This window comes from Tursiops truncatus, chromosome 11 (assembly GCF_011762595.2).
Source record: "Tursiops truncatus isolate mTurTru1 chromosome 11, mTurTru1.mat.Y, whole genome shotgun sequence".
Classification (NCBI taxonomy): domain Eukaryota; kingdom Metazoa; phylum Chordata; class Mammalia; order Artiodactyla; family Delphinidae; genus Tursiops; species Tursiops truncatus.
In genome coordinates, this window is record NC_047044.1 from 49,087,668 (window position 1) to 50,241,100 (window position 1,153,433).

The 1,153,433-nt window shown below is 40.0% G+C and overlaps 6 protein-coding genes and 2 pseudogenes across 13 annotated transcripts; 4 read left to right on the forward strand and 4 right to left on the reverse strand.

Annotated features, from left to right (window-relative positions):
- Nucleotides 1-450: 450 nt before the first annotated feature.
- On the reverse strand, nt 451-52,741 carry CAND1 (cullin associated and neddylation dissociated 1). 2 transcript variants are annotated; one of them, XM_019918352.3, is made up of 16 exons: nt 52,327-52,741; nt 52,040-52,124; nt 29,775-29,918; nt 19,288-19,442; nt 17,349-17,472; nt 15,571-15,827; nt 15,385-15,490; nt 14,014-14,159; nt 10,512-10,804; nt 8,813-8,954; nt 6,966-8,459; nt 5,794-5,889; nt 3,235-3,404; nt 2,992-3,156; nt 1,774-1,881; nt 451-1,011 (listed from the first exon to the last, which is right to left on the reverse strand). In XM_019918352.3, the coding sequence occupies exons 3-16, from the start codon at nt 29,912-29,914 to the stop codon at nt 787-789; spliced, it is 3,621 nt and encodes a 1,206-aa protein (XP_019773911.1). In that variant the 5' UTR covers nt 29,915-29,918; nt 52,040-52,124; nt 52,327-52,741; the 3' UTR covers nt 451-786. The 2 variants fall into 2 exon arrangements, with proteins under 2 accessions (XP_019773911.1, XP_019773910.1); XM_019918351.2 differs by lacking the exon at nt 52,040-52,124.
- A 175,207-nt stretch (nt 52,742-227,948) lies between these two features.
- GRIP1 (glutamate receptor interacting protein 1) lies at nt 227,949-915,374 on the forward strand. Of its 3 annotated transcripts, none has more exons than XM_019952473.3 (24): nt 227,949-228,643; nt 713,765-713,845; nt 751,576-751,711; nt 754,034-754,179; nt 761,373-761,456; nt 771,351-771,426; nt 773,707-773,852; nt 813,251-813,398; nt 815,260-815,429; nt 821,666-821,821; nt 822,482-822,634; nt 829,117-829,303; nt 829,972-830,117; nt 839,930-840,010; nt 852,671-852,740; nt 854,401-854,546; nt 865,937-866,081; nt 868,699-868,838; nt 869,008-869,199; nt 881,878-882,034; nt 882,854-882,965; nt 888,068-888,301; nt 912,397-912,543; nt 915,147-915,374. In XM_019952473.3, exons 1-24 carry the CDS (start codon nt 228,586-228,588, stop codon nt 915,372-915,374), a joined length of 3,339 nt encoding a protein of 1,112 aa, XP_019808032.1. In that variant the 5' UTR covers nt 227,949-228,585. The 3 variants fall into 3 exon arrangements, with proteins under 3 accessions (XP_019808032.1, XP_019808034.1, XP_073644510.1); XM_073788409.1 differs by lacking the exon at nt 227,949-228,643 and adding an exon at nt 712,686-712,749; XM_019952475.3 differs by lacking the exon at nt 821,666-821,821.
- Nucleotides 915,375-916,732: 1,358 nt separating this feature from the next.
- On the reverse strand, nt 916,733-969,723 carry HELB (DNA helicase B). 2 transcript variants are annotated; one of them, XM_073788410.1, is made up of 13 exons: nt 969,413-969,723; nt 967,580-967,837; nt 966,517-966,686; nt 963,281-964,159; nt 953,193-953,370; nt 951,655-951,796; nt 948,868-949,022; nt 945,449-945,530; nt 944,532-944,591; nt 943,160-943,388; nt 942,199-942,342; nt 933,522-934,016; nt 916,733-928,496 (listed from the first exon to the last, which is right to left on the reverse strand). In XM_073788410.1, exons 1-13 carry the CDS (start codon nt 969,597-969,599, stop codon nt 928,392-928,394), a joined length of 3,084 nt encoding a protein of 1,027 aa, XP_073644511.1. In that variant the 5' UTR covers nt 969,600-969,723; the 3' UTR covers nt 916,733-928,391. The 2 variants fall into 2 exon arrangements, with proteins under 2 accessions (XP_073644511.1, XP_019774259.2); XM_019918700.3 differs by having other exon boundaries at nt 967,580-967,990.
- On the forward strand, nt 926,911-927,162 carry LOC109552900 (small ribosomal subunit protein uS14-like; annotated as a pseudogene).
- A 31,465-nt stretch (nt 969,724-1,001,188) lies between the features above and the next one.
- On the reverse strand, nt 1,001,189-1,071,697 carry IRAK3 (interleukin 1 receptor associated kinase 3). 4 transcript variants are annotated; one of them, XM_019952318.3, is made up of 12 exons: nt 1,071,559-1,071,697; nt 1,040,055-1,040,237; nt 1,034,973-1,035,037; nt 1,034,076-1,034,130; nt 1,032,683-1,032,834; nt 1,028,686-1,028,750; nt 1,024,937-1,025,051; nt 1,024,147-1,024,265; nt 1,010,941-1,011,139; nt 1,010,544-1,010,606; nt 1,010,285-1,010,449; nt 1,001,189-1,008,357 (listed from the first exon to the last, which is right to left on the reverse strand). In XM_019952318.3, exons 2-12 carry the CDS (start codon nt 1,040,092-1,040,094, stop codon nt 1,007,842-1,007,844), a joined length of 1,554 nt encoding a protein of 517 aa, XP_019807877.1. In that variant the 5' UTR covers nt 1,040,095-1,040,237; nt 1,071,559-1,071,697; the 3' UTR covers nt 1,001,189-1,007,841. The 4 variants fall into 4 exon arrangements, with proteins under 4 accessions (XP_019807877.1, XP_004323380.2, XP_033722236.1 ...); XM_004323332.4 differs by lacking the exon at nt 1,071,559-1,071,697 and adding an exon at nt 1,056,226-1,056,512; XM_033866345.2 differs by lacking the exon at nt 1,071,559-1,071,697 and adding an exon at nt 1,053,387-1,056,031.
- A 70-nt stretch (nt 1,071,698-1,071,767) lies between these two features.
- On the forward strand, nt 1,071,768-1,090,019 carry TMBIM4 (transmembrane BAX inhibitor motif containing 4). Its single transcript, XM_004323333.3, has 7 exons — nt 1,071,768-1,071,939; nt 1,079,817-1,079,925; nt 1,081,301-1,081,406; nt 1,082,658-1,082,691; nt 1,085,008-1,085,125; nt 1,089,166-1,089,211; nt 1,089,748-1,090,019. Exons 1-7 carry the CDS (start codon nt 1,071,843-1,071,845, stop codon nt 1,089,952-1,089,954), a joined length of 717 nt encoding a protein of 238 aa, XP_004323381.2. The 5' UTR covers nt 1,071,768-1,071,842; the 3' UTR covers nt 1,089,955-1,090,019.
- A 4,247-nt stretch (nt 1,090,020-1,094,266) lies between these two features.
- Nucleotides 1,094,267-1,099,734, forward strand: LLPH (LLP homolog, long-term synaptic facilitation factor). The gene is made up of 3 exons (XM_004323334.4): nt 1,094,267-1,094,395; nt 1,096,006-1,096,224; nt 1,099,107-1,099,734. The coding sequence occupies exons 2-3, from the start codon at nt 1,096,020-1,096,022 to the stop codon at nt 1,099,283-1,099,285; spliced, it is 384 nt and encodes a 127-aa protein (XP_004323382.1). The 5' UTR covers nt 1,094,267-1,094,395; nt 1,096,006-1,096,019; the 3' UTR covers nt 1,099,286-1,099,734.
- Nucleotides 1,099,735-1,110,511: 10,777 nt separating this feature from the next.
- Nucleotides 1,110,512-1,111,042, reverse strand: LOC101318431 (large ribosomal subunit protein uL6 pseudogene; annotated as a pseudogene).
- Nucleotides 1,111,043-1,153,433: the final 42,391 nt, after the last annotated feature.

The following is a 1,153,433-nucleotide window of genomic DNA, read 5'->3' on the forward strand; positions in this document are numbered from 1 at the left end:
GCTGAAAACATCTGCAAATTCACACTGGCATTAAGAAAACCAAAGTTTCAAAAATTTACTCCTCTCTCTTTCTCTCCAGATATGTTTTCTGTGCAAAAATAAATATCTGAAAATTGCACTAATACAATAATACTTATTTTTACTTTTGTATTATGAATAATCTGCACATGCTGCTTTACAGACAATACATATTTGTAAACTTGCTCATGCAAAATTAGTGTGCGCAACAGGGATACTGTTAATCCCCATACCTAAAAAAATGATATCATCTCTTTTAAACTGCCATCCCCTCCGAAATGTAACAAATCTTACACAGATATTCTTGTCTGCCACAGCTAAAAATCAATTTGTGTTGCTGAAACAAAAAGTTATACAAGAAAAAGAAACATGGTTTTTGTCTTGCAGAATTTTTGATTTTTAAATAAGAGAAAATTTATAAAAGAAAGAAAATTCATGGTCACAAAATTTTAACATTTTAATCCTAAACATTACAGGGTAAATAGATACTGGACCCTATCTCCATCAATCCTAACTTTTAGATGTCATTTTAAATGTTGCCCTAACCACTAAAACATTAGTGGTTTTACAACCTCTGGATTATGGAAATACGTATTTCTGAAATAAATGCTACAAAAACAACAATGGAAGAAAGTCAAACTGTCTCCACGAAGGAAAAAAAAAAGTGGAACATTTTGAAGCTTTACTTCTCTTTCCATGTCTTATGATTAACCTGTCAATTCAGTGCATCATATGGTCACTGTAATGGTCCCCAGGATGAACCAACATCTAACTAGTGTCCATTGATTCCAAGTTAGTGGATGATGAATCTTTTTGGATACTTTCAAAGATGGCTGCCAGCTCAGGGTTAGAACTGATCTGTGACTGGAATTCACTCATCAGTGGACTCTTCTCTGCTTCTGGAATGGTTAGCAGTGCTGCTACTGCTCTCATGGCAGATCGCTTTAGTTCATCTTGCTTTTCAAACTCCTGCTTTACTGAGTTTGCTTTTACCTGTAACAGTGAGTAAATTTATATTACATGCTATAAAAGGCAGTTCTTATACAAACAAAATTTAAGCACATATAAATAAAGCAAAGCTACTCTTTCATAGATCCAAAAGGCACATTATTCTTCAAGCAGAGTTGCTCTGAAACTTCTTTTTAGTAGTAGCTATGTATCTCCTTTTAAGGGAATATTCTATACAAGGCCCATTATAAAAACCAAGAGTGGGATCTGCTTATTAGCAAGTCCTACTTTGTCCTCTATCAAGAAACTACCCCTCTAGCTACCTTGTTTATTCATTATTCTTCAAACATGTCATGTACTGACATCTCTGTGCCTTAATTCATATAATTATTTTTGTATGAAAAGTCCTGTTTCACCTTCTGGACCTAAAACAATCCTGACTTCTCAAGGTGCATTTTAAACGCTGTCACGTGCATATGAAGCCTTCTGTGACCCCCACCCCCTCCTCCACCAGAATTAAACATTTCCTCCTCTTTTGTGGCCCTATCACACTTTAACCCATATCAGTACTTTAAAAATATGTGTCAGATTGTTATAACAAGCTTTTAAGAATAGCATTTAACAGTGCTAAGCTTTCTAAAACATCCACATTTGAAGGAAGTGAGGAATAGGAATAATAAGTTAACTTTTGAAACAAACTGCTACATAAGGGTGCTAGCATAGTTAAATTTGGAAAACCACAGTATAGAATCAACTAGGGATCCTGAACATACTAAGTCTGGCCTAAATCAATGACATCAACATTACCTTAGTTGTACATGTAGCACGTAATGGCTCAACAAGTCGGTCCAACCTCTGCAGTACTGCACTTGGACAAAGGGTAGAGAGTCTCACCAACATTAAAAATGTTAGCATCTATTATGAATAAAAGAGACAAAATTTAGATTTTGCATTATTTTCTAAAGACAAATCCCAAATTCTGACAAAGCTTTTGAAAGGAAAATGACTAACCTGTACCATTAAGTTTCATTTTAATGTAATCTGCCATTGGAATCACACAGAATTGCCTCAAATCTTGTCTAAGGAATTTTACCTACGAGTACTAGAGTTACCTTATCTATCATGATCGATGGTCACGATCCTAAAAGAGTGGTTCTCAATCCTGACCACACATTACAGCTGGGGAGCTTAACAAATATACCTATTTTTACTTCAGTCATCGGGATAGGGCCACAGACTCAGTATTTTTTAAAAAGCTCATGTGCACCAGATGGAACAATCAGTGAATAAGAAAATAATTGAACCAGAAGAAAAGCTTTATAAGAAGTTTCTACTGTCTTTGCAAATTTCACTAAAAAACAGAACAAAAAGCCTGCTTATTCAGATTAATCCATATAAAGTCCAGTAACCCATAATCTTTTCTCTTAGACCATAAACTGTAGAAATAAAAGGATCCTATTCTTTCAGGGCTCTTTTCACTGAGTTCCGGAGGGGTCAGGTTATTCCATATTACATTATGGAAACGTGAAAGCTGGAGTTCTGATAGTATGGATGAGTTACTGCTCAACTACCACTTTTGCCCTGCTTGACCAAAGGTCCTGACTAGAAGAAAAAGATTTTTCAAATCACCCTTTTATAGTTCACATTTTAAACGGACTTAAGCAAACAGGAAAACAAAAAGCAGTTATGAGCAAAGTTCATGCTCTAAACCTAAGTAGCATGAAGTATAATTTCTCTATGGTTGCTTCTACAGATTGCTTTGTGTATCTGAAAACAGTTCTTCCTCTTATCCTTTAACAAACCTCTTGATATTGACTTCCTCTTCCAATGAAAAGGTTTCTGGATTTTTCCTGTATGTCAACTGATGTCACATTGCATCGCTATTTTGCATATTAGTTTATAACACACTAAAATCATGACAAGCAAACCAATCTTTCTCACTTAATAACGAGTAGATTACAAAGGTGAAAGTCACTAGCAAAGTCTTCTTCTAAAACATTCTATAAACAGGCACAAACATCTTACCTTAATATCATAATGGTCCTTCAAACCATCTTCAACATGATTTAGAAATTCAAAGATATCAAGTCTATCCAGACAACTGTCTAGAAGTGTGTACATACACTCAAAAGCTGCCTTTCTAATATCCAGGCCGTCATCAACTGTATGCTTAAATGGACCCATTTCTACCTGTTGAAATAAAACAGAATATGTAGATATACTAGAAAGTAAAAGACAAGCTTAGGTAAACAGTGCAATCTAACTTACCTCTCTTATAAGCTCCTTTCTAACTTTTGTTTCATTATAAAGATGTGGAAGAACAGTATCTAGAAGATCCCTTATTAATGATGGCTTATTATGTGCTGCTGAGTTGAATGTGACCAAGGCCACTCTTCTTACATTCAAATCTGGGTCTTCCAAAGTTTTTAGGAAATCACCTGAAAAATTGAAAGAGAAGCAACAGTTATGGTAAGCTTAAAATATGCATTATATTATTTTCCTAAATTGATAGTTTATTATTGTTACTTCTTCAATGTGGGTCATGGAATATGATGAAATCCTAAGTGAGCTATATAATTTCTTTTGACAACAGGTAAACTATTATGTCTGAATGTGAGTGGACTTAATTGATAAACCTATTCTCAGCACCTTTAAACGCAAAAGGTAAGGAGTGAGAGCCCCAAAAGCTCCCCATTACTTTTATAGATAGTTGATTTAACAGGTGGGTGACATAGAAGAGTGACGGAGCCAGCAACCACAAGGACTAGTAACTTGAATGAGTCTCCTTAAAATTCAAAATTAGTACTCGCACTAAAAAAGCACCAACAAAAATGGAATTTTTTTTTTCACTCATTCAAAAAACATTTATTGAGCATTTATGGCATGAAGCAGTGGGGATACAGCTGTGGACAAGTCAAATAAATTTATGCTCAGATGAAGTTTACATTATATTTACTTTAAATTTTAAATTCCAAAAGTGAAATTTAAAAACCTGAGTTCAAAAGATAAGCAAGGTGGGGACAGATCCACTGCTTGATAAAGATGGAATACTGTTAACAAGTATATAATTTATCAGATGACGGAGAAATGTGCCTCCCAAAGCCTATTTTTAACTTTAACAAGAAATAGATAAGAGGTCTAAGAATACAAAAAGGAAGAAACTGAAACCTACCACAGGACAAAGAGCTAAAGAAAGCACCTAGCCACTTTAAACACAGATATAAGTCTGGTTTTTCTTCCACACGGGGGACAGAAATTATAGTGCAAAGATCTTTGGAGTCATACAGACGGTGATCCACACTGCTTCACTTGTCAACTGTATGACCGACTTCTGGCAAGTTACTGTAGGCAAGAGCTTCAGTTTCCCAGTTTATAAAATGAGAATTTTATACGTACATTACTGAACACAGTGTCTGGTACACATGTGATATTCACACAGAGCTACTCATCATTATGTCATCTCAACCCTACCATAAGCAATCTTTTAGAATACACAGGGGAAAAAAGGTATGAGAAGACTTAAATGTATCACAACAGCAATTTGAAGAAATGGGAGGGGGAAAAAAATACTTCAGACACCATAGATTGGTAAACTCAAGGTTGACCACCCAGGAAAGTTCTGACTACAAAAAAGGTTAAGAGGTAGCTTGGGTTCAAAAAGAATTTAAATGTACCAGACTAAACCTCCTCACCTCTGTTTGCTTAGAATTACTATCATGGTGAATTGCTTTCAGTAAAGCACAAAAAGTATTGCTATTATGATAGACAAATGGTGACGTGGTCTAGGATCAGTGGTCCCCAACAACCTGGTCTAGGAATTTCAATTTTAAACAAACAGAATGATAATCATCTGACTGAATAACTATACCAATGATGCACACTGGTTGACTGTTGTCAACCTAGAAAGATGTCTCTAAAGATCTGGCACAGGTCTCTTCCTTTGCTGTATCTTGTACAATGACAAAAATGTGAGTAAATATATCAAAGCAAAAAGAGGCGAGGGGAACAAAGGCAAGAATCTTCTGATAGAGACTTTCTTTGAATTAATTCTAGGTCTCAGCGTTGGCACCCATTTATCCCCCATGTCCCCCTTGCTCTGAATTGGTAATCCCTTTCGGTAGTTCTTTTCTTTTAGACTGTGTTTTTTAAATGGCATGAAACTGCAAAGCTTCTTTGCCATATCCCTCTATCCTCTCTGCTGGTATCCCCATTCTTGTCTTCAAGAAAACACCAGAGAGTTTAGTTACTAAAAGCTCTAGGAAAACTGATGATGAAAACAACACAGGGAAGTTATAAAATCATGAAAAATAACACTAAAAGCTAATTCTTGTCTTCATAGAAAGAGATGGCCCTTTTCTTTCTTGGATAGCTCCTCTTAGGTTGGTAGAACTAATTACCACAGAATTATCTTTTTTATTCTTAAATTTCTACCTTAAATTTAAAAGCCTCCAAAGATCCCCTTGGGAGCTGGAGAGATACAAGTAATAACGAAGACCTGGGGCCATCACAAGCTCAAATGTGATTCATTTACAACTGGGAAGAACTTCAGATTAGTCAGAGAGATCATACATCTTTTTCCTTTACCCATTAGTTTACTTTAGGTCATTCCCAAAATATGATTATCAACTGTGTAGTTGACTTTAAAGACATCCTAGCATATTTACTACATTTCAGCTATTTGCAAAATTATTTTTTTTATGAAAGAATTACCAGACCCTTAAAAGCATTTTAGTTCCTTGGTGATATATTTAGCTATTGAAATGATTCGTTTTTTGACAGTTACCTATCAACTAGTTATTCAGTATATTCATCTTCATTTCCACTTACCTATGCAGTTCTTTAATAGTGGGTCAATAGGCTGTGGATGATCAGAAATAGTAAACTTCACAGCTGTAACCACTGAGCTTCGGGCATATGATGAGCCTAATTAAAAATAAATTTTAAGTCTATTGGTATTTAAGTCAACTAAAATCCATGGACACCTTTATCATTTTCAAACCACTTCAAATAACACCAGGGTCTTTAATTCCTTAAAACTCTCTTTGGTTGGGCTCCCCTGGTGGCGCAGTGCTTAAGAACCTGCCTGCCAACGCAGAGGACACGGGTTCGAGCCCTGGTCCGGGAAGATCCCACATGCCACAGAGCAACCAAGCCCGTGCGCCACAACTACTGAGCCTGTGCTCTAAAGCCCGTGAGCCACAGCTACTAAGCCCATGTGCCACAAGTACTGAAGCCCGCGCCTAGAGCCCGTGCTCCGCAACAAGACAAGCCGCCACAGTGAGAAGCCCGCACACCACAACGAAGACCCAACACAGCCAAAAATAATAAAAAACAAAAAAAACCTTTCTTTGGTCAAGAGGGGTATTTCTTATTACTTCCAGGATACTAATGAAGCAAAGTTTACTCATCTTATGAAACATAATTCCACTAGATTTCAAAAGGAACAATCTCTACCAGGAAGGAGGCAGCCTGCGTGACCAGCAGTGGAGGCTCTATCCCTCACGAAAGGGAACTGGTTAAACCACTATATGACTGTCAAGATTTTTATTAAAAATGAAAGCAATTTCTAAGAATGAATGGCCTTTATTATCTTCTCCTGGGACAACAGGGGTTGACACTGGTAATCTGAAAACTCTTCTAGAATCTTTCATTTGAACCAGGTTAGTTCACCAATTTCAGTACTGTAATTAATTCTAGCAAGCTCCTCTGGCTATATTAATTCAAGAGACATCTGTCCCACATTAAGACAAGAGTAACATTAAAATACATTAAACACTAGAAACTACAACAGATTTATTTAATCATTATCTAACTACACTCTCTTTATCCTTTTAAACAACAAGGTGTCATTTGAATATGGCTCCATATCAATAACATAAGGCAATAGGTTCTACATATAACAAGATACAGAAATGTTTTAACTTCGGCATTAGCCATCTTTCCAGGCAACAACTGCTAATAAACAAAAATTTTTTAGATAAGAAAATCTAGGTACCCACCTGATATTAAATACCCCTTAAGCCGTGGAAGGAGAGTTTCTGGATCAATTAGAGTGAGTTTGCCTAGACATTCAGCAACAACATTTCTGGTTCCTTCTTCTGCACACTCACAGTGCTTTAGCAATAAGGCCCAGATGTTTTCAACATATGGTTTAAGGCCCACCACTGATGCAGAGCTAATAATTTCCTTCAAGGAATGAAGCAGTAGATACTGCCTTTTGGGTTGACTGGTTATTTCTTGTAAGACAAATGGTAGATATTCAGGAAGGTTGCCCACACTAATGCTGCCTAATGCATAGGATGCAGCTGATTTGACTTCTTCACTAGGAGATGAGAAGGCTTCTAATATGACAGATTTTAGTTCCAGCTGCCCACTTAAGTCAATATGATGCCCAACTTCTCCAAGAGAAAGTAGAGCTAAGAGGCGAATAGAATCTGTAGACCTTGAGTTCTTGACATCTTGAATAAACTGACCCACTACAGCTGGTCCTTCTTTAGGGCATGCTCGAGTAAGAGCAGCTACACATTTGGCAATGGAATAATAAGACTGCTTATGAGTAAGAGCTGTGCTCTGAGAATAAACTGGACCAGTCAGCATGCGCAACAAATCCATGTATCCTAGGTTATTTGTTCCAGTGACAACCAGAGCTTGGAAAAAGTCTAGCATGGCGCTAAGAGCTCCCCCTTGCAATAAAGGTGATCTAACAAGTCCAATAAGTTCATTGAGAATGGATCCACTTATCTTTGAAAGGGAGGAGGGATACACTTTTGCCAGTGTGGTAAGAAAACTGATAGCCATCTGTGAAACATGCATATCACTTTCGCTGATAAGAGGTGGGAGCTCATCTAGAACTGCATCAATCATGGCAGCTGTCAGGCTATCACTATAGTTTTTAATTAGAATATCTAGAGCAGAAAGGGTACCCAGTTTCAAAGCTCTCTGGTTTTTCCTGAGAAATGAAGCAAGGATAGGAACCCCTTCTCCCAGGACGGGCCTCAAATCTATCTTCAAAGGCGACCCAGCAATCAGTGTCAACGCCTTCACTGTAGTTAACCGCGTAATCTCATTCTTCAGTCTCTCCAAGAAAATCTGAAGGGTATTAGGCAAGTCAGAGCCCAAATTGTCTCCGAGGTTGCAAATAATTTGTCCCATACAGGAAATAGCCCTTTCCTTGACTTCCTGATCAATGTCAGCTGCTTTTAACCTCTTAATGGTACAGGTAAATAGATCTTTGATGTAAGGAGTCGCATCAAACGAGGAAGGCTGATCTAAAGGACGAATTACTTTGACAAGCTGTTGAGTAACAAGAAGCGCTTCAGATGTAATCTTGTAAAATGGATCTCCAACACAAGCCACCACTGGAGGGACCAAAGCTTGAACATGAGGATGGAAGACTTGAGGAGAGTGGTTACAGAGGATTACATATAGACAGGACAAAGCATCAATCTTCAAATTTGATGAGCTTGATTTATCATTCAGTGAGAAAATGATTCCTAAAACCCAACCAAAAAAGAAAAATCCAGTATTTTTATCCATGCCACCTTTATGAATTTAAAGCTAGTTTTAAAATTTAAAACGAATCCCTAAAAGATTGCTAAAGTTCCCACTATATATTATCTCTAAAGCAGTCGAAATTCCACAAGCTATGATAAATATTAAAGTAAAAAATTTTAGGGTACGATTTTAAACTTTTAACTTTAGGTATTCAATGGTTCTGTAAAAAAGTTAGTTACATGTGCAAAGTTGTCACAAATTATCCTTTTCAAGGAAACAATTATTTAAGCTTATCTAAGTCTTAATAAAGTCTATAATAAGTCCCAAAAGTGATTTACTATTTCTTTCATACCTGGTACAAGTACAGGAATGTGTTGTGTTAGGGCCCCAGGTAATACATTTACCAGTTCAGTTAACATGTTAAAACAACACTGTCGGGTCTTCACACTTTTTTCTTTCATCTGTTTGTGCAGAGCTTTAACAATGTTGGGAACCTGTAATTATCAAGTGCTCATTAGCTGGTTCAGCTACTGGTACTTCCTCAATACACTTAACACAAATTACAGGGGCTGGGGACAAATGGAAGAATTTTTTTGGTCAAATTCCTAATTCCACTAACTGTCAACAATTTGTACAATACAAACTTTGTTGCATCTACTATATATGTTCTCTTGAAACTATATTTGCTTGATACTGATAAATAAGAGAGCAGAGCAAAGCTATCATTAGCTTTCTACAGAGCAACAAAAGTCTTCCTTGATTAATTTTACTTACGAAATGCACAAGACTAAATAGAGATCTAAACAATAAAATAATTTTCAACCAAAACTTTAGGAGCATAATTTATAAATGGTTTTTGAAACTGAAATAGCACATACAAGCAATTAAAGAAAAAAGACAAATTATAGAAAAGAAACCATTAAATGGGTCCTTGTGTTTGCTTTTCGTTGGCTGTTACAATGAAATCAACCTCACTTCAAATGTAGTTACAAGCGGCAGGAATAAGATTCAAAGACATCTGCTTCTAAACTTCCTAATGTCAGTCAGTAAATCCTAAACAGGGAATTTACCAATAAATCTTATGGATGCCAGGAAACAGACACATACCATATCGAACAATGATGTGAGAGAACTAGAGGCAAAAGAAAATATCTATCTAATTAATTCACCACAGCATCATCAAAATTTCCTGTGATTTTTATCTGCTTTCCATATACTTAGTCAATTGCTTATGTCCTCCATACACTTTATCTTTTCCTTCTACAATTAATCTTCAGTGTTCACCTTTAAGTTCACCACAAACTTTTAAAATTTTTACTACTTGAAAACAAGATAGATATGGCATGTACATCCCCTCCTCTGGTTTAGTTGTTCAGTCCCTCTCAACATCTGTTTTGTAATCTACAAAAATGGACAAATATGTACCCCATAGGGCTGCTGTAGAGACTGCATATAAGATAGGAAAATACCTAGCATGTACTAAATATTCAACAAATGGGGGCTATACAGAGCTAACATTTAGAATCTTAGAAAAGATGTCCTCAAGTGAAAAAAATATGTATTTTATCAATAACAATAGCTGGTATATATAAATACTATGTAGCAGGCTTCACTGTATGTTTACATAGATCATATCATCTCTACCTTGGGTAGACAGTTCTAAGTAAACCCTTACTACAAATGAGAAAAGTGAGGCTTAATAAAATGTCTAAATAACTTGTCCAAGATCACACAGCTAAATTAGGAGGGAAGGAAGCTATGAACACAAGTTGTCTAATTCCACCGCCCTAAGATTTCTCCATTGATCAAAGATAAAGACTACTTCACTGAATCTTAAAGCTAATATTGTTTAGCCAGGAAAAATCAAGAAAACTTCAATCAGAATAAATTATTTACAAGTAATGTAATATGAGCATCCATAAACTACTATACAAACACATCCCAGAACTGTTTCTCTAAAGCTATTCTGGAACTCATATTTCCATATAAAAACACCACTTTAAAAGATCACATTTATTAGCATGACTTTTAAAACACACTTTTAAACTGACCTGACTCTGAAGCATTGTTAAAGGTGTTTCTCCCTGTTCCATTGCATCAGGGTCACACAGCCAACTTTGCACAGGACGAGTTTGCTTCAAAAGAGAAAGGTATGCATGAAAAACATCTGCCTTTACATTCTCTTCACGCTCTTTAAATCTGGATATCAGTGCAGGAGAGACGGTCTTGTAGAATTCTGGAAGCATTTCATGCCTTGTGCTAACTACAGCATCCAAGCACTTAGCAGCTGCACGTCTCACTTTCCAACTCATGTCATCATCGTCACTGTATTCATCATCACTCCCTAAAGAGAAGTTTTAATGTTAACAGGCTATTAATCATAAGAAAAGTTTAATATAGAAAGTGAACTGATATTCATAACTAAGATAGTTTTCTAACTTTCCACTAAGATATACAGCAATAGATAGGTTTAAAAAGAACTAGTACTTAAATCGGAGGCAGAATTTACTTATAAAAATTTACACATAAACAAACCTCTAAAGAAAAATTATCTGATTGTGTTTTTAATTTGTTAAACATTTTCTCATTTATGGGTAATGAGCTGCTTATTAACTCTTTAAAATCATTTATTAATACATTAAACTTTTTCAGATTATAAATATTTGTAAAATCATAAATGTCCCAGCCTTTTAAAATAATGTGAATGGAAGTTCAATTCAAAAGATTCACTTGACACTACAGGAAAATCAAACAAACAACTGGGGAGTTTATAAGATAAACTATAAAATAGATTTGTGATATAGATGATGTGATAAAAAGAATGATCACCAATCCCAGGTCATGCTGTGAAACTAATTTTTCAGGGGAGAAAAAGAATCCTGACAGCAGCTTTCTTTGTGACTACAAGGCTTTTCATTAAATTTGTTGATGGGCTATTAGGAACGAATATGCATATTCTCAACCTTTCAAGATATTATCTTAATACAGCTTAAATAAACTATACTTTCTCAATTATAACAAGAAAATTCTGCCCACATAACAGAGCACCAGCTTCTCCAAACTCCTGTTAAACATTAAAGCCATATTCCAAGCATAAGCATTAACAATTCTCTCTCACTTACTATTCTTGCTAACTTTTGTGTGTGTGAAATCTCTGAAAATTATTTCCTTCTAACAACATCAAGCCGAATCAGTTGGGTAACGTGAAGTCAGGAGGATGGCCTACATATTAGCAGTTCTCAGGACAGTCTAAAATTACTAACAATAATTTCGTTATTCTTAGATATAAGAACTATAGTCCTGAAATGATTCCTCAGTGGGAGAAAAAAGATACCATCACTTCTTTGGCTTATATTCCAATTAGCTTAGTGACAGCTAAATGTAGCCAACTATGCCTTGGAAAATTTTCCAATCTCCAGAAGGCTTACTTAATTTCGTCTTAGCAGTTTATAGTAAAACCCAACCAAATACTGCTAAACTAAGGCATTTGATTTATTCACCAATACCTATTTGAAGAAAAATTATAGGGTACTACCAAATAGATTACTTTAAAGCACATAAATAAATGAAAAATTTCCAATGGTAACCCAACTATAGGAATTACTTTACAGAAATATACTTAAAGGTTATAAAAAATTAAACAGCTTAATCACGAAAATTATGTTGGTTTTATAAGTTACAATAACACTATGATAAAAAGATATTTATTAGGTATAATCCATGTACCTGATAAAGCAGCCGAAGGACCTGGTTTGTTATTCAGCATCAGTACTTACCACACTAAAAAAGCCAACAATCAAAAAATCTGGAACATAAAATGCTACTCCTTTTTTCAAAGGATATTCCTATTATAAGCTAAGGTTTCCCTTCGTTAATATAACACATTTACTGAGTGTCTAATGTGTGTCAAGCACTGTCCTAGGCACTGGGATAAAGCAATTGATAAAGAAAGACTAAAATAAAATCTCTTCCTTCATGAAGCTTACATCCTGGTACGGTAGAAAATAATTTCAGTGTATCAGAAAATGATTAGGTGTAATGAAGAAAATAAAAATGCTGCAAAGGGAGATAGATATGAGTATGAAGTAAGGGGAAAGCCCTGAGATGGGAGACTGGACGAGGAGGGTGTGTAAAAGAAGCGATCAGGTATAACCCCAAAGTTTTTGGCCTGAAAAACTAAGAAGAATGGAGGTGCCATTCTGAAATGGAGAAGTCTAAAGAAGAAACAGGGTCGGGCAGGCAGTGGGGGAAGGGTGGAGAGAAGATATTTTAGACATCTAAGCAGTAAATCAGTTAAGCAGTTGCATATATGAACCTGGAATTCACAGGAAAGGTCTGGTATAAAGGTAAAATTTGGCTTTTCAGCATATTGATATTAAAGCTAAGAGACTAGATGAAATCAACAAGATCATAAGAACATAACAGAGAAGTCAAGGACTAAGCCCGGAAATACTCCAAAGTATAGTGGTCAGGGTGATGAAGAGGAACCAGCACAGAGACTGAAAAGGAGTAATCACAAAGATAGGAGGGTGTGGTATCCTGGAAGTTAAATACAGAAGTGCTGCTGAGAACTGAGGAATAGGCAGACTCAAACATCTGAGGTCACTGGCAATCACCAGAAGACTGGATTTAAGAGAAAAGAGGAAAAAAGGAGTTGGAGAGCATTCATTCTTTTGAAGAGTTCTGTTGTAGGGTAGAGAAACTGGGCAGTATCTGCTTGACTCTAAAATGGGATTAAGAGAGGTTTTTTCCACCCTTTTTTTAAAAAAAAAGATGGATGAAATTACAGACTTTAGAGCAAAGTCATTACCTAAATTCATTCAAAGAATCAAACTTAAAAGTATAACTAACAGGAAATCCACCGATGCATATACCCAATAACTTAAACATTTCTATTATGATTCTTTTAATACTAGCAGAAACAACTAAACATGAGCAACCCTGTGTCCTTGAAGTGCTACTCCTTTCCAGAGTAAATACCACAAATCACAGCACAATGACATCAATCATACGAGCCTCAGAAATGCTTAAATTATTCATGAAAGTTAAATGGAGCCTCAAACAATATTTAGGATTTCTCATTAAAGTAACTATGTATGAAACCAACCAAACTGCTATGAATGTTATCTATAGGTACAATTTTTAAAATAACATTCATTTCCCTCCTTACAAAAACACTTTGTAGAAAATTTGAAAAATAAAGAACAAAAGTCACTTATAATTGCTTGCCAAGAGAAAAACACTAGTAACATTTTTTTCACCATATTTAAAAAAATAAAACTGGAACAGTAATTTTTGCTACCCACTTTTCATTCAACTTATTAACTGCTTTAACAAGAACATGATTTTGAACATGTTGCATAGCAGTTCAATACATGGATGCCCCATAATTTTTTTATCAATTTGCTCTTGTTGAATATTGTGGTTATTTCCGCTTTCACTATCATAAGCAAACAAACAAACACAGTACAATCTGGGTAAGAATCACCTCCATCTATAACACTGGGTCTTTCATGAAAATGTAACAAATTCCTTCTATTTAATTTGAAATACCTTGGTCATCATCATCACCACCATCTGCATCCATGGCATTTTCATCTTCATCTTCATCATCATAATTATAATTTGGATCATAAGTAAGATACTTAAGACATATATTTATAATGGTAGAAACATGAGGATATACTTCCTTAGGACATCTGAAGAAAAAAACAAAAGCTGCCTTGAATAATTATACTTTTTTCCTTGATTCAGTATCTGCCAATTTTGCTTTATTACCAGATATTTTTCCCTTCCCTTTACCATAGTATAGGAAAGTGGTTTCCAGCCCTCAACACCAATGATCCTTCATCTTTCCCTCCCACTGACTTCATGTTTTAAAAAAGATTTACTTTTCAAATTACTCTTATTAAATCAATTTTAAGATGAACTCCACACCCCCACACACACTTTAACATCTCTGAAGTCAGATGATTCTTATAATAAATGGTATGACGTAGTTAGTGTGGGGTCATACAGAGAAATCTGTATACGCTCTATCTTCTCAACACACGGCTAGAACACCAAGCCCAGATAAATGTATCTTCAGTAACTAGGATTATTGGTGAAAATGCCAGTGTACATTCATCTAGGCTTGGTCTTCTAACTTTATGTTGAGAAAAGACAGAACATATAATAAATGCCCAACAATAAAGAAATAATTTGTATTTCTCAATTAAAAGGACAGAAATGCATCCCACAATTTCTGATTTTAACAATTTGATATGACTATAAAAGCTCCTTATCAAAAACCATGAGTGGCAAATAACTACTTATAATTACTGCAAATAACAACAGTGAAGTCTCAAGACACTGTGCTACTACACTGTCAATTCTAGCCAAAAGCAAAAAAAAAACACCCCAAATCTCACTACTTAGCCAGTATGGCCTTCTTGTACATAAATACAGTTTTTATTATTAGAACCAAGGTTCCAAAACTGAGAATCACTGCCCTAGCAAAATGGCTGTAACACATCTCAAAAACTGTTGAAGAGAGATGAAATTCACTAGTATACATTTCTGACCAGATAATTAATTTATCCTGGTACTCTCTCAGGATAAAGACTACATCATTAAAGTAAACTGAAAGACAATTATAAATACCTTTCCCAAGTTCTTTAAGGAAAGTCCTAACAATAAGAAGGAAACATTTCAAAATAAATGTAAGGATTGTATTTTAAAATAAAGATGATATTCACTTCAAATACTGTATTGGTTATCAGTTATTATTTAATAAAAACTTAATTAAAACACATTTGAAATCCAAAACTCAATCCCAGCTGTCATTAAAACCCATTTCTCCTCACCCACCTAATCTACATCTTAATTATTACTCTATTCTTAAGAAAAATTTTTATTTGAAAAATATAGATCTTAAAAACTTGCCTTCTCACAAATGATTCAAAGGCTTGAATGCAGTACTCTCTTAATTCATCGTCATCTACATTACAAAATTTTACCACCAAAGGAATTATCTTCTCAAGGTATTCACCTAAGAAAAGCATATTAGTTCTTATAAACATTCGTTAATATTTTTTAAAGAAAACTTTTCAATACATAAATATTTCTTACCTATTCTATGACCAGCTTGCCTACTAATAGCAGCAATACATTGTATGTAGGTTCTTGTTGTTGACATGGAATCATTTTTGGACAACTCTGACAAAAGATGTTCAATAAGATCAACAAAAACTATATTTCCACAGCTCATAACCAGATGGCCAAGAGCAATAATGGTTCTTTTCCTCACTGCAAGTCTAGGGCTGGTCAACTGGGGGAGCAGACAGGTCAGAATTGAAGGATGGAAATTAACAAGAAGTCCTCCTTGCCTTAAAATAAAATAAAAAGAAAACAAATAAATACAAAATGTCCAAGTACTACTGAAATGTCTGCCCTCTGACCATCTCTTGATTACCCCTTCTCCCTATTGTCTTTCCTCTACAAATCTACACACTAAGTTTCAACGATCTTGTTGGTCCAACCCTCTCTTTCAAATCATTTCACATGTGCAGTTCAATGACTCAATAGCAGTCAAACGTCTGTGTCCTGCCAGGACAGTGCTAGTGATCAAGTCACACGCAGGACAAAAGGTCTAACTGAGGGGCTTCCCTGGTGACGCAGTGGTTGAGGGTCTGCCTGCCAAGGCAGGGGACACGGGTTCGTGCCCCGGTCCAGGAAGATCCCACATACCGCGAAGCGGCTGGGCCCGTGAGCCATGGCCGCTGAGCCTGCGCGTCCGGAGCCTGTGCTCCGCAATGGGAGAGGCCACAACAGTGAGAGGCCCATGTATCGCAAAAAAAAAAAAAAAAGGTCTAACTGAATTTTCACTACTTATCAAATTAAGCATAAATTCCTCACCCTCCTCAACAAGACTCCAATGTATCAAAATGATCTCCTACCACTTTTCTATTCATTCTATATTCTGGAAAATTAGAATACAATGTTTCCCAACTCAAGACTACTTACATATTCTGATATATTCTATGTTTAAGCATAGACACCTGTGCCCTACCCACTTTTCAAAACTAAATTCAAATGCCACTGTTTCCATAACAAACTTTCTTGGATCCTTCCATTTTAAACCCCCAAATACACTATACTCTCCGTTAATATTTAGTCCAATTCTGCCTTACATTATAGCCATTTGTGTTCTTACCTCCTATCGCAAAGTATAAGCTCTTTGTGGGCTAGGATGATAGCTCTTCACTTTTACTATATATTTGTACCACATGAAGGCACTTGATTATTTTCAAGTTCAAGTGAATTAGCCACAAATAACAGACAAATAATGATGACGTATAATGATTGTAAGAATCAGGGACAAACTGAAACTGACAGGTCTTTTAAGGTTACTTCCCCGTTGGAGTTGCTTAGATCTCTTTCTATATTCCCAAGTTTGACTTCCAGAGGAAAAGTAGAAAAGCAACAAATATATAAAGCCAAGTTCCTTCCACCCTCACAACACATGCTCTAAAAAAACATGGCTGCTGAAGAATACCAGCATTATTTTAACTGGAAAACTTGCCACTCCTACCAGCACATTTCCTTATCCAAGTAGATCATTGTATTCAAGAACATCAAAGAGTAAAACAAAATATAAAAACTCTGCTGAAATGTTTAAGTCACAAATTTTATTATTTTTCAAAACTACAAGAAATATGCTTGCTATGCAGTATTACATAATATAATTAGCTTTTTTCTTCCCTCACTCCTAACCACACACATTTATAAAACAGACACAATTTAAACATGAATAATTTTAGACCAAGTTTTATTATATTTATCCGAAAGGGTTCTTAATAAATGCACAAATATTTGTATTATAAGTAATACAAACAAGTCATGTTTACCTGCTCAACATATCAGCCATAATATCCAAGGCTTCTAGCTGAACAGAGACATCTTCCTGCTTTGCTATTGCACTGGTAAGACGCCCAGTAATCTTTTTACATACATTAGCAGCTAATGCAGAGCCTGCATGAATAAGAAACCGATTATGATTTCAAGGCAAGTATGTTGAATTCCACCTTATATTCATGCTAGTTAGCAAATACTCAGCAACTCTAAACTTGATTTTAAAACTGACTCAAGAGATCCATGTCAGAAAAATATGTTTCAAGGGACTTCCCTGGCGGTCCAGTGGTTAAGACTTCGCCTTCCAACGCAGGTGGCGCGGGTTCGATTCCTGGTTGGAGAGCTAAGATCCCACATGCCTCGAGGCCAAAAAACCAAAACATAAAACAGAAGCAATATTGTAAAAAATTCAATAAAAACTTTAAAAATGGTCCACATCAAAAAAAATCTTAAAGAAGAAAAATATGTTTCAAAACAGGTTTTTCAATCAAATAATTTATTAGACATAAGTAAGAATTAGACCCCACTGCAGGAGTACACAAAACAGGGAAAACAGTATCGATTCAGTAGAGTCTACTGGACAACTATTTCTGTGCACTGGCATGAATGCCAGCTATGGAGCTAACAGTAACTGTAGTGCTTACACCTCTAGATTGGAAAGCAGTGATGACATTTTTCTCTATTTAAGTCCTCTTTACTAGTAACCTAATAAGATCCTTTCCAATCCAAACAAAGTAGAAATGTTGTTCCAGGAGACTCATCAATAAAGATTATGACTATTTTAAAGTAGATCTGTGTTGTTACTGACCAGGGAGAAAAAAAAAGGAAACAAAAAACTGTGAAAGTAAAAATCTGAATGGTTAATAGAATTCTTGTTAGAGCCAGAAATCAGCTAAAAACAAACATGTTTCAATGAGAGGGAAAAAAATAAGGAAAATATCAATGTAGCTAATACAACTATAAATAACATACTTCAGAGTTGGTGAAATAAAGTAACATTGGCATGATACAGTGAAAAAAAACCATCACCTTTGGATTAAAAGATAATGGGTATGAATCTTCGTCCAACCAGGTAATCAAAACTTTGGATGAATTAACTTAATCTCTGAATTTCAGTTCCCTTATCAACAATCTACATTTAAGACCTCCCATATGACTGACATTTTTAGACAGTGAAATAATATACACGCACTATCTAGCATGATACCTAGCATAGAGAATAATATTTATTAAGTAAATGAGTGAAAACTACATACTAAGACTACATTATTACCAATATACCTCTTTCCATGAAAGAGAGTAATTTCACCCCATTTGCAGATGAGACAGTAACTTTAGCCTGAAATTTTAGCCTGTAGCTTAGCAGTCAAGACAAATTCTAAAACTTACATTACATGAACATCTGTCAGAGGTCAAAAGCTAATTACTTGACAAATTCGTTAATTGTAGTTTTAAATTTTAAAAAAATTGTAAGTAGCTATAAAAGGCTCAGCCTTAATTAAAGATACTAGTAAACTGAACTCTTTCACAGCTGTCTTAATGGTGCTAAGTTTTACATCATAAATTCTACAGCAAAGCAAAATTAACATTGAAAATAGAAAGCTAATCAGAAATAACTCATGATTTTGGTTATCTTTTCTCTCATTGCATAGGCTGGCTTAACTCTATTCTGCAAGTCACATTTAATACAATATAAAATCTTATTCCAACATAAAAATCCTTCAGAACTGGTATTCCAAAGAGATACTTAAATTCAATCAAAATAATATTTTTAAGCAAAAATAAGACTCCGGACTTTTTTTTACAAAGATCTTTTAGGGATAGATACCTCTCTCCCTCCCTGGTCAGGAGGGAAAAAAAAAAAAAAAAAAACGGTGGAGGAGAAATACCTCCATTTATAAAAGGGAAATAGGAGAAAAAAGCATTCTTGCTTACCACTGGAAGCTGGAGGGAGTTCTCCAATTACTGTTTTAAGACCAATACTCGAAATATCTCGAAGTTGCTCCTTATCAGAAAGCATGTTAGTGCAGAGGGTATCTACAATTGTCTCTACTTGGTATTCTTTCACTTTACTCACTAAAGGGCCAAGACTGTAACATAAGGAAGAAAAAACATTTTTTAAATCTAGATAAACAAAAACAGAAAAACAGATGAGTGAAAACATTAACTTTTCTGCCTAGCAACTGTCAACACGAAATAAATGCTATGCCTGTAACATAGATAGTATATGAATAAGAGTGTTAAAAAATTCTTAATAAGCTCTTTGCAGTTTCCAATTTTTTCCCACTTATTTTCATCACAGTATCATGAAACTCGAAGATGCTTTCACCTTCTCCCGACAAACCCTTCAAATACACACAACATCCTTTAATAATAAGAAGGCTAATTAGGAGTCTGCTCCTAACAAGGATCCTATGATTTACCTGCAATAGAAATTCCATCCAGTGTATCACATTTTCCCAACTGTGACCCTTCCTTCCTACCATCTATCATCAACTCCAACTCATGAACCAAAAAATTTATATTCTTTTTATTTTCTTGTTTAAATTTTTAAAGTATCAAGTAACTGGGAAAAGCTCTTCCACCGTGTCCTTGCCACAGAATTTAGCACATCGGAGATAATGTTTATTGCATGACTATTCATTGAGGAGCCATTGTATTCAAGACTGTATTGAATAACAAAAGTATGGCCCCTATCTTCAAAACTTTACCATCTGGTTGGTGAGGTAAGGAACTCACATAACTACTTTAGAAATGATGCAGGCATTCACTACTCTGCACAATTAAAAAAAAGAAAACAACTTTTAATTTCAATGTTAGTATTTATTTACAGACAGGAGACTGCACCTTGGAGACAGATTTTTAGGTACTTGTATTTATGGAGTATAGTTAGAAAAAAGAGCACTTCAAATGAGAGACTAGAATGAATAGAATACATGCTGAAAGAAATGAGAAGTCAAAAGAATTGCTTGATGCAAAAGGCAGATGAAACACAAAATAGGAAAGGCAAACACCTGGGATATTAAGGAGAATCTTTAAAGTTAGGCCAATGAATTTAAATGTGATGTGGTAAAGTTGGGAGCCAATGCATTTTCTCAAGCATTAGTGACATGATGAAAATAATTTAATTTGATAAATGCTCAGATCATTGTTTCACATACAGATTCTCAATAAATAACAGCTGACTGACTGCCTGACTAGAAAAGTAGTAGGCAGTATGATCTGGGGAATTAGAGGGAACTTTCCTCAACATAATAAAGGCCATATATGACAAACCCACAGCCAACATCGTCCTCAATGGTGAAAAACTGAAACCATTTCCACTAAGATCAGGAACAAGACAAGGTTGCCCACTCTCACCACTCTTATTCAATAAAGTTTTGGAAGTTTTAGCCACAGCAATCAGAGAAGAAAAGGAAATAAAAGGAATCCAAATCGGAAAAGAAGAAGTAAAGGTGTCACTGTTTGCAGATGACATGATACTATACATAGAGAATCCTAAAGATGCTACCAGAAAACTACTAGAGCTAATCAATGAATCTGGGAAAGTAGCAGGATACAAAATTAATGCACAGAAATCTCTGGCATTCCTATACACTAATGATGAAAAATCTGAAAGTGAAATCAAGAAAACACTCCCATTTACCATTGCAACAAAAAGAATAAAATATCTAGGAATAAACCTACCTAAGGAGACAAAAGACCTGTATGCAGAAAAGACACTGATGAAAGAAATTAAAGATGATACAAATAGATGGAGAGATATACCATGTTCTTGGATTGGAAGAATCAACATTGTGAAAATGACTCAACTACCCAAAGCAATCTACAGATTCAATGCAATCCCTATCAAACTACCAGTGGCATTTTTCACAGAACTAGAACAAAAAATTTCACAATTTGTAGGGAAACACAAAAGACCCCGAATAGCCAAAGCAATCTTGAGAACGAAAAACGGAGCTGGAGGAATCAGGCTCCCTGACTTCAGCCTCTACTACAAAGCTACAGTAATCAAGACAGTATGCTACTAGCACAAAAACAGAAAGACAGATCAATGGAACAGGATAGAAAGCCCAGAGATAAACCCACGCACATATGGTCACCTTATCTTTGATAAAGGAGGCAGGAATGTACAGTGGAGAAAGGACAGCCTCTTCAATAAGTGGTGCTGGGAAAACTGGACAGGTACACGTAAAAGTATGAGATTTGATCACTCCCTAACACCATACACAAAAATAAGCTCAAAATGGAGTAAAGACCTAAATGTAAGGCCAGAAACTATCAAACTCTTAGAGGAAAACACAGGCAGAACACTCTATGAAAATCACAGCAAGACCCTTTTTGACCCACCTCCTAGAGAAATGGTAATAAAAACAAAACTAAACAAATGGGACCTAATGAATCTTCAAAGCTTTCGCACAGCAAAGGAAACCATAAACAAGACCAAAAGACAACCCTCAGAATGGGAGAAAATATTTGCAAATGAAGCAACTGACGAAGGATTAATTTCCAAAATTTATAAGCAGCTCATGCAGCTCAGTAACGAAAAAACAAACAACCCAATCCAAAAATGGGCAGAAGACCTAAATAGACATTTCTCCAAAGAAGACATACAGATTGCCAACAAACACATGAAAGAATGCTCAACATCATTAATCGTTAGAGAAATGCAAATCAAAACTACAATGAGATATCATCTCACACCAGTCAGAATGGCCATCATCAAAAAATCTAGAAACAATAAATGCTGGAGAGGGTGTGGAGAAAAGGGAACCCTCTTGCTGGTGGGAATGTGAATTGGTACAGCCACTATGGAGAACAGTATGGAGGTTCCTTAAAAAGCTACAAATAGAACTACCATATGACCCAGCAATCCCACTACTGGGCATATACCCTGAGAAAACCATAATTCAAAAAGAGTCATGTACCAAAATGGTCATTGCAGCTCTATTTACAATAGCCCAGAGATGGAAACAACCTAAGTGTCCATCATCGGATGAATGGATAAAGATGTGGCACATATATACAATGGAATATTACTCAGCCATAAAAAGAAACAAAATCGAGCTATTTGTAATGAGGTGGATAGACCTAGAGTCTGTCATACAGAGTGAAGTAAGTCTGTAAGAGAAAGACAAATACCGTATGCTAACACATATATATGGAATTTAAGAAAAAAAAATGTCATGAAGAACCTAGGGTTAACACAGGAATGAAGACACAGACCTACTACAGAATGGACTTGAGGATATGGGGAGGGGGAAGGGTAAGCTGTGACAAAGTGAGAGAGAGGCATGGACATATATACACTACCAAATGTAAGGTAGATAGCTAGTGGGAAGCAGCCGCATACCACAGGGAGATCAGCTCGGTGCTTTGTGACCGCCTAGAGGGGTGGGATAGGGAGGGTGGGAGGGAGGGCGACGCAAGAGGGAAGAGATATGGGAACATATGTATATGTATAACTGATTCACTTTGTTATAAAGCAGAAACTAACACACAATTGTAAAGCAATTATACTCTAATAAAGATGTAAATAAAGATGTAAATAAATAAAAAATAAATTTAAAAAAAAGAAAGAAGAAAAATAAACAGAAATGTTGGAGAAATCCAAGAACAGCGCAATCCAAATGGATGGAAATGATAATAAGAGACATGGCATATATGCAGAGACCTAATGTGAAACAATACAAATTGGGATTTGAAATAAAAGGAATTCCAAAAATGAATTTAAAGACTTGTAGCTTCTAAAATGGCAAAATAGCTTTGTTGGACTAAACCTCCTGCAGATAACAATTACAAAATCTCTAAAACTCTATTTTAGAAAACAATTTGAATGCATAATGATGGAACTAAAAACAGATGGGAAAAAGTGTCTACCTAGAATTCCATATTCCGTGAAATCACCCTTTAAAAATGTAGAATAATAAAAATTTATATTAAAAACAACTTCAGATAAAAGCTGAGACTACATGGCAACCAGACCTATACTACAGAAATTGCCAAGGGAAGTTCTTTAGGCTAAAGGTAAATTAAACCAAATGATAACTCAGATTTACAGAAAGGAATAAAGATCACCAGAAATGGTAAATGTGTGTATACCTAAAAGGCTACATTTAAGAGACTATATATTTTTTCTCACAACTATCAATAATACTGTATTATGGACACACACACACAAATTTAAAAAATAATAGTAGCAGATAGCCAGGAGGAAGGTAAATGGAAAAATGTTATTTCAAGGTTTATATAATTTATATCAAGTGGTACAATATTAACTTTTAAGACTGTGGTAAATTTAAGATGCAATTTATAATCCATAGCCTAGAGTGACAATTTTTAAAATAACACAAAGATGATGTATCTGAAAAGTCAACAGACGAAATCAAAATTAAATATTATAAAACAAGACACTTCCCAACTTTTGGTTTCAGGAACCCTTTTAACAGTTTGAAAATCAATGAAGACCCCAAAGAATTTTTCTTTATGTGGGCTGTATGTATCTGTCAATGCTTACCACATTAAAAATTAAAAGTAACAATAATAAAGGCACATGTTAACATAAATTTAACATTTTAAAGGAAAAACTATATTTTCCAAAAAACAAAAAATGAGAAAAACAGCTGTTTCACATTTTTGCAAATTAATGTTTGGGCTTAAAATAACTGGATTCTCACATCTGCTTTTGCATTCAATTTTTTGTGATATAATGTGTCATGTAGCCTGTGGAAATTATACCGTATACTTATGGGAAAATGAGCAAATTATACCGTATACTTATGGGAAAATGAGCATCAAAGGGTGAATAACACCTTAGTATCATTCATATTACAGTTTTGAACTTTCGTGGTCACAGATGTCCCAGGGACCCCCAAATCAAACTTTGAGAACTGCTGCTATAAAATATTTGATTAACCCAAAAGAAGGCATAAAAAAAACAATTAAAAACAAACTCCCCCCAAAAAAACACACAACAAAAGAAACAAATGGAAAAAAAAAAAGTAAAATGGCACACCTAAATCTAACTATATCAATACTTAACAATAAACAACAATGGACTAAAACACTCATATCAAAGGGAAGAAATTATGAAACTGAATAGAAGAAAAAAAAGCAAGACCTAACCATCTGCTGTCTACAAGACGCATAATTTTAAAACACAGGACTTCCCTGGTGGCACAAAGGTTAAGAATCCTCCTGCCAATGCAGGGGACAAGGGTTCGATCCCTGGTCCGGGAAGATCCCACATGCCACGGAGCAACTAAACCCGTGCGCCACAACCACCGAGCCTGCGCTCTACAGCCCGTGAGCCACAGCTACTGAGCCCGCGTGCCACAACTACTGAAGCCCGCACACCTAGAGCCGGTGCTCCACAACAAGGGAAGCCACCACAATAAGAAGCCAGTGCACAACAATGAAGAGTAGCCCCCACTCGCCTCAACTAGAGAAAGCCCACGCGAGCAGCAACAAAGACCCAATGCAGCCAAAAAATAAACAAATACAAATAAAAACAGATTAAAAACTGAAATAGAGAAAGATACACTAATCTTAAAAAAAACTGGAGCAGCTATATGAACATAAGAAAAAATATATTCCAAGAAAAAATATATTCCAAATGTATTTACAAAGAAACATTTTATACTCATAAAAACATCAAACATTAGGAAGACATAATTATAAATGCGTATGCCCCTAATCATACTTTAAAATACATGAAGCAAAAATTGGCATTAAAGAGAAAAACAGATAAACTGACAATTATAGTTGGAAATTTTAACACTCCTTTCTCAGTATTTAATATTAAGAAAAGAAAAAACAATCACAAAGGATATAAATCTGAACAACACTATCAGCTACCCTGACCTAACATTTATAATATACCATACCCAACTACTGTAGAATACGCTTTCAAGTGGACAGGGAACATCCTCATCCACCAAGACCTATCATATGCTGAACCATAAAACCAATCTCAATGAGGAGACAAAAGAAACCAAAACAAATAAACCTCCCTGAAACCTTAAAGAGTATGGTTCTCTGACCATATGCAATTAAATTAGAAACCATTAAAGATAAAAATAAAGATCTAGATAGTCTCCAAATATTTGAAAATTGCTTCTAATCACAATGGAGATTAAAAATATTTCAAACCGAATAATAAAAATACCACAATTTACTTAGAGAATATATACCTTTAAATGTTTAAGAATTAGAAAGGAAAAAAATGAGTGGAAAGAAAGGAATAATAAAAGAGAAGCAATCAGTTAAATAAGGCAACAGACAATAGGGAAAATAACAAACCCTAAAGTCAGTTCTTTGATAAGATTAGTAAAGTTGGTAAATCCCTGATTAAATGAATTGAGGGGGGAAAAAAAGAGAAATCACAAATTACCAAAATCAGGATCGAAAGAGGGGGATATTCACTGATGACGATTGTTTAGACAGACTATCCCCAGGAATCAACAAAAACTACTGTAATAATTAAGAGATAGTACGGTTTGCAGTTACGAGATTCAGTATTGTTAATTGTTGATTCTCCCCAAATATTTCTATAGCTTCAACACAATCTCAATCAAAATTTGAGCAAGCTTACTTTTAAAACAGAAACTAACATTCTAAAGTTTACATGGAAATACAGAGAACTTAAAAAATCAAAATACTCTTGAGAAAAGAATGAAGCTAGAGAACTTACACTACCTTACTTCAGACTTCTATAGATCTACACCAGTGTTTCTCAACCAGGGGTGACTTCTGCCCTTCCACAGACATTTGGCAAAGTCTGGAGACATTTTTGGTTGTTCCTACTGGAGGATGAAGGAATGCTACTGGCAAAAATAGTGGGTAAATGCTCAGATACTGCTAAACATCCAACAACACACGCAATACACAAGATACCTCGCCATAACAAAGAATTATCTGGCCCCAAAACTCAACAGTGCCAAGCCTGAAAAAGCCTGAGCTATGCTAATAAAACTGTATGGTACTGGCATTAGAACAGACAAATAGATCGGTGGAACAGAATAGTCTAGAAATAGACTTACACTTTTATAGTCAACTGACTTTGACAGAGATGTCAAAGCAATTCAGTACCGAAACGAAGATGTTTTCAATAAATTGGTACTTCAACAACTGTATTTCCATATAGAAAAAAAAAGCTCAATTCCTACTTCACAAAAATTAATTCTAGATCACAGGACTAAAAATAAAAGCTGAAACTACAAAGCTTTTAGATGAAAACACAAGAGAAAAATCTTTGCAACATAAAAGATTTCTTCAGCACAGAAAGCAATAACCATGAAGGTTGAAATTAATTTATAAATTAAATCAAACTAAACTAAATTTTAAAATAAATTAAAAACTTAAGATCATCAAATTGGGAGAAAATACTATAAGACATATATGTGCCAAAGGACCTATATCCAGAATATATGAACTCCTATAATTCAATAGTAAAAAGACAGCCTCAATTTTAAAAACAGGGAAAAGTCCACAAAAAAATAAATAAATGGCCAATAGACAAAATGACATTAGACATCATTAGTCATCAGGGTAATGTAAATTAAAACTACACCTATACACCAACTGGAATAGCTAAAATTAAGGAGTGACACAACCGGGATTTTCTTGGTGGTCCAGTGGTTAAGACTACAGGCTTCCACGCCTGGTAGGGGAACTAAGATCCCGCATGCCGCGGCCCAAAAAAAAAAAGAAGAGTGACACAACCAACTGCTGATGATAATGTGGAACAACTGGTACTTTCACGTAAAATGGTAAAAATACTTTGGCAAACAATTCCACAGTTTCTTAAAAATCTAAATGGACAAAAGCAATTTCATTCTTCCTAAGAAATAAAGACACATGTCCTGAAAAGGACTCACACAAGAATGTTCACTGTCTCTTTATTCACAATAGCCTAATACATCCAACATAAAACCAATTAAAGGTGAACAATGTTGACCTTAAGTAGGGAAGTTGTGAGGTAAGGACACAATTTTCTTTTTCAAATGGTTATCCAGTGTTTTGAAAAAAGGTCCAGCTTTTCTCATGATGCCACCAACTGCATCATGTAACGAGTATTTTCCATTCTGTTTTACACTACTGGTCTATTAATGCCTCACTACCTCACTGCTTTCATTTTAGATAAACGTAATAGTATGTTTTCGTATCTAGTAGGGCTAGCCAACACACCTCCAACTCCAGAAATTTTCAGGGAATTTTTTGTCTATCTTGAGCAAATACCCTGTCCCTCTTCTCCCTTCCACGAAAATATACTTTAGAATCAACTTGTCTAGCTTGTGGGAAAAACTTACTGATTTTTAGAATTAAGTTAGCATTAAAATAACCCGGAGAGAACTGACAACCCTGTTGAGTTATCCTATCCAAGGACCTGAGATGTCTTTCCATTGGTTCCAAGTACATTTTTCTGAGAGTATGTTTTTGTTATTGGTCAAGAGTAAAGTTTTTCTTCTATAAAAGAAAGTTTTTAAAAAGAAAATTGTAACCTTACCTTAAACCATGCAACACCCCCACCCAAGGTCACCACTGTAACATTTCTTGTCACATTTATTGCTAGGCATTTTGTCTTTCTGTTACTATAATAAATGGACATTTGTTTCCATATCTTCTAACTGGTTATTTGCTTATGTGAAGGCTACTTATTTTTGTTCATTAATTTTACATCCAGTTCCTTCATTGAATTCTTACTGTTTACATTATTCTTTTCTTCCTCTGATCTATTAACATGATAGAATAAAAATATTAATAAAGCACATAATATTAAACTGTCCTTATACTCTTGGGATGAATGAACCTCACTTGGTCAAAGTATATTATACTTAATGTATTGTTGGATTTTATTTTGAACATTTAAATGAAACTGGTGTGTAGTTTTCTTTTTTAGTGTTGTATTTAGTCAGAATTTATCATCAGTATTTGGTTTAAAAATAAGACTGGAAAGTTTTCATACTTTATGTTCTGAAATAGTTCAAAAACTATCTATACTGGAATTATCTGCTCTTCGAGGTTTCAAAGAGTTGTGTGAAAGATTTCTGGGCATGAGTTTCTTTTGGGTGATGAGTTCTTTGATAAATTTTCCAATTTCTATCTATTAGGATTTTCCCTCCTCCAAGAATCAGTTCTTGGGTTTTATCACCTAATATATTACTTTTGTTAATATCTTAATTCCTTTCTTATTTTCCTGAATATACATCATTTTCCCCCCAACCTGTTAAATTTTAAGTATAAAAGATCATCAAAAGCTCAAACGATCAGGTTTCTAACAAGATTCATACTCAAGTGAATAAAGACCTGTGTACCTCTCACCTCTCAATCTGGGACAAAGCCTACATTTTATTATCATTTTTAAAGGCTGCTTATTGCTCAGCACATAATTTGAACCAAACAATTTTGTTTATTAATAAGCACATGGCAAAAGAAACAAAAGATGAAAAATAATTATTTAAGTAAAACTAGACTCATTCGCATTATTCTGCAATTTACCATTTTTTGAAGACCCATTTGATTTTAAACTTGCTAATGTTCCAAGTTAAAGAAAGTTGTACTACATGTCTAGAAATTCTATGCTGACCAATGATTTCTCATACTTTTGCCTCTTTTTACAGAGGATATGTAAAAGCTTAGCCTAAAATAAATGTAAAACCTTTATAAGAAAATCCAACAAAGGTAATGAGACAATACTTTATTTAAATTGATACCAGATATTATATGCCATACAAAATGACATAAAATTCTATAATTTAATTTTTATATGAAACCAGAAGTTATACTTACTAATAACTTACTTATAAATTTTTAAGGGTTTCTAATGTTTGGTATGCATAAATTAAATAGATGCACTAATACAATTTACCAAGAACTCAAATTCTGTATCTTTAACTAAGAATAAGAGTCCAGTGGTCAATATCACACCTAACAAGATGCTGTCAATGCACCATACACACAAAGGTAACTGGAATTCTCAATTTTTAGGAGATTCTTTGTAACTACTGTATCATCAGTGTCAATTAAACTATGGTTTTAACTGTTGTTATCCTTTATCAAGTCTTATTTTTTACTTCCTTGTCATTGGTTCTTAAAACCACCCCTCCTCCCCGGAATACAGAGATGGATAGGCCTTTTAACCTAGCTAAAAAACCTGGCCAAACAAGTAAGAGAATTACTCTTTCTGGAGTTTCCTACATGTATTTCATAAAAATTAAAATAACATGTCCAGCCAATACAGAAACTACATATAAGGAAATGTGTCTCATGTACCAAGTACAAATACTAAACCAAATCACCTACAAATTCTAAAGAAAAACTCCAGAAAGACATAGTACAAGACTAAGATAATCTACCAGTTATTACACTGAATTTTTTAAAGGAAAGTGAAGGCGGTAGGAAGCAAGTAAAAAACAACTTACCATTTGACAGCTAAATTCTGTACCTCTCCATTTTTATCTTCCAGTAACTTCAAAATCATTTTCACTACCTTCCTTTCACTATCATCATCCAACTTGATGGAATCTTTCTGCAGTTCTGTCATCAAATCATTTGTAGCCATAAACCTGTCAAAAAATTAAAATTTGTTGGTAATTAAAAATTTTTAAGCACTAATAAAAAAAATCACAGTTTTCAAATCCAATGCTATCATTCATATCTAAGTCCTGATCTAGTCTTCTAAACAAGGTATCATTGGCTAAAATTATTTTCCCCGGGTTAGTGTTGATTTCAAATTTACTGACCGGACCTTCAATGAATGCTCTTTCATTCTAATAAAGTTGACCACTGAACAACGTGGCGGTCAAGGGGGTCACCCTCCCCCCACCTCGCTAAAAATCCATGTATAACTTTACAGTCACCGTCCACATCTGCACTTCTGCATCTGCAGATTCAACTGACCACAGATCGTGTAGTACATGTAGTACATATTTATTGAAAAAATTTCCCATATAAGTGAACCCGTGCAGATCAAACCCATTGTTCAGGGGTCAGCTGTAATTGCATCACTGCTTTTAGGGGAAGAAAAGCTCCTCTTTACTTTTTCGTTGCATGTGATTTGAATTTTATCTAGGAAGTCTTTAACTAACATTAAGAATACCTTCCCGTGTAATACTGTTGTGTTGTTGGATTGGGAGTTACATATTACAAATCACTGGGAAAATTCCAAAATGCAAATTCTCACCTCCACCCCAACTCCCACAACCAGGATCAAATGTATTTTCAAAACGATGAAGAGGTGATTCCAAAAGTTATTCCAACAGACATACAGCCCCCTTTCCTTAAGAACCACTACCAAAGGACAAAGTTTTAAACTATGCGCAAGCACAATTCTTATCAAGTCTTATTAAACTGCTTATAAAGAAAAGCATATGTTCAAATTGGGATAATACAAGGTAAATTAAGCATGGGCCTTTTAAAAATTAACATCGTTCTTCTAATTGGAAGCCCCTCCCCATTTTATATGATGACAAAATGAAATTAAAACCACACAATATTCTAGAAAGTTAAAAGAACAACTGAATAGAACACTAATGCAGGCACTTCTACACACAAAGCATGAAAAGCACCTTAAGTATTTTACTTAGATAAAATCCATTAAACAACCATACCAGTTAGGACCTCTAAGAACCCCTGAAATGTTAATCATCTGGTTGAAGAGAAAACATAGTGATCATCAATTTAAGTAAAAAAGCATGTAATCCCAATAAAAAAAAAAGTTACTTTATAGTTCTGAAGAAACTATACTGGTACACAGATTCCTTCCTTTATTTACCATTTATTTATTCACTGCCTGTTATGATGCTACAAAGGCTGGACTATGAGCAAAGAACAGATAAGACGTAAGTCTTGACTCCTAGCCTCAGAGAGCTTATACTCTAATAAACAAGTCTACTGATTTTCAAAAATCAATAATTAACAGTTAAACATTTTTGGAAAGTTGAAATGAGCACCGGCAAAATTAGCAATAGATAATATTTTTTAAACTCAGAAAACCTGGATTGAGATAGTATGAGGTTATAAGAAGAACTACTTTTTAATTGTGACCCTGAAACCAGAAAGTTCCTTCTGTTCATGTGTTAAAAGGTTTGCACTATAAATTTTATAAGGAAATTGTTTGACCAGTTTGAAAGCTGTCTATGGAAGATTCAAAAGTCAATTTGTAAAACGTCTCTTAGGCATTTACTGCTTTAGGTATGGGTCTAAGGGCTGAGATGATAAATTTATACTCAGTCCCCTCTTAACTTATTCATCTAACACAGCAGACAGGTAAATGGAATAATCTCACACAAATTTTCTAAAACACTCAAGGGTGTTTGGCAAGGATCACACCAAAGAACCGATAGTTAGTTTGGATCTCAAAGGATTACCAGGGCTTGCATGAGGAAAGCTGGTTCGGGATTTTAAATGTATTTGTGTGCATGGTGGTGGTGGTGGTGAGGAGCATAATACCTCAGAGTGAAGCAATTCAGTGTGTCTGAGGCACAGGGAAATAGAAACCTAACAGGAAGATGGAAATGTAGGCTGAGGTCAAGATGGGAAAGGTTGTATATACTCATTCACTATGTACTGAGAACCTTTTATTTGTCAGTTACTGTGCTAGGTACTATGGATACAAGGGCTGGCAAAAGCAAACACAGTTGTTTCCTGCTATCTTGGAACTTACATAACAGCTGAATAGAGGCATACTGATTTTTTAAAACTACATACATGAGTACTTACATATGTAGTTATGAACTGAGATAAATGCTATGAGGGAAAGGAATATGGCATAAAGAAAAGATAATGGGATAACAAAGTAACATGACCTAGACTGGAATGAAAGTTGTGTATCAGGGAAGACTGAGATCCTAAGCATGAGAAGGAAACTGTGTGTGGGGGGTGGGGAGGTTATGGCCAAGTAGGCAGGGGCCAAAAGATTAAAGACATTTGAAGATCTTACTAGGATTCTAGTCTTTATTCTAAAAGTGATGGGAGGATGGTTCTGAAGAACCTAGGGACAGGACAAGAATAAAGACGCAGCCGCAGAGAATGGACTTGAGGACACAGGGAGGGGGAAGGGTAAGCTGGGACGAAGTGAGAGAGTAGCATTGACATATATACACTACCAAATGCAAAACAGCTAGTGGGAAGCAGCCACATAGCACAGGGAGATCAGCTTGGTGCTTTGTGACCACCTAGAGGGGTGGGATAGGAAGGGCGGGAGGGAGACGCAAGAGGAAGGGGATATGGGGATATATGTATATGTATAGCTGATTTACTTTGTTATAAAGCAGAAACTAACACATCACTGTAAAGCAATTATACTCCAATAAAGATGTTTTAAAATAAATAAATAAATAAAAGTGATGGGAGGAACTTCCCTGGCAGTCCAGTGGTTAACACTCCATGCTTCCAATGCAGAGGGAGCAGGTTCGATCCCTGGTCTGGGATCTAAGATCTCACACGCTGCACAGCGTGGCCAGACAATTTTTTAAAATTAAAAAATAATAATGATAAAATAAAAGTGATGGAAAGCTACTCATCTGAGGTAGAGATGGGGAGTAAATGGAATGATCAGATTTACATTTCAGAAGTATTACTCCATCTACACTGTGGAAAACAGTTTGAGAGAACCAAACTTCATTTAGCAGACTGGATAGAGAACAGTTACGAGAGCTATGCAGCAGTCTAAGTGAGAAATGATGGTAGCCAGAATTAGGGTTATGACAATAAATGGAGACGGAAAAAATGTACACACAGTCAGTTCTCATTATTAGCAGAGTAAAATTTGTTGTAACCCCCAAATCAATTCTCCAGCGCTTTCAAGACATTTGCAGACATGCGAAGAACCAGGAAATATTTGAATCACCCAAAGCACACATTCTGCACACACTCCCAGCTGACACTGCACCAGGTGACACTCTGCCTATTTCAGCTCTCATACTGTAAACAAGCATCCTCTTCTCAGTCTATCTGGAGCCATGTGTTTTTTTTCGTTTTTTTTTTTTTTTTGCATGTTTGTGCTTTCTGTTGGTAATTTTGCTGTTTAAAATGACCCCCAAGCATGGTGTTGAAGTGCTATCTAGTGTTCCTAAATACAAGAAGGCCATGATGTGTCTTCCAGAAAAAGTACATGTTAGATAAGTAACTACCGTGAATAATATAATGAGAACAAACCCTATTTGAGATTTACAAGGTTAAAGTTTGTAGGTCTTTGAAATGGATTAGATATGGGGATGGTAAAGGATGAGTTAGGAAAAGGACAAAGAAGTAGAAGGGAAACCACAGGACTTGGGTGTTATAGTCAGTATACATTCTGTCCAGTCTTAGTGTTATTGAATAACCGCTGTCACACATTAGACGGTTCAACCATTCATCTTACAACACAGGAAGAGAGATTTAACAAGCCTGGTTCAACTACAGACTATACTGAATGGCCACTCCTCTGATCCTAATCAGCAAAATCCCAACCAAATTGAAGACATCAACAACGTGACTTACTGCCCTTCAGACCAACTTTGTCTGCCCTTGGCCAAAAGTAAGGACTGCCGGGGGCGGGGGTGACCCAGCAGCCCCTACAGTCCAGGAACTGTTCTAAGGCTCATACCTAAACTTCAATGATAACATCCAAATGAATAACCCAAACAGATCTGATGCTTTCAGGGAAAGCATATGTTTTTCCTGGGCATAAACACACAGAACATCCATTTCAGGTAAGTTCACTTAGCAACATAAAATACCAAACATCCTCCTAACTAAATGAGTGACTGCTACTTCTTTACCAATTATAGCTTTCCCTCTGCTTTACTATGCCCTCCTTATAACATTTATTAAGATGTCAAATGACAGAATTACCCCTTTCTGACATTCACAAAAAGATAGACAAGATGAAAAGGCAGAGGGCTATGTACCAGATGAAGGAACAAGATAAAAACCCCAGAAAAACAACTAAATGAAGTGGAGATAGAAAGAAAGAGAATTCAGAATGATAGTGAAGATGATCCAGGACTTTGGAAAAACAATGGAGGCAAAGATCGAGAAGATGCAAGAAATATTTAACAAAGACCTAGAAGAATTAAACAAACAAACAGAGATGAACAACACAATAACTGAAGTGAAAACTACACTAGAAGGAATCAATAGCAGAATAACTGAGGCAGAAGAACGGATAAGTGACCTGGAAGACAGAATGGTGGAATTCACTGCTGCAGAACAGAATAAAGAAAAAAGAATGAAAAGAAATGAAGACAGCCTAAGAGACCTCTGGGACAACATTAAATGCAACAACATTCACATTATAGGGGTCCCAGAAGGAGAAAAGAGAGAGAAAGGACCTGAGAAAATATTTAAAGAGATTACAGTCGAAAACTTCCCTAACATGGGAAAGGAAATAGCCACCCAAGTCCAGGAAGCACACTGAGTCCCATACAGGAGAAACACGCAGAGACACATAGTAATCAAACTGGCAAAAATTAAAGACAAAGAAAAATTACTTAAAGCAGCAAGGGGAAAACGACAAACAACATACAAGGGAACTCCCATAAGGTTAACAGCTGATTTCTCAGCAGAAACTCTACAAGCCAGAGGGAGTGGCATGATATACTTAAAGTGATGAAAGGGAAGAACCTACAACCAAGATTACTCAACGAAGCAAGGATTTCATTCAGATTTGATGAAGAAATCAAAAGCTTTACAGACACGCAAAAGCTAAGAGAATTCAGCACCACCAAACCAGCCCTACAACAAATACTAAAGGAACGTCTCTAAGTGGGAAATACAAGAGAAGAAAAGGACCTACAAAAACAAACCCAAAACAATTAGGAAAATGGTCATAGGAACATACATATTGATAATTACCTTAAGTGTGAATGGATTAAATGCTCCAACCAAAATACACAGGCTTGCTGAATGGATACAAAAACAAGACCCATATATATGCTGTCTAAAAGAGACCCACTTCAGACCTAGGGACACACACAGACTGAAAGTGAGGGGATGGAAAAAGACATTCCATGCAAATGGAAATCAAAAGAAAGCTGGAGTAGCTATACTCACATCAGAAAAAATAGACTTTAAAATAAAGGATGTTACAAGAGACAAAGAAGGACACTACATAATGATCAAGGGATCAATCCAAGAAGAAGACATAACAATTATAAATATATATGCACCCAACACAGGAGTACCTCAATACATAAGGCAACTGCTAACAGCTATAAAAGAGGAAATTGACAGTAACACAATAATAGTGGGAGACTTTAACACCTCACTTACACCAATGGACAGATCATCCAAAATGAAAATAAATAAGCAAATACAAGCTTTAAATAACACGTTGAACAAGATGGATTTAATTGATATTTATAGGTCATTCCCTCCAAAAACAGCAGATTACACTTTCTTCTCAAGTGCACACGGAACATTCTCCAGGATAGATCACATCTTGGGTCACAAAACAAGCCTCAGTAAATTTAAGAATATTGAAATCATATCAAGCATCTTTTCTGACCACAACACTATGAGATTAGAAATGAACTACAGGGAAAAAAACATTAAAAACACAAACACATGGAGGCTAAACAATACATTACTAAATAACCAAGAGATCACTGAAGAAATCAAAGAGGAAGTCAAAAAATACCTAGAGACAAATGACGATGAAAACACGACAATCCAACTGGGATGCAGCAAAAGGAGTTCTAAGAGGGAAGTTTATAGCTATACAAGCCTACCTCAAGAAACAAGAAATATCTCAAATAAAAAATCTAACCTTACACCTAAAGGAACTAGGGAAAGAAGAACAAACAAACCCAAAAGTTAGCAGAAGGAAAGAAATCATAAAGATCAGAGCAGAAATAAATGAAATACAAAGAAAACAATAGCAAAGATCAAAAAAACTAAAAGCTGGTTCTTTGAGAATATAAACAAAATTGATAAACCATTAGCTAGACTCATCAAGAAAATAAGGGAGAAGACTCAAATCAATAAAATTAGAAATGAAAAAGGAGAAGTTACAACAGACACCGCAGAAATACAAAGCATCCTAAGAGACTACTACAAGCAGCTCCATGCCAATAAAATGGACAACCTGGAAGAAATGGACAAATTCTTAGAAAGGTATAACATTCCAAGACTGAACCAGGAAGAAATAGAGAATATGAACAGACCAATCACAGGTAATGAAATTGAAACTGTGATTAAAAGTCTTCCAACAAACAAAAGTCCAGGACCAGATGGCTTCACAGGGGAATTCTATCAAACATTTAGAGAAGAGCTAACACCTATCCTTCTCAAACTCCTCCAAAAAATTGCCGAGGAAGGAATACTCCCAAACTCATTCTATGAGGCCACCATCACCCTAACACCAAAACCAGACAAAGATACCACAAAAAAAGAAAATTACAGACCAATATCACTGATGAATATAGATGCAAAAATCCTCAACAAGGGCTTCTCTAGTGGCGCAGTGGTTGAGAGTCCGCTTGCCGATACAAGGGACACGGGTTGTGCCCCGGTCTGGGAAGATCCCACATGCCGCAGAGTGGCTGAGCCCGTGAGCCATGGCCGCTGAGCCTGCGCATCCGGAGGCTGTGCTCCGCAACAGGAGAGGCCACGACAGTGAGAGGCCCGCGCATTGCAAAAAACAAAACGAAACAAAAAAGCCAAAATCCTCAACAAAACACTAGCAAACAGAATCCAACAACACATTAAAAGGATCATATACCATGATCAAGTGGGATTTATACCAGGGATGCAAGGATTCTTCAATATACACAAATCAATCAATGTGATACACCATATTAACATTTTGAAGAATAAAAACCATATGATCATCTCAAAAGATGCAGAAAAAGCTTTTAACAAAATTCAACACCCATTTATGATAAAAACTCTCCAGAAAGTGGGCATAGAGGGAACGTACCTCAACATAGCAAAAGCCATATACAACAAACCCACAGGAAACATTCTCAATGGAGAAAAACTGAAAGCATTTCCTCTAAGATCAGGAACAAGACAAGGATGTCCACTCTCACCACTATTATTCAACATAGTCTTGGAAGTCCTAGCCACGGCAATCAAAGAAGAAAAAGAAATAAAAGGAATACAAATTGGAAAAGAAAAAGTAAAACTGTCACTGTTTGCAGATGACATGATACTATAGAGAATCCTAAAACTGCCACCAGAAAACTACTACAGCTAATCAATGAATTTGGTAAAGTTGCAGGATACAAAATTAATGCACAGAAATCTCTGGCATTCCTATACACTAAGGATGAAAAATCTGAAAGAGAAATTAAGCAAACACTCCCATTTACCATTGCAACAAAAAGAATAAAATACCTAGGAATAAACGTACCTAGGAGACAAAAGACCTGTATGCAGAAAACTATAAGACAGCGATGAAAGAAATTAAAGATGATACAAATAGATGGAGAGATATACCATGTTCTTGGATTGGAAGAATCAACATTGTGAAAATGACTCTACTACCCAAAGCAATCTACAGATTCAATGCAATCCCTATCAAACTACCACTGGCATTTTTCACAGAACTAGAACAAAAAATTTCACAATTTGTATGGAAACACAAAAGACCCCAAATAGCCAAAGCAGTCTTGAGGGAATAAAACGGACCTGGAGGAATCAGACTCCCTGACTTCAGACTATATTACAAAGCTACAGTAATCAAGACAATATGATACTGGCACAAAAAGAGAAACATAGATCAGTGGAACAAGATAGAAAGCCCAGATATAAACCCACACACCTATGGTCAACTAATGTATGACAAAGGAGGCAAGGATATACAATGGAGAAAAGACAGTCTCTTCAATAAGTAGTGCTGGGAAAACTGGACAGCTACATGTAAATGAATGAAATTAGAACACTCCCTAACACCATACACAAAATAAACTCAAAATGGATTCCAGACCTCAATGTAAGACCAAACACTATAAAACCCTTAGAGGAAAACATAGGAAGAACACTCTGACATAAATCACAGCAAGATCTTTTTTGATCCACCTCCTAAAGTAATGGAAATGAAAACAAAAATAAACAAATGGGACCTAAATGAAACTTCAAAGCTTTTGCACAGCAAAGAAAACCATAAACAAGACAAAAAGACAACCCTTAGAATGGGAGAAAATATTTGCAAATGAAGCAACTGACAAAGGATTAATCTCCAAAATTTATAAGCAGCTCATGCAGCTCAATATTAAAGAAACAAACAACCCAATCCAAAAATGGGCAGAAGACCTAAATAGACATTTCTCCAAAGAAGACATACAGATGGCCAAGAAGCACATGGAAAGCTAGCTGCTCAACATCACTAATTATTAGAGAAATGCAAATCAAAACTACAATGAGGTATCACCTCACACCAGTAAGAATGGCCATCATTTCAAAATCTATAAACAATAAATGCTGGAGAGGGTGTGGAGAAAAGGGAACCCTCTTGCACTGTTGGTGGGAATGTAAATTGATACAGCCACTATGGAGAACAGTATGGAGGTTCTTTAAAAAACTAAAAATAGAATTACCATATGATCCAGCAATCTCACTAGTGGGCATATACCCAGAGAAAACCATAATTCAAAAAGACACTCGCACCCCAATGTTCACTGCAGCGCTATTTACAATAGCCAGGTCATGGAAGCAACCTAAATGCCCATCGACAGATGAATGGATAAAAAAGATGTGGTACATATATACAATGGAATATTACTCAGCCATAAAAAGGAACGAAATTGAGTCATTTGTTGTGAAATGGATGGACCTAGAGACTGTCATACAGAGTGAAGTAAGTCAGAAAGAGAAAAACAAATATCATATATTAACGCATGTACCTGGAACCTAGAAAAATGGTACAGATGAACCGGTTTGCAGGGCAGAAGTTGAGACACAGATGTAGAGCACAAACATATGGACACCAAGGGGGGGAAAGCCCGGCGGGGTGGGGATGGTGGTGTACTAAACTGGGCGATTGGGATTGACATGTATACACTGATGTGTATAAAACTGATGACTAATAAGAATCTGCTGTATAAAAAGTAATAATAAAAAAAAATAAAAAGAATTGCCCCTTTCTGACAACATCCTATCTAAAGCAAACCTCTGCTTCCTTCCAAAAATTACCCAAATAGGTCCTAACACCCTCTTACTGAGATATCCCATAGTATGTGTTCTCCCTCACTACATGGTAAGAAACCAAACCTGTGAGGGACATCTATACATATAAGAGAATATCAAGAAGAAAATGTGGTAAACAGTGCTTACATTACATATCAAATAGAAGAGCAAAGAAAACACCCACTAAATTAGTTACCTGGAGATTGTGAGGGATTTGAGGGAGAGTAATTTCAGTAAGCCTAGGAGGGCAACCTCTAAGTTTAGAGTTTATCTCGTAGTCTATGGGAATTAGTGCAAAAGGCAACGATCAGCTGTGATATTTACAAAGAAAATTCTAATGGAAGAATTACCAAAAGATTGGATTAAAAAGAGGCCTGAGAGAGACTAATTTGAGAAATACTCACCAGGGAACTAAGGTAAAGCGGAAAGGGTGACATCAAGCTTTCCAACTGGGACATTTGGTGGATGGTAATATAACACAACAAAATAAGAATAAAAAAGGTTTAAGGTGGGAGAGGAGGAAGTTAAGATGTTAACTTTCAGACTTTTATGGGAGTCCCAGGTGGATTAACCTACAGGCAGTGCCATCTCATTGATTTATTCAAGTATTTGGGGGGTACCATCATTAGAAACTGTGCCAGGCTCTGCAAAAACTTATGAGCAAGACAGTCAGACTGCAACACACACACTTGGCGACTGAAAGTTCACTGAGGACAGAACTTATTCATCTTTAGTAAATCCAATTAGAGAAGCAAAAATAATGGTAAAATGAGCGAAGATGGCGGAAGAGTAAGTCGGGGAGATCACCTTCCTCCCCACAGATACACCAGAAATACATCTACACATGGAACAACTCCTACAGAACACCTACTGAACACTGGCAGAAGACCTCAGACTTCCCAAAAGGCAAGAAACCCCCACATACCTGGGTAGGGCAAAAGAAAAAAGAATAAACAGAGACAAAAGGATAGGGACAGGACCTGCACCAGTGGGAGGGAGCTGTGAAGGAGGAAAGGTTTCCACACACTAGGAAGCCCCTTCACGGGCAGGGACTGCGGGTGGCACAGTGGGAAAGCTTCGGAGCCGCGGAGGAGAGCACAGCAACAGGGGTGCGGGGGACAAAGCGGAGAGATTCCCGCACAGAGGATCGGTGCCGACCGGCACTCACCAGCCCGAGAGGCTTGTCTGCTCCCCCGCCGGGGCGGGCGGGGCTGCGAGCTAAGACTCGGGCTTCGGTCGGAGCGCAGGAGACGGCTGGGGTTGGCGGCGTGAACACATCCTGCAGGGGGTTAGTGCGCCACGGCTGGCCGGGAGGGAGTCCGGGGAAAAGTCTGTACCTGCCAAAGAGGCAAGAGACTTTTTCTTACCTCTTTGTTTCCTGGTGCACGAGGAGAGGGGATTAAGAGCGCTGCTTAAAGGAGCTCCAGAGACGGCGCGAGCCGCGGCTAAAAGCATGGACCCCAGAGACGGGCATGAGACGCTAAGGCTGCTGCTGCCGCCACCAAAAAGCCTGTGTGCGAGCACAGGTCACTATCCACACCCCCTTCCAGGGAGCCTGTGCAGCCCGCCTGTGCAGGGTCCCGGGATTCAGGGACACTCCCCCGGGAGAACGCACGGCATGCCTCAGGCTGGTGCAACGTCACGCTGGCCTCTGCTGCCGCAGGCTCCCCCCACACTCCATGCCCCCCGCCCCCCCCCCGCCTGAGTAGCCAGAGCCCTGGAATCAGCTGCTCCTTTAACCCCATCCTCTCTGAGCGGAAAAACAGAGGCCCTCCGGCGACCTACACACAGAGGCGGGGCCAAATCCAAAGCTGAGCCCCTGGGAGCTGTGAGAACAAAGAAGAGAAAGGGAAATCTCTCCTAGCAGCCTCAGAAGCAGCGGATTAAACCTCCACAATCAATTTGATGTACCCTGCATCTGTGGAATACATGAATAGACAACGAATCATACCAAATTAAGGAGGTGGACTTTGAGAGGAAGATTTATGATTTTTTTCCCCTTTTCTTTTTTTTGTGAGTGTGTATGTGTATGCTTCTATGTGAGATTTTGTCTGTATAGCTTTGATTCCACCATTTGTCCTAGGGTTCTATCCGTCCGTATTTTGTTTTTTGAAAAATTTTTTTCTTAATAATTACTTTTTATTTTAATAACTATTTTATTTTACTTTATCTTCGTTCTTTCTTTCCTTCCTTCCCTCCTTTAGACAACGAATCATCACCAATTGAGGAGGTGGACTTTGAGAGCAAGATTTATTATTTTTTTCCCCTTTCCCTCTTTTTGTGAGTGTGTATGTGTATGCTTCTATGTGAGATTTTGTCTGTATAGCTTTGCTTCCACCATTTGTCCTAGGGCTCTATCCGTCCTTTTTTGTTTTGTTTTTTCATTTTAATAACTTCATATTTTATCTTACTTTATTTTATATTACTTTATCTTCCTTCTTTCTTTTTTTCCTTCCTTCCCTCCTCCCTCCCTCCCTCCCTCCTTCCTTTCTTTCTTTCTTTCTTCTAATTCTTTCTTTCTACTTTTTCTCCCTTTTATTCTGAGCCGTGTGGATGAAAGGCTCTTGGTGCTGCAGTCAGGAGTCAATGCTGTGCCTCTGAGGTGGGAGAGCCAACTTCAGGACACTGGTCCACAAGAGACCTCCCAGCTCCACATAATATCAAACGGCAAAAATCGCCCAGAGATCTCCATCTCAAAACCAGCACGCAGCTTCACTCAACGACCAGCAAGCTACAGTGCTGGACATCCTATGCCAAACAACTAGCAAGACAGGAACACAACCCCACCCATTAGCAGAGAGGCTGGCTAAAATCACAATAAGTGCACAGACACCCCAAAACACACCACCAGAGGTGGACCTGCCCACCAGAAGGACAAGATCCAGCTTCATCCACCAGAACACAGGCACTAACTCCTGCACCAGGAAGCCTACACAACCCACTGAACCAACCTTAGCCACTGGGGACAGACACCAAAAACAACGGGAACTACGAACCTGCAGCCTGCAAAAAGGAGACCCCAAACACAGTAAGATAAGCAAAATGAGAACACAGAAAAACACACAGCAGATGAAGGAGCAAGATAAAAACCCGCCAGACCTAACAAATGAAGAGGAAATAGGCAGTCTACCTGAAAAAGAATTCAGAATAATGATAGTAAAGATGATCCAAAATCTTGGAAATAGAATAGACAAAATGCAAAAAACATTTAATAAGGACCTAGAAGAACTAAAGATGAAACAAACAACGATGAACAACACAATAAATGAAATGAAAAATACTCTAGATGGGATCAATAGCAGAATAACTGAAGCAGAAGAATGGATAAGTGACCTGGAAGATAAAATAGTGGAAATAACTACTGCAGAGCAGAATAAAGAAAAAAGAATGAAAAGAACTGAGGACAGTCTCAGAGACCTCTGGGACAACATTAAACGCACCATCATTCGAATTATAGGGGTTCCAGAAGAAGAAGAGAAAAAGAAAGGGACTGAGAAAATATTTGAAGAGATTATAGTTGAAAACTTCCCTAATATGGGAAAGGAAATAGTTAATCAAGTCCAGGAAGCACAGAAAGTCCCATACAGGATAAATCCAAGGAGAAATAAGCCAAGACACATATTAATCAAACTGTCAAAAATTAAATACAAAGAAAACATATTAAAAGCAGCAAGGGAAAAATACACACAAAGGAATCCCCATAAGGTTAACAGCTGATCTTTCAGCAGAAACTCTGCAAGCCAGAAGGGACTGGCAGGACATATTTAAAGTGATGAAGGAGAAAAACCTGCAACTAAAATTATTCTACGCAGCAAGGATCTCATTCAGATTTGATGGAGAAATTAAAACCTTTACAGACAAGCAAAAGCTGAGAGAGTTCAGCACCACCAAACCAGCTCTACAACAACTGCTAAAGGAACTTCTCTAGACAAGAAACACAAGAGAAGGAAAAGACCTACAATAACGAGCCCAAAACAATTAAGAAAATGGGAATAGGAACATACATATCAATAATTACCTTAAATGTAAATGGACTAAATGCTCCCACCAAAAGACACAGATTGGCTGAATGGATACAAAAACAAGACCCATATATTTGCTGTCTACAAGAGACCCACTTCAGACCTAGAGACACATACAGACTGAAAGTAAGGGGATGGAAAAAGATATTTCATGCAAATGGAAACCAAAAGAAAGCTGGAGTAGCAATTCTCATATCAGACAAAATAGAATTTAAAATAAAGACTATTAGAAGAGACAAAGAAGGACACTACATAATGATCAAGGGATCGATCCAGGAAGAAGATATAACAATTGTAAATATTTATGCACCCAACATAGGAGCACCTCAATACATAAGGCAAATACTAACAGCCATAAAAGGGGAAATGGACAGTAACACATTCATAGTAGGGGACTTTAACACCCCACTTTCACCAATAGACAGATCATCCAAAATGAAAATAAATAAGGAAACACAAGCTTTAAATAATACATTGAACAAGATGAACTTAATTGATATTTATAGGACATTCCATCCAAAAACAACAGAATACACATTTTTCTCTAGTGCTCATGGAACATTCTCCAGGAGAGATAATATCTTGGGTCACAAATCAAGCCTTGGTATATTTAAGAAAACTGAAATTGTATCAAGTATCTTTTCCGACCACAACGCCATGAGACTAGATATCAATTACAAGAAAAGATCTGTAAAAAATACAAACACACGGAGGCTAAACAATACACTACTTAATAACAAAGTGATCACTGAAGAAATCAAAGAGCAAATAAAAAAATACCTAGAAACAAATGACAATGGAGACACAACGACCCAAAATCTATGGGATGCAGCAAAAGCAGTTCTAAGAGGGAAGTTTATAGCAATACAATCCTACCTTAAGAAACAGGAAACATCTCGAATAAACAACCTAACCTTGCACCTAAAGCAATTGGAGAAAGAAGAACAAAAAAACCCCAAAGTTAGCAGAAGGAAAGAAATCATAAAAGTCAGATCAGAAATAAATGAAAAAGAAATGAAGAAAACGATAGCAAAGATCAATAAAACTAAAAGCTGGTTCTTTGAGAAGATAAACAAAATTGATAAACCATTAGCCAGACTCATCAAGAAAATAAGGGAGAAGACTCAAATCAACAGAATTAGAAATGAAAAAGGAGAAGTAACAACAGAAATACAAAAGATCATGAGAGATTACTACAAGCAGCTCTATGCCAATAAAATGGACAACCTGGAAGAAATGGACAAATTCTTAGATATGCACAACCTGCCAAGACTGAACCAGGAAGAAATAGAAAATATGAACAGACCAATCACAAGCACTGAAATTGAAACTGTGATTAAAAATGTTCCAACAAACAAAAGCCCAGGACCAGACGGCTTCACAGGGGAATTCTTTCAAACATTTAGAGAAGAGCTAACACCTATCCTTCTCAAACTCCTCCAAAATATAGCAGAGGGAGGAACACTCCCAAACTCATTCTACATGGCCACCATCACCCTGATACCAAAACCAGACAAGGATGTCACAAACAAAGAAAACTACAGGCCAATATCACCGATGAACACAGATGCAAAAATCCTCAACAAAATACTAGCAAACAGAATCCAACATCACATTAAACGGATCATACACCATGATCAAATGGGGTTTATTCCAGGAATGCAAGGATTCTTCAATATACGCAAATCAATCAACGTGATACACCATATTAACAAACTGAAGGAGAAAAACCATATGATCATCTCAACAGATGCAGAGAAAGCTTTCGACAAAATTCAACACCGATTTATGATTAAAAACCCTACAGAAAGTAGGCATAGAGGGAACTTTCCTCAACATAATAAAGGCCATATATGACAAACCCACAGCCAACATCATCCTCAATGGTGAAAAACTGAAACCATTTCCACTAAGATCAGGAACAAGACAAGATTGCCCACTCTCACCACTCTTATTCAACATAGTCTTGGAAGTTTTAGCCACAGCAATCAAAGAAGAAAAGGAAATAAAAGGAATCCAAATCAGAAAAGAAGTAAAGGTGTCACTGTTTGCAGATGACATGACACTATACATAGAGAATCCTAAAGATGCTACCAGAAAACTACTAGAACTAATCAATGAATTTGGCAAAGTAGCAGGATACAAAATTAATACACAGAAATCTCTGGCATTCCTATACACTAAGGATGAAAACTCTGAAAGTGAAATCAAGAAAACACTCCCATTTACCACTGCAATAAAAAGAATAAAATATCTAGGAATAAACCTACCTAAGGAGACAAAAGACCTGTATGCAGAAAATTATAAGACACTGATGAAAGAAATTAAAGATGATACAAATAGATGGAGAGATATACCATGTTCTTGGATTGGAAGAATCAACATTGTGAAAATGACTCTACTACCCAAAGCAATCTACAGATTCAATGCAATCCCTATCAAACTACCACTGGCATTTTTCACAGAACTAGAACAAAAAATTTCACAATTTGTATGGAAACACAAAAGACCCCGAATAGCCAAAGCAATCTTGAGAATGAAAAACGGAGCTGGAGGAATCAGGCTCTCTGACTTCAGACTATACTACAAAGCTACAGTAACCAAGACAGTATGGTTCTGGCACAAAAACAGAAATACAGATCAATGGAACAGGATAGAAAGCCCAGAGATAAACCCACGCACATATGGTCACCTTATCTTTGATAAAGGAGGCAGGAATGTACAGTGGAGAAAGGACAGCCTCTTCAATAAGTGGTGCTGGGAAAACTGGACAGGTACACATAAAAGTATGAGATTTGATCACTCCCTAACACCATACACAAAAATAAGCTCAAAATGGAGTAAAGACCTAAATGTAAGGCCAGAAACTATCAAACTCTTATAGGAAAATATAGTCAGGACACTCTATGACATAAATCACAGCAAGATCCTTTTTGACCCATCTCCTAGAGAAATGGAAATAAAAACAAAAATAAACAAATGGGACCTAATGAAACTTCAAAGCTTTTGCACAGCAAAGGAAACCATAAACAAGACCAAAAGACAACCCTCAGAATGGGAGAAAATATTTGCAAATGAAGCAACTGACAAAGGATTAATCTCCAAAATTTATAAGCAGCTCATGCAGCTTAATAACAAAAAAACAAACAACCCAATCCAAAAATGGGCAGACCTAAATAGACATTTCTCCAAAGAAGATATACAGACTGCCAACAAACACATGAAAGAATGTTCAACATCACTAATCATTAGAGAAATGTAAATCAAAACTACAATGAGATATCATCTCACACCAGTCAGAATGGCCATCATCAAAAAATCTAGAAACAATAAATGCTGGAGAGGGTGTGGAGAAAAGGGAACCCTCTTGCACTGTTGGTGGGAATGTAAATTGATACAGTCACTGTGGAGAACAGTATGGAGGTTCCTTAAAAAACTACAAATAGAACTCCCATATGACCCAGCAATCCCACTCCTGGGCATATACCCTGAGAAAAACATAATTCAAAAAGAGTCATGTACCAAAATGTTCACTGCAGCTCTATTTACAATAGCCCGGAGATGGAAACAACCTAAGTGTCCATCATCAGATGAACGGATAAAGAAGATGTGGCACATATATACAATGGAATATTACTCAGCCATAAAAAGAAACGAAACTGAACTATTTGTAATGAGGTGGATAGACCTAGAGTCTGTCATACAGAGTGAAGTAAGTCAGAAAGAGAGAGACACACAAATACCGTATGCTAACACATATATATGGAATTTAAGAAAAAAAAATGTCATGAAGAACCTAGGGGTAGGACAGGAATAAAGACACAGACTTACTAAAGAATGGACTTGAGGATATGGGGAGGGCGAAGGGTAAGCTGTGACAAAGCGAGGGAGAGGCATGGACATATATACACTACCAAACGTAAGGTAGATAGCTAGTGGGAAGCAGCCGCATAGCACAGGGAGATCAGCTGCGTGCTTTGTGACCACCTGGAGGGGTGGGATAGGGAGGGTGGGAGGGAGGGAGACGCAAGAGGGAAGAGATATGGGAACTTATGTATATATATAACTGATTCATTTTGTTGTAAAGCAGAAACTAACACACCATTGTAAAGCAATCATACTCCAATCAAGATGTTAAAAAAAAAAATAATGGTAGAAATAGATCCTTTGTACTGCACAATGAGTGGTTTCCAAAACCCTTCCCTTATTATATAAACACTATTTTACCCTTGTTTCCAACAAATCTAAATGCTATGGGCCAACTGCATCACCCAGTGAACCAATTATCTTTCATATATCTTGTACACACCACACTGCTGTTCTCATTTTTTCTCATTTATTCTCTTAGAGTTATGAATTAACTTGGGACAGTCTTAATATCGTTCTCGTAAATAAAACTAATTATTAGTCATCTTTCTTCTTCAGTTTCCTCAATGAGGTCCCTTTCTCCTCTTTTTCAGTAGTGAGCCCTAATCATTGCTGATAATAAGCGTTAGCAGTACTATACCTGTATCCCTCCCCACCAAATCACAAGTGAAATCGTGTAACTTAATGCCATCAATGTACAAAGAACTTAGAAAATGCTCAGAAATCACCTTCTTAATCTCTGCAAATCTATTTCTTCGGATTAAACTTACTTTTCTTCAAGCACAAGCAGTCCAGATAATGTAGTCTTTCCTGTTACATTATTGTAAATGCCCACACAGTACTTTCAGCTATGTTATGGGATCTCTAAGCTCCCTTCCAACTCTGAAAACTGATGATTCTGTAACAGGCCCAAGATTTTTATTAGCATTTTAAACAGTTTCCAAGGGCATATGCCTTCCAATAGGCAAAACACATAAATATATTTGGTGACATAAACCATAATCAAGCTAGGAAATTCTACAATGCAGTGAATTATTTTAAGATTGTATCAAATGGTATTTAAAAATAATAGATTGGTAGATTTTACAATGACTTCTTAAACTTCCCCAATCCTTACATGCTTTTTTTACTCTGGAATTAAAATCAAATTCAACTAAAACAAGTTATCTATTGAGAACTCACATGGCCAAGGCACTAAATAAAGTGGAGAATCCAGTTCAGTAAGACAAGGTCCCTACCCGTTCCTATCCCCACCCCAAGAGTGCTGTTTGTATTGTGTGCTTTCACACCTACCTAGAACTTCAAGACCTAGCTCAGATCACTCCTTGAACATGAATGAATCTCCTTGCTTTCATCTTCTCTGCCACTTAAGCCTGAACACTATATACTGCCCTGGGTTATTTATGTTTTTACAAATGCCTTAACCACTCAACAAGCATGCAGAGAATACTGAAGGCAAGCACTGTCTTCAACTTTTTGTCGTCCCTCTCAGGGAATTATTTAATCTTCTAGCACAAAATACTCCCTAAGCCTAACTTAGAGGGAACTGAAATTTAAGGTCTTACTCTTAATGTCCCCTAGTCAAAATCTTGCAGAAGTAGAATATGGTAATTTAGAGTTCATGCTCTGGGGGTATCTGGAAATCCCTGATCTACTACTGTTTAACTGGCCTTGGGCAAGCACTCAGCATCACCAGATTGAAGTTTCCTCAGCTGAAACAGAGATTGCTACTAGTATCCACTTTACTAAAGTTGTAAGGATCAAGTGTATAAAGTCCACAGTAAGCATTAACAATTATGTACAGAGAAATAAAAGAACGGTAAAAAAATTTTTTTAGCTCTTGATTCCTTGGAATACTGGAATTCAGCTGGTAATGAAGCATATGAAAATAAAAGCTGGTGATGAAGCATATGAAAATAAAAGCAGAACCTTATTAGTTACCTCAACCTACTGAATATTCAGTATTAATATTTATAGGTGCAGCATTCACTTTGTTTATACACATTAAAATTTTCATTCTGTTATCTACAGAATCACTACTTACTGCCACTAAACCATAGTATCCTACCTTCGAAGAACACTAAAACATGAAAGAAAAAAGGACACTAGGGTTTTTTCCCCCCAATAAATTGCACCTATAATTTAAGTCCTACCAAAAAAAAAAATCTTTAAAAACGTTGACATTCCAAAATTTTGAAGTCTGCATCCATTTCTTTACCTTCTTTACATTAAAAAAACTATTTATTCAGAGACCTGAAAATTTGGGCCTATAAGGGACCTTTTGTAATTACCCATGTACAAGTCTCTCAAAAGTGAATTTAATCCCAAACTAAGTAGCCTGGCCAAGATATCAGATAGTACACAGCAAAGAATCCTACAGGACTAGAACCCATATTTGTAACTGGTAGGTCATATTCCCTTTGGATTCCACCATGAGAAAAATGGTTTTTTCTTCCTTTTGGATGTAATATCTTCTTCTCCCCTTAGCACAAGGTAGAGTGGTCTGCACATGTTAGATTTTCTATAATGTTAATCTTGTCCTCAAGATCCTTCTAGCACTAGGTATTTTAAAACATGTAACAATAACTATGATATTTACAGCAAAATAAACAAGTAAATAAATTTCTAGTGAGAAATTAGAAAGCATCATTTAAAAATAGAACACATGTACTCAAATACGGAAAAATCTTCAAAACACTTGACCGCAAACGTTATTTTAATTAATCTCTTAAGTGTCAGTAATCTAATATATATAGTGCTTTGGTTCCCAAGACTTGTCTATTACTGAATGGTCTGAGCGTATTAAGTCTTAAAAACTTAGTTGTTAAAAATATCTTAATGACAAATTACTGGAAGTCATTTACTGTTCTTAGGCATATCTTCTATAATATTCACCAACTATTAAAAATATTATCAGTATCACATTTTTAGGAGTAATCCTCCAAGCAATGTTTTAACTTATTCAAGCCCAAATTGGTAGATAATCCTTATCAAGTTCAACACTAGTATATCTTAACATCAGAGCATTACTCTTCCATATAATTAGAAAAAACAAAAACAAAAAACTCCTCAGGCATGTACGTATTACCTTTCCTTTAGAGGAAATGTAAGAAAGAAAGCTTCAGTCAATAATCACATATGCAGTATTATCACATGACTTGACTTCTTTATTCTAAACATATTATCCACACACAAGTCTGACTAGTGGAACAAAACTGTACTATTATAGGGAAAGTCCTATCTTTAGACTAAAACTGAACACAATCAGAATGAAAGTCAGTACTTTTACAGAATGAGCCAAACTGACAGAAATGGGAGGGGGTAAAAATCACACCACACATTCTACCTACTTAAAGTTTTTTATGTATGTTCCATTCAAATGTTTATTTAAATTTTAATGGCTTGCATTGGGAGCAAGCAAAGCTCCAAAGGGAAGTAAACAGCATTCTAATCCTTTAAAAAACAAACAAAACCTTTTATTTATTTTAATCCTGATTTTGACCCTAGAACTCACAAATCTAAAAATATTAATGCCCAAAATAAACACGTCTCTTCCAAAAACGAACACTCGAACCTTTATTATTAGCAAACTAATTTTAAAACTTTTGAATACAATACTTAAAAACTCCCTAGATAGCAAAACTTTTTGAGAATCATTTCTGGCTATGAAGTCACAGAACCAAAATGTCATTGGCTATTTTAATATGCCAGCATATTAACTTAATTAGGAACAGATTATTACATTTTTCTTGGTTCTCCTTTCACAAATCAAAAATTATTTCCCCAGTACATAAGGTTTGGGCGTGTTTTCAGGTGTTAAAACCTACCGTTCATACAAAAAAAACAAATAAGCCCGTCAGCCACAATTTAAATTGAAGACTATTTTTTCTTCCCTTTAAAATGCACAGAAAATAAAACCACTAGAGAACAAAACAAGTATCCAAGCTATAAAAAGCTAATTAGATCGGGAGTTGATTGATTTTGTGATGGGATAGAAGGCGGGAAGGAAAGAATGTAACAATTTCTGTAGTGCAAAAAAAAAAAGAGGGAGAGAAACCAAGATTACCCGTGAAAATATAACAATTCTTCAATATGCATGTGACCAAGGTTTGGAACCAACCGTACAAGTCTCCTGGAACAGAACTTTATAACAAACCTTCACATTCACCATCCCCATATTAGAAAACTCCTTTCAATAAGACCCATTTGCTTGTTGCACCTTTTTGTTTCAGGTTCAGTAATTCACCTTTCTGGCAGTAATTTTGGATCTAAGGAAATGAGACTGAAACCCCGAGATCCTGCTTGGGTTTTTGCCTGACGAGGGAAAATGACAAGAAATGCTGGCGGGAAAACCCTACGAGTCAAGTTTCCACCCTCCTGGCTCCCCCTCCACCTTCTTCCCACCTTGACGAAAGGGATAATCCAAAGAAAGTTTATAGCCCAATCCCCGAAGGGCTGGAAAAGAAAGCAAATCGTTCGAGCTGAATGCACCTAGGCCCGCTCACATCTGCGAGAAAGGAGGCGGCAGCTGGGACCCCGAGTGGGCAGCAGCAGCAGCTCTGGCCCCGGGAGCAGGGCGGCCTAGCGCCTCGGGCAGGCCGGCGGGTAGGCCTGGCCTCCGGGTCTCCAAGCGTAGAGCGACTCCCTTGCTCACAATGGTGCGTGATCTCGCTCCTTCACGCTACCTGGGACGCGAAAGTCACGTCCTGGGAGGGCAGAGCATGCGGTAGGGGACGCAGAAGAGGCCTAGGACCAGAGACGGGCAACGGCCTAGAGGAAAGAATGGGGGAAGGGGGTTAGAAGGTGGGCGAGGAAAGGGACCTGCCGGGATCGGGGAGCGGAGGGTGGCCTGGAGACCTCCGCAAAGCCGAGCAACCAGTTAAGGCCAAAGGGGTGGGGCAAGGCCTGTGTGAGGGCCAGGGCCGCGGATGGGGGACCCCGAGGGGAGCTGAGGGTCGGATTTCGGCCTCACCTGAAGTCCTTGTCGCTGGATGTCATTTTTTCCAGCAAATTGGAAATGTGGTACGAGGCGCTCGCCATGTTGCCGGCCTCGATCCCGCCCGCCGGCGCTGCTCGTGCTGCTGCCCGCCGCCGCCGCCGCCGCTGGGGCTCCTCCTCTCGCTCGCCGCGGCTCCCGCTTCCAGGGTCGCAGCGCGACGCAGACGCTGACAAGGGAGGCGCCTGGACGGGCTGCCCCCTCCCCGGCGAGGCGTGGGCCTGTCCCGGGGGAAGCAGAGGCTACGGGGCCGGCCTAACGACGGCGCTGCTCGCCGGAAAACGAGTTCATGAGCAGCGAGGAGTACAGCAGGCTCTCTCTGGAGAGGCAGCCACTTCCACTCGGGGCAGTCCCACTCCCACTCCCTCCGCACTCGCTCCCTAAGGCAAGAGGCCAAAACCCGCCTCCTTCGCTCCGCGGGAGGGCGCGGCAGACGCGGGACGCTACGGAAAGCTGAGGTCAGGGTTCAAGGAAGTCTCCCCACGCACGCTGTGGAGACGCTAGGTAAAGGACAATCCTGTTGGCTGAAGCCTGTGTCAATCTTCGCGTACCCGCCCTTCAGGAGGCATGACAACGGCCAAAAGGGGCTGTTCTCGCGAGACTTGAAAGCGGCGGTTAAAGGATTGGGGGCCAGTGGGAGGAGGAGACCTTCATCCGAAAATAACTTGTTTTTCCTGTACGACAGTAAGAGAAAAAGCTTACGATTTTTAAGGCGCATAAGGCCTAGGAGTAAAGTTAATTAACAGGTTAGACTCGGGGCGAACAGAAGAGTTATTAGAAGGAGCTTTCGTTCTGAATCGGACGCGTGGCCTGCATTGCCTTAACCACGATGGTGCAAGTTGCCACGTGAAAACCACAAATCCCAGAATTCAGTCCGCATGTTACACTGGGTCAAGATATGATTGGCTGAAGGAACTTGTAGCTTCCTCATTGGCTCCATGGGAGGCCTGAATGCTGGGATTTGTAGTCTGGCGAGGCAGCTGTGTTGAGTAAATCCTTCGGAGTACGGTGGATTAGATTTCTGCAGCAGATTCGAATTTTCACTTACAGTTGTTTTTGGCTGTTGTGGGGTGTGCAGAGCTAGGCTGCTGCGGTCTGGGCAGGCGCATTGCGGATGAGTTGATGTTCTTGGCAGAGGCCTAGTAGCGGCTTCCTAGCACTAATCCATGACAGTGACGGTCGCCTCATCCTCTGAAGGCAGCTGAGCCTCTTCTGGGCACTCCCAACGTGCATTGAAGAGCCAGCCCCCTAAAGCAATAAGGACCATAGTAAGACCAAGGGCCGATGACCGATGATTGTATTCAGGGCTTATTCCTTTTATCTGGAATAGCTAAATGATTACTCTCTGTATTCAGCATTTGTGGAATTAATAATCCTGCAGCTATTTTATTGTTCCCTAAAACATACACAGACAGCAATCGGAGATACTGAATCATGTGTTTCAGTATCCATGTTTTTATCTCCTTTATTCGAATTGGAGCTGGCCTTCCTAAAAATAAAATTTAAAAAAAGAGAGAGAGAGAAAGCCCAGTTAAGAGACGAGGAAAATTCGGTCTAAATCTGTTATTGCTCTAGTTGGGGGAAAAAAGAATTTAAATAGCTCCTTTCTTCCAGGTATTAAATCTCAACATTTCTTTACCGTTCTTTCCTATATTCACCAAATGTTATTTAGTGTCTTAGAAAAGACAGGCATAGTTATAGGCAATAACAAAATAGATGAAACACTTTCTGACCTAATAATTCATATTTAAATTTCCCCTCATTACTCGTTTACCCACATGTATGCTGTACTTTACCCAAGTTAGCTATTATTAGGTTCCATGAGTGCTTCAGCCACAATTCCATTCTGCTCTGAACAACCTTTTCACAGTATTTAATATAAACTATACACACACACACCCCAGACACATCACACACAAACAAGCCAGTCATTTATCTTGTGTGAACCCCAAGGCCTAAAATCTCAATCATCTAGTGATAACCTTTTTTTTAGCCTGAATCTAATGAGAACCAAGTCATGTTTTTTCCTTTTGTATGTACAAATCTTTCATTTATCAATTTCCAACTGAACTATAATATTTGTAGTTAGCTTAAATATAAATCCTGTTTACTGCCACTTATTAGCTGTCGTAGGCAATTCATTTTAAGCTCTCTGAACCTCTCTTTCTTCATGGGTAACACAATGATCATCAGAGTATTTCCCCATAGAGCTGTTTTAAGAGTCAAATTAGCTATTGTCTTAGTCCGCCAGGGTTGCCATAACAAAATACCACGGATTGGGTGGCTTAAACAACAGAAATTTATTTTCTCACTTGAGGCTGGTGGTCCAAGGTCAGTGAGCTAGCAAGGTGGGTTTCTCCTGAGGCCTTGGCTTGCAGACAGCCACCTTTTCCTTTGTTCTCACAAAGCCTTTTCTCTATGCACTCACAGCCTGGTATCTCTTTCTCTTCTTATAAGGACACCAATCATACTGGATTAGGACCCCACCTTTTTAACCTCATTTAGCCTTTATTGTGTCCTCATGTAACCTTAATTACCTCTTTAAAGGACCTATCTCCAAATAGTGTCATACTGGAGGTTAGGGCTTCAATATATGAATGGGGGGGCGGGAATGACACAATTCAGTCCGTAACAGATATCCCATATAAAGTGCTCAGCACATTGTCCAGAACATAATAATAATATTTATAACTAATTTTTTTGCATACTTACAGAGGTCATGGAACACATCTAATAAAAGTTGGCTATTGTTATTATTACTACATTCTCAGTCTTGTCCCTATCCCAAACCATCCTACATAGCCAGTTTAGAGTTTCCCAAAACATTGTTTTTATAGGGCTACTCACCAGTTTTAAAAGTTCAGCAGGTTTCTGCTACTAAATAAAGTCCAAATGTTTGCAATCAGTGACCTCCTTCATCTGTCCCTAACCCTTTCTGATCTTTCTCCCACTATTCTAATACAGTATAGGAATTGCTCAGGTCAATTTTTTTGAGTACCTCAAAGAGCCAGCTCCAAGTTTTTGTACATCATTATGGTCATCATAATAATGAGCACTTACTTATAGGTGAGGTGCTGCATTAACTAATTTAATCTGCTTTTTAAGTATGAGAGGCGCAGACTGGTTATGTAACTTGCCAAAGATCAGCAATAAAGAGCAGTCAGGATGAAAACCCAGGCAGTGTTGCTTCAGAGCCCATACTCCAAACCTCTGTACTGGAATGCCTCTCCCTACCTGGAATGCCTCTCACCTCCCCTATCTCACTTTCTAAGATCTTGACCAGTCATAGTGTTTATATGCTAGCCTCCAACTACAGTGTAAGTTCCTTAAGAGCTTATACCAACTTGAAATCACTTCTGCTTCTTTCAAGTACTTAGCCCTTGCCAAATTCGTAATAGGCACTCAATAGTACTTAATTTTATTTTGTATTCTTGACCACTTAGAAATTTGATTTGTGTATCACTGAATATAGCTTGTTGCTAAACAGTGGGAAAATGTTTTCCTTTAAGGATCTGTAAATGCTAAATTAATGTTAAGTGCAAAAGGAAATAAGTCTAGATAAGGTTATCCTCTAAGAATTTTCTTTCTGTTTAGTGGTTATAATGCAAAACTGAGATAAGAAATTTGATAAAAGTAAAAAAAATAAAAATGGAGTCTTTCAAGCTGTTGGGAGGTTCTTCAAATATCAACCAGTAGGGACTTCCCTGGTGGCGCAGCAGTTAAGAATCCGCCTGCCAATGCAGGGGACACAGGTTCCATCCCTGGTCCGGGAAGATCCCACATGCCGCGGAGCACCCAAGCCCGTGTGCCACAACTACTGAGCCTGCACTCTGGAGCCTGTGAGCCACAACTACTGAGCCTGCGTGCCACAACTACTGAAGCCCACGCCTAGAGCCCACGCTCTACAACAAGGGAAGCCACCGCAATGAGAAGCCTGCGCACTGCAACGAAGAGTAGCCCCCGCTCGCCACAACTAGAGAAAGCCTGCCTGCAGCAACGAAGACCCAACGCAGCCAAAAATAACTAACTAGATAAATTTATAAAAAAAAAAAAAAAAAAAAAAAAAGGAAAAAAAAAAATATCAACCAGTAGTTTAACTTGTTTCTCATTTATTGAGTGTCTACACTGTGCCAAGCACACCCTCCTGTCTATATCAGGACCACCATGGGAAGAGAGGATTCTAAGAGAAATATACTTATTAGTTGGCAGAGTGCTGGGTGCTGGGTCTTTCCTTCCCTTCCCACTCAAAAAAAAAAAAAAAAAAAAAACCAAAACAAACAAAAAACCCCACCACTCAGAGGAAATGAGAATCCCTATAGGAAGAGAAGGACCTGGAAAGCTTTGAGGTTTGCCCAAGATGTTATTCTGGGTGAAGGAAAATATTTGACTGAGTGTGTTAGAAAGCAGTAATTGGAAAACAAAACAACAAAGAAATATTTCACGTTGGTACCCTCAAAACTTCAGATTATTCATCCCTTGGCTGGCCACCTACTGATTTGTGCCCATTTGAGGAGGGAAGAAGAGAAATGGAGGATAGAGAGGGGTACTGCATTGTAGCAGCTGCACTCCCTCCTACTTATAAAGACACACACCAAGGGGGGTGCCAATCACCCCATTTAGAAATGACTTGTTACCGTCGTACTACCAACTCCCTCCATTTAGTGTGGCAAGGATGCATGAGTCTCCAGCAGGCAAAGTAGACAACTCCCTCCAAAGTAAGTTCGGTTTGAGTGTCCCCCCCACTCCCCCTTCCCTCTGCCATATGAAGACACAGAAAGAAGGCAACCATCTGAAAGCCAGGAAGAGAACTCTATGGTATTTTGTTATGGCAGCCCAAGCTGACTAATACAAGTGTGCAGCTACCTGACATATTCAAGTGTAGAATTTTTTAAGGTCCTACCTATTACCATCTCAAGGGATGAGAGTACCATAAAACATAATTTGGAAATCACTGTTCCATTGGTAATATTTTTTTTTTCTGAACTGAATGATGAATGGGTGGTGTGGAGGAGGAGAGTCTTGGTAGAAAATAAGTTTATTTGACGTTCATTTTAGCACAACCTTATGCCAAGTAAATGTGGACTGTGCTTACTTCATACATTTGCTATAAATTGAGTTAAAGGAAATAAAGAAAATAGAGCTATTTATTCAACTAGTTATTAGTTTCTGAAACAGTTCTTTGTTGAATGTCAAAGCTGATATGTTATCGAGAGAGGAAAAGGGCAGCTCTGATTTGCATTTCAGTGTAGACAGCTTTGCACACAAATAAACAGACACAAAATGCTTCCTGTTACAGACCATTTGTCAACACTGAATTCAACTTAGATGCAAAAGGAAGTAAATGCTATATAACACTAATCTTAAGAAGATTTCCATTTGATTGAAAACAGCCCAGCAACTAGAATTTTTCTATGATTTACTCTCTTCTAAACAACTGCTAGAAGCTCTTGGTTAATTTTTAGTGGCACTCTAAATCAAATTTAATTGTTACTCTATGAAGGAATTATTTTTTTAGAGTTAGAAATACATTTGCATCATATTAGTGAAAATTACAAAGACTAAGTCACGAAGTTGCTTCATTTAGAATATCTTCCATTTCATTCTCACTTTTGACTTTTATAGTAGTATTAACCATCATCTGGCATTTTAAAATCGTAACATTTTCCAATATGAATTTATAAAAGCACTGTCCAGGATTTCCAAACAACTAAAAATATAACTTTACATATGTAAAGCTCGTTATCAGTTTTGGCAGAAGGAGGCAGAAGAAAAGGCTAGAATTCAGCAAATGCTGCATTTTGCTTTAAACACAGATGTTTGCTGATGACTTGAAGCACTGCTTAAAAAGGTATTCTGCTTACCACCAAGATGAAAGTTTTGATTTGGGGGAAAAAAAGGTGTGAAAGACTAATTAAAGAGAAATTATTAGCCCACAGGATCATGGATTGGAAAAAATTGAAAAAAAATGAGGCGGGGGAAAAATACTAACTTTAGTGAAAAGAAATTAAATGAAGTGGTACTGAGATTCCCTCAGCAATGAATATTTATACAATGAAATAAGTCCATCATTATTATTTATACTATTAGATAAAGTGGTAAAAATATCACATTCTAGAAAGAAGTTGCCAATTATGTAAAATGTGTTCTTGCTCTATTTATATCATTTTGGAAAATACAGAATTTTCTATATGATCAGGTAAACTCTTTTTACTTCATGGAGAATGCAATAATATTTTTCCATCAATTTCTAAATGTGAGAGTTTTGTTATAATGGATGTAGTTATTAACGCTTAAGATATGTTGCAGCCTAGAATTGGTTTAGAAGAAAATGTTTATTGATAGGGGCAAACTATTTCTTTTAACAGTACAACCAAGGCTTAACACAGGAAAAATATATTTGTAGAACATATATTTGACAAAGGACATTTATTCAGAACTTAGATAACTCCGTAATAAGAAGACAGAAATCCCTGCTTAAAATGAGCAAGATTTGACCAGACCCTTCACAGAAGAAGCTACAGGATGACAAATGAAAAGGTACTCAATATCATTAGTATCAGGGAAAGATAATTTAGAGCTACATGAGACACTACTACATCAGAATAGTTAAAATCAAAAAGGGTGATCATACCAAGTGTTGGTATACATGCACCCCTGTGTTCATAGCAGCACTATTCACGATAGGCAAGACATGGCAACAACTTAAATGTCCATCAACAGATGAATGAATAAAGAAGATGTGGTACATATATACAATGGAATACTACTCAGCCATAAAAAATGAAATAATGCCATTTTCAGCAAAATGAATGGACCTAGAGATTATCATACTAAGTGAAGTTTGCCTACCACCACATTAAGTCAGAAAGAGAAAGACAAACACCATATGGTATCACTTGTATGTGGAATCTAAAATATGACACAAATGAACCTTTATGAAACAGAAACAGACTCATAGACATAGAGAACAGGCTTGTGGTTGCCAAGGGGGAGGGGGTGGGGGAGGGATGGATTGGGAGGCTGGGGTTAGTAGATGTAAGCTATTATATATGAAATGGATAAACAACAAGGTCCTACTGTATAGCACAGGGAACTGTATTCAATGCCCTGTGATAAACCATAATGCAAAAGAATACAAAAAAGAATGTATATATATGTATAACTGAATCACTTTGCTGTACAGCAGAAATTAACACAACATTGTAAATCAGCTATACTTCAATTAAATAAGTAAGTAAATAAATAAATAAAAGGACTTAGTAGATATATTTATAAACTATTAGTTACCTGAATATATAATCCAATCATTTTGCCTGTGTTCTACTCCCATATTTCCAACTGTTCTGGCATTTTTCTGCTTAGATATTACAAAGTCACCTTACACTCACTGTGTGATACTGTATAGCCAGGTGATTCAGAGTGCAGGCTCTAACTCACAAAGACCTAGGTTCAGATCCTGGCTATACCACTTATTCCATCTGGACAACTTCTCTAAAATAGAATAATGTTAATAGAACATAGGATTGTACGAGGTTTCAATGAGATGAATGTAAAATGCTTGGCACATGTACTTTATAAATAATACCTATTATTAAAAACCAAAATTATTTTTCTACAAATACTGAGCCCTCTTGCCAGCACCACATTTCTCTTCATAGGTCCTACAAATCTCCTAGACTGAAAATCTTGGGAAATATTTGAATTTTGTATTTATCTACATTCTATATTCATTATCTATATTCACTTTAATACAAATTCTTCCTTAAAATGACACTTAGGTTTTCCCTTTCTAATAAATGCCCAGTGCAATTAGTCTCTTCAGGCCGTCAATTCATTACTATATAGTAATTCAGTAAACTCTAGCCACACTAGATGCTAGCTGGGTGATTTAGGCAAGTTAGTTAACCTTATTAAACTTTAGTTTTCTCCACTGTAAATTGGGGATGACTGTATAATGCACTAAAAGTCCTTTTTACTGTGCCTGATACAAGAGTAATTGCCTGACAAGTGGGTGCTACTTTTACGATTTCCTAATTCTGTTCAATATTTATAACTTACAGTCATTTTAGCTTTTTTTTTTTTTTTTTTTGCGGTACGCGGGCCTCTCACTGCTGTGGCCTCTCCCGTTGCGGAGCACAGGCTCCGGACGCGCAGGCCCAGCGGCCATGGCTCACGGGCCCAGCCGCTCCACGGCATGTGGGATCCTCCCGGACCGGGGCACAAACCCGTGTCCCCTGCATCGGCAGGCGGACTCTCAACCCCTGCGCCACCAGGGAAGCCCCATTTTAGCTTTTTAAGTTGCCGCATCTTGCCATTGCTTCATTGATTTTATGGTCCACAGAATCCTCTAAAGATTTCCATACTTGCACTGGACTGTGGTTATTCCACTTACCACGCCCTCCTCATCTTTCATAGTTAGTGTATTCCAAGTGATTCTTAGCTCTGGCTGAACTTAGAATCAACTGGAATGCCTCTGAAAATTATTGCTGCTCAGGCTGCACCCAAGACCAATTAAATAATAATCTCTAATTCTAATGTGCAACTGGCATTGAGAAACACAATTTTGTTTTGCTTGTTTGCTTTTGGTTTTGTTTGTTCATGTTTTGCTTAGTTTTGTTTGGGATCTAATTGTAGGATTTGCGTCAGGTTCTGAAGATCTTATTTGGATCTTGATTTTACTATGAGACATGCTAGGTACCCCTTGCTGCTACTGAGTTTCTGCAACTTTAGGTATTGTGCAGCAATATCCTTAACCGAATCATTTGTGTGTGTGTGTGTGTGTGAGAGAGAGAGAGAGAGAGAGAGAGAGGGAAATAGTAACATACTCCTGGAGAATTCTCCATAGCTTGGCATTAATTCATTAGTCAGCACTTTGGAGAATATCGTTAATCAAGTACTTTAATTACAAATCCACATAACTGCACTGATGATACTTCCTAATCTGCAAACATCATCCCTTCTAAATCTTCTACAAAGGATATTTTGAGAGAACCTATCAAAGGATTTTCTAAAATCAAGATATATATTATAATGCTATCTAAAACTGATATGAGGTTTTATCTGGTATGATTTTCTTAATAAACCTATTCTCTTCCTGATCGCAAGTTTCCTTCCTCAGTTCTTAAAGACTCAACAATTTATTGTACAGTTTTACTGGGAGTCATAGCAAACTCTCAGTCCCATAGTTTGCAGCTCTTTTTTTTTTTTTAATGAGACTTTTAATCTAACGCTATATTTTAAGCACGTTTTCAGTTCTCTCCAAATTCCTGAAGATTACCAATAGCTTTTTGGTAGATTGAGATGATGATATCTTTTTGGAATCTTGAGATATTGTTCACCCAAGCCCGAGGTAAACTAGAGTAGATGGGTATTTTTCACTACTTTACTCTGTTAATCTCCATTTCTTATTACTATTAATTTTGTTCTTCTCAGATGATTATAAATCTTCATATAAAAGATAGAAACATACTTAGGGAGGTAGTAGAGTTAGAGAGTTGAGTAATCAGCTTAATTTTCTCTATTCAGTAGCATTGTGCCGTTCACCCCAAGTGGTAGCCTTATACACCATTCTTGTTTCCTTAACTTATAAACAAGAGTCATTTTTCTTGCTGTTTATAGTTGTCACAAGCTTCAGAATCTTCTGAGCTTTTAGCCTCACTGACATTTCCATACACTTCCTGCTACTTCTCCAAATTATTTCTTCCTCTCCTTCTCCTTATGAACCTTTCCCTCATATTTCTTTTCACATTTTTCCAAGTCTTAAATATGAATTCATGAACTCACTGGAGAATTCTCTATGCATTCCTATTCATCACTTTATATTCCTCCCCTTTTCTTCTTCATCACTGTCAATCAGAGATTGGCAAACCTTTTCTGTAAAGACACAGTAAATATTTTAGGCTTTGTGGGCCTGCAGTCTCTTGCATTAACTCTGTCATGGCAGAACAAAAGCAGCCACAGAAAATACACAAATAAATGAGTGACTGTTCCAATAGAACAGTATTTGTGGGCACCTATCTTGGGATTTTATATTCATTTCACATGTTATAAAATATTCTTCTTTTGATTTGTTTAAAATCATTTAAAAATCTATTTCTTTTGCCTGCATTGGGTCTTCGTTGCTCTGCACGGGCTTTCTCTAGTTGCGGTGCACAGGGGCTACTCTTCATTGCGGTGCACGGGCTTCTCATTGCGGTGGTTTCTCTTGTTGCAGAGTACAGGCTCTAGGGCATGCGGGCTTCAATAGTTGTGGCACATGGGCTCAGTAGTTGTGGCTCACGGGCTCTAGAGCACAGGCTCAGTAGTTGCAGCGCACGGGCTTAGTTGCTCTGCAGCATGGGATCTTCCCAGACCAGAGATCAAACCCGTGTCCCCTGCATTGGCAGGCAGTTTCTTAACCACTGTGCCACCAGGGACACCCTTTTTAGTTTTTTAAGGGAAAGAATGTGGAAAGGAATATGGGGAGAAAATCAGTGGATTACAATAATGTACTATTCTAAAGGAAAAGATCAGGAAACAAGGGAATACAATTTAGATGGGGAGATACTGAAAAGAAAATAAATTCATCACTTGAGAGAATGGGCTCATTTTACAATCTATGTCTAAAATTTTTGTTCTTCTTTGACTCTTCCCAATTCACAGTAGATGGTTAATGATACATTAGTGGTTAGATGGTCAGATGCTGCAATACTACCATGCCAGGCCTTTGAGGATCCCAGTATAGTCGCTATACTTCATAAGATGCTGTATGCAGAGGGGTTTGGCCTCTGCAGTCACATAGACTTGAGCTCTTCTTAGATCTGTCATTTACAAACTATGATCTTGAGCAAAATAGCTGATATTATTCAGGCTGATGACGAAAAGCACCACAATATGCAACATGTGGACTAGAGGGAAGTGACTAGTTCTGACTATAGGAGTGATTTCGAAGTACTTGATAAAGAAATAAAATTAGAGGGGAGCTTTGAAACATGGCTACGACTACAGAAGGTGGAACTGCAGCAGGGCCAGGAGAAAACCAATATTTTTTGGTTTATGAATAAAACACTCAAAGTTTAAAAATATTTATGCCTTATTATTTGACTTAAACATTTAAATAATATAAATGTTATTTTATGACTACATATATATATATAAATCTGCTTTTTTACTGTTTATATTTTGTGAAATATCCGAATGAATATGCTGTGAAAAAGTTATGATCTGATATAACCCAAAATACATACATTTTAAACTCACTATAATATATAATTAGCCAAAAATTACTTTTAAAGTAAAAACTGAGGATTTCCACACATTAGTCCCATCTCTATCCAGTAGATTCTTTTTACTAAACTTGTATTAAAATCTTATATAGCCCTGAATGTGTTTTACTGGCTGCCCTCAAACTGGCTTTAACTCTGTTTTGAGCAGAATGTTTCACAATGTGACCAATAGCTTAGATACCAGGAAAATTCTTTTTCACCATGGCACACAGTCTCTAGAAATGTTGTTCCTGAATAAATAAGTGTGGTAATTTTTTCAAATGTTGCTTCATATTGTTCTTAACAATTAAAGCCATCAAGATAGTTGCTAATCGGGGAACTCGTAGATTTGAAAGAAAGGACAGACCAGCCTGTACTTGTCCCATCCAGGTCAGCGGTGCACACAGTGGGAGGAGGGTGGGTGTGTGCACTCCAGGGATTGCTGAAAACAACCCGTTGAGATACAGCCGGAAAATAGGAGAAATTTGGTTTACGTATTTTTATTAAAAAATTATATTTGTATAAGTTTTATTATGTGCATCATTTATTAGTATAGTAATGTATGTATACAATTTGTAAATAAATACATCTACCTATATTGGGGGGATGTGCTCAATCATTTTTACATGTTAGGGATATGCAATTAAAAACACTGGATGGGGGGTGAAATGGAGAAACATCACACCCCCTTCTTCCCATTTTGCAGATGCAGCATCAGGTCCAAGAGAGCCTGGATTGCCTCATTCTGTGGGCTGTGGGCACCACCCCTGTGCTCCTGTCAGAAGCTGCTGCGGTCCTGAAACACTGCACAAGGAGAATTAGTGCCTTTTGAATCTTGTGCTCTGGGGACTATGCCAGGGTTGGTTACACAGCAGGAAGAAGCCAGACCCACGATGTCATTCAACATATCTTCTGTCAGAGACTAGATACACTTGTGAGATTTGGACTTTTGTACTTGCTTCACGGGTGTAGGTGTTTTGCTGTTTTGTTTTGCTTTGTTTTGTTTTAAACCACAAAAGTACTCTATATCCCATGGCCTTGGTTTTAGTAAATATCTTTGTACTGTTTTGATTATCAGCTTGAGATTGTCAATAACAAGTAATTAATAGTAGCTTCATAATGAAACAAAGTACACTGTTGTTGCTTATTGAATAATTTTGGATCTCATGGAAAATATAATGGATCACAGTGATAGGCTTCTTTTACCTGCCTTGGCTCCAGAAGAGGAGGACTTTAATCTCGAATGTAGAAACCATTTGTTAACTCTTCCTGTGGGAAGCCCCAGACCACCAACACCACCCCTCCCCCACCCACCACCCTTGCCCCGACACCCACCCCCCCCAAGAAAAAAAGAAGGCTGTTAATGAGAGATCCTCTCAATTGGGGGAATGAAGGATGCTCTGGTTGATTTTTTTCCCAGCATAAATTTTGGTTAATCTAAAAAAAATGCTTTTTAACCAATGCTTGTATTAAAAATAACTTCAATAAACCTGACCAAGGAGGTGAAAGATTTATGCACTGAGAACTATAAAACATTAATAAAGGAAGTTGAAGATGATTTAAAGAAATGGAAAAATATCCCATGCTCTTGGATTGGAAGAATATTGTTAAAATGGCCATACTACCCAAAGCAATCTACAGATTTAATGCAATCCCTATCAAATTACCCATGACATTTTTTCACAGAACTAGAACAAATAATTCTAAAATTTGTATGGAACCGTAAAAGACCCAGAATTGCCAAAGCAATCCTGAGGAAAAAAGACAAAGCAGGAGGCATAACCCTCCCAGACTTCAGACAATACTACAAAGCTACAGTAATCAAAACAGCATGTTATTGGCATAAAAACAGACATATGGATCAATGGAATAGAATAGAGAGCCCAGAAATAAACCCACACACCTGTGGACTTCAACAAAAGAGTCAAGAATGTACAATGAGAAAAAGTCTCTTCAGCAAGTTGTGTTGGGAAAGCTGGATAGCCACATGTAAATCAATGAGGTGAGAACACACCCTCACACCACACACAAAAATAAACTCAAAATGGCTTAAAGACTTAAATATAAGACATGACACCATAAAACTCTTAGAAGAGAACATAGGCAAAACATTCTCTGACATAAATTGTACCAATGTGTTCTTAGGTCAGTCTCCCAAGGCAATAGAAATAAAAGCAAAAATAAATGGGACCTAGTCAAACTTATAAGTTTTTGTAAAGCAACAGAAACCACAAACCAAAAAGACAACCTGTGGACTGGGAGAAAATATTTGCAAATGATGCAACCAATAAGGGCTTAATTTCCAAAATATACAAACAGCTTATACAACTCAATAACACAAAAAAATAACCCAATCAAAAAATGTACATTAGACCTAAATAGACATTTCTCCAAAGAAGATACACAGATGGCCAATAGGCCCATGAAAAGATGCTCAGCATCACTAATTATTAGAGAAATGCAAGTCAGAATTACAATGAGGTACCACCTCACACTGGTCAGAATGGCCATAATTAAAAAGTCTACAAATAACAAATGCTAGAGAGGGTGTGGAGAAAAGGGAACCCTCCTACACTGTTGGTGGGAATGTAAGTTGGTGAAGTCATTATGGAAAACAGTATGGAGGTTCCTCAAAAAACTAAAACAGAGTTGCCATGTGATCCAGCAATCCCACTCCTGGGCATATATCTGAACAAAACTACAATTCAGAGAGTTACATGCACCCCTATGTCCATAGCAGCACTGTTTACAATAGCCAAGACATGGAAACAACCTAAATGTCCATTGACAGATGAATGGATAAAGAAGATATGTGTGTGTACACATACACACACACACACACACACACACACGGAATATTACTCAGCCATTAAAAGGAATGAAATAATGTAATTTGCAGGAACATGATTAGACCTGGAGATTATCATACTAAGTAAGCCAGAAAGAGAAAGACAAATACCATATGATATCACTAATATTTGGAATACAAAATATGACTTAAATGAACCTATCTAGGAAACAGAAACAGACTTACAGACACAGAGAACAGACTCGTGGTTGCCAGCCCAGAAGGGGGGTGGAAGAGGGATGGATTGGGAGCTTGGGGTTAGCAGATGCAAGCTATTATATATAGATAATATATAAACAACAAGGTCCTACAGGGAACTATATTCAATATCCTGTGATAAACCATAATGGAAAAGAATATGTAAAAGACTATATATACATATAACTGAATCACTTTGCTGTACAGCAGAACGAACACAACATTGTAAATCAACTATACTTCAATAAAAAAATGATTTCAAGATGTTATAGCATACTTCATAACAGTAAAGATGACTAAATCTCTCTCTCTCTCTTTTTTCCTGATAAAGTATTTTGTAAGGATTCAGGATTACCATTCTTGATACCAAGTTTCAATCCCTAGAAGTATAGCAGTAGGAGAATAAACAGTGTGTACTGACCTCAAGGAAACACCTGACATTTAGGGCTTTTTTTCACAAAATACTTAAATTGACATCCTGTTCTTATCATCTACCCCTTTCTCTGAAAATATGTCACTGTCAGACTGTTACGGTTAAATTGAGACTCTGGTCAATTGGGGTGGGGATCTGTTACGTCTAGTTTTACTTTAAGCATTCTTTTGAGTGACCAGTACCTTAAAAAATAAATCTTAGGAGAATACTCATGTAGCCTAATGAAACATTTAACACTCTTTCTGATCCTGTTTTCTGACTTTTCAAATACTTGACTTTTGAAAGTATACTTGAGAGTATACTTTGAGAGTATTTCTCGTGTTATTTTTTTTTCATCAGGAAGGATAAGAATTCTCTAATATAAAAAAATAGAGAAAGATCCTACAACCACGTGCATTTGGAATTTTTAGGTATAAAGGTAACTGCTTTTCTTCTTGGTTTTCAGTTTCTGCCAACACATGCTATCAAGTTTGTTTTACATAATGAGCTCATTGCTGAGTACACATAATCTCAGAGATGAAAGGGTTTATCATCCACCCTACAAGAAATAAGACACGCAGTACTTGTTTATGCTGGGTCCTCTCTAGTGGTGAGCCTACACTTGCTTCTAGTCTTTTCAGAAAGAAACATTTTCACCTTAAAAGGTGAACTCAGGGCTTCCCTGGTGGTGCAGTGGTTGAGAATAAGCCTGCTAATGCAGGGGACACGGGTTCGAGCCCTGGTCTGGGAGGATCCCACATGCCGCGGAGCAACTAGGCCCGTGAGCCACAACTACTGAGCCTGCGCGTCTGGAGCCTGTGCTCCGCAACAAGAGAAGCCGCGACAGTGAGAGGCCCGCGCCACGCAAGGAAGACTGGCCCCCACATGCCACAACTAGAGAAAGCCCTCGCACAGAAACGAAGACCCAACACAGCAAAAATAAATAAATAAATTACTAAACTCCCACCCCCAACATCTTCTTTAAAAAAAAAAAAAAAAAGGTGAACTCAAAGGATATAATTTCTGTACCGGTCATGACACTGAGTATTGTTGAACAGCAGTCTCTCCTAAAATTAGTGCTTGAAGAGTAAGCAAAAAGTTCAGCATGAAAAAAATCACCTAATAATTTTTTTTCAATAATTTTTTTCTAACAGTTTGTTAGAATATGAGGTGCCAAATAAAATTTTTGAATAATAATGTGAAATGTTACATCAATTTGTACAGCTTATAAATAATAGCTATGTGTACAGGATGGCCTTCCAACAAATACATAATTATATAGAGGCAGTTTATGATTTTTAGATATAAATATCATCTTGCCTTTAAGTTACTTGAAGTTTCTGAATTGTTTTTTGGTAGCACAGAGCATCATAAGGGATAGAAGCAAAATGCTGTCAAATGATAGCATAAGGCTTTGGAGTTGGATAGAAATGCATGAGTTAGAAAAGAAGATCCAGAGCTTAACTAGCCTTATAAGAATAACAACTTCTAGTTCATAAGTTTCTTGTGAAGACAAAATGGAAATACACAGACACAAGACTCACTCAGCATCTGGCACACGGGTAAGCCTTCTGTGAGGAGGCAGCTGACAGTGATGCTGTGCTAACCTGTCAAAGGTCTTCTTCTCTTTTTTAATCTTAGTTTGGCGGTGCCCATCGGCATGTGAGATCTCAGTTCCCCGACCACAGATCGAACCTGAGCCCTCTGCAGTGGAAGTGCGGAGTATTAACCACTGGACCACCAGGGAAGTACCTGTTAAAGTCTTAAAACAGGACTATATCCTCTTCCTGGAGACTGAACGTTTGTAAGAAATTAGCAGTAGTGTTTGTATTTTGGGGGAAAACAAAAACAGTTAATCTCCCCTCCAAATGTTTCCTCTCTTTTCATCGGCAGTATTCAGCTCCATAGTTCAGAAATGGAGCAAACTATTCTCAGAAGTTAAAACGTTTTATGAATGTCATTCCCATGGAAACTTCTGAGGAAAAGAAGTCATGCTGATCAAGGGTAATCGATTCCGTGTAGAATCAGATACAAAATTCAGCTCTCCCTGCTTTCCAATCTATGTCTGCCTCTTTTACATCCATCCAGGATTCAGCCAGACCATTGCTTGTGCTCATAAGAAATTCAAAAGATACCTAGGCTATTTATGTCCACAAGCAGAATTTTGTCTTTATTTCTATTTATCTCTACCAAATCACAAATCTTCATAACATACACATATGCTTCTGCACTTGTGTAAAGCTTTGGGCCAATAGACAAGCAGTTCTTACCACAAATGTAATAACTGAAATAGTTTTGTCTTCATTTTTAGCAATCACACAAAAAAATTCAAGTGTGTCAAATAGATTGCTTAGGGAGTGGTTATTCACATCAGAATTCCTTTATCATTAGCTTCTTGAAGAAGACAAAGGGCTGGTTGAGAAGCGTGAAGTTAAAATGTCAGGTGCTCTTAAGCAATGAAGCAATGGAAAAATAATCAGTTTACAAAACTGTTATTTACATATAGTTTGTAAGGGCAGATTTACCTCTGGATACTCCTGGATCTCTTTTTAAATTTGTTTTAATAATGTTAAAGAGTTTTTTTCATAGACCCCAAATAATTCAGTATATAAATAAGATCATTATGCTAGAAAGAGAAATATTCGGAGTCAAGGTAACTTTAAAATCTCTTTCATATATGAAATGAAACTAACCCCTGTGCCATTAGGGATGTCAACTAAAAAAAAATGCACAAGCTTAAAGTTGAGAATTATGTCTTATTTAGTACACATTCTGAGGACTTCAAGCCCAGGAGGCAGCCTCTCAGCTAGGAGGCACTGCTCCAAAGTGGTAGGGGAGAAGCCAGGATATATAGGAGTGAAGACCAGGTAGTTGCAACTTCAAAAGATTACTGTTTAATTAAAGAAAACCAGACATCTCAAGGTAATGAATTTAGCACTTTTCTATGTATGGGAAGATGCAAGAATCAGGGTTCATCGAAATCATTCCTTTCATATGCACCTTAGCTGTCTAGGGCCAGTATCCCATTCTTTCCCATCCTGAGTCGCCTCAGGGTACACTGTTGGGGACAGCTGTAGTGGCTGATGGCTTGATGGCTGCAGCATCCTTAGTTTGCTTATATGGCTGGTAACCTTCTTCATTCACAGGGACAACGGTGAACAGAAAACACTAAAATAAAAGGAGTTGCTAAATTAAGTAAGGAGAAATATTTAGAAGACATGGTGAAGAAGTTTTTGCTTCCTCATCAGGTTTTTTGGTCAACATCTAACTGAAGGTCGGTGACCTGAGTGGTTCTAGAGTCTGGTGGCGTCAGGATCAGTTAGAGGATTAGTCTTCAGTGTGCCTTGGCACAGACCTTGCTCTCAGCTGTGTGTCACTTTGTGGCTTTTGGACAACGTTAAAATAACAGTTAAGAATAGTTGGATGATTATAATTTTTGTGACTCTCTGTTTGAATTAAAAAAAAAATCCCACAAGGACTCAGAGGCAAAAAATATACAAATCAATTTTCACTGCAAAGTAAAGGAGCTGTTACAGTGGAGGATTACTGGACTGAATGTCAATATTATGACACAGCATGAGTGTGTTTCGTGTTTGGTAATTGCAATCATTGTTGCTTTTGTTGCGGTCATCCATTTACAATGCTTGGTGTCAGTTTATTTATCTCTTGTAAAAATAAAATACAGTGTATGTGTGTGGAAAAAAGAAAAGAATAGTTGTTCCTTGCTTGAGTTTAATGACATCTCAGAATTTTCTAGCTTTGCTTCTGGGCCACTATCAAGTTACTGATCCAGATAAATTAGGTCGTGTGCTATGAGCGACCATTCACCTCCAATATTTCTTTTTATACAATCTGAATTAGCACAAAAGTGAACACTTAAAACGATGGGCTTTTAACATGAAACTTACGGAGTATGGAAGAAAAATATCATCCAAAGCAGGGATTTTCAAACATATTTTTTACCACGTCACACATTAAGAAAAACATTGTATATCACAACTCAGGACATGCAAATTTATAGATAACAGTTGGCCCATATCCAAGAGTTTTGCATCCTCACATCAGCCAACGATGGATCAAAATTTTGATATATACAGTATATTTGATATATTTGATAAATACGACTGTGTATATACACACATATGCATGTGTGATACTGTGATTTATATAAGAAATATACATATATGTGGTCTTCATCCCGTTTCTGGCACAGAGCTCCTAAAACCCTTGGTATTTCCGAAGTGCTGAGTGCAGTCAACGTGCCTCTTGTCATGTTAATGAGCTGACTCTTGTAAAGCTCAAGGATGGGGGTTGGTTGCCAGTGGAGCCTACTGTGTGATTGCAGAATTGGAACTTTCAGTCCCACCACCTTAACCTCCAGGGAGGGAGAGGGGCTGGAGGTTGAATGAATCACATTATTTTTAAAATTACTCTTATTGTAAATGTGAGTTGTAGTTAATTCATTTCTGTTGCTGTATAATTTTCATTTGAATAAACATACCACATTTTCTATTTTAATTCACTCTATCATCCATGAACATTTTGTTTGTTTCCACTGTTTGACTATTACGCAAAGTGCTGTGATTAAAACTCTTGTCCGTTGTGTTTTGGTACATCTAAGCCTGCATTTCTGTAGAGTATATACTTAGGAGAAGAATTGCTGGGTCATAGAACATGTGTATCTTTGTTCCTGCTACATAATGTCTAACTGTTTTCCAAAGTATTTGCACCAATTTACCCTCTAACCAGCAGTGGATAAGAGTTGCTTTTGTACCACCTTCTCATGAAATCTTGGTATTGTCAGACTTTTAATTTTAGCTATTCCAGTGGGTATAGATCTTATTTTAGATTAAATCTCACATCCCTGATTACTAATAAGATTGAGCACGTTTGCATTTCCTCTTATGCAAAATGCCTGTTTAAGGTTTTGTCCCCCCTTATGAATTGAGCTGTCTTTTTCATTATGCTCTGTATGTAATCTCTTTGTTAGTATATGTAATATAAATGTTATGCAAATGACTTTTCCCACTCTATACCTTGTCTTTCAATATCTTCCTAGTGTCTTTTGAGGTACAGAAGTTCATAATTTTAATATTAGTCTACCATATCAATTTTTTCCTTTAAGGGCTTTGCTTTGTCCTAACAATGCTTTTTGAAAAGATCTTTTCCCTCACTGCACTCCAGCGCTACTTCTGTTATAAATCAAGCATCCATGTATGTATAGGTCTGTTTGCAGGTTCTCTTTATGGTTCCATTGATCTATGTGTCTATCATTGTAACAATCCCACAAATCTTCTCTATCCTCAGTGATTTTTATCTACTTATTTAATCAATTACTGAAAACTGTATGTTATGATTTCTCAATATGATTGTGGATTTGTATATTTCACTTTGTAACTATCAATTTTTACTTCTGACATTTTAAGGCTAAGTTATTAGATGCATACAATTTTTCACTTGTTATAAATTTCTTGCAAATTGAACTTCTTATCATCCTTCTTTATTTCTGGTAATTGAAATAGAAACTTTTTTTAAAACTTCCATGTTTTTTTGTTTTGTGGTTTTTTTTTTTGTTTTGTTTTTTTTTTGCGGTACGCGGGCCTGTCACTGCTGTGGCCTCTCCCATTGTGGAGCACAGGCTCCGGACGCGCAGGCTCAGCGGCCATGGCTCATAGGCCTAGCCACTCCGCGGCATGTGGGTTCTTCCCAGACCAGGGCACGAACCTGTGTCCCCTGCATCGGCAGGCGGAATCTCAACCACTGCGCCACCAGGGAAGCCCTTAAACTTACAGGTTTTTTATTTTCTAAATGTGTTTCTTATACAGCACCTAGTTGTAATTGTCTCAAAAAATTTGCCTTTTCATTGAATCATTTGGTTTACTTACATTTAACATAATTATGGATTCAATGGTTTATACCATTATCAATCTATTGCCTCTCTGCTCCACATTCACCCTTCATTGCCAAGCTTGTGATATTGGAGCATTTCTCCCTTGACAGCTGGCATAGTGTTAAGCTTCATCAGTGGAGCCCACTGGAAGCACAAAGAAGGAGAGTGCAGAGGTCAAAAGTATGTAGAATCCCCCATGGACAGCTTCCTCTGGCACTTAGAGGGAGGCTTCCCAGTGAACCTTACTGGACTCTGTCATATTTTAACCAGTCCCTTATCGATGTTATTTCTAGTGTTGAACTTTTCACATTGCATTCCAATTCGTCTAGGTGTCAGACTGTTTCCACTAGGGTATAAGCTCCTTAGGAATAGGGTCAACGTGTTTGTTAGCTATATTCTACAGTGCTATCACTGTTCTAGGCAACAACAACGATAGCTAACCTATTCTATGTTAGACATTGTCTCATGTGTTTGAGTATAGTGGACACTTGGTCAATGTTTGTTGATAAAAGAGTAAGTTCTTATTCCCATTTTTCAGGAGAAGTAAGTGAGGATCCTAAAAGGAAAATAAGCTGCTGAAGGTCACATAACTAGGAAGTGACATGGTCAAAATTTAAACATAGGTATGTCTCTTTCCTCTATTCTCTGCTCATTGAGATACATAGATGGGTCCTGCCAAGAGGGCCTGTTGTTATTTTGTTGCTTAGAGTAGAATCCTCTGTTGAATTTGAACTCAATAGCAGGAAATAGGGGAAGAGTCTTACATAGCACTGATTATGTGCAACCATTTTTCATATATTCACTGATAAGGTGGGTCTTACTATCATCATGTTACAGAGAAAGGAACTGAAACCCAGAGAGGTTAAGTGGAACTTCTCAAGTCATACAACTTCTAAATGGCGGAGACAGAATTCAAATCCAGTTGGTCAGGCTCTTGAGTCTATACTTGACTATTAGTATACTGACTGTCCAGGTACCTTAAAAAGGTAAGGAAAATAATATAATAAATACCTATGTACCTATCACTCTACATAAGAAATAAAACATTACCCCATGTACAGATTACATTGTCCTGAATTTGGTGGCTATCATTCATATGCATATCTTTAGGTTTCTCATATATATAAAAATACCGTGCAATATACAGTATTATTTCCATGTAGGTATATAAATGACATTCCTCAGTAAATACTTGAATGTGTACTCCGTGCCAACCACTCTTTTAAGTACAGAGCAAACATAGTGACAGAACAAAACCCCTGCTCTCATGAAATTTAATCCTGGACTGGGAAGACAGACCATAAAGCATAAACAAAGCAATACATAATATAGCTGGTGGTAATAAGTAAAACAAAGTAATACATGTTAAGGGATGATGGGGCTGTGGAAGAAAATGAAACCCTCTTTTATCAAGAGATATTTGGGCAGATATTTGAAAGAAATGACAGAGTGATGTCTTACATTTAAAAACAAAAACCACTCTTGCCAGTGTGGAGAATAGATGACAGTGGGCCAGGAATGGAACCAGAGAGACAAGTTTCAGAAAGTCCAGATGAGAGATAATGGTGGCTTAGATTTTTGAGGAGGCAATAAGTGGTCAGATTTTGCTTGTATTTCGAAAGTAGCATTTATATTTATAGAATCAGTGGCATGTAATCTTTATCCTTGATTTGTCCTTGTGTTGTGGGAACCAAGATTTCCTTGGCTTCGTAAAGTGATCTGGGCAACTTTTGTTCCACCTTTAGGAAAACTTGGATCAAATAGGAACTAACCTTTCCATAAAATATTGATAGAACTCACTGTAAAGCCATTCAGGCCTGGGATAATTTGGGAGTGGGATGGGGTGGAGTGGAGGTCACTGACTACCATTTTGATTTTTTTAATTCTTAGTGTTTTCTTCAAATTCTCACTTTTTAATTACAGCATCCTATTTTTCTTTGAATTTTTCCATTTCATCGAAGTTTTCAAATTGGTTAGCATACGCTTGTTTGTATTATTGTGTTTGCATTTTCATCCCTGTTTTTCATTCTGTATTTTATTTATTTTCATATTTTCTCTTTTTATGTATTAGTCTTGCATGGCTGTCTAATTAAACTTTTTGAAGAACAAAATCTGGGTTTTAAAAGATCTTCACTAATTTTTACTATCATTGTCATTTTTATCTGTTTCAAAGTGTTATGCCTGTGAGAAGATAAGTAGTATTTCCTTACCTTTTGTTTTTCTAGATGTTCTCTAATGATTCCCCCCACCCCAGCTTCTTCACTGAATGCTTAGCTTATTCTCATGGCTCAAAGGCCTGAAAGTACAAAACATTTTGCAGTGGAAACCCAACCTTCCATACTTGTCCCCATATGCTCATTTCTTATCATGGTACACACAGGCGAGTACTGTTCTTAGTTTCCCATGCGTCATTATAGATGGTCTTCATGCATATACTAATATAGTCTCATTTTCCTACTTTTTTTTTTTTTTTTTTTTTTTGCGATACACGGGCCTCTCACTGCTGTGGCCTCTCCCATTGCGGAGCACAGGCTGCGGACGCGCAGGCTCAGCGGCCATGGCTCACGGGCCCAGCCACTCCGCGGCATGTGGGATCCTCCCGGACTGGGGCACGAACCCGTGTCCCCTGCATCGGCAGGCGGACTCTCAACCACTGCGCCACCAAGGAAACCCGCTCATTTTCCTACTTCTTAGTAAAAGGTTACATATTATAAATACTCATCCTGACCCTCCTGTTTCACTTAATAATATATTTTATAGATTTTCTATAACACTACATATGATATTTTCTAATTTTTTATAGCTACATAATATTATATATATTTTGTTCAACCATTCTCCTATTGATAGCCTTTGGGTTGTTTTTCATTTTTTGTTGTTATAAATGATGTTTGTAACAGACATCACTTGGATCTTTTCATCCTCATCAGGATCCTTTTTCATTAATTTTTCCTCTTGCACTCCTGTGATGACCCATCTAGCACGAGCTATGCTTTACTCCAACCAGACAGTGCCTTGTCCAATGCCCAAGACATGTGACTTTCTGTCCTAACTTAGGGTCCCCCCGTTGCTCCTGAGGTATGAGATGTCCCAGGACAGGCTCAGCACCCTTGCATTCAAACCAGAATTGCAGGAAAAGGAACCTTAAAGAGAATGAGAGAGTGAATCTTAGAACAAAGGGAGATGGAAACCAGCAGAAAAATGATCAACCCTACCTCCCTCCATCCTGCGACTGTCCTGAAATGCTGTAGTTCATAGGGTCTTAGGATCCCACAAGATCCCCCAGATCTTGTTTGAAATCAGATGGAAGCCTGCACAGTAATATACCTTGTGTTGCCTCCCCCTACTTCCCTGCCTTTTCCCCCCTTTCCTTCACTCCTGGTCTTGCATCCTCGGGTAAAGTAGCAACACATAGGTGTTTGCCTCAGGTTCTATGCTCTGGAGAACTCCAGCTAAGACTGCTGGAACCAGGCATAACCCTTGAAAGCAGACCCCTCAGCATAGGATTTTGGAGTTGTTTCTCTCCAGTCTGATGTCAGTAGGGACTCTATTGCTGATGGTAAGTGGAGGTGGCAATAACTCCTGCTTGCAATAGCATCAGAATCACTAAGACTTGCATCTAGGGTTAATTGGGATGAGGTACAAGGGAAAGTGAGGCTCTGGCATGTGCTGGGGCTATAGCACATCTCATGTCTCAGGTACAGGGAACAATCATAAGCATGAGGATTATGAAGGAGATTGGATCCTGTTCATAGCACTGGGCACCCCAGATAAGGCCACATTGAGCCAGTTGCCACTGTGATAGTCTGAGGAGCACCGTGCTGATTACAAAGCTGTTGTTTCTCAGCTCCAATCCCACTTTTCTATACTGTGCTTTGTGATGCTCTATGAGCCATTTCTGCTCTAGCAGCGGGCTCCCTGTTAGGTTTTTCCACAAAGGAACACTAGAGGGAGACTGAAAGCCTGGAGGAGAGACCATCAGCCCCTTCCCGTTTTGTGCTCTGTGTCTGTCAACATCACCCGTCAGAGATAGCAGGTTCAGCACCTTTCCTCAGAGGCCTGAGTTCCTGCTCCATGGAGGCTCTTCAAGCCTCTAGGCTTTAATAAATCCAACCTGTTTCCTTTGTTCCCCAGTCCCTGGAATGCTAGCTTCTTTCTATGCCATTATTTCTGTGTTTTCTCAATGTTTTCCTTTTGCCTTTTCAGTCTTTCCGTATCCATTTAACCAATTCTTTATGACACATTGTTTCTTATACAACTGGATTAAGTCAAATAAATTGAAAGGGGTAAGCTTTCCAGAGATTATGGAAGTAATGTATTATCTGGTACATCTGAAATTGGTTCTAATAGTTTACTTGGTTGGTTGACAGAACTTGGGTTCAATGGTGGCCTGCATTCACTGGGATGGGGATGCAGAACTTTCATGTAATGCAGAAGATGAAATTTAAAGGTTTCAGAGGATGGGGATGTTGGAGTGGATTTATCATCAGTGACCTGTACACTAACAGCCTTGACCCACCCTCATTACATCATCTTGAATGACTCACAGGATGCTTCCTTCACTAGGGCACTAAGTACCAGTGAAGATGAGGGGAACACGAGTATCGTAGAAAAGCTCTACGGTCCTTGTCCTCTGTAAGCCAGACAGGATGTTGAGAGATGCTGCCATTGCAAGGGGTCCCCGATTTCAATGAGCATGTTGGGGTGCCCTCAGAGCACTCACCTACTACGGATAATGGAGACACATTTCTGGTGATGAACATCACAGATGAAGGACTAACCAGAATGTTTGGCCACCAGCCACAGAAATAGATAGACATTCTACTAAAGTGTTACTTGATCCTTATAACAGAAAAAAAAAAAAAAAAAAAATCCAGGTCTTGTGCCCAGAAAGTTGACTTGAGTCACCACAATGGAGAGTCAAGACCTTTCATCTAGCTTGTGGACCTAAGCCAGTTCACAAACTCAAAGCCCTTTGATTGAAGAGGAGGGTGGGTCCCTTGAGAAAGTACCCACAAGTATATACTGTAACTCTTCCTCCAAGCTTTTCTCAGAGATACAGCAGTCAATTACTATCATGACTGTTTGCTAAGGGAGAGGAAATACTCAGAACTTGGCTGATTCAGCTTCGAGAATAGGTTACAAGAGAATGCTCAACTCCTGCAGCCGCAAGGTAGACTGTGCTGCAAATCAGGCCCTGGATCTGATTTTAAGGGTGGAGATGCTGCAAAGGAGACTGTGCAAACTTGACAGATTTCCTATGTAAATGACAGGGCCTTGATAGAAAAAGGATGGGGTCCTGAGATCTGGAATTGGGACATTTAGATAGGTGAGCTTGAGAGTCCGTGATGCCTAAATTCCTCTAAACACTCTAAGCTGACAAAAGCAGACCTTTCCACTTGCTAGGGAGAGACAGCTTCTTGTACCTGAAGACCAAGCGATGACCTCAGCTATAGCAGGTATCTCGTAAGATAGTGCTAATTATTAGCAAACACACCTGCACCCCAGTACCCCAGGCAGAAAAGTAGGGTCAGATTTTAGCACAAGTTGAATGAAGAAGTAGTCTGCTCCAGGAAGAAATAGCTCACATGTCAAGGGAATTGAGTAATGTGGATCTTATGTACAGGCATTAACTAGCGGAACATGTGAGGGACCAGATCTTTAGAGCGTTGGACTGGGGAGGAATTTGAAATATAAGGATAGATGGGGGTAATTTAGTGATATGAGGACACTCAAATATGACGTGGGATTCAATGTTTTGGCAAAGACACCAGGACCTAGTCCTCCCAGTCTGCTGAGATGGCTCTCTGGAGTTTGGATACAGCAATATCTTCTAATAAGTGAAGAGGAGATGCCAGAATTTGCTTGGCATGAGATTCAGGAAGCATTCAGAGGGCTCAAGAATATGGGAATGTTTGAAGGACCCACCATCTAACAGTTCATGAGAGGTCCTAAAGGATGCTCCTTTTCTAAAGGTAAAAAAATGTACCCGTGCAGGAGTCACCAATATCTTTGAGAAGTTTGATGGCTTCTGTCTTATATAGACTGGAGCTGACAGTGTGAGATGCTGCGTGGGAATTGTAATCCTTGAAATTCAGGAGAATGAAGGCATTAAGAAATGTCATAAGCCAGGTGGCAGCATTGAATCATCGGAGGCAAGATGGATCCAATTACAAAAATGAATAAGAACAACACACGTCATGGTTTGCTCAGGACAGTTTCTGCGTGTTGTCCCAGTATAATTATTAAGAGTGCCAGCTTTCACCCTCGACACCTTGGTTTAAACAATAAGTCTTTGGTCATCCTAGTAATGGACAGAAAGAATGGAATGGCAATCAGGATGCCTTGATCCACAGCAATCTAGGGTGATGGCTATTAGATCATGATGTTTCTAGGGTCAAAATACAAGGACAGGGGACTAAAAATCCACCTGATATGTGAAACAACAACAAAACAATTTTTAAAAGTGAGAGTTGGTGACTAGTGAGTTGATGTCAGCTATTATAATAGGAAATTGCAATTTCTCATTCATTTTCCAGAGCTAAGACAGTTCACAGACCCAGAGCCAACTGGCCCAAGTGCATCTTATAGTTTATCTCGTGAGTCCACAGATCCATCTTGTGGTAATTTTCCCTGTACTGAATGTATAATTGGAATAAATATCCTTGGCACAAATGAAACTTTTACATTTGACCATAGACTTGCAAAGTAAGGCCCATAATGCTAGTAAGAGCCAAGTGAGAGTTCCTGAAACTGTCACCCCGACCTCCCTGGCAAAGATAGTAAGTCAGAAGCAATACCATCCAAGAGGAATTGCAGAGATGAGTACCACTACAAGACTGAAAGGATGCAGGAATGGTGCGCCCTATCATCTCAAGGTTTAATTCTTGCTCCTGTGAAAAACACATGGATAGGGCTTCCCTGGTGGCGCAATGGTTGAGAGTCCGCCTGCCGATGCAGGGGACGCGGGTTCGTGCCCTGGTCCGGGAAGATCCCACATGCCGCGGAGCGGCTGGGCCCATGAGCCATGGCTGCTGAGCCTGCGCGTCCGGAGCCTGTGCTCCGCAACGGGAGAGGCCACAGCAGTGAGAGGCCCGTGTATCGCAAAAAACAAAACAAACAAAAAAAACCACATGGATAATGGGGGATATTATTGGAATATCATAAATATAAACAGGTGGTAGCCCCTACTGCAAAAGCCATGTCAAATATGGTAACTTTATTGGAGCACATCAACATAGCCAATGGTATTCAATATCCAGCTATTGATTTGCTCAATTTCAATCAGTAGAAGAGCAGTTTGCTTTTGTATAGTATACTTATTGTCTTGACCCAGACCTATGTTAAGTTTCTTGCTCTCTGTCATAATGTGTCTGCATGCTATTAGTCATCTTGATATTTCACGGAACATCACTGGTCCACTATACTGATGACATCATGCAGATTGAATCTGGTGAACAAGAAGTGGCAAGTACCCTGGATGATGGCCTAGTACTAGAAAGTGGAAGAAAAGCCCTATGGGGATTCCAAAGCTTGCCATGTTGGTATAGTTTTCTATATACCAATGGACTGGGCCTTACCGGGATATCTCTTTTCAAGATGAATATATTTTTGCACCTCACACCTCGTGCCACAAGAAAATAAGCACTGTGCTTTGTGGGCCCCTGGAGTCTGGAGGAAGGACATACTGTAATACAGAATACTGCTTTGAACTATTTATTGGATGACACAGAAAGTTTCCATTTCCTAAGACACCCAGAGCAAGAGGGGCTCTGCAATAGGTCCAGGATAAGATGCCAGAAGCTTCTCTGCCACTCAGGCCAGGCAATCCAGTCATTTACAGTTTTCAGTGTGCAAGTCTTTCACAACTCTTTATAGATTTATCCCTAAATATTTCATATTTCTGATGCTATTTAAAATGTTTTTATTTCAATTTCTGGTTGTACACTGATGGTACATAGAAATATAATTTATTTTCACATATTATATTATGCTCTGCAACCTTGCTAAACTCACTCATTAGCTGACTGGACGCCAGATATTGAAACTTTACCTTGTTAGGTATATTTTTTTTATTCCTGTAAATAGTTTTGAGATTTGTTCCGGGATCCAGTGAATTTAGATACAAGGATACAAACAATTTGATCCTTTTATGATTTATTTCCCAGGTCCAGAGTAGTTCTGCATGGAATTATTCTCAACGACTGAGGCAACTTCCTGAGCTTATTACCCATTGCCCTGTGAATTATGGGTTTTTTTTGTCTAGTCTGCCTGGTGGGAACAGGCACAACTGCCAGCCTTTTTGAGCATCAGGCAGTTTTCTAACGCTTTGATTTGATTTTTATCCTAACCTGGGATGACTACTTCACATTGATGAACTAATGAGTACTCTGCTGAATGCTTCAGCAGATGTTCAGAGTTCTCTCTCTGTGAAGCTCTCTCGTTTCTAGTTTCTAATATTTCTGGTCTTGGTCTCCTCAGACTCTCAGCTGTATCTTCTCAACTCAGGCTGTCCACCAGGATTTTCCTGGGTTCCCCCCGCCCCAGTGCTGTGGCCTGGAAACTCAGGGTGCTAAGTTGGGGCAACAATAGGGCTCATGTCAGTTGTTTTCTGTCTCAGGCTTTGCTGTCTCCCACCGTTTAATGTCCTCAAAAAACATCGGTTCATATATTTTGTCTGTATTATATTTTTGGTTGATTTGGGTGGGAGGATAAATCTGGTTTCTATTCCTCCATCTTCGATGGAAATGGAAGTCTCAGAAGTAAACTCTGAGTAAATGTATTATGTTTTATCTGAAATTCATAGGTATTTTGTAGCTTAAGAATTTTCATGTTCTCTAAAGTGACGACATCTGCCAGTAGCCTTTTCCAATATCCAAATTCCCTTTTCTTCCCAGTAACACAACACTGATTAAAGATGCACCTAGCTAAAACACACAGCTCTCATTCTCCCTGGATTCTAGGTGTGCACAGTGGGCCAAGTGCTGCTCATAAAGTTGTCAACAGTGATGTGTTGGACTTCTGGGATTCCTTTCCCCCATCCTTCTGCTTAGGAGGCAAATGGAATGACTGGAGCTCTTGTAACCATCTTGGTCCATAAAGAAAATGTGTATACCTTTAATGACTGATCAGAAAACTATAAATGGTTGATTCTTCATGATTGTAGCTTGAGTTTGAAACTCTTTTTGTATAAGAGACAGTTACCTTCTTTCTTTTTTAAGCCACTATCACTTATAAGTTTTCTGTGTTTGCTCTGAATCATTGTATCCAATATATCGAGTTTGCCAAATTGCCCAAAACCTAACAAACACCTTGAGACAAAACTTGCCGCCAAGAAAATTTTGAGGTAAATTTATTTGTGGTGATTAAAATTCATCATTTGGTGTTTGTCTCCACTTTTCTACTATCTTATATGCTCAGTGCTTTCATACTATCTCCCTGTTATCAAAAATTGCTTTCAAGATCCAAAACTCATTTACTAAGGTTATTTTCACGTTAACAAGGATCAGTGCTTTCATCTAAAGAAATTACATTCTAATAGTAGATTTTACAATAAGCAGGGTAACTTAAAAAATGACTAGATTTTTTGGGGTGGGGGTGGGAGACCTTCCTGAAATTCTGTATGTATAGGATCCTGCACTCAAGTGGGAAAGATGGATTCACTTAATGAGTAGATTTTTAAAGATATGCTTTAGATAGTCAATATGTAAATATATAACTCATAAACCTGCCTGCAGCGTGAACTCAAAACCAGAGGGTAATGTCTAGGGGAGATCCTATTACTCCAATTTTTCCTTCAAGCTTTTCTCTGAAACTATACTATATAATTTTGGCATATATCGTGACCATAGTGTTTCTCTTTCTCTCTAGTCTGCTCTGGGAAGCTGATATGTTATACAGAATAGACTCTAGACTCAGTTGACATCCACGTCCAGTTGAACCATTTACATGTGACCAATCACAGCAGGTAGAGATAGAGCCTGGTGTTACCTAGTATGTCTCACATTTACAAGTCACTCAATTTTTTAATTTATTCAAATTCTCAATATGAGCTAAACATTTTCATTTTGAATATAGTCTCTGAGCTTTTGAGGGAGAAAAAAAGATCTGTGAGGTGTGGATATTATTTTGATCAATTTTCTTCTCTGCTCTAGCAGCAATTGCTTACTATATGCTAGGGGGAAAGTAGAGGGATGATAAGATAATCCCTTTCCCCTCCTTGTGGGATTTATATAAGACTATAATTTTGTGGACTTGGCAGACATGCTGAGAATTTCTTAGCCCTGGGGATACGTGTAATTCTTGGACCTAGTACACAAACTCATTCATGACATATGTATACAATTTAATAGGACTGCCAAGGACTGCTTGACTGGTTATGAATTTATATGTACAAATGATAGGTGCATGACATAGTTTTTTAAAGAAGGAAAATGCACTTTGAATTTTATATTTTTATTTGCTTGGTAAGTGGGGAAAAGCATCTGAAAGGGAAATACCCCAAAAATTGTAATTGTAATATAGATTGCAAAGCAAATTATCATTGAAATACTGTTAACCAATGTATACTATTAACTCATCTATAACTCATGCATTTGTCAAGGGCACTTGCTCTTCTTTCTGCCCAAAATACTCTTCTCCAAGCTCTCTGTATGGCTAATTCATTCTCATCCTTCAGTTGTCAGCTTGCAGTCCACCTACTTAGAAAGTTGCCATCCCCTTGCCATCCTATCTCAAGTTGCCTCCCCTGGTTACTCTTTATCTCCTTATTTGTTTTATTTCCAACTAAAATGTATCACACTCTATAATGATCTTATTCATTTACATTTTTACTTATCTAATGTCTGTCTTCCTGAGAACAATTGAGCTTTATGAGGATAGGGAATTTTTAAAAATCTTGTTCATCTCTTAATCTGTAGTATAGCATAGAGTCTGGAAACTGGGATGGTCTCAGTAAAATATAGTTGGATAAGTTGTAGGAATGAAACATAGAGTGAGCTTCCTACTATGTGCCAAGCTTCACCTAGCCAAATGCCCTTGATTTACACGGTCTTATCGGTAAAATAGGCTTGTAAATAGTAAATATCAACAATATGATAAGTTTGGGGTACATGCAGGATGTTTTGAGAGCATATAGATGGATCACCTAACTCAAGGTTTCTCAACCTTAGTCCCACTGACACTTTGGACCAGATAACTCTTTGTTACAGGGGGCTGCCCTGTGCATTGTTAGATGTTTGGCGGCATTCATGGCTTCTACACACTAGATGCCTATAGCACCCCTCCCCTGAGTTGTAGCAACTAAAAATGTCTCCAGATATTGCCAAATGTCCCCTGGGAGCAATATTGCCCTAAATTGACAACCCCTGACCCAACTCAATCCATATGGTAAATATTTGAAGGAAGTGTGTTTTCTTGTTTGTCTGCCCGTAATAGAAAATTTGAAAGGTACAGAAGCAAAAAAAGAAAAAAAAAATCTGTAATCCTACCTGGTTAACTCTTGGGCTAACCATCATTTTAACAGATTGACATGTTTCTTTCACTTCATTTAGCTCTGTAATTTTCCCTTTCCATAGATAAGATCACATATATCCAATATCGTGTAATATAATTTTGGCCTAACATTCTTCTTCTGTAATTTAAAAAAATCTTCATGTAAATTATTTTAATAATAACTATATTTTTATATATAATATATATTTAATAACATATAACATACATTATAATTATATAATATTCCTTACTGTGATTATAACATAATTGATATAACTAGTCCATTAATATTAGATATTTAGGTGTTTTCAATTCTTGCTCTATTGCAAGAGTTTATAACAACTTGCTATATTAACTGTGGTGTATAAAATTACAGATTTTGCCGCAACCTCTCTAAATATTATTATTATAATCTTTAAAATGTTTGCCAATTTGATAGACAAAAAGTGTCTCATTTTTGTTCACTTTCACATTTTTGTTAATTCACTTGCTTTGCATATTAATGTCCTTTGTCTATGGGTGTAAAGGAATCTTGTGTTTTCCTCAGCTATTTCAAAGAGTACTTTATGTGTTAAATTCTTTCTATGTTATATGTTAAACACTCTGTCATATACTGCTGGTTTTTAAAAATTTGTTACATAACACTTAATTTGGTTTATGATATTTTTGAAAGACAATTTTCAATTTTAAGATACTTAAGTATTTTGATCTTCTTGTTTATGATTTTTTCCATTTATTTCAAGCTTAAAATTCCTCTGCATCTAGAGGATCAGATAGGTATTTATCTGTATCTTCTTCTGTTTTTAAAAATTATGTTATATATACATTTCACTCTGATACTTCTGGAATTTTGGTGTATTGTATAAGATCAGGCTAAATTTTGATATTCTTCCAGATAGCCCGCCAATTGTCCATGGCATCTTTGTTGCATCATCTTTCCTCCCTACTAATTTGTGTTGCCTTGTTTTGTAATAGAATAAGTTTGTACACACACTTGTAACTAATATTACAAATGAGAAACAGTACTTTGATGAGAATCAATGAAGCTTTATATGTTTTATTTCTAAATTAACTGTATTGTGGTATAATTTACATACAACAAAATGTAACCATTTGGAATGTACAGATCAAAGAATTTTGACACATGTATACACTCATGTACCCACTACCACAATCAAGATATATAACATTCTATCATCCTAAAAGACTCTTGTGCCCCTTCCCAGTCAATTTCCAGCCTGCACCCCTGATCCTAGACAATTCCTGAACTGCTTTCTATCACTATAGACTAGATTTACTTTTTCTAGAATTTCATATAAATGAAATAATAAATTATGCATACTTTCATGCCTAGCTTCATCTAAGAGATTCTTCCATGTCATTGAGAATAACAGTAATTAATTCCTTTTAATTGTTGAGAAAGACTATATTGTATAATACATGATCTTGTTAATCCATTCATCAATTGATGCACATTTGTATTGCTTCCAATATGGAACTATTGTGAATAGTTGCTATGAACACTTGTGAACACATTTTTTTGAACATATGTATTCATTTATCTTGGGAAAATATCTAAGAGTAGAATTGCTGAGTCATATGATAAGTGTATGTTTAACTCTATAACAAACTGCAAAGCATTTTTCCAGATGGTTGTACCATTTTCCATTTCCACCATGAATATGTGAGAGTCCTAGTTGTTCTACCTCCTTGCCAACACTTGAAGTAGTCAGTCTTTTTAATTATAGTCATCAAATTGTCATTTTTAATTTGTAGGTGTATCTTATTGTCATCTTAATTTTCAGTTCTTTGATAACTAATTATGCTGAAAATCTTGTCATGTGTTTCATAGCCATTTCTATATATTCTTTGGTGAAGTGCTCAAAAAATTTTTTTACCTTATTTTCACTAAGTTCTTTGTCTTCTTATTGCTGTGTTGTCAGAGTTCTTTATATGTTCTCTATACAAGTTCTTTATCAGATACATTGATTGTGAATAGTTTCTCCCAGTATATAGCTTATCTTTTCATTTTTTAAATGCTGGCTTTGAAACACACAAGTTTTACATTTTTAGAAAGTCCAATTTATCAATTTTTAAATGGTTATGACTTTTTCTAAGAAATCTTTTCTGCCTTAAAATCACAAAAGTTTTCTCATATGGTTCATTTTGAGTTAACTTTTCGGTATGGTGTGAAGTAAGGATCAAAGTTTATTTTTTTTGCAAGGATATCTAATTATTCTACCAACATTTCTTGGGAAAAAACTACGCTTTTCCTCAGTGAGTTACCTGAACATAATAGCTGAAAATCAATTGACCATATATGTGTCAGCCTATTTCTGCATTCTTAATCCTTTTGTATAGATCTATAAATCTATTCTCATGCCTGTATCACACTGTCTTAAATAATATAGCTTTACAAGTCTTGAGATCATGTAATGTAAGCCATTCTTTCCTTCTTTTTCTTTTTTCAAAATTGTTTTGGCTCTCTCAGGTTCTTTGCATTTCCATATAAATTTTAACATCAGCTTGTCAACTTCTATATCAAAGTCTCCTTGGATTTTTATTGAGATTGCATTGATCAATTTGAGGGGAATTGATTTCTTAACAATATTGAGTCTTCTTATTCAAGTACATAGTCTACCTCTCCATTTATTTTGTTCTATTCAATTTTTCCTTCCAACGTTTTGTAGTTTTCAGTGCACAAGTTCTTCCCAGATACCGCTCAGTTTATTCAACTATTTCATGTTTTTTGAAGCTCTTATAACTGATATTTTCTAGTTTTGCTGCTAGTATAAAAAAATACAATGGAGTTTTACATATTGACCTTGCATCTGTGATTATGCTATATTCATTTATTACCTCTAGTTACGTTTCTGTCAATTCCCTAGGATTTTAAACATTCACTATCATATCATCTGTGAGTAAACATCACTATACTTCTTCCTTTCCAAACTGCACAACTTGCTTTTTTCTTCCTCTTGCTTTTTGGCTCTGTCTAAGACCTCCAGTGCAATGTTGAATACAAATGTGGAAGTGAACATACTTGCCTAGTTCCAAAGGCACTGCTATCGCAAAGGCTCATAATAATAAAAACACGTGCAATGATATTTCTTAACATCTTGTTGAGCCTTTACAATGTGCCCAGCAGACATTCTTCTGTGCACTTTTGTAATTAGTTCTCACAACAACTCCTTATGTGTCATGATCATTCCCATCTTACAAATAAAGAAATCAGGCTGCAGAGAGGTTCACTCATTTGCTCAAGATTACACAGCAAATAAGCAGGGGTGAAATTTCCAAATTTCAAAATTTGGAAATCAAGGATTTGGATTGACTCCAGAACTGGTGTTTACCTCTGCATTTCATAGCCATAGAGTAGCTGAAGAGTAGAAGATAGAGCAAAGGCCTTGGCAAGAGGAGACTTGGGTTTGAATTCTATTTCTGCATTAGTCCACTTCAGGTCCCTCACATTTAAAAAGGGTAAAAATACTTATATCACAGAGTTATTAAGAGAATTGAATTTTACATAAGAAATTATGCAACACATCATTAGTTCTAAACTTTTTTTTCACTCTTTTATCTATTTTAAGTTTAAGGTTGTTTCTCTCTAATAGACTAAAAAATGCACTATAGTTTTGATGTGTATCCTTGACTTATTCTCTTCTACTTTTTGGCATCCTCCCTACCCCAAAATAATATTACTTAACACCAACTTGAGCAGACAGTGCACATGGCAAAAAGGAATACTATAAGAAGAACACAGTCATCAGTTTAGCTATTTCCATCGGAGTTGCCAATAGTTCAGGTGTTTTGTGTCAATTTTATACAAGACATTATAAAGACATTTTTGTTATTTTGATAAAGGGTCATCCCAATGCTTTATAGTAATAGTTTTAGTAATATTAGTTATAGTGAAGGGAAGAGAGGCCAAATGTCTGGTAGTTAAAAGGGTGGGCTCTGAAAGCAGAAGGTCTGTGGTCAAGTCCTTCCCTGGCCCTTCTTGTTAGCTATGGAACTTTGAACAAGCTACTCAGTCTCTCTGTATTTTGGTTTCCTCCTCAATTAGTAGAGATATTACTAGCTCTTAACCCTTTTGATTTTTAAGAGAATTAATTGTAGTATATAATAAGTGCTCATTAACGATTAGTTTTTACAACCTAAATAGACATTTCTCCAAAGAAGATATACAGATGGCCAATAGGCACATGAAAAGATGAACAACATCACTAATTATTAGAGAAATGCAAGTCAAAACCACAACGAGGTATCACCTCACACTGGTCAGAATGGCCATCATCAAAAAATCTACAAATAATAAACGCTAGAGAGGGCGTGGAGAAAAGGGAACCCTCCTACACTGTTGTTGGGAATGTAAATTGGTGCAGCCACTATGGAGAACAGTATGGGGATTCTTCAAAAAACTAAAAATAGAGTTGCCAGACTTCCCTGGTGGCACAGTGGTTAAGGATCCGCCTGCCAATGCAGGGGACACAGGTTCGATCCCTGGTCCAGGAAGATCCCACATGCCACGGAGCAACTAAGCCCCTGTGCCGCAACTACCGAGCCCACGTGCTGCAACTACTGAAATTGCATGCCTGGAGCCCGTGCTCCACAAGAGAAGCCACCGCAATGAGAAGACTGCGCATGGCAATGAAGAGTAGCCCCTGCTTGCCTCAACTAGAGGAAGGCACAGCAACGAAGACCCAACGCAACCAAAAAATAAATAAATACATAAAAATTTTAAAAATAAAATAAAAATAGAGTTGCCATATGATCCATCAAACCCACTCCTGGGCATATACCCAGACAAAACTGTAATTCAAAGAGATACATGCACCCCTATGTTCATAACAGCACTATTTACAATAGCCAAGACAAGGAAACAATGTAAATGTCCATCAACAGATGAATGGATAAAGAAGATGTGGTACATATATACAATGGAATACTACTCAGCTATACAAGGAAAGAAATATTGCCATTTGCAGCAACATGAATGGACCTAGAGATTATCATACTAAGTGAAGTAAGTCAGAAAGAGAATAACAAATACCATATGATATCACTTATATGTGGAATCTAAAATATGACACAAATGACCTTACCTATGAAACAGAAACAGACTCACAGACATAAAGACTTGTGGTTGCCAACGGGGAGGAGGGGTAGGGGAGGGATGGATTGGGAGTTTGGGGTTAGCAGATGCAAACTATTATGTATAGAATGGATAAACAACACGGTCCTACTGTGTAGCGCAGGGAACTATATTCAATATCCTGTGATAAACCATAATGGAAAAGAATATGAAAAAGAATATATAACTGAATCACTTTGCTGTACACCAGAAATTAACACAACATTGTAAATCAACTATACTTCAATAAAATAATTTTTTTTTAAACGGAAAATAAGTTAACATTTGCCACTCTTTAAAACTCATGGAACTCATTTTAAAAACTTGAAGTGTATGTCTATCTTTTAAAAGTTGTCTTTGTTGGGACTTCCCTGGTGGCACAATGGTTGAGAGTCCGCCTGCCAATGCAGGGGACACGGGTTCGTGCCCCGGTCGGGGAAGATCCCACATGCCGGGGAGCGACTGGGCCCGTGAGCCATGGCCGCTGAGCCTGCACGTCCGGAGCCTGTGCTCTGCAACAGGAGAGGCCACAACAGTGAGAGGCCCGCGTACCGCCAAAAAAAAAAAAAAAAAAAAAAAAAAACCTCTAGGTTAAAGGAATGCAGAAAGCTGGTTTCAGTGTATTAGTCCCCACCTGGATGTTCTTGATAAATATTTCACAACTTATTTGCTTGTTTGAAAGATTAAAAATGGGCTGTTTTCACTCAATCTGCCTGGTGTTGATCTAAGCAGTAAAGACGATAATGAAAAATCTCTCAAGAGATTACACTGCAAAGGAGGCATTTTGGGAGCCGGCATGAGGCCAGTTTTTATCCAGTGCTATAAAAGCGTTTCTGAAATTAAGTGCTAGAGTCTTTGCAACCATTCCCAATTTCCCTCTTCATGTGTTTGGTGTAAAATTGCTCTCTGTATCTTCAGTCAAAAGATGTGTCCATCTGCCTCTCAAAGATTAAACTGTAGCTGTTAACAAGAAATAGCCATTGGGGAAACATATTTGTTGTTAAAAAGGCATGTTTTCTTTACATGAGATGTTAAGGGAATGACAATAAATCAGCATTCTCCTGCTTTGTATTACGCTATAGAGTAAATGTTTTGCTGTACAACATTAATCTCAGGAGACAGGATGCCTTGATTAATACAGGAGGGCATAACCGTTGGCAGCAACATGAATGGACCTACAGATTATCATACTAAGTGAAGGAAGTCAGAGAAGACAAATACCATATGATGTGACTTATATGTGGAATCTAAAATGAACCTATCTACAAAACAGAAACAGACTCACAGACACAGAGAACAAACTCATGGTTGCCAAGGGGGAGGGAAGATGGGGGAGGGATAGACTGGGAATTTGGGATTAGTTGCCAACTATTATATAGAGAATGGATAAACAACAGGGTCCTATTGTATAGCACAGGGAACTATATTCAATACCTTGTAAGAAACCATAATGGAAGAGAATATGAAAAATGTATGTATATGTATAACTGAATCACTTTGCTGTAAGCAGAAAATAACATAACATTGTAAATCAACTATACTTCAATAAAATAAATTTTTAAAAATACCGGAGGACATAAGATCAAGAGAAAATCATTCTCTTAGCCCAGTAAACTACCTAGAACCATAATAGTCAAAAAACAATATTTGATCCAAAACCATATGCTGACTCCAAGCAATTACAGACCTCTTATTACAGATATGTTCCTCGGAAGATACATATATATTTTTCTTTCCAATCCCAGCTAGGATTCCTATGTCATTTTAGTCAAAAAAGACAAATAACACAAAAATTAACATTTCAATCAATAATTCCTCTTTCATCAGGTGTCCTTTTTAAATTATGCAAATTATGTAAACAGTTTAATTTGTCTTCACTTTTGGGTTTCCTTCTATATGTAATTATATATCATCTTGATTTTTTTTTCTGTATTTTATTTTTTTAAATGTTCACTCTTTTTTTTTTTTTTTCTGGCCATGCCACAAGGTATGTGGGATCTTAATTCCCTGACCAGGGATCAAACCCACACCCCCTGCGTTGGAAGCGCAGAGTCTTATCCACTGGACTGCCAGGGAAGTCCCTCTGTATTTTAATTACAGGGGAATTTAATTACAGATAAGTACTGGGAGAACTATCTTGAATGTTTTATCTAGTTTTTAAACATAAGAATTGAGAACTAATTTGTTAATTACATGTAAGCATTAATAAACAAAATATAAAATTTCAACAAAATCATAATTAAAGCTGACTCTAATGTAGTCCTACTGTGGGGAGGAAACAGATGAAAGGGCAGGAGAAATCTACCTATAGAGTACTTTTGAACAAATGCACTGAAATATTATTTAAATACTTATATTTCAGAATTATGCAGGCAAGAATATTCTTAAAATTTATTTATAACACATGTAACTCAATGGGATAATAGAGAATCAGGAATGTGAACTCAAGAGAATGTGATCAAAGTGTGAAGGGTTTCTCAGGTAATACTGTTTCTGTTTGATTTCATTGAAAAGTATCGGCATTGTGTTAAGAAATGAGTTATATATTTTCATTGTCACCATTAAAAAAAACTATATCATTCTTAAAATGGTTTTAAAAATGGAATACCAAAGATCTAACAAATTAAATCATACAATTAAGTTTGAGATTACAGGGTAGAGAGTTTGGAGAATACATTCTGGAACATATTGGGTTGGCCAAAAAATTCGTTCAGGTTTTCGTATTATTTCTTACGGAAAAACTTTTCGGCCAACCCAATATTTTTTTTTTGTCTGGGGGAATTATTCCTTTTACTAGTATTACTATTTTTTCCTTGGCCCTTTCAAAGTTGTTCACCAAGCTATTCTATTTTTATGATTTGGCTATTGGTATGTCAGCTTCTTGATGTTGATATTTATCAAAATATATTTTTTCTTATCCTTTTTTTTTTTTTTTTTTTGTGCAGTAACGCGGGCCTCTCACTGTTGTGGCCTCTCCCGTTGCGGAAGCACAGGCTCCGGACGCGCAGGCCCAGCGGCCATGGCTCACGGGCCCAGCCGCCCCGCGGCACGTGGGACCCTCCCGTACCGGGGCACGAACCCGTGTCCCCTGCATCGGCAGGCGGACTCTCAACCACTGCGCCACCAGGGAAGCCCTCCTTTTTTTTTTTTTTTTGTGGTCCGCAGGCCTCTCACTGTTGTGGCCTCTCCCGTTGCGGAGCACAGGCTCCGGATGCGCAGGCTCAGCGGCCATGGCTCACGGGCCCAGCCGCTCTGCGGCATGCGAGATCTTCCCAGACCAGGGCACGAATCCGTGTCACCTGCATCGGCAGGCAGACTCTCAACCACTGCGCCACCAGGGAAGCCCCCTCTTATCCATTTTTATCCATTTTATCTATTTCTGAGTAATTCTGGGAACAGCACACAGGTGGATTTATTAACTCTGTGAGTCTCTATCTTTTAGAAGTTGGATGCCTTACATATTGTATGATTCCTGATATATTTGTTCTTGTGTCTGCCATACTATTTTGTGTTTTTATCTATGATACTTTTCCTTTGCTTGCTTTTTCTTATTTTTTTCTGTCTCTTCAACTGATTAAAATTTTGCTCCACTTTCCCATCTACTTATTCGCATATTACATATTCTTTCCCTTCCTCTCTTCCTCCCTTCTTTCCTTTTTGTCTTCCTTCCTTTCTTTTTTACTGTTGACCATTAAACTTTTTTAACATTCAAGAACTTCCCTGGCAGTCCAGTGGTTAAGACGCCACACTTCCACTGCAGGGGGCATGGGTTCAATCCCTGGTCAGGGAACTAAGATCCCACATGCTGAGTGGCGTGGCCAAAAGAAAAAACAAAAAATTTTTTTTAACATTCATACATACGTTTACATTTTCTTAAAATCCAAAGTTAATCAGCATCTTTCTCCTCCTTCTGAAGAAGACAATAATCTTAGCACACTTCACTTTTCTCCAACTACCATATGATTTTTACCTAAAATTTTAGATACATATTTTTACTAAAAATGAAAATATGTTTTTGTTTACAAACAACATTCATTTTCTTTTGCCATTATGCTTTCCTGATTCTTTGCCCATTTCTGATTCTTGTACATCCCTAAAATTTAGTTAGCTGAAAAACAGACCTTCAAAGTTTTTCTAATGATGGTCTTTGTCTAAGAGGTATACGTATGCTTTACAATATGCTCATAAACTATAGCTTGATTGGCTGTAGAATTATAGTACAGTTACTTTTTCTTCAGAAAGCTTACAGATAATCTATTTCCTTAGGCAACTATTTTTACTAAGAAAAGTCTATAGAGTTAATCTGATTTTTATTTTTCTTTCATAGGGTTTTCTCTTAATATTCTGCCATTGTGTCTAGGTGTTCATTTTTTTCTGTTTTTGATTGGGAATGTATATTTTAATAGAATATTTTGCTGTTTTTAGTATTTAAAAATTTGCATATTTAAAACCTTTAGGAACTTGAAGGCAAAAGAAACGCCATTAGGTTACTTTTTTTTTTAATGTGTTAAAATTGATATATTTCTAGGTAACACTCAGTTGGTGTGCCTCTTTAATAAGTACATCAATTAGAACTTTCACTTGCAATATAAGTAATTTTCAAGAACCGGAAGCCCCAAATGCTCAGCTATGAAAAAAAGGAAAACAATAGATATTAATTCTTTTTTTAACATCTTTATTGGAGTATAAGTGATTTACAATGTTGTGTTACTTTCTGCTGTATAACAAAGTGAATAGGTTTTCCCTGGTGGCGCAGTGGTTAAGAATACGCCTGCCAATGCAGGGGAAACGGGTTCAAGCCCTGGTCTGGGAAGATACCACATGCTGCAGAGAAACTAAACCTGTGCACCACAACTACTGAGCCTGCTCTCTAGAGCCTATGAGCCACAACTACTGAGCGTGCACTATAGAGCCCATGAGCCACAACTGCTGAAGCCAATGTGCCTGGACCTTGTGCTCCACAACAACAGAAGCCACCGCAAGGAGAAGCCCGTGCACTGCAACGAAGAGTAGCCCCAGCTTGCCGCAACTAGAAAAAGCCCGTGTGCAGCAACAAAGACCCAACGCAGCCAAAAAAACGCCCACCCCAAAAAAAAAAAAAAAAGTGAATCAGCTATATGTATACATATATCCCCATATCCCCTCCCTCTTGCATCTCCCTCCCACCCTACCTATCCCACTCCTCTAGGTGGTCACAAAGCACTGAGCTGATCTTGCTGTACTATGCGGCTGCTTCCCATTAGCTATCTACTTTACATTTGGTAGTGTATATATGTCCGTGCCACCCTCTCACTTCATCCCAGCTTACCCGTTCCCCTCCCCGTGTCCTCAAGTCCATTCTCTATGTCTACACCTTTACTCCTGTCCTGCCCCTAGGTTCTTCAGACCAGTTTTTTTTTTTTAAAGATTCCATATATATGTGTTAGCATACGGTATTTATTTTTCTCTTTCTGACTTACTCCACTATGTATGACAGACTCTAGGTCCATCCACCTCACGACAAATAACTCAATTTCGTTTCTTTTTATGGCTGAGTAACATTCCATTGTATATATGTGCCATATCTTCTTTATCCATTCATCTGTCGATGGACACTTAGGTTGCTTCCATGTCCTGGCTATTGTAAATAGAGCTGCAACGAACATTGTGGCACATGACTCTTTTTGAATTATGGTTTTCTCTGGGTATATGCCCAGTAGTGGGATTGCTGGGTTATATGGGAGTTCTATTTGTAGTTTTTTAAGGAACCTCCATACTGTTCTCCAGAATGGCTGTATCAATTTACATTCCCACCAATAGTGCAAGAGGGTTCCGTTTGCTCCACACCCTCTCCAGCATTTATTATCTGTAGATTTTTTGTTGATGGCCATTCTGACTGGTGTGAGGTGATAATTCATGGTAGTTTTGATTTGCATTTCTCTAATGATTAGTGATGTTCAGCATCCTTTCATGTGTTTGTTGGCAGCCTGTATATCTTCCTTGGAGAAATGTCTATTTAGGCCTTCGCCCATTTTGGGATTGGGTTGTTTGTTTTTTGATATTGAGCTGCATGAGCTTCTTGTATATTTTGAAGATGAATCCTTTGTCAGTTGCTTCATTTGCAAATATTTTCTCCCATTCTGAGTGTTGTCTTTTCGTCTTGTTTATGGTTTCCTTTGCTGTGCAAAAGATTTTAAGTTTCATTAGGTCCCATTTGTTTATTTTTATTTCCATTTCTCTAGGAGGTGGGTCAAAAAGGATCTTGCTGTGATTTATGTCATAGAGTGTTCTGCCTAAGTTTTCCTCTAAGAGTTTTATAGTGTCTGGCCTTACATTTCGGTCTTTAATCCATTTTGAGTTTATTTTTGTGTATGGTATTAGGGAGTGTTCTAATTTCATTCTTTTACATGTAGCTGTCCAGTTTTCCCAGCACCACTTATTGAAGAGGCTGTCCTTTCTCCATTGTATATTCTTGCCTGCCTTATGAAAGATAAGGTGAACATATGTGCGTGGGTTTATCTCTGGGCTTTCTATCCTGTTCCATTGATCTATATTTCTGTTTTTGTGCCAGTACCATACTGTCTTGATTACTGTTACTTTGTAGTACAGCCTGAAGTCAGGGAGCCTGATTCCTCCAGCTCCATTTTTCTTTCTCAAGATTGCTTTGGCTATTTGGGATCTTTTGTGTTTCCATTCAAATTGTGAAATTTTTTGTTCTAGTTCTCTGAAAAATGCCACTGGTAGTTTGATAGGGATTGCACTGAATCTGTAGATGGCTTTGGGTAGTATAGTCATTTTCACAATATCGATTCTTCCAATTCAAGAACATGGTATATCTCTCCATCTGTTTGTATCATCTTTAATTTCTTTCATCAGTGTCTTAGAGTTTTCTGCATACAGGTCTTTTTCCTCCTTAGGTAGGTTTATTCCTAGGTATTTTATTCTTTCTGTTGCAGTGGTAAATGGGAATATTTCCTTAATTTCTCTTTGAGATTTTTCATCATTAGTGTATAGGAATGCTAGAGATTTCTGTGCATTAATTTTGTATTCTGCTACTCTACCAAAGTCATTGATTAGCTCTAGTAGTTTTCTGGTAGCATCTTTAGGATTCTCTATGTATAGTATCATGTCATCTGCAAACAGTGACAATTTTACTTCTTCTTTTCCTGTTTGGATTCCTTTATTTCTTTCTCTTCTCTGATTGCTGTGGCTAAAACTTCCCAAACTATGTTGAATAAGAGTGGTGAGAGTGGGCAACCTTGTCTTGTTCCTGATCTTAGAGGGAATGGCTTCAGTTTTTCACCATTGAGAATGATGTTGGCTGTGGGTTTGTCATATATGGTCTTTATTATGTTGAATTAGGTTCCCTCTATGCCTACTTTCTGGAGACTTTCTATCATAAATGGGTGTTGAATTTTGTTGAAAGCTTTTGCTGCATCTATTGAGATGATCAGATGGCTTTTAACGTTCAATTTGTTAATATGGTGTATTACATTGATTGATTTGCGTATATTGAAGAATCTTTGCATTCCTGGGATAAATCCCACTTGATCAGGGTGTATGATCCTTTTAACATGCTGTTGGATTCTGTTTGCTAGTATTTTGTTGAGGATTTTTGCATCTATGTTCATCAGTGATATTGGCCTGTAGTTTTCTTTTTTTGTGACATCTTTGTCTGGCTTTGGTATCAGGGTGATGGTGGCCTCGTAGAATGTGTTTGGGAGAGTTCTTCTCTATAGATATTTTGGAAGAGTTTGAGAAGGATATGTGTTAGCTCTTCTCTAAATGTTTGGTAGAATTCACCTGTGAAGCCATTTGGTCCTGGGCTTTTGTTTGTTGGAAGATTTTTAATCAGAGTTTCAATTTCAGTGCTTGTGATTGGTCTGTTTATATTTTCTATTTCTTCCTGGTTCTGTCTCAGAAGTTTGTGTTTTTCTAAGAATTTGTCCATTTCCTCCAGGTTGTCCATTTTATTGGCATAGAGTTGCTTGTAGTAATCTCTCATGATCCTTTGTATTTCTGCAGTGTCAATCGTTACTTCTCCTTTTTCATTTCTAATTCTGTTGATTTGAGTCTTTTCCCTTTTTTTCTTGATGAGTCTGGCTAATGGTTTATCAATTTTGGTTTATCTTCTCAAAGAACCAGCTTTTAGTTTTATTGAGCTTTGCTATTGTTTCCATCATTTCTCATCTGATTTTTATGATTTCTTTCCTTCTGCTAACTTTGGGTTAATTTTGTTCTTCTTTCTCTTATTGCTTTAGGTGTAAGGTTAGGTTGTTTATTTGAGATGTTTCTTGTTTCTTGTGGTAGGAGTGTATTGCTATAAACTTCCCTTTTAGAACTGTTTTTGCTGCATCCCATTGGTTTTGGGTCGTTGTGTTTTCATTGTCATTTGTTGCTAGGTATTTTCTGATTTCCACTTTGATTTCTTCAATGATCTCTTTGTTATTTAGTAGTGTATTGTTTAGCCTCCATGTGTTTGTATTTTTTACAGATTTTTTCCTGTAATTATATATAGTCTCACAGCATTGTGGTTGGAAAAGATACTTGATATGATTTCAATTTTCTTAAATTTACCAAGGCTTGATTTGTGACCCAAGATATGATCTATCCTGGAGAATGTTCCCTGAGCACCTGAGAAGAAAGTGTATTCTGTTGTTTTTGGATGGAATGCCCTATAAATATCAATTAAGTCCATCTTGTTCAATGTGTCATTTAAAGCTTGTGTTTCCTTATTTGTTTTCATTTTGGATGATCTGTCCATTGGTGAAAGTGAGGTATTAAAGTCCCCTACTACTGTTGTGTTACTGTTGTTTTCCCCTTTTATGGCTGTTAGCATTTGCCTTATGTATTGAGGTGCTCCTATGTTGGGTGTATAAATATTTATAATTGTTATATCTTCTTCCTGGATCGATCCCTTGATCATTATGTAGTGTCTTTCTTTTTCTCTTGTAATAGTCTTTATTTTAAAATCTATTTGTCTGATATGAGAACTGCTACTCCAGGTTTCTTTTGATTTCCCTTTGCATGGAATATCTTTTTCTATCCCCTCACTTTCAGTCTGTATGTGTCCCTAGGTCTGAAGTGGGTCTCTTGTAGACAGCATATGTATGGGTCTTGGTCTTGTATCCATTCAGCCAGTCTATGTCTTTTGGTTCGAGCATTTAATCCATTTACACTTAAGGTAATTATCGATATGTATGTTCCTATTACCATTTTCTTAATTGTTCTGGGTTTGTTATTGTAGGTCTTTTCCTTCTCTTGTGCTTCCTGCCTAGAGAAGTTCCTTTAGCATTTGTTGTAAAGCTGGTTTGGTGGTGCTGAATTCTCTTAGCTTTTGCTTCTCTGTAAGGGTTTTAATTTCTCGATCGAATCTGAATGAGATCCTTGCTGGGTAGAGTAATTTTGGTTGTAGGTTTTTCCCTTTCATCACTTTAATTATGTCTGGCCACTCCCTCTGACTTGCAGAGTTTCTGCTAAAAGATCAGCTGTTAACCTTATGGGGATTCCCTTGTGTGTTATTTGTTGTTTTTCCCTTGCTGCTTTTAATATTTTTTCTTTGTATTTAATATTTGATAGTTTGATTAATATGTGTCTTGGCATGTTACTCCTTGGATTTATCCTGTATGGGACTCGCTGTGCTTCCTGGACTTGATTGACTATTTTCTTTCCCGTATTAGGGAAGTTTTCAACTATAATCTCTTCAAATATTTTCTCTGTCCCTTTCTTTTTCTCTTCTTCTTCTGGGACCCCTATAATTCGAATGTCAATGTGTTTAATGTTGTCCCAGAGGTCTCTGAGACTGTCTTCAATTCTTTTCTTTCTTTTTTCTTTATTCTGCTCTGCAATAGTTATTTCCACTATTTTATCTTCCAGGTCACTTATCTGTTCTTCTGCCTCAGTTATTCTCCTCCTGATTCCTTCTAAAGAACTTATATTTTCATTTATTGTGTTGTTCATCATTGTTTGTTTGCTCTTTAGTTATTCTAGGTCCTTGTTAAACGTTTCTTGTGTTTTCTCTATTCTGTTTCCAAGATTTTGGATCATCTTTACTATCATTCTGAATTCTTTTTCAGGTAGACTGCCTATTTCCTCTTCATTTGTTTGGCCTGGTGTGTTTTTACTTTGTTCCTTCATCTGCTGCGTATTTGTCTGTCCTCTCATTTTGCTTATCTTACTATGTTTGGGGTCTCCTTTTTGCAGGCTGCAGGTTCATAGTTCCCGTTGTTTTTGGTGTCTGCCCCCAGTGGGTAAGTTGGTTCAGTGGGTTGTGCAGGCTTCCTGGTGGAGGGGACTAGTGCCTGTGTTCTGGTGGATGAGGCTGGATCTTGTCTTTCTGGTGGGCAGGAACGCGTCCAGTGGTGTGTTTTGGGGTGTCTGTGACCTAAGTATGATTTTAGGCAGCCTCTCTGCGAATGGGTGGGGTTGTGTCCCTGTCTTGCTAGTTGTCTGGCATGGGGTGTCAAGTACTGGAGCTTGCTGGTTGTTGAGTGGAGCTGGGTCTTAGCGTTGAGACAGAGATCTCTGGGAGAGCTCTCACTGATATTACGTGGGGCCGGGAGGTCACTGGTGGACCAGTGTCCTGAACTCAGCTCCCCCACCTCCGAGTCTCAGGCCTGACAGCCGGCCGGAGCACTAAGACCCTGTCAGCCACACGGCTGGTGAATGGTTCTTCAGCACTAGTCCTGCAAAGGCTCCTTTCTCTACAGATTCTCCAGTCCTCTCACCTGGAGAGGCAGCATATCCTGCCCTAGGGGATACAAGGATGAAGAAGTTGCATCCTGACCTCAAGCACTCTCTTTAGGAACACGCCCACGGCGCAAATGAAAGATGCAATTCTGGGTCACAGCTTCGATTATAGTGGTTAAAATGCATGAAAACTTGTGATGAGCAATCACAGGAGGCTTGATAAAAAATCGATGAGGTTTTGGAGTCTGTAATCCCACTGGCTTCCAAGGAGGCTCTGCGTCAGCACCACGGGCAATGATGTCAGTGAAAGGTATTATATTGCTGGTCCCGCTGACAACCTGGCAGACCTTCTGGTGGGCTCCTGTCTACTTACTTTGGATCCATCCTTGCCCTCTGGATTCTCTGGAGACTTTCTCCTCGGCATAATGACTATGTTTGTGCAGCTAAAAAGTAAAGCAACGGGCTGGAACTGCCACTGGATGCTGCCACTGCCGCAGCTGTTCATGCTCAGGGCTTGGCGTAGCCCAGCCTCTGGGACCTCTAGATGTTAATTTTCAAAGCATATTTACCCGTTTGACACATGGTGGAATTCATCAGTCCGATGACCCTTGTGTTTCCTTCACTCTGAGAAATTCTGAGCATTCTCTCTTGTCATATTGCTTTGAGCCCATTTTCTGTTCTTCCTTTTGCAGCTCCTGTTAGATTACGTCAGGCCCTCAGGTTCAACTGCCTGCAGCTATATGCTTCTGTCTGATTTTGTTTTGTTTTGCCAAGATGGTAATATCTTGGTTTCTGGATCACATATTTCCCCTTCTTGCTTTTAAGTCTGGCCATGTGCTTTTCAGTTTACAAGATCTAGTTTACCAAGCTATTCTATTTTTAGCTGAAGATGGAAATCACCAGAACTTGTTAAAAAGAGAAAAGCAAATAAACAGTATACTGTGGATACATGTAAATGCAGGATGCTAAACTTATGTAACCACTTACTTAACCCCAATCGATATTTCTTTCTCTGCCATAAAATAAGACTAAGTTTTAGCTGAGTCACTCTAGCAGTTATGATTGAGTTACATGAACGTAATTCCATAGGCCTCTGTTATCTACTCCTAATTGAAGAAAAAGATAACTTTCTAATTCTCCACAAGCAAATAGTTGCCATGACTCAAAGCCTATTTCCCCTGCAGTTCATATCCCTTCTAGATCTCCAAGGAAGAGAAAGACCATTATCCTAAACAATTGGCCGATGGAGCCATGTAGCTCTGCAGAAAAGAAACCCGGAGCAAGAAATGGCCTTTGATGCAGCAGAAAGTGAGAAATGGGAAAGATACATAGACCAGAGGAGGAAAACATTTGCCACTTTATAAGTAAGAGTCAGGAGAAAGACTTTTGAATTATTACATTTGGATCCTTCCAGGTAGGCTGGTAATAGCAGTAGCTGTTACCATGACAACCTACAGATGATGTTAGAGTTCTCCAATTCACGAGGCACTTATATTGTCAACAACAAAGCCTAAAGGAAGCAACTTTTAGTTTTTTTACTTACTTTTAAATTTTTAACATTCTTCTGACATTGTCCCATAAGCACATGCTCCCAAATGATTATGCTCCACAGTTTCCTGAAGCAAACTTAAATAAATGAATAACTCCCAGATAGAAACAAAGATGTTCAGAAACAAAGATCAGAGACGACTGGCCTGATTCCCAGAGAAGAGTCAGTGACAGACCTCAGATGCATGAATGTATTGACTCTATGGCTCATAGCACTTAAGTCTTCCCCATCCCCAGATCCCAAGATAGCAGTTCTGATACATGACACTAATGTATCATCTACCTTAAAAAATACATATACACTTATTTATATATATATATAAATATATTTTATATATATATATATATATTTATTTTTACTGAAGTCAGTAAAACCAAATCCCTAAAATAGGATCTTTCTTGGCAGAAGAAAAATATATGATTTTTTATCTGATCTTTTCTTCAGATTATCTTCCAAGTGATAATTAAATTAAATTAACATCCCAGACTGCACTGGGTGAGGTACACATATAAAATCCTAGGAACATTCCAGAAAGATAATTCTTGTTAGGGTTGGGGGAGTCATGGAATGAAATATAAAATGCAAGATCCTATTCTATCCTAATGCCTACACAGATGAGAAATTAAAGATCTGAGAGTGTAAACAGCTTATCGGAGATTGCACAGTTTGTGGGCAGAACCAAGAAGAGAAAACTTGTTTTCTTAACTTCCAGAGTGGTGCTTTTTCTATTGTATTATACTGAGTATGATGAGTTCCTCCCTTCACACAACTGACAGAGTCTGACGGACGATTAGGCAGGTGGGAGTGAGTAATTTGCTGTGGTAGTCATCCTTTTCCTGTTACTGTCACAGGTGGAACAGAAAGTCTAACTTTTGTCGTGCTACAAGTAGCATTGCACAGTATAAACGAACTTTCAGTTAACATGCTACACATGCCTGGTTTCTTTGTGGCAAACAATTTTACTACCTTAAAATTCAAACTGTTCGGGAGATAGAGGATCAAATATTAGAGTAAATTTGAACACCGTTTCTGATAAGGCAAAGAGAAAATCCATGATCACTGCCAAAATTGCTGCCTCTAAGTGACCTTCCATAGCAGTAGGGCAATCGGCCCCGCTTGGGAAATGCTTGTTGGCAGCAGCAGCTCAGCCTTGCTGCAGTTCAAGCCTTTGCTCTAACTCAGCTCCTGGTGATGTTTCCTGACGGCTAATACGCAATTTTTTGAAGACTATCAACAGTTAAAAGACGCATAGCCCATCAGAGGCGTTTATCATCTCAGCTACTATTGCTTTTTCCGCTGCTCACTTGCAGTAAACCTTTTAAAGAAACAGATTTAACTTTTACCTTCCACTGGGATCACCTGATGAGTCATGGCACGTTGAGGAAGGAAAGATGTCAAGAATGTTTAACCAGCAGTGATTTAAACAAGGGACATATTTGAGGAAATTAACAAAATCAGCAGGCACATGACTCCAGGGTGATTTTTCTCGCTGGTAAGACTAAACGAAAATCAGAACCCAAAGCAGTAGAAGTCTTTCAGGTCCAATTCATGCTGCCAGAGTTAAAAGGCTGCCAGGATGGAAAGCTGAATCACTCCCTATGCCAGTTACAGCTGTGTTTTTCATATTTATAATGAATTTCTTGATTCCAATCTTAAAAAAAATTCACTCATCTTCCAAATTTTATTCTTACCTCCTACCCTCCACCTCTTCCCTTTCCCCCATGCCCACTCCATTCCAGGAATTGATTGCAAAGTAGTTAAAAGAATTTAGTATAACATCAGTTCAGGATGCCCTAATTTAGCCTGATGTAAACATCCTGAGGTGAAATATTCAGGACAGCTGAATCCATGAGTGGTGATTCTTTTTCTTAGTGAAGCCGTCAAAGACAAGTGGGCCAGAAAAAGTGCTTAAAACTAGTAAGACATAACGTATTTGGGAAAAACTGTAAGGTATATGTTTAAAAAAATCAATGGTAAAAGTGCAGGATGTGGAACTGATTTAACAACCATCATGAAAGAAAGGCTGTGAGATTTTATTGACTGAAAGTTCGGTAGGAGACAGAGAAGCAGTGTTGCAAACTTTTGCTGCTTTATGAGAAGTATAGTGTCCAAGAGATGTGTGCAAAAGATTTAATTCCACCTTGCAATAATCCTATGACACCTGGATCATCACCTATAGTTCTGGTAGCCAGATTTTCATGTTTCTGCCTGGTGTTTTTGGTCACTTCCATGTCACATTTAATTTTCATCATGTGTGTCTGTGTCTTGAACCCATCTACTGAGAATTAGTAGTACTAAACACTCATGGGAAAAATGTCAAATAACATACGAAGAAGAATCTAGTGACAGAGAATGGGCCTATGAATACCCAGTTGCGAATTACACAGGGACTATTGCCTCACAGTCAAATACCTTCTTCAAGTAACATTAAGTAAGATTCTGATGGGGATGAAGTTATCCTTCAGTGTTCTGCTTAGAACCTCAGATCTCATGGATGCAAAATAAGCAATATTCATTTGCTTATTATGATGGGAACCCAATGGGAGTATCAAAGCAATGTATCACAGGTGCAGAACCTATTGACTAGAAAACTGATTTCTTTCTGTGTTTGTGGGAATTCCGACCATGTTTGTATTGTGCTAAATGAATTGTTATATCCAAATGTTTGTCAAAACCACCGCATTTGTTCTATTAAAAGGTGATAAGCTTGATTAATCATTGCTAGACCTGAACATTTAGCTTGGGAGAGAGGTTAAGTCATCCCACGGCAGTGGCTAAGAGTTATTTGCCTCATGTGTGCCTGTTGCTTGCTTTGTATGATCGAGGTCCTCCAGGAAGAAAACTGAGAATAAGTTAAGGTGACTTGGCAGCGTCAGGAAAGGGATTCAGGGTTACATCACCATCTTTTGAGTAGGTGTAGAAGGACAAGCCGACTTGGCCACTACCAGTAGCAGTACAACTCCCACAGACCATAGCAAACAAAGGAGCAGTTGTTAATGGTGCACGATTATCCCCCCAGGGCTCAGCACAAAGGAGGCAAGTGAAATCACCAGTCTCCCAATCTTTCCTGGAAAGGGGTCCATCTGCACATTTTGAAAGCTGCTGCCTGAGGGTCAGGCTTGTACTCTAACACACATCTGGAAGCTGCCTGCCATTCTCCCTGGAGACCTGGGAAATGTGGAGGAACCAGGAGGGCATTATGCTAAGTGAAATGAACCAGACAGAGAAAGACAAATACTGCATGGTATCATTTCTATGTAGAATCAAAAAAAAAAAAAGTGGAACTCAAAGAAACAGATAGTAGAAAAGTGGTTGCCAGGAACAGGGTTTGGGGTGGAGGAAATAGAGAGATTGGTTAAAGGTACAAACTCAGGTATAAGACGAATAAGGCCTGAGGATCTAATGTGTAATATGGCGCCTATAGTTGATACCACAGTTATTGTACAACTTAAATTGCTGAGAGAGTAGAATTTAAATGTTCTCACCCAAAAAGAGGGGTAATATATGTGAGGTAGCGGTTGTGTTGATTAACTTGATGCAGGCAATCCTTTCCCAATGTATACACATATCAAATTATCACATTACCTCAATTAAGCTGAAAAAGGAAATAAATAAATAGATGGTATCTGTATCCAGAGCCAGTGATCTAAATAAACTCAGTTAATAGCCTTCTACAGAGTTAACTTCTACCAGAGTAACATGATTAGATCACAAGGAAACAATATATTAAATATATTTCAAAATATCCCCCGTTGGGCTTCTCTGGTGGCGCAGTGGTTGAGAATCTGCCTGCTAATGCAGGGGACACGGGCTCGAGCCCTGGTCTGGGAGGATCCCACATGCCGCGGAGCAACTAGGCCCGTGAGCCACAACTACTGAGCCGGCGCGTCTGGAGCTTGTGCTCCGCAACGAGAGGCCGCGATAGTGAGAGGCCCGCGCACCGCAATGAAGAGTGGTACCCGCTTGCCACAACTAGAGAAAGCCCTCGCACAGAAATGAAGACACAACACAGCCAAAAATTAATTAATTAATTAATAAACTCCTACCTGCAACATCTAAAAAAAAAAAAAAATCCCCCGTTATCGGGGCTTCCCTGGTGGCGCAGTGGTTGGGAGCCCGCCTGCCGATGCAGGGGACGCTGGTTCGTGCCCCGGTCCGGGAGGATCCCGCGTGCCCGCGGAGCGGCTGGGCCCGTGGGCCGTGGCCGCTGGGCCTACGCGTCCGGAGCCTGTGCTCCGCGGCGGGAGGGGCCGTGAGAGGCCCGCGTACCGCAAAAAAAAAAAAAAAAAAAAAAAAAAAAAAAAAAAAAAAAAAAAAAAATCCCCCGTTATGAGTGATTGTCATTACTCCAAATCCAGACAATATTATTGGACAATATTAATTTACATATTTACTGAGAGATTTCCAACTGCTTTTGAAAGGCTGAAGCAGCCAAAATTGTTAATAGAAAGCAGAATCATTTCTTTGGGAGTTTCAGAAGTAAAGAAATGCTTGCTGAATATAGGAATACTTTTTTTTTGGAGTATAGTTGCTTTACAATGTTGTGTTAGTTTCTGCTGTACAGTAAAGTGAATCAGCTATACATGTACATATATCCCTTCTTTTTTGGATTTCCTTCCCGTTTAGGTCACCACAGATCATTGAGAACCTACTGTGCTATACAGTAGGTTCTCGTTAGTTATCCATTTTATATGTAGTAGTGTATATATGTCAATTCCAATCTCAAGAGGGAGGTTTAAGCAGAGAAAATGGAGTCACAGAGGCTGAAGATATAAGAGTAAATGTCACATTTGGAGAATTTCAGATAGTTCAGAATGGGAGTGATGAGAAAGTAAGTGACAAGAGATGAGGCTGGGCAGGAAAGGGGCTGCCATGAAGAGCTTGTTGGCTTCACTAAAGAAAGTGAATTTTTATCCTGAGGGTTATGAAGACTATTTGTGTGGTTTAAGCAGGTGTAAGTGTCTTGAATCAGATATACAATTTAGAAAGACCACTTTCACTACAATATGGGGCAGTACTGGGCAAACCCAGCATCTTGTAAGGAGACCAGGAAAGAATAGAAAGTTGTTCCAATAATTCAACAAGAATTTGGTGGATGCTGACCAAGTTGGTAATAGTGAGGACACAAAGAAGTAAAGAGAATCAAGGAGATCTTTGGGAGGCAGAACTCATAGGAATTAGTCTAGTTTGATTTGGGGGTGGGGGAGAGACAGGTTAAGGATGACCCCCTGGGGTCTGTCTTGTGATGCAGATGGAGGTGCCTTCAGGGAGAGGAGAACACAGGAAGGGAGGGCAAGCCTCGGGAGGGAAAGACAAAGATATTATGTTTCATTTTGGAGATGCTGAGTTTGAAGTGCCTATGAGACAGGTAAGTGGAAATGTCTAGTAGCACTTGAATGCATGAATCTGGAGGTCTGAGGGGAGAACATGCTGGAGCTCCAGATATGGGAGTTATCGGTATATATGAATGTTAGTTGGAGCCAGCGGAGCAGATGAAATCATATTGGAAGCATCTATAGAATGAAGGGAGAAGAAAGTAAGAGGATTGATCCCTGAGGAACATCAGCTTCTAAGAGGTTGTCAGAAAAAGGAACCCATGAAGGAGCATGAGAAGGTGCAGCCTGAGATAGGAGAACTAGATGAGTACAGGATCATAGAAACCAAGGACAATGTTCAAGAAGGAAGATGTGGGAACCGATGATAGACACGTCTGAGCGGTCAAGTAAGATAAGGGCTAAAAGTAGTACATTGTCTCTAGCAACCATTAAAATACAGCAATGACCTGGCCCTCAAGTTTCTTACAATTTACATGGGATTGGCAGGGAACTGGCATAACAAATACATGGGAAAACACAATGGAATCATAAGAACATGTAAATTATGTTGTAAGCATGTATAAACATAAGAATTTAAATGGTCTGAGTCACATTCCATACAATTATTATAGAAAGGCTTAAAAATAGAATTTAAATGAAGTTCTATAAGAGGGAGAAATTTGGCTTGATAGAGGACCCTCCCATAGGAGAAATGGAAAATTGATTCCATTTCTATAAAGTTTCATGGGATTGCTCTGAATTCTCTTCTCATATTTCATGTGTTCAAGGTAAATTTCAAAACTGTGACTGTTTTACAGCAGCAATATATCATATTTGTGACACTTGGATTCACTGACATATAGTGTAAGAGTTTTCTCCCTATGGTCACTGTCGGGTCTCATTTCATATATTGTTTTCAGGCTTAAGGTTTTTCCCTTTTTTTTTTTTTCACAAGGAAGAATAAAGAAATAAGATTTACTGAACTAGAAGGCTAAGTCCCAGCATGGTAGGCTTTATTATTCCCATTTTACAGGGGAAGAAGTTGAGCCTTAGAGGGGTTCAGTAACTTGCTTACAGTGAAGCCGAATTCTTTCTAACAGATGTTATTATGCTCCCTCTTCCCTTGTCATTCTTCATATTTTGAAAAGCTGTCACTAAAATAATGGCAAGATTCCCATCCTCTCCTCCTAATAGGTTTCTGACAATATTTCTTCATTCAAATGCTGTCTTATATGCCTAGATTAGAAATCTTTGCAGGTAAATACTGCTCTGAAAGAAAATGAACTTCAGAGCTCTTTACCTGATAACACTCTAAGCAATTAGGAGAACTATAATTGTTACCTCCACCATCGTCATTGTTACTATTGCACTGGCCGTTTACTCAGACACCAATAAAACTTTTAAAAAGACCTTACAAGGTGGCTTAAAAATCACAAAGGATTTAAGAGGCTTACAGTTAATGTGTTGTAATCTCAGTGGTCCAAGAAGGCATGTTTATTTCTCAAATATCACCCCCTAATCCACATGTATATTTGCTGATGTTTAAATTTCTATTAACTTTAATGTTTAAAACTCTATGAACAGGGAGTAAAGACTTTCATTGCACAAGGGAAATGTGACTTAAAGAAACATACCTTTTGAAAGACGGAAACTGGATGAATAGAATGGACTCCAAGATGTAAATTACTGTTCTAATTAGATCTGAATGGTAGAGAATAGGTGGCGTACAGAAGTCACTTTATGACCGAAGTGTCAGAAGTTAGAGGGTGCCACAAAGGGGGGAGGGAGGAATGACAGGCTGAGATGACCAAAATGTGCAGCATGATGTTTTTGCTTAAAAGCACCCCTAGAAGGCTAACATGCCTTTAATTCCTTCTCCCCACATTTTGTAAAAAAGTTGCAAAATGTTTCTTTTAAGTTCTGAACTATAGATACGGCTTTCTTTAGAATCTTGTCTCTGCTTTCTACCTCTAGATTTATTATGCAGTTCTTGGCTTGTTGACATGTGCTTAGGTATGTTTATCCTTATTGATAGTTTTAAATTATAAATGCCTTGGGGCCAGGATCTAACTACCTTGCTTACCATAGCAGAATACTATTGGTACATGTCTGCTAAACAAATAGCAAATATCACTAGGTTTGGTATGTGAAAATTAGGAGTATTTGTCCTTTGATTAGATGCTTCATAGGTGGGGAATGTATTGTACCATTTTAGGCTTCTGCAAAGGGCACCATCTAAACCTAAGGAAAAGTGAAACAAACAAAAAAGTGAATAGGTCAGGGAAGAGCCCTGATGGTTGAGACAAGTGCTGTTGTGACCCAAATTGTTCCTAAGAAGGTGATACAATTTTTTTTAAATTTTAATCTCTCGAATTAACAAAGGTGTAGACTTTGTCTATTTAAATATTTTTTAATTTCTTGAATCTTTGATGTTCACACTTTTGCATAGTACCTTCTGAATAATGACCACTTTTATTTATCCTTTGGACATTCCCTTTCTTAGCGATTAACTCAAAAAGTTTCATTTGAAATACCCCTGAATGAAAGTCACCTGAATATTGTAAGGAAGGATTTTTGATCAGAACATATCAAAAAGTGTTTTTATATTTTTTAAAGCCTAGGAACACCTTGATAGAACATTCTTAGGTTTCTGACAAAGTATTGGATCTATCTCTATGTGTCTTGGTCAGATGAACTCAACTACCAGTGTTGATCAGCCATAGGAAAGAAGAGATTTATTTGAAAGAGCAATAAAGCAAGATGCTGTCTTGTTAGTAATTTTTTTTTATGCTCTAAATTTGCCCAAGCACATTTTTTTGGTAATGATCCCAAATAGGACTGCCAAAGGAATTTCACATAGAATACATAGAGTATAATGAAGACCACATGGTGGTCCTGTTTTAAAGCATACTGGCAGTCTCCCTTTTCCATTTCCGTTCCTCACCATCCTTTCACTCCTCCCATTTTCCTTTCCTATGTCCTCTCTCAAGTTGGTACAGGAGATCCGGTATTGAAAGTGGTCAGGAGGAACACTTGATGGAGAATGAGATGAGTGAACAGTTTAAGGCTGTGTAAGTGAGATGTGAGAGAAGGTCTTCAAACCCTTAAGGATTTCGACTCAACCCAATGTTGTTTGGTACATCCTAGAGGAGGAGTGAGTCTCTAACAATTTTTCAATGGCCAACTTATTGTCAATATGACCTACTTTAAGTCAGTCAAATATTGAATGAGGGTGTGAAAATTTCTCCTTGTGGATTCAGAGTAAATATAATACCTGATTTTTTTCTTTCTCTGTTTTCAGCCATATTTTTAAATCAGAAATCATTGTGTTGAATACTTCATGAACCCAGATTATAACTTAACCCACAAAACATCTAAGTTAAGAAAGGAATCAGAGATCATACTTTAATAAAATCCCAATTGAATTTAAAATCTCATGCGGCAGGTACAACATCTGGCAGAGAGGAGGGTGAAATGAAATGGTGACTCTTGAACATGGGCATGCAGCTCACAGGAATACAAACTGACCTGGCACCAGAAGTATAACGTATTAAGGCTAACAAGTATTTTCAATCAAGAATAAGGCTAAAACTAAGAGAGATGAGAGAGAAGATAAACTACAGAAGGTCATCTAAAGAATAAAATTCTTTTTGAGGAAAACTTTCTATTAAGACACTGCAAAATAAATTCATGAATTGAACAGCTGTGCTTTACTTCTAAAAGATTTCATGGACAATTTATTAGTATGCATCACATCTAAAAGACTGAAGTTTAATTATACAAAATTATTAAAAAGAGAAAACTTGTGTTTCTCTTTCTTTCAGTGAGAGAGCAAAACAGTTAAGTGCTTAACTGGATACCTTCAGGCTCTTTCACAAACTGAATTGGGAACATCTTTTCTTTTATAGTCTTGGGCTCTAACTCATATCAGTCTCTACCTTTGAGGAGAGAAAATGCATGGTGGGAAAATACAATAGTGTATAAGGACAGCGTACAACCCCATCACCATTCCATCCCATAGCTAACCCAATATGACTCCTTGTTGCTGAAGCCTCAAGCCAGAAACCCACAGTGGATATGAAAGGTAGATGAAATTCATTTTCTATTCCCCCACCTCAAATAAGGGAATAGCCTAAAATATTAAGACCATGACATTAAAATTCCACAGCTCAGTCCAAGAAAAGCCTATGAATGATATGCCTCCATGTTTCCAAAAGCAGACAAGAAAAATCCAGCAGTAAATCCAGATTAGTAGAGCTGTCCAGGGTCCTGACCCCCATTCAGCACCATCTGTGGCCCTTTGTCTCCTTCCTTGTCTGTGTTTTAAACACTAATCATCTTGACCTTCAACATTCCTTCAGAAATGCTGACAGCTCTTACCTACTACTCCAGAACACTTGGGTACCTTTCTGTACAACCTGACTGTAGAAAATCTTAGTAGATGTGGCTTTCTCTTCTCCTCAACCTGTGGACATCTAGGATAGGGAGCATGGAATCCTCTGGATTAAGTGCATGCTTTGATGACCCTGGAGAGACTTAAGACCATTCATTTATTTCTAATGACAAAGTAATTTATTTATATTTAAAAGTTATTTCCCAAGTTGGACTTCTTGGTTATGAAAATATCCATGATTTGATATTCTTGGGTCCCAGGGGCTACCAGCATAATTAGTTATTAAGAGATAAAGTAAGACAACACACTCATGTAAACAAGGTCAAGATTAAAAGGCCAATATAACCATGGTCACTATTCATCACACATATGTTCCCATGCTAGAGCAAATACTGCTAAGGGGAAAAAGTCAGATATTAGCATAACACAGTCTAGTTACCAGGAGGTATTACTGCAGTATTTTCTGCCTAAAGAAAGGATAGGAGAGACCAAAGAAAATGTCCTGAAACTTTGTCAGGTAAGAATATCCAATTGTTTAATGTGATTTAATATTTATCATTTACAAATTTATAAGTCTTTCTCTTGAAGCCATAAATGTTTAAAACCCCTCATATTCATGTAATTAATATGTAGTTTATGGTTGGACACTATTTTCTTTTACTCTGGAGATTTAGATTATTACTGAAAATAATATAAATCCACATGGCTTATTTTCCGAAAGCTGCTTTTAAAATCCAGTAAATTTATTCTTAAATAATGCAACTTCTGACCTGCTTAGTATTCAAAACCAAAAACTGAAATTCTGCCACCCTCTTTGCAGACTATTGATTTGAGAACTACAGCTGCTGAAATTAAACTTTATTGTTAGCACAGAGCTTTCAGCTGAGGAAGCAATTTCAAACTGGTTTCTTTTCTAGCCCAGCCTAATATTAAGTAAATATATGTCTATAAGTGTCTCTAGCAGATTATTACCTAAAGTGGTGCATGCAACTTTGCAGGTGCAGCTCTGAGAAACTAAAATCTACTTTGGTGATGAGTTGTACTACCCAACGGATAAACGTTAATATTGAAACAATACACAGTTACCCTCAGAGCTCTAAGAATGATTCCAAGTTAGACATTTCTTCATTTAACATACTTTTTTTTTTTTTTTGGGCCACACCACACGGCATGTGGGATCCTAGTTCCCCGACCAGGGATGGAACCCGTGCCCCTGCATTGGGAGCAAGAAATCTCAACCACTGGACCGCCAGGGAAGTCCTAACATACTTTTTAATTTAGTGCTCTAGGATATGTGCATACAGCAAGGAAATGGCCACAGTCCCTGCCCTTGAGGGGTGCCCTGTCTAGAGAGAAGATAGTAACAGAAATAGATACTATAGTGTAGCATGTCAATAAATAGAGGTTTGCACTTTATATGATGGGAAAGGCTTCTCACTCATGTGGGGGGTAGTTTTAGGGAATGGGGAAGGCTCCTGAGAGAAAATCAAGTAGAGATTGATGAGAAAGATGTCTTTGCTTTATTTCTCTAAAATAGCAAGCTCAATTTCCTGGTTCAAAAAATAACTCTTATTCTCTAAAAATAATAAAATAATGTTTCCCCTGCTGGCATAAACACTAACTGAAGTAGCAGAAATGATAACCCATCATTTTATAGACATTCTGAAAAACAACAGGGAAAATGATGAATAGAAGAATAAGATGAAGGGCTGTGAATTTTAAATAACAAGATCAGTAAAGATATCACCTATTTGACCTCAAATCTATAGGCAGTAAAATTTTGGGAACTAGACGAAAGAAACACAATGTATTTTTGTGTATGCCCTATCTTTTAAAGAATAGCCTGCCTTTCAAAGTTATGCCTTGAAATACAATGCACAAAATACACAGAAATTTGTCTAGGAAATCAATAAAAGTTGACTTGGTTTGATATTGCACCAATTTAAACTTACATCTGAATTCTATCAGACTTCCCTTCTTAGTAGAGAAAGCCATGGTTACTAGTCTAAGCAAAGATAAATCTCTACCTCAAAAAATCTCATGCCAATTTACCTGCTGTGATGCATTTTTGTGTCATAAAAAGATGAGGCTGAGAGTGTTAAGTGAAACTATTTGTAAAAACCACTTTAATCAGTTGACTGTAAAAAACAAGGAAATATAGTACAAGCTATACCCTGTATCAATATAACACAAACATGAGTTTTGTCACCTTGCTACATGATTTGAACAAAGGAAAAAATTAATCTGGATAATTCAATCCAAATGGATTTAGGTACAACACTCAGGAATGAGGAATAAGAAAGGAAAAAGAGTATGTGGCCCACAGACCAAAGAGACAAAACTATAAATGGTGACAAAGTCCATGGACAATCTTATCTCCCAATAACAGTACATGAGCTAAGGCATAGACACATTCTTATTTATATGCAGTGTAACCATCACTACCACCACCATACCAACTAACATATTCTCAGCATTTATGTACTATGCATCAGGCACTATTCTAAATGACACATCTTTATCATTTTATTACATCTCTGCAACAACACCATGAAGGTTGTATTTCCACATTCATAGAACCTAAGACATCATTGACTGTGAGACATGCCATTGTTTTATATGCGCACTGTTAAGAGAGTGAAAACAAACTATGATTTGCTTTCCATTTAAGCCACATTTAGATTTAAAAATGCGAAATAATGTGCACTTGAGAATCAATGAAATTCAATACTCTGGTCTTTGTTTTACAAAAGAACAAACTAAAGCCAGAGAGGTTAAGGTAAGTTTCCCAAGGTCATATTCAAGCAAGGAAAGAAAGTGGAGGAGCCAGGGTATGAATCTGGACATCAGGTGCCTCGAGCAGGACCACTATTTATGTGATCTTGAATGATCAACACCTCTTCTGATCAAACAGCCTCCTTTGAAGCAAGATTTTTAGTTTTGAACTAGATTATTTCTAAGAACCTGTTCAGCTCTCACATCCTGGATCTTTATCTTTACAAACAAGCAGTGGTTTGGAATTTAATGAGAGAAAAAAATGACCATGCACAGCATAATTTCATGACCATGGAAATGAGAATATGTCCTTGGAAAGAAATCAGACTTTGGGGCAGCATAGCATAGTGGAAGCAGCAACGGCTTTTGTACCAGGAAGACCTGACTTCTAGTACCAATGCAAGTTCCCTTTAGCTACGTGACACAGGGCGAGATGCTTAACCTCTCTGAACTGAAGTTTCTTCATCTAAAATATAAGAATATGCCTGCTTCAAAGGGCTGTTGTGAAGATGAACTATTATAGTGAAAGTTAATCCCTTGACATGGGACATTTACTCCAAAAAGTTTAGCTCCCAATACTCTCAAAAAAGTTGTCTAAAATAAAAGTATAGTCTAGGCTCTGTCACAGGCTATTTTGGGGCTATATGTATTCTCTTCTTACAGATGTCATAGGACAATGGTACTGGAAAATTGAAAAGTATGGAGGAAACTGTGTAGTGTATTACTAGAAGACAGATATTTTGAAAAATAACAGTTGTAGACATTTGTTATTCTATCCCACCCAGAGTATCTGTTTCCCCTTCTTCTGGTGATAATGCCATGGGAACAACTCTCTTTTCCATTCTCAATCCATGTGCTTTTTTAAAAAATATATTTATTTATTTATTTTGGCTGTGCTGGGTCTTAGTTTTGGCATTCAGGATCTTTAGTTGTGGCATGTGGATCTTTCAGTTGTAGCATGCGGGATCTAGTTCCCTGACCAGGGATCAAACCCAAGCCAGGCCTCCTGCATTGGGAGCATGGAGTCTTAACCACTGGACCACCAGGGAAGTCCCCCAATCCATGTGCTATGAATGGAGTTGACTGAACTCCTAAATCCATGGAGAAGCATGAGACTCAGGCTTGGAAAATCAAATGTCTCATCAGATCTGAAGAGATATGATCTGGAAAATTTTTCCACAACTATTGAGAGAAAGCATGTGCTCTTTTCCACTGGACTTGAACCTTGAAACTTGAAGCTGCTAGCATGGTAGTGTAAGAAATAACACAATGCAGTTGAGGACAGAGCTGAGAGATGGAGACACATAGTGCCTTGATGGCATCACTTTAGTCCATGGATACAGCCACTCTGAAGCTATGTATGACCCCTGTCTTAGTTCAGGCTGCTAGAACAAAGTACCACAGACTGAGTAGCTTATAAACAACATAAATTTGTTCTTACAATACTGTAGGCTAGAAGTTTGAGATCAGAATGCCAGCATGGTAAGGTTCTGACAAGGATTCTTGCTTATAACAGACTTCTCATTGTATCCTCACATGGCAGAAAGAGGGTGAGAGAGTTCTCTGGGGTCTCGTTTATGAGGGCACTAATCCCATCATGGGGGCTCCATCCTTATGACCTAATTACTTCCCTCCCAAAGGTCCCACCTCCTAATACCATCACTTTGGGGGTTAGGATTTCAACATATGAATTTTGAGAGGGACACAAACATTCAGTCCATTGTAACCCCTGTGAACTAATAAGTTCCTTTCTTGCTTAAGCTTATTTAGGCTAGGTTGTCTGTTACCTGAGACCCAAAAATATCCTCAATAACTCCAAATAAAATAGTTAATAGACTGCTTGAAGGAATTTGCCTACTGGAAAGAAAAACTACTACTAATTTTCTCACCTAATTCTCTTCCTATGACTGGACAGAACCAGGACTACCACTATCATTTTGCAAGATTCATTTGCAAGTATCAATGTCAGGAAGTCAGGTGGGGTTCTGAAGAGCCACAGAAGAGAAAAGCCACAGCACCTCCCCTGGTTCCAATGTGTGGAAAACCTGTACTATATCACTCCTAGAATCATCACTCCTTTGTCTTCCTAGATACGATCATTTCATAATCAAAGGCCATTTCATAATCAAAGGTCATATTTCTTTCAGTTCTTTTTTCTCTAAACCTTTTAGTAAAACTGGTAAAACTCAACTCATAAAATGGATTGGCGTCAGTTCCATTTTCTCTTATCTTGGTAAAAGCACTGATGAAGGGCCAGTGCAGATGAAAGCAGCCTGCAGGAGAAGGAGAAGCCACAGGGCCTGCACCAGCTCAGTACAAATGAGAAAAAGAACACAGGTGTGGGAGAAATGGTTCACACAGAGTACAGTTCACATAGACTTGGAGTTACTACTTTTATTTTTTAAATTTTTTAATTGAAGTTTAGTTGATTTACAATATTGTGTTAGTTTCAGGCATACAGCAAAGTGATTCAGTTTTATATATATTTTTTCAGATTATTTTCCATTTTAGGTTATTACAAGATATTGAATATAGTTCCCCGTGTTATACAGTAAATCCTTGTTGCTTATCCATTTTATGTATAGTAGTCTGTAACTAATAATCCCATACTCTTAATTTGTTCCTCCTTCCCCCTTTCCCCTTTGGTAACCATAAGTTTGTTTTCTATGTCTGTGAGTCTGTTTCTGTTTTATACATAGATTCATTTGTATAATTTTTTAGATTCCACATATAAGTGATATAATATTTGTTGTTCTCTGTCTGACTTACTTCTCTAAGTATTATATTCTCTAAGTCCATCCATGTTGCTGCAAATGGCAATATTTGACTCATTTTTTTTATGGCTGAGTAATATTACATTGTATATATATATCACATCTTCTTAAACTAATCCTCTGTTGATGGGCACTTGGGTTGCTTCCATGTCTTGGCTGTTGTAAATATTGTTGCTAGGAACATTGGGGTGCATGTATCTTTTCTAATTAGAGTTTTCATATTTTCTGGTTACATACCCAGGAGTGGGATTGCTGGATCATATGATAACTCTATTTTTAGTTTTTAAAGGAAACTCCAAACTGTTTTCCACAGTGGCCACCCCAGTTGACATTCCCAGAGTTACTCCTTTTAAATCAGGACTTTCATTAAGTGCTCCTCTAAATCCTATATGTAATTTAGATAAAATCCAAAGGTATATCTAATCCACATTCCTTATCCAGCATTTAAGACTCTCTATTCTGCCCCCCAGACTGGTTCTCTAGCCTCTCTTCTCCCTCCTTTTCCATACTAACCAACTATCTTAGCCAGACCCAACCACTCCCATCTCTTAAATACGTCAGTGGTCCCCTATTGCTGTGACTTTTATCTCTCCACCTAAAGAAACCTCTCATCTCCTTTTAACTGTCCTAATTTCCATAGGGATCAAATCAATGTCCTCTTGTCTCATAAGCTTTCCCTGACCTCTTCAGCCAAAAGACATTTTTCTTTCCTCTCAACAGTTAGAGCTTTCATCTTCTCTCATTTGACCTGCACTTATATACTGCCAGGCTCTATGAGTTGTCATTTAATGTGTATGCATTTCATTTCCCCAACTATGTTGTTCACTCCTTGAGGTCAATCATGATTGTATCTTATGTTTCATAGTAAGCCCAGTAGTACCTGGCATACTGATTGTACACAGTAAGTGTTCAAAAAATAATATGTTACAGGGAATACAGTCAATATTTCATAATAACTTTGTATGGAGTATAATCTATAAAAATATCAAATTACTATGTTGTACCCTCAAAACTAATATAATATTGCAAGTCAGCTACACTTCAATTAAGAAAAAGAATAGTAAAACACAAGCATTTTAGGAAAAAAAAAAAATTGCAATAATAGGGCATAAGCTGAGTTGCTATATCTAAGAAAGCCAGAAGAGTGACTCAAACAAGGTAGAAACTTATTTCCCTCTCATATAACAGCCAAGAAACCATCCAAGGCATTACATGGTTATGATCCAAGAGGGTGTTCATGGATTCTTCTCCTTTTGTTTTATTATTCCACCATTTTTCAGGATGTTCCCCTTGTCTTTATGGACAAAGCTATCTTATCAGCACCGTAGCTGCATTTAAGGCTATAGGATTGGGAAAGAGAGAACTGGGAATTCCTAATAAGAATGTGATCTGGAAGTTGTAATCATCATTGCTACCCATTTCCCAATGGCCTAAAAATAGTCACATAACCGTACCTTGCTGCAAGGGAGCTTGGGAATACAGTCCTTTGCTAATACAGGCCATTAGCCCATCTGAAATTCATGAAGTTCTGTTTCTTAAAAGAGAGAGAGAGAGAAAGAGAGGGGGGGGAATGATAGATACTAGGGAGCATCTAGTAGTCTTTTCCAAAATACTCAAGTAAATTAAGTTAATATGCCATGGACTAGAAATTTTGAAGAAGTAAGAAGATATAAAATCATTAAGCGGAAAGTAGGGAATCTTATAAATAGAATTAAGCTTCAACTGATCACTAGGATTGTAATACAAATTAGGACTATTTCTAGGCCATTTGTAAGTTAGAGAAGCGCAAGAGGTCATCTGAACAGGTAGCGTCTTTTGTTTTTCTGGCTTGTGGAAAAAACAACAATACTAAAAAGTAAATAAGTTTACAATCCCTGCCTATTCCTTTAGAGAAGATGCCTTAGCGCTTAACATTAAAAATAATAATAGTTAGTAATAATAATAATTGGTAGATTGAGGATCGAGGCTGAGTAAAATGCTTCCCTGTGCGTGTTTTTACTCACAATCTCTCTTGACAAGGGAGTTGGTAACTGGGTGTCAACTTTGGAAGAGGCAGAATTGCGGGAAGGAATTGGGAAGGAATGACAAATGTTAAATGCAAGGGGTTGAAGGGAGAGACTGGGTCCGCTGAAATGAAATACATAAGACAGTAGGCATGGTGTCCGTGTAGAAGCGTCGTACAAAGACCCACAAACTTCAAGTCTAACAAGATTGACCCTGATATATACACATAGGAAATTGTTCAGTCCAATTTCCCCATCCTCCTAACAATGCTGAAGCATCTCTTTGCAGCTGGAAAGTGATAAATCCTGAGAATAATAGTTCAATATGTACATGAGAAAGTGTGAGACCAGTGTTAGGGAAACCAAGCCTAGACTTTCAAGCACATGCACTGCACAGAGGGTGGAAAGAGCTTAGCAGGTCCCTGGTTGTGTGACGGAGGTCACAAACTTAACATTTTGGAGGTTCAGTTCCCTCAGCTGTAAAATGTAACATTACTGTGACAGAGACTGCTATCAACTTAGCTAATAGACATGCTCCTCCCTCTTCTTACTAGTAGGAACTCTATATTATTGGGGCCAGAATATGCTCAGCTAAAAAAGTACATTTCCCATCCTTCCTTGCAGATAGGGGTGATATCTTGGTTCAGAAATCACTGAACTGGGCTTTTTGGAAATCCCTTTAAAGAAAACTTGGACTCTTCTTTAAAGAGAGCTGGGAGGTGTGTCTATCTGCATTTCGGCTTCCTTTCTTCCTCCTCCCACCTGGAACATGGATGTGATGGTGGGAGCAATATTGCCCATCTTTGCAATCACGAGGCAATTGTGAGACTAGAAGCCATTCACTAAATCTGATGAAGAGGGAGATGAAAGAAGCCTAGGTCTCTGATGGCCACGGAGGTGGATCAGGACGATTAGAAGTTTTTAATGTGAGAGAGAAATAACCCTCTTTCTTGTTTCGGTTGCTATTTTCCTTGTCTCTTTTACCAGTAACCAAATGCAATTCCTACTTCACAGAATTGATATATAAATTAAATGGCACTATATATATAAAGATATATAGTTTTTTCTTTATACAATTCCTAAAAGACTTAATTTTGGAGTTAATAATGTTTAGGGCCTCAATTTTGATTAAAACAGTCATTTTAGGGGCTTTTGGGGCCTGCATGTGAGGCCCAAATCTTAAAATATTATTACTTCACATATACATACATGAATAATTGCAAGCTCTCCACTTCTACTTTTAAACTGCTCCTCTGTTCTTTTTTTTTTTTTTTTTTTTGGCATTTATGGTTCGGTACGTAGGGTCACTGTACTTAATTCCATTTACTGCCCTCTCTGTTCTGATCAGGTTGTGGGCTCACTCTTTCTCTACGCTGTCCATTTTCCCCTGTTGCTTTCCACACACAGAAAGTCCCTGCCCAACTGCCTTCCCAGTTCCTGTTCATTCTTCAAATTCATCTGGTTTCCAGTCTATGGTAACCATACTCCATCAGTGCTGCTCACAGATCCTTCCATACCTGAACTCCTCTATCGATTAACTACACCAAACTATTCAGCACTGAATAATGTCCTTCTTACCTTGCCTTGTAATTGTTTAGGATGTGGACTTATGTTCTGCAGTAAACTGTTACTTCCTTGAGAGAAGAACCACATTCTTCAAGGAATGTCCAAATGAGATCAATGCACATGAGACACACAAGGATATCATTTTTGTTGCTTTAGACTCCGCACAACTTGGGTTGCTCCTCCCATCCCCCAACCTCTCATAGTGTCCAGCACAGAACTTGGCACAGAGACAATGCCTAATAAATACATACTTAATGAAACTGAAAACTCTTTGCTGTGTTTAGGTCATGATGCAAGAGTGGAAAACATTCAAATGATATTCAATCAAGAATTTTCATCTAAAAATTCAATGTGCCTGCCCAGTGAACTTGATGTACTGGGACAAACAAGTACAATTGGAAAGAACTCTTAGCTAGTCAGAGACAGAATGGAAAAATACTAGGCTCATCAAGAAGCATTTCCAAGTTCTCTATGTCCTTCACTGACCAAAGAATTTATTCTATCCAATCAAAAAAGTACTTCAAAATGCCAGTGAGTTTCTTTCTACCTGGGAAGGCAAAGGCTGAGCTTGTCATCTTAGAAGAAACCTACACGTGCATATTTAAAATTTTCTCTTAGAATGTCTGGCACGGAACAATTATCATTTCCACCTATCTCTTGTTTAGAGGAGGTATTTTCATGCTAAGTCAGAGATTAAGCATAACATTTAATTTAATCTTCACTTTTCCATTTCCTTTACAGCTTTGAAACAGAAATTACTTTTATTAAAGTATGAATTGAAAAGTCAAAACAAAATATGGTGGCAGAGTTTGAAATTCAAGTGTACAAAAAAAGAGGGTCAAAAGGTAAGGACTTCATTTCCACATCTGAGAATTAAAGCAAGTTGCCTATAAACTAAAATGTGACTTGTAAAAATTCGATGAATATTTTTAAGGGGGTCTATCTACTGTTTGTTAATAAAATGGAACATGCAGAGAAATTTATTTTTATTATACAGTGAATGTATGGTCATTAGGGGAAGATTAGAAAATGTAGATGAAGGAAAAGAAAGAGAAGAAATATTTTAAATCATCCAAGAGCCTACCACCAAAGAAGGGAAGAGAAACTGTGGACATCTGGGGGTAGACCCATTAGGAATGTGTACACCGTTAACAAGAATGATGAGTTAGATCCTTACTGTTCTCCCACACTTGACAGTAAATTCAGTTGAGGATGAACAGCAATCAATACTTTGCACTCTTACCTCCAGCCTCTGGGAACAACCTTCCTTCTGCCACCTTGCTGGGAAGTACCGGTACAGCACCTAGTGCCAATGTCACTCCCTCCCCCCACACAATTTATAGAAGATGAAGAGGAAAGTCAGGAGGATCCATCTTCCTCTCTCATATGGAGAAGAGGAGGTTGTTTTCTCCCCCTGAAGCCCAGTGAGGGGAACTCCAAAAGAATCATCCCTAAATATTAGAGACGCTTGTAAGGTGGGGCACCAGCACCTCATTCTCTAGCTGGATGCTGGCTCATGGCCAGACCCTTGCATGTGCATCCTATCTAGGAGCAGAAGATGGTGAGGGAGTTCTTGGGAAGGCATTTGGGGCTCAGAACCTAGGAATATGGTAGTGGGATTTTAGCAATTCTTTCCACCTATGGGGAAAGAGGGTTTGCTTGCCATATGTTCCTTGAGGTTTGGAGATGCGCTTGGGTTGGAGAGCTCTGGAAGTGGGAGACCCTCTTTGGAAGGCCCTATCAGCCGTGCTTGAGTGTAAAGTACTTAGAAAGAAGAATTGTCCAACTCCTCCCCCTTTTCCTAGGTGCCTTATAGGGCACAAAGACCCTGCTAATTTTCCTGCCTCCACATAAAGGAGTATGGGCATTCTAAGACAGGAAGCTTGAAGCTGCCCAGATGTGTATTTTGAAGGTCAAGTAATGAGGTATTCAACGTTGAGAGGGCACTGGGAATACACACAGCAGGTGGGCCAAGAGGAGACACTCCTGCTCTCGGGAGGAGGCTCTTGAGCAGTGGAAAGTGTCCAGATGAAGCCAATCACCACCCTAAGAAAATCAGACTCCCAGCCTGTGAGGACCTCTCCACATCAGTTGAGGCCCCCAAAACGAGATAAAACCAGACTGAACCAGAGCAAAGATAGGGTCTAGTTAAAATGTATGTGTGGAGGCCTCCGCCCATCTTTCCTCTGGATCACCAACACTGGAAGAATTAGTGCCTGGAGAGAAAGAGGAAGGAGACATCTCAGACTGTAACCATGCTGCCACGCTTCCACTCCCTACTCTAAGCAAGCAGGGAAAAGAGGAGAGGCCAAGCTTTGAATCAAGAATTAAGGACTACATCTTTGGGCTTCCCTGGTGGTGCAGTGGTTGAGAGTCCGCCTGCCACTGCAGGGAACACAGGTTCGTGACCCGGTCTGCGAAGATCCCACATGCCGCGGAGCGGCTGGGCCAGTGAGCCATGGCCGCTGAGCCTTCGCATCCGGAGCTTGTGCTCCACAACGGGAGAGGCCACAACAGTGAGAGGCCCGTGTACCACAAGGAAAAAAAGAAAAAAAAAAAAAAGAATTAAGGACTACATCTTAAACTCAAAAATAAGATTTTTCCAGTGACTGAAAATTTATGGGATCTAGCCAAGACTTCACTGAAGGAGCAACCACACACACATTTTTGTTTTAATGAGTTGCAAATTCTCAATAAGTCTGGGGAGTGTGTGTGCGTGTGTGTGTGTGTGTGTGTGTATTCTGATAATATGTAGGACTCTCTGTTGAACTCTCCTGTTGAAAAGAACTAAAAATGATAGATAAGTTTTTTTAAGTCTTTTTAAAAAATAAACCTTAAGAGTATAGAAAAGATACAAATAATTATCAGATTAAAATTTAAGTACAAGAAACAGCTCAGAATGGCAAGTCAAGGACAAAGTCCCCTTTAGCCTTGAGGGCATTTGCTTGAGCAGAAGAAAGTGAGCTGTAGCTTTCATAGCCTGGATGGCACAGGGAAGCATGTGAGGACCCAGAGCCTGTCTATAGCTTGTAAAACTTGGATCTCAAACTGCTACACACCCAGTGTAGAGATAAATCATAAGAGACTATCAAACAACTGTGTCTACCCCATTTAAGGAAATGAAAAATAAACTTGAAACTATCTGCAAGAAACAGATAATTATGAAAAGTGATCTAGAAGATTTTTTTGTTTTTGTTTATTAGAAGATTTTTTTTAAGTGGGTGTGTTTAACAGCAGATCAGATACAGATACAGAGGAGAGAATTAGTGAACAAGAAGATAAGTAAGAAGTAGTTATCCAAAAGGCAGAGCAGAGAGAGCAAAAGATGAAAAATATGGAAGAGAAGTTAAGAGTCGTAAAAAATAAACTGAGAAGGTTGACTATATATTTAACTGGAGTTCTGGAAGAGAGAGAATGAGACAGAGGCATATTTGGATAGATTATGGCAGAGATTTTTCTACAGATGGAAGTCAGCAGTCAACCCATTCTGGAAGTCCAGTGATTCCCAAGTGGAATATATAAGAGGAAATTCACACCTAAACACGCCAGAGTAAAACTTCAGAAAACCAAGCAAAGTAAAGCTTAAAACAGACCAAAAAAATTTTTAAGTGAAATTACCTTCATAACAGCATCAGCTCTTAAGAGTAATACTGGAACCCAGAAGACAGGAATGGTCTATTGAACGTGTTGGGGGAAAAAATGACTGTCAACAGATTCTACACACAGCAAAATGATCTTTCAAGAACTAAGGAAAAATAAAGACATTTTCAGTTCAACAAACACTAAAAGAGTGTGTGACCATTAGACCCTCTCCAAAGAAAATTCTTAGGAATACTTCAGGCAGGAAGGAAATAATCCCAGAGAAAAGCTCTGAGTTGCAAGAAGAAATGAAGAGCAAAGAAAGTGTTAAATAGGACCTAAAACTAAATGTCCATTAAGTGTCATAAACAACAGTGATAATGTGCTTAATGATGGCATTAAAACATATTTAAAAAAAAATTAAAAAATAAAATAAAATAAAATAAAATCATATGGGGTTAAATGGAGTTAAAGTATTTAAGTCAATGACAAAAGTAAAGCTATTTGTTAACTTTACATATTTATAAGTTAAAGCATGCATTTGCAAATCTAAAGTAACAACTAAATGAATAGAAATAAAGTAAACAACATTACAGTTTATAGGGGAGAGAAGCAAGTCCAAATAAGGCAATACAGAGAGAAAAATAAATATGCAGAATAAATTTTTTAAAATAATAGATAAAAAACTAAATTTATCAGTAAATGCTCTAAATAAAGAACAAAGATGGCCTGAAAAAATTCCAATTATATGCTGTAGCTATATATAGGGATATATCTGAAATACAATAACACAGAAAGTTTAAAAATAAAAGGATTAAAAAATATATACCATGTAAAGACTACAACTTCTCCCCCCCAAAAAAGTTGGTGTTACGAATTAATATTACAAAGAATGGATTTCAAAACAAAAATCATTACCAGAGAGGAAGATAATAATATATCAGAAATATTGCTTTTTCAAATTTGTATGAAATGTATAATAGCATGGCTAAATTCATGAATCAAAAATTAATATACCTATAAGAAAAAATTAATAAATTCATGATTATAATAGGAGCTTTTAGACATACTTCTTTCAGTTATCTGTTCCACAGAGAGACAAGAGTTTAGCATAGAAATAGAAAATATAATCAGTATAATTAACACACTTGACCTAACGGGCATATATAGAAAACAGCACCAACATCTGCTGAATATATATTCTTTTGAAGGGCACAGGAAAGTTTATGGAATTGATTACTGACCCATCAAATTTTAAAGGACTGAAATCTCTGACCACATTGAAATTCAGCTAGAAATGAAAGCAAAGAAGAGAACTAGAAAATCCCCATATGTTTGGAAATTTAAAAAATATGTTTCTAAACAACCATATTACTTAAAGGAAATCATAATGGAAATTAGAAAAATGATGATAAAAACACTGTATATCAAAAATTGTGGGATATAACCAAAACAAGAAGGAAATTTATACTCCTACATGTAAATATTAGAAAAGAAAATAGGCTGATAATGAGCTAGGCATATATCTGAAGAAGTTAAAAAATAAAGACCAAAATAAACCCACAGAAAGAAGAAAGCAGGAGTAGAATAAAGAGCAGAAATTTATGATAATGAAACTAAACCTACAGGAGAAAGAATCAACAAAGCCAAAATTGATTTTCTGAAAAGAATATTATTAAATTACAAACTGTGGTGAAAATGATCAAGAAATTAAGAGAGAAGGTGCTATTAACCAATATCAGGACTGAAAAGGTGAATATCACTACAGATGCCTCAGACATTTAAAAGATAAATTTTGGTACAGCCGCTATGGAAAACAGTATAGAGGTTCCTTAAAAACTAAAAATAGAACTACCATATGACCCAGCAATCCCACTCCTGGGCATATACCCAAAGAAAACCATAATTCAAAAAGATACATGCACCCCAATGTTCATTGCAGCACTATTTACAATAGCCAGGACATGGAAGCAACCTAAATGTCCATCAACAGAAGAATGGATAAAGAAGATGTGATATATATATACAGTGGAATATTACTCGGCCATAAAAAAGAACAAAATAATGCCATTTGCAGCAACATGGATGGACCTAGAGATTGTCATACTGAGTGAAGTTAAGTCAGACACAGAAAGACAAATGTATGATATCGCTTATATGTGGAATCTTTAAAAAAAGGGTACACATGAACTTATTTACAAAACAGAAGTAGAGTCACAGATGTAGAAAACAAACTTCTGGTTACCAGGGGATAATGTGACAGGAGGGATAAATTGGGAGACTGGGACTGACATATATGCACTACTATATATAAGATAGATAACTAATAAGAACCTGCTGTATAGAACAGGAAACTCTACTCAATACTCTGTAATGGCCTATATGGGAAAAGAATCTAAAAAATAATAATAAAGTAAAATAAAAAGATAACAAATCTGATTTAACAAATAATTTTATAACAAAATTGATAAATTTCCAGATAAAAATAGAACTTATCAAAACAGATTAAAGAAGACATAGATGTCATAGGAATCATTCAAGAAGACATAATCAGTTGCAATTCTATACATTAATAATGAACTACCTGAAAAAGAAATAAAGAAAATCCCATTTACAATAACATCAAAAAGTAATAAAATGTTTAGGAATAAATTTAATGAAGGAGGTGAAAGATCTGCACCCTGAAAATTATAAGACACTGCTGAGAGTAATTTTTTAAAAAACACAAATAAATGGAAAAATATCTGGTGTTCATAGATCGGAGGATTTAATATTGTTAAAATGCTCATGCAGGGCTTCCCTGGTGGCGCAGTGGTTGAGAGTCCGCCTGCCGATGCAGCGAACGCGGGTTCGTGCCCTGTCCGGGAAGATCCCACATGCCGCGGAGCGGCTGGGCCCGTGAGCCATGGCCGCTGAGCCTGCGCGTCCGGAGCCTGTGCTCCGCAGCGGGAGAGGCCACAGCAGTGAGAGGCCCGCGTACATACCGCAAAAAAAAAAAAAAAAAAAAATGCTCATGCAACACAAAGTCATGTATGGATTCAATGCAATCTCTATCAAAATTCCAAAGACATCTTTCACAGAAATAGAAAAAACAATCTTAAAGTTCATATGGAACCACAAAACACACTGAATAGCCAAAAAATTCTAAGAAAGAAGAAAAAATCTGGATACATCACACTTCCCAATTTCAAATTATATTACAAGGCTATAGTAATAAAAAAGAGTCTGGTACTGCCATACAAACATAGATCAATGGAACAGAATCAAGAGTCCAGAAATAAACACACACGTTTGGTCAACGAATATTTCTCAAGGGAGCCAATACTACTCAATGGGGAAAGGATGATCTCTTCAATAAATGGTATTAAGAAAACTGCATATTCATAAGCAAAAAAAAAAGAAAAAAAAGAAATTGGACTCCTATCTTACACCACTCACAAAAATGAACTCAAAATGGACTGAAGACTTAAATGTAAAACCTGAAACCATAAAACTTTTAGAAGAAAATAGATAAAAAGCTCCTTGAGATTGGCCTTGGTGATGATTTGTTTTGATGTGACAACCAAAGCAACAAAACCAAAAAGAAACAAGCGGGACTACATCAAACCAAAAAGTTTCTGCACATAATAGGAAACCATCAACAAAATGAACAGGCAACCTACTAAATGGGAGAATATATTTGCAAATCTTCTATCTGATATGGGATTAATATTTAAAATATATATGAAACTCATTCAACTCAATAGCAAGAAAACAAATCATCTGATTTTAAAATGGGCAGAGGACCTAAATAGGTATTTTCCCAAATAAAACATACAAATGGTCAATAGGTACATGAAAAGGTGCTCAACATCACAAGTCATCAGGGAAATGCAAATCAAAACCACAATGAGCTATCACCTCACACCTGTTAGAATGTCTAACATCAAAAAGCCAGGCAAGGGGCTTCCCTCGTGGTGCAGTTGTTAAGAATCCACCTGCCAATGCAGGGGACACTGATTCGATCCCTGGTCCAGGAAGATCCCACATGCTGTGGAGCAACTAAGCCCGTGCGCCACAACTACTGAGCCTGTGCTCTAGAGCTTGCGAGCCACAACTGCTGAGCCTGTGTGCCAAACTACTGAAGCCCGCGTGTCTAGAGCCCGTGCTCCACAACAAGAGAATCCACCGCGATGCAAAACTCGTGCACCGCAATGAAGAGTAGCCCCCGCTCGCCGCTACTAGAGAAAGCCCGCACACAGCAATGAAGACCCAGTGCAGCCCCCCCAAATTAATTAATTAATTTTTTTTAAAAAAGAAAAAAGACAGGCGAGGGAATTCCCTGGTGGTCCAGTGGTTAGCACTCCCCGCTTTCACTGCCACGGGCCGGGGTTCAATTCCTGGCCGGGGAACTAAGACCCCACAGCCACATGGTGAGGCCAAAAAAAAGAAAAAGAATCAGTTTAAAACAAAAAAGACAGGAGATAACAAGTGTTGGCAAGAATGTGGAGAAAAGAGAACCCTTATACACTGTTGGTGGGTATGTATATTGCATATACATGTACAGCCACTATGGAAAACAGTGCAGGGGGTTCCTCAAAAAATTAAAAATAGACCTGCCATACAATCCAGCAATCCCTCTTCTAGGTATATAACCAAACGCAATAAAAAGAGGATCTTGAAGAGATATCTGCACTCCCATGTTCATTGCAGCATTATTCACAAGGGCCACAACATGGAAATAACCTAAGTGCCCATCAACAGATGAATAAGGAAAATACTGTATGTGTTTTATATGCATATATATATATATACAAATGTATATATAGGTACACATAAATACATATAAACAAATGCAATAGAATATTATTCAGCCATAAAAAAAGAAGGAAATCCAATCATTTGTGACAACATAGATGGACTTTTAGGATATGATGCTAAGTGAGATAAGTCAGACAGAGAAAAACAAATACTGTATGATCTCGCTTATATGTGGAATCTAAAAAAGTTGAACTCATAAAAACAGAATTAATGGTGATGTTAGGGGCTGGAGGTAGGGAAATTGGGGAGATGTTGGTCAAAAGGAGCAAACTTTCAGTTATAAGATGAATAAATTTTGAAGATCTACTGTACAGCAGGATGACTCTAGTTAATGATACTGTAATATACCCTTTGAAGTTACTAGCAGAGTAGAGCTTAAATGAGTCATAGAGAAGCTTGCTATCACTGCTTCTATCCCACATTGTAATGCAAGTCTTTAATATCAGAGTAAAGAAGAAAATTATACAAACGGTGAAGAGATCAGGAAAGAAAATACAAAATGGTCATTTTCACAGTTATGAATGTTTACATAGAAAATACCAAATAGTCTACTCATAAATTATTAGGATTAATACTACAGTTTAACACTACTAACGCTGCTAATACACTACACACAAAACTAAATTGTAGTTTTACAAATAAGCAGTAATAATTGTAATTGACATTAAGAGCAAAACTAAAAGTTTCAAAACATCAAAAATATTAATTACCTAGGAATAAACTCAACTAAAAGGTGTACATACCTCTAAATGGAATATTATAAAGTTTGAATGAAGGACATTAAAGACCTAAATAAAATGAAAACTCTGCCATGGTCATAGACTGAAAGGACTCAATATTATTAAGATTTCAATCCTCTCTTAATTGATTTATGGATTCAATGTAATTCTAGTAAAAATCTCAATAGATGTCTGTGTGTATGTGGGAAAATGTATAGGCTAAAATTATATTTATATGAAAACCCAAAGAGCTAAAACCGCCATGACCTCTTGAAAAAGAAAAAGAAAGTAGGAGGAATTGCTGTATCAGACAGCAATACTTAATATAAAAGGGTGGGGAAAAGATACTTAGACCAATAGAACAAAATAGAGTCCAAAAAATAGCTGTCAGTATATATTTTAAAAAGATGCAAACTATAATATATGGGATGGATAAACAACAAGGTTCTACTGCACAACGCAGGGAACTATATTCAATATCCTATGTTAAAACATAATGGAAAATATATGAAAAAGAATATATATGTATAACTGAGTCACTTTGCTGTACAGCAGAAATTAACACAACATTGTAAATCAACTATACTTCACTAACATTTTTTAAAATAGCTGCAAGTATATATGGATGCTTGATGTACAGTAAGAAGCACTGCTTATCAGTGGGAATGGTTGGAATATTCAATACATGATGTTAAACAACTGTTATCCATGCAAACAAAAAAGAAAGTTAATCCCCTACTTTACATCACACACAAAATTAAAGATCTATAGTTGGGGGAAAACCCAGTAACATTTTATTTTTCTTAATTTTTTTAACATCTTTATTGGAGTATAATTGCTTTACAATGGTGTGTTAGTTTCTGCTTTATAACAAAGTGAATCAGCTATACATATACATATATCCCCATATCTCCTCCCTCTTGCATCTCCCTTCCACCCTCCCTATCCCACCCCTCCACGTGGTCACAAAGCACCGAGCTGATCTCCCTGTGCTATGCAGCTGCTTCCCACTAGCTAGCTATTTTACATTTGGTAGTGTATATATTTCCATGCCACTCGCTCACTTCGTCCCAGCTTACACGTCCCCCTCCCCGTGTCCTCAAGTCCATTCTCTATGCCCAGTCACACTTTAAAATGTTACCATAGAAAGTACCTTCATGGCTTCGGAAGAGGGAAGGAATTATCTAACTATACACAAATATTAATAACCCTAAAGGAAAATAATTAAATGCAACTACAGTTGACCCTTGAACAACTAAGGGGTTAAGGGTACCAACACCCATGCAGTCAAAAATCCACATACAATTTTACAGTCAGCCCTTTGAATCTAGAGTTCTTCCATCCAAGGAGGAAGTATTCAAGCAAACACAGACCGTGTAGTACTGTAGTACATATTTATTGAAGAACATCCATGTGTAAGTGGACCCATGCAGTTCAAACCCATGTTGTCCAAAAGCCAACTGTACATTAAAATTAAGAACTTCTATTCACCAAAACCACCATAGAATCAGTGAAAAGATGAGCACGTAGTAGGAAAATATTATTACAACACATATAACTGATAAAAGTATATACAAAAGTGTAGTATTCATATAAATAATTTACTCAAAAGTTTAAATTGAGTATCTTCAATACACTAGGCACTGGTCTAGGCAGTGGTAATATATTCCAGTAGGAACAGAGACAATAAAGTAGATACATAGATAAAATGTATGTAGTATGTTAAACAGTGATTAACGCCAAGGAGAAAAAAGCAAAGGGCATCATCTTTGTTGTCAATAAATATACACGTATATTGTCTCTCATTCACAGGTGAATGTTCTGAGTCTGGGGTAAGTTGGGCCGGCCCTAAGATTTATGTAGGCTTGGGGAAGTAGTCCATCTGCACCCCTTTTCCCTCTCCACACACTCACCTGTGCATACACACACATATTTCACTCCTCTGCTTGTGGTTATATGCAACTCCTTAATAAGAAACAAAGCTTTTACTTTTAAAATGCAAAGATATCTCAGAGAGGTAACTCTGTATTGAATTTGTATTTAATTTCAAATTAACCATCTTAGACTATTTTCCCTGAGAACATATAGAAAGAGACAAGGGAGAACTAATTTCTTGTGTTGCCATCAGCAGTGGAGGGGGATGACTAGGTGGGCTGTAGAAAATAATGATCACGCAATGTATCTTACAGTTCCTGGATACTCAGCAAATAAGCGTGTAACCCGTTGTTGGGAATGTATGGTGTACATGATGGGGCTGGGGTTGAGTTGGATGCTGAAGGGGGGCGTCCAAGTTTATTCTAAATTAATTCGAAATGAGGGTGTAAGAAGGAGCTGCGGGGAAGAAATTTCAGGGTGGGAGGAGTCATCTGCAGTAACTGAGGTATTCTGCCCGTTAGTGCATAACTGAGAACCCCTGACTACCTTCCGTCATGAGCTCCCATATCCTAGGTGTGATGATTTGGGACCAGGTTAATCATAACCTTAATGATAAAGTAGCTGTAACCCAGAGCAGGCTCAGCGGGGTTGGGGCTGCTGAATCTCTGACATGAGTTGGTAAAACTCAACTTGCAACCCTTTTATTCCATTTTTTGAGCAAAATAACTTTTTCATCCATAAAACAGACCCTGTTTTATGTGCGTATGTGTGTCCCTCCAAGTTCCTAGCAAACCAGAACATACAGTTTGACAAGAAAATGAAGGAGAGGTCCAAAGAATGAGCACAAATACCCATGAAGCCTGAAAGGAGGGATCACATATTATCAAGGCAAGAAAATGTCTAGTAGAGAAAATTTGGGGGCTTAAAGCTTTGCTTACTACATATTTTTCCTAGGTCCTGGCAATGTTCTGCATTTTGCTAGCCTAGTCACTCTTTCCCTTCCATAATATTCTCCAAACAGCTTCAACTCATGACTTCAAAATGAAAGTAAATGTGTGGGGTGGGCAGCATGGAAAGTTGAAATAATTGGGAACATCCAGTGTCTCCTCCCACTGCTCCCAAATGCCTGCATCGTTTGACTTCATTCATGGACAGAATCAAGGTCTTTGAAGTACATGCTGGCATCATCTGGGTTGAATATCCTAGATTTGGCTAATTTCTCATAATAACTCCACTATTCCCCTAAAGCAAGAAAAAGTGAGGTTTATGAGTCACAGCTATGATAATTCCGATTGCTGTTTAGTTCTGAAAAATCAAAAAGCTTTGGTATCCCTCTTCCATTAATGTAAATACACCAAGGTCATTGAAAACCTACCACAGCATGCCCACATCTATTCCTTGGTACCACTGAGCTGATTTTGATTTGTTTTCGTCAGTCTGTGAGATCATTACTATCCTGCTGTATAATTGAATCATTATGTATTAGCATCAAGCTTTCTCAAAATGCATTTACCAACAGGGAGTGGACCTTCAGTAGTAACAATTATCTGGGTGTATTTCTCCTTAGCAACTTCTCTTATGGAACGTTTGACTTAGCTCGTGTTAATAGCTTTTACTGAATCCTCCTTTTCAATCCCCTCCCATCTCTCCATCATAGATACTAAAAATAAAAACCCAATTTTTGGAATGGATGAGTTATCATATGGCAATTTTTCTCTATATGATTGTCCCAAATCTTTGATCTCTGTAGTACTTTCATTTGGGGTTTTTATGTAAAACTGTCATTGACCTTGCAAGTACCAGCTGTCCTCTTGAAATATGAGGCTGGTAATGATGATACACGGCATTGATAATAACAAATTGTAGTTCATATTTCAGCTGAGTTGGGCTTTTATGCTCTGCTATTAAACCCAAAGTATTCCATATGAATAGAAAACATTAAAATGTAATTTAACTGGCTGAGATCTTCTTTTTGCTACCGAGCAAGACATCTGGAATTGAAACCTACATCGAGTCTGCTCACGAATCAGGTCAGATCTGGCATTGGGATTAGGTGACTCTTTTAAATGGAAGATATGAAGTTCTTATTTGAGGAGATTCGATTTTTATCTAGGATGGAGACCATTTTAACAAGACTCTCAGCTCTGTCATAAACTGTAGGGCAAATTCACAAAACGCTGGACTCTATCATAGGTTAGAATGAAAATTAAGCCAAAGCAAAGCCTTGGGAATAGCAAACCAGCAAGTAAACAAAATAAAAGAAACTTGGACTCAAGTTAAATTATTTTGACTAGAAAAGAGAATGTTTCTCCACATTATCTTGAAATACTGTTCTCAGGAAAATTTTTGCCTTTTTAAGCACTTCCTTATATAGACCTTTCTTCTGGTCATTAAGAGATGTTCATACTGCCTTGACAAAAAAATTTTTATGGCATAGATATAAAGAGAAAGGAATTACAAATGTTTAGCTTTTCTTTGTTAACTAAACAAAAAGACCTTTGATATATGGAATCTAATTTTTAAAAATGATACAAGTGAACTTATTTACAAAACAGAAACAGACTTACAGATATGGACAACAAACTTATGGTTACCAAAGGGGAAACGTGGAGGGGAGGGATAAATCAGGAGCTTGGGATTAACATACACACACTACTATATATAAGACAGATAACAAAACTCCACTCAATATTCTATGATAACCTGTATGAGAAAAGAATCTGAAAAAGAATGAATATATGTGTATGCATAACTGAATCACTTTACTGTGCACCTGAAACATTGTAAATCGACTATACTCCAATAAAATTTTTTTAAAAAGACCTTTGAGAATCAAAAGAGAAATTCCTAAGGACATAGCGTTTAAACATTAACCACTGTGGTGGACATGGGATGTGCCTTAGATCTTCCTCCAAGGAAGGACTTGTTGCCCCTGCAGCTGGGAGTGCTGTGGGCAGAAAGCCTTCAGCTTTCGACTCCTTCAGGAATTGCCCAGCTGCAGAAATCTGCCTCACCTTAGGTCACAACCTTTGTGAGACAGCCCACATCCAATGGCTGATAAAGACGGGAGTAAGAAGGCCTGGCCCTCTTGTCCCAACGCAAGACAGCTAGACCAGCCATTTTAGGTTCAGAGCTTCCACACCCCACCCCCCAACCCCGTGGCAAGAACCAAGGCTGTCAGGTTACAGAGCAGCTCTCCTTCACTTTCTAGCCAAATCCCACCTCCCTCCCTCCTTGCCACAAGTATGGAGCCCAAAAGGACACACTTAATAAACACTGTCTCAGTTTCAGTACCCAACCTGCAGCCATGATAAAACAGAAAGAAAATAGAGAGGAGTGAGAGGTAGATGACACTGTCTCTGAAAAGCTCAAATGAGAGTTTCTTTGGCAGGGAAAGAGAGGAGAGTATGGTGGGTGCTTGGGTGTGTTGAGGGTGAGGAGGGATGATGGTCTTAGAGAACTTTAGAGGAGGTGGAATTACAGTCTCAAAACTAGATGACCAGATGGAAAGGAGTGAGTAAATAAGTTCTGACACCAATTCCAACATGTGTGGGGTGGAAGTGGAGGGTCTCCCACACAACACCAAGCAATTCTCAGACACCAGCAGAGTGTCTGAGAATTGGTCTCAATTCTGACACCATCTACTTGGAGATAACATCAGATTCCACAGAGTGAGGGTTCAGTCCTATGACACCGCCCCCTACGCCCACATCAGATGCCAGTTGTTACCTGTGTTTCTGACCTACCCTTCACAGCATTTGCTACAGAATAAAGATTTAATAATTGCTCAGAAAAGTCTAGTCACTTTATTAAATATACCTGTACTCTTCCTTTGGCAGCCTGCTGGTTGTTTCCATTCAACTCAACAAGCAATTATTTGTACCTGTGATGTAAAGATGCTGTAAAGATGATATAAAAATACATAAACACATGGAATGGGCAGTGAATGATCCAAGACAGGGCATCATTAAATGGTGCAGGGCTCTAGGAGTTCTGATAAGGGAGACATCAGTCCTGACAGGAGCCAGGAGGGGAGAATAAGATGAACAGACTTGATCAGTGCCAGGGATGGGTAAAAGGAGGAGAGGTAGCTGGATACTCCAGCAGAAGAAACCATTCACAATGAGATCTATGTAGTTAGAGCACAGAATTTGCCCTTTCTGCCAGGATGAAAAACCTTTGCTGGGAATTCTAACTCTTCGCTACACAGGACATCAGATAATTTAAAACAACAATTGATGTATTAATTATTGATCATTCAAAACAATATAGTACGCAGTGTCCCCCAAATTTAAGAAAAATATATAAATCCAGATTAACCTTTTGTGTTAGAATAACTCACTAATATTTGAATTAGTGAAGATATCGAAATAAAGTTTTTAAAAGTTATTTTTTAAATTTCTGCTATTGTTTTATAAGGGGTTGAAAAGATCTAGAATCACAGGTACTTAGTTGCTCCCTCCTTTGGGTCTCCATAGCATTTTGTACTTAAATCTTTCTTCACACTAATTATATTGTTTGTATGTTTTAAACTGACTTCCATTTAACCGGGTTCCCGAAGTAGATGATGCTCTCTGTTCTGTCTGTGAAACATGATGACTGATGCTTACGACACTTACTGCTTAAAGATTCTACTCTTCAATTTGCCTTCATAATACATCAGTTGAGCTGTTTGCTTATCAAGAGTCAGCTGGGCTAATTCACAAAGCCCTTTCATATGTGAAAATTAATAAAGGGAAACCTCACTAAAATGGAGTTGGAAGGCCAGAAGGGGGACCACTTAATACCAATACAGATCCCCACAGGAAGAGACATACTTTGCATATCCCGGAGGACCCAGCTGGAGGAAGAAAAAATTTTTCTCCTTGCCTGGCAACAGCTCAGCCAATGAAAAGCCACTATACTTCCAACTCCCAGTTTCCTCCAACGGGCTGTTTAGAACAGCCCCTCCCAACTTCCCCTTCTCCTCTATAAAATGGAGTTTCCTCTCTTTCGTTTTACTGGACTTGCTTATGGTTCACCATAGTTGCATGTCTCTAATTGAAACTCTGAAATTGCTATTTTTGAATAAACCTCTTTTGCTGGTAAAAATAACTTGCTGTTTTATTGTTTTAGGTTAACAAGTCCAACTGTACTTTTTATCACAATAATATATTTTAAATTTATTATTTGTGCATATTGTGCACATTAATAAAAATATAGACACAAAAGAGCCATTTCTATGGGGGGAAAAATGAATGATTTAGAAACTATTAATAAAGCCAAGCCACTAAAAAACCCTGTTGAAATAGATGTGACACAATTATTAAAAAAAAAAAAAAACTGGGTAAAGGAATCAGACATTATTCTGCACTCAGATTGATGGCAAATGGCTTTAAATTCCTGCTCCACTTTAAGGAATTTGAAATTGGATGTAATTTATATAACAAGTGATGGGCCCATACTTTGGGGACTCAACATCAAAATATTGGTGAATTAATGCCCTTTGCAGCAACATGGATGGACCTAGAGATTATCATACTAGATGAATTAAGTCAGACAGAGAAAGACAAATATCGTACAATATCACTTATATGTGGAATCCAAAATATGATACACTATATATAAAATAGATAAACAACAAGGACCACAGTGAACTGTACTCAATGTTTTGTAATAACCTATAAGGGAAAAGAATCTGAAAAAGAATACATATATATGTGTGTGTGTATATATATATATATAGATATACACATACATATATATAAAACTGAATCATTTTGCTGTATACCTGAAACTAACACAACATAAATCAACTGTACTTCAATTTAAAAAAAAGAAAAAGAAAAAATGATACAAATGAACTTATTTACAAAACAGAAATAGATTCACAGGCATAGAAAACAAACTGATGGTTACCAAAGGGGAAAGAGGGGAGGGAGTGATAAATTAGGAGCATGGGATTAACAGATACACACTACTATGTATAAAATAGATAAACAACAAGGTCCTACTCTATTGCACAGGAAAGTGTATTCGATATCATGTAATAATCTATAATTGAAAAGAATATATATATAGCTGAATCACATTGCTGTACACCAAAAACTAACACAATATTGCAAACTAGCTATACTTCAATTAAAAAAAAGAAAGAACCCCAAATATTGGTGAATTAACATACATTCATTTGTATTAAGTGAGAAAAAATCATTATAATATGTATCATACTCAAAGTATCCCTGTTTTAATCTATTTTGTTTCCATTAACTGACCAACTACTAGTCCCAATTACAAATAGGGAATCTACTATCCTATAATGATTGGTTTACAAGCTCCTGTGTGGTTGAGGCAGCCACCTAAGGTCAAAAGTTCTGAATTGAGTGAGTGGTCCCAGAGCCAGAGCACTGACGACAAGATCAGAGATTCCAGTGGGCTGCAAAGGACCAAAACAAGGAGGGGTTCATAACATTGGAACATCTTGAACTGGTACAATTTTACAGTAACATTTTGTCAAGTAAAAGTATTAAATAAACCTACCATGCATTGTCACCAACATTTTATAGGACAAGTTTAATCCTCCAAGAGTAAGAACATCAGCTAATGGACATTCCTTTAAATGTAATATTATTTAGTATGACTCAAAACTTATGACATTGTCCTTATTTTGCCCATTTTGCCTTGACTACGTCAAAACCTTCATTTACCATCTGTGCTGATTCAAAGACTGGAACTTTTGAGCTCCTGAGAGTGTTGGTTGGTTAATGCAATGTTTCTAAACTTGAAAAATGTGTATTCTCCTTTTAAATGAAAAGGCATGTCCACAGACACTCCCCTCCCCATGTTGCCATACATTATTTTATTATAACATTTAAAAATGCATATATTTTATGTGAATATAAAATAAATACATGCTCACACCTCCTATCCAACTAAAAAGCAAAAGCAAGTTTACAAATTAAATACTAACAAAACCATAAAATCATTAAAAGGCAAATTAAGAGCCCTAATTTAATATGATACATGGTGTTGTTTTCCTGGAACTACATTGCTGATGTAGCCTTTAATATATAAGGATGCAGCCTCAGGTCAAGTTCTATATATAATCAACTTTTATATTTTGACTTCAACCATACTAATGCAAGAAAAGACATGTTTTCTCTTAGTATGATTTTGTTTCCTAATTCAGGATAAACAGTCTTCCTGTAGAATCAAAACTCTTCCAGTGAATAATGGTCCAAGAATAGTTTTCATGGAGTGTCAGCTCTGTAAATTGTTTAAGATAATTTTAACATTGTGTCACTAAAAATGGATCTCTGTATGGGTATTTAATCCAATTATTGAAATAATGAATACTTCATAGCATATTTATTGTTAATGAATTTTTCCTAGTTAGTATCTGAACAATATATCCACTTATAAAATAAACATGATACCAGATGCTACAGTACAGGTTTTCTTCTTTTTAAATTCTCTACATCTATTCTCTCATATTCCATGTGACCCAATTCTGCCACCACTTTCCTCTATTCTTATGATTTTGATACCTTCAGCCAGGCAGCACTCCATGATGCCATTGATACAAACACAATCATAAATACAAACATAAACTCAGGCACTTGGATTACAAAGCATTATTCAGTTAGAATGTCATCATTTTGATAAATCAGAATATGCTTACAGGAGATGGAAACAAGCTAAGTGTCCATCATCGGATGAATGGATAAAGGAGATGTGGCACATATATACAATGGAATATTACTCAGCCATAAAAAGAAACGAAATTGAGCTATTTGTAATGAGGTGGATGGACCTAGAGTCTGTCATACAGAGTGAAGTAAGTCAGAAAGAGAGAGACAAATACCGTATGCTAACACATATATATGGAATTTAAGAAAAAAAAATGTCATGAAGAACCTAGGGGTAAGACGGGAATAAAGACACAGACCTACTAGAGAATGGACTTGAGGATATGGGGAGTGGGAAGGGTAAGCTGTGACAAAGTGAGAGAGTGGCATGGACATATATACACTACCAAACGTAAGGTAGATAGCTAGTGGGAAGCAGCCGCATACCACAGGGAGATCAACTCGGTGCTTTGTGACCACCTAGAGGGGTGGGATGGGGGGCGTGGGAGGGAGGAGATGTGAGGGCGTATGTGTGTGTGTAGCTGATTCACTTTGTTGTAGGGTGGAGGCTGACACACTACTGTGGAGCAGTTGTACTCCAATAAAGATGTAAAAAAAAATTAAAAAATGAAGAAGAAGAAGAAAATAAAATCCCTAAAAGAAGGATTAAATTGCAAGAAGGAATGTTAAGAAAATAAATTGGTATATCTGTAAGACAAGCATTGATTGAATAAAATAGCAATAGTAATAATGACTTAATTATAGGAATATCAACAGGGTAGAACTAGACACTGAATAATAATAATATAATAGGCAAAGAGATAGTCTAGGTTAAAGCTAAAAAAAAAGAATATGCTTACATTAATTTTTAAATTTAACAATGAAATAAAAACATAAAGTTAAACAGCTTTTGCCAAAAACTGAGAGTGTTTTTGAGAGATTCCTCAGAACTTATGGCCCTCTCAGGTTTCCAAAGACTAGTTTTGTTTTGTTTTTTTAAATAATATTTGGTTTTAATTTTTCTCTCTTTTGTGATCTCTTCTATTTTTATTTTTTGGTTAGCTGCACTGAGGTATAATTACATACAGTAAAATTCACCAATTTTAAATGTATAATCAGATAACTTTTGAGAAACGCATGCAGCCAAGTAAATATAATACCACATCAGGGCATAGGATATTTGCATTATCTCCAAAAAGTTACCCTCTGCCTCTTTGCAATTCCCACTCGCTGGACCCTGGTAACAACTGATCTGCTTTCTATCACTATAATTTTGCCTTTTTATAAAATTTCATATAAATGGCACAAAGACTTGTTTTTAAAATTCTGGTTCAAGACATAGTGAAGGGAAAAAGACCAATGAAATAAAAAGGATTGGGGGTATTCACCAACTTTCTAGAATAAAGCATGAAGTGTCAATCACTTTTGAATTTAAAAACAAAAGAACAAAGTTGGGGTGATAAGCATGGAAAATAAACATAAGGGGAAAGACAGGTTCCTGGGGCAAATACTATAAACAAAGAGGAAGTCAAGAGCTAAAGACCAAGAATGTATTCCAGGGCTTCCCTGGTGGCGCAGTGGTTGAGAATCTGCCTGCTAATGCAGGGGACACGGGTTCGATCCCTGGTCTGGGAGGATCCCACATGCCGTGGAGCAACTGGGCCCGTGAGCCACAAGTACTGAGCTTGCGTGTCTGGAGCCTGTGCTCCGCAACAGGAGAGGCCACGATAGTGAGGGGCCCGCACACCGTGATGAAGAGTGGCCCCCGCTTGCCACAACTAGAGAAAGTCCTTGCACAGAAACGAAGACCCAACACAGCAAAAATAAATTAATTAATTAATAAACTCCTACCCCCAACATCTTCTTAAAAAAATAAAAGAATGTATTCCAAAGGAAAGACCCAACTGATGGGGGAATTTGACAGGTAAGCCCAGCAAGGCCTAGGTGCCTAGGAGTCCAGCCCGAATGTTGTCAGACAGGGAGGAATCACGTGGCTCTCAGCTTTCTGCGGACATTTCTTGTTCAGTGTTTCTACCCCCAGGTATTAAGAATAGGCACTGATACCATGTTAGTTTTCCTCTTTAGACTGTAAACTTCTCAAGAGCTGGAGCATTGCCTTGTTCATCTCTGTCCCTCCACCACCTCACACAGTCTCAGGTACAGAGTAGAGCTCAAGTGAAATATATGGAGTGAAAGAACTTCTGCACTGGAAGGAAACTTAAAGACCCTCTAGACCAAGGTTTCACAAATTCCAAGCTACAGATTAGGAGGTAAATTTTAACCTCTAGCAAGAGCTTCTACTGTTTCATGAAGGCAAGATTCTATTGATAACATTTATTGAGCATTTATTCTTCAAACCCAGGTCCTTCTGATTCTAGAGACTGAATTGTTAACCATTTTGATATAATACCTCCAAACAGGTTTGAAGTCATTAGTCAAGTCACTAACTTTTAAAAGCCTAATTTAAAAAAAAGAAAACCACAAGATGGGCATTATGGTGGGATTGACCAGCTGTCCACCAACATTCTTACTCTCCTTTGTATAATATAAAGTTGTTGGAAAGTGGCAAAGTGGCTGCCCAGCCACAGACTACATTTCTCCACCCCACCTACATCTAGACAAGGCCAGGTAAAGATGGAATGTGAATGAAAGTTCTGCGTGGCAATTCTAGGCCAGGGCCTTAAGTATTGTACCTTCTCCACACTCTTTCCCCTTCTTGCAGCTGGATTCAGGTGACAATTGTTAGATCCTAGGGCAGCGGTCAGCAAACAATTTTCTGTAAAAGTCCAGTTAGTTAGTAATATAGGCTTTGCAGGGCATAATATCTCTGTTACAACCATTCAGCTCCACCATTGTAACGTGAAAGTAGCCACAGACAATATGTAAATGACTGGACATGGCTGTGCTTCAATAACATTTTATTTACAAAACCAGGCAGTTGTCCAGATTTGGCCCACTGGCTAGAGTTTGCTAACTCCCGCTCTAGAGTATGGTGGAAACAAAATACTGAAAGAATTTAATCCCTGCATTACTGCATGGATGAGAGTCTCCTGACTAACAGGAAATATACTTTGGATAGCTACTTGAGTGAGAAATAAATTTCTATTTAGTTTGAGTTAATACATGATTTTAGGGGAATCTATTTATAGCAACCCCTAGTGTCGCCCTATAGAACAAAATTGGTAAATTGAAGTACAATGTTACTATAACAAATAAACCTAAAAGTATGTGGTACCAGCTTAGAGGGCTGGTGGTAGGCACTGAGGAAACAAAGGCCTAATGCTAGAATAACAGAGATATGCAATGGCACATTTGGTCAAACCATCACCCGCATAGCTTGGAAAGAAAACCAAGTGCCTACTGACTCTAAAGCTCTCAATGTATATGAAGGTGGTGGGGAGGGGAGAGGATTGGAAAAAGCCAGAATCTTAATATGTATTGGCTGTGACATTAGTTGCTCGACTGCTGCCTTTGGTAAGATATTGCAAGAAAGTTATGAGCTCAGGCGAAGATTGATTAGAGAACAGAAGGTAAAAGGGATGAAATGTGAGGCTTCCCAGTGTTAAAGAATGTTTCTGGACCTTAAACAAGAGGAAATAAGAACTGAAAAGCGTCTTTTATCTTTTACTTAGCACGAAAATCTTTCTTCTTTTCTTCTTTTCCTCCTTTCTCCCTCCCTCCCTTCCTTCCTTCCTTTCTTTCTGTTATATAAGTTTCAGGCATACAGCACTATAGTTCAACATCTGTATATACTGCAATGATCACCACCACAAGTCTAGTTACCATCCACCACCATATAGTTGACCCCCTTCACTCAGTTCCCTCACCCTTAACCCCCTTCTCCTCTGGTAACCACTAGTCTGTTCTCTGTATTTATGAGTTTGATTATGTTTTATTTTGCTTGTTCATTGAGTTCTTTAAGATTCCACATATGAGTGAAATCATACTGTATGTGTCTTTCTCCATCTGACTTATTACACTTAGCATAATACCCTCAAGGTCCATCCAAGGTCCATCACAAATGACAGGATTTCATTTTGTTTCAACAGCTGAGTATTATTCCATTGTGTGTGTGTGTGTGTGTGTGTGTGTGTGTGTAGACATACACACCAAATCTTCTTTATCCATTTATGTATCAATGGACATTTAGGTTGTTTCCATATCTTGGCTACTGTAAATAATGCTGCAATGAACATAGGGGGCATGTATCATTTAGAATCAGTGATTTTCGGGTTCGATCCCTGGCCCGGGAAGATTCCACATGCCACGGAGCAACTAAGTCCGTGTGCCACAACTACTGAGCTTGCACTCTAGAGCCCGTGAGCCACAACTACAGAGCCCATGTGCCACAACTACTGAGCCCATGTGCCACAACTACTGAATGTGGTTACATTTGGAAGTGGTTACAAATGGAACTGACTAGGAACAAATAGATTGAAGCCTACTAAGTTTCTGAGGGACCTGGTAGACAGTGTTATTGTCCCCTCCTTCTTAAAAGATTATATAGCTCTGTCCACTGCCTTAAGACCTGCAATGCCTCCCTGAGGAAGGAATATACTTCCCTACCTCATGGATATCAGACTTTGGCCACTGGAATGTGAAAAGTAATGAATGCCATCATGTCCTATCATATACCTTATGAGTCATTCCATGACTTTTGCTAATTCCAGATAGAAGCTGATCCTTCAGTCTGGATCTTAGAATAAAGAAGTCACATAGAAAAAATTTTTGCCAAACTACAGGTGATGTTTAATGTGAGCAAAACATAAGTCTTTATTGTTGTAAGCTACTGTTATTATTGAAACAAAACTCAGCAATATCTGACTATTATGTAAAAAATGATAACCTTGGACCAAAACCTGTGACCATTTGAGCTTAAAAAAGAACGCCAGGTCCCAAAATCACAAGGAAAGGAAGATGGCTATGAAATCTGGACATCCACCAAGAATGGCACACTCTCCACCATTTACTTCAGATGTGGCCAGGGAGGATGACACAGGGAAGAACCTCTGAGAGAGTCAAAAGTGAACAAGAAGGTTCCTCCTGGAAAGCAGATACAAGGTTTAAAGAACTTGCCCCATTCCCAAGACAGGGGTTCTTCACAATGCCTCCCCAGTAGGATTCCATCGTATCCATGAGCCTATGAGTGATGTGTGTTTCCCATTCTTTCTCTATCCAAATGACAGCTTCAGTGGCATATATCCTTGCCCCGCTCTACCACTGAACATATTCTTTTTCAGTTTATAGGTTGCCAGACCAAAAAAAAGGCCATAAGACCTGGTGAAGAGAATATGTACCACCAAGAGATCATGGAGTTCTTGGTTTCAGAAAGTGTATGGTACTGAGGCTTAATTTTCTTGGGGAGGAGTAAGCATGTCCCGTGGGTGTGAAGAAGGATGAGCACAGATACTTCACGCTACAGGGGCAGACTGTGCAGAGAACTAGATAAACACAAGTTTGAGTTCCCCTCTCAGGGCATGGAGTTGTCCCTAGGAAGGGACAAAATTTCCCTGTTGCTCTTACATGATAGTGTGGGTAGGTGACTACTTCTTACCAAAGGAATGTTTGTGAAAATGATATGTGTCATTTCTGGGCCAGGGTTTGTTAAGAAGTAGATGTGCCTTATTTTCCCCTCTGTTGGCTAGATGCAGATAATAACAATGAAGATTTAGAGAACGGTGGAACCACAGGGTAGAAGAGCTGCCTGCTAATCAGGAACCTTGCCTTGCATTGATACGTGAGTGAAAAATTAACTTTTATGGTATTTAAGCCATTTTTAATTTTTAAGTCTATTTCATATGGTATCTGGTGTTACTTTAATACAGAGATAATAATAATTCTTAGATTCTTTATTACTGGGAGGATTAAAGGAGGTAAAGTGTTTAATACTGTCCTGGCATATTGCGATGGTTAATCTTATGTGTCAACTTGACTGGGCCATAGAGTGCATAGATATTTGGTCAAATGTTATTCTGGGTGAGTCTGTGAGGGCGTTTTTAAGGTTTGGAAAGTCTTTTTTTTTTTAACATCTTTATTGGAGTATAATTGCTTTACAATGGTGTGTTAGTTTCTGCTGTATAACGAAGTGGATCAGCTATATGTATACATATATCCCCATATCCCCTCCCTCTTGCGTCTCCCTCCCACCCTCCCTATCCCACCCCTCTAGGTGGTCACAAAGCACCGAGCTGATCTCCCTGTGCTATGCGGCTGCTTCCCAGTAGCTAGCTATTTTACATTTGGTAGTGTATATAAGTCCATGCCACTCGCTCACTTCATCCCAGCTTACCCTTCCCCCTCCCCGTGTCCTCAAGTCCATTCTCTATGTCTGTGTCTTTATTCCTGTCCTGGCCTTAGGTTCTTCAGAACCTTTTTTTTTTTTAGATTCCATGTATATGTGTTAGCATACAGTATTTGTTTTTCTCTTGCTGACTTACTTCACTCTGTATGACAGACTCTAGGTCCATCTACCTCACTACAAAGAACTCAATTTCGTTTCTTTTTATGGCTGAGTAATATTCCATTGTATATATGTGCCACATCTTCTTTATCCATTCATCTGTCAATGGACACTTAGGTTGCTTCCATGTCCTGGCTATTGTAAATAGTGCTGCAATGAACATTGTGGTACATGACTCTTTTTGAATTATGGTTTTCTCAGGGTATATGCCCAGGAGTGGGATTGCTGGGTCATATGGTAGTTCTATTTGTAGTTTTTTAAGGAACATCCATACTGTTCTCCATAGTGGCTTACCAATTCACATTCCCACCAACAGTGCAAGAGGGCACCCTTTTCTCCACACCCTCTCCAGCATTTATTGTTTGTAGATTTTTTGATGATGGCTATTCTGACTGGTGTGAGGTGATACTTCATTGTAGTTTTGATTTGCATTTCTCTAATAATTAGTGATGTTGAGCATTCTTTCATGTATTTGTTGGCAATCTGTATACCTTCTTTGGAGAAATGTCTGTTTAGGTCTTCTGCCCATTTTTGGATTGGTTTTTTTTTTTGATATTGAGCTGCATGAGCTGCCTGTATATTTTGGAGATTAATCCTTTGTCAGTTGCTTCATTTGCAAATATTTTCTCCCATTCTGACAGTTGTCTTTTCATTTTGTTTATGGTTTCCTTTGCCGTGCAAAAGCTTTTACGTTTCATTAGGTCTATGAGGGTGTTCTTGGATGCAATTCACATTTGAATCAGTAGGCTGAGTAAAGCAGATTGCCCTTGCTAATGGGGGTGGGCCTCATCAAATCAGTTGAAGGTCTGAATAGAAGAAAAAGGCGGACCGTCTCATGAGTAACAGGGAACACCTCCTGCCTGACTGCATAAGCTGGGACATTGGGTTTTTTTCCTGCCTTTGGACTTAAACTGAAACACTAAGTTTCTTGGATCTCAATCCTGCCAGCTTTCAGACTGGAATTTATACCACCAGCTCTCCTTGTCTCAGGCCCTCAGGCTCAGACTGGAACTATGCCATTGGCTCTTTTGGATGTCCAGCTTGCTGACTTTCGATCTTGGGACTTCTCAGTCTCCATAATCATATGAGCCAATTCCTTGCAATAAATCTCTTTCTATACATATATATCCTGTTGGTTCTGTTTCTCCAGAGAACCTTGACTAATACACATATATTAATTGTTTAATAAATATATATTCATTCTATTTCTCAGTGCAGCAATTAAATCCTATTTTCTTTTCCACCACTGCACTTCTGCCTGCTTTTATTCCTAGTTTATGTAGCAGAGAATATTTGCTTTATTCTGGCCTCCTTAAAGGGATCTTCCTTGCCCAAGTAAGAATGCACTAAAAGCTTATACTAAAAGCTGGCCTTGGATATTAGCTCTGGTCTCTGTAATTCATCCAGAACATATTCTGGTGTATTCATTCCCATGCATAAATCTCTTTCTTTTTTTTAAGAATCAATTTTAGTTATTTTATTTACTTTTTGTTGAGTTGGGTCTTCATTACTGCATGTGGGCTTTCTCTAGTTGCGGCGAGTGGGGGCTACTCTTTGTTGCAGTGCACAGTCTTCTTATTGAGGTGGCTTCTGTCGTTGCAGAGCATGGACTCTAGGCGTGCAGGCTTCAGTAGGTGTGGCACACAGGCTCAGTAGTTTTGGCTTGCAGGCTCTAGAGCACAGGCTCAGTAGTTGTGGCACAAGGGCTTAGTTGCTCTGTGGCATGTGGGATCTTCCCAGAGCAGGGCTCGAACCTGTGTCCCCTGCATTGGCAGGCAGATTCTTAACCACTGCGCCACCAGGGAAGTCCCCCCATGCGTAAATCTTTATTGTCATCTTCCATCACTTGACAACCTCCACTGGGCCCTCCACTGCCCTGCTCCCGACTTTTACTTCCAATCCTGATCTTTCATACTGAATATGCATTACGCCTGTTCAACACAGTGATGATATTTGTCCTCCTGCACTATGCACCTCCACTTCTGGGCTCTGTCCACCACTCCATTCCCACTCCTCATATCCATATCCAGAACCACTCCGGAAAAAAAGATTTTTGTGCTCCATGGATTTAAAAGTGGTTCCCTCCTACGTTTAGCAGAAGACTGATAGGTCCAATAGATTCAAGGACATTGTGTAGCTTCGTGGATCATGCCCTCATCCAGGAAACTAAGAAACTTGACTAAACGCCTTTACTGTGTAAACAAATAACTTTCACCCCACCCCCTTCATGAGCTGCATGTTGGAAAGCCTATCTAGATATCGAAAAACAAATGGGGTCCTTTATCCATTACCAAAATTCCCCTTTATCTCCACCCTCTCCAGCTTAAAAATGTTAGCCACTTGAAGGCAGGGACTTTGGCTTGTTTGTTGATGTATTCTCAGTCCCAGAAAAGCACTTAGCACATAAACATTTGTTAAGTAAGTGACTACAGACCCTTGCACCCCATATCCTTTTCTTCACCTGGAAATTCGGTCACCAGCACTACTTATACCTTCATTAAGTCTCCACTTCACTTCCTCCCCATTCACTAAAAGTTATTTAAGTTGGCAACAAACGAAGAGGCAGGGGACCTATGCTTGCACAGTTAGTTCGAATACGCAACTAAACATTCGATCTAGTAACTGGTTCCAGCAAAGCAGACATATTTACTTTCATTGCTCAAAGCCAAGGCTTTCTGCAAGTTCAAAGGCACTAATTTTGGTGGTGGTCCCTCAGGCCAACTCTCACAAGCACGTTGGGGTCCTGTTAGGATTACTAATGCTTAACAACACCATTTGAGACAATTATTCTTACTAATCCCTATTATGGACCAGCTCTATGAAAACTTGGGCTTGACAAAGTAAGACTTTCAGGGTATCTACAGCTTTGGGCAAAACAGAGAATAATACGTGATGACAGCTTTGCAGAAACATCTCAACCAATTCATGTATATGATGACACTGTTCAGCTGGTCCAACATCCCTGCCTTCCAATGGGGAAGTATCCCCAAAGGGGATACTCTGTGACTTTCTGGAATGGAAGGTTTCTTTATGCACATGAATGAATTTTAATGAATTCTTGGTTCAGTGTAATAGCTGGGTCATTCTATTCTGTCTAAAATAGATGATCCAATGATATCATAAAAAATGACTGCTGGGCTTCCCTGGTGGCGCAGTGGTTGAGAGTCCGCCTGCTGATGCAGGGGACACAGGTTCGTGCCCCGGTCCAGGAAGATCCCACATGCCGCGGAGCGGCTGCGCCTGTGAGCCATGGCCGCTGAGCCTGCACGTCCGGAGCCTGTGCTCCGCAACAGTGAGAGGCCCGCGTACCGGGGGAAAAAAAAAAAAAGTGACTGCTATTTTAATAGAGGGGTGTTCTACAGAATCAAGAATTCCAGGTTACTGCAAGTTTTTGTGGTTACAATAGGTTTCTAGGGTTTTCTGGTGATTTCTCTCTCATGTCTCTAATCCAATGGTTCTCCAACTGTATTTCCCACACTAGCACCATCATTTTGGAACCTGTTAGAAATTCACAATCTCAGACCCCATCACAGTCCTACTTAATCTGAAACTCTGGTGGGCAGGGCCCAGCAATCTGTGTTTAACAAGCCCTCCAGATAATTCTGATACTTGCTTAAGTTTGAGAACAACTAACCTGACTATACTTTGGAATTCTTTACATGGGGAAAAGGGTTTTCTTGGTATTAGATATGACTGTGGCCTCACAGACATTGAAAATCTCATCCTCTCCTCTCTATACCTTACCTACTCTGGTCCTTCATTAGCCTTGATGATACATCATTAGAGGAAAGCATATTGTTTCAGAAGCAGATCTAAACTCTGGTGGCCTCTGCTCTGTGATCCTCCTAGAAGTTGATCTCAGCCTAGGCTGATTACTCTATCTGGGGACAAGTGGTATTAGGGGCCACAGCCACCTTTGAAATGTGTGGGCATTCCCCTAAGGGACCCTGAATGATGCTCCTAGACAACCATGAAAAACAGAGGCAAACATACACTCAGTTTATGTTAACTGAAGTGGACCCATTCGTGTGATATCTGCATCGCATGCTAGGCAAACGGATCTGCCTGATTTTACTAGGAAAGCCAGAACAACAGGGGACAGAAGACTCAAACCCAGGAAATCCTCTGACACCAGAGTAATTAGTGAAGATAATATGTCCGGGCAGCAGTGCCAGGCTGAAATCCAGTTCTACACTCAGATGGCCTTCAGCCATGGAGGACTGGTGAACCTCTACCACACCAAGTATGTCTAATGCATAGAAACCATTTTAAATGTATAATGCAATCCACCAGGATTTTTGGTGGTCCCTAACTTGATATGAAACTCTCTATTCATCCTTCCCTGCCGTATCTATCATGAGTCAAGGGACTATTGGACTTGCTCACAAACTCAAATATCCCTGCAATATCATCACCTTCACTTCCAACCTCACTTTTTTTCCCTAGCCACAACTCCATCCTATAGGTGGGGCGCCTTCTCTGTGAAAATGACACACTTCCTTTTCTACATACCCTCCCACCCCAATACCCCTGGCTCTGCACAGCACTATTGCTATTTTGTTCATTTTCTATCTCTTGGTGCTCAGTTATACGAGTCACATTTGTGGTCCTTTGTCTGTCTTCTCAGTGCTAATTTATTTTACAAATATTGGTTGAACACCTAGTATACCCCCAGCATTGAGAATACAGAAATAAATAAAGGTAATTATGCTTTCTTCCTGCCCCACCCTAGTTTTTTTTTTTTTTTTTTTTTTTTTTTTTTTTTTTTTTTTTTTTTTGCGGTACGCGGGCCTCTCACTGTTGTGGCCTCTCCGGTTGCGGGGCACAGGCTCTGGACGCGCAGGCTCAGCGGCCATGGCTCACGGGCCCAGCCGCTCCGCGGCATGTGGGATCTTCCCGGACCGGGGCACGAACTCGTGTCCCCTGCATCGGCAGGCGGACTCTCAACCACTGTGCCACCAGGGAAGCCCTCCACCCTAGTTTTGAGCCTATTGACTGAGCACTTATTTTGTGCCAGGCACTAGGATGATACATTTATATACGTGTAAAGTTGACCTTTGAATAACTTGGGTTTGAGCTACATGGATCCACTTATACCAGAATTTTTTTCAATAATAAATACTACAGTACACAAGCCACGGCTGGTTGAATCTTCAGATGCCAAATGATGGATAGGAGGAACCGAGGATACGGAGGGCTGACTCTAAGTTATACCTGGATTTTCAAGCATGCGGAGGGTTGGCCCCCTAACCCCTGCATTATTCAAGGGTCAGATGCACATACATTTCTTTCTTTAACATATGAGGCATGTAAAATTAATATCTTTATTTTACAAATAAGGCAATTAAGGGTCAGATAAGTAATTTGACCAAGGTCATATAGCCGGTAATTGGAAGGCTTTGGATTCAAACTGAGGTCAACACTCAGGAATGTCATAAAATACTGTGTTGGCTGCTCTTACAAAACCATTCTACTTCTTAGTGACAATTCATTCCCCTTCTCTCCAAAATAGTGACTCCATCCTACCATGAGCCCTTTAGATGAGTTGAAGTTAGCTGTGTAACCAAGCATTATTTGAGCGAGAAGAGCCCGTTGGCTTATATGGATGGAATTTTTTAGACTTAGTCTTATGTCATCTGTTTGGATCAACAACTCAACTAATTTTGTTCTCCAGCTTCTGTTTCATTCCATAACATCCGACAACACCTTTGAATAACCTAACTTGGCTAGACCAGAATTTTCCCCCAGATCTTGGCATTTGTCCTCAGGCACTTAGCATCTTGCCAGTGACTAAGTCACATTTCCAGACCCTTAGTATTGTGGGAATGACTAGTCTGGCCAACACTTTGATCAACCTCCCCACCAGGGAAAGCACTGATCAGATTAAAAATTATATAATTTAAAAAATCATTAAAATTAATAAAACATTTTTAAAAACCTAATTGTACTGGAAAACTCTGGAATAGTTCGACTTTGTTTGAATTTACATGATCACAATCATATTAAATCATCCTCCAAGACAAACTTTTACATATGTGGAATTGTGGCCTATTCCATCTCTGGAAAACTCTTAATTATACTGATTCTACTAAATCTGTCCTGTGTTTTGTTTTGTGTTGTCTAACCTTTTGCGGTCATGTAGAACAAATCTATTCCTTTCTGCATAGCACTTAGTCAAATATTTTTATCATCTGCCATGCTCCTTGCTATGCCAAGTCACACCCCTCCAACCCCCATGTCTCCTCTATCTGGCTAAACCTCCGCAGTCCATTCAACTTTTCTCATACCAGGGTCTTCAGTCTCATCCTTATATCAGAGTCATCTTCTAAATGCTCTCATTAGTCTAAATTTCTCCTAAGTACGACATCTAGAATAGCACATGAACTTCTAGGACTTCAAAACACATCTTCCTTTTAAAAGCGATTATGAAATATTCCAGACAAACAACATAAAGAATATTATAAATAACATCTATTTACCTATCACCAAGCTTAAACAGAATAATATCAAACAGATGAAAACTCCTAAATATCCTCCCCTTCAGCCTCCTCTTCTTATCCTCCAGAGGTAATCACTGGTGGATATCGTAACAAACAGAATGATAATCACTGTTTTCTATTCCAATGTATATTTTTTATGCCGCCAAAGAACATTTTACATTATCTTATATGCTGTCCATGCCATCTCAAGCCAATAACTATCGATCTTGTTTTTATAAACCTTCCGGAAGAGAGTTAGTGTAAGTAATAGCTCTTAATCTTTGTTTCCAGCTTTTCATTATCATTCCTCTCAATGATTTTTTTAAATGTTTAACTTAAATTCTTACTGTATTAATTAAGACAATTAAATCTAGAATTGACGACAGTGAAGAAGAGGACACTGGTTTCCCATCTTCTGATGTAATCCTTTCGTATAATTTGAAGGCATGTTTTAAATTTTTTATGCAAATATTTCTTCACCAATCTAGGTACTAAGATGATCACTTTGTGTTTTCTTTTCAGGAAGTTTGAGCCTTGAAAACTGTAATCTCTTCCCATTATCAGAAGTGATATTAGTTTGGTTTTGTGAGCCTCTCTCAGGAAGATTAAATTTTCCTCCATATCTCTGTGGTCCTGGAAGTCTATTAATAGGTTAATCTTCAAGCTGGATCTAACAGATATCTATGTGAGCTTTCCTGAAGAGCCTTAAGTGATTTCACATCTAACATATTTTCTGCTCCAAAGTTAGTAGGAATTGACTACATTTTGCCATACTTAGGGACTGTTGATTCTGCTGAAATCTCAAATTCTTCAAAAGGACTTGATCAATAAAATAGAATACGTAGGGAGGTGATAGGCAGCTTAAGATCTATTTTTAACACTGTAACGTCAAGAATATTATGAATATATATTTCAGAATATTTTCAATTTTCTGCTGTTTTAAATAGACCCTTCAGTGAAATGATGTTTGATTTAGATGCTGTTGCAATTGAAATAAAACTAATTCTGAAAGTGTTTTTTCCATATTAAAGAAAAATGGTTTTAGTCTCTGTTACCAAATGGATTCTATCTTCATTAGCCAGAAGGCAAAGACAAATCACTTCTGGCAGATTTTATGCAACGAGAAAAGCATTAAATATAGTTTATACCTGTGAGAAAGACTGTATCTGAACCTTTAATATTAAATAACCTGGAAAATGTACAAACCTCTGTAGTCATCAGAGTAGAATGCTAATCAAATGAATTATATAGCTTCAGTATTAGTAACAAAGTTTACCCTTTACTTGTCCAAAAGAGAAGCCTATGAAACAGAATAAACAATTTCTGGAAATAATGGATTAAATTAGCAGAACCACAAAATGCAAATAATATAGTTGAATAACCGTGATTTCCCTCTTTTTCTGAAAATTATTAAAATAGAGGAAATAATTAACCAATTCCTATATATTATTCATCACCAAAAATTAACAAGTGCTGCTAACACTTTAACATTTTTGCTTCAATTTTTAAAATTTAATAAAGGAAATAAAATATTTCAAATGAAGTTAAAATTCCCTTTGTCTCCCCCACCTCGGTTCTAAGCTCCTCTTTTCCTTCTCAGAGGCAATTTCTACTTCACTGATCATGAATGTGATTGTGTATCCTTTAGTTCATGCTTTTATACTGTCGACTGAAAAAAAATGCACAACCTAAAAGTTGAGACTTACGTTTTGTTTGGTGGACATACTGAGGACTCACGTCTGGCAGGCAGCCTCTCAGCTCTGAGGGACCTATTCTGGAGAGGTAAGGGAGAAGCCAGGATATAAAGGAGTTTTTGCAACAAAAACTGATCAAAAGATTACTGTTTATTAAAGAAAAACCAGACATCTCAAGTTAATGAATTTAGCGCTTTTCTATGTATGGGAAGATGCAAGAGTCTGAGCTCATTGAAATCATTCCTTTGAGATGCACCTTAACTATCTAAGGCCAGTAGCCTGTTTTTGTTTTTTATCCTGAACCCCTCATGGTGCATAGTTGGGGGAGGAGGGTGCAGTGGCTGTTGGCTTGAGGGCCACAACATCCTTTGTTTACTTATATGGCAGGTGACATTCTTTGTCTACAATACTCACTACATCTATGTGTTCTTTTTATTTGTTTTTAATTTGCATAAATGCTTTCATATGGTATCTATCATTTCTGAAACTTTTTCTTCACCATCCTGTTATTCAGAACCATCAACGTTGATTAGTATAGATCTAGGTCCTTCACTTGAATTGCTGTCTACATTTCATATCATAACACAATTTACTTTTTCACTAATGGAAAGTTTGGTCATTTCTAATAGTTTGCTAGTTTAAACGTGCTGCTGTTGACATCTTTTACATGCCTTCTTGTGCACGTGTGCTGGAGTTTCTCCAGAAATACATAGTGTTATGTGGGTGCTATTACCAAAACACTCTCCGCGTCAGTTGTACCGACTACAGCTCCACCCCAGTGTTCCTGTTCTTCTGCATCCTCTCCAGGATATGGAGTGTCAGTGTAGGGAACATTTGTCATTCTTTTTGGCTACCCAGCACCCTGAACATCCTCCTACATTTGGAGAATCTCCAATTATGAGTCTCCACTTCCCACTATAGACATCCTTCCCACCCTCCCTAGACTGCCAATCAGACTCACTCACACCAGATCATGAATGGAAACCCAGTGACTTAACAGGAAACAGGCACTCCTTAGAATCCACTCTTATTGGCAACAGCTACATTCGTTTTTCAGAGGTTCCGAAAGCCACATTGGTATTGATGACAGGAACAGTGGTTGGTATTTAGGATTTCCAAAGTGTTGTGGGGTTTCAGTGGCCTGCAGTGGTGTGTCTTCTAATAGATAACTGAATGCACCTCTAAACAGGGTGGACCCAGACGTTCCTTAAAAAACTAAAACTAGAGCTACCATATGATCCAGCAATCCCACTCCTGGGCATATACCCAGAGAAAACTATAATTCAAAAAGACACATGCACCCGAGTGTTCATTGCAGCACTATTTACAATAGCCAGGTCATGGAAGCAACCTAAACGTCCATCAACAGAGGAATGGATCAAGAAGATGTGGCACATATATACAGTGGAATATTACTCAGCCGTAAAAAGAATGAAGTAATGCCATTTGCAGCAACATGGACGGACCTAGAGATTGTCATACTGAGTGAAGTAAGTCAGACAGAGAAAGACAAAGATCGTATGATATCGCTTATACGTGGATTCTAAAAAAAATGGTACAAGTGAACTTATTTACAAAACAGAAATAGAGTTACAGATGTAGAAAACAATCTTATGGTTACCAGGGGGGAAAGGGGGAGGAGGGATAAATTGGGAGACTGTGACGGACATATACACACTACTATATATAAAATAGATAACTAACAAGAACCTACTCTTTAGCACAGGGACCTCTACTCAATACTCTGTAATGATCTATATGGGAAAAGAATCTAAAAAAGAGTGGATATATGTATATGTATAACTGAATCACTTTGTTGTACAGCAGAAAGTAACCCAACATTATAGTAAATCAACTATACTCCAACAAAAATTTAAAAATAAATAAACAAACAGGGTGGACCCAGGAAACAGGTTGCTGTGTTGAAACCATTGTTTTTTGACAGACTAGCTGTGTAACCTCAGGCAAACTAAACCACCAGTCTCCACTTTCTCTTCTACAACATGTGGGAAATAATTGTACCTATTTTATAGATTTGTTGTGAGGATTAAATGAGCAAATACATATAAAGCACTTAGAACTATACCCGCACACAGTGAGCAATGGGCAAGTGTTAGCTTGTATGATTTAATACATTCTTTTCCTGTTTAAACTAACTGTGATTGGTTTCTGTAGTTTGCAACTACAGAACCGTGTCTGATCTATTCAGATGTTTTTATTTTTTCTAACTTGATGGATGAGAAATCACAGCTTATGAATTTTATTGCATTTTCCTCAATGTTAGTGATTCTAAGGCTTTCTTCTTATGTTTATTGGTCATTTGAATTTCATCTTCTGTGAATCTCTTGTTAGTAGCCTTTGTGCATTTGCTACAGGGTTATCTTTCTTTTTCTTATTGAATTGTCTGCTGTCTTTATATATTCTGGATACTAAACCTTTGCTTTATGTGTTGCAAATAGCTTCTCCCAGTCTGTCCCTTACCTTTAACTTTGTTTATAGTGTCTTTTATCATGCTGAAGTTTTAAATTTTGATGTGATGTGATCTAATTTATTACACTTTTCTTTTTATCAGTTAGGCTTTTTGTGCCTCATTGAAGTTCTTTCCTATCCTGAGGTCATAAATACATTATCCTATTTTTTCTTCTAAGAGGTTGAAAGCATTTTTTTTAACTTTTCAGTGTTTATATATGGACCATGATTTTTTAAAATAAGTTATGAAAAAGTTATAGCAATAGTAACTTTCTATTATTTCTCGGCTGCTAGCTTACCAACAAGGAGTGCAGCAGAATTGTTTGTTCAGAAATTGTAGAGCCATTTTACTAAGACACAGGAAGCGAACAGGCTGACCCTCAGGAAAGACTGATAATACAAGCTGACGAGGGTCTAGTTTTTTAGGGCCTTACTAAAGTATCAAGTAAATCTCAATACATTATCTTGTCTTTTTAAAGCCCTTCCAATCACATGCAGATACTCCTCACAGGTTTTAAATATATCTCTCTGATTAACCAGAGGTCAGCAATTAAGGAGATAGTGCTTAAGTCAGACTAAGATGAGTTTTCACTTCCCCTAAGGGAATTCTAGGCTGAAAGGGTTAAGAACAGAATGAAAGAGCAGCCTGGGAAAACCTTCTTGAGCGTAAGGCTGCCAACAGCCTTGCCCTAGCCCTGCTCGAGCTCAGCACGATGTCCTCCAGCCTCTGCATCAGTGCTCCGGCTGAGGCTTAAAATGGATTGTGTCATTTTAAATTAATCATTTTCAAATTTCTCTCCATATCTATTTTGGCCCAGAATAGAAGTCTGGTGTTGCAGAATCTTTCCACCACTCGAATAAAAATGACTGTCTTCATTTGCGGCCACACCTCTCACCCAGGAGTTCATAGGAAGCTGAATTTTGTGTACATAAAATATAAATATTCATTCGCTTAAAACTAGGTTAGTTTTGCTTGAAGTTGAAATCAGCGGGGCTCCTGTAGTGTAGTGGGAAGGGCCCAGCCGAGACCTCCGCAGTTACATTGCGCCAGTCTACCCTGGGCTTGAAGTACTACCAATAGATACTTGAGATGGATATGGATGGGTTAAGGCATTTGTTTTCAAACTCTAGGGTCCATTAAAAACAGCTGGAGAGCTTATGAGAGTAAAGGTTCTGGTTCAATAGGTCCAGAATGAGGGCCAGGCATCTGCCTTTTTACATGCATGCCTAATAAAGATGGTCCATGAATGTCTTCGAGAAAATATAGGTTATGTTATTTCATCTCTAGGGACCTTCTGTTGAGCTCTAAACATCCCAGAGCAGGGTAATACATGATACATTCATGTGAATCAATGACCAGTTTTGCTAGTCATTGAAAATCCTTGGCACAGAGGGATCTGGAAAGAAGAAGTTTGGGTGCATCAGAAAGGTCAAGGTACCAGGAAAGGCACAAGAAACTTGTGGACTCTGCACACGGGAGCAGGGATGGGTCACAGGGCATGCCTCACTAGCTGATCCAGGCTTTTCAGCTCTGCCTATGAACGTGGCTTGGTCCTGCACCCTCTTCTCAAGCTACATTCTCTCCCTAGCTGATCTCACTTTAAATGGGCCAATTTTATAATATGTAAATTATATCTCAATAAAGTCTGGTTTTTTTTAAAGCACATTGTATTCCGCAAAAGACAAAGTTAGGGAATTCAAAAAGATGGGTCAGGGACTTCCTTGGCGGTCCAGTGGTTGCGACTTTGCCTTCCAATGCAGGGGGTGCGGGTTCATTCCCTGGTAGGGGAGCTAGGGTCCCACATGCATTGGGGCCAGAAGGCCAAAACATGGAACAGGAACAATGTTGTAGCAAATTCAATGAAGACTTCGAAAATGGTCCACATTTAAAAAAAAAATCTTTAAGAAAAAAAAAAGATGGGGGCTTCTCTGGTGGCGCAGTGGTTGAGAGTCCGCCTGCCGATGCAGGGGACGCGGGTTCGTGCCCCGGTCTGGGAAGATCCCACATGCCGCGGAGCGGCTGGGCCCGTGAGCCACGGCCGCTGAGCCTGCGCGTCCGGAGCCTGTGCTCCGCAACGGGAGAGCCCACAGCAGAGAGAGGCCCGCGTACCGCAAAAAAAAAAAAAAAAAAAAAAAAGATGGGTCAAGAGAGCATATCCAAAATGAAGCACAAAGAACATTTAAAAAAAAGGGGGGGGTTGACAAAGAGAGTATAAGAGATATGTGGGACTACACCAGAAGATCTAACACACATGTGATTGGTGTCCTACAAGGAGAAAAGAGAATGTAGCAGTAGCAACATTTGAAGAAATAATTGTGCAATTTCTGAAACTGGTAAAAATAATCTACAGACTCAAGAACCTCAGAGAATCCAAAGCAATAATAAATAACAAAGCAAACTACATCTTGGCACATCATAATCAAACTGCTAAAAGCTAAAGATAAGGGATTTCCCTGATGGTCCAGTGGTTAGGACTCTGTGCTCCCAATGCAGGGCGCCCAGGTTCAATTCCTAGTCAGGGAACTAGATCCCGCACTCCACAACTAAAAGACCCAGCACTCTGCAACTAAAAGACCCCCGCGCTCCGCAACTAAAAGACCCCCGCGCTCCGCAACTAAAAGACCCCGCACGGCACAACAACGATCCCGCACACAGCAACGAAGATCCTGCGTGTGGCAACTGAGACCTGGCACAGCCAAATAAATAAATATATATATTTTAAAGCCAAATATAAAAAAAATACTTAAAAGTACTAGAATCTCTCTTACCTGGATTTTGCACATTGGTTCTAGAAGGAACAGACGGGAGAAGAAAAAGTGTTGGGAGAGTCTGGACCAAGTGATGACCTTCTCACAACTGGTGATGGGCTTGTTATCCACTTCCTATGTAGGAAAAAAGCCAGTTCTTCCTACTGTTTCTTATTCTGTGCAGCTCCTTTACTACTCACACAGAGCACTTCACATCTGCCACTTCTAGTCACCAAAAGCACGAGGGTTTTCCCCACAGCAACAAGCAAGTCTCTGACACCAGCTGGATGTCCCACAAGGTAACTCCATTCTGACACTGTTTACCCGGAGAGAGTCAGACCCCCAGTGAGGTCTCAGTTCCACAACTCATCCCCACGCCCATTTCAGACGCCAGTAAAAAGCTTAGGTTATCACCTGTGCTTCCAACCCGCTGGCTCTACATCAAAGGTTCCAAGAACGCCCTCCTCAGGTTCAACTAATTTGCTAGAGTGGCTCACAGAACTCAGGGAAATACATTTGCCAGTTTATTAAAGGATATGGTAAAGGATGAAGAGATACGCAGGGAGGGTCCTGACCGCAGAAGCTTCTTTCTGTCCCTGGGGCGTTGGGGTGTGTCATCATCCCGGTGTGCATGTGTTCACCCAACTGGAAGCTCTCTGAACTCTGTACTTTGGGGATTTTATGGAGACTTCCCTATGTAGGCATGATAGATCATTAACTCCGTTTGCGGCCCTTCTCCCTTTTCAAGAGAATGGGGGAGGGGCGAGGCTGAAAATTCCAAGCTTCTAATCATGGCTTGGTCTTTCCAGTGACCAGCCATCATCCAGGAGCCCATGCAGAGTTGCCTCATTAGAACAAAAGACACTCCTATCACCCAGGAAATTGCAAGGGTTTCAGGAACGCTGTGTCAGGAACTGGGGTCAAAGACAAAATAGTAGAACAAAAGATACTCCTAGTACTCTTGCCGCTTAGGAAATTACGGGGGTCTCAGGAGTTCTGTGCGGGAAGCAGGGGCAGAGACCAACCCATATATTTTCTATTATCTCACACCTGGTATCCACCATGGTTAAATAAGGGTAATAGAAATTGGAGCTGAATGGAAGAACACTCTCAAAGCTGGGTTGGCACATGTCTAGCCTCAGGGATCTGGTGAACATAAGCTTGCCCTGAGCGCACTTTGGTAACAATGTTGGAATTTATACTCGTTGATGTAAACCGATCACAGAGGCTTCTAGTCACGATGATGGACCACAGGGTAGGGGTGCCGGGGGCAGGGGGTGGCGGTGGGGGCAGGGAGGATTAACTCCACAGGGACCTCACCTGATACACATCAATAAAATAAAGAGCTTCCCGAGCAAAGGAATGCAAAATGCCTTAGAACCACACACAGCTGTGTTTGAATTCTAGCTGTAGCACTGACTGGTCATGTGACTCTGGGACTCCACAAGCTTTTGATCTCTAAGGAATGGAGATAGTATTTATCTTGGAAAAATCCTTGAGGTTAGATGAAAATATAAATATAAATGTATAAAATAGATAAGAATATACATAATCCTGGCATATTGGGTTGTCTACAATATTCATTTACCTTCAACTAGAAAATGAGAGGGTTCAAATTCCCAGGCCCCATTTTCTGATACCACATCATGGTGGCAGAGCTCTTGGTACACTGTGGCAAGATTACTAAAAATTACTTTTATTTTAAAAGAGAGATTTCTACTTGGTTATTTGATATTCATCTTATTCCCCAGAGACATGACTGTTTTCCAGTTAATTCAAAATTGTTTGCTCTACCACTATCACCTTGCTTAAGAGTATTATTTCAAAGGAAATTTTTAGCTTTTGGTATATCCAATAGAAGCGAATAAATGCATTTTGAAAAGTTATTTCCAAGGACCTTTTGCAAAAAGGAAAGTAAAATGCTAAAAAGATGTGATCTAGAGTGGATTGGCTACTTGAGTTTTAAAGTAAATGTAATAGAACTCAATCATCATTCATGCCACCCCTCCAATTTGTTATAGGGATAAACGGTTACCTGTGACTTTTACTTATAAAATTAAATTTAAGGAATAAAAATTGCCCTGTTCAGCATACATTCAAATTCACTGCTCATCAGACTTGAACTTGATTCATTATAAATAATTTTCAGGTGTTTCTTCCAGAATTCTGAATATTTTGTCATACATTTCCCACTTCTTTGCAAAGGAATTCAAATCTGAATGCATTTTTCTAAGCCTTATTATAAAGATGACTCAAAGATAGCCTCAGGTGGAATTATCCCTGTAACATTTTCTGTGTGAGATGCAATCACTCTCTTATGAATATACTGCTATATTTGGGGAATTTATTTCCAATGATATCCATTTCATTCTATACATCTCTGTTAATAAAGTTCCCAAAGATTAAAAGATCATTAGGGGTAAAAAAAAAAAAAAATTAGAGGGGTTTTATGCTTTCTGGATTTAGGAAAGCATTGAGTCCTTAAGCTCACTCACAATTATTTTTCTCAAATCTCCTTGGTATAATTTCATTTAAAAACTCTCACTCTACTGTGTATTATTGCAATTGGTTGTATTATTTAATCTGTGACAATGTTCTCTACAGTGAATAAAACATTTAAAAATGCAGTTCTTATCTAGCTGGGTGATTTTATAAATTCCTTATTTTGAAGGAGTAATGATTACTCTTTTCTTTGTGGTCAAGGTTGACAATTTCATTATTATATGTGATTCAGCAAATACATTAACCATAATAACGCTGTTTGAGAGTTACTCCATACTTTCCTCCTAGGGAAGGTTCCAACCATTCTATAGAGTTAAGAGAAGTGATAAACAAATCTCAAATATCACAGCATTCACTCCTGAAATGTTATCTCCCCTAGGGTGAAATTGCCACTGCTTAAGAGTGCAGAGTTATGTTTCACGCTGTTTAGAGGAAGTAAGCAAGAAAGAAGAGGCCAAGTCACATTTCCAGGCAATAGGAATTCCTTATATTTCATCAACGTATTCAAAGATCTCTGGAGTACCATGGGCTATAACTCAGGTCTCTGTCCTCTGTGTCCAACTGAAATTGCATAGATAACTGAGCTGGCAGAACATCAAACCTATATATGAGCTAGGCTTTATCTAGGACATGAAAGCTGAAGTCTGTACTTTGAGCCCATACCCAGACTGGCAAAGCAAGATGGAAAATTTAATTCATAAGATGGAGAGAAAAAATAATTTAGAGATTTCAAGACAAATTTTCCAAGTAAATAGTATATCCTTATTCTCTTAGTTCTGAGAGAACATAGTCTTCCAATGTAAACTGAAATTACAGTGTAATATCATGATATACTCACTATGGTGGATAGACTCTAAGATGATCCTTGATGATCCCCACCTCTGGTCTTTACACCTTTGTGCAACCCCTTCCTCTTGACTGCAGGTAGGACACGTGATGTGCTTCTAACTGATAAAATATGGCAAAGAGGGTGAGCTGTCACTCCTGTTATTACATCTTGTTATATTAACATACTGTATTAACATACTGGAGATAATGTTGTGAGTGTGGGGCAGTAAGTAGCTAAGTTAGGGAAATCTATGTAGCAAGGAACCGAAGGTGGCATCTAGGGACTGTGGACAACTTCTAGGACCAGAGAGAACTTCCAGCCAACAGCCAGCAAAAACCTTGGGCTGTCAATCATACTGTGGGAAGAAAACAGATTCTGCCAACAACCTGCAGGAGCTTGGAAGCAGATTCTGGCCCAGTCAAGCCTACAGATGAGAATGTAACCCAGCCGATATCTTCATTGCAACTTTATGAGACTCTGAGCAGAGGACTCAGTTAAATCATACTCAGTACATGGAAACTGTGGTATAATAAATTTGCACTGTTTTAAGCTACTAAATTTGTGATAATTTGTTACGTATCTAGAAAACTAAGACACCTACCAAAATGGCAAGAAAGTAATGCAGAGAGTACCAAGTGTTGGCAAAGATTTGGAACAACTGGAATTCTCATACACTACTGGAGAGAGTGTAAATTAGTTCAACTCCTTCAGAAAACTGTTCGCAAGCATCTCCTAAAATGGAATATATGTGCATATTATGATTCAGCAATTTCACTTCTAGACACATGACTGAAATAAATGCACACATGTGTACCAAAATACATGTCCAATAATGTCCTGAGTCACATTATAATAGTCCCAAACTGGAAACAACCCAAATACTTAACATCAGGCAAATGAAAGAATAAGTTGTGGCTTATTCCTAAATAGAATGCTATACAGCAATGAAAATAAGTGAACTACACATACATACAACATGGAACTTACAAACATAATGTGGAAAGAAAAGCTGGTAATTTATATTAAATTCAAGAACAAGCAACACTAAACTGTGCCATTAGAAGTCAGGATGGTGATTATCTGGTGGGAATAGTGAGGGGGCTTCTGCAGGCTGGTAATGTTCTATTATTTCTTGATACGGATGCTGTGACACATGAGTGTTTTCACTTTGTGATAATTCATTGACTTATACACTCACTATGTGTGAATTTTCTGTAAGAATGTTATACTTTAACTAAAAGGTTGACCTAAAGATAACAATATTTCCTCTGTACAGCCTCTCTAAACCTTTTATGCCTCCAATTCACCTGTCCGTTTGTACTTTGGGTTCAAAAGAAGAAAAAGAGAAATATTAAAACTGTTAATAAGTGGTAAAGCCAGGAAACAAACCCATGTCACATGTTTGTCTAATAAAAAGACTTCAGGCTTTTTTTTTTTTTTTTTACTTATTTATTTATTTTGACTGTGTTGGGTCTTCGTTGCTGCACGGGCTTTCTCCAGTTGCGGCAAGCGGAGGCTACTCTTTGTTGCGGTGCACAGGCTTCTTATTGCTGTGGCTTCTCCTGTTGCGGAGCGTGGGCTCTAGGGGAGTGGGCTTCAGTAGTTGCAGCACACGGCCTCAGTAGTTTTGGCACAAGACTCAGTAGTTGTGGCTTGCGGGCTCTAGAGCACAGGCTCAGTAGTTCTGGCATATGGGCTTAGTTGCTCCTCGGCATGTGGGATTGAACCTGTGTCCGCTGCACTGGCAAGCGGATTCTTAACCACTGCGCCACCAGGGAAGTCCCCAGGCTCTTTTATATATACATGTCTGAATTATTAGGATGTAGGTTTTATACAGCATGCCCTTTTATCCCTCAATACTCCAGTGTGTTTTTTCTAAGAAAATATATTCTTATATAAACCACAATACAGTTATCAATTTCTGGAAAATTAACATGAATACAATAACTTTATTTAGTCACAGTAATTTTATCAGTTTTCTCAGTAATGAGTTTTCTAGCATTTTTCCTTCCTTCTTCCCTATTTAATCTATTGTCAGTATGAACTCATGGGTTTTCAATGGTTAATATAATTCATTGTTAGTGTTAATTATTTTGATGCTCAGTTTCCCCAGAAATTGAGGTCCCTATGGAGGTCCCTTCAAACTGTCTCTGTATCCTTTTGCTAAGTTCCATAATTTTTGAGCACTTCCTTATCTTCTCACAGAAGATGTACTAGGCTTACATTTTATTTTCCCTGCCCCAGCCCTGAAGTCAACCTTTCTCCAAGGTACTCTGTTTGCTTTTAGTGGAAAATGATATTAAATACCAAAATTTAGGTCCCAGACGTGGTCATTGTTACTGGCGTCCCTTACTTCTAGCCCTCCTGAGAGACATATATGAAGATACACAGATACATATATACCCCAAAGACACCTGTAGGTAAGAGAGCATAATTGTTGGGGGTTTTTTTTAGCATAACTGTTATGATGTGATTTCTTTTGTGTTGATTCCTACTTATCTTGTATGAAATGTACAGGATTTAAGCTATGTTAAGTAGCTCAAAATGGCATCACAGTGGTCAACGTGAACTTCCATATTAGTCGTTTTGAAATGCCTGTGGTAGGACTGCAGGTGTCTTAGACTGAGAAACTAGGAGAGTTACTTTAGATAAGGAATTTGTTTGACCACTGGAACAGAAGGAGTAACTGATAGAGGAAAGACGCCCTGGGAATAACTGTTACACTCTACCAACAGACTCCTTACAAAGAGACCCAGCAACTTGAATGAAGGCTCTTCTCTGGGGACCTGATTCCATGCTGATGAGAACTGATCCAGATGAGAGCTACTGGAGGCCCTGTCGGAGCAGAGGGCAACTTCCCACTCACACTCGTCGTGTGACCCAGTAGTGGGTCAGAGACCGCTGCTCGCGCTGGGACGCCTCCTTCCCAAACTTCTCCTTGGCGTGGTTCCTTACTCCCTTTTCCCTACTTTGACTGACCTGTGTTGTGTGCCCACTGTGTGCAATAAACCGAGTGATTCCTGAATTGAAAGTTGGCTACATTTTGTACAGCATCATACAGCATCTCTAACCCCCTGATTCTTACCTTGCCTTATGGCTGGGCCCTGAGACAAATGGTACTAAACAAGCAGAGCCTTCTGTCAGTTTTATTGCCTCTTCTGAGTTCCTAACCTTTCCTCTAGTATCACCCAGCCCGGTCTTCCCACCTACATAAATGCAATTACACAGTACTTTGTAGTTTATGAGGCACTTTCGTGGACATTATCTCCTTTGATTCTCATAACAATCCTCTGATAGAGCCAGGGCAGTATCATTCTCATCAATTTCTAGAAGAGGAAACTAAAACTCCTAAAAGTAAGTGACAAGTTCAGGGTCACATTGCTAACAAGAGCCTAAAATCCCAAGTCTGGAGTTGTTACATTACACCTCACCTTCCACAAGCGAAAGCTCATTGGCCCTTGAACTTGGCTGGACACTTCTGTGAGTCCAGGTAACACACAGGGAAGTTAGGAGTTCCCTTCCCATCTACGTGACTACTCAATCCCCAGCTTAACCCATACCTACACATGTGATGGGTGAGAGAACTGAGCTGTTTTATTTCTAACCTTATGTTGAATAATATAGTTTCTCCTCCTTAATTTCTGTCCAAAATAATGTGGTAAACAACTAACACATTGAAATCCATCATTTTGAAGACAAAGCACTCTACGACTAATGAAAGTATGGCATAAGTGGAAAAGCAAACAGTCTGCATCTTTACAAAATCTTATCAGAAAGATTCCATGTTTAATCATTTATGAACTTAAGGAATCTCTGCCAGAAATGCAAGTTATGAGAATGTTATTTTTGAGAAGAGTCCCAGATATTTGGAAATAATAATTTTAGAGCATTGCGTTATTATACAGAGTATGTATGGTATCTAATACCATTCTCTCTACAGAAGTCATGTTGAATGAATTCAGTCCTATATCCATGTTTATCTCTAGCTTTATAACCCTGACATGTATACAAAAGATAGAATTTTATGTGACAGTTGTGAAAGATCATGACGTCTTACATTTGCATTACATTTCTCCTAGGAGGAGATCTTCCATGAGCACAGAAAATTGATTTGATTCACCTAAATAATGGGGCAACCACAAAACCCCTCAGAGCCTTTTTGCTTTGCTTTGAGTAGCTTTGCTTACAGGAGGCTTAATGCTCTCCTTCGAGGGGAAAAAACACCTCATACCTTTTATAGTTGAAATAGCTGTGTTCTGTTAGGGTTCCCTGATATTATGGGCTGTTGGTTATTCTTCCCCCCATTTAGACTATAGGTAGTATATATCATCACCTCCTGATTCTGTGGGAGACATTGTTAGTTAACGGTTTTTTTGTCTTTTTTCTTTTTATACAAATTTATTTATTTATTTTTGGCTGCTTTGGGTCTTTGTTGCTGCACTCAGGCTTTCTCTAGTTGCGGCGAGCAAGGGGCTACTCTTCGTTGCTGTGCATGGGCTTCTTGGTGTGGTGGCTTCTCTTGTTGCAGAGCACGGGCTCTAGGAGCATGGGCTTCAGTAGTTGCAGCACGTGGGCTCAGCAGTTGCGGTGCACAGGCACTTCAGCGCAGGCTCAGTATTTGTGGCACGCGGGCTTAGTTGCTCCGTGGCATGTGGGATCTTCCCGGACCAGGGTTCAAACCCGTGTCCCCTGTATTGGCAGGCGGATTCTCAACCACTGAGGCACCAGGGAAGTCCCACTTTTTTCTGTCTTTCTCCAACCATTCATCATCCTTTCCAAACCCCTCTCTCCTCCGTTGTTCATTCATATTTACTCTCATAGTTTATAGAGGGAGCATAGTTCAGTAGGAAAAGCACGGTATTGGGAGTCAGGAAGACTGGATTATGTCTCCACTTTACCCAGAAATATCTGTGTCACTTTGACCTGATCACTTTACTTCTCTTGGTTTCAATTATCCACCACCACTACCATCATTATCATCCTTGAAGTTCTTCAAGCTCTGAAATTCTGGCTTCTGTTTCAAGTAGAAAGGTATATACTAGTTTAACAGTAACTAGTTTAATAAGAGGAATCCCTCCACTCTGCTTGATTCTGATATGTGCCTGTATGCACATAAATATGGGGCCTAAATAAAACTGAATATTATGATTCTCACTTAGGGAGTGGGACAGAGACTCCAAGTGGGAACTTTATTCATTCACCTATCAAGTATTTATTGAGATCTTTCTGTAAGCTAGCTACTCTTCTAGACATTGCAGATACAGCAATGAACAAGACTGCTCAAGGACCCTGATGTGATGAAGCTTCCATGTTAGATGTGTGGAGAGAAAAAGAATAAATATATAAAAATATTTTTTAAAGACACAATTTCAAATAGTGATAAATAATATGAAAAAAAAATAAAATAGAAAAATGGAATGGAAAGGAGCCAGGAAGGTGAGCAGGTAGTTCAGAATAAATCATCAAGAAAGACTTCTCTGGACTTCCCTGGCAGTCCAGTTGTTAAGACTTCACCTTCCAACACAGGAGGTGCGGGTTCGATCCCTGATCGGAGAGCTAAGATCTCACATGCCTCACAGCCAAAAAACCAAAACATAAAACGGAAGCAATATTGTAACAAATTCAATAAAGACTTTAAGAATGGTCCACATTAAAAAAATCTTTAAAAAAATAATTCTTCAAAAATGTTTAAACAAAAGAAAAGAAAAGAAAGGCTTCTCTGGGGAGGTCACAGCTAAACTGAGCCCTCTGGCCAGTCATACAAAGATCTGGCCACAGAACTTTCAAGCAAAGGGAGCAGCACGTCAAAAGAAAGTTTTTCCAAGATGGCTTTGTGTGTTGGAGGAAGAGAATGAAAGCCAGAGTGACTGCAGCATAATGAATGATGGGGAGTTATCGGACCTGAGGTCAGAGAGGTGAGCAGGGCAGGTGAGGAGTCCATATTGACAGGAGAACAACCTTTATGCATGTGGCAGGAATGATGCTTGCAGGACAGGGTTCTTTCTCCTTGGGAAGAGCGAAGTGTGTCACAGGTGTGGGATCAAGTAACATCAACTATCAGACCAACTGGGCCAATCATTGATTTCCGTCTCTTTCACAGAAATCCTAAATCCAATTGGAAACCTAAGGGTGGAAATCCACATCTCAGTCTACAGCATTTACCATATTTTTCCTCTGAAAAGGCCCATTATGTTCAGCAGAGGAAACCTCAGCCTTTCCCTGAAAAGTGGATCATGAGAGACAGTAATTGAGAAAGAGAGAGAGAGAGAGAAAGACAGAGAGAGAGAGAGAGAGAGAGAGAGAGAAACACCAGTGACAGATGATGCAGCATTAAATCACGCAACTCACTTGTTGGGAGGCTGGGAAAGGCAATTTACCTCTCTTGATGTCTGTTTTGACAACTATAAACTGAAGGCTTAGACAAGATAATCTTGAAATCCCTTTTCCATGCTATAGTGGAATTGTTTACTTGTAACTCTAAAATAGCTTTTTAGAAAAGGTTTTCTTGCTATTTAAACAGTCTCTGCCATATTAGACTTAAAACAAAATTGAATAAGAAACATAAATTTTTTAAAAGCAGATTGTAGTTTACACTTCTATCCTCAATCCTGTACGTAAGTAATTTATATTATTCAGATTATTTATTTCCATTAGCACCTATGTTTTCATTAAATTTCATTATGTTAGCTTGTCCTCCGTATTTTGAACAGGATAAATTGAAGACTGCGTCCTGTAGCACGCCACCAGAGACCATCATCTGGGGTCACTCAACTAATCACATAGGAATCCGCATATTTCCTTTATCCCTATTATATCATGAAAACTTGGGGTTGCTCATTTAATCAGGTGAGAATCTACATACCTCTTTTATCACTAGTATATCATACAAATTCTACGTTTTTTTTTTTAACTTTTGTAAAACTCAAGGCAACATTTACCAGTTTCCCGGTATCCAGAAACTCTTCTACTCTGCAAGCTTCCTTAAAGAACAGCAAACTAATCCATAGAACTAGTACTTGACACTTAATTTAATTCATTAACCTCCTGGAAGGTTAAACTCATTTGAAAGTAAATCCTCTCTGATAACTCTTAACATAGGTAGGATTTCAATTCTTTTCTACCATTGTCTAATCTACATTTCCGGTGTGGCCATCAATTTCCATTACAGAGAATATAAAGTAAAATCAATATATTCTTATGCTTCTCTTCAATCTAGACCCAATAAGAATGTCCTTTGTTATTTTTTATAGTTTTAATTCTTCCTGGCCATTTATCTTTCTGATAATGTTATAGTTTGGTCCATGCCATTCTTTCTTTATTTTTTTAAAATATTTATTTATTTTACTTTTTTATTTTATTTTTTTGGCTGTGGTGGGTCTTAGTTGCGGCACACGGAATCTTCTTTGTTGAGGCATGAGGGATCTTTCGTTGCGGCACACGGGCTTCTATCTAGTTTTGGTGTGTGGGTTTTGTCTCTCTAATTGTGGTGTGTGGGTTTTGTCTCTCTAGTTCTGGCGGGTGGGCTCCACAGCGTATGGGTTCTGTAGTTGTGGTGTGCAGGGTCCACAGCGTGTGGGCTCTGTAGTTTGTGCCACACAGACTCTCTCGTTGAGGAGCGCAAGCTCACTAGTTGTGGCGCCCAGGCTTAGGTGCCCGGTGGCATGTGAGATCTTAGTTCCCCGACCAGGGATCGAACCCACGTCCTCCGCATTAGAAGGCGGATTCTTTACCACTGGACCACCAGGGAAGTCCCCATGCCGTTCCTTAATATGTCTTAAATTGTATGTTCTTCTTTTCATATTTTGTTTGCTCATTTGCATTAAAATGCCATTTTATTTATGGGGCAAAGGATATTGGATAGGCAGTTAACAAAAGGGGAAATATAAATGTAGACAAAACATGGGAATACATGGTTTATCTCACTAGTAATCAAAGTAATACAAATTAAAGTAATGAAAAGACACATTTTACCTATGAAATTGGAGAAGTTTAATAGATAGTATAGGTAAAGGTGGGGGGATATAGAACCTATCCTATTTTGATGGTTGGAAAAAAAAACTTGTATAATCTTGCCATAAGGTACCATTTGATGTGCACCTTTGATCTGGCTCTTCTCTTTCAAATAATTTTTCTTAAGGAAATAATCAGTTATGTGCACAAAGTTAGGTCTAGAAAGATATTTACCATAGGACCATTAGTAATTCAAAACAATATACATGGCTAACAGCAGGGATTATGACCGGGTAAGTGGATTATTGTACATCCTTTCTATGGAATCCTAAAACTATTAAATTTAAACTGTTGTTCTACAAAACTATTTAATGACATTTCTCTATAAATGTTCAATAGCAGACAATGCAGTTTGCCTATCTGACAACCATTTTCCTCTTTTTATTATGGTAGACTCCCAATTTAGTTCAGCTGTCCATTCCTCCATTCCTCTCCAACTTGACTTGAGTAAATCCTAAATTTGAGCCAAACACGGCAGTTCTCTTCTTGCAGTTCTGGCCAGTGGCTTAAGGAGAAGTCTGTGGGTATGTATGAGGGTTGCTTATGGGAAAGGATTCCTGCTTTTAAAGAGTCACACTGCAAAAGATGAAAAGAAGTAAAATCAGTTACTTTGGCTGGATTTTATCTTTTCTGGATATGATGCAAGGAACTGTTCCGGCCATTTGTGTCCATGAGAATAAGTAACAATTTCCAGCACTCTTCATTCCTTTGTGTAAATCCATGTTTCTGTTCATTTTATTTTCTGCCTGGAGTACTTTACAATTTCTTGCAGTGTGGGTGTGCTAGAGATGAAATTGTCCAGCTTTTTACATGTTTGAAAAAATCTTTATCTCATCTTCATTACTGAAACATATTCTGCTTGCTATAGAATTCTAGGCTGAAAGTTTTTCTGTCTGCTTTAAAGATTTTTCTCCACTGTCTTCTCACATACATTGTCTCCAACAATAAATCTGCTGCCATCCTTATCTTTATGTCTATACATAGTGTCTTTTTTCTCAGGTTACTTTTAAGATTTTCTCTTTGCCACTGGTTTGGAGCACATTAATTATGATGTTCCAGGGTGTGGTTATCTTCATCTTTCTTGTGCCTGGGGTCCATTTAGCGTCTTGGATCTGTGAGCTTATAGTTTTCATCAATTTGGAAAATTTTTGACCCTTATTTTTTCAAATTTTTTTCTGTTTCCCTATCTCTCTCCTCTCCTATGGAGACACTAATGACACTGCTGTGGCCTCTCCCGTTGCAGAGCACAGGCTCCGGATGCGCAGACTCAGCGGCCATGGCTCACGGGACCAGCCGCTCTGCGGCATGTGGGATCTTCCCGGACTGGGGCACGAACCTGTGTCCCCTGCATCGGCAGGTGGACTCTCAACCACTGCGCCACCAGGGAAGCCCTCGCCTTGTGTTTTAAAAGTCACTAAAATTTTCTTCTGCAGTGTCTGATCTACCCTTAATTCCAACCAGTGAATTTTTCATCTCAGACATTGTAGTTTTTATAACTAGAAATTTTATTTGTGTCTTTTGTTTATACCTACCCTGTCACTACTTAACTTTCTGAACTCATGGAATACAGTTATAATAACTCTTTTTATGTCCTGTCTGGTAATTCTAACATCTGCATCAGTACTGGATCAGTTTCAATTTATTGATTTTTCTCCTCACCATGGTTCATAGATTCTTGCTTTTCCATGCCTGGTAATTATTTATTGGATACCAGACATCGTGAATTTTATCTTTGTGGGTGCTGGATATTTTTGTAGCCCTATAATTATACTTGAGCCTTGTTTTAGGATGCCGTTAAGTTACTTGGAAAGAGTTTGATCCTTTGGGTCTTGTTTTTAAGATTTGTTAGGCAGCATCAGAACAGCATTTAGACTAGGGCTAATTATTTCTCACTATGGAAGCAAACTCTTCTGAGTAGTCTACCAATGTCCCATGAAGGATGAGGCTTTCCAGTCTGGCTGATGGGACTAGGCACTATTCCCAGCTCTGTGTTAGTACTGAGCATCATTACCTCTAATCCTTTGAGTGGTGCTTTCCTCAGCCTCAGGTAGTTTCCTCACATGTGTGTCCTGATCAGTACTCTGCTGAATACTATAGGGTAACTCTGCAGACCTCCGGAGTTCAATCTCTGCACAGATTTCTGCAATCTGTTACTCTGTCATCGGAATTCTAACCACCTGAAATCTCCAAAATTCTCACCTCTATCTGCTCATTTCAGACTTGACCTGGGTTCCCTTTTCCTGAACTACAGCCTGGAACTGCTCTCAAGGTAGCCATCCAGGGCAATGGTAGGGCTTGGCCTATGTTTTACCCACCTTTTAGGGATCACTGTTCTTAGTTGCTTCATATCCGATTCCTTGAAAACAACTTTTTCATATATTTTGTACCTTGTTTGGTTGTTTCAGGTGAGGGAATAATCCCAGTCCTTGCTACTCCATCCCATTTTTTCGTATGTTTTAAATGTTCTCTGATAGCTCATCAGAGAAATTCTCTGTAGTCACATTGATCTTTCTAGATGTCTCCCACTTGTCTTCCTCATTTACAGAAAAATATTTCTGCAAATACTCATTCTAACATTTAATACAACATTATAATCTCAGTATAATATCCTGAGACTATCTTCCATTTAGATTCATGGCTATTTAGGTAAACGTTTACAGTCCTCTGAATTTCCATTTGCTTCATCACATATCCTTGTAGTTAGTCAGGGCCATGAGACTAGTTCTAATGAATGGCCTGTGAGTGAAAGTGACATGTGCTGTTTAAGGTCAAAGATTTTAAAAGAAAGAGTGAGTTCTCCATTCACTCTCTTCACTGTTACAGGGAAGGTTGAAACCCCAATTGGAGATAGCAGCACCAGGGGATGGTGGACATTCCATCAGTCTGAGTCGTGGCTCCCTAACAACCTGCCATTCGATATGTAGCGTGACCAGAATAAACAACTGTTGTGTAAAACCACTGGGATCTGGGAGTTAATTTGTTAATGCAGTAAACAAGGCCTAATCTGACTGACACACTCTAAAATAATATATATCTTTTCTACAAACAAATATGTTTTCTTAATACCTAAGTTGTAGTAATAGAATTTCAAACAAATCTCAACATCTTGGAAATAGCAATAATAACCTTTTTAAAGCTTCTCTAAGGGGCTTCCCTGGTGGAGCAGTGGTTAAGAATCCACCTACCAATGCAGGGGACACAGGTTCGAACCCTGGTCCGGGAAGATCCCACATGCTGTGGAACAACTAAGCTAGTGTGCCACAGCTCCAGAGCCTGTGCTCTAGAGCCTGCAAGCCACAACTACTGAGCCTGCGTGCCACAACTGCTGAAGCCCTCTCACCTAGACCCCGTGCTCCGCAACAAGAGAAGCCACCGCAATGAGAAGCCCGTGCACCGCAACGAAGAGTAGCCCCGCTCCCCGCAACTAGAGAAGGCCTGTGTGCAACAACGAAGACCCAATGCAGCCATAAATAAATAAATAAATAAATTTATTTTTTTAAAAAAACCTCTCTAAAATAATTTTAGAGCAGACTTCCCTGGTGGCTCAGTAGTTAAGAATACGTCTGCCAATACAGGGGACATGAGTTCGAGCCCTGATCCAGGAAGACCCCACATGCCACAGAGCAACTAAGCCTGTGCGCCACAACTACTGAGCCTGTGCTCTAGAGCCCAGGAGCCACAACTACTGAAGCCCGTGCACCTAGAGCCCGTGCTCCCCAGCAGAAGAAGCCACCACAAGGAGAAGCCCGCACACTGCAATGAAGAGTAGCCCCCGCTCGCTGCAACGCACAGAAACAAAGACCCAGCACAGCCATAAATTAATTAATTAATTAATTAACTAAAAAATTTGTTTAAAAAATAATTTTGGAGCAAAAAAATGTGATTACAAGCTATTTAAGAAATAATGACAATGAGGACACTTCATAAAAATATATGAATTGCTGCAAATCTATTTGTAAAGAATTATTGATAGCTGATTGAATTTAATACTAGAAAATGCACATGACCAAAGAAGCTTTTTCCAAGCACGATTTGATGTTAGGAAATCTACTAATATAAAGCATCCATACGAAATGGTTAAAGAAGAAAAATAATCTCCAAAGATGCTGCACAGAAATCTTTCACTCAGATTAAAAATATAAATAATAAACCCTTAGTCAATGCAGACTAGGAAGGTGATTCTTTAAAACTATAATGAAAAACCTGTCTCAAACCAACTATCAATATCATGCTTAATGACTAAACATTGAGATTCCTTGTTTAGAAGTAATAAAAAGATAGACTCTATCAGCCCTCTTATTTACCATTTTCCCACAAACTTTGGCCATTGTAAGAAAATAAAAAGCAAGAAAGTAGAGCTGTCATTATTTGAATAATCTGTTACCTAGAAAACTCAAGGGAATCAAATTAGAAGATTTTAGAAGCAATAAAAATGTTTAGCAATATGACTATAAATAAATAAAAATTAGGTTTTTATATACCAGCAAAATCCGACTTTGAACAAATGACGGCAAAATGCCAGCGAGCACACAAGCAAGCCTCTGCGACAGCATTTCCTAAGGAAACTTATAGAGATTGAAGCAATAGCATGGCCTGTGAGTTTAATATTGCCCTTCACATTCTGAAAAAGCACATAGAGATCTAGCAGGGCCAGATGTCAGATACCAGGAGAAGGATCCTGGCCCAGGGATACAGGACTTATAAACTGCTCAGTTGGGGAAACACCAGACTCTCCCCAAGCATGATCAAGAGAACAAGAGAAGCTTATTCTTCATTATTGCACTGCCACCTTAGCATTCACGGTTTGGGAAGCACCAGTCCTTCTTTTGATATTATTAGGGGACTGTGGCAGATTCTATTATCCAAAAATGGCCACAGCAATATTTCTGATACCACGTGCTCTTCTAGAACCTTGCCACACTCCATCAAGAGTAGGGTCTATCTGGCCTCTCCTTGAACCAGAACGTGTGCGTGACTTCTCTGACCAATAGAACACAGAGGAAGGAACATTATGTGACTTTCAAGGCTGGCGCAACAATAGGACACAGCTTCAACTGGTGCTTTCTTTCTGGGAGGCTGGCATTGGGGAAACCAGCCTCTATGCTGTGAGGAAGCCCAAACCAGCCAACCTGGAGAGACCAGATGCAGAGCCCTGTGTGGAAAGGAGCTGAGGCTCCCCCATCCAACAACAAGCAACATGTGAGTTAACAAGACTTCAGATGATTTCAGCCTCCAACCTCAAGTCTTCTAGCTGAGCCCCAGACAGTAAGGGGCAGAGAGGAGCTGTTCACACTCTGTCCTGCCCAAATTCTTGATCTATAAGTGTAACGAATGGTTGTCTTATGCCACTAAATGTTGGGTAATTTGTTATGCAACCACAGTAACTAGAAGAGTGACAAGAGTTTAAGGCTTGCATTTGGAGCTTATAGGACCAGTGGCCGGATCTACCACCTCAATATTATGCCAAAATTGATTGTTTTAACACTTGGCTTTATCCAAGTTCCATGAAGTTCTGCAGAAGGCCAATTCTCTGAGAGCCAGTTTCAGGGGCTCAATCATGTTAACCATTACCTCTGAACCAAATAGAAAATATAAGGGGAAAAGATCACATTCATAATAACAGCCAACAAAACATCTAGAAATTAACAAGAAATCTGTAGGGCCTAAATAAAGAAACTGATTTTTCTTCCTAAAGAACATAGAGGAGGACTGGTTTATCTAGAAGAAAACATTCAATATTAAAAATATGTTGGAGGCTTCCCTGGTGGTGCAGTGGTTGAGAGTCCACCTGCTGATGCAGGGGACACAGGTTCGTGCTCCGGTCTGGGAGGATCCCACATGCCGTGGAGCAGCTGGGCCTGTGAGCCGTGGCTGCTGAGCCTGCGTGTCTGGAGCCTGTGCTCCACAGCAGGAGAGGCCACAAAAGTGAGAGGCCCGCATACCTCAAAAAAAAAAAAAAAAAAAATATATATATATGTTGGGCTTCCCTGGTGGCTCAGTGGTTAGGAATCCGCCTGCCAATGCAGGGGACCAGGGTTTGAGCCCTGGTCTGGGAAGATCCCACATTCTGCGGAGCAACTAAGCCCCTGCACCACAACTACTGAGCCTGCGCTCTAGAGCCCGCGAGCCACAGCTACTGAAGCCTGTGCACCTAGACCCTGTGCTCCGCAACAAGAGAAGCCACCACAATGAGAAGCCCGCGCACCTCAACCAAAAGTAGCCCCCTCTCACTGCAACCAGAGAAAAGCCTGCGCAGCAACAAAGAGCCAACACAGCCAAAAATAAAATAAATAAATAAATAAAATGTTAATGTTCACAAATTAATGTATAGGGTTAATGTAATTATAATGGAAAACCTGACAGGATTTTTCTTGAATTTTATATATTCTAAAATTCATCTGGAAAAATAGAAAGAGGACATATGAAATTTTGGAAAAACAATGGTATCATTCAGAGTCCAATCAGGAGACAGAAACAAAACAATAATTCAAACAGGGAAAGTTTAATAATAAGAATTATTAAGTGTAATAAAGGATTGGAATAATGAAGTGTTAGTCAGAAGTAAAAAGAGCTAAAGAATATAAAAATAGCGCCTATACTAAGCAGCCATGAATTCTAGGGCTACTAGAAGGAATAACCTCCCCCAGGGCTGAGATCTAGACGTTGTTGAAGGCACAGCTGTGGCTCACTGAATGGCAAAGAAGTCACTGTTGTACTGCACCAGTGGAACTTGCTTGAAATTTGCATTCTAGATGCTGGGGAAAGCTGTTCACTGGAAGATATCTCACTAAAAGCCTTTTATCACAAAACTGTCCAAAAGGAGTGCTGGGGAATCTGTTGGCTGCTGGTTACTCCAGACTACTGTGTACCGCAAGAGCTGGGCACTAGATAATCCATGCCTGCTGCAGACTGCCAAGGGAGCAGCACTCCAAAACTGAGACGGAAGGCATCTTCTCTTGCCGTGTCTCTTTAGCGCCCTCTACTGACAATGATTCTATCATGCCAGCTGGCCAAGGAAAATATTTAAAAGACCCAGCTCCATTTTCCCAGAGCATTCGATGAAGGGTAAATTTGGAGCTGAGAGTCAATACATTGATAACTGGCACAGAAGGTGATTTGGATTACCACTACCTGATGTTAAAATATCCTTTAAAACTGTAATGATGAAAACAATATGAGAGTGACACAAGACTAAAGAAACTAATGGAAAAGAATAAGAGAATAAAAAGCTCAGAAGCCGATACACATATATATATGCATATGTGATATACTTAGCATTATTATGTATGTATACATAAGTACATATTGTGTATACATAAATATATAAATTTAATATATGAAAGAGGTAGCATTTTGAATCATTGAGAAAATAAGTCATTATTCGTTAAGAAACTTAGCATAAGATTAGATTTCTATTCCACACCATACACCAGAGAAATTTCAGATGTATTAAAATATTAAATTCCAGAAACCTTGATCCTTTAATTATTACTGCATCAACTGACCCTGGTCCCACCAGTGCAGCACAACTTCCAACACTACTCCACTTGCTGGCATCCCTGACAACAAGTAGGACTCTGATAGAGAAAGCAGTCCTCTTTCAATTTACTTGAAGGAGATTAATCTGGAAATCAAGAGCTCAGCTGGAAGAGTTTCAGTAAGACACATCCAGGCTGATAGGAAAAAAATAAAGGTTCAAATAGAGGATGCTGTAGGATAACAGCAATGCTGAGCTATGATATTTGCATACCACCACGGAGAAATAGGTACCTTAGCATTTATAATAATGCTAAGTATATCACGTGTGAAAATGTAGAATGGTAGTTGAAAGATTGAAAATGTTATGCCAATAGAAACATCATAATGCTTGTGAGGAGCAGGAATTATTTACTTCCTCTTAAGGCAGTCCCAGTAGATGAAGCAAGAGATTTTACTAAAGAGAATGGTCTGTCATCCATTGAGACACCCACTCTAAACTGCATAAATTTAGAGTTGCTTTACAGGCAGTCCTTCCAGGGATATAACACATTGATTCTCAGAGACAGATGAAAGATGTGAAAATGATCTGTCTCTAAACAACAATATAACCCTAATTAAGTTTTTCCAGCCACTAATAAAAAGTCAAAAGTACAAGGAGGTCATAACAAATAAACCAGTTCTCTTCTAGCCTAGAGTACTATTTAATTTGCAGGTCATATACTTAAAAATATATGAGATTCACATAGCTAAAAACTGTATTCAAATTTTTAAAAAAATTTTTTTAATATTTTTTTTGCGGTACGCGGGCCTCTCACCGTTGTGGCCTCTCCCGTTGCGGAGCACAGGCTCCGGACGCGCAGGCTCAGCGGCCATGGCTCACGGGCCCAGCCGCTCCGCGGCATGTGGGATCCTCCCGGACCGGGGCATGAACCCGTGTCCCCTGCATCGGCAGGCGGACTCTCAACCACTGCACCACCAGGGAAGTCCCTGTATTCAATTTTTAAAAGAAAGCCTTCTAAATTTGCTCAAAAATAGGGTTAAATATTTGTCTGAACTCAGAGAACACAAAGTCTTTCTGAACGCAAAAGCAAATGAAAAAACAATTATGGAAAATATTGATATATTACCTAAAGCTTTAAATCTCAAACATGAAAAGATATCATAAGTACAATTTTAAGGCCAATTTTTAGAAGAAAAACTTTAAAAATTTATGAAAAATTTTAATTATTAATATGTAAAGAGTTCTAGTAAATCAAAAAGGAAAATGTAAAAGTCAGCAGAAATTATGCTAAAAACATTACCAGGTATTTTTAAAGTAATCTAAAGCCAATAAATATCTTACCTCATTATTAGTCTAAGAAACATAAATTTAAAGAAAAATACATTTTTCTATGAAATTGGCAAATATATTTTAACTATATCAAACAGCTTTGAATTATTCATATTCTTTCATCCAATAATTTTATTTCTATAACTTTATCATAAGGCAATAACAATGGATATTTACAAAAGAGTATGGCCAAATTTGTAAATGATAGCATTAGTTGTAATTGCCTAAAAATGGAAACCCTTTAGAAGTTCAGCAATAGGGGATTGGGTTAAATCAACTTTGATACATTTCTACAATAAGAGAAATACCATAAAGCAGTTGTTAAAAGCACTGACTCTAGTTTTAAATTAGCTAGATTCAAATCTGAATCTTATAATTCTTACCTTCAGAGCCTTGGCCAAGTTATTTATTTTCGCTAAATCTCAGTATAAATGGAGATCCTAAAAGTGCTTAACATGACGACTGACATGAGCATTAACTGAGATAATCCAATAATGCACTCATTATGTAGTGTCTGGTACATAGGGCTGATGAAAATTAACTCAGTATTTTCTTTTAATAAATATCATGTAGACATTAAAATAATGTCTCAGTAGACCATGTAATAAAGTGGGAAAATGTTTATGATGTACTGTTAATGGAAGAAAGCAGGGTATAAAATTTTTTATAAAGTATAATGCAAATTGTATAACAAGAGAAACGTAACACAGGTATTAAAAAGCCAGGAATGTACATCAAAATGTTAACAGTGCTTTCTCTAGGTTACTATTCTATTTTCTCCCTTGTAATTTCTACATTTTTTGCATTCCTCTGCAATGAACACCTATTTTGTAATAACAAATGATTGTCATGAATAAAAATGTAATCTGATACATGTCTAGTTTTCCTCTCCTTGACTATCACAAAATATTATACCACATCATTTTATTTTTCCAAGGTTCTAGCACTTAATCAGCAAATTCTTTCACGGAGGCTATGATTAGATCCAAAGAAACATTTTTTTCCCTTCACTGCTTTTCTTGCCTTTTGGCAGATAGAATTATCAGGAAGGCATGTCAAGAATGTATCTTCCTGGTAATAGTTGATTTAATGCCAGTGTCACTTTTGAAGTGGTGGCTTGATTTTTTTCCTTTGGACCCTGATATGATTAAGAGTATAGGTATAATAGTCTATTGTTGATTGCCAATATTCAGCAGAAATGTTTTTCCTTTGTTAGAAAGAAAGCCAACACGGCATCTATTTGCACCTTTGTGTATTAACTATTCTATGTTGACTAAACAACAAATATAGAATAATGTTAATAATGATAATGATGATAATAATAAAATGATAATATTTTAAGTGCCAAGTACATAATATATGATCAACAAATATTTGTTTAATATTGAATAAAATAGAACTGAAACTGGTATCAGGCACTGTGTATAAAACGTTCAGGGCTTCCCTGGTGGCGCAGTGGTTGAGAGTCCACCTGCCGATGCAGGGGACACGGGTTCGTGCCCTGGTCCAGGAAGATCCCACATGCCGCAGAGCGGCTAGGCCCATAAGCCATGGCCGCTGAGCCAGCATGTCCGGAGCCTGTGCTCCGCAACGAGAGAGGCCACGACAGTGAGAGGCCCACATAACGCAAAAAAAAAAAAAAAAAAAAAAGTTCATATTAAACTTATTAAATTGTCAATAAATTTCAGAGATGTGTGTTTCACTATTTTTGGACAGAAGACTTTTATAAAGTTTTTGCCTAGGAGACCCATATTTAGCTTTGGGGACTCATTTAACTTAACTTGGGGACCCACATTTAACTTTGTCAGTGGGCTGTGTTATTCAGGGCATCCTTGACAATAGCAGTTATTGACATTTTTTTCTCCCTTTTGTAATAAATATCCCTGCGTTTGCTGCCCTTCCTACAAAAGCCCCTGTCTCCACTGTCCTCCTAGAGTCTGCATTCTAAACCCTTTGCTCAACAGAGAATTCCATATTTATTATTGTTAAATAAGTACTGCTGTTATGCTTTCTGTTATTATTGTTTGGGTGCAAAACACCATCTTCTCAACTCACATTTATCAGAATGCTCAGGAATTAGCAGTTTCACTCATTCTACTCCCTAAACCTCTCTTCTAGATTTCACCTCATGTCAAAACAATAGGCTCTTTCTTTTTCAAATCTCTCAGAGCGTTACTTTCCTTTCACTCACATAATAATCACCTTTACACAACCCTCAACATATATCTAGAGATAATCCTCTTCTTAATTACAGTATCTCTTTCTTAAATTCATCCTAAAGGATCTTATAAGAGAGATCTTCCTAAAGAGCTCCAAAAGACCTCATGGTTAGGAATTTGGGAGCTTGGGATCTAATCTCAGCTTTGCTCCTTCAAACAGTGTGACCGCATGAAAACCACAAACCCCTTTAAGACTCAATTTCCTCCTCTGTGAGGGAGAGGGGGTGGGGGAGGGATGGAGCGGGAGTTTGAGGTTAGCAGATGCAAACTCTCATATATAAGGATGGATAAATAGCAAGGTCCTGCTCTATAGCTCAGGAACTATGGTCAATACCCTGTGATAAGCCACAATAGAAAAGAATATGAAAAAGAATAGATATACATTTTTGTATAACTGAATCACTTTGCTGTACAGCAGAAATTAACACAACATTGTAAATCAAGTATGCTTCAATAACATTTTTTTTTTTAATTTCCTCCTCTGTGATTTTAAGACCAAGTTACAGTGGGAGCACAACAAAGTTCTCCAAAGGTGGAAGAGATAGAAGTAGCATGCCTTACAGCTTTCCCTACTCCTTTAGATCCCATAATCTCCAAAGTGACAACACAATTATCAGTGGCTTAAATCCAGGTGAGATATACCCCTAGCACCGCCACTGATATAGGGGTAGGACACTCCCCAATCTTACTGCCAATGTACCCTACAATTTCACTGCCCTATAACACTTCTAAATCACATGCCTCCCCAACTTAGAGACCATCAGTGGCTTCCTATTCCTATCCATTCATTAACTCAACAAATATGTACTGAGCACTTAACATGTGCCAAATCTTTTCCGGGTGTTTAGTGAGAGGAAGGTGTCCTCAGAGCATTTGAGTTTAGCGGGGAAATCACACAATTTAAGAAGCAGTAGCAATAAAATGCGATATGTGTTTGGTAAAAGATATCGTGTGGGCATTTAATTGGAGCATTTAACCTCATCTGGGGAGATCAGAGAAAAATTACCAAAGGAAATAAAGTCCAACCCTCTTTTCTTCCAAACTTTCCATCTTCTAATCCCACCTACATTTTTTTTTTTTTTTTTTTTACTGTGTGTTTGCTACTCTCCCTTGCATACCCTACTCTCCAATCAAATGAAGAATGCATTTTGTGCTGGGTGTCCTCTACACTGATATAAGACCACTGTCTTCTTCTCGATTAGAAAGATATATATCCTGGAACCTCTCTCTCCTGCCTATTGCTAAGCCATAGATATTTCCAAGCAGTATTTTAGATGTTGGGGAGATTTTCATTCTAGCCTAGCAGCAAAGTTTTAGGGGCATGTTTTTCTGGGCTGATTTTATAACTAGTTTGTCTCCTTTACACTTACTTCAAACTCTGCTGTTCAGCCACCACTGCACAGCAGTCTATAATGCACAAAGTAACTTACTGGACTTGTTGCACTAAGGTACAATCATTTGCTCCAGAGAAGTTCATCAATGGTCCCCTCAAGGATTCTGGGGATGTTTGAAATCCATCAAGTTAGAGAAGTATGCTGGAGGCTTTGAAACATATTCTAAAATAGCATCTGGGTCCCTTGTTGTAACATCAGGCATGGGTGCATAAAATAGATTGAGTCTAACTGTGCCCATTATGTACTTGTGCTTCACACCCTTAATGATGGGCGAGAAATCAAATCAAGTATTTTCAGCGCTATCTCAACAAGCCATTCCACCAGGAAATCATTGCCTTCAGTCAATCAGGCACTGTGAAGTCATTTCAAGTATTTCCATCACTCCCATTTCAGCCAAATGCTTGCTGTGCTTCCAATAGTACAATCCTTTCTGAAAGGAGTTTAAGATACAAATTGACATTTGCAGGATTAGACACGACAGTGGCTGAACTCTGTTCTGAGCTTGGATTCTGCCACTCATTCCCTGCATGTCTATCACAAGACACCAGCCCTCCCACACCTATTTTTCCATTCGGAACTAGAAATTGATGGCTCTGGGGAGGTATGTGCCTAAAAGAGTATCTGTGAAATTCGTGGAATGCTTTGAAGAGACTGACGTAATTTAAGTTCATCACTACTGATATCAATCAGCCGTTTTTCTTGACACATTATTCATGTCAATTAATTAATATAATTACTAGTACTCAACTTTGTCTTTCACAATGAGCATAGCACCTCTCTTGTCCTTATTCTTTTGTTTTTTCTCTTATTTGCATTTAGCCTTTTACTTAGCAGTAATCAACCATACATACTTGACTCATGGAAAAAACAACGCATTAATCACTATGAGTCATTTAATAAATGCTTTTATTTTTGAGAAAAAAAAAATACTCCCTCCCCCAAATAATCTCTACTCTCTGCCAAGATTTAATACAGGGGCTGTTAATATTTTTTCCTGCCATTTCTACCTATAAAAAGCTGAGAGTCTGAAAGCCAACAGCATTTGATCACCTTTTTCATGCCTTATGCAATAATTCGTTCACCTTGGAAACATTAGGATTGGCCTCAGTGAGGGACTGAAAATTCTCTTCATTGCAAGACTGAAGCATAGAAATAGCCTGAGGCAGTCTGAAGTTTTGACTTGGAATTTACATCAAACGTTGGCACCATCACTTAGCTGGGGGTTAAGGCAATATTGAGCCAATCTAAGGCAAAAATCGTATAGAAGGTAAAATCTACTTTGAATGCCGTCCTCCTAGCTTCTATTTTTATTTTACCCCAGTATCCTTATGCTGTCCATAGTTCCCAAGTTCTTCCCAGCTCTATTCCCCGCTTGTGCTTTTCTTTCCCCCTATGAAGTTCTTCTAGTCCAATATTACCAAAATCCTAGAATCTCAGAGTTGGAGAAGAATAAAAGCTTGTCTGGTTCAAACGTCTAGCCAGTGCATCAATTGTGCCTACAATATTTGTCAGAATATTTTCCAGCTTCTGCTTGAAATCTCCCGAAATGAGAAATTCACATCCTACTTTAAAATGGAAAGAAAGGGACCACTGTGGTAGGCTTGCCCCTCTCACACCATGCGGTTGCCTTGAGGATGGTGGGTGTCTGAATAAAGTAGGTGATTTTGACAAGCGCATGTGTTAGAATTCTGGTCAGTGGGATGTGAGGAGAAGTCTTCTAGAGGGCTAGTGAAAGATTTTGTTTTGTTTTGTTTCTGATATAAAGACAAACAGAAAAAGGAAGAGCTCCTACCTTCTTTCAGTGGACACTTCCCTGTCTTGATATGATGTCTGGAATAGCAGCAGTGATCTCAAGGGAGGCCAGCCTGAGGATAAGCCAATGGACTGAAAATGGCAGGAAGTAAAAACAGAAGACGTTGGGTCTTGCTTCATGTCATTTAGCCCCTGAGTTGACCAATCAAGGGACTGACCTATCTCCATAATTCTCATTATATGAAATAATACATTTTCCTTTTTGTTCAAACTAATTAGGCCTGGGTTTTCTGTTACTTATGTTAAAAGCATCCTCACTGATATCTTATTAACTCAAAAATGGAGAAACAGGTTGGAGGAGGAGGGACTAGGGAGAGGACTCTATTTTTTAAATGTTGACTTTGATCATTTGTTATGAACAGTAGGAAGCTTGTAATAGAGTTAGAGCCGATCATGGATATTGGGCATCATAGATATATAGATGGAAACTGGAGCCATTGTTTAGAAGAACTGCACAGGGAACACATGTAGTTTGAGAAAAAGGTCATGGATGAGCACCTGGAAAGCAATTTCATTTGAAGTATGAGCAAGTGAAGAGTCAGAGAAAAGAACAGAGAAAGGGGAGTCAAAAGTAAGGAGAAAAATCACCAAAAGTTGGTGACTTCAGGAAACAAGGGGCTAGAACTTTAAGAAGGGATAATTGCTGAGAACAGTATGGAGGTTCCTTAAATAACTGAAAATAGAGCTACCATATGATCCAGCAATCCCACTCCTGGGCGTATATCTGGACAAAACGCTATGATATTTGTCTTTCTCTGACTTACCTCACTTGTGTATGATATTCTCTAGGTCCACCCATGTTGCTGTAAATGGCATTATTTCATTCCTTTTTATGGCTGAGAAATATTCTATTGTATATATGTACCACATCTTCTTTATCCATTCATCTGCCAATGGACATTTAGGTTGCTTCCATATCTTGGCTATTGTAAATAGTGGTGCTGTGAGCATTGGGGTGCATGTATCTTTTTGAATTAGACTTTTTGTCTTTTCAGGATATATGCCCAGGAGTGGGATTGCTGGATCATATGGTAACTCTATTTTTAGTTTTTTGAGGAACCTCCATACTGTTTTCCATAGTGGCTGCACCAATCTACGTTCCCACCAGCAGTGTAGGAGGGTTCCCTTTTCTGCACACCCTCTCCAGCATTTGTCATCTGTAGACATTTTAATGCTGGCCATTCTGATTGGTGTGAGCTGATACCTCACCGTAGTTTTGATTTGCATTTCTCTAATAATTAGCGATGTTAAGCATATTTTCATGTGCCTCTTGGCCATCTGTCTTCTTTGGAGAAATGTCTATTTAGATCTTCTGCTCATTCTCTGATTGGGTTGTTTGTTTTTTTGATATTGAATTGTATGAGCTGTCTATTTTGGAGATTGACACCTTGTTGGTTGCACTATTGTATTGCATTTACTTTTAAGTCTCTTTAGTCTCTTTCAGTCTGAAACTGTTCCTTACTCTTTCCTTGACTTTTATGACCTTGGTGCTTTGAAAATGATAGACCAGTTATTTTGTAAAATTTCCCTCAGCTCAGGTTCATCTGATGTTTCCTCAGGACTGGAGTCAGCTTTTGCCTTTGTAGCAGGAACATCACAGAAGTAATGTTGTGCTCTCATTGCATCTTCTTGGGTAGTACATGATTTCCATTTGTCCTACCACTGCTGATGTTAACTATGATCATGATTGAGGTGGTGTCTATTGGGTTTCTCTAGTCTAAAATTACTCTTTTTCCTTTTGCAATTAATGTCTTGTGGAGAAGTGTTTTAATACTATGTGAATTTCCTATTCTTTCACTCACTAGTTTTAGCATTCATTAATGGCTTGAATTATTATTATACTGGTTGTCGAAAGATGATCGTCTGATTTGCTCATTCTTTCTACATGTATTAGTTGGTATTCTACTGGAAGAGCTTTCTCTTCTCCCTATTTATCATTCATTAATTAACTAATACTGGTGTGAATTCATGATTGTTATTTTATTCAATGAGCAATAATCTGTTATTATCATACTTTATTTTGATCTCAAGTTGTCCCAGATTTGGCCAGTGGGCACCCCTTCAAGCTGGTTTCTGTGAATCTTGACAGGTCCCCAGAATCTCTTGCTTTCTAAAAGAACAATATTTCCAAGCTTGTCTTGTAATTTCACTGCTCTAAACCTGCAAAGGTATTGACAAACCAAGATCTGGGCACTCGGAGTGCTCATTCCTTTGGGGGTATTGCTATTCCCAAGCCTTCTCAGTGGAGAAGCTAATGAACATACTCATATACACACATTTACATCTGTATTTATTTTTATATCTTTCCATACATGAGTTCAACCAATACCTTCTGTTGCAATCCAACATCGCAAGGTTCATTTTAGTTCATTTAGTTTAGCATATTCATAACTCTGCTCTTTGACAGTGAGAAACCTGGTTCCCAAACCTCAATTTATTTATCTTTTGAGTCAATTCCCCCTTTATATAATCAGTCTTCTCCCCCACCCCTGTCACATGGTTGCCCCCCTCACCTTGTGTCAGAGACCACCTGACTGACCGTGCATTGGTTTTCTCCTCACCCAGCTCGGGTTCTGACACCTTGCTCTGGGCTGCCATGGCCACCAGCTCAATCCACTCATTCCTACCTACCCTGAGCTCGGATTTCCTCTTTACCACCGTTGGACTCCAGTGTCCTGCGTGGGGCCTCATGGGCACTCTGGTCAGTCTTCCTGAGCTCTGAAAGCCCACATCTACCCATTTCCTCTTCCTTCTCGCACAGATGCCCTTTACCTTCACCCCATGGCCTTGATACCTCATGCTGCCACCACTGCAACTGCCACTCCTGACAGACACCTACTTTGCTTGGTCCCAAGTAATGCTGTTTGGACCAAATTATTCAGAAAATTAGAGTGGGAGGGAGGAAGGATTTTTATGTTTTTATAAAAAAAGGATACTTATGCTTTCATAAGTTTGGAGATAGATATTCTTTAACCACAATCAGTTAAGAACACTATCTCTTCCCACTGCAGTTTCCCCTCTGTTATATGATCCTGATGGAAGAAATTCTCACATATTGAGGTATGGGCAAGTCATTCTGGCTTATACATGATTTAACTTAAACTTGATGCTACCTAGGACAGCCTGTCCTACAGCCTGTCAAACATGCATTGTATATCTGCTTTAACCATTAGAGAAAAGAATCCATTTAAAAATCAAAATGGAGTAACTGTGGTTCAGGCATCCAAAATGGAGCCAAGTGACCATTGTGAATGTGGTTTCAGACACATTTCTGCATCACTGAGAACTTGAGTTTTCTGAACTGTATCAGACTCAAGTACACTACCAGCCATTCTCAAAATAGTATCTGTAAGCAGCTTCCAGCTGCAACCTTATGGTCTCAAGTTCTCCCCTCGTAACTATGCAACCAAGTTAGACCCCAACCAATCCTTACTTAACAAGCACCCTTACTTCTTGCCATCTCTAACCCTAATTCTTGGCAAGCAGCTTAGTCATTTTGCAGTTTCTGCCTCTATAAGCCTCCCCATTTTGTAGTCTGGCGGAACACAATTCAAGTACTTCTTGTATCCGTGTCTCCCCAGCTATAGTCCTCAGTTTGGCTCAGATAAAACTCTTCTCTATTCTTATTACGGACTGGCTGGTCCATTATTTCCGTCAACAATCCCTTGTTTTGACTGGCACTGGAGTGGTCATCAACATTTTGGGGATCCAGCTAAGGAGAAGTTGACCTGGAATTATATTTAGTCTGGATATAGTGGAGTATATTTACGTGGAATAAATACTATGTATTTATATTTAACTTTATTTTGCCACCTGAAAAGCATTTATGTGTGACTTTATTGAACAGAGTAAAACATCTGTTCAGTTCTAACATGCCACTAGGCAACATTTACAATCAAACATTGTGAAGATCTTATTATTGATCATGAATAAGTTTGCAGAATATGTGTCATGTGCAGCTCATTCCCTAATCTTGCTGGAGAAGAAACTGGCCCACAGTTCCTGAGGTTGTTGATTACCTTGGTATTCTGTAAAAGCTGTATGTTTTCTGGTTCATCTCCTAAATAGGGTATTTAAACCCACAAAACCAATCTGGATTTTTTTTCAGTCTGGATATAACAGTGTGATCTACCCATTATGAAGCTTTTCAGGATTTGCAACATGAACATAAGATGCAGAAAGTTTGCTTAAAAGTTAATAAAACTCAAAAATGCAATTTAGCTGTAATTTGGCAGTCATTTTATAAACATTTCAATAGAACTAGGGAGAAATTACATATTCCTGATTTGGATGTATACGAAGGGGACCTCCTTTTATCATAATTAAATTTATTTATTAAAGAAATATAAAATATTCAGATGAAATTAATTAAATATGAAACACGATGAGTGGTAAAATCTATAGAAATCATTGTGACACTGAAAAGTCATTCATAGGAAGAGATAAATTTTGAATAAAAGTAATAAAAAGGCTCATGGATATTGTTTGATAATCTAATTAATTGGGGTGAAGCATGTGAATATAGTGCAAAAACTATTAAATTTCTTGCCGATTTGACACAAAATAACTGACATCGAGAAAGAGGAAATAAAACACATGATATGCCACCAGAATGACAACATTAATGACAACAGGATGATACTGTCATTAATTCAAAGAGAACTGAAGATGAGTCACTGCCAAAAAGAATTTCAAACACCCTGAAATCTTACAGCTTATGCAAAAAGTACCTTGACGGTGTTTCCCCAAATTTGAAAACACTCCTAAAAATTTAACATGGCATTAACAACAAAGAGTTGTAAAATTGAAACACTTTTTCTAAACTGATAATAGGAAAAATCAAATGTTATCAACCATTCAAGGAAAATCAATGAATTATATTTCTTTTTTCAATATATATATCACGTTGCAAAATTGTTGCCATATGCAGAGGGTATCAAAGAGTTTAAGCCCCTCCAAAATGATAGGGAAAAGTATTATAGAGTTATGTTGGGTAGCTAGCTCATTCAATATTATTCATTCAGTATTATTGAATATTATTCAATATTATTTTGTTTTTCTGGATTTTGTGAGCTTTGTGATATTTGTCAGTTTTTACAGTCAGTTTTGTCATCTACTGTCTCATTCTAAATAAATCTTCACTTTAATATTTAATTGTATATTATAAATTTTTACCATTTTCATTAAAGAGGGTCCCCCAAGTATATAATCTCCAGGCCCAACATGGTCTGAATCTACCCTTATAGAATTTATACAATTCAAGCAGGCTGTCAAACCTTCACAGATGCTGTTCCCTGTGCCTGGAGCTGCCACACACCCTTCTTTTGTTACTTATTAATCAAGATGTAACTCAGGTAGCCTCCTCTCCCTGTAAGGAGAAACCTTACAGCTCTCACCCATCTCCCAAGCAGAGTGCTTTCAGAGCAGTGTGTATATATCGTATTGTAATAAGATATATAATTATATCCGCTAATAGGCATGAGCTCCTTGAAGCCAGGACAGTGCCACACTGTCCCCAGCCTTGTACCTTTTAGGAAGATTTAGTAAATACTGGGTGACTGATGAATTTATGAATAAGTTGTAATATCACACAATAGGGTGAAATATTAAGACTTACAGTTGCCAATAACCAGAGATAGTATGGTCCTTTCTTTTTTATCATGTTACTTAGATTTCTGGGTCTTTGCCTGAGCGCTTCTGTGCCTGTAACCCAACTCTTACAGCAGGTCTTCTGTTGGTAGAAAAACACTTCTCATTTTCTAAAGTTGTTAAGGTATCCTTTACAAACAAGTAATTCATTAGGCAAGATAAAAAGGAAGAAAAAGAGAAAGCTGAGTCCACAATTTCAGAGGGGATTTGTCATTTCTTTGTAGTGTGGACAGAGGAACAGGAGCCTTTGGAAAGAATTTCTTTTCATTACCTGATTCATACAGCAGTCTATACTTATACACGCTGAGCTTTTTTCTGCTTTTGTTCCTCCTTCCTCCATGGTATATTTCATTTCCTCCCTAAAACTGAACACATTAGCTCTTTCTCTGTGTCAGCTCTTGTGCACTGCTTAATATCAATGCGCTTAACTGCAGAAGTCACTTGTCAGGCCTGCCTGCTACTGTTATTCCTGTTTGTTCTCACCATTGGTTCAAGTCCAAGCCGACTTGCACAAAGCCATACCTGTCTTTGCTCAAGTCTTTAATGTATACAGTGTCCTAGACTGGATGTCCCGCCATGCCCAGGACTTGACTGTCCTGCTGTGCACTGCAAAGTTAACTGGGGCCTCCATCATTTACGAACAACATGCTCCCCATGTTCTATATCTGAACATTGTTTATTGAGATGCAGGCAGCCCTATTATCACTGAGCAGTCTGATTATTGCCTTGTGCTTACACTTTATATTCATTTATACATTCGTTTATTTAACAAACTATAACTGAGTACTTCGTGTGGATTGGGAATAAAAGTAACACAAAGGCTCATGGATACTGTTTGATAATCTAAGTAACTGAAGTGGAGTGAAGCATGTGAATATAGTGCAAAAAATATTAAATTTCTTGCTGATTTGATACAAATTAACTAACATCAAGAAAGAGGAAATAAAACACATGATATGCCACCATATTAAGGTATTGGGAGTATAATTCGTAGGACTGCGTCTTTGCCCACCAAGAGTTTTGTGCGTAATTATAGAGTTAGGGAAAGGAGAGGACTTTTGGAGCCAGAATATTTGGGTTTGTGCCCTGGCTCTGCCTCCTACTAACTGTGAAAGGGTTTACCTGTCAGGTCTTCAGCTTTGTTATATGTAAAATGGGGAAAATAATATTCATGTTCTAGTGTTGTTGTTTGGATTAAATGATATAGCGATAATTTTCAAGTCATCATTAAATGGTAGATTAGGGAAGGGTATGTAAGCATCCCAAAGTTTCCTCTATTTTAATTATAAACACACCTTTTCTCCTTCGAGAAAATGAAAAGGCTGGGGCTACCAAACAGCACCAAAGACCAGAGAAGTGGTCTCAGTGCCAAAACCCAGCCCAAGGAGAGGGCAGCCCAACATAAGGCGGAGGGAACCATGCCCTTGTTCCTTCCTAAGCCTTTCCAGCATCAGGCCCCAGGCCCAGAGCTGGCAGCAGTAGTGGCCAGCACTTGATAGTGACACTGACTGGAAGAAGCATCAAAGAGAAAGAAGCTGTGACAGCTGCCCCCAGCCCCAGAGCAGCAACAAGGGTGAGAGCACCCAAGAAGTGAAGATTCCAAAGAGAGAGAGCCATATCCCTCGGATTCCCAACTTCCAGGCACTTAGTACAATGAATATGACCTTGACAGCAGCTTTTAGCTGCTGCAGGAGAAGCCAATGACTATCCCTTCATGCAGAAGGAAACAAAAGGGTCCAGGGTTGGGACACAGAGGGTAGAGAGTTGAGTCCAGAGTGATTCTTCTGGGGACAGTCAGGAACTGTTGTTTTCACTGAATTCTTGTATTTCCTGTAACTACATACCACTTTCTTTCCAGCTTCCTGCTTGGGAGACACCTGCTACCTGATCAGAACTGCAATCCTAGTGCATTGAGTACTTTCTGAATGCCAGACACCTTACTAGAATGTATGTATCTACTTCACCTTCACAGCTTCATAGGAGTGTTATTCCCATTTCACAGATGAGGAAGAGAAGAAAAGTATCTTTTCCACGATCACACAGGGAAGAACTTGGATTTCAACCCTGGGTGACTGATTCACACAACCAGGCTGCTTCCAGCTCTCACTTTGTAGGTGCTCTGCTCTTATGGCTTGAATATTGAGTGAATCATGGGCCTGCTTCCCTCTTCACAATGCCCAAGAGATTCAAATATGGGCACTTACAGTTTTCATGGCTATTACTTACTTTGTCATCTCCTGAGGAGGGCAATGGAACAGCGGATTGTACCCCGGGGAATTGTTGGAAGTGCTGTTCAAGGACCTTCCTCCACTTCAGATGACTCCGTGTGTGTGTGTGTGTGTGTGTGTGTGTGTGTGTGTGTGTGTGCATGCACACACACAGTTACTGGCTGAACTAACATTGCACAGAGGGGACTGCGGTCTCACAGTCAGCAGTAGGAACAGAGCAATATTTCTGTCTAGTGTTTATATCACCTCACTTCTCCCAAGAAACCTCTCCTGAATGAATCTACCAGGTTGTTCATTCTCACACGTGGCTATATAGAATGATTTATCTCAATCCTAACGTAAAAGCCTTTTCTCTGTTTCATTGATATCCATACTGAATAGTGTAGGTGCTCAGGAAGTATTATCACTTTGAAAGCACTGTGATTATGTTGGGGGTGGGGAATGGAGGAGAGAAAGCTGTGAGAGGAGCTGGGCCTTCCCCCGCTCCGGTGCCGCGGCATGTAGGATCTTAGTTCCCTGATAAGGGATGGAAACCGTGGCCCCTGCGTTGCAAGGGCAGAGTCTTAACCACTGGACCGCCAGGGAAATTCCAAGCTGGGCTTTTTGAATAAAAGGCACTTGCACGTGTAACCTGTATTTCCCCAGCCACAGCAGCCGTGGGGAGATTTTTTTTAAAAAATCAAGGGACTTTGGGCTTCCCTGGTGGCGCAGTGGTTGAGAGTCCGCCTGCCGATGCAGGGGACACGAGTTCGTGCCCCGGTCCGGGAAGATCCCACATGCCGTGGAGCGGCTGGGCCCGTGAGCTATGGTCACTGGGCCTGCGCATCTGGAGCCTGTGTTCTGCAACGGGAGAGGCCACAACAGTGAGAGGCCCGCGTACTGCAAAAAAAAAAAAAAAAAAAAAAAATCAAGGGACTTTTAACAAAAGAGTGTCTGTCTGGTCTGGTCCTTCCATATGAATCATGGGAAGCTCCAGCCCCCTTCCAGGCTTCCTGGGATAGCTAAAGAAATCCTCAGAGGGTGTGTCACCTCACACTGGATTTAATCCTGCAGCATGGAAGCATTTGCCCCCTCTTCCCCAGTGGTACTTGCTCACGTGTCAGGTTGTGGTCATACCCAGCAACCAGATGGCCGTGGTCCTTGCTTTTGACTCAGGTTGCACGGCCCAGGAGATCCCAGGTGGCTGACCTGAAGAGCATTTCTGGCTTGTAACCACTGCGGCCCGTGCCAACCACCTTCCAGCTGAACTGAGGAATTTACTCCGCTCCCCCATTTGGGTTGTATTCTGTTACAGGCCCCAGAGCTGCGCTGCCCAGCCTGTATCTCACAAGACGCTGATGATTAGCTTCTTATCGGACACTCTTCCTCCCTGGACTCTGGTCTCTGGATACAGCAGGGCCAGAGGGAACCTGAGCAACATAAACCTTGCTAACCTCAGGCCGCCCGTCCCCTCTGACAATGACCCATTGTCCTTGGTCCAAGCTTGCACACCTCAACCTTCTTTGAGTGAATTCCTTCCCACAGCCTTCCACGGTTCCTCTTGCGAATAACTCCCAGGCAGGCAGGACTTCCTGGCAGATCCTCCAGACATGGTAGTGGAATATCACTGGTTTCCCAGACCCAGGTCTCACTCTAGAACTTTACTAGACATCGGTTCCCCTTGGTTATTTTGAACAGTGGATTCTAAAGAATTTCTGTGCCATAAGTGCTTCTCTCTGAAGGACCACTCCCCACTCACTCCCTGTACCCACATCAGAGTTACAGCTGGGTTTGGAATTTTTTCTGGTTATATCATAAGACTCCTATTTAGAAAGCTGTTTCATTCCCAAATTTTCATTTTAAAAAGTACTCTTTAAATTATTTAACAACTAGTCCTTGACATTAAATCCACTGGAATGGCCTATTTTATCCTAAATATATGTGAAATTAGTTATTAGTAAGGGTTATCTTATTTATGAAAATATTGTAGAAAATTGGAAACTTGGCAGTCAGCCAGGACAAAGCAATATATATTTTAAACCTTTTATTTTTTCTTTTGGAATAAAGTCCATGCTACCCATCTCTAAACTGAAAATTTCTCAGACATCCACTGAAGGAGGTTTAATGGTATTCCCACTGAGGACAAGATGAAAATTTGGGGCAGCTAATTACCTTTGAGAATTTTTTAAAAGGTCTCGACTTTAGGAACTCTACTGAGAGAAAAGCTAAATTTCAGTTGCTTCTCCTATAACTTTTAATACCCCTCCCACCAAAAACAGAAAAAAAGAAAGAAAAAGAGAAAGCTTATATAGAATTTAATTAAACACAATCACAGCACACAGAACAATCACAACAAACACCAAAAAACACTTTTTTTTTTTTCCTAGTTTGGGCATGCTGAGGAGTTAGCTTCAATTTTTGAAATATTTAAATTAAGTAAGTGGAATTTTGAATGTATTATCTTAGCTGTTATAATGTGGCTAATCTTGGTTAAGCTTATAATGTGTTGCTTAGAAAAAGACAACTTAATCTTCTTATTTCTTGTCCCCAAGGAGAAGTTTATGCATATGTAATCAGAATAATCCTGACTAATAATTAAACTAAGGGTCTTCCAGCTTCATGATATTGTGAACTTGTCCTAAATTTTTTCACTCTCTCCAGCAGTTGTTTTAATTTGGATCTTGTCTGTACGAAGTGCGTAGAAGTGAATTGTGATGTTTTGCATGAGTTTTTTCCTGGATTCACTGGACTCATTTTTATTGAACTAAATGAATCAGACCAAGAGAAAAATATACAGGGGATATACTTGTTTGAATAGCTTAGTAGAGATAGCTCTATTGCATAGTAAACAAAGGGCAAATGCCCCGTGGTCCTAAACTTCAGTGGCTTTGTAAAGCAGTAGAAAACAGGCAAGTGCAGGTCAGTCTCTGAGAGGCAGAAAGAGAGAAGTGGAGGTACACTGACAGCAGCTGATAAACACAAGACCGGAGGGTGAAGGTAGAGAGTGTCGTCACATTAAATAATTATTTCAAATAATCTATGCGAATTCAACTATGCTTGCTTGGGAGGGAGAGAGAGGGGGAGAGAGAGAGAGACAGACAGACAGACAGACAGACAGACAGAAAGACGTTAAAATAGCACCTGCCTGCCATGCCCCTCAACGATCATCCTTCCCAGAGTGAGTCATACAAGAGACATGAGTCTGCTGTGACCCGAGTCTCAGTTCCCTTGTGAACTTCTTACCATATTTGAATATTCAGTGTGGCCCTTCAATACAAGTCAATTATGTTATCTGCTGCTCAACCAAAGAAACAAATCTACTCCAATGCCAAAAGAAAAACTAGCAGTTCATGATAGATGGTCTCATCTCCAAAGGGGGCTTTCCACAGAAGTTTCAAGGGTAATTTTCAACATCTCCACTTTGTCTTGATCTGATTTGAGAATGCCACCTCTGAGTAATTTGCTACTCCGACATATACAGCCATCTTAAAACTGTTTACCTCCATCCCCATTCCCATCACCTCTCAGGGAAAAACCTATGATTTCTCTTCTCTGTTCCATATACACTTGTTAAAATACGGGACTAAGTGATTTGTCTCCAGATCACTCTTTAGCCAGGAGGAGCTCAGCAATGCCATCCAAACCTGAGCCATTGTTGACAACATACACCACTGGATCCTTCATCAATTTCTGCTCACTTTCAACTAGTGGAAACCCTGATTCCAACTTCTCCAGTCTGAGACTCTGGTGTCACCTTCACAGTGAGGTCTGCCCCCATCAAGCTATTTAAAACAGTGATATCACTTATCAACATTCCCAATGCCTTGTGCCTTGGTGTCTTTTTTCTTTTTCTCACGGCTTTATCACTATATCACTTTTTTATTTTGGCTATTTTATTCTGACTTTTCTTCGGACACTTCCAACTTTCTTATTATTTTATTGTTTGTTGCCTGTCCCCCCATACTAGAAGTAAATGCCGCAGGGCAGGGATCTGTATCAGTCTGTCCACTGATGCATCTCAGTCACCTAGAACTGTGCCTGGCCTGCGACAGGTGTTCAATACATATATGCTGAATGAACATGTGAGGCTTCTGCATCTGAATTTCCTGGGGAGAAATAGTTTCAGGGGTAGTCACTGGCTTATAATTCTTACATCAGTGCTACATTCTTTCACTTTATCGTCATAAAAACAGGCCATTGCTAATTAGCAAAAATTTTCAAAATTGCTCATCAGTTACTAAACGCACATGAAGGTACAATGTCCAAAATGACTGACCATTTTTATAATAGATCAAAATCCATTACTGCAAATAGATTTGGAGCAGAAATTTGTATGACAGAAATATCTAAATCTAGCCAATGGTCCATTTATCTTAAATTAGGTTCTTAACCACAAAATCCTATTACTGTAAAGTGATTTAAAGAGATTCTTCAACCTCTCTTTAATGTAACTTAACATTAAGTATTAAGGAGACTTCAATTAGATAGTTTGATGAGGAATCTACATTTTCTAGACCACAAGAGTAAAACAAATGACACTTGCCTAAACTCTGCTCTTATCAAACTCTCAATAATGGCTGTCTCTTTCTGAAGCATTTTTCGTAGGCAAGTCTTGAACTTTTACCTCTTTAATTTTCACCTGCAAGTGCCCTCAAGGGTAAAAATAATATTGTTTAAAGTTTGAAGAATTATTTAAACACCAATCCACATTTTTCTTAATAACGTTAGAAACATAACGCTGCCTGCTCACTTCAGGTGCACCATGATGTATCTGATGGAACTGATATTAGCAAATCAATGAAGTGCCATTTCAGCGCTGTGGGTCACATTTTTCTCTGTCTATGGAAAGTCTAGTTTGTCCAGAGTCTCATTTTTTCATGTTCAGCCATTGTAATTTGTACAGCTGATTTGAGCTGCAAATGTATGGAGACCATATTTTCTGAAACCAAAACAGGCAGCATGCTGTGATGGTTTTGAAATTCAAACATGCGTTGATTAGTATTCTGCAGGCACCCCTCCCGGGCTGGGCCTGACCTTAGGCATGTTCTCTAACTATCCTGAGACTCAGTTTCTTCATCCACAAAACGAGCCTATTAACACCCGGTTGGCAGTATTACTGTGGTTAAACTCTCAATACGGTGTCTGGCACCTAGAGGCTATTATAAGCCATAAGTTGTAACTGTAATCATAATCATTAATTTTTCTGACCAGATCCTTAATTTATCTGAGAAATATCATACAGGCACAAAACATAAATCTCTTATGTTTAATCAATTGCTTTTATAGAAAAACATTACATGGAGTCAATGTTATCCTAAAAATCCAGGTCATAGAATCATTCTTTATAGATCTTGATTCTTGCCCAAGAAACTGGAAGTCATTTTAACATTTTAGGAGGCCCAAAGATCACTAGTAGTCTTTGTTTAAGCAAAGGGACATATATACGTACCATATATTTCTCATTGTTTTGGGTTGAATTGTGTCCCCTACAAAAAGACGTCGAATTCTAACCCCCAGTACTTGTGAATGTGATTTTAGTTGGAAACAGCAACTTTGCAGATCATCAAGCTGAGGTAATTAGGCTAGGCCTCATTCAATATGACTGTGTCCTTATAAAAAGGGGAAATTTGAACACAGAGACAGAGGCACACAGGGTGAGCACCATGTGAAGATGAATGCAGAGATCGGGGCGATGCTTCTACAAGCCGAGGAACACAAAACAAAGGCACACCAACTATTGCCAGCAAAATGCCAGAAGCTAGGAGAGAGTTCTGGAACAGATCCCTTCCTCAGGGCACTCGGAAAGAACCAACCCACTGACACCTTTCTTGGATTCCGGATACTAAATTTCTGTTGTTTAAGCCACCAGTTTGTGGTACTTTTTTATGGCAGCTCTAGCAAAGTAACAGATTCACCCAAGTCACACAGTGACTGTTGAGGGAAGAGGGAAGCGGTGTATTTGCAATTCCCAGCATTGCTGCGACATCAGTATGCTCCACTTCTAGTTCTGAGAAAGTGAGCAGAGTCGAGTGTATATTTCACCTGGCAATCTAAACATACCTTGTTGCCTGGCCGTCGGCTGAAAAGGGAGAGAAGTAAGTTGAAGACACGCAAGCTTGCTGAAGTGTTGCCAAAAGATGGTGCTGATACAGAGGTCTTAACATTCTTTCCCCGCCTCAGGTTCAGGCAGAGAAATCTTGCCACTATCAGGGCGGGGATTTTTTTCTTTTTATCCAAAGAAAGAAAGCTTTAAGCGTTCACCTTTCCCCTAGCTTCCTAAAGTGAGCTGCAGCAGCAGCAGCTGGGCAATTACCAGTCTTAGCCTGCAAAGCATCATGGGGCTAAAAGAAGATTCATCACTTCCCACTTCCCCACCCCAAAGCAGACCTTATCCAGCCCACCTGCAGCTAATGCGCCCAGCAGAGCTATCAGCTGTTGGTGCTTATCCTGAATCAACCAGTGTAGTGTTGGAAAGCATCCATCAGGACCCCCACACACACACATTTGGGGTCTCTAAACAATGTAGTCACTAGTAGTCAAAGTTTATCAACTACCTCGTTTATGCCAAGCACTGTGCTAAGCATTTTGCTTGCATTATTTAGCAAACATTCATTCAACTATGATTAAGAGCCTACAATGAGGAAACCATTGAAGAGGGTGCAGGAGATAAGATGATGACTAGGACAGATACTGTTGTTACCTATGGCAGAAAGTATTTTTTGCTTATCAAATATCCACTACAACTTTCCTTCCCAATTTAGACTGTGCAAAATCTCACTCTCCCAGCCTCCCTTGCAGCTTGGAGTTGCAAGCAACCTAGTTATGGCCAAGCTCAAGAATGAAAAGTTTGCTTTCCCACTAAAATGAGACAAATATGCCTATCTTCATCTCTTTTCCTTTCTTCTGGTTTTGTTTTGGATGTGATGGCTGGAGCTGCAGCAGCCATCTTGAACATGAAGTAAAGCCCAAAAGAGCCAAAGGGACATCGTGATATTGTTGAGCCTCTGAAACATTACCAGCAGCCACTATGTCTGTACTTTTTTTTGATGAGGAAACTGGATCTCTATTTGTTTAACCCACAGTTAATCAGGTTTTCTGTTAGTTGTAGCTGAATGGATACAGTTGCTTTGATGACATTTGCTGTCTATCTGGGGAGACAGACATAACCAATTTATTTCACAAAAATGATTTAATTGGCATTGTGACAAGTGCTATAAAGGAGAATTATAGGGCACTAGGAGCATGCATAATGGGTCTGTCCAATTCCAAGTCTAAGCTCTCTGAGAACAGAGCTGGGGATAAGCCAAATTCTGCCACTTAACTAGTTGCATAACTTCGAGCAAATTACTTAACACTTCTAAGCCTCAATTACTTCTGTAATCTGTGAAATGGGGAATATAATATTATCTCTCATAGGCTTGCTATGAGGATTAAGTGATAAAATACACCTAAAATGGTTTGTAAGTTCCTGGCATATAGTAAGCCTAATTATTATTATAAGTAAGCATTATTATATTGTGGTATTATATTATGTATCACACATATGTTAATAGCACATATATATATTAAGTATTCTTACAGTAGGCAGAATTCTAAAAGACCCCCCCAAAATTCTCACTCTCTGGTATACAAACCCTGTATAATCCCCTCCCCTGAGTGTGGATAGAACTTTTTATATAATAATATAGATTCTGGGTAGTAAACTATATTGACAAAGATAAGCAATGAATAAGGAGTAAATTTAGTAAAATTTTTTATCATACATAGGAGTGATTTTAAATGTTGATTCATTTTTGAGTACAAAAATAAGAGAAATATATTTTAGAGGGTTTTAAAAATTTAAACATATCCTTAGGAGAATGAATAACAAGATGTTCACATTCTAAATCACAAAAAAAGTGGGCAAAAATTTCTTTATATTGCCAAAGAAAAACAAAACAGTATGAAAAGCAAGAAAACATTAAAAACGACAGTATAAAGCAAGATGATATAAGACCAAACATAACAGTTATTACAACAGATACAAACATATTAAACATGACTACTGAGAGATTAGAAATCCAAGATACAGTTAAAACTTGAAATTCAAACTATGCTCTAGGACACAAAGTTGGCAGATCTGGGATTCTGTTCTCCTCTTGGGCATTGAAGCTTATGTGCTTTCTGCTACATCACACTGTTTACCTAAATATGCTAATGAAATGAAATTCTTTACATTTCAGATATTTAAGTTCATTTTATCTACATATGTAAATAATATGTGTTAATTAAATAGTATAATGTTTCTTTTATTGTTGAGGGAGTAAATAGGTTTCCTGAAAATAGATCCATTGTGTATTCTGATACACAAAATTTTTTAAAAATACTTGAATTTGATGATATACCACTCCTGTGATTATATCACCTAATATGGTGAAAAGGAGGTTATAGAGGTGGGCCTGCCCTAATCAGGCAAGCTCTTTAAAAGCAGAGTTTTCTCCAGACTGTAAGAATCTGAGAAAGAAGTCAGAGAGATGTACTCCTGTTGGTCTGAAAGGAACTCCGACCATGCTGTGAACTACGGCCACATGACAAGGAGCTGCAGACAGCCTCCAGGAACTGTGAATGGGCCTGCCCTACAGCCAGCAAGAAAATAGGAACCTTGCTCTACAGCAGCAAGGAAATGCATTCTGTAAACAACATATGAGCTTGGAAGAAGAGACCGTGAGCCTTAGGTGAGATGGGAGCCCCAGCCAATGCCTTGATTTCAGCCTGGAGAGACCCTGAGCAGAGAACTCACCTAAGCATGACCTACAGACCTGTGAAATCATAAATTTCTCTTGTTTCATGGTACTAAGTTTATGGTAATTTGTTATACAGCTATAAAAAATGAATATTATATATCATATTATATTTTGTGGAAAGATATATTGCATTATATACTGCATCAGGTTAAAGTCTAAGATGCTTTTTCAAAGAGATTCAAAAATACAATGGATTAGAAAATATTGGCATTCATTTCCCTCACACACTGAGGTCCTGAAGTGGGCAGTGCGGATCCTGGTTGGCTTTCCTCTGCATAGGCACTCAGGTGCTCATGTTTCTCCCATTTTGTTACCCTGGCAACCCCCCCTCAGCAAGAGCCTTGTCTTCACCTGCATGATCAAAAATGGGTCCTGGGCAGACTGGGAAGAGTGAGAGAGATCAGGCCCAGAGCATCAATTTCATTTTAAGCAAATGATGCAGGAGTCGTACTCATCACTTCCATTCACATTCTATTTTTGAGAATTGAGTCCTGTGACCACACCTAGTCTCAAAGGAGAAAGGGAAATGCAATCTTGGGGCGGGCTGGGGATATGCCCAGGAGAGGAGAACCGATTTTGGTTAACAGTGAGCAGTTTGTACCACAAATATTATAAAATGATAATAATCACTGTGCTATACCACCAAATTACTCTCCAGCCTTGCTTTCCTGCTGAGCTCTTTGTTTTGATTACTTCGGAGAGGGACCCATTGAACTGCAGCAGAGACACCTCACAATTTTGTTTTGCTGAGTCAGTCATTCATGAGGCAACGTTGACCTCTGCCTGGAATAGCAGTTACATTCACATCCACCATACTGCTCGCCGCTAATTATTGCAATTCATAATCAAGTATAATCTTCTTAGTGCTTTGTGAACAGGTACGAATATGTTCTAGTCAGTGGTTTTATCCACCTACCCATCCTCACCTGTGACCTGGCGGGAAGGAGGGGAATGCTACAAAAGGCAGGAGGCAGAGCCCTCCCTACACACAGCCTGGCATTTCCCTACCCTTCATCTTGCCCCCTCTGGAGGATTTTAGGAAGAGGCCTGGTACAGGTTAGGGCCCATTTTCCTGGTACTTAGTCAATGGGCTAAGAGAGCTGTGCATTGCTGGGCAGCATGGTACTCGTGGCAAGAAAAGTCGTGAGGGCAGCTTCCCATTTTCTTTGGGGATTAGGCTGATCAAAACACCCCTCTGCTGAGACTCCCCCAGGGACTGCGGATGGGTGTTTTGCAGGGATATGGAGAGAACAAATCTTATTTTGTTGAATGAATAGTCATTTCCCTTATCCATTTTAAGGGAAAAGGGAACATTTTCCACAAATTTTCAGAACTCCTGTCACAGAAGCTTATGGATTGTTTATTTCCTTTCCTCTAAAGTGAGAACCCAGGGTCAAGGATATTTTTCAAAATATCATGTATTTTGCCAACTGTATATAACTCCATGTTTTATTTCATCCACAAGACATTTTTCTAATGCTCTTTTCTCTGGGCTGTAAGTTGATGATACCACCAGGCCTTGAGAAAAAGTCAGTCTGCCAATAGAATTGCTATCAAGTATCAAAAGCTCTCAGATTCTAATAACATCTTTTATAAAGGAACTCAAAGCACCTCCCCAAATGATAAGCCCCTTCTCTTATTCTGGTCTACACTCTCACAGCAAATAGGACACTTAGTTATTAGCCATATTTAGTTATTTTTTTCCTCCCAAGAATATTTGTGTGGGTTTTTTTTTTGTCACACTGCCTGGCTTGTGGGATCTTATTGCCCCAACCAGGGATTGAACCCAGGCCCTCAGCAGTGAGAGTGCAGAGTCCTAACCACTCGACTGCCAGGGAATTCCCCAAAGAGTATTTCTTAAGTAGCAGAATCCATTTTATTTCCAGTCAACCCATCTCAACAAATGGTTCAATTCTCCATACACTAAATTCAATCTCTGCAGAGGCAGAAAGCTGGTCTTTGTAACTCCTGGCTAGGGCAGTCTTATGTAAGAAGAGAGATCATGACCCTCTGGAATGGCTCAAAGTATGGTTAATATACTGACCAGACAACCTAAGCAAGATGGGATCTAAGGCAGGAAAAGGAAGAAGTAAGGAATGTGACTCTCTTACTGCTGTCTCTTTCCCAACATTTCTCAATTCCAAGGACAAGGGATGGACCTGTGCTTTATTAAAATAATGGGCAAGCATGCAGGTGAGGACGATGGCTGCCAGCAGTGTTAGGTCTCTACCTGATCAGGTAGGTACAAAGAAGAAATAACTTTCTCCTCTACATTTCTGAGAACACAAGCTCTAGGTACCTGTACAGAAGGAGTACTCATTCCCATTATGGTTTGAGATTTTTTCCAGACCTCTGATGAGCTACTGAGGTCGGTCTAATTAACCATTAAACAAACTAACAATATCTTGAATTTGCTTGGCCATTTGTAGTCTTCCCAGCGTTTCACATCTTTTATCTCGGATTTTGCTTGCAGCAGCTCATGGGAATAATAATCATAGGAGCTCTATCATTGGATAATTGTGGACATACTGTGTGCCAAGTGTACACATGCTCACTCACTGAATCTTCACACAATCCTGAGACTTAGGTTCTATTATTAGCCCCATTTTACAGATGAGGCTTAGAGAGGTTGAGATTCCCAAGTTCACCCAGTGATATGTGACAGAATCAGCGCTGAGAACCTGGCTCCAAGGCTCAGGTGCTAAACCACTACACTTTGTTGGCTCAACGGCGTTTAGAACATAAGTGACCAGTAACAAGTAGCATTGGAACTAAGACCTATTTGTCCTGTTGCTTTTTTTTTATTTCACCATTCTGCTGGTTTGGGGGCCTCTGATGCTTTATGCTCTAGATAATCTTCTCGCCTAGATCCACTGCGGCTGTGGTTTCCTTCACTGTGGTTACTCGGGGATGAACCTTTCCTCTCAGGTCAAGTTCAGGATTTGAAAACTTTAAATTCCTTCAAGTTGACATTTTACCGTGTCATAGTCTCAAGCCTCCTGCAGCTTGTGAAGGAGTGATTTCAGACATCTACTCCCCACAGCTCAGAGAACAATTCATTTCAATCCTGGGACATTGCCCAGAATTCAAGAAAACTAGATGATCCTTTCAGTCTGGCTTTTCATTTCCTTTATTGTCAAAAGCTCTGTCTACAGGCACAAACTACTAGGTAAAGAGGTGGGGAAAAAACAGCGTTCTAGAGCAGCGGTCCCCAACATTTTGGCACCAGAGACCAGTTTCATGGAAGACAATTTTTCCACGGGGCGGGGGAGGGAGATGATTCAGGCGGTAATGTGAGTGATGGGGGGCGCCAGATGAAGCTTTGCTCACTTGCCTGCAGCTGACCTCCTGCTGTGCGGCCTAGTTCCTAACAGGCCACGGATGGGAACCGGTCTAAGGCCCAGGGGGTGGGGACCCCTGTTCTAGATGATAGCCTTTACCTGGTATTTTGTGTTGGGAAACAAAAAGTTCAGATAATTGATGAGTTTATTTATTCACCTGGACATTCTGGAATCATGTATACATTGGAAAAATATGCTCTATAAGGATTTATCACTAATGAAAGAATAGTAGTATTAACCCACCCAATTTAATCATAATAAAATCTGTTCAGTAGATCTAAAATAAGTCCAATGAGTCTAGGAAAAAGAAAAGTTCTAATTATTTGTGCCAGAGAATGGCTTTAAAAGATAAACATTAGGGAAGGGTCTATGACAGTCTTTTGACAACTCAAACGTATTTATAAAGTGGAGACAACAAATGCAGTAGAAATGTCTTCAGAGACTTAGCTTGAAATAAACAAAATTATAGCATTCTCCTGGGGACTCGTTCTTGATAGGATGGCTATTGATCAAAAACGGTCTTGAAAAAGTGATAAAGGGGCTACGGGGTTGAACATTTATTTTCCCTGTTCCTTAAATTCTGCTATTTACTATCGGTGACTTTTTTAAAAAAATCAGCCAAAATTTAGAGTTGTCAGCAGCTAACCTAATTTAATTTTAATTTTATTTAAAATTAAATTCAATAACAAAGTTCTATTCTATTTGAAAGAATCAAGTGATTCTTTTAAACAATAAGCATAAAACCCATTACTCAAAGTCGATAACAATTCTAGAGATTGTTTTAGTAGAAAGTAAGGCTATTTTTAACGATGGCAATGTTAAGCATTATTTGCAAAATTTTTTTTTTAATATTTCATAAATGTATCAGCAAAGGAGTTGGCCATCTCCAACATACTTGGTATAGATGACATGGAAAGAAGAAAGGAGTTAACATTTAGTGATCCAGAGCTATATATTGAGGAATAATAGTAAAAAGCATACAGATCCTTATGATAGATAAGCAAAAGTTTTTACAATCTATTGTCTGCCAGTATCTCCACATCCCATAGCACACCCAGAGCAGAGCCATTCCTCAACCTGGACTGCTTACTTAAGGATTACAATGTGTGAGGGAAGTAAACTCCTCAAACATTACATTATTCTCTAATCCTCCATAATTTAGGATCTCTTTGAAAAAGCATCTTAGACTTTACTTGACACAGTGCTCTGGCTAATCGCTTTAGAATGACAACCTTGCCCCAGCCCAAAGGAATTCATGTTTTAAATATGTATCACTTAGGCTACTTGCTTCTTGCAAGTCTGATGCCCAAACCATTGTCAATGTCGAGAATGAACTGGACAAAAAAATGTCTTTTGGACCAGATGGCATCAGTAGGAAGCTCCCTTACTTCTGTAATGGTGGGATGGCAACTACTGGGAAGAGACTGGGCAAGGTATTGTAATATTTTGACTCATAACATTTTCACAAAAGCAACTCTTTCCCCATCAGGTTTGGACAGGTCGTGTACCTGACTTTCCTGGTGTGGGAATGCCATGTGCTAATAGAACCACATGAGAGGTAGATTCAGAGGTAGATTCTGCTACCTCTCAGTGTATCTTGTTTCCATTTATCCCAGGACCCCAAGTGGCCAAAACAAGTTTTAAAAGGAAGAGTGGGGTTCCTGGTTACTTTAATAGTATATTTCATGGTCTATTTAAAATTTCATTTTCACAACAAACCTTCAAGTTAGGTAATACTCTGTTCATTTTACAGATGATAAAACACTCCAAAAGGACAGGAAACTTGCCAGAAGCTAGTGAGTTGGGAAGAAATAAAGCAGGATTTAACACAGGTGAGTTTCCCTCTAGAGTCCCAAGCTTTCCCACCGACTCTTCCCTTTTCTTCCTTCTATGCCATGTCGGTTCTCTTCCACTCCCACCTAAGTAAGGGATTGGCACTTAACAAGGGGTTGGGTGGGATGCCAAGATAAGAACAGCACCAAGTGTATAGAACAGAGCTGCTTGTTAGAAGACCCTTCCATGTGCCCAGGCAGTTCAATGAGCTGGGAGGCAGCGAGTGCAATGGAAAAAAACCAGATCTTGAACACAGAGCAGGGTTCAAATTCCATCTCCACGGTTACTGAATGGTGTCTGCTGCCTGCAATTAGTGTGGCTAGATGTGACATTAGATTCCTAGGAGACACATAATCAATGCACCACAGCCTCTCCACTAAATCCACTGCATCTACCCTCCCTCGTTGCAAAGTGTGTGTTCCTGACTCCCAAGCCCCGCCTGCACGTTAGAGTGTATACCAGGGGGCTCTGAGCCCTCTTTCCCAGTCCTGCCAGGCCTGAGAAGTCTTTGTGTTGACATCTTCTTCCCAAACTACCTAGTTTTCAATCTCTAATGTTTAGTTAGAAATAGAATTGAACTTGTCATGGTTTGAACTTCTTGATGTGGAAGGTAGATTCCTCCCTAAGAATCTTCCAGCCCCCTGTTCTCAGTTTCCTCTAACCCTGCTCCTTTAGCAGAATCGTACTCCCTCCTCCAAGTCCCAGCATGGAGCTGCCAGCATGCCTCATGGCTCTGGCTCCCCAGATCATCTCAGAGGTAGCCTTGGAACACTTGCTGGGCTGCACTGGGCATCTAAGGGGATTTGTGCTCACTTGGATTTGCACAAATCACCTCCAGCCTGGATCTCCTGATCCCTCTCCAGAGTGGTGAGGACAAAGCAGAGATTCTCCAGAAATAAAGGATACATCTGCCACTTTCCTGGTGAACACCTTTCTTCCCCCGCTCCTGTCATTCAGTGTCTACATTTTCACAGACAGCACCATATTTTCTGAAGATTTTTGGGGAGGTGAGAAGAAAGTGGGTTGAGAATATCACTATCCTACTACAGAACAGATTCCATTTGATAAGGTATAATTTCTAGAATAAGCTTCTCTCTCGACATTAGAGTTCTTATTGCATTTTCAGAGAAATGTATCAGTTACTGAGTCTTTCAACACTTTGCATTATGATAAATTTTAAACACATTCAGAAGTGTATAGAATAGTACAATGAACTACCATATAGCCATCACCAGCTTCAATAATTGTCAATTCATGGCCAATCTTCTTTCATTTATACTCTATTCCACATCTCCTATCTCCTAGATTATTTTATACAAATCCAAAAGTTTTATCACTTTATCCATGAATATTTTATAACACGTCTTTTAAATATAGGGCTTCTTTCTTTAAAAAATAATCACAATACCTTTATTACACCTAAAAGTTAATAATAATTCCCTAATATTATCAAATACCCAGTCTTCAGATTACTCTGATCATTTGACCTAAGAGATCATTTGTTTACAATTGCTTTGTTCAAATCAAGAGCCAAAATTATACATAATTATATTAATGTGTACAAGAGCATATGTTACACACTAATATGTCTCTAAAGTTCTTGGAATACATGTATCTTTTCCTTTTTTGTCTTTCTTGCTGTTTGTAGAAGAAAGATATTTTGTCCTATAGAATTTCCCACATTCTGGATTTTGCTGATCGCCTTCCTGTGATATCCTCTGTCTCCTGTATTTCCTATAAAATTGACAGATGTAGCAGCCTCTACACGAGATAAGAATCTCGTTCAGTTTTTATGAGTATTTTACAGTTAGGGTTGTATATTTTCTTTTGCATCATATGGGGAGGCACAGAGTGTAGAGTTGATTCCTTTCTGTACTGTTAAACTTGATCAGTGGGTTCTGATATTGTCAGCTCGATCATTTTTTATAAAGTTCTCCATTCATTTTTCACCTATGGGTTTAGAAGCCATTGACTATCATTGCCCAGATTCTTTATTTCATTAGGGATCATAAAGTGGTGATATTTAAATTCTAGTATCCCTTGTGCATTTATTAACTGCAATTCATTAACACAAACAAATGAACTTGACTTCATCAACTCTTTGGTTACTCTGAGATAACCATGGTTCTTATAGTAAAAGCATGGTAAAAAAGTGATAAACGCTCGGAGTTCCCTGGTGGCATAGTGGTTGAGAGTCCGCCTGACGCTGCAGGGGACGCGGGTTCGCGCCCCGGTCCGGGAAGATCCCACATGCCGCGGAGCGGCTGGGCCCGTGAGCCATGGCCGCTGAGCCTGCACGTCCGGAGCCTGTGCTCCGCGGTGGGAGAGGCCACAACAGTGAGAGCCCTACGTAACGCAAAAAAAAAAAAGATAAATTCTTGATTCTGTCTCTCCTCCTCCTTCTGGCTACTGGTTTCCAAAGATGACTAATGAATATTTTTAAGTATCGTTATAAATTTGTGTTTTTTGGTTTTTTTTTTTTTTTTTGCGGTACGCGGGCCTCTCACTGTTGTGGCCTCTCCCGTTGCGCAGCACAGGTTCCGGACGCGCAGCCTCAGCGGCCATGGCTCACGGGCCCAGCCGCTCCGCGGCAAGGGGGGGTCTTCCCGGACCGGGCACGAACTCGCGTCCCCTGCAGCGGCAGGCAGACTCTCAACCACTGCGCCACCAGGGAAGCCCTAAACTTGTGTATTTTTAAACATATTTAATACAGTTGTCTATAGATAACATTCTTTAGACTGTAAGTATGGATATGCAATTATAGATAACGGAAAGGCAAGGACTATATGCTAATCTAAATCAGGAAATTCTGAAGGTATGTAAAGGACAGTTGGCAGAAATTCGATCAAGCTACGAAAAGCAATCAACCACAAAAAAATCCTCGAAGCTTTTTCTCCAGCAAGCAAGGAGACAGGGAGCAGTGGAAGGTCCAGGAGTGATGGGCAGACTAAGGAGCTGGCAGAGCCAGTGAGTCAGCCCTGGGGCAGCTGCAGTGAGAATCAGACTTTGAATCTGAACTAAAGAGGTAGAGCTGGGAGGCAGAGAGGAAGGTGTGAGTAAACCCGGGATCAAAGGGAGGAATGGGAGCCAGCAAACCCAGCAGGGAACCTCCAGAGACAGCTTTTGAATTAGCGTAAGGAGTTAAACTACAACAACCTAATTTAAGTTGAAGCAACTGTGCATCTGTACATTGACTAACCGCATATGAGCTAAGATGCACTCACTTCTGTCGTTGTGCAGTCCTGCTGGGCATGTATTACAGCTCAGAGATAATAACAGGAGGAAGGCAGCACAAACAGAGGAAAGGAAGAAAGAGAAAAGCCTTACGTTCAAGAATATAATCTTCGGAGCAGAAATCTTTCAATTCTTCCCTCTTCTCATGCAGTAACCCAAAGACACTAGGAAAATTCCATGGAGATTGTCGAGGACCTGTGTTATCCCAACAGAAAGCCATAGCTGACACAAATATTTTTATATTCTGCCTTAAGCTAATGTAAAAATGAATGTCACAACAATTTTGATGAAGATTTTTACCATGAATTTTAAGGAAAGGTATAATAAAATCTTCAGAGATCACAGTGTAGGAAAGGCTCTTAAAGGTCATATAGTTGTAGTGCTAAATGAGAATAAGACAATTCTTATTCCATTAGAAAAAGCTGACATTTAGATGAACTAATTCAGCAGAGGGCTAAGCTCTTGCCTCCTGGGCATGGAAGAAATAACAGCTTTATGAAAGAGTTTTAATAATAAAAAGTAACAAGCAAAACAAACATAACTCACAATCATTGTAAATTTTTCTTACAAGAAGTATTCTCATATTTTTGAAATTGTAGATTGCCTATTTAATTTTCCTTTTAGAATTAGTTTCAAGCCACGTGCAAAAGATTAACCTTGAGACCAGAATTTAGAATAAATATGGAAATATTTTGAACTGAAATATAAAATCAAACATGTGGATTTGGGTAAAATTATATTTCATTGACATTTTTCTTTTTGTTGAACATAGCTTCATTTATCTACCCTTAAATAGAAGAGAGAAATTTTATGTTTTTAAAAGATCCTTATCTCTTGGCCTTCTTTTATCCTTCCTTTTGTTTGAAATACAATATTAAGGCCTCTGAAAAACAGAAAGTTTACCAGGCATAGTATATTTTCACTTAAAATATTGTGACCATTTGTAACATGTCTTATGACAGAATGGTCATAGCCTTAACTTCAGTCTGTTTTTCCTATTTTTTAGCTGCTAAAGGAAGCACCCTTTCCAAAATTGCCTACAAAAATGTCACATTTAATGGTTAAAAGCATAACTTGACTTTTGAAAGTATTTTCACTTTCTTAGCAAGGTAAATCCTCATTATTAACATTGAGTATTTTAGGGCAAGTTCACACATGAAGTTGGAGCTCACTCTTCCCCAACATTCCTCCCTCAATATGCAATCTATTGTTTTTTAAGGAAATGCTAGATGAACATCAATACATGTGTACATAAATCTGAAAATAAATGTTTAAACATAACACACATTAATTAAAGGAATGTATTTGGAAAACTATTTTAATGGATATCTCCTAAGGCAATGGCAATATTACCCTTTCAAATTGTGTTTGTGTGTGTATGTGTGTGTGTGTGTCTCCAGATGATACCAGAAGAACCATTACAGTATTATGGAGTATTATTTTGAGGATGTAAATGAAGATTCCATAACTAGTCTCTACAAAATTTGGTGTTACCCTCTTCTCCCCTACAATAGTTTTAAAATATAATTTTAATTATGCTGTGCAGACACTTACGAGCTTAAATGAACCAAATGCTGTCCTTGCATTGTGTGTCAGAAGACTAAGCCACAAATACCCAATGTTCTATCTAAACAGTAATAAGACAAATTCTGAATGCCTCGTTATTCTTTTTTTTTTTTTCCGATACGCAGGCCTCTCACTGTTGTGGCCTCTCCCGTTGCGGAGCACAGGCTCCGGACGCGCAGGCTCAGCGGCCGTGGCTCACGGGCCCAGCCGCTCCACGGCACGTGGGATCTTCCCAGACCGGGGCACGAACCCGTGTCCCCTGCATCGGCAGGCGGACCCTCAACCACTGCGCCACCAGGGAAGCCCCCGTTATTCTTATTTTAACAGAAATCATGATATTCTGAATATTTCATAGGGATATTAAAACCTCAAGAACCAATAATTTTGAAGTAGTTTTCCCATCTAAATAAGATACGACTTATTTAGATATGAAATACCTTAAATCAGATATGACATATCTATAAAAGATATGATAACAAAATAGTTACGTGAATTCCATCAGCCAGGCTTGAAAACATGTCTTATTGTTGTAGTCACACTCTTTCTGAAGACCTGAGTTACTCTGTAACCACTACCCATCTCCCAACACTGTCCTAACCAAAGGAGGTAGTATTCTTCGAAACTGTTTACTCATGGGAATGACTGTTAACATTATTTGTCAAAGTAAAAATGGTGTGGAAAAATTGACCTGACTTAGAAAAAAAATATTGATTCTTTCAAACTGCCCACCCCCTCTACTTTTGTGGAGTGAAACAAAATAGGTAGACAAAGACAGAGTAAGTTGTGTGTGTGTGTGTTGTGTTCCAGAAAGATTACTTTAAACCAGACATAAGTTTAGCTATTTTACAGAAGATAGCTCTGTGTCTCTCCATGGATCAGTGATATGGTCATTTTTGACCTCTTGCAGCACAACTCAAATAATAAAAAATTCAAGTTAGACTTGCCATTCATTCCAAAGTAAAACTGACTTTCAGATCATTATCAGAACAAAAGCTCAGTAAACAAACTTTTGAACCATGAAACAAATAACTCCCGGGTGGTACCTCCTAGAGTCAGGCAATTCTAGCCTTCATTATGGAAAACAGAAAATGTCTCCATAGAAGCAAGCCTGGGTCAGCAACTCAGTTCTATAACCCCTCTCCCTCTTCATCTTAGGAGTAGTGTGATGTCCAAGGTAAAGCCTGGAAGACCCCTTTCCCAATGTTTGTCGTCGTTTTTTTTGTTTGTTTGTTTGTTTTTAATAAATTTATTTTATTTATTTATTTTGGCTGCATTGGGTCTTCGTTGCTGCGCTCAGGCTTTCTCTAGTTGCGGTGAGCAGGGGCTACTCTTCGTTGCGGTGCACAGGGTTTTCATTGCAGCGGCTTCTCTTATTGATGAGCACGGGCTCTATGCATGCGGGCTCAGTAGTTGTGGCTCATGGGCTGTAAAGCGCATGGGCTTAGTTGCTCTGCAGGATGTGGGATCTTCCCAAAGCGCATGGGCTTAGTTGCTCTGCAGGATGTGGGATCTTCCCGGACCAGGGCTTGAACCTGTGTCCCCTGGATTGGCAGGCGGATTCTTAGCCACTGTGCCACCAGGGAAGTCCCTGTCATTGTTTTAATGTAGTCATAAATTACTTGTAAATAGATACTACATACTGTCACGTGGCAATGTTTAGTTTGAGGGATATGTAAGGAAGAGGTGCAGAGGAAATGCGTTTCTGCTGCCTACCTGATAGGGGTAGAGCATAAGGTTTGGTCCAGTTGCACATTCGAGCCCCGACTGGTTGGCAGCATCACCTCTCCCAACCTATCTATGCTAATTGGGTCTCTGTCCAGCAGTAAGGATTTAGCTGATACACAAAACATGGAAATGAGTCCATCCCTTTCAGTCTGGATTCATTGCATCAGTGGGACAGGTCTGCATATGACCCATTGCAAAGGTTAAAATGGTGCCTTATCAGCTTGGACAATGAAGAAATTAAAATTAGGGAATGCAAAATTGAATAGACTACTATTTCACTGCAACTTCTGCCTTTATTTCATTGGTTGCACTATTTGATCACTACCTATAATTGTTTTGAAGCTTTGGAAGACAAAGGACTATGTTACATGATTATTTTACATGTGATTTCATAATCATCTGTACCAAAACCAATCTTTTAAGTCAATACTACAAAAATTTACAAGGTAGTCTTGTCTCCCTAACCATGAGGTATATCACATAAGGGAAAAAATTAGGGATTATATTTCTTTTGTATTCATGAAGCAACTGTCCTAGCACTGAATACCCTGTAGACATATGGATCCTCGATTATAATTTGTTTAAACTATTCCATGGTAACTCTCTCTATAATTACAATGTCTAAAACCTTTAAATCACAGAAGTAAATTGTAGTAGAATAACATCTAATTTAAAAAATTAGTAACAGCTCACTTATGGGATACTTAGTATATTCCACAAAAAAATAAGTACTATTATTATCTCCATTTTACAGACAGAAAAACAAAGTCTCGGTAAGATTGCTCAAGTTTACATAGATAGTAAGTGATGGAACTGGGATTCCAATGCAATTCTGTTGGAGTCTATGCTGTCAGCCACTGTGTTACTCTTTCTCCTATATTTACACATTTCATGTGAGCCGTCTGTACTTGAATTTTTATGTTTCAACTTTAAGTTTTTCCAATTAAAAAAAAAAAGGATGAGCTATTGTGGGAAAAAATTTCACATGGGGATGGTGTGAGGTAGCTGTCATTTGTCCTTGATCCCTTAAGTTTATCTGCCCACCCACGAGGGTTGACGTGTTTTCCATCTTTGTTACTGTCTGCACTTTGAAAGAGCCCAAGAATATAAAGGCTACTTACTCATCAGGGCCTTCAGAGTGGACCAAGGAAGAGCAGGTTACTGATTTTCAGTGTGAATGATTTTTATCCAATTAGAAGTCAGGTAGTCTACTGATATAGCTATCAGAATTAAATGCAACTCCAAAGCTGCAAAGAAAACCTCCAGAGCTGGCAGGGGGGAACCCCCAAGAATGTTGTGATGTTGTAGCTGATATATTTTGTCCTTTTTGCTTCAGACTGGATATTTTATTTAAAGAACTGCTTGGAAACAGTTGCCTCAGCAGAATTGCGAGGTGTGGGGTTAGTCTCTGGAGGGACCCTTCAGCATTAGCTAATTCCCCATTTCCTGGTTGGGCAGTGCCTTCCTGCTGCCTGTCCAGGGATTTTTCCATCTCTTCATTGTAAGTCTGTTTTCCTGAGAACAACTCCCCGTCTGTTTTCATCCGTCTCCCTGATCTCCTGGCAATTTCTACCTGCCGAGCTGGTTGCTAGTTGGTTAAAATGTGATAAAGCAATCTGATTATGTCATGACTGGTGCTAATAAGTTAATGTTTTACATACCTCAGGTATGTTTTAATGTGAACTTCACGGAGACCATGTCACCTTGACCCAAAGACTCTCCTTCTAGGAGTGGGAAGTGCAATCTCAGTAACAGAAGAAAGAATAACATCATGGTGGTCTCAGAATCTGTAGGATTAAATTTAGAGGCAGAAAAAAGAATTACTGCTCAGAAAAGAGCACTGGTTGGTGCTTATGTCAAATGATTGGGATCACTGAACAGATCAGGTGGGAGAATGGTAATAACACAAAGCTCTTGACCCCAACCTATACTTTGGTTAACAGTTTTCCCCTTTTAGAGAATACATGCTATAGTGAATCTTTTGAAAAGATTTTTTTCCTTTTGGTGTCTTAATAAATCTATAGTTGTAGTATAATCATGAACAAGAAATTCTTATTCTTGGTTTAATAGAGACTGTTTAATAAATTACATTCTTACGAGCGACCATTGAAGCAGTAAAAATTGCTAGTCTTCTACTCCAACTGAAAGCCTTTGTCTGAGCAAGTTGGTCAAACATGTTCAGAGATGCCTAACATGGGAACATATACGAAGATCAATTGACTGTGGGAGAAGGCAGGGATTAGTCACTCACAAGTTGGCAGCGTAAAGACCAGGTAAAGGGCTGTATGCCAGACTGACAACCATGAGATGAACGGACACCCTGGTTTGGTTTGGGTGCTCGCTTATTTCTTAATGAATTAATGAGTTTTCCACAGACTTTATTAATAAAACTGATAAAGAAAGAAGGTTAGAATACAATTTAATAAAGGGTATTTAAAGAGTTTCTCTATTCATGGTATATTCCCTAGGGATTACTGATTTCCTAAGAGTGAAAACAATGGTTAACCAGTTGGATAAAGTGTGAAACTATAAATAAATGAATACTTAACATGTCAAGTATCAAATGCTAACGTAATGAGAACACTCGTGTTATGCAATTGCTTGATTACCTCAAAATACCTGGTCTAGGGTAAATTCTTACTAGACAACATCCTGGTTTTCAAGTATCCCGTGATAACCAACAAAACCAATTGCTACCTATAGGCCTACTCTATTTGCTGAATGCTTCTGAGATGCTAGCAAATATTTTATCACTAACGCTCTTACGGGATCCCCTCCGTATCACATGCGGCCATGGCCTACTGTGGATAGAACTGTGTAGAAGGATGATGAATTGGGAGTGATTTTAGGAAGAAAAGGGTCGGTCAGGCTGAAGGAGTTTGGAAGCAGTAATGAATAATCAAAAAGAAAAGTATCATTTTCTTTCTGGAATAGAGATGGTGGAAATGGATAAATGCAGAAGTGGCTGTTCTTATAATCCCCGACCCATTCAGTGTTTTCAAATATGGAATAAGGCCAACTGTCCCCCTCCTCCCTCCAGGATCATTGGTATGTATATCAGAGAAACATATTGAGAAGAGGAAATAAACTAAAGAAAAATTACATGATGATCTTTTGTCTTACCAGTTCTTTTTTTCCCCCTGTTCTAAGTCTAGTTTAATACTCACAGAATGAGCTCCTAAGTCTTGCTGGTAGAATCAGCCAATATCCAATTCATTGCCCATTATTTCTACAAAGCATGATGATTTTCTCCAAAATGCACGTAAGCACAATGTAGAACACTTGAAGTATTTTCCATTGCCCTTACCATGTAAGCCCAATTAAAAATTTCTTGTAAAAATTCATCACAAAATGCAGAGACCTATACGAATATCTCTGGTGCTTTGTATTACATCCTTAATATTTTTTGGAAATAGCCAGGAAAGAATAGATTCTAAAATGCAGTGATTCATCTCTCAGACCTCATTATTCTGTCCTCACAATGTGTAGCACAATGAAATGACTGACTAAGGACTTTGAATACAAGTAAATATAGAAGCTCTATGTAAATATGCTTGTCGAATCAGGAGAAAGGAAGAAAAAGCTCCAAGGAGCTGTTCACGCTCTCTTTTATCTAAAGTGCCATTTTCTCTGTACATCAGATAACATATTGATTTCAGTGTACTTCAATTCTCCATTTTCCATAAACCATAAAAACCTTAATGACTTTTCCAAAGCTCAAGTGAGAAACAATCAATTAATTTTCCCAGTAGTTCAACTCTGTCAAAATTAAAGTGCTATTTTAATGAATTTTTCAGACATTTAAGATCTACACAGCAGCAGCTTAATGCCAAAAGCCTTTCTCTTACCATTGCAAATAAAGTTTAAATATATACCAATTAAATAGAGAGTTCAAATGTTAACGTTTGTTACAGACATGAAAATGCAAGTCGCTTTACATGGCATGTTTCTAGGGTTTAACCTAATGCTGAATCCACAGCAGCTCCAGACAGAACTGTTGCAGAGTCATCCATAATGTAATAGTCAAATCAGCTACAACCCTTGTGACACCATTCCTCTGTGTTGTGATTGAAGAATAACCAAAAGGGCTGTCCCGTTTCCCCCCATACGTCTCATATCTTACCTAAAATTCCCACTGCTAATACTACCTCTTTGAAATAAGGCATTCTTTTTTTTCTTTTTTTATTGAAGTATAGTTGATTTACAATATTTTGTTAGTTTCAGGTATACAGCAAAATGATTTGGTAATACATATATGTATATGTCTATACATTTTTTCATTCTTTTCCATTATTACAAGATGTTGAAAATAGTTCTCCGTGCTATACAGTAAATCCTTGTTGTTTACCTATTTTATATATAGTAGTGTGCATCTGTTAATCCCATACTCCCAATTTATCCCTCCCCCACCTTCCCTTTGGTAACCATGCTTGTTTTCTATGGTTGTGAGTCTGTTTCTGTTTTGTAAATAAGTCCATTTCTATCATTTTTTTTAAGATTCCACATATAAGTGATATCATATAATATTTGTCTTTCTCTATCTGACCTACTTCACTCAGTATGATAATCTCTAGGTCTATCCATGTTGCTGAAATAAGACATTCTTTAAAAGGCCCTGGTAAAAATTCCTGGAAGGGAAAAGAGGTTAGGAAACCAGCATGGTCTCATTTGCACAGTAGTGACCTATAGTATATTAGCACATTAGCATGGATTAGTTTATCAGATTAGTTAACTGTCACTTAGAAAGCAGAGATCACAGTTGGGACAGATGCTGTTTGGGGATGGTAGACAGGAGGTGAGAAGGTCTGTATCTTGAAGTGACAACATGGAAATTTCCAGGGAGAAAGAGAACAAACAACAGTGATGGAAAAGAGGATGCTGAGAAGGGTCAGAATTTGAAAAAGCTAGGGGTAGCCTCAAAGTAAAATTTCTTTCAGGCTGCTCGGAATATGACTAAGAAGAATAAAACACTAGAATAGTAATTGGAATTGTGAAGTGAGTTTAAAATAGAACTAAATTACATGGAAAATGATACTATTGTCGAAGTTTCACTAGTAGCATGTGGACCATTCTTTGTTGAAATACAAGTTCAGTGATGTTGCTGGCTTGATAAAATTCACTTTGTTTGGGGTCCTGAGAAGATCAACTGTGGTCCTGAGAGGATGCCATCATGGCGTTTCATCCGTTAAACAGACCAATTTGCAAATTGCTGCTTCCTGTTAGATTTCAGGGTGGCTGTAGACAGTCCCATTTCTTGGTGCTCATCTAGTCTATTGTTCCTTCAAATTTTTAAGTACTTCCTTTGTCTACCCTTTAATCATCTATAGGCATTTCCAGAATATAGATCTTTTTTTGATGTCCCTTGGGGCTGACTGCAAAGTGCAGGGCGGGGGTAGCTTCTTCGTCAAGCTCTGGGACTTCCTGCTTCTTCACTTCTGGAAATCAGGTTGGTATTTCTTCTTGGAAACTGAATTGCCTCATGGTTTCAAGGAGGAGCTAGCTAGTGTCATTCTGAGCTAAGGGCAGTTATACCTCCCCCAGTCTTCATTTCCAGTCTTAAAGCTGTTTCTTTAAGCTTAGCCTACAGTGTGGGTGGGCAAAAGGAAGGGGCTGATTATCATTCAGGGCATAAATAAAAATCAGGAGGCAACCCAGTCACCAAGCACAAGAAGGAAAATCATGTCATAAATCTCAGAAGTTATTTTCCATTTACATAACCAATAGCAAATATCACTTGCAGGGCTTAAATAATGTAAATGTAAACTAGGAGCGACTCTATCCATGGATCTTAATGAAACATCATATATAATAAGCATGGAATAAAAAGGCTCATTGAACAGATTTTTAAAAGTCAAAGAGAATATAAACAAATGCTCATACATGCATAATACACATGTGTCAAGCGCTTTGCATTCAACCCTGAGGCTGGAATTTTCAGGTTATAAAAATAAATAAGCTTACAAATCCCTAAGGGGTATCTTTTTTTTTTTTTTTCTAAGTCTTTTGGTACATCAGACAGAAACTGATCTGAGGTTGGCGTTCCTGGGGATTTCAATAGATTGGCTGGTCTGGACCCCACAGCTAGTGTAGAAACAAATGCTGCTCAGTGATAAGTTAAAGGGGAGACAGATTTGTCTTCACAAAATGCCTTGTTCCTTCTCTTTGCTCAGACTCCCTGCAATTATGATATCTATTTGTTTCTTTCCAGATGTTCACTCCCTGCTACTTTGAAGTAGGCAAGTGAGCATTATTGTGTATTTCTTACACATAGGAATAGGAAAATTCTAGAAAGCTCAAACTTTTTGTAAATGGCTAGGCTGGCAGAAGAGAAAATGAAACCCAAACTTCTCAAATTCAATCCTTAGCCTATTTACTACAGAATTGCTGATAGATATTCCAATTCCAGAGTACCTGGAAAAAAAATCTCGTCTTCAACAATTTGCTTTCACTATTGTTTTTAAAGACAATATTTACTAAGATTTTCCTATTTAAAATGTAATATTGCCCTTTAGAAAAATTGAAAAGTATAAAAAGAATAAAATTCACAGATAATGCTAATACCCAGAGATAATATATTTTGACATATCTCTTCCCCTCTAAAAAAAGTTAGATTTATACTATATATACATATCGCTTTTCATTAATCCAGTAGGTCGTCTATTATATTAATATTATATAAATACCTATTTTATGTACTATTAAGAAACAAGAAAAAATTGCTGATAATTTGAAACAATGCTTAACTACTTAGAATTATTATTTTATACTTGTTGAAAAAAATCCTCTAGACATAGGTTTTTATCAGATATCTTGAGCTTACATGAATAAAACATAAGTGAAATTAATTCGGTAGGTATTCCTAAAACTTTTTCATATTCAAACTTCAACTCTTATGATTCACTCTGTGATTCAGACTTTTTGATGTTTGTGTTTCTTTACACAATTATCTTCTTTCCCTGCTAGGGTATTGGTGATAGGGCATTTTTTGAAAGTGTTCTGCTATTGTCTCCAGAATTTGCCCTTAAGCTGATGTCCCCTATGTGCAAGTTTTAATATACATGCACAGGCAATTAAACTCTAAGAAACACGATGATTTTAGATATGTAAAAATATGAAAAAGTATGCACCTTAGAATCTATGAGATATGGTATATGCAACCTTCTTTTTGGCTGAACTTTATATCAAGAGAACTTACTAGGCTTCCCTGGTGGTGCAGTGGTTGGGAGTCTGCCTGCCAATGCGGGGGACGCGGGTTCGAGCCCTGGTCTGGGAGGATCCCACATGCCGCGGAGCAACTGGGCCCGTGAGCCACCACTACAGAGCCTGCGCGTCTGGAGCCTGTGCTCCTCAACGGGAGAGGACGCGACAGTGAGAGGCCCGCGCACCGCGATGAAGAGTGGACCCTGCTCGCCGCAACTGGAGAAAGCCCTTGCACGGAAACGAAGACCCAACACAGCCAAAAATAAAAAAAAAATAAATTAAATAAAAAAGAGAACTTCCTGCTATCTTTTAAGTTAATGATATTTAAGGGCTGTACAACATTCAATATAATTTATGTAAGCAATTCCCTATTATTGCACATTTAGGACCTTTCCAAGTTTTTGCCATCGTAAACTAAAATGTGATAAACATCTTTGAGAGTAAACCTTTGTCCACATCTTTGATAATTTCCTTAAGAGAGAGTTCCAAGTTAGCCTAGCTAGATAAAATGATACGCAGTTTGCACTTCCTATACACTGCCAAGTTGCTTTCCAAAATGATTGATTCAATCTGTATGTTAACTGGTAGAATATGCAGGCACACGGTGTTTTCTAACCAGTGCTTTTCACTATTCATCAACAGTATGTACAAGTTAAATCTTGATTCTTGGGCTTCCCTTGTGGCGCAGTGGTTAAGAATCCGTCTGCCAATGCAGGGGACACGGGTTCGAGCCTCGGTCCAGGAAGATCCCACATGCCAAAGAGCAACTAAGCCTGTGTGCTACAACTACTGAGCTTGCGCTCTAGAGCCCGTGAGCCACAACTACTGAAGCCCGGGTGCCACAACTACTGAAGCTCGCGTACCTAGAGCCCGTGCTCCGCAACAAGAGAAGCCACCACAATGAGAAGCCCGTGCACCACAACGAGTAGTAGTCCCGGCTCGCTGCAACTAGAGAAAGCCCGTGCACAGCAACGAAGACCCAATGCAGCCAAAAAATAAATAAATACATTTATTTTTTTTAAAAATCTTGCCTCTTGGGCAACCTACCCTCTCCTTTCATTTCTTCCTTTATTTTTATTTATCACCTGCCAACATGATAAATAATTCCTTTCCCTTTTTGGTATTTACTCCTTTACTGAGTCCATGAATTTCAACCAAGAAAGCTCTTAGTTATTGCTCAGCCAAGTTATACTAGATGTGGCTGGCCACCTTAATTTTCCCTCTGAAGTCAGTTTCCTTAATCACTTCACTATTCTAATTTTTTAGATACACAAGGGGCTAAACCTGAATATATTATTAGACGCTTTTGGTCATGAAGGTAGGAAGCATCTATTTAATTGTCTTGATGAAATGCTTATTTCTGTCTAGTCCTCCATTCAACTACATATTTTTGCTCTTTTCATAATAATAGTAAAAATAATAAAAATTCATTGCTCTCCATTCTAACCTAAAAGGTTTCTTCTAGAAATATTGCCAAGCTTTGTTGAAATAAGTGAAATTTCCATTACTAGCACATTTATGGGCCAGTCTTCATGATCACTGGAGATTCATTTAAGAAATGAAAATTATTTTTAACATTCATCCTTTCAGCAAGCATCCATTGGGTGCAATACTTGATGTCTGCAGCAATGCTAAGAAGCAAATGCCACATTCCTCACCCTATGATGATGATGATGATAATCATAGAAATTTATTGGATTCTCCCTGTATGCCAAGTACAGGTCTAAATGCTTGACATGTACTAACTCATTTAATCCACCCAACAACAGTATGAGATTGGAAACAAAGGCAGGGAGAAGCAAGTAATTATCCAGGACCACACAGATGGATTTGAACCTGGACTATTTTAGTCCAGAATCAGCTTGCTTAATGTATGCTTCCCTATAAAAACTTGAGTACAGTAAGATAGACTTACACAACATAACTTGCAATAATATACTACCACTAGGAAAATATGGTAGTACAGGGGGTTGGGAAATTAGAGAAATCAAGATCCAAAGAAGAGGTAGAATATTAATGGGCCTTGAAAGATAGAAACAATATTGTTTTGAGTAGAAATGAAAGTGGATAGTTCTATGTGGGGTGGAAAGATAAACTCTAGAGCCCAGTACCTCTAGGTTCAAATTATGACCCCAGCACATACTAATTGTAAGGCAAATTCACCTAGCCTCAGGAACTCAACCTATTTCAGTTGTAATGAGCAAAGATATAAGAGTTTGGAGGCAGATGATTTGTTTAGGGAATGGAAGTGATGCAAAGTAAAGGGGGTTTAAGGGGCTATTGGGGGCAGTTCAAGGAGAGAATGAAGGATGGGAGGAAGGGAGGGAGGGAGGGAGGGAAGGGAGGAAGGAAGGGAGACAGGGAGGGAGGGAAGGAAAGGAGAAAGGAAGGAAGGAAGGGCAGGCATATGTGGAGAGCATTTGCGGCTGAAGGCAAAATGAAATAGGTATGAGGACTTGCTGGAAGACTTGAGAAGGCAGAAAGAGCGTGTCATTTTACTCAAAGGGAAACAACAAGGTTGGCGGCGGTGTGGTTTGGAGTAAGGAGGGGCTGAAGAAGTGAATCTGCAGGAGACTACTGGGATTGACCAGGTGAAAGATAATAAAGGCAGGAGTCAGGACAATGTTCATGGAAAGGAAGGAGAGAGAGTCAAGAATAATTTCAAAGGTAGATTTGAAAGAACTTGGTAACCAACTGGAGACTTGGGACTGAGTCAAAATGTTCTTCTGGTTTTAGCCCCAGGGTCCTGAAATGATGATCATGCCTTTTTGTGGAGAGAAATTGCAGTTAGTTTAGGAGTGAATCAGAACTGAAAACTTGGGTGTCAGCAGTATGGATGACTTTGTGAAAAGTTTGAATTTAACGGGAAAGAGAGGATGGAGAGTTTGAGTGTCAGTAATTCTAAAGCTAATTTACGAAGATAAATCTCTTTTGGATTAATTCTTTTCTTTAGCAAAACCAAAAGTTAATTCTATTATGGAGTCTTCTTCTCATTCTTATCAGGGACCTTTATTCTCTTTTTGGATTTGGAATTCCTGTGAGAACTTGATGAGAACTATAGACTTTCTTGCATCCCCAAGTGCATGTGTGGCAGGGAGGTGAGGGGCGATGGAATCATAAACATTCATACAAACATTTGCACACAATTTTAGGGAGTTCTTGTACTTTTTGAAACCCAGCCATGAGTCTCAAGAGTTTGCACTGCATAACTTCTTTTTTAACCAATGCATTAATATATTTTCCAACTATAAAACTAAAACTACATTTTAGGTCCTGCGCTAAGTGCCTAAGTGCCAGCTCATTTAATCCTCGCCATTACATTGCCATATAGGTATTACCTATGTGGAGGAACACATAGGTTAAATAAATTGCCCAGAGTTATTATGTGGTAGGGGCAAGATTTGAACATAGGTCTCCATATTAGGTTTCTCCCTAGAAACAGAACCAGTAGGATGTGTGTGTGTGTGTGTGTGTGTGTGTGTGTGTGTGTGTGTGTGTAAAGAGATTTATTCTAAGGAAGTGGGTCATGTAATTATAGAAGGTCATGAGTCCCAAGATGTGCAGCCAGCAAGCTGGTGACCAGGAGAGCTGAGGCTGTAGTTCCAGTCTGAGTCCCAAGACCTGAGAACCAGGAGAACTGATGGTGTAGTTCCCCTCCAAAGGCTGGGAGGCTTGAGACCCAGGAAGAGGTGAAATTTCAGTTTGAGTCCAAGGACAGGAATAATCTGATGTCCTACTTCAAAGAGTGTCAGGCAACAGGAATTCTCTCTTACTCTGGGGAGGGTCAGTCTTTTTGTCTTATTCAGGCCTTCAACTGATTAGATGAGGGCCACCTACGTTAGGGAGGGCAATCTGCTTTACTCAGTTAACGAGTTTAAACATTAATCTCATCCAAAACACCCTCACAGACACACCCAGAATAATGTTTGACCAAATATCTGGGCATCCCATAGCCTAGTCAAGGTGACACATAAGATTAACTACTAGTTGTCCCAACCACTGTGCCCTGTACTGTCATTTAAAAATACACTCTAGGGAATTCCCTGGTGGTCCAGTGGTTAGGGACTTGGCACTTTCACTGCCAAGCCCCCAGGTTCAATCCCTGGTCAGGGAATTAAGATCCCACAAGCTGTGTGACATAGCCAATAAATAAATAAATACACTCTAATATTTTTCTTAGGTGAACTTTCATTTGGCTTTCACACATGCCTTACTTAAATTACTCATGTTAGAGCTGCTGCTTCTCCCATGTTTCCCCTTTCCCCAGTAATGTTCTTCTAACTGAAGATTTTAAAATAAAACCCATGTGGATTCATTCTGTTTGCTTTCTGCTCCCTTTATTTTTTCCTTAAGAAGATAAACTATCCAAGGAAGCTTCCTCTTGCATTTTAAATTTTCAAAGAGGGTTTTGCAGCTAAAAGTGAGTTAACAACATCTAAAAGAATCCTTGGGTACCCACTAGGAGTGCATATTAGGTGTTAAAAGAGTTTTCAAATTCACTGCATGCAATAGAAAAGAAGTGCTGGGTTTTGGTAGCAGTATTGAAACTTCCAGGTGGCTGTTCAGTATGCAGTGTGGGTGCTCGTAAAAGTCAATGCACGATTAAAAACATATATTGTGGATGTTTTCAGGCCCTGGAGCCAATCCAAAATAACAGCTGGGATCTTACATCTCCTGGGGAACTCCTCAAACTTATGAAATTCAGTCCCAAGCAGTCATAACACTCTGTTAGAGTGAAAGGCCCTGTGAGCAGGAGACTGGAAGCTTAACTGTTGGCATAGAGGAAATGGAAGGGCAGCTACGGACTCTCTCTATCACACACATTTCCAAATTCTTTAATGAACTGAGTGCATCCACATAAGCTTGAAAAGGTGATCAAGCAGTCACATTAAAGCCTTTGGTTTACAGGTTGTTTTTTTTTTTTTTCTTTCCTTGCGGTACACGGGCCTCTCACTGTTGTGGCCTCTCTCGTTGCGGAGCACAGGCTCCGGACGCGCAGGCTCAGCGGCCATGGCTCACGGGCTCACGGGCTCACGGGCTCACGGGCTCACGGGCTCAGCCGCTCCGCGGCATGTGAGATCTTCTGGCACCAGGGGCACGAACCCGAGTCCCCTGCATTGGCAGGCGGACTCTCAACCACTAGCGCCACCAGGGAAGCCCGATTTACAAGTTTTTTTTCCCCTTTTCTACCAGGTGAGAGAGGCACTAGTAGTAAGAAAACATGTCTCTTCTCCACTGTATTTTGAAAATTGTAAATAGAAAAGTAGATCAAGCGAGGCCACGTTTAGGAGTGTCCTGTGCCCTGTGCAGTCAACTGTGTACCTGTCAAAGTAAAACAATTGATTTAAATTAAGCTTTGAATTCTGTAAATGCAGACTGCAAAGCCACTCAAAGTGCACAAATACCTTGGAAGAATTTGTGTTCAGAAAAGGAGCATAAATTCTTAAGTGAGCAGATGTTTAGAAACAGACATTGCAATTGTAGTTGCAGTTGTAATCTTTAAAGAACATTGATTTTCAAATTTAGTAAAGGAAAAAATAATATGTCTTATATCCAATAGCACTTTTATTTCCTTGGAATAGGTTTTTAGATATAATGCTTTGAATATGAGATGGCTTTGGACAATGGAACCAAATATATCAGACTGAATTTTAAATGATTTAGTTCTTTTTTTGGTTTGATATTATCAAGTGGTGATCTCACAGTGTTAGGGCCTATTTCCCTTAGATAATATGCTAGGGGTAGCTCTAGTGAGGTTAAATACCATCATCATCAACCATCACTGACTGAGAGCTTACTGTCCCTGGCTCCGGAGATGGAAAGAGATAAGCCCTATTTCCCCCTGACAGAGCTTAGAGCCCAACTGATGACTTAGATGTACATACAAAGATGAAACAAGGCATTGGATATTGTTGAACAAGGGTTTAGACAGTAGGTACTTTGAGGTTGGGGAAGATATGAATCCCTTCTTAAGAGTTTCTTTACCAGTCTCAGTTATATAATCTGTAAAATAATATTTGACCGTAACACACAGCAGAATATATTAATTTAATCTTCCACTACTAAATATCAACTTCTTTCTTGTATCTCTAACTTTTAGCCCAGAGTCTAACACATAGTAGGAATTCTGTCTACCCTAGCTAAAATACTATTATTTTAACAGTTGTGAGCTGCAACTCCCTAGCAACTGTAATCTGTCACTCATCTTGGCAGGATAACTGCACCACTGATTGCAATGTAACTATAAGAGTATGGTTTAGTCCCTACCTTAGTGTGTAGGTCTTCTAGAATTAGGCTTGTTAGAACAACCACATACATAATATGCTATATAAGATGCTATTAACACAAAAAGCAAGCACGCCAATGCTGCAGTCATTTCTATGTTGTCAAAACCTAAGTCTCTGCGGTGTACAGGCACCGGCTGTCCTGGTTATGGCTGGGTTTACCCTGTCCCTTTGGGAGAATCTATGACAAATGCCGTTCTCCACATAAGGCTGGTGGGACTACATCTTGAAACAAGAGCAGGACAAGAGGAAAGTACCCAAGGAGTCTTGTTAATTTTAGGATGGAGAGTGGGTCATTTAAAGGTGACAGGTGCAACATTCATATTGATTTTCTGGATTTTACTTCTCAAAGAGTCTGGAAAGAAGATTTGAGCAGCTCAGATGGGATTTCTACTGATAACCCCCGGGATGGTTTGACTCTGCCCTTCCTTTAGCCCTTCAATTCCTTTACTCATTGAGGTTCCTGGGCCCGGGCCTCTCCTTTGTTTAGGAGAGACAGCCACTTGTATTTGGCAGCTCCGCAGTTCTGTAATGACAGACAGCCACCCAGCCAAGGGGCAGCAGCAGAAGCAAACATCCCAGCCTGATAAGACTGCTTATGCAGTGGCAGGGAAAAAAAGATTCTATCTTCCTGTCTTTTGTAGTTATTACATTCCTCTGGCTGTATTATTACGTTTCCAAGGGAAGAGAGAGAGAGAAGCCTGGCAAGGGCCAATGTCCTCAGTCTGGGAGAGCAAACTGCAGTTCCTTCAGAGGCCAAAATAAACTGCAGGGCAGAGAGAGTCATAAGTGGTTGGTCCCTGACAACTACAAACCAGTAGTTATAGCCTTAGGGCCCCAAATTCCTCAGTCCCCATCAGACACTCAGGAGGTGAAGACTTAGGCATTATCTAGCTGGGCCCCCAGCGAGGTAACCCCGCAGGACAGGCAGTTAGTTGCCAAGTGGAAGACTCAGGAGCCCCTCCTAACATTATCCTTTTGAAATCACAAGCAAGCGCCCCCAAGTCTGGGCGGAATCTTCCAGACTCTACCGTAAAGCTGCCCTCTCCCCTCAATTCACCCTTCCACCGATATTCTATGAACCTATGACAAGGGGAAGAAACTAATCATAAAACCTGATCATAAAACCCTTCTTATACTTGAAGACAACGATTAAATATTCACTGAGCCAAGGTCTCCCGGCTTCACTGAAAACAAAAGAGGTTCTCTACTCACGCCCTTCCCACCCGAGCAGAAAACGTATTCCCGGCCCCGGCTGGCGAGGACCGGGCGAAAGTTGCGATTTCTCTCAGCTGAGGGCAAAGTTAGCGACTCCGCAGCTGCAAAGTCTCAGCTAGGGGGAGGGGGCGACAGCCCGGGCCGGTGGGAGAGCGGCGGAAGGAGGGACTAGAGGGAGAGACACTGCCCCCTACTTCAGCAAGGTCGTCGTCCAAGCCGGTGCAGCCGCCGGTTTAGGTTTTGGGAGGCAGGAGCGGCAGCCGCGGCTCGGCGCCAGGATCTGTACCTGGCAGGCCGGCCGCCCGGGGCGCGGAGGGTGTGAGCGCGCGCGCCCCCTTCGTGCCCGCTCAGCCTCGCGCGCGTCTCGGGGGAGGCTCCGCCACCAGGCGCCTGGGGAACCCGCAGCCTCAGTCCTGCCGCCGGCGGAGCTTTGTGCGGCGGCGGCGGCGGCGGCGGCTCCGAGTCCCACCTGCTGGCGGTGGAGAGACAAGGAAGGGGAAGAAGGAGGAGGAGGAGGGGACAGAGGCGGCGGCGCGAGCCCACTCCAGCCGTCCGCGCCCACCTCCCGGGGGCTCCGCAGCCCCTGCTCTAGGCCTGTACGCGCCCCCCGCCCCCGGCCCGGCCAGGCCTCCCGGCCACACGGCCGCCGCCGCAGCTGCAGCCCCTTCCGCCCGGCCCGGCCAGCCCGGCCCGGCCGCAGCCACCCGGAGCCGCCGGCGAGTTTGAGGCGAGCGCGGGGCGCGCGGCGCCGCCTCGATGCGCCCGGGAGACGCCTCGGCGCCCCAGCCCAGCTGAACAGCCCCGAGAGCGCCGCGGCCGGCTCGGGAGGGCGAGTGGGGAGGCGCGGGGAGGCGCGGCCAGCCCCGGGAGACGGAGAGCCAGCGGGCGAGGAGGAGCGAGCCCGAGAGCGAGCGCAGGGAGCAGACACCATGCCGGGCTGGAAGAAGAATATCCCCATCTGCTTGCAGGCGGAAGAGCAGGAGAGAGGTGAGCGGGGCGACCGGGCAGGGAGGGCCGGGGAGGGGGTCCGGGCCGGGGGCCGCCCCGGAGCCTCCCTCTCCCCGGGCTCCCTCCCGACCTGTCCGCGGCCGACGGGGGAGGGGCGCCGCGCCCTCCGGGGTCGCGGGGGAGTCCGGGCGGCGGCGGCGTGCGAACTCCAGATTTCTTTCTTTTTTTGGGGGGGGTGGGGGTGGGGGAGAAGGAGGGTGCTGCAGTAGGGAACTTTTAAGACGGGCAGAGATTTTTTTCTGGAGAGGACGTGGGGGGAACTCTAGCTTCTCCAGGGCCCACTTGCACGTGGAGCCCCGGGCGGCCTTCTGCGGGGTGGGTGCTGGGGTGACCGGGCGCCGGGGTGGGGCGGGGGTAGTCCTGCAGTGTTTTAAGTGACTTTTCAAACTTTCCTCCTCCCTCCCGTGGTCGCTTTCGCGGTGTCCCCGCCTCGGGCTGGGCTTTGAGGGTGCTGCCACCCAAAGTTGCTGGAGAATCAGCAAGAAGGAGGCGGAGGAAGAGCGTGGGGGAAGGCAAGTGGGCGCTGCCGCAGGTCTCCGGAGGGGGAGGGGAGGAGGGGGAAAGCTGTCCCTAGACTGAGGGTCTCGGGCTGAGAGTGCCTCGGAGATGAGTTATGCCCCAGTGCAGTCCCCGCTGTCAAGTTAATACCGCAGGACTGCGGGCTTTTCGTAATTGCTGTCTGTTTCCTTTGTAAAAGGCGGCTCTCGGTGCCAGGTGGCTTGTAGACCTTTTGTGCTTCAGCCTGACAAGTGTACTGGGCACGTTGCCTTTAAGTGATTTGCGGCGAGGAAAGTTGAAGGCCTTTTTTGCACCTCCAAGGCTCGGTTCTATTGAGGTCATTTCATGGTGTTTGGATTGTGCGGAGGTTGGCCGGGGAGTTCATCTCGGTAACCTGGAGATGATGTACTGAGTGTGCCAGAATTTCCTCTACGGGCCGCACGGGGCCAGGGGGGTGTGCGCCGTGGCTCTGCTAGCGTCCAGAGGGCCCCTGGCTGGCAAGGTCCACCAGGGTTTATTCCTCGGCTCCTCCCACCCCGGCCTGCCCTGCTTCGAGGAAAATGCTTTAGAGTTGGAAGGGTTTCAGGACGCTGGGTCCGCATGGGCTGTGCAACCGCCAGGGCCGAGGATGAAGGGTGCTGCGTGGCTGGCGGGGTGAGGAGGCCAGTCTGGTGAGTGGAGTAGGCAGAGTTGTCAGGGGAGCTGAATCCAGCAGAATGATGAGTTGGTACGGAAGGTGGCTTGCTAATTGGGCACGCCCGAAGTTTCAGGTTTTGGAAATAATGCCTACTACTGAAGAACGAATGTACGATTTTCAGTTTTTCTCTAGGTGGCACAACCTGTCTTTGGTTTATATCCTGTTTAATGACTCAGGGAATTCATCCCTTTTTAACCACTTCCTTATTAGAGATGTGCATTCATTTCCCAGCACACGTTCTGGTGACCGAACTTACGTTCACCCACTCAAAATGCCACCCCTGCTTTAGAAAAACTTCTGCTTTTCCCTTTAGTAGGTCATATCTTAAAAGGTGCAAATAGTAGTACCAATAATTTATAACCAGGTAAAAGCACTAAATGAAAGCCTTCTGTCAAGCGTGGAGTGTCTGTCCTGTCAACTCAGCGTCACAGTGGACTTGGTGTTAAATGTATCCATTTGCTAAAAAACCGTTGCAGTGCTGCCTACAAGTTTTATCAGAATGCTGAAATGGGTAGATTTTTGGGGCGTGACAAAATGTACTTTTATGTCTTTTAGAAATATATGGTAACTTTGAAAGATGAGCGCCTAATCTGCTTGTTGGAGATAAGACTGAATTTCCTCCAGAACATAAAAATCTGAGTCAGAAATTGGGTATTCTGCCTTAACTTCTCCAGTAGGAGAAAACAGGGAACGTTTGTTACCTGGTGTCTTTTTTCACTAAAAAGTTTCTTACTTCTTGCTTATATTAAGTGATGCTTTTCTAATTAGTATTGTTTTTGTTTGGTTGTGGCATTTCTTTTTGAGGTCCTGCTTCATGGGGAATGCACAAATGTGTGTTTTGTTCCTTTTAAAATCTCCTACCTGGTGTTTGTGTTTCAATTGTGTGTGTGTGTGTATACATATATATGTATACATATATACATATATTTGAATGAACTGATTTTTAACGCATGTGTCAGAGGATACTACTTGAGATTGTCTTACTGTTTTGGAAGAATTTTATTGTAAAATAATGAGCAGTTTTCTATTTGCATTTGAAATCAGATTGTATTTAGCATTTTTCCTTTTAAGTGATTCAAATAGTGTTGAATTAGGTTCTTGTCAAATATAAACAGAAATATTAAACTATCAGGTTGGTTAGGAAAATAAGGAACATAAAGGGAACAAATACATTTTAAATTTTGTCTGGTGATAACATTGACCAAAAAGCCCATTTATAATATCTTACCATTAAATTCTAAGGTTGGTTGTGCTCATAGAACCATTGTTCTTTCCACATTCCCCCAACCCCAGTTTACATTTAAACATTCTAAAACCCATTATGGAGACTACTCTAGCATACCATTTTTTCATGTAGATTTTATTTAGCTAAATCTCTTTCTGAAACAATGCAAATTAATACAGGCTGCTAGCTTCTTTAAGGACCATGTATTTGAACAAGTATTTCTAGGCGTTATTCTTGGAAAAAAAAAAAACGCTAATCTCAATTCAAAGATTTAGGGAACCTGCCTTCTTGGTATTGTCACATACAAAGAGAGGGCTGGCCAATCCATATGACTTCATGCCATACCTACACACCCTTCATAACTTGGGTTCACCTTGAATGCCTCTGTCAAGATGATATTGAGTGAACTATTGCTACCGCATGCAGTGCTGAGCAGAGAAACTGTAACATATGAGTTGCTGCAGGAAATGCCGTCATTTCCAAAATGACATGTTAAGATTCACCCATGTACGGTAAAAATTCACCCACGTGCTATTAAAATTCAGGACACATTTCTCTGTCTTCCCCCCGATTTTCTGCCTGAGCTGATAAACCCAATCCATTTAGAAACTGCCTAATACACTTTTGGGTAAATGTTTTAGAAGAAGATAAATGATTCTGAAAACTGTTCTGTTTAATATCCCTTCCAAGCAAATTAAATTAAGCAATTCATTTGTTGTTTTAATCTGCTTATTAGCTGATCGTGTGTAATGAGAATATAGTTGTTAAGGAAAACCTTAGTGTAAAGGGATAGGTGCCTCAGTAATTAATGATGCCTTTCTTTTGCCTTGTAGCTTCCCTTCTGATTTGTGTGGACTTGGTTAGTAAATGTTTGTGTGTGTGGTGTATACATATTCTCCATGGGAAAATGTATGCATTTTGTATATCTCCCCTCCCTCTTGCCTTTCTGTTCTTCTCATAAGTTTTGGAGGTCTACAAGTGAACTTGAGGACTTCCCTTTGGACCCCTGTAGGAATTACTGTGTCTGGGGTTTTGCTTCTGTTCTGTCAGATGAGAGTATTTGGATCTTATTAGATGTAAAGAATTAGTGTTTATAAAATATGTATGAGAAGGCACAGGGGGCTTAAGTAGTGTGCTTTTATTACATCTTTGGTTTGTTTCATTTTCCACATCACAAGGAGATCTGGTGACCCTACCCCACATAACCTGCTTAATAAAAAGTCCAATTTGAAATTTGAGTCTTGACTGGGGAATGCTGTGGGGAAGAGAGAAGAGATCAAAATGCACAAGAGTTTGCTGTGCGTTGGGCACTGTGTTTGACATTTCCCGAGCATTATTTGGTGTAGTCCTTACCACGTGCCAGTAAGGTAGGTATTATTATTTCCCCTGACAGTGGAAGAAAGTGATGCTCAGAGAATGAAAAAATTTGCCTCAAGTTACAAAGCCAAGACTGAGGGCACCCGTTTCTAGACATAATTCGTAAAAGAAATTGTTACTTTTCCTAAGATGAGGTTTTTAGCATTGTATTAACATTATAATGTCTTACGGTTTTTCTTTTGGACAGAATTTTAATAAGCTTCCACCAAATATTTCATTAAGAATTCACGAGGAGAGTTTTGTAGTTACATATCCTGCGGAAAAGCTTCCAAAGTATATTTTGGGCTTTTGAAAAACTGTCTTTGCTAGGTAGATTTATTAACCCTAACTGTAAGGATTGGCATGTCAGCATATTTCTAAGTGGAGTTATTTGATTAAACTTAAAGAGACTCATGTAAATGAATGGCTTTTCCCCCAAGGACTTGAAATATTACATAGTTTTCCTTTTTATCAGAGTATTTGCCATGAAGGCAAGAATGAACAAGAATTAGGTATTTTCCCTCACTGCGATGAACTAGGAAACTACTATATTGTTAATAGCCACTGTACATTTGCTCTTTTGCCAACTTTTTATTTAATTAAAGCCATCCATCTGAGCTCTCGGCCTGGCTATCTATCAGAAGGCCCAGTGGCCAAAGGGGCATCAGATAATGTTTTTTCCTGCGGCAGCTTTATTGGTTTTTCATGAAGAAAAAAGAAGGATCAACTTAAATTGGTAAAGGATATTGAGAATTGATTATCATGGGTTTTAACATGGTTACATTAAATGCTGTGTGAAGGCTGGTGGTTTAACGCGTTTAGGATTTGATCAGTTTATTTTCAGTTAAATTACAATAGTACTTCAGTAATAAAAAATACAAGAATAGTAGTAATACAAAGTAACACATCTAACAGAGAATGCTCTTCAAACACAAGAGCGAAACCTGGGTTTGAATCTATTGTTTTATCTTTTAGGAAAGTTTATTTCTCCTTAAATTCGAAGGTGTCCTGAATATAAATATAAAAATCTATTGGAACAAAATTCCATATTCAAGACATCTATTTATTTAGACAGGTCAGTGGCCAAAGGGTGTTGTCAGTTTCATGGGAAAGTCAACGTTCTTTAAGTACATCTGCTGATTAAAATGCGCCTGATTGAATTTCTTACCGCCTTTTATTTCAACAGTGATTAAACTTTAAGTACTAAATCAGGTGTTGTGTAGAATGTGAAGACGAGGCTAGTGTCCTGGATAGATTCCTTTGCCTCACCCAGCAGAGTGATGGAGGACAAGGTATTTGAAGTCAAACAGCTGTGGGTTTAAAGCCACTTCAGCACCTCTTAGCTCTGTGATCTTTTAACTTTTCAAAGTCCTTGTGTTTTCTTCTTTAAAATGAGGACAAGTAACATCTACCTCATGGGAGGAGTAAATGAACTTAAAAAGTGTGGGGGAATTTCTGTCAGTACCTTGTATATAGTTCAAGGCTCAGTAATGGCAACCGGTATTACTTTTACGCTATCTTGATATAGATCTGTAAACTTGACACCTTAAGGCGTCCTGATGATGAAATGATAAGTTTTTATTCTTTAAATAAGTTTTTATCCTTTAAAAACTTCATAAACCAGTAAAAAAGAAAGTCCAGTGTTTTGTGAAAAGCTGTGTTGAAACACAGAGCCTTATGAGGCCAAGGTCTTTGATATATTCTGGTCTGACCCTCTCATGAAGAAGAAGAAACTCCAGTATAGGGGGAAATGTGCCCAAGGCCACATTTCATACATTTAGTAAACAGTTATTGACAACTAACTGACATTTGGGTGCTGGGGATGAGCAAATCATCATTCCCATTGTCAAGGAGATTATTATGCATAGTTACAGAGTCATGGATATGATAGCCTCTCTCCTCCTGTACAGATTAGCTCCGGGGGAGCAGAGAAGAGGGGTTGAATGTGCCGAGGGCAGGTGGGAAGAGGGAAGCTTCTGAGGACGCTCTCAAAGGAGGTGGCACAGAGGAAGTGTTAAAGGACTTGAAGGAAGGGGAGGAGTTCAGAAGGTTGGGAGGGGATGTGAGGACAGATATTTCAGGCAGGGGGCATGGTGTGTTCCAAAGCATTATGGAATAAAATATTTTAAGAACCACTACTGGTTTCTTAAGGGGCTGAAGCATAGAGTATGAATATGCATGTGGACTGTCGAATAAGAATACGTCTTTCCCCAAGCGGTGGGGAGACTGGGTGGGAGAAGATGAGACCACCTTTGGAAGGACTTTGTATGCCAGGTGGCAGAGTTCAGATTGTATCCAGCAGGTGATGAGGAGTTAATTGAAGGATTTCCAACAGAGGAGTGAAGGGATCAGATTTATGTCTTAGAAAGGTCATCTCGGTAGCAAGGAGGGAAGATTAGAAAAAGAAGGGACTGGGCTTCCCTGGTGGCGCAGTGGTTGAGAGTCCGCCTGCCGATGCAGGGGATACGGGTTCGTGCCCCGGTCCGGGAGGATCTCACATGCCGTGGAGCGGCTGGGCCCGTGAGTCATGGCCGCTGAGCCTGCGGGTCCGGAGCCTGTGCTCCACAACGGGAGAGGCCACAGCAGTGAGAGGCCTGCGTACCGCAAAAAAAAAAAAAAAAAAAAAAAAGAAAGAAAAAGAAAAAGAAGGGACTGGAGAGGTGGGAATCAGGTAGGAATCTACTGCCCTGTTGCAGGCCATGCAGAGATGTACCGGAGGAGGGCTTGGTGAGCAGGTGAACGTAGGAAATGTGGAGGGTGTAAGTCTCTGGTGAAGATACTGATTAGATTTACAGTTGTGGCTTGAGACCCAGTACCTTGATACAAAGCCTGGTATTCTTTCCACTACATGTTGCCTTTCTTTACTCCCCCCTCCCCAATCTATGTAGGGGAAAAATGTAAACATAGTCTGGTAGAATCATGTAAAAATAGACAACCACCAAAGTGATTGGGTACCAGGCTGGGTCATGATGATAGCTTAGTATGCACTCGTTTTTTCTTTTAATTATATAAAATTCATATACTATCTAATCTTAAAGGAAAAATAATTATTATCCTGTACACTTATATCCGAATGCTAATCTGGAATTTAAAGTGATTTTTTTTTAATGGAAAAAGAGAAAAGTGGTAGTTATTATCTTAGAGAAATGTCTTCCCCTACTAACAGAATTGGGTGGGGTTTTAAAAAATTATTATTTTCTGAAAACAACTAAATTCTCTATGAATAAAGTTTAAAAATAATTCTTACATTGGACTCAAAATTCAAAAAGTGGGTTAAAGTCCTCCCTTGGCCATGTTCTTGATTAGCTGGTCTAGGTACAGCCTGCCCGTCTGAACCTCCATTTGCTTATCTGAAAGTAGAGATGATTCTTGTCATACAGGCCTCCTAAAGTTGTTATCGGGTGAAAGCTATTATTGCTACGTGGTTACATTACGAAGGGAAGAAGTTGTTGAAAGACTGAGGTTTTTTTTTTTTTTTTTTTTTGTGGTACGTGGGCCTCTCACTGTTGTAGCCTCTGCCATTGCGGAACACAGGCTCTGGATGCGCAGGCTCAGCGGCCATGGCTTATGGGCTCAGCCGCTCCGCTGCATGTGGGATCCTCCCGGACCGGGGCACGAACCTGTGTCCCCTGCATCGGCAGGCGGACTCTCAACCACTGCGCCACCAGGGAAGCCCAAGACTGAGATTCTTAAAGCACATCTATTAGCTGACCATTTCTGGATGGAGGCGTTATTGCATAACTTCTGTTTCATAAACTGGAAGCTTTCATTAAAGAATCTTAATTCTTAGTTTTCCAAAATGAAGTTCAAATATGAGAGTCCCCCCTTAGGCTCCCATTGATAACAAAATAACTCAAGTGATGTAACTAAATTACAACATATACACACAGGCTGCACAATTCTTGGAAGCAGCCTCTTTCCCCACTGGGCTTGGAAGCATCCCGCTCAGATGCTGAGTGTACCTTGCTACCTCTCCCTCTTCAGTTTCTGCTGCTCTCCAGCCTAGGCTTCTGACCTCAACGCAAACCCCAAGACACCATTACTTCTCAAATTGAAATCATGTATGGAACCTTTCTAGGGAAGAAAAAAATTCTTGCAGACCTCCACTGCTGACTTTATTTCTGTTATGTTACTTAAATATGTACTAACGTAAAACTAGGTGTAAACTCCTGATGCTTACAGGTCTCATACAACCACAGAACCAAAACAGATTTTACAAATGAAATGTAAACAAAACTACCAAAAAAATCAATAACTTCCAAGTGAACAGCATCTACTTCATGCGACTTGATATTGTTTGCCTGAAACAAAATTCCCTTTTGTAGTATGAATATGGTACTTGCTGCTGTGGAAAGTAGTTGAACTACTTTCACTTTTTCCCTAGTTGAACTCCTGTGGAACGTTGGTCTCAACAGTCTGATGTCACCTGGCCTTTCCGGGGCATGAACATGTCATTTGCTTGTGAAGTTCTCTTTTCTCATTGGTTTGTTTTGCACCATTGTGATCCTAAATACAAACCCCAGTATTGGTAATGCAGTTGGTGGTAGTATTAGGCTGATCTACATCAGTACTTCTAAGACTACTTGTGGTGAAGGGCTGTTTATCCCCCAGTCTGATATGTGGTCCTGTAGTGACTGCACCACGTGAAACTCCCCACGTGATTCTGACCACACCTGCACTTGTCTATGTCGTGTTCAGTGAGATGAACCCATTCATCACGGACTTAGATGTTGGGGCAATGCCAGACTGCTGCAGGAATTTCTAAACACCTACCCTCATTTTCAGTATTCATCTAACCATGGATGGGTAATAAGCAGTTTTCTAACTGGCACTGTCCGTAGACCACACTTTGGATAGTACTGGTTTAGAATATGTTTATGTAGCTAGTGCTGGGAAGCAGAGTTCAGAAGGATGGGTGTATGTGTGTGTGAAAACGGACACACTACTATTAAAATACACAAATGAAACGTAACTTATTTTCTACAGCTGCTTTCACTTTGCCTTCAAGATCCCATTCCCACTGAAAACACCTGATCTTGTCCATTAAGAGCACATTAGTTTCCTGTTTAAAGACTCTTCGGTTGTTTCATTTCTCAAGGGTTTTCCCCTTCCCTCATTCCCAAGACGGCGTTCGGGTGAACGGGAAAGCTCTGTATCCTCATGGCCCTGGGTGAAGGGCATTTTATTCATTGTATGACCCTCACTGCGTCCACTGCTTTGGAGTTGGCATGCTTGGTGACTGGTATCCACTGAAATGCGACTGTTCCCATTTGGTCTTTGAATGTCATCCTGGCAGCTGATTTGGGCTTCCTGGATCTTGCCATTGAGCCTGGTTGTAACATGCAGCCTGTGACCTTTTTGTCAAACCCCAGGCCTCATCTAGGTTCCAGTCCTGTCAACATGTCTATATCCCTCCTGGGAGCCAGAGAACACAACAATTTCTCCTGAATCATTATGGAGTTTGTGGGATCTTGGGAGGTGCCAACATCCCTACCTGTCTTATGCCACCTTCTGCATATATTGCCACTGTATTGTTCCAGTGCTACCTTGAATTCTGCCTATGCCCAGTAAGGGACCTTTATGCTAGCAAGGCGGATCATTGGTCAGAATGTTTACTAATGTCCTGAAAACCAAACAGGTGTTAGTTTTCCTCTCCTTTTGAACTTGTCACGAGTCTTGAATCCTTGCAGGGTATTGGATACTTACATCTGATCTTTTGTCCCTCCCTTCTTTTTTTTTTTCTTTTTTCTCTGCTGTCCCAGATACCTGGAGTGGCTTAAATGACTTGAAAACTTAAAACTGGAAGGGACAGGAGTCAGCAGGGTGAGTAAATAGTAAGGGAGAAGAGTCCAATAGGCCATGATTAGGTGGACACCTGTCCCTAAGATCTGAATGTCAGGGAAAAAAGATACAGAGAAGAACTGTCTAATAGCCCAGAGATAATGTAGCTTGAGGCTGGCAAGTAATTTTGACCAATACCTTCTCTCGGCCTACCTTGTACACACACCTTTCTCACTTAATAGTTTTATTAGAAATCTGCCCTTTGTATTTCATCAGCAAACGTGTGAACTTGAGAACTGACATATTTCTTTTCATGGTTGGTCGTGTAATTGCAATGTGCATTTTCTGTTATTCATGTATTTTAAAGGTTTACTTTGTATTTAGAATAAAGATCTTTAGAAGAGATCAAGACTTTTTGTATGAATTGATGTTAGAATTGATAAATATATTTTTTACTGGTGAAGTGTTCATTTCTTTTGCTTTCACAGTTGTTGAATATAGCAGACAATATGAAAATTTGATAGTTTGACAGCATAAGTTACTAGAGTTTATGTCTTTTTTAGGTACAGTTCATCATTTGAGAAAAAGTTAATGAATGTAGCTTTTACCTGTTAGCACATTAAAAATAACAGCAAAACAGTGGAAAATAATGTAGGTGAACATTCAGATAATAATGTAGTAGATATTTATTTGTTCATGTATTCTGATATATAATCTGAGAATAGCTTTCCTTCTTGATACCTTCTGATGTCAAGTATTTCTACTGTTATCAATATTCAGAATTTCCATTGAAAAAGTGCACTAATATCCTCAACTTAGTTAGTCATAAGGATTTCTACCTTGCCCTCTTCTGAAGTGTCAGGATTGTTGATTAAAAGAGAGTGGCGGGGGCTTCCCTGGTGGTGCAGTGGTTGAGAGTTTGCCTGCTGATGCAGGGGACGCGGGTTCGTGCCCCGGTCCGGGAAGATCCCACATGCCGTGGAGCGGCTGGGCCCGTGAGCCATGGCCACTGAGCCTGCGCGTCCAGGGCCTGTGCTCCGCAGCGGGAGAGGCCACGGCAGTGAGAGGCCCGCGTACCGAAAAAAAAAAAAAAAGAGAGAGTGGCATTTAAAATTAGATTTTTCAGATGAATTCAAGTGTTTCTTTTTAAATATGTAATTTTCTAGTATGTGCAGAGCACATTTTCGTTAAATGTGAACCTTGAACAAGGGAATATAAATTTAGTTTCTCTATTACTATTTCACTTCCCCCCCTATAATTTTAGTTAAGAGAATGACAGTTTGCCAGGCTAGAATCAGATACCCGTAGTGCTGCATCTACTAAGAAATAAGAAAGCACCTCATCTGGCTTTCTAGTGAATTTGAATGCAAATATACACACACACACACATACATACATACATACATGTTTACCCTACCACCAAAGAGTAGCCCTAGTTTTTTTGCCAGCAGTCACCTAAAATTATCAAGTGTGATCTGGGCTTTGCATTCCATGACTGCATTGACTCAGAATCCTACCCTCTCAGCCTCTGCTGCTCATGCTGAAGAAGCAGGGAGGGCAGTGTATTAGTCTGCTTGTGCTGCCATAACAAAATACCCCAGGCTGGGAGTCTTAAACAACAGAAATGTATTTTCTTACAGTTCTGGTGGCCAGAAGTCCTTGATTAGTGTGTCAGCAAGGCCAGTTTCTGGTGAAAGTGCTCTTCTTGGGTTGCCAGTGGCTGCCTCCTGTCTGTGTGTGCTCACACGGCCTTCCCTTGGAGCATGCACGAGGTTGGGGGGTGGGGGTGGGGAGAGTTCTCTACTCTTTCTTCTTTTAAGGACACTAATCCTGTGGGATCAGGGCCCCACTCTTACGACCTCATTTAACATTAATTGCTTCCTTGGGAGCCCTGTCTTCAAATACAGTCACACTGTGGGTCAGGGGTTTCAACATAGGAACTTGGCAGGGTTAGGAGTGGGGGAGACACAAACATTCAGTCCAGAACGGGCAGGAACAGAAGATTAATCAATGGTTTAGGTAATGTTCCTATAAATTTCATCTTTAAGTGTCTGGAAACGGCTCCTTTTGAACAGAAGGTGACATACTCATTGCTTCCACTGTGCTCTCTCAAGTGGTGGCAGTTTTCTCTCACATACCCTTGGAGGAGGAGTAGAAGGTCCTCTTTGTCCTTCTTTGCTACTTCCAGACTGTTCTTCTCTCCTTCCTAAAAATCCTGAATTTTGAATCTCATGCCATCAGACCACATAAACCATGGTTTCTCCTTGTTGCAGTCACTTCCTGCAGTCTTTGACCACTTCCACTCCTGGCTCACTATTGTTCCAGCCCTACTTCCGTCGTAATTCTTGTGATTTCAGTCTTCACATAAAGTGTCCCTCTAGTTTCTTCGTTTCTCAGCCCTGCATCTTCCTCTCTTTCCGTTGTTATGTCTGCCTCATGGCCACACCTTAGACCAGCAGTTCTCAAAGTGAGTGTTCTTAAGACACTTTCCGAGGGTCTGTTAATTTCCATAACGATACTCAGACATGAATTGCCATTGGAACTTTCATGCATTTATGAGTGCACAGCAGTTTTCAGAGGTTACATGACATGTGATGAACATCTTCATTCTGGCAGCTAGTGAAATGTGTACTTGTATACCCTTATGTTTACAAATTTTCTGTTTTAATTTTAATATGGTAAATATGAATAGACCTCACCCACATTACCAAAAACTTTTTGGAACGCCCACTTACTTATAGGAATGTGGTAAAGCCACCCTGTTTGAGAACTGCTGCCCTCAACCTTGTCACTGCCAGTGACTGCTCCCCTCTGGCTCATCTTCGGGTGTCTTGCTCTCCAGTCAGCACCTATCTTTCTAACTCAGTCTCTGTGATCCTGACTCCAATAATCCTCAATCCCACGAGGACCTAAAACCCATTGATCTCACCCCCTTTTTACTATTCCACGCCCCTCTCACGTCCTCATTTCCCTTCTTTCCAGCCTCAATTCCTTCATATATAATCAGTCTCTTGGGTGTACTCTTAATTTCCTCTTCCCTCTTCCATGTCATAGGTCTCATCTAGAAAACCTGGTTAAACTCAAATTTCTACCACCCTAATTTTTACCTCTGCCGTTTAATATGGTTGGAGAAAAACACTCGGCCAAGCTGACTGGTTTCACTTTAATTTCAAGATTGCCACTCTCAAGCGCACTTTTAGTGCTGCTGGGTTACCAAGCTGCATTTGCTTGGTCTTCATTCATGCCTCTGCTCTCCTAGCTGACCCATACTCCTGCTCTCTCCTCTCTCCTCAGATCTTCACTGCCTCTGCTTCCATTCTCACCCTTTGTTAAAGACTTTGCTTCCTATTTCACTTAGGAAGTAGAAGCCATTAGAAGAGAACTTCTGTTTGCATCTGTGCCCGTATATTCTGTCTTCACTCCTGCTACTACGGTTGAACTGTGTGCTTTTATTCAATGCCAGCCTTCCACTTGTGCATCAGATCCCATGCCCTTGTGCCCCCTCCAGGACGCGGCTCCAGCATGTTCTCTGTCTCTCCGGCATCATTAGTTTCCCTCTCTACTGAATTATTGCCATTCAACCATGATGTTATTTCAGCCACTTTAAAAAACAACCCTCTCTTGACGCTTACTCTGTCCAGTTACCACTCCACTTTTCTGCTTCTCTTAAAAGCAAAATCCCTTGAGAAATTTGTCTGTATTCACTCTTTAATATTGAATAGTTCTCCACTTATTCTCTCTTGAACCTAGTCCAATCCAGTGTTTGTGCCCTATTATGTCTCCTTCTACCAAGGTGACCAGTGACCTCCATATTGTTAAGCCTGCTAGCTAATTCTCAGTCCCGTATTACCTGACCAGTCAGAAGCATTTGAGATAATTAACTACTCCCCCCCGGAAGCCTTTATTCACTTGGCCTCTAGACTGTCACATTGTCCTCCTTCCCTTCTCATTCCTGCTTGGTCTCTTTTGGTTTATTCCTTAGGTCCCTGATATCTAAATATTGGAGTGCACCAGGGTTTGGTCTTTGTGCTTCCTCTTCTTTTGTGCTGTCATCTGGTCATCAATACATGATGCTTTCAAAATTTGTGTCTCCAGCTTGGTCCTTTTCCTGAACTCTAGGCTTCCCTGTTCACAGGACTTCCAGCATCTTCATTTGAAGGTCGAACAGGCAAGCAACTTACCGAACATATCCAAACTCAAGCTCCTCGTTCGCTCCCTCAAACCCGCTCCTCTCTAGTGTTCCCCATCGTTGTAAATGGCACATCCATCTTACCGCTTGTTCATGTCAGAGCCCTTGGTATCTTCCTGGGACCCTCTGTTTCTCTCACACTGCACATCCAGTCTGTCAGAAAATCCCGTTGACTCTACCTTCAAAATATTATATATCTCGAATCTGACCATTGTCATCTACCTCTGCCACATCCAACGCAGTTCAAGCCACTATCATCTATATTTATGTGGCTTATTGCATTCTCCTCCAAGCTGGGTTTTCTGTTTGTCCCCTTGTCTTCTGTTCTGACAAATATTTTATGCAGAACAGGCATAGTGATCCTTTTAAAATATCTGAGGTCTGCTCAAAACACTTTAGTGGCTTCCCGTTGTGTCTACTGTAGGCACCCTGGCCTTAGAAACACCCAGTTGGCTTCTGTCTCAGGGTCTTTCTTCGCCCTCCCCCTCCCCTTTGCCTGTGTCACGCCCTCTCTCACCTTCTTCAAGGCTTGGTGTAAATGTCACTTCCTTAGTGAGGCCTCCCTTCCCAGCTGTACTTGAAATAGTAACCTCCCCAACACCCCTCCTCTCTCTTCCTTGCTTTCGTTTTTCCCATGGCACCCTAGGACGTGCTATTTCTTTTACTTTTTTATGCGTATGTTGTATAGCCTATTGCTTTTTGTTAATGGAAGCTCCACGAGGGCAGGGATTTTATCTGTTTTGTTAACTGCTCCATCCCCAGCACACAGAAGTATTGGGCTTGCCATAGGCGCTCAGTAAATCTGTTGAGTGAATTGAGGGGCCAAGGCAGTGGTACTAAGAAAGCAAGAGAAATGGTTTTCAGATGACGGAGTAGTTATGTTCCTATTTACGATTTGCTTTCAGGGTTTGCGTTTGAGCTTTACGCCATCTTGATTCCAGGGGAAGAGGAAACAGGAACAATTTTAGTACTACTCCCATATTGTTCCTGGTCTCCCCTTTGGGGCTGAAGAAGAAAGGAGGAAGATGAGTAGAGTTTCCCTTCCAGTACTGGCAATCTGTGGACTGACCCTTGAAAAGTGCTCTTTAATGTCTTAAAACTATAAATATTTTCTGCTAGAATATACCTCTGTTGATGATACAGTTGGTGTTGTAAAGCAGAAAAATGACCGAGGAGTGTTTTACAGTGAAAATCTTTTTCTTGATGTTCTGAGATATGATTGTTGTGTCAGCAGCTGTGTCGTGGCCTTATTTATGTCCACGCCGCCTACCATGGTGCAAGGCACTGTGTAGATATTTAATATTTGTGAAATGAATGAATAAATGAGACAAAATGAGTTTGCATTATGAAAAATCATGGTAAGAAAGAAATAAGCCTATCTGCTCCCCTCTATCTAGAGGCAAAAACTATGTACAAGTCAAGAGTAGAGTATATTACTACCTGGTACCAGGACACATGATTGGATTACATCATGCAATTGCTTTAAGTGAAAAAATCATTTTTGTTCTTGTTATATGTGGCATTTGAAGAAGCTGTACCAAGGACAAGGTGTTTTTAAAAAGCAAACCTGAATAGTTTACATATTTCTTTATATTTTTTTTTCATTGTTGATTCTTAGAAGAGAACTGAAAGCAGTATCTTTCTAACAGCCTCCTTCTGGCCCTAGATAAGTCCAGTTGGTTTTACCAAGTGTGTAATAACATGCCAGTAAAATGAAGATTAGTATATTTTACCCTAATTTTTCTAAGCCAATTCATTATACTCTAATGGAGTGAAATAAAAAAGGCCTTTAACTGAATAATTTATTATGTCATTTGTTTTTTTCTTGATATGAAATACAGGAAGCAGTACTTAATTTCCTTTCTTATTACTGAAACCAAAGGGCTGAATAGTTACATGGCAGACCTATTAGGGAATGTTTATATGTACTCTTAGGAAAACATTTATAATGTTATTATATAGCATCATTCTTTTTTTTTTTTTTTTTGGCCGTACCGCGCAGCATGCAGGGTCTTAGTTCCCTGACCAGGGATTGAACCCATGCCTCCTGCAGTGGAAGTACAGACTCTTAACCACCGCACCATTAGGGAAGTCCCTGTATAGCCCCGTTCTTGGTTCTAAGGCAGTGTTTCATATGTACATGCACTCTTAACTAGTACAATATTTTTTCTTTAGATATGGTTGATTGCATGGTACATAACCTCAAATTTCAGCATAACCATGAATCATACCTAGATTAAGGAAACCGATTTAATGCAATTGTTCCTCCCCACAAAGCACCTTTTTAACAACTAATTTTCCTAGGCTCCTATTACATGTGAACTGTCATTTGCTTGTGTATCAGTGATTCTTTATTCTCACAAGATCCCTACTTTATCTCTTTCTAAGTTCCCAAGGTATTTGCTCGGTTTCCCCCCTCATCCCCCAACATTAGGCTATCAGAATAATGATCAATTCTATTACTTCCCTATGTTTTTTTTGTCATGCCTGGCACAAAAAAGTCTGAGGCGTTCAGTAATCACTTGTTGATCGATTGATCTAAACCCCTTCACCTCCTGTAGACTGTTTAACTTAAGGAAGACTCCCAAATGAATCGAAGGCCCCTCCTGGGTTCCTTGTCATGTCATCTAGATTTGGGATGTATGCAGTGGATGAGGAAAGATATTCAGTGATCAAAAGTTTACTTTCTATTATGGGAAAACAATTTAGGCAACTTGACTATACTGCAAGATAATTGAGAGATTTCGGCTTGTAGGGTCAGAATGGAATTTGAATACTAACTCCTACCCTAACTGGCTCTTCGGCCTTCGACAAATTATTTGGCTTCTCCTTTGTTTCCTTTGTAAAAAGAACATAACAACACGTACTCTGCAGGGTTGTAGTAGCTTTTAAGAGTAGCTCTAAAGGTACCTGTCAGTAAAATCTAGAGGAGTATGCTAATTACAAGATGATATCAAGATAAGTCCAGGTTTTTGTGTAATTGTGGGTGATGCAGTTACCTGAGGATTGTTTTTCAAGGTGGGTGCCAGGATGTTTGGAGATCGCTGTATCCTGTGAGGAGTAAGGGGGGTCATTCACAAATTTCTGCCGCTAATATAAATATTTGGTAATAGTAACAACTGGTTAAAAGTACTTGAAAAAGTGATTATGAACATAACCTAGAAATTCATCTAGGCTAATTTGCATCAGACTTAAGGGCCTGAAACTCGTTGTTTCAGGATAAAAGGACTGATTTTAAAACCATATGCCTCCATTTATTTCACTGCTGACATGTGGTTCGGTTTGACATCAAGCTCGTGAATCAGAATTTCCAGTCCTTTTCCTGTCAGTGGCTGCATTTGAAGAATAGCTTTGTTCACTGCAAGGCTTTCAAGATATGTTAAACCAAGACAATAAACTAAACACACCAAGTAAACTATTATCCTTCAGTGTAGAAAACCTGCAAAGACGTGATGATTTATGAAGATTTTGTGTCAACACTACAGTTAAATGCTTACAGGCAAATGCAAAGCAATACAGAGCAAAAACAGCAGAGCCACTCTGACAGCGTTGTGACCAAGCTAACCGGGGATCCAGAGAGGATTCTTTTGCCAGCCCAGACCCCTTCTGCCCCTGGAACCCTGCATTATTTACAGCCAACGGAGCTGCCTGGCTTCTCATTCCACTGATGCCTAGATGTTACCTCTTTGACCCCACTCTGTGCACTGTCTAACCCGGTTCTGAGTCTCCCAGGGGAACCCTGCCTGGGAGAACTTGATTTGTTGTTGACGTCAGCGCTGATGGCCCTTTCCACTTGGTACTCTGTCCCATCACAGTAGATTTAAAGAATGTACTGCCAGGGTACCAGTCTAAATGCATGCTACGCATCACTGCAATAAATCAGGAACACGGGGCTGGTTATAATCCAAGCTCTCACACATAACGCCTTTTACCGTAGTGGACAGATCGTCAAGTGGAAAATTTTAAAAAATCCCTGCACAGAGTGCATTGCCCTGCCCCTAGTAAATGAGGGTTGAATAATTAGCCTGGCTCGGAAGCAAATGATTGGTAGCCATAGGGATCCCACTGCATGTTGTAGTCCAGCCCAGCTCTTGGTTGGGGTGATGTGGCTGCCACATCTCTCTGTTCCATCTTCAGCCACGCCTGGGTCCCTGCTTCCTGTTCCTGGTTCCTGCTGCATGATCTTCCAGGATGCTGGTGCTTGCTTCTTGCCCAGTCTACCATGTAACCTAAGTCCTGCCGACATCCTTGAATGCCTCCTGCCTGGTCTGTGTCTCCTCCAGTCGTTGGTCTTTTTCTGTGTCCTAAGTATGCGCTTTGTCCAGGATCTTCCTGAATCCCAGAATACTGATTTTAGTTTTTGCTAGGACCCATCATTTCCCTGGTTCCCTCCTTTCTGTCTGGGTACCCCAGATAAACTCTGAACTCAGTTTCTTCTCTGTCTCCTTTGAAAATGAGTACCTGCAGAGTTTCTCAGAGGTTTATTTATGCAGAAGTTCATTGTGCCTCTGGTATGCGGGTGAGTTGACGAGAAGGGGTAAAGCAATGTGAAGTGGTTGCCAAATTTATTTGATCATAGGATTCTTGCTGTTGGAGCATCTTGAAGGGTAATGTAGTTCAGAGCACACTAAGAGAAATGTTGCCCCATAGACTAGTAGTGCTATTTGGGGCTTGAGAAAATGTTAAGAGCAGGTGTTATCTCCTCAACAACAGAAGAACGACAGTGCTGTAGAATGTTTGATTTTGAACTTTCTTGATGTTTTCTCTGTAGTGTTGTAGTGTCAGCCTAATTAAGATCTTTCCTCTCAATTCTGATGTTTGGTTACTGAGTTTGCCTTTTCTGACTGCTCTGTTCTCTCTGAGGAAAGTCAGCATTTGTCGAGAACCTACTATGTGTCATATGCTGTGCTAGTTGCCGGAAACACAAATAATGAATACGCTAGGCCTGCTCTTGAAAAACAAATTAGAGTGCAAAACAGATATTTTATAAAGGTGGTTCTATATCAAACCAATTATTTTGTTTTTCTTCATTTCAGGCCTCAGACTTTTTTTTAAAAAACAGGGTTTTTCACTCCAAATAATAAAGGATCCCCTTAGGGTAGAGAAGAAATTTCTGAGCATGTTACAAAAAATAAGAAATAGAATACGTGCATGAAAGTTTAATATTTCTGTACACCAAAACCTACCATAAACAAAATTAAAATGCAAACTATAAACTAGAAAGAACATCTGCAACATAAAAGATAAAAGTTTACTATCCTTGATAAAATAAGCACACAGTAGCTTTTAATAAGTCATTGTTGGATGAATGAGTGAATGAATAAATGAATAAATGAATTCAAAGCAACAAGGACAAAAAGCACCCCAGTAGAAATATGAGAAAGATTGGGACTTCCCTGTGGAGCAGTGGTTAAGAATCTGCTTGCCAATGCAGGGGACACGGGTTTGAGCCCTGGTCCGGGAAGATCCCACATGCTGTGGAGCAACTAAGCCCATGTGCCACAACTACTGAGCCTGTGCTCTAGACCCCGTGCTCTGCAACAAGAGAAGCCACCACAATGAGAAGCCTGGGCACCGCAACGAAGAGTAGCCCCCGCTCGCCACAACTAGAGAAAGCCTGCGCGCAGCAACGAAGACCCAACGCAGCCAAAAATAAATAAAATAAATTTATAAAAAAAAAGAAATATGAAAAAGATGTGAAGAGTGGCATAGCACAAGTCACATGTGTGTGTGCACACAGAAGTACAAATCCAAATATACAAGAAAAGCAAAGAGATGGAAATTAAAACAAAATAACTTTTAATCAAATCTTCCTTAATTTGATAAATGCTTATTAAACACCTGTTATCACCATGTTGTTAAGTTGCTTTATAAATTGTATTATTTTATTTAAACAACAATCAGTATAAAATAAGTATTGTTATCCTCATTTTACTGATGAGCAAAGGGCTTAAAGAAACTGTCTTTTTTTAAAAAAATTTATTTAAAAAAATTTTTTGGCTGCGTTGGGTCTTCATTGCTGCATGCGGGCTTTCTCTGGTTGTGGCGAGCGGGGGCTATTTTTCGTTGCGGTGCGTGGGCTTCTCATTGCAGTGGCTTCTCTTGTTGCGGAGCACAGGCTCTAGGTGCATGGGCTTCAGTAGTTGTGGCACGTTGGCTCAGTAGTTGTGACACATGGGCTCAGTAGTTGTGGCTCGCGGGCTCTAGAGCACAGGCTCAGTAGTTGTGGTGCACGGGCTTAGTTGCTCCGCGGCATGTGGGATCTTCCTGACCCAGGGCTCGAACCTGTGTCCCCTGCATTGGCAGGCGGATTCTTAACCACTGTGCCGCCAGGGATCCCAAGAAACTAAGTCTTTTAATTTGGATTTTGGAGGCAACATTTGAACTCATAGCTGTATGCCTTTAAAGTCCACGCTATTATCTACCGTAGTGTTCTGTTAGCATTAAAAATACCATGAAGGGCATTTGATGATATGGCAAGCTGTTTATGAAATAGAGTTAAGTAAAAAAACAATTGCAAAACAGTATGCACACGTGATCCCACATATGTTCTTTTAAAAATGGTATAGCATAGAGCAAAATTTGGGAAGATACATACTAAAGTGTAAACAGTGCTTATCTGTGACTTTTATTTTCTTTTTGTTTACCTATACTTTCTAATTTTTCTACAATGTATATATATTGTGTTAAAAGCAACAATGTTTTAAAAATTTTTATCAAATTTGGGTGTGTGTGTCCCTGTGTGAACATGACAATGTTTTGAAGTTTATATAGAGATTTAACAGAACCAACTTTTGCCGAAAAGGAGGTGAAAGAGGAAACACCCAGGGAATAGAAGAATATGGCTACTGGTGCAAGGAATTCAGAGTGACTGAGTAAATTGCTACATGATATGGCTAGACAGCTCAGAGAACAGGAAATACAAATGTTTAATACATATTTGGAGAAATAGTCAATATAGGTAATTAAAGACCTACAAGTAAAACTACCACGAGATAACTTTTTATCTGTTAGAGCAGGAAAGCTTTTTCAAAAAGAGTGCTGAAATAGATACTCCAAAGGTACTACTTTGGAGAAAGCAATCTGATGATTGGTATCAGAAGTCTTAAAATTGTTTATACAAGACTTGGCCCAGTAATTCAACTTCTGGAATTTGATCCCAAGTAAATAATCCTAAACCCTGAAAAGTCTTTATGCAAAAAGATACATGGCATTACCCATAATAGTGAAAAATTGAGAACAGCCTGTATGTGCAGAACGGTGGTCATGGGGTAATAAATGATAGGATAAGTCATCTGATGATTAATTTATCCTACAAATATCCAGCCACTGCTTCAGTGCTGAGGACACAGCAGTGAACAAAACCTTTGCTCCAAATGATTTTTAAAAAGAGGATTTCCATACCATGGGAAATGCAGACTTCTTAAATATTGGGTATAAAAAGTAAGATATTAAATTGTAAATGTATTCACCTCAATTGTGTAAAAAAAAAAAACCCAACAAAACAGAAAAAAGCTTAAAAGGAAGTGCATGAAAATATTAACAGTTATCTTGCAATTGGATTGTGGATTGTTTTCCTTTATAGTTTTCACTATGTCCCAAATTTTCTACAATAAAAATGTATTGCTTTTTAAGTTAGAAAAATAAACACGAAACTTAATTGCTGTTATTTATTATATGTTTGCAATACTCTCTTTAAATAGGAAAATAGGAACTTATGTCCAAGCTGTGATGGGAATTTAATAGATTTAATTAAAGCTACCAGAATTCATGATTTTATTGAGCTCCTAAAACATCTTTGGTTTTACTGGTATGTTTAAAAGCCTTTAAGATGCTGCTTTCGTTAAAACACTTCTGTAGTAAATGGTAATTGTATATCAAATAGATAAAAACTTACATTCAACAAATCAAAAAGTCCAACACGATGTCAATTTGATTAGGTAAATGCAAGTTTAACAGCCTGGTAATTCTTTAGTCTTCTTATTTTGCATGCCATAAAGAGTGCAATAATATAATTAAAATTCTGAAAACGGCTATTTAGGATAATGGTGTGTTTTTTCCTTTTCCTCTTTTAAAGTAAGATGAGGGAATTTAAATTTTCACTCAAGCATTATTTCCTATAGTGAAGGATCCCACTACCGTGATTCTAAATAAACTTTAATTATGTTCTATACTTATGCATAAATTTATTTTGTGTAATTGGTTTGTGTTTTGAAATGTTTTAGATAGTCCCTTAAGTTTAGGCGTTGTTTTTATGCTTTGTGTTTGAAAACTGGGTTTGAATTAAAAATAAAGATATTTTAAATTTAAAGTTATAAAAGAGTTCAAGAATGGCTTAAAATGTTGAGCAGAGGTCAGGACATTCTGTATTTTGGTTGTACGAGAATTAATTATGACCTATGTAAATGCACCAGAAAATAGAAAACTCAGGGCTCAAAATTATTAAAATCAGCCTGAAATTCAGTCGTGTTAGAGTTAGTCATAGAGCAAAAAGCCTGGTTAGAGAACTGAAGCAGTGTCAGGAGTCTTGGGTAGACGGGAACCCAGGTGGATTGCATACTTGCCCTTTCACGTGAGATTGCATCATGGAGGGGAGCGCTGAGGACGGAGGTCCTCTGTCTCCGCAGTCATTGCTCTCAGCACCATACTGTACACGTTCCTGCCCCTTCCAGGGGGCCAGGAGGTGAAGACTCGTTGGCTTTGACTTGGAGGCTGAACTCAGTTGGGAAGCAGAGGTCAGTGAAGAGAGCTCAGGTTGCTTTCTTTCCAGATTCGTCAGATGATAAAGTGGCTGCTGCCCCTCTGTCTCCATCTTTTCTCTGTGGAGTGCTCTTCTCTCCAGAGAGCTGAGTAAAGACAGCCTCACCGCTGGGGTGTGCTTCAGCCAAAATGTGTATCCCGGAATTGGGGGAGTTAGTCGTGTGTGTTTCAGGTTCATGTTCCCCTCTAAGGAGTCCACTATTCAGGCCTGGCCAGTGTGTCCAGTCATCCCTGTACTTGGTGCAGGTCTGGTGGCTACGGTGGCAGTGCTGGCGGTGCTGGCATCCCTGGTGTCATCGCCAGCATTTGACCGGTGTCGGTGATTGTGGACAAAGCTCTCAGTCGGTGTGAAGTGTCACATGTGCGAGCGCAGCCTCCAAACAGAGTGGTCTGGACCCGCCTACAGCCAGCATGGGCATCTTCCTCTCAGTCTTCTATTTAATGGAGCTGCACCTGAGTTGAAACTTGAGGCTAATTCCTTAATGACCTGGGAATTCCATTAGGTCTCACACTGGCTTCCACAGCCCTCTGCTCTCTGTAGAGTTTGGCCTCCCCAGACCCAGACTGTGGGCAAGGGACTCCCTTTCCCCTCAGGAAACTAAAACAAAAGGTCACGGGCCTTCATGATGGCCCTTACAGGAAAGCTGCATCCTGTAACAGACATGCTGTGGGGTTGGAAGAGTAACACAGCAGAAAGAACATTTTTCTCAAGTAATACAGTGTTTCCTGTTAACTTATTAACAGGGCTCTAAGCAGTAGCATGATCTGGGTTTTCCTGCTTCCTCAAAACTCAGCAAAAGTTGATGTTGGACCTCTTTCTTCCTCTGTCACTGTCTATGTCTCCCTCCCCATCCCTTTCCGTATCCGCTTCTCACTCCCCTGACACAGGATCAACAGTATTTTGCTTGCTAATTAACTTAAAGGAAAAAAAAAATTTGAGAATAAAATGGCCCATTCTTCGCAGTGTAGATGTCTTGATTTTTTTCCTAAACAATGTTATTTAATTAATTTTATAATGGCTTTTGTTATTTATAAAAGCTTTAAAATTTATTTTTAATTTTTAGGTGCTAATTATTTATTTATAAAAAATTTTTTTTACGTTAATTTTTGTTGGAGTAGAGTTGATTTACAGTGTTGTGTTAGCTTCTGCTATACAACAAAGTGAATCAAATCCCATCTCCTCTGTGCTGTTTGATTTTCTCCATGGGCAGAGCTAAGGTAGGGTTGACAGCACAGGCCCTAGAGATGGCCTGCTTCCATTCAAATTCTGGCTTTGCCGTTTATTGGTTCTATGATCCCAGGCAAGTCTTTAATGCCTCTGTGTCTCAGTTTGCTAGTGGTTGAAATGGAGATAATTACAATACCATCCTCATCTGGTTGTTGTGAGGATTAAATGAACTAACATATGTAAAACTCTTAGTACATAGGAAGTACTCAGTAAAAATTATGGTGTTGGCCAACTCAGACTCTCCTTCTGGATTAGTAGATGCAAAAAGCATTTTAAAATAATGTCTTCAGGGCATGGATTGTGTTGTAGAATTCTTTGAGGGTTTTTAAAGAAATGTAGACTAGTATAGTACATGACTCTAGATTAGAATCTGTTTAAATTCTGAAACAGAAACATTATGACAGTCACTAGAGGAGAATTGGAAGTAGCTGGTGTCAGCTTGAACACAGAAGAATGAGATAAAGAGCAATTGCGATACATAACGTCCTGGGAATCAATGGGAATTTTACAGTAATTATGACCACAGTTGTACTAGGTTTTCACAGGAGCTTTTTATTTCAAAGATTTTGAAGGGAAGTGTACAGTCACTTAGAAAAAGCTGTATAAAAAAACTGTAATCACTTTAGTTTTCTATAGAAGATAAATGTGAGTAAGAAAATGGTAGAAAGGTTTAATAATACCAGATGAATCAGTGGTCACTCCAAGCAGCTTAATTTCTGATTTACTTCTTTAGTATCTACAAGTCCTTGTTCTCTCAAGATGGGAGCAATTTACATGTGAAATTTAGGAGAAAAAGTCTTTGGATTAAATCCATTAGGAGAATGTAACATGGTTTCCTTCTGCAAAAATATTTAACTGGTCGAAGAAATGCCCCTACTACCCACCCCCCTTACAAGCTACTTGCCCTAGGAACAAACTGATGGAAATAGCTCTGGGGAGAAATTGGAAGCATCATAAGCTTTTGTCTAAGCATTAGTGTGTTTTTCTAGTTCTTTTAGAGTTGAATATTCAGAATTAATAGGCAAGTGTTTTAAGATTAAAACTCGTGGCTCTATTATAAAAGGTGCTCTCAGGGTCAGTCTTACTCGTGGGTGGAGTGGGCTCTGAATAAGTTGTTTCAATTCAGTGGCTGTGAAATGCCTTTGAATTCCTTCCAGATTGTTTCTTTATCTATTGGCTGTTTGAAATTCCACATTAGATTCTCCCTGTTTTTAAACTTCAAGTTTTGTTACCTTCTACAAATGCAAATGTCGCAGGCATGACTTACGTCCAGCCTCACAGCAATGTGTTAGTGAGTTTATAAACTCTTTTCCGGATTATGGAGTTTTTGTTTGGCCTTAAACGGTACTGCGTAGGGAGGGCGCACCGTGATTCTTGGTTGTTGGGAGAAGGGATTACCCTGACTGTGACGGTGGTGGTTACATAAGAGCGGGTGGCTAGAAGCCACATGTCCTCTGCTTCGTTCCTTTGCTCTGGGATAGGCCTTCTTTTTTGATCTTCGAGTAAACAAGCGAAAAAAAACCAAAACCCTCTAACATTATGCCTCCATACTTTTCATTGTATCTCTTTTAAGAGGGGCTGATATATTTTGCTTTTGACTGAGAATTTAGGATCACCCTCTCTTGTCCTCTGAGAACAAAGAAGATATTTGGGAACTGGACACTTACAGTTTTAGTGAAAGTGAAAAGATTTTCAGATCTTCCCAAGTTTTCCTAGCTGACTTTAGGACTTTTTTCCACTGTTTATCCATTCCTTCCATCAGCAGGCTCCAGGAGATAATGTAATAAAAATGAATATTTAATCCATGGCTCTTAAGAGACTGAAAACCAAAGGAAGAGTCTATGCTGTATCAGTTCCAACGATGGCAATAGACCTGCAAGGGCTCCCAGAGGACCGTCCTCTCGGCTGCAGTCCCCGGCACCTGCAGAGCCATCCTTGGCCTCTGTCAGGGAACAGCACACACCTGCTAGCCTTTATCTCCCCACACTAGTGAGGCCATTTAAAACCAAGACAGTGGGCAGATGGCCCTGCCCTGGGATCCTTTGTCATTCCAAATTGGGCTGTCATGTGGACAAGTCCATTTGTCCCACGGGAGGCTCTTCTCTGCCTGTTTCCTTGCAACTTGCCTGAAAGATGTGTTCTGTTCCTGTCCAGATCGTTCCTCTGGACACTGACCCTTTCCTTCTCACTCATACTTAAGACTTTAACCCTTTGTGCTTCGCTCTGTCCCAGTTCCCTTGCTCTGACTTCACTCAGATTCTTGCAACTCACAGTCATGATACACCCCCTGCCCATCAAAACTTTAGTCTTACAATCTGGTGCCACCCTAATTGTTCTCACCACTGAATTGTCCTCATTCCTGGCCTCCTGACCACTTGCAGCCTGGCCCTCTCATAGATTTACGTTTCTGATAATTAAAGAAATAAAGACATTTAAAGCCAAATGCTAGGTAGGAGACTGGAAAGTTAGGACACACAATCCATTAGACATGAGACAACGAAAGAAATATCAATAAAATGCCTGACAGAGAAATAAAGACATTTATATCCTGTGAATTGAAATGGAATGAAATTACAGGGTTTTGAGATATCCTTTGACCCTCTGCTAAACAAAAATATGGAAAGAGATTGTGAAAAATTCCATACTTCAAAGACATGAAGCTGATTTATTTTATTACCTTTCATAGAAAAAGGGGTTTCATTTTATGATAGTTTTATGAGCAAAGCCCAGATCACAGAAGCATATGCCTACCAAATCAGTAGGCAATAAATGAATAATCATGTTGGTAACATCACTGTGGTTTTGCTAGAAAGATGCAGGCATTGGATATGCTCTGAAGGAGCTTACAGTGTAACATAAATTCAACAGTAAAACACATAAATCAATTAATTTACTAATTGCAAGTCTTCTTTTGCCGTTGCTTTTCTTCCTTAAAGTTTCTTACAAAAAAGAGACAGACATATTAAAGGTTTTAACTGTATTTGCAATGCTTAGGAATGGGTCCACACTGATATCTTTATACCAAGTCATCCTTGGATGCTAGGTGAACTACTTTGGGACATTTACTTGAATATCTGGTTTTGCTGAGGATTATCCAGTCCTTTTTTGATTTGAAGAAGTTTGAGGTAATTAAGCTTTTCTTCCTTTCTATCTCCTTTGGAGTTGAAATTACAGGATGACCAGTGTATTTGGTTGAATGGTGTAACAGTGATGATGATTATAAATAATTCTGATAGTAATTGTATCAGTCGGGGTTCTCCATATATGTATGATGACAGGAGAGGGAGACGTGGGGGTTTGGGGGGAGAGACAAAGAGATATTGATATATTTTAAGGAATTGGGTCATATGATTTTGGAGACTTTGCACGTCCAGAATCTGGTGGTGAAGGCTGGCAGTCTGGAGGCTCAGGGAAGAGCTGCAGTTTGAGTCCAGAGGGAGTCTGCTGGCAGAATTCCCTCTTGCTGGGGGAGGGCAGTCTTTGTTCTATTAAGGCCTTCAGCTGTTTGAATGAAGCCCATGCACATTATGGAGGGGAAGGTGCTTTATTCAAAGTCCACCAATTTCAATGTTTTCTCAGCCAAAAACCATCATCATAGAAACATCCAGAATGTTTGACCAAATATCTGGGCAACGTGGCCAAGCCAAGTTGACACATAAAATTAACCATCACAGTAGCCAACCTTCACTGAACATATTTTGAGTGCCAGTTCTTTCTGAGCATTATCTCATTCAAGTCTCTTATTAACTCCATTGTTGGGCATCTTAATTCCAAAGTGGAAGATACCTTAGGGATGAAGTGGATAATTTACCTGCTCAAGGGTACACAGACAGTAAGTGGTTGAGCTGGAATTCATGTTTCTTTTATAAATTTTTTAAAACTTTTAATTTTATATTGGAATATAGTTGATTAACAATATTGTGTTAGTTTCAGGTGTACAGCAAAGTGATGGTTATACGTGTGTCTATTCTTCTTCAAATTCTTTTCCCATCTACGTTGTTACATAATATTGAGCAGAGTTCCCTGTGCTATTCAGTAGGTCCTTGTTGGTTCTCTCTTTTAAATATAGCAGTGTGTACATATCAATCTCAAACTCCGTAACTATCCCTCCCCACTACCCGTCCCCCCTGCGCCGGTAAGGGATGAATAAGTTCATTCTCTAAGTCTGTGGGTCTGTTTCTGTTTTGTAAATAAGTTCATTTGTGTCATTTTTTTAGATTCCACATATAAGCCATGCCATACAGTATTTCTCTTTCTGTGTCTGACTTACTTCACCCAGTATGACAATCTCTAGGTCCATCCATGTTGCTGCAAATGGCATTATTTCATTCTTTTTCATGACTGAGTAATATTCCATTGTATATATGTACCATATCTTCTTTATCCATTCATCTGTCGTTGGACATTTAGGTTGCTTCCATGTCTTAGCTATTGTAAACAATGCTGCAGTGAACATAGGGGTGCATGTATCCTTTCGGATCATGTTTTTCTCCAGATACATACCCAGGAGTGGGATTGCAGGATCATATGGTAGTTCTATTTTTAGTTTTTTAAGGAACCTCCATACTGTTCTCCACAGTGGCTGTACCAATTTACATTCCCACCAATGTGGAATGTGGAATTCGTGTTTCTTACCTCTCTCCTTAAACATGAAAAGAACAGATGGGTAGTAACTGTTGGGGTCCTGTGAAGGGACACCTAAAATGAGTTCCAAAGCACTATTTGTGAGAGCAAATAGTTTATTCACTTCCTGAGATTGTGATCAAAATAGGGATTTATATCTTTATGGGAAGGATCCTAGGGCAGGGCTCAAAAAGATCCCTTGAAAGTGTTACTGACAGACTAAGAAGTATAATTTAAAAATGGCGTATTTTGTGTCTGAGGTTGAGGCAGAGGCTTTCTCTAGTTACATGGAATCAAAGACTATTTCAACTTGCTGTCGTAGGGGCTGGCGATTACTATTGGAGCTCATGCATTACTTGCTGGAGAAGGATGGGGTGTGGGATGGAATCTACATGGGCTGTAATTACCCTGCAATTATCTGGAACTTGGCTAATAACCAGAGAGTATGTGAAAAAGGCCCACAGATGCCATAAAAATCATGGATGGTAACCCAGGCCTTGAGTCAGCCTGTTTGCTCTTACTGGAAACACTGGTTTCTAAGGTTAGGGCAGTGTGAGAGGCTGTCAGTTAGAAAGTGGGGAGGGAGGAGAAACCTTGCAGTGGGCAGACAGCTGGAGAGAAGTAAGAAATAATAGCTGGTTGACTAAACTGGGTGGAAGGGAAAAGCTTAATAAAAGCAAACATAAACCTAAAACATACCACAAGCAGGGGCCATGCACATATTAAAACACCCGTTCGCACCAAAGACCATTTGACACCATATAGTAATTGTCATTCATAATAAGTTGCCAGGAGTTCAAATCAGATTTTGAGCACTTAATTAAGAAGGCCCCCCCCAAAAAAAAGTTAAAAAAAAAAAGGCCTAGAAGTATACAGTACATTCTAGAAGCATCCCCTGGAAAATCAGTAAAATGTTTTAATGCTTAGCCTTCATTTATCTAGAAAGAGATTTCTCCATAATGTTTCACACTCCTAGGTTCTGGATATAGATATCTTTATGAAACGATAATCATTATTATGAGACTCTTTTGAATGCCTCCTATTGGTACAGACCCAGTGTTGCAGTGCTTTTTTGGAAATGGAGCTGTCAGCCTTAATTGACTTTTGACTAGCACCCATGTTGGCTGTAGTTTAGAGTTAGAGAGCCCAGCTGTGCTGAATTCATTTCCAGTGTTAAAACTCAAATTCGTACTGCCCGTGCAGCTAGCCTGACTGCCTTTTATCCTGCATGAAACAAATTTGTTTTCATTTGATATTCTCATCATGGAAGAGTCACTATTTAGAATTTATTTCTTTGTGCTCATGTCTGGTAGAATGTGGCATGTAAAAAAGACCCAGGACCTGTTTTCTTTTATCTAAACATGTGAGAATAAGCCTGGTATTTAAGCAGTAATTGAATTTGAATGGTGTATTTACCAGTTGTGCTTTGGGGAATTGCCAAACAGTTAAAAATGTAACATTCTACCTGACCCAAACATAAATCTTGTCTAACTCTTGATTTTCAGTAAGGTTGTTTATAACTTTAAGTTTTCGAGACCTCTATTTTTCATTTTAAAAATGTTTCGGGGGCTTCCCTGGTGGCGCAGTGGTTGAGAGTCCGCCTGCCGATGCAGGGGACGTGGGTTCGTGCCCCGGTCCGGGAAGATCCCACATGCCGCGGAGAGGCTGGGCCCGTGAGCCATGGCCGCTGGGCCTGTGCGTCCGGAGCCTGTGCTCCGCAACGGGAGAGGCCGCAACAGTGAGAGGCCCGCGTACCGCAAAAAAAAAAAAAAAAGTTTCGGGAATGTGCTAAGAGTGTATGTATGTGTCTGTGGTTTGTGGCTTTTTCTTGTTACGTGTGTATAGAGATTTGGGGATGAGTTTGGTCATATTGCTGTGGAGCATATCAAGGCCTTGCCTAGGACTTCAGGATCTGTGTGGAGTATGAATTTGTAGTGAGTGCATATAGTTTTGCTACATTAAGGCATTGATCGATCATATTCTTAGTCAATAGTGGATCATTTAAAGTAAAATGGGTATTCATGGCCATCAAACTAATTCCGAGGGGAAAAATGCCCCGCTGATTTGTATAGAATCAGCCTTTGCTAAGAAGGAATGGGCAGATGCTTGTGTGATGGATATTTCTGGGACTTTTTCCTCCACTCTTCCCCCTCACCACCATATTCTGAAGCTAAATTTGAAATGCCTTGGTTGAGAAAACACATTGTATATGTTTATACTAACGTATACATCATTGTTTTTCAGAATAGGCTCTGTGGAGCAGTAGCTCAAAGGCTGTTCGTAGATGTGAAAAAAAGCTCTACTGGTGCACTTAGTTTCAAACATTCTATGAGAGTTTTCTGATGCTTTTATATTAATGTGCATTGTGAAACTCTAAGGATAGAGTTCTACTCTTTTAATAGTTAAAGATGTTTATTCCAAGCCACAGACACCGATTGGAATTAAATTGAAAAGAGAGAGAATTTATTAAAAGGGTTTAGAGATGTCTCATGAATATGATGGTGGGGATGGAGCCTGGGTCACCAGAATGGGCTGGGAAACTTTTAGCATCCTCTCCTCATGTCCTTATTTCTGTTTTTCTCAGTGCCTCTGCTCAGTTTCTTCCCTTTCTCCATCATTAGCCTTATGTAGTGAGTCTCCTTGGAAGTCCTTCTTCTTTTAATAACAGTGAAGAAAGCTCTTAAAAAGTCATTGGTTAGTCCTTCATTAGCTGGATTAGTACTGGGTGGTCAGACAACAGTTACAGATGTCAGATGGCCAGTGCGAATTGTACTGATGAGTATGTTTGTCATCAACTTGAATATTTAAAGTTGATAAATAGCTTTTGTCAATTTCAGTATATTTAGTTTACTGTGTAGCTTAAAGTAGCTTTAGTCATACTAAACCCCCCTGTTGAAAACTTACTTAAAGAAAAACCTGTGTGGAGTTGTAGTTGACCTAATATTTAGCAATCAGATGAAACTTTCTACAGTCTAGGTTAATGTCCTACTGATAGACTGAAATATAAAATGAAATAAAATTCATAACCTTAACATTTGCTTAAGGACAAAAGGGTGAGTAAACTTTTCTGGTCATTACCCATGCTAAATGCAATCCTACTTCAATGGTTTAGGACCTAGATTTAGTCTTTCACACGTAAGGAAATGATAAATATCGAATTTAACTCTTTTGCTTGAAATATAGCTCATTTTCTTTATGCCTGCTTTTGCTTCATATGAAGAACATTGTAATTCCTCTTTGTCACAATGCTATAAAGTTCCATTTATTTGGAATCCAAGAGCTTAAATAATCATTTTCTTTCTACAGCAATGTATAGGGAAAATCGATGTACAGAATAATGCCATTCAGGCACTGCAAGAATTGACTTCTGAATCTCCAAAGGAAGTTTACATTATGTTGGTATAGCATCAGCGTTAGAATATTATATTCTTATTCATACAACATTGGTACAGTGTTTAACCATGTGCTCATAGCCCCCAAGCCATCCCGGTTTACACACTTGTAGACTCTGTGGGGTTTTCATGCCTCCAGAAATAGGGATAATGTTTATTTAGTGTGTTTATGTCTTTGGATTCATATTTTTGTGAAATTTGGAAGGAGAATAGGGGCAGGAGGTGATCGGGAGACAACTTGGACAACTTGTGGAGAGCAGTCAAAGTTTCTAAGTTTCAGAGCTTCTAAGTAGAAAGGGTCTTAGAAGCATTGGATTGGAAGGTTTAGTAATTTGGAGCTACAAGAAGAAGGGAGGATTTTAGAGGCCAGCAATTTGTGAAAGAGATTTAATTACGATGTTATTACAGCTGAGAGTGCTGTGTAGGTACAAAAGTGCTGCCATCTGTATTCTCTGTTACTGTGACTATACTCATTGAGTAGAACATTAGGCAAGTAGGAGGGGACGCTAATCTATTCTTGTGTTAGTGACTCTTGACAGAAGCAAAAAAATATAATGTAGTGCAAAGTTGGCTTCTAAGTTTTTCCTCTGTGTCCAGGCTAATTAATTATAAGACTTTGTACAAGTCACTTAACCAGCTCAAGCTTCCAGTTCTGGTGGTGAAAAGATGGGGTTGAACTTGATGTCATCCAGCTGTAAATGCTGAATGATTTTTATGAAAATTTTAGTTGGAGAGAAGCCATATTGGGGCTTCCCTGGTGGCGCAGTGGTTGAGAGTTCACCTGCCGATGCAGGGGACACGGGTTCATGCTCTGGTCCGGGAAGATCCCACATGCCGCGGAGTGGCTGGGCCCGTGAGCCATGGCCGCTGAGCCTGTGCGTCCGGAGCCTGTGCTCCGCAGCGGGAGAGGCCACAGCAGTGAGAGGCCCGCGTACCGCAAAACAAAAAACAAAAAACAAACAAACAAACAAAAACAGAGAGAAGTCATATTTACACCAACTCTCTTCAATATATATTGTAATACATTTATTTTTATCCATTTATTTCGTTAGCAAATATGTTTTGAAAACCTGGTATGTGGAGGACTTGGGCAGTGTTCTAGTGTTGAGGATATAGCGTTGTCCCTGCTCCCTTACAACTTATGTTCTGTTGGGAAGGGAGGCACAATGCACACATGTTAAAAAAAGATCTGTTTGTATATATAACATGTCAGGGAGAAGTGAGCTATTTTCCATAGGGTGGTTAGGAGAGAGAGTTTCCAGTTTCCAAGTGGAATCCAATTTATTCCCTCTCTCCTGTTTTCCTGATATTTTTGATGTCCCCTTGGCAGCCTCACGTCCTTGCTAACCTCTCCACTCCACAGGATCCCATTTTCCAGCAAATACACCGCGAGCACTTATTTAAATGCCTCATCACTGGCAGCAGTGCAGCTGTGTTCATCATTGTCAATTCTGATTTGTATGATGTTCCCATCCAAACTTACCTCAGGGTACATTTGCACATCTAATTACAACATTAAAACTATTAATAGCCCGATAACATACGACTCAGAAAAATGTCTAAGCAAACAGCTGGCTGTTCCATTGTGTCCTGTAGGACAGGCAGATTCAGACTTTGTTCCCTGACTCCAGGGCCTGAATTCCAAACCGCGCCATGAACACCCTACCGAGGGGAGGCTTAGGCAGGAAGGATCTAATTCAAAGAGATGTCGGGAGATGAAAAAGCCTGCATGAAACCGGAGCTTTATGGAACTGCGTGGAGGAAAAAAATGGTTTTCTTTCATTTTATCCAGAGGAAGGCTGCGACTAAATTCACACTGGGCCGGAAGACAACAGAATATTGGTACAAGGTGTTATTAAAGTGCCTGACCATTCTACAGAACCCAGAAAGTTAATATCTAAAATTTCTGAGGAAAGAAGGCTAGGAATAACTTAATCATGCTTTTTCGATATTTGAAGGAGTCATGCTGTTATCACTTGGAAACAATGGCAGGCTCTGTTTTCCACAAGTGATTCCGTTGGTGCGTTTATTAAGAGAGAGAAAATTTGGTAAAATTGGTTTTATCTTACTGGCACACAGTAAGCCTTCCTACTAGCCAAACCAGTGAAGTGGGATATTTAGGAAACAAGTTAATCCTCCTTCCATGGGAAGTTTCAGTGCAGGAGGCAGGCTGTGATCCTAAGGGGAGTAGGGAATTCTTCCTCCAGGATTGATCTGTGTCCTCTGGCAGGTTGCGTTTGCCCACGTGGATTGAAGCTAATAATTAAGCTCTTTTTTTGTTCCTGAAACATCCACGGAAAAATGTAGACCTTTGGGAAAACTTTTTTTTTTGGTGGGGGGCAGGTGTAGTTGCTTTACAATGTTGTGTTAGTTTCTGCCGTACAACGAAGTGAATCAGCTATATGTATACATGTATCCCCTCCCTCTTGGACCCCCGCCATCCCACCCATCTAGGTCACTACAGAGCACGGAGCTGAGCTTCCTGCGCTACACAGCAGGTTCCCACTAGCCATCAGTTTTACACATGGTAGTGCACATACGTCAATCTCAGTCTCCCAGTTCATTCCCCCCACCCCCGAGTCCATATGTCCATTCTCTGTGTCTTAGATTATAAGAGTTGTCCCTTATTGGAATGTACTGTTGAGAGAGGTCTTAAAATCCTTCCTTTAAAGCTTTTACATAAAAATTTATAGTTTCATCGGCCTTGATAGATTAGCTATAATACTCCTGAGGGGGAAAGAATGGGTTAAAACAAATCTCCAAGTTGCTTCTTACCTTCTGATTCTCTTATGTGCTGCCTTTTCAGATTCAACAAACATTTAGGATCACAGGACCACTGAGCCTGATATTTTCAAATGTATTAATTTATTTGAGGTAATTCTCACAGAAGCAAAGGAGATAACATTGTTTCTGTTGTCCGTATGAAGAAACCGAGGGTCCAGTAGGTGAGTGAAGTTGTTCATTGAAAACGGCACAGCTAGGAAGGGGTGGGGAGAGGGCTTGGAACCATGGCTCTGGACCTGGATGCTGCCAGTAATGAGCGCTAAGGTCTCAGGCTGGTTTCTGGTCCTGACTAGACTCTGGTTTCTTCATTGGTAGATTAAAGGGTTTAGAATGTGAAGATTTGGATTAAGTTTCTATCCCAAACCTCTGTAACACATGCATGACCCAGGGGGAACTTGAGAGAGGTCAGTACTTACTGAACAGGTTTTCATAAACGGTGTGAGACCATCTTCTGTAGCATACTGAGATACGTGTTTGAAAATAATAGAGTATTATTCCTGGGCTGGGGATTTTGGGTGTGGAACGCAGATAAAAACTGACATCTCTACATGACCTGCTAGTGAAATGCACTGAGCCACTGGAGGAACGGCATTCTCTTACAGACATTTCTTGATTTTCCTTATCTTTTACCACGTCTACTTGCGATACATCCCAGATCCCCTATCATCCATCTCCTTTAAAATTTTCTGATCCTGAAACTTGCTATATTTGATTATAGCTATGAATAATTAGGAGGCAAGAAAAGAAAAGGTTTCTTTATTCTTCTTGAAAAAAAATGAGTTCTCAGCCTAGGGAAAACTGTCCAGGTCTGAGCTGTCCAACACGGTGGCTACTAGCCACAAACGGCTACCAAGTAATTGAAATGTGACTAGTCTTAACTAATATGTGCTGGATTTCGAAGACTAGTAAGAAAAAAGAACATCAAATATTTCATTAATAATTAAAAAAAATTGATTACGTGTTTAAATGGTAATATTTTGAATATGTTGGGTAAAATAAAATATAATACTAAAACTAACTTAATCTGTTTCTCTTTATTTTTTTAATGTAGCTTCTGGGATATTTAAAATTATACAAGTACCTTACGTTTGTAACTTTCATTATATGTCTGTATCATAGTGCTGGTTGAGATTCTTCTCAGCCACAGGCAACTCCCTCCTCTCACTACCTCTTGCATCCTCCAAGGTATATTTGGCAATGTCTAGGGTCGAGTCTGATCATCCCACTGGGCATACTACTGCATCTAGTGGGTTGTGGCTGGAGATGCTGCTAAACGTCCTACAATGCATAGGACAGATACCCACACCCCACAACAAGAATTATCTGGTCCAAAGTGTCAAGAGTGCTGAGGCTGAGAACTCCTGAACAGATGGTTCAGAAAGGAGAAGTAGGGGAAAAAGGCTGGGAGCTAAAACTGCTTATAGGTTAATTTGATTTGAAATATTAGACTGCATAAGTATTTAGCAGCATTAAAGAATGACTCTTATTGTAGGTAAGAGTAAGGAATTGGAGATGGTTAGGGTTAAAGCAACAGGCTTTGTTAGTTATCTCAACAAATATTTATTGAGTGACTACAAATCTTATTTAGAACAAGATGAGGGAAGAATAAACACACATATATATATAAACATACACACATACTGAAATCTGAGTATATGCAAAGCTTCTACAGGGAAAATAGAGATAAATAAAATACAACTTCTGCCTTCAAAAAGCCTGCAGGCTGGTAGAGGATGGCATGAGAAATGCACTCTCTTGTAAGCAGCATATGATGTCAGAAGAGAGATGTGGCAAAAACAACGACAACCAAAAGAACTATGAATTTCAAAGGAAAATATTCCAGTGTTGGTTGGGGAAATCAGGTAAAGTCTTCATAAGACTTTTCTGTTTGAAATGTACCCCGCAGTGGACAGGATAACGACCCATGGAGATGACGGAAAGGCATACACAGCAGAGGGCACAGCATGGCCCAAGGCAAAGGGGAGTGTGTTTGGGGAATATTCAATAGGCAAGTTGACTTTAGAATCCCAGTGTGGAGCAGTTAAAAAATGAAAACCCCAAACAAAAGAAGTGAACAAAAACAAACAACAAGACTGAGGTCATTTATAACAGATTGGCAAGATGAAAAGAGAGATGAGAGACACATAGAGACAAAGTATTTAGGACAAGGCAATTGACTGGAGGTCAGTAGATAAAGGAAAGGAAGGAATCAAAGGTGATCCTGGGGTTTTAAGCTTGGGTGTCTGGGGACATTAACAGGGATAGGGCAGGAGGATGGGTTGGTTTGGCAAGAATGGAAAGATGATGAATTCAGGATTGCCATGTTGAGTTTGAGGTAATAATAAGTATCCAGGTGGTGGAGAGGTTGAGGAAGCCCCTGCGAATCAGATCTGAGGCCCAGAGAGTAACAAGGACAAGAAGTAGAGATTTGGGCGATCATCTCAGGTAAAGTGGTCACTGAAGTTTTGAGAATAGAGAAGATTACTTGAGGAAGGTGGTACCCAGTGAGAAGGCTAGGATACACCCTTAGGTGTGACTGTCTTTAGGTGATGAAATGAGGAGAAGTCAGGGAAGGAAGTAAAAGATGAGGCAAAAGACACAGAAAGAGGATTCTGTGTAATTTAGCATACAGAAGTAATCATAGAAGCTAGGAGGAGTTTGCATTGGGGGTGTTCCACAGCGGTCAGCAGTGCTAACAGAGCGTGGAGGCTGAAACTGGAGCGACGTCAAGGGAGTTGAATTTCACCACCAGAAGGATGTTGGTAGCCTTCTGGTACCGGGTGGGAAGCACATGGTAAGGAGCGAAGGAATGGGCAGACTGCTTCTGTTGGGAGAACAAGCACGTGCTGACTTTGTGACATTCTTTCTGTGGGGTCATTCATTCCTCCAGCAGGTATTCATTGAACATGTATCTGTTTATTTTATCTACCATGGGGTGAGTGATGAGGTGTGTACGGAGACAACGAAGGTGTAATCTCTACTGCCTCCTCCACCTCTGGGCTCAGGAAAACGGAGCTAACAGGGCCACTGCTTGAAAAAAATGACAGAAGGAAATTTTTAGTAATTAGGCTCCTAAATCCTAAAACTGTGTCCTTGTCCATATTCCTTCTCTAGCAAAGCTCTGACAGTCTTGAGTTGATGTCCTAAATAAGGGATCATGTCTAATTCTATTTGCCCTTATGCATTTCGGCTAAAGAGAGTGTTTCTGGTAAAATAAATAAAATGGAAATGATGGGGGGAGGTGTTAAAATACATAAGTAAAACTCTTCCTAGCACTGATCACCTTTTCATAGCTAGAAGTAATTTGAATTTTAAATTTTATCTACTGTTTTTAAAATATATGGCGAAACTGGAGGTCTGACTGCTTCATTTTAATATTTATTCCTGAGGGGGACTTGGGAAATAGCTGAACAGGTTTTTATGGATTAAAGAGAGAAAATAACAGTTCCAAATTGGAAACTTTTGCCATTTGAATATTAAAAAAACATGTGAAATGGTTATTCTTGGTCTTTTCTACACGTACCTCATTGCTAGAGTTATGGTACCACAAAGAGGTGGTGTTTCTCAATCTGGGCTGGGTGGGGGATGTATTTATATTTTAACCCATCCCTGTGCATGTCATGGATGATAACTTTTATTTCCCTACAGCAATGATCTTTTGATGTCCTAAGGAAAGTTTGTAGTAAGACTCTGGATAAGAATTTTTTCTATATTAGTGTTATTGGAAATAAGTTACTAAAAACATGTAAGCAGTTCACATTTGAAGAACTTAAACATTTTAAAAGACAAAAGTTCAGAAAAATACAAAAATAGAAACACGGTTGCTAAAAATTGCCTGCAATATAAATAGTCAAGGTTTCAGTCAGTATGACTGGCAGACGTCATTACTGCTTTTGTGGAACTTTGATTTTAAAAATAGATGGAAAGGGCTTCCCTGGTGGCGCAGTGGTTGAGAGTCCGCCTGCCGATGCAGGGGACGCGGGTTCGTGCCCCGGTCCGGGAAGATCCCACGTGCCGCAGAGCGGCTGGGCCCGTGAGCCATGGCCGCTGAGCCTGCGCGTCCGGAGCCTGTGCTCTGCAACGGGAGAGGCCACAGCAGTGAGAGGCCCGCGTACCCCAAAAAAAAAAAAAAAAAAAAAAAAAAAGATGCAAAAGTCAAAGCAGTGTTGTGTGGTTGCCAGAATTTTGGTTTGGTAATCAAAGTATATCAGCTTTACCTCTGAATTTGCGAAAGGTTCATTATTTGACCTTGGTTAAGTTTTACGTAAACCTATTTAATATTTAAGCCCAAGGCTTCATGTTTATAAAATGAGAATACCAATGAATCTCATTATCAGCTTCCCAGCGATTAAGTCTACAGGGCTATCTTAGGTGCTGCAATAAATAAAAATTATAAAAACTTGAGAAATTCTATAGCCAGTGTTCCCCACAAGTGGTATTGCCTGATTACTTTAAAAATTGACTTATAAAGTATTAGTAATGTAAAATGTAAAAAGTACATTCAGTAGGAGTGTAGTAAACAGTAAGAGTATTCCTGATCTCTGCTTTTGGGAAATACTACCTTTTTTTTTTTTTAACATCTTTATTGGGGTATAATTGCTTTACAATGGTGTGTTAGTTTCTGCTTTATAACAAAGTGAATCAGTTATACATGTACATATGATCCCATATCTCTTCCCTCTTGGTCTCCCTCCCTCCCACCCTCCCTATCCCACCCCTCCAGGCGGTCACAAAGCACCGAGCTGATCTCCCTGTGCTATGCGGCTGCGGGAAATATTACTTCTTAAATTATTGACATTAAAAACACAGTATGGAGAAAAAGGCAAAGGAGTCACAGCACTTAATCTTTTTAGTCAAAGATATTAAAGAGATGGAAACTGGTGAATAAAGAGACTTCTTAAAAATTATTCATAAATTCCTATCCACCAAGCTAGCTATGTTCTGCATAAGAGTAGATAATAGGGGTATGGGTGATGTTTCCTTTCCCAGCAGTCTTTTCACAACACTTTCTACTTATATGAATACTGAAAATTGCTGACATAATTACAAGTATCCACTTGATCCAAAATATGCTTGTGAAGAGACTACTAAAAATATCATTTATTTAAATGTGCCTCTGTTCAAATACGGTTCTTTTATTTTTTATTTATTTATTTTTTTGCAGTACGCAGGCCTCTCACTGTTGTGGCCTCTCCCGTTGCGGAGCACAGGCTCCGGACGCGCAGGCTCAGCGTCCATGGCTCACGGGCCTAGCCGCTCCGCGGCGTGTGGGATCCTCCCGGACTGGGGCACGAACCCGTGTCCCCTGCATCGGCAGGCGGACTCTCAACCACTGCGCCACCAGGGAAGCCCCTAAATATGGTTCTTTAATTGGAATGTTAAGTTTTCCAAAGGCAGTGTTTGAAATCTCTGGATTTGGTGATTGGTGTAAGCACAGACCCCAGTTCTCCCCAAATTTCTAGCAGAATGGCTGGAAGGGTATAGAAATAGGGGGGAAATCTGCATTAACAAGAGAATGCAGAAACAAGGAAGGATACAGTCCCTGTGGCAGAAAGTGAGGGGAATTTTTGTGAGCAGTTCCTTGGTGGGTCTGGATTGAAGGATGTCCCAGAGCCTTTTCCCCTCACTGGATCCAGAAAATAAGCAAGTGAGGGAGTGATGCGGTGTTTGGAGGTGAGGGCAGGTTGAGGGCTGGTTGGTTAGCACGTGACCACAGCATCTTGAGACTGAAACTGCCTCTGCGTGTCTCCCCACATCATTCTTACCCTCCTCCAATTCCTTCTCCTCACTAGACTCCATGATCCTTTTAAGAGGTAGGTCTTTTACGTGATGCCTTTGCTTAAGTGCCTCCAGGGGTTTCAACTGTTTTTAGGATCGAGGCAGACATCCAAAACATGGACCTTTCTTGCCTTCCAGTTCCGGGTCCATTATGTCTTCCATGCTGCAGCCACCTTGACTTCATGGGCACCACTGGCTCTGGCTTTTCGCACTGGCCCCGAACCAGTTCTACCACTTGGACATCTTCTTGCCCCTCTTTCCTAGTTAATTCCTCATCATCCTTCAGATCTTGGCTGCATTGTTCCTTCCTTAGGGATCATCAGAGATCTGTGCTGTCATGGCATGCTGTGATTCGAATTGTACAGTCATTTTCATGATTATTTACTTAGGATCTGTCTCCCCTGTTAGACTATGAGCTCCACTTATGAGTGGTATCTGGCTGTGTGCACCATTGTATCCCTAGCATTTAGCATAGCACTTGGCATATATTAGATATTCAATAAATATTTATGAAATGGATGGATTGATGGATGGATTGAGGGATGGTAGCATTAGGATTTCAGCAGCTACCTAGGATACCCTTTTGACCTTTTCTCCCTACACAGACAACTGCCACAAGCAAAGGACCAGGCATGGTGATAGGATGTGGTGTGGCTGCCATATCAGGCAGAGTTTTTGGAAAACGGGGCATTTCCCAAAGAATAGGTTCCACATTGGAGGCCCAGGGACTTGCATTCTGGTTCCTTCTCTGTCCCCACGGGCTGCTGGATGTCCTTAACTGATAAAACAGTCTTCTTCTGCTCCGGATCATCTTCTCTTCAATCTAGATAAGGATGTGTTTCTAAGAAAGATTTGGATGGGAATCCACAACAAATTCTGCCAAAAAGCAGCTCAACTCCTATTAGGAGATTATTTTATCAGAAAAATAAGGCTCCCTCATGGGTTCTATTAAGAGATTTCTGTTATTCAAAAGAAAAGGATCACTGTTTTCTCTAAAGCTTCAGAGGAATTGTTTCCTCTGTGATAGATTGACCATGAGATGAGACGATCCTAGAAAATATGTTTTTCTGCTTTCAGCAGCACTTGAGGGTTTGTTGCACGTATGGAACTATAGCAGTCTAAACAGGCCATTAGGTGAAGGAAGGAGAGGAAGGATTACACAGTGCTGAAAGACGTGGGAGCCAGCCTCATAGAAATAGTGACAAGAGCTAATGTTTATTGAGCACATATCAAGGGCTAGGCATTTTTCTAAGGCCCTATGTGTTTTAACTCATTTAATCTTCATAACACCCCTATGAGGGATATGCAGTTATTAACTCCATTTAGAAAACCTTTGTCGAGGAGTCAGTAGACAGTGGCACACTGAGAAATAGTCACAAAAAAAGTAAAGTAGAAAACAAACTTGAGGAAAAAAATTCAAACGTAAAGGAAAAGGGATGAAAATGTGGAACATGCGAAAATCTGGGGAAACCGTAGTAGCTTTGAAAGGTTTTATACTTGGGTGGTGAGATTAGGGATGGTTTTTACTTTCTTCTTTATACTTTTCAATTTTTTAGCAGGAACGTTTAAAAAGACACTGTTCTTTGAACAAAAAGCATAGCTGGCAGAAAGCATCTAAGGTTTTCAATAAATAATCTTAATAATTCAATGAAAATTAAATTGTACTAGAGACAGTGTTTCGGGAGTTAGGCAAAGAGTGAAGCTGCCCAGGTAGGAAGTAAACCTCCTAATTGGGAAAACAGACCAGAGATTCATGCTGCTGAAAGATGGTGACTATGCACTTTCACTCTTCCAACGGGGGGCGGGGAAAAGGGAAAAAGAACAGCACTGGCTAGTTAAGAGCATTTTGAGAATTCAGATTAGAGTGCTGAGAAGGCACTGCTGTACACAATAATTAGAAACTAGTTAATAATGTATGCTTGTAATTTCAATAATTTATTTATTTTAATAGAATGTGCATAATTGCCTGGGTCATGTGTTCTTTCATTTATCCACACCTGGGGTATAATAAACCTAGCTGACCGACCCTTGCCATCATGACCCAAGATACCACCTGGTGGCAGGTGTAGAAATTGCAAGTTAAAACGCTGGGAAGAAATAAATCTGAGCTAGTCCCGCCTTAGATATTCAAGTCCATGAGGTGATACTAAAGGTAATGAACATTGAAAAGTGCTAAGGCTGTCTTTGTAATGCACATTTATTTCTTTTAGCTTATATTTCTATAGAAATAAAAGGCTAAAGTGTAAGCTTGCCCAAAAGAAAAATATAATTATAAATTAAATGGATATGGAATTTAAAATTCCTTATTTTCTTAGTTTCTAAACATAGTCTTCTGTATTTTGAATTGCAGAATTTTTTTTCACAGGCTGTGTGATTGTTCTCTTTGCTTATTCTTCTAGAGGGAATTTCATGCTTTCTCATAGTTGAGTAGAGAAGGTCTCATTCAGAAATTGGCCTAGGTTCTCAACCACATCTCTTGGAGGAATCCTCTGTATTAAATTAGTGGAAAAAATGGCAGTGAGAAAACTGTTGTAATTTCTTTGAATGGAAATAAATTTTTGAATACTGTTGGTAGGAGAACCACTGACTAGGCATAATCATGACAAACATATTATTGTAATGATCCTCGGCTTAAAAATACATGTGTGTCAGTCCTTCTCTTTCTTTGATTGTACCAGGAATTAAGTAAAAATAAATATGGAAGAGTAGCCATTTGTATTTCTGATCTTTTTTAAGTTTCTAGGACATAAAGAGATCTAAAAGATTCCATATGTGAAGCGATGAAGGTCATAATACTTTTCCTCTCTACCATTTATAATTTAGACTTTGTACTTAGGACGCAATTAAATGGTAAGATTTTTTTAAATGGCTCTTTTATTACAGAGGCAGCCCCTGACTTACAAATAGGTCTGTGAATGGCCAAAGGCCTTTAGAAACAGTGAACCAGTCAGTTTTATTTCGGATGTGCAGCCTCTGCCAGGATTGCCCCTCCTTTCTCCTTCATGTCCCTTTCATTGCTCTGGTTTAAACCACTCTCCCTTTCCTTCCCCAGCGGTTTTTGTTATCCACCCCACCCACTTCTTATGGCTGCAGGTCCGTCCTTCTTCTTTCTACTCTTCCTCCTGCTGATCCCAGTGTAGCCCCAGCCAGAACTCTTCAGACACTTTGCTCCTCAGCAGGAATCTTCCCATGAATCCTCAGTCTTTAGGGCTATCATGGTTATGATCGTTTGTATTTTATCTTTCTCTAGAATGACGGAAAGTAAAGAAAGGGAGGATGATGAGTGATGGGAGGAAAACATTATTATTGTTGATAATAATGTTTATTAATAATTTTATTATTAATAATCAAATGTTTATTATATAAAATGTTTAATAATAATAATAAATTATTATTGATATAATAAATAAATTTTTGATAATAAATTTGATAATAAATTTTAACTACTTGTTGAGAAAGGACCTAATGTTCCCCAAATGTGGACCTTCTCAAAAGGGCTTTTTGTTTGCTTCGGGGACCTGAGAGTTGAGAAACGGCTGTGAAACTTCAGTTTCCAACCCTGGTTGAAAGGTGCTGGGGTTAACAGTGGAAAAGGAAGTGGGGGAGCTAATCTTTAATGTCCTCATGAAAGTAAGAAGGAAGGAGAAAAGAGGAAAAGTTAAGGGAAGGAAAATAAAGAAAAAGAAGAGAAAAAGTGAAAGAGGGAGATAACTTTGGGTCCCCATTGGGACATACTGGCCAGAGACACCTTACCCTCTGTCTGGTTTAATCTCAGACTCTTACCTTCTAGCCCCTAGTCCACTACTGGTGTGAGGCTGACAGGGAGGGAGGGAGGAAAGGATGGGAGTAGAAGTTCTGGATTCCACTGCCTTAGATTACTTCTCCCCAAACCGATTTATAGAGTCAGTGTAATCTCAATCAAAATTCCAGCAGACATTTTTTTTGTGGAAATTGACAAACTGATTCTAAAGTTCCTATGGATATGCAAAGGACTTAGAGTAGCCAAAAACCACTAGAAATGAAAAAGAACAAAGTTGTATGACTAGATAACTGGTTTCAGCATTTATTATAAAGTTACATTAATCAAGGCAGTGTGGTACTGGTATCAAGACAGATGAATACGTCAGTGGAACAGAATGGAGAATCCAGAAATAGATCCACACATACATGGACAGCTTCTTCTTGATGAAGATGCAAAGGCAATTCAATAGAGAAAGGATAGTCTTCAACAAATGGTGCTGAAAAAATTGAATATCCATATTTAAAATATGTGCTTCGGTCTACATCTTACATCATAAAAAATTAACACAAAGTGTGTCAGAGGCCTAAATATAAAACTTAAGAAAACATAGAAGAAATCCTTTGTGACTTCAGGTTAGGTAGACATTTCTTAGATACATCACCAAAAGCATAATCTAAAGACAAACAAATTGATAAATTGGACTTCTTTAGAAAAAAAAAATCTGCTCTTCAAAAGATACTGTTAGTAAGTGAAAAGACAAGCCACAGACTGGGAGGAAATACTATATTTGTAAGGCATATATCTGCTTTTGTATCCAGAATATAAAGAACTTTCAAAACTCAATAAGTAAACAACCCAATTTTAAAAAAATGGGCAAGAGATTTGAACAGACACTTAGGCAAAGAAGATATATGGATGGCAGTTAAGCACATACGAAGATGCTCAGCATAATTACCCATTAGAGAAATGCAAATTAAAGCCACCATGCCATGCCCAGGCACATCTGTCTGATAGGTGTAAAATGAAAAGACGAACCATACCAAGTATTGGCGAGGAAGTGGAGGAACCGGAGCTCTACTACACTACTGATGGCAACGCAAGACGGCACAACCGCTGTGCAAAACATTTGGGCAGTTTCTTAAGAGGGTACAATTTTACCTGCCAAATCATCAAGCCATTCCACTCCAAGGTGTTTGTGCAAGAGAAATAAAAGCATGTGTATATTCAGATACTTGAATACATGAATACTCATATCAGCTTTATTTGTAATAGTCAAAAAAGCAAACAACCTAAATGTCTATCAGCAGTAAATGGATACAGTGTATCCATACAACAAACACTACTCAGCAATAAAAGGAAATGAACTATTTATACATGCTACAACATGGATGAATCTCAAAATAATTACCCCTGATCCTCACAAAAGAGTGCATACTCTGTGTTCTCATTTACATTAAATGTGAAAAATCAGCAAGCAGATTGTTGTTCGCCTAGGGACTGGAAGATAGAGTGCGATGGGTGGAAGGGATTAATGAAAAAGTTGTGAGTAAACTTTTGGAGGTGACATATTTATTATCATGATGGTGGTGATAATTCCTTGGGTGTATGCAGAAGTAAAAACTTATTAAATTATATATTTTAAATATATGCCATTTTTTGTATGTCAATTATACTTTAATACAGTTGATTAAAAAAATACTAAGTTTAACCCACTAATGTGTATTTACTCTCACTGGTTTAAACGTGCTTTTTTAAAAAAATTTTTTATTTATTTATTTATTTATTTATGGCTGCGTTGGGTCTTCGTTGCTGCGCGGGCTTTCTCTAGTTGTGGAGAGCAGGGGCTGCTCGTTGTTGCGATGCGCGGGCTTCTCATTGCAGTGGCTTCTCTTGTTGCAGAGCACGGGCTCTAGGCGCAGGGGCTTCAGTAGTTGTGGCTAGCGGTCTCTAGAGCGCAGGCTCAGTAGCTGTGGTGCACAGGCTCAGTTGCTCCATGACATGTGAAATCTTCCCGGACCAGGGCTGGAACCCGTATCCCCTGAATTGGCAGGCGGACTCTCAACCTCTGCACCACCAGGGAAACCCTAAATGTGCTTTTGAAGAGTATCTGGTTAACACTTTCTGATAGTTTAAGTTGATGATTAAGTGTTTTTCATGTTTGAATGTTTTTAGACATTAAATGTTATGCAGAGGCTTAAAACGACACCATTGGAGAACCAAAATTTCATGAGAAATACTGTGAAATAAAGCAAGATTAATTATTAAATCAAAACTTTCTCCACATTGTAGAAAGTACAGTGTAATATCATGCTTTGTACTAGGGTTGAAGACTTCCACATTTATTCATTTGTTCCTCAGGTAGTTCTGTATTAAGTCCCTTTTGTTTACTGGATACATAAAGAGAAAAAAAAAGAAGTCACAAAAAAAGAACTGACTGCCAGAGGGGTTCATGTTTTAGTTGAGAAGATGAGGTTAATATACATAAATTAGTAGCAATTTAAGAAAGCTATTAATTGAGACCAAGAGTACGGTGCTTGAAGTTTGTTTCCTGTAATACTTACCTTTTCAGGTATTCATTGAGAGCTCCAAACTTCTGCAGAAGATGATGGCATTTTCTCACGTTTCATGTCTTTACATTAATCTTTCACGTGCACACATTTTATCACGAACCACCTCTCTCTATTTTAGTAATTACATCTAAGGATTATAGGGGAATTTCTTCTGCGTTAATCCTCCTTTTTAACATATCTACCCGAGACCTGACTTGATAAATCACTATGCCCTTGCTGGCCTCGTCACCCTCTCTTGAAATAATAGCAGCAACATTCAGAACTATTACCATTTTTTCTAGACGTTATCTCTCCAGCTGTGAAGATTTTCCTTATGATTCATGGGACACTTGGAAACTGAAGGTACGTTCTGGAGAAGCACTTACCTTTTCTCCTGCTCTTATTTGGAGTGGCTTTACAGCGACCATTTTTCATGGTATATGTCGTTAACATATTTACCTTCCTTCCGTCGTATTTCATCCTTGAGTATTACAGCTCTGCGTAGTCAGGGCCAGAGGAGCCGCCGGGTGCCTGTCTCTGGCTCCCAGGCCAACTGGGTGAGAAGGAAGCATCTGTATTTACATCTTGCTATCGCTCAGGGCCCCCTGAGGTGCCACCTATGCTTGCTTGTGTTGTGCAGCTGCTCAGCAGATTTCTGGACGGCCCACTTGTCCCATAGATGGTATACGTGTATGTGTCTGTGTGCCAGCTGTGGGCAGAATTTCTAGAAGGCAGTTGGCCTGTTGTGTCTGAAGCCTCATTTTTTTTTTTTTAACATCTTTATTGGAGTATAATTGCTTTACAATGCTGTGTTAGTTTCTGCTGTATAACAAAGTGGATCAGCTATACATACACATATATCCGCATATCTCCTCCCTCTTGCGTCTCCCTCCCACCCCCCCACCCCACCCCTCTAGGTGGTCACAAAGCACCGAGCTGATCTCCCTGTGCTGTGCGGCTGTGAAGCCTCATTTTTGAAATCCTTTCTCTGTCCCCAACTCAGGACCCCTTTTTTAGCCCTTTTCAGGTTCCCAGTTTTTGTGCTTTGTTCTCCTTATTAAAACCTGCTCTTAGGAAAAAAAAAAAAAAAACCAAGCCCTCTTATCAGCTCCATTTAATGTGAGTTTAAGCCAACTTTCCTTTGATGTATTTGCATTTTAAAGTCTTATTTCTGAGTGTGGTGTGCAAGCTTTTCAAGTGTTTCTCAAGTGTTCTGTCTTCTATCATCTTTAGAGAAAGAAACCATTTCAACCTAATTTCTTATACTTAGACACAAGCTGTGAAACAAAGTGATGTTTCTCTTTCAAGGGGTGGTATCATGTGCATCTTAAATACATAGACAATTGAAACTACTGTGCTACAAATGGTGTGAAGGACCTCTGACCTCCCAGTAACCCAGAGTTCCATGGCTCTGGACTTAGGATGTTATTGTGCCCTTAAATCCTTACTCCAGCCCCTGAGAAGCAGATAACAGCAGTGATGGTGCTGCCCGTGGGGCCAGCCATAAACCACAGCTGGGAGTCCTGGTAACCAGAACTCATCATAATCAGCCATGCTTTTTGCTAATGCCACATTGTTTTTGCATCTTGTGTGGGGATGATGTTGTTTCTGAGGCCCAGCAGCATTTTCTGATTTTATGCCAACTGTTCTGTTGTCAGCTGCCAAGACTCCTCCTGAACCATGTGCCATGTATCCTTCCTCCTCTAGAAACTGAAGGGAAATCGCCTTCTTGCCATCACAACACGGTTGCAGCCCCGAAGCCAGATTGTTTGCACTTGGCATCCGACGAGGATTATTTGTTTCCTTCCTTGCAAGGCTTTGGGTATTCAATGCTGTAGTCAAGACATGCATTCTCCTTCCCCCCATACGCTCTCAATTTCAGATACCCAACGTGGAATTCCTGTCAGAAGTCTTTTCAGAGTGGTTCTCCAAAGCTCCGAGGATGTTCTGAATTATAAGGATTCACCAGGCTCAAGCTGTAGTGAAGATGCCAGTCTGTCTGCTGTGAGCAGGATTGATTCTAGGGCATCTCTGAAGCTTTTTGTTTTATTCTACTCAGAGTCGAGAGAATGTCTCTTGAGGACAGTGAAATATGCCCTGGCACATTTCTCCTAAGCACATTTATATTTCAGCATGAAAGAGCCCCCTAAGCGTGCTAAGAATTTATCTAGTGAAGGTTGCAATTTCTCAAGTCCCTTGTAAAGTCACTACTGTTTTTTTTTTTTTTTTTTTTTCGGTACGCGGGCCTCTCACTGCTGTGGCCTCTCCCGTTGCAGAGCACAGGCTCCGGACGCGCAGGCTCAGTGGCCATGGCTCACGGGCCCAGCCGCTCCGCGGCATGTGGGATCTTCCCGGACCGGGGCACGAACCCGTGTCCCCTGCATCGGCAGGCGGACTCTCAACCACTGCCCCACCAGGGAAGCCCTTTTTTTTTTTTTTTTTTTTTTAAGTCACTACTGTTGATTTGACCTCTGGGATAATACACATCTTACAGATTATCAGTGTACACTTTTTTTCATCAGGGTAGAACCCTACTTAGACGTAATTACTGATGTGTATGAGTGCATGTTTTCGTAGCTTTTTTCTCTCCTAGATAATAGGAGAGAAGTCATAGCACCTTAGAAGGTGCTATTTTAGTTTTGTAGTGGACATTCTGTTATTCACCACTCCTAATTAGTCACCAGAAGAGGTGAGGTTTTGGTTTTTCATTTATTTAATTATTTCACTCTTAAAATTTTTAACCATTTTGTAAGGAAATCTTTCTAGAATATGTTGAATACTTTTCAACTTTTTAGACCAGAAACACTCAATGTAATTTGATGACTTTTTTTGGATGACTCAGATCATTAATTACTGACTGCAGCTTTCCCCAAATTGGAGTCAGCAGAATAGTTGTCTACTGCATAGTAATAGGTGTCTTTGAAAAACAGTGCTCTGTGATCAAATAAATTGGGTAAATACTGGGTAAACAAAATGAAGTAACTTTCTTTTTTTTTTCAGAATTACTCAGAGCTTTTACCATGTTCATGTATATTTTAAGTCTCCACGGAGAGTTAGAGAATGGAGCTTTTCTCAACTATAATGAACCACAGAACCCCCTTTGTGTTAGATTGTTGTAGTTCCTGAAGAAAATCTTTAGAAAATTTGGGGAAAATGCTGCTTTAGTGTGATAAGTCTCTAGGGCTGTCAGTATATATGGGATTATTTGCCTCTATATTGAATGACTCAAATTGCTGCTGGATTTTTTTTTTTTTTTTTTTTTTTTTGCGGTACACGGGCCTCTCACCCCTGTGGCCTCTCCCGTTGCGGAGCACAGGCTCTGGAAGCACAGGCTCAGCGGCCGTGGCCCATGGGCCCAGCCGCTCCGCAGCATGTGGGATCTTCCCGGACTGGGGCACGAACCCGTGTCCCCTGCATCGGCAGGCGGACTCTCAACCACTGCACCACCAGGGAAGCCTGCTGCTGGATTTTTAGGTCTCCTTTTAAATTACATTTTCTGTACATTCTTGGTTTTTACCATTTTCAGTTGTCACTGTGAGTGTTCTGACCTCTCCTAAATGCCGGATCCCTGCCTCTCCCCTCCCATCAGTTATGATTGGGGCACCCATATCATTGGTTATTCAAACCGGAATACTTATGGAAGTGAAAGGGAACTCTTAATAGTTATACAGGGACAGTAGCTGTAAACTGACTCTCCAGGGCAAACCAAGATTGTTATGGCTAACACAAAATTAAGACAAACTAACCTAATTAAACAATAGAGAGGTTTTACTGGCTCATGTAACTGAAAAATCTCAGAGGCTGAGTTGGCGTCTGTTGTGGCTTGGTCAGAGATCTGGCTTCATTTTCCTGGCTCTAAGTATATGGTTTATCCTTGCACTGGCCTGTATCATGGTGCAAAATAACTGCAGTTTTTTCAGGTTTTACTTCTGGCCGTCTGTGTTGCATAGTTTGCCATCGGAAAAGAAGAGCATCTTCGCCCAGAATTATTAGTAGAAATCCTGAGCTTTGTGCTGATTGGACAAACTCCTGAACCAATCCCCAAGCAATTCTAAGTGCTTATTGGTTTGGATATGATGCAGCAATTAGTGTGGAAGGGAGATGGGAAATTCTGATATTACCATGGTTATCAGAGAATATCCCTGGAGGGAGGACTGAATCCCACCTAGATAGAATGGCTGGTACACATTGGAGGCTGGATAGAATGGATGTTGGGGAGATGTTTCTACTATATGTCCCTCCTTATTTGTTTCTCCAATTCTGTAAGAGATCTCATTACCAGATATCTAAGTTTATTAGAATTTTCTGTAAAATAATAAGATGGGCCCCAAAGGCCCTCCTGTAATGAATGTGCGTGAGTACTGGATTTGTCACATGTATTTGGGCTGTTCAGAGGCTTTTTTTGCTTTCTTCGTAATTCTCAGTTGTTTTCCAGGTAGGTAGATGGAGTAATTAGGAAGGATTTGGTCAGTAAATTACTGAGAAGATATTAAGAGTACATCCCCTAATCAGATTGTTTTTGACCATTTTATTCACATGTAATATATTTTCATCATTAAAAATATAACAAAGATAGATAAGCAACTTGAAGATCATAAAAAGCATTTGGAATCCCATTGCTCTGACTTAAAAACAAGAATAATTTTTGACCTCCTTCTGAAACAAATATGCCTATTTTTATGTAAACTTTTGTGTATGGAAATGGAAGGTCTCCTGTGTCTTTGAAAATCAGAAAAAGCAATAATTATTCTGCGCTGCACCTGATATTTTCTTTCCCCAACAAATGTTACCCAAATTACATTATGTGGTAATTTATAATGTTACCTGACTAATGCTTTAGCTACCTGTTTTCCCTTCTATGAAATGTAGGTTGAAAAATAATAGATTTTCTCACAAAGGTGAAAAAATGTTTCTCTTAGACATAAATTATTTTCTATTTACAAAGCTGTTATATTTATTCAGCATACCTCAAAGGAAGATTGTCTTCCAAAATGATTGTTTCGAGACACACATTTCTTCAACATTCCGTCAGAGGCCCATAAGGAATTTGATGCACATTTCTTTCTTTTAAATTTTTTTGCGGTACGTGGGCTCCAGGTCCTGCTTCTACCCCTTCACCTTACCATCCCTGAGTCTCAGCTTCCTCTCTGCAAAATGAGGATAATGCCATTTACACTTAAAGCGTTGTTTCAAGAATTAGATAGAACATGACGTACAAAGCTCTTGCCCCGCATTAGGGACGTGGTAAATATGTTAATTGTTCTTCATGGGCAGGTTCCAAGTGAGAAGTTGGAAGGCATTTTGGAGGTCTTCTGGTCCAACCTCCCGCCAATGCAAAAATCTGTCCTGGAGCACGTCTGATTGATGGGTCTTCAGGCTCTTATTAAATAAGCCAGGGGGCCCCCACTGCTTCGGAAGGTAACCTACATACGTTTTTGGTCAGCTCTAATTCTTTTTTTCTTTTTTTATGGTACGTGGGCCTCTCACCGCTGCGGCCTCTCCCGTTGCAGAGCACAGGCTCTGACGCGCAGGCCCAGCGGCCATGGCCCACGGGCCCAGCTGCTCCGCGGCACGCGGGATCCTCCCAGACCGGGGCACGAACCCTTGTCCCCTGCATCGGCAGGCGGACTCTCAACCACTGCACCACCAGGGAAGCCCCACACCCATTCTTTACATACAGTTTATGACTGCTTTTGTGCTACAACAGCACAGTTGAGTAATTGCAACAGACCCTGTGGTGTTTATAACATAAACTATTTACTTTCTGGCCCTTTACAGAAAAATTTTGCTGACCGCTGGTCTGGTGGGTAAGGTAGATATTAAATTCTTGAACTCATCACTAAATACGTCATTGCACATTTCTGTAGTGCAGAGCGCTAGGAAGGAGATAACAGGGAGAACCTAATTTAGGTTGGGCAGTAACTCCTCCCTGAGAGAATACACTTAAGCCCTGAAGGACAAAAAAAAGAGCCAGAAGATTGTGAGGGTGTGAGGAACAGATAGGCAGAGGGACAACTCACAGGAAGTCCTGCAGAAGGAAGAGGGCTTGGCATAAATAAGGAACTAAAAGGCGATTGTGGCTGGAACCAAGTGCGTGAAGGTAGGTGGTTTGAGGTTCAGCTAGGCAGGGGCCAGATCGGGCAGGGCCTTCTGAGAATCCTGTTCTTTCCCTAAGGGCACTGGGACATTACTGAAAGGTTTTAAATCGATTTGCATTTTAAAGCAATTACATGGAGATGGAGAGAAGTGGTTGGATTAGCTCTTTGGTGGAGCAGTTGCTTTGATGGGTGAGTAAAGGGGAGTAAGGAATCTGGGATGATTCCCAGTCATCTGATGTAAGCAACTGGGTGAATGAAGTTGCCATTTATGAGATGGGGAATTCTGGAGGGGAAGCAGGTTTGGTGCGAACTGGTAGTGATTTGAGTTTTGGAGAAGTTTAGTTTGAGATGCCAGTGAGATATCTAAGTAGAAATGTCAAGAAGACAGTTGGATGCACTAATGTGGAGCCTAGAGGAAAGATGTGGGTAGTTATTGTAGTTTGGATGCCGTCAGCATTTGAGGTTCTTTGAAGTCGTGTTGGTGGGTGAGATTGCCTGGGGATGTGAGTACGGGGTGGGGGGTGGGGAGAGGGCTAGGCTCAAGTCCCAGGGGCTCTGACATTGATTATTTGGGTGGAGAAGGAGAGGGAACCTCCAATGAAGAGGAGGAGCCAGGGGAGTAGGAATGACCTAGGAGAATTGGCATCCTTCTGCTAAGCAGAGAGAATGTTTCAAGAAGGTGGGCAAGGGGCTTCCCTGGTGGCGCAGTGGTTGAGAGTCCGCCTGCTGATGCAGGGGACACAGGTTCGTGCCCCGGTCCGGGAAGATCCCACATGCTGCGGAGCGGCTGGGCGTGTGAGCCATGGCCGCTGAGCCTGCGCGTCCGGAGCCTGTGCTCTGCAACGGGAGAGGCCGCAACAGTGAGAGGCCCGCGTACCGCAAAAAAAAAAAAAAAAAAAAAAAGAAGGTGGGCGGGTTTCTATGCCCCGTAGCACTGTTGCTGATTGTTAGGCGGAGACTGTGCATCCTTCAGGTTGCAGACATGATGAACACTGGTGACCTTAGCAAGAGCAGGCTCAGCTAAGTGGTGAGGGCAGAAGCCAGATTAGGATAGGCTGAGAGGTACATGAGTAGGAAGGGAGGATAAAGAGACATTTTTCCAAGTTGTTAAGCTGTGAAGGAAAGGAGAGAGAAGGCAGCTGCTAGAGAGGGAGAGGAGATGCAGACAAGAAGTTGTATTTGTTTCTAAGATGTTGAGCCTCAATGGGAAGGAAAGAGTAGGGTGGGGAGGGTGAAGAGACAGCAGAGTAAAGGGTACCAGATGAAGCCTCTGATATTCCTAGAGGGGAGGGAACCTGAGCCCCCAGGGGAGGGCTGGCTTTCCATAGGAGGAAGGACACTCTCTCCATCGTAACAGGAAGGAGAGTGGACAGGAGGGATGCAGGTGCAGGTAGGTTTGCCCATGTGCTGGCAGGAAGTTGCAGGAATGTCCATGAGTGGCTTCTGTCTTGAGCTACCAACCTGGCAGTATAGTAGACTGTGGGCAGTGAATAAGATATCTGGATTAGTGACTTCAATTTTGGTGCCCAGGAGGTGGTTAGTGAAGTTGAAGAGGTCAAGGAATCGAGATACCAGTGTATTAGGTCACACAGGATGATAGAAAGATTTGGGGTGAGACAAGACCTTAAAGGAGTCCTTAAAGCTTCGGTGATGGAGGTGAGTTGATAGAAAAAAGAAAGAGCGGAAAGTTGATCTGCACCTTAGAGGAACAGTGACCTAGGAAGACCAGACTCCCAATACTGGCCCTAGGTAAGGTCTGAGAGCCTAGGCAGGTGTGGCAGACCTGAATCCTCTGGAGATAGCCAGGTCTCAGTTCAGGTAAGGAGGTGAAGGCAAGGAAGTGAAAATGGCTGTTCAGAAAAGAGGCTGAGGATGTGGCGGTTCAGTGGTCTCTGGAGTTCCAGAGGCCACATTTGAGGATGTAAGAGGGTGGGATGCGTGGTCACTGGCAGGGCAGAGAGCGTCTGTTGAGTCACTGGGGAGATGATAGCTGTGGTGGTCTGCACCACTAGAGGCTCCAGTGAACCATGCCTCCCTGTGTCAGGTCCTTACACAATCCCCTTCCCTTGAATTTGGGGAGTCTGAGTCTGTGACTTGCTTTAACCAACAGAACGTGGCATTAGTGAGGCAGTGCCAGTTCTAGGACTAAGCTTCTGCTCTCCTGAAAGCCCTCAGACGCCATTAAAGGAATCTGGCTTCCCTGCTGGAGAGACCATATGGAAAGGCCACGTGGAGAGGGAGAACCCTTAATCCTACATGGGGAGAGAAGGGGAGAGGGGAGGGAGGAGAGGAGAGGCCCAGGTCATCTTAGCTGAGCCCAGCCCTCGGCCAGTCTGCCAGCTGAATGCAGCCACCTGGTGACTACTAGCAAGGTCAACAGAAGAACTGTCCAGCTAAGCTTAGCCTAAACTGCACAGTAATGAGAAAAAAAAGATTATTTTAGTCCCTAAGTTTTGGGCTGGTTTGTTAGCAGCAGCAGATAACTGAAGTGGTGTTTGAGTGCAGAGGCCTGCGTTTGGGAGGTAACCAAGGAAAGCAGAGAATGTAAGGCATCCTAGTGGATTTGGTTTTGATTCTCCCCCAGAAGTAGGACATAACACGATTCAGCTGTGGCCTGGACCACAGGCTCAGGAGTTGCGGTATGGAGCCTACATTCCCTGTTTCTGCGCTCAGCTCTTGCTGACAGGTTAGTTACAATGAGGTGAACACACCACCACTAGCCTGTGCTACCAAAGGTTTTTCTCTGGCTAATGTCTTAATTCCTTCAGTCCTTTTTCGCCTCTGGTTTTGAAACTCCTTAACATTCTTAGCACCTTCCCCAGGTATATTCTAGCTTGTCAGTGGCTTTCTTAAATATGGTACCCATAACTGAATTCGTCAATTCCTGGTATTATTATAGCTTTCATCATAGAAAAGGACTGTCACGTTTTCTTGCTTTAGGCACTTTTCTTTTAAAGTGTAAATTTCAGATTGCTTTAGCTTTTGGGGGAAACTGTAACACTGACTTATATTTTGCTTGAAGGCAACTGAAACACCTATATCATTGTCGTTGTTGTCGTCTTTTTTTCTTAACACAAATGGCTATTAGGTCAAATCTTATGTTTGTGCAGTCAATTTTTGAACCTAGGAGTGGAGGATTAAATTTAATTGGCTGTGTTTTGGCTCATTCATCTAATCTGTGGTCACCATTTTGAATCCTTTTTTTTTTTTTTGCCCTTTTATATTACTTGTACTCTTAGCTTTGCATTATGCACGCGTTTAAGTACATATATGTATATTTTTTTATCCTCATCGGAATCACTGATGAAAGCTATGCAGAAGGAAGGTTCGGAGACAGTGCTGTGGTGTACCCATGGAAACTTTGTCTAGGTTGACATCAGACAACTGAAAAACACCCTTTGCGGTGGTGGTTCAGTGTGCCTCCTCGCGTTTGTTACTCCTCTCCCTTTAGTAAAAGCTTAGTGGGGAGGTTATTTGAAAGTCGAAAGAGAAGTATCATGAGAAGGGTATGATGAGCACTTTTGAAATTCTCTTCTTAGTGATAGATCTTGATATTGGTTCAACTAGAATTTCTCTAGGATGGACTCAAAGTTTAGTCTAAAGTCTTTTTAAAAAGGTAGCATTCGGTTTTCCCCAATTCCAGATCTGTCCTTTAGGTGCACATCCGGGATGTACAGCCTTCTCAGAAGCCTTCCTTGAGTCCTGTATCTGTCTTGGGTGAGGATACGCAGATTGTAGTCTGTTTCAGTCAGATGTTGAGGAGCCATGAAGGACTTTCACACCATTGATCCATCCATCTGTGGTCAGTCTTTAATTCACAAGCGGAAACATTTTGGGCCAACTATAATGCAGCATGAATCACAAGCTGTTAATGTTTCTAAAGAGTCTGTGCATATAAAACCATTCTGAGAATGATGGTAGGTAAGAATATGCTCTTTGTGGGTTAAATTCCAATCCTCAATTATATAAAACAAAAGTAGTGTGTTCTAGCTATTTTGACTTTTAACAGCACCAGATATGTCCCACATAGCTTTTAGATGAGCTGCGTATGCGCCCTCCTGTCAAAGTTAAGTGAAAGATCAGCATCTTCCTCCATGCTGTTAGCAAGGCAGGTGAATCCAGGGGCTGACTACTCTCAAAAAGAAAGCTAAGTAATTCCCTTTGTCAAAGTCTTTGGCAATTAGAGTTACAATATCAAATAAATTACTTTTTTGCTTGATTCTCATGGGAAACAGTTTGTAGCTAATTCCGTGGAGGGACACAACAGGATGCAGTTTTTAAAAATAGAAATCTTGATTAAAGTAGCCAGCTGGTAGTTCCTGCTCTTAAAATATTTCAGACCAAAGTCATTGCTATCTGTTTTATGATAAAAAAAAAAACTCTAGTGTCTCAGCTGCTTAGGCCCTTGAAACACGTGCACAATGAATTCCTGAACCACATTTTATCTCCGGTTTGCAGGTTGTCTTCTAGGCCACCTTTGTGTCAAGGTGAAATACTTTTTTTCTTGGAGACGGGAAGGGGTCAGGTTCTTTAATTTTTATAACTATATGGCATGCACATATTTGTTCGTGAAAGCATATAGATTTTTTCTTTTTTAAATAGTTAATAAGGACAGCCTGGCAACTCGGAGAGTACTCTTCTAGAATCTTTTGTTATTATTAATTACAAAATTGACACCATCTGTAGTTTCTTGAGCACTTACTATTCGAACGCTAGCTTGGTGCTAGAACTTTATGTATGCTATGTGTGTTATTTCACACATAGCCCCATAAGAGGTTGGTGTTATCATTGGTGCTTTACAGGCAGGAAAATTGAGGCTTAGGGATATGAAGTAACTTGTTCAAGGTCACATAGCTAGTAGGTTGTAGTGCTGGAGTTCAGAACCCATCCTCTCTGCCTCCAGAGTCTGAGCTCATAACCACTGTGGCAAACTGCTGTTTTATCTGCTCTGATTGGATGTGTCTTTTATTGGACAATTAAATCAAATTCCTTTTTTGAAAGTAAGCAGAATGTAAATAATAATGTATTGAGTGGCCTTCTGTTAGAGTGAATTCCTAGTCTTATTTTTGGCAGTTTTTAATATAAATTTACGTATTTATTTATAAACATCTTTATTGGAGTATAATTGCTTTAGGGTGTTGTGTTACTTCCTGCTGTATAACAAAGTGAATCAGCTATATGTATACATATATCCCCATGTCCCCTCCCTTTTGCATCTCCCTCCCACCCTCCTTATCCCACCCCTCTAGGTGGTCACAAAGCACCAAGCTGATCTCCCTGTGCCATGCAGCTGCTTCCCACTAGCTATCTATTTTACATGTGGTAGTGTATATATGTCCATGCTGCTCTCTCACTTTGTCCCAGCTTACCCTTCCCCCTCCCCATGTCCTCAAGTCCATTCTGTACGTCTGTGTCTTTATTCCTGTCCTGCCCCTAGGTTCATCAGAACCATTTTTTATTTTGGATTCCATATATATGTGTTAGCATATGGTATTTGTTTTTCTCTTTCTGACTTACTTCACTCTGTATGACGGACTCTAGGTCCATCCACCTCACTACAAATAACTCAATTTCGTTTCTTTTTATGGCTGAGTAACATTCCATTGTATATATGTGCCACATCTTCTTTATCCATTCATCTGTCGATGGACACTTAGGTTACTTCCATGTTCAGGCTCTTGTAAATAGTGCTGCAGTGAACATTGTGTTACATGACCCTTTTGGACTTATGGTTTTCTCAGGGTATATGCCCAGGAGTGGGACTGCCGGGTCGTATGGTAGTCCTATTTTTAGTTTTTTAAGGAACCTCCGTACTGTTCTCCATAGTGGCCGTACCAATTTACATTCCCACCAACAGTGCAAGAGGGTTCCCTTTTCTCCACACCCTCTCCAGCATTTATTGTTTGTAGATTTTTTTGTTGATGGCCATTCTGACTGGTGCGAGGTGATACCTCATTCTGGTTTTGATTTGCATTTCTCTAATGATTAGTGATGTTGAGCATCTTTTCATGTGTCTGTTGGTAATCTGTATATCTTCTTTGAAGAAATGTCTATTTAGGTCTTCTGCCCAATTTTGGATTGGGTTGTTTGTGTTTTTGATATTGAGCTGCATGAGCTGCTTGTATATTTTGGAGATTAATGCTTTGTCAGTTGCTTCGTTTGCAAATAGTTTCTCCCATTCTGAAGGTTGCCTTTTCGTCTTTTCTATGATTTCCTTTGCTGTGCAAAAGCTTTTAAGTTTCATTAGGTCCCATTTGTTTATTTTTGTTTTTATTTCCATTTCTCTAGGAAGTGGGTCACAGAGGATCTTGCTGTGATTTATGTCATAGAGTGTTCTGCCTATGTTTTCCTCTAAGAGTTTTATAGTGTCTGGCCTTACATTTAGGTCTTTAATACATTTTTAGTTTATTTTTGTGTATGGTGTTAGGGCGTGTTCTAATTTCATTCTTTTACATGTAGCTGTCCAGTTTTCCCAGCACCACTTATTGAAGAGGCTGTCTTTTCTCCTTTGTATACTGTTGCCTCCTTTATCAAAGATAAGGTGACCATATGTGTGTGGGTTTATCTCTGGGCTTTCTATCCTATTCCATTGATCTATATTTCTGTTTTTGTGCCAGTACCATACTGTCTTGATTACTGTAGGTTTGTAGTATAATCTGAAGTCCGGGAGCCTGATTCCTTTAGTTCAATTTTTCTTTCTTAAGATTGTTTTCGCTATTCGGGGTCTTTTGTGTTTCCATACACATTATGAAATTTTTGGTTCTAGTTCTGTGAAAAATGCCAGTGGTAGTTTGATAGGGATTGCATTGAATCTGCAGATTGCTTTGGGTAGTATAGTCATTTTCACAATATCGATTCTTCCAAACCAAGAACATGATATATCTCTCTATCTGTTTGTATCATCTTTAATTTCTTTCATCAGTGTCTTATAGTTTTCTGTATACAGGTCTTTTGCCTCCTTAGGTAGGTTTACTCCTAGGTATTTTATTCTTTTTGTTGCAGTGGTAAATGGGAGTGTTTCCTTAATTTCTGTTTCAGATTTTTCATCATTAGTGTATAAGAATGCAAGAGATTTCTGTGCATTACTTTTGTATCCTGCTACTCTACCAAATTCATTGATTAGCTCTAGTAGTTTTCTGGTAGCATCTTTAGTATTCTCTATGTATAGTATCATGTCATCTGCAAACAGTGACAGTTCTACTTCTTCTTTTCCAATTTGGATTCCTTTTATTTCTTTTGCTTCTCTGATTGCTGTCTCTAAAACTTCCAAAACTGTGTTGAATAATAGTGGGGAGAGTGGGCAACCTTGCCTTGTTTCTGATCTTAGAGGAAATGGTTTCAGTTTTTCGCCATTGAGAATGATGTTGCCTGTAGGTTTGTCATATATGGCCTTTATTATGTTGAGCTAGGTTCCCTCTATGCCTATTTTCTGGAGAGTCTTTATCGTAAATGGGTGTTGAAATTTGTCGAAAGCTTTTTCTGCATCTATGGAGATTATCATATGGTTTTTCTCCTTCAATTTGTTAATATGGTGTATCACATTGATTGATTTGCGTATATTGAAGAATCCTTGCATTCTTGGGATAAACCCCACTTGATCATGGTGTATGATCCGTTTAATGTGCTGTTGGATTCTGTTTGCTAGTATTTTGTTGAGGATTTTTGCATCTATGTTCATCAGAGATATTGGTCTGTAGTTTTCTTTTCTTGTGACATCTTTGTCTGGTTTTGGTATCAGGGTGATGGTGGCCTCGTAGAATGAGTTTGGGAGTGTTCCTCCCTCTGCTGTATTTTGGAAGAGTTTGAGAAGGATAGGTGTTAGCTCTTCTCTAAATGTTTGATAGAATTTGCCTGTGAAGCCATCCGGTCCTGGGCTTTTGTTTGTTGGAAGATTTTTAATCACAGTTTCAATTTCAGTGCTTATGAGTAGTCTGTTTATATTTTCTGTTTCTTCCTGGTTCAGTCTTGGAAGGTTGTTCTTTTCTAAGAATTTGTCCATTTCTTCCAGGTTGTCCATTTTATTGGCATATAGTTGCTTGTAGTAATCTCTCATGATCCTTTGTATTTCTGCAGTGTCAATTGTTACTTCTCCTTTTTCATTTCTAATTATGTTGATTTGAGTCTTCTCCCTTATTTTCTTGATGAGTCTGGCTAATGGTTTATCAATTTTGTTTATCTTCTCGAAGAACCAGCTTTTAGTTTAATTGATCTGTGCTCTTGTTTCTGTCATTTCTTTTTCATTTACCTTTGATCTGGTCTTTATGATTTCTTTCCTTCTGCTAACTTTGGGTTTTTTTTGTTCTTTTTTCTCTAATTGTTTTAGATGTAAGGTTGGGTTTTTTATTTGAGATGTTTCTTGTTTCTTGAGTTATGATTGTATTGCTATAAACTTCCCTCTTAGAACTGCTTTAGCTGCATCCCATAGGTTTTGGGTCTTTGTGTTTTCACTGTCATTGTTTCTAGGTACTTTTTGATTTCCTCTTTGATTTCTTCAGTGATCTCTTGGTTATTTACTAGCATATTGTTTAGCCTCCATGTGTTTGTATTTTTTACAGTTTTTTTCCTGTAATTGAATCTAGTCTCATAACTTTGTGGTTGGAAAAGATACTTGATGTGATTTCAGTTTTCTTAAATTTACCAAGGCTTGATTTGTGACCCAAGATATGGTGTATCCTGGAGAATGTTCCATGAGCACTTGAGAAGAAACTGTATTCTGTTGTTTTTGGATGGAATGTCTATAAATATCAATTAAGTCCATCTTGTTTAATGTGTCATTTAAAGCTTGTGTTTCCTTATTTATTTTCATTTTGAATGATGTGTCCATTGGTGAAAGTGGGGTGTTAAAGTCCCCTACTATGATTATGTTACTGTCGATTTCCCATGTTATGGCTGTTAGCATTTTCCTTGTGTATTGAAGTGCTCCTATGTTGGGTGCATAAATATTTACAGTTGTTATATCTTCTTCTTGGATTGATCCCTTGATCATTATGTAGTGTCCTTCTTTGTCTCTTATAATAGTGTTTATTTTAAAGTCCATTTTGTCTGATAAGAGAATTGCAACTCCAGCTTTCTTTTGATTTCCATTTGCATGGAATATCTTTTTCCATCCCTTCACTTTCAGCCTGTATGTGTCACTAGGTCTGAGGTGCATCTCTTGTAGCCAGCATATGTACAGGTCTTGTTTTTGTATCCATTCAGCAAGCCTGTGTCTTTTGGTTGGAGCATTTAATCCATTTACATTTAAGGTAATTATTGATATGTATGTTCCTATCACCATTTTCTTAATTGTTTTGGGTTTGTTACTGTAAGTCTTTTCCTTCTCTGTGTTTCCTGCCTAGAAAGGTTCCTTTGGCATTTGTTGTAGAGCTGGTTTGGTGGTGCTGAATTCTCTTATCTTTTGCTTGTCTGTAAAGGTTTTAATTTCTCTGTTGTATCTGAATGAGATCCTTGCTGGGTAGAGTAATATTGGTTGTAGGTTTTTCCCTTTCATCACTTTAAATACGTCCTGCCACTCCCTTCTGGCTTGCAGAGTTTCTGCTGAAAGATCAGCTTTTAACCTTATGGGGATTCCCTTGTATGTTATTTGTTGCTTTTCCCTTGGTTTTTTCAATTTTTTTTTCTTTGTGTTTAATTTTTGATAGTTTGATTCATATGTGTCTTGGTGTGTTTCTCTTTGGGTTTACCCTGTATGGTACTCTCTGTGCTTCCTGGACTTAATTATTTCCTTTCCCATCTTAGGGAAGTTTTCCACTCTAATGTCTTCCAATATTTTCTGAGACCCTTTCCTTTCCTCTTCTTCTGGGACCCCTATAATTTGTATGTTGGTGCGTTTATTTTTGTCCCAGAGTCTCTGAGACTGTCCTCAATTCTTTTCATTCTGTTTTCTTTATTCTGCTCCCTGGCAGTTATTTCCACCATTTTATCTTCCAGCTCACTTATCTGTTCTTCTGCCTCAGTTTTTCTGTTATTGATTCCTTCTAGAGTATTTTTAATTTCAGTAATTGTGTTGTTCATCACTGATGGTTTGCTCTTTAGTTCTTCTAGATCCTTGTGAATGTTTCTTGTATCTTCTCCATGCTGTTTCTGAGATTTTGGATCATTTTGACTATCATTGCTCTGAATTCTTTTTCAGGTAGGTTGCCTATTTCGTCTTCATTTATTTGTCTTGTAGGTTTTTACCTTGCTCCTTCGTCTGTAACACAGTTTTTTGTCGTTTGATTTTTTTGTTTTTGATGGGTGGTGCTGTATTCCTGTCTTACTATTTGTTTGGCCTGAGACGTCCAGCACTGGAGTTTGCAGGCAGTTGGATGGAGCTGGGTCTTGGTGCTGAGATGAAGACCTCTGCGAGGCCTCACTCCGATTGATATTTCCTGGGGTCTGAGGTTCTCTGTTAGTCCAGCGGTTTGGACTCGGAGCTCCCACCGCAGGAACTTAGGCCCGACCTCCGGCCAGGGAACCAAGATCCTGCAAGCCCGTTGCTGGGGGTTCCTCCCGTCCCCTTAGTTGTCTGTGGTCCCCCACCAGTGCCTGGTAGTTGCCCTAGTTGTGAGGAGACGCAAATTCCGAGTCTTCTTAGTATGCCATCTTGACTCCTTAATATTTGAACTTTTAACACCACAGTACCTATTTTTTGCACTGATAACTTCTGGAATAGGGTAGGCTTCAGGTTCAAGGCAGTAAAGTGTGGCACTGGAGGTGAGCTTCCAGGAGCATTCTCAGTAGAAGAACGTAAGGTTGGAGATCGTCCCCAAATCCGTGTCATCCTCCCCAACCCTTAAGCGGCTGAGGGTGGACAGTCCAGAAGTGGGGACTCGGCTCGTCTGCCCTAGGGCATAGTGGAGGGGACCTCCATGGACTCCGAGGGCGAGGTGAGGATCACCGCTGGATGGGAAGGGGTGGACGTACGATGCATGATTTAGGAACTCTAATATAAATATTTATATGCAATATGGTGAATAAACTTGAGACTTGCTTATCCGAACTCCACATTTCCGCCCCCAAAGATTTGGCTATTTCTGCAGATTTTCTTTTACTTTTTAAAAATTTCATTTTTTGTGTGTGTAAACCTCTACTCTGAACATTAATGAAGCAATATCCCTTATCCTCCCCTTTCTCTACCACACATATGAAGAGGCCGTGGATGTTGTCAGCATTTAGACTGGTGGTATCTTTTCAATGAATATGGAAGGATTTGATGATATTCTGTCATTTTTCAAAAAGAAAAGTTCAAATACATGCGTGTTATCCTACGTCACAGAATCCTTTAATATGATTGATTCCTTCTGAAGCTGTATACAGTGCAGATGTTTTATTCATGAATTGTTATTTCTGCAACGACTCGGTGGGTTCCTGTTTCATTTTACTTGGCTGAATGTGCCATGATTTGGTTTTTTGTTTACACGTATCCTTATATAGGCAGTGTTATTTCTGAGATGTTAATGCACATCGTAGCACTGGAACACAGCTGTTTGTAAAACTTAATGATGTTGACTGAAGTTAAATCCCCAAGTTTATAGTATAGATTTCAAAGGCATTGATTGTACAAGAAAATTCTATCTTTGATTTATGTGGCAAAACTGCTATTATACCATGACCTTAATTTTCCTGTGGTGACAGGGGTGTTGGTGGGGAAGACATTGAAAAGAAAATATGTGACTAGTAATAGTAACAAGAGGAACAAGGGGTCCCCGTGGAGTGAATGCATCTGTCTAATAAGCTTTTAATCACTGTATATTTATGAAAATAATTACATGCCTAAGTCTAGACACCGATACCATCTTTGCTCATTGCTCTTCTCTCATTTGCCTCACATTGTTTTTCTCGGGGGGAGGGGTACATCTTTGCATTGCTGTCTGCTCGTATAAGAAATGCAGTGGGTTATTAAAAAGTATAAAAGAGGAAGATAGGTTGTTTCTACCGGTCACACATATTTTGGATATTACTTTTCTGAATAAATGCTGAATAGATTTCCTCTCCCATATAAATCTTGTTGCTCTGAATTTTGGAAGATACAGGCATCCCTCAGAGCTATTACATGTTCAGTTCTAGACCACCAGAGCAAAGTGAATACTGCAGTAAAGCTAGTCACATGGATTTTTTGTTTCACAGTCCATATAAAAGTTACACTATTACTGTATTTTCTTAAGTGTGCAATAACATTATGTCTAAAAAAACAGTGTATATACCTTAATTTAAAACTACTTTATTGCTAAAAAATGCTAACCATCATCTGAGCCTTTGGAGAATCATAATCTTTTTGCCTCCATGTTCATGGCTGCTGACTGATCAGGGTGGTGGTTGCTGAAGGTTGGGGTGGCTGTGACAATTCTAAAAAAATATATAAATTTATTTATTTATCTTTGGCTGCATTGGGTCTTCGTTGCTGTGTGCGGCTTTCTCTAGTTGTGGCAAGCAGGGGCTACTCTTTGCTGCGGTGTGCGGGCTTCTCATTGCAGTGGCTTCTCTTGTTGCGGAGCACGGGCTCTAGGCGTGCGGGCTTCAATAGTTGTGGCTCGCGGGCTCAGTAGTTGTGGCTCGCGGGCTCAGTAGTTGTGGCTCGTGGGCTCAGTAGTTGCGGCACATGGACTTAGTTGCTCCGCGACATGTGGGATCTTCCCAGACCAGGGATCAAACCCATGTCCCCTGTGTTGGCAGGTGGGTTCTTAACCACTGCGCAACCAGGGAAGTCTTAGACCACATATTCTTAAACCAATCATCTGTTGTCCTTTGTGTGTGACAACAGGAGGAAAATCATAATTACCTAGTTAGTAATGTGTGGTGTTTTTTGACCCCTCCGCTGGCCTGTCACAACCATGTTTTCCCTACTTGGGCTTTATTTCCCATTATGGATGTTAAAAGGAAATCGTAAAGGTCAGCACTGGTTGCCCTAGCCTGATCCGAGCTTGGGATTCCTAGGAACTAGAGGAAACATTCTCCTCGCATGTTCTTGGCTCTACAAACCAAGGCAGCAGTTTGTCTTTATGAAGTTTCTCATGGTAAATGGGAAAACAACACACACACAAACAGACAAAAGCCCCTTTTGGTTTACTTGCTACTTAGCTCTGCTTTGGACCAGATTATTTCCTCTCTTTCTCTCTTTGGAGCTTGCTCCTGTCTGTCTTTAGGTTGTGCCAGCCAGCATCCTCTTAGATGCACCTGAAAGTCTCCTCAGATGCAGGCTGGCAGTGTAGCTTTTTTTTTAACGTCAGTGCCTACATGACTGGAGACAGGCAGTGGTGGGGAAGTGACTTGTGACTTGCTTTTGGTCCTTGTATTTTTTTCTGACTTGTTTACGGATGCCTCTTTCTATTCTTTTTTTTCATATATGCTTATCCTTAGCGTATCAGGTCATTAGAAAACCTGGCACCATTTTCCCCTCCAAAATGTATTAAAAGTGACTGTGCTCCCTATTCCTCACCTTTGGAAAGCCATGGAACTGGCATGTGGATGTGAGGCTTAAAGGTCAGGGAAAATGGAGGTTTAAGGTAGTCCTGCCTCACCAGGCAGATTAGATGCCTGGGTTCCCTTTCTGTACTTGGTCTGAGAAATGTGACATAAATCACTGGTCTTTATTGTTGGCGCACTTGTCAAGGATGCTGCCTTTAGAATTTTCCTTGCTGTGTTTAAATGTTGATCTACCTGCGGTTAGATCAAAACATTTACTAACTGTGTGACCATGGACAAGTTGCATAATCTTTGTGTGGCAGCTTCCGTAGCTGGGTTTAATAATGAGTACCTAACTCCCAGGGAGGCCAGGAGGAGCATCTTCATCTGGGTGGTTGTCTTGGACACTGCCAGGCACACAGTGAGCATTCAGGAAGTGATTAGTGCCATCATGCAGCAACAGCAAAAGATGGAGTTCCACTCTGGAGTTAGGCTCCGCATTTGAATCCTGGCTCTGCCAGTTCTAGTCTTGGGATCGTGGCTTTATGTTCCTTGGCTGCAAAATTTCCATGCACATGATGCTTCCCTCATAAGATTTTTGTGAGGACTTACTTCGAGAAATCATCCAAGTGAAGTGCTTATAGCACAGTGCCTGGTTGTTAGTAAGCACTCAATAAAGTCAAGTAATATTATCATCGTAGTGAATTTCTGATAATTCCCTGACTGTCTTTATATTTCAGGACTTTTCAACTCAAGTGTTTGAGTTGTCATCATTATGTTTATGATGGCCAAAGATGTTATCACCAGGCTGCTTCCTCTCTACCCTGCAAATTCAGATTAGATGTAGAAGAAGGGATGGAAACTTGGTTTCTGAAATACCTGAGTTTGTTTTCCGAGGTACCGTTTGACTTTATAAAGCGAAGAGAGCAGCAAGTGGTTAAGAATATTTCCCCACATCCTACTTAGGAAAAGACTGCTTTGGTCAGATGTTTATAAGAAAGTAAAAAATTCTTACTTTCATACTTCCTGCCCACAGTGATGAAAATAAATTGATATTTTATTTGTCTTCTTTTGAAGTTAATGCAACAAGGCTAGCTTATGACCTTTAAAAAATGCTCCCATGGTTTCATCTGAAGACAGCTTTTCCCCATTGCTTTTAATCCTTTGATAATATATTAAATTCATCTCTCTCTCCGGTATGTGCACATTTCAAATGTTTGTACATGACTGTGTCCTATCTTAGATAAAGCTTGACCAAATTAGTCATATATTCTACATTCATTCAGTTTTCTCAAAGCTGAGTTTCATTCCCAGTTCTATAATATTTTTATTCCTCCCCTTTAAGCTTAAAAATTATTTGTAGTAGGTTCTGCTGTCAGGCAGTGCTCAACATTTATCTTGTGTGTTTTCATGCGGTGTCCTAGAAAGGATATTTTCTTGTCTCTCTCTTTCTTTCATTTCCATCCAACGAGAGTGTCCTGGGTAGATCACATTTCAACATATTATATTCTCTGCATAGCCAGGCTTGTTGGTTTTGTAACAGTAGACCTTTATCCTATTCATGGACTGCCTTCTAAACTGGGTCCTCATCAAGTTCTGAGAGGTATAGTTTTGCCCACTGAACAATTTCTTAATTTAGTCCAACTCACTTTGCCATCCAGGTGATTTTCCAGATTAAGAATCTTGACTCTCGCAGCTGCTAAGTGCTAAGGATGACTTTTACAACTGGGGCTTGTTTAGTAAGAATGTAGTATCCACAGTATACTGTGTAACTGAAAGACAGCATGTAGCTGGCTAATGCTTCTCAGCCAGTTAAGACCTTTTCCATGTAGCACTGCACTCCTCTTACAGTAGGTTGGATAATGGCCACCTGAAGATATCAAGTCCTACTTTCTGTACTTTGTAAATGTTACTCTCTTTAGATAAAGCGCCTGTAGGTGTAATTACGTTAAGGATTTTGAGATGGGGAGATCATCCTGGATTATCCAGGTGAACGCTGTTTGCCATCACAAGTGTCCTTATGACAGAGGGTAGAGGGCAGTCACAGAGAGAAGGTGACAGGAAGGTGGAGGCTGAGATTAGAATGATGCAGCCCCAAGCCTGGAAACGCCAGGACAGCCACTTGGAGCTGGCAGAGGCACGGAAAGACTCTCCCCTGGAGCCTCTGGAGGGGGCGTGGCCCTGCTGGATTTCAGCCTTCTGGCCTGCAGAACTGTGAGAGGAAGACTTCCTGTTGTTTTAAGAGGGCAATTTTGTGGTGATTTGTTACAGCAGCTTCAGGAATCTAATGTCCATCTATTCTTCTCTCAATATGTTCATTCCCAAATAGATGAGGAAAAGAGAGGAAAAATGATAGGGATGATCATTTTTGAGATGTCGGTCTTTATTACAGAATTAGTGGTAGGGAACTAGATACTCAGGAAGTTAATTAGACTCCTACTGCTGTAAATAACACAACATAATAATCAAAGTACAGCCTATTTTTCTGTCTTTAGCATTGGATTGCCACTTAGAATGTGAAACTGTTCAAGCACGTTGGTATTGTCCCGTTTGGGGCAGAAAGCAGGGGCAAGAGGAGGAAAAGAGGGTGAGATGATACCTAAATTACTGAATGGTGGTGCTTCCACTTACATTTTGCTTTTCTTTAAGTTGTGCATTTAGGAGTGTAGCACAGTTCCTTAAGGGGGAAATAAGGCAGGTGCTGCCTTTCCAGACCACGGCTGCCATGTCCTCCTAGGACATAGTACACAGAGGGACCTGTCATCTGCTGGTACTTAGCTAGGGAGAGTAGAAAGCAAATGGTAAGGAGAAACCAAGGTGCTGATGGGCAGGGTGGAGGCGTCAGTGATGGCTGGCCCTCTCTTCCCCAAACATCCTTCCCTGATGGCAGAAAGGCAACTGTAGCTCTGATTTAACCCTGATCAGGACAAAGGACTTCTTGTTTTAGAGATGTCTCTGTAGTTAAATATTAAAGGAAAAGGAAAGAAAGGAAAGGCAAAAGAAACTAATTAAAAAAAAGCGAAGTAGAAAACCATGATTCTGGTACAGTTCCACAGGAAAAGGGTCTGTCTGGGTTCTCTTAAAAAGGTTTGCATGACTACCTAAAAATGAGAACAGAAACTAGGTACACATACTATGTCCTGGGTCATGAACCCAATTATTCATAGATGGCTGTAATAATAAAAGAAAATAGTTGTTTCTTTAAACCAGTTAGAGAATTTTAATTTACTTTGTTGTATGAATTGACTTGTGAAAAAGGCCAGTATCATCTCCTGTTTAGCACCTTGGATGACAGAACCTTTGTGAGGTTGCAAGTTTAGGAGGTTTGCTAAACGAACGTGGGATAATGCGCTACACCAGGCTTCTCAGTTCCAGTCTGTTCTGTTACTGGTGTGCAGCATTTACCAGTTATTCTACTGGTATAATCTGTGGCAGTTTTTCATTTACATTCTTTGTAATATTTAGGTCAGTGAATTTCAACATGAAGATTTCCTGATATAAATGCTTTGCTTCAGGTTGTCTTCAAGTGTTGACAGATCGTACAATTTACAAACACCGTTTTGAGTAGCAAAAAAACAATCGTGCTGCAGTTGTTTTGAATAAGGAGCGCTGGTTGCATTTATCATTGCTCTAATAATAGTGAAAGTACTACATATGGTTCAATTGAGTTTGAATCCGATACTGTTCATTTAATATGCAGGACTTAGGTGATTCTAAACCTCACATTTCTCTCTTGATTTGTAACTTGCTACATATTTTCCTCAGGGTATTTTCCCCCGATCTCATGTGCAAAACTCTCTATCTTGGGTTGAATTCAGCTTTACTTTACATCTGGGCAAACATACTCTTCTATCCAGGTAGGATATTGTACAAACGGCTGGCAGGGACAGGGAACCTGCTAGTGTGAGATGCCTGATTAGCTCATAGAGTCTCTGCGATGGGAAGTAGGAGCCAGAATGGTTGGTTGTGTGGACTTGTGAAAAGTGCAGGGTTGGTCTGAGAGGGTCACAAACCCCCAGGCAGGTGAGGTAATAACGAGTGGGGTCTTCCGGGATTCCTGGGGTACCTGTCGGCTCTCGTCTCTGGTTATCATTTAGGAATGCAAGGCCAGAATTGCTAGGACTTCTCTCTCAAGAGAGACCACAGATGGGGTTTTTGGGTAATATCCTGATTATTCAGTTTGAGTAATTAATTGAAAATTCTTAAACAAACAAACCAACCCGAGGATTATGCTGTGTGGGCCAAATAAAGCGTGCCTGGGTCTGTGAGCCTGTGACCTCTGGTCAACACTGATTGACTGATCGGAGTTCTCCAACCCCAGAGTCTTACAGAAAATATTTATTGCCTCGCATCTGCTGCCTCTCTCTCCTCCATGACTGCAGATGTATCGTGATTATTTTTTTCCTCTCTTTTCACTCCTGGAGCCTGTGCAAGAGAATTTAAATAGCTCCCCAGCCCTCAGTATAATTTATGTTGGGAAATAGTGGTGGAGAGTTGGCTCTTTTAAAGCAAAGAGCTGAGCTAGAGCAAAATCTGAAGAGGTAATCAGAACTCATTTCAAAAATCTCCGGTAGGAACAGCTAGGATAAGCAAGTAAAGTAAGAAGGAGAGAGACTGGATTAGCCAGGAAGCATTTTTACAGAGATACATGTTCAGGCAATGTGACATCAGTGCTAAATGAAGATGGTTCCAGAAATATGGGAAGTCTGATTTCTGTCCTTTAGGGTAGAGTTTGCAGAACACCCAGTTAAATTTGAATTTCAGATAAACAACAAATAATGTTTTAGTATAAATACGTCCTCTGCAATATTTTAAAAAATATAAGTATGCCCCAAATATTGCAAGGGTCACAGTTGTCCTAAAACATTTTTTGTTGTTTATATAAAATTCAAATCGAACTTGGCATCTTGTTTTTGTGTTGTTTGTATTTGTTAAATCTGGCAACCCTATATTATGAGCCTGGGCAAAATTCAGAGTCTAGGGCAGAATACCTGAAATTTATGAGCCAGAAGATAGTGAAGAATTCGCACAAATTCTTTCAATAGTATTTGGATTGATTGTCTGATGTTGAATTGTCGTCATGAACTTGCTGAATTTTAAAATAACCTTTACTAGAATTGCTGCAGGCAAGGAGATAGACTGATCTATGTGTGTGCAGAGCTATCATGGAAGTTTATAGGAGAATACAATTCAGCTGTTTGTCCGTAATTGATGGAAGGCTCTCCAAAGGGATGACAATTTTAGGGATGCTTTGGAGATCTATAGAAATGATTGGTTAGGCATATTAGCAGATACACAATAATGGAAAGTGATTAGATATTAGTAATGGCTAATATCTAATTCCTCTTATTTGGCTAGCAAAGAAATAACGACTTGGGGGAAATATTGCTAATTCCTGCACATTACATGTTCCATAGAAAGGTGGTATTCTTTTATTTTTATATGAAACTGTCGTTAAGTATTAGATAATTGAAAACATGTGGTATTCTTCTTGCCGTCTCATATTTACCTAATTTATTTATAAAATACTGTGATAGTCCCTGGGGAGAAAAAGAGAAGTACAAGACAGAGTTGCCTTCCCCAAAAGGTCCCAGATAAGTTTGAGGGGACAATAAACTTGGGAAAAGATAGAGTAATACATGATATAAATGTGTGCTGTCATGTAGCTAGTTACCCTGTGTGTTGTAGCAAAGATTTTGAAATCAAGAAGGAGAGAAATCTTTGAGCTCCTCGATCTGAAAAAACTTAATGGGAGGGAGGAAGAAAGGTTGGGGGCTTCGAAATAAAAATGTCATGAGAAAAGTTACGAGTGCAGGAAGGTATAGGACAAATATTCAGGCGAGCGAGTGTCCAGTGTAGCACGTGATCATCTGTTATTATCAAAACATCTCACATCACAACCAAACATTAACAACTATTGTGAGTAGATGGAGCCATCGTTTATAATTACATCTTGATTCTCTCGGTATTTTTATTTTTGCTATTTTCACTATGAATCCTTTTTTTGCATTTTTCCTTTTAGCCTTCTCTTCTTGCTCCCATTTGTGTGTTAATTACATAGATAGTTCTGTATTATTCTTTTCCTTATTGGTGGTCGATGCCATTCATCATTATCTTTATGACCTACGGCTCATTTCAGTGTTCACTTCCTTAATCCTCATTCTTGGATGGTAGTTTTGCTTTGTTTCTTGATGACAGCTAAAATGTTCATTCAGTGAACAAACAAAGTGTATTTGGAGTACCTGTTGTAAAGAGGCAGTGAAATGTAGTGGCTGAGAGTATAGGCTGTAGGGGTAGTTTGCTTGGGTTTCAGCCTGGCTTTAGCACTTACCAGCTGTGTGGCCTTGGGCAACTTATACCACTTTCCTGGATCTGCGTTTTCTGAGCTGTAAAATAAGATATTAATAGGATGTTTCTCAAAGCTGTGAAAATTAAATAAAATGACTCATATTCCGACCATGGCACACTAATTACCGTTACTTTATTATTTTTTGCTCCATTGGAGATGTGGGGTATGAACAAGGCAGACAAGGTCTGCAGTCTTGGAACTCTTTTTCCTACTGATAGAAATGTTATGAAGAAAACATCCTAATGTGATAGAAACTGTGGGTATGGGGTGTGGGCAGCTTTGGAAAGGGTGGTCAGTGAGAGGCACCTTGAGGAGATGTCATTTGAGCTAAGATTGGAATGAGGGGAGCAGAAAAATGGGGATATAGCTGGAGGCACTTAGGGTGCAAACACCCTTTTTAAAAAAAGCTTTGGAGCATGTTTTTATGCTGGTGAGCATGACCCACTAGAGAGGGAGACTGCATGCTGCTGGGTGGAGAGGAATAATGGCCGACGTGTGGTCTCTGAAATGGGCAGACCAAGGTCAAGGTACAGTCAAAGGGGCTGGTCTTTGTTAGAAGCTGGGGCTCCTCTTCGTTTACAAATGCACATGAACCTGATACAGGTGGGTTCCTGTTTAGCTGCTTTATTTTCTCTTTGACGAGTGAGGTGAGGTCTTTGGTCAGGAAGGAGCTGTGCGGACCGGAAGGGGGAAGATGGACAGAGAAAAGGATGGAGAAGCCAAGTTTGAAAGAAGAATGTGTGAAATGAAGTTATCGGGGATAGGTAGTGGAAATCCAGGCAGTTCTTAATGCCCATTTGGGATCCGTGGTCATGAATTGAAAATGAGACTAGTCAGCAGGGTTGCATGCACAAACAAGCATTTTTCTCAGAAAGGTACAGGGGTTGTATATTTTCTGACATTTCTACAGAACTAAAAAGTGTCTTCTCTAACCTTCAAGCAGAAATTCCAACTTCCTCATGTGATTATTTGATTAAGAACTTTTATTTAAAACTCTCTGGTCTAGCTTGTCCAATTGAACTTTCTGCAGCTATAGACGTCGTCTGTATCTGTCCTATCCAATATAGTAGCCTGTAGCCATATGTGGCTATTGAACACTTGAAATGTGGCTAGTGCCACTGAGTAACTAAAAAAAATTTTTTTTTTTGCTTTCCATTAATTTAAATTACCATTCTGGACGGCACAGTTGTAGACATTATTCTGTTGCCTTCCGGCATTTATTCCTGCAGAAGAGAATCCAAACTCTGTCTGTCTTGCTTTTAGAAAAATTGAAATTTTGTAAATGATGGCTATGACTTCTAGATTCTTAAAATTAACTTGCTGAGCACATGGCAATTGCTAGTCCTTTCCCAGGTTTTGAAAGTTTTCTTTTAGCATATCTTTTGGATGCTGTGATTGACAAAACCCATACATTTAGAGACCGTATAGACCTGCGTTTGTATCCCAGCTGCACAAATTACAGGTTGTGTGGCCTCTGGAAAATGCTTTAACCTTTCAGAATTATTTATTCAGAGTTATTTCAGAATGGTTACCTGCAGACTCATCCGTTTCAGTTTCTTCTTTTGGGTCCTTTCTCAAGTTTGTTCTTCATCTTCATTCCATTTTCTGTTGTGTAAAGTCTGTTTTCTATTGCTTCTTATGTGAATTAAATTTCTTCTGTGCTTTTTATTTTACTACCCACTTTTCTTTTTCTGCCTGTTCTTGTTTGATAGGGGCAACATCTTCTTGAGTCTTAGTGTGAGCAGTAAACACTTATGCTCTATGTATTACATGCCTTTTTGTAAAAATAAAGAGGAGGATTTTGCATTAAATTCTTAGGAAATGTCACTCTTGTGCTGTTGATTTTTTTCAAAGTTTGGTTTTTTTTCGTAAAAAACCAAACAAAAAACCCTTCTTGAGTAAAGGCAGAAAGCCAGAATTATTTTCCTCCAGGAGAAAAGTCAGGTTAAAATACAGGGTATGTTCCTTTTCCCTGCTCTGCTCAATTCGTTTGCTTTGGTTTCTACTTTAAGAATACCTGTTATTTGTTCTGATCAGACCTTCAGAATGGTTACCAGCAGACTCATCCGTTTCCAAAAGCAGCTTGTTTGCTTATCCAGTTTCTGAATTATCTTAAAAGCAATAGAATTATTGCTTCTCTAAGAATTGTGCAGCACACTGACCAAAAATTCAGTTTTAGAGGAGATTCGCAGGTTGTGATGAACATGAATCCTGCCTTACGTCTCTGCAGTTGGCCCTGGGTGTCTGCATTAGCAGCCCACAGCCTGTAGTGTGGATGGGATCAAGATTTCAACTGAGTGCAGTCAATGCTAGTAAGAAAACATACCCATAGTATTCTTGGGAATTTGAACATGGCTAAAAGCATCTCAGTATTACTGTGAAATTTCTGTTTAAAGCATATTTTGGGTGGTGTTTGAATGTGTCCTGTTCTGTGAAAGCAGTTTCTCTTTCATGAAACTGCTGAAATTGAGGCCAAGAGCTCCCATTAGTGCTGTTAATCTGGAATCCAAATTGAGATCGGCTCTGGCTGAATACACCCTAGAGAGTTAAAAAAAAAAAAAAACTATTCAGTTTGACAAATTCCAGTGTTTTCACTGATGTAGTTAATATTGATTAAAGTATACTTACTATCATTAAGTATCATTTTAGGTAGAATAAGTTGTTCTTGCACAGCATTTATATCACCATTAAATATCTAACTGGCTGTATTTCAACATTGCTATTAATAAATCATTTGACTCTCACAATATGAATTCGCGACTGTGTTGCCCCTTATTGAAAAAGTTGGTTGTACCCAAGCTGACTTCATTTTTCTCTGTACTCTTTCACTCAGAAATAATAATTTGCAGGAAAGAAAGTATTTTGACTAATAATTCCAGTTTTTACTTTGACCCTTGATGTTATATACAACGTCTTGCTTTCTTGTCACTTGGCTATATGGAAGAAATATTTTTTTCATCCCTTGCCTGCTGTGACAATGCCTTACTCTAATTTGGAAATGAAGCCACATCTCTAAACATATTGACTAAACATATTTTCTATTGCACATTTTTTGGTAGAGTTCACGTAAGTGCAGAGCTGATTATTCATGAGCACAGTTTATCTTTTAAACAACCCTTGCCCCCAGCCTGTTCTATATTGTATTCGACATATTTGTGTGTGTAGTGGAGAGAACTGATAATAAGGGTTTCAGATCCCAGTTTGACCGCATTACTATGTGATCCTGGACAAGATACCCTAAACTTATGAGCTTTGGTGAGCCCTATGTAAAATGGGAATGACGCTGGGAAAAGAATGTGACGTGGATATAATTGTCCAGGGCAAGATACCCCAAATTTATGAGCTTCGGTGAGCCCTATGTGAAATGGGAATGACGCTGGGAAAAGAATGTGACATGGGAATAATTGTCCAGGGTGTTGCAAGGGTTAAATGGGTTCTTGACTGCAAAGCGCCTAGTACAGCACTTGGTGTACAGAATAATCTACAGTTGTTAGCTTCCTTTTCCTTCCTGTCTCTTCTTTCCAGTGGTAGATAAGCTCTTTCGTGTTGATCGGCAGTCTTCTAAAATACATTTTCAAACCTGGCCCAGAGCTGGAACCTAGTAAGTGTTACATACATTACGTTTACAGCTTTAACCACCTCTCCCCAGAACTTCAAAAGCAAATCCCATCTCCCTAGGTTTCTAACTTTCCAGAATTTGAGTCAGTGTTTCCCTCATCCTTGCTGTGGACCATGCCTTTGAATGAAATATATTGATATTCAGCATATTGCTAGTCAGAAATAGGCATAATATAATGAGCTAGGAACTAGCAGTAATACTTTCATTTAGTTTAATTCTATGAAGTCTTACCAAACAACATCTAACCGTGTATTTGCACGTTTTATCCTTTTCCCTGGGAATTGCAATTCCTTGAACATCATTCACACTTTTCTTCCTTGCCTCTCACATTGCCACAATCATTAAAGCTGATTGTATTCACCTGTCCAGTTTGTAACTAAAATTCCATGAAAGGCTTTGGTGCTGCCAGCCAGATCATGCTGGAGCCGGGGATTCCATTTCCCACTAACAAACTAATAGCTTCCCTTATTTTCTTTCCTGTGTAATGACAGTGTTTATTGTTGTTCCAAAGCCAATTTACAGCTTAGCTGTAGAAACGCTGTATTTTAATCTGACCATATTAAACTTAAAAAATTCAGAAGTCTCTTAAGCGTGAGACAAAGGTTTTCCGTTTAGTGATGATTAATAACCTATTTAGAGGTATTCGTCAGAGGAACTGAGGATAATTTTGCCATCAGGCCATTTGTATTAGGGCACAAGCAGATGGGTCTTACTCTGAACACTGATGGCAAACAGATCAGACACCCTTTAATTGCTTGGGGAAGAAGATTCCTATGGCCATGGCTCCTTCCCAAGGACACACTGATCTTCACTGTGACAAATCTCAAATCTGATACATTTCAGCAAGGCAGAAACCCTCACTGCATTCATTTGGTAAAAACTTCCCCTACTGTGCTGCAATTAGTCACTCAGAGGAACAACAGAGAAAAGACCCTCCAGTGAATAAGTCTACCTTTTAATTGTGAAGCTGTGGCAAGTTTACATACAAGAGAATCACATTAAAATGTGAATCACACAGAAATTTAGAAATGTTAGAACACTGGTTGGAAATTGCCTGTGACCCTTGGGAATGACAGCTTGAGAGTCAGGAATTTGTGATTCACAGGACAGTCTTCTTCAGCCTCTTGTCTTGTTTGCAGTTTGCTCGATGGGACTAGTGATACCTTTTTTTAGAGGGCTGTTTTGATGGTGGCATCTAAAAGCACTGATTCAGCGTAAGTGCTCAGCAGGTGGTAGTTATGATGACATTTAGTTTCTGGAAATATTTATAAATGAAGGTTCTGATCACCAGTTAGCTTGCCTATCCATTATTCTAGTTCATAAAGTTAAGAAAATCTCAAAAAGTAAGCATCTTCCCTTGTAAAGTTGTCAAATCAATCCTTTATTGAGAGTTAATCAATAAGCACTTAGCTTCTTAACTAACTGTCTCCTGAATAAGTAGATAAGTGAAAAAACCATACAATTTATCAGAATTTGGGACAGCAACCTAAAATTCCCAAAGCGTGGATCAAAACTCAAGTAGTTATCATTCATAAATACAAGTTCTGGAACATCAGACAGGTAGCACCATGCAAATAACATATGGTTACTTCTTGGGCAAAGAAATAAGTGGCACCATTAGATTACAAGAAAGAATTACTTAGCACCATTATTTTACACTATCAGAAAGATTATTATGTGGAGTCCTTTCTTAATTACTTATTGATTTGAAGAATCTGTGACTAGAGGAGACTGTTAAATTTATCTATTTCCGATCTCTGGTTTTATAAATGAAGAGACAGAGGCCCTGGGGGTGAAATGACTTGGCTATAGGTAGCTACTTAGTGACTGAGGCAGGCTTGGAAATCAGGGTAGATTTACTGAGGGCATGAAAGAAGAGAAAAAGCCCATCTTGTGGCCTTGTGCACCTGTAGGACTATCAACTGGCATTCCGAAAAGCAACGGCGGTCGTCAAGACTGGCAGAGAAAAGAGGAGCTGAAAGCGGCAGTCTTCTAAAAAGAAGACTTTGAATGAAGGAAAAACCTCTTCCTTGCTTATTTTTGGTGGGACCAGCAAGAGTGTGAGTACCATGCTTTGGTGTCCACTCTGTGGCCTTTCAACCCTGTAAACGGAAGGTCAGCTTAACCTGCTCCAGGTAGAGCTCCTTTCCAGAAGGTGGGGGTTCTTGGAGTTGGACTGCAGAGACGACCTATTGAGTTCACGTGGGTAGATCTTCTCTCTTGGCAGATACACCTATACATTGGTAATTGGGATACACAGCTCTGCACTCTAGCTCTCTAGACAGGGGAGAAGGTTAGCGTCCTACAACGGATGAGGCTTGTGAGGAGGGAGAGAGAATGAGTAGGTTGTTAAGAGGGCAGAGGTCTAAAGGGCAGGGTTGGCTATCAAAAGAGAAAAGCCTGGATTCCCATCTCTCATTGCAACATATCTCCAAGATTACTACCATCTATCAGTATCATTCATTCATTCAACGAATACTGGTTGAGTATCTGTTACCTGTCAGGTACTGTTTTAGGTGCTGGAGGTATCACTGTGAACTAACCAACAACTACCCATGTCTTCACAGAACTTAGATCCTGGTAGGAAGAGACAATAAATCCTATTTCTCTCCTCTCCTACCTGCTCACCTTGATATCCTGCCTTCCAGGTTCTTAGTCCTCGTTCTTTCCAAGAAACAACCAGGAGTTCAGCACTATTCCAGTTTATTTCACCTTCTTCTGACCTCTGGTGAGCTTTATCCAGTTAAGCCAGAAGGCTCAAATACTCCTGCTGAGCCCTTTATTTGCCTAGCAGACCCTAAATAGGGAAAGCTCTTGTATGTTTTTTTTACATTGACAGAATGTCTCTGAGCTTCTTGAAATTTCCGTATGTCTCCACATCATTTTCAGATCAGAATTTTGTTAACACAAGTGTATCTCTGGCATGGATTGTGGATGTGGATTCAGAGGGAGGGCAGAAATCAAGATTTGTGATTAAGTAATGTATAAGATTTAGGTCAGGTGGGGGAAAGGCATCTCAGGCTGGAGGACAGTATATCTCAAGGGTGAAAGTGATGATGAAGAGAAAAAGTAAGCAGCAAATTTAATAGGATGACCCTGAATTTTAGACACAAAAATTACTGAGCACTTGTAATCAGAATGAAATCAGTAACTGCTGCTGACCATTGACCAGAGGCACAGGAACTACAGTGTCGGAGTTGTTTTCTGGTGTCCTTAGTGAAGGATCTACAAGTGGCATGCCATTTTGGTAAAGTGAACTGAGATTTTGATTTACAGTGTTTTTTAGGGCAGGATGAAATGTTTCAGAGGAAGTTTAGGTGTTACTTGAAAATGACATTTTCATCTTTGAAGCCTGAGTGGCAGTGTTCATTTTGTCCAGTTTAACATGATAGAAAAATTCTAATCTTTCACGGTATCAGTCCTGTCTCCCTAACCTTTCCCGTTAGAAGGGTGACTTAACCTCAGATTTGGTCTTCAGGAAGTTGAAATTGGATCACATACAATTAAATTATAAATGGAAACGTCTTAGAGCTTTATAATAGGCAATTTAGGCAGTGAAAAATTTATTTAAAGAATAACTCATGAGATATTTAATTAGGATGTTGTTGACATTACTTATTTAATTCATTTATTTATTGTGTAGGTACATTATATTTAGCTTTTGAAAAGGTGTAATTGCTTTGTTGTGACAGGTTATATTTTCCAAAGATGGCTGCCACAATATATCTCCTACCGCCAGCTGTTCTTACGGTATGACACTGACACCCTTTCTGTCAAGTGGTGGGATCTATGTCTCCTCTCTTTGAACTTGAGCCGCTTTTACAAGTGGCTTGACCAATAGTTGGAAGTGATACCATGTGACTTATGAAGCTAAGTCATAAAAATGCCATGGACTTCCACCTTATTCTTTTGGGATGTTTACTCTTGGAATTCAGCCACCCTGCAGTAAGGAAATGTGTAGGTATATTGGCTGACTGCCCAAGCTGAGGTCCTCTCTGATGCCAGTGATCTACTAAATGAGTGAGTGGCTTTTCAGATGATTCCAGTCTGCAGGCATAGAGTCACCCTCTGCCCCAACAGCCTTTCAGGCACCCTGGTTGACACTGTGTGGAACAGAGGCACATCCTGCCCAGATTGTGGACTCATGAGCAAAATAAAATAGTTGTTGCAGTTTTAAGCCACTAAGCTTGGGATAGTTTGAGATACTTAGTTTGCCCACACTAGAGAATAGTCTCTTCAGTAGCCAGACAGAGTCCATGTGATCTAGTCAACAGATAATAATATCTGGATGTATTTTTAGTATAATTGAGAGTGAGATTATCTACATAGCTCTATCACCTCCTAGTTTATGGAAAAGTTACTTAGTTTCTCCATCTGTAAATTGGGGATGATGCTAAACCACTTAACTCATAGAGTTGTGAGGATTCAATGAGTTAGTCCATGTAAAGCACTTAGAACAACACTTGGTACATAGTAAGCACTCAATAAATGTTAGATACTGTTAGCATCATTTTAATTCTGGTGCTTTATGAACACAATTGGAGGGTTTGTTGAGAGCAGTTGAATTCAACGTATTATGACTATTTTATAGCTTTCTACATGTTATTACATATGATAAATTTTATATGCCACATAATGGCTTTTGATATTAGTCCCAGGTTTCTCCTCAGTAAGGAGCCCAGGTGAGAGTCTTTAATGAGTGGGGACATGAGCATAATTTGGCCCCAGACTGGATCTTCCCTGTGCTTTTGCATCTGCTGAGATGTCTGCTTTTTGCTGTAGGCTCATTATAACTGTGTTTTCTTCCTCTTTGCTTATGCTCTTGAAATATCTGTCTTTAAGTATAGTCTTGATTTATCTGTGGATTTCTAAGCGTGGCTTTGCTTCTCGTGGATTTGTTCTGTAAATTGCTGGCTGTGGTCATGTAATACTGTATCCCCAGCCTGAATATCCCCATCTGTGTTTTCTTTGCTGGAATCGATGTCTTCTGTGTGCTGCAAAGATAGGCGGCGGGTTTTAAATCTCCCTTGGTGGGAAGAAGTGCGTCCTGCTTGGAGTCTGATTTGGAAATAGATACCCCACTGTGCAAAAACAAAGACACCAGGATACTTCCTCGGTAACGCCATTAAGTATACCTTGGATAGCAGCAGTCCTGGGCAATACTATTTAACCACTTCATGCACAATATGCTGTCCTTTACATTGATGATACTGGCTGATGACATATAGGTATGGAATTTAATTGGCTACTTATTGGGCTTATATTTCTGATTTTCTTGTGAATTATTTTGGAAACATAGAAACAACTTCATCAAATCCATATATGGCATAAGGTATTTAACACTTTTTATTGGCTTTATTGTTGAGTTACAGTAAATTTTTATGATGCAACTATTAATTACCTACAAATTTATTTTCAAAAACTTATTAGTAAGCTAAAAATATTGCTAAGAGTTAATTATTTAAACATCTATTTATCGTCAGTAATTTATTTCTGGTCTTGACATTAAATGTTAATAATATTTTAGATTTTTAAAAATAACCATAATGCTTTGTTTTTGTTCTGTGAGAATAAAGTACTTCAACACACCTGTCCGTGTAGAAAGGGAGGCTGTTATTAACCTCCAATTTTATAGAGAAAATTGAACATTTAGCCAAAGCTGAAAAATGATTAAATTAGTTAGAATTGCATTTCACCCTAAATAGCAAGACTCAAAAATGGTTTCTTTTTCTTTTGCAACAAAATGTCGAGGGGAAAGCATTCCAGTGTTGGGATGACAGCTCCATGATGCCACAAGGGGCCTGGATTTTTCCCTCTTTTGTCTCTACCTTTCTTAATGTGTGGGTTTTGTACTCATGGTTACAAGATGATGGCTCCAACTTCAGGTATCATATCTATATTCCAGGAAGACAGAAGGGGGAAGGTCAAGTGTCAAAAGCACATGACAGCTGAGTTTATCCCTTTTTATCATGAAAATAGTAGCTTTCCCAGTAATCCCATTCTCTAGACTTCTGCTTACATATTGTAGGTCATATAGCCCCTGCCAACTTCCAAGGAATGGTGTTAGTTATCTGCCGTTGTGTAACAAATTATCCTGCCTTAAAAGCTGAAACCACAAACATTTATTATCTCATAGTTTCTGTCGGTCAGAACAGAAACTTAGCTGGGTGCCTCTGTCTCAGTCTCTCATAAGGCATCATTTGGGGCTGTGGTTTCATATGAAGACTTGACTGGGGGAGAATCTACCTCTAAGCTCACTCACATGATTGTTGGCAGGATTCAATGCCTAATGAGTTGTGGGACTGATGGCCTCAGTTCCTCACTGGCTGTTTGTCACAGTTGCTTTGTTTCCTGCCATGAGATCCTCTCCACAGGTCAGGTCACAACATGGCAGTTGGCCTCCCTCAGAGAGAACAAGGGAGGAGAGAGGGTAGCCCAAAATGGAAGTCCCAGTCTTTTTTAACCTAATTTTGGAAGTGACATCACATCATTTTTGCCCTGTTCTACTTACTAGAAGTTTCATTAGGTCCAACCCACGCTCAACAGGAGGGGACTAGACAAGCACTCCAAGGTGGGAATCGTTGGGTGCCACCTTAGAGGCTGAATACTTTTAGCTGCGATGTTACCATCACACACAAAATCAGGAAGAAGTGGAGAAGGGCTGTCGGGTAGGCAGTTAGCTATCGCTGCCATGTAGAGTGGATAAAGAGTACAGAGTTTGGAGTTAGAAGGAACTGGACTTGAGTCCTTGAAATGCCACCTATTAAATGAACCTCTGCCACCTGTAAAAGAATATCTTTGACCTATTTCCTCAACAAAGTCACAGGCTTATTGTGCTAATTAAATAAGATAATGTAGCATAAAAGTGTGCTTTGTAAATTCTTAATGAATTTTTCCCAAAGGTAAAAGGAGCACCTTCCCCCAAAATAACACAGTGTAGCCCAGATATACGATTCTAAGGTTGAGAGTCAGGAAGCCTGAAATCTGGGCCCTTTACTTCCTTATTTAGAAATTACCATCTTTTTGAGTAGGCCATCTCACCATCTAGGCGTATGTAAAGGACCTGTGTATGGCAGAGCTGAGTCCTTTCTGCAAATATGCTGTTAGAATACCTTTACCAATCGAAGCATGTGCTTCCTTTACCTTTGGAAAATAATAGTTTTTTGTTTATCCTCTTAAATAGTGTCTTTATCTTCTTACCTTTATCTAACCAAAGATAGGTTATCTTAGGACCTTGCAGCAAAGCTACATTTTTTTCTTTTCTGCTTTTTAACCTTAAATCTAAGATCCAGGTTTTGTCATAGATAGGAACTGATTCTCAAGGGGAAATCCTTTTATGTCACTTTGAGTGGATTGACTAATCAATCTGTGTCTAGAATTCAGTGTATTATTACAGCAGAATCACTAGTCTACTACTATGGTCATTATATATTTATCCAGTTATTCATTCAACAAATATGTTTTGAGGGCCTGCTTTATGCAAAGCACCAAGGAAGCTGCTGTGGGGAAGACAGACCTAAAATGTGGTTTTTTTTTTTCTTTTTCTTCTTTGCTGTACGCGGGCCTCTCACTGCTGTGGCCTCTCCTGTTGCAGAGCACAGGCTCCGGACGCGCAGGCTCAGCGGCCATGGCTCTCAGGCCCAGCCGCTCCGCGGCATGTGGGATCTTCCCGGACCAGGGCACGAACCCATGTCCCCTGCATAGACAGGCGGACTCTCAACCACCGCGCCACCAGGGAAGCCCTAAAATGTGGTTTTGACATCAAGGAATTTATAATGCAAAAAGGGAAGTAACACATGAACACAAATAATTGTAATAGAGGGCAGTTTCTGATGAACATCATAAGAAGCACTAAATGTTAAGGGGATTTAGAGAGAGGAAGGGAGTACTTCCCGCTGTGGATCATTGGGAAAGCCACCCTAGTCATGGCCAACCACTGATTAGAGATTATGCACATTAAGCATGTGAAAGAAGACTTGCTGACATTGTCACCTTCTCTGCTTAAGTGCTGGGTTGATGTAAATAGGAGCTTTGTTTGCTATAATTCAGTTGGAATAGAAGGCCTTTTAAATAAAAAATACTTAACCTCTCTGCCCTAGAAAAAGTAGGAAACAGCACATTTGAGGAAGGACTCAGCTCTGCTGTGTATGGGTCCTTTACATCGCCTAGTGGGGATTTGGCCCATGTCCAAAACGGGGTAATGGAGAACAAAGCAGGAAGAATGGAGGAAGATGAAAGGCACTGAGTAGAAACAGTAGCCTGGATAAGATGAATAGTCTTAACTTCGTCCAGTGGCAGAGACCCTCACGCGTGCTGGTGAAGAAACACTGCAGTCGGACTGCTTGGGGTGTCAAACTGTGGTTCTGCTGCTTTCTAATTATGCGACCTTGGGCAAGTGAATTCCTTCTTGTCTTAGTTCCCTCATTTATATAATATGGATAATAATATTTTAATTTCATAGGTTTGTTGTAGTAATTAAATGAGGTAGTACGTATGAATTCTTAGAAGAGGGTCTGGCCCACAGTGAGCACGCAGTGTGTGTTAGTTATGATTGTTTGAAGTGTGGTGAATTTCTAGAATGCCCGTCACTCCCATTCAATAGAAGTACAAAGTAATTTTTCAAAAGCCAATGGATTGGGGCCTCCCTGGTTAGCGCAGTGGTTGAGAATCTGCCTGCCAATGCAGGGGGGACAAGGGTTCGAGCCCTGGTCCGGGAAGATCCCACATGCCACGGAGCAGCTAAGCCTGTGTGCCACAACTACTGAGCCTGTGCTTTAGAGCCCATGAGCCACAACTACTGAGCCCACGTGCTGCAACTACTGGAGCCTGCTTGCCTAGAGCCCATGCTCTGCAACAAGAGAGGCCGCCCGCGCACCTCAACGAAGAGTAGCCCCTGCTCGCCTCAATTAGAGAAACCCCGAGTGCAGCAACGAAGACCCAATGCAGCCATAAATAAATAAATTTATAACAACAACAACAAAAAGCCATTGGATTAACTGTTTTTAGTATTTCATCTCATCAGAACTGAGAATTGAGCAAACCTAGTGAACGATACTAGACTGTGACCATTCTGATTTGGCCGTCTGCTGTGTTGTAGAAGAAGGGGTATTATAGAAGCCTTGCTGGCACTCCACTTAATATACTCATCATAGCCTGATTAGTTTCCTCCGGCTGCCACAACAATGTACTGTAAACTGGGTGGCTTAAAACAACATACATGTATCCTCAGAGTTCGGGGGCGCTAAACAGACATGTATCCTCAGAGTTCGGGGGCGCTAAAAGTCCAGAATCAAGACGACAGCAGGGCCATCCCCCTCTGAGATTCTGGGTAGAATCCTCTCTTGCCTCTTCCTACCTTCCACTGTTGGCCTTTGGTCTTTGTGGTCCTTGGCTTACCTCTGCGTCCCTCCAGTCTCTGCCTCTGTTATCAAGTGGAGATCTCCCCTGTGTGTCTCTGTTTTCACGGGGCTTTCTCCTCTTACAAGGATTCCTGTCATAGTGGGTTAGGCCCTAATGAATTCACCTTAATTTGATTACATCTGCAAAGACCCTATTTCCAAATAAGGTCACATTCACAGGTCACATTTTAAATAAGATCACGTTCGCATTCATAGGTACAGGAACATAACCTTTGGGGAGATATAATCCAGCCACAGTCCCCACACAGTCTCTCTCAGGATTGAGATTTGGAAGCTTAGGAGGCATGGGGAGATGTTTTGATGAGTTCACGAAGACAAGAGCTGTAGAGCTCTGGTTGATAACGTTCATTGCTGGCTAGTACCGGCTGTTGCCACGTAAACTAGGTTAGCAAGTCACTTTCACTCTTGAGTCCACTCACTGAGTTTGCTTCCACCTTCCCCAAATGTACGAATTCATAGAAAAGCAAAGGTAATTCCAGAATTATCTAGTGGTGGTGGTACCTGCAAGGTGACAGGATGTTATTTTGTTTTGCTCTTTTTCTTTTTAATAGAAGAGAGGCTTTGTGGCTTTGGGGATGTTGTGTGAATCAGGTGGGCTCATGAGGATCAAATTGTTTGAGATTTATTGCTGTTTAGGGAGAGCAGTGTATTTTCTCTTTAATTCCTTGGGAAGAGTCACACATGGGATCACAGCAGGTTTAGTAAATCATACATCCTGGGGCAGCGACCCAGATGGTTAAAGCTACTGACCTAGCACAGAGGGTGGAGGCGTGCTCCTGAAGGCATCAAGCCTGGCCAGCCTCCACGGGCTCGAGCTGTGGCCGTGTCACGGTCTACCACTTTGACATTTGTCCCCGTGGATCCTGAAAGCTGCAGATAAAATTTTCAAACGCTTGGCTGCCTGTAATTTAAGAATGAACTTGGGGGCTTCCCTGGTGGCGCAGTGGTTGAGAATCCGCCTGCCAGTGCAGGGGACACGAGTTTGAGCCCTGGTCTGGGAAGATCCCATATGCTGTGGAGCAACTAAGCCCGAGCACCACAACTACTGAGCCCGCGTGCCTAGAGCCCGTGCTCCACAACAAGAGAAGCCACTGCAGTGAGAAGCCCACGCACCGCAACGAAGAGTAGCCCCTGCTCGCCGCAGCTAGAGAAAAATCCGTGCACAGCAATGAAGACCCAATGCAGCCAAAAATAAATTAAAAAAAAATGAACTTGGTTAGAAGTCAGATCAAGTAAGAGAAAGTGAAAATGTCGTTGCACAAGAGAAAAACGAACAATCTGGTGGAAATGCAGTATTTTTTTTTTTTTTTTTTTTGTGGTAGGCAGGCCTCTCACTGTTGTGGCCTCTCCCATTGTGGAGCACAGGCTCCGGACGCACAGGCCCAGCGGCCATGGCTCACGGGCCCAGCCGCTCCGCGGCATGTGGGATCTTCCCGGACCGGGGCACGAACCCTTGTCCCCTGCATCGGCAGGCGGACTCTCAACCACTGCACCACCAGGGAAGCCCGAAATTCAGTATTTTTAAAAGGTTTTTGTTTTTTCTTTAGTGGTTTCTGTTTACTTTTTATCTTTACTTTTGAGGCAGATACTTCTCTTTTTGGCTTTAACTGAGTAGCATTTAATGTTTGGGGGAAAAATAGAAAACAGCTGGTCTGAGACATGAAAAAAATGCTGACGTGTGCATGGGGACACTATCCCTCATATAGTAGCATTGCCTCCTTGGGAAAAATATGACCGGTTTGGAGATGTTGACATAATTACCCAAAGACAGAGACTGAAGCGGGGACAGAGTGGTCAGTTTCCAATTATGCAGTCAAGATTAGGTAAATCAAAATTACATGATTTTCACATACATGCATCGACTTCATCTACAATCAAAACAGTTTATTTCTATAGAAGTGCTTTTAAATCAAATTTTCAAAAATTTTAGAGTATAGTACGTTGTCATTACATTTTTTCATTACTGTTTTTCAGTGTAATAAAAGGAAGTTCCTTTCTTGTATGTGTGAATATGTACTTTACCCGATCAAAAAATCATCCTTACACCATCCCCCCCTTGGGTTGAATCTGTTTATTAACTCCTGTTGAGGTAGTTTCTGGATTTGGAGTTAAAGTCTAAAATGGAAGACTTTATTAAAAGAAGAGCCCCAACTCTGGAACTAACTATAGTAACTGAGGAAGGCATTCTTTAATGATACGTTACAAAACTGGAGTGTTTGGACTATTATTGTTACATGCAACAACATAATTATGAGAAAAAGAAGCCAGGTGCAAAAAAGTATTTATTGGATGCTTCCTACCATGCTTAAACATAGGCAAAACTAATGGTGTTAAAAGTCAGAGTAGAGGTGTATTTTGGGGAGAAGTAGTGACTTGGAGTGAGCACAGTGAGGGCGTCTCAGCTCCGGTAGTGCTCTGTTTCATAACCTGGGGGTTGATGGCTTGAAGGATTCATCCTGTGAAAATTCATCAAGCTATATACTTAATCACTTGTGTTCTTTTCTGGTACATTTATTTTACATTTTAAAAAGTTAGAAAGATATGTTATAGAACTTAATGGACATTCAGAACTCTTAAGATAATTTTATCCTGAAAAAAATAAAATTTCGTGGGCTGGCTGATATATCTTGATGAAAATTTGCCCCAATCTTAAACATGGCAGATTTGGGAGTGCTAATGTTTATATATATATTGTTTTTCATAATTGCACCAAAATTGAGGAATCTTTCTCTGGTAGCTGCCCATTGATATTCCTGGTAATTAGCAATCTGCTTCTGTTTCTCAAATTGTACTTTCAATCATATAAGTGTGTTTAAAATTAGCTACAATTTATATTCAGTGGGGGTCAGAATTAGCTACAATTTATATTCAATTCAGAACATAGAATTTGTTTCTCAAATTTCTCATTAGCTCTGAAGTTCATAAACTTGGATGTATGTATGTGTGTATGTGAGTTTTAAAAATCTAAGGATAGGACAAAAGAGAAAAACTAAGAATATGGAGGAGGTATAGAAGAGTTGAAGAAAAGTGAGGGTAAGTGGAAATAATGAAGACACAAATCTTCAGATGTTCGTTTAAAAGTAAGAAAATGAAATATTTTTTTGGTCAGACATGTGACACATCCAGTGAGTTATTTGTGTTTAACTTCTATTGGTTTTGAGTGGACTGAGCTGTTTGAACTGAGGAAGAAGTGGTAGTGGTGGTGGTGGAAGGAGTTTAGATTTTTTTTAAATAGATTTATTATTTATTATTATTTTATTTTTGGCTGCGTTGAGTCTTCGTTGCTGCATGCGGGCTTTCTCTAGTTGTGGTGGGCAGGGGCTACTTGGGCTTCTCGTTGTGGTGTCTTCTCATGTTGTGGAGCATGGGCGTTAGGTGCGCGGGCTTTAGTAGTTGCAGCACGCAGGCTCGGTAGTTGTGGCTCAGGGGCTTAGTTACTCCGCGGCATGTGGGATCTTCCCAGACCAGGGCTCGAACCCATGTCCCCTGCATTGACAGGTGGATTCTTAACCAGTGTGCCACCAGGGAAGTCCCAGATTTTTTTTTTTTTTTTTTTTTTTTTTTGCAGTACCGGGGCCTCTCACCGTTGTGGCCTCTCCTGTTGCGGAGCACAGGCTCTTCCCGGACCGGGGCACGAACTCGTGTCCCCTGCATCAGCAGGCGGACTCTCAGACTGCGCCACCAGGGCAGCCCAAGTCCCAGATTTTGTTTTAAATATTGCTCCTTCAAAATACTTTGATCAATGCTAGGTGAGGAACGTAAAATAGAAAATATAATACATAATACAGTATAATATGTCTGCCCATTAAGAATGTCTCCTGCCTGTTAAGAACATATTCTCTAGTTGGAGAAACAAGGCATTTAGAGCTAAAATGTTTACATGAAATATATGTGTAAGGTAAATGGTATAAATACATACACAGTAACAATGTTTGACTTATTGTTTATTGGTTTGCCAGTTAGGTGACGAAGACCAACTTTCTAATAGAAAAATGGCAAAGGACTAAGCCAGGTAACCTATAAGGAAAGATTTACAAATGGGCAATACATATATAGAAATAAGTTCAGCATCCCTAGTAATCAAAGAATCTCAAAATTTCATCTGTCAGATTGGCCAAATTTATAAAGAATGATAATAGCTAATATTAACGAAATTTTAAGGAAACCAAGACTGTCGATTGGTATAATCTTTCCAGTGGGAAATTAACCAGTTTCTATCAATATTTACAATGTACATACTCTGTGACCAGGGGCAGATCGTGGGTTTGTGGAGCCTGAGGCTTATACACGGGGCGAGGGGAAAGGGAGGGTTCTTTTTTTAAAAAAAAAAGGATTCTGAAGTTATGCATACAGAATTGGGTATGGGGCTTCACTGGTGGCGCAGTGGTTGAGAGTCCGCCTGCCGATGCAGGGGACACGGGTTCATGCCCCGGTCCGGGAAGATCCCACATGCCGCGGAATGGCTGGGCCCGTGAGCCATGGCCGCTGAGCCTGCGCGTCCGGAGCCTGTGCTCCGCAACGGGAGAGGCCACAACAAGAATTCGGTATGAAAGTAAATATTTAGTTTTAATGAGAAAAAAATCATAACAAATTTTTATAAAGTTGGTAAATACCACAAATGTCACAAAATTCATCTCTAACTGGCAAACTTGAGTCAGTCTGACTCTAAGGCTTGGCTCAAGACAGCTTTTTTCTGGCAGCCTCAGAATTCATCACCGTGTATGTCTGTTGACTACTGAAGACCAAAAAGTATTTGCAGCTTCTCACCACCTCTAATGCTGGTGCCCTGGTCTAAACCTCCGTCTTGTCTCTCCTGGACCATTGTAATAGCTTCCTAACTGGTCTCTGTGTTTCATCCTTGAATGGAATTTACATGTTATGTTTATTAACATTTTTAGTAATGAGCTTCCTGTCGTTCCTCTATAATAATTTATTTCTGTATTATGTTGGTTACTCTTTGTCTTTTCAGATGACAGTGGTTTTGTATTTTCTACAAAGGCACAGGAAACATAATTAAGTCTTCTAGCATGGTGGATGGAAATTTCTTTTTATTAATAGGATGCATAGAATGTGAAAGTTCACATGCACACATGCTTGCTGTTTGTAGTACTGCTATAGATTTGTTGTATTTATAATTGAATATACTGCATCACTGAGTACAATTCTCGTCAGGAAATTACTTCCATTTAGTCTAGGCAGTGAAAATGGAATTCAGTACTTTGCGTATGATTTTAGATGCCTGATGATTGGAAGAATTTTCTACCGACTAGCTCCTAGCTCTATACATTTCAAATCTTGTTTCTCCTCTGTTACCCACATACTTCTAATTCTAGGCTTGGCAAGAGGCATTCTCATTGTGATGTGTGACCTCTGGCCCTGGAGAGTGAGGTGGAATGATGGGCAGTAGGAATATTCCTTGCCATTTCTCATTTGGAATAGCTATCACTAACTATCTTTGGAAGTGACCTCAAAGTCCGTATATAAAAGCCACTAAACTAAAATACAATTCCCAACTCAGTTTGCCCTTATTGGGTTCTGAAAATGCCCATGGCTACTAGATAGCCACTCAATATAAGGGGCGACTCGGTGAAAGGGAAACTGGAGTGGAAGGCAACAGCAGTCATAACAGATGCAGTTAAACTATCTTATTTTTACAAATTTTACAAAAACAATATGGCCATGTGAACATATTTTGATGACCCTTCTCATGTCTTGGAAGAGGCTCTAGCAAATGAGGGGCCTGATGATTAAGTTTTATTAGGCACTTAATATACATGCCTCTCTTTATGACCAGTAATTGTACTTCCAAGAATTTATCACAAGGAAAGTGTGTAATAAAAATCAATAAGAGCAAATATTTGCTGAGTGCTTACCATGTGCCAGACACCCCGCTAAGGCTTCATTTTTATTTTTTAAATTTTTTTAATTAAAATTTTTTTTTTTTTGCGGTACGCGGGCCTCTCACTGTTGTGGCCTCTCCTGTTGCGGAGCACAGGCTCTGGACGCGCAGGCTCAGCGGCCATGACTCACAGGCCCAGCCGCTCCACGGCGTATGTGATCTTCCCGGACCGGGGCACGAACCCGTGTCCCCTGCATCGGCAGGCGGACTCTCAACCACTGCGCCACCAGGGAAGCCCCTAGCTTTTCTTTTGAGTGTTGTTATGCAAAGCATTTGGGATATGTTGAAGAATAACACGATCTGACTTAAGTTTTAGAAGTATCTCTCTGGCTGCTGGGTGGAGAATAAGAGAGGTCAAGGGTGGGATAGGGAGATGGACTAGTGGGAATTCTAGTGATCTGACTGGGGAGTCATGGGGCTGTCTGTGGCCCGGGGAAGCAGTGTTTTAGGTGGTGAGAAGGGGCCGGGTTCTGTGTTTGGTCTTTAATAGTTAAATAGATATCAGAGTGGGGGATTCTAAGGCCGACACAGCAGAGTTCTTAAGAGCCTACTAGAGACTCCAGGTCCTGCCCCTCAACATGATTCACGGGGACTTTTGTTCATGTCTCATGGTGATGTCTTTCTTCAGGACTGGAAAGACAAAAGTAAATGTTCTGGAGTTTGTGTAGCAAGATCTAATTGCAAGGAGATAGATTAAAATCTTTCCTGCTCTGTCTTCTAGCCAATTGTTATTAAAAAGTAACTTAGAGGTAATGTCAGGGTGGGGTATCCTTTTTTGTTTGTTCATGTAGAATTTTTATATTGTAGCCCCTACAATCACCTGCTTAATATCTTAAAAAGAGAGAAAAAGAAATGAAAAGAAAGGAAGAAGAAAGAATGCCCTCAAAGCCCAGAATCTAGGAAAACTGTAGACTTAAATATTCAGTATGCCAAAGGGTCTTCTTATATAATTGTAATGCCTGGATTAAATTGGAAGGCTAGTAAAGAGAAGCCACAACTGTTCAAGTAGATGATGTACTTTTATTTGATATATACCTTTGGTAAGAAGCAATATCTACCTACACAATTATTTCAGTGTCGTATTACATTTCATCTTTTATGGCATTGGAGTGGAATTGCTATTTAAGGTAACAGTTTATCTTTCCTGGAGTTCTTTAAAAATAGGGTAAACACTGGCATAGCTGTGATGTTTTGATTTCGGCCAGTAGAGGTCAGATTACTTTGACAGACCATAGGTCCTTTGATTTAGTCAGGTGAATTCATTCAGAATTCAAAAATCGTTTCAAAATACACCTTACTGTATGGAGGCAGCAGGATCTGAAGCAAGGGAATTACAGATGTCTTTAACAGACTGCAAGAAGGTTTTTGAAGTGCATTTTCCTTTTTTAAAAAGTTGTCGTGTCAGTCAGAAAATTTAGAAAGTAATTCCAAGACTCTGAATAAGCTAGATAGTATGTGTGTGTGTCTGTGTGTGTGTGTGTGTGTGTGTGTGTGGTGTTAAAGAATGCTTTTACAAAAAAAGTACTTTTAACCATAGTTCTCCTGAAAATAACATAGTTTTACATGACACATGCATTTGTAAAAATTGCGTATTACCATGTTTATAGAAGAAGAATGATGGGCTTGTGTTTCAGGAAGAAATTGAAGCAACTTTTGTGTGAAGATTCCTAGGTGGTATTGAAATAGAACTAGGAATAGGTGCTCAGGGGTCCTGAGGTCGGCTTTTATCTTAGTCTCTTAATAGTTTTGTGATGTGTCAGAGCTAACTTTAATAGTATCACTGTGTCCCATTTTCCTTTATCTTTCTCTCTTACTCCAGCCCCCATCTGGGGGTTAGAGATTCCTTGAAGAATCTGAAGGCAGCATGGAAGCTGTCCCGTCAAGAATGCACGTGTACACATAAGAGATTCATATGTAAATTCAGGGGTGTTTCATGGTTTCTGGAAACCATCTGTATACCTTAGCTGAGTGTGAGTGAATTAGAATGTGTCAGTAAGAACTTGGGGGCTACAAGAGATGCCATGTGAACAAAGGTTAGAGCACCTCAGCCTAATTAGCTGGAAAAAGAAAATCTCGGGACACAGGCCATTAATGAACTATCACACATATTTGAGGGGTTGGCATGTGGAAGGAGTAAGTTTATTCTGGGTTGCCTCAGATTTGGGTGATCCAGTACTGTAGCCACTGGCCACATGTGGCTATATAAAATAAAATAAAATAAAATAAATAAAATAAAATAAATAATAAAAGTAAAGTAAAATAAAATAAAAATAAATAAAATAAATTCAGTTCTCCAGTGATAGTGGCCACATTTCAAGGGCCCCATGACTACTAAATTGAGCAGTGCAGGTATAGAATATTTTATCATTGCAGAAAGATCTATGGGACAGAGCTGCTCTAGAGTTTTAAACTTTAAACAGGGTGGATTATGCAAAGGCAGATTTCATCTTATTATGAACAAAAGCATGCTGTCAGTTGAACTGTCCAGTGCCTGTTCTGTTGAGTTGGCTGCCTCAGAGAACCGTGAGCCTCCTGCCCTTGATGCACTCATCCAGAGACTGGATTCCTCCCTATTTGGATTGATGGGGAAGAGCTTCCCACACAGAACCTTAGGGTATTTAAATGGGAAGAGGACTCAGTGATTCAACCTTTTTTTTTTTTTTAAACTAAGGATGAAGACAGACTCAGAGCCAAGTGATTTTGCCCAAGGACTCGTGACTGGTTAGTGGCAGAGGCTACGTGTCCTTATGAATCCTAGACAGTGTTTTTTTTTTCCATTCCACTCCCTGTCTAACGTTTTAATAACAAGGCTCTCATGGTTGCTGTTGAACAACACATTTCCGATTCTGGTGTCAGCCAGCTTTTCTGCTGTTTTTTCATACTACTCTGCAGCCCAGCTGTATTGGAACATGTTATTATGTTGTATTGGCTGCATTGGAACATAATATTCTCATTACTGCTGCAAGTCTTTCCCATAGCTGTGCCCTTTATCAAAGTGACATTTCTTCAAAACCTTAATTCTACTTATTTTCTAACTTGTGTTCAAGCCCCAGAATGCTTCAACTCACACAGTTCCTTTTCTTTGCTGAACTACGTTATTACAATATCCTCCAGCATACACACTCTTTATGATGATTACATTTTGTTTTGTCAGTCTGATTAGCTTCTTAAAGGCTGAGGTTAGTGTTTTCATGTGTATATCCTTTTTCACTAGAATATAGAATATAAGTTCTATGTTCTACTCACTAGAATATAAGTTCTGTGAAGGCAGGGACCATAGCTGTCGTCTTCATCACTGTATCCCTACTGTCCAGCACATGGCCTGGCATCATAATAGGTGCTTAATGAATATTCATTGAATGAATGAATTTTTATCTTTCAGAGTACCTGGTACTATGCTAAGCTTGTCATGAGTTCTCAATAAATACTTTCTGTTCTCTATTAAAATAATATTAACAATATGAGTATGAAAAGACAACATAAGAAGCTTGGAAGTCATTGCTTCTATCCTTACAGTAAGAAAAAGCTGAACAAACTGAAAATCAGTGATTTTTTTTCTTAGCCCCATCAGTAGATGTGGGGCAAATACTACCCCGAAATTGGGAGAAGCAGGTAAATCTAGACAGTTACCACTCAGATTTGCTTGCCTGCCACTGAAGCAGGGGAGCCATAAACTGGAGGAACTACTTAAATAATAATTTTGATGAATTGCAGGAGGCTCAGTGTAGTTCAGCTTGAGACTGAGAAACTCTTAGGCACAACAGTTTTAGAGGGGGTCTCATACTTATGTGGATTTTGTCTCTAGAACTCCATCAGGGTCTCACAGGGAAGAGTCAAGAAAGATACTTTGCTGACTCCGGCAAGAGGAGGAGAAATGTAACCCCTGTAAAATACAGAGCATTCTCTGTAATGAGGGTCTACTCTCCAGGGGAAATGACTTAAGCAAAGTCCTACACCACCTGGGGAAAGGGCATTTCTCTGACTTAAGCCCTCCTTAGCTTTTCTGTATCACCTAAGGCCAGGAGGAAAAAAGCTAAGAAACACTAGTAGAGGTCACAGCATAGCAACACAAGCCTACCAAACGAGTTAGATTTCATCATGCGATTCTAGAATGCTTCCCCTTCCGCACTCCTTACCACCGCACCAACTAGGCTCCCCTATAATAACAATAGATTACAGCTGAAAGAGCTGCAGGATGCAGACTCTATCCAAGGCGGGTTCTTAGGAAAGCCTAAAGATAATAGAGGAGACAAAACAAGGACACAGGAGAACTTCGAAGCTTCTGGCACCTACATCTATAGCAGGCATTAAACACAGCCCAGCTCCTATCCAGCTTAATAGAATACCTCACACTAAAGTCCTGTTTACCTTAGTTCCTATGATCCCGTATGTGATGCCTGGCTTTCAACAAAAAATTACAAGATATGCTAAAAGGCAAGGGAAAACAGAGTCTGACAAGCATCAGAGCCAGACTCGGGTATGACACAGAGTTTGGAATGATGAGAGGGAATTTAAAATAACTATGATTCATACATTAAGGACTCTAATAGAAAAAGTAGACAGCATATAGGAACAAGTGGGTAATGTTTGTTAACAAATGGAAAATATAAGAAAGAATCAAGTGGAACCCCTAGAAATCAGAAATGCAGTGACAGAAATGGAGAATACCTATGATGGGCTCATCAGTAGACTGGACATGACTGGGCTAAGTCTCAGTGAGCTTGGAGGTAAGTCAGGAGAAACTTTCCAAACTGAAATGCAAAGAGAAAAGATCATGAAAAAAACAGAACATTCAACAACAATTTCAGAAAGTGAAACATTTATGTAATTGGAATTTCAGAAGGAGAAAAAAGAATGGAACAAAAGCAACATTTGAAGTAATAAAGACTGATAACTTTCTAAAATTAAGGACAGGCACCTAACCTCAGATAGAGGAAGCTCAGCAATCCTCAAGCAATATAAATACCAAAAATCTATGGGACTTCCCCGGCGGTTCATGGTAAGACTTAGCGCTTCCACTGCAGGAGGCATGGGTTCGATCCCTGGTAGGGGAACTAAGATCCCGCATGCTTGTGTTGTGGCCAAGAAAACCCCCCAAAACAACCCCCCCCAATCTATACTTAGGTATATGATATTCAAACTGCAGGAAACCAAAGACAAAGAGAAAACCTTGAAAGAAATCATGGGGTTGGGTGGAGTCAGGGGGAACCTTACCTATAGAAGAATAAGAATTACAGAGGACTTCTCATCAGAAACCATGCCAGTGGAGTGAAATATTTAAAGTATTGGAAGAAAAACCCCACCAGCTTTAAATCCTATATCGAGAGAAATTGTCCTTCAGAAGTAAAGAATAAATAAAGACTTTCTCAGACAACAAAACTGAGGGAATTTATTACCAGCAGACCAGCTCTTCATGAACTGTTTAAAGAAGTTCTTCAGAGGAAAAGAAAATAAAGTTCAGAAACTGAGATCTACTTAAAGGAAGTGTGTCAGAGAAGAAATAAATGAAGGTAAAATAAAATCTCTTGTTTTTTAATTGATCTAAAAGAAAACTATTTGTTTAAAGTCATACTGGTAATGATGTGTTTGATGATTACAGCATGTGGATAAGTGAAGTGAATGACAACAGTACCATAAGAGATGGGAGGGAGGAAATGGCAGTGTTGTTGCCCCTTTGTATCTGTGGATGCAGAACCCAAAGGCTTGGAGGGCCAACTGCGCTACGCTATTTTATGTAAGGGACTTGAGTATCCATGGATTGTGGTATCCACAGGGGTCCTGGAACTGATCCCCCACAGACACCAAGGGATGACTGTACTCTTTTGTAAGGTACAGGCGCTACACATGAAGTGGCATAGTGTTACTTGAAAGTGGACTTGGGTTAGCTTAAAGTGCATATTGCAAATTCTAGGCAACCACTAAAAAAATTTTAAGAAGCATAATTGATACGCTCAGCGAGGAGTTAAAATATCATATAAAGTGCTTAATTAAGATAGTAGAAGTCAGAATAAGAAGAAAAAAGAGATGAAAACTAATAGAAAACAGTTACAAATATAGTAGATATTAATCCAACTGTATACAAATACATTTAAATGTGAATGGTCTAAGTATATCTAGTAACTAATTAAGAGATTATCAGAGTAGATTACAAAAATAGACCTTGCTCTATGTTGTCTATAAGGAACCCACTTTTAATATAAAGCCTCAGGTTAAAGTAAAAGGCTGGAGAAAGATATACCATGTTAATACTAATCAAAAGAAAGATGGAATTACTATCTTAATTTCAGACAGAGAAGACGTCAGTACAAGGAGAATTATATAGGGTAAAGAAAGACATTCAAGAATAATAAAGGGGTTAATTCTCCAGGAAGACATAACAGTCCTAAACATGTATGCACCTAATAACAGAGCATCAAATACATGCGACAAAAACTGATGGAACTGCAAAGAGAAATAGATAGTGCCCTATTGTATCTATAGACTTCAGTAGCCCTCCTTTAGTAATAGATAGATCAAGGAAGCAAAAATTAGTAAGGATATAGTTGACTTAAGTAGCACTAGCAATCAGCTTAATCTAATTGTCACTTACGTAATACTCCATCCAACAAGAACGGAATTCACATTCTTCTCAAGCTTGAATGGAACATTCACCAAGATAGATCACATTTTAAGCCATAAAACACATCTTAACCAATTTAAAAGAGTAGAAACCATACAAAGTATGTAATGAGAGTTAAACTAGGAATCAGTAACAGTAAGATAATTGGAAAATCCCAATGTATTTAGAGATTAAACAACACTCATAAATAACACATGGGTTGAAGAAGTCACAACATAAATTTAAAAATTTTTCAACAAAATGAAAATACAACTTATCAAAAATTGTAAGATACATCAAAAGCAGTGTTTAAAGGAAAATTCAAAGCATTAAGTGCATATATTAGAAAAGGAGAAACAACAAAGCAACAAAGATGTCTTTTAATGATAGATGGATAAACAAAACTGTGGCACAGCCGTATAAAAAATAAGTAAATGGGGGAGAAGAGACGATCTCATCTGCAGAATTACAAATATCGATGTCGCTACTTCGCCCTCGAGAAGGTGGAGCATAGCTCTTCACTCCTTAAGTGTGGGCTGTGCATAGTGACTTTGTTCTAAAATGGACAGTGTGGAAAGGAGGAGAAAGGTAACTTTACAGTGGTTATATTAGTTACAGATATACCTCAGCCAGGTGATCACGATTGACAGCGGCAGTGATAAATGGTGTTGATATTAGTACTTTAATGCTCTTTATAGGATATGGTGAAAGTGGCATTTTACCTCTGTAGTCTTCATGCCCACCCCCCTACGAATCTAGTCTAACCATCAGACAAATCTTAATTGAGGGGCAGTCTACAAAAATGAATACTCTTCAAAACAAGGGAAGTCTAAGAAATTGTTAGAGCCAAGAGGAGCCTAAGGAAACATGACAACTAAATGAAATGTGTTATCTTGCATAGAATCCTGGAACAGAAAAGGATATTAGTTAAAAATGAAGAAAATCTGAATAAAGTAGGGATTTTAGTTAATAATAATGTATCAATATTTTCAGTAATTGTAGCAAATGCGCATGTCGGATGTTAATAATATGGGAAACTCTGGGGTTATAGGAATTCACTGTACTATGTTCACAATTTTCCTGTAAGTCCAGAACTGTTCTAAAACTACATTTTATTTTTAAAAAATCACTTTAATATATCTACACATTTCATTTGTAGAACTCATACCCAAGGCCATTTGTTCCAGTTTCAAGAATTTCTGCTGAGTAGAACTTTTGGTATTAATGATATTCCGTTTATTTCTGGAATAGAGCAGGTCTTTTCTTTTCCCCTACAAACATTTGCAAGGGGAAAATTGTCTGTTAGTTGTTAAGATCCTGTGTCTTCCATGTATTTTTCAGTGCTTGTGTTAATTCATTGTCATTTTACAACTTGCTATTTAAGGACAATACATGTTGAGTCACAAATGAAAAAGTCCACCTCTTTCATCTGCCCTTTATTTTATTATCACGTTTTATTATCACGTTATGAAGCGCCAGTATGGAGAAGGTGTCACTTTGGAAGCAGACTGCCCGGCAGAAGCTGCATTTTGCAAGGGTGTCATCCAAACTCTGGGGAGTTCTGTTATTCAGAAGTCTTCCCCTGTTCACTCATGCATTAAGAGTATGAGCCTTTCCGTTTCCTCCTCCTGACAGAGGAGAACGTTGCCATGACAGCTGTTAGGAGAGTGCAGATGTGGTAAAGAGCAGCCATAATGAAAAGAGAAAATAGCCTGGCTTCTTGGATCTCACTGAAGATGCATGGAATAGCATGCACGGATTCTCAGAATGCACCTTAAAAATCTGTTAGCCTCATTTGACGCATCATACTTTATAGACACACACATAAACATACACACACTGTTTAGTTTTCAGTAGCCTAAGCAGCAAGTAGAAAAATTAAACCTCAACTAAAACCATCCATAGAGCCCTCCTTCCATCTTTAGGATGTAGGCTGAATATCTACCATACTGAAGATTTAAAAAAATTGTTTTGTAAATGGTTATTATAAAGAGAAAACTTTTCCAAAAAGAGAAAATCTTTTGTTAAAGGATTATTGCTCCTCAAAACCTGAAAAGAGGTTAGGGAATTATCAGAGAGCTAAGTAGGACTTACCTCTTTTGTCCCAGAGAGAAAAATATGTTGTCTTTATCCAAAGGCATTGAAAGAATATTTACTGATTAAAGGATATGATATCTTGCATTTGCCTCAAAATAATATGGGAGTTGGGGAGGTGGTTAGGTCTGTAGGCGACACAAGGCTGGCTGTGAGTTGATTACAGAGCGCTGTTAGGGGCTGAATTGTGTCCGCCCGACCCCATTCATATGTTGAAGCACTAACCCTCAGTTCCTCACAGTAACACTATTTAGGGATAGGGCCTCTGAAGAAGTGATTACGTTAAAATGAGGCCCTGGCGGTCGGTGGGTCCTAACCTAATTTGACTGGTGTTCTTGTAAGAAGAGGTAATTTGGACACACAGAGACATAAGGGAAGCAGGTGCATAGAGGAAAGACCACGTGAGGACACAGGGAGAAGGCACCCCATCTATAAGCCAAAGAGAGAGCCTCAGAAGAAACCAAATCAGCTGCCACCTTGATCTTGAACTTTCAGCTTCCAGAACTGTGAGAAAATAACTTCCTGTTGTTTATGCCACCCAATCTGTGGTATTTTGCTATGGCAGACCTGCCAAACTGACACAGATACCTAGCACATCATCAGAGCACATGTCCTCTGCTCTCTGGGTACTTACAGATCAGAAGGGAAAACAGACGAGTAATCTGGCAGTAACAGTATAGTATGGTAAGTGTTAAAGGGGACGTTTAAGTTGCCCTGGGAACCTAATGATGGATAACAAAATCGGAACTGGGAGAATCAGGGAAGACTTGCTGAAAGTAGGTGGGAGGTAGCCTGGTGAAAAGGGCAGGGGAAGAGAACTTTAAGTAGAAGGAGCAGCGTGTACAGAGGCCTGGACATGGGAGCATGGCATGTTCGGGAAATCAAAAACAGCTCCATAGGGATGAAGTCCAGGGTGTGTTGTGAATGAGGGAATGGGGAGATTTGGTATAAGAGTAATAAGCTTTTATCACCTCCCCTCCCCCCTCGCGCCACACACACACACACACACACACACACACACACACGTACACAGTCACTCATTTTGTTAAATATCAGTTGGTCTCTCCCCACTGGAATGAAACCTCTGCTGTGCCTTTTTGGCTTTTGTTCACTATTCTATTTTCATTAGCTAGAATGGTGCTTGGCACATAGAAAATGTTCAACAAAAAATTTGCTAAATAAATGAATGAATGGAAATCATGATTTGTTCTTTTAAGTAATCACTGTGGAAAATATTTGGAATGTGGCCCCAAGCAGGGATAGAGGTTAGGAGGCTGTGGTATTAGAGCTGCTAAAGTTGATGGGGGAGGTGTGGACAGAAAGCCTAGACTGATGGAAGAGTTCAGTCGGGAGGTAGAATCAAGAGAACTTGTACTTTGACTGGATTTAGGGTTTGAGGCAGAAGAGGGGAGTCCAGGATCACTCCCAAGTTCCAGCCTTAGGCACTGAAAGAAAGGTCATTTCCCGAGGCAAGAAGTGTACTAAGAACAGTAGATTTGGGGGTAGGTTGGAGGTACTGAGTTCAGTGTTTGTCATGTTAAGCTTTAGGCAGCAGGATGATGTCCACATGGAGATGTCTGCTTGGCTGTGACTGTATAGGAGGGTTTCCTGGGCTGGACCTAGAGTTAGGAACCTTCAACTTCAAGGTAAAACGAAAGCCAGGGAAATGATGCAGTTATTCGAGAAAAGTATGTAGACACAGAAGATAAGAACAAGGAGTACTGAGAGTGAAATGGCAACAGAAAATCAAAACAAGCAGTGAGAAGGTTAGTGCTCTTCCCCAAAGTTCTGTGAATTCCTCATTGCTATGTTTGTCATTACTTTTTTTTTTTCTTCTGCGGTACGCGGGCCTCTCACTGTTGTGGCCTCTCCCATTGCGGAGCACAGGCTCCGGACGCGCAGGCTCAGTGGCCATGGCTCACGGGCCCAGTCGCTCCGCGGCATGTGGGATCTTCCCAGATCGGGGCACGAACCCGTGTCCCCTGCATCGGCAGGCGGACTCTCAACCACTGCGCCACCAGGGAAGCCCTGTCATTGCTTTATAGAACTTTAAGAAGAATGTGTACTTTAAATTGTAGCTCTGAAGCTATAATCTTGGTAAGTTGCTTAACCACTTTATACATCGTTCTGCATCTGTAAAATGGGTCCAAGGATAATACCTACCTCTAGGCTTGTTGTGAGGACTAGATGAGATAGGTATAAAGCTTGAGAACATAATATGCACCCAATAATTGTTAGATCTTATCATTATTATTTTTAATTATATTATGTCTCCAGTTTGGAACATTAGTGCTTATGGCTTCCAAGATCAACCACAGAAGATTTCTCTAGATGTGGATTTTTGCTGAGTGGGGTGGACCACTCCTTTCTATTATGTTTGTGCATGAGTATGTGTGTGAATAATCACACAGTATACCTACCAATTACTAATTACAAATTGTAAACGAAATGATATTGAACTCCAAGCAACACTGAATAAAATACAAACTCTAGAATAAATTAAGTGTGCCATTGACTAAACCTTATTTGTTACTGTTAATCAGACTCTCATGCTTATCTCATTTTGTTTTCAGATGGACCTTTGTATTAGTACCTTAAATATCTAAAATGTCCTGGACTCCTACACAATTATTGGCTCATTAAAGTGTGTATTTGCAGTTTTTTTATCTGTTGTCTTTAACTGACATCTTGCTAGCAAGGCTACCTATGGGGTGTCCAGTTCTTACTGCTTCCTGCATATTTTCTGCAGAGAAGCTGCTTTCATTCTCTAATACCATGCTTTGGTCTTTATAGCACCGTTTAGCTATAAGAAAGGCTCATTACGAAGGACTCATGCTTGAGTTCACTGCAAAACACTCCCCTCTGACTATATTTCCTCATCAGAAAAGTCCTCCCCACCTGACCCACTTTTCCCATCTTAATTCCATTCCCCTTTAAAGTCCAATGTGGAAGTTTCTTTGCATAAAACTGTTTACAGGAATACATTAATCCTGTTAGTAGGTTTCTATACGTTTCAAAAAGTCACCTTTCCTGAAGATTTCCTTTTATTTTTAAAAATAGACTGTTTTCTCCCTAAATGTTGAAACTGTTCGCTTGGGCTACACTTATATCACTACTACCACATCCATGGCAAAAATACATGTTTTAATATCTAAGAGGGAGGAAGAAAACTATAACTATAAATATATATACCATTTGAATGTGGCTGACCCCAAGGGCAGGCTCTCAGGCAGGACTGGCCTACTTATGGGTGACCTCTCTGCCTCAGAACATCATTCTTCATGCTGTGAGGCTATTTTCTAAAAATTTTGTATGGTAATTCTGCATGAAAGCCTACCCTTTTGAAATACATTAGAGTAAATGTCATTTTAAAAAATTGAAATGTATTCATTCATTTGTTCATCACTCACTTCCCGATCAGTGATTATTTTTTGGATGCTGGGCAGTAATGGTAGTTTCTTAGCGTTTAGTAGTGAACAGAGTAGATGTGGGGCTGGCCCTCATGGAGCTTATCATTCAGTGGGGAACACAGACACTAGACAAATCCTATTTAAGTATTCAAGAAATCTTTGATGAACAAATGAGCTTAAAAATATTGGGATTGAAGGTGATCCCAAGAAAGGGGAAGCCAGCTGATTTTTTAGCAAACCCCCCCAAACCTCCTGAACCTTCTACAACTTGGGCTGTCATCAATATCAAAAGATACCACAGGCAAAACAGGCTTTTGTGGTTTTTCCTCAAACTTAACTCTGAACCTTCTACAACTTGGGCTGTCATCAGTATCAAAAGATACCACAGGCAAAACAGGCTTTTGTGGTTTTTCCTCAAACTTAACTATTTCTCATAACATTGTCTATCTTAACATTGAAGATGCATACCGAATGCCATATAACAAACTCTAAACATAACCACTTGGAATGCTTCATACTTGTAAGGAAGGCTTGCTTTTTTCCATGTCAAGTTGTTCATCCTTTCTCCTACCCAAATTCCCTGTGTCCTCTACCCCTCCCTGTTCTTATTCCTTCTGAAATAGTAGTTATCTTTTCGCTTGTGTGGTAAGCATCTGAGAAAGAGACATTTAGGAAGGTGACCAAGGTTGGGGATTAATGAGAAGTGTGGCAGAATTTCATCTCTCTGTTTATAAATGTATGCCTGTGTTGAGGCTTGTTGAATTATAACAGAGGTTTGAAAATAATGTAGGGGAGATTATAAAAAATATTCTCTGTATGAATAAGACTCTGAACCAGTACATACAATAGTTTGTTTTGCAGTAGCAGCATTTAGCACTGTTGGTGTTCGTGGCACCAGATACTCCTCGTGTTCCTTTCGGTTCTGTGGTTGCCCCTCCTCTCTTCCTGACCCATCACGGTCTTCAGGTGGAGTTCCTGAAGCCCTCATTTCATCACACTTCATGTCAGGTTTCTTCAGCCTCGGCACTATTGAGATTTTGATTCGGGTAGTCTTTGCTGTGAAGGCCTGCCTTGTGCATTCATTGTAGGGTGTTTAGCAGCATCCCTGGCCTCTCTTCACTAAGTGCCCCCGTTTGTGACAACCAATAATGTCTTCAGACATTTTCAGATATCCCCTGAGGGTCAAAATAATTCCCCTACCCCTGGTTGAGAAGCACTGCTTTATACTCTTTTCCCAAGCAACTCTGTCCACACTCTTGGATTCAATTACGGTCTACGTGTTCATCATGCTCATCGTGTAATCTCAGTTCAGACCTTGTTTTTGAGCTCCAGTGACAACATATCTTCCTGGATATTTCAGAGAGACTGCAAAGCTAAAAGTCAAAATGCTGATCTTCTTACCGTACTTCCTCTCTTGGTGTTTCCTATCTGGTAATAAGGCTCTATCATCTACCCACCTCCCTCATTCCCTGTTTCTAGTTAATCACTAAGTGCTGGGTGATTTTGTACTCCAGCTCTGCCCCAGATCCATACCCTTCTCTTCATATTTATCCTCCTCCCTACCCGACCCCCAGCCACTGCAGGTCAAGCCACCGTCATCTGTTCCTGGACCACTGATGACCCTCAACCCTGGACTTCAGGAATTTCTGCTTTCCTTCAATCCATTCTCTATATCACTCAGAGGATCTTGCAAAACAATAAATTGGAACAAGTCACTTAACATGTGCTTCCATCTGCTTTTAGGTTAAGGACGCAAATCCTTAACAAGACCAGATGGCCTGTGTGATCTGGCCTTGCCTACCTTCCCTTCATTTCCTGAACGTACCATATGTCTTCCCACCGCCATGTCTCTGCACATGATTAGAATATTCTTAGCCAGCCCCTCCTCAGCCCCATCATCCTAGCTAATTCCTAGTATTAGGGATATATATTTATATATTTTTTCTCTTCTCATTTGAAATTTCACTAATGCTGCTATAAAGAAGATGGTTCATCAGCTCCATTTTTTTGTGTGCATGTTTGCTGTATTCAGAAAGTTAGAGAATTGTGATAGCCTGGATATCTATGTTATATCATTTTCTTAAAGTGAGAAAAATATATTTATAAAAATATGAAACTAGCATGAGAAATGAAGAGGAGATGGAATTATATACGTATATACACATATACCTATATATTTAAAATTGTCTTTAAAAATGGTATTTCCTACGTATCAATTTTTGGTGTGTGTTTTCTGATTTTTATTGTTGTTGTTAGAATGTATCGAAATATTTGAACAAATGCTCTGGCAAGAAAATGTACTATATTATAAAGATTCAAGAAGAGATCATTTGTGGCTACTGAGCCGGAAATGTATATGAGTCATAAATTAAACCTGACAAACTTGTCATAAAATACAAGTTTTAATAGAAACATAATCTTTGCTTTCATGACTGTGTCAGAATCAATAATACATAATCAGCTCTTTATCACATTGGCTCACATAATGCAAAGATGTGAAAGCAAACACATTTTTTAGTCCACGAGCAAAATTGTAAAATGTATTTTACAGAAAAAAATTTACAAAAAAGTAAATGTGGCTTAGGCCAAAAAAAATCTATAAATTAGCTTAAATTGTAGAATACAGAATATGGAAAGTTATTGTTTAAAAAGAAATAGGCCATAAACCAAATTAGAAGACAAATGACAAACTGGTGAAAGATGGTTAAAAAAAATATATATATATATATGTATATATATACATATAACAGGCAAAGAGTTAATTTCCTTAATATACGAGCACTGTTACATGTCAATTTAAAAAAATGTATACCAATAGAAAAGTGGGCAAAGTACTTGAACATAAAAAAGTTTAAAGGAAATTCAAATGACAAATGTTTAAAATATTGTTCATCCTAGATAGGAATCATTCATAACTACAAAGAAAGTTTTGTCCATTAAATAGAAAATGAAAAAAAAAAAGATACCTGGTGTTGGAAAATATGGAGCAGTGGGCAGTCATTCTTTGCACATCAGACTCTGGAAGGCTACTTCGTAATATGCCTCAAGAGCCCTAAAGTCACAATTTCTAATTCTAGGAATTTATCCTAAAGAAATAATTAGTCATGAGTATGATGATTTTGATACCAGAAAGTTTATCCCAACATTATTTATAATATCAAAACACCTAGAAACAGTGTAGCTATGCATCAGTAGATGATAATACATTATGATTTATCCATAAAATAGAATATGATGCTTTTCAGAAAATGATAATTTAAAATGTGTATTTACATGGAAAAAATACTTATGATGAATTGTTAGGTCAAAAATGTAGGTAACACCTAGCACCCAGATCTTGGTTCTTAATGCCATTCTCCAATAAAAGAAATCAGCAATCACTGGAGAAATAACTGATTTTAAGGCTGTTTCAGGAAATCAAAATGAACTTGGAGCATCTTATCTTGCCACAAAGTAAGGAAGTGTTAAAACAAAAACAAAACCCACAGTGATAAAGTATTTCAGAGGGTCACAGGGACCAAAGCTGGTACAATTTGAGCAACAGAATAAAGTGTTGGATTATAGTTCAAAGTATGAAGTTAATATTCATGAATGTATACTAATCTAAATAAATGATTGCATAAATAAATGGAGAGCAAGAGAAATATGGTCCATGCAGAGAAATGCCAAGTAATTTACATAGATACTCCACCCTCAAGGAGGTGGAATGCAGTTCTCCATTTGTGAAGGTGGCCTACACAGAGGGACTTCTTCCAAAGAACACATCATGGAAGGGTAGGGGGAGCAAGAGGATAGCTTTACAGTGGAGGAACATGAGAACATTACCTCAGCCGTGTGATCAAAGTAAATATCAATAGGGATAAGTTACGATGATTGTATGCACCCTTGATGTAATGTGGTGAAAATGGCATCTTACCCTGGGGTCTTCCTTCTCCAAACCCCAACCCCAGTCTAATCATGAGAAGAACAGCAGACAAATCCCAATTTAGGGAAATTCTACAACATACCTGACCAGGAATCCTCAAAAGTGTCAAGGTCATCAAAAATAAGGGACATCCAAGAAACTGTTATAGCCAAGGGTGGCCCAAGGAGAAATCATGACTCAGTGCAGTGTGTTAAACTGGATAGAATTCTGGAACAGAAAAGGACATTAGGTCAAAACTAAGGAAATCTTAATAAAGTATGGACTTTACTTAAATGATGCATCGGTATTGATTATTTAATTGTAATCAGTAGAAGACTGAGATCAAGGTGTTGGAGAGTTAGTTTCTTCCAGGGACCACGAGGGAAGGATCTGTTCCAGGTCTCGCTCACTGGCTTGTAGATGCCTGTCTTCTCTCTTTGTCTTTACATTGTCTTCCTTCTGTGCATATCTGTGATTAAATTTCCTCTTCTTATGAGGATGCCAATTGTATTGGATTGGGGCCCACCCTAATGACCTCATTTAAGTTTTATGTCTTTACAGCTCCTATCTCCAAATATGGTTACAATCTGAGCTACTGGGAGTTAAGACTTCAGGATAAGAATTTTGTGCCAGGGTTGGGGGGGGGAGCACATTTCAGCCCATGACACCATATTTCTCACTGTCAGAGAAAGAAGTTACAGATAAGCAACAGAGAAAGGCTAGAACAACCCTGTGGTGATAGATTAGGATTGGAGATACTAGTGGGACTCATGTTTACTTTAAAATATATGCATATAGATGCAGAAATAAACATAGTTATGTGTGTACACATGGTTAGTATATGTGTACATATTACATAGCTCATCTGCTGAGAGGTCCTAGAAGCAGTGACATTCCAGTAGCAACAAACATACCTACTGGCAGTTGGTTTCTAACTACCATTCTCTAAGCAGAGGAGAAATGGCTGATTCTAGGACTGAGACAAGAAAAATATGATTAGTCTGGGAGAAAATTAAAGGAGCAAAAGGATATGTACATAGTCTCAAATTATCTCACCCACCCCAAATATTTATTAATTACTGTGGTGGTTTTTACATATGTCCACAAACACTTTTATATGCCTCCCTCCAAGAGGTGGAGCTCAGTTCTCTTTCCTTTAAGCATGGACTTAATGACTCACCTTCTAAAGTTATAGAAAGAAAAATAGGAACTTTTCAGTGGAGAAACCTGTCAGACACCACCTTAACCAAGTAATCAAGTTCAGCATCACCAGTGGTAAGTCCTGTTGATACCACGTACCACTGGTAGGATGAAGTGGGAACAGCATTTTACCTCTGTCACGTTCTTCCCCCAAATCCATAACCCTGGTCTATTCATGGGAAAAAAAAAAAAAAAAAAGAAAACTCTCAGATTAAGGGACATTCTACAGCATGTTTGATCAATTTGCTTCAAAAGTGTCAAGGTCATGAAAAACAAGGAAAGACTGAGAAACTGCCACAGACTAGAGAAAACTAAACGTAATGATTGATTGCCACATGTTATCCTGGACTGGAAAAGAACATTAGTGGGAAAACTGGTGAAATCCAGAAGTCTGAAGATTAGTTATTAGTATTGTATCAGTGTTAATTTCTTAATTTTGATAAATGTTATTTAAGATGTTATCTGGGCTTCCCTGGTGGCGCAGTGGTTGAGAGTCCGCCTGCCGATGCAGGGGACACGGGTTCGTGCCCCGGTCCGGGAAGATCCCACATGCCGCGGAGCGGCTGCGCCCGTGACCCATGGCCGCTGAGCCTGCACGTCCGGAGCCTGTGCTCCATAACGGGAGAGGCCACAACAGTGAGGGGCCCGCGTATCGCAAAAAAAAAAAAAAAAAAAAAAGATGTTATCATTAGGAGAAGCTGCTTGAAGGGTATATGGGAATTCTTTATACTACCTTCACAACTCTACTAAAAACCTAAAATTATTATAAAATAAAATGTTAAAAAATGTAGCATACGTAATAGCATGGATTCACTCAAAAGCTATTTATTAAGTGCTTGATATGTGCCAGATATTCTTCTGTGTGCCGAGAATCCTGCAATGAATAAAACAGATATTATTCTTGCCCTGATAGAGCTTTCATTTTATTACCAATTGATCTTTTTTTTAAAAAAACTGTATTTGTAAGTATGTAATGTATACTGTAGTATGCATTTTGCTTTTAAGGTTTAATTGGATGATAAATGTAAACATTTGGGTGAAGGCACTGTTGTTTGAAAGAGAAAGTGTATAATTTGGACCAGAATATGGGGATTTGGAAACAGGTCTTGCAGAGATTACCTCGTTCCTTTAAATCAGTGGTTCTTGAAGTGTGCTCCCAGGAACCAGCAGCATTAATGAGAACTTGTTAGAAAGGCAAAATTCTCAGGCTGAACCCCGCTTTTGTTAAATTGGAAACTCTGGTGATCGGGTTCAGCCATCTGTGTTTTAACAAGTCCTCTATGTGATTCTACTGCTCCAAATCCCAGTCTCCTTAGCTGTAAAATGCAAAGAATAATACTACAGGCCTCTGATGGTTTTACGTATGAGTGTGCAATGCAAACCAATTTAGCAATTGCCTGGCATATTGTAAGTGGTTCAGTAAAAGTACCAGTAAGAGCCACATACTGCCGCCTCTTCCCTCGGATATCTTCACGGCTAACTCCCCTGCTGCCTTTGGGACTTTGCTTGAAGGGCACTTGATCAAGAAGGCCTTCTTCGACTGCCCTCTTTATAATTGCAGCATGCCTCTTCCTCTTGCCCCGCTGTCTGGAACTCCCAGTCTCCTTTGCTTCCTGGTGTGTCCCCCCACCTCTCATAGCGCTTATCACCATCTCATAAATTATCTAACGTACACATTCGTTATGTACGTTCCTAAATGTCTGTCTCCCCCTGCTAGATCGTAACTCCTCAAGGGCAGGGGATCTTTGTTTTCACTGATGGAGCCCAGGTGCTAAAATCAGTGCCTGACACATGGTAGGCACTTTAATATTTGTTTCCACAATGAATGATTGATAAAATCGCTTTATGAAAGCAGGCTTCCAAGTGCTCTGCAAGTGCTTTAGGTGCTCTGAATGTTTGATTTGACTGGTGAAATGCTTCTATAATTAGGCTGTGCTTTGGGCACTGGTTAATGGTCTCTGCACCCCAAAGCCATCTGGAGAGCTGCTGGGGGTTGAGGCAGGGGTGGGCTTCCAGTCCAGTCAGCGGCCCCAGACATCCACCCTTCCTCAGGGCTCTAGTCCCAAGTGGCTGGATTCTCGGAGAAATTTCACTGGCAGAAGGACTGTGTAGCTAAGAGGGTTTGAAACGCACTTCTCTGTACCGTTAAGCTGAAATGAGTTTGTTTTCCCCAATACTGCTGAAGTCTGCAGCCATTTTTTCTCGGTGAGAGTGGCAGTTAAGAGGTGCGGATTTGTTGCCGGCAGAAGGAACTGAGTAGAGATGTCATGAGGAAAGAATTAGGAGACAGAAGAGATGAGACAGAGGGGGTTTAGATGGACCAGGCAGAAGCGCAGATTGCGGTGAATGAAGGAGGAGAGGTGATAAAGGCAAAAGCCCACGTGAGGAGAAGGCCTGGAAACCCAGGAAGAGAAATGTGAACTCTGTGCAGGGAATCAGCAGAGGATTCTGAGAGAGGTGTTGTGACAGCTGCAGACGAGATGGGTTTTGACAATATTTTTTTAACAGATTTGGGGATGGCAAAAATCTACTGAGCCAGAAACCAGATTCTGAGTGTGAAGTTTTATTAGAGGATCCTCGTTATCTGGGTGGGAGATGACATGCACATGTATGTGTGTGTGTGTATGGGTGTACTTGTGTATGGATGTTTGTGTGTGGATGTGTGTATTTGTGTATGTTTTTGTATGTGTGTATTTGTGTGTGGATGTCTGTGTGTGTTTGCGTGTGTATATTGGTGTGTGTATATGTGTGTGTGTATGTGTCACACTCTCTCTTTGGTCTGTCGTTTAGTAGCTAGTCCAGGATCACCCAGTGGTAACTCAGTTTTGTTTATTCTTATTCTGGCCTCTCTGTTTCCTTTTCACTTTTTTTTTTCCTAATCTTTTATAGTACTGCCTCTTTAATCTGTCATTCTTGGGGAGAAAGAAGAGTCTTCCTAAGAAACCACTGATACCTGTGAGCACTGAGGCAGTGACAAAATCATGACCGTGCTTTAGTGATAGCACTTCTATTTATTTATTTATTTTTGTGGTACGCGGTCCTCCCACTGCAGCGGCCTCTTCCGCCGCGGAGCACAGGCTCCGGACGCGCAGGCTCAGCGGCCATGGCTCACGGGACCAGCCGCTCCGCGGCATGTGGGATTCCCCCCGGACCTGGGCACGAACCCGCGTCCCCCGCATCGGCAGGCAGACTCCCAACCGCTGCACCACCAGGGAAGCCTGATAGCACTTCTAAAAGCCTGCTTCCTCTCTTGTTTTGCTGAACAGAGTTTGTTTTCTTTTTTAAAAAATAAATTTATTTATTTTATTTATTTATTTTTGGCTGTGTTGGGTCTTCGTTGCTGCACGTGGGCTTTCTCTAGTTGCAGCGAGAGGGGGGCTACTCTTCGTCGCGGTGCGTGGGCTTCTTGTTGTTGTAGCTTCTCTTGTTGCAGAGCACGGGCTCTAGGTGAGCAGGCTCAGTAGTTGTGGCTCGCGGGCTCTAGAGCGCAGGCTCAGTAGTTTTGGCGCACGGGCTTAGTTGCTCCACGGCATGTGGGATCTTCCCAGACCAGGGATCGAACCCGTGTCCCCTACATTGGCAGCGGATCCTTAACCACTGCGCCACCAGGGAAGCCCAGAATTTGTTTTCTTGATGTCTCAGGCTAACCATTGTGAGCATTATGACTTATGCTAAGAACAAACAAACCCAAACTACCTCTCTGTTAGTTTTCTTGTTTAAAAATGGGAATAAGGACATTATTACCCAATTCAGAGAGTTGCTTCGAGGATCGAATGAGGTAATCTTTATGGGGCTTCCTCAGGGCCTGGCACAGTTCTGAGTCCTGAGTGAATGACGGCTGCCAGTGTCACCGTCACCATCCTCCAGCCCCCGAGACTGAGTTAGATAACCCCACCTACCTTCTTGTTCTTTCCCTCAGAGCCTTGGCTCACATGGAGCCTGTCTGTTTGTTCACACTGTGGTTTAACGTTCAACACATGGAAGACACTTGATAAATACTGACAAAACGAATCCATGAATACATGATTATTTTAGATATTTTTTAGATTAAAAGATATTCTCAAAAAATGTCATTCTCCATTTGTTGCAGGCTGAAAGATTTCTTTGGGGATGTGGTGTACGTTCTGTGCTTTGCAGGTGTACCCCAGTATAACATTTTCTCTTCTGATTTGGGTTGCAGCTATGCTCAACCAACTTCGGAATTTAAACTTCTATGTGCCACAGAGTGGAGCTGTACAGAATATTTATAAAAGTCCTCATGTAACTCTAATCATAAACTTGAATCACTTTGCAAGGATGCGTAACACAAATGAACTAAAAATGGCATATGTTTACTCATCAGAATCATGTTCGTTTCAGTCTTCCAGGGCCTGGATCATGTATGCAATTTATGAAATCATTCATCCAGCAGCAAATAGAGAACGTCTTTGAGGAGATGTCAAATCAGATTGAATTGTGGTCATGAAAGATGTTGAGTATATTGAGTCAGAGGAATTTGAACTCCATTGAGATGAAACATTATGCTTTGTATTGAAATGAAAAAGCAAATGTTTATCTACCATTCGTATTTTGCTTTTAAGTCCTGTTTTACCATAGCAAAGAGCAAGAGGATGTGATCAATAATGGAAAAAAAAAGAATGGATTCTGGTGTTGCTGTTTATACTTCAGTTATAAAAGGAGATTGTTGTTCACCCTTTTATTGGATCGCATTAATAGGCCGTTGATAAATAATACTATATGTGATTTTCATTCATAATCTCGAGCTTTGAAACTCTCTACATTTATACAAGAGCAAGTCAGTGCTTTAAAATATAATCTGTCTTGGTCACTAGGTTCTCTGATGCCCTCACTGTCCAAGATCTAAAGGACTATTTCAGCCTTCATCTTGTTGAATCTGTCATCAGCGTTCTACCCGATGTCCACTCCCTCCTTGAAACTGTCTCTTCCTTTGGCTTTGGCACATGATTTTCCTTGACACTTTTTTTTTTTTTTTTTTTTTGCGGTACGCGGGCCTCTCACTGTTGTGGCCTCTACCAGGCTCAGCGGCCATGGCTCACGGGCCCAGCCGCTCCGCGGCATGTGGAATCTTCCCGGACCGGGGCACGAACCCATGTCCCCTGCATCGGCAGGTGGACTCTCAACCACTGCGCCACCAGGGAAGCCCCAACACTTTCTGTGTGCTCCTTCTCTGCTCTGCCCAGCTGCTCATCCTCAAGGCTCAGTCAGCCTCAGTCTTCCTCTTTTCCCCTCCCTGCCCTCCCTTTCCCTCTCATCTCTTCTCACTTTACACTTTTCTCTAAATAATCTCATCTGTGACCCTATCTATTGTCAGTTACCTGCACTATGCTATTGATTCCAAAATCAAAATCTTCAGCCCATACCTTTCTTCTGCACACCAGACCTGCCTATCCAAACATTTACCCTTTGCCTCTAGGGCATGTCCGTGGCTCAGTGTAAAACCCTTTTCCATATCACCACTGCCCACCCAGGTCTAGGTGAGAGACCTAGGAAGTATCCTGACTTACATTCCCACCAATAGTGTAGGAGGGTTCCCTTTTCTCCACACCCTCTCTAGCATTTGTTATTTGTAGACTTTTTAATAATGGCCATTCTGACTGGTGTGAGGTGGTACCGCATTGTAGTTTAGATTTGCATTTCTCTGATAATTAGTGATGTTGAGCGTCTTTTCATGTGCCTATTGGCCATTTGTAACAACATTATTATATTATTACAAGATATATTATTATTTATATCATGATATTAACAATTGGTATCATTTCTGCAACCAGGTGAGGCTTCCTCATTATCTTTTTTTATCACACTTCATAGTATTTAACAGGTGTACCTTATTTGTGTGTTTATTTGATTAATATTTGCTTAGACTGTAGGTTCCATGACAGCAGTGATCACAACTCTTTTGTTCATCATTTTCCTCCCTGGGCCTGTCATGGGGCCTATATAAATGAGTCTTCATAAATGCAAGTTACATGGTTGAATGAAAGCCAAAGATACTAAAATATTTGCAAATTGTTCTTCTAGATGTCAGATGTTGTCAGTCTTTAGCTTCAACATATTATCAGCAGTTTCTTTAGAAGCAGTTTCTTTCACCTTGTAGGATGAGCTCAGTGGCTGACCTACATACTGCCCACTGTCTCTGAGATGTAGACTAAATGACCATATATTCATCCATATTCAATACTTCTTCTTAATGAATGTAATGCAATTAAATATCAGCGTGTTTATTTTTCCAGTATTTTGGGCCATGACCCAGTTTACCTTATGATTTATATAGACACACAGGCACACACACACAACTGAAGTAAAACTTAAGAAACCAATATTTTCCATTGCTGCATGCAGTATATTCTATAAATTTCTATTCTGTTCTTGTTTGTTCTTTTCTATTTTATGCTATTCTATCTTATTTATTGATTAACATGGGTTAGAACTAACAATTGATTTCTCAGTTAGAAAAAGGTTTTTTTTTTAAGAAAATATTTTATTTTTGAAGCTGTGGTTTTTCATAGATATAAATGTTAAAATCAAGTAATAATTGATTAAGATTAGATATACATTTTACTTCTAAGTCAATAAAATTATTTTGATTAAAGAAAGGAAAATGTTTTTGAGGGTCTAGGACACAATCTCATTGAAAGTATATTAACTCTCTGTAGGAGAGTTAATATATCAAAATTGTTTTCCAGCTAGCACTTTGAAATATTAGTTTTGAGAACTATTAGCTGTTTTGGAATTCCCTTTTTTTGTACCTAAAACTATGTAGTACAATATGGACATTAAATTTGGTTTTGAATCCATCCATCAGAGGACCAGAAATGTTTTGACTGTTTTGATGAAGATTTAGGTGGAGAAAGACAAACACGAGAGAAGGAAAATTTAAAGGAAATAGAAACTCTTGTCTGTTTAGTTCATGATGTTGGATTTGTACAGACAATTTTTGAGAAGTAAAGCTTAAAACACCAGGTTGGTGGGATGCCACAGCCAATCAGAGAAGTGAGGATGATTAGCGTTAATGCACTTTCCTGTCTACTTCACTGTGACCATTAGCTACTGGGCTCACGAAGTCCCATTTTAGCCATAGATTTGCACTCACATCACGTACTTAGGCTCTTTCTGAGTTGATTGTACATAGACCTCTCATTTGACTTTTAGTTGCTCAGAGTAAAACTGGAGGAAAATGGCTTTATGATTCTTTCCCCCAGTCAGAAGGATATTCTACTCGTCTTTTTGTTTTCTTTTTTCTTCATAGAAAAGTCTCAAGAATTTTTCTGTAGGAACTGGTGCAACTAGGTTAATATACATACTTTTTTTCTAACAGCTTTTTTATAATCAATAGTTGAAAATATGGTCTAGGGTGCTTGTAATTATGTCTTCAAATCTGTTCCTAAAGAGTCAAAACCCCCATGCAAAACATTTCCAACAAAATTTAAGCAATTGCTTTTTGAGTAGTTTAAGCTAGTTTAATTAGATTAATTTGGTTAAAAAAAAGGGAAATAATGCTGAATTAGAGGGACAGATCTTTTGCTCTTAATTTTCTCTCCCTTTCAGGTCAGCTATATGCTTCTAGTTTATGCTTTTAGCTGCAACACATCTTTAGTAATTTATGAGAGATTCCCTAACATAGGCTAAAAATAGAAGTGAAAGTAGATGTTCATAAAGTGAAATTCTATAGTTCTAACTTTCTGTGGTAGGAAGTGAGGAATTTGTCCTTGATGCAAATTGAAGGAAAGATAGAACTTGTATCAGTATCTCTCCTTTCTCTCCCTTTCTCCTCTTACATTTACGGATACATCCTCCATCCTCGGAAACCCAGCTATACAAAACCTCCGTTTGAAGCCACCTTCGTATCTCTAGGAAGTGAGTCTCTCCTTACCTAGTGTTCCCAGTATACAGTATTTGTTCATTATTCATCTGTTTTACAGTAGTTCATCTAGTCATATGTCTGCCTCTCCCCCTGGACTATATGCTTCTTTAGGACAGGTACCATCACTTATTCATCTTAGGTACCCTTTTGTATGGCACTGTCCTTAAGACAGTATCTGCCCAGTAAGATTTGATGGTTCAACACCAAATTTCCATGTCACGAGTTCTTAAGCATAGTCATGCCCTACATCATTTAGCTAAATGAAGTAGAGAAGAAGGAAGAGAAGAAAGAACAAATAGGTATCTAACAAACTCAGTGTCAGAGAAACTGACTAAATACTATTTAGGGACAGATCTAAAAGTCCACCCTCCCCCGGAAGGATATATAATGGCAATATAAAGTATTAAAATATTTCTAATATCTGAGAAACATCAATTTTATAAACCAATCTTTTAACATATTGCAAATAACTATCATTAATCCACTCTACATGCTCATCCGTTGCTCCACTTAGGTTTTCCATTTTCATGAAAAACCACCTCGTGATGCTAGTTTAGCCCCTCTCTTCCTCCTTCCCCAATTAACCAAATGGAGATTTCAAGGTGTAACCCATGCAAAATTTATCTGTGACTAAAAGGACACATCTGTTATTTTAAAACTAACTAAATAAAAAATAAACTGATGTATTTAATTCTCATGACAGCTGAATTTCTAGCAACTCTAAGAACAGGTTGGCAAGAATAAAAAATGGGCCTTCTCCGTCCAAAAAAACACATTGAATGTAAATCTTTAAACCCTGGCCTTGAGAATAAGCACATCATCTGATTTTTAGTTTTAAGCTTTTTTTGCTACGATGGAAGGGGCTTGTATATCATGATGTGATCTGACACTCTGAGGTGAACCCACTTTATAAAGGGGTTTTACTGGCCATTCTTATATAAACAATGAGGTCCTGAATGACAGAGGAGGCAGGAAAGAAAATAGTGTAGGAGCAGCTCCCTTTCTACACTGAACTATGAAGGTGGCTCTTTAATTTCAGCCACAGATGTTGCTTACAGAGCCTGTCACTGTGTTGTATGGTTTTATGTCTTATACTTGGTTATTGATTAGGTTGGTAAATTTAAGGAATCCTGCAGAAACAGCCTGTCTCAGGAGAAGTCTCACTGGTAAGAAGATGCTGAGTAGCTGATGCTGAACAGTGGCTAAAATTTTGGTTGCGATTCTTGTTCACAATGCCTTGTCAGTGATGTCGTGGGAGGAGCCGTCAAATGAGAGCATCAACCCTTTCTATGCCAGAAGTCACCCATCTGTCACCTGCTCAGAAGAGTACAAAAATTATTGTCACATCTACAAGCTACACACATGAAGCATCATGTACCATGTCAACTATTTTAACCGCCTCCAAAATTCTCATTCTTTACATGTTCTCCCCTGACAGCATTCAGGAGTAATCAGTAACAATCATGGTGATTAAGGGGAAACTATGGAGATGGAAACAGAGCATCATCTTCTAAACGGTTTCACATTTATAATGTAAGGCTTGAGCATATCCTTATGGCTGCTGTGATGACAGGGGTCTGGGAGGGATGATTAATATGCAGACCACACCAGCCCACTATCAGTAGATCTTACCAGAAATAGACTAGAATCTGTGGGAATATCAAGATTCATCACTATGTGTGGGCTGAAAGGGGACAGGTGAAACTATTTGTTTGCTACCTACACCTAGAGGAGAAAGCTCTAGCCATTATGTTCCTAAAAGCACTCTGAAGCTCTTCTGCCCTTCTCAGGCGTGGGGATGAGAACTTATGTTAAAGCAGGGATTTTTAAAGGGACAGTATTAGCAAAGCCCAGAACATGTTTGAAATGCAAATTTCCAAACCGTCTGAAACCAAAACTCTGGAGATGAGGCACAGCAGTCTGTGTTTTGCCAAGCCTTCTAGTTGATTCTGATACATGTTCAAGTTTGAAAAGAACTGTAGTAAAGTATCTAATGAATAATATACTCTTAATGTCACTTTTGGAAGTCATGGTAATAAACTTTAGGCTAGCTCTTATTTAGAGTTGATGTCCATCATTTAGGGCATATATTTGAAGATACTTATAATGGGAAAATGTCATCATTTAAAACCACAGCACTACCTAAGAATTGTCAATTACTTTTAAGGAAAGACTGTAATCTCAGGCTCTCTACTGGGTTTGCATTATTCAAAACTGGACCCGGAATTGAGTTTATGAGTGTGGAGAGAATTGAATTGCTCTAAATAATAAAGGGAGATTATGTAGAATTTTCTTGGACAAGGTGGGAAGTAGAAGGAGAGAGAAGAGCAAGCAAAGAGTGGGGAATCTAGATAGAATGGCCCTATGAGAAGTCTTGGAGGGGGAGAAGTAGAAGGATCTTTTAGGAAGAGGTTAGATTGTTGACCAGGCAGTGCTGTGTTGTAACCCCTTCCCATGACCCACCAGCTTTCTCTAAATGTTCTCCTAAGTGCAAGAGCTGTGAATAATTGCCCAGCAGGAAGCAGGGTGGGCTCTTGGGGGGTTCCATGTTTGGGTCTGTGCTAAGGTTGAGGAAAAGAGTAGCTGCAGGGTATCAAGCAATGAATGAGAATTCTGCAGAAGTGGAAAATCAGAGCCAGGCCACAGAAGCCTGCAAAGCTTGCTAAAATATGGAGGAGTACATTGGATCACTTATAGAATAGTCAGAAATAATCTGATGGATTAATTGGATGAATGTGTGAGCCGAACGTTTTTATTTTTATTTTTTTGGCTGCGTTGGGTCTTCGTTGCTGTGCGCCAGCTTTCTCTAGTTGCGGCAAGCAGGGTCTACTCTTCGTTGCGGTGCGTGGGCTTCTCATTGCAGTGGCTTCTCCTGTTGCAGAGCACAGGCTCTAGGCGCAGGGGCTTCAGTAGTTGTGGCGCATGGGCTTAGTAGTTGTGACTCGCAGGCTCTAGAGCACAGGCTCAGTAGTTGTGGCGCATGGGCTAGTGGCTCTGCGGCATGTGGCATCTTCCCGGACCAGGGCTCGAACCCGTGTCCCCTGCATTGGCAGGCGGATTCTTATCCACTGTGCCACCAGGGAAGTCCCGAGCCAAACGTTTTCGAATTTTACAGGGTGTGGTGGTCAAAGATGACATTTGGGCTCCATTTTTATCGCAACAGTTAGATGAAAGTTTTTGTAGTGAGTCTTGTTATCCTGTGAAAGAGAATGGCAATTCCATGTTAAAAACGTCTTGCATATTTTGACTTTTAAACTGTTGATGGGGAAAGAGTACAAAATGGCTCAGTGGTGGATTTTGGTGTGACATCTTGGGCCCTGCAGTGCTGGAGAAAGCAGTTGACCTTTCCCTTTCTGACCCTCTGTGTTACTGTCCTGTCTTTTGCCCCCTCTCCCATCAGCTCCTCAGGCCACACAGAAGACTTTCTCACACAGCTCAGAGTTCTCCAACTGCACGCTAACTCTCAGAACCATGCTCCTCCTTTTTTCGTCATTGCTTACAATGAATAGACTGGCCTCTCTTCAACAAAGTGGCCCATCAAAAATGGACTCTTGTGACTCGAATGAATCAGTACTCCACTTAATCAATGTGAATTTCCAGCCTGTATTGCACATTTACTTAAAAGGACATAGCCGTTTACATGGGAAAGATAGACTTTTTATAGTAGCCTTGGGGTCAAGCTCTCTGTCATGCTTCACGTTTGTAAAGGAGGAAACCAAGTTGCCCACAGTTCACGCAATCATCTCACGTGAGGACCTTAGAGATCATATTGCCTAACCTCTTCCTCTAACAGATCGAAAGCCTGAAGGGTTGGGGTAAATGAGTTGCCCCAGCTAAAGAGTGAGCGCCTTTCACAGCACAAAAGCCTCTCAGGGTCCTTTCTGTCAACAATGTAGAGAAAGGCATCAGATGGCCCTGCCACTGGCAGTCGGCTTGGAAGAATCTATAGTACTGTATAACATTAACCCCTGCAAAGCCTGGGAGTTGGAATTATTGATCATCTCAGGGAATCAGAGAAATATTAGTGATGATAGTTTTTTAACAATATCGGTTTTTTCTTCCAGATTACCTGGGTCAAAGTGAATCTTTAAAAAATACTGAACCTATGAGGATATTAGATAGCACCCAACTTCCTGCTTCAAATGGATACAAAGGGAACTTAAAGACTAATATATATATTTTTTATATATATATATATATATATATATATAAAATTAAATTCTCCTACTGATTTAGTAGAGTTTTAGTTACATTGCAATTTTAGGGACCACTGAAGATCTTTTTAAATTCAAGAAACAAAACATACGAACCAAAAAACCTTGTAAATGTTCTATGGTCCAAAGATTAAGAAGATGATTATGTGATATCTATCAAATGAAATTTCGCAAGTGGAATAATCTGTAAATGCATTTACTGTAATGCTACTTCCCTTTTAAAAATTCAATCAGGGACGTGCTTACTGCCTTTCTTTCCATTTGCATTTATTATGAACCGAAGCAATTTCACAGAAAAGAGGAGTATAGATAACATTAAATTCTAAATATTTGTAATACTATCTTTTTTATAAAGGTGTCTTTAATGCTTATAATACTTAAATAGAGCAAATCAGTTTATGAATATCAGTTAAGTTGTTAAATACATTGTGGTTCCTCATGTCATTCAAAGATCCTCTCATCAGAAAATTCTTCCTTGGCAGTGTCCCTCCCCTTCTCCCTCAGCCTGGTACTTGTTCCTGGAATCCCCAAGCCTCCCCAGCTTGGGGCCTTTGCAACTGCTGGACCTCCTGCTGTGAAGGCCCTAACCACCTATTCTCTGCCCCATTCCCTCTCTGGGATAACCCGTGTTTGATCTTCAGATGAGGCATTACCCAGAGAAATCCAGGATTAGTTCGTTTTAGATGTGCCAACAAGAATGATGGAGAGGGCTTCCCTGGTGGCGCAGTGGTTGAGAGTCCGCCTGCCGATGCAGGGGACGCGGGTTCGTGCCCCGGTCCGGGAAGATCCCACATGCCGCGGAGCGGCTGGGCCCGTGAGCCATGGCCGCTGAGCCTGTGCGTCCGGAGCCTGTGCTCCGCAACGGGAGAGGCCATAACAGTGAGAGGCCCGCGTACTGCAAAAAAATAAAAAATAAAAAAAATAAAAAATGATGGAAAGATTCTTCATAAGAGTAGAAGACAAAATTATCAACAAAAGAATCCTCGAATTTACATGTTTCCAATCCACATGCTCATAAAGCACCACCAAAAATGAAGTTTGCAAACCGACTGCCCTTCCTACTACCCTTCTTACTAACTACAGGTATGTGCATGGAATGAAGGCTGTCAGGCATGATTAGTAACAATTGCTCTGAAATATATCCCCTTCCCACAGACTATTTAACATATACCTCCTTGTTCAGCTCAATTGTTAAGTCAGAGTTGGGGTCATTTGTATACAGGGGTGAGGAAGTGCAGGTCAAAGGAAGTAGGAAGATCTAGAGTGGTAGTGCGATGCCTGGTGGTAATCTACACACTAATGTAAATTTGTGAATGAAGAAAGCTTCACATTACTTAGCATTAGGAAAGACTTTGGACAGCAGAGAAATAATAGAAAAACTGAAAGAAAAAAAAAAGGCTGGGAAAAGAAAGACAAACTATTTACTTTGGACTTTTTTTTTTTTGGCGGTACGCTGGCCTCTCACTCTTGTGGCCTCTCCTGTTGCGGAGCACAGGCTCCTGACGTGCAGGCTCAGCGGCCATGGCTCACGGGCCCAGCCGCTTCACGGCATGTGGGATCTTCCCGGACCGGGGCACGAACCCGTGTCCCCTGCATCGGCAGGCGGACTCAACCACTGCGCCACCAGGGGAGCCCCAAACTGTTTACTTTGGAATTCCTCCCCGAGGCCCTGGTGGCAGCCACTACTGGCTAGGAGGCCTTGCATAAATTCCTCTACCTCTCCTGGGACTCAGTTTCCTCATGAGAAAATGATGATCATAATAGCACCTTCCTATGGTCATTGTGAGGATTAAGTGAGTTAATGCATGCAGTTCACTTAGAACTGTGCTCAACACCCAATAAATGCTCAATGAAAGCTATTTGATAATAATACTACTATTAGCCCTTTTTAGGTTAGTAACTGTCTTACCAGTTCTTCTATGGGTAGCGCATACCACAGAGCCTAGCACAGGACATGGCATGTAGCTGATGTTCAGTAAATGTTTATTGTGTAAGTGATGGAATGATTTCTGTCTTTTTTTTATTTTCTGATTCAAAAGTTGTGGGCTTATAAATATATTTTTATACATATACATGTATCTGTTCTTTATCAAATTCTTTTCCCATTTAGGTTGTTACATAATATGGAGCAGAGTTCCCTGTACTATATACAGTAGGTCCTTGTTGGTTATCCATTTTAAATAGAGCAGTGTGTACATGTCAGTCCCAAACTCCCAAACTGTCCCTCTTTGAATGTAAAAGATGAAGAGATTTGATAACTCTAGTGATCCTTACAGATAGAGATTGTAAATAGTCCTCCACTGAGGAAGGCCAGATATTTCAGGAAGATCAATAATTCAGGATGATCATGGTTACGTTACTGATTGCCTTTTAATTGTATGGTGTTTTGTTTATCAGTCTATTTATGATTCCGTTTAAAACACGTCAGGGATGTAATGAAATGAAAATTGAAAGGTAACAGGAAATGGGAATGTAGAAATGAGCAAGGATTTTCAGACATGGTACCTTGATGACGCCCTAGCAGCACCTCGTGGTAAAACCCGATGGGTGGAAGGAATGTTTAGCTTTGAAGTAGAGAGAGCTCTAGAGGACCAGCTTCTTTGTGGAGGGGGGATTAGATTTATGTTGTGTAGCTCAGGACCAAAGTCTAAAAATTACTGGGGAGAAGATTTAGATTCATTGTAGAGAAGACATTTCAGAAATGGCAATAGTGACCTTGTAAAAGGAGTGAGTCGTTGGAACTGTTAATAGAGACCAAATAACCACATGTCAAGAATGTTATTGATAGGATTCTTATGTGGCCTGGGAGACTGAGACTGAATAACCTCCATGGGCTTCCAACACTAAGATTTTAAAGGTGGCCAAATGAATCAGCTGATTTGGGTTCTGGTACACTTAGGCAGTGTGACCTTGGGCAAGTCACCTACCCTCTCTGAGCTTTCTCACCCACTTAGTTGGTCTAAAAATATCTACCTGTTCTGAATGAATTTTTAAAAAATTACATGAAGTGATGTATGGTCTTATAGCATGTTGTTAAGGCATACTTTCTTTTTCTGCTTATTTGTCATTTCCTGCATATTCATTAAGTGTTCTAGTCACTGGAGACTATGCTCAGTGGTGTGATTTATTTTAAATCAAATGCATTATTATTTTCCCTAGGAACTTTTTTGTGGAAACTGTACTTATTCAAATAAGAAAGGAGACTTTGATATCAAAAAATGGAAATCTTTACTCAATAAAAAATGAATTTATATCTTATTTCTTTTTACAGAGGACTTAAAATAGGTTATTTTTCTGATAAAAACACACCCTCTTATTATTTTAAGACATGGTTCTTCTGTTGAATTTTAGATTGTTGGAATTCAGTGGGTGAAGTTTATGAGCCCTTATTCATGCTGATAAGGAGATTCTTATCACAACTTTCTATAATTTGCTTTTCAACTTTGTAGAGACTGAATCAAGAGTCTGTGATGGCCCTGCTGATTTTCCCGCTCTTCAAGGACTATTCAGTTAGCTTGGTTTCATTTTGCTAGAAAATGCTCAAGCAGTTAATTTTTATAGAAATTAATGACATTTTTATTTTGGAACCATGTGCTTTCATTTTAATACACAGGGAATGGTTGACTGCTTTCACTGATACACTTGATACCGTTAGGAGCAGAATAGCTACTATGCTGATTGATATACTTTTGTCATTCTTTTGGGGGTAGGTGGCCACGACCAGATCGGAAGGGGTGGTGGGGTTTGTAGAGAAGGAAAAGGACTGGAGAACTAACACTGAGCACCTACTGTCTGCCAGATGGTTCATTTAATTTTCACACTGCTCGAGGTGTGTGAAAAAATTGGCGATGAAATTGAAGTTCTGAGAAGTTGTTCATGTTCCCAACATTCTAAATTTAATAAGCCATAGAGGTGGAATTTGGATCCAGTTTCTTCTGACTCTAATGTCCATTGCCTCTCTTTCTGCCCTGGGCCTGTTTTAACCAGAATGAGCCCCAGAGATGGTCAGTTCTTGCCCCCCAACACACACACAGACACACCAGTTGTCATCAGAAGTTATCTTCACCTTGACTGTGTTACCTTTGAAGAATGAAGAGAAGAACCAAAAAGGTCTACACAGGCTGATTTGTTTCTACTAAGGAGATTTTGGTGTTTCCCGTTATACCTTTTAGAAACTAACTATACCAAACCAACTGTATTTTATTTTTTGAAAGAAGTCAGGAAAATGAAAGAAATACTCTCTTTTGTAACCATCTGGCATCTTAAGATAGTGAAAGCACATAGCAGTTATGTGCATATTTTGTTTTATAGAAAGACTTCTAAAAATAATATTGTAGGATATAAGCTGGTATTTTTAAAATTTTTGAATGAAGGATAATTATGGTTTAAATGAGAGACAGTGGAGTACATTTGTAAACTGTCAGTTATTTTCCTTTATATCTGTAAAAGTAGAATGGAAAATACATTTTTTTCCCAATCAGAAGATTTAATCTTTTTAAGTAAAAGAAGGCATGACCCTTTTGTAGCTAGAATTGAAATTGTGCTGAATGGACTATTTCTACAGCCCATGCCTCAGTGGAAACAGCACACAGGCCTTAAACTGTGTGTGTATCACTGTCAGCTCTGACCTCAGGGCCTAGTTTACACACAGTTACTGTTTTTGTCAGGATTTATATTGACGTTTATCTATTTTTAAGTATTTGTCTCTCCTACTAGCCTGAGAACAATTTGTGGATAGGAACTTACTCATTTTTAGATCCCTAGAGCCTAAGATATGTAAAATCCTTAATAAATGTTTGCTGATTGACTGTATTGTAGTTGGATGACTTATTCATCCACCTTGCCTCCCACAAAGAAGTTGGTCTTGACAAAAGGAAATGCTCTCAGCTTTGGAATCAACCCGGAGTAGGTGAACTTCAAAGTCCCTACCTCTCTTGTGATTTAATCTACCAACCTGCCTCTGACACATGAACTATACCTATTTTTTTTAATTGAGAGATAATTGACATAAAGCACTGTGTAAGGGTAAGATGTACAGCGTGTTGATTTGATACATTTATGTATTGCAGTATGATTACCACCTTGGCATCAGCTAATACCTCTATCAACTAACACCTCTATCACATCCTGTTTTTTCAAGTAACCTTTTTACTTCCTCCCTGATGTTGAAAATCAGCTTTCCCTTGAAGATACTGCTTCTTTAGCAGACTTCTCTAATGAAGGCCATGCCTTCTCTCATTTCTCCAGGTTCATGGGGGCTGATAATCAAACCTGCAGAATTCTTCATATACCCCTCGGACACTCCTAGACAGGTGCTCCCAATAGAAGTACGATGCTAGCCCTCAGATGTCATTTAAAATGTTCCTTTAGCCACATTAAAAAAGTGAAAAGTAGATCAAATTAATTTTATTTAGTCTAATATATCCAAAAATTATTTTAACGTGTACTTAACATAAAAAGTTTCTAACGATGTGTGTTCCATTTTAAAATTCATGCTAAATCTTTGAAATCTGGTGTTCATTTCACACTTTCCCAGCACATCTCAGTCCAGAGTAGCCACAGTTCTAGTGCTTAACAGCCTCTTGTGTCTAACAGCTACTGTACCCGACGTCTGGTTTCAACTATTGTTCCCCTGCAATTTCTCAACATTTCAGAGCCTTTCTCTTATACCACCTGATTTTCATTATCTTTGCTGTGACCAATAAGCACTTTTTGGAATTACAGTGGCATCAGCTGCCTTGCAGTTTCCCCATATGCCTTCCCCTGTCATCACCTTTGAAGATTCTACCGTCTTACCGTCTCTCAGTGTCTTAGCTCATCCCCACCTCACTCATCACCATCATCACCCCCAAATCTCTTAATCTCCACAGTTCCTTTCTCTGAGTATGGTTCCTGGCATTCTGTTGTTCCCTGTCATCGCACTTTGCCTCCTTTTTGAACTGTGGGGAAATCATTTTTACAGTTACCTCAGGTATAAGCCTGTGAATTACCAGCAAATACAAAGGCCTCAAACCTATTTGTGCGCTGTTGCTAATAAGAGGAGCGTGTAGAAGAAAATCATCCAGAGGAAAAAGCAGTCATTGGCTTCTCCTCCAAACTGAGCCTAATGGGAACTGTGTCAAGATGGGAAATGGCAGAAGCCACTACTGAGTCCAACCCTTTCATTTTACTGAGGAGAAAACTGATACTCAGAATAGTTTTGTTTCTTGTCCAAGATCAACAGAGCTATTAAATAGCAAGTTTGACCCCGGACCCAGGTACCCTGACTCCGGGCCTGACTTTTTAAATTCATGCTGAATAAATATGGTAATTGTGTAGTTCCCATGGTAGAACAGTATAATACCACGACTACCTCCTGGAGATTCCACAGGTTAAGAGCAGAGTTCCCAGCAAGACTGCCTTCCCTTCAGATGCTAGCTGCAGGTTTGGGGGGTTTCCAGGCCACTTGCACTTCTGACCAACTGACTACAAATTCAGGGGTTGCTACAACTCCCTCAGGTTTGATAATTCACTAGAATGACCCATAGAACTGAGGAAAGTACTAATGTTTACAGTTATAGTTTTATTATAAAGGCTACAAATCAGGACCAGCCCAATGAAGAGACATATAGGGCAAGGTCTAGAAGTGTTTTGAACACAGAGCTTTCCAGTATTCTCTCCTTAGAATCAGGAGACATTGCCCCCCAGACACATTAGTTTGTTCATCTACCAGGAATCTCACCAGAGCCTTGGTGTCCAGAGTTTTTATTGGGGTTTCATTGCATAGACACGTTTTATTGAATCATTGGCCACATGACTGAACTCAATCCTTAGCCCCCACTTCCCTCCCCAGGGGTCAGGCTGATATCACAAGGTTCAAAGTCCCACCCGTCTAAATCTCGTGGTTGGTCTTTCTAGCACTGCTGGTCTAAATCAGTGGGGCCCACCTTGAGTTGCTTGGTTAGCATAAATTCAAGTGTGGTCTGAGGATCTACCATGAATACCAAAGATACTCCTGTCACTTGGGCAGTTCTAAGTTTGGAAGCTCCCTTCCAGGAACCCAGCACAAAAGCATGGTTTTATTATATTACATTCTTTATTATACAGCAGACAAATTGAAAGCCTATTCGGCTTAGTAATTTTACTAAAGACATAGCTGGCCCAGAGATAAGAATAGTAGCAACTCAAAGAGGCAAAAAAACCCAACCAAACAAACAAAAAAATCCTGGCTAGGAAGGGAATCTCCACAGCCAAAGCTCAAGTTCATCTTTTTGTTAGAGGGGCAGCTGCTAAGGGTAGAAAAGAACCATGAATGAAAACATGGTTAACTCCTACTTTTCATCCAGGCCCCTTCTGGAGGACATGGCATTGCAGATAGATTGAAATTACTCGGGATGAAGTTGATGTCACCTGCTCTTTGGCTTGAGGGCTTTGGCAGTTCCCCTTTCATTACCTCATAGGTGAAGGAAGGTCTTTGCTAATGAAGTTCTTTCTGGTGTCTCCTGGGCAGAGGGTAAATCTCATAACAGATATTTGTTCAGTTGCTTATTACTGTGTTTCCTCCATCAACTTCCACAATCCCTGTAGGATTTTTCAAGTTTAAACAAGCATTTACATGTGTTTAATATCTAGATAAAACAAAAAGCTAAATAAGTAGACAGCTTGTGTTGAAAAGAAGAAAAACATTGGACCGAGTTAAGAAACATTCTTTGGTTTAGGGAACTTGATAATGTCACGGGTCTTTGTCACTTGCTGTTTTTACTGTTAAAAATTTATTGAAGCATGTTTTTAAAATTCATTAAAGTGTTTATTGGGCAAACATGTTTTTTTGGTATGTGGCATATGGAGGGCTGTGTGCAAGACACTGGTCCACAAACGTGACCAAGACTTCATCTCCCCTTTTAGGTGTGCTACCGGATGATTATATATAGTGTAGCAAGTTCAGTTAATATGGTTCTTTCTTGTGTACTGTGCAAGCACAGAGGAGAACTTAAAGAACCCCCAGGGAGCCGAGATACAAGGGTCAGAGAAAGTTTCTTGGAGGAGGTAGTGTCTGAACTAAGTATTCAAGGATGAAAAGGTGTTTTGCCTGGGAAAGAGTGTAGCCAAAGCCTATTCCAGGCAGACGTAAAGCTCGAGCAAAGGCTTGGGGGTAAGATGGAGCACGCGTGTTTGAGAAACAAAAGCCATTCTGTGGACTATAAAGTGAGTTGTAAGAAGTGACCTGAAAAGATAAGAAGTGATCACAAAGGAGACTTTGGAGATCTTTTAAAAGACGACCTCAAGGACAAGAAAGTACCATGCAAAACAAGGTGCTCTCGGGCTTCCCTGGTGGCGCAGTGGTTGAGAGTCCGCCTGCTGACGCAGGGGACATGGGTTCATGCCCTGGTCTGGGAAGATCCCACATGCCGCGGAGCGGCTGGGCCCGTGAGCCATGGCCGCTGAGCCTGCGTGTCCAGAGCCTGTGCTTCACAGTGGGAGAGGCCACAACAGTGAGAGGCCCGCGTACCGCAAAAACCAGAAAACAAAAAAAAGACAAGGTGCTCTCATCTGAGAATACAATCTGCAAGAGAACATTTTTAGTACACTTGGGAGAATGAGTAATGCTGCTGGGGGAGGTTAGTGGGGTTAAGACTGGGAAAAAAATACCTCTATTAACGGTAACTTATGCAAGGGAGAACAACCTGCTGTAGGAAAAAAAAGCCCACTGAATATCATGTGAATCTGATAAAATTTAGATCTGGGCTATGGTTTAATGCTATGCAGAATAAAAGTTGCTTAGTGACTTGTTTAGATCCCTGACACTACAGTATTCAGATATTTCCAAATATAAGCAGGGAAGCAGATTTCACTTTGATGGAAAACATTGCTGCACTATGTTTGTAGGTGGTACATTTATATATCCATTCACTAAAATGTAAGCTCCACGTAAGTTCTATGAGGGCGGAGATGCCGTTTTCTTCATTACATGTCCTTATGATGTCCTCAGAGCCTATAACAGCAGCCAGCACATAGTAGGCCAATTAATTTTTCAATTAATTTTTGTTGAGAGAACTGAATATGCAGAAACTACACATTTTACCCTGGTTAAAATGTGTAGAGGAAGAAGTTAAATAATAGCTATTATGCATTTAGTAGGATAAATGAATTTCAAAATCAACAAAATGCTAAGCTGATTTTATCCTCAGACTAGAGTTATGTGTGGGGAAAATGTCAGCACTCATTCCATATAATATAAGACAGAATTTATTTTTAGCTTAATTACGCACAAGTGATCTCATCTCATATTGTAGATTTCTCTGGAGAATTAACATGATGATCCCAAACTCCTGTGCAGCTCCTCTGGGAAGAGGTACACTCTTAGTCATGCCTTTGTATTGGTATAAGACTTGGGAAAGTGGTACCAGCCTCCATTTCTGTTGACTGTACTTAAGAAAAAGGTTAGGTCAGATCATCAAAAGGTAATTTGCTTTGGAAACTTACGCTCAGCTAACAAGCCCAGTATCTGGGAGAAAAATTAGGCCAAAGGCTAAAAGATGTCACACATAGGAAAGATTCTTAATAAAAATAGTTGCCACCTACAAGAATAATATCATCCCTTGGTAAGTTTTCTGTCATTAAGGCACATTGATAATCTGTGAGTCCTTTTTCCCCCTCTGATTTTAGTCCCTTGAGCCTAATGGTTTGGATATTGTTTCTTAGTATATACAATCTTTATCCTTCTCCTCACTTGACTGAGAGACTCAGTTCAGTGTTGGTGTCCAAATAAGTGACCTCTTTGCTTCAGGCTTAGAGCTGGCACGTAGGAGTCCTCAAAAAATACTTGTTTGAGTGAATCCCATTTTGTTTTATTTTATTTTACTGTTTTTTTAAATTGAAGTATATTTGATTTACAATGTTGTGTTAGTTTCAGATGTACAGCAAAGTGATTCAGTTATACATATATGTATGTACTTTTTAGATTCTTTTCCCTTATAGGTTATTACAAAATATTGAATATAGTCCCTTCCCTGTGCTATACAGTAGGTCCTTGTTGGTTATCTATTTTATACATAGTGGTGTGTATCTGTTAATCCCAAACTCCTAATTTATCCCTCCCCACTTTCCCCTTCGGTAACCATCAGTTTGTTTTCTATGTCTGTAGGTCTATTTCTGTTTCGTATATAATTTCATTTGCATCATTTTTTTTAGATTCCACATATAAGCATTATCATATGATGTTTGTCTTTCTCTGTCTGGCTTACTTGAATGAATCCCTTTTTTTTTTTTTTCTTTTTGTGGTACGCGGGCCTCTCACTGTTGTGGCCTCTCCCGTTGCGGAGCACAGGCTCCGGACACGCAGGCTCACGGGCCCAGCCGCTCCGCGGCATGTGGGATCTTCCCGGACCGGGGCACGAACCCGCGTCCCCTGTATTGGCAGGCGGGCTTTCAACCACTGCGCCACCAGGGAAGCCCTGAATCCCTTTTTAGAAGTTAAAATATTTGAGCAGTTGGTGGATGATCCTGAGGATTCCTTCCCAGGACAGGAATTTGTTCTTAGAGCATCAGAGTTTCCAATTTGTCACCTTTCTCAAATGACTAATGAATTAACAACAATTAAGTACTAACAGATGGTTAGACTAGTGGGTGGATGTCTGCTGGTTTGTGCTTTTGTTGCTCCAGACGGATGGAATCTTCACGATGCGCTCTTTGCGGTGGTAGATCAGAGCCGAGATGCACGGTGCCTCTGGTCCTTGGGTTCCAGTGCCTTTACCAAATTTGCTGGTAACGAGGATCCTTTATGTTATCACTTAGTCTTGCTGGATTGTGCTTGAAAAGAGTAGATCTTTGATGCTCTCAGCCTGTAAGATATGAAAAGTAATATTTAATGACTTTTCCCTACCTATAAAAATGCATGTATTTTAAACACCATTCAAAAGAATTTCACTTTTCTTCTGTTATAATCTTTTTATTCAATGAGTATGGTAATGTCTAGCCATCACATCATACAAGTTCATTGTTCTATTTAGTTGTAAGAAGCCTTCAGAATTTGACATATAACCTGTTGTTGATATTGGGGGCCATGAAGCGATATTGCAAAATACTAAAAAGAGAGGTCTAAAAATTCCATGGTATGTAGCAGAGTTAAGGAAGAAATTATTGGATGCAGTTTCAAAAAATTATGGAACCTTTCCTTACTGGTATTTTATCACTATGCTCAGATTGCTAATTTCTGGGGTTGAATTCTCTCCCGTCATCCCACTTGTGCCCCTTTATTTTAACGAAGGATGTATATATGGTTACTCTTACTGTTTTCTAAACCCGACATAGTCTTCCCAAATGCAAAAAATGGCAATCATGCCAATTACTTTTACTTAGAGATTTAAATAGTGCTTGCAGATGTTAGCATCTCTCCTACAATATTGAAATAGACAACTACTCCCTATTTCTTCCCTGAATTCCATTGTCAGTCTTTCTCAACAAGCACGGCCTGGTTTCCCTTTCTTCATTCTTGTATTCATTGCTTAATCACCTGCCAGAGTGATCTCCTTCGTTATCCTTCTGAAAAGTCCAAGGATGTCAGGGGCCTCCTAATCATGCAGTATTCATTCTTTTCCCTTGATGGAATCAGTGACACTGATGGTCACCTCTTTGCAGTATTTCAACCTTCCCTCTGCCTCAGGTGATCTCTGTGACACGACATGGCTATCATTTAGCTCTTGGACTGCTGCTTCTCTTTCTTCCTCCAGTCCTTAATTTTAGCAAATTGTAAGGTTCATTTCTTGGCCTCTTGCTTTTTTCCTTTACTCCATGTCCTGTGAAGAGGCGTAAATTCTGTTCCCTCGGCTTTCAGTGTCCATTTGAAGGCAATCCATTTAGAAAACAACAGTGCAGAACACAGTGTAGAGGGGGCTGAGGGGAGAGTTCATTGTGTCTTAGGAAATATTTCACCCCGTGCACATTGCTGGTTGTGGTTTTTCCAGAACTTCTGAAATCCATCATTTGATAGAGTCAGGAGAAGATCCCACCTAGGTCCATTAGAAGATCCCACCTAGGTCCATTAGAGCTGCTCTAAGTTAGGCTAGATTCTGGGAGCCAGGGGAGATGTGGCACACCAATCCCCCTTTGCTTTACATCCAGGATTAGACCTGCTCCGTAGCAGACAGTGAGTAGGGCTAAGAGCTCTGTGAATCACCTGTTTGGTCAATATATGAGCCTGGATAGACCTCCCCTCCTTCTAAGGATGAAAACAGAGGAACCCCTAAGTTTGGGGCCCACAAAATAGCAGTGCAGGTTAAGGGGAAGAAGGAGAAGCTGAAGGATCAGAAGAAGAGAGTATTTCTGAGTATAATTTGTTACAGGAAATAGCATGCTATTTTAAATAGGCATCTTACATCAACTACAAAGAAACAGAAGCTCACTAATAGCACAGAAAGTCCAAAGGAAATGATGCTTTGAGGTAAAAAAGAGAACCTGGATGACAGGAGGAAAAGAAGGCAAGGGGGAAATAACCAAATGAAATGACAGAATTAAAATTTGCATTGGGGGCTTCCCTGGTGGCGCAGTGGTTGAGAGTCCGCCTGCCGCTGCAGGGGACACGTGTTCGTGCCCCGGTCCGGGAAGATCCCACATGCCGCGGAGTGGCTGGGCCTGTAAGCCATGGCCGCTGAGCCTGCGCGTCCGGAGCCTGTGCTCCACAATGGGAGAGGCCACAACAGTGAGAGGCCCGCATACCGCAAAAAAAAAAAAAAAAAAAAATTGCATTGGAGTGTTTGAGGAACAGAATTGACATGATGGAAAATATAGTCAATCTCATGTAGGACAACCTTAAAATGGTCTTCTAGAACACAGAGAAAAAGTGCACTGAGATGAGAAGGGCAAACAGGTGACGGGAGGGAAGGGCTGGGATCAAAGGTGCTCCCTATGTTAGGGTCTGGGCACATAAACGTGTGCGCATATAAATGTGAACAAGGCAAGTTTCCAGTTCTCCGTGACCTCACAAGCTAGTTGGGTAAATAGATCTAGGGGAGCCTTCCTGAAAGAAGTAAGATTTGAGTTGTCCTTAGAATGGGTAATACTTGAGCAGGAAAGATAAAGGAGGAATGGTGTTCCAGCAGAGTGGCAGCTTGGAAAAAGAGAGATAGGACAGCATAGGGTACTCATTTCTTCTATGTGCAAACCCCCAATTCTGGTGTGAGCAATGCAGAAAAGGTCTGTTCTTCGTGGAGCTTATGTTCAAGAGGAAGGGAACCAGAAAGGGCACAAATACATACGTAATTTCATATTGTGATATATTCTGTGAAAGAACCAAATCAGAATGACATCGTAGAGCATAACTGGGGGTGGGAGGACCACTTTTGATAGGATGGTCAGGGAAGGCTTCTTTTGTAAAGTGGTAATGTCTGAGTTGAGACAGGAATGCTGGGATGCAACCAGCCGTGAAGGGAGTCAGACGAGCCTTCTAGAGAAAAGGCATAGCAAGTGCAGAGGCACTGAGGCTGGGCACGTTCAGGATGGGACCCACAGCCTCATGAATTCGGTTGGAGCTGTTGCTGAACCTCTAATTTGCATTGCTCTTATTTTCTTACAAAGATCAAAAGAAGCATTTGGAGAGAGTACTGGTCTTGGAAGTTACAATGAGCTTGATTCTCTTTTCAGCTCTGCTAGTAATATCTTAAGAACTTTGGTCAAGTTATTTAACCTCTCTTGGCCTCAGTTCTTTGATCTGTGACATGAGGGTAATGGTTGGATAAACAGACCATCTGCCCCTGGGGATACACAGTGGTATGTCAGTGAGGACAACCCACAGACTGAATATAGACACTACTCATCTTCCTGGGTTATTAATTTCACTAAAGATTTGGGAAATGTTATATGTGAATAATATTCTGCATTAGAACACAAAACTCCCTTGCATTTTAAAGATTAGAAAGTCAAATATCAAAGATATTTCATGCTTTTGACAAGCTACTTCAGGCATGATTTCTATCCTCATAAAAACATTTCCCTCATGGATTTCAATGGAAAAGTTTGAAAAGCATTAATCTAGACACTCTGTAAGTTTTTTTTCCTGCTGTGATTCTATGACCATGATTCTTTTAAAAGTTCTTCATCTTTGAGTTATTTATTGTTAACTTTTTGCCTCTATTAATGAATGAATTATCCAATGAATACTGTTTTATGTTGCTTTTAACTTAAGGGAATTCCTTTTCAATTCACAAAAGAACTTTAAAACCACGCATCGAGGGTATTAAACATCAAGTTTTGAGAGAGGGAAAAGAACCTTATAAATTATTTGTGGTAAATGTTGTTTGGACTTTACAACAATAATCACAGATGCCTCACTCTCCAGCTGGGTCTTGGAGGAGATATGCTGCCCTTCGGTCAGAGTTTACGTTTAAATGCATCCATGGATCCTAAAAGCACATTCTTCTCTCCTAATCTGGAGTTCAGCCAATAGCTTCCAGAGGATTACATGAGGATACTTTTAACTAAGGGTAACAGAAAACCCCACTTAAAATGGCATAAAAATAAACAGTTATATTATCACACATAACCGGAAGCCAGAAGTTGGGCAGTTCCAGCTCCATTTTTCTAGTATCTCAGATCTACTCTCGTCTCCATGTCACCTTTTTTCTCAAGCTGGCTTCCACCGTGGTCACAAGATAATTGCCACCACTAGCAGCAGTTGTCCCTAACTACAGTGGAAGAAAGGGCTTCTTCTCCAGCCATAGACTAAAAATCCTTTCCTCTGGTCTGATTGGTTGACTTAAGTTATGTGCTTACTTCTGAATTATCAACACCAGGGTGAATGAGATGGTCATGGTAAGAGTGTGCTGTCTAGACTCAGCCTTGGATCTGGGGATAAGACCTACTTCCCCTGAGAACCATGGGCTCAAGTGAGAGGGGGAGACCTGAACCAAATCATGGCTCCATTAGGAAAGAGGTAGGAGAGGACGGGTACTAGGTGGCAATCACTCCTATAAGGTAGGAGTCTATAGAAATGACTAAAGATGTTTTAATAATGAGTTCTAATTTGTTGTTGGCAGCCATGCTCTGTGGAGTAGCAGTGTCCTTCTTGTGAACAGAAACAGAGAGGGACTGACATTTTCATTTAGAAAACATTTACTGAGTCTTTACTGTGTTTTAAGAACTGAAACCCACAGGGTAGTCACATAAACAAATAATCAGAATAGTGATGGGAATGACCAAGAGCGTAGGGACATGTCTTATTGATCTAGTCACCTTTTATCAATATTTGCTCAATGATAAGGTCTATGGGAGTGGGGACTTTTCCACTGCTTTGTTCACTGTGTATGTCTAACACCTGACACACTGCCTGACACATATTGAGCACACCACATGTATTTATTGAAGTAACATTTATTGGAGCCAGAATCATTAATGATTTCTGAATGGATAATGGAATAATAGAGGCATGTACAACAGCTCAGTTATAGGCTTGAGTAGTTGGAGGGTTCTGTGAGGTAGGAAGTCTGAGGAGATAAATCAATTCCTTCTCACTTGGAGGATGTTAGCACGTAATGAAGGACTTCTGATGTTGGGAAAGCTCTGAGACTTTGACATAATGTAACAAGTTAGGAGATATCTATGCCCTAGAAGACTTTTAAAAAATTTATTGAATGTGTACTACGTGTTAGGTGCTGTGCTGAATATAAAGTTATTATAAATATAAAATTTAGCACAGCACCTAACACATAGTACATATTCAATAATGAATGAGTGAATGAATGAATGAGTGAGTAGATGGTGAGCTTTCTAAACAGATTTACAAGAATATCGTGATTAGATTAAATAGTTCATATCTAACTGCGCCTTCGTGAATTTATTTTTTTCTTTGCTTTTAGTGGTGTGATTTGTGATAATATTAGTGCTTTGTGATTTTAATGGCGAACTATATTTCTAATGGAAAAATGTAACCTAGTGAAATAGGCTTTCACGCAGGATTCCAATGTCAAACGAAAGTCTGTTATTTGGAGCACACGCGCATAGACTTCGCATCTAAAAGAATCGCCTTCTTAATGTCTGAAAGCAGATGATCTCAGGGTCTACTAACCAAATATTGCAAATTGATGTCTAAAATCATATAGAATAGCTTGACAGTGTATTTGGGAAGGACTTGAAAGACCATTTAATCAAATCCTCCCATCTTGTAGATGGAAAACATGGGATCAGACATGCAGGGTGATGGCATGCTACTTCAGTGCTGGGAAGCGGGAGAGACAGAACTCAGACTCAGGTTTTTCAGCTGAACTGCAGAACTTCAACCATGTGAGGAAATAAAGGAGAATTGCGAGCAGCAGCCTTATTGTAAAACTCTGATTTTAGGCAGTAGCTTAGCTTCGAACCATGGGAGTCTTGTAAGTGCTGAATAGACCTTTATTTCACTAATGGACCATTTGGAATAAGGAAAAAAAAACATGAAAGTAACAGCCTCTTTAGGTGGTGGAGAACATTATCATGTGTAAAAGACTGAAGTTATTGTCAGAGGAACTGGTAACATTGATTGTATAACACCGAGAATTTTAAACAAAAACTCCGGGGCGACTCCTTCGGAAGTACATGGTGGGGTAATGGCTGCTGACATTGAGGAAGGAAGCATTCCTTTGAGATGCTGCTTTAGTTTACTGTGTTAAGAAGAGTCTGTTTACCTCTTGGAATATTTATTATCATTGTTCCTATATTAAAATGTCTAATACCTTTAGTCAGTTTATTCATTTATAATTCCTGCCTTCATGCTGTTTATCCTTATTGTTCAGAAATTTTCTCAGACAAGTTTAACTATAAGCCGTATGGTTTTAGCCCATCTTCCAGGTATCCCTGTCATTCTTTACTCCCTCTAAATGACCCAGACAAATGAAAACTCAGTGTACGTTCATTCACTCTTCTGTATGATGTAAGAGGGATATTGCATTCTACTTTCCGTAGGTCATACATACGTGAGAATGTGTTTCTGCTTCCTTTTTCAAAATAATCCTTTTCTGGAATGTCATTCCTGGCCCAACTCATGGCAAGTGTCGGTACTTTGCATGTGGCTTGGTGATCTGCCCTAAACCCATTTCATTGGTACTGTCACTTTCTGTGTCACTTGTAGGCATCAGTGTGTATGTGTAGGTCTTTATTAGCTATTAAAAAAAAAGCCTCTGACTTTGTGTATGGGATGGTGATTTAAAAATTCTTTTGGCATGGTTTCTTGAATTCGTAGAGTCCTGTGGATTTATTTACTTATCTTCCCAAGTGTCCCAAATCTGTTAGAAAAGCGAGAGTCTCATCATTTCTTTTAAAATAACATCACTCATAATCTGACTTACTTATATTTTGAAGGAGAAAATTCTTATCTTGCTGTATTAACTTTTATCCAGCTTCTCTTCTGAGCTAGGCATCATTTGCTTTGTGATACCTCTCATCGTTCTTTCAGTTAGTCGGTCCAGTACAAGACCACTGTTCAAATCAGCCAAGTACATCTCCATACCAAGTTTGTTGCCTAGAAAAGACAAAAGGAGGTCAGAGAATGTGATCACCTCTGTGGGCTGATGGTGCAACTCTGGTTGAGTTAGATAAACATATCTATATCACTCTACCTACAGTATGGGCTTAGTTTATTTTCCAGGGATTTTCCCTAGATTTTAAATGGAATTTGTTTTAATGTATAGTTCATTCAGCAGATGTTTATTATGTGCCTCCAGTACGTAAGGCTCTTTGCACTGTGGTGATTGTGACAGATATGGTGTAGAATTACAATACTTAATTACAATACGAACTAACATTGTTTCAGTGCTTCCAGGGTTCCATGCATTGGTGTGCTAAAAATTTATCTCCTTTAATCCTTTCAAAAGCTCATTAAGTGCAGATGCAGTTATTTCCATTTTATAGATGAGTTGGAACTTAGGGTAAGGGATCTTCCGAAGATTTCTCAGCAAGTGGATGGGATTCCAACCTGGTCTTTCTGCACCCAGAGTCTGGGCTCTTAACCCATACTGACTCAAAAGTACAAGGGGGTTTGTGGATTTGGCAGAGGGAGCTCTGCTGGCCCTTATCTGATAGTTTCTGCTTTTTTTTTTCTGAAGTGGAAGATGAGATCGTCTGTTGAGAGTTGAGTGGGGTTAAAAAGAGGATAGAAGTTTTGTGGAAAGTTGAAGAGATTTGGAAGAACTCTTTTTTCAGTAGGAAGGTGAGATGATGGTGGAGACTGAGTAGAGTGTCAGGCATTTCCAAGGAGTCAGTCGATGCTGTGGACCATGAACCAGTGGTGGTCTCAATTGGCCAAATAATGTACAGTGCTGCAATACAAATTTCTTTAAAAGAATGTCAAACAGCCTCTAATAACTGTTTGTATTAATTGAGATAGTTTCAGTTGCCAGTAGTAGAGACCCGAGATACTAGTAACTTAAGATAGAGGTTCATTTTTCTCGTATGCAAAAGAAAACTTAAGGTAGGTAGTCAAGGGCTTCTATGATACGTATACAGTCATCAGTGGCTCAACTGTTTTTATCTTTTTGCTCCGCTCTTCTTAGGCCAGGCTTTCCATCTTCATGGTCACCTCTATTCACAAGATAACTGCTGGAGCTCTGGCCATCATGCCCACATTCCAGAGAACAGGAGGGAGAAAGGAGGAAAGGTGAAGGCTGTCAGCTGAGTCAGTTCTCTTTGAATAGCATTTTCCAGAAGCCTGTCAATGACTTCTGCTTAAATCTTTAAATACTCTTTCATACAAGGGAGTTTGGGAATTATAGAGGTTTTTTTTTTTTGTTTTGTTTTTTAATTCAGGCACATTGCTGCCTACAACAATATAGGGACCTGCTTTTAAAGAAAAACAAAGAAAGGGGGATGTTGAGAACAACTGCAGTCTCTGCAACACTTTACTGTTCCCAAACCTTCTGTTGTACACCCAACATTTGGAAACTTCAGATGAAAATTAGACATCAGAAAGGTGCGTTGTGAAATTCTCTCACAAGGTTGGAATGTAAATAGCTGCTGTTGTTTTTCACTTTAAGATGACACGAGACCACGGAGTCATGATTTTATAGAGGAAAAAAAAGGGCAAAACAATGATGCTTCCTCATTTTCTTTTCTTCCCCAGGACAATCCTTGCGCTCTGTAAATTGTTCCGGGGTTACTGATGTATTCTAGAGGAAGGGAAGCTGGGCATGTTAAAAAAGTGTTTACTGCTGATTGTACTGTGTATTTGTTAATTGGTTTTCTTCATTCTTTCCCAAAGAGAATTTCACAGTCCTTGGTTCTTCTTATAAACAGTTGGTTTCCAAATGAAATGTAAACCAGCTACATCCTTTCTAAAAAGATAGGGTAGAATAAACACTTTTGAAACAAAAAGTTTGTTTCATATTAATCATTTTCTGTACTTCTGCTCTTGGAAGCAGCAGTCCTTTTTTCTAATTCTCTTTTCTTTCACACAGCAGGCAAGTGGGAAAATTTGGCGTATGGTCAGTGGTGGGAGACGCCCATGGGGTCCGCTGCATGTGGGCGCAGTGGCAGGATTCAGCAGCCCTGGGAGACAGCAGTGCACAGGGCCGTGGGGTGGGAAGGTGGGTTCAGGTGGGAATTAGAAATGAACACGGGAAGGAATTGCTCAGGAGCCTGGCTGGAAGGCAGCCCAGATTCCTTCAGATGATATTCATGGGAATTTTTTGTTCTTATGTATCAATATGTCAATACTCAGGGGCCTAGAGCCAGGAGCCAGGAGTGGTCCCCTTCCTCAGTGTTGTGTGTGGAATCTCGCTTGGGGCTTTAGGCAGCTGACGCATCTTGGGTTTATGGAAAACAGTTTTCCTGGATATTTCGTCTGTCTTTCAGGATGACCTATCAGGTGGGAAGCTACTGTAGCATTTTCCTTGCTGTTATAAACAGTTCTGAGCCGAAAGGCTTCCAAACTCATCTGTTATTTCCCTCAGGGTGAGAAGTGATGTCTCCTGTTTGGAAACGAAGGCTCACATGTCACCTGCCTTTAAAAGTAACATCAGGGCGTCTCGTCTCCCCATAGTGTGACCTTAATGTCCTGTCCTCTGGATGTCGGTGTTCAGAGGCTGGGTTATGCCATCCCGAATGAAAGGGAGTGACAGGAAGCATCCTTGCCTCAAGTTACAGTTTGCCACAAAGTATTCAGAGGAGTCCTCTTACGCCTTACTCCAGTGAATGGAGCCCACTGTTGCATTCCCATTATCTGGTGATGGGATAGGGGTGTTGGGGAGGTAGAGACTGTTACACTCAGAATAAGTGGGATTCTCAGCAGGGCAGTAGAGTCCTCATGGATGCTGATAAGGTGTGAAAAGCAATTGATAGGATCAGAATGCCCAGGAAGTGTGATGCTCAGGTAGAGAAGAGATGAGGAAAAAGCTGAATAGAGATTCTCCCAAGGTTATGAAATTTTAAAGAAAGTCTTTTGGGGTCTGGGCCTGATTAAGGCTGTTCATGTCCACCAGTAAGTGAAATATGTATGAATTAGCATACTTTTTTTTTGCCCTGGAACCATGAAAATATTGACTAAGAGTGATCAGCGATAGACAGTTCTGAACCAGACACCAGTAGGTCTCCTTAGTCCTTGGGTTTCTTCCATCATTTCCCTGATGGGACTTTTCACCCTGGACAGATTTCTGGGTGTCTCTGAGAGTCACCGGCTGCTGCTGAGCGCCTTTTGAGCTTTTGGGACATGAACGTAACATGTGCCTTGTCATCGTGATTGTGGGGTTTTCTCTAGCCAGTTCAGCTGCTTGGGGGAGATAGAGAGAAAGCATAGGTTTGGGTAAAATCAAGGGATCATGCTGTTGAGGGAGCAGGAACAGGGATGAATGCAAAGGAGTGATGACAGGGCCAGGAGACATGAAGCTGGGTAAGCAGGGGACTGAGGACACGAGGAGAGGTGAAAGTAAATCGCTGACATCCTGCATTACTGTAGGTGGAGGAGAACGTCGCTTGACAATGCAGGACAGCTGAAATGTTAATATTTAATCCAGGTCAATCAAAATTTGGCATTTTGGGCAGCTTGTTTTCTTGTTTCATCCCAATTATTGATAATCCTTATGGGCTTTAGGATTCAAACTGATTTATAATTGCCAAAATTAAATGCATCAGCAAATAACCTATTTATATAAAATTTCTTTATATACCTATAAAATATCTCCATTAGATTTATATTATTGATAATTGTTTGCTCGTCTAATATCTGGTTCATTTGCATTATTTAAATAACTTTATGTAATACCTCCAATGTACAAATAAATATTTCCACTCAGAAATACTTTAGTTTTACCAAGGTAAAAATTTCCTTAAGGTGTTTTTGTACATAAGACTTAAAAAAAAATCTGTTCATATTTTCTTCACACATCCACAGCCCTTTTCTTTATTTGAATGTCTACTGCCTCCTCTGTCCTACTTTGATGGAGAGGTATGTCAACGTTATACATGGTGACACATTTTTCTGGCTTACTTCACTTCCTTATCCCTCTCATTGGAATGGATAATTGAGATAGTCCTCTGGGGGCAGAATCAAGCCCCAAACCAAATTCTTGCTTCATTTCACTGGTGTCATTGAGGTACCTTCCCTTTATATCATTAGGAGACAGCCAGCAATCTATTACGTAAGATAAATAAAGGAGAATGAGATAATGATAAGTGCAAACAAGTTCCTGTGTAGTCTAGAAAAGCAAAGGGAGTTGCAGAGAAAGAATTTGTGATTTTTCTCCAGCACTGCCTAGAGGGCAGGTGTTCTGATTATTAATGAGTCATCCTGCTCTTTCCACAAAAATATCCCCAGGGTAGAGAAGGGTAGTTCATGGGGCTCCATGGCTCAGCTTCCCTAAGGAGTATCATAATCTGTGCTTTTTCTGTTCTCACCAAGCCAGCTGCCAGTTGCTAACTTTGCTTCCAAGTGAACACCCTCCCCCTCCCCCAACCCCCAGGAAGGATGTGTTCCATATAGATACCTCCCTAGTTTTGGGGTCAAACAAAAGCTTACGTTTAAATAATTGATGATTTTGGATTTAAATAGGTTTCTTTCTCATTAGATTCCTTTGAATCCATTCCATTATACCCATTACAGCATGGGGGAACCAAACAAAACTGCTTTTCTGAAACTGTAAAAAGTCAGATCATGAATCATGCTGATGACAGAGGTCCAGCCCCTTGTGAGCCTGAAGCTCAAATGACCATCTGGCCTCACTCATTTAGGAACTATTCATGAAGTATGTTCAGTATTTGTGGATTATTTTTTCATATACACTTTAATTTCAAGGCTCTAAAGAAAACTTAAATGATAAGATTCTGTGACATTTGTGTTAATTTATTCATGTATTCTTACTCTTCATGTTACATTTTTTTTTTTTTTTTTTTTGTGGTACGTGGGCCTCTCCCTGTTGTGGCCTCTCCCGTTGCAGAGCAACAGGCTCCGGACGCGCAGGCTCAGCAGCCATGGCTCACGGGCGCAGCCGCTCCGCGGCATGTGGGATCTTCCCAGACCGGGGCACGAACCCGTGTCCCCTGCATCGGCCGGCGGTCTCTCAACCACTGCACCACCAGGGAAGCCCCATGTTACATTTTTATAAAATATCTTTACCTTGTAGCATTAATGATAACCTGGGAGTTTGGAAACAAGTTTCCAAATGGAGATTGGTATTTAAATTTAGGCTTAACATTTTCTTTTAGTTTATCTTGAGGATATCACTGCTTTATTGTGAGAGCGAACATAAATAATATGGAACTTTATAAATGTGACAAAGAAAGGATCATTTTTCTGCTTGAGAAGAAAACTTTTTGGTGCTGATAAGGTTTCTCTGAATAATTTAGAATAACTGTTGTTTGGAAACATTTTAATCCTCTAAAACTCTGAAATTTGGGAGACTTAGAGGAAAGTACAGAATAAAAGGAAGTACACGTGGGACTATCATTGGTTGGTTTGGTGGTTAATCTTATGTGTCAGTTTGTGTGGGTCACCAGGGTGCCCAGATATCTGGGCAAGCATGAGTCTGCATGGTCCTGTGAGGGTGTTTTGGCTGAGATTAACATTTCAATCGGTAGACTGAGTAAAGCAGATTGTCCTGCCTCCTGTGGGTAGGCCCCATCAAGTCAACTGAGGGCCTGAACAGAAAAAAAGGCGGCTCGTCCCCTGAGTATGAGTTAAGAGAGAATTCATCCTGCTTGTCTGCCCTTGGAGTGGAACACAGGGGGTTTTTTCCTGACTTCAGACTCAGACTGAAACTGAGGGTGGAAACTTTGGCTCTTCCTGCACCTTAAGCCTACTGGCCTTTGGACTGGAGTTGTACCCTTGGTCCTTCCGGCTCTCAGGCCTTCGGACTCAGACTGGAACTACACTATCAGCTCTCCTGGGTCTGCAGCTTGATGACTCACCCTGCAGATCTCGTGACTAATCAGCCTGTATAATTGTGTTAGCCAATTCCTTATAATAAATTTTTTTCTCTCTATATAGGTGTCTATCTGTCTTTCCACATCCTAGTCATTTTGTTTCTCTGGAGAACCCTGACTAATGCAGTTGAACTAAGTTGTTTTGATTCGGAGATATAAAGAGAGAGATGAGTAATTATTTTGAAAATTACAATGCCAGAGGGAACATTATATAAAACGACTTAATTTGTCCAGTTTAATGTTTCCTAGAATGTCTGATTTAAAAAGAATTATTCTGAGAAAACAGGGGAAATTCAAACAGTGTATTAAATGTGGTTCAGAACATTCTTTAAAATGTCTAGTGATTGAAATTAATGCAGTAAATTTCCCCTCTGGCAGATTTTAGGTGTTGGGTAAATAATGATTAAAGTGAAGCCCTACACTTGGCATGTGATAAAGGAAATCATGTCTTTACTTTCCATTTATCAATTACTGTCATACTTTAATTATATTATCATGAAAATATACACTTATAAACCCTGATTTACGCTTGATAGGCACCATGGCATAGTTTTACCATAAACAATTAAGAATAGATCCTATTTAACAAGATTTTTTTCCTTTCTGGTTCTCCTGTTACTCAACAGTTCATTCCTAGATTAAGGAAAGTGCCTTCACAATGTTGGAAAACTCTTTGCTTTGCAGGAGGTGCTGTATTTGAAATCATGTATTAGGAAAGCATAGATATTATTGATTACTGACCTTTGTTGTGTTTTTGTTACTGATCAGAGTGGCAACGTGTGACTGTGTCCTAAATTAGGGCTGTGCTGATAAAGTATAGAAAGCTTAAAAATAAGCATAAGTAAAACAAGAGATGAAGAACTTGAAAGTATTCTTTAAACACATGGGATGCAATTTGAAGATTATGGTAGACTTTCAGAAAACGCTCTCCATATTAAATTTTGTAAATCCTCTAGACATGTTTCATATCACTTGAAAATAGATCTTGAAACTTGGAACGTTTGTAAGTAAAAAATACTTTCTAGCTTTAACAAACAAACAAAAATCCATTCTGATGTATTTTATAAAGATATATTCCTAGTGCTATGTGGTATCTACCTTGTGCTGAACAAAGTTAATTTTAACACAGCGAAGGAAATATAAATGATCTCTTTAGAATATCAGGCCTCCAGGTAAAGTAAAAGCCTTTTGATCCTAGGCCAAAGGGCATAATAGAAGAAAGTATAATTATTTAATGTTAAGATTTTTTCCTTTACCCAAACCTTCAGTTCCTAGATTTTCTTGACTGTTTTTTTCTGATGGTGGCTCTCTTAACATTTTTGCAAAAAGACAAAAAATAACGATTTAAATACTCTTTTTTTTTTTAACCACCTAAGAAACTTGTTGGAATCTGAGGTTTTGAAGTATGTGCATTTTGCCTTTTAAAAAACGTAATGCTTCTAATACTTTTTGTTTGAAGGTGGGATTTCTTTGAACACGAAAGGTACTTTGTAGTACAGGGGCAGCTTCCGAAGCAGCTTGGAAGCTTGGTTGGAAGGCAAAGTGCTGAGACTGTTGTCTGTACACAGTCAGGACCTCCCAGGGGAGTTGAGCTCTACATGCCTCAACCTGATTAGGCCTAAACTGTCTGTGGGTGGAGGGGAGCATGAACACACGGATGCTCTCGCAGGTTCTCCAAATAGGAATGTCCCAGCCCCTGAGAGCCCCCTCGTTGTGGACTCCAGCCTGAGAGGGCAGCTGTATAGATATTCCCCTGTCATTCGTAGGGGTCACAACCTAAACTATCACGTAGGACACCTTGTCTTTTAATTGTGAATTTCAGAGATCATTTCATTTACCATTTTCGTTTTTACTAGGCTTTCTTATAGCATCGTTTAACAGGTAGGGCAGGGGTGGGCATACTTAGGGCTCAGAGGGGCCACACTGTGCACTGCGCTGAGCACGCACACACGTGCGTGCACATGCCTGGCGTGCCATGGTGTTCAGCCAAAGCTCAGTAGGTCTCTAACCACCCAGCCTTGCCCCCTCCAGGCTCGCCAGGTGCCTTATGGCATAATCAGTTCCTCGCAAAGGGCTCCTGTGGGAAGTGTTGTGAACCCTTCTTCTCACTTTGCGTCCAGTTTTGATGGAGTGTTAATAGGTGCAGGACCACCTGAAGGTAGACTGGGTTAGATTCTTCGTCTCATTCCCGGTGCCTAGCGCAGTGTCTGGCCCACAGTCTTAGCTCATTACTTTTGTTTATTGAGCAGCAGGAAACAATCCTGAGGAAACGTCAGGCTTGCAGCCTGGCTCGCTCATTACCCAGCATACAAGACGTCGACCCCACCCTAATTCACCCTGTTTAATATCTTTCTCATTCACTGAAAACCCCACACGGAGAAGCTTCACAGTTGGGAGATCTGTGCCATCTCCGGAACCTGCCTGGCTGGCGCGCACAGTGATTGAAGGCGAGCACTGTGTCCAGGCTGCCGTCCTGTTTGATGCCCACCCGCATCTGATGCCTGCTGAGAACGCAGGCTCTGTGTGATCTCACCCACTTTCTGTCTCGCTCTCCTTTGTCACAATGTACTCTTTTTCTTTTCTAAAGCTAGCTGTCTCCTTGTCTAGACAACCCCCGCTTCCATCTCCAGATGGCTTTGTCTGGGAAACCCATACGCTTTCTCACTAAAACTCCTTCCCCAGGACGCACAGGCAGTTAAGCTAGTCTGACTCTCGTGGTGTTACTCCAGTTAGTAAGCGTTTGCCAAATAAGTTAAGATTTTGCCAAAAAGAAAATCACAGCATTATTTTCCTCAGTTAGTGAATTTCACTGGGATGTTTATGCCTTTCAATGGTTAAGACCTTTTACTTGGAACATGTCAGGAAGGGCATCTCAAAAGCAAGGTTCTGGTCTGCTGAGGTCGCCGTGGGACTTCATGTCATTCGCCTGTAGAGGGCCTGGATATTAGGAAATGAATTTCCTTTAAGATCAGGTAAATTGGGAGATAGAAACTGGGCCATCCAGAGGCATGGTCTGTGTCTCATAAAATAGGAAAGCTTGTTTTCTTTCTCAGATTTAATCTGATTTTAATTCAGCTTTCTGATGGGACTTGCCTGCAGTGTCTCCATATTTGTTTTTCGCGAGCCAAGGTGCATGCAGATTCTTTGGTTTCCAGGTCTTAGTGTCATGATCTTTATGTGCTCTGTGACCCACCAAACTTCTCATCAAGGAAAAGTTGGACTGGGCAGCCCTCTCCCAAGGGCAGTATTTATTTATTTTTTAAATTTTATGTAGCCACTTATTACAATCATTCAGTGCCAGTTATATGCACTTACTTGTGCTTGATTTGTCTTTACACTTATTACAAACCACTCCCTTTAAAAGCTACATTTTATTTTATTTTTTATTGTTAAAGAACAGAAGAAGTGATCCAGGGCAGATACAACAGAGAAAAAACAAATAGGTCAAAAGACTAAAAGAATAAGGTAACTTTAAGACCTTGAACTGGTTTTTTATTTCTTAAAATTATAACATTTCCTCTCATACATTTTCTAGATTTGGTGTTAACAAAATCGATGCCCTTTGAAAGTCAGTGATAACAAGGAGAAAATACTCAGAATACTAATTTGGATAAATGACATTTTAAAATTCAAAAAATATTTGGTGAAGGTAAATTAGTAATGAATGAGTCACTAGCCAGGGAGATTGTTAGGTAAATTTTTAAAATGTTATCATAAAACATTTCAGATATATAAAAAGAATAGACTAATACAAGTGCATACATATGCACTACCCATCTTAAAGAAAACATAACCAGTACGGGTGAAACTGTATATACCTTGCCAAAACGTTTTTCATCTCTTCTGCACGCAGGTAACCAAAACCATTAATTTGGCATTTATCATTCTCATGAATCTTTTTATGATTTACACACGCATATGCATACACACAGTCCTTCTCACTTTACTTTGCCTCATTCTGTCTTCTTTTCTAAGTTCAAAATGTAGATGCTTGGCTCATTAATTTTCAGCCTTTATTCTTTCCTTATAAACATTTTTAAAGCAATAAATTCTTCTCTAGTTACTATTTTATTTTTTTAACGTCTTTATTGGAGTATAATTGCTTTACAATGGTGTGTTAGTTTCTGCTGTATAACAGAGGGAATCAGCTATATGTATACATATATCCCCATATCTCCTCCCTCTTGTGTCTCCCTCCCACCCTCCCTATCCTACCCCTCTAGGTGGTCACAAAGCACTGAGCTGATCTCCCTGTGCTATGTGGCTGCTTCTCAAGGGCAGTTTTTAATATTGGCATTTCTTACACACTGTGACATGATATACTAATTGCTCAATCCTGATCAATGATGCATTAACACATTCCAAGATTTTCTAATGATTTCCTTTTTAATTTAGTCTAAAGTAGATTCTAATTTATGCCTGTGATACTGCTCATTGGTTTATGATAGTCTTTCTTAGGTGGAAGAGGAAGGGTTAGAATTGAAACCAACACACCATGAGTTGACAGTCCTCGGTGATTATTGCTGATGTGCCAGTAAAATTTTGATAATTGCCAGTTATATTAATGTCTACATCATGGTTATTAGCATAACAGCAGAAAAGGTTATGCAAGTACTATTTGCAATAACATGATTCATATTCATTACAATTAAAAAATCTATAAATTCTATGTAATTCAAAACAACAAAATATATAATATATACTTATGCTTGTTCTTCAATAATGCATCTCTTTTGCTTAATTAATTTTACCAGTAGAATAGCTTTGGGGAAAGAGACTCACATTTTAAAAAAATTATTTGAACTAAAAGTAACTATATGTATTCATTTTTCCCACATAAAATGACAAAATTTTGAGGTCTTTTAAATTTCGGTTTCTTGACCCATATGCCTATAAAATACTTTCATAAATATCATAGCAAAAATTCTATCATATTCTGTTTATTTTATCAAATTTTGTTGTGTCAAGAATAGGTTGGGTGAATTCCCTGGTGGCACAGTGGTTAAAAATCTGCCTGCCAATGCAGGGGACACGGGTTCGAGCCCTGCTCTGGGAAGATGCCACGTGCCGCGCGGAGCAACTAAGTCCGTGCGCCACAACTACTGAGCCTGTGCTCTAGAGCCCGCGAGCCACAACTACTGAGCCCGCGTGCTGCAGCAGCTGAAGCCCATGCTCTGCAGCAAGAGAAGCCATTGCAATGAGAAGCCCGTGCACCGCAACGAAGAGTAGCCCCCGCTCGCCGCAGCTAGAGAAAGCCCACGTGCAGCAACAAAGATCCAACACAGCCAAAAATTAAAAAAGGAAAAACAAGGTCAGGTTTTGGGAGTATGTCATATGTGAACCTCATCTGTCATATGTGTTGTGAAGAAAATAAAGGTCAAGAACTACGCTTCTAGAGATAATAAAGTGAATGAATCAAAAGGAAAACACCTGTTCAAGAGTATTTATAACCTTACCAATATTGTGAAAAACAAACAGACCAACCCCAAAGAATTAGATAGCCCAGAAGGACTTATCATTACTGGAGCCAGCATTATTGATTACTTGATTCCCACAATCTTTGAGATGGATATCATAGATAAAATTAAAAATCACTTACGATCCCAGAATTTGCTATTTGTACAGTGAGAAAAGTGGTTAAAATTTAGAGGTAAAGAAAAGGTCTCCTTATTTCTAATAGTATCCTTCTGTAGTCCATAGACCATTCCTCACTGGTTAAACAGGGATGGCAATAATAATACCAATCTCTTAGGATTGTTATAAGAATTTAATGACTTAACAGGAGTGTACCATGACATACTACAGCACAGTAAGTACCGGCTGTTATCATTATTGAGCCCAGGCTGGTGATGATTCTTCAAAACCAGTGTTTATCTTTCTTTCTTTTTTTCATTTAAGTATAGTTGATTTACAATGATGTGTTAATTTCTGCTGTACAGCAAAGTGGTTCAGTTATCCACATTTTCATATGTATTTTTCATATTCTTTTTCACTGTGGTTTATCACAGGATACTGAATATAGTTCCCTGTGCTGTACAGTAGGACCTTGTTGTTTATCCTTTCTATGTATAATAGTTTGCATTTGCTAATCCCAACTTACTTCCGCCCTTGGCAACCACAAATCTGTATGTCTGTTTCTGCTTCAAAACCAGCGTTTAAATGCCCTTTTTTTTTTTTTTGGCCGCACCACGCGGCTTGTGAGATCTTAGTTCCCTGACCAGGGGACCGGTGCCACCTGCAGTGGAAGTGCAGAGTCCTAACCACTGGACCACGAGGGAAGTCCCTTAAATGCTTTTTTGATGACAGGAATGAAAAGGAATTACCTACTAGTAGAATAGATTTCAATATCAAATGGTATAAACAGTATAATATTTAAATGTCCTTTTTTCAGCTTAATTTATCTTACTATTACAACTTTCAGATTTATCACTTGAATGACCTCCTGACATAATTGAATAGAAAACATTCCTATTTGGGCTGAAGACGTTGAATTTCCATCTCCAGCTCCAGAAAGCAGCTGTCCTTGTCACATTATTGTCCTAAGGAGTCACTGTATATAAACAATGCCAAGCTATTGTTGCTTTGTTAATAATTCTCCAACAATGAGAGTCTTTTTTCTTTTTTTTTTTTGAGGTGGTAATACCTGTTCCTAAAATATTCAGCTTGTGGCATTTCTGGTCGTATTTTCCGAACTATGTTCCTTGGGACGTTAGTTTTGTAAGGTGCTCCAAGAAATGAGAGCATTTTGGTCAGACAAGTTTACTGCCCATTCTGGGTCCATTTTGGAAGGTCCACATTGCATGTTAGCTAGTTAGAAGTTCTGAGAAGTCTTGGAGTAAAAAAATACTGGGAGAAACAGTATTCTTTGGTACAGTATTTTGGAGTTTCAAACAGGCACCTTTTCATGTACTTGAGCAGATCCAAAGCTGCATCTTGATGCGGGTTTTGGCCTGAGATGCTGCTGCAGCTGACCTGTGTGGAGATGATGAGGTGACCCCTTACCCAGGCAGGGATTTTAGACAGTTTTTCGGCTTCTTTAACGGAATGTTAACTTTGCACCCTCATGTTTGGTACCCTAAGTTCTTCTTCCTAGCGTGGATACCGGGTACCTGTGCTACGTTTTTTTTTCCTTAGAGTTTAAACTTGAGGTAACTTCCATCTATATCCTGTAACAGCTACAGTAGAGGAAGAGAAATAAAGAAAATAATAGTCATCTTTTTCTGTGAATTCAAATTCCACCCAGGAGTTGATGATCACAATTCAGAAAAGAACTATATTTCTTGACTTCTTCAGTATAATTCTCCATTAAAACATCCTCACTAAATGGTATTAATACTGTGCCCTCAAATTTTACAGATCTGTGTCATACTTAACATTATTAGGATTGTTTTCCAACCTTTTATTGCATGTTTTTGTTGAAGACATGGTATTGTTAAGTGTTCCTTGTTTAAATTCCCTTGATTAGTATGTCTTGATAAACTCTGTTTGGAAGTTAGTAGTAAAAATGTTTGTTCTTTCCTAAAAAAAACCCTGGCTATTTCATCTTATCAGATGTATCAAGTATAATTAAGTATTCTTTCATGTTTTCCTTTTGCCTAGGCTGTCAGAAAGATCAAAGTCAAATTTAATACACACCATAGTAATATCTACACATGCTTTTTAAAATTTAAACAGGCTTATATACTACTTCAATTCCCTTGGAAGCAGGTGGTACTTCAATTTTATGTTAATAGTGAAAGATACTTCTTATGCAAAGCGTGTGTTCAGAAAATTTATCTTCAAACCATTTTAACTGATAAATTTTTTCATAGAGATAAAGTTATGTGTGTGTTAGTTATATGTGTTTCACACTGGCCTTCAAAGCGTCTTAATTTTTAGATAGCAAAAGTCCTGTGCCTAGAAATTGAGGTTAAAAAGAAAAAGAAATACCAAAATGCTTTATAACATTACATAGGTAAAACAGTTTGGAATTTTTCTTAAGCATGATGATTTTCTAAAGCTTTCAATAATTAAAAAGCAATTAAAAATGAAACAGTAAAATTTTAATGAAAAATAGATGCTGGCCATGAAATTTGCAAATGTAGGTAACATTGCTTTCTTGTTTGTTATAGATTGACCTTCCTTGATTACTTCTCGGAGTAGGTTTATTCAGTGAAAATCGGAGACATAGTTACCTTAGGTAACAAATCTCAGATGCTGGTGCAGGCAGTAATGGGAACTATTAGTCACCATGTTCATTCCAGTTTTAAACAGCATGTTGAACTATGCATTTTAATGATGGACAGACAACACACTGAACACAGCATGTGTTGTAACAACATCAATAAACCATTTTAATGTATGTTCTAGATTTCCATTAGTTTTGAATGTTAATATTGAAGAAAAATGAGCTTTCAAGATCTGTAGTCTAGTTTCAAGATAAGGTCTAGTTTCATTTACACATTTTTTCTTGATTCCATGATAGCACCAGGACTGCTCTTAAAATTATCCCAAATAAAACAAAGTTCTCACATAGAAGGAATGACTTCATCAAGTCCCTGTTCTCCCCAAATTCTCTCCCTTTTTGTCTTGGTTACATGAAACCATAATATAATTGGTGTAAATAAAGGCTGTATACTTAGAGAGTGGAAAGTCCAGGGAAGGGAATGATGACTGGACTCAAATCTTCAAAGGCAATTTTGTGGAAAAGGTTAACAGACCTGGTCTGTGTAGACTTGACCAAACTAGAGCTGATGGATTGAAGCCACAAGAACATAGATTTTAGCCCTAAAAAGAAAAATTGCGAATAATTATAGGTGTTAAAAATAGAATTGGCTACCTTGTAGAATTACCCACCATTGGATATATTTAAGCAGAGTTTCAAAGCCAATTTCAAAGCCAGTTTCCAGATGTTAAAGCATCTGTTTTGTGGAATCTCAAAGCTCCCTGTTTTTCCCCGTCATAGCACCCAATCACATTCTGCTCTGAATTTTGCATCATTTGTCTATTTCCCCATCTCCAGGAAGAACCCCTGGAGGACAGCAACCATGTGTTACTTATTTTGGTATCTCCATCCGTTAGCACAATGCTTGTCACAGAGATGCTCAATAAATATTGGTTGAATGGATGAATGCATGAATGGATGCAGTTCGAAATAAGTTTTTTTTAAACTTATGTTTTTCAAGCTGCAGAACCAGTCCTTCAAGTTGAAGTCTGACATGGAGGTCTAGTATGTAAAAGAGATAAAAATGTTGCTGCTCTGGTGAAGGGGAGTTCTAGAGCCTGGAGACCTACCCACTTAGTCCTTGAAGCACCTTTGAAGAATAGTTTAAGAATCTCTGATCTTCAGAGTTGAACTTAGAAGACTTCTTTGGTTTACTTTTTTTTTTTTTGCGGTACACGGGCCTCTCACTGTCGTGGCCTCTCCGGTTGTGGAGCACAGGCTCCGGACGCGCAGGCTCAGCGGCCATGGCTCACGGGCCCAGCCACTCCGCGGCATGTGGCATCTTCCCGGACCGGGGCACAAACCCGCGTCCCCTGCATCGGCAGGTGGACTCTCAACCACTGCGCCACCAGGGAAGCCCTTTGGTTTACTTTTTGATCCCCAACCTTAGGTCTCTTAATTTCAAGTTTCCTGTCTTTCATTTTCAGACTTTTTCTTTTCCTCAGAATGTTTCCTGAGGTTAAGAGCCAGGTGCTAGACAGGAGAGGCCTGTGCTAGTATTTACCCCCAGACCCAATTTCTTAGGTTCTTAGGCTAGAAAGGCTGTATGACACGTTCCTCAGTTCTTGCTTGAACACTGTTGCCATGGGCTTTTAGTTTCAATACATTTTAGGTCCTCACTGTTCTGGTTCCTGGCTCTGATTGTGGTTGAACTGGACGCTTTGTAGGCCCGAGGTCATTACCAAGACGTCAAATTATGTTTTACAGAAGCCAGGAGAAGAAAGGAAAGGGGAGGCCCAACCCTGAAGATGGAACTAGGTGTCTGAATGGCCCTCAGCCCTGCTTCCTCTTTTGCACTTGGGCAGAGAGAGAGTGAGAACTGGGGATTAGTGCTAGTGGTGAATCTGTCAGCAAACTGACCAAAAAGACAGAGGAAAGGGGACTCATGAATGGCAAGAAGACAGGGGAGAGATGAGTCCCTGGCCTGGGTATTGCTTCCATGCAAGGGATATTCATAATTCACGTGCTTCCTTTATGTCTGGAATTCCATGTCCTACCTGTGCTAGTCGTCCTAGTAATAGTGCTCTTCAACCTTGAGAGTCCATTAAAAGAAGACTGATTAAACGCACTGACCGGAGATTATGATTTACTTAGATGAGGTGAGAAGTTGAAGTGGTGGGGATGAGATATTTTGGATGCTATCAGTTTTTTTTTTCTTTTTCTTTTTTGGCTGCGTCAGGTCTTAGTTGCAGCATGTGGGATCTTCCGTGCGGCACACAGGTTCTTCGTTGTGGCGCGTGGGCTTCTCTCTAGTTGTGGCGTGCAGGTTTTCTCTCTCCAGTTGTGGCACGTGGGCTCTGTAGTTTGCGGCACACGTGCTGTCTCGTTGATGCACGTGAACTCAGTAGTTGTGGTGCACGGGCTTAGTTGCCCCATGGCATGTGGGATCTTAGTTCCCCGACCAGGGATCAGACCCATGTCCCCTGCATTGGAAGGCAGACTCTTCACCATTGGACCACCAGGGAAGTCCCTGGATGCTATCAGTTTGTGGAAAGTCTTTGATCCCATTTTCAGGAGATTTGACACTATTATGGAAATAACTTGGAACCATTTTATTGTGTTTGGTCAGCTAACTAGAGATGGTATTTTTTAGATATATTAGAACAGAACTAGTCTGGAGTAAAGAGAAGGGGAAGGTAGGGGAGGGGATAAAGAGAAACAAAGAGGGCCAAAAGATGTTTGGAAGAACATTGTAAACCTTGTTCCCACGCACCCTGTAGCCGCCTCCATTATAGCAGCTCTCACAAATGATTACTTGCATGACCCAAAGAATGTACTCAGTAGGTGCTCAACACATCCTCGTTGGCTTTAAGTAGGAACGGAGTCAAAGAGTAGAGTGTGGAGACAGAATGGACGGCTGGCAACAAGGTTGGGGATGATAAGAAACGTTAAATTGACCATGTGAGCTGATGCCGAAATGTCCCCGTTGAGATGTTCTGTAAACAGGTTTTAGGTTAAAACTAGTTTTGCATATGGAACAGTTTTCAAAATCATTATCAGTACCGAACAGGTGAATATCCTGTTTGTCTGAAGCATCCTGGATTTAGCATTCACCCCAGCCTGTCATGACAGCCTCATCTCCCTGTCCCCCAGCAGGTGACCTCCTCTCTGACTTCACAGAGGACACTGGAAGGTGTGGTGACTGGTGTGAGAGAGGCCGTTTGAGGTGGAGGTGAGGGAAGTGCTGCAAGCTAAGGCATCGTAATGTACCGATAGGGCAAACTAGTGAAACAGAGAAAGGAATGCTGACACGGACAGAGAGAAGGAATGAGAGAAAGCAGATTAAAAACATTAAGTTAGCGAGAAAAAAATTTAATAGAAGTCTGTGGACAGTACTAGCAAACAAATAAAAGAAAGGGAAATAGCAGAAATATCAAGGAATGTGCTAAAAAGGAAGAAGGGTATTTGATGCTAGGCTCTAAGTAAGCACCTGTGATGTATGACGTTTAAAGTTATCACCTCCGTTGAGGGGCAGAGTTTTGAGGCAGTCTTGGGGGTGCAGCAGGCTTCCCTTGGGTCCTCTTAAATCTGGGGTTTGTTTTCAGGGTGGAAGTTGGAGAGGGTCAGTGTCCAGGCAGACATCTTGTGTCTACTTCTCTTAGACCTGCAAGAAAGGCATCTTCATGGCTGAATGTTACTGCAGCTGTTTTCACCAGAGGACCCCTGCAGACGTGCAGACGTCTTTCAACCAGACCCCTCTCTGGCTCACTCCTTCTCTTTGGTCAATGAACATAGTGTCCTGCAGAAAAATGACTCGTCCACCGTGCATTCAGTGCTCTCTCTCTCTTTTTTTTTTTTTGCGGTACATGGACCTCTCACTGTTGCGGCCCCTCCCGTTGTGGAGCACAGGCACTGGACGCGCAGGCTCAGCGGCCATGACTCACGGGCCCAGCCACTCCGCGGCATGTGGGATCCTCCCGGACCGGGGCACGAACCCGTGTCCCCTGCATCGACAGGTGGACTCTCAACCACTGCGCCACCAGGGAAGCCCAACATTCAGTGCTTTCTTATCTCACGCCTTTGCCTCATAGACAGACGCTCTAGAAGAGAGTTTTCAAGACATAGCACTGTTTCTTCAGATCACATTCACCCCTCAACTTGTTTTAATACAGTATCTACGCCTGTCTGTGACTGTTCTGAAACCATTCTAGCAGAGGTCACCCGTGGCAGCCAGCCTGCTAAGGACGAGGTGACATGAATCATTTTAGTGCTCTTCCTTCTTCACGACTCTCTGTGGGAAGGCGTGCCTCCTTGAAGCTCTCTCCTTCCCTGATTTTGGTGACTGAGTTTTTCATGGACGTTTCCCTTTTCTCTGGTAAGGTAGGCCTGCCTCTGATCTTCACTGGCTTCTCGTCTACCACTCACTCCCGGCATATCAGTCTTCGACTGCCTTCTTGCTGAGCTGTGTTCTACCCTCTTTTATCCATCTCTTGTTCCTGTGGGTTTGGGTACTGGCTGTCTACAGAATCTATATTTTCAGCCAAGACCAGGACATTTAGAAGCCAGAAACCCTGACATTATGTTTCCTAGGTGATGCAGTTTAAAATAATAACACTGCTGAGCCATTAAAATAAGTTGAAGGAAGTTTAACAGAGTTCCTACAATTTCCATGATGTTGATGCCTTTTTGGGAAAATAATAGGTCTCTCTATTTTTCCAAAATTTTTTTCTTACTTTTGGTACTCTAATTTTGCTGATGCCCCAGTCTTTGTCATCTTGTAGGGTAGTCCAATATGGTTCCTGAACCCTCCCACCCCCGCTCCGGTGTCTCTTGATAATTTGTATCTGCTGGTCTTACATTGGCTTGGCCTCTCTCCCTTCCCCTTGCTCCAGCTATCCTCTTCCTAAATAGCTCAGAAAACAAACAACTAATGGAACTTGTTATGCATTTGATGTAGGAATCTCATTCTCCTTCACTTTTCCACCTAGGTCTTCTCTTATTTCTTTGTTCTTATTTGAAGTTTCTCATATGTAACCAACAGTTAGCTGTTCCCAATCTCCTTTAGCCCCTCTTCTTCACACTACTGCCTTCCATCATGTGTCAGTGATGCAGCATTTGAAGTTACTGGAAAACGACAAGTACTCCTGACTCTAGGCATTTGCAGAGGCTGTTCCCCCTTTCTGGAACACTGTTGTCTTCCCTCAGCTGACAAACCCCTGGATAGATCTCAGCTTACTGCCTGCCATTTCCTCCAGGGAATCTCCCCTCGCCCCTTAGATGATGTAAAATCCATTTGCTGAATGTTACCCATCCTCCTTCCCTCCTCTTTGTAATTTTCAGTGCATGTGTCATGATTTGTTTAATACCTCACAAAATGCATAACAACAGAGACCATTTCTACCTTGTTCAAGGCTATATTTGCAATGCCTAATGCTCTTCCCATTACTATAAATATATGTTGAATTGAACAGATGAGATATAAATAATACATTGGCCAAGTCCTACTTTATTTTTCCAGACCTAGTTCAAATGTCATCTTTCTATGAAGCCCCTCCATCCCCAGGCACAATATAGTTCCCTCAGAGAGTTTACACATTCCATTATGGCTGTTCAGAAGTCAACTAGCAAAACTGTCAAGGTCATGAAAGGCAAGGAAAGACAGGAAATGTCACAGAATGGAGGAGACTAAAGAGACGTGATGATATAACATGGGATCCTGGCACAGAAGAAGAACATCAGTGGAAATGCTGGTGAAATACAAATAAAGTGTGCAGGTTAGGGCTTCCCTGGTGGCGCAGTGGTTGAGAGTCCGCCTGCCGATGCAGGGGACACGGGTTTGTGCCTCAGTCCGGGAAGATCCCACATGCCGCAGAGCGGCTGGGCCCGTGAGCCGTGGCCGCTGGGCCTGTGCGTCCGGAGCCTATGCTCCACAGCGGGAGAGGCCACAGCAGTGAGAGGCCCGCGTACTGCATTAAAAAAAAAAAAAAAAAAAGTGTGCAGGTTAATTAATAGTATTGTACTAAACTCAGTTTTTTTAGTTTTGATAATGGGTATGAAGATTTTACAAGATACTAACATTAGGGCAAGCTGGGTGAAAGGGATGTGGGAACCTTTTGTACAATCTTTAAGACTTTTCTCAAAGTCCAAAATTATTTCAAAATAATAAGTTAAAGTCAACCAGGAGCTTTCCATAGACAGAAAGTATGCCTTAATAGTTAGATTCTCAGCCACTAACAGTGCCCAGCCTAGTAGGTGCTCAATAAACACTGAATGAATTTACCCTTGCTTGCTCCCACTTTGGTTATTTGCGGTCTGTGTTTTCTCTTTGGCCTACCTGGCAACAACTTGGTGCCTTTAGGGAGGACCTGGTCCCGGAGTGCCTGTGCTTGAGGCCAGCATCCTGCCTTTTGGTGGCAGTGATACTGTACTGCCTACACACTGTGTATTGGCAGTTTGCTTCCATCAGGACTGAAGGTAATAAAGAAGAGTTGTAGTAGAGAAAAAGAAAATAAAAATGGGGAATCTGGTCTCCTTATACCTTGATTTTTAAATTGTTTGTATTTTATCTTTGAATTGAAAATTTGTGTTTCTCTTTGAATACCAAGATATCCTGGCCAGATTCCCAACTGAGCATCTTTTTTTTTTTTTTTTTAATGATTCAATACATGCTAACTTTATTTTATATGTTGTGGACTGACCACCTTTTTACTAATAGCTAATCTCAAATTTTGTGTAGAAAATGTCCCTCTAAAATGTCTTAAACATATAAAAGAACATCTTTATCTTGATATATTACGGTAGAAATCCAGAACACTATAACTTTTAAGATAACTTGTAAAGGTTGAAAAAATAAGTTTAAAACCTCAGAAATCCTTGTAAAAACATCCCTGAGCATTTCTAAGAGCATTCTTTTAAGAAATAAATTTATTTATTTATATATTGGCTGCGTTGGGTCTTCATTGCTGTGCGCGGGCTTTTCTCTAGTTGCGGCGAGCGAGGGCTACTCTTTGTTGCGGTGCGCAGCCTTCTCATTGTGGTGGCTTCTCTTGTTGCAGAGCACGGGCTCTAGGCACGTGGGCTGCAGTAGTTGTGGCTCACGAGCTCTGGAGTGCAGGCTCAGTAGTTGTGGTGCACGGGCTTAGTTGCTCCATGGCATGTGGGATCTTCGCGGGCCAGAGCTCGAACCCGTTTCCCCTGCGTTGGCAGGCAGATTCTTAACCACTGCGCCACCAGGGAAGTCCATCTAAGAGCATTCTAAACTTAGTCCATCACTGTAGAATGACTATATAATAGCACATATAATTAAGAAGAGCTATAATAAGACCTTCTAGTCAGGTGGAAATTTAAGAAAAGCCTCCTAAAGGTTGAACCCTTGATAAACATTTAGGGTCAGTGTGTGGTTATTTTCCTCTTGCTCATAAAACTTTTGACTTGCAATTATTTCCTATTGAAAACACATGGTACTCCATTTCAGCCATAACTTCACTGTCATTTGCTCACATAAACCGTGCACTGCTAACAACAGGGTTAAGGTTGTCTAAGCAAAGAAAAGTCCCTCTTGTCTGTTTCTTGGCATCCTCCCCTAGGGACTTCTTGCTTTGCACAGCTACCTACCTGGGTATTTCTGTGGCATCTATCATCTCTGTATCTAGGCATTCATACCTCACAAACACAAACGTCCACAGATGGAAAGTGTGGAGCTTGGAGCAGAGGATTCCTACAGAGAACGTTTTTACAGTTCAACAAAGCAGCTTGCCACACTGTTGTTTCTTTAGCATAAAACTGAACTGGGGGGCTTCCCTGGTGGCTCAGTGGTTAAGAATCCACCTGCCAATGCAGGGGGAACAGGTTCGAACCCTGGTCCGGGAAGATGGTCTCACATGCAGCAGAGCAACTAAGCCCGTGCGCCACAACTACTGAGCCTGCGCTCTAGAGCCCACAAGCCACAGCTACTGAGCCCATGTGCCACAACTACTGAAGCCCGCGTGCCTAGAGCCCGTACTCCGCAACAAGAGAAGCCACCACAATGAGAAGCCGGTGGACCGCAACGAAGAGTAGCCCCCGCTCGCCACAACTAGAGAAAGCCTGCGTGCAGCAACGGAGAGCCAACACAGCCAAAAATAAATAAATAAAATAAATAAATATATTTTAAAAAACCACCAAAACCTGAACGGGGCTATTACATCTAGAATTTGAAAGAAAAGAGGAAAAAGAGAGACCCCAGTTTTCATAGATAAGGCCATTTTGAAAACATTTACTGAATACCCAGATGCTACCCACTTTGTGAGGTATCACAAACACTTCTGCACGGTCATCATGTGTGGAGACTTAGCAACATTTACTGTATCTGAGGACTGTAAGGGGGAAATTACATTTCTTGAGTACACTGTACAAATGGCCTAGCTTCTAAACTCCCTTTTGCTTTTCCATTAAAAAGATTAAAAAATTACCAACCTTACATTTTAACAAACTTTCTAAATTTAAGGGCGTGGGTCTTCCGTACACAAAGAACTAAATATATGATGATATCCCTAGTTAGTTATATTTTAAGGCACAATCTTAGAGTGTAAATTTCCAGCATTTCGTACAGTTACCTTACTTTTACTGTTTAATTCGTAACATCAACCAGCTCTCACATCAACTAGTTTTCTGAGAGCCTTGGTCCTTATCATTAGGACTAATACGATTTCATGACTTCCATTTTTCCATGCCATTTTATACAACAAAATAAGAAAATATACTGAAATAAGTAAGCGCTGCTGCTCACTGAAAGATGGTGTCACTGTTCAAACTTACGTGTTGGCCAGTAGGCAGGACCACATGCAGTGGTTTGAAACATTTGTTCAATAACTGATGTGCAGTAGTCTGGGTTAGACAAAGGTTGAAGACATATCTACAAAGATTATACCACACTGCCCTCTAGCCTGTATAACAGGAAGAAAAATGGTTCCCCTCCCTGCTGTTCATTTCTGGAGGTACATTATTTAGCAGCAGCCTTTTAGCTATGGGCAGGCTCAATATATTTGTTATATGAAGGGTACTAACCACCTGTTGAATACTCCCTACAATACTTTTTCTTATAGCAGACATTATCAGATCACTTTCTTGAAGAGCCAGAGACTTCTTGCAGAAGAAATATCCAGTATCCTAAAGTGCTGACAGGTGCACAAACAGCACCACTGTGTCTGGAGACTCTCTCTTTTATTGAGTCGACTTAGAGAAGAGCTCCACTTCCCACCTTTCCTCCCTTCCCCCCACTGAAAGCCAGCAATCCATAAACTATCCTTGAACGTGACCAAGGCAGGCATCCTTGGTGTTGTCTAATTATCAGTGATCCTGAACTCATTATTGTGTTACCCACATTCTCTCCCTTCATAACATTTTGGGAAAGAAAAAAAAATCTATAGATATAAGCCTTCCTGTCTATGTTGATTTAAGTTCAAAAAGTAGACTTTTTTTTTTTTTTTGTGGTACACGGGCCTCTCACTGCTGTGGCCTCTCCCATTGCGGAGCACAGGCTCCAGACGTGCAGGCTCAGCGGCCATGGCTCATGGGCCCAGCCGCTCTGCGGCATGTGGGATCCTCCCGGACCGGGACACGAACCCATGTCCCCTGCATCGGCAGGCGGACTGTCAACCTCTGCGCCACCAGGGAAGCCCCCAAAAAGTAGACTTTAAGGAGAAAATTTAGTATTTCCTAGAAGCTTTCTTTGATTACTAGTTCTCTGTGGTTCTCTTCCCCACCTCCCCTTCTAGGGGAAATCTTGAAAAACTAAAAAACCCCAAGAATTTCATTAAACGAGGTCCACAATATATATTTTCTTTAGAGATTAAAAAAAGGGATTTTTTTGGGCTTCAGATGAATGACTGTTGGGAGCCTGCTCAGGTGATCTGAGCTCCGAAGCTGATGCTCTTCCCATATCCCTGAACCTTCCCAGAATTCTCGCCTAAAGCATCCCTCAGGTCAGCTCTTTCTTCCAGGTCGGCACCTAATGTCACATTGTGAAGGAGTGGAAGTTTTTATCCATGGCTCTGCTAATAATGGCATCCTCACTTAACCTCATGGTGTATTAATATGATCTAATGGTGCTAAACATGTGAACCTAAATCCAAAACAAGGAATTATTGAGAGTGGGCAAAGGGGTGGGGTAGTGAGGTAGGAGAGGAGAGATTTGAACACTTGTTGAATACCTACTAAGTGTCAGGTGCTTGATGTGTTTGATCTCACTGAATCGTCGCAACACCATTATAAGGAAGTAAGGAACTGGTTTCCCAATATTGCTTATGAAAAATATTAATTGCTTTCCCAGTGTTACCCTTGCCCAATGAATCATGGATCTTGGATTGCCAGCCAGGTATTTTTGGCTCCAGAGCTCATGTTTTCCCCACATATACACATGCTCAAGAGGATTTTCTCAGGTAGAAATACTCACTTTTGTTGTTGAAAGCACCGTGGCTTTAATGTATGGCATTGCTCTTCACACAGTATGATGCAGTTGTGCAACATTACACAGACGTTCAGTTCATTATTTGCAGTGACCAGGTGGCAAGGAATTACGCAGAGCAAGTCTTCGCCCTCCTTTTCCTGTTCCTTCCTTTCTCTTGTCTGATACCAGGTTCTCTTTGGGCCAGCACTTAGACTTGGACCTGTGGTTGAGATATTACTTGCAGGGCAATAAATACTCCAGGTAAAGCATCTCAGTGGCTGATTATAAAGGTCAATCCGGATTTATTAAGTCTAGCATACATCCCAGCTTTCTTGAGATAGCCCTGTGTTCAAGTGCTTTTATTCTTTGCCATAAAAGCAATCTCTTAAATGTGTACCATCTTACCTATGTGAGACTATTCCATACGTTGGCACAAAAGACAAAAATCTTCTGTCAAACCATATAATCTGATTTTCCATTCAGAGATTATGTTGACTATAGCCACAGGGTACCAGGAACCGTAAGGATAACCTAGTGAAATATTTAGAGCCTTCCTCTCCACCAGATGTGTCCCAAATATGGTTGAGTGAAGCCATCCCTTGTGTAAGCAAGAGTGACAAATCTTAGGGCTACATTCTGCTTTCATGTCGTCTTTGGTCTATTGCTTAAAATAACTGAGCTTTATATTCTTTTCCCTCATCATGTGAAATTGCAGATGTTTACTGGTTTCATTCTTTTGTTGAATTAACTCCCCCTCTAATGGACGTTTTTAGTTTTCAAAACAAAGCTTTACGTTCCAGTTTGAATAGCTCCCTCTGACATGATCGACTTCTGTTAGTTTACTTATATAATCAAGATTTCATTTCATTTCCCAGTTAAAAATACTGTAAGCAACATGAGTGATACATTTCCATGCAACTGGTTTAAATATCCCGGTCTGTTTTCATCCCCGGGTTTCCACTGCCCTGGGAGAAATGTGGAGTTAAGGGAAATACTTTTAAAGAATACGTAGGGCTTAAAAGTCAAGACCAGAAGTATTCCCCCTAGTTTATCTTGTTAGTAACTGATAGTTATCTACCCAGTATCCATTCTGCCTTCACTCACAAGAAACCTAGTTTTTTTTCCCCCAACCGGCAGTGTGCCTGGATAAACACCTTTGTTTCCCAGAACCCCTGAGGTGGTCGGTGAAATGAAGCTGAAGTGATTGGATGGGCTTTCAGGAAGGCTCTGTTAGGCAGACTGACCCAGCTGAGAGGCATGAATTTTGGGCCTTTCCTTCTTGGTCCTCTTTCTCTTTGAAATGTAGTATCTGGAGCCTCATAGCAACCTTGGACCTCCAGGATGAAAGCCACTTAGAAAGATAAGATTCAGGGTTCTTGATGATTTTGGAGCCGACATGGCAGTGTGTACCGCCTACATCTATACGATTGTCCCTTGGTATCCGTGGGTCGTTGATGCCAGGACCTGACGGATACCAAAATCTGTGGTTGCTCAAGTCCGGGATATAGAATGGCATCCATGCATACGGAGGGCCGGAGGGACAATTGATCAAAGTCGATCCTCAGTCAGTTGAATACGAAGATACAGAAGATACAGAACCTGTGGATACGAAGGGGGCTGACTCTACATCCTCTGTCTGAATTGGAAGTAAATTTCTGACTTGTTTAAACTACACGTTTGAGCTTCCTGTTATATGCAGACAAACCTAATCATACCTGATAGGTATAACTTCCCCATGACTGTAATACAGAAGCATGTATTCCTACTTCACTCGTCTCTTCTCCTAACTCTAACTCCCTCTTCTCTACTTATTACTAGCATTCAAGAGGACATTCTCAGACAGGAAGAGCCTGCCTGAAAATCGCATATGCAGACTGGTCTGGCTGGAGAATGTATTCGCAGCTATTTCTGCTGCTTCTTCCTTTGTTCTCCTTTGAACACAGCATTTTCAGAGGCAAGGGGACTTTCCACAGCAGCGCTCGCAGTAGATGTGGGGTGGGGTGTGCAGGGCAACTGTTTGGCAGGCATGAACCACTGAAGTCTAGAATCTAGCCTGTAGGACAGGATGAGTTGGACAGGGTTAGAGTCTCACATGGGGCGGGAACATAGCTTCTTTCACATGATGTCTACGGGAAATAGATTCTTTCCTGCCAGGAGCACTTCACTGGGTGAGTGTTTCATGGACAGTGAAGAAGAGAGCTCCCTTCAGGCCTTTACTAAGAGGCAGGGGCCTCTTCCCTGCCTTCCTGCAACTTTCTGTGGCTTTGCTAATGTCAAAGAAGATAGAGGTCACATTCAGCCAAGGGTAAATTAAAGGAGTGATCCAGTGAGAAGAAAATAAAACCTTGAAGGAACATTATGGACATAAATTGGGAAGGTGGAGTGAGTTACTCAGGCATACATCCAAAGAGAGGGGCAGGAATGCAACATAGAGAAACAAGACCACCTGATCCCTTTCTCTGCCACATCCCACTGTTGGAAGGGACGATGCCATCACGTGCATGCTGTGTCATATAGCTGTCACCCTCAGCCACTGTCAGGATGGTGGGTGTTGAGGTGTTACATAAACCTCCCTGCTCAGCAGCTCAACCCCTACCAGCACACTCTGTTTCCCCTCTCGGCACCGAAGCGCTTGGCATGTGTGTAGAGAGTAATTTCAAGGTAGGTTATAATTGTCCATAATAAACACACTACATTGGGTACAAGCTGGATTAGGAAAATGGGTCGTAAAAAGAAATCTGTGATAATAATGGTTTGTAAGTTGATAATGTGCTAACAAGATAAAGCTTTTATTAAAATTACCAATCAAATCTCATTCTCTCTCTCTGTCTCACATAAAAAAAACTGGGAAGGATTTTATCAGGTTTACTTAGCATAGGTTCTTCATTTTAGGAAAAGTGTGTGTGTGTATGTGTGATATATATATATGTGTGTATATATATATACACCCACATATATAAAACATATGCATTTTGAGGGCAACATCAAGAGCTTGGAATGGGTCCAGAGAAGAGCAAATGCAGTTATCAATAGGTTGGAAAATCGGGCCTTTAACAAAAGGTTAAAGGAGTTGGATGCATTTAGTCTGGAGTAGAGGCAATGTAATCATTATTAAAGAGCTGTTATTAAGGAGGACGTTGGCCAACGTTCTCTCTCCCCATAGAAGACATGTATAAAAGGAATTGTTTAAACTCAAGGAGAAGAAAGGGATTTAGATTAAATATTGGGAAGCATTTCTTGAAAGTGAGCATCATTAAAGAAAAAAATGTCACAAACTATAACCAGTTATTGAGGAAGGTTGGGGAATCTGTGTCTCAGGATATTAGTGTCGTGGGCACAGTGCAGACTGTGAACTCAGAACTGGTTTTGAACCTTAGTTCTTGCCTTAGTTAATATGAATAAAATTATCTTTAAAATTCCTCCACTCTGTAGGATTTTCAGGGATTATGGAACATAGTATTTGGACAAGCATTTAGGTGATAAAGGTGATAGATAAACATGATTTTTCCCTCTTAGCTTCCAAATTATTATTTGTTTGAGATTTTACAGCACAAGGGTTAGGCAGTATATTCTTGTCAGTATTGATTGTTTTCCTTTGTTTTGCAAAGGATTTGGCTTTTATAAAAAAATGGATCCTAGCATTTTGTGGCAGGTGATTATTATTACTGGGATTTACACAGCCTTAACTTATGTGTGTGTATGTGTTTGGATTCACACTGACACCAAAAACAAAACAATATAAAAAAGGTATTTCAAGATCAAAGTCAAGAAAAATTAGGTGTTAAAAGTCACAAAAAGAAAACACTGGTCTAATACTGTATGCCTGAGGCAAGTATTAATTTCCCCTGTTTTGCTGTAACTGGATCTGTTCACATTACTGGGCTTATTGTCACTTTGTCCACGCTTTGTGAAAATCTCTGTATAGAGGGAACACTGCACTGTTTGATCTCAAAGGCCACCATCATTCGCTCCCTTCCATTCGTGTGTAGCTGGTCTTTGAGGCAAGCGTTCTGAAGCTGCTTCTTGCCCGCCTTGGCTATAACATCAGTGTCTTAATCAAATGGAACAGAATGTATTTTTCTTACCTAAATGGTATTTAAGCATGTGCAGGTGTTTAAACTAGTGTCAGTTTTCCGTATTGCCAGAGGCTAATCAAGAAGAGGCGGAAACTCTACAAGTTATTCTGCTTTGACCTTCCCTTTCATAGAAGGCTCCAAGAGTCCTAGGCTGTGATCTTAACTTTTCTTGCTAAGTGGGGGGAACATGGTTTCTAGCTCTCAGGACAGGGCTTTCCAGTGCTTTTGGTGAGCTGTTTCCTTCCTGTAATAAAGGGAGCAAAACATATTGAGGGCCTTCTGGGTACCTGGTGCCAATCTAAATGCTTTACATGTATTAATTCAGGTCATCCTCCCAACTGCGTCATGAATTTAGTACTATTTATTATCATTCACATTTTAAAAAAATTTTATTTTTTTATTTTTTGGCTGCATTGGGTCTTCGTTGCTGTGCGCAGGCTTTCTCTAGTTGTGGCGAGCGGGGGCTACTCCTCGTTGCGGTGCGCGGGCTTCTCATTGCGGTGGCTTCTCTTGTTGCAGAGCACGGGCTCTAGGCGTGTGGGCTTCAGCTTTTGCAGTGCGTGGGCTCAGTAGTTGTGGCTCGTGGGCTCTAGAGCGCAGGCTCGGTAGTTGTGGCACACGGGCTTAGTTGCTCTGCTGCATGTGGGATCTTCCCAGACCAGGGCTCGAACCCTTGTCCCCTGCACTGGCAGGTGGATTCTCAACCAGGGAAGCCCCATCGTTCACATTTTATAGGGAATAAAATGGAGACAGAAACTATGAGTAGTAGACTAGGAGGATCTAGCAGCTGGCAAACAACTGAGCCAGTATTTGCTTTCAGGCAAGCCAGCTCGAGCTTCTGTGCTAATCACCGTGCTGCACTGCCTCTCAGTTTGAGCAGCTTCCTTCTGCTGTGGAAGCAGGATTTGGGAAGAGTCTGGAAAATGCCTTGACACATTCTAATTATTGTTTCCTTGCCGCGGACATGTTTTTGAAATTGTGGAACCAGAAACCTGCCAAGCCATCTTCCTAATCCTTGTTTCGTGACACTTAACTTAGAATACAGAATTTGTTATGGCTGGTTAACTTGGAACTCTCCTGGTTCTAAAAACAGCTTCCCGACTTTCTCTCCAGTCAGCCAGAGCAGTTCTTGTGGCAGCCTTTTAACCCCTTTATGTCTTCCTTCCCATCACCTGGACCTGATCTTATACTACGGCCACCCCTTGAAGAAGGGGGTGTCCATTCACCTACAGAAACACATCACAGGTGACAGCTTAGAAGTCTCTTTGTTAAGATTCTAGAACACTTAAATCCTCTCTTGTACATCCCATGGGGAATCCCGGCCCACCAAAGACGGTTTTTGTTTTTTGTGTTTTTTTGGCAAATTCTCACAGTCACTTCTAGCTTTGAGTTTGAGTTTTAGTTCTCATGGAAGTCTTGATCGCCCTTGCTCTTTTCTTCCCTCTTCTCCATTTTAACCTATACAGGGCTTTTTACCTCTAGATTTCCCTGCCAATTACTCAGACAAGACATTTTTAGGTATAACAGACTTTACTGAAAGTTTGGGGCAACAGGAGACAGCAGTTACATTACCACAACACAGATAACCTGGAATTGAATTTATTTATTTATTTTTATTTATTTTTATTTTATATTGGCGTATAGTTGATTTACATGTTGTGTTAGTTTCAGGTATATAGCAAAGTGATTCAGTTATACATATACATATATTCATTTTTTTTTCAGATTCTTTTCCCATATATGTTATTGCAGAATATTGAGTAGAGTTCCCTGTGCTATACAGTACATCCTTGTTGATTATCTGTTCTATGTATAGTAGTGTGTATGTGTTAATACCAAACTGCTAATTTATCCCCCCCGCCGTTCCCCCCGGTAACCATAAGTTTGTTTTCTACATCTGTGAGTCTGTTTCTGTTTTGTAAATAAGTTCATCTGTATCATTTTTTTTAGATTCCACATATAAGTGATATCATATTATATTTGTCTTTGTCTTTGACTTACTTCACTTAGCATAATAATCTCTAGATCCATCCATGTTGCTGCAGATGGCATTATTTTCATTCTTTTTTATGGCTGAATAAACTAGAATTGAATTTAGACATTCCTTTTCTTAAATGTCCCTCAGCCACTCCATCACAGAGAACTGTCTCAAGTCATCCTTGCTCAGCCTCACGCTGCTCCAGTTCTCACTATGCTTCAAATTCAGTTTTCCTCACTTTTTATGCAGAGTGGTCTAGCACGACCCACTCTTTGGCCCCATGCCTGCCCTCTATCTGTCTAAGGATTCGTTACTATCTCGCCAAGCAAAATGGCCATCCACTCTTTACCAGCACAGCAGAACTGGCGGTGACTTTGGAATTTCAGCCTTTCCTCTGCCTTCTCTGTCCCACCTCCTCACCTCTGCTCAAGTTCTCAAAGTGCAAAAGATCAGAGGAGAACACATGTTTTTTTCTCAATGATACGAATTTTGGCTTTCCTGTTAGGTGCCAGAGTAGCTACAGTCCGTTTGAATTTTAAATACATTTAGTCTTTGGGCTAAACTAGTAACAAAGGAATAGTAACATTATAATTAAGACACATAATAGGAACCACAGACTACAAGGTGTGTACAACCTCCTTTCCTTCCGATAAATGAACATTAATATGAAATTAAGCCAGTAGCGCACAGACATTAACCATAGGAGGTAGGGGCAGGTCTGAGGCTACCTTTACCTTTGAAGACAAATCCTTGAATAAGGCAATGATTGGTAATCGTTTTTGCTTATCAGTGGTGCTCAGTGGAGCATGCAGTGAGCTTGAGACATACAGGGCTCAGGCAGAAAGAAGCAGAGAGAATTCAGACCAGGTGAGGCTATTACAATTGACTGTGCTGGCGGGGCACCTGAGTAACCCAAAGATGTGTCTAAAGAATGGGTGTGCTGAACATGCATGGATCTGGACGGCATTATGCTTAGTGAAACAGACAGAGAAGACAAATACTGTATGTTATCACTTATATGTGGAATCTAAAAAATGAAACAAACTAGTGAATATAACAAAACAGAAACAGACTCACAGATCTAGAGAACAAACTAGTGGTTACCAGTGGGGAGGGGGAAGGGGGAAGGGGCAAGATAGGGATAGGGCATTAAGAGGTACAAACTGCTATGTATAAAATAAATAAGCTCCAAGGATGTACCATACAGCAGGGGAGTATAGCCAGTATTTTATCCTAACTATGAATGGAGTATAAGCTGTAAACATTGTGAATCACTGGGTTGTACACCTGAAACTTATATAATAGTGTACATCAAGTATACTTCAATAAGATTTTTTTTTAAGTGGTCTAAGGTCATAACAAAAAGAATGGTGTGCTTGGCAGTCCGTGGTCCCACAGGTTGACAGTCTGGCGGGTGAAGTGCACTGCGGCTCCTCATGGAGCATAGAGGGCAAAGTCAGGCACGGCTGAGCCACGTCAGAGAACCTAGTTCCTTCACAGCAGAATCACAGCCACCGACTGGAGGAGAACAGCAAGACCCCAGGGGAGGGTTAGGTGGGGTACAAGCCCAGCAGCTAGGGTTCCAGTCCCAGAGGGAGCCTAGGTTATTGGTCAGTATGTCCAGGAAGATTATAGAAAAAAGTTGTCTCAACACAGTGACTAGAAGAAGTGCCACTGGGAGGCCTCACACACGCCCCCTGCTCATCCCCTGTCGGGGCAGATCGTCAGCAGCGTTGAATTCTCAGGTCTGTGTCTGGAAGGCAGTCTGTGTCTTCTAATCAGCCTCTTGCCATTTTCATGATTAGCCCAGGAATCAGGGCAGGCCTGGGCCCACGAGGAACTGGGAAGACAAAGGCAGGGGAATGTGGCAGGAACAGGGATCCCAGAGCCCCATTCTGTGCACACTGTGGGTACAGAAGACCCCGGCCTTCCTCCTGGGGCTGGACAGCTGGAAGGAGCATCTTCCTGTCCTCACAATGAAAAAAAATTAAAAAGCACTTCAAACCCCAAGTTCATGTATTTTCTCAAACTCATTGGAGAGCCTGGTTGCGGGACAGCCAGCTGACCCCAAACCTAAGGAGACAGGTGGCTGGCAGAAGAGACAAGATGCAAACACTGGCTTACCTGTGGTAGACAGTGCGACGCTGGATGGTAAACTGACTGTGGAGGAATGAGAGGATGTGGAGACCTTCGGGGTGGCAGTGGTGGGAGTATACACTCCCTTAAGGGTTTTTCTCCATGAGTCCCAGTGGGCACTCATAGGAAAGATTGGAGAAAGACTTCAAAGTGTTCTCTCTGGACAGACCTATCATACTAAGTGAGGCAAGTTAGAGAAAGACAAATGCCCTGTGATATCACTCCTAAGTGGAATCTAAAAAAATGATACAAATGAACTTATTTACAAAAGAGAAACAGATTCGCAGACATAAAAACAAACTCATGGTTACCCAAGGGGAAAGGGGGTGGGGGAGGGATAAATTAGGAGTTTGGGATTTGCAAATACAGACTACTATATATAAAATAGATCAACAACAAGGTCCTACTGTATAGCACGGGGAACCATATATAGTACCTTGTAATAGCCTCTAATGGAAAAGAATCTGAAAAAATCACTTTGCTGTACACCAGAAACTGACACAACATTGCAAATCAACTATACTTCAATAAAAAAAAAAAAAAAAAAAAAAAAGGAGGGCTTCCCTGGTGTCGCAGTGGTTGAGAGTCCGCCTGCCGATGCCGGGGACATGGGTTCGCGCCCCGGTCCGGGAAGATCCCACATGCCGCATAACGGCTGGGCCCGTGAACCATGGCCGCTGAGCCTGCGCGTCCGGAGCCTGTGCTCCGCAACGGCAGAGGCCACAGCAGTGAGAGGCCCGCGTACCGCAAAAAAAAAAAAAAAGGAAAGAAAACAAAGTGTACTCTCTGGGTAAAATAAAGCAGGAAAAGGAAGTGCTCTAATTCTAAAGGCTGGGCTTTGAGGATGAGGAAGCAAGGCACATGGACTTCTGAGGGAGAAGCTGTCCAGGCGAAGGGAACAGCAGGCATAAAGGCTCAAGTTGGGAGGAGCTTGGTTGATGAGCAGAGTAGAAATGAGGCCAGTGTGGCCAGAGCAGAATGAGCAAGTAACAAGAAATGAGGTTAGAGAGGTAATGAGGACCAGATTCTGTAAGGTGTTTTAGAAGACTGACGGACTTTGGTTTTTAATAGGAGAAGCCCCAGGAGGGTTTTGAGCAAGAAGTGATATAACATGACGTTTGGTTTAAAGCGATCCTGAAAATAGTTTGGCGATTCCCAATAAAGTTGGACATACACATACCATCTAACCCCGCAATCACACTTCTGGGTATTTATCCTGGAGAAATGGGAACTTAATGTTTGCGCAGAATCCTGTACAGTTTCATAGCAGCTAAATTTTCACAGCATTAAATGTTCATAGCAGCTTTATTCGTAAAACCCCCAAACTGGAAACAACCCAAATGTCCCTTAGTGCTCAATGGGTGAATGGAAAAACAAACTTTGGTGCATCCAGACACTGAAATACTACTCAAGAGCAAAAAGAAAGAACTATTAAATACACACAACTTGGATGGAGCCTAAGGACGTTATGCTGACTGAAAAAAAAAGCTAATCTCAAAAGGTGTTATAGTCTGTGATTCCATTTATGTAACGTGTTCAAAATGGCAAAACGATAGTGATGGAGAACAGATCGGTGGTTGTGAGGGTGAGGGTTAGGGAGGGTGTGATTGTAAAGGAGCGGCACAGGCATTTCTTTGTTTTGAAGGAAGAGTTCTGTATTCTGATTGTGATGTGGTTGCACAAATCTGTATGTGTGATAATATTTCATAGAATCAAACCATGAAAAAGAAGAATGCATGAAAAAATGTGGTGACAATCCTGATAAAGTCTGTAGTTGAGTTAATGGTATTGAACCAATGTCAGTTTTCCTTGCTTGGAAATATACTATGGGTATGTAAGGTGTTATTTATTGGAGGAGCTGGGTGAAGGGTGCACAGAATCTCTCTGTATTATTTTTGAAACTTTCTTGTGAGTCTAAAACTACTTCTAAATGCAGTTTAAAAAGGAACTCCCTGGCAGTTCTGTTGAGTCAACACTGATGGGGGAAGAAGGGGAGATAGGAGACCACTTAGGAGGCTACTGCCTCATCCAGGTGAGAGGTGATGGTGGTTGGCACCAGGGCAGGGCCAGGGTGATAGAGCTCCTATCTGTCCCTTCTGGGCCATGCAATAGAGCAACTTTCAGAAGTGCCAGACGCCCAGCCTGTCACTACCTATCACCATCTCTGCTGTCATCTCTGGATCTAGTCTGTTGCCCATTACTCATGCTGCTTTCTGCCATCGTGGCTGCCATTTGAGGTTCACAGCCACTGGTAGGTGCTGCTGCCCCTGATGTCGCCATGGATTCCTGCTAACTTGTGCCAGAATTGCCCAGATCTTCACAAGTCCTTGACTTCTACTGTCTGAGCTGCATTTCCTCTGCCCACCCATTAGGAAGAAGACCACCACCTGCCCCGTGTGGTTTGAACTGGACTTTCCTACTTTTCCCACTGGAGGTGTATCACATTCTGGGCTTCCCACTGCTTCTTTCTCAGGAAACTTGGTGCAATCCTCTTGGGAAGCTTTTAATTCCTTTTCCACATCCATGGGGAAGAGCTCAGTTTAGGCATATTTTCCAAAAGGGTCTCCTCACCTCTTAGCTCTTAAGACACATTCCCATCTGAGAGAAGGAAGGAAAAATCTCTGTGCCGAAGTGTTTTCCTGCCTACTGATTCAGATTTATGATAATGTATTCTCACCCTCTCTTAGGAGCATGGCTAGCTCAGTGATCTCTGGGGAAGTACCAAAGTCACAGTCATGCCAATTTTCCACCCCCTATGATGTGGAGGATGCAGCTGCCCCACTTCTGTTTTTGGCAACCAACCCTTCAGGCATCATCCTCACATCAGCACACTGGCCCACACCCTTCCAGTGCATCCTTCTGGTGGGAAGGTAAATCTCCCCTCATTGATTCCAGGCCACAGCCAGGCCCTCCACCATCCCATCCTCCTGGAAACATATACTGATGGCTTTGTGATCACTCAGATATGAACACTATTCCAGGGCTGATAGCCCTGCCGGGTCCTTGATACACAACATTTACATTAAGTCCTTGAGCGGTTCTGGACCGTTGAGTCATAACTGCAACCTATTTCTTAGTAAGGTTGCGAGAATCCTTGTATGAATTTTGAATCAATATGGCATTATCTCAAAAAAAAAAAAAAAGTTGGGACTTTTGCCAGTTGCTTCCAAATGTAGAACTCAACCGTTTTGGAGAAATATAATAGCTTTAGCTTGCTTTGAGATCCTTCCACCTTTATTGCATTAAAACAGACTTTTTATTAAAGTGTACATGACTTCTAAGCAGCTTATAACCATCATAAAATTGCTACTAGAAAACCAACTATATAGTTTTTAGATCAACATTAAAATATAGCAACACTTTACTTGTTTACTCATTTCCCCCCAAAATCCATACGTTTTCTGTGATATTATTTAAGTCTCTAAGAAACACATCATAAAGTCATTGAACAACCACTGATAATCTTGTAAGATGCAAGATCCGAAGCCTTAGTTTCAATTCCCACATTGATGCAGTTCTTTCTAGACATAGCACTTCTGTTACCCTGTTACATTCCCTGCCCTCCTGCTAAGATTTATCTTTAGTCAGATAATTTACTTTTCGGATCTAAAGATGGTTAACCCATTAACATGTATAATAAACTCATTTGTATTCCAGTTATAATCATCTGAATTATTTGCATTTAAAATTTTTTTCTCTCTGCCTGTTTTTCTAACTTTATATTCCCTGGAGCTCACTCTCGGGTACAGAGCGGAGAGTGATAGTTAGTTACAGGTGTATCATTTCTGAACCCTGTGTCATTTTTCTGTCACTCAGATTAATAGGGAGCTTCTTCAGCAGTCTTACATTCAGGATTTATCAGTGTTAATCTTCATCATCAGTGTTTTCTCGGCCAGTTGGGGTTTTCTCAACCTACATTATACTTAAATTCAATTTTATAAAAAGATTTTAGTCTAACTTTATATTCAACAAAATTGAACTTTGAATGTTCTCAAATCAATTATTACAGCAGTATAAATTTGTGGATAAAATATTAGCTCTAAAACAAAACTGATTTGGATTGGTTTGCCACCAAATGGCTATACTTGTGAGCACTTTAAATTTTCTAAGCCTTGGTTTATCCATCTATGAAATTTATATAATAACCTTAAAGGCCACATATGTAAAACACTGAGTACCATGTATGGCAGGTACTCAATAAATAGTAGTTATTATCATTGCTATAATAATGTTGTTATAATATAGTTGTCATTGTTACAAATGCAGTCTCAAACTCGATGTGAAATGTGAAAGGTCAGCACATTATGACACGTGATGGCACCTGCCATCATTCTCCATCCAGGAACATAGCTCAGGGGCCACACATTTATGCTTTATCTACTATACAGATAGTGTAAAATTAAACTTAATAAAATTAGTATTATCTAACGTTTATTAAAATTTGGAAGCCAGCTAAACATATCTATTCTGATCAGAAGCTAAGGATATATTTTAGCTTATGTCACTGACCATTTAGCACAGTTTATAAACATATTTTTAATATGCAACATATATAATAGATAATGTTCGGTATTGGATCACAGTTCTTCAAAATCTGTGAAACTAAAAAAAAAAAAACAGAATGCTTGTGTATGTACAGACAAACGACAAGACTTACAATAGAGGAACTGTAGCAGGGTAGGAAGAAAGGTTTGATACAGAGTCTTCTCTTGACTTTGTTCCTTTGGACAAATCATACACCTTCTTCGAGCTTCACTTCTCTAGATCAGCTGTGTTTTCTAGCATTACCTCTTCGTTAACACCGCATTGTGGTTATAGAGGACCAGATTGTTTTTTTCAGATATCTTTAAACTTTGTGAGACACTATATTCTTCAGGTAAAAATGTGGCTTCATTTATTTAAATGTGTCTTCTGAAGTGTGAAGATAACTCTATTTTTTAGTAGTATAACATCATAGCCTCAAAAAAAATTTGTTTCTATTAGCAAAATAGGATCTTGGAAATTGAATTTTGGCCCATAGTTCTCAACCCTGGCTGCACATGCTTGTAACTTGAATAGGCTTCAAAATGTTTTAGTTCTTGGGCCCCACCCCTGACCAGTTGGATTAGAATCACCAGGGGCGAGACTTTGTTAGAAGCTCTCCAGAATCTAGATGATTCGGATGCACGCAGAGGACAGAGAACTGCTGATGTAGGCTTATCCTTATCTAAATTAAATTTCCTTTTAATTAAAGCAGCCTTTTTCTTCTGATAGGGGGCCGTCTGGGAATAAATATCTTCACATACTTTTATTGGTAAAAATCTTCTTTGGTTAAGGAGAAGTACTTTAACATGGGAGGCACCTCTCTGCTGCTTTTAGTAAAATAAACTTTAAAATTTATGAAGAATCTTTAAAAATCATCATAATCATATCTTGCTGGTCAGTTCTTCAGATTTTTTGTAAGATTTTTTGACGTGGACCATTTTTTTTTTTTTTTTTGTGGTACGCGGGCCTCTCACTGTTGGGGCCTCTCCCGTTGCGGAGCACAGGCTCCGGACGCGTAGGCTCAGCAGCCATGGCTCACGGGCCCAGCCGTTCCGCGGCATGTGGGGTCTTCCCGGACTGGGGCACGAACCCGTGTCCCCTGCATCGGCCGGTGGACTCTCAACCACTGTGCCACCAGGGAAGCCCGATGTGGACCATTTTTAAAGTCTTTATTGAATTTGTTACAATATTGCTTCTGTTTTATGTTTTGGTTTTTGGGATCTTAGCTCCCCAACCAGGGAGCACACCCGCACCCCCTGCATTGGAAGGTGAAGTCTTAACCACTGGACCGCCAGGGAAGTCCCACCTCTAGAGATTTTTATCTTAGAATAGCAATACATAAAACATGATAATCCAAACACACTGTCAAAACATACGTCTTAGCCTGTTTGGGCTGCTGTAACAAAAATACCACAGTCTGAGTGGCTTATAAATAACAGAAATTTATCTCTCGCAGCTCTGGAGGCTGGGAAGTCCAAGGTCAAGGTGCCGGCAGATTTGGTGTCTGATGAGAGCCCATTTTTCATAGCTGGCTGTCTTCTCACTGTGTCCCCGTGTGGTGGAAGGGGCAAGGGAGCCCTCTGGGGTCTCTTTTAGAAAAGCACTAGAACCATTTATGAGGGCTCCATCCTCATGACCTAATCACCTTTCAAAGGCTTGCCTTCTAATACTATCACCTTTGGAGTTAGGATTTCAACATGTATTTTGGGGAGGATACAGACATTCAGTCTGTAGCAACATATATAGAATTTTCAAATTAGTTAAAAGGCAACTAAATATCAGAAGTAAGTATCCTTGACCTCTAGAAAAAAAAAAAAGACCTGGATGAAGATACCTATAGTTTATTATTGTATCATTAGAAATGATAATGCTATCAGCTAACATTAATGGGATCCCGGTATTCCAGACAGTATTCTAAGCACTTTAGGTCGGGATTTCATTCTGTCCTCACAACAATCCACGAGGCAGATACCATATTACCCCATTTTACCCATGAGAACATGGAGATACAGTGAGTAACTTTACATCTATAAATATTATTTAAATATTGTCATTAGTAATTACAATTTGAATTCTAAGGCTTCTCAAAAATTTCTGTACCTTAGTAGTCCTTATGATTTCTAAGTTCTGCTGGTATTTGAAATGCCAACCTTTATTAAAGTATGTTTTGCTCCTAAGGCAAAGCCAGAAGGCAAAGTCTTCAAAGCACTTGAATCTCCTAGGCTGACATGGTTAACAAAGCCTGAAAAACAAAGGGTAAGATCAAGTGGTTCATACTCCGCAGTTTTAATTGCTTTGCTTTCTCAATTCCCCAACTTTCAAGATTTGAAATTCATTTAACATCTAAGCAGGGATGCTTGGAGACAGTGAGCACTGGGAGAAAGAACCCAGGGAGACTGAAACCTCGTTCCTGCTCTCACTTAGGGCTGTGATCTTGCAAAAAACTTGAACCTGTTGAAATGTCTTGTTGTGCTATCCAATAGAGGGAGCGGAGTGGTAAGAGCAGTAATTAACAAGAACAGCAGCGTCTGCCAGAGCCTCTTCACAGTACGGTTGGCACGATCAAATGAGATATTTGTTGGAGAGTGCTTGTGGGTATATGATGCTATTCAGATACTAGTTTTTCTTTATTACTATTACCTTGTCATTATTGTTACTATTATTATTTTTGCTTATGTTTACCACCAACTAAAAGTGGTCCCACCTTTCCAGAGTAGATGGAAGGTAGGATGAATGGGTGCTTGAGATGGGAGCCAAGCTCAGGAGTCTACCCGTGTAAGATCATTGGGAGATTTTTTTTTTTTTTTTTTTTTTTTTTTTGCAGTACGCAGGCCTCTCACTGTTGTGGCCTCTCCCATTGCAGAGCACAGGCTCCGGACGCGCAGGCTCAGCGGCCATGGCTCACGCACCCAGCCGCTCCGCGGCATGTGGGATCCTCCCGGACCGGGGCACGAACCCGTGTCCCCTGCATCGGCAGGCGGACTCTCAACCACTGCGCCACCAGGGAAGCCCTATTGGGAGATTTTAAGCTTTGGAACATGAAAGTAATTTTAATTGGAAAATCTCTTAGATTTGCTTTCAAAAAAGAGAATTTTGACTGCAGAGGGAGAAGATATGGTGCGGGGGGCGGGGTTGTAAATGGGCCTGAGGAGTAAACAGAAGTTGAAAATAGAAGCCACCTGGGATATAGATCATTGTGAATGTATCCATCCAAATGCACAGTTTTTCATTTTGAAAACTAGTCATTTTGTTCTATTTGTTACGAGCATTTTTAGCTTGAAAGCCTCTGTTATATATGACTTAAAGATAATCTCCTTTTTCTTTAAAAATTATACTATATTAAGACTGATATCCAGTTATAGAGTTAATTCTCAGCTTATTTATTTACTTTTCACTTGAAGGAATCCAAGCTAAAATATTAATAAAACATTGTGGTGCACTTATACAAGCTCACTATTTGATTAGAGGAGGTAGCAGACAACTCTTACCCCTGCAAATAAATATAATCTCATTTCCAATATAAGCTTCATTATGATTTGGCAAAGTTCAGTTTTTAGGTACTATGCGATCTAAATTAGTGGTAGGCATGTTCATAGCACATATTGCAAAACACACACTGGAATTCCATTCCTCAGCCTTTTCTCCTCTAATTTTCAGGTGCTGACGTCATTAAGTTTGATTCTGCTTTCAAGGCAAAGAGTTTGGACTTTAGGGGGTTAGGAACACCTGGGTTTGAATCCCAGTTTTGCCACGTATCAGCCGTGTGACCTGGTACAAGTTCATTCACTTATGTGAACCTTGGACTCCTCCACAAAATGGAGAGAGATACTGTTGCCCATGTCATGTCATGAGGTTGTTGTGAGCATTGAGTAAAGAGTGAGTGTGTTATAATACCAGGTTGTAGAAGGCCTTCGGTACATTTTACCTATACTGCCCTTTACCCGCCACTCCACAATGCTTTTTCTACAGTTTTTCCTATCATTTCTTCCTTTAAAATGGAGAGTTTTCCTAGGGAGGCAGGAGGAACTAACTTTTGCTCTGCGTTGGATCTTTCCAGGGTTAACTTTGAACACAAAGATGCTCTCAGTTTAATTTTCCATAAGTTGGACATTGAACGTATGGGAGGATTTTACATGGAGAGTCACATACCATAACTTTATTTTCCTCCTACTGTAGCACTTAAGTCTCCATTTCCCCATTTCCTCATAATTTTGCCCATTCAAGGTAAGCAGGTCAGTTCTAGGTTAACTCTTCTTCTTCACATAAAGTCTTAGTCTTTCAGAGTTCTCCATTTCTCTCAGGCAACATCTGGAAAGCAGAGTGCGGTGTGGGCTATGCAGCCTCCAGGCCTTGGTGGAGGGGCCGCGGCTGGCTCATCAGCTGGGCCCTGGTTCTCCCTGCCTCCTCTGAGATGGCCCATCCTGCCTGTTCTTTGGGCACCAGCCCCTGCCCTCGCTCCATCTGCTACTGACGTGTCCCTCATCTGATCTTAGCACAGTCAGTGCCTGGAGCTCTTTTTCTGACTTCGCCATCACTTTGGCTTTCTTCCCGTGCTATTTTCTCTCTGAGATTCAGCCACACCTGTGTGAAATCCTGGCTTTGGTCTACCCACAGCTTTTGTTCCAGATTCTCTTTGTCTCTGGCTCCCCGGATAGGATAGCACGTTTCGCCGCAGCTCACAGCCGCCCTCTATGACCCTCTCAAGGGCCTGTGGGAATTCTCAGCGCTCCTCCATGCCCTGCTGGTGCCCACGGGAAATGGTGTGGAGAGAAGTGGGAGTGGCTGGTTCTGTCTTGTCTAAATCTGCCCGCTGGCATTTGTTCTCTGTTGCAGCCTTCTTGAGTTGGCATTGGCACCGCTGAGAGTTTCAGTCGAACAGAGAGACCAGGAGTGTCCTCTGCTTTTGGGTGCTGAGTCTCTCTGAAGAGTTCCTGTCTACCCTCCTGGAGTTTTGATGTCAGTGGGCAAAATCCACCAGGCTCATTGTAGAATTTTATTCCCAGTTCTTCAAGCTAGTTTTGTTATTGAAAGCACATCTTCAGAGTCCAGGGGAAACAAACCTCTTTTAAGTACCCAGCTCTTACAAGGGAAAAATCAGCGTTTCCATGACCTGTTTTAAAACAAGCCCACTTAAAATCCAAGATGGACCATGGCCCTGCCATCTCCTTTAAGCAATGGATGGCTCAGCTGAGTAAAGGACTTTGAAGTAATGAGAACTGCCAGGATGATGCATATTTAGGATGGTACTTCAAAATATTCTATTACCTGAAAAGTAATATTTTTATTCTTTTATTTTCTGTTTGGCATTTAGTTTTTTGCTTTGCCTTTCAGTCTAAGAAATTGCACATCAGAGATTCATTGTGCAGCTCTTGTATTCAAGACTAAGCTTTATCTCCGAGAAACCTGCGACTTCTCTTTTTATAATCCATTTACAATTTTTGTCTCTTAAAGCTTTCATTTCTTATAACTTCTACATTTCATGATTATTCATTTCCAATTGATGTCAACTCTGCTGAATAGTAGTATTTTAAGCTGCATTAACTTTCCTTCCTATTCCTGTGTATTTTGATTCTTATTTCTCTAAAATAAATGTATCATTTATCATAAGATGATTCCAGAGGGCAATAGTCTCATTTTCTAGTCTTAGCCTTCTCTACCAATTATAGATCCTCAATGATATGCTTTATATAATTATTAGAGGCTGGAGAGAGGCAATTTTTCAAACAGCTTTCTGTTCCCTTGTGGCTGACAAGAGTTCTAATACAGCTGGGGGAGGTGCAGATCTCTGCTCTTTGTAGTAAGCAAAAGCACTAAGTGGTCTCACTTAAATTATTAACAAAACACACAGGTCAAGCATGCAGCCTTTTGCCCTGCTTTTCCCCATTTCTCTGCTCTTAAAAGCACTATTGTAGTGTTGCCCAAAAGGCACTCGTACATGCTCTAAGAACCTGACTCAATTTGTTGGAATGTGTTGGAGAGCTAACATTTGGTAATTGCAGTTTCTCTGTTCATACATGCAGGCACGATCCACTTCTCTAAATGGGTGATAATAATGGTAGCTAACACCTTTGAGCTGTGTGCCAGGCATTACGCTAACCACTTTACAGGCATCATCTCATTTAATCTTCACAGTCCCTTGAAATAGATACCCATTTTGCAGATGGAAAAACAGACATTTAGAGAAGTTGACCAAAGTCATACATCTGGAAGGTAACAGAGCCCAAACCAGGTCTGCCCTTTTCCCCATCCTGTTATATAGTGTCTGTATGGGGACATCTTTGAGAGTGAAATGGGACACTGTTGCTATTTTTACTGGGATAACAGTTATAAATCAGAGCTCTTCTGTGCAGACCAGGACATATGTTTACCCTGACTATAAGCCCTCTTGGTGGGGAGCTTTCAATCACTGAGACAGTAAAGGAAGACTTTGGGGTCCTTTCCAAGGTCCTTTCCCCAAGGTTGGAAAGTCCCTAGCTTCTAATCAGATTCAGTTTTTACTCAAAGGAGGCAGTTTTCCATGAATGTGTCCACTGATGCAGTACTATGTAAACATGGTCAGGGCTGTACCCCCGTCCCCCCTTATTTGTACTATAGAGTTTCAGTTTGTTTGCTGAACATACATTTGCTGAACATTTACCATGGGTTGGGTATTTTGATGGGTCGTGGGAAAATGAAGATGAAAAGACACGGTCCATGCCCCTCAAGGAATTTCTAATCTAATGTGGAGACAAAAGCCAGCAATGAAACAGAGTAGGGTGAAAAGAGCTCTGAAGGGGAGGAGGGGATGCACTGATACACTGGGACCGTGACTGGAGGAGTCTGTCAGGGGCAATAAGGGAAGCCCCTGAAGGAGAGGGACTTGATGGAGTTTTCTGTGGAGAATGGCTGGGAGGGGCAGAGACCAGAGAGACAGGATGAACATCAAGTGGTAGTTTCAGTTATCCCAGTGAGAGATGATAGAGGCTGGGGCATGAGGATGCAGTGGGGTGAATAGAAATGAATGAAACAGAGGGGGTAGAATACACATAACTTGGTGTTTAATGGGACGTGAGGGGTGAGAGGGAAAGACCCTTCCTTCCTCCCAGTTTTGGTTTCTTACCATGCTCGTGTGTTTGTCTCCCCCATTTCTGGAGCCAGAATCCAGGAGTTCTATAGGTATGAACTCTGCAGAAAATGGCAGAGGAGAGCGAGTGTTCAAAGCAGCTCAGATTCCTTGTCTGTGAAGTAGAGATAATAACCTTCCCAGTCCACAAAATGGGAACGTGAGGAAGGTACTTTTGAAAGTAAAAAGCAAAATATGAAATAAGCAGAATCCTATTATTATTATAAGTAATATTAATGATTATAATGCGCATTCTGGACTTATGCTGAGATAAAATGATGATGATGGTGGTCACAGTAGTTAATACCTTATTTGGCATGTAATACATTCCTGACACTATTCTCAAGGCTTGAGATGTATTGACCGATTTCATTCTTACAATACCCCGATTTTACAGAGAAGGAAACTGAGGCACAGAGAAGTTGGGCAGCCTGAATTTTGATGGCCTAAAATGGGTTTTGGTTCAGGTCTACCGGCTCCTCTTACAGTACTTCCTTTTTTCTCCTATACCACCCTTGTCAGATCCCAGGTACGATATAGTTTGCACCCAGTTTTTAATCTGGCGATCTTGGAGATTTCCCTCCCGTGTACACTCTTGCCAGCTTTCCAGACGTAGTTCCCATTCTCATTTCATATTAGCCTTGTGTTGACTCAGGTGCTCGAACATCTACGTTGATAAAGTTGTGGTCCTTTCAGTGATGGCAGACTATTTACACGGGGGTGTGGGTGGTGGTGCAGCAGAATAGGGCCCAAGGCTTAGGTCTCTGGTGAGTGTTTCACGATGAGGTTCAATACCTGTTCTTTCCATGTGCCCCCAGCGGAGCAAAATGGTGCCTCTGCATGAGATGGAGGGTGTAAGACGAGGAGGGAGGGACGAGGGGAGGAAGAAACGGAGCAAGTGCACAGGAAAGAGAAAAACGACAGAGAGGAGGACAAGGAAAAGGGAAATAATAGGAACTAGAAGTAGGAATTAGATGCTGCCTCTCTGACCGACCGAGTGGATGAACGGATGAAAGGACAAGATTTTAAGTGCCTGCTATGAACCAGGCCTGCTCAGGCCTTTTCCTATCAATTATCTCAGTTCATCAACGACTCCACCCTTTGTGGAAGAAAATGCAGTACGACCGTTTTATTTCTAACAGCCCGTGGCCACACACTGCAATGTCAAAGTTTTTTCTGGCTGGGCCCAAGGGTTCTCGAGTAGACAACTTGGCTGGGAATTTTCAAGCTGTTCAGCCTTCCACAGCTTTGTGCTTGACCGTTTCCCCCTCATTTGTAAAAATATCCTGGGGTTTCATGCCTGCAATCCTTAGATCCTTTTAACAAGAGCTTCCAAAGCTGTAAAGCTCAATAGTGCTGTGATGCACCGTGCAGGGAAGGGAGTAAAACGAAAGTTCTCCATCCCTACCGGGTCCCACGAAGGAAAGAGTGTGAATAACGGGTTCAATAGAGCTCTTAAGTTATTAAAGTCACAGTTATAGATGCGTGTAATTTTTAGCACAGAGATTTATTAATTTGCATTCAGATCATTAGAGCCAATTAGCAGCTTCAGCTTCTGCAGCCACGCTTTAAGTCTTTTACCCTTTACTTCCCTGGTGAACCCCAGATCACATCTTCACAGACTAAGGCTTAAAACTCACCTCTGGTGTTAGTGTCCAAAAAAAAGGAAGTTCTACACTGTCGCCCCCTGCCCGCCATACCCAGAAGCTTCTTCTCCTCTTTCTCTCTTTTTTCTGTCCATCGGGGCCTTTTTCTTTAACTCTATGTACTATTCATTAGAGAGCCCATTTGTAACAATATCTGAGGAGTTAATAAGGGAAGGGAAAAGAAGTGAAAACTCCCTTTAGTCCTCCTTTTCCTACTCAATTGAGACCCCTGTAATTTTCAGGAAAGGAAGAGCACAGAAGAGTAACAAATTCTGCTTGAAAACCTGACTTTTACTAATGTTGGGCCACAGGCAAGATCTAGAGATTTCCCCATTCATCTCACCACTTACTTGGATATGCTGTCTGTAGGGAACACATATGAAATGAACCTTGAGAAACATTAACAAAAGTCTACTTAATTTTTAAGAGTCTGCCTATGGAGTGGTACAGGTCAGTTAATCAGTTCAGCATTCTTTTGGGATTCATTTGGCTAATCCTTGGCTACTATCAACTGGTTGCTTTTGCTCTATTCCAGTTACATTATAAACTGGGATTTGGAAGCGATAGAGTCTACGTTCCTTATTGCTGCTAACCATTGCATCCTTATAAATAATTTAAAAATTAGCTCAGGAATCCATCATGCCCACGCTGATTGTCTTTCTTTATCCCTGGTTATCACTGCAGTCTCTCTGGTTTCCATTCCCAAGTGGTTGAGAATAGATCAGGATCTCCCGACGGTGGTGATGATCGATGTGTGTGCTGACCGATGAACTCAGCATCAAGGCACTTTACCTTCACTGCGTCCTCAGTTTTGTCATGACGCATTTATTTTGGATCCCCTGTTTAATTTCCCATCAGTGTAATTAACATGGCTATTTCTGACCTTCTGTAAGACAAAGCTTTTACCCACCCCCACCTCCCTTCCTCTTAGCGGATGATCTTACCGGTCACAGCTCTAGAAAGTGTGAGGTTCTCAGGCTTCATCTGCTGCCTCCCTTGCACCCTCGTGTGCTCTTAATTACATCCATCCTTCACTCCTTCCTAACTTTGCATGGCTAACCACCTCCTCTTTCCTCTTCACGAGCTGGCTTCTGCTTACTGCTCCAGCTGCATCTTTTCCAAATACTCACACTCCCTTTTGTCTCCACCACAGTATTTACCATCTGCATTTCTTCAAGTAAACCTTGCTGTAAACACCTCCACCTACTGTGAACAGACACCTCAACCTTTGCTGAATTGGTTTCACTCTTGCTCATCTGAATGCAGCTCTGAGGTCTGGGTTTTAGATACGCCTCCCACAGGTTCCCAGAACCTCTGCGCATATCTTTATCATAGCACTAATCACACCATATTCCAACTGCCTGTAAACTGTGTTATCTAGTCTTATATTGCTGCATCTAGAGTAGTGCCTGGTACATAAGCGTCAACAAATGGGCATTGAAAATTGAGCAGTGAAAAAAAGGAATGAATGAGTGAATGTTGTAACCAGTTGCCAATCAGTCCATTCTGCTTTGAGAGGGACTCTTAACTCTATTGCTATCTTTGTCAACCCTCCTTCACTGACAAGTTTTCTTCAGCTCAAGCTTTTATTTGTTTTGGGGGAGGCAGTTTGGTTCAGTGGTTTCATGTATTGTCTTTTTGCTACCTCGCTTTAGAGCCCCTGTGTCTTAGTTTGCTAGCTGTGTCCAAATTTCCTAGTCTCTGTGTCTCATTTATGTCTTGTTCCCTTTAAATGAAAGATAATAATCACAGCCCTTCCATAAGACTGTTCTGTGAATCAACTGAGGTCGTTCCTGTGTAGCCCTTACTGCCTAGTACATAGTAAATGGTAATTATATATGAGTTATTTTAATGACTTCTAGCTTCTACTTCTACAATTTTCTTTTCAATTTTTGTGAACTATTTCAAACATGCAAGTAGGAATAGAGGCTGATATAACACACACCCATGCAGCAGCTACCAGCTTAAGAAAGAAATCAACAAAGACGATAAAAGCTACCTCAGAACCCTTTCCTATATCACCTTTCCCTCCTTTCGTTTTCTTCTCCCTTCGTCCATCCCAGAGATAACTACTGACCCAAATTTAGTGTTTATCATTTGTATATATATTTACACATTGACTGTGTAGCTAAGAATTATGAATGCAGTATGGTATGCAATGCATTGTCCTCTAGTTACCTGCCCCCCAATGCATCCCTCAAATCAGTAATTCATATTATTTCTAGAGTTATCATCCCAAAACACAAATCTGTTTCTGTAAATCATTCAGCTTTCTTCCTTCCTTCTTTCCTTCCCTCCTTCCTCTATCTCTTTCTAGACTTGGTGTTTTCAGGGCAGTTTTAATTTACAACAGAATTGAGAGGGAAGTAGAAAGATTTCCCATATACCCCCTGTTCCCATTATAGCTTCTCCCATTATTAACATTACTCACCAAAATGATCCTTTTTTTTTTTTTAAACCAAGGATGAACCTCCATTGAACATCACAATCTCTCAAAGTCCATAGATAGTTACCTTAGAGTTCACTCTTGCTGTTTTACATTCTGTAGGTTTAGACAAATGTATAATGGCATATGTTCATCATTATAATATCATATAGAGTATTTTCACTGCCCTGGAAATCCTTTGTACTCTTGCTATTCACCTCTCTTCCCCTGTGCCCATCAGAAACCACTGATCTTTTTATTGTCTCCATTGTTTTGCCTTTTCCAAAATGTCATATGGTTGGAATCAAAGGCTACAATATGTAGCATTTCCCAATTGACTTCTTTCACTTAGTAATATGCATTTGAGGTCTCTCCATGCCTTTTTATAGATTAATAGCTCATTTTCTTTTAGCGCTGAGTAATATGCCCTTATCTAATGTATCACAGTTTATTCACTCACTTACTAAAGGACATCTTGGTCACTTCCAAGTTTGGGCAATTATGAGTAATGCTGCTCTGTAAACATCCATGTGCAGGTGTTTGTGTGGACACAGATAAGTTTTCCTTTGGGTAAATACCAAGGAGTGCCATTGCTGGATTGGATGGTTAAGAATATGGTTAGTTTTGTAAGAAACTACCAAACTGTCTTCCAAAGTGACTGTATTATTTTGCATTCCCTCCAGCAATGAGAGTTCCTGTTGCTCCACATCCTCATCAGCATTTGGTGTTGTCAGTGTTCTGGATTTTGGCCATTCCCATAGGTGTGTAGTGGTCACAATCTACTGTTGAATCCCTGTTACATATATTCTCATCTCCTATAAGCTGTTATTCAAATGCCACTATCTCAGTGAAGCCTTCCCAGGGCATTCTAAAATGGCAACACCCCCATTCATTTTCCTTTCTTCCTTTTTCTCCACAATACTTTTTACCCTGTGACATACTATGTATTTGTTCTTATTTATCTTTTTGTGTATTTCTACAGTTAATTAAGTAAGCTCCGTGAGGTCAGGAATTTTGTCTGCCTTGTTTCCTGCTATATCCCTACTGCCTAAAACATAGTAGCTGCTCTGTAATATTTGTTTAATGTGTGTTGAATATACAGAATACTGCCCCAACTCCTCAACCTGGATTTCAAATTTGTATTTATTTTGGCCCTCTGCAGTGTTGCTTCCCACCCTAACACCATCATTCCAATTTGCTCTGCATCTTCTTCTCTCCCAGGCCTTGGTTCAAGCTGTTGCCTGTGTCTGGGCTACCTCTCTCTCCTATCATGTCTGCTTACCAGAGCTTTTCTTCTTCCTCAAGCTCAGTTCAAATCCTGCCTCCTCCAAGAAGCCTTCTCAGATTCCCCCAGTTGAAATGAATCTCCCCTTCTCTGAGGCTACTTCAGCGCTTTGTTGCTCTCTTACAACTTGTTTCATGGTCTTCCTTGTTTCAGATTTATTTATCTGTGTGTGTCCTGCAGGAGTGTGTAGGGTAGGAATCCCTGCATTCCTGTCACGCTGCATAGCACCCAGCATAGTGCTCTGCTGCTCTTCTCAGTGAGGGCTCAGCCTATCTTGTTTAATCAATGAACCTGCGTGTGAGGAGGGCCTTCAGAAAGGCCATCATACCCCTCAGAAAAGAGTTCTGAACTCTTGCTTAACGACTGTTTGACAAAGTGACCCTTTTAGATGGCAAAGCACTGAGGAAACTTTAAGCTCTTCTTTGGTTAAAATGATGATACTTCGTTGTAATTCCCTAAATATTTCCATGATGTCGGCCCACGGTGCAGAGTGATCAAATTACTTTAAGTCCACATCGTTTCTCTCATTTGCTGTACATTGTTCCTATTGCTATTCCTTTCACTTAATTTGTTATATTTTTCATTTAAAATTAATTTGTCAGCATAGTCTCACTTTTCTAATCCAGCTGACTTTCTGCCAGCTAAGTTTTGTGTGTGGGTTAAAAGGGAAGAATGAACAAGTGCGGGTGTATGTAGAATGTCATTTTCTGCTTCACAGACTAGGAAAGGCACTTCCCATCATAAAAAATGTGCAAATTAGGGAATTTCCAGAAATATGTCTGTATTCTGAGAGCAGTTATGCTAAGTAAGAGGGAGTGTGTAATTTACCTTTGATTTTCGCTGTAGCTACTTTTGTAGAGAAAAATCGCTGGCTATGGCTTTATTTAATAGGATGGAGTAGAATGTTAAAGCTGGATGAGACCTTAGATACTCCTAGTCCAGAATTTCTTTATCTTCTCAGAACTACTGCACTCTTTTTTTTTTTTTTGCGGTACGCAGGCCTCTCACTGACGTGGCCTCTCCCGTTGAGGAGCACAGGCTCCGGACGCGCAGGCTCAGCGGCCATGGCTCATGGGCCCAGCCGTTCCGCGGCATGTGGGATATTCCCGGACCGGGGCACGAACCCGTGTCCCCTGCATCGGCAGGCGGACTCTCAACCACTGCGCCACCAGGGAAGCCCAGTGCACTCTTTTTTGACAGATATTTAGTAACAGTGCCTTACTGGCTTAAAATAAATTTCACCAACAATTTAATCAACAAACACATATTTTTAAAAATCAATATAACAGCCTGACTGAAATAGCCAGGAAAAATAAAATAATATATAATAAAATTAAATATATGTATATAAAAATTGTATGTGTATATAATTTACATATAAATAAAATCAAAATTTAGAATATATATATAAAAGTATGTTTATAATAAAAATTATACATGTACATATACATGCATCAGTATCGATATATAAATGTTTGAGCATGACTCTTCTGGAAACATATGAAGTAGTCAGATGCACCTGTACATAGAATTATCATGAATGCAACAGCCATAAATGCCTTTGGATAAAGGTGTGTTGTATTGGCAACTCAAACACTGTATGTTTTATGTCAGTGGTATGATTTTCCCAAATAGTGAACTATAATTTAAAAACTATTCAAAGTGAAGCACCTTCACTCATCCATACACAGTCACCCACACGTACATATAGACTACAGCTGCATGCCTGGAGAAATCAGGGTGTATTAAAATAACACGAAACAAAAAATACTTTGTGTTTGCATGTGGAAAAGGAGTTACTGTGTAGGCTTAGATAGTTGTAAGAAGGGTTTATTGAATAGCTGAATGTCTGGTAGAACATTTGGAAAATCGTGCAGAACACAGGACAGTTTTCCTCTAGTGGAATTGTTCCACTCTTTACAATTTCTGTTACTGACCCTTGCCCCCCACATGCCCACAAGACTGGTCCACAGTCATTGTGATGCCACCTCCCTGTAAATGTCCAAATTGCTCCCTATCAGCTCGTGCCACCCAGTTTCAAATCTCTAGTCTAGTTCTACCACCTTCTAAAGGACTTTGAGAACCAGAAACTTTCAGTTACCTGAGACTAGTCACATAACTAGTTAAGTTCTATGAGGCTCATGAGCTGCTTGACAGCTTTGCTCTGTCTGTAGCTACTCTGCCCATCAGACCTATCGTCAGAAATATCAAGACAGATGATAATTACGAGAAAATTTGAAATTGGACTGCCTAGAATTTTAACTTGCCACTTACAGGTTTTAGGCAAATAATTTGTGCTAGTTAACCTGTTTGAGCCTCAGTTTCTTAAATAGTAAACCATAGGTAATAATAGAACCTAACTCATAGAGTTGTTTTGAGGATTGGTAGAAAGTGTGTATAAATGCTTGCTATCGAGTAAACATTTGGTAAAGGATGGCCATGATGATGGTGATGACGATGATGATGACGACGACAACGGTGACAATGACAATGAAAAAGAATTGTACTTGAGATAAAAAAAAAATTTTATCCTTGATTTTTTTCTAACTTAACTAGACATTTTTTTCTTTAAGCAGCTAGATCACCGAGCCTAGTTTTTATTTCAGTTGGATCCTTATCAGTCTTACAGATTTCTTTAAGTTAAATGCTCATCCTTTTCCTTTTAGCTAATACTGTAATTTAAATTGCCTAGCCCTTGAAATTTTTTCTTCACTGACACACTGGAGATTTGAATACATGACTTTAAATGAAGTTGTAGTAATAAAATCCTGTTTACATTGGTAGAGAATAAATATCTAAATTTTATCACACCACTATTTTTGAAAAAGGTATTTCCCTTCACTTTTGTAGAGGCTGTATTCCCAGAACTTAGCTGCTATAATGATTTCTTCAGTAGCACACAAATTCTATATTAATCTCTCAGCAGTTTTCTCAGTTAAGTGCATTTTTATGCTTGGCAGGATTAGGGTAGTCTAGGAAAATTAGTTTTCTTTTCTTATTACTTTTCCTGTTTAATTTGTAACCAGTTAAAACACCACAATATGATGGATGATTGATCCTAGTAAAATAGCAAAGTTAAGGGGTAATTGGCAGACTTTGGTTAAGCAATGAAGTCTTCCACTACCTCTCAACAGCCTTTAAGACAACCTCATTATCAAAATGTACATACTAGCAAAATTCTGGGTGTGTGTGGAATTTGATTACTGACTAAATAGCACCGATGCCAGGGTTTTATTTTTATGGTTTATGTGTAATGTTTGTAAAGCAGCCTGTGGAGTGGGTGAGCCCTGGCACTCACAGAGGAGCTTGCATGGAAATGGAATTTTGCAGCTAGCTAACTATATCCTGATCACTTCCTGTTCACTTAACAGGGGCACATACATGCACACTTCCAATTGTTCGGTCCAATCAAGAATCATTCTTGGAAATCTAGCTCAATTTACATAGTTTGCTTGTGGAAATTTAATCCTTTCTTGTGATGCCAGTCCAGGATGTGAGCCAGTTATTTTCTTAAGAAGCTGAGGCCCCATTTTATAACTATGTGGATATTACCAACTTTATTTTGAGGTGGGTTCATGGGATAATGAATGAATAAGACAAGGTGACCTAAGACCCAAGTATGCCTTTTTCTTTCATTTATTCAATCAATAATTGCATCATTTTACAAATGTTTATTGAACACCTACTCTGTATGAAGCACTACTATGCAAGGTGCAGGGAATATGTAAGATAGACATGGTTCCTGTCCTCATGCGTCTTATTACCAATTCTGATGGATTTGACTTTAGCGTACAGACAAGGTATGTATGCAGGAAGTGTAATGTATCTTAGAATGTAAATCTAATGACCATCTCATGGAATGTCAGCCATCAAGAGTTTAAAAATTTAGATTCCTCGCCAAATATAAAAGAGCTAGCATTGTAGTACGTGAACTGTATATTCATGAAAGCAATGTGTAATCATAAAATTCTTGTCAACAGACATTAGTTGAACAAACACTATGTAAATGAACTGGGTATCTGTGGCTAAGACCCAAGCCCTGGCCTTGAGGAACAAATGCACATTCCATTAAAAAAGATGCTGGGTATATTTTCTTCAGGAGAGGTTTGGTACCTTAAGAGTAATAGCCTTCAGTTGTTACCTTTGCAAATAATTTGTGCTAGTTAACCTGTTTGCTAGTTAACCTGTTTGCTAGTTGTTACCTTTGCAAATAATTTGTGCTAGTTAACAGTCAAAACTTTTAAATTTGCCAAGAAAATAACTGATGAGCGTATATCTGGAAATAGCCTATATCTCCCCCAGATCACATGCCCATGAGAAGAAATGTCCTTCAAGAATCTTAAGCGACTTTTCCTAGCAGAATCCGTTTTTGCCTCGAAGGGAGTCAGGAAAGACTTAAGGGCATCTTTTAGCAGTGGCGTTAGAACGTAGAGAAATGTAATTGAATTTTTCAGTGGGAAACTCACCTGCAATGATCTGCTCAATGAGTATGATATAAATTATCATGCTGTTATCAACACCATCTTCCATCTGTAAAACTAGGGGAAATACACGAGCATCACAAAAACCCTTTTACCATCAAAAGAATTTTATATTCATGACATTGCTCTGAAAGCAAACACAAGATTTTTCAAGAGATCTTTAACGATTTTGCAGAGGAATCATAGTACTAGGAGCTTATGCTAAGCTGGAAGAAACACAGACTATATATTAATTTGACTATTACTGAGAGATGTTAGTATTCAGAATGTAAGTAGTCACTAGATTTCTTCTAGAAGGGTATTCCATAGTCAAATTATGTACTGATGGATGAAAAATAGAAAGCAAAATTGAGAAAGTCAGCTTATCTTTTTAGGAGCTATACCAGATATAAAGTATTATGATAATATCAAGCCTCGAAGTACCCCAGCAGTCTAAATGTCTGACTACGACTCCTAGACATCTTTAGAATTAACATTTGGGTTCTAAATCCATTTTGCCAGCATCACTGTGTCAGATTTCATTTTCCAAAGATGGATGCAAAACACCTCTCATTCCACACACTCTTGCACAACATGATTTTGCCATTTCCTTAAGAATCTAATTTCCCTCCTCTTGATTCTGGGCAGGCTTGTGACTGCTTTGGCCAATAGGGTATGCTGGAGTTAACACTGTGTGGCTTCCAAGATGGGTCATAAAAGTCAGTACACCTTCCCCCTCGTTCATTGGAATACTTGAGCTGACAAGTAACAAGTCTGATTACCCTGAGGCAGCCATATTGTGAGGAAGCCCAGGCATCTCTAGGTGCTCCAAACAGTGGTCCTAGTCTTTGAGTCATATCAGCCCAGGCAGCAGAGATGAACAATGAAGGGGGTCTCTAGGTAATTCCAACTAGAAAAATCATTGATAAGGTAAACGCAACATCATAATGACAAAGCATTATAGTCAACTGCGAAGGCCTGGACAAAGTCTTTCCTTCTCTGTAGAAGTATTTGCTGAAAAAGTTGGAGAAGAAAGTTGCACATTTATGGTAGGCATAATTATATCAATCACCATTTTAAAACACTAGGTGTTTTATATATATTCCTGGTATGGGTTGATGCCTATATTCCCTTTCATAGTAGATGTAGCTCTTTCAGTCAAGATTTTTAATGGGAAGCAACACAAACCAACTTGGGCTGGTTAACCAGAAAAGGACAAGGCTATTGGGTAGCTCACAGAACTGTAGGGAGGGCTGGAGTCTAAACATATAAGAACAGTTGAGTTTAGACTTACAGGAACTATCGTAAAACCATGCATCAGAACTGGTCTGATGAATAAACTGCAGGTGCTTCTGCTGCCCACTGAGCACCAGGGGGAACCTCTGGGCTGGCTGCCCATGATTGTTGGATGCCTCTGCTGCGACCAAAGCCAGCAAAATGACCTCCTCCCAAAGCTTGTCCCCTCAAGTTGCTTATTTCCAAACCAAAGAGTCAGGAGCACGGACTGGCTGGCAAAACCTTGTCCAAGTGCCTGTTCCCTAGCTGCAAGGGAGTCTGGAAACTTGACTTTTCTGGATTCTGCCCTGATGAAGCCAGATCCAGAAGGCTGCAAATTCCCCAAACGTAGTGAGAGTGTTTGGAAGGTGCTGGACAGCTTGAAAACATGGCCGTTATGTATGAGACGGGATGCATTAGAAGAAGACAAACAGAAGTCTTGCTACCCACAGCTCAGAAGATTGCATTATTCCAATGGTGCCAAAAAGCAAAACTAGAGACAGCTGATGGAGCGTTCAGGTCTACCCGCAGGCTTAAATTTTATACCAATGTACATAGAAAAACCCCTTGCCCCAGCACATCGCTCAATCTTATTTTACTTTCAAGTCTCTTTTAGCAAAACCCCTACCTGGCATGATGTGGAGATAGGGGGAAATATGATCAGAAGCAATGAAATAAATAAGCTTAATGCTGTAGTCTTTACACTGTAGGGTGGGGACAGGGTTCCCTGCCCATCATCTCCTATCTCTTGGCAGTGTGTGGTCCTGAGAACAAATGATGATGATGGTGATGGTGCCAGCACTTAGTGAGTCTTTACCACATGCCAGGCACTCTTTTAAGTACTTTATAGTTATTAATTCTTTTAAAACCTTATAACAACTCTCTGAGGTAGGAAATGTTATTATCCGATTTTACAGATGAAAAAACTGAGGCAAAAAGAGGCCATGTAACTAGTAAATGGTAGTGCTGGCATGCGGACCCAGGTAGTCTGACTCTAGATCTGCTTTCTTAAGCACTGATAAATAGGGATTTTACAAGGTATCTTGGTGGTGGTTCTTTCCCCCCTTGTCAGAGTGGATGCCGGGAATATGTAATGTTTATATATTAACTAGGGGGGAAAGTAGAAAGTGTTCTAAAACACAGGTTTTCATAAGGTGGGCCTGTTTGAAAAAGGAGAAAAGAGCACAGAACTACAACATTGTCTCATCCTTCAACAGTCTGCCTTCCAGACCCTGCTGCCCAGAAAACCCTTCTTCCTCCTCCTGCAGTGATTCCAGTTGTAGCTTTCCAACCTTTTGCCTTGTTTAATCATCACACCGGTGCTGAGAGATTGGTCATTATGCCTCTATTTTACACATGAAGAAATGAGTCTCAGAAGGTTAAGTGTTATGGTCAAGCTCAGACAGACCCTAAATGATAATAACCAGGCTTTGAATACAAACCCTACATTCTCCACTGTTGTGTAAGCTCTACTGTTAAGGATCTCAGTGAAATGCAATAGGTCAGCACAGTAAACACGATCAAAAAGCAACAATGGCAAGGGCACCAGATTGGGATGTAGTCTTTGGAAGTGGAGTGGCTCGTCATGAAATGGCAACATATGAGGCCATGACCATAAATCCTAGCATTTATGAAAAGTTTACATCCTGTTGGTCAAGTACCCACCTTTCCAGTCTGAAAGCACTTGTCAATGATCCTATGAGAAGCATGAACCCTATCACTGTCCCTTTTCCATCTCCATATCTATGCCCAAGATTGGCTAACCTTACATGAGAAATAACTTCTGCAGTTAGACCAAATGCATTTGGTGAGACCCAGAATGAACAAAATAGAACACCTTAAAAATCAGAACTGAAGAAATCAGCTAATTTCAGCCTAACATTTATGATAGACTAAACTGATATTCTCTCTTTCTTTGCACCAAGAAATGTTTTGTGGAAGAATAGCATTGCCCTCTAAGAGATTAAGATGAAAAGAAAAGCTTTGGGGTCTGTCCACACATGACTTTGCCAAACATTTCCCCAACCTGTTTTTGTCAATCCTGGTCCATTTCCTCAGGTGAAAATAAATGTACAAGTTTGCATCCTATTTAGTAATACTGCTGTGATTTAAAAGGCACTTAAAAGTGCCTCCCTTCAGCTATACCTGTAGTCCTGAAATTTAGCAAGCATATGCATATTTGCATGAACTCTCTCATGGGATGTTTATTTCTGTCTCATACTTAGCAGATTTCATCTCCAGTTGGGGACTCTGTTGATCACTTTAGAGCAGTGGTTCTTATATCAGATAGTTTTGCTCCCCAGGGAGGATCTGGCAATTTCTGGAGATATTTTTGGTGGTCACAACTGGGACTGTGCTGCTGGCATCCAGTGGGTAGAGGTCAGGGATGGTGGACCGCACCCCACCTCCCAACAACAAAGAATGATCCACCTACAATGTCAATAGTGCGTAGGTTGAGTATCCCGCCTAGGTGTCTCTCTATGGATCCTTTCTTATGTGGTGTGTCTCTCTTCAGGCACAATCCCAGAATCTGGATTTAATGCAACGGGAAAAAAACACCCTTTGTTTTTCCAAACTCTGCCTGACAATACTTGGAAGTTTTTGGTCTATATGTTTAGAAGACGCCTGAGCTTAGGGCCTTTCCAGAATTGTTACCAATGACTCTGAATCTCCAAGTCCAGCATCCTATATGATACTTTTGTATTTTAATCCTCAGTTTGCACTTGTCTTCAATGCATGTCTGTCGCTCTTCATTCCGCTCAACTCTGCCATTTATTTTCTTTGCCATTTATGTTCATCAGCTTGACTTCTTATCTGGAACACATCATGGCTTATCAGCCAGATGACTTATATCTTACAAAAGGTTAATGAAGGTCAGCTGCAACAGACTCTTTGTTTTGACTCCTTTTCGTTTAGAGAAATTATACATTTCTCCCTCCTTCTTGTTTGTAGTTTTGAACCAGTTTTCTTCCCTTGGCAAAACATTTTCCCAATTACCATGGAATTTAGTTGGAAAAGTATGCCTAATGAGTCCTCCTTGGCCGCAAACTGATGTCAAACTCTTAAAGAATTCTAGATCTAAATTCTAAATATAATTCTAAAAGGTATCTCCCCTGACAGAAACCACAGTTGCCTTTCCACCCAGCAGTTGTGCTTCCTGATGCGGTGAGGGGTTGATTTAATTAAATATTGAGTATCTATTATGTACAGGTCAGTATGCCAGGCTGTCAGGGCATACAACCTGAATAAGACAACCTTTGCTAAACAGCTTAAAGCCTAGTCAAGGGTGGTAAGATATGTACATAAATAACTGTAATATACTGTTGAAATAGATGTACATATACGAGAGATGCAGTTTCCATGGTGTGTCTGAAGCATCTTGCTGGTAGAGCTTGCCTGCCAGTAATGCATGAAAGTTCAAGTTACTGATCTAGACCTCTGAAACCCATATTCTGTGTTAGAACCGTGCTGACAGGCTTCCAGACTTCTCGCATAAGGATAATTTTGTAAATGCCAAGTTGTACATTTTGGCCCAGTGTGTCACTGTTTCATCCTGAAGTTCCTTAGACCTCTAAAGTGTATTACAACCACTCCTGGTGACTTATTTATGTCTGGTGTGTCAATTAGACTCAGAACATCACACATTCTGAACATTAATTTGACCTCTCTGCTTCAAAAGATGATTTTAGCTTTCAGATCTCCATAATAACTGCTGAACACCTAGGCAGGATACTCATAATAACTGCTGAAGGAAGGACTCAAATGAAATTTTTTGTTTAATTTCTGTGTTCTCTAATTTCACCATTTTGGGGGTAGATGATTGCCCTCTCTTCCCTCCACCCCAACTTATATTCTATAGTCTTTTCTCTTCTTGAGGTGGCCTGGTATAAAATTATAAGATTTGGAGTCGAATATATCTGGATTTAAATCCCTGCTGTAACTTTGTGTGTTTTAGGGTAATTTTTCTAAATTCACAGAAGTATGATTTCTTCACCTGTACAGACAGGATAATAACACCTACTTTTCATAGTTTTGAGAAGATTCATTAAGATGACATAAAATGCTTGCCAAAAAATGCTTCAGGGAGTCCTCTCCCCACCTGTTCATCTTCCTCACTTAGGTTATATTTCTTAGGGAACTCTCTCCTCCTCTGTCTCAGCTTCTGTGGCTTGTGTTGCTTCACTGTTTACCAGCCCAGATTCCGCCCCCCTGACTCCCACCCCGTCCCTTCCTGGTCATTCTGATTGACAGCATACATTTCCCCACTTGTCTTCTAAAAAGTTGGGTTTAATGTAAAATTTTAACTAATTCCATAATTTACCATTGCTGTCATCTGAATGTTTGTGATCCTTCCAAATTCACATGTTGAAATTCTAACCCACAAAGGTGATGGTATTAGTAGGTGGGGACTTTAAGTAAGGAAAGGTGTAACTTTCATGAATGAGATTAGTGCCCTTACGCAAGTAGTCCTAGAGAGCTCCCTTGCCCCTTCCGCTATGTGATGACACACCGAGAAGTTGGCAGTCTGCAACCTGGAAGAGGGTCTTCACCAGACCCTGACCATGCTGCCACCCTGGTCTTGGATGTCTAGTCTCCAGAACTGTGAGAAATAAATTTCTGTTGTTTATAAGCTACCCAGTCTGTGGTATTTTGTTATGGTGGCAGAACAGACCAAGACAAATATGCTTTCCTTTGGTTAAGTTAAGTGAACCGTGTGATGTATTTTAAAGCAGTTTTTCTTCTATAGCCCACATGTCGAGGTTAATTTTGTGGTACTTTTTGTTATCCCATCCTTTACCAATCACTACTTCCTATATTTGTATTAAAATAAAGAATCCTATTTTTCTTTTCCTATGGAATTGAAAACTTAGTGTAGTTTAATACCAAACTTTTCTGCATGTCTTCCTACAGAAGATTTTTGTTTCCTGTTTAGCAATCTGTTTTTGACTTCAAGGTGGTTCATTTGAGTACCTTGTATATACAAAGCAATGTACTAGGTGCCTTAAATTCATTATCTCACAACTCCACAAAAAGTTGTGAAGTATCTCTGTCATGAATAAAGGTCTTTAGCACCACATGTGGTATTCTGGTAGATTTATTTTTATTTAAAAGTATCTACAGATAATAGATGTTCTTCTGCCATTTTCTAAAGAGATACCATTATAAATCAATTCATTTCAAAGAATGGACTTTAATAATTTTGTTTTTATTATATATTGAACATAGACAAGATAATATATATATATATAAGGTATAAAAACAAAATAACATTGCATATCCACCAACCAGTTTAAGAAACAAACACAAGTATTTTTTTAAAAAAAACTTTATTGAAATATAGTTGATTTACAATGTTGTGATAATTTCGGATGTACAGCAAAGTGATTCATATTGATATATATACACATATATATTCTTTTTGTACATTCTCTTCCATTATAGGTTATTACAAGATATTGAATATAGTTCCCTGTGCTATAAAGTAGGTCCTTGTTGGTTATCTATTTTATACATAGTGGTGTGTATCTGTTAATCCCAAACTCCTAATTTATCCCTCCCCCCTTTCCCTTTTGGTAACCAGGAGTTTGTTTTCTATGTCTGTGAGTCTATTTCTCTGTTGCAAATAAGTTTATTTGTATCAGTTTTTTAGATTCCATATATGATATTTGTCTTTGTCTATCTAACTTCGCTTCATATGATAATGTCTAGGTCGATCCATGTTGCTGCAAATGGCATTATTTCATTCTTTTTTTATGGCTGAGTAATAATCCATTATATATATATATGTATATATATTATATATACCACATCTTCTTTAACCTTTCATCTGTTCATGGACACTTAGGTTGCTTCCATGTCTTGGCTATTGTAAATAGTGCTGCTGTGAACATTGGGATACATGTATCTTTTTGAATTATGGTTTTCCATGGTATATGCCCAGGAGTGGGATTGCAGGATCATATGGTAGTTCTATTTCTAGTTTTTTGAGGAACCTCCATACTCTTCTCCATAGTGGCTGCACCAATTTACATTCCCACCAACAGTGCAGGAGGGTTCCCTTTTCTCCACACCCTCTCCAGCATTTATTATTTGTAAACTTTTTGATGATGGCCATTCTGACTGGTGTGAGGTGATACCTCATTGTAGTTTTGATTTGCATTTCTCTAATAGTTAGCGATGTTGAGCAACTTTTTATGTAACAAGTGTATTTAAAAGCTCCTGTGTGTCCTTTGCCTACTCCAGCCCCGCCCAAAGATAACCTCTAAATGCTTAAACTTTGTATGTTCAAATTTATAATGAAAACAATGATGCTAATTCAGCGTTTCAAGCTTTTCTGGTATTGAGTCATTGCCGTCAAGGGGCACCAGTGTCTGTCTCGGAAGGTCAAATTTTGTCATCGGTTTTTAATGCACAATATGAAATAACTGCCTTTTCTTTTTAAAATAATTTATGAGCAGGTTTCCCCCTTATTTCTTATAGATGTTTTCATATGGTTGTAAGTTATTTTATATGTTTTCTCTGGGTGAAGTGCCGGCACAAAAGCCACCAAGTGAGAAGTCTGTTGGTGGCAGCCCGTAAAGTCACAACCCCAGGAGGGGAGGGGCTCCAGATAAAAGACCCAGCAAAGGAAGGCCTTGGGTCCTTGTTCTTTTCTTGCTTTACAAAGACCCCTGCGCAAAAGCTATGGTGTTCATTTGAATTTGCTTCTGCGGGTTGACAGAAAGAAATGCAGAGTTACATATAGAAGAAAAACATTAGATTTAGGTAAAGGAGAAAAGTGGGTTGGGGAAAAGGCAGTAGGAAAATTGCTGAAGAAAGTTGATTGTTCAGGAATACAGAAAGATGAGCATAAAGATATGCCTAGGGTTTTGTTTTAAATCTTGGAATCATGGGGAAGAAAATATTATTTGTTTCACTCTGAAGGTTAGAAAAAGGAAAGAGAGATCAAGTGATCAACTGACAGAGAGAGATGTGGGTGAGTGGATGGGTTGGCAAATGGATGGGTGGGTGGGTGGATGGATGGATGGATGGATGGGTGAGTGGTTGGGTGGATGGGTGAGTGGATGGGTGGATGGACAGATATAGGAGAGAATAGACTGTGTTGCTGACTACTGTAGATTGAATGTATCTTCCCAAAATTCATGAGTCGAAATCCTTAACCCCCAAGATGGTGGTGTTGAGAGATGGGGACTTTGGGAGGTTATTAGGTCATGAGGGCGGAACCCTCATGAATGGGATTGGGGCCCTTATAAATGAGGCCCCAGAGAGATCCTTCACCCCTTCTGCCTTGTGAGGACACAGAATAAGGGTGCCATCTGTAAGCCAGGAAGTAGGCTCTCATTAGACACCAGATCTGCCTGTGCCTTGATCTTGGACTTTGCAGCCTCCACAACAGTGAGAAATAAATGTATATTATTTATAAGCCATCCAGTCTGTGGTATTTTGTTATAGCAGCCCGAGAGGACTAAGACCTTTTAAAACTCTATGTACCAAATTAAGAAGATCCCTTTGCAGCTAGAAATGAGGATATTTCTGTCCATGCAGAAAAGCTACGGCAAAGATCTGCTGCTCTGTTTAGGTAATCCTTCTTAACTGCCCTCCTACTCTTAAAAGATTTTCATCTTTTGTAAGGGAGAAAGTTATAATTTTGAGAAAAATAATAACATTCTCTGATTAGGAATGGTGTTTTCTTTTTTTAATCAGGAATTTCATCACAAATTGTGACTCATTCCAAAGACACAAACACTCAAGAATGTACAGATGACTCTGTTTCGGCATAGTAAAAATAAAGTTAGAATCACCACAAAGTTTTTCATATTGGATTTTAGAGCAATAATCTTCTTGCTATGCTTCTTTGAGCTAAAATATTGAAAGCTAAATTTTCAATTTCTTTACACATTTAACATAGCAGATCATTACTTCTAATTTGAAAAGTAACTGTAGGTCTGGGACATACACAAACAATGTTGTTTCTTGGTCACTGACTTTTTAAGGGAGCATTGAAATTCTTCAGCCCTACGGGTCAAACTGCATTATACCACGTTTCATTAGAAAAGGAATCTATATAGGACTAAGATAGTAACAAGTTCCAGCCAGTGAGCCATGTATTTCAAGAAATATGCCATAGACAAGAGATTAGAACTACAAAAGTTTTGAACCGGTAACGATTTTCTGGATTTGATCTGTAGAGTTACAGGGAGCTTGAAAAATGTCAGCACTTTCCAAAATGCTGTCAACAGGTCTTTAAAAGATTGTATTTATTGATTATTGATGACTGATCTTTATAGGTCTAGTTTAGAGCTCAATTCAAGAGCATGTATTGAGTGTCAGGTTAACATAATAAGTACAAGGTTTATGAAACAGTCTCTGATATTTAAGAGTTTAGACTACTTGGAGAAATGTGGCATGTATTCAAAACATCATAATATCGTGTAGATGAATGCCGTGAAGAGTAGACCAAAAAAAAGAGAAGAATTTTCATTGAAAGCGATTACTTTTGGTGGGGGGGAAGGAGAAGCCATGAGATGAGGTCAGTAAATGAACGTCATGTGCTGAGAGGGCTCCTGGCTGAAGGTATTCTCCGTAAGTGGTGGATATGTTTCCTGTAACTGAGTGCGCTCCTGCCACTTGGCACTATGGGAAGGAACAGAGGTCTCTCAGATCAGAACCTTCGAGTGGTGGTGCAACTGCTCAGAATATAATTTAAAGCACTGACCCTGGCCTCCCAACCCCCCTCAGTGCTGTGCAGTGTTCTCCTCCCCCCCACTGCTGATCTGAGAATAGCTGTGGGTCTGTGAGGAGACAGATTCAGAGTAGATATTACTGTGACATTTTAATTGTACTTTATATAAAGAACTGATCTGCAGTGGACTGTGAAAAACACACCAGAATGTTTGAGGAGCACTTGCCTGTACAACCTTCCTGCTGCATCTTCTGCCCTTTCCCTTCATTCTCCACCTTCTTTCCGCCATGCACCAGTGGCCTCCTAGCTATTACTTGAAATTGCCAAGGGAACCCTTCGTCTTGTGCTTTTCCCTCAGCTTGGGATGCACTTCCTCCACGTGGCTACACCTTTCTCTCCCTAGCTTCATCCAGAGCTCTGTTCAGGTGTTACCGTACCAGAACCGCTTGCCCTGGTGACTGAAACACGCCAGCCTCCTTACTGTCTCTTTCCTTTCCTTTCTCTTTCTTCCCTAAGTAATTCATCCCTGGTATATATTTATTGGGCTGTTACTTATTATCTGCCCCACACTACTAGAAGTGAGCTCCACGAGTCCAGGGACTTGTTTATCTTGGACACTGCTGTAGACTTAGCACCTGGAACAGTGCCTGACTCATAGCTGGCCTTAACACTTGTTCAGTGCATGAGGGCAGGAAGAAGTGAGTGAGGGAATGAATGGCAGAACAGTTGCAGTGGGGCTAGAAAACGCAGATACACTCTAGGAAACAGGAAGTAATTTAACTTGGCTAGTACGAAGGAGAAGAGAAAGTTTTAGTCAGCTCTAGTTTCAGTTCAAGTGGGTAGAGTCATATTTTGGGTCTAGACTTCAACACTTAAAAGAACATTCTCCTTTTTCTGAGCTTTACCAGATGCCATATTACCATCAGGGATCCTTTTCCTGACCAGCTTGAGATGTGCTTCTTTTGTTTTGGAATTTCAGTCTCAGTGCCGTAGTATTCCATGTCTTAATTTTCATCGTCTTTACCCTGTAAGAGTTTGCTCCCAAAACTCTGGTTCAACCTTCCCGAAACTGCCGCATATTTGAAATCTGTATGGATGCAGGCCAAGAAGAGTAATGCTGTCTTAACCATTGGGAAAGATGGAATGCAGGGTGCGGTTTCCCTTCCAGTACAGCTGGGGCCTCAGGCGATGCTTAGTTCATGAAAATGTACAGTTGGGAATCATCCCGCTAAGGGTGATGAAGGCCTGGGGTGGGGTGAGCCTTGACAGTTGGAAAGAAAGGTCAACTTTCCCCGGCTACTGAGGAGATCCTAAAAGATGAGACAAGACAGCTGGATGAAAAATCTGCCCCCCACGTGAGCTCCCAGCACTCGTGGCATTGCTGCTGTTTCCTTCCAGGAGCCATTTGGTGTCACTCAGAAGAAAGCAGTCCCCTTTATGAGTGACAAGGAAGCCATTTTCTCCTCTTGGAGTGGCCTGGTATACAAATAGCGTACCTGATTAATGTGCCCCGAAAGCTGTTTAAATTAATTATGGGATTGTCCCCCAAGAAGTATTCTACAGGAGGAAGTGTTTTAGGTGTTTTCAGCTAGGATCTGGGAGTCCTAGGTTCTTTTTTTCCTCTCACTGTTAGGACTTTGTGATCTGAGGCAATTCACTTAATGTTCCCCAAAATACCTATAAGATACTTTATTGTTCCATATTTTATTCATACTTGCCACTTCTAAATCTTTGGAAAACCTCAGTAGAGCCATTCTCAGGGTCATTGAATGAAAGCCAATAATGCCCTTCGAGATCCTTTATAGAAATTTGCTTAAAAGGGCCCGGTTACATATATTTTTTCTAACATCCCAAAGTAGATATTTCACAGCACTAATCATTATTCTTTAATATGTGCGGTTAAACCCATCTTCTTAATTCTTTAAAATGGAAGACTGCCTAAGACCTATGTGATCAGCTCTTGCAACTAGACTGAGTTCATATCAGGTAGGAAATCGTTAAATAACTTCAAAATTATATTACTACTCTGATAGAGCAAGTTGCGCTCTTCTTGAAAGATGTCAGTAGGCAAGTCTTACCTAAGCCTCCCATCTTTCCCATTTATTCCTTTCTTACCGTTTGTGCTAAACAATTTGACCAGTTGTAAGGCTCAAGAGGTACTTGTGTGCAGAGTGAACTCTGTTGGGGATTTATATTTTCTGCTGTTATATCTGTTTCTTGCTTGGGGTGCTGCAAGATAGTGTGCGCTAATATTTTGTTGATTAAGTCATGTAAACTCCAGTGGTACCCAGAAAACCAGGTTTTCTTTGGAAGAAGGAAGCCGTTCTTTCTTCTCCATGGCCGTATGGGATTTCTGGGTTCAGCCTTTAGTCCTGCGTCAATATACGTATCTCTATAAAACTGTTCTACTTCTCTAAGCAAAAGAGCATAGATGCTGTACAATAGTCTCTCCAAGAAACAAGTGCAGAACAGTAGGAAGTTGCTTTAATTTGCATAAATCTCATTGAAAAGCCGCAGAAATCTTTATATTATTATTCCCAGGGGGTTATTTCATATTTTTTCCGCTGCATGTCAGCAGTCGTCCAGCAGATGGTACTGTGTGGTAACTGAATGACAGCTTCCTTTTGCAAATGTGGCTGTGTGCATTTCTGGCCTATATATTTACAAATACTCATTCTGTTAACATTACTGTGGTGGAGCGAATGACACTTTTTTGAAATACAAGGTATTAAATGTCAGAGATTTGTAAATTTGTGCCTTATTCCAGCACATTATTATATAGTGTTGCCCTATAGCGCTATAGTGAAACTGTTCATGGTTCCTTAAGGAGCTTTTTATTTTCTGATGATTAACACTGGAGTTCACTTAATAGCTTGTCCTAATAGGGTAGAGATATATCAGTAAATAATCCCCATAGAGTATTATCCTGGGTGTCCCCATCCTCTGTGTTTGTGTCGAGCAAAGGATGAGGTTGGGCTGAGGGTAACAGCCCTCAAAGAGCTGCTCACAAATAGCTCACTGTTGCCGCTTCATGGAATATTGTGGTGGCCAAAAAGGAAGGAAAGGAAAGGAAACTAGTATGTAGTTACTCAAAGTGTGGTCCTTTGACCCCGGCAGCATGGGTGTTCCTGGGTGCTTGTCAGAAATGCAGTGTCTTGGGGCTCACCCCAGATGTAATGCATCAGAATATGCTTTTTAACAAGATTCCCGGATAATTCATATGCATGTTAAAGTTGGAGAAGCACTATTAAGTGCCTCCTCTTCTCTAATGTAAAGCAGATGTTGAGAGCCTGCTGGAAGTCAGGCAGTGCACCTGGGCCTGGGTGCAGCTATGGCCAAGTCAGGATACCAGCCAGCAGGGAGCTTAGAGTCAGGGGATGGAGACGGTGTTTAAAAAAGAAGAAATTCAGCCATGTAGGTGCTAAGAGAGGTATGTACTGAGGGCAAGCATGTGTTTGGTAGGCACTGGGCTGAGATTCACATTTAATCTTTGTGACAGCTCTGAGAGAGAGAAATTACTGTCCCAGAAGAGGAGACCATGCAGAGTCACTCACACAGCCAGTCAGTGATGAGCAAAAGCATAAGCCCAGCTGGGCTCTGCCAAGCTCCAAAGCCCATGGTTTTGAATAAGCTGCATCCTAGGAGCCCAGGCTCTTCCAGTAAGTTATTGGTCCTCATCACCTCTGTTATAGAGAGCAAAGGAAAGGGTTGATTTCCAGACCAAGGATCTGAGGACCTTACACTGAAATAGCAATTTTGGAAAGTTTGTAAATTAAGCACTGAAGAGTGACTTCCTAAATGGGGGTGGTGATCACTTATACCTTGTGTGTGGGTCATGTGAATTCCTCCATCTCATACAGCCTTGCCATCCTGAGGAAGTCGAGGCTGACTGCAGATGGGTGGCGATTGGGGACCTTTAGCTGGAAGATTTGTTATAGAGTGGGATTATATTAATGCTGAGCTCAGGAGATCTAAGAACCAAGTATTCTCTCCCAAATCCAACCAGGTGCCACTTGCAAATCAGCATTTTCAGGACACTGACTGAGTGAGCCCTGCATTGCCCACAGAGCACTGGTTTTAGGAATTGCCCAGGTTGGCATTGATCTTTTCAAAACCATTTTCAGGGGTTCATATAGTTGTAATTACCTACACTGACAGGAGCCTGGTTGTGTTAGCTAAATGTGCTGATGAGTCTCCCACAGAGAACAGAATTAGATATCTCAGTAAGATAAGGAAGTTCCATCTATTTTTTTGTTACTGTATGTAGGAGGATTGTTGCTCAGTCTGAGAAGATTGTTTCAGAGCCTTTTTTCTTCTTGTATCATCTTTTATTAAATCATGTATTGAACATATCTATAAGCAGAGATGAATGTTAAATCTGAATAATGGTTTACAGCAGACTCATACGTATTTGGCAACAATGAAACTTGCTTCCTGAGAGGAAACCATGGGTCATAAGAGGAGGCTAAAGGAACTAACTGGCCTGTTGCCATCTTTGATGGCTAACGTTGGCATTTTTCAGAAAATGCAGGGAATATTTATCTTAGTCTTTTCAGCCTCCTTTTGTTACTTCCAGGTAACTTGTTGCATTTCCTGTCCTCCAGTCAAAAATGGTTCTGCTTCTGGCTTATTTATCTGATATCAGCGATGAAGGCACATTCCAAATATACCTCATATTCCCAAACAGACAAAGTGGTGTAGGGTGTAGTAGAAATTGTTAGGGGAAAATGTATGCCTGCCCAAATTCACAGGGATTGGGTAATAGATAGGAAAACGAGGTAGAAAGGGTCAGTCATGATGGGTATGGTGATAATTTGTCAACGAGCACCTTTATCTCATTCTTTGAAGGAATAGCTCTGATACACTAAATCTCTCTATAACCAACACGAAGAAAAAAGATACCGAATTAACACGAAAGTACTAGATCTTTTTTTGCCAGGGATGAGATTTTCCTCCCTTTCAGTTACTACTTCCCTCATATACCCCTAAATGCTACTAGTTCATTTTTAAATTTGCTTCAACTCCACGTGTCCTTAGAGTCCAGGATTGTATTTTAAATGTAGAGAGATGACCTCAACTATGAAAGAAATTTATTGTGAATCGTTTCTGGTGATAGTCTCAAGACACTTTCAAAATCGGGCTCTTGACCGTTTCATTTTACCTTCACCTTTCTCTGTAAGAAAATGAAATGTTTCCGAAGAGAACAATAGACTTTGTTATCTTGTATTCCGTCCATGGGAAAGCCGGTAATGGTTGCAATCTGAAGAAGAGACGAAAATGCCAAGGAGAAAAAGTCAATTTGAGTGATTTAGATTTTTAAGAGTGGTTCTGGGACATAATATAAAGTCGATTCATATTCATCTTCTTTTTTTTTTTTTTGCGGTACGCGGGCCTCTCACTGCTGTGGCCTCTCCCGTTGCGGAGCACAGGCTCCGGACGCACAGGCTCAGCAGCCATGGCTCACGGGCCCAGCTGCTCCGCGGCATGTGGGATCTTCCCGGACCGGGGCACAAACCCGTGTCCCCTGCATCGGCAGGCGGACCCTCAACCACTGCGCCACCAGGGAAGCCCCATCTTAACTTCTTAAACATACAAAACTCAGAGTCATAAAACTTACCATGGCAGTGAGGGTAAATTATCACAAAGCAGCAGTAAGGGTGCCGTAGGTATTCTAAAATCTTTGGAGCTTTGTTGTAGTTAAGAGCATGTGGACCACCTTGAAAATTAGAATAAAAAATATCTCTTGTATATATAGTAATCCTCTCCTAACCATATTGGTTAATTAAACAGAACATTCTTTCCTTTACTAGGCTGAATAACTTCACAGTACTGACAGTGGAAAAATACATTTTAAAAAACCCCAAACAAACAAAGAACACATGAGAAATGTGTTGCCCATGCTAGGGTTGCCCTGGAAAATACGATCAAAAGGAAGGTGTAAAGTGTACCTTCCCTAATCCCTGTGCTCCAGCCAAGCTGAGTTACCGAGAGCCCCGTGAATGTGCCGCGCGATTCCACACTTCCATGCTCTGCATTCTTATTGCCTCTACCTGCAGCGTCAGCTTTGACGCTCCATCCTCTCTGCACGCTTGATGAACTTGCAGGCATCCTTCAAGACTCAGATCAGGTAGCCTTTAATCTTTTTTTTTTTTTTTTTTTTCGGTACGCGGGCCTCTCACTGTTGTGGCCTGTCCCGTTGCGGAGCACAGGCTCCGGACGCGCAGGCCCAGTGGCCATGGCTCACGGGCCCAGTTGCGGAGGGGCACGTGGGATCCTCCCAGACCTGGGCACGAACCCGCGTCCCCTGCATCGGCAGGCGGACTCCCAACCACTGCGCCACCAGGGAAGCCCAGCCTTTAATCTTTGAAGCTAGCCAATCACTCCTGCGCTCCTCTTTCTGTTACAGTCTCCTATTCTTATTCTTGTCTCACTGTGTTGAAATTAGATGATGATATGCCTCACCTCTCCCCACCCCAAATGAGCTGCTTGAAGTCAGGAGCCACATTTTATTCATTTATGTCTGCCTAGTTCATGGATGGAAAATATATGGCCACATGCCTCCACGCTTCAATTCTGCATCTGTGGCAGACAGTACAAGTCAATCATGGTACTTTTTCTCTTGGAATCTAGGCATAGCCGCATGGTATTTTTGAACACCATGCTTTGGTCAGCCGCTTACTACAAATTCATTGTGATTGACACACTGGTTTCAGCTTTCTTGCTACCCCTGGCCTAGGAGAACACCTGGCTCAGAGTAGGCATTATTTTTATGTGAAAAATGATACTAAATGGAAACCTTATAAAATTCATGTTTGATTTGACTTTTGATATAACTAATCTGTTGGAGTTGAATCTAGAAATGTTCTAAAACTTTCTGGGATCTCAGTCACTGATATTCAACCACTTCTGTTGTTTTGCTTTCATTATTTTGAAGCACTCTGAATTAAATAACATTAAACAGGTTCTTTTACATTGTAAGACTTATCAAACCTTTATATGCCAGAGTGCACTAGGAAGAGAATAAAATATTTCCAGTTTCACAAACTTATTGGAACAATGAGGGAATGTTTGATGGAACTAGCATTCCTCAGAACCCACTTTGGGGAACACTGCTGTAGCAGATTCTAGCTGGTTCTGTTCATGTCATCAGCAGACTGTGTTATTCTGTGTTTGTATGTAGTAATCAGTACTCAGTAATCGGGATAATGAGAACCCCAGGCTTTTCTTTTGCTATCTTAGAATGACATAATCTATGATATTCTTGTAGAAAAATGGTGAAATGTTGACTTCCTCTAGTTGATTTGTAAATGCTTTAACCTTCAAAAATATACTATTAATTGAAAAAAAAATCTTTCTGAAGCATGAAGATAAAGCATTAAGTGGTGTGTGTCAACAAGCTTGGATTCAAGAACCAAACCTGACATTCCCAAACTCTGAAAGCGTACTTGTCATTTCTCTTCATGCCCTTAGTTTTCTCACCTATGAAGTGGGGATATTGACTCTGACGTGAGAATACAGGCTCAGAACAAACAGTGCAAAGATGTATTTTCTCTCTGCTTCATTCCAGATGTAACACTCTTGAAGCTATTTTTTAAACCAACTTGCTTAGAGAGTAGTTTCATTTCCAGAAGATAGGGATGTCCTTGAAAGTGACTAACAGCATCTGACCAGTTATATAAGGTGCCTTGTGTACAGGAGCAGCTGGTAAAGCCTAATATTTCTAAGTCAGTCTTAATGACTTAGTAACATAGTTTGAGACATTTGATAACCAATGTGATTTCTTCGCAACCTTCCAGCCACCTTCTGTCTTCACACACGCCCAAAAAAAGCAGATGGGAAGGGAGGAATAGCCTGAAAACATCTCTTCAAACAGTGACGATGTTGATGAAGATGGACACTGTAATTTAAAAATAAGTAATTTCTTTTAACAAAGTGCCATGGGAATGAAGTCCATAGGAAAACAGGTTGGGGTTTCTCCATGTTACCTGCCTGCCTGGGTAGTGTGGGTAGTAATGTTCCTGTCCTTGGCCCCATCTCAAACATGCCTCTCTTGCGTCAGTGCCATGACTTTTGTTTTAAATTGGTAGCAGCATCCATGTATTGGTCATGAAGCTTAGGCTGCACATAGGTTGTTCAGGTTTCATTTTGCATTTTGTTGCAACACGTTCATGCAGTTGGAAAATTTGGAGATTGCAACCCAGACAAGATTTAAATTCCAGTCTTACCACTTATCAATGATGTGCTCTTGCCAAACTATTTAATTTTTCTTAGTCTCCTTTCCTTAGCCATGAAATGGAGACGGTGATGTATAGGATTGTGAGGATTCCATGAGACGATATAAGTAAAGAACCTGGTGTCTAATCGCTGCTTGCTAAATGCTAGTTCCTACAAAGCCCTCCTTCATTAGTTACCCCTGGAGTAACTAATATAAAATATTAATCTGTGCTTTCTATGTCATTGCACGTTTCCATTTTAATACAATCTGTTTATCTGTCTGTTCTTACAAGATTGCACATCAAGGGTCCAAGTACCTTATTTATATTTATATTCCCAGTGTATAATATCTAGCATACAGCATCTCTCACTTTATTTTCTTCCTTATCCCTGTCAATCCAATGAGTGTGAAAAGATTTGTCATTATTTATTAATCCTAATAGGATCAGACATGTTTCAGTAATTTTGTGAATCAGAAAAATAACGCTCTGTTTTAAATATCTATTTAGAACAACAAAAAAAGATAGACTTGTATGTATGTTAAAAAAAAAACTCCAGTGACAGCAACCAATCATATTCATGAATTCTCAAATTATATTCTTGTAGAATTAAGTGTAATTGAACTTCAGATATTGAAGTCTTTCTGCAACCTCAGTGTCATGTTTACTGTCAGTAATTGGGGAAGAATTCTGGTGTTAGAATGCATGCCAGTAATTGTTGGCTCAAGAATTCGTGAAAGGTACACACTCGATTGGGGTTTTAACTTTGGCTCATGGTTTATAAGTGTATAAATGGCAAAAAGACATTTCAAAATTGTGTATATTCATGCATGTGGTGTTAGAACTTCCGAGAAGCTCTGATTCATTAGAATTGAGCTGACATTTATAAAGACATAACACTCCTGTGTAGCAGCGGCTTTAATTATTACTTAAGAGAAGAATTGTTAAAATGGCTCCCTCAGATACTTGAGCTTTTGATTATGTAAGGAGAAAAAAAAAGATAAATTTCAAAAATGAAATATCATTTTCATTGAAAATGATATTGAAGCCAAATATCAAATGTGTCCTTGGCGGCTGACGGGTAATGATAATGTCTTAAGAAGAAAACCCACCTTGCCTCTTGTAAGAAAGATTTGGGGGTATTTACAGAAGTATTTGAGCATCTTCAAAGTACATGAGCTCTACAGCAACTGGAATATTTAAAAATCTCCCTTTTCTCTTATTCATGTAAAGAGTTCTCTCATGGTTACTCTAAAATGCTCCCAATCAGAAGAAAAAGCCCCCAGCGTTTGACCCATGAGACACAAACTCTGAGCTAATAGCATGTTAGTCATCTGTTACTTTTCATATTTATCAAGGGGAACTTTAACAAGGAGAGCAGTTGCCTGGGAGGGTTAAGATGCATTCTGCCAGGCTGCCATGTTTTAGTTACTCTTACGTTTGCAGTAAATGGAGGTTGGTTTGTGTTAGGATGTGAGTCTACTCTCCAAAGACGTATATGCTGATAGCACTAATGATTTGCAGTATTTAACAGCAAAACTGTTTTATTGCTGTGACTCCAGGCTTTGAATTATAAATGGAATCATTTTATATCTTTTGTCATTAGTTGAAATACATGGGAATTGTCCCAGATTTCCCATTAATAATGTATCGAGTAAATATTTCAAATTCATTAAGTATTTCAGAATCTATTTCTATTTTGAAATAGAAATATTTCAAAATTGATATCAATAATTGGTGTTTAGAAAAATATGTTTTATCACACTATACATTTATATAAATTTACATGGGTTGGAAAAAATATCCAAATTAATTTTAATGTATACAGTGGTATGTTATGTTTATTTGTGTGCATAAGCAGTTTTTATTTGCTTATTGTTTGGGATGATTAAAAATTCTGCCCAAACTCAGGAGGTATTAAGGGTTGTTTCCTACTGTGGTCTCATTCTAAATGACATTTCTTTTTCTTTGACCTCAAGTTTAACTTCTTGGGAGGGCTGCTAACTCAGCACAGTAAGTCAGTCTTGGCCTCTTTCCTGATTTAAAGCTAATCATATGCAATTTTGGAAAGGCATCAAATTTACTTCTGAAAAAAAAATTCCCTGGCACAGCTAATGGGAGATATAATTTTCGTGACTAAAGTAGGTACAAAAACGTGTCCAAAAATGGAAGAATGCACTTGTGTTTCCACAGACAGCCCTTTTCAGAGTCTTGACCCAGCCCTTCTCAGCTAAAGTTGCTGGCTCTATTTATGGAAGGCTTTAAATACCCCTAAATTGCAATTAAATTTTTTATTTGAAATTGTATCCTCTCTGTTTAGAGATTATGACTCTAATGCATGATGACGTGATGAGGAAAGGGAGTGTTAGTCATGAAGAAGTTAGAATTGTGAATGGGGTGACCTGTCATGACAGGGTTTTTTGGTTTTTTTTAATAGAAGTATAGTTGATTTACAATGTCGTGTTAGTTTCTGGTATGCAGCAAAGTGATTCAGTTACATAAATATAAATATTCTTTTTCATATTCTTTTCCATTATGGTTTATCACGTGATATTGAATATAGCTCCCTGTGTTATACAGTAGGTCCTTGTTGTTTATCTATTTTATATATAGTCGTGTGTATGTTAATCCCAAACTCCTCATTTATCCCCTCTGCCCCCACTGTCTTCCCCTTTGGTAACCATAACTTTGTTTTCTATGTCTGTCTGTAAATAAGTTCATTTGTATCATATTTTAGATTCCACATATAAGTGGTATCATATGATATTTGTCTTTCTGTTTCTGACTTAAAATAGTTCACTTAGTATGATAATCTCTAGGTCCATCCATGTTGCTGCAAATGGCACTATTTCATTCTTTTTTATGGCTGAGTAGTATTCCATTATGTATATATACCACATCTTCTTTATCCATTCATCTGCCAATGGACATTTAGGTTGCTTCCATGTCTTGGCTATTGTGAACAGTGCTGCTATGAATATTGGGGTGCATGTATCTTTTTGAATTAGAGTTTTCATCTTTTCCAGATACGTACCCAGGAGTGGGATTGCAGGATCGTATGGTAACTCTATTTTTAGTTTTTTTTTTTAGAAGATGTTGGGGGTAGGAGTTTTATTAATTAATTAATTTATTTTTGCTGTGTTGGGTCTTCGTTTCTGTGCGAGCGCTTTGTCTAGTTGTGGCAAGCGGGGGCCACACACCATCGCGGTGCGCGGGCCTCTCACTATCGCAGCCTCTCTTGTTGCAGAGCACAGGCTCCAGACACACAGGCTCAGTAGTTGTGGCTCACGGGCCTAGCTGCTCCACGGCATGTGGGATCCTCCCGGACCAGGGCTCGAACCCGCGTCCCCTGCATTAGCAGGCAGATTCTCAACCACTGCGCACCACTGCAGCCCTATTTTTAGTTTTTAAAGGAACTTCCATACTGTTTTCCATAGTGGCTGCAGATAGGTTGGTTTTTTATAAGGTTTACAATTATGATTATATAAAGACACATTCAACCTAAAAAATGCAAATGGTTTGTGATGAAAGGAAGAATGCTCAGTCTTTTCATAATTTGCTTAATACGAGAAAGAAAAAATGTATGAAGAGACTGCAATTCAGAGAACAAAGAAAGAGGATGCAAGATCCTGCTCAGCCAGGTACTAGTGAGCACTTGGTGACGTTACCCACTTTCCATGGCAGGGATTTTAGAGCTAAAAGCGAACTTAAACTAGCCCATATTACATATAGAGAAACTGAATCCAGAGAGGTGAAATTGGTGTGCCCAAGCACACTTTAGCTGCATCTTCTGATTGCCATTGCATCATAGTCACGTCTAGAATGGCCCAGCTGGACAAATCTCCAGGATGGCTGTGAAGCCCTGTAATATGAAGATTTGGTTAGCTGTTTGCAGTATAAGAAGGCTATATAAATTTCAATTGTAATTATAATAAAACTCTATATTTTGGCTTTGGGCAGCTGAGCTCTTGGATGGACAGCTGTTCTAGCTGTGAAAACATCCCCCTACCCATAACGTCCTCTTTTGTCAGAGACAGAGGCATTTGCCAATGTTCCTCCTTTAATGTGCAGCCTCCTGTTTCCAGATGTCCTGTGTCTTGTGAAAGGGTGTTGTTCTTTCAGATGGGGAAGCTTTTAAAAAGGAACAGCTGTATCACTTACTAGTAGTTTATCTCCATACCCTTTATTCCCAGACTCCTCTTGCTTTTCAGTTTATCCTTCCGTCTCAAGAAAACTAGGGGTAATTTAAATAGAGGAAGGAGGGGAAGGAAACTAACATTTCTTCAGCACTTACTATCGGCCAAGTATTCCCTCAAATCGCAATTGGCATGAGGTCAATATGAATAAATAAATCACTAAAAGATTCCAGGTATCATGCTAGATACCTTACCTACATTGTTAATGGCTGAATAAGTCAAGGCTCAGAGATGTTAAAGAAGTCAGGGAGAGAAATGAAAGAGCTGAGAAGCCCAAAAGGAGAGACAGCATTAGGAGAAAGGTCACATTTTCCTTTTCTCATTAATTAAAAAGAGAAGAAAGAAAAAAAGGAAAGAAGGGAGGGAGGAATGAAGGAAGGAAGGAGAGAGGGAGGGAGGGACATTATTTGCTGGCTGGTCCTATCTGAAAATAGTAAATAAATATATTTACATATGTTTATTTCAGAAAGATGTGCTTTTAAGAAAACGTGCTCTGCATTTCTTTGTTAACTCTATTCAGTAACTCTTGCAGCAATGTTCCTGATGTCCTAGGCATCCAAGAGGCACCTCTAGGTATTCCTGAGAATACCCTTTGGTGTCACTGAAAATGTTTTGTTTCTGTTGCACCCCTTTCCCATCTCAGGCTAAGATTGCGTCAAGATCTGTGATTTCAAGATACAAAGTTGAAATCCATTCTTATGAAGTGTTGAAACAAAAACAGCATGTAGGGTGATAGGTGTGAACTTGATTTATCATGGTGATCATTTCACAACATATGCAAATATCGAGTCATCATATTGTACACCTGCCATTAATATAATGTTATATGTCCATTATACCTCAATAAAAAAGAAATCAAACAAACAACAACAACAAGAAACAACATAAAAACTTTGCCACCTGCAAATCCAATAGGGTGATATTTTACTGAGTCTTACAACACAGTTTCATCGCCTGACAGAGGGCTTTCCTGACTGTGAATCCACAACTGTTCCAAGATCTTGAAAACTGTGCAGTCACCTCTCAGGAACCCAGATCTGTGTTCACAGGGAGGGCTGGATGACAGAACTACAGTTTAAACTGCTTGCTGATTGGCCAGAGTTGTCAGCTAACGTCCTAGAGAGATAATGTGTTCAAAGGATGAGCTGATACCTCCGGTCACAGTAGTTTTCCAGATTCATTTTCATCTGTGGGATTTGTAATACAATTCATCTCCTCTTTAGTCTCATATCCCCCTTACACTGACTAGTGCTTCCTTCTTTAACCAGTTACCACTCTGCTTGTCTAGACGTGCCCGGGGTTATAGAATGTATCTCCGTAAAGGAGAGACTGAAAAGGGACTTTAAATATTATCTGGACGCAACTCCTTCATTTTGTGGATGAGAAAATTGTGACACAGAGGTGTTAGGAGGCTAGGTCAGAGTTATTAAGCTGGAGACTGGCAGAGCCAGCAGAGCCCGAACTGAGCTTGGAATGCGGGGCTTTTAGTCCAGTGCTTTCTGCACTAGACTACGTCTGCTCGCCAAGAGGTAACTGATCCTTGGAAATAAAGAAGAGAGAGAGATTGTTGTTGTTGTTTGCAGTCAGAACAGCTAGAGCTTTAATGGACATTTGGTAACTTCTTAGCTGAAGACCGTTTTCCATCCTTTTCTAAGCGGCTCAAGCTATCAGCATTGCCACCCCCCTGAACACTGAGGGACAGAGATGAACAGGGTGAGGAAGGGGTCTGGTGCCCTGACTCTCTGGGCCCCCGAGCAGGGCAAGAATCAGACACTGTTGAGTGGTGATAGTGGCCCATTCATGCTGGGGCAGGGCTGGCAGCGCTAAGATGGGTCCAGAGCACCATCCTCCACCATTTGAAGGCAAAGGGCACCTGGTGAATGTTGGCACAGGGATTGTAAATAGGGCTATTTTATTTATTTCTCTTTTTGCGGTACGCGGGCCTCTCACTGTTGTGGCCTCTCCCATTGCGGAGCACAGGCTCCGGACGCGCAGGCTCAGCTACCATGGCTCACGGGCCCAGCCGCTCCGCGGCATGTGGGATCTTCCCGGACTGGGGCACGAACCTGTGTCCCCTGCATCGGCAGGTGGACTCTCAACCACTGCGCCACCAGGGAAGCCCAATAGGGCTATTTTGTTTCTTGTAATTCTGTTTGTTCTAGAGCAAGCTCACTTATCTTTTAGGAACTAGGTATGTCTTCATTTACCTTCAATTAAGGAGGTAGTCTGGGTTTCACACGATTACAGAGAGGGTGGTAAGGAGGAGAGGTAATAAAAGGATTTTTAAGATCTAAAAGAATTTGTAATATAATTAGGGAAATGAAAATAACACAAATTGTGGTGTTGGGTAAGAAAAAAAGAGGTTTCAAAATAAGCGGCACAGAAAATAAGTTGTTCAGAAAAAGGGGAAGCAACACAGGCTGGAGTGACCTGCAAAGGCTTCACAGAGGAGGTTGGAATGCGAGATGAGCTGTCTGTACATATAAGAAATGACCAGATAGAAGAAGAGGCTCAGGCCTCCTTAGCAGGAAGGAGCAGGTATCAGTGTTCCCAGCACTGAGCGTGCACTGGAGCCTGTAAAAGGTGGGAGGCTTATCTCAGGGAGATGAGATGGGACTGGTGACACAGGGTGAGAGGAGATGCTATCTTGAGGGCCGCTAGATATCCTGGAGGAGAGATGTGATGTGTGCAGGTTGGATGGGAGTTGGGAAAAACTAGACGGGCAAACGGCAAGAGCTAATGGACTCTAGAATCCTTATAATTAGAAGCTACATCAGCATTCTTTCTACTTAAATTGAAATTTATTTAGAATGTCCATCTGGCTGATTCTTTGATGTTCTAGTTTAGATGTCACTTCTTTCAGAAAGCCTTCTGTGACCCTGTGTTGAGGTTATTTTTCCTTCCTATGTGCTCTCGTAGCACCCTGCACTTCTCCTGCCATAGCCTCTCCCATGCTAGGTTGTAATTGTCTAATGGTTGGCCACACCTCTGGACTGTGAGCTTCCCAACCACAGGACTCGTTTCTGTCTTGTTCACTGTTTTATCCCCAGGGCCTGGTATAGTGTCTGCATAGAGATAATGCTCACTAAATTCTTATTGAATAACTGAGTGACAGACCAGCTGAAAGAGGAGAGACAAGAGGGTGGAGGGGAGTGGGGAGAGAGAGGGAGAGACAGAGAGAGAAAGAAGGGAAGGAAGGAAAAGGAGAACAAAGATTCAGAGATAAAGAAAACTAATTTAGGGTTATTACAAAGAACTTTGTTTTTTTACAAAAGAACTTTGTTTTCAACTAGGCTTCATGTGCCTTTCCACAAAGCCTATTCATACTGATTTAGTACGATGTTAGCATCATGGCCTTTGGAAGTCACGTATGAAGCGAATCATATCACTTATCGACTGGTTCTGTCTCCTGGTAAAATGAATCAAAATGTTCAGGTTAGTGAGGGAAATTATGACAAACCCAAGGATCCAATAAACTTACTTGCTGCCTCTTCAATAAATGTTTTATTTAAAATGATGATAGTGCATCAATAAAAAAGAAATTAAAGCACATTCTCAGATCCTCTTCCCGCAGTTTAAATGCTGCAGGAGAAATTTCATCTTGAAGTGAGTTTTTAACATGCTACCATTGGATCCTGAGGCCGTTTAGGAGGCTGATGGAATTGTCAGACACGTCCTCAAGCAAAATTTGTGCCTTTGTTAGCTCGTAAGTTCCTAGAAACAAGGATTTTCTGAACAGACATTTTCATTGCAAGATTCAGTAATCAAATTTAAGATGTTTACGTGAAACCTACTCGTTCTATGGAAATAAACCCAGCCATTTTGCCTTTGGGGTTTGTATAATGATGCAGATAAGTACGTATAATGGATAGCAGCATCTGATTAATTACTGTTAAATAACATTATTTGATTTGCCAAGTAAAAATGAATCATAGAACTGGAATTGATTTAAGATGTTCATTAAAATTCTCACAACTGATGTCTTCTCAGCAGGAAAGCACCTTTTTGTGGAGCAAATGACAAGGTATATATACAGGTAGATAAGAACTAAGTATATAGTGAGGGGGGAAGCAAGGTGAAACTGTGCCTGGGGAAGTGAGAATACCAGAGTATTCAGGGGTTCATAAACCGTGTTAGAGACTTTATTCTGAGGCAATAGGAAATCTCCAAAGGGTTTTAGGGGAGGGTGGAGAGGAACTTAGAGATGAGAGAGTGATGGGAGGCCTTTACAAGGCTGTTGCAGTGAAGGGTGATGCGCTTGTAATGTAGTCTAAGTGCTGTCTTGACCCTGTTTGGAGGCCTTGGCTGGAGACTGGTCAGTTCCCCTTCGGGAGCAGCTGATTAATTCCACACACCAACCACCTCCTTTCTTGGGCTCTCACTCTGTGGCCCACTGTCCGCCTGTCCTAATCACCCCAAGGCCAGATGCCAGACACCCAGGCACAGCCCCAGTGCCCCAGAACCTGCTGAAGTTACGAGCCAATCCTAAACTAGCCGATTCCGCCTCATCTGTTCCTTCCTATGGAAACCAGAGTAAAGGCTCTTGCCCACAGTTCCTCCCTCTCCTTCTGCCTCAGGGCTGAGCCCCATGATTCCCTGTGTGCCCCCCCCCGCCCCCATCCTCTGCCCCCTGTGGTGTGACACCTACTCCCTCTCTTGGGAACTTTGAGTAGAAGAAACCGTCTAGTCTCTTCAATGTCAGTCTTCTCCCAATGTGTTGGCTTTACCATACCTAAATAATAATAAAACCTATTAAAACAATGCAGTCCTAGGTTGGTGGCGGAGACAGCAAAAACCTGGTAAATGCAAAGGTAGGTATGAGATAACAACAACGTTATTCCAAGATAGGTCCATATTGAAGATGAGAGAAAAGTAGGTGATGAAGATGACTTGTAGATTTCTGGCTTGTGTCACAGGGACCATTCATCAAGACCAAGAAAACTGGAAGAGGCCCTGGGTGTGGGATAAGGTCTTGAGTTCAATCTGGGGTGTATTGATCTGGGGGTAACTTTGAGATACTCAAGTGGAAATGTCAAGGAGACAGTCAGACAGACAGTTCAAGAACTGGTGACTAGATCTCGTTGAGAAAAGAGGATTGTATAAATAATAGACTTTTAAAAATCCTAGCAAGTGAGAATTACAGATGGTAGCAATCACCAAAGATAGCAGACTCCAAACTGCTTATCATGGGGAGTCCCTCCTGCAGGGAGTGAGACGTGAGCATTGCTGGGTTGAGGCAAGAGGACACTAAGCAGGAGAAGTAAACAGTGTGAACAAAGGTTCAGAAGCAAAATGTGTGTTGCAGATTTGGACAACAGTGAATAGTCCAGCTGATGAAAGCAGACAGTTTGTATGGGGGAGGAGTAGAGTACCTTAATACCAGTCATTCCCCCCTTGAAGACCTGGAAGGTAAGGAGTTTATTTAAAGTGCCAGCAGTCCTCTGGGCACTTCCTTAAGAGAATTAAATAGAGTTCCTCTTGTTCAGGCTTTTGTCTTTTAAAATAGATGTTCCTGCAGGATGGAAATTCTCCTTTGTCTGCTGATTACTTTCAGCTGGTGTAGAGGCTATTAATGTTTGAGGCTCAACAGAAGATTAACCAAACATTATTATGTTAATTTTTTTTAGCACCAACTATCAAAGATTTATTGTTAGTCTACTGTGGGCCCAAATCATGGGACCCAGCCCAGGATCCCACGGAAATTTTGGTTTTGTTGGGAAGACAGAACTTAATACTTACCCAATGATTTAAAAGAGAGAAGTGTAACCTAAAATTTAAAGCCAGAAAGAATATATCATGAAATATTTCTGTATTTATCCTTAAACATTTTTATCGTGTATTTCTTTTCAACTGTGGTAAAATATACCACAATATAACATAAATTTTGTCGTCTGAACCTTTTTTTAGTGTACAGTTTGGTAGTGTTAAGTACATTAACATTGTTCTGCAGCCAGTCTCCAGAACTGTTTTCATCTTGCAGAACTGAAACAATTAAATTAAACAATAACTCCCCATTCCCTTCTCCCTTTCCAGTCCTTTCATGTAAGTTAAATCATACATTATTTGTCTTTTTGTGACTGGTTTATTTCTTTTTTTTTTTTTTTGGCCGCGCCGTGCGGCTTATGGGATCTTAGTTCCCTGACCAGGGATCGACCCCGGGCCCCCGGCAGTGGAAGCATGGAGTCCTAACCACTGGATTACCAGGAAATTCGTGACGGGCTTATTTCATTTAGCATAATGTCTTCAGGGTTCATCCGTGTCCTAGTTTGTGTCAGAATTTCCTTCTTTCTTTAAGACTCAATAATATCCATTCTGTGTATATACCACATTTTGTTTTTTCATTCATCTATCGATAGATACGTGGGTTACTTCCATCTTTTGGCTATTGTAAATAAAGCTGCTATGAACATGAGTGTACGCATACCTCTTCAAGATCTAACTTTCAATTCTTTTGGACATATACCCAGAAGTGGAATTGCTGGATTATATGATAATTCTATTTTTAATTTTTTGAGGAACCACCGTACTGTTTTCCATAGAGGCTATACCATTTTATATTTCCAACAGTGCATAAGAGTTCCAGTTTCTCTACATCCTTAACACTTGGTATTTTGGGGCGTTTTTGATAGTAGCCATCCTAATGGACATGAGGTGGTGTTTCACTGTGGTTTTGATTCACACTTGCTTAATGATTAGTGATATGGAGTATCTTTTCACGTGCTTATTGACCATTTGTTTACCTTCTTTGTAGAAATGTCTATTCAAGTCCTTTGCCCATTTTTAAAATAGGTTGTTTTTATGTTGTTGTTGCTGAGTTGTAGGAGTTCTTTATATATTATGGATACTAGCCCTTTATCAGAAATATGCTTTGCAAATATTTTCTCCTGTTTTGTAAGTTGCCTTTCACTCTGGGCTATTTCTATACCATTAGTTTCCATGTCTGTCATTATACCAGTACCACACTATTTTGGTTACTATAATTTTGTAATACATTTCGAAATTAGAAAATATGAGACCTACAATTTTATTCTTCTTTTTCAAGATTGTTTTCGTTATTTGGAGTCACTTAAAATTCCATACAAATTTTCAGATGGATTTTCCTATTTCTGCAAAAAATACCACTGGGATTTTGATAGGAATTACATTAAATCTGAAGATTACTTCAGGTAGCATTGTCATCTTAACAATATTAAGTCTTCTAATGCATTAAATGGGATATTTTTCTACTTATTTATGTCTTTAATTTGTTTCAGCAACGTTTCTTAGTTGTTAGTATACAAGTCTTTTGCCTCCTTGATTAGGTTTATTCCTAAGTATTTTATTCTTTTTGATACTATTGTAAATGGAATCTTTTTTTATATTTAAATGTTTTGTTATTAATTCAGAAATAGTAGCTCACATTTCAGAAATTGGTTCAGGAGCTTTTGCCCCTCTCTCCACTATTACTTGTAAGGGTTTTATAAGGAATTTTTTGGACAATTTCAATTAAAAGCTTTTTCAGTCTGATGAATGAATCTCTTCCCAAATACAAAGTTATGTAATATTTCAACAACCTTAACAACCTTTATTCTATTATAAATATCAAGTGGTTCTACAGACTGAATCTTTGATTTCAGGACATAAGAAGTTGGTGACTTTCTATATTTTACTTTTTAGTTTCCAGAGACACATCTTATACATGGAAACAAATGAAAATATGACCTGTGCCCCTAAGCCAAAAGCCATTGGTCCATGATTTATTGATTAACTCATTCAGCAGTATCAGTTGGGTATCCATTATGTGCCAAACATTGGAAATCTATACAAAATTTCATCTCTGGTAGTATCAAAGAAATTCCTCTCAGTCTTACTGGAATTTTTCTCTTTTATCTACACTCTTCTGTTCTGATTTTTCTAACTTCTCGCCTTCAAAAGACATACAAAATAATTTTATCATAATTACAAAAATACTAATAGCTAACATTATTTAGAAGTCATAATGTGTCAGGCAGTATATAAGTGCTATACTTATTATTAACTCGTTTATGTCTCATAACAACAACCAGAGGAAACCAAGGCAGGGAGTGCTGATGGCCACACAAGGTTAATTGGAGGTGTTGGGATCCAACACAGGAAGTCTTGATCAGAAACTCTTACTAAAATATAGACAAGTGATGAATCATGGAATATCCTTTCAGTATAAAATCATATGTCTAACGTATGTTCAGTAGTGCATGTACAAAATTTTATATATAAGTAATTATATATTATGTAAGTTGTATATATATAAAAACTAATAAGAAATATGAAGATGTTATCAGCAAACATTCTAGATGTATGGGTTTTTCTCTGGGTAATTCATTTATTTATTTAAAAACTTTTTCTATAGTGGGCATCATTTTTACTTTTAGAAAAAAAAAGTTTAAAACAACGTGGCTAAAACTACTTTTTAAAAGTCCATGCTGGGCTTCCCTGGTGGTGCAGTGGTTGGGAGTCCGCCTGCCGGTGCAGGGGACACGGGTTCGTGCCCCGGTCCAGGAGGATCCCACATGCCACGGAGCGCCTGCGCCTGTGAGCCATGTCTGCTGGGCCTGCGCATCCGGAGCCTGTTGCTCCGCAACGGGAGAGGCCACAGCAGTGAGAAGCCCATGTACCGCAAAAAAAGATAAAAAAAATAAAATAAAAATAAATAAATAAATAAAAATATGCCTCATCTCAATGAGGGGACTAATAACAAAGCACTTGAAATTAATCTCCATGTTGGAAGTGGCATAGGGGCAAGAGTAGAGGAATCACTGATGATCTTATTTTGACAAAAATAACTAGGCCTGTGAAGATTATAGAAAACTTCAGTCCTGCACATACTTAAAAAATAAAATCTGTGTTTTGAACATGTGTGTGTTTAATTATTTTGCCTACTTAGCCTTTGTAAATGCGATTTGCAGAATTGGGAAATATAAGCCTTGAACTTGGCATTTGTGAAAGGAGGATGTTTACCCCAAGATGCTCCCCAGAAGTAATGAAGGTGTCTTTGCGCTGCTGGAATGGCTCCCCAGTTTCTGTGGTCTGGTTACTTTGTATGCCAGTTAACTGTGGCCACCTATATGGACGTATTTCCTGAAATCCTAGTTGAGACTTGAGATTTGAGCCCAACTTAACTGAGTCCAAAGGCATGAAGCTGAGCTAATACCTGTAGAAAATAATTTAGGGAATGAAGGGTAAGCCTCAAAATGCATATTGAGGAATGTGAAGGATACTGAAAACACCCCAGGTAGTGCCCTGCTTCATCTCATGTCTTTGTGTTAGAAGTATTTTAAGCGAGGTTTGCTTATTAGATAAGGATGCATGTTTAACTAGACTTGATCTCTTTCTTTCTATGGGAGGTTGCTCCCAGCCTCCTCTTTGGCCCTAGCACATGTCATATTTCAGTATATGACTGTATTTGTTTTATTAGTAGTATGCACACTGAGGGCAGGAACATAATCGTCTTGGTATTTCTTTCAGGCCTAGCAGAGGGGCAAGAAAAGAAGGAACAAACACATGGGAAGCGTGGACGATATGCCAGTCACTCAGATAGATCTTCGGTTTGGGTTCCTTTTTGCCTCCCACCCCGACTCTGAGCATTTCTCTCATATCCTGGGGAGCTCAGCTATGCCAGATTTTGCAAATAAAATACAGGGTGCTCAGTTAAACTTGAATTTCAGAAAGGCAGCAAATGCTTTTTTGTTAGCGGAAGTATAGCCCATGCAGTGTTTGGGATATACTTATATTAAAAAATTATTCATTGCTCTCTGAATTTCAAATTTAAATGGGTCTTTTACCTGTCAATTGGTATTTTACCTGGCAATTCTTTTACATTTTAAAATGGTTTTTAAAATATTTTAGATAGTTAGAAAAAAGTAGACGAATGACCGGCCAATTAAAAAAGATTCACTGGGCTTGTCTGTGCACAGCTAACAGTACTGTTGCTGGTCAGGTACTGGAAGACCAGAGGCTGACATGACTTCTACCCTTGAACGCGCCTCTGGCAGCCCCAATGACCAGTTAGGGCTTGGGGACTCTTGTCTGGCGCATAGTTAGGAGTTCAGTAGGTTTCAATTTAAACAGATTTCTCAGTAATATATGAAAAATCTTAAGGTCTTTCAGAGTTGATACTACGCCCTGATGTTGTAAAATGACTTCACTTTACAAGGTGAATGATAACATCACTGGCAAGAAAAATGCCGGCCAGTCAGCTAGGAAAAATTTTACATCCGCCTCATTAACAGGGCAGCCCTCCCTGTCATTGTCTAATGATCCTGTTCCTTTCCTGCTCTTGTCTAGGACAGATTTTCTTCCTACATTGTTTTCTAGTCATTTCCCAGCAGATTAACATTAGGAAAATGTTGAGCTTTCATAATTTCCTTAGCAATTAAAAGCCACCACCCAAACTTGTAGCTCATTATTGTTCCTTGATAAGAATAACCTCCATTGCTTTATGTTGTTTCTTGTATGACTGTGAGTCTCCATGTAGTCTCATACATATATTCATGGACTGAGGCATTAGTGTATATATGCAAAGACATGTTTAAAATAAACTCATAGGTGAATACTACATGCAATTAACTTGCAGAATTAAATCCTTTGGAAAATTCTCATTCCATAGAATTGTGTCTATTACAATTTGACCTCATAAACTGGTAACATAGGAGAGAGACAGCTGGGCCTGTATACTTGAATTACCTGCCCACAGTGGTCTCTATAATAGGTACATTAGGGATTCTAGAATCACTGATTTGGCAATTTTGCCTACTAAATTATTCCCCCTGTCCGTTATTTACCAGCAGTGAAGGAAACAATTCTTTTTGTTCAGTAAATGCAAGTTTTTCCATTTTTCTCCGTTTCCTTTTGTATTTTTACCTCGAATATGAGCCTGTTGGGAATTAAATCCAAAGTAGTCTAGCGTTCTTTCACAGCAATGGTCCTATTACAGTAATGCTCATTACTGCAGCAGACAGCACTTAGTGTCTTGATTTCATTCCTGGGCTAGAAAACTCTCAAGCCTGTGCCGGAGTTCTTGTTGTATTTGTGACCCAGGCAGCTCATCATTTCTGCCTCTGCTCTGACTTGCCCTTTAAAATGTTTTTTTCACTGCTAAGTTTAAAATTGGCCTTTATACATAGGAGGCTGCCCTTATCTACGACCCCAGTATTTCACTCTGACAATTTTGTTATCCTTATGCCTCTTCTGTCATCCTTTCTTATTTATTTGGCTTCTCTTTATTTAACCTCTTCTATTTTCTCACTTGCCCGATTACCGCTATTACCAAACCAGAAAGAATCACCTGACTCACTCACCTATTTTTATCAATTCAAACCAAAGTATACACTGCCCCCTTTATCAGGCAGTGTTCTGTCCTTGTGCTTTCCTTTCCTGTTGTTGTAACCCAGTCACTGATCCCAAACATTCCTAATCAAATCCTTTGGCTTTATTATGTCTAAGTTGATTTGTCCCCATGCATGAGTGAGTGTGTCACACCTTTGCTCCTGGCAGGAGTCTTGTCTGATCAGAGCTTGCATCTCCTGCATTTGCTCTGGGCAAGTAGAGTCCTGTCTCGTTAATGTAATCCTGATGTTCTAACCTCATCTCTCTATCTGCTAACGATTTTACCCATTACCCACCAAGCTTTCTCAGTTTGAAACACTGGAAGTATTTTTTGTTTTGTTTTTTGGGTTTTTTTTTTTTTGCGGTACGCGGGCCTCTCGCTGTTGTGGCCTCTCCCGTTGCAGAGCACAGGCTCCCGACGCGCAGGCTCAGCGGCCATGGCTCACGGACCCAGCCGCTCCGCGGCATGTGGGACCCTCCCGGACCGGGGCACGAACCTGTGTCCCCTGCATCGGCAGGCGGACTCTCAACCACTGCGCCACCAGGGAAGCCCGGACGTATTTTTTAAGGTTTTAAAATTAGTGCTCTAAAACACATAGAAGCATAAATAGTACCTGGTGATAAGTTAATGAATGAAGAGTATTTCTTCTACCTCACCTATTGATGTTCTGGGAAAGGCTGAACTCATTGCCTTTTCCCTAAAACTGTTCTCCTGCTGGGTTCTAGATCCCCTTTCTCAAAGAACCCAAGCTTAAAACTGGATCCTCACCCCTGATGCTCTCCTCTTTATTCTGCCTTAAGAATATTTGGCCTTTCTTCTCCACCCCTTCACTCCTGCCCTGGTTCCCACCCTCAGCCCCATGTGACTGGACTATTGTAGTAGGTTTCTACTACAGGTTTCTAGTAGGTTTCCAACTGGCTTTCTACCATCCTTCTCCAGTCTACTCTCCATATTGCTCAGCACTGATTTTTCTAAAACTCAAATCGGTTTGTGGCTGATCATTGCTTGAAAGATCGAATATTAACTCCTTACTATGCCCTTTCATTACTTTGCCTTGCCAAACTCTCCATCCTCTTTCTACTTTTCCTGCATACATTGCACACTGGACTAGTTACAGTGGGCCTCTCTGGGCGTTGGTGCCTGTAGCCACTGCTGCAGGAATGCCCTTCTTTTTGGAAACTATACAAAGTGCCCATCAGTGATTGGCTGAGACATCTTCTCTGCTCTGAAGCCTTCCTTGACTCACCCAAGTAGCGTTAGTCACTTGCTTCTTTGTCCTTTCTCTGTATGTTTTAGCTACCTTTGTTAAGGCAACTCTTCTCTAAATCTCTCACTCTAGTGTGAGATTTTGAAGATTGGAACAATGCCTTATTTACCTTTGTATCCTGCTGGCCTGCTATGGCCCATAGAAGGCACTCAGTAAATATGTGTTAAATTAATTTGAATGAGAATAAAGGCATTACTAACTTTTCCTTGGAAAAAAGGAAAGCCGTGAGTAGTGAGTCTAGGGAAATAAATGAAAGTGACAGAGTCTGATGTTTCCATGTATACTTGTATGATTTCATACTAGGTTGTTTGACGGCAATTATCATTTGGATAAAAGCATGCATTTCCTCCTCTACAGCCCTCATTTGAAGGATGGGCTTTGAAGAGAAAAGCAACATGAATGTACCCTTCCTTTCTTTGAAAGAGCAGTGGACTGCTTTGATGGTCAAGCTTCCCAACTGTGAGCAATAAACATCCTCCCCTTCAAATGAACTAATCAGCACTCATCCTTTTGGTGGGGCACCCGGCTGCCAGCCTGCAAATGAGGCCTATTAATGATATTGTTCACTTCCAGTCTGTAAGGGTGAACACAAGGGAAGGAGGACCCTAAGGACTCCTGCTGGCCGTTAATCCATGATATTAACGGAAGCATTTTTATCAATGCCAGTCTCTCATGTTTCTAATGAAGGAATTCTCATCATTTCATTGTTTACAGTTAAAGTTAAAAGGTATGTGTGTTTAAAAATAGACATTAAAAATATATTACACTTGTATTTTCTCTCCAAATTTAGTGAAATCAATTTCCGAGAGGGTGGTTGTGGGGATCCTTCTAAAGACATTTCTACTCCAAGAGCTATGGCCTGTTTTAAAAGATGTATTGAAAAGCATGCTAATGTAATTGCCACTATGGCACCGCCTGAAAGCACCCATTAACTAGTGGCAGGCTTATAGAATAGGGTTGTGGATAAAGTCCCAGGAAGTCTGGAAGCCAGAGAAGGCATGGGGGAGGCAGGCATCTTCTGGAGGAGATAAGGTCCTGGCACTCCCAGGCCTGGGCTCCTCCAAGCATTTAGAAATGTGTGACGTTCTTATCCATAAGGAATACTTACTCAGTGTATCTTAGATGGGCTCCTCCAAGCATTTAGAAATGTGTGACGTTCTTATCCATAAGGAATACTTACTCAGTGTATCTTAGATGGGTGCAGAGATCTTAGACACATCGGGATGGCAAAGCCATCATGTCATATTTGTTATTTCCTTAGAGCTTTGACTCCTTACCAAGAGCAGTAGCAGGCTTGTATACAAGAGCTCTTTTTATTACCTATACATATGGTCCAGCCTATTGCATGCTTCTACTAAAATGACATAAATCATCAGCAAACCTTAAATATTTTAAAGCTTATTTGAGGCAAATACAGTGGAGAACAAGATATAAAGAAATGCTAACATACTGGCCGCTAATTTGACTATTATTAATTGCTATTTAACGAAACCTTAGTTTTTCCTTGATCCGAAGGAAAAGCTTTAATTTCATTTTCCCTTTGGGATTATAAGCCCTTTATCTTGCTTTATCATACATCTGTACTAATTCAGAGTCACTGTTTTCTCATGCATATACTAAACGGCCAGTGAGGAGTAGAAGGCCATTGCTTAATCATTTCACAGAGGCAGTGCAATATACTATTTATATCCTGGTTCTCCCACTTATTAAGTGTGTGACATAGAGTGATAGAACGTCCCCAAAGCTTCAGTGTCATCATTTGTTAACTGGAGCTAATAAGAGTAACGCTTAACTCATTGGTCTGCATGGAGGATTAAAGGATATAATCCTTCTAAACTGTTATTTGATGCTGGGCACATAGTAAGCCTTTGATATACTTTGTCTGTTATTATCTATTAAGGCTTTTCTCTCTACTCTCAATTCTTGAGCTTCCTTATTTTTTTAAAGGAAAATAATATTGTTACTTGTTTTATGTAGTTGCACACTGTATCTGACTTCAGGATGATTTTTAAATGACAGTGATCATGATGACAGGAATCCTAAGTTTAGGGTTGATGGTGAGGGTCCCGCATTGGGGTGGGGGAGGGGTGCAGGTCTGTAGGTTACAGTGAACTAGGGGAGGGTGTGAGGGGGAAGGAGGAGGGGAGAGGAGCTGGGAGAAAGGGGGAGAAGCTTGGGCCCAGTGACACAGGAGAGAGGCCTGCTTCCCCTGGAGAAAGGGAGGCCGCATGGCAGAGTCCCAGGGTGATGTGAAGACACCCTGGATCTCCACGAGGTGTGAAGGGGGTGCAAGATGGGGGTTTTATGGGTCTCGCCTGGGGCCCAGCAAAGAACGGTTGACAATATGGTGATGCTTCTGAAGAGAAGGAAAAGCAGCACTGCTCTCGTGCCAGAATAAAGAGGGTGGCAGGAGTCAAATATTCCAGAAGGACCGCTATGGAGCGCACACCCTGCCTCAGAGCCCCGGCCAGGGGCGCCTGTAAAACAGACAGCCTTGCTCCACCCTAGACCCACTCACACACCTTCCTTAGGGCCAGTGCTTGTGGAAGCAGCCAGGAAAGCTGGCTGCGTCGTGCAGCTATGGCCCCAGGTTTAAGGAGGAAATAGGCTTTGTGCAATTGGGAATTCCTGGATCAGGTTCTGCCCTTACTTGGCTCCGTTCCATCCCTCTGTCTCTGTAAGCTGGGCACTCAGTTCAAGGGACACCAGAAGGAGCACATCTCAGAGCAAACCCCCTTCTGCAAAGGTGGAAAGAGCTCAGAAAGTCGGGATGCTTGTAGTCATGCCACTGGGATTGAGGGTCGGAGACTTTGCCTGGTGATAGCCAAGAGCTTCCCCCGGGGGACCACCTGTTACACAGTATCCTGTAATCACTGATACGCTCTACTTCACATGATCTCACTTGAATGTCACAACATGCCCGTAAAATAAACAGGGTAGTTATCATCATCCCCTTTTTATGGGTCTGCCTAAGGCCAGATAAATAGTCAGTGGAGAAGCCTTATGTAGAATTTGTTTCTCTTTATTTTCAGTCGGAAGGCTTTCTTAACACCTCACTCTTACCAGTTAAATACTCACCTCCCAACCCCCAGTTTGCTCCATTAACAGGGCTCAGCGTGCAGTAAATCACTTCCTTACCAAGCTCTGCAGTTCTGAAGGGAACATAACAGATGTTCCATAAACAGATGATACGGTTTTTAAATTGAAATATTCATTAATTCCAAGGACAGATGGAAGGAAACCTGGATTAGGCATTGATTTAGAAGGAAGGGTACCAGCTGAAGTTCAAGAAGCCCCTTTGTAACATGGCCCGGGTCTCTGTAGGAAGATTTTAGGTATCCCTGACCTTGAGCCCCAAGTGAAGCATGAGGCATGGTGCTCATGGCTTTGGGTCTGTCCACGTCTGAGATTTAAATCAGTTACCACGGGAAGCTATAAAACCTTTTTCTCTGGAGGTATTTCCAACTGAGGTAGATAATTTCAGAAGGGACCTGGCCACAGCTTGAAGATGAGCTAAGTGACCTCTTGGTATTTTCTAAGCATGAAACTAACTCGGTAGGAATGCACAGGTCTTAAGTGTACACAGAGAGAGTCTCAGAGGTAACTTGTCTCAGTTCACAACGTGTCCTGATCTTTTGCAGAAGCTAAGATTTCTCCAAATATGACTCTGGATAAAATGAGGAGTAGTGCAGAACTACCGTGGAAAGCCGGGCTTATAATTCAAATTTATTAATAAATAGTAATCCTGGTTAAAAATATGTACTGCACACCTTACATTATTCCAGGGACTTTTCTAAGCACTATGTACGTGTTAACTCATTTAGTTTTCACTGTGGCCCACGTGATAGGGTCTTTTGTTGTCCCGGTTTTACAGGTAAGGAAACTGAGGCTTCCAGAGGTTAAGTAACTTGGCAAGTAAGAGGTAAATCTGGGTTTTATAACATGCTCCTCCAAAAGGGCAACACGTCCCTCGTTGGTGTGAAATCTAGAAAGAGCATATGCCTTGGAGCTAGACTGACTTGGGATCCCAGCATTGCCATTTTCAGGCTGTGTGACCTCAACAGAGTTACTTCTCTGAGTCTCAGTTTTTAAAACTGTAAAGGGAGGATGAAATACTTGCTTTGAAGTGTTGTTTGTGGGGACACACGTAAACTGTTTGCTGTTATAATTTTGAAGCATGTCCAGGGAAGTTGGTTGGGTCAACATGACATTTTGAAAGGAATATGATTAGTCCTACCTTTAAACTTGGGGGTGACCGAGCCAACTCATTCTTTCTCTTGTCATTCTTGAGGGAAATTGCTAATGTAAGATATCTCAAAATCCTTGACAATATCAATAACATTAACATAATGCTAATGCGAATACATCAACATGAACTAATCAGCCTTCCTGGAAAAACAGAGCCAAGTGTCACCTTGTACAAATAAAATAGCAACTTTCTGTGGACATCTGAACCTGGCTACATGGCCAGCTCCCAAGTCGTTGGTGGGAATGAGACTCAGAAGTTACCGCCTTGGAGAGAGAGTTTCAGATGCTTCCTGCGGCCTCTTAGGGGGCCCTGGGCTGGGGGAGTGGCAGGCAGCCTAGACCTGCTCCCACCCACCACTCCCCGTCACCTTCCATCAGAGCAAAATTGCTTTGATCCCGTTTATATATTGAGATTTCCACGTACGATTTTGAAAAAAACAATTGTTTTTTTAAAAAGTTTGAAAATCACCTTTTAGAAATATGCTGGCCTATATTGCTTTAAAATATTAATAAAGTACTTCAAATAGTTTTGCAAAATGAGTATTAGTAACCGATGGTGGAAAAAAGATGGTCATTTGTTTCAACCTACCACAGGGACAGAAGGAAAAGTAGGGGAAATGTTTTCCGAAATGGTGAAGAGCCTTCACTCAGCAGCTAAGTGAGGGATCATTGGTACCCTGTGATGAATGCTTCTATGAACAAGAGCACTTTTTTGAGGCGTTACGGGACACAACCCCGACCAAAAATAAAAAACAAGTGAAATCCCTTCCCTTGATGAAGTTCCCATCCAGCAAATGAAATATAAAAGACCCGTGAAAACAACTGAAAGTTCAGAGTAAAAGAAAAAGTAACATAAAGCTCTTCCGTGCAGAGAAGCAAAGACAGAAGTATGCACTAGCAGAGGGCAGAAATCTCTCACAGAATGCTTCCTCACCCAAGGAATAGTTGGAGCTGATATTTAAAGAAGTGATGGTAATATAATTTCCACTGCAAAAGAGAGGTAAAACTCACTACCTAAAAGACTAAAAAGTGGTAGGGGTAAATCATCCTTGATTCCATTTTTACTTATCTAAAATGAGATAATGGTTACGAATGTGTTTTGAAAATGTGAAAGCTATGGGGATGTGAGGTGTTGGTTATTAATAATGCTGGTAATCTCCACATCATATTATATGAGTACTGCACATCAGTAGGTTAGAAAACAGATGGCGTGGGCTTACGTTTTAAAGGGTTAACTCAATGAGAATTCTGTGTATCGGGCTTCCCTGGTGACGCAGTGGTTGAGAGTCTGCCTGCCGATGCAGGGGACATGGGTTCGTGCCCCGGTCTGGGAAGATCCCACATGCTGCGGAGCGGCTGGGCCCGTGAGCCATGGCCACTGAGCCTGCACGTCCGGAGCCTGTGCTCCGCAACAGGAGAGGCCGTGGCAGTGAGAGGCCCATGTACTGCAAAAAAAAAAAAAAAAAAAAAAAAAATAGAATTCTGTGTATCATGCCTACCTACGAGTTCTTTTCCAAATAGCCTTTGGCAATCTCTTTAACCTTATGCTATCACGTACAGCAGCATCCATAATTGTGATCATGTTGTCTACAATTCACAAGGACTGTCCTGAATTTATTTAAGCCTGTAGAAAGAATGTGTCGCATGAATGTTGAACTAAGATAAAATCACCGTCTCACCGTAATGCTGGTAAATTATGTCATCCTGGGACAGATATCTGGTCCATCTTGATCTTGAGGCATAGGAATGCCAGATGCAGGGCAAGTCCAGTGATTGACAGCGATGTCTCTGCTTTTTGGTACAGGCTGAAGGGTTTCCCAGTGAAAGATCCATGAAAAAAAGACTGTCATACTCTTCTTCTCATCAGCCTCCAGCCACTGAGCAAGTGCTGAAAAAACTAGAACTCTAAGCGCCAAAAACATTCCAAATAAGATACGTTTTTACTAAAAGGAATCTGTTTTAAAATTTGAATTATAGGCAAATATTTAGCTAGTGTTCACAGTCACTTCAAAATAATATATTAAAAGAGCCAGTACTCAATTATTGAGGGGACAAAAGGGAACATGCGTTAGTCTTCTAAAATCAATATTGTCATCGTTCTCGTCCACTAAAAATGAATCTACTAATAAGTATTAAAATACATGAGTGTAGCGGACAGACTCTTAAAGCGACCTTCATCCCCCTGCCTGATGGTACTCATGCCCTTGTGTGATCCCTCCCCTTGACAATGGATGGTGACTTGCTTCCAATCAATAGAACAGGACAAAAGCGACAGGATATATGTGATTATGTATATGTGATTATGTGATTGTGTTACATAAAATTGTAGTGTGTCAGGCTGGGGTCTCTCTCTCTCTCTCTCTCTCTCTCTCTCTCTCTCTCTCTCTCTCTCTCTCTCCCTCCTTTGCTGGTTTTGAGAAGGCAAGCAGGTATGTTGGGGAACCCTGGGTAGCAAGGAACTACAAGCAGCTTCTACAAACTGAGGGCAGCCACCTGCTGACCACCAGCAGGACCCTGAAGCTCTTAGTCTTACAGCTGTAAGGAACTTAATTCCGCCAACAACCTGAGTAGGCTGGGAAGTAGACTCTTTCCCAGTTGAGTTTCAGATGAGAACTTAGCCAGGGTGACGTGTTGATTGCAGAGGACCCAGCTAAGCCTTGCTCAGACTCTGACCCACAGAAACTGTGAGATAGTGTGTGTTGTTTTGAGCCACTATGTTTGGGGACTGTTGTTTTGCCATGTAACAAGAGATGTTAGTACAATGAATGTGATTGATTTTTCTCTCTACATCCAAAAGCTTGCATCAAGAAGAGAGAGAAATGCAGGCCATAGGTATTAAACAAGATGCTAATCATTTTGGAAATTTTAAAATATATTTAGGATGTATATTGTTTCTATATTGATTTCCCTATACCCAGACTCTCTTTTATGCATTTTCAAAGACGAAACACAGACTATACCAGGTGAATATTTTGAAAAGAGGAATTGAACTTATGATATATTCAGAATATGAGAATTATTCCCACCTTCACCCCAATTTTTATTTAATTCAGTGGCATTTAAAAGTTTGAGCTTTAGAGGAAAATCATTCCTTCCTCACTTTTTAAGTTATTTTTTCATTGGATAGAATGTAATATGTTGTTTTTTTTTTCTTTTCTGTGACTTCATTTTCACCTAATATGTATAGTACAGAGATTTCTCTAGTTGACACTTTAAATCTCTAGTAGCGTTTGAAGTAGGAATACTGCTGAGGACTTAGATTCAATTAACATTTTGCTGACTTTTCATTTCAGTTTGCCTAATTCTTTATAAGTACTTTGGAATCATAGAAACTCTGGATATTAGTCAAAGGTTTAGTTCCTTAATTCTTAATCAAAAATTTTATTTCAGAGACATAGGGTACTTTTTAACATTTTAAAATATAGTTTTGTTCCTTAAAAAAGGAAAAAAGAAATTGGCTATTAGTCATCCAAAGGGCATCCCCATCATTTTATTACAACAGCAGCAGCAGAAGAATTGTATTAAATGTCAGAGACATTTATGGGTGCTGATTACTTGCAATTTTCCTCACAAACATATGGTGAGTAGGTACTGTCATTATGCCCATTTTACAGATGAGGAAACTGTGGGATAAAGAGAGCAAGTGCCTTATCTAATGTCTCAAATGTAGTAATTGGCAGAGTAAGATGGTAACCAAGCTGACTCCAGAACTAATCCGTGAAAATAAGGCTGGAGGCATTTTTATAATAAACTAGCTTCCCCAGGAGAAAAGGCATTAATGCCATTTGTACTAAATAATATGATCATGCCTAATATAAACAGACTCTGTGTTTAACTTCTCATGCTTTGTGTGTAAAATCACACGGAGAAAAGTAATAACAATAATGCTATTGAAAAGTCCCTGTTTTGAATTACAAAGCAAAAATTGTTATAACATGAAAAAATTTACTTAGGAACTACTTTAATATTTGTCCTTGTGAAACCATCTCTCCTGTATTTACTGTCTGCCTTTGCCTTGCCAGTTTTTTCAGTCATTCTCTCTTCCTTTTTAAGAGATCCATAAATATATGCTGTCGCTGATTACTCTTCTTTACAATGAAGAACAGTGTACCTTGAAAAATCTCACCGAAGTTTCAGAGTTTCATGAGATGGATAAGGAGATGTGGACAAAGCTGCTCAAACCTAAAAATAGAATTGAACTAGTTAAAAATTGAAGATGAAAAATAGACAAGAATAGTGGTAATATGGGCACTTCAAAAGAGGATGATTTGTGTGTCGAGGGATTTAATGAAGCCTTTGGGAAAATTAATAAAGCCCTTGAAAACTTACAAAAATGACCTTTTTTAGACTGAACTGTCAAAGTCCACTACAAAGTAAAGGATGTTAAATTCTTCTATCATATAATTTTGTGCTATCATATAAATTTACCCCAAATTTTAAAAATTATGCCCGCTCTAAAAACAATAAAAGTCAGTAGTTGATTCATCTTTGGGGGTTCAGTTTTCCAGCCTTCTTATTTCTGCTCAGTACTATGAAATTTAGCTTCTGTTTTAAGTGGATTCACTTTGAGTGGCCTTTTCTCGGTACCAACTATCCCTGAACGGTAAGCCCCCCATGCTTCCTGTAGGCAAAGCACAGTTATTTAACTCCAGTGGATAAAGTGAAGGAGAGACTGGGCAACCACTTGTCCCGATTATGGGGAGGGCATCTAACTTGATGGGGAGAAGGTGGTGTTGGACTTATGACCTTCAAGGCGAGCCACTTGCAATGCCAGAGTCCTATGAAATCCCCTGAGATATGTCAAAGCAAAAAGACCCAGTCAGAGCCTTGAGGCGAGCAGTAACTGCCCGTGCCATTCAAGGAGAGGCTGATCCTGTGAGGCAGCCCTGGCACAGAGGCTTTACCCGGGCCTGGGGCTTCAGTAGCTCACGTTGTATCTTTATTCACCTTTCTTTTCTCTATGGAGCGTTACCTTTTAGCGGCCCCAAACAACCTCTCTGAGAGTGCCGTTCAACCGGTAACTCTTGCTTCTTTACTTCCCACCTGTGTGTGTGTGATTTTCCAGTTGACGATCAAAACGCCTTATCCTTGAACCTCTTTGTGTTTGGGGATTGTGCCTCACCCACCTTTTTAAAATCCTGGCAGACTCAGGGCACCTCTGCCATGGTTACACTATGGAAATCACTGCTAATGCTATTAACATTTGAAAACTTGTCAGGCTTGTACAAAGAATGAAACATTAGGTCCTTGGGACAGCTGGAGCCCATTTCTACGTACTCTCCTGAAAAGGACAGAGCTGTTAGCAGAATTAGAACTGGTTACACTTGGGAATCACCAGGCTCTCTGTTTCAGAGTTGAGGATGGTGTTGCATTTTCTCTCCTACATGTTGTCCAGTGGATAAGAAGTTCAGTCCAGGCATGGCAATAAGAAGCGCGTGGATATGTGTTGGTGTTTGGGACCCAGAAGAGGGAGGCTTATGCTCTCTCCCCCAAATTCTTTCAGAACTCTTTTCCCATGAGTCCAGCTTGCATAGTTGCTATAAGTTAGTGCCGGGATTCTCAGGTCTGGAAAGCATTGTATAGAGAAATGATTCCCAAGTATCACAGGTGGTGTCTACTGAGTAAATACTTGATTTCCAGTGTTGCTTCTATTAAATGTCTCTAATTTTTTCGGTCAAAGAAGAAAATCTTAATTCATCTCCCAAAGAGGTTGATATGTGTGGTTGTTAGATGCCAGAGTATGTACTAAATACTGAAGAAGGAGAAAAGTGAATCTTAATGAAGGTATAATTTTCTTATAAACCAATACTTGAGCCAAAGAAGCTTTAATTGATCATTTTTATCATGAAAATGTTAATGTGCAAAGTACTTTACTAGACTAGACATTATTGGGTAATTAACCACATAGAAATCTAGAGATCACCATCCTCAAGGAATTTTAATCTCACGCATGATCTAAGGTGACTCTCACAGCCCACCTTAGATCATGAACTGATTGCGGCAGAGCCTCCACTTTTTGTTACTTGATGAAACATACAGATGCCCCCCTCATTCGGGTGGGGGGTCCAGATCCCATATTCAGTCCCCCTTCTTTCCATCAAAGACCACCTACTTTCACAAGACTTTTTCAGAAGAGGGGAGTTTCTGATGATCTCAATGGTTTGTTTCTAAAACCCAGAAGAGTGAATATGTATTAGAGAGATTTTTAAATTACTATTGGCTCAATTTCCCTAGGGAGACTAGTTAGCAGCACCAAAAATTAAAGTATAACACTGGCTAAATTGTATTGACAAAGATAATGTTTTTATTTCTGTAGGCTGACATTTGTTTAAACTTTTTCCAACCCAAGTTATAAAATTACAAACATAATCTATAGGAATATATTTTATTTCTTATGGCAAAAAGCAAAAAGTCAGAGACAGTCACAATTATTCATATCATGGTGCTCCTGAATTGAGTACTCATGGCATCTATTAAGAAAAAGCCAAGGGCTTCCCCGGTGGTGCAGTGGTTGAGAGTCCGCCTGCTGATGCAGGGGACACGGGTTCGTGCCCTGGTCCGGGAAGATCCCACATGCTGCGGAGCGGCTGGGCCTGTGAGCCATGGCCGCTGAGCCTGCGCATCCGGAGCCTGTGCTCTGCAACGGGAGAGGCCACAACAGTTGACCTTTATTCACCTGTAACTCTCTATATTTTGGCTGAAACGCAAAGTTTATAGTACTTATCTGATGATAAATTTTAAAACAATGTCAAGTTAAATTTCTTACTGAATTTCACTCTCCTCTACCAAGTTCATAATTTTACTATAAATGCTAGAATAGGAATAGGTTGAATTTTGACAGTGAATATTAAAAATTATCAGTTTAGTTTGACATTTTGAGCATATAAATCTCAGAAATTACCTTGTACTGGTATTATAAAAATGCCCAGTTCAATTCCTGGTACATAATATTCAATAAATATTTATTAACTGTTGAGTGAATGGTTTAATTCATGTATTTATATCATAATTGCTTTGTGAGGCAAGTACCCTAAGAATACTATAGTGTAACTACTTACAGAAAACATTTGAAAGGTTGATTACTTAACATCTTAAAATATTGATGTTTCTAGTACAATTCAATATAACTACTACTTTATGGTATACATTGCTCTAGTTGATTTTTAAACTTTGTAAAACCTTTTTACCAGCTGAGCTCATTGACTGAAAGGATTGAATTTGTAGTTTTATCCTTCAAATCACCAAAAGAACAAGGTTTTGATACTTACATAACAGTTTGTATGTATCAAGAAAAAAAAAAATTGAGTGGAGGCAGATCTAGTAACTGAGGTGGCCAAGCAAAGGGCCTCCTTCACCAATCCACGTGGAAGCAGTTACAGACAAAAATTTTAAATTAAAAGTTGATTCTTTCAAATGTACTAAACTAAATATGTGTAAAAGACATTTAACTAAGTTGTTGGCATTATACTTCTGAAATTATTAAAGCTTTACATTGCACTAAAATTTGGGGGAAACCCTTTGTTAGAACTTGGAGCAAATAACAGAAAACCAAGGCTCTTATCTGTTTTACTTAGCAGTGATTCTGTATAGCAGGGTTCTCAAAGTATAGTGGACCCTTGGGGGTCCATATTATTTGCTGCTACCCGATGGTGGATAACACCTCTGGAGCTTTAGTACCAAGACAGTGGCATCAAAATGCACCACGAGTCATTTATTATTCACCACCATATACTTGCAATTAAAAATAAAAAGCGGGGGGCTTCCCTGGTGGCGCAGTGGTTGGGAGTCCGCCTGCCGATGCAGGGGATGCGGGTTCGTGTCCCGGTCTGGGAGGATCCCACATGCCGCAGAGCAGCTGGGCCCGTGAGCCGTGGCCGCTGGGCCTGTGCGTCCGGAGTCTGTGCTCTGCAACGGGAGAGGCCACAGCAGTGAGAGGCCCGCGTACTACAAAAAAATAATAATAATAAAATAAAAAAATAAAAATAAAAAGTGGGTTTCACGTAAGAGTGTCTTTGGTGAAACAATAAACATGTTTTAATATTCTGTGTTACAAAATGGGAAGCACTCTTAGAACACTTCTGTTGCACACCGATGTACTAAGGCTGTCTTGAGAAAAAGCACTTGCCAGACTGAGTTGTGAACTGAGCTAGCCACTTTACCATGGAATAACATTTTACTGAAAGAACTGACAAGCTAACTCTGGTTATTCAGACTTGGGTATTTGGCAGGTATTTTTTTGGAAATGAACAAAATGATCCTGTCACTTCAAGGATAGCAACAGATAATATTTGTTGCCAGGGATAAAATTCGAGCTTTCAAGTGAAAATTGGAAGTTTGGGACACTTGTATCTACCATCATGAGCTTGCCAGTTTCCCAATACTGTAATACTTAATGACTTTTCTGAGATGAGTGGTGACAATTAATGTGATGTATTGATATTGTATAATGAAATATATCAACATTTGCAAGACCTACATAATTCACTGAACCATTATTTTCCAAGTGACCAATACATGGTGCTATAAAATCATATGTAAAAGTCCATTCAAATGTATGATAGACCAATGGATTTTAATGTAACAGAGTATAAAAAGTTCATTGACGAAGTTTCAGATTCCACACTGAGACTAATCTTTAAGAAACTACCCCTTGTTGATTTCTGGTGTAGTCTCAAAGAATATTCATAACTATCTGAAAAGGCTATTAAAATACTACTTCCTCTTCCAACTACATGTCTGTGTGAGGTTGGATTTTCTTTGTATACTTTGATCAGACAACATATTGCAACAGATTAAATGCAGAATCTGACATGAAAATGCAGCTATTTCTTATTAAGCTATAAATTTGATTTGTAAAAATATACAACAGTGCCAATCTTCTCACTGAATTTTTTTGTTTTGAGAAATGTAGTTATTATTCATAAAATATGTTACTTATATTAACATGTCATTTTAAAATAAATTAGTAATAAATATACTTTCAAATTCTCAGTTTTATTATGGTAAATATCAATAGATACAACTGATATGCTCTTTGATGTCCTCAATAATATTTAAGAGGGTAAAGAGTTCTTGAGACCAGATAGTTTAAGAACCACTTAAAGTGAGGTAGCCCATGGGAAAAAAAAACCGTACACTGTGGTGAAATTTTTACTCCCTATCAGAGAGGCACAATGCACAGTGGCATAGAAGCTCTAGGTCCTTCAGTTGAAAACCATGCTTAATTTTGTTTAACTTGGCAGTGCTCAAACTCCTGAATAAAATCCTATTTGTTTTCTCAGGAGGAAGTGTTTGTGAGGAGCAGTATTGTGCAAATATTGCTTCATTCACATCTTGCTTCAAAGATCTAGTGCCCTGCCTAGGTTAAGATGTTACTGTATTGCAGAATTTCATTCCTTTTAAAGGCTGAATAATGTATATATGTATATACTACATACTAAATACTATGTACTATAATGTATAGTATGTATATACTATATAGTAAATACTAATCTACTAAATTTTCTTTTTCCACTCACCCATCAATGAGTATTTGGGTTATTTCCACATCTTGGCTATGGTGACTAGTGAACATGGGAGTGCAATTATCTCTTTGAGATCCTGATTTCAGTTCTTTTGAATAAAGATCCATAAGTCGGATTGCTGGATCATATGGTAGTTTTATTTTTAATTTTCTGGGGATCCTCTCTATTCCATAGCAGCAGCACTGTTTGGCATTCCTACCAACAAGTTTCGGTTATGTAAGATGAGTAAGTTGTAGAGATCTGCTGTATAACATTGTGCCTATAGTTAATAATACTGCATTGTACATTTAAAAATCTGTTAAGGGGGCACTTCCCTGGCGGTCCAGTGGTTAGGACTCTGAGCTTCCAATGCGGGGGACACAGGTTCGGTCCCTGGTCGGGGAAGTAAGATTCCCACATGTTGCGTGGTGTGGCCAAAAAAATTAAAATGAAATGAAATAAAATAAAATAAAATAAATCTGTTAGGGGGCTAGATCACATGTTAAATGTTTTTACCACAGTAAAATAAAAATTTAAAAAATTTATTTTAAGCCCCACAGTTCTCTAGAATAGAATAAAAGCGTGGTAAACTTAATCATGAGGCAAATGATATAGCAATATGTAATGAACATAAGTGGCTGAGGATCTAGTTTTTTTAAAATTTCAAATGTTTTCAAGATTCTGTAAGAAGTTCAGTCTTTCAGCATCAGAATTCTTATTTGTTGTCCTATTTGCATTGGTATAACATAAAAATAAGGCTGTTAATGTTAGAATAATCACTTGAAAATTCTAAGATGTTGCCAATGAAAGGTTTTGAGGCTAGATTTTAAAATAATAGCCTCAAGTTTTGGTGTTTACTTAAAACATGCCAGCATGGGTTTTTGTAACAGCAAGGGATTTGAAGAGTCATACAAGTTTGGTTTCAAATACTGAATCCATAATGTATTGAGTCTTTAAATGGGCATGTTTATGAATATTGGCACCTATAAAACGGGCTTATTTTACCTAGCTGACTAGGTTATTGTAAAAAGAAAATGAAATTTCGATAGAGCCTGTAGTATAGTCAATACGCAGGAATTGAGTGCTCCTCAGAGGCCAGGCTCCGTGCTCAGTACCAGGGTAACAAAGATGAATAGAATACTGGCTCTTTGCTGAACAGACTTTGAAATCAGCTCCAGGCAAGACCAAATACGGTCTCAGTCACAACAGAGAATAATAATGCTATAATAAAGTAAGTGAGGGGAGATAAATTAGGTATCCTCCAATACTTATTCACCCACTCTTTGGTGAACTCCCACATTTTAGCTACACACATGGGTACTCAGCTGGAGAAACCCCATTTCCCTTCCTTGATTTCAGTACAGTGTGGCCATATAACGATGGCAGCGGGCAGAAGTAGTATGTGCGATTTACTCGTTCTGTGTTTAAAAGGAAACTTTACCATTTTTCTCCTTCTTTGGGTTGAGACTTGGCCATGGCAGTGGTGAGCCAAACTCAGGGCTATAAGGAGAGCACGCCAAGCTATACCATTTCAGATAGAAGGAACCCAGATCCCTGGGTGACTTACATAGCAGCGCTACCTGCCACCTACTTTCCCCAATCCCAGCCACCATCCACCAGCACGGACCCTAATATGAAAAAGAATACCTCCATCGTGTTTCAGCACTCTTAACCAATTTGCTAGTGTCCTAATTAATAGAGTAAGCTCAGGACACTGTAACTCCTAGACCTGGAAAACTTGGAAGAGATGGGGGAGGGTGAGCCCAAGACAAGCCTTCCTGGAGGAAGGGCTCCCTGACCTGGGTTTTGAAGGGTTGTTTTGAGTTGGAAAACACTCCTCCCCAGGTGGTCTGACCCCCCCCTCTTAGGAACCCCTCCGCCATGAGAATCACTGATACGATGCCGTATAGTGAGACTTTAGTATGATTCCAGTGGAAGATTGCATGAAATAGGAGTTGCTTCATTCTTTAAACCAATGTGTATGGAGCACTTACTATATACACATAAATAAAGAATATAAATATCCAGTGTAGAACCTTCTTACCGATTTTCTTTGTTTATTTACTTTTTCTACAAACTTGTCACCCTCCCTCCCCCATATAAGCTTCATTAAGATGTGCTCTTTGTTAATTTTTTTTGTGCAACAATCAGTTGTACACAATGCCATTGTTCACATAGTTAACATTCAGTAAATTCTTTATTGAAAGAGCCAATGAATAAAGATGAATAAAAGGAATAATCTATGCTTAGACATTCAGCCCACCGCAATAAATAGGACAGTTTTGCCCTTGAACTCACAGTTAACTAAGCAGATGATTACAAGTTTGTGTAAAGAGCAGCTATGATAGCGTCGATGAAGATGTTCTACCTTTGAAACTCGGACAGTCGTTACTGTACAAAATAATTGAATTTTATTTCTTTAAGAATGTATTACAAAATGAGCTCATGCTTAGATATCCTTGTCCTTAAGTGGGCTCTGAACAGTTCAACTTTAACTATATCACTAAAATAGCTACATCACTTCTTGAGAGTTTGAAGTCAGTAGGGTACCGCTTAGGGAAAGAAATGTACTCAGTGATGTACCAGTGACATGGATATGGATAACTGACTTGCAGTGCCCCCAAGGATCAGATGCAAGTCATGACTAAGACTAACACCTTGGGCCCTACAGGATAAAGCTTCCATGCTGGGGAGTAGTGTGTACTCCAACGTTAAAGAATATTTCTTTAGTTCATATCTGTCAATTTTAATGTTTGATTAGTCAAAGGAAAATTTTTTCCTGGATGTAAAATCTGCGTCAATAATTTGCCTTTTCAATAATTTGTAATTGAAAAGTGTTATTGTGTAACAATTTTAAAACTTAAATAAATATTCAACACAAAGTTTTCACATACTACGTGGGATTTTGGCATCGAAATTATAAAGTATGTTATGAGTGTTTTTTTCTGTATGTTTTCATGTTGTATCTTTATTACATTTACTGAGTAACTGATAAATGCATATGACAAATAAAATGACAGTATTACGAAACCAAATACGTTTAAATAAAGAAAGCTTCCTCTTTACATATAATCTAAAAATGAAGGTAAATGCTGATAAATACAGTAGTTACCTAGCACTCTGTAGCACTCAGTACTCATTTGATTTCCCAAACCCCTGTATAATCTGATGATTTCTTCAAAGTATTTCCTTGGTTTCATTGAAATTGATGCAAACTGTTTAAGGAAATTTTCCATTAACAAATGAAAGCAGAATCAGGTTTCTCAAAAAATTCGAACGCACAAAAAAAATACTCCTTATCTTTAGAAGACTTTTCTTGAATAACTCCTAATTGGGTCTCTAATTTGATTCCCTCTAATCACTAATTATTTGTGTTGTTTATTAAATAAAGCATAGAGCCACCTGCCTAAACAGTAGTACATATAGCCTAAGTTTGCTAGTCTGCAAACTGACGAATAAACTAAGCCAGTTCATCCATCTGTGGAATATTTCAAGGTCGACCATCCATTGGCTAAAAGATTTTGAGTTAAAAAGACAGTGGAGGACAGTGCTTACAGTTTGATAATGTCTGCTTACTGAGCGTGAAATGAAATTTAACTGTGGCATGTCTGCATTTGTAAATTTATTGTGGTTGTTTAGGCTTCTTGCAAAATGAAATGTCAGGCAGTCATTCTGAGGTTCCAAATATATTAGGCTTCAAAGGGCTTGAGTGAATGAGATTATTCTTTCAGTTTTAAAAGATTTTTTTCTATTTTTTCCATCATGTAAAATTAATATATTCAATCAATAACTACTGTGGGATAAGCGTAGGAGAGTTAAAAATTAAAACTTAAAAATAATTTCCAAATTGGAAATTCTGAATGTGCCATGTGAATATTATAGGGGTTTCAGAAATTTGCAAAGTATCAGAATTCATATGTTCCCTGAAGATGGATTGTAGATAGAAAGATTTAGACTAGGAAGTCTCTTCTAGCTGCAAGATGTTATTATTTTTATACAGCTAGGTGCTTTCAAGTGATGGAAAAAAACTAGTGCTGATTATGAAGTCCTTTTAGGTAATAGTGAGAATTCATGTGATCTATTTAAGCTCCATATTGATGGTTCTGAACAATATATTACCAAATGGCTTCTATTGCCTGGGAATTCATTCACACTTCCTTCCGCCATCCCTCTGTCCCCTACTCCCTTCCTCCCCCAACCTCCCTCCCCCTCCTCCGCTGCCCCCCCCCCTTCTTCTCCTTTCTTTCTCCTTCTCGCATTCTTTCATGTGCTTCTTGGCCATCTGGATGTCTTCTTTAGAGAAGTGTCTATTTAGGTCTTCTGCCCAGTTTTTGCTTGGGTTGTTTGTTTTTTAATATTGAGCTGCATGAGCTGTTTATATATTTTGGAGATTAATCCTTTGTCCGTTGATTCATTTGCAAATATTTTCTCCCATTGTGAGGGGTGTCTTTTCATCTTACTTATGGTTTCCTTTGCTGTGCAAAAGCTTTTACGTTTCATTAGGTCCCATTTCTTTATTTTTGTTTCCATTACTCTAGGAGGTGGATCAAAAAATATGTTGCTGTGATTTATGTCAAAGAGTGTTCTTCCTATGTTTTCCTCTAAGAGTTTTATAGTGTCCGGTCTTACATTTAGGTCTCTAATCCATTTTGAGTTTATTTCTGTGTATGGTGTTAGGGAGTGTTCTAATTTCATTCTTTTACATGTAGCTGTCCAGTTTTCCCAGCATCACTTATTGAAGAGACTGTCTTTTCTCCATTTTATATCCTTGCCTCCTTTGTCATAGATTAGTTTACCATAGGTGCATGGGTTTATCTCTGGGCTTTTTATCCTGTTCCATTGATCTATATTTCTGTTTTTGTGCCAGTACCATATTGTCTTGATTACGGTAGCTTTGTAGTATAGTCTGAAATCAGGGAGTCTGATTCCTCCAGCTCTGTTTTTTTCACTCAAGACTGCTTTGGCTATTCGGGGTCTTTTGTGTCTCCATACAAGTTTTAAGATTTTTTGTTCTAGTTCTGTAAAAAATACCATTGGTAATTTGATAGGGATTGCATTGAATCTGTAGATTGCTTTGGGTAGTATAGTCATTTTCACAATGTTGATTCTTCCAATCCAAGAGCATCTCACCATCTTTTGGTATCATCTTTAATTTCTTTCATCAGTGTCTTACAGTTTCCTGCATACAGGCCTTTTGTCTCTTTAGGAAGGTTGATTCCTAGGTATTATATTCTTTTTGTTGCAGTGGTAAGTGGGAGTGTTTCCTTAATTTCTCTTTCAGATTTTTCATCATTAGTGTATAGGAATGCAAGAGATTTCTGTGCATTAATTTTGTATCCTGCAACTTTACCAAATTCGTTGATTAGCTCTAGTAGTTTTCTGGCAGCATCTTTAGGATTCTCTATGTATAGTGTGTCATCTGCAAACACTGACAGTTTTACTTCTTCTTTTCCAGTTTGTATTCCTTTTATTTATTTTTCTTCTCTGATTGCTGTGGTTAGGACTTCCAAAACTGTGTTGAATAATAGTGGTGAGAGTGGACATCCTTGTCTTGTTCCTGATCTTAGAGGAAATGCTTTCAGTTTTTCACCATTGAGAATGATGTTTGCTGTGGGTTTGTTGTATATAGCCTTTATTATGTTGAAGTCGGTTCCCTCTATGCCCACTCTCTGGAGAGTTTTTGTCATAAATGGGTGTTGAATTTTGTCAAATGCTTTTTATGCATCTATTGAGATGATGATACGGTTTTTATTCTTCAGTTTGTTAATATGGTGTATCACATTGATTGATTTGCATATATTGAAGAATCCTTGCATCTCTGGGATAAATCCCACTTGATCATGGTATGTGATCCTTTTAATGTGTTGTTGGATTCTGTTTGCTAGTATTTTGTTGAGGATTTTTGCATCTATATTTGTCAGTGATATTGGTCTCTAATTTTCTTTTTTTGTAGTATCTTTGTCTGGTTTTGGTATCAGGGTGATGGCGGCCTCATAGAATGAGTTTGGGAGTTTTCCTTCCTCTACAATTTTTTGGAAGAGTTTGAAAAGGATGGGTGTTAGCTCTTCTCTAAATGTTTGATAAAATTCACCTGTGAAGCCACCTGATCCTGGACTTCTGTTTCTTGGAAGATTTTAAATCACAGTTTCAATTTCATTACTTGTGATTGGTCTGTTCATATTTTCTATTTCTTCCTGGTGCAGTCTTGGAAGGTTATACCTTTCTAAAATTTTGTCCGTTTCTTCCAGGTTGTCCATTTTATTGGCATAGAGTTGCTTGTAGTACTCTTTTAGGATGCTTTGTATTTCTGCGGTGTCTGTTGTAACTTCTCCTTTTTCATTTCTAATTTTATTGATTTGAGTCCTCTCCCTCTTTTGCTTGATGAGTCTAGCTAATGGTTTATCAATTTTGTTTATCTTCTCAAAGAACTAGCTTTTAGTTTTATTGATTTTTGCTATTGTTTTCTTTGTTTCTATTTCTTTTATTTCTGCTGTGATCTTTATGATTTCTTTCCCTCTGCTAACTTTGGGTTTTGTTTGTTGTTTTTCTCTAGTTCCTTTAGGTGTTAGGTTAGATAGTTTATTTGAGATTTTTCTTGTTTCTTGAGGTAGGCTTGTACTGCTATAAATATCCCTCTTAGAACTGCTTTTGCTGCATCCCATAGGTTTTGGATCATCGTGTTTTCATCGTCATTTGTCTCTAGGTATTTTTTGATTTCCTCTTTGATTTCTTCAGTGATCTCTTGGTTATTTAGTAATGTATTGTTTAGCCTCCATGTGTTTGTGTTTTTTAAGTTTTTTTCCCTGTAATTGATTTCTAATCTCATACCGTTGTGTTCAGAAAAGATGCTTGATATGATTTCAGTTTTCTTAAATTTAGTGAGGCTTGATTTGTGACCCAAGATGTGATCTATCCTGGAGAATGTTCCATATGCACTTGAGAAGAAAGTGTAATGTGCTGTTTTTGGATGGAATGTCCTATAAATATCAATTAAATCTATCTTGTCTATTGTGTCATTTAATGCTTCTGTTTCCTTATTAATTTTCTGTTTGGATGATCTGTCCATTGGTGTAAGTGAGGTGTTAAAGTCCCCCACTATTATTGTGTTACTGTCGATTTCCTCTTTTAGAGCTGTTATCAGTTACCTTATGTATTGAGATGCTCCTGTGTTGGGTGCATATATATTTATAGTTGTTATATCTTCTTCCTGGATTGATCCCTTGATCATTACCTAGTATTCTTCCTTGTCTCTTGTAACATTCTTTATTTTAAAGTCTAAATTTTAAAGCATTGCTACTCCAGCTTTCTTTTGATTTCCATTTGCATGGAATATCTTTTTCCATCCCCTTACTTTCAGTCTGTTTGTGTCCCTAGGTCTGAAGTGGGTCTCTTGTAGACAGCATATATATGGGTCTTGTTTCTGTATCCATTCAGCAAGCCTGTGTCTTTTGGTTGGAGCATTTAATCCATTCACGTTTAAGGTAATTATTGATATGAATGTTCCTGTGACCATTTTCTCAATTGTTTTGGGTTTGTTTTTTTAAGTCCTTTTCCTCTCTTGTGTTTCCCACTTAGAGGAGTTCCTTTAGCATTTGTTGTAGAGCTGGTTTGGTGGTGCTGAATTCTCTTAGCTTTTGCTTGTCTGTAAAGCTTTTGATTTCTCCATTGAATCTGAATGAGATCCTTGCTGGGTAGAGTAATCTTGGTTGTAGGTTCTTCCCTTTCATCACTTTAACTATATCATGCCACTCCCTTCTGGCTTGTAGAGTTTCTGCTGAGAAATCAGCTGTTAACCTTATGGGAGTTCCCGTGTATGTTATTTGTCATTTTTCCCTTGCTGCTTTCAATAATTTTTCTTTGTCTTTAATTTTTGCCAATTTGATTACTATGTATCTTGGTGTGTTTCTCCTTGGGTTTATCCTGTATGGGACTCATTGCGCTTCCTGGACTTGGGTGGCTATATCCTTTCCCATGTTAGGGAAGTTTTCGACTATAATCTCTTCAGATATTTTCTCAGGTCCTTTCTCTCTGTCTTCGCCTTCTGGGACCCCTATAATGTGAATGTTGTGGCATTTAATGTTGTCCCAGTGGTCTCTTAGGCTGTCTTCATTTCTTTTCATTGTTTTTTCTTTATTCTGTTCTGCAGCAGTGAATTCCACTATTCTGTCTTCCAGGTCACTTATCTGTTCTTCTGCCTCAGTTATTCTGCTATTGATTCCTTCTAGTGTAGTTTTCATTTCAGTTATTGTGTTGTTCATCTGTGTTTGTTCTTTAATTCTTCTAGATCTTTGTTAAACATTTCTTGCATCTTCTTGATCTCTGCCTCCATTCTTTATCCAAGGTCCTGGATCATCTTCACTATCATTATTCTGAATTCTTTTTCTGGAAGGTTGCCTATCTCCATTTCATTTAGTTGTTTTTCTGAGGTTTTATCTTGTTCCTTCATCTGGTACATAGCCCTCTGCCTTTTCATTTTGTCTATCTTTTTGTGAATGTGGTTTTTGTTCCACAGGCTGCAGGATTGTAGTTCTTCTTGCTTCTGCTGTCTGCCCTCTGATGGATGAGGCTATCAAGAAAAGTCTATTTTTAAATGCCATACACTTATTTGTTTATTTATTTTTCTTGGTTGGTTGATTCCTTTTTCCAGAGCATTGCATTTCAAAAAGCTTAGGTTTGTTTGTTTGTTTTTTTTAATCAATTCATTTGGCTATAGGAACATTCTCTTGGTCTCTAAAATAGTTTCCTGTAGTCTCACTTCTTTTTTGAATTATGATGACTCATCTAATTTAAATTTCTCTTCTTTTCTTTCCTGTAAGTGCTTTGCCGTATGATTCATCTTAGCTTCTTGACCTTTTCCTCTTAAACTCATTTCTTAGACCCCTAATTCTAGCTGTCATTTATAGGCACACTTGTCTGGTTTGCTATCAAAGTACTTACACGTTGTTGATTTTTTAAGGAGTTGTTTATCCAACTTGGATTAACCTGTGTTCTTACCTCTCTTCTTTACTTTTATTATTAAATCTTTGGCTGGTTCATTCCTTTGTTTATGCATTTATTTGCTCAATTATTTCCCACATATGTATTATGCACTCAGTATTTATTAAGTAGTGGGTATGCAGCAGGAGGCAGAGGAAATTCCAAGCCATCTTTCTACTTGATATTAGCTTTAGTTATAAGTTTAGTGAAGAGTTTGAAACCATTAGCTTAAAAGGGCTTTTGGAGTGTCTATAGCTTTAAAGACTTATTTATTCACTCTATAAAATGTATTTAGCACCTGTGACATGCTAGATACTTAATGCATGCCAGCTCTAACCAATCTTTAGAACTGGCCTTATTTCATATTCTTGCTGGCCGATTTTGGTGTTTAATACAGTTTCAGGAAGGATACTTTAAAGGCCCTTGTATAATTTAAATAGTATGTTTCCTTGAACCATGAAGAGTATGTGCTCATCTCACACTAAATCTGATTCATTCATTCGACTAATGCTTATGGTTTGTGTATATTGCCAGGCACTGTTCACAGCTGGGAAACAGAGCAGTGTACATGAGGGTAAATGTCCCTCTTCTCACAGAGATCATATTCTAGAAGAGGAAAAAACAGATAACATACGAGTAATCACATTGTGAAACAAAGTAATTTCTGACAGGGAGAAGTGACAGGGTGGTACAATGGAAAGTGACTGTGGGGCTATATCACAATGGGGGAATCTGGGGTGGCCTCACCAGGAAGAGACAAATGTTGAGCTGAAGCCTAAATAATACAAAAAGATCCATCCGTGCAAACATCTGGGGGCAGTACATCTGGTGCAGAGTGAACAGGAAGGACAAAGACCCTGGGCTTCACATTTTGCCAGGGACAGGAAAAGATCACTGTGGAAGGTAATATGAGTAGATGCTAAAGAGGTAGGCAGGGGCCCGCTCAACTTGGGTTTTAAATGCCCTGATAAGAATTGTTGAGTTTTACTTTACGTGTATTAGGAGCATCTAGAATTCATTGCAGAGTTTCAAGAAGGGTAGTGACATTATCTGATGTATGTTTAAGATGGTCATTCTGATTGTTGTATGGAAAATAGAGCAAGAGTAGAAGTAGGGTGCCTAGTTAGAAAGGATGCTGGCTGGCTTTAGGGGTGGCAGTGGAGCATAGATAGGTAGGCTTGGGAGATATCTATCTATCTCTCTATATATTTAATTGAAGTGTAGTTGATTTACAATGTTGTATTAATTTCTGCTGTACAGCAAAGTGACTCACTTACAGACATATATACATATATATATTCTTTTTCATACTCTTTTCCATTATAGTTTATCACAGGATATTGAATATAGTTCCCTGTGCTGTACGGTAGGACCTTCTTGTTCATCCATCTTATATATAATAGTTTGCATCTGCTAATAGGTTTGGGATATATTTTGAAGGTATAGCTGATAAATTTGATACGGTTAGTCTAAAGGAGAGGAATCGAGGATGACTCTGGTTCCTGGTTTGAACAGCTAGAAGGATAATACTCTTTACTAAGAAGGGAACTATGATGAGAGGTACAGGATTGAGGGCTGTGCCTAGAGTTTCTGACCTTGTTATCTTGGACATGCCTGTCATGCATCTTAGTATAGAGTTGGGTACGGTTAAGTGAATCTGGAGCTTAGTGGGGGCATAGCATATGGGTGAGAGCATAAAAGCATTCTCCTTTTATTTAATACCACAGTGCCAATAATAAATTGTACTAAGATACTTTCTGTGTTTATTTAGCCTTGTTTCCATCAGCATCCAGCAATGAAATACTTAAAAGGCATAATGTTCTACATACCTGTTTGGTATACCGTACCTCCATTTGGTAAAATCAGTGCAGAAAAAAATTAATTTAGGCATATACTAGATATTATGCACACTTGCAAAAGTAATTTGGTTATTTTGAAAGACTTAGCAACAAACTCTACACATCATTCTTCTTGAAAACAATGATCGAATAGGTGATATTCTTTTTTCAGGTATATTTTATACAAAACAGAGATTCCAGCCTTTCCTGATAAGATTTTACATTTTGTTTTCACCAGGAAGCTAAACTTCCTGACATGAAATACTTAGTTAGAATCAGTGAAACTTAAATAGGTAGACCAGAATTTCTTTCCTTGGGTTGGCCTTTGAGCTACATGGATTATGAAATTATTCTCTCATAATCTGTAATTCCAGAAACATCCAATTCCAAAAACATCTACCAGAGGTTAAAAATAAATAACATAGAGAAAGGCAGCAATGGGTTTATTTTCAATGTCCAAAGTAAGTAAGGAGTGTGTGTTGTTTTTTTCTTAAGCCATAGTGTCAAAAGCCTAATTTAGTTTTTCTAACAAGTAGCCATTGCTGATCCTCAAACTCAAGAGAATCTTTCACATCCTGACGTCCTTAATTTCTGGAGGACCCGAATAGGATTCTCCTCATGGGTGCATTGTGTGTCAGGATGCAACGGGAACAATGATCAGTGTCAGTCATGATCTGGGACAATTTCCTTGACATTTCCTAGGTGGTCACTGGTCTATTTCTTAGGCTCCCCCAATGTGTATTTGGGCCAACTCAGTGCCTGGGACTGGGTGCTCAAGTGGTTGCAGTCAGAACTGAAAGAAACCTCAGAACTTACCTAAGACTTCATCCATTCATTCCATCTTTAAACATGTATTGAACATCTACTCTGTGCCCAGTGCTCTGCCAGAGACCAGAGATCCAAACATCAATAAGATATGGCTCTTGTTCTGTGTACCTCCCTGTCAAGAAAGAAAGATTTTTTAAAAGGGGCCTTTGTAATACAGCGTGAACTGCACTAGATGAGTCGGCAGTGGTATCCTAGTCAGCATGCGCTAATATGGCTGCATCAGGAGCCCCTCCCAAATCCAGTGGTTTCCAACAATAATCATTCCTATTCTCCCACTCACGGGTGTGCCCGGAGTGGGTTGCAATTGGGTTAACTACGGCTGGGCCCCACCTGGCAGCTCTGCTTCAGACTGCTAAGCAGCGGTGGGCTTAGCTCCGTGTCTCTCATTCAGGTCTGTCTCTCCTTTAAGTGACAGTGACTTACTGGCTGTGTTCCCTTGCAGCATCTCAGGGAGGTCAAGGCAGCAAGCCTAAATCTGTGCTTTAATGCCTCCACTCACATCCCTGTCTTCTTCATGCACTGTTAGCCCAGTGGGACCGGACATGGTTTTATTTCCACTATACAACAGCTTTCCCACTCTTGGTGAGCAGGGTTATGCAAATCTAGTCTCTTCAGCCGTCCTTCAGTCAAGTATTCATTCATCCATTTATTCACTCTTCATTGCATCTTTCATCTGCTCATCAGACATAGAGCGTGTTCTCGCAACTGAGGATACAAAGGTGAAAAAATCACCACGACATTTAGGCAGTTTTCTCAAACTTTTTTGCACTGAGAGAATTTGAAACACAAATGCATTCCCCTTGCAGATTTTTAACTTCACATCTGAAGTTTTTCATCATACTTTTTCCTCGTTTATATATTTATGAAATAGATCATTTCTAGCGCATTATACATTTTAGATAAATCTGTAAGATCATTCATTTGAATGTATACAGTGACATCAAAATTACTATAGCAATTTGTTATAATCATCTTTTAAAAGATACTGTACTGTTCAAGTAGAAGAACTCTTGAGAGGCAGCATAGCATGATAGTGAAGAGCATGAACTCTAAACTGCCTGGTTTATTATTAGGAGGTTTATATCTATTAAATTATCTAAGTAATGGTTATATGATGTACGAATTTCATTTCGCAGTAGTAAATATGCCACCCTCAGCTGTGCGGCGGAGAGCAAGTTATTTAAGTATTCTGTATCTCCTTTCCTCACCTACAAATAAGGGTAAAGGACGTGCCACCTTCATAAAATTGTCGGCAGGATGAAATGAATACACGAAGTTCTTGGAGACAGGCTCAGAGCAATAGATATTTAAATTTGTTGTTGTTGTTATTATGATAAAGGTTAATTGACTGAAAACAGCCTTATAGGAAACGGGAGCAAAGGCAGTTTTTCGTAAGTAAATGAAATATATACTTATAATTTTCCCTGAAATAAAACAATGGTAGCACATCAAATAATAAAAATATGCATGCCATTTTACTTATCTCAAATGAGTAGTAATGACTACCATGCATTAACTGACTAGACTTTTGAGTCAAAGGATGTTGTGAGGAGGTAAAAGTTACGTTAACGGAGGCAGAAGCAAAGAGCCGTCAGAGTGCGGAGGAAACGTCCTTTATTCTGCTCCAGGCGAGGGTCCGCGGTGCATCAAGAAGACATAGGTCTAAGGCTGGGCCTCGTAGGATTTCTAGAATCTGGTGCAAACGTTGGGTTTGAATGTCGGTGGGGATTAGAGAGGCTGAGAATGATGTCTGAAATCTTTTCTAACATCAATATTTTGTGAATCTAAATTCCTAAAAAAAATTTAATTAGATTACCTATCTTTTGTTAACTAAGGTATCTTGGCATTTTTATCATATTAATGCAAAAAAAAGATTTATTGAGCATCTACTATCTGCCAGGAGCAATAAGTGCCTATCTCTGTGTGGATGTGTCTCCTTACCCACAGGTAAGTATGTCTGAGGAGAGTATAGAAAACATTTACTTGTACACTGAAAGCATTTTACTTCAGGCTCTGATGTGCCCTGTTTGGACCATGCGCTATTGTTTTGCTGTTTATTTTTTTTAACAGTGAAAACAAGTGTTTTCATTACTGAGATAAATGTACGAAACTGGAGTGTTGGTTGAGCTGCTGCAGGGCTTTGGTGACTTTATCTAGAATGACTTAATTCTCGTATACCAACAGACGGTGTTTTCCTTCTAGTAAACCTAAGCGTAGTTACTGGCAGAATAATAATTTAAATGCCTTGCATGGGGTGTGAAGAACTTATTTTTAATCTGAAGCATTCATTTTGGAACTTAGTTTCTCTTAAATTTTACACAAATTCATGAAGAGCAAGAAGACAGGAAGGATTAGTATTATACCACTCATATTTCTTAGGATATTACCTGTCTTCGAATATCAACTGCTGAAATAGCTAAGTGTTAAAACTAGTCTTCACACTTCAAAGTATCTTAAACAGGGAGAACAAAGGTGGGGCAGGGGGTAGGTACTACACACATAGGAAGAAGAATCCCAGGGGTAGGGCAGCATTTGCTTGGTTAATTTATAATTTAGCTCAGTGGTTGTCAGAAGGAACAACCCATTGTTCCTTCCAAAAACCTATTGAAAATGTAGAGGGGCATTTTGGATTGTCACAACGCTGAGTAAGGTTGGAGGGAAGGGGAGGGTAGCCAGCATTTTGTGGATGGAGGCTTGGGGTGCTAGAAGTACTGAAATGAGGGAGAAATGCTGACAGACCGTCCTGCATCTTTATAACATTCAAATATCTCTATGAATAAATATTCCTGTAGGTGAAAGCTTATTTATAATTCTTTGAGCCTAGAAACTAATACTGTTATATGCAGAGGCATACGTACTGTTATATAGAGAGGCATACATCTGTTTTTTAAACAGACTTTACTTTATAGAGCAGTTTTAGGTTCACAGCAAAATTGAGCAGAAGGTACAGAGAGTTCCCATCTACCCTCCTACCCCCCTCGCATGCATAGAATCCCCTCTTATCAGCGTCCCCCACCAGAGCGCTCCATGTGTTACAATCCATGAACCTACGCTGACACATCACTATCACCCAGAGCCCATTAGGTTTCCTTCTTGTTGTTGTACATTCTATGAGTTTGGACAAATGCATAATAACATGTACCTAGTATCGTAGTACCGTACAGAGTAGTTTCACTGCGCTAAAAACCCTATGTGCTCTGCCTATTCATCCCTCCCTCCCTCCCAGCTGACTTCTAGCAACCGCTGATCTTTTTACTGTCTCCATAGTTTTGCCTTTTCCAGTATGTCCTATGATTGGAATCATACGGAATGTAGCCTTTTCACGTTGACTTCTTTCCCTTAGTAATACGCACTTAAAGTTCCCTTATGTCTCATCCTGGCTTGATGGCTCATTTTTCTTTGGTGCTGAATAATATTCCATTATCTGATGTATCAGAGCTTATTTATTCACTCACCTATGGAAGGACAAGTGGATTGCTTCCAAGTTTTGGCAATTCTGAATAAAGCTGTCATAAACATCCGAGTGCAGATCTTTGTGTGGACATAAGTTTTAAATTCTTTGAGGTAAATACCAAGGAGTGTGATTGATGAATTGTATGGTAAGAGTATGTTCAGTTTTGTAAGAAACTGCCAAACTGTCTTCCAAAATGGCTGTACCATTTTGCATTCCCACCAGCAATGACTGAGAGTTCCTGTTGCTCCACATCCTCGTAGGCATTTGGTGGTGTCAGTGTTCCAGATTTTGGCCATTCTAATAGGGGTAACGGGTATCTCATTATTGCTTTCATTTGCATTTCCTTGATGACGTGTGATGTGGAACATTTTTTCGTCTGCTTGTTTGTTGTCTGTAAATCTTGCTGAGGTGTCTATTAAAGTTGTAGCCCCACTTTTCAGTTGGGCAGTTTGTTTTCTTCTTGTTGAGTTTTAAGGGTTCTTTGTATATTTTGGTTAATCGTCACTTATGTGATGTGTCTTTTGCAAATAGTTTCTCCCAGTCTGTGATTTGTCTTTTCACTCTTTTGACATGAGATATTTTTCAGTTTTAGTATATGGTGAACATACTAATTTCTACTGTGCTATCTGTGACTCTACCCTTTTAGTTTCTGTAAATTGTATGGAATGGCTTTTGATCATCTCTCAAATTTGAAATTGTTTATTAGAAGTAGGTGCAAGGATCCAGCTTCATCTTCTGGTGTGGTAAGTGTCCTCAGATGACTAATTGAAATATCTATTGTTAAATATATACCTAAATATAGATTATTATTAAGACACTTTATGTTGAAATTATTTATATATGGGTTGCATGATCTATAAATTTCATTTAGACTAATAATAGGGCATATTAAAAATCTTTGCTGCAGTAAAGTGGTGTTGGGTCTGACAGGGTCATTTCCAGGGCCCAGAGCGTTTTCCCTGCCTGGTCTGCCATCTTCAGTATGTCCGAGTGTCTCCCCTCAGGTCCCAGGGAGTCTGCTGCAGTTTTGGGCATCACATGTAAACACCATGGCATCTGAAAGGGCCAGATTGATGTAATGTCTCAAAGATTTCTCTCATAGATTCGATGTCCCATACTACTACTCAGAAAATACTCTAACAACTACTCAATCTAAATCAACACAGAAGGGCCCTACTAATCAGGAGATCTAGGGAAGATCGTAAATTGAAGATTTAATCTCAATAGTTGATCTGTTCCTCTTTTCCTAAAAGGCAATAGAGAATCTAATTCAGAAGAGTATGGAAACCATGAAAATGCTCTTCAGGCAATTATCTACTTCCCAGAAAGAAAAGATTTCGCTGTTTTAAAAAAAAAAATTGCTGGCACGTGTTTGCTCTTCTTGGTTGAAGCACATTTTGTTGACTAATTCAACCTGCTTTATCTCCCCATTTTCCCATGTGAACAAATTTTTTTCTAAGAAAGTTAATTTTATAGTTTAGTGAACATTTAGTTCAACTGAAACCAATTTGTCATAGTAATCTTCTTTCTTTACATGAAAATATAAAGGAGCTGAAATTTCTCTTAAATGTAGTGTTTTGGAATTGGCAGGATAATACCTCAACCAAGGTTCACAAGCGTAAAAGCCTACAGGGGCCAGGTGGTAACTGGATGAGGGAATTGGGCCCAGGAGAGGGGAATGTGGCTAAGTGGAAAGCACATGTTTATTTATGGTTGACAGCCACCACTCAGTTCTAATCCATAGTTGCCATGTTGGAACTTGGCCCAGAGTTGCCAGATCTTTGACTTCACAAGGAAAAAAAATGCTAATGTCTGATTTACTTGTGAAATTCCTGACTTTTAGATATTGGCCCAGTTAAAAAAAAAAAAAACAAACTCTAATGTGAGCCAAACGAAACACAATTGTGGGAGTTGCTTGGTCTGTCAACTGCCATTTGCAGCCTCTAAACCATCCCATCTGTTTAGACTGAAGGGTACAGTCACTGGGGAATAGCACCACTTAACCAGTGTTTGCGTTATGGGGTGAAAGGGTGACTCTACAGAAACCGCAGTGTACTTAACTTGAATGGACTTGAACTTCACTCCACTAATTTATCAACTCTTGTGGTGTATTAGTTAATTATTGCAGTGCCTCAGTTCTTATAGATTTTAGGTTGCTAAATATGGAGTATTCAGGATAGAACATGGGAAAAATTCTGGGCCCAGAATTGTGGGCCCAGGATGATGGGTTAAAGAATCCTGTCCTCATGCACACCCCTCAGGCAGGGTAGCAAGTGTCTTGCCTTCTGTCTTTTGGATTGTGACACATACACAGTGCTCCTTTCTCCTCGCATCATACACTGCCACCTTTCTTCATTCTCTGTGACCCAGGTAGACTCCTCTAAATACCCGATTCCCTATTCCTGCTTCCCAAGCATCTATGATTTTTCATTAGGGCTGTCACCTCCTCTCCCATACCTCTCCAAATATATGGCTGAACTCCAAACTTTCCCCTAGCACCACCAAATCTCATCTTGTGTAATAATCGTGTCATTATAATGACATACCAAAATGTTAACCTTTTGAATAAAATCCTACGAAACTAGGAAAATAACAGGAAGGTGCTTATGCATAATTTCTGTGTATTTATGAGAACAGTTTCATATGTAGATACTTTGCATTGTTTCTTGTTTAAAAATAGTTGCTTATCACTGCTTGGGAAACTCTCAGCCTCTTGAAATACTAAAATTAAAAATCAGTAAACTGCAATGAAGTGTTTTAAGGTTGGTCTCTGGGAAAAGGATCTTCTGTTAAAGCATCATCTGGGGCTTCCCTAGTGGCGCAGTGGTTCAGAGTCCGCCTGCCGATGCAGGGGACACGGTTCGTGCCCCGGTCCGGGAGGATCCCACATGCCGCGGAGCGGCTGGGCCCGTGAGCCATGGCCGCTGAGCCTGTGCGTCCGGAGCCTGTGCTCCGCAACGGGAGAGGCCACAATAGTGAGAGGCCCGCGTACTGCAAAAAAAAAAAAAAAAAAAAAAAAAGCATCATCTGTTCTGTACAGTCAGCCCTTTCAGGCTGAACTGGGAACTAATAACTATAAAACTTAAATAATGTGGACTCCACAAATGTAGGAGTTATAATAAGTCAGGGATAGTTGGGTAAAATTTGTTGCCTGCATAATTTCTGGGGGACAAGTGTAGTTGACAGATTAATCATGTGACCCAGGATATATGTTTACCCCAATTGAAAATGAAAGTCTGCTACTATCTTCAAACTCCATTTCAATAGCAAACGACGTACATAGAAAAAATTGATTCACTGAATGCAAATAAGAGATAATCTCTGAATTTGTATGAAAAAATACCTGGTACTAGGTAATACTTGGCAGTGTTACCTTCATGATCTTGGATAAACCAGGAAAACACCTTTGAACCTTCTTTCCTCATCCATAGGGATATCACCTCATTATAAAGGTCGTCGTTAGGATTAAATGAAATAAAAGGTTATGTATTATTATTATCATTTATTTAGTGACTTATTCAAGATCCAGACTCTAGATCTTCACATATTTAGTTCACTGTTTTTAAACTGTTCTAGTTTATTTTTTGAGAATAATAAATGATTTAAAACCTGCAGACAAGTGATTTTTTTTGTTTAAAGATGTTCGTAAAACATTTTATAGTATCTTTTTGTCAGCATCATTAAGTTTGTGTTTCTCTTCATGGGCTCACTCATAAGGCATAAAGAAGGGAAATCTCTAGGAAAAGGGAAATTCATGTAATCATTGAGCATAACTGTAAATCTAACTTTACATATTTCAGAGATAAAATGTTCTTGATTGATGAACTTTTACCTCTTCGAGTAAACGTCTCCCTACTCCATCATTAGCAGTTAATATCTGAAGATAGAGAACTGTCAAAAGCTAGAGGAGAGACAGATTGCCTGTGAATCTAAGAACAGATAAGGCAAAGTGCAATCACTTCCCTCTGGGATGTTCCTACAAACTTGATATTGCATAGATATTGAACAACCTTTATACAGTAAGAAGCTTTTTTAAAAGTTACATTTCTGGGAATATGGAGCTTCTGCAGAATATTATTAGTTTAGTAGGTAATATGCTAACATGTTTGATTCATTATATTGTAAACAAATCGAATTTTTCCTGGTGTTAAAAGTTTGCATTCATTGGAAGATCTGAAAAAGAAACTGGAGAGAAGAAGATTATCCATGATTAACGCTGACCTGTCTAGACTTTAGTGTACCTCTTTCGTCTAGTCTGAAGTGTTTCTGATTGTCATACTTTAAAAAAAAAGGTTGTGATTATAGAGACAAAGGACGAACTGGGTGTGAGCATTTTTCAAAACTTCTCTCCCTCCTTACATCTTCATCAAGAACTAAATTTTATTTACTATTTAGCCCATTTGTTTTCATATTTTTTAAAAAAGTATAACAACTCAGCTAGATTGATATTTGAGTTCAGTGTAAGCAGAAATTGGATTTTTTTATATTTCTTTCCCCCAAACCATGCAGTTTCCTTTATTTGCTGATTATGGTATGCCGTTACTAAGCCTATGAGAAACCTCTCTGTGAAGTGCATTTTAATATTTAGATCAAACAGCAATTGGAATACATTAATGCCCAGTGGGTAAATGTGTCATTTGAAAGCAGCTGCTGAGCCTTCTCCCTGCTGCTCCAATTAACACATACTGCACACTTTTGTCAGCAAGAGGCAGTGCATATGGATGAAACCACTTTGCAGCTCATTAATATGATATGCAGGAGTGAGCCAAAGGATTAATCAATCTGCCCATTGCAAACAGTACCTTGCCAAGACCCTTCCCAAGTACATGCTTTGCCCTAAAGGGTGCCAGGCTCTAGGGGGTGGGATTAGCAGGTAAGAAAATGTCCCTTGGGTCTCTAGCTTTGGTTCAGTCCATTGACTAACAAGTTTCCCCGCCCCTCTCTTCTCCTTCATCCCCCGCCCCTGATGATGGAGACATTGGATAGTGAAATTCTAGTGCTGGGACTCCTCGCCTCTCAGCGGAATCTGTCGTTGAACTTTTTTTTGTTTTGTTTCAAAGCAATTTGAAGTACAAAGCTTTGCTGTTGATTTTTTCTCTTAGTCTTTCAGTATCATTTCACTTCCTCTTTTCCTTTTTAAAAAAAATTCTTTCTAAATTGCACACTTGACATTTTACTGAGCAAAGTAAGAAATCTTGTAAACCTAATCGTTATTTTTTCCTGTCCCCTGGCTAAAATCTCTGCGTTGGTGGTAGCACGGAGGCAGATGGAAGGGTAGCGCGTCCCCCAGCCCAAGGTTTCATTCATGCTCCGCTGGCTCCCCAGGCAGCTGGGCTGGTGGTACACTCTGGTGCTGGCTGAGCCAGGCTGTGCGGTGAGCAAGAGATGGACCGCTTCCTGGGTTTTGTCAAGCAGATAAGAAGATCTAGGAGAAGAAAGGGAAAAAAGTACCGACCAGAAGAGGATTACCACGAGGGCTATGAGGATGTCTATTATTACGCCTCAGAGCATTTTCGAAGTAAGCGCTACCCTCCACCCTCCTTCTCGCATGCTGGGGCTAACAATAAACCTTGTGTGGAGCTTTAATCTTAAATGCAAAAGGTTTTCCAGATGGTGTTCTCTGGGAGCTGTCTGTAAGTACTGAAGTGCTACATTTTGCTTGATTTGTTGCAAGAATAGCTATCAGATAGCATCTAGACAGTATAAACTGTCCAGATCTATACACATGGTTAATATTTTCAGTGCAATTAATTGATTATGTTAGCATTTTAATGAGCCACTCAAAAAAGTATCTTGCAAGCCCATGTAGTAGGTGGTTAGAATACGTTCGGTTTTAATTGTTGCTCTTAGATAACTGTTTTTTCTTTTTGATTAGGAGAGTAGTTTATTTGGAAGAAATAATTGTTCAAGCTGCTGCTGATAATTACTGTTCCTTATGCAGACTTCTAGACAGTTATCTATGATTAATCCGAGGTGGTGTTTGTACAAGGAAGGAAGTTCAAATGCTTTTCTCTGATGCATGTTCATAATTTTATTACTAAGTTAAGGGAACTCTTATTTGCTGTCAACTAGAAGCAGTGATACCTTAAGAAAAAAAGAATATATCTGTATCAAGATATTTGTAAATGAGCTTCTAAATAGCAGAGAACTAGAATTTTTCTTGTGCTTATCATTGCTTTAAGTTCCTGGTGAGGTTTAGACTTGTCCTAATAGATTTAAAATGCCTAGAAACACCCAAGGGTGCAGAGAGAAGCAGCTACATGGTTTATATGAGGTGTCCTAAGTGGGGGATGCTGGCAGTTATGCATGCTCTACATTTGCAAAATTATTTTTATCTCCTTGAATAAGGATCTTTATAAACTTATATTTCGGTTCTAATATAGCCTGGTCTTTTGATGTTTAACCATGAGTATGTACCATTTACAACTTGTGAGTGTTGACTGATAAATGATTTAGATTCCATTTCCGTGGTATTGGAATCCATGAGAATTAGTTCTAAATGCCAGAAATTCTGTTGTGATTGATGAAAGTTGAGGGTTAAAAATTCACGTGGTGGCAATAACAAAATAATGAAAGATTATAATTCTTTGACATTTGCTTGAATAATATGGCTGTGTTGCTTTTACAGAGTAATTCCTGAGTTTTAGAGATGTTTCTCTTTCATCATGCTTTTACATGAATCATGCTTTTACATGAATAATCTGTTCTAGTGTAGTGACGATCTATGTTTCCTGAACTTAGTTTCCATTGAATTTAATTAAGATTTGTGTCACATCAAAAACTACTGTCAGTTTGCACGCATAATTCTGAAAACTCGGAGACTGAAAAGAAAAAAGGAGCTTAGGAACTTTTAGTTACTTTGGTGTTCATTGTACATATTTCTTACAACCAATATATACTGAGTCAAATTCACACCTTCTTGGGTTTGTATTGTGATGTGTTTGTGCAGATAGAATCAAACAAGCTCAAATTCCTGCATCCTACTAGTTTTGGTAAGAATTTAAAAACAACAAGAGTACTTTATAAGTTTACAAAATGTGCCCACAAGGAGAAATATTTATGGAGATATCTAAGAAGTAGCCCTAAACTAGAGTTAGGAGAATTACATATCAAAGACAGTAGTCTTCATACATTAAATGCAGTAACTTAAAGAGAATCATGTTTTATCTGATTTGTCAAGATCATGCTAAGGATAAGATACTGAACATCAAAAGTCATTTGCTTTAGATGCAGAATGGACATGCTTTCCCCGATGATTTATCAGAAAGTACCCGTTATGTAACATATAACTTTTGGAGTTAGATGCATATCGAATCTCCAACTTCAAACTGCTACATAATAAACAGAAGGTGTCGCAATGGGCTCTGACACTTGGGGTTTGACATTTCATCAAATGTCAAATTGCCAGGGCTTTTAAAGAAGCCACGTCATACAACATAATGACCTCCCAGTGCATCTTTTGGCTTCCGTTTCAGCTCCTGTCTGAATGGGGTAGGAGAGACATCCCCTTATAATTTACAGGTGTAAAATAGCTGTATTTTATAGCTGAAAAATAGTAAGGGTGAGACTCATCCTTAAGGCCAATCCTCAAAGAGTTAACATGGTTGAATTTAATTACATCTACAACGTATCTATTCTAATTAGTCTTTGGCATGATTTGAAAGTTTTATGCCCTGTATTTCCCTAGATGGCTTAGAAAAATTATTTACATTGAGACTCAAACCTTGGTGAAATTTACTGATGACGTTCACATCTTAGTTAATGGTGCTATTGATAAACCAGAAGTGTCATTATTTTTCTCCCTGTGGTGTTTCTTTCTTGAAAGAAACTTACCTCTCTGTTTTGTCAATTTATCCGATGGTTCAGATTACCACAAGGACGTTATACGTATAATAATGAACGACTGGGCTTCCCTGGTGGCGCAGTGGTTGGGGGTCCGCCTGCCTATGCAGGGGACACGGGTTTGTGCCCCGGTCTGGGAGGATCCCACATGCCGCGGAGCGGCCGGGCCCGTGAGCTATGGCTGCTGAGCCTGCGCGTCCGGAGCCTGTGCTCTGCGACGGGAGAGGCCACAACAGTGAGAGGCCCAAGTACCGGAAAAAAATAAATAAATAAAAAATAAAAAACGAATGACTGAGCTTAGAAAGACCTTCCCAGAAAGGTCCCCAATAAGTCTGCCCCTCCTTTAGTACATTCTCAAGTGTTTGTTGACATTTAATTTTATCCTAGATAACGTCTCTTCTATTGTAAGGGTTCTGGTTTCAAATTTTACCATCTTTTCCTTCATCTGAAATACAGCGCAGCTTATAATTTCATGAAATGCCAAAACCTGAATGAAAATATCAGTAGGGTCTGATAGTATGAAGGAGAAGTTATCCTAAAAATGGATAATTTTTCTGTAACTCCATCAAAACTGACTTTGAGTAGTGATCATGGTGATAGACTGATTTTAAATCTTCCCTGATTTTATGTTGACTTAATGAATGTCACTGTGCATGGGATGACTGTCTTTAGTTTTTTAAAATCTCCTTTCGTCATTCATCTATCCTTTCATAATTCTAGAGTTAGAGTTTAAATAAACTAAACAGTTGTTTTGGGAAAATCACCACACTTTTCTGGGGTTTTGTTTCCTAAAATGTGTTAGGAGGGATATTTGTTTCTTCAGATTTTTCAAGTTCTAAGACCCTATGATTTTAAACTTTGTTTTACTTTCTAAAGCAATTCAGGTAAAGGTATTGGCTGAAGGAATTTAACCGGGATTTAAACTAAAAAATTCACCTGTGTTATGGGGAATTGGTTTTTCTGGCAGGAATCATTGGTAGGACGATTCCTGTTCCTTTAAGTTAGTAATCTATCATTGAATATGCAGGAGTTTTGGAGAATGTTTATAAACCTATGAAATTCTGAACATGTTGCTAAGTCCTATACCTCATCTTTTATGTAATCTTATCTGCCCCAAATCACCATTTACTCTGAAATTCTCGCATGGATGATTCATTTGGTATTTTTACTTAAGAAAACCTGGCACTGATTACAGAACTGATTTATAAACCTTACTGCAACAAAAAGCTAAAAAAAAAGGGTACTGAAATTCAGTTTTATGGTATTTGTTGCTTTTATTTGTTGTTCCTTAAATACTGGGTTATAAAAATGCCTTTTTTTTTTTTTTTTTTTTTTTTTTTTTGCGGTACGCGGGCCTCTCACTGTTGTGCCCTTTCCCGTTGTGGAGCACAGGCTCCGGACGTGCAGGCTCAGTGGCCATGGCTCACGGGCCCAGCCGCTCCGCGGCATGTGGGATCTTCCCGGACCGGGGCACGAACCCGCGTCCCCTGCATCGGCAAGCAGACTCTCAACCACTGCGCCACCAGGGAAGCCCTCTGATCCTGTTTTCAGTGTATATTTTTATTTAATCACATAGGATAATATTCAAGTTCTAAGACAGATAATGTGCATTTTACAAGTATTCTCTTAGCTCTGTTCGTATCCATGATAGAAATCCTGACCTGCCTGAGTCCAGGCAGGGTATGGTTATTGAATGACTTGAAAAGGAGGAGTTTATCTTACTAATGTGAAAGTATGTGAGCCACTTTCACTTATGGCCCTGGCGCCTTTTTGCACATGTGTAATGGCTTTGAATTAGGCATGGAGTTCCTCCAAGGTAGCCACTCTTTTCTGCTTTCATCCTGACTCACTTAGGCAGGTGTGAGCTGTGTGGTGAAGCTACTCAGGGCAGTCCTCAGCGACCCATTCACCCTTCCCACTGAGGTCCTTTCAGGAAAACCAGAGAAAGGGGGGAACAGGAATATGGTTTAGGTCTTTTGAAAATAGGACATTTGTATTTACAATTTTTTTTTTGTTCTTTTGTTGTTGTTCTTTGCCTATCCTAATAGGTATTGAGCAACAATTGTGATGTGTGTGCATACAATCATTGTTAGCTAAGTTACTTTATTAAATAATGTCTGCATCTAAAGTCCCTAGTTAGCCAATTCAGGCTTTAAATTGCCTGAGATGTTCAAAATGCATTTTAAGAGGGCTGCTCACTTTCTTTTATTTCATTGAAAGATGTCCTACACTGTTCTTAGAGGAAAAAGAATTTCGGTAGTGGATGTTTGCAGTTTGAGAATTTTTAGGAATTGTTGTGGGTAATTAGTTCAAGTAATTTCTTCTCACTAGTTTCCTTTACAAGTTTGTTTGTAAATTCATGTAACCAAATCCTCTCTGCTTCCTGGAATTGACATCAAATTAGGATTCTGTCTCTTGATAAGCGTGCCATAAGGATAGAGTGAGAACTTTCACCTACACTTTGGAAAGATGGCTGGTCCCTGCTCCTCTGTGTGCAAAAGCTAAACACAGCCATCACAGGGTGGGGGAGTGAGGCAAAGGAGGGGAGGAAGGGAAGAAGAGAGGGCAGCACATTTCATAGGTCATCCTTACCTATCTGAGGTTTCCGAGCATAAAAGCCATTTATTTCTATGTTAAAAACAGTGATCATCGAAGTGGCAGGTCTTGGATGTGAGATACTGAATGATTCAAACCTTAGCTGTACTTAGTTTGATTCACAAAATCCCAAATGAGAAACATCGGTTATATAGAAATAGGGCAAACTTGCTTGTTTTATGACTACACGGCTTATTTTTCTTTCCTAAGAATTGCTTTCCATCTCTAGTATAATGGTTTGGTTGAAAATTGATTGGCTACCATGTTACATTTGCCTGGGTGTTTTGTGTCATCAACTTCATTATCTCAAACTGTACTTTTTCCCCACATGGAATAGTGTAAAGGAATATTAAAGTTGAAAGGGACCTTAGAATCCGTTTGTCCAATCTGAGTCTTTTTTTAGATGAATAAAGTAGGATACAAACAAGGTAAGTGGCTTATGCAAGCCCCCACTGATCCTCAAGGCGGACCTGATAGAGGCTGGTCCTCCATCCTTTATTCCACACTCATCTTTTAGTTCTCCGATGACTCTTCTGATATTTAAGGGCTCGGATCCATCTACAAATGCATTAGAATTTTAATTTCCCTTGTTGGTGGCTTTATTCTTTTGAGCAGTGGCTCCTCTTATCTTAAACTAAACTCTTGAACAAAAACTAACTCCTAATATAATATTGAAGGTGAAATTAACTTGGTGTCTTATTTATAGATGATGCTAGTAACAGTGATCGTCACTGACTCAAAAACCAGCCAACAATATGTTTTGTATCACCTCCCGTTTGCTCTGTGGTTTGCATATACAGCCACTTCTGCCAATGAATATCCCTTCAAGAGACTTAAAGTGGCATAAGTCTATCAGGAATATTAGAATTAGGAGGATCCTTGGAGTTCAGTTAGGGAACCCTGCTGTTTCATATAGGAAGTTCTTTCTCAGCATCCATGCTATATGGACCTCCAGCTTTTATTTATATCCTTCCAGTATGAACACATTCATTTCCAGACCAGGCAAGTCATTGAATAAGCCTAAGTCTCTTTTAAACAAGCTCTAAATTTTATGTTAAGTTGTTTGCATATTCCAACAAATACAGTAATATGCTCAAAATTTTATCTTGACCCAGATAAACATAGACTCTGTTATATTTAATGTGCAATAAGATTTCACGCCTCCCCTCTCTTCACCTTATTCTTTTACCGATATAACATATGGTATGTGGAGGTGAGTAATTCCTTCAATGCTATTTTTGTTTTAACTACACAAACCCAGAAGAGCTCTGCATTGTACCTACATCCATTTGGTAATTTTTCTTTTTAAAATTTCTTAAAGGTCACCAAATCTCCCATTTATTTAATGAGAAATACATACTGTGCTTTGTGTTTGCATGATGTAGTGGACATCTATTTGTCTGCCTTGAAAATCTTTTTTCCCCCTGGGAGGAACAATTCTCATATTTAAAATATTCCTATTTCTGTTCCAATTTGGTCATTATTGATTAATCAAAACCGACATAATTAAATTATACCATTGCCTCGGCTGTGGTGATTGGTCTGGCAATGGACACATAAACCAAGCTGGGTCAATGAGAGCGCTCCTCTGGGAGCTTGCAAATTCAACTCAGTGCCCTTTATCACATGGAAAAAAACAGTCTGGAATAGGAGAGAATCAAGTCAATATGTAAAAGAGATGAGAATAAAAGATCAAGAGACCTCTCACAGTTTTTTTTTTTTAAAGGTTAGCTTTTTTTTTTTTTTAATATTTTACTGATTGATTGATTGATGCCGGGTCTTAGTTGCGGCAGGCGGGCTCCTTAGTTGCAGACTGTGGGATCTTCGTTGTGGCATGTGGGATCTTTTTAGTTGTGGCATGCAAACTCTTAGCTGCAGCATGTGGGATGTAGTTCCCTGACCAAGGATCGAACCCGGGCCCTCTGCATTGGGAGTGCGGAGTCTTAACCTCTGTGCCACCGGGGAAGTCCCCCCTCTCACAGCTTTGTAGTCACCAGTCCAGACGTTGGGGTCTCTAGGGCTGCCCACATTGAATTTCACATAGCTAGAAAGGACCAGAACCAAAACTGGAGCTCAGATCAGCTCGTTTCTAGTTTGATCGTGTGGGTAATTTTTTAAATTTTGAAAATATTACTGTTTGGTATTCTCACCGATAGAGATAAGTGCCAGAGGTAGAAACTAGATTCTTTCAATTAAACTTCCTACCCTCCAAAAGAGTAATTTTCTTAATGGGATTAAGGAACTCTGTGACTTTAGAGGAATCATGTGGATCTCTATGCTTCTTCAGTTTCTTCTTTGTAAAGTGAGGGTACTCCATCCCAGTGCAGAGGACCAGAGACCTCAGAGAGGATCCATTGACAGGTCTAGATACAGTATTTAGAGCTGTGTCTCTCAGGGCATCGCGCAGCCAAAGCAGCTGGAGGAGGGACAGATGGACAGATCTGAGCAGTGGACAGATCTGAGCAGAAGACATGACTTCACCTAGCAGCATACTTCTGTGCATTTAACATTCCCTGCCCTCACGTTCTGTTCAGAGTTAAATCTTGTTTGAGAGGGGGCCACACAACGTCCCTATCGACATCTCACTGGAGTTCTGCCGCCAGTATCTATAGATGCATAAAAGAGGGTTTGGATACACACGAGACAATTCTTTCTCATCAGTATATGCCCTAAAACTAGGTGCTGTAGAATACCAAGTACAGGACAGTGAGTCCCCCGAGAGGACATGCGTGTGTGTGCATGTGCGCGTGCGTGTGTGCATGTGCATGTGTGTGTGCATGAGAGAGAGCGCACAACCCCCAACTCACACACGGGACTTATATAGATATTTGTGAGGTCAAAAACAACACCCTTTCTTAACCCTAAGGCAATACCTATTTGTCCAGGCAGGCTGTGTCCTGCTGGTTAAGGATGTGGGACCTGGGTGAGACTACCTGAGTTGGAATCATTGATAAGTGAACTTGGCAAGTAAATCTGTCTGTGCCTCAGTTTCCTCATCTATGAAATTGGGTCAATAACTACCCATCTCTTAGTGTGGGTTATGGTGACTTGAATGACATAATACAGCACTAAGAGCTTGACACATAGTGAGCACTTAGTAAATGTTAGTAGAAGAAAGCCTTATTCATAAAGGTATTAAGTGAAGCACAATGGATAGTTATGAATGGCAGGCTAAGGAGCTTACATGCATTGTGCAGGCACCGGGGCACTATTGTAGGTTTTCAAGTAGAGGTAGAGCCAGCAAAGAGCTGTACTTTAGGGAGATTAGTATGGTATTAGTGTATAAAAGGGATTAGAGGTAGAGACATAAATAAAAGGGCAGATACGGCAGTTGTGGGAAAACATAGGTATGAACCGAAAAAAATATATTCGACACACTGTGTTGCCAGGAAGATGTCCAAGGAGAACTGTAAGGAGGCAGCTTGAAATATGGAAGTTGGAATTGTGGAAAGGGGGTAGGATTCAAGAGATTTGGAAGATGTGTATATACATTTGATGGATGAATCATGGGACTAGATGAGCTTGGTAAGAAAGAGTGGTCTTTTGACTCTGTCTTATGCTGACTATTCTTGGGACCAAATGAGGAAAACGGATTAAACATACAATTCTAATGATGTAAGAGAGAGTGTCAACAGATAGAGGAAGCAATGCTGTGGATACCTTAATAAGGGAATTCGCAATGAGTACTGAATGGATTGCCCATTTGATTAATTTCTTATAATGCTGATATAAAAGATTAATTGCAAGTTGATTATGCAAAGGGAAATGCAACTCAAAATAGGTGTTAGGATTCAAAAGTTGGATTTTTATTAGTGTTGTACATTCGGTTGTGGTGTCCTGGAGAGAAAGCAACTTCTAAATGAGTTTAGAAAGAGGGGGGACTAGTATGTGCTGCAACATGGAAGAACCTCAAAACATGCTAAATGAAAAAGCTAGACTCAAAAGACCATGTACTGATGCAGACGGGCACAAGGTTTCCTGATGGGGTGATAGAAATGTTTTAAAAATTAGACTGTGATAATGGTTGCACAGTTCTGTAAACTTACTTAGAAATCACTAAATTGATTTTTAAAAAGATAGAGTGGTAGGCACTCAAATGAATACATGTAAGGTTTTTGTTTTTGTTTTAGCAGCTCCCAAATGAGCAATCAGAGTTTATTTTCCACTATGGAATGTCCTAGGCATTAGCTCAATCAAGAAGTGTTTGTTAAGTCCCAACTCAGAAAACAAGCAAATCAAATATGGAATACAGAATGAGTCACCATGAGGCCAGAGGGAAACACTCCCAGTGGTATTTTAGAATATATAACAGAATTGATTATGTGCCTTTTTTATTTGAAGTGTTAGAATTCCACTCCGATATCTCGTCAACTATTACATAAGCTTAGAGCCAAGAAGCTTTTCTGAAACATTGAACCATAGAACTGAGCCCTTTGGGTCAGTAGATTTGAACTAAATATCAGCACTTAGGACTATAGTTTTGTAGAAATTGAGTTGGACTTCAGTTAACACACTAATATACCTTTGAAGTGTATTACTTAATATACTAATATACCTTTGCAGATCTCTGTTCTAGAAACTGCCTGAACCGAGTCCAAAATATTATGGCTAAACAGATTATCATAATTAAGTCATTTTAAATTTATTTGTTTAAATTAAGTAATATTTAAGGTAGAGTATAATGCTTGGATTTTCTCCTTTACTTCCCTACCCTACCAAGAATAGGAAGACAATTTATGGTAAGCACCCCATCATTTTTATTCATTCAGCAAATACTTGATGAGATTCTTCACATGCCAGGTGTCATTCTAGGTGCCAGGGATTGGGTGGTACAGAAGACAGAGAAGGTCCTTGCTTTACTGGAACCAGAAATCTAACAGGGGAACAGAAAATAAAGAAAGTGTGTTGGGTACAGTGGAGAAAATCACAGTTTTACAGGCTAGAGTTTTAGAGGTAGTAAAGGGGGTGCGTGTCTTAGCTAAGGTGATCTCTCTTTGAGAACTAGATGTTTGGGCTGACTCTGATAGAAGAGACAGAGCCACCTTGTGATAATCTGCAGAGGAGCCAGGGCATAAAACCCTCCAGTATTAGAAATGTGTTTATTCATTTTCATAGAGCGCTTGCAGTGACATCTTCTGAATGAGCTGTTTCCTTAGCCTTCATTTGTAAAATCAGTTGTTTGGAATTGCGAACGCATTTTCCCCTAGATTTCAAGCTACGCCTGACCCTGAAGTCCTTTGCAATATTTCACTAACAGGTAAAGTATGGCTGTGGCCAAAGGAGGGGTAGGTAGTGGAGAAAACCTTAATTTTGCTGAAAAAGGTAGGGCTGCAGTTGCCTTTCATGTATAGGAGTCTTCTGTTAGAAGACTTCTGCCAAGTTAAGGGGTGCCTAAAGTGGCAGCAGTGTTTTGGAGGAATGAGAAAATAGTTCGCTTTACCTTTAGATTAGTGTCACTTGATTCTAAACATCCATTGAGCACATTTCTTAACCTAAAAGTGTACTTGCCATGTAATCAGAGGATACTAAAATGTATGCTTGTTTTATAGTTTCTTGTTCAAAAACATATTCCACTTCTCCCTGGTCTTTGAAAATCACCACAGTATAGATACTCAATGGCTTGTGCATTTTATAGGAAAGATTATACGTCAAAGAATTTTTTTCCAGAGAGTGAGCAGAGTTGTACACGGTCTTTGGGTTACAGCCCATAGCATTGCCAGTCTCTGTGCTTCATGGAGAATTGGACCCTTTACATTTCTGTTGTTTATTATTTTACTAGCAGTAGACAGCCAGGGAATTTTATATTGCTTCTTGGAATATTGTTGTTTTCCAGATCAGTTACTATTTGTATTTTTTATATTTAGAAATAAATTCAGTGTAAGATTTAAAATATCTTGCTGTTTTCTGGCGATTGTCTGAATTGCTTTTCTGGAGATGTGTCAAACCAGCAAACTTAAAACTTATGCCTGATTACGATGCTGTGATGAGCGCTTTGTGAAAAGAGGTGCTTCTGATCACTGCAGAGCTGGTCTTACGTTTTCATGATGCTCTTCTGCTGGTGGTGGTATGTGAATCATGAATTTGCAGGTGTGGAAAATATTTGATTTGTGAAGCCCCATTTTTGAGATAAAACTAGGCACATGTCATATGTACTGGTTAAATGTCACAAGTAACCAGTATAGAATGTGAAGCCAACAGTGGCATCTTGCTGATTCTAAAAATTGAATGTAGGTTAACAAATAGCACAGTGGAGAGTTTTGCAGTCACAGTTGTGGCTAACATTTTTTTTTTAACATCTTTATAGGAGTATAATTGCTTTACAATGCTGTGTTAGTTTCTGTTTTATAACAAAGTGAATCAGCTATATGTAGACATATATCCCCATATCCCCTCCCTCTTGCGTCTCCCTCCCACCCTCCCTATCCCACCCCGCTAGGTGGACACAAAGCACCGAGCTGATCTCCCTGTGCTATGCGGCTGCTTCCCACTAGGTATCTATTTTACATTTGGTAGTGTATATATGTCAGTGCCACTCTCTCACTTTGTTCCAGCTTACCCCTCCCCCTCCCTTTCCAATCCAAGAACATGGTATATCTCTCCATCTGTTTGTATCATCTTTAATTTCTTTCATCATTTCCTTATAGTTTTCTACATACAGGTCTTATGTCTCCTTAGGTAGGTTTATTCCTAGGTATTTTACTCTTTGTGGCAATGGTAACTTGGAGTGTTTCCTTAACTTCTCTTTCAAATTTTTCATCATCAGTGTATAGGAATGCAATAGATTTCTGTGCATTAATTTTGTATCCTGCAACTTTACCAACTTCATTGATTAGCTCTAGTAGTTTTCTGGTAGCATCTTTAGGATTCTCACTGTATAGTATCATGTCATCTGCAAACAGTGACAGTTTTACTTCTTCTTTTCCGATTTGGATTCCTCTTATTTCTTTTTCTTCTCTGATTGCTGTGGCTAAAACTTCCAAAACTATGTTGAATAATAGTGGGAAGGGTGGGCAACCTTGTCTTGTTCCTGATCTTAGTGGAAATGTTTTCAGTTTTTCACCATTGAGAATGATGTTGGCTGTGGGTTTGTCATATATGGCCTTTATTATGTTGAGGTAAGTTCCCTCTATGCCTACTTTTTTTTTTTTTTTTTGCGGTACGAGGGCCTCTCACTTCTGTGCCCTCTCCCGTTGCGGAGCACAGGCTCCAGACGCGCAGGCTCAGCGGCCATGGCTTACGGGCCCAGCCGCCCCGTGGCATGTGGGATCCTCCCGGACTAGGGCACAAACCCGTGTCCCCTGCATTGGCAGGCGGACTCTCAACCACTGCACCAGCAGGGAAGCCCTGGAGGGTTTTTATCATACATGGATGTTTAATTTTGTCAAAAGCTTTCTCTGCATCTATTGAGGTGATCATATGGTTTTTCTCCTTCAATTTGTTAATATGGTGTATCACATTGATTGATTTGCATATATTGACGAATCCTTGCATTCCTGGGATAAACGCCAATTGATCATGGTGTATGATCCTTTTAATATGCTGTTGGATTCTGTTTGCTAGTATTTTGTTGAGGATTTTTGCATCTATGTTCATCAGTGATGTTGGCCTCTTGCTTTCTTTCTTTGTGACATCTTTGTCTGGTTTTGGTATCAGGGTGATGGTGGCCTCGTAGAATGAGGTTGGGAGTGTTCCTCCCTCTGCTATATTTTGGAAGAGTTTGAGAAGGATAGGTGTTAGCTCTTCTCTAAATGTTTGATAGAATTCGCCTGTGAAGCCATCTGGTCCTGGGCTTTTGTTTGTTGGAAGATTTTTAATCACAGTCTCAATTTCAGTGCTTGTGATTGGTCTGTTTATATTTTCTATTTCTTCCTGGTTCAGTCTCAGAAGGTTGTGCTTTTCTAAGAATTTGTCCATTTCTTCCAGGTTGTCCATTTTATTGGCATATAGTTACTTGTAGTAATCTCTCATGATCCTTTGTATTTCTGCAGTGTCAGTTGTTACTTCTCCATATTCATTTCCAATTCTGTTGATTTGAGTCTTCTCCCTTTTTTTCTTGATGAGTCTGGCTAATGGTTTATCAATTTTGTTTCTCTTCTCAAAGAACCAGCTTTTAGTTTTATTGATCTTTGCTCTCATTTCTTTTTCATTTATTTCTGATCTGATCTTTATGATTTCTTCTGCTAACATTGGGGTTTTTTTGTTCTCCTTTCTCTAATTGCTTTAGGTGTAAGGTTAGTTTGCTTATTTGAGATGTTTCTTGTTTCCTGAGGTAGGATTGTATTGCTCTAAACTTCCCTCTTAGAACTGCTGTTGCTGCATCCCATAGGTTTTGGGTCATTGTGGTTTCATTGTCATTTGTTTCTAGATATTTTTTGATTTCCTCTGATTTCTTCAGTGATCTCTTGGTTATTTAGTAGTGTATTGTTTAGCCTCCATGTGTTTGTATTTTTTACAGATTTTTTCCTGTAATTGATATCTAGTCTCATAGCCTTGTGGTCGCAAAATACACTTGGTGCGATTTCAGTTTTTAAAAATTTATCAGGGCTTGATTTGTGACTCAGGATATGATCTGTCCTGGAGAATGTTCCATGAGCACTCGAGAAGAAAGTATATTCTGTTGTTTTTGGATGGAATGTCCTATAAATATCAATTAAGTCCATCTTGTTTAATGTATCATTTAAAGCTTGTGTTTCCTTATTTATTTTCATTCTGGATGATCTGTCCATTGGTGAAAGTGGGGTGTTAAAGTCCCCTAGTATGACTGTGTTACTGTTGATTTCCCCTTTTATGGCTGTTAGCATTTGCCTTATGTATTGAGATGCTCCTATGCTGGGTGCATAAATATTTACAATTGTTATATCTTCTTCTTGTATTGATGCCTTGATCATTATGTAGTGTCCTTCTTTGTCTCTTGTAACAGTCTTTATTTTAAAGTCTATTTTGTCTGATATGAGAATTGCTACTCCATTTTCTTTTGATTTCCATTTGCGTGGAATATCTTTTACCATCCCCTCACTTTCAGTCTGCATGTGTCCCTAGGTCTGAAGCGGGTGTCTTGTATAAACAGCATATATATGGGTCTTGTTTTTGTATCCATTCAGCCAACCTATGTCTTTTGGTTGGAGCATTTAATCCATTTACGTTTAAGGTAGTGATCTATATGTATGTTCCTATTACCATTTTCTTAAATGTTTTGGGTTTATTATTGTAGGTCTTTTCCTTCTCTTTTGTTTCCTGCCTAGAGATGTTCCTTTAGCTTTTGTTGTAAAGCTGGTTTGGTGGTGCTGAATTCTCTTAGCTTTTGCTTGTCTGGAAAGGTTTTAATTTCTCCATCAAATCTGAATGAGATTCTTGCTGGGTAGAGTAATCTTGGTTTTAGGTTTTTCCCTTTCATCACTTTAAATATGTCCTGCCACTCCCTTCTGGCTTGCAGAGTTTCTGCTGAAAGATCAGCTGTTAACCTTGTGGGGATTCCCTTGTATGTTAATTGTTGCGTTTCCCTTGCTGCTTTTAATATTTTTTCTTTGTATTTAATTTTTGATAGTTTGATTAATATATGTGTCGGTGTCTTTCTCCTTGGATTTATCCTGTATGGAACTCTCTGCACTTCCTGGGCTCGATTGACTATTTCCTTTCCCTTATTAGGGAAGTTTTCAACTATAATCTCTTCAAATATTTTCTCAGTCCGTTTTTTTTCTCTTCTTCTTCTGGGACCCCTAAACTTTGAATGTTGGTGCGTTGAATGTTGTCCCTGAGGTCTCTGAGACTGCCCTCAATTCTTTTCATTCTTTTTTCCTTATTTTTCTCTGCAGTGGTTATTTCCTCTGTTTTATCTTCCAGGTCACTTATGCGTTCTTCTGCCTCAGTTATTCTGCTATTGATTCCTTCTAGAGAATTTTTAATGTCATTTATTGTGTTGTTCATCACTGTTTGCTCTTTAGTTCGTCTAGGTCCTTGTTAAATGTTTCCCGTATTTGCTCCATTCTATTTCCAAGATTTGGGATCATCTCTACTATCATTACTCTGAATTCTTTTTCAGGTAGACTGCCTATTTCCTCCTCATTTGTTTGGTCTGGTGGGTTTTTACCTTGCTCCTTCATCTGCTGTGTATTTCTCTGTCTTCTCATTTTGCTTATCTTACTGTGCTTGGGGTCTCCTTTTTGCAGGCTGCAGGTTCGTAGTTCCCGTTGTTTTTGGTGTCTGTCCCCAGTGGCTATGGTTAGTTCAGTGGGTTGTGTAGGCTTCCTGGTGGAGGGGACTGGTGCCTGTGTTCTGGTGGATGAAGCTGGATCTTGTCTTTCTGGTGGGCAGGACTGCATCCAGTGGTGTGTTCTGGGGTGTCTGTGAACTTACTATGATTTTAGGCAGCCTCTGTGCTAATGGGTTGAGTTGTGTTCCTGTCTTGCTAGCTGTTTGGCATAGGGTGTTCAGTACTGTAGCTTGATGGTTGTTGAGTGGAACTCTATCTTAGCATTGAGATGGAGATCGCTGAGAGAGCTTTCGCCGCTTGATATTACGTGGAGCTGGGAGGTCTGTGGTGGAACGATGTCCTGAGCTTGGCTCTGTCCCACCTCAGAGGCTCAGGCCTGACACCTGGCTGGAGCATCAAGACCCTGTCAGCCACACGGCTCAGAAGAAAAGAGAGAAAGAAAGAAAAAGAAAGAAAAAATAAAATATGGTAAAATAAACAATGTTAATAAAATAAAAAATTAATAAAATTATTAATAATTTAAAAAGTAATAAAAAAAGAAAAGAAAGAAAGAAGAGAGCAACCAAACCAAAAGCAAATCCACCAATGATAACAAGTGCTAAAAACTGTACCAAAAAATAAAGAAAATGGACAGACAGAACCCTAGGACAAATGGTAAAAGGAAAGCTATACAGACAAAATCACACAAATAAGCATACACGTAAACATGCACAAAAAGAGAAAAAGGAAAAAAAAATATATATAAAAGGAAGAGAACAACCAAATGAATAAACAAATCTACCAGTGATAATAAGCTCTAAATACTAAACTAAGATAAACATAAAACCAGAAACAAATTAGATGCAGAAAGCAAACCCCAAGTCTACTGTTGCTCCCAAAGTCCACCTTCTCAATTTGAGATGATTCGTTGTCTATTCAGGTATTCCACAGATGCAGGGTACATCAAGTTGATTGTGGAGCTTTAATCCGCTGCTCCTGAGGCTGCTGGGAGAGATTTCCCTTTCTCTTCTTTGTTCTCACAGCTCCCGGGGCTCAGCTTTGGATTTGGCCCCGCCTCTGCATGTAGGTCGCCTGAGGGCGTCTGTTCTTCGCTCAGACAGGACGGGGTTAAAGGAGCCGCTGATTCGGGGGCTCTGGCTCACTCAGGCCGGGGGTAGGGAGGGGCACGGAGTGCAGGGCGGGCCTGCGGCGGCAGAGGCCGGCGTGACGTTGCAGCAGCCTGAGGCGCACCGTGCGTTCATCCCGAGGAAGTTGTCCCTGGATCCCCGGAACCTGGCAGTGGCGGGCTGCACAGGCTCCCTGGAAGAGGGGTGTGGATAGTGAGCTGTGCTCGCACACAGGCCCCTTGGTGGCGGCAGCAGCAACCTTAGCATCTCATGCCCGTCTCTGGGGTCCGCGCTGATAGCCACAGCTGGTGCCCGTCTCTGGAGCTTATTTAGGCAGTGCTCTGAATCCCCTCTCGTTGCGCACCAGGAAACAAAGAGGGAAGAAAAAGTCTCTTGCCTCTTCTGCAGCTCTAGACTTTTTCCCGGATTCCGTCCCGGCTAGCCGTGGCGCACTAGCCCCCTTCAGGCTGTGTTCACGCCGTCAACCCCAGTCCTCTGCCTGCGATCGGACCGAAGCCGGAGCCTCAGCTCCCAGCCCCGCCCACCCCGGCGGGTGAGCAGACAAGCCTCTCGGGCTGGTGAGTGCTGGTCAGCACCGATCCTCCTTGCGGGAATCTCTCCGCTTTACCCTCCACACCCCTGTTGCTGCGCTCTCCTCCGTGGCTCCAAAGCTTCCCCCCTCCAACCCCCGCAGTCTCCGCCCGTGAAGGGGCTACCTAGTGTGTGGAAACCTTCTCTCCTTCACAGCTCCCTCCCACTGGTGCAGGTCCCGTCCCTATTCTTTGTCTCTGTTTTTTCTTTTGCCCTACCCAGGTATGTGGGGAGTTTCTTGCCTTTTGGGAGGTCTAAGGTCTTCTGCCAGTGTTCAGTAGGTGTTGTGTAGGAGTTGTTGCACATGTAGATGTATTTTTGATGTATCAGTGGGGAGGAAGGTGATCTCCACATCTTACTTCTCTGCCATCTTGAAGGTCTCCCTGCAACATTGTTTTTATAAACTGTGATGGGCAAAAAATATTAACGTGTGGAAAAAATTAATTTCTTCAAGTATTTTGAAGACATGAATATGAACTTACTTTGCTCAGTGAGTTTCACCCTGCCTAGAATCATGATCACTTTTAAGGGAGCAGCTGTCAAAATCTATGGTGAGAAATACAGGTGCTCAGCTGCTGGTTATAAATTTCCACTTTATGGATTTACAGTGGCCTTTCATTATTGGCGTAGAGTTGGGGAATTCCAGGCACCTGAGAACTACTGTTTATGGCTCAGTTTTTCTACCAATACCAAGTTTTCATGACTTACAGGGACGGACACCTCTTTCAGTCTTTAAAACCTCAAAATGTTTGTGTAGTGGTGTATTTAGAACCATTTGGAAGATGATCAGGCATAAAAGGAAACTTAGAGGAAAGAAAAACTATTGGGATCTTCTAATCCAGCTCTCTGATGCTACATATGATGAATATTCTTAACAGCATAGGAATTTGCTCAGTAATTGTTTTTTAAGGCTTAAAGAGAGAAAATATTTAACTCGGGGGCACGTAGTCTGCTAAGAATAGGACTGACATTAAGTATTTAAGTCTCTTAGCTTGGTGTATTTTTAATCTTATCTTTCTCTAAACCTTTCCCATTGAGTCAAAGATTGTCTTCAAGTGAGTCTCCACCCCACCCCAATCCCAAGGGTTAGATCTGGGGGCACCTGTGTATACAAATGATGCCTTACTTAGTCTGTCACTTTGTGTATGTCTATATGTCTCTCCTGTGAGTACCACTCTTTATATTCCAGCACCTAGGACAGTGCCTGGCTGCCTGCCACATTCTGGGCCATCAGTAGATGTTTCTTGCTTAAAAATCTGGAGACTAATTCCCATGAGCCACCCACAGACACCCATCGTATTATTTTATAGTAACTTATTCATATATCCATAATGATTAGGAAGTTTAGAAAATAATACTCTTTGGTGGGAAGAATTTGCATTTGCCCTATCTGTAATTCTGATACTGCCCCTCTATAACTCCACGTAGCATAAGATAGCACAGCTCTTACAACAAACTTTTAAGAGAATCTAAATGCAAAATAAATATAAGGGGAAAAGAAATGTTTGTATTTTATAGACTTACCTTCTTTTTTTTCAACATACAGTTGTTACACACTTCTTGAGGCTTGATCTTCTGGGGTTAATGCATGCTGGGCCCTGTGCTAAGCACTTACATGAGTTACTCATTTTCACAAATTGAAGAAGATATTATCTGTGAGACAGATATTATCATCCTTATTTTCCATAAAACTAGGGCCAAATGAGCTTAATTATCTGAGCTGTTGGATGTTATTAGCGAATATTCATTAAGCAGTTACTGTGTGCTGAGAGCAGAGCCAAGTGCATCCCATCTCCCAACTGCTATGCTGTGTGCCTACCTCCCCCGTGGTGCTGTTTGAGGATGCTGTTGTGATAGGAACCTCTACCCTTTTGATAGGTTGATGAACTCCTGGGTCATCTTGGACATAATTCCAAGTCTCCAAAGGTAAAAAGACAGCAAAAGCAACTGCTGTTGTGACTGTTTTTGTAACAAGGTAAATTTTCTCCTCAATCCTGTTCATTCAATCATTTTGAAATCAGTCGTGCTTTGAACAGGTTAATTTGCCGTATTACATTCTGGTGTAACTTTGTGAGGGGTGTGTGTGTGTGTGTGTGTGTGTGTGTGTGTGTGTGTGTGTATTCTTCCCCACTGAATCTAAAATTAGGAAATGATGTATATAATTCACAGCATATTTGGATTAGACGAAAACTTAAAATCACCAAAGTGAGCAAACACATCCAATCTAGGCTGGGGTCCTTGACTAAACCTTGTTCATAATCCCACAGAAACATAGAAGTGACAGCAGGAGGACTGGGACACGTTTGGTCATCTGAATATGAATGCATGTTGTGTCTATGCTACCTAAAATGCAGATTATTAAAAGTTAAACTGGGCTTCCCTGGTGGTGCAGTGGTTGAGAGTCCGCCTGCCGATGCAGGGGACATGGGTTTGTGCCCCGGTCTGGGAGGATCCCACATGTCTCGGAGCGGCTGGGCCCGTGAGCCATGGCCGCTGAGCCTGCGCGTCTGGAGCCTGTGCTCTGCAATGGGAGAGACCACAACAGTGAGAGGCCCGCGTACCGCAAAAAAAAAAAAAAAAAAAAGTTAAACTGTCCAAAACCAGTGTATCTGTATGAACAAAAATGTGAATATGGGTATAAATCTGTCATAAAAACAAAGAGTTCTCTTAGGGGTTCCAAATAAATCCTGGGATTTATGAGAGTTAGAAAATGATATAGGAACTAGTTTTCTTTATTTATTTTCTCTATTACTAAGTCACACATGAATCATATCCCACTCAGATAAAATACTCACCTGTGAAGTTTGCTGATGGGAAATATTAATCAAGTAGAGTGAAGTTATTTACTATAAGGTATAAATTTTAGGAATGGGTAATATTCTGATACTTGACAATGGTGATCAAGGAACTCTCAGTGCCAGGTTACATCATTTATATCATCCAGTTTGAGCTTGCCTTTTTTTTTTTTGGTATGAGGGCCTCTCACCGCTGCGGCCTCCGCCGCTGTGTAGCACAGGCTCCGGACACTCAGGCCCAGTGGCCATGGCTCACGGTCCCAGCCGCTCCACAGCATGTGGGATCCTCCCGGACTGGGGCACGAACCCGCGCCCCCCGCATTGGCAGGTGGACCCCCAACCACTGCGCCACCAGGGAAGCCCTGAGTTTGACTTTATCAAAGTATTACCCTTGGGGTTTTGTAAATGTCTCAAATAATTAGCTGTTTATTCTTTTTTTTTCACTTGGAAGTTTTCTGTTTTTTACTTAATTTTTTTTTTCCTTTAAGTTGCAAGTTTCCCAAGTCATCAGAAATTAAAATACTTTATTAACTTGACAGGAATCTCTTAGTTTGAAATATAGCAGCAAACCTCAGAAATGACCTGATATTACTTAGAATTATGTAATGTTAAAAGCAAAGTATAAATTTTAAGTTATATAGTGAAAAGTTATAGGGAAGTGTATCATTTTTTAAGGTGATCAGTTATTTTGAATTGTTAAGACACTGGGTAACTTTTAATAGTATCACGTTTTCTCTCTATTTTTATATCCTCTTCAGAAATCTCATTAAATCCCCCTTTTCAACCTCTCCCTCACCATCAAACCTGAATGTTAAACTCACCAGGCCCTTCAGTCCCTACCTGTCCCCTCCACCTGTCAGAATGTCACTGACTTCTCATTCTTTCATTAGGGGTCCAGTTTCCCTTTAGTATCTGTCTCCCCTGGACTGCAGCCTCACGTGCCTGACAGTGCTTCGTCTTAGTGACAGCAAACCATCTGTGGTCTTTACTCCTGCTCTCAGGTCACTGACATTGTTGGAGGAAAAAGACTGTACAGCCATGGAGGTTGGCTGCATTACAACTTGATGAGTTCCAGCCTTAGCTGGGCTTTCAACACTAGTCATCAGTCTTTCTTTATCTCTAGCCACTCTCTTACCCTTTCCGCAAGCAGTTAGGGCCTCTCACTGTTGTGGCCTCTCCCGCTCTCCCGTTGGGGAGCACAGGCTCCGGACGCGCAGGCTCAGCGGCCATGGCTCACGGGCCCAGCCGCTCCGCGGCATGTGGCATCTTCCCGGACCAGGGCACGAACCCGTGTCCCCTGTATCGGCAGGAGGACTCTCAACCACTGCGCCACCAGGGAAGCCCTGTACCTCTCTTCTGAAGCCCCAACCTGCGCTTCCCCTCCCTAAACACACTCTCAACCAAAGACACAGACTACTTCTCAGTTTTCTTGACTCTGCTTCCCCACCTCCCCCTACCTCCCAAATATCTTTTACAACAACAAAATGTTCCACATATATAGCTTGGACTTTGTCATCCCCAAAGCACACAGAAGGTGCTCAGTTAATATTAGACTGACGGATGCCTCAGGGTCCTCTGCATTCCACACCTGCCACTTCTCTGAAAGTGGTCCAGCAGAGATCCTGAGTGACCTCCTGAATGTATATTTAGCAGCCTTTAAAACTCCTTAATGTTGTTGATCTCTGTAGCATTTGACAGTTGGTCATCACCTATTTCTGCTCCCCCTTTTCCTGGCTTTTTTGCTTTCCCCCCTCTTGTAAACTCTTCCTGGGCAATCTCTGTCTCCCTCTTCTTTGTAGTTTAGATGGCACGAATGAGATCACACTGCCAACTGTCATCTGGATACTCCATCACCTCAGATTTCAGCATTTCCTAAACTGAAACCTGTACCTTATCTCCCACCCCACACGTTTGTTCCACCTTCCTTCTTTCTTTTAAAGGCACAGTCCTCTAAAAATTCGTCCAAAATAAGAAGCTCAAAATCTTTCCTCACCCTACCTTCTCTACATTTTTCAATTATATTTTATCTACTTCATCTACTTCATACTTTATCTTTGTATTCACTCTGCACCTGGGCTAGCCCATAGTTAGAGCTTAATAAATGTTCAATTTTTTTTTCACACCAAAATGTAGACAACAAGAATAGTGGATTCCAAGGGACTTGTCTACAACTTTGATGTATATCTTAATATTTAGGCCTACTGGAAAGATACGTAGTAGTTTATGATGGCTCGAGGCTAAAATTTTTCTGAGGAAATGTATTCTGTTAATGTAGTATTTCAATTCATGATTTTGACCTTGTTCATTAAAAGCAAAGTGGCCAACTTGAGTCTCAAGGACCTGTGTAGCTGGAAATATTAGTTTGGAGTCGAGAATTCAATAACCATTGATTGCCTCAGTTCAAAGCAGTTTATTATTGATATCTTTTCCCTAAAATGGAGTCAATTGTTCTTACCAATGCATTTTTATTAACGGACTGGCTATTTGGACTAAAATAATGAAGTGTAAGCGCATATTGAAAATTTGAAAAAGTGTTTTTCAGTGACCTCAAAATGTTGATCTAATAAATCAGAGTATATCAGAGGAGGTTTAGTGAAGAAAGGCAATAGAAGTAATGAGAACATGTAATGATTCTAAATGGTAGCTCTAGATACTGTTTAAATTTAAAATCAAAGAAAATTTTGTCTCTTTTTTTATAGAATGGAACTTTTTTGCTTATAAGAATCATTAACTGGGGTTCCCTGGTGGCGCAGTGGTTGGGAGTCCGCCTGCCGATGCGGGGGACGCGGGTTCGTGCCCCGGTCTGGGAGGATCCCACATGCCGCCGAGCGGCTGGGCCCGTGAGCCATGGCCGCTGAGCCTGCGTGTCCGGTACCGCAAAAAAAAAAAAAAAGGAATCATTAACTGACCAAAATGTCTAGAATTTTCATGTTCTTTGTGATTTTCACTCAGTTTTTAAAACAATTACAATAACTGTTTTCTCACAGAGAATAAATATAAATGAAAGTATGAGAAATTTAAATTCAAGGGAAAAGTAATTCACATTGCATGGTTTTGGAAAGAATGATCAAGACCAAGCAACTTTCGAGTGCAAATTTCAAATTTAAAGACATGTTTAAATAGTTAATGGAAAAGAAATTTTGCATGCTAGTAAACAAAAAATTAATTATGAATCATTCTTGTCTATTTTGTAGTAAAGCCTGAATATTGTAGTTTTGATAGTAAGCACTGCAGTAATTATACTTTTATTTTATTTCAGAATTTTACAGTAATTTTACGTACATTTTACTTTGTGGTCCTTCTAGCAATCTTATGAGTCGATAAATTAGCTGTTGTTATGTTATTCCCTACTTTATAGATGAGGGAAAAGAAAATACTGGAAAATTAAATGGCTGTACAGTGTCACACAGTTAGTGAGTAGTGGCACTCCTCTTGATTCTTCTGGGCTTTTCTCCTTTCCTGAACGGACTTAGAGATCTATTGAAACAGCCTACCCTGCCCTGTTTATCCTCCTGTGCCTGCAACGTAACAGATGCATGAAGTGTATTTGTTGAACAGATTACTGTACGCTAGAATGGAATTTCAGTTGTCAGTCTCTTAAAGAATCTTACTGCTCAAATACGATATTTTATCCACCTAATAGAATTATGCTGTGCACTTGAAATCATTGAAACTGCATTTTTAAAGTCTTCTAAATGAAGTACTTTTTATAAATCGAGACTTGTCACAGGAAACATAACAAAGAGGAAAAGGATGAGTACTTTATTGTTAATCTATTTGGGGTGAATTCCATTCTATTAGTTCTCTATGGCTGCGTGACAGATTATCCCCAAATATAGCAGCTTAAAACAACAGACATTTATTATATCATAGTTCAGGTGGGTTGGAAATCTTGTGCATCCGCTGGGTCCTTGGGCGCACTGTGTCTCATAAAGCTGCAGTCAAGGCATAGGCTGGACTGGGTGAGGATCCCCTTCCAAGCTCATTCACGGGGCTGTCGTCTCAGGTCCCTGCTGGCTGTTGATTGAAGACATTAGTTTTTTCCCAAGTGGGCCATCTATTAGGTGGCTCAAAAATGGCAGCTGGTTTCCCTTAGAGCAAGTGAGCTGAGAGAGAGCATGAAAGGGCATGCCAGACAAAAGCCACAGTCTCTGTAACTTAATCTTGGAACTGACAACCCGTCACTCTTGCCTTCTGTTCATTAGAGGATAGTCACCAGCTCAGCCCACACTGAAGAGGATGGGATTACACCAGACTGTGACTGCTAAGAGGCAGAATCATTGGAGACATCTTAAGGCTGTGTAGCCCATTCATATGAAATGCTCTTGTTCAGATAGACTAAATCAGAAGTAAAATGCCAGTAGACTGACCTTCACCTTGTTCAGACGTTTTAAGGAAAAAGTTAAAGAAACCCAGCTCACACTGGCTTTAGACCTCCACCCTCAAAATCAGTTTATTTGTTTATTTAACAAAATAGTCATGGGGTTGTCCTGACTCTAGGACCAGCAGGATTCTGTTTTGTTCTCCCAACACTCTGCTTTCTTCAATAGTCCTGAAGGGATTCTATTGGCCTGTCTTGTGCTCTGGGCTCATCCCTATCGTTATTGGGAATGGAATTCCCCAACTGACCAGTTCTGGGTTATCTACCAGGCCTGGAACCTGGGGGAAAGTGACAGGAGCAGAAATCCAAATCATATGAACCGAGAGTGGGGGAAAGAAGGATTGAGGTGCTGTTCTCACAATAAGTGTTTTGGCTAACGGGCAAGCAAACCAGTATTTGCGCTCCTCCATCCTCGTTACGGCCCTGCTTGTTCTCATTCATGCAATTTACTATGTTTGTGGAGGACCTAACATAGGAAAGGAGGGCAAATCTTACTTTGGTGGCAGGAATAAGAACTACCCTCCTGAACAAAAGAGTTCATGCTAAATAATTGCTTAAAGCTAAAGACAAACGGCAATCCATAGTTTTGCAGTGTGTGTCCTATGGAAGCAAAATGTTTCCTAAACATTTTTGTGTAACCTTTAATCATTACCAGAGCTCATCCCTAGGACTGAATCTAGTTCATCTATCTGGAGTTTAGCATGAATGCAAAGCCTTATTAATATGTTAACTCACAGAGAGCACAGGTGTGTGTGTGCACCCGGATATTAATTGGGGTCAGCTGGGGCCACTGGGGGATCGAATACTAGGTATCCAGGGTCACTGGTGTGTAAAATTAAACCTAATAAGCTGTAGCTATGGCTTTATAGCAGCTTGTTGTTGTTTTGTTTGGGGCTTTTTTCCCCTCCTACTTTTACAGATATGAAAGCTGAGACCTGAGGGATCAGCCGTGCTCTTTTTTAGAAAGAAAGTGCAAGTATTAGACTGCCACTGTGATTCAGGTAAACTGTATGAGGTTGATAGCAAAGCCAGTGATCACTTGTCAGATCTTGGAACCCTGTGGATCCATTTAAATGGGACTCTAGCCGGCATAAGCATGCCTGTGGGCTCCTCCTCTAGTCCCGTGAGGATCCCTGGGAGTCAGAATGTCCTGGACGGCCAGCCAGCCAAGGCTCTCACCACAGTACTTCAAGCAGCAGCACTTGCAGGCTGGACATTTGATGGGGAGACTGTCCAGTAACCTTCACTTTTTTTTTTTTTGCGGTACGTGGGCCTCTCACCGTTGTGGCCTCTCCTGCTGCGGAGCACAGGCTCCAGACGCGCAGGCTCAGCGGCCGTGGCTCACCGGCCCAGCCGCTCCACGGCATGTGGGATCTTCCCGGACCAGGGCACGAACCCGTGTCCCCTGAATCGGCAGGCGGACTCTCAACCACTGCGCCACCAGGGAAGACCCAACCTTCATTCTTGAGTGTTTATTACTAGACATTGGGTAAGGCACTGGGCATGCTGAGAAAAACAGTGGTCCTGTCTCTGTGTGATAAGGCATCTGCACTTGGGTTCAGGAGAGAGGAAAGCAGCTGCTTAACTGGCCCTGGATTAAATGGCCATGATGGTGAATCACTTCCTGAAACCGCCGTCCACAGCCCTCCTGCTGCCCAGTGGTTGCCGCTTGGTGCCCATGGTGACGTTCTTTCCAGGTCTGCTCACCAATAAAGTACTTATGGCCTCCATGTGTCTCAGGTGTTTGGTTCCTGTGCCAGTTCAACAATCCTCTGTCCTCTGTTCGTCCATGAATACTGATTTTTATTTTGCAAAACAGGGTCATCATATCCATCCCTCACAGTGGGTTTTGGTTTTCTCTACCCCTCCACCACCCATCCCCCAATTCCCAGTCTCCTTTACCTTCTCCCTAACACTTATCCCAGTCAAAAAGTTATCATCTCAACACCAAAACGTACTGTCATTTGCTAAACCAAATTACTTTCTTTTTTGAAAACTCACAAGGTGTGTGATTGTCTGGTAACCCATATTATTATGGATGAGTTTTATGGTTTATTTTGCTTTTGTTTTTGTTTTTTTGCTTATTAACCCCAATACATCTTCAAATGTTGAGATTTCAGGCAACATAGGAGAGTGCGTTTGGACTGCATTGCTTTTACTAAATTTTGCTTCTAAGCGTATTCTATTTACATACGAGGACACCTTGATGTGAGGAATCCTCAGACTCTCCTGGAAACAGTTTCATCTCCGCAGCCTTCTTCCTTTGGCCAGTACTTAACTTTCTTCTACTTTCCTTTTCTCGTATCCAGCTTCATCTTTGGTGTTTGAGGCCTATGCTGACTTAGTAGAATATTAAATAGCATAAGCCTATAGAGCTGTGAAATTGGTTTAAAAATCAGTCCTCGGGTGTAAGAATCAAGAGAGCCGGAACGTGGAAGGGAGGGATGGCCCTGCTGCACTTGGGCTGGTCAGACCTCTCTAGAAACATTCTGTTAGCTTTGGGGAGATGTGGGCAAACTGAAGCAGTGCCAGAGAAGAATGACCAGATGCAGGAACGGCACATATGGGCTGGCTGAAAGAACAGAAGGTGTTCACCTTACTTGAGAGAAGACTTCGCAGAAAAATAGCAGAGAGGAGGTTGGAGGTACAGCAGTGCTGCCGTGTGCAACCCCAGAATTTGCTCTGTGTGACCTTTAAAAACAAGGCTAAAACCAGTGTGTAGCTTTGAGGAAAGATTCTTTTTTCAGAAAACAAAATGGCATCTTTTCTGTGACCACTGTTAGCAGTGCAGTGAAGGAAGGTATGCGCAGAGAACCAAGATGACATTTAGCTTATATATTATGTGCTAACTCCACTCAGTTGGTGGGAGCTGGCTGTAGTAGTATAAGCAGCCTGGCCCTGGACATAGGAGTACAATGAACTTGGCTTTGAATGCCAGCTCAGCCCCTTCCACCTGTGTGACTTAACATCAGACTCTCAGTGGCCACACCTCTAAAAGGGGAATAGTAGTAGTACTTATCTCACTAGGAATACTGTGATGCTATTAAAGGGGATGGTGCATGTGAAGCAGTTAGTACAGTGCCTTACACGTACTATAAGTGATGCACGTTAGTATTGAAAAAGATTGTGGGGTCAGAGAAAGAAAGATAATGAGATCATGGTAGGTGAGAGAGCAAACCCTGCTCAGTTGCCATGGGAGTGAGAGAAAGTGCACCATATATTAACCATCTTTGGGATATAGTTAGAATGAAACGATCATTTATACTCAGTCGTATTTTATTTTTATGTTACATAGTTATCTATTTACATCTTAACAAATCAATTAGAGGGAGCATTGGCTTAAATTAAGGGACCTTCTCTCTTGTATATTTCCTTTTGTTCCCTCCATCTTTATTTGTATTTCCTAAGTTTAAAATGATGACAGTTACATGGAAAGAAAATACAGTTTTTGTTCTCCTGTTAGCCTTGCTAGTCTTCCCACATGAATGAATTGGAAGGAAGGACATTTTACAATGCATAATGAATGAGCCTGTGCTTCTTAAATGTCTTAGTTCTACTACAGATTAGCTATTTGGAGAGAACGTAAGGGAACTCAGATGGGAAAGCGAGCTATCTTTTTGACAAATCAGATATGTCTTACCTGGCTATACTTTTCTTATATTTGTATTCAACTCAAAATGGTGTATTTTCAGCACTTTAGGGTATGAATAGTTACTTAGACTCTACTTGGAGTACCTTATCTGAAGTATCCATGGATACTTAAGAAGAAAACTGTAAAATTGATGTGTTGGCTGTGAATCTTTAACGCTGCCTGTTGTATGTTGTCAAGAACGTTGCTAAGGACGTAAAGATGTGTCATTAAAAGAGGTGATGTTGCATGGTCATCTATTTGGGTGTTGAATAACTTCTAGAACACTAAGTACAGAGCCACTTCACTTAGAAATGGCTGCTGAGAGGAAAATGGGATTGCTTACTGAAGACAGCCTTGATCCAATGGATGTATTTTCCTTAGATATGAATAAGTGAGAGCAACTAGATTTTAACATAGAAATAAATTGCATACTCCCTTGTTTTTTTCCATGACACAGTGATTAAGGAACAACACATCTATTTACTCATTTACCCGTCAGCTTAGAAATACGGTGATGTACTATTCATTCAAAGAAGCAGTATTGCCCCTTGGCTAAATCTCAGATGCTAGAATGAGAACGAATTGAAATCCTGGCTCCTCTATTTTATTGATTTTTAACCTTGTTAAGGTATACGAACTTTTCTGAGCATCTCCAGTTTTACCCTCTGTAAAATGGGGATAACTGTGATACCTGTTGTCTGTTGTGGAGATTAAATTAGATCAAAAGGAATGCTCTTGTCACAGTTTGCTGGTAAGCCATAGAGTAACAAACATTATTCCTGGGAAAAATGGTTTACGAGTCAAGAGTTATGAACCCAGCTTTGTCACTGACTAGCTGTGTAATTTGGGGCAAACCCTATCAATTCCCTGGACCTTAGTTTCCTTAACTGTAAAGTGAAAGAAATTGATCAAATGACCTTGAATATTGCTTCCAACTCTAAAATATTATCCTCGTTAGCAGAAGCATCTAAAAACTCTAAAACAAAAAACCTCCATTATTTCTAAGTGGTAATTATTTCAGTCTTTACTTAAACATTCCTTTATGTGAGGGGAAGACCTTTTGCTTTTTCCCACCACTGTTTCCCTAGGAGTTTCAGTGCCACTAGTTCAAGGGAAAGGTGTTAAGGAGAAAATTAACACCTTGTTTTTAGTGTGTGAACACTAAGTGCTCGTAACTGCTCTCTTTAAGGTGGCTCTCTGTTAATGAGCTTGGAATTTCTGTTTCAGTTATAGAAGAATATTCTTAATATTCCTTTGTCAAACACAAACCTATCCATTTCTGAGTCAGCTTTTTATCAAAGTCTGCAACCATATAGCAAAGTGCACAGATTATAAGCATACAACTTGCGGAATCTTTGCAAAGCGAACACACTCATATAATTAGCACCCAGATCAAGAAACAGAACATTCTCAGCATCTCAAACTCTCGCTCACGCTCCCTTCCAGTCACTGACTCCTGTCCAAGGTTAACCACTGTCCTGATCTGTGCTATTGTAGATTGCTTTTGCCTGTTTTTGAAGTTTACGTAAGTGAAATCTCAGAGCAAGTAGTTGTTTCTGTGCTCATAGTGTAGGTGCGTATGTGCAGCTTCAATAGACGCTGCCAGAGAGTTTTTGAAAATGGTTCTGCCAATTTATACACTCTCCTCCCCCGGCCACACCCAGCCTCAGTAGGGAATGAGAATTCCATTTTAAATTATTTATCTACTTTAAAATCATGTTTCTTAAAGCAAGCTACTGTTTTGAATTAGGTTATACAGATTTCTTCCTAACACCAGTACCCTCTACTTTGGGTGATGGTGTACTCTGATTTGCCCTGGACAGACCCTGGATATACCAAGTTTATACATTGTCCTTGTCTAATTTTTATTAGTGCTCCCTTATTAGATTTTAGTAATGGTCACAGAACCCTGTGACTATAATTCTAAAAAACATTGAATTGTACTTTATGTGGGCAAATTTTCTGGTGTGTGAATTATATCTCAATAAAGATGTTTTGAAAAGTTGTTCTAGTTTAGATGATAAATCATGTGGTCATCCTGCTTGACCCCTTTTCTACTATTTTAAAAGAGAGAGAAAGAAAAAAAGGAAGAAACTTAATGTGTCTGGCTGTTTCTTTTGGAAAAAGAAGCAGATTCTCCCTGGCATGGTTTTTTTTTTTTTTTTTTTTTTTTGCGGTATGCGGGCCTCTCACTGCTGTGGCCTCTCCCGTTGCGGAGCACAGGCTCCGGACGCGCAGGCTCAGCGGCCATGGCTCACGGGCCCAGCCGCTCCGCGGCATGTGGGATCTTCCCGGACCGGGGCACGAACCCCTGTCCTCTGCATCGGCAGGTGGACTCTCAACCACTGCGCCACCAGGGAAGCCCTTTTTTAAAGTTTATTTTTTTATTTTTTTTTATTTTTGTCCATGCCACATGGCATGTGGGATCTTAGTTCCCTGTCCAGGGATTGAACCCGTGCCCCCTGCAGTGGAAGCATGGAGTCTTAACCACTGGACCACCAGAGAAGTCCCTGGCATGGTTTTTGAAGGATTTGTTAACGAGATGCCATCCAAAGCAAAGAAAAATTGATTATGCTGCACCAATCCATTAAGCTACTCTTTTGAAAGGGGAACACTTCCACTGGCATTGACTTTATTTTATAATTTACCAAAAATAAAGAAGACTTCTAAAATAAACCTGCCTTAAAGTTTGGCTATGAGATTAAAATTTTTAATTAAAACTATGCTCTGTTACAATTTCTAGGAAACTTACTACCCTAAAACTCAATAGTGAAAATAACCATTTCATCATGCTCTTGGATTCTGTGGGTCAGGGATTCAGATAGAGCACAGGAGAGGTGGCCTGTCCACTCGACACTTTCTGAGGCCCCAGCCTGTTGTTGGCGGGGACCTCAGCTCAGCTGTCAACTAAACTACCTACAGGTGGCCTAGTTTGGGCTTCCTCACATTATGGCAGCTGGGTTCCAAGAGGGAGCATCCCCAGAGCGCAAGGTAGAAGTGCATGGCATTGTTATGATCTCGTCTCAAAAGTCGCCTGCAGTCACTTTTGCCATGCTCTATTGGTTAAGTTTGTCACAAAATTCTGCCCAGATTTAAGGGGAAGGGATGTAGACCTAATCCTTTGATGGGAGGGGGTGTCAAGGGTACCATGTAATAAGAACATGTAGAATGGGAGTTATTGTGGGGTGCAGCCTTGGAAAATATGCCCCCCACTTCCCTGGATCTTCTCTTTCCTTCACCACTATTGTTTCTGTCCTGTTCAGTTTTGATTCCACTCCCAGCAGTTTCTCCTCAGTGTGGAGTCCTGTCCTGAAGGGATCCCTGGCTGGATCGGATTCAAAAGTTCACAGTGGGTAGCCTGCCAGACCGTGTCTTGGCCCTCACTGGCTTTTGGATTGGGCAGTTTCAGCCTCTGTGATCGAACTGGTCTGCAACACTCTCTAGTGAATACCTGTTGGCTGTTGGGAGGTCCTCCTGTTCTCACATCCACCAGAGACCTCTTTGCTTCTCTGCTTTCTCCTGCACAGATGCTGACATTGTTCCTCTTGGTAGTTTGTCCTCACTAGCTTGGAATTTGGAGTCTGTGAACAATCAATACATCATCTCCTAGTTTTGTCTGAATGTTGTCCCTAGGGTTTTGAGTTGGCTATCTAGTTACTCTGTTTTTATGTGGGGATCTGGGAAAATCCAAAATTGTGCTTCCACTACTACCATCATTTTACCATAATTCACCCAAAGTGATCTTTTAAAACTGTGAATCAGATCATGCCAGTGCTATTTAAAACTTTCCGGCAACATCCCATTGCAAGGTTCCCTGATTCTGTGATAGCTATCATTATGATCTCTCAGCTGCTTTGTCTTGAGGACCTCCGTTTACTGAATCTCCTTCCCATCTCTGATGCAGTAGACCTGTGGCATTCATGGGGAATATGCCTAAGGGACCTTTCTTTTTTTTTTTCTGCTGTACGTGGGACTCTCACTGCCGTAGCCTCTCCCATTGCGGAGCACAGGCCCTGGACGCACAAGCTCAGCGGCCATGGCTCATGGGCCCAGCCGCTCCGTGGCATGTGTGATCTTCCCGAACCGGGGCACGAACCCGTGTTCCCTGCATCGGCAGGCGGACTCTCAACCACTGCGCCACCAGGGAAGCCCGAGGGCCCTTTCTTCTTTCCACAGATTAACAAATACTGTACAATTTCCTCCATAAAATGAAGTAAAGTATAACTGAAAAATTTAAGTGACCTCCTAATGTTTCTTTGAATACAGAACTAAAATCAGTCCTAAAGCCTTTAAAATAAATCCAGCCACTAACGTAAATGCTATACTACATTAAACAAGCTTTTTATTGCTACTTTCAAGAGGTGCTTACTAGTCCCCTCAGTGCCCTGTGGTTTGGCAGGTAGTGAAGTCCAGCTTAATTTGAAAATCTGCCATATTGACCTGGAATAGAAAAGACAAACTGTCCTTGGGCACCTGAAATCTGATATCACTTTTTAAAAAAGGCATCTTCTTCAAGTACAGCACTTCATCACTCTTGAGCTGGTGTTCTGGTTTCTCCCTCTGGTCCTTTATGAATTCCTCTTTTGGGAGACAGGCTTCCACAGTGATGCGGTCAGCTGTTGTGTTCTCCCCCAAACCTCTCATTCCACAGAGTGCTTCCCCTCATTTCCAAATCACCTCTCGCTCGGAGGTGAGGCCAGTTCAGACCTCGCCCTCGTGTCTGGGATGGCGTTGGTACATGCTCCTCGGCTGCCCATCAAGTCTCATCTCCCTTTCCTATCCTTGCAGTTTGCACTGTTGAAGGATTGGGCACCTCCTGAATACTATGAAACTATTTGCATATAGAAATATGGTACCAACCCTGTACTGAAAATTCAGCCCTTCATTCCTCATTCATTGCCTACTTCTGTTTTTCTGTGTCAGATGCAAATCTTTATTGTGTCTTTAATTTTCCTTTCCCCGAGGAAGTACAATCTGCACAACGATGCAGAAACATGCTATCCCTTACTGCTTGATGGTGGGGCTCATGGCTTCATACACGCCTTAGGAACTTCTCCTCTGGAGAAGAAAATCCCAGCACTATACCATTTTATGGTACACCTTTGTGTACCAAGTACTTTACATACATTTATCTCCTTTCATTTCCACTGTAATCCTGCAGGGTAAATGATCGTATCCCCATTTTACTGATAAAGGAAACTAAGGCTCAGGGAAGTTAAGTAAAAGCAAAACTCGTTTTTATGACAGGTCCTACCAAAAGTCTCTTTACCATTCTCGTTAGTGTGTGGGTACATGTGTATTTTTATGTATGGATATCTATCTATATTACCTATATGTTTTTGGAGAGAGAGTAGCACTGTCCAAGAGAAATATAATATGATCCACAAATGCAACTCACATATACAATTTTATATTTTAGTATAGCCATATTTTTAAAAGCCGGAACAGGTGAAATTAACTTTAATGATATATTTTATTAAACCGGTATATCCAAATTAGTGTCATTTCAACATGCAATCAATATAAAAATTGTTAATGAGCTATGTTACGTTCTATTTTTCTGTACGATTCTTCAAAATTTGGTATGTGTTTTACACTCACAGTATGTTTCAAAGAGGACTAACCACATTTCAAGTGTTCATTAGTTATGAGTGGCTAGTGGCTGCCATATTGTATTGTACAGAGAGAGGAAGGGCGGGAGGGGGAAAGTAATAATGTATAAGAGGTTTGTACAGTACGAAATGAGACTCTCTACCCCGTTAATCCTCAGTTCCTCCATCTTTCTCCTCAAAGGCAAACACAACTTTTCGTGTACTTTTCAAAGTTATTCTATACGTCAAGTATATTTTTCCTCGTTTTTTTAACACAAAGGCATACTATACACACGTTTCTATTTTAGTGCTTTTTGTTTTTTCACTTAACACCATAACTTGGAAGTTATTCCTAAGTAGTATGGGTGTGTGTGTTTATGTGTATATGCAGATATGCATGTGTGTGTGTATCTGTGCATATTCAAATAAATTCAACACATATTTATGGACAAGCTGCTATGTGCTGCATGCTTTGCTAGGCATTTGGGTTCTATCAGTGAGCGAAACTGATAAACACCTCCGCCTTTGGATGTTACATTTTAGAAGAACGAGATAGACAGTAAACACCTAATTAAGTAAACTCTTTAGTATTTTAGAAGGCAATAAATACTATTAAAAAAAAGAAAAGGAAAAGTTGTAGCGGGTCAGGAATTTCCATTTCAAATGGGGTGCTCGGGAGAGACCTCATTAAGAAGGAGAGATTTGCTCAGTGTCTTGAAGGAGGTGAGGGGTTATCTGTGGGTAAATCTAGGGGGGAGGGTGTTCCCAGCAGGGGAGGGCAGTGCAAAGGTCCAAAGTGGGAGGGTTCCTGGCACGTTTTTTATTTTTAATTTTTTTCATTGAAGTGTAGTTGATTTACAATGTTGTGTTAGTTTCAGGTGTACAGCAGAGTGATTCAGTTATATATATGTATATATATATATTCTTTTTCAGATTCTTTTCCATTATGGGTTATTGTAAGATATGGAATATAGTTCCCTGTGCTATATAGTAGATCCCTATTGGTTATCTATTTTATATTTAGTGTATATGTCAATCCCAAACTCCTAATTTATCCTCCCCCTTTCCCCTTTGACAATCATAAGTTTGTTCTCTAAGTCTGTGGGTCTATTTCTGTTTTGTAAATAAGTTCATTTGTATCATTTTTTTTAAAGATTCCGTATACAAGCAGTATCATGTGATATTTGTCTTTGTCTGATTTACTTCACTTAGTATGATAGTCTCTAGGTCCATCCATGCTGCTGCAAATGGCGTTATTTCATTCTTTTACGGCTGAGTAGTATTCCATTGTATATATGTACCACATCTTCTTTATCCGTTCATGTGTCGATGGACGTTTAGGTTGCTTCCATGCCTTGGCTGTTGTAAATAGTGCTGTAGTGAACATTGGGATGTATGTTCCTTTTAGTGAGGAGCAGTGAGATGGCCAGTGGAGTGGAGTGAAGTGATTGGAGAGGGCAGTGGGTCTTGTCTACTTGAGAGGCTCCTATAACCCCTGGAACTCTTGCTGTGAGAGTAAGGAGGTCTGCCAGGTCTCACTGGCAGCCACAAAACATTCCAGTGTTTGGAGGTACCATGTACCAGTCTCCTGTTGAGAGGGACACTTAGGTTGTTTCTGTCCTGTTTGATATTCTAAACAATGACATAGTATATATCCTTGAATCTACATGTTTTTGCTCATGCGTGTGAACTTTCATGTAGAATAAATTCCTAGTAGTAGAATAACTCATTGAGGAATGCTAATTTTTTTTCCCATGTCTGTACCAAAGCATTTATTTTTTTCAACCAATTTTTTTTTGTTTGTTTTTTTTTTAGATGTTGGGGGTAGGAGTTTATTAATTAATTTTTTTTGCTGTGTTGCGTCTTCGTTTCTGTGCGAGGGCTTTCTCTAGTTGTGGCAAGCGGGGGCCACTCTTCATCGCGGTGCGCGGGCCTCTCACTACTGCGGCCTCTCCTATTGCGGAGCATAGGCTCCAGACGCGCAGGCTCAGTAGTTGTGGCTCACGGGCCCAGTTGCTCCGCGGCATGTGGGATCTTCCTAGACCAGGGCTCGAACCCGTGTCCCCTGCATTAGCAGGCAGACTCTCAACCACTGCGCCACCAGGGAAGCCCCAGAGGAATGCTAATTTTTAATTTTCCTAGATATTGCCAATTTGCCCTCTAGAGAGGTTGTACAAATTTATATTCTCACCCACAATGTAGGAGAGTGCTGTTTTCCTATTAACACTGTAGCCATTAACCAACAATATTATTTTTGCCAATTCTGTGAGTAAAAGTGTTCCCTTACGGGTATGATTTTGGAGTGATCCCTCCTCCACTCTAAATCATATAATAATGTGGTTTCTATGCGGCTCCTCTTCCTTTTCTCAGGGCTCCCAACTGCTTTGCACTTTACATCTCTTCATAGCGTTTATTGCTTGTATTTTAATTGTTTATGTCCTTGTGTTCCATTTTTTTATTATAAGCTTCTCAAGAGCCAGGCTAACCTCTTATTTTTTATACCCTCCCCTCTGTGCCTAGAACTTTGCTTAATGCACAATGAACAGTTATCATATCTTTGTTGATTAATGACTGAATGACGTAATTCTGTTTGAATTATGCTATATAATCTTATACTTGTGTTACGAATTTGACAATTAAAATGACAGCAACAGCTGTCACTGAAACACTGATTTATTGGATTACATGTTTCTAACTGCTAGCTGAGAACAATTATGTATTCCACCTGTAGTGTTCAGGATGGAGATAGTCAACGCGTTTTTCTAATCCCCAAAGTAAGCATTTCTTTAAATATACAGAAACCTGAGTGGGACTGGATCCTGTGCAGGTGACAGTTCACACAGTTCAATCAGATTTCAGTAGCTTTGTCTGCTTCTGTCTGGTTTGTCATCTTGAAGCTGAGCAGCAATTTCTGGTCTGCAGCCTGGGGCATCTGGCTGCTGAGGTCATGAAGTTAACGGCTGTACTGTCGCTTAGTTTTGAGAAGCTTGAAAATGTGATTTGAAAATGGATTTGGGCAGAGGATTGTGTGGGCCGAGGGAGATGAGACGCGTTTCCTGGGCTGGCTTTCCCTGTACACTTGGGTCCCTGGAGAGTATAGCAAATGTTCCATTTTGGAAGTGTTGTACCGAATCTCTCTCCTCCGTGCACAGAAGCATATGAAGGGTTCCGAGAAGCCCAGCAGTAAAGACAACTCTTTATCCCAGTGTTTCTCAAATTAATTTGACCACAGGAAATTATTTTTTTTCCTAGTAACACCTGTCAGTATATCACAGGATATCAGTTTTCCACAGAACAGAGCTGGAGAAAAAATAAGAGAAATTTTTTTTCCTGTTTTTCATTTTGTACCAATAGAGATGATTATATACATTTATAAATAATTATCACTAAATATGTCTATTTTCAGTTCCTAGCATGTATTCATCAAATGAAGAGTTGCTGTCTAGTATGGGCTGGTTTGTAGCCGTTGACCACAGAAATAGTCTGCCGATGAACTGAACATTTTAATTTAGTAATCTGTTTTTGTAAATAGACTACATCCTAGGACTAATTAGAAACTTTAACGTTAACCTGAGAGCTTAGGAACAGGTATGAGACTGAAAATGGACCTATGAAGAAAGTGCTGATTTTAAAAAGTTAAACCTAGATATTAATTTCTCCTAACTATAAAACATCTTCACATACCTGAAATGTTGTCAGTAGAATGCTTCTAAAACTTCTGTCTGTATTGTCAAAGAAGCCAACTGATGACCACTCTTGCTTGTGTTTTAATTGTGGAGATTTACTTAACAGGCACTGAGAACTTTAATCTGTGCATAGAAATTCTTAAATGGCCCTCCCCTCCTTTTGTTACATTTTTCCTGTTTTTCAGGCTCTCTAATGCACTCAACTTGCTTCCCCTCTTCTTCTCATTTCTCACGCTTCCCTCTCTGTACTCCTTAAAAACATCCACTAGGTTGGCAATTACAGGCTGAGCACAGATGCAGCCTTTAATTTCACATTCCATCATTCGAAACATGACCGAGGGTGTGCTGCTTCTGGCCTTCAGAGTGCTGGGAAATCAACATGTGAATTTACCTCCATCTTTTCAAATCATCTTTGAGAGAGAGAAGCACCTCCTGTGAAATGAGAGGCTCAGACCGGCGAGGCGTGGCTCTGTGTCTGAGACACAGCCCCAAGTACTTGCACTCTCCCACCCTGCCCTGCTTTGTGAATGAGTTCTGTTCCACAGTATGTTTGTAAATTGACTGTTTGGGACTTCGAGCACTTTTTTTTTCCCTCCTACTGAAAAATGTTGTTCATGATTATTATGATTCTAGACCAGCCCTTAAAAACCCATTAACCCCTACTGTATCTAAATCCCATGTAATTCATGGAAGCTACATTAGCTACAAGTTTATTTCCAGTTGAAGACAAGGAACAGTCCTACTGTCTTCTACTGGAGTGATGGCTCCATTAGTGCAGCTTATGGCTGCATTTCCTTTCAGCATCCAGATCTTATTGGTGACTCCTATTCAGCTCGTGGTAAGATGAAACCTCCAGGGTTTTTCCTGCATCAAATGAACTAAGGTTAGAGCTGCACCGCCCCCTGCTTTCTTGTACCTGTGCAGTTAAAATGTTTCATATCAATGAAAAATATATCCTTGTTACATTCCATCTCATCTGGTTTTGTTCACGCAAGTAGAGTGCTTTATTAATCTTCTTCTGATCATTATTCAACACATTAGCTTTAACTCAGTTGTGTCACTTTCGTATTGGGTTAGTTTTATTTCTGTGCTTTCATACAAAGCTGTGGATAGAAATGTGGGACATGGCAGCTTCGAGAGCTTCAGTTTTCAGAGCATTTTCACAAGAAAACATAGCTCAGTTGAGCATCCCTCAAACTGTGAGGATGGAGCTAGTGATCTTAATGATCTTCATGTGTATGGATGGCAAAATAGAGGCAACAAGGTTATCAATAAATGATGACTCTGAACCATACTCGAAGCATTTAGTTTTGTCCTTTTTCTACTACATGACAATAAATCACTGAATGTATTCTCAAATGTACTGTTCTCTATTTTTTGAACACACACACACACACACACACACACACACACACACATATATATATATTTTTTTTACTCCCATCTTCTAGCACCATTTAAGTTTACCGTGACTGCACAGATTAACCACAGTCGTTCTTGGATCACTGACCCAGTAGTTCTTGGATTCAGGAACTAATGTGGTTCATCTCTGCAGAGTTGTGGGAAACTGGAATGTATTATGAATGCAAGAAAGGAGCTCAGCACTTATTTTTGATTTTGATATTTTCTTAACATTATAGCAACAAAAACACCCCCCAGCAAAAACGAGAACAATGGCCAACAATGAGTTGGTCCCTTTCTTTCTTCTTTCCAAGACCAGAGCTTATATAACCAACCTCAGCTTCCAAAGGTACTGCCAATCTGAGCATACATAAGGGCCTCAGTCACTATTAAATTGTCATTTCTAGGCTCTGCCTCCTGTCATGATTCCATTGTGTGTCCACCACCACTAACAGAATTGCAGGAATTCCTTCTCCTCTGAAATCTCCTCCACATACCAGCTCTCCAACTTGTTTTGGAAGTCTTTTGTTTACTTGGCCCAGAAAGTTCTGTTTTCCTAGCTGCCATGAGCTGGGGAGCCTCTCTTGTGGCTCTGTGGGTCTCCTCCCACTGCTAATGCTCCCAGGCATGGCTGTCCGCCTGTGTTCAACCCCTGTTCGAATCTCCAGTGGGCTTCAAGGGTCAACCCAAATGAGAAAAGCTCTTTCCTTCCCACTTGTGCTATGCTTTCTAACATGGACCTTAGGGTGGGCTGCTCTGTGCTCTTCAAAGCCTAAGGGGCTTTAAAGAAGCAGTGGTTTTCTATCTCCAGTCTCCAGAGTTCTGGTACAAACCTAAGGGCTGGGGGAAACACACACTAATGACTCAGAATCAGGCGTCCCTCTAACCTGACGCCATTATCCTTTTAGACCAAGCCTTTGTGTGGCAGCAGGCTTCTCTCTTAGGATATATTATTCCCTTGGTGGTTTCTCATCCCTCTGTTAAAGACATACCCCATTAGCCCTTCAGACTACTCAGCTGTGGCTGAAGCTTGGCACTTGCAGGATTTATGCTCTCAATCTTGAATCCCATCAATAAAATGTCCTTTGCGTCATTTTCAGTAATATTCCAAAGAATCCAACTTATTTGGGGTCTTAGGTCCCCATACTGTCCTTTAGGATCACACTCTAATATTCTTTCTGGATTATGTGCCAATTCTTCCATGTTGTATAATTTCTCATCTAAGATCTAAAACCACTGAGGGGTTCCCTGCTCAATCGCTCTCTACTGAGGCAAACTAGGGTAGGGTTGAGGGTTCCAGCTCTGGACATCCCAGGCCCAGGGTTACATTCTGGCTCTGTATATGACTTCAGGCAACTCACTCAATGTTACTAAGCCACAGTTCCCTAAACTATAAAATGGAGGTGATGATGCAGTACCCATCTCATGGGGCTGTAGGGGCATAATGTGAGATAACCCTGTAGAATATCTGCACAGTATCTAGAATATATTAAGCTCTCAGTAAGTCTTGGCTACTTGGTTATCACCACTATTATTATCATTTTTATTATAATTTTTCCTTTGCCATTCAAGCATTTTTAGGTGTCATTCATATGTGTAGGTCCTGTTTGAATAAGTTGAAGACTCTTCCATCCGTTTTGGCACGTGCACTGTGCCTCCATGGACTTACCCTCCATAGTAGGTACTAGGCTTGGCTGTAGGTGGCCCAAATCCTAAGGACTAGGTCTGTTTCCAGAGCTAGCGAGCTAACTTTTCTTGTTTACTTCAGGGTTAAGGGAATTACTTGTTTTCAAAGTCATTTAGAAGGAGACTCTCTAGCTTTAAGGTAGCCTTTGTTCACAAGAGCCCCTCCAAAAGCCAGGTCGGTTGTGTAACCCTCTAAGCAAATTTGAATGAGTCTTAGTATCCACCTGTTCTTTGGTGGAGACTCTGGCCTGGAATTGGCTGAAAGCAGATTGTATCCAAAACTCTTTAGACCAAAATGAGCCCCTAATTTAATTCAGCCTTAACATCTACTCCATAAATACAAAGCAACAGACAGTGAGTGGGCCTTATTTTATGATGTACTCTATGGTTTAATTATTTGCTTGGATAGGAGTGCATGCATCTTTGTGTGTTGTGTGTGTGTGTGTGTGTGTGTGTGTGTGTGTGTGTGTGCAAGGTCTTGTATGCTTATGGCCCAATATACACATTTCAGTACAGTTGAAACTTAATGGTGCGTTGTGTTGCTATATTAGATTTGAGTATCGGGTTGGAAAAAATGTCATAATGAAAATAAAAGTATCATTATTAAAATGAATTTCCGTTAAATGAGCATTTTCTGAATTCAAGTGGGAGATTAGGACTCTCAAAGATGAAATGGCCTGTGGTGTTGAGTCTTCGACACGTCTCTGAATAATAAACCACAGCACATAGGCCAGCTACTGAGTTTTGTACTGTGGCATGGACTGATAAGTTAAATCAGGGATGCTGGTACCATGAGATAGGGAGTATAAGGTGTTATATTTATCAACATCAAGGGGAGAAAATCCATAATGCACAGTAAGGTTAAAGCAGACCCCTGATCCATCCAGCTCATCTTTTCGAGCTTCATTGCCCATATGTTTATTCCTCAGTCCATCTGATGGCCCTCTTCCAAGTGCCCTGCCTCAGTTTCCCCCCAGGCTGAACCAGTGGGTCAGCCTCAGGACGTCACTTCCCACCCTGCTCTTTGCCATTCTGTTCTGGTTAACTCTCTGCTCCATGGAATGAAAAGACCTGAGTCCCTCTTCTTTTCTTTTTCTTGGCAAAAGTTACTTTCACAGAATAAACTTGGGCCTGACCTAGTTATAAAAAATAAATGTCATAGACATCTGTGAATGCACTTCATCCCGAATCAAACTCTCCATCCGGGCACTCTTAAATTTTAGGTCCCCTGAGCAATAACTTAGTCTGAATTTGAAGCTTGATTGACCTAAGAGACTGCCTTTCCTGTTATCTGGTTCGTCATGTGTTTATTCATTTATTCTATCCTTTGTTCAGCATTTGCTGAGCATCCGCTATGTCATAATTAAAACAAAGCTCACATTTTTTGGACACTTATGTGTTAGGCGTTGTGCTAAGTACTCTATGTGCTTTAGTTCATGTCAGTAATCCCATGAATTAGGCATTATTATTACCTCCATTGTACAGGTGAGGAAATGGAGGCATAGGGGGTTAACTAATTTCCCCCCAAGGTCACCAGCTGGTGAGTCCCATATTTTTTTTATTGGCGTATAGTTGATTTACAACATTGTGTTAGTTTTAGGTGTACAGCAAAGTGATTCAGTTATACACATATATATTCTTTTTCAGATTCTTTCCCATTATAGGTTATTATAAGATATTGAATATAGTTCCCTGTGCTATACAGTACGACCTTGTTGTTTATTTTATATATAGTGGTGTGTATCTGTTAATCCCAAACTCCTAATTTATCCCTCCCCACCTTTCCCCTTTGGTAACCATAAGTTTGTTTTCTATGTCTGTGAGTCTGTTTCTGTCTTGTAAATAAGTTCATTCGTATCATTGTTTTAGATTCCACATATAAGTGATATCGTATGATATTTGTCTTTCTGTGTCTGACTTACTTCACTTAGTATGATAATCTCTAGGTTGCTGCAATGTAGGTTGCATGCAATAATTCATGTTGCTGCAAATGGCACTATTTCATTCTTTTTATGGCTGAGTAGTATTCCACAGTGTGTATGTACCACATCTTCTTTTTCCATTCGTCTGTTGATGGGGTGAGTCTCATTTGAATGGCTCTAACACCCAGCCTTCAACCAAGTTACCAGAGTAGTTTTAAATTATAAGCAGTTAAACTGTTTTATTATCCAGTCCTCTTATTCCTCACTAATTAAACCTGAGAGTGTCAGCATGGTGGGCTTAGGAAGGAAACAGCTCCTTTCCGAATACTCTGTTATTTTTTGTGAGCTCAGGAGAGGATGCAGAGAAAGTGACGCATGCAGCCAGGAAGACATAAGGAGATACTACAAAAAAGTTATTGGTTGTTATGGTGCACTTGCTGGAAAGGAGGATTTCTTCCCTCTTAAATTCAGAAGGTTTGCAGCAATAAGATAATGAATCTGTTTCTGTTGAAAAAGAATAGATACGTGTATATGTATTACTGAATCACTTTGCTGTACACCTGAAACTAACACAGCATTGTTAATCAACTATACTCCAATATAAAATAAAATCTTTTTAAAAAAGATAATGAAGAGATGCTCAGTACGCTGGAGACTTTGTGACGGAGTCAATTTCTCAGACACTGTGTTCTGAAAATGTTACCTGTGAATAATGTAATGAAGAAACCAAATTTCAGGGGATTCACTCTTTCCCACTTTTAGGTTGGGACCCAGTGGCCTTTCTATGCTTGAGTCATTTTGGTTATTAGGGGAGAACTATTTCATATTCATACAGGAAGAGGGAGTAGAGAAGTGGTTCTCAAACTTTGTTGAGCACAGTCACAAGGTAGGGGTAGTAAAATGAAGTTTCTGGGGCCTCATCCAGAGTGCTTCTGACCTAGGACATCTGGAGCGGGGCCTGAGAATCTGCATTTCACCGGGCACACCAGGGAAATTTGATGACAGTGGTCTGAGGACCACACTTGCAGAAAGGCTAATGTAAAAGAACATTTCTAGCCCGAGAATCATTTATGCAACTGGGTCCATTTAATGGAGGCAGTGATCCTCGAAGTGTGGTCCCCAGACAGCCCAGCATCACCTGGGAGCTTGTTAGGAATGGCAATTCAGACCTCCTAAGCCAGAAAATCTGGGGGTAGGGCCCAGCGATCTGTGTTTTAACGACTCCAGGGGATTCTGAGCGAGAGCCACTGGCTGAAGGGGAGAAAAGTGCTATTGTAGAATCCTGTACCATTGGTTCTCAGATGCAGCTGCACATCAGAGTCACCTGGGGAGGTTTAGAAACTATGTCACATTGCCAGAGATTCTGATTGAGTTGGTCTGGGATGTAGGCTGGGTATTGGGATTTTTCCAAAGGTCCCCAGGCTACTCTATAATGTGCAGCAGAATTTGAGAACCACTGTCCTATAGCTCTGATTACCTGAGGTTTTTTTTGTCACCCTGTAATGTGAAAACTCTTTAATGTAAGCATTGCCTTTGTCCCTAGTCACCCATAATGAAATGCCACTGCATCAAGAAAAGGATAAACGTTGTTATATATAAACAGTGTCTAGCTGACTTGTTTGTTTTCCATAATTCACGCTTACACGGAGCATGGAGAAGGCACAGAACTTCCTTGAAGCCATTGGGAAAATCAGAGCCGAGACTGAAATAAGCACACAGTGCTCCCGCCTTCACTACCTTAGCCCGCTGTCCAGTCCACCAGGCCACGTAAACTCTCACATCACTGACTTCCTCAGTTCCCGCAGGTGTATCATCCCCTGTGCTGGCATCTTTATTCCCATGGAAGCAATTGGCGAGGTTGCAAGTCCCAACCAGCCAAATTTGTAGCCTCCCCAGCTGCATGTGGCTGTATGTGAGTGCATTTTTAGACAAAGACTTCCGTGATTGGTGATGGTAAAACATGTCATTTGGGGAAGCGGGTGCCTGCTAAACCGAGATTATATAAAATATTAATGTCAGTCAAGTTCCTCAGAAAGTGCCAGCAGTGTGCAAATGGCATTCCCTGAGGGAAGACACCCTTACCTGGCTTTATCCTCGAAGCCCAGGCAAGCAATACTAATGTGCTGCCCCGCCTCCACCTTCAATACAATATATAGCAAACAGGATTTAATCAGTGTCACTGGATGTCTAGTTGTGACTCTAGCATTTCTCAAAGTGCTTCTTCAAGGGCATAGAGGTTATTACGCATTGGTGAAGCAAATTGATTCTACGTTTTATAAGCCTACAGGATACAAACATTAGACAGGAATTGTGTTGATTCTTAACCCTCTCTTCTTCCTGTTACGCGGTCTGTGGTGGTTTTAACAAGGCACATCACAAATGAGTCATTGCACCTCAGCATTGTTCCAAAGGGGAACAACCCAAGGCTACTATCTTGTTATAAGACATTACCTCATACGGCACCAAAACACATATGCATGTTATGTCTCTGGTGGATAAAGCTGAGGAGAGGCAAACCGACATCCTGGCAGGGCCGCTCCATCTCAATTGACTCATGTATAAATTATTTGCTTGTCTTCTGCTTCAGTGATTATGTAATTTTCTCTCATGTTAGTTGCAATTTTTCACCTACTGTGAGAAATCATGCCTGGTAGGCTATTAATCCCGTCAAAGGTCAGTTATACTGATTAAAGCTATTTTTTAACATAGAGACCCACTTGCTGCGAAGGCAAAAACGATGATGAATAGCATTCTCCTTCAGCTTCTACTGCTTAATTAGATATATCAGAAAACTCTAGTGCCTTTAATCCCGTCCCAGACCTTTCCATTGAAATAACTCTTTAAACATCTAAGCACAGATGATATGAATAATGAAAGTCATTTTGTTTGTTTATTTTTTCCTAAGTCCCTTGTCCTTAGATGCGTCTTCTGAGAATTTCTTCCCTCCTCCTCACTGCTCATCCCCCAGAGCTGGTTGGCTTCTTCTGATTTGGCGTGTGTCTGGAGATGCCTTGTTAATGTGAAGTACTTTTGATCTAAGTGCAATCTGGAATTTGCAAGTATCTCCTTGTAACAATAAGACTAGCTTACACTGAATTTTTAAAGCAAATCAAATTAAAGCATTTATATTCAAAAGCTGTACAAAGAATTTTCTGAGATTTGAAGATGATTAGATTGGTAGCAAAATCAAAGAAATTAATCCAAAATTGTGGACCATTCTTTAATCCTCTGCTTTGTTTAATGACTATTACCTGGAAGCACGGAAAAGGTTTAGTGTGTGATGCAAGCGCACGTCAGGCGGTTGCTTGCTAAATTCTACGTCACTTCACGTTCTGTCAAAGTGTTTCCGATTTCATGGATGAAGAAACCGAGGCAAAGATGTGTTATGACCTGCCTTTGAGCCAGTGACCTCTAGGCTATGGTTTTATTTGGGGTTTCTTCACGCCTTGAGGCACATGAGGATTTTGAAACTGACTTGTTAGCTTTGCTTTTATATGTGTGCTTTTCATAATGTAATTCAACTAAAAACAAGTCAGCATTCCTGTTGATATGGGAAGTGTGCTTGCCACAATTAGTGTATTATACCTCTGATGAATTATAAAAATCTTCTTGTTTTTTTTATTAGAAAAACGTATGGATTTCAAGCATGATTTTCACTTAAAATAATTGATTTTATTTTTTGTCAAATTGGGGGCCAGTCGTAAAAAGATGCTCCGTTTCTCCATGGTCGGTTAACTAAGCCTAGGCATGCTAAATTGACTTTCAGTCTTTAGTACTTATGCTTCTACTCATTTTTTTTGGTAATTATCAAAGCAGTTAGGTCACCTGATCTACTGCTCAATCATCAGGCTTACCTTGCTTTAATGATGTCTTGTTCACTTCGAAGTCATTTCAGTTTTTATTTAAATGCCTTGAAACTAAACCCTTGAACCATAGAATTTTGAGTCTCCTATAACTTATGATCAAACCCAACCTATTTTCAATGGGTAACAAATTGCGGTAGAATGGGGAAACCAGAGTGATTCCCTTATCCACATATTCATTCTCTCTCTCATTCATAGTCAATGCTTGCTCAGTGGTGGGTGGATTCTTCAGTAGGTATTACTCAAAACTTCACTTGTTGAGAATATGCTTGCGTGAACACTGAATTAGAAAGAACAAGTTGGAACTCCGTTAAATAAAAATCACAAGTATACCATTAGCAAGTTTATATTTTGATGAAAAGATTAACCAATCTTGGCCTTGATTGTTGATCTTTAAGTCAAGGTCTTGTCGATACCTGGAGAGGCTCCCTAAATGTAAGACTGCCCATGTATAGCTGTTTCTCGTGTGTCTGATTCCTTGCAGGGCAGCCATGTGGGAGGGAGGGGTGATCAGGCAGACCTGATACGAAGTGCTGAAAATCTAAAGTTGACCAACACACAGTCTCTGCCCACAGGGTGCTCACAGTCTAGTGGGTGGAGACAGACACATGAACTCCAAGTACGATAGGGTAGATGTTTTCATGGAGGTGTGTGTGCTGTATGCTAGGAAAGGCTCAAAGAAACAAGTGACAACTCTGCCTAGAATGCCAGCCACCTTCTGAAAAGCGATGCCATGTACAGAGAGTCCAAGGGGAGCCCCAGGAATTGAAGCCAGTCCTGGAAAGGACCACCGACCTCCACAGTATCTCTGCCACTTGCTGATGGATACACTAAATTCAAGACCTGGCACTTCAGCTCTCTAATATAAGATTTTCCTTCCTTTTGAAAACACTCTTTTGATGGTGCTAAGACTTAACGTTTCATCAGTCAGTTACATCTTTGTGTGGGTGAGCTTGAGGTGTTTTATCTGAGCATGTTTTCAGAGTATAAGGAAAAAAACCCAGAGCCACAGGAGAGTAAGTCCTGGAGAAGAGTGGATAAAGAGGCTCAGAAAGCTGGCTGGTAGCCCCAGAAGGATAGCCCCACTTAAAGATAGACTTTAAGTGGTACTTAAGCCCTTTGTCCAGGATGAGAAGATTCATTTGTATACAAATGAATGGTCTGGAAGTTCTGAAGATAAGTATGCCTTCACACCCTTTCCCTAAGCAGGTCCTATGCCTGCAGTCATCACCTCCTCCTGTTCATCCTCCCTGCCCACTTCCTCCTGCCTCCCGCATCTTCTCCTCCTGCCTCTTTCCTCAAACCCACTGTTCAGTTCTTTCTCTCAAATAGCATGGAGTAGTGAGTCTTCACACCATTTATTAAAGGAAAAAAAAAAAATACTGCTTTGGGTTCACTTATCAAGAGCTTCCTACTCAGCATAAATCTTAGTGTGTTTTCACTACGGCAATGTGAAGGAGTCTTAGCACGTTCACCAGTGGAGAAGCCAGAGGAAGCAAGGAGGGTGTGACCACCAGGAATGAGGATCACACCTCCCAACCCACACATGGCGACCAGCCTCCTTCATTTCGTCACATGGAATTCTGTAATATTACGCCCTTGACTTCAGCTAAGATCTATTTAAAAAAACAAACTAGGACATTGCTCCATACTATTTCACTTGCATAGAGTAACACTTCAAAGGAAGAAGTTCTTGACTGACTGAAGAAAAGCCATTTCAAAGACTGTCGGTGGTGTGAATCAACAGGGGAACCTTGACCCCTGGAGCTCTTCATCCACAAGATAGGCTGGAGGTGCTCAGAGGATAGCGGGAAGTCCATTCCAAATGGATGGTTCTGCAGCGGCTTGAACATTGCCCTAAATGACTCCAGCACCCTTTTCAACTTTAAGAGTGTTTGAGTCTATGAAGTATCGTCACCAGATAGGATGAATAGACTGTGACCAAGGGCCTGTCCCATCAGGGAGTAAGACCAAATGTGCTGTCAGTGATGGGTATGTATTTAGTGAGATAAGGAACTCCATCTCCTTTCTAATCACGTACTCTATTGAAGTTTCAAGAAAGTAACCTTCTTCATGAGAAAAAATATGAATACATGCACTTGTTTCCTTCTCTATCAAATAAGGATGTTACTTAATACAGTCTACTTCATTACGTGTTATAAGGATTAGATGAGTTAATTCACATAAAGCACTTAGAACAGTGTTCGGGACATAGGAAGCAGTAAAGTATGAGCTGCTACCAGTCATACTGTTGTTATATTTTGCAGTCTGCGTAAGCTGTCCTCCTTTTCATAGGTAGGGGAACATGGTAGTGACTCTGTACAGGCAAGAGATGGTAGGCTTTGCTCAAATTCAAGTGACTTTCTTTGTGTCTGATTACATTTTATTCCAACAAAGAAAAATATAAAGAAAGGAGAAAGACAGCACGTTGTCCTTTTTCCACCCCTCATTCTTTCAAAGAACTGTGAATAACAGGCTTTAAAAAGTGTATAAGCCTTCTAAAATATATCCATGACTAGATGGGGTTTCGGTAATTATAACCCATTCATTTGCTGTGAGCTGTAGGTGAACTTCTTGTTATAAAATAAAACACATCCCTGAAAGGTTTAGCTTACATTAAATTTTGGTCAAAGATCTCAGTATAATTTAAGTTATAACTACTATCAAAGTTATTTTGTTATTTATTAGGTTTTCCTAAGGCGTACCTTGAGGTTGCAGCAGGCTGATGTGAGTATGAAGATGCTCTAGCCAAGCCACATTAAGACTGCTAATTAATAGTAAAATGGCTGTAGCCTAAAGCCAAGATCAAGGAGTTCTAGCTCCTTTCATCTTTAATATTCACACTAAATCTTACATTCCTTATATTGGTGAGCTATTGGCCTCTGATTCTTTTCCATTTAGTTTTCACTGTCCGCCCAGTTTTTCTGTGGCCAGAAACACAAATGGAACCTGTTTTCCAAATGATTGTTTCTATGCAGTTTTCATTTGGACAGCCAAATGGCCTCTCTGCATGGTCCACATCACTGTTGCCTTTCTTGTTCACAGCTGCTCATCGAATAGGTTGGGGAAGCGTGATGTCCCATAGCTGTCCATGGCAAGGTGCATTTGCCTTGTTAGGCAATGTTAGTGCTTTGCTGCACCACTTTGTCATTTGTGTCACTTGGATACAAGTGGGAAGACTTTTAGAGAATTTTCAGAGAAAAGTATAAAACAATCTCCTTGAAAATGTGAGAACATAATACATGCTTAGCAGACTCTCATGCGTGATCTGTATATAATTATTACTCAGTTTTAAGTGGTACTTAAGCCCTTTGTCCAGGATGAGAAGATTCATTTGTATACATCATCATTATCCCTCCTGACATGGGCTTTGGTGACATTAATCTGTGTTTTATTTCCTGCAGCAGTAATGATGGAGTTGTCTTCTGTGGCTTTATTATGTTGTCATGTTTTCTCAGTGATCGTCCTCGCAGCACAAAAGAAATATCTCATGTGGGGATAAACTCCAAAGTAGCTGACATTTAACAGTCATGCTGGCAAGCATCTAGTTTTCTTCCACTTCATTCTTTTTCCTTGTCAAGCTGAGTCCTGGGGAATTATCATTGACTGTGGTCAGCCCAACAGTTGTTTGTGATTTTATGTCAGAGCACATTTCTGAGGTGGAGCTTGTTTCTAAAGACCTAGGTAGCTTGCACAGGAGTGGCCTAGAGGGAACATCCGTCCAAGCCTGCAAACAACTAGCTAATTTGAGGGAAGCTTGGCACAGAAGAGATCACTAGGGTGACTGATTTGGAGAGACCACCAAGTTGCAGTCAGTGGCCTTTGTAGTTCGAGGGCCAAGTTCTGTATCTGATGATGGAAGCACCAAGGGGAACAAATGCAGCAGATCCTGTTCTGAGGATAGCAAGGATTAGTTTAGTAGTAGAAACCTAATGATCCCATTTTAAAGCTACAATTTTTAAAAAAGTATCTCATATGACTTTTCTTTGCATTTTGCAGTAGCAGAACAGTGTGGGCATGGCTTCTGTAAACAGAATATTCGAGAATATGATGATCAGTTACTATTCTCTGTACTTCAGCTCAATAGCCCCTGGTCCCAGCCTCATATACAAAACACATGAAATACAAGGAATGATGAAATGAAATCGACCAGTATTGTTTACTAATTTGTTAGATGTTTTAATGAAGACAATCCCCAGGGCAGAATCAATCTGTGTAACCACTGTACATTGTCTAATCTCCTGTTGAGGCACTTAACACAGTACCTTACAGTTGTGTGTTCCATGTCTGTCTCTTTCAGAACGTGGCCTCATTTCTCTTGGATTCCGCAGCATAATGCCCAGCACAGAATGCTGCTGGTGGTGTTTGGGGAATTGAATTGAACCAAATATTGCATCTATCTGCTGAAAGATTTAAGCAGATGTTTAGCTACAAATTTTAAGTTGTACAGAGCACACTGTGAAATACAAATAAGGGCAAACTAGGAAGGATATTAACAACAGGTAATAGGAAAATGAGACTGGAACGGAAGACAGGAGACATGCTTCCAGCCCGCAGCCCCTTTTCCTGTCAGCCTACTCTGACCAGGGGGAGATGAAACTCTCAACATAGCTGTAAAGCAGGAAGCTTCCTCCAGGCCAGCTGAATTGCCTGCAGTCTAGAATCTCCTAGTTGACAATTATGCCTTCACATTTAACATTAAGTAAAACTCATACTAAGTAAATATAAAGGGTCAGAAAGTTTTGTCCAAGTTCGTAGAACCATGCTTTCAAAACAGAAGGTGACTATCACAGAAAGAGCAAAAAGCATGGAGACCCAGTTTTAATATTCTTTTATTATGTGTAGGCACAGAGCTAAGTGCTATACAAATATTAACTCATTTATTTTTCTTAATAACCCTCTAGGGTAGGCAATATAATTACCCTTATATTATAGATGAGGAAACTGAGGCGGTGGGAAATAAAGGCTAAAGAAATAAAACCTGCTCAAGGTTACATCATGGCTAGTATGTGGCAGAACTGGGACTCACCCTCCGGCTGCAGAGCTGCAGAATCTGGACTCCTTCCTGCTGTGCTGGGTTGCGTCTCTTTTGTTCAGTTGTTTAATGAAACACAAAGACTTGAGGCAGCTGAGGTTTGGCTCTTCTAGCTCTAGGAGTCCTTTAAAACTCAGCTTATAAACACCAGAAACCCTTGAGATTGATGTCTTCAAGCTCCTCTTTCCATTAAAAACATATTTAATGAGCCTTGCTATGTGCTAGACTCCAAAGGAAAAGCCAAGATAAAGGTGACACACGTCCTCCAGAAGCTTTCAGTTGAGTAGGGTGGTGATTTGGGGGGTTCTGTAGCGCTCAAAGCTCTCATTGAAGTGTGCTACCTGTCTGGCATCCTGGCCAGAATCATGGGAACAGACAAAGATGCCCCAGGCTATCTGGGGGGGAGCAATAAAGAATACTAACAGGATGAGGCACTAACATTGAAACAAGTTCCAGATCAAATTAAGGACGTACAAAATATTGATAGTGTGTAATCTTCATTGTGTGTGGATTTGTCTCCCAAATTAATTTCACAATATTCCTGTTTCCAGAAATACTTCTAACTTTTTTTTCCTAAACTAACTGCATTTTGTAAGTATGTATTATTTTTCACAGATTCCATAAATTTTCTGTTTCATTCCTATAATAAAGTATACAAGAAAAGTTTATTTTCTTCCTAGATTTGTTTGGGGAAAAATGATAGAATTTTATGCATCTGTGAGGCTTTTTCATTGCAAAGAATCGTTTTGGGGATTTAACAACGACGAAAAGATGCGTGTAAAGCGTTGGCACAAAGGAGGATTCATTGATTTGACTGAAAGCGAGGCAGTATCTCTCACACACATGGTTAAAAGCCAGGCTCTGAGGGCAGAAAGGCTTCATTTCAAACTCCAGTTCTGCCACTTCTTGGCTCCATGGCCCAAGACGAGTTCTCAGTTCACCTTGATAACCTCAGTTCTTCCTCTGTCCTATGGTGATGATGAGACCTACTTCACCACAGATGGGATTAAATGAGATGATGCATAATGCCTGGCCCAAGGAACTCAGTAATGGTTAACTATCTCTACTACCACCATACCGCTACCACCTCTGCCATCACTAAAGCCCAACTACCACCATTATTGGGGCTTTTACGGCCGGTTTAATAACTACAATAAAAAGTTAATATAAAAACCAGGTGCTTACAAAAAAGGGTACTTATGAAGTGAAATGTTATTGTATGATATCACTTTTTAGACTAGTTCTGATATCCAAGTCAAGGGTCTGTCTCCAAGAGACAGGTTTACTGCTTCAGTGAGTTAACTCTCAGGTATCAGAACACTGTGTTCTAGCCAGAATTTTCTAGAGACGCACCTGAGGCAGGGATTGAAGTACTAGGACTTTATTTGGGATATACAAATCCAGGCCAGTGAGGAGAAGAAACAGGGGAGGATGTCACAAAAAGACAAGTGAGCTACCAAAAGCAGTCAGACTCAGAAACAGAAAGTAGAATGGTGGTTGCCAGGAGCCTGGGGGAGGGGAAATGGGGAGTTGTACAGTGGGTACAGAGTTTCGGTTTTGCTAGATGAAAAAGTTCTAGAGATCTGTTGCATGACAGTGTGATTATACTTGACGTTGCTGAACTGCACCTGTGAATATGGTGACGATGGTAAATTTTATGTCGTGTTTTTTACCACAATTTTGAAAAAGGAAAGGGGGAAGACAGTTACCCGCCCACCTCCCTCCCATCTCCCATAGGTCACAGTTTGCCCCTTGGGAAGTTAACTCCCTACATCTGCAGGTTGCATTGGGCCTCTCCAGCGGTTGTGTGGGATGCCAGCTTCCACATCAGTAAGTAGAAGGAGAAGCCAGAAGCTCCAGGTGGGTGACTGATGGGCCCAGCTGCCCAGCGGCAGCCATATTAAGGGAACATTCAACACTCCCAGGACAAGTGATGCTGGTGATGTAAACTGAGCTCCCCAGGTAGGAGGAAGCATGGCCAAGGGAGTCTGAAGATGGCCGTGGTCTCCCTTTTTGTGTGAATGAAATAATCGCTACTGCGCTCTACCTTTCTTTATTTTTTTCTTTTTTAATAACAAAAGCATTGCTGTGAGTCAGTGTGCCTCATATTAGAAGCCAATATATCATTATTACTTGGCTGGATGCAGAACGTGGTTGTTCCTCTTGTTCTTTGCCCTCTTTACCTTTGGAAATAAAGTGAGTCCTAATTACTTATCCTAGTTACTTATTTATCACATAATGCAATGAGAGATAGCAGTTTCAAGATATTTCATATTTCTAAAAAAATATGAAAGTCTTGATTTTTCATGGCCTTTTTAATGTTCTAAGTATTAGCAAGCGTCACTGTAGCAATTGTGTTCTCAATTCCTGCTCTGGACTTTTTCTCATAGGAAGATTTCCGGGTAAATATCACAGGTTCCCTCAGTGTTTTCTTTTGGTCCAACTTTCTTTTGCTTTACTAGAATCATCACTATGTTTGGGAAATCAGTCTGTATTCCCTAGGAAAAAAAAAAAATTAAATGTAATGGCATTTTAGAAAATATGAAAGTACTTCACATATTTTTTAAAAAATTCACAGTTAGAAAATGTGGAAATCATGCTTATTTACCTCTTGATAAATGGTGGCATAGTTTTGTGTGTAGGGAAATGGAGTTTTGATCATAACCCTCAGACCAAACTCATATGACAACCAACTAGATAAAATGATATTAAAATGAGGCAGACAGACTCTGGAAGATGGGCTTCCCAAAATGCTGGAGTGTAGAGTTACTTAGAGGAGCATCTGGGCTTTCCTCCCTTCACTACTTTCTGGCCTCCACTTCCGCCCTCAGATGGGGCCGCCCTCAGGCTGATGTTGGTTTGAGAGTCGAGAGAACTTCGTGTTAGGCTTACTTTTTCTGGAATAATGATATATACCTGAGTTGTAAAGCGCAGCGGTTTAGGAAGAATTGTGCTCTTGGGTCCTTTGAGACCCTACCCTGCATGGGCTGTCTGCCCTTGCTCAGCATCCTGAGGGCCAACAGAATCTGCACTGAGATATAGCGTTTCATCTCTTTCATTAATTAAGCAGGGGATTGAATCCAGTCATATTGTCTGTGTGCATATGTGTGAGCGTGCGTGTGCATTTGCTTCATCCCGTTTTATAGCTCCAAGAAATCCTACAGTATGGGAATGCAGCTTGGGGAGAGAGGCAGGCACGTAATACTTAGGAACTCAGAAATGGATGGGTTTTGTTTTAACTTTCGATTTTATAGACTATAAATGGAACCTTTACTTATTTTCAGTTTTACATTAACATTCGTTTTGCAGGCCCTCTAAAATTATCGGCTTGGCCAAAAAGTTCATGCAGGTTTTTCCATGTTACAGAAAAACCCGAATGGACTTTTTGGCGAACCCAACATTTCTGGCTAGATTTTTCTTGAAGGAATACTAAAGGTATCCTTCCAATGATCTGTTTTTCCTTTGTCAAAAAGAAACATAAAACTATTCTAAAAATTGCAACAGATCATTATTATTTACCAGCAGGTTGTCCCTTAAACCTTAGGTGGCTATTAAGAGTCAGAGTAAGACAAACACATCTATGATAGTTGTATTTGGTGGTTCAAATTGCCAAGCATCATAAAGGAGAAGAGTAAATGATATATCATGTTTATCCAAAGAAATGTTACTGTTTAAGCATGGAGTTGAAGTGCAAGTTGAATACATTGTTGGATCCAACAGTAGTATTTTCTCATAAACTATAAAAGAAAGTGTTTTCTTTTGCATTCTAAGTCAAATACAGGTATAAACATTCAGTAAGTTAATACAACTCTCAGATACCATCCATTGTTCAAGAACTTTCAATAAACATTCATTGAGTACTCACTATGAACTAGGTGTTACAAGATTCCCAGATGAATAAAACAGGATCTACCTTCAGGGCGCTCACAAGCTAGTTGATGAATTAGACAACAATAAATAATAAATATACATAATAAATACTCTGGGAACACAAGGAAGAAGGTGATTAATTCCACCTGAGGGGGTGGAAAAGACTTTGCAGAGGAGGAATCGTTCATCTATGAATGGTTTCATCTGTGGTGTATTTGTTGTGGTGAATAATGCTAGCTGTATAACAGATCAACTCCCACATATTAGTGGCTTAACACGATAGGAGATTTATTTATCACTCATGTCATAGGCCAACAATCCAAAGCGGTGATGAAAGGTGTCTCTGCCTGACACAGTGATTTTGGGACCCTGGATCCTTTCCAGTTGTTGCTTTACTTCCTTCCAGATCCTTAGAATCAGAGGTCTGCAGATGGAAGTTTTTATGGGCTAGACCAGGAAGGGGTCCTTATCACTCCTATTCACATTCTGTTTTCTGGGACTCAGACATATGGTCACATCAAAGTGCAAGGGAGATGGAAAATGTATTTTAGCCACATGCCCAAATAGAAGGGAACACAGATATTAGTAAATGCTAGTAATCTTACTGCAGTGAGTTTTTTTAGATTAAAAGTAAGTTTGAGATGCACACTACTATTGTATATATATAAAAGAGATATACAGCAAGGACCTACTGTATAGCACAGAGACCTATATTCAGTATCTTGTAATAACCTGTAATGGAAAAGAATCTGAAGAAATTTTATATATATATTATACATATATATATATTCATACACATACGTATATGTATATATAACTGAATCACTTTGCTGTACCCCTGAAACTAACATCAACATTTACAAATCATTTTTTAATTTAAAAGATGAAAAAAAATGAGTTTGGATAGGGATATAAACAGGAGAGAAGTGCATGAGAAACACACAGTGATCTGAGTTTGGGAAAGAGGAAGTTTTCTACTTTTTCTCCATGCACAGCCTAGTAGGCAGACGGGGATCAATGAGAAATAATATTAGGAAGGTAGTTGAGGGCTAGATCATAAAAGTTCATAAATACCTTACTAAGAAGTTTCCACTCGCCTTAGAATTATAGCTCTTCATTGTTGTTTTAGTATTATAAGTATTAGTTGACTGATTTGCTGGGCTGAATTTCTTTGAAGTAGACTTTATATTTATTACTTGTGATTGGAGGCATAATATTTTCATAATGCAATTTTTAAAAATTCAAGCTTTGTTTTTTCCATAGGATTATAATCTTGCAGTTAAGGGCCACATTTATACTCCATATATTTCCCTATAGTTTCCCTAGGCCACTGAGGTACAGAAGTACTCAGTCAGTGTTTAACTAGCTGACAGTTTAATAACAGCTTCACAGAAATGGTTTTTATTTAAATAGGTATAAGAAAGCAGTGTCAATGGCCCATGATACTGTTTCTAAATAATTCAGTTCATACGGACTAGCAACAAAGGGGCATCTGTATTGAATCATGAGATGAAACATGTCACTTGCCCATAGGTCCAAGGCTTTGAGTTGGGACAGAATAATGAGAACAATTCTTATTCTCTAGATATTTTAGATTTTGAAATAACAAATTGTATACCGTCCTTGGAAAATCTTTACCATATTTTCTTTTTTTTTTTTTTTGCGGTACGTGTGCCTCTCACTGTTGTGGCCTCTCCCGTTGCGGAGCACAGGCTCCGGACGCGCAGGCTCAGCAGCCACGGCTCACGGGCCCAGCCGCTCCGCGGCATGTGGGACCCTCCCGGACCGGGGCACAAACCCGTGTCCCCTGCATCGGCAGGCGGACTCTCAACCACTGCGCCACCAGGGAAGCCCTACCATATTTTTTTAAGTCCTATATCAGAACATTGGTCTAATTTACTATATTTTGTTTCAAACTAGAAAACATTTAAAATAGACATGTGAATTCAGTTTCCCTGAAAATAGTAGATTAGTGGGACTCTCAGATGGAGGATTATGCAGGTGTTTATAAAAATACTTAACACTCCAGCCAGTTTACTTTGTTCATTCCATGCCAAGGCCCTTATAGCCATAGTCTCAGTTGTTGCTTAAATGAAAGCTTCTAACCATAATAAATTGTTATGTCAAACTTCGTTATGATTTGTAATATGGATGAATATTTTCTCTATACAAGAAGCATTTTCATTAGTGACTTGTTGAGAAATTGAGGGCCTGCCAGTGAGAATGACAGTCCAGTGTATGCTCTCTCCATGCCTATCGCGTCAGCCTCTTGCATTTGTGATATTACTTACTGACAGTTCCTCGTGATGGCTCTGTGCTTTGCTTTTATATGAAATTGCAGCAGGGTAATTGAAGTCACTTTAAATTTCACTTCCCACCATTGGAGCCTAATGGAGACTTTATGCTGGTGACACACGTTAGCACGTTCAGATTACATGGGGAACGTAAAAGCAAATTCGCCAAGTTTATGAGTGAGGCAAATTTGGTACAAAATCTAAATCTATTCATTTTAACTAAATAAACTGTGAATTGTTTCCCACTGCAGTTAATGAAGGCACTACACTAAATCTATCTTCTTATTTAATTCAATACTCCTTCAGGGAGCGTCTGCCTGAGAGCCAGTCGTGAATCCCAAGGAGAAGTCCTCGAAGTCCTGCCCTTGAGGCGCTCACCCAGTGGGGAGAGAGGGCCTCAGGGAGGAGGTGACTTTCGAGCCAGGTTAGAATTGCAATATACCAAACCAAGCAATCAGTAGTTCTTCTGTGGACTCCACCCTGCCCTTCTGGAAGAAGCAATCACGAATATTTCTTTACCTTTAATTTCCAAAGTGTACGCACTAGGTTGGGGGTTCAGGTAGCTACAAACTACCTAAATGCAAAACATGGGAAGAGAGAATAGTTTCCCAGTTATGCTGTTTATTTCTCTTCAGTCCATACGTTTGTGCATCTATCAGCAGGCACATCTCTCCTAGTCTCCCTGCTCCCCTGACTCCTCTATGTGCTTTAGTTTTCTTAATCTTTTTTTATTTCTCTGTTCTTTTCTTCTCCATTACAGTTAGAAGTGAGAGAGGTAAAATTGTTTCATGATGGAATATTGATGAGGACAGCCACTCCAGCATCCCACCTTAAAGTCTCATAATGAGACCTCTGAAGCATTCCACAAGCTGCATCTATAATTCTTTCTGAATTTCTCACTTAAAAAGTATTTTTTAAAATCTAAAACCTTTCTTAAAATCCGTGCTATGCCCCGTAAAGCAGACTACTACAATAAATATCTGAAGATGAAAGAGAATGAAGTTACAGCAACCTTAGAATATTTCAGTCTTTATTAGTTTAAGTCAATCTTCCTATTACCTTAGGAGATGCATTACAGTTCATTGCCTATGCTGTTTTAATGATCGCATGTAAAGAATTTATTTTAGATATCTGTGGTTTGGTGACTTAACCCCTATTTCACAAGTCTTCTGCTGATTCTGTGAAATTCTATTGCTGTTCATATGTGTCATTTAAGAGTGATTTTGGAATTGTGTTCCCTTTACTACTCTTACTTTAATACTCTGTAGGTATTTTTGGCACTCTGATCTGATCTAACAGATTTATTCAAAGTCATTATTGAAAAGCAACGCTATGGGGCTTCCCTGGTGATGCAGTGGTTAAGAATCCGCCTGCCAATGCAGGGGACACGGGTTCGAGCCCTGGTCCAGGAAGATCCCACATGCTGCGGAGCAACTAAGCCCGTGTGCCACAACTACTGAGCCTGTGCTCTAGGGCCGGTGAGCCACAACTACTGAAGCCCACATACCTAGAGCCCGTGCTCCGCAAAAAGAGAAGCCACTGCAATGAGAAGCCTGTGCGCCACAACGAAGAGTGGCCCCCACTTGCCTCAACTAGTGAAAGCCGTGCGCAGCAACAAAGACCCATTGCAGCCAAATAATAAATAAATAATTTATTTTAAAAATAATTATTAAAACAAAAAACACAAAAACAACACTGTGTCCTTAGATATGTACAGGGAGTGGCAGCCCTGGCTTGACCCTGTTGATTCTGGGTTGCCTGGACAACAGGCAGCTGGGACAAGGCGGAGGAAGAAGGGCTGCTTCCTTTTCCTGATGGGTGAGATTATACCAAGCTCAAGTTCAGCTTCCTACAGGACCTGTGACTCCCTCCCCTAGACAGGTCCACCGTAGCATCTAGATGCTTGGCTTTCTCTGGCCATCCATGTAAGCGGCTAGCACCCTACACTGCAGCTGCCTAACAGTGAGCACTGACGAGGCTGATTCCCATGCTTGCCCTAGAAAGTGGAGGCTCTCGGGGGAGCTAGATTCCTCCGTCGGAACTCACACTCACGCTGTGGCAACAGCAGTACCCCGCCCAGCATGCTTCTCTGTGGGATGATGAAAGCATCAAGGAACCTTTGGCTTACAAATACTTTCCTTATAAAGCCTGTTTAACTCATGCCATGTAGTGTTGTGCAGTTCTCCCCATTTCTGGTCCTTGACAGGTGCGATTCACCTTGTCTGATGGTACTGGGCAAAAGAAAGTAAGCTGATATAATCTCTACCCATTAGGAGGGAAGAAAAAGGCATGAGCATTCTCTGTGGTATAGACAATGGGCATATAACTTGCCATGCATTATCCCTGGTTTGTTGGAGGTGACTCTGTGGCAGTGGTGGAATCCGTAAAGGATACCTCAACTGGTACTTGGTTGTCTGCCAGAGAAGTGAGAGAAGTATGGAGGGGTAACCCAATGAGATAATCTGCTTTTATATTAGTTCTAAGACATTAACTAAGGTAGCAATTTATTTCTCTCTCATGTACCCATCTGGGCAGAAACAGTCCATGGCAATAGGGACCCAGGCTCCTTCTACCCTGCTGCCCTCTCATCCCCAGGGCATTGTCTTTATCCAAGGTGTCTCACCACCACTATACCTCCATTTCAGCCAACAGGAAGTGCGAAGGAGGCGGGGAGGGGCACTTAGAAGATGCGCACATAGATTCTGCTGCAGGGGAGGCTGGGAGATGAAGTCATCCCCACTGACCTCAGGTGGCAAAACTGCCAAATTTTCCTCCACAGGAAGTCTGACTCTACTATATACTAGTCAGGAAAGAGGATTATAGTTTTACAAAATTGGCATCTAAAACACAGCGCACAATGAGCAAATGGAACGTTCAGTTAGAGAACAGAAATAGCCCCCTCAGTTTTCTCATCGACGAGCCTAATACATTGCCTAATATATGGCTGGAAAAAGGCTAGTATTCTGGGGTGAATGACAAGGTTAGGACTGTTGAGAACTGAGCTTATTTCTTTCTTAAAGACTGCTGACTAAACAATATGGAAAAACAAGTGGACCCAAAATGGTGTCATTCATTCAACATTTGCTCTGTGCCTCGTAGGTGCCAGATACTGTGTTAGGAATTATGACAATGAGATGGAAGGAGACATAGTTTTTGTTCTTGAGGAGCTCATATTCTAATGAGAGAGACAAGCATGTATCAGTAATTAAAATATTATAATGGATATACCCAGATAAAATCAGGGATTCTGTAAAAGAAGGGGAGAATGGAAAGAAGGGATACTGGTGAGCAACTAGCAGTCTCTGATACAGTTGGTATGGTAATTAATTTATCCAACAGATGTTTATTAATTGTCTACTAAGTGTTAGCCCTGCTCTAGGTGTTAGGGTTACAGTAGTGATCTATCTGTCTATCTATCTATCTGTCGTCCTATTATCTATAATATATGCACAGTGAAAAGTCTGGGGTTTATACACATACTAAGTCTACAAGAGTGATCACCTCTGGGGATGGATACACTTCTATACAGTGTAAATTTTATAGAGTGTATGTTTTGTCCATATAATTTAAAAAATTACTTTAAAATGGTAGTAGCAAACAAACGAGCATAGACTATCAAAATACCCAGGAACATCTAGATAGGAGAAAACACACGGAAAGTCCACATAGCCAAGAAACAGCAGACCATTTGTGGGCTCAGGGCTCATCACTGGACATTGGGAGGCAAAGAAATTAAAATTTCCCACACAACAGAGGTGGAACTGGACCTTAAATCTCTGTGGATCCTAAGGCAGCTAGGCACATGGTATTCTTGACAGAACTTTTGGTTGGTTACTGATAGGACTTTGGGGTGCATGCCATCAGCAACTGGGAGGTAAAGGGAATGTGCTGCTGCCAGTTGAGTAGGGAGAGTTACAAGGCAACCAAGAACAAATACCACGGGAAACATGTAAGATATAGGGATTACTGTTAGCCTTATTTTACAGATGAGGAAACTGAGCACAGAGAATTAAATATATCTTCTAGGATCCCACATTTTAAAATGGTGATGTGAGGATTTGCATCCAGGCAGTGTGGCTCTACTGCTTATAGTCTTGGTACAAGTCATTTATAATGATGGCTTAGCATAGTGGAGAAGTTGTAGAATAAGAATGCAAGGTTAAAAAAAAATTTTTTTTAAGTAAAAAAAAAAAAAAAAAAAAAATTTAAAAAAATTTAAAAAAATTTAAAAAAAGAATGCAAGGTCAAAAGAAGAAAGAAAATATATATAGCCAAGAAGCAGATATATACATATATACACTTACATGTAAATGTTAATATGTATAAATTTCCCTTACTCTCTTCTTTATAATTTTTGAACTTTTATTGAATATGAATTACAGCTTATTAAACTCAAAATATTATCGTAACTCATATTTCATTCTCTGTGAAGTTAAACAAAAGCTCAAACATTTATTGACTATTTCTGAGCAAGACAATCTACAGTTTTCACCGTGTCCTGGAGACAACCCTAAAAAAAAGGCAGGTGTCGTTAAACTCATTTTTCAAATTAAGAGATTAAGTGTCAGAAAGTTTAAGTAACTTGGCTCTTGCCGTGTATAAGCTTTTGCTCAATTCGAGATAGAATTGTACCTGTATAGCTTTTCTTATTTTGTTTGTGATCCCGTGCAATATTCTGTTCTCTATTGTCCAAAAATAAATTCCTTTTGAAATGATTTTATTTTTCTCTTGACCCTTACCTACCTGTTTAGTCACCCAATGAGAAAGCACAGAAAGAGATAATTCTTTTGCTTCATATTTATTGTAGATAATGTAAATTTTGGACCCCTGTCAAGAACATATAGCTTGCCTGATTTTAGAAGCATCTACCGAAGTACATTCTTTTCATGTACACAACTGCCTCTTGGATTGTGTAGGCAGTAATGCTATGGTTATTATTCAAATTAGAAATGGCTCCGTTTGATATCTCTCCCCCTTTTTTTGTAGTTTCGATTTTTAAATAATTTATACAGCCAAACAACCTGGACATAACTTTTATTTACTCACCTTTTTTATCCCTTATATTTTTTCTAGAGATAACCTTAGATTTTATTTGTTTGGATAGAGTATATAATTTGTCAATTTCCTTCTCAGTTCACTTCCTTTCACTTCTACCTAAATATATTTTTTCAGTTTTTCTAATCCTAAACCCAGTTTACTGTTCTATCTATCCATGCTCTCTTATTTATCATAATATATAATTTAATTTTAGCTAGTCTGCTTAGCTGTCATTACCATTGTTTCCATAACTCAGAAGAATATGGTTTAATTTATTATAACAGTATTTGACCCATAAGTGGATTCTAAAAATTTATTGTTCTGCTAGCGGTGGTCTGGGGTAGGTAGGAACAATACATACCTGAAGGATTCTTAGCTCAAAAAGAACTCTTTCCCATTGGTTATGAATTAGAAATCCATTTGGATTAATACGTACCCTTAAAATGTCAATGCTTGCTGAGAATGTTAATCCAATCAGCCTTTTACACCTTAGTGCATGAGATATTACTTTAATGAGATAATCGTGTTCTTTTTCCATTAGTACCTAATTGAACTCAGTCGCAATGCCGTAGATAGACATATGGGTGATGTAGGTATTCCGAGGCTTCCAGGGAAACCTGATAGATCTGCAGGATTTCAATTGAGACATCAACAAGGGGGCGCTGAGGAGCAGAGGTGGAGAAGGGCATGTCCCTATTTAGTGTCTTAGCAATAGTTTCCCTGTCCCTTTATAGCATGGACAGTTTCCCTAAGTTCTAGAAAACAATTCTTTTCAAACTTCATCGTGCATGTGATTCATCTAGGGATCGTAATAACCGCAGATTCTGATTCAGCAGCTCTCAGGTGCAGCCCAAGATTCTGCATTTCTAACAAGTTTTCAGGCAATGCTGCTGCTGCTGGTCTTGAGTGCCACATTTTGAGTCACAAGGCTGTAAAAGGTGTGCAAGAAAAGTTTTGAAAATAAGTGACTTTTTGGATGTTATTTCATTTCTAAATTCTTTTTAGCTCCTCTTAATAGAGATTCATTTCTCTTCTAAGTTCTCTCAGCAGCATTATTTTGTTTTCTCAAGCAACAAGATTTCTGATGTTTCCTTCCTTTTTCTCTCTCTCTCTGTTTTAAAAATTCAATTGATGTGACCGCCAGCAAATCCTGCCAGTGCAGAATTTATCTTTTCTTATGGCTAGACTGGCCCTTCATATGATGTTCATTTTATGAACTATTCTAAGCTCATACGTGTGAGAACTAACTTCAAGTGAATAAATGTACTCTTCTTAAATTGTAAGCTTTCCATACAACCTACAGCAGACAAAGTACCACATGCTTGGGTGTGGCTGAGTGCTGGAGGCCAGCAGCACTCACCAGCTTTGCCACCTCTGACTCTGCTGCCCACACTGTGGTCACTGAACATCTGCCCTCTCCTGGCTTCTGGGGCGCCTCTGGGTCCTGCTCCTAAATGGTCCTTTTCAGGGCACTTTATTATCTTCCTTTGGTGTCTCCAACCTTTCCTTACACTTTGAAATGTCCCTGTACCTCTCTCTTTTTAAGATAGGGTTCAAAGGTTACTGCTACCTGTTCCATGCAGTTACTTATGTGTCTCTCTGCTCTGTAAAGGGATTTGCATAATTCTACTAGAACCCTTACCAGTTATTACAATGTTTTATTTATGTGTTTGTCTCAGCACTGGAATGTGAGGTTCTCAAGAACAAAAGCACTATCTTATTCATTTTTATTTCTGTAGGACCTACTGGGCACAGAATAAATGTTGAATGAATGAATACATTTATTACTTTTAATGTATTGATATTTTTATTGACGTATAGTTGATTTACAATGTTGTGTTAGTTTCAGGTGTACAACAAAGTGATTCAGTTATATATATATATTCTTTTCCAGATTCTTTTACGTTAGAGATCATTACAAAATATTGAGTATAATTCCAATTAGGTCCTTATTGGTTATCTATTTTATATATAGTAGTGTGTTTATGTTAATCCCAAACCCTTAATTTATCCCTCCCACCCCCTTTCCCCTTTGGTAACCGTAAGTTTGTTTTCTATGTCTATGGGTTTATTTCTGTTTTGTATGTAAGTTCACTTGTATAATTTTTTTTAGATTCCACATATAAGCAATATCATATGATATGTGTCTTTCTCTGTCTGGCTTACTTAGTATGATAAGCAGAATGCATTTATTGATCAGCCTGTTTTTCTTATCATTTTCTCTGTCTGATTCCCCATTTACCATTTACCTCGCATGACTTGCCTTTTATCAGCTTTGATTTGTCTACAATCTTGGCCAAACCAATAATATAAATTATCTATAAGTCATTTGTTTATTTTCTGCTAGGTTTTACTGACTGTTCCTGAATACCGATTCTGTAAAACCGCAGTCCTTTTCGCTGACTAGTTTATATATGTTATTGTCAGACTTCCTGTAGAGGTACCTTGTCAGCTTTGCCACCTGGGAACAATAGAAGCTTTTGATGTTACTCACCATCTATAGACCTCATGTGATGGGGCAGTGCTTTCAGTTATAGTTGTCAGGTGCTGCATGAAATGCTTTGTCCCTGACATTCAGGAGGCCCCTGCAATGCAATGCCTCCTACTTTTGCCTTTTATAGGACCAAAGTGACTTTGTTAGAACTGGGAGTCCAATTCATTAATTTCCTGCTGATAATAGATAACGTAACCATACAGTACTATGAATTTAGTCATTGTTAACAGTGCTGATAGAACTGTTTGCAACATAATTGGATAGGATTGCTGTGTATGGAACTAAGTTATGATGAATGAGTTACTCAAAGGATGAGGAAAAATCACCTTTAGATTGTATCAGAGCCTGGGTGGTACAGGGTTGTCTATGCAGAATGTCTCAGACTGAGACACCAGGGGCTGGGCTGCGGTGCAGACAGGAGATGAAGAGGGTGGGGAGCCAGGCCGCAGGAGGGTCTCGGGACGCAGGGTCAGTATCGAGGTCTGCCGTGAGCTTAACAGTCCAGAGCAGATTGCTTCACAGTCGGGGATGCTCGTTCAGACAGGTCTTGGCGGTCACGGTGCACAGTAGGATCCAAGCCCAGGAAGACAAACAAGGCATCTTCCTGAGGATCCTGCAGGATCCTCCTGAGCAGTCTAGGAGCAAGGGGAATCAGAAACTCAGCAAAAACTCTCTGTAGGAGCTACGGGCACCATGCTTTATGACCTCCCAGGCACCAGTCCCCGAAGAATGGAGTGACTAGAGAAGGAGGGAAGGGGAAGGCTATTCTTATAGAAATGGACCATTTTTGTCAGGAATAGAGGACCATCCTGGTAAATGCATTGGTGTGAAGAATGAAGGAGAAAGAGGGACATGAAGTAAGATTAGAGTTAAGCAATGTTTAATTTCTCTCATTTTTAATGTTTTTATGTATTTGTGTATTAATTGACTACGCTGCTTACTTCAGTAACTTTTCACTGCCACCATCTGGAAAAATAAAAGCTAGGTGGATCTCTAGGGAACACGCTCATGGAATGAAGATAAATATTTTAATTATTACATAGGAAGCAATGGAAAAACACTGTAGGCACCTTGTGAGAAAGAGATAACTATTGCCATAAGTAACAGCAAGGAAGTCCGCACAGCTAGAGTGTCTGTATTGGTGACTGGAAGGTAAGGACGCTACTGGTAATGAGAATTTGCCTCCTTACACAGAAACATACAAATGAAGAAAAGGTCCTCCAGAGATTGCAGTCTTTGCATACTTGTGGCCCTTGTGGTAATCCATGGGGAACTGATGGTTTTGAATAGAAGGTAGGTTGATTTGTTGGTACACTAACCTTACTACCATTAACTTTGTCTGGTTTTATAGAATGTTAACTTTCCTTCTCCTCTTTGTTATCCCATACTTTGGTGGGCTTGTACAACATTCTAGACACTCCAGGACAGACTCCTTTTATGTCCTGGTGAAGGTCAAGTGCCTGGTTACAAAAAAGTCTACATACATTATGTATATCATGTACTCAACTTGCTCCATGGAGAGCATGGCCACTGTTCTGTACTAGCTGATGTATTTATTCACTTCTCCCAGGTCCCTGGGTCCTGATCCGTGGGATCTAGTCTAATCAGTCAGACCTTGGCTTCCCATAGGGTTCTTCCTCATGACCCGTATTCTGATTGGGATTCATAATAAAGTTCCTTTTGATCTCTGCACCACCTCAGATAATAGCAGGACCCCTGTTGCCACTCAGTCTTAACCCTTCCACTTTGGGAGACGTTTCCCCTAACCCAGTAGTATTCAACACTTTTTCTACCCCAGCATATTTGGGGGTAGAAATATACCTACCAGTAACCCACAGCTATAGCCATTGCCCGAGAATACTTTCAACAAATATTTAATGAGTACCTGCTTTGTGCCAGGCGTTACACTAAGCTCTGGGGTGAATATCCGGGGAATAAAATGCAGTCTCTGCGTTCTAGCTTCAGACCCGTTCTCTTTTTCATGTCTACTGTCATTGGGTTTTCAGGGGCTGTTTGTTTGCCTTGAGAAATAAACATCTCTTATTGGCCTGTTTATTTGCACACTGTGATCGGGAAAGGCTGCTGGCACTGTGGTATGTTGAAAAGGTTCTTCACAGCTAGACATTAACTGTTCTGTTCACAGAGAGGTATATCCTGCTCTTTTTTTCAATATGAATTTAATTCTTAAGTTGATGATTTTACCTCCTAATTTTGCTAGTCATTAACCGCCTTGAATTAACTCTTATTTTTGATTATCAAAATACAGGTAATAAATCGGACTGACATTCTCTCTTTGCCTTTTATTGCCTCATCATGTTTCATTTGCCCTTTTCTTCTCTCAGCTTGCCGTCTTATATTATCATCTGGGGAAACTGCAGCCATTTCCTCAAATGTTATTATTTGTCCCTCCGTTCCGTCTCTCACTTGAAACAAATTTACAGTGCAACGCTTCTGTATTTTTCTGGGTAAAAAGTGTATGGCGTGATACACCAGACATGGCCACAGATCCCTTTATCTAATCAGTGTTAATCTGTTTATCACCTCATTTCCAGTTCATCTTTCTTCAGGATGATCTTTGAAGTGCTATGGTTGTTTTTTTCTTGACTTTCTAACTATCTTCCTGTAATAATATATTCTACTTCCGAAGGGTTTGGTGGTTTTGTCAGGAGACCCTTCTGGGCAGCATATCCACTTTAGGCAACTTCATACCAGTTCCTTGATGATTTCAAGCAAACATTTCCATCTGGTATTTGTTTTTTACTTGGATTCTGTTCTCTGTCCCTCTCTTCTCCCCCTTCTCAGTTTTTCCTAAGGAAACCATTTTATTAGCATTTCACTTGTAACAAATATCCCAACTTTTTGGGGGGAAAACAATGAATAGAGGAGGCTTCCTGTAAAAATGCAAATGGAACAGGATAGTTACCATCAGAAAGTAAGACCAGCCCTCTCATAGAGGAAACGCTTTATGGAGTTTTTACAGTAAACCTTGGAAAAGCTGGCAGCCGTTACACATCAAAGGGAAGATATATGAAAGTAAAATAATACAAGAGTAGGGAAATAACCTAGGTACTGTGTAAAACAGAGGGAAGAAAAGGTACAATGGCATATAATTTTATACTTCTGTATTGTGATCTGTTGACAGAAAATTGTTTAGTATGAGTCGAGTGAAGAATTGGTAGAGGTGATGGGGAACAATGAACGGGAAAAGTTCCAGGAAAGAAATGGATGAGGAGGGAACTAGCTGTTTTCTGAAGCTGGGAAGCTATGACGCTCTGAAACTCAAAGAATATTCAGATTTGTCGCAGTTCAACTCTGTGCTGTCCAATACCGTAGCTACTCACCGCTTGTGACTACAGCATACTTGAAATGCGGTTAGTCCAAATGGAGATGTGCTGTAAGTGAAAAATACATACCAGATTCCAATTCTTAGCATCAAATGTATATATATTTTAATAATCTTTAATAAGATGTGAGCTATCTTCTTAAGTTTTAGATTGATTACATGTTTAAGTGATAACTTTTGATACATTGAGTTAAGTAAAGCGTTATTAAAATTAGCTTCACTAGTTTTTTTATTTTTAAATATGACTACAGAAAATTTACATATGTGGCTCATAGCATGTCTCTATTGGACAGGGCTGGTCCGGCCCTATACCACGTTAGTAGGACTGTTGTATCTCTGGTATTTTAACCACAGTTTCACTTTCTTATGTGATGAATTTTGCTTCCTCCTCACATTTTCCCAGGGAATGTGTTCATTTTTTAAAAGTAGTTGTTTTATTTGGTTTAGAAATTTTAGTTTTCAAATAGGTAGATATGAGTAAAGAGAATGAACAGCATGATTGGAGAATTATTTTTATGGGCAGGCCCTGGAGACAGTTCTCTAAAATAAAGGACATTTAAGTTCTTCTTAAGTAAAAAATCCTGTCAGCTTTTCATTATTGATAGATACACCACACAGAAGCACCTAGGAGAATACATTTTTTTAAATTTTATTTTATTTATTTATTTTTATACAGCAGGTTCTTTTTTTATAGATTTATTTATTTATTTTTGGCTGTGTTGGGTCTTCATTGCTGCACGCGGGCTTTCTCTAGTTGCGGCGAGCAAGGGCTACTCTTCTTTGTGGTGTGCAGGCTTCTCATGAGCACGGGCTCTAGGCACACAGACTTCAGTAGTTGTGGCACGTGGGCTTCAGTAGTTGTGACTTGCAGTCTCTAGAGCGCAGGGTCAGTAGTTGTGGCGCATGGGCTTAGTTGCTCCGCAGCATGTTGAATCTTCCCGGACCAGGGATCGAACCCACGTCCTCTGCATTGGCAGGCGGATTCTTAACCACTGCACCACCAGGGAAGCCCCAGCAGGTTCTTATTAGTTATCAATTTTATACATATTAGTGTATATATGTCAATCCCAAAGAATAGATTGATTTAGAATACTTCTGTCTTATTCCTACTAGTAGGAGGAGATGTTGCATCTTTCTTGAAAAAGAGAGCTGTGAATGGTTTGTTAAAGAGTGGGGAGCTGTTTTTCTGAGCATCATTCTTCACCACCATGCCCCTTTCTCAAAGATTCGAGAAGTCTTGGTCAAATTGGATGTTTTTTCTTTAATTACATTTCTAACTTTGAAATTTAAATTTGCATACATTTAAAAACATATGTGTCCATATGCATGTCTTCAGTACATGGGGCTATGCTGAAAGTATGACCTTTCCATCCAGGGTTGAGAATGAGGGCTTTGGCTGGCTTATAACTCGTGTCCTGGCTCTGTGATCTTAGACAGGTTCCCTCTCCAAGCCTATGTAATGTCAAGATAATTATAATAACTACTCATTGGGTTGTGAGAGTTAAATGAGATAACTGTTCAAAGTATTTAGTTACAGTGTCTGGCACACGAGTGCTCAATAAATCTTAACTGGTCTTACAACTTTGTGGAAACACCATCTTCATTTACCTCCCCGTATTTTGGCCCTGTATTCTTCTAATGGGGTGAATCAACAGAAGGCTAAGTGATTTTTTCCAACAACCTTAATGAGTTAAAAGCACTCCTGGCATTATAACTCAAATTTAAACTCCTCTATGCCTTGGGCCAGCAGCCAGAAATTATTGCTGGCCACAGTTCAGATTCTAGGAGAGAAACTGGCATGACTGCAGTCCTAACATCCCTGTGTTGAAGTCAGGACCTTACATGGATACTGACCTTACTGTCATTTGTATCACTTACGCCTCATAGGCACTGACAGGGCTGGGGATGACCCAGTTAAACTTAGAAGGCTAGAGCGAACTGAGAAGAACATGACCTGGGATAAGATCTTTCCCACGGTAGGGCGGAGGTGGGGATAGGAAAGGCAGGCAGAACACACATCAGAGGGTATGGCAACAAATAGACTTATATTCATCATTCGAGGTCCAACATACGTGGCATTATAACAAGGACCTCTCTCCACCAAACCATGCCCAATCACCAGGCTTCTGGACACTGGCAGAATTTGAAGGTCTTTTCATTCACATCAGGGTCATCTATTAGAAGAGCCTAGATAAAATGCCAGGACTCAGTACTGCAGAGGAGAGCTGGAAGAGACAGGAGCACCGTCCTAGGGATACTGGGCTTGCTGCTGGGGAAGAGGCTCAGGAAGGAATCCGTTTATTCACACTCATGTATGAAGAAGATGGCTACACCAATAACAGACAGAAGCTAGTTCAGAGGACTGAGCCTCAACGAACTTGTAGCAAGATTAGTTTGATGTTGATTTTTTTCCCTTAAAGAGCAAAATTGATCCAATGTTGTCCCTTAAGTCTTTCTTGCCTGAGTTGCAGAACTAGACGTGAGGCTGAGTTTACCAACTAGAAAGCGGGGCAGGGGGGGATTGGATAGGGGACTATTAAATGACTCCCTCCCCAGGAAGAGAATACAGAGAAGTGATCAAGTTATGATAATCCCAATAGTCAAGTCTGACAAATAGGGGTATCCCCAAGACTGTGGGAAATCCCAGTAGTACCTTTAACTGGTCTACGGGACTTGAAGCCAAAGATTCCTTTAGAAGAGAAAACCTCTTCTTGTGAGATGTGTAGTACCTTAGCAGATAGATAAGGTAGTTGCAGAGTCAGACTGATGGCTCCACCATTCACTCTGTGTGCCTTTGTGCAAATTATTTTACCTTTCTAAGCCTCAGTCTACGCATCTGTAAAATGGAGGTAAATTACAGGACCCACTTTATAGGAGTTCTGTGAGGTTTACATTAGACAATCAACCTAGAATACCTGGCATATTGGTAGGTACTCAGTAGATGTTAATAACAATGATTATTATCTACTTTCTAATCTTAGTTTTCCTGTTGGCAGGTGTTACAGTAGACAGTGTACTTCTTTGATGACTTCAGTATCATGATCCCTTTAGCCCGGAGCTTTATCGTGACCCAAGCAAAGTGTAGACCCAGTGTTTGCAGTCACTGGAAAATACACTGACTTACTACTCATGCCAATCTGTGAACAAATATCTAAGGCTCTCCTGGTCAAGGATTAAACGCTTGAGGAACTTCTGAGCAAAAGAAAAGACAGAACACTGAATATGTAAAGGAGGAATCAGGCAGGATGGCTTTCTAGCAGGAGTGAGAGGCAACGTGGGAAGGTAAACTCCCATACAGACAAGAGTTTAACACCTTCATGTTATTGCAATAGGAGAAACATCAAGGGCATTTATTAGTTGCCTGTATTCTCCGTAATTCAGATTTCTTACTCGCACCCATTTCCGTTCATTCTCACTGCTGGCAGCATCGTCTCTTCCCTGGAGTGCCTTGGTGGCCTCCTAGCTCGCTTAGTCTCTTTGTGTCCCCTTTTGCTTCTCTTGATCCATGTTCTCCATGTCACAAGAATGCTGTCTCTCAAAACATGCAATGGACCGTGCCTCTTCTTCCTGCTTAAAATCCTCCAATGGCTTCACATTGCTCTTGGGATAAAGCATGTCAAATCTTTAACTTACAAGGCTCTTGTGCTCCATCCCCTGCCTGCCTCACCAGCTCTTCTCCTGCTCTGCTCCCTCTCCTCCAGTCCATCTCTGCATTTCTCTCCAGTCTTCAAACATCTGTGCTTCTCGCTGCCTTGAGACCCGCCAGCCAAGGGGTCCTGGGCACCAGAAGTGGATTCCCCTCACCCATCCCTTCCCTTCTCCTGTCCTTCTTCCCAAGTGAAACGTTCCTTGATTTCTTTGAGCTGGTTGTTAGCTGCTCTCTTTGCACTTGGCCCGTCTTCTTTGCAGTAAATCATCACAAATGTCTCAAATAATCACATGTTTGGTGTCTGCCTTCTCAACTGGAATTTAAAATTAAATTTTTAAAATTAGAATTTAAAATCTAAAGTTTAGATTTTATGAGGACATACAGTTGGTCTGCCTTGTTCCCTGTGGTATCCAGAATGCCTAACATGGCACCTGGTACAGGGTGCATGATGATTAAATATTTATTAAAGGAGGGACAAAAGAGTAAAGAAATAGGTCCAAGACAGAGCAAAGAGATGTGGCAATATTGTTTGCTTTTAAAAATAATCTCAAAGGGATACTAGGGTGAAGGGAGAGGAAGAGAGAGAGAGAAGTTATGCTGGAAAAGCTATAGAGATAATGAGTAATGAGGTGATTTTATGAGGTGAGAGTGTGTAATAGAGACAGAGAGTATCCTGGGAATCACTAGAGGTGAAATAGGGGACGATCTGAAGAACCTAGAAAGGAAAGAGGCAGTCAGTCACAGTGGACTGCAACCTAGACACATAAGCATCTCGCACAGCTTAGGGTAATGACTTAGGGACCTTCTGGTACCAAAGGGAAGGACACTGACCCTTGTTTAGCTCTGTGCTTAATTTAACCCACCGAGATGTACACATGATCGTGGCCAATTCTTCAGACCTTACTCTTCCTTGCTGCTTTGCAGCTGTACCTGAAAATTCCTAATGAACAGTCAGTCTGCAAAGCTCTGTGGAGGTTAGCGTGTTAGTGTTTCACCTCAGCATCACAAAGACTTGAGAAGCAAGGGAAAGCCAAAGCAAGCACTGATATATATTCAATTTGAAGACTTCTTTCCCAGAAAATGCCATAATGGACCTCGTCCAACTCTGATGCATCTTTACGACACCAGTTCATCTACCTAGCAAAACTCTTTCCTGGTATCTCCTTAAATTTTCCATGTAACTTTTTTTTCCAGGTATTTTTAGCAGCAGATAAATATCAGTTCAGATACTTAGAATACAGTTCACCTTCTCTGTCCTTTTCCTGGGTGCCACATCGCAGGTCTGTCTCAAGAGTCCTCTTCTTCTTTAACTGTGTCATATCCTAAGGGGAATGTTTGCTTGCTGGCAAGAGGGGAGTGAAGGGGAGAGCCTGGAGTTACTGTTTAATGCCGAAGCGTATTCTCTGGGGGATGGATTCATGCTGAAATTGATAAGAAATGGGATTATGAAAAGATTTGTCTCTCTGGAAGTCCCGCCACTTATGATCGATTGCCTCTGTCTTCCTGGAGCTTTCCAATGTGGCCTATTTTCTCACACCCCTTCTTGATGGTTTCTTTCCCCTGACACCTCACTTTCCCTCTTCCTGCCACCTTTGTTCTCAGGTTTTCTCCTCTCTTGTCACCTCACTTGTTTTCTTCCCCTCCTGCTGCCACTTAAACTTTTTATCTTCCTACCGGGTTTGATCAGATTTTCTCCTTTGTCATAAAGGAGTCTTAGAATGACTCCAGGAAATATGGCGCAAGTCAGAAATTTATATTCGGACTCTGGGCTTGTTATCCCGCCAGGGTCCCCTGTCACCACTGCCACTGGGCTACTGAGAGCTTTTATTATTGACTCCACAGTCCCTTCAAGTGACTTCGTTCCTTTAACTTATCTTTAGTCCAGAATTCTTCTTCCTTCCCAGTCCTTTTTCTATGCCTCAGAAAATTCTTATTATCATTTCAACATTACAAACATATGGCTTTTAATATCTGTAGAGTATCTTAAAACCTGCTTATCCTTCTTTCATAAAACCATGGAAATCTGGTATAAGAAAGCTTACTATTCAGTAGATTTGTGCACAACCTGGGGAAATCACGTTCTCTTAAATAGAACCAGGAAGGACGCAGGTGGGTCCACCTCTTCTTGCCCATCGTTGCTCCAAAGACAAGTATTTGCATATTTTCTCACTCCAGTTTCCATATCTGTGAAATGGGAATAATAAGTACCTACTTCCTAGGATTGTCCTGAGTGTTAAATGAGTTCATAATGTAAAAATGCTATCAAGGGCTTCCCTGGTGGCGCAGTGGTTGGGAGTCCGCCTGCCGATGCAGGGGACACGGGTTCGTGCCCCGGTCCGGGAGGGTCCCACATGCCGCGGAGCGGCTGGGCCCGTGGGCCATGGCCGTTGAGCCTGCGCGTCCGGAGCCTGCGCTCTGCAGCGGGAGAGGCCACAGCAGTGAGAGGCCCGCGTACCGCAAAACAAAACAAAACAAAAAATGCTATCAAAAGACCTGTCCATAGTTAATGCTCAATACATTTTACTTATTATATTATACTTAAGCTTATTATTATTATTGAAGCTTGACATAATATGCAGCCTTTAACATACTATCAATCTTATAAAGAGATTTCACACTTCTTTAAGCGTCAGTTCTTCTGGGGATGCTTCTTTCTAATAAAGAATCTCCTAATATTGCCTTTTTGCTGCGTTTTTTGTTTTTTTGTTTTTTGTTTTTTTTTTCTTTTGCGGTACGTGGGCCTCTCACTGTTGTGGCCTCTCCTGTTGCAGAGCACAGGCTCCTGACGCGCGGGCTCAGTGGCCATGGATCACGGGCCCAGCCGCTCCGCGGCATGTGGGATCTTCCCAGACCGGGGCACGAACCCGCATCCCCTGCATTGGCAGGTGGACTCCCAACCACTGCGCCACCAGGGAAGCCCCTTGCTGTGTTTTTATAACTCTCTTTCACCATTCACAAAACTTATGTGTTAATTCCTACCCATCTAGGGAGAGTTCCCTTTGTAAAGTCATTTTCTTCTCACACTGATCTGAGTTGATCCCTTCTTTAAATCTCTTGCTTATTTTGTTCCTCACAAATCATTCCATCATAGACCTGTGGACCAAGAAAATTAACACTTCTATATCATGACTCTGGTTTCCCTCTTTAAAGTACAGTTCAGAGAGGTGATTTTAATTTCAAAACACTAATCATTTTGAGCCTTTGTTACCATAGCAACCACAGTTGTTATCCTGAAACATGATAGCACTGATCACCCCTGACAGCTCACGGACCTGAATTTCAGACAATCAAAAGCAGAGTAATTTGGAGGTCTGTTCGTTTAGAATTTTCTCTTTCACAGTTTCAAGGAAACACAGCTCAGGCTCTCTTCCAATTTGTCAAAAGCAAGAAAAGGCATGGAGATGGCCACGTTTCAGGCCAAGGTATCAGTCCCAAACACGTTTTTATTATTCTCTGGAAAATAAGGTTGTAAAAAAGTAATTGCTGACATAACCTTAATGACAGCAGTTTAAGTATCCTGTAATTAAAATAGGCATTTTATTATCCTAGACCTCTGAGAGACTAGCATATATACCATTCAGATCTCAGGATTTACAAAGCGAGCAACTTTGATTCTTGCTGTTTTGCTGTGTGGGCCACACATTTCCTTTGTGCCTCTCCGAGTTGCAGCTTGAATAGAAAACCTTGCAAATAGCAAGAAGCATCTGTGTGCAGAACGATGCCCTGTGGTGACAGTGCCACGGCTTTCAACACACTAAACTCTGCAGTATCACAGAAGGAGCTACCCTTCCTCCTTTGATTTCCCCTAGAATAAAATGTTTATATATTGCTCCATGAGGTTAAAACGCTACAGGATATTTTGGTTACAATTTGAAGAGGGCTCTCTTCTTTCCCCGGGATGTCCTATCCACTTTATTCCTATTTTACCTGATAGGTTAGTTAGAAATTGTGTACAGCTGCTAGTTATAAAGACCCAAAGAGAGTGGCTTTAAAAAATTAATTGATTCTTATTCTCCCACAGTTTTTTAGACGTTGGCAATTCACATATGAAAATGCCACAGCCCACAGTGGGATCCAGGCAACTTCCATTTTTTCTGCTTGGACATCTTTACCAAGTGACTTTTGCCTGGGGCCCCAAAACAGCTACCAGAGCTTCATCCATCTCATCCAAGTTTCAGAGTAAGAGAAAGGGTCACATCCCAGCTAAGCCAGCCCTCTTTTTTAAGGAGTTTTCACCAGAAGTCCCATCCAAACACTATCACTCTTATCTTATTAGCCCGAACTTAGTCACATGGAAAATACATAGTTTATCAGCCGAATGTATTACCATCTCTCCAAAAAAATCAGTGTTCTGTATTAAGGAGGTAGGAGAGAATTGATATTGCTTTGGCAGTTAGCAGTCTTTGCCACAATTGGCAATGTATGAAAACAAATGTAAACAGCAGATTCCTCTCTCTTCATGTTGTGCTGTTTTCCACAGCAAATACTTATTTATTCAGCATGTAAATAATCAGAAAGCTATAATTCTTTTCTGTTGATAGAAAAATTACTCTTCATCATGGTAAAATTTAGCCCCAACACAATCCTTAATGACTTCAGAATCGTAAATTTTTTTTTTTTTTTTTGGTGATACGCGGGCCTCCCACTGCCGCGGCCCCTCCTGCCGTGGAGCACAGGCTCCGGACGCGCAGGCCCAGCGGCCACGGCCCACAGGCCCAGCCGCTCTGCAGCACGCGGGATCCTCCCAGACCGGGGCACGAACCCGCGCCCCCCGCATCGGCAGGCGGACCCCCAACCACTGCGCCACCAGGGAAGCCCAAGTCAAATATTTTTAAAGTATAATTTTCATGTTACCTTCATGTTTTAAATTATTTAATAGTGGGTCATTTGGATATGACACTTTGAGTACCTGTTAAAAAGAATGTTTAATTCTCATCCACATTACATTTCACAATCCTTTGAGTTAAAGCAAGTTTCTTATAAAACTGAAGTCCAGTACACAGATGTTTAAAAACTTAGAAGTCAACACATTTCATGCATTAATACAAGTCCTGTCTCTATTGTTAACTCACCATAGTCCATTTGTGTTTTTATCTCTCTATTATGGCCTGATTATTTTCTTGTCTACCATAGTATCTGGCACAAAATAATGCACTATCGATGTTTGTTCATGCAGATGAATTTTTAGGTAACATGTTCCCACCCTATTTATTTGGAATTCCAGTGATTAAATAAAGCAGATATTTTGTAAATGACCGTAAACAGGTCTAAATGGACAATGTATTACTTAACAGTGAATTTTCTATCCAAAATAGTGCATAAGTAATTTTATGCAGTTACAGCACCTTCATTCCCATGATCTCTAAAACTGAATTTAAGACGTGTGAAACTCCACATGGCTAAGATCATCTTTATGACAAGAATAATTTAAAATCTCTTCTGAGTCCAGTGCAGTACGATACTAACTTAATGATAGTCCAAAAATGTTTCTCACTTTTAATCTTTTTTAATGGCAATTATAACAAAGACCTCTTTTCTTTTTATATTGTTTCATTCTGTCTTGCTTTTAGCTGAATCTGTTCTTTTCTTCATTGGCAATCCAATGGTTCTTCAAATAATGAAATCCACCAGCAGAGAAAAGATCTAATGAGATCTCCCTGAGGAAAAAAAAAATGAAAACCTCATGGGCTCTTTATGACCCCAGAGCTAAAAGAGTGGGCTTATAGTCTCCTTTTGCTATTTAACCAAGGATAAAAACGACTTCAATTTTTCTATTTTACTAGAACAAATTAGTGTGGTTTATTGCATTAGCACAACAGTACAGACAGAAAACTGATATCTTAAATAATATCTATATTAGAATATATATATAATGACTTTAATTTTAACATTAATAATCATGCTTTCCACACTTAGGTAATGCCTTTTCTTCCCAAGAGTACAGAATATTGTATTTTGACATAAATTTTCAATGACAGGTAAGGCAACCAAAGACACATGGAGAATTAGAAGTTATGTACACGTTTTTTGCAAATTTGAAATAAGAAGCCACTTTCTGTGCATATCAGCTCAGTGCTGTGCTCTGGGCATGGGAAATGGGCACGGGAAATACTGCATATGTCTCTTCTTTGTTGATGATCCTTCTGGCATCTTATTCCTGGGCTAGCATCCAGTTAGGGTCTGAGCCTCATTGTTAAGAACAAGCATATTTGAGGTTAACGATTTGTGTCTTCTTTAGATAACCTACTTTTGGCAAAATGATGTGTAATTTACATGTATTTTTGGAAGTAATGAGCTTTCTTAGGACAAATGATTATAAATGTTGTAATATCGGGAGATTGCTGCTGATCTTTAATAATAAGAATTGTAAATATAATCATAAGCAGTAAACAATGCATGTTCCAGTCATCCTTTCTTCTCCTAAAATGTTACGGCAAACTATGTACACATAGTTCAAATATTAAGACACTTGCAATTACAGCTACTTATGAAATTCTTTGCGGTATTCTAAAACGGCTACTAGCCATTAATGATAGATGATATTTTATAATAGAAATTCAGAGTGGTGAAATTGGATATGATCTTGGGAAATGTTTGTGATTTTTAAGTGTTATTACCATAAAACAAAAACCACTAGTATGGTATATATGTATTGGAAAGCAGATGAAAAACAGAACTACTGTTAAGTGTAATAATTTCACATTTCATTCAGTCATTCCACACTAACCTGTGGCTACTATATATGAGTTACTCTCCTGGAAGCTGGTTTTGTGACGAATTAGAGACAATTTTCTGAATATTCATTTAGCTATAAGACAAAAAGGAAGTATAAAAATAAAGGCATATATGCAATTATCTAGTTATCTCTAAATTGTGTACCATTTTCCTTAAGATAAGTGCTGCAATAAAACAGTGGTTAAGCTTGAGTCTTATAATCAGAGACTTAAATGTGTATCCTTGGATTCACCTTCATCATTGAGTAAACCTGTGACCATAAGCTAGTTACCCATTTCAAATTTCTATTCTGTAATTTGGAAGATACAGTAGTCTCTCCTTCTAGGTTTATTTATTTATTTTTTTAAATAAATTTATTTATTTATTTTTGGCTGTGTTGTGTCTTAGTTGTGGTGTGCGGGCTTCTCACAGCAGTGGCTTCTCTTGTTGCAGAGTACGGGCTCTAGGCACGCGGACTTCAGTAGTTGTGGCACACGGGCTTAGTTGCTCTGCGGCATGTGGGATCTTCCCGGACCAGGGCTCGAACCCGTGTCCCTTGCATTGGCAGGTGGATTCTCAACCACTGCACCACCAGGGAAGCCCTAGGTTTATTTTTGAAAAAGGAATGAAGTGAAGTAAGTAATGTCAGGCACAGAGCATGGTACCTGGCACATAGCAAGTATTCACTACGTGCTCACTTTATATTGTTACTACAGAGAAGCCATAGACTATTTATTGGAAAAAGCTCCATATACTATACATAAATAATTGTGCACATTCAAAATAAGTATTTTATATGCAGAAAAAGATTAACGTCAGTATGGTTTATCTTAATGTTAACCAAAAACCTTCTGGATAAGCAATATCAGAAGGCAAAAGGTAATAATATGTGCCTCTTTTTCATCAAATTTAGGCCATTAATGCTAGTGATCAACATGAACATGTTTTGTCTGAAGAAACCCTTCTTTCCTTTTTTTTTTCCACCTTAATTGAGGTATAATTGACATGTAAAATTGTAAGATATTTAAAGTGTACATCAAGAAAATTTGCTGTACTTATACATTGTAAAAAGATTCTTCCCTTCCAGTTAATTAGTAAGTCCATCATCATCTTTGTGTGTGTGTGTGGTGAAAACATGTAAGTTCTACTCTCAGCACATTTCAATTATACAATTCAGTGCTATCAACTAGAGTCACCATGTTTTACACTTAATCCTCATGAAGAAAGCTTTTTCTTAATCAGTTAATCCACCAACCCTTTTTGATCTGACTGGTAAGATGTTTTGGATAATGTTAAAGATTACTGGATTTTGGATTTTAATCAGCACCAAAGGAGGGAGGGAGGGAGGGAGAGAGGAAGGAAGGAAGGAAGGAAGGAAGGGAGGAAGGAAGGAAGGAAGGAAGGAGGAAAGTTGACACATGTCACTTGAGTTTTATGTATGTCGGGATTCTGTAAGTTAGTTAGTGTTGTTAGTGTTTTGTTTAGGTCTCGAAATGAAATGCTGTTGTTTTATTCATTTCTGTAAATTTCTGGTCTCGGTTTGCCTAGTGACTTAGGGCAGGCTGTTGAAGGACTGCATGTTTCTTGCCTGTATGTTGTATGCTCGACACAATAAAAACTGTAGCAGAGGCTACTGGTCCCCTAAATCCATTCTTTCCTTCTTCATTACTAGCAGAACTCCCTGTTGTTGTTTGTTTGTTTTTAACCTGGGTGCATTTCTTTAAAGCTACCTGTGAATCTAAGCTCCGGTTAGTTTGACATAAGCTAAAATGCAACGTGGCGCATCTCAGAAGTGCCCTGCAAAGGAAGGGTATTATCTTCTTTATCTCTTCCTCTCTTCTGCTTCCTGAATACGGATGTGATGGCTGGAGAGTAGGAAGCCATCTTAGAGCTTAAAGGGGGAATCTGCGCACTGAGAATTCTGGGGCAAAATCGAAAGACCCTGGGCCCGGGGCATTGTGATGAACCATTCCAGCCTTGCTTCACTGCCTCTGAACTGTTTCTTACAAGACAGAAGAAATCCTACTGTGTTCAAGGCACTATTAATTTAGATTATCTGTCACTCATAACCAAACATCATCCTAAAAACTACAAGTAACATAAGGAAATTTTTATAAATTGTGAATATGAACTGTATTAAAATCTGAATTCTCTTCCTCCATTTCATTTTTGTAACAAGTCAGCCCTCAAGTTGGATCTTTTGTCTTGGCAATGTGTCTGTTGTGGTGTTTTACTCTTTCAAGTGCCTAGTCTCTCCTACAAATTCCTAGCATCTGTGAGTATTAATCAACCTCTTTGTGGATTTAACTTAGGTCAAGATTTAGTATCATCAAGAACAGCGCTGTTTAAAAAATTAGAATTTTTCTTTCCCTTCTGTTTATACAGAATTTTCCCTGGTTTCTTTGAGTATATCAGCAGTTCCTCAGAATTTCCAGGCATATATCTGTACCCATTTTGTCTGTTTCAGCTTCTACATGTTACCTTATAGATCGTCACAAGACAACCATTCTTAATTTCCCTGGCATTTCTATTCTTTCTCTGCTTTCTTTCAAGAGTCTTCTATGTTTAAAGAGTGGAGAATTTGTAGGAGTTTTGGAAGTTCTTTAAAAAGATTCTGTCTCTGTGTTTTCCTCATTTGTACCAGTTAGGTTTTTCTCCACCAACACAGCATGATAGACAACCCCGATGTTTCAGTGCTTACAACAATCCAATCTCCATTTATTTTTCTGCCTCCTGGGTCTATGAGATGGGGGGAAGCTTTACTTCTGAGGCAGATTCGGTCAGATTTGCTCCACATGTCTCTCATTTTGCAACTGGCAGCTACCTGGGTCATATTCGTCCATTGGCTGCTGGGGGAAGAGCAAGAGGACTGAGCCTCTTAAGGCCTCACCTCTGAACTGTCATCCTATCACTTCTGCCAGATTCAGCTGGACAAAGTCAGTGAGGCAGGGCTGTCTATCCCGCCTGTTCCACTGATGTACATTGCAGTTACACGGTGAAGGGTGCAGATCTACAATCCTGTTACAGAAAACTTGAAACAATACGTTATTCTACCATACCACTGTGAGTGAACGTACGCTTTCTCTTGATACCCACCATATGCACGTGTGCGTGTGTGTGCGTGCGCACACACGCACACACACACACATACACCACACATGAGCACAGAATCATCTAATTCTGACTTTAAGATCTAGATGGAGAAAAGTCCAAAAAGGAATAAATGTACTTCGGGAGGTTTGAGCTGTATTTTAGAGTATTCTTGATTTTTATTGTCTTTAGAAAGAGAGATTTTAGTTTTTAGTATTAAAATATAAATGGTTAAAATATAAATGGGTTGGTCAGCTAACCAAACTACATATAGTGTATGTTTAACAAATTCTAAAGGCCAAGGCTATTATCAGCCAGTATCCTGAAGGGCACATTGGGTCTCTTGAGGAAATTTGCTTTTGCTTCTGATAACTGGTGTCGCTTCATTTTAGGATCCAGCTGATTTTACTTAATGGACAAAATGAAGCTAGTGGCTAACTTTACTGCCTTAAATTCTTCCAGCTCAGTGATGCTTTGAGAACTGTGCTAAAAATACCTTGCTCAACAGAGTGTAGTTTCTATGTATGATTGCAATATACTTTGGGGCCTCTGTGGACATAAAATATTATAGCTCCATGACAGCCTGCTTCACTGGCTGTTAGAGGTCAGGCCAATTATAAATAGGTGCTCAAGCTTTTAAAAATTTATTGTTCATGCCCCCGGATCACAGTCTGAAAAACAGAAACACTAATCATGATGATATGTCGGGTACTACAGTTTTATACTAGTTAGGCTGAGGAATATGCACAAATACAGCTCAATATACTTAGTTGGTTTCTAACAATTATAATATCACTCGATATAGTTAGTTCGTTTCTAAAAATTATAACGTAGGTCCGAGTAGTTAGTTGGTTTCTAACAATTTTGGTATCGTTGGCTGGGAGAGGAGAGACCTTTACTGCTATGGGTGTGTCCTTCTGTGGCCCCATGTTTTCTGGCTCCCTTGTAGTTGGGTAGGACTGTTTACTGAATCTAGACAATGATCTGTGAGTAGGTGTTATTGTGATCTGCTGGGCCAGTGGTAAGAGCCAGCATGCCACCTTCTAGCTGTCTTTTTCTCTTACTGTATTGACCTGGAAGCCACATGTGGAGGTGATGGTACCACAAGATGGAAGCAGCCTGGGTCACGGGGTTACCACAGGGAGCACAGTTACCTTGGATGCTCAGTCAGCCTGAGCTACAAACAAGGCAAACAAGAAATGAAGGTTGTTGCAGTTATGGCTTCCATTCTCTCAGGTGTGCAAGGCAGTCATTTCCATTTTACAAATAAAGAAAGTGACTGAAGTTCGTGAAGTCAATATATTTTGCCAACCCATAGAGTGATAATCTTGACATTTTCTACAGCATGGTGGTTCACAGTTAACCTAACTACTGACTTGTATCTGTGATAGCTTCATTTTTAGTCAGCTGTAGAAACTTACTGGACCTGTTGCCTTAGAAAATTATAAAGCTGTGTGAGAAAATTTACTCATAAATCATGTCAGCTATTATAATAATTTTTCTTATGGAAAATGTTGAGCGTTTTTCTATATATTTCAGGGTGCTGTGTGCTCCCCCGTCATCACCTCCAACACACACACACACACACACACACACACACACCACCCACACATATACATCTCTGTCTGTCAGTGGTTAGTGATTCACAGTGTCCAGGAGACACAGAGATGATGTGGGACAGAAACAAGAAGATCTGATCCTGCCAGTGCCGTTTATTCACTGTGTGATCTTAGGAAAACACTTAATTTCTGAGCCTCAGTTTTCTTCTTAGAAGAAGGGGTTTAATTAGATAAGGTTTTTTTTTTCCAAACTGTGAGTCCCAACCAAGTAGTGAGTTATAAATCTGCAAAAGATCTCTGCTAGAATTTTTTAAGACTTTTCACGGCAAAATTAAGAGGACGTTACAGAGAGTTCTCATATACTCCCCTCCCCACCACATGCACAGCCTCCCCCATTGTCAACGTCCCCCACTAGAGTGGTGCATTTGTTAAAATTGAGGAACCCGCACTGACACATCATAATCAAAGTCCATAGTTTACGTTAAGGTTCACTCTTGGTTGTGCACATTTTATGGGTTTGGACAAATGTGTGATATCATGTACCCATCATTATAATATCCTACTGAGAACTTTCACTGCCCTAAAAATCCTCTGTGCTCTGCCTTTTCAGCCCCCCTGCACACAACCCCTAACAAGTTTTTACTGTCTTTTAACAATCTGCACAGTTTTTTTAGGATGTTAGAGTTGGAATCATACAGTATGTAGCCTTTCAGACTGTTTTCTGTCACTTAGTAATATGCATTTAAGTTTCCTCCATGTCTCTTTATGGCTTGATAGCTCCTTTCTTTTTAGTGATGATTAATATTCCACTCTCTGGGCTTCCCTGGGGGCGCAGTGGTTGAGAGTCCGCCTGCTAATGCAGGGGACACGGGTTCGTACCTAGGTCCGGGAAGATCCCACATGCCGCGGAGAGGCTAGGCCCGTGAGCCATGGCCGCTGAGCCTGCGCATCCGGAGCCTGTGCTCCGCAACGGGAGAGGCCACAACGGTGAGAGGCCCGCATACCGCAAAAAAAAAAAAAAAAAAGAAATGCTCATTTTGCTGCACCACTGTTTTCTTCATCAGGTGTGTATTTGCAAAATGACCCTTAAAATGGGTAACTGTGCTTAATTCTTTGTGCTGAAGCTGTCCTAGAAAGTTGCTAATTCTCTGTTTCTCCTCCTTTTTCTCGGCATGAAGCACCTCCAGTTGTTTTGCCCATAGATCCCTTGCTATTGTGTGGCTTTCCAGTGCGTCACAAAACTCCATGGTGAAGTGGGTGTGTGCAAAACTCTTCTTTGCATTCTCAAACCGAAAAGAAAACGAGAAACTCTTATTTGATGGAGGATTCCCATGTGTAGAAATTCAGTGGATTATGTTCTTCCATTTGCTCATTTGTTTTCCAAAAGATATGCTGCCCAGGAACCTGTGGCTCCTGTGACTTGATTTAGGGTCCATGAAGGCCTAAGGGCAAATGGGTCTTAAAAATGTAGGGTTTTCTGTTTTGTTTTTCTTTATTGATTTGATGGAAGTACTTCAAAACAGTGAAATATCAAAGCCAGCATTGGCAAACACAAAAATTACGGGAACAGGCAGACAGAATGGAAATACTACTGTACTTGTCTTCAGGTGTCATGACTGGGGTTAGAATTCTGGTTCTTCCCATTTTAGCAGTTTGACCTTAGTCCTATCATTTACCTTCCCACCTGTAAAATGGGAGCTTTTGATCCTATATTACTATTTATCACTAGTAAAGAGTATTAAAGTTGAAATGATTAATTACTTCTGTATTACCTTTATTTTGAATTTCCTTTTCTAGGGACTAGAAGGATTAGAAATTTGTTCCAGAAACCATATAAATCACTACCTATTTTCATAAAATGAGAGAATTCGGCACCTTGCAGTGCCTGAAAATTCATCTTAATTTGTTAATATATGCTATTTTCTTATGTAAAGATAGGTAAAATAATTTTAACTTTCTGTACATGTCCTACTCAGATCCATACCTAGATTATGATTTCAATTATGCTCCTAATTTACTGTTTGATATTGGGTAAGATGCATTATATATCCCTAGGCTTGTGTCCTTTTGAGGAAACAAGCAAACTGAATTAGGATGACCTGCAACTTTCCTTCCGCTCCACAATTTTGTTCATCTGTAAGTTGTACCTAAGTCTGCACCTCCCAATTCTTTATCATCACTGCCCCTGGGAATTTTCAGAGCCTTCATTTTTACATAAATGCAGTGGCTTCTTCAAGACCAAGGCCTCATGGCAAAGTGTCCAGTGTGGTTTAACTTGTGTGAAACTCAGTTACTCAAGTTTGATGATGTTTCTTTTGTTCAGTACTGTATTCTTTGTATGCCTTTGGGCAAATGGTTAAGTGGAAAAAGTTGGATTATAAGACATTTTGAGTCCTCTCTTGAAACAATCATGTTTACTTAGATTGAATTGTGGTGATGTCTCAGGACTTTGCAGTAAGTTTCCGTTAGTGAAATCATAGGATTATAGAACATTAGTTGGTTCTTAGAAGTCGTATACTCCATACTCAAATAGCGTCCGTCGCTCATCAACATACAGCCTCTGTTTGAATGCCTCTAGGGAGGGGAGCAGGAGGCACATCTTCCCAACAGAATTTATTCCCTCTTTGGACGGATCTGATTTCTAAAAATTTCCTTTTTACATTGTGTAAAAACCTTTTTCCATCTAATTTCCCCCTCCTCCTATTATTGTTGTTGCTGTTGTCATGATTACTATTACCATTATTGTTGTTATTATTATCATTGTCTTCTGGAGCAAAACAGAGTAATACTTGTCTTTCCTATAAATTATAGCCTTCAAGATGGGAAACAGTATGACTGCCTTTCTGTTATCTTTAGCCCTCAGAATGTTTTGTTTTCTTTTGTTTTATGCCTCTAGGACCAGACATCCCATTCAGGATAGTCCCACTTTACACTATTTTCCCAGCATAAATATTAATGGCATCCCCTTTCACTCTCAAAACTTTTCTAATAGGGCAATAAATCATATAGTCACTCCATGCCTCTATAATAGTTTCTACCAAAATTATTCTGCAAATTTCTAGATCTCAAGAGTGCTCTATGAGAAAAGAGGAAAAAAATATTTCGGAAACATTTGTATGTACCATCACTCTTCCTATATGTTCACAAAGAACATCGATGAGAATTTCTGCAGGAAGGAGATCTGTTTCATTTTGCTTATCCTACCGTTTTTCAAACTTTTAAAATCATGGAAATACCCAGTGTTCTGAGGAAAACAGCTTGAAATTCTCTCTTTTGGAAAAAGAGCTTAAGTGAATTTTGAATTTTAATTCCTGTTATTTTAAGATTCTTTTCCAAATTGTTAAGTAACTTTTTCCCGGAATATTAACCACACTGGCTCTTTGTTTTCTAGCTGTAAAATGAGGGAATTAGAGTAGGCTCTGAGGCTCAACAAGTTGGAAAAACTTTGGCAACCATCATGGAAGAACCTCCCTCATCTTATTTCTCCAGTGTTGGTAGCTCATGGTAACGCAGAATCAGCAGGACATTGGGGGTGGTGGCAATCCACTGGCATTATTGAAGGGCATCATTGCAGCCTGGGAGGACTGACCACTGTGTGAATGGTAGCTGGAAACTAGTCAGGGGATTTGAAGAAAATTGAAGAGCAGTTACCCAAGTGTGTTGTCAGAGGCAGATCTCCATGGAAACCGTGTTGCAATGACCCCATTAGCAGTGATTCGGGCGGTGATTCCATCTCCAGGAACGCATCTTCCCCAGGACACAGGGTACCATCTACCTGGCATCTCCTACACAAGAGAACCACAGATTTGTTAATTGGCTAGTCCAAGAATATCTATTAACCAAAACAAAAATGGGAAATAGACTTCTTCTAGAACATCTTATTTGATTTTAAAATCAATACCTTTTAAAGTCCGCTAATTTAATTTTGTCAATTGGGTACTTTGGATTTAAGTGCAATACCATTTATAGTTAAAGAAAAGACCAACACAATTACTATTCAATATGCATCACCATTATAAGGCAGAGGCAGCCATAGAGAGTCAATTTTAAAATGATCTGCTGAAGATTACAGTTTTTAATTGTCTTTCAACTGCACTGACGTAAATCACTTTGGCAATACATTTCTTGGATTTGCATAATGACAGAGCACGACAAGATTAGTTATCATTTTTAACTACTGGGTTTTCTGGCATGATGCTTGTCATCACATCTGTGTGTATTCCCTTTCCAAGGCCATGGTGATAATCACATGCATACATTTTCTGAACCAAGGAAATGAACACTTCCCTGGGCCATGTAGTGATTTCTTTTTTAACGGTGAGCAAAAGTACCAGTCCACTATAAATAAACAACATTCAGAGGTTGAAAAGGACCATTACAGAAAGACGTCTTAGAGCATTTTCTGTAAAGTTGACACACAGGCTTTGGCTTGTACAGTTGGACTGTGCATGCTGCCCTCTGTCTACAAAATTCAAGAAAAATAAATTTCTGTCCTAAGTTGTCTAGTAAGAACAGGCTATTACAAGTATGTGTGTCCTGTAACTTGCTGGACTTGTCTTTGTAGGGTAACAGAGACTGTTTCTGATCTAAGTATAAGTTGTGTTTCTATAAAGGTCACTGTGACTAAGGTTTTTGGAACTTGGAACATATTCTGTCTTAAAAACAGAGCTATGTAAATAGTAAATGGGCTCTCAGCAAGTTTACCAGTTTCTTGTCTAGGCTGTGTGTTTGGTTGTAAGAAGGGTTAAGGAGGGAGACTATAAAATAGTCTGAAATAGCTGAATTAGAATACTTAGGACAAGCCTGAGTTTCCCTGTCCTGAGAACTGGGACTGTGGAGTTTATGAGACTGTCACTTTTCTTCCACTCCTAAGTGCCCCTCACGCCCACATCGCTACCACTCAAGCTCCCAGGACTGCAGAGTCATGAAGAGTCGGGGAGGCACATTTATCACACAGGTCTTATTTGTCTGTCTGGGGTCCAAATGCCTGTGTTCTTAATATCAATACATGTGTCCACTTTGAGGAGCGCCTTCTCAAAGGATGTGATCCTGAAACATAGATTTTTCCACCTAGTTGGTTATTGGAGTACACCAGGAGCTTTTAGCAACCTGCAGATTCCTGGGCTTCTCCCTTTATAGCCCCTGACTTCCCAGATCAGAAATGGGCATGGGCATCTGTATGTCCCCAGGAGCCTCTAATGAGCAGCCAGGTCAGGGAACCAATAATCAAAACATCTGAATCCCTTCCCTCCTGATCAAAAATCCTGTTTCTTCAAATCAGTTAAACCAGAGTAAGGAAAAAAATACAAATTAGTTTTTTTCTTTTTTCTGTTTTTTTTCGGCTGCACTGCACATCATATGGGATCTTAATTCCCTGACCAGGGATCAAACCCACACCCCTGAAGTGGAAGCGCAGAGTCTTAACCACTGGACTGCCAGGGAAGTCCCCCAAAGTACAAAGTAAATGAACTCACATAAGCTGGGAGTAAAAATAATAAATTAAATGTGTTTGATACTTTTAATGCTCCTCAAAGTAGTTTCATGTCATCACATTTGAACTTTATAGCAGAGAAAAAAGGGAGGTTATTATTTTTTAGGTAAGGAAACTAACCTTATAAAGCAGCCATAGCAAATCTTCCTTAGCGTAAAATGAGTATCAGTCAATCTCGAAAGCATCATAAATGAGAGGAATTCTAGATGGGTGAGTGAGATCTTCATGCCAGCTGAGCAGTGTATCTTTTGGTCACGGGGGTACCCAGATACTGACGGGGCCTGATTGAGTGTTCCTCTGTGGGAAAACCCTCTTAAGTTATTCCAGATTATCACAGTTTCTTCCCTTCTGAAGCTTCTAGATCTACAGCGTCTTCATCAAAGCTCCCACAGCAGAATCGGTGAGGACAGGCGAGGAGGAGAGAGATGACTAGAGGTGGGGTGAATTAAGCTCTTTATAATTCTGCCTGTATTCCCACGTATTACTTGCTTTAATGTTTTTGTAGTTTCTAGCGCAGCTCTGAGCATGACCAATCAGGCATAGGTGAAGTAGACAACTCTTCATTTATTCAACCCGCATTTACTGGCCAGGCACTCCTCTTGACATGAGGGCAACAAAGATGAAAAGAAATACTCACGACCATGAGGTGTTTAATCTAGAAGGGAGACAGACACAAAAACAAAAACTACAATTAGAAGGTTGCTGTGGCGGAATTATGCTTAAGCTCAGATGTAATGGATAAAATAAGAGTTTGTCAGTCCAATAAGTGAGAAGGTTCTAGGAACAGGGATCACGTGCATTGTCTAAGGAGGAGCAAAACCACATGACAAGTTCAAGAAAGTACAAGGAGTGCAGCGAGCATTGTCTGAGGGGCTAGAGCCAAGTATAAATATGGCCCAGGAGACAGATCATAAAAGACCCTGTGTACCTTGCTGAAGAGTTCAGGTTTTTATGCCCTTGGCAACTGAAAATAATTGAAGGCTTTTTAGCTGGGAAATTGGAAAGATCACTGGCCCCAGCTGAGGAGGGAGGAGAAGAAGCAGGCAGGAAGACCTGCACTGGAGCAACAGAAGTGGGCATAGGAAAGAGTCGGGAGTTATACGAGATATTTATGGAGTACGATCTGTGGGACCTTGCTTTGACTAACAGGTGGATTGGTGGTATGGATGGATTGGACGGATGATGAGGGAAGAATCTAGGCTCACTCCCTGTTTTCTGGCTTGATCACCTGGAAGATTGGGAGCACCATTCACCAAGTGAATATAGAAGTCACTTTTGAAGAAGTCATATAAATAAATGTTCACCAAATAAAACTTAATGACACACAGTTTTCTCATAGTATACTGAATAAGGCAATGTTCATTGTAAACCATGCATGAAAAATGCAGTGATTATTTAATAATTACCATAATTTGGGGGCTTCCCTGTTGGCGCAGTGGTTGAGAGTCTGCCTGCCGATGCAGGGGACACGGGTTCGTGCCCCGGTCCAGGAAGATCCCACATGCCGCGGAGCGGCTGGGCCCGTGAGCCATGGCCGCTGAGCCTGCACGTCCGGAGCCTGTGCTCCGCAACGGGAGAGGCCACAACAGTGAGAGGCCCGCGTACCGCAAAAAAAATAAAAATAATAATAATTACTATAACTATAAAAGGGGTAAACATTTTATGCTGATCTCCTTTGAAGAGGTTATTAGGTACAATTACAAACAAATTAAGATTATGTGATATATTTATTTTAGATAGAGTCTGACACAAACTTTTATAGTAACAGAATAGAAAATGAAAGATTTAGAGGACACGGTAGTCCAGTTGATAATTAAGCCATTCATATTATTTACTGATCTTCTCTGCTTATGTATTTCCCTTAATTCTTATAGCTTCTTGCGCTCATAGTATTTCAGAGAGTTAAATTATCATTTTCAATGAATATAGTGTGAATAGAAAACGTTTACTTCAAATATTTCACATCCTAAATATACAAAATCCTTAAGTTATGAGTTGGATTCTAGTTTTCTTTTCTAAAAAGTCATTAGATTTAAATCAGACCAAACTGATCTGTTGGGTAGATTTAGAGAGTGAAACAAAGATATATTTTCACATTGGTTTAGAATACTAAGTCCTAAACTTAGAAATTACAACTGAAGACATCTTGTAGGTAATTTTAAAATAATAATAAAATTCTATGTCTTGTCGAAACAATCTTGCAGTTTGGGGAATTTGACTGTGCTGGGTCCCTGAGCTGGCAGTAGGATGAATTTCAATGAATGTTTTTACCCATGCCAATCTCTGACTAAGGACATTCCCAAGTTTATCTGTCAGGGAGCTTTTTCAGTTTTTCCATTTATAATTCAGTAAATGTTTCCTGACCATCCACTGCATACAGGCTCTGTGCTAGGTCCCAGGAAGCAGAGACGAATGGGGCTTAGTTTTTGTTGACAGAGCCCCTAGATCAGTAAGGGAAGCAGATGTGTAGATTAATAAATTACATAGCAGCATGGTAAGCTTGTGATTGATAGAACGGCTCCAAGGTAAGCAAAGGGTCAGAGAAAGAAGAAGTTAACTCTATAATTAATTCTCTGGGGGACAGGGATAATTAGGGAAGGTTCCTAGAGGCAGGAGCATTGGAGTAGAACAATGAAGGGTGAGTAGGTGGGTGATAAAAGTGGAAGATATTTTGGACAAGCCTTGCAGCGTGGGCAAGGGCACTGACAGTGGGGATTCAGGAGACAAGCTTGCTAATTTCTGGTTCCATTGTTCTGAGAGGGAACCCCAAGAATCTACGTTTTTGACAAGTACCCCAAGTGACTCTTAGGCAGACTACAGTCTACCTTAGTGCATCCTTAAATTTTAAATTCCGTGAGTGGAGATTGCTTTACTTATCACTGAATCCACAGTACCTGGCACACTATCTGGCACATAGTAGGTAATTAACAAATGTATTTTGAGGAACAAGACTGGTGGCTAAACATTTAGATCTTAAGAAATAATTCCGACTCAATTTCTTAGCTCTTTTCTGTTTTGGCTGTGAGTAGATGAGTGTATCACTGCCCATCCCACTTGGAGAAAGTAAGAGGGTTGACTATCATAAAGACAAAACTTAAGGAAGGAAATGTTTGATGGATGGGTATTAGGTTATTTTAGTGGAAGAAAAAAGAGGCTACTGGTTTATTTTCTGTCTTTTCTGCCTCAAAGGCTTAAAATAAAAATAAAAGAAGTGGTCTATGAAAGTACTTTCAACTTTCTGAATGTGCACTGTTCATTCAGCACCCATTAGCCATTTTTTGGACTTAGTAATCTGCTGATAAAGTCCTAGGACTATAGAGATGAAAAAGACCACCCTCAGCAAGCACTCAACCTAGAGGTGAAGACAAAGAAGCAAAACTCCATTGCCCTACCTGGTGATACATGCTAGGACTGCAGAGTAAGTGCCGAGCACTGGGCTGAGGGCTTTCCATATGCTATCATCTCATTTAATCTATGAACCTTATAAGACAAATATTTTTCAGATGATGAAACTGTGACTTAGGAATTAAGTGATTCACCCCAGCTCACGTAATAGCAAGGGCTGAAATTTGAATTCAGTGTCTGAAAAAACATGTTGTTATTACTCACTGCATTTCTCCATCACGATACTCTCCTTTTGCTTATGTTTGGCTTTATCTGTTCACGCCGAAATAATCAGGAAACATAATGGAGCTGTATAAAATTCACTGGCGTCTTAACTTTCCTCAAAATTCAAGTTCAAAATGGAAAGCTATCCCAGAGGAAACAGAATCCCTATGTTATATCAATATGCTCAATATGCTGTCTGACATCAATCATTCATTCAGTGTCCCTATAGTCAACGTCTGAACTTGTTTTATGCTGAGAATTAAGATTTTGCCATTTTCCCAACTCCTATGGGATCTTAATGATTTTAGTAGGTTTTAGCCATAAATTATGTCCATTTCCTTTGACCAAAAGTACCACTTGCTGCATGATGATGTTATTAATATAAAATAATTTTCCAGTTGGTAAGTACCAAGGTTAACTTAAAATACAAAAGCATAAATTATGGTCAGAAATCAGACTGCTTAGACACAGTACATTTCATTGCGTGTGAAGTAAGGGATGTATCGGATTGTATTGAATTTCAAGGTTTGAAAGCACCCATATATATATTTTAAATAGTTACTTTAAAAAAAAAAACAAACCTGGCACTAAGATAAAAAGTAAACTACAGTTCTTGGATAACTCAATTCAGTTGATTTTTCACTGATGTGATAGTTTTACATGAATATTTATTTTTTTTAATTATGCAAGTCCTAAATCACTTGGGATTCTTTCTGTTCATACCAACTAATGGTCCGGTTTTGATCTACCCATTTAGCATCTGTGACTCCATGTTCTGTATAGGTTGGCAAATAACTTTTTTGGGTGTTCTCAAACTCATTCTATAAAGCAGTAATGTTATTAGTCATACTTTCTCATGTATAACCCATTGAGGCAGACCCAAATAGGCCAGTTCTGTGTTCCAAAAGGGCATTTTTGGTAGGTGGATTTTTATTTTATCCATTACTTGTGTAATGCCCTTGGATTTACAGTCATTCAGTTTATAAGACATATAAATTTACCAAGGTTTGCAGCAGTGTGAACTCAATTAATGTAAGAAAAATTCCAACATTGAATACAAACATGTGTTTTACCTATCATATTTGAGGCATTTAATATCTAAGAGCACAGTGAATTTTGTTTTATTCATATATTTCAAGGCTTAGGCAAAATTTAATTTTCTTGACATCAAAACCTTTTGTTGAGCTATGGTGAGATAAAATTTACCATGCTCAGGAAAATTTCTTGATCATTTAATTATGCTCATAAATTCTTAGAAATCTCTAGATTTTTTGTGTAAACATTTATAGAATTCTGTTTCTCAAGGACATATATTTACTAATAACAACTGAGATATATCAATTTTGAATCCACTTTTAGGGAGTTTGCTTTTCATTTGTAAATGGAAGCTTTTAGGAATACCCTTCATTAAGATCCTGTATTCATATTTTCCTGCTAAATACATTTTTAACCAAACATTTTGAAAATACTTGTTCTTAAAACAGGACTCAGAGCAAACAAGCTCCAAAGCAGGTTATCCAGATGATTTAGATCCATCTGAGCTCTAAAGCAATACCCAAAGCTATATCTATACTGGTCCAGTAAATTAAATCACTATGTTTGAAAAATGAAGGAAAAGATATCCTCTATAAAGTCACAACAGATATCTTGGAGACAAATCTACCATATCTGTGCCAAACACACCATATTATTTAGGGTTTTCAGAAAGTCATGTGCTCTGTACTACTGACGTAAACTGTGCTGAAGTGATCCAGAAGGGCAGAAACCTTTGGAAGATTCTTCTATAAATTCATTTCAGAGCTGTTGAGACTCACTGACATATTGTATCGCTTCCTCTTCAGAAGCCTCAGTTTGAATTGCAATTTGTGGTTTTATTTTTTAAGAGAATTGCATGAATATTTAAAATGCCGTTTGGTGTACTGTGTTATTGAGCATGCATTATTTATGTTAAGATTCTCTTTAATCATAAGAACTTGCAAAGTGTATGGCGGGGGAATGGGGTGAATTTCTTCTTTGTATTTGGGGTCATTAACTCAGGGGTTATGGCAACAGTAAATTCTCAGGGTAAGTGCTTTTGTTTCTATGCATCTTGTTTATAGAGGTGCGAAAGTTCACATAAAGGTTTGGGAACAAATTGATCAGGCTTGGAAATACTCATCTACCACGTTCATATGTTTTAACAAATAAATATTAACTTCCTTCAAGAATAAGATAGATTTACAAAAGATGGAAAAAACATCGTGGCTGACTTGCTTGTTTCCAACAAAAAGGAAAACCGTAGAGCACCTCTCAGGTGGAAGTGTCTTAGGGAAGCTCTACTTATTTCCTTAAGAGACTATTTATTATTCTAAGAGTTCCCAGGGCTAGCTCATGGTCTTCCAAAGAGCAGAGTATATTTTGTTTATTTTATCGAACTATTTCTCTTCTCTCTTAAGACATAATTCTACCCTCTTCTACTTTTAAAAACACTTCGCAGAGGTGGAACATAAACTCCCGACTCCTTAAGTATGATCAGTCCCTTTAAATATTCTCAACATGATCTAGATTTAAGTCTCTCTTCTATCCTTTTTTTGATGGCAGTGTAGTTATAAAGGTGCAACCTTAAAAGTCAGGATGAATTGGGGTCAGATCCTGGTTCCGCCACATAATAGCTGTTATCTTTGCATCCATTATTTGACCACACTGAGCCTCAGTTTTCTTATCTATAAAATGAGAGTAAAATTTTTACTTTACACAGTTATTGTAAAATAAGATAATTTATATAAAATGTGCAGCAAAGGGCTGGGCAAATAGCAGGCATTTTAAAAGATAGCAACTCACTATAAGCTGGCTGATCTCCTTTTATTAAGGAAATTGTTATGCTCCTTGTTATGTGAAGTCTCTCTTCTGCACTTGTGCTGTGGCATTTTTGGTCCTTTGTGCATACTCTTATTTACCCCTTTTAGTTTAGTTTTGTTATACATTCACAGTCCTTCATCAGAAACCCATAAGGAAGATTTTTTTTGAACTACCAGCCTTTAGAAGGTAACACAGTGGCCCCTGTATTACCCGTATGTTACCAAATATGCCCCCTGCCCAGGATTATCCTAACAGCTGCCTGTAATCAAGTATATTAATACTTCTGCAGTGAAAAATGTGGATCTTCACATTTAGTGGTACTAATAAAGATTTATATAGCCTCTGGTTAGCTCAGGTCAGATTCTGCCATCAAAAAGGTTAAAAACAACTCTCAGTGTTGGGTGCTTTTGGTTTGGGGACCATAGACAAGAGATTAACTTCAGTCAATCCATGAGGCCACCCTTGAAGATCACTTTGAGTCCTGAGTCTGTCATCAACAGTATACGAGTGTTCCCTCCTCCTTCTGAGTCATCAACAATTTTATAAATATACTTTTAAAAATTTTCAACTCACTATGATAAAAAACAAAGTGAGCAGAAACCTCTTTTCTTGTAGATCTGACCAGATTCTGAGGCGTTTTATTTTTCATTCATTTAAGAAACTTGTTTGTCCTTAACAGAAATAGACCCACAGACATAGAAAACAACTTATGGTTACCAAAGGGGAAGGGGGGGAGGGATAAATTAGGAGGATGGGATTAAACATATACGCACTCCTATATATGAAATAGATAACCAACAAGGACCTACTGTATAGCACAGGGAATTATACTCAATATTTTTTAATAACCTATAAGGGAAAAGAATCTGAAAAAGAATATATGTATATGTGTATATATATGTATGTACGTAAGTATATATATGTGTGTAACTGAATCACTGTGCTGTACACCTGAAACTAACACAACATTGTAAATCAACTATACTTCAATTTTTTAAAAAGTTATTTGGCCTTTGCAGACATAGAGAATGGACTTGAGGACACGGGGAGGGGAAGGGTAAGCTAGGACAAAATGAGAGAGTGGCATGGACATATATACACTACCAAATGTAAAATAGATAGCTAGTGGGAAGCAGCCACATAGCACAGGGAGATCAGCTCGGTGCTTTGTGACCACCTAGAGGGGTGGGATAGGGAGGGTGGGAGGGAGACGCATGAGGGAGGAGATATGGGGGTATATGTATATGTATAGCTGATTCACTTTGTTATACAGCAGAAACTAACACAACATTGTAAAGCAATTATACTCCAATAAAGATGTTAAAAAAAAATACTGGAGTCAAAGCAGAAAAAAAACAAGTTATTTGTCCTTGAATATAATTACAAATACTTGGATAGACTCTAAAATTTGTTTCAAAATGCTTTGTTTTGAATATTTCCTTTTCTTTGTGTACTTAATACCCCAGGAGCTTTTTTCTTATTTTTCTTTGTGTTCTAATTCGTGGTGGTATATTATCTTTTATATTAACTTCCCTCTGCTTATAAAAATCATGTTCCAAGGTAATGGTATTAATTTGTCAGATTTTACAAATTATATTTATATATTTCATCTGTCAAAATCTTGGCAAAAAATGCATTTTCACCAAAAATATCATTTTCAGCCAATAGAGGGAGTCAACTACAGCTAAACGTAGTTTATGACATTCAAAGTAAAAATATAAATTTTAATTTGTGGATTTTTAAAATGTATAATCACATACATTTTTAAGTATATACATGTAATCTAAGCATAAATATAACCTAATTTCATGTGTTTTCATCGTGGACAGACTAAAGTTTTGTCTTTCTATTTCCATAAGCATATTTATCTATATTCTTTTGTTCTTCTGCCTAACATTCTGTTTTAATTTTATTTTAAAACAAAGTATAAAAAAGATATGAATGTTAAATGAACATATAAAACGTGTTTATATTTGAGAGCTGTATAAAAACTAATTTCTCTTAATATTTCAAAGAAGTGATAATATTATAGCCCTAATGGTATCAAATTGTATCTTTGTACGTCTTTTGTACGTCTGGCTTATTGTTATCAAAGGAACTTTTAAAACTGTTACAAAATCTTAAGGTGAAACAGTATATTACTGTCAGTTTCCCTTATAAACTAATCGCAGGTCCTGCGTAGACCGTGTGTCGTGACCCCAGGCTAAACCAGGAGCCCCTGCCTGCTTCCGCATCAGTGAGAAAAGCCAGCAGTTCTGCGGCATCTTCTCACTGCCCCTCTGCTACTCTCCTTTGTACCTCTTTTATTATATCACAGCCCTCTTCGGGGTTAGTTTGTTTTACTTTGCTGCATTGATGGGGGAGTATACACAGCAGTTTCACCAGCAAATCTAGTGATCAGGAAGGTGTAGGGACACATCCCTGATTCCATGTCAAAAATCTATCCACTCCCGGGCTTCCCTGATGGCACAGTGCTTGAGAGTCCGCCTGCCGATGCAGGGGACACGGGTTCGTTCCCCGGTCCGGGAAGATCCCACATGCCGCGGAGCGGCTAGGCCCATGAGCCATGGCCGCTGAGCCTGCGCGTCCGGAGCCTGTGCTCCGCAACGGGAGAGGCCACAACAGTGAGAGGCCCGCATACCCCAAAAAAAAAAAAAAAAAAAAAAAAAAATCTATCCACTCCAGAGGCTTGTACAAAGGGAGCACCATTAACTGTGTGCTCCGGTGCCCACTGTCTCCATCTCCTAATCCTTCAGTGTGGTTGGGCGCACCGCACCAGACATGCTTCTATCTGACATACTGTTTTCATTGTGGTTGCTTTTGTTTGTTCAGTTTTGAGAAGAAAAAGGAGACTGAGAAATTTACTCAGTGAGAATCACTGAGGGGTTGGTTTTATATTTTTTAATTTTTATTTTATATTGGAGTGTAGTTGATTCACAATGTTGTGTTAGTTTCAGATGTACAGCAAAATGATTCAGTTATACACATACCTATTCTTTTTCAGGTTCTTTTCCCATATAAGTTATTACAGAGTATCGAGTAGAGTTTCCTGTGCTATACCGGTAGGTCCCTGTTGATTATCTATTTTAAGTGTGTATATGGATTGGGATTGACATATATACACTAATATGTATAAAATGGATAACTAATAAGAACCTGCTGTATAAAAAAATAAATAAAATTCTAAAATTAAAAAAAAAATGTGTGTATCTGTTAATCCCAAACTCCTAATGTATCCCTCCCCACCTTTCCCATTTGGTAACCATAAGTTTGTTTTCTAAGCCTGTGAGTCAGTTTCTGTTTTGTAAATAACTTCATTTGTATCATTTTTCTTTTTTGACTTTTATGTTGTTCTCAATTTCCTTTTTGTTGTCATTATTTTTATTATATCTTTATTTTTGCTTTTAATTTTTCAGATACTAATATAACTACATCAACCTTTTCTGGTTATTGTGTACCTGGCTTATCCTTTCTCATTCTTTTTTTTTTCTTTACATCTTTATTGGAGTGTAATTGCTTTACAATGGTGTGTTAGTTTCTGCTTTATAACAAAGTGAATCAGTTATACATATACATATGTTCCCATATCTCTTCCCTCTTGCGTCTCCCTCCCTCCCACACTCCCTATCCCACCCCTCTAGGTGGTCACAAAGCACCGAGCTGATCTCCCTGTGCTATGCGGCTGCTTCCCACTAGCTATCTATTTTATGTTTGGTAGTGTATATATGTCCATGCCTCTCTCTCACTTTGTCACAGCTTACCCTTCCCCCTCCCCTTATCCTCAAGTCCATTATCTAGTAGGTCTGTGTCTTTTTTCCTGTCTTTCCCCTAGGTTCTTCATGACATTTTTTTTTCTTAAATTCCATATATATGTGTTAGCATACGGTATTTGTCTTTCTCTTTCTGACTTACTTCACTCTGTATGACAGACTCTAGGTCCATCCACCTCATTACAAATAGCTCAATTTCGTTTCTTTTTATGGCTGAGTAATATTCCATTGTATATATGTGCCACATCTTCTTTATCCATTCATCCGATGATGGACTCTTAGGTTGTTTCCATCTCCTGGCTATTGTAAATAGAGCTTCAGTGAACATTTTGGTACATGACTCTTTTTGAATTATGGTTTTCTCAGGGTATATGCCCAGGAGTGGGATTGCTGGGTCATATGGTAGTTCTATTTTTAGTTTTTTAAGGAACCTCCATACTGTTCTCCATAGTGGCTGTACCAATTCACATTCCCACCAGCAGTGCAAGAGTGTTCCCTTTTCTCCACACCCTCTCCAGCATTTATTGTTTGTAGATTTTTTGATGATGGCCATTCTGAACGGTGTGAGATGATATCTCATTGTAGTCTTGATTTGCATTTCTCTAATGATTAATGATGTTGAGCATTCTTTCATGTGTTTGTTGGCAGCCTGTATATCTTGTTTGGAGAAATGTCTATTTAGGTCTTCTGCCCATTTTTGGATTGGGTTGTTTGTTTTTTTGTTATTGAGCTGCATGATCTGCTTGTAAATTTTGGAGATTAATCCTTTGTCAGTTGCTTCATTTGCAAATATTTTCTCCCATTCTGAGGGTTGTCTTTTGGTCTTGTTTATGATTTCCTTTGCTGTGCAAAAGCTTTGAAGTTTCATTAGGTCCCATTTGTTTATTTTTGTTTTTATTTCCATTTCTCTATGTATCATTTTTTTAGATTCCCCATATAAGTGATATCGTATAATATTTGTCTTTCTCTGTCTGACTTACTTATGAGAGGTTGATTTTCTTTTTTACTCTCTCTTTTTATTTTTCTTTCTTTCTTTATTTATTTATTTTCTTATTAGTCATCCATTATACACATCAGAGTATACATGTCACTCTATCTTTAAAATAATTTATTTGATCATCACTTGGAAACACTGGATTAACATCTACCTGAGCCTGAACTGAGAAAATAAGCATTACAAATTAAAACTTCCTGATAGAATTTAAAAGTAAACTAACAAAACATAAATATGGTGCTGTAAATCTTTAGCATTGCCTTGAATGAATAGTCTTAAAAGATACTCTTTTCATTATAGATACCTAAGATTTAAACAAATGAAATATTAGACTGATTTTTCCTTTCTTTTTTTTTTTTTTTAAATTACCGTTAATTTGCCCCATTCAGTTCTGTGGGGAGCTATTTTTAATTCTGTTTATCAAGTACCATGTAAAAGATCATTCTGGATGCCATTGTTACATTCCTCCCACTGGGTGCATGTGCTGTGTGTGTTCTGTGTCCCAAGACACACCCCAGTGCTACTGGGGGCTTCAGAGATTTTATGGACCAGTTCACTTTAAGTAATCAAAAAGCAGTAACAGGGGATCCTGAAAATATGCCCTTTTAAACTATTAGCAACTTTCTTAGAGACTGTTATACAAATAGCCATTGCTTCTCTCTGTTTCTTTGTTCTTTTCAGTTTTATTGAAGTGTAACCAACAAATAAAACAGTAAGATATTTAAATTGTACGACATGATGATTTGATATCCATGTATATTGTGAAGGGATCCCTCCATCAAGTTAATTAACAGGTCTATCACCTTGAATATTTATACCCCCCCTTTTGGGGGTAAGAACATTTAAATTCTACCCTCTCAGCAAATTTCAATTATACAATACAGTGTTATCAACTGCAGTCACCATATTAAACATTAGATCCTCAGACCTTATTTATCTTAAAACTGAAAGTTTGTACCCCTTTACCAACCTCTCCCTGTTTCCCCCACTCCAGTCCCTGGCAATCACTTTTCTACTCCCTGGTTCTATGAGTTTGACTTTTTTTTTTAAGACTTCACGTATAAGTGACATCATGCAGTGTTGGACACTGTTGGTGAGAATGTAAGCTGGTGCAGCCACTATGGAAAACGGAATGAAGTTTTCTCGAGAAATTAAAAATAAAACTAGCATATAGTCCAGCAATCCCGCTTCTGGGTACATATCTAAAGGAAACAAAAACATTGTCTTAAAGAGATACCTGTACTCCTATGTTCATTGCAGCATTACTGTTCACAAGCACCAAGGTGTGGAAACAACCTAAATGTCTATCAATGGATGAATGGATACAGAAGATATATTTTATATATATATATGTATATATACATTTATATATATGTATATATACACATATACACAATAGAATATTATTCAGCCGTGAGGAAGAAGGAAATCCTCTCATTTGTGACAACACGGATGAACCTGGAGGGTATTATACTAAGTGAATAAGCCAGACTTAGAAAGACAAACACTATAGTATAACATTGATGTGGGACATGTTAAAACTGATGGAAGACTGTTTTAGCAAAAATGCATGGGGCCCACTTTCACCACTGTTATTCAACATAGTTTTGGAAGTTTTAGCCACAGCAATCAGAGAAGAAAAAGAAATAAAAGGAATCCAAATTGGAAAAGAAGAAGTAAAACTGTCACTGTTTGCAGATGACATGATACTATACATAGAGAATCCTAAAGATGCTACCAGAAAACTACTAGAGCTAATCAATGAATTTGGTAAAGTAGCAGGATACAAAATTAATGCACAGAAATCTCTTGCACTCCTATATATTAACGATGAAAAATCTGAAAGAGAAATTAAGGAAACACTCCCATTTACCATTGCAACAAAAAGAATAAAATACTTAGGAATAAACCTACCTAAGGATACAAAAGGCCTGTATGCAGAAAACTGTAAGACAGTGATGAAAGAAATTAAAGACGATACAAACAGATGGAGTGATATACCATATTCTTGGATTGGAAAAATCAGCATTGTGAAAATGACTATACTACCGAAAGCAATCTACAGATTCAGTGCAATCCCTATGAAACTACCAATGACATTTTTCACAGACCTAGAACAAAAAAAATTCACAATTTTTATGGAAACTCAAAAGACCCCGAATAGCCAGAGCAATCTTGAGAAAGAAAAACGAGCTGGAGAAATCAGACTCCCTGACTTCAGACTATACTACAAAGCTACAGTAGTCAAGACAGTATGGTACTGGCACAAAAACAGAAATATAGATCAACGGAACAGGATAGAAAGCCTAGAGAAACCCATGCACGTATGGTCACCTTATCTTTGATAAAGGAGGCAAGAATATACAGTGGAGAAAAGACAGCCTCTTCAGTAAGTGGTGCTGGGAAAACTGGACCGCTACATGTAAAAGAATGAAATTAGAACACTTCCTAACACCATACACAAAAATAAACTCAAAATGGATTAAAGACCTAAATGTAAGGCCAGACACTATAAAACTCTTAGAGAAAACAATAGGAAGAACACTCTTTGATATAAATCACAGCAAGATCCTTTTTAACCCCCCTCCTAGAGAAATGGAAATAAAAACAAAAATAAACAAATGGGACCTAATGAAACTTAAAAGCTTTTGCACAGAAAAGGAAACCATAAACAAAGTGAAAAGACAACCCTCAGAATGGGAGAAAATATTTGCAAATGAAGCAACTGACAAAGGATTAATCTCCAAAATTTACAAGCAGCTCATGCAGCTCAATATTAAAAGAACAAACAAGCCTATAAAAAATGGGCAGAAGACTTAAGTAGACATTTCTCCAAAGAAGATATAAAGATTGCCAACGAACACATGAAAGGATGCTCAACATTACTAATCATTAGAGAAATGCAAAGGAAAACTGCAGTGAGGTATCACCTCACACCAGTCAGAATGGCCATCATCAAAAAATCTACAAACAATAAATGCTGGAGAGGGTGTGGAGAAAAGGGAACACTCTTGCACTGCTGGTGGGAATGTAAATTGATGCAGCCACTATGGAGAACAGTATGGAGGTTCCTTAAAAAACTAAAAATAGAACTACCATATGACCCAACAATCCCACTACTGGGCATACACCCTGAGAAGACCATAAATCAAAAAGAGTCATGTACCACAATGTTCATTGCAGCACTATTTACAATACCCAGGACATGGAAGCAACCTAAGTGTCCATCGACAGATGAATGGATAAAGAAGATGTGGCACATATGGAATATTACTCAGCCATAAAAAGAAATGAAATTGAACTATTTGTAGTGAGGTGGATGGATCTAGAGTCTGTCATACAGAGTGAAGTACGTCTGAAAGAGAAAAACAAATACCATATGCTAACACATACCTATGGAATCTAAAAAAAGAAAAAATGTTTCTGATGAACCTATGGGCAGGACAGGAATAAAGATGGACGTGTAGAGAATGGACCTGAGGACATGGGGAGCGGGAAGGGTAAGCTGGGACAAAGTGAGAGAGTAGCATTGACGTATATACACTACCAAATGTAAAACAGACAGCTAGTGGGAAGTATAAAGCAGAAACTAACACACCATTATAAAGCAGTTATACTCCAGTAAAGATGTTTTAAAAAAATGCATGGGTTTTCAATACATAGCTTTCATTACAGGGCACTGAAAGGAATTTTACGAGTGGTTGAATTATGGGCACATTCACATTGTTCCAACTTTGTAAAGGAGAAATAAACAAGAAGGACTTTAACCCACACAAAAAAACCAACCTCTTTTTAAAAGAACTATTACTTGAAGTGCCCAATAGGGTCATTAAAGACATTTTCTATGCGTCTAAATAGGCCAGTACAAGTTTTCACACTTTTTAAAAGAAATCAGTGATTGGCTCGGCAGTAAAATCACAGAAAGCTGCTATTCAGAGAAGAAAGATTGTGTTTAGTCTTTTTAATCAGACTTTAGAGACTGAGTATAAGTGAGTTTTCTCCACATTGCTTATTTACATGGTATGTTTTAACTTGTCGAAATAAGTGTGTAAATTTGCAGAAGTAATAAATCGTGAGATCGGCAAATCTGGGAAAGTCTCAGAGCAGCAGCTACAGCTTAGAAACTATGGCACAAAGGCTCTAATGTTGGTCATCTCCAAGAACATGTGGATTTGGGGGCAGAGTGAAGGTTCCAGAGTGGACAGAGCATGAACAGCTTCATGTATGGGAACCAGCTTGCAAGCTGAAGAATTTAAAACAAATGTGAAACAAATGTTTTTATTAGTTTTAAATTCTGTGTAGTATTTCATAGTTTATTTGTAGAGTATTAACTTTTAGTGCAGTAGGCTAACTGTATGAAAGGATGCTGGTTTTTATATCTTTTTTTGTAGTTATTCTGAATAGAAAAATCACATAAGAGCTATTTCAAATCTTAAGGAAAAAAATAAAAGTAAAAATAATTGCAGTCCTGTTTCTCAGCAATCATACGTTGATTCATTCATACAGTCATTCAACAGGGACTTTGTTAAGGACTCTATTAGGTGAATGATATATAACAGAGAAGGAGACTTTCATGGAGCTTATCATTTAGATGAGAATTCTAGGCAGAGAAAGACAATATCAACATGATGAGCTGCCTTTGAGGGATCACAGGACGCTCTCGCAATGTATAGCAGGGATAGCAATGTGGACTGGCTGCAACTTGAAGGAAAAGAAGAAATTATCTAGAGAAATTATGGGAAAAAATGGTCCAGGCAAAGGAATCAATAAATCCTTTATTTTTAAGTAGAAAAAAAGAAACTGTGATGATATGCAAAACTCTTGGCTATATTTCTGAATGTTTATTCGGGATACATCCCGACAATGCAGTTACTTCGTCAGGGCATGGGAACATTTTTTTTTTTAACATTTTTATTGGAATATAATTGCTTTACAATGGAGTGTTAGTTTCTGCTTTATAACAAAGTGAATCAGTTGATGGGAACATTTTTAAGGCTCTTGATACAAGTCATGAGGGAGCTCCCTGCAGAAGTGGTACCCAGTTGACCTCCTATCTGTGGCACATAGGCTTACATATTCTGCAGAGTGCTTGCGAGCACTGGAGAACTCAAGTTCATAGGTGAAAAACATGTCTCATATTTCTGTTTGGCAGCTCTGTGATTATTCGTGATGCTGAAGAGCTTTTCATTAATTTACCTGGATGTCTGTATTTGTCCTTTAACGTACTGTTTCTTCACATCTCTTGTTCATTTTTCTGTTTAGATCTTAGTGGCCTTTTTATTGATCCTCATGTATTGTGTCAAATTCTTTACCATTCTGATTTACCTTTTATTTCTTTTAATATTAATATTTTTAAAATATGACAGTTTGTTGATTTTTTTCTTCCATTGTTTTTATGCTTTGAAAATCCTTCCCTATCCATAGATCAAATATTAACTGAATTGTGTCTCTGGATAGTTTATGTTCTTTGTTTACATATTATGCTTATCAAACTGTAGTGTATTTTGATATTTGTGCATGGATCTAAATTGACTGTTTTGGAGGAGCGAGCCAGTTTTACCCCCTATTTCTTTGCTATTGATGTATTGTTTGTCGTCTACTGCCTTCTTCTATGTACTGCTTTAGATCTGTTTCCTTTCATTGTCACTTGCGTACTTCTCTTACCTTTGTCACATGGTTTTGGGTGTTTTTTTAACTATTTAACTCATTTGAAGTGTACCATTCGTCGGCATTAAGTGCGTTCACAGTGTTGTGCAACCATCACTACTATCCGTTTGCAGAACTTTTTCATCATCCCAAACAGTAACTCTGTGCTTATTAAACAATAACTCCTCCTTCCCTTCTCCCCCAACATGATTTTATCATAGATTTGTAATCATTTTTAGTATCTGATAGGCAGAATATCACCCAGTCATGGCTTTTCTTTGACGTTGATGCTCTTCATTTACATATGTGTAGTGATGTTTGAGATGCTTCTCCTGGTTTATCTCCTATCCCATGAGTGGCTCCACCCTCCAACGATCAGTTGGGCCAGAAATCTGGGTGTCATCCCAGGCTCTTCTTTCTTCCTCTCTCCTCACATCCATCAGTGTCCTTTTGATCCCCTACCACTGATACTCCTTGAGTCTCCACTTCGTTTCTACCCCACATGGGCCCTGCTGTTCTTCAGGTTCTCATCACCTGCCACAGGGATTAATGCCTCAGCCTCCGCTTCCTTTGCCTCCTCCCAGCCATCCTTCACACTGGTGCCGCCTGATGGTCTTTTTTTTTTTTTTTAATTTTGATTGAGTTGGGTCTTCATTGCTGCGCATGGGCTTTCTCGAGTTGCGGCGAGCAGGGGCCACTCTTCGTTGCGGTGCACGGGCTTCTCACTGCAGTGGCTTCTCTTGTTGCAGAGCACTGGCTCTAGGTGCGTGGGCTTCAGTAGTTGTGGCTCGTAGCTCTAGAGCACAAGCTCAGTAGTTGTGGTGCATGGACTTAGTAGTTGTGGCTCGCAGGATCTAGAGCACAGGCTCAGTAGTTGTGGTGCACGGGCTCAGTAGTTGTGGCTTGCAGGCTCTAGAGCACAGGCTCAGTAGTTGTGGCGCACAGGCTTAGTTGCTCTGTGGGATCTTCCCGGACCAGGGCTCAAACCCGCGTCCCCTACATTGGCAGGTGGACTCTCAACCACTGTGCCACCAGGGAAGCCATTCCACCTGATGGTATTTTTAATACAAATATGATCATGCTACAGCTCTGGCTTCCTGAAGTTAATGACTTTCAGGATCAAGTTAAGATTCTTTGGCAAGGCTTTAGAAATCCACTACACCTCTTTCACCTCCGCTCCACTCTCCCCGCTACACACACACACACACACACAGCCAGCAAGCTTAAGCCTAACTGAATTGCATTCACACTCCAGGAAGGCCAACCTCTGTTTAGGTTCCATATCTTTGCTCAAGTCCAGAAACCTCGCCTGTTACTCTCTTTCTCCCTTCCTCGTCCCCTCTCCGTCCCCACCACTGGCTCCAGTCTATTAGGTCTCCTGCCCCTGAGCTTCAGGTCCTTCTGCCTCCTTCCCCCTGGAAGTCACCACACTGCTATGTAATTGTCTACTTCCTAGAGGTTCCAGTTAGGACCTCCATCTCTCACGAGCTCAGTTTACAGCACAATAAATATTTATGTAACTAGAGTGAGGGTATAAGTGTATGCCTATGCTCACTTACACTTCATTCATCTCGTAATGTTTCTTTAAAACTGATTGAGGGCTTCCCTGGTGGCGCAGTGGTTGAGAGTCCGCCTGCCGATGCAGGGGACACGGGTTCGTGCCCCGGTCCGGGAAGATCCCACATACCGCGGAGCAGCTGGGCCCGTGAGCCATGGCCGCTGAGCCTGCGCGTCCGGAGCCTGTGCTCCGCAACGGGAGAGGCCACAGCAGTGAGAGGCCCGCGTACCGCAAAAAAAAACCAAACCAAAAAACCCCCTGAAGTTAACAAGATTTGTCTGAAATAATTTTTCACAAGGTTACTGGGAGTTGTTTTCCTCCTTGAATTCTAACTGCCACTTCCTATTGATCACAAAAGAGACCCTCACCCTTTCTTAGTCCACCTCTTGTTAAACAGAATGATTCATTAGCTTCTACGTGAAAGAAGCTTCCTTTTTCTACCACCCACTCAGTATTTAACTTCTGAATAAGCTGTTAATGTGCATTGTATTATGTCTATTTTTTGCTATGTTACGGTGACTTTTAATTGAGTTTGTCTTTGTTACGCTGCCTCTTATGGCCACTTTGTTGTAACTCATTTCCTAGTAATTGCATATGTACCTTCTCTGAAATGTAATTTTCTTTGGGCTTGTAAAATGCAAAGAGCAAGCCATATACATAAACCCCTTCATGTAACTTTTGCTGTCATTAAAAATAGGATCAAAAATTACTACCCTGAAAGCAGAACTCTAGGTATTTAAACTGGGATTCGAAACTGTCAAGAGAACAAAAGAAGTGAATTTAGCCTAAGAGATCCCAAATTAGGGGAGGAAGCGTAATTCTAGAGCATTATTAGGTGAAGACATTGAATCACAGTGAAAAGAAGCATTTAGTCTTTCCCTGGAAGACTATCTGAGATTCATAAAGAGTAAACTAAATGAGCCTGGTGGTCTCCTTTTAGTGGAATATCATGAATATAATAGAGCCAGCATTTAAAATGTAGCCGGACTGAGTATATATAGCCTGGTGTAAATAGGTAGAAATGGCAGCAATAATACCCTTGTTGGGGTACTGCTGGAGGAATCTGTACTCCCTTTTCCCCATCATTTACGACCCAGACTTCTCAAAGCGGAGTTGGAATTTGTGTTGCAGGACCAGCTCTGTGACACTTGAATGTCTTGAGATTTAGATTTTGAATGACTGCATTCACTATAATGTCAGCATCCGTAGTAATAATTTTTTCAAGTACTTGTACAGATGGGGTTCTAAAAAGAGATTGATTACCAATGAAGTCGATAGCTATTGCAAAAGTAACCATGCAGCAGCTGTGTGAATGAGTTCTCTTAAAGGTTTACAGGAGATACACCATTTAAGCTAGCATGAAGTTAATTTAAGGTTTAATTAATCAGCAGGTCTTTATTGAACACCTACTGTGTGTCTAACACTGATGTGTGTAACAGCCATTGCCCTCAAGGAGACAAGGTTAATAACTTATGAAACAATTTGAGGTTAATTGTGTGCTAAACTCTGGGGCACTGCATTATGGATAATAGGAGGAATCCAGAGGAGGAAGAAAGCCGTGAAGGCAGGAGTTGGAGAAGCCTTCTTATGGGCAGCCTAAAGCACATGTATCTATTTACGTTTATACATGCCCTGTATGTCTTTCCAGAAGTATTCCATAAACTGATAACAGTGTTGCCAAACTCAGGTTTGGCTGCTCACCACTCAAAAGACAATAATTTGAGAGGCAAGTGTCAGTAGAAAGGAAAGTCGCTTTAATCAGGAAAGGCGGCAATCTGGGGAGAAGGTGGACTCGTGTCCTGAGACCAACTCCAAAGATTCTGCTCAGCCACGACATTTTTTAAAGGAAAAAAAATGGAGGTGGTGGGGCAGGCAGGGAGAGTCTCAGTGAATCATCGAGGCAGGAGGATAGGTTCTGCATCATTCTCCATTGTGTGCAGGCTGGCTGACTCTCTCATCATATGTTATCTTGCCTGCATTGCTAAAGGGGCTGCTGGGGGTAAAGAGCTAGTTATTTTTTAACTACTTAATTCTTCATTCTTCTGTTCATCTAAGAAGAGAATAGATTAGGCAAGGCATGGTGTGTGTTCAGGAGAGCATAAATCAGGAGTTAGTTTAAATTGCCTCGTGATCTCATTCCTATAATTAGGTTCTTTCAAGGTTAGAGGGGACTAAAAATGGGCAAACAGGAAAGTGGCAAAAGAGCTGCTTTCAACAGTAGCTGCTTCTGGAGAAAGGACCTGGGGAAGGACCTACTTTTTTACTGTATTCTCAATTAGATTGTTTGGCTTTCTTACCTTGTGTATATATTTACTATTCACAAAATAAAATGTGTGTTGTATAATTAAAGATGGTAGCTCAAGGAGCTACTCAATGGAAAAGCATCAATACGCAATTGAAAATATGGCACAGGTACAAGTACAACCTTGACTATTCAATAAATATTTATGTTTTAAAAACATCAGACAGCCTCATATATAAAGAACATGATGTTGTAGACAAATAAAATTTCCTTTCTAAATCATTTGCAATAATTGTGATCTTAGTTACCTTTTCTCCCTCCTGGTTGTATTTTTGATGTGTGGATTCCTTCCCGTGCATATTCAAGTCCAGGTGCATATTGACGCTATGATGATTAACAGAAGAATTTTGACACAGATGTGACACAACCTGCATATCTGATGACACAAGTCCCATTATCGATGTGTTTCATTCTTTTTCAAGCTCCTAATCTCTGGTTATTTTAAATATTGTAGGAACTATTGCTTGTGATCTTTTCTCTGTTTAATGCTATACATTGAAGATCTTTCTCTAGTTCTAGGATCCAGACGAATCTAGATGTTTGGTGCCAATCAATAATGAGAAGATCAATAAGCTATTATTCTTATTCCGCTTCCCTATACTGAAGGGGTCTTAATTTGCATTTGCTGATTAAAGCAGTTTGTCTGCAGTGTTGACATGAGACATGTAGTTTTAAAAGGGTCAGTACTTGCTACAAAGAGAATAACCCACTTAAAATACCTTCCAACCCATTGCTTTTCATCTTCTTTACACCTCCTCTCCTGGAATTTAGTTCAAAATCAGGGCTCTCAGTGAACAGAGAAAGATGCAGTCCTTTCATCCCCTACCGCGCCCTGCCGACTTAGTTCAGTGCAGGCTGATAGTGCAACCGCACAACCTAAAGTAAGGTCTTCAATTTGTGATTGCCCCAAAAGGGAGCCCTGAGTGAGTCCAAGGCTGAGGACCAGGTGGGTTTGTTTTGTTTTGTTTCCAGGTGGGTTTGTTTTGTTGACAGTTTTCCCCATTGCCACATAGCTCATTCCCTGTTCTACTTGAAGATATTTGAGACATCATCAAAAATGGTTTGTTTAAGGGTGTGACAGCTGTATTTTCACAAGAAGCTTACAATAATGAAATAAGTACCTGTAGTGGCCCTCTTCGACAAACTCCAGAAGCTTTGCACATATTAGCATATTTACCCTTCCCACCTCCCTCTGAAGTGAGAAAAGGGTCATGTTTATGCTTCTCTTGATCCAAGGAAAGTAAGATACGGCAAAGGTGAAGTTTGAGGTAGGTGAGTAGAGAATGAAAAGCAGTCTTTATCTTCCCTTTAGAGTTTGCTCTCTTACTTCCTGATTGGTAACATTCAAACAGTTCCATCCTTGTGTTCATTAAATTTGCTTCTTCCTTCTTTCATTCACTATCAAATATTTATGAAGCACCTGTTGTATGTCAGGCGCCAGGTCAAACATGTCTACAACGCGGTGTAAACCTTCACTGTTGTACAACAATGACTTTGGGGTTTACAGAACCCAAGCCACCTCCAAAAGGCACAGTCTGTAAACCACTGAAGTGGAATAATCACTCATTTAATCATTCATTCGACAAGTTATTTTTAGCATCTGCCATGTTCTTGTAGGGTAGGCTGTCTAACATCCCTCTTAGATCTACATTTCTATAATCATTTTTTAAAATTTCTTTTTCATGTATATTCTGCCTTTTTCTAACACATGTTCTTTTGACATCTGATCTTTATGACTATTGAGAATCAAGAACTTGTAGAATTTCTTTTCTGTTGCCCCACCCATAATAATGTTTAGATTAGTACTGTGCTTTACTCAGAAAACAAATTTTTGAAAATGACAAGGAGCATGCAGAGTTAGAGTCTTCCATATATTTAGAAAGTTGAATGGATTGACTTGTATTTCTGTACACCCCCTGGGGCAAGGGACCATTCCGGAGGCATGGAAGTAACCTAAATTTGTAAGGAGCCCCACAGTGGGAGGTATTGTGGTGTGCTGCCCTGTTAATAAAATGGGGTTTTGAGATATCAGTAACTCTGCTTATCATTAGCTTCCCCTATATTTATTAGCTGAATTGTAATTTGGATTTGTCTTCACCCCTTCACTTAGTTCTTTAATTTCTTTCAAACTTAGTTCCCATCTGCCCCAGGTTGCATACTGCTTCTTCTACCTGCCTCCTACATGGACGAACTCCTACTTATCCTTCAAGATCCAGCTCCAATTCCACCTCCTCTGGGAAACTTTCCCCCAGTTGTCTTACTCCCTCACTTATCCATTCACCTCACTAACTTGTTCCCTCTGTTTTGCTTCTGCAGCCCTCTGTTGATAATACCAATGTAACATGTATCCTGTCGAATTATTGTTACTTGTTTAAAGTGATCCTGCAAATGTAAATTACATTGCAGAAAAGATGTTCATTAAACAGTATTTCCATTCCATTCTGTCATTTTCAGTAACTCCTAAGAAACTCCCTAAAGACAAGGATCATCAGGTGCATTTTGTACCCCCAGTATCTTACCCAGCGCTCGAAACATTTGCTTTTAGACTAGTAACAGCACACAGGAGCAGTTTTGGATAGAATAACCTCCCACGTGCCTGGCAAGGTCTTTCAGACTTATGCCCATGGATCAATCCCATTAGTGGTGAACGTGGACTAGAGCCAAGAGAAGGAGTTGGATCCAAACGCTGACAAGGCGGCAGGATCTGCTCCCCGCATGTGGCCCCAAGCCTGTGCTGTGTATGCCAGCCTCCGGTTAATCAGTCCGTTTCTAGAACAGGTGTTCTTTGGCCTGCATACTGTTGCTGAGAGCAGAGGGGTCAGCATTTGTGTAAACAGATGCTATAAAGGAAAAGCTTCGATTGCCTGCTGTGAAAGCAGTTTGGGAGTGACTTGAGGAGTGTCCTCCCTTCTAAGAGCAAGGCTCCTCTTTGCATGTGCCTGCCCCCTCCTTCACCCCCAGGTGTCAGAGCCTTTTCCAGAAACCAAGGTCTTCTATGCTGCTCATTCCTCCTGTTGAGAACCTAACAACCCTCACTGTACTGGGAGCCCAGTGGTCCTTATGACTTGGATAGGTACAGATGGTTTAGAGGTGGGACTGAAAAGTGTCTCTGTCTTATTTTTAAAAGAGTTGCCATTTCTTTTATGAAATTAAAACAACAATGATGACAGTAACAACCAGTAAGACTACATGCTCTGGAGAGGTGTCAGCTCTCAGATAAGATAGAAAAGGAGAAGGTCCCTGTTAGTCTTACCCTCAGCCTGGAGCTGGATCTGCCCTTAGCTTCTGGGTGTTTCCTGGTCACTGGGATGCCGAGTGTGGTCATCCAAGAATTGGTCACCGTCATCTACCTCCTGGGATATGGAAGCATCTCATTAGTAGTGATTACTTACGATTTTACACCTAGAAAACTGGAATGACAGTATGCTAGAAAACTGTGGGTGGGGGGGAACATTAGACCACAGAAATAATAACAGGTAATATCACCACCAATATCAACCATTAATGTTTCTGTATGTCAAGCACTGTGCTAAACAGTTTACATGTTGGGCATTTACTCTGCGCTGGCACTCAGCCCATCTGCCCAAATCTTGTCAGAATCATAATTGACGCCCTGATTTGTATGGCTGTAAAACCGAAACTCTTTGCGGGAGTCTGGGTAGGGGATTCATTTGTGGAAACTCTCTGTTCTATTTTTGCATCTTTTCAGGAAGTCCAAGAGTAGTTCGAAATAATGTTTTCTTAAAAACTCAGAACAGGACTTCCCTGGCAGTCCAGTGGTTAAGACTCTGCACTTCCAATACTGGGGGTGCGGGTTCCATCCCTGGTCGGGGAACTAAGATCCCACATGCTGCACAGCTCTGCCCAAAAAAAAAAAAAAAAAAAAAGAGAGAGAAAAAGAAAAGAAAAGAGCAAAACCTCAGAACAACACAGCTCATCAGCACTGCTCTTTGCTGCCCCACCTGGGTAACAAAACAGCCTTCTGTAGTAATAGTCAGCCCAAGTCAGGGAGGCTTACAACTCAGGTCATGCTGGAAACTCTTGTGCAGCTGTACGCAACTCCAGGACTCCATGTCTAGGGAGTGCTGTTCTCATCTTAGACATGGTGAGTGTATGTACATAGTTAATATGGCGCTTTTCCCCCAGCAGATGGCAGTCAAATGTCTTGAGCCTTTTTATGATGCTTGCCACTGTACCCTTTGGACTGGCAGTGACCCTAGCAGTGAGGAGACGAGACACGGAGAAAAGATGATGGAATTGAGAAGTGTTTAGGAGGTGAAATGAGGTAGCAAGCTCATAGGATGATTTTATTTTAAAGATGTCAAATTTGACTGAAACCAAATCAACCACTGAATTTATCATCGAGTCAAAGCATTTAGTCTTCCTAAGCGTAGCCCTCCCATCTATGCATTGCATAACTTACCTTATTTTAATCGTTTTTTCCTCCTTGCAACACACAGTAGTCATCTAAGGAAGCGTGAGGGTTAATGGAATTTTCTTGTCCATGAGTAAACCCTTAAAGCTGGGAGTTTTCCCATGAGTGGACTTTGGGGGGTCCATGAACCCCCTGGAATTATCATATGCTGTGAGCATGTGAATTTATGTGTATTTTATTGGGGAGAGTTTCCCTAACTTTCATTAGATTCTCAGATGGGGTCAAGGCCCACATTCTGTCTGAGGGCATGTCACCCAAGGAGACCTAGAACAGACTCGGGAGTGGCAGAGGCAGCAGACACCAGTGCAAACAAGGGCCAGCCAGATAACACGGTGAGTGAAGGCAACCCGGGGGGGACTGGGGTGAACTGCATAACGTGCACCCCAAATACCTAAGGAGGCGGCCACTGCTCAGCCCCTGGTGACAGTCACCCGGAATGCAGACCCCGTGTGGGATGACCTCTAGATTTTCCGAGAGAAGCCACAAATCCATAATTTTCATTGAACTTCAGAAATTTCTGAAGTGTACAGCTCAGTCAGAATATTCGTAAGCATGGTTCAGGCAAAATGGATGTACCTATAGTTCATGTGTGACCCTTGAGTTGCCAGTTTGATAACCTGAGTTGAGACATCAGCCTTTGACCGATAAGCTGAAGACCTGATTCTCTTGGGATGTTACCATGTTAGGGAATACTAGTACTTCTGCTAATTACTGTCATCATTCTAATAACAACATTCATAGTAGCGGTGGCTAACACTCCAGCACCTATGATGTACCAGGCACTACCCTGAAGACTTGATTCACAGTCACTCCTTTTACCATCTCTGAAACCTTGCGAGTTAGGCTACTACTGGTTTTGTAGACACTTATATAGCATTACTGTATGTCACTGTCCTAGGGACTTCTAGGTACAAGCCTTAACTCGTTTAACCCTTACAACAATCCTGTGAATAACTAGGGGCACTGAGGCATGGGGCTATTCAATAACTGGCCCTAGCCCAAGCTCTTATTCAAACCCAGGCAGACTGGTTCCAGAGCCTGCAACTCTTAACCACTATGCTGTTCTGACTGCCTCTGTGGTGCTCTGGGTACTGGCCACTCTTCAAATACCTCTCAGCTGTGGTGCCTCGTGGTCCCAGAAAAACCCTGTCCACATTAGCGTGGCCATATGGCATTTCTGACTGTCTCAGCCCTGGGTCTTCTTTGAAACTCATCTCATTTTCATGCATCACCAGACATGTTTTATTCAATCTTTGGAGGTTTTAATCTCCTCTGAAATGAGCAGATCGTAAATCCTTTGCTAGATGAGATTTCCAAATAATGGTGAGAGATGGCCTTGTCTTTTGTCTCTCAGCAAGTTTAGTCCCCGCTGACATCATCTGAGCAGTGGAAGGGGTGGAATGAGAGTGAGACTGCGGTGCCGGAGCAGAAAGCGCCCACTTAGCTGTCTACTCACATTCTTGTTTCATCTGAACCTCCTCAAATGAGTGAGGCTTTCTAAAGGTCTGCACAAAATAAACTCCTGAAATAGGTGAGAAATTACAGCTGTAATGACAGGGAATTGACTTTAAGTGCAGCAGCAACGTGGACTCTGTGTCTGATGTACAAGGATGGGATTATGACATGGGAGCATGCGCTGATTTGTGACACACACTTGTTTCCAGTTCTGTCCAAACCCTGCTGAGAGACTGATAATGGAAAACAGAGGGAGGGAGGGAGACAAAGGACAGGGTGTGAATTTACTCCAGAGCGGTGATATGCCATGAATTATGTCAATGGGTCTCTAATTTCCTGCTCAGAAGATGCCCCTTAGGTTTGGCTGTTGCCTTACAGCTTTGCATTTTCATCAGCTCACTGGTTTGTGATGCTTCCTGTAAGCAGTGGGTCTTACAGGTTGGTGCACTTCCTTTAGCTTATGCTTATGCGAAATATTTCCTCACCTTATGACTCCCTTTTCATCAGTTAAGCTCCTGTGATTCCCTCCTCAAGTTCAGAGGAGGATCTGCAGAAGACCTTTCGTACTGGGGACTAGTTTTACCATCAGTTCTGAAATAAAACATGAGATATGAAGCCAAAAGGAGGGTTTTAAAAGATGCCAGTAAAGAGAACTCTTACTGACCGCTGGAACTCACCACCAAAAATATGGAAGAGTGAGTGAGCAAGGGCATTCTGGGGGCATTGTAGAATTCCAGGCTTAATCATATAGCCGATCGTTAAAAACCATTCAGAGATCTATATGTTGGGAAAGGCAGAAGTTGATGGATCTAACTACCTTTTGAAAAGTGTATATATTCTTTTAAATTCTGTAAGAACTTGAAAGTAAACTTTTCCCTATTTTATTTTTGATTAAATATTTGGACTATGTTTTCTTTTTTTATGAAAGAAAAATCTGGTGTGTCCATTTGTTGCTTTCTCCTATTGGGCCTAAACATAAATCACAGGATTTGCACAAACCTGATGCTTCTACTAGGTTGTGCCCTTGTCTGTCATCTAGGACCACAGATACAAACAACGGAAAGCATGTTGCTTAAAGAGACCCCTTGCTGTGAGGCTGTGAGGAATGACATTATCAGAGTTGGTTTAGAAAGTGAAAATTTAGTAGCAGTTGCCCTGCAGTTGAGCATGTGGAGGTAGTTCTAAAAGGTTACCAAGGGGGAAAGGGGGGCGAAGAGATAAAATTGGGAGATTGGAATTGATATATACATACTACTATACATACAATAGGTAACTAGTAAGAACCCCCTGTATAGCACAGGGAACTCTACTCAATACTCTATAATGACCTATATGGGAATAGAATCTAAAAAAGAGTGGCTATATGTATACATATACCTGATTCACTTTGCTGTACAGCAAAAACTAACACAAGATTGTCAATCAGCTATACTCCCATAAAAATTAATTTAAAAAAAAGAAAGAAAATAGGCAAATCCCGCTAAGTAAAAATAGATTATTTTCCTTATAAGGCAAAAAATTTTTAAATAAAAAAAAAATAAAGTTAGAAAGTGAGGCAAAAATCTCATAAAGTCAGAACTACCCCTGAGCGATCCTTGTATTTCTTGGTTGTGCAGATAGAATAGCTGGCCCAAATATAGGGGCTGGGTTATGTTCAAGTACAGAATCATCTTCAGTGTGGCAAAATGCTCACCTGATGAGAATCAGGCAAGAACTGAGAACTCGTATGGAATGAGAGAGAGGGAGGGAGGGAGAGAGAGAGAGAGAGGGAACTCAAAGTTGCTGAAATCATGTAAGTTAAATCTGTATACATCGGCTCCACCATATTGCATTTTTTTAATTATAGAAGGTTCAGGTGTACAGAATTCTAATTTGAAATCTGTATACACTCCAAAGTGATGACCAGCACAAGCCTAGTTACTATCCCTCACCATACAGTTGACTCCCTTCACCCATTTTGCCCACCCCCTGCCCCCTTTCCCTCTGGTAGCCACTAATCTGATCTCTGTATCTATGGGTTTGTTTTGTTTTATTTTGTGTGTTCATTTGTTATTGTTTTTGTTTTATTTTTTTAGATTCTTCATAGGAGTGAAATCCTATGGTACTTGTTCTTCTTCATCTGACTTATTTCACTTAGCATAGTACCCTCAAGGCCCATCCATGTTGTTGCAAATGACAGGATTTCATTCTTTTTTTATGGCTGAGTAGTATTCTGTTTTGTATATATACCATATCCTCTTTATTCATTCATCCATCCATGGGCACTAAGGTTATTTTCATATCTTGGCTATTGTAAATAATGCTGCAATGAGCATAGGGGTGTACAGGGTGCATAATTTTTCAAATTAGTGTTTTCATGTTTTTAGATAAATACTCAGAGGTGGAACAGCTGGGCCATATGGTAATTCTCTTCTCAATTTTTTGAGGGATCACCATACTCTTTTCCATGGTGGCAGGACCAATTTATGTTCCCACCAACAGTGGACATGTTCCACCATGTTCCAACATGTTCCCACCAACAGTGCACAGATCTTTTCTCCAGATCCTCTGCAACATTTATTCCTTGTCTTTTCAATAATAGCCATTTTAACAGGTGTGAGGTGATATCTCATTGTGGTTTTGATTTGAATTTCCCTGTTGATTGCGATGTTGAACATCCTTTCATGTGCCTTTTGACTATCTGTATATCTTCTTTGGAAAAATGTCTATTCAGATCCTCTGCTCATGTTTTAATTGGGTTTTTGTTGTTGTTGAGTTGTATGAGTTCTTTATATATTTTGGGAATTAACCCCTTTTGGGATATATCATTTGCAAATATCTTCTCCCATTCAGTAGGTTGTCTTTTTCATTTTGAAAAATGGTTTCCTTTGCTGCATAGAAGCTTTTTAGTCTGATGTGGTCACATCTGTTTATTTTTGCTTTTGTTTCCCTTGTCTGGGATTCAGATCACAAAAGATCACTAAAACCGATGTCAGTGAGGTTACTGCCTATGTTTTCTTCTAGGAATTTTATGGTTTCAGGCATCACATTCAAGCCTTTAATCCATTTTGAATTAATTTTTGTGTATATTGCATTTTTGATGCAGCATGTAGTGATTTTTTCTTTTTCTTACCACAAATCCAAACTGCATGCTCTCTTCCAAAGCTTGCTTCTTCCATGAAGCCTGCCTAAATGACCTGGAACCCCAATCATATTTTCTTCACTTCGGATATGTACAGCACATATACTGCTGAGAACTATTTCATGATTCATTTATTTGGGTCATGAGCTTAAGCTCTTCAAGGCAGATACCCCTGTCTTCTGTCTCATTTATATCTCGAATGGTATCTAGAACATGCTTATCACAAGACAATGTGTGTCATTGAATGAACGATTTTACAAAGGCTCAATACTAAACTTCTTCAGTTTTTGGCATGTATTTAAGGCTATCCCCATCGCCTGCTTCAATTAATATTTTTCACGTAGACTACATTCTGTATCTGAAAACTTCTTACTGACTTGTAATTCACAGTTTACAGCTGAGAATTATATTGGGAACTCTCTTGACCCGAAGAGAATTGTCTGTAACAGATAAGTGTTCCAGATGATTAATGCTTCTTATAACTGGTGTTGATTAACTTGTTTTTGACAAATCTTAGCCTTTTTTTGGAACAAGAGGGAGAAGGGGAATGGCTTGAGAGATTTGCCTGGAGATGGAGATACACACACACACACACACACACACACACACACACACACACACTCATGTTTTATACATAAGTATATATAAATTATATATGTCTTTTGGTTGGAGCATTTAATCCATTTACATTTAAGGTAGTTATCGATATGTATGTTGCTTTTACCATTTTCTTAGTTGTTTTGGGTTTGTTATTGTAGGTCTTTTGCTAAAGTTCCGTTAACATTTGTTGTAAAGCTGGTTTGGTGGTGCTGAATTCTCTTAGCTTTTGCTTGTCTTTAAAGGTTCTGATTTCTCCATCGAATCTGAATGAGATCCTTGCTGGGTAGAGTACTCTTGGTTGCAGTTTTCCCTTTCATCACTTTAAATATGTCCTGCCAGTCCCTTCTGGCTTGCAGAGTTTCTGCTGAAAGATCAGCTGTTACCCTTATGGGGATTCCCTTGTATGTTATTTGTTGTTTTTCCTTGCTGTTTTTAATATTTTTTCTTTGTATTTAATTTTTGATAGTTTGATTAATATGTGTCTTGGTGTGTTTCTCCTTGGATTTATTCTGTGTGGGACTCTCTGTGCTTCCTGGACTTTATTGACTATTTCCTTTCCCGTATTAGGGAAGTTTTCAACTATAATCTCTTCAAATATTTTCTCAGTCACTTTTTTTTCCTCTTCTTCCTCTGGGACCCCTGTAATTCGAATGTTGGTGTATTTAATGTTTTCCCAGAGGTCTCTGAGACTGTCCTCAATTCTTTTCATTCTTTTTTCTGCTCTGCGGTAGTTATTTTCACTATTTTATCTTCCAGGTCACTTATCCGTTCTTCTGCCTCAGTTATTCTGCTCTTGATTCCTTCTGGAGAATTTTTTATTTCATTTATTGTGTTATTCATCATTGTTTGTTTGCTCTTTAGTTCTTCTAGGTCCTTGTTAAATGTTTCTTGTATTTTCTGCATTCTATTTCCCAGATTTTGGATCATCTTTACTATCAATACTCTGAATTCTTTTACAGGTAGACTGCGTATTTTCTCTTCATTTGTTGGGTCTGGTGGGTTTTTACCTTGCTCCTTCATCTGCTCTGTGTTTCTGTCTTCTCATTTTGCTTAGCTTCCTGTGTTTGAGGTCTCTGTTTCTCAGGCTGCAGGTTTGTACTTCCTGTTGTTTTTGGTGTCTGTCCCCAGTGGCTAAGGTTGGTTCAGTGGGTTGTGTAGACTTCCTGGTGGAGGGGACTGGTGCCTGTGTTCTGGTGGATGAGGCTGGATCTTTTCTTTCTGATCCGGCGTCATCTGCTGGACTGCGTCCGGTGGTGTGTTTTGGGTTGTCTGTGACCTCATTATGATTTTAGGCAGCCTCTCTGCTCATGGGTGGGCCTGTGTTCCTGTCTTGCTAGTTGTTTGCCATAGGGTGTCCAGCACTGTAGCTTGCTGGTCGTTGAGTGATTCTGTGTGCTGTTGTTGAGATGGAGATCTCTGGGAGAGCATTCGCCATTTGATTTTATGGGGATCTGGGACCAATGTCCTGAACTCAGCTCTCCCACCTCAGAGGCCTGACACGCGGCCAGAGCACCAAGACCCTGTCAGTCACACGGCAGTCTCTTTTTGGCCCTCATCGTCCGGTCCTCTAGCCACCACGCATCAGCCACTTCCACTTCCTCAGAGTTTCCCAGCGGTGCCCCCCTTAGGATAATTTTAAGAGCTCTTTCTGGCCAGAGTGGATGGGTGTATTTGGAATCTTCCGCCCCTTAAAGTACTTTTGCTGTGTATTCTGAAGCCAGGGTGTTTAGAAAGTTTCTAAAACTTTCCAAGAAAACTCCCAAGAGACTGGGATTATACGTCCAAGAAGTCTCCTTGGAGGAGAGACAGAGATATAGCAAGCCTTTGGGAGCGCAAAGAAGACTGAGAAATGGGGAGCGGGGCCCTAGACTTGGCCCTGCTTCCTAGACCCGTCTTAGACCCAGATGCTGCAGAAGCATCCCGACCCTTCAGGTGACCTGACATCTGAAAGCCCCAGACCATTCAGAGTGCTTCATGCCAGATACTTGCAGTGCCTGCCCCCAGCTCCTGGTTAGTGTGATGCTCCCTGAAATGTCTGTTGTTTCAGCTTCTCTAGTACAGGAAAGGCCCTAAGAAAGAAAGAAAGGTCCAGCGGTAGCAAGGAAAATGAAATCTGCTCTCAAGACCCCACTTCCTGGACTGAGGTGCTCCATGAGAGCTGCTCTCTGGCACACAAGTCTGAGAGCTGCAGCTGTTTTGTGCTTAGTCCTCGGCCTCTTACATCCCAATGTATATTGGCTCTACACTTTGAAATAGAACTTTCTGGGTCTCCCAGTCCTTTCCTCTGATGCCCCCTTCATTCATTCATTCTTTCTTTCAAGGAAAAAAGTATCAAGAATCTACTGTTCTTCAAGTCCTGGGCCTTGAGATCCTCAAAATGAAAAGACGGCCTCTGTCCTCCAAAGCTTTCAGTACCCTGGAAATTGGACCAAATTCACCAGCATTGCTCCTAAGTGTAGTGGGCAAATAGAGGAACTATTTGGAAGTCCCTCAACTTCAAAATGGCGTAATCATAGTTCCCCCTGCATTGGCTTTTTGTGAGGATTCAATGAGGACATGTAAGTCGAGGCTTGGACCGTGCCCAGCACACAGGGAGCTCCACGTAATTGCTGGCCTTGCTGCTGTTGCCAATGGTAATGGCAATGATGATGCAAAAGATGACAACAGTTGACATAATGGGTTCCCTGAATTCTAAGCCAGAACCCAGGTGCCCCAACCTCCTCCCCACCTTTCCTTGACTTTGCCTCCCCCAGGGCTTCTCCCTACACCCCTGGTTTCTTTGTGACTCTCTACCTATGCTCCTGTCACTGGATGCTCAGGTAAGTCCTTGCATTACTGTCAACACAGGCTTCATCATGAGCCATAGAGAAATTTGAGGGGCCCCTGCAAGTTAATGCTCCCTGCCTTATGATGGGAAGCTGGGCTGAGGTCTTCTCTAGGCTGCTGGCCTCAGTGTGGTCACCTGGTCAGTTCCAGGCAGGCCGTGTGGGCCCATTTCTGATCCTTTGCTGCCCTCTAGTAGCTATGCACCCAATTGAGCAACCAGAACATAAAGGCGACCCAGCTTTTGCTGGATTGCAGGGGGCTCACGGAACTGGATCTTTTTATTTTTTTAATTTTATGTTAATTCTGTTATTTTTTATTCGTGTCCTAATGGACATTAAGATGCCTGATGAGAGAAAGAATGACCCTCCATACTGACTTCTTTTCTCTTTTTCTTAATTTCTATGCTCCTTCCATCTTTATGGAGTCCCTTTTTTCCCTTTAGGAATTATTAGAGGGCTGTTTCCTCTTAAAGAAACACCTTGACTTTTTTCTCAGAGTCAGTGATTGAGAGTGTTTGCAAAACATCCCCAAGGAGCCCTTTAACGTTATTTTTATAAGGAAAAAAAAGTGAAAAATAACGGGCACCATTTTTTTTTTTAAGTGAGAGAGGTGTGGTAATGAGCTTAGGAAGACAGGATATAGTTCGTATAAACCTTTGAATTCGATAAAGTGTGGATTTCCTATGAGAGGAGACCTTTCTCCCCCTTGTTTTCTGAGTCTGTACTCCTTATGTAACTGTATTACAGATGGTAGATTCCGGAGCCTCCTAATGTTTCTTCCAACACACACATGTGTGCATGCACGCACACACACAGACACACACACACAAACACATACGCACACACACATTTGAATATTTTCAGAAACTCTCATGCTCTTTATAGAGCACTTTGACAAAATACTTTCCTATTCACTATCTCATTTGATCACCACAGCAACACTGTAAGATAGGTGAATGCAGTATTGTAATAGAATGGCAGAGCTGTAAGGGATTTTAGAGACACAACCCCCTTATTTTACAGGTCAAGAATCTGAAGTTCAGAAAGATGTTTAGTTAGTCAAGATCTTTTTGATCCCAAGTGACTGTAACCCAAGCCAAACTGATTTAGCAAAAAGGAGACACTGTTGACACATATAACCAAAAAGTCCAGGGCTTATGGTTTTAGGAGGGGATGGATCCAGATGCTCCAACAACATCTCCAGGAACCTGTCACTCTCCATCTCTTTCCTCTGTCTTGGCATAGTTCAAAGACACCTTCTCCTGAACTCGTGATAAGATGGCAGCTCTGGGCATATAACCTTACCATTCTTGGTGGAATGCGAGTTATCTTCTTTTTTGTAGTTCTAGCAAAAATGCTGGGATTGTATCTCATCAGCTTGGGCTTGTATGACTGCCTGTTTCTGGACCTGTTTGTGTGGTCAGCCCTGGAAAGGCGGTTGGAGGGAGTGCCTGCTGCACTCGCATCACATGGTCTGAGAGAGGGTCCTCAAAAGACAATCAAGGTGTTAACCTTCTTTAAAGGGGGAGGGGGACCTTGATGCTGCATAGGCCTGGGCAGTTTATAAGGCTATAAGGCAATTTGTATAAAGTGGTTCCATAGTCTTTTGGTTGGAATTCTGGACTGTGTATCCTAAGTTGGAATTTATCCCCACGAATGTACGTTTGCAGCAAGGAGATTGTGTATTTTTCACCTTTGCACTCACAGGGCACATCACGGTGGCCAGCATGAAGGAGGTGCCCAGCAACTTTTATCCCAGAAATGCCCAATCTGTAACTGCACCAGAACTTCAACCTTAGCCTTCTGACTCCTTAAGGCATCTCTCAGTTCTGCCATCCTATTTCCTGTGGGTTTTTTTTCATACTTTCCGCCATCATTTCCCTGTTTTTTGATTAAAATATTCTAGTGGGTGGTGGCCTTGGTCACCCAATTAATTGTATGTGTTTTAATGACCCACAATACACATTACTTGAAGGTGTGAAACATTTGTCCATTTCACTGTATCATATATGATAATTATATCCAGACTTACTTTACCCTCATTTTATTAAAATTATTTAGATTTTTATATATCTATAGTATGCCTTAAAATATTCAGTTCAGTTTTATTTGAATAAGTCAAGTGTCTTAGAATTGAGGCTTTTGTTGTAGTTTGTTTTCAAAGTATACATTCTCACTACGGAAGGTTTTACTCCTGTATTCACAAAATGAAAGCTGTCAGAATAATTCCATACTCCTAATTTATCCTTTCCCTTTCCCCTTTGGTAACCATAGTTTATTTTCTATGTCTGTGAGCCTGTTCTTGTTTTGTATATGGATTCATTTGTATAATTTTTTAGATTCCACATATAAGGGATATCATATAATATTTGTCTTTCTCTGACTTAGTATGATATTCTCTAGGTTCATTCATGTTGCTGCAAAAATTTCATTCTTTTTTATGGCTGAATAATATTCCGTTGCATATATATACCATGTATTCCTTTTTTAAAAAAATTATTTATTTATTTTTGGCTGCATTGGGTCTCCATTGCTGGGAGTGGGCTTTCTCTAGTTGTGGCGAGCGGGGGCTACTCTTTGTTGCGGTGCGTGGGCTTCTCACAGTGGTGGCTTCTCTTGTTGCGGAGCACGGGCTCTAGGTGCACGGGCTTCAGTAGTTGTGGCACGTGGGCTCAGTAATTGTGGCGCACAGGCTTAGTTGCTCCGTGGCATGTGGGATCTTCCTGGACCAGGGATCGAACCTGTGTCCCCTGCATTGGCAGGTGGATTCTTAACCACTGCGCCTCCAGGGAAGTCCTATACCACATATTCTTAAACCAATCAGCTGTTGAAAGGCACTTGGGTTGTTTCCATGTCTTGGCTACTGTAAATAGTGCTACTATGAACATACAAACTACTGTAAAATAAATAAGCAAAAAGGATTTACTGTATAACACAGGGAACTATATTCAATATCTTATAATAATAACCTATAATGGAAAATAATCTGAAGATATATATATATATATATATATATATATATATATATCTGTATCACTTTGCTGTACACCTGAAACTCAAAATTGTATATCAGCTATACTTCAATAAAAGGAAGAAATTAAAATAGCAGCTAAAACAGCAACAAGGTCAGTTTAGAGGTTAATTTTTATAGTACAAAGGCCTGTTGAATATGGAATTTCAAAGTTTTTTAGCCATGTGTCACTAGATATAGAAACTTTTAGACAGATAATATATCTCTAAAGTATCAGTATGTGCCTGTCTAAAAGTTTCTATGTCTAGTGACACATGGCTAAAAAACTTTGAAATTCCATCCTTGACAGGCGATAATTATGCTTGTCACACCACAATCTACTATCAGGATGAGTTTGTATTTGCTACTTTCTTTATTCACAGAGCAAGCCAAAGACAGGATTCTTTTTAATTTTAGCATTACTTTTACTTTGCCTTTTTCTTTGTTGCTCTTGCTGCCTCTGACTTCAGTGAAAATCCAGCTGTGTTGTGTGTTTCTTCATATTTGGAAAAGGACAGGGTCCTCATGAGTCACCTTGCCAGAAGTACCAGAAATAAATCTGACGTATGCTCTGAAAAGGAAGGCACATGGTCCATCCAAAGAGATGGCTTTGTGCCATTGCAATCATGCAAGGCTTCATGGAAGAGGGATCATTGTAGTTGTGAGTCCCAATGCCCATCTCGAGAATCTGGGCTCTGTAACCAACTGCCAGGTTGTAAGACTGTATCCTCTACCAAATACCTAGTGACTAATAAAACCTTTTGCTATTCTGTGTTCAAGCCACTGTATACAAATAACACAGTTAATCATTAAAACAAGCCTAGAAATGATGTCCACCATTTTACAAATGAAGAACAGGAAGGGTAAGAAACTTGCTCAAGGTCACACAGCCACTTAGTGGTAAAAGCAGGATTCAAAGCCACGCAATTTGATTCTAACGCCTGGGCTTTTGGCCACTATACCGTCTTCTCTCTACCTAATGCCCCAGTAAATAGTTGGATTTAACCTGGGCTCAGGAGGATGATTTGTGGCAGGTTTCCTCTTGTACTGCATTTCTCATTTTCTACATATTCCATGCTTTAATGTTTCTCCACCAGATGCTTTTAGCTGACAAATTTCTAAGGTCCTTAGCTTGGTGGGAGCTTTCCTGGCCTTCTCATGTTAAGTGGAAGCAGCCTTCCTCCCCTGGCACTGTGAAGGGCCTTAGGGCCTGGATGACAGAAGCACGGAGTGTGCGTTATACCCTCCCTTTTATATCACAACACAGCAGAGGCTCAGAGCCACTAAGTGCTTTTTGAACCACCCCAGATTTGCAAGAGTATGTCCTAATGACACTCCCTAAAGGGCATCATTACTTCTGCAAAACTGTTTTCTCCTAAAATATTTGTTAAAAATGCCTAATAAATCCTGTCTTGGGCAATTGCACCCTCACCCTTCACACTGCTGTCAGTAAATTAGGTCTTGTTCTTCCTCTTTCTCATAGTTGCCCGCAGCTCCAGTTGGGCAGTGGCACGCTCTGTTTGCAGCCCGATCCGAATATTTGGCCTCACTTTGACACACTCCATAAATTAAGTGGCAGACAGTGGCCACAAGGGTTCTAACCTGTTTGAGGCTCATGGCTGCTTTTAACATCTTTGAAAAAGAAAATAAAAGCAGCAGATTATAATAAGCTAATGATGAGTCAGTGAGAGTGTCCATAAGAAACCAAAAAGGGGGTTCTGGTCCCATTTTAAGACCTCCATGAACATTGCTGTGTTCTAAAACACCCTCAAGACTTAGGAAATGCCTTAAAGTTATTAACTGTGAGGGAAAAACATCAGTATACTCAATACTAGCCAATTCAGGATGTCCTGTGGTGTTTAAATAATGACCGAAACGTGTTTAGCATTTTGAATCAACTGCATTCGAAGAAAAAGAGATAATATTTAAATAAACAATCAAATGGGGTCTGTCAAGTGTGTTTTGTAACAGAATTACAAAATCAGTTGAAACAAGGAAGAAGGTACAAATTATTTTAGTAATTTAATCGAATTGTTTCTAATGATATAAAATAGTGCGGTGTGTGTGGAGTTAACCACATTTTTACGTTTTTTATTTTTTCAATGAATTCCCCAGGTGTAGGTAGATGGCAGGAAATTTATGATTCACGATGACTCTTTCTTGCTAAGAATCAGGAGGATCTGCAAACAGCAGTGTTTATTTTGGGAGTGGAGATATTATATAGAAGAATGTATACAATGGAGGAGAATCAAAGAGATGAGAAAAATTAGAGTAAGAATGTGTGTGTGTGTGTGTGTGTGCGCGCGCGCGTGCGTGCATGCGCGCATGTGTATTCCCACCTACTACTGATGGTGGTGTGGAGTGGTTTTGAGAAGATACTGGAGTCCTTGAGCCAGTATGAAAGGTTTTTTTTGTCCTCACTCCCCTCCCCCATCCTAGAATTAGTACCATACTGTCATTGGCAGTGATATTCAGAATATTTAAAAACAAGCATGACAAAGACGCCAACTAGTCAGAGCGGACAAGCTATCTAGTCAGAATGGACTCCTGGGGGAAACACTTGGTATGTAATTAGTGGTCTGGAGCCTGGAAGTGCCTGTCTTAACTGCCTTTGGTTTCTGGTTCCTTCTAGTCACTGTGGTTCTGGGCACATTACCTGTGCTTCAGAGGGGCATGGGCACAGGTAGGGGAGAAGGGGACGTTGAAGAAGTAACTGACTCTAGATTTGCCTCCTATTATAAAAGGTAACTACACGTAAAGGTTCTTTGTTAATTGGACGTTTTTCCCCCGTAATAGGGATCACGTTTTCTATCAATGAAAAAGAGACACAGTGAAAAAGCAAAGAGTAGAAAGAATATTCAGCCAGGGTGAGAAACCTTGGATTCTTTCCTTTTGTTTACCACTTACTAGCTGAATGACTGTGATGAAAAGTGCTCTCTCTGAGAAACAGTTTCCTTATCTGGAACAAAAACCCATAACAGAGTCCCTCCAATGAGACACTGTGTATAGATGTGCTTTGTAATAATGGTTTAAAAAATTTTACATACACACACACACACACACAGAATACACACACATACACACAGTATACTTGTATTATACCTTAGCAAAATTAATAATTTTTTAAAACCCTGAAATAATTATCGTTTAAAGGGAATAACCAACCCTAAATCCAGTAAGCCCGTATTTTCATATATTGAGTTTGGAAAAAAAAAAAAAGAGGAGTAAACTTCATGAACCAGCTCTTCTCCAGATCACCTTGGAACTTAATCAGATATATATATTTTGTGTAATTCTGCCTGCTTTTCTATCTCCATAGCGCTCACCTGCTGACCTCAAAGAGCACATTGTTAAGTTTGAGCCGCCATAAAGAATGTGGTTGATGGTTCCAAAGACACATGCTTGCATTAGTCTGGTGGCTGAGAAATGGAGGTTCCTCTGCCCCAGTGGTGGCTATGGTAGGAGACTGTGGTCCAGTTCCACAAGTTGCCTGTAGCTGCTTGGGACCTTTGTCCTGCATGTCAATAAATTTTGAGATTAAAAAATTCACGCTACTGGAAGGCATTTTGCCAGCATTCGAATTCGGGATCTGAGGCTGGGCTCTGATTAGGTGACAGAAGAAGGAGGGGCTTACAGTAAGAAGGCTGAGTTGGGAATGACTCCCAGGGAAATCTCTGAGGACTAGAAAGGCCACACGTGGAAGAAGGTGGGAACACATGGCAGACTCCGTCATTTCCTGGAAAAGGGTTACTCCAGGATGACTTTGATATGACTTCAGTTCTGTAAAATTACTCCAGTTCTGTAAGATTCCTGGAGCTTTGAGCATGAGCTCAGCTGCATTAGCTGGATTAACCACGATATACAAAGAGAAAAAAAAAATCCCCTAATTTGAGCCCCCGGGAACCTTTAAAAAGGGCTCTGGGATGGGTTATTTCTCCTTCCAGAAAAACAGGATGTTTGGTCAGTTCTGAAGATCTTTCTAGGACCAGAGGACAGAGCCTTAAAAAAAAAAAAATGTGTTCTAGTAAAAGAGGAAATATTTGATTATTTTAGCCTTAAGGAAGAAGCAAATTAGATCTGAGCAGGCATAATAGCAGGGGGCAAGAGATTTCTGTATGATCTTGAGTTTTATTTGAATAGACATTAAAAAAATGGGCTACAGTGGTGATATTCCACTGGCAAGACTTTACTAATGCTATTTGACAGCTGCGTATTCTGAGTGCCTGGATTTACAGAAAGACAAATCTAGGGAAAGCTCTTTTAAAGAGCTAACTATAAATATTTATCTCATTTTCACGCATAACCCAATTCTCTACCAGTAAAGTACATCTCATTTAAAGCAAAAAAAAAAAAAAGAAAAAATCAAGGAGGCTAAAATATTACTAGGGGATGACCTAATAGAAATGAAAATGAGATGGGTTAAAATTCAAAAAGATTTATGCTAATTGAAACAGTTATAAAAATTTGATTCTGCCGTCCAATCCATTTAATATACTTTCCTATTGATTAGTGGTGGCTGACAGCTCTAGCTAGACCATCCTTGGTAAGGGAATTTCATGCTTTTCAAAGACCTTTAACGTAGATGCTTACGATATTAAACTATTTTTCCCACAGAAATTATTTTTCTATTGGACTCCAAGTAGGAAGCATATACATTTCAGCATCAGTGGGTTGCAACGGACTTACTATGGCAATTATGAATGGAGAGGAAAAAGCTCTATCATTAAATTTGGAATATTGGGAGTTATTTTAGAAACCAGCTTGAAAGATTTTTTTTTTTTTTTTACAGCTTTAGAGTAGAGAATAAGACTGTATGAATAATTTATATAGTCCTAGAAATGTTAATCAAATAGTTTGGACAGTGATATATCTTTCTGTTTTGACTAATTCACTGAGTTCCTGGCCAACTGTGATTTTTTTTCCTTTAGTTTTTGGCATGTTCATCGAGGTTCTTGAATTAAAATTCCATACCAAATGTTAGTTTGTATTGACTGTATAGTGAGTAGGCTGGTGCTGGCGGATGAAGAACTTGCTCCGCCTTCTTGTAATTTCATGAATGGATTGTGAAGAGTTTGTTCATTTGCTCTTCACTCCACTGAAGCAGATACTCCCAAATATCTATGTTGCAAGACTGTTTTATTTGCATAATGAGAAGAATGGTTTGGGGGAGGGTTGTTTGGGAAATAGGATAATAAGGTACTTTAAAAATAGAAATACTTGGCCTTGTTTGTTTTTTATTCCTGGTATCTTTAGAAACTGTCTTGACTGTGTTGCTTCCCAGCCAAGTCCGTTTTTGCAAAGGGTGATTAAAGGGACTGGGACTCCCTCTGCCTGATGATCGCCTTGCCTGCACCCTTTCCCTGAGCCCTTCTTGCATTTCCTCTCTCCATCTAGACTGGCTTGACCCTCATAGATTTGTAAAGTGCCACATAGTGCTGTCTTTCTGACTGTCATAGGGCTGCATCTCTTCTGTAGGCAAAAATACTATTCTCTACTGCATCCCAGAGATAGACTGCCTCCCTCCTTTACCTTTCTTTTTTTGTTTTTTTGCGGTATGCGGGCCTCTCACTGTTGTGGCCTCTCCCGTTGCGGAGCACAGGCTCCGGATGCACAGGCTCAGCGGCCATGGCTCACGGGCCCAGCCGCTCCGCAGCACGTGGGGTCTTCCTGGACCCGGGCACGAACCCGTGTCCCCTGCATCGGCAGGCGGACTCTCAACCACTGCGCCACCAGGGAAGCCCCTGCCTTTCTTTTTTGTTGTTCAAAGAACATAGTATATGATACATACGTTTCCCCCTAAAGGAAGAGTGCAAGCATTTCACTTGCATTTCCAGTTAAATAAGAAGCCCTGAAGAACACTGACCTGATGCTGAGCTGGAAAGGGAAGGGGGTGGAGGGCTGAACTGACTGGAAAACATAGCCCTTTGCCTAAAACTGTAGGTATTGCTCAGTGTTCAGTATTAGATTTATGGAATGGCTCCTCTCCCGGCGTTGTCCCTGCTTTCTACAATTTGGTGCTTTGTTGCTATCGAAACAGCCTCACTTTCTAAGCCGTTGTGATTGTGCAGCGGGAGGAGGCTGTGGCGGGCAGGGGTGCTAGGAGTTGTGAATGACACAGGTTTGCCAGATGACAAGTAGCGGACCTCTGCATCAGCGAAGAGGAATTAAGCTTTGTCACTCCCCGCTGGGACCACCTTTCTCCTGGTATGTGCGCAAGGAATTCATGTGCTGCTGCTGCAGCCACCAGAGCAGAGCCCCGGAGTACACTTGGCCACGGCAAGCAGTGAGCAAGAATGATAGCTGTCTCTTTTAAATGCCGTTGTCAAATTCTGCGGCGACTTACTAAAGGTACCGTAATTTCCTTGTCATTCACTCCACGAGTCTGTTGCAGTAGCCTATAAACACAGTTTAATGGTTTTTACTTTCAGATATGACTGCCTTTACAATTTATTGTCAGGCAACAAAGAACTCTGAGATAGGTGTAGATAGATAGAGAGATATGGGCTGGTAGACTGGGCTTTGCTTGCTGTCCTTACATCCTGATTGTATTCATGCTGAAATCATGAACCCGGTTTGTGTGTGTGTGTGTGTGTGTGTGTCTGTGTGTGTGTGTGTGTGTGTGTGTATATGTCTGTTTTTTTCTTAGCAACTTCATTCATTGCTGAAAAGAAAATGCGTTTGCGTCCGGTGCTGAAGTTATCCTGGGAACCTGTCATTTTGCATGCTGATTAACTGGGCAAGAAAATTCATGTGTGTGTTGCTGTCCTTTCCACGACACACGTGCTAAATGCAGCTGGCAGCTTCAGGACCCGCACAGCTGACGAATGCACAGAATCATTGTTTATTCTGTTAATTTCTGACATCTCATGAGCTTTTTCCCAGGACAGCGTTAGTTTTGGGGGGTTTTTTTTAGAATTGCATGTTCAGAAATGTAGGTAATTTGAAATGCTTTGGTCTTATGTGCTGTTTGAAGAAGTTTATTTGAAAGTAAAGAACCATTGCTTTGTATCCTCCCTTCAAGAATTCCTGGCTTGTCTCTTTTAGAACTCTAAAATATTCATTAAATCTCTCCGTAATATTTTAAATATGCTTTTCTTTGAAATCACTCTCCGTATGCCATCCCATTTACTTCGTGAGCATTCTTTTGCAAAGTTAGTGAATGTTTTTGTTTTTTCGCGGTACGCGGGCCTCTCACTGTTGTGGCCTCTCCCATTGCGGAGCACAGGCTCCGGACGCGCAGGCTCAGCGGCCACGGCTCACGGGCCCAGCCCCTCCGCGGCATGTGGGATCTTCCCAGACTGGGGCACGAACCTGTGTCCCCTGCATCGGCAGGCGGACTCTCAATCACTACGCCACCGGGGAAGCCCCGTGAATATTGTTTTTAAAACTCTGACCTTAGGTGCGGATAGATGTGTGAGCTCTTTTGCCTTATTTCCTTTAGATAGAATCTTCTTTAGAGAGAATGTATTATTTAAAAAAACTTCACTCTGAGTAAAAGTGTGTAGCTGCAAATGCCTTTCTCTTTCAGCCTGTAACATGAGTCCTGTCAAGTAATTAATGGATGTAATTATGCTCCAGAAGCTCTGAACCTATAAATATGTTAATGGATGCTGTTTCTATCAGTTCAGCTTGACGCATCAGAGTTCTTTTATCACCAGCAGTACAGCTAAAAATGCAATTAATATTTTATTTGGCAGAAGAATGAGCACAAAGCAAATAGTGAGGAATAGATCTTGAGTCAATAACAGGAAAGAGAATAAATACTACAGCCAAACTTACCAAATGCATTTGCAAGTTGTTTGGATAGCAGAGCAAGTCCTTTGAAAAGGTACTTTGGGGAAAATATAGGAAAGACTATCCATTTTAAATTAGGCTGTTAGCCTGGGGTAGTAAATTCTGTTTGGACTTTATCCTCTGCACTTGGTACAAATGTACCATTTCTGTTTATGAATCACTATTAACAGACTATCTTTTATGTGATGGTTTGGGCTAAGACTTAGAAGGTCTCTTATTCTAAAAAGTTCTTAGCTGATTTTAGCATTTACTCATCTTGATGTTAAGAAGTTGATGCTCTTATTAGATTATAACCATAAAACAATTGATATTTTCTATTCATGTGTATCAGAGATTCTTTTACAAATCCTACATACTAGGATGAAAGTGAACCTAAGCAATTTTTAGTTTTTACAAATATTTTTAAACTTTGTCCAGTTTTCTGTGTCTTACGGAAGCATTGCCGTCCGTTAGTGAAAGGAGATTTAAATGTTTACTAAGATAGTTTTAGAAATCTAGATAAATGAGGAAAGTATTGATACCTTCTTTGTCATTGCTATTTCACTTTTTTCCCCCCAAATCTTTATATCTGCCTCTTTTCTTTTTGGCATCTGGCTGAAGACTGCCAATTGATGACTGCAGTAAAATCTCTATGTGGAATCAATTTGCCATCATTCGGTTCCTCTGTGCATTTGACTGGATGTTCAGATGTTGGCCAGGAATGTGTCTGAGTAATGCTCCACCTACCTTGTCATCTCCTTACCGTCCTGTCAAACAAAGTTCAAGTCCCACCAACGCTACCTGTTGTTCCAGACTGGATACATTGAGTTCCAGCACCCCACCCCTACCTGTTGTGCTCTTTTTCTTAGGCTGTAGTAGTGAAACCAAGAACTATATGTAATTACAATCTTAAATTACCCTCCTTTGGGGTTTTTTTTCCTGGGGGGTGAGGAGTAATGTGCAGATACGCACTTGGATGAAGTTTCTTTCCTGCCATGTCCCCCTCCTCACACAGCTCCCACACCCTCACTCTCAACCCCCAAAGGCACATATTTCTTTATACCCATTGAAGGCTTCACCTAATACACCTCCTCCAGATATCTACCCCAGTGCCCTGCAACTTGTCTATTAAAAGGAATTAGATTTGCCTAGTTGAAAGTGGTAGGACTTTTGAAGTTTCTGTGAGTTTTTAGCAAATGCTTCAAGTTCCTTATTGGACCCCTTGTGGCTAGAACCTTGCCCACCTCTTAGGAGGGGCAGGGAAGATTTGCTTTGTGTTTCTGAGACTACTTTGCTATTTGTGGTTGACGTCACCCACAAGAAAAAACAATATGGCAATTATAATATCTTTTTGATTCTCTTAAAGAGAAAAGGATGCAATTAAAGGTAAACTATTTTCTACACACACACACACAAATTCTTAGTAGTTTACTTGTGTTTTAGGTTTCTTCATTCATTCATCTATTGTCCATTTAACAAATATCTGTTGAGCATCTACTGTGTGTGCCAGACACTGCCATTTTTGTACTGAAATCCTGGGCTGGGACACTTTGTAAGGGTATCAAGCATTTTAAAATCAATATATTTTTAACAGTAAATAAATTGTTCTTTATTTGTGAAATGATTTTTAAAGATCTATAAAATGTACACTTTACAGACAAATCCTCTGGTCACCCTGCATAGAAGCCTGACCCGCAGGTTTATGGAAGAACGTATTTTACGTGGCCTTAGTACTTTTCAGACCTGGGAATTGAGTCTGTTTTCTTATTAAGCCTTCCAGTGACTGTTTCCATTTGTTTGCCTTATGGACCTCCTACCAAGGTAGATCAAGAACAAGAAAATAACCTTTTCTTAAAAGGCCTGGTCCTACAGTTAAGATAGGAACTTTGGGCCACTAAGAGACCAAAATTGTCAAAAGTATTCTTTTACATCTAATAATGAAATCTAGAGAAGAGATGCTGTCTTCTGCCTCTGTGCTAACGCCACAATGAGACTGTCTACTGATTACCTAGCGTTGGAGCCAAGTCCAAAAATAATATTTTCTTAGCTTTCCAGGCACATCGAACAAAGGAATTTTCTTGAGCAATTCAAGCTAGGCTTCTTGGCACCTACCTTCACAACTGCTTACCTCTGAGAGCCTGCTTTCTTTGCCAGGAGTTACAGGACCTTCAGAGAAGTGAATGTGTTCCTGGGGAAGGGAATATATTTTCACAGCTTCTACAGCCATGGTTCTTTTTCTCACGTCATGTTTGTGTCATTTTATTCTCCTTGAAATTGGTTGGCGTCCTCTGCAAAGAATCATCTTCTGTGTGATAACTGGTGTGACCCCACTTCTTTCTCAGGTGCCACTGTTTTTTGTTTTTTTTCTTTTTTTTCGGTACGCAGGCCTTTCACTGTTGTGGCCTCTCCCGTTGCGGAGCACAGGCTCCGGACGCGCAGGCTCAGCGGCCGTGGCTCACGGGCCCAGCCGCTCCGCGGCACGTGGGATCTTCCCGGACCGGGACACGAACCCGTGTCCCCTGCATCGGCAGGCAGACCCTCAACCACTGCGCCACCAGGAAAGCCCGGTGCCACTGTTTTTAGTTGGGAGATCGGAACTTCCATGCTCCACTGATAATGGCATTCTTCTTTCTCAGGCTTTCCTCTGTCTACCAAAGTCAACATCAGCCAGCTAATATTTACTGACACTCCACAGGGAGCATGCGGCTCTGGTCACCTCTTGTTTTTGGTCTCCATACATTTTATCTCCCCATCTTCTCTTTACTGGCTCAGGACTCATGTCCAAAAATCTCTGCCTTCACTTTAGTGTAGATTTCAAAATCATTTATCATAGCTGGCCTAAGTGTCATTTTATTTTCCTTTTTTTTAAAAATTTTATTTATTTTTGGTTGCGTTGGGCCTCAGTTGCTTCACACAGGCTTTCTCTAGTTGCAGGAGATCGGGGGCTACTCTTTGTTGCGATGCGTGGGCTTCTTGTTGAGGTGACTTCTCTTGTTGCAGAGCACAGGCTCTAGGTACGCGGGCTTCAGTAGTTGTGGCACACAAGCTCAGTAGTTGTGGCTCGCGGGCTCTAGAGTGCAGGCGCAGTAGTTGTGGCGCATGGGCTTCGTTGCTCTGCGGCATGTGGGATCTTCCCTGACCAGGGCTCGAACCCATGTCCCCTGCATTGGCAGGCAGATTCTCAACCACTGCACTACCAGAATTCCTTCATTTTATTTTCTACTTGCCTTGTCTTCCTCTCTCTTCCCAGACACACATATGGCCTAGAATAGAATGAACGTTCCCTGTCCCTTTCCCATTAGCTTACTACAGGCAGCCCCGTTGACCTGAGTCTCAGTGGGGCATCTGAGCTTGTGGCTGGCATCCCACTGCCCCCTGCTCTGCACTCTTTCTTTCTCCTTCCTGATTACCCCTCCCAGCCTGGGTATCCTCTCTCCTCTCCTGCTGCCTGGGCATTCCTGGGCCTCACTTTATCCACTGGCGCTGAGCAGGATTAAAAGGCACTTCCTCTCGGTCTCTGCTCCTTACACGCCCGCCCCACCAGCATGGAATCATCGTGCTTGAAAGGGAAGGTCAGACATTAATCTAGGACTTGTCTCCTGATGGAACTGCAGCTCAACCATTTTAAGCAGCCAGCAATCTTATTCTTAATTCTCTTCAATAAGAACAATCTCACGATGTGTCTGATAACCTTTCAAAGGACTATTTAAGTGACCTCTGAGTCTTTTTAAACTCTTCGACACTCATCCAATGTTTAAAACTTTTTCTATTCAGAAATTCATCTTCTATGTGTAATCTCCATCAATTTCAACAGTACATTTAATTTTTTTTTTTTTGGTCTTGATGGAAGAGGAAAAATATTTCCTATGTCTTCCCTTCTGCAATATTCTTTTAATCCGAGGAATTCTATATCAGCCATTGAGGTCAGTGTCATTGTTCTGAATGCGATTGCTCCGCTTTTGATGGCTTCGAATTTTCTGCTCAGGTCCCTCTGCACTTCGCCATCTGTCTGTGTCTAGTCTCCCAGATCCTCTGGCATTCTCCTCTGATGAGTCCTCATCCACTCCGTGATATGATTCAGAATTGATTATCATCTGGGTTAAGAATGATCTTTCTCCCTGCTGGACCTCATTACTTGCATTTCCCCATCCCCATTTCTTCTGCTAACCCACGCTGTCCTCCTCTGTCAGATCCTGCCATCTGGAAGAGCTTGACTGTATCTCTCTACCTCATTAACTTTCCATCCCTTTTCACATCTCACCTGAAAACATATCCTTTCTCCTTTGCCTCTACCTCTTAATTTCATCCCCTCGAAGCTAGTTTACTCATTCATCATTCCAGCCTATAAACTTTTTAAAATTCCATGCCCTTAAAAGTTGTTGCACAAAATAAGATTGTCTTATTTTGTTGAAGTGTCATCTGTTGCTAGGACACGAGCATATTTGTCTCACAAATGGAGAGACCCTGCTTGAATAGGAGAATTCTGCAACTGGATCTCAGGCAAGTCTTGCTGTTCCCCCACAAGTGCTGCTACCTGAGGGGACGGTGATGGATTTCTTGCTGTGTTCTTCGTCCAGTGCTCTGAGGGAGTTTACGTGGAACAGCGGCTTGGACCACATTACTCCTAGTGGTCTGAAGCTTTCCTTTTGTAAAACTGGCTAGGCTTGTCATAGTTGCAGGTTTATTTCTCCCCCATCTTCTTGGATGGGAATTGCATGCTGGAAATGCTTTTCCTCCTTCCAGAAGCCACACATCCTTCTGATGGAGTAACTGGCTATCCTTCATACAACCTCCTATGAACAGGAGTCCAGACTCTCTGATATGATTGTGGCTGTTCAGAGAGGAAAAGCTGGTTCGTTACTGAGAAAAGGAATTCCAATTCAGGATAGGCATTCTCACTTTGGGAAAATGAGACCCAATGTTTCATTTCTGCCCCACTTTTTCTAGAGTAGGAAAAGGGGATGAGAACTATATATTGATACCTGCTCACCAGAATATTAAAGGGAAATCAACCAAGGTAATACATCACTAATCCCTCAGTGTTCTACATGGTATAGGGGCAACAGAATTGACTTAGAAGTGAGATGATGTGTGATCTTGTCCCAGCTCTTCTGTTTTTACCTGTGTGGCCATAAAAAAGAACTGAACTTCCCCATTAAACCTCAGTTTCCTCATCTATAAATTAAAAATCATATGCAAAAGCTTTTATATGGCTTTATGCTCATGTTAGCTATAAGAAAATTGTTTCATTCTAATTTTCTACTGCAATTGATTTGAATTTCTACCTTAGTCAATTTACTTTATTCTGACAGAAAACATATTTTTGGTAATTCGAGAGAAGGCAAAATATGTATTCTGAAAATTTCTAGGAATATAAGGGAGCAGTCAATGATTAGATCCTTCTCCTTTTTCTCTCTTTTATTCAGTCTCTTGGCATTATTCTGCCCATATGCATGAGAATTATATGTTCACCTAAAAATTAATCATCTGTGCCTTCTACATCTACAGAAGAAAATATATTGTTGCAAAATTTGTTTGGTAATTACTTTAAAGTTTCAGTACCACATGTATCTCAAAGAAAAGCCATGTACGCTTACCTTCTTGAAGGATGTTACTTCACCTTTCAAATGCAAAGAGAAACTTTGACCTTTTGCCATTAAAAAAGCAATTGAAACAAAATGGTCTCATATTTCTCAAGTCAGTGGTAACCACCTAAATTCAGACAAACCTTCTCAGGCTATTAGAAAATGAGAAAAAGTATTAATTTGTTATTACAATAGTAAGAACTACTGTTATTAATTCTTATTAATAATTCAAACTAGATTATTAAACAGCTGAACATATGAAGAAAGCACAGTAATTAAAATTTGTACTGAGTAAATTTTCTACCCAGTTTTCAAAGCAAAGATGAATTAGGAGAAAAGGTAATATCTAACGTCATGTCACTAAAAATACATTGCCGGTGTTATAATGGAAACCTGGAACCTGGTGTGGGGGGCAAGGTGATTTGCAATTTATCCTATTCTATGTGCTTTTTTCTTCTTTTTCTTTTTTAAAAAATTTTTTTACTTTATTTTTTTAGTTTTGGCTGCATTGGGTCTTCGTTGCTGTGCGCGGGCTTTCTCTAGTTGTGGCGAGCGGGGGCTACTCTTCGTTGCGGTGCGCGGGCTTCTCACTGCAGTGGCTTCCCTTGTTGCGGAACACGGGCTCTAGGCACGTGGGCTTTGGAAGCTACAGCACGCGGGCTCAGTAGTTGTGGCGCACGGGCTTAGTTGCTCCGTGGCATGTGGGATCTTCCTGGACCAGGGCTTGAACCCGTGTCCCCTGCATTGGCAGGTGGATTCTCAACCACTGTGCCACCAGGGAAGCCCTCTATGTGCTTTTTAGTAAGAGTTGAAGTTATACTATATGTGAACACATATCTTTGCCCTACATTTTCTTCTTAAAATTCTACCCACTTGTGTGTGTTAGCACACTGTTGTCATAAGATGTTACTGACTCTGTAGTATTCCATTATGTGGATTACCATACTTAACATATCACCCTAGTTTGTTTCCACATTTTCACTCAAATAAATGATGGTGTTGAGTATCTTTAAAGAATTGCTTTGTATCATTTTCTTTTAGATTCCACATATAAGCAATATCATATGATACCTGTCTTTCTCTGTCTGGCTTACCTCAGTGTGATAATCTCTAGGTCCATCCATGTTGCTGCAAATGGCACTGTTTCATTCTTTTTTATGGCTGAGTAATATTCCATTGTATATAGGTACCACATCTTCTTTATTCATTCATCTGTCAATGGACGTTTAGGTTGCTTCCATGTCTTGGCTATTGTAAATAGTGCTGTAGTGAACATTGGGGTGTATATATCTTCTTGAATTATGGTTTTCTCCAGACATATGCCCAGGAGTGGGATTGCAGGATCATATGATACGAATGAAATTATATATAAAACAGAAATAGGCCCACAAACATAGAAAATAAACTTATGGTTACCAAAGGGAAGGGAGAGAGAGATAAATTAGGAGTTTGGGAGTAACATATACACACTATAATATATAAAATAGATAACCAACAAGGACCTACTGTGTAACACAGGGAACTATACTCAATATTTCATAATAACCTATAAGGGAAAAGAATCCTTTGTGTTCTAAATTGTTGCCTTGCCTCAGTATATTTTCACTTTAAAATCTCCTGACACACATCTCCCGAGAAATGTGTTCGGGATATGTACCTCACATGTGTTCTCAAAGGCTTTTTAAAGCTAACAAAGGTGGCAGAAATGTGTTTGGAATACATAGCCCATATGTGTTCTCAAAGGCAGAAAGACAAACAGTGAGGGAAGCAGCATTTGGATGCCATAATATCCAAAAAGTGAAGCAAGGATAATATTTCATACAGGAGAGAGAGAGAGCAGCCTTCAGTGAGAAGGAGAGTGAAAAATGAACAGCCGTTCAGCCTTTTAAGTGGGTCATCATTGACCTTTGAGAGAACAGTTTCAGCAGAGTAGTGATGTTCACAACCAGATTATAAGGGCTTCAGGCACACCTGAAGGTCGTGAGTACACACCTCTCTTCCAAGGTGGACACTGAAGGTGAGGCTATGGCCTGGGAGTAACCTCTAGGGGTGGAGGGTGGGATCACAGGGAATAGGGAAGGGTATTATGAGATAGAGATGTAGGCAGTATTTTAGGTTTAGAGGAAAGAGCTTGTAGAGAGGTGAAACTTTAAGATGCGAATCAGAGGAGAGATGATTCCAGAGCAAGGCAAGGTGAGAAGGAGTGAGAGCCAGATGCAGATGGAGACCAGCCTGGGCCAGCAAGGGGAATGCCTTTGTCATGGAGATGGTATAGCACAGGAAGAAAGCTTTTGAGGTAGACACTAAGAAAGTTAACCTAACTCAACTTTCTTAATAAACTAGAAGGAGATTCTAATAACTCATATTCTTATGAGCTCCTAATGTAGGGGTTTCTAAATTTGTCTATGCATTGGAATCACCTGGGAGCTTAAAATCACCTGTGTCAACCCCAGAGCCTATGATTTAATTGACTGGGGCTGTGGTCTATGCTTGGGAATTTTTAAAAATTTCCCAGGTGATTCTGCTTTGCAGGTGCATTTGGGAGCCACCAACCTAACCATTTAGGGAGCCCCATGGGGACATCACACTGGTCCTTGGGAATCAGACATGTTTCTGCCAGAGACAAGCCTGGGATTTTGTTCAACTGCTGGGAGGGAGAAATTGAGCAGATTCAACTTCCCGTGACCTTGCAGGCAGAGAACATCTGAAAATGGAAATGGAGCCAAAAGAAAGAGACATCAGGTCCCAGTATCATCACCTGAGCCTCTGGTCAAGAACTACCTTAAGTGAGCTCTGATCTCTGCCCTAGACTTCTTCCGTTATATTAGCCAATAATTTTCCCCAACACCTAAGCTAATGACAGCCAGGTTTTTTTCAGTCACTTGCAATCAAAAGCAGCCTGATATATGGGTGGTAACAGTTGAGCGTACACATTTTGATAACCAGAATCGCTCACGTTCCCCAGAATACCAGTACAGCCTTAACAAACCTTGGTCCCCCAGCTCCGTGCCGAGTTATGAGCACCACTGCTCCTTTAGGATTTCCTTTGGATCATTTTGTTTAGTGGACCATTGATCACGTGCACCCCTCCCCCCACTTGGTGGTCCACATCAGCATAAACTAGAAGGAATGTCCAGATAGGGATGGAAAGGAATGTTTTATTTCCATGTGGTTTTTCTGTCTTTACTATCCCAGGAGCTAATTTCTCCCCTCCCCTCCCCACTAAGCAGAAGGTGATTGTTTAATGAATTCTGACGTAGACCTACTTACAGTAAAGGATTCCACCCTCATTTGTCACCCCAGCCCCCAGATAGGGGTAGTTGCATGCTGAAGCCAGCTTATACTAGCTTAAAAGAGCCAGTGGTTAAATTTTCGAGAGTTTTGTGAGCCAGTTGTTAAACATATATGTTATTAAACATCATTTTATATAAACTTATGGTTAAATAAATTATATTAAAAACAAAGGTAATACATGCTCAAACTTCATCACTTCCCAATCATTGCCTAATTATTATTTTACATTTTATTCTCTGTACTCTTAAGGTCTAGTGTATCAGTATAGTGGAAATACTATATAATGGTGTGCTACTGTACATTTCTCCCCAATTCCAGTCAGTGACATCACATTAATAGCTTGAAATTGGCTATGGTGTGTTTACACCATGGAAGTTGGCACACGCAATAAATCAAGGCTTCCCCATAAGCCCCAGAAAGCCAGTTGTTAAACATTTACCAACATACCACTGAATAGGTACCTGTGCTCTACGTATTCTAAAACATGTGTAGATGTCTTTCCTTTTGCTTTCCAAGTGGAATTGTGATTGTCCGTTTATCTGTATACAACCATCAGACTATGAATTCCTTGAAATTAATATACATGCTTTACTTATCATTATATCCCCAGCAAATACACAGTATTTGGCACAAAGAAAATGCCCTGTTGAAGGGATAGTGTTCATTTCTAAAGGTCTCTTGGATTAACCAATCTCACGTGTTCATTTTGGACTTGGAATGTTTCAGTTAGCTCCTTCCTTTTCTCCAGAGCTCTTGAGTTTTGAAAATACTCTTTGAGGTTTTCACATCACATGAGGAAGTAAGCACCAGCATCCTCTAACACCTGCTGATTTCCCAGTTGCCCTCCTAACAAGAGGTGTGTTCAACATCCTCCTCCTTTCCCTCCTTCTCTGGAAGCCTGCTCTGGGCAGTCTAGAGGAAGATTCTGGCAGGAGGCCAGGAACAGCACCTAGGGGCTGGAGGCTGAAGGACGAACTGTTGTTGAATTCTGCATGACCAAATTCCCAGCTGAATTCCATCTGGGGAATATTTAGGACCCCACAGAGTTTCTGATTGAATTGAATTTTTCCCATTCTATAAAGCTAGGGGACCTCATATAGATCGAAGTGAAGTTCATTTATTGCCTTTGTTTTCTAAATGCTTTGTTGGTAAGTTTGGTTCATAAACTGTGAAAATTCAGTTATAAAGTCTCAGAATCAAAAGAGTTTCCAAGATTATTAATTCCTAATGATATTTTTATGTTGACGATATTTATTTGTTTTAGATGTATGCCTCCCGAATGTTAAAATCTGTATAAGGATTAGGGGCTCAAATCACACTGACCAAAAAACTTTCGCTCAGCTACATCCCAAACGTCAACATGAAAGCCAAAAAGGCAGTTCTAAAAATGGAAGTTAATGGATGGATATCAAGAGACCAGAGATTTTCAGAAATTTCTGAAAGATGGAAAGTAGATAAACCAAAGCAGACGTTACAGTCCAGGACAAAATTTGGGAGATCAGGAAGAAGAAGGGGGTAGAAAATAATGTGATTTGTTTTTGAAGGATGAAACACTTGGGAAAGTCAACCCCACTCCCCTTTAATCACCTTCCATTATAGTATTGTCCCCTAATCTAAAACTAGAAAACCAGACTTTTAAGATGTTCCTGGATATGTAGTGATGATGACCCTCAGAGTAAAACCCTCTTCATTTTGGCATGCAGTTAGTGAGGAATAGTCAGGTATAACATGCCTGTTTACCTTACTGTCTGTTCCCAGCCCGAGTCCTTCGGGTAAAGCCTGCCAGTTTTCACATCCTGTCATTCCGAGGAAAGGTTGATTGAAGAAATGTATCTATATAATTTGCACTAGCTACTTCTATTAGCAACTTAGTTTTCTATTAATAAATGTAAACTGATAATGACTGACATTTGAGGGCTAACCACTAACTTGAGGAAAGGAGAGGTGATTCAAGAAGAAAAGATACACTTTTAAACATTCTAATTATTAACCTCAGAAACATTCAAGAAGGTGTAATATTACATACATAAAACAAGACCAGCTATAATGATAAGGGGGGAAAATATATGCAGAATTGTTAGAATATAAAAATATGACTACAGGGACTTCCCTGGCAGTCCAGTGGTTAAGACTTCACACTTCCACTGCAGGGGGCACGGGCTCGATCCTGGTTGGGGAACTAAGATCCTACATGCTGCACAGTACAGCCAAAAAAAAAAAGAAGGAAGATCTTTTTTAAAAGTAAGTACATAGAAGATCAATTGGAAAGACATAGCAGCGACCTAAAAAGACATTGGGAGAGCAGAGAGAAAAAGAAGTTATAATGGATATGATTGATATAAGTTCCTGGAACAAAAGAAAGTTTTCAGATTGAAAAGGCCCACTGAGCCCTAAGCAAGAAGACTGAAGAAAGACCTAGACAAATTCTCTTGAAATCCTAGGACATTATGAAAAAGAGAAGATCCTAAGAGTTTCTCAAGAGAAATAAATATAGACTTCCTATAAAGGAATGAGAGTCAACTTGGTATCAGAGTTTTTATTAACACTAGATTCTAGAAGATTTTCTCAATGCTTTCAACGTTTTGAGGAGGTGTGCTTTTAAAACTAGAACTGTCAATCAAGGGTGAGCATAAAATAAAGATATATTTAGGCATACAATGATTCAGATGATTTATATCCAACATGCACTTTTACAAAAAAGCCACTGAGCACTTTTAGAAAAAAACTTGCTGAGATACTTAAGCAAAGAAAAAAATAGGTATATGTATATGTATCTCTGTCTCTAAAGAAATTAAAGATGATACAAACAGATGGAGAGATATACCATGTTCTTGGATTGGAAGAATCAATACTGTGAAAATGACTATACTACCCAAAACAAGCTATTGATTCAATGCAATCCCTGTGAAATTACCAATGGCACTTTTTACGGAGCTAGAACAAAAAATCTTAAAATTTGTATGGCGACACAAAAGACCCCGAATAGCCAAAGAGTCTTGAGTGAAAAAAACAGAGCTGGAGGAATCAGACTCCCTGACTTCAGACTATACTACAAAGCTACAGTAATCAAGACAGTATGGTACTGGCACAAAAACAGAAACATAGATCAATGGAACAAGACAGAAAGCCCAGAGATAAACCCACACACCTATGGTCAACTAATCTATGAGAAAGGAGGCAAGGATATACAATGGAGAAAAGACAGTCTCTTCAATAAGTGGTGCTGGGAAAACTGGACAGCTACATGTAAATGAATGAAATTAGAGCACTCCCTAACACCATACACAAAGATAAACTCAAAATAGATTAGAGACCTAAATGTAAGACCGGACACTATAAAACTCTTAGAGGAAAGCATAGGAAGAGCACTCTTTGACATAAATCACAGCAAGATCTTTTTTATCCACCTCTAGAGTAATGGAAATAAAAACAAAAATAAACAAATGGTACCTAATGAAACTTAAAAGCTTTTGCACAGCAAAGGAAACTATAAACAAGATGAAAAGACAACCCTCAGAATGGGAGAAAATATTTGCAAACGAATCAACGGACAAAGGATTAATCTCCAAGATATATAAACGGCTCATGCAGCTCAATATCAAAAACACAAAGAGCCCAATCCAAAAATGGGAAGAAGACCTAAATAGACATTTCTCCAAAGAAGACATACAGATGGCCAAGAAGCACATGAAAAGCTGCTCAACATCACTAATTATTAGAGAAATGCAAATCAAAACTACAATGAGGTATCACCTCACACCAGTTAGAATGGGCATCATCAGAAAATCTACAAACAATAAATGCTGGAGAGGGTGTGGAGAAAAGGGAACCCTCTTGCACTGTTGGTGGGAATGTCAATTGATACAGCCACTATGGAGAACAGTATGGAGGTTCCTTAAAAAACTAAAAATAGAATTACCATATGACCCAGCAATCCCCCTACTGGTCATATACCCAGAGAAAACCATAATTCAAAAAGAGACATGCACCCCAATGTTCATTGCAGCACCATTTACAATAACCAGATCATTGAATCAACCTAAATGCCCATTGACAGACGAATGGATAAAGAAGATGTGGTACATATGTACAATGGAGTATTATTCAGCCATAAAAAGGAACGAAATTGGGTCATTTGTAGAGACGTGGATGGACCTAGAGACCGTCATACAGAGTGAAGAAGTCAGAAAGAGAAAAAGAAATATCGTATACTAACGCATATATGTGGAACCTAGAAAAATGGTACAGATGAACTGGTTTGCAGGGCAGAAACTGAGACACAGATGTAGAGAACAAACGTATGGACACCAAGGGGGGAAAGCGGCGGGGGTGGTGGTGGTGGTGTTGGGATGAATTGGGCGATTGGGATTGACATGTATACACTGATGTGTATAAAATTGATGTCTAATAAGAACCTGCTGTAAAAAAAAAAAAAAGTTCATTTGGTTGAACCCTGAGTGATTGACAGCTGAAACTGAAAACAAATGTGCCATGCTTACCAATGTGAAGCTGTGTTGTCCCTCTTCACCCACTGGACTCTCACTCCCCTTCTATTCCAATTTCATCTGCTTGAAGGATAAGGAGGATTCGTGGTCTCTCTGGTCCCAAGGAGGATCAAAGGCCATATACACTCTGAACTACGGCATGGAGAGAGGGTTTTAAACTTTTATAACTCTATTGCTTCCGGCATCCAAAGTGCCAACCTTCTTGCTTCCATGGGAGAGGAGGTGTCCAAATATAGCTAACGCAGTTAGGCTAGGGTTCATGGGGTCACAGTAGGTGAGAGAAGTTTGGATCAACTCAATGTACTTTTTTTGGCTGCTTCTACATCTCATGTATAGTAGGAATTGGTATATTACAGGCATGTACTTCCGATCCCAATAGTGTCAGGGGGGTTCTCCTAGGAGTTGCGGTAGAAAAGTTGCTTCTACCTTTGGGGACTGCAACCCTAGCTCTTTGAATTTCAGTGACTGATGATTTTGCTGATTGGAGCCTAATGTGGCTTGAATTGTATCCTCATAAAAAAATATGCTGATGTTCTTCCCCCCCACCCCACCAGGGACGCGGGGCGCGCACGCGCGCGGCACACGGCCCCGGCCCGCACCATGGCCGCCGGGGAGCCCCCTCCGGACGGCCGCGGCGGGGAGGACCAGTGGCGCGCGGCGCAGCGCGGCGCTCCGGCCCCGTGGTGGGGGGCGGGGGGAAGCGGAGTCTTCGGGGAGAAGGGAGGGGACTCCCGACTCCCCGCGGGCCCGACCTCCCAGACCCCAAGGCAGACGGGCGACGCCCCATGGGTCTTTAAACCTCCGCGCCGGGGCGCGCTAGGTACCTGGAGAGGGGGAGGCGGGCGAGGCGGGGGGGAGGAGCGCCCCACGCTCGCCGACGCCCCGACACCGACCAACACGCTCTCAGCCCGCGGCCGCCCGCAATCCGCGGGCCTCGGCGCTACCGGCCCGTGACGCGGGGCCCCGGCCGGGCGCCGGGCCGGCCACCACACGAGACACCACGGCCCCGAAACCAAAAAAAAAAACAAAAAAACCTGCATCCCCTGCTTTAGGGAGTCCATCACATTATTTTATTTTGCAATGAATATTTATATAATCGTAATTTTATAATTGTCATTTATTGGATTTTTAATTTTTATAGTCTAGCTGTACAGAGAAAGCACAAAACTAAATTACAATTAGGGAAGAGAATGTAAATGCTATAAACTTTTGTAATATAAAGATAATTATAGGGACTTCCCTGGTGGCGCAGTGGTTAGGGGTCCGCCTGCCGATGCGGGGGGCGCGGGTTCGTGTCCCGGTCCGGGAGGCTGGGCCCGTGGGCCGTGGCCGCTGGGCCTGCGCTACCGGAGCCTGTGCTCTGCGGCAGGAGGGGCCGCAGTGGTGGGAGGCCCGCGTACCGCAAAAAAAAAAAAAAAAAGATAATTATATACCTAATAAGCTTGGAGGTTTATTCAGAAGAGAGAAATGGAAGGAAATATAGGGCTGCTAATTTCCTCAATTTATGTGGAATATATCTTAAGGTATTATATGAAGTTAACATGTTAAGGAAACAAAAAGACCACAGAAAGTCTGGCGCTGTGAAATGTTGACGTGGATGTGAGGCAACTGAACATTTCATGCACTTCTCAGGGAAGTAAAATTTAGTACAATCACTTTTGGAAAACTGGTGATGTCTACTGAAGTGTAACTGCTACATATTATCTAGGCCAGCAAGTCCACTCCTAGTTTTACACCCAACAAAAATGCATAAATATATGATTCAAGACTTGCACAAGAATGGCTGTTGCATTAGTATTAGTATAAGGCTAGAAACAACCCAGATATCCTTTAACAATAGAATGGCTACATATATTATGGTATTCAATGGCATACTGTATGTAATTAAAAAGAAGACACTACTGCTCCATTCAATAAAATTCATGAATCTCACTAGCTTAATTTTGAGTGAAAGAGGCTAAACACGAAAAAGTATACGATTCATTTACTAAAGGGTTGAAAAACACTCAAAATCAAACTATGAGGTTAGAAATCAAGATAATGGTGGAGACAGGAAGGAAATTGATCGGACACTGGTAGGGGTCTGTATCTTCATCTGGGCTGTGGTTACATGGGTGTGTTTACTTTGTGAAAACTCATGTGGCTGTTCACTTTTACTTCATGCACTTTGTGTGTACGATAAAAAGTTTATTTTAAAAATCCCGAAGTTGAAGAGTACACTATTTATACTTCATAAATATATCTAATAGAACTACCAATATGAGAGGAAGAGGGAGGAGTGGACGGTGCACATTCCCCTCTTTCACAGACAACATTGACAAACACTGTTTTAAAATGATAAATGAAGAAATGGTAAGATTTATTTTGGTAGTTTCAGAAGTTTGGAAACTGAAACAATTAAAGAAAATGTTTCCCATTGAGGAATGGGAATGAGAATGAGAAATAATGAGGAAGGAAATTTTTACTTTTTATCTTTTCTCTACCATAACATTAAAAAGAAAGACAAAACAAAAGTAATATTCACAATAATAATCATAGCTGCCATTTATTTCATGTTTACCATTATTGAGATACTGAACTAGATCTTCTGTATAATTTATCTCAGTTAAATCTTCACACTTGATATTCTTCACTGCATTTATTAGGGTGGAATTTATTAAACCAGTTATGATGATATAACCTAAGCATCAAGATACCCAATTATAATATGAAAGACATAAAACATTATTTAGAAAGAAAAATTCTCAGCAACCCAGAATATATTTGTTATAAGATTAACGTACATATATTTGAGTTTGAGCTCCCTAGCAGTTGGGGGCAGGGGAAGCTCTTATTGTGGTTGTAAGTCTCATTACCCATTTAAAAACCTGGAGAGATAATCGGTACCTGGCAACAAATTCTGGAAGGAACGTACACTATGAATGTTTGTCTAAGGTGTGATAGATGCTATAATTATGTTATGGCAAAAAGATAGAAAAGTTATTTGAAAAACTGTCTTATTGACTCACTATAAAAGCCAAGAGCATCATATTATATCATAATGCAGGGAAGTAATTTCTTTAGGAAATGCAGGTAGTAGAGTCGGGACATATTGATTTCTGGAGAGTTTCCCAACCTGTGTTCTTTAGAAAACTAATTATGCTCGATGTTAATAGTTACTTCACCAAAAAATGGGTTAAATTGTCTTCGAAAATGCAGCAAACTGTAATCTCCCTTTTGTAGACTCAAAACTATCCTAGCATATTAAAGAGCCTTAGAAGTTCAATAGAAAGTAAAGCTAATTACTTGCGTTTAACCCAGTTTCTCCCCCAGTTTATTTAATGACAGGACCTTTCTTCAAGTAACACTGATACTGCAGATACCAGAGTTTGGGAGACATAAGTTTACCTAGAACAGGTTGGAAGGCAGCAAGCATACAAGCACCAGTGATGAGAGCTGTCAAAATTAGTTGTTTCAGATACACTTTTGGCAAGTACTGGAGGATGAATTTTCTGAGAATTGCCTCAAGTGCCAGTATTCTCTGGTATCATGTATAAAATTAGACCCATAGGATACAGAGTTCAAAAGTATAGAAAACGAAGTTTGTGTTCTGTTAACAGAAACTTAGGACCCTGACAAAGTCTTTCCTAGACATACTCCTCTATTTTTACATGGAAATAAACTGCAGGGTTGTCTGCAGCTAGATGATGCACACACCCACCCCCCCATTCCTCCAAAGTGCAGAGCTGTCTGCATTTTGAATCTGTCAAATCATTTCAACTCAATTCTAGGAAACCTCTAAGATCTGTGCCATGAAGCACAAAAGAAATGATTCAATTCATAACATTTAAAAGGCACTGTTACAAACTGGCCACCCAATGAAAGAGGCAGATGACCCCCAGACACTGTCTAGTTTTTACTGCAGCTACTTCCTAAGGAACCTGGCAAACTGAATTCTCTACAAAGTATGCCCTCCACCCAGAGAGTTGAATGAGTAAACTTTGGGGTGGAGTTTCAATTTTTCATTTATATATTAGAGAATGTCTGCCAAATTCTTTATAGCAGAATTAATCAGTATATCCTGATAACAATGGCATATGGTCAGCTTTCAGTGTGATAGAATCTGTGGGCATAATTCTAATGGAGCTCAGATGTTATCAAGTTACCTTGATAAAGGTTAACAGGAAGGAAGATGCCACACCATTTAGAATTAGAATTTGATCTGTCAGACAAGCGTTCTTATCCGTGCTGATTCTGACGGTGGTATTATGGTATACCCTTTGAAAAAGCATTAATAGCTTGGACTTTAATCCAAGAGTGTACAGCTTGACTCACAGATAGTTCTGTTTATGGAATCAAAGGCAAAAAAGATCAATGAACACGACAAAAAGTCTTACCTCGTCTCAGTGTGGTAAAGCAAGGGGAGAACAGTAATCGGCAACGGAAGAGTGACTCCTTAATGCAAGGTAGTAGATTGAGGAACCCAGACTTACCATTTTTCTATGAGTCATAGTTTTGCACTTTGTTTCTTTTTTTTTTTAAATAAATTTATCCATTTATTTATTTTTGGCTGTGTTGGGTCTTCGTTGCTGCATGCGGGCTTTCTCTAGTTGTGGCAAGTGGGGGCTACTCTTCGTTGCAGTGCGCGGGCTTCTCATTGCAGTGGCTTCTCTTGTTGTGGAGCACAGGCTCTAGGCATGCGGGCTTCAGTAGTTGTGGCTCGCAGGCTCAGTAGCTGTGGCGCACGGGCTTAGTTGCTCCGAGGCATGTGGGATCTTCCCGGACCAGAGCTCGAACCCGTGTCCCCTGCATTGGCAGGCAGATTCCCAACCACTGCGCCACCAGGGAAGCCCTAGTTTTGCACTTTGAATGAAATATAAAATGGTTTCCTACTTTGAAAGGAGAGCCCACCAGGAAGGAATTATGTGCCAAGAAAGTCATTACAGTAAGTGGCCTGATAGAAAAGACACAGGCACATGGGACAGAACTGTAATAATTCTTGGAGGAAAAGGTATTTTTCTGAGATCTTTTTCAACATTTAGGCAAGTGATAGAAATTTTTAAAAGAGGTTTTTGGAGAAAGAAATAACAGGCGTTGGCGAGGATGTGGAGAAAAGGGATCCTTCATACACTCTTGGTGAGAATGTTAGTTGGTGCAGCCACTATGGAGAACAGTATGGCAGTTCCTCAAAAAATTAAGCATAGAACTACCATAGGATCCAGGTATGCCATTTCTGGGTATTTATCCAAAGAATGTGAAAACACTAATTCGAAAAGATACATGCATCCCTATGTTCACCACAGCATTATTTATAATAGCCAAGATATGGTAAGAACCTAAGTGGCCATCGGTGGATGAATGGATAAAGAAGATGTGGAATATATATACACAATGGAATATTATTCAGTTATAAAAAAATAAAATCTTGCCATTTGCAGCAACAGAAATGCACCTTAAAGGTATTATGCTAAGTGAAGTAAGTCTGATGGAGAAAGACAAATACCATATTATTTCACTCTTATGTGGAATATAAAAAACAAACAACAACAAAAAAAAAACAGATGAACAAACCAAACCAAACCAAAACAAACATGTAGATAGAGAGAACAGAGCTGTAGTTATCAGAGGGGAATGGGGGAGGGTGAAATGGGTAAAGGGGGTCAACTGTATGGTGATGAGTGGAAACTAACTTTTGGTAGTAAGCGTGCTGTAGTGTATATAGAAGTCGAAATATAATGTTATGCACATAAAACATACGTTGTTATAAACCAATGTTACCTCAATAAAAAATTAATAAAAAAGGTTTGGGTTTGTTTGTTTTTTGGTTTGTTTTAACCAAATTTTAGGAAGAGACAGGCCTGTAAACTATAAAATGTGGGAAAAGCATCATGAAATAATTCACCCAACCATCTAAAGAAACATGTGCTTCTACTCTTCCTCCTGGGGACATTATAACTCAGATGACAATGCACAAGACCCTCAACTCTTGTCAGCCAAAATTGTTCACAGAAACTTACTAGGACCCTTCTCCTGCCCCCAAAGGAATATGCTGCACTGAAAAGATTTTGAAGTTAAACAGTTTATGCATGATTTCCTCCATACTGCACAGACTTTCGGTGGGAGGGTAGAGTGGGGAAATGGGCAGGGAACCTGGTAAAGAAGAGGGAGAGGGAGGAAGCAGGATTCCTGACTTCAGCAGACAGTGAACTGACAAATAACAAAGGGGCCATCAAGATGAGTAGATATTGGTCAGCCATGGTTAGAAGGGAAACCTCTCCAGAAGGACATTTTGCATGGAGTGAATCTGGATCTTCTCAGCTTAGCTCCTCATTTGAAACACAGAAGACAGAAAATATTTTAAGTGGTTATTTTCTTAATCCTTACTAGGATGATACACAATTACTGTCATTCTACATGTGCAGGGGTATGGACACCTTAGAATATTAGGGCTTAATTCTCTCACTGAACCCGGAGTGGGAAAGGCTACAGTGTTATTGATGGGGAAGAAAAGATTTTGCTTTATCTAAACCTTACATGCCCCAAATTTCACTGTTCAACTGATACATATGGTGAAATCTTAAAATAGTTATATTAAGTGCTGAAGATTAATTTGAGGATGAATTAATCATTTTATTTAAAATCTCTTAAGGGCAGAGATGGAAAAAAGTGGATTGGTAATTGTATAAATAGGACACTGGTCATTGTAAAGCCTTGAGAGGGTGCTTTTTAGTGATGCTTAAAATAAAACTAAATGAGGGGGCTTCCCTGGTGGCACAGTGGTTGAGAATCTGCCTGCCAATGCAGGGGACATGGGTTCGAACCCTGGTCTGGGAAGATCCCACATGCCACGGGGCAACTAGGCCCGTGAGCCACAACTACTGAGCCTGCGTGTCAGGAGCCTGTGCTCCGCAACAAGAGAGGCCGCGACAATGAGAGGCCCGCGCACCACGATGAAGAGTGGCCCCCTGCTTGCCACAACTGGAGAAAGCCCTCACACAGAAACGAAGACCCAACACAGCCAAATATAAATAAATAAATAAATAAATTAATTTAAAAAAACTAAATGAGGACTCAAAAATATTAGTTTGGGGAAAAGAAAATATTTCAGTTATCTTTTTCATTACTTTGGTGAAATTCTGGACAATCCAGAGTGTAAAATGTGTATTATATGGTGTCTGATATTCAAATGAAGTCCATCTGAGATTTTAATGAAGACTCTGATGAATTTCCTAGACTGGACTGTCTGTCCCCAAGTCAAATTGAAAAATCGTAGTAGGTATGGTTTGTTTTGGTTTCTTTGCCACCTCCCCTATTTTTCCAGAATCTAACCAGGGTTTTATTTTCACAGGACCTAACTTTCAGAGATAGTTTTTTTGTTTGTTTGTTTGTTTTAGAGAGAAGTAGTCTCTGCTTTGAGAGATTAACTCCAAGGGACTTTGGTGGTTTGAACGCTCCAGCACTTGACCTTTCTCATTGGAAATTCTAGATGAGCAAAATCTCCTTAAGACTCAGATCTCTAGGGACAGAACTTTGAACTCTCTGGTGGGGGCTGCTAGTTAGCATTTTAGCATAGGAAGTTCAAATCAGCTACATAGATTGATCCCTATTCATAAAAATAATTCTGCTTTCAGATTACTCCATAGAAGGCATTTTCCCCAAATATTCTTAATTTCTATAAGGTCATGGATCCTTCATCACAGCTGGGCACTGAGCATATTTCTGTGTTTCTAGGAAAGCCACCATATATCTGCGTATTTTAACTTGTATTTTCCTAAAAATTATAGCATCCCTTCCAACTTCAGTATTTATGTGTCTTCAGAGTATAACTAGTGACTTACATAGATCAGAAGATATATGCATGTGTTATCTGTAATATATATTTGTATATATGTAATACATATGTATAATTTGTATACATATAACATATATACATGAATACGCATATATACACATACAAACATGCACACACAAATTTATTTGATGCTGTGCAAAAATACATTTATTTTTTTCCATACTTAAGCCGTCAGTACTGTAATGGGCACAGCCCATATCTTACTCCTCTCAGTATCTCCAGCACCAGGCAAAATGCCTAGAACATGTCAGGCAATCAATAACTATAAATATATAAATAAATGAGATGAAATTGATATTAAATTAGTAACTTATTTTCTGTTCACACATCTCCCCCCAAAACAGAAATGTGTTAGTGAAATGAAATAGTGGGCTGAAAATGACTTACGAGAAATGTATGTAAAAGTGCTATGTAAAATTTTATATAAATATGGTGTAGTGTTATGTTCCCGTGAAATATTAACATTTGAAATGTTATAACTGTACCATATACGTAGTTTTAATAATAGACCCTGGATTACTGATAGTCAATTGAGACTAGGTCATTAGCTGAGGAATAGGTCCTTGACTTAAAATATCAATAAGAGGATAATTCTCGGGTGTAATCATTTTTTTCCTAGCCTCAAATAACATTAAACGTTGTTCTGTGACATAGAAACAATTTGATAGCTCTTCTAATATTAAGATGCTGCTAATCATTTGACTGTGTAGGCACATCATTTTAATGGGTGGTATGTTACGATATTGATTTCATTATTTACTATTTAGCTTTTATTTTAGGGTATGAGTGCTAGAGATTAGTTTTTTTATTTGTTTTTAATTGAAGTATAGTTGATTTACAATTTTGTATTAGTTTCTGGTGTACAGCAAAGTGATTCAGGGGTGTGTGTGCGTGTGTGTGTGTATACTTTTTTCATATTCTTTTCCATTACGGTTTATTACAGGATACTGAATATAATTCCCTGTGCTATACAGTAGGTCCTTGTTATCCTTGTTGTTTATCTCTTTTATATATAGTAGTTTGTATCTGCTAATCCCAAACTCCTAATTTATCCCTCCCCCTTGCTTTCCATTTTGGTAGCCATAAGTTTGCTTTCTATAGAGATTTTTTTAACAGCATTAACTAAGGTTTTAAGATATATGAAGAAAATTCTAATAAGGACACATTATTGATTCCTTATCCTTAACCATGGCCAACAGTTCACCAGAGAAGAGTTGGGCTGAGGCTGTTGAATTGTATGCAGTGTAGACACCAACATGAGAATCATGGAAAACAGTAGATAGTTTAGTTTTCTCTCTAGAGAAGCATGAGCATTGATTTATTTCGATGGCTATCTTTGTACAGCAAACAGAATCTTTTAATAGAAAAACAATCCTTTGTTTATTTTGTGTGTAGAACCTATGTGTTAACTTGAGATATATTTGTGGAGTTTGTACTGTAAGATACCATTTTTATGGACTAAAATCCAGGTAGAACTTCTTTTTATCTTCCACTGGAGAGAGTTTACATTACATAGCAACAATTCACCACGAGTTAATAGTTATTGAGCCTCTAGTGGGTACATGGTACAATTGGGTCCTTCAAGAAATGTATCTTTTAAATGTCCATTTTTAGAGGACATACTAGATACACTGTCAGAATGAACAACCATTTGAAAGGGAAAAGAATTGTTCTCTTAGATTGAGTTCAGTGTATATATATAGTTTATGTTAAATTAGAATCTATACTGAGACATGTCCTTTTTCAGTAACCTATAAACTAAAAATAATACATTAATAGTCACATCCTCAAGGATTGTGTGACACTATATTACATGCATGTGGAAGTGTAGCTTTTAAATGTTTTGTTTTGAAGGAAATAAAGTTTTCAAAAAGGAATGTACAGTGACAGCTTCATTCATTCCTTCACAAATATTTATTGAGCACCCAAATGTCAGATAAAGCTGTGAGTGGTGGGTATTCACACCACAGTGCACAAAACAAGTGTTGCTCTTAAACTATGGAGGCTACTTTTAATGGTAAAGTCAGACAATAAACAAATACACGAATAAATGCACACTCTCAGTGTTATGCAGAAGTTAAAGGAGGACATAGGGGTAGAGAGTAAGGGGCAAGGCACTAAGTGAGATGGGGGATGTCATCTCATCAGGGATGGCCTCTGATGAGATAATATCTGGGCCAACACCTGAGAGCCATGTGATTATCTGGGGGAAGAATGTTCTGCACAGAGGGAACAGCAAGTGCAAAGGCCCTGAGGTAGGAATGAGCTTGGCATGTGAGGCTCACCGAGAGGACAATATTGTTAGAGCAGAGTAAGAGTTGAGTAAAGTAAGCAAAGCAAAGAGTTGAGGAGCTACTTTTTAAATAGGGATTTTAAGCTGATTGCTTATCATCTCCATATGCAGTCACACCCCTGAGATCTCTAAAAAGGTACAGATGACAAGAATACAAGGATTCAAGCTTACTTAGTACCATACTTTACTTTCTAGGCATTTCTTCATTTTTATTAGGACCGTTCCTAGCTGCAAAGACAGCCCTCATCTAGATCCACGGTCAGCATAGACTGCATTAAGTTCTCAAAGTAATTTGCTAATTAATAGTAGCAATAATCCTGTGCATTGTTCCCATTGTTCTTATTGATTCCTTTTTTTTTAAATTAGGATGAGCTGTGGTTTAACAACTTTTTTTTTTATACAGCAGGTTCTTATTAGTCATCAGTTTTATACACATTAGTGTATACATGTCAGTCCCAATCGCCCAATTCATCCCACCACCACCACCCCCTCCACTTTCCCCCCTTGGTGTCCATACGTTTGTTCTCTACATCTGTGTCTCTATTTCTGCCCTGCAAACCGGTTCACCTGTACCATTTTTCTAGGTTCCACATATATGCGTTAATATACGATATTTGTTTTTCTCTTTCTGACTTACCTTATTGATTCCTTTTGTCGCTACCTCTCTGGGGTTTTTCTGGCATTAACATGTCAATCGAATAAACATTCTTCATCATGTATGTTGTTTGTTAACTATTGAAATCATTGTGTACCATTAATTTCACTAATAAGTACATTTTAAACTTGAGAATTTGCCTTCCTAAGGGTTTATGAGGAAGGAATTACCTTCTAAGGGTGAGAGAAGACAGTAAACTATTCACTTATGAAATTTAAAATATCTTTGGTTCTGTAAGAACCAAAATTTAAGTTAAATCCCCCAAACAAATAACTTTTTCAAGTATTTCACATGCCATTCTTTTTTTTTTTTTTTCCCCCCCCGGTACGCGGGCCTCTCACTGTTGTGGCCTCTCCCGTTGCGGAGCACAGGCTCCGGACGCGCAGGCTCAGTGGCCATGGCTCATGGGCCCAGCTGCTCCGCGGCATGTGGGATCTCCCGGGACCGGGGCATGAACCCGCATCCCCTGCATCGGCAGGCGGACTCTCAACCGCTGCGCCACCAGGGAAGCCCACTTTTTCAAGTATTTAAGAGTAAACTTTAAAATCACGTAAGATAAAGTCCCTCCTGTTGTCTGGAAGACAGTATGGCTATCATGCTTTCTGTATTGTCTTTCTCTCATTCAGCTAAGAAGGTTTTATTAATTGTCATGGCAGTTTGGTACATGTGGGGTTGAGGGATCTTTAAATGCAGTGAAAAGGAAACCTGTTGTAGCTGGAAATAAACCAGCTCAAACCCATCTAAACAGAGGAGGGGGGATGGTGCAGCTTTTAGAATCTGCTTCTCTAACCAGAGTCAGATGTCCTCTATTTTTAAGCCTGGGAAAAATTATCTTCTAATCAAAGATCATTAGCTCAATAAAAATAATCTTCTATTGATGGGAAGGACCTGAAAGGACTTTACTTCATTTGAGCAGAAGGTTGGAGTAAAGCTTGGATTTTCAGCCACAAAGACACCTCACTTAAAGACATAGCCTGCATGTCCCCACCACCTTCCCTGATGCTGTTTTCTGTCCAGCTATGAGGATTAGGCACCAAAGCAACCCCCAAAGACAGAAATGTTCAACTTTGCGTGGGGTCCTCTTGAAGTCTGAGAGGGACTTCTCCGGGGGATCACACCACATGCTGACAGTTCATCATGTTTCTCCTCTCAGGACCCTTGCTGGTAATGCCTCTTTGATGGAGAAATGGTCATTAGAGAGTTGTCTCACATCATTAAAAATGACAACTTGACGAGGCAAATCTAACCTTTTGATTAATTCCCTACAACTGGCAATGCTAGACTGGAGTTGAAAGGAACAACTCCCATATTTTCTTATTTAAATCAAAATCAAACTATAGTTTCAACTTTTAGAAATATTGTATGTACTGCCAGAGTCATGATTGGTGCTACTGGGTCATTCTAGTAGAGAAAATAGAGAATAGGAAGGTTTCCAGATTATTAGGAGTTTCTATTGGGTTGAAAACCCCATGAGACTAAACACTAAAAAGCTGAAGAGAAAGTGTCTTTTGTAAATACTGCATTCCTAAAAGAATCTGAGAGGAGAGAACTGGGTTGCAAACGGAAATGCTGACAAGAGCCAGGCGTTTCATAGCTATTTAATAAATAAATAGGACTTCCCTGGTGGCACAGTGGTTGCGAGTCCGCCTGCCGTTGCAGGGGACATGGGTAACAGTGAGAGGCCCGCATACAGCTAAATAAATAAATAATAAATAAATAAATAAATAAATATATAAGTGCCATCCTGCATGACCCAGACTGACCTGGACACACTGTTGGCGTGTTAAACACCTAAGGGCACAGTATTTACGTTTGCAAAGAAATATGTTCTCTCCAATCTGCATGAAATACTGGGCCCTCTCCGTCCATCTGTATTTTTCCCTTTCTTGGAGGCTAGGATACAATGAAAAATTTGCAAACAACAGTTCAAGCAGTAATCCATGTTAACTGACAGTTGGCCTTGGTGTCACAGTGGCAATGGGAAGGCAGTGGTGGTGTCACCTTGGGAACATATGGCCTGTTTAACGGTGGCTGCAGCTCCTCACCTTGATCGCTGCCAGGCAGAAGTACAAGCCTGGTATTGTCAGATATTTAGATTTTTGTGATAAAAGCCAGGAATCTGGTTTTTTAATAGGAAACCTCCCAATTTTAAAATGTTGCTTCTGTTTAAAAAATACTGTGTTGGCAAACGAAATTCACTTCTAACTCAGATTTTGCACGTGGTTGCCAGTTTCCAAGCTGTGCATTTGTATGTTCTGTAGCAAAAACAGAAGTTGTTTATTCATCCATCCATTCCTTTATTCATTCAACAAACATTTACTGAGTATTGCATCATGATTAGTGCTATGGGGCTTTCAAAGATAAATGAAATATGGGGTCTTTGCACCAAAGAACTGAGTCTAGTGGATGCCTCCCCCCTAGCCTGGAAAACCGTACTCATCATTCAATTATTCCCTATAGTTTTATAGGCTTCAAATCAACACCTACGCTTCCAACCTCTCACCTGACCTGCAGTATATCTGTTTTCCTTCGACTATGATATATCAGTAAACCAAGACTACTTGTATCAGCATGAATACATGTTCAAAGCATAATAGTGAGAAAAAAAGTTTAAGTTGCAAAGAAATATGCAGAATGATTTTATGTGATTTTTAAGGCACACAAAACAATACTATATATTATAGGAACATTCAACTGTAGGAAAAGTATAAAAACCTCCACAGCTGAAGGATAACAACACCCACTTAAGGACAGTGGTTGCCACTGGGGGAAGAGGGAGGGAAATGTGATGGAGATGTTGGTCTGTAGTTGTATTTGCAACACTTTGTTTCTTAAAAATTATCTAACAAATGTAAACATTTGTTAAGTCTTGATGATGGGGGACTTAGGCATCCCATGTTTTCCCCATCATCCTGCTTAGAATATTTTAAATAGGTAATAAAAATAAAATAAGAATGTAAAAAGACGACGTGACTAAATTAGATTTTTTTTTTTATTCCGGAGAGAATGCCTTTTCTAATTTTCACCATTGCTTTAGTGGCACCAGCCTCCCAGACTTAAAATATTTAAAATTTCCCTCTTGTTTATCCCTGGGGGCTAATGCAGTCTGTTACTTACGAAATCTACCTAAGAAACATCTTTCCAAATGAGCCTATGGTTACCAGGAGGGAAGCGGGTAGGGAGAGATTGGCAGTTTGGGATTGACATGTATAATACATACTGCTATATATAAAATAGATAATCAGCAAGGACCTACTGTACAGCACAGGGAACTCTGCTCAATATTCTGTAATAACCTAAATGGGAAAACATTTTGAAAAAAACGGAATCACTTTGCGTACACCTGAAACTAACACAACATTGTTAATCAACTATACTCCAATATAAAATAAAAATTAAAAACAAAAAACAAAATCTCTTTCCATTTGTATTTATCATTATGTCACACACATCATCATTTAACACTCTCGTCACCTCGCCAACTGTCTGATGACCTCCACATTCCCCGTCTTCTCCATCTGCATAATGCTGTTACTTTTTTTTTTTTTTTTTTTTGCGGTACGCGGGCCTCTCACTGTTGTGGCCTCTCCCGTTGCGGAGCACAGGCTCCGGACGCGCAGGCTCAGCGGCCATGGCTCACGGGCCCAGCCGCTCCACGACATGTGGGATCCTCCCAGACCGGGGCACGAACCCACGTCCCCTGCATCAGCAGGCGGACTCTCAACCACTGCGCCACCAGGGAAGCCCTGCTGTTACTTTTTGTTCATCACATTGTCATCCTGCTCCCATTGTTCACAAAGCAAATTCAGCTCCTCTTCCTGGAACTTAGGCGTCACCATGGCTTGGCTCCATCTTAATTTATAAAGCATGTCTCCCTCTCCCACAATCCCTCTTTTCTCATCAACCCTCCAGTGCTTCCCAGAAACCAAGCACCATTCCATGTTCAACTTCCATGATTTTGCATATGTTGTTTCTCCTTTCCAAAATGCCCTTTCCTCTTCTACTGTTCCAAAACTTATTCCTGTAAGTCTGGTTCTGCCACGTTCTTATAGCAAATAGTTTCTTCCTTTAGGTCTAGCGTGGATCAACAATTTCTTGAGTTCTGTATCCTCTCAGTGACATAAATGCTGAGCTGCTAAATTGTGTGTAAGAAACTGAAGAAAGGGAATACTGGGATGAAGCTTCTGTTCTACTACATTAGATTAATAAATGGAGGAATTGCTAATCCAGAGATGTTATTATTCATTGATTTTATTTCCCAAATTGGTATCAGTACTCATTCGAGGTGATACTTTCAGGAGATAGGTGGGCTAGTATAAAACGGCTAAATATTCTGTAAGAACGTGCACTGTTCAGCTTACAGGGGTACCTCACGTTTATAAAGTGTCTGGTTTAAGCTATTTGGTGTTTGGCAAACAGGTGCTTGGAAAGTTATAATAGGGTAGTAATTAGATCAATTATATATTCATACTTATGGGAAAGAGATTTTTTTAAATTATTATGCCATTTTAAATTTAGAAACCCTGTGAAAATTGTATGTGGAAACTGAGAGCCTGAGATCTAGAAATCAATGTCAAGGAATCCAAAGACTCAGCTCTTACCATTGCGCCTCCGTCAGCCACAACTTTTCTGGCACAATAGAATTGTAAGCACAATAGGATTTATCACAGAACAACCAAATTAAAATACACGAGTGTGGGATGTTTTAAGGATAGCCTTATTTACCTCTGGAATCTTTCAAGTAAAACAACTGACATTCGTATTTTATAGATCAAGCAAACTAGAGGTGAAAACTATAGCCTGTTTCGTAATCCTCATGTGCTCCTTTCCACTATTTGCAAGGTACACATAGGCCCTAAAGAAAATCCCAAGTAAGCATCTCTGGGGTGGAAATCTTTCATCACATTCTAAGAAGAAAAGCCAAACTTCTGGTGAGTAAAATCAGCTTTGGTCCCAGAAGGGAAAGCATATGTGTGGAGAGCACATGGGCATGGACACCAGCTCACAGGTGAGATGCTTTCCCGGCATCCGCTATGCAAAGGCTCCACTTGTTAACTCTACTCATGGACAACTCAACACTAACTGCCCAACGTCAATTAACTTTCAAACTCATGTTTTCTCTCTCCCGCTATATTAGAATATCCATGAAGGCAAAGAACTGTATTTCCTTGATTTCCTCCATAGCTTCCACTATAGGACTTGCATATTGGAGTAGTAGAATAAAGATCTGTTTCATATTGTTTGACTTTGCATTAAGAAAATTTTTCACCTTTCCCAGAAAGCAGAGTACTTCTCTATCATTCAGTTTGAACATACTACCCAGTACCCCTTTTGCTTCCTAGTATTTTAATTTTTCCCACAATAATTCCCAGATGCCACCTCTGCTAAGAAAACCCTTAAAATACGATGCACATTATAGTGGGAAATGGATCTGGCAGCCCCATGTGCTTCTGTCCTGATTCCAATACTTTTTCTTTAATAAAAACAATGTATTCAGAAGTGATGGATGGTATTATTTAGTTTAGAGTGAGTGAGTAAAAAGCTCCCCTCCCTCCTGCTTAAAATGATGTCCATAGAGATTGCCACCAAGCAAAGGAATTTTTTTGCTTATTACCCAATACTGTGAGATTCTGCTTAATGTGTTGCCAGAGTGCCAGTGAATGGTCACAGGCCGGCAGATGTAATCCTAATGTGCTTGTTTCCTGTTTTCCCCAATTAGTCATGGTGTATTAAAGTGAATAACATCTTTTAAAGTCTATTGGCAGCTATTTTTGCTGAAGCACTCATATCCGTGCTTTGTAAAAAGAACAGTAATTGTGAGTATTCTGATTTGGAAATAAAGAGAATTTGAAAATGAGGTGGGGGGGAGCTAAGTGACGTAGGGAGGAAAACAGTCCCTAGAGCAGAACACAATAGCTCTTAAAGCTTAAGGTTTAGGAAATAATTTAAATTTTGCTGATGCCTCTCCTCCAGCCTCTGACTTTCCTGGGCTCTACAGAAGATTGTAGGATGTGAAATGAGTTAAGTATCGTCCTGCTTTAGGATAATCCTTACATCTATGGATTGTGGATTTAAGGAGATTAATGGATACATTGAGTGAAATTCTAGGTTTCTTATTTTGGTGCTTAATATTCCAGAGTTGCTACGCCACTGCTTATCTGGGCAAAGTGGAATCCGATAAAGCCACAAAGTATATGCATCCTGATGGGAAATGAATGTTCTAGCAGTAGCAGGAGCGCCTAACACATGTAGGTAATATATACTGACACATGCTAGGCAATAATAAAAATAACTGCTAACTATGTTTCCCGAGCACTTTCCATGGAATTATGTATCGTTCTAAGCATTACCCATATTATCCCCTTTAATCCCTATAACAGTGCTGTGAATCGGGTATTATTACCATATTTTAGAGATGAGGAAGTTTAGGGACAGAGAAGTTAAGTATTTTGCCCAAAGTCATGCAGCTAGATTTGAAATTGGTCTGTGTGGTACCAGAGCCTGACTCCTGACCTCCACTCTGTACCACCTTCCTACATTTACATTAAATACTTGTTGAATCAACGTGAAGGAGGAGTTTGCGGAAGGCATTTAATCCTCAAGTGTATAGGGGCTTGCCAGTTGGGTTTGTAAAAGAATGTTACGCAAACTGCAGTAATCTGTTACTCTAAAATATTATCTGCCCAAAACTATAAGTCCCAAGAGGCACACCAGTATATGTTGGTGTTCATTACATACCATGTACCAAATTGCTAGCAGACAAATCTCAGAGTATCTTTGATCTGTAATGTCCTATGTGTTTCAAACATTGGTTTCTTGTCGAATTCTTCCTTAATAATTAAAATCAGTCTGTGGTCTAAACTCTGAATAGGTAATAATAGTGACCAGTATGTGTAAACTATCCTTCAACGAAGGTATTACTTGTCACAGTGCCTGGCAACTGAGATAACGTTTGAAGTATTTCCATTAGCTTCTTTCTACTGAGAAAACTTAAGTTGCATCTCTCTGACTGTCTTTTACTAAAATTCATATTCTAAAACATAGCATGTTCATCACTTGATCTTTGAGGGCTCAAAGTTTCCTCCGAAGCAAACTGACAATGGATATGATAATATCTCTCTAGTAAAATATGCTTTGATTACTAAATTTCTTGGAGGAAACCTGCAAGATTAAGGCATATTTCTGTCCTGTTGCTTCTTGTCTCCCTCATCATCTTGAGACACATATTTGGACCTTGGCCAGTGAGGTATCCCATTGGCCAGATGACCCAAGCAGACTTGTAAAAGCATTAGTCTATGAATGACTTAAACTGGGGTACAGATTTCTAGTTGCTGCATGGGTGGGTGGAGCAGGGTATTCTCACTTGGGTGTGGAGCTGAACACCATGGGGTGCAGGAAAGGAGTGGCCAGGAAGGTCTGTGCTTGTTCATTCAGATGTTGGGGAAAGACAGGCAGGGAAAGGACACTGGGATGTGATGGAAGGAATATGAGCTCTGAAGCTTTAAGTCTCACATCTATCACTCACTACATGTATTCCCTTAGAGCACTCTAAAAGCCTTCTAAGGCTCAGTTTTCCTCTTCTTTAAACTAGATATAATACTTAGCCCTAAAAGTCACAATTTTGCTCTATACGGTATGGAATAGAGTATTTCCAGCCTTTTCTGTCACTACCTGACAACGCAAGAAATTCGGATATATTCCTCCGTCTAAATTATGTATGCAGATTTTCTATTTCAGTGTCTTTGATTATGTTGTTCCTTCTTCCTGGCATATCCATTTTCCTCATTTGCATGGGCCTGAAACCTACTTCTTTTGCAAGTCCTGGTTTTAAATACTCTGTCTGAAAATGAAACTTTCCCCAATTCTACGAAACAGAAGTAATTTCTCTCTTCTCTGTGTTCCAGCCACCCTTGGGGGCACTCGATGACGTTTAGCACGCCCTTCCTTGGATTATACTCATTTATATGCTGCTTTTATCTTTCCTGCTGGACCTCAAGCTCCTCATGAGGGAGATAATGTCTAGCCCATCACTGTATCCCTATCCAGTGCTAAGCATGGCTCCTTGCACATCTGTGGTCAATAATTGTGTGTTTAATTGAGTTGAATGAGAGAGGGAAACTGAACTTTGTGCAAATCTCTGGACCTTTCTCTCTGTCCAGGCTTGAGGGACTCAGCTACTTTGACTGAGTCTGCTTTAACCTAAGGTGACAAGGGAGACAGAGCTGATGACTCTCTCTACTCCTCTTACCTGTATAATCTTCTCTGTTCTTCAAGTATTGCTTGCCTGCTGGTAGATGGATTTTATAGATTGAATACATTTTTTAAATACTATCAAAGAGAATCAAGCCAGACCAACTTCAAACATGAAATTGCCAGGGGAAATGTCCAAACAGTCTGCATTTTATTTGATTTATGGTTAGGAAATGTATTGATTCTTTTTTCTTTTCTTAGTTATTGCATATGGTATTCTTGCTTTTTAAACTGCAAGAGTGATCATCCCTTTCTTTGCTTCTTAGCCCCCATGAGTCTATAATGATGAGAAACCAAGAGAATGAATTTGCACATTGCCATGTATTTGATAAAATGGAATTTACAAAATAAACTCAAACTTATAGTGTTCACTTATTAGGATCATCAACATATTTTACACATTGATTTTTTTCCTCTATATTGTTTTAGCAATATTTAGTTATCAAGCTTCCTCTACAGTGTTATTCATGCACTTAGGTGATACAGAAAATGCCTTTAAATGTCCAGTTGAAACTGGACTTTGAGCTGTGGATGCACATTGGACAGTCTGGTGCTAAAGATTTGCCATAAGTGAACCTCCAAAATATAACCAACATGGGAGATAATCTTACCGACTCTCTCATCAACTTCTTGCTCTCCATGCATTCAGCCCTTCTCTCATTAAATCCTTGACTTTACATTATTCTATTCACCTGTTTTATTGCATCTCAGCAGCTACTAATAAACCCAAAGGGCTCCATCTTTCAGAGCATTTTAACGACTGCAGTAATCACCCAGGAATGCTCTACAGTGAAAGAGACATTTTGGCTGAAATTCAATTCAACAAACATCTATCGGGCAGCTGCCATGGGCTGGAAGACCAGAAATACCATTCCTTATTTTGCTTGAACTTAGAGAGGGGAAAAGACACATACTCAGCTATCATATAGGTCAAACCATGATGAATATGAGGCAAAGCACCAAGGATGAGGAAAGGAAAAACACGCATACTTGCTGCATACCACAGCTTCTCAGGGATCTATTCAAAACATTTAACAATCTGTATGCCCAGGGCTTCCCTGGTGGCTCAGTGGTTAAGAATCCTCCTGCTAATGCAGCGGACATGGGTTTGAGCCCTGGTCCGGGAAGATCCCACATGCCGCAGAGCAACTACTGAGCCTGCGCTCTAGAGCCCGCGAGCCACAACTACTGAGCCTGTGAGCCACAACTACTGAAGCCTGCGCACCTAGAGCCCGTGCTCCTCAACAAGAGAAGCCACTGCAATGAGAAGCCCACGCACCACAACGAAGAGTGGCCCCCGCTCACCGCAACTAAAGAAAGACCGCGTGCAGCAATGAAGACCCGATGCAGCCAAAAATAAATAAATAAAATTTTAAAAAAATCTGTGTGTCCAGACACTAACCAAATAGATTGGGCATCGACCATAGCATGGAGCAGAGTCCTGCAGAGCCAGGCAGTAGCTCTTACATTGCCGGATCATGGGACGGTCTGAGGGCTTCTGGGTGAAGAGGGCTAGAGCTGGAGTAGCTAGAAGGCGCTGTGGTGTGTGTTGAGAGGTATGGGTGAAAGTCAAGGGCAGCAGCTTTTTCCAGCTGTTTTCAAAGTATTTCAACATGTTACCCCTGATAGGGCCGTCCCAGTGCAAAACAGCAGAATATCAAACACAGCCACCCCAGGAGCTAAGTATTATTAAGCAGAATTTAAAATGGGGAAATCACCGTTGAGGGAGGGGATGGAGGCATACAGCTAGTAAAGGGTAGAACTGAGATTAACACACATCTCCCTTATTCTAAAGCCCATTGTCTGTAATGGTAACTAATTCATACTGAGGAGGAGATCCAGAGGAGGAGAAGAGGAAGTTGATCATGGCCGTGGTTTACAAAGAAAGTCCCTTCTGAGCTGTACCTTTAAATTCAAAAGATATATTATCATCATATCTCCAAGAATGTGCGATACCAGGTGTTTGTTCCATCCCTAGTAAGGATCTTCTAATCATTCTTTTCCTAGCTATCCTTCTTTCCCTTCCTTTCTTCCCTCACCTATCACTTTCTTTAGATGAAAGCTCTTAATTTAGGGTTCACGGGGGGCCATGCATGAGCTTCAGGAATCTTAGAACCCATTGCATTTGTGTCTGCTAACATACATTTTTGTGGGAAGATGGTCCATAGTTTTCTTCTGGTTGTCAAAGGCTTCTGTATAACTCCATTACATTAGAGGAAACTAAAAAACATTACACCGATGAAAACTGCAGGTATTACGATGTCACATAACGTAACATTCTGAAAATTCAGCATATCCACTTGGATTTCAAAGACCAAAAAAGTGAGTACTCTCTCTTTGACACTTGCACATATATTATTATCCAATAACTGGCATTTTCCATTGCACACAGTATATACTGTAAGCATTTTAGAGAAATAAGAGACCACAGAATTTAGGCACCCGACCTTGGTAGACCTTGCTGGCACATTAGATGTGGCTGACATTAAAGAAATCACCGGTTACATGGGCCGTTCCAGCACATGTGGGGTGATGGTCTAGTGCAGTGGTTAAGTTCAAGCTTGGAATCTGACCACTGAGGTTCAACCTTGGCTGTTGTTTCCCTGCTCTATAGCTTTGGACAAGTTACTTGATCTCCATGTGTCACCATATTCTCATTTTGAAAAGGAAGACACTGTATTGCCTGTTTTTAGTAGTTAATGTGGAGAGTTTGCCATCACTGTTGTGCTGGGGTCGCCTGTTGCTGTCTTCTTGTCTTCACATGGGGCTTTCCCTGCCCCATGAATGAGGTGGGAACAGGCGTAGGGAATGAAAACTGACATGATTCTGAAGGCTTATCCTATCTTCATGCAGCAAATAAAAATATCTCGAGATTCCAGAACTACTTATTCAATTGAGGAAACCTAAAGACAAAGGAAGGCAGCCCCTCAGTTTTCTGCTTTACCCGACAAGGCTTCTATTCTTAGTTCCCTAATATGTTTCTAAAGCACAGTTTACAGTTGTGGCCATAGCAGTGAAACTGTCAGTCAACAAACATTGCTTGAGAGTGCAATACATAAAACACAAAGGGGAATAAAAAGTAATTTCATTTGTAAAAAAGCAAATGCATAGGATATGAAGATTAGTAAGGATTTTGTGAGTATTATCATCCATTACCTATATTAACTGAAATCATGTGTACCTTTACATGTTTAGAGTTTTTTGGACAATGAATGGACCTTGCAGCCCATTTTGAGAAAGCCATGGCAAAGTCAGTTAAGAAACGTCACTTTAGCACTTCTGAACCTTCTGTTCCAGCATCTTTAATCCTCAACAGCATCTCCTTTAATATTGATGGTTCCATCCAATACAAAGAAAAGCCATATTCCTTTGCCTCCGGAGCCCCTAGAAGCTTACACTGACGATTTTCATTTAAGCTGTGAGCTTCCTGAAATTAATGATACAAAGGTTAACCTGGATCAGGGCCCTCTTGAATTTCTTGCTAAACTAAACAAGGGTAAGCTTTCATTATTCTCTGAGTTCAGTTTTTAATTATCTGTAGGAAGCCGTTGCTTTGAAAAGATGTATGAGATAAAAGAGTTTTTTCCTTGGGAAATAATTGTCTTAACAGTTCGTGAATATTTTTATCAGATTGCTATTTAATTTTAAGTTTCCAAGACTTTTTCAGCAGTGGATTCCTTTGAATTGAGAGTTAGAGAAAACACATCCCAGTCTTGATTTCAGAGTGAAAAAGTTCTGGTCCCGGTATAAAGCCTTGGGCTTTGTGACTGAAAGTGTTACCGAGTCACTTAAATTCTCCAAGTGACAGTTACCCCTTTATAAAATGAGAATAATATTCATCATCATCATCATATAATCATACCTCACATGGTGATTGTGGGAACTAAGTGTGTGGGAGCACAGTCTGTAAATTGCTATGGCTGGGGGGTTGCTCAGGCTCTCTCTCTAGCACAGCGAGCACTTGTAATAGAGGATGGGGACTGAGGTCTGGTTCCCATCCCGCTAATGATGCTTAAGATGTGAGGAGAGTCGCTTACTCTCCCTGTGCTTTAGTTTTCTTTGTCAATAAGATGAGGAGACCAAACTTGACATCTCCATAATTATTAAATTATTATATTATGTAGATGGCAGAAAAATAAAATTGGTCAACTCCAGTATTACTCATTGAAAAAGCATCATTCATATTAGAAGCTGAAAAAAATACCACCATGAAAGCAGTACTGGGTGTGGCTGATTGACTGCGAAACTCTTGGGAAAATAAACTCTAATCGTAACTTCTCTTTTCTATAGAAGTAGGGATAATAATAATGATAATAATATTAAAAATGCCTGCTCCTCCACTAAACATGGTCTTTTTGAGACTACAGGTTATGTGCAGAAAAGAATATTGGAAAACTGCTTTACAAAAGTAAGGTGGTATTTATTGGTTTTGGTCTTAGATTATTATGAAAAAGACATTTACCGTATTAGTGCTTGATAGGCAAAGTTAGAGTACATGAAACAACTTCTTATTGTTTCCTAAGTGAAAAAACAGAGAAACATGAGGATTCGTACGAATATGACACAGTCCCACACAAGAGAAAAGCATATTCCTCAAAGCTAAGCTGTACTGTTTGTGGTATTTGACACAGTTTGATAAATGGGCAGCCATGATATGGGGATCGCATCTGAAAGTGTGGTTTGAGTGTCTGCATTATCTCTGCAATTGAAGAGCAAAATACGTTGTAATTTATTCAGTAATGCTACTGGTTTTCATGGCAGGGATTTTCATTCTTCTTTTGAGGTTCGGTGGTAGAAAGTTTTTCTGTGTCAGTTTTTCTCCTTGAATCCAGAGAGAAGAGACTTTCTAGCTGTCACTTGTCAGTGGCTTGGAATGTGACGCAGGCACTTGCTCTTTCCATCTGAGTTATTAACTCCACTATCAGTGCTATTCTTTTTTTTTTTTTTTTTTTGCGGTACGGGGGCCTCTCACTGTCGTGGCCTCTCCCGCTGCGGAGCACAGGCTCCGGACGCGCAGGCTCAGCGGCCACGGCCCGCGGGCCCAGCCGCTCCGCGGCATGTGGGATCTTCCCAGACCGGGGCACCAACCCGTGTCCCCTGCATCGGCAGGCAGGCTCTCAACCACTGCGCCACCAGGGAAGCCCAAGTGCTATTCTTGACACTTCTTTGTAAAGGCAAATAGAGTTTGTACTTTTTTACGATTATAAAAGTAATATATACTTTTGGCAAGAAAATTTCATAGAACACCTAAGAAGAAAACAAAAACCAACCATAATCGCAATACCAGAGAAGACGACTGTTAATTGTTCTATGTAAATTTCCTCTTTTTATATACAAATATATAATAGAGTTGTAATAATACACACTGTACCACAACCTTGTTTATTCACTTGCCAATGTATTGTGAATATCTTTTCACGTCATTAAAATAATTCTTTATCTTTACATTAAATGGCTCTACAGTACTTCACTGTCTCATGACACTTTAGTTATCATTAATATCTTTACTATTCAAAATGTCCCAGTTGCCACCATTGTTCATATATGTTTGGGTGTCTATTCAGTTATTTCCTCAGGATAAATTCTTAGCAATAGAGTTTCTCGGTCAAATGGCATAATATTTTCAAGGATTTGTTTTATGTTGTTAAATTGTCTTCCAGAAAGGACATACCAATTTTATACATTCTCACCAGTAGAGTAGAAGCATCCTTATTCCCCTGTAATCTCACTGCCCATGGATATTATGAACTTTTTAAATCATTGCCAATCTGCTGGGTAAAAATTGGTATCTATGTTTTTTTAGCATTTGCTTTTCTTCTTTTGTGAATTGCCTAAGTAATGATTTTTACTTGTTTTCTATTCTGTACTTTTAAATCTTTACTTTACCTAGAATCTGTTTTGTTGTTAGGTATGGTGAAAGCCTAATTATTTTTTAAAACAGTTCCGCTTGCCACCTTTATCATAACCTAAATTTCCATAAATACTTGGGCTTATTTCTTGACTTTTTGTCCCACTCATCTGTCTATACCACTTCTACACTGTTATCACTCTATTTTAATTACAGTAGTTTTAAAATAGATTGTGTCTTGACTAGGACAGAAGGTGGAGGGCTTAGAAGGAGCCATGCCTGTTCTCATTCATTCATTCTTCCAAGTGGACTTCAAAATCATCCTTCACAATTTCCAAATGCTGGTTTTTGGATTACTTGGATTAGATTCCTAACCGCCCCCCCAGGCCTTGCCTGGTCCCCCCAAGGCTGTTCTGCACTCTGCATCTAGAGAGATCTTCTAAATCACAGATCTGCTTCTGTCATGTGTGTGCTGCAGGTGCTGTAACCACTCCTCCCTGGCCTGGACATAAGGCTCAACCCCCTAATGTGGTCTCAAGGCCTTTTGTGATCTGGCTCCTGCTTAACAATCTAGCTTCAGTTTCTCATCTCTGATGCCACCACACTCCATACACACACACACACACACACACACACACACACACACACACACCCACCACCACCACCACCACCACCACCACACCATATACACATACACACCACCACACCATGTACACACCACACAACACACACACACACACCACCACCACCACACCATATACACATACACACCACCACAGCATGTACACACGCATACCACACAACATATACACACACACACCACACACACACACACACACACCCCACCACCACACCATATACACACACACCCCACCCTACATATACACACCACACACCATACACACACTACACACATATCACACACACGCACTCGCGCACACTTGCCCTCCCACTGCGCTGCTCGCTCCATTCTGACCTACCTCGCTATGTCTTGCCTCTGGGCCTTTCGCATGCTGTTTCCTCTCACTGGAGTTCTCTCCTCGCCCTCCTCCTCCCCTTCTTGTGGCAAACTCTTCTTTCTACCCTCAGTTTAGATGTCACTTTTCTCCCTCTCCCCCTAAAGTCCAGTTTAGTTGCTCCTGTTGTGTTTTCCCTTAGCACCTGCAGTGTCCCCAGGGCGGTGTTGAACGCTGTTTTGTCAGACCCTGTTCTCTGCCTGGTCTCCCCCACTAGATGGACGAGGCCCTCTAAGCTCGAAGTCTTGTCTACCATTGTCATATCCCCCCTTGTAACCTGGCACTGAGGGTGCACAGTCACCTCTGGTTGAAGAATGAAGCAATGGATGAAGCATTGCTGCTATGGTCATATCGTGTATTGTCTGTGACTCCATGAGCTTTTTTCTTCAATTTTAGGCTATACCCATTCTACTGACAATATGGCCATTATAGAAACTATTGCCCTCCCCTTCTGCATCTTTATGTTGCTGTCATTAATCTAATTTATGATTTTCTTATTCAGAATAGAGAGTGGTACCACTTGTTTCCCCTTCATCAGATCAACCTGAGCGTGATCTGCACAGTGCCAGGGACTGGTACACTGCGAACCTTCTAAGTTATGTCCGAAGTAAGAGAGAGAGTTGGCCCATGACATTAACACCTTTGGGAATCCTTTCAGGTCTTTACGAAATTCTCAACTGATGATTCCTTTTTTTTTTTGGTTACTTTTGTCTTTTTTTTTAACATCTTTATGGAGTATAATTGCTTTACAATGGTGTGTTAGTTTTTGCTGTATAACTAAGTGAATTAGCTATATGTATACATATATCCCCAGATCCCCTCCCTCTTGCGTCTTCCTCTCACCCTCCCTATCCCACCCCTTTTGGTGGTCAAAAAGCTCCTAGCTGATCTCCCTGTGCTATGCAGCTGCTTCCCACTAGCCATCTATTTTACATTTGGTAGTGTATATATGTCCATGCCATTCTCTCACTTCATCCCAGCTTACCCTTCCCCCTCCCCATGTCCTCAAGTCCATTCTCTACGTCTGCATCTTTATTCCTGTCCTGTCCATAAGTTCTTCAGAACCATTTTTTTTTTAGATTCCATATATATATGTTAGCATATGGTATTTGTTTTTCTCTTTCTGACTTACTTCACTCTGTATGACAGACTCTAGGTCCATCCACCTCACTACAAATAACTCAGTTTCGTTCCTTTGTATGGCTGAGTAATATTCCACTGTATATATGTGCCACATCTTCTTTATCCATTCATCTGTTGATGGACACTTAGGTTGCTTCCATGTCCTGGCTATTGTAAATAGAGCTGCAGTGAACACTGTGGTACATGACTCTTTTTGAATTATGGTTTTCTCAGGGTATATGCCCAGTAGTGGGATTGCTGGGTCGTATGGTAGTTCTGTTTTTAGTCAACTGATGATTTCTTTGGGCCAACCTGTCAGAGACCTTCGCCCACCACCTGTTCACTCAGTGGGACTCATTTAGGCTCATCTTGTAAGACTCACCTCACATGTTAACATGTGAGACTCACCTCACATGTTTCGCATGTAAGACTCACCTCACATGTTTCGCATGTAAGACTCACCTCACATGTTAACATGTAAGACTCACCTCACATGTTTCGCATGTAAGACTCACCTCACATGTTAACATGTAAGACTCACCTCACATGTTTCGCAGTTTTCTCAGCCGCCACCAGCTGGTGCTCCTGAGTGGTGGTTAACACCTGTGCAGATCTTCTTACTGCGTCTGCCTTTATGTGTCTGTTTCTGAGTTAGTTCTGTGAGGCATCAACACTGTCTCGGTTATTACTGTTTCCACAGAGTCTGGCATAGTTAAGTGAACCGAACTAAACTGACAGACAACCCGAAAGGATTCCTACCTGAATGTGTCAGATAAAGCTGTATTTGTCTAAGAGGAGGGGGAAATGTGACTGTATCTACCAGATGCACTTATCCTCAGCCCACTCTAGCACATACCAGGTATGGCACAGAAATGTGGGCGATCCTCTTTAAGAAGGGCCTAAATTGATAGACAGTTTTCATATTTTATTTCCTTGGTTCATCTTAGAAAGAACCAATTGATGAGCAGGAATAGCCCAGAAGATAGGAAAAGCCGTAAAGTTGAGGGAAAAGCTAAGAACCTGGCTAATTAACTCTTGACTTGTTAATTATTTTTGCTGTCATTTAAAAAAATTATATTTTAAGGCAGTCATAAGGAAACAGTATAATGGCCAAAAGTACTGAACTTTGAGTGAGACGAACTAGGTTTGGATTCCATTGCCCACTCTCTGGGAAGGTTCTCTCCCTCTCTGTCTCTCTCTGTCTCTTTCTCTCTCTCTCTCTCTCTCTCTCTCTCTTTCTGTCTCTCTCTCTCTGTCTCTCTTTCTCCTTCTCTCTCCCTCCCACAGCCCTTCCTCCCTCCTTCCCTCCTTCCCTCCCTCCCTCCCTCCATATATAAAATAGGAAAAGTAATACCTATCAAGGGTGATGTATTGAGGATTAAAATGATAAATGTGAACTAAATACTCATGTGTCAACGTTTTCAGTGTACCCAGTACAATTTGTCTACCCTGGTGGAAGAAAATGTAAAATATGACGTTTCTTAGTGATTTTGATGTTGTTTTTTTAACTCTTGGTTCTCACTTTCTAACACCTTAACATCACTCCCAGCTCCAGCCATAACAAAAATAACTCTGTTTTCACGTGGGCAATGACATTCTCACACCAAGGGGAAGAGGTTGCTCTTGTTGTTTGTGTATGTAGGCCTGTGGCATGTATCTGAATGGCCCTCGGGCTTTACGTATATGACGTGGGGTCTTGGGTAGCAGCATACAAGCGATTTTTATACTGTTCACAGTGCACTTGGATTTTGCAGCACCTCTGGTAAAATTGTGACGTATATAGCCCACTCTTTTAACCAGTTCAAATAATTTATTGTATCAGAGTTGTGCTTGCTTACTTATCTGTCCCAGTTATGCCCTGAAACTTGAAGTTTTATACTGTATTTATTTATGATCTTCCATTTCTCGCCTGCGTTATCATATTGTAGACATGGTGGGAAATTGTATAACAATTTGAGATCAGTGGAGGATTTCACTTTCTTCATGGCAAATTGGTTCCCAGGGGACTCAGTATTTTAATGGAGAAAATAAAAAGTTGAGATCTTTAAATAGAGTAAAATTACTTTTTTAAGCTCTGTACCATTTTTTGTAAATTAAAAAAAAAAACCAAACAGTATAAGAACATAGCAAGGGGAGAGACATAAAAATTTTTAACAAAAATTTTGGACCAAAATGGATGAAAGATAGTTAAGCTCTATGCTTTGGATATTGCATATTGTCATTAATTTCATTTATTTAATTGTTATTAAATAGTCTATGTATGTAAAGTATGAGGATGCAGAGGGGATATTTATGTTTTAAAGAATAATAATAATAGGACATCCACATGCCCACCACCCAGCTTAAAATATAGAATATTGGTGACCATGTGAAGCCCCTGTACTCCCCTGAAGGATGTATTGTTCTTTGTCTTCCTAGATGTAATATTATCCTGTGTTATTATTATTATTAATTATTATTATTAATTATTATTAATAATAATTATTATTATTCACCTATTTTATGTATAGTTTCTATCCTCCTTTCAGTGTCCATTTTGGTTATTTCCAGATTTTCCTAATACAAAAGCTGTCCCAGTTAACTTCCATATTTTTATCTTATTTTGCACACATGCTGGAATTTCTCTGGAGTGCACCCCAGGCAATGGAGTCACCGGGTTATGAGTGTACACCTAGACCTGGCCAGACTGTCCCTGTGTCTGCTCTTATCAGTAGCATATGAGCTCCCACTGCTCCATTATTACTGTCTTAGTCTGCTTGGGCTGCCATAACAAAATATCATAGGCCGGCTGGCTTAAACAACCGAAATTTATTTTCTCACTGTTCTGGAGACTGGAAAGACCAAGATCAAGGTTCCAGCAGGGTTCAGGTTCTGGAGAGGCCTCTCTTTCTGACTTGCAGACTGCAGCCTTCTCACTGTATCCTTAAGGGTGGAGAGAGAGAGCAAGCTTTCTGATGTCTCTTCCTCTTTAATAAGGACACCAGTTCTGTTGGATCAGGACTCTACACTTATGAGTTCATTTAACTTTAATCTCCTCCTTACAGGCCTGTCTCCAATACAGTCACATGATGGGGGGCTGGGGGGACTCAGGGCTTCAACATTTGAATTTATAGGGATATGCATTTTAGTCTATAGCAATTATAAACACTTGCTATTGTCAGAAGTTTTGGTTTTTATCTTTTTTGTCAGTCTAGTGTAATAAATTGATATCTCATTGTGGTTTCTTTTTTTGTGGTAAAACATATATAACATAAAATTTACCACTTTAGTCATTTTTAAGGGTACAGTTCAGTAGCATTAAGTACATTCATTATTGTTGTTCAACCATTACCGCAGTTCATTTCCAGAACTATTTTCATCTTCTCAAACTGAAACTTCATACCCATTGAACAATAATTTCCCATCCCCCACTTCTGCCAACCCCTGGCTATCTTCATTCTATTTCTGTTTCTCTGGATCTGACTATGTACCTCACATAGTAAAATCATACAATATTTGTCTTTTTGTGCTTGACCTATTTTCACTTAGCACAATATCTTCAAGGTCCATCTGTGTTGTAGCATGTGTCAAAATTTCCTTCTTTTTAAAGGCCAAATAATATTCCATTGTTAGTATTCCATTCGTCATCAAAATACAATTTGTTTATCCACTCATCTGTCCATGGACACAGATTGCTGCCACCTTTTGGCTGTTGTGAGTAATGCTGCTATGGACGTTGATATACAAATAAATGTACAAAAATGGGCGTATTGTTTGAGTCTCTGCTTTCAGGGGGTTTTTTTGAGTATATATTATTGAGGTTTTTAATTTTCATTTCCCTGATTACTAAAGAGGTTGAATATTGATCTTATTTTTATTGGTCATTATTGGCCATTATTAGCCATGTGTGTTTTCTTTTCTTTAAAATGTATGCTCCTATCTTTCACCATTTTATTTTTCTAATGTGTAACTTGTATTTATTTTCCTTATTGAATTTGAGAAGTATTTGTGTATTCTAGGGTACTAATTCTTTGTTGCTTATATGTGTGGCAATTTTATTCTCCTTGTTTGTAGACTTGTATTGACAATCTCTTTGTGGTAGCTTTTTGTTGAATAGAAGCCCTTAATTTTAGTGTAGCACAATTTATCATTTTTTGCTTCTATGACTTCTTATTTAAGAAGTATTGTACCTTGAGGATATTAAGATTTTTTTTTTTATTTCTAGGTAAAGCAAACAGATATTTTAGGGAATACAATATAAATTATGGGAGAAATGTAAGGCTATATTCACAACGTCCTTTATCAGGTATTTATTGAATCCTACTATATACCAGACACCATTAGAGACCACAGATTCTTTGTCCTCATGGAACTTACATTCTTTCTAGGAGAAAGACAATAGCCAAGTGAATATACAACATGGCGCCAGGTTGTCAGGAATGCTATGATGAGAGCCTCAAAGAAGTTCCTGTCATCAGGGCCAGAACACACTCCCAGCCATGTGAGCTATTTGCAAAACAAAAGAAGAAGGGTATAACATTCAAAGCAGTGTGAGGCTGAAAGGGTACAATGGCAGCCCATAGATAGGACTTCTAATCCAGGCTTGCTCCCTATTTCTGTGAGTTGGGTGAAACTCATCTTATTTATTAGTTAAATGTGTGGTTTGAATCACATAACTGGTATGACTCCTTTCCCCTTGAAAAATTTTCTAGAATCTAAAAGGTTTTTGCTTTACTAAACCTCCTTGGGATAAACTGTTTAGAAGGAAATAATAGGGTATTTAAAATATTCATAAAGCTAAAAGAACATGGTTCACTTCCAATCGTAATTCTTAAGTCTGTGTCCCAGGAAGACTGATTTTTCATCATTTCCAATAAAACCAGCGTTAGATTCCAGCTGAAGCACTGTAAATGGATAGCCATTTATAAAGGAATTTCCCTATAATTAAGATGACTCTGCAGAGAAAGCTATAAAAGTATGTCTTCCATGATTGGCTGCAAAAAGCAAAGCACTAAAATTGCTAAGTGATACTATAGATTCCAAAATTTATATGTACCTTTAGAGCTAGTCTCATAAAAGGAATGATTATTTAGCAGTCTAAATTCTCGAAAATGGTTTTCATATTGGGAAAAAAAAATGTAATGCATACTGCATTACATTAAATGTAATTAAATGTAGATTTCAGGGCTTCCCTGGTGGCGCAGTGGTTGAGAGTCCACCTGCCGATGCAGGGGACACGGGTTTGTGCCCCGGTCCGGAAAGATCCCACATGCCGCGGAGCGGCTGGGCCCGTGAGCCATGGCCGCTGAGCCTGCGCGTCCGGAGCCTGTGCTCCGCAACGGGAGAGGCCAGCAACAATGAGAGGCCAGCGTACCGCAAAAAAAAAATAAAAAATAAAAATTGTAGATTTCACCTTGGAGCATGTGGAAAATCGTTTCATGGAATGAATGCTAAATTAAGTGTAACAGGTGATTGTGATTAATCACTACTTATTACCAGGAGAGGAAAAAGAGAAACCTTTGGTGCCTAATGAAATATAACACAACACAAAAGGAAAAGGCAGAGATGGACCATTTTTGAAGTAAAATATAAACCATTTCACATGTTTTTGAAATACTGAGGGAAAGCATATGCATCTCATGCTTCCCATCATCTGAAGGTTACCCTGGACTCTGACCCTCTTGAACTTGAAGGTTCAGAGTTCCTTCAAGATAATAATCCTCAAGTGTGCTTAAAGTATGTTATTTGACTGCCATTGGCAACTTTACTTTGAGATGTTGCCAATAGAGATGGATGAAGCCAGTGGTTGCTGAGGCTGTGGCCAGATGTTACATAGGGTAGATAATAGCAAAGCCTCTGGAACACAGCTTCCTGTTCAAATTTAGTTCCATCACTTGTAGCTAAGAAAACTTGAGCGAGTTGTGTAACCTCAGGTAATTTCTACCCTTCAGTAAAATGGGGATAGTGGTAAATTAAGCCATGTCTTTACTAATTAAAAGAAAGTTTTGGCCATCTTTAAAGGCTCAAAAGTTATACCCATTTCCCTATTTCTCAACTCTCTCCTTTTTGATTTTTTTTTGAACTGGAGATGAAATTTTCATTTATAAAGAGTAATTTTTAAAATTGACGGTAGTCTTATACCTACTGTAGACATTGATAAATTTCTTATTCTGTCCTTTACTGGCTGGCCTTGGAGCAAGTCACTGAACCTTCCTGAGCTTCTGTTTTCTTATTTATGAAACGGAATTGATACCAATTCATAAGGATCATAGGTGTCATGGACTCTGAGTATTACCCTTTATCAATATGTAATGGATCAGAGCAAGAATATGCACATTTATCTTAAGCAATGATTTTAAATCTTGGATCCAAGTATGAGTTTCTAGAATTCTGGAAATAATATATATTTGTATTTGTGTACATGGCTTTTTCTGGAGAGAAACTCCTTATCTTTCAAAACATTCTTAAAGGAGTTTATGACTCCATAAAGGTTAAAAACCACTTCCTCAACATGAGACCAAATAACTGCTTAAAAAGCAAGACTTTTCTGTAACCTGACCAAATGTATTAATATATAAGGATGTATAAATATATATCTATACAAGGAAAATAAGAACAGGATTTGGTGCTCATTGGAAGCATAGTAGAAAGGAGGATCCCAGAAGTAAGTACTGGCACCATCCAGGGAGGAGAGGAAATCTTAGCTAATGGTTTCAAGTGGTCCAACCCGAATACCTAGATGATTCCTAACGTATAGAGAGGAGTATTGTCAAGCTCTTCTTGTTGCAAGCGTTCCTACTTCAATAGCGTTGCCATCCATTTAGATATAGTTCCTTTTGTTTTCATTCCCTTCTCACCCAGCAACCTTCAGAATATATCTTTCCTCCCATGTAGTTTTGCTTACAGCAAATATTCTTGTACCCATGACAACTATCTCATTATACATCTATCTCAGTATACATCAGTCTCCTCAGTTTGATAACACGTTTCTTACCTCTGAGAAATGGGGCCATGCTGGGTGAGCCAACAAAGCAAGTTTCTAGACCTGCAAGGCAGACGGCTTGAAGGAGAACCAGGGTAAAATCGCCAAGGAGTTGAGTGCCACCTTGGAGGGCCTCCTAGGAGACGGGAGACTGGGACCCCAGTCTACTTACTACCCCTGTGCAGTACTTCACATGTCATTTTCTATGTTGAACTTCTCCAGAAAAGAATACCTACCTCATAAGGTTATACAAGAATGAAATAAAATAATACATGTAAAATACTAGCCAGCCCTGGGCACATATTCAGTGTTAATCCCTGCTCATTCCACTTTTCCTCTACTTCTGTTACCTTAAGAAACTCACCTGTGACAATCCTCTGCTTTGATGGAAATCTCTGATTCAACCAGTTCACAAGGTGGGACCACCATGCTACGATTTGTCACCAGTCTCCCAGAATAATGACAAAGATAGTATCATTTGTCCCTTTTCTTGTATTATGTAGAAATCAGGTGGCCGCAGTAGATGGCATTGTAATAGGAAAGAGAGAGAAAAATCTTGCCTCTTTCTAATGCTTACTAAATGAAGGAAGACAACAACAAAAAACAGTGCTACACTATATATGTCTTTAGTATTGCTGTTGTAGTCATAAAAAGGTTGGGTTACAGGTACTGTTTCTTTTTCTCATTAATACGTTTTCATGTTCTATTTGAATACTACCTGTAATATCTCTTGTATCTGAGCAGTAAGCAAAAGTCAATAAACAAATACTTATTAAGCACCTAAAATGTACAAGATATTTTGTGGGGAACAAAAATGAATTTGAAAATGGTCCCAGAGTCACTCCGAAGGGTCAGAGACACCTGAAGGAATTCTCTTAGCTCCTGCTTTGCCCCCAGCTTTCCACAGGCCCAAGGTGGTTTAAAGGGTTCCCTCTCAGCACCACTGCTCCTCTTCCCCTCCCCCACTGTCCCCCCCAACCTCAGTCCTGCACCCCACTGTAAAGGCAACCTCTAGCTCCTGCTTTGGAAGCTGTCTCTCAGTTCACCTGCCCTGCCTCCAGTCGCCTGAATGAGCCCTTGATGAAGAACCATGGGAAAGAGTTGATAGTACAGGAGACCTTCAAGATGGCAGTGGAGTAAAACGTGGAGATCAACTTCCTCCCCACAAATACATCAGAAATACATCTACATGTGGAACAACTACTACAGAACACTTACTGAATGCTGGCAGAAGATCTCAGACTTCCCAAAAGGCAAGACACTCCCCACATATCTGGCCATGTGGCTGACAGGGTCTTGGTGCTCCGGCTGGGTGTCAGGCCTATGCCTCTGAGGTGGGAGAGTTGAGTTCAGAACATTGGTCCACCAGAGACCTCCCGGCTTCATGTAATATCAAATGGTGAAAGCTCTCCCAGAGATCACCATCTCAACGCTAAGACCCAGCTCCACTCAATGACCAGCAAGCTGCCGCGCTGGACACCCTATGCCAAACAACTAGCAAGACAGGAACACAACCCCACCCATCAGCAGAGAGGCTGCTTAAAATTATAATAAGTTCCCAGACACCACAAAACACACCACTGGATGCAGTCCTGCCCACCAGAAAGACAAGGTCCAGCTTCATCCACCAGAACACAGGCACTAGTCCCCTCCACCAGGAAGCCTACACAACCGCTGAACCAACCTTAGCCACGGGGGGCAGACACCAAAAACAATGGGAAGTATGAACCTGCAGCCTGTGAAAATGAGAACCTAAACACAGTAAGTGAAGCAAAATGAGAAGACAGAGAAACACAGAGCAGATGAAGGAGCAAGGTAAAAACCCACCAGAACAAACAAATGAAGATGAAATAGGCAGTCTATCTGAAAAAGAATTCAGAGTAATGACAGTAAAGATGATCCAAAATCTTGGAAACAGAATGGAGAAAATACAAGAAACATTTAACAATGGCCTAGGAGAATTAAAGAGTGAACAAACAATGATGCGCAATACAATAAATGAAATTAAAAATTCTCTAGAAGGAGTCAGTAGCAGAATAACTGAGGCAGGAGAACGGATAAGTGACCTCGAAGATAAAATACTGTAAATAACTACCACAGAGCAGAATAAAGAAAAAAGAATGAAAAGAATTGAGGACAGTCTCAGAGACCTCTGGGACAACATCAAATATACCAACATTCGAATTATAGGGGTCCCAGAAGAAGAAGAGAAAAATAAAGGGACTGAGAAAATATTTGAAGAGATTATAGTTGAAAACTTCCCTAATATGAGAAAGGAAATAGTCAATCAACTCCAGGAAGCGCAGAGTGTCCCACACAGGATAAATCCAAGGAGAAACACGCCAAGACACATATTAATCAAACTATCAAAAATTAAATACAAAGAAAAAATATTAAAAGAAGCAAGGGAAAAGCGACAATTAACATACAAGGGAATCCCCATAAGGTTAACAGCTGATCTTTCAGCAGAAATTCTGCAAGCTACAAGGGAGTGGCAGGACATATTTAAACTGATAAAAGGGAAAAACCTACAACCAACAGTACTCTACCCAGCAAGGATCGCATTCAGATTTGACGGAAAAACTAAAACTTTACAGACAAGCAAAAACTAAGAGAATTCAGCCACCACCAAACCAGCTTTACAACAAATGCTAAAGGAACTTCTCTAGGCAGGAAACGCAAGAGAAAGAAAAGACCTAAAATAACAAACCCAAAACAATTAAGAAAATGGTAATAGGAACATACATATCGATAATTACCTTCAATTTAAATGGATTAAATGCTCCAACCAAAAGACATAGACTGGCTGAATAGATACAAAAACAAGACTCATACAAGAGACCCACTTTAGACCTGGGGACACATATAGACTGAAAGTGAGGGGTTGGAAAAAGATATTCCATGCAAATTGACATCAGAAGAAAGCTGGAGTAGTAATTCTCATATCAGACAAAATAGGCTTTAAAATAAAGACTATTACATGAGACAAAGAAGGACACTACATAGTGATCGAGGGATCAATCCAAGAAGAAGATATAACAATTGTAAATATTTATGCACCCAACATAGGAGCACCTCAATACATAAGGCAAATGCTAACAGCCATAAAAGGGGAAATCAACAGTAACACAATCATAGTAGGGGACTTTAACACCCCACTTTCACCAATGGAGAGATCATCCAAAATGAAAATAAATAAGGAAACACAGTCTTCACATGATACATTAAACAAGATGGACTTAATTGATATTTATAGAACATTCCATCCAAAAACAACAGAATACACTTTCTTCTCAAGTGCTCACGGAACTTTTTCCAGAATAGATCATATCTTGGGTCACAAATCAAGCCTCACTATATTTAAGAAAATTGAAATCATATCAAGTATCTTTTCCAACCACAGCACTATGAGACTAGATACCAATTACAGGAAAAAATCTGTAAAAAATACAAACACATGGAGGCAAAACAATACTAAATAACCAAGAGATCACTGAAGAAATCAAAGAGGAAATCAAATAATACCTAGAAACAAATGATAATGAAAACACAATGACCCAAAACCTATGAGAGGCAGCAAAAGCAGTTCTAAGAGGGAAGTTTATAGTAATACAATGCTACCTCAAGAAACAAGAAACATTTCAAATAAACTACCTAACCTTACACCTAAAGCAATTAGAGAAAGGAGAACAAAAAACCCCCAAAGTTAGCAGAAGGAAAAAAATCATAAAGATCAGATCAGAAATAAATGAAAAGAAATGATGAAAACAATAGCAAAGATAAATAAAACTAAAAGGTTGTTCTTTGAGAAGATAAACAAAATAGATAAACCATTAGCCAGACTGGTGAAGCAAAAAAGGGTGAAGACTCAATAGAATTAGAAATGAAAAAGGAGAAGTAACAACTGACACTGCAGAAATACAAAGGATCATGAGCGATTACTGCAAGCAACTCTATGCCAATAAAATGGACAACCTGGAAGAAATAGACAAATTCTTAGAAAAGCACAACCTTCTGAGACTGAACCAGGAAGAAGTAGAAAATACAAACAGTCCAGTCACTGTGATTTAAAATCACAGTGAGACTGTGATTTAAAATCTTCCAACAAACAAAAGCCCAGGACCAGATGGCTTCACAGGCCAATTCTGTCAAACATTTAGAGAAGAGCTAACACCCATCCTTCTCAAACTCTTCCAAAATATAGTAGAGGGAGGAACACTCCCAAACTCATTCTACAAGACCACCATTATCACCCTGTTACCAAAACCAGACAAAGATGTCACAAAGAAAGAAAACTACTTATGAACATAGATGCAAAAATCCTCAACAAAATACTAGCAAACAGAATCCAACAGCACATTAAAAGGATCATACACCATGATCAAGTGGGATTTATCCCAGAAATGCAAGGATTCTTCAATATATGCAAATCAATCCATGTGATAAACCATATTAACAAATTGAAGGATAAAAACCATATGAGCATCTCAATAAATGCAGAAAAAGATTTGGACAAAATTCAACACCCATTTATGATAAAAAGCCTCCAGAAAGTAGGCATAGAGGGAACTTACCTCAACATAATAAAAGCCATGTATGGCAAACCCACAGCCAACATCATTCTCAATGGTAAAAAACTGAAACCAATTTCACTAAGATTATGAACAAGACAAGATTGCCCACTCTCACTAATATTATTCAACATAGTTTTGGAAGTTTTGTCTACAGCAATCAGAGAAGAAAAAGAAATAAAAGGAATCCAAATTGGAAAAGAAGAAGTAAAACTGTCACTGTTTGCAGATGACATGATACTATACATAGAGAATCCTAAAGATGCTACTAGAAAACTACTAGAGCTAATCAATGAATCTGGTAAAGTAGCAGGATACAAAATTAATGCACAGAAATCTCTTGCATTCCTATACATTAACGATAAAAACTCTGAAAGTGAAATTAAGGAAACACTCCCATTTGACATTGCAAAAAAAAGAATAAAATACCTCGGCATAAACCTACCTAAGGAGACAAAAGACCTGTATGCAGAAAACTCTAAGACACTGATGAAAGAAATTAAAGTTGATACAAACAGATGGAGAGATATACCATGTTCTTGGATTGGAAAAATCAGCATTATGGAAATGACTCAACTACCCAAAGCAATCTACAGATTCAGTGCAATCCCTATGAAACTACCAATGGCATTTTTCACAGAACTAGAACAAAAAATTTCACAATTTGTATGGAAACACAAAATACCCTGAATAGCCAAAGCAATCTTGAGAAAGAAAAACAGAGCTGGAGGAATCAGGCTCCCTGACTTCAGACTGTACTACAAAGCTACAGTAATCAAGACAGTATGGTGCTGCCACAGAAACAGAAATATAGATCAATGGAGCAGGATAGAAATCCCAGACATAAACCCATGCACATATGGTCACCTTATTTTTGATAAAGGAGGCAAGAATATACAATGGAGAAAAGACAGTCTCTTCAATAAGTGGTGCTAGGAAAACTGGACAGCTACATGTAAAAGAATGAAATTAGAACACTCCCTAACACCATACAAAAATAAACTCAAAATGGATTAAAGACCTAAATCTAAAGCCAGACACTATAAAACTCTTAGAGGAAAACATAGGCAGAACACTCTGTGACATAAATCACAGCAAGATCCTTTTTGACCTACCTCCTAGAGAAATGGAAATAAAAACAAAAATAAACAAATGGGACCTAATGAAACTTAAAAGTTTTTGCACACTAGAGGAAACCATAAACAAGATGAAAAGACAACCCTCAGAATGGGAGAAAATATTTGCAAATGAAGCAACTGACAAAGGATTAATCTCCAAAATATGCAAACAGCTCATGCAGCTCAATATCAGAAAAGCAAACAACCCAATCCAAAAATGGGCAGAAGACCTAAATAGACACTTCTCCAAAGAAGATATACAGATTGCCAAAAAACAGATGAAAGAATGCTCAACATCACTAATCATTAGAGAAATGCAAATCAAAACTACAATGAGGTATCACCTCACACCAGTCAGAATGGCCATCATCAAAAAATCTACAAACATTAAGTGCTGGAGAGGGTGTGGAGAAAAGGGAACTCTCTTGCACTGTTGGTGGGAATGTAAATTGATATAGCCTCTATGGAGAACAGTATGGAGGTTCCTTAAAAAACTACAAATAGAACTACCATATGACCCAGCAATCCCACTACAGGGCATATACCCTGAGAAAACCATAATTCAAAAAGCGTCATGTGCCACAGTGTTCATTGCAGCTCTATTTACAATAGCCAGGACATTGAAACAACCTAAGTGTCCATCGACAGATGAATGGATAGAGATGTGGCACATATATACAATGGAATATTACTCAGCCATAAAAAGAAATGAAATTGAGTTATTTGTAGTGAGGTGGATGGACCTAGAGACTATCATACAGAGTGAAGTAAGTCAGAAAGAGAAAAACAAATACCGTATGCTAACACATATATATGGAATCTATAAAAAAGAAAAAAAATGGTCAGGAAAAACATAGGGGCAAGACAGGAATAAAGATTCAGACCTACTAGAGAATGGACTTGAGGTCATGGGGAGGGGGAAGGGTAAGCTGGAACAAAGAGTGGCATCGACATATATACACTACCAAACGTAAAATAGATAGCTAGTGGGAAGCAGCTGCATAGTACAGGGAGATCAGCTCGGTGCTTTGTGACCACCTAGAGGGGTGCGATGGGGGGTGATGGTGGGAGGGAGATGTAAGAGGGAGGAGATATGGAGATATATGTATATGTATAGCTGATTCACCTTGTTATAAAGCAGAAACTAACACACCATTGTAAAGCAACTAGTTACTTTTTATTTTTATATAGTAGTGTATTTTAGTACGTTGTTTTAGATTTGCTTTAATAATTAACCGGCTCCTTTCCCCAATGTTTTTACATTGTAGGTCTTCCAGAAATTGACTTCTATATAAAAATCACATTTGAATGTTCACTTGAGGTAAAGCTCTAAAGCAAATATTATGACTCAAGATTGTAATTAGAGGCTTTAGAAGAGGCACTGAGGACTCGGCTCAGTAGAATGCAAGCTTCCGGTTCTTAGGGAGCAGATGGGAAGTATAGGAGGCTGTATAGCATTTACTTAAGGGATATTTTGATGACATCACTGTGCAAACTCTGTGACATGCCAGTCATCACATGTTAGGTTTCCTGCTCTTTGTGTCATGGGGGCTTGTCAGTTCTATATACTGCAAAGTATGAGCGATTATTACTGCAGCTGGAGCCATGCATTCTGTAGGTCTTGTCAACCTCCCAAGAATTTCCAAATACATTAAAACAAATATTTTCATATGGGATATTTTCATTTTGGAATGGAACCTCTTCAATTAGACTAAATTACAACCATGCAACCGACAACTATTTTTTCTAGAAAATGATAATTGAGTACAGAGAATTACATTTGTCTTGCTAGCATACATACTTACAGTAAAGGAGAAATTGCTTGAATATTGTATTCTGTTTCAGAGAGTTAACATTTCTTTAAAGACAGCGTTCAATAAATGATTGTTGAGCGCCTACTACTTGTAAGTCTTTGGGAATATAATGGTGCAAAACAGACTTAGTCCCTGCTTTTTTGGAACTTACGATTCAGTGGAGGAAAATACATCAATCAAATAATGACAAAAATAGATCAGTAGTTCTAAACTGTGAAGATTTGTATAACAGTTTCTCAGCCTCAGCACTACTGACATTTGGGCCAGATAGTTCTTTGTCGTGGGGAGCTGTCTTCTTCTGTAGCATCCTTATCCTTACTCACTGTATGCCACAGGCCACCTCTCTCAGTAGTAACAATCAAAAATGTCTCCAGATGTGGTCAGATGTCCTTGGGAAGGGGAAGCAAAATCACCCCTCGTTGAGAACACTGATTTCTATAAAAGAGAAATACAAAGCATTTTGAGAACCTGTAACAGGGAACCTGGACCTAAATTGGCAAAGCTTTCCGATAAGTGACAGGGAGATATTTGTGTTAAGCTCTGATGGAAGGTTAGCTAGACCAGAATGCTGGGGGAGAGGGGGAAAAGGACATGGCGGGGGAGGGGAAAATGAGAAAAAGAATAAGTTATCTTAGGTTTCTTTCTGAAGGCGGTTCTCCAAACATGATAGTTACCTTGGCAAATTCTGCAAGGGCGGGGCCAGCATTCTGCTCCTGTTTGAACCCCCTGCCTTCAGTATAGGGCTGGGAACATAGAGGCACTCCAGGAATTTTCCTTGAAGGCATACTGTGTATCCAATCTAACAGGCACAGTGCTGTGCGCTAGGAGATATATATATGACCAAGCCATGTTCTCTGGTGTCTGTGAGCTCATGATCTCTTAAGAACAAAGTGAGGGTAGCAAGTAATCCTTCTGGGAGGAAGGAAAGTCTCCCCTGAAGAGGTGACATTTGAAGAACAGTGAAGAAGAGGCAGGTGCCAGGTGGCTGTGCATTTCCCCAGCTGCTCCAGAGTTGGTTACTTACCACTTGACACTCATGTAGTGGTTTATCAGAGCTTCTATCATTGCCCTTAAAACTCTGGAGCACAAAGAGATCTAAACACTCAAATGTTGGAATTAGCAGCTAATTAGATAGATAGATAGATATAGACATATCTATTTATATATCTATATATCCAAATCTATCTATCTATATAAAGAGGTGCTGATAAAGGGAGAAATGGTTGCTAATTAGACAAAAACATCGCTTGTTCACTACAGTCACCTACCTGATTCACCCCTTCCTGACTACACTGTAAGCCCTGCTACAGTGACATTGACACTTGTAATACATGTGCTTGACACCTGGAAGCTTTTCAGTAAATATTGTGAATTGTTATTGAATTAATGAGTGAATAAACAAGTAGTCTGGTAGTTTCATTTTGTTTTACATGTAGAGCTCCAGTGATTGAAGAAGAGTCAGGAAAACCAGTTAGGAGCCTGGTAGTCCAAGATAGAGATTTGGTAAACTTTGGGCATTGTGTTGAATTTCAGGGTTGCAGTTTCCTTCCTAGCTCAGTACATAACATCCTAAGGTTAGATACTGATCTCTGCCACGGAGAAACCATCTGATGAAGAGACAATAGTAATATGGTCTTCCTAAGGTGGGTGTTGACCTGCCTTGAGAGATGAACAAGAACACCTAAGTATTCTTCATCAAAGGAAAGAGTACAGCTGTCCTCATGTCTGTAGGACGGATAATGGCTCAACAGCCAGTGGCAGATTGAGCAAGGGCCTGATCTGTGGTCAGAAAATGGGAAGGCACAGTGTGCAGTGACACTTGGAGTTTAATGTCCATGCAAATGAATTACTTGGATCAAGCAGAGATGGTCAGAGAGCATAAGAGCACAAATTCTGGCAAAACGGCATCTGTGCCAAGTCCCTGGGTACCAGTCCCTGGCTCAGTGCCCTTTCTTTTTACCACCTGCAGAGTCACCTTTGTAGAAAGAAGCAGACCTCTCTCTCATCAGGATTCCATGCTCATTTCAGCACAGTGGAACGTGGAGTTGTGGTGCTGACTCTACCTGTTTTGAATTGAGACACGAAGGCCTTTTCACCTTCCCTAGCTCACAGGAGGGAGGGACACAATATGAGACAGTGGCAGAAAGAGAGGCCAAGAGAAGTAAGGACAAGGCAGATGTATTAGGACAAACCATAAGCAAATGTTTTCAGGATATGGGTTATCCAGCTACTCCTAGCTTCTGCTGGCTTACATTCAAAACATTTAAGAACTATATCCTCAGTTTTCTTTATAGAAATACTATTTATTTATATACATCCATTCAGTATATACATGTGTGTATATATATGTATAATTATATATGTATACATATATATGTGTGCATGTATATTGTCAGAACACAATATATATGCACCTTACTTATAGATATATTAATCTGTAATTGAATTTCTGTTTAACTCTTTTACCATGTGGTTTAAAAATAAGTATACCTTTTTTTTTTTTTTTGCGGTACGCGGGCCTCTCACTGTTGTGGCCTCCGCTGTTGCGGAGCACAGCTCCGCACGCGCAGGCTCAGCGGCCATGACTCACGGGCCCAGGCGCTCCACGGCATGTGGGATCTTCCCGGACCGGGACACGAACCCGTGTCTCCTGCATCAGCAGGCAGATTCTCAACCACTGCGCCACCAGGGAAGCCCAAAAAATAAGTATACTTTTAATGTGCGTTTGAGACTGATGTTCTTGCTCTGGCCTCTGCCTGGGACCGTCCTCCCCAGAGGTGGGACGGTCCATGTCTTTCTTTGGGTCTCAGCATTTCCTACCTAATGGTGCATCCTCCCTCCCACTCAGGAACTCTCGGTATCTGAAATTCTTAGTAGACATGAGACAGATATTTGTTGAATCCTGTTTGGAAGATACTTGCAAGTGTCTCTGTATACTCTTTATACTATTTATATTTTTGGCAGAATTCTTATCTAAATAATGCCTGACTCCTCAAATTTGATAGGTTATCTTAAAGTTATTCCTTTTTAGAAGCTCCATTTAAAATTTATGTTTGCAAAATTATTCTACCTCAGTAACATTTTTCATTAAACTCTAACATTTAAAAAACTACTTACATGGGCTCAAACTTTAAGATTAATTGCATGATTTTGAATTTCTTCATTTTATGCATATTGTCAGAGAGTAATTATATTAAAAAATCACTAATACCAACTCTGGTTTTCCTTATATAACAGTACAAATGACTATATTTCAATCTAAGTTTGTAAATATTTTATCACTTTATTGAGTCTCTTTGAAAATTAGTGTAGGTAATTTGTAATACTATAAATACTCAGAAAAGAATGTTATAAGACCTACTGGTCATCAGTTCATATGGGAAAGTACATATGTGAAAATCTGTCCATTTGCAAGTCTGAGGCATGAGCCAGATTAAGGAGTCAGTTCAGTTTGGGCAAAACATAATGTAAGCTATCCGTAATGAACGGATTATAGAAATATAAAAGACAACATCTGAGCTATATTGGTTAACAAAAAATGAAGCTAGTATAATATACGTGAACATGGCCGCTCATCTGGCCCTTTGAAGGCCTGTCTTCAAATGGCAGATTTATATCTATAGGGTCATGACAGATGTGAACATGTGTCTTCTCCTCCCTGAGACCTTTCTGCCATGTGTTTTCAACAAAGAATAACATTACAAGCTTACCACCTACACCAAACCTATTTTTCTGGACAAGGAACTGAAATACATGATCTAAAAGTAAAATATAGCCTTGCCTTGGTTTTTATTTGCATGTGGCTTTTAAACATGGCAAAAACCAATAATGGGTTTTCACTTTGAGCTGTTTCTAAATGTTATGTTGGAAATTAACTGCAAATGTTACATTCTCTGCAACAAGTTAAATTGGAAATGTTGTCCATGCTAAATGAAATATACCCGCAAGCATTCTCCACCATGAATGAGAATTCAGGAAAGAAAAATGTACTTTTCATATAACTTTTAAAGATTTACTGTGTAATATGAGAAACTGCACATGGAGAAAACCAAATAATAACCACTGTCTTTCCTTAGAGATATATTTAAAAGGGCAAGAGGTATGAAAATGAATGTATGTGCTGTTGACCATCAGCCTAGTGCTTGCTGCAGAGAATAATTTTGATTCTTTTACTGTATGTCCTTAGTATAAATGATTATTTTATAGGCTTTATTTCTCTAATACATTCAGAGAGAAGCAATAAATTATATTTATTATTCAGATGCAAGAGACATTTTGCAGTCTATCTAATGATAAATTTCTAATGCATCCATCTTGCCTTAAAATGTTACTTTACTTATAATTTTTTTCTCTCCTTAAGAGGATAATTCACAACTATAGTACCTGTTGTATACTTTGACTTAAAGCTGTAAATCATTTTGTTACATATTTTTGTACTTCCTGAAATGAGATGTTTTGTTTAATTATTTAAACCAAAGTAATGACATCAACCTCTATGCCACCGTATTCTAACCCTTTGAGAGGGCAGATATGAGTATGGAAAAAGAGGAACCAATTGAAATAATTTATTTTCTTACAATTTTTTTAATATCTCAAATCATAGAATGGTTTAATTTCCACAGTATTGGACAAACCATTTTAAATGGGAAGATACTGAGAATAAAAGTTGTATTTCCATCATCTAGCATAGTGCCTGGCACCTTGAAAATACTGAATAAATATTTAAATAAATGATTGAAAGAATGAATGAGGAAAGAAGGGAGGAAGGAAGGAGAGAAGGAAGGAACTGTGTTTAAAGAGACACCATGCTATGTAACAAAAATAATGTGGCTGAAGATTACTTTTATTGAAGGCAACTGATAAATAATAATTTTAAAAGAAAATAATTCGAGCTTCCCTGGTGGCGCAGTGATTGAGAGTCCACCTGCCGATGCAGGGGACACGGGTTCGTACCCCGGTCCGGGAAGATCCCACATGCCGCGGAGCGTCTGGGCCTGTGAGCCATGGCCGCTGAGCCTGCGCGTCCGGAGCCTGTGCTCCGCAACGGGAGAGGCCACAACAGAGAGAGGCCCGCGTACCGCAAAAAAAAAAAAAAAAAAAAAGAAAAGAAAAGAATTCAAATATCCCTTAGGGTAATAAACTGAGGTACTACCAGCTAAAATTGAGGAAAGGACCTAAGGGTTATTTTAGGTAGTTATTTAAATACATTGATCAAATTTAAAGTAAAGAGGTATCAGAAACCAAGTAAAAAGTTTTATTTTTAATCCTGAAAATGAATATTTTTTTAAAAGCTCTGGTCTGCAGCTTTGTGAAGGCTAATTTTTGTTCTTGCTCTCATGAAAGGCACAATATACCTGGTGTATAGGATCAGTCCTGCCGGCTCCTTAATTGTGTACTGTTCTTTGAACATGTCTAATTGTTAACATCTGTCTGATGTTGAAGTGGGATGTCCAGAAGGTGAGAGCAGAGCTTTCCGAGGATTTCAGAGCCGCCTACTCAGGAATTTGAACCAAAGGAAAATCAATTTCTTGTTCAATTCATGGCTCAAAATTATATTGGCCTTTTGGGTGAAGGGAATTTGAGGGTCCTGGATGGTGGCAGTGTTATCAGTACATCTTTGTAACTATCATTGAGCCGATTTTTGAGAACTCTCTCAGCACACCATTGGCGCAGACTGTCAAAATACCTTTAGTCCCTGGCTGGTTACTCTAGAGGAAAAACCGAACACCTTATTTTTTTTTTTAAGATTACTTGCACATATTCTTAAGGATCTATGGAGAACAGAGCACAGAATTTGTGGAGTCGTGAACAGGATTTGAATCTCTGCTCCATTATTTTCTACCTGTGCTACCTTGAGCAGGTAGTTTAATGCCTCTGAGTTTTGGTGTCTATATATTATCTGTATTACAGGGATGATAATATCAGCTCATCAAATGAAAAAGTGAACCTAAAATTGCACTGAAATTGTAAATACTTTCTAAATAAGAATTTTTTCTATTAAAGGTTTGTAAGAGGCAGTAATTTCATCCCCAAACAATGAATTACTTTCAACTCTTCTTTGGTAATCAAAACCATATAAGAGTAAACCAGTATTTTTTAAATCTCATTCTTTTTTAATCCTCTGTACATGTAGAATTCTCTTTGGATGTTTGCTTTCTTGCTGGAGAAGAAAATTAGGTGGACAATATGCAGTCATGCTTTTTGTAACCATTTTGAGAAAGTTGTTCCTACGGAACTATCCTCAAATGTTTTTTTCTCTCTCCTTTTGGTTTCTTGTACAAGGCAGATAAAAATGAAAAGTTTAATGTTTTGGCCATTTTATTGTCTTCACTGATTTCACCTTCCGTGTTCATTTATTATTCTTTATTTTACCCAATACATGGCAAATGCTAGAAACTTACTGCTCCATTCTTTCCAAAGTGGGCCTTGAGTACAAATACTGTGAGCTGCTACTTTTGTCAAAGATGCCACCAGGGAGAAAGCAAAAATTCCCTAATGTGTTCTGTTGATTCAGGGAGGCCAAGAAAAACCATCCCTGATGGCTGCCGCTACTTACGTCCACTTTTTCCTACTCCACTTGCGCATTAGGCTTGATGATCTAGTACCCAGTTCTCAGTGTGTCATTTTAAAGTTATGAACTGTGAACATTAGGTGCCCATCTAAAAATACCTTATGTGAGTTTTTGGTTGCCTTTTAAAAGAGAAATATAACTCTTACGTTGTAGTACTTCTTGCCCTGTGGCCCCTGAGCTATTTCTCTCATCACAGTGTGTCCTTTGATTTTAACGTGTACATTTTAGTTTATCTTATTTTGTCTATGTCTTCATCGGGATACCTTCTTAACTACCCAGGCAAGACTTCAAATAACTGCAACAACAACAGATTTGGAGGAAATGCCGTTTATACTTTTATCTGAGTGCTTTAAATACCCTTTGTTCACCTCTGCCTGAACATCATTTTTAAGCATAATAGAGTAAGAGGGTTTGTAACTTCCTCATATTAGAAACCTGTAAAAATAAAATAAACAGATACTATATTTGTCTTAATAAGATATGTGATAGTGATAGCTACTGAATGTTTCATTTTACTGTAGGTGATAGTGGTGCTTGTCTTTTTTCAGCATTCTCCATCTAATAAGCTTCAGATCCTAATTGTTTTACAAATATAACATTTAATCAATGCTCGTTCTCAAGAAACTTCATTCACTACATGCATCAGTGGCTCTTTATGTTTCATTATGCACATGCATTCATGTAATGCCTTTCACTCTTTATCTTTTGATACTTATTAGACTTCCTTGGCAAAGAAAGCTGTCAGAAAAATTTTAAGTATGTTCAGTTTTAGATATATATATATCAGTACAGTTTCGGAAATTGTGACATCCTAATCAATAATGCTTTATTTATTTTTACTTTACTTTTTTGAAGAGGTAGATTCAAATGAGGTAGATTCTGATACAACCAGATGGTTCAAAACACAGAACATATAAAAAGGTATAAAATAAAAAGATTAATTCTCTTCCACATCCCCCAGCCAGCCAGTTCCCACCACTATGTACACAAAATGGAAATCACATTTATTCATTTCTTAGAATTCCTCCAGATGCTCTTTATGCAAATATAAGCAAATATAAATTCATATTCAGAACTTTCCTTTTAAAAACAAAATATAGCATTCTATGCACACTCTTCTATATTGCTTTTTTCACTGAAAAAGTAAATCTTGAAAATCGTTCCATATTGGCACAAAAAGTGGTTCATCATTCTTTGTTTATAGCTGCATGATGCTCTATTGTATGAGTACATTCTAATTTATTTAACCAATCCCTCATTTGTGAACATGTGAGTTGTTTCCAGTCTTATGAACATTTAGCAATATCTTGCTATTATGAAATTGCTGTAATTAATATCCTTTTACATGTATTATTTTATACGTGTGTAAGTATATTTGTAAGATAAATCACAGTAATGGAAATCTGGGTCAAAGATTATAGTATGAATTTATATTGTTGATAAATATTGCCAGATTGCCCTCTTTAAAGGTTATACTGGTTCATATTCCCACCTACAATGTGTGACAGTACCTGTTTCCCCATAGCCTTGCCAATATGTATGTTATCCAACTTGTAGAATTTGCTAATCTTAGAAGTGAAAAAAAATGATATTTTGTGTGGCTTTAATTTGCATTTCTTATGAGTAAGATTGAACATCTTTTCTTACTTTTAAGAGCCATTTGTATTTATTTTTCTGTGAATTTTTGTTAATATCACAGGCCCATTTTTCTACTGGGTTTTGGTTATAGTGTATTAAAATCAAGTATGTGTAAATATCTCAGATTTGGGCAAATTTTAGAAAATGTTTTCTAACCAAAACCCGTCTTTCTTTATCCTGTCAGACTCTTGGAATATGCCCACTTTGGGATGAAAAGTGGAATATCTAGGTCATCCCTGAGATTTTTACATTCTTTGGGAAATGATTCTAATTAATACTGAGAAAAATAAAGAGAGAATGTGATGAAGCATTCATATTGCTAAATTAAATCACATGGTGATTCAAGTACCCCGATATCATTAGCTTCAATTAAACATCGTTCTTGTAAAACCAATTAAGAACTAAAGCTTATTAGATGGTAATGTCACTAAAGAAAGATGAATAGGACCACCCACACAGTAGTTTACCAGCATCTTTTTTTTTCCTTTGGCTATGTGGGGGAAAGAGCCAGACCTGAAGTGGGGTCTCTTCAGATAGATAGAACTGAGTTATCCCCAGCCTCACCATAGTGCTGATCTTCTGAAGTTGAAACAGACCTCAGGCTATATACATCTCTTCACCTTCTCCAGAAAGACAGGCAGGCAGACAGACAGACAGACAGACACACACACACAGGCACACGCACATGCACACACATTTGTACCTAAAGCTTGTCAAATTGCTCCCTAACTCTTGAGGAAATGAATTTGGTTTCCTTTCTCCTATAACTTGCCTCTCAGGACCCAACAGACCTTTCAGAACACACTTCTGCAATACCAATAAAGCCCTTTGGAATTCATCCTAATAAATAGATATTTTGCTTTAATTGCAATTTATGCCTGGAATGCAAGTGCAAGTCAGGATATGGCCATGGCCAGAGAAGGTTGTCCTCATTCAGGATTAGGCCACAGTAACTGCTAATTCCAAACAGCTACTCACTTTCCCCCCAGAGTATCAGAGAGGCAGTGGATTGAGAGAGATAAAAAGAGTCACATCAGTTATTTTCACTTATTTGGTTGGTTGGTTTTCAAGTTCTGAGACCAGAAAGAGTCTGTCCCTCCTCACTTTTTGTACACTGGATTTCAGCTGCCTTTTGGTGGCTAAGATCTCCCCCATCGCCTGCCATCCTCTCCCCACATGACTTGCTTGCAGTTGGCGTGAAGGCAGAAAGAAAATCAGATACACAAGGTCTGTCCTAGGATGATCACTTGGCCCAGGTTCTACCATCATAAAGAACTGCAATCTTGGATTTTTACATTATTTTCATGTGTTCATCCTAGAGATTCACAGACAGCATTGCAAGGAGTAGGTGTTCCTCTTAAATTTTTAAAATATTGTCCCTACAGTAGATCATAGAGCCTCCAGTGCATGACGAATAAGCTTTAAAAAAAAAATCCTATAATAATAAGGCACTCTTTCAGGGGTCAATATGTATAATGTAAATATTTGAAATATTTCATAACTTTGTTAACTTCATCTAAATATTTCTTTATTTTAAAAAATGCCTATTGTCTCAAATATTTAAAGTGGCCCAGACCTCTCTCAGTGTCCAGGAAATTCCTGGGCACTCAAAAGAGCTATATTATGTACATCATTATGTCTCTTAACTAAAGTCACCCAGATAATGAAATGCAGTTATGCAGGTTTTTGGAAGTGATGTTTATGGACATTTTTGGAGAGAAACTATAAAAGTCAGTTAAAACTTTCCTGGTTATATTTTTAAGAGACATGTGTCATTTGGTTGTCCCTGAAAAGTTTTCTAAGTTCTAACGCAAGCATACGGTTAATTAAAAGGTTGCCATTTATTATGAACACTAGCATATTCATTTAAGATAAATCAAATTTATGACTCAAAATAATATTTTTACTTGCTGTGCATAATGAATTGCATTTTGGTGCTGGATTTGGGTTTCTTTGTATAGTCAATGAGGTCTATAAAAGCACTTATGTGTGTTGTATAATAACGGGCAACCAGCTGTATTTGATGCTGTAGTGGGGACCTGGCCAGGCCTGACTCTGCCTCTCTTTCACTTTGTGAGCTGTTTTTGGCTCACTGCCCCCCTCTAAGCCGCATGACATTGTAAAATAAGAGGGTTCATTATAATTTCTAGGACCCTTCCCAGTCCTTGAACTCTATGACCAGGAGCATGATTTCATTATTTTAAATTATTATAAAGAATTTTAGTTGTTAGGTTTGACTCTAGTATATGGTATATCTATACTACATTACACATATATGATGGTCAGGAATGCATTCAAAATATATATTCAGCAAATATTTATTGAGGATCCACTATGTGCCAAGACACGTAGACTATATATACAAGGACCCTCCTCTCTCGGAGTTGATATTCTAGTGGAGAAGACAGACATTAGAAAAGCAAATAAATAGACATTTCAGGTAGTTACAAGTGTTGGGAAGAAAGTGAAAATAAGTTAATGGATAGAGAGTGACTTGAGAAGAGAGGACCTGGGAAAGGATGCTCAGGGATAAAGAGATGGCATTTTAGCAAGATCAGAATAAGAAGAGGCTGGTTGTGCAAAGGCCTGGAGGAATAATGTTCCGGGTAGAGGGACTAGCAAAAGTAAAAGCTCTAAGGCGAGAATGACCTTAGCGTGGTCGAGGAGCAGGAGAAATGCCCACGTGGCCAGAGTGGAGGGAGAAATATACAAGACAAGGTGAGGAAGTTGGGTAGAGGGCAGATTACACTTGACATTGTGGTCCGGTGTCTGGATAGTTCTCTCAGTATAGTGGGAAGCCTCTGGATAACTTTAAGCCAAAGAATAATGTGATTTTGCTGGGGGAGCGAGTTAAATGATAATTCTGGCAGTCAAGTGGGCAGTAGATAGGCAAGTTTCAGGGTCTGTTCTCATCGTGCAGAGAGGTGATGGTGGCTTAGACCAGGTTGGTAGCACAGTCGGTGGTGAGAAGTAAATGAACTGGGGAAATAGTCTAAGAAAGAACCAGCAGAATTTGCTTAGGGATTCAAGGTAGAATGTAAGGGCAAGAAAGAATCCAAGATAACTCAGAGATTTCTAGCCTGAGTAACTGGTTGGATGGGCATGTCATGGGGTTGGCATGGGGGGGAATCAATCATTCTGTGTTGGACATCTTAAGATTAAAATGCCATTTTTTTAAAATTTATTTATTTATTTATTTATGGCTGTGTTGGGTCTTCGTTTCTGTGCGAGGGCTTTCTCTAGTTGCGGCAGGCAGGGGCCACTCTTCATTGCGGTGCGTGGGCCTCTCACTATCGCAGCCTCTCTTGTTGCGGAGCTTACAGGCTCCAGACGCGCAGGCTCAGTAACTGTGGCTCACGGGCCTAGTTGCTCCGCGGCATGTGGGATCTTCCCAAACCAGGGCTCGAACCCGTGTCCCCTGCATTGGCAGGCAGATTCTCAACCACTGCGCCATCAGGGAAGCCCTAAAATGCCTTTTTGATGTTCAACCAGATAGACAGTTGTATGTTGTGAGTCTGGAGCTCAGGGGGAGGTCATGGCAGCAGAGAGAAATGTGGGAGTCTTTAGCATCTTAGAAGTGGATGAGAGAAGGAGAGAGAGGTGTAGATAAGTGAAGGAGGGTCATATATGTATTTCCAGGTCTGAGAGACGGAGGAGTAAAAGAGAGCGAGGCACCAATAGAGGCTGAGAAGGTGTGGTCATCAAGGCATGGGGGAAGCCAAGACCAACTACTATATCCAAAGCCAAGAGGACAGAGAGATTGATTCCAGTAATGCTGCCAAAATGCCAAGAATGAAGAGATCAGGGAATATTTTAAAAATAATATTAATGCTAATATGTCTTAAGACATGATTTCTAGAGAACCTTCGGACCACAAATGAGTGCTACCTGTACTGAACTTTAAATGTGTGCTGTTTCTATAGTTTTAAACTCCAGGATGCGGAAGCATTTTTCTTTAATGCTTGCACAGAATAAACCTAAATCCAATGAAAAGTAATTGCCCTCTAATAGTGATTCAGGAAAAAGAACAAATCATTGTGCCCTGGGCAGCCTTCCAGCAGATGTTTCTAGCTGGGAGATAAATGATTTATAATACCCAAGAGTACTCGCTTTTTGCCGTATTTCACTTTTGAAAGTAAAATTTCATGGGAAGAAATTTGAAAGTTCTTTTTTTTTCTTAGCTGTTGCCAAACTGGATAAGGATTCCATTCTGTCCTTTGTCGTTATTTATCACGTGAAGCAAGGAGTCTAGTGCATATTCATTATTTAAAAGCTGTGGATGCCTTGTTATTGGATTGTTTCTCATTTATTTAATAAAAATTTGAACTGAATTGTAACATGTAGGAAACTTCCTACATGTAGACAGAGTGTGCGTCCCAGAGTTGGTCTGTATACAAAACGATGTCATTGGAGGTACATAATGGAACAAATACAAACCAGATTTGTGCAGTTAGTGATAATTATGCATAAAGGATCAGGTGAGCAAATCATCTCCCTCATTCTAACTTAAACCTTTACAAGGAGCATTAGTTCTAGGGCCACCAGGTTGCTATGAAAGTGGTAATTTAATAAATGATATCCTAGTACCATGAAAGAATTGGCATTTGCCCACCTGATATGTCTGGTTTAGGGGACTAAGTTATGCCTCTGGGAGGATTTACCCCATAACATTTTAAAGATATGTTTTATACTTAATAGGTTTCTTGTGTATTTTTTGGATTATTTAACTAAGCTTTTAAGGAGCCATTTTTAGCCCTCTCAGAACTCATCTCTAATCAATTCAATTATGTGTGAAGAGCAGTGGTTTTGTTTCCTGTTGTTGGGTTCTGTCTTTCCCTCATCAAAAAATTAAAACATTTGAAAAAAAATTCTAGGCTTTAAAAAATACTCTATTTGCATGATTTTTATTTCTACCAAATATGATCAATTAACATGTATCAAATGCCCAGGAGGTCCATGAAATCATACCAGGCCAAAGTGGCATGAGAAGCTGGTATAATTGATGCTGGGCTATATACCAAGGTGTTTACATGCATTCTCCCAATTCTCATAAGTTTGAAAAATAGATATTGTTATCCACATTTAAGAGATAAGAAAATCACAGCTTATATAACTTGTCCAAAGTCAATGGAGAAACCGAGTTTCAAATATTTTATGAACGTAAAACCTGTGTGCTTTCCACATTACTGAGTTAACTCTCTACAAAAGAACCCCCATTCCTCTGCTCGAATTGTTTGCAGTTATATTAGCCAAGAAACATTAAACACTGCATGTGTGTACTATAAAGACAGTACACACATGCTCTGTTGCTGTAAACTTTAAGAAGAAAACCTTTAGAAGAAAATAAAGAATTGCTTCTCTGAACACCTATTTCTAATTGGCTTATCTTTGCCGATGGCAGAAAAAACAAATGTGGTCAATGCATGCCTCCTTCTATTTATAAAATTTCTAATAGGCCCACGTGACTCACAGTCTAGATGAGAAGAGATCGTTTAGTGGATGTGCATCCAATCCTGAAGTTTGTTACTCACAGAAGAGCTTGCCCTCAAATGATTCTGAGGGCTCCTAGGATGAGTTCAGCCTTCGCTTCATGCTTCATCTCAATTATGCAAAAATATGCAATACAAGAAGGAAATTCTGGGGTCAGAAGGATAAAACATGAAGGAAATGGAAAAGAAGATGGTTTAATTATGCGAATTGCTCGAGACTTTCTGGTATTTCTCCAACTAGTTTAATGTCATTTTTTTTTTCAATTAAGTTTGTAGGTATTTAACAGAGGCGGCAAAGCTTTCTACTTGGTTTAACAAAGAATTTTTTGACCTAATAGATTTTTAGCTAAAATCTCTAATAATTGGAATTTATAAAAGTGTCCTTTGGGGCTTCCCTGGTGGCGCAGTGGTTGAGAGTCCGCCTGCCGATGCGGGGAACGCGGGTTCGTGCCCCGGTCCGGGAGGATCCCACATGCCGCGGAGCGGCTGGGCCCGTGAGCCATGGCGGCTGGGCCCGTGAGCCGTGGCCGCTGAGCCTGCGCGTCCGGAGCCTGTGCTCCGCAATGGGAGAGGCCACAACAGTGAGAAACCCGCATACCGCAAAAAAAAAAAAAAAAAAAAGTGTCCTTTGAAATTGTTTCCTACAGGAAAGATGCTGACAGGAGTAGCACCAGCAGTGCTTACATACATCAGTTTTATTAAGTCTGTTTACATAAGTGGGGTGTTTTTCAGATAATGCACAAATGCTTGCAGTACATCCCTAATTGTCAAAGAAGCAAATATCTGAGCTTTATGGTACCCAGAATAGCTATTATGTGTTGTTTACTCTTTCTATCGCAATAAATATCAAATGTTTTGTTAAGCTTGTCTTAAGCGAAATCGAAGCCAATAAAGGCTGCTGATATACGGTGAAGAAATGTGAAGGCAGGCTACTCTTGAAGTCAGAACCCAAATTGTTCAATAGATCTACACACACGTGCATAACCTTTCTAAGCTACTTCTCTATGCAGTGGATGTGTGGATAGTGCATGTCAAATGGTCACCATGCCCACCTCTACAATGTCTGCTTTGCTGTGCCTGAATTATTCACTTTGGACCACTGAGATCAACTCATTTCTCACATAACTCTTTTGTGCTTCTACAAGCTGTGTCATTACATATTTATAGGCTGTCTCCAAGAGAAATTACAATTTCTCTGAAAACGTCTTTTGCTAGAATGTGGCAATCCTAGGTGTAGAATTCCAAAGTCTATGAATTATATAAATTGAGGTACAAGTTTGCATATATTTTCTAAAAGTTGAAGTTTCTGGAATATTATGAAAGCTTTTCCGTCTTGGGCCTTGCCATTAGCTCTAAGCTTCTTGTTATTCTACTACAAGGCTGGGTTAAAGATGGTAGTCTCCAACTTTTCCTCATCATATTTTGCCCTGCAGAATAGGAGAGGATGACTTGGGGCTGAGGGGTCCTTTTAGATCTCCTGTTCATATGTGTACTTATTCCTAGTAGTGCTCATAAATAGATACATATATATGGATGAATATATCTGTGAAATATATATGGATGGATGTATGTGCATATGTGTGTATGTGTGTATATATCTTTGTGTTTTTCTCATACAGCATTGATAAACTGATCTGGAAAATTTAAACAACGTTTATATTGAAAAATGCTGAGTGATTTGCGTGTCAATATTGGATTTCATAAAATATCTGTGTTTCAAAATATACTGTGGCTCAGTGTTAAATGCTTATTAGGAGTGTCCTTCTAAAGCTTTGACAATGTAATTTTCAAATTTTCACCTTAAAATACCTTAAGGTGAATTACATGGCAGAAGAGAGAGAGTCAGAGAAAGTTTCAGTTTTCATCAATGAACCTTCTCTATGGTATTATTGCTAACAGAACCCAATATAGTTTTACATGATTACTTTCATGATTGAAGTATCCCAAAGCAGACCTAAAATTCAGTAATGGAGCTGACAAACAGTGATGGAAGGAAAGGTTTCTTTTATTCTAGATGTTCGTAAATGTCAGTAACTCCTTAACTGGAAAACTGCAAGAGTCCTACTGAATATAATGCTACAAAATCAGTTTAAAATTAAACATTCACATTTTGTGGAGTTAAACTGCATTTTCCTTCTTTGTCCTAATCAACTATAAAAGCTGAATCTTTGCTCAGGCAAGGTTTATGGGGAAAAGTAGTGAAGTTGATGAAGTAGACATAACCCAAGGAGAGTTAGACAAGCAAGTAATTCGTGAGGAAATTGTACATCTGAATAATGTGTCTCAGAAGCAAATGAAGATAATTTGATAATCTTTGGACTATTAAATCTAGGTTCCTGGGTTTTAATTTTTATTTTGCCACTGACAAATTGAGTCATAATAGACCATTTAATGTCAATGAATTTCTCTAACTAGAAATTCAGCAAATCGTAGCCCATAATGGGCCTTGAAAAAAAGATGTGTCAAGTGTCTGCGTCTTTATTATGATAGAAAGTGGAAGTTCAGGTTTGGGCAACACTCAGATTGGTCTGCAATGGCCAAATAACAGACTTTCCTCTCCACTAAGGGTTGTTTGTCCTGCAGACTCTCTTTAATGAGGCAGTGGGTCCGTATCAGGAAAAGAATGGTCTTTGCTGTCAGACAGACCTCGGTTGGAATCATGTCTTTGCCACTTATTAGCTATTTAGTCTTAGATTTTTAACTTCCCCAAGATTCAGTTTTCTCACCTGTAAAAACGGGGATAGTAATATTTGTGACTGTAGAAGTAAATTCCTGCTCAAAGGCGTTCATACCTTACAGATAAGCAGGTTGATGTTTACAAGGCGGTTCGGTAAGTGCTGTCATGGGAACATGTGTTTGTTGCTGTGGGTCCCTGTTAACTCTGGTCTGTCACTCAGCTTCCTCGCCCGCAAGATAAAAGGGATGCAGCCACCACCTCTTGAACTCAGCCAGGCCTGGGGCTTTATTTACACTATTTTATTCAATCCTCACAGCAATTCTATGAGGCAGGTACTATTTCCATTTTATAGGTGACGAAACTGAAGCTCAGGGAGAAGAAGGGACTCGTCCAAGGTCACACAGCTAATAAATGGCAGTGCAGTATGAACTATGAAAATTGCATTACAGTAAAATCTAGTGTATTAAAAATGGGTTGGGCTTCCCTGGTGGCGCAGTGGTTGGGAGTCCACCTGCCGATGCGGGGTTCGTGCCCCGGTCCGGGAGGATCCCACGTGCCGCGGGGCGGCTGGGCCCGTGAGCCATGGCCGCTGAGCCTGTGTGTCCGGAGCCTGTGCTTCGCAGCGGGAGAGGCCTGCGTACCGCAAAAAAAAAAAAAAATGGGTTTGTGTTTTCCATACAAAAGTTATCTCTGTTCTGAGACCCTGGTAAGGTTTTGTCTGTATAATCACTGCCTCTCACTGTAACACCAGAGAGTCTCCAAAGTACAGCTTTAAATAGTGAAAATCACAGACTTCCAGCCTTCTGACAGCCGTGATAAATCCTGCTTTAATCAAGCATTAAAAACATGTCATCTGTTTGATAAGCAGTCATTCTGCTATTGCTTGACCTAGCAATGAATTAATGAAGCAAAATATGTGACAACTCAAGGCATATGTATGAAATATGTTATTCCCAAGGCATCCAGACGTGATTCTCACACCCAATCCTGGGTGCAAAAAGGTGTTGGTTCTAAAATAGTATATAACAACACCAGCTCACACTTAGAAATTGAGCTTAAATGTGGGAATTTTCGAAACTAAAAGGAGTTAAGAGATAGGTCCTGAAATGAGCCAAGGCCAAAAGAGATGACAGTATTGGAAAGAATGGCTGATGAGTGCTCACCACCTGGTTTCCAAAAGCTCTCTGTGAAATTCTGAAGTTCAGCAAAGAGTCTGCCCCTGTCTGCCCAGTAACCGTGCTGCACAGAGCCTCTCCTGAGTCTGAGAACAGAGATTGCAGCCTCCCTACACTGGAGCCTGGCTATTTGTAGGAGTGGCTGGGAGAGCCAGAGGGAGAGGAAAGACAGATTCAATGATCTTTGCTAACCGCACAAGTCATTCCACCATTTTCTTCGTTGCATTGCTCCATGTCACCTGGTCTAAGATTTCTTTTACCCCTCTAGCTGCGTGAACACTAATGAAAAGTTTGACATACTGTAGGCAGCAGGCTCTGAACCTGTTGTCTGGAATACGAAAGGAGAAAAGAGAGCGTCCCGCTATTTATTCATTTTAAGATGATAATCCACTTGTAGGAACCAGTTCATAAATGCTCTCTCGGGGACAATAGTGGGCATAGAGGAGGAGTTGAGAGATAAATTCAGCCAACTTTCATCTCCTAAAATGCTTGGAGTGTCTTGGCTAAAAGGCATTCTTCCAAGTGATTTGTTTATGTGCTGGGAAAAAAAAAACTTGAATCTTAGAAAATAAACCAAGAACTCATGATGAGGAAGTGAGATGTGAAAACTTGGAGAAACGATATGTTCTTTTCTCAGCTGAAATTTCAGGGAATCTTCAAATGCAGCCTCAAGTCCCCATTCTGTATCAGTGATAGATAGTCACCCAGAATACATCCAGTAGTGACTACTATATAAAAATGTGCCTTTCTTTACACACACACACACACACACACACACACACACTATAATAAAGGATGTCAATCAAATTTGGGCAAGTAGTATATCATAGTGGTAAAGAGCATGTAAGTTAAAGCTTTATTTCTACACTTTGCTTCCTGGGAACATTTAGGCACCTTATTTCATCTCTATAAGCCTCTGTATCCTCAAATTTTCAGAAGTGTTATTGTACCTGCAACCTGTGCAATTACATCGTCCTAAGTATTGATAATGTATGTGAAGTACTAAGCACAGGCACGTATGTACACCCACACTGCTCTCAGCAGCAATATAGTAGTAATGCCATTTAGAATTCACCATGGAATCTATTTAGCATGAGCAATGGCCAATTCTTCCTGAAAACCAGGACTCCTTTTGTAAAATGAAGTTATCATTTTTTACAATTTTAAATATTATTGAGTTGTTGAGAAGAAAAAAGATTATACATATAGAGGATTTGGACTCGGGCTGACACACAGTGAGTGCTCACTGTTAGCTATCATTGTGCATAGGAGTATTAGTACTACTGGCATAAAAAAATCTTCTAGTTGACTCAAGTGTGCTTTTTTTTTTTTTCATGTAACTTATATCCCTTACATACAACCCAGGGCTTCAACCTGAGGTTTACTTTTCCTTCCATCTACTTTGCGTTCTGATAACTTCTGGCTTAATCCATTTTCTCCATTACCACTAAGTCTCATCTCTTGTTTCAGTGTTTTGATTAGTAATGAAAATAGACTCTCAGCGTTGCTTTTCCTCAGCATATTGGAAACATTCTTTGGAGTATTTTTTCTAAGACCACTGCACACTTCAGCCATGAAGGAAGGAGTTGGGGGTCACAGAGTGGGTTTGGGCACATATATGGCCCTTGTTCTGCAGTCAGATCAATGACCCTGGGGAGAAGAGTCTGTGCTCCAGCTCCAAAATGTTGCTCAAGATTATAAATGTACACTATTCATTTTGCCTTTTCTATTACGCCAGGGTGCTAGATATAGAGACCGATTTTCAGCTTGTATTTTGGAAACTGAGTCTGGACAATATTTATTTTTCCAGTTTCATTAGGAATTTGTCAGCAGTAGGGACTATCTGATCATTTATTTGTATAAAGTAATTTTTCAGCAGTTGACATTTGTTTCCGTTTACACGACACTTGGTTAACAGGAAAAAGAAAGAAAGAAAAAATATTGAGCCACTGAACCAGGTTGGAAAGTTACCTTAGTTATAAGATTTCATCATGTCACTGATTGTCAGAGCAACAGGTGAGGGTTTAAAGGCTATTTTCATGGTAATCAAACCTAGACAAGAATGCTCCTCTCCACAGCTCAATGCGAATCATTCTTTTCTTCTAATGACACCCAGCATTGATTCACACACTGGCACAAGATTCAGACCTCTTAAAATAAAGTCATCCTGATTGCATTTTGTTTCCTCTCATTTTCCCATCAATCTTGACCCCATTCTAGAAACTACCATACTGAAATTTTCTAAATGTAGAAATCTTTGCAGTAATATCATTAAAAGAAGAGTTCTTGGAGAGCCCTGATTTTACCGAAAGCTCCATCTTTCTCTCTACAGTTTACATTAGAAATGCCAAAAAGTTCCCAGACAAGGAGCAAACAAAAAAAGTGATTTAAGTAATCAAGAGATATGATCATTTAAATGATCAAGTTTTGAAGCTGTGACCATTGTTATTGGAATGTTAAAAAAAAAAAAACAACCACTCTCAATCTTATTTTTTTTATTTTATTTATTATTTTTTCACTCTCAGTCTTTTTAATGAAAATATTTTTAACGTTTTTCATTAGTTATCTCAAGAAAATCTATGTACTGTTTTAATTATTTTCCACAAAATTTCCTTCAGTCTAAATTGTGATCAATATGTATTCAAGTAACTTAATTTTCTATTATTCATTGGTCAAAAAATTGGGGGGAACCCTAATTTCTCCAAATGTCTTATTTATTTCTATTGATCCTACCATACAGGTCTAGTTGCTATTACAGAAAATCATTGATTCATGTGACCGTCCAAGAATACTCAGATATGGTATAACCTGTTTATGCCCACATGAATACTTTCTCCTGAAGAATGGTACACTTTTAAAATAGGAATTTACAGGTGTGGTTTTAAACAGTCAATACTCACTATGCTGAAGTAATTCATATTTTTTATCAGATTATTATTCTAATGCTTAGAACTTATTGAACCTAGGCGTATTTCACAGTGTTGAGGTACAGAGAATGCCAGCTGGCATAATCTGATGGTCAAACCAAAGGTTTACAGCAGATAGGCCTCCCTACATATAGAAAATGTAGAAGCTGTACTGAAAATAAGATTTTAAAGTTTTTAATTGGGGTCTGATATGGTAATGAAAGTGAGTTTTATGGAACAGAGTCCATCCCTCTAGAAATTTTTGGTGATGAGCCTATGACTATGACTCTTGTTCATCTGTCCTTGCTGGAAACAATACTAGGAAGCAGCATCGGAGTTAGCATTTGTGATTCAGACACACAAGCAATAGGAATGCCAGAGGCAGAAAATGTGCAATTTCATGCTCATTAATTTCCGAGAGGATTTACAAATTAACCTGGCTCGAGATATTACTCTTCCAAAAGGCCTGCAGGCATCATGGAGCAGTACAGTTACCACAGACCACATCCACAAGGTTGACCAGATGCTTGGGGGCCACGGTGGTCCTATTTATTCCCACGTGAAGATTATAGGTCAAGTTCTGTGCTGGAGACCTTCCTTGCACATGCAAAGAAGCGACCTTGTGTCTGAAACAAAAGAGATAGTACCATGAGGATGCTTCCCCCATGTCCCTTCTACGAGGTAGGACATAAGTTTTCATTTTCAGTTGTTCTTTACTAGCTAGGTGGTAGTAACTCAATGCTATTTTCTCTCTCCACTTTAAAGTGTAAGTTGACTAATAGATTATTAATACAGTCAATCAAGTGCTGTAGGTAATCTGACCTTAGACGTATCCAGGTACCCCCATAAATCAGCCATGTTAGGACTGTTAAAGGGTTTAAAGTGGATCAAGAGAAGATGAAATTTACTCAAAACCATACATTGCAACAGTTTCATTTCCATTTGAGGAATTCATTCCATAAGCAAGTTGATAATTCTAGTATTTGAGGTCTGGGGATAGTATTGAAGCCATTCTGCCAGCTTCTTTATGGGCTGCCACTGACACAATCAGGTGACAATCAGGACAGGTGGATCCTCACTAGTTTTGCCTTTGCTGTTGGCCAAATCAATTAGAGCAGGTCTTTCTTCAATGTGTGTGCAGATCACCTGGAGATTTTGTTAAATGTAGGCTCTGTTGCATAGGTCTGGAGTGGGGCCTGAGATTCGCCATTTCTGACAAGCTCCTAGGTGGTGCCCGTGCTGCTCATCTGTGGACCTCATTTTGAGTAGCAAGGCATTAGATAATGGAGCAGTGAGGGAGAAAGATGGTCTTACAGGACAGGCCAGCAGCCATATGGGCTGTATGGTTGGCATTCTTTTTAGCTGTAATATTTAATCCCTGAAATGGTGATGTGGTTGCAATTAATGTAATTTTACAGGACATTCTATCATTGTGAATAAACCACTGTACATTTGGGGGTTTTTTAATCTGTAAACATTTTTTTAAATTGTTATTTTATATTGGAGTGTAGTTGATTTACAGTGTTGTTAGTTTCAGGTGTACAGGAAAGTGATTCAGTTATACATATACATATATCCATTCTTTTTCAGATTCCTTTCCCATATAGGCTATTACAGAGTACTGAGTAGCGTTCCCTGTGCTATACAGTAGGTCCTTGTTGATTATCTATTGTATATATAATAGTGTGTATATGTTAATCCCAAACTGCTAATTTATTCCTCCCCCTTACCTTTCCCCTTTGGTAACCATAAGTTTGTTTGCTAAGTCTGTGAGTCTGTTTCTGTTTTATAAATAAGTTCATTTGTATTATTTTTTCAGATTCCACATAAGTCATATCATATGATATTTATCTTTCTCTATCTGACTTACTTCACTTAGTATGATAATCTCTAGGTCCATCTTGCTGAAAATGGCATTATTTCATTCATTTTTATGGCTGAGTAGTTTTCCATTGTGTGTGTGTGTGTGTGTGTGTGTGTGTGTGTGTGTGTGTGTATACTATATCTTCTTTATTTTATAAGATGGTCTTATAAGACAGGCCTACAGCAATATGGTCTGTATGGTTGGCATTCTTTTTACTTTCTTTTTATTTTTTTGTTTTCCTTTTTTTTCCTTGAATTTTTGAATTTTATTTTATTTATTTTTTTATACAGCAGGTTCTTATAGTTATCCATTTTATACATATTAGTGTATATATGTCAATCCCAATCTCCCAATTCATCCCAACACCACCACCCCCGCCGCTTTCCTCCCTCGGTGTCCATATGTTTGCTCTCTACATCTGTGTCTCAATTTCTGCCCTGCAAACCAGTTCATCTGTACCATTTTTCTAGGTTCCACATATATGCGTTAATATACGATATTACTTTTTCTCTTTCTGACTTACTTCACTCTGTATGACAGTCTCTACATTCATCCATGTCTTTACAAATGACCCAATTTCGTTCCTTTTTGTACCTGAGTAATATTCCATTGTATACGTGTACCACATCTTCTTTATGCATTCGTCTGTCGATGGGCATTTAGGTTGCTTCCATGACCTGGCTATTGTAAATAGCGCTGCAATGAACATTGGGGTGCATGTGTCTTTTTGAATTATGGTTTTCTCTGGGTATATGTGCAGTAGTGGGATTGCTGGGTCATATGGTAATTCTATTTTCAGTTTTTTAAGGAACCGCCATACTGTTCTCCATAGTGGCTGTATCAGTTGACATTCCCACCAGTAGTGCAGAGGGTTCCCTTTTCTCCACACCTTCTCCAGCATTTGTTGTTTGTAGATATTCTGATAATGCCCACTCAAACTGGTGTGAGGTGATACCGCATTGTAGTTTTGATTTGCATTTCTCTAATAATTAGTGATGTTGAGCAGCTTTTCATGTGCTTCTTGGCCATCTGTATGTCTTCTTTGGAGAAATGTCTGTTTAGATCTTTGGCCCATTTTTGGATTGGGTTGTTTGTTTTTTTAATATTGAGCTGAATGAGCTGTTTATATATTTTGGAGATTACTTCTTTGTCCGTTGATTTGTTTGCAAATATTTTCTTCCATTCTGAGGGTTGTCTTTTCATCTTGTTTATAGTTTCCTTTGCTTTGCCAAAGCTTTTAAGTTTCATTAGGTCCAATTTGTTTCTTTTTGTTTTTATTTCCATTACCCTATGAGGTGGATCAAAAAAGATCTTGCTGTGATTTATGTCAAAGAATGTTGTTCCTATGTTTTCCTCTAAGAGTTTTATAGTATCCGTTCTTACATTTAAGTCTCTAATCCATTTTGAGTTTATTTTTGTGTATGGTGTTAGGGAGTGTTCTAATTTCATTCATTTACATGTAACTGTCCAGTTTTCCCACCACCACGTATTGAAGAGACTGTCTTTTCTCCATTGTATATCCTTGCCTCCTTTGTCATGATTAGTTGACCATAGGTGCATGGGTTTATCTCTGGGCTTTCTATCCTGTTTCATTGACCTATATTTCTGTCTTTGTGCCAGTACCATATTGTCTTGATTACTGTAGCTTTGTAGTACAGTCTGAACTCAGGGAGTCAGATTCCTCCAGCTCTGTTTTTTTCCCCTCAAGACTGCTTTGGCTATTTGGGGTCTCTCGTGTCTACCTACAAATTTAAACATTTTTTGTTCTAGTTCTGTAAAAAATGCCATTGGTAATTTGATAGGGATTGCATTGAATCTGTAGATTGCTTTGTGTAGTAGAGTCATTTTCACAATATTGATTCTTCCAATCCAAGAACATGGTATATCTCTCCGTCTGTTTGTATCATCTTTAATTTCTTTCATTAGTGTCTCATAGTTTTCTGCATACAGGTCTTTTGTCTCCCTAGGTAGATTTATTCCTAGGTATTTTATTCTTTTTGTTGCAATAGTAAATGGGAGTGTTTCCTTAATTTCTCTTTCAGATTTTTCATCATTAGTGTATAGGAATGCAAGAGATTTCTGTGCATTAATTTTGTATCCTGCAACTTTACCAAATTCATTGATTAGGTCTAGTAGTATTCTGGTGACATCTTTAGGATTCTCTACATATAGTGTCATGTAATCTGCAAACACTGACAGTTTTACTTCTTCTTTTCCAATTTGTTTTCCTTTTATTTCTTTTTCTGCTCTGACTGCCGTGGCTAGGACTTCCAAAACTATGTTGAATAATAGTGGTGAGAGTGGACATCCTTGTCTTGTTCCTGGTCTTAGAGGAAATGCTTTCAGTTTTTCACCATTGAGAATGATGTTTGCTATAGGTTTGTCGTATATGGCCTTTATTATGTTGAGGTAGGTTCCCTCTCTGTCCGCTTTCTGGAGAGTTTTTATCATAAATGGTGTTGAATTTTGTCAGAAACTTTTTCTGTATCTATTGAGATGATCATATGGATTTTCTTCAATTTTTTAATATGGTATATCACATTGATTGATTTGCATATATTGAAGAATCTTTGCATCCCTGGGATAAATCCCACTTGATCATGGTGTATGATCCTTTTAATGTGCTGTTGAATTCTGTTTGCTAGTATTTTGTTGAGGATTTTTGCATCTATATTCATCAATGGTATTAGTCTGTAATTTTCTTTCTTTGTAGTATCTTTGTCTGGTTTTGGTTTCAGGGTGATGGTGGGCTCATAGAATGAGTTTGGGAGTGTTCCTTCCTCTGCAATTTTTTGGAAGAGTCGAGAAGGATGGGTGTTAGCTCTTCTCTAAATGTTTGATAGAATTCGCCTGTGAAGCCATCTGGTCCTGGACTTTTGTTTGTTGGAAGATTTTTAATCACAATTTCAATTTCATTACTTGTGATTGGTCTGTTCATATTTTCTATTTCTTCCTGATTCAGTCTTGGAAGGTTGTACCTTTCTAAGAATTTGTCCATTTCTTCCAGGTTGTCCATTTTATTGGCATAGAGTTGCATGCAGTAGTCTCTTAGGATGCTTTGTATTTCTGCGGTGTCTGTTGTGACTTCTCCTTTTTTATTTCTAATTTTATTGATTTGAGTCCTCTCCCTCTTGATGAGTGTGGCTAATGGTTTATCAATTTTGTTTATCTTCTGAAAGAACCAGCTTTTAGTTTTATTGATCTTTGCTATTGTTTTCTTTGTTTCTATTTCATTTATTTCTGCTCTGATCTTTATGATTTCTTTCCTTCTGCTAACTCTGGAGTTTTTTTGTTCTTCTTTCTCTAGCTCCTTTAGGTGTAAGGATAGATTGTTTATTTCAGATTTTTCTTGTTTCTTGAGGTAGGCTTATATTGCTATAAACTTCCCTCTTAGAACTGCCATTGCTGCATCCCATAGGTTTTGGATCATCATGTTTTCATTGTCATTTGTCTCTACGTATTTTTTGATGTTTTCTTTGATTTCTTCAGTGATCTCTTCGTTATTTGGTAACATATTGTTTAGCCTCCATGTGTTTGTGTTTTTTACGTTTTTTCCCTGTAATTCATTTCTAATCTTCTAGAGTTGTAGTCAGAAAAGATGCTTGATACGATTTCAATTTTCTTAAATTTACTGAGGCTTCATTTGTGATCCAAGATGTGATCTATCCTGGAGAATGTTTCGTGTGCACTTGAGAAGAAAGGGTAATCTGCTCTTTTTGGATGGAATGTCCTATAAATATCAATTAGATCTATCTGGTCTGTTGTGTCATTTAAAGCTTGTGATTCCTTATTAATTTTCTGTTTGGATGATCTGTCCACTGGTGTAAGTGAGGTGTTGAAAGTCCCCCGCTATTATTGTGTTACTGTCGATTTCCTCTTTTATAGCTGTTAGCAGTTGCCTTATGTTTTGAGGTGCTCCTATGTTGGGTGCATATTTATTTATAATTGTTATATCTTCTTCTTGGATTGATCCCTTGATCATTATGTAGCGTCCTTCCTTGTCTCTTGTGACATTCTTTATTTTTAAGTCTGTTTTATCTGATATGAGGATTGTTACTCCAGCTTTCTTTTGATTTCTATTTGCATGGAATATCTTTTTCCATCCCCTCACTTTCAGTCTGTATGTGTCCCTAGTTCTGAAATGGGTCTCTTGTAGACAGCATATATATGGGTCTTGCTTTTGTATCCATTCAGCAAGCCTGTGTCTTTTGGTTGGAGCATTTAATTCATTCACGTTTAAGGTAATTATTGATATGTATGTTCCTGTTACCATTTTCTTAATTGTTTTGGGTTTGTTTTTGTAGGTCCTTTTCTTCTCTTATGTTTCCCACTTAGAGAAGTTCCTTTAGCGTTTGTTGTACGTTTGTTGTTGTACGTTTGTTGAGCTGGTTTCGTGGTGCTGAATTCTCTTAGCTTTTGCTTGTCTGTAAAGCTTTTGATTTCTCCGTTGATTGTGAATGAGATCCTTGCTGCATAGAGTAATCTTGGTTGTAGGTTCTTCCCTTTCATCACTTTAAGTATGTCATGCCACTCCCCTCTGGCTTGTAGAGTTTCTGCTGAGAAATGAGCTATTAACCTATGGGAGTTCCCTTGTATGTTATTTGTTGTTTTTCCCTTGCTGCTTTCAGTAATTTTTCTTTGTCTTTAATTTTTGCCAATTTGACTGCTACGTGTCTCAGCGTGTTTCTCCTTGGGTTTATCCTGTACGGGACTCTCTGCACTTCCTGGACTTGGGTGACTATTTCCTTTCCCATGTTAGGGAAGTTTTCTACTGTGATCTCTTCAAATATTTTCTCGGGTCCTTTCTCTCTCTCTTCGCCTTCTGGAACCCCTATAATGCAAATGTTTGTGTGAATAATGTTGTCACAGAGGTCTCTTAGACTGTCTTCATTGCTTTTCACTCTTTTTCCTTTATTCTGTTCTACAGCAGTGAATTCCACCATTCTGTCTTCCAGGTCACTTATTCGTTTTTCTGCCTCAGTTATTCTGCTATTGATTCCTTCTAGTGTATTTTTCATTTCAGTTTTTGTATTTGTTCATCTCTGTTAGTTTGTTCTTTAATTCTTCTAGGTCTTTGTTAGGTCTTCTAGGTCTTCTAGGTCTTGCATCTTCTCAATCTTTGCGTCCATTCTTTTTCCGAGGTCCTGGATCATCTTCACTCTCATTATTCTGAATTCTTTTTCTGGAAGGTTGCCTATCTCCACTTCATGTAGTTGTTTTTCTGGGGTTTTATCTTGTTCCTTCATCTGGTACATAGCCCTCTGCCTTTTCATCTTGTCTATCTTTCTGTGAATGTGGTTTTCATTCCACAGGCTGCTGGATTGTAGTTCTTCTTGCTTCTGCTGTCTGCCCTCTGGTAGATGAGGCCACCTTAGAGGTTTGTGCAAGTTTCCTGATGGGACAGACTGGTGGTGGGTAGAACTGGCTGTTGCTCTGGTGGGCAGAGCTCAGTAAAACTTTAATCTGCTTGTCTGCTGATGGGTGGGGCTGGGTTCCCTCCCTGTTGGTTGTTTGGCCTGAGGCAACCCAACACTGGAGCCTACCCCGGCTCTTTGTTGGGGCTAATGAGGGACTCTGGGAGGGCTCAGAGTACTTCCCAGAACTTCTGCTGCCAGTGTCCTTGTCCTCACGGTGAGACACAGCCACCTCCCACCTCTGCAGGAGACCCTCCAACACTAGCAGCTTGGCCTGGTTCAGTCTTCTGTGGGGTCACTGGTCCTTCCCCTGGGTCCCAATGTGCACACTACTTTTATGTGCCCTTCAAGAGTGGAGTCTCTGTTTCCCCAGTCCTGTAGAAGTCCTGCAATCAAATCTCACTAGCCTTCGAAGTCTGATTCTCTAGGAATTCCTCCTCCCCTTGCAGGACCCCCAGGTTGGGAAGCCTGATGTGGGGCTCAGAACCTTCACTCCAGTGGGTGGACTTCTGTGGTATAAGTGTTCTCCACTTTGTGTTCACTCACCCAGCGGTTATGGGATTTGATTGTATTGTGATTGCGCCCCTCCTGCCGTCTCATGTGGCTTCTCCTTTGTCTTTGGATATCTTTTTTGGTGAGTTCCAGTGTCTTCCTGTCTGTGATTGTTCAGCTGTTTTCCTCGGTTAGCATTCATTTCAGCTGTAATATTTAATCCCTGAAATGGTGATGTGATTGTGATTAATATAATTTTAGAGGACATTCTGTCAGTGTGAAGAAACCACCATACATTCGATTTTAAAATGAAGTTTTGCTCTGTTTGGATGTTTTTTAATGTTCAGAATCAAAAGACCTGGTCCCCTTTAAGAATATAGAGCACATCAGTGTCAGAATGAGAAAACTGTAAGGAAACCTGCAAAGTAAAGGATAGGCAATGATGCCATGCAGATGCAAAACAAATAACGAAAGAGAGGAGAGAAGTAGCTTGGAGTAGGGGGAATCATCTCTTCATAGGAAAGGGACTGTAATGGAGCAGCTCACTGCTTCTGCCTCCTGCCTTCAAGCTCAGATCTTTCTTGCTCCCTTCTGATTTAAACGTAGTTGTGTGGCCCACTTTACCCCAGTAGGGAAGGAGATAAAATTAATTTATTCTCAAAAAGTCATGCCAAAGCAATAGAGCTAAAGTCTATGTAGCACCCAGAAGCCTCTGACTCTAGGAGAGATTAAGGGTGTACTTTTCATTTGCCCTAGAGAAACAGGGTCATTTTAATCAGGAATTAAGAACTATTTTGGATTGCAGAGGAATATTTGGCCATATCATTGAGTTTGCATTTCTTTAAATTATGCAGGGCCTTGTGCTTGTAGTTATACCTTGTCTTAATAAGTAGAGAAAGACAGAATTAAGATCTATGATCAAAACCATGTGACAGCTAGCCTTCAGGAAATCTTGCTTAAATTTTAGAGTATGCCACCAGCAAGGCAGCAAACTGAACTGGAGGTCTAATGTCAAAACGAGAGAAACATATTATCTCTGGCTGCTTTTTTGCTCCATTGTCAATCTCTGTCACTACTAGAAAACTGACAGTGGAGCAAACAAGCAGGCAGAGATAATATGCAAATTAATAGCTGTAGCTCTGTGCATATGTACTCCTGTTTTCCAACAAGGACGAGTTGCATTGTCTTAGGGCCGTGGTTTGTGGTTTGTCAGCTGTTTTCAAGAGTCAAGATGCTCCTTTGTGTCCCAATTTCTGAGTTTTATATCATTAGTATATATTGAATTTATCAAATGCTTTTTTCTGAATTGTCTGTGATAATAGTTCTCTTTATCTCCTTTGTTCTGGGAATTTTCTGAATTTTCTGAATTTTTCTGGGAATTTTCTGAATCAGCAACTGATTTTCAAATGTTAACAAGAATTTGAAAAAGAATAGATATATGTATAACTGAATCACTTTGCTGTACACATGAAACTATCACAACATTGTTAACTATACTTTAATATAAAATAAAAAGTTTATAAAAATAAAAAAATAAATTCTCACTATGGCTTTTGTAAATTTATTAAAAATAAAATGTATGCCTGGAGTATAACCCAATTGAATGTGATGAATTATTTGCCTTTTAAAAAAATTTTTAAAGATTTAGTTTTTTAAATATATTGTCAGTTTTTCTTATTTTTTGTTCTGTTTTAGATGCCCTGTGCTGTAATTTTTCTTCCTTGTAATATTTTTGTCTTACTTTTCTACCAAGACCATGTTGCTCAAACTTACAAAAAAAAAAGAGAGCGAGAGAGAGAGAAACAGACAATCTGTAGTATGTTCCCGCTGGGCTGGGATAAAATGTTCACAAGACCCAAGTACTGGAAAGATTATGGTCCCACACCACACAGAACTTCCAGGCTAGCTGAAAATGAACATTGCCTGTTTCTTGATTTTTCTGATTGCAAACTTCTGCATTAATTCATCACAGTGGAGCTACCTTTCTCCTACGGGGTCCCACCTCCACCAGTACCGTGAGCCTATGCTCATTTTGCCCCTCAGCTAATGAACCACATGCTCCAGTCTCAAACCTATGATGTAATAAGGATTCCTCCATCACCATTCATTAATGGTGAATATAAAATTGGATATAATATATGAGTCTTATTATCTTATATCCACTTTCTTAGTTTGCACATAGTAGGCACTAAAATTTGTGGAATGTAATTGAATTCTAGGGACCGATTATTTCCTTCACAATGGATTTCATTTTGTTCACTCACGAGAAACAGTTTTCTTCTGCGTTCGTAACGATGTGCATGAACGTTGTGGCATGAGCTGGCTGTCTCCCTCCCTGCTGCTAGGAAATGGTCATAATGTTGAATTGCACAAAATGCCTTTTTTTCCCGAATCAAGAAGTTGAGGGATTTTCTGGCTTAGCAGGCGCCTCAATTGTGCATAATTAGTTGCTAGGAATTGTTTAGCATAGACTGATTAGTCTCAGCCAAAGGAAATTAAATTTTTTTTTTTCAATAAAGCCCTGGGCTTCCCTGGTGGCGCAGTGGTTGAGAGTCCGCCTGCTGATGCAGGGCACACGGGTTCGTGCCCCGGTCCGGGAAGATCCCACATGCCGCGGAGCGGCTGGTCCCGTGAGCCATGGCCGCTGAGCCTGCGCGTCCGGAGCCTGTGCTCCGCAACGGGAGAGGCCACAGCAGTGAGAGGCCCGCGTACTGCAAAAAAAATAATAAAATAAAATAAAAAATAAAGCCCCGAAAACAGCTAGAGATTCTTGAAACCATAGTCATATCCGGTTTCTCTGGGAAGCCCAGACTCTGGGAATGGGAGAAGTAGAAGATGGAGACAAGGACCCGCCTGATTACACATGGATGCTATTTGATGCCAGGCAACCATTCAAGGAGACGTGAGTCCATTCCTCAAGATGGGTTTCTCCCAACTGCAGCATGGGCTTTGGTTGTGATGCAGAATGAAACCTTGCTTCTTAGGTGCCTGCCATTTGCTTCCCAAGTTTGTAAATACCAGCTTCACTTGGAACATGTAATCAAAACAAATGATCTGTGTTTGCCGCTCCTGTGTTTGGCACATAAGGAGAGTGGCCAAATTAGGGAAAATAAGAGGGATAGATGGGTCCCTGCCATTGTTCCACTTCTGTTTTAAGTACATGCTTGACTAAGCCCTTTCTGTGTCTCTGTCACAGTGTCGATTCTCCATTTAACAGAGGGCATTTTCCCTAGCCTTATGGGATGTCACCGTAAAGGGGACCCGTGCTCTTTCTTGTTACGACCAACGGCAATGGGTGGCCATCATATGTGACAGTGATTATCTAGCTGCTAAGATGTCATGTTAAAAGGCTGACAGTTCTGATACCCTGATGTGCCCTTGATGATTACTTGCAGCATTCACTTCAGTGAGCAGTGACTCACTAGCTCAATGCCTCCTTTGCCCCTATAGTGACTTTCCATAAGGATCCCTTGTTAACATGATCCACCATCAAAGTCAAGGTTGGGCATCCGCTATGAAAATCAGAATTCTTTTGTTTAAAGGCATTATGTTAAAGGTTGTGCGATAAACCTTTCTGTAGTCTGAACGAAAATTAAAGGAAATATATTTTAATATTATTTTTATAAAGAGTCACAGATTTTGAACATACAATAGGGCAATACTTAATAGCTGTTAGGTGGTGATGTGGCTTTAAAAGCAATAGGGTGTAAACCTAGAAACTGAAATCAGAAGGAGGAGGCAGGGTAGCTCGTAACTAATGTTTGACTTTCTTCAGTTTGCTTACTTACAATAAATGCTCTAGTTTGAAAAGTTAAATGCAGTCTAATCATCTATCAGCAAATATTTAACGAATGCATACTATGAGTCAGGCACTGTTCTAGAGACATTATCTATAGATTGATTCCTTCCTTTGTTATTTGAGCTATTTTTTAATTCACTTACATAATTAGATGGAACTGGAAAGTCTATTTAGTGTCTTCCTGATAAATCAAAGAAGTATTACCATAGATCTTATAATTCACTGAAACTTTTGAGGCCTTTACTGAGGAATAGTGAACTGTATTGGCATTTATTTTATTTTTTTAATTGAAGTATAGTTGATTTACAATGTGCTAATTTCTGCTGTACAGCAAAGTGACTCAGTTATACACATATATACATTCTTATTTTATATTCTTTTCCATTATGGTTTATCCCAGGAGATTTGGATATAGCTCCTGGTGCTATACATTAGGACCTTGTTTATCCATTCTAAATGTAATAGTTTGCATCTACTAACCCCAAAATTCCCAGTCCATCCCTCTCCCTCCCCCCACCCCCTGGCAACCACAAGTCTGTTCTCTATGTCTGTGAGTCTGTTTCTGTTTTGTAGATAGATTCATTTGTGCCATATTTTAGATTCCACATATAAGTGATATCATATGATATTTGTCTTTCTCTCTCTGACTTCACTCAGTATGACAATCTCTAGGTCCATCCATGTTGCTGCAAATGGCATTATTTCATTCTTTTTTATGGCTGAGTAATATTCCATTGTATATATGTGCCACATCTTCTTTATCCATTCCTCCATCGATGGACGTTTAGGTTGCTTCCATATCCTGGCTATTGTAAATAGTGCTGCATTGAACATTGGGATACATGTATCTTTTCAAATTATGGTTTTCTCCAGATATATTCCCAGGAGTGGGATTGCTGGATCACATGGTAGCTCTATTTTTAGTTTTTTTTAAGGAACCTCCATACTGTTCTCCATAGTGGCTATACCAACAGTGTAGGAGGGGTCCCTTCTCTCCACACCTTCTCCACCATTTGTTATCTGTAGACTTTTTAATGATGGCCATTCTGACCGGTGTGAAGTGGTAACCTCGTCGTACTTCTGATTTGCATTTCTCTAATAATTAGTGATGTGGAGCATCTTTTCATGTGTATTGGCATTTATTTAAAATTTTTATCTTCAAATAAGTGACCTTAACAGTATAAATTGGTTCTGCAGTACAATTTAAATTTACTTATTTTAGGCAAATAAGTATATGGAAGAGAGGGAAGTGAGATTTATCTATACACACAAAAGGAACTGGCTAAGATTGCTCATTTTTGTAGACTTTTCCAAAGTAATTGACTTACATGATGCCAGGTGTCTGCTGGAGTGGTGTGTCCAGTGTGGCCTGTGTGATGCCGAAATGTGTGATACCTGATAACCTATCAAATCTTGTTGTCTATCCAAGAGGAAATAACATAAGGAGGACAGAGCACAGAAATAGGAATAAAAGAAATTCAGTCTAGACTCATTCTAGATGCAGGTCCTTCTATAAATTTTCATCTCTGGGCCTCAAGTCCTGACTCTAAAATGAAAGAGTGGTCTAGAGCATCCCTTATAATCATGAGATTCTAGTGATATATCTACAAATGGCCATTAAAGGACTTAAGAGAAAACTACCATGGAAGACTCCACAGCTCTCCATGACTGTCTGCTCCCCAGACATTCTTGCCCTTGAATATCCTATTATGGAGCCATCAGCCACTGATTCATTCAATGTCTTCCCTCTGTTTCTATCTTCAAAGTTTGAATCAAGAATTGACTTTGCGTAAATCACATCAAGAGAATTGATGCGTATTCTCTGATGGGTAGGTTTTTACAAAAGGCCTACGATGCCTCCTGGAGGTTTAAATTAAAGATATATTGTTAGGAAAAAGTTTCTTTAAAAGCAAATGTTAAAAGGCGCCATGCTGCTCTGTTGCTATGCTCTCCTTAACTCATGATGAATGTTGCCGAGATTCTGCCTCACGTCCATTAAGAATTATTGCTTTCACCTTAACTTCGGTAAGCTATTCTCAGATAATATCAAACTTATTTCACTCTGGTCCTTTGACCAATGCAAATTTTGACTTCTAGGTAATTGTCTACTTCTGCCTGTGTTCAGCAAGGACACTCTTGATACTGGGAGTGAGGCTGGGCGCTGGGGAGTGGATAAGCAGAGGCTGGCCAGGTGGCCATCTATAATTCAGTTTCAACCTTTTAAGGATGTGTATAACTAGACTTCTCGGCTCTAAATCAAGGACGTTTTCAAATATAAATGAGAAAATAGTTTTACCAGGGTTGACTGCTTCTGTAATGCAAACTGGGTAAATTTCTAAAGACATGCCTCCTTAAAATAGAGCATCAAGTGCAAAACACCCCAGAGTCTCCTGGTCAAATCTCTTATTGCCCTTTAAGAAAATCCAACACTGAATTCAACCCAAGACTTTAATTGGCTGGACTCTAGACAAATTGAAAACTGAGGAAAGCCCTTAGGCTTCCAAGATGCTGTCCCCTGAAACTGGTCGTCGTGATTGGTATCTCCTGGCTCAGTGCTCTGTACTCATAAATACACAGTTTCAAAGTTTTAGATAATAAAAGGAAATACATTTTTAAACTGGTTTTATAAAGAATCCAGATTTTAACATATAGTAAGTTTGTTTTAATGGGTGCTATATAGAGCATATTGCCTAGTTATTAAACCAACACTGTGAGAAAAGAGTTCAAATACTCAGGTGGGCATGGTGTAGCAAAATGAAGACTTTTGTAGTATAATGCTTGCATTTTGTGTTGTGGTTTGTGATTCTACTCAAAATCACATTTGCAAAGAGAAGAGTCAGAGATCTAGGATACTGCTTCCTAAGCAAAAGTGACGCTGTTGAGTGTATTGGTATCTGAAAGTTGGTAGTTTATGGTTGGAAGAATTTAAAGAATCGTGTGACAAATGGAATAGAAACATGAAACAGCATGACTGCCATTTTTTAATTGCAGCTTACAGCAGTGTTACTCTTTCCTTTTTGTCATTGCTTACAAAGACCTTGTTAGTTTTATGAAGAAATCGTGAATCATTTCAACCAGAAGAACATCCTAAAGAGGAATGGAGTTCCTCAGTTTTGCAACACAGACTACTTAGTTGGGAGAATTATGTTCTCAGATGACTAAGTCTTGTTGCTGAATTAGATCCTTGTTGTATTTAATAGTTTGCCGTGCACAATATAACGCTTTTTAATCCTTTAATGATTTCCTATCACAACAGTGACAACAACAACCACAAACTAACCTGATAGTGTGGCCAGAAGTAACCTTTGGGTCATCCAGCTTGAGTAGATCTGCTAGGTAATTATTTTACATTATGTCTGCTCAGGCCAGATACATCCTATTCTTGAAAATGTTTAAGGTTGTCACTCAGACATCTCTTTTACTTTATACAAATGTCCCATGCAAACTAGAAAGAAGATATTTGCCATCCTAGATCATTATTCCTATATTCCAAGACAGACTAAATCCTTTCCTAGATTAAAAAAAAAAATCACTTTACTTAGAATTTGATGGATCCATCGCTTGTATGATTTTGTCACCTGGTGTTTTGCTCATTCAGCTTCTTGCCTGTCACAGGTATACTAGGCTTTAGTCCTTCTGTCTCTTCAGTTGCTCTTTTTCTGGTTCTGCAAGTTATTTCCATCTCTTTCTAAAAGAGGGCACATCAGCTCATTGCAATATATGTCTTCTTTCCCCAAACCATCCTTCCTTCCCTGTTCTTAACCTAGCTTCTCTGGTCTTACTCTGAATGTCCCTGTCCCTTTATTTTCCACTGGATGCCAGTTCCTACTTCCAAGAGGAACCCACTAATTCTGTGTCTTTACTCCCTGCAATACTAATACTCTGTCATCTGCTTCTCTGAAATATAACATTTCATTTCCTTTGTTCTTCTACCTGTTTATTCTTAGTGCCCATTGAGCCGTTTTATTCCTTCTTTGTCTTCTGATTACTGACAGTCACTGATGCTTATTTATCAATGAATATAGGTGACAGGCGAATAATCTGTGTACTGGATTTACAAACTTCTTACCATTCTATGCCTTCATGTGCATTATAGCTTGATCCTGACAATCCTAAGAGGTGGATGAAAAAGTATATCCCTCTTTCACAGGAGAGGAAACTGATGTTCAGAGCATTTTAAATGACTTGACCTTGTCCTATGGCCAACCCAAGGTTAGGACCCAGGTCTACAGACTCTTTCTGTTGTATCCTATCACCTCTCTCTGGCAGAAGGATTGCAGTCCATTGGAAAATCTTCACTACATTAGAAACTGGATGGAAATTAACCAAACCCTTCATTGTACCTTTGCAGATGAGAGTCCCTACACTAAATCCGCCAGCCAGACAAAACCGCCTGATGGAGCATTGGCTGTGAGGAGACAGAGCATCCCAGGTTAGACCAGACTGCTGGATTTTTCAGCTGTTTTCCTTTTGAACCCTGTTATTTGGTGATCCTAAATAGTTCCAACTTGGTAAAAAAAATGCTATTTCATAGGGTGGAGACTGCATTCTATACAACTTGTTCAAACAACGTTCATGAAAGCTAGACTCTGGAAAAGCTTGCAGACTTGTGAAAATTCATCTTGTGTGCAAATCCTTTGTAAAATGACTTGAATTTATATCAGCTCTCACTCATTGACTTACTTTCACCTCTGATTTCAGGGTATGATTCTCACAGCAGCATCTATCCCTTTACTGAGACAAACCGGGCATAACAAAGTGGTTCAGGATTGCTGTGGCAGATCATATATATGCTGAATAACAAATTACTCTTTTCTTCTTGTCTCGTTGAACTTGGATTTACTTCCATCGAACAACTCTTGTAGAATTCTGGGACTTTTGTTTCCTTAGGAAGCTGTGATTAGGTTCCTTGTAGTACAATAAACGATACCTACTTTTTTCAACAAAAGATTTTTCAGAAATATCTTAAAATGTCTTTATCCCAAACTTCCATATTTTGAAACTTTGAATTTGAGAATGACATAAACATTCTAAAATTAAAGGAGGAAGGAGATTCAAAATATTATTCAAACTTTATCTGAACTCGGTAATTTGTGGAAAACCTCTTATGGTAGCAACTATACTTAAGAGAAGGATTAAAAGCATTAATACATTTAGAAATTTATCAAAATTAACATCTTTCTATATTATATACAAGCAAATTGAGTACAGCTAAAGCTTAGTGACAGGATTCTAGAGTACAGTAGTTTAACAATCCAGGAGAAACAATGCAGTGTTTCCAATGTTAAATTGAATGGTTTGGCAGATCTGTCAATGAAAGGGGAATTTTCCATTTGCGTAAAGAGCGAGATGAGTCCAGTTTCTGCCCTGTTTGTGATTATTATTTATTTTTATAAGAACTACATGTGGTTATTTTTATTCTTATTCTGAAGGCTTAGACTCATAGTGAAAGTACCTGGCTTAGAAAGAGGCATGTTGTGAATGTTACCTATCCTTGTTTGTGTGCTTTGAAGATTCTAAAGTAACTTGCAATTTGTAATTAGATGGCATCACCCAGTGCTGAGATTTCTTCTATTCCATCCTATAAAACATCATTCTTAGTGCCGATCACGTTTAGAAAAACTACTGCGATCAGCTCTGTGCTGTGCTCTCTGCTTTCTCCTTGTCAGCAATAAGGAAGTACCCAAAGTTTGAAGCTCGAGAATGCCAGTTATCCATCAATTCCTTCTTGGCCTCTCTAATTAGCTGGTGCTCAGTACTCTGCTGGGAAGCGTTGAAGAGCCTTCCCACTGTCCTTACCACTTTATGTGGTACTAAAGAAAAGCACCGACTAGTCTCATGTTTTCCTTTCATGGGTTTTCTAGTGTTACATACTAAATTATAACACAGGTTTATGGGCCAGGCTTTTCCTTAAAGTCAATAAGTAGTTTTTAACATTACATATTAGGTACAGAGAAATTGTTAATTATAATCCTTAGTTCATGACATACAGTGATTCTTCGTAATAGACTTTTTCCTTTTGTTCTTCCTCAGGTCAGTTTTTAAGTCTCTGGAATCAGGAACCTTTTCTGTAGGCTTCAGGGGTTATTCTCCTGGAGTTTGAACATGAACAAACACCCTTTTGTTCTCTCTTAGAAGGCAGCAGCCAGAAGGGTTGGGCGTCCTCAAAATCTTCTTAATTATTTAGAACAGCCCAAGAGAAAAAAAGAGTTCACCAGCCGGAAGGCTAAGAAACCAAAGCGATTAATAACTGATGAGGACTTACTGTTATATCTTAAGAAATAACAGTAAATTAGGGAACTTCTTGGAAACTGCGTCCTGACTGAGTTCTGACACTTGGAGTTCTGAACCTTTACTGTCTTACCTAAAAATCCCCATTAATTCTTGTTCTGGCAAAAAAAAAAAAAAGGGACTCTCCCCTGATCTTTGGCCAAATAGTTAAGTCAAAGGGAGATCTAAATCCAGCATCCAGAAATCTTAACCAGTCACCTACCATGGCAACCTTTATCCCTGTGAAGTCAGAGAGAGAGAGAGGGAAATGCGCAGAGACCTGGAAAATGCACGCTCTTTATTATTTGCTGGAGCTTCGGCTGAAAAATCCCAAAGTGTCCTCCCGAGGAATGAAGGTGGACCCCGGGGAGCTAAAAGAGCAAAATCAAAGTTTACAGCCTGTTTTTTTTTTTGTTTTTTTGTTTTTAGCAGTACACGGGCCTCTCACTGTTGTGGCCTCTCCCACTGCGGAGCACAGGCTCCGGACGTGCAGGCTCAGCGGCCATGGCTCACAGGCCTAGCTGCTACGCGGCATGTGGGATCTTCCCAGAACGGGGCACGAACCCGCGTCCCCTGCATCGGCAGGCGGACTCCCAACCACTGCACCACCAGGGAAGCCCTACGGCCTGTTTTTCTTTCTCCTGTGCTTACCTCCCAACCTCACTTCCCTCAAAAGTATTATCACCACCCTGGTAGCAAGGAAAGATGTGTCTAAAGAAAAAATGCACCAAGGAACTGAAAAAGGCGTAAAGGAAAGCGTGGCTCCTCTACCGGCCCCTGGATCTTCTCAGTGCAAAGGCACTTCTCAGGGCAGATTTTGGTGCCCCAATTCCTGGGCAGTAAGCGAACACCCAGAAGCTGGAATTTTAAAGGAGCTATGGCTTTTCCTCACATCTCTCCCCACCGATCCAATGATGGTGATTGGATTTGATCGTTCATGTGAACACTTTCTCTGATGGAAGGGGGGGAGGTGTAAGGGAAGAAGAGTATAAGGTAGTGGAAGGCATTTTAAAGCTCTCTATACACGTTTTTATGAAAGCATAAGCTGTTCTTTGAAACTAATTCTATAGAGACCTGATGCTTCCTGGAATAAATATTTGTACACATATACATAGATAAGGTTTCTTAACATGGCTTCCACTATTTCCATGGCATAACAAAGCGTAACTTTTAATAATTCTGACCCAGAGAAGTGACCCTGAATGTTAACAAAAATATAATTTGCTTTTCATTCATATCAAAATCTACTACCACTGTCTAAACTCAAGATTGCTATAGCAGTTATTTTATAATCACAAGTCAAATATGTGTCCTTCATGAAATGACAATTCTAACTGTAAATCCTTTCGGTCCACTCCTGTCTCTTCTCAAAAAAGGGAATGGATTAAACATCTGTTAGGAGCCAAATGCATTTGATTTGGATAAAGGGGAAATGCATTTTTCTTGTTATTTGGAAACGTCATTTTAATTGTGTCTCTTATGGCATAATGTATAAAAAAAAGGTTTTTTAGTCTTTCATAAGGTTTTGTAAAATTTTTAATAACCATGCTAGTAAAAAAGAAATGACACGACTACCTATGACACTGAAGTTTAAATTTAAAGACTTAACATTCTGTTTAAAACTATTAAGGAGGCATATTTCAGTCTCACTTCCGCTCATTTTTTGAGCTCATTTTTGGTGAATTCCAAGTACAAAGCTATTTTGAACTAACAGATTCTACTACACATCTATGATTATTAAAAAGAATCTGTTGGTCTGATCTTCCTTTATTTGAGAGATTACTGGTGAATCAGAGTTTGGCCACCTGAGGGTTGTCCAGATTATTACAGGATATCTGTATGATTCTTGGATTAGCACATTTTACAATAATTTGTGGCTTTAGCCACTTAGAGATGAGGCATTTAATCATGTCTGTCTAATGTTCATGAACGGAAAAGACAGGATACTATACTAGACCTGAAGGCCTAGAGTTAGTGTATTATTTATTTGATTCACATACTTTTTCCAGGTAGGATAGCTTTCTTTGTTTATGCTAGTTTTGACAAAGAATTCTGGGCAATTCACAAAAGCAGGAAGATGTCAAGTGTTCACACCCATTGTCATTTCCAAACTTTGGTGCCCCAGGAAAATGATCTTAACTCTGTGGCCAAAATGAGCCGTCAGAAGTTTGTGTGGGAATTTTTTTTCCTCCTAGAATATGAGAAAAGACATTTATCAATTTGGTCATAATTAAATGAAGATGATATGTCTTTCTTGCTTCTCACATTTGAGTATTTGCAGAGGGTGTACAGATATGGAGCTGAGAGTCTGAAATGCCCATTAGCCCAAGATGTATACACTCACGCTGTTTAGAATACATCGAGGAAGCATTGACACCTACTGAAAAGTCAAAGTGTGGAAAATAATACAGTGCCCTTGGTATCACAGAGAAGCTGGCAACCTTGAATTAAGGGGGAAGGACAGGAATTTTGAAGGTTCTGCCCTCCCTGTTCAGCATTTTCCTCTTTGTTAACACACAATTTGACACTTCATTGGTCTAAATTTTCATGATTATAGTAGATATATAGTGTGACATTTACAATAGGATTTTATAGCTCTAACACTCTTCAGGTGGATGAAGGGCATTTCCTCTGATTTTGGGGCCTGGTTCTCCTTCCTCTGTTTAGTTCCACCACTGAGCTGCTCCAAGAAATGGGCGAGTCTCACAGATGGGAAACCAAACTCAGTTGACTCAAGCAAGTATGTCATGTCATACAAAGCACGGTGCTGCACAGTGCCTACGTGTATCAAATCGTCACATTGTACACTTTAAATGTCTTACAATTCTGTCAGTTACGTGGAGAATTTCAAAGGCCAGAGGTCTCTCCCCCAAGTCTCATTTGTTCCTGTTTGAACAGAAAATGTCTGTGCGATCCTCTAACACCTAAAGAGAAAGTCTGAGCACAATTTAACAATAAAATCGACAGGATGAGAGTGATTCGTTCGAGAACGTGTGCTGCTATAGAAAAAAGGCCACAAAAATATGCAAAACTAGCTGGAGTCTGTAAATAGAGTGATGCAAAGCAGAACTTATTACTTCTTATGGCAGGTACGCATGAAGGATTTCCCCCGGAGAGCTGATCCACTTTGCTCTGTGGTACACCCTGAGTTCTCAGATAGCGCTGGGCAAAACGAGCAGCTTGATTTGTGTGTTCAGTGCTGCAGCTTTCATTAGCGATTCAGACAAATGACAGTCTATTATGTTTGAACCTCTCTCCTGCCTTCGTAGACACGGGTGAAATATAATGAAGTGGTACATAGGCAGCAAATGATTTTTAAACAATAGTTCTTTCAGCATGCAGTTTAGGGGAAATTATTTGTAATGAATTAGTTCTGTGCTTGGATATTCCCTGAGCCCCACTGTGTTACAGGAGTGGTGGCATTTGGTCAATGTCGTGCTCTGGGTACACGAAGTCATAAGAATGACTCTGACTACGGCCAGCACAGCTTCCCAGTGTCTGGAAACATTTCACAAGGAGGCTCAAGGAGATGAGCACAAGAGCCACAGGAGAAAGTCTTTTCTGTCTACTACTTTGGCACTGAAGATAAATGAATTCTCCCGCTCCCCAGGTTAGGGAGACCTTCAGTTCTGGGTGTTTTAATTAAGTGACTTTAGAGAATTTGGCTGGGTGCAAGCTGTATGGATAAAATAGATAACCAACAAGGACCTTCTGTGTAGCACAGGGAACTGTACTCAATATTCTGTAATAACCTATATGGGAAAAGAATCTGAAAAAGAATGAATATATGTATGGGTATAACTGAATCACTATGCTATACACCTGAAACTAACACAACATTGTAAATCAACTATACTCCAGTAAAATTTTTTTAAAATAGTTGCTCTGTAAAAAAAATAATAATAAAAGAGTTGTATGGATTGATTGGCACTAGGGAAAGAAAAGAACCATCCTACACAGTTTAATGTAGAATAGAGCAGTTGAGCTCATTAATACTCCTTTCTTATTAGGGCTGACATGACTTAGAACACCCCGCAATTTCAGTCGTGTCATCTTCATAATGTTTGTTATATATGTTTGTTCCACCTTGACTATAATTAATATGATTTTAAGTAAATTTAAATTGATTCACTTTTTTCCTTATCTTTATCCTAAGCTTTATTATCTTGAATTTGATATGCTAATTATATTTTTCTAATATAAGTTTTTAAAAATTATAACTGAAATTTTTTTTTTAAGTTTTATGTGTTCCCTCAAATATATCCGTCAATGTTTACATACACTATACTTTGGGAAACACTGGCTTGGAGTGAGATTCTTCTCCAAAGAAATATGCCTTTGAGAACTTCAGTTTGTCAGTATATTGATGAGTAGTCGTTGATTTATAGTGCAGAAATGGGGCATTTGGATGGGAGTGGAAGGCATTTGGAGCTTTTGCTATAAAATGAAAAGAAATGCTGATAGCGAGGAGGGAGAACAATATTAACCCAAAGCCTAAGAAATAACAAGAATGCAGTGATCACAAGAGTAACCTAATCTAGAAAGAGAGAGTGAGGGAAGCCATAGATAAATTTTAAAAATACTGGTTGTCATTCATTTCATGCTGTGTTCCAAGTATTGGCCTAACCATTTTGATAAATAATGTTGCGTTTCTTCCACAACACCTGCAGGAACTAAGTTTTGTTCATTTCCCTCTAACAGTTGAGGGAACAAGTTCGGAGAGCTAAAGTAACATGCCAAGGTCATAGGGCTAGAAAGTAAGGGACAAAATAAAATTTTATCTGAAATGCATTTAGGTAACAATGAATTTCTACCAGAGTCCTGAGCAGTGAGTGAAAGGAGAAGGTGGTGAGAATTCTTAATGAGAATGAGGTGTAAAGACTGCCTCCTAGTGGCCAATGGAGCCTCTGCTCTGAAGTAATGTAAGAAAATGTAAGGTGGGCAGGAGCCTCTGAGTGTGGGTGGCCTCTGTCTGTCCAAGTTGCAGAATCTATCTCAGTCATCACTGACTGTGCCCTTGATTACAGGTGGGTCAGTGAGTAGAGGCTGCGCTCATAGGGGTCATGCCATTATTTAAGTAACTGGGGGCTAGCAGAAACTGAGGAAGCAGGCTGCTAGTTTGCTTTCGGCTGTGCTGTCATCTATTCTATACATTTGTAATTTTCAAGGAAAAAACCTGAAATTGCCGAAGCAGGCTTTTAAATACTTGTTCTTGAACAGGTAACACCATAACTCTCTGCTTTGTGTTTCGCTTCTAAAACCTTAGAATAATACAGAGTCTTAAGATAACACTGAATGAGTAAAATGAGTCACTTTGCTCTGTGGCAGAGCATTTCACCTGGCAAATAGATTTCTAACATCCGTTCACATAGATCTCCCAATATCCGATTCAATGAGTAAAGACTGACTCTGGGCAATGTGCTCCGTATATACATTTTCAATTCTCTTAATATTAAACATTCTTGTACATTTCGAAGGACTCTTACTGAGCTAGATGGTAAACGGATGTTAGGAAGATTTCTGCTTCAGAACCGGGGGGCAGTGGGGGGAAACTTTATAGCACCTGGAAAGTCTTTTTCTCTTTAGGAGTTTGATTACTCCCCTGGTGCCGTCCTGCCTTCTGCATGTAAATGTAAACTGCTTACACATTGATTCCATGCAGTTCACCCTTGCATATTTCACCGCACGGCCTTTATTTTTCCTCCAGCCAATCCCTTACTTGCTCCCTAAGTCCATTATAACTAAAATGATCCTCACTCATTTTTTATATGTGCCTAGTAGTGTTCCAGAAGCTAGCAGTATCCTACAAGCCTCTGTCCTCCTGGAGTTGGCATGCTAGTGGGGAGACTGGCATTCAACAAGCACTGACTGCCTAACATAAGGTCAGGCTGTGCTAAGTGCAATAAAGTGAAATAAACTAGTATAAGGTGTAGAGAGTGGTGGGCAGAAAGACCTGGACTCTGTGTTTGAAAAGAAAGTCAAGGATAGCCTCAGTCAGGCAGTAACAACTGAGTGAGCCTAAAATGAGGGGTGAACCCATAAGGGTCTGGGGAAGGAGAATTCTAGGCCAAAAAGAACAGCCAGTACAAAGGCCCTGAGGTCAGAACAAGCTTGGCTTGTTAAAGAAACTGAGAGAAGGCCAGCATGGCCAGAAAGGGTGAAGCAATGCTGAGAGTGGCAACAGATGAGGTTGGAGAGAGGGAGAGACAAAGGTAGGTTCTGTAGAACTTGTAGCCAAGGTAAGAGCTTCAGTTTTATTCTTGGTGTGACAAGAAACCATTGCAAGGATTGAACAGTTGAGGTACTGATGCATTTCTTTTTAAATCTCTCTAGCGTCTATATGGAAAATAGACTTTAAGGAGACAGGAGCAGAGACAGGGAGATCAGTTGCCATTGTACTATTTCACTCAAGAAATGATGGTGTCTTGGACTAGGATGATGGAGGTAGAGGTAGTAAAAATGGTCAAATTAGATGTGGAATGTGAGAGGAAGAGAGGAGTCTGGGATGAGTCCAAGGGTTTTGCTCTTAACTGGGTAAGTAGTGATGCCATTTACTGAGACAGACCCTGGGGAAGAAATGGATCAGTGGAAGGGGGAAGTAGGGAACTCAGAGGAAAGGTCAGTGGAGATATAAATTTTGGAGCAATCAGTTTGTATTTACACCCTTGGGGATGAGGGGTACCATCTTCGTAGTGCAGATAGATGGAGATGGGGTCCAAGGTCTGAGCCTGGGGCTTCCAGCCTTCCGAGGTCAGCCATGAAGGAAGTTTCAGCAAAAGACTTGAAGAAACGGAGGCAGTAGGAGCAGAAGCAGGAGAATGTGGTGCCCTGGAATCCAAGTTAAGAACCACATGGGACCAAGGAGGGAGAGAAAAACTGAACCAAGTATTGATGGTAAGATGAATAAGACGAGGACTGAGAATTGGCTAAAGGATTGTGTAAGAAGAGAGTTTGTAGTGGACCCTAACTAGAGAAGTGTCAGTCAAGTGGTGGGAGCAAAAGCCTGCTTTGAGTGGGCTGAGGTGAGAATAGGACCTAAGTAAACAGAGTCAGAGAATGTGCACAACTCTTTCAGAATTTCAAAACACTTGGACTTCCCTGGTGGTGCAGTGGCTAAGAATCTGCCTGCCAGTGCAGGGGACACGGGTTCAAGCCCCGGTCCGGGAAGATCCCACGTGCCGCGGAGCAACTAAGCCCATGCTCCACAACTACTGAAGCCCACACTGCAGAGCCCGCGAGCCACAACTACTGAACCCGTGAGCCACAACTGCTGAAGCCCGCGTGCCTAGAGCCCGTGCTCCGCAACAAGAGAAGCCACCGCAATGAGAGGCCCGCGCACCGCAACGAAGAGTAGCCCCCGCTCGCCCGCGCGCAGCAGCGAAGACCCAACGCAGCCAAAAATAAATTAATTAATTTTTTAAAAAATGTTTTTTCAAAAGACTCTATCAAGAGGAGCAGAAAAATGGGACAGTAGCCGGAGGGGGCATGTGGTCTCGGGGAGACTCCCTTTTTAAATACAGGAGAGGATACCGCGTGTTTGTGTGCTGACGTGGTTGATCTAGTGGAGTGGGAGAAATTGACGCAGGAGGGAAAGGGAATGAAAGCGAAAGCAAAACCTTTGAAGAGGCTCCAGGGGGGGCATCCAGCATGCAGTGGAGGTGTCAGCAGGAGGTCAGGCAGATGAATCCAGAGGCACAGAGGCAGGAAGATTATGGTAGGTTTCCCGCTAAGGAGATACCTGAGTCCTCTTCTGACTGCTCTGTTTTCTTCTTGAAATAATAGGTGAGATCATCACAGAGAGGAAGGAGGGGAGGGGTTGTAGAATGAGGAGGAGGTGTCATTTCAAAGGCTGGGAGAGTGGATTGCCTTGGGCAACGTCCAAGGATTACCCTGCAGCCTTGTAGATCCCTAACTAAATAGAGGCCTCTTCTCTCTTAAAAACCTGACTTCTTCAGATCAAAAAGGGATGAAATGAACTTACACATCTGATGCTGATGCCCCGTGTCGTCCCCACATATCATATTCCATCTCCCCATGGAGCTCTCCTACAGCTTCTGACTTTCATAAGCATTTCTTTTTATGAACACCCACAATATCATGTGTTTTTATTAAACCTTCTGGCAGGTTAGCTCATCCTGTTTCAAGTCGCTCTGCAATTATTTTCCTGGGTTCTAGACTTACCTCTAATTTAAGGTTACAGTCCCTTTATATTCAAGAAAATGTTTCTTTATTTAAAGTTCTCCCACCAAGCTTTGCCCAGCAGGGTTCATAACTGGGTGCGGTCCATGGTTGTCATATGAAAGACTTCTCTCATCACCTGCTTTAGGATCTGATCACTGTTATGCACCAAACCTTACGAGACACTGAGATGGAATGATGAAGCATGGCTTGTAGTACACTTACTGGTCTTTCTCTTCCAAACACTGTCCACACGCGCACACACACACACACATCTTTCCTTCTGTTTTCCTCTTTCAGTATAGGAAACTTCACATCTAACCTCTTCTGCTTCAATATTTTTAGAGACAGGAAACTTACTATCTTACAAGGTAACCCCTGCTTTTTAAAATCTGTGTGTGTTAGGAAGTATTCCTTAGGCCAACAGGCTGAGGATTCCCACCTTATACCTCTACCCATTGGCTCTTCTAATTCTTCTGAACTTCCCCAAAGTCTTTTGAGTACTTTAATGCACCTATCAGCTCCTCCCTGAGCCGTCATTGTTGTTTAACCAGATAAAGCATGTTCCTTCCTTCAGCCTGGCCTTCTGTGACATGTTTTTCACACCCTGGTAGCCTTTCTCCATTTTGTCAATGCTCTCTTGCATGTGGCAGCCAAAACCGAATCCTCCCTCCAGCTAAAGAGCGCAGAGTATAAGAAAACCAGTACCTTCCCTGATCTGGGTGTTCTACTCAATTAGTGCAGATTAAGATTGTATTTTTGAATGAAATAATGATGTTTGTTTACACTGAACTTTCAGTCAATAGGCCTTATTCTCATGGATATCCCTCAAGAGCTAGGCTTCCTGCCTTGAACAGTAGCACTTCGTATAATGCTGGCCAACACTGTACCCTTTGTTCTACACATGTATTTCTGTTATATTCCGCTAGGAAGATTTGAGAAGAGGAGAGGAGGAGGGGTACTAACAATTGTTGAGCATCAATTGTGTACCAGTCTTATTTATTCAAAAGAGGTATTTAATGATCTCAATTTTATGGAGGAAGAAATTAAGGCTCACTGAGGCTTAAGTAACTTGTGCAAGTTCATCCAGCAACAAAGCTGATATTTGAGTTTAGATTAGTTTAATCCAAAGCCTCTCATCTTTCAGCTCTTGTTCCCAGCTCTCAAATGATTCAGCTCATCTTTCCAACATAGTGGAAATAGTCTCTATTCCTGCACATCACATATATTTACCACTGTCTTAGCAGTGAATTAGCCATAAATTTGACAAGCATCTAACAATGTTAAGAATTTTGAGTGTACCATGCTTTGTGACCACCTAGGGGGGTGGGATAGGGAGGGTGGGAGCGAGACACAAGAGGGAGGGGATATGAAGATATATGTATACGTATAGCTGATTCACTTTGTTATGCAGCAGAAACTAACACCATTGTAAAGCAATTATACTCAATAAAGATGTTAAAAAATAATAAGAAAAGAGGGCTTCTCTGGTGATGCAGTGGTTGAGAGTCCGCCTGCCGATGCAGGGGACACGGGTTCGTGCCCCGGTCCGGGAAGATCCCACATGCCGCAGAGCGGCTGGGCCCATGAGCCATGGCCGCTGAGCCTGTGCGTCCGGAGCCTGTGCTCCAGGGAGAGGCCACAACAGTGAGAGGCCCGCGTACCACAAAAAAAAAAAAAAAAAAAAAAGACAAAGAATGATAAGAAAAGAAAAGAATCTTGAGCATAGCAGTCAGTACCAAGGACAGAGCTCTGCGGCACCACCACCACCACCACCACCACCACCACCACCACCACCACCAGAAACCTTGATCCTCCCTCATCAACAATGACTTTCGGCCTTTTGGGTATCATTCTCAGTGAGCTTCAAAGCCACCAGCTTTTAGTTCATGGTACTCTGTTCTGCCCACAAGTTATCATGAGAGATCTTTCTCAAATCCCACTGAAATATTCAAATATGCATTTACATTATATTGTCTTTATATATAGGTATCCCTTGGAGATACTACAGGTTCAGTTCCAGACCACCACAATGAAGCGAATATCACAATAAAGCAAGTCACACAAACTTTTTGGTTTCCCATTGTATATAAAAGTTATGTTTACACTATACTGTAGTCTGTTAAGTGTGCAATATCATTATGTCTAAAAAAAAACCAATGTACATATCTTAATTTAGAAATACTTTATTGCTAAAAAATGCTAACCATCATCTAAACCTTCAGTGAGTTGTAATGTTTTTGCTGGTGGAGGGTCTTGCCTCAGTGCTGATGGCGGCTGACTGATCAGGGTGGTAGCTGCTGAAGGGTGGGGTGGCTGTGGCACCTTCTTAACATAAGACAACCATGACGTTTGCCGCATCGATTGGCTCTTCCCTTCATGAACAATTTCTCTGTAGTGTGAAATGATGTTTGATAACATTTTACCCACAGTAGAACTTCTTTCAAAATTGGAGTCAATCCTCTCATACCCTGCCACTGCTTTATCAACTAAGTTTATGTAATATTCTAAATCTTTTGTTATCATTTCAACAGTCTTCACAGTGTCTTCGTCAGGAAAAGATCCATCTCAAGAAACCACTTCCTTTGCTCATCCGCAAGAAACAACTCCTCATCCATGAAAGTTGTATCAGAGATTATAACAACTCAGTCACATCTTCAGTCTCCACTTCTAATTGTATTTTTCTTGCTATTTCTGCCACATCTGTAGTCACTTCCTCCACTAAAGTCTTGAACCCCTCAAAGTCATCCAGGAGGGTTGGAATCAACGTCTTCCAAACTCCTAATAATATTGATATTTTGACTTCTTCCCATGAATCAGGAATGTTCTTCATGGCATCTAAGAATGGTGAATTCTTTCCAGAAGGTTTTCAAGTTACTTTGCCCGGATCCATCAAAGAAATCACTCTCTGTGGCAGCTATAGCCTTACAAAATGTATAAGATTAAATAATAAGACTTGAAAGTCAAAATTACCTCTTGATCCGTGGGCTACAGAATGAATGCTGTGTTAGCAGGCATGAAAACAACATTAATCTCATTGTAGATCTCCATCAGAGCTCTTGGGTGACCAGGTGCTCATATTTTAAAAGAAATATTTTTTTCTGAGCAGTAGGTCTCAACAGTGGGCTTAAAATATTCAGTAACCATGTGGTCAACAAATGTGCTGTCATCCAGGCTTTGTTGTTCCATTTATAGAGCATAGGCGAAGTAGATTTAGCCTAATTCTTAAGGGCCCTAGGATTTTTGGAGTAGCAAATGAGAATTGGCTTCAACTTAAAGTTACCAACTGCATTAGCTCCTGACTCATAAGAGAATCAACCTGTCCTTTGACTCTCTGAAGCCAGGCATTGACTTCTCCTCTCCAGCTATGAAAGTCCTAGATGGCATCTTCTTCCAATACAAGGCTGTTTCATCTGCATTGAAAATCTGTTGTTTAGTGTAGCCGCCTTCATGAATTATCTTAGCTGGATCTTCTGGATAACTTGCAGCAGCTTCTACATCAGCACTTGCTTCTTCACCTTGAACTTTTATGTTATGGAAATGGCTTCTTTCCTTAAACCTCATAAACCAATGTCTACCAGCTTCAGACTTTTCTTCTGCAGCTTCCTCACCTCTCTCATCTTCATGTAATTGAAGAGAGTTATGGCCTTGCTCTGGATTAGGCTTTGGCTTAAGGAAATGTTGTGGTTGATTTGATCTTCTGTGAAGACCACATTCGTGTGTCCACTGGAGTAGCACCTTTAATTTCCTTCAAGAACTTTTCCTTTGCATTCTTGTTTGGCACAAGAGGTCTAACGTTCGGCCTGTCTCAGCTTTTGATGTCTTCCTCACTAAGCTTAATCATGTCTAGCTTTTGATTTAAAGTGAGAGATGTGTGACTCCTTTCACTTGAACACTTGGAGGCCATTGTAGGGTTATTAATTGGCCTAATTTCAGTATTATTGTGTGTTTAGGAAATAGGGAAGCCCAAACAGAGGGAGAAAGATGGGGGAAGGGCCAGTCAGTGAAGCAGAGCACATGAAACATTTATCGGTCAAGTTCACCATCTTATATGGGTGCAGTTCGTGGTGCCCCAAAACAATGACAATAGTAACATCAAAGATCACTAATCACAGATCACCACAACAAACATAATAATAATGAAAAAGTTGGAAATATTTCGAGAATTACCAAAATGTGACACAGAGACACGAAGTGAGCAAATGCTACTGGGAAGATGGTGCTGATAAACTTGATGCAGGGTTGCCACAAACCTTCAGTTTGTAAACAAGCGTAAAGCAAGCCACGACAAAATGGGGTATACCTGCATAACGTTGGTTTGCATGCCTTATTCGTCAGTGGTCTAATAATCCTTTCTAAAATTTTGCCAGTACGTGCCATCAATCCCAGAGATCTAGGATTTCCAGAGTCCCTGATTGTAGAAATTTAGTTGCTCACTTATTCCCAGACTTTAGGCATATCTTTCTTTCTTTCTTTTTTTTTTTTTTGCTGTACGCGGGCCTCTCACTGTGTGGCCTCTCCCGTTGCGGAGCACAGGCTCCGGTCGCGCAGGCTCAGCGGCCATGGCTCAGGGGCCCAGCCGCCCCGCGGCATGTGGGATCTTCCCGGACCGGGGCACAAACCCGTGTCCCCTGCATCGGCAGGCAGCCTCTCAACCACTGCGCCACCAAGGAAGCCCTCATTTTTATGTTTGTTTCATTATTACATCTGCGTATTCTTTTAACTCTCTGGGAGGTAATTTACCTGACTCTGGAAACTCGAATATATTTTAAACAACTAAGGGATTATTTTAATATCACTTTACTTATTAACCTTTGGCATAAGTTTCCTCTTACTTTAATCTGAAATTCTATCCTTTCTAGTTTAAGGTTATTCTCCTTGGAAGCTACTGGAGATGCATCATTGGAATAGAGTAACCCAGCATTTCACCATGCTAAAAGTAACTTGACACCAGCTTCTCTCAGAGGTAGACTTCTTCCCCAGGTTCTTCTTCTTCTGGCCTAGAAAACTTGGAAAAATTGTTCTAGTTGACCTTATCATCTCTTGTTAGCTATAGTTCTCACGTGATAAAAGTTGTCCATATTTCAATAAAGCATATTCAAGAACTATTCTTTCCAGGAGGCCAGATGAAGGTGGTAGTCATTATGGTGGCAAGGACTCCTCTTCTCTCCAGGCACAAGGAATAAAGGGAAGAAAATATTAGAAATTTGCAAAAAAATGAAATGGCAAATATTTAAAATGAAGATTATATCAAGTGCTATCAAGGATACAGGAAAATAGAAACATATATTGTTGGCAGGAATATAAAATTTTTGGAAGACACGTTGGTAGCATCAATCAGAGTGTTTAAAAATATATGCACTTTTCCCAACATTTGTGAGAATATATTCTACAGTAATCCTCACACTTGTGCACAAAGATGTAACCATACTTGCCTACTTATAAGATGTGGTAATTTTTGAGAATCATCCCAATCTGGTAAAGAAATGCTTTGAAAAAGTGCAGGTAGCCCCCAACAACCACTGTCACCATCACTCACTGCCTCTGAGGGAGAGCATCACTGACTTTGAAGGAGGGTGACTCCAGGGGTAGAAAGGGACCTCTCCCAACTCTGGTGCCTCACTGTTGAAAAGTGGGGACTGAGAATCCCTTTAGTCGTCCAGGAGTTGGACAGGCGAAGTGTGTTTGACCGTGAAAGTGGGCGGGTCTGGGAATAAAGTGTGCCAACAAATTGGTATATACAGAGATGTTCATTGGAGCTTTGCTTATTATTGAAGTATTGGAAAGAACCTAAAGTATCCATCAGTTGAGGAATGGTCAAACAAATTAGGGTGCAGCCATTCTAAGAGAGATTATAAAACTGTTAAAAAGTATGAGGTAAACCTATAGAGCACATCATGAAAAGATCTCCACGACATATTGCCATGTTGAAAGCAGCAAGTTAGGAGCTTCCCTGGTGGTGCAGTGGTTGAGAGTTCGCCTGCCAATGCCAGGGACACGGGTTCGAGCCCTGGTCCGGGAGGATCCCACATGCCGTGGAGCGGCTAAGCCCGTGCACCACAGCTACTGAGCGTGCGCTCTAGAGCCTGCAAGCCACAACTACTGAAGCCCGCGTGCCTAGAGCCCGTGCTCTGCAACAGGAGAAGCCACTGCAATGAGAAGCCCACGCACCGCAATGAAGAGCCCCTGCTCTCTGCAACTAGAGAAAGCCCGCGTGCAGCAACGAAGACCCAACGCAGCCAAAAATAAATAAATTTATTTATTTTTTAAAAAAAGAAAGGAAAGAAAAGAAAGCAGCAAGTTAGCATTGCTTGGTTTAACCCAATTTTGGTTAAATGTTAGTGCCTGAAAAGAGAATGGAAGTTGGGCACAGACTTTGACAGTGGTTTCCTCTGAGATGAGAGGAGCAGAAGAGGGAGAGTGTGGAGGGCGCCCTCAGGCTTTGATCCATATACTTCTATATCATTTGAATCTTCCACTAAAGTGTATTTGTGTAATACCTGGGTGGTTTTTTAAAAATACTATAATGACAACAAGGAATATTAGTGGATTGGAGCCGCCTGGCATAACCACATCTTGGAGGACATACCAGACCCAACCCTGCAGATGGAGAAGAAGAGGAGGAGGTATGCCTGCCAGCTGATACTACACAGAGCCAACAGACTTGTAAATATTTATCCATGTGTCAAGAAGCTCATCTGCAAGAGAGAACAACAAAAACGTGAGGGTATCGCCATTCATTTAAGTAGAAAAAAATAGAAGATTGGAAACAAAAATGATTACTGGTATGTAATATTTTCAGTCATATGGAAAAGGGGTCCATGTGTTCCCCGCGATCTCAGAAGCATAGCAAGAACTTGTATATCAGAGGTCACCAGCCAACATCATCCCGCTGACTGAGGGCAGCCTAGATGCACTTGGCCAGCAAATACCGTGAGGCGGTCCCCATCGCTCTTCACTCTGTTTCATGTCCGCACCCTACTGATCCGGTCACACACGGCCTGCTTCATTCATTTAATGTATCAGATTCGTACATGCATTTGGATTTTTCACCCATGCTATAAGGGTAAGTTATACGAAATCAGATCTGGAAGCAACTTAAAAGTGGCACTTTCTAAGAAGTACAGAAAGGCAACCTACCTTACTGGCTGGGAACACAGACTCTGGAGTTAGCCTGCCCCTTATTTGAATTCTGGTCCTGCCACCTACTGCTATGTGAACTTTGGCTGGTTGCTGAAGTTTCATGCTTCATGTATCAGTTTTCCTATTGTGTGAAATGAGAGAGTAATAAGTTAGTGCTTATAAAGCATCGGTATTAGCTATCTATTGCTGTGTGTCAATACTACTGCAAATTTCACAGCTTAAAACCAGCACACATTCATGATCTCACAGTCTCTATGGGTCAGTTATCGAGGCATAGCTTCCCTGGTTCTCTTTTTTAGGGTCTCACAAAGGTCAATCAGGCTGTCAGCCAGAGGCCTTCAGCCCTAACCCAGCTGCCTGCTTTTCCAAAACGCACAAGGGCAGGAAAGGCTCCAGCAAGATGGGTGCTACAGTCTTACGTGCATAATCACTTACATGTCATCGCATATATCCCATCACCTTTGCCATAGTCTCCTGGTTAGAGACAAGTCACAGGTGACACCCACACTCAAAAAAAGGGGATAATACAAGGCCTCATAGTCAGAAGTTAGGCATCATGAATGACCACCTTAGCATCTGTCTGCCACAGCATACTAACTCAGGCCCAGTACCTTTAAGGTACCTAATATATGTCGTTATTTTTCATTTAAACTGTCTGAAGAAGACATAGGTAGCTTTCTGAGAAGATTAGTTTCTCACACTGGGGGTACTCAGACAGGACTGGATGGTGACTGTAAATAAAATCAAATGGAGGTAGGTCTTGAACCAGATGACCTTTAAGATCATCTGTGATTTAATTCAGCCACCAGACAAGGTGAAAAACTGCCCTCCTCCAAAGTCTCCTGCAGCATCTTTATGCGTTTGTTGCTGCTGTTCTTCTTGCGTGGTATCTTATCATAAATGGGTGTTGAATTTTATCAAAAGCTTTTTCTGCATCGATTGAGATGATCATATGGTTTTTATTCTCCACTTTGTTAATGTGGCATATCACATTGATTGATCTGTGGTATTGGCGAATCCTTACCTCCCTGGGTTAAATCCCACTTGATCGTGGTGTATGATACTTTTATCCGGTTTGTGAGTATTTTGTTGAGGATTTTTGCATCTCTGTTCATCAGTGAGATTGACCTGTAAGTTTCTTTTGTGGGGGCTATCTCTGTCTGGTTTTGATATCAAGGTGATGGTGGCCTCATAGAATGAGTTTGGAGGTGTTCCTTCCTCTGTAATTTTTTGAAATAGTTTCAGAAGGATAGGTGTTTTGCATGGTATTTTTTTTTTTCATTTTTACCTGACTTCCCCTGTGTAAATGGGAACTAGAGCAGCCTATATGATTTTCTCTGAGAATTCTGAGAGTGACTTTGGTCCCTCTTAAAACAGCCGAGCTTTAGGGGTGGGGTGGGGAGGAAGGAAAGAAATGCATTTTACCTTGACTAAGATTTGCAGAGCTGCAAGCCCTCTTTTCAGCTTCTGGGCCTCTCAAAACCCTAATCAGGTTTGTGTACCTAGACTGCACTCAATAAAGGTCATGTAACGTTACTGGGAAGAGGGCGAGATGATGGATTGGACTTCTAGACTCTCTCTAGATCTTGCTGGTGACTAACGAGGCTTTTTACCCTTCTGATTCACTCACCAGCTCAGCCTCCGCTGTTTGCACTGAAGGCTTGGTAAACATAAACTTTCTGTTCAGTAGCCCAGGCATGGAAGAGGACAAACAAGGCAGCTCCATTGTGGCAGCACAGAATCCAGAAAGCTGTTTTTTATGCCTGAGAAATTATTGATGTAAGACATACATAGCCTTGCATGTGAATTGCATCAGTGCACACACCAGCCCTATTTCTGCATTCAGCCTCTGAGACATGTGACCAAACAACCACATGCACCACACATGCCAACACCCAAATACACCCTGAGTCATGCACACACTAGCACCTGGCCCTGTTGTGCTGGGGAGGGGGGCAGGGGGATGACTGGGGCACTCTACAGCCATGCGAGTGACTAAATATTAGAAATACAATAACCATGATGCATCCCTGTTATTTCTTTAATTTAAGCAATTTCCCAGTAGACTGTTGAGGTGTTAGTTGCTTCTGCACTTCTGTGTTGACAGATACGTTCTTTCTCACCTGGCTAAGAGAAGCAATTACTGTAATGCTCTCCTGGAATATCGGTGAGATATTCTTTAATAGATTTTAAAGGTATTGGTAGGGCAGTGTGCTTTTAAAAAGAAACTGTTCTCTGCCCTGTTCATACTTGATAACATGGGTGGATATTGTATTCAGACCACATGATGAATCTGTTAAAGAGAAATACGCAATGGAGGAAAAACAGACAGGAGTAATATTTTTTCAAGAAATATGTATCAAGATTTCAGATATGAGAAAAAAATGTTCCTGTGTGTGTATATCACTGAGTGGAACAAAGATTAGACAAAACAACAAAAAGAAAGAGTAAGACTTTTCTTTCAACATTCAGCTGAGCATATTTCTCATGAACTTCAACACAAAGTTGTTATTTTCTGGGACTGGTGTGGCTTTCCAAATGACGGTGTGGCAGGTCACTAACTCAATGCAAATCAGTAAATATTCTTTTACCCGTTGCGTGAGAGTGACTTTCACAATCTGCTTGAACCACACGTGGTTTCGTGTTTCATACTTACATTCAAGAAGAAAAAGAAAAACAGTCTTAGAATTTTTTGTTAGAATTTGGAACTTTTTTTTTTGGCGAGAGTCACTTTGGCAACATACCAAGCCAAGGCAACCCATGTTAACCAAAGTGACGTTGTGAAAAGAAGACTGAATTCAGAGTTGAGAGCACCTGGCTTTAAGTTCTAGCAAAATGCTTTGCCTGTTACGGTGTCCTTAGGCAAATCATCTAACCTTGAAAATCTTCTGTGTTTTCATCTTTAAGATGCTGGGTTTCTCTGAGAATCAAATGAGAAAATGTGACACTGCTAGACGCCTCTTCAAGTGGTATAGAGATGTAAAATGGTGTGATCAAAGGAAAATATAGGTTTTTGTGGTACCCAAAGCTTATACAATTTGAGGGTAGGCAGCTTTTTAAGGAAAAAAATACAAAAATGTCTTTTTAAGATTTTGCAAAACCATGTGACCATGTGAACACCTTGCTAGGACCTCTACCAAGGCTTTAGAAGAAGCCTGTGGCAGTGAAGGTCCTAGAAGCTTGAGTCAGTAGCTTTAGCTGTGCATTATTATTACAGACTTACAGAATGCCAGAGCTGAGAGTGGGTTCACACCTGTTTTTTCCCAGTAGAAACTTCTTTGGAAACAAAATCTTATATGGAGAAACAGAAGAGAAAACAGATAGGAGGAGCTGAAGTTAGGACAAGGGATTTAGTTAGAACTGTGTCCATGTGGCCTCCTCCTTCCTTGGGTACCTAAGAACTTCAGTTGAAAGGGGAATTTGGAGAAACACTGTATTTCATTTATTTGAAGACCGCCCCCCCCCCCCCATTTTAACTACCATGAAACCAGGATGCACCTTACAGTTGTTCTTAAACCTGCAGTGGTTGTGATGTCATCGTTATTGCCTGTGCACGCTCTTAACTTGGTTGTAATTCCTGGTAATATGATTGGATAAATGCAACCCCTTGAAGTTTCGGGCAATAAATCATTTAAGGACCATTTGAGTCAGGAACATGCACTGTTGTCTAAAACATTCTGTTGACACTTTGGGGGGAAGATCAAGGAAGCATAAGCATCACAACTTGCCAAAAGGGGTCTCAGCAGCTTGGAAGAAAGACCAAGAGACAGGAACATAGCCCTGTCTCAGAAATTGGCATCATCAGTGTTCTTGAGGTCCAGAGGACAACGTCCTATGACAAAGACATCAGTGACACTGGTTCAGAAAGTGAGTGTGAAGAAGATATAGAAGTCCCTTAACTGACTTTAACTTACATCTTCCTTCTTATGTATGCACTTCGAGTTCATTTGTAAGTACAAAAAAATTTTAAACTTAGTGGTAAGAAAGCATTATGTTGTAATTTAATTGGCAGCATTTCTTAGTGGTAAATAAAACAATAGCGTTCCTTAAAAGTGCTGGTGTCTTGGAGTCAATGAAATGTGGTACTTTTTAAACCATTTAGTTCTATTCTCTCACTTTGTAGTTCAGAGATTAATACCCAGAGAGTGTTTAGTGACTTGCCCAAGGCAATATGGCTGATCTTTCCAGGGCATAATGAACTAGCTGCAAATATTTTTCAAGCAGTTTTTCCCTAGTTAGCCCCAGACTAGAGCCCTCACTCTTTATTTCACTAATCATCACTAATCAGATTTGTTATTCTTTTTTAATTGCTTGGGATCTGCATTTCCTACTAGAATATAAATTCCTGAGGGCAACGATGAGGTCTGTCTTGTTTACTGCTAGGTAGCAAGGTGCCTACCATTCAGCAAATGATCATTAGATTTTTCCAGCGGAAGGATGGACGGATGGATGGATGGATGAAGGAAGGGTAGATGAAGAGAGGGATAGATGGATGGATGGAAAGGACTGAAATATTTCATACTCAGATTGAGGCTACAAGATAGTTGGATAAGGTGGTGTTATATATGACAGTTGATGTACTAATACAAGTATGGACTGAGCAAAGGAAATAATAATGACTCTGGTGGGTCTGCTCACTTCCTTGCTGCTCACCCTAAGGGGGAGCCTTTCCCTTGAGACAAGAATATGTTGTCTCTCAGGTAGAGCAGGAAAAAAGAGCTGGACCAGGAGAGGGACCAGGAAAGAAGGCTACCCTCCTTGTCAGGGTGGAGGAAGCTGACAGGGAGGATGTAGGTGTAGGATGGGGGCAGCACAGCCTCCTCCAGTTCTGGATTCCAGCGGGGTCTCAGTAGGGCTCTAATAAAACGGAAACTCACTGCAACAGGCTGCTTGCCTTCTCCATGAAGAGTCCACAGGGCTCCCTTGATGCCTTGCCTCTTAGTTATCTGCAGTGACTGCAGTTTTCCATCTGTTCCTTTGAAATGGATCAAGCCTCATAAAACAAGAGAGGCAAATAAATGCCTCTGACATCTGTAACAAAATGATAGGGGTGGATTTACTGATTTACTGTTGCCCTGGTGGCTTGGAGTTGGCCTAAGCCTGGCCTTATTTTTCAACTCCTTTCTCAGTAGTATTTCATCTACATGTTTTTGCATCCATTGTTTAGCAATTACTTTATGACGGTCTGAACATTTATAGCATTCAATTATATGAGAAGGCAATCCCATGCACCTAAAACAGATACAGATTTCTGCCTCACAAACCAATTTTCAAGTCTCAAGTTTCCTGATTTATAAAATGGAAGTGTTATCCTCTTCGCAGGGTTATGCTGAAGGTTAAATTAGATGACAGATGTGAACCATTTTGAGAGTTATTAACTGCTTTAAAAGGATGGATAATCTTAAACGGTGTCAGGGATTTCTTCCTTTTAATTTTTCTCCTCAATCCAGTTATCTCACTCATGGTAGACTCACGGGTACTTTGGTCTCCGTGGAAGGAGGAGGCCAAGCAGGTGTAGCTCTAAGTCCCATTTTGTCCTGATTATTCAAGAAGTCTGATTTCCTGTTGAAGTTTATCCTCCCTTCATTTCCTTTTCAGGCAGAAAGAATGTTCCCCCCAAGCATTGTTCTTTTAATTGTCTTTGAAGACGCAACGGTCCCTAAACAGTGTTTAGCTCCCTGTCTTGGGCACTAGCTAAGCTCCTAACTCCTTGATGACTTACTCTCACTAGCTTCCAGTGCAGCCTTACCTGATGTCTGTCTGTCTCAGGGTTTTCCTTTTTCTTTTTTTTTTTCAATTTTTGTTTTTAAATTTTGTTGACGTATAGTGGATTTACAACGTTGTGTTAATTTCTGCTGTACAGCAAAGTGACTCAGTTATACATATATATTCTTTTTCTTATTCTTTTCCATTATGGTTTGTCACAGGATATTGAATCTAGTTCCCTGTGCTATACAGTAGGACCGTGTTGTTTATCCATTCTAAGTGTAATAGTTTGCATCTGCTAATCCCAAACTCCCATTCCTTCCCTCCCTTACCTCCCCCTCCCCCTTGGCCACCACCAAGACTGTTCTCTATGTCTGTGGGTCTGTTTTTGTTTCATAGATATGTTGATTTGTATCATATTTTAGGTTCCACGTATAAGTGATATCATGTGGTATTTGTCTTTCTCTATCTGACTTACTTCACTTAGAATGATAATCTCTAGGTCCATCCATGTTGCTGCAAATGGCATTATTTCGTTCTTTTTACAGCTAATATTCCACTGTACATATATACCACATCTTCTTTATCCATTTATCTGTCGATGGACATTTAGGTTACTTCCATGTCTTGGCTATTGTAATAGTGCTGCTATGAACATGGGGGTGCATGAATCTTTTCGAATTTCAGGGTTTTCCTTTGCTTACAGAGTGTTTTTTTTCTTCTCACTCACCCAGCTGAACAAGACATATTTCTCATCCCTTGTTCAGCTGAGCTCCCAGACCAGACCATCTGATCACTCTAATCCTAGCATGGGAGCTCTGCGTTTTCATATCTAAATAGTTATTTAATATAAGATACTAGCCAAAAGGATATCCTCAAAGTCATGCAAAAATAAAAGAGCCTCCCCCAGCAATATCTCATTCATTTGCTAAGCAAATTTTGATACCTCGAATTTCTCCAACTATTGGATGGAAATGATAGTAATATTGCAAGTAAATTTCCTACTCTCCCCTAAAGAAAGTATTTAAACCTCCAAATACACATCCATAGCCTACAGGGGCTTTCCCAGGACCACGGATTGAACTGTTCGTTATTCTTGAGGCTCCCAGGCCATGCTGTGCACCAACCACATTTCATTGAAAGTATAGACATTTGTCGCTTAGACATTTAGAATGCAGAAAGGTAGAGGCTGTGATTATGGGTCTTGGACATGCTAGCCCCTAGCACAGAGTCTGACAATAACAGATGCTCACAAAATGTTTTTGGACCAAAATGATCCACAAGTAGCTGTAAGGATGCAGTTAGCTTCTCTAGGAGAACATTGAAGATCAGAGTCATTTCAAAGTTACCTGTGCTAGTTGCTTAGTTTCGCTTGTAGAATCCAGGTTTCAATCATGTCAACAACTTTAAAAATGTGAGTACAACCGCCTGCAAGTAAAAAGCTGCAGATTGGGAGCCTTCCCAGAGCAAAATTGCCTGGGGCTCTTAAGACAAGTGCAATCATTGGATCTCCTGGCCAGTGCCTTTTGCTGGTCCTTATGGATTCTCAGATATAAATGTCCGCCCCTTGGGCGGTCCTGCTCAGGAATCACTTCCTGTTTCTGATGTCTTGAATATGAGTCACTTCCTGTTTCTGATGTCTTGAATATGGTTTCATCTTGATTTTTAGATGACTATGTAGGAACATGTCACTGATAGGTTTGACATTATTTGCTGTTTCATGACTCCCTACCTGACATGTGCACAGTTTATGTCAGCCTAGCAGAGGATATACTTTGATTTTCACATTGCTCAAATCTGATCTGACTTAAGATCTTCAGGATTTCTGTGTAGAGTACATGGATAGAGTTCAGGGTATCCATGAATTCCCCTGGAACTGTATACAAAATTTTTCTGGGAAGAGGCTTTCTTTAGATTCGCAGAGGAGTCTGTGATTCCACAAGTGGTTGAATACTGCTGCTAATTGTTTTGTCTTCTATTCATAACAATCAAAATACAGCAGAAGATTGGCAACTACATATCTAGAATTTTCCTATATCCAAATAATAATAATGCTGACAACCGTAATACCGTGACTAACATATATATTGAACACTTACTATGTGGCAGGTACTATAATAAGTCCCTTATGAGAATTTTATCACTTAATCTTCACAACACCCTAAAGGTAGGTACTTTTTTTAAACCATTTTTAAAAATTGAAGTATAGTTAATTTACAATGTTGTGTTGTTTTCAGGGCCTGCTCATCATGAATGTGGTGGTGTGGTGTGTGTGCTTATCTGGGCCAGGTGTGTGTGTGCCCACACGCATGCGTGTGCACAGGAATGTATATATCTCAGTGATTCCAGACGCCACCACATGGTTCTCTAGGAACCATACCCTTGACTCCTATTCTAAAAACAAATTCTTATGCTTGATCTAAAAGCAAGAGCAGAGAGTGGTGTATGAGAAGCAGTAAATATTTTATAGCAAAAATTATACAACTTTATTTGAAGATATATATTTTTATTGAAGTATAGTTGATTTACAATGTGTTAGTTTCAGGTGTACAGCAAAGTGATTCAGTTATATATATATATATATATATATATATATATATACACACACATACACACACACACACACACGTTCTTTTTCAGATTCTTTTCTCTTATAGGTTATTACAAAATATTGAGTATAGTTCCCTGTGCTATGCAGTGGGTCCTTGTCGGTTATCTATTTTATATATAGTAGTGTGTATATGTTAATGCTATCCTCCTAATTTATCCCTCCCCCCCCATCCCCCCTGGTAACCATAGGTTTGTTTTCTACATCTGTGACTCTATTGCTGTTTTGTAAATAAGTTCATTTCTACTGTTATTTTAGATTCCACATATAAGTGATATCATATGATATTTGTCTTTGGCTTACTTTACTTAACATCATAATCTCTAGATTCATCCATATTGCTGCAAGTGTCATTACTGCATTCTTTTTAGGGCTGAGTAATATTCCATTGTGTGTGTGTGTGTATATATATATATATATATACACACACAGACACATCTTCTTTATCCATTCATCTGCCAGTGGACATTTAGATTGTTGCCATGTCTAAGCTCTTGTAAATAGTGCTGCTGTAAACATTGGGATGCATATATCTTTTTGAATTAGAGCTTTTTATGAATATATGCCCAGGAGTGGGATTGCTGGGTCATATGGTAATTCTATTTTTAGTTTTTTAAGGAACCTCCATACTGTTCTCCATAGTGGCTGCACCAATTTACATTCCCACCAACAGTGCAGGAGGGCTCCTTTTTCTTCACATAAGGGTAGGTACTTTTATTATCCCTGTTTCAGATAAGGAAACTAAGATGAAAAAAAATTAAATAACTTATAAGCTGTTACACTGGGAAGCTTAATAGAAAATTTTGACAATTAAATTATTGATTTTGGAACAGTGGAAAACTGAAAGAATCCTAGTATTACCATAATTTAAAAGCACTGATATTTCTTCTAAATGACTCAAAAGACGTAATATATCTGAGTCAATTACACCAAGAGTCCACATTTCTGCTTTATCTATTCTTTTAAATGCTGATCTAGACGTCGCGTACTTTCAGGGGTCTCAGATTTTTGTGGCTGGTACCGCATATTTGTGTATCCTCTTTCTCTTGAGGTGATCTGAGAAACTTACAGATATTAATCCAGCCCTCCCATCACTGTGGGAGATAAATACCTATCATGATTTTGTTTCACATGAATATTTGTGGGAGGTAATATTTATGTGCTATACATCCCTGCCACGAATGTAACTTATGTTCAGATTCCCAGGGGATGAGAAAAACTCTGGTACATCCTTCATGTCGCTATACAAAGGTGGAAAGTGCCAGAAGACCTTTCCCTGCTAGTCTGGGTGGCAAGAACTGAGACAGAAAATGCAGCCATTCATCACAGAAACCCAGCTTTGAGCCCGACAGCTTTGCTGAAGCAGGGGATGTTAGAAGGAACTTGAAATGAGTATTGGAAAAAGCATCTGTTTATTTCCTGAGGGGGATAAACATCCTGGTGGCACCACTAAAAGTAATATACAGATAAGACTGCATTGTGAGCAATAATATTCTCTTCAAAAGTAATACACAGGAATAGCTATAGTATTCTGGTATGAGCCTCAGTCGTCCTTATGAAGGCAATGGTAAAAAATAATCAACCAAAGAAGCTTAGAGAAATAACTCTGTCTGCTTCTGTTCAAATTCTGCTGCTTTATCATTTTGCTTTGGCACCATCCAGCAAGAATTCTGTTTGCCACAAGCCGATGCTCATCTCCAGCTCATAATTCCCTGTGTTGGGACTGACGTGCCCATTCGTTCAGTAGCTCCCAGGAAGCACCTACCACAGTGCCAGGTGCCATTCTAGGCACTGGAGATACAGGAGGGAACAGAACACTATCCCTGTCACTAGCATTTAAAAATCTGTGACTTACTGTATAAAGTATTTATACAATAAATATATGAATAGTATTTTTAATACTCTTGGTATTATATTTATTTAATAAAATATACTATTTATTTATTTTTTATTCAATAAAAAATACTATTTTTATCAATAGTATTTCTATTTTACTGTTTATGATATACTTTTAAAAATCTAGTGAATGGAACTTCAATAAGTAAAGAGCTCCCAGGGTCTATTTTGCTGAATGTGCCAATGGTGGTTGCTGTTACATGGCTTTTTTTTTTTTTTTTTTTTGGGCCACGTTGGCTCTTCGTTGCTGCGTGCAGGCTTTCTCTAGTTGTGGCGAGCAGGGGCTACTCTTCGTTGCGGTGTGTGGGCTTCTCATTGCGGTGGCTTCTCTTGTTGCAGAGCACACGGGCTCTAGGGTGCAAGCTTCAGTAGTTGTGGCACACGGGCTCAGTACTTGTGGCACACGGGCTCAGTAGTTGTGGCTCGTGAGCTCTAGAGCACAGGTTCAGTAGTTGTGGCGCACGAGCTTAGTTGCTCCACAGCATGTGGGATCTTCCTGGCCCAGGGATCGAACCCGTGTTCCCTGAATTGGCAGGCAGATTCTTAACCACTGCGCCACCAGGGAAGTCCTGGTGGTTGCTTTTAAAATGCGTCTTTTTCTTTTTGTGATATGGCTCTAAGGTGAGGGTCTTACAGACCCTTTGGGGTGTGACAAAAACTATTCTAAGACTAGGTTTTTCCCTAGTACTTAAATCTCATTTGGTTTCTCTCTAACTGGCATTATATCACGTGACTTTGCCCTCTCCAGTCAGTCTCAACAACACAAACTTCCTCTCTTTTCTGGATTCCCTTCCTCTCTTTTCTAGATTCCTAGTCAAACAAGGTGGAAATCTTGAGATCCTCTTGTCTGTCCTAGTTCCTCACTCCCCACACACTAATTTGTCTCTAACTCAGGGAAGTTCTTCCTCGGTGTACCTGGAGTTCATGCCATCCACATAGCTACCGATGGATTTCAGTTTTTCGTGTGTTGCCTACCTGCCCCCCCCAAGTCTACGCTTCCCTCATTGCCTTGGCGTCTGTCCACACTCCAATTCTTAGCCTCCCTTGCAGTTAGGTGTGAACATGAAACAAGTTCTTGCCCTGGGGATGTGAACAGAAGCAGGCCAGTGGTGGCTTTTGAGAGCTTTTTCCCCTTCCCCCAGGGAAATGCAGACAAGATAAAGTCCTAAGGCAGAAGTTCTCAAACTTTCTCGGTTCACAGAGCCCTTGAGGTCTCAGTAATTTTTTCACAGCACCTCTAGGTCAAGTGAAATGTCAGTAGTTCTACTTATTAAGTAGTTAGTTCCAAACAACGTAATACATATTATCTCCTAACCATTTAGTAGCCATTTGAAGAAATATAAGACGTATAAATTTAAAGAATCACAAATACTTAGCAATGGTATGTGTGTGCTTGTGAGGCACTGCACAGTTTCTCAAACCTTCAAATCAAATGAAATACTGACAAACTCATTTCCTGTTCCTCATTGACTTGCACACAGAACTTCCTTTTTGTCATAGAAACCACCAAAAAACCCAGCTTTGGAAAGATAAGCCATCACCAAAAGCAGGGTTGTGTGTTCTAATGTTGAACAAAACTGCTAGTAGGTGGTGGGGTGCCCAACTGATATCACACATGGCTGTAATTCCTTCAGATTTTTAAGATACTCCACCGTGCTCCCACGAGTTCACTTTGAAACCTTGAGGCACCTTGTGCACACTTTGGGAACCAGATCCCTGGGGGATGACAGAGTCACAAAATGGAAAAGAGCACAGATCCCTGAATCTCTGTGTGAAGGGGAGCAGACTGCTGATGGGGAACACCCACTGCAGGCTTGTAAATATATGCGTGGAATAAGCTTCTGTTGAGCCATTGTTCGTTTTTGAATTTGTTGACACAACCTAGCCTAACTTAATTAATACCTTATAGTACTGCAGTGACCTTCTAATGGTTCTCCTTGATCCAAATCTAATGCCTTCCTCCCCAACAGTTCATGTCATCATTACCAAATCTACTGCTTTATGCTAATAACAGGCTAAAATTTTTCTAAAACTCAAAGCTGAGCATTTCCTTTGTTTGCTTCCCAGCCTGATTTCCACCACCAATCTTTCCTCATGCACTAAGCCCTAAATCAGTGTCTCTCAGTCTTGACTACATGTAAGAATCACCTGGAGAGGTTTAAAAAATACCAATGCCGGGCTTCCCTGGTGGCGCAGTGGTTGGGAGTCCGCCTGCCGATGCAGGGGACACGGATTCGTGCCCCGGTCCGGGAGGATCCCACATGCTGCGGAGCGGCTGGGCGCGTGAGCCATGGCCGCGGAGCCTGTGCTCCGCAACGGGAGAGGCCACAACAGTGAGAGGCCTGTGTACCGCAAAAAAAAAAAAAAAAAAAAAAACCCAAAAAATGCCCAGTTCCCCACCTGCAAGGATTATCATCTGATTGAAATGGACCAGTTCCTTGAAGAGCACAAACTACCACAACTCACTGAACCTGAAATAGATCATTTGAATAGCCCTGTAACTATTAAGGGAAATGAATTTGTAATTTAAAAACTCCGAAAAGAAGAAATGTCCAGACCCAGATGGCTTCATTGAAAATTACACAAATATTTTAAAAAGAATAAACACCAACTCTACACAGTCTCTTCCAGAAAATAGAAGAGGAAAGGATGTGTTTCTCAGTTCATTTTATGAAGCTAGTATCATTACCCTGATACCCAAACCGAAGAAAGAAAAAAAGAAATCTACAGATGATATCCCTCATGCATATAGATGCAAAAAAAGTCCTTAACAAAATATTAGCAAATAAAATTCAGCAATGTATAGAAAGAATTATATACCCTAAGCAAGTGGAGTTTATTTTAGGAATGCAAGATTGGGTCGATATTAGAAGATCAATCAATGTAATCCACTACATTTTCAGACTAAAGAAGAAAAATCACATCATCGTAGGCAAAATTCAAACTCATGACAAAAACTCAGAAAAATAAGAATAGAGGGGAATTTCCTCAAATTGATAGTCTACAAAAAACCTACAGGTAACATAATACCTGATGAAACACTGAATGCTTTTCCCCTAAGATAGGGAAGAAAGCAAGGATATCCATTCTCACCACTCTTATTCAACATAGTACTGGAAGTTCTAGGCTGTGCTTTAGGCAAAAAAGGGAAATAAAAGGCATATAGATTGGAAACCAATAAAAACTGTCCTTTCTTGCAGGTGGCATGATGGTCTACATAGAAAACCCTAAGGAATCTACAAAAAAAAAACTTCCTAGAACTGTTAAGTGAGTTCAGTGAGGCCACAATATATGAGACAAATATACAGAAATCAATTGTATCTCTGTATACTAGCAATGGACACGTGTACATCGAAATTAATAATACAGTACCATTTGCAGTTGTTCTCCCCAAAATGAAATACTTTGGTGTAAAACCAGCAAAACATGTATAGGGCTTGTATGCTGAAAACTACAAAATGCTGATGAAAGAAATCGAAGAAGTTTCTACGTAATTTGAAGAGATATATTATGTTTATGGATTGGAAGACTCAACGTAGTAAAGATGTCTATTCTTTCCAAACTGACATACAGCTTTAATCCAAATCCTATCAAAATACCCACAAAAGTTTCTATAGATATAGACAAGATTATTCTAATATTTATATGGAAAGGCAAAGGAACCAAAAGAGCTGAAACAATTTTAAAAAAAAATGAAATAGGAGTAATTGGCCTACCCAATTTCAAGACTTATATAGATATAGTAATGAAGACTGCATGGTATCTGTGAAGAGACAGATACATCAGTAGAACAGAATAGAGAACCCAGAAACAGACTGATTTTTGACAAGGTGCAAAAGCAATTCAGTGGAGAAAAGACAGACTATTCAAAAAATAGTGCTGGAGCAGTTGGACACCCATCCCCCTCTTCCCCCCCCAAAAAAATTATGTGAAACTTGACTAAGTCTCACATCTTATGTAAAAAATTAACTTAAAATGGATAACAAGACTTAAATGTAAACCATAATATTATAGAACTTTTCGAAACTGTAGAAGAAACATGGGAGAAATTTTCCAGGATCTAAGGCTCAGCAAAGAGTTCTTAGACTTGACAACAGCGTAATCCATAAAAAAAAGAGATCGATCAATTGGACTTAAATGTTTGCTCTGCAGAAGACCTTGTTAGGAGGATGAAAAGAAAATCTACAGACTGGGAGAAAATATGTGCAAACCACATATTCAAACAGGGGACTAGTATCTAGAATATATGAGGAACTCAAAACTCAACAGTAAAAAAGCAAACAATCTAATTAGAAAATGGGCAGAAGACATGAAAAGACATTTCACCAAAGAGGGTTTGAAAATGACAAATAAGTGCACACAAAAAAAGTTAAACATTTCCCATTAGAGAAATGGCTCAAAGTACCCAAGAATTAAAACCATAATTAGATATCACTAACACACATATCAGTATGGCTAAAATAAAAACAATGACAGTCAAGTACTGGCAAGGATGCAGAGAAACTGGATCATTCACCTGCTGGTGGGAATGTAAAATGGTACCGCTACCTTGGAAAACAATTTGACAGTTTATTAGAAAACTAAATATGCAACTACTGTATGACCTAGCACTTGTACTTCTGGGCATTTATCCCTGATAAGTGAATACTTATGTTCACACAAAAACTTATTCATGAATGTTTATCGCAACTTTATTCGTAGTAGCCCCAAACTGAAAACAACCAAAATGTCCTTCAACAGGTAAGTGGTGACACAAACTTTTGTATATCTATACCATGGAATACCACTCAGCAAGGAAAAGGAACTCTTGCCACACACAACTTGGATAAATCGCCAGAAAATTATCCTGAGTGTAAAGAGTCAACCATAAAGCGTTCACACTGTGTGATTGCGTTTATTTAACATTCTTAAAATGACAAAGTTATAAACACAGAGAATGGGGTAAGGGTTGCCTGGAGTTTAAAGAAGGGGTTGGGGCAGGAGGGTAGTGGGTGATTTATAAAGGATAACACGAGGGATCCTTGTGGTGATGGAAATGTTCTGTATCTTGACTGCATCAAGGTCAATATCCTACTTGTACTATTGTATTACAGTTCTGCAGAACGTTACCATAGGGGAAAGACAAGGTAAAGGGAACTAGGGGGTCTCTCTGTATTATCTCTTACAACTGCATGGGAATGTTACAATTAATATTCAATTAAGTTATCTCACAAGTAAAAGTTGCATTAAAAAAATTGCCCATCGGGCTTCCCTGGTGGCGCAGTGGTTGGGAGTCCACCTGCCGATGCAGGGGACACGGGTTCGTGCCCTGGTCCGGGAGGATCCCATGTGCCGCGGAGCGGCTGGGCCTGTGAGGTGTGGCCGCTGAGCCTGTGCGTCTGGAGCCTGTGCTCTGCAACGGGAGAGGCCACAACAGTGAGAGGCCCGCGTACCACAAAAAAAAAAAAAAAAAATTTGCCCATCGATTAGGGGTGGTATTCTGATCGACTTGGTCTGGGGTGGGCTCACACATTGAAAATTTTCAAGGCTCCCCAGGTGATTCTAAAATGCAACCAGAACTGAGAAAGTGCAAATTGAACTGATGGACTTGCACTCCCCAGAACCTATGTAATCATCTACCATTTCTTGTTCCTCTGCCTTTAATACCTCCCCGCTCTATTTGCTGAGCTGAGGCCTTCTTTATGACCTAGCTCAGGAATAACTCTGAGGAACTGTCCAGAGCACGACTTGCCCAGTCTGATGATGGATCCTCCCAGGTTGCACCATGGTGGCCCTTTCTTTACTCTAGTCATAGCTCTTATCCCTCTCTGTTGTAATCATCACTTTTTGTCTGCCTCCCCGCTTTCAGCAGCTGTTGTTACAATTGTTCACTTTGTAATTCCCTGATCATTTAGCCCCTGAATTTTAGGGACCTTCCAAAAATTATAGGTAACTCCCCTTTCCTGCTCTAAGCCTAATTATACTTTTTAAATAATCAATGAGGCAAGAACTTCTAGATACCAAAAGTTTCACAGAACAAAATAAGGTTATTATGCTGTACCTTGATTCTATGCAAAACATTACAATCTTAGTATTACAAAGCACTAAGGTGTTCTAATATGGGTTCTGAATACCCTATGCCTATGATACGTGTTTTCTTTTCATTCTTTCTTGCTTTTGTACATCTAAATAGATCCGGACTCTGACCAATGTTTGGGAGGCAGACACAGAGGCTTTGCCAGCCTCCCCACTCTAGACCCCTGCTTCCGGGGTGTCTGGTTAATTTTTTTATCTCTCTCAGGGTGGTATAGCATCCAGTCGTAGTTCATCACCTCATTCAGGGAGGCTTCCTAGGCAGTCTCTTCCTGTTCTTTCATAGCAACATTAAACTGTCAGCTGGTAGACTTTAGGAATATAATTTTTCGCAGAATCTTTGCAAGGATACATGTTCCATTTTTGCAATAATAGAAAATATAACTGTGCCCTCCAAATCCTAGTGGTATTTTTTACTGATATTGTGAACTTTATAGATTAATTTAGGGAGAATTGTCATATTTTTACACTGGGCTATGAGCCCACTGGAATATCAGTTCCTAGATGACAGGGATTTTCTCTGTTTGGTTGAGTTCTACCTCCGAAGTCTAGAACAGTGCCTGGCACATAGTAAGTGCTAAGTTTTTATTGAATGAATGAATGGGATGCCCTTTCATTTGTTCTGGTTTTATATCCCTCAGACGTTTTCTTCATAGAGATCTTATATATTTTTCATTAATTTTTTTTCTTAGAGATTTTAGTTTTTGGCTATTGTAAATGGTTTTTTTTTTTCTTCTGTGATTAACTTCTAACTAGTTGTTGTTTGTTTATAAAAGGCTATGGTTTTCTTCATATTAATTTTTTAACCATCTATGTTATGGAATTTTCTTATTTGTTTGCAAGAATTTTTCATACTTCTCTTGTTTTTGCCAGGTATCATTGTTACTTTTCTTAAAACTTCCTGGAGTTCAGTAATTAAGAGGATTGAATTTCAAGCCCAAATTAAAACAGCAGACAACTAAATCTCATTCTATCAGTGAGATTCTTGTTGGTTGAGTGTGTGCTGGTACAGATGTAAACCTGCAATTTCTTTTCGAAGATAATTAAATATGGTGATTAAGGAAACCATCAAATCCAGAACCGTCTCATTCCTTGCCAGTTGGGTATCATCTGTTCCCTGTGTTGCTTGCTAATTTGGAGAGACTGCAGTCTTTACTACAGAATCCTCTTAATTTGGGGAGGGATATTTGTAATTTAAATCACAAAGAAAGAAACTGTCAATATATATTGATTTTCCCAAGTTCCACTGTTTAACTGCGAGCTTTTTTCAGTAAGCCTTGATATACAAGCGAACTTATGCAAATGAATGCATCTGTCTTCATTTCTCCTTGCCATTAGATCATTATGCAAGCATTAAACACCAGAAAAGACATAAAATGAGTGATTAGTCTAGTGGAGAGCGCAGGTTAGCAGAAAGCCAACGCCAGAAACACGTTCTTCCCTCTCCAAACTGCTTCTTTTCTCCTTTCTTCGGAAACGCCCATAAATGATTTAGTCAGTCCTTTAGGGACTAGAGATGCTTATTGGCAGTTAACATTCTTGTGATTCGGCACATTTTCTTGCAACAATATTCTATCTTTACTCCTGAGTTTTGCCTAATTTAGATTCTGCCATAGGTCTGTTCTTCTCCACTAATCCTGATTGATAAGTACAGACAGATTAGACAGAAGATAAAATTGTGAAATAGATGTTGCATTTGGAACAGCAAGTTTTCATTTTACATTGTTGCCAGGACCATCTCCTCTGTGGCCGCCTTCCCCACAACCAACACTGTGGCATGGTGCTCTATGACTCATTTGCCTCTGTGACTGGGCTTTAAGCATCTCTGACTTTTTCCGTCTTTGAGTTTCATCGTCTGACTCATAGTAAGCACTCAATAAATGCTTGAATCAATGAATACACAAGTTACTCAGTTAACTGGTACATTAATATTTTCTTTCTTTCGTGTTTTTAAACTAGCTCTTGGGGAAAGATCTGAAATATTTTTAAACAAGAGGGTAATTGACTATTACCAGTTTAAAAAGTAGCCCAGATGGATTTGTATTTTAACAGAGATCAAATCAAACTAATTGAATTTAGCCTTTCTAGCTTTTCAGGATTCAGCCAGGGACCTGGGAAGGACCTGTTTCCTTCTGGAGGAAACTGCATTGTCCACGTCCCATAAGGCTGCACTTATGTCCTGGTATCCCATTCTATTCAGGAAGCACACTCCTGAAAACCAGAGTACAAATGAAATTCGTACTAATTGAAACTTATTTCTCACTTGTCTGTTACTACTATTTTACAGTTGCTTCTTTGTGCATTTCTGATTGACCTTTAAGACAGGCCCTTAAAAACCCATGCTCCCAGCTCCTTAAGTAAAGCTCTATAATCAAGTGCTTAAACATACAGGGTCAATCTACATATTTAAAGAAAATGCAAATAATTTGTTGGGTAAAATTGTTGTATACATTATGTCTCTGTAATGTGGAAAGTCATCATCCATTATGTAATTTTCATTCCTCTAGTTATTAACCTTATTTTTAAAATAATTTATGCCTAGCCTTCTGCCAAGGAGGACTGATAGGGGTTGTTTGTTAAATTGACCTCTTCAACCATCAGTTGGGCCTATGTATGTCTTTATGGGATATATAGAGGGTTGTTCTGTTCTGTGTTAAGAGAGCTTAGGTAAAATGCACACTGTGGTGGACTTTTGTTACAAATGCTCCTGGTAAATCATGTAACGGGCCCTGTGCTTTTATGGACTTGACAAAAATTTTGCTTCTTGAATGTCTATCTTTATTTGGTCTCTCATTCAAAATGTAGTAAATGAAGCTGACATCACTCACACTCACTGACTCTTCATTGGCTTCTGTTTTAAAGAGCACTAACAACTCATGTATACAGTATCATGAAACTGCCATGAAAAAGGAAGCATGCAGGGCTGCTTAGGTCACAGGATCCGGCAATCTTGAAAGTCCTGCCTAGACTGATTATTACATCGAAATCAGTGGCCTGTCCCTCTTGCCTCCTTTCCCCAAGTACTCTGTTCTCCTCATGAGATCAGATGAGAGATTATTTCTTTCCCTAACATGATTTGATTTTTTTATCAACTAATGGGATAGTAGACCAGCAGCCACAATTTAAAAACCTTTATGATAAGCATTCATAAATTTTGAAATTATAATTAACTCTGTCATGTGTAATAAAGGGCAGAAGTGTGTAAGTAATCTTTTCGGTTTTTTGACTTTGAAAAAGAAAGTCTGTTCTTCAATCTTAATATGAGTGTCTCTGATGTCCTAGACTTTGAAAAAGGAAGTCTGTTCCTGAATTTTAATGAGTGTCTCTGATGCCCTAGAAGTTCATAACCCCTGAAATTCATAACCTGATTCAAGAGGAGTTGGAAAACTGTCCAGTTTCCCCATCCCTACCCAGAAAGTGTATGCAGTGAGGGGGATAACATAACAGAGAATTGTAAAACAATGTTTATCATAGTTAGCCTCTGGATAGGTAAATACTGACGCATTTTTATTTCTGAAAGCAAGGATAGTCTTAAAGTTTTCTTTTCTGTAGTGCCTAAGATCAAAAAATGTGGGTTCTCTCTTGGTGCGTAGACATTATCCCCACAAGATCAGTGAGATTTTAAAATTTCGAAAGTAGAGAATGGGGGGTTAACAGAAGTTCCCTGGGGATTCTGAGGACCAACCCTGCTTTACCATACTGTGACACATTTTGTAAGAAATGACGTAAGTCATAACATGAAGCTATTGTACTTTGTTTTCTGAAAGACAAAAAAAAAAAATCAATAATATTTTTCTTGAACCTGTAGAAAGCTCTCCTCTTGTGTCACCTGGTTTCCTCAGCAAAAATGTATCGGGAACTTGGAGTCTGCACTATATGCTTTTGTATCATTGTTTAAAATTCCGTTCTAGCCCCTTGTCTTACGACTCTCAATTGTTCCCTTTGGAATTACAAGGAGAGACACCAGAGAAAGTCACTTCAGAATGACAGAAAACAAAGGGCGAATATTATCCTTGTACATAAGCCATGTCAGACTATTGTGAATCTAGAGCGAACTACCCCACTGGTACCCATTTTAATAACCTGTAATGGAATATCTGCTCCACTTTACCTGTATGCTCATCTTTATGAGATACTCTGCAAGTTGCAATGGAAAAGAGACCGCAGATCTTTTCCCACAAAAGAAAAAGTGCAAAGAGTTTATGGGGAGGAGTCACTTCACCACCCACAAAAACAACCCCTTGCGCTTCTACTGTCATTTACTAAACCAGATGCTTTTCTTTTAACAGAGGAATTCAAGGGCTCCACCGTGGTTGAACTGATGAAGAAGGAAGGCACTACCCTCGGGCTGACGGTTTCCGGTGGAATTGACAAGGACGGCAAGCCAAGAGTATCTAATCTGCGGCAGGGAGGAATTGCTGCTAGGTAACTGCATTGTGTGGAAACGTAGAAAAAGGAATGCATGATGTAATTAATTCAATCGTTAAAGCTCCATCAGAAAAGGTCACTAGTAAACAAATGACACTGCTATCTGCAGGGCAGAAGCATAGGGGGGCACGTTTCAGAAGCATGGCTTTTCTGACCTGTGCCGGAATCACCAGGGAGCCCTCATGTCTTCTCAGGAGCAGCCAGGCTCTCCTGAGATTTTAATTTTAAAGTGTCTGTATGGATCTAGTCCTCAGATTGCCACCGAACAGCAGACAGGCTGCAGTGGGAGTGAGATGGTCCGATCATCTAATGGGGAACAGATGACGCATATGCTGTGGATAAGGGGAAGCTGCCACAGAGGGATAGGACAAGCCTAGAAAATGAGGGAGGCCCAACTCCAGGTTTCTAAGTACCAATTTTGCTTCTCCTGCATATTCTCAACTTTTCTACTTGTGAGATTTTCCTTTCGTTAAGACAAAGAGGTGGTTTCCGAAAGGACAGAAGGCTTGGGTGAGGAGGTCTCATTTTGTCCTTGTTCTGATTGCACTGCGTCTTGCTGACAGCAGAATGTCTTGGGTGCTGGCCAGCGGTCGGTGTGCTTGGCAGACAAATTCTAAATCTACCTCAGAAAGAGGGGGTGGAATGCCCAGGTTTCATTCAAAGTGAGGTTAATGTCCCTTAAATCCTGGACACCAATATTTGTGTCCACATAAGCACAAATTAAGTTTTAGAGTTCTTAACTTATAAAGTGTCACCTGAAGTAGTGATTACTTTCCATGATCAACCTGTTGGTACAGTTTATAAGCTCAGTCCAGTTGATTGCTCCATGATCTGGGGAATTGTTTGTAAAACAGGCTGATGTCAACACAAGCACCTTAGTCTCCTTCCTTCGGGTTTTTTTTCTTTTTTTTTTTTTGCATTTTTATTTTTTTTGTGATTGAAGGACAGTTGATTTACAATGTTGTGTTAACTTCTGCTGTACCACAGATTCAGTGATACATATATACATTCTTTCTTATGTTCTTTTCCTTTATGATTTTTAAGAGATTTCTTTCCACATCATAGCCTCCTTTAACTTTTAACAGTCGTGGCCAATCCATGATGCCAGGACTTCCTCTGTCTCCAGGGTTTCTGCATATGCAGCCCCTAGAGCAAGTGTGATTGGCAGGGGAGAGGGTAAGAATGTGGTTTTCACATGTATTGATGCTATAATTAAATGTAGCGCTGTGCCAGTTATGTTGAGTATTATCGATCACCAAATATTTATTCGTTAAGCCACTACCATTTAACAGGTAGTAAACCAAAATAAGTAAAGATAAGATCCCTGCCCTAGGAGGGTTTATAATCTATTGGGGGAAATAAGGTATAAAAAACATGAAAAGTTCGGGAGCAATAATCGCATTGCATAACAGTAAAAAGCAACAACTTAAGGGTTGTCACAGAGCATTAGGCAATTAAGTTGCCAAATAAGTGTCAGTCAGTAAACCTGAGTTAAGAGTGACAACACGTACTACTGGCTAGAACGGATGACGGAGGCTTCGAAGGAAGAATGATTGGAGCTGGGTTTATGTAAAACAAATGAACTTGGTATTTTTATCTGGGGAGAAAATATTATTGAATTAAGTCCTATCATAGTTCTTGCTGCCTGCTCTTGGTTTAAAAGTAGAGTTTGACTAAAAGCCCCAGAGTAGCCAAGGTTCTATTACGATGGTGAAGAGAGGAGAATGTCACTGAAAGCCAGTACTTTCGTTGCACTTTCTTCTTCACCAATACTTTTTTTTATTAGTCCCGCTATAAGCAGTAAATAGCAAAATAAGCTCACCCTCTGGTTGGCCCTGGACACACTCCCAGTGAAGATACCCAAAGTGGTGAAATGTCCAAAAGGCAGGCAGCAAAAATGAGAGGGAATGAGAAGAAAGGGAAAATTCTAGTGGGTCCAGGATCTGGATGGTCTGCCCCAAGAGCACCACCTCTTTATGGGCAGAGCAACTAAAGATAACTTTCTCTTTATTTTGTTTTACGGTGCTCCTTAAAAGTAAAAGAGGTAGAGGGTTAGGAAGAAATTGGAGACAGCAGCAGACCCAGTACAGGACTTCCGAAGTGTGCAGTCAGCGTGAGAAGAGGGATCCACTGAGTCCCTCTCATCCACCCTCCGCTGCTCACCCGCTCTTAGGAACCAGCCACATCCTAGGAGCCGGGACTCCAGCTGCGTCGGCATCCTGGGCTTGCATGCTTATCCATGATGGGGAAGAGGGAAGTGTGGTCAGACTGGCCAGCGGAAAGGAGGGGTCCACTGAGGCGACATTCTCTGTTCTGCAGAAGTGATCAGCTGGATGTGGGTGACTATATCAAAGCAGTGAATGGCATCAACCTGGCCAAATTCCGCCACGATGAGATCATCAGCTTGCTGAAGAATGTCGGGGAAAGAGTGGTTCTTGAAGTTGAGTATGAGCTGCCGCCAGTCTGTAAGTCATCACAAGCCAGGGGCAGAACAGCTGCACCACGTTTGGGCCTAAAACTATTGTTTCCTATCTTTTTCTCTTTTGCCATCATTGTCTTATTACAGGAATGGTAGAGTATAGTTTCTTCATATTTAAAACTTATTTGAATTGCTATAGCCTACTCAGGAAGAATGTAAAAGAGCATAAATAATGATGAAATTATCTAGGACTCATATTTCATTAAGGCCATCTGTGAACACCATAATTGTACTTAAGCTATTTTAATGAACTGTCCACATATTTATAAATTCTGTGCATTAGGTTCCATCCAGGCTTTGTACTTAGCGACTAAGTTTAGGAAAAGCATGTTTAACGTGATTTCTATTGATTCTTGTATAGTTATGTTCGTTTCTGAAGCATGAAAATAGAATCAGAATACATTGTTAAGTAATAATAATAGACATAATAAAAGCGCAGCCAGCATATTTTGAGAGCTTACTAAATGTCCAGCATTGTAAGGAGCCCCTTTTATTGGTTCACTTAAATCCTCACCACGAAGAAAGCATAGCAGAGCTGAACTTTGATGTCAAATAGCCAGTTAAGGGCTTCCCTGGTGGCGCAGTGGTTGAGAGTCCGCCTGCCGATGCAGGGGACCCGGGTTCGTGCCCCGGTCCGGGAGGATCCCATGTGCCGCGGAGCGGCTGGGCCTGTGAGGCGTGGCCGCTGAGCCTGTGCGTCCGGAGCCTGTGCTCCGCAACGGGAGAGGCCACAGCAGTGAGAGGCCTGCGTACCGCAAAATAAATAATAATAATAACCAGTTAAATCCCAGCTCCAACTTTACTAGCTACGTGCCTTTGAGAAAGTTACTTAAGCTTCTTGTGTTTCAGTTTGCACATCTGAAAACTGGGGATGATATTAGGAATCTATGGTATTACTCACAGATCTGTTATGAGGATTAAATGAGTTAGGTTTTGTATAGCATTTAGGACAGTGCCCGACACCCTAAAAGTTTTTGTTAAATAATAAATATATAAATCAATCAAAACTGTAAGATAGGCATTATTTTCATTATTATTCTCATTTTACAGAGACTTAAGTTAGATATCTTTCCCAAATTAGTAGGCATCAAAGTCAGCTCTTTGCTTTTCTGTACTACTGAGAACTCAGACTGATTATTACTAACCGATAATAATTCATTTGTTTAGCAATGACTTATTGGCATTACTATGTTCCAGTCCCCACAAAGTACATCGGTGGAATTTATATTCTAGCAGGCGAAGACAGGTATTAAAATAAAACCACAGTAAATAAGTTAATTAAAATTGACGCTTAAACAACAAGGCGGTTAGGGGTGCCAGCCCTCTGCGCAGTTGAAAATCAATGCATAACTTATAGTTGGCCCTCCATATATGTGGTTCCTCCGAAACCAAGGTTCTTCCATATCTGCAGATTCAACCAACCAGGTATAGGGCAGTACTGTGGTGTTTACTATGGAAAAACATCCACATATACATGGACCCATGCAGATCAAACACATGTTGTTCAAGGGTCAGCTGTTTGTCGTACGAATGTTATGGGTCATGAATGCTGTGGGAAAAAGAAAATAATCAAGGAGCTGGGTTGGGAGCGCCGGGCTGGGGATGGGATTGCAATTTAAATAGAGTGGTTAGGGACAGCTTCATTGAGAAAGTGACATTACTCAGCGACTTGAAGGAGGTAAGGAAGTTAGATGTATGGATTTCTGGGGGAAAAGAGTTCCAGAAAGAAGGAAAAGCCGGTGCTAAGATCAAAAGCAGGAACACATCTGGCATTGTTCTAGAAACATTAAGAAGGGCGGTGTGCTGGAGCAGAGCAAGCATGCAGAGAAGCGGGGGGAGGTGGTCTGAAGTGTAAAGGATAGGAGCGTCTGTGTAGGCCATTGGAGGGGCCTTAAGTTCTGCTCTGAATGATTTGGGGCAGAGGAGTGACATGATCTGATGTATGTTTTCAAAGGCTCCTCTAGCTGCTGTGTGGAGAATAGACTGCAGGGACGAGGGTAGAAGTTTGGAGGACTATTGCAGTGATTCAGATAAAAGATGGTGGTGGAGATGGTGACGAGCCCTCATATCCCTCGTCTGTTTTGAAGATAGAGCCAACAGGATTTCCTGATGCATTTAATGTGGGTTGTGCAGAAAGAGAGGAGTGAAGGCCCACAGCGGGTTTTGAGTCTGAGTAACTGGAAGGATGGAGTTTCCATTAACGGGGGTGGGTAAGAATGCAGGCAGAGCTGACTTGCAAGGAGATCAGTAGTTTGTTGTTTGAGATGCTACAGTTAAGGGGCCTATTTGCCACGCTGAGAGAAAATGTTAAGACGAGAGCTGGAGATACGGTTTGGCGTTTGGGAGAAAGATCTGGACTAGAAATGTAAATTTAAGAGGAATGGGACTATAGATGGTGTTTGAAGCTTTGGGACCAGATGACAGCACTCAGAGAGTGGGTGTACATACCAATCATAAGTTCTTATTCTTAACCTAAAATCTAACACTGAAAATCTAATGGTGATTTTACAACAAAATCCATTGGAATCTGCGTTCTGAAACCTTGCTACAATGTTTTTCATTTTCATTAAGAGCAGGCAGTAAAACAGAGCGTTGAGAGCTTGGGCTGTGTCACTAGTTAAATGTCAGTTTTGTCCCTTTCTAGCTTTGTGACTTTGGGCATTTTATTTAAGTTCTCTGAGCCGTAGGTTTCTCAGCTATAAAACAACTATAATGGACGTAGAATTTTTGTAAGAATTCAAGGCTATAATCCTGTAAAGTATTTAGATCGTAAGCACATACTCGCTAAGCCATAGTGCATCTTAGCCACTATTACCATTATCATGATTACTACTACTACTGCTACTACACTGAAAGTACTGTGTTTTCTTGAACTGAAAGTCAGTTTGCTTTGAAATCACTGTCTTAAACCACTGCTAAGGAGTTAAGAGGAGTCAAATATCTAGAGCTAACGCTCTTTGATTAAGCATTTGTATTCTAGTGGGTAGATGAATATCCACAAAACACAACCTCTTCCTAAGGGGAACTCTTAGTATAGCTCTCAGGGTGGGGCCAGTAGTGGAGATATGCTGAGTATTATCCAGCAAACCCAGATAATCCAGAGCTGGGGATTTCGGGGTAGATTTGAAGGAGTTTATGTAGGTCCAGTAGGAAGACGAACATTCCAGGCACAGGATACGGCAAGGTGGTAAGAAGATAGTCCAGTACGTAGGTTGAACTGCAAACGGTTTGGAGTTGCTGGAACACAAAGGGAAAGAGCGGGCCTGGATAGGGATGAGGCCAGTGAGGTAAACAGAAACCAAGTGAAGGAGGGCCTTATAAGCCATGTGGGTAGAGTGTGGATGGTGTCGAGTGGACAATAAGGAGCCTTTAAAAGCTTTTAAGGCCAAGGAACAGCATCATCAGATCAGGGTTTTTAGACTTATTTTAAGAGGTCAAATGGAGAACAGATCAGAGGCTATAAGCCCCAAGGCTGTTATAATTTCCCAAAAGAGAGGTAATATCCTGAATAACTATAGCATTAGTAGGGTTAAAGAGGAGAGGGTGGGCATCAGAAATATTCAGGGGGTGGTGATTATACCAGCTTTTCCTCCCTCACACAGTAAAGCTGATGGAAAAAGAGAAAATATTTTTAAACACAAAAGTGTGAATTCTGTGGTAGAAATCAGATAGAAGAGGTCTATTCGCCAAGGATTATCTCTGTCTCCTTCTATTATGTTAGATAAATTGATAAGATCTGTGAGTTCAGGGAGGTTGAAGGGATTAATAAGCCTCCCTTTCACTGAGCTTAGACAGCCAGAACAGGAGTGAGCCAGCAGCAGCGAGGGCCCGGGAGGAGAGCTGCCTGATGAAAGGTAGGCCACCCGGGACCGAGACTGGAACTCTCACAGCAATCTAAGGCTCAGCCAATCCCAGAATCCAGAAAGAATTGGAGGAAGGGGTGTGTGTGTGTGTGTGTGTGTGTGTGTGTGTGTGTGTGAGAGAGAGAGAGAGAGAGAGAGTGGGTGAGAGAGAAAGAGAGAGAGAATGGTACAGAGACAGAGATCTGATAGAAGAAAAATGGAACTTTGACCTTGGGCAAGCCACTTACCTTTTCTGAGATTCAGTTTCTTAGTGAACATGAAATAGTCGATCTTCATGAGCTCTAAAGTTCTTTCTGACTTTATAAAATTATGTGGTGTTTTGAGACCGTATTTAGAGAGAATGTTACCAGGCTGTATCTTGAGTATTAGTGTGTTCAAAGTTGGTCTAGAGGAGTGCCTTCAAATTTTCGGGTCACATAACCCCTAAAGAATTTTGAAATATTACATAATTCTCATCCAGTTTTTAACACCTAAAATTCTTTATGATAAACTTCAGTAGTTGGATAGGATATAATTTTTAGCATGATGTTTATTTTATACATCTTTGTATACCATTTCCATTCAAACCTTGGAGCTACAGGTTTACCTCGTTTGTTTTATGGAAAACATCTGCCACAGAGTCTTATTGTCAAAGGCGGTCCTCACCGTTAAACCATCAGCTAAACAGACTAGCTTTTTATTGGAAGGAATGCTTCCTTAATTCAAATAAGTGTGTTAAAGCATGTCCCTGTGACAGCCGTATTACTTCTCATTTCTAATTCTAAGAAAGATAGACAGATGATAGATGATGATGGTGATGATGATGATGATGATGATGATATGGTGGGGAGGTGTGGCGTGGTGGGCGTCCCAGGTCTCCTCCCCATGGTTCATTCTGGAATGCAGTCTGAAGAAGCATCAGCTACCCAGGGGAAGCTCTTCCTGTGACAGTGGCAGAGGGAAAACAAGACAAGCCCAACCACAGGAGCACATTTCCAGACTCTGCTCACGTGTCTTAACACCCCATTGGCTAAAGCAAGTCAGCTGTGCAAACCCAATGTAATGAGGTGGGAAAGTGCACAACTCCTATTCTCCTATGGGAAATAGTATATATTGATAATTTAGAAAAACCAAATCCACCATAATAAAATAGAGAATGTCACTTCATGTTATAGAAGTATATGCATATGCACATATAGAAACAAGGGACAACAGTACAACTAAAATACTAGGGAGGAGTATTTTTGCATTCTAAGATTGGTTTCTCTAGCCTTCCTATGTGCCCAGTTTGATTTTTTGGGTAAGCCCCTTAATTGGATCTCTATGTCCACATACACACATGTGAAGTAATGAGTAAAATTCATGTGGCCAAACAGGATGTCTGGTGCTGAATATGCAAACCTAGTCGCCAAGAGCCATTCATGCAAATATAAATTATAAAGACCAAATCTATTTCATTAAATATATTAAAATGTAGTCAACATTCCCATTTATCTTTGTAAATGATGAACAGCAAGAGTGTGGATAACCTAAAGCTGTAGGTAATCCCCGAAGTCTTTATATTGACTTTAGATTTGTTTGTAAGATCTTATGGTCAGCAAGATTTAGTTCAAGCAAAATTGAAATTACAGTGCCTTGCATCCCCAGAACAGACACTCAGCCAACAAGGACAGGTGGCCCAGAATTAGAATTTGGCTGTATATAATTGAAAGTTGATTTAATGATTAAATGAAATAAAATTTGTAAACCACTTTGCAGAGTTCCTTGCATACAGTAGATGCTCATTAATTATTTCTCTCCATATCTTTTCCTTAATGGAATGGAAAGATCATGTTCTTAACCAGTTTCTTCAAGTGGCTTGTTGGGTCATGGAAATAAGAAAACATTTGGTTTGAACTCAGTTTTTTACATTTAATTAATACCGTACCTCAACACTTTCAGCTATTTGTATGCACTGTTCCTAGCTGATTAGAATAAACTGAAATTCCCCTGATAGCAAGAATATGACATTTAATTAAATCAGCAGCGTACCAAAACATTTTGTTCAGCTGTAGGTTTATGTTGTTTTTTTAGCAGATCCAAGTTCTTATTGTACTTTATGTCTCAGCTGGCTGTGTGCAGTTTTGTGAATTTAACTGTGTACTTTTCATAATCATGTCCATTCCTTTGAGGATTCAGAATTTCTGATAATTAAAAAATAATTATAATTAATGCTTAATTAAAATTACTTCCTATTTCTGTCAATGGCAAGAAACGTTCTTTTCAAAGATACCTTTAAATTCTGTCTGTATGTTTCTTGTTGACAGCTTGATGTAATAAGCCCTTCAGGATCTAGAAACGATGTAAAAAATGAGTCATTGATAATGAACACAGCCTTAGACAATTGAACATCACTGTACAAATTCAAGAAAAGGAGCTAAGACCATCAAATTCTATAGATTGCCAACCCTTGTCTCCATGAATAAAAATATCCTTGTATCCATAATGATAAAATATTTTTTTAAATCTAGCAAGAGTATAATCACAATTACTCACTAGTTTCTTGAAAAAACAGTCTTAAAGGGTAGTTTAGTTACTATTCATATAACTTCATATAACTTATCCCCTCGTGTATAATGTAATTAGAGATAGCAACTTGGCAATGGAATTTCATTTTGTGAAATTAGAGCAATAACCATGCAAACACACCCTAAGCATGATACTATCAAGTAAAATTAAGTAGATCTTTATTTTATTAGTCAGTAATAATATTTTGAATGTACTTCGAATTTCTTTTTCTCTCCAAGTTTCATTCAAGTTGCTGTTGTCTTTGTTTAATTGCTATGCATCATGTCAGAAAATCAGTTTGCATCAGCTTAACCTGTTAATGGTAATCTGAGAGTAATACTTTTCCTTCTTGTGCTAGCTGCAAAAATAAATATAAAGACAATAATTATTTCATACGTTTTATAAAAATCATATTATTTTTGCATTATACAAAGGGAAAACAATTCTGTTTATCATATGAAGATTGTCTCTCTCGTTATATAGAATTTTAACAATGTGAATATTATGCTCTGTCTAAAAACTGGCTACACGGGAGGAAAGGAAGTATCTCTGATTTTGATTCCACCTGGACCTATATAAGTCATTTATGCACATGACTATTTTATGGTATTTGTATGTCATTCCAATTACTTTTTGTAACATTTTCTTTAAAAACAGACTTTTTTGCTGTTTTATTACTCAACGAGAATTATTTGCGACAGGGGATCTGTAGTATTTTATGCCTATCAAAAAATCCAGAGATGTTATTATGATGTAAGACTTACATTTCCTCTCTCTTTCCTGCATTCAGCCGTTCAAGGATCGAGTGTTATTTTCCGAACGGTGGAGGTCACGTTACATAAAGAAGGCAATACCTTTGGTTTTGTAATACGAGGTAGGTGGCGGTTAGAAAATAGAACTAACAGATATTCTTGGAGAATTTGTCATTGAAATACTGGGAGTGAACTAGAAAGTCATCCTAAAAAAAACTGTTGTTTTCAGTGCCTAAAGTCACATTATAATATTTGCACCCATTTTTGTTTCAAGAAATAAAGCAGTAATTGGGAATCAAAGTGGAATCCAAATGATGTAGCTAATTTATTCCAGTTTGTTAATACAGAACAAGAAGCCATTATTTGTAAACCTTGTGAACTCACAGTCATCCTACTGATTTGCCACTTGTCAACATGTCTTTTGTCTTCCCTTTTATACTTTTCTATATCGCTGAGTCAAAAATGTTGATGAATGTGGATGATTTGATTTAATGCACTAGGATTAAGTAACTTTGTTTAAATTGTTTTCTCCTAAAATACATCTTGTTACTGTAGCTTCCACCTGACGTGCATCAGCTCAGTGCAGCTTATTTTGGAATGATATGAATAATAAAAATGTCAGGTGACTCCAACTTGTCTATAAAACCATTAATTCTGAGCTGTAATTCTGGCTTTTATTATTTTAGTTTTCTTATTAGTAATTTCATCCCTTAAAGATTATGCATACAAGGGACTTCCCTGGTGGCGCAGTGGTTAAGAATCCACCTGCCAATGCAGGGGACATGGATTCGAGCCCTGGTCCAGGAAGATCCCACATGCCGCAGAGCAGCTAAGCCCGCGAGCCACAACTACTGAGCCTGTGTGCCACAACTACTGAAGCCCGCGCACTCTAGAGCCCATGCTCTGTGACAAGAGAAGCCACCCCAATGAGAAGCCCGTGCACTGCAACAAAGAGTAGCCCCCACTCGCCACAACTAGAGAAAGCCCACGCATAGCAACGAAGACCCAACACTGCCAAAAATACATAAATAAATTTATTAAAAAAAGACTACACATACATTAATAACTCATAATTCCTGACAATTGGTTCAATAGGTTCAATAGGGAGCTAGGTAAGCATCAGGAATTTTTAACATTTCTTGATTTTTTAATTTGTTTTTACCTATTACATTTTCTACTTCACCAGAGTCAAAATTCTATCAAAATTATTAAGACATTAATTAAAATTAACTAAGCATCTTAATAAATGTACATGCATCAAGGAATAAAACAGATGTGTTCACTTATACAGACTTGCCTTAATGACTGAGCTTTGGGCATTAGGTTCAATTCTGTGTGCATCATTAAGAAAATCAGTCAATCAAATATTCATTAAGGACATGTCAACATGTCAGCATCAGGCAGAGTACTATGGAGTCATGAGACAGGACCCCTATCTACAGGAGATTACAGTCCAGTGAATTTAAGATGTAAGTTGATAAAGTGCCCAAATGAATATTAGAGAAAACAGGCAACTAGGAACCCATGGAATGGTTTAGACCAGTAGTTATTACACTTTTCTAACCAAGTCCTACATTTAGGTGGAGCGACAGACCCCAAGATCATTTACTTAACCATTTTCAAATTTCTGTGCAAAAAAACTAGATGAATATAATGAAAAGTCAGTGTACAAGTAATTTTAGCTTGGAGGGTGGTATATACAAATCTGGTGTTGAAATATAAATATGAAAGAGAGGCACACTTGACTCGCATTCCTACAAGCCTGATTATTGAAATGCTTCAGTAAAAACTGCTGGTGCAGATATTCATCACTAGCTGCTGTATGGTTAATCAATAAAAAATCAAATTGCTAATGAAAGAGCTAAACCAACAGTAATTTATCACTTAAGAACTAAAATGAATAGAAGCAGTTGTAATCTACAACCACCTCAAGACAACTGATGATATGATGCTAACAAATGTCCTTCCCACAATTGGCAGGAATTTCAAATATCCATGTGTGCATGCGTAGTAAGAGTATTTTAATATGAGCCTAGACTCCTACCTAGTACATGGTAGGCACTTAATAAATGGAAGAATGAATGAATGAGGCCTAGATTTGTGTGGACATCAGACTTCTTGGTATTATACTGGTTTTAAAACCTTAGTAATAATAAGCCAATTTTAGTTTATGAGTACCAAATTTTTGTAGGTTTTAATAACTCCCTTAGTATGTCAGTTGAACATAAAAATGTGTCAAATTTTACATAATTTTTTTTTTTCTTTTTGCGGTACGCGGGCCTCTCACTGTTGGCGGCCTTTCCCGTTATGGAGCACAGGCTCCGGACGTGCAGGCTCAGCGGCCATGGCTCACGGGCCCAGCCGCTCCATGGCATGTGGGATCTTCCCGGACCGGGGCACGAACCCGTGTCCCCTGCATTGGCAGGCGGCCTCTCAACCACTGCGCCACCAGGGAAGCCCCTTATGTAATTTTTAATGAGAATAAATAAAGAACTTATATTTTCAAATCAATTTGAGGCCCATCTGGAGGGTCTTCTTGCTCAAAAGGTGGCCATTGCCCATCCCTTAAGAGTTATTGGTTAATCACAAACAGAGTTGCAGAATGAGAAAGTACTGTGGATAAATGCTATCATGGCAGGTAAAACATTATGGCATAGATGGGATTTGAGCTTAACTTAGATCAATGGGGAATACCAGGACATTCAGGGAAGAGGGAGGGGAAGATATTGCAGATGAAGCATATTCATTTAGTGCTGGAGAATTTCTTCTTACCCAATTAGGATGGATCTTTTAAAAAAAAACCAGGCTTTTAGCTGATGAATGGAATTACGTTTCTAATGCTATATGTCACAGATCCAAACACCTTCACTGCCCAAACGATAGAAACTTGTACCCATAAAATGAAAAATGATGTTCTGGCCTATATCATGGAGAGTTAAATTTCTGTTAATTCCTTTGCCATCAAGCCAGAAGATGGTTTAGGTTAACAGGAAAAATCAATGAACTTATTTATAAAACAGAAAGAGAGTCACGGATGTAGAAAACAAACTTATGGTTACTGGGGGGGGGGGGAAGGGAGGGAGGGATAAATTGAGAGATTGGGTATACACACTACTATATATAAAATGGATAACTAATAAGGACCTACTGTAGAGCACAGGGAGCTCTAATTAATACTCTGTAATGACCTATTTGGAAAGAGTATCTAAAAAGGAGTGGAGATACTTTGCTGTAGAGCAGAAACTAACACAACATTGTAAATCACCTGTACTCCAATAAAAAAGTTTTTTAAATAGATGAAAAAAATTATGATAAATTTTTTTTAAAGAAAGGAAAAATCACTCTGCCACTAATTTGCTTTTCACTTTGGATGAGGAAATTTCTCTAATCATTCTCAACTATAAAATTGTAGGTATGTGTACTCATTTAACATATGGACCCCAATATTCAGATTTGGTCTGCATGGTGTCCCTGGCATTGATATTTTTCTAATAGCATGCCAGGTGGGTCATGTTAATGGGCAACCAGGATTGAAAATACCACTGGTCTCTGAGTGGTCTTTATTATGCTTTACAGCTCCAAACATCTAGAACGTAAGTGAAGCACAAACTAAACTTGGCTCATTATTTCAAATAATGACAAAATGTCACATACCAATAAATTTAGAGTTATCTGTCTCACACTTTAACATGTATTCACTGTTACATACTTGTATTTGGACCTCCAAATCAATATAGTGGAAAGGGTTCTTGCTGTCTTCAGCCTCTTTCCTCTTCTAAATCAATACCCCTCAGGGGAAAGTACACCTATCTTTTTATGATCACCTTGCAAAAAAGAAGTTACATAATGATATTTATATAAATATGGTTAAACATGTGCTGTAACTTATCGTCATGATTTTCATTAAAAAAATTTTTTTCTGAAAAAATTCTGAATTTTCTTTTTTAATTAAGGAAGAATTTTAAAAGAATCCATCAAATTGATTGAAAGAAAATACTGAAATAGAGATTTTACCAACCAGACTGAATAAATCTCTTGTAATAGCAATGAACATAAAGGAAGCATTTGCTTTCATCAAGAACAGTGAATGCCTCTTAAATTTTCTCTTAGGTTCTTTAAGCTGACCTCTTTACCAGTGCCAAATTTGGGAAATGGCACTCTGTTCTACCAGACAAACATTAAATGTTACATGATGGTGAGAGGGTAGACAGCAGAAGCAAGAAGAACTGCAATCCTGCAGCCTGTGGAATGAAAACCACATTCACAGAAAGATAGACAAAATGAAAAGGCAGAGGGCTATGTACCAGATGAAGGAACAAGATAAAACCCCAGAAAAACAATGAAATGAAGTGGAGATAGGCAACCTACCAGAAAAAGAATTCAGAACTATGATAGTGAGGAGATCCAGGCCCTCGGAGAAAGAATGCAGACAGAGATCAAGAAGATTCAAGAAATGTTTAACAAAAACCTAGAAGAATTAAAGAACAAACAAACAGATGAATAATACAATAACTGAAATGAAAAGTACACTAGAAGGAATCAATAGCAGAATAACTGATGCAGAAGAATGGATAAGTGACCTGGAAGACAGAATGGTGGAATTCACTGCCATGCAACAGAATAACGAAAAAAAGAATGAAAAGAAGTGAAGACAGGCTAAGAGACCTCTGGGACAACATTACCACTAAGACCAGAAACAAGACAAGGATGTCCACTCTCGCCACTATTATTCAACATAGTTTTGGAAGTCCTAGCCATGGCACTCAGAGAAGAAAAGGAAATAAAAGGAATACAGATTTGGAAAAGAAGAAGTAAAACTGTCACTGTTTTCAGATGACATGATACTATACATAGATAATCCTAAAGATGACACCAGAAAGCTACTAGAGCTAATCAATGAATTTGGTAAAGTTGCAGGACACAAAGTTAACGCACAGAAATCTCTTGCATTCCTATATACTAACAATGAAACATCAGAAAGAGAAATTAAGGAAACAATCTCATTCACCATTGCAACAAAAAGAATAAAATACCTAGGAATAAATCTACCTACGGAGGTAAAAGACCTGTACTCAGAAAACTCTAAGATGCTGATGAAAGAAATCAAAGATGACACAAACAGATGGGGAGATATACCATGTTCTTAGACTGGAAGAATCAACATTGTGAAAATTCTATAGTACCCAAAGCAATCTACAGATTCAGTGCAATCTCTATCAAATTACCAATGGCATTTTTTGTAGAACTAGAACAAAAAATCTTAAAATTTGTATGGAGACACGAAAGACCCCAAATAGCCAAAGCAATCTTGAGGGAAAAAAATGGAGCTGGAGGAATCAGATGCCCTGACTTCAGACTATACTACAAAGCTACAGTAATCACGACAATATGGTACTGGGACAAAAACAGAAATATAGATCAATGGAACAGCATACAAAGTCCAGAGATAAACCCACACACCTATGGTGAACTAATCTATGACAAAGGAGGCAAGGACATACAATGGAGAAAAGACAGTCTCTTCAATAAGTGGTGCTGGGAAAACTGGACAGCTACATGTAAAAGAATTAAATTAGAACACTCCCTAACACCATACACAAATATAAAATCAAAATGAATTAAAGACCTAAATGTAAGACTGAACACTATAAAACTCTTGGAGGAAAACATAGGAAGAACCTCCTATTGACATAAATCACAGCAAGATATTGTTTGACCCACCTCCTAGAATAATGGAAATAAAACCAAAAATAAACAAATGGGACCTAATGAAACTTAAAAGCTTTTGCACAGCAAAGGAAACCATAAATAAGATGAAAAGATACCACTCACAATGGGAGAAAATATTTGCAAATGAATCAACGGAGAAAGGATTAATCTCCAAAATATATAAACAGCTCATGCAGCTCAATATTAAAAAAGAAACAACCCAATCAAAAAATGGGCAGAAGACCTAAATAGACATTTCTCCAAAGAAGACATGCAGGTGGCCAAGAGGCACATGAAAAGCTGCTCAACATCACCAATTATTAGAGAAATGCAAATCAAAACTACAATGAGGTATCACCTCACACTAGTTAGAATGGGCATCGTCAGAAAATCTACAAACAATAAATGCTGGAGAGGGTGTGGAGAAAAGGGAAGTCTCTTGCACTGTTGGTGGGAATGTAAATTGATACAGCCACTATGGAGAACAGTATGGAGGTTCCTTAAAAAACTAAAGATAGAACTACCATATGACCCAGCAATCCCACTACTGGTCATATACCCGGAGAAAACAATAATTCAAAAAGACACATGCACCCCAATGTTCATTGCAGCACTATTTACAATAGCCAGGTCATGGAAGCAACCTAAATGCCCATCGACAGATGAATAGATAAAGGTGGTACATATATACAATGAAATATTATACAATGAAATATATACAATGAAATATTACTCAGCCATAAAAAGGAATGAAATTGGGTCATTTGTAGGGACGTGGATGGGCCTAGAGACTGTCATACAGAGTGAAGTAAGTCAGAAAGAGAAAAATATTGTGTATTAATGCATATATGTGCAATCTAGAGAAATGGTACAGAGGAACTGGTTTGCAAGGCGGAAATAGAGACACAGATGTAGAGAACGAACATATGGACACCAAAGGGGAAAAGCGGGGGGGTGGGTGGTGGGGTGAATTGGGAGATTGGGATTGACATATACACACTAATATGTATAAAATAGATAACTAGGGCTTCCCTGGTGGCACAGTGGTTGAGAGTCCGCCTGCCAATGTGGGGGACACGGGTTCATGCCCCGGTCCAGGAAGATCCCACGTGTCACGGAGTGGCTAGGCCCATGAGCCATGGCCGCTGAGCCTGCGCATCCAGAGCCTGTGCTCTGCAATGGGAGAGGCCACCACAGTGAGAGGCCTGCGTACCGCAAAAAAAAAAAAAAAAAAAAAAGATAACTAATAAGAACATGCTGTATAAAATATAAAATTAGAAAAACAACCAAAATATGTCATATGATGGTAACATTCATATTTATCAAATACTGGCAAACTAGAGACCATCCAGATGGGCAGCCAGGATGGTGATGTATGAGGAAATCAGGTCACGCAAACACTAGTTAAGAAAGTGGAGGTGGATAGAGGGTGGTTCAAGATGGTTGGTAGGAAGATCCTGAACTCAGTTCCTCCCACAGACACAACAAACATACAGCTACACATAAAACAGTTTACCCTGAAAAGAACCCCAGAAACAGCTGAATTCCTACTCCCCAAGAAATTATGAAAGGGCCACATCGAGACTGGGACAATCTTTGAAGACTGAGAGATGGCTGTTTTGCATAATACATCAAAACAAACACAGAGAGTCAAGCAAAATGAGGAAACAGAAGAAAATGTTCCAAATAAAGGAACAAGATAAAACTTCAGGAAAAAAAAAAACCTAATGAAATGGAGATAAGTAATTTACCTGATAAAGAGTTCAAAGTAATGGTCATAAAGATGCTCACCCAGCTCAGGAGAAGAATGAAGAACACAGTGAGGACTTCAACAAAGAGAAAGAACACATAAGATAGAACCAAACAGAAGTCATAAAGCTAAAGAATACAATAACTGAACTGAAAAATACACTAGCGGGATTCAGTAGCAAACTAGTTGAAACAGAAGAACAGATCAGTGACCTGGAAGACAAGGTAGTAGAAATCATCCAAACAGAATGGCAAAAAGAAAAAAGAATTTTTAAAAATGAGAATAACTTAAGGGACTTGTGGGACAACATGTAGCATACTAGCATTCACTTTATAACGGTCCCAGAAAGAGAAGAGAGAGAGAGAAAGGGGCAGAAAAGTTATTTGAAGAAATAATGGCTGAAAACATTTCTAACCTGGGGAAGGAAATAGACATCCTGGTTTGGGAAGCACAGAGAATCCCAAACAAGATGAGCCCAAAGAGATCCATACCAAGACACATTATAATTAAACTGTCAAAAGTTAAAGATAAAGAGAGACTCAAAGCAGAAAGAGAAAGACAACTCGTTATATACAAGGGAACTCCCATAAGACTATCAACTGATTTTTCAGCAGAAAATTTGCAGGCCAGAGGGAGTGACGTGATATATTCAAGGTGCTAAAAGGAAAAAACTTCCAAGAATACTCTACCTGGCAAGGTTAACTTTCAGAATTGAAGGAGAGATAAAGAGTTTTCCAGACAAGGAAAAGCAAAAGTAGTTCATTACCACTAAACTGGCCTTACAAGAAATGTCCCTTTAGGGACAGCTTTAAGCTGAGAAGAAATGGCCCTAAATATAAATAAGAAAATATATGAAAGAAAAAATCTCACTGGTAAAGTCAAATATATGGTAAAGGTAGTGGATCAACCACTTATAAAGTTAGTATGAAGGTTAAAAGACAGAAGTAGTAAAATAAGCTGTAACTACAAATATTTGTTAAGCAATACAAAATAAAAAGATGTAAAATGTAACATCAAAACACATCAGGAACTTCCCTGGTGGCACAGTAGTTAAGAATCCACCTGCCAATTCAGGGGACACGGGTTTGAGCCCTAGTCTGGGAAGATCCCACATGCCGTGGAGCAACTAAGCCCATGCGCCACAACTACTGAGCCTGCGCTCCAGAGCCCGCGAGCCACAACTACTGAGCCCACATGCCACAACTACTGAAGCCCGCACACCTAGAGCCCATGCTCCACAACAAGAGAAGCCACTGCAATGAGAAGACCGCGCACCACAACCGAGAGTCGCCCCAGCTCACCTCAACTAGAAAAAGCCCGCACACAGCAATGAAGACCCAATGCAGCTAAAAATAAATTAATTTTTTAAAAAAGCCCACATCAAATGTGGGGGATACTACAATGTTCATTGCAGCTCTGTTTACAATAGCCAGGACATGGAAGCAACCTAAGTGTCCATTGACAGATGAATGGATAAAGAAGATGTGGCACATATATACAATGGAATATTACTCAGCCATAAAAAGAAACGAAATTGAGTTATTTGTAGTGAGGTGGATGGACCTAGAGTCTGTCATACAGAGTGAAGTAAGTCAGAAAGAGAAACACAAACACCGTATGCTAACACATATATATGGAATCTAAAAAACAAAAAACGGTCATGAAGAACCTTGGGGCAAGATGGGAGTAAAGACGCAGACCTACTAGAGAATGGACTTGAGGATACGGGGAGGGGGAAGGGTAAGCTGGGACAAAGTGAGAGAGTGGTAGTGTATATATGGACAGATGTACACTACCAAATGTAAAAAAAATAGCTAGTAGGAAGCAGCCGCATAGCCCAGGGAGATCAGCTTAGTGCTTTGTGACCACCTAGAGGGGTGGGATAGGGAGGGTGGGAGGGAAACGCAAGAGGGAAGAGATATGGGGATATATATATACGTATAACTGATTCACACTGTTATAAAGCAGAAACTAACACACCACTGTAAAGCAATTATACTCCAATAAAAATGTTAAAAAAAAATGTGGTGGGCACTAAAAATGTAGTGCTTTTAGAATGCACTAATATTTTGAACACCTCGTTTTTAATGGAGGCCACTTCAGCCACTCGAATTTTTCTTTTTTTTAATATTTGGATTTATTTTTCCTTTAGTTTTTGCTTCATGTCACGTTGTAGACTCACCAGTATAACAGCCCAGGTTGATTGACACCAAATATACCCACCTACACTTTGTTTATAGCCAGCAGCTGTTCTAATTGGGCTAGTATTTATAATTATTTGATGCTCTTATCACAGTAGTTGTTAAACACTTTATATCTCACCCCGATTACAGCCATATATTTATTGAGAGGAGGAGAAATGTTGACTTCAACAATGTATTCTGTATAAAATGAATAAGGTTTTTAAGTCTGTTATGTGCCAGAAGGAAACATTATAAGTATTCCTCCATATACAACAATAACATTTGTTTCAGTTTCTCAGCTGGCATTTTGTAAGTGAATTTTTTAATGGCAGCAATGAGAGCATTTTTTGAGCCGTATTCCTTTTCTTTGCTAGGGGGAGCACATGATGATAGAAATAAATCTCGTCCGGTTGTAATAACATGTGTTCGTCCTGGAGGGCCTGCTGACAGGTAAACTTCATCTTTCTGTGTCACTATCCAAATAGATTAAATAAAGCTGGGGACTTTGGCATAGAAGTTGATGAATTAGAAATTTCATAGTAACAGATAGGTCTTAAGTAAATATGTTGGAATGTGAAAACAAAAGAGTTCAGGCTGCAGAATCAGAAGAAAGTTTGACTCCAGATTCAATGCTTGCTACCCTGTGTCTTTGGCAAATGACTTAACAGTTCTAAGCTCAGTTCCCTCCAACTGTAAAATGTAGGTGATAATGCATACCTTTCAAGGTTTTTTGTTTTATCAAAGGTTAGAGATTTATGGTGCCTTGCAGGAGGCCTTTCATCCTGGAAGGAAATCCAAAAAAGAGGGGATATATGTATATGTATAGCTGATTCACTTTGCTGTACAGTGGAAACCAACACAACATTGTAAAGCAACTCTACTCCAATAAAAATTAATTATAAAAAAAAAAAAGGCAGCTGGCCCTTTAACAGCAGGTCCTTGAAATGCGTCCTCTCCAATTGGTAATATCCTAACCTGAAAAGACAGGTGGTGGTGTTCTCTGACTCTTACTATTGCCAACTGTCCTTATCATGATTATCACCCTTTGATGATGATTATGTGTGTCAGAATAGAAGTGACTTTTAGTAAAAGGGAAGGAATATTGTCAGTGTTAGTGTTTAGAGCATTCTCTTCCTGGCTAATTTGAATATCTGATAGAAGCTCCTTCAGCTTTCCTACAATAAACCTTGGGGGTCCCAAGTAAACTCACAACTTAGATGTCTCAAGAGATGCTTATCTTTGTACCAATTTCCCACAGCGAAAAGTCTGCTCCATAATGGTAGGGAACACAATGCCTGCCACTAGATATAGTTGAAGGAGAGGAGGAAAACGCACTGATTACCCCTGACTCTGCACTATGTTTCAGCCTAGGATGGATTTTTAAAAACCTTTCTTAAGCACTCGAAATAGTAATAATAATAATAAATACTGCTTGATGAGTGACCACCATGGGGCAGGAACTGTGCTCAGTACTTGGCAGACATTATCTTATTTTATCTTCACAGCCACCCACTAAATCAGGTATTTTTATCCAGATTTACAGGTGACAAAACTGACGCCCAGTATCGTTAAATGACTTGCCAGCTAGGATAGAAATTCAGATTTATTTTCCTTCAAAGCTCATACCGTTAGCTCAGTTTGTTTTTTAAGTCAATGTTTAATATAAAATGAGAAAATATGGAGACACTGGGTTCTCCTCTGCACTAAAGTGTATTTGCCTTTGCAGAGGATAATACAAAGTCAAAATTTCCAAGGAAATTTTGCCGTTTTTTTTTCCTTCTCCTGCCTTTTCTTGTGAATGATTCTTCCTGAAGCAAATGAAATATTTCTATTTCTTAATAACATTCTAGAGTTTGAGTTGACAGAAATGTCAGGAGCAGGCTACTAGTTTGTGAGCAACGTATTACCAAATTAATGGAGGACGAAAGGAAATCTAAGAATTTAAGATAAAAATTTAGAGTCAAAATACATAGAGAGTTGCTGGGTGAAAGATATTTAAGACAGCATTTTTATTCTTTCCAAATCCTAAACTTGTAATCCCCACATCTGATTTTCTTATCTTCATTGACCCTCCCTGAGGCAGGAGGGTTATAATCTGGTAGCCTCTCTGGCTACATTTTAGTGGTGTCATTACTGTCCTGAGGCATCTTCTCCCAGTGCCTTGAGTGTCTATGGCCACAGAAGGGAGAATAGTATTTGCCTGCCTTTTCCATTGAATGTGAGACTGAATCAATTTAATGATCGTCAAATGGCCTTATAAATCAGTAGGAAAATTTACAGACTAGGGAAATTTTTCACCAGCATTCCCTATCCAGCTTGGGTTCACTGGTGATAAATTGAATGAAACCAGCAGACTTTTCTGCTCACCTGGCTTTGGGAAAATAGGTGAGTGCTATTTCTTGGGCTCTAATAAATCAATTTTAGACATTTTGGCAAAACCCTAGAAAAGAGAAAATGTGCCTTTATTACTTTTACACCCCAAGAGTTCATCATGGGTGACCTGGTTATTTGCTAATGTGTAGTTATTTTCTTATTACTGATTTTCATATTGCAGCAACTTTCTGGTCAGGGTTACCTCTTTACTCTCTTAATGTCACACTTGATGCTTAAAAGGAAACGCAAATGGGATAGATGGTAGAATGTGTGTGAAAGAGCCTCTTTGGCTGAGTGACTATTAATGCTAAGCCCCATGATGCTAAATTAATGACTATTTCTTTATTCTCCCTTCAGAGAGGGCACAATCAAACCTGGTGATAGGTTGCTCAGTGTGGATGGAATTCGGCTTCTTGGAACCACGCACGCTGAGGCCATGAGTATTCTCAAACAGTGTGGACAAGAAGCGACGCTGCTGATCGAATATGATGTCTCGGTCATGGGTATGTCGGATCCTGAGGTTGGGATCTCTAACTAAGCTCTACATCATGTCACTGTCCATCCCTGATAAACCACTTTGGATTAAGAAGGAACTGTTATGTCCACCTGTAGCAGACAGAATTTCATCAATACCATATTATTCTGTTTGAGTTCAGAAAGAGGTGAGGAGTACTTCTCAGCGATTTTGAATTCTTGTGTTGATAGAATCTATGATAACATCTCATTCTGTCAGTGTGTTTCACCTAGCAATCAGCTCTTATACATGGATTACCCTTTGGCAGGAAAGTGTTTTCCCCCTCCAAGTCACAAAAGTGGTGTTATTAACTTAGGGGCTAGTACTTTTTCTTTTACTACATGGAGACTGGAAACAGTAGGGGATTCCTTTCCTTCTTTTTACGTCACAGAGTGAAGCCAGCTGATCAGAATTAATGGAAATTACCATTTTATCATCAGACTTAGGGACAAAGAAAGGAAAGGGGACAAATAGTATCATTGATTAAAATGAAAGTTGAGTACAATATTCTTTCTTGAAATAATGATTCCAATAGAAAGTAATTCTATTTCTACCCTCTCAACTGTAGTACAACTGGAAAGATATTCTCACGTGGCTTTTCAGTGTGAAGAGAGAGCCAAAGTTTTGTGTAAAGTTGACTAAGGCAGATAAATTATGATAGAATGAACTGGAACGTGAAACTGAAACCTAAATCATGTTGTAAATACTTCTTACAATTATCAGACTTGATTGTGTGCCTGACTTTACCAGCAAGTTTTGTCCTGGTAAAATGTAGCCAAGAAAAAAACACTTATTCTGTAACTGTAAACTCCTTTTATTTCCTGCTCTATATGATTCACGTAGAACAGTGTTGCTTGAACGTATTCTTAATCTGTCTACTGGCCTGAAATGTCTTTGAGAGGTATGAGGCTTCCTAAAAGACTTAAAGTGTGAGTTAAGGAGTTCTTAGCAGAATAAGTGGTAGGATATGCCCTTAGGATGGAAAGGTCAGGAATGAATGAACTTTCCTCCCTCTATTCTTCCTTTCTCTTGTCTTCTCTTTCTCCCTTTTTTCTTTCTCTTTTTATTGTTTTGTATGGCTTTTGAGTTAGATGATTTGGGTTCTGTTTTCAATTCTACTGATTTCTAGCTATTAGTTTGCACCATGTTACTTATTTCACTGTGCCTTAGTTACCTCATTTGTCACATGGAAACCAGCAGTGCCTATTTTAAAAGGCAGTTAGGAAGATAAAATAAAATTATACAAGTAAGATGTATTTTAACTGATGATCCAATTTATTATTCACATTAAAAATTGAAACAGGTGTTTGACATATTTAACTCATTCAGTCTACAAATATATATTTTTTTAATATTTAAGCTAAGTGACAGGTACCAAGAGTACAGAAATAAACAAAACAGACCTGGTCTCTGCTCTTATGAAGTTTGCAATTGACAAGGAGGAGAGACAGTAAACAGGAACATGACCAAACAAATAAACACTCAGAAAGTGATCATTACCTACCATGAAAGGCATGAACTGGATTCTGTAATAGGGAATAAGGGCAGGCACAGGTGAGGGCTGACAGATGCCAATCAGGAGTCAGTGAAGAGGTGACAGGTAGGCAAAAACCTGAAGGATGAGAAGGAACCAGTTCCCAAACTAAATACAGCAACAGTTTGTAAGTTCTGAGCAGCCCACCTCAGAGAGACAAGGGCTCCCCCTCTGGGGATGGGCACCATTTCAGAGCAGAGCCCTCCATATCTCATTATTACCAGAGTCAGGGGGGGAGAGGATGACTCACCTGTCTTCCTTCTTCCCTATTCACATTCACATTCTGAATCATGCCTGACAATTTTCATACCTCAGAGTTCTCAGATATCCCCCTAATATAGGGGAAAGTGCCATCAGGAAGGAAACTCATTAAAAGTTTCTCTAAGTTGCTAGATATAAGATCAGTATACAAAAATCAGTTACATTTCTATATACCAGCCAAAACCAGGAAGTTAATTTTTAATATACCATTTATAACAACAATAAAATAATAAGGTTCCTATAAGGAATAAATACAACAAAAGTTGTATCTTCCCAGTAGATATAGATATTGATATAGATACAGATATGCATATATGTAAAGAATACTTAAACAAATGAAGACCTACATCATGAATGTGGGTGGGAAGTCTTGATATCTAAAATATATCCTTTCTTTCAAATGCATCCATAAATTCTATTCAGAATCCCAGAAGGATCTTTGGAGGACTTTAATAAGGTGTTTCTAAAATGTAAGAAAAGTGGGAGGGGGAAAACAGCCAAAATGTTTTTGAAACAATACGAAAGCAGAGAAACTTGTTCTATCCAATATCAAGACTCATTCTAAAATTGTGCCATTAAGTCTATGTAATATTTACATGAGGTAATAAAGAACCCAGTGGAAGAGAATTGAATGCCACAGACCACTACAGATATGTAAGCAGAGGTGTAGTCTTACATCAGTGGGGAATGGTTGAGCTAGTCAGTAAATGATACTGGGTCAATTAGTTAGCCACATGGGAAAAAATTCAATTAATCTCCTACTTTATACCACACCCAAAAATAAATTCTGTATTTACATAACCATTTCCCAACAGACTGCTATTATAGATAACTGGAATGAATATCCTTTTAACCCAAATCTTTGTGTATCTGACTTCATTAAGTCGAAGGGCATATTTCTTTTTTAAATATTTGGTACATAATTCCAGTTGTCCTCCAGAAAGGTTATCCTACTTTATAATATATTACTACCAGCAATGTTTTAAGTGTACCTGTCTCAACAGAGCACCAGATACAGCACTAAATAGTTTTGGTTTTAATCTTTCTGATTTAAGTAAAAATTGCATTTATATTTTAGTTTACTTTTTAAAAAAATTTCTAGTGCAACTAAATGCTTTTTTGTATGAACACTAGCCATTTTCATCTCCTACTGTCTGCCTATGCCCTGTATTAATTTTTCTATTGATTTGTGTAACTATTTACAGACACCTTTCTGTCACTCCTAGATAAAGCTAAATAGGTGAAAAATTGGAATAGAAAGCTTAGGATCTTAAATTAGGAAAATGAGGAGCAATAGATCATTGGTATATGAAGTTGCCATCAGGTACAAATGGCAGAAACCAATTTAGAATAATTTAAAGAGGGAACTGATTAGCTTGTAAAAGTGGGGAGTCAAGATACATCCTGACTTCAGAAGAAGTTCAGTAATATCACAGGTGTTCTGTCTCTCGGGTCTCTTTGCCTGGGAAAGGCTCTCCTTGTGTCATGACCAGATGGTCCCAGGCAGCCACAGGTCTATATTATGTTGTGAGTTCATAATGCCAGAAAAAGAAATGAAACTGAATCTCCCCTAAAAGATGCTGAGTGACTTAGCTTGGAGCAAATGCTGACCACTGCAGTAATCACTATGTCCAGGGATATAGTGTAGCCTCTGCTCTTTGGCAGGGCAGGAAGGAATGTGTGTTGAACAGAACAAGGCAAAGAATGGCACTTTCCCAAAGCAGGTGATGAAAGTAATAGATGCCACACATACGAGAATTTTCCTTACTTCACGTCCTCACCAGCACTTGGTATTCTCAGTCTGTTTCATGTCATCTATTCTTATGGGTATGTAGTGATATCCCATGGCAAATTGAATGTATATTTCCAGGATGAATAATGATATGGAGCACCTTTTCATTTGCCACTTGGACATCCCTGTTGCATTATTTTACTTTTAATACCTTCATTTATTTACATACTATTAAAATTATGTCACATTATATCTTAGGAAGTATGTGTGTATCTATAATCATACATATAAATATTGAGTTTCTTTATATGCTATTAAAAGTACACAAATTATTTTGTAGGAAACACGTGTGTGCCTGTGCAGAGATATTGATATCTCATCACTGGAATGAGATATATTTTCTAGTAAATCTCAGATCACAAATTTTAGCAAATTCAGTAGTCTGGGAAAGCTATTGAAATTATCAATTTTATTAACTAAAGTTGAATTTAGTCTTTGTTAAAATTTTAAAGAAAATGTATTGAGATAAGACTGGTAGGAATAGGTCTGGGGGAAAAGTAATTGTTCAGTTTTGGATATGTTATGTTTGAGGTGTCTATCCATCATCCAAGTGGAGGTATGGAGTATACAGATGGGTCATTAAGCCTGGAATTTAGTGCAGAGGTTAGGGCAGGAAGTATAAATTTTTGAGTCATCAGCACAGAGATGGACCTTAAAACCACGAGGCACCTTAGGGAAGTGACCGTGGACAGAGAAAAGCAAGGCCCAAGGATGCAGCTCTGGGTCTCTCCAGTAGTGACAAATCAGAAAGGTGATGAGGAACCTTTGAAATAAATTGAGAAGGAACATCAAGTGATGGAGACAGAGAACCAAGGCAGAGTGTGGAGTCTTGGAGACCAGATTTTTCCTTTGTAAAACGGTGGTAATTATACTACCACACTCACAAGTTGCTGTGAGGAGAAAAAGAGTTAATGCATATGTGGTGTTTGGCCCATAATATGTGCTCAATAAATATGAACTAATTATTTTAAATGTTTATAGGGAAAAAACCCTCCACTTCATTATTGTCGAAATGTACTACCAAATGATTGGGTCTCAGAGCCCTGATGTTAGAAGCCAAATAACATAAAATATAAGGAAAGCTTGAACATCTCGGGGCAAAAGTTCTGAAAACAATAACTTTAGTAAAATGTAGTGCCTTTTGAAGTCAGACAAACTTGGTTTTGAATCTTGGCTGTCTGTTGACCTTGAACAAGTTACTTAGCCTCTCCAAGCTTCAACTTTCTCATCTCTAATATAAGGATGATAACAGTACTTCTTCAAAGGATTGATGAAAAGATTAAGCTAGTGAATACATGTAAAGTGTTTATCATAACTAACCTAAACTTTTGTTGACTACCAGGGAATTAAAGTTCACGGTTTCCATGCTCCACTTCCCTAAAATGAACCTCAGGTCTCCCACTACCCTGGATTAAGCAGCAGCTGAGGCTTTATTCCGTGACAACATTGAGTCCTCAGTAGAAAGAATGTTTGAAAAATGATGTGTTCTGGATGGCTTTATTTTCTAAAATTCATCAGAATACTTATTTTGCTTAAACATTATCTGAAAATATTTCTAAATAATGTTTCTGAGAATATATATTAAAGATACTTGGGTCTTTGGTAGAGGCCCATACAGTTATCAAGGACATCATTCTGAATATTAGTCCTTAGGCCTGTGTTACAGAGTCAAGGGGTACAGATGGTACCAAATCTGTGCTGACATAATTTACTCAAGATTTTTAAAACTTACACAATTCTCTAATAATTATTTATTTTATGACTTTTCCTTCCTGCAAAATCGCGGGGGAGGGCTTTTGGTTACTACAGATTTCTTGTTGGCCGTATTAAACAAGAATGACTGTAGTGTAATTTTTTGTTTTGTTTTTATTTCAGCTTTATTAAGGTGTAATTGACAGATCTGTAAGATATTTAAAGTGTGCATCGTGATAATTTGATATACACATGCATGGTGTAAAGATGCTACACTCTTAGCATATTATACAATACAGTGTTATCAACTATAGTCACAATTTTTACATTAGATCCTCAGACTTTATTCATCTTCTAGCTGAAAGTTTGTACCCTTTATCTTTTTAACATCCTTATTGGAGTATAATTGCTTTACAATGGTGTGTTAGTTACTGCTTTATAACAAAGTAAATCAGCTATACATACACATATATCCCCATATCTCCTCCCTTTTGGATCTCCCTCCCACCTTCCCTATCACACCCCTCTAGGTGGACACAAAGCATGGAGCTGATCTCCCTGTGCTATGCGGCTGCCTCCCACTAGCTATCTATTTTACATTTGGTAGTGTGTATATGTCCATTGCCACTCTCTCACTTCGTCCCAGCTTAACCTTCGCCCTCCCCATATCCTCAAGTCCATTCTCTACGTCTGTGTCTTTATTACTGTCCTGCCCCTAGGTTCTTCAGAAACATTTTTTTTTTTTAGATTCCATATATATGTGTTAGCATACGGTATTTGTTTTTCTCTTTCTGACTACTTCACTCTGTATGATAGATTCTAGGTCCATCCACCTCACTACAAATAACTCAATTTCGTTTCTTTTTATGGCTGAGTAAATATTCCATTGTATATATGTGCCACATCTTCTTTATCCATTCATCTGTTGATGCACACTCAGGTTGCTTCCATGTCCTGGCTATCGTAAATAGAGCTGCAATGAACACTGTGGTGTATGACTCTTTGAATTATGATTTTCTCAGGGTATATGCCCAGTAGTGGGATTGCTGGGTCGTATGGCAGTTCTATTTTTAGTTTTTTAAGGAACCTCCATGCTGTTCTCCATAGTGGCTGTATCAATTTACATTCCCACCAGCAGTGCAAGAGGGTTCCCTTTTCTCCACACCCTCTCCAGCATTTATTGTCTGTAGATTTTTTGATGATGGCCATTCTGACTGGTGTGAGGTGATACCTTATTGTAGTTTTGATTTGCATTTCTCTAATGATTAGTGATGTTGAGCATCCTTTCATGTGTTTGTTAGCAATCTGTATATCTTCTTTGGAGAAATGTCTATTTAGGTCTTCTGCCCATTTTTGGATTGGGTTGTTTGTTTTTTTGATATTGAGCTGCATGAGCTGCTTGTATATTTTGGAGATTAATCCTTTGTCAGTTGCTTCGTTTGCAATTATTTTCTCCCATACTGAGGGTTGTCTTTTTGTCTTGTTTATGGGTTCCTTTGCTGTGCAAAAGCTTTTAAGTTTCATTAGGTCCCATTTGTTTACTTTTGTTTTTATTTCCATTACCCTAAGAGGTGGGTCAAAAAGGATATTGCTGTGATTATGTCAAAGAGTATTCTTCCTATGTTTCGCTCTAAGAGTTTTCTAGTGTCTGGCCTTACATTTAGGTCTTTAATCCATTTTGAGTTGATTTTTGTGTATTGTGTTAGAGAGCGTTCTAATTTCGTTCTCTTACATGTAGCTGTCCAGTTTTCCCAGCACCACTTATTGAAGAGGCTGTCTTTTCTCCATTGTATACTCTTGCCTCCTTTATCAAAGATAAGGTGACCATCTGTGCGGGGGTTTATCTCTGGGCTTTCTATCCTGTTCCATTGATCTATATTTCTGTTTTTGTGCCAGTACCATACTGTCTTGATTACTGTACCTTTGTAGTGTAGTCTAAAGTCAGGGAGCCTGATTCTTCCAGCTCCGTTTTTCTTTCTCAAGATTGCATTGGCTATTTGGGGTCTTTTGTGTTTCCATACAAATTGTGCAATTTTTTGTTCTAGTTCTGTGAAAAATGCCATTGGTAGTTTGATAGGGATTGCATTGAATCTGTAGATTGCTTTGGGTAGTATAGTCATTTTCACAATGTTGATTCTTCCAATCCAAGTACATGGTATATCTCTCCATCTGTTTGTATCATCTTTACTTTCTTTCATCAGTGCCTTATAGTTTTCTGCATACAGGTCTTTTGTCTCCTTAGGTAGGTTTATGCCTAGGTATTTTATTCTTTTTGTTGCAGTGGTAAATGCGACTGTTTCCTGAATTTCTCTTTCAGACTTTTCATCATGAGTGTATAGGAATGCAAGAGATTTCTGTGCATTAATTATGTATCCTGCTACTTTACCAAATTCATTGACTAACTCTAGTAGTTTTCTGATAGCATCTTTAGGATTCTCTATGTATAGTATCATGTCATCTGCAAAGTGACAGCTTTACTTCTTTTCTGATTTGGATTCCTTTTATTTCTTTTCCTTCTCTGATTGCTGTGGCTAAAACTTCCAAAATTATGTTGAATAACAGTGGTGAGAGTGGGCAACCTTGGCTTGTTCCTGATCTTAGTGGAAATGCTTTCAGTTTTTCACCATTGAGAACGATGTTGGCTGTGGGTTTGTCACATAAGGTCTTTATTATGTTGAGGTAAGTTCCCTCTATGCCTACTTTCTGGTGGGTTTTTATCATAAATGGGTGTTGAATTTTGTCAAAAGGTTTTTCTGCAAATGTTGAAATGATCATATGGTTTTTATTCTTCAATTTGTTAATATGCTGTATCACATTGATTGATTTGTGTATATTAAAGAATCCTTGCATCCCTGGGATAAATCCCATTTGATCATGGTGTATGATCCTTTTTTTGTGTTGTTGGATTTGGTTTGCTGGTGTTTTGTTGAGGATTTTTACATCTATATGCATCAGTGATATGGGTCTGTAATTTTCTTTTTTTTGTAGTATCTCTGTCTGGTTTTGGTATCAGGATGATGGTGGCTTCGTAGAATGAGTTTGGAGGTGTTCCTCTCTCTGCTATATTTTGGAAGAGTTTGAGAAGGATAGGTGTTAGCTCTTTTCTAAATGTTTGATAGAATTCACCTGTGAAGCCATCTGGTCCTGGGCTTTTGTTTATTGGAAGATTTTTAATCACCGTTCCAATTTCATTACTTGTGTTTGGTCTGTTCATATTTTCTGTTTCTTCCTGGTTCAGTCTTGGAAGGTTATGCCTTTCTAAAAATTTGTCCATTTCGCCCATGTGGTCCATTTTATTGGCATACAGTTGCTTGTAGTAGTCTCTTATGATGCTTTGTATTTCTGCAGTGTCCGTTGTAACTTCTCCTTTTTCATTTCTAATTTTATTGATTTGAGCCCTCTCCCTCTTTTTCTTAATGAGTCTGGCTAATGGTTTATCAATTTTGTTTATCTTTCAAAGGACCAGCTTTTAGTTTTATTGATCTTTGCTATCATTTCCTTCATTTCTTTTTCTTTATTTCTGATCTGATCTTTATGATTTCTTTCCCTCTGCTAACTTTGGGGGTTTTTTGTTCTTCTTTCTCTAATTGCTTTAGGTGTAAGATTAACTTGTTTATTTGAGATTTTTCTTGTTTCTTGAGGTAGGATTGTATTGCTATAAAATTCCCTCTTAGTACTGCTTTTGCTGCATCCCATAGGTTTTGGATCATCGTGTTTTCACCTTCATTTGTCTCTAGGTATTATTTGATTTCCTCATTGATTTCTTCAGTGATCTCTTGGTTATTTAGTAATGTATTGTTTAGCCTCCATGTGTTTGTGTTTTTTACGCTTTTTTCCCTGTAATGGATTTCTAATCTCATAGTGTTGTGGTCGGAAAAGATGATTGATATGATTTCAATTTTCTTATATTTACCGAGGCTTGATCTGTGACCCAAGATATGATCTATCATGGAGAATGTTCCGTGTGCACTTGAGAAGAAAGTGTAATCTGCTGGTTTTGTATGGAATGTCCTATAAATATCAATTAGATCTATCTGGTCTGTTGTGTCATTTAAAGATTGTGTTTCCTTATAAATTTTCTGTCTGGATGATCTGTCTTTTGGTGTAAGTGAGGTGTTAAAGTCCCCCACTATCACTGTGTTACTGTCAATTTCCTCTTTTATAGCTGTTAGCATTTGCCTTATGTATTGAGGTGCTCCTATGTTGGGTGCATATTTATTTATAATTGTTATATCTTCTTCTTGGATTGATCCCTTCTTCATTATGTAGTGTCCTTCCATTATGTAGTGTCCTTCCTTGTCTCTGTAACATTCTTTATTTTAAAGTATATTTCATCTGATACAAGTATTGCTACTCCAGCTTTGTTTGATTTCCATTTGCATGGAATATCTTTTTTCCATCCCCTCACTTTCAGTCTGTATGTGTCCCTAGGTCTGAAGTGGGTCTCTTGTAGACAACATGTATATGAGTCTTGTTTTTGTATCCATTCAGCCAGTCTGTGTCTTTTAGTTGGAGCATTTAATCCATTCACATTTAAGGTAATTATCAATGTGTATATTCCTGTTACCATTATCTTAATTGTTTTGGGTTTGTTTTTGTAGGTCCTTTTCTTCTCTTGTGTTTCCTACTTAGAGAAGTTCCTTTAGCATTTGTTATAGAGCTGGTTTGGTGGTGCTGAATTCTTTTAGCTTTTGCTTGTCTGTGAAGCTTTTGATATCTCCGTAGAATCTGAATGAGACCCTTGCTGGCTAGAGTAATCTTGGTTGTAGATTCTTCCCTTTCATCACTTCATATATATCGTGCCACTCCCTCCTAACCTGTAGAGTTTCTGCTTAGATGTAAGCTCTTAACGTTATGGGAGTTCCCTTGTATGTTATTTGTCATTTTTCCCTTGTTGCTTTTAATAATTTTTCTTTGTCTTTAATTTTTGTCAATTTGATTACTGTGTGTCTCGGCATGTTTCTCCTTGGGTTTATCCTGCCTGGGCCTCTCTGTGCCTCCTTGACTTGGGTGGTTATTTCCTTTCCCATGTTAGGGAAGTTTTCAACTATTATCTCTTCAAATATTTTCTCGACTCCTTTCTCTCTCTCTTCTCCTTCTGGGACCCCTATAATGCGAATGTTGGTGTGTTTAATGTTGTCCCAGAAGTCTCTTAGGCTGTCTTCATTTCTTTTCATTCATTTTTCTTTTTTCTGTTGTGTGGCAGTGAATTCCACCATTCTGTCTTCCAGGTCACTTATCTGTTCTTCTGCCTCAGTTATTCTGCTATTGATTCCTTCTAGTGTATTTTTCATTTCAGTTATTTTATTTTTCATCTCTGTTTGTTCTTTAATTCTTCTAGGTTTTTGTTAAACATTTCTTCCATCGTCTCAATCTTTGCCTCCATTCTTTTTCCAAGGTCCTGGATCATCTTCACTATCATTATTCTGAATTCTTTTTCTGGAAGGTTGCCTGTCTCCACTTCATGTAATTGTTTTTCTGGGTTTTATCTTGTTCCTTCCTCTGGTACATAGCCCTCTGCCTTTTCATTTTGTCTATCTTTCTGTGAATGTGGGTTTCATTCCACAGACTGCAGAATTGTTCTTCTTGCTTCTGCTGTCTGCCCTCTGGTGGATGAAGCTATCTAAGAGGCTTGTGCAAGCTTCCTGATGGGAGGGACTGGTGGCGGGTAGAGCTGGCTATTGCTCTGATGGGCAGAGCTCAGTAAAACTTCAATCTGCTTGTCTGATGATGGGTGGGGCTGGGTTCCCTCCCTGTTGGTTGTTTGCCCTAAGGCGACCCAGCACTGGAGTCTACCCAGCTCTTTGGTGGGGCTAATGGTGGACTCTGGGAGGGCTCACACCAAGGAGCCCTGGGAAACCTAGCTAGCAGCAATCTCTCTCTCCCCTTAACTCCCATAATATCTTGTTTATACACCTCATAGTCTTTACCCCATCAGTGTGGTAGTCTAGTTATTTGTGTATGTGACTATCACTCCTCTATGATGTTACAAACTCCTTGGAAACAGGGACTATTTCATACCCATTCTGTATCCTTTGTAGTGCCCTATACATGGAAGACACTTATTTCTTGGTTGATTGAAGAAATGAATGAACAAGTAAATGAAGAGTATTTGACGTTGAGACTATCATTCCCCTAAATTTAATAATGTTCAACATAATTCCTCATGTATTTAGAGCTCTTTTAGCTTATAGTGTACTTCACAACTGCAATCCTATTTTATCCTTCTATTACCTGTTAAGGAAACCAAGCTTCCTCTTGTGTTGTTTTTTTTTGAGAAAACCTGAAAGGATTATGTTGACCACAGGAGTCTGGCACTTTCTGATGAGTATAAGGATCCACAAGACTTCTACGATAGGTCAGTTCACACAAAGCTAGTGAATTCATTCACGTTTTAATTGAGCACATCAAAATACATTCTTGAAAAACATAGATGGCTTTATAGGCTTCATGGTCATCACACATTTAATGTTTAATGTTGAAGGTTACAGTTCAGAAATATTAGATAAGACCTTTGTTGTTAACATTTGAACATCTTAGGGAACTTTTTGTTCCTTCTCAGTGAACATACATGAGACTGACCTTCAATAAGGCCTTTCCCCAGTTCACTCTTCTCTTCACAGTGCTGTTTTTTCACAGAGCTCCTGTAGTCACAGACTGTTAATATTCCTGATCTTCTCTTCTTTATGGTACGAAAAAAGAATCTTTCATTCCAAGGCTTCTCGTGACCTGTCAGTGGGACCTATGGGATCAAGACTAAATCAAAGATGTTAGAGTAGAAATTATTGTTTGTATATACCTTGTGATGTAGGAAAGGAGGGTATTAGGCTGTTTTAAAAATTAGAAATTTGGGCTTCCCTGGTGGCGCAGTGGTTGAGAGTCCGCCTGCTGATGCAGGGGACACGGGTTTGTGCCCCGGTCTGGGAAGGTCCCACATGCTGTGGAGCGGCTAGGCCCGTGAGCCATGGCCGCTAAGCCTGCGCATCCGGAGCCTGTGCTCTGCAACAGGAGAGACCACAACAGTGAGAGGCCCGCATACTGCAAAAAAAAAAAAAAAAAAAAAAAAAAAAATTAGAAATTTAAGGTTCCTTATTTGCCTGGATGACACAGTTTATAAATGTCAAAGTCAAAATTCATCCTTCTCGCTAACATAATATGCTGCTATTAGCAAATTACAGTAATAGTAAGTACCTATTATGTGCAAGGCAATTTTATAAACATTATCTCATTGTATTCTTACCATAAGAGATAGGCATAGGTATCCCTATTTCAGGAATCAGAGGAAGTAAAAGAACTTGCCCAGGCAGAAAAGAACAAAGTCAGAATTCAAACTATTATGTCTGATTCTAGAACCTTTGCTTAAAGCAAATGAACCATCAGAGCAGTCTCTTTTTAAATTTATTTTATTGAAGTATAGTTGATTTACAGTGTTGTGTTAATTTCTGCAGTACGGCAAAGTGATTCAGTTATACATACACACACACACACACACACACACACACACACACACACGTTCTTTTTTCATATTCTTTTCCATTATGGTTTATCAGAGGATATTGAATATAGTTCCCTGTGCTGTACAGTAGGACCTTGTTGTTTATCCTTTCTATATATAATAGTTTGCATCTGCTAATCCCAAACTCCCAGTCCATCCCTACCCCTCCTCCTCCTTGGTAACCACAGTCTGTTCCATCAGAGCAGTCTTAATGCAACATTTATATGGTAATTCTTAAAGCTAAATGTTTAGAACTGAACTTGACTTCTCCCCTTAGCCTGTTCCCCTCCCATCTTCCCCATCTCAGGCATTAGTGCCTCCATCTGAGCAGCTCTCAAATCAACAGCCTGGGTCAGCCTTCATTTTCCCCAACTCCATTTATACCTAGCTCTTCCACAGGGTCCAACTCTCCTCCTTCCAGCCACTCTCCTTGTCTCCATCTTCACTTTCCTCGCACTTATCCTCGCCGCTCACCCACATACACCACCCTGTCTCTCCCAGCCATCTCCCAGCTTGTGCCCATCTCCACTCTTTACTCCCTCTTCATTCAAATCCATGCTCATACAGAAGCCCGGGAGACCTTTACATAGCATGCATGGAATCGTGTCACTCTCATTCAATTGTCATCTACTAAATTTCAGATAAAATTAAACTCTATGCCGTGCCTTTGAATCCCTGCATGCTCTCCCCCATCTCAACTCTCCATGGTTTCCCAGAAGCTCTCTTTGATTCCCAAGGCTCTTTTTTTTAGCTCCTCCCACATACCAGGCTCCTATCCTCAGGGACTTTGCAAGCTCAGTTCCCTCTGCCAACACCTCCCCACGCTGCACGTGAACAAACTCACATTCTTTACCCGGCTATTTTGTACATATCCTTTCATGTCACTGCCTCAGAGAAAACTTCCCTGACACCCTGTCTAAATTAGGTCTCCCTGGTTTATTTACCCAGGGAACTCTTACTTTTCCTTCACAGTAATTATCACCATTAAAATGCTAATTCGTTGGTGAGCTAATCTGCTGTCTCCTTCACTAAACTATAAGCACCATAAGGGCAGGGGCAGGGACATTATATATTTTTTAACCACTGTATGCACAGTGTATGCCTGAAGCACAGAAAAGGTGCACATTAAATATTTGTTGATGGAATGAAATGCAGACAGCTTAAAACCAGCACATCCACTTATTTCACTAAGTTGAGAGTAAATATTTACTCTTCTCTGAAGGAGTCCAAAAGTAGTAGTAAAAGATGCAATAAAGCTTTAAGTAACCAATTTGTATTGCTATTCTTTTAATCTTATCCATTCTTTCCTCCCCTCTCTTCTCTCTCCTCTCCCCTCCCCTCACCACCCCCTTCCCTTCCTTTCCCTTCCCTTCAAGAAGCATTTCCTCTTGTGAAAACATCAGGGTACCTGAATCCCACAGAGCTACATGGAAGGGCTTTCTGTGAATCATTGGCCCATACCCACAGTTAATTTCTCGCCCAAATTTTCATTAGTTATTTTCAGTGATTCCAGAACACCATAGCTCCAGAGTCTAACAGTAAACATTTGTCTGGAGATCCAGACTTTTAGGGAATATACCAGACCAGACTCCCCCAAAGAAGGTGCACTGGTATACAAGCAATATATTATTTCTCTCCAGTTCTTTGAAGATCGGGAAGTACTGGGATCAGAGTACAAAGTGGCCTGTATCACCCTGTGTCCAGCCCTTCTATTTTAGAAGACCCTTGTTTTCACCAAGTAGCAAATAGGAGTCTTCATGATAGAAACCCCTAATATATGGCTTTTGAAAGGTGCCCTGCTGTGGTATCATGGCTGTTTGAAACCTTGGTGTTCTGTAGGTCATTTGAGGACCCCCGTTTCTCTTTAGTTACAGCTGTTGCTGCTAATTGGGAGTATAAATCAATTGTATTGTCCAACCCGTCATGTTCCAGGCCATCCACAGAGGCCTCAGCCGTGTAGGCACTGGTACAAGTAAGATTCTCTTAGACACTCAGGTGTGGTTTCAGGTAAGCATCATAAATTTGCACCAGCAGAGTACTGAGACCTGACATTTTTAGCCCACTGAAGACTTTCATTCTGGCTTATTTTTGTGCCTCTCAAGAGGTTAAAACAAAAAACAAACTACTAAGTCACACACTCTGTCTCAGTAGGAAGGAGTAGTTATCATTAATTCATGAGAACTCAAATAATATTTCAGCTGCACCCATGTAAAGTCCCACCAGGCTTTTTGCCTTATGTACTTTGGTTCATCACTGTTGGTTGCCTGCTTCTTAGGACCCTCTGACGTTTTGTTCCAGACTTAGATTATCTGAGATGTCTCACGTTGTGGAGACCTGCTGTGGGCGACTCTGGGACTCCCTACTTCTCAGAGATGATTTCCGTAACTTGAACACATCTTTTGAATTCCTTAAAAGACAATTTTGTGCTGAGTGGTACATTCACCAGTGGAATCGGCTTCACTGAAGCCTTACTATCCAAACAGAATTATAGTACAAGCTCGGCAGACTTTCCAGCAGAATTCTCACACTGGGGAAGGCATATGGGGTGTCTAAAACAGGTTTGAGGGGGGTCAGTCAAGCTGAAGATATCATTTGGCAGGAATATTAAACATCCCACCTGTGAAAAAATGAAAATTAGCTTAATTTTCATAATTTGTACTTGAGAGCCTCCATGTGTAGATTTTTTTTTTAGGACCTTGTCCAAGATATGGATTCATTAGCTATAGATTATAAAACTCAATCCATAGCAGTGTAGCTAATCTGAAATTGCAGAGAGAATAATATTGAAATCATTTACAACACTTAAAACTAAGTAAGTGGAACAACGCATGAAAATCTAACTAGCGATACACTCAAAGCTCTCTGGCTCCCTAATCCTGCCCTCCTTCTCTGTTAGAAGTTCTCTTGATGACAACATCACTGCATGTTATGTAGATGCAAACACTAAAAGTTTTGGAGGTATATAAATAATAATTTAATTTTTAAAATTTTTTATTGGAGTATAGTTGATTTACAGTGTTGTGTTAGTTTCTGCTTCACAGCAAAGTGAATCAGTTATACATATATTACATATATTCACTCTTTTTTTTAGATTCTTTTCTCATATAGGCCATTACAGAGTATTGAGTAGAGTTCCCTGTGCTATACAGTAGGTCCTTATTAGTTATCTGTTTTATATATAGTGGTGTGTATATGTCAATCCCAATCTCCCAATTTATCCCTCCCCCCCATCCCCTGGTAACCATAAGTTTGTTTTCTACATCCGTGACTTTACTCCTGTTTTGTAAATAAGTTCATTTGAACCCTTTTTTAGATTCCACATATAAGCGATATCATATGATATTTGTCTTTCTGTGTCTGACTTACTTCACTCAGTATGATAATCTCAGGTCCATCCATATTGCTGCAAATGGCATTATTTTGTTCTTTTTTATGGCTGAGTAATATTGCATACATGTACCACATCTTCTTTATCTATTGCTCTGTTGATGGACACTTAGGTTGCTTCCATGTCCTGGCTACTGTAAATAGTGCTGCGATGAACATTAGGGTACATGTATCTTTTAGAATTATGGTTTTCTCAGGGTATATGCCCAGTAGTGGAATTGCTGGGTTGTATGGTAGTTCTATTTTTAGTTTTTTAGGGAACCTCCATACTGTTCTCCGTAGTGGCTGTACCAATTTACATTCCCACCAACAGTGTAGGAGGGTTCCCTTATAATTTAATTTTTTGATTTAATAGTCCTTTCTCTAGCTTTCTCTGGCCAAGTAAAGACAGTAACTTTTTCACCATCAACTAGGAAATTAATTAAGCAGCATAGATAACGTCAGCATGTCCTGGGTTTAACCCAAGAAATAGTAGAGAAGGAGAGAACTAACAATTGGTGTGGTTCATTTCTGCCAAGAGTTGTACAAGGTACTTTATACATTTCATTAACTCTGTCATAGCAACTCAATAGTTAATACATTATTATCCTTATTTTTCATAAATGAAGTAATGTCTCAAAGACATTACAGTAATTGCACCAAATAACACAGATAATATCATGTTAAACCTAGGCTCAACCTCACAGATCTGATATTGTGCCCACAGAAGATTGAGTGTAATTATAGCCAATCTATGAAGCAATAAATGTTTTAAGTATGGATGAAAGTTTTGAAAGCAGCAGAAAAACTAATGGAATATGGCTTTGTTTTGTTCTAAACATAAGGTTCTGAAATTGCAATGTAAATTTCAGTTTATATTCTTTCAAAAATAAAAGTTTTGCAGGGACTATTTAAAAATAAAAGTGAAATCTTATTATTTAAAATATAATTGTTTAGGTTCATTATTGAATAAAAGTTCATTATTGAACGCCCCATTAAAAAATCCCAGAACATCAAATATTTAACATTAAGTACCTAAGAGTGTTCTCAGTATGAAGGAAGAAAGTGAGACAATGAATTAATTATGTACTGGTGTTTAATCATTCAGGCATTTTTATTGATTCAAATTATGGAAAAGTTACTCAGACTAAGGAGTGAGGCATAATTTTCCAGGAATGCTCCTACTTCTTTTTTTTCATTTGAGACATATAGTGTTTATTTTTTTGTTTTGTTTTGTTTTTGGATATAGTTGATTATATATATAGTGTTAGTTTCAGGTGTACAGCAAAGTGAATCAGTTATACATATAGCCACTTTTTTTTATATTCATTTCCCATATAGGTCATTACAGAGTATTGAGTAGAGTTCCCTGTTCTATACAGTAGGTCCTTATTAGTTATGTGTCTTACATATAGTAGTGTATATATGTCAATCCCAATCTCCCAATTTATCCCTCCCTTCCATCCCTCCTGGTAACCATAGGTTTGTTTTCTACATCTGTGACTCTGTTTCTGTTTTGTAAATAAGTTCATTTGTACCAGTGTTTAGATTCCGCTCCTACTTCTTTTTTCTTTTCTCTCTTAATATCTCAAGTATACTCAGAGACATCTTCACAGATTCCTGGGCACTACATCTGCAGCCCAGATTTCCATAGTGAGACAGAAGTGTTAGGATCTAGCTTGTCTTCCAAGTGAGGGGAGGAATAGATAGCCCAGGAAAAGGCCACAGGTGTACTCCCAAAGCAGGGTCTATGTTTACTTCTTAACGTAATGAAGATACCATGAATGATACAGCACCATCATCAAAGTCGGGGTTCCATGATGAAGGGTTTAAAATGGAACAGTCTGTTAGCTCTTACCCTTTGGCAAAAACTGTCACCTTTTTTAATTCTACAGACATGTCCAGAATGTCCTTGGGCTCCCTTAAATCCTCAATTTCCCACCGAAAAGAGTTGGCTCTACTTTCTGCTGTTTCTACTAGTTTAGAGAAGTTTTCTACTTTCGTATTTTGAAGTATTTCAGGAGCTGTTTCAATTTCTGTTAGTGGGAGTATATCTTACAGTGGCGTGAAGTGCTGTTTATCACTTTCCAATGCCCTTGTCAAGAAGCAGTTGCCTACAGAAGATCCTATCTAATCCAACAGGTGAAAAGATGATGTTCAAAACATGTTTCTGAAGACGTGTAAGGGTCCTGGGAGACAATGTTCTTTAAAGTTGATACCACCACAGTAATTGAATCTCAGCATCATTTGCTTGAACCACTATCTAATGCTGGAATTTCTTCAGAACTTTTCTTACCAAGCTCTATTTGAACACCTGTAATAACTGACATCTTCCTGCCGACCAAGCCTACAGCCCAAAGCAACAGCCCTGCACCTTCACTGCATGATGGAATCACCTGGAGGCTGTTTAAAATGCCCAGGCCCATCCCGGAGGGTTGTTGTGAGAAAAAAAGCAAGATGAAATATGTGAAAGCACTTTGTAAACTGTAACTTACAGTAAAAATGTAAGGCACATCATCGTGCATCCTGTTAAAAATAATTTCTAAATATTCACCCATCATTCCAACCTATCTCAACTTTTTTAGATCCTGACATCCAACTTATTTTCTATCCCTTCCAGCTATATGTCAAACCTTTCTATTTAAAATTTCATTTGTCATATTCATAAATGAGTATTATTGAGGACCTACAGAATTCAAGACACTGGACAGTGTGCCTAGTATTCCTAGCCACTGGTCACATTGGCCCAAGTGGGGGCCCTCTTAGTGCCCTTGTTCTGTGGATGCCTTGGTCAGGCTTTCTTTGCTTTTTCATTGACAAGGGATTGGTGGTTTTAATATATAGTAGTCAAATAGTTTCTCTTTTTTTTATCTAACCATGTCTTTAGACCTGTACATTTGCCCCATGTTGCTTTTTTTTAATATTGCATTTACCCCCTGTAAAAGCCCAAGGTCAGTCAGAAATATAGATGCTTTAAGTATTTCTAAGTATATTTTTGGCACCTTATAAGTAAATTGGCTTTTAGGATGTCTGCGTGGTTGGTATTCATTTGTCTTATTTCAGATCTGTTCCTAGAGAACTAGGGTACTTTCTTTTAATGTAACCGTAAAGCTAAACCTAGCACAAGATGCCAGAGTCTGTGTCTTGCCATTAAGCCATTAACTCTTCCTGACTGAACGTTCCCTTCCAGTTTGGGGATGTTAAGAACCCTAAGTAGTAAGAATTCTTTTTCTGTCTGGCAGACACTTACTCCTACTTAAGTAATTTCTCTGCCTCAGCAGAACCTGATGGAAATTCATTCCATTTTCTGTGTGGATCACTTATCCAACTCAGAAAAACCTGACACTGACTATTTTTAGATGGAGGAGGAATCAGGCTTTCTGGAAAATAATGATATGGAATATGATGATTGTGCAGTAGTCATGTATATGCCAAATCTTTTTAATAACCAGGCTAAAGCATTTCTCACTTTGTAGCTAATAGTTCTACTTTCTCATTGGTATCGGTCACTTAAATGCCAGATTCATTTACACTTATTACAGCAAGTAGGACATGAACCTTGTGAGTTTCCTGAAAGCTTGCTGCTAGTAGACAGAATTATGCCCTTTTTGTCAAGTCCTTACGTTGGTACTGACAATGGAAACGCAAGCTTCCGGAGCTTGTACGGTAAGGGACACACACAGCCTTATCTACGAAGTGTGCCCAGGTCACTCTGCCTGAGCTCAGAAATCTCTGTAAGGAATTGTGTGACCGGACTTTTCTCACTCGCTCTTTTAAAAGTTTAAAAGCTCTTTATCATTTTTCTACGGGGGACAAGACTAGAGCCCTAGAAATATTAATTGCAAGATTTTTATTAGCATTCTAAAAAACACATTTAAATATCTGTAAAAACTGTCAGTCTATCGAATTTAATACTGAAACCCACCATGTAGATCCTAACAATTATTAATCATTAGGATTAATTATAATTATTAATAATTAGGATTATTAATAATCCTAATGATTATTTCATATGTTATTATTCCCTTAGTCAGGAGCCTCAACTCCCTCACTGATTTAGTTAATGGGTTCCAGTTTCCCCTGAAGTAAATACACAATAAAACATCACTCTACAAAGGGCCAAGAAAAACCAAGGCAGGCTTAAAGAATAATAACAAAACCAGAGAACTTATACTACAAGGTACCCAGATCTATTAACAAGCTACAGTAATTAAGACAGCATCGTAAGAAGCACAGACCGATTGAGCAGTGGAACAGAGAAGGGAGTCTAGAAACAGAACTGTACATATATGGTCATCTAATTTATGACACAAATGACATTGCAGTGCACTGAGGAAAAATGATCTTTTCAAAAAATGGCGATGGGTCAGCTATTTCCATGTGGAGAAAATATATGGTGACCCTCCTTATCCCACACCATACATAGAAATCAATTCCAGATGGACTACTGATCTAAATGTGAAAATTAAATAGTAAATCCTGCAGAAAAAGCATAGGAGAACATCATCATGACTTCATGGTAAACAAAGATTTCTTAAAGAGAACACAAAGTGTAACCATTAAAAAAAAGAATAATTAAGAACTTGTCTTTATCAAAAGACACCTTTAACAGTCTGAAATAGTAAGCCATAGAGGGGGAAAATATATTTCCACACCACATATCCAATAAAGGACTCATATCAGAATATGTTTTTTTTTTTCAATTCCCAGAAAACAATAAGCCAGATAGCCTAATAGAAAGTTGTGGGCAGGGAGATGTGAACAGACAGTTTTGTAAAAAAAGATATCCAAGTAGCCAATGAGCCATGAAAGATGCTCAACAGCTTAGTTGCCAGGGAAATGCACATTGAAACCACAATGCAATACTACTACACACCCACCTAAATGGTTATGATGGAAAAGACTGACCACAGCAAGAGCTGACAAACTTGTGGAGCAACTGGAACTCTCATTCCCTGTTGCTGAGATGGTAAATTTATACAACTCTTTGGAAAAACTCTTTGACAGGATCTCCTTCAACTGAACATATTCATACCCTACAGCCCAACAATTCCACTTCTAGTTATGACTCCCATAGGAATGCATACCTGTGTTCACCAAAAGACATACTAGAATGTTCCTAGGAGCAATATTTGTATTAGCCCCAAACCAGAAAAAAAGCTAAATGGTTAAAATGAATAAATTATGGCTTATTTATACAATGGAATATTGTTTAGCAATGAGAAGGAATGATCTCAAAATGATCCCCAACACTATGCATGGGTCTCAGAAACGTAATATTAAGCAAAAGAAGCCAGAGACAGAAGAGTACAGGCAGAGTCTTTTCTAAAAGTACAAAGGTAAGCAATACTAAGCTAGGCTGCTAGATGTTAAGATGGTGGTTACCTGTGTGTCAGGGGAGGGATTTAAAGGAGCATGTGGTGTGGGAATTCTTTGATGCTGGTATTGTTCTATTTCTAGGTCTGGGTATGGTTACACAGATCAGTTTATGAGAACCTGTCAAGCTCCAACCTTAGGATTTATCATTGCGCCATATGTTTGTTATACTTCAGTAAAAAATTTTAAAGACACTTAAGCTAATACTCAGGGTACAAAAGAAAAATCAGTCCTGTAAAATGGAGGTGGCAGTCAAAATATTCCAAAGTTAATAAAATTACTAGGTGGAGGTTGCTGCAGAGAATGAAAGTTAGTCACCAGTCATGCTTTAGCTAAATTCAAGGTAACATGGGGTGTGTTATTTAATTTCACTTGCGTTGTTTGAACTCTTCTTCTGATATAGTAACTGTTCAACTTGACCCCTTTCACTCCCCAAGAAAAACTTAGGATTTCAGATAAAGCTCATTGGAGTATGGAAGGTACATTTTTTGTTGTATGGGAATATTTTCCAAGTAGTGTATTGCAATAGACAAAAATAAGTCAGCAGTTTTTTTAAGTTAAAAAAACTTTTATTAGCGTTTAACTCATCTGAAAAGGGTTGAAATCATTAGTAGCATTATTTGAATAGGATGTCACTGATAAAAATACTTTTAACTAATGGGTAAGTTGAAAAGCCCCCAAAGGTACTTTTTATCTGCAGGAAGGTACAGCAGGCAAAGCTTTGCCTCCCTTGGGAGGTTCTAATCAAGCCTCCTGCTCTGATTGAAATGCAGGGCTCAAAGTGGGAAAACTGATTAACAAAATTAAAAACCTAAAGTGTTTCCCATGCAAACAGTCATCAGCGTATCTTATGTAATTATGTAGCCCATAAATCAACACAGCGTGCAAGGACTTCAGTCAGAGTGTAAATATCTTAATGACTGAGACATCTTTAACCATGAATAATTTATATCTGCATGATCCATTTCTCTCAGCCATACTTCACTTCAGCAGAATAAACTAATCTTCTGTCAGCGGGTGGGCTCTGCATTATTTCTTCCTGATTTTTCTTCTGTTTGTTTTTCTCATTTTGACACGGTCCATTTTTTTCTCTTGCACTTTCTTAAATAAGGGTTCCGCATTCATCCACCCTGTCTGCTTGCTTTTATTTTTCCTACGCATCTTATTAGACATTTTGGAATTAAGCCAGAGCTTTTGGACTCCGGCTTTTCATAAGGCCCTCTGTGGATGGAATTGGTTTGCAGCTAGGGAAATAGGATTAATACCACAAGGCAGTATGAACTTCCTGATGTTGCTGTGTGGAAACATTTATTATGGAAACCAATTGCCAGAAAAGGCTAATGATCAATTAAACGTGAGCGTTTGTAGATCCCCTTCTGTGATGCGGAGAGTAACTGCCACATGGTAATGCTGGAACGCAGTACTTGCTAAAATTGTTTGTTTTCCTAGAGCGCATTAAAATAAAGGCAGCTGAGAAGCATTCAGTTTAAATTCTCTCATCTAAGAAGCTCATCCCGAGCATCCCAGCTCACCATGCTCAGCCTCCTCTGACCCCCATAGGTCTCACATCACTGCCATTCCCTTGACATGTGCCATAGATACTTGGTAATAATAATTGTGCTGGTGGTCCAGTGGTTAAGACTCTGCGCTTCCACTGCAGGGGACACGGGTTCGATCTCCGGTCGAGGAACTAAAATTCCCATATGCTGTGTGGCACGGCCAAAAAAACAAAACAAAATAAAAAAAATTGCCCTGGGCTTCCCTGGTGGCGCAGTGGTTGAGAGTCTGCCTGCTGATGCAGGGGACATGGGTTCGTGCCCCGGTCCAGGAAGATCCCACGTGCCGCGGAGCGGCTGGGCCCGTGAGCCATGGCCGCTGAGCCTGCGCGTCCGGAGCCTGTGCTCTGCAACAGGAGAGGCCACAACAGTGAGAAGCCCGCGAAAAAAAAAAAAAATTGCCTTTCCCTAGACAGCCCTATGGACAGGGAGCTTGAGTCACCTTCTGTGGATGATGACATATTTGACATACTTTTTGACATACTTGAGTAATCTTCCTAGAAAGCTGGAAATCATATCCCATTAGATAACCCAATATTTTTATAAGCACTTTGACACTACTGTATTAAAGATTTCATAGGGGGTGGGGGGATTGCAAACATTACGTGTCCTGCAGTTTTTTTTTTTAAAGTAACTAGACACTTCATGAGGTTCAACAGAATAAATTTCCGTAGTGGAATCCAAGAGTTCTATCCCATCCCCCTGCTTCTTTGGCAAGGGATTCCAAGGGGTTATGAGAAAGAAGGGATAATACATTTTCATCTTTGAGTCCCCAGTACCTTCTGAGGTTCCTGGAATATAGTTAGCACTCAATAAATGTATTTTAAAATTCATGTTGTTGGGACTTCCCTGGTGGTGCAGTGGTTGAGAATCCGCCTGCCAATGCAGGGGACACGGGTTCGAGCCCTGGTCTGGGAAGATCCCAGACGCCACGGGGGAACTAAGCCCGTGCTCTAGAGCCTGTGAGCCACAACTTCTGAAGCCTGAGTGCCACAACTCCTGAAGCCCATGTGCCTAGAGCCCATGCTCTGCAACAAGAGAAGCCACCGCACTGAGAAGCCTGCACACCGCAATGAACAGTGGTAGTGCCACCGCAATGAGAAGCTCGCCGCAGGTAGAGAAAGCCCGCATGCAGCAACAAAGACCCAACGCAGCCATAAATAAATAAATAAATTTATAAGAAACAAATTCATGTTGTTGCAGGAATGATGACTTAGCCTGCAGACTTAGAAAGCCCAGTGTGCAGGAATGTGAGATGGGTGATCTTCTATCCTGGCAAGAATCTAGTTAGGCTTCTCCAGCCTTCTGGCCAAAGCATTTGGATTTGGTCTTAGTCATATATATAAAATGCTAACAGAGCAGGGTCTCCTCACAGAGGACCTTCTTGAATTATCTAACATCCAGCTTCTGCTGGAAACCTAAGTAAGGGAAAAGATTGCTATCTAGGAAGATCCCCAGGGAGACATCCAGTCTGTCTACCCAGGGATCTGTCTTTAGATCAAGTTGACCATCACATTAGCTTGTCACATTTAGAGATACCAGCATTGATTTGCTTTTTAATCTTATGCCTCAACTTTGATCAAGGAGTAGTCATTATGAAAATGCACTGAGGCCATTACCCATTATATCAGTTTGCACCATCTATATACAAAACTCCATGGGAGAGATAGCTCTTAGAACTCCCTGCTACAAGAAAATTTCCACTGTAGGGATGAGAAGACTTCCTCTTCTCCAACAGTGAGAACTGCATAATTGACAATGTTCCTGTAACCGGTGTAGTTTCCAGGAAGTATCATCATTTTTTTAATTGTAACAGAATTCACATAACATATAATTAACCACTTTAAAGTGTAAAATTCAGTAGCATTTAGTACATTCACAGTGTTGTGCTACTATCACCTCTGCCTGGTTCTAAAACTGAAGCAGTCACTCTTTCTTCCCCTCTGCCCCCAACCCCTGGCAACTACTAATCTACTTGCTGTCTCTGTGGATTTACCTATAATTTAGAGTCATTTTTGCAATTCAGTCAAAGCGTCTCTATTAACCCTTGTAGGCAAGCATTCGTAGGTCTTTTTATTCTTCCTGATTGCTTCTTTATATTACATATTTTGTTTAAAGCAAGCAGCCTCCAGACTTTTGTGGAAAGAAGTTGAGTGGAGATATGTACAAATAAGGATATCCTCCTTCTTACCTCCAGAACTACTCATGACCCTTCTCCATGCTACTCTGCACTGTGACCTGTGTGGCCTGCCTTATGGGCTCCCAGGTCCTCTGGCTCCAGTTGGGTTTAGCTAACAGGGAATCATGGCCAGAGATCAGAGGGAGGGAGGACAGTGAGGTCCAGTGTTATTCCCTGGCTTCACCCTGTGGATTCACTGGGGATGGCTGCATCCTTTGACTGAAGGTCCCAGCTCCTGTCAGCTAGGCCTGTCCATACAGTCCTTTCTGAAGCCTGGTTTCGCTAACAGCTCTATCCTTTGCCTTTTGGGGCCTAGTGGAGTATGGTGCCCTGTTGCTTCTAACCCCAGAGTATTGCATTATCCCTTGTGGTTTCCCTATAACCTGCCCACACATTTCTAAATAAGTAAGTCCCCTACATACGAGCGAATTCCATTCCCAGAATGCATTCATTAGTCCAATTTGTTCATAAGTCCAACAAAGTTAGCCTAGGTACCCAACTAACACCATCAGCTGTATACCACTGCTTTTACGCTTGCTTCCAGACATCCTGGGCCTGAAATAAAGATACTGTCCTACTGTACTCTATACAGTACTGTACAGTAAAGTACACAAAAGCACAACCACTTGTAGAGGATGCACGCATGCGACAATGTACGCCAGACACATGAACTAACATATGTGACTGGACATGTGAATGCATGTTTGCAACTTTGAAAGTTCACAACTTGAAGGTTCATATGTAAGGGACTTGCTGTACTTCCTTCATTAAAATCTCATCAAATTATCCTAATTTGAGTATATCATGTTTTTTGCTAGGACCTTGACTTAGTAAGCTTCTGCTACTCCATGTTTCTGTTCAGCTGTCAGTCAACATGATTCGCTCAGAGTCCTCTGCAGACCATCTGGTCTGGCAGATTCTCCCATGGCCAGACAGTGTCCTTTCCCCGGCATCCAGGGCATTCACATCTCTGCATGCTGTTAGGGGACAGAACCTTTGTTCAGTCTCTGAGTGATGCCAGTCTTTTCAAGAGCTCATAATCCTGGAAGTAGCTTATTTACCTGACCATTTCCAGCTATTAGAACACTCACTTACAGAAGGGAAATGACCAATGAGTTCAAGTTCCATCTGGAAGGTGGGTTACCTTTCGTGGAATGGATTGTGCTCTAATGATTTTGCCATCAGATAAACTCAAACACTTCTCAGTCTGGTATTATGAGGCATTGAATAGAATTCCTTATGCAGGCTTAGAATTTAGACAAAGGAAAAATATCCCTCATCATCAACATCACCTGGGTATGCATATGCACCCTGTTACAAGAACAGCCATTCAAAGGATCTAAACATGGGGTTAACATGATTTCAACTACACTAGGAACTCTTAAGCATAACAATATGACTTAAATGTCTGCATCATCACTACTGTTGGCATAACCTTGAATAAAATAATAGGTCTTCATTCATTCCATCAACAAATAACACTGAGCACCTAGTGTGTACACAGATGCTGTGTAGACAGTATGGAGAGTCACAGTCAGGAGCAGGACGTACACAGTCCCTGCAGCATGGAGTTTATTACTTTTTTTTTTTTTTTTTTTTTTGCGGTACGCGTGCCTCTCACTGTTGCGGCCTCTCCCGTTGCGGAGCACAGGCTCCAGACGCGCAGGCTCAGCGGCCATGGCTCACGGGCCCAGCCGCTCCGCGGCATGTGGGATCTTCCCAGACCGGGGCACGAACCCATGTCCCCTGCATCGACAGGCGGACTCTCAACCACTGCGCCACCAGGGAAGCCCCGGAGCTTACATTATTAATCAACAATTAATTAAAGAGGTAATTGAACAACTAATTGTTGAATTATGTTTATTAGAAGTGCTGTGAAGGGAAAGCATAGGGTTCTGTTAAAGCGTATAGCAGACAGGTTGACGTGGTTTGCAGGGCAGGGCAGGAATCCCTGCAGAAGTGACATTTGAGCAGAGAGCAGCGGTGAAGGAGGGACCAGGGGAGAGTTAGAACATTCCAGGTAGACAGAACAGTATATATAAGGGGCCAGAGGCAGGAAGGCACACAGTGTTTTTGAAGAATTGAAAGAGGAATAGGAAGCTGGGGCAGAGAGAACAAGGGCAGAATGGTGGTAAAGGAAACTGGTGAGGTAAGCAGGAACCAGATCATGTAGGTCCTTGAAGACTCCGATAATACATTTTACCCTGTTACAGGAAGAGCTGTTGAAAGGTTTTAAGCGTGGGGTTAACATCATGAGATCTGCACTTTTAAAAAATTCGATCTGGATTGGGGAAGTTGGCAGCTGTGAGAAGATGAGGGATATATCAGTTGATGGAAGCTTGGACTAAAATGGTGATGATGGATTTGGAAATTGAACGAAATTGAGAACTCTTTAGAAATTAGAATCAAGAGGAATTTGTGAGAGTGAGGGAGAAGATGGAGTTGGGGATGACTCCTGGGTTTCTGGTTTGCCTGACAGAATAAAACGTGAGCCATTCACTAGGAGACATGGAGAAGAATCAGTGGAGTGGGGTGGCCTCACCATTCGCTTTGGGCATGTTGTGTTTGATGGGCTTATGAGATATTCAGGAATTGTGCAAGGCAGCAGTGAAGGATGTGTGCTGGACACATGCATTTGAGAGTGCACATGGTGAGGTGAAACTCTTGGCTGCTAAGGAGAGAGAACAGAGGACTGAGCTCATACGCTGTAAGCTGACAATCCCTGATCAGCTTTACATGAGATAAGTGCCTTCTTTTCCTCATCATTTTTTTCTGCATAAGTTAGGACCTCATTATGACACAGTCTTCTTAGAAAGTTAAAGTTGTGCCCTAGAAAGTTCTTAATGTGAATGCTTCATGTTATGGGATGAATGTACGACGGTGGGGGACCATCCCTCAGACTCAGCCTTTAAAGGATATTAGTGTTGACATCAAAATATTTGAAGGTCTGAGGGTTTTCATCCCATCTTTTTATATATATATAAATTTATTTATTTATTTTTGGCTGTGTTGGGTCTTCGTTGCTGAGCTCAGGCTTTCTCTAGTTGCAGCGAGCGGGGGCTACTCTTCGTTGCAGTGCACGGGCTTCTCACTGCGGTGGCTTCTTCTTTGTTGTGGGGCACAGGCTCTAGGCACACGGGCTTCAGTAGTTGTGGTGCACAGGCTCAGTCATTGTGGCTCGCGGGCTCTAGAGCACAGGCTCAATAGTTGTGGTGCACAGGCTTAGATGCTCCACGGCATGTGGCATCTTCCCGGACCAGGGCTCGAACCTGTGTGCCCTGCATTAGCAGGTGGATTCTCAACCACTGCACCACCAGGGAAGACCCTGCATCCCATTTTGATAAACAGTAATTGTCTAGAATCACTTTTATATCTAGCAGCTCCCCTCTTCTACCCATTAGTAGGATACTGGAATTTAAATTCAGCTATTGTGTATTTTCATAAAGTTTATTCACCTTCTCTAATTTTCCAGTTCCCACTAGGCTCTTCCTTACTGACATTGCTAGCTCTTTGCAGCGTCATAGATTATCAGAGTTAGAGATCTTTTATTGAGGTCCCCTAATTTTACAGATTAAGAAAATGAGGTCCAGGGGAGATGATGGCTTGGGCCACATGGTAAGTTGGTGGCATAGCTAGGACCACCCTCCAGACCTCCAGATCTGAGCCCAGCTTAGAATCACACTGTGTCTTCTCTTAACCATGAGTTTACCTTTCTCTTTTCAGAGTTCTGAAGCTTTCCAGAGTTCTGAAGCTTTCCACTTTAAATTTTAAAAGAAACTCATTAATTGCACATTAGGCTCCCCCACATGTAAATGTTGCATTTTGTTGATCCTTCAAAGCTTTCATGGGGAAAGTACTGCTTAAAGAGAGACTGTTACTCTAGTTTTCCGTTCCAGAGGTGCACCAGAGCAGCTATGAGTATACTCTCTCGCTCCCTCTAAATTAATGGTGGCAGAAAATATGATACCCTTTTTCTATGCTTCTTAGTGTTCCTGTTCCTATCATTTCTTTCTACAAGAAAAAATTTAATATTAATTCTTCACTATAACTGGAACATTAGAACCAAACATAAGAATATAATGTTTAGGGCTTCCCTGGTGGCGCAGTGGTTGAGAATCTGCCTGCCAGTGCGAGGGACACGGGTCGAGCCCTGGTCTGGGAAGATCCCACATGCCGCCGAGCAACTGGGCCCGTGAGCCACAACTACTGAGCCTGCGCGTCTGGAGCCTGTGCTCTGCAACAGGAGAGGCCGCGATAGTGAGAGGCCCGCGCACCACGATGAAGAGTGGCCCCCGCTTGCCATAACTGGAGAAAGCCCTCGCACAGAAACAAAGACCCAACACAGCCAAAAATAAATAAATTAATTAATTAATTTTTAAAAAAAGAATATAATTTTTAATACCTTGACAAATATATAGGCCAGGAAAAAAAAGCATAGCAATGTAAGAGTTTATATTTAAACAACTTTCACATATGCCGATAACCTCTTTATAAACTCTGATCTTTAATCCTGATGTAATGCTTTTAAGAAACATGAAAACCTAGTGTGTGTACTGGGTGATGGTTGATAGTGGCTTTATAAAATTTACATCTGCAAATAACTGTAAATAGCTGCTTCTTAGAATAAAAGTTCAAGAAAGTTATGTTGGAGGCATAAACTCAAGTGAAAAGGCCTGTCACAGTACAGATTCAACTGGCAACAAAAACTCAGACTTACACTACTAGCTTAAATGTGGTAGAAGTTTATTTCTTGGGAGAGCAAGCAGTGTCTGGAGATACAGTTTCAGGAATCTAAGCATCCCCTATCTGGGAGTGCCATGCCCTTGTCTGCATGGTGGGAGATGGCTCACCAGTTCTGGGCCCACAGTGCAACATCAAGAAAAGGGAAAATGAGGTAGGGGAGCACACAGCCATTCTTTTTAAGAATGTGTCACATCTCACTTCTACTCACTCCCCATTGGCTGGAACTTAGTCACATGGCTACACCTCACTGCAGAGGATGCTGGGAAATGTTGTCATTAGCTGGGCAGCCATTCACTCAGCTAAAACTTAGAAAGCTTATTACTAAGAAAGAAGGAAAGATGGGATGCCAAGGAACAACTCTATTTCTGTCATTTGTAAGAGGTTAAGTTATAAGAAACAAAAAACTTTATTACTTTCATCTGTTAAGCCCAATAAATTTAGACAGAAAACCATGTGGAAGAATGCATGTGATTGTCACCTCACAAACCTGTCTGTTAAAACTCCAACAAGTCTATGAGAAATGATTTGGGAAATTAGTCCTTCTAAAATTAGTACTAAATTTCTATAAAAATAATGTGAGAAAAGTCTCCACTAGGCCAGAGCTCACATGAGGTTCAACCTGAACAGGAAAAGACATTGCAAGGGAGCAAACTCCAGCAAGAGGAGGACAACAGACTTCTGGGGATAGAGCTATAGGCATCAGATTATGTGCACTTGGCTTAGCAGAACTTTGACTGTTAGAGTTGAAAGGGGGAAAGAATCAGCTACCCTCATGATGGAAGGACAGCTCACGCAGGGGCTGGAAAGACAGCTCACACAGGGACTACAGGACTGACCAGAATTCTTTACTAGGAGGTCCCAGTGAGACAGACGACGTGCAAACCACTGTTGCAGTTGGCCTGGGACCACTCACTTATAAACTCCAAGGTAAGAGTAAGGCAGGACCCTGGGCAGCACATGACCAAGGGAAGCACTGGAGAGAAACAAAGCAGGAAACGAGGGAGAAAGAAGAGAAGCCAGATGATGTCAATGGCCTGAGATCAGGGTGTTAACACAGCAGGGTGAGCAGGACCAGGGAGTTAGGTTTATGGGAAAATTATAGCCATAACACCCGAGAATCAAAAAATCCTCAGTGGACTAAGACCTTTGGCTCCTCCCAGCTTTTATTAATGGGACCCTGCCCTGAAATTGACAGGAAGAGGTACAGGCCTTTTAACATTTTTTAGGACTAAATATTACCGATCATTTAAGAAACATAGTGCATACAATAATCCTTAGCCCTGGAATATGAATGCGGTTGGCATGACTGTGCTCATCTTTACCTTATTTAAGAAGAATCTTGCTTCATCTGGGACTGAAGATGGCTCTCTCCCAGGGGACTTTTAGCTTCAGGAGTCAGTGCATATTGCCTGAGCTTCAGCGATAGGAATACAGATTTCCTAGTTCACCATATGTGAGTGGTGGCTTGGTGATAAAGATGTACTTGCAGGAAGACAAAGTGGTATTAATGACGTCTCAAACACCAGAGCAGTAGAAAGTCATAAAAATACTACCTAGAGGACCTTCACGATGGTGGAGGAGTAAGACATGGAGATCACCTTCCTCTCCACAAATACATCAGAAATACATCTACATGTGGAACAACTCCTACAGAACACCTACTGAATGCTGGCAGAAGACCTCAGACCTCCCAAAAGGCGGGAAACTCCCCACGTACCTGCGTCGGGCAAAAGAAAAAAGAATAAACAGAGACAAAAGAAAAGGGATGGGACCTGCCCCTCTGGGAGGGAGCTGTGAAGGAGTGAAAGTTTCCACACACTAGGAAGCCCCTTCACTGGTGGAAGCAGGGGTTGGGCGGGGGGGAAGCTTCAGAGCCACGGAGGAGAGCGCAGCAACAGGAGTTCAGAGGGCAAAGCAGAGAGATTCCCACAAAGAGGATCAGAGCCGACCGGCACTCACCAGCCCAAGAGGCTTGTCTGCTCACCCACCAGGGCAGGTCAGGGCTGGGAGCTGAGGCTCGGGCTTTGGAGGTCAGACCCCAGGGAGAGGACTGGGGTTGGCTGCATAAACGCAGCCTGAAGGGGACTAAGTGCACCACAGCTAGCTGGGAGGGAGTCTGGGAAAAAGTCTGGACTTGCCTAAGAGGCAAAAGACCATTGTTTCGAGGTGCCTGAAGAGAGGAGATTCAGAGCACCGCCTAAACGAGCTCCAGAGACAGGCACGAGGCGCGGCTATCAGCGCGGACCCCAGAGAAGGGTATGAGACACTAAGACTGCTGCTGCAGCCACCAAGAAGCCTGTGTGCAAGCACAGGTCACTGTCCACACCTCCCCTCCCAGGAACCTGTGCAGCCCTCACTGCCAGGGTCCAGTGATCCAGGGACAACTTCCCCAGGAGAACACACAGTGCGCCTCAGGCTGGTGCAATGTCATGCTGGCCTCTGCAGCCGCAGGCTCACCCCGCATCCGTACCCCTCCCTCCCCCCGGCCTGAGTGAGCCAGAGCCCCATAATCAGCTGCTTCTTTAACCCCGTCTTGTCTGGGCAGGAACAGATGCCCTCAGGCAACCTGCATGCAGAGACGGGGCCAAATCCAAAGCTGAGCCCCGGGAACTGTGAGAACAAAGAAGAGAAAGGAAAATCTCTCCCAGCAGCCTCAGGAGCGTCAGATTAAATCTCCACAATCAACTTGATGTACCCTGCATCTGTGGAATACCTGAATAGACAACGAATCATCCCAAAACTGAGGCAGTGGTCTTTGGGAACAACTGTAGACTTGGGGTTTGCTTTCTGCGTCTAATTTGAATCTAGTTTTATGTTTATCTTAGTTTAGTATTTAGAGCTTATTATCATTGGTAGATTTGTTTCTTGATTTGGTTGTTCTCTTCCTTTTTATTTATATTTTTTTCCCCTTTTCCTCTTTTTGTGAGTGTGTATGTGTATGCTTCTTTCTGTGATTTTGTCTGTATAGGTTTGCTTTTACCATTTGTACTAGGGCTCTATCTGACCTTTTTTTTTTAGTGTAGTTTTTAGCACTTGTTATCATTCATGGATTTGTTTATTGGTTTAGTTACTCTTTTCCTTTTTATTTTTTGCATTACTTTTTAATATTTTTATTTTAATAATTTTTTATGTATTTTTTTCTTTCTTTTTTTTTTTCATTTCTCCCTTTCTTCTGAGCTGTGTGGCTGACAGGGTCTTGATGCTCCAGCCGGGTGTCAGGCCTGAGCCTCTGAGGTAGGAGAGCCGAGATCAGGACATTTGTCCACCAGGGACTTCACGGCCTCTCGTAATATCAATCGGTGAGAGCTCTCCCAGAGATCTCCGTCTCAATGCTAAGACCCAGTTTCACTCAACAACCAGCAAGCTCCAGTGCTGGACACCCCATGCCAGACAACTAGCAAGACAGGAACACAACCCCACCCATTAGCAGAGAGGCTGTCTAAAATCATACTAAGTTCACAGACACCACAAAACACACCACTGGACACGCCAATCCCCTCCACCAGGAAGCCTACACAACCCACTGAACCAACCTTAGCCACTGGGAGAAGAGACCAAAAACAACAGGAAGTACGAACCTGCAGCCTGTGAAAAGGACACCCTAAACACAGTAAGTTAAGCAAAATGTGAAGACAGAGAAACACACAGCAGATGAAGGAGCAAGGTAAAAACCCACCAGACTGAACAAATGAAGTGGAAATAGGCAGTCTACCTAAAAAAGAATTCAGAGTAATGATAGTGGAGATAATCCAAAATCTTTGAAATAGAATGGAGAAAATACAAGAAACGTTTAACAAGGACCTAGAAAAACTACAGAGCAAACAAAGAATGATGAACAACAAAATAAATGAAATTAAAAATTCTTTAGAAGGAATCAAGAGCAGAATAACTGAGGCAGAAGGACAGATAAGTGACCTGGAAGATAAAATGGTGGATATAACTACCGCAGAGCAGAATAAAGAAAAAAGAATGAAAAGAATTGAGGACAGTCTCAGAGACCTCTGGGACAACATTAAATGCACCAACATTCAAATTATAGGGGTCCCAGAAGAAGAAGAGAAAAAAAAAGGGACTGAGAAAATATTTGAAGAGGTTATAGTTGAAAACTTCCTTAATAAAGGAAAGGAAATAGTCAAGTTCGGGAAGCAGAGAGAGTCCCATATAGCATAAATCCAAAGAGAAACAGGCCAAGACACATATTAATCAAACTATCAAAAATTAAATACAAAGGAAAAATAGTAAAAGCAGCAAGGGAAAAGCAACAAATAACATACAAGGGAATCCTCATAAGGTTAACAACTGACCTTTCAGCAGAAACTCTGTAAGCCAGAAGGGAGTGGCAGGACATATTTAAAGTGATGAAAGGGAAAAACCTACAACCAAGATTACTCTACCCAGCAAGGATCTCATTCAGATTTGATGGAGAAATTAAAACCTTTACAGACAAGCAAAAGCTAAGAGAATTCAGCACCACCAAACCAGCTTTACAACAAATGCTAAAGGAACTTCTCTAGGCAGGAATCACAAGAGAAGGAAAAAACCTACAATAACAAACCCAAAACAATTAAGAAAATGCTAATAGGAACATACATATTGGTAATTACCTTCAATGTAAATGGATTAAATGCTCCAACCAAATGACATAGACTGGCTGCATGGATACAAAAGCAAGACCCATATATATGCTGTCTACAGGAAACCCACTTCAGACCTAGAGACAAATACAGACTGAAAGTGAGGGGATGGAAAAAGATATTCCATGCAAATGGAAATCAAAAGAAAGCTGCAGTAGCAATTCTCCTATCAGAAAAAATGACTTTAAAATACAGCCTATTACAAGAAACAAAGAAGGACACTACATAATGATCAAGGGATCAGTCCAAGAACAAGATATAACAATTGTAAATATTTATGCACCCAACACAGGATCACCTCAATACATAAGGCAAATGCTAACATCCATAAAAGGGGAAATCGACAGTAACACAATAATAGTAGGGGACCTTAACACCACATTTTCACCAATGGACAGATAATCCAAAATGAAAAAAAACAAAGAAACACAAGCCTAAAAAGACACATTAAACATGGACTTAATTGATGTTTATAGGACATTCCATCCAAAAACAACAGAATACACTTTCTTCTCAAGTGCTCATGGAACATTTTCCAGGAGAGACCATATCTTGGGTCACAAATCAAGCCTTGGTAAATTTAATAAAATTGAAATCGTATCAAGTGTCTTTTCTGACCACAGCGTTTTAAGACTAGAAATCAAAAAATACCTAGAAACAAATGACAATGAAAACACAACGACCCAAAACCAATGGGATGCAGTGAAAGCAGTTCTAAGAGGGAAGTTTATAGCAATACAATCCTACCTCAAGAAACAAGAAACATCTCAAATAAACAACCCAACCTTATACCTAAAGCAATTAGAGAAAGAACAAAAAAAATCCGAAGTTAGCAGAAGGAAAGAAATCATAAAGCTCAGATCAGAAATAAATGTAAAAGAAATGAAGGAAATGATAGCAAAGTTCAATAAAACTAAAAGCTGGTTCTTTGAGAATATAAACAAAACTTATAAACCATTAGCCAGACTCATCAAGAAAAAAGGGAAAAGACTCAAATCAATAGAGTTAGAAATGAATAAGGGGAAGTAACAACTGACACTGCAGAAATACAAAGGATCATGAGAGATTACTACAAGCAACTCTATGCCAATAAAATGGACAACCTGGAAGAAATGGACAAATTCTTAGAAAAGAACAACCTTCTGAGACTGAACCAGAAAGAAATAGAAAATACAAACAGACCAGTCACAAGCACTGAAATTGAAACTGTGATTAAAAATCTTCCAACAAACAAAAGCCCAGGACCAGGTGGCTTCACAGGTGAATTCTATTAAATATTTAGAAAAGAACTAACACCTATCCTTCTCAAAATCTTCCAAAATATAGCAGAGGGAGGAACACTCCCAAACTCATTCTACAAGGCCACCATCACCCTGATACCAAAACCAGAGAAAGATGTCACACAAAAAAAGAAAACAACAGGCCAATATCACTGATGAACATAGATGCAAAAATCCTCAACAAAATACTAGCAAACAGTATCCAACAGCACATTAAAAGGATCATACACCATGATCAAGTGGGGTTTATCCCAGGAATGTAATGATTCTTCAATATACGCAAATCAATCAGTGTGATATACCGTATTAACAAATTGAAGGAGAAAAGCCATATGATCATCTCAGTACATGCAGAAAAAGCTTTTGACAAAATTCAACACCCATTTATGATAAAAAGCCTCCAGAAAGTAGGCATAGATGGAACCTACCTCAACATAATAAAGGCCATATATGACAAACCTACAGCCAACATCTTTCTCAGTGGTGAAAAACTGAAACCATTTTCACTATGATCAGGAACAAGACAAGGTTGCCCACTCTCACCGCTATTATTCAACATAGTTTTGGAAGTTTTGGCCACAGCAATCAGAGATTAAAAATAAATAAAAGGAATCTAAATCATAAAAGAAGAAGTAAACTGTCACCTTTTGCAGGTGATGTGATACTATACATAGAGAATCCTAAAGATGCTACCAGAAAACTACTAGAGCTAATCGATGAATTTGGTGAAGTAGCAGGATATAAAATTAATGCACAGAAATCTCTTGCATTCCTATACACTAATGATGACAAATCTGAAAGAGAAATTAAGGAAACAGTCGCATTTACCACTGCAACAAAAAGAATAAAATACCTAGGCATAAACCTATCTAAGGAGACAAAAGACCTGTATGCAGAAAACTATAAGACACTGATGAAAGAAATTAAAGGTGATACAAACAGATGGAGAGATATACCATGTTCTTGAATCAGAAGAATCAACGTTGTGGAAATGCCTATACTACCCAAAGCAATCTACAGATTCAGTGCAATCCCTATCAAACTACCAATGGCATTTTTCACAGAACTAGAACAAAAACTTGCACAATTTATATGGAAACACAAAAGACCCCGAATATCCAAACAATCTTGAGAAAGAGAAATGGAGCTGGAGGAATCAGGCTCCCTGACTTGAGACTATACTACAAATCTACAGTAATCAAGACAGTATGGTACTGGCACAAAAACAGAAACATAGATCAATGGAACAGGACAGAAAGCCCAGAGATAAACCCCCACACATATGGTCACCTTATCTTTGATAAAGGATGCAAGAATATACAATGGAGAAAAGGCAGCCTCTTCAATAAATGGTGCTGGGAAAACTGGACAGCTACATGTAAAAGAATGAAATTGGAACACTCCCTAACACCATACACAAAAATCAACTCAAAATGGATTAAAGACCTAAATGTAAGGCCAGATACTATAAAACTCTTAGAGGAAAACATAGGCAGAACACTGTATGACATTAATCACAGCAAGATCCTTTTTGACCCACCTCCTAGAGAAATGGAAATAAAAACAAAAGTAAACAAATGGGACCTAATGAAGCTTCAAAGCTTTTGCACAGAAAAGGAACCCATAAACAAGTGAAAAGACAACACTCAGAGTGGGAGAAAATATTTGCAAATGAAGCAACGGACAAAGGATTAATCTCCAAAATACACAAGTAGCTCATGCAGCTCAATATCAAAAAAACAAACAACCCAATCCAAAAATGGGCAGAAGACCTAAATTGACATTTCTCCAAAGAAGATATACAGATGGCCAACAAGCACATGAAAAGCTGCTCAACATCACTAATCATTAGAGACATGCAAATCAAAACTACAGTGAGGTATCACCTCACACCGGTCAGAATGGCCAGCATCAAAAATCTACAAACAGTAAATGCTGGAGAGGGTGTGGAGAGAAGGGAACCCTCTTGCACTGTTGGTGGGAGTGTAAATTGATACAGTCACTATGGAGAACAGTATAGAAGTTCCTTAAAAAACTACAAATAGAACTGCCATACGACCCAGCAATCCCACTACTGGGCATATACCCTGAGAAACCGTAATTCAAAAAGAGTCATGTACCACAGTGTTCATTGCAGCTCTATTTACAATAGCCAGGACATAGAAGCAGCCTTAGCGTCCATTGACAGATGAATGGATACAGAAGATGTGACACATATATACAATGGAATATTTACTCAGCCATAAAAAGAAACGAAATTGAGTTATTTGTAGTGAGGTGCATGGACCTAGAGTCAGTCATACAGAGTGAAGTAAGTCAGCAAGAGAAAAACAAATACCGTATGCTGAAACATATATATGGAATCTAAAATCTAAAAAAAAAAAAAAATGGTTCTGAAGAACCTAGGGGCAGGACAGGAATAAAGACGCAGACGTAGAGAATGGACTTGAGGACACAGGAAGGGGGAAGGGTAGACTGGGACAAAGTGAGAGAGTGGCATGGACATATATACACTACCAAATGTAAAATAGATAGCTAGTGGGAAGCAGCTGCATAGCACAGGGAGATCAGCTCGGTGCTTTGTGACCACCTAGAGGGGTGGGATAGGGAGGGTGGAAGGGAGACGCAAGAAGAAGGGGATATGGGGATATGTATACATATAGCTGATTCACTTTGTTATACAGCAGAAACTAACAAAACATTGTAAAGCAATTATATTACAATAAAGATGTTAAAAAAAATAACTACCAAAAATATACAGTGTTGAAAAGTGAGATGACTCAAAGGCTTGAGGTCATAATATATCAATAATAATAATAATAATATTCTATGTGTATAGCACTTTATAAATTAAAAAATGCTTTAACTATACCTTGATTTCCATTGTAGTAAATGCTGAGGAAAAGGTACCGTTTTCTAGGTAAGCAAGCAGACTTAGAAAATTTTAGTAACTAGTCTGCGATACCATGATATCTTCTTTTACACAAAATATTGAGAAAAGAAGAAATAAGTACAGGTGTTATAAATCCATGTCCAGGCCTCTTTCCCGTGTGACCTCTGCCTCTTCTAAGCTTTAAATGCCATCCATCCATAGTAGGTGCTAAGATGTTTATTGAGTTAATTAATTTTTTAAACTTTTCTCAAGAGACCCAGTATGTGCCAGGCACTGTGCCTAGTGATGGAGAGGGCATAAAGGTACACAAGACATCATCCCAGCTGACGTGAAGCTTACGTGTTAATTGAAGAGATAAACCCATGCACATATTACCGTAATACAAGCCCGATAGAACGGGTGTCCTAAAAGATGCCCTAAGAAGTTACCACGCACTGGACGTGGGGATAGTACACGGAGGGAAATCTAAGTTTCGGTGATAACGTTAACAGATCAACATCAGACTCAACATTCTCCACCTTTTTCATGTGTCTGTTTGATTATTTATTCTGTTTTGTTTTATTTTCTGAAATTTGTTCTTCCATAGATTCTGTGGCGACAGCATCCGGACCACTACTAGTTGAAGTTGCCAAAACTCCCGGTGCCAGCCTTGGTGTGGCCCTGACTACCTCGATGTGCTGTAACAAACAGGTCATTGTCATAGACAAAATCAAATCTGCAAGTATCGCAGACAGGTGAGTGTCGTCGAAAGTGCCTGCTCTTCAAAACTGCATGTGTGTTAAAATATGTAGAGATATATTTATATGTAATACCTACACATGTACACACACAGTAAAGAGCTCTTCTACCAGTTTATGCAAAGCTTCATATACAAAACAAGTTACTGGTCTAGCGCTTAAAAATTCACCTACCTTTTCAGCCACCCCATCATGTAATGTTGCTTCACCCAAATGTTTGGTGTGGCCTTTAGAAATGGGAAAAAAAGTCAAGCAACTCAGCACATTACCTACTGTGTCCTAGGGTAATAGCCCGTTTTTGGTTTAGGGTAGCTAAGCAGATCTTTATTATGTGAACAATTAATCCTGCCACCATACAATCTTATTCCTTTTTTCTGAAATAAATAACATTTTAAAAATGATACAATCTTGAAAGAAAGGCCCTCTACCGTCATAGTATGTTAGTCTTAGCGTTTCACCATTTTCAAGGGTCCCCGAAAACATCATTCATTCCCATGACAGTAAAAACGCAAGATTTTTATCCTGGACTCTTCTTCCTAATTAATATTTTAGACTTACAAGAAGGGGAAAAAAAGACTACCTTACCACCTAAAAAATTATTTTACGGCTTCTGGTAAGAAAACCCCCAGCTCATAGCTGAAGCACTCCAAGTGCCTCCACGTGGAATTTTCTTTTTAGATGATTGAAGTGCTTTTGTCTTGAGAAGTAGACTCTGGTCACCTTGGAAATGTTTAAATCTATTGGGTTGGCCGAAAAGTTCATCTGGGTTTTTCCATAAGATCTTACAAAAAAACCTGAACGGACTTTTTGGCCAACCCAATACTTGACTACCCAATCTCCCTTCATGTTTCCAGCCCTCTTCTGCCCAGGCCCTGGCCCTGCCTGGGGAACCTCTGACGCCGATGCACCTGTGGCCACCCCTGTAGTGGTCAATCTACAGCTCCACTGTGCTGTTACCTACATTCAGCCCTTTAACAGTAATGGCCACTGACCCACGGGTACTCTCCCATTCAACGGTGCAGGATGCTTTCATTTTCTCCCTGTTTCTTTCCCATTTCGCAGCAGGTAAGCAGTTTAAGCAGCTGTCCACTTGACTGGTACCTCGGGATGCTGACTGCTGTGTTTGCTGTTCTCAACTCATCCAGTAGCCAGTCTCTTGAGTTCAGCAAGATGTAGCAGCCAGCCCCTCCCCATCCCAGCTACCCCCGCGCTCCACTCCCCACGAAGGCCTCCTCTGACTACTCTTTGACTTCTGCATAATTTCCATCATCATCAAGAGCTTTTGTACTAATAATTGTTTGACTCCAGAAAAACAAAATAAAACAGAGTAATCAAGCACTGGTGATCTGGGAGCTTGAGTGAGACAGTTCTGAGCAAGCACTGGCTGAATCTTTCCCCAAGTTATTGCCACTAACACAGAAAATAGTTGTAAATGACCCTATTCCCATTCTGTGAGTCACATCTTAACATTCTGAATGTTTACCAACTCACAGATATAAAAACCTATGAGGAAAAATCACAGAAAAAAGTCAAAGGGAAACATTTTCCTGTTCTTCCCTCCTTCCTGCTCACTTCCCCTCAACTTGCAGCATCACCACCCCCCAAATAATATATTTTTTATGAAGGACAAAAGAAAAACATCTCCTTGAGTTTTTCTCTATATTCTACAAGGTTTTACATTCCTCTTCTTATCCAAGGAACTTAACATCTGAGAGGCGGTGTTTCCTATAACATCCAAACGATTCCTTTTTTTTCTTAAGTAAGTGAAAACTGTGTGAAGTTTTGACTATGAGGACATGAAAGTTGGAATCCAGGGAGGACGGCACGCCATTGTAGTGAGACTTTCTCCCTTCCGTAGATGTGGTGCTCTGCATGTGGGCGATCACATCCTGTCCATCGACGGGACCAGCATGGAGTACTGTACGCTCGCAGAAGCAACCCAGTTCCTGGCCAACGCCACCGACCAGGTCAAGCTTGAGATTCTTCCCCATCATCAGACCCGCCTGGCCCTGAAGGGACCTGACCATGGTGAGAGGATCCATCCGGATAAATCTGTTATCCTCCCCTTGCAATGATTGCTTCTCCAGCAGTTAGAAAGCAGGGAGATGCTGAGTTTAATTCTGCCTCTGTCATTTCTTTTCAAAACAACAGGTGATCTTTGTTTACTCTTCATCTTCCAAATCCCTTTTCCTAAGCCACAGGTATTTTACTTGAAACCCCCAAATTGAGGAAAGAAACGTTGTTTGAAATAGAATTTTCAGGCTTTTACTATTTGATTTTTTTTTTAAAGCCTTTGGTGCAAATTGAGTGTGGAGAGAAGGGAAATAATTTGACTTCTTGTTATTCATATTGAATTTCCACCCTGCTTAAAGGACAGTAAAGGCAAATAGTAAAACTCCCAGTTTTCAAAACTAAAGTGGGTATCATGCCAGACCCTTCAAATATTGGGGGAGGTGGGTGGGAAGAGTTGCATGAGGGATGACTTTCTCTAGATTTTGTCTGTTCGCCAGAGTAGTTTTTTTCTTAGGATGGAGAACAACCTTTCTGACCAAATATTTCTCCTGGGAGTATCAGAATATTTCACTACAGTTATGCAGTAACAAGTGTCAACTGAGGGAATCTGCATTTTCACTGTCTTGAAGCTCACAGATCTGTTCGCTGAGCATTTATATACCATCCCACCTAGGCATCTTTAAATAAAACCCAGTGCAAGAAAAAGGACTTTGAGCCCAAAATCAAATGAAGAAAGACTCTCCAGTGAGGTCTCTGTTCCAACCCTCCTCCCTCCTTTTCCTTAAACCAAGCACCCTCCATTTTTATTCTTTGAAACCAATTCCTCGAAGCCTCACTAATACTATCAGGGCTCCCTAAAGGCGAAGGACACATTTCTGTATGTTTAGTTAGCAAGAGAAGAATTTTCTCTGGAACCGCAATTTTGCGTATGAGGAGGTCATTTGTATCCTACGTCTCCAACCTTCTAAAACACACTGCACTTTTCCACAGTTTAGAAAAAAAAGAGGTACCAAATAATTTTCATACTGAATGAGTCAGCTGGATACAACCTTTTTTAATTAAATGGAGCTTAGACAGCCCTGGAGCTAATGAAAATCTCCAGTACAGCATTCCCTTTATCAGATTTTAATTTTACACATTGGAGTTGGAGACATGAGGCAGCCGAGGCAGTTTATGAAATGCTGCCTCATTTGAATGGAAATGATAAGGGGGTGCAGTTCATGGGAACGTTCCCTTCCCGTCAAGGGGCCATGCGGGCCTTTCCCGCTCACTGGCTGAGAAGGGAGATTTCTAAAAGCATTAGGTTTCTTCTAAATTAATCTGAAGTCGCCACTGGATTTGGAGCACAGTGGGCACAACAGTGCACACTGCCTAGTGCTTTTTCAGCATGAGGTTTCGCTTCGTAAATTCTGGTATCGGTGAATCAGGAAGTGAACAGACCCTATAAAAATGTCATTGTCTTCAGCAACCTCATTTTTCCCACCTTTTATTTGCCCTGTATACAAATCATAAATAGTTCAAAGAGTTTCCACTCATGAAATATTAAATATTTTTACCTGCCAAGACAGTCCGAGAAGATGAATTTATATACTAAAATGGATGGAGACCAAAAATTAATTTTTCTTTTCTTCACTGTGGAAAACCTGACATCATTTGTGATTTTGCAGGGGGGTAAAGGGCTGGTCATTTTAGTAATTCTAGCTTCTGTTTTTGACCCTGTCATCCACTTTTGTTGAAAATTGTTCACCATCTTCTTTATCTAACATACAGACATCTCCCTACATTTTACATTAAAATCAGACTTGTATTTCCAAGAAGAAATAAATATTGGCTCTTAAACATAATTAAATCCCCGTTAATCCTCAAAAACGTGATTGTGTTTATAATTCTCAAACTTCTGTTTGGGTATGTAGTGGTGTTGTTTTGCATAGTTTTACCCTTTTACTACAAGAAAGTTCTGGTTATTTTTTCAAAATCTCTGATCCCTAAACAGCATGTCTCTCATCCCATAGGTGGATGGAGATATAACATTTCCCAGATTTTGCTTAGCAACAAAGCATTCAGGAAAATATAGCATTCAGGGAAATATAGAAATGGGCACATCAACCAGGAATAGATTAACTGTGCCTTTTGCTGGGAAGTAGCAACATTCAAAAAGCCAACAAGAATGAGTTTTTTAAAGAGCTCAGAAATTGTTCCCACTGAGGGTCTTTGGGAGACATAGTCATGACTGGAGGAAACTTTGTAAAAGAGTTTGGAAAAGAAAATGGGAGCAGAGTCATGAGGTTCTCTACATTCAGTACCAGGAGGACTTCCATTTCTGAGCCCCAGGAGCAACCACCAGAGTAGCTGTTGCCTACACCCTTGGACTCCTGGACAGGACAAGAGGGTACAGTTAGAGAAGAGAACAAACAGAAGTACCTTCCATATCAGATACCTCAAGATTTCAACAGCCATGTCACCATGGAATGATAGGAAAAACATTATATTTTCCTTGCTGTTTATCTGTAACAAAGGACTTAGGAACACATAGGAAGAGGCAGTGGAGTATGGTGGCTGAGGGCAGCAACTCAGAGTCAGACTTTCAGCACTTTAATTCTGGCTCCACCACTTGGGAACTTAGCAAGTTACCCAACTTTTCTATACCTCAATTTCTTCATCTGTAAAATGGGTATTATGACAATACCTACCTCATAGGTATACCGTGAGTAGTATCTGAGATAATCCATGTAAAAGCACTTAGCACAGTGCCTGGTATATAGTGAGTACTCAGTGAAGGCTGACTGTTATTATGGGGACCATTAAATGGGAGAATATAAATGAATGTTTTTTGCAAAATGAAAGAGCATGCCAAAAATGTACCATCTAGGGCTTCCCTAGTGGCGCAGTGGTTGAGAGTCCGCCTGCCGATGCAGGGGACACGGGTTCGTGCCCCGGTCCAGGAGGATCCCACATGCCGCGGAGCGGCTGGGCCCGTGAGCCATGGCCGCTGAGCCTGTGCGTCTGGAGCCTCTGCTCCGCAGCGGGAGAGGCCACAACGGTGAGAGGCCCGCGTACCGCAAAAAAAAAAAAAAAAAAAAAAGTACCATCTAATTTTTAAACTAAAATACTTGCCTAACATATGAGTATTAAGTACACCACCATAAAACAGAAGAGATTTAGAGTGCACGTTCAAAACAGGCTATAGCTGTCTTCTCTGGCCTACATTGTTGGTTGAACGCCTTTTGCATTCATTATCCACGGCATGCAGTTTTTTGCATTATCGAATATAATTTTTGTCTCAATTATTTGATGTGTATGAATATTTAGTCCCCAGGAGTAGTTCAAAGTCAAAGTAAATGTTATGACTTACATTTAACATGCCTGCCACAAATGGCACAGTGCCAGGCATACAGTAGGTGCTCAATAGCTTTCTTATTGTGTTATCAATTGGACTTGACAGTAATCAAAAATGCCCAGTAATTTTCAAAGCACTCCATAAAGAACTGGGTCGAAAAGTGAGTGTAGAATTCTGAAGTTCACTCACTGTACCTCGTTTGACCATATTTTACAGAGCTCAATAGAATGGCTGTGGGTAGATTAGCCAGACCCAGCAATGACTGCATCTTGCTAAAAAGTCTTCTGGTACACTCTAAAGTAGAATGCGGATGGTGAAAGAGAATCCATCAGGGACTTCCTGGGCAGTGCTCTTTATCCCAAGGAAACTGCTGCTGCAGTGTGGACAGTGTGGACATGGACTCTCTGGCCGATATTCCTGTTCATTCATGCATGCATCCATTCACTCATTCATCAGTCATTATATACCAGACACTGTTCTAGTTGCCATGATACCTCTAGTGAGCAAGACAAGCAAAGTGATCCCTAGTCTCATGGAATTTACATTCCAGTATAGAGGGAGAAACATTAAAAGTATATTAAATAAATAAAGCCATTTCAGACAGTAATAAGTGGTATGAAGAACATAAAGCAGCAGTGGGATAGCGTGGGTGGGAGAGGGCAGCTACTACATCCAAGGAGGTCAGAACAACTCTGAGGTGGTGGTACCTGAGCTGAGACCTGAATGATTGTAAGAAGCCAGCCATGAAAACAAGGGGGAGAAGAATATTAGAGGGAGGAAGAACAGGAAGTGCAAATGCCCTGAGGCAGGAAGCAGCCTGGCTTGTTCTAAGACAAGACAAAAGACCAACATGGCTGAAACAGGCAGTGATGAGGAGAGTGCTAGGGGATGAAGCTGGAGAGATAAGTAGGACTCACTTTTTTTTTTTTGCCGTACGCGGGCCTCTCACTGTTGTGGCCTCTCCCGTTGCGGAGCACAGGCTCCGGACGCGCAGGCTCAGCGGCCATGGCTCACGGGCCCAGCCGCTCCGCGGCATGTGGAATCTTCCCGGACCGGGGCACGAACCCGCGTCCCCTGCATCGGCAGGCGGACTCTCAACCACTGCGCCACCAGGGAAGCCCAGGACTCACTTTTGATTCTGTTTGTAATTGTAACCCATTGAAGTACCTTAAATGGGAGTCACATGATCTAACTTGTATATTTGAAAGATCATTCCGTATTGTGGATACAGAGATGAACCAGGGAGCCAAGTCTGAAGATGAGGAAGTGATCTAGGTGAAGGAGATGGTGGCTTGAAAGTAGAATAGTGGAGAGGGAGATGGAACCCAAACTAGAAACAGCAGTGGATAGAAGGAAAGGGCCAGATGGTTTAGGGTTACAAAATTATGGTGGCCAGAAAAGTGTGCTGCAGATTCCTGAAATATTCTCTAAACTTAAGTGCCCAATGAGTGAAATTTGTTGAGTGATAGATATATCTATTTCCTTTAAAAATGATTCATTGGCAAGTAGATAGAAAGTAAACAGAATCAATGCTATTAATAAAGGGTCATTGGATTTTATTCTGTGTACGAACATCGTGCTAAGCACCTTAGGTACAGAATTCTCACAGTTGGCCTGTGCAGTAGATGCTTTCATGATCTCCACTTGACCTATGAGGAAACTGAGGCCTGGAGAGGTTGAGTAACTGGCCAGGGTCATATACAGAAGATGGGCTGGAGCCGGAACAGAAACTCAGCTTGGCCTCAGCCCATGGTGATCTGTCCACACTAGTGCTTTTGTTCCATGTACTGTCTCATTCCAGAAAGGCTGTGAAGTGGCCAGTGAGACTGATATCACGGATGGTATAATCTAAACTCTTATGTACATAACCCTCCTTTAAATACTTACAGAGTATTTGACCTCACTACATGAATAGATACTGCAAAGTCATTCACATGTAAGGCATCTAACCTTAGAATCGTAACAGTAGGAGATAAAAGTTCATATTTTATTTTTCATTTTTTAAGATACTTAAATGAAAAATTTCATGTCAATATAGTAACAAACATAAAACTGCTTGTATTTCAGAACACTGGGTAGAAAATCAAATCTAAACAATATTGAAATTAGAATGGAAATATGATATACAATTTTTTGAAAATAAAGGGGACACCAGAATTTTGAAATTGACTTTATTAAAATTTCATGGCATCTTAAGGAAATATAAAGTATTTGAAATACTTTAATAATTAAATATCTCTTTCAAATGTAAATACATCTTTTAAAAATACCCCCAGAATTATAAAATATATTGAGACTTTTATCTTCTGATTAGAGTATAAATAAGATCCTGATAATGATAGATGATTAGAGTGGTTTATTGTTGAGAAAAATCAAGCTCAAGTGATGAATAGTAGTGTAATTAAAATGTCAGAGCAGTAAATTGTGATGTGTGACTAGTAAACCCCTTGAATCAGGAGCCAGTGTGATTTATCGTTCCTTCTTTCCTTCTTCTCAAAACAAGTGCTACTAACTGGCCAAGATTTGCAAATCTTTAATCACTAATCTTGTGCCATAGATCTTTGTGGGGTTGACTTTTAAGTTAAAAAAAAATGTTTTTAATCTCTGCTGTGAAGCACAGGGGGAGATTAGAAATGGATTCAATAGTCATCTTAAAAGGAGAAAAAATGGGCTGGGGAAAGACATGCATTATTCTTGCGAAGATGAAAAGTTACCATCCCTGATGTTAATCATCAGTTTTGCTGACCACTGAGAAAAGGGCAAAGTCAATATTTTTTTTTTTTTGCAAGCAGCTTTCATTTTTTTGTTACACTTTTTATTTGTGCAATTCAAGTTACTTTTTCCTCTTTTTTTTTTTTTTGGTTCTTTGTTTGTTTGTTTGTTTTTATTTCTCATCATCACTTCATATGGGCAGTGAAAATTCAGAGGAGCGACAGGCAACCTCCCTGGGATTCCTGGGCCAGCGACCACTGCAGTCTTCACACCTACCATCACTATAATACGTACCACCCAGACCATTGCAGAGCGCCAGCCCTGACATTCACGAAAGCACCTCCTCCAAACAGCCCTCGTAATGTTCCAGGCTTTCGCCTCCTGGTCTTTTACTTAAATTATATTCTTCTCACCCCTTCCTCATCTGATTCATACCATTTTTGGTTTCATGGGTGTGGTGTGCTTTTCTTTATGTAGTAGCAACTTATCATTTCTGTCATCTCTTAAGTCCTTCTTTTCCATCAGAAAGCATTTGTTGTTAGGAAAGGATGTAAAGGTTCCGAATGCTTTATGTGTGGCCAGGAAATACCAATGCAGAATAGTATATACAGTACAGTTTTCTCAGACCTTATTTGTGTATATGGAACCACTTGTGAAATTCATGTCAGAAAATATCTATGAAAATGAGGTTATGTATTTGATACATTGAGTTGTTGTTTATGGAGAAACTTGTTTTAATGTTTACTTTTTTGTCTAAAGCAAAATTCATAGAGCCTCTCCGTGTTGCATTATACTTATGAAGATCAGCGCTGCTCCTCAGGCACTTCCGGGCCCTTGTAACTCAGATTCTAAAGCGCTGTCTCCATGGCTCCTGAGATCTGGTCTCTTATTGGTTGGGGTACCTACTAGCCATTGCTGTGCCTCTTGTGTGTCTTTCTATATTGTTGCTGGTTGGCAGGTGTGGCAGGCTCACACCCCACCTGAGAATGCTCTGTGCCAAGTCCTCACTCTTTTACAGCAGCTTTGTCTTCATCCTTCTCTCCTACCTCCACGAGTGCATACAGCCTGAGTTCCCTGAACATGGGCACTTTGCCTCGAAGCCTCTACTCCACTAGCCCACGTGGAACCATGATGAGGAGGAGGTTGAAAAAGAAAGACTTCAAAAGCTCACGTAAGTGAAATGTTAGCCAGTGACTTTTGGCCTGGAGGAAACGGGTGGGTCTGTTGGAGTCTTGGATATAAGGAAACCTGCGGGAAGAGTGTTTCACAGGTAGACGCTAAGCAGCTCGCAGCCCTGCGCCAAAGACCATTGAAATGATCTCTCTTATCGACAAGGTAATGATTGCACCAAATACGGTTTTAGACTGAATTTGTTAGTTCATTCTACCTTTGCCTACAACTTTTTTTTTTGAGATCTTTTTCTTGCTCTTTTGATCTGATAAAATAACCAAAGATGTGATTTTTTTTCTTTACGACTCCTTCCTTATATTCTGGGTGGTTTTGGACATGAAATCTTTGTTCTTAGTTTCTTATTCACTCTAAAGCAATTCTTTGAAAACTAGGTCCCCCTTTTGATAACTATAAGAGTTCCATGCAGTTGTTTAATATTATTATAAATTTCATACTAAATTATATTTCATGAACCTCCCCCTGCAAGAAAGGCAATGATAAGTTTAAACACGCGTTTTCAAACTCTATCTCATTCCCCTTGAATGTGCCTTTTCAAACTGTATGTCACTCCCCAAGATTCTAATACTTTCCCCAGGAACGTGCCCCACTGAAAATCTCTGCCCTAACATATATCTGTTACTCACGCCAGCGTCAGGAAGATTGAAGGATGCTCGTCTTTACAACAAGCATCCTAAGGTCCAGGAATTTCGACCGTGATTCTTAGAAATATGACCTTCTGGGACAGCCAAGCACATTATAGATTAGGCAAGACTAGGAAAATGTGGTTGGCTGCTTGTTTCTGGATAGCTGGTTGTACGTGTAAACAAGAAAAGGGTGGTTGAATGCCTTAGGGAAGAAACACATCACTCCTAAATTTTTCTTTTGTGGTGATGGGAGGGCAGAATATAATCTCTCATCATAATCACATAAGTTTTAAAGGAAGAGAACACCTATCTCTCCAACCAGATCTAATCATAGTCTAGAGAGGTGTGAGTATTTCTTGTTGTTTTTGGTGGCCATGATTATGATTCCTGTAAAGAAGCTCAAAGAAGATGGGATCTCTTCCTGTGCTTACCATGGGGATAAAGAAAGGACCACTCTTAAGTTACCTAAACAAAACCAAACCCAGGTACTTCAAGACTGGTGTTAAAGAGAAAATGTTCTTGTGAGGAAAGGTGGTTGGGTCTATTGGCTCTTCATCTGGTTTGCCAGAGATTCGTCTTCAGAGGTGGGTCTGTGGCCAGGCTTACCAATGCCACCATCAGTGTAGGAGACCAGCCATCACCATACTGGGACATGGTCTCTTCATGTTATAAGAACCTGAGGTTTCCTTACAAGGAAAACCATCGCAAACCTCCACTGTGGTGTATTCATGATATTGACGTGCATATCCCTTCAAATAGAAGATTTGTCATCTTTCGTATAGGTAAATAGAAGGAAGACTGAGAACAAGGAACTCCTAGAGCCTCATATGTTTCTTAGCTGACTCGAGAGAGCAAATTATTTACTCATGGAAGAAATGAGTTGAAGGCAACATAGTGAACTGGTTATGAGCATAGCCTCTGGAACCAGGTTGTGTGGGTTCTCATCCCAGTGTCATTAATTTCTAGCTCTAGGACCTTGAGCAGATTTTCTAAGCTCTCTGTACCTTGGCCTTCTTAGCTACAAAGTGGGGCTAATTATAGTATTTACCTTATTGGGTAATTGTGAAGATTATATGAAAATGTGTATATGTGTGTGTGTGTGTGTGTGTGTGTGTGTGTGTGTGTGTGTGTATTCTCATCACTGAAAGGAACATGCAGGACAAGAAATACATTCTAGACTATATATTCATATATATATATATATATGATATGTTCATATATATGTATGAACAATGATATATTCTCATATAATCTTCACAATTACCCAATGAAATAAGAACTATAATTATAAATACACTATATATATATAATATATATATGCTAGAACAATACTTATTAAATAGTAAGCACTATTGAAGTAAGCACTAGTGTTTGCTATTATGATGCCTATATCTGAGATGTTAACACTGCTTTCAAACTTAGGCATTTTTCACATGGTTCCACTTTGACATAATACATAGGTTGAGTCTTCCATTTAATGCCTCAGGATTCGTGGTGGATATTTTTATATGAGATTTTTTACATAAAATGCCTTCTTGTGCAACACTGCTTACTGAGAGAAAACAGACTAACAGCCCTCAGCAGGGAAGAGCAATTAAAACAGATGCATTCATGTTCATACTTCTGCTTTAATGGCCAAACATTTGTTTGTGTGAGGTAAGACTGCTGTCTTGATTAAGGATATTAGTGACTACAAATAAATGATAATCTATTTGGCTATCTCAGATGATGTTTACACATTTTAAAGTTTTTTGGTTTTGGGGTTTTTTTTTTTTTGGCTGTGTTGGGTCTTTGTTGCTGCATACAGGCTTTCTCTAGTTGCAGCAAGCAGGGGCTACTCTTCGTTGCGGTGTGTGGGCTTCTCATTGCGATGGCTTCTCTCTGTTGTGGAGCACGGGCTCTAGGCACACGGGCTTCAGTAGTTGTGGCACGTGGGCTCAGTAGTTGTGGCTCGCGGGCTTTAGAGCTCAGTCTCAGTAGTTGTGGCGCACGGGCTTAGTTGCTCCTGAGTCATGTTCTCCAGGCTTGCTCTCATGCCTCTGCACCTCTGTATGTGCTGTGCCCTCTGCCACTTTAGCCCTTCCCTTGTTTTTTTGTTTTTTTTTGCGATACACGGGCCTCTCACTGTTGTGGCCTCTCCCGTTGCGGAGCACGGGCTCCAGATGCGCAGGCTCAGCGGCCATGGCTCACGGGCCCAGCTGCTCCGCGGCATGTGGGATCTTCCCAGACCGGGGCACGAACCCATGTCCCCGGCATCGGCAGGCGGACTCTCAACCACTGAGCCACCAGGGAAGCCCCTTTCCCTTTTTTTTTTTTTTTTGATATTTACTTATTTGGTTGCACTGAATCTTAGTTGCAGCAGATGGGCTTCTTGGTTGCAGCACATGGGTTCCTTAGTTGCAGCAGGTGAAATGAGGGTGGAGGGGGAGAGCAAATGATGATACTGAGAAGCTGAGGTTGAGAAGAATGTTCTTTAAGGAATTCTTTTCAAATGGCTGGATCTTTTCAGTCTTGTAGGAAAGACTCAGGAACAGAGCATAAGGGAACATGAGACTGGATGGGCAGGAGAAAATGAACTTATGAAGGATCCTGCGTGGTCTGCTAGAATTAGAGATTTTGTTCTCTTGGAAATCGGGAGCCATTAAAAGATTCTAAACTGGGGGATGACCTTTGCATAGTAGAAAAGCCCCTTGGGAGCAATTTGGAGCTGTTAGCAAAAGATAAGGGGCAAGGACACTGGTTGGAAGCCTATGTAGAAATCTCTACTAGCAGTGATGAGGCTGTACTCTAGGAGAGTAGAGAAGTTGGGGCCTCATCTTAAACAAAGTTAATCTGGCAATAATATGCGGAAAGCACTGGACATGAGGGGACCCAGAAACAGGTATATTAGAATAATTGGAATATGAATTGAATGCAATGAAAGTAATGAGAGCCTGAATTAAGGCATTGGCGATAAGAAGGGAAAAGAGGATTTATACAAGATATATTTTAGTCATCATCCTGGGAGAACTTAGCAACTGATTGGATTTAAGACAATGAATTGTTGTGAGTCAAAGGTTACTTTGAGATTTCAAGCCTGAAGGACCATCAACATGATGGTCCCATTCATAGAAATAGTGGTGGCAAAGAGAAAGAGAAGATGATTAACTCAATTTGAAGATGTTGAGTTTGAGGAGTCAATGAGACATCCTTGTGGATGGGACATCAAGGAAATGCATCACTGGAGCTTGAGAGAGTCTAGAGATGGAGACACGAGAAGATACATGAGAGGTCATATTACAGGTGCGCTGGAAGTGAATGGGGGAAAGAATGAGAGTAGAAAACACTTAGGACAGAGCCGTGGTCAGCTCTGTGTTTGGAGTGCAGAAGGCAAAGGAAGTGGTAAGGGCTGGAAAAGTAAGAAACTAAGAACAAAGCTTCATCAAAAGTAAGAGAGGCACTTCAGGAAGAAAGGGATAGTTCCCAAAGCCAGTTGCTGCAGAGTGGTCAGAGAGGACGAGGCCATTGATTTTGGCAATCAGGAAGTCATCCTCGCGAGAGTAGTTACAGTAAAGAGTGAAGGGAGAAGTCAATTTTAAGCGGTTTGGGAATCAGTACAAATCTATAGAGAAAGGTCAGAAAGCTAGGGGAGTGAGTAGGAAAGTTAGGAAAAATGTCAAGAGAGAAGTTTTTGTGGCACAAAATCACAGAGGGAGTGGAAAGGGAGGGATAGTATCAAAAATAATGAAAGGAAGAATTAGCCTTGTACATCCTCCTGAAATGGGGGTGGGAGTGGAGAGCAAATGATGATACTGAGAAGCTGAGGTTGACAAGCATGTTGTTTAAGGAATTCTTGTCAAATGGCTGGATCTTTTCAGTCTTGTAGGAAAGGAAGTAAAGTTTGACCCTTAAAAGAGTAGAAATATTTGTGAAAAATCCCATGAGGAATCAAATAAGGTGACAAAATATTACACCACAGAAGATTCCAAGGCCCCATAGAGAATAATGTGAATTCATCATGACTTTCTGTAGGACCCTTCAGCAACTCAGTAACAGCAGTGGAGTGTCTGGCTATTACCAAAGAGTATGGTGTATGAGAGTAGACAAAATCACATGAGGTGTAAGAATACTAGCAGAGGCATCATTGAAATGGTCACCGGAGGTCCAGGTGGAGTGTGGAGGAAATGATGTTAGAAAAGGCAACGAGGAAAGATGATGGCTTGCAAGCCAGATTCTCACGTGAGGGAGGCAGAAGCTTCTGGAGTATTCTGCTCCTACCTCACTACCTGCAGTAGCTGTGTTCTTATCTGGAATACAAGGGCATCTCTTACGTGCTTTCATATGAAGGGGGGGAAATATCCGTTGCTAAAAATATTGTTTGAAAGCCATTAGACTAGGAGACAAGTGAGAGAAAATGGGACTAGACGTCATAAAGAGGAGAAAGTCAGATCGTAGGGACTCGGGAAGATGGCTCATAAGGACGTGTGATCAATAAGGAGGATTCAGATATTGAGATCCTGGAGCTCTATCCACTTTGAAGGAAGATGGGGTCCAGCATAGGGCTCTGCTGGCAGAGGACTGGAGGAGGATGGAACTGCTAGTAACTGGCATTGAGAGAGATGAAGAACCGTCAAGCCAGCATGTTAGGAGATTACGGCCATGATGTCAAAGGTGCCGAGGACAACGAAGGGTTAGAGGAGGTAGGTTCACAGCCAAGTCCTGAAGTCAGTGAGGAAATGGAGGGACTTCAACAAAAACAGAAAACTATGGGTTTGAAGATGAGACAAAGCAGAAATGAATACAGAATATGGAACTTGAAATAGGAGTGATTTGAGATAAACAGCACTGCATACGGGCAGCAAGGAGTATTCTAAACCCTTCTCTTTCCTTGCCCCAGGCAGGGAGCGTGAGGGAAAATAGCTTGTGGTTGGAGAGTGTCCTGAGGTGTATGGTGTCATCAGGTTTCACTTGGAGGAAGGAGGCCAGAGACCTTTGTTGGAGGAAGTGGCAGTCAAACGCAGGACCCTACAGGCAGAGAGCTTGCTCATGGAGAGCAAAGGAGGCATGGGTGCCAGTGAGCAGCGCTGAGAGGAAGGCATTCCTGGAGGATGCTTCTTCACCACCTAGGTCAGGAATGGGAACTAGACAGCTGTGCGCCTGGGGGCTTGGATGAATATCAGAGAAATGAATGAAATAAGAGATGACAAAACAGGCTGGCGAGCCAGTGGGAAAGAACAAGAGCTGAAGAGACCAAATTTGCGGGTAGGAGGAATGTAGGGTTTAAAGGACTCCATTGTGGCAACCCAACGCCACGTTAAGGCTGATGACCAGAACATCCTCATCACCCCAGGAGCCAGACTTGGATCAGTTGTTTCTTCAAAACTGAAGGTCAAGTTGTTTGTAAAAGCTGGAATCTTAGGTGCAAATGGCTAAAGTGGGGGGGGGGGGACACATTAGACCAGTTAAGCCCAACCCCCATTTTCCTAGATAGGAAGGAGATAGATGACTTACCCCAAGGTCACCCAACTGGTTGCTTAGTGGTCGAGCCAGGACTAGACCTCAGGTACCCTGACCCCAAGACCATCCTCTTCCTACAGCTCCCACAACTGTCCTTGCTATTAGGGGTGGGCCTGAGGAGGGGGCTACACTGATGCTGTGACTTAGATGTGACAAATATTGGGAGATTCATCTATCCTGTTCAGCTCTGGTGAAACTTTTTATGCTAAAAGACCAAAACCTCACATCCCACCATTGCCAATGAGCTTTTGTTCCGGAGACATGATCTGTTTCAGAAATGCTGGCACTCCTGGTGCCTGTTCCAATCTAAAATCATTTCTTGTGTGTGTGTTTGTTCCTCTAGTGTCATTAGCCTCCAGTACGGTGGGCTTGGCTGGGCAGGTTGTTCACACAGAAACCACAGAGGTTGTGCTCACAGCAGATCCTGTCACAGGATTTGGGATTCAGCTGCAGGGCAGTGTGTTTGCCACAGAGACCCTCTCCTCTCCACCTCTGATTTCCTATATTGAAGCTGACAGCCCGGCAGAGAGGTGAGACATTTTCTTTCACAGCATCGTTGTCTGCCCTGCATTTCTCGCTGGCTATCTTTGACTAGCTAATAAATCATGGAACAGTGCTCAACGCAGGAAATGCAAGACATGATGAACTCTGTTCTGACAATAAAATTTTACGTTCTTGATCAGGTTTGAGACAGAATAGCGAGCATGAGTGCCTTTAGCAGATTTTTGTCCGTTGGCGACTAGAGGCTAAATTAATTAAAAAGGGGAAAAAAATCCATTAAAAAAATCTCTGAAGTCCAAACTTCATAATAATTTCTGTGCCATGGGGGAATGCACATTCATCGTTACTATATATTGGTTCAGATCAGGTTATAACAATACCATGGTGCTGAATTATTAATTACTTTTCTGGGATACTTCAAGATTCCCTTGCTCACATTTGTAGCCAAGAAATGCAAGAATGTAGGACATTGCATATAACCGAATCACTTTGCTGTACACCGGAAACTAACACAATATTGTAAATCAACTACACTTTTATTAAAAAAAAAAGGAATGTGGGATATTGCAGTTGACCTAATAGGATGCCCACAACATTAAATAAATGAGACCAAATGCTATTTGCCAGGATCTTGGCAACTTCAAGTGGATAATTATTTACTCCATCTGTGACCTGTAACGTGTGGTTCTAAATTCAGATGTGGGGTGCTACAGATTGGAGACAGAGTGCTGGCCATTAATGGAATTCCAACTGAAGACAGCACCTTCGAGGAAGCCAGCCAGCTCCTCCGAGACTCTTCAATCACAAGCAAGGTCACACTGGAAATTGAGTTCGATGTTGCAGGTATGATCATATAATCTCCAGTCAGCTGCGTAGTCAGGAGTGGACTGCATGTGAATCATGTGGGTTATGTGGCAGGGGACGGGGGAGGAACGACAAATTGTTTTTATGTAACGAACGTGTTCTTTTTTCGGAGGTTCAAGGTGTCATTTTGCACTGAGCATTGCTTTTGTATTATTCATTAAAATGTCACCACAAGAACAATTGAAAATAAATGTGACAAAATGAATAAGTAATAGCTGCTATAAAAGTGATTTAAAAAATCATGTAGCCTTTATTCTTCCTGACTTTTCCCCTATATGCTAGAGAAACCATATTCTTCAGTCACAGGGGCAAGAAATGCCTCTCTTTGACTCTTCCCACTGCAGAAAAAAATATGAAAGTTCTGTGGGGAACAATGAGAATTCATTGGGTGGATTTATTCAAGCCCAGTAGGTGAATATTTGGTCTCTAGCGTTAAAGAGAAATCGCGCCAGACACTTGTTAAAAAGGACAAGGGAGACTTTATTCAAGACTATTTCAGTAGCGATCAAGACTTGCAATAGGAAAGAGATTGAACTCAGCGTCAGTCAGCAAGTGCATTTGTGTGACTTAAGTTTGGCCATGGAAGGAGTCCTTGTCAGTAGCTAATAGGTGTACAGGTTTTAGAGGTCTGTGCTAGTTCCCATTTAAGAAAGTTGTCTTCTCTTAATGAAACACTATCTCACAGACCCAATAACCTTTACCAATCAATAAAGATATGCCTTTGGACATAGGGGTCACATTATCCCAACAAATATTTGCTGAATGTTTACTGTGGGCCAGTTACTATTCTATACAGTGGAGATGCAACAGTGGACAGGAGAGGGAAAAAAAAAAAATCCCTGTCTTCATGAAGCTTATATTATAGCAGTACAGAAAGTTAATTTAAAAATTAGGAAATATAAATTTAGGCAGTAATAGTGCTCTGAGGAAAATAAAGCCGAATGGGGGTTAGAGAATGACTGTAGGGGTTTTTTTTTTCCATCGGATAACTCTCTAAGGAAGAGACATTTCAGCAGAGATTTAAAGGTTGAGAAGGAGCCAGCCATGTCAGAATCTTGGAGGAGAGCATTCCAGGCAGAGGGAGCAGCCAGTGTAATAAGCTTGGTGGATTTGAGGAACAGCAAAAAGGGCTCTTGCTGGAGCATAGAAGGGAGCTGGGGATAGGAGTCAGGTTTGGATTTGGAGGTGTGGGAGAGGTTGGAACAGGCCAGTGCAGTGCCTTGGTACAATTTTATAAGTGTAACGAAGTCATGGAGCCTGTTATGGAGGGGAGTGAGATAACCTGATGGATGTTTTGGAGAGATCCTTATGAAGTGTAGGGGGGACAGTAGCAAACTTAGAAAAAAACAGAAGATTGTAGCAGAAGATTGGTGGCTTGGACAAGGCGGTAGTGCTAGAGATGGTGACAGAGAGTGAAGTTTAGGATGCGGCTTGAAGCAGATCTAACATAACTTGCTTATGGGTTGGATATGGAAGATGAGAGAAAGGGGAGTTCATAATGATCCTGAGTTATGAAGGTGAGTGGTTGAGCAGATAGCAGTGTCTTTAACTGAGAAGAAGACCTGAAGCGTAGAAATTTGGCGATAACAAAAAGAGTTCTGTTTTAAACATGAGTAGGCAAATCCACTGTCAATACTAGGGAAAAAAGGACAAGTACATCCATTCCTTACTCAGAAGACTCTTCCCAAGTACCAGTTACTAAGTGCTAGGTGCTGCGCTATGTTCAGATCATTGAAAGAAAGAATAGAAAGGATCGACATCTTCAAGGACTTTGTATCCAGTTAGACACAAGAAAGAACTGCTGAAAGATAAGAATAGACTTGCTGAAAGTGTGTTGCCGCTGGAATGCAGAAGGAAGTGCCCAAGAGACTGCAGGCTACCTCCTGGAGCCTGGGATTGGGGTCTCTGCTGGAGAGCAGGACTGAGGAGTGACCAACATGGTGGTGATGGTTAAAGTCATGGAATAAAGGACACCACTAGGGAAAGAGTAGTGTTAAGAAGGGGACTGAGGAGGGGACTTTGCCTGAGCAATACTAAGATTTAAAGGGAAAGGACGCTAGTAAAGGAGATGATGAAGATGCTGTAGGAGAAGTCGGAGGAGAACCAAAACTCTTTGGAAGCCAAAGCAAGAGTTTCAAGGCAAAAGTCGCCGTCAATAGCATAAAAGTGCTGTGGAGAATTCAAGTAAGAAAGGCAGGAAAGGAAATGTCCACTGGATTCAGCAATTAGGAAGAAAGACATCGTAGAGAAGTTTCAAGCAACTGGCGGACAGAAGTCAGATTGCAGGGAGCTGAGGGGTGAGGGAAAAAAGTGTGGAGAAGTACAGACAAGCTGTGCTTGTTGTCTGTCTGCCAAGGAGTCTTGGAAGACAGTTTGGCAGGAAAAATGCAGGGAGTAGATGAAAAGGACTGGAGGCCACCATGGGCTCCTCTTTTGAGAACTTCTGCAACATTTAGTTACATACTCGGTGCTCTGTTTTATACTGTCCTATCTTCTTTTTTAAAAAATTTATTTATTTTATTTATTTATTTTTGGCTGCATTGGGTCTTTGTTGCTGCGCACAGGCTTTCTCTAGTTGCGGCAAGCGGGGGCTACTCTTCTTTGCTGTGCGCGGGCTTCTCATCGTGGTGGCTTCTCTTGTTGCGGAGCATGGGCTCTAGGCGGGCGGGCTCAGTAGTTGTGGCTCATGGGCTCTAGAGCGCAGGCTCAATAGTTGTGGCTCATGGGCTTAGTTGCTCCGAGGCATGTGGGATCTTCCCGGATCAGGGCTCCAACCCGTGTCCCCTGCATTGGCAGGCAGATTCTTAACCACTGCGCCGCCAGGGAAGTCCTATACCACCCTATCTTCTAATCGGTGGTTCTCAACCAAGGTCAGTTTTGCCCCAGAGGACATTTGGCAGTGTCAAGACATTTAGCTGTAGATGAAAGGAGATGGGACAACAGATAGAAGGGGATTCCACATTCAGAGAGGTGTTATTTTGTTTGGTTAAGACTGGAGAGATTTGAACATGTTTGGGGCCTGAAATAAATGAAAGAGAAAAGAGATAATTGGTAGATACGGGTTTCCAAAGGGATGAGAAGGGAAGTTATCTAGAACATAGGTAGATAACTCGTCTAAGACAGAAACTAGAAGACCTCTCCCTAGGAGTTTGAAGAGAAAGATGTGAGAATGTAATTAAATTTTTAGCTGTATTTAGGAAGATCACGTAAGAACTGTCAAGAAAGGGTCAGCACCTTGGGGAGTTGAAAAGAATGGTGAAGGTTTAGAATAGCTAATGGGGAAATGAATGAGATAACCAACCAGACTCATGTAAAGGGATTTTCAAGCTGGGTGGCAGACCAAGCAGAGTCCAGAAGCTCTAAGTCTATAGCAACATCAAACCGCATGGTCAAGTAGTTTTTTGTCAGGAGACCTCAACTGCCGAAGAATAAAAGCAAAGACAGTAGATGATTAGATTGATCCAGAGACTGAGATTTCCAGAGAAGTTTCAAAGAAGGAGCACGTAAGTCATAGAGGTTCAAATCGTTGCAGGAAGAGCAGAGGAATGATTATGATAATAGCATCAAAATTATCATGATATTTATCAAATGCTTACTCTATGGCATGTTACTTTTCTAAGCCCTGCCTGTACATTAGCTCATTTAGTCCTTAAAACAGCAATGGAGAAAGTTACTATTATTATGTCCCCAGAAAACGGAGATTCCCATTAATGGTAGGTCTGGGATTTTAACACAGACAGTGCGGCTCCAAAGGCCACACTCTATGCACTACGCATACTGCCTGTGCTTGAAAGAATCTAGCTTAGAGAGGGACGGAAATCAATAAAGGAGCAGCATGCGAGACCAAAAGGAAAGGGAGCACTTCAGGAATTAGGAGTCTTCAGGAAGGAAAATGGGGGAAGTGAGAGGAAGGGAATGAGAAGGCTGACAGCCAGGAGACTGAGGTCAAAGTGGCATATTAGAGTTTAAGATTTCAGAGGTCAAGTAAGGCTCAGGGTAGTGAGCTGCCGAAGTGAAGCGGAGTGGAGGCAAGTATCATTCAACCAGAGGTCTGGGAGTGGGGGATGCAGAGTGATGGGCGGAGCATCTACGTGGTGAAGTCTCTCAGGAGGAGGGCGGGACTTGGAATGAGGAGGGCGGGACTTGGAATGAGGAGGGCGGGACTTGGAATGAGGAGGGAGTATGAACTAGCTGCTCCTGCCATGCACACTCCCATCGAAGTCGCTCTGCAGTTGCTGTTCCCTCTGCCTGGGCAGCTCTTCCCCATCATGTCTGGGTGGTTTGCTCACTTCATTCAGATCTTTGCTCAGATTGCTCCAAGAAGCCTTCCACGACATCTATCACTGTCTCTCCCCTTGCCCAGATTTATAGCTCTTCTTCTCCCTTCTTATGCCATGATGTTATGGGGTATATTTATTTGTTCCTTGTCTTGTCTTCTCCAGTAGGAAAATCTATGATGTCAGGGACTTTGTGCCTTTTGTTCAAGAATGTACCCCAGCACCCAGAATAGTGCTTGGAATACAGGAGGCGCTCAGCCAATGCTTGGTGGATGAATGAATGAATGAATGAAGTACAATGGGCACTCTTGAGAGACTAGGATCAGGAAGTTCAATCTGCACCACAAATTGATTTCATACCCATTGCTTCTCTGAGGTTCCTCGTCTCTTGGTGCTGCTTGTTTCTTCACATCTGCTCCCTTTGTCCCTGTACAAGTTTTCTGTGACTTCTGACTGTACATGATCACCCCATCCTTGCTAACATGCCCAGCCGGGACCAGCCATTTTTAACTTCTAATTCCCAAGAAAAAACACCTAAGTGGCCCAGCTTAGGTGTAGCATCTTCCCCTTCCCGTCAGCTGTGGCCAAGCAGAAGCCAGTAAAAGACCTCGTAAGAATCAGTCAGATGGCACTGAGACTATACCTTTCAAAGAAGGCTGTCCTGTGGCCCCAGAATGTACTTATTATAATTGTAGAACATTCGTGGCGGGAGGACTGTTATAATCCAATACCTTCATTTATTTATGAATGGGAAAACTGAGGTTCAGGTGGGGAAACTCAAGGTCATACAGCAAAGTGAACGGTAGATCCCGGGTCTGTTGACTTGCACCCGTCTTTTCCATATCGTATTACACTCCCTCTTCAAGACGATATTAGGGTTCCCAGCGTGAAACAGCAGGATTTCTGAGCTTCTGCCCTACTGACATTGTTTGTTGAGGGGAGGTGTCTCTCCTGTGCACTGTAGGATCTCGAGGAGCATCTACTCACTACATCCCGGTAGTGGAATGGCCAGCACGATTGACCTTCTCCATAGCAGTGTCTCCTAAGTATTTACTTGTGCTATACATGCATTTTTATTTTATGTGTATCACTCCTAATTGTCTGGATATGAACTACCATTCATTTCCAGTTCTTCCTCAGAAATATATTATACCCAGACACTGATTCTCAAACTATTGGATCTTAGAGATTACCTATCTCTATTTTATAAACATTCTAAGTGACACAGACAGTGGTTAAAAAGCTTGACAGTGAGTACACTTTTGCCTAAATCTATCTCTTTTTACATGGGTACCACTGTCCAAACAAATTGTAGTAATGTTAAAGGGATTTTTCTTATGCTGAAGTTACTTATAACCCCATCATTCTAATAAACAAAAGTTTATTTTTTTATATTTCTTTACCAAAGTCCTTTACCATACATATAATTTTGTAAATCTATAATCATAACATATGCACAATTTACATTCTGCCTTTTTCAATACTGTCTTTTAAATACCAGTGTACAATACCATGAATGCTTAAAGTTTCTACTTTAATGCTGAAGTTACTTTGTTGGAAAAAATACAGCTTTCTCCTGGCAAGAAGCCTCCGTGAAAAATCCTATCAAATGTTGTTTGCCATCATTACTAGAATCCCCAGTGTTTTTCTCTGTGTGAGTGGGAGTTAAACATTAACATTTGCCCCCGTTATAATTCCTTAATTTTTTCAAATCTCACAAGGGTGTCCAGGTTGATGAATTGTGATGTGGTGGTTATCTTACTGTGCTAACAATGAATGCTTTGGGCAGAAAAAGCAGACCAGTTGGAAAGAAAGAGGACTCTGTTTACCCAAATGTGTTTTTAATTACAGTATTAACAAAGATAAAGCAAAACCAGGGAAGCACAAAATAATCACAGGGGAGTCTAAGAAAATAAATGTTCTGTTTACTTACTCTAAACCTGATGTTTCTCCAAATATTGGATCTTTTTCCTCTTTATTATTATTTCCTTAAGAAACCCCAAATTAAACGTGCCTTGGCTTTAACAACCAAGTAATTGTATGGGGGGGAAAACTACCAGATAGAAAATAAATCATGTTGACATTTAAGATTAAAATGAAGCCACAGCTTGATCAAAGAGATTCATATGTTGATATTTATTCATTATAAATATTTCAAATCTTATGTAGTCAAAAGTGATCTATTACTGTTTTCCAGGAAGTGATAATGTCTCCTTCAGTGTCATTAACAATGTTAATCTTGGTCAAGATTCCCTACATTAAAAATGTAAAGCAAGGGCTTCCCTGGTGGCACAGTGGTTAAGAATCCGCCTGCCGATGCAGGGGACACGGGTTCGAGCCCTGGTCAGGGAAGATCCCACGTGCCGCAGAGCAACTAAGCCCGTGCGCCACAACTACCGAGCCTGCGCTCTAGAGCCCGCGAGCCACAACTACTGAGCTTGTGTTCCACAACTACTGAAGCCTGCGCGCCTAGAGCCTGTGCTCCGCAACAAGAGAAGCCACTGCAATGAGAAGCCCGCGCACTGCAACGAAGAGTAGCCCGGCTCGCCGCAACTAGAGAAAGCCCACACGCAGCAAAGAAGACCCAACACAGCCAAAAATAACAAATAATTTTTTTTTTAAATGTAAAGCAAAATGTTTCTATAGTAACTATTTTAGATCTGTGTTTTCCAGGCCCTTATGAATCAAAGACTCACTTGTATAGCATCTTGGGCAAGATGTCATATACATACGTGGATACACATATACATACATTATGCTCCCCTCCCCTTTCACAGAGAACGTTTTCGTAAAACGGATAACACTAAAACAGACATACATGAAATGAGTTCTCTAAATAGCAAAGCTATTTAGTTGCAAGCCACAGAAATGCACTCAAGCTAATTTAGACAGGAGAGGCATTTCCTGGAAGCACACTGGTGTTTCACAGCCTTTGAGGACAGGGAATAGGCAGCCCCTGGAAGAGCTAGACCCAGGGGCTGTCAAGGCTAACCACTGGCTCTCTGCAAGACCTCACACTGTCTCCTCAAGTACACTTGTTTCTTTCTGCCTTCTCTCTGCAGCCTGGCTATTGGTGCGGATGGGCCAAACTAGCCTCTTCCAAATACCCTGTCTGCCCCCAGTCTGCATGCTAATTCCAAATTCCTAAACTTTCTCTTTTGGTGGTGGGAAGCAGGTAGTAATTAGCCTTCACAAAGATTCAGAGAAGAGATGAAAGGAAGGATTTGAGAGATCTTTTAGGAGTAAATATTTGTGATACTTGGAGCACCTGAAGTAAGGAAGTAAAGCATACCGAGGTGGTTATTACTTAACCTCATTTCTCTTTTTCTGCCCCAATATATTAAAATTAGCCAGTCTTTTTGAAATCTACTGGGGGAAATAACTAATTTTATCTATCTCAAGTTCCGATTGGGAAATGGGAAGGATACAAATTCTTCATGAATAAATAAACAAATAAATATATGTTGTTACTTCCTGGTACATCTTAGATTAGTCTTAGTTGAGGACAACATCTGTGACACTCAAGGGGCCACACCTGACAGGACAGGAGAATTAAGAAGAGAGGGAGGAAGTGGGAGAAGACAACAGATTCCCTCACGCCCCAGCGAAATGAGGAAAGAACTGGGAAGAAGGAAGAAGCCAGAGGGGGCAGACTTGCCTTTACCCAGCAGCCCCGGCTGAAACTTACCAGGGCAGTTTGGGGAACCTTCTTTACAGATGACTTTCTAGAAGCCTGGAGGGCCCAGGAAAATCAAAATTTTACTGTGTGCTCCTGTTTGTCTATGGCAGTTACTCTGAGTTGGAAGATCAGGTTCTGGTCTTATTATTATTATTACTTTTTTTTTTTTTTTTTTTTTTTTTTTTTGCGGTACACGGGCCTCTCACTGCTGTGGCCTTTCCCGTTGCGGAGCACAGGCTCCGGACGCGCAGGCTCAGCGGCCATGGCTCACGGGCCTAGCCTCTCCGCGGTATGTGGGATCCTCCCGGACCGGGGCACGAACCCGGGTCCCCTGCATCGGCAGGTGGACCCTCAACCACTGCACCACCAGGGAAGCCCAGGTTCTGGTCTTACAAAAGGTTCACTGCCTAAATTCTTCATGGGCAAGTAGAAAAGGCCAGGAAGAGCAGGTTAAGACAGATGAAGGAAGGAAGTACTCTGCTTCCATGAGGCCACCCCACCTTTCACCTCTGCTTTGCAGAGACTCAAAACATGTTAAAAATGTGATTAACAAATTGGACTAGGGGCCTGAGGACCGAATAGTTCTACCCACATCACAGCAGCTGTAGTTAATTCTTTGTGGCGGTTTGGGAGCTAGCTTGGCGCAAAATGAAGCAGAAAAAGTGGTTTCATTCCAACATCCCACAAGCCTCCCCTTATGCTAATGTTTCCTTTGTTTCTTGCCAACCCTTCCCACCCCTTTCTAAAACCTTCAAGAAAGGATTATAGTCATTAGCTACTTAGTGTGAATAGATGTTATCTCTTAAGAGGATATTTCCATTTTAACCTTGTCTCCAATTGAAGGCCTCCCAGACTGTTAGAGGAATTTTAAGAATATATTTAAGAATATGTAGCAATTCTTTCTTTCTCAGATACTAGTCACGCCCTGGTAACATCACAGTAGATCTATCCAAGGTTGAGAGTCGAGCAGTACACACCGCTTCCCTCTCTGTTCCTACATTAGCTTACTTCTCTACTGGTTGGCCAACATTTGAGCCCAACTTCGCTCTGTTCCAGTGACCCCTGCCCTCGTGCTCCTCCCTGAAACGTCCCCGTGATCCAGAAACTAGAGGGTCATCCTTGGTGCAGTGGGACCTCCTGGGTCCCTTTGTTCCAACTCTGCTCAGCACTCAGTCTCGTTGGTTGTGGTCAGGACCATTCTGGTTGTGAGATATTTTGACTATCACTGCTGCTTCTACATCTTTAAGTGTACTTTTCCACGTTTACCTTACAAATTCAGGCACACCTCTCCTCCTGCAAATCAACAACCGTCACAGCTAACTGAAATCTTTTCCGAAATCGATCTCCCCCAGCTATGAATGAAAAAAAGAAAGCACTGCTGAATAATAAACTCTGCAAACAATATGGCTGGGGGAGAAAAGAATATAACTACTTTTGGTTCTTCAACTTTAGTATACCTAAGAATCACCTGGAGAATATGTTTAAAATGCAGATTTCTAGGCCTTGTCTTCAGAGATTCGGATTCCGCAGATCTGGGATGATTCGGGAATCTATCTTTTTAACTCGCATCCTAGGTACATTTGATGGAGATGCTGTCTGAATCACACTTTAAAAACGTGGAACTCGACTGTTGCTGTGAATTATGCGCTGTGGCCTGTGGGTAGGACGTCTGTTCTTCACAAGGAGCTTAGTTTATCAGGATTTGATGTCAATTCCCACAGCTTTAACTACAGATGATGACGATGATACAAGTATTCCTGATGCATTTTCATTGATTGGTGCTCCAATCTTCCTAGTCTTCTCTAAACACATTCTCTTTTGTTTTGAAATTACAGAGTCTGTCATCCCGAGTAGTGGAACATTTCATGTAAAGCTCCCTAAGAAACACAGTGTGGAACTTGGAATAACCATAAGTTGTAAGTACAAGTGATATCTTTTAAAATGCAGAGTTTTAGGAAGACATTAGAAAAGCGTATTCTCAAATGGTTTACAGGCATGGCAAATGTTTTAAGTTTCATTGCCAAGTTTCTACCTAATGGTACAAAAATGTGGAGCCGGTTACCCTCCAGCACTGAATAGCTGTGTGAATGGAGCAAGTTACTGTAACTCTCTTCAGTCTCAGGTTTCTTCACCTATAAAATGGAAATAAGCGTATCTGCGAAATATCCTCATTTTGTAGGTTATTCAGAGTATTAAATAAAATAACATATTTATATACCTAGTATAATCCCTGGCAAATAATGAGTAAGTACTCAATAAATACGTCTCACACACCCCCCATGAATAATTAGATGGCATATGAAGGAATAGAGGTTCTCTACATTTTAACATACTATAGATTAAGTTTTCACAATAATCTATTGAGACTATCTTCCCATCTGTCCACTATGCATCTATAATTCATTTTGCAAGAATGAAATAATGTCTTTTTCTTTAGTAACTTCCTGAATTCCTCCATGGTACAAGGTGCCTGGGTAACCAAGCCAAAAAGAAAAGGAGGACATATAAATGTGTTTAATTCCCTCTTTTCCTCAGGCTCTAGATTTTTAACTGCTTTGGTAAAACAGCTTTGAAAATTTGAGCAGTGGAAATTTGTAGAATGGAAATTGAGGTCTCTATGCTTTTAATATCCATAAACTAAGTTCATCCATAAATGCTTCAAGAAAATGAAGTAAATGATTAATGCATGAAGACCAAAGGAGACCTAGAAGCGACATCTGTGACCAAGGTGTGGTCCCTTCCAGAGAGTGATGAGGCTACGTAAAGGTGCCTCACTACACTCTGTCGGATAGCATTTACATCAGTGGCTAAGGCAAAAACCAAGAGTTCTCAAGTGGGTGTATGAAATGGGAGCTGTTCAATTCAACTTTGACAATATACATTTAACATCGAAGATGAAGTTTTATTAATAACCAATAAATCACATATATCTAATGTAACACCAAAAATAGTGGTACTACAATATGGAATAAATGTTAAGAACAAGAAGCCAGGGCTTCCCTGGTGGCTCAGTGGTTGAGAGTCCGCCTGCTGATGCAGGGGACACGGGTTCGTGCCCCGGTCCAGGAGGATCCCACATGCCACGGAGCGGCTGGGCCCGTGAGCCATGGCTGCTGAGCCAATGCGTCCGGAGCCTGTGCGCCGCAACGGGAGAGGCCACAGCAATGAGAGGCCTGCGTACCGCAAAAAAAAAAAAGAACAAGAAGCCATATGTATGAGAGCCTGTATCTCCCCCAACCCCCAGTGCTGGGAGAAAAGTAGGACTGATGGATCTGACGTTCCTCTGTAGAGTAAGTAGAAAGATGAAATGGGACTTTGGAGACTCCAGACCTATTCTAGTTGCTACTACAGTCATTTACGCCTTTAACTGGGTCGCTTCCCCTTTCGGTTTGTTCATTACGAGGCAAAGATGGTATGCCACTGTTCTGTCACCAGCTGTGCTTGCTGAGATTAAGGGAGAGCTCATCAGAACTTACTATTCTAAAAGTATCTGGGGCTCTACGTGGCTTCTGCAACCCGCATGTAACTTTAACCCTGCTCTCATTTATCCTGTCTATTCCATTCCATTCATTTATTCCATCAGAATTGGCCGTGAACGGGGTACCTCTTGGAGTTGCGCAGTGTAGAGCCTGCTTGCTGGCTGCACGCAGAGACCCTGCTTCCACCCCATTCTTTCTTCCTCCTGCCTCCATTCAGTAAAGACACTCTGAGTGCCATGGCCCAATACTAAGTTTTGAGTCCTTAGAAATGCTTACTACTGGTGCATCTACAGAAGACCCCTATTCCTCGGAAGCTTCTCTTGCCACACAGTTTGCCACACTGTAATTTTACTCTCAAATTTTACTTAAGAGGATGGTCTTTTTTAATGCAATAGATTTATTCTTTTTTATTTGAAAAGCAGTTTTATTTATTTTATTTTCCATTATGGTTTATCACAGGATATTGAATATAGTTGCCTGTGCTATACAGTAGGACCTACTTGTTTATCCATTCTATAGATAATAGTTTGCATCTGCTAATCCCAAACTCCCAATCCTTCCCTTCCCCATTCCCCTCCCGCTTGGCAACCACAAGTCTGTTCTCTATGTCTGTGAGTCTCTTTCTGTTTCATAGATAAGTTCATTTGTGTCATATTTTAGATTCCACATATAAGCGATATCATATGGTATGTGTCTTTCTCTTTCTGACTTACTGCACTTAGTATGATCATCTCTAGGTCTGTCCATGTACATAGCTGCAAATGGCATTATTTCATTCTTTTTTATGGCTGAGTAATATTCCATTGTATGTGTGTGTATATATATATATATATATATATATATATACACCATATCTTCTTTATCCATTCATCAGTCCATGGACATTTAGGTTGTTTCCACACCTTGGTTATTGTAAATAGTGCTGCTATGAACCTAGGGGTGCATGTATCTTTGTGAATTATAACTTTGTCCAGATATATGCTCAGGAGTGGGATTGCAGGATCAAATGGCAACTCGCAATAGATTTATTCTTAAAGATTAATATACATAAAAATGTAATTTAACTATAAAGGAGAGTATCCCTTTAAAAACTAATCCTGTGATAGATTCCTTTTTCAAAGTCAGTATTTATATGTTCAGTTTGTTTCAAGTGTGGCCATGTATACACAACTGCAAAATATTTTATTCGCATAAAGAATCATATAAAATTATGCTTTATGATGATGTTACATATGTACTAAAACTGATTTTAATACCAATCATGGAAACTATCCCCAAACCCCACAAAACTGCTTGAATTTTAGCCAGCTGTAAAGTAAAGCTTTTCATGGAAGCTAAAAGTTTTGTGCCATACCCGGATGGAGAAATGATACGTAAGCTCATCAAACATGCCTGTCAGTCCTTCTGGAGCTCCAGCTCCATTTACACAACTAATCCTCACCATCCTGAGTTTGTGTCTCCTCGTGGAGAATACTCATATTTTGCCAGTTGAGAAAGCAGAATTTGCTAAAGAAAAAAAAACAAAACAGAGTCCATTTTCATTGTTACAGAATAGTAAATTCCTGAGGTCTAGCACAGTTCCTGGCACATACGAGATGCTTGTTTAATCCCTGTCTTTGTTGAAGGAGTGAATGAGGAGTCTGTAAACAACGTTCTTCTAACCAGTGTGCCCTCCAGGAAATGAGCCTCTGAGGGCGATGAGGAATATAGATGCTTGTGCAAAGTCTATTGCATGAACTGAAGAAGCATGAACTTGGAAAATGATGAAGAGCAAGGACTCAGAGCCCAGACTGCCCCACTTCCCAACTCTCTTGACCTCTCTGTACTGAGTTTCCTTGTCTATAAAATGGCGTGCTCATTACCTTCTTTGTAGCATTGTTGAGAAAATTAGATGAGTTAGTGTATGTAAGGTGCCCAGAACACATTATGAACCGTAATGAATGTTTATTATTATAATGATCGATATTTATTTTCCACATAGAGCCTCATGAAATATTTTAAGCAAGGCTCTACCCCACAAAATTTAGTGCCAATCGTAATTATCCTACCTAAGTAGGAAATCAAAGGACCCTCTTCTCACTCATACACATACAGGTACTGTTAGGGAAACTGAGGCACTACAGAGGTTTATGAATGTTTCTATCTTTTTTTTTTGTACATCTTTATTGGAGTATAATTGCTTTACAATGGTGTGTTAGTTTCTGCTTTATAACAAAGTGAATCAGTTATACATATACATATGTTCCCATATCTCTTCCCTCTTGCGTCTCCCTCCCTCCCACCCTCCCTATCCCACCCCTCTAAGTGGTCACAAAGCACCGAGCTGATCTCCCTGTGCTATGTTGCTGCTTCCCACTAGCTATCTGTTTTACGTTGGGTAGTGTATATATGTCCATGCCACTCTCTCACTTTGTCACAGCTTACCCTTCCCCCTCCCCATATCCTCAAGTCCATTCTCTAGTAGGTCTGTGTCTTTATTCCCGTCTTACCCCTAGGTTCTTCATGACATTTTTTTTTTCTTAGATTCCATATATATGTGTTAGCATACGGTATTTGTCTTTCTCTTTCTGACTTACTTCACTCTGTATGACAGACTCTAGGTCCATCCACCTCACTACAAATAACTCAATTTTGTTTTTTATGGCTGAGTAATATTCCATTGTATATATGTGCCACATCTTCTTTATCCATTCATCCGATGATGGACACTTAGGTTGTTTCCATCTCTGGGCTATTGTAAATAGAGCTGCAATGAACATTGTGGTACATGACTCTTTTTGAATTATGTTTTTCTCAGGGTATATGCCCAGTAGTGGGATTGCTGGGTCATATGGTAGTTCTATTTGTAGTTTTTTAAGGAACCTCCATACTGTTCTCCATAGTGGCTGTGTCAATTTACATTCCCACCAACAGTGCCAGAGGGTTCCCTTCTCTCCACACCCTCTCCAGCATTTATTGTTTGTAGATTTTTTGATGATGGCCATTCTGACCGGTGTGAGATGATATCTCATTGTAGTTTTGATTTGCATTTCTCTAATGATCTCACTATCTTTATACAAAGTCCTCTTTCTGTATCTTCATCTTGTGAAAGCTCTGAGTAGTGAGAAATAGGCTCCATCTCGGGAAGCGTACCATCAGAGCCTTCACGCTTGGCTTAAGGCTCACTCTTCATACCTAATTGACTGAGAAATGAGTCCCTCTGATTTTGGATGTGGTGAGCAGTTTTAGACTAATTTTCATAAGTTCCTGATGAGACATTCATAGCACATTAGCATCAGGCATTACTTTTATAGATTTTATTGCTATGATATGGAGTAATTTATTATAGCAAATAAAGTAGAACAGCCTAGCAGAAGGATGCAGTTTGGCACAAGAAGCAGCATCCTGAAGCTCTGACACCTCAGCCAGTCAGAAACCAGAGCCCATACCCTCCAATGCAGCTCACCTGCCTTTCAAGTCAGAGAACTGTGCTTGTCTCTGCAACGTGTAGTTGTCCGTAAAGATCTTTTGGTATCGAAGTTTTCTTTGGAGGTTTTATTACACGGGAGTTTTATCTACTTTGTACCGTGCATGGCACTAAGCAGTTTATATGTGTTTTCTCATTTAATCCTGAAAGTGGCCCTATAACATCTGTGCCCATTTTACACAGCTGGATAAGCTGCCCAAAGACCCAGAGCTAATAAAAGGCCGTGCAGGGATTCAAACCCTTTCTGTCTGACTTAACACTGGCTGTGTTCGTGTTAACACTCATCCCTGTCACCATCTGATTGATGAATCTTCCCAGATCCTATATTAGAAAAGCAAGAGACAGCATTTTGTGAGTGCAGTTAATTTATTGGCTTTCCTTTTTAGTTGTGACTGAATTGTCTTCAGGAACAAAGGCCTGCTTTATTTTTTGTAAAATCATAAAGCATTCTTTATAACAAGAACAACAAATCTGTCATTTTCGCCTTAAGTCTTAAACGTATTTAGAAGAGAAATGTGTTCATGGTTTTTTGCCAACTTTGCAATAAAAACTCTACTCACTGGTCCATTTCAAATCAAATAACCAGTTTTACTTGCCAGGTAGTATATATGTATGTATGTATGTATGTGTGTGTGTGTGTGTGTGTGTGTGTGTGTGTGTGTGTGTACACACGCACATATTTATATGGTTACAATGAAAGTAAAACTGAATGATTGCGTGAGTGAGTGTGTGTGTGTGTGTGTGTGTGTGTGTGTGTGTGTGTGTGCTTCTCCAGTGTAGTTTGGACAGTTTATCAGGTCCTTTGAGCAAAGTACCTTGACTAGCAGAGTAAGTTCCATGAACGGCTAGACATTATAGAATGTTCTTGGAATGATTCACATTTAATTAGCTTCACACTGCAGAAGATTTCACCCGTCTTCAGATACAGAAAAAGTGTTTTAAACAAAAGATAGGGACTGTCATTTTCTACCTCTTCCAACAACTGTTTGAGAAGAAAAGAATCCAAATTCACTGTGAGAACCAGTTTGTGACAGTGACAGACGACCAGTGATTTTAAAGCTTCGTGAGTCAAAAGATGCTAGCTTGAAAACACGCCTTTAGCCCTGCTCCTACCCCAAACCCCCATTTTAAAGTGACAGTATAAGATTTTTCAGGAGGCAGAAAATAAGGAGAAGAGGAAAAGAAAAATAGATAACAACAACCAAATTTGGAAGTGGCAAAGAAGATGGAGAAAGATTAATTTAAAGAAGCAGAGTGGAAAGCTGACAGCCTGATGTGCATCCTAAACTCCCAGCAAGTCAGAGAGGTGGAATCAGGAACTTCTGGAAGCAAGAGTGATGGGAGAGGGCTTCCCTGGTGGCACAGCGGTTGAGAGTCCGCCCGCCGATGCAGAGGACACGGGTTCATGCCCCAGTCCGGGAAGATCCCACATGCCGCAGAGCGGTTGGGCCCGTGAGCCATGGCCACTGAGCCTGCGCGTCCGGAGCCTGTGCTCCGCAACGGGAGAGGCCACAACAGTGAGAGGCCCGCGTACCGCAAAAAAAAAAAAAAAAAAAAGTGATGGGAGAGTACGAACACAGGGGGATTGGTTGAAAGTCTGTTAAGAATGAATGAGTCCCTCAGATGCCTTCCCCAACTCAGAACCGCCAAGCACCCCTCCCCTTCCTGGCAGAGCCTAGTTTTATCCTCTGGAAAACGTGAAAGGAAGGGTCTCTGGATTGGGAGGGCACAGCTGAGTGTACCAGTCCAGCTCTGAAAGCAGAGATTCAGTGAGACACTGAATGAGGAGACTGCTGGTCTTTTCACAGAAGCTCAAAGAAGCCAGGTATCCAGGCTTAATCCCCTCCGAGCTGGAGGAAGAATCAGTGCCATCTGGCACTGAACTATACAGAAGCAGTCTGGCCTGAACTATACAGTGACGACCGTAATCCAGGAGCCCCACTCAGGGGCACCAAGCTTTCAAACAGCTACTTTGGAGAGCCATCTTTGATGTGAACAGACAGCTAAGAAAAACACAGGCACTTGGAGGAAAGAATCTAAGATGCAAGACTATCACCAAAAACAAAGAAGAAAACAGAAACAGCACATGCAGGAAGAAGAAAACTTTAAAAAGAAAAAAAAAATGATCATTAACATCATTTGTATCCCTGGGTGGGAGGCCCTGAATACTATTACACAGTAGCCTCCAGAGGGGAACAAAGAGCTCTTGAAAAGTAAGAATATGGCAGAAATGAAGGAGTTCAACAGAAATACTGGAAAAAATGTTGAGGAAGATTTCTAGAAATTAGGACAAAACAACAAATAAATAAATGAAGAATCTAGACTAAATAGGAAAATTATACGAGTCCAAATAACACAATATCCAAATAATAGACGTTACAAAAAGAAAGAGGAGAGAAAAGCATCAAGGATATATTTTCATAAATTTCCTAGAATTGATGGATATAAGTTTCCAGATGTATGAGTCCATGAGCTGTGGATGAAAACAGACCCACACCAAGGCACGTCATCATGAGATTTGAAAACTGGGAGAAAAAGACAATGCTACAGGCTTCCAGTGGGGGTGGGCAGTTTTCACACAGTGTATCAGAACACAAATAATAAACCGAGTAATCAGAATGGCATCAGGCTTCTCAACAAATAGCAGTTCTGGAATCTAGAAACCAATGGAAGAGTGCCTTCAAAATTCTGAGGGAGAAGAAATTTCCAGCCTAGAATTCTCCATCTAGCAAAGGTGGAAGTAAAAAAAAAGACAACTATGCAAGAATTCAGAATACTCTCCTCGCACGCACTCTTCCTCGGGAAGCTGTCAGAGAACGTGTACCAACCACCAAAAGAGAGTAAAGCCAGGAAGAGGGAGAATTGGATTCAGGATGCAAGGCTCCAGGGATGCAAGAGAGAGTGTTAAAAGGTAAACTGAGGCATATTAAACATTTTAAGAGTTTATTTGAGCAAAAAAATTGATTCACATCTGGCAGCACCAAACCAGAAGTCGTTAGGGATGCTCCCCCAACAGGAGTCTGGGGAAAGACAGATATAGGAAGAGCAGAGGCAAAGAAGGGAAATTATTTAACTCGCTGTAACTTAAAGCCTAGTTGGCTGTTTGTGACTGGTTGTCCTTAGTATTTTGATTTCATAACCTTGTAAGAGCTTAGATTTTGGTTGGCTTCCTTGGGCTACCACAGCATTAGAGCCACCTCAGTCTAATGGCCTCCTTCTTTAATTAATTTAACAGGAATGAAAAGAAACTCTGGGTTCCCAGGGTCTGTGGGAAGGAAATTCCCAAGGTCTGTGTAGTAACCCTAGAAAGCAAACGTTCCAGATGGGTTGGAAACCTCTAATAGAATTCTTGATATGATAGAACATGTTGAGAGATTACAGATCTGAGGAGTTGAATTCATGGTAAACACAAGAAAATTAAGCCAACAAAGGCATCAAGACAACAGAAAATATATCCTGTAGAAAAGGCAGGTAATCATGCCATGCAACATGGCTTGTCTTCTAATACTGTTTGCCGTCATACTAAAGTAAATGCTAAATATCGATTTTACAAAAAATGACAAAACTGTATTGGAAGAATGGGGGAACAAGAACTGTGTCTGAATATGGTGGTGATGTAGAGGCGGAAGAGAACTGAATTCTCATCTTTCATAACAGAAAGAGGCAGCATGCGAGATTTTTTCTTTTTTTAGTTGCGGCATGCAAACTCTTAGTTGTGGCATGTGGGATCTAGTTCCCTGACCAGGGATCGAACCCGGGTCCCCTGAACTGGGGGTGTGGAGTCTTAGCCACTGGACCACCAGGGAAGTCCCCCCATCTCCCCTTTTTATCCAGCTTTTCTCCAGGATTTCATGGCCAGTGCCCAGAGCAGACGTGCCTAGCTCATAGTTGGTGTTCAATGAGTATGTGATCGATGGACGGCTCTGTGAACTTCAATTCAGTGGATTTCACAGTTCAATGGAGAACTCCAAGCAAATTCAAAGCACTGAGCGAGTGCTAATGTATTCTCGCTCAAAGGGTCACAAAGCCCTCGGAGGTGAGGCAAGTCAGGAGGTGAGATCCTTCCAATGAGGACAGTGGCAAATTAGAGACGGAAGGCTCCATCTGAAGGAGAGAGTGGGAAAGTGAGTCCAATGTTGCTGGATAATCATCATAATAAACACTTATGTACTGTATTGTATGCGCACTGCTCCAGTCACTTTACATAGAAAAATTCAATCCTTACAACAAAAACTGTATGAGATCAGCACTGTTGTTCTTTAGCACCGTTTCACAGACCAGGAAACTAAGGTGTCTGAACACTATGTGCTCAGGCATACACGGCTTATATGTGGAAGAGGCAGGATTTGGAACCCAAGCATTCTGGCTGCTGAATCTTGCCTCTTCATCACTATACCATATTGCCTCTCTAATTTTTTAAAAGAAGCTGTACATCTGTATGAAATCTACTACTTTTTAAATGTTGGCAACTAATTTTTTAAAGCACTACAAGTCAAGCAAAGCATGCTTGGTTTGTACCTTCCTCAGAGAAGAATCAAAACATGGTGCTAACCTAAGTGTCCATCGACAAATGAATGGATAAAGATGTGGCACATATATACAGTGGAATATTACTCAGCCATAAAAAGAAACGAAATTGAGTTATTTGTAGTGAGGTGGATGGACCTAGAGCCTGTCATACAGAGTGAAGTAAGTCAGAAAGAGAAAAATAAATACTGTATGCCAACATATATATATGGAATCTAAAAAAAAAAAAGTTCTCAAGAGCCTAGGGGCAGGATGAGAATAAAGACGTGAACGTAGAGAATGGACTTGAGGACACAGGGAGGGGGAAGAGTAAGCTGGGACAAAGTGAGAGAGTGGGATGGACATATATACACTACCAAATGTAAAACAGAGAGCTAGTGGGAAGCAGCCACATAGCACAGGGAGATCAGCTTGGTGCTTTGTGTCCACCTAGAGGGGTGGAATAGGGAGGGTGGGAGGGAAACGCAAGAGGGAGGAGATATGGGAATATATGTATATGTATAGCTGATTCACTTTGTTATAAAGCAGAAACTAACACACTATTGTAAAGCAATTATACTCCAATAAAGATGTTAATAAATAAATAAATAAATAATATAGGCTAAAAAAAACATGGTGCTAGGTCTATTCACAATAGCTAAGACATGGAAACAATCTAAATGTCCATCGACAAATGAATGAATAAAGAAGATGTGGTACATATATACAATGAAATACTACTCGGCCATAAAAAAGAATGAAATAATGCCATTTGCAGCAACATGGATGGACCTAGAGATTATCATACTAAATGAAGTAAGTCAGAAAGAGAAAGACAAATAACATATAATATCACTTATGTGTGGAATCTAAAATATGACACAAATGCACTTATTTATGAAACAGAAACGACTCAGATATAGAGAACAGACTTGTGGTTGTCAAGGGGAAGGGGAGTGGGGGAGGGATGGATTGGGAAGTTGGGGTTAGCAGATGTAAACTATTATATATAGAATGGATAAACAACCCCAAGTTCGTACTGTATAGCACAGAGAACTATATTCAATATCCTATGATAATCCATAATGGAAAAGAATATAAAGAAAGAATGTATATATATGTATAACTGAGTCACTTTGCTGTACAGCAGAAATTAACATAACATTGTAACTCAACTATACTTCAGTTAAAAATTTTTTTTAAAGAAAAATTAAATAAAACATGGTGCCAGGGTGTGCAAACCATGACTGAGCCCTCAAAGCCCCAAAGGCATGGCCACATTTAATGTGCCTGGTAAGCATGGTAGTGATAGTGTCAGGAGCTCAACTTCTGGGCTCAACTTCAATACTCCAGTGGGCATCCACCCTGATGAACCTTTCAGACATCAAGTATGGACTTGATTAAAGGAGAAAGAGAAGAATGTAGTAAACATGAAATGGGCACCATACATGTCTGTAGACCATTAGAAGTTTCACACCCCTCTGCAAAGCTGTGTGGGTTTGTCCAGAGGTCACAGTGTTATTTTCCTCTGTTAGAAGGATGACAGAGATGGGTTTGATGTATTTCGTTGCCTATACTGTTTTGTTTTAGTCCATTTCAATGGAAAATGAATTTTTTTAAAAACCAAGGGAAGCATTGAGTGCTCTGTGATGGTTACTAAAGCTTGGAAAAATATCGTGTAAAGTTATTGGCAGATGCTAGGAAAGTTGTATTCGCTGATTATAACGAAGTTTTTGTTTTTGTGCCCTGTGCCCAGAACGATTTGCTGTTCTGAAATGTAATATGAGTAAAACCGCTGGATGTTTATATTTCTGTAGTGGAATTATATCAAATCACTGAGTGGAGGTTTAAATTATGAATTAATTGTAGTGAACAGAATGTTTTGCATTCTTTGCTAGAAGCTAAGAATAGTGATTGGATGAAGTCCCATTAACATTTACTGTGGACTAACTCGGTGGGTAAGGTATGGGTATATGTGTTTACTTTTTCTTTCAATGATGTGTTGCGATATTAAACCATCTGTTCTTGTGCATAAACATTTTCCTGGGATTCAAATGGGATTATGGGATATGATATGGTTCTGTGATTATTATGGGGTGATCAGACTGTTTATAATAAAATCTTACATTAGGCGCCTTTTAATGATCCTTAAAAAGAAATCACTTCAGGCTTCAGGTTGGTAAAACATCTCCTATTGGAGGCAAATTGTTGTTTATAAATGTTGGTGTGTTCATTTTAATTATTGAACTCCTAAATTAAATGTAAACTTTCTAGGTCAAGATGATATTTTTGTACTTAAATATGGACTATAGTTCATTTTGAGGATTAAGTCTAAGTAGACTCATTGCTAATGGCTTTTCATTATTATTATTCCATTATCACCAAAGGGAAATATTCCTAAGAAAATTTATAAAGCCCAAAACTGACCCCTGTGCAGGATAATAGATTTATCTATAAACTCAATAAAAGTTACATGTAGATGTTTAAATATGAATATATATAAGTATAAATAAATAGCATCAGTCAGATTTCTGAATATTTCAGAGCATTCTAGGTATGAATTTGTGAGCAAAATTTTAATATTTGCAGTCTATCTAGTAAAAGATATCCTTCTGGGGAAAAAAAAAACTTACATTAGTGATTCTCATCCACTTTCCCACCCAGTACACTTGAGTAATATGGCAGGATCCCATGAAGAGTGGTGTCTCCTCACTGGTAAGGAGTGAAAGAATGGGTAGGAGAAGGGATCACATGTAAGTACCGCTAAGGGGAGCCCCTGATTGCTTTTAATACACTTTTCTGTTGGACTATTCACTCTTCCCCTCCGTCTCTTGAGAATCACAGATTGAAATAGATTTAATCCAGATGGGCAGCTTTTCAATTGCTTTCTTCAATTGCAGATTTAAAATAACTTTGCTTTAGTTTTCAAGTTTATGAGTACTTTAACACAAACATATTTTTATATCAAGAAGGGGTAATATGTGCATTTTTAAATTCATTTGCTGATTCTCTTTGCTTTGCATACAAACTGTACTTGCATTAATGGCTGCTATACAGTGAGACCTGTACAGTAGTGGGTGAATCGTGGATATAAAGATGTGACTATTCTATCTTCATTATTACAGCACCATCCAGTAGAAAACCAGGAGACCCCCTGGTCATATCAGATATCAAGAAAGGCAGTGTGGCACACAGGTAAGAAAGATGGATTTACTGATTCATCCCAAGGTATTTCTTAATTACAGCAGAAATGACCTCTTCCACACCCAAGACAACCTTGCTAATAGGTCACGGTATTCTCAATATTTTCCAGGCAACCACGATTAATCGATTATATTTTTGACATCCCTAATGTCAATGACTATGTAGAGCTCTCCCCCGGTGTCAGTTTATTTCTGCACCCAGTGCAGACAACAATCACATGAAAATGTTTTTTAGGGTCATTCATGAGTCCAACATAGCCTCTCCTTCACTGATCATCCTCCATCCTTCATTTTTCCCGCTAAAAAACTGAAAGTGGCCCCAATGATGAGAGTCACCCCACATGGAGATAATAGCTTAGGGGAGAGTTTTGCTAGATGCCAGGATGTCCTCCCTAGTCAAGCCAGGTCCTTGAGCCTTAAACAGTGTTTATGTATCCTATTTGGTTCATAGACCACAAAAATCAGGGAGCCTCAAACGTTCAATTTCACAGATCAAAAATATTTTTAAGTGATTAGGAATATTGATGTAAGACTGTTAACTTTCTTTTTATTTTCCAGTTAAGGACTTAAAAAATCCCATCTGTTATCACAGTCATTTCATTAAAGAAATATTTTAACACTCAAAAAGTAGGAAGGACATTGTATGAACTTAGGTATATAGGTATAGGCTCAGATACTGTGACAAGGAGACGTAAACGGAGTGGATCCAACAAGACAGAAGTTTGTCTCTCATACAGCAGTTGGGAGGTAGACAGGCAACGCAGGGCTGGAGAAGCAGCTCTGCCGTCCTCTCCAGCTTCTCCAGTCATTGTGATTTTCCAGCCATAGAAGGGAGGTGGGGTGGTGCAGAGAGAGTCTGGGGTGTGTATCTTTAGGGGATGACCCAGAAGAAGGAAGGGAGAATGGATTCTGGGAAGCAATTAGCAATCTCGGTCACAGACATAATGCATAAAGGATGGTTCTTACCAAAACATAACCTTCCTTACAGATATGTGTGCATATACATACAGAAGCACCTGCACGCACATATACCTTCTCATTGTTTTTCTCATTTCGTGATGGACCTTTAAAAACTTTCAAGACCTGAAGCAGTCCGTAACCAGTATTAGACTCTCAATGGCCACCTTCCAGATAGCATCCAATTCCCCTTTTCTCCCTACTGCAGCCATAGTGAGTTAGTTCCCCAGTGCAGGTGGAAATAGCAGAGACACCAGGACTCAGACCTCCCCTAAGGCCATCCCACCTTGACTCGCCTCACTCCCTGTATCCTCTCCTAGTATCTGGACTGCGAAGGACCAAAAGTGGTGCAACAATGTGGAGAAGCATAAGGACACCCGGGCTGTGGAAACCTGGGCCCATTACCCCCCTTCCTGGAAACCTTAGAATTCCTGAGTGACGCTTATATGGTTGTCCTGGTCTAATTGAAGAAAGCAGAAGAAAAATATTTTTTAATACTCTGCAATTTAATGTCAGGGCAGCCATCCAAATTAAGACTGGAGAAAGGGGATTTGTCAGTAAAATGCAGTTTTAAAAGTTGAAGAATCTTATTTCTTCTAAAGGCTACCATAATGCTGCTCTGTGCTAAATGCCTCTTCAATGGCCTGGTCAAGTGCTCCTCATTAATCATGCATTTGCTATGCCTTTACTATCAGAACGGGAACCCTGGAACTTGGGGATAAATTACTTGCCATAGATAACATCAGGCTGGACAACTGTTCCATGGAAGATGCAGTTCAGATCCTTCAGCAGTGTGAAGACTTGGTGAAGCTGAAAATCCGCAAAGATGAAGATAATTCAGGTATTGATAACCTCCTTAGTGAAGACTGATTTCTCTAACTGCCCGTCTGTCACCAAAGATATTAGATCTTGGTGTTTTACATACAACAGCTGGCTAGTGACATGGCAGCAGTGTTTTTTGTAGTTAAGAGGGTCTTTAAATTGGGCGTTGAGAGTGTAGTATGCATTTTAAATAATGGTGCTTTTAAATGGTATAATTAAGATATTTTCATTATATAAACATTATAGCTACATTAAAATAACTTTAAAGATGAAAACTTAATCATCACCTGATACCACCCTAATACAATAGAACTGGTCATTTTCTAGTTGATATTATGTTATGTAATTATAACCACAGTGCGTGTTCTCTTTTTTCCTTAGCTTTATAAACATGTTACCATTTTACAAACCCTTAATAGCTATCATTTGAATTTACTGCCCGTAATGTATTTACCATTCTTTTCTTCTTACTTAGATTGCTCCCAGTTGTTTTATTACTGTAGGTGGCACAATAACCGATATTTTTATGCGTGGATATCTTTATTCAACTTTTTTTCTTTTGAATTATTTCCTTAGGAAATATTCCTAAAAGTAGGGTGACTGAGTCAAAATAAAAAGGGAATTTTTATGATTTCGAATGAGTCTTGTACCATGTTGCTTTCTAAAAGGGCTGTATCCATTGTTAGTGCTTCCAGTTATGTGCGAATACAGGAGAGCGGTGCCTCTCAAACTTGAGAAGGCCTCAGAATCACCGGAAGAGCTCAGTTAAAACACAGTTCCTGAGCGCTCACCCTAGGTGGGGCCTGAGGCTGTCATTTCTAACAAACTTCATCATGATGCTGCTGTGGGCCAAGACCCAGCAATCTGAGTAGCCCCGCAGCAGACGCCCTTTTATCTGATTTTGATAAGAACCCAAGCTAACTGAAAAAAGTTCATGAATTGAAAGAGTCAACTAATGTGGGGATTTATAGAAAGTAACATATATCTATAACATAAACATTTAACTTAAAAATGTACCGATCTTATGGGTGAAGCCAACACTTTCTGCTGATTGTAGTTACAGGCCTTTTGACTTGTTTGCCTAAGTCATACCCATAATATACAGCTTATGATTTCCAGGTTTGGTTTTTGTGTGTTGTTTTGCTTTAATGCAGTGAGAATTTAAATAATTTAAAGCAATCTGAATGCTTACTCCATCTAGATTTTTATTTCCCCAATGTTTTCAAGTTTTTCCTCTGTGTAATTAACTGTTGATTTCTTGCCTAATAATCCCCCTTATTGAATCTTTCCAAAGCATTTGATTTTTTCATAGATCCAATATACTCATATTTCATAGGTTATGTAAGATTCATTAAATTACGTCGTTACAATAACAAGTACAACTGGCATAAACAGGATTGGAAATAATCATAATTGACTCTAAACTTTTAAGCTTTTGACTCAATTGGTAGCAGGAACAGAGGTACACGGGGTACTGCAGAGGGAAACCTATTATTCTGGAACATTCAGTGGCATTGGTCAGTATATTTTACAAAGAGGATGGAGAGTCACAATTAATCCAGTAAATTGGTTAAAGGGAGATTGATTAAGAGAGTTTCTACTGAATATAGTTTCATCCCAACCAATAATGAGCAGTTGTCAATGTCCTGGTATCTCCTGGAATCTAATCCTCTAGATCCAGAGTTCATGGTCATGTCAAGCCTTGTGTTTATGATTCCTATTCAAAGTCAAAACAAGTTGGTAGTTACATCCATCAGTACAGCTGGTAAAGATGATTATATCCGAGTATACTTTATAATGAACGTTTAAAAATATGCATAGATTTCTACTAGTTATTTCCCAAGCAACTGATTTTCCACACCAACACTTGCATTTCTCTCCTAAAAAGCATGCATTTTTTGGGGGGGATTTATTTTAAAAGAAGGATAAAGCCTCCAGCGTCAGATGGGGTTCTGTCCTAGTAAAGAGGCAAAGCCCTGTGGAGAAACCCATTTTGCATGATTTGCCAAGCTAAGCAGATCTCAGCTATCTTCCTTGCAGAGTGAAGAAGCCAAGCCAGAGATGAATATGTATGGTGCTCGTGGTTGGCGCTGTTCCCAGTTCCAAAGCCAGGCTGTGCAGACACACTGGGGGGAGTTTCAGAAACAACAGCTGAGCACTTGGAGAGCCAGATCTTACTTTCAGTTGCTTCTTTCCTTTGGCTCATTTTTCCCCTTTAGACCCTTCCCCCTACAATCCCTATGCCTAATACTATGGTAATGATCATGCTTGTTAGGGTTTTTTTTTCTAATTTTAAGAGGTCCAGTTTTTAAAATCCTAAATCCTTCCATTGAAAACCATGCACCTCCCCAAAATAAGACTGTAAATATAGGTGCAAGAGACATATTTACCCAAACCAGATTTTCTCAAGTTATCATATTAAAATATACACCCACTTAGACACATTTTTATAACAGACCATTATTTGAAAATTATCATCTGATCATCGATTTGGAAGAATTTGAGTGTTTCTGTATCCTCTTCCCCCATGAGAATATAAGTATAATTTGAGTAACTGAATCCTTTTTTATTCAGAGCGAAGCAAGGGGAGGGATTATTCCAAATGTAAAACCTGGATATAGACTAGTTCAAGGCCAACTATGTAGACATAAAGAGAACACACTTTTTTTTTTTTTTTTGCGGTACGCGGGCCTCTCACTGTTGTGGCCTCTCCCATTGCGGAGCACGGGCTCCGGACGCGCAGGCCCAGCGGCCATGGCTCACGGGCCCAGCCGCTCCACGGCATGTGGGATCTTCCCGGACCGAGGCACGAACCCGTGTCCCCTGCATCGGCAGGCGGACTCTCAACCACTGCGCCACCAGGGAAGCCCAGAGCACACACTTTTAAATCCAGCTCTACCACATTTGAGCTGTGTCAGTTTGGGCAAGTTACTTAACCTGCCTGAGATTCAGTACCATTTTCAGTAAGGTGCACAAAATAATACCCACCTCGGGGAGCTGTTGTAGCTTGTTGAGAGAGAGATTTCCTGACACAATCAATATTCAGTAACTGGGAACTATTTTTATTATTATTGCATCCTGACACGCCTTTCCCCACATTAGTTCTGATCCTTGGTCAAGATATAAATGAGTGGAAAATAAGCATTATTCATGACAACAGTCACTGATTTTGGAAGTTTGATACCTTGCTTAATCTGAAATTAAGCTGGTGATTTAAATTGTTGCCATCCTTTGTCTCTGTATTTTAGAATGGTAATACTCGGTATATATGCTTCACTCCCTAAAATATTGCTTATACTAATATTGGACTTTCTGTACCAGTAGACTTCAGGAGTCTTCCAGTTCTTAAGTGTCTGCTCCTCTCGATCCTTGGTTCTCTGACCAGTTACAGAAAGTTTATAACCATACTTGATATAACTTGGTTTCCTAAGCTAGTAATACTGGAATTGAGTTTAACAGATGTTGCTTCAAAATGTAAGCCTGTCTTCCAGCTACAATAATTTTATTGCTCTGCCTTGTACTTTCAAGGAGATGGTAGAACTATTCTCAAACGTTGTTAAAGTCTTTGTTTTTCATTCAGTCACGCCATCAGCATTTATTTAGTGTCTGCAAGGTACTAGGGACTGCCAGTTCTTAGATTAAAAAGGACACACCATCTCTGCCCTTAAATCAGTCACCATGTTATAGGAGAAACGGAAGAAAATAATCAACAGTATTATGAATGTTCTAGGTGTGTGCACAAAACATTAAGAGAACGGGAAGGCACCCATTTGAGACTGGGGAGCTCAAGGAAATGCTTCTAACAACCTTGGCCTTGAAAGTATTTGGGAGGTGTTAAAATTAACCAGAGGAAAAGTATGAGCCAAAGGAAGTCAGAGAGAGCAGCACATCCTAGTAGCAGGTATAGCTGAAGCAAAAAGTTTGTGTAAGGACTCAGTAGTGGGTGAATAGATGGATACACTGAAGCCAGATCATTATGGTCCTTCTAACTATGTTAAAAAATGTGAACTTTACCCCAGAAGCCAATGAGGAGCCATTAAAAGACAAAAAGCAGGGGAACGAGGCCAGGGTATTTGGTCTGTGACCACTGGTTGCGGTCACTTACTGAAGTAATGAAGAGGCATTCAAGAGAGTCTGCATTAACTCTGTTTCTAGCGCTGGCTGGGGGAAGCAGTAAAATAAAATGACCAAGAACACTAGGCTGACTTCACAACTGACAAGCTGGGAAACTTCGGAAAATTAACTTCTCTGGGCACCAGTGCCCTCATCCGCAATGTCCATTGAATGCGTCCTGAACGCGGCAGTTTTAAGGATCAAAGGAGGCAATATATTGATATTTTAGCGCTCAGCGACAATGAATGGCACCAAGTAAGGCCCAGTGAATGCAGACTATCAACAGCCATTATTAGGATGCTTTTAAAATTAATTTTAGGGCTTCCCTGGTGGCGCAGTGGTTGAGAGTCCGCTTGCCGATGCAGGGGACACGGGTTCGTGCCCCGGTTCGGGAAGATTCCACATGCCGCGGAGCGGTTGGGCCCATGAGCCATGGCCGCTGAGCCTGCGCGTCCAGAGCCTGTGCTCTGCGACAGGAGAGGCCACAGCAGTGAGAGGCCCGCGTACCACAAAAAAAAAATAAAATAAATAAAATTAATTTTAGCTTTATTTTACTATGGCCAAATCTTTTGGAACACCTGGGATTGTAGGGAAACCCCCACCCCCCATATTCAGTGGCCATTCTCTCTAGAGGAGCTTGTACATCTGTCATCTTTCGTTACCACGGGAACATAAATCGAGTACAGCCAGTCGGTGCTTGTCTGGGTCCAAGCCTCTAGAACCATGGCTGTTACCTAATCCCCAGGCCCTCAGAGATGCAAGTAAGATCTATTGCTTGAAATAAGATCTTGACTGCATCTAGATCCAACGTAGCTGAAGAGGGGAGGGTTTGGAGATCTGAGAAAGAACCCTGAAGCAAAGGAGAGAATTTGGGGGAATTGTGGGAAGAAATACACGGAAGCTTCCAAATCTGTCCCAAATAATTTCTAAGGGTCCGCTTTGTATCACTGCCTTTGTGCCAGTCAGATATACGGACGCTAATGGCCTCTCTCTTGATTTAGAGCCCCTTGCTTCTAATACGTAGCATGTTTGTAGAGACTAAAAATTCAGTATTTTCCCTTCACCGGCTCTGATCTGCGTTGAGAAACATTTCCAGGCGGCAACTTGTCCCATCGGAAGCAAATTACCTTTTCACAATTTCAAATAGTCTTAGCAAATATAGCCTTATTAGTACCAGTTAAATCATCTGCCCTTCAAAGATTTGGGCTTTCATCTTTTTTTTTTTTTTTCACTTCATCAGTGTTAAGCCGGCTAAGTAATTTGCAGCAGCTTTTTCCCCCTCAAATCTAGGTTGAAGTAGCAGAAGTGCCCCATCGAAGCAACCAGGAATGATCCTGGCTGTGCGAAGAACAGTGATAGGGGTTGTTTTGGCAAGAGGCTGGCTGCAAGAAGAAACTCTGATAGATTTTTTTTTTAAAGTACTCTTCCCTTTTTTCTGCTTTATCTCAAAGTAGTAATGATTTTCAAACTCAAGTCAGCATCACAGTCACCCAGAGGGCTTGTTAAAACACTGGTGACTGGGCTCTTCCTCCAGAGTTTCAGATTCCTACGGGTCTGGGATAGAGCTGAGAATTGGTATTTCTAACAAGTTCTCAGATACTGCTAAAATTTCTCATCCCACAACTACACTTGAAGAAACACTGTCACAAGGCAACCTAATTTGGAGACTTATAAATGATCACTTACATAAGGAAATTCAAATTCTACTCTTAAACACTCAGCAACTCCTTGGAACATGACTTTGGTAAGGCCAGTAAGGTTGGCCTTACTGGCACAACAGTAAGGCAGTTGTGGAGAGTATTGTTCTAAATGGTTCATTTTCTCAGGTCTGTCCACCTCCAAGAAATGTAGCCATACTCTGTGAAATGAATTCCATCACTCTTAGTTGAAGTGAACGTTGACTGACCTGTACATTTATGCATTCCAAAGACCCTCTCCCAAATCCAAGCCTCCCAAATCCAAGCCTCCCAAATCCAGCTGCCATTATGGAGTCAAGCCAGATAGAGTTCATTTTGTTAAATAGGCGGCACTCAAGAAGCCTGAAAATGGGCTTCCCTGGTGGCGCAGTGGTTGAGAGTCCGCCTGCCAATGCGGGGGACACGGGTTCGTGACCCGGTCCGGGAAGATCCCACATGCCGTGGAGTGGCTGGGCCCATGAGCCATGGCTGCTGAGCCTGCGCGTCAGGAGCCTGTGCTCTGCAACGGGAGAGGCCACGACGGTGAGAAGCCCACGTACCGGAAAAAAAAAAAAAAAAGCTTGAAAATAACATTGCAGATGAGTAATGCTGCAATTTTGCATCTGTTCCATGATCCCATTAATTTCCTTAACTAGAGCTGAGCAGAACAAACAAATTGTCTGGCCCCTTTCACCTCTTTTGCTAATAGTGGTAAACCTTCTGTTGTGATATAGAAGCTGTTTATAATATCATTAAGATCTGTTTAGGCTCATTTTGCAACTTCCTGGTGACCCTGCATTCTTCCTTCTCAGAAAGTTTCTGTTCTCGTTCAACACTCCAGTTGCTCCTTTCTAAGCTGGACCAGCCTCAAGGAGACAGCGTCTTGGAGTGCTTCCACCTCCAAAATGGTCTGAGCGTAAATGACAGTTATCACCTTCCTCCCAAGCTGCAGGGCCTTACAGCTGCCAGTTGGGCCGACGCCCGAGAAGGCAGATGGATTTGGAAGTGCAGCCTGCAGCTAACTCAGGCAGCCCAGGCTTTATTCTCACTCTTTGAATGAGGCTGATTGGGTCTGCATCACCTTGGAGAAGGAATCTAGACCTTGGAGTAGCCGGAGGGGTGACTCACAAAGCTAGGACCCAGTGACTGCCTGCTAACAGGCATTTATCCTTTCGCTCATTTGTTTAGGCATTTACTGGAGTCTCCTTGGTGCCAGGCATAGTTCTAGGCTCTGGGCACGTGAATATAAAAAATCGTAATTTTCAAGGTGATCCTGTTCTAATTAAGGAGACACATAGAGCGAAAAGCATATAAACTAGACCATGCATTCCAGATGGGGGCAAAAATTGGTTCTCAGGTATAAGGGAAAAGAACCTGAAAAAAATAGATACATATGTATGTATAACTGAATCACTTGGCTGTACACCTGAAACTAACACAACATTGTAAATCGACTCCGCTTCAATTAAAAAAAATAAAATTTGGTTCTCAGGGAGCAAAGAATCTTAGATACTACGTTACAGTAGTTTGTGACCCTCCAAGCTCAACCCTACCCGACTGACTCTTATTCCCTCGTATTTAATTTCTCTCATTAGGGAGAATTTAAATTTAATTTTTCTCCTTGATGGGAGGAGAGGAGGCAATAATTTTTTTTTAAAGAAGTTGAGAAACACTAGAAAAATACACAGGAGCTGTAGGATCTCATAGGAAAGGTCTCTAGTCTCAGCTGAGGAGCCAGGAAGGCTTCCAGAGATATAAGACATCTGAGCCAAGTTTTAAAGGAAGAGTAGAGATTCTCCGGCAGAGGAAAGACGTCTGCTTCCAGGGAGTAACATGTGCAAGGTTAGAGATGTGAACAAAGTGTCTTTAAATGGACCACAGGTCGTTCAGTGGGGAGAGAATTAGATTGGATTGGGATGGGAAAGGATAGTGGAAGACAGAGGCTCCAGCCCTGTTCATGCCAAGGGGTTGCCCTTTATTCTTCAGAAATCTGGGACCTGACGGAAAGCTTCAAGGAAGAGAGTGACATGTTCAGATTTATGCTTTCAGAATATTCTGGGAAGAAAAGAGACGGAATTCAGCGTTGGCAAGACTGGTGAAAATAGATGTGGGAGAGAGGGACAAAGTCTGGATCCGAAGTAGGAAAACAATTTAGGAAGAGACCATTGCTGTGAACAACTGGGCAGAGCTGACATGGGGCCTCCTCAAGAGCACATGGCAGTAGGATGCTTTGGGAACCCTGCCTGGTGGGCAGATGGGTCGTGGGGTCTGGACAAGACAGTGTACAGGCAGCCATCGTCAGCTAAGAGAGTACGGAAGCCAAACTAATTAAATGTGTCTTTACTCAAGGCATCCACATAGGGTTTTCTAAGGGAATTAATATTTTTTCTTTTTAAAAAATTACTATGAAAATATATTTAAAAATAGAGAAAGATGGTGTAATGAACCAGCCCACATCACCTAGCATCAACAGTTAGCAACTTAGAATCAGTCTTGCTTCAGATCTACTCCCACCCTAATTTCCGCACCCCACCCACACACTGAATTATTCTGAAGAAATTCCAGACATCATATCATTGCATCTTGCAAATATTATTAATGTATCCCTAAACAATACTCTTATAAAAGACTTCTAAAGTACATAACTAAATATCATCACAATTTTAAATATTAGCAATAATTCTTTTTTAAAATTTATTTACTTATTTATTTATTTGTTTGTTTGTTTATTTTTGGCTGCATTGGGTCTTTGTTGCCGCACGTGGGCTTTCTCTAGTTGCGGCGAGCCGGGGCTACTCCTCGCTGCAGTGCACAGGCTTCTCATTGCGGTGGCTTCTCTTGTTGCGGAGCATGGGCTCTAGGTGTGTGGGCTTCAGTAGTTGTGGCTCTCGGGCTCTAGAGCACAGGCTCAGTAGTTGTGGGCACAGGCTTAGTTGCTCTGCGGCATGTGGGATCTTCCTGGACCAGGGCTCAAATCCGTGTCCCCTGCATTGGCAGGTGGATTCTTAACTGTGCCACCAGGGAAGCCCCAAAATATTAGCAGTAATTCTTAATCTCCTCAAATATGTACTCAATGTTCCCATCTCCCTGGTTTTCATATACATGGGTAGACAGGTTTTTAAAACACAGTTGGTTTGAATTAGGATCCAAAAAGAAGTATTCATTGCTTTTGGTTGTAACATCTCTTAAATTTACCCATTCTCATTTTTGTTTCCAAGTTCTTTATTTGTTGAAGGAATCAGAAATCAACTACATTTTTGTCATAATCTAAATATAGCATCACTTCTTCATTAATATACAGCCATTTTCTTGGTTTGCATCTCACCACTATTTAAACTCATTGAGTCCCTAACAATTGCCTTTTGTTATTGGGACGCCTCAGCTGCCTAATTTAAAATGTTCCTACATAAAGTGGCCTGAAACCATCCTAAACCAGTTTACTCCATTCTGGCGTTATTTTGTCATCTTAGGGGCAAGTTGCAAAACTGTCCAGAAATAACACAGGGCACTCACTCTGGGTTACCTGAAGGATGAGCTAGCTGGAACCAATTTCTCCCCCTTCTCCTGGTGAATGGGACTGCACCCCAGCTCACCTACCTATGGGCCAATGGTTGTTTTCATCTAGACTAAAGTTTCCACTGAAGCTTCCCACAGGTTCCTGGATTCTGGGCAGCTGGGTTCCATGTACTTGGTAACTGCCATTTCCCACAACTCCCGTAAAGAGCTGATGGCCACATCCAGAATGCTTGGTACCCATTGACAAGGCAGTGCTCACACTTAGGGCAATAAAAGGGCAGGGTCTTCCCACTGGCGCACACACCCACGCTGAATGGCCAGTAGAGTGCCCAGCGGTAACTAACACTTAACTATATCAAGGTTTACTAATCAAATGACTCACCTAGAATTTTATGCAGAATATAGTTGGTGGCACAGACTGCAAAATACGTGTCATCTGTCCTGTAATACCCTATTCATTTATGTCAACGCCAGTTCTGACAGGTGATGATCTATCACAGTGTAGAAAAAGTTAGACTTTTGACTGTCCCTCCATTTTGGGTTACTCTGCATCCTGGCGCTTCTCTCAGCAGCTGCTTGGCAGCCCGTCACCAGCCTGTTGACCACAACTAAAGTAGAACCCTGAAAGAAGTGTGTAAACCATGAAACAGAGCCGTCGAAGCCTTGATGTGGAGGATTCTCAGCTGCCAGTATAAATTTAAGTCTAATGTTGAAGATGTTTATACCCTAGGATGTTGATTGAAGCATTCCAGTGTGTGGTAGATGGTCTTTGTTCTCTATGTACGGAGCTTCTTCTTCCTCCACTGAGGGAGTGGAGGCAATGGGTACGTCCCAGAGCTCCCAATCTGTGGCCAGAAGTGAAGTAAGTGCTGGCAGGAAAGGACACATCGCTTCCTACATTTCTCTATAGACATTTCATTTTATATTCATTATAATTCTTCGCCGCACACACAGATCATTGAATTGTTAATTCAAGCTTTTCTATTCCTCCTTAGTTTAGGGTCTCATATCATAAATGAACAGCTGCTCATTGCAGAAATGTGACTCTATTAATGCTTCTCCGGGATACAGCCTGACTATAAAAACTGACTGTTTTGTTCAAGTATCTACTGGACCATTTCATTGTATCCTTAGGTACAGCAGTGAACAACTCCTTAACCACTCACAGCTCCCAGGCCCAAGGAATAAAGCAAGAAATGCTCAAGAACTTTCAGCATGTCATAAGCAAATAAAACCCTTTGAATTCTGAGACTGCATATTTGCAACTTTGATGCAGTCAAAATACCCAGCCATGCGAAAGGTGTCCCATGACATCTTTCAAGCCAATGCTTAAGCAGACCACACTCACAAATGTTTTCCTTCATAGGAACATTAAATGGTGAAACTTAGCTCACGAGAGTGTGGCAACCTGGCATGTGCTACTGAAATGTAACTTACGTGGCTCCTAGTCTCAAGAACAGCGGAGAGATAATGATTCAAACGTCTGTTTTACTATCTGTGTATTTGTGAATAAGATTCACAGATTTTGTGAATAAGGTTCACATTTTAAGACACAGAGGAGCAATAGGTAAGGGATTCCAGATTTCCAAGCCCCACTTGACCATGCATATATTAAAGTTTGCTCCAACCGTGAGTTAAATCAACTTTTCTATATTGAGAGCTAGCTTGCCTGTAAAGCCTGAAAATAGGAATTGCGGAGCCCAGTCTCTGTTTACTGCGTGACTCTCTCCACCCATATCGCCTCCTCAGCGGTGTGTTCAGTCCACGGATATTCGTGGCACACTCACAAAATGCTGGGCAAGCACTGTGCTAGGCAGGGACATTGTCTAAAGGGCCCGCAGTGCCGGCTGGGAAGCTCGCTCACAGGTTTAAAACATAAGTCCTCAGGCAGAGAACCCCTTCCCTGACACTGATAACAACTACATCCCTGTATTAGAATGGTATATCCTACTGAGGAAATGCTACTTCCCAAAATAATTATTTTCTGAGACACAGTGCTTTGATGATGATGTTTTGAATTTCTTGTTTTATGTGTGAATATATGTGTCTTTTTACTCTGCTTCTTCCGAAGAAACCAATTACGACTCGTTGGCATTTATTGCAGATGAGCAAGAAAGTTCCGGAGCAATTATTTACACCGTGGAGCTGAAGCGCTACGGGGGGCCCCTTGGCATCACGATTTCAGGAACTGAAGAGCCTTTTGATCCTATAATCATTTCAAGCCTCACCAAAGGAGGGTTAGCTGAAAGGTAACATTCGAAGCAACTTCTGCAATCACCTGTCTGAAATGGGTTTCCTTCCTCACAGCCACGTAAAAACATGCTCCCCTCTCCTGCTTGGTTATCTGTTGACTTTTTCAACTCTGCACAAAGGATTGATTTTAGAGCTTGAAAACTCTCAGGCAGAGCTCTGACTTGATTTTGAGGGGCATGTTATAGGCAGTTGAAAGTGTCCCGGGCTTAGCATTGATATTAGTCTCCAGAAATGTGTAAACCGACCACAATTGACTAGAGGTAAATTTATATTGTGTCCATTTTGAAAAGAGGAGACTAAAAGTTCAAGGAGGTTAAAAGGCTTGTCCAATTCAATTCAGCAAACATTTCCTGAGCCTCTGTTACCTGACAGGTACCGGGCTTAGCGGCTGAGAGGGTGACAGAAGCTTCGTCTTCAAAGATTTCAGGAAACAGTGCAGTGACTTAATAACATCTTGAAATTTGGAATGCCCATTTGTTCCTTCGGCAATTTGTCTCCATTGGCATGCACCCCACCCCCATTTTACTGTATTTCTTTCCAAGACACGTTGTAGGACATATTCCAAACCCCATAACCTGATCTGTCCTCCAGTAACCTAGCTCAGGAGTGCACACACACTGTTCGTGCTGACACTTGAAGACACTGGTTTGCAAAACAGAGATATAGCATCACAGAATTTTGGAGCTGCAAGGTACCTTAGAAATCAGCTCATCCAACATCCTCATCTGTCAGGTGAGGGCAGCGAGGCAGCTCAAAAAAGGCTGCCCTGTTGGAGTTTCGTATTCTGATATTAACAGAGACACCTACGATACGGTATGCTTCAGGTGTCCCCCTGTCCTAGGTTTCTCTGTTAGACAATGAGGAAAAGGATACTATTGATCTGATTCAGCAACCTCCTGGTCAAGTGTTCTATGGCTTACAGCACGGCTCTTTCATAAACTGGAGACTGTTGGTTTTTTTGGCCGTGCCGTCACACAGTTGTGGGATCTTAGTTCCCCGACCAGGGATTGAACCCAGGCCACGTTAGTGAAAGCACCGAGTCCTAACCACTGGACCTCCAGGGCACTCCCTGGAGACTCTTCATGGAAGAATGAATTGATCTCTCTCTCTTTTTTTTTTTTTTTAAAGGAAAAAAAATTCCTTGAGAGTAGATGCATCGGTAGACTTGTTAGGCAGCCCCTCATAATCTGTGTGACCCAGTTTCACCTCCGTGGCCCCACTTGCTGCTGCCCAGCACCGCTGCCCACCGACCCCAAAGCAACCTGGGGTCGGACCACTCAGTCACAAGCAGGCTGTGAGCTGGGCTTCCTTCACTCAGGATATTTCAAGTGAGCCAGCACCCCAGAGGCTAGCATATGGGATTCCCACTCTACATCCTTCAACCCAGGTGGAGAGATCTGAGTGTTTAAACCTTTCCTGAGTTTGACTGCTGTGAGTCTGCTCCTCCCCCATCCTGTGCTTTCAAACAAAGATAGATATGGTGCACATCAGAATCGTAAATTCCAGTCTGCTGGTTCAGAATCGGGTGAGAATGGGACGAGAAGGGAAAAGATCAAAGGTTTATCTATTGCTCAATACATTAATTTTCTTTTTCCACATTTCAAGCAGGATGTTAAGCCCTTTTACATGTGTTTTCCTATTTAGCCCTCAGAGCTTCCCTGTGAGATGGCTATCCCCATTCTAGTGATGAGGAAACTGACACCTAGAGAGGTGAAAATAAGGTACCCAGGTCACACAGCTGGTAGGTGACAGAGTTGGATTCAAATTGATTCCTGGGACTTCCCTGGCGGTCCAGTAGTTAGGACTCCACGCTTCCACTGCAGGGGACACAGGCTCGATCCCTGGTCGGGGAACTGAGCTCCTGCAAGTCGCGCAATGCGGCAAAAAAAAAAAAAAAAAAAAAAAAAACTGATTCCTGAGTTCAGCCTTTTTCAATTCTTGGAATCACCACTGGGGGGTGGCGGGGGGCCTGCCACACCAGGGTCTTGTGTCTAAACCTTGCTTCTGGTAAGCTGGGATGCTGACTGATTGTGTTCAACACTTCTAAGTCTGTAGAAAGGACTGCTCCATGCTAAACATCACTACAGTGATTGTCCCACTTCGCTCGTTTCCTTGGGATTTTTAAGAGGGTTATCAAATGACTCAGCTTTCCTGGAATTTAAACAGCCCACAAGTCCATTTTAAATAGTAATTAAAACATTTTTTCTGATTTTATTTGAAACTAAAAAGTAATTCACAACAGACGCAGTTATCTTGTAACATTGCTCAGGAGAAGGCAAGGAGTGACTTCTAGAGACCCTTGCCAACTCTCTTTTTTTTTTTTTTTTTTTTTTGCGGTATGCGAGCCTCTCACTGCTGTGGCCTCTCCCGCTGCGGAGCACAGGCTCAGCGGCCATGGCTCATGGGCCCAGCCGCTCTGCGGCATGTGGGATCTTCCTGGACCAGGGCACGAACCCGTGTCCCCTGCATTGGCAGGCGGACTCTCAACCACTGCGCCACCAGGGAAGCCCTCAAGTCTTTATTATTATGAATAAACAAAGTATATCAGGGAATTTCTATTCAGTAGCATTCAGGGATTATTTCTACCTTTCCTATAATTATTTGGTGTTTCAGAACTGGCGCGATCCACATAGGAGACCGAATCCTAGCCATCAATAGCAGCAGCTTGAAAGGGAAGCCTCTGAGTGAAGCCATCCATTTGTTACAGATGGCAGGAGAGACTGTCACCTTGAAAATTAAGAAGCAGACAGATGGTGAGTGGGTTGAAAGCCACAATTAAGGATTTGCAGTGCATTTCCTTCCCTTAAAGAATGTGCAAATGTCTACGTGTTTGTTTCTCGGGAAATACACAGCCAAGGAGTGTTGGCATATCTTTGTATTTAAATTTTCTGTAGTACTTAAGCTCCTTTTCTGTCTTTAAAGCCCAGTCAGCATCAAGTCCCAAGAAGTTCCCCATTGCCAGCCACCTGAGTGACCTGGGAGATGTGGAGGACCCGTCTCCAGCACAGAAGCCAGGCAAACTCACCGATACGTACCCCTCCACTGTGCCCAGCGTGGACAGTGCCGTGGACTCGTGGGATGGTTCAGGAATAGAAGGCAGCTACGGGAATCAAGGTATGTCCTAGCCGTGGGGTACAGGAAATTTGTCATTGGTGAAACTCAGGTTTCTCAAAGATCCACCTTCTGCTCCGTGAAAAGAGTATCTTTATTTGACTTGTGTCTGCATCAATGTAACCATAGTGAACACATTGAATATGGTGGGCTTTCATCTCCTCCTCCTTAATGCTAATAAGTTGTGAACATCTATCCAACACTAGCAGGGCCCCGTTAGACCTACTGCCGTCCAAGTGTTGGATCCAGAGCTTGTCCTTCGAGCACAGTTTAATATGAGGCAAACCACACAATAAATTGGGTCACTGAAGACCGGCCCCATTGTCTTACTTTTTTAGCAAGCTTTCCACAAAGATGGAATGAGGGACAGGGGATGTGCAAAGAGATGAGCCCAAAGATTTTTGACCCCATTTATTCCTGCCTCTTCCCGACTTTTCATGGAAACGTGTAGGGGTTTCCCCCAATGTGCATCATTAGAGAGTTGTAATCATAGTATATTAAAGTATATTGTAGTTCTTTCTTCACAAACATCATCTTCATGGGACGAAGTATAACCTATATGAAAAGGTAAACCTCACTAACACAATATAAACACCCAAAAAGTATTAGACTGAAGACAGAGTATAAACTAAATGCTTCTTTTAAAAATGTTTCCTTCTTAACGATACTTAGCATCGTTAAGATGAAGTGTGTCAAAAATTCTCTCTATTTCTCCTTATCTGAGCCCTTACCTTCTCTCTAACACCCTGTATAAATTCCAGCCTCCGAATCCCTTTTCTGCTGTTGGTTTAAGTCAGAGAAAAAAATACATAAACAGTTTGGAGAACATGTGTTCGGGCGGGAGGGTTGCTTTGTAATAACTTAGGTAACCACTTTTGAGGAGGGTCTGTATCCAGTTTGCCCTCTTCCTGGTTCTAGTTTTTTTCTCTCAGCTGCCTCTGCCTATGTCACTTCCTGTTAAATCCCAAGAAGGATGGACAAAAATGAAAAGAAATGATATTTCAAAGTTATCAAGTCATTACCTGTTAGAGATGGTATTGGAGTTTGGTGGAGAAAATATTTTAGTTTTCTTTTTGTTGTTTTGATTTTTAAAAAAACAAGAAAATTTTATTTAATTTTTAAAGAAAATTCGATTTTACTGGTTTATTCTTATTCAAGACACTATATATTTTAACAGCTTTTTTGAGATATAATTTACATAACATAAAGTTCACTGTTTTAAATGCACAATTCAGTGTTTTCTTAGTATATGTACAGAGTTGTGCAACCATTACCATAATCTATTATAGAACATTTAGTGACCCCAAAAAGAAACACCATACACATTAGCACACACCCACCCTCTCCACCCAAACCCTAGGTAGCCACTAATCTACTTTCTGTCTCTATAGATTTGCCTATTCTGGACATTTCATGTAAGTGGAATCGTATAATATGTGGCCTTTTGTGACTGGCTTCTTTCACTTAGCATAATATTTTTAAGTTCATCCATGTTGCAGCATGTATCAGTACTTCATTTATTTTTATGGCTCAGTAATATTCCTTTGTATGAATAAACAGGTGGAGAAAATATTTTGAACACCCAAAAGAGGATTGGGACTTTCAATTTACCTGGCAAGTAATTCTTTCAAGTCTAAATACCTTGTGACAAGTTAGCTATGCCACCAAATAACAGCTATTTTTATTGCCAGGGAGCTGATAAACTCCCAGAGGACACTCTGGATAAAGGACCCAAGTCAAATTCTATGAGCGTAGACTGAGGTTTATTTCTTCATGTGTTTGTTTATTGTTTATTTACTAATGTGGGAACTTTTTTGTTACACAGATTTTGGTGAGCTATTGATTATAATGAGTTCTGCCCCAAGTGATATGTGAGAACTTAGCTACTCTATCCTCTTACGCAATAAGATCAGGCCCATGATTAGCACACTGAATATAAGGCCTATCCCTCGTTTATAAAAGATGAAGAAACATTTATTATTTATGAAGGATTTTGAAAATTTGAAATCCTAGACAGGGAATAGTAGTCATAATTATTGGTATGATAAATTTGGCATTTATAAATTAAAAATCATTATGAGTTTGAAGAGAGATTAGAGAGATATAGAGAAAATAGCAACTGGGATAGAACTGACATCCTCCAAGGTGATGAAAAATTGGTAATAATACCTTGTATTTGTAAAACTAGAGTTTACAAAGCACTTTTACATAACTCATCTCAAGTGATTCCCATAAGGAACACGGAAGCTGAAATCACAGGATTTCGGTATTGGGAGAGAATTTGAAGTCAGCTAGTCTGGCGTCCAGTGCAGCCCTTGATGTCCTGTCCAGCCTGGCTGCCCGCCGTCGTGCTGCATGGCCTAGAGCGCCCAGAGTGACAAGTTGCTGCCTAACTGCTAAGGCAGCTCTCCCCGCTCCCCGTACTTAGTTCTGACGGCTCAGAGTTCTCCCTTGTATTGAGCTGAGATCTGTCAGCCTGTAGCTTCTGCCTATTCTAGTTCTACCCTCAAGGTCATTCCGAAGTAAAGCCTCCTCGACACTTGACAACCCTTCAGCTGCTCAAAGACAGCTCTCATGCCTCTCTTGAGTCTTTCCTTCTCTAAGCAAAGTAGCCCCAGTTCCTTTCACTGTTCCTCACATAACTTACCTTTGAGTGTTTTTGTCATCCTAGGGGCCTCTCTTCTGAATACGTTCAAGTTTAACTCTATACAAGGGTAGCACTCAGAAAGGAAAGTCATACTATAGTATGGCAGCCCGGAGCCACTCAAGCCTGCCACCTTCATCATTGGAAATTGTAGAACCCATCAGTGCAGCCTACCTCACCGTAAGAATTTTGGTGGGGAAAAAAAAAAAGAATTTTGGTGGGCACGTCCTAGTCACTCATTGTGATCTTATTGTTTACCAATAAGATCAGCACACTCTCTCTACCATATCTCAAGAAGACTTTTACCTTTAAATCTATAATAGTTGCTCCATTCCCAGTAGGATGTTGTACCTCCGTCATGCTCATCTTCCTCCTTGGGCTAGGAATTCATGTCTCTGCAGCCATGTTCCTTATTGTTCTCTGCTTCTAGTCCAAAATGTCAAGCTTGCCCCATTCATTCATTAAGTAAATATGTAATGACTGGCACAATAAAAGCCAATATATGATGGGTATACAATGTTGGACAAAAGAGGTATGGTCCTTATTCTTGTGGAGGAGGTTACCCAGCTGAAGGGCCAGACAATTAACAAGTACCAACAGAATGAATTTTTACTTAGTTAATGAAAAGGGAAAAAGGATGGAGTAATCAAAGCTGGTGGAGAAAGAAGGACTGTGTTTCAAGAAGTCTCACAGTGGGATGACGCTCAGTTCTCTTGATGCACACTTTTTCTAGTCTGCTTCTGGGCCAGCTTCTTCCACCCCCCATTCTCTTGACTCTTACACTATTCATGCCTCTCTGCCTTAACAAGAGCTTATGCTTTTGGCCGCCTTGTCTTATTTATTCCTCCTTCAGACTCTCAGAAAACCCTATGATTGCTTTCCTTAGAGTTTGCAAAGGTCAATCAGTACAAGAGGAGACTGACAGATTGATGGTACCTGGACTGTCACACTCGTGGACGGTGAGCCTCTTGTGACGTCTGTAACTCTTGACTCTTAAGTCAGGCAGTCTGATCCTGTCGTGTGTATTCTTTAGATAGTTCTCTCTTTTGCGTTTATTTTTTCTACTTTATTGAGGTGTAACTGACAAAATTATGTGTAGTTAAAGTATACAATGTAATAAGATTTGGTATACATATATATTGTGAAATGATTACCACCAAGTTGATTACCACATCTCTCACCTCGCATAGTTACCATTTATGTGTGTGTGTGTTTGGTGAGAAGGCTTAATGTCTCCTTTCTTAGCATCATGTGTACAATACAGTACTGGTAACTATCATCACCAGGCTGTGCATTACATCCCCAGAACTTATTCATCTTATAAATGAAAGTTTGCGCCCTTAGACCCACATCTCTCACATCCTGCTCCCCAGCCCCTGGCAACCACATACTACTCTCTGTTTCTATGAGTCTGACTTTATTTTTAGGTTCCACAGATAAGTGAGCTCACATAGTATTTGTCTTTTTCTCTCTGGCTTATTTTAGCATTATGTCCTCCAGGTTCATCCATGTTGTTGCAAATGACAGGATTTCCTTCATTTTTATGGCTAAAGCATTTCCCTTGTATATATACATATATCCCACACTTTATACATTCATCCATTGGCAGACACTTAGGTTGTTTCCATACCTTGGCTATCGTGAATAATGATCCAGTGACATAGGAGTAAAGCCATCTCTTCAATACAGATTTTATTTCCTTCGGATCCTTTTTGAGGTCATTATGATCATTGGTATTCTCTCAGAAAAAAGAAAACAACTCCATTTCATCCAGGTTTTCAAATATATTTGCATATAATTATATAATCGCTTATTTGATTCTTGTAATTTTCTTGGTTTCTATAATTATATCCCAAGTATGGTTCTATATTTAATGTATTTGCCCTTTTTTTTTTATAAAGAACCGACTCTTGCATTTATTTAATTCCATTCTGATTTTTTAAAATAAATTTTTGCTTTTAATTTGATTAACTTTGTTTTTCTTAGATTTTGTTCTGTTTATGACTTGAATGCATAATTCATTTATTTCCATTCTTCCTTATAGTTTTCATAAAAGGTGATGGTGAATGATCAAAAAGACACCAACATGTACAGAGTCCAGCTTTCCTTGAACGTAGTTAGGTAACACAACATAGTACGTACAAAGAGTAGCACAGAGCAGGAGACTCAGCAGGAATTTCTCCATTGGGGGAGGGTTATTTTTCTCTTCCATTTCTTTTCTGATCTCTACAAGCTCATGTTTTGTCTCCTTCTTTGATTTTGCCTTGCCCAGTTTTCCTTGAGCTCTCATATCTCTGATCTCTTGTTTTATAGAGATGTGTATTTTTTTAATTTTGTTGTGATATATTTGGTCATCTTCATCATTTGCTCCATGGCAGTCTTTTTCTCATGAGTATCCTTCATCTGTTATGGCTTTGTTTTTCTGTGCCTTCTCTCCTTTGTTTAAATATTAACTTGGTATATGTCTTATGCCAGTTACTTTTAAATTACTGCTTACGTTTAAATGAGATGACTTTTTCCTAAATTGGAAGGGCGCAAAATTTACCCCCAGTTCACGGCACCTGTGATGAGTGCATTCTTCCTCAGCCAGCAGAGGGCAGCAACTGCAGGCTGCCACCAATGTAGAATTCCTCTCTGCCAGCCTGGCTCACTGGGAGATTGCTTCATGCAGTCTGTGGCATGTCTGGAGGTACCTCTCAGCCCACCTCTCTGGCTTTTCCCTGGTGCCAAACCGGCTCTAGGGCGCTTCCTGCCACCAGTCAATGCAATCCATTCTAGTGTTCCAAACAAAGCGTTCGTTATTGTTTTGCCTATGCCGTGGCCCCTGCTTTGGAGGACTGGGCCTTCTCCATCATCTCTGGTCAGAGGTGTCTCCTCTTGGCGTCTTAGCACCACACCCCGTTTGTCTTTCACGGGATTTGGTAACTTTCCCGTGTATTATGGTTCAATATTCTAGTTTTGCTGAAGATGGACTCTACATTCTGTTCTTTGTTTTGAGGTGATTTCTAAGAGAAAGCAGATCTATCTTTGCTCTGCCATTTTGAAACCACAGTCTCCTCTAAATGCATTGAATATTTCTTGGCAACAACAATTACAAATAGTTACACAAATGTATGATTTGATTTTCTCATTTTTAGCAAAATTGGGGCTTTAGGAAATAAATTTGGCAGGAAATTATCTGGCTCGCTCTCCTGTGCTAAAATTGGCTTTCAAAAATAAAAGTAACGGCAGGAGCTATAATCCCAAAATTGTAGAGTTGAAGATTGATTTTCAAAACCGTTCTCTGGATTTAAACTTTATGAATAAGAACCAGCATCACTTTTCTAAATTAATAGTGAATGTGAATTAAGAGCTACACATGGAAGATATTTATCTGCACCATATTGTGGTACTAAAAACAATATTGAGCATCCGAATTTTACAAATATCTGAGGTGTAGTTACCCTAAAAGTAAAAATTATTATACCAAGTGTCCATCAACTTTCAGAAGTAACTACATTTGTGAAGACTATTTTTTCATCATGCAACTGAACAAAAGTTAAACATTACTCTCAGTGAAAGGAATCTAGGCTGAATTTTATATCTTGTGTTAGTTTTCTTGGGCTGCTGTAACAAGATACCACAGACTAGTGGCTTCAACAACAGAAATTGATTTTCTCACTGTTTGGGAGGCTAGAAGTCCTTGATCAGGTGTTGGCAGATTTCGTTTCTTCTGAAGCCCCTCTCTCCTTGGTCTGCAGATGGCCACCTTCTCACTGTGTCCTCACATGGCCTTTCTTCTGTGTACCCGCATCCCTGGTGTTTTGTGTGTATCCACATTTCCTCTTCTTATAAGAACACCCATCTGATGGGACCATAGCCCCACCCTTATGACCTCATTTAACTTTAATTACCTCTTTAAAAGCCCTATTTCCAAATAGAGTCGCATTGGGGGTTAGGGCATCAACTTATGAGTTGGGGGGTGACACAAGTCAATCCGTAACATCCCTCACATTATTATACAAAATATAAGACCAGATACTGAAACTGAGATGTGAAAGAAAGAAAGAAGGGAGGGAGGGAGGGAGAAAGGGAGAAAGGGAAAGGAGGGAGAAAAAAAGAAACATGAAAAGGTTTCCAGTTCTAAACAAGAAAAGTAACTACTTAGGAAAGACATTTTTTAATTACTTCTATCTTTCAATGTTTTAATCAATTTAGAATTTTAAATCTAGTTTACAGTATCATACCTGTTAATTTTATGTGCTTATTTACATCATCACTCAGTAAAAACAAAGTCTAATTATATTTCTGGCACCCGGGCTGCCTCATTTATTTTATTCTTTCCATGGCTTTTAAGTTTGACTCCTAGTGTAAAGGGATATTCCTCAGGGCCTGGCAACATCTTCTCAATTGTGGCAACCAACTTGCCTTTACCCAAACCTAATTTCCCTCAGATATTCCCTATTTTAAATTGCGCTGTCATCATCCACCTGCATCAGTTAGGGATTGGATTCACCTACTATAAAAGAAAATACAGAGGATGGTGTTTAAACAAGATAGAGGCTTATTTTTCTCCCGCTGTAGGGAAGAGCCTGAGGGGGCAGGTAGCCCCACTGTGTTATCACGACCCAGGCATCCTCCTACTTTCTACTAGCTTCACATCTCATGTCTCTTCATTCATTGCCATTGCCTTTTTACAAATCCTTCATCAGGTCTGAAATATTTACTTCCTCATTCATCTTACTTTGAGCATCTTACCATTCCACGTTACTATCAATGACCTTTAGAAAACCTAAATCAAACAATGCCACTCCCTTAAAAAAAAAAAAAAAAAACTCTTTTGATGGTTCTCTCTTGCTGTTGGATGAAGCCAAAGGTCCTTAGTTTAAAACACAGAGTTCTTTGTAATCCAGTCCCCAACTTCTTTTTTTTTTTTTTTTTTTTTGCGGTATGCGGGCCTCTCACTGTTGTGGCCTCTCCCGTTGTGGAGCACAGGCTCTGGACGTGCAGGCTCAGCGGCCATGGCTCACGGGCCCAGCCGCTCTGCGGCATGTGGGATCTTCCCGGACCGGGGCACGAACCCGTGTCCCCTGCATCGGCAGGTGGACTCTCAACCACTGCACCACCAGGGAAGCCCCAGTCCCCAACTGCTTTATCGATCTCATCTCCCGACACTTCCCCACAGTACCTTTTACTCCTCATCCTGAGCTTCTCACTCTTCTCTAAGCAAGCTTTGGTCTTTGGTACCTTGATAGCGCTAGGTGTTTTGATGTTAATCAGTCCCTGCCTTTATCAATTCTAAATCTGTTGGGAAATAGAAATTGGAGTCAGCAATGGATGAAAATATCAACATCTTAATTTTTTTTTTGACAGAGTCGGGGGGTTGTTAGAAAATCTGGATTGAACATACACCCAGAGTCAGGATTGTTATTTCCCTACCCCAACCCAGGTCTGATGTTGGGACTTAAGTAAGGGGAAAGTCAGATCTACAAAGAAAACTCTAACCCCAGCATATCAGTTGGATTTGACTTAGCTGAATAGAACTAAAAACCCTAATATTGCAGTGACTTAACTCAAAAAGGAGCGGGCATTTCAGAACTAGTATATAATTCAACAGTGTCATCAAGGACCCATGCTCTTAAGTGTTTCTTCTCTCTTATGCTTAGCACTTGCCTTCCATCCTTGGGTTTATCACATCGTCCAAGATAGTTATTGGGGCTCCAGCTATTTCATCTACATTCCGGGCAGCAGGAAAGAGAGTTGTAAGGAGACTTTCCGGAAGTTTTGTTTACATGTCATTGGCCAGAACTTTCTACATAATTAAATTAACACAACTTCAAGGGAGGCTAGGAAATATAGTCTTATCCTGAGCAGTAATATGTCCACCCTCAAAACTGGTATTCTAGTAAAAAGTTGAAGATAAGAATGGATGTTATGATAGGCAATTAGTAGTCTGCCACAGTCAGCTAACTGTGCAGTCTTGGCCTCCTGCCTCCTTTGAGTTCAGTGAGCCCCAGGAGTGGGACCCAGGTTTGCTTGCCTCGTGGTGCAGCAGCAGTGGGAGAGAATGGGTCTGGAGAGAGCCAAGAAGGGCCCAAGGGTACATTCCCAGTGCTCTTTTCCAGAACTGGACCATTGGGTAAATCGCTGCTCTTCCTCTGGGGAGGATTAAGTACAGATGGTAAGAGGGACCAGAAAATCCCTGGACTACTGCTCCCTCCATGAGAGTGAAGCAGGAACCCACTGACGGAACATGAGGCCAGGGAGCGGCGCTTATCACGAGTGCACCTTTCCAGCCCCTCTTGCTAGGCCTGCACTGCTTCCCCGGTACTTCCACTAGTAAATGCCAGCTTATCCTCTAAGTCCCAGCTTGTATGTTGCTTTTCCGTTGACACCTTTCATGACCTGTATTCTGACCCCCAGACAGATCTCTCTTCTTTTCTCTCAGTGTGTACAGACTGAAAGGAAAACACTTCTCACATGCTATTAGAATTCTCATTTTCTATCTATGCCTGTTTCTCCTTCTCTTTCTCCAAAACCTATACTAAACTGTGCAGTTTGGGAGGACAGGAACCTAGTTTTATTATCTTTACATTTCAGCTCCTCCAGCAGTACCTGACAAGTCTTAGAGGTGCTGGAACATCTCCTGAATTAGCAATGCTGATTTCCTACTTTCCCTGTTTTATAATAAGGAGACTGAGATCTTGACAAGTTGAGTAACTTAGTAAATAATAAAAGTAATGAACATTAAATGAGGCTTTCATTAACACCTCATTGTGTTCCAGGCATGTTCATGAGTGTTTGTGTGTATTATTCTCCTTAATTCTCACATCAACCTGGTGAAGCATGTGTCATTATCCCTATTTTACATGGAGGTGAATTGGCCAAGACTGCAGAGTAGGGAAGTGGCAAACCTGGGATTTGAACCTAGGTCTCTTACTTCAGTCCCTGTGCTAGCGTAGCATGGACCAGACCCAGGTCTTCTAAGTTCATGCCTAACGCAAAAATATTTGAATTTTATCCCCTTTTCGTGCCCTGCTTTGTTGTAATGCAATAATCATTTAATAATGCTTATTAAGACAAGGCATCCTTGGTATAGATAGACACGCCTTTCGGCAGCGAGGGGACATTTTCCTAGTACTGATGCTTCATATCTGCTCAAGGCCATCCTTACACTCTTGCCCAAGTCACCAGGAACTACTTACAACAGTTGGAAGGAAAATCAGAAAGTTAATCTGCTCAGTTTAAAACATGTTGGGGGCTTCCCTGGTGGCGCAGTGGTTGAGAGTCCGCCTGCCGATGCAGGGGACGCGGGTTCGTGCCCCGGTCCGGGAGGATCCCGCGTGCCGCGGAGCGGCTGGGCCCATGAGCCATGGCCGCTGGGCCTGCGCGTCCGGAGCCTGTGCTCCGCAACGTGAGAGGCCTGCGTATCGCAAAAAAAAAAAAACAAAAAAACATGTTGGAATTCCCCCTGGGAACTGAACGGTCCTATGGGTTAATGCCTGTCAGAAAAGGACGCTCCCCCGAGGACACAACCATTTAGCATTTGGCTTTTAGCAAGTTTAAAGCTGGGTAAGGGAAGTGAGGCGCGGGCTTCCCCTAACTCTTTTTAAGAGACTTCATGTGAATATTTGGGGGTTAGTTTATTTGGTTCAGAAGGAGAAGATGCATAGCCTGTCAGACGGAGCCAGGAGAAATGCAGTGTTGCCCATTCACCGCCCCCTCCCCCCCACCGTCAAGAGGAGACTCGTGTTCCCTTAATTCAACACTTCTGACAGAAAACTGCACATTCATCACACAAGACTTCTCCCCAAATGTCTAGCCACACTCTGCAGTTACCCAAGAAAGAAAATGAGATTTTGAACTGTAAATAGTTCCTCTGTGCCAAGGACTTCTTATCCTTGGTTTCCTAAAACAGGAGATTCGTAGAGTATTTCCATCATGCGGCTGTGTGCTTTCCCCTGCATTCTGGACATTAAATCCTTTTGATCAGAGAACCTTACCCTTGGCCATCCTGCTTTCTCTGGGCTCTAACTGATAGTGAGGATGGCCTTATAGGACCAAACGAGTAGAGGGAAAGTGAATGGGGAAGACAAACAAAGGGTTGGCATGGAGACAGTCATCTTATGTGGTTGAGTCATTGAATTGTATGTGAAATTGGTGCCCTAGGCCTGTTTGCTAGATTATGTGTTTTAAGCATAGTAAGAAATGCATGTAATATTGCAACCCTGTGCACACACGTAAACACACACGTAACGGGTCACAGCCTGAAGCAGTAGATGAAGCCGTGTGTGGTGGTTACGGCACGAACCATAAAGTCAGACCTACCAGTCAGCCCCTGCTCTCCCAGCTGAAGGCACCTCATGAAGAATTTTGAAAGACTGAGACCCCGCAACACACTTAAAGTTGTCATCCTAACATTTTTCTCCTCAAATTATAATACTTGCAAAAACTGTCATTTCCAGTTTGCGGTAAATATGCTTAAATATATGTTTGTCAAAATACGGAGCCCCAGACTTAGCTCAAATGTGTGGAAAATTGTCCATCATACAACCTCATCGTCAAAGCCATTCCTCACTGTCACCCATCAAGCCAATCAGACTTAATTCCCTGTCGGAAAGGAAGTCAGTCTTTGTTTTGCAGCTCAAATAAACATCATAATGTGCCCGCCTCCTCACCCCGACAGCTGTCCTTCTGAATTCTGATGCTGAGATGCAGGGAGATGGGTGGATGAGAGGGGGTAAAAGCCTTGCGCTAGATCTGTGCCTGATTGAAATAAGGCTCCAAGACCTGCCCTCAGGAATGAGGCTTTCCCGAATTATCCCTTGATTTGATGCCTAGGAGTTTTTATATCCCGGGGCCAAGCTCATTCAAAGGTTTGATATGGATGAGAAGTATGTCTTTCATTTGTAAAGGGGCAGGAAAACAATTGTGAATGGGGAAGTAAGAAGGGAGACTTGACACATCTCAGATCCTCCCGGAACTTTCTCAGCGAGGCCGGTTTGGGGAAGACCTGCCTGTGGAATTTGAGGATCTGAAAACTTATTCTCCTAAAGTTAGGACTGGAACCCCCAGGAAAGTGTGCAAGTACCCCTAGGTCCTTGAATGCAAATAATAACAGTATCTACCTTCAAAGATAATTATGAAGAATAAATAAGGTGTTACAAATAAAGCACTTGGGCTTCCCTGGTGGCACAGTGGTTGAGAGTCCGCCTGCCGATGCAGGGGACGTGGGTTCGTGCCCCGGTCCGGGAAGATCTCACGTGCCGCGGAGCGGCTGGGCCCGTGAGCCATGGCCGCTGAGCCTGCGCATCCGGAGCCTGTGCTCCGCAACGGGAGAGGCCACAGCAGTGAGAGGCCCGCGTACCGCAAAAATAAATAAATAAAGCACTTAATGAAGTTCTGGTTGCATAGTAAATGCCCACCTTGTGTTTGCCGTTATTGCTGGTGTTGTAGTTATTTGACCCCCCTACTCGCTAGCAATGTCATTTCTTGGTGGATGAAATAATCCTCGGGCTCATCCCTAACATTGGTGGGCGCCAGCCGGTTTAGCCACGGTTAGGCCACACCCCTGCAACCAGCGCCCCTTGGCCACTCCTTGGGCCGGGAATCCACATCTGGTGGCAAATTCCACTCTTAGAAGGACAGACTTCCACCTGGAAGTGGACGCAGGGTGTCTGGGCAGGAAAGTCAGGGTTCTCGCCTTCTGGATCTTGCGCTAGAAAGGGTTAGATACAGGTCTGGGCATACTCCACCACCACCGCCCACAGGCCCCAGCAGATTTCTCACCCGGACAGAGGAGGGCAGGAGCCAGAGAAAGCACAGGTCCAGCACTGTGGATCCTCCTGCTTGGGTCCAAGGGTCTTACCTCAGGGTTGTTGTTAGACTCATTTGGGATAATAGGTGTGAATGTGTCTTTAATGTAAGATTAAAGTATTGTCTTGATGGCCTCCAGGATCCCAAATTCTGTTAAAGTCAGCCCCCTTGAACAAACTAAGGAAAGCTACAGAAAAAGACAAGTTACTAAAATAGAATATGATGCCTTGTTTTTGTTTCAGGCACTGGCTTTCAGGCCTCAGGCTACAACTTCAACACCTATGACTGGAGGAGTCCCAAACAGAGAGGCAGTTTGTCCCCAGTCACTAAGCCTCGAAGCCAGACTTACCCAGATGTGGGGCTGAGTAACGAAGACTGGGACCAGTCCACAGTCAGTGGGTAAGGTTTTCACCAACTGCTGCCCTGTCCCAACTGCTTCCGGGTCATTTGGGCCAGATGTGAACTTCTCTACTTCCAGTGGCACCGACTGCTAGCATAGGAAGCATTGTGTGAAGCCACTGTCGCCATCCATGCTGGCCCCACGTCCAGATTCGAAGACTTGGGCCTGCCCGGTGGGAGGCAGGGCTCCACCACACAACAGGGCAAGAGCTAAGTTTCCCTGAATGAAAACAGCAGTAGCACATGAGGAAATTCTACTTCTGTAAACCGTGTCCTCACTCTATGACTAGTTCCCTCTCCTTTTGTTTAGAAGGTAGTTTCACATTAACTTACATTAGAAAAAAAAAATTTTTTTAACTGAGGGTTCCCTATTTTCAACTGAGAGGTCTATTTTAGCAGTTTGCTCCCTTACCAAAATATTTTAAGGAAATCCATAAAAAGCGATAGCACTTAACGGCTCTATACTGATGTTTGTAATGAGTGGGGAAAACGTATTTTTCTCTCTTAGAGAAAAGTTTGATTTCCCTTTCCCTGTGGACAGAGCAGCTGACAGATATTCCCACGGGTGCCATGTTGACGCAGCCATGAATACTGTGAAATTCAATTAGTAAGACCATGGTCCTTCTGGTCTTTGAGACACTTTGAGTTTCCTAAAGCGTCCTTCTACTGGAGCTGGCTTGACTTGGAGGCCACAGTGGGAAGAAAGCCAGACCCAAAACGAATCTCTATTTTGTGTGTGAGATGAAGGAGAGAGAGATTCTGGAGACCAAAAAAAAAAATGTCCAGCAAGTTCTTAACCCAGACTGTTTTTCACAACAGTTTTACAGGGGCTCCGGACAGTGCAGAGGCTGAACAAGAGGAGAACTTCTGGTCCCAAGCGCTAGAGGATTTGGAAACCTGTGGACAATCAGGAATTCTCAGAGAACTCGAGGTAGCCTCGGTCCTGCTACTTTTATTGTTTCTACATTCATTGTTTTCTTGGTCCTTTTGAGTTGGCATTGATCACACCAGTTCATTTAAAAGCTTTAACCCTTTCCACAGGAGAAAGCTGACAGGCGTGTGTCTTTGAGAAACATGAATCTCTTGGTAGCTACCCTTTATGTTTATATTTTTGCTTGTGAAGCTGCCTTCCCTGCCCCCTTGCCGTCTGGACAGTGATTTGATTTTATCCAATGCAGTTAAAAGTATTTCTTTCCCCATTTCCACCCCTCCCCCCCACCCCGCCGAGCTTACTGACCTGTGGCTTCTGCCATTTGCTCCCTGCTAACCCTGACTGTACCTGTTTGCCACTGGATCGTTTGGGGCGAGCTGAGTCTCCCAGCAGTGGCATCTCTCATTCTCTTATTTGCTTTAGAAAGGTTTCTTTGGCATGTTTTCATTTGTACCTGGTAGAGACATTAATTTGATCGTGAAGAGGAACATAAGAGGAAATTTTACTTTACTTCATTTTGCCCTTAACGTAGATGACAGTGCCTCTGGTGAAAAAAGCCAGTCTGTTTGAGAAGCAGCCAGCCAACATATTACAGACTACATTGCTGTTAATTGCAAATCCTGATTCTTTGTTAATTTAGTGTGAATTCAAGGAGTTGCAGAGAGACGGAGTATAATAGCTGAACTCCTGGGGAGTTCTTTAATCAAAGCCATAAATTTGCTGACGGTATTCACACTTTGGTCTGGGAAGTCCTGGACTGTTTCCTTTTATGTTCTTTTAAATTTTCGGAGCTGTAAAAAATAAAGTGGCAGAAGTTGCATTTTTATTTTGATGTCATATGAGGTCCCCAAGTCACCATAAGGAATGTGAATGGCCTAATGGGGTGGAACTCTTGCAATTCTAAAATGATGACTCATCTTTATATTATTTTGCTTCTCAAATGCATGTGTGGATATTTTCTGTGATTCTAATGTCTGTGAATCTGCAAAGAGAATTATAAAGAAAAATACTAGTTTGAATTTGTAAACATCATGATTATTACCTGGCATGAACTGCAGCTTCAGAGCACAAGTTAAAGGACCTGGAGATGGATAATCCTATAAAATTTAAATACATTAAGATGTTAGCAATTGGTTCCCTTCTGTGAAACTTTCAAAAAAAGTAGAGTGCTTAAGTATCAGGTGGCTTATTTAAACTTTTACCACTTCCCATATAGAGAAGGGTCAGCATTCTCCCAAACTGAGTAAAGATCTCAGTTCACAATTTTTGAACATATTCCTGCTTTTCAAAGCGTGTTTTGGCTCATATGCCTTTTTCACTTTGCATTTTGAAATACTTCTCTTTTGAAGAAGCAGCTATTCTTCTAATAGCTTCTACATTAGGTAAAATGAAGATGATGTAAAAAGTAGTACAATGAGGTTGCGTTTTCACTCAGACATTGAGTTATCCAATGGAAACAACATACGTCAGCATAGAAGTCATCTCGCAGGAGCCAATAGGTTTTCTGTAACATTGTTTCTGGCAGGTGTGGCCCTCGAAATTATACATCCAGGAAAAAAAATGGGTTGAATTAATAAGCCAAATAGAAATTAAAGTTTTCAACTGGGAAGAATGATTGACAAATCCATAAATTAGAATCTCATTCACACTCTTAGCACAAAGGGAATTCATTTATCAGTTTGGATGAACTCTGCTCCCTTGATTGCAAAAGCTACTATGCAAAAGATATTACTGGAGCTAGGTTCCTGCATAAGAAATGTATATCCAGCATTAAACGTTAAAGCATACTATCACTGTAACAAATGCAGAAGATTAGCTAAGATGAAAAATGATTACAATTGAAATGAAAATGAAAATTATACTAGTCATTTTCCCCATTGCTAGCAATAATTTAGGTTCAGCTTTAGCGCTGAAAAATATATAGTTTTAACAAAAGAGAAAAATTCAAACTAAGACTTTGGACAAGTTACTTAATTTCCTTATCAGGTATTTCTGCTTTAAAATATGGGGATTATAATGACTAATGTTTATACGGCACTTAACATAGAACATGACACAATAAATGTTTGATAGAAATTATTTTTGCCACTTTTTTGAGTATTGAATGCTGCCTTAACTATCTTTTGCTTAGTATAACATAGGAAGAAGGTTTAACTGAATGTCAGATAGAGAACTCTTAAATATATTCCTCCTAAGTTGTATGTATACCAGTTATCTCACTAATAATTTTGAAAAAGTATAATATAAATTATGAATTGTGCAAAATGAAAACAGGCAATACATACTCTTGAGGCAGAAACAAATCCTAGAAAACTTTAAATAATTACTTTTTATTTTAGTTTTTGTATTTGTGTTTTAATTTTAATATTCCTTCAGCAATATCACTAATTCAATTTACATTCACTTTAAACAAAACAATCTATCCTCTGAAAACTCGACCTGAAGACCTTTTGATAGTCTGTCATCGCTTCCATTAGAGCCCTTTCTAGATCAGATTGTAACTTCTGTTGTGGCTAAGGCTCATCAAAGCAGAAGTGTTGTCTCCCAGCTGTAGTGATTATTTGACTTCCAATGTGTTTCCTGTTGGTCTAATGAAAAATGAGTATTAAAAATAAATGTTCACAAAGCAAATAGCTAGTCTAAATAGGTAAAAACAATAGGTGGATGGTCACCACAGCAAGAAAACAATCATCAGATGCTATCAGTAACAGTAGATTAAACAAGGAAATGATATGTGTGAGTTAAATGCCATAAAATAAAAGGATGTCCCATGTTACCAACAAAGCTAGTAATAGAAAGGTTTCAATTTAAAGGGGATTTATCTGAAATAAACCATTATATGGATAATCCACACTGGATAAATGTTAAGGGGTTTTTTTCATTTACTAAAAAAAGTCAGTTTTATAAGTTTCAACCTCATACTTGACTGAGAACCAATATAGCCTCATAGTCAAGAATAAGAGTTTTGGAGACATGGCTAAAGTAGTAATCCCAGAGTCTTGGGCAAGTTGCTTCACTGATCCAGGCATCCCCTTCCTTGAGTAAAATGAGGAGGTATAATAATTATAATACCTTACCATATAGAGTTATTATAAGTATTTAATGGTATGCTGCATACACAATGTGGTACTTAGCATTTGTAAATGCTCAATGACCCATGAGGTTTTTCTTACAATTGTTTTTTTTTTTTTTTTTTTTTTTGCGGTACGCGGGCCTCTCTCACTGTTGTGGCCTCTCCCGTTGCGGAGCACAGGCTCCGGACGCGCAGGCTCAGCGGCCATGGCTCACGGGCCCAGCCGCTCCGCGGCATGTGGAATCTTCCCGGACCGGGGCACGAACCCGCGTCCCCTGCATCGGCAGGCGGACTCTCAACCACTGCGCCACCAGGGAAGCCCTACAATTGTTTTTTTAAAAATCATCAGTAAGGGGCTTCCCTGGTGGCGCAGTGGTTGAGAGTCCGCCTGCCGATGCAGGGGACGCAGGTTCGTGCCCCGGTCCGGGAAGATCCCACATGCCGCGGAGCGGCTGGGCCCGTGAGCCATGGCCGCTGAGCCTGCGCGTCCGGAGCCTGTGCTCCGCAACGGGAGAGGCCACAACAGTGAGAGAGGCCCGCGTACCAAAAAAAAAAAAAAAAATTATCAGTAAGATAACTGATCTAGCCAGGATATTGATAAGTTCACTTGTTTCTTTTTCAACAGAGTTGTAGATATACCTACCTGTGTGCTAATACTTGGCTGTCATTCAAAGATCTTGTGAGTGGCATGGGTATAGCTGAACACCAGGTGAAGCTTGGAATTATAAATCTTAGCAAGATAACAAGTGAAAACTCTACTCACTTTGCAGTATTCCCTCCTGATCAGTAATTTTAGATGGTGCACTTGGCTCATCTACTACCTATGGGACCTTGGGTAGGTCAGCCTTTTTGTGCCTCAGTTTCCTCACATGTAAATTAGGAGGAATAACAGCACTTACCTCATAAAGTTGTTGTGAGGCTTAAATGCGTGAATACATTCAAAGGACTCAACAAATTACACTTCTGTTACTTTTAGCATCGGTATCAACACCACTAGATCATGTTGTAGCGTGGCACGTGGAATTTGTTTTCTGTATCCATGATTTCATGCAGATTCACTGATGCTGGTACACCCTTATATAACCATCATACGGAGGAACACAGCTGGCTACAGGCATATTTTCAAATTTTAGCATCCTCTAACCATGAGAAATGAACATTCCCAGCATGATATTGGTTTCAAATGCTCTTTTTGTTCCACTTCTGAGACTCAGTCATTTTTGAGATCTAATCTTAGCATTCCTTGTGTATTATGCAGGGAACAGATTTGAAAGTGAACAAACTTCTCAATTCACTGGTAAAATCCAACCCAGGTCTCATCACTTTTGAGCAAAGGGTTGAATACGGTAGCGTGATAAATGATTATTCCTTAACCTCTCTGAGGACCTTACACAAAGGTCATTTCTAAGAAACACTGACCTACGCCAAATGATGTGGAGACCTAGCTGATCTACAAACTTCTCCGGCCGGCCACGTGGCCAAAGGAAAGGCAATATGCCAGAGCTAGGCAGCCAGCGTTCGGTAGAAGCCCTCGCCTTTGTATCAGTAGCCTCATTTCAGCCCATTGTTACCTCCAGGTGGGGCTAGAGGCACCATTGCAAATGGGGTCAGCCTGGTCCCCACTGAGGAGTTCTTAGTTCATTTCTGTAAGATATACTGAAGGTTGCCTCGTGAATCCCATCTTTAGATCCCACTCAGTGGAAAGTTAATGCTTAAAATGTAGTTTGCAGTAAGCAGATGTTAGAGCTTTTCAGTTTGCCTCCAAACTGCCAGGGGTGGTATTTGATTAAATAAACTCAATGGCTTAAGTACTTAAATTGGATCTGAGTTGTGCATTATAAATGTCACGTGTGGAGCATATTCCCAGACTTTCATGGTGCAATTAGTACGTCCATTCTCCAGCCTTTGGTTATGCCCTGAAGAGACCGTATTTTGACTGGGCAGAAGCAGAAATGTGCTTCATGTTGAGCAACCAAACGCTTTTCTTAGTCCGTGGCTTAACTCTTTCTGAAAATTGTCAATGCCACAGGCAACAATCATGTCGGGGAGCACGATGAGTTTGAATCACGAGGCCCCTACACCTCGCAGTCAGCTGGGGCGACAGGCCAGCTTCCAGGAACGGAGCAGTTCGCGGCCACACTATAGCCAGACCACTCGGAGCAACACTCTGCCCTCGGATGTGGGCAGGAAGTCTGTCACCCTGAGAAAAATGAAGCAGGAAATGAAGGAGATCATGTCCCCAACTCCTGTGGAGCTGCACAAGGTCAGGAGACTCTCTTTCCTTCCCTTAGGGTCACATTCTGTTCAGCGTGGCCACCCCGAGGCAAGCATGATCATGACATTCTACTGTGGGCTCAGCCAGGGAGAGAAGCTAGAGCTTGAAGGCAGGTCATCAGAGACCGATTGTTCTCAAAACGTGAGCTCTGAGAGGTGATCTCATAAAACGGGGAACACTGGCTTTCAAGCAGTGAATTTATCATAAATGTATTTATGGCCAAAATCTTCTCACAGAAGTTTGAGGTTCTAGTGTCACGTGGAGGTTGAATGAGTTGGTCTGTTATTCCGACTTCATTGGAAGGGGGAAGGATTTTCTAAATGTCGTACGCTCCCAGCTTCACTGAAAAGGGGTTTCAGGGGTGACGCTGGAAGGCTTAATCATCAGTTACAGACTTCTCAGTAGACAGTTATATTATTCAGGGGACATGAAGTTCTCTTTGAGATGTCATTTAGATGTCTTGGGTCAGGACAGGGTAAGCCCTGGTTATATTCCATCTCTGTTATGATAGTTGCCTCACTTTGCTTCATGGAAGAAAACCTATGATTGCAAACAGCTGAATCTGAGTTGCTGGCAGAGTTTGAACAAGGCATGTGTAGGTGACAGCGTCTGTGGAGCCCAGGCCAAGGAAAGCAGTGGGAGGGAGCTTTCTCTGGTTTTCTTTTGTAGAACTCTAATGCTTTTTGTTGTTTTGTTGCTAATACATAAGGATGTATAGTTGGTAACAATCTCACCCTAGTTTTCTTGAGAGCCAAGACCCTCTGTGTAGTTAATAATCTGTTAACTAGAGATAAGTTATCGGTCTTACCCAGAAGAGCATATAAATGTCAGGTTGAGAGGAGGTAAAGGCCAACTACTCCCTTTTTCCTCTAACGACTTCAGTCTCCCTAACTATTAAAAGTAGCCGTTTTGCAGCTGACAACGGATATAGTGAAAGAAAGGATTGTATAGGAAGTTGGGTTCTGAATTCTGTGTTCCAATCCTGGGTTCATTCTTTCATCACTCATTCATTCGTTCATTCATTCAATGCATAGACTGTGCATTCATTTACTTAAAGAATGTATTATAAATCCCCAGGGAGCACATGGTCTAATGGGGAGACAGTCCAGGAAACAGTGGGAAGATGGTGGGATAAGTACAATAGACGCTAGACTAGGCTGCCCTGAGGGACGGCACGAGGTAGGGGCTGGCGGGCAGGGTTGGGGAGGAACCTGAACCCACTACAGAGGAAGATAAAGCCTTCCTAGATGCAGGTGTTGACTCCGCAGGAAGGTGGAGGGTGGGAAGGCATTCCAAAGCACAGAAAGAAACATGTACAAGGGCTTCCCTGGTGGCGCAGTGGTTGAGAGTCCGCCTGCCGATGCAGGGGACACGGGTTCGTGCCCCGGTCCGGGAAGATCCCACATGCCGCGGAGCGGCTGGGCCCGTGAGCCATGGCCGCTGAGCCTGCGCGTCCGGAGCCTGTGCTCCGCAACGGGAGAGGCCACAACAGTGAGAGGCCCACGTACCGAAAAAAAAAAAAAAAAAATGTACAAAAGGATGTCACAGATAGCAGTATACTGAGGGAGTGCAGATCTGCCAACGAAAGCCTTGTGCATTAAGAGGCATTACAGACTTTACAGAAAAGCAAAGAAGTTTCTGACACTTTAGGGTGGGGACCCGGCTCTAGCCCCATATCACAAGTTAGTTTATCCAGTTACTGTGAGTTGATGTCTGTCTGGTAAACACCAGCCCTCACCACCTGTCACATATCCTAATCTGCTAATCGACAAACACCATTAGGAGGCTGTAAGGACTCCATTGGTGATTAAATTGCAGAAGCTGCATAGTCACTGCTAATTCTGCTGTACCAAGAAAAGGGCTGGCCCTTCCTGATTCCCTCGGTTATTTAGGAACCCTGCCTTCCCCTCTTCTCTAAAAGTCTACTGCCCAGGCAGAGGGGAGCATGCTGGGTAACCCACCTTCCTTCAGCACCAAAGGAAAAGGATACCAGTGAGTGCCTACTGTGTGCTATATTCTTTCTATTTTTAGCCTCCCACAACAGTGCTTCTTAGCAGATATTTATTACCTCCAGCTGCAGGATAGGGAAATACCAAGTATAAAATAGAGCCATTTTTCCTTCTGGAGTGAAGCAGTCTCCTCAAAGGGAGATTCCTGATAGCCCAGCAATACAAAAGGCTTGTCTCCCCATCCCTCCTGTACTGAAAGCAGTTAGCAAAGATAACGACAGTCAATTGGCTGTGCAAGTTGTTATAGCTGAGGTTTTAAAAAATGTGCTGAAAATAGATCTTGTTTTTTTTTTTTTTAAAAAAAAAGGCGTCATGCATTTCACAGCACAATGAGTGGCAGAGGATGGACTGGTTGGAAAATTTGTATCGGGGGGTGTGAATTGAGAGACCATAGATCACAGACTCCGCTGGACCCACTTGACCTAATAAATGGGTTACTTCTTTCTTCCTTCACTTCAGTCATTTCCCCTCAATGGTAGCAGTAAGTGCATTTCCCATGTGGCTTCACTCTTCTTCCAGATTGATACCAAACAAAATAAGATGCTCAGAAGTAGGTGGTGTCCTGGGCATTGTAAGACACCCAAAATGATCTTGTTAAGTGAAAATGTAACGGAGGAGCCTGCCGCCTGACAATATGGAATTCTGGGGGTGTTTTATGCTCACATCTCGGGTATCCTTTCTTTTTTAAGTGAATTCAATTACCCTGATAGGCCGTCCACATGTTTGTTGTTAAACACATTCTCCAATTTTGAAATGCTTGAGAGGAGAAATAGTCATTAGAAGAGTCACTTTACTCAGAGCAGAGACTGGTAATTGCGCTTGTGTCTTGAATATGGGCATCCCTTGAACACTGGAGGATTACCTGACACCATGAAAAGGCACAGTGCCTTGTTGATGCAATTGAGTTATCTTCCCCTTGGGGTGCTATTAGCCTGTACTAAACCTTCACAGAAGTGAGGAAAAGGTACTCTTTTGGGGGGGGTGTGGAGAGGGGACCAGGGAAATAGAAAAACATCACTTCCTCAAGTTAAAAATAACCCCAAGTTAAGACTGCACAGCTTGGCAAGTGGAATGAAGGCTGGTTTTCAGTTCCCTGAGCCCCTTGGGTGGACTTTTCTGCATAGACCTAGTGGAGGAATTCCCAAGGGGCTGCAAAGACCAGAGTGGAAGGGCTGGGTAGGGTTAATAGCACACCATTCTGAACACACTTGGTGTTATTTAGTTGCCGTCTTTCTCGTGGCTGTGTGCCACTTGGTGAAAGCTGGCCATGAGGACAAGTTGTGGATCTGTCCGTATCCAAGCCAGTACCTACCAACTCTTACTAGCACTAGAAGCTGCCTCAAGAGGATAGGAATGAATGGGCCGGTATCCACCCCCCTTCCTGGGGAACACGAACAAAAAGCAAAAACCACTCCATCTCCTGATACAGAAAGAAGAGAGCGTGGCCTTAATCTTCCAGTTTCTTGAGTTGGAACTTCCTCTCCATTATCTGCCCCTCCTTTTCCACCCAGTCCTCCTCACCAATACCTTTTCTTCCTTCAGACCTTCTGAAAATGCAGAGCTCAGGTGACAGGCTACATGGTTTTTGTTTATTTCACACTATCTATTGCGTCTGAGGCTCTGCCGTGTCCCGGCAGGTCTTCCATCAGGTCGACCCCGTGCATTCCTGAACCTGAAAAGCTAGTTATCCTTCCTGACGCTTGAGAACAAAGCACCACAGCCTCACTTCCCTTTTGGGCCTTTGTGGTTGGAGGAGGAAGTTGGCGCTGGAGTGACGGTTCGGTACTTAGATGGGGGCATGGCAGGTAGACAGTGAGGGAGTCCCAGGGAAGTGATACTCGTGTCTCCAGAGGCCATTGCCTCTCAAACTTGCTTGGCTAAGACACAGTCCAAAATACATTTTGCCTCACAATTCAGGACACACATACACCCACGTTCATATATGTAAATGAATCCAAAAATTGCACACTGTATGCTAACATTTTCTGTTTTGTTTGTTTTCTTTTATTTATTTGTTTATTTTAACATCTTTCTTTGTTTTCAAATGCTGTCCCATTAAGCTGATTTCAAGACTTATTAATGGGTCTCCGCCAAAAGTTTGGGCACCATAGCCTTAGAGAATAGTTCGGCGTATGGACCTCTGATGAGCTCTACCATCATCACGTGACTGCTTGTTACAACGCGGGTTCCTAAGCCCAACCTAGACTCACCTGGTCAGCACTTTCTGGGAGTGGGGGCCAAAAGTCTACATTTTAACGACCCCTTAATGGATTCTTTTGCTCCCTGAGGATTGAGAATCACTCCCTTAGGTTTTGCTAACAGGAGGTGATTATTTTGTGTCGGTGAAATCAGCGTCACTGACACATAGTGGCTGAGAAAAGGGGAAATGAGGTTGCATCTTTGGCCCTGGAGCTTCTGAAGTTTTACCTTTAAAATGAATTCTGGTTTGTACTATAGCTTATCACAGATTTTTTTTTTCTCTTTGCAGTTAAGGAGCCTGTGATCTTAGCTACAGTTCATTGATAACCCCTCTTTTCCTTCTGAAGCTTAAATATTCTTTGGTGTCCACTTAATCTATTTCTGAGATGAATTCTAGCCTCACTTCTCTTTGCATACTTTAAGGCAAAAAACTTTTTTTTCAGTAGAGTAGAAAATTCTTCACATTCAGAGCATTTGGACTTCTTAGAAAATCATTTCCTTTTGATGTTTTATTTTTGGCTGTACCGCGTGGCATGCCGGATCTTAGTTCCCGGACCAGGGATCGAATCTGCGGCCCCTGTAGAGGAAGCATGTAGTCTTAACCACTGGACTGCCAGCGAAGTCCGTGTCATTTGTGTTTTTCAATAAAATTATATTCCTTAATTGTATGCAGCTGTTTTTATTTATTTTTTTTACAGAAAGGTTTTTTAAAATTATTTTCCAGCATCATCTCTCATTTCTGGCTGCTGATGGCATGACCCGTGAACATTTGAGTCTCGTATTTCTCGTAGCTGCTTTTGCTACCATCAGCTTTTCTCTCAGCCAAGTTCACTTTGCAATTTCAATATATTTGAGTGTTTTGAGAGTGGATCTTTGTTCTTCTTGATATGATCAAGTTGTTTCACTTCTTGGAAGGAGTGTCATTTTTGGTGTTTAAAGCCCACTTCTTTTGCAATATTCTCCCCAGTTCAGGAACAGGCTCGGCCTCAAGAGGAAATATGAAATGGAAACACACATCTTATTCCGGCACAGGCATCTTTCTTCACCAAATATTTGCAGTTGGTACTCAAGATCCAGCGAATTGTCAGGCAGACAGAGGTTTGGTCACAATCTGACAGTCATTGGCTACGTCACTTCTCTGAACTTCAGTTTACTCACTTAGCAGAAAAGAGGAGGGATCACCTGTTATCAGGAGAGGAGACTTCACAAATAGCATTTCCCAGGTGAAGTCACCATTCAGTCTTACCTCAGCCCTACAGTGTCAGAAACCCAGAAAATGAGATCTCCTCAGGATTCCAGCCTTAAAGACGATTTAGGCAGCTGCCTTAGATAGAGCCTCCAGAGATGGAGGTGTACACCATAATGCGAATCTCTTTACAGAGAGAAATGGACGTGTGTCTAGTTACTAGTCACTACATCAGTCTGACAAGCATATTCTCTCCTTGTAAAACCAGGGGCAGCTGACAACCAGTGTGGAATTATAGGACAAGGGTTGGAGTTTAGGTTGTATGTTTTATATGAGTAATGACATCCAGCCCCGACAGTCCTCAAAATAGATTGTTTCAATCAGCTTCCCTTGTCTGTGATTCTGTTAAGACTTACTTTTCAAAAATGTAAAAAACAAAATTCTTAAACAAATGATTGGCTCGTGCAAAAGAAAAGTGTTTTTTAACTCATTAATGAGGAATGACAGCAGGATGAAAAAGCTTGTTCAAAGGGAAGATAAAGAAACTATACCATATATATATATATATATATATATATATATATATATATATATCTCAGTCCATGGAGGGAAAATAAAGAATGCCGAATAAGATTTCCTAGTTAAAATGAAAGCTGCTCAATGACTTACAGGGAAATAAAAGCAAGGCCTTTGAACTTATCTTTTCTGAGGGACAGAACTCAATTTGCATCATATCTCTTCCCTGTAAGTTGCCATCCACTTTTACAGAGTCTGAGCCCTGAGCCAGCCATAGAAATGCTAAGTCAAACAGAGTGCAGTCCCCTAGACTCAGATGACCCTTAGGCGGGCTTGTTAGGCAGTGGTCTAGTGTGCCTGATATCTCAGTTTTTGATCTCTCCCTTCTGTCCAGGAATGTTAATAGCTTCCCTTAAGTCTAGCCCTGGCCTAGGGATCATTCATCTTTTTCTGATGTTTTTGCTTGTCTCTGTTGTGATCAAATGTGTTTATGAATAGGTCGTAAAATATTGTTACCTACGGGATATTCACTTTACAAACGAGGTGGCTCCCTGAGGGTCACTCTGTTTCCCTAATGTCCAGGTCCTTGGAGAGTAGCCTGTTGGACCTCTTCCTCCACCATCGTTCTGCTCTATTGTGTGTCTGTTGCGTGTCTGGCCGGGCTGTGGTGAGGATGACATTGATAACAGTCTAGCCCAGGGCTGCCCTCTTTCTTCCCCTTAGATGGAGCACAGAGCTCTTTCTCGTTTGAGGATCTTTGTAGTGTCAAACCACAGCATTACCTGGAATGAGGAAATAAAATCAACTTTCTTAGTGCTCAGTGCAGTGGGAGTTTGGTCAGCTGTAATTTGTCATACTTCCCGAATGACAAGTTCCTGCCCCCAAATTCCCAGAAGCCCAGAGGATGGGTGAAGGGGATGCCTCTCACCCCGAGGTGCAGGTGGCCCCTGGATCAAGGAGGCCACCTGTGATACTGTGGTTTATAATAAGTATACATTTGATCTGGTCCCAGTTGCTGGCACAGAGCTCCTGAAACCCTTGGAATTTCTTAAGTGTTGAGAGTGAGAAAGGTATCTTTTGTTATGTTAATGAGGCTCCCTTTAGATGCAGTTACGGATGGGGTTGCTTGCCGGTGGAGCCAATCCCGTGATTAGAGGGTTGGAACTTTCAGTCCCACCCCCAACCTCCAGGGAGGGGAGGGGATTTGCAGGTGAAATCAATCACTAAAGGCCAATGACTTAGTGCCTGTGTAATGAAGCCTCTATAAATACCCGGAAGGATGGGTCTCCAGGAGCTTTCAGGTTGGTGGGGATGCGGGGACAGTGGTGTGCTCAGAGGGCACGGAGGCTCTGCGCCCTTCCCGGATACCTTGCCCCAGAGCAACGCTTCCAGCTGGCTGTTCCTGAGTTGTACCATTTTATGATAAACCGGTGATACGGTAAGTTCTGTGAGCTGCTTTGGCAAATTAGTCAAACCCAAGGAGAGGGCTGCTGGAACCTCTGAGACATAGCCGGTTGGTCAAAGGCACGGGTGACAACCCGTGTCTGAAGACAATTGTCTAAAATGCTGGGGTGGAGGTGAGGTGACATTGTAAGACTGAGCCCTTAACCTGTGGAGTCTGACGCTATCATCAGGGAGATAATGTCAGAACTGACTTGAATTGTAGGACACTCAGCTGGTGTTGCAGGACTGCTTGGTGGTGTAGGGAACCCACCTACCCCCAACACACACACACACACATGTTCGAGCTGTGATCAGGACATCTTGCCCACATGGGCCTGAGGGCTATGGAGGTCAGTAAGTTGCCAGGGGGACTCAGGAAGAGACAGGAGCTGGAGGAGAGCCAGGCCAGAACAGCCCCGGGGGCCGGAGAGCAGAGGCAGGTGTGGAGAGGGGCCGGCAGGCAGTCCTGAGCTGAGATACTGGAACGGTCTCTGCCAGGCTGGCTGACTTGGTGCTGGCTGGGCAAGGAGAAAGGGCAGGGGGCAGAGCTAACGGTAACTAGGTGTCCATCAGCTGCCCGTGGTGTGGCTTGATCTCCTGGAGGATTGGAGAATGATCTGGTTCTTTCCTCTTTGGTATGATGTGAAATGAAAGCTGCAAACGTCCTCTGACATGAATTGGGAAAGCAGCCCTCAATCCACCATGGATCTTAAAAACTGTGAACTTCCTTGGTTGGGACTTAGTTCTCCGAGGGCCAAGTCAGCCCTGACACGCACAGACTTAGGGCCACCATCCAAGCTCTGACTCTCCCATTGTTGAGCCCCCGTTTGTCAAGCTCATGGGGCCACATGCTTGCCAGAAAACAGGAGGCAGCGTCTGACGCTGCTGTCCGTCCAGTTCTCTCCTCTGCCAACGAGACTCCTGGACAGGAAGGCAGCAGCTGCTTTTCCTGACCCTGTTCATCTTGGAACCCACACTTGAGTGGCAGAATCCAAGATGGCTTCCTCTGGGCTGGAAGAATGCAGCTGGAAAAGCCGTACTTTAGTTTTTCCTTCCAGCCCCACAGGTAGTATAGAATTGTGCTCAAAACCAGCATTACTTGAATTGTCAGGTTTAAAGGAACAGGGCCCCGCCAGTGGTGTCTGCAAGAATAAACCCAAGTGCCCGGTAATTTGTGGAAGTACTAGAACCATCTCTGATAAGGCCATCGGGCGAGGGGCTGAGCCACACAGGCAGCCAGGGCTTAGGAACTGCTTCTGGGGATGGCTGCCACTTGCCTTGACGTGCTCAAGAGAGTAGACACGGTTGCCATTAAAATCCAGGTGGGGGGAGTTGGCGCTTCCGCTGAGGCTTTTCACTTGTGTCAAAACTGAAAACACAGGGGCTTCCCTGGTGGCGCAGTGGTTGAGAGTCCGCCTGCCGATGCAGGGGACACGGGTTCGTGCCCCGGTCCGGGAGGATCCCACATGCCGCAGAGCGGCTGGGCCCGTGAGCCACGGCCGCTGAGCCTGCGCGTCCGGGAGCCTGTGCTCCACACCGGGAGAGGCCAGGGCAGCGAGAGGCCCTCGTACCGCAAAAAAAAAAAAAAAAAAAATTGAAAACACAGGCATTAGGTTTCTGATCTTTGCCTCAAGGGCATTGTTCAGACATGCAGATAGACTTGCTTAGAAATACAAAACAAGGTTCAACTTGAATCACGTGAAGCCCGACACCTCCTGTTAAAGCTTCTGTTCTCAGGAGGGTTAGAGGCCATTGCAGCCTGGGCTGTGATGAATGGTTAAAAGTTGAACTGGGTTTCGTAGAAGGGTATCCTCGCCCATAGAGTTACCTTCCAAGAGACTCGTTGGCCCTTTTAGAACAGAAAATCTGTCGTTGTGTTCACAGTCCGTTCCCCGGAGGCATCCTCTGGTCAGCACAGAATGGAGACCTGGCAAGAAAAATCTTGATTTACCTGGGTTAGGGTGGAACACAGAGAACTCTCAGCAGCTGGGAACAGTTTGGCCGGATGCTTGGGGAAAGCCACAGAAGGGCTCCGATGGGAAGAACTACAGCAGATGTGATAAATTATTCATCTTTAGTTGGTTGGGCAGTTGGAAACGGATAAAAACTGCCTGACCAGCTAGTAGATTTGCATGTCAAGGGGGAAAAAAAGTCATGATTTGGTGGAAGGAACACAGCACATGAGGTCAGATATTCTAATACTGAAATCCCCAGGCTTATGTATTCTAACTGGACAAGTCCATTCACCAAGTTCAAGGGGCGGTGTCCTCGTTCGTAGGAAGGGCATGATTCTGCTGCACAGAGTTGTTGGGAGGTCAAAAGCAGTCATATATAGGAAAGTTCCTGGTGAAGGGATTCATCTGCGGGGAAAAATTGTGACTTAAACTTTGGAATCCTTAGAATTACTTTTGGAAAGGAAATAAATCAGAAGTAACCACTACCCATCTCCAGCTAAACAGGAGGGCAGCAGCTACATGGCACAATTTATTGTTGCTGCTTTTGAGACCAGCTATGTGTCCTATATTTGTGAATTATTGATTCCTGGAATCTTACCTCTGTATCATTTTAAAATTTCATTGTGTTATTTGCTATTTCCAAGCTATTTCCAGGAGAACCATAGGGCTGGCTATTAAAATTCACTCTCCTCTAACCTTAGGAAATCTTTCTAGAGAAACAGATTACTTTCAACTTTAAACCTTTTATTAGCCTCTCATCCTGAAGAGTTTGCCACAAAGCTATATCATCAAGTCTAAGGCTCAGGAGAGCTAAGCCTCTTAGCCAACAACTGTGACTTCACAGTTAATGGGCTAATCTGCTAACCTGCTCTGGTTGACATCCATTCTCTACTGTTGTGGTTAACGGATTACTACTGCCTGGTGTTGGCAGTATTTGGTGACACTCATCCTTCTGCCCCTTCTGGGTTCTGGCCTGTGGAGCAAACACCCAAGCAGCACAGGCCAGTTGAGCAATGAAGAACTTCACTATTACTTGAGGCCCACACCAAATGTACCCCACATGCAAGGGTTCAGGTTCACTGTATTGAGAAACATATCTCAGAGCTAAAACAGAGTCGGGCTTCCTAATGTCCATTGCAAGCATAGGCTTTGTGACTCAGACTCAGATGTGACTGCAGGGTATGGCTTGGCTTGCAGAGCAGATGCCAGTCCTCTTACTGACCAGCCGTGTGCAGAGGGTCCATGGGACTGCTCTCCAAACCTGTACCTCGTGGAACAGAGATAACTAGAATGCACCACCTTCCACCCCATTGGTGCTGCTTGTCACATAGAACCTGACTGGGAACAAAGATGGAAAGGGGGCATAAGGACAGGAGATGCCACAAAGCCAAAGAGAGGCATATAAGCAGGGACCTTGGAGTAGAGTAATTTCATCCACTAGTAAACAGAGTCCCAAGAATAGCAGACTATCACTATCACCAACCGTATTAGCTATTTGTCACTGCCACTCCCTCCTCCTTTGTACCCATCTCTCCCTGTTCCTCCCCTTCCTCCCTTTGAGAAAGGAACATGAGTTTGGGAAGAAAGGGACTAGAATGTAAACCAGAAGTGCTTCCTCCAATCAAGGCAGGAAATTCATGGTGAGTCTATGATATCTTGTGCCAGAAAGTAAATAACTTATCAGAGCAAACGGGTCATATCAAAAGGACAACATGAAGTCAATACGAAGGACATCCCTTGGCCAAAGATGAGGAAACTTGAGCACCCAAAAGAATGATGCAATTGATCGTAACATATCATATATATAAAAACCCATAGGTTCATATTGATAATGTACTTTAAAAAGGTCATTCCCTTACCCCTCACCTCAAAAAAAAAAAAACCTCATTGGGACACCATTGGAAATATTTAGTGCACTAATTCCCTATTTTAAAAATGAAAGAATTAACATTCATTTTGCCTTTCTTGTACAAACTACTTCAGAGTAACCAAACAGCACTAATTGAAGAAATGAGAATTCTTTACAAAAGAATTCTAGCTCATATAGAAGATAGTAAGAGATCATAAAAAGATTATCATTTTGCAACCCCTAATAAAATTATTGATTCAGACAATGGTCATCAATGGATGAAACTATTAATTTGAAGTTTAATGGGCAACCTTATGATGGAAGAATTAAACTGTCATCACCCGAACCCACCCAAAGTGGGACAACTAGACACTGAGTGATGTGTTGTTATAGGAATCACATTGTCCTACCTGTGATCTACCCCTCCCCCCAAAGCTGATTCTGACTCAACTCAAGCAACCAGAGCTAATTTCGTTTTAAAGGAAAATGGGGCACAGAAGGGCATGCTACAGAGCGAATGACATGGTTTCAACAGTAAGTCAGTAGCACAGGGAAAAAAGGATGGGGGCATGCTATAGGTAAGAGGACATTTAAGAGACCTAACACCAATGCGTGGGCCTTGCTGGAACAAACTAACTCTAAAAATCACTTTGAGACAATCAGGGAAATTTTATTATAGACTAGATATTAGACTATATCAAGGAATAAGTGCTGATTTTGTGAATGAATTAATGGCACTGAGGTTGTATAAAAAAGTGATTATATTTTTTAAGAGATTCATACTGAGTTATGTAAGGGTGAAATGACATGATGACTGGCATTTGCTTTAAAATACTCCCCCAAAGAAGATGAAAGACGGGGGGATGAAGTAAGTGAGCTCTTGTTGGATCTGAGCAATGAGTATATGAGGATTCATTGTCCTAGCATCTCTGCTCTTGAATATGTTTGAAATCTTTCCTTAAAAAATAGATTTCTCAGGATTTACCTGGCAGTCTAGTGGTTAGGACTCCACACTTCCACTGCAGGGGGCACAGGTTCCCCTGGTAGGGGAACTAAGACGCCCACATGCCTTGCTGCATGGCCAAAAAAAAAAAAACACAACTTTCTCCTAACCAAACTTATTGTGGTAATCATTTCACAGTATATGTATGTCAAGTCATTATGTGATACACCTTAAACTTCTACAGAGCTGTATGTCAACTATATCTCAGTAGCATTCCCACCTCACATAAACCTCTCCTGTCCTATGGCCTAAGGTAAAATCATAATTCTAGAGGGGCTTAAAATATCTTCTCTGCAATGAATATTTATTAAGCAACTACGTGCTAGGTAAAGAGGTAGTAAGCCATGCAAAGATCCATGCTTTGCAGTCAGAACCACTTGGGTTTGAACCACTTCTCTGTTGCTTACTGTTTACCTTGGGCAAGTTTCTAACCCTCTCTGAGCTTTCATTTCCCCGTCTGTGTGATCTGCTCCGCTAACTAGGTGGAGACAGTAGCATCTGGTTTGCTTTTTTTTTTTTTTTTTTTTTTTTTTTTGCGGTACGCGGTGTAAGGTCGGATCTTAACAAACGGCACCGCGAAACAGAGGAAAGCTTCAAGTGAGCTTCATTAGGGAGCGCTCCCGGGCGAGGTTCACTGGTCCGAGAGAAAGGGGCCAGAGAAGTCGCACCCGGGCGACGGTTGGGCAAGATTTTATAGGGGAAGAAGGGAAAGGGGTGTGGTGAATCTGGGAGGGCGCAGGGTATTCCTTATTTGGTGGTCTTTTCGGGTATCCTGGGGACCGTTAGTCCCGCCCTTAGAAAGGCGGGAAGGCTGGGCCAGGTGCAAAGTCCCCAGGTCAGTTCCTGGAACTGGGTGGTCCGGAATGTCTCCAGGTCGGTTTCTGGAACTGGGTGGTCCGGAGAATTTCGGTCTGATGCAACCTGTGAATCTGATTGTGTTCCCCTGCCTCGGGCCAGTTGGCCTTACACGCGGGCCTCTCACTGCTGTGGCCTCTCCCGTTGCGGAGCAGAGGCTCATTGGCCATGGCACACGGGCCCAGCTGCTCCGCGGCCTGCGGGATCCTCCCGGACCAGGGCACGAACCCGTGTCCCATGCATCGGCAGGCAGACTCTCAACCACTGCGCCACCAGGGAAGCCCTGGTTTGCTTTTTAAGCTAAGCAATCAAGTCCCACAGCCTTATTAGCAAGAAGTCCAGAATCTTGAGCTGGAGGACCCTCCATCCCACCCTACTCTCCGTGCAAGAATGGGGCTTCCTCAGCTCAAGGCAGGGCAGGCCTGGCTCTAACGTCAGTGGTGCTCTCACCTCTCGTGGCCACACGGTGTCACTATGGAGCTTTGTCCTTCCGGGCCCCATCCACGCCAGCCACCCTGCAGCTTTTTGCCTTGCTCATTTCCAGCATGGGCCGCCCTGGGGCCGGGAGGCGGGGCATGGCTTGACCCTCAGAACTAAATCCCACTCCATTCACACAGCACGTGATGGTCAGTTCTGACTAGCTTCCAAGCGCAACCACATGGTATGTCAGAACCAGTCGCTTCATTTATTCGACAAACTACAAGCCCTACTGTGTGGCAGGTACCATTAGAGGAGTTTGGGATATTATCAGTGAAAAAAACAAAGCTCTTTGCCCTCCTCGAGGAGCTTGGCAGGACATCTCCCACATACTCTCCTCAGCCTTTTACCTGAGCCCAGGTTACCAACAAAGACATCTCCTCTCCTCCTGATGAGTTTTTCTTTGAGGGGAAAGGGTGCTCTCATTCATGCCAAGGTACATGTCCAATGCAGAGGGCTGGATTTTGCTAAAACACACACATCTCTTCTATAGTAAAGTAGGACTTTCTACTCTATGCTTGTATAAATGAGTGCCACAAAAGCGATCCTCCCACAGAGATCAGGTCATTTCGGGTTTTGAAACTTCATACACACTACCTGATTGAAAACTGTGATTCTTGCCCCTCTTGCAGGATTGTTAGGAGGGTTAAGTCAGATATGGTCACTGGACTGTATACTCATGATGGCTGTGCTGTGTTTATTGCTGTATCTTTCTTTCAGTCCTTCAAACAGTGCCTAGCACATCATAGGGTCCAGTGCACACGCGTGTACCCACACATACGCACATTCGTATATGCACAGTGATGGAATGAGCCTGCCAAGAGTGTCATTGTTAGTTCCCTCTCTTCCTTTTCAGAACATGTAATAGCCCCTCTGGTGTGTGAAGTACCACACAGAGCACACTTCATTGTGCACAGAAATTGGCAGATGGCAATTCAGAGCAGGGTCTGAGATTCTGCATTTTAACACACTCCTGAGTGATGTTGATGCTTCTCATCAGGACAACCTGTAATTGGCAAGGCAGAGCTTTTTTTCTCTTAAAGTAAATATGTAACAATATTCTGGCCCCTTTCCTTCTAGTGTATTGTTAGAAAGAGGCAGGTAGGGGTGAGATGTTGATATACCCTATTTCATAGGTCCTAAGAAAACCTATAGGTCCTAAGAAAACCTATAAAATCAGGCCTATAAAACACAGCCCGATTTCAGAGAATTTAAAGTATGAAAAAAAAGTACATCTTAGAATCTATGAAATAAGGCACTTGAGCAGCAATAGAATATAACGGTTAAGTGACTGGAGTCAGACAGAGATGGCCCCACCATTCAATACTTTTGTGATCTTGGGCGAGTTATTTAACGTCTATAAAATTGAATTTCCTAACCTCTAATATGGCAGTAACCACTAGGGCTGCCTGGTGATTAGAATTGACGCAGCCAGCTTGATATTTTAGCTGTCTGTCCAGTGAGATGAAAATCCACAATTGACCACTTTTGTATTCCTTCAATATTCCATATTTCTCTGAAGTAAAATAACTTGGTATAAACCTGCTATAAGAGTATTAATCTTCACGTTTTGCCCTGTATAGCTCTGAATTTTTTGACTCTTCTACAAGAATGTATTTAGGTATTATGTGTGTTAAAATACATAAGACATACATTTTTTCAAAACATTGATTTGGCTGTGCTGGGTCTTAGTTGTGGCACGCGGTATCTTCGTTGCAGCATGTGAGATCTTTTTAGTTGCGGCATGCAGGAACTTTTAGTTGCGGCCTGGAATCTTTAGTTGCAGCATGCGAAATCTTTAGTTGTGGCATGCAAACTCTTAGTTGCAGCATGTAGGCTCCAGTTCCCTGACCAGGGATCGAACCCGGTCCCCCGCTTTGGGAGCACGGAGTCTTAGCCACTGGACCACCAGGGAAGTCCCAAAACATACATTTTTAAATAATTAGAGTTAAAAACTAAGCCCAAATTATTGCTTGATGTGTGCATCAGTTTTTATGGAGGGCATGCAGCAAACCTTACTAAAAATAGCGGTCACATTAAATGTTAAATGAGTGTGATGTGCTGAGTATGTTGTCTGGCGTGTCCAGGACAGTGGGTTTCAGTGAACATTACACATTAATGTGTTTGCCTCTAGAAGGCAGCCTCTTCTCTCATTCACTGCTGTTTCCCAGCACCCGGAACCAGGCTTAGCACATGGAGGGACTCAGTACACATTTGATGAACGTGTAAACCTCAGACTAACTCTTGCAGGTGGTCAGAGGAGGACTGGGGGTTGGGGGAAACTTTAGCTGGTGGTACTGCCTTAATGCAGAGGGAAAAAGCTGAGGCCCACAGCTGAGAAGGGTGGATTTGCAAATCCTGGCATTTCCAGGAATGCCTGGAATTGCTAAACCAAACCCAGGACAAGGACTGAGGGAGCTACTGAAGGCAGGCCTCAGAGGAGGGTGTTCCTTACAGGAGCACTTTCAGGTCTTTTAAGACTTTTCAAAAAATTGAACTATAGTTCATTTACAATGTTTCAGGTGTACAGCAAAGCGATTCAGTTATATATATATATATATATATATATATATATATATATATATATATATATTCATTTTCAGATTCTTTTCCATTATAGGTTATTACAAGATATTGAATATAGTTCCCTGTGCTATACAGTAGGTCCTTGTTGTTGATCTATTTTATATTATAGTAGTGTGTATCTGATAATCCCAAATTTCCAATTTATCCCACACACCCCGCCTTTCCCTTTTGTAACTGTAAGTTTGTTTTCTATGTCTATGAGTCTATTTCTATTTGTAAATAAGTTCATTTGTATCAGTTTTTTAGATTCTACATATAAGTGATATCATATGGTATTTATCTTTGGTTTACTTCACTTAGTATGATAATCTCTAGGTCCATCCATGTTGCTGCAACTGGCATTTTTCCTTCTTTTTAATGGCTGAGTAATATTCCACTGTATGTATACCGCATCTTCTTTATCCATTCATCTGTTGATGGACATTTAGGTTGTTTCCATGTCTTAGCTATTGTAAACAGTGCTGCTGTGAACATTGGAGTGCACATATTGGGTTGGCCAAAAAGTTCTTTTGGTTTTAAGTAATAAATAAAAGACACATTTTTCATTTTCACCAAGAACTTTATTGAACAACGTATTCATTAACCAGACTTTTTGGCCAACCCAATGTCTTTTCGAATTATAGGTTTGTCTGGATATATGCCCAGACGTGGGATTGCTGGATCGATCATATGGTAAATCTATTTTTAGTTTTCTAAGGAATATCCATATTGTTTTCCATAGTGGCTGCAGCAACTTACATTCCCACCAACAGTGTAGAAGTGTTCCCTTTTCTCCACACCCTCTCCAGCATTTGTTATTTGTAGACTTTTTGATGATGGCCATCCTGACCAGTGTGAGGTGATACCTCATTGTAGCTTTGATTTGCATTTCTCTAATAATTAGCAATATTGAGCATCTTTTCATGTTCCTGTAGACCATCTGTATGTTTTTGGAGAAATGTCTATTTAGGTTTTCTGCCTGTTTTTTGATTGGGTTATTTGTCTTTTTGATATCAAGCTCTATGAGCTGTTTGAATATTTTGGAAATTAATCCCTTGTCAGTTGCGTCACTTGCAAATATTTTCCCCCATTCCGTAGGTTGTCTTTTCATTTTGTTTATGGTTTCCCTTGCTTTGCAAAAGCTTTTAGGTTTAATTAGGTCCTATTTGTTTATTATTGCTTTGGTTTCTATTACTCTAGGAGACACATCCAAACGAATATTGCTGTGACTTATCTCAAAGAGTGTTCTGCCTATGTTTTCCTCTAGGAGTTTTATAGTATCCAGTCTTACATGTAGACCTTTCATCCATTTTGAGTTTATTTTTGTATATGGTGTTAGAAAATGTTCTAATTTCATTCTTTTCCCAGCACCACTTATTGAAGAGACTGTCTTTTCTCCATTGTATATTCTTCCCTGTTATCATAGATTAATTAACCATAATTGTGTGGGTTTATTTCTGGTCTTTCTATTCTGTTCCATTGATCTATGTGCCTTATCTTAGTGCCGGTACCATACTGTTTAATACGGTAGCTTTGTACAATAGTCTGGAGTCAGTGATTCCATTAAACCATTCTTCTTTCTCAAGCTTGTTTTGGCTATTCGGGGTCTTTTGTGTTTCCATACAAATTTTCTTTTCTTTTTTTTCTTTTTTGGCCACACTGCGCAGCTTGCAGGACCTTAGTTCCCCGATCAGGGATTGAACCCAGGCTACAGCAGTGAAAGCACTGAGTCCTAACCACTGGACCACCAGGGAATTCCCTCCATACAAATTTAAACATTTTTTGTTCTAGTTCTGTGAAAAATGCTATTGGTAATTTGATAGGGATTGCATTGAATCTGTAGATTGCCTTGTGTAGTATGATCATTTTAATAATATTGATTCTTCCAATACAAGAACATGGTATATCTTTTCATCTGTTTGAAAATGGTATATACAGATATACATGGTATATCTGCCATCTTCAGTTTCTTTGATGAGTGTCTTATAGTTTTCAGAGTACAGGTCTTTTGCCTCCTTAGGTAGGTTTATTCCTATGTATTTAATTCTTTTTGGTGAAGTAGTAAATGGGATTTTTTCCTTAATATCTTTCTGATAGTTCATTGTTAGTGTATAGAAATACAACAGATTTCTGTATGCTAATTTTGAATCCTGCAACTTTACCAAATTCATTGATGAGCTCTAGTAGTTTTCTACTGGCATCTTTAGGATTTTCTCTCTATATTATGATGTCATTTGCAAACAGTGACAGTTCTACTTTTTCCTTTCTAATTTGGACTCCTTTGTTTTTCTTCTCTGATGTGGCTAGCACTTCCAAAACTATGTTGAATAAAAGTGGTGAGAGTGGGCATCCCTGTCTTGTTCCTAGTCTTAGAGGGAATGCTTTCAGCTTTTCACCATTGAATATGATGTTAGCTGTGGGTTTGTCATATATGGCCTTCATTATGTTGAGGTAGGTCCCCTCTATGCCCAATTTCTGGAGAGTTTTTAATCATAAATCAGTGTTGAACTTTATCAAAAGTGTTTTCTGTACCTATTGAGATGATCATATGCTTTTTATTCTTCAACTTTTTAACATTGATTTGCAGATATTGAAAAATCCTTGCACCCCTGGGATAAATTCCACTTGACCATGGTGTATGATCCTTCTAAGGCATTGCTACTATTTGGAATCGGTTTGCTAGTATTTTGTTGAGGATCTTTGCATCTATGTTCATCAGTGATATTGGCCTGTAATTTCTTTTTTTGTGATATCTTTTGATATCAGGGTGATGGTGGCCTCATGGAATGTGTTTGAAGTGTTCCTTCCTCTGCAATTTTTTGGAATAGTTTCAGAAGGATAAGTGTTAACTATTCTCTAAATGTTTGGTAGAATTCACCAATGAAACCATTTGGTCTTGGACTTTTGTTTATTTGGGGAGTTTTTAAATTACTGATTCAATTTCAGTACTGGTAATTGGTCTGTTCATATTTGCTATTTCTTCCTGGTTCAGTTTTGGGAGATTGTACCTTTCTAAGAATTTGTCCATTGCTCCTAGGTTGTCCATTTTATTGCTGTATAGTTTCTCACTGTAATCTCTTAATATCCTTTGTATTTCTTTCGTGTCAGTTGTAACTTCTTTTTCATTCTTGTTTTGATTTGAGCCTTCTCCCTTTCTTTACTTTTATTTTTGGTGCTGTGTATTTTTTTAATATTTATTTTTTTATTTTATATTTATTTGGTTGTGTTGGGTCTTAGTTGCAGCAGGCAGGCTCCCTAGTTGCAGCAGGTGGGCTCCCTAGTTACTGCAGGTGGGTTCCTTAGTTGCAGCTCAAGGGCTCCTTAGTTGTGGCTCACTGGCTCCTTAGTTGCAGCAGGTGGGTTCCTTAGTTGCGGATCACCTGCTTCTTGGTTGTGGCATGCAAACTCTTAGTTGTGGCATGTATGTGGGCTCTAGTTCCCAGACCAGGGATCAAACCCAGACCCCCTGCGTTGGGAGCGTGGAGTCTTAACCACTGTGCCACCAGGGAAGTCCCTCCCTTTCTTTCTTGATGAGTCTGGCAAAAGGCTTATCAATTTTGTTTATTTTTTCAAAGAACCAGCTTTTAGTTTCATTGATCTTTTCTATTTTTTTTAGTCGTGTTCATTTATTTCTGTTCTGCTCTTTATGCTTTCTTTCCTTCTACTACAGGTTTTGTTTGTTCTTCTTTTTGTAATTGCTTTAGGTGTAAGGTTATGTTGTTTATTTGAGATTTTTCTTGTTGCCTGAGCTTGTATCACTATAAGCTTTTGCTGTATCCCATAGGTTTTGGATCATCATGTTTTCATTTTCATTTGTCTCTAGGTATTTTTTGATTTCCTCTTTCAGTGATCCATTGGTTTAGTAGCATATTGTTTAGCCTCCATGTGTTTGCAGTTTTTGCAGTTCTTTTTTCTTGTAGGTGATTTCTAGTCTCATGGCATTGTGGTTGGAAAAGATGCTTGATGTGATTTCAGCTTTCTTAAATGTATGGAGACTCGTTTTGTGGCCTAGCATGTGATCTGTCCTGGAGAATATTCCATGCACACTTGAAAAGAATGTGTATTTTGCTGCTTTCGGATGGAATGCTGTATATATATCAATTAAGTCCATGTGGTCTAATGTGTTATTTAAGTCCTGTGTTTCCTTATTGATTTTCTGTCTGGATGATCTGTCCATTGATGAAAGTGGGGTGTTAAAGTCTCCTACTATTATTGTCACTGTCAGTTTCTCCTTTTATGTCTGTTAATATTTCCCTTATATATTGAGGTGCTCCTATGTTGCATGCATATATATTTACAATTGTTATATCTTATTCTTGGATTTATTCCTTGATCATTATGTAGTGTCCTTCTTTGTCTCTTGTAACAGTCTTTAAAGTTTATTTTATCTAAGTATGCTACTCCAGCTTGCTTCTGATTTTTTGTTTGCATGGAATGCCTTTTTCCATCCTCTCACTTCCAGTCTGTATGTGTCTTTAGATCTAAAGCGAGTCTCTTGTAGGCAGCATATATACAGGTCTAGTTTTTTTGTATCCATTTCAGGCAGTCTGCTTCTTCTGGTTGGAGCATTTAGTCCATTTACATTTAATTATCACTATGTATGTTCTTATTGCCATTTTGTTAATTGTTTCGGATTTGTTTTCATAGGTCTTCCCTCCTCCTTTTCTCTTATGATTTGATGACTATTGTTAGTGTTATTTTGGGTTCCTTTTTCGTTTTTGTGCGTATATCTATTATAGATTTTTGGTTTGTGGTTACCATGTTTCTATATAACAGTCTGTATACATACCTGATTGTTTCATGTTGCTGATCTCTTAATTTCAAAAGCATTTTAAATACCCTGCATTTGTATTCTCCTCCCCTCATGATTTCTGTTTTTGATATTGTATTTTACATCAAATTGTTTTATGTATCCCTTAACTGCTTATTGTGCATACAGGTGACAGTACTACTTTTGTTTTTTAACCTCTCTACTGACTTTGTGTGTGGATGATTTCCTACCTTTGCTGTATGTTTGCCTGTACTGGTCAGCTTTTTCCTCCTGTAATTTTGTTTCTAGTTGTGACCCTTTATTTTTTCTGCCTAGAGAAGTTCCTTTAACATTTGTTTTAAAGCTGATTTGGTGGTGCTGAATTGTTTTAGCTTTTGCTTGTCTGTAAAGCTTTTTATTTCTCTATCAAATCTAAATGAGAGCCTTTATGCGTAAAGTATTCTTGCTTGTAGGTTTTTTCCCTTTCATCACTTTAAATATATTGTGCCACTCCCTTCTGTCCTTCAGTTTCTGCTGAAAAATCAGCTGATAGGCTTATGGGAGTTCCCTTGTATGTTATTTGTTGCTTTTCCCTTGCTGCTTTTAGTATTCTCTTTAATTTTTGTCATTTTGATTACAGTGTATCTTGGTTTTGTTCCTCTTTGGATTAATCCTGTATGGGACTCTCTGTGCTTCGTAGACTTGGGTACCTGTTTCCTTTGCCAGGTTAGAGAAGTTTTCAGCTATTATCTCTTCAAATATTTTCTTGGGCCCTTTCTCTCTTCTCCTTCTGGGACCCCCTATAATGCAAATATTAATATGCTTGATATTGTCCCAGAGGTGTCTTAAACTGTCCCCATTTCTTTTCATTCTTTATCTTTTTTCTATTCAGCAGCACTGATTTCTACTACTCTTGTCTTCCAGCTCACTGATCTGTTCTTCTGAATCATTTAGTCTATTATTAATTCCTTCTAGTGAATTTTTCATTTTAGTTATTGTATACTTAACCTCTGTTTGGTCATTCTTTATATTTTCTAATTCTTTGTTTAAAACTTTTAACTTCTCACTCTGTGCATCTATTCTTCTCCTGCGTTCTTTGATCATCTTTATGACTATTACTCTGAACTCTTTCTCGGGTAGATCGCCTATCTCCATTTCATTTAGTTATTCTGGAGTTTTATCTTGTTCCTTGGTCTGGAACATAGTCCTCTGCCACTTTATTTTGTCTAAGTTACTGTTTGTGTTTTTATGGTCTGTGGTAGCTTAATTACATTTCTCAGCCTCGGAGAAGTGGCCCTTTGTAGGAGGTATCCTGTGCATCCCAGCAGTGCACTCCCCTTTCATCACCCAAGCTATATGCTCTAGGGGTTCCCCCTAAGAGGGCTGCATGGGTCCTTCTTTGTGGTAGGCTGAGTGTGTGGGCAGTCTGGTAGGCTTGGTTGGTTGCTAGACCCTACCTTGTGCAGATGCTGCTGGTACTGTTTAGTGGGGCCTTGTCACCAGGCAAGGTGACAAGGTTGTGCAGCCCTAGTAGGTCTCAGGGGTAGTGCTGGCTTACTGGTGGGCAGAGCCAGGGTCCCAAAGACTCTGGGGCTGTTGCCCACCCACTGGCAAGTGAAGCCGGATCCTGGGGTTAGTGCTGGACTACTGGCAGGCAGAGATGGTTCCTGGAGTCTGTTTGCGTGGCCCAGGGATCCCAGAGCTCGTTTCAGATCATTGGTTGGTGGGGGTGGTGGTTTCCTAATAGAGCTGGGTATGGGGTCTCTGGTGTCCAGAAGTTTGCATTGGCCTGCTAGTGGGGCGGGCCAGGCCTCAGCTGGCCCTGGGGTAGCGTCCAGCCTGCATTGTGGGATTGTAGCTTCTGGTGTCTGTCCCCTGGTGGGTGAGGCTGATCATGAGACTAGTGCAGGCTTCCTGGAGAGAAGGGCTCAAGCCTACCCACTGGTGGGCGGAGCTGGGTCTTGGCCCTCTGGCAGGCAGGGCCCTGTCTTGGCACGAGTCCAGAGGTGGCTGTAGGCTGTTAGACAGCCTGTCTGCTGATGGGTGGGGCTGTGTCCCTGCCCAGTTAGTTGTTGGGCCTGAGGCTTCGCAGCACTGGAGCCTGCAGGCTGCAGGGTGGGGCCAGGTCTTGGTGCTAATGATCCAGTGTGTCAGCCACCAGTAGTGTTCATGTGGCTGAATGTTCCCCAATATGTCTGCCACCAGTGTCTGTGTCCCCAGGGTGAGCCACAGCCACCTCCCACCTCTCCAGGAGACTTTCCAAGACCAGCAGGCAGGTCTGGCCCAGGCTCCTATCAAATTGCTTCTTTTGCCCTGGGTCCTGGTGTGCGTGAGATTTTGTGTGTGCCCTTTAAGAGCGAAGTCTCTGTTTCCCCCAGTCCCATGGGGCTCCTGCACTTAAGCTCCACTGGCCTTCAAAGCCAATGCTATGGGGGCTCATTTCCCTGGTGCAGGAGCCCTGGACTGGGGAGCCTGACTGTGGGGCTCAGAACTCTCACTCCTGGAGGAGAACCTCTGCAGTATAATTATTCTCCAGTTTGTGGATCGCCCACCTGGGACGTATGGGATTTGATTACATCACGAGTCTACTGGTGGTTCCATCTTGTGGTTCCCTCTTTGCCTTTCGTTGTAGAAGATGTTTCCTGGTAGGTCCCAGTCTTTTTCATCTATGGTTGTTCTGCAGGTAGGTGTGATTTGCTCGTAAGAGGAGGTGAGCTCAGGACCTTTCTACTCTGCCGTCTTGGCTGCTCTCCCTTTTAAGACATTTCCTGCCCACAGTACTGAAGCACTGACTGGGATACTAGAGAAAATAAAATGGTGGACTTCCTGGCTCTTGCTCAAAGGCAGAGGATATGCTGAGCACTGAACAGAGCACCAGGCACAGTGAACAGGAAGGAAAGGCCTTTGGCCTAATCCTGATATCCAGCTGCAAAGGGCTAACCCTGGCTTCTCCCAACACCTAGGGGTTGCTCCAGGAGAAGTGAACCTGCCCCTGGGAACTTCTCACCTATATACACCTGATGACTGCAAGTAAAAGAAAAAGAGAGACCAGAACTCTCTAGCATTTCTCCTCCTTTTCCAGGTCTGGGTGGGACTTGGCAAATTCCAAGGATGTTCCTAGAGAATGGAAAAAGCTTCAAGATTGGGGGGAGCTGCCTAATCTATTACAAATCTATTATACTGAAATTCGTTTGAAAAGATGGTTCATCAAGAAATTTCATAAGCAAAAGTCCTCAACCTACCTAAATATCCCCTCCACATTTTCTCATTTTCCAGGTGACCTTGTACAAGGGCTCTGACATGGAGGACTTTGGGTTCAGTGTAGCAGATGGCTTGCTGGAGAAAGGAGTATATGTCAAAAATATTCGCCCAGCTGGGCCAGGAGATCTTGGTGGCCTAAAGCCCTACGATAGGCTCTTACAGGTAAGACCTCAGATGGAATTTTATTTGGAAATTAATTTGGAAGTCGTATTTGATCAGTGTCCACCCATCCTCCTTTGCCTCAAGACGAGATTAGAGGCCCCTCCTATAGATAGGCACTTTTTCCTTTGGTAGAATTTACCGGTTACGGAAACGGCCTGTTTCCCTATATATATTCCCCAGCAGATTCTAAACTTCTTGAGAACAGGACTAGTACCTTATTCTCCCATTTCCCATTATACAGTGATCGATACCAGTATCTCACACAATGTCTAAAACCCAAAAGCTGAACCTTGTTTACTATTAAGTACTAGGAGTACTATGGTTGTCAGGTATAGTTTCATTGAGCAAAGCAAATTCCTGATCTTACGTACAGTTTTTAGAAAGAGCATTTTGCAGGAAGAGGAGGGGGGTTGCCATCAGTCTTGAAAGTACGTTCAAGTGAATGAGTCTGTCCCTAAACAGTTGCCTTTCAAAGCATGAGGTTGCACTGACTGGTTGGCTTTCAGACACGTGTTCACTGAGCAAGTTGTCACTGATCGATTAGGTAGTTTTAAAACCAATTCTGGTGATCTTTTTACCATGGCAATATAACAATTACTCTTGTCCTAAGAGTAAGGAACACGTTTATTTTCCATAGATACTCTAGTATTTGCTGAATAAATAACTATGGACAAGTTATTTGACCTGTCTTCCTAATCTATAAATTAGAGCTATACTTACTTTTATGGAAGATGAGGCTATAAAAGTAGACTGGACTCACCTTGTGAAGGGCCTTGAAAGCCAAGATAAAGCTCTTGGACTGTATTCTGGAGGTATGTTAATTTTCTAAGCAGAATAATGACATTTTATAATTTAGAAAGACAATACAATTATGTCATAGGTGGATTGGTGTAGGGTGAAGGGGAGGATCACAGGAAAGACGATCAGGTAGGTAAGGGTAAGACACGTGTACCAGACCTGAGTCTTTAATGCCTTCAGTGCATCCTGGCAGAGCCGTCTGTGAGGCAGGCGGCAGCTTGCATTTGTTGCTCAGGAGAGATGTTACAGCCAAAAGTAAAGATCTGGGCTACTGAAGGCATGGATTTGGATAAAGTTGCCTATGGTGGATTTCTAGTAAGGAAGAGAAGAGAACTAAAGATAGAATTCTAAGAAAAACAAAATTTAAAGGACGGGAAGAAGTAAAGACAGGAAAGGACTGAAAGTGAGCAGTTAAAATGGTACAAAGGTCAAAAAAAGTGGTGTCATAAGAGCCAAGGAAGGAGTTTTAAGGATGAGCAGGCAAAGGCCAAAGGGGATGAGAACTCAAGACACCATTCCTGTGTTGGACAGTTGGGGTCATTTATATAATATATAAGGGTCAGGTCCCAGACCGAGAAGATTGGGGAGAGAGTGAAAAGTCAAGGAATGGAAGCAGCATGTAGATGATTCTTTAAACTTTTAGGGGGAAAAGAATAAGGAAACATAATCTCATACAGAGTGAAGAAAGAGAAAAACAAATACTGTATGCTAACATATAGTATGGCAACATATAGTATGGCAAGACTGATGGCAACACTGAGAATTAGTTATCTTATTTTTAAAATTCAAGACTAAGAATTTGAGAATGAAGAGTATTAAAATGAAGTTTATCTTGATTGATAGGCAAATCAAACTCATACTGCTTGACAGACATGTTTTGAAAACTGATTATATTGAGGGGTGTACAGCACATGTACATCTAAAAAACAAATGGTTCTGAAGAGCCTAGGGGCAGACAGGAATAAGATGCAGACATAGAGAATGGACTTAAGGACACAGGGAAGGGGAAGGGGAAGCTGGGATGAAGTGAGAGTGGCATGGACATATATATACACTACCAAATGTAAAATAGATAGCTAGTGGGAAACAGCCGCACAGCACAGGGAGATCAGCTCGGTGCTTTGTTACCACCTAGAGGGGAGGGATAGGGAGGGTGGGAGGGAGACACAAGAGGGAGGGGATATGGGGATATAAGTATACATATAGCTGATTCACTTTGTTACACAGTAGAAACTAACACAATGATGTAAAGCAATTATACTCCAATAAAGATGTTAAAAAAAAAGAATAAGGAAACATGAAAGACGATGAACGCATGTGTAAGCTGAGGAGGGGGTGGGCTCATGACCAAGAGAGGTAGTTCAGTATCATGGTCAAGAGCACGAGCTTTGGAATCATCCAGACTGCCTGAGATTACATCCTCGCTGGACCACTTGCCAAGTTCTGATCTCAGGCAAATCTCTTAACCACTCTGTGCCTTACTTTCCTCATCTGTAAATTAGGGATAATATTTGGCACTTGGAGCATCTGCCATGAATAAGGCGATATGCTCAGCATGGGGACATTGGGATGTGTCCCTGTTCCCTGCTCTCAAGGGCCTTACAATTTAGTAGCAGAGAGTAAAGTAAGCCAATACCCATGTTATAGTGTGGTCAGGGCCAGGATAGACCTCTGTGTACAGAGTGCTCATTTAAGCACTTTCAAGACTTTAATCAATCAACCTGTTGTGTCTGAAATGTTACTCTGGGTTTTGGGAATCATATGTCTATAACAGTAATTCAAAGTGGCGCTTCTTGACCTTTCAGGTTAATCATGTCCGAACGAGAGACTTTGACTGCTGCCTTGTTGTGCCCCTCATAGCAGAATCTGGTAATAAGCTGGACCTGGTTATTAGTAGAAACCCCCTGGCTTCACAGAAGTCCATAGAACAGACTCTACCAGGAGGAGAATGGAGTGAACAGAACAGTGCTTTTTTCCAGCAGTCGAGCCACGGTGGTAATTTGGAGATACGAGAGCCCACTAATACATTATAGCGATGCTTTCTACAAAGCAGGACAAAAGACAATATCTACATGGTGCTAAAAAAAAAAAAAAAATCCCTTTAAGATTTCTGTGACATTTGAAGCACAGATAATCATGTGGCATTAACTGCAAGCACAGGGGTCTTTTAAATCTCATGGCTCACGTTCACTTACCCTTTCAAGTTGAAGAGGTTTCTTTGTTGGTGATCACTATGGTATATGACAGGCAACCCCCTGCCAAGACCAAGGGTAGCGAAAAAGAAAAACAAGTAGGCCACCCCTCTCTACAGTTAACATCAGAGGAAATTTTTTACAGGTCCATCTTCCCATTCCTTTTTAAAAAGAGAAATATCTGTTTGAAAATGTTCTCTATGATAATTTCCTTAATTCACTTTGAAATCAGTTTCTTACCACAAAGTCATTCATGCAAGAATTTAACCAACAAGGCTTTTCATAAAGCTGGCTGTACTAGGAGAGCTAGTTTGGTGAACTGCTGGGACTGCTGCTATGGGAGGGGTACAGGTATAAAATCATCTTACAACGTTTCAGCAATGATGCACGTAGGCAACCATAATAGGTGGTGGTAAATGTTTTGCCCAAGTTTAGGAATGATTTTAACTAAGATGTATGCTATTCCCTATGCAACAGATTATCAAACAGGATATGTCTTGTGACCTGTTTTTTTTAAGGACACATTGTTAATAGTTGAAAAATCTGATAATGAATTAGGGTGTTTAGCAACACTGAGAATTAGTTATCTTATTTTTAAAATTCAAGACTAAGAATTTGAGAATGAAGAGTATTAAAATGAAGTTTATCTTGACTGATAGGCAAATCAAACTCATACTGCTTGACAGACATGTTTTGAAAACTGATTATATTGAGGGGTGTACAGCACATGTACTTAAAAATGACACTGGACTGTCTCTTGTTCTGAGCCATGCCACTTAATGAAATTGTAAATACATTTTTTACAAAATGCATTGCCAATTATTACCATCCCTCAAAGCAATAAATTGTGACAGTTGCTTTTAATGTTCGTCAGCAACTGTTTTCATTTGTTCAGATATTTTGAATAGTTACACTAATAACTAACTGTTATTTGGTGAATATAAAAAAAATAGATCTGTATATTAATTGTAGTATCTCCATCCTGAAACAATTATTTTCCAAACATTTTTATTTTGGTCAATAATTCAAACAACTGCTTAGGTAAAGCATTTGAACACTGTGTCCTTTGTTTAAGGAAAAAGTTCACCTTTCTTTTTTGTGCAAAGAAATATATTATTTCAATCATAGTTCAGAACTGCCAGGGCAAGAAAGTATAAAGCAGAATCATGTTAAGGAAAAAAAAAAGATCATGAGGGGAGTCACTTAAATATGTATTTTTATTTGTAACAAACAAGTATTAAACTGTAAAGTATTTTTGTACAAATTTAATACTTTAATAGCATGGTATTTATCGTCTATGTATGGTTTTGGGGAATTAAAAATTGTTGCAAATATTTGTATGGAAAAAAAAAACCTCTACCAAATGGAATAAACAGTGATTTTAAAAAGCCAAAAGAAAAACTTTTTTTTTTTTTTGGTGCTTTGAATATATTTTAGTGTTCTAGACTGAGCCCTACACAATACCTATAGTTACATAATTTTCTACGGGGGAAGATTTTGCCATAAACTTGAAAAGCAACATGGAAGAGCTTAGGTTTTGAAATTTGATCTGGACTTGAAGTCCAGCTCTGGTACTCACTCAGTGGTGGCATAAAATTTAATTACTTTGAGTCAGTTTCCCCACCTATAATACTGAAGGTCATATCTACATTCCAGTACTTTCATGAGAAGAGATGTGACACATACGTGAAAATGCTAAAACAGGAACACCTCCAAGACTCATGGTACATTTACTTTAGGTGACAAAGCTTGATCTTAAGGATCACATCTACCCTGAGAACATTATATGTATTCTATAAAATACATTTTCAAAAACTATTAAAATGTATAAATTTTCATCATGCTATCTTAAAAAAGAAAAAAACTATTACCTTATAGTCCCAACGTTTTCATTTTTGCAGATTGCCTAGCAGGCTTTGTAAATTCACAGGAACAAGGCAGGGTGTCCATTCTTGCCACTTCCATTTAACAGTATGACAAGGAAGTGAAATAAAAGGCAACTAGATTGGAAAGGAAGTAAAACTCTACTTGCAGATGATACAATCTTGTGTATACAAAAACCTTAAGGAATCCACTAAAAAACCTATTAAAACTAATATGAGTTTAGCAAGATTACAAGATACAAAAATCAATTGAATCTCTATACTGTAGCAATGAACAAACCAAAAATAAAACAATTATATTCTATAAAGCACAGGAAGCTCAGCTTGGTGCTCTATGATGACCTAGTGGGGTGGGATGGGGGTGGGGTGGGAGGGAGGTCCAAGAGGGAGGGGATGTAGGTATACATATAGCTGATTCACTTCATTGTACAGCTGAAACTAACAACATTGTAAAGCAATTGTACTCCAATAAAAAAAAATTATATTCTCATAGGATCAACAATAAAATACTTAGGAATAAATTCAATAAAAGTACAGAGTAGGTGTGGAAGACAGCAGAGTAAAAGACCCTGAGCTCACCTCCTCTCATGAGCACACCAATGTAACAGCTGTCTGCAGAGCAACCACCTGTGAAGAAGACTGGAACCTACCAGAAAAGATCTTCTACAACTAAAGATATAAAGAAGGTACCACAACAAGACAGACAGGAGGGGAGGACTTGAAATATAATCAAATCCCATACCCCACACGTGGGTGACCCACAAACTGGAGAATAAATATACTGTAGAGGATCTCCCACAGGAGTGACAGCTCTGAGCCCCACATCAGGTTCCCCAGCCTGGGGGTCTGGCACTGGGAAGACAGATCCTCAGAGCATTTGGCTTTGAAGGCCAACAGGCCTTCACTGCAGGAGCCCCACAGGACTGGGGGAAACAGAGACTTCACTTTTCAAAGGGCACACACAAAATCTCACACACCAGGACCCAGGGCAAAATCAGTAATTTGATAGGAGCCTGGGCCAGACCTGCCTGCTGGTCTCGTAGACTGTCCTGGAGAGGCAGAGGGATGGCAGCAGCTCACCCAGGGGGACACAGACACTGGTGTCAGACATTGAGGAACATTCAATTGTGTGAACATTCCAGGTGGCTGACATGCTGGATCATTAGCACCAAGATCTGGCCCCATCCAACAGCCTGAAGGCTCCAATGCTGGGATGCCACAGGCCAAACAACTAACTGGGTGGGGACACATCCCCACCCACCAGCAGAGAGGCTGCCTAAGGGCTTCCTGAGCCCACAGCCACCTCTAGACATGCCCCTAGGCATGGCCCTGCCCACCTGAGGGCCAATATCCAGCTCCACACACCAGTGGGAAGGCACCAGCCCCTCCCACCAGGAAGCCAGCCCAAGCCTCTAGACCAGCCTTACCCACCAGGGGGCAGACTCCAGAAAGAAGAAAGCTACAGTCCTGCAACACAGGCCAGACGCCACCCTAGGACTGGTTGGCCCCCTGCCGTGCCCACTAGCAGGCTAATACAACCTTCCAGACACTCTGGACCCATGACCAACTGTCAGGACTGGCCCCTGACAACACCAACAATCTGAAATGAGCTCTGAGATCCCTGGGCCCTGCAGGCAAACTCCAAGAAACACCTCTAACTGCTAGTAGTCTGGTACTACTCCCAGGGTCTGGCTTCACCTCTCAGTGGGCGGGCAACAGCCCCAGAGTCTTTGGGACCCTGATTCTGCCCACCCGTGTGCCAGCACTAGCCTCAGGGCCCATTAGGGTTCCACAACCAGCCACCTCACGACCAGGCCCCTCTAAAGAGCAGCCAGCAGCGTCCACGCAAGGCAGGTCTGTGCAAACAACCAGACTAGGCACCAGCCAAGCCTACCATACCACCCACATAGGCAGCCAAAACAGAAAGAGCCATGCAGCCCTCTTAGGGGGCACCTCCAGAGCATACAGCTTGGGTGACGGGTGGAGTGCACTGCTGGGACACACAGGACACCTACAGAGGGCCACTTCTCCAAGGGTGAGAAACGTAACTAACTTACCACGTACGTAAAAATATAAATAGCAATAGACAAAATGAGATGGCAGAGGACTATGTTCCAGACCAAGAAACAAGATAAAACTCCAGAAGCAGAGTTAAGTGAATAGGCAATCTACCCAAGAAACAGTTCAGGGTAATGATCATAAAGGTGATCAAAGAACTCAGGAGGAGAATGGATGCGCAGAGCAAGAAGTTAGGATTTTTTAACAAAGAATGAGAAAATATAAAGAACAACAAAACTGAGATGAAGAGTACAATAACTGAAATGAAAAATACACTAGAAGGAATCAATAATAGACTACATGAGGGGCTTCCCTGGTGGTGCAGTGGTTGAGAATCTGCCTGCTAATGCAGGGGACACGGGATCGAGCCCTGGTCTGGGAGGATCCCACATGCCGCGGAGCAACTAGGCCCGTGAGCCACGGCTGCTGAGCCTGCGCGTCTGGAGCCTGTGCTCCACAACAAGAGAGGCCGCGGTAGTGAGAGGCCTGCGCACTGCAATGAAGAGCGGCCCCCACTTGCCACACTAGAGAAGGCCCTCGCACAGAAGTGAGGACCCAACACAGCAAAAGTAAATAAATTAATTAATAAACTCCTACCCCCAACATCAAAAAATAATAATAATAATAATAGACTACATGATACAAAAGAGTGGATCAGTGACTGGAAGACAGCGTAGTAGAAATCACTGCTGCTGAACAGAAAAAACAGTGAAAAGAAATGAAAACAGTTTAAGACACCTCTGGGAAAACATGAAGCACATTAATATTTGCATTATAGGGTTGCCAGAAGGAGAAAAGAAAGAAGGGCCCAAGAAAATATTTGAAGAGATAATAGCTGAAAACCATCCTAACCTAGGAAAGGAAACAGTCACCCAAGTCCAGGAAGCACAGAGTCCCATGGAGGATTAACCCAAAGAGGAGCACACCAAGACACACTATAATCAAAAGGACAAAAATTCAAGAGAGAATCCTAAAAGCAGCAAGGGAAAAGCAACAAATAACATACAAGGGAACTCCCATAAGCCTATCAGCTGATTTTTCAGCGGAAACTCTGCAGGCCAGAAGGGAGTGACACAATATATTTAAAGTGATGAAAGGGAAAAACTGACAACCAAGAATACTCTACCCAGGAAGACTCTCATTTAGATTTGATGGAGAAATCAAGCTTTACAGAGAAGTGAAAGCTAAAAGAATTCAGCACCACCAAACCAGCTTCACAACAAATGTTAAAGGAACTTCTCTAGGCAAAAAAGAAAAGGCCACCACTAGAAAAAAGAATTATGGAAGGAAAAAGTCCACCAGTAAAGGCAAACATACAGTAAAGGTAGGAAATCATCCACACACAAAGCTAGTAGGGAGGTTGAAAGATAAAAGTAGTAATATCACCCGTATCCACAATAAGCAGTTAAAGGATACCTAAAACAATTAGATGTAAAATATATCAAAACAGTAATAGTGAGGGGAGGAGAGTACAAATGCAGGGTATTTAAAATGCATTTGAAATTAAGAGAACAGCAACTTGAAACAATCAGGTATGTATACAGACTGCTATACAAAAACTTCATGGTAACCACAAACCAAGAATCTATAATAGATAAACACACAAAAAAGAAAAAAGAATCCAAAATAACACCAAAAGTAGTCATGAAAGCACAAGAGAAGAGAACAAAAGAAGAAAGGGGAAGAAAAAGACCTACAAAAACAAATCCAAAACAACAAAATGGCAACAAGAACATACATAGCAATACTTACCTTAAATGTAAACAGACTAAATCCTCCAACCAGAAGACACAGACTGCCTGAATGTATACAAAAACAAGACCCGTATATATGCTGCCTACAAGAGACTCACTTTAAATCTAAAGACACATACAGACAAAGTGAGGGGATGGAAGAAGGTATTCCACAAAAATGGAAATCAAAAGAAAACTGGGGTAGCAATACTTACATCAGACAAAATAGACTTTAAAATAAAGACTGTTACAAGAGACAAAGAAGGCCACTACATAATGATCAAGGGATCCATCCAAGAAGAGGACATAACAATTATAAATATATATGCACCCAACATAGGAACACATCAATGTATAAGGCAATATTAACAGACATAAACAAGAAATCAACAGTAACACAATAATAGTGGGGGACTTTAACACTCCATTTACATCAACGGACAGATCATCCAGACAGAAAATCAATAACGAACCACAGGCCTTAAATAACACATTAGAACAAATGGACTTAACCCATACTTTTACAGCATTCCATTCAAAAGCAGCAAAATACACATTCTTTTCGAGTGCACATGGAACATTCTCGAGGATAGATCACATGCTAGGCCACAAAACAAGCCTTGATAAATTTAAGAAAACTGAAATCATATCAAGCATCTTTTCCAACCACAACACTATGAGACCAGAAATCAACTATAAGGAAAAAAACTGTGAAAAACAAACACGTGGAGGCTAAACAATATGCTACTTAACAACAAATGGATCACTGAAGAAATAAAAGAAAAATAAAAAAATACCTAGAGAAAAATGAAAATGAAAACCTGATGATCCAAAACCTATGGGATGCAGCAAAAGCAGTTTTAGGAAGGAATTTTATAGTGATACAAGCTTACCTCAGGAAACAAGAAAAATCTCAAATAAACAATCTACCATTATGCTTAAAGCAACCAGAGAAAGAACAAACAAAATCCAAAGTTTGTAGAAGGAAAGAAAGCATAAAAAATCAGAGCAGAAATAAATAAAATAGAGACAAAAAAAAAATCAATGAAACTAAAAGCTTGTTCTTTGAAAAGACAAACAAAATTGATAAACCTTTAGCCAGACTCATCAAGAAAAAGAGATGGAGAGCCCAAATCAATAAAACCAGAAATGAAAAAGAAGTTACGACTGATACCACAGAGATGCAAAGGATCATAGAAGACAGCTATGAGCAACTATATGGAAATAAAATGGACAACCTAAAAGAAATGGACAAATTCTTAGAAAGGTACAATCTCCCAAGACTGAACTAGGAAGAAATAGAAAATATGAACAGACCAATTACCAGTACTGAAATTCAATCAGTAATTTAAAAACTCCCAACAAAAGTCTGGGACCTGACGGTTTCATGCGTGAATTCTACCAAACATTTAGAGAACAGTTAACACCTATCCTCAAACTATTCCAAAAATTTGCAGAGGAAGGAACACTTCCAAATACTTCCTGAGACAGTGGTCTCAGACAAAGATATCACAGAAAAGAAATTACAGGCCAATATCACTGATGAACATAGATGCAAAAATCCTCAACAAAATACTAGCAAACTGACTCCAACAATACCTTAAAAGGATCATACACCATGACCAAGTGGGATTTATCCCAGGGGTGCAAGGATTTTTCAATATCTGCAAATCAATCAATGTTAACAAACTGAAGAATAAAAAGCATATGATCATCTCAATAGGTGTAGAAAATGCTTTTGACAAAGTTCAACACCCATTTATGATAAAAACTCCAGAAACTGGGCAAAGAGGGAACCGACCTCAACATAATAAAGGCAATGTATGACAGACACACAGCTAACATCATATTCAACAGTGAAAAGCTGAAAACTTCCCCTGTAAGATTAGGAGCAAGACAAGGATGCCCACTCTCACCACTTTTATTCAACATAGTTTTGGAAGTGCTATCCACAGCAATCAGAAAAGAAAAACAAAGGAGTCCAAATTAGGATAGAAGTAGAACTGTCACTGTTTGCAGATGACATGATAATATAGAGAGTAAATCCTAAAGATGCTACTAGAAAACTACTAGAGCTCATCAATGAATTTAGTAAAGTTGCAGGATTCAAAATTAACATACAGAAATCTGTTGTATTTCTATACACTAACAATGAACTACCAGAAAGAGATATTAAGGAAACTTTCCCATTTACCATCACATCAAACAGAATAAAATACCTAGGAATAAACCTATCTAAGGAAGCAAAAGACCTGTACTCTGAAAACTATAAGACACTGACAAAAGAAACTGAAGATGACACAAATGTAAAGATATACCACGTTCTTGGATTGAAAGTATCAATATTGTTAAAATGGCCATACTACAAAACGCAATCTACAGATTTAATGCAATCTCTATCAAATTACAGAACTAGAACAAAAAAAAATTTAATTTGTATAGAAACACAAAAGACCAAAACAGCCAAAACAAGCTTGAAAAAGAAGAACAAAGTTGGAGGAATCATGCTCCCTGGCTTCAGAGTATACTACAAAGCTACAGTCATCAAAACAGTATGGTACTGGCACAAAAACAAACACATAGATCAATGAAACAGGATACAATGCCCAGAAATAAACCCACACACTTACAGTCAATCTACGACGAAGGAGGCAAGAATATACAATGGAGAAAAGACAGTCTCTTCAATAAGTGGTGCTGGGAAAACTGGAGAGCTACATGTAAAAGAATGAAATTAGAACATTCTCTAACACCATATACAAAAATAAACTCAAAATGGATTAAAGACCTAAATGTAAGACCATATTTTAAAAGTCTTGGAGGAAAACATAGGCAGAACACTGTCTAACATAAATAGCAACAATAATTTTTTTGGATCTGTCCCCTCGGGTAGTGGAAACAAAAGCAAAAATATACAAATGGGACCTCAATAAACTAAAAGCTTTTGCACATCAAAGGAAACAAAATGAAAAGACAACCTATAGAATGGGAGAAAATATTTGCAAATGATGTCACTGACATGGTATTAATTTCCATAATATGCAGACAGGTTATAGAGCTCAATATGAAAAAAAAAAAGAACCCAATCAAAAAATGGGCAGAAAACCTAAATAGATATTTCTCTGAAGAAGACATGCAGATGGCCAACGGGCACATGAAAAGATGTTCAACATCGCTAATTATTAGAGAAATGCAAATCAAAACTACAATGAAGTAATCATTTCACACCGGCAGTCAGAATGGCATCACCCAGAAGTCTCCAAATAATAAATGCTGGAGAGGGTGTGGAGAAAAGGAAACTCACCTGCACTGTTGGTGGGAATGTAAATTGGTGAAGGCACTATGGAGAACAGTATGGAAGTTCGTTAAAAAACTAAAAATGGAGTTACCATATGGTCGAACAATTCCACACCTGGGCATATATCCAGAGAAAACTCTAATTCAAAAAGATACATACATCCCTATGTTCATACCAGCACTATTTACAGTAGTCAAGACATGGAAGCAACCTAAACGTCCATGGATAGATGAATGGATAAAGAAGATGTGGTATGTGTATATATATATATATATATATATATATATATACACACACACACATATACGTATACAAACACACACACACACACACACATATACATATAATGGAAGATTACTCAGCCATAAAAAAGAATGAAATAATGCCATTTGCAGCAACATGGATGGACTTAGAGATTATCATACTAAATGAGGTCAGACAACAATAAATATTATACTATATCACTTACATGTGGAATCTTAAAAAATAATAGAAATGAACTGATTTACAAAACACAAACAGACTCACAAAGAAAACAAACTTATGGTTACCAAATGGGAAAGGGGTGGGGATGGATAAATTAGGAGTTTGAGATTAGCACATACACACTACTATACATAAAACAGATAAGCAACAAGGACCTATTGTATAGCACAGGGAACTATATTCAATATCTTTTAATAACCTTCAATAAAAAAGAATCTGAAGGGCTTCCATGGTGGCGCAGTGGTTGAGAGTCCGCCTGCCAGTGCAGGGGACATGGGTTCGTGCCCCAGTCCGGGAGGATCCCACATGCCACGGAGTGGCTGGGCCCGTGAGCCATGGCCGCTGAGCCTGCGCGTCCAGAGCCTGTGCTCCGCAATGGGAGAGGCCACAACAGTGAGAGGCCCGCGTATCGAAAAAAAAAAAAAAAGAATATACTATGTATCTATAAATACTGATAACTCAATCACTTTGCTTTACACCTGAATCTAACACATTGTAAATCAGCTATACTTCAATTAAATAACAGCACAAAACTATACTCTGAAGCTATAAAACATTGTTGAAAGAAATGAAAGAAGACATAAATAGAAAGACATCCCATGTTTATAGATCAGAAGACTTAATATTGTTAAGATGGCAATACTCCCCAGATACATAGATTCAACACAATCCCAATCAAAATCCCAGTTGGCTTTTTTGTCAATAAAATTGACAAGCTGATCCCAAAATTCATACAAAAAGCAAGGGACCCAGAAGAGCCAAAAAATCTTGAAAGAGAGGAGTAAATTGAAGGACTCACATTTCTTGATTTCCTTTTTCTTTGGCTGTGCCGCACAGCATGCAGGAATCTTATCTTAGTTCCCTGACCAGGGATTGAACCTGCACCCACTGCAGTGGAAGCGTGGAGTCTTAACCACTGGACCACCAGGTAAGTCCCCACATCTGTTGATTTCAAACCTGCAAAACTAATGAAGACTCATGGTGCTGGCATAAGGACAGATGTTTGGATCAATGGAATAGATAGAGAATCCAGAAATAAACCCTCACATTTATAATCAACTGATTTTTTGACAAGGATGCCAACACAATTCAATGGAGAAATAGTCACTTCAAGAAATGGAACTGGAACAACTGGAGAGCCACATGCAAAAGAATAAAGTTGGGCTCCTACACCACCATATAAAAAAAATTAACTCAAAATGAATCCAAGAGCTCAATGTAACACCTAGCACTATTTAACTCTTGTAAGAAAAAACAGGAGTAAGCCTTCATGACTTTAGATAAGCATTGGATTCTCAGATGTAGCACCAATAGCACAAGCAATAACAACAACAAAAATACATACACTGGACATCATCACAATTAAAAAATTTTGTAAATGTTTCTCATGAGACTGGTATGTAGAATATACTAAGAACTCATACTCAATAATAAAAAGGAAAATAACCCAATTTTTAAGTGGACAAAGGATCTGAATAGACATTTCTCTGAAGACATACAAATGGCCAATAAGCACATGAAAAGGTGATCAACATCATTAGTCATAAGGGAAAAGCAAATCAAAACCATTATGTCACTTCATATCCACTAAGACGGCTATAATTAAAAAGTCAGATAATAACAAGTGTTGGAGACAATGGAGAAACTGGAACCCTCACACACTGCTGGTGTAAATATAAAATGGTAAAGCTGCTTTGGAAAACAGTTTAGCAGTTCCTCAAAAGGTTAAACATAGAGTTACCATACGACCAGCAATTCCATTCCTAGGTATATACTTAGAAGAAATGAAAATATATACCCACACAAAAACTTGTACACAGATGTTCATAGCAACGTTAGTTATGATAGCCAAAAAGAGGAAACAACCCACATGTCCAGCGACTAATGAATGGATAAATTCAACATACCATATCCATACAATGGAATATTTCGTAATAAAAAGAAATGAAGGCCTTCTGCCTCACTGCACTACTGAAAGCAGGATAGGTCATGAGCAACTCTACTAGAGCTACGTGCAAAAATTCAGCCAAGGTTCCTGATCTCGCCACATCCGCTCAAACCAGCATGGTCTGATCTGGAAATATTACCTCAATATATGCCGCCAGTTTTTCCATCAGTACACGAAAGATATAGGTTTCATCAAGCTGGATAAAACGACACTCCTTGAATGAATTATCCAAGACATACACCCAATAAAAGAAATAATGCTAGTTCTTTGTACATAATTTTTTAAACTTTGAAAAAGGGAGAGGGATGAAGCACTGTTACATGTTACAATGTGGATGAAGTCTGAAAACATTATTCTAAGTCAAAGAAGTCAGTAACAAGGGATCATATATTGTATGATTCCATTTATATGAAATGTCTGAAATAGGCAAATCAATAGAGACAAAATAGATTAGCAGTTCTAGGGCTGAAGCGGAAAAGGGATTAGAGCTAAGAGGTAACAGGGTTTCTTTGGGGGATAATAAAAATGTCCTAAAATCAATTGTGGTGTTGGTTGCACAATTCTGTGAATTTACTAAAAGCCACTCAACTATGTAAACGGGTGAACTGCATGTGAATTATAGCTCAGGAAGGCTATTTTTAAAACACTGGGATAACAGGTAAATTTTTCCTAACTTTTTCTTTTACCATTTAATAATAAATTAAACTCAAAAAAATCAAATCACTGAGGAAAACAAATTTTTCAAAGTGGAATATCTTTAAAACAATATACTCTCAGAAGAAATGATAACTATGTGACATGATAGACATATTAGCTAATGCTACAGGGGTAATTATATTGCAATATAGAAGTAGTGAATCCACATGATGCACACCTTAAACTTACCCAGCGTCCTATGTCAATTATATCTCAAATTATGAAAACAAAAACAAAACCCCATGTGCTTCCAGCTCAGCAGGCATTTCCGGGAAAATGTACCAGGTGGGCCCAGGCAGCAGTGATGGAGCAAGTAGCAGCCTTGCGAGATGACCACTTTGCAGAAGACACAATGTCCTAGAATACGTGTCAATAATTTAAGAGATATAATTACAGTTTATCTTTACCACTGCTTCAACCCAATGGCAAAGATCACCCACAACGATGATGGAAATTAATAAGGCATTATTCTAAAAATAAAACACTTTTAAAAATACAGAGGTTTTTAAAAAAATATATATAACATATTTTTCCCTCATATATGACCAGTGCTGTCAGTTCTCCTGATGACAGATGTCAAAATCACTAAGGTTTTCTTTGATGAAATGATTTTAAAACATCTGCTAACACAAATGCCTTAAAATAAAACTCCAGTTAATAGACATCCTCTTTTGTCTTGATTCTTTGAAGCTATGATGTTCATTTTGTGTTGAATGGAAAAAAATAGACAATTACTTTGAGCAATCTGAAATAAAACTAAGTTTCCTGATTATTTGTAGGTTTGAAAAGTTGCCTGGGGGTTAAACTATTTAGTCTCAAATTCTGAAGTTTAGAAGACACTTGTGGAGATGATTCTTCCACCTGTTGGAACAACAATAAAAATAAAGTTAATTTTATAAAAATATAGTCAGTCTACCCTATGTAATTCTATTCCCTCTGACTGCTTCTCAGAAGACATTATACATTTTCCCACCCCGTGGAAGCCTGGAGCAGACCAGAGCCATCAGCTGTCATCCTGCTTTTGCTCACTGTGGTAACGCCACTACCCACTTCCAGGACTGGCATGTAGAAGTCACTGTTTGCTAACTGAGTACATACATTTAATTTCTAAAAGTGCGGACAGGGTCCACTACATAATTTGGCAGTGCAAAATTAAAATGTGGGCCCCTTGTTCAAAAATTAAGAATTTCAAGATGACAAGCAGAGAACATTAAAACAAGCATGGGTTCCTTCTAAGCACGAAGCCCTGTATGACTGACTGCCCAGCCTGCACGTCCACGACGCCAGCTGTAGGTGTGGTTAAGACGATACACTGCAAGTACACCTCAAGTATACTCTTGGTACTGTTAGTGATTCCCAAGCACCAGTCAATGGACCAGTACAGTCATGAAGAAGATTCACCACCACAGGGAAAGAGAAAAATTAGCAAAATTCAACTCATCATTCATCATGCTAAATCTGTTCAATTTAGAGGACGGTGATGGTTAATTTCATGTTTTAACTTGGCTAAGCCACAGTACTCCGATATTTGGTTGAATAATACTGTTCTAGATGTTTCTTTGAAGGTATTTTTTAGATGAGATCAACGTTTAAATCAGCCGACTGAGTAAAGTGGATTACTCTCCATAATGTAGGTGGGCTTCATCCAATCAACTGAAAGCCTTAACAGGAAAAAGACTGACCTCCCCCCAGGAGGAAGGAATTCTGCCAGCAGACTACCTTCGGAACTTGAAATGCAACATCAACTCTCCTCTGAGTCTCCTATCTGCCAGCTCACCTGCAGATTTTGGACTCTACTAATACCAGCCTTCACAATGACATAAGCCAACTCCTTAAAATAAACTCAGATAGATAGGTTAAATTAAATAGCCTAGATAGATAGATAGATAGATAGATAGATACATAGATAGATACATAGATAGATAGATAGATAGAGACACACCCTATTGGTTCTGTTTCTCTAGGGAACTCTGAGTAAGACAAGGACTTTCTTTATTCAGGGACTATGTAATTATGTCTTTCCTAGCTTTTTTTATTTTTAAGTAAAAATGTCATTTTCTTTCAAAAAATTCTGGAAATCCTGCTTTAAACATGATAAATTTTAGCAATATTTTACCCATATGTTTTTATTTTAAGGGTCATTTTTGTCACCCATCCCTTTTTTTCTTTGATGGTGGCAGGCTAGGCAAAAGGAAAAAAAATAATCAGGTCAACATTTTCTTTGAGGACTTTTCTCCAAACCCAAAGCTATTAATTGACAGAAAAGCAAAAGCTTTTTTCTAGGAGGGAGGGGCTCAGGTATTTTAGTCATTGGTATTTGTAGAATCTCAATACTGGTTTAGCTCTTATGTAGCAATACAAATGTGAAGGATGGATATGTGGGCAGCCCTTGTCATCAAATTTGATCTTTCACAAATGACACATCTCAATGCATCTGAAAGTCTAGAATTACGAGACAAAGAGGTCCCTAATTTATAGAATTCCTGAAGCTTTGAATTCTAGTTTCCTCATTTCTAGGGATTCCTGTAAATGCCACATACTTGTGGCAAACCTTGTGAGAAAACTCATCCTCTTCAGTTAGAGGACTTTGCTTATACTGCTGCCATCATGCAGTGGGAACAACCCACACTGGGCAGCCCCCCAGTGTCACTCTGCGCTCCAGACCTTCAGGGACATTAGCCTCCCCCGGAGCTTAAAAGCTTTGGCAAGCTCAAAACTGATGATGAATAGTGCTGCCAATTTCTCTTCGTACCATCCTCTAAACCATGATTCCCCCACCCCATGTTGGTGCTAAGAAATAAAAAGCAAGAAACTTTTAGAAAAAGACTCTTTCCTTGGAACTGCTTCTGTTTTCTGCTCCAGGTCAAAAGCTTTATTTAATCCCAGGGTCTTTGTAAGAGGTAACATCGTTAATTAAAAAAAAAAAAAAAAGATGCTTTGTTGAGATGGAAATTCCATCTCAGCAGAGTTGATCTCGAGTACTGAATGAAACTTAGAATCAGCAGTGATCCCACTATTTTGAAGAAGAAAAAAAGCGAAAACTTTTTTTTCTGCTATGTCCACTTTTATCACTTTCTTTTTTATGGCTGAGTAATATTCCATTGTATGCATGTGTATACATATATGTGTGTATACACACACACACACACACACACACACACACACACACACACACACACACACACACACACACACACCCCACAATGTCCCCAATCCTATCTAAGGGAAACTCCTCTACTTATGCTCTGGAGTTTCCCATCTCACCCACTTCAGGACTCCATTCCTACAATTATCCCCTCTCTCTGAATCATGAATTTCTTGTTTTCCATTGGACCATTCCATCAATACCCTAGGATGCTTTAATGTACCCATCCAAAATAAATCAATCAATAAATCCTTCCTTGACCATGAGTCCTCCATCCAGATACAGCCCTATCTCTCTGCTCCTTTTCATAGCAACCTTCAAGAACCCTGCCTCTACTGCTTCCTCCACTCTCTCACCCCCTAGTCTCTGACCAGTCCACCCTAGATAGACTTTTGTCCCCTCCCACCACCCTAGTCTTCCTTTTCTCTCACTCATACTTCTTTTCAGTCACCTTTGCCAGTTCCTCCTCTGCCAGACCTCTGAAAGTTAGGAGTACCCCCAGAACTCAGTCTTAGGGCCTCCTCCTCTATCTGTGGCAGCTCCTGAAATTAACCCACCACCATATGCTAATGACTCCTAAATGGACATTTCCCTCCCTAACCTACCCTGAGGCTCTAAACTTCTCTACCAACCACTGCCTTTCTCAACAAGTCCACATATACATCTAATTAATAACTTAAACATAACATGCCGAAAGAGAACTCTCCACTTCCCCAAACCCAGCTCTCCTATTATCTTTCCCATCTCAAGAAACGGCACTACAATTCACCAACTTGCTTCAGGCAGAAATCCAGGAATCGTCCTGGGTCACTGTTTGTTTTATCCCCTCACATCCCATCAGCAAGTCAAACAGACTCCATCTCCAACAGGCATCAAGAATCCAACCACTTCTCATCACCCTCGCTGCTCTTTCACTGCTCTCCCTGGGACAACCCTGACTGGTCTTCTTGCTTCCCACCTTCCTTTCCACAGGTCACTCTCCACAGCAGAGAGATGGTTGTCAAGCACACATCATAGGATATCGCACCTTTGCTTAAAGCTCTCCAGTGGATTCCCGTGGCAAGTAGGATAAAGTCCCAGCTGCCTCCTGTAGTTCTGCCTATCTCTCTGAGATCATCACAGTTTCTCTCTTTCTCATTCGCTAGGCACACTGGTCTCCCTTCCCCTTCCAATAAGGTCATTCCTCCTCAGCTTTGCGTGTTCTGCACCCTCTGCCTGGGATGCTCTTCCTCAGGGCCTCAACCGGCTGGCTTCTTTGCATCATTTAGTGCTCAGCTCACACGTAACCTCCTCAGCAAGGACTTACCAGACCACCATGGCAGAATAGCACCTCCTGCCCCCCTATTCCTACCGACCATGCCCTACCTCATTACCTGTATTTTCTTCATAGAATCTTTCTTGACCTGAAAACTCTTCTGTGGTATGGATTGCCTATGACCCACCGGTACAATGTAATGGCCATGAAGCCAGGGACCTGTCTGTTTCTCTCCCTCCAACATTTAGATCAGTGACTAGCAGAGGAGCTATGTTTTTTGGGGTTTTTTTTTCAAATGCTGAAAGAGAGGAGGCAGAGAAAAGGAGGAATCCAAGAAAAACCAAAAGGAAGAGATGAGAATAAGTTTGGTTCAGTTGTAGTGAATGAATGAAGACTAGATTGACTAAAGAAGAAGAAAAAAAAAAAGGAATAGTGGGAAATAAATGAAATGATGCTGGGAAAGATGGAATCGAACAGAGAAAGGTCTCAAATGCCAAGCCAGACTGCCTGGAATTTATGCAGTAGGAACTAGGGAGCCACTGACGCCACTGAACTTCTGAATGCCCAGTGCCTGGAATGCAATGGACAGCTGAAAACTATTTGTTGACCAAATCACCAGTGCAAAGGTGACAGCTAAAACTGAGAGAATGGGATCAGTTCTCAAGGGAAGGAAGTCCTGAGCCTGGGGGAGATGTCTCCAGTCAGAGAAAGGGAAGAAAAGGAGGGAAGACATGAAGGGGAGATGAGCCAGAGATGGAGGGGAAGTGTCAGAGGGAAAGGGAACACTGAAACCAAGGGAAGGAAACGTGGCAACAGCAACTGCAGTTAAAAATGTTAACTGGGGCTTCCCTGGTGGTGCAGTGGTTGAGAGTCCGCCCGCCGATGCAGGGGACACGGGTTCGTGCCCCGGTCCGGGAAGATCCCTCATGCTGTGGAGAGGCTGGGCCTGTGAGCCATGGCCACTGAGCCTGCGCGTCCAGAGCCTGTGCTCTGCAATGGGAGAGGCCACAACAGTGAGAGGTCTGCGTACGGCAAAAAAAAAACGTTAACTGTCAGGGGGGAAAAGTCCAGAATGAGACCTAAGAAAAGGCCTCTGAAGTTGATAAGAAGATGACTGGCACCAGCCACTTCAATGGAGCTGTGGGGATAAAAATGGGACCATGGCCTGCGAAAGGAAGGGGAAGGTGATGAGGAAGATGAGGAAAGAAGATGCAGAAAGACTAGGAAGTTTCTCCTGGCATGCTGCCTCCACCAGCCCACTGACACTGTCCAGAGTGCTAGCCTCAAGCAGAGGGAGAAACATCCAGCCAAGATCAAGCTAAGATCCACCAGGATATATAGAAATAGAGAGGAAATGGGACAGAGGTGACGGGAACACTTGTTTTTTAAGTCCTGCAGCACTATGTGGCATTAACAAAAATACACAGTCATTTATAAGCACACTGAGGCCAGCAATATTTAAATAAAACCTGAACATCAGTCCTACCATGAGAATTTTGTTTGGACTTGCAGTGGCATTCAGGCAACATGTTCTTTTGGACCCTCTCGACTGTGATGGATCCTCAATTGTATGCACTTCATCAGATGAAGGTAATTTCCATCCTTCAGCAAAGGCAAACAGCGTGTCATCAGCCACAGAGGCCCTCCTTCTGGGGACGTAATCTGTCACCCTGTCATCTGTGGCTGTAGGGAGTGGGGATGCTGATGGACGTGTGCTGGGTCTCCTGCTGTCTTCAGAGCTCTTTGATGGGGATGCAGACTCTGCTGGAGATGCACAGCTCTCGGAGAGCTTGTTTTGCAAAAAATGTTTTAAACGAGTTTTTCTGGGAACACTGTTTTTCATAATTGCGCTCCGAAGCTGAGACTCTTCTGCAATGACGTACACTCTGCAGCGGCCCCGGGTCACCGCTGTGTACACGTGCTGCCAGTGCTGGCGGCCCGCCTTCCCAACCACATACACGACTGTCTTCTCCTCCGACCCCTGAGGGGAAATAATGCACGAAGGAGATTTAATACTGCATAATGGGTTCATGTCTCTGGAGAGTCTACAAAGGCAGAAAGGAGACAAGTCCTCGAAGTGCTCTCAAGAGCATTCTACCTGGCCAGAGTATTCAAATGAATGCATCTGATGGGTTCCATTTTATTCATTATCCTGGAATTCCCATTTTCTAATTACGCTGCTAAGTGTGGGTGTCATAGATCCAAAACTGGCATGTAGAAACCCAGCAATAAACTTTAAACTTCACGCAGTGCTAAATCTCCCTTAATAAAAGAATTTGAAACGGCTGTATGGGCTTTATGTATAGATGTCTTACTCCACTGTTACTTACATAACAAAAAACAGACACCTGAAATATCTAATAATAGGAAATAGATAAATATATATATGCATATATTTATTTTTCTATATCATGTATCTATATATGTTACAAACATCAGATATGCTTTAAAATACAACAAAATTTTAAAAACTTGATACATATATATAAAAAAAAGATCACAACCATGTAACACAAAATAAAATTACTCTGATCAAAAATACGAAGTGCACATAAAGATGTAACAAAAACAAAGTAAATGACAAAGCAAGAAGGGAATCCTACCAAAAATTTAACCAGTCTGTTTCCAAACAGAGGGCCTATGGATGACTTTTTTTTCCTACTTTCCGTATTTTTCCAGTGTTGAACCATTTATTACTCTTATCAAGATAAGACAAAAGAGAATGACGAACCTTTGTTTCTTGGGTGTAACAAACCAAGAACTATACTACAGGCAAGAAAAATGCCCAATGTCACAGTGTAACTGTGAGAAAACAATTTCAAGAAAACAATAACAAATTGTGGTTATTCTTAGTCCCTGTATTTTCAGTGCCAATATAAACTAAGAAGGGGTTGGAGCCATTCTCTCTCCCAACGCTCCCACATTCCTCTGCCTGAAAGAGGAATTGTGGGGAGACAAACAACAAGACGAGGCACGTAGAAAATACACATCTGCACTAAAAACAAAACCTTGCACATACCAAGCACTTCTACCTTGCTGGACACAGAGAGTTTAAACCAACACTTCAGATTATAAAAGTTTGATAAATACTTCCTTCCAATGCTGCCGAATCTCAGAAATGAATGTAAATGATACTTAATTCTACAAATGTTAAACACATTAGCTAGATATACAGCACCATCCCCCCATGCCCCCATGGACTTTATACTTTACACTGTATTTTTGTAAACAGGTAAACGTCTACCTAAACTTAACTGAGTTCTTAATCATCAATTAAATATCACTGAGAAAAATCTAATAGCCTCATAATCAGTCTCCCTGTACCCACATTTACTGCAATACACTGTCCTCACAGATAGCAGCCACAGTGCTATTTGTCAAATGCAAATCTAGTCACATCAGATTCTGCTTAAAACCCATTAATGGCTCCCAGGCTCTCAAAAAAAAAAGTCCTAACTCCTTAATATGGCTCCTACAGCCCTTCAAGAGCCAGCCTTGGCCTTTCCCCTCCTTCCTTTCCCCCTTCCTTCCCATGAGCCAGGCTCCCTCAAGCACAAAGAACTTGCTTGTGATCCTGCCTGTGCTCCCCAGTCCCTGGCCTCCAACTGGCCTACTTCCGGATTAGCTGCCTGATCCGTGTACTTTCCAGCGCCCTGTACTTCCTCTATCACAGTATTTTTACCTGACTGGACTGTCACCAACTGCCTTCTTAACTGTACTCCTCACTGGACTGTAAGCTCTGTGAAGGCAGGGCCACATCTGTCTTGCTCACTGTTCTTTATCAGTTGTCTCATGGAGTGAATGAGGATAAAAATTAGACTGTCAGCCAAAGCTGTCCTCCGAAAGCGGGACATGGGCACCTACCTTCACCTCACAACCTGCTATTAATCATTTGCCCATGTCCTTAAATCTTCCTCAAATCATTAAGAACTGTCAAACTTCTTAAAGGAGGCAAGTTTTATTTATTTACTTCTGTAAATTTGTTCTAAAACTCAACAACTGGTACGAATAGACACAAACCATTAATGCCCTTCATGAGTTTGTGGACCTAGAATCTGAAAGTCTATATGGACCTTAGAGTGGGGGTCAAAAAACTTTTTCTGTGAAGGGTCAAAGCATCAGTATTTTAAGCTTTGTAGGCCGGATGGTCTCTATGGCAACCACTCTGTTCTTCCTTTGTAGTGCAAGGGAAGCCACAACCAGTATGTAAATGAATGTGGGACTGGGTTCCAATAAAAATGTATCTACCAAAACAGGTGGTGGACCAGATTTGCCTACCATATTGGATAACACAGTCCTAGAAGGCCCCAGGAGGTGACCTGGCCCACATCACTCCTCTAACCTCATCTCCTGTCACTCTCCCACACTGGCCTCCTTGCTGTTCCTGTTTCTCAAACCTGCTGGACAGCCTCTCCCACCTTAGAACTTTGGCCTTGGCTATTCTCTCTACCTAGAATGCTCTTGTTCCAGATATTCACATGGTTTAACTTCATGACCTCCTTCAAACCTTTGCTCAGATGCCACCTTGTCAGTGAGGCCTACCCTGACACCTATTTAAAATTACAACTGCACCTCACCCCCACCCCTTTTCCATAGCATTTACCACCTTCTCACATAATACATAGTTTACTTATTTTTTTCAATTACATCTGTCTCTATCCTCTTCCTTACCAAATATAATCCTCATAATGTCAAGTATCATTGACTATTTCATGGACTGACCTATTACCAAGCACAGAGAAGAGAGTCTGGCTCAATACATTTTTGTTGAGCTCAACCGAACTTGAAGAACAAACTATACTGATAGAAGACAACAATCACAAATGTTCTCAGAGGTAAGAGACATTATTTCAACCATGAAATAAGAGCCAGATTCAATGAAAAGAACATTGCAAGATATCTACTCCAATCTCCACCCAGTAGTAATAAAAACCCTTCACTACTTATTTGTCTAGAAATGCAACAGAAAAACTGGATTATAAATCTGAAGAAATCAATAGAGCAAAACATTAATGAGCTGGAAAATAGGAGAGCTGATAAGAAATTCAGGTAACCAGTTCTGGAGGTCCAATATCCATACAGTAGAAGTTCTAGAAAGAAAAAACAGAGAAATCTGAGGATGAGATAATGAAATTATTTAAGAAAATTTCCCAAAATTGAAGAGTATGAGTTTCCAGAATTCCAGAGTCCCCATCATAAAAATCCATGGGAGAAATTTCTCCCAGATCTCACAGCTAGGAATATTTGCCCTTCTCAACAACTGTTTGTTTGTTCATTTACTTTAACCTAGTAGACAGAGTCAACTGACTGCTTCTCTCTTCGCTTTGGGAACTTGGCCTTAAGGGAACTTAAAAGCTGAATCTGCAGTCTACATTAACACGCAAATAGGACAGTATGCACATCAGCATTCAATCCACTCTTGGCAGTAATCCTTTTATCATGTTTAACTTTATTTTCCACTTGACATGCATTTTTCTTTTTAAATTAATTTATTTATTTTTGGCTGCGTTGGGTCTTCATTGCTGCACAAGGGCTTTCCCTAGTTGCAGTGAGTGGGGGCTACTTTTCATTGTGGTGCGCGGGCTTCTCATTGTGGTGGCTTCTCTTGTTACGGGGCATGGGCTCTAGGCGTGCAGTCTTCAGTAGTTGTGCCACGTGGGCTCAGTAGTTGTGGCTTGTGGCACCTAGAGCACAGGCTCAGTAGCTGTGGTGCACGGGCTTAGTTGCTCTGCGACATGTGGGATCTTCCCAGACCAGGGCTCAAACACCAGTGTCCCCTGCATTGGCAGGCGGATTCTTAACCACTGCACCACCAGGGAAGTCCCTGACATGCATTTCTTTATATTTTAAAAAAATCATGCTCAACTGTGGGCACTTTTTGTAAGCCATTTCAAATTCTTTCTGGAACTGAGGTGGGGTAAGTTAATAAATAAAACACCATCCACTTTGGAAAAAAAAACCCTATGCTAATTAATGTTTGCCTACTATTAGAGGATATAGTCTAACCTATAAAATTTTCTACATAAAAATGAAAGTGGGGGCTTCCCTGGTGGTGCAGTGGTTAAGAATCCACCTGCCAATGCAGGGGACACAGGTTCAAGCCCTGGTCTGGGAGGTTCCCACATGCCGCGGAGCAACTAAGCCCGTGCGCCACAACTAGTGAGCCTGTGAGCCACAACTACTGAAGCCTGCACTCCTAGAGCCTGTGCTCCGCAACAAGAGAAGCCACCACAATGAGAAGCCCATGCACTGCAATGAAGAGTAGCCCCCGCTCATCGCAACTAGAGGAAGCCCACACACAGCAACAAAGACCCAACGCAGCCAAAAATAAATAAATAAAATAAATTTATATTAAAAAAGAAAGAAAGTGGATGCAGCCTTGTCACCAAAACAACACAATGGCAGAGAGAGGAGTTCAAAACAATGAGATAAATAACAGAGCCACAAATAACTTGTGAGAATTAAAAAATATTAAAATAAAGTTGAAAAGCAAGTTGCAGCAAATGCAATGTGGTGTCCAGAATAAGATTCTAGAACAGAAAAAGGACATTAATGGACAAACTGGTGAAATCAAAATAAAGTGTATTTTTTAGTTAATAGTACTGTACCAATAGTAGTTTCTTAGTTTTGACAAATATACCATAGTTATATAAGATGCTAATATTAGGGAGGGCTGGGTGAAGGGTACACGGGAACTCTCTGTACTAACTTCCCAACTCTTCCATAAATCTAAAATTATTCCCAAATCAAAAGTAATTACCTCACAAGGGTAGAGGAAGGGGATACATTTATCAAAACCCATCCCACTTTGTAATTAAAATGTGTTTGTAAATTATACCCCAATAAAGTTGGTTAAATAAATAAAAAAGAAGTTGTAAAAATATATATAATCAATACAATACCATTTATGTAAAACTTGGTTACCTTGTTTCTATATGAACAGACAAATTCAAGTCAGAAATCACCTCTGAGGAGGGTGGGAAGGCCTGGGATGAGGGGAGGGCAAATGAGCCAGTTGCTTTGGGTACAAAACTTAAGAGGACACCAAGAAACTCAGCAATCAAGATAAATAAATTTAAAAAAATAAAAAACTCTCCAGAAAGTGGGCACAAAGGGAACATAACTCAACATAATAAAGGCCATATATGACAAACACAAAGTTAACATCATACTCAACGGTGAAAAGCTGAAAGCATTCCCTCTAAGATCAGGAACAAGACAAGGATACCCACCCTCGCCACTTTTATTAAACATAGTTTTGGAAGTCCTAGCCACAGCATCAGAGAAGAAAAACAAATAAAAGCAATCCAAATTGAAAAGGAAAAAGTAAGACTGTTATTATTTGCAAATGACATGACAGTATACATAGAAAATCCTAAAGATGCCACCAGAAAGCTACTAGAACTCATCAATGAATTCAGTAAAGCTGCAGGACACAAAATTAATATATGGAAATCTGTTACATTTCTATACACTAACAGTAAACTATCAGAAAGAGAAATTAGGAAACAATTCCATTTATAACCACTTCAGAAAGAATAAAATACCTAGGACCAAAAAGGAGGCAGAACACCTGTACTCCAAAAACTGTAAGACACTGATGAGAGAAATTGAAGACGACACAAACAGATGGAAAAATATACCATGTTCTTGGATTGAATCAATATTGTTAAAATGACCATATTACCCAAGGCAATCTACAGAGTCAATGTAATCCCTATCAAATTACCAGCATTTGGTAATTTGACATTTGTGACATTTTTCACAGAACTGGAACAAAAAATTTTTTAATTCGTATAGAAACACAAAAACCCAAAATAGCCAAAACAAGTTTGAGAAAGAAGAATGGAACGGAAGGAATCATGCTCCCTGACTTCAGACTATACTACAAAGCTACAGTCATCAAAACAGTATGGTACTGGCACAAAAAAAGACACAGATCAATCCAATAAGATAGAAAGCCCAGAAATAAACCCATGCACTTATGGTCAATTAATCTATGACAACAGAGGCAAGAATATACAATGGAGAAAAGACAGTCTCTTCAATAAGTGGTGCTGGGAAAACTGGACAGCTACATGTAAAAGAACGAAATTAGAACATTCTCTAACACCATATACAAAAATAAACTCAAAACAGATTAAAGAGCTAAATATAAGACCAGATATTTTAAAACTCCTGGATGAAAACATAGGCAGAACACTCTTTGACATAAATCACAGCAATATTTTTGGGGATCCATCTCCTAGAGCAATGGAAAAAAAAGCAAAAATAAGCAAATGGGACCTCATTAAACTTAAAAGCTTTTGCACAGCAAAGGAAAGGATAAACAAAATGAAAAGACAACCTATGGACTGGGAAAAAATATTTGCAAACAATGCAACTGACAAGGGATTAATTTCCAAAATACACAAACAGCTCATACAGCTCAATTATCAAAAAAACAAACAACCCAATCAAAAATGAGCAGAAAACCTAAACAGACATTTCTCCAAAGACATACAGATGGCCAACAGGCGCATGAAAAGATGCTCAACATTACTAATTATTAGAGAAATGCAAATCAGAACTACAATGAGGTATCACCTCACACCAGTCAGAATGGCCATCATCAAAAAGTCTACAAACAATAAATGCTGGAGAGGGTGTGGAGAAAAGGGAACCCTCCTACACTGTTGGTGGGAATGTAAATTGGTGCAGCCACTATAGAGAACAGTATGGAAGTTCCTCAAAAAACTAAAAATAGGGAATTCCCTGGCGGTTCAGTGGTTAGGACTTGCACGTTCACTGCTGAGGGTGTGGGTTCAATCCCTGGTCAGGGAACTGAGATCCCATAAGCCACACAGCATGGACAAAAAATAAAGTTACTTGCATTTTTTAAAAATTAAAAAAAAAAAACTAAAAATAGAATTACCATATGATCCAGCAATCCCACTCCTGGGCATCTATCCAGAGAAAACTCTAATTTGAAAAGATACATGCACCCCAATGTTCACAGCAGCACTACTTACAATAGCCAAGACATGGAAACAACCTAAATGTGAATCGACACATGAAAGGATAAGGAAGACGTGGTGTGTGTGTGTGTGTGTGTGTGTGTGTGTGTATTATATATATATAATACACACACACACACACACACACACACACACACACACACAAACGGAATACTACTCAGCCATAAAAAAGAATGAAATAGGGAATTCCCTGGCGGTCCAGTGGTTAGGACTCGGTGCTTTCACTGTCGGGCCTGGGTTCAATCCTTAGTCAGGTAACTAAGATCCCACAAGCTGCACGATGCGGCCAAAAAAAAAAAAAAGAAAAAGGAATGAAATAATGCCTTTGCAGCAACATGGATGGACCTAGAAATTACCATACTAAGTGAAGTGAGTCAGAGAAAGACAAGTATATGATATCACTTACATGTGGAATCTAAAAAAAATGATACAAATGAACTTATTTACAAAACAGAAACAGTCTCACAGACATAGAAAACAAACTTATGGTTACCAAAGGGGGAAAGGAAGGGGTGGGGAGGGATAAATTAGGGATTTTGAATTAACAGATACACTCTACTATATATAAAATAAACAACAAGGACCTTCTATATCGCACAGGGCACTACTGATATATTCAATATCTTGTAATAACCAATAATGGAAAAGAATCTGAAAATATATATCCATATATATTTACACGTATAACTGCATCACTTTTGTGTACACCTGAAACATTGTAAGTCAACTATATTTCAATTTAAGAAAATAATTTAAAAGTTAAAATTTAGAGCAAAAAAGATCCACAATGAACAAAATATCAAAATTTTAAATAAAGGCAAGATCAGTAAGAGTGCCATGCCAAGTGACACTGGAGACGGAAGCAAGAGGGAAATTCAGTTATTCTGGTCCTGACCGCTCTTTTCCTGGGAGACACGGGAAGGCCTGCAGGATGAGGCTTTAACTATGTCTTAGATCCAGAAAATAAAGACAGCTCTGAAGCAGAGAGTGCAAAACATTAGTGTCTGTACAGTAGTTTCTGTACTTTCGTGTATTTTGTTTCCTAATTAAAAAAATAATAAAAGCAACAAAACTTAGGAAGAAAATAATGCAAGATACTCTATCTTGGCAAGCTATTTAAATTGCTTTATAAAAGTCCATTCTTACCTGAAAAGTGTGAATAGTTCTTGCCCATGCATGTTTTATGTTACAATATTGCATTAGTTTCCCAAAATCCACAGTTACTTCGAAGCCAGCCATATTATTAATGGTCAAAAATCTTTTCTTTCCAAAAGTTATATCAGTTTTATCCTGTCATCAAAACAAATAACTGTTTTGTATGTTTTCAAATATGTACACTGTAAAGGTCTGTTTTGGGGTTGAACATAAAATGCAAGCACCTTATAAATAAAATAGCATGTAGAATTGTTAAGAATTTCAAAAAGCTTAAAATCTATGCTTGAGCATCAACTGAATACAGACACACCCAAATATTTTAATAACCACAAATGGAAGTTTTTGGTGCTTGAAATTTAACCTTAATTTGACTCTTTGGAGAACAGTCTGTGTTGTCTTTCTTATTTTGAAGACTATACATTTCACTTCTTGCACTGACTATGTAAGTCTGCATGTATTTTTTGCAAAGAGTTTACTTTTCCTCACAGATTTTAAAGAATAAACTTGTAAGTTTAAAAGTGTATTTATACAATGAGGACAAATTCAAGGTGACCACTTCTATAGTTCCTACATTTACACAGCAACCAAGCAAGTGATGCTTTGTAAAATATAAGTGTGTCACTCGTCCCTTGTTTTTGTTACTCAAGCACTTCAAACTTATTAAAAATGTTTCTTCACAAGGTCTTCCAGAACATGTAAGAGAAAGGAACACTTCCCAACTCACTTTATGAGGCCAGCATTAGTCAGACACCAAAACCAGACAAGATTATCACTAGAAAACTACAAACCAAGATCCCTCATGGACACAGATGCAAAAATCCTTAACAAAAAATTATAGAAGAAGAATGCCAGCTCTGATATGATTAAATTCTGAATCAATCCTCGGGCAATAAAAGAAAACTAAATCTATCCCTCATAGGTAAAAAGGTACTATTTTTCTGTTATCATTTACCTCTGTTATGAAAAATACTTCTCCATTGCAGAGTCGAATACCACTTTCAAAGTCATGCTTATTTTTAGCAAAACCATGAGGAGTACCATTAAAGTCTTCGCCACCGGCCTTTAGTTCATTATTTTGTTGGCTGTTGAAGGTATTTTCAGGGAGTAAGTCCGAGAGATACGCATTCCTGGTACAACAAATTTTATCACCAACTCCAAATTCAAGTCTATTCTGATGGTTTCTGGGTTAGAAAATAATAATACAGCATCAGAGTTGGGAAAACCTCAATTTCATTTTCTTTAAGCATTGACTCTTACTCAGATCTGATCCAGTTCTCAAAATTATTTCCACAGTCTCTTTACATCACTTTTGTTCTCCAAAGATCAACAAGAAATCAGGCTCCCTCAGTTGTGGTCTATCTACACTTTCTGCAGCACCTCAAACTCAGTGACATTTCCCAGTCGAATTTTTTCAAAGTTAGAAATCTTGGCATAAAGGCTGATGTCTCTCTTTGCCTTTATATTACAAAAGTTACCAAAAATCTTATTGACTCTACCTTTTAAATTCATCCTCTCCTCTCCAATCTCTCTAATCACTACCCCAATTCAAGTCTTACAGCACTTACACATATTGCTATTGTAATAATTATATTATCAGAATAATAGCAGCAAATCAAATAAGTGCTGGTGATAATACCAGTTACCGTGATAAGTGCTTTAGGTATATTTCATTACATCCTTACTACAACTTTATGAGGGAAATTCTGGGTAAGTGTCCTCTTTTACATACATAGAAAGGTGAAATTACCTGCCCAAGATCACAGTTACTCTGACCCAGACTGGATGGCCCCAAACTTATGCTTTTCAACCCTTTGTTGGGCTACCTATCATGGTTTTTTTTGTCTTTCCTCAATAAACAGGGAGCTCCTCTTGTAATTTACACTTCTCTGGGTTCTCTGCACTTAATAAAAAGTAGGTATTGATAAATGCCAGAGAAGTGAGTTAGTCTGTCCTACGTGTGAATAGAGTGGCTTTTCCATGCTCCTTTTTCCCTGATAAAAGTCCACCTAAGGTGCTCTCTGTAGGCACCCTATTGCTAAGGTTCTTGTACACATTCCACACACATTCTAATTTGAAAAATTGCCCTGAATTCTCCACACTCATCTTGGAGAAGCTAGAGGTAGGAAACCACAGGGACAATTTTATTCTTTATTTTTCTTATTACCCTGATTACCAAATAGTCAATTCCTAAGGATATATATTATATTTAATTGAAGATATCATTTGACTTCACAAAGGAGAAAAAAGATTTTAAAATATGCGGCTACAGTGATAAATGTCAAAACAAACAAAAGTATGGCGAATCCAGGAAGCACTGTCCTTACTTGATTAGACGGCCCGTGTAGTGCTTGCAACAGCAGGTGTTGATCACGTCACAGTCCTGCCTGAAACACAGAAAAATACAAGGGTCACCTTAATGGAACCTTTTTTGTGTGGATTTCTGTTACCAACAATTATGAGATACTGGATTTTATCAAAAGTTTCCAGGACTGGGACTTCCCTGGTGGTCCAGTGGTAAAGAATCTGCCTTGCAATGCAGGGGACATAGGCTCAAACCCTGGTAGGGGAACTAAGATCCCACATGCCACGGGGCAACTAAGCCCACGTGCCACAACTACTGAGCTCACTCGCCTCAACTAGAGCCCGCGTACCATAAACTACAGAGCCCACGTGCTCTGGAGCCTGCGCACCACAACTAGAGAGAGGAAACCCACACGCCACAACTAGAGAGAAGCCCACGCACCACAACGAACAGCCCGCACGCCGCAACTAAGACCCGACACAGCCAAAAATAAAATAAAAATAAATAAATAAATCTTTTAAAAAAAAAAAGTTTCTAGGACTTTCTCCAGGAAAAGTATTTTGTAATTTTGATCTTAACCCTTTCTTCCACTCAGATTTCCTATGAGTTACCAAATATAATATTTGGTAGAAAGAGCACCTCTTCAGGGAATTCCCTGGCAGTCCAGTTGTTAGGACTCAGCATTCTCACTGCCAAGGGCCTGGGTTCGATCCCTAGTCAGGGAACTAAGATCCCACAAGCTGCAAGGTGTGGCCAATAAAAAGAAAGAGCCCTCTTTAGAAACTGCCTTCTGCTGGACGTACCCAAGAAATACCTCAAAACAAGAGAGAGAATTCACAGTGATGAACTACCAGTCTCCCATTCCAACAGCACCTAGATTCATAAGGTATGAGATTTAAAAGCTTCATTAAAAACACCAAAATTTTGTAAATGCTTTACCTTCTAAATGCAATAAATTGTGATGTCTTTGCATCTTCTAGGTCCTTTTCTTTGAGTAAAGTACTAACTGCAGAATATAAATCTGATAATTCAAGAGAAAAAAGTTAACACAGCAAAGCACTAAATTATAACATTGTTTCAATGGAGAAACTACTTCAGAATTCCTGCTAAGGGGTCCAGGAAAACATCTCACCAAATGGGATACAAGTTCACCATGGGAGCATCAACCTCATTTGTTTCATCAGCCAGGAGCAAGAGAAAAGAGAATGAAGGTGACGGTTCCAGACGCTCTATCCTCAGTCACTAGCCAGGACAGCTCCTAATTCGTAATATCACCACTGCATATTTACTGATGGTTTGTCAATGCTGAATTTAAAGTATGAGCAAGAGGACAAAATATGTAACACAACTACTAACGTAAGACTTCTTTCTGTCTTAAGTTCTGGTGGTACTAGTGGTCATGAGTTATAATTTGAGAATCTATATGCTTTGCGTATGTGATTTCATCTTTAATCTTCACAATACTCACATGATGTATGTATTATTACATACAGGGCCGACATTTAGCTTTTACATACCAGTATAACATATGGAGATGTTTCTGTTTTAACTAGAAAGTAGCCACTCCCCAAACACCACAGTGCCCTCCCTCCCACCCCAGCCATGTCTTTCCTTCCTCCAGAGCCCCCAGATGTCCCCATGATTCAGCAACTAAAAGGTTAACCCTGACACAGGAAGGGCATCCATTCCAAGAGTGACCAGACCCTACCAGCTATTAAGTAGTTTAATTAGCACCACTGATTACATCCTTGTTACAACCTGAAACTGAGGCTCTTGGAAGTAAAAGAAATTTTCCAGTGGGGTAGTGTGACCAGCCTCCCTCTTTTAGAGCTCAGATTGTTGACAGTGATAATGTCCACTTACAGCTTGTCCTTTGCAGAGCACTGAGAAGCAGCCTTCCTCTAACCTCTCTCAGCAATGTTACAAATTGGGGAACATTTCTCAGGAGAGGCAGAAGAAATAAAAATTGGGGTAAAAACATTCCAGGCTTTTGGGTCCCTCGTAGCAGATAAATCACAAGGGAATGAAAAAGCCCTGATCCCTGCTCTAGGAAGACTGAATCAGTTGCTCGCTGAGCCCTTCATTTTTCAGATGAAGGAAGGATTATCATTAAAAAAAGTCCAAGACTCAGCTCACCGCCAGCCAAGCCCCGCTTGCCAAAGGTCTCACAAAACACTGGTTTCTTTCACACGTACAGGATCACGCTGTTCTGCTCCTTGCTTTGTTCACTCTCTCTACATCTCCCAGATCAATACATACGCTGTACTTCATTGTTTCTAAGATACGCATTTTCCTCTCATATTTTAACATCTCTGGAATTCTAGCCCAGCTACGAAGCCTGTCTTAGGCCTTTGTACCTTTCAATAATGGGAATAACTGAGTAATTTATTAAGAAACACTTATTACTTAAGTATTAAGGAATAACACTTAATTATTAACGAAAAAATACTATATGCCTCTCTAAGGAGTAATTTATTCAAGTCTCTTAAAGAAGAGGCTCATTTTCCAGCTGAAGTTTGCAATTAAGATAGAAAACAGCTCCAGCTAAGCTCCACTACCATTCTGAAACAACTTTTTTTTTTAAGTACATTCTCGTTAATGTAAAGAATGGGTACCAGAAATAAAACTAAACATATTTTAGGTAGATCTAAATGGAGTGGCAAAGAAAGCCAGCTTCTTAACCATCTTAGTCTCATTTTCTTCATCTGTACTAATACCTACTATGAACTAAGTAAGCTGTGGAGAGAATAAACATTATCTATAAATTACTCACAACATGTATAATAAAAAACAAGTCAGGGCTTCCCTGGTGGTGCAGTGGTTGAGAGTCCGCCTGCCAATGCAGGCGACGCGGGTTCATGCCCAGGTCCGGGAAGATCCCACATGCCGCAGAGCGGCTGGGCCCATGAGCCACGGCCGCTGAGCCTGCGCGTCCGGAGCCTGTGCTCCGCAACGGGAGAGGCCACAACAGTGAGAGGCCCGCGTACCGCAGAAAAAAAAAAAAAAAACAAGTCAAAAAACAATACACAGCTTATAAACCAAATTATGTAAAACTAATATATGTCTGTGTATGGATATAATACGGTTTAAAAAGAGAAACTCCAAGCTCTTCCTATAGACGTGACCTTTATGGGGTTGATTCAGGGGAAGAGGACAGGGGATGATTAAAGGAAATAATTTTTACTTCAAACACTTCCGTATCACTTGACTTTTGTTAAGGAATATAAACGATTTCTATAATAATAAAAAAAAAGCCAAAAAGGCATTTATAGAATCCTATTATTACATGAGCTCATTTAAAAAAAGAATAATGTAACATGTGAATGAACACTAACCCACAGGAACTGAGATGGGGACACACAAAGGAGGACAGGCTTACAGATAAAGCTGAAGGTCAATTTCACATGCAGAGTGAACGCTGCTAAGGAGGAAGGATATACCTTGAAGAACTGTGGCAACTACAATAAATCCTCAATAAAAATCATTTAAATTTTCACTAATTCAATTCTGAGTAAACCACTATACAATTTAAAAAAGCTTGCTAAGTTAAGTTTATAATATAAAGATCAAATTGTTTAAATAAATAAATAAATTCAATTTAAATAAATTCATTTGGAGCAGATAATTTAATACCTATTATTCACAAAAAACTAACATTCATATAGTTCCTCAAAACCTACGAACGCCCTCAACCTTCACAACTGTCCCCCACGCACTGTCACTATGACTCCCATTTTACAAATAGTAGAGTGATGTGACATGGGTCGTACACATAAGGCAGAAGATTCCCTATCCCGTGCACTTCCTCAGCCCTGCCACGCTGTCATCCTAACACCCACAATTAGAAGTGATGCTTGTCCACTTTACTAGAAACAGAACTGTTAGGAACTCAGCTTGGCAAGAGTTTGACAGCCATTACTTTGTTTCACAGATGTACTCAAAACAACAAACGTAGTATTTACTTTTCCAGCAAATGTTGTACTTTTCCAGCAAATACTGTACCTTTACAGTATTTGCTGGAGAAGAAAAGCTTCATTCATTAAGACATGCTTTCTCCTGAATGAACCTGGATTACTTAGGGCTTCGCTTTATTTTAAACTAATCATCTACATCCACCTATTTACTCAACAAATATTTACTAAGCCCTGAGTATGCATGTGTCAAGAGCTTACTTCTTTACAAAATTCTAAAGTCATCTGCTTTTGATGATTAATTAATTAGTTTATTTATTTTCAGTGCCTAACGTTTTGCTAGCAATATTTATCTTTACCATCAAATAAAATTATAACTAGTCATTTAATAACTATATTACAAAACTGAAATATTTAATCCTATATAACATAAAAGTTTATACTTACAAGAGTGATGATTACTTTTTGAGAACTGAGAACTGGCATCTTCTTCTGGGAGTCTAACAAAAATAAATGATTTATCTTGTATTGAGACAGGGAATGTTGGATCATCAGAGATATTCAGCTCTGCATCAAACGTTGGAAACTGGCGTCTCGAGATTCTTAAATAAAGGTAAAATAATACACTAACAGCATTAGCATCCAAAAATGTATCTTCACATATGAGCAGAGATAATGTCATTACAAGAATTAATATCTGTGAATAGGTCATAAATAGGGTAAAAGGGCTACCCATATATGCATTATAAATAGTAAATGAGTTTCAAAATACACTTAACTAGACCATAATGTTACTTTTATCCATTAGTCCCCTACCCCTAGCACATTAAAAGCATTAGAAAAAATTGTCATGGAATTTACTAAGCAACATTCTGAGAACTTGACCTGCTTTTCTCCAGACTACTAAAGAACCGTACCAGGTAGGTATTATCCTCATTTCACAGGTGAGCGACATGAGGCTTAGTTAACTACAGTGGGGTCGTCCAAGATCACAGAGGTAAAAAGTGGGGTAGCTAGGAGGGAAATTTGGGGCCACTGGGCTCCATATTCCTTTCTATTTAAATTAATTTGAACTCTTTGGGGCCTTTTCCATACATTTACATCATACTCTTTCTTTTCTCCTTTCTTCTATATATATCATATATATGGTCTCATGTTCCCAGCTGAACCCAAGTATCCACATCTTCTCTTTGTTTCTGTTCCCTCATCATCATTCTTTTGTTCTTGTGTTCCCCAAGACTAGCAAGTCATATCAGAAAGCACAGTAAAGGCCGAGGGCCTTGTCATACTAGAGTCCCTCCTTGGTTATTTGGAAGAAAACTGACACCCTGTAAAGACCTAACAGCAGCCTAGCTATCAAAGGAATAGTACCCTACTGTGTCATCTTTCAATCCTTCCCAACAGGGCTGGAAGGGAGGAAAGGAGAAAGAGGGAAGAACGCTGTCCCTGCTGGAACTAACCCAGATTTAATTTGGGGTACTGAGAAACACCATGGATTTCCATTTTGCTTCTGACCCCGGACATGTAACATACTTCTATCTCTAGAAGCTTTTCCGTGGTATCACTGGGATCCGTCTGTCATTAAACACTTGGTGATGATGACCAAGAATGACCAAGGATAATGAAAGGAGCACAGCTCAGCCCAAAAGATATCGAAAGGGTTACTAAAAGGAATTCCTAAATTTCAGATAAAATTGAGTTCTAAGAAACCTAATGTGCTTTAGATTCTTCCAAGATTTCTAGACTTTAAAATGACCCATCATCCACCAACATTCCAAAACTGAGGTGGACTTTAGGTAGGAGCAGAAGAGTTATAGGTAAGAGTTATAGAAGAGTTATAGTTACACTTCCAACTGCATTATTTTTCTTAACGTCCCAGTACGAACCTATATCATCTACCCTATTCCTGTCCATTCTGCCTCTATACCCACTATCTTTTCCAGGGTAGATGGGGCAGGGAGATAGTAGGCTTTGAATATTCTAGTTTCTGCTGACATCCAACCAAGAAAATGTTTAAGCAACAAAAACTGCATCTTGTAGTCTAATACAATACCCTGTCCTGCTGAATATCTGAACCCAATAGCTACTGCAAAGACCTCCACATAAGCTAATAAGTTTTTCATCCATCATTAAAGAAATAAGAACTCTTCTGACAGAAAACAAGTCATCGTAAAGAAAGCACTTCTTTGAGCAAAATCTACCTTCCAATTTAATTCTACGTTATCCAGTAAGTCATTTTTTGTCCTCAAGTATAGTCAGAAATCTAGTTCCTGGTCCTAAGCCCCAGATGGATACACAGCAGGTCCAAGGGCAGGACAGACACACACAGAATGTTGTACAAAGAAGACCTAACGCAATGAAGTTTCAGGCTAAATTCGTGATCTCAGCAACAGTTCAGGACCTGTGCTAAATTTTTATTCAAATCAACTATAATCCTCTGCCACTCAGCTGACTGCCCCATGATCCCTATAATTCCCAAAATAACGGATAGTGATAAGGTAGAACCAAAATAATTCCATGCTGATACAGAAATAAAGCATGCACTACAGCCAATAAAGGGAAAATGAAACCTAAAACCAACCAAGAAACAAAAACAGCACCTTGTAAAAGAGAGTCAAAAACAAAGATAAATTTTGGCCCAATGAATAAAAAGTCTCTTAATATTCTGTGGTCCCATCACATCTATTACAGAGGATTACTCTAAAGGCTTATGCAAAGATTAAGGAAAGAGAAGGATTCTTTCCTACTTTAAGGAGAGTAATACGCCACAGGTGCCACCAGGATTCATCAAGGAGTAAAATACCTTTTTCTTTATCTTTTTCTTTTTTTTTTTTTTTTCTGCTTTGGGCTCCCCTTATAAAAATTACACGAAATGTCTTCCCCAAGTCACCCTTGAACTCTAATTAATTCATTTCCAAGTCTCTGTTCCCCTTGGGTTTATTCTGGTCTCTAAGCCTGATGCAACTTTATTTCACATATATACTTTTAAAATCAGGAAAACACATTTATACTTAAATTTCAACACTAATTTATCTTGGATCAATAATGAAAAATACTTTGCTTTTCTAACTGTGGGACAAAAGGTATACATATACCTGAAGGACAGAAAAGGTTTGCTAAAAGAGCATAGTGAACATACTGCACTGAATCACCCTAATTCAAAAGCTAATATTTTTTTTTACCTTTATTTCTAATACGACAGAGAGAAAATGCAAAATTTTAGTTATAGTATACCTTGTAGCATTGTCCACAATTAGTTCAGATTCTGCTCTATGGTTTGTCTTTAGTTCAATAGCACAATTTCTTGACTTGAGAGTCTCAAAAAGATCTTTCAGCAAGTTACCAGGTTCAATACTGGGTAACTGTCTAATATCACCTAAAAGGGGGAAAAATACATAGAGTAGGTTTTATGTAACTGGGATCTGGAAATTTAGAAATTATTTTTATTTCTCCCTACTGATATATGCTATAATCATAAAGACTTACTCTGAGGAAAAAAGAAAAAAATCTTCGTTTAAAATTACTTAAGAACATTAAGTCTTCAAAAATATTCAACAACAACAATAGCAACAAAAACCATTCCAATTGGGCTTCCCTGGTGGCGCAGTGGTTGAGACTCCGCCTGCCGATGCAGGGGACACGGGTTCGTGCCCCGGTCCGGGAGGATCCCACATGCCGCGGAGCGGCTGGGCCCGTGAGCCATGGCCGCTGAGCCCGCGCGTCTGGAGCCTGTGCTCCGCAACGGGAGAGGCCACAACAGTGAGAGGCCCGCAAAAAAAAAAAAAAAAAAAAAACCATTCCAATTAAACAATGTAAGATAGAAAAAATAGTGATAACACAGTAAGGTAAAACATGAATTGAACTTTTTTCATATCTATAAACACAGGCAAACTGTTGGGGCATATATTTTCACCAACAGGTAAAGAAAAAAACAGGCCTTAGATATCTAGAATTTAGTCACTTATTCAATCTTGCTCAGTGTCTTACTAAACATGGAAAAATCTATGGCCTCAAATAAACTTAATGTACAAAATGCAAAATAAACAAACCCAGTGCATTTGATAATAAATTCCAGTAATGTAATGATAATATTTTGCTCTATTAAAAATCTTTTTACTTTAAACAAACAAGCAAACCTTAGAGAAAAGAGAAACTATTTTCTGGGTGGAAACTGAAAGCATGCTTAAGCTATTAATAAAATCAACTGCTTACACAATATCCTCAAATACCTAAAACAGTTATTTATAAATATATTGATTCTCTCATTGCAATTCTATTTTTTCCTCCATTAAAAAACATGGTCTACACATCGGTACTACCTAATAGCATCAAACTGAATCTCACCGGAATTGGAAAGGACTTGTGAGGCTGAGGAGGTCTAATGTGAATTACTAGCTTAAAATCATAAAATTACTTTTAAGTGGTCTATAATTCAGACTTTCTATTACTTCCAAATGATCTACATCCTGATTTACTCTGAGTCTGTGAGAATTTTACTATTTTAATAGTCACCATTTAGGTAATGACAGTAACTCCTCACAACTCTATTTCATTCACAACCTAGCTTGCTGATATCCTGGCCAAAACAAAGAGCCACCCAAGCTGATAGAGAGGCTGGTCAGACTGAACTCAGAGTGGCTTCAGAGTGGGGTCTGAGAAATGGCTTCCCGTCTGTAGGATATGGATATTAAAACAGTGCAATGGTATAAAGAACGTACTAACCACAATAATTTGAACCAAACAATTAGGATACCAACAATATTTTAACTTACCAAGGATAATAAGCTTAGAAAGTTGGGAGTGCTCACACAGTAAATTTAAAACTGATTTAAAGATTCCGACAGATACCAAACTCCCTTCATCCACAACCAGAACTCTAACCGAAGAAAATTTCCATGGCATGTCCTTGGTCATTGTTTTTGTCTCCCATAAGTAGAAGCTATAATTGACCTACAAGCAAAGTATGGCATTTTTAAATTCGGGTTATAAAATTTACCAAAAAAAAAAAAAATTTTTTTTTTAACAACATATTCTTTTAAAACAAAACTCTTAAATGGGGAAGGGACAGGGAGGATGTACATAGAGTAACATAGGGAAACAGACTAAAGAAATAGAGAACACAAAAGTTATAGGATGAATCCCAGAAAAGACAGATGAAATAGTTCAAAACATTGCTTCCTAGGGAGTACTTGGTGTGTTTAACAAGCTTCTCACACGGCACCATTCCACTGCAAGAATCCCAACTGTCCTCTTATCACTCTTGACCAGACAGAACTCCCTACTGTTTTCTACCCCCAAATAAACCTTCTCTTGGCCTTCTGAGATGGCCCAAACACTTAAGCCCCTCTCTTCTCCCAACTGCAATACTCCATTCTGGAAATTAGGGGGTGCCTGCCCAAACTAACTATGAAAATACTACTTTTTCTCCTAGTATTCTAAACTCCCTTACTTCCCCAACATTGAAAAAACCACCACCAAGACAACTAAAAAAACTATTTATTACAGGGGTAATAATATTTACTATTTAAAAAAACACAGAAGAGGGAAACATTTTTTTGTAAAATTACAACCAGAGAATGTTAAATATTTTGTTGTATACCATTCCACAAATGTTTCTATGTTGCATGCATATATCTATATATGCTCACTTACACTAAAAAATTATTTGCATTTTTTTCTGCTAAACCCGGTATCCCTAGCCCAAGGATGATAAATAAGTGGCCTAAGTGCCACCTCAATGCCTCTCCTGTGCCCTTACACTCTTTCCTGAGCCTAAACATGGCTTCAGAAATGTCCTCCCAGCATCCCAACCTGATATTAGGATACTACCAATTGATCAGAGTTGGAACTTAAGATGAAATTTAGTAATGATCCCTCTCTGGCCTCTCCTTTTCTAATTCAATCCTTCAGACTAAACAGAAGTGAAGGCGTAATGGAAGAAATCATAAACTGATCAGAAGACTCTTCCACCAATGAGCTACACTGAACTGCTCTAGGATCATGCCCACTCATGTGACAAATAAAAGTAATGCAAAAGCAATTTCTGAGGTGGCTCGTGGGTCTATGATTCCGGTAGCCTTCCTTAGAACTGCTTTCTTCATTTCACTCTCTTGCTTAGGAACCTAAATGGCTCCCCAGTAAATCAAGTCCAAGCTTCTTTGTGAGGTATATAAGGTCTGTAGTAAATGAGGGGATCATGGCACCTTGGTAAGAGAAGCAAGGTGGGAGGTCAGAAATGTGAATCCCAGCGCTAGCTCTGCACTCAGCTAAGGTTTGGGGCCAATTGTTTAACACACCCAAATTTTAAGTGGCTCTCCTGTAAAATGCAGATAACATCACTTACCCACTTCACTCGTTTGTCAAGGATTTAACGAAACGGCAAAATACTTTACAAACTTTAAAGCTCAAATTCCCGGTCTAAACCAAGTGTAATTTCCATTATCTTACAACACACAGACTTCATTCCAATCAACGCAGTCCCCTCAAAACCCTCTATATGCACTTGATCATTCACCTCAATGCCTCTGGGAAGGCCTTTCCCTTAAATAAAATGTTCTTCTCCTTACCTGAGCTTCCTTGTCCATTAGACTCCAATTCAATTATTATTTCCTTCAGAAATCTTCCAACGACTAACTTCCTTGATCTATAAAATGGCAGATCAGGGCTAAAGGAAACTCTCCAACTCTTTACAAGTTTAAAACTTCATGACTCTTAACTATAGCCAAAGCTATTTTTTTCAAGCATCTTAATTCATTTGAAATTTTTATTATGCAACTACTATTTGCCAGGCACTGTTGTAGGCAAAGGAGATAAAGCACTAAACCAGATGATCCAAGTCCTCACTTCGACGGAGCTTTCATTCTACAAAAGGTGGACTCATGTTTGAAACCAGTCCCACTGAGAAACAGGGCATTGCCAGAATCTTAAACTAACTACAGCATTAAGCATACACTTTAGTTTACCTGACTTTTTTTTTTTCATAATAAGACGTTCTCAATGAAGGAAGCGGTACACTGATCTACTTTCTGGTACAAGCTCCTAACTCACTGCAAACAGTAACAGTTTATATACACTGGCTGTTTTGAGTGGCACTGATCTAAGTGATTAGCTACCACAAGGCAAGGATCTAGAAGACATTCAATAAATGCCTACTGGAAGAGTCAGTGTCAGAGTGAGGAGGTGTGAGAGCGTGGCAGCTCCTGGCTTTGGAAATGGAGGAAGGAAGCCACGATCCAAGAAATGTCGGCACCCTCCGGGAAGGAGCTCGGCCCCGAGGACACCTTGACACACTGTGACCTCTGTTTTGGACTGCTAGCTTTCAGAACTAGCAAGAAATTTGGGCACAGAGAAGTTAAATAACTTGTTGAATATGAAACAACCAGCAAGGATGGAGACAGTATTCAGCCAAGTTCTATTTTCAGGTTTTTGAGAAACCAGCATACTCTTTTCCACAGTGGCTGCACCAACTTACGTTCTCACCAACAATATAGTCTTGGGGGAGTGTACTTTCTAAGAATTTGTCCAGGGACGAGGGGAAGATGGCGGAAGAATAAGATGCGGAGATCATCTTCCTCCCCACAGATACACCAGAAATACATCTACACGTGGAACAACTCCTACAGAACACCTACTGAATGCTGGCAGAAGACCTCAGACCTCCCAAAAGGCAAGAAACCCCACCATGTACCTGGGTAGGGCAAAAGAAAAAACAGAGACAAAAGGATAGGGACGGGACAGGCACCAGTGGGAGGGAGCTGTGAAGGAGGAAAGGTTTCCAGACACTAGGAAGCCCCTTCGTGGCCGGAGACTGCGGATGACACAGGGGGAAAGCTTCAGAGCCGCGGAGGAGAGCACAGCAACAGGGGTGCAGAGGGCAAAGCGCAGAGATTCCCGAACAGAGGATCAGGGCCGACCAGCACTCACCAGCCCGAGAGGCTTGTCTGCTCACCCGCCGGGGCGGGAGGGGTTGGGAGCTCAGACTCGGGCTTCGGTCGAGCGCCTGGAGAGGACTGGGGTTGGCAGCGTGAACATAGCCTGAAGGGGGTTAGTGCACCACGGCTGGCCGGGAGGGAGTCCGGGAAAAGGTCTGGAGCTGCCAAAGAGGCAAGAGACTTTTTCCTCCCTCTTTGTTTCTTGGTGCTCGAGGAGAGGGGATTAAGAGCGCTGCTTAAAGGAGCTCCAGAGACGGGCGCGAGCCGCGGCTAAAAGCGCGGACCCCAGAGACGGGCGGGAGACGCTAAGGCTGCTGCTGCCGCCACCAAGAAGCCTGTGTGCGAGCACAGGTCACTATCCACACCCCCCTTCTGGGGAGCCTGTGCAGCCCGCCACTGCCAGGGTCCCAGGATCCAGGGACAAACCCCCCGGGAGAACGCACGGCGCGCCTCAGGCTGGTGCAACGTCACGCCGGCCTCGGCCGCCGTAGGCTCGCCCCGCACTCCGTGCCCCCCTCCCCCCGGCCTGAGTGAGCCAGAGCCCCCGAATCAGCGGCTCCTTTAACCCCGTCCAGTCTGAGCGAAGAACAGACGCCCTCTGGCGACCTACACGCAGAGGCGGGGGCCAAATCCAAAGCTGAAATCCTGGGAGCTGTGAGAACAAAGGAGAGAAAGGGAAATCTCTCCCAGCAGCCTCAGAAGCAGCGGATTAAAGCTCCACAATCAACTTGATGTACCCTGCATCTGTGGAATACCTGAATAGACGAGTCATCCCAAATTGAGGAGGTGGACTTTGAGAGCAAGATTTATGATTTTTCCCCCTTTTCCTCTTCTTGTGAGTGTGTATGTGCATGCTTCTGTGTGAGATTTTGTCTGTATAGCTTTGCTTCCACCATTTCTCCTAGGGTTCTATCCGTCCTTTTTTTTTTAATATTTTTTCTTAATAATTATTTTTTAATTTAATAACTATATTATATTTTACTTTATTTTACTTTATCTTTTCTTTCTTTTTTCCTTCCTTCCCTCCTTCCTTCCTTCTTCCCACCGTCCCTCCCTCCCTCCCTTTCTTTCTTTCCTTCTTTCCTTCTTCCTTCCTTCCCTCCTTTCTTTCTTTCTTTCTTTCTTCCTACTTCTACTAATTCTTTCTCTCTGCCTTTTCTCCCTTTCATTCTGAGCCGTGTGGATGAAAGGCTCTTGGTGCTGCAGTCAGGAGTCAGTGCTGTGCCTCTGAGGTGGGAGAGCCAACTTCAGGACACTGGTCAAAAAGAGACCTCCCAGCTCCACATAATATCAAACAGCGAAAATCTCCCAGAGATCTCCATCTCAACACCAGCACGCAGCTTCACTCAACGACCAGCAAGCTACAGTGCTGGACACCCTGTGCCAAACAACTAGCAAAACAGGAACACAACCCCACCCATTAGCAGAGAGGCTGCCTAAAATCATAATAAGTCCACAGACACCCCAAAACACACCACCAGACGTGGACCTGCCCACCAGAAAGACAAGATCCAGCCTCATCCACCAAAACACAGGCACTAGTCCCCTCCACCAGGAATCCTACACAACCCACTGAACCAACCTTAGCCACTGGGAACAGACACCAAAAACAACGGGAACTACGAACCTGCAGCCTGCAAAAACGAGACCCCAAACACAGTAAGATAACCAAAATGAGAAGACAAAAAAACACACCGCAGATGAAGGAGCAAGATAAAAACCCACCAGACCTAACAAATGAAGAGGAAACAGGCAGTCTACCTGAAAAAGAATTCAGAATAATGATAGTAAAGATGATCCAAAATCTTGGAAATAGAATAGACAAAATGCAAGAAACATTTAACAAGGACCTAGAAGAACTAAAGATGAAACAAACAATAATGAACAACACAATAAATGAAATGAAAAATACTCCAGATGGGATCAATAGCAGAATAACTGAGGCAGAAGAACTGATAAGTGACCTGGAAGATAAAATAGTGGAAATAACTGCTGCAGACCAGAATAAAGAAAAGAGAATGAAAAGAACTGAGGACAGTCTCAGAGACCTCTAGGACAACATTTAATGCACCAACATTCGAATTATAGGGGTTCCAGAAGAAGAAGAGAAAAAGAAAGGGACTGAGAAAATATTTGAAGAGATTATAGTTGAAAACTTCCCTAATATGGGAAAGGAAATAGTTAATCAAGCCCAGGAAGCACAGAGAGTCCTATACAGGATAAATACAAGGAGAAATACGCCAAGACACATATTAATCAAACTGTCAAAAATTAAATACAAAGAAAGCATATTAAAAGCAGTCAAGGGAAAAACAACAAATAACACACAAGGGAATCCCCATAAGGTTAACAGCTGATCTCTCAGCAGAAACTCTGCAAGCCAGAAGGGGGTGGCAGGACATATTGAAAGTGATGAAGGAGAAAAACCTGCAACCAAAATTACTCTACCCAGCAAGGATCTCATTCAGATTTGATGGAGAAATTAAAACCTTTACAGACAAGCAAAAGCTGAGAGAGTTCAGCACCACCAACCCAGCTTTAAAACAAATGCTAAAGGAACTTCTCTAGACAAGAAACACAAGAGAAGGAAAAGACCTACAATAAGAAACCCAAAACAATTTAGAAAATGGGAATAGGAACATACATATCAATAATTACCTTAAATGTAAATGGACTAAATGCTCCCACCAAAAGACACAGATTGGCTGAATGGATAAACAAGACCCATATATATGCTGTCTACAAGAGACCCACTTCAGACCTAGAGACACATACAGACTGAAAGCAAGGGGATGGAAAAAGATATTCCATGCAAATGGAAACCAAAAGAAAGCTGGAGTAGCAATTCTCATATCAGACAAAATAGACTTTAAAATAAAGACTATTAGAAGAGACAAAGAGGGACACTACATAATGATCAAGGGATCGATCCAAGAAGAAGATATAACAATTGTAAATATTTATGCACCCAACATAGGAGCACCTCAATACATAAGGCAAATACTAACAGCCATAAAAGGGGAAATCGACAGTAACACATTCATAGTAGGGGACTTTAACACCCCACTTTCACCAATGGACAGATCATCCAAAATGAAAATAAATAAGGAAACACAAGCTTTAAATGATACATTAAACCAGATGGACTTAATTGATATTTATAGGACACTACATCCAAAAACAACAGAATACACATTTTTCTCAAGTGCTCATGGAACATTCTCCAGGATAGATCATATCTTGGGTCACAAAGCAAGCCTGGGTAAATTTAAGAAAACTGAAATTGTATCAAGTATCTTTTCCGACCACAACGCCATGAGACTACATATCAATTACAGGAAAAGATCTGTAAAAAATACAAACACATGGAGGCTAAACAATACACTACTGAATAACGAAGTGATCACTGAAGAAATCTAAGAGGAAATCAAAAAATACCTAGAAACAAATGACAATGGAGACACGATGACTCAAAACCTATGGGATGCAACAAAAGCAGTTCTAAGAGGGAAGTTTATAGCAATACAAGCCCACCTTAAGAAACAGGAAACATCTCGAATAAACAACCTAAACTTGCACCTAAAGCAATTAGAGAAAGAAGAACAAAAAAACCCCAAAGTTAGCAGAAGGGAAGAAATCATAAAAATCAGATCAGAAATAAATGAAAAAGAAATGAAGGAAATGATAGCAAAGATCAATAAAACTAAAAGCTGGTTCTTTAAGAAGATAAACAAAATAGATAAACCATTAGCCAGACTCATCAAGAAAAAAAGGGAGAAGACTCAAATCAATAGAATTAGAAATGAAAAAGGAGAAGTAACAACTGACACTGCAGAAATACAAAAGATCATGAGAGATTACTACAAGCAACTCTATGCCAATAAAATGGACAACCTGCAAGAAATGGACAAGTTCTTAGAAATGCACAACCTGCCAAGACTGAATCAGGAAGAAATAGAAAATATGAACAGACCAATCACAAACACTGAAATTGAAACTGTGATTAAAAATCTTCCAACAAACAGAAGCCCAGGACCAGATGGCTTCACAGGCGAATTCTATCAAACATTTACAGAAGAGCTAACACCTATCCTTCTCAAACTCTTCCAAAATATAGCAGAGGGAGGAACACTCCCAAATTCATTCTACGAGGCCACCATCACCTTGATACCAAAACCAGACAAGGATGTCACAAAGAAAGAAAACTACAGGCCAATATCACTGATGAACATAGATGCAAAAATACTCAACAAAATACTAGCAAACAGAATCCAACAGCACATTAAAAGGATCATACACCATGATCAAGTGGGGTTCATTCCAGGAATGCAAGGATTCTTCAATATACGCAAATCAATCAATGTTATAAACCATATTAACAAATTGAAGGTGAAAAAACATATGATCATCTCAATAGATGCAGAGAAAGCTTTCGACAAAATTCAACACCCATTTATGGTAAAAACCCTGCAGAAAGTAGGCATAAAGGGGACTTTCCTCAACATAATAAAGGCCATATATGACAAACCCACAGCCAACATCATCCTCTATAGTGAAAAACTGAAAGCATTTCCACTAAGATCAGGAACAAGACAAGGTTGCCCACTCTCACCACTCTTATTCAACATAGTTTGGGAAGTTTTAGCCACAGCAATCAGACAAGAAAAGGAAATAAAAGGAATCCAAATTGGAAAAGAAGAAGTAAAGCTGTCACTGTTTGCAGATGACATGATACTATACATAGAGAATCCTAAAGATGCTACCAGAAAACTACTAGAGCTAATCAATTAATTTGGTAAAGTTGCAGGATACAAAATTAACGCACAGAAATCTCTGGCATTCCTATACACTAATGATGAAAAATCTGAAAGTGAAATCAAGAAAACACTCCCATTTACCACTGCAACAAAAAGAATAAAATATCTAGGAATAAACCTATCTAAGGAGACAAAAGACTGTATGCAGAAAACTATAAGACACTGATGAAAGAAATTAAAGATGATACAAATAGATGGAGAGATACACTATGTTCTTGGATTGGAAGAATGAACATTGTGAAAATGACTCTACTACCCAAAGCAATCTACAGATTCAATGCAATCCCTATCAAACTACCACTGGCATTTTTCACAGAACTAGAACAAAAAATTTCACAATTTGTAGGGAAACACAAAAGACCCCGAATAGCCAAAGCAATCTTGAGAACAAAAAACGGAGCTGGAGGAATCAGGCTCCCTGACTTCAGACTATACTACAAAGCTACAGTAATCAAGACAGTATGGTACTGGCACAAAATCAGAAAGATAGATCAATGGAGCAGGATAGAAAGCCCAGAGATAAACCCACGCACATATGGTCACCTTATCTTTGATAAAGGAGGCAGAAATGTACAATGGAAAAAGGACAGCCTCTTCAATAAGTGGTGCTGGGAAAACTGGACAGGTACATGTAAAAGTATGAGATTAGATCACTCCCTAACACCATACACAAAAATAAGCTCAAAATGGATTCAAGACCTAAATGTAAGGCCAGAAACTATCAAACTCTTAGAGGAAAATATAGGCAGAACACACTATGACATAAATCACAGCAAGATCCTTTTTGACCCGCCTCCTAGAGAAATGGAAATAAAAACAAAAATAAACAAATGGGACCTAATGAAACCTCAAAGCTTTTGCACAGCAAAGGAAACCATAAACAAGACCAAAAGACAACCCTCAGAATGGGAGAAAGTATTTGCAAATGAAGCAACTGACAAAGGATTAATTTCCAAAATGTATAAGCAGCTCATGCAGCTCAATAACAAAAAAAGAACAACCCTATCCAAAAATGGGCAGAAGACCTAAATAGACATTTCTCCAAAGAAGATATACAGACTGCCAACAAACACATGAAAGAATGCTCAACATCATTAATCATTAGAGAAATGCAAATCAAAACTACAATGAGATATCATCTCACACCAGTCAGAATGGCCATCATCAAAAAATCTAGAAACAATAAATGCTGGAGAGGGTGTGGAGAAAAGGGTACACTCCTGCACTGCTCGTGGGAATGTGAATTGGTACAGCCACTATGGAGAACAGTATGGAGGTTCCTTAAAAAACTACAAATAGAACTACCATATGACCCAGCAATCCCACTCCTGGGCATATACCCTGAGAAAACCATAATTCAAAAAGAGTCATGTACCAAAATGTTCATTGCAGCTCTATTTACAATAGCCCAGAGATGGAAACAACCTAAGTGTCCATCATCGGATGAATGGATAAAGAAGATGTGGCACATATATACAATGGAATATTACTCAGCCATAAAAAGAAACGAAATTGAGCTATTTGTAATGAGGTGGATAGACCTAGAGTCTGTCATACAGAGTGAAGTAAGTCAGAAAGAGAAAGACAAATACCGTATGCTAACACATATATATGGAATTTAAGGAAAAAAATGTCATGAAGAACCCAGGGGTAAGACAGGAATAAAGACACAGACCTACTGGAGAATGGATTTGAGGATATGGGGAGTGGGAAGGGTGAGCTGTGACAAAGCGAGAGAGGCATGGACATATATTCACTACCAAACGTAAGGTAGATAGCTAGTGGGAAGCAGCAGCATAGCACAGGGATATCAGCTCAGTGCTTTGTGACCGCCTGGAGGGGTGGGGTGGGGAGGGTGGGAGGGAGGGAGACGCAAGAGGCAAGAGATATGGGAACATATGTATATGTATAACTGATTCACTTTGTTATAAAGCAGAAAACTAACACACCATTTAAAGCAATTATACCCCAATAAAGATGTTAAAAAAATAAAATAAAATAAAATAAATGCCTACTGATTTCTGTCAGGAAGAAATGAAAAATAAACTCATTACATTAAGCCCGTGTTTAAGGCAAATGTTTTATGTACAGAAAAAATGTAAAAGGCTTTACCTGACATAGTGTATAAGCGCTGAAACCAGTTTTCTGTCTCAGTAAGCCAGCTGCTTTCCCTGTAGGTGCTGTAAGTAAAACTTCTATAGCCTTGCCCGGCTTCGGCTGACTTTGCTCGGTGAAGGTAATCCATTCTTCTGGTACATTCTGGTCTTGTTCAAAATCTTCACAAGCTTTTTTCACTTCTCTTTCTTCCAACAGCTCTATATGCTTAAAAAGCTGGCTAACAATTGTGGTCTTCCCACTACCACCTTTCCCACTGATGACTGTCACAGCATTGGAGCAAATCATGTCCAAAGCAGCCACCTGATCCTGATCCAGTTGGACTTCACTTATTTCTGCCTTAACTTCACTTTCACCATTATCCCAAATATGGTCACCGCTGTCCTGCATGTCCCAAATATCCACAGGATCTTCTAATCTTGTTTCGTCAGGTTCACTTTTATTTAGCGTATCATCACTTTCTGAATTCTCAGGTCTTGTGGTGTGAATAGATGCAAGCACCTTTTTGACATCAACATGTAATCGCCATGGCGACCTTGTCATCAGGTCACAGATTGAAGAGGCAATGCCTCTTTCAGCCTGGTAAAGGTCATAAAGAAAGACACAGCCCTTCTCATACGTCACCACACCGATATCCTTCAAGAACTTCAGAGACTGCCAAGCATCATGAAAAGACATGCGGTCTGACAATTCAGAAGTTAAGTCAGCTTCTTCAACACACGTGTGCCCTTGCTCTCTACACATCCGCTTCAGTTCAGAATATATTACTAATGCATTCTTCTCCAAATCAGTCATCAACTGGAGAAGAGACCTGCACTGACAAAACGATGTCCAACTTGCCTCACATTGCAGAAGCTTCAACTGTCTGTAGGTTATCTTTAAGAAAAGTAAATTCAAGTTTGCTTTATAAAAATTATAAATATTTTTATAATTGACTATTAGATGACTATTATGAGAATTACAGTGAAAACTATGGTGTTTAATAATAATTTTTTAAGTTCCAGAAGACATGTGTTTCAACAAAATTTGGGGAAAAAAACTATGTACCTAATACATAACTAATTTTTTTTAATTAACTGTACTGTGATTAGAGATCTATATAATTTCATAATTAAAATTATGTTTTTTCAAAGCAATACACATACAGTTTTAAGAGTCAAATAACACTATGAGACTTATCACAAAAAATAGGAATCCTCTGACTTACCCTTTCCATGCCTTCTAAAGGCAACACCCTCAACATTTTCAGTTATTTCTTCCAGAATTTATCTCCACATTTCTATGTATTGTTTATACTATTCCTTAATTTCTTTAAAAAATATTTAGGTAATTAGTTAACTCCTTACTATGGAAAGTCTTTCTTCATGCAAGTTTGCTCCCTTTGTACTGTCACTTTCACACATGCTTCTCTTCCTCCCATCTTTTTTTTTTTTTTTTTTTTTTTTTTTTTCGGTACGCGGGCCTCTCACTGCTGTGGCCTCTTCCGTTGCGGAGCACAGGCTCCAGACGCGCAGCCTCAGCGGCCATGGCTCACGGGCCCAGCCGCTCCGCGGCATGTGGGATCTTTGCGGACCGGGGCACGAACCCGTGTCCCCTGCATCGGCAGGCGGACTCTCAACCACTGCGCCACCAGGGAAGCCCTCTTCCTCCCATCTTTGAGAAAAGTTAATAGTATACATTTTGAAAACTGATTTTTGTTAAATCAGTGTAAACAGGATTCACGGCTGAGTGACATGATATGCTGTGATTACATTAACTTTGTGTTGAACTCTCGTGTATATTGTGAAGTTACTGACTGCCTCATTTTCTTGGCTTGTTTAGTTTTCCATGTGCCTATCAAAATTCTGCCCAAACTCCACTGAAAAGGTACAGAACTTCCTTCACCATGATCCACTAAGTAGGTCATCTACCAGCTCCATTTTTTTTTTTTTCCCATGGAGACATCACCCCTGGAGCCCTCCATACATTTTATGGGCTGAAATGTGTCCCCCCCAAAATTCGTATGTTGAAATCCTAACACCCAGTACCCCAGAATGTGACCATATTTGGAGATAGGGTCTTTAAGGAGGTAATTAAGTTAACATGAGATCACTGGGGTGGGCCCTAATCCAATATGACTGATGTCATAAGATTTTAGGACCCAGACAAGCACAGAGGGAAGACCATGTAAAGACACAGGAAGAAGACAGCCATCCATAAGCTAAGGAGAGAGGCCTCAGAAGAAATCAGCCCTGCTGGCACCTTGACTTTGGATTTATAGCCTCCGGAACTGTGAGAAAATAAATGTCTGTGGTTTAAGACACCCAGTCTATGCTGTTTGTTACAGCAGCCCTAGCAAATGAATTCAAAACCTCAGTAAAAGTCTTTATTCTGGGTGGTGGTTTACACGCTGAAAAGGGGACTTGAGTTCCACTTGAGTCCCAGAAGGCTCATTGCTCTGCTTCTCTTTCCTACTGAATAAATATATATAATAATCTAATGTTCCAGAATCTCATTTTTCCAAGCATATTGAAATCAGTCATTTTATAGAGGGAACAAATTCATTATTCCAGTATTTCTCAAATGGGCAGGGGGGTGGGATCTGTAAACATTCTTGGGGATCCCACCAATTATCTCAGAATTTTTAAATTGTATTTTCATTTGGAAAACCATCTATAACCAAGTACTGCCAAGATTTAAGTGCCACATTTGGTTTTCAACATCTCTGGAGCTTCGCGGTGCCACTTTACTACTCCTGGTCTCTAATAAGAAAAACAGAAGTGCCAAAGAAATCGTAAATAACATTATTGTGCCAAAGAAAAAGAATCAAATGGCATCATCATGTACCATATGAATAATGAAGGTCTTCGAAAGTTCAAATAGGAAAGTGAGGAACGGCGTAGCATAGCAGAATGGACTTGCCAAACACACAAGAACTTGTCTTCGATGAGATCTATATTCAAGGAGCTATGGCAATTCAGTTACAAAAAATGTCATATGAAATTAAATTATGTAACTGAAGTATTGATAATTTGAATGTCATTTATTGTGTTATTTTGTTTTCCTTTGTAAATTTATTGCATAAGAGCTATAGGTGGAAGAAGTTTATATTAGTTGCAACACTGCAAGGAAAATAAATCAACACTGAAGTCATACAAATTTCTTTCCCTTGAAAGAGATACAAAAAAACTGTCAAGCTTGAGACATCCTCCCTTGTATAAGATTACAAAACGCTAAGCAAATATCTTTCTTACTTTACGAAATCCGAGTTTCCATGGCTGTGTACCTAAAATCTCTTCTATCGCTTCCAACACCTGTGTAGAATCTGAGCTTATGAGCCGTTTAAAGTGTCGGGGCAGAAGAACTGGAAGGAATTCCATTATTTTTGGGAACTGCAGAGCTCTCATCACAGTTATAAACGGAACTACAGGATATCAGAAAAGAACAAATAGAAACATACAAATGAGCTCATAGAACAACTGATTTGATGGACTTTCTCATTTAGCACAACCAGTTTAAGAAATCCAAATCAAAGACAGAGTAATAAATTTACTGTGACCAGCAAGAAAAGTGATTGTCTTATAACACTTGCTTTTGTATCAAGATGGTTTTCATTGTGTTTAACACCAAAATTTATGTTCTTCAAATGCTTAGATAGCTACTTCTTAGCCTTTTGTTTCCTTCTGCTTGCAGTAGAATCACAATAAAATTTCTGACTCAATAATATATAAATTTAAAGCTAAGCATTAAAAATCATTTACATATTAATCTTTATAGTCGTTCTTCTTACTGTAATCATGATGTTTTCATCATTGAAATCATTCAATGATGTACTGCCAAATTTATTTGATAAAATTAAGAAATGAAATATTCCATATATGTGAATGTCCAGATAACAAACCATATTTAGAAGTTATTTTAAACTACTTTGAACTGAAATCTTTCCAAAATGGATTGCTCATATTCTTGCCTTTCTTCTCTCCCTTCTGAAACAGAATAATTGATAACTGAACTTCTTCTTAATGACTCAAGGTAATCCTAGGACACAAAAGTTAGAGAGAGACCTAGAATCACACTTTTAGAGCAGGAAAGGAACTAAAAGGTGTTTAAAGATCATCTCACCCAATCTCTTCACATTACAGATGAGGAACCTGCAATGTCAATGACATACTCCAAAAGCAATACAAACACATTTCATCAAACCAATTTAAAAAAAGAATACTATACCAAGATATCAATACTGTACTGGTAATATTTTAAACACACCAGTCATCCAGTATCTCAGTTACACTAAAACTCAATGATAAAATCACTTACTTGTGTTTTCCAGAGAACGCAGTATCTCGTCATCTGGTGGTGACTCTTCTTGTGTTTTCCGTGTAGATTGTTTTTGAGTATTCCTTCCAATGTTCTTTTGGTAAGTTCTTAATTTTTCCCTAAGATTTTCAAAGTTGAGGTCTTTATAACTTGATTCAGCATTTACCCATGCTAAAAATTTTTTTCTCTTTTCACTGGAGACATTACAGTCTTTAAGAAAGAGGGAACAGATGTGTAACTGATTCGGTGCTGCCATATCTGATTGTAAAAAGTAAGAAGGAAATCCTTGAACTTGAAAGCTCCTTGATCCTACCGGCTTCACCTGTACCTTCACTCGCCACCAAGCACCCATTAACGGAAAACGTCCAAACACTTCACATTGCTGCTGAGTATTTTCATCAAAAATTGAAACTTTAAAAAAAAAAAGGTAATTTAGGATAAATTTAAAATCTCTTCCCAATGTTTTGTCAAATCCACTACTCTCTTTAATCCCTGGACAGTACCCTCTACAGATGTCTATTACAGTGTCTATATTCCACTCACCTGTTTATCTGTCTCCCTCTACTACACTGTAAGCTCTCTAGAACATGACAATGTTTCATCTGTTTTTGTATTCCAGGAGGGAGGCATGGTACATGGCAAAAGTTTGTTGTTCCTCTTCTAAAAGCAGTCCTCTCTCTGCTACTCTGATCTCAGTCAATACTGACCTTCAAGCAGTTTCTAAAAAATGTCATGGTCCCTCCTACCCAGGGCCTTTGCAAAAGCTGTTCCACTTGCCTTAAATAATTTCTTCCTTACCATTTACCCCATTTACTACAGACCTCAGCTTAATTGTCACTTCCTCAGGAAAGCCCTGAATCTCATGAATATAACCTCTCATAGCACTTCGTACCATTCCTTCTAAGCACTGAGTGATATTATAGTTACTTCTGTGATTATTTATAGAATGTCAGTTTAATTCATTAGAGGGTAAGCTCCATTAAGACAGCAACCTCATCATCTAATCTCTCCAAGGTAGCCCAACAAAACAAACACCTTGCTTGGAAGATGGTAGCCAATCACTAACACTTTCAGGATAAATGACTAAACCCTCCACAAATACTTAAAAGTTTCTGTCTAAACCTGTATTGGCCACTCACCTGTGACTATTTAAATTTAAATTAATTAAAATTTAAAATTCAACTCAGGTGCACTAGCTGCAGTTCAAGTTCTCAATAGCCACAAGTGGGTAACAGCTGTTGTATTGGACAGAGCAAATATAGAGCAATGCCATTACCAGAAAAATTCTACAGTACAGCAGTGGTCTGAACATTCAAACATTCTCAAACATCAGTCACCAGGTACACATAATAGGTATAATTCTTAGGACAGGAAACTATACAAGGTAAACACAGATCACAAGGTTATTAACACAAGGTTAATGAATCAACAGTGCCTTGGGGTGTTTCTTATGTGCGTGTGTGTCTAAGTAGCTGAAAAGTAACCACATACTCGACTCCAGGAAAGACAGGAAAATAGTTAAAAGCCCTGATTCGGGGTGTGAATACTGGCTGGAGACCCATTGTTTCCTCGACTAAGAAACTACCTGAAAAAGTTGTCATCAGTAAATGAGATACACGTAGAGCCCAAGCTTAACACAAAGTATTTGCTCAAGTCTCTGCTATTCTTGTGGTTGCTGCTGTTTTTATTTTATCCTAAACAGGACGAAACAGCTAGGCCATCCCAAAGGAAGTCTATTAGCAGCGATGGGGCGCCTTACTTGGGACGAGACCATAATGGGAAACAGTTCATTAATCCTCCAAACCCATTCCCAGGGGCGAGTTGCTTCCTCACCACGGAGCCGACCAGGGAGGCTGCCCGCTTTTACACCCCCACTGCAGAGCTCCTCGGCATCGACAAACACCGTGTCTTCCTCCTCCTCCGCATCTTCCCTCAGATGATCATCTTCCTCCTCCACCAGGTCCTTGGGGGGGAGCAAAGGTCCCTGTAGCTCGCGCAAGGGCTGACTCAGAGAAGCCATACTCCACTCTCCCCAGCTCAACCCAAATTCCGGAAAACCCGGGCTACGTAACGCCCAAGAACAGCCAATCAGCTCCGCGACTGTAGGACCATCTGCTTCCAGGGGGTTGGGCGAAAAGCATGAAGTGGGTTAATTGTATGGTGACGGATCGCAACTAGACTGTAGTGGTGATCACGCTCTAGTATATACAGATGTTGAACTATAATGCTGTACATCTGTTTTTTGTGGGGTTTTTTTTTTGCGGTACGCGGGCCTCTCCCGTTGCGGAGCACAGGGTCCGGACGCGCAGGCCCAGCGGCCATGGCTCACGGGCCCAGCCGCTCCGCGGCACGCGGGATCTTCCCAGACCGCGGCACGAACCCGTGTCCCCTGCATCGGCAGGCGGACTCTCAACCACTGCGCCACCAGGGAAGCCCAATGCTATACATCTGAAACTTATTTTCTAAAAAAACACCATCAGCTTTCGCAAACGCTCCCACTCCCCAGGCTAAAAGTTTGCGCGGAGGGGCGGAGCGGCGGCGAAGCTCCGCCCCAAGCTCCCAGCGGAGGACCGGGATTGGGTGGGGAGGGTCGAGGCTCAGCGGGGTCGGGCAAGGGGCAGAGCGGATGCGCGGGCGGGGTGATCTCTCCCGCCTCCGCCCCGCAGCCAGACTTGAGGCTTCGCCAGGTGCTCGGAGGAAACCAGCTGATTGGGCAGCGGCATACGGGCACTTGCAGAGCAGCTAACCCACTGCGACTCCTGCATAGAGAGAAACGCGAGGGAACGGCAGTCTAGTGACCCCAGAGAACCTGGAAAAGCAAGCCCTTCCCCGATGCCTCCAAAACGAAAACCCAGATGCCCTTCGGCCAGCACCCAAAGCGCAGAACCGCGAATCTCCAATCGGGAGAGCCGCCTAGTCGTGACTCCTTTGGGCCTCTGTTTTCGTCAGGTGTTGAATTTATATGATCAAAGGCACTTTACTCAAGGTACAGATCTCTAGGCCCCATTCAATACCCATTGTATCGGGATCTAGGGCAGAGACCCAGGCTTCTTTTCAACCCACGTCCCAAGTTGTAGATTTTGATGCTCAGCCAGGTTTGGAAAGCACTACATTAGATGACTTTCAAAGTCCTCTTTATCATTTCCTCTGTGAGTACACCCAGGCCTCCCAAACTTCTTTAAGCTGGGCTGCTGCCTGCTCGCAGTGGGGCAAAAAAGTCTAGTTACAGCCCAGGGTATAGACAGGAGTGAGGGAAAGCAAGTAGAAGAGAACAGTGGTTTAAAAGTTATTCTGGAGCCAGGGTTCCCATACTTGATGGGGATAGTGTTTGAAAGTCATGGTACTTCTTGAGGAACACCATAAAATATATTACTACATTACTATTTTGATACTATTTATTATGAAATTACTCAATAATAAACAAAATAACTAAGCATACACTGTTTGCTAAATCCAAAAGCATCTTATTCTAATATAAATAACAACCACCACCAAAGTTTTTTTGTGTTTGTTTGTTTAATTTATGGGACCATAGACCTGAAACAAACACAACTTTGTAAATCAACTATACTTCAATAAAAAATAAAGTTCTTTTGTTCTTTTTTTAAAAACTTACGGGGGAAATTACTAAAATTGATTTTTTTTCCTTTGGGTACAAATGTTGACTGTTGGTGCTTTTAGAAACACCCTCTGTTGCATCAGTGTTTCCAAGGATCGTCTATATGAGGTGGAACGCCTTCCTTAACACTCAGGATGGCTGCTGTTTCCACCACAACATGGAATCTGATCTGACACATGTCTCACCACTGGTCTCTTTGTTACTAAATGCAGTGGATACCTTTCTGCCTTTGTCTTGCCTCACCTCTCAACAGTATTTGACACAGATAACTATTTTCTTCTTGTAACACTCTGCTTCCTAGGCTTTTGTGACTTGTCTTCTTAGGTTTTCCTCCAACCTCTCTGGCCATTTATAGTTTCTTTGGGTTCTTCTACTGGCCTCTTAAGTACTTGTGTTCCCCAGGGTTCCATCCTAAGCACCTCCTCACTCTGTAATCCTTCCCTCAATCATCTTTCACCTACTCTGTCACCTACATGCTAATGACCCCAATCTAATCTCCAAACCTGTGGAAACACCTGCCTATTAGGTGCCAGGACTGGATGCCCCTTGGCTCCCTCTGACTCAACGCATCCAAACTGAAAGCTATCTGCTGCCCAAATGTGGTCCACTTACGCGTTTATACGTAAGATAACCTTGTTACCAACAGGATGATTTAGGCACAAGACTCCAGATGTTAAGCTTCTGTTTATATAACTCAGTTGCATTCTACTAGGTAGTGTAGGTTAGGATTCAGGATGGTGAGGACTTTGCTTCTTTACCTGTTGATTCTTCATTTTTTAAAACGTTAACAATTCTAGGTTCCTGGATACCATCTTTACAGTACACAGTAAGCAACAATACTCAAACCTGGCTGTGCATCAGAATCACTTGGGATGTTTCTATAAAAATATGATTCTTGAAGCTACATTTCCACAAACGTAAGACAACGTAGGCATAAGGTTATTCACTGTATAACTTTTGTAGTAGCAAAGGACTGGAAACAGTAGAAATGTGTACCAGTAAGAGACCTATTGAATAAACTATTGTACATCCACACCATGGGGTATTCTTCAGCAATTTTATAAAAGAAAGAATGAGGAATACCTTTTTGAACTTCCAGGATATTATGTTAAATAAGAAAAAAGACATAAAACAATGAAAATAGTTTTATGTGTTTGCATATGCTTCTTTCTGCAAAAACAAAACAAGCAAACAAACACAGGGAACATAAACCAGAATTTTATGAAAATAGTTACCTACCGATAGAGTGGAAACAGGATAATGGAGAAAAAGGTGGGAACAAGCTCTCTGAGTAATTTTTTATAATGGTTTTGACTTCTGAGCCATGAAAATGTTTCACATATTCAAAAATAAAGAAACAAAATCAAAACCTAAAATTGAACACAAACAGAAACAAAGGAAACTATCTATCAAATGGATAACATAACCTCTCAGGCAAAAAAATTACTTCAAGTTACTTCTGAATACTTTGAATAAATATTTTAAGTTACTCTGACTATATACCCTTAGTAGGTTATATTCTGAGGACAAAAGATCTACAAAATAATCTTAAAATTTACCACACACTGGGCTTCCCTGGTGGCGCAGTGGTTGAGAGTTCGCCTTCCGATGCAGGGGACACGGGTTCGTGCCCCGGTCCGGGAGGATCCCACGTGCCGCGGAGCGGCTGGGCCCGTGAGCCATGGCCGCTGAGCCTGCGCGTCCGGAGCCTGTACTCCACAACGGGAGAGGCCACAGCAGTGAGAGGCCCGCGTACCGCTAAAAAAAAAAAAAAAAAAAAAAAAAAAAATTTACCACACACTATGGTTAATGTTAGTTGTAATATTGTTATTGTAATTTGAATACAATGTGTATCGTAGGATAAAGCAAACAAGTAAATGTCTTTGTGTTTTATCAAAGGAAGGTTTTTAATGTACATGAAGAGAAATACAAACATAGAATAAAAGAAGTAAAACTCCTATAGCATTATACCTGAGCTGGAAATATCAATATGAGCTTGTGATTTCTTAAAATATATATCCTAGCTCTGTCTACTGAAAGGGCCTGAAAGTAACGTCACCCCAGTAACTCTGATCACATCTACCACCTTCATCTTGGTTTTGGAATACCATTTCTTATTAAAAGAAATGAGAGCTTCTTAAGAAATGGCTGGGGCTTCCCTGGTGGCGTAGTGGTTAAGAATCCGCCTGCCAATGCAGGAGACATGGGTTCAAGCCCTGGTCCGGGAAGTTCCCACATGCCGCGGAGCAACGAAGCCCGTGCACCACAACTACTGAGCCTGCGCCCTAGAGCCCACGAGCCACAACTACCGAAGCCCAAGTGCCACAACTACCGAAGCCCAAGTGCCACAACTACTGAAGCCCATGTGCCACAACTACTGAAGCCTGCGTGCCTAGAGCCCGTGCTCCACAACAAGAAAAACCACCACAATGAGAACCCCGCGCACCACAACGAAGAGTAGCCCCTGCTTGCCGCAACTAGAGGAAGCCCGCGCCCAGCAACTAAGACCCAACGCAGCCAAAAATTAATTAATTAATTAACTTTAAAAAAAAAGAAGGGCTGATTCCACCTCTGGGACAGGAAAGTACAAGGTGGCCCTAGGATTTCCTGTACCAGAAGGCAAGGAAGCACTCAAAAGCTAATAGGGTTATGATAAAAAGGATTCAGGAGCCAGCTTGAAGGGCATCCCACTAGCCAAATTTAGAGACGTTTGAGTAACAAAAAGAATAATGACTGCACTTGATTGTAACACACTGAGCATATGAAAACTGATGTGTCCATTGTGATACTCACTAAAAATATTTTTTTAAGGAAAAGAAGAAAAGAATGTCAGTTAAGGAATTTAACTGACATTAAATAAGAGTATGGAGAGTAGTATAGAGGTTCCTTAAAAAACTAAAAATAGAGTTACCATATGATCCAGCAATCCCACTCCTGGGCATATATTCGGAAAACACAAAAATTCTAATTTGAAAGGATACATGCACCCCAATGTTCGTAGCAGCACTACTTACAATAGCCAAGACATGGAAGCAAACTAAATGTCCATCAACAGGTGAATGGATAAAGAAGATGTGGCACATATATACAATGGAATATTACTCAGCCATAAAAAGAATGGAATAATGTCATTTGCAGCAACATGGATGGACCTACATATTATCATTCTAAGTGAAATAAGTCATATAGAGAAAGACAAATATCATATATCACTTATATATGGAATCTTAAAAAAATGATACAAATGAACTTATTTACAAAACAGAAATAGACTCACAGATACAGAAAACAAACTTATGGTTACCAAAGGGGAAAGGGGAGGGGGAGGAATAAACTAAGAGTTTGGGATTAACATATACACACTACTATATATAAAATAGATAAACAACAAGGACCTACTGTGTGGCACAGGGAACTATATTCAATATCTTGTAATAACCTATAATGGAAAAGAATCTGAAAATATATATATATATATATATATATATATAACAGAAGCTTAACCATATCCTCCTGAAAACGTGGCTATTCATGTCACACAAACCAAGCTCTCATTTCAATATCCCCTCGAAATCCAGGCAATGTTTGTTAAATAAATCAATCAACCCGAATCATGAAGCAAAGAATTTCAGTATCTCATTCATATTGCTTCTCACATAGAGTTTTTTCCCCTAAATTACACAGAATGTATTTTCTGGTTACACTGGAAATACCTTTGTTTTAGTGTGCCTGGATGGTATCAAGGCAGCTAACACACTGTGAAGCTATCATTGGTAAAACCTAAACGTTTTATTGGGAGAGTACGGAGGGAATAAGATTTAGTGACCTGTTTAATTAATGACTAGGTAAAGCATGCAATTAAGATGTAGTCATGATAATGATGGTTTCACAGTTATGCAAAAGCACTCTGAATTAATTTATCCAGGTGAATGTTTAAATTAGCATTTTGTCTGTTTTGTTTATTAAACTGGGGTCCAAAGGAGAACAGAATTAAAAAATGAATTAAATAATAGGATTACCAAAGAGACTGACAATTACACACAGAGCAGAAATCCTAATTAAAAATGTGTTAGATTTTGTTCAGTCAAGAGATTGCATGTGTGCGGCACGTATTACCCGTCTACTGGTATCTCGTTCCCCTCTCTTTCTAGGCACACAGTAGGGCTGTACTTCTCCACCTATTTGGAGTTAGTCATGGCCATCCGACCTGCTTTGGCCGATAAAAATCATAGCGAAGCATCATTTCAGGGTGGAGGCATTTGATTTTGGGCGCTCAACTCTCCTTGCCTTGGTGATTGTAGGAGTGTGAGGTGCAACGATGAGCCATCACCTAATGGACAACTGCCCTGGAGAGTGACACAGACCCACAGTAGGGTCTGAATAAATGAGGAGAAATCCTTTTGTGTTAATCCACTAAGGCAGTAAACTTGTTTGTTTCTTTCTTTTTTAAAAATAAATTTATTTATTTATTTATTTTTGGCTGTGTTGGGTCTTTGTTGCTGTGCGCGGGCTTTCTCTAGCTGCGGCGAGTGGGAGCTACTCTTCGTTGCGCCGCGCGAGCTTCTCATTGAGGTGGCTTCTCTTGTTGCGGAGCCCGGGCTCTAGGTGCGTGGGCTTCAGTAGTTGTGGCTCGCGGGCTCTAGACCACAGGCTCAGTAGTTGTGGCGAACGGTCTTAGTTGCTCTGTGGCATGTGGGATCTTCCTGGACCAGGGCTCGAACCCGTGTCCCCTGCATTGGCAGGCGAATTCTTAACCACTGCGCCACCAGGGAAGCATTGGACTTGTTTCTTAAGTCAGCAGAACCTAGCCTATCCTTCCTGACACAATACTGACCACATACCAGATGGCTGTGTTTAGTGAGTATAGTGAGAGACATAAGTAAATAATAGTGGCCCTTGCCAAAAGTTTCTATAATTTAATTATGGTATATAGATTTGGGATTAATGGGACACGGGGCTGGAAAACTGCACTGGGGGCCTGATTCAGAGGACCTTTGAAAGCTAAAACACTGTGATAGTATTCTGCAGTCCCAAAATGGATTTAAAGAAGCAGAAAGGTGAATTATACTCAATATTTTATAATAACCTATAGGGGAAAAGAATCTGAAAAAGAATATCTATCTATATATATATCTATATATATATACACATATATATGACTGAATCACTTTGTTGTATACCTGAAACTAACACAACATTGTAAATCAACTATACTTCAATAAGAAAAGAAGAAACAAAAAGACTTACTCACAAAGAGCTGATATCTAGTTCCATAATTCTCTAATCAGGACTCTAGACTCCTGGTAGGTAAGTGGTGATACACCAGAAAGGGACAAAAAGTCTCAAGATAAAAGGCTTTTTGAAGTGTCCAGTTGTCTCATAATGTTATCTAGTACCCTGTTGTAATATTTTAAAAAATAAGGATGCATTATATAGAATGAAAAGTTGGCAAGAATTTTTAAGGTAAAAGATAAAACTTAACAGTAATTTCACCTTTGCGAAGACAGACTGGCTAGTACCTCAAGACCCCATGAGGCATGCAAGCCCTCTTCTTTGCCATATGGGCATTTCAGTGGAAATGCTGATGAAATTAACTGACTTTGATGTTAAGCCCTTGTCTCTAAATGTTACAAACAAAGAAATGGCCCCAAGTCACCTCAATTGCAATTCAATTTAGTTTGCTTTATTACATAAGTTTTTGCTCAAGCTAAAATATTGGTAGGGCTAAATCTATGCCCTTCTATTTCTGTTTCAGTATATGAGTTTTTAAGTTGTAGGAGAATATATTGATAAAAAATTATTGCCTCCTTAAGTATATTTTCTAGAAGCTCCTTTCCTAAGAAACATACCATGAGTGAGGTAAGCACCAAAGCAAAAGCATTCAGCTCTGTTACCACAGGGAGGTCGTGCTGGGGGTAGATCCCTACTCAGTCATATTGGTCTTTATTTGTGAGGCATTTTATGAAAATTATTGATCTAATCTTATACAATAAGTGAAATAAAAAATAGAAATCAAAACCAGAACAAGTTTGGGAAGTATTCATAAAAAGATTACAACTCATTTATTCAGTGAATATAGATTTCAGGACAGTTATTGTTCTGGGTGCTGGAGAAGAACAGTGAACAAAACAGACCAAGTCCCGGTATATTCTAGTGAGAGGAGATAGTCAAAAGGAAGTAAATACAAATATCAAGTGATGATGAGAATGAGGAGTAAGGGGAGAGAGAATATCTAGAGTGGAAGTTAGTTATTTCAGATATGGATCGATAGAAACAGAGGCAGAAATATTAAACTGACATTGATAAGATAGTGTGTCATATTGGCTATGGGATGACTTATAGAACAGAAGGACAGCAAATCAGGGACCAAGTAAAAAGTGCTATGCCCATGCAATTCATAATCAGCAATAGAAGACTGACTTCGTGGGACAGAAATATATTTGAGCATTCCATAGGGTCCACCCTGAGAAATCAAACTGCCTTCAGATTAGCAGGTATGTTTCCCTGGGTTTATTTTAAATGGCTGGAAAATTTCCTCTCTTTGTGAGAAGATTCCGCATATGACATCTACTTCTGGCCAAGGACAAAAAATAACCCATCCAGCTTATGAAGCACTGGAGAAAAGTAAGATATAAAGAAGAGCAAAAAACAGAAGGAATGTCTGAAAGAGAGACAGACAAGGAGTACAATGCAGAAAGAGAGTTACACTGAGGATAAAGGAGGTAGGTGCATGGCAGTAGAGAAAAGAATTTGAACACTCTGCTTTAAAAACAAGTCATGGGCTTCCCTGGTGGCGCAGTGGTTGAGAGTCCGCCTGCCGATGCAGGGGGATGCGGGTTCGTGCCCTGGTCCGGGAGGATCCCACATGCCTCGGAGCAGCTGGGCCCATGAGCCATGGCCACTGAACATGCGCATCCGGAGCCCGTGCTCCGCAAGGGGAGAGGCCACAACAGTGAGAGGCCCGCGTACCGCAAGTCATAATGCTGTAATACCACCTCATTTTACCCAATGGCAGATTTCATTAATATAAAATCTCCAAAATTCCATTTTTGATGGAAAAAAAACAGACAATGTGGAGAGTGCAAAGAAAATGTTTCCACACTCAGAAAACAGAATGTTTCTGTATTTTTATCTTCATCCTTTATTATTATTTATGATGGTGATAAACAATAATAATGGCTAATTTTGAGTGTTTATGAGGTGCCAACCACAAAGTGCTTTTTGTGAATTAACTCATTTACTCTTCACAACAGCCCCGTGAAATGGTAAGATTAAAATGCCCATTTTATAGTTAAATTAAGATTTAAAATCTTACATTAAAATTTTCAAATATTTCAATAATAATAATAAGATGTCCATTTTAATTATGAGGAAACTGCTACTGAGAGGTAAAATGACTTGATTAAGGTTGGAAATGGCCGAGCCAGGATTTGAACCCAGGGAGTCTGGCTCCAGTGCCCATGCTCTCTCCTGCTACACGTTCTCAGCTTCTGTGGATGCACCCAGAACTCTCTGGGGTTGTGTGCAGACTCATATTGCAGCAGATTGAAACTCATTCTTGATTTGTTGCCTCTCTCTTGTTTGTTTGAGATTTGTAAAACATACACATACTTCTCTGAGATCTTAGAGTAGATTTAAAACTATTATAAAGATACCTACAACCTGATGTCATGGATTAGTGATAAATAACTCAAATTGCATGGAGGTTACTTATTTTTCACATAGCTACTGGATCAGGTTATAAGAACTCTAGACTCAGGGGTCTGAGGTTCATCGTACGTGTGGGAGAAATGAATGCTCTTTACCTCTTTCTTGGCTGGCTCTGTTTTGGAGCCATTATTGTTGGCTGACACCTTCCCCATAATATTTGACCATGACTTCACATTTTGAGAAAAACTACTTCCTTACATCTCTCACAATGCTTTTCAAAAATCTCCACCTATTATTTCTTTCCTAAATCATATGATTGCCAAATGATGGGGGTAAGCACAAGGTCTGAGGCATTTCTGTAGTGGGGAAATTCACCTAAAAAGATGACACTAAGATAGACACTCAGATATCGGTACCTCTAATTAATCCCTAAGTTGTATCTCTGCTTCCTCTTTCTCTGAAATATCTCTTTGATTGCCCCTTCATTACTATGACAGTGTCATTCCTAGGGTGTGTTTGCCCCTGCACAAATATTTTTTATAGGACCCCTGTCTATGTGAACAATTGAAGCCACCCTAAATCAGCACATCAGTGCCATTCTGGCAGCCCAACTCACACAATCCTTTAAAAAAAAATACTGTGTTGTCCAATGGGCATGATTAGCTTGCCAGGTCACCCTCCCAGAATTAGGACCTGGCCACAGAACCCCAGGATGACTGCACAGGCATGAGTTATGCAGTAACTTGGGACAGCTGGTCAACCCACTCATTGGACAGCAGATGGGAGAGCATCCCAAAAGGGAGACACTGGGACTGAATTCACGTGGGGCCCGGTTCTAGCTTGGAGCGCCCCATCCAGATAGATGCCAATGCAATCTCAGCTGGTCCTAAGTACCAGAAAGGCTCTAAAAAATTGACGCTGTCCCTCAAAGAGAGAGACCTTTTGGATGCCTCGGGCCCTTGTTAGGAGCCCTGCTTGACCAAGTCTGAGTCACACCAACACCTTATTCTGTACCCTTTTCACATAACATATTACAGCTTTCTCCTGCTTAGCCTCCAGACCTCCACTTTCTTTCCTTTTGTGTCCATTGCTCTCATAGTACAAACATACTATAATATTTTACTCCTGTTCCTTCTTACTGATTTTATTAAATATGAATTTCTCCACTGCAGTCCTCATGAAGTGAGGAATTCATTCCCTCTCATCTCCTCAGGAACGTCACTCCAGAAATTCTCTTCTCCCTCCTATATCATTCATTTCTCTCTCTGTCTCTCTCTCGAAGTATTTCCATCAGCATACAAATATGCCATCTTTAAAATCCTTTCTTTGTTCTCACTTGCCCCACCAGAGACCATTCCATTTCTTTGCTATCCTGAAGCTTGTCTATATTTATGTATCCCCTGCTCCTCTCTTCCAGTGCTGACCTGGGCTTTAGTTCAGGCTCTGCTCTGCACTGAGGCATTTGGTAGAGAAGGCGTGGGTAGAAGCTGAAATCCAGTCCATTCTTTGCCTGCCAAGCAGAAAGCCTGGCACAGAACTTTGTCATCCTTGAGGAAGGAACAACATTTGAAACTGATCTACCCAGGGCACCACCATTTCCAGCTGGCCAGCCTGAGGCAGGCTTCTTTTCCTAATTTGCACAAAGGTCCTGTATATGCTTATGATAGCCCTGTTCTCCTGTGCTTTGTTAATGCACTTCACTCAGCCTTTTCCCCCTATCATTCCCCTGAAATTCCTCTGGTCCAAAGTCACCAGTGACCTCCACATAGCTATATCCATTGGTTAGGGTATTCACTCCCTACTGCTGCTGCAACAAATCACCACAAATATAATGGCTTAAAAACAACACAATTCATTCTCACACGGTTCTGGAGGTCTGAAGTTCAAAATGGGTCATCGGGACTGATTTTCTTCTGGAGACTCTAGAGGATAATTCATCTCTTGCCACATCACTCCAACCTCTGCCTCCATTGTCACATGCCCTTCTCTTCCTCTGACCCTCTTGCCTCCTCTTCTAAGGACACCTGTGATTACATTGAGCCCACCTGGACAACCCAGAATAACCTTCTCATTTCAAGGTCCTTAACAAAATCACTTTGACGAAGTCTTTTTTGCCATGTAAGGTAACATGTTCAAGGTTCTGGGATGAGGATATGAACATCTTTGGCGGGGCATGGGTGGTGGTGTTTATTACTCAGTCTACCACAGTTAGTTCTCAGTTGCCTTTTTTTTTTAACATCTTTATTGGAGTATAATTGCTTTACAATGTTGTGTTTGTTTCTGCTGTATAACAAAGTGAATCAGCTGTGTGTAGACATGTATCTCCCTGACCTACCAGCAGTATTTGATGCACTTGCTCTCTCCTGCCTTGATAAATTTTTGTTTCCTGATTTTGGGGACACTGCAATCTCTTGGGTGTCTCCCTCTCTTGTGGCTGCTGCTTCTGAGTAGTCTCCCTTGCTGGTCTCCCTTATTCTCTCTGACCTGGTCTTTTGTCTTCTCTTCTTTGTCTAGACTCCCTTCATTCAGTCCCATGTCTTTAAATGTCATCTATAGGCTGTCATTCTTAAATCTCAGCACCTCCATTTAGGTCCCTAACAGGCATTTACAACTTAACATGGCCAAACATGAATTCCTGATGTTTCTCCCTCCTTAAATTTGGTCCACCTTCGATCTTCCCCATCTCGGTTGTTGGCAACTGCATCCTTTGATTGTTCTAGCCAAACTTTTTGGATTCATCCCCAACTCCTCTCTATCTCCTAATATCCCATCCACCATCCATCAGCAAATCCCAGTGACTCTATTTTCAACATATACCTAGAATCGGCACTTCTCACCATCTCCACTGCTTTCATGCTACTCTCATTTCTGCCCTCCTTTCTGTGTGAACTTATTGCTAATGCCCCCTAACTGGTCTCCTGCTTCCGATTTTGCTCCCTGTAGCCTTTTCTCAACATAGCAGCCATAGCGATCCTTTTAAAACAGGCCTTGGTGTGTCACTCCTTTGCTTAAAACCCTGCAATGGCTCCACATCACCCTCATGATGAAAGCAAAAGCCAGTATCATTCTCTGCCCATCAATCTCGCTGACATTCTCTCCTCCTGGGCTCCCCTTTGCTCATTCTGCTTCAGCTACACTGGCCTATTTTTTGTTCCTTGAACATATCACATGTGCCTCTGCCTTAGGGTCCTTGAACTGTCTCTTCCTTCTGTCTGGAATTGTCTTTCCCAGGGATCTGTGTGGCAAATTCCTTTACCATCTTTGAGCTTTGCTCATATATCATCTTCTCAGTGGGACTTTCCCTGTCCACCCTGCCAAAGGCCTTTCGGGGGAATGTGAATTGCTAGAACCTTTTGAAAGTAATTGCAGAGTGTCTCTTAAAATATTTAGCCACATCCTTTAATATAGCCATTCCATTTGAGGGAATCTCTCCCACAGAAATAGAAAGCACAGAAGCACCACTGTGTAAGTATCCACTTATAAGGATAGTTATTGCACCATTTTTCATAGGCTAAAAAGCAGCTGGAAACAAGCTGATTGCTCATCAATAGAAAAATGGTTGACTTAATTATGGTAAATCCTATTAAAGAACATTAGGCTACTATTAAAAAGAATGACGTTAGATATATAGTTACTAAGCTGAAGGATGACGATGCTGCATAATTAAGCCAAAGCAACACACGTTGCAGAGTAATGTGTAAAGTGTTATTACATTTCTGAAACACAGGAGGAAAAATCTATATGACTGTTTTAAGACCATGGGAAAAGCGTAGCTGGATACACACTAAGCTGTTAACACCAGTTTCCTAAAGCATATGGAAGAGAGCAGGAAAACAACTGATCTTTTCTTGAGGTATTTTCAAAGTGTTTCATTCAATAAAATGGGCACATAATAATTCAGTAATTACAACTAAAAAAATTTAAACTGCAAACAACTTAGTAATAGCTTGCTTGCTACGACCTCAATGTCCATTTTCACTCACTTAAGTAATCGCTGATCACCTGTTGTATGTCAGGCACTTTGCTGGATGCAGAGCTACGGGAAGGATAAAGGATGGGGGCAGGGGAGTGGGTGTGCTTGTTTTCCATCCAATAGTTGGGTTTTTAAAAAAATGATTTGTTCCAATTAAAAAATCAGAATGTTTCACATTTTAAAAATGTAGACGTCTCTTAAATTGAGAATATCTGTCAATACTAGGCCCACATTCCCTGATGGTAAGAATCTGCTTAAACTAAGTATTTTGTGCCCCCTTTAAATGAAGCTTGTTGTCTCCAGCTGGTCATAGCCCTCACTGTGCTTTATTACTGGCATGTGCCCTATCTCACTTGTTAATCTCCTGTAGGCATTTGAACCTGTGACTCCTGGCCTAGACTAATAAGGCTGGGGCTGTGTGGATGCAGAGGAAGTGATGAGTACAGAGATGGGGACATCACTGTACTCATCACAGTGAGTACAGTGGGATGAGGGGACATCCCTCCTCATGAGGGGACATGACGTGAGAGGGCTTGGTGACCAATTAGTGTGGGGGATAGGGACCTGGAGACTGGGATGGCTGATGACGTCACTATCTAAGACATAGAACACAGGGAGAGAACCCAGTTTGTGGGGGAACGATGGAAAAGATGAGGTTTCAGTTTTGGACTGTTTGAGGCATCTGTAGACCATCTGGGAAAAGATATGCAGATAACAGTTGAAAATATAGATCCTAGGAAAACGATCAGAACTAAAGATAAATATCTGTGAATCAAAGAGGTGCTTTGTAAGGTAACCAAAACATTGGTAGTTGATAGACTGTTCAGGGAGGGAGGGTGCGGGAGTGAACTCTCAGGAACATTGCTCTTTAGAGGAGAGCAGAGGAAGGCACTAGCAAAGCAGACAGAGGAGGGGCATCAGAAGGGGGAGGAGACAGCCCAGGGGGAAGGTGCTCATAGAAGCCAAGCACCTACAAGAGTTTCCCGGGAAAAAAGTGGTTACGAGCCACGCAACACAGAGCATCGTTATATTGTTACCTAGTCCTTCAGAACCTAATCTTGGACACACCTAGAAGTCTTGGGCTCGCATCCCAGCCCTAGCACAAGCTTAGTGTGCGATCTTATACCAGCCTTTAAATTCTGGGCCTTGCGTATCATATCTGTAAGTAAGAAGGTTGGACCACGTGATTGATCCCTAAAGTTCTTTGAAGTATGGAATACTAACATCCTAGGATTCTTAAAAGCCACCGCCTCCAGCCGGTTATCACTACCCGTTCTTCCTGAAGCCATGCAGCAATAAGTGTATGTGTGCGGGGGTGTGTTTCAATCACTTTTACATTTTTAAATATAATAAGTAAGTCTAGATTTTGTCAGTTCTACCTACCTCAAAAGAAGAAGCAAACAACTGCTCTCTGAGAAACAAAGGAACTTAAAGAAGACCCTACTGATAATTCCCAATTTCACAGATGACTTGTAACATGTTCATGAATTCTCTTACTCTGAAGTTACTTCCCAAAGTAAATTCATAGGAATATGAGAACAGTGATTTACAAAGGGACCAGTTGTTCTCTGGCAACCTGTATCAATCACTTCTCAGAGGGAGGATCTCCCCTTTGGTTTCTAATGTTATAATTCATTAACTAGATTACAAGTTTCTTAATGGTGAAGCTTTTTCTCCTACATAGTAAGCCCTCAATAAATGTGTATGGAAATGAATGTGTCTTAAATTATTCATGTTTAACAATTGGATTGAGAATGGATGTCTCCACTTAATTAGAGAAAGGAACCCTTAAGAAGTGAAATTTCAGGAGGGCCCCAAAAAGAAAATGAGCCTTAGAGGAGAGGGAATGTCATAGGAAAAAATATGTGGAAAATGGCAGATTCTGAAATAAGAGAATTGGATTGTTACGCAAGGTGAGAGACCACAAGATTAAGAAGGGAAGGTGGATACAAGTCACAACAGTCACAGTGTGTGGGGTTAAACAATCATTACCCAATCAATCTGTGGCCACAGGTGGAGAAGTTGCACATCCTCTTTCACCTGTTACCATCTGATGCCATCACAGTGCAGGAAGGGACAGAGGAAGGGCCTGTCACCCAGATCAATCCAGGTAACATTACAGAGTCTTCTCCAGAGCAGACTTTTAATATTGGCTGACCTTGAATTAGCCAATCCCCTATGTGACGAGCACCTGTATTCGACTTCTGTAAGCTCATCGACAACTTCCCCATCCAATTCCTCCTAACAGGTCCCTTCTAAGGACCAATGCCACTTCTGGAGCACCTGTCTGGTTCACATGCAACGGCACTTGTTAGCGTGGCCAGGTGAAACACAGGACACCCAGATAATTTGAATTTCACATGAACAATGAATATTTTTTAAATATACGTATTCCCAGAGTGTCATGTCTTTTTATTTGCTAAATCTGACAAACCCTGCACTTTGTATTCCAGAACATTTCCGGGTCTGATGTTTCTGACTTTGACTTCATTGCGACACTTCAACTATCCCCTCCCCAGTGCTTTTCACACCTCTGCTGCCCTCTAATGGTCACAGTTGGTCACTGGCGCCAGAGGGACAGGCCGGGCAGCTTGCGTCTAAAAGAATGTTGAGGGACAGAGGATCAAGCTTGTTCATTCAGCAGAGTCATGGAGCGTAATCTTACTGTGTTCCAGGCACTGTGCTGAGCTCGCTAACAATTCCACACCCTCAACTCCCAGGCTAGAAGACGAGAGAGATCTGTACAGAAAGTATACTGGATTCAAAGTCAGAAGTCTCCAAAAAAAAAAAAATTCTGATCTAAAATCTATCACTGACAAGCTGCGCAACTTTGAAGTCACTGAGGATTTGGAGGCTCTGTTTTCTAATCAAAATAGCTTATAGACAGCAGGAAGGAAAAAATTTACTGTTTGAAAAGTGCAGCAGAGTTCATCTGGGAGATAGAACAGCTTTGGAGAAATTCTTGGCTATGCAAAGCCAAGACGCAGAGACTAGCAAGAATGAGAAATATTAAACATAAGTAGATAAAACTGTTGTCAATCAAATGGAAAAGGGCATTGTCCTTGGAGGAATTTTTTGGATGATAAGTGGTTTGGGAAGGGGCTGGGGACAGAAGGTTGGGGTCTTAAAGAATGGGGACGAGAGAAGTGAGGTAAGAGATGCATTGTAAATGAGAGCACAGCTAGCAACATGGCGGCTGCCAAGGCCCAGGGGGCGGGCCGGGAAGGCCAGTGGGAGGAAGGGAACGTCTGATATCTGAGTCTAAATTTTCTTACTTTGCTTAGTAAATCTGCTTTATTTCCTTCCAGCCTTTTATTTATTTATTTATTTTTATTTATTTAATTTATTTATTTTTGGCCGCATTGGGCACCCGGGCTTTCTCTAGTTGCGGCGAGCGGGGGCTACTCTTCGTTGTGGTGCGCGGGCTTCTCATTGCGGTGGCTTCTCTTGTTATGGAGCACAGGCTCTAGGCACGAGGGCTTCAGTAGTTGTGGCACAGGGACTCAGTAGTTGTGGCTCGTGGGCTCTAGAGCGCAGGTTCAGTAGTTGTGGCACACGGGCTTAGTTGCTCCGCGGCATGTGGGATCTTCCCGGACCAGGGCTCGAACCCCTAGTTCTCTGCACTGGCAGGTGGATTCTTAACCACTGCGCCACCAGGGAAGCCCTTTCCAACCTTTTATAAAAGAAGTTATAGAGAACAATACTAGGCTTATAGGGTCTTAGAAATAAAAGTCTGGGGCTGTGCAGCCAAATTAAAATGAAGTGCATTTGCTTATTCAACAAATATTTACTGAATGCTTACTTCGCACCAGACACTGTTAGGTAACGGTAAGCAAAGTTATACCTGGAGCTCTCCTGCTTCAGCTGAGTCTGAGAGTCAGTAATTAATCAAATAATTACCAGTGTTTAATTAAACAAGGAGGCCATTAGACTGAGAGGGCTCTGATGCCATGGCGGCCTGCATAAGAAAACCAAAATCTAAGCTGGAAATGCCTCAACATTACAAAAGTGAAACATAAGGACGACCAGTCACAAACAGCCAACTAGGCTGTAAGCTATAACCAATCAATAATTCCTTACTTTGCTTCCACCTTTTCTCTATAAAAATCTCTCCTCCACCTCCTGTGGGTGGAGGGCTCCTAACCACTTCCGGTTTATGACTGCCTGACTCCAACCGATTTTTCCTTGAATAAACTGTTGAAAGTTTTAATATGCCTCAGTTTATCTTTGAACACCAGAAAAGCAATGCAAAATTGCAATAATGATAAGGGCTGCAAAAGAGAAGCATTTAGAGCTAAGAGACAACTCAAAACAGAAGTTGGGGGCTTCCCTGGTGGCGCAGTGGTTGAGAGTTCGCCTGCCGATGCAGGGGACACGGGTTCGTGCCCCAGTCCGGGAAGATCCCACATGCCGTGGAGCAGCTAGGCCCGTGAGCCATGGCCGCTGAGCCTGCGTGTCCGGAGCCTGTGCTCCGCAACGGGAGAGACCACAACAGTGAGAGGCCCGCGTACCACAAAACAACAACAACAACAACAAAAAACAGAAGTTGGACCTAATCTAAGAGGTTAGGGAAGGTTTTCTCTGAGGAAAAGACTGAGCCAAAACCTCAAGTCGACCATTCTGTTAAATTCCGGAGGAAGAAGAAGGGTTCATTCCATTGTGGGCAGGTAGGGTGTTCCAGGCAGAGGACACAGAAATAGCTTCCCATTATGTGAGAAAATACACGCACTGGGGAGTCAGAGTAGAGCTGGTCAGAAGAGCTCATGCAGGCCAGGATACTCCAAGAATTCTTCCCAGAATCAACTCAGGGATGAGCAAAAAGCCAAGCTGAAGAAGCAAGACCTTCCTCCAGCTCAGTGAATGTCGAGGGTTTTCCACAGTGGTGTGACCATTCCTGATACCAAAACCCCTATGAAATATGCTTACACACCTAAATTTACCTAATGTGCTTTCCCTGACATACTGTGGATAAATGACCCACATCCACCTGCAGTCATTAGAGAGGGAAACTTCCGTTATGGGATGGAGACATTTCATGAACTTTCCCCAAGTTGATGGGAAATGCTCCTTGCAGCCCTTTTGATCAAGCAACAGTCCTTTAGCTAATTCCGCCCCCCCCACCCCGTGTTCCCATAGCGTTTGTTGTCAATGCGCTCACCTCATGGTATTTAATCATTTGTTGATGTTTCTGTGTCCTAGAAGGTTGACAGCCAGTATAAACTCAATGTTTGACCAATAGCTGTGCTACTACATTTGCAGTGTTGCTAAGAACAATATTTTCCCTTAAGAACAGAATCTTGATACCACGGCTCTTCTGGAGGCCGGTCTTATATTTGAGAGAGTAACCAAAATAGTAAAGCATTATATCGATGGTAAGTGTATTTGCACTGTTTTTAAGTGGCTATTAATTGCTAGTAAAGTCAGTTTCTCCCCCCTTATTAAAAATCTCTGTGGTATGAGGCAGATCAAGATAATCAGTAGGAATATACCATTAATTTTGCAACTGAGGTCAAATGAGAATAAGTATGGTAAAGAAATAAAGGTTTAGAAGAACAGGCCTTTGGGATAATCTATAAATAAACATATTTGAAATTAACTAAATATTAACCTTATCCAAGGATATGAACCTAAAAATATGGAAGAAACTTTCATATAAATTCAGTGATCTGAATTCTTAAAATGCAAAATTAAACGCTATGTTCAATTTTGTTTTTTACACAAACATGAGTATTGACATTATCCGTACAACCAGAAAGAGCTGGCCATCGTACCGTGCTTCAAGGCTTGTACGACATGACAGCATTTCAGTTTCCATTAAATAAACAACAGATGACTTAAAAAGTTTAAACACAAGCTGAATTTTTCATAAAGAATTGATTTACTACGTGCCTGCACTATTTCTTCCTAAAACGTACAGAAAGTGACCCCTAGTGGAATTTTGAGGAAGCATTTCTCCAGTATTTTTCATTGATCTCTTTAATCCCTGTATAGATGCTAAAGGTCTGTTGTGTGCCAGGCATCATGTTAGGCTCTGGGGACAAAACATGACTGAAAGTGAAGTTCAGTGTGGCTGAGAGGCAAACATTTATAGAAAAGACTGATCAGAGCTGTGGTACAGATAAAGTGGAAATAGCTAATTTGGCAAGGGGCTGGGGAGAGGCACAGAGGAGGGGAGAAGTGGAGACAGGCCTTTATCCTGTTGGATAGTGTCTCCCACACTCTGTTCGAAGGCTATAAACAGAGTTGTAACAAATACTGCACAAAAACATGCTGAGAATGTCAGTATTAACTAGGCTTTACATAGTGTGGGAGACTGTTCAAAAATGGGCTTCTTTAAGTTTGCAGCCCTCAGAAAGACTGAGTCAGATAGAAGATTATTTAAGTCAGGAAGGCAAGATAGAGCATCCCCCCGCTCTTTGTGGGTTAGACAGGAGAGTGGGTTAGACGTGAGAGGAAGCAGAGAACATGCAGCAGCTCCAGATGTTGTGATTCTGGATAGAAAGAGGTGCCAGTGGGTCAAAAGAGTGTCCGCAGTTAATACTACTAACCGATGGGAGGGAGCATGGGTGAGTCTTCCAAATACCCAGCAAGGGTGGAAGAGCAGCTACCCGTAAACAGCACCACCATTAGCAGCAGCAGCAGTGGCAGCATCACCACCATTTATTGGATCATTTATATGTGCCAGGAACTGTGCTGTTTCTGCGTTATTTGAATCCTCACAATAAGCCCTTAAGATATATATATATTACTCGTCTCATTGTACAAATGAGGAAGCTGACACTTACACGGGTTAACCGATTTGCTCCCAATCCATTCAGCTGGCCGCGGAGTGGCTAATCAATGCTGAATCCACTGTGCTACTCTGGTCCAGTGGGCCTGGAGCCCGGCACTGTGGGCTCCTCAGAAAATCGAGGGAGGTTAAAGCCAGGAGACTAAATGAATTCATCAAGAGCGGCTGTGAGAGGGAGAAAAGAAGGGGGGTGGAGGTGGAAGCTCAGAGAATGGCAACACCTGAGGGAAAGGAGGGGGGAGGGGGAGAAAGAGGAGAAGAAAGAAGAGAGGGAGGAATCAAAATGGTAGTAATATAACCGAAAGAGAGTCATTTCTTGGAAGGGGAGAGACAGAGACAGAGACAGGAGAGCGAGAGAGCGAGCCCTTCCGTAAGGAAGTAGAATTCAACAATGTCTGATGCTGCAGAGCAATCAGGGGTGGTGAAGTCTGAATGTTGATTACCAGAATCGGCCCTTAGGAGGCCACTGATTGTCTCAGAAAGACAAATCTTTCTGGCATGGAGGGCAAAGCCTTCCTTCAAGGAACTGACGAACAAACAGGAAGTAAAGGAAGGGAGCGAGCCAGTGCAAACTGCTCTATCAAAGAGTCTGGCTGAGGGGCTTCCCTGGTGGCGCGGTGGTTGGGGGGTCCTCCTGCTGATGCGGGGGACACGGGTTCGTGCCCCGGTCCGGGAAGATCCCACATGCCGCGGAGCGGCTGGGCCCGTGAGCCACGGCCGCTGAGCCTGCGCGTCCGGAGCCTGTGCTCCACAACGGGAGAGGCCACAACAGTGAGAGGCCCGCGTACCGCAAAAAAAAAAAAAAAAAAAAAGAGTCTGGCTGAGAATAAGAAGTTAGATAAGATGTGATCAAAGAAGGGGTTTCCCCCTAAACATTGAAAATATATATATAATCATGTATCTATGTTGAGGAGAAGCAGACATGGAAAATAAGAGGTTGACGGTAAAGTACAAAGGCTAAATGACCGAATACAGGAGAGAAAGGGGGTCTAGAGCATAGACGGAAAAGGCCAAGAAGACCGATGGAGAAAGACAGGGAAGGAGAGAAGAGCGCAGGATAGGCAGATCTGTCCACCAGCAGAAGAGGGGGGGCAGAGGCAAGCCCGCTGCCGGTTTTTTCCCTCTGAAGCAGGGGAGGATGGCTCAGAGTCAGAGGAGAGAAAGGAAAGGAGGCTTGGAGGGAAGCCTTCTAACAAGGGCTGTTGGGTCTAGAGGTGACGGACCACCCGAGACCAGCTGAGGCCGGCAGGGCCGCGTGTGTGCAGGCCCGCGTCTGCGGGGTGCTGCAGTGGACTCCCCCTCGACTCACCTGGTACAGACGCAGAGAATGCACATCACAGGGAACTGGAGAGGCACTGGGAGTACGCCGGTGAGAGCCGGAGGGATAGGAAGGTGTGATCCGTGGGGAAAACGCTAGCCATTTCGCGAGAACACCTATGTCCCAGGCGCCATGCTAAGCGCAGCTTGTATATCATTTTATTTAACCTTACGGCAAACCTGTGAAGTTAATAATTACTCTCCTCGTTTTACAGGTGAGGCCACGGAGTCTCAAAGGCAGCAGCTAACTTGTTCAATGTCACACAGCTGGTTGACCTTCCCCAGAGTTGATGGATTAAATTGGGCCCTGAGGTTGAGAGGTGGAGCAGTTACATAATGCAAAGCAGGAGGATGGGCTCCCGGAGCGAATTCCTCTCCTAGACTGGATTTGAAGGTCAGTGAAGTAGAGAGCTAGGTGTAGGTGGGTCCGTCACATTAGTAACGGATTACCACACCGTAATAGCTAGGAGTGTGGAAAAAGATGCTAGCCAAGGAAGCAAATTGTATGTATAGAAGCAAGAGTATTGAGGAGAGAGGGTGAAAAAGCCAGATTGTATGAGCCCTGAAAGTGCTGACCTTTTTGCATGGGGCTCAGCAGGGCTAGCTGTGTAATTTGTAGGGCCCAGTACAAAATGAAACTGTGCAGGCCTTTGTTCAAATATAGTGCTGTTAAAGGTACCGAAATATTAACAACTCTCTTTTTTCTGCAGTCACTCTCTCTTGACCTGTCATGGTGTTTTTATTTACTATTTCATGCCTTGGTCCCTTGGACAAGGGGAATCCCTGCAGAGTGAGTGCGGACCCTCACAGGTGCCCAGTGGCGGCTCTGTCCCATGACTCAGGGCATGGTCCACCGGCTTAGCAGTTCTACCTTCCCTGAGATGCTGCACCCCAGCTGAAGGCAAAGAAATCAGTCTCCCCTTCCCTCAACCCACCACGCCACCCCAGAGCAGAAGGACAACCCCATGCCTGGTGCCTGGATTTGGTCGGGCAAGAGAGTCAAGCACACACACTGTGACCCTGCCAGCCTGGAGAGGAGATGGTGCTTCCATGCTCTCCCTGAAGATGGCACAGGGCAGTGTTGCCCCAACTTCAAACCCTACCTGTGCCTGCATCCAGTCCCTCACCAGAGGTGGAGGGCAACAGCAGGAACAAGCACCAGTAGGCTTGTTCTGATGACATGACCCAATCACTGTCCTGGGGAGGGCGCGGAAAGGGGAAGGCTGGATGGGACCCAGGGTGCCGGGGGTCAGGGAAGGGGAGAGTGAGACGCAAGAAGCTGACCAGGGAAGGTGGGGAGGCAGTGGAAGGTGGAGCCCCATGGGAGCCAAGGCTCCAGGCCCCTGGTGCAGGCTCCATTGTTCCATCAGACTTCATTTACAAAGTACAAATTAAAAGGTGAAACTGTTACGTTAGTTTGCTAAGGCTGCTGTAACAAAGAACTACAACTGAATGGCTTCAACAGCAGACATTTATATCATCATATTTCTGGAGGCTAGAAGTTTGAGATCAAGATAGTGGCAGGTTTAGTTTATCTCGTGGCCTCTTTGCTTGGCTTGGAGATGGCCATTTTCTCCCTGTGTCTTTATGTAGTCTTTCCTGTCTGTGTCCTTATCCCCTCTTCTTATAATGAATCTTATAAGATTAGGAATCTCCTTTTCTTCCCAGTCATATTGGATTAGGGCCGATCCCAATGACCTCAGTTAACCTTAAGTAAAGGGTCTTTAAAGGACCCTATTTTCAAATACAGTCACATTGTGAGGTACTGAGGGTTAGGATTTCAAAATATGAATTTTGGGGGGACAAAACAATTCAGCCCATAACAATTGTTAAGAGTTTCAAGATGACCACTGCAAAGCATTAACCCCCAAGCCTGGGACAATTCTGTGCATGGGGGCCCGTGTGACTGCACTGGACACATGACCGTGAAGCCTCCCTGGACTGGGAGGTGAATGGCATAGGAGCAGCGGTGTGCAGCTGGAAGGATTGGACCTCCTCCTCCCTGCCCTAGAGGTGTCAGGTTCATGGAAGAACGAGCACCCTTCCCAGGACCGAATTGTAAAGGAAGCAAAGCAGCGTTCTTGGTGAGAGCCAGGTTTTGTTAAGATAATGGGAAGATATGGTCTTTGTTAACACAATATCTTGAGCAGGTTGAGAATGAAGAGACATTTCTGTGCAAGCAAGTGACCATTCCACCGGACTGAGCAGAGCTGTCTGGGAGGGAGGTGGGCAGTGAGCAAAGAAACCCTGGAGGGAAGATGAGTGTATGAGGATGAGAGAATACAATCAGAAGACTTTACATTTTATGACTTTCAATTATGCTGGTTTTAAATCCTCTGAATTCAGAAACTGAATTAAATTTCAATTGAGTTATAATGAAATATTAACATTCCTTGATCCAACTGCTGCTGCACTTCACCTACAAACATGGTATGACTGACCAGTGGAAGGATATTTCATGCTGGTCTACCGGTGTTCTCCTGCAGTCTCCATTCCAATGGAGCAACATTTGTGGGGGATAGACTATGAAGAAGTGCATTCTGCAGCTTTCATATACACTTTACTCTCCCACACTGGAAGCAGAAGCGTAATTGGTATCACATCACTGTAGTATTCTAACAAATTCAGCTGCGTCCCTTGAATATTTGCTTGGGGGTCATTACCCTCACTATCTTTTAATAGTCTCTCCCAGAGAACAACAACAAAAAAGACTTGTCTGCATTTATGTGGATAGAGATACAGGCGATTAATAAGTTTAAAGAGCTCCTCTAGTGGAATATCACTACAGGAAATTAATAACATGTGAAGTAGAAAGATAAAAGCAGCTTTCTTACACAGAAAGCTACATAATGAAAATACTGATATACTGTTGCATATGGTTTTTATTTTCTATTCAAATCCCATCAAATAAGATTATGAAAATTAATTTTCAACTATTTTAATAATGGCAATCATTTTTAAAATTGAATACATGTTCATTGTAGAAAATTTTAAAAAAACAAATAAGCCAAAAAAGGAAAAACATCGTTATAATCCTAACCACTTTCTTTATTTTTATTTGCTTCTAGTTCTTTTTCTATATTTAGGTATCCATATACTTTCTTTTTGCAAAAAGTAGGATCCTATTTTACATAGTGTTTAGTAATCTGCCTTTTCCAACTTAACAATGTAAGGTGAACATTCTTTATAACACTATGTTAATAACTATAGTTATAATTTCACAAATTTCCTGTTGTTGAACATTTAGGTTCTTTTCAGCTATTTACTATTGTAAACCATGTAGCAATGAACATCCTTCTAGCTATAATTTTTGTACCTCCATAGGATATGATTTCCATAGGATAGATTCATACATGTGCCAACAATGTGTCAAAGTTTTTAAGCCTTTTGAAAAAACATGTGTTTAATCAGGTAAAAAAGGCTAAGAACTAGTCCTTCTTGAATAATTATTAGGGATTTCCACATGAAAATAATAATAGAGAGCATACCAGATTAGAGCAACAAGACCAGGGATGAATTTCTGCTTCTTCCACTGAGAAGTTCTAAGACCTTGATTAGCCACTCAACCCTTTTAGGTCTTGTTGTCATCAAACAGGGTTGGCAATGAGGTGGAAATATAGTTGTCCTTGGAGTTAAGTTAGTTAAATCTATACACAGTAAATATGAACAGGAACAAACCAGGAGAGCGCCCACGATTATATAAATGGGAAGAATGGGAACTCAGATACAAACATAACTTTGTCACCAGACATTTAGTGAAATTTCTTTAAGTCCTGTCTGGGCCAAGAGATGTGGGTTGACCAAAGCTGCACAGGAAATGGAGAGTTAGCGGACATGTTGAAGGTGATCACCCAGGCCCTGCCCAGGCGTGGCAGTCTTGGTTAAGCACCAAGTTTCCTTGGAGAGACTACTTCTCTAGGGCATGAGACAGTCTCAAGCTTCCTTCATTGAGGAATACTTAAGATCAACGAATTCCCCTGGGCCATATCATATTGCTTCAAATATAACTTGCCTCCAGGGGGACAATGCACTAATAGGTTGACTTGAGGATTTCAGTTCTCTGGACAGTTATATTTTTTCATTAGAAAGTAGAGAATTAGTATGCTGATTTTTATAAACCTCCATGAACCTGATCAATGCAGCTCTGCCACTGAGAGTAAGCCCATTCCAAACAGACTGAAGAATTCAGGTCTCTGAGATGGCAAGGCTAAGATGGATCCCCAAAAACTCACCAATGTCAATGCCATCCTTGATGGAAGCCACTCCTACTGGGCACGACCTGCTTTTTTAAAGCTGTAACAAGAAATGAACTAAATATTTCATTATGTTTTTCATTTATTCAGTAGATATCCATCAGTATCTAACTTCATACCTGGAGGAGGTCAGCATCTTAACACTGAAAAGAGACATAAATAATATGGTAAAGATTACAAACAATAAGCAAAATGCAACAGTGGACAAACATCTAAATTACTGAGGGAGAACAGAGGAGTGGGTGATTAATCACCCAGGGAAGTTTGGGAAGGATTCATGGAGAAAGTGATATTTATGCTAGGTCGTGGATGGTGTATAAGGATAGGATGCACCTAGCTGAAGGTGGGGATGGGGGAGGAGGGTATTCCAGATAGCTGGAACCGCATGCGCTAAGGCATGGAGATGAGAAGGGACGTGGTATGCTTCAGGAATCATAACAAGTTTAGTGGGACTAGAATGAAAGATACAAAGTCTATGGAAAGGAGGCAGGAAGCAGGTAGTGATGGGATATAAATGACGGAAAAATTGTTTGGGACCAGTTTGTGAAGTCCCTCTTGCACTACTTAAAGAACTTGGATCATATCTTGCATTCAAGATAGAGAAGTATTTGGAAAATGAGATGAAATCAGAGTTCGTTGAATTTATTCCTAATTTTTAAAAATTATTGGAAAGACATTAACCTCAAAGAAAGTACTCTGTGGAGTGCCACATGGTTCTGAAACTGGCCTTATCCTGTGGAGCACTTTTTATCAACAATTTTGTGGATAGAGAAAGCAATCTCATCAAACTGGCCAATGATACAAGTCTGAACAGAACTTAAAGGTTGGATAATAAAATTAAAAATTTTAAGAAAATATTATGATATCACTTATATGTGGAATCTAAAAAATAATACAAATGAATTTATTTACAAAACAAAAACAGACTCACAGACATAGAAAACAAACTTATGATTACCAAAGGGGAAAGGGGAGAGGGATAAATTAGGGGTATGGGATTAGCAGATATAGACTACTGTATATAGAATAAACAACAAGGTCCTACTGTACAGCACAGGGAACTATATTCAATATCTTGTAATAAACTATAATGGAAAAGAACCTGAAAAAATATATATATAACCGAATCACTTCACCTGAAACTAACACAACATTGTAAATCAACCATAATTCAATTAAAAATTTCTTTAAAGACTAGCTAGTTCATGTATTCAAAACATGTTTATGGAGCATCTGTTATGTTTCAGGAAATTTTCTAAGTGTGGCAGGGATCCATCGGTGAACAAGTGAAAGTCCTTGACCTCATGGATTTTATATTCTAGAGAAGATTGATGATAAACAAATAAATATATAATATCATGCACTGACAAATAAATTGAAGGATACAGTGTAAAAGGTGATAGAGAGTAATAGCAGAGGGAGAAATTATTGGGGAAGAGAGTTCCAGGCAGAGGAACAGCGAGTGTGAAAGTCCTGCATGGGGATGAGCTTGGCGTGCAAGAAGGCTAGCGAGGCTGGAGCTGACTGCTGAAAGGCAGCGTGATAAGCTCAAAAGGTGGGATCAATAAATCAAAACAAACAAGATGGCACTGAAGCACGAGGCATATTAAGTCATTTAAAAATGGTTGGATAGTGTTATAAAAATGCAAATGTAATATACTCTGGGTTTTATTTCATAAAAATCAATTACACAAGGAAAGGATGAAGGAGAGGTGTGCTATCAGCAGGTTATGTGAAAAAGACCTCAAGACCTTGGTAGGTCCACAAGCTCAGTAAGAGCTCGTATAAAGTGATGAATTCGAGAGACACACACACACATACACCGCAGACAAGCACATACACACATGCATATGTGCATGCATGTATCTCCACCCAGCACAACCTTAGACTAAATTAACAGTAACATACCCCAATTAAATGACAGAATAACTAATATTCTTTTCACCTACCCTATTGAAAGTATTACATTTGATTTGACTATATATTTTAAGAGAGTTATTGATGATTTAAATTTTTCCCCAGTTTTCAATGACCAGGATGCTGTGAAAAATAAAAATACCTGCTCACATGTTTTTTTTTTTTTGCTTCCCATCTCTTCGTCCCAGACTCAGAACTCTGCTAACTTAAAGGTCCTGGATCTCAAGTGAGAAATGATCCCTGTGGACACAACCATGGTTTCACTGAACTGGAAGTTGAGGGACTGTCTTTCGGGGCTCTTTGTGCCACTGAACCAAGAAGAAAGAAGTAGGTTATTACACTGGCTCTGGGGATTGATTGCAGTTTTCAAGGGGAGACCAGATTGGTGAGCACAGCGAGGGCAGGAAGGACTAGGTTGGGAATCCAGGGAATTCTGCTTTGCTAATAGTTCCATATCCAGGGGTAAAAGTTAATGTGCAGTGGTTACACACTAATAAAGGCAGGGTCACTGAGGAATAAGCCTTCAGGAATGAAGGTTCGGTGCACGCCATCAGGGAAGGAAACATAGACAACCAGGGTGCTGGCTGAGGGCAAAGGGAACATGGAAGGAGACTAAAAAAAAGCACATTGTAAATACAAATTAAAGCCTCGTGACAAATTATAGAAACAAAGACCACAGCAACCATGCATATTTCCTTTGTTTTGTATTTGCGTATATTAACCAATTTTTATTTTTCCCTCTCATTTCTTCTGTACAAGAAATGTTGGTGATGATTACCTTTATTCTTAGAAAATCCAGGTGGAAGATAAATTAAGATCACCTAGAGACAGAAATGATGACTGAAGAGACCTTGTGTCTCCTCTTTTGGGAGAGTGACAGCATCTTGAATTATTTTAGGGTTATTTGTATGATACTATTATTGTTACTGCAAGGTTAAATAAAGGGTACAAGGGTGAGGATAAATGCTGAACAGCTGAAGAGTAGGATTTGTCTTTTGGCTTTTAGCGCCATGCTTGCCTGTCTGTGCTTTCCACTATAGTTCAGACAAAACTGTATTTCCAGGACTTCCCTGGTGGTGCAGTGGCTAAGAATCCTCCTGCCGACTCAAGGGGCACAGGTTCAATCCCTGGTCTGGGAAGATCCCCCATGCCGTGGAGCAACTAAGCCCATGCATCACAACCACTGAACCTGCGCTCTAGAGCCCATGAGCCACAACTACTGAGCCCACGTGCTGCAACTACTGAAGCCTGCACACTCTAGGGCCTGTGCTCTGCAACAAGAGAAGCCACCGCAATGAGAAGCCCGCGTAACTCAACGAAGAGTAGCCCCCGCTCGCCGCAACTAGAGAAAGCCTGCGCGCAGCAACGAAGACCCAAGGCAGCCAAAAGAAAAACAAAAAAACCCCCTGTATTTCCTAGATGCCCTTGGCAGCTAACTTCTCATAATGGGATGTGGAAGAAATAGAGGTTTTTCTTTCCCTGCTTCTTACTGGGCCCCTGGCAGCAGCACAGGTGGTGGTTCCGTCCACATTCCTGCTTTTCTCCTTGGCAACACTATTCCAGAAGCATCGGCAGCAAGTTATCAGCAGCCTCAGCAGTACAGGGGTCGTGGTCTCTTAGTTATACATTTTCCCTTTTTTCTCTTTCATCCATAAGAGTGAGAATGGCTTCCTGTAGTTATTAATCTCTGGGTAACTTCACATTTTCCTCTTTTCGCTCTTCTAGGCTTTCCAACCCTTTGATAGCCGATTCCCAATATTAAATTTCATCTGTTTGAAACACCTAGTAGGGGTTCTATTTCTCCATAAGCACAATCACTGATACAGATGAACGCATGGCCCAGCTTATGCAAAGGAAAAAACGTGGAGCAGATGGGAGAGGATCACTGATAGGCCCGGACAAAATGGAGAGATCAGGGGCTTCCCTGGTGGCGCAGTGGTTGAGAGTCCGCCTGCCGATGCAGGGGACGCGGGTTAGTGCCCCGGTCCGGGAGGATCCCACATGCCGCGGAGCAGCTGGGCCTCTGAGCCGTGGCCGCTGGGCCTGCGCGTCCGGAGCCTGTGCTCCGCAACGGGAGAGGCTGCGACAGTGAGAGGCCCCCGCTCACCACAACTAGAGAAAGCCCTCGCACAGAAAGGAAGACCCAACACAGCAAAAATAAATAAATAAATAAACTCCTACCCCCAACATCTTCTTTAAAAAAAAAAAAAAAATGGAGAGATCAGATAATGGGAGGTCTTTATAAAGTCAAGGACAACATACTGTGATTCCTGATGTGTAGCAGCTTCAGGTGGCGATAGGGTCCAGTGTGGCCATGGGAACAGTGGCTGAAGGGAAGTTTAAGTGTGGCTTCACTGTAATCAATGAGATCTTTTAACTGTGATGCAGTAATGCTACTTGGTTCACTCACATGACTATTGAAATCAGGAGCGATGATGCCAGGATATGAGATGGGGAGAAAGAAGAAGACATGTCAGACTATGCCTTATAAAATATGGCGATAATTTTTTTATTAGGGAAATACATTTTAATGGCCAAGACAGGATACTAGCAATCACATGAATTATTTCTCCTGCTTCAAACTGCCAGACAGATGCATAATGAAAATGTCAGAGATCGCTCTGCCTCCTATCACAAAGCAAACGGCCTTAGAGCTGCAGGCAGCGAGTTAACGTAAAACGTGCATATTTGGCTTTGTACGCATACTGGGAGGTCAGCACACCCTTTCCTCCAGGTATATAAAATAAAAACAATAAAAGGTCATTGATTAATATTTGCCCTTGGCTGAAGTCACTGCAGCCCTTATTTAAAAATCCTGTTACAAACATTTAAAAACATCACAAGATCCAGTGTTTAATGGTCCTGCAAGTACACCATAATTTGCCTGTACACTTTCAGAAGGACATGAAATTATCATTATGAATAATGGGACTAGGAAGACCACCAGAAGTTATTTCTACCTCACTCCAACGTGCTGTTCAGAATGATTCCATTTTACACTGTATTTATGTATTGGATTCCTTAACTTCTCTTTTGTTGAAATCTTTGTAATGATGGTACCATTGGGATTACCTGGCATTTCCCTTCTAGGAAATACAAGAATAGCACCAACACATTAATTTAGTATAAAAGAACAAAATTTGTGGCTATGTTATGCTCTTAAGAAGCCAACATTCATTTATCTTTCAGCTGGATTTGCCTAGGAAGTGTTTTTATATTTACACACTCCATAACTTCGTTATGTCCACAACAGTCCCAGATAGAGCTCATCAGAATTGGTATTTTACCCTAGCGTATACTTTGCTTTTTCCCTTTATAATTCATGTGTTATTGTGGATCCCGTTAGCTTTGTTATACAGCCTCCACCTCTACCTGCTGGGGAAAAGCACGGTAGTCAGCCATTCTTTCTCTGCACTGTTGCAAGTTTTATTTTCAGTTGATAATGATAACCAGAGTCTACTAAATTCAGCAAGTTAAAATTTTTGTGTAGGCTAGAAACGGATAGTGGGGCACAAGTCTGGGGTGTGGATACTTAAGGGTGAAAAATTTATCTCCCCAAAGATCTTTAATTTAACTGCAGGTTGCTTCTTTTTTTGTGTTTTTTTTTTGTTTTGGGGTTTTTTTTTTTTCGCGGTACGTGGGCCTCCTGGACCGGGGCACGAACCCGTGTCCCCTGCATCGGCAGGCGGACTGTCAACCACTGCGCCACCAGGGAAGCCCTAATTTAACTGTAGGTTGCTTCTTGAAGTACTTGAAGCAAGTATAGATCTTAAGGGTAACTTTTAAAGATTTTACCAAAATCAACTAATATTTAATTACAGATGTTCTCAGTTGTGTACTGTGATCTCTTCTCCATTCTTCTGTATTTCAGCTTGTCTGATTTTTGCCTGTTGGACTTTTCTTTTATAAGCCCTCTCAAAACTTGTTACTCAGGGGATACCAGACAAATCTATGTGGGAGCGTCAGTCACTAGGGTTGGAAGACAGAAATAATAAAGGGCATTGGAATAAAAGCATTATTACCAGTTGCCAGTTGTTACCGAGGGCACAGCTGAGCGAAGAGTCAGGCAAATGTAGAAATCTAGAGAACATTTTTTTCCGAAATAAAAATAGCTTTATTGTTTTCTGATAATAAAAGTGATACATACTCATTATAAAAACTTCAAATACATAAAAGTCTAAAGAAAGTAAAAAGCACCCAAACGCCACAGCCCAGAAAGAAACCATCATTAACTTTTTAGCGAAGATTTCTCTATGAAACACATATTATTTAAAAATATCTAATGTTATAAATGGGCCCATATTAAACATACTATTCGGTAGTCTGCTTTCTCATTCAATAATATTTCAGGGACAAATTTTCTATAGCCATAAACACAGATCTAAACAATTTTTAATTAGTTGCATACAACTCAATTGTATATTTGTGCTGTAATTTATTTAACCCATCTTCTATGGAAGGATATTTAGGCTGTTTCCAATATTTTAATATGCAAACACTAAAAAGTACATCTTTGCCCTCATGTTTACGCACTTGTGAAACTTTTATTCATTAGGATAAATTCCTAAACAAATTGCTGGGTAAAAGCGTCTCACCATTTAAAATTTTGACATACTACCTTCTAGAAAGGCTGTACTAATCTCCACTCCTGCCAACAGTGAAAAAGAATACCCATTTGCCCATACTCCTGTCAATTGTTTTAATCTTTGCCCATCTGTGAGGACAAAATTAATAATAATTAAAAATAATAAAAACATATTTATTAGCTGTTTTCATTTTCAAATAGGGGATACTTTTAATTTTTTAATTTACTCCTTTTCAGAGCAGGTATTTCCTGGGCTTAAATAAAGAATTTTCAGTTTGTCTCCCCATCAGTGTGACTCAGAATGAGAGTCAACTTCTTGGAACCTCATTTTCCTTGATCTTATAGTAACAGAACCCAGCTCAATAGCTTAGATGATGTGTGAATGCAGGTAGCATAGAACTAAATACACCAATATTAACTGAGTCTGAATCTCCTGCAAGTACACTCTTCCTACCTTCCTACCCTCTATCCCAATTAACATTTGTCTATAAGAAAGTTTTAAAACTAAGGAGCCACTGAAAACCATTGGAAATACTCTCTTGCTACTTATACAGATGACCACAAAAATTTGCAATTAGGCAGATGACATCAGTAAGAAGGCTCTTAAGTGAAAGTTTGGTGGGTAATGCAGGTTTGGTAGGCATCTTTGGAATAAAAATGCCTCCCAAGGAAATACCTGCAATAAAATCTAATGGACCATCAAATACACATAAATAATTTGGGACAGAAAGATGGAAGCAAAATACAACAAACATCAGTTTATTCCCTGTCAAAATGTTGGCTTATCATTGCGTAGACACGGTTTGGGAATGTTTTTCACCGTGAAGCAAATTTATAAGCAACGTATACAATTTCTAATTCCTCTTTTCAAAGATATCACAGATGTTAATATTTGAAATTCATAACTTTCATCCAAGAATGGTGAAATGGAACCATTTAAGCAAATGATTGGTGACAGTCTGGATATTAGAAAGACAGACTTTGGGTGCAATCTAGATGACCGTGTTGAGACACTAGATACCAACGATTCTGAAGAGGTTTTGAAGGATTATTCAATTCATTCATTTTACAAATATTCGTTGGGCCGTAGTATGTGCCAGGTACTGTGCTAGCTGTTAGGGATACCAAAGGAGCAAGATATAGCCTCTGCCCTCATGGAAGTTTCAGTTTTATGGAGGAGAGAGAAGTCAACAGGCAGTTCCAGCTTGGGGTGATGGTGCAGTGAGGCATGGGTAGATGCTTCAAATTTCTTAGCAGAAGCCTGCTGAAGATGGCATCAGTAGCCCAATGAATGCCCTGAAGAAGTCATAGGTCAGTGGAAGAAGTGCTGTTATGATTGCCACAAAGTATGCCATAGACACTAACAGCGAAGCCACAGGCTAGCGTGGAGACATGAGCTATAGCACAGGACAAGGAGAAAACCTCTCTGAATCCTGACAAAAGAGCTGGCAGAGAAGCCAGGGTCTATGTCTGGAGAATACTCTTTTTTGAGACGACTCAGTTTGGCTGGTCCCACGGAGATCTGCTGGTCAGTGATAGAACTGAGATTACAACTCTCCCACAGTATTTCCTGTTCATCCACTCACTCATTTTTCACTCAAATGTAAGTTCCACGAAGGCAGGGATTTTTGTTGGTTTTGATCTTCACTGTATCCCCAGCTCTTAGAACAGTGTCTGACACAAAGGAGGCCATCGGTAAATATTTATTCAATGAATGAATGAATCCACTGAACTCATATCAAATGACTGCAGAGGGGGGTGCCTGAAGCAGAGGAACAGAATAATGAAAAAGGCAGGAAACATGGTGAGGCTTCTGTCCCTACTGAAAAGTTTTAGAATCGACAAATGACCTTTGCATAGGGGCTTGAATCTGCAGTGGCTTCTTTGTGTCATGTCGAGTACAAGAAAGACCATGGGCTTTGAAGTCTGACAGAGGTGGGTTCAAATCCTGGCTCCTCCAGATCTGGGACGACCTTAGGCAAGTTACATACCCACCCTGAGTCAGTTTCCTCATCTATAAAATGGGATTCATACCTTCACGGTGGCTGTAAAGGTTAAATGAAAAAAAATATTCCACAGCTCTGGACCCGGTTCCCTTTGCCCTCACCGCATCCTTCCAGCCCCAGAGATGGGGCTGTGCAGGGGTCTGGTAGAGCTGTGGACCCCTGGTTCCCTGGGTATCCATCCTGGAGTGCTTCTTGGGTGTTCTTTTCTATTTCTCTTAACCCCTTCTCTCTTTCCAGGAAACTTCTCCAAGACACCTTCCTCGCCCTCTCGAAAGTGCACAGTAAAAAGGGTAAGACCTCTTCCTCACCCTTTCAGCCCTTACTTTCGGTTCCAATAGTTTATGGTTCAAATAACAGATGTCACTGAACAGTTAACTTGGGTAGATGCCTTTTCGTCCTTTCTAAAATGTTTGCTCCTTACTCGGTACCCTAGTAGCTAACACAGTGCCTTGATTCTTCATAAATGCTACTCACATAACCCTCACTTCCTAGACTCATCATACCTCAGGTCATAAAAGCTGTTTTACACAAGAGGATGTACCACCTTATGAAACTTCACAATTATGCAGTGGGTCACAGATCGTTATAACAATTCTCCGGAAGCCAATAAAATTGACTACGTCAGAAATCCCATACCTAATTTCAAAAACAACAAAATACTTTCTTCATGTTTTGGGGATTGTAAAATGGCACAAAAACCTATCAAGTAAATAGGATCTGCCTGGAGGATTGCCCATGGTGCGTTATAAGGATGAAGACGAGTGCAATTCTTTACTAATTCACGTTTGCTGATCAGAGGAAACACTTGGGGGCTCATTATTGGTTTCTTCATGTGTCTTAGTCTTTACATCATGAAGCCACAAAGGTATCCTCTTATTGCCTGTAGCAGGATGCAAGATTTAATTCCTAACAGTTAACATTTATTAATGCACCCACTAGAAGGCAAATCTAGTAAGGACTGCATCACTCAATAGAAAATTCTGGTAATTTCTAGCCACAGTGGTATCTGCTTACCATATCATTAATTAGGTTATTGCCAGCTAATCTGACTTGGTCTTTAAGATGTCTAAAATAGTCACACCCTAGCAAGGTGATCTAGTTAAAAAGATCATTGACTAATAGTATTTCTAGAGCTTCTACTCAGTGCTAAGCAAAATCCCATGGAATAGGTTGGGAGCTAGCAATCTGTGTTTTTAACAAGCCTTCCATGTCATTTTGCTGCATGTTAAAGTTTGAGAAACACTGTTTGTTTTTTTTTTTTTTTTTTTTTTTGAGAAACACTGCTTTAAGTCAACTAAGCAAGTTCAAATCAACATCATACCAACGGATTACACATGTGATGAATAATGGTGTGGGCCTGCTGTCAATCAGAGCTTCCTTAATGATCTCTCTTTGAAGGTACTGGGGGATTCGGATTCAAAGTGAAAAGCAGTTTAACACAGAGTCAGTTCTTGATTATCTTGATTACCTCGTTTGAATTATTAGTGGCAACTTCACACAATTCTAGGCTTATTTGCCCGATTCAGCCAAAATACTTTCAGACTACATAAGACAAGCTGAATCGGCCTCAGAATGGCTGGCGATATATAAGGCCAAATGTTGAAGACTTTTACTGATTCCTTGATTAACGTGTATAATCAAGAGTTTTCAAACCGGACAGGTCACAAGAGGCAAAATCACATGAGTCTAGGGCAACCCTTTCCCCTGATAGTCTTAGCATATGGGCAGTTTGGGAGCACTGTGAACACATTCTTCATGCTCAGATGGGGAAGACATCACTGGGCAGCCAGGTCCCCCCAGACCAGCCCTCAGGGATGGCCTCTCCCAACTGCTTGCCTGGGGCTTTTATTTGGCTTGTCAATCAGGCTAAGGCTTATTGTGTTTTGAACCTCACTTCCTGCCATGAGATCCTTTTTCCCAGAATTGTAGCTCCATGTTTCTGACCTTGGTCTGTTAACCTGACCCTGATTTCTGACGACTTCCTTCTTTGATTAATTGTTCTTGAATCTGGACTCCAATCTGACTATGATTAACTCAACCGTACTGACTTATCAAAAAAAAAAAAACCTACAAAAAACAATCATAGGCCTATTCCTTTGATGCAGAGAAAACTAGAGGTCTGCCCTTTTATTATAAACATCCTGGAGAGGGAGATTCTGTAAATCCTCTGGAAATGGTTTTCGTGGAGTGTTTCTGTCCATCATCATAAAGACAGTCATTATCCCCACTTTGTTCATTTACTCCGGAATGTTTATTATAGCTGAATTTTTGATTATGTGGGTTCACAGAGATAATGTAACTCAATTTAACTTATAAGGAAACACCTGCTCTGTATAGGATAACATGCTAGGCCCTGAAGAGATGGACCCTACACAGTCAGGGAATGTGACACACAGAGTAATGGCCCCAAAGATGTCCATGTCCTAATTCCAGAAACCTGTGAATATATGACTTTAGAGGAGAAAAGGGACATTGCAGGTGTGATTAAATTAAGGATCTTAAGATGCAGAGGTTTTCCTGTATTATCTGAGTGGGCCCCATGCAATCACAAGGATCCTTTGGAGGGCCAAAGAAAGAGGAAGTGGTGACGAAAAAGAGTTCAGAGAGAGATCTAGATTTAAAGATGTCATGTTGCTGGCTTTGAGGATAGAGGAAGAAGCCATGAACCAAAGAATGCATACAGTGTCTAGAAGCTAGAAAAGGCAAGGGAACGAATTCTCCCCTAGAGCCTTCAGAAGGAATGCCAAGGACTTCTGACCTCTAGAACTGTAAAATAATTACTTTATGTTGTTTTAAGCCACTAAGCTTGTGATAATTTGTTACAGCGACAGTAGGAAACTAATACAGGAGTTTACCATCTAGGAAGAGAGAGATGATAGCACAGGCAACTTGGATATAATTCAGAAAGTGACAAATATAAAACAGAAATACAGAGACATTGCTACAGATGATACAAATGAACTTATTTACAAAACATAAGCAGATTCACAGACACAGAAAACAAACATTGTTATCAAAGGGGAAAGGGGGGGTCAATTAGGAGTTTGGGATTAGCCGATACTAACTACTATATATAAAATAAACAACAAGGTCCTACTGAATAGCACAGGGAACTATATTCAATTTTCTGTAATAAACCATAATGGAAAAGAACATGAAAAAGAATATGTATATATGCGTCTAACTGAATCATTTTGCTGTACACCAGAAACTAACACAACACTGTAAATCAATTGTACTTCAATTAAAAATCTTTAAAAATGGAAAAAAAAAAAGAAATTGCTATGGAAATGCTGATAAAGTGATTACTATTGGCTGGAAAGATTAGGAAAGCTTCCTGGAGGATGGCAGTTATGGTGGGCCCTGAAAGACTGGGTAGGATTTCAAAAGGGGGAGATCTAGTAAACACCAGCAGTAAAGGCACAGAGTTGGAATCAAAGAAAAAACTGACCTAGGCCTTTATGACCAGCCATTTTCTTGGAACAAAAATGGCTTGATTAAAATTTCATACATTCTATTCAGGATATAATCGTCTCTATGTAAAAAAAATTGTAATAATAGTCAATATTATAGGAGATAAACTATCTTAAGAGTTTAAATACAGAAATACAGATCTTGGGCATGTCATGGCTCATGTTCAGATAGGCAGACTTGACAGGGATGAACAGAAATATACTAAGAGTTGATTGAAATAAGCAAAAAGGCAATTCTTTAAAAAGGTATGGTATCTATTAACATTTACAAGTTAGACGTTTCTGACGACCTTCGCAAGCAAGCTAAACCAAAACAAGGGAATCCAACTGAACTGAATGTACCTGGCAGACTGGAGGCTCTGAGGAGTCACGTGGATGCTGAGGGAGAAGACACTGGAATCCACTTCCATTTTGGTAGGTTTTGATTGTTTTGTTGGTCTGAAGTCAGAGTCTACAATCTTAAGTAATTCTGAATGGTTCTAATTTAGTCCAGGTTTGATCATGAGGCAATGATCGTGCTAAAACAAAACTTTAAGCCACTCTGTTCTACAAGTTGGAAGGAATGGAATAGAATTGTTCCGATCATCGATCTGCATTACCCAAATTCACCATCAATCATCCTCTTGGCGCTCCCAATAAAGACAATGTCTTCCCAGGATGAGACCTGTACTCAGGTGCCTCAGCAATACTTGCTTTCTTCTTTATCTTCTGGTGAAACTGATGCCTTTTTGCACTGTTCACATTCATTCCAGGAAAATTCAGAGGAACAGCTGGCCTCCACTGGCATGCTCCTGTAGGAATGCCCTGGAACTTCCGCAGAAGGGTCCCTATTCACACCAGAGGCCCTCACATCCTGGGATGGAGCTGCAGGCTTTGGAGACCAACTTTCTTCACAAGCAGAACTGGGCACATTGCTAGTGTCCTCATTCCTCCCACTCCCTGTCTTTCTGTCAAAGCCCAGGAATGTAACCTCAGACTGGCTGCATTCAAAGGGAGTTTTCTGAGTCGTTCTCCCTTTTCTCCAACCTTTATCGTGAGGCAGCGATGGATTATTCTGGTTTTCATCATCTTCCACTGGAATACTTGGTACATTATCGAAGAACAGAGGAGAAGGACTCCTGAAGGACTTCAAGGATGTGGGAGGATCTTCCGCAAAATACAAGCTGGCTTGAGTACTTTCAAGAACAGTTAGGACCTGATTAACCAAGAAGCCAACACACATTGGGTGAAGTCTGAATAACCTCTCCTTTTACCTTTTTTTTCTGTCTACCTATTAAGGAATATTCTCTTATTTTCATGAAATAAATTCAACTATAGAATTTGAAATGCGAAGGAATTAAAGATTAGCTAAACTCCTTCATGTTAATAAATTAAGTGACTTGAAGCAAAGTAGAAAAGAAATTGATTATCAAGAGACCTGACTTTATGCCTAGATTTGCCACCAACTACTTTGTGACCTTGGATGAATCTCTTATCATTTTTTACTTCAGCCTTAATATGTGGAGGATTGGAAGGGGTCAGGGGATGGTGAACCCAATCTATAGTTCTCAAATGCCAGACTACCTAGGGAAGCTTTCTTAAAAAACAGATCCCTTAGCCCCAACCTAAAGATGGTCATTCAAAAAATATGGACATGGGGGCCCAGGGATCTGTATTTTACAAGCTTTGCAGTTGATTTGGATATGCAGCTGAATTGGATATGCAGCTGAATTGAGAACCATTAACCTGATATAAAATAACATACATTTACACACACACGTAATTTAAAAAATACCTATAGAGAGCTTTATAATTTACAAAGTGTTTTCACACACATCACCTCATTTAACCTGCACAAACGTTAATATCCTCACTTTATAGATGAAAAGGCTGAGGCTCAGAAAAGGGAATCGCTATCGCTGGCCAGTAAGGAGCAGACCTGTTGCCTGACCCCACGTCTTCCGGCTCCCAATTTCACGTTCCCTCCACTATATATCTCAAAGCTCCTTTCCGGGCCCAAGATTGCAGGCCACACAGCTCTTACTTGTGGTGTCAGGCCTAGAACACAGCTCTCCTGACTCCCAGGCCAATGGTCTTTATATTCTGATTATGTCAACTCCTTGTTTAAAACCCTTCCATGGCTCTACAATAGACTTAGGATGGAATCCAAATTCCTAGAATGGAATTCACGTCCCTCGATCACCTGGAACCTCCTATTATTTTAAACACGTCCAGCTTTTGCTCTCCACCATCCCACTTCCATGGTGCTAGACAATCTGCAGTCTTGGTGCCAAGGAATCCACTGCACCTCTGAGCCTTTGCAGGTGTAGATTCTCTCCCTGGAATGTCCTTCTATCTTTAATACCTAAATCCAACCTGTTCTTCAGATCATAGCTCAGCTATCACCTCCATCAAGAAGCTTCCTTGACTTCATAGGCTGGGACGTATTCTGACTCTACGCTCCCATCTATCATCATGCTTATCTTCTGGTACCGAAACTTCATGTTTATAGATCTGACTCTCCCTTTGAACTGTGAGCTGAAGGGCAGCAATTCAGTATCTTGATCACTGTTGTATCACCAGCACCTAGTCCAAAGTCTGGTACGTGCAAAGCAGGTACTAAATATTTGTTTATTGTAAACAAATAAACGTCTAGATGATTAAATTGATGGACAGATGAGTAAATTAAAAAATCAATAAGGGAAATACATGATGCATTTTTTAAAAAATTTGGCCACACCACGCAGCATGTGGAATCTTAGTTCCCCAACCAGGGTTTGAACCCAGGCCCTGGCAGTGAAAGCACTGAGTCCTAACCACTGGACCACCAGGGAATTCCCGTATGCTTCATTCTTAATGGACCAGATCTCTTCACGAACGTTGAATAAAATATTCTCTCCAAATTAGTCACATGTCTTTTCATTAAATTTTTTGTGGTTGCCCTGGTCCCACCCAGTAATACCCTCTTTCAGAGTACCAAACGATGAGACTTTCTGAGCTGGAAAAGCTATCTATTAGGTGAGAATTCTCTGTTGAGAGCTGCATTTGTCTCATTGGTATTCACATAGATACACAATTTATCCAATTTAGATTTTCCATGGTTCCATGGACTCAGTTTTTAATAAAACCGTGGGTATACGTACTTCATCCATCGAGGGTCTTAATTTTGCCCGTGTTGCAGCACACTGGCCTGCCAAAGAGAACAGCTTGGCGGAAAAATTCCGAGGACAGGGATGTACTTTCTTATCTAGAAATGAGATACATGAATCGAGGCCTCTCTTCTCCAGCAATTCTATAAGGAGATCCCTCTAGGAAGAAAAGGAGACAAACTCATCACTGAGAACTCAGAATCTATCCAAAAAGTGACCAAGAAATAGGCACAGAGATGAAGACAATTCTTACCAGCTGGATATGCTTTGGCTCATCTAACACCACTTTACAACCTGTCAGAACTTCCATTATTACCTACAAGGAACATATAGAAAGTCAACTACGTAATATTAATATTATACACATAGTAATAATTACTAAATTATTATAAATATTATTAAAATATTACAAATATTAAATATATACACATAATTAGTCATGACTATTAACCTCAATGCTGAATACAGTTCATTCTAATTAATGACTTTACATTTCACTACTTGATTGATTATACAAAATTAATGTATAAGACAATGAGTAACAGAAAATCAATAGGTCTAAAAGCTAAAGCCTTTAAAATAATTCTTGGAATTTAGTGTATTCTTGGCAACAAACTCTTCTACTTTGTTAACTGGTAGTCAGTACTTACAATTCCAAAGCTGTAGACGTCTGTTTTAACAGAAAGTCTGCCCTGTCTGATATACTCTTCTGGCAAGTACCACAAATGCTTACTGCTGCTGCTGGCCATGCTGAGGACAGAGCTCTGAGGTTCTAGGTGGGGTCGGATGTGTGCCATGGCAAAATCAGTTAGTTTGGGTTGAAACTGATCATCCAGAAGTATGTTTGCACTGAAATTGTGATCAAGGGCAAACAAAACAAAAACATCATAAAGGTATTTCGAAAACAGGACAAGCTCACCATTACATCTGATCAATTCCAAGTAAAGCCATATGTTATTTTCCATGAACTTTTTAAAGGCCATTTTCTCATTTTTCTTAAAGTATAAATCCAAGTGTTGTATAAAACCTAAACCAAAATCCTGACCTAGGAACAGCAGGCGTTTCAAATTTACAGGCACATGTATGGAGTTGGTGGCTAAAGCTGATGCTTTGTCAACAGGAGAAACTAAAGTTAACCAAAGCAGCTTTCCTTGTGTTCTTCTTACATGCATGTAATGAGAACACTAACTGAGTTTTAATCAGATTATAGTTAAGTGTCTGATGTGCACAGGGCTGTGTTGTGGAATGCCCGGCTTAGAGCTGCTGCTCTGCAGTGATTTGAGGAATCTTCGGTAGCCCCTGCCTTCCTAATAACACTATTCCGTTGTTCCACCTCTATGGACTTTTTGTCTTTGAGTCTTTTTTAAAATATAAATATCTGCAGAGGCAAAGTGCTCAGAGTCTGTTTTAGCTGCTTGGCACATAAACACCTCAATAGTCACTTAACATCTTAGCTGAGAATAAGCAGCAGATCCTTTTATCTTTGAAGGGTGGTCTTAGCAGGGGTGGGAAATGATAAGCTTTTCACAGGGCACACGCCTGGGAGCAAGTCCCAGCTCTGCCTCTTCCTGGCTCTGTGACTGCCGGTGGGTTACATCACCCTGTAAGCCTCAATGTCATCTTTCCTCACATGTGAAATGAGGAAAAAAATAGAACTCACAGAACTGATATGGGGCATATAAATAGCCTGGCATACAGTAATGCTCAATACTGGTAGCTGAGATGAAGATTAGCAACCCCTCATAAGACAGCAGATGGATATTGATAAAAGAAGTGGGTGGATCGTGAGAAAGCCATCTACTTTTCCACTTTACTTAGGGCTATCTAGAGCTTGCTTTTTGTCCCCTGAAACCAAAGCTTCCAACAGTAGGCCTGCCCATCCAAAATGCCACATGGGATATTTGTAGTAAAAGTGGTAATAGCTATAGGATAAGAAGAAGAAATTCTTAGTCTAGAACAAATATTGGATCTTATGAAAGAAATTCTTGCTGTTCCTATACAAGTAGGCCCACAGGCAGACCCTAGTTCTAAACTACAGGTCTTATTATGATTCAGAGTATTGAGTCCTAGTTCTATTTAGAGGACTTGATGCTAATGTCTTAAGAATTCTAGTCCAGACTTTGTCTAGGACTGAGTTGACAACAGACAAAATGATGGGACTCCCCAAGGCCCTTTAAGGATAGAGAAAGATGTGCTCTAAACTTTATTTCACTCTCCCTCCCCTAAAGGTGGCAGGAGAGTTTCAAGGTCCAAAGAGCCCACCTTGTCCATAAGCTGAGGGCCTTTACCTGTTGCGTGATCCTTGTACCTACAAGGAGAAAGTCAGAGAAGGCCTGGCTCTCTAGACTTGTATCAGTAAGCACAGTCCTCATTATTCTCCTTGCCTGGTCTTTTCTCCCCAGATATTTCAAACCTGGCAGTTTCTGAGGCCAGATGGGGTCTCACACAGCACCATCTATGTTACTCCTTACCTGGTCTTCCACTTTCTCAGTTGGAGAACAGTGGTAGCTATCCTGAACCTCTGAATATGGGGAATACATTAGAGCCAGATCCTACCTTCAACCCAGCTCTAGATAAGAACAGACATTTAGCTCTTAATGACTTCTTCCATAGGTGTACTCTTCACTTGCTCAGATCAAGGCTGGGGCTTCCAGAGATGGCCTGATCATTTCAGAGTCCCGGGGTATTTAATGCAGGAGTTTGCCAGGTGTGCCTGGCAAGTGAGGTGAGGTGGGCAGAGAGTTTCATTAACTCTCATTACCAGGACCCAAGCTTCTGCCCCCTGAGAGCCTGGCTCTCTTCTGCCCCCCTGCCCTACCACTGCCCCCCACCCCGCTTTATTTCAGCATAAGAGGAGGACAGCAAAGATCTGAATGCCAGATCTTCAAGGTCAAACATCTCATCCTCTTCTTCCTTCACCCTAGCCTTAAGAATGGTATAAAACCATAACTTAAAAGAGAATGCAAAAAGCTTAACTGGTGAAACGGAATCCCTGAAGAATACGTCTTTTCTAAGTACAAAAGGAAAAAAAAAGAAACACCGCCACTCATAATCTAATCCATTATTTGATCCTCAGAAAAACTGGGGAAGTTTTCAGCAACTGGTGACTCATGCTTCTGTAAGAGGCAGAGGTGAGCTGAGTAACCACAGCGTTACACAGCGTTACACAGCGTTACACAATAAAGGACTTTGGGTTACACAGAGGACTTTAGGTCAGTGAGAAGCCATCAATAAGAATGTGAAATTGTTCCAGGGCACTGCATTTACACTTTGAATAATGAAAGTGTAAAGACAAATTGTTTACCAGCAGACTTTAGTGTACAACATAAATTTTGAGTCCAGTGATTTACTCTGTTCTAAATAAAGGTTAATGGTGGCTGAGGAAGAAGGATGTTCTCTTTTAGGAAAGTGGGAACTGCAAAAGGCCCTTCAACAATCAACTGTACCTGAATTCTTTCCCCTCCTTCAACCTCAAATAGAATGTTCAAACATAAGGTGCCTTCAGCTACCTTGCAGGTCAACTGAATGCGTTCACCCTACAGGAGTAAAAACAGACTAACAAAACAAAGACAACATAAAATAACTAAAATCATGTAACAACAGAATGCAACAAACAGATGAGAAACATCCAATGGCCCACGCCTTCAATTTAGTGCTTCTACCACCTATTTCTTCTCTTCTCTCCCACAAGGCTACTTACTGTAGCAGAGAGACCACCACCTCTCTAGATAACTCTTCTAGCAGAAGGACTAGTAGTGGTACATTAAGGTGATGGGGAAAAACCCACACAAAGTGGTGAATTTGTATTCTGATTCTGGGGATGTTACTTCATCTCTCTATTGCTAGGGGTCTCTAGGACAACTCTTTTTGGGTACCTTCGACTCACGTTGTCTCCTAATTTAAAGCTGAAGCCCTTGGGCCTTAAATATAAAGCAAGATGATACACCTAGATTGTATCGCAGGATCTGAATTTAAGTGCAAATATGTTTGACGTGTAAGCGCATGACTGGTTTTTAAAAATCTGTATCTATATTTTGATTTTAGGGGGAGCTGTCTGTGCTCAGTAGCCCAGTCCCTGAATACCTGGCAACTCTCAGGAAAAGTCTAGACTTCACTTAATTGGCCCCAGAGATAAAGAGCACCCAACTGGCTCTCCATGACAGCCTGAGGCAACAGGACAGCTTGCTGTCTGTGTCACTGCTGTTGCAACACTAAGACACCCCTCACCAGATGAGGGAAGACCCAGTTTCTCCGACAACCTGCAGATTACTGGAAAAAGGCATACACACCCTCTCCCACTTCAGCATGCAGTGTATCTGGCCTCAAATGATGCGAAGCTGAAACCCTTAATGCCCCTCTTGGATTATACAGCTTTCCCTTTCTATCCCATTGACCTAGGCAGCACTCAGAGACAGTATTATGGCTTGTTCTTGCTTTATTGGTGTCTTGTGAGTCCTAGGCCCAGACGATAAGGGGTCTTCCTCCTTTAAATGTGAAATTTCGTCTCTGACCAAACTAGCGCAACTTCCCTAAGCCTCAACTTCCTTGTAGGTAAAAAGATCTGATGATGCTTACCTCACAGGATTGTTACAAGGCCTAAATGAGAAAACATAAGCAGAGTGCCTGATGCACAGGGAGAGCCTCGAAACATGCTTTCAAGGATGTAGTCTGGCCACTGTCCAGCCTATACCCACCACCTTACCTTAAAATCCTACAGAACTTGGTTAGGTGTCTCTAGAAGTTCAAGGACACCAATTTGATGTAACAAAGGTACAGAGGGTTGCAGGATAACCCTGGAGATCTGAACACCCTTGGGTTAATCAGTTTCCAGGCATCAGTTGTGTTTCAAAATAGTTCCAGAGAACTTCTGGAAGAACCTGACTAAACTAATATTCCCAGATATTTTAAGACCATGGAGAGAAAAATATACATATTGTTTGGTATGTATGTGCGCAAGCATGTATGCATTCCTGTATATAAATAAATTAACACTGGGGTTTAGAGACAATAGTGGTAAATAAAATTAATAGGGAAAATTTTAATTTACGTAATATTTGTTTTGGCATTCCTTAGAAAAAATGAACATATTTGGATATTTTAGAAGAAGGCAGGCACCAGGGGGGAAACAGGAAAAATCTGAAGAAAAAGAATTGCTATAGCTAAAATGTCTCTGAAAAACAAAAGTAGGTTTTTCTTGGCGGGGGAGGGGGGTGACGTCAGACAGGGAGGAGACTGGTTAATTAAACCATCAATCAAACAAACATTTGCATTCCCTGCATTTTCGGTCCCTGCTGAACGCTGAGCTGGAGCCCAGTGGCCTCGCAACTCACATCAGGTCTTGCGGTAAAGGCAGGAGGAGCTTGGGCCCATGGGCAAGGGTGACACAGTCACAATGAAGGAGCCCATGTGTGGCTGCCCACCCTCCTTCCCAACTACTCAGTCTTTCTAGTCCCTCACAAAGGAAATTCCCTACGCACTTACTAGGCCATATATATTTGATCAATGTCCATTTTTTAAAAATTCATTTTTAAGCAGATGGCTTCTTCCTTCCTTTCTTTCCTAGACCACCTCCCTTGTATGAAAGACTGTTTCACTTGGCAGGAGACACACGGCCATACCATAAGAGAACATGATATTGTAGGAAACATTAGAAATGTTCCCCAAGATTATCTCCTCACTTTGGCAACATTAACAAGAATGAATGTCTGGGATGAAAAATGCCAGGGGTAAAATGCATTTCAATTTAAAATCATTCATAAATGTGAAAACAGTTAAGCTCGCTAAGGAATAAGATGGAAATAACAAGAAGGTTTACTGCCTTCAGATGCTTTTATGTGATCCCGTAATTCAAAAACTTCTTCGTTTTCCCCAATAAAAATGTGAGGGTCTTTCGCCAAGAACAGAGACTTCAACTCTTTAGAATTCTTTTCTTTCAATACTTTTCCTCCTCAAATTCCACCATCTGGAAATGGATTTTGTTTTTATAACATTCTCTTTGCAGAGTTCAAATTACTAAGACATTTTGGGGGTAACTAAACCAGCAGATTTCTTGAAAATACCTTTGAAATGTGGTCTCGGCTTCATCCTTGGTGTTCTGCAGCTGTGTCCTTGACAGTGTCTTCCTTCAAAGACCATTTACTCTCCCTCTCTGCTTGCACAAGGCGAAGATTCCGAATGCAGACCACCAGGCCTAATCTCCCCCGCAAAGTCGGCTGCCTGCTGCCGTCTTCACTAGGAGTCCAAGGTCAACATTTCCAAATTTGCACATACTAATTATGTTCTCCTCTCCTGTCCCATTTCCCTGCCTCTGCTGATGAAGCCGACATGCTCCCAGGAGTGCCGGCTAGGAAGGCTTAATTGCCTAATAAGAGCATGACTGCTGGACCCACACAAGCGTGGAACCCACCTCCTCAACCCATCTACAGATATGTGACTGAGGCAGGTTACTAACCTCTGGAAGTCTCAGCTTTCTCCTCTGTCAAACCAAGGAACTTGATAAGACCAAATGATACGTAAACTCAGTCCCCTGGCTTTCACTGAGTTCCCTAATACGTCTGCAGCCTATCAGCCACGCTGAAGGTACTGACGCTTAGCAGCGCAGTCAGGATAGACTGGGCTTACTGCTGTCTGGGGGCCTTCTTTATGCTGCTCCCCTTACCTGCAAAGTACTCCCTCCCACTTATTGTCATCCAAATCCACTATGCGGCTTGATTCACCTCCTTTCCACTCGACTGCTCTGAACTCCAGCGGCCCTCCTTTCTCCAAGTTCCTACTGTACACCCTGCCCTCTTCGATTTGGCACTCCCTCCGAGACCAGCTTCTGCTGTTTACAGAAGCATAATGCTGAATCTATAGAAGATACCAAGTAAACATCTGATCATATAATCAGTTTGTAAATTAAGAGAATTTGAAACCGTAAGCAGCCTTAGACCACTGGGCATAGGGCAGGTATGTGGCCCAAATGTGGCCAAAACATCCTCCCACATTCTTGGCAGACATCACTAACTGAGTTCAGAGCCACCCACCCCAGATTCCCTTTCGACAAGGCACACGGGAAGTCATTACCAACCAATCAAAGATGGAATGTGAGACGAAACAGATTTGTCATCGCTGCTAAAAGTATAACCACTTTTTTTCAGATGAGGTAAATGAGGCCCAGCTGGTTGAAATGACTCATTCTATGCAAAATAGCTTACACTAAAGCCTAGCCCTCCTACTTCCCTGTTCAGTGTTCTCTCGATTTACTATAGTTAACTGAAAGAAACATCTTTTGATTCAGCTATTCGTAAAAGATCAAGAAACTGTTGATTACAAGGCAGAAAGGAAATGAATTTTATCCCTTCTTCTCTTTAGTTGTATATAGATCATTCCGGTGCCAAGATAACGGCTAATGGGCGAGTCACATTTTGGTGCAGTGCAGAGGAAGTTCCAATCATTAGAGCTGCGCCCAAATAGAGGTCTAACAATGTGCTGTGCAGGGGTCCAAGGACAGGTCAGATGAGATACCTGAGTCTCCATTAGGTGGGAGGAACTAAACTCACTGCCAAACCCTGGGCTGTGCTCCACAGAGATAATCTTATTTCATCCTCACAACCCTGGGAAGAAGTACAGTGCTTCTAGTTCCATATAAGGAGACTGAGCCTCAAGGAATTGAGTAATTTACCCACGATCACACTGCTGGAAAGTAGTAAAGCTGGCGTTTGTACTGAGACCTGGGAGACCCCAAAGGCCACACCCTTAGGCAGTGACAAGAGACAGGGGCAGCAATGAGATCACTGGGGTGGGTGCTGGAAAGGGGGAAGGACAGGGAAAAGACTGGGGAGGGGTGTTTCTGGAAAACAGGCAAGTCAGAACTCTCCCTAACCTGCTCTAGGGTGAGCAGGTGTCTGGAGGTGCCTCCTGAAACATATCTGAGCTCATCCTCACTCGGGAGCTGATCAGGGGAAAGCTTGGCCAAGATCTAAGAAAATGTGATGTCATGTCATTCTCCAGCCACAACCCCTAGATTTGTGAGTACAGAGCACAGTACAAAAACAAGCAGGTGAAATGGCACAGAATTTGAAAGCAAGAAGAGGTCCAACTCGAGATTATCCCACTTGGCTCTGATGTACAAGTGAGAAAACCGTGGCCTGAGAGTGGAGGCCAGAGCCTGGACTCGAACCGAGACTTCCTGTGCTCTTTCCACGTCACCCCCGTGACAGCATTTCGTGTTGCCCAGACAGAAGGTGCTGCTCACACTTTGGGCGCCAGGCTGCTGAAGGATGACCTTACAATCTTCATTTTTTAAACTATTTTTAAAACGACGAAGGTGTGAGATTATCAAGCTTCTTCGCAGACAGAATTAATTACAGAGAATGAAAAGAAACTTTGGGATATCATTCAGCAACTAGAGACTCCTTCTTGAAATTTCTGATTCCCTGGTTTGAGACAGAAAGGTCTGATGCTGAGTTATTATTTTTCTAATAAATTTTATTTTTATTATAAGAGTAGACATAATCCTTAAATAAGAATTTAATATCAAGTAGAAGTAAAAAATAAGCCATTAAATGAAAAGCCATAGTCTCTCCATCTAATTAAAGCCTTATTGATATTTTGGTATGCTCCACTTTTAATCTTTTTTTTTTTAATTCCTGAAGTTGTAGTTCTACAAGGTTATAATTGTGTACTGCTTACTATTTCAATTTGGCTTTTTGCACTGTCACTTTACGTACACTGTATGTTATTTCATACTATTAAAAACAATATTTAATAATGTCAAATGATGCATGATAACTCTTCGGTGATTCATCAGTCTGAGGCCCAAGTGCAGAAAAGAAAAGAAAGGTTTTCCATTCCTCACTTCAACAAAAACAGGGCCCTGACTTACTCACAGAAAAGGTCACTGTTTTAACACATACCGAGATGCCCTTTTTTGAGCCAATTATCAGGGCTGTGCCACAAAATGACATCTCTTCAAGAAGCTGCCTTTCCTCGCAAAGAATTAGAAAATTAATATGACAAAGGCCGAATAGTAGGGATTTCAGACGTCCCTGAAAGCACAAGGCTGTACACAGTGGGACCAAGAATCGGGGAGGCCCAAGTTTAGAATGGAGTAAAGGATTCATTTAAAAGAGATTCAGCAAGAGGGAAGAGATATGGGAACATATGTATATGTATAACTGATTCACTTTGTTATAAAGCAGAAACTAACACACCGTTGTAAAGCAATTATAACCCAATAAAGATGTTAAAAATATAAAAATAAAAGAGATTCAGGAGGGTGATCTAGGTCAGCCAATTCACGTTTGGTCAAGACTGCAGGGGACTGAATGTCATTACCATCTGACAGATGTTCAGTGCCCTGAATGAAATGAGCTGTTCTCATTCCAGTTTCTAGAGAACAGGTGTGCACATCACCAAAGGAAGGGGGGAAAGGCTACTGTTATAGTTGGCACTAATTAACACCTTTGCCGGCAGGCTCAGCAGAAAGGCCAAGAGTGCAGTGACTGTGGAGGGGGCTGAATTGCTCTGGAACAGACGGGGACACACTGATGAACCCTTGTGAAACCACAATTCTCAAATCAATGCCCAGAGCCCCAGAATTCCACACCTTGACACATGACTGGGTGGGTGTAATCTATAGATGGTTATGTTTGAGCCCTTGAACCCTCTGGAAAACCCAGAAAGGCAACAATCCGCAGCAGCCCCTTCACCAACAAAAAATAAAATAAAATACACTGCTAGCTTCACTTCCAGCTCAATCCTGCCTCTTCCATGAAATTCTACCTTTCTCTGATCAGATCTCTTTTGCTACTCGTATCAATATTACCTGCTGAGCACTCTGTGTTATTTAAGTGATTTTATAGCTCAGCACATCCAGACAAACACCTGGGATACTGGCCTGAAAGATATAGCCTCCTTTTAAATTGTCAGACCACCTAAGAGACTTCAGAACCTTTCTGTTCCCACCTATACCCCAGAGAGAAGAAGCCTCAGAGCCCCTTGTAAGAGCCTAGCTTATCAAACCCAGGTCCTCAGCCTAGGAAGTGTTCAAAGCTCCATCCAACCCTCTCCCCACAGTTTTCCTTATTTTTCTCCAGTCTTATCTTTCATTATTCTCCAATCTCATCCTTTCCTCTCCAATCAACCAACTTGTCTTTTTTTTTTTTTAAAGTGTTTATTTATTTATTTATTTGGCTGTGCCGGGTCTTAGTTGCAGCATGCGGGATCTTTAGTCGTGGCACGTGGGATCTAGTTCCCTGACCAGGGATCAAACCCAGGTCCCCTGCAATGGAAGTGCGGAGTCTTGGCCACTGGACCACCAGGGAAGTCCCTCAACTAACTTGTCTTGATTTCATTATACACCCAGCATTTCTTTACTCTGTTCCCTTGAATAAATTATGCCTCCACCAGGAATATTCTCTTCTCTTCTTTCAACCAATCCACTGACAATGACCATCTCCTCAAAGATTTGGCTTGGAACTACCTAATTAGAATTAGCCTTCTCAGACCAACCACACATTAGGCATATATAGTGTCACACTATATATTTTCTGTGTTTTCACTATCGATCTGATCACCAGGTTGAAGCTTCCAGGTCAAGACTATGATCGTCAATGTCTTCCCCCCACTGTGGTTTAAGACAATGCTCTGCACACAGCAGATGTCCCATAAATATTTGTGAACTAAAATGAATGTGATTTGCAAAATGTTCAATAAACATGTGCTAACACAGAAAAGATTTTTATTAAAAGAGAACTTAGTTTGTAGGTCCACTTTTCAAACGCAATAAATTGATGACAGAGGTAAGGGCTATGGACTGAATATTTGTGTCCCCCCTAAATTCCTATGTTGAAATCCTAACCCTCAATGTGACGGTATTAGGAGGTGGGGCCTTTGGGAGGTGATTAGGTCATAACGGCTCCCCTCATGAATGGGATTAGTGCCCTCATAAAAGAGACCCCAGAGAGACCCCTCACACCTTCCACCAGAGAAAAGACGGCCATCTGTGAGCTCTCACGGGACACAGAATCGGCCAGGGCCATGATCTTGGATTTCCCAGCCTCCAGAACTATGAGAAATAAACGTGTACTGTGTATAAGCCACTCAATTTACAGTATTTCTGTTAGAGCAGCCCAAACGGACCAAGACAATAAGTAAAAGGGTGATAAGTAAAAAGGCTGACCGGCCAGAATATCTCTTAGCCTCCGCCTCTGCTACTCCTACCACTTCTGGACCATTGTAACAGGAGCCACCATTTAGTGAGTGCATCCTCTTTGCCAAGCAGCAGATAGACTTTCTGCCATTTAACCCTAAGGGGTAGAAGCTATTATTCTCTTATTAGCACTTCGCAGAGGAAAAAACCTGAGGCGTAGAGGAGTCAAGCAGTTGGCTCAGAATCGCATTTTAAAGCCAGCTTCTTAAACCAGAGCTCTCTGATTTAAACGATTGTGGATACTGAACTAAGAGGACAGGATGGCAAGAAGGTGGGGAGGAAAGTACAAGAAAAAGAAAATCACTTGGTCACATTTTGCAGCGCGCCATGCAGCCGACTTCCTCCCTAACTGTGGTGGCTGCAGTGGTGTGGCCCCATTCTTCCTTCCTGATCCAGGGAGGCACTCGGTCCCCAACAGGCAGGTGTGGCTGCTGAGGGCTCCCAGTTGAGCCCCAACCTGGGAATTGCTAGTGGGAAAAGGGAGCTGCCTCACCCCAATACAGCCCCACTCAAGGCTGGCTGGATGCAGGGATGCCAAAACCCAAGCACCTTGCCTCATCTGGGGATAGTTTCTAAGGGCCACCCCAACTCCAGCAGTCCCCGTGGCATCTGCCGAGGCCTCTACTTCCATATTCCAGCTCAGCTTCTCCAACCGCCCGATTCTGTCTTCCTCCTCCTTCCCTTACTTTTGTTATTCCCGAGAGCATTCTCAAAAAATTCCCCTGCAGGCAAATCTCTGCCTCTGAGCCTACTTCCTGGGAACTTGCCTGAAGACACTTGCCAATCACGAGGAAGCAGAAATGAGGGTCACAGCCTGTGCTCTGACCTAAAAGCAGGAGAGCCGTGCTGGAGGGGCACATGCAAATCTCCCTGCCCAGTGTCGGGAACTTGCCTGAAGACACTTGCCAATGATGAGAAAGCAGAAATGAGGGTCACAGCCTGTGCTCTGACCTAAAAGCAGGAGAGGCGTGCTGGAGGGGCACATGCAAATCTCCCTGCCCAGTGTCAGCTGTGGGAAAGCCTTGTGACTCAGGCAGAGCCGGGATCCTGATGTTCCCTTTGCTCTGGTCGGTGGCCTTCCCTGTCCCCCTCTCCCATCAAGTACCAGGACCTCCACACTGTCTCCCTTCTCATCCCTCTTTCCTATCAAGCTCTGCTTTCAGGAAAGGAGGTAATGAATCAGTCACACAAAAGGAAAATGTTTAAAATTAATGGATTACTTCATGGGATTAAAAATAAGTTCAGGGCTTCCCTGGTGGCGCAGTGGTTGAGAGTCCGCCTGCCGATGCAGGGGACACGGGTTCGTGCCCCGGTCTGGGAAGATCCCACGTGCTGTGGAGCGGCTGGGCCCGTGAGCCATGGCCGCTGAGCCTGCGCGTCCGGAGCCTGTGCTCCGCAACGGGAGAGGCCGCAACAGTGAGAGGCCCGCGTACCAAAAAAAAAAAAAAAAAAAAAAGTTCAAGCCACTTTAAACCAAAGAAAGAATATGTATAGCAAAATTCCAGGTATTTATTTATCTATCTACCCAGTTAGAACGTATATTTAAGCACCTACAGTGCTGAGCTGGCTGAGAGCTGAGTGGAAGAGGGAGGTTCCACTAGGTGGAACCTAGGGGTTGGTTCCACCGACCGCTGAGACTTTCACTGTCCATCTCTGTCCCCGGCCCCATGAGGGCGCACAAATTTTACACTGATTCCACGGGCAGTTGATGAACTGCCACACTGCGACAGCAGCAGATTGCCTACGGGTTGTGTCCCCTCCACCCTACCCCCACCACTCCCCCAGGACAAAACAAAATCTAGAGTCTTTTTATATGAAATTCACTTCACCAGAAAAACAAAGTAAGCAATCAGTTCCTCTTCGGTTCAACTTGAAGGCGCACTTAAAGCTTTTCCCAAGATACTAGGTGATGGTTCACAAGAGGCAGAGCCTTTTAAATTCAGTCTCCCCTGCTATTCAGCAAAGGTGTATTTACCTACTTTGAGACAGGTTCATGATGAAGGGCACACAGGAAAAATGCAGAGCGGGGTGGGGGTGGGGGGGTGGTTTGCTACAGGGTATACTCTTTGTTTGAATGATTCTTTATGTCTGCTGAAGAAGAAAGAAGACGGAAGATGTTGCTTCTAATTTTCTCACGTGTCTCAAAAATGAACACTGGGATTGCCGCTCAGCTTGTCACAGGTGAGTACCTACAGCTAGGAGGCAGCGGGCTCAGTGGCATGGCAGGAGGCTGGAGACTCAAGGAGGAAGAATTTAAATTGCCGATCACTACTGTTATCTTGTGAGGAGTCCCTGTATAAGCCACTTAACCTTTCCTGAGACCTCAGTTTCTTTTTTTAAAAAAGTGAGATGCATACAGGTTCATTTCACAGTTTGCTGTGCGGTATAATTAATAAAATACACAAAACTGTCTATCCTACACTGTTCATTAATAATTCCCAAAGATAATACAAACTCTCTGATTGGCAATATAAGTGCAGCCTTTAAAATTTGGTAGACATGCTTTCATTAAGAGGTAAGGTTTTAAATACTTCAATGAGATTTCTTAACACATACACACACACACCAGGGAAACTATAGACAGAAAATAGGGTGAAGTCCGACTCATCCATGATGATGAAAGGGGCCTTCAGCTGTAACCTACAGCTCTGGGATAATTTACCTTGATATACTGCCACAGATGACGGAGCACGGTTCCGTGTTGTGCAAGTACTGAACGGCTTTGGTTGTTCCTATTAATATACTGATTCGAATGTGCCAAGAGAGTGGGGCTGTGTCACCCTGAAAAGACAACAGTAGTTGGTTTGGTTGTATTTTCTGAGTAAAAACCAATAAACGCTAATGAGGAGGTGGCGAGGGGGGGTAAATGAACACTGTAGTTTACCATAACCGATTTTTAATTCAAAATAGGTTTTCCTCTACTACCAACGCTGGTTCTAGGCCCCTTTATAGGCAATGGAAGTACCCAATAATTTTAGTGTTATCTTAATTGAAATATGGCTAATAAGATGTTTAAGAGTTCATTAAACAAGATTTTAAAGTTATTGTGGCACGATAGTGTGGGTAACTGAAAATAATCCGTTTTTATTCTCATCTTAATTGAAATTTAACCAATTTGGAATCAGTTTTTAAAACTTATCTTTCAGAAACATCACAAAAGAGAAACCATGGCATTTATTCAACCTCGTTCCTTCTCTTTAAGGTGTCTATCACTTTTATGTCTATCCTTTGTACTGAATGGTACTTTGCGTAAAGTTATGCAAATAAAAATTATCTGAGAAATAAGGGTAGTTGATGTAAACTCATTTGAGACGTGGTATCAATGAGGAGTAAGGACCCAGCAACTCTTCTGGCCACCATGTTGCACAACACACAATAGCTCAAGTATTTCAGCAGCTGCCTCAGGGCTTTAGAGGGTCAGAGTATCAGGCAGAGTAATAGATATAACTTACTACACACTGTAATCTGTCAAAAAGTGATCCATTTCTCATATACGGATAAACCAGGCAAAACTTCTCACTCTCTGTAAAATATGCAGCCAACTCCAATATGTTTGGATGTTGGAACCTTGAAACAAAAGATTTTTTAAATCCATCAAACTGTTTATTCAAATAGGAAATGAATAACACTGTTTTGGGGATGGTAGGGTGGGTTGGGGAATAGGTATAAAGCAGAATATAAATTTGGCCAAGAGAGAAGGAATTTCAATGGACACATGATACAGATTTGCCTTCCAAATTGGTCTAAAGCGTTCTGACAGATATTAGCCAATATCCAAACATAAGACAGACATCTTAAGAAAGTAAAGAGTTCTTAAGATTTGGGGTTTGGGAAACTTTACAACAAATAGAAAACAATATTTGATATTAACTTATTTTTATCAACATGAAACCCAATATAACTTATTTATTAAAGATAATACAAGTGAAATTATCCATTTCATTGCTTCAGGTATACATGTGTAACTAAAATCACCAAAATAGAAGAGTTCGGAAGACTGTTTTCATTCATCCATTTACTGAATGCTACCATGTCAAGTGCTGTACTAGGCCCCAGTCACACAGTTAAGAGACATCCAGTGCCTTCAGAAAGCTTGTAGTGTTACCTGAAACCCATGTGACTAGTAAAGTTTGATGTTGAAAAACACATCACTGATTTTTAAATCCCAGAATTCTGTGTCAGTATCGTATACATTTTTCAGGTTCTTTTTTAAAAAAACTGTATTTCTTGAGGGCATGTGTCATCACTGTGAAAACCAATGGAACCCAGTAACAGCTATGAAATATGAAACATGTGAAATTCACCACACATACTGTGAACTCAGCTCAATTCAACAATTATTTATGGAACACCTTCTATGTCTTAGGCATGCCTGGTGATATTAAAATAAATAAAGCTATTTTTCCATAAATGGTGTTATATATAAAATCCTATTATAGGGCTTCCCTGGTGGCGCAGTGGTTGAGAGTCTGCCTGCCGATGCAGGGGACACGGGTTCCGGGAGGATCCCACATGCCGTGGAGCGGCTGGACCCGTGAGCCATGGCCGCTGAGCCTGAGCGTCTGGAGCCTGTGCTCCGCAATGGGAGAGGCCACAGCAGTGAGAGGCCCACGTACCGCAAAAAAAAAAAAAAAAAAAAAAATCCTATTACACATTTCTTCAGTAGCAAAACTTACCTATAAAACACGCGTGTGTGTGTGCATGTGTGTCTGTGTGTGTGTGTATATATATATATATATATATACCTCCCTTCTGAGTCCCTCTATTCCTTCTTCCTCAAGAAAGGCAATGTGTGGGTGTGTGTAAGTATACATACATAAACACATAATACAATCCCTTAAGTAGTTCCCTTAATATTAAACAAAAAAACCTCATCCTCAGGTCTCAGCTTAGACGTTACTTTTTCCAAGACACCTACTCTGCCGCCCACCCGCCTCCCCAAATTAGCATTTCCTCCTCCCTCAGTGCTCTGTACTTGCTTGTCTTATTAGTTAACTTACTGAAATTGCCTGTTTGCCTGTGCACTTCTCCCCTAAACCCACTCCAGACAGTATGTTCTAAGAGGAGAAGCCTGCCTCTGACCTACTTACTAGCAAATGTCTGAGAAGAGGGAGATTGAGTATGATTCAGGAAATAAACTGGATCTTGTTAAAAAAAAAAAAAGTACGCTCTGCCTCAGTTTCCTCATCTGCAAAATGGGCATAATAGCAGGACTCACCTCACAGGATTGTTGTGAGGATTAAAGAATTAACACATGTGAAGTACTTGGTATAGGGCCTAAAACTAAAGAAATATTAGCAATATAAATGATAATGATGGCACACCAGGAATATTCAATGTCATAGTTGTTAATTCTCTCTAAAGTAATACATAAATGCCTCAGCAGAATAAATCCAAATGGATCAGATATACAAATGTAAAAAATGAAAATATAAAAGTACTTGGAAAAAATGGCATAATTCTTTTATAACCTCTCAGTGGGGAAGGCCTTTTAAACTATAATATAAAACCCAGACTCCATAAGAGAAAGTATAGATTAAATTCAACTACATGAAAACTGTTTCCACATGGCCAAAACTAGAATAAGCAAAGACAAATGAAAATGTGGTAAAAAAATTATTTGTATCTTGTAACATAAAAATAGGGCTAATTTTCTCTAATATATAAAATGCTCTTACAAACCATTAAGAAAAAACCCAACAGCCTAATAAAAAAATGGGCAAAAAACATTAACAGATATTTCATGGAAAAGGAAATACATCTCAATATATGAAAAGATTCATTCATCATAGAAAAAGAAATTTAAACTACACTGAGAAACCATTTCCACTTAGCACATCAGAAAAAACTAAAAGAATAAACGCTATGTTATCAAGAATATGGGGAACCAGGCACTCTAACATATGACTGGTATACGTGTAAATTCGTACAGCTTCTACTGGAGGACAATGTGGTAACAGGTAACACATACAACCATTTGACCCTATAATTATGTGAAGCTTTCTTAGTTTTCTAAGCGATATTAAAACTTAGATAAGTTTTCCAACAGGTCTGAAATAACACATATAAAAGGTTTCTTGTTGTAGCATTTTTTTTTTAAGTGAAAGATTAGGAGAACTCTAAACATCCATCAGTAGGAAAACGGTTGATTACATTACAGCACGGCACACAGTGGAATACTAAAATGAGCAACGTGAACAACGTATGCATGCTACCTCTTGTGTGAGAAGAGGAAAGTAAGAAAACAAAATACATATATGCTTGCACAGAAAATATCTCTGAAAAGATATACAGGAAACTGATAACGCTGTTGCCTTTGGGAAAATCAGCTAGGTGGCTGGATGAGAATAGTGGAAGAAAATCTCTTGGCTTACCCTTTTGCCCTTTTGGAATTTTGAACTGTCTGAACTTATTATTTATTCCTAAGCAAAGAAATAAAGTTTAAATATAAAAACCTTATTACAACTTTGGTTTTAGTTTTTTGTTGACTAAATGATATATTAAGTGTTTATACTTAGCCTCTAACATTTTGATTTCTGGTCCTGGGTATAAACGGAGAAGGATTTAGGATAATACCTCTCTCCCCCCAATTCATGTATTGGTTTAGAAAACATCTGAAAAGAACATTTTCTGTTTGTAAAGGGTGATGACTGAACTCTATAGGGTTAGGGGCCTTCAGTGAGACAGGTTGCACAGCTGCAGATATGAATATATATGAAAATGAAGTCATTTTAGTTTGTCTCCAAGGACTTTCAAGTTCATGAATGAATTCCCAGAAAATAATGTGCACATCGAAAGCACTTGATTTCTTTGCCTAAAACTCTCTTCCAGAAGAGGTCTATATTGATGAAACAGTTTCTTGACTGGAATGTCTCTAAGAAAGGGGGGAAATGGTAAAATATATACAATTCTAAAGTTCTAAGAATTAGTTTACATTCAGTCATGTTAGTCACACATGATTTAACCCATTTCCTTGTGACAGTTTCTTGTTAAAATATGTTCAAGTGAATTATGTAAATGGTCTATTTTAAAATGTATTCCAAGGAATATACTAAAGCAGATGTCAAAATTTTACCCGATGTTCTAACATCCAACCCACATTTATTAAATGCCAACCATGCCAAGCTCTGTGCTGTAGAATCAAAGATGAACAGAGATGAAAGCCAGGCACAAGTGGAGAAATCCAAAGCAATATACTCACAGCAGTAAAACTTCAAGCTCAGATAAAAAGCTCTTCCATTGTTTCTTACATTGCATTGTTTTCCCCTAAATATCATACAGAAACACAAGAAAAACAATAAGGAAAGGATCTCTCTATTTCTGGGATTCTTACCTAGGGTCTATAGTCTCCCTGAAATTAGATACTTTATGGCATAAATGCATATGAACATTTTTCTGGGGAGAGGATCCTTAGCTTGCATCAGACTTTCAAAAATCCATTAACCCCAAAACAGATTTAGAACCACTGCTTTCGAATTAGAAGTTTTTCATGAAATGTATCATACTGCTCTATTTTATATTCAAACCCTTTCACCATATTTTGTACACATTTACATGAATTCAAAAATATGTATTCAAAGAAAATCCCATGACAGAAACTCCCCACTTGATCTCAAAGAATCCTGGTTGTGATAGTTGTGTTCTAATTAGAATTGATTTCAATAATTTGGCATTTATGACTTGGGTCATTTGGCTGTTGGTTCAAGTTTACCTTGGTACTAATTTTGAAAAAATGGGCCCACTAGGAAAATGAAACATATAACTCCTTACTTCAAAGAAGATTCAGAAGCTAGCAGAGTGCCCGACATATGAATAAATTGATGAATTCAATGATATTGTATGGAGCACCTCCACTGTTCCCGATGGCTTCATACACCTGACATCGTTGCGTGTCTCTGGATCTCAAATTCCTAACTTCTACCATGAAAGGGTTAAAGTAAGTGTGCTCCAGTTATTGTCTGCAAATTGCTAGACAGGGCAGAGTTCTTTTTTGTTTTCTTTTTTAATATTTATTTATTTATTTATTTTTTGGTTGCACTGGGTCTTCGTTGCTGTGCGCGGGCTTTCTCTAGTTGCTGCGAGCAGGGGCTACTCTCCGTTGTGGTGCGTGGGCTTCTCATTGCAGTGGCTTCTCTTGTTGCGGAGCACGGGCTCTAGAGCGCAGGCTCAGTAGTCGTAGTGCACGGGCTTAGTTGCTCCGCGGCGTGTGGGATCTTCCTGGACCAGCGGTCGAACCCGTGTCCCCTGCATTGGCAGGCGGATTCTTAACCACTGCGCCACCAGGGAAGTCCCATGGCAGAGTTTTTAGAGCTTTCTGTCCTCAGGAACAAAGGGAGAGAAATCCAACAGGAATCCTGGAAACTATTTTCCAAGTTAACCCAAGAAGTCAGAAACAATAAACTAGTCTAACAAATCATTTGCAAGGACCACATTATGAGAATTTACATTTTAAAAAACCACTGCCCTGGGAGCGAGTGGACTGGGTGTCAGGCCCACCTCTAACACTCATTATTTGTGACTTATTGTCACCAAACCTCCCTGGGGTCCTCGTTTTCTTAATCTGAAAATGTGAAGGGGTTAGTTTTTGTGTTCATGCTGCCCTAGCACTCTTGCTGCTCAAAGTGTGTTCTGTGATTCTCTGGGAGCTGATGGGAAATGCTGAGTCTCAGGTCCCTACCCAAATGTGCTGAATCAGAATCTGCACTGTAAGATCCCCAGGTGAGCTGGATGCACTAATCTAACACACCTAAGTACAGTTCCCAGCCTCAGTCCCTCTAAGAAAGGTTACCGAAATTAAGGTCTCAATGTTACAAAACTACATTTCTAGTAAAAAATGTTCTGTGGCTAAGGCTTCATTAAATTATCTCATTTTTCCTGATGTGTATGTGTATGTGTGTGTAGGAGTTTGTACAAGCTCTAGGTCTTGGGTAACTTTGTTATCTCCTGCCTTTTTACTAATACTGAATAGCAACTAAATTCATGAAAACAGCCTATGTGCTTCATTCAATTCACCTAACAAACATTTATTGAGCAACTACTATAGGCCAGGCTCTGTAATACAGCACTGGGATACAAAGATAAATAAAAGCTCCTTAAAGAAAACCATCCAGTCCACTGGGAGAGGCAGATGAAGAAATCAATACTATGAGACAGTGGTATTTTCCTGCGACTGTACAGAGGAGGGTCACCAAAACCATCCTGGAGGGGTCGGAAGCAGTCAAGGAAATGATCATTGTCTTCGGGACAAAAAGGGCAAAGACATCCCATTCTGAAGCCAGACCCCTGGAAAGAATACTCCCAAGAGGGAGTGTGAGTTGGTGGCAGCTGCGGAGAGAAGAGGAAAGTAGACGCATGGAGTCTTTGGGGAGGTGGCCCTGGGGCTCAACCAGAAGAGAATGTACAAATGGGGCCAGGGACACACTGGCCCCAAGAAGCAGCCTTCAGTTAGGACACCTCTAGAATAACCACATTCTTCTTGGTGAATGGTTATAACAATAGATTGTTTCATTTCTTCATTAGACATTCATCTTCTCAGGAATCTTGAGATGTCTATACAGAATTAGTGGGGCAAATGCAGTTTGAGGAAATGGACAAATTGGGTTCATAATTTTTTTAAAGAGGCCCTGTAATCTAAGCTGCAAAACTGGAACCACCTCAGATCCCTCCTTCTCCCCTATTTCCCCAGCCCTGTCTAACAGATCACCAGATTTGCTCCATTTCACCTCATCTTTCAGACATAGTACCCTCCCTTGCCATCCCCACTGCCTCTGCCCTGGCTTAGAGCGGTTACCAACACACGTCACACATCTGAACCACCTGGGGACGCCTACCACCACCACTTCTCTGACCCAACCAGATGCTGCAGAGCTCAGTTTTTAAAACGCTTCCTGGGTGATTCTAATATTAAACTGGAGAATACAGGTTTCAGCCCTATCCACTTCAGCTTACACATCTGAAATATCCCTCTGCCAGGTCTTTCTACCTCTAGTCTAATTCCTGCCGTCTTTCCTCCAGTGCCCCTGCCAACTTCCAGTCCATCATCTGACCGGTAATCAAAGTGATACTTCAAAACACAAATCTCGTCCTTTCACTCTCCTACTTAGAAACCATCCACGGACTTCACCTATCTTTCCAGTATCATCTGATGCCACTACGTTCCCACCCTCTCACACTAAACTCTACTCCACCAAACGAACTGGTCTTCGTGAGTAAGACACAGGCTTTCATGCATGTGCCTCTAGGCCTGGGCACCTGCTATCTCTTCCATCTAGAAAGTACTTCCCTCGCTGCCTGGTAAATTCTCCTTATCCTTCAAAATCCACTTGAAAGGTCACTGCCTTTCATCCACTTTTCCATTTGTTTACTGAGGAAATGTTTACTGCGTGGTTACTCTGTGCCAGCCCCTCCTCTGCCTATCTTCTATGTGCTCCCATGACCTTTGGGGCAAATCTCTGCTAAAGTGCTTATCACACTGCAATTTAATCTTTTCTTTACCTGTTTTCCCCATAAGGCTGGGAACTCTTGGAGAATGTAACTATGCTTTATTCATCTCCACCCAACACGCAGCCCGTAAAAGAAGTTTAGTAAATGTTTATTGGCTGTGGACCAACAATGAAGAACAGCTCTCTGGGTATGCGTGTGCAGACCTACCTCCTCCTGACTCCTGCGTCGGACCCCCAATAGCCTTTCTGCTTCCCTGGCTCTACTCAGCTGTATTCTAACCTCCTGCTCCGATCATTGCCGTGCTGCTCCTCCCAAAGCCTCCGCTTTCTCCCGCTCCTGAACTGCGATTGAAGACGATTCATAAAGTAGCACCGAATATCAGTCTGTGGCTTAGCCCGTGAAGCTGCATGGAGAGGGCGCTGCCCATCCTGGAAAGCCAGGAAACCTGGAGCAGACCAGCACAATCCGGCCATCTTAAGCAAAGTCGCAATGGTCCTAACTACGCTTTTCAGAAAAGTCTTTCTCAGGCCATACATCTGGGGAGGGGAAGGATTTAACTTCCACATTCCTGCAAGACAGGCATTCATTTCTCAGTCATTTCTCCAGTCACCAGAGGTCATATATCTTATTTCCATTTACGAAATTTTATTTTCAAGTATACCTCCTTTCAATGTTGATGAAAAATGACACATTTTAATGTGAAATATGAGCCAGTAAATGGAATGGATATCCTGTGATAGTAATTCTTTCCATACCTGTTTAAATAATTTAATGGCATATGTTCGGTTTTGGATTTCCACTCTGTATACCTCAAAAATTTCCCCTTCTCCAATTAAAAAGTCTTTGTGGAAATTTCTGGTTCCTTCTATGACGTTGTGAAAGCTGATGGACGATTTAAACAATATTCCTTAGGAAGGAAAGTAGGGAGAAGATAAGTTACTTTTTCTCTTTTTAAGAATCAACCATCATTATAAAGAACCAAGACTTCCCTACTAGAAACAAATCAGGGCCCAGTGAAAAGTCAACAGAGAAAGGCCCAGGAGCAAAAACTGAAGCCCACCATGTGCTCTCTGTACATTTACTTGGGCCTGGCTCCCACCATCCCACAGAGCCAATGGCTTTTTAGATATTCAAACAAAAGCGCTGTGATTCTATCACCTTTCCAAAGAGATCAGCCAGACAACTTAGTTGGGGAAACTTTTCCAAAACTGTTTCCCTGTCATTAAATCAACAGATTGCTGCTGACCCACTATGAACCTAAAACCAGTAAAAAAAAAAAAATTATAGAAGTAGAAATTTTGATATGACTAAATAATATTCTCTAAGCATGACTGGGAGAAACGTCTTTCATAAGCCAAATCCTCTAAATGGCTAACTAACTTGCTCAGAGTAAATCAGGAAGATGCTTCCGCTTTTTAAAAAAATCATCTAAAGCAGAGATTGGGAGGAAACATTTCAAAGGTAATCAAATACAAAGGGAAAAGCCTGGCTAAATGCTTCAGAGACCAATTTTGGCTATATCTGCACACTTAGTCTGTTTGATTTAAACCTTTTTTGCTAAACATTAAAGGACCACAAACTTATCTAACTATTCTAATTCTCTTTTGAACCAAAGAAGCATCGGATCTAGTGGCAAAGATTAGGCTAGGCAGCCTTAAATAGCCACTAAAGTTTATCAGAATGATTCCCAGATAGAAGTAAATTATTCGCCCTGCTGATAAAGTAGGAAAGTTGGTGTGGAAAATAACTGATTTTCATAGTGACCTTCAGCACTGCTCTACAATCACCTCTAAAGATTTCTCTATAAGTGCTATGAAAATTTCTAAAACTGTATAAAACCCAACATAATTTTTAAATGTCTTCCTATGACACATAAAAATAGCAAATGTCATGAAATTCTCCTGAGACCACAATTATGCTCTTTACTGGCCAATGAATTTTTAATACAACAATAATGTATCACCTATCAGAACTATGTGTCAGTCAAAATTGAGAATATTTTGATATCTATGAAAAATTTATCCTGAATCTGCATATTAATGAATAGTTATTATGTTTACTGGATCTTTCTAAATTTCACTTAAAAGAATTCATGAATTCACTTAAAGGAAAACATGATTTAAAGAAAAGTTGTTTTGTTTTTCTTACCTTTTTCATTATGTTCAGGAATAAGAACATTATCCACTGTGACACTAGCTGTTTCCTAGGAGAAGAAATACATATTAAAGTATAATTCAATTTCATAAAGTCTAGAAAGAACAGAACCCCAACAGAAATCCAAAGCTCCCCCTGGGACTGTACAGTGCAACAGGGTGGAATCTAATTTAGAAGAAAGCTAGTAGAATGCAAAGTTATTCTATTTTATTCAATAGCATTCACTGCTATACATATTCCATACCAACGGTAAAAACTCAAGTATCAAAGTCATAGTTATAGTCAATTTTTTTTTTTTTTTTTTTTTTTTTGCGGTACGCGGGCCTCTCACTGTTGTGGCCTCTCCCGCTGTGGAGCACAGGCTCCGGATGCGCAGGCTCAGTGGCCATGGCTCACAGGCCCAGCCGCTCCACGGCATGTGGGATCTTCCCGGACCAGGCCACGAACCCGCGTCCCCTGCATCGGCAGGCGGACTCCCAACCACCGCGCCACCAGGGAAGCCCTATAGTCAATTTTAAATGACTTCTATTGCTGTAAAAATGATCATCGCTAATTTGCTTTAATAAAAGCTAACAGTAACATGCAAAACACTAGAACAGGAAAACTAAAAGCTGAGTTAAGACAAACGCGTAACTTACAGTACTCTTAAAAGTTCTAAGACTCATCTCTGACAGATCACTGAGAGGACAAAGCTCTTAACTCTTCAAACATTTACAAATCTCCAATTTCCTGAATCCCCAAATAAATGAACAAGAATGAGAGCTAAAGCTCTCCAGAATTTAAAAAAGTACCTGCAAATACAGCATTTTTCTGCCTGATAACTTCATTCCTTACACTCAATTATATATGCAACAGGGTTCAAGGGTCATTCCCCATGCGCACACACTCTACCTTGGATAACGTGATCGGAAATCCTTTTCCCTGATGACTCTGCTCTGAAGGATTCAAGGCTGCCCCTGAAAGAGAAATAAGGGAATATAGATACAAAAAATGTTATGTTCTTAACAAACTTTTTTTTCTTTTTTACACTGTGAAAATAAATACCTTGCTAGTAAGGTTCATTTCTAAAGCTCAGTTTCATTCCCATTGAATGGTTTCAAATTTCCATATGTGAAAGAGCTTTCTAATGATCAAATATACAAACATACCTTTGTTCACTTAAAACATGAGCACCTATCTTTTTTTCTTGTTTGTTCGTTTGTATTTTTGTTTTTTTAATTTTTGGCTGTGAGGCGCGGCACGTGGGATCTTAGTTGCCTGACCAGGGATCAAACCCGTTCCCCCTGCAGTGGAAGCTCGGAGTCTTAACCACTGGACCGCCAGGGAAGTCCATGAGCACCTATCTTAAATTATTATTAGACATCATTAAAAATATTGAAGTATGAAGGAGAGAACTGACAGGAAAAAAGCAATGTTGTTATCAGTTTTTTGTACATGTATTTAAATTTTTTACGATTATGGGATTATACCTCTCTCGGTTAGTTCACTCTTTATCCTATCTTGTGCCATAAGGTATTAGAGGGGTGAGTGAGTATGAGAGTGTGTGTGTGTATGTGTGTGTGTGTGTGCGCGCACGCGCAATCACAAATGCCCACAAATGCTGCCCAATTGAAGACAATTACTTCTGTCTGAACTAAGGAAGTCTATGTAGCTTCCTACAAAAAATTAAAACTCTGCAATATTTTGCTGTTACTTCTGACATTTTGATTCAGACTTCAGAAGTTTTATTTCATCTTCTAGTTTTTCTTAAATTGTATTCTAATGTTTCCTAGATTATTTTGCTTAGAAGACTAGCAACAAAATACAATCAATTAATAATAAGCCTCCTTGAACAAAACTATAAATCAGTTAGACCAAACAGACATCTATAGAACATTCCATCCAAAACAGAAGAATATACTCATACTTTGCAAGTGTACGTTGAACATTCTCCGGAACAGATCACATGTTAGGTAATAAAATGAGCCTCAATAAATTTGGAAGGATGAAATCATACAAAGCATATTCTCTGACTACATGGAATTAAAGTAGAAATCAAGGGCTTCCCTGGTGGCACAGTGGTTAAGAATCTGCCTGCCAATGCAGGTGACACAGGTTCAAGCCCTGGTCTGGGAGGATCCCACATGCCATGGAGCAACTAAGCCCGTGTGCCACAACTACTGAGCCTGTGCTCTAGAGCCCGTGAGCCACAACTATTAAGCCCACGTGCCACAACTACTGAGCCCGCGCACCTAGAGCCCCTGCTCTGCAACAAGAGAAGCCACTGCAGTGAGAAGCCTGCGCACCGCAATGAAGAGTAGCCCCCACTCACTGCAACTACAGAAAGCCCGTGTGCAGCAATGAAGACCCAATGCAGCCAAAAATAAATAAAAATAAATACATTTTTTAAAAGTGCAAAAAAAAATAAAGTAGAAATCAATAACAAAAGGAAATTTTTTTTTGGAAATTGACAAATACATGAAAATTAAACACCAAACTCATAAATAACCAATAAGTCAAAGAAGAAATCACAAGGGAAATTAGAAAATACTTTGTGATGGATGAAAACAAAAACACATCGTGCCAAAACGTATGGCATGCAGCAAAAGCAGCACTTAAAGAGAAATTTATTGCTGTTAATGTCCACCTTTAAAAAGAAGAAAAATATCAAATAAATAGCCTAAACTTTTGCCTTGAGGAACTAAAAAAGAAGAAACAACTAAACCACAGGAAGCAGAAGGAAGGAAGAATTAAGACTGGAGTGGAAATAAATGAAATAGAAGAACAGAATAGAAAAACAGAAGAGAAATATCAATGAAACTGAAGCTGGTTCTTTGAAAATATAAACAAAGTTGACAATCTTTTAGTTAGACTGACCAAGAAAGAAAGAAGACTCAAAATTACTAAAATTAAGAACAAAAGACATAACTACTGACCTTACAGAAATAAAAAGAATTATAAGGGAATACTGTGAACAACTATTTGTCAAAAAACTAGATAAATGACATGGACAGATTCCTAGAAAGACACAAACTACCAAAACTAATTCAAGAAGAAATAAACAACCTGAATGGGTCTGTAACAAGGGAAGAGATTTAATTAATATTTTAAGACTTCCTATAAAGAAAAGCCCAGGTCCAAGTGGCTTCACAGGTAAATTTTACCAAACATTTAAAGAAGATTTAAGACCAGTTCTTCACACATTCTTCCAAAATAGAAGAGGAGGAAACAACTCCCAAATCTTTCTTTGAGGCCAATATTGTCCTAATATCAATGCCACACAAAATAGCACAAGAAAACTACAGACCTATATCCCTTATGAATATAGATGCAAAAATCCTCACCAAAATACTAAATCCAGAAACATATAACAAAGATGAGGTACCATGACCAAGTGGGATTCATCCCAGGAATCCAAGGTTAGCTTAATATCTGAAAATATACCACATTAATAAAATGAACAAACTCATAAAATCCAATAATCTATCATGATGAAGCTCTAGGGAGAGAAAAAAAATGGCTTAATTTGGTAAAGGGCATCTGTGCAAAACTTACAGTGAACATCATACATAATGGTGAAAGACTGAATGTTTTCTCCTTAGATCAGGAACAAGAAAAGAATATGTTGGTCTTGCCACTTCTATTCAACATTATACTAGAGGTTCCAGCGAGGGCAATTAGGCAAGAAATAGCAAACATCCTGAATAAGGTATTGTTGTGTAGAACAAAATTTGAAGTTTGGGGGCTGCAAGGGCACTAAAAGCCATTGTCCTTTTGCTGCACATAAAAAGAGAGACAATACTTCACTGTCATATAAAATGGGAGATTCAAAATGGCTTGGCTAAGGTGATTAAGGTGAAACCATCCCACCAAATGGAACAATTTTAAGGAAAGCTAGGCAAAAACAGATTATTTAGATAAGTGATAACTCTGTTCATGGTAGCAACAAAGAAAGACTAAATCTTTATGCATTTCAATTAGGAGCTCCAACTCCTGACTTCAGTGAGCTGCTCTCATAGAAAACACCTGTGCAGCAGGTTACATTTAAATGTTTCCAATGAATCATCGTGTGGCTGCTTTCAACGAGCTATACAATTAATGTTTTTAAGATCATAATTCAAAGCATTAATTCAACAAACTGCAAATAAATAATGCTATTTTCCTTAGCAAAGGATTCAGAACAAAGCACTAACCTCCTTTTCATCTCAGATGTATCTATCTCCTGGTATTAGGGCAGTAATTGATTGCCTTTCCACAAATCAACTAATCCCACATTGTAAAAATTAAATTAATTTCCCATGTGCAACAGACTAGGAGTCAACCAAGGATGTGGAATTTTTGTCCATATAATTCCCCGCTGCATAAATAAACAACATAGAGTGTGAAAAGACACCCTGAAATCTATTCCAGAACACTGAAGTATAAAATATACCCGTGCCCTATCAAATTGGTGTGAGTTTATACTGTGAACAACAAGTCACGTGGGTGGTTTCAGTAGCTGGAAAAGGCTCAGATAATGAAAAGGCATTACATTTACAGCTCCCAGAGACTCACTGCATTTCACCTGATCAGTCAGCTTCAGAGTGAAACATTCTGCTGTATAAAACTAAGTGAAGGGACTTCCCTTGTGGTCTAGTGGGTAAGACTCTGCACTCCCAATGCAGGGGGCCGGGGTTCGATCCTGGTTGGGGAACTAGATCCTGCATACATGCTGCAACTATGAGCTCGCATGCCGCAAGTAAGAGTTCACATGCCACAACTAAGAGTCCGAATGCTGCAACTAAGAAGTCCACATGCTACAACTAAAGAGCCACATGTTGCCGTGAAGAACTCACGTGCTGCAACTAAGACCCGGAGTGGCCAAAATAAATAAATAAATAAACATTACGGAAAAAAAAACCTAAGTGAAGAAATAGTGCGCAACAGAAAAAAGGGATTAGCCAAGTTATACAGATAATATCATGGTGGAAGCCTATTGGGAACTGTCTAATACCTTATTAATGTGAAAAACCTATAAAATAAGTCATTCTGAAGCTACAGTTTTCTGGTACAAACCTCTTGGGATTTCTTCTTGTGTGTGCAAAGCTTCTTTAGGTGATGAGGCAGTGGCTTGAGTGGACAAAATATATTATCAAAGAGCATGTGTGCAAATACACAGAACTAAAAATATGCCTGGATGAAATAGCCAAAGAATAAGCCTGCTGATTTAAAGGAGTTTCCAACCTAAGAGCCCTGAATCTATAACATAAGACCCAAGATCACTCAAGATCATTCTTGTTGAAGTCAATGAATCTAAAGTGGAATAAACAGAACAGGTGACATTGGGAGTTTATTTTATTGACAAAGAGTGAACAGAGAAAACTTCATGAGCTTTATCAGGTTACTATAAATGTAACGCATGACACAGCATCAGAAAGAGAAGACAAAGAGAGGGAAGAATCAAGCCACTGTGAAACGGACAGTAAACAGGTTAGAAGTTAGAAAGCCATGGCATGAAAACAGCAGTGAAGACAATAGAGAAATCCCAGGGTTATTTTGGAGGTATCATCTGCACTAAAATACGGGGGGGGAAACCCAATTATTTTTAACTTCTAATCACACGGTAAAACAAATTATAGCATTATTTGTATTTTACTCATATTGTGGTTCTGGTCATGTTTATGACTCAGAGAGTCAGAGTTTTGGACAGAGAGCTGATTCTCTTAACTAAGTGAGAATGAAACATTTTAAGAAGCGTAGCTTGTAAATAAATATTTTTTAAAAACCAAACTATAAAGTGGTAGAAGGGAATGTGTTGTATAAGTTAGGCAATAAGAAAAGAAAGTGTCAGACACAAAAGTGTGAAGCTGCAAACCCCGCTTCAGATAAAAGTCACAGGTAAGGAATCAGTGACACACAGCATGACCAGTCAATGTCTTAGATAAAATACAATATTTACCAGTTACAATTCATATAAAATTGAGTAAGAGCCGTATCGTTAGAATCAATGCTTACCATAAGTTGCAATTAAATGGATAGCTCGATGATGCCCCATCTCCTGGAGAATCTGTAAAAGGTCACCAATAGTCTTGTTTTTCTGTGCCCAGGACCAAAGTAATTCTCTTGTTCCACTTTTACCCTGGTCTACATATTTTTCAATGTGACGAACATCCAGCCAGCTGCTTGAAAGTCGCTCCGCTGTGGAAATTGTAATAGGAAGAACCAAAGAATAGTTTACTTCTATTGGAATCCCTGTTTCTTTGTGTGTACCTTATATGTTCTGTTGCATTTTATTTATATTTTTATTTTGAACTAATTTTAGCATGTATTTCTCACCCAACTTCCCCTAATGTTAACATCTTACGTAACCATGGTACAAAGATCAGACCCAGAGATTACTAAACTGAAGACCTTATTCTAATTTCACCTGTTTTTCTACTGATGTCTTTTTTCTGTTCTAAGAGCCTATCCAGTTTCTCACATTGCAATTACTTGTTCCTTCTCCTTAATCTCCACTAATCTAATGTTCCTCAGTTTTTCCTTATCTTTAAGGACAGTGAAATGCTGTTGTATCCTTCTCAGTGCATAATATCAAGAGGTTCATGATGTCCATGTCGTATCACTGGTGATGTTAACCTTGATCCCTTGGTTAAGGTGATGTCTGCAGGTTTCTCCACTATAAAATTATTATTAATTATTTTTAACTAATAACTATGTTGGGGGAGATACTCTGAGACTATGGAAGCAACCTTCTTCTCAGATTTTGCCTAAAAATATCTGCATCTATCTATGGTTCTTGTTTATCATAATTATTACTGTGGGGTTTGCTTAATGGTATTTTTCAATTTTCCCTTTTTCCTTCTATGTTCGTTAACTCCAATTCTTCTGTAAAAAAGTATTATCTCTTCTTCCCCATTTATTTAGGTAATTAAGTTATTTATATCAGTGTGGACTCATGGACAGTTATTTTACTCTACAGGTTAAAATCCAATAGTATCATTATTTATTTTGTTGCTAAAATTGCTCCAGCTTTGTCCATTCAGGCTGCTCCTGCATTCTTTTGACAAGCCCTACCATTCTGGGAACACTTTCTTATTGTTCTGGCTTTACAAGATGCTCTAGGCTCATTTTGTATTCCCCCTGCCCCAGCCCTTGATATAATTACTTTTCCAAGGAGTCCTGATTCCTTTTATTGGATAATGGTGTTTAAAAAGCAAGAACTTAGATGTTAGATGTGCTCACTGCTGCCAGGTCTTTCAAGCAGACAGAGGTGGGAAATATATGTATGTGCTCTCACCCATGCATCTGTATTTCTGTCTGTACACAAGTTAAAAACCATGATTTTTAACATATGGCACATTTTAGACCTTTCTCACTTATATAACTTCATTCTCACACAGTGAGAAACTTTGCTCTCATTATCCACAATATATTTGCTTGTTTGTTCAGTTCTACTACGTACATAAAGTACTTTCAGAATGGCTAACCCGTAGCCCTGTGAGGAACACATTAACTAATCAAATTACAGCATTTGTGCACACTTGTCTTTGTCCTCAGGCTAAGGATATTCTGGGAAGAGCCTGTTTTCCAAGGTTACTTAGGTTAGTTCTTTTCTCTCTCATTCTCTTCAGTGTGGTTACTCACTGATAATATAGTTAGGTTCATTTGTTGAAGCTTATATGAAACGCTGTTTAAAATTTTTGTTCTACGTAAAATAGATAGCTAGTGGGAAGCAGCCGCATAGCACAGGGAGATCAGCTCAGTGCTTTGTGACCACCTAGAGGGGTGGGATAGGGAGGGTGGGAGGGAGGGAGATGCAAGAGATATGGGGACATACGTATATGTATAACTGATTCACTTTGTTATAAAGCAGAAACTAACACACCATTGTAAAGCAATTATACTACAATAAGGATGTTAAAAAATTTTTTTTTGTTCTAGACTGTCTTTGCTGAACATTTTTGAGCAATTAAAAGTTATTATCTGGGTAGGGTCAGGGAAATGTTCTACTGGGATAACAGGATTTTAATTACTCGAAAACAGTGTATATGACTTATTTAGGGTCCTTTAAATACCTTAAAGCTGTACTGGAAGTATATGACTTTTTAAACAATTTTTATTGGAGTATAGTTGATTTGGCACCCTGAGATAATAGGATTCTTCAGGTAAGATATTACACGGCCTTTCTGCATAACTCCCAAATTTTAAAGTGTATTTTAAGGCAAAGGAGGAAGAAAGCAAGCAGATGACAGATGGAAAGAATAGCTTTCTTGTCCCTGGGACAGTACTCCCGGATTAGGCCAGCCATCCTGAGTACTGAAATTAGCAATGTGTTTTAGGGCTGGTGATGGTGATGGCAGCATCCCCTCATACCTTTATCCTCCAGAGTCTTAAAATTTCAGGCAGCCAGATACAGATCTATAGATAAAATCCAACTGTCACCTGAGAGTGGTTGTGGGGACCTGCAACACATCACTGTCACTGGTTGTGGGAATCGGCCCCTCTCCCTCTACCACACACAAATATGGAAGCTGACCTCCAAGAGGAATCAAGGTAACCTCATGGAAGGGCTCACTTTTCCAACAATGATGTTCTCCAAAGGCTGATGTCCTTTTATAAGACAAACAGGTTCTCAGCTCTGAGAAGAGCAATAAGCCCTAGGGAACTATCTTTTGTTCAGTCTGTTTCAGACTCCACAGGTTTTAAAAATTTCTTAAGGAACTACTACACCAGTTACAGTCTTTGAACAAAGATATCAGAAAGGCAAATGTCTTCTGTTTAATATGGCAGCCCTTGCCCCCATATTTTCAGTCCTACAAGGGTTTGCTGGACTATTCAATTTCCTTCAGTTTTATGTTCCTGCTGAGACTGTAAGTAAATCCTAAAAGCTGAAAGGGATCACAATATGATACCATTATTGCCCCTATTTCGGAGCAAAAAACTGGACTTGGTAGACATTGTTAGTACCCACCAATATTTCTACTCCTCTACCCCATCAGAGAGGATGATATTTTCTTGCTCTAGGTTGGTTACGCCTACGTGTCTCTTCCAGCCAGAAACGCTGAAGAGCTAGGGTGCAGTTCACCAGGCTCCCACCCCTGTCACAGCAATGGTAGAAGCACATGTCAAGATGGAGGTGCCCCAAGATGCTGGACCACCACATGGAGATCAGCTGCCCTGGACTCTCAGTGCTCTTCCCATGAGCCAAAAGTAAGTTTCTGTTATGCTAACCACTGAGATTTAGTGGTGGTTTTTTTTTTTCGTTTTGTTTTTTACTGCAGTATAACTTAGTCTAACCTAATACATACAAAGTTTTTTATCTCGAATGTTTTATTTTTTAAATATTTATTTATTTATTTATGGCCGTGTTGGGTCTTCACTGCTGTGCGTGGGCTTTCTCTAGCTGCAGCGAGCGGGGGCTACTCTTCGTTGCGGTGCACAGGATTCTTATTGCGGTAGCTTCTCTTGTTAGGGAGCACAGGCTCTAGAGCACAGGCTTCAGCGGTTGTGACACGCGGGCTCAGTAGTTGTGGCTCGCGGGCTCTAGAGTGCAGGCTCAGTAGTCGTGGCGCACGGGCTTAGTTGCTCTGTGGCATGTGGGATCTTCCTGGACCATGGCTTGAACCCGTGTCCCCTGCATTGGCAGGCGGATTCTTAACCACTGCGCCACCAGGGAAGTCAGAGTATTTTGTTATTTCAGTCACATCTTATACCCGAAAAGAGTGAAAGGAAGTGGCTGCTCTGGTAAGTACATGTCAAACAAGGGAAGATAAAGTTGAAACATTCAATCTGAATGCCTGCTTAGGCTGTAGGGGGAAAACAGTTACTACAAAATATATGATATCATTCATTAAGTTGGAACGTTTTTGCCCTTCTTCCATATTTTAAGTTCTGGCAAGAATATCTTCCTTTTACATCTCTTTGTAGAGATGATGTCTCATGAAGAGGCAAGGACTGTCCAAATGCCAATATGTTTTAGATAGAGTAGCACTGAAAAAAAAACAGAAGGGAACCTTCAAAGCAAATATAGTTGGCAAGACACGCTAACTCTATTTTAAAGTATTTTTGGATGATGTCATCTGCCTATTTGGTTGAGGCACATTTTTATGAACCCTTTAACTCTTTCTAAAAGCTCTTGGAGGAAATACTGTATATCAGTGTAATTCAAACGTTTGTTGAGCATCTACCGTGTGCAACAGTGCAGTAACCGCACATAGCACGTGTGAGTGGAGCACGAAGAAGGGTCCCTAACTAAAGATGGGGCATCATGGAAGGCTTCCTAGAGGGGTGGTTTCTGGAGCCTGAGCCAAGTTTAAAACTATGAGTATTTCTAAAGAGAGGCCAATTCTTAAGAAATAACTGGATAGGGTATACTACCCTGGGGAGAAAAAAAATCACTCGAGTTACGATTAGAAAACAAGACAAAAGAATGAACTCTGAGCCCCACAGACTATGCTGACTTCTAATGAGAAAAGTCACCAGTCCAGACATCACCGTGGCCCCCTGGATATATGCAGGAACACGGGGGTTTAGTGGCGGATCTATCACCAACCTATAGAACAACTCCAGACGAGTCACAGCCTCACTGAGCAATCTCAAACTTCTCATCAGTTAATGTCCTTCGACAAACAGTCCCTCCTAAAACAGACACTAAATTTAGTTGCCCTTTGCTGGCCTGCTGATTATATAAGCACTGACTTTAAAACACCTCCAGTCTTTAAAACACTTCCCAGTCTCCAAATGAACATCCCAATAAGGGAATGCTAAATATCAAATTTCAGCAAAGGGAAAATTTGGATTTCTACTTTGTTAGTAAATCAACTGGCTAACATTTATAGAGGCATAATGTACCATATAAATTAACAACAACACAGCAGGACTTTTTTTTTTCCTTATTAAAACAGTTCTCTTTCCACTTTGACTCTGTGAGATAAGACATGCATGTAATTTAACAGGGGTGAAGAAAGAAGAAGTCCGTGTGGGCTACCACAGCCCGGGAAGGAGCATGAGGTAGTGGGACATCAGCTGACTCTGCAACAGCAGGGGGCTGGGGCAAGGTTTCAGTCAGATGAAGGAAGAGGGAAGAGCCTGTCAGATGGAGAGTTGTTCCAGAAATGAAGAAAAGGGCATGAGGGGGCAAAGACGAGACCACTATGCTTAGAGCAGAGGGTTCAACTTAAAGAAAAGGTGAACAAGCTCCATGAAGTCTCCGTGTTACCTGCATAGGAATGTGCTCAGCACATAGCAGACGTTCCATATGTATCTGCTGAATGACAGACAGAGGCCCTGAGTGTCAGTGTAACTTAAAATTTTTCCCTGAAAGTAAACGGGGCCAATCTAAGATTTCTGAGGAGGTGATGCAAAGATGGAAGCTTTAGTTTTTGGAAGATCCATCTGGCGGCAATAGCAGCAGGAGTCTCATATACAGTATTTGCACATAAAAAGGTATAAACATTTCATGGCTCACAATTCTCATAGTAGGAAAGGAACAGTTTATAACTATTAAGGAAATCTGGAGTTAACCTTTCAAGTTCCAGGGGATGTCAGCTTTCCGACATAATTCTATTCCCCATTTTTCTTTTTATTAATTTCTGAATTTCCTTTTTAAAAGTGCAACAGCCTCAACAAAATACTAGCAAACAGAATCCAACAGCACATTAAACGGATCATACACCATGACCAAGTGGGGTTTATTCCAGGAATGCAAGGATTCTTCAATATACGCAAATCAATCAATGTGATATACCATATTAACAAATTGAAGGAGAAAAACCATATGATCATCTCAATAGATGCAGAGAAAGCTTTCGACAAAATCCAACACCTATTTATGATAAAAACCCTGCAGAAAGTAGGCATAGAGAGAACTTTCCTCAACATAATAAAGGCCATATATGACAAACCCACAGCCAACATCATCCTCAATGGTGAAAAACTGAAAGCATTTCCACTAAGATCAGGAACAAGACAAGGTTGCCCACTCTCACCACTCTTATTCAACATAGTTTGGGAAGTTTTAGCCACAGCAATCAGAGAAGAAAAGGAAATAAAAGGAATCCAAATTGGAAAAGAAGAAGTAAAGCTGTCACTGTTTGCAGATGACATGATACTATACATAGAGAATCCTAAAGATGCTACCAGAAAACTACTAGAGCTAATCAATGAATTTGGTAAAGTAGCAGGATACAAAATTAATGCACAGAAATCTCTGGCATTCCTATACACTAATGATGAAAAATCTGAAAGTGAAATCAAGAAAACACTCCCATTACCACTGCAACAAAAAGAATAAAATATCTAGGAATAAACCTACCTAAGGAGACAAAAGACCTGTATGCAGAAAACTATAAGACACTGATGAAAGAAATTAAAGATGATACAAATAGATGGAGAGATACACTATGTTCTTGGATTGAAAGAATCAACATTGTGAAAATGATTATACTACCCAAAGCAATCTACAGGTTCAATGCAATCCCTATGAAACTACCACTGGCATTTTTCACAGAACTAGAACAAAAAATTTCACAATTTGTATGGAAACACAAAAGACCCCGAATAGCTAAAGCAATCTTGAGAACATAAAATGGAGCTGGAGGAATCAGGCTCCCAGACTTCAGACTATACTACAAAGCCACAGTAATCAAGACAGTATGGTACTGGCACAAAAACAGAAAGATAGTTCAATGGAACAGAATAGAAAGCCCAGAGATAAACCCATGCACATATGGTCACCTTATCTTTGATAAAGGAGGCAGAAATGTACAGTGGAGAAAGGACAGCCTCTTCAATAAGTGGTGCTGGGAAAACTGGACAGGTACATGTAAAAGTATGAGATTAGATCACTCCCTAACACCATACACAAAAATAAGCTCAAAATGGATTAAAGACCTAAATGTAAGGCTAGAAATTATCAAACTCTTAGAGGAAAACATAGGCAGAACACTCTATGACATAAATCACAGCAAGATCCTTTTTGACCCACCTCCTAGAGAAATGGAAATAAAAACAAAAATAAACAAATGGGACCTAATGAAACTTCAAAGCTTTTGCACAGCAAAGGAAACCATAAACAAGACCAAAAGACAACCCTCAGAATGGGAGAAAGTGTTTGCAAATGAAGCAACAGACAAAGGATTAATCTCCAAAATGTATAAGCAGCTCATGCAGCTCAATAACAAAAAAACAAACAACCCAATCCAAAAATGGGCAGAAGACCCAAATAGACATTTCTCCAAAGAAAATATGCAGACTGCCAACAAACACATGAAAGAATGCTCAACATCATTAATCATTAGAGAAATGCAAATCAAAACTACAATGAGATATCATCTCACACCGGTCAGAATGGCCATCATCAAAAAATCTAGAAACAATAAATGCTGGAGAGGGTGTGGAGAAAAGGGAACCCTCTTGCACCATTGGTGGGAATGTAAATTGATACAGCCACTGTGGAGAACAGTATGGAGGTTCCTTAAAAAACTAAAAATAGAACTACCATATGACCCAGCAATCCCACTCCTGGGCATATACCCTGAGAAAACCATAATTCAAAGAGAGTCATGTACCACAATGTTCATTGCAGCTCTATTTACAATAGCCCAGAGATGGAAACAACCTAAGTGTCCATCATCGGATGAATGGATAAAGAAGATGTGGCACATATATACAATGGAATATTATTCAGCCATAAAAAGAAAGAAATTGAGCTATTTGTAATGGGGTGGATAGACCTAGAGTCTGTCATACAGAGTGAAGTAAGTCAGAAAGAGAAAGACAAATACCGTATGCTAACACATATATATGGAATTTAAGAAAAAAAAATGTCATGAAGAACCTAGGGGTAAGACAGGAATAAAGACACAGACCTACTAGAGAATGGACTTGAGGATATGGGGAGGGGGAAGGGTAAGCTGTGACAAGGCGAGATAGAGGCATGGATATATATACACTACCAAAAGTAAGGTAGATAGCTAGTGGGAAGCAGCCGCATAGCACAGGGAGATCAGCTCGGTGCTTTGTGACCACCTAGAGGGGTGGGATAGGGAGGGTGGGAGGGAGGGAGACACAAGAGAGAAGAGATATGGGAACATATGTATGTATATAACTGATTCACTTTGTTATAAAGCATAAACTAACACACCATTGTAAAGCAATTATATTCCAATAAAGGTGTAAAAAATAAACAAATAAAAAAATAAAAATAAATCCACTACGTATGTTAAAAAAAAAAAAAATTGCAACAGGCCATGATTCCCTTGAGCACATCTCTAAGATTTAGCTGCAGGGTGAATGAACAGATGCCAAATGAGCTGAGGTTTTTACAGTTCCCTAACACTGACCCCGGGGGCAAAGGTTTCTGAGTTTGCACTAAGTCTAAGGAAAGCTAGATTAGACAAAGGCGTTTTCCAAGAGTACATAGTTGACAGTGCTGAAACTGACCCAGCTCAGTGAAAATGGATCCTGAAAGCATGGGTTGCTTCCAGGACTGGAAATGAAATGTTTTCTCTTTCCCTAACTGGTGATTCACCGTACAATCTTAATAGCTTTTCTCCAATGATGATGCATCGGGAATTAGAAACACCACTAAAAAAGTATTCTTAACATCCATAAAATGTATAATTCATTTAGATCAAATTCTGTAAAACAATGGCTTCAATATGATGCGACAGGAATGCAAACCCTTAATTCCTGTCATATTCTTCAACGTGCAAAGTTTTCTCTAGTCCTTCCTTACTTGTTCCTGCCGGAATGTAGATCTTTATTTATTAATAGTCCTAAACAAAGAGTGAACTTCCCAATGGCTGTTGTGTTGTAAAAGTGAAGAGCCTTCTACATGAAAAGATAAATCAGGAAAAATCTGCTGTACTTAAACACAGTTTAAAATCATTTTTTGGAAGGCAAATTTTTTGTGTGAAAGACATCTTGGCATAATATAAGCCAAAAAAGTTGACCTGAGAAGTCCAGAAATAAATTGATCTGAAAATAGTGACAGCTTAATAATCATTCAATGCTCAAAGGTTCTCAGGGCTCTGTTTTGAGAGGGCAGGACTATCTAGGAGTGCTAACGCTGGGGAATTCAGCTGTAGAAATCACTCTCCACATGCAAATATGTCTCTGAAGGGGTTTTTTAGAATAACGCAACATACCCTATTTGGAATCTTTGTATTTGCATATAACCACATGCCAAAACCCCTAGGAAACTGTCTGCGCTCTTGCAAAGTTTGTTTTGAGATAACAAAATGGGAAGAGGAAAAGATGGCTTTTTTTTTTCCCCCACAAAGCACACAAACAAATTAGGCAATTAAAAAAAAAAACAAAAAAAAACTTGAGGATTTAAAAGATATTTTTAATTCCTAAAAAAGTAAAACAAAACTAAAAAGCATAATTTAGCTCAACTCCTCTTACAGACCACAGCATTAACACCCACTAGGTCATACATTTTACAAGAAATAATATTTGTCCATACTTAAGCTTATGTGTACTTTTTACCCCCTACATGAGTAGGACTCCTATTTGATAAACAGGAAGGCCTGCGCATGATTTTTCAGGGATCTTTCCATCTGTCCTGCTCTCTCAATCCCAGACCCAGGGAAGGATCAAACTTTAATGACTTCTGGGAGACAAGTGAAGAACAGTCCACCCTCAACACCAGTCTTTCAGTCTGGAACTCAGAAGCTGTACAATTCCATACTCAGGGAGTCATCAGTACTATTTTCCCATACTTCCTTCCCTTGTTAAACTTTATAGCATCTCTATTGTTCTGTTGCCTATGTTAAATTGGAAAATTCTTGCACGCAGGGGCCATGACATTGTATCTAGTATAAACTTTGTCTAAGATTCTGCCCAAAAAGAATGTTTAACAGACATCTGTTCATTCATTAATTCATTCAGTCAACAGATATTTAGTGCATACCTTCTCTGTACCAGGTACCATATCAGATCCTAGAGGAATAAGCAGAAAACAAGCAAACAAAAATCCTTGCCCTCATGAAGCTTATTTCTAGATGGACAATAAACAAAGAAATATAGACGTATGTATATATATAAAGTATATGAGGAATGATAAGTGACACAGAGAAAAATAAAGCAGTGAAAGAGCATAAGGGAGCACAGAGGTATCAATTTTAAAAGCATAGTTAGGGTGTGTAATAGCTAATCAAAATCAGGAATGATGTGAAGAAGTAAGCCTCAAGGTTACCTACAGGAAAAACATTCCTTGAATGTCCACGGAGGCCAATTTATCTGGAGTTGAACAAAGAAGAAGAAAGAAGTGAGAAAAGCAATGTAGGGCTTTGGTGTTTACTGTGAGATGGGAAGCTACTGGATGGTTCTGAATAGGATAATGGTATAAGGTGCTTCATATGTTAAACAGGCTCACTGGCTGCAGTGTTGAAAAGAAACTTGAGGTGGGCAGATGCAGTAGCAAGGACCCCAGTTAGAACACTGCTGAAATTAACCAGGTGGAATCTGATGGTGGTTTGGACAAGGATGGCTGTGGTGACAGTGATAAGAAGTGGTCAGATTGTTAAATAGATCCTGAAGGCAGAGTGAACAGCATTTGCTGAGACACAGGATGTGGTTTGTGAGAGAAAGCAAGAAGTCACAGAAGACTAATAATTTTGGCCTGAAAAAATGAAGGATGGGGTTGCCATTAACTAAGATGGGGAAAAACTCTGGGGGAAGGCAGTACTTCTGGACTGTTAAGTTGGAGATGTCTGTCAAGTAGGCCAATAGATGGACTAGGTAGATGGTGCTGATGTTCAAGAGAGAGACCCTGGCAAGAAATCTGGGAGTTATTAGCACACAGATGGCAATGACAAGATAGTGGGTACAGTAGATAAACAGAAGAGAAGAGGTCCATGGACTAATCCCAGGGGCATTCTAAGAGATGAGAGAGAGAACGAGGAACCTGTAAGAACAGAATAGAATAAAGAGTGTAATGTTCTAGAAGGGAAGTAAAGCTTTCAGGAGAAAGGAGTGATCAGCTGTGTCAAATAAGATGAAGACTGAGAACTGACTGTCGGATTTAGCCATGGTGACTCTGGACAAGAGGAATTTCAATGGAGCAGTGCAGTGGGGGGTGAAGGCCTGATTGGAGCAGGTTCAAGGGAGAATGGAGAAAATGGAGAGTAAACAGCCCTTTTGAGGAATTTTACCATAAAGCAGAACAGAAAAAGGGGTGGTAACTGAAGAGTAGAAGTTTGATCTAGACAGAACATTGTAAGATGTGAAAAATGACATGGTGGTCAGAAGAACATGGGTTCTACTCCACTTTCAGGGAGGGGAGGCATAACTCTCTATTCCTTCAGTGTGGGCCACACATAGTGACTTCCCTCCGAAGAGCATGATATGGAAAGGGGTGGGAGGGGGCGCAGAGGAAGCCCGCTTTTACAGTGTGGAAACCTGACAGACACTACTCCAGCCATGGTTAACGTCAACAGTGATCAGTCATGTAAACAGTGTGTTCCCCTTCCAGGATGTAACGAATATGGCACTCTACCTCTTGTGGTCTGCCTTCCCCAAATCCACAACCTCAGTCTAGTCATGAGAAAAACATCAGACAAATCTCAATTGAGGGACATTCTACACAACAGTAGATCAGCACTGATCAGTAGTGACCAGTACCCCTCAAAACTGTAAAGGTCATCAAAAACTAGAAAAGTCTGAGAAATTATCACAGCCAAAGGCAGCCAAAGGATACATGATAACTAAATGAAATGTGTGAAATGTGATATCCTAGATGGGATCCTGGAAGACAAAAGGGACTTGAGGTAAAAACAAAGGAAATCTGAATAAAGTATGAACTGTATTTAATAATAATGTATCAATATTGTAACAAATGTACCATACTAATGTAAGATGTTAATAATGGGAAACTGGGTACAGAGTATATGGGAAGGACAGAATATATGAGGACGCCTTGTACAATCTTCTAAATTTTTCTGTCACTTTAAAACTGTTCTAAGCAATAAAGTCTATTTAAAATTAAAGAAAGACAACAACATAGACTCTGGAGTCTGACAATCTGGTTAGAATCCTAGTCTGCAACATACTAGACTATGATTTGAGGTAGGTTACCTAAATTCTCTGAGAGTCAGTTTTCCTATCTATAAAATGGAAATAGGTAGAGTACCTGTCTCAGAGTTTTTGTGATAAATAATGAGATAATCCATGTAAAGTGCTGAGCACAGAGTGTCTAGCAAATAGTGTGCAGTCAAAAGATGGTGGTAATTATTATTGTTTTAAATCTTTACTAAATATTCAAATGCATATTTAATGTGATTTTACATCTAATTTGTTTTAAAGTGATTAATAATAATTTCTATGATAATTTTCTTTCCCTTTTTGAGAGGAAGAAAATTGAATACAACCTATTACATAGTATCTGTAAGCAGGGTTCCTCTCTCATTGAAGTGTTGAGAGGTTTTACAGTGTGAGCTGCTCCAAACAATTTAAACACTAGTTCAAGGTAATGTAATGAAATCAGTTGTCACCAGAGGCTCTGCATATACGTTAGGTCTTTGAGGTAGTATAAGATAATGGCATTTTCTACAGTGGTTCTACTTTCATTATAAAGCCATAAAATCATCAACATCAACCAGAGAATATACTACCTTGTGATTACACCATTTTCAATAACAATAAAATATAAGTGATTTAATGATTAATAGGTAGAATGTGTTTAAAGATAGAATTAAGTACAGTCACTACAGTTAAGTAACTGTTACAATAAGATGTTACTAAAGAAGAGAATTTGGCCTAAGCAAATGGCTCCCAAACCAGGCTGGGCGTCAGATTCAACCGTGGGGCTTGGCAAAAAACAGAAAGATGCTGGACCCTTGACCCAGACCTACTGAATCAACAGCTCCAGGGGTGGGGCCTGGGCATTTGTAGCTTTTAAAGACTGCACAGGTGATTCCTGTTTGCTAACATCCTGTCTACCTTATCCTGTATACACTGATTATACCATATAGGCCACCATATGATCTGCCTTTGTCTGAACTGCCTTTGCAAACATAGCTTGTTATTCACCATCATCAAGAATCATGATAAGCTCGAGAACCAACACTTAGTTTGGTTAATCTCTTCCACTGCTTTTCTCTTCTCTTGCCCATTACTATGACAGTTGCTTTCTATATCGAATTTTGGACCCTCTGTACCCTCAGGCTTTCAGCTGTCCTGAGCATAAAAGAAACTGTCTTCTTGATTCAGTCCTCCAATATTCCCCCTTCCGCCCTCTAAGGTCAAGTTTTCCCTCCCAGCACCTCTTTCCCCCCTTTTTCCTTTCACTGTGCCAACGGAGAAACTCAGCCTATTTAACCATGGGCAGTTGCCCTCAACCACCTGGAACGGAGCCAGCCTTTCCTTTCTGCTGAGCCAACAATTCATGAAGCAGCTGGTCCTTTCCAGGTCTCTGGTCCAGACAGCAGGGACACAGCCCCCTACACAATGAATTATAGCTGGAGTATGAAGGAGTAAACAGTTTAGATTCTTCCCCTATAAGAGAACAAATATACAAAGGAACAATGGCCAGATAGATATACAAACAGAACTCTCACCCACAACATGCATCAACCAGCCCAGGAAGCCAATGTTCTATCTAGAGTAACCAGTCTGGGAAGTCAAACTACTATCTGCAGCAACTAGTCCAGAAAGCCAAACAATAACCCTTAGTGCAATTGGCGCAAAATAACCAAGGCTTCATTAATAGCTGATAGCTTTCCTAATTTTTGCCCCAATTCCAATTTAGGGCCAACTGGAGAAAGCCAAATATGTACTCTTAATTAAATAGAATTCCCCACTCCTAGTTGGCCTGCATACATCTTCCCCATGCCAACAGCCTCCAATCAGGGCATACCTGAAGCTTCTTTTTCAGCTATAAAGCTTTTCCAATCCTCTGCTTGCCTTTGCATCTCAGTCAAATGCAAGCCATGGGAGCTGACTCCTGACAAGCCTTTGCTTGTTCTCATTTTGGTGATCTTCAGTTATTTCCACTACTAGGAAAATGGGGCTGCATGTTTGAAATGGTTCACTGAATGGTTCTTTCATGGCAGAAGTGGCTGTACTTTAGGGAGTCTGTGAGATGCAGCTGAAGAACACAGCAGTACTTGTGACCCTGAGGAAGTCACAGAGGGAAATGTAGACAGACTCCAGAGTTTATGTGTTTTTTGTTTTAATTTTAAATAGACTTTATTGTTTAGAACAGGTTTTTTTTTTTTTAAGATTTAATTTTTAATTTTTTTGGCTGCATTGGGTCTTCATTGCTGCATGCAGGCTTTCTCTAGTTGCGGCGAGAGGGGGCTACTCTTTGTTGTGGTACACGGGCTTCTCATTTCGGTGGCTTCTCTTGTTGCGGAGCATGGGCTCTAGGTGCGCGGGCTTCAGTAGTTGTGGCCCGTGGGCTCAGTAGTTGTGGCTCTCGGGCTCTAGAGCGCAGGCTCAGTAGTTGTGGCGCACGGGCTTAGTTGCTCCGTGGCGTGTGGGATCTTCCCGGACCAGGGCTTGAACCCGTGTTCCCCGCACTGGCAGGCGGATTCTTATCCACTGCACCACCAGGGAAGTCCCAGAACAGATTTAAATATACAGAAAAATTTAGAATATAGTCCAAAGAGTCCTCATATGCTTCATCCTTCCTGTATAATGTGCTTCAAGTCCTCCCTTCGCACTTCCCAGCTGTTGACTTGGGCCAGTTACTAAACCAATGTGCACCACAGTTTTCTCACCTGTTCAAACACTGATGATGGTAACAGCGCCTGCCTGACAGGGGCATTGGAAGGGTTTATGAAACAATGTAGGTAATGAATGAATATCTGAATTTCAATGCTGAGTAAGAGGGGGGAGGGAGGGAGGGAGAGAGGGGGGTCGGAGAGAAAAGATTCAGCAACACTGAGCTGAACTTCCTGAAAAGGAGCAGTGACCTGGGGCTGAGTACTCACTGTTTCAGATGAGACATATGTTCTTATATTTTCACAGTCTACACCAACCTACTTCACGCATTTATGATATCTACTCAGTCCATTCACTAACCATGGACTGGACTAAAAACATTTTTCACTTACAAATTCAGTGCCTCTAGGAAACCAACGGGTGCAAAACCTGCCATGCCGTCAACCATTTCAAAAAGATCTAGTGTGGGAAGGATATGTCTCCAATGCATACTAGAAACGTCCATGCTTTCCAGAAATCAGTTTCCTGATTTTTACTGAAGGGCTACAATATAAAATTACAGAGCCTATAATGAACAATCTTTATACAACTAGAAACCCAATGCCACATTCCATAAAGTGTGACCATACTGTTCACCAACAGCAAATTAAACTTTCTTCCTCCTTGGTCTTCTGCTATTTTGGGTAAGAATAATAGCTATTTCAGAGAATTAAGGCTAAGCTGCTTTGACATATTTGTGTTTATTTTCCACTAACATTAATTGCGACATCACGGGGTATCAAATCTAACCATGAACGCACGTACTTACAGATTTTTGCCTGAATTATTTCTGATCACACTCAACACTTCCAACAGGCCGTTGCTCAACTTTCCAAAGCCTGCAGAAAATGAAGTCTTGGAGCCAACTTGCTAGACTAAATTAAAAAGCCACTCTCTAGCCTAAAACTTCATTCCACCAGATTGGGTAAATAAGCAAGGTGTATTTAATTAAGCAAACTGGGAGCCACGTTAATTACAAATAATGTTTTACTTTAGCATTTCACCTGAAGTGTAATTAAGGGGAGTGCATTGAAAACACCACAGGATAAATATTTTAAAGGTATAAACATGTCTTCATACGAAAATTATATTCTGGGGGTCATTTTGAAAGGACAGGAAGACATCCCACACGCGTTTCTTATTGAAAATATTCCGAACCAAGCAAGGCAGGAATCGTGGAGAAACATTAGATGGTTTCACGGGGGGAGCTGGTTTCCCCAAGGCTCCGGTCACTTAAATCTTACCCGAAGTTTCAGTGACGAAGGGGGAGCTCGGGGGTGGGCCTGGGGAGTCGCTCCCAGTGCGAGAGAGGAAAGCGCGGGTTCGCAGCAAGGACCCCCGGAGGCCGCGCAGAGGACCTTGCGGGCCGCACGTCGGACGGAGCGTGGGCGCCGCTACCCCGCCGCCCCTCACGGCCTCCGCCGCCCCTCACGGCCCCCGCCGCCCCTCACGGCCCCGCCGCCCGGGCCACACTCACCGAGGCCGCGCCAGCCGAGCGCGCCGTCGCAGCTGTCCAGCACAGCGCAGAACTCGCCCAGCAGCGCGGGCGGCATGTCGAACAGGAGCGTGTGCGCCGAGAGCGCGCCGCGGGCCCCGCGGCTCCCCGCCGCCGCCGCCGCCGCCACGGTCCAGGCCATGGCTGGGCTGCCGGAGAGGAGGGGCCGGGCCAGGGAGGAACGCGGAGCCCAGGCTCTCCGCAGAAGCGCGATGCCGTTGCACAACCGCGGAAATCCTGCTTCCACGACGGCTGCTAAGACGGCCGCACGCGCGGAGTCCGGGCCGCGCCTGGGCGGGCCCCACGTGACACACAGCGCCGCTCCCCGGAGAGGCCCCTGGGCTCGCCCGGCCCGGCCCGGCGCTGGCTCGCCCGGCCCCGGCTTCCCCCTGCAGGTTGGCTTTCAGTTTTAAACAGTCCTTTCGCTCCTCCGGCTTTGGGACGTGAGTGATGAGACCAAGCAAAGAGTGAGAGGTGGAGAAAGACCAGAAGCTCAGAACTGATGGAGAGTCCGCCACCCCCTCGACCTGGCCTGGATGGATATGAGATGACCTGTCATGACTTCTTTTTACAAAGTTATTTCGTTTTGTCCTGTTTCTTGAGGAGCACTTGGAAAACCCAGAAAACCTGAAAGAAGAAAATAATCACTCATAGCCCCCCCCCCCCTCCCCAGCTGAAGACAGCCACTCTAAACGTTTGGCACATTTTCCTCCCAACTTCTACCGAAGTTAAACAGGTAAATGTGTATGTCTGAAATAATAATTGGAAAAAGATGAACCTAGATACCAAGAACAGAAAAACATAAGAGAGAACGAAGTGAAATAAGAGTGTGGTCGTTTTCTTCTAGAGGCTGTCCTTTGTCCAAACTGCTATTTGGTTTTACTACCTTCTCTTGTCCATGGGCTTTCCTGATGAAGCATTTTTCGACCACTTTTTCCTTCCTCAAAGTGCTTCACAGAATCTTCCTCTTGCTTTCAACAGGGAGTTTAAGTAAAATTGGCTATTGTTTTGAAATCTTCTACCGTTTATGCTGTAATATCCCACCGCAGGCATGATACGAATGCCACTGCCAAAAAAGAGGGGATGCTTCGAAAGTGATGAGAAAAATCCCAGCCCGAAGGACTGAAGAGTGGACGATGGCTCTCCGCTGAAAAATATCAACACCTGTTTGCAACCTTTCCGATTTGTACTTTTGGGGAATGACGCCCTCTAGAGATCAACAGTGATGATGCACCGTCATTTCGTAGCTACCTGAATTTCCAGGAAAAATATTCCACAAAATGTACTTGAAAATTGGTAAAACCAACATCGTTTGGGCAAAAGTTTCTGTATCCCTGTTTTCGATGTTCACATGGCTTTGTTCAAATGGCTAAAATTTTACAGCCAATCTGTACACGCTTTAGAAGCCCTATACCCCTCAAAGGGACTACCTGAATAAGCTGAGTAACGGAAGCTAATCTAGTAGCTCTTGAATTGCTGGAACAGGGGAGCCAAACTCAAATACGCCAGGGAGCCAGGAAATCACTGTTGCTGAGTGAAGCAGTCAGCACGGATTGCTTTGCCAGATCTTCTGATTTACAGAGAAGGAAGAATTTTATGTGAAAGCCAGACTATGCGAAATCTATGTATAGATTATGTGAAATTTCTTGCATTTTCAATGTTGGCAGTATCAGACCATGCTTCTTCCCCGTTCCCTAAAACTGTCTTTGACCTTTGAACTTTATATCATCAGGTTGTATCACTCACTACTCTTCACTGTTGCCATCATCCACTGCTCTCCCCCACCTCAATTTCTCCTCCTCATTTTTAGACTATGTAGCTCCTGCTTACTGTAATTCTTTCCAGTGCTAATTTCTTCTTAATCCTTGGTGATTTAGAATATATGTAGAATAGATGATGATCTTTCTCATACCCTGGACTCTCAGTTCCTCGATATGTCTTCTCCAGTGATTTTCTCCTCCCCACTATTTCAGCCACTTACTCATCCCCTAGAACTTCTCATTATCAATAACTGCACCCCCGTCCGTAAATTCTATTTCATTAATCTGCTCGAGATTCGTTAATAGTACATCCCCTATCCTCTAGTACTCTGACCCCAACAACCCCTACCCCCGTCTGGATACCAAGTCCAAAATCTTGCCACCTCCTCTCTGGCCCCAACCTCTTGACGTTCTCACTTTTCTCTTTATCCATAAAGTCCACACTCAATTATTATAATCCCTCCCTTGCACATGCTGTCCATTCTCTTGCTCCCCTCTCACTTTGTTGAACTCCCTTGGCAAGTCTACCATACTGATGAAATCCAGTTTTCCAATTTTGAGCTCCACCCATACACCTGAACGTAGCTGGAAGGGGGAGGGGGAATAAAAACCCTGTTAATTGGACTCAGTTTAAAATCAAAGTCATGGCTCTCAAGTGGGTCCTTTATGCTGCCAGGCAGTCACACTTGTGCCTTTAGTCCATTTACTCTGCTGATCTCCTTGACAACTAGTATATGGCATCTCTTTTCTCCTCAGTCCCATCACATTCTCCCCCATCCTCATGCTCAGCTGATGATCTTGAGAGTACTGATGCACCAGGAGAAAACTTCCACAGGATCTCATTACCACATCGACGGTCCCTACCTGCATTTGTACTAATATGCACTCCCCCTCCCACCACCTTTCCCATGGATCAATTATCTAGGCTCCTAAATCTAATCTCTTCACTTGGGCACTAGATCCCATCTCCTGTCCCCTACTCAAAGACATTAAGGGCAGCTGTTCGCACGCTCTGCAAGATCAACAATTTCTCACTGTTTACTGGATCGGTTCTATCAGCATACAAATATGAAGTTATTTCTTCCATCTTAAAACAAACCAAAAAACTTTTTTCATGCCATCGTCCCCCTTTTTTTTTTTGCGGTACACAGGCCTCTCACTGTTGTGCCCTCTCCTGTCGCAGAGCACAGGCTCCGGACGCGCAGGCTCAGCGGCCATGGCTCACGGGCCTAGCCACTCCGTGGCATGTGGGATCTTCCCGGACCGGGGCACGAACCCGTGTCCCCTGCATCGGCAGGCGGACTCTCAACCACTGTGCCACCAGGGAAGCCCCCGACTAGTAGTTTTTGATGCGGTTGATCACCCCCTCCTTCTTGTACACTTTCTTCGTTTATCTTCCACATTCTCTTACATTTTCCCTGACTTCATTGGTCACCCTTCAGCTTCCCTTGCTGTTCCTCCACTTCTCCCTTAACTCAATGTCAGAGTGCCACAGGGCTCAGTCCATAGTCCTCTCCATTGACACCTACTCCCTTGGTGATCTCAGGTGGGTTCGAGGCTTTAAATACCGGCTATCTACCCAGCACTGCCAAGTGTACATGTTTAGCCCAGACCTCTCTCTTGAACTTCAGACTCATGTCCAAAACTGAACGCTTGATCATGCCTCCTGAACCTGCCCTTCGACATTCTTCCTTATCTAGGTTACTGAATCCTTCCAGTAGCTTGAACCCAAAACTATAGAGTCATCCTTGGCTCCTCCTTTTCTTCACAGCCCATGTTCAATCCACCAGCAAATCCCGCTGACTCTATTCAGAATATATTTGGAACCTGACACTTTTCTCCACCTCCACAGCCGCCATCCTGGTTTGAGTCATCACTATGTCTTGTCCAGATCACTGTAGTTGTCTCTTAACTAAAAATAGCTTTCACTATTGCTTCCTACAGGCTTTTCTCAACACTGCAGCCAGATTGATCTTTTTAAATCAAATCTGATTAGGCCTCTCCTCTGTTCAGAAACCAACAATGGCTTCTAATTTCAGTCAGAAGAAAAATCCGATTCTTCATATGTGCTGCATTCTCTCTCCCACTCCCCCTCCACTCTGTTACCCTCTGATCATGATTCCTGGTTCATTCTGCATAGCCACACTGACTCCTTGCTGGTCCTTGAACACAGCAGGCAGAATCCCTCATTAGAGGCTTTGTACTTGCTATTCCCTTGCCTGGTATGCTCTTCCCATGTGGCTAAGGTCTACCTTGACCTCCATATTTAAAATTGCTATGGTCCATGTACTCAGATTCACGCTGGCATGTGACTGGAATTGGCAATAATTCATGGCCGCAGGAACCAAATCTCATTCAGATTTCTCTCTTTCTTGATCTGAATAAGAACAGGCGGGAGCTCTGGCCATCTCTGGAACCACTTTGCAACCACACAGAGATCATATTAGAATGAAGTAAGTCTTAGGGATGGTCTAGTGAGAGAAAGAACCAGATGCTTGATAAGGTCATTAAGTTGCTCATTTGTTTTATGCCTGGAGAATGTCCTGCTTGTGGACTTATAATTATATGACATAAATTCCCTTATTAAATCAGTTTTTAAACCAAGGATCTTGTCATTTGCAGCTAAATGCATCCTGATTCACTGAACAGACATTTGGTATTACTCCTTGATTTTGCTGAGGGCCTGAAACCTATGGGAGGGAAACTAACCCCTGTCCAAAACTGGAGTTCAAATGTACATTTACAGCTATATCTGTGGGATGTGAGATAGGCATGGAAACTGGATTGCAGAGAGAGACAACTGGGTCCCTGAGAGAAAATGAATGTTAGTAGAGAATGACTCTGGCAGTGTGGGTGGAAGCAATGTGAAGTTCATGAGACGTGCCTGAGACTGCGCTAGACGTGCATGAGACTGCACCAGAATCCATGAAGACTCAGACCCCCTGCCAGCACACATGCTTTCTAGTGAAGAGAGGGCTGTGGTGAAACCGCAAAACTGCTTCACACTATGACCTAGCCCTTTGCCACGGAATGCTCTCTAGAGCCACCCCTCCCCCTCAAGGTTTGGACACTAGAAGAAGAAAGTGTTTCCACCCCAGCTGGAGGTAAGAGAGTAATGAACTGCCAAGATTACAAACGGAGATGCTGAGGAAACCCTGAAGGCCAAAGTGACAATGGCACAGATACATGGTATTATCAGTGGTGAAGCTCCAGCTAAGCATGGGCATCAAAGTCTCAGAAATCTAGAAACAGGTGAGAGAAAGCAGGTGAGGCAGGTAACAGCTCTTAATATGTATGAGTCAGCTATGTTGGTGGCAGCTATCTACCCAGTATCCCTAAGGATGAATGTTCAAAGGACACACAGGCTTGTGGGTCGTAGGGAATTTTCTGGTTTCAGAAATACTTTTTGAAACAAAGATCACTAACCTATATCGTCTTTGAGTTTCATCTCATCCTTGAGCCTTATTCTAGAGGGTCATAGGTGCCCTGGGGTTCAGGAATAGGGTAAAGATCAATAATGGGGTGAGAACATTTGTAGTGTGCATTACTTGGTAATTTTAAAAAGTGAAAGTTCAATGGTTTCTTGGGCTTTCATCAAAATGACCTCACAAAAATAACATGCAATAATTATTCCCCCAGTTCCTTCTCTCTTTCTCCCTCTCTTCCTCTCTCTGTCTCTCTCTGTACTTTTAAAGAACATTAGCGTTGCATTGTCTTGTAACTCAGCCTTTTCCCATTTAAGGTATCAAAACATTTTTCTAAAAATCTATTATTTCACAACATAATAAATACTAAAATTTTAACAATTATCCTTTTAGGGTTGATAGAAAGGATTTGGGGATTTTATTTTCTTACTTTGTGTTTTCTAAACTTACTAAAGTTAACGTATTATCTCTATGATTAGAAAACCTTCAACTATAGAAAATAATTTTTTCCAGCACTTTTATCGTTCATCCCATTTCACTATTTCCTTTTCAAATTATTTTCACAGTATTTTTCATCCCAGAATGTATTTCTAGAATAACTTTTGCCTAACTTGCATGCACACAAACAGAGAGAGGGAGAAGGAGAGAGAGAGAGGGAGGGAGGCAACACTCTGGTGTCTCTTCTTAGAAAGACACTAATCCTATCTGATCAGGGCCCCACCCTGCATGGCTGTTAGCATAACTGGGCCATCTTGGGCCTGTTCAGTTCCTCCTGTCCTTCCACTGACCCTACCTAGGGCTGTACTGTGTAGTGAATCTCTTTTCTGTCATCAAGGGCTTTGTAGTTATTAGATAGTGTTTAGTGATCATTAGGTCCAGGTAGCCTCTATGCTCTGTTAGTCCCCAAACGATGAAAAATGTTGCTGACGTATTCCCTGTGCCCTCGAGACTAGTAACCCCTTCATAAATCTAGGAGTACACATCCTGTTTCCAAGCACCTACCCCCATAACCCTATAAAATTGTCCCAATGGCCCCTCAGCTGTGTGGAGTGCAGCTTTGAATGCTTCCAGATTGTGGTCCAACTAATCACCCCCTGTGAGTAACCCTATAATAAACTGATCCATCGAGTGTATGGAGCACCCTGCCTCATTTTTCAGTCTTAAAATGCATTCTTAGTTCAGTGGATACGTTTTGTCCCTTCCGTTCTCCAGCACACCCTGTGACCTCATTAACCTTAATTGCCTCCTTAGAAGCCCCTTCTCTGAATTCACCCATACTGGGGGTTAGGGCTTCAATATATGAATTGGGGTGGGGGGAATGACACAGATTTCAGTTCATAGGAAACCCTCTGCACGTAAATTCAAGAAACAATGCCACATCATCAGGTTTCAGAGTACACATCCTAACAACACTTGGTAATTAGTTATCTATATCATGTAGCCTTTCATAGTGGTCATAGTTCCTCTTGTTCTTGTACTGAATTTATTTCATTGTTCTTAACTTTTTAAGATTTTAATCTGGTGTCTTGATAATGAAAGCAATAACAAGTCTGTATATGAAAATATCCAGCATATTTGGGTCTAAAGATACTAGTAATTTTTCAGATCAAATGGCCTCAGGGCTTATTCTGAGCATTAGTTTCTCATCACATCATCTTTCTTGAATTTTTGCCTTTTTTTCCTCTATGATGATGCTTGGTATTTTCTTCCTATATTTGTGATTGTTTCTTCTGTTTTCCTAACTGACTCTTCCTCTGGCCTGTACTATGCACCCACAGGCTGAATTCTTGGATCTTTTTATTCCAGATGTTGGAGATTTCATATAATCTCATTTTCATCTATTATCTCTATGTAGACTACACTCATATATATATATATATTTTGCATGTGTCTTTTTTTAAATTTTTTTTATTTTTTATACAGCAGGTTCTTATTAGTTATCCATTTTATACATATTAGTGTATATATGTCAATTCCAATCTCCCAATTCATCACACCACCACCCCCGCTGCTTTCCCCCCTTGGTGTCCATATGTTTGTTCTCTACATCTGTGTCTCAATTTCTGCCCCGCAAACCGCACACTAATATTTGTGTCTTCAGCCCTAGCCCGCCCTGCAGACTCCCTTCTCATTCCTGTCTCCAGTCTTTATTTATTTCATTTAAGTTTTTTGCTTTCATCTCAAATCAACATGCCCCAAACTGATCATTTTCTGAAAAATCAACTCCTTGTTTCCGGTGACATGGCAAGGGAACTCTTAGTAATTTTCATTAATTGATTGATATATTCAAAAGAATTTCTGAGCAACTGCTGTGTCAGACATTGTGCTAGGTGCTATATTCGATAAGTCACAAAATTTTTTCTTCTGTAATGTCTCTCATAAGTGTCTGAGTCTTTTCCAATTTGTCTTTACTAGTTATTTCATGTTTGTGTTTTTTGTTGTTGTTGTTGTTTTGCGGTGTGTGGGCCCCTCACTGTTGTGGCCTCTCCCGTTGCGAAGCACAGGCTCTGGACGCACAGGCTCAGCGGCCATGGCTCACGGGCCCAGCCGCTCCGCGGCATGTGGGATCTTCCCAGACCAGGGCACGAACCCGTGTCCCCTGAATCAGCAGGCAGACTCTCAACCACTGCGCCACCAGGGAGGCCAATGTTTGTGTTTTTTGAGTATGTCTTGCCTGGTGAACCCATACTTAAACACTGAGACTAGTTGAGAAGTCACCACCTGTGTGTTGTAAATTGACTTGTGTAATACCAAAATATGTGCTTAAATCCTAACCCTTGGTACCTCTAAATGTGACCATAATTGGAAACAAATTCTTTGCAGATGCAATCAAATTAAGATGGGGTCATACTGGATGAGGGTGGGCCTTAATCCAGTGACTGGTGTCCTTATAAGAAGAGGGAGATTTAGACATAGAGACACAGAAGGTAGAAGGCCTAGTGCCACTGGAGAGACATTGAACAGATTCTAAGAGCTTCTAGAAGGAACTGACCCCGCTGACACCTGGATTTCTGACTTGTGGCCTCCAGAGCTGTGAGAAAAGAAACATCTATTGTTTTAAATCCCAGTTTGTGGTAATTTGTTACAGCAGCCCTAGCAAACTAAAACACTCTGTGAGGCCGTTTATAACCTCCCCAAAGTTAATCATTCCTTTTTTGGTTCTATAACACTCAGTACTTATTTCCATCATCACTTTTTGTTGTTGTTTTTATTTCCCCGTGGGGTTGTTGAGGGTTGGAGTGTAGTGGGACAGCCCTAGTCATCTTTGGGTACCTTGCATACTGCTTGGCACAGGGTAATTACTCAACAAATGTCTAACAAATGAAAAAAGTGATGATTTTGCCTCTAGCCAATAATAATTACAGCTATCATTTACTGAGCACTTCCTCTGTACTGGGCGCTGTGTCAGTACTTTACATACTGTGTTCCAACTACAATATGCTGATACCAACTGAGTGTATTACAGGTGAATCTAATTCTAATACTCACTACTGGAGTTAGCATGGACCCCACAAGTTAAGGTCAAAGGCTTTCATTTCTGATGCTAACTACCCAGAGTTAATACAGGTCCTTCAAGTTAAGGGCTCAGTCCCACATGACTAACCCCACTTCAGATGCCAGCTGCAAGTCTTAGGTATCCCAAATCTACCTGTATTTCTGCCTATTTGACTACACATTTGAGAGTTCCCGGAATCCAGCCCCCACCAATTTGATAATTCACTAGAACAACTCACAGAACTCAGGAAAACAACATCCTTATGATGACCATTTTATTATGAAGGACACAAATGAATAGCAAGATGAAGAGGTAAACAGCACAACAAGGTCTAGAAGGGTCCTGAGCTTCCTTGTCCCCTCCAGGTGTACCATCCTCCCAGGACACGGATGCTTTCATCAACCAACAAGCTCCCAGAGCCTCACTGTTTCAGAGATTTTATCTAGGATTTTGTTACACAAGCATGATTGATTAAATCATCGACCACTTGATTGAGTTCAAGATCTAGGAGGGTGTGGCTGAAAGTTCCAACCCTAATCACAAGTTTGGTCTTTCTGGCTTGGCCAGTCCCTTCCTTGTAACTATCTCAAGGCCCACCTAAGTCACCTCATGAATTAGCATAAATTCAGATATGGAGGAAAGGGGTTCTTTGTGAATAACAAAAGATACTCTGATCACTCCAGAAATTCCAAGGTTTTTTGAAGCTCTGTGCCAGGAACCGAGAACAAAAACAAAATAATTTTTTATTATACCACACATATGTATTCACATGAGGGCTCCTTGAAGTAGGTATCTGTGCCATCTGCATTTTACAGACAAGGAAATTGAGGCTTAACCTCAAAACTGTGTTGCCTCTCTAGCCTAGCTTTCTCCCAATCCATTTTATTTCCAAATTAAGCTACATTAAACAGAGATTTCATCACATTACTTCCTTAGTGACTCTCTATTACATAATAAAGGCCTACTGTTCAAGTTTCTCTAAAGTCTGTTTCATGGTGGTTGTGTTCATTTCTACCTCTGGCCATGCTTAATGCCTGCTTTTCCTCCCTCCTTCTAACATTCTCCCCGTTCCCTAATAACTCTCAAATCCTACCTATTTAGATTCAGTGAGGGTGAGATAGTAGAGCACCTGCTATCACAGAGTTAAGTGCTTTACACATGTTGTCTCCAACGTTACATATGTTAATACTCCAGCAAACCCACAGTTTAGGTGTTCTGATTCTTAGTTTATAGTAGAAAAAATCCAGGCCTGGAGATATAAGCTTGGGTGCTTGAAAGTTAGTGAGTGATTGAGCTAGGATTCAGACTCAAATTTATTTAGCTCTAAAAGCCCATGCTCTTTTTCGGTAATTCATGAGATTTGTAAACCTCTACTGCTCTGGTCCCTAAACTTGAGTTGTTGATAAAACTCTAAAGATAAAAAAAAATTTTAAGATAGTAGCAGCTTAAGTCTCTACTTCCTTCAATGTTGAACGCAGATTATTATCTAAAAGCCAAAAAAAAAAAAAAAGGTTTTCAAGTCAATCTAGGAATAGGATAGAATTATTATAGTCTGGGAATAATCTAGAAGAGATTTTAGCCTGTAGTTGGTAGAACAAACATATTAAATGAAAAGGAGGGGAGAAAGAAGAAGAGACAGTAAGAAAGAAGAGGAAAGATGCAGGAAGAGGAGAGATGCAGATAGGTCTTTAAAACCACTGAAATTTGTTTAGATTAGTGACTTTATTTACAAAGCACTCTGTATGAAATTTCAGCTTTAAAGGAATAGAGGAGGGAATTCCCTGGTGATACAGTGGTTAGAGCTCTGTGCTCTCACTGCTGAAGGCTGGTGTTCAATCCCTGGTTGGGGAACTAGATCCCACAAGCCGTGTGGCCAAAAAAAACCAAAAACCAAAACAAAACAAAACAAAATGCAACGACAACAAATAAACTTGTTCTTGAAAATATAAGCTTAAAAAAAATAGAGGATACCGAGTTATTGGATTCCATATCTGCAATTAAGTGCTTTATTGTCATAAGGTAACTTTCTTATCTAAACTGAGAGGGAGCAAACAACTTTTGTCACTTTTAAAAACACAATTTAAAAATTTTAGTACAATACCCTAAACAGTACACAAACCCTCAGTATAAACAGCTTGCTACATTATCACAAGTAAACATATGTAATCAGCCAGAAGTCCTTCTAAGTGCCTTCTCCCAGTTCTTATCCCTTCTTACTCCCCAAAGATAATTTCCTGATGTCTAAGACCACAGGTTAATTTTGCTTGCTTTTTAAAAATTAATTAATTAATTAATTAATGTTTGGCTGCATTGGCTTTGTTGCTGCGTGAGGGCTTCTCACTGTGGTGGCTTCTCTTGTTGCGGAGCACAGGCTCTAGGCGTGCAGGCTCAGCAGTTGTGGCTCGTGGGCTCTAGAGCTCAGGCTCACTAGTTGTGGTGCACAGGCCTAGTTGCTCCATGGCATGTGGGATCTTCCCGGACCAGGGCTCGAACCCGTGTCCTCTGCATTGACAGGTGGATTCTTAACCACTGCACCACCAGGTAAGTCCCCTTTTGCTTGCTTTTTAACTTTACATAGAATCTCATAGTGCATATTCTTTGTATTTGGTTTCTTTTGCTTAACATAAGGTTTGTGAAGTTCATTCATGTTGTATATAGTAGTAATTTGTTCATTTTCATTGTAGAAACTATGCAAGTATATACCACAATTTTTTAATCCATTTTACCAACAGTGGTCAGTTGGGTTGTTTCTAGTTTTTGGCTATTATGAATAAGGCTGCTATGTGTATTCTTGGTCATCTTTTACAAATATATGCATGCATTTCTGTTGAGCGTATACTCCATGTAGGAGTGGAATTGCTGAGTCATAGGCCTTGTTGTGTATGTTCAGCTTTGGTGGATATTGGCAAACAATTTTCCAAAGGGCTTTCTCCATATACAGTCGCAGTAGCAGAGCCAGCTACATGATGTGTGGAACCCGGTGCAAAATAAACATGCGGGGCCCCTTGTTTAAAAGGCAGGGAGAAGTCCCATTAAATGTACTAAAACAGAAAGCTTTTTTGTTTCTTTTGCAGTCTCTTGACTTGCCACGATTTTTTTTTTTCTTATAAATTTATTTATTTATTTTTGGCTGTGTTGGGTCTTCATTGCTGCATGCGGGCTTCTCACTGCGGTGGCTTCTCTTGCTGCGGTGCACGGCCTCTAGGCGCGTGGGCTCAGTAGTTGTGGCGCACGGGCTTAGTTGCTCCGCGGCATGTGGGATCTTCCCTGACTGGGGATCAAACCCGTGTCCCCTGCATTGGCAGGTGGATTCTCAACCACTGTGCCACCAGGGAAGCCTGCCATGATTTTTTAACTTGCTATTTAATGTCATTTTAAGTAAAGAAAAAAATATCATTTAAAGTTATTAGCACAGATTTTACCATTGATCTTTATATTGTGCAATGCCAGTTTTAAATGCAAACTCATGTGTGGAATCATCAAAATTACATAATTTGTATTTCATAGCTTGTACATGCTTATGTATTTCATTCTTACTTCAACTGTGGAAAAGCTGCATGAAATTAACTCAAAGTGTTTTTATTTCATTTCCTGATATGTGCACAATCTACCAACACTCTCTACCTTCAGCTTCCGGATAAGGATGGACTAAAGGGAAAACAAACTATAGTTGTGCTATCTCTCTTTCTTTCTATATCTTCATTTATAGTGTAAGTGGTTGGCTAATGCTGGGAAGTAACACAAATTTTAAAAGTTATGATAGGATTCCTTGGTCATTCATGTTTCTTAGAACACCATTCTTTCTGCAAAGTAAGTTCTGGTTGGTAAGGAAAGCTTGGCCTCTTTCAGCTATCTGCACCCTCCCTCCCTTTCTGTTTACTAAGCTGCAGATGGAACGCATTTATCTTGTACTGTTTTGTTTTGCTTTTGCTTTTTTTTTTTTTTTTTTTTTGGCCATGCCGTGAGGCTTGTGGGGTCTTAGTTCCCCTACCAGGGATTGAACTGGGACATCGGCAGTGAGAGCACAGAGTCCTAACCACTGGACCGCCAGGGAATTTCATCTTGTACTGGTTTCAATCTAGCCTAACTCCCATGCATTACAGGTCTAATAGAATTCTGCACTAATGGGGCTGCCTGAATGCTAAATGCAAATGGTTGGCATGGAAGAGTGTACACACTTATATATTGTGTGTAACTCTTCTGCTCATGCTCCATTGTGCTTTCACTTATAAAACACAAGTTCAAAGGAAAAATTATGAAGAATTGCAAAATGGCGACAGTTGAACATTAAGTCAAATGCGAGGTCCTTCTGAAAGCAGGGCCCTATGCAATTGTACAGGTTACATGCCTATGAAGCCAGTTCTAGTTTAAGAGTTCCAGTTGATCCACAACCTTTTCAACACTTGGTGTTGTCAACCTCTTAACTTTAGTCATTTGGTGAATGTGTAGAGATATCTCATTGTGGCACTGATTTGCATTTCTCTGAACATTGAGGGTAAGCATCTTTTTATATGTTTATTAGTACTTCAGTGTGTGTGTGTGTGTGTGTGTGTGTGTGTGTGTGTGTGTGATGCCTGTTTGCCTTTTTTTCTGTTGGCTGCCTGTCTCTGTTTTTCTTGATTTGTAACAATTGTTTTTATATTCTGGAAAGAAGCATTGTGTACATTACATGGGTAGCAAATATCTTCCTCTGTTCTGTGACTTGCTTTTACTCTCTTATAGTGTATTTTGATTACTAGAAGTTCCTCATTTTAATATAGTTTAGTTTGTCAATCTTCTCCTTTGGGGTTAACTGCTAGTTTGTATCTGGTTTCAGAAATCTTTTCTTTCCTCCAAATCAAATTTTCCTATATATCATCTTCTCAAAGTTTTATTGTTTTGTCTTTCACATTTATATCCACAATCCATCTGAAATTTACTTTTTGTAAATGGTAAGAGGTAGGAGATCAAACTTTGCTGATGGTGCTTTTAGTCAATAAGACAATGGGTTTGGACTTTCCTGGTGGCACAGTGGTTAAGAATCCGCCTGCCAATTCAGGGGACACGGGTTTGAGCCCTGGTCCAGGAAGAACCCACACGCTGCAGAGCAGCTAAGCTTGTCTGCCACAACTACTGAGCCTGCGCTCTAGAGCCCGTGAGCCACAATTATGGAGCCCACAAGCTACAACTACTGAAGCCCGCGTGCCTAGAACCCATGCTCTGCAACAGGAGAAGCCACCGCAATAAGCCTGTGCACCGCAATGAAAAGTAGCCCCCGCTCGCCGCAACTAGAGAAAAGCCGGAGCACAGCGACAAAGACCCAACACAGCCAAAAATAAAAAAAAAATAAAATATATAAATTTTTTTTAAAAAAGCAAAAGAGTATGACATTAAAAAAAAAAAAAGATGGTGGGTTCCCAGAACAACTCTGGTTAGTTCTATATAATAAATCCTATTATGACTTTATATTAAAATGAGTAATGTGTTTTTGAAATGCCTGTAAAATCATAAAAGGTAAGTTTTTTTTGCTTGTCTTTATGGAAATGAGGTTAGTTCTTTTTTTTCGTTGTTTTATTTTATTTAATTTATTTATTTTTGGCTGCATTGCTGTGCGTGGGCTTTCTTCTAGTTGTGGTGAGTGGGGGCTACTCTTCTCTGAGGTGCGCGGGCTTCTCATTGCAGTGGCTTCTCTTGTGGAGCACGGGCTCTAGGCACGGGGGCTTCAGTAGTTGTGGCACGCGGGCTCAGTAGTTGTGGCACACGGGCTCAGTAGTTGTGGCGCACGGGCTTAGTTGCTCTACGGCATGTGGGATCTTCCCGGAGCAGGGCTCGAACCTGTGTCCCCTGCATTGGCAGGCAGATTCTTAACCACTGCACCACCAGGGAAGCCCTGGGGAAGCCCTGAGTTTAGTTCTTTAGACAAAAGCTTCCAATAACATCAAGTTTAAGGATTTGGTTTCAGAATAGACCGTTCCACAGCTATTCAGAGTTTTACTTGCTAAGTCTTTTGAGTGTTATGGTTAAAGTGAGGATGGCAAATGTGGGTGTATCAAAGTAAATGCGTCATAAAAATTCCAAGGGATCCTGGGATGATATTACTCTGTGTATATCTACACCTCATCTTTGTACTGAAATGACAGTAATACCATGAATATTCACTCTGATCCATCGTGTTTGCCACCATCATTTCTTTTATTAGTACAGCAACATCCCTTCTTCCCTGGCTGTGGTCATGACTCTACAATGTATTCTACATTTGGCAGACAGTGATCTGGCCTTTATCTATTCAGCCTCATACTTTGCCATCTGTGCCCTACTCATACTGAGCTTTGCTCTCTGCTCCCCGCCGCCTTGCAGATGTTGGTCCCTTGAGAACCTACCTACATCACTCCACGCTTTCCTGGTTGGCTCTGACTTGTCTTCCAGGATTAAACATTATCTCATTAAGAAAGCCTGGTTTATAGAAAGTGCTCAATAATTTTAGGGATTGTTATTATTAAAAATAGTGCAAATAAAATCAACTATACTTCAATAAAAATAATGTAATTAAAAGTGTCTCTCTAATGTGATTATTGACAGAGTATATGAATGAGACGGGTATTTGTTGAAAGGAAGGATGAATGGGACTTCGCTTTTATCACTTTTAGCAACTCACCAGGTCAGAAGATTGAAGAAGGTTGTGGAGGAAAATCTGAGAAAACCTTCACTTCAGATGACGCCGAGAACGTAACTCGTTTTCTCTCCCACCCTCATCTGAAGCCATCTCCTTTTCCTCAGCCTAACTGAAGTTTTGAGGCGAGATCATCGATTAGTTGGGGCTTGGCTCGGCCGCAGCCGCTCGGCTAGTTGGGGCTGGACCGCCTCCTCCGGAAGTGGCTTGGAGGCTGTTGTGCTGGTGTTGTCTGCCCTCGGAAAGGTACTTGGGTGTGCCGTTCTGACATGGCGGACCCTAAACCCTGCTACCCCTGCTCCTCCATCGAGGACGACTTCAACTATGGCAGCTGCGTGGCCTCCGCCAGCGTGCACATCCGAATGGGTACGTCGCCGGGCCCGTCTCGGCCGCGCCTAGTCGGTCCCGCCGCGCCGCCGGCCTCGGAGGCGAGCATCCTCACCGGCCGGGCTCGGGGGAGAGCGCGGGTGTCCTGGGGTTCAGAGGGCAGCCTTCCCTTCTCCTGCCAGCCCCGCCGGCTCGGAGGAAGAGCGTTCTCCCTCCGCAGGGGCTCAGCGGGAGAGGAGGTGGTTCCCCAGCTGTGCGCTCAGAAACCGGAACCCATCGTGCCTTAAACCCTGTGTTCGGTGGGGAAGGGGACAGTTGAAAACCTCAGTAGCCTGAATTTGGCATCTTTCAGTTAAGAGAAACCTAGGGTTATTTTTTCGGTTAAAATAAGTTGATTATGTTATCATCGTGACATATACGTGAATGGAGTTATCTGCTTGGATGTTTTTGGTTTAGGGGGTGTGAACTTGTTTCCAGGTTCCAACGTTCTTGTCTTCTTTGCTGGATTATAAGAACTGTGAGGGCAGGGACCATATCTATCTCGTTTACTGTTTTCTCTCTGCAGGACCTAAAACTCAACATAGATGTGAGGATTATTGAGGCATTTGCTGGAAATGGAAGTTTCCTAGGTCAATCAAAATGCCATGTTAGTTATAAGTTATTATGTAATATCCCGCGGGTAGAAATTATTTTGAATTTAAAATGCTCAGCTTCATGTAAGTGGAATTCATTGTCCGCTCTAGTTCAGCCAATTGATCACAGAAGCTGCAGCAGATTTTCATCCTATCCGGCAGCTGGAACTTGTTCTGGGAGAGGACTTATGAAGCGCTCATGCGCTAAGAATCTTGATCTGTATTTCTGGAAGTGAATTTTGGATCTATTTTGGCAATAGAACTCAGTTTTTTTAATAAAAATTTTTTAATTGTGGTAAAATACATAGTACATTAAAAATTTATCATCTTAACCATTTTTAAGTGTACAGTTCAGTGTGTAGTGTTAAATATATTCACATTGTTATGCAACTAATCACCAGAACTTTTTCATCTTGCAAAACTGAAACTCTGTACCCATCAAACAACTTGCCACTTTCCCCTCTCCCAAGCCCCACCACTCTACTTTTTTGTTTTATGAATTTGACCACTCTAGATAACTTCATATAAGTGGAATCATCAGTATTCGTCTTTTTGTGACTAGTATATTTCAATTAGCATATTTTCAGGGTGTGTTCATTTTATAGCATGCGTCAGAGTTTCCTTTTTAAGGCTGAATAATTTTCCATTGTATTATTTGTATATCAGGAAAATACAGTTTTCCATTGTATTACTTCTATTATTGCACCCTCACCAACCCTGAGCTCATCAAACTTTTTAGTATCTGGCAATCTGGTAGATCAGGGGTTGGCAAACATTTTCTACAAAGGGCCAAATGGTAAATATTTTCAGCTTTGTGGGTTCTAAGGACACTGTGGCACAGCTCTGCCATCGTGGTGCAAGAGCAGCCATAGAGGACACACACATGACAGTGTGATTGCCCAGTAACGCCTACAAGGTCAGGTGATGTGCTGGGTTCCGCCCTTAGCTGTAGTTTACTGACTCTTGTTGTGTTACTGACTCTGTACTTTACTGACTCTTGTTATCTTGTTTTAATCTACATTTCTTTAGCTAGGTGAGTGCAGGTGAGCGTTTTTCTTTGTTTACGCAACTTTCTTGGGCTCCCTACCAATATTAGGGATATAGCAGTAACCAGATAATATTTCAGTTCTCTAGAGCTCTTATTTGGGTGGAGGAGTAGGGGAGATAGACCCTAAAGAGTCAAGCAAACAAATAGACTACTAACAGTGATAAGTTCTCTGAAGAAAAGAAACAGTGATGGAGTAGACTCTAGGGTCTAGAATAGCAGCAGTTTTAGTTCAGGAATGGCCAGGAAAAGAACTCGTAAAGGAGATGGCAGTTGTGTTCTACTGGAAGGAGCTAGCCAGGTGTATTAGTTATCTATTGCTTTATTAAAAATTACCCCAAATTTTAGACGCTTAAAACAACACATAGTTATTACCTCACACAGTTTCTGAGAGTCAGGAATCTGGGAGAGGTTTAGCTAGGTGGCTGTGGCGCAGGGTGTCTCATGAGAGTCCACTCAAGGTGTGGGCTGGGACTGCAATCAGCTAAGGCTTGACTAGTCTGGAGGATCCGCTTCCTGGAAACCTCATTCATGCAGATGTTGACAGAGGCCTTAGTTCTTTGCCACATGACATTTCCATAGGCTGCATGAGTGTCATGGGCATGGTGGCTGGCTTCCTCGAGAGCAAGCAATCCGTGAGAGACCATCGAGGAAGCTACAGTGTCTTTTATGACCTAGTCAGGGCAGTCCCACACACCATCATCTTCCTTATTGTATTTATTAGAAGCAAGTTCCTAAGTCCAGTCCACATTCAAGGGGAGGGTATTTAGGCTCCACCTTTTGAAGATGTGTCAAAGAACTTACAGGCATATTTATTTCCCTCTGGCTACAAATTATTTTTCTTTCTTCCACATGCAAGCTAAGCCCCTCTAAAAGTCTTATCCTATTATAACATCAGCTCAAAGTTCAGAATCTTGTTATCTAAAGGTATGGATGAGGCTCCTTGCCTATGGTTCCTTAAGTGTAGATCGTATGAGTACATTTCCTCTCAGACTCTGTGGAACTAAAGAATTTTTTAATTACCTGTATCCACACACCCAACATCCAAAGGTAAGACAAGCATAATTTGGTGGTATTTTTGCCAATAAAATTCTTCAGAAAACTTTGTGGGTCTCCTATGATTCTTACTGAGGTTCACTCCATTAGATAAAAGCCACACCCAAATGTCTTAGAGTGAGTTTTGGCTGAGATGATGAGTGACTGTTTCCTCAAGCCTCTCAGAAGCCCTATTGTTTGAATGATTTTTTCTGAGGTACAATGTTGGATATTTGTGAGGTTCGTTTTGTTTTGTTTTCTTTTTGGCCGCACCACGCGGCGTGCGGGATCTTAGTTCCCTGACCAGGGCTGGAACTCATGCCCCCTGCAGTGGAAGCGCAGAGTCTTAACCACTGGACCGCCAGGTAAGTCCCTTTGTGAGGTTCTAACAAAGGATTTTATCATCACATGCTGTGTCATCTTGCATTTTAGTATGAGCAGCAAGAAGGCAGCAAGTGCATGCTCTGTCTGGAAATCTCCTTACTTTGATCACCACTTCATTAGGCACATCTTCTACTTTCCATGTTCCCACAGGTGACAGTGTTGCTAAATTTTTTGCCGGTACATAACAAGGATTCTGTTTCCTCCAGTTTCCATAAGATTTTCCTCTCTTTACGTCCTTACCCACAGCCTCTGTAAAGGCGTCATCCTTCTATAGTTTCTTCAAGGCTCTTTGAGCTTTTACCTCAAAGACCTACCCACTTCTACCCACTACCTGGTTCCAAAGCCTCTTCCATATTTTAGGTTTTTGGTACAGCAGCATCCCACTTCCAGGTACCAAAATCTGTATTAGTCTTTATTGCTGTGTAACAAATTACCACAAAACTTACTGGCTTGAGTAAATGTTTATTATCAGTTTTTAAGAACCAGGCAGCTGAGAGATTCTAGCTCAGGATTTGTCATAGGTGTAGTCAGGATGCTGGCTGAGGCTGCAGTCATCTGAAGTCCTGACTGGTGGTGAAGGATACGCTTGCAGGAAGGCACACTCACATCACTATTAGCAGAAGGCTTCAGTTTCTCACTGGCTGTTGGCAGGAGACCTCACTTTCTCATGGATCTTTCCAGAGGGCTGCTTGAGGTTTCTCACAGCATTGGCAGCTGGCTTCTCCTACAGTGTTCATTCTCAGTGGGGACAACCTCCAAGAGGGTGAAAATTGGTTCCTGAGGTGGAGAGCAAAAAATCTCAGGTATTTCAATGGTTTGTAGCCTTCCAAAGAGTTGTGATACATAAACATATGTACAGTATATTTGTGGCATTAAAATTTTTTTTTTAATTTGGCCATGGCACGTGGCTTTTGGGATCCTAGTTCCCCGACCAGGGATTGAACCTGGGCCCTCAGCAGTGAAAGTGTGGCGTCCTCACCACTGGACTGCCAGGGAAGTCCCTGTGGCATTAAAATTTTATTGGAGGGCTATTAGGATAAAAACGTTCAGAAGGCTTCTTAGATGGGCAATTAAAAATAAGGTTGATAAACACTGCTCTAGAGCAAGTGATCTAAGAAAGAGCAAGTAGGTAGCCATATTGCCTTAAAAAGTTTTTTTATTGAGGTATAGTTGACAGGTGTTGCCTTTTATGACTTAGAAATAATACACACTGCCACTTCTGCCTTATTCTTTTTGTTAGAAGTGAGTCACTTGAAGGGAGTGTCAGAAGTTAAACCATCATTTCATGTAAAGAATGATAAGGGCATTTCAGGCAGAGGAAACAGCAAGGGCAAAGGCCCAGAAGCAGGAAGGATTTGGCATGTTTGGGGAGCAGAAAGGTGGCTAGTGAGGGTAATGCATGGTGAGGAAAAGGAAGAGTAGTATATGAGATGAGTTCAGAGAGGTTCCATATCATGTAGGGCCTGTAGGCCCCATAAAATCTTCAAAGTTTTATTCTAAGTTTAAGGGAAGCCATTAAAAGTAGTTAAGCAGGGAGTCACGTGATACGGATTACGTTACAAAAAGATTGCTGACAGCTGTGGAGAATGGGTTGGGCCTACAGGTGGGACCAGTGAAAGCACAGAGACCAATTAGAAGGCTGCTTTAATAGTCCAGGTGAGAGATCATAAGACTGACTGGAGAGGCTGCAGAGACCAGAGGTGGTCGACTTTGCAGGTGGAAGCTATGGTAGTTGTTGATGGATTGGGAAAAGGGAGGGGAATGAGCGATGACTCCTACATTTTTGGCTTGGGGGATGTTGGTGCTGGTTACAGATTGGGTAGAAATGAAGAGTTCCTGGTTTAGCCTGTTAAGTTTGAGTAGAAAGGGGAGAAGTAGAAGGGGAGAAATTAGGACTCAAAAAAAAAAAAAAAAGAAATTGAAAGATTGTTGTTTGGCTTGTTTTCTTTTCATATCAGATCTTTTATTTTTCCCTGTGAGCTGCGTATGTATATCTTTTGCCACTTTTTATGTTAGTTATTCAAAATGGGTATCAGGTGTTACTTTTTGTGAGATTTTTATTTAAGTTCTCATTTTTAAAGAGTATAGAAAAGCTGTGATTTAGAGTATCTGCATAAAGATTATTTTTATGATGAATTTATTGGCTTAGCATAGGTTTCCTTTTTTTTTTTTTTGATTTTATTTTTGGCTGCGTTGGGTCTTCGTTGCTGCGTGTGGGCTTTCTCTAGTTGCGGCGAGTGGGGGCTACTCTTTGCTGCGGTGTGCGGGCTTCTCGTTGTGGTGGCTTCTCTTGTTGCGGAGCACGGGCTCTAGGTGCACGGGATTCAGTAGTTGTGGCTCGCGGGCCCTAGAGCGCAGGCTCAGTGGTTGTGGCTCCCGGGCCTTAGAGCGTGAGCTCAGTAGTTGTGGCACACGGGCTTAGTTGCTCCGCGGCATGTGGGATCTTCCCGGACCAGGGCTTGAACCCGTGTCCCCTGCATTGGCAGGCGGATTCTTAAGCACTGTGCCACCAGCGAAGCCCCCTGCATAGGTTTCTTTAAAATGTTTTTCTATTACAAAAGTAATAAATATTTATTGGTGATATATTAAAAAAACAGATTAGCAAAGAACTGAACATGGAAATCACCCTCAGTCATACTGCCCAAAGAAAACCATTATTAACACGTTCACTTGTATTCTTCCAGTCTTTTATCACATATGCACTTGTGCACACGCACATACACAAATAAACATTAAACACACTGTTTTGACTGTAGAACAGGTCCATAAAATGTTAAGGATTAACATTGACTTTCACCGCTTAACTGAGAATATATATTATGTGCAATGGGTTTGAGTTACATAAGGTACATTGTAGGGTATCAGAAGTAAAGAATATGATCTTTTTACAGTCCAGAAAATCCCTTGGGGGAATAATGGTTTGACCTTTGGTTTAGAATTAAATTTGCGGAAACATAGCCCAAATAACATTGTCTATGGCAGATTCTTTGCTTTTTTGAAAAAGGCAGAAACGACTTCCCAAAGCTTGCAGACACCAGGGCCTTTTTAAGAAAGTAAGTTGTAGATTGGTTGTGGAGATGAACACTATTTATCTTCTTTTTGTTCAAGATTACCTCTGCCTAGGCCAAAGTAGGACTGATTCTCACTGTGATTGTGAGTCACTGGTTACGATATATGTTCATTAAAACCTGTTTAAGACATTAGGAAAAACTCACTATGTTTTGGAAAGGGTGCCAGAAGGAAACACTGATTAAGATTTAATTGCGGGGTCTTTAAGAATTAAATCTTTAGTATTTATGAAAATTCCCTTATTCTTACGAAATATTTATTTTATTATTCGATATTTGGCAGACATGCCGTCAAAGCACTTCATCATTCCTTGAGGAACCAGGTCTTTGGTAGGAATTTTTTTCAAAGAGAACATTTATCATATTCGCCTTGTCATGAGAGTCAAGAGACAATATCACATCTTTTGTTGGGTAAAAGTCATTCAATAGTGTTTTTCTTGCCTAAGAACAATGCTCTATAGAAGTTATGTGGCTCCATTATTGTTTCAGAATAAGACCTTTTCCCTGACTGGCAAGATTCACTTTTCATTAATTCAATATAAGTTTATTTAAAAGCATATAAAATTTAATGAGTATTTATTCTGTGCCAACTCCTTGGCTGGGTGCTAGGAGTATAAAAATTAATATTATTATCCTATTATTAGGGAGCTTTTTAGTCTTTACAGTCTAATAGTGAAAGACAATTAGATGTATCACTATAAAATAAAGCGACTAGAAGTATATTTAGGGTCCCTTGGGAACATGAGGAGGAACATTTAATTCAGACTGGGGAACTGAGAAAGGCTGAATTTTTTTTTTTAACATTTATTTATTTATTTGTTTGGCTGCATCGGGTCTTAGTTGTGGCCTGCGGGATCTTTTAGTTGCGGCATGCAGGCTCTTAAATGTGGCATGCCAGATCTAGTTCCCTGACCAGGGATCGAACACAGGCCCCCTGCAGTGGGAGTGCCGAGTCTTAACCAATGGACCACTAGGGAAGTCCCGAGAAAGGGTGAATCTTGAAAGATGATTAGCAGTTTGTTAAGGAGAGGTGAGAACTGTTGTTAATGTTTTGTTTCTGAAGCTGGTGGTGAGTTGGGTGTTCACTGTATCATTTATGTCATCTGTAGCTCAGAAGATGTTAATAAGTATTTTTAGATCATTAGGCCTTGGAGTTGATATTTGGAGTTGATATATGGATGTCGGTAATATTTTGAAAGTAAGAATTTCTTATATAGAAACTAGAGGTAAAGGTACTAGAAGTGAGAAATAAAAATAGGTGAGTGAAAATAAGTTTAAATATTGTTTGCCTTTTATGGAGAAATTCATTTTGGGGAAACATTTGTATTGCTTGGAAATTAAGATTTCTTTTTTAATTTTATATCTAACCATATGCTTTCTATTCCTGCTTTTCAGTTTCAACATAGCTTTGTTCTTTAAAATGTTCTGTTTTTAATCTTTTGCTTTGTTGTATGTTTTACAAATATGCATTTAATGTTTTCTTTTTATTTTGATGAAGACATTTGTATTCTGGCCCATTAACTTAATTTTTTTTAAGCTCATGCTTCCTGGAGGATAGTTATCACTTAAAATTTTTGATTTTTGGGGGCGGCGTTGTTTTGTTTTTAGTTTTAGTTACAGGTTGCATTATTTGGATTAAGATTTTAAAAAGAATTCATATAACAAGTTAATGTTTCTAAGAAGAAATTTGATCTTGCTGTTCTTTGATAAATGCTTAAGAAAATAGTCATGTGTAACTTTTTTCTCTTTCAGGCTTTCTAAGAAAAGTCTACAGCATCCTTTCTCTGCAAGTTCTCTTAACTACAGTGACATCCACGTTTTTTTTATACTTTGATTCTATACGGACATTTGTTCATGAAAGGTAAGGTAATGACATGGTTCTGAATCATTTTCAGCCGTTGCATATCACTGAAAGGGCATAATATGAGCAAAGTTAGTTTTTTTTTCTATTAACTTTTAAGGTTAGAACGTAAAAAAGGTTCATTATTAGCTCTTGTAAATAAGTTTTGATAAGGAAAATGTTCTACGATATGGTATTTACCTCTAAACTTTTTAGCTTAATTTCATAGGGTTAAGTCCTCATTTCCTGGAATAGTGTTAAGAATTTTTAACTGTGTATGCAGTTTTTCTAAGTCTTAGTTTTTTGTGTGTTTATTAGACTTATGCCCTGTCCCCAAAGCCCAAGACAGTGCTTGAAAAGTAAAGGTACTTAAAAAACGTTTAACTTACCTTACTGTTGGTTCACAATTAGGAAATTTTCACTGAAAAGTTTTCAAAGGAGTTCCGTATGATTCATCCCTAATTTGTTTAAGATCTGACCTCCAAAATAATTATTTCCACGGCTAAAAGTAATATAGGTTTTTTATATTAAAGGAAAGGAAAAGTAGAGAATGAATATTTTCTTAGAAGTAGATAATTTCTATTCTCCCTTTACAAAAGGGGAATCTTGAACTATTAGTTTGCTATTTGGAGTAAAGTTCTTTAATTTAAATTACAGCTATATAGTAAATACCCTAAAAAAGTAGTTAGGTATAAAATTGGTTTATTATTTAATAGTTTTTATGTATTGTATTTTAGTTTAAAAAAGCAGTATGCTAATTGCAAAAATTATTCAAGTATGTTAGAAGTTCATGAAGTAAAAAGGCTAAGTCTTCCCCATTCATTGTGGGGAAGATTCTTCTTTTTTTTTTTTAATTAATTTTTATTTATTTATTTATTTTTGGCTGCATTGGGTCTTTGTTCCTGCTCACGGACTTTCTCTAGTTGCGACGGATGTGGGCTACTCTTTGTTGCAGTGTGTCGGCTTCTCATTGCAGTGGCTTCTCTTGCGGAGCCTGCGGGATTCAGTAATTGTGGCATGTGGGCTCAGTAGTTGTGGCTCACAGGCTCTAGAGCGCAGGCTCAGTAGTTGTGGTACATGGGCTTATTGCTCTGAGACATGTGGGATCTTTCCGGACCAGGGCTCTAACCTGTGTCCCCTGCATTGAAAGGCAGATTCTTAACCACTGCGCCACCAGGGAAGTCCCTGTGGGGAAGATTCTTTGTCTTCCTGCTCCTCCCCATCTCACAGTCCTCAAATTTTCCCCATGGAAAAATAATTTCTTTTGACAGTTTGGTGTAGAGCCTTTCAGATTTTTTTTCCCTGTACTTTCACAAATACATAGGTAAATTTTATTAAATTGGATAAAACTATAGTATTTTTAAACTTGAGAATGATTTAATTTTTTGTCTTTCAGTCCTGCCTTAATTTTGGTGTGTGCCCTTGGATCTTTGGGTTTGATTTTAGCCTTGACTTTAAACAGACATAAGCATCCCCTTAACCTGTACCTGCTTTTTGGATTTGTGAGTACTTTGACAATATCTGTTCCTTTAACATTTATTCCTGAGTTTTAAATTTATTTATTTAATTGAATGCATATACATGTGTTACAGTAACAGAACAAAATTAATGAGTTTTTTAAAAAAATTCAAGGCTTTACCTTTATGATAATCTTCTATCAGATAAAATCTAACTAGAGTAAGCATATAAAACAAAGATATGTAATTAAGGGGAAAGAGAAGCTAGAGGATGAAGCTCAATATCCCTAACTCTTATTTAGGGTATGAGTTTAGCTACTTTTGACATGGCTTAAACAATGACAAAATAACAATGGCTTAAACAAGATGGTTTACTTCTCTTTCATATAAAAATCTGAGTGACTGTTTAGGGAAGTTCTCAGGGGCCCATTCATCTGCTGTGGTTCAGACATCTCTAAAGTGTTGCATGGTATAAGATAGCTCACGACCATATCTACATTCTATCCATTTATTTAAAAAAATGAAAAGAGAAAGGAGAGAGCAAGCCTTTTTGCTTTTTGAAGTTGTATGCCTCTCTGCTCACATTCTGTTGACTAGAATATAGTCTTGTGACCAGATCTAGCTGCAAGGGAGGCTGAAAAATGTAATGATTAATCTGAACAGTTGTGTGTTGAGGCAAAAATTCTGTTACTAAGGAAGAAAGAAAAAACGAATATTCAGAGACAGTTTAAGACTCTGCCACACCAAAGTACTACTTAAATATTTTATTCTTCCCTGTGTTTATTTGTGTGAGGTAGTGAGGTTTTTATAAATGTGCATGTGATTTGCAGTTTCATTTTTATTTACATTATAGTGAGTGAGAATAATAGAATTTTCCATATTACTTTTAGAATCTTCCTGTTACAGATATGAAAAATCTAGTTGAGTTCAAGGAGTAATGGGATCACAGTTAGAATCTAAATATTCTCACAGGAGTTCCCTGGTGATCCAGTTGTTAGGATGTGGCGCTTTCACTGCGGTGGCCTGGGTTCAGTCGCTGGTCAGGGAACTAAGATCCTGCAAGTTGTGCTGCACAGCCAAAAAAAAAAGGAATTCTGAATATTCTCACTTAATACATTGAGGTCTCATTTTCATTATGGTGGGCTTATTATCTGTCCCATATACTTCACAAGGCTGCTCTGAAGCTAAAATGAGATCATGCATATGGAATCACATTGAACTCCTGGAAATTAGAACATGTACATAACATAGTATAAATTTTACATGCATCTATGTAATTTCAATTTCTTTTTTTAGACACTGTTGGAAGCTCTGACTGTGGCCTTCGTTGGTAAGCCATAATTATGCTTCCATATGTTACAGTAACTTTTTAATGTTGGTAAATGTTTTGGATAAAAACGTGTTTGGGGCTAAAGCTTACCATCATGGAATGTCATTAAAAAATATGGCATAGGATGAAGAATTCCTAAAATATAAGCAAAAATTAAATGTTTGTGTAGTTAACTGAGTTTAGAGGAAGTGGAAAAGAATTAGGAAGACAATAGGAATAAGAACAGTATTCATTTTGTTTATCCATTTGTGAAAATAAGACAACCATACCTAATCTTTTCCCTTATTTAAAGGGAGCTTAGAAGAATTGATAACATGTTTGGAGCCATGTACTTTCATCACATAAGCTCAGTATCTCAAATTGTCTGCATTGAACTGTACTTTATTATTATATCCTCATATTTCATCAAATGGCACTACAAGAAACAGTGTTCATTTCTGTTTTGTATTTTGTGTTAAATATATATTTAAAAGGAAGTATCTGTTATAGTTACTTGATGTACTCTATGTAATGCCTCAAGTAAAAAGTTTTGTGATTTATTAACAATAAAAATTCTGATTAACTCAGAATGATTAATCTGGCATACTAAAAAGATCAGAATTGACTATTACTCTCAATAACAGTAAATTGTTGATCCTTATTGTTAATATATTGATCTCTTTCTGTTTTGTCATTACTATTTTTAACTTTTTTATGCCAGTTTTATTGAATCTATTTTTTGGTAATTCATCTCTTCCTTTTATAAAAGAATCAGAATATAAATAAATAATAATAACAACTAAAAAAAATAGGGTTGAAATTTCTCAGCATAGAAAGGAAGTATTATTAATATTTACTTATTATTAGTGTTATTATCTATTAATGTTACTATTAATGTTATTATCAAGTCCATCTCTGTCTTCTCTGGCTCCCACCATTTGTAAGGGATGTAGGAGAGAGATTTATTTCAGGGTTATTGGAATCCACCTAATCTTACACTGAAATTTCTAATGAGAAGCAAAAGTGATTTCATGGTTTACCTTTTCTTTGTTCATCTTCCTAACCCTGTAATGGCATAAGTAGAGAAAGTCCAATTAGTTAGCATTTAGGAATAGAAAGAACTGAATAATTAATCCCCCTCAAATTAAAAATTACTTAAATGGTTTTGGGTTCAAAGTATGTAATTTCCTTTAAAGAGGTTATAATTTAGTATTCTGTTAAAATGTTAAGCAGTTGTATTACAGTAGCCATAGTCAATCCAGATGGTCATTCTAAAACTTCAGAAGGGAATTCGTTATATATTCAGTAAACCCCCAATAATGTACTCCAAGATAATGCAGATTTGGATATAAAGCAATTAGTGGTTGGTTTCTGTTCCCTATGGTATTGGTAAATGGCAGACAGCCCCAGACAGCCCCAATACTTTTCTTGCCTAGGAATTCCCAGCCAGCCACAGGACCCAGAACCATCCCTACTGAGATATATTTTTTTTTTTAACTTTTTATTTTATATTGGAGTATAGTTGATTAATAATGTTGTGTTAGTTTCAGGTGTACAACAAAGTGATTCAATTATACATATACATGTATCTATTCTTTTTCAAATTCTTTTCCCAATTAGGTTGTTATAGAATATCCTATTGATATTTAAGCCAGAGTTGACAGTCACCACTGTCAACTATGGTGGTAAACTGCAGTGGGGACAGAAATGGGTGAGAATCATTTCACCATATCCCCCAAACTCCTAAACCAACTAGCTGTGTAATATCCCTCTAGTCATTTCTTTAACTTCATAATAACATGACCCCTTACGTTGTATATTTTGGAGCCTGTTTATTGCACTATGGGTGTGGTTTTACTGTACCAGTATTGAAGACTGAATAAGGAATCTTTCCATAATTGTTTTTATTAGCAAGTAGTACAGGACAAAATAAGGCATTTCTGTTATATGACAGAAAAAAAACTTTTTTTTTTTACATCCTCCCATACACTAACATTTCTTTTTTTAAAAAATTGAAGTATAGTTGATTTATAATATTTTATTAGTTTCAAGTGTACAAAGAAACCAATACTTTTTTTTTTAACATCTTTATTGGGGTATAATTGCTTTACAACGGTGCGTTAGTTTCTGCTTTATAACAGAGTGAATCAGCTATACATATATCCCCATATCTCTTCCCTCTTGCGTCTCCCTCCCACCCTCCCTATCCCACCCCTCTAGGTGGTCACAAAGCACGAGCTGATCTCCCTGTGCTCTGTGGCTGCTTCCCACTAGAAAAAAACTTTTATATTGAGTATGTTTGTATGTATTTTAAATCCGTGTTTTGTAATTTTACAGTTACTTTCTATGATGTGTATATTGTTCTGCAAGCTTTTATACTGACTACTGCAGTATTTCTTGGCTTGACTGTATGTACTCTACAATCTAAGAGAGATTTCAGCAAATTTGGAGCAGGGTAAGTTATATATATCATGGTTATGATAGATAAGTATATTTAGTATTACCTAATTTTGAGAGAAGTTCTATACTGTTAGCTTTGGATACTTTAAAAATGGAGGGTAATGAGAGGTCATCCCTTTGAGTACTCTCCCAGAGCATGCTAGGAGATGAAAAGTGGCTTTGAGTCTTTTGCTTCCCCCGTATTGAAAGGGAAGTGAATGCGAAAAAATTTAAGCCTTCTAGAGAGGCTAGGCTTGCATGCTTTATAAATGGTATGAAATTTGCCTAAATTATTTAGATCTTTGTCTTAGCATAACTGTTACCAAATGTTACCTCTACATCTTTGTGGCAAAAGCAAGGTAATTATGATCCAGGAGTCTGCATGAACTTTAAAATCTTTTTGATCCATCTAAATTAACCTGTATCATTCTTCAAACTAATTAATATAGGGAATGATCCTTTTTATACTAGGATAATGGTACTGTATCGCCCTCACCTTGGTAAGAATGCATAGACTCTTTCCTAAGTTCACAATGGCCTTCTGTTGGCACATAATCACTCAAACATTTTCTGTTCTTTTTCCAGTTACAACACTAAAAATTTACAAGTGGTCTAGTTTTACAAAACTTTCTTTCCTCCTCCTTTTTTTCTGGTAATCCAGATTACCAGAAGTCTCTTGGGGGTAAAATATAGTTGGTCAGCCAACACTGACAATTGTGCAGGATGCTTATAGTTGTATTAGAATGGAGTTTGATTTAGGGAGAGGCAACATGTTTTTTTTTCCTTTCCTGTCTTATATGTATGTTGGTGGGGGGTGTTTTTTATATATTTGTATGTTATGTATGATTTATGATGTATATGTGGTTTCTCTCTCTGCTTCTTCCCATCCCAATCTCCATATGTACCCCTTCCTCCCATCCACTCTACTATAGACTCTAGAACTCCTTATATATCTTCCTTATATTTTAGCCTCTTCAGAATAAATTCTTTCTTCTTCCTTATCTCAGCTGAAACTCGATTCCTCCCTGAGAACACTGTTCTCTAGCTGCTCATTCCCCCACACCCTATGTTGTTTGGGAAGGGGGGTTAGTATTGAAAACTGCTTCAGTCCCCTAATGCTCCTTTCATTGTTCCTCAGCATGCTGGACATTCATTGCTTTAAGGTTTATGCTGTCTGGCTATATGCTTCATACTCTTGCTCGTTACTGTTACTCATTCCCTTTTTGGTCAAGCCTCCCTCATGCTTTAAAGATGATAGCATCAAACTGCATTTTAGGCCCATCCATCACCTTAGCTTCTTGATATCTCTGGACCTCTATCTACTTTGGCAGCTTTCATCTTCCTGCCGTGTCCACATCGTAGACGTCACATCATAGTGATTGTCATCACTAGGGGTTGTTTCATTGCTGAAATCTTAAATATCAGTGTCTCATTTTCTTTCTTCACCTTCTGTCCTCTATTTCTTTCATTTCTTTACTCCCACAACACCTGTCTCCTGTGCCTGTTCTTCAGCTACTGCTATTGCTGTTATAAACCACTCTTCATCTCAGACCTAAGAGTCGCATGTCTTCTACTTAACATCCATGAAATTCTGCCAGACTAACTTACTAGCTTACAAGTAGGTAAAATTTCAGTTGCCTTACAGTTCTTAATACCACCTTCCCCATACTTCTTGGTGCAGAAGCTTTGGAGTTTCCCTAGGGTTTAAGTATGAAAAAGCAGGTCCTGAGTCCTTTTCAATCCTGAAGGATCTATATGGTGAGGTGGCAAGATACATCAGTCTAACTTAAGTATACCAGATGTATCCAAGAAATTCTGTGGCCATTCCAGCAAGAAAACTGAGAGCTGGAATCTCACCATGCCCTTGATTCACCAAAGTGGATTATAATACTATGTATGTTTAATTTCTGATTTAATTCTGTTGTTAAAGAACATATTTTATATGATTTCAGTCTTTTGGCATTTATTGAGATTCATTTTATGATATCTTGGTAAATGTTCTTTGCGTACTAGAGGAGAATGTATATTTTGCTCTTGTTAGAGGAGTGTTTAATAAATGTCAATTAGGTCAAGTTGCTTGATAGCATTATTCAAGTCTTCTGCAGGCTTACTAATTTTCTGCCTGCTTATTCTATCAGTTAATGCAAAAGTGGTGTTGAAATCTCCAACTACAAGTATGGCTTGGTTTGTTTCTCCTATTAATTCTGTAAGTTTTGCTTCATGTTATTTGAAGCTCTGTTTTTATATGCATAAATATTCAGGATTGTATGTCCTCTTGATGATCCCCTTATCATCATGAAGGGGTTATCTCTGGTAATATTCTTGCCCTAAAATCTACTTTGTTAAGATAGCCACCCCAGCTTTCTATTGATTGTGTTAGCATGGTATATCTTTTTCCATCCTTTTATATATAGCTTATTTGTGTCTTTAGAGTTAAAATCGTTTTCTCTCAGGCAGCATATGGTTGGATCTTACTTTTTGTCCAATCTGATCATCTCTGCTATTAATTGGCTTGTTTAGACCATTTATATTTAATGTGATTTTTGATATGGTTGGACTTAAGCCTACTCTGTTGCCACTTGTTTTCTGTCTGTTTGTCCTATCTATTCTTTGTTACTTTGTTTCTTTTCTCCTCTTTTTCTTTTGGATTATTTAATTCCATTCATCTCCTTTATTAGTTATTAGCTGTAGTTCTTTTAAATAGAGGTTGCTTTAGGTTTTACAGTATACATCTTTAAATTATCATAGTCTGCCTTCAAGAATATACCATTTCATGCGCAGTATACTTAGGTTGCTTCTCTTCTACCTTTGTGCTATTGTTGCCATAACTTTGTTCCACATATGTTATAAACCTCATGATACATTATTATTATTTTTGCTCTTTTATTTTTAACTCTTTAAGAGATTTAAAATATAGACAAAGCCTTTTATGTTCACCCACATATTTACTGTTTCTGTTGTTCTCCATTTCTTTGTGTAGATCCAAATTTCCGTTTAATATTTTTCTGTCTGAGGGATTTCCTTTTAACATTTCTTATAGTGCTGGTCTGTTAGTGTCAGCTTATGTGTGTCTGCAAAAAAATCTTCATTTTACTTTTGTTTTTGAGAGTAATTTTTGCTGGTGCAGAATTCTAGGTTTGGGCTTTTTCTTACTTTCATTACTCTAAAGATGTCACTCCACTGTATTCTGGCTTGTGTAGTTCTGACAAGAAGTCTGCTTTTTTATCTTTGTGTCTCTACATAATATGTCTTTTATCCCCTAGCTACCTTTAACATTTTCTTCGTAATTTTCAGTAATATGATTAACATTTTCAGTAATCTGATTATGATATTCCTTGGTGTGTTTTTCTCACATTTCTTCTGCTTCTTGGATCTGTCAGTGTAAAGTTTTAATCAAATTTGGAACATTTTTGGCCATTATTTCTTCAAACATTTTTAAGTTCCCCTTCTTTCTCCTCTCTGTTGAGACTCCAACTACATATTTGCTAACCTTCTTGATGTTGTCCCACAGTTCACTGGTGCTCTGTTCATTTTTTTTTTCCTAGTCTTTTTTTCTCTGATTCATTCTGGTTAGTGTCTGTTGCTGTTTTCAAGTTCAATAATCTTCAGTGTCTAAACTGTTGTTAATCCCAATCACTCTAAAGGATATGCATGTTCACAGAATAATTTGTTATTGTTATTTGGTTAAAAAATGCAATTTTGTTTCATTTGTTCATTTATAGATTTTCTGTGTTCATTTATAGATTTTTAATTTCTAGAAGAATTAAAATACTTCTAATGATTTTTAGCTTATGTCAATATTTATGTTCCAATTGAAAACTTTAAAAATGATACTCTTAACTAGTTTTGTACACCATAAAAACAAATGTTGAATAGATAGCTGTTCTTTCCATTTCTGGGTGTTCTACAGTATTCATCGTACAGTAAAGAATTCTTACATTTCAATTATCAGGCAAATATCAGGATGGATTTATTTCTTCAGAAAATGTTGAATGGGTTTACAAAGTTTTTTGGTTAGGAACAATATTCTAAATTATTAATATTTTGTTTTTATAGACTATTTGCTACTTTGTGGATTTTGTGCTTGTCAGGAATCTTGAAGGTAAGTTGTTTTAGGATGGTAACTTGAAATATAAATAATCTCAAAAAGCTATAGGAAGCATCTTATGGTCAGACACTTGGTTATAATTATCTGGGAACATTTGTATGTAGAATGAATTTAAAATGATATTTTAAAAAATCAAGGTCTTATGCCAATATTATTGATGGAAAGGAAGATGAATGAACAAATGAGTTAAATTACATAGAAAGAGTCCCTCACTTGTAATTGCTAACCTTCAAGTGGCACATGTAATTCTGAATAAGAAATATATTTTAAATTATTTATATTTGGAATGCTACTGTTCAAAGTCAGGTGGGTAATTTAATAAAAGGAGGATATCCATTGGTTCATCCATTCACCCTTTCATACAACAGTAGTGGACCTGCCTTGCCTTTTTCTACTTTTAACATTTGTATTCAAAGTTGTACAGCATTATTAAATACATAGGTAGGATATATAACTTAAGAGCAAGTAACTTAAGTATTCTTAATGCTGTTTTTAAATATAAAATTATTATTTTAATCTCTTGCCTATAGGTATTTTTTTACAGTGAGACAGTGGAGTTGGTCTTGGCTGCTGTAGGAGCCCTTCTTTTCTGTGGATTCATCATCTATGACACACACTCCTTGATGCATAGGCTGTCACCTGAAGAGTATGTATTAGCTGCCATCAGCCTCTACTTGGATATCATCAATCTATTCTTGCACCTGTTGCGGGTTTTGGAAGCAGTTAATAAAAAGTGATTGAAAGCAGTGTATAGAAACTGATTCATTAAGTAATAAAGTTTGAGATATAACTAACTATTAAATACTTTTAAGATTTTATTTGTATGCCATGTACTATATTATAAAGTATAAATCTCCTTTTACTAGGAGATTTTAATCTTATTTAGAAAGGAAAAAGTATAAAAGATAAATTCCAGAGAATTATTCAGTATTAAAACTATATTAAAATGTTAATGACATTTCATTATTAAATGATATATTAAAAATTAAAATTCTGCTTGACAGTCAGATATTTTGACATAAAATATTATTAGTTTTTTAAAGTATAGGTTTCATTTAAAACTTACAGCAGTATACCAGTGACCAATGAAACTTCAGCAAATTCCTGACTGCATTAGTTTGCTAGGGTGTCATAACAAAGTACCAAAGCACCAAAGAGTGCGTGGCTTAAACAGAAATTTATTTTATTACAGTTTTGGAGGTTAGAAGTCTGAGGTCAAGGTTGTCAGCAGGGTTGGTTTCTTCTGAGGCCTCTCTCTTGGCCGGTAGATGTTCATCTCCATCTTCCCGTGGACTTCTCTCTGTACTTGTCTGTGTCCAAATTTCCTCTTCTTATAAGGACACCAGTCATATTGGATTAGGGCCCATCCTAATGACCTCAGTTTACTTTAACTACCTCTTTATAAAGATTCTATCTCCAAATACAGTCACATTCTGAGGTACTAGGAGTTAGGACTTTGCAGTGCTCCTAATGTTTGTGTCCCCCCAAATAATTTGTTGAAACCTGATGCCCACTTGTGATGGTATGAGGAGGTAGGGCTTTTGGGATGTGCTTATTAGGTCATGAGGGTGGAGTTTTCATGAATGGGATTAGTACTCTTATAAAAGAGACCCCACAGAGATCCCTTACTCTTTCTGCCACATGAGGTGACGGCGAAAAGACACAGTCTATGAACCAGGAAGAGGGCCTTTAAACTAGACACCGAATATGCCTGCTAAACTTCCCAGCCTCTAGAACTGTGAGAAATAAATTTCTGTTGTTTATAAACCACCCAGTCTCTAGTGTTTTGTTTTGGCTGCCCGAATAGACTGAGACAGACTTCATCATATGAATTTTCAGGGGATGCAACTCAGCACATAACACTAAGCATTAAACTATTAAACTGAAATAAATCAGTAGTATATAGCTTTAGCCTTTGGTGAGTTTCAGATGTAAATTTGACTCCATCACTATCAATTAATTTTTGAATACCCAGTTGCATAATGCTATACTCAAGTTTAACATAGCATCATAGGTAAGAGAATTTAAATTGGAATCCTTACTAGGCAACTTACTGGTGATGTGACCTTTGGCAAGTTACTTACTCTTCCTTACTTACGTCTTTTACCTTATCTTTATAATGGGAATAATAACACCTACTTTATTGGCTGTTACAAGGATTAAATGAGATGGATATATCATATAAACTAAGTGCTTATTAATGTCAGCTGCTGTTGTTAATTAATGTTATTGTTGGTCCAAAGGGAGAATGTACTGAATTGTGACTAGAGACCATAAATAAGCAAATGGAGATTTGACATTTAAAAAATATAAAATAATACCATTTTTCATCCAGTAAATTATTGTTTGGTTTGCGAAATGTAGTTTCTTTAATAAAAATCGTATAGACATGTAATTAATTTTTTTAATGACAGGTAAACTTTTAAAAATTTATCTTTCTGATATGACAAATGTTGTAATTTCTAAGAGTGTAAAGAGATCACAAGACCAAGAAGTTTGACAACCACTGGTGTATTTATTATGTTTTGTAAATCGACCATAGTTATTCATACATTCTTCTGTTAATGAATTTTATATGGTTCCTCCTTTTTTACTGTCACAATCAGTACTGCCATGTGTACATCCCTGTGTGTGTCCCAGTGTGCATAGATATGAGAGTTTGCATAGGTAGGGAATATACGTAGGAGCAGAATTGCTGAATACAAGGGCATATGCAACCTCAATTTTTTACAGCAAGTAAAGGTGAAAATACCTAGACTCCACAAATAATAAAAAAGGGGAATTAGCAGGGCTTGGACAGAGTGACAGGTAACTGTAAAATGTACCAAGTGCAGCCAGGGAGGTAGGAGGAAAACAGGGAAGAGCAGTATCTGAGAACTGTTTTTATTGAATATAATTTGGGGAAAGAAGTGCAGTGGGCCCTGTCTGCCTGCCTTCATTTCTTTTCTGCAGACCTCACACCTGGCTTTTATCCACTTGATCCACTTCTGGGGATTATTGGTGTCAGCAGCCAGTTGTGGGCCTTTTTGGAGCAGCTGGGAAGTTCATGTTGTTTGTTCATCTTTAAAGCTTTGTTTTGAAGTCCCTGTCACCTAGTGCCTGGGCAGCTTGGAGTCACCATCTGAATCCCATTCGTCTTCCTAGTCCTTACTAAGGGATTATTCAAATCAGGAATTCCATGGGCGAGACCTGACTGTAGAGGCCCCATTAGCTGGTGCCAGTAGTGTAGCATGGCTTTGAGATGGGAAACCATTCTGCTTCCTATCAGGTATTCAGTGCGACCCACTGTGCCTCCTGTCCCACAGGCTCCTCCTAGCTCTGTGATGGAGCTGAAGCAATGTCCAGTTTGACCCTTAAGCTTTATCCTACCATCAGGGGTTAAAGACAGTAGTTTAATTCCCATCATCTTTGTATACCCAGCATAGTGCCTATCACAGAATGCATACTCAAGTGTGTGAATGAATTAAGGATATTTAAATATAGCAAGGCCATTTAACTATTCTGTTAGAACTGCTTTTATATAAACTGGTGAGGAACATGTTCAAAAAGGTTTTTTTCTCAATAATGCAATCTAGGATTCAGCCTTTTAAAACATCAGTAATGCAGAATTATGGCCTATATTTAACACTATGACATTTTCATAATAGATAAACTTTTTTCTCTTTTTCGGTGCCAAGTATCTATTCAAAAGTCTTGGCCTGGTATGTTAAGCAAGATGCAGTCAATTTGGACTATCTGAAAGTGAGCTTTCTCTGATTTAAAATGCAATGTAAACATGTATTTTTGGGAAAAGTGGCCAGATCTAACATATAGTTAACTTTAAAATAGAAATTCACTTGCTGTATAGGAACTTCTTAATCTCTAAAGAAAGCAGGTTTTTCAACCATGTTTTTTTTTTAAAATATACTGCATGTTATGAGCTTTTTCCAGCCTCTGTTTAAAAAAACAAAAAACAAAAACAACTTGCTGTAGTCTGAGTTTATTAATTTCCACATGATGCATGGTTTCTTCAAGGACACAAATTTAAAGAAAAAAGGGACCCATAAATTGTCTCAGAATGAACTTTTACTAGTAACCAGACAGGAGTTTACTAGGCCATGATTAAAGACAATTCATTTACTGGTTTTTGGTGTATGTTGTAAATCTCTAGAAAATACTGCTTACAAATAGTCCCGTGCATCTTGAATTTATTATGTGAAAATGATGTGAGCGGCCATTTGTTGAGCTCCTATATCCCCTACCTAGGATTATTAGGTTGTATTAGCTTCATTCTATAGATAAGGAAATCCAGGCTCTGAGATAGTACTCATATCACTCACAAGGAAGTGTTAGAACCATAAATACCACAGACCTGTACGGTTCCAAAGCCAGTGATATTAGGAGCATATGTAAAATAATAACAAAAAGAACTGGTGGTGTTTGTGATCAGCGTGACCGTCACCGAAGCCGAGTGTCCTAGGCTAAGTATTGTGTCTGGTATACATTAGTGATTAGCCAGTAAACACTGATTGAACTGAATTAGTTTGATCATTTTACCCTTTGAACTTGTCTTCGGATGAGGAAGGGGTTTTTGTTTTGGGTAACAGCTTTGAGGTATAACGGATATACAATGAATTGCACATACTTAAAGGATACAATTTGACAAGTTTTGATATATGTGTACAACCGTGAGACCACCACCGGGGATGGGGAAATTTAAGGGCTGCAAATAAAGATCTTAATTCGGCTTCTAGAGGAACACGCGACGTGGTGAATGTGTGCGAATGGGGAGGTCTGACGTGAATCTAGAGGTCGGCTCTGAGCTCACTACCTGACGGCAGGGTCACCTGGCGGTTCTCCCTCCTTGGGTTAGTCTCGGGGCTACCCCGCTCACGCTCGGGACGCAGGCCTAGCTGGTGTACGACCCTCGACCCGGCTTCTCCCCCGCATTTCCCTAATCCGACTTCAGAACCTATCTGGGAGGAGCCCAGCTCCCAGGTCAGCACTCGCACCCAGTGCGTCAGCCCGGGACTCCAGAGGACCCCGCCTCTCGAGGCCGTCCGGGGCGTTTTGGCGAGCAGCGAGCAGCCGCCGCCCGGGGGGCGGGGTCAGTAGAGCGGGTTGCCGGGAAGGCGGAAGTGCGGGGGCTTCCGGTCGGCGTGAGCAGCGTGCGGTGTTTGAGTTCCTGGGTTTTCTCAGGTGAGTTCTTTTTACCAACCGGCTCCAGTGGGGCGTGGGACTTGGGACTCGAGTCCGCCGCCCGTGGAAAGATCTCAAGCCTCGTCCCTCTCTGGCAAGCTTGAGCCCGGGCCAGAGACGCAGGCCTCCTCTAGAACGAGGGTCTCCCGTTGTCGTGGGGCTTCCCGGTGCTCTGTGGGAAGTGGAGTCCTCCTTAGTGGTTCGGCCCCGCTGAGGGCTGTGTACCGCAACCCTTCTCTCCCAGCCCCTCGCAGGGCTTGCGTTGTTGTACACACGGGACAGAGTGAGTTTGTGATTGCTGCCGTCCAGAAATGTTACTCCACCAGTCGTCCGTTTAACAAATGTTTGCTTAAACTTTACTGTGTGCACAGTGCTACGCACTGGGGGATCCAGTAGCGAACAAGACCTATTTATCCCTTGCCTTCGTGGAGCCCACGGGCCACCGGGAATGACAGAAAATAAACTTAAGAATTTTAGATTGTAACACGTATTAAACAGGAAAGAAAAGGATGAGGTGGTAGAGAATAAAAGGTGAGCTTACAGGAGTCAGAAAAGCTGTCTCTGAGGTACTGAAGTGAAGGATCAGTTCCCAGGCAAAGGGACGGCAAATGTAAAGATACTGAAGTCAACGTCATTTGGACATTTTTCTTTTTCTTTTTTTTTTTCAAAATAATGTCTTAGTGATTAACTGCCTATTGATGTGTAATTAACACAACAAACTGCACATATTTAAAGTGTGTAAGATATATCCATGTATACTCACACACAAACATAAATCTGTCAGCACAGTCAAGATGATGTTATAAGTCATTCCCACGAGCTTCCCTCTAAACTTTTTGTAATCCCTATAATCCCTTCCCAGCCCTCATCACATCCCCACACTCTCCCTCGGTTGTCATTGATTGGACTTTCTTCAGATGTAATTGGTGCTTGAGGATGGAGTGGAGCATGAGATAAGAGTTAAAGGAGGCAGGGGCTGGGTCACAAATACCCTTGTAGATCTTGCATATATGAGTTGGAAAATCATTAATTCCAAGAAAGACAGTGTCTGCTCTTTAAGTTTTTAAAAGCTCAGGTTGACCACCTTCTAGGGGATGGGCTGGGACTGAGGGGTTGAGGGAAAGCAAGAGTAGAAATAGACAAGTTTAAAATAGCTAGATTGATTTGAGGGGGTGGATAATGAGGAAAATTGGGGTGGGTGGAGTCGCCTGTAAGTTTGGGGGAAATCAGGATTCAGTTAAAAGATAAAATATTTTGTGATTTTTAAGTTGTTGCATAAATGTAAGGTGATGGCACTCTGCATTTTGGGGGAAATTAAATTTCTGCATCTTGTATGAAAACTACAGGAGCTTTCAGAATTGGCTTGACTCACAGTGTGCCAGTGGCCACGGGGAGTTTGGTTTGGTGTTCTTAATTGTTATTTAGTGGCTGTATATGCCACGTTGATCCTCACATAATTTGCACATTATGCCATCATAAATCATGAACAGAGTGAAGAGTTTACTTTCCAGTTGTTCATGTTCTGCAGAGATGCCTTTTGACCTGGTTTTCCAAGGATTTGTTTTTTTGTTTGATGGTAAATAGTTGCTTTTGAAAATGTAATTTTTTAGCTTTCCAGCTAAATATGGCTAAAAGTTTACGGAGTAAGTGGAAAAGGAAGATGCGTGCTGAAAAGAGAAAAAAGAATGCCCCAAAGGAGCTCAGCAGACTTAAAAGTATTCTTAAAGTAGATGGTGATGTTTTAATGAAAGACGTTCAAGAGATAGCAACTGTGGTAGAACCCAAACATTGTCAAGAGAAAACGCAATGTGTGGTGAAAGATGAAATAGGTGAGTTTATGTGTTTCATTTCAAAAAAGGTTATATCAACTTCCTTTTGTGACTTTTTCCCTTTTTCACTGTCTTCCATTCTTTCTCACACTTGCTTCCCAACAAACGTCCTGCCATGCCCACATAATTCTTTGGAGGTGCTACTAGAGATTCTATGCTAAGCTATTTTAAAGCCACCTCATGTGAGTAGGTATGTTTTGGATTATTCAGAGTGAGCCTTTTGTGCTTATACAGTGGCCTAAGTGTCTCAGAAATAGACAGTACTACAGGGGTAGACAAACCTAGACACACTCTCGTTGGAAGGGTACACAGGAGTCAAGAACTAGGCAGGATAGAAGGAGGTCTTTCTTCATTTTACCCTTTGCAAGATCTAGGTTCCATTCTAAGAGTCCTCTGCCCTTATATTATTATCCTAAAGATTAGTTTCCCTGTATTTGATTTTGACAGATTCTAGTTATGTCTGTTTTAATATAGTCTAAAGTTGGAAGCTGTATATAATGTGTATAATAGTCATTATCCTCAATCCCTCTTCCCTTTATCCCCCACCTGTAAACCATTAGCACATCATCTTGACTATCTCCAAAATACATTAGGAATCTATCCATTTTTCTCCTACTTTCATGCTTTCACTTTAATGACAGTTATCTCTTGCCTGAACCACAGTAGTAGCCATTTTACCTCTCTCTTCAGCTTTTGCTCATTTCTGATTCATTTTTGACATATCACCCAGTATGATCTTTTAGGATATAAATCAATTATGTCATTCCCATGCTTAAATCACCTCATTATATTTCCATGTGCTTACCACAGCCTGCCTGGTCCTACTTAATCTCGTTCCAGTACTTCTCTTTAAAAAGGCTGTAACCACAAGCTGAAGTTTGCTTTGTCCTTCTCCCCTCAACAGAACATTGAGAACTCCGTGAGAGCAAGGAGCTTATTTGGACCACAGTATCCCCAGAACCTAGAACAGCACCTAAAATAATCATTCAGTGACCAGTTATTGAAGGGCTAATGTATATCAGGCACTGTTCTAGGAACTGAGGCAACAATGGTGAATAACAGAAATGGCCTCCATCCTAGTGGGATTTACATCACATTGGAGGAGACAGAAAGTAAACCAGATAAATGAACTAATACAATATAATGTCAGGTAGCAGAGTCCACAGAAAACCTGTATACCCTGGTAAGTTCCCAGAGAGGGACATTATGGACATGTCCTTCACAATAGATAAGGTTGGTGATAGATGGACCACAGCATGGCTGTGCTGAGCTTCCTGCTAAGTCTTCTGTTAGAAGAGCTGGATACCTGCGTGTGACCTGGATAAAAAAGTGTGGCAGCCCCAGGATTTCCAGGTCTGTTCTGTCGTGAAGCTTGCTGCTTACTGCTGTTCCTCTTCCAAGTACTCTTCATTGAAAGTGGCCAGTCATTCCTAATAGTTTATTTTCTTCTAAGGCCTGTCCATTAGAAGCGTGGGTGCACTTTTTATTGACACAAAAATTTTATTTAGCTCAAGAAAGCACCTAATCCGAGGAGTGTTCTCATAACTCGCGTGTTTTCAGAACCATAAACTTACCCCAATGCAGTAATTCAAACCCATATATCCTAAATGTTTCCTATTTAACTTTCACTGTTGCAAAGGACAATCATAACAATGTTCTCTTTTTTAAAAAATTTATTTCTTATTGAAGTGTAGTTGAATTACAGTGTTGTGTTAATTACTGCTGTGCAGCAGAGTGACTCAGTTATACATATATATACATTCTTTTTCATATTCTTTTCCATTGTTGTTTATCACAGGATACTGAATAAAGTTCCCTGTGCTATACAGTAGGACCTTGTTGTTTATCCATTCTATATATACCAGTTTGCATCTGCTAATCCTAAACTCTGACTCCTACCCTCTCCCACTCCCCTCCTCCTTGGCAACCACCAGTCTTTGTCCCTGATTCTGTTTCATAGATAGGTTCATTTGTGTCATATTTTAGATTCCACATATAAGTGATATCGTATGGTATTTGTCTTTCTCTTTCTGACGTACTTCACTTAATATGATAATCTATAGTTGCATCCGTGTTGCCACAAATGGCATTATTTCATTCTGAGTAGTATTCTATATATGTACCACATCTTCTTTATCCATTCATCTGTCAGTGGACATTTACGTTGTTTCCATGTCTTGGCTATTGTGAATAGTGCTGCTGCAAACATAGTGGTGCATGTATCTTTTTGAGTTATAGTTTTGTCTGGATATATGCCCAGGAGTGGAATTGCTGGATCAAATGGTAATTTTATTTTTAGTTTTCTGAGGAACCTCCATACAGTGGCCGCACCAACTTACATTCCCAGCAGCAGTGTAGGAGGGTTCCCTTTTCTTTATACCCTCTCCAGCATTTGTTATTTGTAGACTTTTTAATGATGGCCATTCTGACTGGTGTGAGGTGATACCTCATTGTAGTTTTGATTTGCATTTCTCTAATAATTAGCGACGTTGAGCATCTTCGCATGTGCCTATTGGCCATCTGTATTTCTTCTTTGGAGAAATGTCTCTTTAGGTCTTCTGCCCATTTTTTGACTGGGTTGCATAACAACATTCTTTAGAAAGTTTCTTAGTGACTAAATAGATGATGTCCCTACTTCCTCGCAGATACTTTTTATGTCTTTCATGGTTGTGGGAACACATGGCATCATGTGTATGATTCTACTGAATGTGTTGTAAGGAGTTTTTTGAGTGTTAGTCAAAGATCATTGCACAAAGGAATTTTTTTTTTTTTGCTTTTGTAGTTTCATGCCACTTTTAAGTTCAGTGTCCTCATTGCATTAATTTGCTTTTTCATGGGGTTGCATTCATGAGTATTAATAGTTTTTCCATTTTTTAATTCAGATGACATGAAAATGGAGACTGATATTAAGAGAAACAAAAAGACTCTTCTAGACCAGCATGGGCAGTACCCCGTATGGATGAACCAGAGGCAAAGAAAAAGGCTGAAAGCAAAGCGAGAGAAAAAGAAAGGAAAAAGCAAAGCAAAAGCCATCAAGGCAGCGAAGGGTTTGGCTTGGTAGACCCTTAAAAACTTGAAAAATGCCGCATGGAACAGGTCTTTGATTAGAATGTATACATTGATTTCAGCTTCCACCAAATGGAAACTTTGTTTCCATTTTTTAACTTGGCCTTTTTCTTCAATTCAAGCCCAACTGTAACTCCTCAAATTTGTCTTGGTAACTTGAATAAAATATTTTCTTTGATGAATGAAAGCTACGCTGATATTTTAATTGAATGCTATCCAATATGCAGGGATTATCAGACATCAGAATTCTCTCGAGTATTAATGTGGTTGTAATCATTGAGTCTTAGGAAGGATGAAACATAATATTATACTGACAAATTTGAGCTAACTCAGATTTAAAGTAAATTATATATCATGTGAAAATATGTCAGTGGATTTTATAAGCAGTACTTGTTTGGAGTTGTGATTTTGTATAATTCAGAATAAAAGATACTCTGTCTAGATCGTGAAGATCTGTTCTTTCATATATCCTTAAGGTTTCCTAGTAGTAGAGAAGACCAGATTCTTCAGTTAAATTTTTTTTAAATTTTAAATTTTTAGGTGGAATATTGACATGTGAAAATTATTATGCTCCATCTTTTTAGGAGATTAGAACATCCTGGGAACTAGTTTAATGTGCTTCAGTTTTTATATTATTCTCAGAGTATGATTCTCAGAATTAGCTTTTCTGGATGTGTGGTGAAAAAAATACATTACATGGTCATTAAGTTTGGGAAATGCTACATACTTGAAGATTGAAAAACAATATTAGCTTAATACAGGCATATCTTGGAGATACTGCACATTGAGTTGCAGACCACTGCAATAAAGTGGACCACGTGAGTTTTTGGTTTCCTAGTGCATATAAAAATTACATTTACACTATACTGTAGTCTGTTTTACAATAGCATTGCATGTAAAAAAAACGATATACATACCTTAATTAAAAAATAATGCTGTTGGAAAAATGGCGCTGATAGACTTATTTGACAGAATGTTGCCACAAACCTTCAATTTGTAAAAAAAAAAAAATGCAGTATGTGCAAAGCGCAATAAAACGAAGTATGCCTATATAGTCATATAGAGATCTAGCAGACTTTTCCAGGTGCTAGGGACCCAGGGAACAAGACGAGGTGTCTGCCCTCACGGGTATGTACTCAGAAGAAGCTGTTAGCTTCAGAGAAAACCAAGTTAAAAATGAGACCTAGGCCTTTCTCACCTTCTGAGATGGCCCACACTCTGTGGAGTGTGTTTCTCTCTAAATAAATGCACTTCTTACCTAAAAAAAAAAAAAAATGAGACCTTGTGGAATAAGGTTACTTAGGCATCAGGTCACAAATTTTGTACTGGGCACACAGCTACACTGGGACACAGTATAGAGATAAATAGGACAGGACCCAAATCTTTTAGGAGATTTGAAGCTGAAATTTAATGCTAGTAAAATCTTAGGATTATTTTATATAATAGGCTTTTGTCAATCTATTCAGTGGTTAGTTCACCAAAAAGTTAGTGGATTATTTTTAAATACTTAAGGAAGCTAGCAGAAGATGTGAGTTGGAAAGTTCAAAAAAGTTCATGGCCTTTTTTTGCCTTTTGGTATAATTTTGAACAGAGTTTGTGAGGAAAAGGCAAATACATAAATGTTTATTCATGAAATAAAAATTTGCTAACATCTAATTAAGCCATGATAATATCAGCCTAAATATACCAGCTGTTTCCTTTTTTTTTCCCATCATAGGAATTGTCTACATCAGTGATGTTACACACTTAGTGCTTATTTAAAATTTGGCAGCGTTGTTACGTATGTTTTTTCTGGATTTTTGAGGTCAGAAGACAGTACCAGGGATATCATGTTTTCTGAGGCTGATAACCTCCAATTTGACTCCAACGGTAGATAGTAGCTTTGAGCTTTCATCCAGGGCCTTTCAGTGATGTTAGGCTGGTCACTTAAGGTTGTCTAGTCATGAAGTTTGTACAGTTAGGATTTAACTTAAAAGTTAACAAAATCAAAGTATCACTATCAAAAAACGTATTTGAGAAACATGTTCTCAAGTGTCCTATGTCCTCTGGCAAGTTGGCTGTGAAATTGTCTTGCATAGCTTGTGATGGCGACCTCTACGGTCACTGAGTTCCTGAATTGTGTGGCCAGCAGGATTCTTCCTATCTCCAAATTTTAGCAGGAAATTAGACTAGCATTCCAGAATGAGTGCAATGTATGATCACTTCTTTGTTGCTTTTTTCCTGGAGGTTATAAATTGAGAAGTATAGCATAGTCCTTTAATCTCTTAAGTGATTAGCTTCATAAAATTTGTCATCTCTTTATTTGACTGATGTTTTCCAGAGAATTCTGTAAAACCACCAGATGGAGCTCAAGCTAAGCACCAAATCATTTTTTGGAATTATATTGAGTGGGCTGAATCACATTAGGGATTGAATGTGACATTTTTGTTTTTTAAGAAATTAAATTTAAAATTAAAATATCATCTAAGGATAATCAAAACTGCTTTCATTTATTGGTTGCTTTGCATATCAGGCTTTGTTCTAAATTATTTAATCCTAAACTCTTCAATCAAAGTATTAACTCATTTAATCCTCCTAGCAATCCTTTGAGTATTGATATTATCTCTCTATACACCAGGAGAAACTGAGGCACACAGGCCATATAGCTGGGATTCAAAGTCAGACAGTCAAGCTCCAGAGCCTATGTTCTTGCAGTGCCATTCTGCCTCTCAAGGGTGTGCAAACTCTTGCTAAGTAAAAAAGGTAGTTTTAGGGTAGAATGCTTATTTTTGGTTCAATCTGTTCGGGGGGCTCAGGATCAGGTGAAGAGCTGATTCTCAGTAGAGAAATGATTTATTGACCCCTTCTCAAATCTCTAGGCCTAAACCAGACTAAACCAGCATGCCCTTAGAATGGGCTGATCCCATCCTAAAGGTATAGCCCAGATTCAGTGGTACCCAAGCTACTAATCAGAGAAGGAATGTGAACTGCCATTGACACTCTAAAGTAGAATCTAGTGGTTTTGACTACATGTTTTTTTCTAATGTCACGTTTTAGATACATTTCCCCCCTACTAGTTCACATGCTGCATAAGTATGCAGCAGAATATATTTGCTTATGAGGAAATCTGAATATTTTCAAAATTTGGATCAATATATCTGGGATATGATTTTTAGGAGCTGGAGAAAAAAAAGTAACTGGCTATAAATGACTTGATTTAAATATCTGAAATGGACTGGTGTTGATGGTGAGGGTAGTGGTGTGCAGGAGTAGTGAAGTGCTAGCCACAAAATAGAATAAATAGGAGAAATCTAAAGAGACCTCAGGGAATTCCCGAATTTATAAATACTGCAGTTGAGATGCAGATGGTGGGCTGTTGACTGAGCTTACTAGCTAAGCAACTAACTTCTGATGCCACCTGGCAGAGTGATTCACATTTATGCTATAGTCAAAAAATACAAAGCTTTTCCCCTGTATTTGCTGGAATGTAAAAACACCATTGCAGCAGGCACGTGCCAGTTTAACAAGGAAATGTTCAGGGGGAATAGGGAACTGTTAAATACTCATGCCAGGTTAAGGCCACTCTGTTGTTCCCAGGACCCCATCAGGCAGCAGGAGGGCCAGGGCGAGGTTTGTGCCTGCTTACAAAAACCCTTAAACTTTACCCAGTTGAATGCCAAGAGTCTTTCGCACCTATTTTAGAATAGGAGAAGAATAGGACGCGGTGTCAAATAGGACTCATTTGCTAGAATACTAGGAATAACAGCCAACATTTAGAGAATGCTTACTGTGTTAAATGCTTTACCTGTATTATTTCATTTAATCCCTAAAACAATACTGTGGGGTCAGTACTCTTATTATCTCTATTTGCAGAGGAGGAAACAGCTTTGAAGAGGTAAGTAAAGTTGCCTAAAGCTGTGCAATTATTAAGTAGTGGGCAAGGCTGTCCCAGAGTGTAGAATCTCCCAGAGTAGTGTCTCTGATGGGAAGCTTCAGAGACAGGTTTTGACTGAATCTAAGGAAGAACCTTCTAACTAAGATGTTTGTTGGGAGGTGGAACAAGCAGCTTGGGAGGACTATCCTGTCAAGCTAAGACTGGCGAGCCACTTGTTTGGAATGTGGCAGAATGGACTCAAATATTGTACTTGGAATTTCAGTAGAAAGCTGGTGAAGTACTTTCCAGCTTAGAAGGGCCTTGCAGAAAGTTGTCACTTTGAAATGTGTTGTGCTTACTTTGCCCTTAGATAGTTTTTTGGCACCCCACGATTGCAGACTTAAGTATCTTTTTGGTGGAAGTAACAAAATCTGAAATCTTAAATTTGTTAATGTCGTTAAGTCTGGTATTCATTCCACAAAGTTCCACTTTAAAGTATGGAAAAACGTTATGAACATCTGCTTTAAACAATGAATGGGGTGAAGTCCTTTGCATTTTAATTTAAAAACGGCATAGTTTTATAATACATTAAGTTTATAATATGCAGAGTGTGTTTAATTTCCTAAAGCGATGACTTGTCTTGGCATTATGCTGTCTTACGAAACACTTTCTCATTCTCACATTGTCTTTATAGTTTTCAATATCAGCAAAGCCTTTAAATAGTCTTAGTTGGGTGTTGTGTATCACTGTACAGTAACTGCTAGTACATATGGTATTTCTGATCCGTGTAATAAAGTACATTTGTCATGTATCTTGTGATCTACATACCTTTCAGCTGTTACTTCATAAATCTGTTCCATCAGAGAACTGCTTTGTACAGCAGTGGTTCAAGCTGCTTCTAATAAACTAATATTTTGTGTCTTTTATATGTAATCAACGGGGAGTATTATAGACTTGTGCCTCTGTGGAGAAACATTCCACTAAACTTCTTTTCTCTTGACAATAATGGGGAAAAAAAATAGCTTGGGAAGATCACAGATGTTCAAGAAAATATGTTGTTTGCTCCTAAAAGTCAACTGAAGATCTTTTGTATTGCTCCAGGTTTTTTGTTTGTTTGTTTGTTTTTATTTATTTTTTTAATGCTTTAGAGAAGAAACAGTTTGAGATATGTGATGGGGCCACGGGGAGATAGGATTACAAATTTCAGTGGAGACCCACATTGGGTGCTGTTTTTCAAAATTCTAAAAAGCTTCATCTTGCTCACACAAAGGGGTGATATTCTGAGCAGAGTGGTAGGTAGTTGGCCAAAGATTGGTCATTCCTACGTGCTTTCCTACTCAGACATAAGCATTCTGCTCTAGGTTTAGTCTTTGTTCTGTCCCAAACTTCAAACTAACATTGTCTTCACAAAAGCATAGGTATTTACTAACGCAGGCAGTCCCTTGAGTAATTGGATAGGGGCTATTGTCTTTCTCCAGCTGTAGAAATTTGCTCAGTGGGTAAGCTCTCCACAGACTAGGCAATGGGTTATTGATAACTGTATAGTAAAATATTCATGGAAAATGCTTAAGGAAGCTGTATGCCATGGGTGAAATTGGTATGGTTGTCCTTTATAAGCCTGTGAATCTTTAAGAAGAGTTGCCATAAAGAGAATGGGAATCGGCTGTTCCCAATCTCCACTGACGACATGGGTTTTAACTGTAGAAGAAGGGATTTGAGTTAAATGTAAAGAAGAACTTCCTGAATGTGAGTGTTATTTGAAGCCAGGTATGGGTTGAGAAGAGGCTGTTGAATTGTCTCTGGAAGAGAGAGAGCGCGCTAGAGAAAGAAATGAAAGGGGGCGGAGAGTGGGAGACCCCCACTTGAGATGATTTAAATGTAATTCTGCCCAATGGTTATGAGTCCTTTATTCTCTTTTCTCACACTCACATCTCAGGTTTTGAGGTTTAAAAGGTCAGACCTAAAGAGTATACTTTAGTCATTAGAACTAAAGTGCCAGAGGACCCCTAGGTCTGGAGGTTCTTTTGGTGTAATTCTTAATTGAAATGAAATGCTAAGTTGTGACCAGTGGATGAGAAAATTGACTCAGGGTTGATTTTCCACCCTTGTCATTAAAGACCAGTCTACACACTGAGCTCACAGTGCCAGAGAGGAATTTGACATTGAGCAATTTCTGGAAAGGCAAGTGGTTGGTAGGCTGTGACCACTTAGGCTTGGGATGGGTTAGAGGGCTGGGGGAAGGGTACAGCTGCCACGTTGCTGCTTGGGCATGTGCCTACTAAATATTTTTTCCAGGAATACTCCAGCAGGACCAGAGGGTTGCAGATCAAACTTGGCGCTTTAAATTCCAGAGAGCAGAGACTGAGAGGACAGGGTAAGTTTACCCTTTCCTTTTTTTTTTTTTTCTGGCTGTCACCACCCTGTCCTGTCCCCATTTGGTACTCTTTTGCACCTCCCTCTTCTTTGCTTTCCTTCAGTCTGTTTTTCTTGCATATAACTGAAAGAAAAAAAAATTTTTTAAATAAAAACTTAAAGCTGCGAGTTAAACATTATTTACTTCCCACCAAGTTTAGTTGTAAGTGCTTTTGTTTATAAATGACCCCTGGCATTTTTCTTTGTGGTCCAGTGACAATGGCTCAAATAGATTTCCCACTTCTGTGCTGTTTTTCCTCACCAGTTTGTCTTTCTCTCTTCCTCTGCATTTTCCTCTTTTTTTTTTTACTTTTTACTTATTTTATTTATTTATTTTTTGGCTGCATTGGGTCTTCATTGCTGCACGCGGGCTTTCTCTAGTTGCTGTGAGCGGGAGCTACTCTCCGTTGAGGTGCACGGGCTTCTCACTGCGGTGGCTTCTCTAGTTGTGGAGCACGGGTTCTGGAGCGCAGTCTCAGTAGTTGTGGCGCATGGGCTTAGTTGCTCCACAGCATGTGGGATCTTCCTGGACCAGGGCTCGAACCTGTGTCCCCTGCATTGGCAGGTGGATTCTTAACCACTGCACCACCGAGGAAGTCCCTCTTGTTGTTCTTAATAGTTTTACCACCTATGCATGAATCCCTAAATACCATACTTTTGTTTTGTCTATTATTTTTTTTATTATTTAAAAAATTTTTTTAAAATTTATTTTTGGCTGCGTGGGGTCTTTGTTGCTGCTCAAGGGCTTCCTCTAGTTGCGGTGAGCAGGGGCTACTCTTCGTCGCAGCGCGTGGGCTTCTCATTGCGGTGGCTTCTCTTGTTGCGGAACACAGGCTCTAGGCACACGGGCTTCAGTAGTTGTGGCACATGGGCTCAGTAGTTGTGGTTTGCAGGCTCTAGAGTGCAGGCTCAGTAGCTGTGGCGCACGTGCTTAATTGCTCCGAGGCATGTGGGATCTTCCCAGACCAGGGACGGAACCTGTGACCCATGCATTGGCAGGCAGATTCTTAACCACTTCGCCACCAGGGAAGTCCTGCATTTTCCTCTTTTAAAAAAAAATTTTCTGCACTGGCCTCTTTTTCTGTGTGGATATTACTTCAATTTCCTCCTTAGGGTCAAATCACTACCCTTCTTGCATTCTCTCTCTCCCCTCTCATCTCAGTTTTTCCACTTACTATGTTTTTCTTCCTCTTCCTTTTCACCCTCATCTTCTAACCAGATGCATAAATAGAAGATATGCTTTACAACAGGGGCAGGCCAATTGGCTGGTCATCTGGTTTTGCAAATAAAGTTTTATTGGAACGTAGCCAGGCCCACTCATTCATGTATTTTCTATGACTGCTTTTGTGCAACAGAGGCAGAGTTGAATACTTATGAATGAGACCCTCCTCTGGCCTGAAAATCCCAAAATATTTACTATCTGGCCTTTTTATGTATTTTTAAAAAAATTTGTTTTGGCCTTTTAAGGAAGAGTTTGCTGAATCCTGCTTTAAAATATTTTCTGTATTTATTAATGAAGGCTTTTTGTTCCTTATCTGGAAATTCAGGTGAGTTGGATCTGTTTTATGTCTCCCTACTTAGTGAAATTGAGTTGCATTTTATATTTGCAAATTTCCCCCAGATTTCTCACTTAAAGGCAGTGGTATCCAAAAGAAAAAAGACAAGCTTACCGTCCTGACTATCAAAGCTAAGTGGGTAATGGTGGTCGTTTGTGGTGTGTGTGTCTGTGTGTTTAGATGTCTTCCCCACCTTCCACCTCCTACTGGGCTCTTTTTAGTCTTTGGGGGGAAAAAAGATAATTCCATTGTAAAGCTCTTCAAAAATCTCACAGCCAACTTTTCCTTTAAGTCTATGAACCATTTTTGGAAATGTTAAATGCTGGAGAAAGGACTCTTAATTTAATATGGCACCTAGAATACTGACACATAAAAGCATTTCAATGTAGTTTTATTTGGTGGGTGGTCTATTTGAAGATGTTTCACACAAATACCCTTACAGATTGGTTTCATTAACATGAAATTAATATGAACTAAAATAATCATAAGACTTAAGGCTGAAAAATGTTTTAGAGGTGACCTATTTTAACCCTGTGCTTTTCAACAGATGAGGAAACTGTTGACGTCCCAACTTTGCCGAGATATTAGGAGTTCATGACCCAGTTCAGAGCCCATGTCTCTTTACTCTCAGACCAATCTTTTTCTAAACCATAAGGCAGTGACAACTGGCCACACAAATGTAACATTCTGACTAATGTCAAGATTAATTCTATTCTTTTCCTTTCTATAAAAAGAGCGGCTGCTAAATGAAACGATGGTATGTGATTAGTCTTTTCTGCAGCTCTATTCCTGCTGTGGTTAATAACCAAACCTTTCCCATTGGTGGCTGTGCCTCTTTACCTCACAGGCAGTGTAATATCTTTTAGTTAAAATGAAACAACACAGTAACAAACTTCTCCTCTTGCCCTGTGCCCCCATAAAAGGCTAGATTTTTGTTTGTTTGTTTCTACTCTCTTCTAATTCACCCTGTGTAGTTATCAATTTCTTTTTATATTTTATTATTTTTTCTCATAAAAGTAATACGTGTAATGTTGTAGAAAACCTAGGAAAGTCTAAATGAAATACAATTGTTCATAATCCAGCCACCCAGAGAATATGTATGTGTGTCTATATTTTCATAACTGTCTCAACACTGTACAGTTTTATATTCTGTTTTCTTAACTTTACATCATGAGGATTTTCCCCATGCCACTGAAAATCTTTTGAAACATTCCCTCATATTCTGTCTCATGGGTAAACTACATTTTCTTGTTTGCCTGTGTTTGGAATTTAAATTTTTTACAAAATATTTTTGTGTGTGTGATTAAAATACTTCCCTGTAATATTAATGGCCTTACTAATCCTTATCTGATATATTCTTGTAGAAGAGTTTTAGAAGAGAATGAACTTTTCTTAAAAAGACTCCTGATCCATATTGCCAACTCACTTTCCTGAAAGGCTGAAACAATTAATAATCCTTCCCTGGAGCATGTGACTGCCTGTCTGGGGCACACTGGAGGGGCTGTAAATTAAGCTTTTAAAACATTCCTTTCAATATGTCACTCTCCAGCTAGGAAACTTCCCATGGCTGCAAGATCAGATCTAAGCTTCTTAGTGTGTACGCTCTTCCATTTCTTCACTTCCAGCTAATTTCTCAACCACCGCAATCTGGCATCTGCCCCCATCTGCCTGGAGGCATCAAGGAAACAGCCCTAGACTAGACTAAGTGTCAGGAAACTAGGGTTCAAATCCCAGCCCTACTACTTAGTAGTATGTGACCTTGGGCAAGTAACTTAATTTCTTCAAGCCTGTTTCCTCAGGCTTTAAAATGGAAATAAAAAAACAGACCTTGATTTTGGGGGCTCCCGTGAGATAATAGAGGTAAGAAATATTTTTAATCTGTGGAACACTGTCAACGTTAGGGGGTGTATTAAGACTGCTCTTGGGGTAGTGTGGTATCCACCAAATATTTCTGATCCTCTTAGGCTCGTGGGAGAATTTTACTTTCCACCCCTTGCATTGGAATGTGGCCACATGACTGACTTCTGCCAATGAGATAGGAGTGGAAGTGACACATGCATTTGCATGCAAAATCTTTTACGAGCTAGGCCTTAGTCAGCTACTCTCCCATTCTCTCTCCTGTGCTAAGGGCAATGCTGCAGGTGGTTGCTGCCCAGGTCCTGAAGGAAGAGCATCAGTGTGGAGAGGAATTCCCTGCCACCCAGTGATGGGCATGTATCTTGAGCAAGACTTTGTTTTCTAAAGCCTAAGGTTTGGGGTGGTTTGTTACTGCACTCTCACCTAGTGGTACAAGCCTACTCTTGGTGTGTCTTTCTGTGTAGTCCTTGGTATGACTGAAATTTTTGAAACCCTCTTTTCCTTTGACTTGGTGCCACTCACACTCTTGGTATTTTCCTCCATCTCTAACAAATCCTCAGTCTCCATTGTATTCTCTTCCTTTTCCACTCAAATATGCACATGAGTATCTGACTTCCTCTCCTTTCGTTATATGCTTACCTTCGTCAACTTAGTTTACTCTGACAGCTTTAAATATTATGTCTTTCTTAGCCCTGTATGTTTGAAAAAGGTTTCCAGTTTGAGGATTACTGGTCTACCCTTTCTCTTATGCCTTGAGGGCAGGGACCCTAAACTGGAATCAGATGGCCAGCTGGCTCTTCCACTTGTCTACCTGCCAGAGACCTAACCTCTCTATGCCTCTGTTTCTGCATCTGTAACATGGGGTTAATTGTAGTTCCTACTTCGCAGGTGGTTGTGAGGATTAAATAAGAAAATATATGTAAAACACTTCCTGCCTACCTAGGACACAGTAAGTTTGCTATAAATGGTGGTGGTTGTTTGGTTGTTACACATCTTCTTTTCTCTCCTTCACTCCCCAAGTTCTATCTCCAGTTTCTGGTAAGATATGCTTAGAAGTAGAAGACCCATAAGAAGTGTTTGTTTTAGTTCTGACATCACATTGATGGCTGATAATAGGAGTGAAAAATTGGTACCCTTGCCCTGAAGATGGTTTGTGCAGTGTTTACTTTTTTTTTTTTTAAGAAAAAGTCCCAAATCAAAAGAGCTTTTATTGAATCTTTAATATATCACAAATGAGTCTGAAGAATCATCTGGTATCTTTCTGTTTCTGTAGCCAGACTACTCGGATCTTGTTCATCAGCCTACTGAACTGTTCCTTTTTCAGAAACATAGATACCATCCAAAAATTTTCTGATGTCCTTGTTTTTAACTGTTGTGGCTTGCTAAATCAAAGCAGCTGAATTTTTTTTAAACATCTTTATTGGAGGATAATTGCTTTACAATGTTGTTTTAGTTTCTGCCGTATAACAAAGTGAATCAGCTATATGTATACATATATCCCCATATCCCCTCCCACTTGCGTCTCCCTCCCACCCTCCCTACCCCACCCCTCTAGGTGGTCACAAAACACTGAGCTGATCTCCCCGTGCGATGCAGCAAGCAGCTGAATTTGACACAAGTTCAATATCATTTCCTTCAAGAATCAACTCATCTTTCTGGGCTTGAGATACTGAACAAGCAACGCCTGGCCTCATCTGAGCCCTGCGGATGTATTTTTCACCCCCAAAATTTCAGATTTCAACAAGAGAACCATTCTCCTGAATAACAACGTTGATGGGGAAGTGAGCATACACAGACCTCATGTGTAACGGAAGCCCATTGTAACACCCTTGATCATGTTCTATACATGACTACAGATAGTGTAAACAGTTGCCAGTTCCTTTCTATTTCCCTACCATTTGTCAACTTGGAGACTCTTCTTTTTCTTTCCAAGCAGACTGAGTTCTACACTGATGTGATTGAAGCCCCATTGCAGGGTGCCTCTGGGGCCCTTCACAATAACCGTGTGTCCCTTTGGAGTAACGTGGACATTTTTTGGAATGTCGACAGTCTGATTGTTGAGAATGGTCTTCATTCTTGCAGCAGATGTGGCAAAGAGCTCCTTTTTTAAAATTGAATATTGCCTTTAGGTGGGTCAGGCACTTCTAAGTTCTCACAGTAATCCCTACACCCTGTCGTTTTCTACACAGTTACCTGACTGACCCTGGGAGGAAATCAGCTTTCCGCAAGCCTGCTCTACCTACACTCACTCATCTTTCCCTTATGTACTCCGGGCCTATCACTGCCAGGCACCCTGGCTTCCACTGGCTTTTCCCCTGAGAACATCTTTTTTTATGATAAAATACACATAGTATAAAATTTACCATTTAATCTGTTTTTAAGTGTACAATTCATTGGTATTAAGTACATCCACAATGTGGTACAACCATCACCATTATCCATTTCCAGAAATTTTCCATTATCTGAAACAGAAACTCTGTCCCAGTTAAACAATAACTCCCCATTCAACCCTCCTCTCAGCCTCCAGTAACCACTGTTTGACTTTCTGTCTCTATGAATTTGCCTATTCTAAGTATACCTCATACAAGTGGAATTATACAGTGTTCATCCTTCTGTGTCTGGCTTCTTTCACTTAGCATAATCTTTTCAAGGTTGTGGCATGCGTCAGGATTTCATTCATTTTAATGGCTGAATAATATTCTATTGTATGGATATACCACATATTGTTTATCCATTCATCTATTGATGGACATTTAGGTTGTTCTGCTGAGAATATCTTGAAGCTCACGGTGCTGGCTCATCCAAGTTCTTCAATCTCAGACAAACTTCCCTTCTTGAAACTCCTTTGTACTCTTTGTCTGCCTCAAAGTCATATACTGAGTGATGAAAATATTGGGGAAGGAGGTCGGGAAGGAGCAGAGGAAGAGGTCCCAGACCATGTAAATGTGATGGTGATAGATATTTAATTTCTTTTTGCAAACAAATGTATGATTTTAAAAAATACTCTTAGTTAACAATTATAATGCTGTAGGTTTCACATGTTTTTTTTTTTTTTTTTTTGGTAGCTGATTTCTTGTGTTTTTCAATGCGTTTTGACTGCTACAGATAGCTTTTGTTGTTGTTGTTTGGAAAGTTGGTGGTAGGAGATACCCAGAGCCCCTCAAAGCTGTACTTATGCTGACTTGTGACACCTATTATTTTGTTTGGGATTTAACTTCTGAATTTGGGAGGGTTGCATATCTCATGTCTTTGGCACAGTATATTAAGTTTCTCCAGGGAAGAGACCATTCTATGGTTTGGTGTATCCAGATAAAAAAGCTTATATTTCTTAAAGAACTTGATGCATACTTGGCACTCCTTAAATCGTTGCCTTTTACTTTCTGTTTCTTTTAGCAACATCAACACAATATCATGCAGCTAGTAGGCATGTTGTAGTTGACTATTTACTCCATAGCTTGATTCATCTGTGGAGTCTAGCTTTCCAGAGTGCCTGCTTTTTTAAATAAAAATTGACACTAGAATATTTGAAATATTCATCTTCCCTCATAACCACAAACATTCTAATTAGAATGCATTCAGTACTGATCTTGAGCTATAATACAAAGTTATCCATTTATATCAGCACTGAGTATAGAAAAAAAATTTCAGGGGCAGAGGATGAAGTTTTTCCTTGCTTTCTCTGTGAGCTGTGCTAGTTTGCATCCCTGGTTTATATAGTAAAATATTTTAGTGCTTATTATAGCATCTTAACTCCCTGAGATTTACCAAGGACAAATGTGATCTTAATATTGTATTGTATTTCATTTCACAGGTTTGTTTCATAACCTCAATAGTTATTTCTATTTGCAACTCTGTTTCCTTTCTAAATGTGTTAATAAAATGCTTGCACTAGGATTGGCTTGATGCCAGAATTCAATATGGTCATTCTTCAAGTAAGTGATAAAACTCGTGACAGTGTAGCACTTGGAGATCTTTGGATGCATCCTAACTATACAAGTGGGGAAACTCTTAGTTCCTTATAGAGTTAAATTAAGGTCAGACCTGGTTTCCGACATGAAGTTCAGATGTATTGGCAGATCCCCATGCTTGCATTTATTATACTGTAATTTGGGGCTTAAAGAGTTATATCCAGTCCATCCCCAACATCTGGATAGTGTTTATAACGATCACATTTGATCCTAATGTAATTTTGTTGGGGAATTCACTAGAATTCCTCTGTTGGCTACATTACAACTGAACATGAGATCTGCTAAAATATTACCCCAAACTAGTGTATATCTACAGAGAATATAAATATAGATAGATTTCATCTCCCATCCAACCCCCCTGCCACTAAGGCATCATGATCATCTAGCGGGGCTTCCTTGTCTCCATTGATAAAAATGGGGGTGATGCTTTAACAGCAGCCAACATTCATCAAGGGTTTTGAACCTTGAAAAGCAGAGCAAGCACAAAAATCTTTCAAGGGTGATTATTGTACATGTGCAACCACAATGGCAGCATCATAGACTCAACAGACGGGGATGACACGAGCTTGTTGGTGATTTTTTCCTTTCATTTTCATTTTGATTTAGATGCAATTCCTTACTGTTAGGAAAACATCACTTGGAAAGTAGAGCCAAAGGATTGGTTTTAACCACCCTCCCCCATCAATGGAAGCCCCAAATGAATCAAGTTGAACCTTTTAAAGGCTATTAAGGGAGCCTTTAATTATGTGAGGGGGACACGGGGGAGGGCACAGGGGAAGTTTGGCAATGCAGTTTTAGTACCTCCCAGCCCTGCCAGCAGGGAGATTATTAGCATATTTCACGTAATTTGTGCACAACCATATACTCTTCCCATGAAATAATTTTAACATTCAAAAAGAGGTAGATGAGAAAAGAAAAAGACAGATAGGGAAGGACAGAGGCTGCAGCAGTCTTTAGAGAGGGAAAATTATTTCATTAAATCTAAATAGCATATGCTTTTCTGATGCATAGCATATGCAAGTCTATGCAAATTATTTAATAGCAGTGCACTCAGAGTAATTTCCATTTCCTCCCTTGCTTGTGACGGGAATATTCCTTTTAATCAGATTAGATGACATCCTCTGCAAACTTTTGGGGGTTTCAACTTAATTTACCATGCTAAGTAGTTAGGGTAATTTGAAGTAAAGCAATCAGTGGGCTGAAATGAAGCCAAACCTCATTTCTGTCTTTGCGATGCGGAGCTGGCCAGCTGCGTGAGCCCCACAGGACTTCTTTCCCCTCCTCTCCTCGCCCTGCTCCCCAGCACCCGAGACCTCAGCAGTTACTAGTGGTCAGTTCCTTGTTTTGATGGCACCTAGTCAGATCTGTTTTGCATCCACAGAGCTTGCATACGATGCTGTATTCCATTGGCTTTCTATGACTGTCACAATTTATGGTGCTGCCTCAAGCAATGATGGAAAGATGAATTCACACTCCTTAAAAGCTTTTTCACCTGGGGAGGTCATGGACCCCTAAAGGGGTCTTTAAAATGATCTGAAGGGGCCCTGCAGATATTCCCAGTCTAGAGGTTCTGGAAAAAGGGAGCAACATTCAGTCCAGTATCATGGATGGGCAAGAAAAGTCTTTGCAGGGAAGAATTCATGCGAACCCACACCTAAAGGTGACAGCCACTTATCTATGGTGCCTGTGCTGCATGAGTAGTGCCTTGGCAAAACTATGAAGCTTGTTTTGAGCTGTTGCTCACAGTTGTGTGGGCCTTGTGTCTCACAATTCCAGGGGGTGCCATTGTCTTGTAGTCAGTGGGAGAATCTGGACAGTTGATACCTACAGTTGTCCAGCAGATGGCAGTAAAGGGTCTTTTTTTAATTTTTAATTTTATTTATTTATTTTTTTGGCTGCTTTGGTTCTTCGTTGCTGTGCGCGGCTTTCTCTAGTTGCAGGGAGCAGGGACTACTCTTCGTTGCGGTGGCACGGGTGTCTCGCTGCGGTGGCTTCTCTTGTTGCAGAGCACAGGCTCTAGGCGCGGGCTTCAGTAGTTGTGGCTCACAGGCTCTAGAGCGCAGGCTCAGTAGTTGTGGCGCATGGGCTTAGTTGCTCCGCAGCATGTGAGATCTTCCCGGACCAGGGCTTGAACCTGTGTCCCCTGCATTGTCAGGCGGATTCTTAACCACTGCGCCACCAGGGAAGCCCCCAGTAAAAGGTCTTAAGGATAAAATTACTTTTAAAAGTGTATCAACTAGCAGCTTGAACTGGACCAGAGGCTGCTCGACCTTCCCTTTCACCAGTCCTCTATTTTATGGATGGTGGTGTTTGGGTAAGGGAAGGATTTTAATTGCTTAAACTAATTCCCTGCAAAGTGTTAGCAGATGAGGTTTAAGAATCATCTATGCCAAGGCTGCTAGGAATTTACTAGCCACTGGGATATAAAAGATAAATTTAATGGTGAAATTTCATGTACCAAGACAAGTAGTAAAAGTTCCTTTCCCTCTTTTTTCTTCAAATCCACCTTTCCCTCATGGTAATGCCTCAACTGGGATCTTGATTTTGAGGCACCAAGATTTGCTCCCTGTGGCATAGTGAGGCGTTTCTCCTTAAAGTCTTGTTTACAACCTTTGGATGTGGCAGAGATGGAAAAGAACAGGCTGCAATCAATTAACTCTTTAAAAATGATTAAGGACGTCATATCACCAAAGCAAGTCCCTTCCTACATGCAGGGAGGAATTCGGGCTTAGGGTTTTCTGAGTGCCTGCTGCGTTTTTCCATTCCTTGTTTTCGTTAATCCCGAGGCAACCCTAAAGTAGTTATCATCTCCCCCATGTCACAGAGAAGAGAACTTCAGGGAAGTTAAGGGACCCACAGGAAGTCTCTCAGTTAGCATGTGTATTCACATCTTAACCTGGCTTACCCCAAAGCTCAACCTTGTGTCCGTAGAGCACTCTACCACATGGCTACTAAAAAGGGGACTGAGGGAGACTTCTTTGTGATTCTTTTGCCTTTTTGTTGAATGGGTAAAACATATGCATGATAAATTCAGACACAGGAACAAATAGGTTTCTGTCCTTCCATTCCTCCTCCTCTGGCCACACTCCCTTTACCCACCACAGGCAAAGTTTCCTATGTGTCCTTTCAGAAAAAGTTTGTGCTTTTATAAACATATACATATATATTCTTCTTTCCCCTCATGTAAATGGTAGCACACTACACACAGTGTTGCATCTGTCTTTTTTCACTTAATGTATCCTGGAGGTGAGCTAAATAATTCTTTTTAACAGCGGCTGAGTTGGGAATACTTTCCATTGTATGTTTGTGCCGTAATTTTATTTAGCTTAAATTGATTTATTTAACTGATGTATTCAATATTTATTTAACTGAGATTGATGAACCCAACAGAGATTATATTGTCGAATGACTATATTCCTGTCAATGTAGCCAGGCTTTAGAAATATCTTCATGAACAAATGCCTCAAAACTGGAATAAGCAGGGACTTCCCTGGTGGTCCAGTGGTTAAAACTTTGCCTTCCAATGGACGGGGTGCGGGTTCAATCTCTGGTGGGGGAGCTAGGATCCCACATGCCTTGCGGCCAAAAAACCAAAACATAAAAGAGAAGCAATATTGTAACAAATTCAATAAAGACTTAAAAAAAAAAAAAACTGGAATAAGCATACGGCCTCCCAGAGTCACTTAATAGTAGGTACATTTTTGAAGAAAGTTATTTTGTGTTTTAAAAATATATTATCATTTCTAACATGTGCCTACACACATGTACACACACACACACACACACATACACATACACAGACACCACCTGAACTAGAATGAAAAGTTACCTAAGAAAGATACTAAGGATGTTTAAGAAAAGTTAGCAGTGTTTACAGGATCCTTATGCCCCTTTTACAGTAACTGAACAATGAAACGTAGTCTGTGATCTGTCTAAACCTCAACTCTCTTTCTTTGGAGTAGGATGAGACGCATCAGTAAGAAAAAAGTAGGAACAGATCAGCCTTCCAGGAGAGAAAGAGAAGGAGTAATAATAAAAGAAGGAATTCTAAAATTTCTGAAGATAAAGAGGGAAATTCCTTTCTAATCCAATCTAACTTCAGTCTCTTTGGATAGGAAGAATTCTTTCTGGGCTGAGGTGAATACTGGTTGGCTTTCTGTGTTGACACTTTATTAAGATGAACTACAACTTTATTTTTTTTTAATTAATTTATTTATTATTTATTTTTGGCTGTGTTGGGTCTTCCTTTCTGTGCGAGGGCTTTCTCCAGTTGCAGCGAGCAGGGGCCACTCTTCATCGCGGTGCGCGGGCCTCTCACTATCGCGGCCTCTCGTTGCGGAGCACAGGCTCCAGGCGCGCAGGCTCAGTAGTTGTGGCTCACGGGCCCAGTTGCTCCGCGGCATGTGGAATCCTCCCAGACCAGGACTCAAACCCGTGTCCCCTGCATCGGCAGGCAGACTCTCAACCACTGCGCCACAAGGGAAGCCCGAACTACAACTTTAAAAGTGCTTAAGAGTTCCCCAAAAGGTGGAATTTATCTCTCGTTAACTTTGTGTGCTCCCCAGAAGTTACAGGGAGCTTGTTTCAAAGAGAGATAACACAGCAGTTATTTTTCCCATATCCATCTATATTTAAGGTCAGGTCCTGTCTAGGGATTTCCAGTATATCAGTGAAATATCTGTGATGATGAGACTTTCAAATATTCTACGTAGTTTAATTTTTCCTCTATCTTAGTTTTTCTATTCAAATGACAAATCAACCAAGTTATCTATTGAGTATTAATATTTATCCAATATTTCCAGTATGGTACTTTGATTTCCACATTCGTGCTATTAATCAAATTTTGCCCTATGTCCAGACACACCTGTTTCTTTTTTTTTTTAACATCTTTATTGGAGTATAATTGCTTTACAGTGGTGTGTTAGTTTCTGCTTTATAACAAAGTGAATCAGTTATACATATACATGTGTCCCCATATCTCTTACCTCCTGCGTCTCCCTACCTACCACCCTCCCTATCCCACCCCTCTAGGTGGTCACAAAGCACCGAGCTGATCCCCCTAAGCTATGCGGCTGCTTCCTACTAGCGATCTATTTTACGTTTGGTAGTGTATATATGTCCACGCCACTCTCCTACTTTGTCCCAGCTTACCCTTCCCCCTCCCCGTATCCTCAAGTCCATTCTCTAGTAGGTCTGCATTTTTATTACCATCTTGCCCCTAGGTTCTTCATGACCACTTTTTTTTTTTTTTTTTTAGATTCCATATATATGTGTTAGCATACGGTATTTGCTTTTCTCTTCCTGACTTACTTAACTCTGTATGACAGACTCTAGGTCCATCCACCTCACTACAAATAACTCAGTTTCCTTCCTTTTTATGGCTGAGTAATATTCCATTGTATATATGTGCCACATCTTCTTTATCCATTCATCTCTTGATGGACACTTTGGTTGCTTTCATGTCCTGGCTATTGTAAATAGAGCTGCAATGAACATTTTGGTACATGACTCTTTTTGAATGATGGTTTTCTCAGGGTATATGCCCAGTAGTGGGATTGCTGGGTCGCAGGGTAGTTCTATTTTTAGTTTTTTAAGGAACCTCCATACTGTTCTCTATAGTGGCTGTATCAATTTACATTCCCACCAACAGTGCAAGAGGGTTCCCTTTTCTCCACACCCTCTCCAGCATTTATTGTTTGTAGATTTTTTGATGATGGCCATTCTGACAGTTGTGAGGTGATACCTCATTGTAGTTTTGATTTGCATGTCTCTAATGATTAGTGATGTTGAGCATCCTTTCATGTGTTTGTTGGCAATCTGTATACCTTCTTTGGAGGAATGCCTATTTAGGTCTTCTGCCCATTTTTGGATTGGGTTGTTTGTTTTTTTGTTATTGAGCTGCATGAGCTGCTTGTAAATTTTGAAGATTAATCCTTTGTCAGTTGCTTCATTTGCAAATATTTTCTCCCATTCTGAGGGTTGTCTTTTCACCTTGTTTATGGTTTCCTTTGCTGTGAAAAAGTTTTAAGTTTAATTAGGTCCCATTTGTTTATTTTTATTTCCATTTCTCTAGGAGGTGGGTCAAAAAGGATCTTGCTGTGATTTATGTCATAGAGTGTTCTGCCTATGTTTTCCTCTAAGAGTTTGATGGTGTCTGGCCTTACATTTAGGTCTTTAATCCATTTTGAGTTTATTTTTGTGTATGGTGTTAGGGAGTGTTCTAATTTCATTCTTTTACATGTAGCTGTCCAGTCTTCCCAGCACCACTTATTGAAGAGGCTGTCTTTTCTCCACTGTATATTCTTGCCTCCTTTATCAAAGATAAGGTGACCATATGTGCATGGGTTTATCTCTGGGCATTCTATCCTGTTCCATTGATCTATATTTCTGTTTCTGTGCCAGTATCACACTGTCTTGATTACTGTAGCTTTGTAGTATAGTCTGAAGTCAGGGAGCCTGATTCCTCCACCTCCATTTTTCTTTCTCAAGATTGCTTTGGCTATTTGGGGTCTTTTGTGTTTCCATACCAATTGTGAAATTTTTTGTTCTAGTTCTGTGAAAAATGCCAGTGGTAGTTTGATAGGGATTGCATTGAATCTGTAGATTGCTTTGGGTAGTGGAGTCATTTTCACAATGTTTATTCTTCCAATCCAAGAACATGGTATATCTCTCCATCTATATGTATCATCTTTAATTTCTTTCATCAGTGTATTATAATTTTCTGCATATAGGTCTTTTGTCTCTTTAGGTAGGTCTATTCCTAGATATTTTATTCTTTTTGTTTCAATGGTAAATAGGAGTGTTTTCTTAATTTCACTTTCAGATTTTTCATCATTAGTGTATAGGAATGCCAGAGATTTCTGTGCATTAATTTTGTATCCTGCAACTTTACCAAAATCATTGATTAGCTCTAGTAGTTTCCTGGTAGCATCCTTAGGATTCTCTATGTATAGTATCATGTCATCTGCCAACAGTGACAGCTATACTTCTTCTTTTCCAATTTGAATTACTTTTATTTCTTTACTTCTCTGATTTCTGTGGCTAAAACTTCCAAAACTATGTTGAATAATAGTGGTGAGAGTGGGCAACCTTGCCTTGTTCCTGATCTTAGTGGAAATGGTTTCAGTTTTTCACCATTGAGGACGATTTTGGCTGTAAGTTTGTTATACATGGCCTTTATTATGTTGAGGAAGGTTCCCTCTATGCCTGCTTTCTGGAGAGTTTTTATCATAAATGGGTGTTGAATTTTGTCAAAAGCTTTGGCTGCATCTATTGAGATGATCATATGGTTTTTCTCCTTCAATTTGTAAATATGGTGTATCACGTTGATTGATTTGCATATATTGAAGAATCCTTGCATTCCTGGGATAAACCCCACTTGATCATGGTGTATGATCCTTTTAATGTGCTGTTGGATTCTGTTTGCTAGTATTTTGTTTAGGATTTTTGCATCTATGTTCATCAGTGATATTGGCCTGTAGTTTTCTTTCTTTGTGACATCCTTGTCTGGTTTTGGTATCAAGGTGATGGTGGCCTCGTAGAATGAGTTTGGGAGTGTTCCTCCCTCTGCTATATTTTGGATGAGTTTGAGAAGCATAGGTGTTAGCTCTTCTCTAAATGTTTGATAGAATTCGCCTGTGAAGCCATCTGGTCCTGGGCTTTTGTTTGTTGGAAGATTTTTAATCACAGTCTCAATTTCAGTGCTTGTGATTGGTCTGTTCATATTTTCTATTTCTTCCTGATTCAGTCTTGGCAGGTTGTACATTTCTAAGAATTTGTCTATTTCTTCCAGGTTGTCCATTTTATTGGCATAGTGTTGCTTGTAGTAATCTCTCATGATTTTTTGTATTTCTGCAGTGTCAGTTGTTACTTCTCCTTTTTCATTTCTAAATCTATTGAGTCTTCTCTGTTTTTTTCTTGATGAGTATGGCTAATGGTTTATCAATTTTGTTTATCTTCTCAAAGAACCAGCTTTTAGTTTTATTGATCTTTGCTCTCATTTCCTTCATTTCTTTTTCATTTATTTCTCATCTGATCTTTATGATTTCTTTCTTTCTGGTAACTTTGGGGGTTTTTTGTTCTTCTTTCTCTCATTGTTTTAGGTGCAAGTTTAGGTTGTTTATTGGAGATGTTTCCTGTTTCTTAAGGTAGGATTGTGTTGCTATAAACTTCCCTCTTAGAACTGCTTTTGCTGCATCCCATAGATTTTGGGTCGTCGTGTCTCCATTGTCATTTGTTTCTAGGTATTTTTTTATTTCCCCTTTGATTTCTTCAGTGATCACTTCGTTATTCAGTAGTGTATTGTTTAGCCTCCATGTGTATTTTTTACAGATCTTTTCCTGTAATTGATATCTAGTCTCATAGTGTTGTGGTCGGAAAAGATACTTGATACAATACCAATTTTTTAAAATTTACCAAGGCTTGATTTTTGTGACCCAAGGTACGATCTATCCTGGAGGATGTTCCATGAGCACTTGAGAAAAATGTGTATTCTGTTGTTTATGGATGGAATGTCCTATAAATATCAATTAAGTCCATCTTGTTTAATGTATCATTTAAAGCTCACGTTTCCTTATTTATTTTCATTTTGGATGATCTGTCCATTGGTGAAAGTGGGGTGTTAAAGTCCCCTACTATGAATGTGTTACTGTCGATTCCCCTTTTATGGCTGTTAGTATTTGTCTTATGTATTGAGGTGCTCCTATGTTGGGTGCATAAATATTTACAATTGTTATATCTTCTTCTTGGATCAATCCCTGTTCATTATGTAGTGTCCTTCTTTGTCCCTTCTAATATTCTTTATTTTAAAGTCTATTTTGTCTGATATGAGAATTGCTACTCCAGCTTTCTTTTGGTTTCCATTTGCATGAAATACCTTTTTCCATCCCCTTACTTTCAGTCTGTATGTGTCTCTAGGTCTGAAGTGGGTCTCTTGTAAGCAGCATATATACAGGTCTTGTTTTTGTAACCATTCAGCTAAGCTGTGTCTTTTGGTGGGAGCATTTAGTCCATTTACATTTAAGGTAATTATCAATATGTATGTTCCTATTCCCATTTTCTTAATTGTTTTTGGCTCGTTATTGTAGGTCTTTTCCTTCTCTTGTGTTTCCTGCCTAGAGAAGTTCCTTTAGCATTTGTTTTAAAGCTGGTTTGGTGGTGCTGAACTCTCTCAGCTTTTGCTTGTCTGTAAAGATTTTAATTTCTCTATCAAATCTGAATGAGATCCTTGCTGGGTAGAGTAATTTTGGTTGCAGGTTTTCTCCTTCATCACTTTAAGTATGTCCTGCCAGTTCCTTCTGGCTTGCAGAGTTTCTGCTGAAAGATCAGCTGTTAACCTTATGGGGATTCCCTTGTGTGTTATTTGTTGTTTTTCCCTTGCTGCTTTTAATATGTTTTCTTTGTATTTAATTTTTGACAGTTCGATTAATATGTGTCTTGGCGTGTTTCTCCTTGGATTTATCCTGTATGGGACTCTCTGTGCTTCCTGGACTTGATTAACTATTTCCTTTCCCATATTAGGGAAGTTTTTAACTATAATCTCTTCAAATATTTTCTCAGTCCCTTTCTTTTTCTCTTCTTCTTCTGGAACCCCTATAATTCGAATGTTGGTGCATTTAATGTTGTCCCAGAGGTCTCTGAGACTGTCCTCAGTTCTTTTCATTCTTTTTTCTTTATTCTGCTCTGCAGTAGTTATTGCCCCTCTTTTATCTTCCAGGTCACTTATCCGTTCTTCTGCCTCAGTTATTCTGCTATTGCCATCTAGAGTATTTTTAATTTCATTTATTGTGTTGTTCATCGTTGTTTGTTTCATCTTTAGTTCTTCTAGGTCCTTGTTAAATGTTTCTTGCATTTTGTCTCTTCTATTTCCAAGATTTTGGGTCATCTGTACTATCATTATTCTGAATTCTTTTTCAGGTAGACTGCCTATTTCCTCTTCATTTGTTAGGTCTGGTGGAGTTTTACCTTGCTCCTTCATCTGCTGTGTGTTTTTCTGTGTTCTCATTTTGCTTATCTTACTGTGTTTGGGGTCTCCTTTTTGCAGGCTGCAGGTTCGTAGTTCCCGTTGTTTTTGGTGTCTGTCCCCAGTGGCTAAGGTTGGTTCGGTGGGTTGTGTAGGCTTCCTGGTGGAGGTGACTAGTGCCTGTGTTCTGGTGGATGAGGCTGGATCTTGTGTTTCTGGTGGGCAGTTCCACGTTTGGTGGTGTGTTTTGGGGTGTCTGTGGACTTATTATGATTTTAGGCGCCTCTCTGCTAATGGGTGGGGTTGTGTTCCTGTCTTGCTAGTTGTTTGGTATAGGATGTCCAGCACTGTAGATTGCTGGTCGTTGGGTGAAGCTGGGTGCTGGTGTTGAGATGGAGATCTCTGGGAGATTTTCACCATTTGATATTATGTGGAGCTGGGAGGTCTCTTGTGGACCAGTGTCCTGAAGTTGGCGCTCCCACCTCAGAGGCACAGCACTGACTCCTGGCTGCAGCACCAAGAGCCTTTCATCCACATGGCTCAGAATAAAAGGGAGAAAAAGTAGAAAGAATGAATTAGTAGAAGAAGAAAGAAAGAAAGAAAGAAAGGAGGGAGGGAGGAAGGGAGGAAGGAAGGAAGGAGGGAAAGAAGGAAAAAAACAAAGAAAGAAGATAAAGTAAAATAAAATAAAGTAAGATAAAATTTAATAAAGTTATTAAAATAAAAAAATAATTATTAAGAAAAAAAATTTTAAAAACAAAAAAAAAACGGACAGATAGAACCCTAGGACAAATGGTGGAAGCAAAGCTATACAGACAAAATCTCACACAGAAGCATACACATACACACTCACAAAAAGAGGAAAAGGGGAAAAAATCATAAATCTCGCTCTCAAAGTCCACCTCCTCAGTTTGGGCTGATTCGTTGTCTATTCATGTATTCCATAGATGCAGGGTACATCAAGTTTATTGTGGAGCTTTAATCCGCTGCTTCTGAGGCTGCTGGGAGATATTTCCCTTTCTCTGTTCTCACAGCTCCCGGGGGCTCAGCTTTGGATTTGGCCCCGCCTCTGCGTGTAGGTCGCCTGAGGGCGTCTGTTCTTCGCTCAGACAGGACGGGGTTAAAGGAGCAGCTGATTCGGGGGCTCTGTCTCACTCAGGCCGCGGGCAGGGAGGGGCACGGAGTGCGGGGCGAGCCTCCGGCGGCAGAGGCCGGCGTGACGTTGCACCAGCCTGAGGTGCGCCGTGCGTTCTCACGGGGAAGTTGTCCCTGGATCCCGGGACCCTGGCAGTGGCGGGCTGCAGAGCCTCCCCGGAAGGCGGGTGTGGATAGTGACCTGTGCTCGCACACAGGCTTCTTGGTGGCGGCAGCAAAAGCCTTAGCGTCTCCCGCCCGTCCCTGGGGTCCGCGCTTTTAGCCGCGGCTCGCGCCCGTCTCTGGAGCTCCTTTAAGCAGCAGTGTTAATCCCCTCTCCTTGCGCACCAGGAAACAAAGAGGGAAGAAAAAGTCTCTTGCCTCTTCGGCAGGTCCAGACTTTTCCCCGGACTCCCTCCCGGCCAGCCGTGGCGCAGTAACCCCCTGCAGGCTGTGTTCACGCCGCCAACCCCAGGCCTCTCCAGGCGCTCCGACTGAAGCCTGAGCCTCAACTCCCAGCCCCGCCCGCCCCGGCGTGTGAGCAGACAAGCCTCTCGGGCTGGTGAGTGCCGGTCGGCCCTGATCCTCTGTGCGCGAATCTCTCCCCGCTTTGCCCTCCGCACCTCTGTGGCTGTGCTCTCCTCCGGGGCTCTGAAGCTTCCACCCTCCGCCACCCGCAGTCTCCGGCCGCGAAGGGGCTTCCTAGTGTGTGGAAACGTTTCCTCCTTCACAGCTCCCTCCCACTGGTGCCGGCCCTGTCCCTATCCTTTTGTCTCTGTTTATTCTTTTTTGTTTTGCCCTACCCAGGTACGTGGGGGTTTCCTTGCCTTTTGGGAGGTCTGAGGTCTTCTGCCAGCGTTCAGTAGGTGTTCTGTAGGAGTTGTTCCACGTGTAGATGTATTTCTGGTGTATCTGTGAGGAGGAAGGTGATCGCGTCTTACTCCTCCGCCATCTTCCCGGAAGCTCCCCGGTTGAATTTTTTTTTTAATATTTTTTATTTGACAGACTTCAAACTTAAAGTTGCAAGAAAGGTTAAAAGAAATGTATATTCTTCACCCAGAGACCCCATTTAAATTTTGCCAGTTTTTCCAGTGGCACCTTAAAGAATCTAATCCAAGGTCACATGTTGCACTCAGTTGTGTTTTCATCAGTCTCCTTATTCTGGAACATGTCTTCAGTCTTTTCATGACATTGACATTTTTGAAAATTATACACCTGTCATTCTGTAGACTGTCCCTCTATTTGTGTTTTTCTGATGTTTTCTCATGATTAGACCCCAGGATGCATTTTTGGCTATGATATCATGGATGCTGTGTTTCCTTTATTGTATCTGGCATGTGGTGTCTGTCCTGTGAGTGGTGGTATTAACTTTGACTTTTTTTTTTTAGAAGATGTTGGGGGTAGGAGTTTATTAATTAATTAATTTTTGCTGTGTTGGGTCTTTGTTTCTGTGCGAGGGCTTTCTCTAGTTGTGGCAAGCGGGGGCCACTCTTCATCGCGGTGTGCGGTCCTCTCACTATCGCGGCCTCTCTTGTTGCGGAGCACAGGCTCCAGACGTGCAGGCTCAGTAGTTGTGGCTCACGGGCCTAGTTGCTCCACGGCATGTGGGATCCTCCCAGACCAGGGCTCGAACCCGTGTCCCCTGCATTAGCAGGCAGATTCTCAACCACTGCGCCACCAGGGAAACCCCAACTTTGACTTCTTGATTAAGATTGTAGTGTCTGCCTTGTCCTCTGTTGTAAAATTATTTTCCCCCTGGTATTAATAAGTACTTTGTGGGGAGATACTTTGAGACTATATTCCTCACTCCACTTCCACCCACTAGGTTTGGCATCCATTGATGTTTCTTGCAAGAGTTAATTATTACTATGGTGATTGCCACTGTGGTGGTTTTCTAGATCCATCATTCCTTCTGTATTTATTGGCTGGCTTTCTACTTTAAGGAAAAGCTTTCTGTTCTCTTCATTTATTCATTCATATCAGTGAGGACTCATGAATTCCTACTTACCAAATGGATCATAATCCATTACTGTCATTATTTATTTTGAGGCTCAAATTGTCCCAGATTTGGACAGTGAGAGCCACTTCAAACTGGTTTTGAATCCATGTCTTCCAGATCTGAAGTTTCTCCAGATAACATTTACATTACATTAACTAGAAATAAAGGAAAAAATAAATGCAAAATTAGAAAGGCAATGAAGTAGGGATAGTGCATGGCATAGGTTAAGTATTCAGGCTTTGAAATTACCTATTATTGGTTAAAATCCTGGCTTCATCTTGCCTTAGTTGAATGCTATTGGGCAAGTTGTCTGCCTTGCTGTGCCCTCATTTACTCATTTATAAAGTGGAGATGATAAGATTTATGTTACTAGGTTGTAAGAATTAAAAGCATAATGCGTTGTATATTAAAAAAATGTGATGCAGTGCCTGGTATGCAATTAGTATATAATAGGTGGTAGCTACTATAAATAATTATGAGCCACATTCTCCTCATCTTTAAAATGGGGACAAAAACATATCTCACAGAATCATGAAAGATTAGATGAGCAGTGTGTGTAAAACCATCTAGCACATGTAAGTATTTTTAAAAGTAAGCATTATTATTAATATTATTATTCTCTGAGCTTTCATTTCCTCATCTTTAAAGGGGCAACACTATCCATGTCACAGATTTGTTGTGAAGATTAAATGAAATTACATACGTAAAACTCCCAGCCCAGTGCCCAGGACTTAGAATGTGCACCGTAAATAGGAAGTATTGTTGTCAGAAAGCAGGTTTAAGAACATCTGGAGAAGTTACCATGGGAAAATACCACTTCACCTGAGGAAAATCATGCATGCTCTGTGTGTGTGTGTGTGTGTGTGTGTTGTGTATGTGTTGTATGTGTGTTGTGTATGTGTGTTGCGTATCTGTGTGTGTTGTGTATGTGTGTGCTGTGTGTTGTGTGCGTTGTGTATGTGTTGTGTGTGTTGTTTGTGTTGTGTGTGTGCTGTGTATGTATGTGTGTTATCTGTGTGTTGTGTATATGTGTGTTGTGTACGTGTGTGTATGTATCTGTGTGTGTTGTGTATGTATGTGTGTGTTGTCTGTGTTGTGTATGTGTTGTGTGTGTTATGTATGTGTGTGTTGTATTGTGTGTTGTGTATGTGTGTGTTGTGTATGTTGTGTGTGTTTTATTGTGTGTGTTGTGTATGTATGTGTGTGGTCTGTGTGTTGTGTATGTGTGTGTGCTGTGTGTGTTGTGTATGTGTGTGTTGTGTATGTATGTGTGTGTTGTCTGTATGTTGTGTGTGTTGTGTGTGTATTGTGTGTGTTGTGTATGTATGTGTGTGTTGTCTGTGTGTTGTGTATGTGTGTTGTGTGTGTGTTGTGTGTGTTTTGTATGTATGTGTGTTGTGTGTGTGTTGTGTATGTGTGTGTTGTGTATGTATGTGTGTTGTCTGTGTTGTGGTGTGTGTGTGTTGTATTGTGTGTGTTGTGTATGTGTGTGTTGTCTGTGTGTGTATGCGTGTGTGTTGTGTGTCTATGTGTGTATGTGTGTGTTGCATATCTGTGTGTGTGTATGTGTGTGTTGTGTATGTATGTGTGTTGTGGTGTGTGTGTATGTATGTGTGTGTGTTGTGTGTGTGTGTGCGTTTGTGTATTGTGTGTGTGTGAAGCCAATGACTATAGCTTACCACTCAGAGTTCGAGTCTCTTTTTTTCCTGAATCACTGCTTGCTCCTTTGGGCTGGAGCAGAAGGCATACTTAAATGTAATTGGTTTGGTCAAGTGCAGTGGTTTAGAGATGCACTCACATTCCCTAATCTCATTTTTATCCACTTTCCTCTAACAGGGATTCTAATCGGCCTCCCCACTGATTTACTTCACTTCCTGTAATAAACGAGCACTCAGAAGTGACATTAAAGATGTGGAGGCAGTCACTGAGGGATCAGCACCTCAGCTGAAATGGATACAAGGCTATTTTTAAGCATAAAATCAACAGATCAGCATTAATGTTTGTAAATTAATAAGTCCTGCCTTCGTTTCCATTTTCCATTTTCATTTCAAAACAAATCGCATTCAGCAGGTCTGCAGCCAATCAAGTCAAATGCCAAATTAGGTTTATCCTTCATAACTAAGACCGATAACATCGGACATTGAAGTCTCAAAAAGCAGGTAACTAGTGCTTGGGAAACCTCGCCAAGTGGTCGTCTCAGAGAGAGGTTGAAAGTGGCTTGATGCCAGCCTAGCACTATCCCTCCTCATTCATTCAAAATAAATGCCAAAGGCGTTTCATAATCAAGTATTTTACAAAAATGAAGTAGAGTCAGTTCCAGGCTTTAAACACAGCTGGGTGGCGCTGAAGCTGAAATAGTCCAACAAGAATCCCAAACCATTTGGTTTGGTGTGCCAGATACTGTCAGTCAACACGCTACACGGATTGTTTCAATTAATCCTCACAGCGATATTGGGTGGCAAATACTATTATTATCTCAATTTTTGGACAAGGGATCTGAGTTAAAGAAACTGCTTAGCTAAGGTCGCAGGACAGCGGCTCAGTGAGGATTCACACGGAGGCAGTCTGACCCTGGAGTTCAAGCTCTTATCCTCCTCTAAATACCAGCGGGATTAGAGTTTTGTTATTACTGCTCTTTCGTTTTTGATACTTCTATTTGATTATGAAGCTGTTGGTTGCGCTAGGAATTCACTTCGAGCCGAGTAATGACCTCAGAGGATGCTGGATCATGATTGCTTCTGCATCCTCTCTGCACGCAGACTGCCTCCTGCCGCTGGATGCTCGGTCCCGTTTCTCAGACTAGCCCAACAGCAGCCTGAAGCGCAGGGAGGCTGCCCAAGCGTTTATTTCATGATCAAAAAGCTGCGGCCAAGTACCTATTTGTTTTGTTTCTGTGACTTTTCTCCAACAGTGATATCTAGCTATGTGACTTCCGCTTGGTTATTTAACCTCCCCAGCCCTCTATTTTGGAATCTGTACTCTGAAGTGTTGGATGAGATGTTCTATAATATTCCTTCCATCTCGGACCTGACGAGTTTCTAAACGGCTGAGTAACTAGGTTATTATCTGTGTTCCTCAGCCTCTCCAGGGATCCATCGCCCACTACCCTTCGTTGACTCTTTCATTCCCCCCACCGCCTCATAATTTTGTCCTCCCTTTTCCTCTTTTTCTATCCTTTCTCTCTTGCTTTTTTTCCTTTTTCCTTTCTCACCTTTCTTGTGCTGTATTCCCTCCTGCTTCCTCTCCCCACCTTTCCTTCCTCCCTCCTTAGATTTCCTGTCTCTGCCCCCTTACTGTCTTGTCTTCTCTCACCTGCTCCATTCCCCTCTCTCTTTTCTGTATCTCTCTTTTCTCTGAATGTTCTCTCCTTCTCTTCCTCACCGTTTTCTTTTTCTTTCTTTCATTGAATTCAACACACTATATTTTCCTTTTGCTGCACTGTTTAGGTACATGTAGATCCTTGGAAAATAATAGGATTGATCAAAGGAAAATCAGAATGTGTGGTACATTTCTGTCACAAAAGAGGCGTGAACACTTGGGATAGCTGGGAGTTTGGGAGCTGAAAATATATTATCTCAGTTTCTCTGTGATGAAAGATAATCTCTTCACTGCCCTTGCAAATATGATTGTGGTTCTTATTCAATAGAAGCTATTTTTCTTGGGTGTGCCATGTTTTGGGTGCCCTCCTAGAATAATCTAGGTTCCTATTTGTAGTAAAAATAGCACTTACAAGTTGGTAGTTTTATTTAGAAAACTTGAAACAAGAGAATGATCCTCAAAAGACCCAGACCAAAACTTATACCTCTGTAAGTATATCAAATTGAAAATTCACAAATTATATCAGCTGGATTTGGGCTCTAAATGAACACAGTAAATGATGTCGCTATTTTATCTTGTATTCTTTCTCTGTGCATCACAAATCTATTTTGTATCCCTCCATTTTTAGTTAAATTATTGAAGACTTATCCTTTTCTAAAAGGCTTCTTGTATATATATCCCAGATATCTTAAGTAGAAAAACAACTGTTTTGTTTCGAGTAATGAATCGTCCATTTATCTTCTGACACACAGGCGTTAGTTGGATTTTAGCAGAGTGTTTTTAGATTTTCTTTCAAAAAACAACCATTTTTTTCTAGGCCCCTTTTCTGCGCCAGTTGAAGTGAGACCAGCCTTTGAAAATAAAACAATGTTTGGATACAACCTTTATTTTAAAAATCACTCATGCTTGTAGAACCTGTTGTTTTAAATTCTTGTTGTGGTCTGGGACTTAATACTGTGTGCTCTTGTAAACACTTAGATCCATTCAAATTTCCATTCTTGTTTCTCAGGAGGGGCCGATCGCTAAAATCATCAGTATGCTTCCAATATTGTTGTGTTAACTCATACCAGTATTTTTAAGGACATACAGATAGACCCATGTTTGATGTGAAGGGATGAAGAAATTGTCTTTGAGTCCTAATATCTACCAAATTTTCCACACCATCTTATTTTTAGAGATCTCAGATAACCATAGCTTTTGAAAGGGGCCAGGTTGATATTTGGTTCAAGAGGGACCCTACCCTCCTCTCAGAATTTTGGATTTTATCCTCAAAATATACATCAGGTTTGGAATTTAATTTAATTCTTGGAAAATACTTTCTTCATAGATTCTTTAATAAAAAAGAGATTTCAGAAGTCTCTGATCAGGTGGTCTCCATGTAGAGACCTACGGGACACTTCCTGATTTGTGTGAAAGGACCATGGCTGCTTAGTCCTGGGCTTAACCAACAGCTGGGGCAGCTCTGAAGCCCGCCGGCTGTGGCTGACATGGGCTTACATTCGAAAACGTCCAGGCCCCCAGGAGCTCCCAACTCAGAGCACCTCAACAAGGGGCCGGGCAGGATGATAAATGGGCTCATTAGTGACGTGTGGATTATCCACAAGGGCCTTCTGCACCTGAGACACAGAAAGCATTAAAGAGGAGAACAAGCTTAGCTTCTGAAAAGTAGAAAGATGCCATGAAAAGAGCATACACTCAGTGGGGAGATGACATTGGACCTGCTCTCCAGGAATGGACCTTATGAGAGAACTTGCTCAGAAAGTCACTGGCAAAGGTGAGCCATCTCCTGCAGCCTGTAGTAACCTCATGACTTCTGAAGGGAGGACCAAGATCTGTCCACTGCTCTTTACAGAGGGATAATCATTTTAGCACCTACACATACCACCTCCCCTCTTTATCGCCAGCTTCATTCTACTGGGAACACTATGTGCTCCTGAGAGGATGTTTCCATGAAGACACATTTGGCCAGGACTACTCCCCTTCCTCACATTGATGCTCAGACAGAGCAGATAGATGACCATCTATGCTTCTAGTGCAGAATGTAGCTTAAACTTTGTTTTATTAGAAGCATTGCTGTTCAAAATGAGATGCCTGATCATTCTGGTGACACTCAACAATTTGGATGTCTTTTTTGTGAAAAAGGAAATCAGCACAGCTGGGTATTTTAAGTAGAATCGGGCCCCCACAGTGGAGCTGTGGACGTTTGGCAACGTGGAGGCTGCTTTGTACCGAAAACACAACTTTCCACATCCAGGTCTCTCGGTCAAACGGCCGGTAGATGGCACCATGAGCATCTGATATCAGATCCAAGGCTGAGAATATTTATCTTCTCAAAGCTCTTCTCGAAATATTAAGCAAAACTTTGACTGTAACGCAACCATATTTGGACAAGCAGGTTTATTTTACTTTAGTCCTTTGTTATTAGAAACATACATATGTGTGTGTACTGTGTGTATACATTTTACTATCAAACCCTGAAGTTCTGGAAAGTATCCTTGATGGTTAGGATGGACTGTAAACTTTTACAGTATTATTTGCAGGCAGGTTTTTCGATTTCTTATTTAACTAACCTTTTCTTAGTATGAGGTTTAGTGGTTATGTGTCATACCATTGCTCAGGAAAACTCAGGAGAATATTTTTCACGCTCTAATACCCCATAAAAGAAACTCGTTCGTAGAAATGCAGTGGGACACATTGTGTGTCTTTTAAAAGAACAACATAAATAAACGTTTTTATTCCAATGAATGCATCTATAATAAAGATATGAACACATACAACTCTTGATCAAGATTAAGAAATAAAAGAATGTCTATGTGTGTATAACCAAGTCACTTTGCTGTACAGCAGAGATTGGCACAATATTGTAAATCAACTACAATAAAAAGAAATTTAAAAAAGAAATAGATGGATATGGTTTAGAATAGGAATGTCGCCTCCATCTCAGACTCTGCTCTACCCCCAAACCTGAAGGTTTCAGAGTAGGAAATGATTCTTAGAATTCAGCTGTAAGTATAACATTTGGAAGGGACGTTATCCCCTAACTGAACAAGCCGTTGCCTTGGGTGGAAGTCTGAACAAAACCTTCGACTATCTCTTCGTGGATATTCTACTTGCTGGGTAAGCAGTCAGACAAAACGTGGTGGACACGGACAAAGACTATAGGGCAGACTAGAGGGTCTAAGACCAAAGTCAAATGCCCAAACTGTATTTGGAACAGAAGCAAAGTTGGGGTCAATTATCAGAAGGGTATTTATGAGAGACACCAAAATTCCAGAGGCACATGTAAAAAGAGAAACTGGGAACATTCAAGACTCAAGGTGAAAGGTGCACACACGTGGTGACTAGGACTTATGAGCAGGGGTACAAGATTAGCTTCTGGGATGAATATTGTTTGCCTGTAATTTTGTTCTATTTGAAGATGCAAGATTTGCCTTCCAGGATGCCTCTTTGTCCTTCTTAAATGGCACTCTTTTTTTTTTTTTTTGCATGCAGTATCTGACAGACATTTACTTCTTCTTAATCACAAATATTGACTTCAATCATTAATTCAGAGCTTACTTAATTTCTAACTTTGACACAGAGTTATATCTTGCAGAAAATAAAATAATCATTCTTTGAGGTACCCTGGACAGAAGGGGTGGAGGAGTACTGGGGATGTCCAGAGAGGGTGAGCTGCTGTTGGGTTTCTATAGGAATTTCTATCATTTGGGTTGCAAGTTGGTTTGGGGAAAGCCTTCAGGAAGTTGAGTGGGAGAGAAGGACAGGCAGGAACTGCAGGAGAAGAGAAATCCTAGTCAAAGGCATCATGCCCAAGGCCTGATGTTTGCAGTGACAGAGCTTTCAAGTGTCACCAGGATATATTGGGGGAAAATACTTTTGCATGTGACATTTGGAAGCAGATTCAAATGTAGTTGGCTTTAGGGGTCTTTGTATCACCCTTCCCTGAGGTGGGCACATTTTCATCAGCTCATTGATCTTGATGCACAAGGATTAAAATAGTTAGAGGCAAAGAGCAAAGCCATGTTATCTTCAGTCGAATTCGAAATATGAGGAGAAAGAAGTATTAGAGTTTACCAAATGGAAACAGAAACTAGTCTGTGGGAAAAGAAGTTTTATTTTCAGTCTTCCAAGATATTTCAAATGGCAGACGATAAAAAGTAATATGAAGACTATTGAGGAATTGCCTGAAACACACAAGAAGGGACCAGGCAAACAGTTAATAATGAGAGCAATATTGCTTTAGTGTCCACAGGAATGTTCAAGACTTTTGAGGAGAGAAAGTGCAGAGAGAAAACGTACCTAATTGCTTCTAAATGGCTAAAACAAGCTAAGTCTGATTCTTCCACTTCACAAGGGAGCTAGAGATGTTGGAAAGTCTGGGAGTTTATTCAGTTCATTCAACAAAGAATTATCATTGTGTAGTTCTAGCTTTGGTATCAGATCTCGTTTTGAGTTGATGCTCCAACAAATACTGACTGTGTGATTTTCAATAAGTTGCTTCACTTCTCCAAGCCTTAGTCTGACAGTCATATCTACCTCAAGGATTAAATGAAAGTATGTTAGTAATGAATGTAGAAATACTATCGTTCATATTAATAAATATATATCGAATGCCTACTATATTCTAAGTATAGCTCATCAGTTTAAAGTTTCTCCCTAATTATTTATGTCGTAGGTGCTAGTTCAGGACTTTGTGTCATGGGGGAGAAGCTGTTTTTCCCAAAGACTGAGGAAGGCAATGTGCAGGAGCTAATCTTCAAGGTCTGCTGAACACAGAGCTTAGTCTCCCCTCAGCAAAAACATGGTAAAGGATCGTTATTATTATTTTAAAGAGAAAGAAAGGAAAGGTATATTGTTGGATTTCCCTTGTATATTTTCATTGTTATTCCTTCTAAGTTTCTTCTAGACTCACTTCCACTACATTCTAAAATAAAATGCCTTATAGACAGAGGTATTTAGCAGGGACTTTGGCCCAACACCCTATGAGGGAACTGCTCCTTGAGCTGCCAGCGTATTTGGGGGTTCCACATTTGCCAGCCACTGCCTTCAGTCAGAACAGGTCAGTGGTGTGGACTGGGCTTTCTACTCTAGGCAACAGAAAGAATTAATTACTTGAGATATCTGTAAAATGAAAACTAAATATAAATGAAGAGTAATGTGAGTATTGCTGCAGAGGGAAGCATGAAGCCTGATTCTTCTTCTCCTGTATAAAGCTTCTCAACAGGATGGAATTTTAGGGAATTTTTTCAAACAGAATTTGGAAGCACCCTTTAAAAAAAATCTGCAAGTGTTAGTTTTGCCGTGTAATAACCGGCCACAGTACATCAGTGGTTTACAATGGTAAGCGTGTGACTCTTGCATGGGTCTATGTGTTGGTTAGCGTTCAGGTGGAATTCAGGTCTGCTCATCATGTCTTATTCCAGGACCCAACTTGGAGGAACAGCGGTCAACTGAGACATGTTCTTCCCATGGCAGAAGTCAGAAGCTCCCAGAGGGGTGAGTGGAAACGAGTGATGCCTTATAAGGCCTAAGCTACGAACTGCTGCGTTGTCATTCACCCCACATTCTACTGACCAAAGCAAGTCATGGGTACAAGCCCAACATCAGTGGAGTGGGGAGAGAATCTGAAAAATATTCTAATCTACCATAAGTAGATATTCCAGTTAACTACCAGAAGCTATGAGGTAGCGGTGATTACAAATTAACCAGTTTTTGGTACAGATTTGGTGATACGAAACCATGCTTTCAAGTACTCAAATTCAATGAACTTATTTCTGTCAGTTTTCTTAAAGCCATTACTGATGGTAATGGGACATAAGAGCTCTAAAGAGCTTTTCCACAGCCACTCCTGTGCTAGCAGGGTAGGAGGAAAGTGCAGTAATGTTGTCCACCAGTGGCTCCATCTCTAGGGGGAGTTTCACCTGTCCCCTGCTCCTCCAGCAGATGCTTTTAGATTAGCAAATGACTTTCCTTCATGTAATGGACACTTTTCACACTGCTGTTTTTTTTAATGCATCTTGGGACAAGAGAGACTGTACATGAGCCCTGTAGAAGGGGAATCTCAGTTTCTTGTATCACTCTGGGTCCCTGGACATCAGCCCCATTGACCCTCTAAGCCACACGTTTTGGGGCTTGTCTCTTTGATGCGGATCTCAGGGGTTGGGGTGCTTGATGGGGCGACAACTCCTCTCTCTTTGGGGGGAAGCACCCGACTGGTGAGGTTCCTCCCTACGAGTGTTGCCATGCCATGCTGGGAATGCAATTTTTGCCAAGACTGTGTCTCTGCCTTGTCTACCCATATCATTGTGGTCCTTGTATCCTTTGTTGTGGAGAAGCAGGTCACCTAGTTTTCAGATCTTTTTCAGAGGGAAATGATCCATATGTAGCTGTAGACTTGGTGTGTCCACGGGAGGTGGTGAGTTCAGGTTCTCCCTGTGCCACCATCTTGGACCTTAGATGGCTATTGCTATCTTTAACCAGAAGCCCACTTTACTTTTCTATATGAAGTTTATTCTGCTTCAACCCGTAACATGTCTGGCCATACATTTGTCCTCAGTCATTTAGGAAGCATCTTTCTTTACGCTATAGTATCAGGCGGGAACCCTGGTTTTAAGTAATAACTAAAAGTGGGGACAGACAGCAGTCTGGGAGCACTTCATCTTTACTGTCACTCTGTTTGCTGCCCAGTGCAGTTGTCTTGTACTGGGCTCTGCCTTCTGTCTCTTCGGCCATGATGCTCTGGCCAGGCTTAGAGATACTTCTCCCAGGAATCCTCCCCTGACCACAGACTCAGCATCTCATGGCCATTCCTCTGTGTAAAGGATGCTACCTTTGCCACTTTGTCCTTCATCTCTTCCCCAGTCTCAGAGAAACTCAAACTCCCCTATGACCTCAACTCCATCACTTTGCCCTCAAGGGCTTACCCACTTTAACCTTCAGTGTGTATAATCTATGGGACTACGACTTATTCCCCCACCTGAGTGAGGGCTGGGGGTAGCAGTGCTGGGGAGTCAGTATTATAAGGCCAGTTGATTAGCTTAGAAATGCAGTACAGGTTTCTATTTCTGGGATGGTGATGGGCAAAAAGATGTTAACACTATGTATTTTTTCTTAATAATTCGCACTGTTATACTCTGCTTGGAAGCCCTCTACCTCCCTCTTTCCAAGGGCTTCTCTTCTCCCACTTCTTGCTCATTTCACTGGGTTTTTTTAATTTACTGCCTCGGGGAAGAGATAAAGTCACCTTTTCAACAGGTAAGTCGAGTCTCTACAGTAAGTGAAAGCCTTTTCTCATCTAGGGAACATTCTGTTATACAGTTGAATCTTATCAGCATGACCATATTTAATCGAGTGACTTCAATGTCCATGTTTGCGATTGTTTTTGAAATTTTAGAGCCCACGTTTATAATTGTTTTATAATTGCTTAAACATTTAGAGAAATTCAGTTTCTTCTTCTCTAAGGAAAGAAATTAGTTTAATTCTTCTGCACTATGAATGAATTCTCTCTTTTTCGGATGCGGTGACTGGGTACCACTGGCAAAACAGACTCCTAAATAACAATAGCTCAAATATCTTAGAAGATTTTAAGAAGCATTCAACATTTTAGCTTAAACCCAAGATTTATTAAATATTTGCCTCAAGTATAAGTCATTTCTCTCCCTCTGCCCCAGCTCCCCAATTAGTATTTCATAAAGAACATAATTTTTAGAGTTTTTGATTCACATCATTTTTCCCCTCACAAAGAGTGGTTTAGAACCTGGGTTTTAGAGTGTGTCAGAGTTCAGGTCTAGGCTCTGTAAAATAACCCCAGTGTGATCTAGAGGAATTTCTTACCCTCGATTTTCCCTACCTGTGAAATAAGGCTAGTGCCACTTACCTCAGGGACTAGACAATCACAGGAAAACATCATTCATAAAGCACTTTACCCAAATGAACACTAGACAGATTTGAATATTAACTAATGTTATTGTCACATAAAAGAAAAGATCAAACTTTTCTATAGATTCTTCTATGTACTGTAAGGACTGTAAAAAAGGATATGAAACTTTATGAAGCTCAGAAGTTTTTCTGGACTTCTCAGTTCTGACTATAAGATACGACATCTACCTTCATGAGAAAACTGGGTGCATGTTCTAAAGATATTATTTTAGAGAAACTGGATATAAATTAATTTTGTTGTTGTAAAGTTCTATTTTACATATGCCTGTGACCACCAGTCAAAGGATTGTTAGGCCACCTTCTCTTGTAAAAGGCAGAGTGAGGGACTGTCTGTAGTCAAACCCATATTGTTGCTGTCCCCTCCCTGGTCTCCTCTGTATCACATTTCCCAGAATCTCCTTCTTCATTTGTTCTAGACTTGAGTCTGCCAGTGTGAGACCCAAGGGTGAGGTCTGGAAGGAAGTTGAGAAGGAGAGGTCATTTCTCTCCAGAGGTATTTTCAGGCAAACCCGTGGGCAGATGACACAAGAATGGTTCACAGCTGCTACTGGGTGAGCGCCTGCTTATTGCCTGCTTTGGTACTCTCAGAGGTTGATGCAGTTGGAGGTGGCTTTTGGAAACTCATTTGCTTTAGTGCAGGCTGAGACCATCAGAAAGGCTTCTGGAAGAGCTCTGGAGAGCCACCCACATAGTGCTGCAGACTGAGATCTTCGGTGATAGCCTCCCTGACCATTTTTCCCCAGCCCTTCCAATAGTTGTGTAAGCCTCTATTTCCCTCTGTGAAAGCCCTTCCTGCTTAAAATACATAGAGCGGCTTCTGCTGTCCTGATCAAACCCTGACTGAAATTGGCAACATGGTATACTGAACACTAAACTGGGAGTGGAAAGATCTTGTATATTATGGTCATTCCATTAACAGCCCACATTGACCTAAATCATTCTTTTTTTTTTTTTTTTTTTTGGCGGTACGCGGGCCTCTCAATGTTGTGGCCTCTCCCGTTGCGGAGCACAGGCTCCGGACGCGCAGGCTCAGCGGCCATGGCTCACGGGCCCAGCCGCTCCGCGGCATGTGGGATCTTCCCGGACCGGGGCACGAACCTGTGTCCCCTGCATCGGCAGGTGGACTCTCAACCACTGCGCCACCAGGAAAGCCCCCTAAATCATTCTTTTTAAAGCAACTCTTGATTTTCCATTTTGTAGTTGTATCCTAATTCACTTAACCAACCCCTGGTTGAAAGACACTTAGTTTCTCATTTCTAGTTTTCCTCTAACACCAATGAACATCCTTGTATTTGTACTTTGCACACTTGTGTGAGCATATCTATGGGATAAAGTCCTGGAAGCGAAATTGTTGTGTGCCAAAATAGTTGTAGCAGTTCCAAGAACAGTGTCTGATTTTTACTTTTGCCTTTTAGAAACCATACGTGTGATTGGGTGAATTAATTAAATAATCTGAGTTTCACTTTCTCTGTCAAAAACCCCTGACTTTTTCTAAGAAAGATGTTCTTTATACCCAAGGGAGTAATGAAAGTGAGAGCGCAGATATTGAAATCCACTTTCTTTCTAGAGGACCAAATTAGACACATTATGAAAATATTTTTTGTATTTTATATTTAAAAAATATATATATCATTTGAAGGTAGTTGATTGGGCTTTCAATAAAATAAGTCAGAAAGGATCCCATTACCATATGTTAGCTGGGAAACAAAGAGACCATGAGGTGAGAACTTCTTGCTTCATGCCTCCTTCTCTCTGAAATGCCAGAACTCTGTGGGAGGATCGTGTTTGTATATTGGCTGGATATATATTTGTGTGGGAAGCAAGAAATGCTTGAAACTTTATTATCAAGTTTAGAAGTTTTATGCTCTTCTTTACAACTAGTATCAACACATATAGCTTCCATAATAAAATCTGTCCTTTTTTTCTTTTTTATGAAAAGGCTAACTAACGATTTGCCTAACTAGATGGAAACATGTACCTTAATGCTAGGATCACATTTCTAGTTAGGGAGGTAAGTGTTCCTAGACCTTGGCTTATTTAGGCTCTCAATTCTGAGGCTAAATTGCAAGTCTGATAGTGCCTAATCCATAATTGGTACTCAAGAAGTATTTGTTGAAAGAATGAATGAATGTATTAATTACAGAGGGTATTGTGACATTTATTTTCATTAAAAATGATTTGTGCCGCCTTGAAGAAAATATTCTTTGTCATTGCCTTTGTGAAAGAAAGACAGCCTCCCACGAGGCTGAAAACCTTATAGGATTTCTGGGTTGAACTTCTTTTTTCAAGAATACCAGAAGATACACTAGCTGTTTTTTGAATGAAAAGTTTCACTTGCATTTTCGAGCAGGATAAATTATCTTTGCCTTGGCCAAATAGGTGAAGGTAGAGCCTTGATCTGGTAGTGGAAGGTGGGATTGGATGGATTCCCCTTTGTCCACCTTTCCCTCATTCCTGGATCTGATTTGCAGATCACTTTGGGGAATGATTAGTTGGTACCGAGATGGGAAGTGATGAGAAAAATTAAAAGTAATGGCTACTTGATGGTAAGCCATATGAAGACCTTACATGGTTCAAGCTGTGAGCTATTCCTAAAATGGAATTATAAATGGGATTTTAACATGTAAAGCCAGGATTGATGGGAAAGCAACACCGAAAAAAATGTGTGTGTTGTAACACAAGCAAACAAACAGACATTGGGCTTGGAAGCCAGATAGATTTCACTTCACATTTTACAAGTTGTGTGACGTTAGGCAAATAGGTTTTCCCATCTTTACAACAAGGTGATCATGCCATTCTCAGAGGGATACTAAGAGACTGAAATGAGATATGCCACACAGTTTGCAATGGATAAATCTTGACCTCTTCTCCCTTCATTATCATTAAATACTTTTGCATGTTCAAGGACCCAGTATGTACTGATCCCTCTTGTATTTGTATTTGTAGTTAGTAGATCAACAAAACATAGGTTCAATGAACTAACCCCTTAGGACTATACAGGGTGTATCTAATCTCCCCCTACAAATCTATTTTTTCTAATGGAGCTTAAGAAAATTTCTTTCAGTTTTAATGCTTCTCACCTGTAAAGTGAAGGTGTTGGCATAAGCGGACTTTCCAGCCTGCCTGTGGCTCTCCAAGAGGAAGTTTACTGCTGGTCTTGTTTAAGTGCTGGTACAAGACAGATTACAACTTCGGGTTATTTTTCTTCCTGGTCTTGAACCCTCTTTGAAGGACCCTTATTCTATGTCACCCACCCTCTTGTCTCTTGATAAAACATTTAGTCATTTTGTATCTTTGGACTATCTACGATCTCCAGAAGAAAAAGAAGAGCTGCAAAAACACCTTCCTAGAATTTACAGATAGTAATTTGCCGAATCATTGGAACAAGTCATGATTCATGCCAAAAAGGAGAAAAACTTGATTTCATTCAATTAAAAAAAAGTATTTTTTTTTCATTTTTAACCTTGGTGTTGAAAGTGGAATAGAAAGATTGTGAAGTTGGTAAAATGGGGGACTTATTTTTAAGGCAAAATACACCATGGTCTCCTCAAAGTGAAGTAAAGAACTAAATTCTTACCCGTCCGATGTATAGATGGCACTGTTTGCAAAGGAAAAGTCTCTGGGCCCAAGAGAAGCACAAAGAGACTGGGATCCCCCCCATGCATGGATCTCTTCTTCGTCCTCTGTTCTTAGGCAATAGCTAGCTCTAAGGGGCTTGCTACTCATGTTCTTTCCTTACCAACTTCCCTGAGGAAATGGTTCTGAGCAATGACTCATAGCTAAGGTGTTCCACTGAGGAAAGAGAAATCTTGGAGCCAAGCCCAGCAACTAAAGAGAGAATCTACTTCCCCCATCCCAACTTAGGTACAGTCCCTTAGCTATTAATCTGAGCTTCCGCTGTGGGTTGGAGGGACAGAGATAAAGGGCTGGAAAATTCACCAAGACTTGGTAGGGCTGAGGCTCATAATCTTTAACTTACTCCCCTGGGTGCACCACACCATTAACCTGTTAGGGATGGTAGTGGATTTCACAGAGGGTGAGGCTGGTAGACAGGAGGGAAGGGATAGATTAGACAGCTGCAGACTGGAGCAGGTTAAAGAGAACATGGCAAGTTGGTGAAATTCATTCATTCAGTGCTTACTTTGAGCCAAGCACATGGATTATTTAATTTAATTCTCATAACAACCCTGTGAGGTGGGTTGCCACCCCCACTTTACAGACTAGGAAACCGAGGCGTAGAGGTTAAGTTACTTGCTTAGAATGATATAGCTAGTAAATGAGTTGCTTACTTAGGATGACATAGCTAGTTAAGTGGTGGAGTCTGAGTTTGATCATCATTCCTGTACATCATCATCAGTGCAAGTGTTTCCTGCCCTTCCACTTTGAACACTCCCTCAGAGATACATGCATCTCCATCTCTATACCCCTAGCACTTCCCAGGGTGCTGGGCAGGTGTCTGCGAATGTGTCTTCTGCTTCCTCCTTCCTATTTCTGCTTAACGTGATCATGTGGCCAAGCTCACCAGCCTCATTAGATTCCATCCTTGAGAGTCAATTTCCTGTTGCCCCTTCTATCAACCTACACTTCCTGGTTCCCGCATAACCAAATCCCCACCCAGATCAACCCTTATTATTGCCTTCTCAGTGAACTGTCAGGATGCAGTGCACTACTAAGAAAAACCATTAGCCAGTATTTTACATTTGTGTTTTGTTTTTGGTGTGTACAGTATCTTTAGGGTGACTTCCAAAGATCACTCACTATTACTCAGCACTTTAAAAATCCATCTCTTGTTGATTCTGTTTTTATCATATGCTTTATGACAGCTTTTCTAAATCTCCTAGAACCCTATATTTACATTAATTCCCATTTCTACTTTCTCCTGAGATGTTATGCCTTCAATTGGCTACTGAAATCTACTCTTGAAGGTCACCAGTGACCTTCTAATCATCAAGTCTTATGTCATTTTTTCATGTCTGACCTCAGTGATGGCCTGGCTGGCCGTCCCTCCTTTTTGAGTGTTCTTCTTTTCTGTATATTCTGTGCCTTGGCACCTCCCCTATGTGGATAGAGGCTATATATATATATATATATATATATATATATATATATATAATCACTGTGCCCTTCTTCTTTGGGCCCAGTATTGCATTTCCAACTACATGCTAGGAATCTTCACCTGGATTCAGCACAAATTCTTGAACTTAATATGTGAAAAACTAAATTAATCATTTTCCCATGGAAACTGGGTCCTTCTCCTGATTTCTTTATTTCTGTTTTTTTTTAAATCTAATTTCCAACCTAGAGATCTCCTTTCATATCCCCATAGCAAACTTGTTAAAGTTCTGTGAAATCAATTTTCTCCTTTTCCTTTGATCCTCCCCTCCCCCACCTCTTGAGCACCATACTCCATTCCCTGGTTAGATTTGTAATTACCTTGACCTAGACTCCAGCCTTCAGCACTGGAATCCACCTAACACAGCCCTATCGTGTCAACGTCTTAAAGCATAAGTCTCATCTTAATATTTCCCCAGTTGAAAATAAAGATAAATTCCTCTATAGCACGTTGTTATTTACTGAGCTGATTAATTTCTTAGGGTCTTCCAAAATATATTTCCAACTAGCCTTTCCTTTTGTCTCCTGCTTCTCCCCTCACTTATATCCTATTTCAAGAAACATCTTTACTTAGTTCCAAGAAACTAACCCATGTTTTCCCATTTCTAGGCCTTTGCTTTTAAGGTTCCTTCCCTGTTAAAATGTCCCCCCTGACACTTTGGCCTATTAAAAGCACATCTTTTTGTCAAGGGCCACCTCAAAGACCTCTTTCTGAGAATCTTTCCTGATCCTTCCAATGTGATTTTTTTTTCCTTCTTTTCTTTCTTTATTTAAAAAATAATTCATGCCATACAGTGGGAGTTCACCCTTGATGGTAGGTTTCTCTTATTCATCTTTGTATACTCAGCACACATGTCATAGTCTCTGAATAAATAGCTTTTGTGAAGAACTTGGTTGAATGTACTTTGCTTACCACTACTGCAGATATGGAGAAATATAATGCATGGTCCTGCTCTGATAAATCTTAGAGACATATTGATGAAAAAAGATATTTAGAATTAATGAGATCTCCATTGAAAGCCTATGATAAGGCCAAATCAGTGCTACAGATTGTAAGTACTGAGTGAGTTTGGTGTTAGATGAGTTTTTGGTGGAATGAATTTCGTCTGGTGATAGACCTGAACTTAGTGAATGGGTGAGAGCTGAATTGATGCCCAGAGATAGTGGGAAAAGATATTCTAGGCTGGGGCTGGGAGGAAGGGCTTTCCTCTGCCTCTCTGTGATTTCTACCCACTGGTCCTGGTTCTGTTCTATGGGGTGACAAAGTATGTTTGCTCTTCAAACGGCAGTTCTTCCTTCCTCCCTCCTTCCCTTCCACCCTTCCTCCCTCTCTCTTTCCCTCCTCCCCTTCCTTCCTTCGTTTCTTTTTTGGTTAAACATTCCCTATTCCTTTGGGCATGTCACAATATCATTTGTAGATCCTTCCTCATTCTGGTGGCCTCTGAAGACATGCTGCTCTTAGATAAGGTACTTCTCTTACATGCATCTCCAGAGTTGAATACACTGGCCCAGATATGATATTTTTAGGTTGGAGGGCAGTGGGACTGTCCCTCTGCTGTCCTGAATTTGTACTTCCATTAAAGCCGTCCAATAGCACATTGACCACTCGCTCTTCCGGACAAATGAACACGTGGACACTCCTGCCCCTTTGTATACTAGGAGCACTTTTAAATTGATGTTCTCCACATGCTTTTATGAGTACTAATTAATTAAGCATCACTGCACCTTGGTGAGGACCTGGGAATCACTTCTTCCCACAGGGAATTACAGACTGCGCCTCCACGGAATGCTAACCGCCGTGCCCAGCAACGCTGTGAGGTGGAGGGTTGAGACTATCATATTCAGTTGAAACTGCAGGGGGAATTTTAGGGAGGCAGAATGTAATTACTTTAGTTGGACTGGAGCCAGGATTCCAGAGTTAACACAACTGCTCTTAGAAAGTCTGCCATAAGATCTCTGGTGACCACAAATGGTTAGGTCTGTGGTTTTAGGTTTCATCCGAAAGGTAAACAGCTCAGTGTAGCACAGTGCCCTGAACACCACGCGGGACATCGCTTCACACAGCCCTGCAGAGGAGAGGCCACCTACTGAATGAGAAACACCATTTCCTCAAGTACCTACTTGTTCCTGGGAGGTCTCTCATCCTTGCACCAAAGCAGCCCAGCCCTTACTTAGCTAGTGAGAACTGACAGGCTCCCAGCACAGAGTGGTATGGCTGCCAGACTAAATTATGTGCTTGTCATTTTTCCCTGTGTTGTCCAAGATTCCAGCAACAAAACAGTAGGGAACTCCCCGTACACATTTTTGCTCAAAATACATTCGTTTCTCCTCTCAGTAAAGTTCCTGGATCCCACAGTCCAAGTTAAACACAACTGGAATTTCCCTATAAGTCAAAAACAATATTAATTCTGAGCCCACATATTTTTCTTCTCGTAGGGAATGTACACAGTTAAACACAGCACATGTTGCAGACAATCTGCAAATGGTAAAAAGCTCTGGAGGAAAGAAACAAAAAGGAAGAAGAGCAAGGGAACATATTTTTCAACAAGAGAGCAGAGGAGATTTGGTGGGGTGTCTGACCCAGCAATGAGAATTTTCCTCTGTGGTCTGTTGAAAGAAGAGCAGAGGCTGGCATCATGCCGTGGGTGGACGGTTAGAGGTTTCTATACCACACTAATCTTCAATGAGGATGACTTCTTGGTGGGAAGCAAAGAGATTCTGGTACAATATTAGCATGGTACACAGCTGAATTCATGTGTCCCTGACTTCGGCTGTACAGGAGACATTAAAGTACCTGTTTATCTGAAGGCTCAGGATTACCATAGTCATCTTTTTCAAATTAAAATGGCAATGTAAAGTTTTGTGAATGTTAGTTCTTCTAATTGACAGTGGCTTGTATAATTAAAACAAAGTCACTAATATTTTCTCTTGTTTTCTTTTTTATCACTGAAAGTTCATTTTTCACTAACCCAGACAAGGTCTTCATTTTTATGAAGACCCATGCTGACCCCTAAAAAATCTGATTTTTTTTTTTTTTTTTTACTTAATGTTTGTGCCCATCTGGTTTGAATTTAGCATTCTTATGAGTCATTTCACTGTGATAGGAACACTCCACTATAGAAAACTTCTGTTAATATTTTAACATTTTAAATCAAACACCACATAGAGCATTACCTAAGCCTCCTTGCAATTATAGGAAACTGTGCCTTCTATTTGTTCATGGTTCCTGCCTTCACGTTTATTTTCTTTAAATTGAACATAGTACATGGTAAATAAGTGCATACCCCATATGTGTGTTCAAATACTTTACCATTTTGGCCCAACGTATCCTTTTGCAGTTTAAGAGCCTTTTGGAGGCGACATTTGCCTGAGCAAGGATGAATAATTCTATAGGAAGTCGGATGGTCTTTACTTCTCAGGGCTGACACTTAACCCATTTAAAAGAGCTCAATTTATTTTCCGATCAACATCGACATTGACTTTATAACTTACATTTTTACTATCCAAATTTCCTGATTTTGAAGCTTGAACTCATTTTCCTTTTACTGCTGGGCAACATTTCTCAAGGTAGTCTTTAAGGTGAAACGAAGGAGGAAAAAAATGCCAGGAATCTCTTTAAGAAAATACAGCAGTGTCTCCTCCACCTTCTTAAGCAAATGGATGGTTCCCAGGGAGGCTAGATTTGGTTGTGTACTTAGTCAGTAAATCGAATCTGCACATGGGGTGGACATAATTTAACTTAAAAAAATAAAAAGGAGGATTTTGAAGTATTATTTGTATATTAAAAGTAAAGCAAGCATGCTTTAACAAGCCAAGCCATTTTGTCTTTTATTTGTTATATTTAAAATATTTCATCTTAATTTTGGAAGGGAAAAAAAATAGCAGTGGTTTAAATCAAGTGCTTCAGGAAGGAGCAGGCCATTTTTAAGGTAGGTATGAGTTCCACACTTCAGCGAAGATACAAATGAACTCCTGCTCTGAATGAATAATAAGGCTGCATTGCCCTGTACCCCCATTCAAGTTTCTTGAGCTTATTTCCTAATCTGAAGGAATAAAGCTTAACAAAACAAAGTGCCTTACCTGGGCTCTGAGCACAAGTTTCTTGAGATAACTTTATTCTAATTCTCATTACATTTTAGTTCACTGATGGCGCTTGGAGAAGTTTAAATCAAAAGAGGAAAAAATAATAACCGAGGTGGGACCCAGTTTCTTAGTCTTTGTTCAGGCAAAACATGTGTTGGAGGCTAGGAAAGCTTTGCAAGATCCAAATCTGGGGATTTTTGCAGCCACATGCCACACTGCAGATCCCAGGCCCTGGGCATGACGAATACGGTTGTACTTTCCGTTAGCCATGTTGTTGTGACTGAATAAAAAATGTCGTCTTTTTTCACACAGTTTAATTAGAAGTACCAGATGTGGTGTTGTATGACTGATGTCAAAATACGACACTTTTATGTAAACACTTTAACTTAATCAATCAAGTAAATAGCTTTCACTATTTTAAAGCATTTCAAATCTGCTTGGTACAAATACATTATTTTTGTGTTATGCTAAATAGATCATGGCCAGCTGCAGCATTATTAAGAGATTAGGGGAATAAAGTTAGATTTTACTATATTATTTTTCAAGGGCCGGCCTTTACAATTTCCTCCTCTGGGAAAGACAAAAAGAAGACAGGGTTAGAAAATCCTTTAATTTTGTGGTGCCAAAGAAAGTTCTCCTAGGGAAAAAAAAAGTTCTTTCTCCACCCCCATCAAATATCGTGTATTAAATGTATCTTTGCATTCCCCGATGCTTCCAGGGAAAATTGTTTTTCTCTGGTTCCCTGTACAGTAAACAGCCCATTGCTGAGGCAGTGGATCTTCACTAGCATATTAAGTGTCCTGGAAGTTTGATACTCCCAGGAGTACAGCCTGAGAACTGAGCATTCAAAAGCCAAGCCATTAAGTTTCCAAGCACCTTACCTTATCCTACTTAGTTTGAATCCTTTGTTAAGTTCAAATTGCCCTGTATCGCTAGGGTCACTTTAACTTCATCAGTAGAAGTGGTGGTGCTGCCTAGAGATGTCCCTCTTTGAAGAGCAGAAGCTTAGGGGAGACAGGAAACTAAGTGATGCAAGAAACTCAAGGTCTCAACTGTGAAATGAACTATGGTTACATGCTCTGAGAGTCGTATGAATCTTTGTGGAATGTTCACAGGGAAGGTGGCTGAAATGGCACTCAGTGGGAAATACTTCATTTGAAGAAGAGGCAAAGAAGGAACAGATTTAAGGCTTCTTCAGGGCCATCCTGGCTCAGCAGGATGGCTAAATGTGTGTTTCTAATAAACCTGTTTCTCACTTGGCTCTGCTTCCCCTAGTCCCCTTCTTTCCTCCCCCGCGCGGGACGTTTGTGACAAAAAGAAGGATCATTTTGGAGAGTGGTTAGGAGAAGCGCTGGGTAAATGTAGCTGACGCACATCCAGCTAATGTTCTGGGATGGTCTGCAGCCCCTAACCTTGGTAGACCTCTGGGAAAGTTCTCCCGCATTGCACCATCCACACTGCAGTTGACAAAAGCTCGGTGCTCTCTGAAGTTGGGCAACCTAGCAGCTTGGCTCTATCTCCTGTGGAAACTAAGGGGAGGACAAAACGAAAATGAGACCATTACCTGGCAGGCTCTGCCTTTTCCTGCTTTAAGAACTATGGACAGAGAGAACATCTTCTGGAGAAAATTCGATCTATAGCTTATATCTCTTTTTCCTTTCAGGTAACATTTATTTATTTCACCCAAGTCAAAACTTTTTTTGTTTGGTTAGAACAATGAGATTGCTTTAAAACTCAAAACAGAACTAAGGCTAAGCTTAAACAGTGCATAGTTTGTTCAGAAGTCCCCTTTAAAAGCCAGTCATAAATGATGAGTGATTGTGTGTAGGGAGGGAGGCAAGATGAAATCCCCACCCAGCCTCTGGAAAAAGGATTGAGATTATTGGAAAGCCCACGCGTGCTGGGTGGCACTTACCCCATTTCCATGCCAGATTGGGAGTGTTTTAGTCAGAGAGGTCTCTACGGATTCAAAATTAGGAGAGTGCTGAGTAACCTGTGATTGAGCTTTCTATTAATTTTTATGTAAAAATTTAGCCATTTTTAGCTCTATGCTCTGCTACCCATACCTTGAGAGGACTCGGGCATCTGAAGACTGATCAGACTTTCCCTTGGGTCCCAGGATAAAGGAGGCTCTCCTGTTCCCGCCTGCATCTCCCTCCATCTTCTCCCTCCCACCCATGTTTCCTGTACTTTATCAAGGGCTACTAACTTTACTGATCCTACTTAGGTTGCAGGCATTACCTGGAGAAAACAATAAGTGAGGAAACCGAATGAACTTGCAAAGAAGAGGTGTGGGCTTTGTCCTCCAAATGGATTGGTTTTCTGGACCACACACCGTGAATGCAATCAGTTGGTGGGTCTGCTTTTCATGCCACTTAAGCTGGGGGACTGGGTTGTTGTGTGACTTTGAAAAGCTACAGGAGTCTGGTTGGCATTCAGATAGTTTTGCTGTGTGAATCCCAAAGTGCAAAAAGTCCTGAAGGGATTTATTTTCCCCTTTCTCCTTTTTTCCTCTTTTTATTCTTATTCTTTCTTTCTTTTTTTTTTTTTTCTTTCTAAGGCATCTCTGTTTGCTTTGGCAGTTGTATAAGTCTAAGTGAAAGGTGGATGGAGGCATTCAGGGAAGGAAGCGAGTGGAGGGAGAAAATGGGAATGCGGCGAGGCCAGCTGCCACCCTGTTTTGTTTTGCTAGAAGACCTGAATAAGCATCAGATGAATGTTTTGGAAGAGGCTATTCCGTAGGACCCTCTCTCTCTCTCCCTCTCTTCTCATTCTCTGTGGTGGGAGATGAGGCAGGCAGGGCCTGAGAGAGGCAACAGGATCTTCCTGGTAGACTCACCAACACTGCAGAGGTTGCTCCCAGACCGAATAGTTCCAAAGACTTGCCAGCAGCATGGCCAATGGTGTGATTGTTTGACTACTTTCCTTGGTCTGTCTTGCAGTATCCCGTTTTCTAGTGCTCAGCTTACATGGTGGTTTCTAGAAAGATACTCCTCTATTGCCAAGCCGTGACGTGTTAATTATTTAATAATGAAAACAAATACCCACACTGCATCCAGCTCTTTCCTGCCTCGTGGCATGCTGTCACGTGCTGTTCCCTCTGCTTGGAACTTTTTCACCTATTATCTCCCCAATCCCCTTCCCCGGGGAAATTTCCATTCATCTTCCGTATTTTCTATTCAAGTCTCAGCTTAAATATCCTCTCAGTGAAGTCTTCCTTGATTCCTCTAGGCTGGGCAAGTACCACCTTGACACCCCTCACATGTGACGTCTCTCTCCTTGAGAGCATGCATCTTGATTGTAATTTGTTAACTGTTTGGGCAATTACTTGTTTATCGCTAGGATTCCCTGCTGGACTGCAAGATCCTGAGCGCAGGACTGTGTCTGGTTCACCACCATATCCCCAGAGCCTGACGCAGATGCTTTGTGAAAATTTGTAGGATGAGTGAAGGACCAGTGAGTGCTGGATGACCACTAGATGGGTGCTGCTGGAGCGGGAGGTGATTGCTACCGTGTATTGGAGACCGATAAACTGTTAGCTCCAAACGAAACAGCAGTAATGATCATGGTTATGCAGAACAGTTAAAAGCCAACTTAAGTATAATCATGGGACATTCAATTAAAAATGAAAGATAACCAGGAGGAGAGTGTGTAATGATCACTGTATTTTTGCGATAATGCGTCTTCCCAATCCTGTTAAGCAATCCTAGGAATTTTCAGAGTTCCTCATCCTTTTTTTCGGTGTCCTTTCCCTTCAGTTCGAATAATACATGCATACTTAGTGAATTTGCATGTTAGGAAAGTAGATGCCTACCTTGAAATGCATTCACTTCACTTATTCATTTAAATACATGTTGAGTATTCATAACATAAGTCACAATTGCTAATGGGTGACACTGGGCAAAACAATTAACCTCTGTGTGCCTCAGTTTCCTTAAATGTAAAATAGGGTTCTAAGGATTAAATGGAGTAATACTTGGAGTGAAGCTTTTAGCGCAGTGCTTGGCATACAGTAAGCCTTCAGCCATGTTAGCGATTACCTTTCTTTCGATGTGTCAGGAGCCATGTCAAAGTCTGGCCATCCAAAGATTAAAAAGAGGTGGTCGGGCTTCCCTGGTGGCGCAGTGGTTGAGAGTCCGCCTGCCGATGCAGGGGACACGGGTTCGCGCCCCGGTCCGGGAAGATCCCACATGCCGCGGCGTGGCTGAGCCCGTGAGCCATGGCCGCTGAGCCTGCGCGTCCGGAGCCTGTGTGCCGCAACGGGAGAGGCCACAGCAGTGAGAGGCCCGCGTACCGCAAAAAAAAAAAAAAAAAAAAAAAAAAAGAGGTGGTCCTCGCCCTCTTGAGTTCATGGCTTGTGAGCGATTGGCACTGTGATGCTCAAGAGTGCCTTTCCTTATCTACAACCTGCCAAGTTCATAAAATGAGCACCAGTGGGAGTTTCTCATTGCACTCACTCTGCGTGATGGCTCCCAGCTTTTCCAATATTTTGGCAGGAGCTGCCGTTATGTTCAGCGTGCCTCATCCCCAGAATTGGTTTTTCTTCTTCTGTGGGCAAGAGCCACCTGAAGTCCTCCTCTCTATACCCCAGGGCATTTGAGTGGCAGGGCAGATGTTGGCCATTTGCTGTTGCGCTCAGATTATGTGGAGCTTGGGTGCTGCTGGACACATACGTGGTGGAAGGTTTAGCGAAAATTGTTCACAATCTGTGAAGCATGTGAATTATATTCCTGTGACATTTAAAAAATTCTTGGCAGAGGGAGAAGCGTTGAGTGAAAGGTAATAATCCACTGTTACCTTCCCCTTCATTTGGCTGCTGTAAGAGCTGTTGGAAAGGCCTTTGAGAAATCTGTTGAATTGGATTCGTCATTGTGCTTCCCGTTCATTAGATAACCTCCTCATTCTTCTGTACCATTTTCCACTGACTGCGTGCGATTAAAAAATACTTTTTCTACAGGCATGCAATTGATGTTTGCTCCCCAAGAGATTCACTTCTTAACATAGTGGGTTCTAAGTGAAATTGAGAACAAGTTTTGGCCATTACTTTTATAGGTGAAAATGTCTCACAGGTGACTGCTGTTTCATTAAAAACGTAATCTCAGCCTTGTGGGAGGTTCGTTTTTGTTTGTGGCAAAGTTTGGGTGACAGTATAGAAGTCTCCCCTCATATTTCCTAGAGACTTTCACCCAGATGTAAGAGAAAACTCCCCAACTGCATAACTCAGAACCATGAAAGCATCTGCATATAATTTCTAATTTTTCAAAAACAGTGTTCACAATACTGTTTGGCAATTCTTCTTTCTTCCTTCTTGACTTCTCTTTTATTTATATTTTCACACTGACTGTATTTGTGAATACAGTTAATACTTCTAATTTATTATGTTCTAGGCATTGCTCTAAGAACTTTAATGGAATAACTTTATTGACACCTTACAACAGCTTTGTGATAGAGTAGTAGTATTATTATCCTTATCTACAGACAAGGAATCAGAGGCAGAAAGAACTAAAATAAGTAAGCCACCCAAGGTTACGAGAGAGTGGACAGGGGAGCTGGGATCTGAACCCAAGCAGTCTGGCTCCAGAGCCCTTAACTGCTATGTTCCACTGCCATTCAGGTCCTAGTCTGTGCAAAGTGAACCACAGAGAGGACCTGCATAGCTCGAAGGACTGTAGTTATTGGAGATCCTTGCAAGGCAACCAGTGGCCTTTGGGTCTCGGTGTTGGAGAGCAGTCTGCCCACTTGCCCTTCACTAGAGGACATTGATTGCTTTGCTGCTTAAAGTAATAACCTTTGGAGATCAATTCAATCTTTATGAAAAACAAGTTGTTCCCGGGATACAATAATAAGAAACCTTTCTTTTCAGTGGTGGTTCCATTGAAGAAAATCATCCTTAGTTATAGTTAAAACATAAAATCTCTTTTTTGGCTTTCAAATATGGACCTTGTAAACGAAACCAGACAGATGTGTGCATCTTTCTCCTTTCTCTGATTGGTATTATTTTAAAGTATTAGATGTCTTACGTTTTGTTTTCAATATTAAATATTGCTTCTAAGAGGAAACATAAGAATAAAAATGATTTATATGATGAGTCCACTCAGGCTGAGGCTAGAATTAGCCAATTCTAATTGTCTTTTCATGTCTGTTTGTCTTCTCACATTTGTTTGTTTGAATGAATTCCATTTCTTATACTCCTGTTTGGTCCAGTAGGATGATGGTTTAGACATAGACTGAGTTTACTGACTGCAACATCTGTTTTCAGAAATCTCAGCACTTCTCACCTTTAGTTGGAAGCTGCTAAGTTCTACCCCAAGAACGAGGTACACTTTGAAAAGTTAGGGTGAAGAGTTTACCAGGCCCTCTTAAACGTTCATATCTTTTATGCCTTCCTGAACAGAGCTCTGGGGATAGAGCAATGTGGTCTCGGCTATTAAAGATAGTGGGCCAGGAACACCTGGTCACAATAAATATAGGCTCCTTCTTTCAGCCTTCTCTGTGGTCTTAAAATGAATCTACAAATCTTAAAATCTGTCATTTCCAGGATTATGATAATCCCAGGTAATGAGACATTTTCACAAGTCTCACATTGTAAATCTGATGCTTGCTTATTTAAAAGGCCATATCAAAAGGAGACTGAATTTTGTTAATTGTGCAGTTTCCTGGATTTAATTCATACGCACACCAGATAGACTGAAAAATTAAGAATATTTACAAGATATCTAATTATAAAATCATTAAAGCAAATTAATTCATTGAATGTTATTTTAAGAAATTGTCCACCACACTGGAAGCAGTTAAGCAAATTCCTGCAGTGTAGAAATAAATTTGGGCAAGCCCAAATATCTATGGGCTTCAGCAAGTCTAAAATCTTCTTTCCAAATAACGTTTATTGGTATGTTTCTAATTACAAAAGTTGTTCATGCTTATTTTAGAAAACTTGAGGGGAATAAAGAAG

Excerpts from the sequence above, each read along its gene's own strand:
- CAND1 (XM_019918351.2), bottom strand. The coding sequence starts at position 52,394 with ATGGCGAGCGCCTCGTACCACATTTCCAATTTGCTGGAAAAAATGACA. Across the intron at positions 5,890-6,965 it reads TAAGGGGTATTTAATATCAG|GCTCATCATATGCCCGAAGC; the intron begins GTGGGTACCTAG and ends ATTTTTAATTAG. Across the intron at positions 3,405-5,793 it reads ACTATTAAAGAACTGCATAG|GTGATTTCCTAAAAACTTTG; the intron begins GTAAGTGGAAAT and ends TCAATTTTTCAG.
- GRIP1 (XM_019952473.3), top strand. The coding sequence starts at position 228,586 with ATGCCGGGCTGGAAGAAGAATATCCCCATCTGCTTGCAGGCGGAAGAG. Across the intron at positions 751,712-754,033 it reads CAGGGAGGAATTGCTGCTAG|AAGTGATCAGCTGGATGTGG; the intron begins GTAACTGCATTG and ends TCTGTTCTGCAG. Across the intron at positions 821,822-822,481 it reads ACCTCCTCCAAACAGCCCTC|CAGCTTTGTCTTCATCCTTC; the intron begins GTAATGTTCCAG and ends ACTCTTTTACAG.
- HELB (XM_019918700.3), bottom strand. The coding sequence starts at position 969,599 with ATGGCTTCTCTGAGTCAGCCCTTGCGCGAGCTACAGGGACCTTTGCTC. Across the intron at positions 951,797-953,192 it reads TTCTAAGCTTATTATCCTTG|GTGATATTAGACAGTTACCC; the intron begins GTAAGTTAAAAT and ends TCCCCCTTTTAG. Across the intron at positions 949,023-951,654 it reads ATTGTGGACAATGCTACAAG|AATCTCGAGACGCCAGTTTC; the intron begins GTATACTATAAC and ends CCTTTATTTAAG.
- IRAK3 (XM_004323332.4), bottom strand. The coding sequence starts at position 1,056,385 with ATGGCCTGGACCGTGGCGGCGGCGGCGGCGGCGGGGAGCCGCGGGGCC. Across the intron at positions 1,011,140-1,024,146 it reads ATCTGTGGCAGTATATCAAG|TGCAAACATACTTCTGGATG; the intron begins GTAAATTATCCC and ends TCACAATTTCAG. Across the intron at positions 1,010,607-1,010,940 it reads ACGTCTACAGCTTTGGAATT|GTAATAATGGAAGTTCTGAC; the intron begins GTAAGTACTGAC and ends TGTTCCTTGTAG.
- TMBIM4 (XM_004323333.3), top strand. The coding sequence starts at position 1,071,843 with ATGGCGGACCCTAAACCCTGCTACCCCTGCTCCTCCATCGAGGACGAC. Across the intron at positions 1,082,692-1,085,007 it reads TCTGACTGTGGCCTTCGTTG|TTACTTTCTATGATGTGTAT; the intron begins GTAAGCCATAAT and ends GTAATTTTACAG. Across the intron at positions 1,085,126-1,089,165 it reads TTCAGCAAATTTGGAGCAGG|ACTATTTGCTACTTTGTGGA; the intron begins GTAAGTTATATA and ends TTGTTTTTATAG.
- LLPH (XM_004323334.4), top strand. The coding sequence starts at position 1,096,020 with ATGGCTAAAAGTTTACGGAGTAAGTGGAAAAGGAAGATGCGTGCTGAA. Across the intron at positions 1,096,225-1,099,106 it reads TGTGGTGAAAGATGAAATAG|ATGACATGAAAATGGAGACT; the intron begins GTGAGTTTATGT and ends TTTTTAATTCAG.